Source organism: Tamandua tetradactyla, chromosome 3, assembly GCF_023851605.1.
Source record: "Tamandua tetradactyla isolate mTamTet1 chromosome 3, mTamTet1.pri, whole genome shotgun sequence".
In the NCBI taxonomy this organism is placed as follows: Eukaryota; Metazoa; Chordata; class Mammalia; order Pilosa; family Myrmecophagidae; genus Tamandua; species Tamandua tetradactyla.
In genome coordinates, this window is record NC_135329.1 from 128465340 (window position 1) to 129484184 (window position 1018845).

Below are 1018845 nucleotides of genomic sequence, written 5' to 3' on the forward strand. Positions count from 1 at the left end.
TGGTTGACTCCCATAGGAGCTAAGGCAAAAAATAAGGAGGGTTAAATTCCTCTTAAGTTTCCTGGATTCTCCCTCCCAAATACGAGAGGTAAGAAGCAATAGCAAAAATAGTGAGTTTATGGATTTCTCAACAGTAACATTCAGTTTTCTGAAAATATCAGGCTATATTTTGGTATTCTACCTGAATTGACTCCCAGACAGAAGTTTCAGTGGATTTTATAGGTATCTTTCAGGTTTGGCTTAATGAAGAGGTCAGGAGAAACAAGTATTGCTTAAATATCAGGACTGTTGTGTGATCTTGAATGGGCAAAGTTCACATGAAAGGGCTTTCTGAGGTCTTGACTTTGGATGTTTTCCTTGTGATCACAAAGAATGAAAACAAGCTGGCAGTGATTAAGATGTGGGTGGGAAAATGAAATGTTTGGGAACTGAGAGTTCTCACGTGTACTGCACACATTTTGAGACAACCTAGTGGACTTGTTATGGAAACCAACAGAGAAGTTGCATTCATAGACAGTTGTCTCAAAGCAAATAAGTCTGTGCTATACCAGATCCAAGCTGGGACCAAGGCCAGATGCAAGGGATTGGTGCTTTGGCCAACAATTAATAGGCTAAACAATCTGGTCCAAGAGATAGGATGCCACACCCTTAAAGGGAGCCTATCTCCTTGGGGAAGTGCTGCTCTGAGGCTGGACAGCAGTATAAAAAGCCATGTCTGGGAGAAGGGAGGATATTTTGAATTGATAAGGGAGTTTAGATGCCAAGGGAAAAGTTCCATTAGTAATTTCAGAAGAAAACATAACTTTTAAGGGAGAGTGTCATTCTAATTTGGAGTTGAACCTTTATGAAACCATGCACAATTGATTAGCAAATCACAATATTTCTTCTTCCTTCCATCAACTTAAGAGTGACTGCCCACAGAGTAGAAATGATGGCTTCAGTTTTACCTGCTTCCAGTAAATCCATGCAATCTGAGAAGAATGCCTATATTGGGTAAGCAATTTTGATATTTTGGGGTGGGGGGGGATGGGGGTTGTTGCTTTGGCCAGGAATCGAACCACAGTCTCTTGCATGGCAGGCGAGCATTTTACCACTGAACCACCTGTGCACCCAATTTTGCCTTTTAAAATTTGTTTCCAACACATGAATGTTCCTTGGGCTTTATATTGAATGTTCAGAGAATGAAAATTTCTCTATAGCTATAGTTAATTAAATTTCTTAAGTTCATAGGTCATATAGTTGAAACGCAGCTCATAATATAAGACAGTATAAAAACAATGCAAATTTTCTTACCAATGAAGTCTTCATTTCGTGGTTCTTGGGTTTGGATTCATTTAAGAAAGTGGGGCAAAGAAAATCACAAATACCATACTAAGGTTTTATCCAACTATATGAGTGAACAAATTCAGAGTTCAGCCAGGAATTCACCATGGAGTTCATCCTTTAATTCCAAGACCAGGGACTGTATCTGAGAAATAATTAAATGGACCTTCTAGTGCCTAAGGGAGATTTAACTGGGTTGCAGCACATTATAAAGTGATTTCATAAGCTTTGTGATGGACTTTACATGGAATTCACTTCTAAAATACCATGTATATCATTCAATTCAGGAGTAGAAATAAATCTGCAGAAGCTGTTTGCAAATTTAGCTCTAATTCTTGCCCCAGGTCCACAGAACATAATTGTGCATTAATCTTCATGAGGCTATAGGAGTTTTTATGAGTTCGCTCTGATTTGCTGAGAGTTGTATGTAATGTCTTGCTTAGAGCTTCTGTCTTGTCAGCTTCTCAAAAAACAAAGCAAAACAAAACAAAAAAAACTTCACTTACCTATCCCAAACAGAGGTAGCCTTATGCTGTGTTTATTTCTTCAGGGAAGCCAAGGAGAGAGAGAAAGGAAAAATTATGAAGATAAAGATAATGGTAAAATTGAAAGCCTTCTTCCTGGACAGCACTTTCCCCTGATTGCCAATAATTAATACCAGTCAGGCTGTATAACTTGTCATAGTGTGCTAAAATAAATAGAATAAATAACTCTAAAATATAATATAGATAATAATAATAAAGTTATCCCTCCCATCCCCACCCTTTTGGCCTATGTGTTAGAAAAAGGAAAGAAAAGGTGGAGAACGAGACTAAATAGAGTAATGCAAGAGTATTTAGTAGAAATAATATATTTTGAAAAAAAGCGAAGTATTATAATAGCCTGATTCCCAGTGAGCTAAAGTTGTCGTGAAATTCCCAGCAAGCCTTTTCCTTGGAAGTGCTTCTTGATGAGCCCAAAGGGTCAAAAACCTTCTACAGGTAGCCCCCCAAATCTTCTGAACAGGGAATCATTAGACAGTGGAGCAGACTATCAAGGAAAACTAAATCTCTCCTGCTGGATTTACAGAAGTATTTTAATTAATATAATGGAATATAATTATGGACTATGCTGGTCAGGGAATTTCTTCTTACAGATAGGAAAGATGGAGTAGGTCGGTGATTTTAAGATTACCAAGACCCAGGTCTCCCTTGACCAACTGAGTCACAATCTCTAAGAGCGAGACCTGGGTAGTAGTAGTCCATAAAGCACCCCGGGTGAGTCTGGTATGTAGGTAGAGTTTAGAACCATGAGAATAGATAAATGGGACTCTTTTATAGAGTAATGATTCTTAGACTTGGTTGGGAATCTATGTGAAAATCTCCAGATCATGAAAGCTGTTTTTGCAAAGTGAGACAGAAAAGTGTAATAGAAGTTGGAAGAGAAAGTGATGGCAGTGCTGCCCAAACTTTAACATGTGTGAGAATCACATGGGCGTTTGTTAAAATTCAGGTTCTTCAGTGGGTCTAGAATGAGGCCTGAGACTCTGCATTTCTAACAAGCTCCCACTTGATTCTGATGCCACAGTAGCCATGGGCCACACATTGCTTAATAAGCAACTTTGGGTACATTTCTTTTCACTTCTCACAACAGAAGAAAGGGTCTATCCTTTTGCTTTGAGGTTTTAAGGCTTGTTCTGATGTTGTAAACAATACTATCATCATGGAATGCTTTATTTCTAAAACAAGGTATGACCCATGAACTAGTTTAGAATCTGTTACCCTACACGCCTTCAAGGAGGGAATTCATGGTATTTTTGTTCCAGTTTCCTGGACAGTTCAGTTTAACTTAACAAATAGAATTTGTGAGTTCTTGGAGATTAAAGACAAAAGATGTATGACACAGCTTGCATCAGGAATTCACATATTTTCTGGGTGACAGAAAATTAACTATATTACAATGCGAAGTGCTATATTATCATCATTAGCATGAAACAAATGCTTTAGGAATACAGAGCAAGGACTTAATACTGTCTGGGGAGGGAAGATGCCTAGAACAGGCTTCATGGAAGAAAAGATAGTGGATCTGACCTTGAAGAATGAGTAGGATTTTGAAAAGTAAAAAATTAGGGGGAAAGTATGTGTTAGGAATGAAGGCCTAAAGAAAGGATTCTTAACTGTAGCTGCATATCGTATATCACCTGGAAGCTTAAAAAATTGCTTTCAAATGGGGAGTTATTGCTTAATTGGTACAGAGTCTCTGTTTGCGGTGATGAAAAAGTTTTGATAATGGATGGTGGTGATGGTTGCACAACATTGTGAATGTAATTAATGACACTGAATTGTGCACTTAAAAATGGTTAAAATGGCAAATGCTATGTTGTATATATATTACCAAGTAAGTTAAAAAAAAAAAAACACCATAGGAGAATCTAAATTAAATGGGTCCTGAGCATCAGTATCTTTTAACTAGATACTGATTTTAAACATGACCAGGTTGAGAATCACTGGAGATACAGAAAGGGGCCAGGTTTGTTAAGATGTTTCAGGTATTTGGGAGAAAAATAGAGGAAAAAGGGCTCAGGCATTTCTTAGAGAAGATGTCTTGACCCACTTTGGTGTGGACTGCATGGTTTATCAGCAATAATAATTAAAGTATCAAAGACTGTGGTGGATGACGTGCTTTGTAAATATGATTTAGCATTTAATTAAGGCCATTCCTATAGCGGCTTTCAGTTCACTGTCTTGCATTCCATGAAACTATCAAGAGAGAGTGAATATGTGGGTGGTCTGGCTCTCATCCATGTGATGAGGGCTTGGGCTTAGGCAGTGTTCACTGGGTGGAAAGGAGGTATGCAGCATGTTTGGTGCAGTCTTAAGTGGCATTGCTACTCAAAGTGCGGTCCATGGACCAGCAACATCAACACCAGTGAGGAGCTTGGCATACACTCTGCCCCTCCAACCTGCTGAGTCAGAATTTCTGGAAGTAAAGTCTATGAATCTCCAACTGGTTCTTATGCATTCTAAATTTTGAGAAGTATCGGGTTTCGAAGCTGAAGACACAACAGATCTCATAGATTACACACTCACATACACACAAACACATTCACAAAACCCTATGGAAAATCCAGAGAACTAAAACCCTATGTTTTAGTTTCCTGTGCTGCTCAAGAAAATACCTTGCAAAGGGATGGCTTAAAAAAGGGGAATTTACTTGTTCATAGTTTGAGACTGAGAGAAAATCCAAATTGGGTTCTCATCAAGTCAATGCTTTCTTTCTAAAGCCTGTGGTGTTCTAGGGTTGGCTGCTAGTGACCCTTGGTCCTTAGCTTGAGACATGGCAAGGCACACAGCAGCATCTCCTGGTCTTTTTTTTTTCCAGGTTCCATTGATGCTCAGCTTCTGGCTGCTTCCTCCATGGCTTTCTCTCTATATATCTGAATTTCATTCCTCTTATAAAGGACTCTAGTGATAAGGTTAAGAACAATCCTGACTGGACTGGGTCACATGTTAACTGAAATAATTTCTACAAAAGGTTCTACTTATAATGGATTCACATCCTTAGGAATGGATTAAATTTAAGAACATACAGCTTCAAACCACAACAGAGGCAAAGAAATGTTCAGAGATGTGGAGATGGCAGTGAGAAATGTCACCTCTGTAGGGCATATGGAGGGACTGCCATGGGAGTAGATTGTGCAGGAGCCAATGCTCATAGAGTGGGGGTAGGGCAAGGAGGACTGGCAGCTGTGGCAGGACCAGTGTGGATGGTGTGGGCCAGAGTGTGGCTGGGATATCAGCACCCAGGATGAGTGGGACTGAAGGGGTAGGAACTGAGCCACACTAGGAATAGAGTGACACCAAGAATGGCTTCAAGTTCTTCTAGCCATGGTCTTTCTTTTTGGGCAAACTTGTGTTTCTATTGCTTCATTGGTACTCTTTCCCACATTCTTTTCTGGCATCTGGTGAAAGAATGACTGTGGACAAGTTGAGTTTCTACTTTGAATTAACCTGCTTCTTAACTTACTTTCTATTTTCATGTTCCCTTTACCTGCTGGTTTTCTGTTCCCTTTGCATCATTATGGTTTCATGTACTTATTAAAATTAGGTCTTGTACTTTACCACTTCCCCTTTCCCCAAGCTATTTAGCCCCATTTCATCTTCAGGATTTTTCTTGAGCATTTCTTTTCTTGATAAGCTTGAAATCCTGCTTCTCCAGAACCATGAGCCCATTCATTCATTCTTTTCCCCATATTATCCCCACACACAATCTTTCACCTCCAGGTTCCTCCTCAGCTCCCTGCTTTCACCCCATCATCCTGCCACATTCATTTCTCACTTAAATCTTCTAAAAGGACAAAGAACATTTCCCAGTAAGAATCCTTGAATTGGTCAGGGTAGGCTAATGCTGTTTGAAAATATCAGAGGCACAATGCAATAAAGGTGTATTTTTCTCAGTCCAATACAGGTCAGTGGGGTGAAGGGAGGTGCCCATTCCACATAGCTATTCAGAGGCCTTCCATCTAGCAGCTCTACTGTCTCCCACATTTGGCCAGCAGATAAGCGAAAAGAGAGAGAACATCAGATCTGAGTGAGATAATAGTTTTCTAGGGGTAGATACATAACTTGCACCACATTCCATGGGCTACTCAGTTGCGTGATCTTGACTTACTGCAAGGGAAACTGGGAAATGTAGTTTAGCAGTATGTCCAGGAGGAAAAGTCATTGGGGTTTGGTGAAAACATACCATTCTCTGCCAGTTGCTACTTTTTCTGGTTGGTCTCACTAAACCTTCTGCTGTTTAGGTTCCCAATGTTGGGAGATGTAATAAGAGCTAGTTATTTCATGCCCACTGCACATCAGGTGTGTTACAAACCTTACCTCATTTAGGCCTTATGTTATTCTTACAAAGCCATTATTATTTCACTATACCCATTTTACAGTTGAGGAAACTGAGAAACAAAGAGGTCAAATAACTTACCCCAGATCACACAACTAGTGGAAATGTATGGTTGAGTTGTTCCCAGGAAGTCTGACTCCAGAGCCCAGTAGCTTTTGTTATACAGCCTCCCATGCAAAGAAAAATGACTGTTAGAGTCAGACAGAGCTAGATAAAAATTACTATTCTGTAATCAACTGGCTGTATAATCCTGGACAAGTCTCTCAACATCTGTAAGCCTAGGCTTTGTCATTTGTAAATCAGAACATTCATATTTACCTTTTAGAGTGATTATGGCATTAAATGAGTAATCTAATTATTGTATGCAGTTTCATGCTGTTGTGCAATTTTCATGCTTAGTGCTATGCTTGGCAGATAGTAAGTGCATGGCAAATATTGGCCATTATTATTTATAATCATTGTTAATATAATATTGCTTCTCAACACATCATTCTCTCCTAGAGTAAGTTTTGTGCCCAGTATTTGGATTAGCAGCAATCATGGGTGTAGACTGATAGATCCTTTCTCTTTGTGTGCTTTCATTCCAAATTCTTTTACACTCTCTTTGAATTTTTTTCCAGAGAAAGGTTTGTTCATGTTAAAAACCCATACCTGGAATCTATGGAAGAAGACATTCTATACCATTTGGACTTAGGAACAAAAACACACAACCTACCAGCGATGTTTGGGGATGTAAAGGTAAAAGTATTTCTAACTTTAGGAAAATGAGGTTCCTCTGATAATCATTCTTCTTACTTCCCAACATAAACTGTAACCGCTTTAACTAGAGAAATGTTAGAAACTGAAGCCACAAAAGATCTGAAGATTAACTCATTCTCTGAAACAATTTAGGATGTGTACATTATGAACAATCATTTTCTCCCCAGCAAGACATAAACGTTCCCAAACTAAACTAATATAAATGTGATTATTTTTCTGGTCTCTGGAGATAAATACAGTTTTATTGGTAATGCCACTAGGTATTCCAAGATAGTAGGAATTCATTATGCTTTTACAGATTTAGCTCACTACTTAAGATATAAATTTATAGCTGAACCTCACTAAGTCTTGTTTTATTAAGTAATAAAATAACTCTCAACAAAACCATTTCACTTCTTGAAAATGACCATTCTCAAATAGTTTATATTATTAAGATTTTGTTATTTAGTAAGATCTATTTCATAAGAAAATGGCTTATGTAATATTGCTAGGAAAATTTCACTTCTGCATTATTTTATTTTTAATATTTTAAAATTGTATAAGTAGTTTGCATTTATTATTTAAAATTGGTAAAATATGAAAGAGAACAAAGATTTTCAAAAATGCCCCTTAGTCCTACTACCTAAACATAGGCAGCATCAATCCATTCTCTTTTCTGTCATTTTTTTCAATGAATAGATTTTTAAATGGTTATGATTACATAATTTTGCATTTGTCATTCTCCCCTTCACTTAATATCTTTAACGTTTCCCCATATTGTTAATAGATGTCATGTGGCTGTGCCACCCATCACATAGCCTATTGTTGGACTTTTACACTTAAGTATTTTCCATTATAAACAGGGCTTGAATGAATATTTTGCACCTAAAAATTGTTCACATTCAGGTTTATTCGCTTAGGACAATTCACAGTAATGGTCAAAGGGAATGAAAAATTTAAAGGACGATTCCAAAAGGCCAATACCATTGAACAATCCTACTTGTGCAGAACTCTGCTGTTTTTATCAGACTTTTAGTCATCTCTTTAGTAAATACAGGGAAAGAAAGAGATTTTTACACCCACTATCTCACTAAACCTTCATATAGCTCTTTAAGAGAAGTATAGCAGATATTAAATTCCTCTGTAAAACGAGAATTTCCATTCAGTGAGGTCAAAGGAGGTCAAAGTTACACCACACAGGCAGAGTTGGGACTTGGACTAAGTTCTCCAAGTCCAGTTTCAGTGCCCTTGTCCACTGTACTCGGTGGACTCCGTGAGTCACAGTAACTCAGAATCGTCCATAGATTGGTGGAGGAGGGCTGAAGAGTGGGGAGGAGGAGGGCTGAAGAGTGGGGAGGAGGAGGGCTGAAGAGTGGGGAGGAGGAGGCAAACAGAAGAAGAAGGAAGAGGGGAGGCGGGGAGGGTGGAAGAAGTGGAGGCAGAAGAACAAGAAACAGAAGAAGAAGCTGAAGAAATAGAAGAGGAAGAGGAAAAGGAAAGGAGGGAGGGAGGGAGGAAAAAGAAGGAAAGAAAGAAAGAAGGAGAAATTGATCTCAGTTCATTAACAATAACTGCTGAATGCCCGCCCCCCCATGCCCACTAGGAAACAATTGGGAGGGTGTCAGCAACGTCACCTACCCCTTTCTCGATCCCTCTCTAGATTGCTGCTTTTTTTTTTTTTATTAATTTAAAAATTAAAAAAACCACATAACAACAGATGGACATAAACATTCTTAACTTATGATCATTCGGTTCTTGTTATATAATCAGTCATTCACAATATCGTCACATAGTTGCATATTCATCATCATGATCCTTTCTTAGAACATTTGCATTAATTCAGAAAAAGAAGTAAAAAGACAATAGAAAAAAATTCATACATACCGTTCCCCTTACCCCTCCCTTTCATTGATCACTAGCATTTCAACCTACTAAATTTATTTTAACATTTGTTCCCCCTATTTTTAATTTTTATTCCATATTTTTACTTATCTGTTGATAAGGTGGATAAAAGGAGCATCAGACACAAGGTTTTCACAATCACACAGTCACATTGTGGAAGCTATATCATTATACACTCATCTACAAGAAACATGGCTACTGGAACACAGCTCTACATTTTCAGGCAGATCCCTCCAGCCTCTCCATTACATCTTGACTAATAAGGTCATAGTTTAACGCGTAAGAATAACCTCCAAGATAACCTCTCGACTCTGTTTGGAATCTCTCAGCCATTTACAATTTATCTTGTCTCATTTCGCTCTTCCCCCTTTTGGTCTAGAAGGTTTTCTCAATCCCTTGATGCTAAGTCCCAGCTCATTTTAGGATTTCTGTCCCACATTGCCAGGAAGGTCCACACCCCTGGGAGTCATGTCCCACGTAGACAGGGGGAGGGCAGATTGCTGCTTCTTGCCTTTTAGTGAAATTTCTTCAACTTCGGCTTCATTTTCTCTATGTAACCTTTCTCCCTACTGCTATTTCTGATGTTTATGTTCTGAGAGTGATTGACCAAGCCTGTATTATATACTTGTTAACAAGATTTTACCTGGATTAAACGCTAGGTTTGGGATTCATGCCTCATAAAGACTTTCCTCAAGACCCTTATCTGGGATGACTCTAATTAAAAGATTCATCATAAGTAATAAACTAAGGTGCACATTTAATGAATGAACTAAAAAAAGACTTAGGAAATGTTCTTGAGACAGAAAATGATCTATTATCTAGATTTCTGCCACTCTACCATTTGTGGACTGCTTTCTGTCTTTTAGACTCTGTGCTAGGCATTTATGTAAGGTATAAGATTCAATCACCACAGCAACCAAGTTTGCTATTGTTTACATTTTACAGATGAGGAAATTGAGGCTCAAACATATATACGTGGTAAAACACATATGTAATATTATTTATCTGTCTATAATAAGCATGATGCAGCTGGTATGTGAAAGAGCTAGGATTAAATCTTAGATTTATGTGATGAAAAATTAGAAGTAACAGTGTTTGTTAAGAAAAAGACACTATATTTTGGTATTCTAAGTGTTTGTTCCTGGGGTAGCATTGGAATAAATGGCTTTGCTTTAAAGGAGAAAATGATGGGACTCACACTTCTCTGTTTCCTCCTCTCTTGCCCACACTCACACACACACACACACACACACACACACACACACACACACACACACACATGCAGTCATCTCATCTGTGTTACAATCCCAGGAACCAAACCTTCTTTTCTCTACCTGACTGAATTTTCTTCAGTACTCATTCTCACTCAGCCAGTCATAACCACTATCAGACTTTGTAAGCTCACTGTCCCCCTGGTTGTTGGTCCCTTCAGTAGATGCTCTTCTGCATAAGAAAGGATGCTTTAATTTAGAATCTGTTTTGTCCCATAAAGAAGCAACTTTATTGATTGGACCATTTGAAAATTTAGGATTGTGTGTGTGTAGATTGGGGAGTGGTAAGGCAGTTCCAAATGATCAGAATTAGAGCCATTTAACTTAAACCAAGAGTCTTTAGAGGTATCAAGCCTGATTAAAATTTACAGATGATTTTCTCAGCAACTAGCCTCTCTCCAACCGCATTCTTATCTTTGAGTGAAAACATGCTAGGACCAGTTTCTTGACTCCCAAAAACCCAGTACAGCCATCCTGACTAAGAAAAGAGGACATGCTCCATCCGTATCTGAAAACCCACTCTCATCTTCACAGTGTCAATAATCCTTATTAATGGTATTAGCTTCAAAGGAAAGGAGAACTCTGGGTATGTAAATTTAGACCTTAAAATCTCTGACAATCACAATCCTTTCTTATTATATTTTTAAAGGCTTTTCTGTCACTATCACAAAATCTCAGTGACAAGACAGTAGAAGATTATTTCTCATTCATAGTAAGTATAGAGCAGGTAGTCCTGACCAATGGATGGCTCTCCTCCAAGTGATGATTCAGGGACCAAGGTTCCTTCCATTTGTTGCTTTTTCACCTTCAATGAATGGCTCGGAAATTGTCCCTGGGTGTCAACACCCACCTAGCAGTCAGAAGAAGAGGGTATATAGATGATCAGTGGGAGATTCCTATGAATTGGGACTGGAAGTGGCACCCATCACTTCTGTTCACATTCTAGTGGCTGGAACTCAGGCATATGGTTCCATCTAACTGGAAAGGAGACTGCAAAATAAAATTCAATTATGTGCCCAGAAAGAAGGGGAAACAGCTAATCAATCTCTGCCAAATTCACTGGATGAATCAATCAACTGAAAAATATGGTGAATAATCCTTTGACGCTATCCATTTAAACTCAACCACCAATACATGAATCTCTTTTACAAGATCACTACCTGGTACCCTCTAATCTCTTTCCAGAAATTTCAAGTTACATTGAAAATCATTATTTTATGAGACTATATGTAATATATAGATTTAAGAGGTGCTTGCATTCCTTTGCTAACATACAGAAAACATAAACTGCAGTAGGATGGGATTAATCCAAAATGGCAAAGTTAACTCAGACAGTAGGGATATTTGAAAGTGAATCTGTTCTGGCAAACTTGTAATGCCTCTGAGTCTTCCTCATTACATTTATATCTTCTGTGATAAAACCAGGACAAATGATCATTTTTTGGGGGGGGGGGGCGTTAATAATAATCAGTGACTCTTAAGGTCAATGTTGTTTGGGGTTCTTCAGCCACATTTTATTCTCATTAAAGTGGCTAGACTGAAACTTGCATCTAGAAGTGATACCTAATATGTCTGACTGAGGAGTAAGGCTTCAAGAACTAGGCTACTTCTGTCGGTACATATCTTCTTTAGGTCTCTGGGAACATTTAGAAATTCCTGTTGATTACTGCCAGATTTACAGTTCAAAGAAGAATTCAAACCACACGCTATTCTAAAATCTGTTTGGGTTCTGTGGTCAACCTGAATAGTTGTAATTTACATTCATTGGCACCACTCAATGAGGTTTTCTTAAAACTACTGTACATTGTTAAAAAAAAAAGCTTCCTCATACTTAGATCTCAAGCAAAGTATTAACTATTCATACCAATGGGGGAAAACGTCATGAATAATTAATAATATATTTAAATACTAACTTAAGCCATGGTTTCATCCTCTTTGCTACCCAGCCTTTATGGCTTACTTCCATGGCAGAATAGTACCAACTTTAGGCCCTGTCAGGGAAACTTACAAGAAGGCACAGAAAAGACAATAATGAAGTTAGAAGAGAATCAGAGATTCTGGATGGAAAAATAATTACATTCTATAACTGAGAATGAATGCAGCACAAGAATTATTGTTAAATGGAAGCAGAATAAATCATGCAATCGGGCTACCCAATAGTTATAGTAAATCATTTGTGAATGGGGCTCCTTCTCTACAGTCTAAGAAAGACCAGGCCCTCCTTCTGGTCCTCTGCCAAATGCTGCCCACATCAGTCAGGCACCACCAACTGCTTTTCTTTTTTCTAGGATTTCAACTAGTTTCATTTGTACTGCATTCTGCAATACAGTAAAAATAAACAAGCTCAAAAGTCAGACCAAGGAAATTGCTAACGTAGTATGAAAAATAATAGCTACCACTTGTTGACCACTTTCACTGTGCCTGGCTTTGTGCTATGTCCTTTGCCATGTTCGTTTCATCCATACAAAATCCTGGGAGGGGTACTGTGTTTTTCTTGTTTTGGAGATGACCCGAGGTGACAGAGATTAGATGTGTGACATTAAGCAAGTTACTTAATCAGCAGAAGGGGTGAGCCAGGTGTACCTAACCTCAAAGGGCAGGCCCTCAACACTCCATTGCCTTACCTCTGCGTTTTGGAGCCTCTTCAGACCCTGCGCCCCTCACTGCTTTCCTTAAGGCTGTCTGACTTTTGGCCGTTGCCTTTCTGGGGGCTGCGCCATCCTGGGACTGTGACCGTCTGCTGTCACCCATCCTCTCCATTGCTGACCCCTGGTGAGTTCCCAGCCTATCGCTCATCCCCACACTTTTAGGCCACTCTGATCCTCTCTGGAGTCCACTTCTCCCATCCCTGGGGCTGATGTACCCCTAACAGATCATTGCCCAAGCAGCTACCAGACAATTTTACTGCCATATTTTATTCGATTTGTAACACCTTTCACGATAACACCCATCTCAATTCCTGAGATGCTAAAATATAAAAGAAAAAAGAAAACACAGATCTTTAGAGTTGGTACAATATGATCGTGAGAATTACTGTCTCCAATGATAAGGCTTCTTCCGAGACAATTTCTTCCGAACAAGAAGTTGGAAGGTATTGATAAGATTCCATTAAAGTGTTACCATGTTATATTTATGGTTTAACATAAGTTGAAACTTATAGTTGGGGATGTGGAATCAGAAAACATGTTTAAAATGCGTAGTTCTTCTTTTGTTCCTATTACTTGCATTCTGTACCCTCAGTATTTATATATTAAGCAAATATCTGCTCAAAAATAGGTTAAATATATCAACTTAAGATGCTAGTTAATGTTCACCATAAAGAAATACACCAGGGATATCTACTTGAATAATATCAACACTTGCTTTGATTTAGTAATTAACTTTTTTTTTCCCGGACTAATTTAGTACCTTAAACTTTGCATCTGGTTAATGATGAAAATTAGCCAAGTTATGAATATAACCTGCAAAAATGTACATATATTGATATGTAAATTACTGAAAAATAAAATTAAAAAGTAGAGTTGAAATCTGACCCTTGGTTCATATCCAGGTTACTATAGCAGCTAACATTTATTTATTTATTTATTTTATTTATTTATTTATTTACTTTGTTTATCTGTTTGTTTTGTTTTGGGGGAAGTGCACATGGATCGGGAATTGAATCCGGGTCTCCAACATGCAGGCGAGAATTCTACCACTGAACTACGCTTGCACCCTAATATTTATTTTTATTAACAGTTTGTCTGCGTTGGTGGGAGCCCGAAAAGAATGAAAGCATTTGCACTGTTTATGCACAAAGAGCTTGGATTTGAGGAAAGTGGAGAAGACATAAAAGATATCTGTGCTGGGACAGACAGATATTGTATGTACAAAACTGGTCCTGTGCTCTCCATCAGTGTAAGTACTCAAAGGTTGCACTTCAGTAAGTTATGGGCAAGCCAGGGAAAAAGGGTAGAAATGTCTGAATAAAGGCGTTCTTTTTCCTCTTTTGCTTTGCATTCTTATACTAAATGCCCAGGTACATTCATTATTGGAAAAAGTCCCGAGGGCAGAACACAGCATCCAGTGCCACTTTAGTTTAGCTTATTAGTTACCACTTAGCTATTCAAGTTGGGAGAAAAAAAGTACACTCCCTCTCTCTTTAACCTGTAACTGATTAACCCACTGGTAATTTTTGCTCTTTCATCCCTTATCCAGTGTTGGGAGTGTTGAGCTTTTAGTATATAGGGGCCAATTTTCAGTATTGCCAAAGCGGTATCATTTAACACTATAAGCTGGCTGTAAAGCTGCTAATGCAGTTCCAAGGACCTGCTGTGAATTGCTCTCCTGTACTCAGAATACATTAACAGTGTCCTAAGACAAAATACAAATACAATTATTTGCAACTTTAGGGAACACACTGACCATTTGCCCTTGGATTCAGGGTGGCATTCAGTTATAAGAGTATATATGCATGTGCACTCAGTTTGCCTTCCTAAGCCTGGCCTCTCAGGACAGGTCTGCATTTCTTAGCAGCAGCTCTGAGCTGTCTTGTATATGGATATTGCAGCCTTCAAAAGAGGCATGGTTAGGCATGCCAGGGGATAGGGGAAGAGTCTGCTGCAGAGGTGTGACAATTCTAAGGAGCCAAGTTAAAGTGGCTCCTACGCAGGGGAATAATCACCATCCCCCAACTACTCTATAGGACCTGGTGGTGGAGCGATGGCTCATTGTGGCTGGAAGGCTAGGGTAAAAAAGGGAGCATTATGCAATTCCAATGGGGGGAGCTAAGCCCATCTCCCCTTTGAGCCAAGAATGACTGAAACCTCCTTTGAGTTCAAGTGGGAGAATCCATTAATTTATTAAACAAGCAAATTATAGAATACCTACATTAGAAGGAAGTTGAATATCCTCTGATCTTGGCAGATCATGGCTTGCTTTTTTTAAAAAAATATTTTTATTGAGATATCTTCATGCACATACAGTCCATCCAAACTATACAATCATTGGCTTACAGCATCATGACATAATTGTGTATTCATCACCATGATCATTTTTTAGAACATTTGCATTACTCCAGAAAAAGAAATAAGAAAAAAGAAAAATCTCATACATCCCATAGCCATTATGTCTTACCCCTCCCTCCATTGACCACTAGTATTTCAATCTACCCAATTTTTCTTTACCCCTTCCCCCCCCACATTATTTATTTTTCTTTTGCCCTTAATTTTGTACTCATCTATCCATACCCTGGATAAAAGAAACATCAGTCACAAGGTTTTCACAATCACACGGTCATATTGTAAAAGCTATATCGTTATACAATCATCTTCAAGAATCAAGGCTACTGGAATACAGTTCAACAGTTTCAGGTACTTCCTTCCAGCAACTCCAATATACCATAAACTAAAAAGGGATATCTATATAATGCATAAGAATAACCTCCAACATAACCTCTCAGCTCTGTTTGAAATCTCACACTGAAAGTTTATTTTTGTCTCATTTCTCTTTTTCCCCTTTTGGTCAAGAAGGTTTCTCAATCCTATGATATTGAGTCCTGGCTCATCCCAGGAAGTCATGTCTCATGTAGAGGGGAAGCAAATGAGTTTACCTACCAAGTTGGCTTAGAGAGAGAGGCCGCATCTAAGAAACAAAAGAGGTTCTCTGGGGGTGACTCTTAGGCATAATTTTAAGTAGAGTTAGCTTCTCCTTTGCAGGAATAAGTTTCGTTGGGGTGAGCCCCAAGATTAAGGGCTCAGCCTATTGAATCGTTTGTCCCCACTGCTTGCAGGAATATCAGGAATTCCTCAGATAGGGAAGGAATATTTCCTCCTTTCTCCCCAGTTCCCCAAAGGGACTTTGCAAATCCTTTTTTATTCTCTGCCCAATGCTTACTAACTTGTGCTTGAATCCTAGACTAAAAATATTTGTTTTTTTTGCACAGTAAATGGGTAAGGACAATAAAATAAGGTCTATAAAAACATGAAACTACTAAAAACAAGCAATAAAACTTCAGATTAAAACATAAAAGCAGTGGTAGACTGATTTTGTTGAAAGCAGCAGTAGACTGATTTTGCTGTCCTGTAGAGGAAGACGATTGCAAATATGCATTGTTTTAGTTTGTAAGCTGACAGAATGCAATATACCACGAATGGAATGGCTTTTTAAAAAATTACAAGTTTACAATTCTAAGACTGTGAAAATGTCCAAATTAAGGCAAGGCTATAAAAATATCCCAACTAAGGCATCCAGGGAAAGATACCCTGGCTAAAGAAGCCCGATGATATTTGGGGTTTCTCTCTCAGCTGGAAAGGCATATGGCTATATCTGCTAGTTTTCTCTCCAGTCTTCTTCAATGGCTTCCCCAGGGGCATTTACTTTCTGCATCTCCAATGGTCTCTGGCTGTGTGGGTTCTATTGGCTCAAAAACTTTTTCCGAAATGGTTCCCTCTTAAAGGGCTCCAGTAACCAAACTCACTACCTAGAATGGGTAGAGACACATCTCCATGGAAACTATCTCATCAAAGTTGCCACCCACAATTGGGCGGGTCACATCTCCATGGAAACATTCAAAGAGATCCCACCCAGTAATATTGACTAGGATATGACTACCCCCCACAAGATAGGATCAGAATTAAAACATGGCTCTTTCTGGGGTACATAATAGCTTCAAAATGGCACATGCATCATGCTCAAAAGTCAGCCAATTAGAAATGGACCTTACTAGGTGGGCATCTGAGTCCCCTTTCTTGAAGATTCTTCCTTTGTAATAGTTTTTGAAATGTATGTCTGTGTGTGTGTGTGTGTCTGTGTGAAAAAGAGAGAGAGAAATAGAATGATCTTAGCAGAAACTGCAAGCCCTTTTGTCATTTCATCTCCGTGTCACATAATGAGTGATAATCATAAACCTATCAAAGTTCATTTGGAAGCAACCTAACAGATCAAACTGTAATTTATCCTCTTAATCTACAGTTGATGGAAATGAGACTTAGAGTGTTTACTCTTTAGTGGCAGAGCCACTATATATAAGGTTTGTTTCCTATCTCCAGAGGCCTGCCATGTCTTTGACGTTGGGCATCTGAACTTTTGAGTTCAGAACTGGGGAACTCAAAAGTGCACAGTTTCCATAGTTTTTTATACTTGATGGTGAGAGGCAGAGGACTCAGAGGAAACATCATGGTCCCAGCTTCATCTATTCTCCGGATTTGTTAACAAGAGAACTACTGGCAAGCATCACCTGGCTGCCAAGATACCTCTGGTGCTATTCTGGACAGAATTTGTTTTTGCATCCCAGAGCAGAATACATCCAGGGCTACATTAAAGGAACACATTTGATGGTCAGCTGTTCCATTAGGAATGAAATAGCCACAGATTCTAAACTTAGCTCCAGCTACTACAAATTTGCAGCATGGAGGATCTTGGAGAATTATTAGTGCAACCAGCAGGAGTTGCTAAAGCCACGAGGCTGTGGATCCTGATCCGGGGACACTGATTCAATTGTCCTAAAGGCTGAGGATGGCTGGGGTCACGGTCACGGTCTATAGCAACCTGACACCATCTTCACGTTTAGTATGCACTCCAGACTAGGTAGGGGTGTAACCCACATCTTTATCCTAGAACCGTTCAGAATTCACACAGAATTAGGAGCAAGTGAATAAAGCTACATGAGAGCCATGAAATGAATTTACTATTTCCATAAGTGTGGTGGGAAATAATTAGTGACATGGCGACCAAACTATATTTCCTCAAAATCAAGTCAGTCTTGCAATAAGCTTCATCGTTTTTATTGCAGTACCACTTGTTGAATTTTTTGTTTGTTTGTTTGCTTGCTTGTTTGTTTTGGGAAGTGATGGTCAGGAATCGAACCTTGGTGTACTGCATGGCAGGCAAGAATTCTACCACTGAACTACTCTGGCACCCCCTCAAAGCATCATCTTAAAGAGCCCTGTGAAGAAACGAGCAGTGGCATTGCCCCGAGGCACTGGTACTCTTCGTACTTCCCCATTTGCTGCTCTTGACGATGAGGGCTGAACTCATTTTAACTGGCAGGGAGAAGCTTCTCTCTGATCTTCACAGATGGACACATCCATCAGCGTGTCATGTAGGCATCAGTTAGAGTTGACTTATGATCTCCTCAACATTGGCAAAGTTGAAATGATTATGTAAATTTATCTGAGGGTTGTTAACTTGTAATGAAGGAAGAAAATATGTCCTGAGCATTTATCAGTTTGCGAGATGTGTAATAATTTTCTCTCTTCTCTCAACAGCATGGCATGGGCATCCCCTCCATTTCTATTATGCTTCACGAACTCATCAAATTACTTCACCATGCCCGGTGCTATGATGTTACTATAATCCGAATTGGCACATCAGGGGGAATAGGTGAGATGGATTGATTTCCACCATTAAAATTCAGTGATTCTTCCATACAGAAGAGCTGCTAAAATACACCAGCATACATAGAGTCCAGCAGAAACCCAGATGGGCAAAAAAATGTCAGGAGACTGCGCTTGAAGGAATGTAAAGAAATCTACCTATATCGTCTTTTTTCCTCTCTTTGTTTCTTTTTTCCTTTTTTTCTTCATGGAAATATGGAGGGAGAGAAGTCACAGCTTATTGCCCAGGTGGTTTTAGGTTTTCATAAGGGGATGAAGGATAGAAGAATTGCTAAAGAATATATTTTGATGGTAAGAGTACGTTTTAGGGGTTAGAGTAAATTTTGAAGCAGAGGAATTTTGTAAGTGATAGACATAAGTGCTTTCAAGTAAAAAAAATAATCACAAAGATTTTCTTTGATCGGCTTAGTAAGCAATTTCATAGCTATTAGGAAAACATTGTTTTTAGCTCATACCAATGCCTATATCCCATTTCTCAGCTGTCTTTTCCTCCTCAACACACCAGAAAGTGACCAGGCTGGGCCTTTAGGGAAGGGCCAAGGGATATTTCTGAAGGCTTCCTCTCCTCTTCCTGGGCTAGTGAGGCAGCTGTAAAGGAGCCCTATTTAAACTACCATACTGGGCTGAGGGAAGTTTTGGGGAGTTCTCTTTTTCCAAGTTTTTCTTAAGGAGTAGATTTTGTCAGGTGTGATTTGACTATATCATCAAATGCAAACACAGACAGGAAAGGTCTGATTAAAGAGTGACAAGAGGGAATGGGAACTGTAAAAGGGCTGTGGTTTTGGAAAGGAAAAGATTTTAGAGTTATTGTACATTCATAGAACAAGAAAAGATCTTTGGAATCCTCAAAGAACTAGAGAAGCTATTTGTCCAGAAACCTGGCCTGGACCCCACCCTTTCTGCTGTGGTGGTACAGGAACAAAAGTCCAGCCAGGCCCCTTACAGATGGGAGACAGAAGGACATCTGTGGATGTCCACTCAGAAGAAGAAGGAGAATATTAGCAAGCACTGTTAGATTATGCATCCTTCTGGACTGAAGTTTATTTGACAATATCCCCAATAATCAATAGTAGGGAAAAATGCATTTGGAGATTGTATTAATTTCCCATGGCTGCCACAAAAAGTACCACAAACTAGTTATCCTAAAACAATAGAAATTTATTTCTCTCAAAGTTCTGGGGGCCAGAAGTTTGAAATCAAGGTGTCAGCAAGGTTGATTTCTTCTCGAGGCTCTGTGGGAGAATCTCTTCAATGCCCCTCTCCTAGCTCCTGGTGGTTGCTGGCAATCTTTGGTATTCCTTGGCCTGTGGACACATCACCCCAGGCTCTGACTTGTTCTTCACACTGTCTTCTCTACTGTGTCTCTGTGTCTCAAATCTCCCTTTCCTTTCTCTGATAAGGACACTGGTCCATTGGAATTAGGGTCCACCATAAATCCAAGATGATCTCATGCCAAGGTCTTTAATTTAATTCCATCTGCAAAGACCCTATTTTTAAATCAGGTCATATTCACAAGTAACAGGGGTTAAGACTTGTACATATTATGGGGGGGGGGGGCTCTATTCAACCCACTTCAGGTTCAGGGATCAACTGGATAACATTGTTATTAAGGCCACTCAGAATTATTGGGTTGTGGGATACAAGGCTCTATCTGCACAGGCCATGCCCATGCCTTGTACTAGCCTGATTGCTGTGGTTGCCACTTGATATTAGTGAGTATGAACATGGGTAAGGCATGCTGTTGACCACCTTAGAGAAGACCTTGGATTCTAGGTCTTTTCTGCCATAGCAACATGATAATACACAGCACATAGGCTATATCAATGTCATGGTGGAGACCTATGAATGGTGCTGGTGTGGACACCACTGTTTTGAAGTTTTGTCCCCATTAGGACTCTTAGCTGATCAAGTGGTGTGCGTTTGTTTTGTTTTCAACTGCATTGCATTAGGGGATGAAGAGGTACAGCTTATTCTTTTGCTGACATCACCACTTTTTTTCTTAGATGAGCCAACATACTCTGCTGAAGGTAAAGTACTCAGTTAGTAGCATTTTGGCTGTTGAGAAACTTTAGTAAAAACTTAAAAAATGTTTATGTTTTTTTATGCTCTAACATGTAAATATCATGCTCTAACATGTAAATATTATGATGTCAGCTGAAGAACCCCACTGTGATGCCCACATATTCAACTTCCTTTTCGGTCACCTTCCTATTCTTAGGACATTTTAAATAATTCAGGGAGCCACCTGTTTGACTTATTCTTTGGAGCCATGAAGGTTCTGTCATCAGAGATTACCTTAGGTCTCTTGCTGAGTCTTCCAGAATGTTCTGTAATTAACTCTTTGATCAATATTAGAATTTATATCACCTAAAAGGATATGGATAGTCTCTACAGTAGGGATTGGCAACCTTTTTCTGTATAGGACCAGAGAGTAAATATTTTAGGCTCTACAGTCCATATGGTTTATTTTGCAGTGTCTCAACTCTGCTATGGTAGTACGAGAGCAGTCATAGACAATATGTAAAAAATGAGTTACTGTGTTCCAGTAAAGCTTTATTTACATAGACAAGCGGTGGGCTGGACCTAGCCCATGGGCTATAGCTTACAGACCTCTGCTCTATGGCATCTCTATGGAAACATTTGCTCATTCAAATAATTTTTTTTTGACAGGCACAGTGCTACATTGAGCAGACATTCTCCTTGCCTTTATAGACCTTATTGTCTAACAGGAGCAATACCAGTTTATTGTCTTCCAGGGAAATAGACAAATAGTAATTACAAAATGTATGATGAGCATTAGAACAAGAGAATCTAGGGTGCTATTCAGACATATCTTCCTTATCTAAGACTTTAAACAGAAATAAGGAGGAATCAAAAGCTGGGTCAAAAGCTGGTCCTAAGGAAATTTAATGTAATCTATCTATGTTGTCTTTTAATTTTCTTTTGGTTTTCCCTCTGTGGATTGAGACCTTCTGAAAGAAGTGGCTTCAGCTGACCCCTGAAGGAGGAGTTGTTGTTAGTCTGATGAGAGGGGTGGGGGAGGACGGGAGAGCATTCTAGACAAGGAGAATAACAGTTTCCAGAAAAATTTCTCAAATAAGCCTGGGTCAGGTGAGCCAGCCAGACTGTATCAATGGAAGATCAGTGAGCTGACAGGTCTGATTTACATGGGATTGGTGGGGAGAAGGATAGAGAAAGGAGAGAATCTTTGTGATAACAATCAGAAGGAACAGAGTCTAGAGAGGCAAGGAAATTATAGTAATCAAGGCCTTATAGAAAAGATTTAAGTATCAAGTAGTCACATCATTTTATGAAAGCTACTTGCTGGGAGCCTCATGGAGTTTATTCCTGACCTATTTTATTCAAACTTGGACCCAAAGGCCGGCACTAATTTGCATGTCCAAAAGTCATGTTTGTCTTGTAATCTAAACCCCCTCACACTGTAAAGGTGAATTTGGGAAGACAGCAAATATAAATACCTGTTCTGCATGTTATTATTGAGTTTGGAGAAGAGAATACTTTAAATTAGGAAGAATCACTAGCAACTAGCCTTATACATAAGCAGAGTACATATCATACTTTGTGTCAAAAGTAAACTCAAAACGATGTTCTTCTGAAATCAGCTTACCTATTCCTACGTTTTAGGGATTGCGCCGGGGTCTGTGGTAATAACAGACACAGCTGTGGACTCCTTCTTTAAGCCCCGGTTTGAACAAGTTATCTTGGGCAACATTGTCACCCGAAGCACTGAACTTGACAAGGAACTGGCTGAGGAACTGCTCAACTGTAGCAAAGAAATTCCTAACTTCCCAACCCTCATTGGACATACCATGTGTACCTACGATTTTTACGAAGGTGAGAATAATTTCTAAACTATGAAAGCAACAGAAAATTGGCAGCAACTCGTTGTTATTCAAACCATAATTTGTATTAAAAACTCCACTTCAGAAAATTAATAGTTGAGGATTAAAAAAGGAACTGAAACACCTTTTTTTTTTTTTTTAACTTACTAAAGCATAGGAACGTAAGGACATACAGAGAGACAACCATAATGAATTTATATTGAGAGTGGGTTTAATCCTCCAAGAAAAAATTGAATACCGAAATGCAGTTACGGATGTTAGCAAACTTACTTCTGTTTATGCCTTTAGTTTGAATCAATGACTCTGGGAGAATGGAAACCTGCTAATCCTATGTTTCTGCCATTCACCTATACTTCAAAAGGGATCTGGTACCCAATAGGGAGTGGGGACCAGGAAGCAGCCAGAAATGCCTGGGGGAGGAAATCCCAAAGGGTGGTCTCAGAGTAGTTCTTCTACCTCTCAGCCATGAGTCAAGGGCTGCCACACCAAGTTTAGAGGCAACTTGAAGGTGACTGCAGAGTAGCAGCTCTTGCCTGGAAAAACAAAACAAAACAAAGGACAAAAAAACAAAAAACCTCAAGGACAGACCCTGTTCATTCCAGAAGAAAGAATCAAAAAGGGTTGGTACCTAGCCTTGGAGAGCATTCTGGAAATCTTGTAGTATAATTGTGTTTTAGTATTGTCATATCAAAATGCATATCATTTCATTATAAAATACTTTGGAAGAAATCTCCCTTTGGCTCAAAAGTTAGAGTATTATATTAATTTTTTTAACTATATATATAGATATATATAATTTCAGTGTATTTTCTTTGACCTGCATTGTATTTTTTTAAATGTGAATTATTTTGCCAACATTCTTAACAACACCAAGATTTTTAGCTTCTTGAAATAGCATAACATCACATAAAGAATGTAAAATAATATATGTGTGGTAGCCCTGGCCAGCCCCAGCCCAAGTCCAGGACTCTGTCTGCTGGAGGTGAGGTGCGGCTGCTGCACTCATGCTGGGCAGAGCCTCTGTCAGCGCCCAGGCACTCACTGTCACTAGCTGTGTGGCTTTAGGGGCATCTTTTGAATCAGCTTAAACCACACTTCTGTGAGCAGTGTTAACAGGAACTCCTAAGAAGAAAAAAGCAAGGAGAAGCAGTGAGGGAACAGCTGGATAAGATAGAAGAAAGGGAGAGAAAAAGAAGATTATGAAAATACTGGATGGAGACAGAGTGCTGTTAGCCCATTTACCTTGGCTGGGGCCATGCTGGAATGGGGAGTGGAGAAATTCCATTCCTGGTGCGTACAGGCTGGTAGCACAGTATTAGCATCAGGCTTTTCTCCACTTCCTGTCCCTGTTTGTAAGTATAGGTGAAATTAAGTGATGAATGAACTAGGGCAGCGTGGAAAGGAGAAAGATCACAAAGGGGCAGCACGCAGCCCGAGAGGGATGTGGAAGGTATGAAGACAGGCAAATGGATTGTCTCTATATAGCTACTAATGTCAGGATGAACGTTCAGAAGCCGCAATATGTGTAGGCCCAAGTGGATTCAAGCTGCCCAAACCACTTTCTAGATCCTTAAGGAACTTAGGAGCACTATTCCGTCTTGAAGGCTCTTCTTCAACCCCAGAACCTGTCCCCAGGCCATCTCCTAGTTACTGAAGCAACTTGAGTTCAGTCCTTAAAGGACAGAGCCCTCAGTGACCCCTCGCCCCATCACTCGGCCCCAAGGAACAGCTCTGGCTGCCGTGGTCACTCAATGGTTACTTGCCGAGCTGGGGCTCTCAGGCCATGGGGACTCCTCCCTTGCTCCTTGCTTGGTATAAAGATGCAGACATCAAGCTTTATCCTGCCTGGGGAGCAGCTCAAGAGTTAGAGATGACTGCAGAGTGCTCTGGCCAACAGTAAGCCTGTCAGCCACACTGCGGCCACTTAGGGGACATCAAGTCGTCAAAGGTTCTCCATTCTTTTCCAGGCCAGGGACGATTAGATGGAGCGCTGTGCTGTTTCTCCAGAGAAAAAAAGTTAGATTACTTGAAGAAAGCATATAAAGCTGGCATCAGGAATATTGAAATGGAATCTACGGTGTTTGCGGCCATGTGTGGACTTTGTGGTCTAAAAGGTAAGCTTTTCATTGCAGGCCTAAGGTCAGATTCTCCTCTCAGGTAGTTTTTCTTCACTCCTCAGGAGAAGCAAAGGGACTCCAGCTATACTTTCTTTTGGGTTGAATGCGTGTCTTATGACTGTTTTTAATATGCTTATAATATGCATGAACTAATAATGTCTTGTGAGTGGGCAGGACATTATTACCATTATGTAGATGAGGACAACAAACCTCAAGTGTCCAATAGTGGCATCTATTTTCTGTTACAACTGAATTTATTGAGACATGATTTAAATAAAATATTCCTGAAATAGTCCATTAAAAGGACACATCAGTGGAGTAGTATATTTTTAAAATTAATTTACCTGCAGTTTTACTTTTCCCAACTTTTTACTTAAAAAAAAATTAAAAATACAGAAACGTTGAAAGAACAGTATAATGAACACCTATATACCCTTCACCTAGTTTCAGGGCTTTAATATTTTGCCACTTCTGTGCTCTCTCTCTCCACACACACACACACACACACACACACACACACAGACCACATATTCACTTAACAAAATGAATCCTGTTGTAGATGACTTGCAAGTATCTTGATACTTCACTCCTGCGTACCTCAGCAGCATCTCCTAAGAACAAGGAAATTCTTCTACTGACCACGATACTATTATCATACCTAAGAAAAGCTAAGGAAAGTAAAACTAATTCATAAATTTAAATATAGAATGGATTACATAATATCCATTCTATATTTAAATTTATCCGATTTTCCTAAAAAGATCTTTGATAACTATAAAACTTATCCAATGTCCAGTTAACTTCATGCATTGTATTACTTAGTTGTTTTGTCTCTGTGCTCTTTTAACCTAAAAGAGTTTCACTGCTTTTTTTCTTTCTCCAAGGCCTTGTTGCATAGGCACATCCTAGATTTGTCTGATTGTTTCCTCGTTGTGCTGTTTAACTTGCTCCTCCATACCATGTATTTCCAGTAAACTGTTAAGTGAGGTCCTAGGTGATTAGGCAAGAACACTTCATAAGAGATGGTGTAGACTTCCTATTGCATTATATCAGGTGGACATAACGTGACAACGCCACAATATGATTAGTGCCAGGCTTGAGTACTTGGTTCAAGCAACAACTGCCATATCTCCCCATTGAAAAATTAAAGTTTTCTCTTTGTAACTAGCAAGCAATCTCAGGGATGATAGTTTGGCATTGTGTGCCATCCTTTATGCCAACTGTTTTTTAGCATTGGTTGCAAAATGGTGATTTTCTGATGCTCTCATTTCTCCTACATTTATTAGCCAACATTCTTCTTTAGGAAGAGATTTTCATCCTCCAACTATTTCTCTCTTTCCTTTCCTTTCTTTCAGAGGGAGGTCACTATAATTTTGGGTATTTTTAAAGAATCAGTATGTTATAAACAATTGCTATCATTATTCCTTTTGATACTCAGATTATCCCAAATTTGGACAGGCAATGCCCCTTTTGGAGTGCTCTTTTTGATATAATCCTATTCTGTCCTTGAACACTTTCCTCTTGTGGGACATAGCAGGAATAGGGGTCCAGTTTTATTTTCGTTGCCTCAAATCTGGAATCAGCCATTTCTCCAAGAAGCCCTGTTTTCTTTTGATGGAGAATCATATTTAGAAGCTAAACATGGGTGCTGCATGAATGCTTAATTTTTTGTGTGAACTTATTCCAATAGAATCACCAACCTTTGCTCATCACCAAGAAAATTTATTGGAATAAAACATAATTTTCACAAGCACTAATCAGCATAACTATTCTTTGTGGTTTTAAATTATTTTCAGAGTCAGCCTCTAGATGAAAAATTATAAATTTCATTGATAGAAAAGTGAAAAGCTACAAAGTAAAGAAAAAATTGTTTATAAATTCACCATGAAAGCTTCAGCTCTCAAGTGGAATAGCACCATCTTAAAATAATATTTTTTGCATGGGAGGCAGTCCCTAGATGTTAACAATGATGTCCAGGAAAATGTCAGAGCAACTTTTCTCAGACCTCATGGTTTTGCATTTCATAAACAATGAGCTTTTTCAGAAAAAAAGTTCATAAGATATGTATTGTTTCAAATCTGTTTTCTTTTTAATTAATTTTTTTATTTCTTTAAAATACCAAAAAAACACCAAACGCAAACATTCATAACTTTTGATCATTCCATTCTACATATACAATCAATAATTCACAATATCATCACATAGTTGCATATTTATCATCATGATCATTTCTTGGAACATTCAAATCTGTTTTATACAGTGCCTATTGGGAACATAGGATGATATTAAGAAGGCAGGTTTTTAAATCAGATCATTGCTTCATAATATTTTATCTTTATCATTATCTGTGCAAGAACCACAGGCCTGAGCGTGCACGCACTTGGGGACATAGCAGTGAATAACCCAGACACATCTCTCTGTGCTGATAGAGCTGAGATTGTGGGGAGAAAGGCAAGCAATAAAGAGATAGATAGATGATAGATAAGATAAAAGATAGAGATTGAGATAGAGATGATGGATAGATAGAGATTAGGTAGAAAGGTAGATAGATATAGACAGATAATATATGATAGATAGTACAGATAGATATAGATGAGATAATAGACAGATAGGCATAGACAGAGAATTAGATGGGTAGATATAGATTAAATAGAAAGGTAGATTGAGATAGATGATAGATGACAGAAGATGCTGAAGAGTGCAATGGGGAAAATAAAGCAAGGAAGGATAAAATATATCACTGGGTAAGGAGGAAAGATATAATTTTAAATAGCATGATCAGGGCAGGTGGTGGTGATGCAATGGCAGAGTTCTCACCTGTCATGCCAGAGACCCGGTTCGATTCCCAGTGCCTGCAGTGTGAAAAAAAAAATATATATATATATATAAATAGCATGATCAGGGTGCGCTGAGAAGGGTCATTTACATAAGAGCCATGACTCTACCTGGGGGCAGAGCATTATGAGCAGTGTGGATCTAAGGCCACAGGGCAGGGGCGTATGGGGTGTGTTGGAAGAACAAGAGGACCAGCATGGCGGGCGGGGAGTGGAAGTAGAGTGGTAGGAGATGGGGGGGGGTGCAGATTGTATGGGTCACTGTGAAGTCTGTGGCTTTTACTCTGAACGAAGTCAAAAGCCATTGGAAGGTTTTGAGCACAGAAGTAACTGGATCTGGCTTGTGTTTTCAGAGGATCACTCTGCCTGCTGGGTGAGAAGAGACTGATGGATTCAAGGGTAGAAGCAGGGAATGAGTTAGATGAGTTACTATTGCAGTAATCTGGGTGTAAGATGATGGATCAGTGTGGTAGCAGTGGAGATAGCGAGAAGGAGTTAGATTCTGGATACATTTGAAAGGCCAATCCAACAGGATTTGCTGACAATTTGGCATGAATTCTGAGAGAAAGAGTAATAAAGAAGGATTCACAGATTAGGGCCTGAACATTTGGAAGGAAGAATTAAAAGAGAAAACTGGGTGAGCATTTGGAGGTAGTAGACATTCAAATGGAGGCCAGAGAAGGAGTTGGATTTATGAATCTGGGGTTTAGGCAAGAGGTTTGGGTTGGAGAGGTAAAATTGGAAGTGGTCACCCATAGATGGCATTTTAAACCATGCAATTGATAAGATCAATTAGACACAGACAAGAAAAGGACCTTAAGTAAAAGTTAAAATCTGGGGGAGGTGAGGAAGAAGGAGCAAAGGAATCTGAGAAGGCATCCCCATGGGGTGATGCATGAAAATTTATCCTTAGAGTCAGTGAATTTTAATACATCTAACTACAAACAAAATGTATGTGGTGCAATTTCTAAAAATACATTTTAGAAAAAAGTTATAGAAAACGGTTCCTCAGTAGAGATTAATTGTAGAACCTTAACAACGTAACATCTCTCAGAATATAAGCAAACACATACCCTCATAATATAGGAGAGAAGAAAAACAAATGCATCTTTGTCCTTTTCAGAAGGTCATTCTTAATACCCTCTTTCCGCTTTCTTCTCCACACATTAGTGGAGCCTGAGCAAGAGTCCAGTCTGCACACAGCCTGCGGGGACACCTGGACTCAGGTATTTCTGCTCCAGGAAATGCTTCAACACATTTATTTATTAAAGAAACAAGTGATTATTGAGTCATGTCTCTATCCAATAGGTAAATAGAGTAGATTCTGGTAACCATTTAGGATAATCGTAAAAGTCCTAGTCACTGACATGCTGCCCTGGTGTCAGTTTGGGATAACCATCAATTTTTCCTTAAGAAGCATTGACTGCCACCTGCATAGGGCTCTGTGCTTGTGAACACAGAGCCGAGACTCAACTGAGTTTGCCTCTCCATAAGGGCAATGCAAAACCATAGGGAAGTTGTTCTGTTAGGAGAAGTTTCCTGTCCTTGCTGCAAATCTTTGTGACTTTGCTCTCTCTGCCACCTGCACCTACTCCTCTTAGACTCTTTCCTCTACTACCTTTCTGTAGTTCGTGCTCCCTGCTGTAGTTTCCTTTTCTGCTGCTGCTGCAGCTGCTGGTAGCCAGCAAATAGTTCTCTTCCAGGCCACGGCTGCAGCTCTTTCATTGAGCTGACCCCCACTGGGCTGCCAACATTCATACTGACAGGTGAATCTGTATCTCCATAATTTGGTAATTTTGGGATTTATTTCTGTCCAAATTTCTTCACGGTGGCAGGGGCTCTTTATTCCTCTCAGAAGCCACTATTTCAAAGGTGGATTCCTGGTACAGTGCCCCCAGGAAGATCAGCCACTTAGAAAACAGACAAAATCCCACCTATATGATGCTGTTATGTCCCATCTTTCATCATCACTTCCTAACATCCTTCCCATGCTACAGAAAAGCTTGGAAGCTGGCACCTGGCACCTTTTGATTTTAATCCATTTATAGTGCACTCTGTGTGAGCCAGGAGAGCTTGCTTTGGGCAAGCGCTGAGAGTGCAAGCACAAGCAGCTGTTGAAACGGAGGAATTTATGGAGGATATACTAATGGCAAGAAACATTGGAAAATAGGATTCCCCTGGCTCCAAGAGCTCAGGGCTTACAGGTGGCCACTGGCCTCCCAGGTCCTACAGCCCCCACTGGTGATGGCTTATCACCCCCTGTCTCTCCAGGCAGCCTTTTCTGAGGGACTTCTATGTCATGCTCTCTGAATTCATACTAAGATGATGATGCATGATGGCTTCTACTTATAAATAACCTTTTATTTAAACAAGGATCTCCTAGAGCTTTAAGGGTCAGCAAGTTAGGACCCTGCATCCACCTGGCAGAAGGAGGTCTTTGGTCCATGTGGATCACTACCTCTTATCATGACAATTAATATCAGGTCTCACCATAAATCTGCATGAATACTGTTCTAGTTTGCTAGCTGCCAGAATGCGATATATCAGAAACAGAATGGCTTTTATAATGGGGAATTTATTAAGTTGCAAGTTTACAGTTCTAAGGCCATGAAAATGTCCCAATAAAAGCAAGGCTCTAAAAATGTCCAATCTAAGGCATCCAGGGAAAGATACCTTGGTTCAAGAATGCCGATGACATTCAGGGTTCCTCTCTTAACTGGAAAGGCACATGGTGAACGTGGTAATGTCTTCGAGCTTTCTCTCCAGGTGTCTTGTTTCATGAAGCTCCCCTAGGGGCATTTTCCATCTTCATCTCCAAAGGTCTCTGGCTGCCTGGGCTCTCATGGTTCTTGTGGTTCTGCTGCTTCTGGTCTCTCTCCAAAATGTTTTCTCTTTTAAAGGATTCCAGTAATGAAACAAGACCCACCTGGAATGGATGAATCACATCTCCATCTAATCAAGTTAACACCCACAATTGGGTGTGTCACATCTCCGTGGAGAAAGTCTAATCAAAAGATTCCAACCTACATTATTGATAGAGATTAAAATAAACTTTTGCTCCCACAAGATTGGATCAGGGTTAAAACATGGCTTTTCTTGGGATTCAAAATCCTTTCAAACCAGCACATATACCTAAACTAAACTCTCTTGACCACAATCATGGCATTCACCTTCATATTTTTGCATTACATATTTCTGGTCTTTTAATATATTAACATATATTAATTTACACATATTACTGCATGGAGGTATGTATTCATTATCTCTCCATTCAAATATAAGCACTATGAGAGCAGGAACTTCTTTATCATTTTCATTATTTTATTCCCAGCCCTTAGAATAATACCTGCCATATTGGAAGTCAGTAAATATTTTCTGAATGACTTAAGGAAAGGAAAAATGAATGTATGAAAAGAATGGTTACTGGACTGTTCTTTGTCATGGAAAATGGCCATAGCAAACTCAAGTGGATCCTTTATTTCCCAGTCACTTTAGCGGCTTAGAATTGTCCCAAAGACTTAGGAATACCTCCTAACTATCCAAAGTAGAGGAGTCAAAGGCTTGAAGTTGAGTCTCCCTTTACTGTAAGGTTCATGCAAATACTTTTCTGCTATATTTGTAGAAGAGGCCCTGGGTTTCTTGGTATTTGAAGGTGGACAAATTGCCCACAGGGAGGCCTAGAACACCCATTAGTAACTGTTGTTATCCTGAGCTCCTTATCCTAGATAAAAGTAGCAGAAATCCATTGTTGTTTACAAAGATTTGGGTCAAGAGAAATAGTAGAATTCACCAAATCATTCTTCATCCCAAGCCTGAATCTTCAGAATAATGTAAACCCACTATACAATGCTGAACAGATGCATTCATCTATCAGTTTATATTATGCATCTATCTCCTTCTCTCTTAGAATAAATCTACTTTAATTACACCCCTGACATTTTGATTAAAGATGATCATTTTTTTCATTGTGGACTTGTGATAAGTTCAGTTTGTATCCAATTTCTAGACACTGCTGCCTTTTTAAAAAAACTTTCTAATTGCATAGTGTAACATATATACAAAGCAAAGAAATAAAAAAGCAACAGTTTTCAAAGCAGTCCTCACAAATGGTTACAGGACTGATCCCAGAGTTTATCATGGGCTACCATATGATCTTCTCAGATTTTTCCTTTTAGCTGCTCCAGAATGTAGGAGGCTAGAGGGCTTAAATACTTTGTTATCATCACAATCAACTTTTTTTTCCTTCTTTTTTTTTTTTTTTGTGAAAAATAACATATATACAAAAAAAGCAATAAATTTCAAAGCACTGCACCGCATTTAGTTGTAGAACATATTTCAGAGTTTGAAATGGGTTACAATTCCACAATTTTAGGTTTTTGCTTCTAGCTGCTCTAAGATACTAGAGACTAAAAGAGATATCAATTTAATGATTCAGCATTCATATTCATTTGTTAAATCCTGTCTTCACTGTATAACTCCACCATCACCTTTGATCTTTCCATCCTTCTCTTTAGGGGTGTTTGGGCTATGGCTATTCTAACTTTTTCATGTTGGAAGGGTCTGTCACTAATATGGGGTAGGGAGATGGAACTATCTGATGTTCTGGAGAGGCTGGGCCCTCTATCAGGACTTATCTGGTCTAGGGATGCATCTGGAGGTTGTAGGTTTCTGGAAAGTTACTCTAGTGCATGGAACCCTTGTGGAATCTTATATATTGCCCTAGGTGTTCTTTTGGATTGGCTGGAATGGCACTGCTGCCTTTTGACATGAACTTGCTTGCACTGCAATATGTGAAATCTAATATTTATCTAAGATTAGGTTCTACTTAAATCTCCTATGTCTTTAGTCATTTGTAGCACTCACAGTAGCTTTTCTTTTTTTTTTTTTTTTTTTAAATTTTTTTATTAATCAAAAAAAAGAAAAGAAATTAACACAACATTTAGAAATCATTCCATTCTACACATGCACTCAGTAATTCTTAGTATCATCACATAGATGTATGATCATCATTTCTTAGTACATTTGCATCGATTTAGGAAAAGAACTAGCAAAACAGCAGAAAAAGATATAGAATGTTAATATAGAGAAGAGAATTAAAATAATAATACTAATAATATATATATATATAAAAAGGAAAAAGAAAAAAACAAAAACAAAAGATACAAACACACAAACAAACAAACAAAAAAGCATATTTCAGGTGCAGCTTCATTCAGTGTTCCAACCTAGTTACATTACACTTAGGTATTATTGTGCTGTCCATTTTTGAGTTTTTGTATCTAGTCCTGTTGCACAGTCTGTATCCCTTTAGCTCCAATTACCCATTATCTTACCCTGTTTCTAACTCCTGCGGGTCTCTGTTACCAATGATATAGTCCAAGCTGATTCTCGAATGTCGGTTCACATCAGTGGGACCATACAGTATTTGTCCTTTAGTTTTTGGCTAGACTCACTCAGCATAATGTTCTCTAGGTCCATCTATGTTATTACATGCTTCATAAGTTTAGTCTGTCTTAAAGCTGCATAATATTCCATCGTAGGTATACGCCACAGTTTGTTTAGCCACTCGTCTGTTGATGGGCATTTTGGCTGTTTCCATCTCTTTGAAGTTGTAGATAATGCTGGTATAAACACTGGTGTGCAAATGTCCGTCTGTGTCTTTGCCCTTAAGTCCTTTGAGTAGATACCTAGCAGTGGTATTGCTGGGTCGTAATCCATTCTGCCATTCTATGTCTTTTGATTGGGAAATTCAGTCCATTAACTTTTAGTGTTATTACTGTTTGGATAATATTTTCCTCTACCATTTTGGCTTTTGTATTATATATATCATATCTGATTTTCCTTCTTTCTACACTTTACTCCATACCTCTCTCTTCTGTCTTTTCGTATCTGACTCTAGTGCTCCCTTTAGTATTTCTTGCAGAGCTGGTCTCTTGGTCACAAATTCTCTCAGTGACTTTTTGTCTATAAATGTTTTAATTTCTCCTTCATTTTTGAAGGACAATTTTGCTGGATATAGGAGTCTTGGTTGGCAGTTTTTCTCTTTTAGTGATTTAAATATATCATCCCACTGTCTTCTAGCTTCCATGGTTTCTGCTGAGAAATCTACACATAGTCTTATTGGGTTTCCCTTGTATGTGACAGATTGTTTTTCTCTTGCTGCTTTCAAGATCCTCTCTTTCTCTTTGACCTCTGACATTCTAACTAGTAAGTGTCTTGGAGAACGCCTATTTGGGTCTATTCTCTTTGGGGTGCGCTGCACTTCTTGGATCTGTATATTTAGGTCTTTCATAAGAGTTGGGAAATTTTCAGTGATAATTTCTTCCATTAGTTTTTCTCCTCCTTTTCCCTTCTCTTCTCCTTCTGGGACACCCACAACACGTATATTTGTGCGCTTCATATTGTCATTCAGTTCCCTGATTCCCTGCTCAAGTTTTTCCATTCTTTTCCCTATAGTTTCTGTTTCTTTTTGGAATTTAGTTGTTCCATCCTCCAGTTCACTAATTGTAGCTTCTGTCTCTTTAGATCTACCATTGTAGGTATCCATTGTTTTTTCCATTCTTTCTTCTTTGTCCTTCACTCCCACAAGTTCTGTGATTTGTTTTTTCAGATTTTCTATTTCTTCTTTTTGTTCAGCCCATATCTTCTTCATGTCCTCCCTCAATTTATTGATTTGGTTTTTGAAGAGTTTTTCCATTTCTGTTCGTATATTCAGCATTAGTTGTCTCAGCTCCTGTATCTCATTTGAACTATTGGTTTGTTCCTTTGATTGGGCCATATCTTCAATTTTCCGAGCGTCATCCATTATTTTCTGCTGGTGTCTGGGCATTTGATCAGATCTCCCTGGGTGTGGGACCCAGCTGGTTGAAAGGTTTTTCTGTGGAATCTCTGGGCTCTGTTTTTCTTTTCCTGCCCAGTAGGTGGCGCTCGTGGCGGTCGTTTGTCTGCGGGGCAGTCGGCCCGGGAAACCGCGCGTGGAGGCAGGGGTCGCTGGCCGTGGCTTGGGGGAGTGCCGGTCAAAATTGCCCAGCTGGCCCGAGACGCCAAGCGTGACGGGAGGGCCCCGCTATCCAATGTTCCCAGTCAGACAGGGGAGCCACGTGCGTGGAGGGGACCCCAGACGCCAGCCACCCCAGCCGGGAAAACGTGCACCCCTCGGGTATCTCACAGCAGTGGATTCTCCCTACCCGTTCAGCCGTTCCAGAATGGGGTACGCTGTCTTTTTTTGGTCTCTGTCGTGACTCCGGGAGCTGTTTTGTATTGTTTCTGTTTCTTTAGTTGCTTTTCTGGAGGAGGAACTAAGACCCGCGCGTCTTACTAAGCCGCCATCTTCAGTAGCTTTTCTTTAAAGGAAGAATTCAGTGTTATTTCTCTTGATGGATATTGGTAACTTTGGGGATATATTCAGTCTTCATAATATTTATTACTCTTCAGTGAAAAAGAGCAGAATCTTGACTTTAATTCTATTTTTATATTCTTCTGCTGGTCCCAAGAGGATATTGGGCTGTAATCATTTATAAAGTAAAAAAGATATTACAATAAGGATATAAAGATTATATTCACTCTGAAGCTGGAACATTTCTTGACTCTAAAGTAGAGAAAACTTAGAATTTTATAAAACCAGTACACAAGAGCATGAGGCAACCTATTATAGTTTTCTTCACATTCACAGGAGAAAAAGAAATACAGGCTCAGAGAGGTTAAGTAACTTTCTCATGTTTGGACAGTTAGTTAATAAGTGGCCGAGCTGCAATGTGAACCTAATTCTGTCTGACTGAGGCCCCTTAGCATCAAGCTATGCTGCTTCTTCCCAGCAGCCTCACCATCATGCACAAGGTTCAGTTTCATGATAGAAGAACCAAAATGCTGTACCATTAAAAATGTCAATGCTGCTTTTTTCTATTTTAAAAGTTGTGAGCAGGTAGTTGTGCTACTTCAAGAGGCAAGCCCTAAGGGCTGAACATATACCGGAGAGTTTTGTATTAGAATCCAAGAAAATGTTAAGCTGATACTTATTCAATAGCACACATAACCATTCTTTAGTCCCCAAAATCATATTTGGGAAATCAGACTAAGTAAATGGTAGGTAATTCAGTTGGTACTTATACAGAGACAAGATATTTTAAAAACAATTTGTTTCTTTTTGCTCCTTAAGTTTTTTGCATTTCTTCAATCAAGGTCAATGTCTATAGTTCTGTATGATTTGTTTTAATTCCACCTCCCTACAGTCCACCTCCCTTTCCTACCGCCAACACACTCACACTTAAAGAACCATTTAGGGCCATTGACTTATCCCTTGTATGGTTGGTATTACTGGTGACTTGTTCTCCCCTGTCCTCAAAGAGGCTTCCAGTCTTCCCCTGCTTGAGGATCCCTTACCTCCCCCTGAGGTAAGGGACGCCATCCTCTGTCCACCTTGACTTCTGCCTGATTGGGGGGTCCAGCCTCCATCAGAAGCTCAAACCTCCAGGGTTGCATCTGGAGGTCTCCACCTGGAGATGACAGCATGGTCCTCACACCAACAAGATCATAGGAGACACACAAACTCAGAATCTCAGGAGCTCAGGAACATCTCTGAGACCAAACCAAAGAATGAAATGAGGACTAAAGAGTAAGTGACTTGCCCAAGGAAACAAGGCTAGACCAAAATAGAGATGAACTAGAACTGAGAGCTATCTCCTGAACCACACTCTCTCAAGTATTCCATATGGTGTGCAAAAGCAACGTATTTTTCTATTGAAAGATTATTTGTATTTTCACCCATCTGAAAAAGCATTAGTGGCAGCTTACAATAAAAGATGAGTGTATAATAATATCATTTAAACAAAGGTAAACATAATAGACATACATTTAAAAGAGCTGCTGAGAGGCTATCCAGGAGTGCAGTATTTTAGATTTAGCTCTGGGATTCCCGGTGGTCAAGTGGAAAATGGAAAATACTCTGGGTTGCACAGATCTCATTATGTGAAAAAAAGGAAGGGTTTATGGTTTGTCACAAGACAAAAACTTTAAAACAAACGTTAACCTTAAGTGATGTTATCAGCAATATTTTAATGGACAATGCCTTCAATAACACTTTTAATAAAGATGTGAAACAGTTCTTCATAGTCATAATGCTTAATGTTGGTTCTAATTAAGCATTTCTTTGGGACCCAAAGTATTAGAGTCTAGGTGTGAACATTCCTGGTAACTTGATTTTATTCAGAGCTAGTGATTAAAGGTTTAAAGAGATAATTTTCAAATATTAATGTGAAAATGATTAAATTGGGAAGTTTTTTTAAAAAAGCACAGATTCACTGTTCTCCCAGTCCCCTCATTCTGATTCTGTGTACCTGGGATACAGCCTAGGAATCTGCATTGTTAAACTCTGATTCTGATGTAAGTCAGTGGACACATTTTGAGAAACAACTAAGTAGAACAAGTTGTTCTTACACCCATTAGTTTTGACCAGCCGCTTGAATATAAATTTTCTCCATCTGGTTTTTGATAAACTTCCAACAGCCTGAGATTGATGTCTCACAAGAGATACAGTCAGTGAAAAGCTCTGGATTGTTGATTAAAAAGAGATTGCTATGCTTTATATACCAGGCATACAGGGAACAAAGGTGGTGTTTGCTTAATAAACTCAAGCCTTGAGAGGCTAAAGGAGCCATGAGAGGGAGGAGGAATGGACATAAGGGACATGCTGGGAACACCAAAGCTAATCTTTGCTGCTTTGCCATTTTCCAAAAGCTACCCTGTTTGGCTTCCACTGTGCACCTGGGTGTTTGTGCCCAACCCTGCTAGCTGTGCCCTCCACTCATGTGTAAACCAGTGGAGGCCCATTCTGAATCCGCGTAGTGGGGCTAAAGCAGGTGTCCCTTGGGAGTCCTTGGATTCCTAAGGATTCACAGGTGGGCTTCGGGGCCTCTGAGGCCCCTGAAATTGCACATGAATATTCTGAGTATATAAGCATATGTGTAATTTTGTGAAAAGAGATTCCAATGATGAATTCCATCAGATTCTCAAAGGCAGCATAAATGATCCCAAAGAGTTCAAAATGTCTTGGAGTTCCTGGTGCAGCTCGGGTTGTGTTGAGCTCCATCTCCAGACCTGTGTGCTCCCATCACTTCCTGGCCTGAGCTCAGCGAGCTGACAGCCTTCTCGGTGACAGCTAAGTTACTGAGTGTCCCTCCACAGGAGCCACCCTCCCTGCCCAACCTGAAGATTATGGTAGGAAAGCTCAGGCTTAATTTCAATAAATTGTTGTGGGTAAATAATCCCTTTTAATTGCTCACGGAAACAGTAATTTTAGGTGACAAGTTATTACATGCTACTGGTTAATGGGGTCTGCAGGGTCAAGAAAACATCACTGAGATTGCTGCGACCTGTTCTTTTCTGTCTTTGGCATCACCGGTGAAATCTCCAGAAAAGACATTTAGTAAAGTCTGCTACTGCTCTGTGAAAGTACAGAGCACTGGTTTCCTTTCATCCTTCTGCCAAGTAAAGGATTAGAGAAGGACTTTCAACTTTTCCTTGCTACTGCCAGCCCATGTCAGGCTTCACAGACTTGCTGATCATTAACTTGAAAAGCTGGGGAGCGTCTTTAGTTCTCCTATTTGCTTGTTTACCTTTACAACCAAGTGAGTTTTGAATAAATAAGGGATTAGGTGATGAAATATTTGACTTAGCCCAAGTTGAATATTTTCAGTTCTTTTCACTTCATTGAACAGGAGGGTCAGTTTGACACACAGGTCAGGTCAGGTTTGCCTAATGGTTCACTCTGTGCCTGCTCAGAGGAGGAGTAGATGGAAGCTAGGAAGCTCTTCTCAGCCGTATTGGAAGCTGGGGGCTGATAGATTATTTACTAGCTGTCTCACAGTGGGCCATTCATTTCACCTCTCCAAGCCCTCATTTCATCATTCATCAGAAGGGGACAACAATAAAACCTAGCTCATGGCACAGCTGTAAGGATTAAATTATATCATAAATGCCAACAAAAAGCAAGAACTAAAACTAATAAAAAAGTGAGCATCTACTATGATTACAGTACATTTTTCCTTCTCAAATCCAGATCTTCTAAAGAACCTGGAGCAGCAGGAAACCAGAGAAATAAGTGTTGCATTCTTACCCAACTCTGCCTCCATGCCCTCCTAGCTTGTTAATGAAGACATGTCTAATCCCATGTATGCTGAATTCTTTTTAAAAATTGCTGCATATGAAGATGATTATTATAGTATTATCAATTCAAAGTGGTTGATACTAATTTTAATATATATAATCACATTCCTTGAAATCAAGATTTGATGCGAAACTGACAATTAAAAAATCATATGGAATCCATTTCTCCTCTCTAGCCCTTCCTAGTAGAGCAAAACCAGATGCACTCCTGGTGACGTCTCAAAAATAAGAGGTTCATTTTGTCAAAACTACTTTTGATCATTTTTTAAAATAAAAACTTCGTTAGTTTTTTATCTACCATAAGATTTTTAATCCAATTCTTTCATAATTAAATGATTATGATTTGCTCTTTCATGGAGCTGATTCTTATGTTCAAGAAATTCACCTTATTTTTCTTTTCACATTTCCTGAGGGCCAGCACTCCTCTTTATTGCTATTTCCTGAGGTCTGCATTTCATATATCTCCTCTATTCCCTGTCTTCAAACACGGAAGATCTCAGCAAAGTTCCAGCGAGCAAGCGCAAATATTGCTCCAACAAGTAAAATGTTACCTCAGGAATAATACCTAGAACTCTACTTATATCCTCAAATAAAGAGTGCCTTCTCTAGAACTGTAAATATGTGTGTGTGTCTTGGATGGCAAAGCTCCCTCCTTGTTCATATCCTGAATACAGTGCTTTCCTGAACTTGAATCTAGCCAATTGTTAGGAGGAGGAAAAACTGGGAATGCTCAAAATAATTTCAAGTAGCTCTTTCAGATGAACTGTCTGGTGGGATTACACAGAAATATGAATTGCATGGCAGGGTAAAAGGGTTCAGCAGGTTGCACATACGCTACAGGGAAAACAAGCAAAATATATATATTGGGGATCCTGGCATGTTTGGTTTACTTTTCTATAGAGGAGATAAACCCATTCATTTCAGTAATTGTGCTGTTCACTGTTCTAGCTGCTGTGGTCTGTGTGACGCTTCTTGACAGACTTGAATGTGACCAGATCAACTCTGCCCATGAGATTCTGGTAGAATACCAGCAACGGCCCCAGCTCCTCATCTCCAAATTCATCAAACAGCGGCTTGGATTCCAAAGTCAGACATCCTAACTGGGCAGCCCAACCTTCCCCTGGAAGTCTGTAGTTCAAGTTGTAATAGGCCATTTGTCATTTGCTATCTATGGTGTATTTTATATGGTTCTCATCTACCTGCTTAAGTTGGAAGGGAGTGATTTTATAAAATCCCTTTTCGGTGAAAAAATTAATTTATTAGAAAAGGATTTCATACTTGCATTAAATTAAAATTCAAATTTGATTCTAGAATGTTAACAAATCAGCCTAATAATTACATTTTAAAAAGTCCTGGATTGTGACATTTGGAGTTTCATATGCAGCAATAATTAAGCTCACATCAAAATAGATCAGCCATTTGTAGATACTGTTACCAGCCGCTCTATTTCTGAAACCGGTCCAGAGATTCATGTTAGAATGTTGTCAGGCACTTCTAGGTGTTGGACAAGTGACAGAAATTGATCATGCACATTCAAAATATTTACAGAAAAAAGTGCCAGTGTAATGTAGCTCTAGATGGGAAAGTTACCCTTGGGAAAATGTGACCTTGCTTCTACTCGTCCCCCCCTCACCCCCACATGATTTCTGTGCACCTCGGAATAGGAGCAGGAATAGAGGTTTATGTATGTATGCCTATGTTTGTGATTTTATCACAGAGTATAGCTGCTTTGGATTACACCCTTATTTCCAAATGCAAACCCCTGGTAATGCATAGAAAGATCTTCATTTTTTCTTCAGAAATCACAAGTGAATAAATTGCCTTCTAGCAATTTTTCCTTTTTTTTTTTTTTAAAGGAAATCTGGTTTGGAGGAGATTGTATTTTTTTTCTCTTTCAATATTAACCAAACAGACTGATGGATTATTAACCAGTAGATTTTGCCTTGAGTTCAAGGTATTAGGGCAGTCCTGTGTGACATTGCAGCAAGTCCTTGTCCACCCTTGTCTGTACCCCTGTCCCACTTGATGCTCTGGGAGGCACGGTGTTACTTACATGGGGTAACATGCTTCTATAAATTGATCCGGCCTTGGGATTTCTTCTAAAGCCGACACACACAGCACTTGGGAAACACTGCTAGGGGTGGGGAGAGGGTGACTGTCAAACTTGTATAGTATGTACTTTTTTACATTTATATTTATATGGTTGTGGCTCAAATAGTGCTTCATAATAATATGGATCATTGATCCTGGAACCAAACCATTCATGGGGCAGAATGGAAGCACAGGGCGGGATTCCCTGTTGGCATTCAACAGGCCATAGGCTGGTTCATTCTGAAGTGGCCTGTCTGTGCTTCCAGAATGTTTTTTCCTTTTAACCAGCGATCACCAACAGTCCCTTTGAGAGCGCATCAGTTTGTGAACTTCATTTGACAATAGAAATGCTCAGAATAAATTTTCAAGGTACTCCAATAATTAACCATCAAAAATAGAGACTGGAGTTAAAGTCCATTTCTGACGAAGTTTTCATTTGTTTCATATCTTTTTTAAGATGCAGAAACCATTTTGGAGTGACCTCCATAAGGTTCAGTTTGAAGTGTTACCTTGTCTATTCTGAGAAAACTTTACTTTCCTTTTAACTGGGAGAGGGGAGAATGTGAAAGAAAACAATGATATAATTATATTCACATCTCCTCTCAGCTCTTGACTAGGAATGAGTGTGTGTGTGAGTGTGTGTGTGTGTGTGCATGTGCATTCTTCCACCTAGTGTTTCCATCTCAGTAAATGGTATTGATTGCACCAGTCAGAAACCTACAAAACTTCTTTGATGTTTTCTTCTCCTTCATTCCCACTTCCAATCCACACCTACATCAAATCAATCACCGTGTCCTATTAATTGACTCTCCTAAATATATCTCAAATTGGTCCAATTCATTTGATTCTCTCTGCACCTATCCTAGCCCAGGCCATCAACTTCTGCCTTCTAGACCCCTGCAGGAGCTCACTCCTGATCTCACTGCTCCCACTCTTGATATTTGATTGGGTTATTCTCCTGCTTAAAAGATGTCACATTGGTCTTAGAATGAAGACACAAGCCTTTAGCACAGCCTATAAGCGTCTGCATTCATGACTGGGTCCAGTTTACCTGTCCATCTCTTCTTGCCCTACTTCTCCCCTTGTCTCTGCCCTCTCGGCACATTGCTTTGAGGTTCCTCCGTTGTACTCAGAGCCACCGTTTGTAAGTGATTGTCACACAGGAGTGCTCAGTTGAGGGGACAAGTGAGGCTGAAATCCAGCCTGTACCCTGTTCACGTAGCTGTGAGCCCTATCTACTCAGAGAGGAGGGCTTTTCTGATTCATACAGCAGTGTCGTGTAGGATAGTGGGGGCCCTTAATGAATGCCAGCATTCCTTCACATTTCAGGACCTTTTGCTGTCCCCTGTCCTTGAAGGGCCCCCTGGTTAACTCCTACTCTTTTTTTTTTTATTATGCCATCTTTTTAATACTTTGTATTATTTTTATTAATTAAAAAAATTTTTTTAAATACCAAAAACACCAAACAAACGCAAACATTCTTAACTTTTGTTCATTCCATTCTACATATATAATCAGTAATTCACAATATCATCACCTAGTTGCATATTCATCTCATGATCATTTCTTGGAACATTTGCATCTATTCAGAAAAAGAAATAAAAAGAAAATCGAAAAAAAATTCATACATACCATACCCCCACCCCTCCCCCTCACCGATCACCAGCATTTCACTCTAAATTTATTTTAACATTGTTCCCCCTATTATTCATCTTTATTCCACATGTTTTACTCATCTGTGGATAAGGTAGATAAAAGCAGCATCAGACACAAGGTTTTCACAATCACACAGTCACATTGTGAAAGCTATATCATTGTACAATCATCTCCAAGAAACATGGCTACTGGGACACAGCTCCACATTTTTAGGCAGTTCCCTCCAGCCTCTCCATTACATCTTGACTAATAATGTGATATCTATTTAATGCGTAAGAATAACCTCCAGGATAACCTCTCGACTCTGATTGGAAACTCTCAGCCATTGACACTTTATTTTGTCTCATTTCACTCTTCCCCCCCTTTTGGTCGAGAAGGTTTTTCTCAATCCCCTGATGCTGAGTCTCAGCTCATTCCAGGATCTCTGTCCCACATTGCCAGGAAGGTCCACACCCCTGGGAGTCATGTCCCATGTAGACAGGGGGAGGGTAGTGTAACTCCTGCTGTTGGTTTAAATCTCAAATCAAAGTTATCTTCCTCTGGAAAGCCTTTCCTATTCTTCAAATCGGATTCCTCCCAGCGTCACCCATAGCCTCTGTCAGTGTCCTCAACTGTGCTTTCAAAATACATCACAGCTTGTAATTATGCTATGGCTTGTGATTATTTAATGATTCGTGCCTAGACTATAAGGCTCATGAGAGCAGAGACGGTACCCATTTTATTTATTGCTGTGCCCACATCACCTAGAACAGTGCTCGGTGCACACTGAGTATGAAAGAAATATTTCTTAAATGAAGAATTAATCCTCTTCATAGCTTTTCTCTTATAAACTCTCACTGAATTGCTCTGAGTCTTTGCAAGACTCCTCTCCTTTTCCATACCTGTCTCAGCATAGCCCCACCCACACTGGTCCCTGTCACTGCATCTCACTTTGTGGAGAGGGAACTTGTGTGTAGTGTTCGTGTGCAATGGTAGTGATGTGCAGAACTTCTTGTTCACTCATACAGCGTGAACGCCTCTGTTAGAACCAAGCCCTAAATTCACTTCCTTTAGAAGGTCACCAAGCTTAATTCTACCTTAGCTCATCATTCCTTCCCTCCTTGTTCCTTAGGTACTAGGTTTGCTCTCAGAAGATATCAATTTGTTCTCTTTCATATGTTGTGTTGAGAGTATCGATCCTTTTTCATATACTTGGGTTGTGATTCCTTAGCCTGTTCGCATTTGGTGGGCTCAGGTCTCCCTTATGTGAGTGGGACCGGGAAACTCTATTTTAAAAAGTTTTCCTGGTGATATGCAGCCACAATGGAGAGCCTCTGATTTACAACAATGAATCCAGAAGAGATCTTCCAGCAGAGTCTCTGAATGTGTGCTCCGGAATAGTTCATAGTAAAGATCAAGCTCTTTTACTTCTCAACTCCAGGAACAGTATCTTAATCATTTTGTATCTCCATCTTCAGCAAACTGCACAGTACCTAGCACATAGCAGGAGTGAATGAATATTTTGTATATTTGTATGTGTGTACAATAATGCTATTATGTGTGTATATGTGTAACATAAAGTTACGTGTGTATTTATACACATAATGCTATGCATATAATATAAAGTTTAAGTATATACATATGCATATATGTACACATAATGCTCTGTGTACATAAACAAAAGCTAAACTAAAAACAAAAAAACACAAAAAACAAACAAAAATCACACAAACACACAAAAATACAAATGAAAAGCAAATACTTAGCTGAGTTAATCGGGCAACATTTCAGAGCAATGTGTCTATATTAGTCAATGTAACTTGCTGTGTGAACTCATTAAGAGCCATCACCAGCAATTACCTTCTATGTTTCAGTCCCAAACACCCACACATTAAGCAGTTGAAGTTGAATTACTACTTTGGTAAAATTCGATTTGTGGTGCAAAATATGTTACATAACATCTCCTGGTCTATTTGTATTCGGTTATAGAAGCTTATTTAGTGCTTTGTACCCAGTAGGTGCTTAATAAAGGCTATAAACTGCCACTTTGAGGAATAAAACAAAGTCTGGTTGAATTTTATTTCCTTCTTTCAAAAATATATCTCTGGGCGGGCCGCGGTGGCTCAGCGGGCAAAGTGCTTGCCTGCTATGCCGGAGGACCTCGGTTCGATTCCCGGCCCCAGCCCATGTAACAAAAAACGGAAAAACAAAATACAATAAAACAAGAAAATGTTTAAAAGATGTTTCCCTTTCTTCCTTCCTTCCTTCTCTCTGTCTTTCCTTTAAAAAAAAAAAAAAATATATCTCTTAGCTCTTGGGACTCATTTGGGAGACCCTTGACGAAAGCTATAGGTCCTCTCTGCAGAAGAAGACGCACTCCCACATAGGCATCCACATTTGCATGTGATTTCATGGACTGGCAACCATTCCTAAGGCTGGGTAGGAGCCAGTGTGCCCCATCCCAGGCCGCGTCAGCATCTCGCCATCCTGCTGTCCTCTCCAGCTGCTCCCCCTCTAGCCACCTCAGGTCAGAGCTGGTAACACATATTCCCAGCTGCACTGTCCCTTGCTATTTTCCCTAATGCCTACCACCCCTTTGTAAACAATCCCTTTAGTAAGTTGTTGCAGTTTCCCCATTTAATTGTGCCATCTGGTTCCTGCTGGGACCAAGTTATACAGCCTCCAAAACACATCTGGGGACCCAAAATCATTTTGGAAAACCCTGACTTAAGAAACTGAAGTACTTCTATATAAAGATCTTTCAGTTGCATTTTTAAAACTGCAAAACAGAAGTTAGCTTTTCCTTTTTAACTGGAAGAATATTTTTAAAAAGAGAATCATCTATTAAGTTCTGGAACCCAGAGGGGCCAGCCTGTCCAAGAACATCAACTAGCTCCATCCCCCTACCCCGTATCATCAACAGTCCTTTCCAACATGAAAAAGTTAGAATGAGCAGAGCCCAAACACCCATAAAAACTAGGAGAAAGGTCAAAGGAGAAGGAAGGATTATAACAGAGAAGATAGGATTTAACAACTAAGTATTTCTGCTGAATTATATTGATTTTTCTTATAGTCTCCAGTGTCTTGGAGCAGCTAGAAGGCAAAACCTAAAATTGTGGTACAGTAACCCATGCCAAATTCTGGCATCTGTTCTATGGTTAGTTGTCACAATGTACTTCGAAATTTATTGGTTTTTTTTTCTTGTATATATGCTATATTTCACCACATAAAAATATTTAAAAAAAAAAGAGAGAGAGAATCATCTTTACAAGAATACAACATTAAAAAACTCTCATGGAATTCTCTGGGACTTGCAGCTTGAGAAACAGTGCTGAACATATTTTCCTCACTGGCTGCTGGGCATCACGTGTGTGATAGAATTGAAAGCTTGAATAAAAGACAGATAAATGGCCCTATTGCTAGCCTCTAAGCTACATGTCCTATCACACTGTCATGGAGGAAATTAAAATTGTCTGACAGAATTTCATAAAGCCACACTGTTCCTCTACAGGATCCAGCATGCCTCTAAATGATTATACCATAAGTTGAGGGTTGTTCTACAGTTTTCATCTCAGGATTACAGCTAAGAAAACTAATCTTTAATTGTCAGGGTATCCCTTTGCTCCTTTTGAAAAATGAATGAGCTGTATATATTGTTCTTCCTGCAATTTTCCAGGACCGTCTCTACCTTCCAAGAATCCTAAAATAATAGCCAGTGGCTCTGTGATCCCAGGTATCCTAAAGTGAACAGCTACAAAAATTTATAATTTGCAACTGCTTCATTTTTCACTCCTCAGTGACTTCCTCCCATTTCTGATTTGCTTTTCTACTTTTCCCAAAAAAGTGTCACTCTATCTAGAAGCAATTAAAAATGTATTTTTAAAAACTTGAGCATAACAGTTTTCACTTGAAAACAGAAGCCCAACATAAGCCACTTTTTTTGAAACCTTAAATATGATTTAAATATTATCTTTTATAAGTATAAAGCAGTTTAAAAGTTCATCAGGCAAACAACCTAGGAACCAATATCATGTATTTTATAGAGGATTGGTCTAGAATCACTCTACCAAAATGTAGTAATTTAGGGTAGTGTCTATTTTTTCTAAATTTCTAAAATTTATTGGAAAAGTCTGTTACTCTCCAAAGTAGCTTAAGCATTAATGTTGTGAAATACTGTAATCATTTCAGAGTTATAGAAAACATTTGGGCAATCTGATTTTGCCCCATCCATTGTTAGAAAGGAAAAACAGATCTTTAAAAATGTGAATTTTTCATTTCCACATCACTCTACTTTTTACATCTGAGTTTGAAATTACATTTCCTCACAACATTGTAACCAACAAGAACCAATTATGAAGCCAAACCAAATGTCCCCTAAACCCCACTTGCTATGGGTAAATGATTAACTGTAAACACTAGCCCACTATTCAGACTTATGTCCTATACTTCATGGCTTCACCTTCAGTGCTAGAAATACCGGGGAGGCCGTTGCCATCAAAGAGAAAACCATGGAACAAGACAAAGGAGGGAACGAGAGGACAAATGACCAGAATTATGAAGAATCCTGTTGGGCAGATACAGAAAATAAGTCTATTGTGTGGGGCCCTCAAAGTGAGGTTAAGGAGTTTGGACCTATGGGCTAGGTTATGGGAGGTCACTGAAGGTTCACAGAAGCCTTGAACAGAACAGTGACCAATCATCAGTCCACAGGAGTGAGTGGGAGGAGAGGGAGTAAGGTGAGGATAAGGACAAGGACGAAGAAACCAGGTTTGAGTGTGGATGACCAAGACTTAACCAGTTACTTTCCACGATGTCCTAAGGTTGAAGAGAGTGCCCAGAGATGGACTCAAGTTTAGCTGAAGCCTCCAAATACATCATTTTCTTGTTAGACTAGTCAGTTCCCCTACTTGGGAAGGCCAGTGCCTTCAAGATAACTAAAAAGTTAAGCAGAACATATTCTGAATATTTTCTATTTTAGAATAAAAATTTCCTTTTCCTGTGAAGTTGATGTGTTTCCAAAGCCTTTCTTTTATTAAAAGCTAAGGAGAGTTCAGACATGACAGGGCCAGAGTAGTAGCTGTGGGAGAGAATGGCATTTAAAGAGCTGATGAGTGAGAGATGTCAGCAATAGATCTCAGTATCTATGCAGATAAAACATTTTACAGCATTTTGGTTAATTAAAAAAAATCATCTTTCCAAAAAAAAATAATGATAATATATGTATAAAATTCACTACATTAAAAAGTAAAGGCTCAAGGAGATCTGTTTTGTGGCTGTCATATAGACCCAAATTCTAATTTAGAGGGAGAACTCATGCTATGTGGCCTTAGGTACTCGTGGTGGCTGGCTGACATTTCTACATGGGTTTCTCTGTTCTATAGGAGAAGTCAAATGGCTTTGACGGGGTTGCTTGGTGAGTGAGGAATCAGACAAAGGAGGCAGGGATGGTAATGGCTACCAGCATGGAGCCTGTTTAGCCTTATGTTCTCACTTCCAATCCCAATGTAGGAATAGACTGCCATGGAGGCCTGAATCTTTATATCAGCCAGTCTGAGTACTCTCGCTCAGGATAGAATAGTAGACTAAAGTTATTTTTCAAAGCATGATTTGTCAGAGTGAGATATGCAGTGAGAAAAAATGACTAATACATCAATAGTTACGGGAAAGGATGATTAAATCTAAAATACCCACAAGTCAGAAGAGAAGAAGAGCAACACCAGGGAATATCGCTACAGGATCAAAGTCTGATGTTTTAAAATGAAATTTTTCTGCATCAAACCCAAATGCATTGCCCTTTGTGTAAATGCTTTGGTGTCTCAGTGACAGTAGAAGTCCAGCTAATAAAGCTCTTTATCTTTTCAAATTGTCTTAGCACATACAAGACTCTGTAAGGTCAATGGATGCTATTAGAGGAGGAAAGAAACTACAACAAAGTAGAGGAAGATAATAAGAAAAAACATAAAAATGTAAGGAAATATTGAGAGAGAAGGGAGTCTAGTGAGAAAGGTAGTTACAAAATAATGGTATAAGAAGGAAGAATTCTACTGCAGTTCTGCAAGGTGGGGAGGTAATATATCTCAAAACACTGTAAATATCTAGAAAAACGACTTGAGATATTTTTAAAGGAGAATCAAAACATGCTAGGAAAAAAAAAAAGGAAACTTAAAGCCAGGGTGGTGACCTGAGCTGATACTTGATAACAGGGAGACTTGGGGTTAAAGCTCACGTAGAGATAAGGCCTCATATTGGATGAAGTAGGATGTTGCAATAGCAATAGAAAACAATCTGCCCACCTGCACAGGAGGCCTTAATGAATCTTGTCTGCCTTTGCCTAGCCAGTCAGTGGAAAAAAAACATGTGGAATCTCCTGAGACATCCAAACTCCGTGCCCAATTCTCACACAGGCTTGGCATTTAAATTTACATTACCTCCAGGAAAGCAGCACCAATTCCAAATATAAATGGAAAATTTGGTCATTGACTATGGATACCCTGATACTTCTGGCAGAAATTAATGCAAAACTTCTCTGTTAGTATGGTCTTAAACTAAGTTTGGTTCCTTTTCATAATTTCCATCTCTCTATTGATATTATCTTTGGGTTCACCTATCATTTTCCTGATTTCCTTTAGCTCTTTGAATGATTTTTTACATACTTTGGTATGAACCAGAACTGTCCTTCTCATTAATGGTTTCTAATGCTTTAATTTTCTCCTTTGCCAGGGCCACCAGTTCCTGTTTCTTTGTATGTTTTGTAATATTTTGCTGAAATGTGGACATTTTTATATTTTAATGTGTTATCACTGGAATTTAAACTCTGAGGCATCTTGTTCCTTAAGTTTCTGTTCGCTAAGCTTGTACCAGCTAGTGTTATGACAGATCTTTCCTTGAATACCAGGAGCTGACAAAAACTAAAAAGGAAACTCCTGGGAGTGTAAGGGTTGCTCAGTGGTAGAATTCTCACCTGCCATGCAGGAGACCCAGGTTCAATTCCTGATCCATGCATTTCCCCAAAAACAAACAAGCAAAACAAACAAACGAAATTCAACAAATGGTGTTGCAATAACAGGATACTCACGTGGAAAAATAATGAAATGGGACCGTGCCATACAGCATACAAAATAAAATAAAATAAAAATATATAAATGAAAAGGAAAGTCCTTTCTCAGTCTTTGCAATTGGACTTGTGGGAGTGCCCTCCTTCAGGGCTTACACATGCAGTGACTTTGGAGAATAGCTCAAGGCCACAGTGAAGGGGTATTTCTGATTCCGTTTGTGAATGTGGCTTGTCTCAAGTGTGTGGGTGTGTGTGTCCATAGGAATCTCCCTGTTTGCATGGTTCCAATGGTTCCAAATATGCCCTTTTTCCTAGGAAACCATTTCCTTATGATCCTGGGTACTGCACTGTGTATCCCACAGCCAGTAATCCCTTGCATCAGGAGCATGACTTGACTCCTCTTCCACAGCATTCTGTAGGAGAACCCAATAAGCTGCCTTCTAGATGAGGGCAAGCGCTTAGGTCATCACCACACAGATTAGCCAGACACAGACACATGCTTCCAGTATGTACACAAGGGTTACTATGCTCCCTCCAGAACTGGGACCAGAGACCTGCCCACTAGGAGCATCGATTGGCTTCATGATGAGCCAGTGGAGGGGTGAGGCAAGGAACCAAACAAGGTATCACAAAATCCTCCCAATTTTAAGTAACCTTTTTCTTGACATGGCATTCTGTCTGTTACTGCAGTCCTTTGTTTTCTGGATCTTTGAGAAAGATGTTTCTGTTAGATCTTGCCGGTTGTTCAAAGCTTTGGTGAGGGGACAGAGCCCTGAATTTGCAGGGCAGGCTGCGAGGCCGACAATTCCAATGGAAGTTCTGGATGAACTCCACAGGAGAGGCTCACCAGCCAAAGCAGGAATAGAGCCTGTCTCTTCTGAATCCTCCTTAAAAGGCTTCCAGTGATTAGATTAAGCATCACTCATTGCACAAGACACTCCCCTTGGCTGAATACAAATGGAATCAACTGTGGGTGTAGCTGACATGATCATGATCTAATTCTATGAAATGTCCTCATTACAACAGACAGGACAGCACTTGCCCAACCAGAGAAACAGGTACCACCACTTGGCCAAGTTGACACATGAACCTGACCATGTCATTTGCCATCTTAATCTGATTTTTAATGATTGCACAGATTTTGTTTTATGCCATAATTTCAGTAAATACTAGCTGAATTGATTGAAGCCATAGATTTGAACAGAGAAAGGGAAAAAGCAAAATTTCTAGAAGCATAAAAATAAAGAAGCAGTGAGGCTTCTACTGGACTTTTAATTCAGTTTTAAGCAATTACACTATATTGCTATAACAACTCGAATGAGAAAATGTTCTCTTCTCATTATCTGGATCCTTTATTTCCAGATAACAGGGTCCTTATCTATGTGGATACAAGTTCATGTTGTGCTCTGCTGAATTTCCTTTAGCATGTCAATTACTTTCAAGGAAAAGTTTTATCTTATTTTAGTAAGCATAAAAATAAATACTGTTTTAATAATCTTCTAAGACTTAGTTTATAATGTTATTTTAATAGCATCAGGGCATATTTTTGAGCATTTCACTTTATACTTCTAAAGTAAGCATTTCAGATTGAAATAGCATTTACAAAATGCCTAAAGAAATATAAACAAATTGCTTTTGAAATTGTTTATAAATATTAGGAGTGTTAAGCATATGTGGTGCTAAATAATATTGACATGGCTAAGAAAATGTGCAAAATAGAAGGAAAATAATCCAAGTACCCATATTCCCTTCTCCACATATAAAATAATAAATTATCTGAGGAAAAAGGTATTTGATGAAATTTGTGAGGTCTTTGGTGACATCAGAAACATATATTTAAATGCAAACCTAAATTTATGAAGCAGGGGAAAATTGACTTAAATAGTATTGAAGGTAGGAATGAAGAAGACTACAGGGACTTCTTACTGCAGTAAGAGGAATAACTGTACAAGCTGGAAATCATCTTTCCATAGAGTTTTGAACTTTGATAAGGACAGATTGGATACCACAGTCTTTCTTGAATACTAAGAGGCACATTTGATTTCATAAGAGGTCAAACAGCTTGTGAATTCTATTATTATAATGCAGCTCCATATTGAGTCTCAAAGGGAAATATCGACTGCCCCTAAATACTTAGTGTTTAAGTTCCTGAAAGCTTTCCCTTCCAGAACCTCCAAGTAGTTAGCAACGCTGGACAGTAATCTATTAAGTGCTCATCCTCAAATGCATCACAAAGCATACACCATTTTCCCAAATAAATAGATTAGATGTCAGAAAGAGCTATAGATTTCCCTGTCTCTCCTAAGGCAAATGTCTTCCTTTCTGTATTCAACTGAGGTCTTAAAAATATATTTTTTTCACAACTTTTCTGGCCAAAGATCCGATCTTAAAAGGTTTCCAATTTTTCCCAAGTTTCCTTAAAAATATCTTTTTTTGATTCCTGGACCATGCATCCCGCCCCCCCCCCCCCCAATGTCTTTTACCTTCAAAATGGCTTCCTTTGTTCCACTTATTTGTTCTATATTTAAAATCTAGCACAGCTACAGAGATAATGGAGTTGTTTAAACAAAGGCAAAGTAGAACACCAGAAAATGTGGGCATCATAAAAAAGTAACCAAACATATGCCAGGTGCAGGAGCATCACCCTTTCCATGATTTTTGCAAATACTGTATAGGATTTTGCTGATGGCAAAGCTCTTTGAAGTCAGAGAAAGTAAATTTCTGGTTGGTCCTTCCATGGAGTGGAAATCACTTAGAAATTAAGGTGATATTCAAAAGAAAATGAAATGGTCTTTTCTCTCTTTTTTCTGAAGAGAGAGGACAGGTTGCAGAGATGGAGGCATAATTTATAAAAGTCACTAGACTGTGGCTGGTGCATTAGAGGAACTGAAAAAAGATCAGTATATCACCACATCCTTAGTAGCAAACAAAATCCACTCAAGCTATTTTAAATGGAAAAACAATTTATTAAACAGAGTTAGATAGTTCCTATTTTTTCTGGAAAGGCAGAGGTTCAGCATTTGAAGCTATCTAACCAGGGAGGATGCTCAACCCTCACCAGGAGACTTCTCCACTGAAAACTTACTGCTGCTCTGCTAATTTCATGCACCATTGCTTGCACCACCTACTCTGAGTAGTAGATGCTATAACATATGCAAATGATATTCCAAAGCTGAACGTCTCCACTGCCAGCCCTGCCAATGAATGGATTCTTGCTTTCTCACATAGTTCTCTTATGAACTGAAGTCTCACATGGGTGCATCTGAATGGCAGCGTATAGACCATAAGAAAGCAGGGGAATTCAGTCTCAAGTTTCTAATCTAGAAGATGGATGCATCATATGGGATATTCCCCAAATGTGGGAATGGCATGCATGGGCAGCCACAAAACATAGCAAATATCCTCCATCAGCGGTATGGTTCCAGTATATGAACAGTAAGTCAATAAGATGATAGATGAGATGTCAGGAGCAAAAGAGAGGAGGGCATCATGAATGATTGCCAGGTTTCAGGTTTGCATAATATGGTACATAGTGGTGTAATTACTGTGTAATTACTGAGACGGGGTGGGCTTGAGGAAGGAACACATTTAATAAAAGAAAGGTAGGTGGTGTCAAGAGTTTAGTTTTGGTGATTCTGGGAAGATGGTGGCAAAAGTGCATAATTTTTTAATCTCCTCAAGTCAGCCCACTAAAAGGAAGAGAATAGGAAAGCAAATTCATACACCCATGGGGATCATTTTCAACAAATCTAAGCGATAAAGTATCCTAGGGTATCCCAAATGAATGTGTGAAGACTAACTATTGACAGTTATAAGACCTGGATTGTATCCATCTCTTTGCAGGAGGAACTAGAGGAGCAGACAGACTAATGAATCCTCAAAAAGCCATAAGGTACTCACTCGAAAGTTTATCTGAGACTAAGAGGAGTTTTGCACTCTCTGATAATGGGTCAATATAAGGAGTTTGAGTGAAGTCTGAGGAGGCCAGAGAAGTCTGGGCCCTGGGAACTCCCAAACTAACTAGTCAAAGCTTACTTCCAGAACAAATTCCTACAAAGAGAATCCAAACTGAGCAGCACAGGAACAACAGAGAAGGAAAGAGAAGGTCCAAATAAAATTAGAGGAGGAGATATCTCCAGAAAGTAAGATTCCACTTTTTTTTGAGTGGTAAACAAATATCTCTCTCAAAAGAAAAAAACAAAAAATCGTGGAACTGTAACCCATATCAAACTTTAAAATCTGTTCTATAACTACTTGTAAAATGTACTTGGCAGTGGTAGAATGCTCACCTTCCATGTAGGAGACCTGGGTTTGATTCCCAGACCATGCGCCCCCTCCAAAAAAAAGTACTTGGAAATTTATTGCTTTTTTGTATATATGTTATATTTCACACACAGACAACACACACACAAAAAAAACCCCAAAACAAACAAACAAAAAACATTAAAAAGAGAGAGAGAGCTTTAGAGCTCTAAAGTCAGAAGTATTACCCTGAACCACAATTACTTCTAAAAGTTAAAGAAAATTAATTTTACATATAAATGAAAAAAGACAGTGAAATTTAAGAGTAGAATAACATCCCTATAGATAAGAAATGTACACCAGAAAGGCATTACCAAAAATATGTTAAAATTATAACCTAAAAGCTAAAATTATTAAAAACCTAAAAACCTAAGAAAAATGTTACAAGATATAAAAGAATAATGCTAGGCAGAATGAGGAAAACTTGGAACAATATTTCAGAAATGAAGACAAAACCAGAAGAAATACATGAACAACAATTACAAAAAATGAGCAGATAATGCTTTAAGAAAAATAGAAAAAGTAGAACACTTTAAAAATAAAAAACAAAGACCCCAAATGAAGAGAATTCTGAAAAATGGGACTATTCAAAAACATCTCTGTTATAAAAAGCAAAACAGCTATAGAAATGATTCAGATTAAAGCAGATTAAACGGACATGATAACCAAATGCAGTAGCTGCTCTTGGACTGGATCCTATACTGGAGAAAAAAATTCCGCAAAGAATATTATTGGGCCAATTGACAAACTTGTAATACGGGCAGTAGATTGTAAGGAATATTGTATCAGTAGTAGATTTCCCATATTAACTATTCTGTGGTTATGTAAGGTACTATTCTTACCCTTAGTAAATGCATACAGAAATGTTTAGGCATAAATAGCTATGGAGTACGCAACTCTTTTTTTATTTTTTATTTTTTTGGTCCATGGTCCAGGAATCGAACCCGGGTCTCTTGCATGGATGGCAAGCATTCTACCACTGAACCATCCATGCACCCTGGAGTGTGCAACTTTACTCAAATGTATCAGAAAAAATATCGTGTGTGTGTGCATGTAGGTAGAGAATGCAAATGATATAGCAAATGGAATGAAATGCGAACAATAGGTGAATCTGGGTGAAAGGTATACAAGCCTCATTCTTGCGCTTTTCTATAGGTTTAAAATTATTTCCAAATACAAAGTTTGGAAAAAAATGAGGAACGAGATAAAAAGGACTCAAGAGAAAGTGATATAGACTATAGGCAAAGAAAATTCAACACACTGTAATAGATTTCCCTGGAAAAAAATATAAGAAAGTACCAGAATAAATACGAATATACATAATTTAAGAAAAAAAAAGCCAAAAATGAAATTGAATCTTTATTTTGAAAAAGACTACTACTTATTGACACGAGAATACTGACCCAGAACTTCAAGATACAGTCTGGTTAAGTTACTGCACTATAAAGAAAATGAACATAAAAAATTCTTGGTGCAATCAGGCAAAAAGATCAAGTCAGTATCAAGGAAAGAAAATCAGAGTATTATCAGTCTTTTTAATGGCCTTTTGACATTTTATGTTAAGGAAAGAAATTGTAAATAAAGTATTTTATATCCAGGAAAAACTGACTTTTATCTATAAAGGCCTTAGACAGGCTGTAATCAACATGTAAAAATTCATGAATTGTTTCCATGAGCAATTTCTGGAGAATTTTCTAGAAAAAAGGCTCCAGACAATCAAAATGGCAAGAGAGACATTTTTATAAAGACTGTCCATGCTCAGTAAATATAGATTTACTTAAACTAAGATTAAATAGGGTTTAAAGGAAGAGTATAATATTTGCATAGTACATGGCAATATAGATACAAAAAGGAGAAAGAATAAGTATATAACCAAAATTATTTTATTATTGTTATTATCAAATTAACATTTTATTCCAAGAGTTTTGTGCATATAATGTGGGTTAATATAAATGAGCAATTATATGATATTCTAATTGCAACATTCTTGAGTCATTGAGATCCAGGATTCTCAGAGAGGAAAAAAGAAAATACAGATGAAAGTAGAAGATGCCAAGTAAAAAACCTATGGAATTTGAATCAGAAAGAACAGAATGAATTTATACATGTCTATTTTTTCTTCAACAAATAAATTGCAAGGGAAAACCTATAGAGGGGAAAAGGATAGATAAAGAGACTCAGAGAGATTTAATGATAAAGAAAAATAAGAGATAAACAGTCTAATCCTAGACATTGCAACATTTGGATATGGCTGGAAGCATCAGCAAAGGAGATTGATGAGTGACCAAAGAAGCAGTAAGTAAAACAGAAAAGGCTGGTGTCAATGAAGCCAAGAGAAAGAGCATGTTTTAAGAAGGGCTAGCTGTCAAATGAGTTGAACACTGGTGTGCACACAGTGAGATGAGGGCTGAAAAGTGTTCATTAGACTTGTCAATATGGGGCTCATTGGTGGTTTTGCTAAGAGCAGTGTCATTGGAAGGTGATGGATAAAGTGAATCAGAATGGATGACAGTCACTGGAAGGTGAAGAAGAGGAGATATGAATATACACAGGCAACTCTTTCAAGAATTTTGGCTGAGAAGAGGAGCAGAGAAATAGCATGGTAGCCAGAGGAGAATGTGTGGTGAAGGGAGATTTTTTAAAAATGTGACTTATTTCAGCATATTTGTATGCCGAGGGAAAGCTCTCAGCTTAAATATATAGGATAAAAAGAGCATAATCAACAAAGAGAAGTTCCTGTAGAGGTGAGAGGGAATGAAAACCGAACACACATAAAAGGATTTGTTCTTTGAGAGAGGGAGAGTTGTACCCTGTGTTAGAGGAAAGAAGGTGAATTCAGCCATGGGTGTATTTGTAAATTTGTTGGGAGAGTTTTTGAGGCAAAGGATACATTCTTTCCATTCAGTTGAGACTAGGCCATCATCATCAAAGCTATAGATTTGAATCCAGCTCTGTTGTTTATTAACCATGGAATTAAGAGTTGCAATTTTCAAAAACAATTTTTTGACAATTACCCACAGTAAGAAATACATTTACATTGTGACCACTGACATGCACACACATTGATAACTGAAATCAAGTTTCATGACTCAGTATTTACTCATATTAATAAGTACCCTTTCTCTCTCTCTGCCTCTCTTTTTTTACTCTCTCTGTTCTCTGTCTCTTTTTATCTCCCTCCCTTTTTCTTTTTAAGCCTGCCAGGCAACAAGTTCACTGGCAAGAACCAAAGAAGCAGAGCACAAGGGTGGGGAAAGAAAGGAAACCTATCTTAATGACACAGTGAATATGACTCCCAAGCAGGGAGTCATATGCCTTTCTATCTCAGAAATTCATGTAAATTAGGGGTATTAAATCAGAAACTGGCTAAATATATTATTTCTGATGCTATTATATATTAATAAATTATGATTTTAAAAAATTGCTTTCTCAATGTTCCTTTCTCAATTTATTAATAATTTATAGCACTGGTATATAAAAGTATATAAAGTACTTATGTATATGCTTATGTACACTTCAAGGAATAACTAGAAATATTATGCAACCACTTTCTTGGGTAAGCAATAACACACTTTAGTAACTTAGAAGACTCCCCCTTCTCCCCCACAAACTGCTTCTCTATCTTTTGGAGTTTTTCATTACTTTTATTTAAGTGATAAGCATTTTCTTATTTTTCCCACTTGTTTCATCATCTTTATTTGTATCCCTAGTTGGGTTTGCCTGTTTTTGTACATTAGATAAATGAAATAATGCACAATATATATATATTGGTATATATATATATATATATATATATATATATTGGTATATATTGGTATATATACCAATATACCTTTGCTTCTGGCTCCTATCACTAAATATTATATCCATGTTGATACTTTTTTTCCATTGACATACACAATTCCATTATGTGAATATCCCACCATTTTTTTTTTTTGGTGGGGGGAGGTGCATGGTCTGGGAATCAAATCTGGGTCTCCTGCATGGCAGGTGAGAATTCAACCATTGAGCTACCTTTGCACAGCCTATCCCACCATTTTTATATCCATTCTACTGTTGCTGAACATTTGGCTTGTTTTCATTTGGGAATAATGATTTATGCAGGAGTTTCTCTAAAATTGCTGGATCAAAGGCTATAGACATCTTCAACTTTACCAGATAAGACCAGACTTTTTCAATTTATATTCCAACTAGCTGTGTGTGCTTCCCTTTTTCTGTATTATCATACTTGGTAGTTAGGATTTCTTAATTTTTGCTAATATGGGGGTGTGTATTGATAGTTCCTTGGGGTTTTAATTAATTGGTATTTCCATCTTTTCACATGTTTATTGGCCAATGGATTTCAGATTTCCATATTTTAGTTTGTTTCATTTAAAAAATGCTGACTAGGACTCAATAAATTGACTTGATACAGAGTTTGAAAAACAACTGCAATAGGGCAGTTGTTTACTTTACTCTTCTGAACCTATTTCCTTATCTGTAAAATGGGGATGATAATCTCATAAGATGGTTATGATGGTTGTGGCAGGCTGAAATATGATCCCCTTCCCCACCAAAAAAAGATTTGTCCATGTCCTAATCCCAGAACCTATGAATGTTATCTTGTTTGGAAAAAAAGGTTCTTGACAGATATAATTAAAGATTTTGGGATGAGGAGAGCAGACTAAATCATCCAGCTGGGCTCTAAATTTAATGATAAATTTCCTATAAGTGATGCATAGAGAAGAAGTCATTCAAAGGAGGTGATATAAAGGCAGAGGCAGGTTCTACCCCAGAGTCTATGGAGGGAGCATGCCCCGGATGGCACCTTGATTTTGGATTTGTGGCCTCCAGAACTGTGAGAAAATAAACTTTTGTTGTTTTTAAACTTCCCCTGGTTTGGGGTAATTTGTTACAGCAGTCACTGGAAGCTAAATCAAAGGTCAAATAATAAATTATCTATAAAGCACACATGTGGCGCTGAGCACACAGTATGTGTCCAATGAATGGCAGTGACTATATTATTGAAGGAAATAAAAGCAATTAATAAGGTTTGTGTCTGGGCGGAGCCAGCAGTTGGGCAAATCTCAACTGATGTTTTCATGATAACTACAGCAAATCAACTTACTACTGTTCTGCAAACTGTTGTGCTACTTCCTGCCGTGTTACCACCAGCTACCAATCTTTTTTTCTTGGGGAAGGAGATAAGAAGAATATTCAGTTGGAATTTGAGTGAATTACCTTGGACATCAGTGTGGCTGCTGATGTTAAGAAGAACTTATGGACTCTAGGCAGCATCAGTGTCTTATCACTTAGAGAGGATGTATCCTGATGCAGCAGGACTTTCATGGGCTAACTGTTTGATACTCCGCATCAAGCAAATTGAGGGTCCAGCAGGGGACAATGTGACCCTGGTAGACATCCCTAAGGCAAATGCCAATGCTCACTACTCCTTGATTCTTGTTAAAGACTCCTTCCTCTTCTTTTTTTTTTCTTAATCTTTTTATTGACAAATCTTGACACACATGCAGTCCATTCATGGTGTACAATCAATGGCTCACAATATCATCACATAATTGTGTACTCATCACCATGATCATTTTAGAACATTTGCATCACTCCAGAAAGAGAAATAAAAAGAAAAAAGAAAAAACTCATATATTCCATACCCTTTACTTCTCCCTCTCACTGACCACTAGTATTTCAATATACCCAAATTATTTTACCCCTTATTTTCACTATGATTTATTTATTTTTTATCCATATTTTTTTTACTCATCTATCCATATCCTGGATGAAAGCTTCTTCCTCCTCTTATTATAAGCTGTTTGATAATGCAAAAGGCTGCACTGGGAGGGTTATAATGAATTATGTAATATAGAGAAGGGTATTTGCTGTAGGCTCATAGGATCTTTTGCAAAGGTTTGTCCTGATGGGCTCGGCTTGTTGCATTGCTTACCGACGATGCTGAAGACATCATGAAAACAAAGATTCCAACTGTCAGAGTGGTCTTTGTCTTTTCTACATTTTTCCAGTAACTGCATGGAGATCACAACTCCTGGGCTGGAGGTGGATGGAGAATGGAGGGAGCCACAGCAGAAAAATATGAGTGGTCTTCTTTTCATTAACAAAGGTAACTTTCAACAATACTCACTTGCTATTTGGATTAAATAACCACTTTCTAAAACAGTCTTGCATTTATACTTAATTTTTATTTGAAATGCTCCTTTTAAAAATAAAATCATCTAGACATTCAGTAGCTAATTTGGAACTTCTGACAGCATTCTAATTATTGTAAACTTTTAACTATTCTTTCCAAGCAACTATACACATGCATTTCTTTCAAGCCAAAACAGATATTCCCATGCTTGAAATGCTATTTCTAATTTATTCTTAAGGACTAATTTGCAAAATGAAATTGTTTGGATGATTGGTTTGCAGTAAACATGGTGTATCAAATTGGTTTCTAAATTTAGAGAAAGGTTGAGTCTTCTCTTCTAATAATCAAGAAATAATAGAAGTATTAATGATAATGAAGCTTCCATAATTAAAAAGTCAAATTCTGAAATAACAAGCAGGTTACCAGGTAGCAGCTTCATAATTCATACTTCTTGAAAATGGTTATTTTGAGCTCTTTTCATAGGATAATGCAATCTCCAAAATCTAATTTGCTAAATGATGGTATACATACCATATGTATCATAGGTTCCATAATCTTGAGGAATTTAATACCATTAAATATAATAAAATTCTAAGAATCATAAAATAAAGGCAAAGTTATTTTAATAGATGCTTTGATTTCTGTGTTTGATACTGTTTAAAATTCTAGAAAATGGTAATTATGGTAATTTATATAAATGTATTCAAAGAAAAATCCTGTTTACATAAAATATGATTTGGGGATGAGTTCTAGATTTTGAATACTGTAGACTCCATGTCCTTCCTTGGAGGTTTTTGAGGATTGATTTTAGGTAATACCTCTTTGGCATAAAATGTTTTATGAAGTCCTGCTTCTCGAAGTGCTAACTCAAACCGAAGTCTAGGATCAGAAATTATCTGTAGAAATAAAATACAATTTAAATAAATAGTAATTCATTGAACTAATGTACATTTTCCCAATTAGTTCTAAATTTCCCCAAGCTGCGTAATTTGCTTTTGGGGGATAGATGACTAGATGACAATAAATCTTGCATATACAGATAATTATATTCCTATTATTTTTACTGAAAATGCCCATTTAACACTTTCCAGTACTTCAATGGTTCCAATAGAGAATGTACAGAACATTGCGTACTAGATTAGTTGAAATACAAGAGATTAAAATGATTAAAATATGAGACATTGGAAGCTTATTTTCAGTACTATCATTAGTTCGTTATTTATTGATAGATGGACTTGTCAAATATAGACCACCAGTGATTAAAATAAATAAGTCACAGCTTTATGCATTTTTGTCTTCAAACAGATATTTTAATTTCCACATCATTTAGCAATATAGAAATTAAGTTTAAACACATGTCCACTACTTGAAAAACAAAATCAATAGAATTCTTCTTCAAAGTCTGCATTTCTATTTCAAGCAGAACTAGAAAATTTCTCCATCTGGTTCTCAGTGGGAACAGGCAGATGAGTAGTTCAATTTGTTTACATTTATAGCTGATTGGACCTTATTCCTCTTCCCCTCCTTCCATGAATATTTAATGTCCACAGACATTGTTTGAAATGATAAGAAGTTAACCACAAATGGGTTATAGCTAATGAGGCATTTCACATGAACTTGTAGCTCCCATAGAGGATGGGCTAATAATAAGCTGTTAAAAATAGTCTTTCCTTTAAGGAGTCTTAGACTTATCTGGATAATAAAGTATACAGATGATTACTGTTTGGGGCAATGTGTGACAGATGACCCAAGAGAAACAAAGAGAAACCTAGCAAAAAGAATGGCACTTGCAAATTTACAGGAGAAATAGGTGAATTTGGGGTCAGGGCTGTTTGGGTAGAACACTAAATACTGTTAGGGAACACTGGAAAAGACACTTCCAAGACTAGACTTGGTTTTAAAAGGCTTCAAGGCTACACCAATAAGACTGGGGAGCCACTGGGGCTGTGTTTGCCTTTTTTTTTTTTTTTGCATGGAGGCAATAGAATCATTGTTGCTACATACGAACATGAATTTGATTGTAAGTTCTGGATAAATTAAGGTGGCAAGCGGAGTGGTTAGGGGTCTGCTACAATTGTCCATAAATGAAATAATAAAGGCCTAAATTGACTAGTAGCAAGGAAGAGATTAATGTCAGAAATACTCTGAAGGGAAGAATCTATAGAACTTGGAAACTGATCAGATACAGGGGCTAGGGGAATGATAAGGTTATTCTGGAAGTCAAGAATAATACAAAGATTTGTGTTGGGAAGCAATGACTTTAAGCTTTGGACCCAGGTTTCTCCTCTAGGTTTCTCCTCTCCTCCCTCAATAGATTCTCCCTGATCATGCTCATCCACTCCCAAGATTCATGCTTCACCTATGTGCTGCTAATTCCCAAATCATCTCCAGGATTCACCTCTCACCTCAGCTCCAGGATCTTAAGCTTCATTTTTTAAAAAAAATTATTCTACTTTTGAGTAGATACCAAATGAAATTTAGGCTTCCTCCTTTCCTGACCCCCATCTCTCCAATTCCTCTCTCAGGAGGAAGCCAATCCATTTCTTATAATTCTGTATTAGACCTCTTCACCCTAAATGTGGCATGAACAAATGAAAATTCACTCACTCCCTAACTCTGTCATGCTTTCTGTATCCTTACATGATTATCTGCCTCACCATCTAATGAGTATAATTTACAGAACTACTACTAAGTGCCAGACAATATTCTACACAGTTGACATTTATTACCTCTAATCTTCACAAGAACTTTTCAAGTAATTATTTTACAAATGAAGAAAACAAGCATAAAGATGCTTATAGCATATGGAAGTTCATATAGCTAATAAATGGTGAAGGTGGATTTGAAACTAGAATGCAGGTTCTTCCCAGTACTACATGCTGCCTACCCTGGAATCATCCTCACTTTTTAATCCCTTCCTTTCTCAGCCAGAGCCACCCATGTCCTCCCCACTTCTCTCACTTCTATGAGGACTCCTCCTTTGACCCTACCCCAGTGCTCCACTCAGGACACTTGGCTGTAACATAAATATGATTATGTAATTTACCTACTTCAAAGTTTCACCTCTGCTCACAGGATAAAGATCAAATGCCTTAGCAACGAAGACCTACTATGCTTTTCACAGTTTGACCCTAACCCATGTTTCCAGCCTCATCTCCCAGCAGTCACTCCTCCTTGTCATGTACCTGAAACATATTATGAAGTGCCTTATCCTACCCTCTACCTCTGCCCAGATTCCTGACAGCTTTTCCAGCTCCTGGCTTGAGCTCCTTGCAAGCTCCAGCTGCTTTCCTAACACGAGTTTCTAGGAGATGCCCTTGAATCCTTATAATTACTCTTCCCCTGTCCCCCCACCACCCTGTTCCTAGTATTTTTTTTTTTTTTTGCATGGGCAGGCACCGGGAATTGAACCTGGGTCTCCGGCATGGCAGGCGAGAATTCTGCCCAGTCTTTTTTTTTGTTTTTTTTTTTATCTTAAATAACCTAGAAAGAATTTTGTCATTGCCATCCAATATCCTCAATTAGATAAGATATAGAGTTAAACTTTCCTCTCTGCTGCTCTGATGCTTTTTCTAACTTTCCCAGCTTGGGTTAACCATTTTGCTTCCTCATGCTGTTACAAGCCCTTGTACTCATCTCTGTTGTAGTATCTCACCTTATTTCCTTACATGCTACTTTCTCTATGAGCCGGGCTACCCTGCTCACCCTCTCCAGACAAGACCAGTGGGTCTTGTTCAGGCTGTAGCTCTGGCATCTTGCACTGTGCTGGGACATATGCTAGGACATATACTATGCTGGAACGCGGTATTTATCTGATTACTAAATGAATGAACTATTTATCTTTTTGCTCCCTAGCAAGGTATGCAGCCCATAGTAGAAGCACAACTAGATTTCTTGGGCCGTGGATGAAATTTCCTGCTTTTAAATAATTATGTAAGTATTCATTCATTCATTTGTTCCCTGCCAACCCTTCCAGTCATCCATCCAAAGTTACTTTTCTTTAGTCCCTTCTCAGTTTCAGACAGACTACAATGAATCTTAAATTCAGAGAATTCGTTAAATAACCCCCTAACCATTTTCCACAGAAAAAGTTTTGCTCTATTTTTAGCTCTGATGTATTATCTTCTGTTTATTTTCCTTTCTGAAAGCTTTCCTCTGCTTTGCCTGCATGGGTATCATTGGTTGTTTCTTTAATAGGGTTATGTTATGAATCTAAATATAAATTCCTTAATAAAATAGAAAAATACTTAAAAAACAAAACTAAGTATTAATATAAAACTTTCAAGTAAAACTTTATGAAGTTATTATTAAAATTAAAAATGTATATTTTTCAATGACAGATTTTATAATGTTTTTGGTTAAATTATTTATGTCTATGTTACCTCTCAGCTATTTTATAATATTAAAAATTATAAGGTAAGTATGTGGCATCCTTTAAAAGTAAAACGTATACTAATACATGATATTCAAATGAAAACATTGTAAACAATTTATAACCCAAAACGCACACTTCTGCAATTCTTGTTGTCATCATGGCTTTTGCATCAATCACGCAAATGATTTCTATAAGTACCTGCTGTTCATTGTATGTAGTCAGTGTGAAGAGTGGCTTTTGAAGAATAAATTCCTCTTCAATTCCAATACCCATCTTAGCTTTTGATGCTACTGTACCTGACATCATTCTAACAGGATCAAATTGAGCAACAATAGCAACCTGAAAATAAGAGACGAAAGCATGCCTACTTGGAACAAGGTACTAGCTAGATAATTTTTGGTGACATTATTAATGTTTAAGTCCTGTTAAAATTAAGAAATTTCATTAAAGTGAAAACCTAACAGGGAAGTGCTGAAAGAATATTAAGATCATGCCAGTCCTGGAGTTCCACAAGGGATTAATGGCTTAAAAGCAAAACAAAATTAAACAGTAGACAATTTGTTTCATGATTTACTTTAGATAAAATTTTATCTTTCTGCTACAAAAATCATGTGACTTTATATAGAAAATCTTCATATTCTACCAAAAGTAAAAAAAAAAATTCTAGCTATGGTGATCCCATGAAGCTATCAGAATCAGGAAGGTTAGTCTGATTATGCTGAATCTAAAACATATAATTCTGGGTAATGTTGAGCAATATTATGGGCAAGACGGATGAGTTTCCATTGTACAAAACAACTGGATTTCCAGGGGCTGCTATAAGCCATTGTTTCCCCTTCTGAAAAACCACATAGTCATTTTGACTCAAATGCCCTTGTTCTTTATGATAATTCAAACCTGCACCCTAATGAAAAGAAGCCACTAATTTTGTAAATTATATGCATCATTAGTAACACCTGCCTGTTAATTCTTAAAGTCAAGAATTAGCATTAAGAATTTGGCATTTTTAATGCTATTTAGAAGCCATAATGATATAACTGTGGGTTAAATATACGTTGATTATTGTAGGTTTCCTAGCCAAAATGTCTTATACTATAGTTTTAAATACTGATTACAGATAATAGGCACAGATATTTCCTCTTTCAATGGGTTCACAGATGGAAGGAATTAAAATTTTATGGACACTATAGTTATCAAAGCTATATTTTGAAGAAGAATGTGTTTAGTAATAGTGATGTTATATATTGTTTTCAGAAGGCTATGGTATATAATTATTTGCTAATGACTGAATAATTCAAGTTGTGTTGGCTGTAGGATGGCCAAGATGTACAGTCCTGTGCTTTGAATTTACTTGAGAATCTATTTTATTGATAATGATTAAGGTGATGATATCATAGCCACATGAATTTACACTTCATCTCTACTTTCTCACTTATAGACTTCCTTGGTTTAAATTCCAGTCTCAATCCAACAGTTGTGTGATTTTGGGGAAGGCACATAACCTTTGGGTGAGATTCTCTTCCATAAAATGAGGCTGCTGTAATATTAAATGAAGTAATACATAAAATCATTTAGAACAGGGCTAAACAGTAAACACTCAGTGAATGTAAACTCACATTACCACAAATCCGTGAGGCAGGTACTATTATTATTATTTCTCATTACAGATGAGAAAATGAGGTTTAGTGAGGTTAAGTAAAAGCTGGAAGTTCCCTCTGTACCAGGGCTGAAGGACATGGAAGCCAAATTCCTATCCACGATGCTGTTACTTCCGCTGACAGAGTGACCAGTCATTTCCTATCAGCTCAGAAAGGGTATCACAGGAGACCGTATAGCTTGTGAGTTGAACAGTCACTTCAATTACAAAGTGAACTCTTTTATCACATACTGCAAGTTCTTGAATCCCTGTTCTTGTCATTTCTTTTCCTCATTCACCTACTTTTGCTGCTTTTACTAGGCAAGGCAATGGGAGGCTTTATTCCTCCATACACACAAAATGGTAGTTTTAAAAGTGTTTTTTAACATGTTTGTTGACTGTGGGATGTTTCCAAAGAGAGGTCCCTACCCCAGAAATTATCTTGCTGGAATTCCACAAGGTTGTCTGAAGACAATAAAATCTTTGAGGGAGATCCAGAGCTTCACAATTACAAATGGATACCATTCTGCTAATAAACTAGAAGTGATATGGGAACACTTAAATCTTGAGAGAGCTTTTTAAAAGGTGCTGATAAACTTCTTTTAATATACTGAGGAATTGACTCAACATAAATCTAATTGCTCCCAGGAGTGAAAATCAGTGCCCCAATTTGGAAAAGTTATATTTTATATAGCAGATGTTATGAACTAAGCCCTAGTAATGATGTTATTAAGAGCACTTAGATACATTAAAAAAAAAATGAAAATTTCCAAATTAAAAACACCTGTTTCCTGAGGGCCTCTAGACGTCTCTCTCTCTCTCGTTCTTCACGTGCTTCTTGAAGGAACACTTCTTTTTTCTCCATCAAACGTTTTTCCAATAATTCTTGTCGATATTTAACCCTTTAAGAAATAACGTACAAAAAGGTTGGGAAAGCATCATAATAATCTTGGAAATTATATGCACAGGAGCAGGCATTTCAATGGTGACATGACTGTAAGATATTGTTTTCAGTTGATTTCTCATATCTAAAAAACAAAAGATACTTGTTTTGATGTAAATGCAATTTACATTAATTCTAATAACCACCAGAGAAATGTAGCTCATCAGGCAGGAAAAGATGAAATGAAATCCAGTCCATCTCTTCCTTCACTGAAATTATTTTAACTCTCAAACTTTTTGTTACCTGCCACATCTGAACTAAATCACCTGAGAGATAATTATCTCATTCTAGAGTTACAGCATTCTTCTGATGAGCATTTGTAACACAATTTGAAAATGTTAAAAAGTCAAGTTATGATTAAGTATAAATATTTTTAGAAAGAAGGGTAAAATAAAATACTATAATACTGTGCCCAAATTATTACAATTACTAGAACTTAAACCACATTTTATCAATATTTTCACTCATTTTGTCAAAATGCTCTTCTTGTGTATGTTGTGTTGTTGAAAACTTCAAAAAAATTGCATTTTGACATCTGTAGATGGCAGCAAAACATGAGTTTCCCTTAGTATTGTTTCCATCCCCCTTAAAATCTGCAGATAATAAAACAGGGCATATAAAATACTTGGTATAATACCTCCAAGCTCATCTGACCCTCTTCTGCTTTTTGGCAAGTCTCTCTTACCATCTTCTCCTGAAGCTATTTTCCTATTGAATTACAGAGGTGGGATTTCGCTTTGCAGAAAAATGTGGGCACCTGAGTTTTCAGGGAGTATTAAGCCATTGCTCTCTCTTCCATGACTGATGGTGTAGATTAACTTTCTTTGAAATATCTGTCATAAATGTCCTTTGCCCTTAAAACATGCATCTGCATATTCCATGAATATACCTTCATAAAGCCCTTAGATTCTGGACTCAAACATTTACTAAGTTTTCAAAATGCACAAGGTTTTGTGCTTTACATATTTTGGTTCATTTAGACTTCACAGCGACCCTGTTAGGACACCATTATTATTATTATTTTTAAATTTTTTTATTAATTAAACAAAAAGTAACAAACAAGACATTAAGATATCATTCCATTCTACATATACAATCAGTGATTCTTAATATCACCACATAGTTGCATATTCATCATTTCTTAGAACATTTGCATCGATTTAGAAAAAGAAATAAAAAGACAACAGAAAAAGAAATAAAATGATAACAGAGAAAAAAGATTATACATACCATACCCCTTACCCCTCGCTTTCATTTACCACTAGCATTTCAAACTAAATTTATTTTAACATTTGTTCCCCCTATTATTTATTTTTATTCCATATGTTCTACTCTTCTGTTGATATAGTAGCTAAAAGGAGCATCAGACACAAGGTTTTCACATTCACAGAGTCTCATTGTGAAAGCTATATCATTGTTCAATCATCATCAAGAAACATGGCTACTGGAACACAGCTCTACATTTTCAGGCAGTTCCCTCCAGCCTCTCCACTACATCTTAAACAACAAGGTGATATCTACTTAATGCATAAGAATAACCTCCAGATAACCTCTTGACTCTGTTTGGAATCTCTCAGCTATTGACACTTAGTCTCATTTCACTCTTCCCCCTTTGGTTGAGAAGGTTCTCTCAATCCCTTGATGTTAATTCTCAGCTCATTCTAGGGTTTTTCTCAGTCCCTTCATGCTGAGTCTCAGCTCATTCCAGGATCTCTGTCCCATGTTGCCAGGAATGTCCACACCCCTGGGAGTCATGTCCCACGCAGAGAGGGGGAGGGTGGTGAGACTGCTCGTCATGTTGGCTGGAGAGAGAGGCCACATCTGAGCAACAAAAGAGGCTCTTTTGGGGGTGACTCTTAGGCCTAAATTTTAAGTAGACTTGACCTATCCTTTGTGGGGTTAAGTTTCATATGAACAAACCCCAAGACTGGGGGCTCAGCCTATAGCTTTGGTTGTCCACACTGCTTGTGAGAATATCAAGAATTCAACTTGGGGAAGTTGAATTTCTCCCCACTCTCACCATTCCCTGAAGGGGGCTTGCAAATACTTTTCCAGTCACTGATCAAATCACTCTGGGATTCATCGGGGCATCACTCTGGACAAACCAGCAAAATCTCATGTCCTACCTGAGATTCCAAGTACTTATGACATTCAATCAAACTATCTACATGAGTTATATTAGGAAATGCTCTCGTCAAAATATAAATTTTGTAACAAATAAACATTTTTGCTTTAGTCTCAGACATAAGGTGACATTTTAAGGTATTAATTATCATCTATTTTCAGCACCCTGCAATAATGACATTCCTTTGTTCTTCCTCACGCAAAAACATTTTTAAAATTTGTACATTGTACATTTCACTATTATTATACACTCTAGGCATTCCTAGATTATACCATCTCAATCTTTACCACCTATCTTTCTTTCTGATTTCATTTATGTCCCCAGCCCTCCTCCCTCTGTCATTCTCACATGCAGCTTCATTCAGTGTTTTAACATAATTACATTATAGTTAGATAGTATTGTGCTGTCCATTTCTGAGTTTTTATATTCAGTCCTGTTGCACAATCTGTATCCCTTCAGCTCCAATTACCCAATATCTCACCCTATTTCTATCTCCTGATGGTCTCTTTTACCAAGGAAATATTCCAAGCTTATTCACTAAAGTCAGTTCATATCAGTGAGACCATACAGTATTTGTCCTTTTGTTTCTTGCTAATCACACTCAGCATAATGTCCTTAGGGTTCATTCATGTTGTTACATACTTCATAACTTTATTCTGTCTTACAGCTGCATAATATTCCATCTTATGTAAAGGTCACAGTTTGTTTAGTCAACCGTCTGCTGATGGGCATTTTGGCTATTTCCATCTCTTGGGTAATTGTAAATAATGCTGCTATAAACATTGGTGTGTAAATGTCTGTTTGTATCCTTGCCCTCATGTCCTTTGAGTAGAGACAGCATATAGATGGGTCCTGTTTTTTAATCCATTCTGCCAGACTATGTCTTTTGATTGGAGAGTTTAATCCATTAACATTCAGTGTTATTACTGCATGGGTAGTACTTTCTTCTACTATTTTGCCTTCTGGATTTTATATGTCAGATCTAATTTTCCTTCTTTTTACCTTTACTCATAGTCTTCCTTTCTACACTCTTCTCCATACCTCTCTCTTCTGTCTTCGTATCTGTCTCTAGTGCTCCCTTTAGTATTTCTTGCAGAGCTGGTCACTTGGTCACAAATTCTCTCAGTGATTTTTTGTCTGAAAATGTTTTAATTTCTCCCTCATTTTTGAAGGACAGTTTTGCTGGATATAGAATTCTTGGTTGGCAGTTTTTCTCTTTTAATAATTTAAATATATTATCCCACTGTATTTTGGCCTCCATGGTTTCTGCTGAGAGATCTGCACATAGTCTTATTGGGCTTCCCTTGTATGTGATGGATTGCTTTTCTCTTGCTGCTTTCAAGATCCTCTCTTTCTCTTTGACCTCTGACATTCTGATTATTAAATGTCTTGGAGTATGTCTATTTGGATCTATTCTCTTTGGGGTACACTGCACTCCTTGGATCTGTATTTTTAAGTCTTTCATAAGAGTTGGGAAATTTTCAGTGATAATTTCCTCCATTAGTTTTTCTCCTCCTTTTCCCTTCTCTTCTCCTTCTGGGACACCCACAATACGTATATTCATGCACTTCATATTGTCTTTCAATTCCCTGAGTCCCTGCTCATATTTCTCCATTTTTTCCCCTATAGTTTCTATTTCTTGTCGGATTCAGATGTTCCATCCTCCAGTTTTGAAATCCTATGTTCTGTCTCTCAAAATCTACCCTTGTAGGTTTCCATTGTTTTTTCATCTCTTCTACTGTGTCTTTCATTCCCATAAGTTCTGTGATTTGTTTTTTCAGACTTTCAGTTTCTTCTTTTTGTTCTTTCCTTGCCTTCTTTATATCCTCCCTCAATTCATTGATTTGGTTTTTGAGGAGGTTTTCCATGTCTGTTCATACATTCTGAATTAATTGTTTCAGCTCCTGTATGTCATTTGAATTGTTGGTTTGTTCCTTTGACTGGGCCATATCTTCAATTTCCCTAGTGTGATTTGTTATTTTTTGCAGGCATCTAGGCATTTAATTACCTTAATTAGTTTATTCTGGAGATTGCTTTCACTTCTTTTATCTAGGGTTTTCTTGCTGGATGAATTTTTTGTCTATCTGTTCTTTGACATTCCGTTCAGCTTTATCTGGACCTTTAGCTTAAGTTTTGTTTAATAGAGGAGAATTTTTCAGTTCTTGTTTCTTGCCCTGCTTGTGTGGTGCCTTCCCCACACACACACTTAGGAGGGTCTACTTAGATATTATATACCCCAGCCAGATTTTCCCAGACCAAACTGGCCTCCTATCAGGAGGAAAGAGTCACCTGTGTCAGTTTTCCCTGAGGGTGAGGCCCAGAAGGTTGAAAGACTTTCCTGTGAAGTCTCTGGAGTCTGTTTTTCTTATCCTGCCCTGTGTGTGGCGCTTGTCTGACTGCAGCTCCCACCAGCATAAGATGATTTGGTACCTTTAACTTTGGCAGACTCTCCCTGCTGGGGGTGTGGTGGAGACAGAGGAGAGGTTGTAGGCTGGTTTTAATGGCTTCAAATTACCAAGCCCTGGTGTCTGAATTCCTTGATGGAGGGATTCCACCTGAGTTGGGCTTCACCCCTCCCCTGGGGAAGGCACAGGCTCCAGACAAGCCCCCAAAAGAGCTCACTCTGCCTATGCCTGGGGTAGTTGCAGCCTGAAAAGTCCTGCAGCTGTATCCAGAGGCATTCAAGCCTTTGTAGATACACAGCCACAAAAACCTCTGTTTCCTTCTTTTTTTTTCCCCCTTTTTCTGTCAGTCCTGCCCCCTTGGTGCTGGGGCAAAAATGAGCAACCTGCGCTTTGATCAGGTTCACCTAAGCTGGGGGCCTATTTTTAGTAGTCAGAATTTGTTAATTAGTTCCCCAATTGGCGTTTTATTGTGCCCAGTTCCTGCTGCTGGTAAAGTCCTTTCCTTTCCCCTCTGGAAAGCGGCCTGTGGGGGAGGGGCGCTGGCCACCGCAGCTTTGGGAACTCACAGTTCTGGGGGGTGCTCGCAGCCGGTCCAGCTGGTCCAGATTGGAGTACGTTGTGTGTCTGGTCACTGACGTGGCCCCAGGAGCTGTTCTGTACTGTTTCTGGTTATTTAGTAGTTGTTCTGGAGGACGAACTAAAACACGCATGTTGTTAAGCCACCATCTCGACCCGGAAGTAGCCGGGACACCATTATTGATCTCATTTTACAGATAAAGAAATGGAGGCACAGACAATGTTTCAATTTGTCCAAGGCTTCACACCTAAAAAGTGGCAGAGCCTGAAATCAAACCCAGGTATCTATTCCCTCCCCCCACCCCAAGTATTTAACTACTGTGGTTTCCTTCTCTCTTCTTGCCATAAATCTCTCCACCTGTATCACTAACTTCTGATACGCATCGTGTGCCAAACTTTGTGCTAGATATTGTGAGCATACTGGGAAAAAGGCTTTGCCCTTAAGAAGTAGTTTAATATGGTGACATAAATACATACCTAAATAACTAAACAAAGTATAGTTTCTTAGGAGAGCTATAAAAGCAAGGTCCACTGAAAATTTGTGAGATGACCATTTGTGAGTTGTGGGAGGGATTGGCAGGATTTAACAAGAGTTTAGTAGAGGAGGCAGCATGAGACCTGGCCCTAGAGGATTAGGATTTGGAGAAATAATGAGGGATAGAGCAGTGGGCAAGGCCTGCCTTCCAGGCAGAGAGGGTGGCCCTTGGGTGAGGAAAAGGAGGTGCCAATTTAAGGAAGCACTCAGTCCCAAGTTCATGCAAGGGCCTGAGGGTGGCAGTCCCCTCAAACTTTGCTTGATGTCTCAGTTGCCTAACAGAATGAGAGCAAGACAGAGGTGGAGGGGGGAGAGGAGAAAGGCTCTGGAAGATAAGTTCATGGGGAGGAAAACTCTTTCAAGACAGGTTGCTCCCATGTATAACACTGAAGGAAGGTCACAGGGAGGAAACAAAGGAAATCATGCCATGATTTGCCTTTATGGAATGCAAAATCCAGGATAACACTTAGAAGGAAAATCCTAAAGTCCTGTAATTGGCCACGGCTGTCTTCTCTATCATCTTCAATGTTAGGACTCAGCAGAGCCAAGACGCACAGATTAATGAGCCCACAGACCAGATTGCTGCCTTTCTCCTGTGCCTCCATGTCATGGAGACCTATATTTCTTCCTCTCTCATTTTCACTAAGGCATGACCATTGCCTCTCTAATGAGGTTCTACTCAATTTAAGCACTGAGTACAATCCGCTGTGTAGGTTCAATTAAAAGGTACCCTGGGATTTGACAATTACCATATTGTATTTCTAAGAACCTTTGAAAAGTTTCTCTTCCTTTGGGATATATAGGTTGCTTTGCCTGCAACAAAGTTTTGTCTGCTTTGTGGAAAAGTAATAGTTGTTACAGTCAGGGGAGCTTGACTAGTAAGGAAGAAAATGCAAATGAGAACAAAGCATTCTTACCTGTGTCATAGAGGAGGCTGGCTCATAGTTTACTTTGAACCTCATTTATTTAGTTAGCAAATATTTATTGTACCTACAGACTAAGCATCAAGCACTGTGCTAGACACTGAAGATACAGACTAAGCATGAGAGACATGTTCCTGCCCTCATAAAGCTGAAAATCCAATGGCAGTACAAAGACCCAGGCAATTATATAATACAGGAAGGCTTGTGTTCTAATGGGCAATAGAGGCAGATGTCATGCGGAGACACCTTTGTCAGACTTGGGACACTCAGGGGAGCATCCCAGAGGAAGTACTGTCAAGTTGAGACTAAGAAAAAGAAGCAGGAATTCATCAGAGAGGGAGGGAATATAAAGAATGTTCCAGACAGAAGAAACAGCATATGAAGGCCCAGAGGTGGGAGAGCACAGTATCTTTGAAGAACTGAAAGAAATTCGGTATGATCAAAAATGAACAATGCAAGGTGCAGTGTCATGAGCTAGGAATGGAGAGGCAAGAGGGGTCATATTTTGGAGGGCTTTTCAAGCATGAAGCCTTTTTTAAAAAAGGCTTTTTTAAATTGTATAATATATAAAGCAAAGAAAGAAAAAAGCACTAGTTTTCAAACCACTCTTCAATAAGTAGTTGCAGGACAGATCCCAGAGTTTGTTGTGGGCTACCATACCATTATCTCAGATTTCTCCTTCTAGCTGCTCCAGAACATTGGAGGCTAGAAGGAATATATATAAAATCACAATCAGCTTTTTTTCTTTTTTGTGAAAAATAACGTATACACAAAAAAGCAATAAATTTCAAAGGATGGAGCAACAATTAGTTGTAGAACAGATTTCAGAGTTTGGAATTGGTTACAATTCCATAATTTTAGGTTTTCACTTCTAGCTGCTCTAAGATACTGGACACTAAAAGAAATATCAATATAATGATTCAGCAATCATACTAGTTTGTTAAACTCTACTTTCTCTGTATAACTCTACCATCACCTTTGATCTTTCTCCCACTCTTTAGGGGTATTTGGGCTATGCCCATCCTAACTATTTCCTATTGGAAGGGGTGTGCACAATATGGGGTAGGGACATGGAACTAGCTGATGTTCTGGAGAGACTGGGCCCTCTAGGTTTCAGGACTCATCTGGTCCAGGGACCCATCTGGAGGTTATAGGTTTTGAGAAAGTTACCCTAGTGCATGGAACCTTTGCAGAATCTTATTTAATGCCCCAGATATTCTCTAGTATTGGCTGGAATGGTTTTGGTTGGATTTGGCAAGTTATGATAGATAGCAATGAAGCATGAAGCCTTCTGATCAGGGAAATACAGTGATCAATTTGCCTTTCAGAAAAATCTCTCCTATAATATGGAGACTGGCTCATCAGAAGGCAAGACCAGAGACAGTGCTCAGATATAAGCTGATAGTTTCCTGATCTAGGGCAAAGGAAGGGATGGTGGTAGGAGGTAGGGAGAAGATATGGGTTTTAAAGTTATGTAGGAAATGGAACAGATAGGAACTGTTAGTTTATTTTATGGGAGAGATATAGAGAAGAAGGAAGCAACATTTGTCTTACACAGTGAATGGAGATATCTCTCATTAAGATTGGGAACAGAAGAGAATGAGGAAAAGAAGGTATTAAGTTCAGCTTAGACATAGACACAACTTCAAGAGATATGGGCTGAAGACAAAAGTTGGGAATTTTTATCAATGGAATGGAACTGAAGCTATGGTGATAAATGGTACCACCCTGGAAGAGAGTGTAAAGTAAAAAGAAAAGTGGGCATAGGATTGATTCCCAAGGAAACTACACTTGAGACAGGGACAGAAGAGGAATGAAGAAGAGAAATGGTGCCAAGGAAGCAATGAAAAAAAGAGAACAACAATGTCAAATGCTATCGAAAGATCAATTATAACCCAAAGTAATCATTGGGTTAAATAATACAGAGGTTATAGTGATTGTCACAAGAGCTGAAAATTAGTGGGAAGAAAGGAAGTAGAAAGAGCGAGTGGGCATAATTCCTTCCATAAGGAGTTAAGGGTGCAAAAGCAAAGTAGGAGGAGAGAAACAGGTTGTTGGCTGGAGAAACCATTGACCTGATCACAGTTAACTTGGCTCTGAAGTGATCACAAGATTATTTACCTTAAAAGTCTGCCAAGGAAAAATTTAAGGAAACAGGAGACTTACTCTAAAATTCTTCATTTTTATAGTTTTACAGATGCTATGGCTTAACCTCAAGTGATAATTCACTTATAAAGAGGACATTCTCCATGCCTCTTCCTGTCCCCATTGTGGATTAGAAAAATATCTTTACCTAAAGAGAACTGATGCAGAAAAACTCATGGGGATAGCCAAATATTAACATATACATGGGAAAAGAAAATAGCAAGAGAGTAAAGTCAATCATTTGGAAAATTTTCCACAATAAATACGTTTAGCCATTTAAGGTAGCAGATTTTCTCCAAAATTGAACTGTTGCTAGGAAAGTCAATGTTGGGAAGTGGCTAAACTCAATAGTCTTTAAATCATGCCCTGAATTCCAAAATAGGAATCCTGGGTTCATTTCTCTCAGTCTATTTTATGCTCCCTGAGTCTACAAAGTTCGAAAGTGCTGCAAAGGAAGCATTGTGACTTCTCTGGGGGGCAAAGAAACATTATATTGTTCAAAAGCAACAGCTGCTGCAGAAACAGGCACAGCATTAACAGTAATCTGCAAAGGATTTTGTTTAAGCCTCCAGTCCTAAGTGTAATTGAAGGAACAGGAGGCTTTCATGTAAAAATGGAGAATTTATGTACCATTTAGGAGACTTTTTATATCTTGATGAGTATACAAATGCAAATGGTTTAGAAACACCTTAAGTTATAGTAACAGCCTTCCTTTGCTTCATTGAAACTTCAGAAAGCACTGGGCAAAATCTTGACCTTCCTCCTATTTGGAGCTACAGATAAAAAAGTCTTAAAAAAAAGCTATTACAACCAAGAAAAAAAAAGGAGGGAAGGAGGACTTAGAAAAATGGCTGACAGGATTTACAATTAAAAAAAACCAAAAAAAAAAATGCATAGGCAGTAAATAAAACAGAACATAAAGGCACATCCTAATTAGCTTACACCAACTGCTGTTGAACTCCCCCCCCAAAATGTTTCATAGAAGTAATGTGCTCCACTGAATTAAAGGCAGTTTATAAACAAACTTGCTGCTTAGTGGGTTTTTTTTTTTTTTTTTGGTATGCTGTATGGTGGTGTTCACATTTCATTCTTTTCCATGTGAGTATCCATTATTCCAAAAACAGCAGCACTGTTTGCTGAATTTTTGTTTGTTTTCTTCATTTGTTTGCTTGCTTGTTTGTTTGGGAAGTGCATGGGCCAGGAATCAAACCCCGGCCTCCTGCATGGCAGGTATCCTTAGTGGTTTTTAAGTCATGTGGCCTACACAATATGGAATAAGAAATTTTCAGTCACCCACCTTAGTTGCTATGATCAGAGGTATTTCAGAAGCAGCAATAGGGTGAACCTCTTTCTGCCTATTAGGAAATCCCTTTTCAGTTTAAACCCCACTCAGAAAGTGGTCCTTCCCATTAAGGAGAGTAAACTACTCCATTAGCTACAGGACACCCTGACAGGGAAAAGTATGAAGATTCAAACAGGTGGGCCAGGAGCCAGCACCAATCAAAGAAGCCTGCCCAGATAAAATTATAGAAATCAGGTAACCAAATACTCACATAGGGAAGCACAACCCTTCTAACAGAGGCAGAGAGACTCTCCTCAATGGAAATTCTGGCCAAGGCATACACGAAGACCACTTTCTGTAACTCACAATGCAAAGCCTGACATAAGACAGTGACATCCTGGTACAGATTGGTGTAGGGTGAGAACAAAGAGGACTCACAGAGGATCTGCAGAGCCAGAAGGAGATAAACCCATGCCAGAATAAAACAGAGACCATTCTCCTGGTTCAGAGGCCTTACTGATTCTGTGTATGAATAGCAAGTTCCTATTGGAACCCCATTCTTTAATTAATTCAGTTAATCAAAATATGTTTACTTTTAGCACCTACTATTTACCAAACATTGTCCTCAATGCTCAGAAGAGCAGGGAAAAAATTCCCACTCCTGTAAGTCTTACATAGATTTCAGGTTGTTACATAATAAGCATGCTTAAATTAACATTCTAGTAAAATACACAAAGTTCTCATTCCAGATGGTGGGTTTAGTTATTTTTAATAAATTATTTTTGAGTTTATCATAAAGCCTAATTTAGAGGATCTCTTCTTGTGTCGTTATAAAGTAATGATTCTTAACTACAGCTATTATTAGAGTCACTCAGACAGAGACCTGAGGGAAGATGACAGAGTAGGAAGCTCCAGGAATCAGTCCCTCCACCAGAACAACCATTGAACAAGCAGGAAAAATCTGAGTCAACTATTTTGGAACTCTGGAGTCCAGAAGAATACAGAGCAGCTTCCAAGGAAGAGCAGGAGGAAAGGCCGGTAAATTGTTGTAAATACCAGTGAATTTCTCTCTCTGGGTAGTGCTTACCAGCAAGTGGCAGTGGGGTCTGGTCCTTGGCATAGCTTGCTGGTGCCAGAGTGGGAGACAAAAATCTAGTTTCCCATAACTGGGGAAGAGGGAAGACTGGTTCCATTGCTGATCACTGCTTTTGATTACCTACTTCAGATCTCTGGGGCCTTGGCTCTGGGGGCAGCCATTGTTTAAAACTATCCTAGGCAAAAAGGTGGTGGAAACTTAAGAAAACTCACGCTTCCTCAGAGCTGTGGAGGACAGTTGAAGGGCCGCATTTGCTGGGTGTGTGCTGAGTTAGAAAAATGCAGCCTTGTGGAGCCATGGAGGAAGTTCCTAGCACCCTTCCTGGCCCCTTTCTTATCCTCCACAGGGCAGTTTGGAGCTGTCTGATGCTCCCTTTGGGGGTTCCTGGCCTTGTTATGGCTGGGTAAGACTGACTTGGGAAACTCCTCTCTATGCCTTAATTCCAGAAAATGCCCTCTTGACCAAAGCAACTTGAGACAATGAAAACAGTATAATAAAAAATTGAGTTAGGCAGCTTAGAGCAAAGGCTTACTTGCTTTAAATCCTGCAGTTGGACACCTGGAAAGGGAGAAGGTCTATTTCCCAGGGAGTAAACACAGGAATTCTTGTAGACAGAGGAAAGACACAATCCCAGGACAAGATACAGGCTCAGGAATGACAGGGAAGACCCTGCACTTCGTCTTCACCTTGGGTTGACCTTTTTGATGGGAAGGCTGTACTCTGAAGAAGAACAGCAGCCAACACAAAGCCAATTTGCAAAGACAGGTCAAAGGTGATTTTTGCTTAGGTTTGCATGGTTTTCTTAGCTCCTGATACTGAAAAAAATCTCTGTCATCTCATTATCCAGATACAAACATAAGAAACAGACATTACAGGAAATAAATCCTAGAGTTAACATTTTAAAATATTAAACAGCATGCAATAAAAGATTATAAGGAAAAGAAACAGAGAATGATGGCCCATCCTAAGTAAGACAATAAAAATCCAGAAAATTTCAATGAAGAAGACCAGACTGTAGACACACTGGATAAAGATTTTAAAAATATGTTCAAGGAGATGAAGGAAAATACAGATAAAGGACATCAGGAAAACAATGACTAAACAATATGAGAGTCTCAATAAAGAGATAGAAAATTTTAAAAGGCACCAAACTGAACTATTGGAGTTGAATAACATAATAAGTGAAATTAAAAATTTTTGGCAGGGGGTAGTGGTGTTGGTGGTGGTGTTTCAACAGCAAGTGGGAGCTGGCTGAAGAAAGAATCAGTGAACCTGAAGGCATAACAATTGAAATGTGTCAGGTTGAGGAGCAGAAAGAAAAAAGAATAATAAAAAGTGAAAATAGCTAAGAGCTCTATGGTACTACATCAAGTGTACCAGTATACACATTACAGAAGTCCCAAAAGGAGAAGAGAGAAAGGTACAGAAGGAAAATTAAAAAAAATAATGACAGAAAACTTCCTGAACTTATCAAAATATACGAATGTACACATCCAAGAGGCCCAGAGAACAATGACCAGGATAAACTTGAAAATAAATATGCCCTGTAACATACTGATTAAATTGTCAGATGCAAAGGGCAAAAGGCAAGAAGAGAGTTCTGAAAGCTACAAGAGGAAGGCAACGTGGTATGTACAAGGGAGTCCCAATTAGATTAAGTGCCTTTTTCTCACCAGAATCATGGAGGCAATTAGGTGCTGGGTTGAAATAATTAACATGTTGAGAGAAAATAACTGCCAACCAAGAATGTTATATCCAGCAAAACTTTCCTTCAAAAATAAAAGAGACAACCAAAAGATATAGACTGGCAAAATGGATTAAAAATCAGGACTCATCTATATGCTGTAAACAAAAGGCTCACTTTAGACCCAAGGGCAAAAATAGGTTGAATGTAAAAAGTTGGAAACACATATTTCATGCAAACAAAAACCAGAAAGGAGTGGAGGTTGCTATACCAATACCCAACAAATTAGACTTTACATGTAAAACAATAAAAAGAGACAAAGAAGGACACTATGTATTATTAAAAGGAACAATTCTTTAAGAAGACATAGCAATCATAAATATTTATGCACTGAGCCAGAGTGCCCCAAAATGCATGATGCACACACTGACAACACTGAAGGGAGAAGTAGACACCTCTACAATAATAGTTAGAGACTTTAATACATTACTCTCATTAATGGATGGAACATCTATACAGAAACAGACATGTACAGAATATTACACCCCACAACAGCAGGACACACATTTTTCTCAAGTGCTCAAGGTTTACTCTCCAGAATAGACCACATGTTGGGTCACAAAGCTAGTTTCAATACATTTAAAAAGATTTACATTATACAAAACTTTTTTGGGGAACATAATGGAATGTAATTGGAGGTGGAAAGTCAGAAAATTCACAAACATATGGAGGCTAAACAACACACTCTTAAATAACCAGTAGGTCAAGGAAGAAATTACAAGAGAAATCAGTAAATATCTTGAGGCAAATGAAAATAAAAACACAACATATCAAAACTTATGGAGGGCAGGCCATGGTGGCTCAGCAGGCAGAGTTCTCACCTGCCATGCCAGAGACCCAGGTTCGATTCCAAGTGCCTGTCCATGACAACAACAACAAAAAACTTATGGGATGCATCAGGTGAAGGCCTATTGTAAACATTCCTAAATTGTAAGCTCTTACAGCAGTCATACCTATTCCTGAGTTGTAATTGTTATTTCTAACCTCTGAGATGTTGAGCTCTCTGTGTGTAACCTGGTTGTTCTCTGGAACTTGGGTATCTGTGTGACACCTGAGATTCAGACCTAGCGTTCTGAAGCTATCAGTCAGCATTACCCCATACAGCAGCTGTTAAAAACACTGAAAAAGTGATCAGACTTCAATTAGAGATATGAGTGAAGCTGATCTGGTTAGGACTAAGGTAAATCAGACTAAAGGGTAAAGGATGATATTGACTGTACTTTGAAACTTCAACTTCTGTGTGAGATCAAAGGAAGAGAAGTATATTTGAAGCAAAATTTATATTTTTGGTTCCACAATATCTAAGTTAATTTGTACCTTCAGCTTACTCAAACACCATATTTATAACACTCTAGAAAAGCATGAACAACCAAAGTTGAAATAGACAACCTCAACAAACCAATCACATGTAAAGAGATTGAACCAGTCATCAAGAACCTCCCAGAAAAGAAGAGTCCAGGACTAGATGATTTCACATATGAATTCTACCAAGCTTTTAATGTTTGACTGTGTGATTGTGAAAACCTTGTGACACACTCCCTTTATCCAGTGACTGGACAGATAAGAAAATAAAGACACAAAAACAAATACATTATAGGGGGTTGGGGGAAATGGGATGTTTTGGGTTTTGTTTTGTTTTTTACTTTATATTTTTATTGTTTTGGGAGTAATGAAAATGCTCAAAAATCTATTTTGATTATGAATGCACAGCTATATGATGATACTGTGAACCCTGGTTGTACACTTTGGAGATTATGTGGTATATGAATATATAAAATATAGCAAAAATTTGCATTAGTAAATAAATGAGGGATTAAGACATTCCCAGATCAAAAATTAAAAAAATTAAAAAGCTGAGGGAGCTCATTACCAATAGACATACTTTATAAGCAATGCTGAAGTGAGTTCTTCAGATTGAAAGGAAAGGGTACTGGAAAATGGATCAAAGCAGCTCAGTAAATATCAATTATAAATGCCAGTAGTGTTGTATTGTATTGTGTGTGATATAACTCAACTTCTTACTTCCTATAGGTACTAAAATGCAAATGCATAAAATGTAATGATAAATTGATGGTTTTAGACATACAGTGAACAAAGTTATAATTCATAAAATGTACCAAAAACAAAGGTAGGAGAATGGTATGGGAACAGTGTATGTGAATGGGATTGAAGGTAAATTAGTATTAAATCAAATATGATTGCTATATATTTAGAACATTTAATTTTAACCCAATAGTAACCATAAGGAAAATATATGAAAATATATCCCGAAAAAAATGAGAATGGTCTCAATATGGTACAATACAAAAACAAATTCAAGTAAATATAATAGTAGGTATAGATGGAAGAATTGAGGAACAAAAACCATATGAGACTTACAAAGACTAAATAGCAAAATGGCAGAAGAAAGTACTGCATTATCAGTAGTGATTTAAAATATAAATGGCTTAAACTCTCCAGTCAACAGGCAGAGATTGGAAGAATGGATTAAAACACATGACCCAACTCTTAAGAAAGTCACCTTAAAATCTAAGATATAAGTAAGTTATATGTGAAAGATTGGAAAAAATATCCTATGCAAGTAGTAACCAAAAGAGAGCTGAGATAGCTATACCAATGCCAGATAAAATAGACTTTAAGTAAAAAATTGTCATGAGGAGCAGAGATGATCATGCTATACTAAAAAAGGGGTCAATTCAACAAGAAGACATAACAATTTTAAATATATATGCACCTAACAGCAGAGTCCCCAAAATATACAAAGCAAATACTGACAAATTTGAAGGGAGAAATAGTTCTACATTAATAAGAGACTTTCATACATCATTTTCAATAATGGATAGAACATCTAGACAAAAGATCAACAGGGAAATATAAGACTTGAATGATATGGTAAACCAACTAGACCTAACAACAACATATTGAACACTTCACCCAACAACAGAGTACAGATTCTTGTTGAGTGCACATGGATCATTCTCCAGTACAGACCATTTTGGGGAAGTCAGTGATTGCAGTCAGTAGCCATCTCCCAGCCGTCCTTTTCTCCTCTCTTATTTGTGTGCAGGTATTTGTTTCCCTGTGGTTTGTTTGCTGCAAGCATTACATTTCCATTTGCACTTGTTTGCATGCAGGTGTTCAGTATGCATCTATTTTTGAGAGAATGCAGGTAGCTGGGGGAGATTAGCCAGTCCTAGCTGTTTTTCAGGACACAAAGGTTGTTCATTGGCCAAGCCCTCTCCCCACCTGGAATATATGAAAGCTCATTACTTCAAACTTTAGGGACACCCAAATCAATAGGCTATGCCCTCGATCAGGAGACTTACTCTTGTGAAACTTACATAGGTAGGGGAGAAGTTTAGACTACCTATAGGCATGCCTAAGAATTACTTCTGGAGGACCTCTGTTATTGCTCAAATGTGGCCTCAGTCTCTCTAAGCCCAACTCTGTAAGTGAAATCATTGCCCTCCCCACTACGTGGGACATGACGTCCAGGGGTGAAAGTCTCCCTTGCAATGTGGGAGATGATTCGCAGGGATGAATCCAGTCCTGGCACTGTGGGATCAACAATTTCATCCTGACCAAAAGGTGGAAAAGAAGTAACTAATAACGTACCAGTGTCAGAGAGTTCAAATAGAGTCAAGAAGCTACTCTGGAGATTGCTCTTACACAAGCTTCACTTAGACCTTGCTACCGATCATAACCTGCCAACCCCCAATCAGGACCATTCCAGCCAATCCTAAAGAACACCTAGGGCAATATACAAGATTCCACAAGGCTTCCAGGCACTAAAGTAACTTCCCAGAAACCTCTAACCTCCAGAAGGGTCCCTGCTCCAGATAAGTCCTGAAACCTAGCCCAGCCTCTCCACAACATCAAAGATAGCTCCACCTCCCTACCCCATATTAGTGACAGACTCTTCCAATATCAAAAATTTAGAATGGCCATAGCCATACACCCCTAAAGAGAGAGATGGAAGGATCAAAGGTGATAGTGGAGTTATACAGAGAAGATAGGATTCAACAAATGAATATGAATGCTGAATCATTAAATTGATATCTCTTTTAGTCTCCAGTATATTAGAGCAACCAGAAGTAAAAACCTAAAATTGTGAAATTGTAACCCATGTCAAACTCTGTAATATGTTCTACAACTAATTGTGGTGCTGTGTTTGGAAATTAATAGCTTTTTTTGCATGTATGTTATTTTTCACAAAAAAAGAAGGAAAAAAAGTCCATTGTGATGATAAAAAAATATTTAAGCCCTCTAGCAGCCTATATTCTGGAACAGCCAGAAGGGAAAATCTGGGAGGATGGTATGGTAGCCAGTGACAAACTCTGGGATCTGTCCTGTAACCACCATTTGAAGAGTGCTTTGTAAACTATTGCCTTTTTTTTCTTAACTATTGCTTTTTTATTTCTTTACTTTGTATATATGTTATACTATACAATAAAAAAAAGTTTTAAAAAAAAATCTCATTATTCATTCGGGGCAGGCATCTGTCATCCAAGATGCTTAGAGATGCATGCAGAACTGCTGAGCAGTTTGGTCTCCTGAGGGGTCAGCCGCAATTGGTCCCTCATCTCTGATGCAAAGATGAGACCATTTGTGCTGTGCAATCAATAAAGCAGTAATTTTCTGGGAGTCTCTGTCATGTCTGAGCCTGTGTTCCCACCACATACCATATAGCAGCTGGCTCCACAGCCATATCTTAGGTCACAAAACAAGAATAAATTTTAAAATATTCAGATCATACAGTGCATATTCTATGACCACAATGCAATGAAGTTAGAAATCAAAATCAGGGGGAAAATGGAAAATTCACAAATATGTTGAAACTAAACAAAGTACTCTTAAACAACCAAGGGATTAAAGAAGAAATCACATGGGAAATTAGGAAAAATATTGAGGTGAAAGAAAATGAAAATACAACAGACCAAAACTAATGGGAAACAGCAAAAGAAGTGCTGAGAAGGAAATTCATTGCTCTAAATCTTTACATTAAAAAAATAAGAAAGATTTTAAATCATAGATCTAACCTCAAAACTAGAAGAACTAGAAAAATAAGAGCAAAGTAGGGCCAAAGCGAGCAGAAGAAAGGCAATAAAGATTAGAGTGGTGATAAATGAAATAGAAACTAAAAGACCACAGAATCAACAAAATCAAAAATTGGTTCTTTGAAAAGATCAGTAATATTGACAATCCATTAACTGGAATGACAAAGATAAAAGAGAACACAAGTAAAACTGTAAATGAAAAAGGGGACATTACTACCAACCCCACTGAAAGAGGACACTATGAACAGTACACCAAAAAATTGGATAACCTGTATGAAATGGACAAATTTCTAGAAACACACAAACTACACCAACTCAAGAAAAAATAGAAATGGATCCCAACAAACCAGGAACTGGAAAAGAGATGGAATCACTAATCAAAAACAAAAAAAGTCCAGGGTCAGATGGATTCACATGGGAATTTCACCAAACATTCTAAGAAGAATTAATACCAATCTTGCTCAGAATCTTCCAAAACATTGAGGAAGCGAGAACACTCCCTAATTCATTCTATGAGGCCAAAGCCAGATAAAGATACAGGAGAAGAAAATGACATACCAATATCTCTTATGAATATAGATGCAAAAGTCCCCATACAATATAGGTTATGATGGGCTAAGCTGAGGATGGAGAATAGGGAGTCAGTGCTTAAACTGTACAGTACAAATTTCCATCATCTCTGGGATGATGGAAAAATCAGTAATGAATAGTAGTGATGGTAGCACAACATCGTGAATATAATTACCAGCATTGAATTGTATACTTGAATGTGGTTATAAAGGGAAAATTTAGGTTGTACATATGTTAATGGATAAAAAATTGTTAAAAATCCTTGAAACTACAACACAGTGAACCCTATGTTAAACCATGGGCTATCATTAGTGGATTAATAAAAATAAACTTTCATCAGTTTTAACAAATATACCACAACAATGCAAGGTGTTAATAATAGAGTAGTATATGAGAATCCTGTATTTTAGGTATGATTGTTCTATAAACCTACAAATTCTCTAATAAAAAAAGAATCACTTGCATTTATAAAAATTGGTGATGCCAGGGCCCCACCACAGGCTAATGAAATCAGAATCTGGTAGTAGGCCCAGGTATTGGCATTTTGTTAAAACTCTCCAGATGATTCTATGGTTCAGTCTGGGCTGAAAACCAATGCTAAATAGCCCAGGGGTTCTGAAGATTTAGCTTACAACAGAATCACCTGGAGGCCTTGTTAAACTGTGGATTGTTCTACCAACCTCAGAGTTTGTTACTCAGCAGTAACTTGGTGTGTTTTTAAAATGTATGTATCTAACAGTTTCCAGGTGATGCTGATTCTGCCACCCTTTGAGAACTGAAGCATTGGTCACTAGTCAGATTAGGGAAACTCTGACTTTCGCTATCTAGACAAAACCTGGAACAAATGTTTATCTAGACAGGGTTTATTTCTATTTGCATGTAGTAAACATCAGAGTTACAAGTTTCAGGATTGATCCAAACAAAAAATTTCTGCTCTGGTGCTATTGACATTCAAGAGCAGATTGTTTTACCATTCCTACCCCAACCCCCGGACCCTGAAGTGTACAGATGATAGGTTCCTTCAGTGACGGTGGCTTCTTAGATTTGGATCAATGTCAGTGATGGGCAGGTACCACAATGGCTATTCCCAAACCTCTTTCTTTCCCTCAGATGCCACACATACTGATGTATCCCGATGACAGAGTTGAAAACCTCAGGCTACTGGTAATAGGTATTCCATTCAGTAAACTCACAGGTGGAGGAAATAACTTACAGGCATTTTAGCCTTAAAAAGGAAGATAGGAATTATTCTCTTTGGGAATAATTCCTGCAGTTCCAATTGGGTGGGAATTCATCACACTGGAAGTGAATACTCATAAATGAGAATGAGATCATTTTCCTGTTGGTTATTATGTGTCCCAACCCACATGTTTGAATTCACTTGAGCTGAAAGTATGAAGATATATACAGCTTTGAAAAAGGGATTTTAAGCTGGGAATTCAGAGTTGAAAACAGGACATGAGGTAAGGGACACGGAAATAATATTACAAATATTATTCTAGCCCCTTCCCCAAATTACCTAAAAAATTTCTGCCATAGCTAATTCATCCTCCTCTTTTTGAGCCATACCCTAACCCTTTCCACCTCGCCTTCAGTAATCACTTAATAGTCTCAAATTTTTGCAATAACATTTCAAGTCAGGTGGGCAGGAGTGGCCGACCCAGGTGCAGACAATAAGAAATGCAGACTGTAGATAATTGAAGACAACTCCTCCAACTGAGAGCCAGTCTTGTTTTTTTAAATCATCATGCACCAGAAAATCTAAATAATTTTAGGGATAAAATACTTTTTCCACTGGGGCGGACACTCCCTTCACACTTCACTCTTAGTAAGCCACTGCTCCTTTCAAATGTTTTCATTACTTGAAAACCAATGCTTCCTAGGTGACACTACTACCACTGTCACCCTTTAAAGCAGAGTTTGTCCCTCTGAACCTTGAGGGGCTCGTATCTTCCTGGCTCCTCCGTGATCATTCCAGAAAAGTTTTATCCTTTGACTTTGAGCTTATAGCTAATATGTTCTTTTCTAATATGTTTCTTGGAATCAATTACTGGCTTCCCGGGTAGGTTACTGCCCAACATTTACTGAGAGGTATTAAAAACTCCACCCTTATAGCCCCTGGTACCCGAATAGCCTTTACTTTTTCTCTGCTTTAGCAACCTACTCTCTACAACAAACTTGGAGCTTGCAATTATGTAGATCTGTCCCACTGTTAAAAATCTTAAATTGAGGAATCCTGTTCTATTACTCCAATCTCCAGAGTTGACACATATAGTTATAAGGGTTGTACACTGCACAATTCTAAGAATGATAAAATCACAAATCACGCAGATTGCCTGCCAACCTCCTGTCCTACTTATGCTCTTACTCATTTATTTTTACTCAACATGCTACTTTACCATATCAAGCTCTATTTTTCAACAATATTTATTAACTCTCTTCTATGTGCCAGGCTCCAACTAGCATAAATTTACTGTCTTTCTACCTCTGTTCTTTCTCCCAGGCTATGAGACACAACCAGGTTTTACTTCATTCCCCACCCAGCTTTGGATCCCAGGGTCTATATCACTACAAGGGCATTCTCACTAGTATCCTTTAATTCTCTTGCCTACTTTTCCTAATTCTTTGCTGAATTTATTAACATTTAGGAAGTCAAACCTTAACTGGGCCATCAACATTGCCCCTGAGTCATTTTATTTACCCCAAGATACTTGAAACGCTCTGAAGTTTCTAATCCACGCTTAATTCTCTCTTTTAGCAGAGAATCTCAGCTCCTAGTTCACTGAAAAGTAAAGGAAAAGCATTTTCCCTACATGCTTTGTCCACTTCCAACCATGTCAAGACCCTCCTTCAGTCATCCTTTATTCTTTTTAATTTGGCCTCTTAATCCAATAAACCACAATCTTGTTCCAGCGATTAGTCCCTTTGCTCTTTCTTCAGTCTCTCGAAGGGCTTTTTCCTCTGCATACAAACTCTTTCAAGTGGAGGGAAAAATATCTTTCTCAATTTTGACTTCCTTTGCGGCTACCATCCTCTTTCTTTCCCTTCATTGTGAAAGTTCTTAAATAAAGAAGCCATAGATTCTGTTTCCAGTTCTTCACTTCTCATTTAGTCCAAAGCCCACTGCAGTCTGGCCTCTGCCCCAACTACTCTATGGAAACTTTCATCAACATCACCGGTGACTCCAAATGACCAATTCAGAACTTCTTTCAGAGCTCCTTCAATTTGGCCTCTCTTCAATGCCTGGTACTGATCACCAGCTCTTCCTGGGAGAGGAAACGTACCACCCACTTCTCTTTTCCTCCGTGTCTTTTACAGATTCCTCCTTATCTGTCCATCCAAGATTTCAACATTAACCCTTTTATTTTCTCAGCTTGTTCTGAGAAATCTGACTCTGACTATTATCAGTACACCTCCAAGCTTCAGGTCCTTTTATCTTTTATTTTAACTTAGTTTATTTTTTCTTTATATAAAAATTGACCACTCAGAAAAATCCCTTAAGTGTTCCTTATTACCCTGCTGATTAAATTCTGAGCTTCTGTTTTAATAGGCAGGGGAGTATAGAGTTGACATCCTCCTGTGAAAATTTAGGAACTAACCCAATGACATGCATAAGAGAAGGCCAGAAGGCCTCCCCTCACCTTTTAGAAGTGAGCTTCCAGGATGCCATGGATACTATGGACAGGGAAAAGATTCTGCCAGCTCAATTATTTTGCATTCACTCCAATCCAAAGACAGATAGACAATTAATTTCCTAAAGTTTAATACCTTATAACATGCTATGGCAATTTTAGTTTAAAACATTTAAGTAATCACTTCAGTTATTTAAAAAAATCTCAAGAAAGCACCCACAGAATGTACAACTTCAAGCAATTCACTTCCTGGGGCTATGAAAATCTTTTATATGAGTTTCATATAAAACAGAGATGACTTTATATTTGGGATTATTAGCTATAAACCATTTACAAATTGGGACCATCTTCCAAAAATAATAACTCTGATAACAGAATAGTTTATTTTTATCCCTTCTTTCTGACAATAATTTGACATGAGGACCAACTGCCTATCATGGCCAAATGTAGATTTTAAAAATTAAAGCACAATGAGATAGACATTTATTGTTTGTTGTTGTTTTAGCTGCTAACATCAACATCCTTCATCTACAGAACTGCCTCTTTTCACTCAATGTAGTTTGTTGAGCCTTTAATCAGAAACCATACCCTCTGGTCTTAGGGGTTTATATGCGACCTGGGTATGGATGATGAGAGTTCATTACAATATGGTGATGGCAATTGGCCCTGAATGGGTACATGCCTTCAGCTGAGCAAATTAGGACCTTTCCCTTGGATTTATATATGGATAATAAAGAAGAGAATTATTCTATTTCTCTGAGGTCATGGAGCTAGGATGATGCAATTGAGCTGGGAGCTGCTGATGGCCATGCATATTCCCACCCCCCACCGCCCCCACTCTAAGCCCAGACCCTTAGAGGAAGTTCAGATCAATGTATAAACAAATAGAGGGTGAGAGAAACATGAAGATATAATTTGAGTCTCTGGGGCAAAACCCATTCCTGGATTACCATTCATGTGAATCAGTCTTTAGTCTACGTAAGCTAGTTTGAGTCAAGTTTTTGTCAGTTGCTTCTAAGGAGTCATAAATATATTTTCTATGTACAAGGGAATACTTATCTTTCTACTCCTTTATAACATGAAGGCCTGTACCTAGATAGCTATTTCAAATGGTAATCAGTTCATTTCCCAAATTGACGGTCCAAAAATAGTTAATATCTCCCAGGATGTAAACACATGTCCCATGAAAAGTGTGTTGGGAAAAATTAAGTTAAAATGAAATAGGTTTCTTTAGAGAAGGACCTCTCATAATAGTTATAATAATATGGTGTTAAGTATTATGAATCTCCAAAAGGAGGAGTTAGTATTTTCTTTGGTAACAGATACCTTTTTCAATTTGGGAAATGTTATTTTCCTTCTTGTGAATACGCAGGGATGTTCAAATAAACAAACTAATGGACATACACATATATACAGGTATTGGTTTTTATTATAATTGTTTTCATGTCTTGCTTCTCAGTTAAATGGTGAATTTCTTGAGTTACAGAGGCTATGTCTTAATTGCCTTTATATTCCCAACAACTAGTATGGTGCCTAAAATTTTGAAGATATGCAATGATAAAAGAAAGAATGAATTAAAAAATTATGGGAAACATTCAACTGAATTTACTAAAATTTAGGTAAATAACAAGAAATAGAATTTGACAAAGTAAAAATTGAATATAAACATTTCTATGCAATCTGTCTAATTAATTGGTGAGTATTCCTTTGTAAGAAAATTAATCATTTGAGGTATTGAAATAAAGATTCAATTACTGGAGAAAAAATCAGATGTCTATCTCATTTGGACAGTCAGGAGCCTAGAAGCTAAAAGGCAAACTCAGACATGACATCCATGACACAGACTTGCTAATGTTATGATTTCTGAGAGGCAGCACAGATAGGAATGGTATGTAGCCTTTCTGGAATTATTTATTGTGAAATAAAATTTAAAAGGCCATCTAGGCAGACCAGCATTTGCTTGCTTAATTGCCTCTATACATACATTTGTTCATTCTACAAATTTATATTAAGTGCCATATATGCAAATTTGTAAAAATAATATTTCTGCAAAAAACAAAATAAAACTAAAACACACAGTCATTGAAAAAACCTATTAAGTAGGCAAGGGCTGTACCTACATCTGGATATTTGAATATGTATTGGTATATGAGTTTGCTAAGATAAGATACTAATGGGTAGTTTGCACTGTGCCTCTTGAACTCTCAAATGGTTTGGTAGATACAGTTTAACTTCATAATTAATGTGTAATGCTTTGCAGTAATCTTTAATGTGCCATATTATCATTTTATTGGTTATATATAAAGAGAACTCATGTTGAAGATTTATCTCACAAAATTAGAAGCTTGTTTTACATTCTTTCCCCCATTTTGATTTGCAATACTTTTTAAAAAAAATATTTGTATTTAATATAACATACATATATAAAGTAAAGAAAGAAAAAGCAATTGTTTTCAAAGCACTCAACAAGTAGTTACAGGACAGATCCCAGAGTTTGTCATGGGCTACCATACCATCATCTCAGATTTTTTCTTCTAGCTATTCCAGAACATTGGAGGCTAGAAGGAATAAATATTTTTTTAATCATCACAATCAACTTAAAAAAATTTTTTTGTGTGTAAAAAGTAACATTGTTCTAGTTTGCTAGCTGCCGGAATGCAATATACCAGAAACGGAATGGCTTTTAAAAAGGGGAATTTAATCAGATGGCAGTTCACAGTTCCAAGGCAGAGAAAATGTCCCAATTAAAACAAGTCTATAGAAATGCCCAATCTAAGGCATCCAGGGAAAGATACCTTGGTTCAACGAGGCCAATGAAGTTCAGGGTTTCTCTCTCAAGTGAGAAGCACATGGTGAACACAGTCAGAGTTTCTCTCTCATCTGGAAAGGCACATGGTGAATATGGCATCATCTGTTAGCTGCTTCTCCTGGCTTCCTGTTTCATGAAGCTACCCAGGAGACATTTTCTTTCTTCACGTCCAAAGGTCGCTGGCTGGTGGACTCTGCTTCTTGTGGCTATGTTGTTCTGCTTTGCTCTCTGTGAATCGCCTCCATTCTCCAAAATATTTCCTCTTTCATAGGACTTCAGAAACTAATCAAGACCCACCAAATGGGTAGAGCTATGCCTCCACTTAACCCAGTTTACCAACCACTGTTGATAAAATCACATCTCCAGGGAGATGATCTAATTACAGTTTCAAGCATACAATACTGAATAGGGATTAGAAGAAATGGCTGCCTTTACAAAATGGGATTAGGATTAAAACATGGTTTTTCTAGGGTACATATATCCTTTTAAATCGGCACAAACATATACACAAAAACAACAAGTTTCAAAGCACATCATAACAATCAGTTGTAGAACAGATCTCAGAGTTTGGTATGGGTTACAATTCCACAGTTTTAGGTTTTTACTTCTAGCTGCTCTAAGATACTGGAGATTAAAAGAAATATCAATACAATGATTCAGCAATCATACTAGTTTGTTAAACCCTACCTTCTCTGTATAACTCCACCATCACCTTTGATCTTTCTCCCACTCTTTAGGGGTATTTGAACTATGCCCATTCTAACTTTTTCATGTTGGAAGGGGCTGTCGATAATATGGGGTAGAGAGATGGAACTAGCTGTTGTTCTGGAGAGGCTGGGCCCTCTAGATTTCAGGACTCATCTGGTCCAGGGACCTATCTGGAGGTTGTAGTTTTCAGGAAAGTTACCCTAGTGAATGGAACTTTTGTAGAACATTATATATTATATATTGCCCTAGGTGTTCTTTAGGTTTGGCTGGAATGGGATTTGGCAAGTCATGATAGGTAGCAATGTCTAACTGAAGCTTGTCTAAGAGTGGGCTCTGTAGTAGCCTCTCCACTCTATTTGAACACTTTCAGTCACTGATACCTTGTTTGTTGCACTTCTATTCCCCCTTTTGGTCAGGATGGCATTGTTGATCCCCTGGTACTAGGGCCAGACTCATCCCTGGGAGTCATCTCCCACATCACCAGGGAGACTTTAACCCCTGGATGTCATATCCTATGTAGGGGGTATGGCAATGATTTCACTTGCAGAGTTGGGCTTAGAGAGAGAGAGGCCACATCTGAGCAACAAAAGAGGTCCTCCAGAGGTGATTCTTAGGCATACCTACAGGTAGGCTAAGCTTCTTCGCTACATACATAGGCTTTACAAGTGCAAGCCTCAAGATCAAGGGCTTGGCCGATTGGTTGGGGTGTCCTTAATGTTTGACACAGTATCAGGGGTTTCCCCATGGTAATGTTTAATAGTCCCACATTTTTTTCTCCCATCCCTCAAGGGACTTTGCCAATACTTTTTGATTATCTGCTTTATATATTCTAGGATGTATCCAGGTATTACATTAAACTATGTAGGATTAAAGGCCCTCATTCTTATTCTGGGTTCCCTGTGTTTTGGTTGTTTAAATGAGCTATCCAGACAGGTTGAGTTAGATTATGTGCTACAGAAAATCTAGTTTCTGGACAAAATAAACCTTTCTTCCTTTGTTCTCAAATAGTGGGTGAGGTTCTAAAAAATATACAATGTCTTCCTTACCCCTGTGTTCTGAATTACCTTAATCCCGACCTGATTGGCTTCATTCTTATCTCTAAATACCAGGTTACACATATATAAAACAGCCTCTCAAAATCCAGAAATAATAATTACCCCTCCAGACTAAATGTGAGTGCTAAAACAGCTTACAATTTAGGCCCCTGTTTTCTTACGAGCATTTTTTGAAGGACACCATACAGTAATTGTTCTTTTGTTTCTGGCTTATTGGTTTGCAATACTTTTAAAGGTAAGAAACAGACAAGTTTGGATAATTAGTTTTATTGGAGTTTTCTCCTGAAGAATCGTTGTAAGATACATATAATTTCTGATGCCCTAAATTTCAAATAAGAGTGTTTTCAGAATCACAAATAGTGAAAGAAGCATTGCTTTAATAAGGAACTTTTAAAAGCCACATTAATAAATACACTGATGTGTTATCAAATAATAAGATTACAGTTTGGTTTCCTCTATTTTTAACTTCTGCTACTTATTGTAAGAAATGATTTTAAGTGGTCTTCACTTTTCCAGAGGTAGACCTCCTTATCATTATGATGGAACTAGTTTCTCTTCTTTAACAGAAGTGACGGACGGTCTGAGAAAACATAAGAAATGGCAATCCTCTCCCCCCAAAAATGATTTAAGTAAATACGATTAATACAGCTTAGCTTGCCTTCTGTAATACTGTTTGAGAACCCCCCTTACGTTCTCTTTCTTCCTTTCCAGGTCTCTCAGAACTTCTGTAGAGAGCAAACTTCAAAAGAAACAAAGAATTTCATAGTGATTCAGTTGCCCATGGCAATGAAGTAAACCCTGATTTTCTTTCAGCCGAGGAAATGATCAGCAAAGACTTCACAAACAACCTCTTTAACATTAAGGTTAAAAAAAAAATCAGTGTAGCAGAACCCTTATTCTCACAAACACCTTCAGGGCTTTTTGTTGTTGTTGAGTAACCCTTCTAATTCGCCCTCTAAAATATTTTTCTTTAGGAAAACTTTTCAGTTAGGCATTTTAAGTATAATTAAGAAAACAAATGATAATTTATGTACCGGGCTTGACTTTTCTAGTGTTTTTTCTTGGCTCCCTCAAATGCAGATTGACTCCTGTTACAGCCGGGGTTTCCGCCTTCAAGTTTCCACTAGCTTCTTTAGTGACGCTCTGCCAAGCCGCACCTTCCTTGGCAGTCAGTCTGCTTTTTGTCTCAGAATCCAGCCTCCTGGTTTGAGGTTTGGATTCATTTTTCCTTTTGTCCTCAAAAACAGACATCCCACAAAGCAACACACGCTAGAATCCAGCCAAGTGAACACTGATATTAGTTCTCCCAGTACAGGTGGCCCAACCCCTGCCAACTTGAGCTCTATACATTTTCTTCAGTTAAAATGCTAAAGCTGATATTCTAAAAAAGCTATTAGTTGAGGCCAGAAGATGTGTGGCTTTCTCCAGAGCCCAGGCAGAAAAGAGAATCACGGATTAAACTGATAAGGAACTAAATTTACTGGAAAAGATAAAATTACAAATTGGACAGAATTCCAGATAATACCTACCTCACTGACCCTCAGCCCTCTTTTTAAAGGAGACATATATCTTCCCACCAGTATTATTCTGGTATGAGAAGAAATAAAACTCCAGCATTTCTGTATTTTCCTTTCCTACTTAAGCTAAACTTATTGACACCCATATTCCATGGTATCTTGGAATACCTCTTAAAGGAAATGGAGACATTTCTAGAGGAAGGTCACAGGCCAAAGAAGTGTGATGAAACAGACTTCTAACAATTCATATTTCATAAAAATTTAATAGTATGGTGGAATTATAATTAATTCCCAACCTTGGGGAGCAGGCGGGGAAAGGATAGACAGGCTGAAAGAGAAGTAGAGCAGGGTTTCCTAAGCAAGTTGGTGGTATAAATCAAGCAGATAGTTAATATTTATGAAATTTTATTTTAATAAACATTTCAATGGCCAAGTGTTAGCCTGTCCAGACCCAGGCAACAAAGAACCCCATGGGTGGTTTGTGTCTCCTTGTTCCCACTCTGCACAAAGAGTAAGCAATAGCATGAGAGGATCCTTAGGAAGGAGAGTTCTCTCTCTGCACAAGAACTTCACAGTAAATGAGCTCAGAAAATAAATAGGCCTGGCTCTATCCATAGGCCTAATCATGACCACGAAACAGTAAGCCCACAGGAAAATCCACTTAGTCCAAGTTAAACTGACAGAAGCAGTGTTAGTCTTGCCCATCAAAGGTAAGTTATTTACTCTACCCAGGCTTCTGGGAAATCCCATGGCATGTATAGCAAAAAGAAGGCCACTTTATTTTCTCTACAAGCTGTAAGCTGAATGTCCACAAAATTAATTTCTTACAGAGATGTAGCCCACTTTGTCACATATATGAAAGGCAACTCACATTTTCTAAGTGACTCTAAATTTTAATCTTTATTGTCCTCTCCCAGATGCCACAACTCCTATCTGCCAAATTCCCCATTATTTCAAGTGACAAGAATATTCCCTAAGGCCTCCTTTTCAATATACTTCTTTCTGAGATCATGTCTGGTTTTCCTGAAGATTATCACATCAACAATTTATCTTCTGCCTGGCTTCCTGACTTTAAAAATGATCCTATCACCTTATCCAGGCTCAGTTAATAACTTCTCTCTTACATGCATTCCTTAGTTCAAGCAAAAACATCTTGCTTGGTCCACCCCATTTCTAGGCATAAAAATATGCAGAAACTGGCATAACTGCTGATGGAGACAAGCCTTTCTGCAGATACACCAATTACCACACATGAACCACAGGAAGACTCTATTATGAGCTTAAAAACTCAGTTCTGTCCATTACATGTAAATCCTAGGACAGTATGGTTTGTGGAGCAATACACTGACAGATCATAAGGATTAACTTGTTCTAAAAGCTCCCTCTATTAAAAAGGAAAAAAAAAAAAAGGCAACAAAAGCCTTGCTCTTTTAGAAGCATTTAGAGCTTTCAAGCCCACACACTCTCAGATAGTAATGATAATCTTCTCTCTGTTTGTGGGATTTGGAAGAGCTACAAAGAATAAAGAGCCACAATATTTTGACAAAGTGATGTACTCTTCTCTTTAGGTGTATTAGATGAAAATGTCTGGACTTATCCCTTTCAATTAATAAAACATTTTAAATGCAAGAACTTTTGAGTATGTAAAAGCTCTACAAAAATACAGAAATATATACACATATTTATAAATAGGTAAATATGATATCCACATTTTTAAAAATTTTTTTTATTAATCAAAAAAAAGAAAAGAAATTAACACAACATTTAGAAATCATTCCATTCTACACATGCACTCAGTAATTCTTAGTATCATCACATAGATGTATGATCATCATTTCTTAGTACATTTGCATCGATTTAGGAAAAGAACTAGCAAAACAGCAGAAAAAGATATAGAATGTTACTATAGAGAAGAGAATTAAGATAATAATACTAATAAATATATATATATATAAAAAGGAAAAAGAAAAAAAAAGATACAAACAAACAAACAAACAAAAAACGATATTTCAGGTGCAGCTTCATTCAGTGTTCCAACCTAGTTACATTACACTTAGGTATTATTGTGCTGTCCATTTTTGAGTTTTTGTATCTAGTCCTGTTGCACAGTCTGTATCCCTTCAACTCCAATTACCCATTATCTTACCCTGTTTCTAACTCCTGCTGGTCTCTGTTACCAATGATATATTCCAAGCTGATTCTCGAATGTCGGTTCACATCAGTGGGACCATACAGTATTTGTCCTTTAGTTTTTGGCTAGACTCACTCAGCATAATGTTCTCTAGGTCCATCCATGTTATTACATGCTTCATAAGTTTAGTCTGTCTTAAAGCTGCATAATATTCCATCATAGGTATACGCCACAGTTTGTTTAGCCACTCGTCTGTTGATGGACATTTTGGCTGTTTCCATCTCTTTGCAATTGTAGATAATGCTGCTATAAACACTGGTGTGCAAATGTCCGTCTGTGTCTTTGCCCTTAAGTCCCTTGAGTAGATACCTAGCAGTGGTATTGCTGGGTCGTAAACCATTCTGCCAGTCTATGTCTTTTGATTGGGAAATTCAGTCCATTAACTTTTAGTGTTATTACTGTTTGGATAATATTTTCCTCTACCATTTTGGCTTTTGTATTATAAATATCATATCTGATTTTCCTTCTTTCTACACTTTACTCCATACCTCTCTCTTCTGTCTTTTCGTATCTGACTCTAGTGCTCCCTTTAGTATTTCTTGCAGAGCTGGTCTCTTGGTCACAAATTCTCTCAGTGACTTTTTGTCTATAAATGTTTTAATTTCTCCTTCATTTTTGAAGGACAATTTTGCTGGATATAGAAGTCTTGGTTGGCAGTTTTTCTCTTTTAGTAATTTAAATATATCATCCCACTGTCTTCTAGCTTCCATGGTTTCTGCTGAGAAATCTACACATAGTCTTATTGGGTTTCCCTTGTATGTGACAGATTGTTTTTCTCTTGCTGCTTTCAAGATCCTCTCTTTCTCTTTGACCTCTGACATTCTAACTAGTAAGTGTCTTGGAGAATGCCTATTTGGGTCTATTCTCTTTGGGGTGCGCTGCACTTCTTGGATCTGTAAATTTAGGTCTTTCATAAGAGTTGGGAAATTTTCAGTGATAATTTCTTCCATTAGTTTTTCTCCTCCTTTTTCTTTCTCTTCTCCTTCTGGGACATCCACAACACGTATATTTGTGCAGTTCATATTGTCATTCAGTTCCCTGATTCCCTGCTCAAGTTTTTCCATTCTTTTCCCTATAGTTTCTGTTTCTTTTTGGAATTCAGATGTTCCATCCTCCAGGTCACTAATTGTAGCTTCTGTCTCTTTAGATCTACCATTGTAGGTATCCATTGTTTTTTTCATCTCTTCTACTGCATCTTTCATTCCCGTAAGTTCTGTGATTTGTTTTTTCAGATTTTCTATTTCTTCTTTTTGTTCAGCCCATGTCTTCTTCATGTCCTCCCTCAATTTATTGATTTGGTTTTTGAAGAGTTTTTCCATTTCTGTTCGTATATTCAGCATTAGTTGTCTCAGCTCCTGTATCTCATTTGAACTATTGGTTTGTTCCTTTGACTGGGCCATATCTTCAATTTTCCGAGCGTCATCCATTATTTTCTGCTGGTGTCTGGGCATTTGATCAGATTTCCCTGGGTGTGGGACCCAGCTGGTTGAAAGGTTTTTCTGTGAAATCTCTGGGCTCTGTTTTTCTTTTCCTGCCCAGTAGGTGGCGCTCGTGGCGCTCGTCTGTCTGCGGGGCCCACCAGTAAAAAGATGCTGTGGCTCCTTTAACTTGCCAATCCGAATCTCGCAGTCGGCCCGGGAAACCGTGCGTGGAGGGGTGTCGCTGGCCGCCACGGCTTGGGGGAGTGCCGGTCCAAATTGCCCAGCTGGCCTGAGACGCCAAGCGTGACGGGAGGGCCCCGCTATCCAACGTTCCCAGTCAGACTGGGGAGCCACGTGTGTGGAGGGGACCCCAGTCGCCAGCCGCCCCGGCCGGGAAAACGCACGCCCCTCGGGTATCTCACCGCAGCGGATTCTCCCTGCCCGTTCAGCCGTTCCAGAATGGGTACGCTGTCTTTTTGGTCTCTGTCGTGGCTCCGGGAGCTGTTTCGTATTGTTTCTGTTTCTTTAGTTGCTTTTCTGGAGGAGGAACTAAGACCCGCGTGTCTTACTAAGCCGCCATCTTCTCCGGAAGTCTAAATTCCCCTTTTTAAAAGCCATTCCGTTTCTGGTATATTGCATTCCAGAAGCTAGCAAACTAGAACAGACCTGTATGTGTGTCCATTAGGGCATCCCTCGCCCTGGCACTCTGGAGTCCTAGGCCTGGGCGTGCTCCTCCTTGCTCTGCCTTGCAGACACAGCAGGAGTGGGAACAATTCCTCTGTCCGCCTCAGCCGCCCGCCAGAAGCGCCGCCTGATATCCACATATTTTAAAAGTCACCTACTTGCATAAAATTTTATAGTTTTCAAGGTACTCTCATACACATTACCAAGAAAGATTCGGTAAAAAAAAAATTTCTGGATACAGCAACGGAGAAATGGCAGGAGGAATTGTGGTGTTTACATACAACGGACAACTGAGCAGCTGCAATAGAAGGAATGAAGTTGTGAGGCATGCAACTAGGTGAATGAAACTTAAGGACAATGGTTGAATGAAATGTCAGAAACAAAGACAAATGCTATCATGCCTAACTCATGTGGACTAACTATAATACACAAACAGAGAACTGAAGTCGAGAGTATGGGTTATCAGCCTATTATAAAGGTTCCTAGACTGTAAGCTCTTACAGCAGTCATATATATTTAGAAGTTGTAACTGATATTTCTAAATTCTGTGTTGAGCTATTTGTATATAACCTGGGTCACTCTCTGAAACTTCAGGTATTTATGAGACACCTGAGACTCAGAGTTAGAGCACTAAAACTATGAAAGTCAGCATTAGGCCACTCACAAATGTTATAAAGTTGCAAAAGTGATCAGACTTCATCTAGAGATATGAATGAAGCTGATTTGGATAGGACTAAGGTAAAACAGAATACTAGGTAAAGGATGATGTGGTCCATATTTTCAAATGTCAACCTCTGTGCAAGACCACAGGGAGAGATGTTTATTTGGTGTAAAATGTATATTTTGGGTAGCACATTGCCTAATTTAACTTGTATGGTCAGTTTACTTGAACACCATAATTACATGGAATCTTGAGTAGGGCATGAGATCTTGTTGGTTTGTACAGGTTATTGTGATGTCCCAGTATATCCCAGATTAATCTGGGCAGAGAACAAAAAATAAATATATTTGCAAAGTCCATTTGGGGGGCTGGGGAGAAAGGAGGAAATATTCAACTTCCCTATCTGAGAAATTCCTGATATTCTCACAAGCAGTGGGGACAACAAATTCAATAGGCTGAGGCTTCAATCTTGGGGCTCGCCCCTATGATACTTATTCCTGCAACGAAGCTAAGCCTACTTATTAATTATGCCTAAGTATCACCCCCAGAGAACCTCTTTTGTTGCTCAGATATGGCCTCTCTCTCTAAGCCAGCTTGGCAGATGAACACACTGCCCCCCCCCCCCCACATGGGACACGACTCCCAGAAGTGTAAATCTCCCTAGCAATATGGGACCTGACTCCTGGGGATGAGCAGGGACTCAGCATCAAGGGAATGAGAAAGCCTTCTTGACCAAAATGGGGAAGAGAGAAAATAAGACAAAATAAAGTTTCAGTAGCTGAGAGATTTCAAACAGAGTTGAGAGGTTTTCCTGGAGGTTATTATTATCCACTATATAAATATCCCTTTTTAGTTTATGGTATATTGGAGTGCTGGAAGTACCTGAAACTGTTGAACTGTCTTCCAGTAACCTTGATTCATGAAGAACACTGTATAGCTATATAGCTTTTACAATGTGACTGTGTGATTGTGAAAACCTTCTGTCTGATGCTCCTTTTATCCAGGGTATAGATAGATGAATTTAAAAAACACGGATAAAAAATAAAAAGTAATAGGGGGTATAAGGGGTAAAATACATTGGGTGATTTGAAATATTAGTGGTCAATGAGAGGGAGGGGTAAAGGGTATATTATGTATGAGTTCTTTCTTTTTTTCTTTTTATTTCTTTTTCTGGAATGATGAAAATGTTCTAAAAATGATCGTGTGGTAAAGAATACATATTTATGTCATGATATTGTGAGCCATTGATTGTATAATATGGTTGAACTGTATGTGTGTAGAGATTTCTCAATAAACATATTTAAAACTTTTTCTATTGAACTTATATTTAAACAACACCAGTCATACCACTCACACTTTATTTTTCCTGATGAAATGAGAGAAGATTTTTTAAAATTTAATCAGGACTTATATCCATCTGTTTCCCAAAAAAATATTTGAAATGATATATAAAATTAAACATCAGGTTAAACAGCAACATTAAAAATCAAAAATTCAAAACTAACTAACTGAAAAGAGTAGATGTTTCCAAGCATGTGTAACAAGTTAATTGTCACAGTTGGACTGTGAATTTGCCTCTCACAGGTGTCAGCATTTGCTCACCAGGTGGAACAGTTGAAGTACTGTGCCTGTTAGCAGTATGTTTCCAGACCTGTCTCACCAGCAGGGTGTCTGAATTAATTATGCACTGTATTTCTCAGAAAGTGGTTGGCAATCCATCTGCATTGGAATCTTCCATGGGGCTTGTTTGCAAAATGCAGATTCCTGGGCTCCACCCGGGTCTCTGCTGTTAAAGTCATGGGATCTGCATTTTTGCATACCCAATAGGTAATGTTTTTGCTTTATAAAATTTGGAAATCACTCTTTGCTGGGATTGATGCCCTTTACATGGGAACTATCGAAAAACCCAGTTTCAAGGAGGAAGAAATTGCTGTAGTGATTAGTCTTTTGGATATCACTTCATGCCTTGTTAATTCTGTTCTGTTCTGGTAATATTTTCAAGTGCATTATCTCTTACTCACCGATTTTTTGCTTTGGATGGCCCCATGTGCTTGGCTTCTTCTGAATGTACTGGTATTATCTTTCCTGCATCGCTTTGCCTCCTTACTCATCAACTCTTTTTTGATTTCCACCACAGGGTCCCAGTATTTGGGCATGTCCCACAACTTGTGGATTATACCGAAGCTCACTCTTATGGTTCCACACACTGCAATCTCTGCTTGTCTTGCTTGACACCAATCTACTCCATTGCTAGTCCTGGTCACATGTGACATGCTCCCTTCCCCAGCTTCGCCGTCAATGCCCTGATAAAGACCTAGGTAAAAGGAAATGTCTGTTCTTTGCTTTTTAATGCTACTTCCAGCTCATTGGCATTATGGCTTATTCTCTATATTTGAGCTGCATGTCTATGTTTTTACCATACTCCAACATATTCTTATACTTGTCCCTATTGTTTTCTACCTTCTTCAATACACTCATCCCTTGGCTTACATTACTGGCTACTGATGAGCAATTTCACATAATGGTCCATCTAACACCTTGACCTTAAAGTTTATGGTCCTAATTTCTACACTCAAGTTATCATTCATCCAATCATCCACGTGGTAATTCGTCATCATTTACCACCTATTTACCCCCAAGGTTTTTCTTGTTCTCTGAGAATTTGTGCCTTCTCTCTTAAAATTTAGGATAATCCCCCCCTCTCCCCACCATCCTTTTATAGTAATGTTAGACTCCTGTCAAAAATATTTGTTCTAGCTTTGGGAAGAACCCTTTGTCCTTAGTCAGAGTCTCTCTTTATGACTTCAGGTCACCTAGGAAACCATTTTTAAAAAATCATATACAACATATTCTGAGAGCTTTCTATATTTGATCTTATTTCCAAAGCTACCAACATTAAGAAGAAGATAAGCTGAAAACATCTCTACATACAGCTCCTTTAATTTTACTTAAGACTTCAAAGTTTCTGGGGATGCTTTCCATTTTTATTCAAACTGACCCTACAATTCAGCAACAATGCAGGGTGTCTGGTTTGTGCAATGACCTTTAGGACTTCTGCATTTGGGGAAAGTTCATGGGCAAGCAGCACAGTTGATGTACCACATCAGCTGCATGCAGGCAATTCCATACAAATAATAAGGAATCATGGTTACCACCTTGTGTGACTCACTGGTAGAAGAGGCCACATGATTTCTTCCACCTGCAGGGGCACCCCTGCTCCTCAGTGTGTCCTAGAGCCAACTCATACCAGCCCATAAAAACTAGTTGTTACATTTTTAGGGCATTTGCAAGCTAAGTTGTCAAACGCCATTATTAAACATGCAATCTTATATGATTACAAATAAATAAATAATATTAAAATAAAGATTACAAGTTACTCAAACTTCATCCCTTTCTAATTATTTTACTATTATCTATACTCTTGAAGTTATTTACATCTATTGCAACTGTATGGTAGAAATACTGTATAATGGTGTGCACCTGCATATCTCCTCCCAGCTCTGTGTTCAGTGACATAAAGTTGGTATTCTGAAATGGGCCATGGTGGGAATAGTTATATCACTGAAGTCAAAAAATTTCGCAAATCAGGACTGAAAACCTGTCCCCTTCCCCCAGCCCCCAGCCAGTTGTTCAAAACATTTACCAGGACATCAGTGCTGTGAGCTCACTTAGCACTAAAATAGAAAAACACAAAAGTTTAACACAGTTATAGATTAAATTTCCTAACTTTAAACTCTCCCATTTCTCCCAATGTGCTTTTCCTTCCAACATTTCTCAAGCCAAGACCTGCTGAAGCATAATGTATATAAAATTTGAGTAATGTTCATACTGAATTGCTATTTATTTATGTATTGATCCTTCTCTAAAAGATGAAGTCAAAAATTATTTTACCTAAATCTTATATCTAATTTCTCTCTGTTCAGAATCCCTGCACGTTTACCTACACTGTCTCCTAGACTCTACTCTGCATGTGTGTAAATGTCTGTGTATGAGCCTGAATATACTATATAGCAGATAGATAATTACTTCTGATTGACTAACATTAACTCAAAATAACTACAATTTAAGCTCATCTTAGAATCTACTAAACACTAGAAATGGAGATCATTAAATGTCTTAGAATCAATACTTGAATTTTTAGAGGGAATTCAGGAGGTCAGCAAAGATTATTAAAGGATCAGGAAATTGATTCAGGAAAATCTAAAGAAAGTAAGACTCCTTATTTGGTGATGATAAGGCTAATGGGAAACTGAAAAAGATCCTAGAGAATGATTGGGAATTTTGGACAAAGGAGTCACTGTTCTCTGTTTCCACTTTGGATAAGAGAAGAGGCATTGAAGTTACAGAACTTATCAAAAGAAAAAATTTAGGAGAATTCAGTAAGAGAAAACTATCCTAAGGTTTTTTTTTCCTAAAGTTTTTTTTATCATCATTTTAATCAACAATCTCATAGTAGCTTAATTTGAAAGTAGAGGTCTTATTACTAATAACTCACCTAAAAATGAAGTTAATGGAAGATAGGCTGTCTGTTTTTTCTCTCAAATAGATAGGAACTACAGTGTGATAAATATTTTCCAAAGTTGTAAGCTCAATTGAAGATCATATTTACTAAGGCTACACCAAATAGGTGTTCACTATTAAAGAGAAAAGGTAAAAATACCTAAGAAACACATACTGAATCAGGTCAAAGAAACACCATGGCTAAACTCTTTCTGATAAAGCCAGTGAGGTCCTTTTATGGGACAGAATGTGAGAGCCTCAAATAAGCAACTTCTCTTAATAACCTACTATGTCCATTTGTATACCTAACCCCATTTTGAACCCATCTGTATAATAATATGTGCAACCTCTTAGGATAATTACTTTCCTAGTTTTTATTACCATTCCAATGATAGATTTCAAAATAATTATTGAATTGAAGCATGGATTCAAAATAATATCACCATTGTGTTCCCCCCAACTAGAGGCTTAGTTTATAAACTCTTCCTCTACAAAAAAAATCACCCAACTTTATTGCCATTTTATTCATTTTCTTTATCACATGAGAAATCATGTAGTCCCCCCAAAGCAAATTCTGGATGATTTTACACACATCAGCTCATGATTTTGTTCTCTTTCCAAGTGGTGCCTGGGATTTCATTGGACTTTTTGGCTGATATCTTCAGGTAATACTTGTAATGGCCTCAGAATCTCTTATAGGTTGGAAAAGATAATTCAGAACTATCATTTTGTAAGCCTGGTTTGTAGGACAGAAAAAGCAGAAACAGTGAACTGAATTTAAATTTGGCTTAAGTTTGAGTCTATAAACTACCAGCAGCCCAAACCTTAAATGTTTTGCTAAACGGAACTGAAAAGCTATTGTAAAATTAAAAGCAGGAGAAAACTTCCATTGAGAAGATGAAATCAGACAAACCTTGAGTTAGAAGCAGCTCTGTCCTCAGAAAAATGGCTTTCTAAGACAGAAGTAGACCAAAACAAGAGTAGAAAACAGAAGTCAGGACTTTGAGACCAGTAAGATTAGTTGAGCATAAAAAAAAGTCTGCTCTAATGTTAGGTACAGGCTGTAAGTGGGGAATAGAAGAGTGTCACAACAGAAGGATGTGAATTAAGAACAGTTGTCTTGGGTTATAAGAAATCTTACTTGGTTTCATCAGTTTGTTCTAAAGTATATGGTACTTTAAACTTGGCAAAGATTTAACTCTTGCAAACAGTTTTAATAAAAAGACATGTTGATATTACTTTAAAGCCAGTTTTCAGCTAATAAATTATTTGAAATTTTTTTCTATAATAGATATTAGGTGTTTCTAGATCACAATGTCTGAAACAATTTTCCTGTCTGAGGAAAAGTTCAGGTTAATAAGGAAGATCATTTAATGACAATTATTAGTAAAAATATAGTTATCTTTTAAAATTGTTATTGGGAACAAACAAATTTTTCTTTTCCTTTGGGAATAAATGGGTCAAATTGGGGCATGTTAGATAGGGGAGGAGGGGGAGGTATGACCCTAAAACCCATAAAAAAAGTTCCTTTTGGCATGCACACATGTAGCCCACACACACCCAGCCCTCACTCAGGTTGGCGTCTGAAAGGAACCAATGAAAGATACAGCTCATCAATCCCTTATTAGCATAGTCAGAGGAAGAAGGGTCCTTCCAAGTTCTTATAATGCAAGAATCCCGACCTCAGACTGCTTCTCCTCCTTTGGAGAATGTCAGCGCTCATCTCTTGAGTGTGTACTTTTGCTACATATTAAAATTAAAGTTTTGAGCTGTACACACTGGGCTAGTCTTTGGATTCTTTGTCTGTACACACCAACTAGTCTTCAACTTCTTTCCTGTGGATGAGTTTCCTGTGGCTGAGTCAAGAATCTTCACGGTGTCAGTCCCTGGTCAAGGTCTTGACTTCTCTGAGAATTCCAGGAGCTCTGCGGCATCCAGCCTAGAACTTCCAGGGCTCTCTGGCATCGAACTTATTAAACTATTTGGCTGTACTCACTGACTAGACCTTGAATTCTTTCCTGAGACTGAGTCAAGAACTCTCACGGCGCCAGCCCTTTGTTGAGGTTGTGAGTTCTTAGAGAACTCCGGAGCTACCTGGCATCAAAATGATGCAAGCCTCCTACTTGTGACTGATGATAATTAGAGATGGTGATTAAAGCATAAGCATCTTTTTCTCTGTCTCCTCCTCTCTTCATAAATCTGCTTTCTTAATGACTTTAATCAAAAGTTCAGAGAAAATAGGATTGATTTTATGTTATGAGGCTTTGAAAAGCAACTCAAGAGGGTTGAGAAGCTCTCAAACTAGTCATTCTAGAAGTGATCACAAATGATTCTGATGGAGGAGAGAGGATAATTACAAGACACTATATACTTGGGTATAAAAAAATCAGCTATGCAAGACAGGACTGAGGAGAGAGGGTTTAATGGCACCATTTTATTTTAAGATGATTGTTATGCAGGTTCATGCACTGTGTTAATGGTTTATTTAAGTCTGAACAGTCCCATTATTTTTTGTCCTATGACATTGACTTTCTTGAAGTATATAGGGAATTGTCATTAGATCATCCCTCATTTGGGATTTGTCTGATTATATCCTTTTGGTATCTAACTATTTCCTTAGGCAACTTTTGCCCCTTAATTTCTTGTAAAAAGTAAATTAGGTTTCAAACAGAGGTCAGCAAGTGATAACCCATGGGCCAAATCCAGTCCAAAGTTTCTTTTTATAAATAAAGTCTTACTGGACTACAACCATGCCCATTCATTTACATATCATCTATGATTGCTTTCTGGCTATAATGGCAGAGTTAGAGCAGTTGGGACAAAATCTTATGGCCTGCAAAACTTAAAATAATTATAATCTGTTCCTTTTCCAAAAAGAGTTTGCCAACCCCTAGACTAAAAAATTGATTAGATTTAGGTAAAATATTTTTGGCATAGAGATGATGTATACCATCAAATCATGAGGTATAATGTCAGGTTGTCTGCTATTAGTGATGCTAAATTAGATTACTATGTTTGATTAAGGGGGTGACAGCCAGATCTCTCCACATCTCACTTAGTAAGTCATTTCGGCTCTGTATAAATATCCTATTCCCCTCCCCTCAATATTTCCTCTTAAGGTTTTTAAATCCATTGCTCTTTACCTGAATCAGTTATTACATTAGGGATTGAAACATGGTCACTTTCTAAATCTATCATTTCTTCAACATTTATTAGTTGGCATAATAAAATAGCCTAAGCTCATTTTATAAATTTCCTGCTCCAGACATAGAATAGACCATTTTTTCCTGACAATTATCCCTGGTTCTTTTAGATGGGAAAAGATATTTAGAAATCAACATCTAGGTACTAGGGGCACTCATTGCTACTGGAATGTGGTTGCTTCTAGACTTTTCAGTGGCTTTTTCCAGAAGGAGGAAACTTCAATTAAAAAAAAAAAAATCATAAGGTCTCATTTGCTATTTTCATTTTATATCTACTATTACAGTTTTAAAATTTTTGAATATTTATTTAATATTAGTATCTCTAAGTCCTAGGCTATTCACATTAATATGTTTATCTGCCTTAAGTTACCACAAACGTAAAATTTTTCAAAGTTGCAATACCAATGTTACCATTTATATTAAACCTACTGAATGAAATTTAGAATTTCTTTCCAGGATTTTCCCTCTCAGACTATATCTCAAAGAAGACATACATAGTACTATTTTTAAAAAACTACTTGAAGTAACTAAATAGTTAACACAATAGTGGTTGTGTTATCTTAGTATGGGGAGGGGCTATAAAACATTCTTATGGTAATTAGGGAAATTTGAATATGAACTGTTTGCTAAATGATATTATGAAATTATGCTGATTTTCATAGGAGTGCTAATGGTATTGTGGTTATATAGTAAATTGTCTTTATTCTTAGCTGATTCATGCCGAAGTATTGTAGTAGTTAAGTGTCATAATGTCCACAATCTTCTTTCAAATGATATGGCAAAAAAGAAGGTATGCATGTGTGAGTGGGGGTGTGTATGTATCTATGTTTGTTGAATTTGTGTAGAGAGAGTACAAATGATAAAGCACATGGAGCAAAATATTAACAATTAGTATTGGGTGAAAGTGTACAGATTTTTTACCATTCTTCCAAATTTAACCTTGAAATTTCATCAAAATTAAAAGTTACAGAAAAATTTTAAGTGGAAAAGAGAAAAACAAAAAGTTGTCATCAGGTCAATACAAATTTTAAAAAGGTGTTCGGTAGGCAGTGCACAAAAACTTTGTCACCTTAAGCAAAATTAATTTACATGCATATCTTAGGTGAAAAAGCATACAATTGTGCTGTGATTTGGCAGAAGGGTAAAAGTACAGAGTGCTTTTTAGTGAAAAAGAATAGACAAAAGAGAATACATCAAAGAAGAGAATTGTGTATTTGGTTTAACTGAATATCAAGATTTCCTACTTTCTTCCATTTTAGTTTAGTTACAGATAAACCCCAAGTATATAAGCAGTGGTTTTTAGCTTTTACAGCATTAGGAGATGCATACAAGCCTAGGATGTGTGAAAAGTTAGTGTAGAGGTAGTAAAAGAGATTTAACATTAAAACTATTAAACTAGATGATTTTTAATGCAATTTTATTGAGATATATTCACCTACTATATAATCTTCCAATGTGTACAATCAGTGGCTCACAGTGTCATTATATAGTTGTGCATTCACCACGACAAACAATTTTTGAACATTTTCATTACTCCAAAGATATATATAAGAATAAAAATAAAGGGTGCATGGGTAGTTCAGGGGTTAGAATGCCCGCCATTCATGTGAGAGACCTGGGTTCGATGCCCAGACCATACACCCCCCACCCACAAAAAAAAGGATAAAAATAAAAATGAAAAAGAACACCCAGAACATCCCATACCCCTTATCCCTCCCTTGTTATTTATTTATTGTCCTTATTTTTTTACTCATCTATCCATACACCGGACAAAGGGAGTGTCAGCTTTAAGGTTTTCACAATCATGCGGTCACAATGTAAAAGCTGTATAGTTATTCAATTGTCTTCAAGAATCAAAGCTACTGGAATACATTCAACAGTTTCAGGTATTCTAGATGACTTGCAAGATCTATTACTTTCAATGCTTAGGCTTGACATTTTGGTATGGCATTCTGTTTTTTATTCAGAAAAAGACAAAAATAATCAAGAGAATCAGGCAATTCCTGATTTCTCTATTTTAACCCAACTAAGAAAAATGTGGCTCATTTACTGACAATGGATCAAGACCTGTCCATCTGTCTCATAGAGGTTTATCCTAGTTATATTCCTCCCTCCACTGAATGAATATATATTGAGTTACCTACAATGTGCCAAACATGAGGGTAAGTGATAAAGACAGATACTGATTCCATTCTTATAGAATTTACAATTTACCGAAAAGATATAAATATAACAAATCATACCAAAAAAATGACGGGTTTTGAGATTGAGATAGGGCACTGTGATGATTTTAAAGCGTCACCATAAATTTTTCGATATTCCCTGTTGAGAGTTTGGGACTAAGTCCCCTTCACTTGACTCTGGGCAGGTTTGTGACTAACCAATAGATACAAGAGAAGTGACACTATGTGATTTTTCAAGACTAAGTCGTGAAAGGCTATGAGGCTTCTCTCTTGTTTAATGGAAGACTAGCTCCTGGAACTCTGAGCTACCATGGAGGAAGCCCATTTCTCCTGAGGCCACCTGCTTTGAAGAAGCCCAAGCTACATGGGGAGACCATAAGTAGCTCCAGTTGACAGTTTCCAGCTGAGCCCAGCTTCTAGTCTTCACAGCCCAAATGAAATAAGTTACCAGATTGTTATGGCTACTAGACATTCAGGTCACCCCTAGACATTCAGGATTTCTCAGCTGAGATTTCAGTCATCATGGAACAGAGACAAGCCACTCTGAATAAATAATAGTTGAGCAGAAATATCAAGAAGGAGTAGAAATTAATCATGAGAGTGTTCAAGGTAGAAGAAACTGTGCCTGGAGAACCAGTGGAGGAGAGAAATCCTGGGGCACTTCAGGAATGGAAAGAATTTAGTAGTATGGGGAACAGTAGGAAGAGAAGGAGTCAGGTGGGAGATACAGGAGAAGCTGAACTACTAAGCAAAGTCTGACCATGGCTCATCTCATAAACAATATTAAGAGATTTGAACTTTATCTGAATTGTGAAGAGAAACGGCTGCAGGGTTTTCAGTATCAGGATGATGTAAATGGACATGTTTGCTTTGAGAGCAAGACTGAACTAGTGAGAAGTCATAGCAGTAGTATAGGTGGGAAACAATAGTAGCCTGACCAGGGTGACAGCAAAGGGTATCACTAATTAAAAGGAAAATTAAAAAGGTTAATGAGTGTTGAGCTGCGTGAGTAGGGAATGAGAAGGAGGAGTCACCTGGGTTTTTTACTTGGGCAGTGTGTGAATTGTGTTATTTTCTGAAAAAAACAGTGGAGGGAGAGCTGGCTGGAGGGGTGATGATTAGCTCCATCTGGGACATGGAGAACTTGAAGTGCCAGAGAAACATCTACATGCCCAGAGACAGTCGGTTAAACAATGCAGTTAAGGAGCAGAGTGTGGAGAGAAACTAATATTACTCAGTTGGGTATTTTAATCCAAATATTTTATATACAGGAATACCTCCCTTTATTGAACTTCACTTCATTGCACTTCACAGATACTGCATTTTTTTTTTTACAAATGAAGGTTTGTGACAACCCTGTGTTGAGCATGTCTATCAGAGCCATTTTTCCAACAGCATATGCTCACTTCATGTCTCTGGGTCACATTTTAATTAAGGTATGTACATTGTTTTTTAGACATAACATTATGTGCACTTTATAGACTATAGCCTAGTGTAAACACAATTTGTGTATGCACTGGGAAATCAAACAATTTGTGTGACTTGCTTTATTGCAGTATTCACTTTATTGCAGTGTTCTGGGAACCAATGCCACAATATCTATAAGGTGTGCCTGTAAGTTATTTCCTTTAATTCTGATAACAATCATTTTGGGTGTCCAGAAAGATAAGTAACTTGAATAAGGTCATAAAGGTAAGAAGAGGTAGGGGAGGGATTTCAATACGGATCCATCTCATTTCATGTTCAAAGAGAAATGCACATTGCATTTCCTTCCATTAAAAAAAACAAAAACAAAGACAATCACAGTGGCTGGTGATACTCTTTAGATTCCGGAGGCAGCAAATCAACATTTGAAAATGCCTCTCTAATCAGTTTAATGGTGGCCTGAGAAGTTAACATTTTGAACAGGGGCCAGAGCAAGAGAAAATTTCCAGCTGGTCCAAGCCCCAGTAGAGACAGTGATGTTACTTGGCCCTATGGTGCAGTGGATTTACTGGTGCTCTGGGGTATTCTGGATGACCAGAATGTTCTATGAAGCCTGCCTGACAAAAACATTAATAGGAGCACCACAGTGGAGGTCCTTGGGGTTCTGCAACACAGCCATGTCTTCTTTGCAAGTTACAATTTTTCATTAATGAAATAGCTCATGACTTGCTATAGGGCCCTGGTAATCATTATAATAATTATCATTTATTAATCAAGTACATGGGATGCACATTGTAGTAAGTGCTTTCAATGTTTTAATCCATTTATTCTTCACAACAACCATATGAGGTAAGTATTATTTTGCCTCAATTTAATAGATGAGGGTTAATATCAACTGGATGCCTGAGCTCATGACAATGAGACTCTACCTATTCATAATGACCTGTGTTATCTAATCCACCTGGCAATAAAGATAAGCATGCCTAGCAGCACAGACTCATGGGATGAAAATGGAGTGGGCTTGAGTATGTCCTGAAGACACAAATATTTTGCATGAACAGGTGGCTCATACTCCCAGCATGCCACTCCTGCCACACTGACATCCCTCTCTCAATCCACTCCTACGGCCCATGGGGCATCCTCCATAACTAGGCAGCTGGGGTGAGTGGAAAAAGACCAGTTTTACCACTGCATTTATGCATACAGTGGTCCCAGACAGAAGTAGACTGCTATGGTGGATAGCCTTGCTCAAGGATGTCTCAGAAAGGCAGTAAAGGAGGGAAGGGATATTACCCAGAGATCTTGGATTTGAAGCTAGATATTGCAACAGGTAAGGGTTTGGGTTGAGTCCCTTTGGGAAAGGGGTAAGCATGTTTTAGGTTTTAAAAGGTAAAATTACACAGTGTTAAGTAGAAGGAATTATTTTGGTTGTACTAAGTATAGAAAGAAAGGTATATGTTGATTTTCCCAACTAAAATTGTGAATTGTAAGAGACATATCTCTTTTTGTTCCTTTCCTTTCATCCTTCTACCCGCATTCCTCCTCCTTCTTCAACTTCTGAATCCCCTTCCTCTTTTGAAGAAAGACAATGGCTATCCTAGCTTCCTTTGTAGTTAGAGCACAAGCATATGATCTCAGTTCAGCCAATCAGTTGCTCCAATTGGAAGCCAGCGTTGCAAAGAAGCTGGGCATGAGGAGAATCTGCCAAGGCAATGGGCAAGGCCAGAACATGAACAAAGGCAGTGTTTCCAGTGATACTCAGAGCCCATAGGCTGCAGAGGAGGGGGCACAAGCCGTGGGATCTAATGCAAAGCGGGTGGACTCACTGGGCTGTTTCTGTGGAAGGAATTTGGTTACAGTACTATCTCTCTTCTTTTCTCAATCTCCATTATTCCCATTTTCCAGGCTTGGCTCTGCAGCCTTACTAGTGATTCTGTGAGCTACCCAACTACCTTTTAATAAACTCCCTTTCTGCAAAATTCAACTAGAAATTATTTCCGATATTTGCAAACTAGAAGGTTCACAACACAAGGAGATTGGATTAGATGATTTCTAAGACTACTTCCAGCTCTAAAATTGTATGATTCTATAAAACTCAACTAAAATATATCAAATATAAAACTGTTCCAGATTATAAATATGCATCCTTCATTAACCTTATAATTCTTATTTAACATCACCTGATAAGAGTATAGTATGTTTTGCAGGTATTGTTCTAAACAAAGAATAAACATCAAGTGTTTGAAGCCATATTGCATCTGCCACAGTAGTGGCATTTTATGAGAGTTGCCATTACATTTCTCCCAATTGAAAGCCTTGTAATGCCTTCACTTAAACACAGGTGGTATGTTTTTGCTTACCTAGTCCCACAGCTTTGTAAATCTTTCTGCAGTTTATGTCCAAGAGGTCCTTATTTCATTATTTAGAAGTGCTTGGTAAAACCCATTTACCTATGGGACTAGTGAAAAGACCTCAATAATATATGTAGTGGTTGCTTTCATTTCATTTTGCAAACACCGTGTGAGACATTGGAGAACACAGTATCCCTTTGCTGCTGAACAAAGGTTTGTAGGAACAGCAAACCATTTACTTCTATGCTGATGTCAATATTGAATGGGAGAAAAGCAATGGAGTTTCAAAGCAACCCAATGTCCAAAGAGAAACTTTCAAGAATCTCTAGCACTAAATAAGGATCAAGACAAAAGATGTTACTGGGAAAGGAAATATGAGATCATTGATTCTCAAAGAGACGTATTAACTGCTTAGCAGCACCTAAATGTCCCATCTGAGGTCACTTCCTTGACATACATATATGAAATAAAAACATTGGTGGACACCAAAGGGATGCACTAGTGCTGATTTCATATAAGAAATGTATTATAAAGGGCTTCTGATTTTTGCCTGTCCTCTATGCAACATATTCCTGCTGACATCCCATTTTATAGCCTACCTGAGCAAACACAGCAGACAGATTAACTTGGCATACAGTAGAAATCTATTAGCTTTGCTAATTAACAAAGACTCTAAAATAAAAACTGAAAGTTGTAAACAATAAAGCAAAAGCAGCCCAAGATACCAAACAAATTGCCAGGTGTTTGGAAAGGGCCATAGATTGGTAGCCACTTGCAGACCTCAGGTGCTCCATCATCCAGGACCACTAGAACAACCCTCAGCTGTGCCATTTCTACCACAGGTAGAAATGTGGTGCTTTGCCTACCTACTGGCACAAGCTTGTCTTGTTAATTTCCACATTTAAAATGGTTGTACTTTTCTTTGTTCATAAATGTCCTTTGGTCAATCAAGCTTGCCTAACTAAAATTCACCCAAGGCTACTAGTTATGTCTAAATAATCTGTGTGTATGTGCCTTGTCTTCCAATACATGAACACACACGGAGCTATGTTATACCAACGAATAGGTACTAGGTATTATTATTATTAGAAAATAATTATTATTATTAGAAAAATAATTATCTCCATGGTTTGGAGGAAGGTTTGTGGTTATCATTGAAGTCCCTTTCAGTCCTTCAAATGTACTCTAATTTGCAAATGTGTAAATTGTAATACACATTTAAAAGGCTTATAGAGATCCTTGGTCTACATCATTTGGTACATACACTTAAAATGGGGATTTGGTTGACAGAGATTTAACATACAAGAGCATTTTCACTAATCTTGGGATACCTCATGCTGAGAAGGAAAAACATAGCAAATGTTAAAGCCTTGAAGTTACTTTATTTAAAATTTCAAAGATTGGACTGTGAATGCACTTTAAATGCCCTTAATGTCTTCCAATACAACATGCTGAATTTTGTACATTGTTAAGAAAAGGCATGGAAAATAGAGATAAACATCTGGGTTTGCTGCTTAGAAAACACAATAACTGTCAATTCCCTGTACTTGGCAAGCACCCCACCACACACCAGATTAGAAAAGCCAATTTTGTGTTAGGGAGGCAGCTGGTGCCAGTCTTTTCCTTCCCAAATGGTCATCTCAATCTTTTACTTCAAATGTTTACTTTTTTTTACAACACAGGAAAACTCTGTCAATTTGGAAAAAAAATAAAAACTAGTGTCTGTTACTATATAAATCAATAGTTTCTCCACAGGAAAAAAAAATACACAAATAAACAAATTTCTGCTTGGAGAAACACAAGCAAGATTTTTGTTTCAAGGGTATTTTTAGATTTTTAGATTTAGTTTGTATTCCATGAATACAAACTCACTTTACATGACTTCCCTGAACAAGGTGAGTGAGGGCAGAGCATTGGGCAAAAAGAAATTATGGGATTTCTACAGAAAAGTGGAAACTTCTCAAGAACCCAATAGATGAATCGGAGCCCATGCTTCAGAAAGTGTGGAAAAAACCCCAGTACACTGGTTCTCTAACTTTGCTGCACTTTAGAATCACCTGAGGATTTTCAAAATGCTGAGGCCTGAATCACACCCTTGGGGATTTTGATTTTATTGATCTGGGATCTGACCTGGGCAGCTAGACTTTTAAAAGCTCCCCAGGTGATTCTAATATAGCAAAAATTCACATCACTGCCCTAGTATTGCATTATCCTTGACTGATAAAGTTTACAACTTGTATGTTGTAACACACCCTGTTCTCTATTTGTTGGTTGTGCCAGGCTTCAACTTTCTGTGATGAGATGATATCCAGAGGATCTGTTTGGCTAAGTCAATCTGTTTGTAGAACTATTTAAAACTACCTTCTAGAGCATGTAGTTAGATTATATTTAGAAATATTTAGAAAGACATGAAAATTATCTCAAAGGAGATAAAGTGGAAAAGGCAAGCAATTTATTAAATTACAAGAAATAGTAATGCAGATAGGTTAATGGAAGCCTACAATTATATTTATCCCTGTATTAAGAAGTGGCTAAAATGGAGGAAGGAGAGGACATGTTAGCTGCAAGACTGTACTTCAGAAAAGACAGATTGAACTCTTTTTATGAACATTTACAAATTGTCTTAAAGACATGGAGACAGAGGCCTTTGTCAAAAGGGTAATCTTATTCCTGCTTGTTTATTCTGTATCTTTTTGTGGTAACAGGAACCAATGATGCTAAGGTTATACAAAAAGTGAGATATGACCATTACATATCCTTGTTTTCAACTCCTCCCGGTGGGCAGAATCTTCATTATCTAACAAAAGAATACTCAATAAAGAAAAAGATTTTAGAGACAGGGTAAATATGTTGTGTTTGTTTTTTAGGGTAAATATGGTTTAAATTACCTGAAAACAAAAGTAACAAACATCACAGAACCACTGCAACCTACACAGCCACACACAACTGCAGTAACCGTGGCTGAGGCTTTGGACCCCATGATCTGTTAAAAATGCTGTGCCGAATAATGCATTCAGACCTGTGCTTTGAAAGAAAGAATGAAATGGACTGCTGTGGAACAGAAGAGAGAGAGTTTATCTTCCAGAAGTGGGTGGAAAAGAAGGCTTTGTAGAAGGATATTAGGAGGTAAAAATGGCAAGTGTTTGGGATGGCTATTAAAGTACCTGGAGTATCAAATTGGGGAAAATCAGATAATAAAAGGTAGAAAAACTGTGGCAAAAAGTAAAGGAGAAGGGAATGTTCTTATATCTAGTTTGGAGACTGCTATTGCTGTTACCTGAAAAACTTGTGGGTATCTTCTATTTAATTTTCTTATATTTGAATCAGTATATTAATTTCTGTACATTACTTTCCACTTTTCCCACCAATTCAAAGCTCATAGCCAATCAATGAAACAGGAAAAGTATGTCTTATTATTTTAAAAAATACTATTTTTTTATGAATGTCAGAAATTTATGCTCAATGTAGAAATTTTGGAAAATAGAAAAATTATCTTTCATTTAATTATCCAGAGACAACTATTATCATAGGATTATGTTTCTTTCTAGACTTTTTCTTTATATAAAGACTACAGACATAACATTTTGAAAGTACTAAGTACATATATTTATTTCCTGTGAAAATCATGTTTCCCTTAAGCCATTCCACTGTTGTGGAAAAAAGGAAGTAGGTGAAGGCTTCAATACCATCAGTTTTTATTTCTTACTCGGTCAAACCATGAAGATTGGAGGCTTAGTAGAAACATTGAGGTAGGTGGAGGGAATATAGGGCTAGTTTCCCACTTCCCTGGTATAAAATTCCTCCTGGGGAAGCCTTCATTTATTATGGCATGTTGTGCAACATGACATAGGATCAGAGGGAGGTGTCTGGAGATAGCACGAGAAAACATTTGTTTCCAGTGGCTGGCACAAGGTCTTACTGGAAATCTAGAAACTTCCCAGGAGCTGGTAAAAGCCAAGGGCTGGTGAGATCTGGAGGAGGGAAGAAGGATCTGCTGAATGAAGAAGCACTGGTCAGGACCAGTGGCGATGGCAGGGTGTGTGTTCAAAGCAGCATATGCTGTTCTGTACCCTAGAGGCTAATTGGGTCCTATTATGTTGTTCGTGGATTACAGGAGGAATGAGTCCCTTTCCCAGAAAAAAAAGATATGAAGGACATAGCAGCAAGTGTAGTGAGGGGAGACAGAACCAGGCAGACTAGCCACCTCACCCCATACTGCCAGGAGACATGCTAAGCTTTACCCTACACCTCTGTTGTCCATTATAGTAGCTGTTTTAGTTTGCTAAGTCTGCTGGAATGCAATATACCAGAGATGGACTGGATTTTATAAAGGGGATTTATTCAGTTACAAATTTATAGTTCCTCAGAGGAAAGGCAGCAGGCTTTCATCTGGATTTCTCTGTCACATGGGAAGGTACACAGTCACCTCTGCTGCCCTTCTCTCCCAGGTTCTGGGTTCAAATAGCTTTCCCTGGAGCATTTCCCTTTTGTATCTCCAAATATCTGAATCTGAGCTCTGAGCTAAACTGAGCTGAGCTGTGCTGTGCTGTGCTGTGCTGTGCTGTGCTGTGCTACTTCTCTCTCTTCTGACTCCTACTTTTAAGCTTTCAGCTAATTAAATTAAATATCACTCATTGCAGGAAGTCACCCCCCACCTTAGCCAACTGCAGCTATAATCAGCCATACATAAAATTCACATGCTGATGATTTAAGTCTGTAGTAACAAAAAAACTGGCCAAGTTGGCACTGAACCCAATAAGTATAGTAGCATTATCTACATGAGGCTAGCCTTCATAAGAGGAGGGCCATGCCTTACCTCCAAAAGAGATGGGGATTTGTACTTTATCCCCCAAAGGGACTGAGATAATCTAAAATGAGACCCCTTTAAAATGAGATACTTTTCATTGGGAAAGTTTACAACACTTCACTATTCTACAGGAAGGGGGCTTGGGAGGAAGATTGAAATCAGTTTTGGAGAAATTAAAAAAGTTAACTATTCTTCACACATTTGGGAATAAAGTGTGGGTGAATATTTGACTTCAGTACAAATTTAAATAATTTATAGAATCTATATAATGCTTTATATAAATTTTGAACACTGGTCTTCCCATCAGTCTGCATACATTAATATTAATCTCTCAAAAACAGGAAGAAAACTATATTACTTTGTAAAACAGATTTAAAAAGTCATGTTTAAGTGGAATATAGCAATAAAAAGGAACAAACTAATGATACATGCTACAACACGAATGAAACTCAAAAACATTATACTAAGGGGAAGAACTCAGATAAATTCCATTTATACACAATGTCCAGAAAAGGAAAATCTACTGGAACATAAATGGATTAGTGGTTACCTGGGGCTGGGAGTGGGACCAGGAATTAATACAAATAGTCCAAAGGGATCATTCTGGAGTGATGAAATGTTCTAAAACTGAACTGCAGTGATGGTTGCACTCTGTAAATTAGTTAATTATACATTTAAAACAAGAATTTTATGCAATACAAATAATCCTTTAATAAAGATTTTTGTTTAAATTTTTTAAAGAGCAGTGTTTAATAGCTTCCAATAAAGCCACTGAATTTTTACACATTTTAATTAAAAGACATGGAAGGTGGAGAAGTAGAAAGAAACTGAAAATTGTCAATAGCCATGCCTTTGGCAAGCAACCCAATATCCACCAATTTATTGTTAGGACATTAAAATGAAATGCAAATTATTTAGATATTAGATAACAAAGCTACAACACTTCAAACTTCATAAAATGTGGCCAAAGATATCTAGAAAAAAATCTCTGTAGACAAATTAATTCATTGGAAAACCAAAGGGATTGAAAATAAAATAACTAAAACATTCAACCCAAGAGGCCATAAAAATCTCAATAATATTCAAAGCCATATTTTCTTCTCTCTCCTCCCTCAAACTCCTTTCCCAATGAAATCAGTGACATCTTACCTAGCCTTGCCTAGATTTTCATAAAATTCTCTCTGCTTTTGTACCACTTCTGCAGCCCCACTGATACTTCTCTAGTTTAGACATCTCATCTCACAAAGTTTACTGGAGAAAACTTATAACTGGTTTCTTGGTAACCAAGTTTTACCTGTTTCAAAATAATTTCCAAGCCTTCACCAGAGGAGAAAAAAAACTACGAAAATTTCTAAAGAACATAAGGAAAGACTGGTACTGGAGAGCTATTCTAGAAGGATGTTCCTAGATTAGAGATAAAATTTGGTACATATGTCCCCCCACCTTAACAAAATTACAATAGCAAAATTCAACAGAATTTTTAATGAAATTTGACACAAGAATAGTCAAGACATTTTTGAAAAACACAATGCAAAAATATTTGTTCCAACAATAACAAAACAGTAATTAAACATTGTGGTATTGATGTAGAAATATAAAAATAGATCAATTTTATTTAATCTAATCAATTGTTTATATTAGAAATGTAGTATAATAAAGTGGATAAAGGATGAATCATTCAATAATTGTTGCTGAGACAGCTGGCTATCAATTTAGACAGGAAAAAAATAAAGTCAGACACCTAACTCATATTTATAAAAATAAATCCTGCTGGAGACATGGGTTCAATTCCAGGACCATGCATTCCTCCCCCAAAATCAATCAATCAATCAATCAATCAATCCATCAATCAATCTTGATGACTACAGAAATAAAGTTTAGAAGAAACATAAATAATATGTAGTATTTTTAAAGAATTTAGGCAGCTCTATTTGCAGGGATACCAAGTATTGTTTTCAAGTTTGTTCTTTGCAAAAGTGTTATCTGACCAGGAGTATTATTTGGAGTCATACCCAGTTTGTCCTCTGCTTGACAAGTATGTGTCCTAGTACAGGGCTTCATATTTCAGAAGGGAGCTATTTCTTAACTTGTCCACTTGTGATAGGGGCTCTATGCTCTTTGGCACCAAGAAGTGGTGCCTTTTACTATTGGCAAAAAGACCATACATGTTAGCAGCAGCTCAATAAATAGTAAATAGGAAGTAGTTAATTTGTACATACAGAAATATGCTCTTTTTACATAAACAGTATTATATTGTAAAATATGTTGTATTTTGTATTCTTAACTTGTTTTTATGTAGGTGCATATAAAAAGCATGTGTGTACATGTGTTGACAACTGATAACTGCAATGACTTCTGGAGAGATTACATGAGGATAGTGGACATGGGTGTCTTTTGCTTTAACTTTAATGTTTAAATTTTATAAGAATGTCATTATTAAGTAAGATATTTTATATGCTTAAATATTTTGAGAAAAATATGTTAGAACATGTCTCATGTTGTAACAGTTAACTATAGTAATCACTTACATGTAATCAATACTTATCATGTTCCAGGCAGTTGTTACATTCAATATCTCATTTAATCCTTGCAACAATCCTATGAAGTAGATACTATTTATATCCTCATTTTAAAAATGAGTAAACTGAAGCAAAGAGAAGTTAAATAACTTACCCAAAGGTCATACAGCTATAAAGCATAGAGCCAGGATTCTAATGTGACAACCTCAATCTAGAGCTTTCTGTCTTAACCACTATGACTTACTGAGAAATGAAAATAGGAAGTTAGTGAAAACTTTGGCAAGGTAATTTCAATAGAATGAGAGCAAAAGACAGATTGTAATAGATTGTGAAAGCAAATGTAATTAATAAATAAAATGAAGTACTAAATCTTTTTATTATGATGAACCACATGAACTAGCCGATATTCAACCATTTTTAAAGTATAGAAATGGAAGTTTCATATGGTTCAACCCAATATATCTGTTTATTTATGAATATCATTTTCAAGAAACTTATTCTTAGAATTAAAAAATAGAAGAACAAAGTAAATAACAGAAGTTTTCAAACCCTCAAGGTTGTATGTGCATATTTTTAAGACAGATCTGGGAACTATTTCAAGACTTCTTATTCTGACATGTAAAAATTTGCTTTCATTTAAAATATCTAAATATGAGATTTATGAATTATATTTCAGTAGTACAGAAAAACAATTAACCAGTCAACTGAATTTATTAGTTAGATGGTTACAAAAGAATGCAAAACAAAAAGATGGTTATCGTAAGAAGCAAAAGCTACCCTCAGTTTTTAAATGTTTAATTCCATCTCTTTAAATCACAGGAGGACTTTGCTTCTATCTACAAAATCAGTGAACATTTGCTGAGAATTACTTCTCATATATATCCTGATATTTTAAAGGGATTCCTTACAGATTTCCCATTGGCATGTAAGCATTAGATCCAGAATTATCAGAATCTACAACATTTCACATAAGATCACAGAGTTCTAAAAGCTGAGAGACTCAGCCCTCAGAAAAAATCAAGCCCAACCCCTTTGTTTTACAGAAGACAAATCAGAGCTTTATGAAGGTTAAATGAGCAACTTTCCCAAGGTCATACACTATCCAAAGGAAAGCCAAATTAAAACCCATGTCTCCCAGTTCCTTGTTCTTAATATTCTTTCACAATGTTATTATATGGCTGTCCCCCCCACCCCAGTATTTAATATCAATTAATCTGATTTTCCTTTCCTCCTTTTCAATTGAAGTTCTAAATCAGCTAATCTTAAAAATTTTTGAGACAGGAAGCAAAAGACTGAAATGACTCTGTAATGAAAGACATTCCCTGGCTATGAGAGGTTATCCTATTAAAAGCATGTCTCCTAGATGCAGGGGCTCCACATCTGTTCTGCTTTTCCCACTGCTTTAATTCTTGTGCTTCTCTTGTGTCTCCCTGGCAACAGTTTAAGACTGCCTAACTAGCCTTGTGAATGCTGCTTTTACCTGCCCTAGGGGTCATAAAAGTATTAAGTGGACTTCATTGCATAATGGTTATATACATGAGGGAAGCTCACTATTTAAAGGATTTATAATTATGAAATGTAAGTTCCCTCTTCAATTTATCTTCTATGAAAATTACTAAGGAGTTAGCCAAAATAGATACTTATGCAAGTTACCAATTTATTATCTCTCAACTCAAAATTAACTCTTCTTTCCTGCTTTGTGAAAATGGGATTGAGTCCTTTAACTATTTCTCCTTTGCAGCTGGCATAATGTTAAGCATTGTCAGGAAAGAGTGCTGGAGAGACACTGCAGAAGGTAGGGGCTTTTCTTTCTGGGTCTACTATTTCCTTCTAATTGCCCCTGCCATGAAACTATCAGCAGCATATGGGAGGGACACCCAGCAGTGCTTGCATCCATGAAGTTCAAGCAGTACCCTCATAGTTTTATCAAATTTCAGAGGCACCCTCAAGGAAGAGTCCCAGCAAGTCTTGCAGGAATCCAAATGGTTGGGTTCCCAGTGCTGAGATGCCTGTACTTGAGAAGGGTCCTTCCTGATTGCCCAGCAATTGTGGGCCAGTTTTGGCCTGAGGCTCCCCAAGAACTTCTCTGCCATCCATCAGGTCACAACCACACCTTCTCCAATGAGATCTGAATTCCATCCTCAGAGGGCCAGGGGTGGGAGAGTACTGGCATAAAGTAGACAAATAGATCACTGGAACAGAATTGAATGTCCAGAAATAGATCCACACATCTATGGTCAGTTGATCTTCAGCAAGGGTACTAAATACATGCAGTGGGGGAAACAATAGTCTCTTAAACAAATGATCTTTGTTGGATATCCACAGGCAGAAAAATGAAGTTAGATTCTTATCTCATATCATATACAAAAATCAACTCCAAATGAATCAAGGACCTAAATATAAAAGTCAAAACTATAAAACACTTAGAAGATAACATAGGAGCAAATCTTCATGACCTGGGATTTGGTAATGGATTCTTAGATCTGATACTAAAAGCATGAATAGCAAAAGAGACAATAAATAATTTGATTTCATCAAAGTTAAAAACTTTTGTTCATCAAAGAATATTATCAAGAAAGTGAAAAGATAACCTATGGAATAGGAGAAAATAGTTTTAAACCATAAACTGGATCCAGAATGTATGAAGAATTTTTACAATGCAACAACCAATAGACAAACAACCCAATTAAAAAATGGGCAAAGATGTTTCTTGAAGATGATTGTATAATGATACAGCTTTCTCAATGTGACTGTGTGATTGTGAAAACCTTGTGTCTGATGCTCCTTTTATCTACAGTATGGACAGATGAGTAAAATGTAGGAATTAAAAATAAATAAATAATAGGGGAAGAAATGTTAAAATAAATTTAGTAGATTGAAATGCTAGTGATCAATGAAAAGGAGTGATAAGGGGTATAGAAAAAAAATAGGGGAAACAAAGGTTAAAATATATTTGGTACATGGAAATAGTAGCAATCAATGAGAGGGAAGGATAAGGGGTATGGTATGTATGAGTTTTCTTTCTTTTTTCTTTTTATTTCTTTTTCTGAATTGATGCAAATGTTCTAAGAAATGATCATGGTGATGAATATACAACTATGTGATGATATTGTGAGCTATTGATTATATACCAGGAATGGAACAAACATATGGTAAGAATGCTCATGTTTGTAAGTTGTTATGTTTTAAAAAAATTTTTAATTTAAAAAAATGCAATGATAAAAAAAATTAAAAATGGGCAAAGGACTTGAACTGACATGTCTCCAAAGAAGACACACAAATGGCCAATAAACACATGAAAAGATGCTCAATATCATTAACTATTAGGGAAATGCAAACAAAAACCATACCACTTCAAACCCACAAGGATGGTATTATTTTAAAAAATAAAGTGTTAGAGAGGATGCAGAGAGATTGGAACTGTAGTGCATTTTGGTGGGAATGTAAAATGGTGCAGTCACTGTGGAAAGCAATATGGCAGTTCCTCAAAAAGTCAAGTATAGAATTACCTTATGACCCAGAATCCCACTTCTAGGTGTATCCAATACTCTAAGTATCTTACCAATAGAGAGTGAAAACAGGGTCTCAAACAGATACTTACTTATACATCAATGTTTATAGCACAATAGTTTTTTGCTATTGGAAATGAACCAAATTCCATTAACAGATGAATGGAAAACAAAATGTACATACACACAATGGAGTATTATTTGCCCATGAGAAGACTTATGAAGAACCTTGAAAACATGCTCAGTGAAATAAGCAAGGCACATAAAGACAAAAATTGTATGATATCACTTAACAAGATAGCACTAGAAACAGAAAATTCACAGAGAATAGATTAAAGGTTATGTGAGGGTTTGAAATGAGGGGAAAGAGGAAAGTATTTGTAAAATTAAAAAAATAAAATTGCATGATTTTAGGAAATCCAGATGTTTTCATATATAAAGTATACCTTAAGTATATTATCATGATACCATATAGTTCTGTATAATTGTATATTGTCTTTCCCAACTTCAGTCACAATAAATGGGCCTCCCTTCTTATTTTAATAATGTTTCCCCACTTTTGGGTCAAAATATTAAGTCACAGGAGCAGTTAGTATCATTTCATGCACAAAGTGGGTAATCAAATACTGTAAAGTCCTCTGAGGGTGTTTGAACTAGGAAGCTATCTAAGGAACAACATGTAAAATTGGAGATTCATGTATGAAAATGAGAGTTTAAGATATAGTATGTGTATCACTTTATCTATTTGTGAATATAAATGCTGTAAGGACCCATTAAAGTGTAGAAAATGTTCTCTCTGATATTGTTTATCCTAACACATTACTGAAGGCTGTGTTCACCACTTCCATTGCCACACAATTTAGAATTTTTCTTTTACCTTTCTCTGTCTTTTACAGTCTGTTCAGCCATTAATTTCCTCAGTTCTTCCAGACGCCGAAGATCTCTCATTTCCATATCTTTCCATTTCTGTTCTTTCTTAGCCCAATATTTTCTTATCTATTATAAAAAAAAAGTTACATAAAACTTAAATTAACAACAGATACGTAAAAAAACAAGCAAGGAGAAAAACTATAAGAACATTATCTATTGGATCATATAGCAAAGATTGAATTTAAATGGCATTTCATCTTTTTGTTTCTTGGATCTGCCTATAACATATTGGCAATAGAAAAATAAATTAAAACACAAAGGTGCATGGGGAACTGCCTGAGGTACTGCATAGTTTAAGAAATTCTGAAATGAAAATGTAACTTGTGCTGAGACCTGAGGTTTTAATCCATGGCCAAAATAATTGACTTTCAAGGAACCGCAATAAAAGCATGTTATTGTCTCTAAAGAATATGATCTACCTGTTACTCAAGAATATTTTTATCCTCTTATGGTAATGTAGTTCTTAACAAGTATAGCATTAAAACTATTTTTGCTTTAAAAGCATGAGTTTATTTATGCTAATGGACAGCAGGATGTTGAAAGCTTTGTGCTTCTGGGGAAGTGGCAGGAGATAGGTGGGAGGAAGGAGGAAAAGAAAAAATTATCAGGGGTATGGTACATAGCAGTTCTGACTTTTGTGGTAAAATAAAGGTCAAGCTTTCTTATCAAGTTTAAAAAGGCAAGAGCAATGTTCTCATTAGGCATGTTTTTACTTCTCTTCTCCGGAAATGGAGGCAGAATGAGAAAGCTGGATGTGCATATCTGCTAACTTTATGGGGCTAGACATTGTGCAGAGTACCTGAATGCAGAGGTGACTGATTTGGTAGGGCAATCGAAGTCAACGTTTATTTGACAGTGGCCTGTTCAGTTGCTCTAGCCTTCCATGTTGTGCCTGACTCAAGAGACTAGATGGTGGTGAAAAGCAGAGCAATTCAGTGGTGCAAGCTAGTGGAATGAGCACCAGTAGAGAGTGTTGTATAGGATGGCTTAGCCTCATCCCCAATATGACGTTTTCTCATTTGAGGTGAATATGCAAAGCTGACTGGTGTCTTAACACTCCTTCAGTTCCTGGGGGAAGCAGAAGAAGCCTCCCCAGCACCATGGCCATGCCCATGGCAAGTCTGCACTAGGGCCTGCAACACCAGCAGCCACAATAGCAACATCCACTCAATGCTTAATGAATAACTGGATGAATTCAGTGCAGTAATATGAACTCTTGAGATGGCTGAGATCTGAACCAAGTAAAGAGAAATGAAGCTAAATAGGTAGCAGCAACAAAAGTGAGAGAAGGGGTGAGAAAAGGGAGCAGAGAAACACTGACTGATAACATGTATTCCAGAGTCCTGACTAATAAATGCCAGATATCGAAATGTTAACGGTTATATTTTCTCCATCTGGAGATTATAAGCCATATTTATTTTATTCTTTATACATTCTGCATTACCTTATTTTTTGCAATGAATATATATTTCTTTCATAATCAGAAAAAATAAACTACTTTAAAACTAAGTTGAAAAAAAGAACCAGTATTGAACTAAAGGCCATTTTTCTCTGAATTCTAACAGATGAGTAACCTTTGCTTACTTCCAGCACTGAATTTAGAGGGAAATCAGAGGGCCTTTTGCATACAATCCCTTGACTACAGGCAGACCAACCTCAGATTTCTGGCATCCTCAGGTTGCATTGACTTTTGGTGCTACTTGGTCTTTTGACCTGTGCAGGCACTAGAACTGTGTTAATCACTGAGGCTTTTTGGAATCTCAAGACCTGTTGTTTCCATCCTTTGACTGCCTCTGGTATCCTTAGCATTACTGTAGTGGGAGGTCATTTTTTGATCACCGCTCTCTCTCTCATGATTTACTCCTTCCCAGTGGTTTCTAACTGTACACTCTGGAACCTCTGTGCTATCATACAAAAAAAAAATTCCCTCTATTCTCAACCTTCAGAACACTATCTCTTTGTAGTCACTGAAATTCCTTTGTGCAAAAGTGAATACCGAGATTCTTTTGCACAAAGGATGCTCACCTTCAGATAACCTATGTGCCATGGAACTAAGGACTGGTTTGGACATTTTTCTCATTCTTAAATATTGCTTTCAGACCACTATGATATCCCTCTCATGTATGATTTCTTCTTCCTTTGCTGTTTATGTTATCTGACTGTATCACCTTCTACCATTCTATATTGCAAGATGTGTTGATTTCTAGGTCAGTACAAAATATTCAACAAGAATTCAGATACTTGAGTCATAGCCTTCTCTAACACAAGTCCTTCCATCTTCCTCAACAACTCCAACATCTATCTGAATCCCCTTCCAAACTCCTAAAATCAATTTCATGAATTACTCCATTCGAGTGAACCACCTCTTCCTCTAGCAGATGATATCATCCAAAACAGTTCTAACTCTGAAATCGTTAATTATAGTAATCCATTCTATGTCGAGGACCTTCCACCCTTCATCATCCTCTGTATAATGCTATTCCTCTAGTATAGCTGTCATCGCAATGCTTCACTAATTACTATAGTTGTTTCTCTGCTCAGCTAGACTGAAGAAATTGTGGTTGATTTATTTAGTACCTCCAGGACCAACTAAAGTGTCTAGAACATAGTATATACTTAATAAGTGTTTGATTGATTAATGAATTACACAAGTGCAGGTACTGGTACCAAATTTATAGCTTCAATAACAATCAGCATTCCTCTTATGAATTCCTGGTCAACTGCCTCTCTATTTCTTAGTGGTATACCGAAACCTGTTCTCTATGTTAGGCTCCATACCTACTCCTACTTCTTCACTTTCAACAGAGGAAATAGAAGCTCTATAAGTTACCTTCACTGATATCCTGCATCTCAGAGGAAGAGACATCTTTCCTTGTATCCAAGACTAATTCCTAATCTGCGCTCCAGATCCAATTCCCCAATTCTACCTTCTTCAGATTTTTACTATATCATCTACCTTCCTCTTTCCCCTGCACCTCAACATCTTGGTCTTTGCCCCTCACCATGGTATCTCTCTCTCTGCCTTTACTGCTCTGAATTCCCTACCCTCACTAGTGACCACTGAATGATCAAATCAAACAGAAACTTCTCAACCCTTATTTTATTTGATGTCTCTGTGTTTGATTCTATTAACCTTTATCTATAGTCATAAAACACTAATGGATTAATCATCGTTTTGTTCATCAAATATATAGTGAGCATATGATTTAAATCAGGCACTGAACTATGCACTCAGGATTCGGTGGTTAAAGAGACATAAGGTCCCTGCCTCATGCAGCTGGGACTTTCTAGAGGAAGAGATCATAAACAAGTAAATGAATGAACAGGATATTACAGGTTGTGTTAAGTTCTAAGGAGAAAATAATTAGGTAATCATCTAAAAAAATTGGGTAGAACTTTTAGAAGACATATTTAAAGAAATGACACTGGATCAAAATCTGAAGGATGAGAGGATTCTGGGAAGATGGCAGAGTACAGTAGGCTGGATTCACCTCTGCTCTTAAGAACAAGATAAGGGACAGGGAAAAAATGACCAGGATTGCAGTCTCAGAGAGTGAGTGATTAAAGAGGGTCTTCAATATTTCATAGGAAAGAGAGAGGTAGGGAGATCAGAATAGGGAGAGAAAGGTAGGTCAGATCAGCTGTGACCTCCACCAGGGGTAGATGGTGGGGAAATATAGGTCTGAGGGAACTGACTGTCTCTCTGCTCCAGCCTGCCCCAGCTACTGGCAGGGGAAAGTTCCCTGCATGACTATGAAGTTGGCAACACCTGTAGGGATCCCAGAGTCTGCAAACCCCTGAGCACCGGGAGCAGTTGCCCTGCCATGCACTGGGAAGAGTCATTCAAGTTGGGTAAGGTGAACAGTGAATCCTCTGGGTGTGGGGTGCTATGATCAGTTGCTCCCCCAGGGTCTGTGATCTGCTCCCCCATCTCCTGCACCAGGAGTCATCCTGCTGCCACATGCCAGGAACAACTCCCATGCCATGCACACCATCTTCCCAGTTGGCCACTCAGGGCAGGCCTGAGGGGAGGAGGTGCCTCTGGAATGCTACCTGCTAGAAAGAAGCAGTAAGTGCAGCCTGGCAAACTATCTGTCTAGGGTTTTTAAAAAATATATGCATTTTCTATGTTTACTATTATTATTATTTTATTTTTATTTATATATATTTATATTCTTATTTTTATTTCTTATTTTATTTTTTAAAATTTTCTCTCTCTTCTGTGGACACCAGTCTGAATTCATTCCCAGTATATCTTGGGGTGTTTTCTTGTGACTGCGGGGCCTACTATTGTTAAGGTATATTTTATTATAATTATTACTATTATTATTATTATTATTTTGGGATGTATGGGCTGGGAATTAAGCCTGGATCTCCCACATGGTAGGCAGGTGTTCTGCCACTGACCTATGTGTACATACCTGCCTACCTTTCAATGGACCCTCAAGTAGAACTGTAACTACCATGAGAGCCAGGGCATGGTTTGGCAGGGAATAACTGACAAACAGAGTGCAAAATGGAATCTTCAACACAAAACCAAGTAAATATAAAAGTTTAGATGAGTGAAGGAAACCAACTTGCAAACTATATTAAGATAATCAAATGCCCCAAGCACAACATAAATCACAAAGCACATGAAGATCCAGGGAGAAATGGCCCAGCCAAATGACCACATCAAAACACTGGAGGGAACACAGAATAAATATCCTATTTAAGGATATTTATAAAAAATAAAAGATATCAGGAAGACCCTAGAAGAGCATAAAGAAGAATTCAAAAGATTAAGTAGAAAAATGGCAGATCTCACAGAGATGAAAGATACGGTAGACCAAATTAGAAATATACTAGAGACACATGATAACAGATTCAAAGAAGCAGAAGTGAGCTGGAAGACAGAACACTTGAACTAGAGTGCAAAAAATAACAAATGGCAAGAAAGATGAAAAAAAATGGAACTGGATCTTAGGGAAAAGATGGACAATAAAAGATAAGAATCACTGATGTCTCAGAAGAAAAAGAGAAGAGTAAAGGGTTGGGAAGTTTAGTTGACAATATAATTGTAAAAAATTCCCAACCCTTATAAAAGACATAAACATGCAAACCAAGGCCCAACAAACCCCAAATAGAATAAATCTGAATAGACCTATTCCAAGACACATACTAATCAAACTGTCAAATGTTGAAGAGAAGCAGAATGTTCTAAAAGAAGCACAATAAAAGTGATCTACTACATACAAAACAAAACATATAAGGCTGAGTTTGGATTACTCAACAGGTACCATGGAGGCAAAAGGCAGTGGAACAATATATTTAAATGCCTGAATGAGAAAGGCTCACAGCTAAGAATTCTTTATCCAGCCAAGTTGTCCTTCAAACCCAAGGGAAAGATTAAAATCTTCAAAGATTGAGATAACTAGTCAATAAGACACCTGCCCTACAAGAAATACTTATCTGCTATTTTTCTATGTAATCTTTTGAATTCTTCTTTATACTGTTCTCCTGTAAGGTGGGGGAAAAAAAGATAGGAGAGAGAAGTCTGGAGGACGGCACAGAATTGAAGCGTACCAGTAAGGGCAATTTAAAGGATAAAAAGAGAGAAAGAGAAAACAATATATAGAGCTGTCAAATTAAGACTAAAGGATAAGATGGTAGATTCAAGAATTGCATTTACAGTAATATCTTTGAATATAATGAACTAAACTCACCAATTAAAAGATACAGATTGGCAGAATGTATTAAAAAATATAATCTGTCTATATGCTATTTACAAGAGATGTACCTTAGATCCAAGGGTATAGTAGATTGAAAATGAAAGAACATTAAAAAAAAAGATATTCTATGCAAGCTGTAACCAAAAGAAAGCAGGAGTAGCTATAATAATATCAGATAAAATAGACTTTAAATGTAAAGACATCATAAGAGACAAGATGGACACCACATACTAATGAAAGGGGCAATTCACCAAGAGGAAATAACAATCATAAGTGTTTATACTCACAGTCAATGAGCTCAAAAGTACACAAGGCAAATATTGACAAAACTGAAGGGAGCTATAGATGTTTCAATAATAATAGTGGGAGACTTCAATACAATACTCTCCACTATAGATAGAATAATCAGACAGAAGATCAACAAGGAAATAGAGAACCTAAACCATGTGATAAATGAATTAGACATTATAGTCATATACAGATGACTACACTCCAACACACCAGGATATATATTCTTTTCTAGTACAGATGGAACATTCTTCAGGATAGATCATATGCTGGGACACAAAATAAGTCTTCATAAATTTAAAAAGGTTGAAATTATTCAAAGCACTTTCTCTGACAAAAACAGAATAAAGTTGGAAATTAATAATCACCCAGGAACCAGAGCTCTCATAAATATATGGAGATTAAAGAACACACTCTTAAATAATCAGTGGGTGAAAGAAGAAATTGCTAGAGAAATTGGTAAATATCTGTAGATGAATGAAAATGAGAATAAACACATTAGAACTTATGGGATGTGGTAAAGACAGTGCTGAGAGGGAAATTTATTTCCCTAAATACCTATATTAAAAAACAAGAATGAAGAGAAGGTGCTCATAGATAGCTCTGGAAGTACTTGGGCCATGTCCACTGCTTATCTCATTGTGAATGTAAACCCAGGGGAAGACAATTGTCAGCTGAGCTGTTGACAATGCAGCCACTAAAGTTAGTGAACTTGAAAGATGTAGTTATAGAATTCACCCAGGAAGTAATGCTGGATACATCCCAGAGAAAGCTGTTCAGAGATGTGATGCTGGAAAATATCAGTCATCTGCTCTCAGTGGGATATCAGGTCTGTAAATCAGATGTATCTTGAAAGTTAGCTCAAAGGGAGGAACTGTGGAAGAAGGAATTGGATTGTTCCAAAGCCAGATTTCAGGCAGGGAAAATTGTCTTAAAAAACAAGAAATGCTATCTGTGCATCATATCTGCAGGAAACTCTTATCAACCATCATGTTACTGAAGCAAAATTCTCATACTCAAAATATGTAGTGAATTGCCAGAAGATTGTACTCACAGTTCCAGAGTGACTCAACATCTATTAAATCATAGGGAAAGGAAACTCTACTTTAGCAATCTATTTGGAAGAGACCTCAATGACCAATCATCTTTTCATCAGCAAAAGCATTTTCATACTAGAAGTAAATCATATGAATGTCATCTAATTGAGAAATCCTTCATTCAAAACTCTGACCATACACATTACAATGGAACTCACATTGGAGAGAAATCTTGTAAATATCATCCATGTGGTAAAGCTGTTACTGAATATTCTGAACTGAGACAACATGAGAGAATTCACTGGAGAGAAACCTTATGTATGTCACATACATGGTAAAACCTTTGCTCAATATTCTGACCTTAGATGACATGAGAGATTTCACGTGGAGAGAAACGATATGAACGTCATCTCTGTGGGAAAGCCTTCACTTATTATTCTAATTTAGAAAACATGAGAGAATTCACACTGGAGAGAAACCATATGAATGCCATCTATGTGGGAAAACCTTCACTCTTGGTTCTTAGAGTACATGAGAGAATATATACTGGAGAGAAACCTTATGAATGCCATCTATGTTGAAAAGCCTTCACACAATATACTACCCTTAAAGAACATGAAAGAATTCACACAGGAGAGAAACCTTATGAACGTTATCTCTGTGGTAAAGTCTTCACCCATTACTCTAACCTTAAATGACATGAGAACACTCACATTGGAGGGAAATGCTGTGAATGTCTTCTATGTGGTAAGGCCTTCAGTGAATATGCCTACCTGAGAAAACATGAAAGAACTCACACAGGAGAGAAACTGTATGAATGCCATCTATGTGGGCAAGCCTTCCTTCAAAGTTCTAACCTGAGAAAATATGAGAGAACTCATGCTGGAGAGAAACCTTACGATGTCATTTATGTCAGAAAGTCTTCACCCATTGTTCTAGCCTTAGAGAACATAAGAGAACTCACACTGTAGTGAAACCTTAAGAATGTCTTCTATGTGGGAAAGCCTTTACTCATTGTTTTAGCCAGAGACAAGTAAGTGCCTTTCTCTGTAGCATTTAGCCTTGGCTAAAGGACAGACAGTCTTCAGAGTTCCCAGGGGAAGGAGCTCACATACAAAGATTGAACCTGAACATAGTGCTCTTTACACAGCATCACAAAATCATTCATAGTACTGAATACAAAGTGGCCATTCATATAATATTTAGTCACTACCTCCTTATTTAAATTCAAACTTAGTATCACAACTTTGAATGACATGGATTTATGTAGAGTTTATTCTCTATAATGGGATTTAATCTTGTTCTCCATTAATGGCATGGTATTGACATGGTAATTTAAAATATTTTGAAATAATTAAAAAAAAGAATGAGCAAAAATTGAGGACTTAACTGCTCATCTGGAGAAATTAGAGAAAGTTCATCAAACTAATCCTAAGGCAAATAAAAGAAGAGAGAAAACAAAGACTAAAGCAGAAATAAACTAACTGGGGAACAACAAGAACAATAGAAAGAACCAACAAAACCAAAAGTTGGCTCTTTGTGAAAATCATTAAAATTGAGAGACCCCTAGCTAGATTGACCAAAAGAGAGAGAGAGAAAGAGAATGCAAATAAGTAAAATTAGAAATGGGAGGAAGTTGTTACCATGGATTCTGAAGAAATTTAAAAAAAACATAAGAGAGTACTATGAACAACTACATGTCAACACACTAGGCAATTTAGATGAATAGGACAAATTCCTAGAATTTCTCAAGACAGAATTCCTATACTGACTCAAGAGAAAATAAAAGAACTCAACAACCAATTACAAGTAGAGATTCAATCAGTTATCACAAATCTTCCTACAAAGAAAAGCCCAGGACCAGATGGCTTCACAGGGAATTTCATCAAACATTCCAAAAATAACTAACACCAATCCTGCTCACACTCTTCCAAAATTGAGGAAAAAGGTGTGCTACCTAACTCATTTTATGGAGCTAATATCACTCTAATATCAAAACCAGATAAAGATGCTACAAAAAAAAGGGAAAGCTAGAAACCTATCTCTCTAATGAACATAGATGCAAAAGTTCTCAACAAAATACTAACAAATTGAATCCAATAACACATTAAAAGAATTATACATCATAACCAAGTGGGGTTTATGCCAGGAATCCTCAACACAAGAAAATTTATCAACATAATACAGCACATTAATAAATCAAAGGGGAAAAAATCACATAATTTTGTCCATTGATGTCAAAAAAGCATTTGGCAAAATTCAGCATTCTTTCCTGATAAAAACACTCCAAAAGATAAGAATTGCAGGAAACTTCCTCAATATTGTAAAGGGTATACATGAAAAACCCATAACCAGCATCATACAGTGACAAATTGAAAGCTTTCCCCCTAAGACAGGGAATGAGACAAGGATGCCCATCATCACCACTAGTATTCAAAGTTGTACTAGTAGTCCTAGCTGGGGTGATTAGACAGAAAAAAGAAATAGAAGGCATCCTTGGAGGAAAGGAAGATTTAGAACATTCATTATTTGTAGATGGTATGATACTGTACTTGGAAAACCCCTAGAAATCTATGACAAAGCTACTTGAGCTAATGAAAAAAATTCAACAAAGTGCTGGGATACAAGATTAATGCACAAAAATCCTGATGTTTCTATACACAAGTAATTACCTATCTGAGGAGACAATTAAAGAAAAAATTCCATTCAAAATAGTGACCAAAGTAATCAGGTATCTAAGCTTAAGCTTCTTAAACTTTACACCTAAAGCACAAGCATTAAAAGAAAAAATAGATAAATGGGAACTCCTTAAGATCAAGAGCTTCTGTGCCTTAAAGGACTTTGTCAAAAAGGTAAAGAGGCAGCCAACTCAATGGGAGAAAATATTTGGATGTCAGATAAAGGGTTGATATCCTGTGTACAGAAAGAAATTTCACGACTCAACAATAAAAAATTATAAGATGGGCTGAGGATATGAATTGACATTTTCCCAAAGAGCAAATACAAATGGCTAAAAAGTACCTGAAGAGATGCTGATTTTCACTAGCTATAAAGAAAATGCAAATTAAGGTAATAATGAGATATCACCTCATACCTGTAAGAATGGCTGCTATTAAACAAATAGAAAACTACAAATGTTGAAGAGGATGTGGAGAAATTGGATCACTTATTCACTGTTGGTGGTAATGTATAATGGTGCTGCCACTGTGGAAGACAGTTTGGTGATTCCTCAGAAAACTAAATATTTAGTTACCTATGACCCAGCAATACCAATACTCAGTATATATCCAGAAGAGCTGAAAGCAGTGACATGAACAGACATTTGCACACTGATGTTCATAGTGGTACTATTCACAATTGCCAAAAGAAGGAAACAATCCAAGTGCTCATCAACATATGGCTAGATGAAAAGACATCCAAATCATATGAACAATGTGGATGTAAATTGAGGGTATAATGCTTAATGAAATAAGTCAGACACAAAAACACAGATAGTGTATGATTTCATTATTCTGACTCTGGTGAAGGTAATATCAGAGGTTACACTGTAGAATATAGCAGATCTAGAGGTACGCAGAAGCAGAAATGGAGGAAAGGCTACCCAAAGAGTTTGAACGTAAATGAAAGGGAAAGGATAGAAGTGATAGTAATTAATTAGTGGGTCTATAAGTAACATGGTTCCCAGTGCCTGCCCATGTAAAAAAAAAAAAAGTTATAAGTAACATGGCCATATTGAAAGTAATTATTAATGAAAGGGGATATATAGCGCCATGCCCCACAGACTAAATTTACAATTTTAAATACATTCTTGAATGAACTATTTCAAAGATTTGATATTAGACAAAGAGTCAACAGTAGAGGGCTATGGGGGAAAACTAAAATTTCATGCTATGGTCAATAGTTAACAGGAAAACATCAACAGTATCACAGCACTACCAGGAGCAACTAATTGGGAGGGGGGAGGGATTTGTGATAAGTGGTAGTTCTGATTTGATATTTGGCGAGGCTGTGTTTGTTGGTTCTTTGACTCTATGGACCAATGAATATTGTCTAAAATTGAGAATGCTGATTGTACAACCAAGTGAGGATACTGCAGGGCATGGTTTCTTTATTTTGGTTTGTATATTTCCATGATACCCAAAAGATGAAGAGAGCCAAAGGGTACAATGAATAAGAAGCAGAATGGCCATATTATATGATGGAATATGGTATGGCTACAAAAAGGAAGGACATTGAAAGGCACACAACAAACTGAATAAATCTTGGGGCAATGTGTTGTGCAAAATAACCCACAAAAGAATGAACAAATATGTAAGATCTCTTTCAGAAAACACTTATAAGAAAGTTAGAGCCTAGACTGTAAGCCCTAAGAGCAGCCATACTTAGTCCGAAGTTATATATTTCTTAATTCTGAGACACTGGGCTATATGAGCATTAGCTGGTGTTTCCCTGGAACTCTGAGTAACTTTGTGATATCTAGGACCCAGAATGGAGTGCTGCAGCCCTGAAAGCAGCATAGCTATATACAGTAACAGTTATATTATTATATAATATAAAGGAGATCAAGCCTCAATTAAAGATAAAAAACGAGGGTGGTGCAACATTGGCTCAGTGGCAGAATTCTCGCCTGCCATTGGAGACCCAGGTTCAGTTCCCAGAGCCTGCCTATGCCAAAAAACAAAAACAAAAACAAAGCCAATTTTGCTGGGAGTAAGGTAAATCAGAAAACAGAATAAAAAAGCGTATATACTCTAGACCTTCACCTATTTTATTAGACCAAAGGCAGAGAAGTTTATTATGTTTAGAACCTAAATTTTCTGTAACATATAATCTAAATCAACCTGTCTGGATAGCGTCATTTAAACAACCCAAACTCTTGGAGTCCAGAACAGGAATTAGGCCTTTGTAATTCTGTATAGCTTAATTAATACCTGGCTACATCTGAGACTATGGTCGGCTGATAATTAAAAAGTATTGGTAGAGTATCCTGAGGATCTGAATGAAAAAAAAAAGGAACTATTAATCTTTCCCATCTGGGAAACGCCGGGTACCTTCTCACATTGGGGACTCCCAAGAAAATAGGCTAAGTAGTTGATTTTGAAGTCTGCCATTGTGAAACTTATTTCTGTAGTGGAGAAGCTAAGCCTACCTATAATGAGGCCTAAGAGTTGCTTCCAGGAAACCTCTTTTGTTGCCCATATGTGGCCTCTTTCTCTCTGTGCCCGACTCTGTAAGGAAATCATTAACATTTCCCTTATGTGTGACATGACATCCAAGGGTTAAAGTCTCCCACATAACATGGGGTGTGACTCCCAGGTATGAGACTGGTCCTAGCACCATGGGATCAACCATGCCTTCCTGACCAAAAGAGGGGAAAGAAATGTAATAAAATAAGGCATCAGTGGCTGAGAGATCAAATGGAATCAAGAGGCTAGTCTGGAAGCTACTTTTATGCAGGCTTCAGTTAGATAGTGCTAGTTGTCATGGTTTACTAAATCCCAACCAACATTACTCCTGTTAATTCTTAAGAACAGCTAGGGCTCGAGCTGAGACTCTATAAAAGTTGCATGCACTGTTTGCTTTCCTGGGACCTATAATTTCCAAAGTGTTTCCAAGGCAGATAAATCCTGAAACCTCAAGGTACCAGTCTCTCCAAGATTATCAACTAATTATCTCTCTCTTTATTCTTTAGTATCAACATCCCTTCTTAACATGAAAAAGTCAGTAAGGCCATTACCTGAAGTACCCTATAAATTGGGAGGAGGATCAAAGGAGAAGGAGGAATTAAAACAGAGAAATTAGGATTTAACAAATGAGCATGACTGCTGTATCACTATACTTATATTTCTTCTAGCATGAATGCTGAATCACTATATTGATTTTCCTTTCTCCAGTATTTTGGAGTAGCTAGAAGGAAAAATCTGAAATAGTGGAATGGTAACCCATGAAAAACTCTGAAATCTGTTCTGTAACTACTGTTGAAGTATAATTTGAAAATTATTGCTTTTGCTTTCTTTTCTTTGTATCTATGTTATATTTCACAATAAAAAACATTTTTTTTAAATCTGAAAGATGAGAATGAAGCATGCATGGAAACAGCTGGGAGGACAGCACTGCAGGAAGATGGAGCTGTAGGACAGCACTGAGTGGGGAAGGTCCTGCAAATGCTAGCAATTAGAGCAGGTGGGAGAGTTGAAACTCGAAGGAAATTAGAGAGTTAGAGGAAGCTAGATGATAAGAGTTAGAGGATGCTAGATTTAGCTCAGGAAGCAAGGGAAAACTACTGAAGAATTTAAATGATCTGACTGACAATTTTAAAAGACCTCTCCAGCTGCTAAGTTGAGAGTGGACAGTAGAAGAGCAAAAAGAAACAAGGAAATCAGAGAGAAAGATATGGCAAAATTGTTCACTTGGACTCAGGAAATGGAGCTCATAAATCCATATGGAGAATAGTTTTCTTCAGTTTATTTACATTTTTATTGTCTCAATTTTACCAAAATGAATAAACTGTGGGACTATGAAAGAGTAACATCTTGCATCCAGTATAATTCAGAGGTAATGGGAGGAAATGAGGGATAATGAGGATTGCTCAGATAGGTGTTATGCTTTTGAGTGGAATCAATATGTTTTGAGGGATTGAACATGAGGGTTGAAGGAGAGAGGAATCAAGGACAACTCCTAGGTTTTTGCTTGAGCAACTGGTTGATAGTGGTATCAATAACTGAGAAGGAAGATTGGGAGAAAATGAGTTTGGAAAAAGAAGACCATCAAGAGCTTGATTTTGCACATATAAGAGTTCACAGGCCTGAAAGACCACTAAGTGGAGATGCCAAAAAAAGCATCTGAGGACTTCCGGAGAAGATGGCGGCTTAGTAAGGTGCGCACATCTTAGTTCCTCCTCCAGAACAACTACTAAATAACTAGAAACAGTACAAAACAGCTCCCGGAGCCATGACAGAGACCAAACACACAGTGTACCCCAGTCTGGACCGGCTGGATCGGCTAAGAGACTCCGCTGCAGTGAGGTCCCCGAGCGGCACGCGCTTCCCCAGGCCGTGGCGGCTGGTGACCGGAGCCCCTCCCTCCCTCCTTCATAGGCCGGCTGGGAGCTTCGGATCAGCGGTTCCCCAAGCTGCGGCGGCCGGCACCCCTCCCCCACGCACGGCTTCAAGGGCCAGCTGGGAGCCTCGGATCAGCGGTTCCCCAAGCTGCGGCAGCTGGCGCCCCTCCCCCACAGGCAACTTCCCAGAGGGAAAGGAAAGAGTCTCCAACAGTAGTAGAGACTGAGCCCAACCAAACACCAATAGTGGCATTAATGAACAACTTCTGACTACTAAAAATAGGCCGTCAGCTCAGGCAAAACTGATCAAGGCAGAAGTCACCTATTGGGCTTACTGAAAAAGAGGAAAGGGGGTGAAACAGAACTTTCTGTGGCTGTTTCTATGGAGGCTTGGTTGCGTCTGGGCTCAGTGCTGGGATTACACAGGTTGCAGCTGCCCCAAACGCAGAAACAGGCTGCTTTCAGGGCTTTCTACCACCTGAACCTTCCCCACGGGAGGAGTGAAATGCAACTCAGGTGGAATCCCTCTCTCAAGGAATTCAGATCCCAGGACTTCACAATTTAAAGCCATTAAAACCAACCTACAACCTTTCCTCTGTCTTCACCACACACCCAGCAGCAAGAGTCTTCCAAAGTTAAAGGAGCCACAACATCTTTTACTGGTGGGACCCGCAGATAGACAAGCAGCACATGCTGGGCAGGATAAGAAAAACAGAGCCCAGAGACTTCACAGGAAAGTCTTTCAACCTGCTGGGTCCCACACTCAGGAAAATCTGATTAAATGCCCAGATGCCAGCAAAAAATAACAAATCACACCAGGAAAATTGAAGATATGGCCCAGTCAAAGGAACAAACCAATAGCTCAAATGAGATACAGGAGCTGAGACAACTAATTCCGAATATACGAACAGACATGGAAAACCTCTTCAAAAACCAAATCAATCAATTGAGGGAGGACATGAAGAAGGCATGGGATCAACAAAAAGAAGAAATGGAAAGTCTGAAAAAACAAATCACAGAACTTACGGGAATGAAAGATGCAGTAGAAGAGATGAAAAAAACAATGGAAACCTACAATGGTAGAATTAAAGAGACAGAGGATAGAATTAGTGAACTGGAGGATGGAACATCTGAAATCCAAAAAGAAACAGAAACTATAGGGAAAAGAATGGAAAAATTTGAGGAGGGGCTCAGGGAATTGAATGATAATATGAAGTGCACAAATATACGTGTTGTGGGTGTCCCAGAAGGAGAAGAGAAGGGAAAAGGAGGAGAAAAACTAATGGAAGAAATTATCACTGAAAATTTCCCAACTCTTATGAAAGACTTAAAATTACAGATCCAAGAAGTGCAGCGCACCCCAAAGAGATTAGACCCAAATAGGAGTTCTCCAAGACACTTACTAGTTAGAATGTCAGAGGTCAAAGAGAAAGAGAGGATCGTGAAAGCAGCAAGAGAAAAATAATCCATCACATACAAGGGAAACCCAATAAGACTATGTGCAGATTTCTCAGCAGAAACCATGGAAGCTAGAAGACAGTGGGATGATATATTTAAATTACTAAAAGAGAAAAACTGCCAACCAAGACTCCTATATTCAGCAAAATTGTCCTTCAAAAATGAGGGAGAAATTAAAACATTCTCAGACAAAAAGTCACTGAGAGAATTTGTGACCAAGAGACCAGCTCTGCAAGAAATACTAAAGGGAGCACTAGAGTCAGATACGAAAAGACAGAAGAGAGAGGTATGGAGAAGAGTGTAGAAAGAAGGAAAATCAGATATGATATATATAATACAAAAGGCAAAATGGTAGAGGAAAGTATTACCCAAACAGTAATAACACTAAATGTTAATGGACTGAATTCCACAATCAAAAGACATAGACTGGCAGAATGGATTAAAAAACAGGATCCTTCTATATGCTGTCTACAGGAAACACATCTTAGACCCAAAGATAAACATAGGTTGAAAGTGAAAGGTTGGGAAAAGATATTTCATGCAAATAACAACCAGAAAAGAGCAGGAGGAGCTATACTAATATCCAACAAATTAGACTTCAAATGTAAAACAGTTAAAAGAGACAAAGAAGGATACTATCTACTAATAAAAGGAACAATTAAAGAAGAAGATATAACAATCATAAATATTTACGCACCAAATCTGAAAGCCTCAAAATACGTGAGGAATACACTGCAATTACTGAAAATGGAAATAGACAAATCTACCATAATAATTGGAGACTTCAATTCCCCACTCTCATCAATGGACAGAACATCTAGACAGAGGATCAATAAAGAAACAGAGAATTTGAATATTACAATAAATGAGCTAGACTTAACAGACATTTATAGGACATTACACCCCACAACAGCAGGATACACCTTTTTCTCAAGTGCTCATGGATCATTCTCAAAGATAGACCATATGCTGGGTCACAAAGCAAGTCCAAACAAATTTAAAAAGATTGAAATCATACACAACATTTTCTCGGATCATAAAGGAATGAAGTTGGATATCAATAATAGGCAGAGTGCCAGAAAATTCACAAAAACGTGGAGGCTCAACAACACACTCTTAAACAAGCAGTGGGTCAAGGAAGAAATTACAAGAGAAAGTAGTAAATATCTCGAGGTGAGTGAAAATGAAAACACAACATATCAAAACCTATGGGACGCAGCAAAGGCAGTGCTAAGAGGGAAATTTAATGCCTTAAATGCCTATATCAGAAAAGAAGAAAGGGCAAAAATTCGGGAATTAACTGTCCACTTGGAAGAACTGGAGAAAGAACAGCAAACTAATCCCAAAGCAAGCAAAAGGAAAGAAATAACAAAGATTAGAGCAGAAATAAATGAAATTGAGAACATGAAAACAATAGAGAAAATCAATAAGACCAAAAGTTGGTTCTATGAGAAAATCAATAAGATTGATGGGCCCTTAGCAAGATTGACAAAAAAGAAGAAGAGAGAGGATGCAAATAAATAAGATCAGAAATGGAAGAGGAGACATAACCACTGACCTCACAGAAATAAAGGAGGTAATAACAGGATACTATGAACAACTTTACGCTAATAAATACAACAATGTAGATGAAATGGACAAGTTCCTAGAAAGGAATGAACAACCAACTTTGATTCAAGAAGAAATAGATGACCTCAACAAACCAATCACAAGTAAAGAAATTGAATCAGTTATCCAAAATCTTCCCAAAAAGAAAAGTCCAGGATCAGACGGCTTCACACGTGAATTCTACCAAACATTCCAGAAAGAATTAGTACCAACTCTCCTCAAACTCTTCTAAAAAATCGAAGCGGAGGGAAAGGTACCTAATTCATTCTATGAAGCCAACATCACCCTCATACTAAAACCAGGCAAAGATATTACAAAAAAAGAAAACTACAGACCAATCTCTGTAATGAATATAGATGCAAAAATCCTCAACAAAATTCTAGCAAATTGAATCCAGCAACACATTAAAAGAATTATACATCATGACCAAGTAGGATTCATCCCAGGTATGCAAGGATGGTTCAACATAAGAAAATCAATTAATGTAATGCACCATATCAACAAATCAAAGCAGAAAAATCACATGATCATCTCAATTGATGCAGAGAAGGCATTTGACAAGATTCAACATCCTTTCCTGTTGAAAACACTTCAAAGGATAGGAATACAAGGGAACTTCCTTAAAATGATAGAGGGAATATATGAAAAACCCACAGCTAATATCATCCTCAATGGGGAAAAATTGAAAACTTTCCCCCTAAGATCAGGAACAAGACAAGGATGCCCATTATCACCACTATTATTCAACATCGTGTTGGAGGTTCTAGCCAGAGCAATTAGACAAGAAAAAGAAATACAAGGCATCAAAATTGGAAAGGAAGAAGTAAAACTATCACTGTTTGCAGACGATATGATACTATACGTCGAAAACCCAGAAAAATCCACAACAAAACTGCTAGAGCTAATAAATGAGTACAGCAAAGTAGCAGGTTACAAGATCAACATTCAACACTGCAAAATCTGTAGTGTTTCTATACAGTAGCAATGAACAAGCTGAGGGGGAAATCAAGAAATGAATTCCATTTACAATTGCAACTAAAAGAATAAAATACTTAGGAATAAATTTAACTAAAGAGACAAAGACCTATACAAAGAAAACTACAAAAAACTGTTAAAAGAAATCACAGAAGACCTAAATAGATGGAAGGGCATACCGTGTTCATGGATTGGAAGACTAAATATAGTTAAGATGTCAATCCTACCTAAATTGATTTACAGATTCAATGCAATACCAATCAAAATCCCAATAACTTATTTTTCAGAAATAGAAAAACCAATAAGCAAATTTATCTGAAAGGGCAGGGTGCCCCGAATTGCTAAAAGTATCTTGAGGAAAAAAAACGAAGCTGGAGGTCTCACGCTGCCGGACTTTAAGGCATATTATGAAGCCACAGCGGTCAAAACAGCATGGTATTGGCATGAAGATAGATATATCGACAAATGGAATCGAATAGAGTGCTCAGATATAGACCCTCTCATCTATGGACATTTGATCTTTGATAAGGCAGTCAAGCCAAGTCACCTGGGACAGAACAGTCTCTTCAATAAATGGTGCCTATAGAACTGGATATCCATATGCAAAAGAATGAAAGAGAGCCTGTATCTCACACCCTATATAAAAGTTAACTCAAAATGGATCAAAGATCTAAACATTAGGTCTAAGACCATAAAACAGTTGGAGGAAAATGTAGGAAGATATCTTATGAATCTTACAATTGGAGGTGGTTTTATGGACCTTAAACCTAAAGCAAGAGCACTGAAGAAAGAAATAAATAAATGGGAGCTCCTCAAAATTAAACCCTTTTGTGCATCAAAGAACTTCATCAAGAAAGTAGAAAGACAGCCTACACAATGGGAGACAATATTTGGAAACGACATATCAGATAAAGGTCTAGTATCCAGAATTTATAAAGAGATTGTTCAACTCAGCAACAAAAAGACAGCCAACCCAATTACAAAATTGGAAAAAGACTTGAACAGACACCTCTCAGAAGAGGAAATACAAATGGCCAAAAGGCACATGAAGAGATGCTCAATGTCCCTGGCCATTAGAGAAACGCAAATCAAAACCACAATCAGATATCATCTCACACCCACCAGAATGGCCATTATCAACAAAACAGAAAATGACAAGTGCTGGAGAGGATGCGGTGAAAGAGGCACACTTATCCACTGTTGGGAGGAATGTCAAATGGTGCAACCACTGTGGAAGGCACTTTGGCGGTTCCTCAAAAAACTGAATATAGAATTGCCATATGACCCAGCAATACCATTGCTAGGTATCTACTCAGAGGACTTAAGGGCAAAGACACAAACGGACATTTGCACACCAGTGTTTATAGCAGCATTATTTACAATTGCAAAGAGATGGAAACAGCCAAAATGTCCATCAACAGACAAGTGGCTAAACAAACTGTGGTATATACATACGATGGAATATTATGCAGCTTTAAGACAGAATAAACTTATGAAGCATGTAATAACATGGATGGACCTAGAGAACGTTATGCTGAGTGAGACTAGCCAAACACTAAAAGACAAATACTGTATGGTCCCACTGATGTGAACCAACATTCGAGAATGAACTTGGAATATGTCATTGGTAACAGAGACCATCAGGAGTTAGAAATAGGGTAAGATAATGGGTAATTGGAGCTGAAGGGATACAGACTGTGCAACAGGACTGGATACAAAAACTCAAAAATGGACAGCACAATACTACCTAATTGTAATGTAATTATGTTAAAACACTGAATGAAGCTGCATCTGAGCTATAGTTTTTTTGTTTATATATTTTTTGTATTTTGTATTTTTATTTTTTTCTCTCTATTATCATTTTATTTCTTTTTCTGTTGTCTTGCTATTTCTTTTTCTAAATCAATGCAAATGTACTAAGAAATGATGATCATACATCTATGTGATGATATTAAGAATTACTGATTGCATATGTAGAATGGAATGATTTCTAAATGTTGTGTTAGTTAATTTTTTTTAATTAATAAAAAAATAAAAAAAAATAAAAAAGCATCTGAATTGGTAAAAATGTTTCAAAGTACAAAGTACAAATGGTAGCTCATAGGAGATGCAGGGCTGGAGGTCTAAATTAAGGAGATCTACTTAAAATGATTTTTGGTGCCACAGGACTGGATGAAATCTCTAGGGTGAGAATGTAAACAGAAAAGAGAAGGTGACCATGTATCATGCTCACCTGCCTTTCTCACATTTTTCTCATGTAGATGACTTCCTTTATTTTCTCCACTTGTGATCCTTACTCTACCTTTAAGATCAGCACAAATGCTCACTCCTCTTTGAATCATCACCTGAATGCTCCGGGAAAATGTTAGCTCAGTCCTTAGCACAGCAATGACCCTTTGCTCATAGTTTATTACATTTTTTTCTTTGTTCTTCCATGTATTCCTTCAGTGTCTCTGCCATTGGTTCATCACTGATACAGATGAACATTTCTGCATGCTGGAGTGCTCTTCCCTGCCTTGTTGCCTGCTAAACAAGTCCCATTCAACTTGTAAGAATCAATTGCCTTCTTATTGGGTTTCCCTTGTATGTGATGGATTGCTTTTCTCTTGCTTCTTTCAAGATCCTCTCTTTCTCTTTGACCTCTGACATTCTTACTAGTAAGTGTCTTGGAGAACGTCTATTTGGATCTATTCTCTTTGGGGTATGCTGCACTTCTTGGATCTGTAATTTTAGGTCTTTCATAAGAGTTGGGAAATTTTCAGTGATAATTTCTCCCATTAGTTTTTCTCCTCCTTTTCCCTTCTCTTCTCCTTCCAGGACACCCACAACACGTATATTTGTGCACTTCATATTATCATTCAATTCCCTGAGTCCCTGCTCATATTTTTCCCCTATAGTTTCTGTTTCTTGTCAGATTTCAGATGTTCTGTCCTCCAGTTCACTAATCCTAACCTCTGTCTCTTGAAATCTATCATTGTAGGTTTCCATTGTTTTTTTCATCTCTTCTACTGTACCTTTCATTCCCATAAGTTCTGTGATTTGTTTTTTCAGACTTTCCATTTCTTCTTTTTGTTCATTTCTTGCCTTTTTCATATCCTCCCTCAATCCATTGATCTGGTTTTTGATGAGGTTTTCCATGTCTGTTCGTATATTCTGAATTAATTGTTTCAGCTCTTGTATCTCATTTGAACTATTGGTTTGTTCCTTTGACTGGGCCATATCTTCAATTTTCCTGGTGTGATTTGTTATTTTTTGCTGGCATCTAGACATTTAATTACCTTAATTAGTTTATTCTGCAGATTGCTTTCACTTCTCTTACCTAGGGTTTTCTTGCTAGATGAATTTGTTGTCTAGCTGTTCTTTGACCTTCAGTTCAGCTTTTTCTGGACCTCTAGCTTAGGCTTTGTTTAACAGAGGATAATTTTTCAGTTCTTGTTTTCTTGTTTCTTGCCCTGCTTGTATTGTGCCTTTTCCCTCCCCACCCTTAGGAGGGTCTACGTAGGTATTATAGACTCCAGCTGGGTTTTCCCTGACTAAACTGGCCTCCTATCAGGGGGAAGGAGTCATCTGCATCAGTTTTCCCTGAGGGTGAGACCCAGCAGGTTAAAAGACTTTCCTGTGAAGTCTCTGGGCTCTGTTTTTCTTATCCTGCCCAGTATGTGGCGCTTGTCTGCCTGCAGGTCCTACCAGCAAAAGATGTTGCAGCACCTTTAACTTTGGCAGACTCTCCCTGCTGGGGGCATTTTGGAGATACAGGAGAGGTTGTAGGCTGGTTTTAATGGCTTCAAATCGCCAAGCCCTGGGGTCTGAATTCCTTGAGGGAGGGATTCCACCTGTGTTGGGCTTCACCCCTCCCCTGGGGAAGGCACAGGTGGGAGACAGCCCTGAAAGCAGTCGGTTTCTGCCTATGCCTGGGGCAGTTGCAGCCCAAGAAGTCCCGCTGCTGAATCCAGAGGCAGCCAAGCCTCCACAGAAACACAGCCACAAAAACCTCAGTTTCCTCCCCTTTCCTCTTTTTCTGTGAGCCCAATGAGCGACCTCTGCCTTGACCAGGTTCACTTGAGCTGGGGGCCTCTTTTTAGTAGTCAGAATTTGTTAATTCACTCCACAATTGGCGTTTAATTGTGCTCAGTCCCTGCTGCTGGTAAATTTCCTTTCCTTTCCCCTCTGGGAAGCAGCCTGTGGGGGAGGGGCACCGGCTGCCACGGCTTGGGGAACTCATGGTTCTGGGGAGGCTCACAGCTGGTCCAGCTGGTCCAGACTGGAGTACACTGTGTGTCCGGTCACTGACATGGCTCCGGAAGCTGTTCTGTACTATTTCTAGTTATTTAGTAGTTGTTCTGGGGGATGAACTAAAACGCGCACATTGCTAACCCACCATCTTGGCCACACCCTTTAGCTCAATTGCCTTCTTATCCTTGCTTTCCCCTTCCTACAGAGAGAGATAGGTGTCACCTTCTAATATAATATTTATGTATCCTTATAACTTTCCATGTTGATCTGCATTATTCAACTTTGTACCTCTAGTAACTTGTATAGTGTGTGAGACATAAGAGAGCTTAATTGATCATTGCCAGTTAGGGGATATTTCTTCTGGTCTCTGGTCCTAGAATAACAAAATTGTGGATGGGAACCAGACTAGCTTATTTATTTATTTATTTATTTTGCAGGATAGTAAAAGCTGAACTAAGCACTTCCCTAAGGACAGTTCCATTTAGTTCTCATCAATTAATAGGAGCAGGAAGTGTAAGTCAAGAATTATTGGTTTTACAAGCCTCAAATTAAAGTCAAGGCCAAGGGTATTACACTAGCCCTTTGAGACGTGTTGAAACACAGATTTTAAACATATTGCTTTTAAGACTTTTGAAGTGATCCTAATAATATTCTCATAATACGGGAATCAGAAAATTGGTGCACATGATAAAAGTTCAATTTAAATTTCTCTCTTGACTTCCATATGAGTTTTTTAGAAAAAGCTTGTTTTTCTGAAAAACAAAACAATCCTTATTATCCCTCATTTCTTCTGAATTGTACTGGATGTTGGGTGTTACTCTTTCATAGTCCCACAGTTTGTTCATTTTGGTAAAGTTCAGACAATAAAAATCTAAATAAACTGAAGAAACTATTCTCCATATAGATTTATGAGCTAGAATAATGCTATGTCAATTTCCAGAGGGTTTAAGATCATTTTAATATCCTATTTTACTTTTGTAATCTTCCAAACAATTTGTTTCTTATTAAAAAGTCCACTAGTGAGCATGATGTTTATGGTATTAAAGTACATCAAAGTTTAATTTCAAAAACTTGTACTAATATTACACAACCATTAAATTGTATTTTTTTCACTTCTACTTCAGCCCAAAAACTACTATAATTCAGCATGAAATAAGAATTGCTTGTTTACACATAGAAATAAGAAAGTTAGGACTAAAGCACTTATAATAGAAAACAGTGTGTTTTCTGATATCAAGATATCTGTGTGATGTTGAGTCTTTAAACAAATGGACTTCTGTACATTGCTTCCAGTTCAGTATCTCCAAGGTTTTAATGATTTATTCAGGAAGGAGCCTCAACACTTAGTCAGACACACAAAGGATATGAAATATGAAATTTAAAATATCCAGTTCCATTTCCTATAAGCCACTGAAATAATGCATATATTTAGACCATTTTCTCTATTCTAATTGACTTAGGCAATTACTTGCATCTTAAGGATATCCTCTTTACTCTTGTCCTGGAATATGCACCCCCACAAAAAATAGTGGTATTGTTACCTATAAAAGCATAACAGCGTATTTTAATAGAACAAATTCATTTTTTTACTTAGAACTTTTTTCCAATCATTTTATTTTGATCAATGATGGTGCCTGTATCATGTAAAAGCACCATCAATTGAAGTATGGCTCCTCTTCTGTTTAATCAATTTGACAACCATCTATATTTTGTCACATGCATTTTCATACATTTCTGTGAACTTCTAGAAGATAAGGAACGTGCTTTATACTATAATATTTATTTGTATCTAATATTGCATCTTGCAGAAGAGAAGTACAAGGTAAATCTTTGCTAAGCAGATTCAATGTAAGAGAATATAGAGGGCCCCGGTGGCTCAGCACGTGAGAATGCTTGCCTGCCATGCCCAAGGACTCGGGTTCGTTTCCCGCTGCCCGCCCATGTAAAAAAAAAAGAATATAGAAAGGTAAAATTGTAAAAATTACTCCTTTTAAATCAACTCAAATAAATCCAAGACTTTTAAAAAAGTATTCAGATAGACAATAATCACACAACTTTTCAATCAGTGGGCCAAAGCATTCAATTATCTGGGGGTAGGGAGGAACATTCAGTTCTGACAGAGCATGAGAACATGCTCTAAATTAAATTGCCTGTGGGAGCCAAATTAAAGGCATTTTGTGGTAGTGAAAGGTATTTTAAGTCACTCCTACTTTTAAAACTTTCAACTGAAGTTCTCTCTTCTGGAAATCCTTATGGTATAGGTCTCTGCCGACTCCAATTTAGGATTTGCTATAGCTTCTGAACAAAAATTTGACTCTTCATGCAAACATTTGACTCTAGGGAAAACTACACAGGTAGGAAATCAAAGCCATGTCTTTGATTTTCAAAATAAAAAGTCAATTTGCCATTTCACTTTCTATTACCTGGAATATTACTTCACTTTCACTTTCTATAGAAAAGTTTCACAGAGCAATGCTTTAGCTTTATGTCATAGGCCTTATAAGAGTTGATGCAGTATCATAAGAGGAGTGATTTAGGATCCTTTTGTAAAACTTCTATTGAAAATGGTATCTATTCAATAGGTTTCTCCCCTGACCCCAATCCATTCCAACATCTCCTGATGTGCTGGCATGTCATCTATTATTAGTGAATAAGAGCTAACTGCCTCCTTTTAACTTTAATCATGTTCAATCACAACATTTTTTTTTAGGTTTTCTGATATAACTATATTTCCATTCCCTTAATTTCATGTTCTCTTACTGGTTCTCTATTTTAATGATTTCTAATAGAAACCAGGTGGTATGCTTAAAATTAGGATATGTTGAGAAGAATGCAATAAGGATACAATTGGTAAAGGGGGGGGGGGGGGTGGAGTGCAGGGCAATCACAATGGGTTGCACAACATGGGGCTGCTTTTCTACCTCTAAGCCTGAGGGTTATCCCAGAGTTAGAGAAGGCTGTGTAGAGAGAGCCACTTGACTGGAGCTGAGACCTTTGCCTCACAACCTGAAGGGGAAACAGCCAGGGGAGCAGGAATCCCAACCTCACTCTCCTCCCTCTCCCTAATTTCCAGTCTTCCACTTTGGCCAAAAGCCAGTGGGCAAAGGAGCCTGCTGATGTGGCCTCTACATCATGTCCATCACATTCATCTGCTCTGGCCACAGAACAGAGTGGAAAATAGAAATGAAAGGGAAGTGGGAACATATCCCCCACAGTAGTATTAATGCCTTTTATTATAAATTATTTGGAAGTAGTTGATGTCTATAAACATACGTAAATAACATTAAGCCCTTTTAGGTGGTGTTCAGCTCAGTCTTTTTCCATAGCAGAGCTGCCTATTTATATTAACAATAAACTACTTTCTGTTGTAATGTAGTATTATGTCCTCATAACATGAGCCAAGAAAAATGTTCTGGAGGAAACACATTTGTTATCTCCTTTTAACTGAAATGTCAGGTGGATTAAAAAGTAACTGTCAGGTCTTCTTTAGAAGGAAGGTCTATTTTCAATGTGGGCATTGAAATGATCATGTCATCTGTTGATCCTATTAAAATGAATTTGTAATCTTGTTTAATTTCTCTCTTTTCATTATTCATTAAGAAGGGAGTATATATATTGAAAATATTGTATCTCAAAGCCTTAAGTGTCAGGGAGAATAAAAAGTGAAAAGTAACCAAACCTTGGAATCATTCAATAATTCAATAATTTAACCCAAACAACTCATTTTACAATTGAAGTGAAATCCTACAGCATCTATGTAACTTGCCCAAGTTCATCCACCTTGTTAAGGCCTTCTAGTTTGCCATGCTTTCCTCAGTACCTCAATATCTAAGTATTTTGTATACAGCTCATTCATTGAATTCATTTATTCAACCCATACGTCTTGAGTGTCTTGTGCTAGGCACTGGGAGTAAAGCAATGAAGAAAATTGACAAATTCACCTTCTCATGAGGCTTACATTCTAAAAGGAGAAGAGAAGACAGTCAGTAGATAAATAAATAGATGTCAGAGGTGATAATGTTAAGAAAAAAAAATAGAGTAAATGGCTAGAGTGATAGGGAAGACCTATGCTATTTTAAATTGGATTATCAAGAACATTCTCTCTAATGAGATGACATTTGAGCAGAATCCTGAATGAAGTGAGGGGGTAGGTGATGCAGACATCTTGAAGATGAGGGTTCCCAGAATAGGGAATAGCAAGTGCAAAGGACTTGAGCAGGTGTGTGCTAGGTATGTTTGAAGGGTAAGGAGTACATTATTATGGCTAGAGGAGAGTGAACAAGAGGAAACAGGTAGGAAATGAGGCATTGGATGGAGCGTAGGGAAGAAGATCATGCAGTGCCTAGTATGTCCTGGTAAGGACTTTGGATTTTAGCCTGAGTGAGATGGAAAGTGTTGAAATGTTTCCAGCAGAGGAATGACATGATCTGATATGAATTTTAAACAAAGCATGCTACCTGCTGTGTGGAAAATAGACTTGGGTGGGGGGAACAGAAATGGAAGAGGCACCAAAATTAATTTGAAAACTAGGAGGCCACTATAGTATTCCTGATTTTTAAAGATACAGTCTCTTATTCATGCCAATAGATAAGGGTATGGTGATCTAGTGAAAGGGAGAAACAAGGAGTCAAAGATGATATGAAGGCTTTTAGCCAGAGTGCTGGAAGAATAGTTTCCATTTGTCAGAAAAAGGAACACTGAAGAAAAAGTATATGTGGAAGGAAAAGCAAGAATACAGTTTGAGTATATTAGATTTGAGATGCCCATTAGATCTCCAAGTGAAGATATTGAATAGGCAACTGGATACATGAACTTGGAGTTCAAGAGAGAGCTCCAGGCCAAAGATATCAATTGCTATTTGTCAGCAATAAATGCTATGTAAAACTATACTGGCCTGCCTGAGATTACTCAGACAGTACAAGTCCTTAGAATACTGAGCCCCCAGGGTACTCCAAAGCTTACAAGTTGGAAAGATGTGGAGGATCCAATCAAGGATACTGAGACAGAGAAACCGTGAGATAGAAAAACAAAGATTGAATGACTTTGTAGAAACCAAGCGATTGTATTTTCCAGTGATGAGGCTTGAGACCATGATAACAGGTCAAGTAAGATATTGACTGAGAATTCACCCCTGGAGATTACTGATAATCTTGACAAGCACAACTTTACTGGAGTGACAGAGACAAAATAATTCAGAGACAACAAGAAGAGAGAATCTGGAGACAGTGTGTGTATGCTGGAGAATGGTGGGATTTTCTGAAGAGGCAAATTTGAGGTCAAGGTAAAATATTTTTTTATATGGAAGTCATAAAGGCATCTTTGCAGATTAAGAGGAAAGATCTACAAGAAAAAAGAGAAATGGTAGGAAAGAGATTGGGATGGTTTGAAATGGAGACATAGACTAGGATCTAGTGCATGTGGTGGGGCTGGCCTCAGAGAAAAGCATGGACACGTCATATTTCATAAAAGGAGGGAAAGTGGAGTGCATGGGTATAGATCCTGAGAGGCTGGTAGATTTGGTGTTGGAAGTCTGGAAATTCTCTTCTTCTAAAATAAACCCTTACCAGCTAAATGAAGACAATGAAATAATATTTTCTTCAGTCTATTTTTTAAAAGAGTAGCACCAAGAAGGCAATGAAGAAGGTTCATAACCTGTACTTAAACTGTTCATAACACAAAGTTGAATCACAAAGTTGATTCTTCAGCTTTGATCACACTATAATGATCTGATTTCTCATTGTATTTAGCCCTAGTGGTTGACTAACCCAGTGAGAGAAATCTGGAGAGAATATTAAGAAGAGAATCTGGAGAAGAATATTAAAAAGAGGAAGGACAAAGGAACCTCAGCATTGCAGGGTGTTGAAAATAGATGGTCATTCGTATTTTAAAATTTCAACTTCTGTGTGAGACTAAAGCAAAAAAAATGTTAATTTGATACAAAATTTATATTTTGACTAGTGCATTTCCTAATATAACTTACAAGGACAGATTAAGTGAACACATAAGTACATGGGACCTTGAATAAGACATGAGATTTTGTAGGTTTGTCCAGTGTGATACCCTGATAAATCTCAGAGTGATTCAAACAATGAATAAAGAAGTATCTGCAAATTCCCCTTAGGGGAATGGCGAGAAAGGGAGAAAATTCAACTTCCCATTTGGAGAATACCTGATATTCTCGTAAGCAGTGGGGACAACCAAATCAGTAGGCCAAGTCCTCAATCTTGGTGTTTGTTCACATGAAACTTATCCCTGCAAAGGATAGACTAAGCCTACTTGAAATTAGGCCTAAGAGTCACCCCAGAGAACCTCTATTGTTGCTCAGATGTAGCCTATCTCTCTGTCAGCCAACACAACAAGCAAACTCACCACCATCTCCTTCTGTATGTGGGGCATGACTCCCGGGGGTGTAAACCTCCCTAGAAATCCTAGCATGAGCTGGGACTCAGAATCAAGGGATTGAGAAAAGCTTCTTGACTGAAAGGGGAAAGAGAGAAATGAGACAAAATAAAGTGTCAGTGGAGGAGAGATTTCAAACAGAATCGAGAGATTATCCTGGAGGTTATACTTACGTATTATATAGATAGCCCCTTTTTAATTTAAGGTATATTAGAGAGGTTAGAGGGAAGTGCCTGAAACTGTAGAGCTGTGCTCCAGTAGCCATGTTTCTTGAAGATGATTGTATGATGATATGACTTTGGCAATGTGACTGTGTGATTGTGAAAACCTTGTGTTTGATGTTCCTTTTATCTATGGTATGGACAGATGAGAAAAATGTATGGATTTTTTTATTTATTAAATTTATTTATTAATTTTTAAAATTTATATATTTTTATCTATGGTATGGACAGGTGAGAAAAACATATGGATTTATTTATTTATTTATTTTTAATTTATTTTTAAAAATTTTAAATATATTTAAATTTATTTATTAAAATAAATAAATAATAGGAGGAACAAATGTTAAAATTAAACAAATATATTGGGTAGATGGAAATACTGGTGATCAATATAAGGGAGGGGTAAGGGGTATGGTATATATGAGTTGTTTCTTTTTATTTCTTTTTCTGGAATGATGTAAATGTTCTAAAAAATGATCATGGTGATGAATATACAACTATGTGAAGATGTGAGCCACTGATTATACATCATGTATGGAATGTTTGTATGTTAAGAATGTGTATGCTTGTGCATTTTTTATCAATAAAAAAAAAGAGGAAGAGTAGGAGACAAAACACGAAAGAAGTTCCACTAATAAGCAAGAAGGTACTAGTGAAGAGTTTTAAATTTACCTATCAATTTAATGGTTCTCAGTTAATCAGGACAGGACGAAAAACATGAAAATGATCCTAAAGCAACAGGTTTGAAATTAAGCTTTCTCAAAATTGATTAATTGCAAAATTAACAGTAAATAGCACAGTAATAGGCAGAATAATACAGTGTTCAAAAATCATGAACTATGACATCAGATTGCCTGGGTGTAATCCAAACTCCAACACATAATGATTGTGTGACTTTGAAGAAGTTATACAATCTTAGTGTCTCAGTATCTTCATCTATACAATGGGGACTATACTAGTAACTATGAAGAGTAGATGACAGAGAATAGTCACTTATACATAGCAAGCACCTTATGGAGGTTGTTAATTAAATCATACCACCTTGAACAATCAAGACCTAGCCAGAAAACATAGTCAATAACTGACATCTGGATCTAATTTTAAAGGCTCTTCCTCTAAAACTGCTTACTGGGAAATATTCTGCAGAAAAACAGTTATACTGCATTCTTGATCATACAGTAAGAAGGTCGTCAGGCTTTTTTCTTTCTCCATCTGACTTTTCTTTAAAAATAAGCTCTAACAAAGCATTAGAGAAGAACTTCATCAGTTTTTCTACTTTTTAAATATATGGTTTACTGAAAGCTTTCACTTTTATAAGACAGTTGAGAACAGAAAAAGAAGTTATTGGATTATTATTTGGGTTAGCAGCCTAACTTTTCTATCACCTTTGACTCATATACTGAGAGTTGACTCTTTGTTCAGCATCATGTTAGAAGGTTAGAATTATTTAATTAATAAGCATACTTTAATGTTAATTTCCCAATATTATAAACAAAACAAGGAACATTATGAACATTTCTTATTAGCTAATACTTGATTTTTCCTTTTGGAAAATTAAACCACCCATAAACATTAATTTCTTTACTCATGCAATTTTATTCAGAGGACTGATATTAAATCTTCAGATAATAAAGTCAAACTCCCAGTTTATTTTGGAGTCAATAAATACATATTAACTCTTTTCTCCCTTCAACCATTATAATATCCTGACAGGTAATTAACCCAATAGAAACATGGTTCCCATGTTTGGGGTATTTCACCAGATTTTCAAATAAGAAAACTAATAATTGAAAGAAAAATTCCCACACAAACTTGGTCTATTAGATCACATTTCCAGGAGTTAGTAACTGGGAGAGCCACAAAACAGAGAATGAGAAGTAATTCAACAGAATGGTCCTCAATTCAGTAGGCGTAGCTCATCTCTAGGGGCAGTTGGTTCTTTTGCAAAGGGGATATTTGCAGTGAAAAGAATCTGGTGGATTAGAGCAGCATTTAAACTGATCTTCAGAGAGATTCAAAGACATGTTTCCAGGGGTCTAAGAAGTCTATGAGGATTCTTAAATTGCATGTTCTCAGTTTTATGAAAATGTAAATAAGTGCTATAAACCAATTTTATAAAATCTGAATGCCACTCTATTACTGGTTGTTACCACAGTGCTTTAGTGTTTACAGTTCAGTTGTCCCCAGTGATTCATTACATAAACTGAGAATATATAAATTTTGAATCATTTTAGTCTAACTGGGATCCATAGGTTTCTCCTCTCTCTATCTCATACACACACATATACACCCACACCCACACTCACACATAAGGCAGTGGCATGAGGGAAAAGGGATGGGAAAACACGGAGGCCTTGGATCAGGGCCAGTCACATCTTCATGAGGTATCTATGCTATTGGATGTGTTTTTGAGGCAGCACTACCTAAAGCCACCGGGATTTTTATCACCTACCTATGCAACAGCAGAGCATTTGCTAGAGATGAAAAGTAAACAGTCAAAGCATTTGAAGGAAATTGCTGAGGTCAGTTCCATATCCTGCAGTTCCTACAGTGCATAAATGCCTGCTATAGTAATTAAGGCCTAAATGAAAAGAGAAAAATTAATAGAGTTGGTGAACTCTGTGGAGTCAGTGAGGGAACTTTGATCCACTATGGCAAAACTGATAACTTCTATTACCATAAGAGCATTCACACTAGGAGGCAACAAGACAATCATGGGCCAGTGTGAGGATAGATGCTGTGAGGTCTAGGCATGGAAGAGTGCAGAGGCATTATTCTAACCACGCCAAGCTAAAGACTTCATTAATGGCCTACTGAGAGGGGCAGGGAGTTAATCTCAGTCACACCATAATTATGTGTTTATATATGTTTTTATATATGTGTAATATATACCATATGTACTTAATTTGCTATTTTAAGGAAATTTTCAATTTGTAAATGTATTTCAATTTAACTAATTGAAAATGCTATGCAGTTTATACCATTTTTAGTTTTTCTCTGTTAACCCTTTTGTTGTTCCCTTTGTTAGTTTGTTATAAAGTTTGCTATTAACGCTTTTGTTATAAAATTTGAAGCTTAAAGAAATCCTCAAGTATTATTATTAAAAGATTCTATTGACCTAGCCAAGAACTGTCCATGATCTTTGTACTAGAGTAAGTAATCACATCTCTTTAAAAAGATACCAGAATAGGGGTGGTTTCTGATTGAGTGGGTAACCTCCTAAAATTGCATGTAGTATAGAGAATGAAAGACTGAATATAGTATGTGCTATGTTCAAGGCACTTGGTACATACTTATTAAATAAGTGAATAAAGGACCATTCTATTTGGACATTTACTGATCCCTTTGGGATTGTACACAATCTTACTGTCAATTTATCTTACTAGGATCTGACACCACTCTTCTATGTAAGAGGTGGGCAGTGAAGAGGAAGCAAACATTGCCTACCACTAAGTGTTACAAAGCATCAGTGCCAGTGCTCACTGAAAAAGTTAATGCAATTCATGAGCCATACTATTTCCTGAAGTGACCTTGAGATTTCCAAATAAAACACACTTTGGAAGGTTTATGTATATAGCCTCTAAGAAAGTCAGCAAACATGAAACTGCTAAAGAATGATCTATATTTTATTTGTTTGAATTGTTTAGGTGCTGATGTGTCTATAATGTATTTTTGTGATGATTGCCACTTTTAACATAGGATGTACAATGGGTCAATGATCCTTTGGGCAAAGGTGAATAACTATAACTATAGATAACTGTTCTAGTTTGCAAGCTGTTAGAATGTAATATACCAGAAACAGAGCAACTTTTTTTGCATGAGCAGGCACCAAGAATTGAACCTGGGTCTCCAGCATGGCAGGCAAGAAATCTGCCACTGAGCCACCATTGCACCACCCCAAAACAGCTTTAAAAAGGGGGATTTTTTTTTAAGTTGCAAGTTTACAGTTTTTAGACCATGAAAATGTCCACATTAGTGCAGGGCTATGAAAATGTTCAAATTAAGGCTTCAACAAAAAGTTACCTTCAGTCAAAGAAGGCCAATGAAATTTGGGGTTTCTCTCTCAGCTGGAGGGGCACATGGTGAAGTCTGCTAGCTTTCTGTTCTGGCTTGTTTCATGAAGTTTCCCCGGGTCCATTTTGCTTCTACATCTCCAAAGGTCTCTGGTCGGATGGGTTCTCAAACTTTTTCCAAAATGGTTCCCTCTTAAAGGGCTCCAGTTAGCAACCTTACCTTGAAAGGGTGGAGACACATTTCCAAGGAAACCATCTAATCAAAAGCTACCACCCACAATTGGGTGGGTCACATCTCCATGGAAACAATCAAAACCTTCCACCCAGGAATGTTGAATGAGGATTAAAGGACATGGCTTTTCTGGGGCCCACAACAGATTCAAAACAGTACAATTAACTATTCCTGCATGTCCTATGTTGTATTAGAAAATTTCATCATACTTTCAAAGGCAGTCACCGGTACTGGTAGAGTTCTGCCACTTTAGAGACATTCCCCTGCCAGGTCAAAAGTAAGTAGGCAAAAAGAAAAAGGGCTGTGTTAATGAGATTAGATTCTGAATCATCCTTAACTCCACTGCCTCTATTTATTACCACTTTATCTTATTCTTACTTGCCCTGTTTTATTCTCACCATAGTTTTCTAGCCTCCTTCTGCTCTACCATTCTCCTGGAGCAATAATAATAATAATAATAATATCAGCCATTATAAAATTTCATTTATAGAGTTCTTTTTGGATGCCAGGCATGTCCTCAGTGCTTCACATATCTTATTTAATCTTTTCAACACTGACATTTAGAGAGTGACATTTACTTCCCCAAAGTCACATGGTTAATAGTTGCAATGCTGGACTCTAACTCTGGACTGAATGAGTCTGAAAGCCTGTGTGCTCAATATCTTTCCAAAGAATCCTTCACTTTCAATGGGCTTTCTGAGTTCTTGCTATGTACTTTATATTTTTGTTTTTAATCCTTCCAAGATGGCTCTTCTTCATCCTTATACTGGCAACTAGATCCCCTTGGATCAGCCCAAGACCTCCCTATCTATAAATTTTTGGCTTAGGTCTTACAGAGATTGTTGGTACACCATTTAGTATACAGAATTAAGGCCAATATATACTGAATAAAAAGTGCCTTTTTATTACTCTTCCTCTTTTGTAGCTTTAGTTAAATATTATTTCAGAGCCATGTACTTACTAGGTATAACAAAACTAGTCTACATTCTTGTTAGGAGGAATATTCATCTTCCACGCCTCATATAGCTTAACTCCCCATAAGAGTTTACAGTTACTTCCCCTTATTCTGATTGGCACATTTGGGATGAGTGACTGAGCATGTTCAGTTCAGCTTATTCTCTATACTAATGAGCCTCCTGCCCTCAGGAAGCACTTTTCCTATTCCCTGTCTTACAGTCTATCTCTTTATGGAAGGAGGTCTGGGGGTTGTCTCAGCTATTCCTGAGCCCCATTGGGAGGGTTTAAGTTAATGGTGGAAGTGTTAGGAATCCCAGGTGGCCACTGGTGCCAGCTGTATTCTCCAAAGTCTGAGCTGTTGGTTCTGCCCTCTAGGCTCAATCTTACCCTGAATCATCTTTCCTTTTTGATGAAAGGTAGTACATGTTTGCAGCTGAGTAGTTTATTAGCAAGCTTTCGGCCAGTAGAATTTGAAGTGGGGGGTGGCTGTGAGACTTTCATTTTCTACTCTCTCTGTACCTTTTAGTCCAAGCTGACAGTGTTTCTGCTGATATAAGAACCCTAGTACCCAGTGGCTCTTGAATGGATTTCTTGGGATTTTACTCTGTTAGACTCCTTAAGGTCCCCCTGGATTGATGGAGAAGATCCATGAGAAACACCCTTATGTCTTGGTAGGGTATTTTGTGTGACTGAAGACTCTGACCTTTTGATCTTTTCAAGGTTATGATAGAGGGTTTATAGAAACACATACAGCCTTTTTACCAGGCTATGCTATCAGCAATTATCTCTTAACTGTGGCATCTTTTATCATCTTGATAGGCTGAGAATATCCCAAATCAAGTCCTGGTTCTTTTTTATTTAACAGTTCTTCCTTCAATTTATCTTTCTTCATTTTACTATAAGTAGCAAGAATAAACCAAGTAGTACCTCAACACCTCATTTAGAAATCTCTTTAGGTATATATCCAAATTCCACAATTATGAGTTTGTTTTTCACACCACTATAGGGCACAATTTTACTAGGCTTTCTGCCACTACATAACAGGGTTCCTCCATTTTCCAGTTTCCAGTAACATGCTCCTCACTTCCTTCTGAGCTCTTACTCGTAGTGTCTTTAACATCCATATTCCTACTAACAATCTGTTCAAGGCAGTCCAGACTTTTCTTTTATGATCCTCAAAATTCTTCCAGTTTCTGACCACTTCCTGATTTCAAAGCCACTTCTACATTTTTAGATACATTATGGTGGCATCTCACTTCCAGTACCAAAATCTGTATGAGTGGGTTTGTTTTGTTGTTTACTTTTCTTCAGTATAACAAATTATCAAAAATTAGCAGCTTAAAATAATACTTATTTATGAATGCAGAATTCTGGAGCAGAAAGGCCAAGTTTCCTATCCAGGCTGAAATCAAGAGGTTCTGTGGTCAGAGTTCTCATCTGGAGGCTCTGGGTAAAAATTTGCTTCTAAATTCATTCTTGTTTTTGACTGAATTCAGTTCCTTGCAGTTACAGGACTGAGGTCCTGGTTTCCTTGCTTGTTGTCAGCTGAGAACCACTCTCAGCCTCTAGAGGTCCTTACCATGTGGTCTCCTCTGTCATGTTCTGTTCATGCTTCAAACTTCTGACTTCCTTTCTGGGATCAACAAGAGGAAACTCTCTTCTTTAAAAGACTCTTGCAATTAGGTCAGGCTCCATGATAATTTCCCCATGTTAAGGTCTACTTACCAAATAACATAGACTAATTACAGCAATAAAATCCTTCATTTTTACAATACTAGAGATTATTCAGGGCACATATCCCAGTCAGCGGGGGGTCAGGAATCTTGGGAGCCATCTTAGAAGCCTATCAGAGGGTATTATTTACCCCTTTAAATCCTGACAAGTCTGAAGAAGCAGAGTTTAAAGTTGGAGGAAACATTTATATCATTCTTTTGTGGCTACCTTTTTTCTGCTCTTAGCTCTGTGGATCAGTATACTAACAGAATAAGAAACACTGGAGAAGAGATTTCATGATAAAGTTGATCCACTATAGATGTGTGGTCCATACAACAATGGATCTAATTAAATTTAATAGGAGCTAGGTAGAGAGGGTGAGGGGAAGAAGAGATTATATTTAATGGGCTTATAGAGTTGCACGATAGAAGGGTCTGACTTTTAACTTGGACCATGAACAAGAAATGACAGTTTCTCCAGAAAAGGCAGTAAAATGCTACCTTACAGCTAAGAATGCAGCACCTGAAAGAGGTCTCTGATCACTATACAGGAGACTGTCAGAATGTCAGCATGATAAAATCAAAGGGAAGCCATTCCCTGCTAAGAAGCAGACAGCTAACATTTTGTCAAGAAGCAATTCTCCATCATAATACATTGAATAAGGACTGTAGTTAAAGGAAATTCAAAAGAAAATAAGAAGGGACATGAGAATAAGGGTCCTTAAAATAAAAACAATAACAGAGCCATCTTCCAAATCAGTATGGGACAAGAATGGACTAGAATAAAAAACAGGACCACCAGAACATGGCAGGAGAATCAGCCTAGTTCAGAATCAACCTGAATCAAGCGGTCTCTACAGTTTCTTGGTGCTTTTTGGAACTTCACTTTGTAGCTTACTTTATAAATTAATGATAGCTACATTTATATATAGTAACATATTCCCATTTCATAATGTAAGTTCAGTCACTGTCAACTAATTCTTTTTTTTTTTCTTGTATGTTATATGGCAGGATCACATTTCATTCTTTTTCCATGTGAGTATCCGGTTATTGCAGCACCATTTGTTGAATTTTTGCTTGTTTGGTTTGTTTGCTCGCTTGCTTGTTTGTTTTTGGGAGAGTGCATAGGCCAGGAATTGAACCCGGGTCTCCTGCATGGCGGGTGAGAATTTTACCATTGGACTACTCTCACTCACCCACCCCCATTTTGTTATTCTTTATAAACTCCCAAGGCAAAGAACTTCCCAGGAATTGTTATATATAGCTGATTCAAAACTCTCTTAAGCTCTAGGTGAGCAAAAACAGTTCAGCAGCCCCCTTACAGCATGGTGTTCACAGAAGACTCCATCTGTTTACAGATGTTTACAAGCTAGAATTCAAGAATATTCATCCTGATCACCACAAGTCATCACTTCATGGAAAGGATGCATTATGTTCTGTTTATTTTGTTGATTATGGTAGGGGCTGTGAGAGTCCTTTAGACAGATTTCCTTCAGGCAAGTAGAATTTTACACTGATTTAACATTCCCTGCTGACCCTCTGCTACTCTCAGGTCAAAAGCCTTCCTCATTCAGGTGATCCTCTCTGAAGGCTCTATTACCAAGCTACTAATTGTTCTCATGAGTCCCACAATTTCCACTATGATGGCTTGGAGTTACTCCAGAAAAACATGCTCTCAGTCTCAATCTGTTCTTGTGGGTATAAGCCCATTATAAAAGGGATCTTTGGAAGATGTTATTTTAAGTTAATATGTGGTCAACTAAATCAGTATAGACTTTAATCTGGATAATTGGAATCCTTTATAAGCAGAATGAAATTTAGACATAGAAAGAAAAAAGCCATGGAAGAAGCTAAAAGTCAACAGAATCGAAGGAGAAAAATGACATGAACTGCCATGTGAGAAGCCTTGGCCAGAAAAGCCAAGGCCCAAGGATTGCAAGTAGCCAGCACCAAAATGTTAACACACCTTGGGGAGAAAGCATCACCTTGCTGATCCCTTGATTTTGGACTTCTCCTAGTCTCAAAACTGTGAGCTAATAAATTCCCATTGTTTAAGCCAATCCATTGAACGGTATTTTTTTTTTAGCAGCTGGGAAGCACCCACACTCAGAGAAGGACTTTGATTTGAATTGGAGAGTTATTCTCAATTCTCTCCTATGCACAGTTTCTGAAGTCTACTGAGAAGAAGTATTATTATGATCCTCTACCCTGAGTTGCATTTATGAAAGCCTTATCCCCTTTTTGTTTTAGACTCCTTCTTTCCCAACCCACCCACCCCCCATGCATGTGATTCTAAGTATTTGCCTGATTACCTGAGGATATGGAGAAGTACCTATCTGTAAAAATCCTACTGAAGGTTGAGTCTGGGCATTTACTGTAATATCATGAGAGGCTCAGAGTTCACAAAATGATAGTTCCTTCTACCCAAACCTCTCTGAGGTAGGGCTAAAAGTCACATGGTCAGTGGATGCATCCTGACTTTGCTGATAATGTTCCCTCCTCCATCATCATACAATGCTGAAGTGCTGAGTTATGAGTTGGCAAATATTGAGAGAGAATTGTGGAATGCTGGGTCAAAGAAGACATATGTCTCCTTTATATGTGAGCCTTGCTCAGAATTTCCTTTTAGGAGCTAGGCTGTAACTACATTCTGCCTTAGTTCCCATGTTACTCCAGGCATCATGCAACAACAAACTCTCCTAAAATTCTACAATGCCAGCCAATTTTTATATTATCCAAGCCACTGGAAGAGCCATAGTGAAAGGGTGGTACTGGGACCAATAATTCATAGAGGCATTTTAAAGTCCATCTAGTACAGTAATTTTGTTTCTTACAATAGCTCCTAGGGATAGTTAGGGAAAGGCATCATCTTTTAATCTTTACCATGATAATAATTTCAAAAGTGTAGATACACTTCTGAAAATATTACTGAGATCACCTAACAACTTATAAATCAAAAAGTTCCTTGAGTCTGGAGATAAATAAATAAATAAATAAATAAATAAATAAATAAATAATTTAAAAACTTCAGATATTATGCTCAACTAGAATTTTAAATCTAGAGGAAGAGGTGATATGACAATTTAAAGGAACTATCACATATAAGGCAAACTTTAGTATTGGATACAGATTAAAATATTATTCTAACAAATGCACCCTAAAAGACAAATTTCTGGGAAAAAGAATTAGGATGAAGATTATTTCTTATTCATAAATCCTATGCTGGGGGTTTACACATGACATAATTTCTATGTATCTGCTGCCACTCTCTGATGAGAACAGAAAATCAGAAATGTGAAATAGCAGAAGAGGGTAAAATAGAGTGCCAGCTAGCAAAGTGACAATTTTCAAGTCAGGGGAGTTGCCTATAAGAGTTTTTCTGCAAGCTGCTGTTAAACTATGAAAAACCTAAATTAGTCTCCAACCTATAAAACCTTTGATTCTAACAAAAAGTTAGGGTGATTGAAAGTTATTTTATTTTGGTGCTTAAGTACAAGGATAACAATGAAAGATTAATAAGAAATGTACCTAAGAAGATACACATTCTCCACAGTGTTAGACTTACACAAATCAGTCTATAAAGTAGCCTTACGATTGTTTATGTATAAATTGTGACATGCTTACTAACAAATCAAGTAGGTCTACTATATAGACCAGGTAATGCAGAATGTCCTGTTACTTGTCTTAAGAGTTATTTATTATTTTAAAAATTATTCATTTATATAATAATATATAAAATTTATTATTTATAAAATAATATATTTTAATAATATAATATAATAAAATAATAATAAATTATTTATTATTCCTAAAAACAGTTACTTTGCTTTGTTCCAGAAAGGATTAGAGATTACTTACCAAAATGTATTTAAAAAATTAAAAGCAAGGAAATCAGGACGAAGGAAAAATAATAATAGTTAAAAGAGAATTCAGGTTTGTGGCTAATATATATAAAGTTAGCCAGAACTCTTGGTGGTATGTCTGAGTTGACATGGAAACCTCCTTTCTCACTTCAAAAACGCAGAAATATTGGACAAACTATAACACAAAAACTACACACACACACACATCCCCCAGTACCTGAAATAAAGATGGAACCCAAAGTCAGAGCGATAAGAGGAAGCTGAAGTCAAGGGATTCTTAGGGAAAACTGAAATCTGATGTAGGCCTGAAGAGCTGGTACCTGGATCTTTAACACTAGCTGTGGACCCTGTGAACACAGGAGACAGAACCAAGCTGCTTACAAAGAACAAGAAGTCATTCAGGACTTAATCACATAAGAAATAGAGACTAGATATACCCTAATCACTTCCCTAGAAAGTGACCAAGGAGCTTACCTTCTGCCAAGGACTATGGAAGAAAAAAGGGTCAACTGCAGAAATGAGAACCCCAGGCCATTGTTATGCATGTGTGCTAAATCAGTATTCACTCTAGGTTCAAAGTGTAGTGTCTTGAGTCTAGAAATTAATATAAAAACTTGTCCTGGAATATTAAAATGCACAGAACCCTAAACAGAGGCAAATATAATAGCTCTTTGTGGGAAAGCTCTCACAATGAGGCCACCTGATACTCCAAAGGGAAACAATTCCTACATGGTATAAAAATATTAGCCATATAAGGAAATTAATCACCATAGTAGGCAAACACAACCAATAAGAGAATTTGCACACTGCCAAGAACTGTATATAATATAATATACGAAATATACTTTAGAATAAGGGTATTCAAAATTGTTAGATAGCTAAAAGGCCCAAAAGATTGTATAAGGCAAAAATACAAAAGTATAAAAATGACAGGCAGATATTAAAAATACCAAATCAAACTCTAGAAACACACAAAAAAATAATTAGTAGTGCAAAAAAATACAGCAGTCGATGTGAACAGTAGACTATACAAAGCTGAATAAGGAATAATGAATTAGAAGTTATATATGAAGAAATCATCCAGAATTTTGCACTGAGAAATAAGGAGGTGGAAAATATAAAGCAGAAATTAAGAGACATACAGTATAGATTAATATGGCCTAAACTTTGCTTGATAGGATAGCATGCCAGAAGAAGAAAACAAGGGGAATTAGAGAGGTTATATTGAAAGCATGACTAAGCATTTTCAAGTATTGGATTATATTCAGATTGGAGGATAATACTGAATCCCAAGCAGCACACAGCATCAAAGTAAATAAACAATATGAAAAGTCACCAGAGAGAAAAAATTGATAATTAGATCAATAGCAGGGCTTTCATCAGCAAAAACAGATACAAGACGAAGAAATAAAATCCTAAAAATGCTGAAATAAAAAGAATCAGTATAGAATTCCATTCGCAAATAATCATCCAAAAATGAAGATGTAGTAAATACATTTTATGATATGTAAAGACTGAATTTACAACTTACAGACCATCTCTGAATGAACTACAAAAATCACATTTTTCCCCAAGAAGGAAGTTGAGTCAACGAGGGAAAAGCTGTACAAAAAGTAATAGTGAATTGGCCAATATATTGTAAATAAAAATAATCAAAATTTGGAATGGGGTTAGAAGGAACACAGACCTAAAATTCAAGATGACAATAACAAGGAAGATAAGACAAAGATGTAATGGATATCTGTCATTTATGACTGCTCTAAATACTCTGGATATTGCTTACACATTTTGTCTGTTTCCAAATATTTTTTAATCCTTTTTTTACTCAGCTGTCAATACTGTAGATAAAAGGAGCATCAGACACGAGGTTTTCACAATCACATAGTCACATTGTGAAAGCTATATAATTACATAATTATCTTCAAAAAACATGACTACTGGAACACAGCTCTACAGTTTCTGGCACTTCCCTCTAGCCTCTATAATATATCTTAAACTAAAGAAGGGATATCTGTAAAATGTGTAAGAATAATCTCCAGGATAACGTCTCGACTCTGTTTGAAATCTCTCAGCCACTGACACTTTATTTTGTCTCATTTCTCTCTTCCCCCTTTCAGTCAAGAAGGGTTTCTCAATCCCTTGATGCAGAGTCCCAGCTCATTCTAGGATTTCTCCCCCATGTTGCCAGGGAGGTTTACACCCCTGGAAGTCATACCCCACGTAGAGAGGGGGAGGGTGGTGAGTTTGCTTGCCCTATTGGCTGAGAAAGAGATAGGCCATGTCTGAACAACAAAAGAGGTTCTCTGGGGGTGATTCTAAGGCCTAATTTAAAGTAGGCTTAGTCTATCCTTTGCAGGGTTAAGTTTCATATGAACAAACCCCAAAATTGAGGGTTCACCCTATTGACTTGGTTGTCCCCACTGCTTGCGAGAATATCAGGAATTCTCCAAATAGGGAAATTGGATTTTCCCCCTTTCTTGCCATTCCCCCAAGGGAACTTTGCAAATACTTCTTTTTTCACTGTTCAAATCATTCTGGGATTTATCAGGGCATCACCCTGGACAAACCTACAAAATCTCATGCCCTATTCAAGGTTCTATGTACTTATGGTGTTCAAATAAACTGTTCATATAAGTTATATTAGGAAATGCACTAGTCAAAATATAAATTTTCTACCAAATAAACATTTTTTTGCTTTAGTCCCACATATAACTTAAAGTTTTAAAATTTGAATACTATCTATTTGCAACACCCTCCAATATTGACATTCCTTTGTTCTTCCTCAGGTAAAAACATTTTTTAATTTGTACATTAAGTCACTATCATTGTACACTCTGGGCATTCCTAGATTATACCATCTCAGTCTTTATCATCTATCTTTCCTTGTGGTTTCATTTGTATCCCCAGTCCTCCTCCCTCTATCATTCTCACATTCAGTTTCATTCAGTGTACTAACATAGTGTGCTACAATTAGGTAATATTGTGCTATCCATTTCTGAAGTTTTACAATCAGCCCTGTTGCACAATCTGTATCCCTTCAGCTCCAATTACCCCAAATCTACCCTATTTCTATCTCTTGATGGCCTCTGTTCTTAACTGAAATTCTCCAAATTCATTTATTAATGTTAGTTTATATCAGAGACCATACAGTATTTGTCCTTTTGTTTCTGGCTAATCTCACTCAGCATAATGTCCTCAAGGTCCATCCATGTTATTACATGATTCATGACTTTATTCTGTCTTACAGCTGCATAATATTTGATCGTATGTATATACCACAGCTTGCTTAGCAACTCATCTGTTGGACATTTAGGCTGACTCTATCCCTTGGCAATTGTAAATAATGCTGCTATTATCATTGGTGTGCAAATGTCCACTTGTGTCCTTGCCCTCATGTCCTCTGACTAGATACCTAGCATGGTATTGCTGGTTAATATGGCAATTCAATACTTAGCTTCCTGAGGAACTGCCAAACTGCCTTCCACAGCAGTTGTACCATTTGACATTCCCATCAACAGTGGATAAGTGTGCCTCTTTCTCCACATCCTCTTCAGCACTTGTCATTTTCTGTTTTATTGATAATGACCATTCTGGTGGGTGTGAGATGATATCTCATTATGGTTTTCATTTGCATTTCCCTAATAGCCAGGGAAGTTGAGTATCTTTGCATGTGCCATTTGGCCATTTGTATTTTCTATTCTGAGAAGTGTCTGTTCATGTCTTTTGCCCATTTTGTAATTGGGTTTTTATCTTTTTGTTGTTGAGTTGAACAATCCATTTATATATTCTGGATACTAGACCCTTATCTGATATACAGTTTCCAAATATTGTCTCTCATTGTGTAGGGTGACTTTTTACTTTCTTGACAAAGTTCTTTGATGCACAAAAGTGATTGATTTTGAGGCATTCCCATTTATCAATTTCTTTCTTCAATGCTCATGCTTTGCATGTAAGATCTAGGGAACAGCCTCCTAATATAAGATTTATAAGATAATTCACTACATTTTCTTCTAAAAGTTTTATGGTCTTAGATCTACTATTTAGACCTTTGATCCATTTTGAGTTAATTTTTATATAGGGTGTGAGATATGGATCCTCTTTCATTCTTTTGCATGTGGATGTCCAGTTCTCCAGGCACCATTTATTGAAGAGTCTATTTTGTCCCAGGTGAGTTGGCTTGACTGCCTTATCAAAGAGCAACTGTCCATAGATGAGAAGGTCTATATCTGAACACTCTATTCGATTCCATTGCTCATTATGTCTATCTTCATGCCAGTACCATGTTGTCTTGACTACTGTAGCTTTGTAATGCCCCTTAAAGTCAGGTAGTGTGAGACCTTCGACTTCATTGTTTCTCAGGATACTTTTAGCTATTCGGGGCATCCTGCCCTTCCAGATAAATTTGGTTATTGGTTTTTCTATTTCTGAAAAGTAAGTTTTTGGGATTTTAATTGGTATTGCTTTGAATCTATAAATCAATTTAGGTAGAATTGACATCTTAATTATATTTAGTTTTCCAATCCATGAAAACGGTACGCCCTTCCATTTATTTAAGTCTTCTGTGATTTCTTTTAGCAATTTCTTGTAGTTTTCTTTGTATAGGTCTTTTATATCCTTAGTTAAATTTATTCCTAAATATTTTATTCTTTTGGTTGCAATTTAAATGTAATTTTTTTCTTGATTTCCTCCTCAGATTGCTCATTACTAGTGTATAGAAACACTACAGATTTTTGAGTGTTGATCTTGTAACCTGCCACTTTGCTGTACTCATTTATTAGCTCTAGTAGTTTTCTGTGGAGCTTTTGGGGTTTTTGACATATAGTATCATATCATCTGCAAGCAGTGAGAGTTTTATTTCTTCCTTTCCAATTTTGATGCCTTGTATTTCTTTTTCTTGTCTAATTGCTCTAGCTAGAACTTCCAACACAATGTTGAATAACAATGGTGACAGTGGACCTCTTTGTCTTGTTCCTGATCTTAGGGGGAAAGTTTTCAGTTTTTCTCCATTGAGGATGGTGTTAGCTGAGGGTTTTTCTATATTCCCTTTATCATGTTGAGGAAGCTCCCTTCTATTCCTATCTTTTGAACTGTTTTCAACAAGAAAGGATGTTGAATTTTGTCAAATGACTTTTCTGAACCAATCAAGATGACCATGTGATTTTTCTGCTTTGATTTGTTAATGTGGTATATTACATTAATTGATTTTCTTATGTTGAACCATTCTTGCATACCTGGGATGAATCCTACTTGGTCATGGTGTATAATTCTTTTAATGTGCTGCTGGATTCAATTTGCAAGAATTTTGTTGAGGATTTTTGCATCTATATTCATTAGAGAGATTGCTCTGTAATTCTCTTTTCTTGTAATATCTTTGTCTGGCTTTGGTATGAGGGTGATATTGGCTTCATAGAATGAGTTAAGTAGACTTCCCTCTTCAATTTTTTTGAAGAGTTTGAACAGGATTGGCACTAAATCTTTACTGAGTGTTTGGTAGAATTCACATGTTGAAGCCATCTGGTCCTGGACTTTATTTTTTGGGACCTTCTAATGAGTAATTCATTTTCTTTGCTTGTGATTGGTTTGTTGAGGTCGTCTATTTCTTCTCAAGTCAATGTTGGTTGTTCAGGCCTTTCTAGGAAGTTGTCCATTTCATCTACATTGTCTAGTTTATTAGCATAAAGTTGTTTATAGTATCCTCTCATTACCTCCTTTATTTTTGCAGGGTAGTGGTTATGTGTCCTCTTCCATTTTTTATTTTATTTATTTGCACCCTCTTTCTTCTTCTTTTTGTCAACCTTGCTAAGGGTCCATCAATCTTATTGATTTTCTCATTGAACCAGCTTCTGGTTTTGTTGATATTCTCAATTGTTTTCATGTTCTCAGTTTCATTTATTTCTGCTCTAATCTTTGTTATGTCTTTCCTTTTGCTTGCTGTGGGGTTAGTTTGCTAACAGTTTTCTCTAGTTTTTCCAAGTGAACAGTTAATTCCTTTTTGCTCTTTTTTTCTTTTTTGATATAGGCATTTAGGGCAATAAATTTCCCTCTTAGCACTATCTTTGCTGCATCCTACATAAATTTTGAAATGTTGTGCTTTCATTTTCATTTGCCTTGAGATATTTACTGATTTCTCTCGTAATTTCTTCCTTGACCCCCTGGTTGTTTAAGAGTGTGTTGTTGAGCCTCCACATATTTGTGAATTTTCTGGCCCTCTGCCTATTATTGATTTCCAATTTCATTCCTTTTTGATCCGAGAAAGTGTTTTGAATGATTTCAATCTTTTAAAATTACTTGAGACTTGGTTTGTGGTCTATCCTTGAGAATGATCCATGAGCACTTGAGAAAAAGGTGTATCCTGTTGTGGGGTGTAATGTTCTATAAATGTCTATTAAGCCTACTTCGTTTGTTGTATTATTCAAATTCCCTGTTTCTTTATTGTTCCTCTGTCTACATGTTCTGTCAACTGATGAGAGGGGGGAATTGAAGTCTCCAGCCATTATGGTGGATGTGTCTATTTCTCTTTTCAGTGTTTGCCTCATGTATTTTGGAGCACACTGGCTTGGTGCATAAATATTTATGATTGTTATGTCTTCTTGCTGAATTGCTCCTTTTATTAATACATAGTGTTCTTCTTTGTCTCTTTTAATTGTCTTACATTTGAAGTCTAACTTGTTGGATATTAGTATAGCTACTCCTGCTCTTTTCTGATTGTTATTTGCATGAAATATCTTTTCCCAGCCTTTCACTTTCAACCTATGTTTATCCTTGTGTCTAAAATGCATCTCCTGCAGATAGCATATAGATGGGTCCTGTTTTTTAATCCATTCTGCTAGTCTATGCCTTTTGATTGGGGAGTTAAATCCATTAACATTTAGAATTATTACTGTAAGGGCAGTACTTTCTTCTATGATTTTGCTTTTTGGATTTTATATGTCATATCTATTTTTTCTTCTTTTTACCTTTACTGATAGTCTTCATTTCTACATTCTTCTCCACACCTCTTTCTGCTGTCTTTTCCTATCTGTCTCTAGTACTCCCTTTAGTATTTCTTGCAGAGCTAGTCCCTGGTCACAAATTCTCCCAGTGATTTTTTGTCTGAAAATGTTTAAATTTGCCCCTCATTTTTGAAGGATAATTTTTGCTGTATATAGAATTCTTGGTTGGCAGTTCTTCTCTTTTAGCATCTTAAATATATCATACTACTGTCTTCTCACCTCCATGGTTTCTGCGGAGAAATCTATGCATAGTCTTATTAGGCTTCCCTTGTATGTGATGGATTGCTTTTCTCTTGCTGCTTTCAAAATTCTCTTTGACATCTGACATTATGATTCATAAGGGTCTTGGAGTACGTCTATTTAGATCTATTCTATTTGGGGTGCACTGCATTCTCAGATCTGCAATTTTAAGTCTTTCTTAAGAGTTTGGAAATTTTTAGTGATAATTTCCTCCATTAGTTTTTCTTCTCCTTTTCCTTTCTCATCTCCTTCTGGGACACCCACAACAAGTATATTGGTGTGCTTCATGTTGTCATTCAATTCCCTGAGTCCCCGCTCATATTTTTCCATTCCTTTCCCTATATTTTCTTTTGCTTGTCAGATTTCAGATGTCCCATCCTCCAGTTCACTAATTCTATCTCTGCCTCTTGAAATCTAACATTGCAGGTTTCCTTTTTTTTTTTCTTTTTCTCTTTTACTGTGTGTTTCATTCTCATAAGTTCTGTGATTTTTTTTCAGACTTTCAATTTCTTCTTTTTGTGCATCCCTTGCCTTCTTTATATCCTCCCTTAATTCATTGATTTGATTTTTGATGAGATTTTCCATGTCTGTTTGAACATCCTGAATTAATTGTGTCAACTCCTATATCTCATTTGAATTGTTGGTTTGTTACTTTGACTGAGCCATAATTTCAGTTTTCCTAGCATGGTTCATCATTTTTTGCTGGTGTCTAGACATTTAAAATCCTTAGTTAGTTTATTCTGGAGATTGTTTTTTACCTAGGATTTTCCTGCTGGATGACTTTGTTGTCTATCTGTTCTTTGATGTTCAGTTCAGCTTATTCTAGTCCTCTAGCTTAGGTTTTGTTTAACAGATCAATATTTTTAGTTCCTGTTTTCTCATTTCTTGCCCTGCCTGTATGCTGCCTTTTCCCCCCTTAAGAGGGTCTACTTATATATTATAGACCCCAGTCAGGTTTTCCAAGACCAAACTGGCCTCTTCTCAGGAGGGAAGAGTCACCTGCATCAGTTTTTTCTGAGGATGTAACTCAGCAGGTTGAAAGACTTTCCTGTGAAGCCTCTAGACTGTGTTTTTCCTGTCCTGCCCAGTATGTGGCACTTGTCTGCCTGTGGGTCCTACCAGCATAAAGTGATGTGGTACCTTTAACTTCAGCAGACTTTCCCTGATGGGGTGTGGTGGAAACAGAGGAGAGGTTGTTGTCTGGTTTTAATTGCTTCAGTTTTTCAGACCCTGGGGTCTGAATTCCTTGAGGGAGGGAGTCCAACTGAGCTGGGCCCCACCCCTCTCCTGGGGAAGGCACAGCCTCTAGACAAGCTCTCAGACAAGCTTGATTCTGCCCTAGCCTGGGGCAGTTGGAGCTTGCAGTTGTATGCAAAGAATAGTCAAGCCATAGGAACACAGTCCCCCCCCAAAAAAAATCCTTTTCAGAGCAAGACACCATTCCTTGGTTTTGCCAAGCAAGAGCTTAAGTTGGTATGCTGCTCTATGTATCTACAGGTCCTATGTGCCCCCTCCTATTCTTCAGGGCCCCAACCTTTTCAAATATTTTCTGCTGTCTGATAAAAAAACAAACAAACAAACAAAAACTGTTTTTTTTTTCTTTTTCCTGTCAGTCCTGTCCCCTCTACACAGGGGCAAAAGCTAGCAACCTCAGCTTTTACTTGAGGTACAGCTGAGCTGGGGGTCGATTTTTAGTAGTCAGAATTTGTTAATTAATTCTGCAATTGGAGCTTGGTTGAACTCAGCCCTTTGCTGTTAGTAAAGTCTCTTTCCTTTCCCCTCTGGGAAGCAGCCTGTGGGGGAAGGGCGCTGGCTCCACAGCTTGAGGGACTCATGGCTCTGGGTTGGATGATAGCTGGTCCAGCTTGTCCAGACTGGTGTACTTTGTGTGTCCAGTCACTGATGTGGCCCCAGCAGTTGTTCTGTACTATTCCTGGCTATTTAATAGCTGCTCCCTATTGCCACATTAAAAATTCTACTTTCCCAGTATGTGAGACTACTTCATGACCTCAGAGTAGGAAATGTTTTCATAAACAAGGCAAGTAATCAAGGGAATACAAATTAAAACATTATTCACCAGATTGTTAAAAATCAAAAAACTAAGTTTGAAATATCTTATAAAGTAAAATAATCTGAGAAATTTGAAAGTATACAAACCCTACAATACAGCAATTCCCTTTCTAGGTGTACCACAGAGAAAGCTGTGCACATGCAAGAGAAAAACTTAAATGTCAACCACTTGCGGGAGACCTATGTTTGATTCCCAGCCCATGCACTTCCCAAAAAGCAAACAAGGAAACAAGGAAAGAGAACAAACAAACAAAAATTCAAGAAATGGTGCTGCGATAAAAGGATGCTCACATGGAAAAAGAATGAAATGTGACCATGGCCATACAGCATACAAAAAAAAAAAAAAATAAAAAGTCAACCACTAAGAAGAGATAAATGGTAGTGTATTTCTATAATGGAATAGTATAGAACAGTTAACAGGATTAAACTAGAACTAAATGTATTAACATGGGTATATCTCAGAAACAAAAGATTGCATGAAAAAGTATATGCTACAGAATGATACAATTTAAAATCACAAATTGTATATTAAAATATATTAAAACCAACACACAGCCTGGAAGGGTAGAAACAAAGTTCATGATTATGATTCTCTCTGGGGAGGGAAAAAGGGAAATGGTGTGAGAAAGGTATCTAAAGAGTACTGCAACTTTATCTGTAATAGTCTACTTCATTTAAACTTAAAAAACCTGAAACAGAATGAAAAATATTAATATTTTCAAATATGAGTGATAGGTATAAATATGGTTATCACATCAATCAACAAACCACATGCTTTGGTTCGATATAATTACTATAGGTTGGTAATGAATTTGGTTTAGGTCTTTCAAAAACATTTAATGTCCTCTATAGTCTATATAAATAAAATATCATATTTGATAGGGCATTTCTTATTATGTCCCTCACTATCAATGGAAGATAGTTAAATAATATCTAAATGCAGCTTAGTAAAATGCAATGTAGAGTCAAAAAATGCATTCTAGATATATAGCATTTGATAGCTTCCTAAATTTACTTCTTTAATGATCACAGGTACAATTCCAATCTCGCATTCTAAAATGTGAAGAGTATATTTAAGTTCAAATAACCCATATGATTAATGATGTTGAAATTCTTCTTTCTTCTCAGCTTTCATCTTTTCAGGCATAAATTCCATATTCTTTTAAGAGGCACTTAGCTTACCCTTTTAATCTCCTTAGCCACTATAATTGCCTAGTTATTCCTTCCATTACACTGGTAGATTTTGTTGAGGTATTTATAAAGCAAGTGTCAACCCCCTATACAAACTCAGAAAGACCTCTCTCCCATCTTTCAAAATGTCTTTCCCTCACTTCTAGAAATCTTCCAGACTGTGAGGAAGACAGCTAGCAAACCCCTTTGTGCTCTCCTATATAAACATGCCCATTCCCCAAGTCAGATTGAATAACCAACAGGGGGCCCCAAATAGCTAAAGCCACCTTGAAAAGAAAGAATGAAGTTGGAGGACTCTTGCTTCCCAATCTTAAAACTTACTATGAAGCCACAGTAATCAAAACAGCAGGGTACTGGTACAAGGACAGATATATAGACCAGTAGAAGAGAATTGAGAGTTTCAGAAATCAACCTTCACATTTACAGCAAACTGATTTTTGGCAAAGTGGCAAAGAGAACTTAATTGGGAAAGAACAGTCTCTTCAACAAATGGTTCTGGGAAAACTGGTTCTCTATTTGCAAAAAAGAAGGAGGATTCCTACCTCACAGCAAATTCAAAAATCAATTAAAAGTGGACCAAGACCTTAATATCTGAGCTAGAATTATCAGACTCCTAGAAGAAAACATAGGAAAGAATCTTCAAGACCTTGTGTTTGGCAATGGTTTCTTAGACTTTACACCAACAGCACAAGCAACAATAGAAAAAATTGAGAAATAAGACCTCAATAAAATTAAAAACTTGTGTCTCTCAAGAGACTTAATCATGAAAGCAAAATAACAGCCTACAAAATGGGAGAAAATATCTGGAAACCACATATCCGATAAAGAATTAATATACCAAATAAATATATAGAAATCCTTCAACTTAACAGTAGAAAGACAAGCCAATTACAAAATGGGTAAAAAAAACTTGAAAAGACATCTCTCCATGATTATATACAAATGGCCAGAAAGCACATGAAAATATGCTCAACATCATTAGCCAATAGGGAAAAAAATCAAAACCACAATGAGACACCATTTCATACCTGTTAAAATGGCTACTATTTAAAAATGGAAAATTACAAGTGTTGGAGAGAATGTGGAGAAATAGGTACACTCATTGATTGCTGCTGACTATGCAAAATAATGCAGCTGCTGTGGAAGACAGTTTGATGGTTTCTCAGAAAGTCAAATATAGAACTACCATATGACCTGGTAATCTAACCACTAGGTATATACTGCAAAGAATTGAAAACAGATATTTTCACCTGGATATTAATAGCAAAATTATCTACTATTAACAAAAGATGGAAGCAACCCAACTGTCCATCAACCAATGAATGGATAAAAAAAAAAGTGGTATATACAAACAATGAAATATTATTCAGCTGTACCCAAGAATGAAGTTCTGAGACATGACAACATGGATGAACTTTGAAAACAACATGTTGAGTGAAATAAGCCAGACACAAAAGGACAAATATTGAATGATCTCATGGCTTCAAAATAATTAGAATAAACAGACTCACAGAGTCAGAATGTAGAATATAGGTTACCAGGGGATGAGGGGGAGGGAATTGGCAGTTAAGGCTTAAATTGTACGGGGCTCCTATTTGGAATGATGGAAATGTTTTGGTAATGGATGGTGGTGATGGAAGCACAATTTTGTGAAGGCAATTAACAGCCCTGAAATATCTATATCTGAACATGATGTTTAAAAGGCGGTAATGTGAGATTGTATATATGGTTACATAATAAAATTTTTTAAAAATCCATGGAACTGGGCGGGCCGCGGTGGCTCAGCGGGCAAAGTGCTTGCCTGCTATGCCGGAGGACCTCGGTTCGATTCCCGGCCCCAGCCCATGTAACGAAAACGGAGAAACAAAATACAATAAAACAAGAAAATGTTTAAAAGATGTTTCCCTTTCTTCCTCTCTTCCTTCCTTCTATCCTTCCTTCCTTCTCTCTGTCTTTCCTTTAAAAAAAAAAAAAAAAATCCATGGAACTACACTATACAAAACAGCAAGCCCTAAGTTAAACCATGGAATTAATGAATAGTACAATTATAAAAATGTACTATTATCAATTGTAAGAAATGATCCACACTAATGCATGGCTTTGGTGGTGAGATGGTATACCGGAACCCTGTAATTTATGACTGATTGTTCTGTAAATCTAATTAAACTTCTCTAATTAAAAAAAGTTAATACCCAAGATTAAATGCATTAATTCACAGTCTCAATACTTGAATCATTTATTTTGTGTATTTATTCATTGTCTTTGTAAGTGCCCAAGAAGTGGAACTGTACCTAAATCAGTTTGTATGAAATTTAAGAAGATACTGCATGCAAATAAATGCTTAAAGAATTTCTTTCATGGTCAAAAAATTTATAAAGAGAAAAATGCCAGGAGAGGCTCAGGTGAATTACAAAATTATAAGAAAATGCTTTTCCAATATTGTACTTTCATAACCACAAAATAATCAGTAAGTTCCCCACAGAGATATCTAGTTCACATACATTATGGGAAGCATGAGCAATATATATATGACACCTTCTGAGATACAGGCAACTATTCCTTTTAACCATAAGTTTTCTTGATGGCGATTGATGAAAGCACCCTACCTATTTCCTTAGAAGCAGAAATTGAATTCATTTTTGTACTAAAAATATAAAAACTGTGAATTATATCTTCTTAGCACCTGACTTTGTCAAATGATCATATAACTTATATATATGTTGTTTTCCACAATACTGCCTCCATACCAATTTGTTGATTTAAAAACACAAAAGAAATAAAGAACAATGGTAACTAGTATAAAAAAATGAAGAAAAACTGGCTTAACATTTAAAAAAAATCCATACTGCCTTCATCTCCCACATATTCAAATTTGAAGGAAAAACTTCTAGACAAGGGCTTCAGAGATCTTTCTTCTTCGCAGTCTGGATCTGGGTGGTTAAAAAACTCAAAGAATCAATCATATTCACAAAAATGAAAAGTTTCACACCAAGGGCTAGGAATTGATCAGTCATTCCTAGCAATGTAGGTAGTTTTTCAAAAGAAATCATTTTTTATATCATGCAGATCAAGTCAACACAGTGTATAGATAAATTGGAATTTCTTTCATTGTACTATGGGGTTGATCATAAACTGACTTTTAGTGAATCATTTCTACAGATATCAAACATCGTGAGATCAATAATTCCATAAAAATAGTTTTTACAAAATCTCATAAAATATTTAACAAGCATATTTTTTCTGAAAACTCTATAATTTGTGTGTGGGAACAAAAATGCCTACATAAATACTGTAACTCTATATCTACATCTACATATATATCTATTCCCTCATATGTGTTTGATCTTCCACAGCTTATCAACAATCATTTCAAAGCTGTCAAGAAGATTTTTGATGAAAATTTTGAAGACTGGAAACCAAATGTTTGTTCAAAAGAAGAGTAATGGAGGTTCCAGGAAGACAGCAGAATAGGATGATCGAGATCAACCCTGCTCCAAGGAACAGCCAGAGAAGGGATGGGAGGGTGACTAAGATGGTGATTCTAGGGTGTAAATGATGCGGGAGAGTCTTTTGTATTACATAGGATGACCCTGGCTGCAAAAGCTGAGGAACAGAGAAGCAGAGAACCAGAGACAGTCCAACTGGTGCAAACAGCCTAATGTGGAAGGCAGGGGCCCTCAGAAGTGCATAGATGGGGACTAAGGAGTAAGCCACACCACATTCCATGAATGTGCTACCCTCACCAGCACAATCCCCACAACCTGCAACTCACCCCACACCCCACACCTGAACCCCATCACCCGCCACCCTTCCCTGCCCACTAACCCCTTTAGCACCGTTCTCGCCCCAGCCTGACCCACCTTTCCTGAACAAGCACAGTCTCACCACACTTCCTGAGCCCCAACTCCCAGTCCCTGTCCCCTGTAGACAACTGCCATCGCATAAAGGCTGCTGGTGCTTACTGCCATACCCAGGCTACACCTGCCTCCAGCCTATACAGTCTCACTGCCCCACTCTGACCTCCCTGAACTCTGTACCTGTATACATCAGTGCCATAAACTCCCAGTTCTGTGCATGCTCATGGCCACCAGTCATGCCTCCCAGGTCTGGGAAAGCACTGACCTGCACAGCTAGGACACATCTGACCCAAGGCACAACACCAAGTGGCTGCCCTAGCTCTGTGCATGTACACAAAGGGCACTGCCCCTAGACCAATGCACACCAGGGCCCCACCCTGATCCTGTACAGCTGCTCAGCCATATCCTGCCCTGCTGCCGGGTGCCCATGTTCACAGGCACCAGCGTAGCATCCCCAACATACTCCTAAACCTGTGCTGCAACACATTACTGCACTGATGCACTCACCCCACACCCTGTGTCCTGCTCCTCATCCATTCTGCAAATACAAGGCAGTAGACTACTGAAGAAAATCCCTTCCAAAGTAAACCAATCCAGATATTTACATGCCTCAAAGACAGCAGAAGATCACTAGACATTTCATGATGCAGACAGATATAGCCCAGCCTAATGACCAAATTAAAACACCAGAGGACACAAAGATATTGAAACAACAATCAAAGATGTTCATATAACTCTACTAAATAAAATCAATGGGATGGCTAATGACATAAAGGAAATCAAGAAGACACTAGAAGAGCATAAATAGGAATTTGATAGAATAAATAGAAAAATAGAAGATATCACAGAGATTGAAGATGCTGTAGACCAAATAAAAAACATACTAGATGGCAGGCAATGGTGACTCAATGGCAGAGTTCTCAACTGCCATGCCAGAGACCTGGTTCAATTCCCAGTGCCTGCCCATGTGAAAAAAAAAATACTAAAGCACACAACAGCAGATTTGAAGAGGCAGAAGAAAGAATACGTGAACTAAAGAACAGGACAATTGATTTTGAATACTCAAAACAGCAAATGGCAAGAAAGATGGAAAAATTTGAATTGGATCTCAGAGAAATGATGCACAAAACAAAGAACACAAATATAAGAATCATTGGTGTCCCAGAAGGAGAAGAGAAGAGTAAAAGGCTAGGAAGATTAGTTGAGGATATAATGGGGAAAATTTCCCAACCCTTGGAAAGGACATAAATATGCAAATCAAAGAAGCTCAATAAACTCCAAATAGAATAAATCCAAATAGGCCTTCCCCAAGGCACATTCTGGTCAATACATCAAATGCTGAAGAGAAGCAGAAAATCCTGAAAGTGGCAAGAGGAAAACAATCTAATACATGCAAGTGAAACCACATAAGACTGAATTCAGACTACTCAACTGGCACTATGGAGGTGAGAAGGCAATGGTATGATATATTTAAGATCCTGAAAGAGAAAGCTTCAGCCAAGAATTCTGTACCCAGCAAAATTGTCCTTTAAAACTGAGGGAGAGATTAAAATTTTCACAGACAAACAAATCCTGAAAGAATATGTCAACAAGAGACTAACCCTACAAGAAATACTAAAGGGAGTTCCTAAGTTGAAAAAAAAATAGACAGGAGAGGGAGGTCTGGAGGAGGGCACAGTATTGAAGAGTACCAGTAAGGATAACTTAAAGGATAAAAAGAGAAAGAGGGAAAAGAACATATAGATGTGACAAATAAAATCCAAAAGATAAGATGGGGGATTCAAGAAACACCTTTTCAGTAATAACTTTGAATGTTAATGGACTAAATTTACCAATTAAAAGATGCAGATTGGCAGAATGGATTAAGAGATATAATCCAGTTGTATGTATATATATATAAGATATATAATCTCTGCTTACAACAAACTCATCTTAGCTACAAGAACACAAATAGATTGAAAGTGTAAGGATGAAAAAAGATTTTCCATGCAAGTTGTAACCAAAAGAAAGCAGAAGTAGCAATACTAATTTCAGAAAAAATAGACTTCAAATGTAAAGACATCATAAAAGACAAAGAAGGATATTATATATTAAGAAATGGGACTATTCATCAAGAAGAAATAACAATCATAAATGTTTCTGCTCCCAATCAAGGAACTCCAAAGTACATGAGACAGACATTGGCAAAACTGAAGGAAGCAAAAGGTGTTTCAACAATAATAGTAGGAGACTTCAATACACCACTCTCCTCTATAGATAGAACAGCCAGACAGAAGATCAAAAAGGAAATAGAGAAGTTAAATAACTTGATAAGTGAATTAGACCTAACAGGCATATATAGATTATCACACCCCAAAACACCAGGATATACATTCTTCTCTAGGGCTCATGGAACAGTCTCCAGGATAGATCATATTCTAAAGTACAAAACAGGTCTTTATAAATTTAAAAATGTTGAAATTATTCAAAGCATTTTCTCTGATCACAATGGAATGAAGCTGTATGTTAATAACCACAAAAGACTGAGAACATTCACAAATATATGGAAATTAAATAACACACTTTTAAACAACCAGTGGGTCAAAGAAGAAATTGCTAGAGAAATCAGTAGCTATCTGGAGATAAATGACAATGAGAATACAACATATCAGCACTTATGGGATGCAGCAAAGGCTGTGCTGAGAGAGAAGTTTATTGCCATAAATGCCTATATTAAAAAATAAGAAAGAGCAAAAATCGAGGACTTCACTGCTCACCTGGAGGAACTTGAGAAAGAACAGCAAACTAACCCCAAAGCAAATGGAAGAAGAGACATAACAAAGATTAAAGCAGAGTTAAATGAATGGGAGAACAAACAACAATAGAAAGAATCAGTAAAACCAAAAGTTGGTTCTTTGAGAAAATCAGTAAAGTTGATGGGCCACTAGAAAGACTTACAAAGGAAAAAAGAGAGAAGATGCAAATAACAAAATCAGAAATGTGAAGGGTTGCATTACCACAGACCCTGAAGAAATAAAAGAAATCATAAGAGAATACTGTGAACAACTATAGCCAACAAACTAGGCAATTTAGATGAAATGGAAAAATTCCTGGAAACACACAAACAAGGTACACTGACTCAGGAAGAAATAGAAGCTCTCAACAAACCAATCGCCAGTAAAGATATGTAATCAGTCATCAAAACTCTTCCTACAAAGAGAAGCCCAGGGCCAGATGGCTCCACAGGGGAATTTTATCAAAATTCCAAAAAGAACTAACACCAATCCTGCTCAAACTTTTCCAAAAAATTGAGGAAAAAGGAACACTACCTAACTCATTTTATAAAGCCAATATCATTTTAATAACAAAGCCAGGTAGAGATGATATAAGAAAGGAAAACTACAGGCCAATCTCCCTAATGAACAAAATTCTCAACAAAATACTAACAAATCAAATTCAGCAACACATTAAAACAATTATACACCACAACCAAGTAGGGTTTATACCAAGAGGGCAAGGATGCTTCAATGCAAGAAAATCAATTAATGTAATACAGCACATTAACAAATCAAAAGGGAAAAAATCACATGATCATCTTAATTGATGCTGAAAAAGCATTTAAAAATTCAACATTATTTTCTGACAAAAAACACTTCAAAATATAGGAATCAAAGGTAATTTCCTCAATATGATAAAATGCATATATGAAAAAATGAGAGCTAGCATCGTACTCAATGGATAGAGACTGAAAGTTTTCCCCCTCAGATCAGGAATGAGAAAAGGATGCCCTCTGTCACAACTATTATTCAACATTGTACTAGACATTTTAGCTAGAGCTGATAGGTGGAACAAAGAAATAAAAGGCATCCAAACTGGAAAGGAAGAAGTAAAGCTTTCATTATTTCCAGATGACATGATATTATATAGGAAAATCCTGAGAAGTCTGTAACAGTTACTTGACCTAATAAACAAATTCAACAAGGTGGCAGGATATAAAATTAATGTGCAAAAATTGTTTCTATATGGAAACAATGACCTATCTGAGGAGTCAGTTAAGTAAAAAATTCCATTCAAAATAGCAACCAAAAAAAAAATAGCAACTAAAAGAATCAAGCGCTTAGGAATGAACTTAACTTGGGATGTAAAGGACTTGAACACAGAAAACTATATAACATTGCTAAAAGAAATCAAAGATCTAAATAGGTGGAAAGACACTCCCTGCATTGATAGGAAGGTTAAATATAGTTAAGATGTTACTTCTACTCAAACTGATCAACAGATTCAATGCAGTACCAATCAAAATTCCAACAACCTACTTTAAAAACTTGGAAGAGCTAGTTACCAAATTCATCTGGAAGGGAAAGAGACCCTGAATAGCTAAAAAGCATCCTAAAAAAGAATAACATAATGGGAGGATTAACACTTCCTTACTTTAAAACTTATTATAAAGCCACAATGGGCAAAACAGCACAGTACTGGTACAAAGATAGAAGTATTGACCAATGGAAATGAATCAAAAGTGCAGAAATAGACCACAAAATCTATGGTCAGCTGATTTTGGACAAAGCCCCCAAATCCACTGAACTGGGATAAAATAGTCTTTTCAATAAATGGGCATAGGAAAACTGGATATCAATAGCCAAAAGAATGAAAAAGACCCTTACCTTACCCCTATACAAAAATCAACTTAAAATGGATCAAATACATAAATATAAGAACTAGCAGCATAAAGCTTCTAGAAGAAAATGTAGGGAAACATCTTCAAGACCTACGTAGCTTACTAAACTTTACACCCAAAGCACAAGCAACAAAAGAAAAAATAGATAAATGGGAACTCCTGAAAATCAAATGCTTCTACAGCTCAAAAGACTTTGTCAAAAAGGTAAAGTGGCAGCCAACACAATAGGAGAAAATATTTGGAAATCACATATCAGACAGATGTTTGATATCCTGTACACATAAAGAAATCATACAACTCAACATCACAAAAACAAACAACCCAATTACAAAATGGGCTAAAGATAAAAATAAGCATTTCTCTGAAGAGCAAATACAGATGGCTCAAAAGCACATGAAGAGCTGCTCATTTTTCATTAATTATAAGGGAAATGCTGATCAAGACTGCAATGAGATACGACTTTACAACAATAAGAATGGCTGCTACTAAACAGGAAACTTAAAGTGTTGGAGAAAATGTGGAAAAATTGGGACACTTATGCACTGCTGGTAGGAATGTATAATGGTACAGCTGCTATGGAAGACAGTTTGGCAGTTCCTTAGGAAACTAAATATAGAGTTGCCCTATGACCCAGCAATAGCACTACTTGTATATAACCATTGAAAGCAATGACACAAACAGACATTTGCATATCAATGTTCATAGCAGCATTATTCACAATTGCCAAAAGATGGAAACAATCCAAATGCCCATCAACAGATGAGTGGATTAACAAAATGTGGTATATACATATGATGGAATATTATGCAGCAGTAAGATGAAATGATGTCCTGAAACACATGACAAGATGGACGAGTCTTGAGGACATAATACTGAGTGAAATAAGCCAGACACAAAAGGATGGATACTGTATGACTTCACTTTTATGAGCATCATAAAGGTCAAATCAGAAGCTTATAATATAGAATATAGGGGACTTAGAGATACACAGAAGCTAGAGATGGGTGAATGGTTAGCTAATGAGGTTGAACTCAAATGTAAGGGAATAGATAGAAGCGAAGGCAGTTCTCTAGTGGGTCTATAAGTAATATTAACATATTGAAGATGAACATGATTGAAAGGGGTTGTATAGACCTATGTGTTCCACTGATTAACACTAAAAATATAAATAAGTTCTTGCAGGAACTACTTCAAAGGTATAATTAATGTACGAAGAGTGCTTAAGTCCAGGGTACAGGGGTAAAATTGCTATTGCATGCTATGGGCTATGTTTAACAGGAAAACATCAGCAGTACCACAGCAACAGCAGGGGTAAATAATGGGGGAATGGACAAGAAATAAGAGGAGGTTTAGATTTCCTATTTGGTGAGAATGTGTTTATTGGTTATCTTTCTCTTGGGAACAGGGAAATTATCTAAAACTGAGAGCGTGGTTGGACTGTGGACTTTGGGCATTATACATGATGCCTAATGAAAGCATGTGACTGAAGGATGTACTGACTGAGAAGTAGATTGATGAACGATGGTGTATACATATGATTGAATATTGTGCTGCTACAAGAAGGAACAAAGTCATGAGGCATGCAACAATGTGAATGAACCTGTGGGATATTTGGTAAGGCAAAATAAGCCAGAAATGAAAGAACAATTATTGCATGGTCTCCTTTAGAAAATGCTTATAAGAAAACAGGGTCCTAGACTGTAAACTCTTATAGCAAGATACATTTAATCCCGAGTGGTAATTATTATTTCTGAACATGGAGAGGTGTTTTATATATCTATAACCTGGTATTTATAGATAAAAATGAAGCCAGTCAGGTTGGGATTAAAATAATTCAGAACACAGGGGTAAGGAAGACATTGTCTGTAGTTTAGAACAGTACCTACTCTTTGAGACCAAAGGAAGAAATGTTTATTTTGTCCAGAAACTAAATTTTCTGTAGCACATAATCTAACTCAACCTGTCTGGATAGCTCATTTGAACAACTGAAGCACTGGGAGCCCAGAATAAGAATGAGGGCCTTTAATCCTGTATAGTTTAATGTAATGCCTGGAAACATCCTAGAATATCAGAAGCAGATAATCAAAAGGCATTGGCAAACTCCCTTGAGGGATGGGAGAAAAAATATGGAACTATTAAACCTCACCATCAGGGAATCATCTGATACTGTGTCAAACATTGGGGACACCCAAATCAATAGGCCAAGCCCTTGATCTTGAGGCTTACTCTTGTGAAGCTTATGTAGTAGCAGAGAAGCTTAGCCTACCTATAGGTATGCCTAAGAGTTACTTCTGGATGATCTCTTTTGCTTGCTTGCCAGATGTGGCTTCACGCTCTCTAAGCCCAACTCTGTAAGTAAAATCATTGCCCTCCCCTCTATGTAGGACATAGGTGAAGGTCTCCCTGGTGATGTGGGAGATGACTCCCAGGGATGAGTCTGGCCCTGGCACTGTGGGATCAACAACTCCATTGTAACCAAAAAGGGGAAAAGAAGTGTAATTAATAAAGTATTAGTGGCTGAGAGAGTTCAAATAGAGTCGAGAGGATACTCTGGAGGTCACTCTTATGCAAGCTTCAGTTAGACATTGCTACCTACCATAACTTGCCAACCCCCCACCAAAACTATCCAGCCAATCCTAAAGAACACTTAGGGCAATGTATAAGATTCTACAAAGGTTGCATGCACTAGGGTAACTTTCTAGAAACCTACAACCTCCAGATAGGTCCCTGGACCAGATAAGTCCTGAAACCTAGAGGGCCCAGCCTCTCCAGAATGTCAGCTAGTTCCATCTCAGTACCCCATATTATTGACACCCCCTTCCAACATGAAAAAGTTAGATTGGCTATAGCCCAAATACCCTTAAAGAGTGGGATAGAAAGATCGAAGGTGATGGTGGAGTTATACAGAGAAGATAGGGTTTAACAAATGAATATAATTGCATATTGCAATAAGTTGATATTTCTTTTAGTCTCTAGTATCTTAGAGCAGCTAGAAATAATAACCTAAAATTGTGGAATTGCAACCCATACCAAACTCTGAAATCTGTTCTACAACTAATTGTGCTGTGCTTTGAAATTTATTGCTTTTTTGTATATATGTTATTTATCACAAAAAAAGCCTCAATTGTGATGATAAAAAAATATTTATTCCTTCTAGGCTCCTATATTCTGGAGCAGCTACAAGGAAAATCTGAGATCATAGTATGGTAGCCCATGACAAACTCTGGGCTCTGTCCTGTAACTACTTGTTGAAGAGTGCTCTGAAAATCACTGCTTTTTCCTTTCTTTGTTTTGCATGTGTTATATTATACAATAAAAGTTTTTAAAAAAGAAGAGTAATAGATTCGTGTCAGTAAACGAAAAACAAAACAATCTAACAAATAATAAATAAAAATAAATAAATTCTCTAAAGAGCCTTTTGGCATGCTATGAATCACACTGTCCACAGTACAATGTATTTTTCCAACAAGGACATCTTTGACAGCCATTTACTGCATTGCCATCAGCCATGGTCCTACATAGTATAAGATTTATCAAGAGTCTCAAACCCTGTACTTTTGACATGCAGGATCTCTCCTAATCCCAAGGACTTGTGCTCATATAGGTCAAACAAATGGATTTTCCTCCAGGTCCATAAATCTCTGAATCTCAAATGAACTGAAGCTGGACTACTACACATTTGTGAATTTTTCTAAGGACTGCCTATAAGAATTCCATGCCAAATACGCAGATCAATCAAAACTCATTCAGGCAATTAAGTATTCATTCACACATTCACATCAGTCACAGCTTTTTGTACTTTGTTTTTCTTCTCCTCTCTCTGTAACAATTCCTTCCTCTTCCACAATTTCTCTTTCTCCTTTTCCTTTTCTCTTCTTCTGGCAGAAATATCCATTTCCAATCTTGCTACCTCTTCCTGGTGGGCTCGCCATTGAAGAACCTGAAATAAAAAGAAATTCTTCATTTCAATAACTATGCACACTCAAGTGATTTCACAGGTCATAATTAGACTAGGTTGTATCAAGCAGGCATCAAATATGGTCAAATACATATTAAAATTGTGTATACACATGAATGTGACATGTTTGGGTGATAAGCATGCATAATATGAATGTTAGTGTTAAAAGGAGAAAACAACTTTAAAATCACTTAAATTAGAAATTCTGGATTAATAGAGGGAAGTCCTAAAGAGTCTGTGAGTTAACTGCAAATTCCTATAAATAATAAGTAAAAATTTCTGTTTTTGCACATGTGTGTTTTCCCAAAAAATAGGTTGGACAACTTTCAAAAGTTCTGAACCACTGATGTATTTCAGTCCACTCATTTTGTAGATAAGGATAACAAGCCAGAATGAAGATAGAACACATTAAAAAAAATTCTGGGTACAGATCTGTCTTATTAGTAGAAGTAATATTGGTGCAGCATTTCTGTAGGGTTTGGTAATATGTATCACATTATAAAATATCCATAGTTTTTTACCTACAACCCCACTTCTAGGAAATTATCCAAAGAAGACAATCAACTAGACAACTGTACACAAATGTACCCACAGGAATGCAGCAACATTGCGGTGTCAGAGGATGGGAGATAAATCCAACAAAAATACAGGGGCCTTCCACCTCAGTAAAATTTCTAGGTGTCCAGTGGTATGGGGCATGTCGAGATATCCCTTCTAAGGTGAAGGATAAGTTGCTACATCTGGTCCCTCCCACAACCAAAAAAGAGGCACAACGCCTAGTTGGTCTTTTTGGATTTTGGCGACAACATATTCCTCATTTGGGTGTGCTACTCCGGCCCATGTATCGAGTGACCAGAAAAGCTGCTAATTTTGAGTGGGGACCTGAGCAAGAGGAGGCTCTGCGACAGGTCCAGGCTGCTGTACAAGCTGCTCTGTCACTTGGGCCATATGATCCAGCAGATCCAATGGTGCTGGAAGTGTCAGTGGCAAATAGAGATGCTGTCTAGAGCCTTTGGCAGGCCCCTATAGGAGAATCACAATGCAGACCCTTAGGATTTTGGAGCAAAGCCTTACCATCTGCTGCAGATAACTACTCTCCTTTTGAGAAACAGCTTTTGGTCTGCTACTGGGCCTTAGTAGAGACTGAACGCTTACCCATGGGCCACCAAGTTACCATGAGACCTGAGTTGCCTATCATGAGTTGGGTGTTGTCTGACTCACCAAGCCATAAAGTTGGGCATGCACAGCAGCACTCTATTGTAAAATGGAAATGGTATATACGAGATAGAGCCAGAGCAGGTCCTGAAGGCACAAGTAAGTTACATGAAGAAGTGGCACAAATGCCCATGGTTTCCACTCCAGCCACATTACCTTCTCTTTCCCAGACCAGAGCTATGGCCTCTTGGGGAGTTCCTTACAGTGAATTGACTGAGGAAGAGAAAACTTGGGCCTGGTTTACAGATGGTTCAGTACGATATGCAGGTACCACCCGAAAGTGGACAGCTGCAGCATTACAACCCTTTTCTGGGGTGTCCTTGAAGGACAGTGGTGAGGGGAAATCCTCCTAGTGGGCAGAACTTTGAGCAGTGCACCTGGTTGTCCATTTTGCTTGGAAGGAAAACTGGCCAGAGGTTCGTTTGTATACTGACTCATGGGCTGTTGCTAATGGTTTGGCTGGATGATCAGGGACTTGGAAAGACCATAATTGGAAAATTGGTGACAAAGAGGGCTGGGGAAGAAGTATGTGGATAGACCTTTCTGAGTGGACTAAAAACATGAAGATATTTGTGTACCATGTGAATGCACACCAGAGGGTGACTTCAGCAGGGGAAGATTTTAATAATTAAATGGATAAGATGACCCGTTCTGTGGATACCAGTCAACCTCTTTCCCCAGCAACTCCTGTTATTGCCCAACGGGCTCATGAACAAAGTGGTCATGGCGGTAGGGATGGCGGTTATGCATAGGCTCAGCAACATGGACTTCCACTCACCAAGGCTGACCTGGCTATAGCCATTGCTGAGTCCCCAATCTGCCAGCAGCAGAGACCCACCCTCAGCCCCTGATATGGCACCATTCCCCGAGGTGACCAGCCAGCTACATGGTGGCAGGTTGATTACATTGGACCACTCCCTTCATGGAAGGGGCAGCGATTTGTTCTAACTGCAATAGACACATACTCTGGATATGGGTTTGCTTTCCCTGCACGCAATGCTTCTGCCAAAACTACCATCCGTGGGCTTACAAAATGCCTTATCCATCGTCATGGTATTCCACATAGCATTGCTTCAGATCAAGGAACACACTTCACAGCAAATGAAGTGCGGGAATGGGCACATGCTCATGGAATTCTCTGGTCTTACCAAGTCCCCATCATCCAGAAGCAGCTGGATTGATAGAACGGTGGAATGGCCTTTTGAAAACTCAACTACGGTGCCAACTAGGTGGCAAAAACTTGAAAGGCTGGGGTAATGTTCTCCAGGAAGCTGTGTATGCTCTGAATCAGCGTCCACTGTATGGTGCTGTTTCTCCCATAGCTAGGATCCATGGGTCCAGGAACCAAGGGGTGGAAATGTGTGTGGTACCACTCACTATTACTCCTAGTGATCCACTAGGAAAATTTTTGCTTCCTGTCCCTGCTACCCTGAGTTCTGCTGGTCTACAGGTTTTAGTTCCAAAATGGGGTGTGCTTCCTCCAGGAGAAACAACAGTGATACCACTGAACTGGAAGTTAAGATTGCCACCTGGTCACTTTGGGCTACTTATGCCTCTGGATCAACAAGCCAAGAAGGGGATTACATTATTGTCTGGGGTAATTGACCCTGACTATCAGAAGGAAGTAGGACTGCAACTACATAATGGAGGTAAAGAAGAGTTTTCTTGGAATATAGGTGATCCCCTAGGGCGTCTATTAGTACTACCATGCCCTGTGATTAAAATCAATGGAAAACTGCAACAACACAATCCAGGCAGGACTACTAATGGCTCTGAAACTTCAGGCATGAAGGTTTGGGTCACCCTACCAGGCAAAGAACCAAGGCCAGCTGAAGTGCTTGCTGAGGGTAAAGGGAAAATGGAATGGGTAGTAGAAGAAGGTAGTGATAAATATGAACTTCGACCACGTGATCAGTTACAGAAACGAGGACTGTAATGCTGTTTTGTTCATGTTATACTATTTAAGTTGTAATATATCAAGTTTAAGAATGAATGTTGCCCAAGGATGTGCACCCTATTCTGGAGAGATTTAATGTGTTTCCAGTTATATGCAGGACAGTTGAGTATTATCAGGTAAAAGAAAAAAAATGTGTGCTCATTTGTTTTCATTTGGAAATTAAGTATGGTTTAAGGTGATATATATATAGGTGCCAGGTTGACAAGGGGTGGACTGTCATGGTTAGGGACATGTGTCAACTTGGCCAAGTTGTGGTACCTGTTTATCTGATTGGTCAAGCACTGGCCTGTCTGTTGCAATGAGGACATTTCATAGGATTAGGTCATGGTCACGTCAGCTGCATCCACAGCTGATTCCATTTGTAATCGGCCAGAGGGGAGTGTCTTCTGCAATTCGTGATGCTAAATCTAATCATGGGAATCCTTTTAAGGAGGACTCAGAGGAGACAGGTTTCATTCCTGCTTTGGCTGGTGAGCCTCTCCTGTGGAGTTAATCCAGGCCATCCATTGGAGTCATCGGCTTCGCAGCCTGCCCTGTGGATTTTGGACTCTGCATTCCTGCGGTCACATGAGACACTTTTATAAATTTTATATTTTCAAGTGTTCCCTGTTGATTCTGTTTCTCTAGAGAACCCTAACTAATACAGGGGAGGATGATGATTTTCCTTGTAGAGTTGGGTTTAGAGTGTGAGAGAGAGAGAGACAGAGAGGCCACATCTGAGCAATGAAAGAGGTTTTCTGAAAGTAACTTTTAGTCATAACTATAGGTAGGTTTAGCTTCTCCACAACAGAAATAAGCTTCAGAGAACAAGCTTCAAGATTAAGGCATGGCCTATTGACTTCGGAGTTACTAATATTTGAGATACTACCAAGGGTTTCCCCAGTGGTAAAACTTAATAGTTCTGTATTTTCACTACTATCCCTCAAGGACTTTGCCAATACTTATTAATTATCTGCAAAAAATATTCTGGGGTATATCTGGGTATTACCCTAAACTATACAGAATTCAAATCCTCATTCTCATTCTTGGCTCTATGTACTTGGATTGTTTAAATGAGCTATCCAGACAAGCTGAGTCAGATTATGTGTTACAGAAAATTTAGATCTGGGATAAAATAAACCTTGCTTCCTTTGGTCTCATATAGTAGGTGAAGTTCTAAAATAAAGACAAATATCATCCTTACCCTTATATTCTGATTTACCTTAGTCCCGGCCCAATCAGCTTCTTTCTTATTTCTAACTGAATTCTGATTTCTTTTGGTTTCTTTAACAGTTGTATGTAGCAATGCTGACTTTCAGAGCTGCAGAACTTCAACTGAGTCTTAGGTGTCACACAGGTAACCAAAGTGCCAGAGTTATGCATACATAGCACAGCATCTCAAAATCTAAAAATAACATCTACAGCTCTGGACTAAATGTGACTGCCATAAGAGTTTACAACTAGGCCCCAATTTTCTTATAGGTATTTTCTAGAAGAGACCATACAATATTTGTTCTTTTGCTTCTGGCTTATTTTGTACCATATAATGTCCCCAAGGTTCATTTACCTCATTGCATGCCTCCTGACTTCTTTACTGTCTGTAGCTGCACAATATTCCATCATATGTATACACCACAGTTTGTCATTTTACTTCTCAATGTATCATTTAGCCAGCTCCAACCATTGGGCATCATGTATAATGTCCAAAGCCAACAATCCATGTCTTACGTTATCCTCACTTAACTGTACAATCATCAACAATCTCAATTGTAGACAATTTTCATTATTCCAAAGAAAAAAATAACTGATAAACACACACTCACCAAATAGAAAATCCAAACCTCCCCTTAACTCTTGTCCTTGCCCATTACCCGACCCCCAGCTATTTATCTCTGGTATTGCTATGGTACCATTGATGTCTTCCTGTTAAATACAAACCATAGCATGCAATAGTAGTTCTCCCCCCATACCCCTCTATTATTTACTCTTTGTATAAGATTCATGCCTTTGAAGTCATTCATGCAAGAATTTATTTATATTTGTACTTTTAATCCGTGGGATACATGGCTCTTTATAACCCCTTTCAATCATGTTTATCTTCAATATGGCAATGCTAGTTTTAAACCTACCAATAAATTTCCTTCACTTCTACTCATTCCCTTACATTTAAGTTCAATCTCATTAGCTAATTGCTCAACGATCTCTAGCTTCTGTGTATCTTTAGATCCTGTATATTTTATATTATAAGTCTCTGAGTTTACCTGTACCAAGGTCATAATAGCAAATCATACAGTATTTACCTTTTTGTGTATGGCTTACTAGTGAATTTCCTTCACTTCTACTCATTCCCTTACATTTAAGTTCAATCTCATTAGCTAACTGTTCACCGATCTCTAGCTTCTGTGTGTCTTTAGATCCTGTATATTTTATACTATAAGCCTCTGAGTTTACCTCTACCAAGGTCATAATAGCAAATCATACAGTATTTACCTTTTTGTGTCTGGCTTATCTCATTCAACATTTTGTCCTCAAGATTCATCCACATTTTCATAGGCTTCAGGACCTCACTTTGTCTTACTGATGCATAATATTCCATCATATGTATATGCTATATTTTATTTATCCACAATTCTGTTGATGAGTACTTGGATCATTTCCATCTTTTGGTCAATTGTGAATAATGTTGCTATGATCTTCAGTGTGCAAATATCTGTTTATATCACTGCTTTCAGCTCTTCTGGGTATATACCAAGTAGTGGTATTGTAGAGTCATAGGGTAACTCAATATTTAGTTTTCTAATGAACCACTAAACTGTCCTTCATTGTGGCTGTCCCATTATACCTTTCCACTAGCAGTGCATAAGTGTTTCAGTTTCTCCACATCTTTCCAACATTGTCTTGTTTAATAGCAGCCATTCTTACAGCTGTGAGATGATATCTCACTGTAGTCTTGATCTCCATTTCTCATTTCTATGAAAATGAGCATCTCTTCATGTGCTTTTCAGCCATTTGTATTTGCTCGTTGCAAAAATGTCTCTTCATATCCTTAGCCCATTTTATAATTGGACTGTTTGCTCTTTTATTGTTGAGTTGTATGGGATCTTAATGTACACAGGATATCAGCCCATAGATTTGGTTGTCCCTACTGCTTGCAAGAATATCAGAAATTCTCCAAATGGGAAAGTTGAACATTTTTTCCTTTCTCCCCAGTTCCCCAGGGGGCTTTACAAATACTTCTTTATTCACTGCCCAAATTACTCTGGGATATATCAGGGCATACACTAACCTGGACAAACCAACAAAATCTCACACCCTATTCAAGATTCTATGTATCCCTGGTGTTCAACTAAACTGACCATCCCTGGTTAAGTTTATTCATAGGCACTTGATTCTTTTAGTTGCTATTTTGAATGGAATTTTTTCCTTAATTGTCTCCTCAGTTAGGTAATTGCTTATGTATAGAAACATTACTGATTTTTGCACGTTAATCTTGTATCTTGCCACTTTGCTGAGTTTATTAGCTCAAATTAAATTAGGTAATGTGCTACCTAAAACATAAATTTTGCACCTAATAAACATCTCTCCCTTTGGTCTCAAACAGAATTTGAAGCTCTAAAATTTGGACAATATCATCCTTTACCCTATATTCTAATTTATATTAGTCCTATCCAGAGAAGCTTCTTCATATCTCTAGTTGAAGTCTGATCCCTTTTTCAACTTTTAAAACAGTTCCTGTATGAGGTACTGCTAATTTTCATAATTTCAGAGATCTAACACTGAGTGTCAGGTGTCACTTAAATACCTGAAGTTTCTGAGAATGACCAGGTGATAGACAAACAACTCAATATCTCAGAATTTAGAAATAATATAGTAACCAGTTTTCAAAGTGTTCAAAGTAGGTTGTTGGAATTTTGATTGGTACTGCATAGAATGTGTAGATCAATTTGGGTAGAACTGACATCTAAATGACATTCAACCTTCCTATTCATGAGCAGGGAATGTCTTTCAACCTATTTAGATCTTCTTTGATTTCTTTTAGTAATGTTTTGTGGTTTTCTGTGTGCAGGTCCTTTTCATCCCTGGTTAAGTTTATTCATAGGCACTTGATTCTTTTAGTTGCTATTTTGAATGGATTTTTTTCTTTAACTGTCTTCTCAGTTAGGTAATTGCTTATGTATAGAAACATTACTGATTTTTGCACATTAATCTTGTATCTTGCCACTTTGCTGAGTTTATTAGCTCAAGCAGCTTTGTCATAGATTTCTCAGGATTTTCCTAATATCATATCATCTGCAAATAATGAAAGTTTTACTTCCTCCTTTCCAATTTGGATGTCTTTTATTTCCTTTTCCTTCCTGATTGTTCCAGCTAAAACTTCTAGTACAATGTTGAGTAATAGTGGTGACAGAGACCATCCTTGTCTCATTCCTGATCTTAGGGACAATGCTTTCACTCTCTCACCATTGAGTACAATGCTGGCTATGGCTTTTTCATATATATCCTTCATCATATTGAGAAAGTGTGTTAGTCAGGGTTCTCTACAGAAACAGAATCAACAGGAGAGATCTGTAAATATGAGATTTATAAAGATGTCTCACAAAACTGTTGTAATGGAAGAGGTCAAAATCCATACAGCAGGCTGTGAAGCTGGTAGCTCTGATGAAGGATCTGATTGAATTTGACAGGGACTGGTTAAAGAAGAAGTGAAAGAGTCTCTCTTCTCCATTAAAAGACTTTGACTTATTGGATTATCACATTATGGGAGACATGCCTTAGTTGATTGCAGATGTAATCAGCCACAGATGCAATCAATAGACTGATGATTTAATACATCAGTCTTCTGGTTTATCAACCAGCCAGGCTAAGGATATGCTGCGATATCCTTGCAGCAACAGGCAGGCCAGTGCTTGCCTGACCAGACAACTAGGCATAGTCATTTAGCCAAGTTGACACCAGAACCTAACCATCACAGTCCAAACTTTGTCAACTTGGCAGCTATACACATCACCTTAAAACACGCTTAAATTACAAATTGAGCACATTAGCAGACAAATGTTTCACCTAACAATACCCTACTGTCCTGTGTACAATTGGAAATGCTCTACATCTCTCCAGAATAGGGTGCAAGTCCTTAGGTAACATTCACTCTTAAGCCTGATATCCTATAACTTAAATACTGTAAAATGAACAATACAACTTATGTCATATGATAAGAAGAAAACCTGATATTTGTTTTATGTACAAATGCAAGCATGCTTATAACAAAACAAGGAGGAAATATTCATCCCATCACAGTCCTTGTTTCTGTAACTGGTCACTTGGTTGTAGTTCACATTTATCACTATCTTTCCCTTTGGTTCTTCACTGGGTGGGGTGACCCAGACCTTCATTCCTGAAGTTTCTGGGCCATTGGTAGTCCTGCCTAGACTGGGTTGTTGCAGTTTTCCATTGACTTTAATCACAGTCCATGTTAGTTCTAAGAGATGTCTTAGGGGATCTCCTGTATTCCAAGAAAACTCTTCTTTACTTCCATTGTGTAGTTGCAGTCCTATTTCCCATTGATTATCAGGATCAATCACCCCAGACAGAACAGTAATCACATTTCATGCATGTTGGCTCAATGGCATGAAAAGCCCAAAGTGACCAGGTGACAGTCTTAATTTCCAGTTCAATGGAATCATTGTTGAGTCTTCTGGAAGGAACACTCCTCCTTCTGGAACTAAGACTTGTAGACCAGCAGAACTTAAGGTATTAGGGACAGGAGGCAAAAATTTTCCTAGTGGATCACTAAGGGTGATAGTGAGTGGTGCCACTCCCATTTCCACCCCTTGATTCCTGGACCTGTGAATCCTGGCTATGGGAGAAAGAGCACCATAGAGTAGATGCTGATTTGGAGAATACACAGTCTCCTAGAGAACATTTCCCCACCCTGCAAGGTTTTGCCACCTAGTTGGCACTGTAATTTGGTCTTCTAAAGGCCATTCCACTGTGTTATCAACCCACCTGACTGGATGATAGGGAACATAGTAAGACCAGAGAACTCCATGAGCATGTGCTCATTCCCACATTTCATTTGCTGTGTCATGGTTTCCTTGATCAGAAGCAATACTGTGTGGAATACTGTGACAGTGGATAAGTAATTCTGCATGCCTGTGTATGGTAGTTTTTGCAGAAACACTGCTTGCAGGGAATGCAAACCCACATCCAAAGTATGTGTCTACTCCAGTTAGAAAAAAATCACTGCCCCTTACATGAGGAAAGTGATCCAATGTAATCAACCTGCCACCAGGTAGCATGATCACCTCAGGGAATGGTACTATATTGGGTACTGAGTGTACGTTTCTGCTGCTGGCAGATTGGGCATCAGCAGTGGCCGTAGTCAGGTTGGCCTTGGCAAGTGAAAGTCCATGTTGCTGAGCCCATGCATAACCTGCATCCCTACCACCAGGCCCACTTTCTTCATGAGTCCATTGGACAATGGCAGGAGAGGCTGAGGAAAGAGGATGACTTGTATCTATAAGATGGGTCATCTTATCCACTTGATTATTAAAACCTTCGTCTGCTGAAGTCACCCTCCAGTGAGCATTCACATGGGACCCAAATATCTTCAAGTTCTTTGCCTACACAGAAAGGTCTATCCACATACCTCTTCCCCAGACCTCTTTGCCACCAATTTTCCAATCATATTCTTTCCAAGTCCCTGACCATCCAGCCAAATAATTAGCAACAACTTATGCATCAGTATACAAATGCAACTCTGGCTAGTGCTCCTTCCAAGCAAAATGAATAACCAGGTTCACAGCTTGAAATTCTACCCACTGATAGGATTTCCCCTCACCACTGTCCTTTAAGGACATCCCAGAATGGGACTTTAGTGCTGCAACTGTCCACTTTCAGTTGGTCCTGCATATCATGCAGAACTATCTGTAAACCAGGCCCAAGTTTTCTCCTCCTCAATCAAATGACTGTAAGTTATTGCCTCCCCAAGAGGCAATAACTGGTCTAGGAAAGAGAAGGTAATGTGGTAGGAATGGGAGCCATGGGCATTTGGGCCACTTTCTAATGTAATGGACTTGTACCTTCAGAATCTGTTCGAGCACTAGCTGTAATATACCATTTCCATTTTATGATGGAGTGCTGCTGTACACACCCAACTTTAAGGCTTGGTGAGTAAGAAAACACCCAGCTCATGATAGGCATGAGGTCTCATGGCACCTTGGTGGCCCATGGTTAAGCATTCAGTCTCTACTAAGGCCCAGTAGCAGGCTAAAAGTTGTTTCTCAAAAGGAGAGCAGTTATCTGCAGTGGATGGTAAGGCTTTGCTACAAAATCCTAAGGATCTGTATTGTGGTTCTCCTATAGGAGCCAGCCAAAGGCTCCAGACCTCCCTATCTGCCATTGATGGTTTCAGCACCATTGGATTTGTTGGATCAGTGGCACAAGCAGCAGCCTGGACCTGTCACAGAGCCTCATTTTGTTCTGATCCCCACTCAAAACTAGCAGTTTTTCTGGTCACTTGGTAAATGGGCTGGTGTAGCACACCCAAACTAGGCATTGTACCTCTTTTTTTGTCATAGGAAGGGCCAGATGCAACAGTTTATCCTTCACTTTAGAAGGGATATCTCGAAATGTCCCACTACCCTGGATACCTAGAAATTTCGCTAAGGTGGAAGGTCCCTGTATTTATTTATTTATTTATCTATTTTACATAGTCACGCTCTGAGAATTGAATCCAGGTCTCCAGTATGGCAGGCAAGAATTCTGCCACTGAGCCATCGTTGCCCGCTCACCTTGTATTTTTGCTGAACTTATCTCCCATCCCCTGACATGCAAATGCTTACCAATAAGTCTAGAGTAGTTGCTACTTCTTGCACATTAGGTCTAATTAGCATGATAACATCAATATAATGGACCACTGTGAAGTCCTGTGGGAGGGAGAAGCTATCAAGATCCCTGCAGACAAGACTGTGACATAGGGCTGGACAGTTGATGTACTCCTGAGGCAGGACAGTGAAAGTATACTCCTGGCCTTGCCAGCTGAATACGAACTGTTTCTGTTGGTCCTTAATGACAGCTATTGAGAAAAAAGGATTTGCCAGATCAATGGTCACAAACCAGATACCAGGCTATGTGTTGATTTTCTCAAGCAATGATATCACACCTGGAAGAGCAGTTGCAATTAGAGTTACCACCTGATTAAGATTATGATAATCCACTGTCATCTGCCAAGTCCCATCTGTTTTCTGCGCAGGCCAAATAGGACAGTTGAATGGGGATGTGGTGAGAATCACCACCCCTGTATCCTTCAAGTCCTTAACAGTGACATTAATCTCTGTAACTCCTCCAGGAATCCAGTACTGCTTCTGATTCACTATTTTGCTAGGTAGGAGCAGTTCCAGTGGCTTCCACTTGGCCTTTCCTACCATAATAGCCCCCACTCCATGAGAAAGAGAACCAGTGTGGGGATTCTGCCAGTTGCTAAGTATATCGATTCCAATTATGCATTCTGGAACTGGGGAAATGACCACAGAATGGGCCTGGGGAGCCACTGGACCCACTGTGTGATGGACCTGAACTACAACTCCATCAATCACCTGATCTCCTTAAGCGCCTACTCTGACTGGTGGACCAGAATGACACTTTGGGTCTCCTGGAATTAGTGTCACTTCTCAGCCAGTGTTTAATAATCCCCAAAATATCTGATTATTTCCTTTCCCCAGTGCACAGTCACCCTGGTAAAAGGCCATAGGTTTCCTAGGGGAAGGTTGGGAGGAAGGTTAACAGTATAAATTTTGGGTAGTGTAAAAGGATCCTTTTCCAAGGGTACCTCCTCTCATTCTAGGGGCTCTCAAGTCTAGGAATCGATTAAGGGGCCACGGCTCTCTGTTTTTGTAATTCAAGTTAGACCTAGAATTCTTCTGCTTGTATGATTCAAACAAGAATTTAGTAGAGTGCCCATGTATTTTACTTCTACATACCCCATAATAGTACCTATGCCAATGCTACAAGCCTCTGCAAGTCAATTATTTTGACTGCTGCTTTGAGTCTGGTGTCCATTACAGTGGCCATGTCCACCTTGTCTTTGGTGATTAATTGTCACCACATGGCTTCTGCCAAATCGGAATCTGATCAACCCCATAATATTTAAGGATTCCAGCCCAGTGACAACAGTCCCTACCATAATATCTGATCTACAGAGAAGGGCAGCTACAGAGCTCTTCAGGGATTATGGAACTAGTCTCATGAATTTATTTCTCAAGGTTCTGGTGAAAGATGTGTCCTCTGGACATTCCTGGGTTGTGTGAGCAGGTCTTCCATGAAAAATCTACTCTAACATTCCCATCTCTGTAAACCTTTGGATCCCCTCATCTACATTATACCAGGACAGTTCTAGCATTTCAACCTCAGGTAATGATGACCACTTTTCAATCTATGTTTCAGCCAACCATCCAAACAAACTGCTAATGCCCTTTCTAACCCCTCAAGCTACAAACTGAATGCAGAATCTCTTCTTAGTGGGTCCATATCAATAAATTCAGCTTGATCCAACTTTATATTCCTTCCACCATTATCCCACACCTTAATATCCATTCCCACACATATTCTCCTGATTTCTGTCTCTCTCTATATATATATATTGGAAAACTCATGCAGTTCTTTTGGAGTATAGCATACCTCCTCATGGATCACACTTCGCACCTCACCTTTCAGGGCCTGTTGGGACTTCAGACTAGTAATAGTTCTTGAAGGAAAGAGGGGTGGTAAGGTGGGTCATGAAAAGAAATAGAACTGTCTTTCAAGGCAATTACCTCAGGACATTCCATTGCAGTTTTATCTGGTGAAACGGGATTACTCATTCTAGATAGAGGAGTGAGGGCTGTTTCTCCAAGGTAGGTGGTTACAGGGTTAGCAGGCAGTAAAGGGTTAATCTTGCTAGGTGGAGGTTGGATGGCAGACTCTGAGGAGACTGGAGGCTGGGAAGCTGTTTCCTCAAGGCAGACTGGAGGTCAGGAAGCTCTTTCCTCAGGGCAGTCCATCATGGGTCTATTTAGCAAAGGCTCAGCAGATTCCAGTGACTCCATCTCCCCATTACCATCATTATCAAGCCATATATCCCTATTCCACATTTCACAATTCCATTCTTTTCCAATCAAAGTCATCACTTTAACAGCAGACACCCTGCAAGACTGAGATTTTAGCTTAAGTCATAAATCTTCTACTCACACAATGAGGCTTTGTGTCAGGTTTTCAGAGATCTCAAGTCTGTGACCACAGGAAATAAGATTTTCTTTCAGGGCACAGATGGAAACTTTTACATCATTCATATAAACTTTGAAGGTGCAAATTTGAAGCCTTCAGCTCATCCCTTTCCCTCATCACAGTATCCAGCATATCTCACAACAACCAGTCAACATCACTATCCCTCTTAATTCCACAAAACCCCATGAAGGTGTCAAAAACCTTCTCACCCAGAGCCTTTCGTTGTATAAGCATACAATTAGCAGAATCTAATAGTGATATTTTGAGTATTTCTTTTTCCAGCACAGACTATAGAGTGTCAGTGTCATCTTGATTATTGGAAAGAACCATTAGTGACTCTGAGTCTAGTAAGAGTAGAAAACCAATTGTAAAAACACATTTTTAAAAATTCTGCTTCTCAAGAACCACTCCTGGTACCAAGCTGTGTTAGGGTTCTCTAGAGAACAGAACCGACAGGAGAGATCTGTAAATATGGAATATATAAAGGTGTTTTATGCAACTGTGGAAATGGAAGAGGCTAAAATGTGTAGGGCAAGCTGTGAAGCTGGCAGGTCCAGTGAAGGCCTGGATGCACTCCACAGGAGAGGCTCACTGACTGAAGAAAAGTAAGAGTCTCTCTCTCTCTCCTTAAAAGCCTTCAACTGTTTGGATTATCTCACTGTTGGAGACATGTTAGCTGAGTACAGATGTAAGCAGCCAGAGATGCAATCAACTGACTGATGACATGATATACCAGCCTTCTGGTTTATCAAGCAACCATGAAATATCCTTGCAGCTTGCCTGACCAGACAATAGGGCATAATTGTTTGGTCCAAGTTGACACCAGAACCTAACCATCACAGGAAGTTTCCTTCAAATCCTACCTTTTGAACTATTTTTATCAGAAAATGATGCTGAATTTTGTTGAATATTTTTTCAGCATCTATCAACATGATCATGTGATTTTTCCTTTTCAATTTGTTAATGTGCTATGTTACACTGATTGATTTTCTTGTGTTGAAACATCCTTGCATTCCTGGTATATGCCCCACTTAGTCATGGTATATAATTCTTTTAATTTCTTGTCGGATTCAATTTGTGAGTATTTTGTTGAGAATTTTTGCATCTACACTCATTAGGGAGATTGGCCTGTATTCTTCCTTTCTAATCATATCTTCACCCGGGTTTTGGTATTAGAGTGATGTTAGCGTCATAAAATAAATTGGGTAGTGTTTCTTTTTTTCTCAATTTTTTAGAAGAGTTTGAGCAGGATTTGTGTTAATTTTTGGGGGAATGTTTGATAAAATTCCCTGTGAAACATCTGGCCCTGAGTTTTTCTTTGTGGGAAGGTTTTTGATGACTGACTGAATCTCTTTACTTGAGATTGGTTTGTTGGGATCTTCTATTTCTTCTCAAGTCAGTGTAAGTTGTTCATGTGTTTCTAGGAATTTGTCCATTTCATCTAAGTTGTCTAGTCTGTTGGTGTTTAATTGTTCATAGTATCCTCTAATGATTTCTTTACTTCTTCAGGGTCTGTGAAAATTGGATCCCTCTCTCATTTCTGATTTCATTTATTTGTGTCCTCTCCCTCTCCCTTTTTTTTTCTTTATCAGCTTAACTAAGAGTCTATCAATTTTATTTATTTTGTCAAAGAACAAACTTTTGGTTTTACTGACTCCTGCCATTGTTTTTGTTTTTGCTTTGTCCTCCATTTCACTAATTTATGCTTTAATCTTTGCTATTTCTCTTCTTTTATTTGCTTTGGGGTTAGTTTACTGTTCTTTCTCTAGTTCCTCCAGGTCAGCATTTAAGCTCTCAATTTTTGCTCTTACAAATTCTTTCAATTTCTTCTTTGATCCACTGATTATTTAAGAGTGTGTGGTTTAATCTCCATATATTTTTGAAGGTTCTGGTTCTTTGGTGGTTATTGATTTCCGGCTTCATTCCACTGTGATCAGAAAAAGTGTCTTGAATAATTTCAATCTTTTAAAATTTATGAAAACCTGTTTTGTGCCCCAGCATATAATCCATCCTGGAGAATGTCCCATGAGCACTAGAGAAGAATGTATATCCTGGTATTTTGAGGTGTAATGATCTATATATGTCTGTATTAGGTTTAGTTCACTTATCAATTGTTTAAGTTCCACCCTATTTCCTTGTTGGTCCTCTGACTAGTTGTTCTATCTGTAGAGAAGAGTGGTGAATAGAATTCTTCCACTAATACTGTTGAAACATCTATTGACCCCTTGATTTTGCAAATTTTTGCCTCATGTACTTTAGAGCTCCTTGATTGTGAGCATAAAATTTATGATTGTTATTTCTTCTTGGTGAATTGCCCCTTTTACTAATATGTAGTGTCCTTCCTTGTCTGTTATAATGTCTTTATAGTTAAAGTCTATTTTTCTGCTATTAGTATAGCTACACCTGCTTTTTTTTGTTTACAACTTGCATGGAACATCTTTTTCCATCTTTTCACTTTAAATCTATTTATATCCTTGGGTCTAAGTTGAGTCTCTTGTAAGCAGCCTATAGTTGGATCATATATTTTAATCCATTCTGCCAATTTATATCTTTTAATTGGTGAGTTTAGTCTGTTAACATTCAAAGTTGTTGTAAAGACATTTCTTGAATATTCCATCTTATCCTTTGGTTTTTATTTGTCAAACCTATATATTTCTTTCCCACTTTTTCATTTTATCCTTTAAGTTACCCTCACTGGTACTCTTCAATTCTATACCCTCCTCTAGACTTCCCTCTCTGTCTTTTTATTTCAGCCAACAGAACTCCTTTTAGTATTTCTTGTAGGGCCAATCTCTTGTTGACAAATTCTCTCAACTTTTGTCTCCCTGCAAAAAATTTTAATCTCCACCTTACTTTTGAAGTTTATCTTAGCTGGATACAGAATTATTGTCTGGAAATCATTCTCTTTCAGGATCTTAAATATATCACACCACTGCCTTCTTGCCTCCATGGTGCTTATTGAGTAATTCAAACTCAGTCTTAGGTGGTTTCCCTTGTATGTGGTTAGTTGTTTTTCTCTTGCCACTTTCAAGACTTTCAGATTCTCTTCAATATTTGGCAGATCGATTAGTATATATCTTGGAGTTGATCTATTTGGATTTATTCAATTTGAGTTTCTTTGATTTACATATTTGTGTCTTTTATAATAGTTGGGAAGTTTTCCCCCATTGTCTTCTCAACTAATCTTCTAGTCCTTTATACTCTTCTCTTCTCCTTTTGGGACACCAGTGATTCTTATATTTGTGCACTTCATATTGTCCATCATTTCCCTGATATCCAATCCAAACTTTTCCTTCTTTTTTTGCCATATATTCTTTCATACATTCAAATAAAATTGTCCTATCCTCTAGTTCACTTATTCTTTCTTCTGCCTCTTTAATTCCACTCTATGTCACTAACATATTTTTAATTTGGCCTACCACATCTTTAATGTCTGTTATATCTGCTATTTTTAATTTATTCTTTCAAATTCTTGGGGGTACAAGGGTAGCTCAGTGGTAGAATTCTTGCCTGCCATGCAGGAGACCCAGGTTTGATTCCTGGCCCATGCACTTCCCAAACAAACAAACAAACAAAACAAAAATTCAACAAATGGTGCTGCAATAAGGGGATACTCACATGACCCCCTCCATACAGCATACAAAAAAAAATTATTATCTATGCTCTTCTAGTGCCTTCTTAATATCCTTTATGTTATTAGCCAACCACTGAATTTACTTAGGAGATTTTTATGAACATATTTGATTATTTGTTCCAATGTCTGTTTCCTCTGGTGTTTTAATTTGGTCATTTGCCTGGGCCATATCTGCCTGCATTCTTCATCTGCTTTGTGATTTTCTGTTGGCTTCAAGGCATTTGATTACCTTCACAGGGTTATTTTGAAAGTTGATTTCCCTCAGCCGTCTAAGGGTTTGTATTTGTTTGTGTTTGCACCAAAGGTCTCCTTTTGCACTTGGTTCATTGGTAATTCCCCACCAAAGCAAGCCCCAGACCTCATGCAGGGGATGCAACTCTACTTTAGGATCTGTTTGAAGCTAGACAGACAGGCAGTTTGCCAGACAGCACATTCCATTTCTTTCCAGCAGATGGTGTTCTTGGGCCTCCTTTTCCCCTTAAGGCAACTTCTCTCCAAGTGTGGCAGCTGAGTGAATTGGATCAAGACCTGGTACAATTTCAGCCAGCCAGGTCCACTGGTCTCATTGTGTTGGCTGAAAGCCACCAACTCTGTAGCTGGGAGGTGGGAGTGTGCAACTCAGCAGAGATTCTGCTTGTGGGTTTGATGGGACTTGTAGCCCTCAAGCTCCACACTGAAATGATCTTCAGCTGTGGAATTGGGTATATCAGTTTTCCCTGTCCACAGTCAACTTGGAAATGCCTGTTAGCTAGGCATGGCATAGGGTGTGGGGCATGCATACAGTGGGTGTGGGGCAGGGGGCAGCATGGGGTGGGGTACAGGGGGCATGGGGAAGGGGCACATGGTAGAGCTCAGTGTGGGAGCATGGGGACACAGGGTATGGTGTGGGTGTATGGGGGTGCAGGGCATGGGGTGGCAGGACACAGGGACATGGGTTGGAGTTTGCAGGGCATGGGGATGTGGAGTGCATAGGGGCAGGGTGCGTGGGCACAGGGCACAGCATGAATAGGCACTACTATGTGGTGCAGGGCATGGTATGGCTTGTCTATGTCTTCCTGAGGGCTCTGGGCCTCTATATGGAAAGGGGAGTGGTAGGCTCTGTGCACTAGTTTGATTATCTCTATGAGCAGGGAAAGTAAGTTTACTGGTTTCTAGGTTTCCCAAGGGAGCTCTGGGCTATGGAGCTGGGAGCTCATACCCCATGCTAGCTGCAGAGGCACATGCTTAGGTATGGATTCTTGGTCCCAGTGGGGTCCAGATGCAACCCCACACCCCATTCTCTGCCTCCCAATTCCTAAGCCTTTTCATCCAGGACCTCCCTATTTAGTAGAAGACCCTCTCGGGTCACTCACAGCATAGAAATGCTGTCTCATCATTTTTCTGTCACTTATCTAGTTGTTCATTGGAGCAGGGGTGAATTCAGCCCATCCTATTCTGCCATCTTCAACTCTACTTTTTTGTCTGCAATCCAATCTTATAATAATAAATTTTTATAAGTTTGGCTATTTGTTTGTGTACCCAAAATCCAATATTTCCAAAATTAAAGTTAACATCTTTAACTTAGCCACTGTTCCAATAAAGCTCTAGGCACCTGCCTCTTCTTTTCAAACATCTTGATTTGGCCTTTGGAACCAGAATTCTCTCAGTAGTTCTTCACATATTATATCTGACTTGGGTAACTTTATATTTCCTAGCTCAGATGAGCTTTTATTTATGAAATATTAATTTTCAAACCGTCGAACTTACCTAATTTGCTCCATTAAAGCTACCTCGTCCACTTATGGGGGATTGAATCATGTCCTTCATAAAAGATATGTTCAAGTTCTAACCCCTGGTCGTTTGTGAATCCATTTGTAAACAGGACTTTTTGTGACATTATTTTTAGTTAAGGTGTGAACTCACTTGTGAATAGGATCTTCAAAGATTCTGTTTTCATGAAACCAAATTAATCAGGGTGGGCCTTGATCTATATGTCTGAAGTCCTTTTAAGCAAAGGAAGTAGAAGCTAGAACTTGAAGGTGAGCAGAGAATGATGCAGATTGCCATATGATGGAGGCAGAGATGCAAGCCAAGGAACCCCAAAGATCATTAGGCAGGCTAGCAAGGAGAACACTACAGACTCTGGAAGAAAGTGTGACCTGTCAAGATTCTGATTTTGGCCCTCTAGTCTCTAAAACCATGAGACTAAATTCTGACTGTTTAAGCCAACTGTGGCATTTACCATAGCAGCCCTTGCAAACGAAGAGACCACTCAAGTTCTCTCTGCCAAATATATTTGGAATAAGACCAAAATAGGATCTAAATAATTTGGCTTTCTCACTCCCAACCAATGCTCTTCTGTAACATAATGACCATTCTTATTTTTAGGCTTATGATACAGTCTAAACTATTTCCCCACTGGAATGGCCTCAGTTTTCCCCTATTTTATAAAATGTGTCTTGTTCCACATATCCCCTACATCTTCCACGAGACATTCTCCAACCAATGCTCATCTCTTATTTCTTTCACATACTATGTTTTAACTGTTCTCTAATTGTTTCGAGCATATTTTTTCTGTTTCCATTCAGAGTAGGGTCCACAATATAAATATATACATATATTTTGTCTTCCCTTTATACTGTTTAGCAAAGAGTTGGTACATCATAGATTCTCAATAATTACCTCTTGTTTAATTGATCAAAATAAATAGTTTTAAAAGAAACCTAATAAGGGAGAAGAGATGATAGCATCAAAATACACCTTTTTAAAAACACCTAATGAAATAATGGATCCTAGATCATGATCATCAATGGTTACTAAAAATTTCACATTCACATTTGACAGGAAATTTTAAAATGGATAGATCAGGCAGGCACAACTGACATACCCAAGTAGCATTATGCCCATTTATAGTTCACTCCTGTAAACTATTTTTGCCAAAAAGTAGAGGCAAAGTCCTCAGACCTAACTATTAGGTTAAAGGAAACTCAGCCAACAGAGAAATATGTTAAAATGTATATGGGCATGCAATTCGCAAAATTCAAAATTTGGGAAACTTTAAAGGGGAAAAGGGAACTTGAATTAAAAGGGATTTAAGAGATATATTAATCAAATATGGATCATATTGGGGTTATGATTTGAATAAACCATATTAGAAAGGATTATGAGACAATTAGAGATATTCCAAAATTGATTAGTTGATGCTCTTAAGGAATTATTGTTAAAATTTTTAGGTATGATAATAGTATGGTCATGATTATTTAAAGAATCCGTTCAATTATGCACATCATATATACATGTATATCACATGTATATATCACAAAACTGACAAATGATATGATATCTGGGATTTGCTTCATTATAATCCAATAGACAAGGGTAGAAATGAAAGCAGTTTGGCTAATGAGTCCGTAATGTTGAAGTTGAATGATGACTGACTTTTTAGATATTTAAAATTTTCCACAATAAAACTTTCTAACTAAAATAAATAATAAAATAAAACATATACTGAAAGAGAGCTGTATAATAAAATCCTGCAGTCTCAAGATGTGGAGGCAGTAGGAAGAAAGGTTTGAGATGCATTGAAACTCCTGAAAAGAAAATAGCATACATTCAGCCCCTCTGAGTACTGAGATTAATTGCTATAAATTTCAATGAAAAGGGGTTTATATTTTGGAGCTATTACCGTGTTTTGACTTAAGTGCAATGTATGGGAATTGTTGAATAACCTTTGCTTATATGATATCGTTTGATTTGAAGAAGCAAAAGCATATTGAAAAATCAATAATTGGAGATTTCAGTTTCTGTTTTCTAAGGCAAGTATAACAAGATAACAATTTAACAACTACCCCCAATCTACCCACTTTGTAACCCCTTTTTTGTCATATTGTTGCAAGTGTAAATGATGATGATTTCTGTCATCAGAAAAGATAAGATTATGCTGATTTTTAGAAAAGGATGTACAGACCATAAAATCAAGAAAAGACTACAAGTTTAGCAAACCACAGCCCATGGCTAGTAAATGTCAAGCAACACATGAAAAGAAAAAAGTGATGGAAGAAACCTTAGAGCAAGAAAGCGTCAACCTTCAGAGACTAAATTACTTTCCTTTTATACTGGATTCATGGGAATGGCCAGAGACCTTTCAAGTCTTACCCTAAATCAATAATACACAATATCATTTGTAATTATAACCATGCCAAAAAAATAAAGTTGAAGAGTAAAGGAGAGAAGATTGTCAAAGCTGGCATTTTATCCTAAGTAGCTAAAGTCGTAACAATGAGAAACAGGCTTAGGAGCAATCAGTATCTAAGCAATAAGGTAAAACAGGGCTTTCTCAGAAGGCACCACGGGTAGGTGAAGAATCTGGCAGGAAAAGGGTGTCATTGAAAAGATCTCTGCCCCAAGGATCCCCACAGGGGGAGCCAAAGAATCTGGATGCCTCCCATGTGGAGAGAATGATAACTAATTATGGTATTTTTGAGATGCCCAAGAATAAGAAAACTGGCAGGTAGGCAAAGGAATCAATACAACACAACAAGCGAAAGCATAGAAGGCTTCTGAGTGAACAGGAAACAAAGGAAAGAATAGTTCAGAAGAGTATTTTAGTGGTTTTATTTTAAAGGGCCTGCTTTATAGAGTTTTAAACAGAGCATGTGAACATAACTGTTGTTTCAATAATAACCACGAAGGAATATTACCACAGCGGCAGTCAAGAACATGCTATAAGGAAAGTATTATTTAGATTATTAACGACAGGACATCTTTCCAGGTCTTTAGTTAATGTTTTAAAAAATATTCCTGCCAGGGGTGCAGTCTTAGAATGAAATCTTAACTTCACAGAGGACAAATGATGTTTAAAATATGTTCCTCTATTGCAAATGAAAAATTAATGGTTTACAAAGTAAAACAAAAATGGTTAGTGTTATAACCTATGCTTCTTGCTCCGAATGAAAAGTAAAATGGTTCAAGTCAAACTGATAAACACATAGTCTTACAGGGGAAAAGTACTAGAAAAACAAACAACAAAAAAGAAACCCATGAAAAACTTCAAAGGTAATAATTTAAATTAGCATCAAGGCAACAATATTAACATAAATAATTTGACATTGAAGTTGAGGGTTTTGGGAAAAAATCTATTATAAGTGGCAGTGTGGTATAAAGGAAATGATTACTGAACTGTTCAGAACACCTGTTTTTTAGTTCCATCTCTGCCACTGACTAACAATAGTGTAGTTTTGAGCTAATGGCTTGCCCAGTTTCCTCATGTTAAAGAAGAGAACTGGATCACGTGACCTCTATAGGTCCTTTACATTACATTGTTCTGATTGTATTTTATATTTTCCTCATATAGAGAGATCATTATATAACAGTCTCTGCAGTTTTTTTCTGTAAGCTAAATGAGTTGCAATAAGTATCAGTATTTTATAGGCCTTTCAAGTAACCATAGACAATTAAACATTAATATTATATTCAATCAGCTATATTTATAGAAGCATAGTGTGATGTGGTTGTTTCACATTGCAAATAAAAGGGAAGGTACCATCTGAGTAGTGCCTATAACAGATAACAATAAAATGTTAAAAACTATCATTTACAAGGTTTATTGTGTGCCAGGCCTATGCTTTATAAAGGCATTAAACACATGGTGGATATATTACTTGAAACATGCAAGCCTGTCTCCTTCACCTGTCATTTGTGACTAATTTCTACTTACCCTACTCAAGTTTAAGCTTAGATATTTGCTCCAAGAAGCCTTCCCTAACCCACTCCACCCATGTCAGTGGCTTCTCTGCTTCCATCACACCTGTCCCTCTTCTATTACAGCATGCGTCAAAGCCTTTGGAATTGCCTGTATCTCCTACTGTGTTATAAACTTCTTAAGGGCAGGAACCAAATTTGTCTTTTTCATGGACTGGTTCTCCAGCGCTCAGCACAGCTTTCAGTACTTAGTAAGGGTTCAATAAATATTTGTTGGGTGGAAGGATGGGCTTAGATGTAAGACTGACGATATTTTCCTTCCTTCCTCTGGATTGGTCTTTAAAAAGAAAAAAGTCCCATTGCCATGCGTCCATATTTTACTCCTCCACTGTGGGACATGTGATTCTTGCTTTTCCCAGCCCCAGCTGTTTCAGTGCTACCCACACCTGACTCGTGTTTCCAGAAAACTTTGTCAGGATTTTCAACAACAAATTCGTATTTCTATCAGTGTTGGAGGAAATGTGTAAAAAGTTGCAAGCAAATCCCTTTCTCTGTTTCTTCCCTAACTGTTCCTATAAGCTTCTAAATACAGTTCAGCTGAATAAACTTCACATTTTCATTACATTAAATCTTTACAAGCCTGATAGTGCCATTAAATTCTTTCCAAATGTCTACCATTTTTCAATATTACCTAAGTTTTCTTTTATCTTACCTGTTCCATTTATGTTTCAACTTCACACATGAAATGCAGTACCTGTGATTTTGCATCAGCTATTAAAGCTTTCTGTTCTCTGCTTGGCTTTTTTTTTTTTTTTTAGCAGAAAGATTCAGTTTCCCTCTTGGTTTCACAATCATCCCTTGGTTTTTTTTGGGTAAATTCAAAAGTGCATTTTTATTACCTCTCTTTGATAACAGCTTTCTATTTTCAGTGGCTTTTTATTAGTCTGTCTCAGGATTTCAAAGATTATACACCGTATTAACAGTACAACGTTCTTTTCTTTTCAAGTGTAATTTTGCAAAGTTTCATTTAGTTGGGTCCTAGATGGTCTAACCTTGGTGTAGGGCAAGACTTCTAGAGGAAAAAAAAATAAGACACTAAATGCCAATAAGCAGAAGACTATCCACAGGTGTCTTTTTCATAAAGGGCAAAAATTATCAACCAATAATTTTTTTCCATGAAGCTGTCACAGCCACCTTGTATAATAAGAAGAGTCAGAAAACGAGACTACGGATCAGAATCCCTTGCCTGCTGGCTATGAGACTTTGGAAATGACTTTCCTTTACTGGGCTTCATATCCCTCTCTAAAAATTAAGGGGTGGATTACATCAGAGTTTTCCAGACAGGAGATCACAATTCGTTAGTGGATTAATTTTGTGTGCAGCAACAAGCATTTTTATGAATGAGCATAGAATTGAAAATATGAGTGCATCTCATGTCATTACATTAATTTCCATTTCCAGAAACTTACTGTTGCCACTCCCTGTGTGTGTGTATTGGATTGTGATGTAAAATACATTTTAAATTTTAAGTCTCAGTCAAAACAGCAGGAAAAAAAAATCTCCAGGAAGCTCTCTATAATCCCTCCTGAATGCTAAGATTCCATGACTCTGTGATATAAAACCCAGGGCTAAAGTGCCTCCTCCACCAATGAGCCACAGCCTTTTTCATTCCTCATGCATAAGAGAACCCAGGTTTTACAATCATAAACCAAGGCTTGAGTCCTGTCTCTGTGACTTACTAATGGTGTTTCCTGGGGTACATTCTTTAACTACTTAGGGCCATAGATTAATGTAAAATGGAATAATAATGACACACCTTAAAGAGTTCTTGTGCAAACACTAACAGTTGCACAAATCAGAAACTCAGGACTCACCTGACACTGCCTGTCCCTGACACTCCATATATAACACATCACCTGTTGAGTATCCCTCCTAACTATTTTTTGGACCCAATAGTTTCTCTCCATCTCCACAGCCACCATCCTGTAATAGTCACTCTGTTTTCATTCTTGCCCTTCTTTCTATATATTGAGGCCAGAATGCTTATTTTTTCCAGAGCATACCTAGTTCATGTCTTATTCTTGCCCATACTCCCATCTCCTTACCTAACATCTTTTAATGTTTTCCACTGCTCTTAGGGTGAAGTTTACAAGGGACCCAGAGTTTGGCTCTCCCTATGTCTGTAGCACCAACTCATAATCCTTTACCAGTCACCACCTCACCTTCTGTGCTTCTGGGACACTGACTCTTTTACAGATCCCTGAACAGGCCACACGTTCTTCAGCTACATGGATGTTGGACTTGTCTTTACCTTTGCCTGGAATGCTCATTCTCTTTCCTGACTCCTTTACCCCTTTTACTAATCAATACTTAGTTCCAAATACTTAGTTCCAGGAAAGCTTTACCTAGCTCTACATGGGATTAAGTTCTTTATTTATATGCTTCCCTGGCAATGTTTACTTTTTCTTTAGGGGGGTGTATCATAGATTGAAATTATACATTCAGTCTTAAGATTAATTGTCCTATGTCTGGTTCCCCTCTCTCTGGTAATCTCCATGAGTACAGGGACCATATCTGATGGCTCACCACTGTATCTCCAGTACCCTACACACCTATTGGTACCTATACTTAATAAATGTGTTCAAATGAATGAGTACATGAGATAAGAAAGAACAAGTGCTGCACAGATGCTAATTATGTTCCTGAGTTTCTGTAATTGCTTCCCAGCTGGCTTTGTTTGACCTCAATGTCTTTTTGAATCAAACCATTCTGTATACATCTATTAGATTACTTTTCCCACATTTTTGCTCCCATGATCAACTCTAATAGAGAACAGAACTGTTCAGAATACATTAAGACACTACTTTGAGGCATATACCCAATGAAGGAGGTCTTGAGAAAGATTACGCTTGCATATGTGTGCATCTATCTTCCACAGTGGATAGAGGGGAGAATACTGACTTATTCTTCTGACACACAATAAATGCCTATTAAGTGTGTTAAATATATTTAGCACTTTTTTATCTTAAATAAAAATTTTGCTTATTAACAATTTCACATGCATATTCTATCTACCTGACTGGATTATAAACTTACTGTACTTTGAGGCCAAGTCTTAGGCAATTTTTATAGTCCATAATATACAATGCTAAACCCACAGAAGGAACTCAACAAAACTCTCAGTGGAAGTATCTCTTACTTTACAAACAGTACTTAAGAAAGTTGGGACAACTTCCAGTTGAGCCCTAAGCTTAATTTCACCATCAAAAAAGGTTCCCTTTTTGTTTCTACAATTCTGAAATAAAATTTAAAAATAAAATACCTAGTGCATCTGCTTAACAAAATATTTTCCTAATTAATGCAAATAAAGAGGATTACAGAAAAGAAAAGAAGCCATCTGAAATTCTTTTCCGTAATTTAAGGAGTTATGATGTCCAGAGGGAGAAGGTGGGAGGTGTGTGTTATATAATATAAATAAACATTAATAAACTATTCTTAAATTCATAGGTTTATGTTAGCATAACCAAACACCTCAAAGTGCTGATATTTCCCTTAGAGTTATCATCCTAATGAGCAGAACCTTGAGAGACTGCTCCTAGATCAGTAACCACTGGAACACTTTTTTTTTTAATGAGAATAAGACCATTTTAGAGCTATGAAATGGAGAACACTGCTGAGAATGAAAATTGGGGCAAGTGATTATAGGCTATGATAAAAGTGATTACAGTTTATGGATTTTCTAATTTAAAGGACCCAAAGAGAAAGACTTCAATGAGAATAACTTTTTTCCCTTTAGCTCAGTTCTTTCTGCATATATCACAGAATCAAGAACAGGTAATTTTCAGAAGTTGGTAGTACTTTTAATTTCTTCACACAAGAAACTCTTTAAAGTTAAACAGAGAACCCAAGAAGATTAACTAGGGAAAATCATAAGGGAAAGTGATTTCCATTACCATTAGCAGAGCTTCCTTCACTTGGGATGTTATTTAGCAATAAATATTTCAAACTAGGTGTGGTACTGATATTTTATCAGTATTGCCTAAATACCTTCCTCTAAAAAGAACAGTCAGAGTATGGTGGGAAAAAGAAGAAATGTTTTCAAAACAGAAAAAAAAAATGGGGCTTGGGAACCAAAGTTAAAATGCAAAATTAGGGCCATTATACCCATGCACAAGGGCTTCACCCAGAGTATCTCCATAATGTTAATTGCAGTTATATACATCAATTCTCTAAGTATTCCCAAGATAAGTTCCATTGCCTTGAACTCTTTCCAAATAGATACAAGGAAAGAGGCAGGATGCTATACTGTTACTACAATGTGTTCACAAAAATGGGAAATCTTATTCTTTTCTGTAAAGTTCTAGTAAACCTCTGAAATAAATGTCCTGAGTAAACATTAGAACAATGTGAGTTATTCAGAATTCATTTTTTTTATGTTCATGATTTAGCCACTTTGGCTTTTAAATAAGCTTTCACAGAAGCTCATTTATATATTCCTCTGACTTCTCCAATCTTTAATTACTTTTTTCTGCATATGTTTCTCTGAGGAATACCTATGACCCCTAACAAAATTCTATACAATTCAGCCAAGGAGACAACTTCATCCTATTTCATAAAAACATATTAAACAGAACATATAAAGCATGATGGTGTGAATCTAATTGCCAATTTGCTAGGGGATTTAGAATTTGAATTTGTTCTTTCAAGTCTGTGTTCTATTGCAAATTTCCTACTTATGGATAATTACTCCCAGCTAGAAAAAAAGGTGCTGTTGCAACAGAGCTAATATAACTGACCAATAATTCTATACATCATTATTTGCAGATGTCTTGGGTTTTTCGCATTTAAAACTACATTATCTTTTCACAGGAGTCAAATGAGTTATGGCATTCTGGGTTATTCATATGTGTGATTCCTCTATGACACGTACATACCATGGATCACACAGGGAGAAGATGTAAACCCTGAATAATATTTTAATTGGTAAAGTTAAGGCATATTCTAAGAAATAAGAAAAGTTCTCTAAAAAATTAAGTACAAGGATATCCTAAAGAAATATTGACACATCAGGATTAATTAATAAAATCAATTGTACAATGCCATTGGCTAGCTGAACCCCTTCCTCTATGTATTCTCTGGAGTTCCCAGGGTTTCCTTTCTGGTTCTTTGCTTTTCAGTCAAGCTCCCAAATCCATGGTTCCAGATCCATATATCCAAACTTCCTGATGGGTAGCCCATAGACTTCTAAGAACAACATATTCGAAGGAGAATCAGCAATACCCCAATAAATCCCAGAGTGATTTGAACAGTGAATAAAAAAGCATTTGCAAAGTCCCCTCAGGGGAGTGGTGAGAAAGGGGGAAAATTCAACTTCCCCATGTGGAGAATTCCTGATATTCTCACAAGCAGTGGGGACAACCAAAGCAATAGGCTGAGCCCTCAATCTTGAGGTTTGCTCATAAGAAACTTATCCTTGCAAAGGATAAGCTAAACCTACTTAAAATTAGGCCTAAGAGTCACCCCCAGAGAACATCTTCTGTTGCTCAGATATGGCCTCTCTCTCTCAGCCAACATGACAAACAAACTCACTGCCCTTCCCCTCTCTACATGGGACATGACTCCTAGGGGTATAAAACTTCCTGGCAATGTGGGAAAGAAATCCTAGAATGAGCTGGGACTCAGCATCAAGGGATTGAGAAAACCTTCTAGAACAAAAGTGGGGAGAGATAAATGAGACTAAAGTGTCAGTGGCTGAGAGATTTCAAACAGAGAGGTTATACTGGAGGTTATTCTTACGCATTATACAGATATCACTTTTTAGTTAAGGTATATTGGAGAGGCTGGAGGGAAGTGCCTGAAGATGTAGAGCTGTGTTCCAGTTGCCATGTTTCTTGAAGATGATTGTATAATGATACAGCTTTCACAATGTGACTGTGTGATTGTGAAAACCTTGTTTCTGATGCTCCTTTTATCTACAGTATGGACAGATGAGTAAAACATATGGATTAAAAATAAATAAATAATAGGGGGAACAATGTTAAAATAAATTTAGTAGCTTGAAATGCTAGTGATCAATGGAAGGGAGTGGTAAAGAAGGGGTATAGAAAAAAATAGGGGAAGCAAAGGTTAAAATATATTGGGTAGATGGAAATACTAGCCATCAATGAGAGGGAAGGGTAACGGGTATGTTATGCATGAGTTTTTCTAAGAAATGATCATGGTGATGAATATACAACTATGTGATGATATTGTGAGTTATTGATTATATACCAAGAATGGAATGATCACATAGTAAGAATGTTCATGTTTGTATGTTGTTAACGTTTTAAAAAAATAAATAAATAGATAAAAAAGAGAATCACTATCCATCTCTCAAAACCTGTGTCCCCTATCTAGATTAATGGAATTACATTAGCATTCAGTTGTTCAAGCTAAAAGCTACCCTAGTCTCCTTTCTTCCAGTTAAGGGCAGGGACTGAGTCTTATGCAGCTTTTTACATCTATTCTCAGCCCACAGCATATTCGTGAAAACAAATAAGTATTAAAACCAAATAGAAAATAAGAGGCTATGCCATTTTTCCAAATTAATAAGAAAGTCTTAACAATAGGAAAATGAATCAGAGAACTGTATTGATATCTGAAACAATTTAACTTTGTTTTCATATAAATATTGAAACTTCAGCTTCACCTGTGAAAAATGCCTATATTCTGCCTCTTCTCTCCAGACTGATCAGTCCTTTACTCTCAATTCAGTGAATAAAGATATAGGAAATTAGAAAATTATACATATATGCCAGAAAACGTTTCTTTGCCTCTTTTAGAAAATGTTTGTATCAGGTATAATTTTTTTACAGTAAAATCCCTCCTTTTAAATGTCTTACAACCATTACCAGAATCAAGATATACAACAATTCTATCACCCCCAAATTTCCATGTGCTCCTTTGTAGTCAATGTTTTCCCCAACTCCAGGCCCTAGTAATTATATAGTATGTAGTTTTTGGATTTGGCTTCTTTCACTTAGCCAAGTGCATTTGAAATATATCCATGTTGTTGCATGTATCAATAGTTAATGCCTTTGTGTTGCTGAGAAATATTTCATTGTATGAATGTATCACAGATGGTTTATTCATTCACTATTTGAAGTACTTTGGGGTTGTTTCCAGTTTTTGCTGATTAAGAATTTAACTGCTCTAAACGTGTGTATAGGCTTTTATGTGAACATAAGCTTTCATTTCACTTGGATAAATAGTTAGGAGTGGAATTAGTGGATCATCGGTAAGTATGAATTATATGTTGCATTTCATAAGAAACTGCTGAACCGTCTTTCCAAAATGTCTGTACCATTCTGTATTTCCATCAGGAATGTATGGGAATTCTAATTGCTCCACCTGCTCACTAGCACTTAATATTGTCAGATTTTTTATTTTTTTGGTGGGGGGATAATTATATGATTTAAGCCATTGCGATGGAATTGTGGTGGTATCTCACTGCGGATTTAATTTGCCTGACCTCTTTATTGTATCAGTTGATGTTTCAGACATCTCTTGTGCCCTACCTCACATCCTCTTGGGCTACATTTTAACTGCATCTATTGTCATAGCAACCAGTTGCTCACAGGTCTGACATAAGGGCACTTCAACCTCACCTCAGTTGTGGCACCTATTTCCATTTTCTGCCCAAATAAGGGTTCTCTGCTCCCTCATGTGAAATATTTTGTAAACACCTGCTCATTCTGATGCATGTGCAAATCTGGAAGTATAAGAACATTTATATTCTATTAGGTGATTCTTTTTTTTTTCTTTTATACACAGGATGACTAACCAAAGTTTATTCTTGAAGACAAATTGAAAAGTGTTTCCAGAAAAAAAAAACAACATCTTATTTACATTGGATTCTTTTACCTTTGAACAAAACTAAAGTTTCAAAATTCCCTTATTTATTGAAAAACACCATTTGTCCATCCAGAAAAGTCTGGAGAGCACCAAATACCAACATACTGCCTGAATGTACTGTCAAAGCTAGGGTTAAGTTTGAACTTATTTGTGCTGCATGCTGTACAAAACTGTCATAAGGTAAGTGCTTAAACTTAACAGACTTTTTTTCTGGCTCAGTGTAACTCCAGGCAGGATTCAAAAAGGAGTTTTACTACCTTTTCCCAGGGTTTCATGGAGATTTATTCTACCCTTCCGTGTTAGTCTCTAAAAGCACTGAAACAATCTTAAATCGGAATGGAAAAGGCCTATTGGATAATTCTCGGCCAATGGTGGATGGAAGCTGGTGCATATATCCTTCACTTTTCCATCCCTCAGGAGAGGAATTGTAAAACACTCCTCTAGGGTTCCTCACAGGGTTCCCTAGTAGTACTGAACACAGACTGAATAATGCTACTGACTGACTGGATAATGCTACACAGACTGAATAATGGCAACCAACAAAGTTATACACCCTGGGATGGCTTTTCCTCCTTTCCTGTTTGATTCATTCCAGTCTCTGCTTTGAAGTTATTTCCCAAAATAAATTGTCTGCACATAAGCCCTAGGCTCTACTTTGGGCAGAATTCAAGCTAAGTCATCTTTTGAAAGAACTTCAGTTCAAAAGGGAAGTGAATAACAGAACAAAACAGAATCTATACTTATATGCTCCGTAAGGAATACATATACACATTTTTTCCCTTCTTTGGTGAATACCATATTATAGGTCTGTCTTCAAGCATGAGATAGAAGATTGCAAAATTTTATGCTAAACTGTTGGATTTTTAAGACTCAAACATGTTCCTGCAGTTAGAATTTAAGGAGATATGTAACTATAGCATTTCAAATTTATTGAAAATTAATAAGATATTAATGTCAACTTGCTTAACATTAAAATTTTACTTTCATTTTTCATTAAAGTAATTTGTAAATTTGTATTTTATTTTACTTGCGTATTTTATGATTTATGACAAAAATCTCATATGAAAAGTAAGTGAGCTGGCTTGCCTAGGTGAAGTTCTCTACAGAAGGGGGGTATCACTGTACAAAGGCTTACACTAGAGTCAGAAAGAGTACATGAGTGACAGTGACCTTTGTGTCATTTAGGACAGAAGAAAATAGCAAAAGAGAGGTTGCTTTATTTTATGTGGACAGTCTTTGATCCTGATAACTCTGGCCACTAAAGCTACACTCAAGTGTCTCAGATGACACCTACTCCTAAGAAATGTTCATATAGAGAACATATCACAGGTAAACCTAGGGTTTTGAGGAAGTTTGAATTATTATCACTTTTGACAGCCGATACCAACCCTCCTGACTGTCCATCCAAATGTTGCTTTTGTTAGCAAGCAGAAGAAAGCTGAATCCATTCAGGAAGACAGATTGCTCAGGTTTCTAAATGGCAATACAAACAGAACTCAAGTTCTTTTGGCACACATCCTTGTGACACATGTTATATATATACCCTATGGGAACTACTTTTTCAGGTGGGGGTACTTCTCTTACTAAAGAAAGCATTCTTAATATTTTAACAAAGCGTGAAAGCCACAATGTTGGCAGACAGAAGTCACAAAGGTGTACTCTGTTAGAGGACAGTTCCTGAATTTCATTTACTGCTTATAGACTTTATAGATGAATGTTGGGAAAATGGCTCCTTAGAAAAATAAGCAATATGGGTTGGTTATGATTTTAGATTAAATTACTAGATGAGATTATATAAATAATTGCTTAGTATTTACAATAATCAAGCATTGTAAACATTCACAACATATTGCCTTCATGAAATTGATCCCATTCTCTGTTTCAGCATAATCATCAACACGTTCACTTTCACCAGTGAATGGAATTAATGAAGTAGATTTTTAAGGAGAATGAGCTACTTTGAAGGTTTTATGAGTATACTTCTGTATCTCTCAGTTAATAATTCACTGGTGTATAAGTAGCTTGCAAAATTTCTATTTTATGATGAAACCAGATAAAATGTTACCTACTGGAAATATTTATTTTGGGATATAACTATCATTTAAAGAAGTGCTTTAAAACCAAACTTACTGATTTTGTCATAAAAATAAATCACTCTTCTCATTTCTCTATTCCTCAAGTCACTTCAGCTTGGATATTTAAGGCATCTTACATTTTCCCTGCCTCCCTAGAGTAAATCAAATTATATTAATTCATCTTTTGTTTTCTTTCAATCTTTTTTTCCCATTTCCTCTTCTCATTTCCAAGTCCAAAAGGCAGAGCTGTTTTACCTGGTTCATTATAAGAGCCAGTTATAAGTTAGCTCTGAGAAGACAGGAAAATTATCCCACAAACTTAAAAGCGGCAATCCATAAGGTTTTCATAAAATTTATAGAGGGAATTTCTGGGGAAAGTAAAAATTGCTGTTGCTTAATTTCAGGCATAAGAAGTATAATCTTGAAACAATCTTGGGGCAAGGAGAGTATATTCTAAATCTAGAGTCCAAAATATGGGTTAAAAATGCAAGCTGATCTCCTTGATAGAAGAGAAGGTTTTGATAAATACCTCTTAATATTTTTGGATTATGGAAGGGGAAGTACAGCTCTTTGACAGAATGGAATGAAGTATCCTTGAATTTAATTAAGAAAAAAAGTGCAACTACTGCCAATTCTTTAGTACATAAAAGAATATGACATAGATAAGAAAAGGAGGAATTATAGAGATAATGCCTCAACTATATATATATATATATCAGTTACGAAATTCTCCCAGGAAGTTTGGACTAAGACCTGATGAAGCAGCAGAGTCCCTTGCCTTAGAGAGTAGGATACACAGGACTGTGCCAGAAATGGATGCCTGGTAGCTTACTAAATAAAGGGACTGCAGAATGCAAGCCTGATATGGGGATAAGAAATCTATCTTCCAGGGGTATTCAGTGAAAATTGGAGGAGAGTTTGCCTAGAATTAAGAACACCAATGTTTCTGCTCATTCATTGTGAAAGAATGAAACAAAGAAATTCAGAATGTATCTCTTGGACTTTGAAGACTTGTCTCAGAAAACTGAAGTCTCAAGAACATGATTCATTTCTCTTCTAGTTGGAGATCATAACTTTGGAAAAGACTGGAGGATATAATAAGGGCCTAGAAAAGAAAAGGGCCTGCTTTCTGCACCACAAATTATGGTTCTAAATCAAGACACTCCTTGATGAGTATTTTATAAAGATCAAGAAGTTTTTGGTAGAGTCATAAAGACCTGCCGTAGAAGATGTCAAACTAAAAAAGGAGCTGAAGATATATAAAAGGTGTATATTATGGGGATAATAGGCACAATATAGAGAGAACAACAGGGAAGGAGGTGCTCAATGCTTCTCAGTAGTAAATAACAATATATACCCAATGTCCCCAGGCCTTCTCAAATATGACTATAAATGTGGTCACCTTAACATTTGTTTACAAATTTTACTGGCTCATCATGCTCAACTCCACCCATAGGAATTCAGCCCACTGTATTCCAAAGTATTTCTAGGGATCAGTAGGGAGGTTCACAAACAAGCTTGTGTCTGAAAGGCATTTACCTCTTTCTTACTAGACCCCAGTGAGGAATCTGCCATCTCTACATTGCATCTACCAAGTCTGCAGCTGCTGTTCCTTCAGGTATTCACCAAGAATGACATCTCAACGTGCTCACAAAGCCACCAAACACCCAAGGTGCTAACCAACCCTGTATTCCCTCCAGTTCTTCTGTGCCACAGTGATTCTGGGTTCCTCACAGAAATGGGGCCATGTTCACCACTACTTGCCCAAAGGGCTCAGATGCTATGCCATCCCTCCATCATCATCTCTCATGCAGATTCTCAAGCACCTGAATACCTGAATAGATACATGCATGAGATTAAAGTCTCAACTTTGGCTCAGCAGGATTTACGTTGCTCTACTGTACCTCCTGAAAAATACTGCAAATCCCTTGCATAAAGGATTCCAACCACAGTCACTGGCTCTTCAGGGAAGGGGATAGTGTTTTCTCTGCAGCTTCCTGGCCAATTGCTCTGGGATCAGAACCTAAGCTAGCTGATTTCCATGATTCTATTCAAAGATGGCAGTTATTTCAGTACATAGATAACCCTACACTAGAATTCACAGTGTCCTGTATGGGGCTTCAAATTTTAAATGGAATATACCTGCATGTCATTAGCCTCTGGATACAAATAAAATTCCCTAGCCTAGACTCTGGGTACTCAACCTGTTAGCCATGTACCAGCAGAATATGTATCACCTGGGAGAATCTCAGACTCCACCCCAGAATCTGCAATTTAATGAGATCTTCAGGTGGTTCATATTCACATTAAAGTTAGATAAAATAGTGCTAGAGATTATATCCCCAAATTTCACTGTTTTAGAAAATAATGTCACGGATAGCAACGCTGCTTGTGGATTTGAGTAAGGAATACAAATATTTGTATCCATTTGCATTTTCTGCCTTCATGGTCACTGTGATTCTACACATAAATGCAAATATCTGGTCATTGGGTCTTCTGGTATTGTCATGCCCAAGCATTTATACATTGAAATGTATATTATTTTATATTTAATTACTTTATTCTTACTTACATTACTCTTTTTTCAAATAATGCGTGTAGGTTGATTATAGTTTCTGTGGATTTAATTTTAGGGGAATTAATGTGATATTAGAGATTATTTGACATGAACACTGGGTCCAAGGGCATTAGGCAGCACTGCTAAGGGTCATAGGAAGCCATTAACAAGTTTTAAGCATGAAAGTAACATGGTCAGATATTTTATTTCAGGTCTGAGCAGGGATTAGGAGGAGAACTGGGACAAAGAGGATTCTCCAAAGTAAAGGAGGAAAAGATTTCATGGAAGAACCAAGTTAACAGGGTCATATGAAAGATAAAAACCAATCTGTGTAAATTAGTAGCTAGATGGTGACAAAATTTTGCACGCCCAACTGGGCACAAAGTCAACTGACTTGACGTGCATGCATATTGGAAGGCATGGAATACATAAAAGGCCAAAGAGGAAAGAAGAACGTTTTCCTCATTTTCTTTGAGCAGCCTTTTCCCTTTTATTCCTCTATCAGTATACACCAAAGAGGAATCCTGTAGTCTTTTGGAAATGGCTAAGAATCTGCAGAATGAATTCTAGTCCCAAATCAAATATCAGTTATATACATATCACTTCTGGCAGGCCAATTTTTTGACTCATTTTCCTTATCTGTGACTTAGGAATATCTCTCAGAAGATAGTTTTGATGACAGAAAAATATATGTCAAAGGATTTTGCAAAATAAGAAAATAAGGAAGATGACTAAAGTGTGATCATCACACTGTTTAGATTGATAAAATATAATAGGTTTCCATTCAGAGCACCTGAATGCATGAATAAGGGCCAGGCCTTTTGCTTCTATGCAGCAATTAAGCTTTTTCTTTCTCAAAGAAGACAGAGTGAACTTTTTGATCTTAACAATTCTCTATGGCTTCATCCTAGGGAATTTATGTGAACAAAGGGGTCTAACGGTTCTGTGGTGTCTAGAGTCTCTTTTTTCACAAATCCCTGTGAATCCAGTTTTATAATCAAAGTATATTCTTTGCAGACTTTTGGTGACAGCTGGAAGTCAGAGTTTCAGTTGGTTATATTTATTCAAAGTATTTTGTAAAGCATTCTTGATGGAGAAAAATTAAATGGAAAAAATCTCTGGAGAAATTATTATTGCTTCAGAAAAAATGGAAGTAGTCATGTTGGCTTTTTTAGAAGTACATATTACTGTAAGCATTTTACCTGCAATGGAAGTTACAGAAATAATCACCCATGTGCATCATTAGTGGTACTTGTAAGTACCTAAAGAAGTTTCTGACCTGAGTATGTATTCACTTTAAAACCAAAGAATTACAATTATACCAGCAGATTCCTGACAGGCTTTCTTTCTTTTTAAAGAAAAGAATGCCTAGTTTCTCTAAAAAAAAAAAAAGTAAATTTACTTAATTAAATAAAAGGATTAACTTATAAAATAGTAATACTAGTTGTAAATTATTTATATGATCTGCAGTTTTTCAAAAGTCTTACCAGGCCAGAATCAGGCACTAGAAATTTATTAGCTTTACATTCAAAACTGCCTCATTATACCATTGAGTCAGCTTTAAGACTGGGCATGAAGTGTCACATTAGGTGAACTGAAACTTCATTTAGACACACAAAATTGCATTTCCATTATCTCTGATGAGGACTTTTCTTTCAGCCATTAGAAACACTTGTCAACTAAGTAGGAGTCCAATATTGTCATTTATACATAGATAATCGTGGTGCTAGAACAAATTTTGAAAAGGCCTCTTAGGTTACACTAAACCCCATTATTTTAAATGTAACACTTTTTTTCTAGAATAAGCATGCTTTATTAATATGACAAAAGGAAAAACATTATATGTAATGTTAATTATTGGCCTAACAAATACAAATTCCAAAGGCCCAAATAATACTAGAAATTCACTCATGCCAAACCACTGCAGAGATATTAAAATCACATCTTACATGTGAATCATAGAATTTTAAAGATGAAGGTAATTTAGACCAACTCTCTTCTTTAACAGATGGGGAAATTTAGGCCTAGAAGTATTGATTTGTCTAAGACCACACCGGCAGTTAAAGCAAGGGCAGAAACTAGAATTCAAGAAATTTTTTAAAGCATAAAACTGTCAGGATTAATTACCACAGCTACTTTATCCTATTATGCTTTTCAAATTATATTCCACATATGCTGAGAAAATGTCATTACTGAAGAATTTTCCCAGGGCTACTGCATATAGAGGTGCAGAGTAAAGCACAGCAAAACTCAAGAGTGTGGTGCCATCTCCATAGATCAAAGTTGGGCAGTACATAACCTGAAAAATTCACAATGGGTTAACTATTTCATGCAAAGAGTACTCTGGAGGATTCAGAGAGCTACTATAAATTACCCTATGTTCCTTTGAGGTAATGATGACTATACCTGATATTTAACGGTTTACACCTACAAAGAATGTTTCAAATTATGCTAAATATTTGTCATAATCAAGGAGAATAATGACTGACCTAAACATAACTTTACCATTTTTACCCCTGACTCACAAGTAGAGAAAGTAATAATTGACACTTAAGTAAAATTTACAAAATGCCAGAAAGTATGCCAGGTGATTTGCAATACCACAGTGAGTTGGGTCTTTGACTTTTTTTATTTTATGAATGAGGAAACAGAGGCTTTGAAGGGTTAAGTAACTAGTTCAAGGTTAATGAGCTCATGAGTGATCTAAAGAAGACATGAACCAGGTCAGCCTGATTGGTACCTTGTCCTATTCATCACAGCCGTGTTTGACAAACATCAGTCATTAGAGCGTCCTCTAATCACCAGATTTACAGAAAATCTGTAAAATTAATATTTTTCTTTAAATTGAATCACTTTTTAAAAAACATAATTACATTTATTTGAAAATTAAATCAATAATGGCAGTTTAGGTATTTCAGACCAAACTTTCTGCTAACAACTTAAAAATTGGCCCACATTAAAAAAATTAAAAATAATAACCTCTTAAAATCATTAAAGAGCTAACAAGATTTTAAGGAATTAAGGAATCAATGGGTCAAGGAGGGCTTTTCATTGGAAAAATGAGAGGAGAGCATTGGGGGCCCTTGCCAAGTAAGTCAGGAAGGTGAGACAAGGAGCAGCACTCTGGAAAAATCAGTGGGTTTGAAGGGCTGTCCAACAGGAGCCTGCTTTTGCCATGGAGTCATTTGACCAGAAGCAGAGCTGTGGATTCCTCAGGCTGGAGGGATAGGGGATGGAGCCCAGCATCCACCAAGGACAGAGCCCAAGTGAAACACCTCTGCTCTAGGGGGGTCCCTGGAGAATATGAGTAACTCAAAAATCTTCAAGCCTTGGTCCTGGGCTTTTAGTGCTGTTAGGCATATTCTCTAGAGGAGGGTAACATCTACTAGGATTTGAATTATTTCCATAAGCATTTTAAATTCAATATTTAGCAAATAACCAAAGAACAAGATAAGGAAAAACAACATGAAGAGAAGCTACAGTATGAGCCAGAACCAGGAAAAAGACACCTGAAATTCCACAAGAATTATAAAAAACTGACTGTGGAAAAACCATGCTACCATATCATGAAGATAAAAGTTTAGCTTAAATTTTCAAGCAAGGAATTAGAAACTATAAAAATAGATATTTCAAATTTTGAAAAAGCAGCAAGTAGATACTCTAGAATTAAAACTATAATAACTGAAATTAAGAATTTGGTGGATGAATTTAATGGCAGATTAGAAACATCTGAGGAAGGAATTTATAATCCAGAAGATATATCAGAAGAAACTATCCAGAATAAAAAACGGGATATAAAATAAAGGAAAAATACAGAAAAAAGGGAAAGCATAGAAGCAAAAAAAGCATTTCATAAAATTTAATACCCATTCTTATGTGTGGATGTATACAAACACACACACACACACACACTTCCAATAAACTAGGAATAGTGGGGAACTTCCTTAATCTGAAAGGTTTCTCTTTTAGATCAACAGCAACACAAAGATGGCCTCTATCAGCACTTATTTTCAACAGTATATGGAAGGTCCAGGTCAATGAAGTAAGGGAAGAAAAATAAATAAAAGATGTAAGAATGGAAAAGAAGAAGCAAATTGTCATTCATAGATAGTAATATTCTATACACAGACAACCTAACATAATCTATAAATTATTAGAATTAAAAAACATATTTAATGTTAATATACATTAATATTAGTGCATTAAGTTTTATACAATCAATATAAAATTATATTCTATGTTCTAGTAACAAACATAAAACATAACTTTTAAAAGATACTACATGCAATAACATAAAGAATACCAAGTACTTAGAAATAAATCTAGCAAAGAAGCTATAAGACTTTATGAGAGAGATTAAAATTTTAAAAGACCAAAATAAGTTAAAATATATAATACATTCTCTAATTGAAATACTTAATTTTGTAAAGCTCTCCTCCTTGCCAAATTGATAAAGATATTCATTACAATTTTAAACAATCCTCAATAGGATTTCTTTTTTTTAGAACTTGACCAACTGTTTTTAAAGTGTACATGGAAATGTAAAAGTCCAAGACTTATGAATAACAACAAGTTAGGTAGGCTTTTTTATTTTCTTATGTGGGCACGTACCGGGAAACGAACCCGGGTCTCCAGCGTGGCAGGAGAGATCTCTGCTACTGAGCCACCATTGCCAGATGTAGGCTTTTTTAAAAAATATTTTTGGTGAGAAATATCCACACATGTACAGTGCAACAATATTATACTATGACTCACAACGCTATCACACAGTTGTGTAATTCTTCACCATGATCATTTTTAGTACATTTTCATAACTCCAGAAAAAGAAACAAAAAGAAAAAAGAAAACTCATACATCCCATATCCCTTACCCTTCCCTCCCATTGACCCACAGTATTTCACTCTACCCAATTTTTACCCCTCATCGCCCCCTCTTATTTATTTTTTATCCTTATTATTATTATTATTATTATTTTTACTCAACTGTCCATAACCCTGTATAAAATGAGCATCAGACACAAAGTTTTCACAATTACACAGTCACACTGTAAAAACTAAATAGTTATCATCTTCTTCAAGATTCAAGATTACTGGAACACAGCTCAACAGTTTCAGGTGCTTCATTTTGACCATTCCAATACACCATAAACTGAAAAGGGACATCTATATAATGCATAAGAATAACCTCCAGGATAACTTCTTGACTCTGAAATCTCTCAGCCACTGAGACTTTATTTTGTCTCACTTGTCTCTTCCCCATTTTGGTTGGGCCCAGGAATTTAAAGTGCCCTGGTAGCAGTCAAAACTTGTAACACAGTTGAACCCTTGCTGTGTCCGCTGGCAAGAGGATACTTTTTAAAAAAAAAATTTATTTTTATTGAGAAATAGCCACACACATACCGTCCAACAATATTATACAATCAATGCCTTACAGTAGCCTCACATAGTTGTGTATTCTTCACCATGATCATTTTTAGAACATCTGCATCACTCCCAAAAAGGAATAAAAAGAAAAAAAAGAACTGATACATCCCATACCCCTGACCCCCTCTCTCACTGACCCACAGTATTTCAATCTACCCATTTTTTCCCTTTATCTCCCCCTATTATTTTATATCTTTATCCTTTTTTTTTTTTTAACCCATCTGTCCGTGCCCTGGATAAAAAGAGCATCAGACATAAAGCTTTCAAAATAACACAGTCACATTGTAAAAGCTATATAATTACACAGTCTTCTTCAAGAATCAAAGCTACTGGAACAAAATTCAACAGTTTCAGGTACTTCCCTCTAGCCACTCCAATACACCATAAACTAAAACAGGATATCTATATAATATGCAAGAATAACCTCCAGGATAACCTCTCAACACTATTTCAAATCTCTCAGCCACTGAGACTTTATTTTGTCTCATTTCTCTCTTCCCTCTTTTGGTCAAGAAGGTTTTCTTGTTCCAGTGAGGGTTCTGGTTCATCCCTGGGAGTCAGGTACCACATTGCCAGGGAGATTTATACCAGTAGGCAGGCTTTTTCTTCTACCTTTGTAGACACTTATTACAAAACTATCATAACTAAGGCAGAATAGCATTGACCCACGGTGACATACAGACAAATGAAACAGAATAAAGAGTACAGATATTGATCTGTGCATTTGTGAACACTTGTCTAATGATACGCATGGAACTTCAAAGCACTGAAAAAGAACAGACCGTAAGGATAAAAAGTGCTGGGTACATTTATTATTTAAAAATTGGACTGAAAAGATTAGATTTGTAGCTCATACCATAAAAATAATTTCAAGTAGGTCACAGACCTAAGCATGAAAGCAAAAAATAATAACACTTTCATAAAATTGAAAGGAAAATATATATATGACTTTGAGGGTAGGGAAAGATTTCTCAAACAAAATGCAAAAGAACTAACCATAAAGACAAAGATTTAGAAATACATTACTTTAAAACTTAAAACTTTTCTTTATTAAAAAGCCCCAACACAGAGAATGAAAATGAAAGCCACAGAGTAGGCAGATATATCTGAAACACATATAACCTACAAAAGGTTTATATTCAAGATATTTAATGAACAACTACTAATTGATAAGAAAAAGACAAACAACTCAATAGGAAAAAAATGTGCAAAAGAACCGAACAGGCGATTCTCCAAAGTCAAAATCCAAACAGCCATTAAAAATATGAAAAGGGGAAAAAATAGGAAAAGGCCCTCAACCTCTTTAGAGGTCAAAGAATTGCAAATTAAAACCCCAGTGAAATGCCACTACACATATACCCGATTGGCACCATTTTTTAAAAAAACTGCAAATACAAGTGTTAACAAGTATTTTGCAAAATGGAAACTTGTCTAGTCACCTAGTGGAACTATAAATTAGTACTACCCTTTTGAGAAAAAGTGTGTAGAATTTTGTGAAGTTTTAGATACATGTGCCCTATGATCTAGCATCTCCACTCCTAGATATAGAACCTACAGAAATGTTTACACCAGGGAACATATGTCAGAATGTTCACAGCATTATTGTTCCCATTAATTCCAAACTAGAAATAACTCAAATGTCCATCAACATAAAAATGGATTAAAACATGGTGGTATACCACAGTCACATACAACAATAAAATATTGAGAGAAAGTTGCCACACACAATAGAACAACATATTATATGACTCCATTCACAAAATTTCAGACATGGGCAAAAATAAATTATATTGTTTAGGGTTGCTTATCCAGATAGTAAAAGGAAATAACCATCACAAAAGTTTAGTTATAATATCTGGAGAGTGGGCAGTTGGGAGTAAGGTGGAGCTATGTTAAGTGCTGAGAAAAGGGAAGAGCCTAAGGGAGAAAGGTGGGGGTAGGGTTTGAAAGAAAGGGTCTGAGAGAAGTATATGGCTGGGAACTGGTTGGGGTAAAAGTTTATGGCAAGAGTGGGAAAAGAAGGATTACTAGAGGAGGATTAAACCTGGGGGTGGAAGGAGATGCAGAGAAGAAGGTAGTAGTGAGTCACAGAGGAGAGGGAGCTGAGGGATGGTAGCAGGTTAAGGAGGGGGATGAGCTGGATGTACCAAATGAGTTGGGGAAGAAAGGAAGCTAGCATCTGGGAAGAAACTGGGCACAGGGCACTCATGCCTCCAACTCCACCAGGTTGTGCAATGTATCATTGTATATTACCATTCCATACCATCATCTCTTGCCTGACATATTGCAAAAGCCCACTAATGGATCTGCCAGCCTCTTCCCTAATCCCTTTAGTCTATTCACAATAGTCAGAGGGATCTAATTCAGGTCAGATAACGTTCCACCCTTGTTCACTCTACTTCAAACACACCTCTTATTTCTGTTCCTCAAACACAATAGGAAGTGCCTTTGCACTTGCTATTTCCTCTACCCAGAATACATATCCTTGGACATGCAGCTTGCTCAACCCTTATTCAGGTTTTTGTTCTACTGTCATCTTCTCAATAGAGCTGCCCATGGATAGGCCAACTAAATTTTCAACATTCTCCCCAAGACTTCCTATCCCTTTCTTTGCTTAATATTTTTTCTCCATAGTACTTATCACTTTTGTGCACTATGCATTTTTCTTATTTTGTTTGTTCATCCTAACCTCCGTTATAAGCTTCATGAGGGTTGAGATTTTTGTGGGTCTTTTCAACATTTGACTCCCTGAGAAGAGTCCTTGGCATATATTCAGCCCTTGCAAAAAAATCTTTCAAATGAATGAATATATCCACAATGTAATAAAAGCTAGAAACCTGGCCACCTTCTTCCTTCTTCCTCACACATTTCTGTGTACTTCACTCTATCCCTCCCTCTCCATGATTCTACTTCAGACCACTGTCATCTTTTATCCAGTAGATGTCTAGCTGCCCTCCTCACCTCCAACCTTGTTGTCATAAAGTCCATCCTTGCCCCAGCTACCAGACTGATCCTAAAAGTTGTCAGACTCCCACTAAAATTTTTCAATGGCTCCTCACTGCACACATGGATTAAAACTCTAGCTCCATGAGACAGCACAAAAGGCTCTGCAAAACCTAACACATGCCTACCTCTAGCTACTCTCTCATTACTCTCTGATACATCCTTTGCAAAGAAGTAGCTCCAAACTGCCTTTGTACTCTGACCCACGATTTCTGGCCTGTGGGAGAGCGCTTCATCAGTCCCCATGTCTGGAATATCCTCTCACTTCTCATTTTCTAGACCAAATGGTTGCCTCTTCCTGCTGCCCCCCTCCTGTAGGTTGTATGCCCTCCTCTGAAATCCTATAATTTTAGTATAAATCTCTTCTATGGTACTTACTGTACATGATAATAATTATGTGCCTACATGTATAGCTCTTCTATTGGAATCTAAGTTCTTTAAGGACATCTTACTCATCTCTAGGGCTAGTGCCTATCATACTGCCTGGCACAAGGTAGGTGCTCAATAAATATTTGTTGGATGAGTAAATGGATAAATTATGCTATATACTAAGAAAAATTATCTTTAAAATAATCACTTATTAGTAGTAAGTAACATATCATTTTCAAATACTCAGGCATTCAACACATGTCTTTTATAAGCCCTATCTTTTATGAAAGCAAAGAAATAGGCACAGAGCCCAGAAAAATCACTTTTAACATGTCTTCCATGGTCCTTTCATGTCTAGAAATCTGTTTATTTTTATTATAAATGCCTCAGGCACCTACAGATCATTTTTGTCATTTTTTGTTCAACTTTATTCCTTCTCTAGTCTGCCTCTCTCACACACAAAAAGGAATTCCCAGCAAGCTGCTAGAATCAAATGAAACATTTGTTATAATGAGGCAATATAGGAAAAATTCAATATACATTATTTTAGACAGTTACAAAATGGGGATTTTCTTAAGTAGTCTGCAGTGAAAATATTTTAGTGAGAATTCATTGGGTTGGAATCAGCCAGGTAATAAGTGCCAAGAGGTCACTGTTTTTAGAGTTCTAAATGTTCAACTTGGTAGAAATGCATCTGAAGAGCATAGATATCAAAATAGAGATTTCTTTCAATAACTAATAAATTTAATTTCTCCTTTATCACCCTCAGGGTTTTACAAAAAACATGATGTACTTTAAAAGGTGTTCTCACTGACCATTTACAAACAGTCAACCCTAAACTTGAAATTCTTTTGAAAAGAGATTTCTTGTTATCTGGAACTAAGATCAAGGAATCAAGGCTTGAGTTTTTCTACCCAATCACCCCCTCTTACACTGCCTAAAGTTTCCTTATTCAAATAAAGCTGGGGTAAAAGGGCAAAAGTAGAAAAAGCAGATCAGTCCTCTGAGTTCCTGGTTGGAGAAAAGAAACCAGAAAGAGTTGTGGAGTTACGAAAACTATGAGAACTGCCTCAAATAGACCTAGATGACTTAATAACATGAATGGATTTCATAATGCAATATTTTTTAAACCATGAAGAGCATAAAAACTAGACATGAACAATTTGAAACACAGGAAGGTTATCAAAGAATGTAAATGGGTAGACAAGATTCTTCCTGTAGTACTTTTTTTTTTTTGCAATAATAACCTGTATTTTATTTTATTTATTTATTTTTAAAAAATTTATTTATTTATTAAAAAATTAACAAACCAAATGAAACATCAGCATATATAATCAGTGATTCACAATATCATCACTTAGTTACATATTCATCATTTCTTAGAACATTTGCATTAATTCAGAAAAAGAAATAAAAAGGCAATAGAAAAAGAAATAAAACGAACACAGAAAAGAAAAAAAAGGTTATACCTACCATACCCCTTACTCCTCACTTCCATTGATCACTAGCATTTCAAACTAAATTTATTTTAGCATTTGTTCCCCCTATTATTTATTTTTATTCCATATGTTCTACTCCTTTGTGTTAGATTCAGTTGTTAACTTGGTCAGGTGAGCATACCTAGTCTTGTTGCTGCGGACATAGGCCAATGGTAGGTGAACCTCATCTGTTGCTAATTATATCTGCAGTCGGCTAGGAGGCATGCCTGCTGCAATGAGTGACGTTTGACTTAATTGGATGGTGCTTAAATGAGAGACCGCAACGGTAGCACTGCTAAGCAGCTTGGCATTCCTCATCTCAGCACTAGCAGCTCAGCCCAGGCCTTTGGAGATGCAGAAAGAAGTCACCCCGGGGAAAGTTGTTGGAACCCAGGGGCCTGGAGAAAAGACCAGCAGAGACCATGCTGTGCCTTCCACATAAGAAAGAACCTCAGTGGAAAGTTAGCTGCCTTTCCTCTGAAGAACTAACAAAATAAATCCCCTTTTATTAAAAGCCAATCCGTCTCTGGTGTGTTGCATTCCGGCAGCTAGCAAACTAGAACACGTTTGTTGACAGGGTAGATAAAAGGAGCATCAGACACAAGGTTATCACAATCACACAGTCACATTGTGAAAGCTATATCATTATTCAATCATCCTCAAGAAACATGGCTGCTGGAACACAGCTCTACATTTTTAGGCAGTTCCCTCCAGCCTCTCCATTGCATCTTTTTTTTTTTATTATTAATTAACGAAAGAAAAGAAATTAACCCAACATTTAGAAATCATACCATTCTACATATGCAATCAGTAATTCTTAACATCATCACATAGATGCATGATCATCATTTGTTAGTACATTTGCGTCGGTTTAGAAGAACTAGCAACACAACCGAAAAAGATATAGAATGTTAATATAGAGAAAAAAAATAAAAGTAATAATAGTAAGAACAAAACAAAACAAAACAAAACAAAAACCTATAGCTCGGATGCAGCTTCATTCAGTGTTTTAACATGATTACTTTACAATTAGGTATTATTGTGCTGTCCATTTTTGAGTTTTTGTATCTAGTCCTGTTGCACAGTCTGTATCCCTTCAGCTCCAATTACCCATTATCTTACCCTGTTTCTAACTCCTGCTGAACTCTGTTACCAATGACATATTCCAAGTTTATTCTCGAATGTCGATTCACATCATTGGGACCATACAGTATTTGTCGTTTAGTTTTTGGCTAGACTCACTCAGCATAATGTTCTCTAGGTCCATCCATGTTATTACATGCTTCATAAGTTTATCCTGTCTTAAAGCTGCATAATATTCCATCGTATGTATATACCACAGTTTGTTTAGCCACTCGTCTGTTGATGGACATTTTGGCTGTTTCCATCTCTTTGCAATTGTAAATAACGCTGCTATAAACATTGGTGTGCAAATGTCCGTTTGAGTTTTTGCCCTTAATTCCTTTGAGTAGATTCCCAGCAATGGTATTGCTGGGTCGTATGGCAATTCTATATTCAGCTTTTTGAGGAACTGCCAAACTGCCTTCCACAGTGGTTGCACCATTTGACATTCCCACCAACAGTGGATAAGTGTGCCTCTTTCACCGCATCCTCTCCAGCACTTGTCATTTTCTGTTTTGTTGATAATGGCCATTCCTCCTTCTCCGCATCCTCTCCAGCACTTGTCATTTTCTGTTTTGTTGATAATGGTCATTCTGGTGGGTGTGACATGATATCTCATTGTGGTTTTGATTTGCATTTCTCTAATGGCCAGGGACATTGAGCATCTCTTCATGTGCCTTTTGGCCATTTGTATTTCCTCCTCTGAGAGGTGTCTATTCAAGTCTTTTTCCCACTTTGTAATTGGGTTGGCTGTCTTTTTGTTGTTGAGTTGAACAATCTCTTTATAAATTCTGGATACTAGACCTTTATCTGATATGTCGTTTCCAAATATTGTTTCCCATTGTGTAGGCTGTCTTTCTACTTTCTTGATGAAGTTCTTTGATGCACAAAAGTGTTTAATTTTGAGGAGTTCCCATTTATTTATTTCCTTCTTCAGTGCTCTTGCTTTAGGTTTAAGGTCCATAAAACTGCCTCCAATTGTAAGATTCATAAGATATCTCCCTACATTTTCCTCTAACTGTTTTATGGTCTTAGACCTAATATTTAGATCTTTGATCCATTTTGAGTTAACTTTTGTGTAGGGTGTGAGATATGGGTCTTCTTTCATTCTTTTGCATATGGATATCCAGTTCTCTAGGCACCATTTATTGAAGAGACTGTTCTGTCCCAGGTGACTTGGCTTGACTGCCTTATCAAAGATCAAATGTCCATAGATGAGAGGGTCTATATCTGAGCACTCTATTCGATTCCATTTGTCGATATATCTATCTTCATGCCAATACCATGCTGTTTTGACCGCTGTGGCTTCATAATATGCCTTAAAGTCCGGCAGCGTGAGACCTCCAGCTTCGTTTTTTTTCCTCAAGATACTTTTAGCAATTCGGGGCACCCTGCCCTTTCAGATAAATTTGCTTATTGGTTTTTCTATTTCTGAAAAATAAGTTGTTGGGATTTTGATTGGTATTGCATTGAATCTGTAAATCAATTTAGGTAGGATTGACATCTTAACTATATTTAGTCTTCCAATCCATGAACACGGTATGCCCTTCCATCTATATAGGTCTTCTGTGATTTCTTTTAGCAGTTTTTTGTAGTTTTCCTTATATAGGTTTTTTGTCTCTTTAGTTAAATTTATTCCTAAGTATTTTATTCTTTTAGTTGCAATTGTAAATGGGATTCGTCTTGATTTCCCCCTCCGCTTGTTCATTGCTAGTGTACAGAAATGCTACAGATTTTTGAATGTTGATCTTGTAACCTGCTACTTTGCTGTACTCATTTATTAGCTCTAGTAGTTTTGTTGTGGATTTTTCCGGGTTTTCGACGTATAGTATCATATCGTCTGCAAACAGTGATAGTTTTACTTCTTCCTTTCCAATTTTGATGCCTTGTATTTCTTTTTCTTGTCTAATTGCTCTGGCTAGAACCTCCAACACAATGTTGAATAATAGTGGTGATAGTGGACATCCTTGTCTTGTTCCTGATCTTAGGGGGAAAGTTTTCAATTTTTCCCCATTGAGGATGATATTAGCTGTGGGTTTTTCATATATTCCCTCTATCATTTTAAGGAAGTTCCCTTGTATTCCTATCCTTTGAAGTGTTTTCAACAGGAAAGGATTTTGAATCTTGTCAAATGCCTTCTCTGCATCAATTGAGATGATCATGTGATTTTTCTGCTTTGATTTGTTGATATGGTGTATTACATTAATTGATTTTCTTATGTTGAACCATCCTTGCATACCTGGGATGAATCCTACTTGGTCATGATGTATAATTCTTTTAATGTGTTGTTGGATACGATTTGCTAGAATTTTATTGAGGATTTTTGCATCTATATTCATTAGAGAGATTGGCCTGTAGTTTTCTTTTTTTGTAATATCTTTGGTTTTGGTATGAGGGTGGTATGAGGGTGATGTTGGCTTCATAGAATGAATTAGGTAGTTTTCCCTCCGCTTCGATTTTTTTGAAGAGTTTGAGGAGAGTTGGTACTAATTCTTTCTGGAATGTTTGATAGAATTCAGATGTGAAGCCGTCTGGTCCTGGACTTTTCTTTTTAGGAAGCTTTTGAATGACTGCTTCAATTTCTTTACTTGTGATTGGTTTGTTGAGGTCATCTATGTCTTCTTGAGTCAAAGTTGGTTGTTCATGTCTTTCCAGGAACCCGTCCATTTCCTCTAAATTGTTGTATTTATTAGCATAAAGTTGTTCATAGTATCCTGTTATTACCTCCTTTATTTCTGTGAGGTCAGTAGTTATGTCTCCTCTTCCATTTCTGATCTTATTTATTTGCATCCTCTCTTTCTTTTTGTCAATCTTGCTAAGGGCCCATCAATCTTATTGATTTTCTCATAGAACCAACTTCTGGTCTTATTGATTTTTTCTATTGTTTTCATGTTTTCAATTTCATTTATTTCTGCTCTAATCTTTGTTATTTCTTTCCTTTTGCTTGCTTTGGGATTAGTTTGCTGTTCTTTCTCCAGTTCTTCCAAATGGACAGTTAATTCCTGAATTTTTGCCTTTTCTTCTTTTCTGATATAGGCATTTAGGGCAATAAATTTCCCTCTTAGCACTGCCTTTGCTGCATCCCATAAGTTTTGATATGTTGTGTTTTCATTTTCATTTGCCTCGAGGTATTTGCTAATTTCTCTTGCAATTTCTTCTTTGACCCACTCGTTGTTTAGGAGTGTGTTGTTGAGCCTCCACGTATTTGTGAATTTTCTGGCACTCTGCCTATTATTGATTTCCAACTTCATTCCTTTATGATCCAAGAAAGTGTTGTGTATGATTTCAATCTTTTTAAATTTGTTAAGACTTGCTTTGTGACCCAGCATATGGTCTATCTTTGAGAATGATCCATGAGCACTTGACAAAAAGGTGTATCCTGCTGTTGTGGGATGCAATGTCCTATAAATGTCTGTTAAGTCTAGCTCATTTATAGTAATATTCAGATTCTCTATTTCTTTGTTGATCCTCTGTATAGATGTTCTGTCCATTGATGAGAGTGGTGAGTTGAAGTCTCCAACTATTATGGTATATGAGTCTATTTCCCTTTTCAGTGTTTGCAGTGTATTCCTTACGTATTTTGGGGCATTCTGGTTCAGTGCGTAAATATTTATGATTGTTATGTCTTCTTGTTGAATTGTTCCTTTTATTAGTATATAGTGTCCTTCTTTGTCTCTTTTAACTGTTTTACATTTGAAGTCTAATTTGTTGGATATTAGTATAGCCACTCCTGCTCTTTTCTGGTTGTTATTTGCATGAAATATCTTTTCCCAACCTTTCACTTTCAACCTATGTTTATCTTTGGGTCTAAGATGTGTTTCCTGTAGACAGCATATAGAAGGATCCTGTTTTTTAATACATTCTGCCAATCTATGTCTTTTGATTGGGGAATTCAGTCCATTAACATTTAGTGTTATTACTGTTTGGATAATATTTTCCTCTAACATTTTGCCTTTTGTATTATATATATCATATCTGATTTTCCTTCTTTCTACACTCTTCTCCATACCTCTCTCTTCTGTCTTTTTGTATCTGACTCTAGTGCTCCGTTTAGTATTTCTTGCAGAGCTGGTCTCTTGGTCACAAATTCTCTCAGTGACTTTTTGTCTATAAATGTTTTAATTTCTCCCTCATTTTTGAAGGATAATTTTGCTGGATATAGGAGTCTTGGTTGGCAGTTTTTCTCTTTTAGTAATTTAAATATATCATCCCACTGTCTTCTAGCTTCCATGGTTTCTGCTGAGAAATCTACACATAGTCTTATTGGGTTTCCCTTGTATGTGATGGATTGTTTTTCTCTTGCTGCTTTCAAGATCCTCTCTTTCTCTTTGACCTCTGACATTCTAACTAGTAAGTGTCTTGGAGAACGCCTATTTGGGTCTATTCTCTTTGGGGTGCGCTGCACTTCTTGGATCTGTAATTTTAGGTCTTTCATAAGAGTTGGGAAATTTTCAGTGATAATTTCTTCCATTAGTTTTTCTCCTCCTTTTCCCTTCTCTTCTCCTTCTGGGACACCCACAACACGTATATTTGTGCAGTTCATATTGTCCTTGAGTTCCCTGATACCGTGTTCAAATTTTTCCATTCTTTTCCCAATAGTTTCTGTTTCTTTTTGGAATTCAGATGTTCCCTCCTCCAAATCACTAATTCTATCTTCTGTCTCTTCAAATCTATCATTGTAAGTATCCATTGTTTTTTCCATCTTTTCTACTTTATCCTTCACTTCCATAAGTTCTGTGATTTGTTTTTTCAGTTTTTCTATTTCTTCTTTATGTTCAGCCCATGTCTTCTTCATGTCCTCCCTCAATTTATCGATTTCATTTTTGAAGAGGTTTTCCATTTCTGTTCGTATATTCAGCATTAGTTGTCTCAGCTCTTGTATCTCATTTGAAATATTGGTTTGTTCCTTTGACTGGGCCATATTCTCAGTCTTCTGAGTGTGGACCGTTATCTTCTGCTGCTGGCATCTGGGCATTTAGTCAGATTTCCCTCGGTGTCGGACCCAACAAGGTTGTAAGATTTTTCTGTGAAATCTCTGGGTTCTGTTTTTCTTATCCTGCCGAGTAGGTGGCGCTCATGGCACACGTTTGTCTCACGTGTTTGGAAGGGATCCCCCCAGTCACCGATCTCCGAGGCCTGGGGCTTTCCGATCCAATTCTCTCCGTTGGTTCGGGGGGCCGCGCGTGGTGGGGGCGTCAGCTGCTGCGGCTTGAGGGGACCCTGTGGCTGGTCGCCGGCCACAGCGGGCCCGGGGAATTCACCACCGGACCAGAAAGTCGCCCGCGGGGGAGGGGCGTCGGTCACCGGCCGCCGCGGCCTGGGGAATTCTCCACCAGACCAGGAAGCCGCCCGCGGGGGAGCGCCACCGTGGCTTGGGTAGCCCTCTGATCCGAGACTCGTAGCCGGACCAGGAAGGCGCCCGCAAAAGAGGGGCGCTGGCCGCCTCGGCTTGGGAAACTTGCCTCTCTGAGACTCTCAGCCGGCCTGGGAAGGAGGGAGGGAGGAGCTCCAGCCACCACAGCTGCCGCTGCTCGGGAAATCGCGCCGTTCGGGAATCTCAGCGCAGCCGAGTCTCGCAGTCAGACCAGCCAGTCCAGACTGGGGTACGCTGTGTGTCCATTCCCTGCCATGGCCCCGGGAGCTGTTCTGCACTGTTTCAGTTCACCTAGTAGTTGCTTTGGAGGAGGAACTAAGACACACGTACCTTACTAAGCCGCCATCTTGGCCCCGCCCCTCTCTCCATTGCCTTCCTGTAGTACTTTTTAATTAAAGAAACTTTGGTACATACAAACTTATTTTCAAGGGTGTAACAGTGGTGTTTATTGAGTACTTATTGTGGATTAGGACTGGTGCTAGGCATTGGTGAAAGATGGATAAATAAAAAGTGGATTCTTCCTTTAATATACTTAAAGTCCAGCAACAGACATATAAACAAACGAATACAATACGGGATGATGAGCGCCCAGAAGGAAACAGCACAGTTGCCTTTTGTGTTACCTGTAGACAAAGCTGCATTGTTAAAATACATATCTATTCTCCCCTTTTTCATAGTTATACATCTCTGAATTTTGGCTGGGCATCTAACCTGAAGTAGACTAAAGTTCTCAACTTGTCGCCAGGCATGACGGCCATGATTAAGTTCTGCTGCATGCGAAGTAAGAAGGACCAGAGCGTGCAATTTCTGAGAAATAACCTTGAAGGGTAGTGGTGTGCTCTTCTCACCCCTTCCTTCTTGCTGACTGGAACAAACACAATAGCTGGAACAAAAGCCCCATCTTGGCCTACAAGGTGAAAACCACCTGTTGCGAATGGCAGAGCAAAAATCCAGAAGAAACTGGCCTCTGAATTTTACACAGCCACTCACTATACCAGCCCTGGACCACTTATCCTTCCATGAGTGATAAGGAAACTTCTATTTTGTTTAAAGCCACTGTTATTTTAACTTTTCTTTCACTCAGTTAAACATAATCCCAAACTAAGAGAGCTTCTCTGTCCCATCATTCATATTAACTTCAAACAGGGCAAAAGAAAACTGTGAAACTATCTGTGAATCTATCCCCTTTGCTACTGTAACCTCCAGCTTTCCTTCATATCACAGACCCACACTCTGACATTGTTCTGTCCTAATATTAACCTCCTGTTAACCATAGATCTCAACCCATACTGAAGTCATGGCAAGAGTCAAACAGGCTGAGGGACTTTGGGATTACACTTGGCCAAACTGTATGACCTGATGGTTCCCCCTTTGCCTCCCTAGGAATTAGAGGTGGCTGTCCTCACATTGGCCACCAAAGCTCCCAAGGGAATCCTTTGAAAATGGAGCTGACCACTTAAATTCCTCTGTTTTTGAAGGGAGCAAGTCTACCAAGACAGTGTCACCTTAGAGCCCTCTTCTAGTTACTTTCTGCTTCACATAACTTGATAATTCTACAAGTCAATCGTCTAAGTTCACTTGCCATATGCCTTTGTATAGGAGTTTTTTCTGCTTAGAACTTTCTCCTCTCTCTGTACCCCACCTTAGCCCAGTTAACTCCTGCTTAAGTTTCTATCTCAACTCCATCATCACTTCCTCAAGAAGCCCTCCTTGCTTCCACAAAAGGTCATATTCCCCTGCCACATTGTTTCCCAAAGAGTGATGGGCATACAATCGGTAGTATGCAAGATTTGGGGTGGGACATAGATGCCCCTTATTTAAAAAAGTCAGAATGCATGGGTGGTTCAGTGGTAGAATATTCACCTTCCACATAGGAGACCCAGGTTTGATTCCTGGACCATGCACCACCACCCCCAAAAAAATCATTCACTCAACAAGTGTTTATTGAGCCCCTGTCAAATCCCAGATAGTGTTCTAAGCACTGAAGACACAGGGATGAACAGAACACAAAAGATCCTGCCCTTATTGTATACATTTTAAAAGAAGGAGAGCTTAAAATAAGTAACAAGGAGGAATAATTTTATGCAGAGAATTAAACAAGGAAATATGACAGAGAGAGACAAGTAGCTAAATTTTAAAAGAATCTCTAATGAATACTTTGTTTTTTTGTTACGTTATTATTGTTTTTTGGGTTTGTTTTCCTAATCAGTTTTTGAGAATTCTGTTTAAATTCCGGATAAAAGTCCTTGATCAGATATGTAACAATATTAACTAAAAGTAACATAATAATATTCATATGTAAATATTAATAAATCTTTACTCCCAGGGGGATCTGTCCTTTTATTGTCTTAACAGTGACTTTCAAGATCAGAAGTTCTTAATTTTGAAGAAGTCCAATTTATAACCTATTTAATTGGGAATAGTGGATTTGGTGTCATAGATAAGAATCTTTGCCCAACCCAAGATTTTCTCCTATGTTCTCTTCTCCTATGTTTTGTTGTTTTCAGTTTTACATTTAGATCAATGGTCCATTTTGAGGCAAATTTTATATAGGACAAAAGGTATGTATTTGGTTTATTTATTTTTGCATTTTTATATCCAATGGCTCTAGTACCACTTGTTGGTAAGTCTATCCTTCTTCATTGAATTGCTTTTGTATCTTTGTTGAAAGTCAACTGATCATAGATGGGTGGCTCTATTTCTTGATTCTCCATTCTGTGCCATTAAACACAATTAAAAATAATTTTACAGCTGTATATTCAGGTATAATTATTATTATTTTTACATGGGCAGGCACCGGAAACCAAATCCAGGTGTCCGGCATGGTAGGCAAGAACTCTGCCTGCTGAGCCACAGTGGCCTGCCCTAGATTTATTCTTAACATGTATTTTAAAAAATACTGGCTTTCCAACTACAAGTTGTGACTTCCACTCTTGAATTACCCAGTACTTGAGATTATGGTTGTTTGAAGTTTTATTGCATAAAGTCACTGTAAAATACAAACATCTATGTGCCAGACCAAGTATCCTCATTTGCAAAGCATCTTGTGAGATGTTGTTATGACTTGCCACTGAAGTATAAGGCTCTCATTATAAAGAACGTTCAAAGTACAGCCTCTTTCAGAATTTACAAAAGAGACCCCAATATAGACAAATTTGCTTTTAAAAACTGAAAATTTTTTTTTACAATGAGCAAAGCAAATAAACTTCTTAGTGTATAAGCAAGTATAAATAATTGCTGATAACATACTATATAATAGAATTCCAGAAATACAAAGATATTTCTACATCAAACTCTTAATGGAACTTAAAAACTAAAATTTTTAAGAGTGGGGCTACTTTGTATATTTTACTTGGAACTAATATGTAGATGCATCAAGTCTCCAAACCCAGTGGAATTACAATTAACTACCTGCCAAGAGCCACAGAAAGCACAATATAGCTGTTTGGAGGAAATGCCATCTGCTGCTGTGACCAAAAATCACTCTGGCACCTATGCCTATGGTTCCTCAGAGCTCTCTTGTGTCTGCCAATATTAAATCCATGGTTAACCACAGACAACTTCTCTGTGAATGTCCTCAGCTGAAGAGACTATAAGGAAGCTGGTAACATAGGGCATTAATTGACAGCAATGACCACACCAAGACACTCATGAACAAATGCCTTAAATTGGCAGAAACTACTGAATCCTTGTCAGCTCCTGGAGAGAGCAGGATATCCAAGATTCTCCAGTTATGCTTTTTTTTTCTTATCAAGGAAGAAGATGATGTGGGATTGGCAATACCTTAAAAGCAATCTGCTATAACTCCCATTACCCAGAGAATACCCCTGAGATAATATCAGAAATATAGATAGAAGTAAATGACACCTGTGGACATTGGGACATTGTTATTTTGTGGTGAGAACATCCTTTCCCCTGCAACCAGTGACCGAGACCCGGTGAATGACGGGTAACATTTTTATGGTCACCTGTATCTCTTTGGTGATCTCATACAGGGGAGGACCTGTATGCCTGAAGGACCAGTTCTAGTTGGACAAGAGTTTCACTAGTCAATACATGTTTTGACTCTTGTCCATCTTTAATGTGCAATCAACAAGGAGGGTAGATAGAATGACAAAGCAATACACAGACATCATGTATGTTAGAGTTCTTAGCTGCACACAAACAGAATCTAATCTGGTTAGTTTAAGCAGAAAGGATTAATGATAAGATTTTGGTAAGCTCACAAAATCTCTGGAAAAAGGAGAGAAACTCTAGTCTAAGCCTCCAGGTGTAATAGCCCAAACCATATAACAGAGTTGGCCTGGTAAAGGCCACCCTACTTCTGGCACAATTAGGAAATTATAGTCATCAGCACTGATATCGTGATGTCAGTGAACTGAACCTGTTAACTGTTCTCACGAGCACACCACAAAAATGGATCCCCCTGCCAAACCTATCTCTTCACCTGATTTCCTTCTCTTGATCTTTGTTTTCAGTAGTTTGACTATTATGTACCTAGATATAGTTTCCTTTGTAGTTACTCATCTTGGGATTTTCTGATCTCTTTCATAAAGTTTGGCAAGTTTTTGGATATTATTTCTTCAATATTGCCTCTATTTCATTCTCTCTCTCCTCTTTCTTGGGCTTTAATTACAACATATTTAGCCTTTTAGCCATGCTTCACATCTCCCTTATATTCTTTTCTCTATTCTGCTTTTGATTTTTACTCTTTTCTTTCTATGGGCTTCAGTTTGAATAGTGTCTGTTGATCTGTCTCCAAGTTCAGTAATCCTATATTCTGGTATATCCAGTCTGCTGTTAAACTCATCCAATGAGCTTTTTTCCTTTTTTTTCCATGGCCAGGCACCAGGAATGGAACCCAGGTTTTTAGCATAGCAGGCGAGAATTCTGCCACTGAGCCACCATTGTACCGTCCCATCCAATGAGCTTTTGTTTCAGGTATAATATTTTATATTTCTAGAATGTCCTTTTAATTCACCTTTTTTTTCTGCATGGGCAGGAACCAGGAATTGAACAGAAGTCTCCTGCATGGCAGGCGAGAATTCTGTCACTGAGCCACCATAGCACCGCTAGAATGTCCTTTTAATTCATTTTTTTTTGTTTCTAATTCTCTCGTGAAACATTCCATCTTTTTACCCATTTTGTCCATTTTTCTTCCATTTTCTTTGATATATTAATCACAATTATTTTGAAGTCCTTGCCTTATAACTTTAATAGCTTATAACTACATTTCTGAGTCTGTTTTATTCCTTGATTATCTACCAGTCACTTTTTCCTGCTTTATGGAGGGCTTAATCATTTTTATTGCATTGTGGCAGATACATTGTGGAGGCTCTGGATTATGTTATTTTCTCTAAATATTGTCAAGTTTTCATCTGGTAGGCAGTTAAATTGCAACAAAGTTCTTGGATCCTGTTGATGCTTTATTTTAACATGTCAGATATGTCTATTTCAGTTTTGTCCATAATCTCAGCATGTAGCTTGCATTCCTAGGGAATGTCTTTCTGGGGTTTCAACTGATTCCCTCAAGTATTCACCAAGATTTCTCAATTCTGACTGGGCCCATAACTCCAACACCTATATCTCTCCAACTGTATGACCTCTGAAATCTCTATTTACTTCTTAGCCTTCCAGCAGCTGTTTTTTACTGGTCTTTTGGTATCCTACCCCTGTGCATTCACAGCCTGCCAGTTGGCAAAGGACCCAAAAAAGTATTTTTATATGCATTTTAGCTGCTGCTTCCTCATCTCTTGTACCCCATTCCCCAAAATAGGCTGGCCTTTTTAGCCCCAAACCCCAATTTCTATTTTCTCCAATTCCTAAGACTATCACTTTCTGCTTGATTTCTATTTCTTACACCTCATATTAGAAAATAAACCAGGAAGAAAGCAAGGGTGGATATGGGATCCACCATTAGAACTTCCCTTATTTCAATAATCTTATCCCTGAGCTGCTTGTTGAATGTCTGCAAATCATTTTTAAATATATTTTGTTCAGCTGTTATTGTTGTTTAAGTACGAAGGTGAATCTGATATCAGCTAATCATCATGACTAAAACTAGAACACTGGAAGTTCTCTATTTTGAATTAAAGTACCATTTATTATCTGATTTGTGGAACCTAAGTTCTTCTATCAAAATGTGGAAAGGGTGTTCAAATGAAATTTATTCATAAAATGTCATCTAGGGTCAAGAAGGCAGCATAAGACACCCCAGGGTATAATTCCCACACAGGATATTTGAACAACTAGCAAAAACTAGCAGAGTCTCATCTTCCTCAAAGCTCTGTAAGAGAGTTAAAGGGTTGCAGTAACTGGACAAGCACCAAATCAAGAAAACGCAGCTTTAAAACAGTATGAGAAACTCATGGCACCCTTACTGGCCTCTTCCCTCCCCTCTCTCTAATGCATGTAGAGCCAGTTTGTGTTTGCATGTGGGTCTTTGGCCCAGTTCCAGAGGAAGCAGACTAACCCCTACATAAGTGTTTCATGAATTGTAACAAAGCTAGCATATTAATGCAAATTGTTAATAACAAGTAAAACTGCATTTAGGGCAGGATATAGAAACTCTATTTTTCTAGCATGATTTTTCTGTAAACATGGAACTTCCCTAATAAAGTAAATTAGCAAAAAAGAGTTGTCTGCTGGAACTCCCTGCAACTTTCCTCCCATACCAGGACTGGTAGTTCAGGCCATGGGTCAGTGGTAGGGGCAAACCCACAGACCCTGAAGAGCCCTGAACAGCCTATAGTTTCTCCAAAAGAAACTGGAGATTGTGGAATGCCTGTGGGAAGACCTGCCTCCTCATAATATGTAGCAAGGATCATTTTCTAAAGGTTAAGTCCCTACCATCTTTCATAACTACATTGCAGCTATGGAGATGGAGAGCAAGCAGATAAAGTTTGCTCTGTGGGATACAGAAGGTCAGGAAGACTGTGATCACCTATGGCCTCTCTCCAACCCAGACACTGACTCTAATCCTCATCTATTTCTCTACTGACAGACGAACAGCCTGGAAAACAATACTGAGAAGTGGACCCCTGGATTGAAAGCATCTCTACCCTATGTGTCCATCATCTTCGTGGGGAATAAGAAGGACCTGAGGCAGGATGAGCAAAGGGAAAGAGCTGGGCAAGATAAAACAGGAGCCCATTGGATCTGAGGAAGGCCAGGAAATGGTGTACTGGACCAGTATGTTTGGCTACCTCAAGTGCTCAGCCAAGACCAAGGAGGGGGTGCAGGGGAAAGGAGATGGCCACTTAGGCCTGCCTCCAAGTCTGCAAGAAACAGCACCACTTTCTGAGACCACCAAGGCGTTCTCTACTTAGCCCTATTCCCTCATAGGGTACAGAAACTACCTAGTCAGCGAAGCCCCAATTTCTTAGGACTCGCTTCTGAGGGGTCCCCTTTTCAGTTCTTTCCAGCCCCAATGGTGGCGATGGCAGGCCCTCCCTCCCTGCATACATGTCCTCTATACACCTAGGCCTATGCCCTGATCTTCCCTGCCTGCAGGCTTGGGTAGGGTGGGTGGCTTCTCTTTGGCCTTCTCCAGAGAATGTCACACATCAGCACTTTACACACTTCTGTTTCACAGGAGAGTGTCTGGGTAGGGGACATGAAGGACGTAATCCAGAGTCCCTGGACCCTGGTTTTTCTGCTTGGGGTAGGGGCCTTGTCTCTGTCTGTGCTTGGTAGGGAACATGAATAAAGGCCACAGGCTCAAAAAAAAAAAGAGGATCTTCTACCCCATCATTACCTGAATCTCTAACTACTGTTGCTTCTTGATTAGAAATACAGTCAGCTGAAAATGGGGACAAGAGAATTAAAGAAATATGAGGAAAAAACATGGTGGCTGGTAACTTTGTTCATGCCTGAAATGCACCTCAGTTTTATGTACAATCAGTTCTTATTTTTAAAACTACATTTGCCTATCTCAGTACATTTGATGTTGAACATTAAGAAGTCTTCTTCACTTCTTAATGACTTTGTATATATCCATACACCTGCTTCTACAGCAAATTTTCTAAAAAATCAGGTTTAAAGAAAGGATTGGAAAATAATACTCTACCAGAAGGCACTGAAATATTTTTTAAACACCCGAGCCTTATACACTTCACATCAACAAAATGTATTAAGCTCCTACTATGTTCCAGGCACTGGAAAATCTCCATGTGCGTGGGATCATACCAAGATAAATAAGATTGGGTTCCTGCATAAAGTCATGTTGGGTAACGCACATTTTCCAGTGTACCATGATTGCTGGCAAGCCACAGTTATGTATAAGGAGCTAGAGAGAACCAAGAGTATATTGAATTTAGCCAGGGAAACAAGGAATTCTTTCTGTAGCAGACTTTTGAGCTGAATCTTAAAGATGAGTAAGACTTAGTCAGACAAAGGAAGGTAGGAGGTTCATTCCAAATAAGGCCAGCAATAGCAGAAGCCAGAGTACGGAGGCAGGAAACACTGAAATCAGTAGCAGGGGGCGGGGGGGGAAGAAAAGAGAATTATAAGAAGTTTGGTATTTCTACAGTATAAATTATGGGGTGAAGTGTGTCAAGAAGGGAGGCTGGAGAGGGAGCCAGGCTCTAAGTCATTGAAGGCCAGGAGAGTCATGCTAAGAAGTTTGGTCATTCTTGTAAGAAACAGGGTGCCACTGAAGACTTCTCATCATGGGATGGCAAAACATGAATTGCATTTTAGATAGAGTGTTCTGTCTAAAATTAAGAGGAAGGATTTCAGATAGGCAGTATGGGAAGCATAAGCCATCAGAGGGCTGCTGTAGTATTTCAGTGATGAAAGAGGTAGAAAGTTAAGGGATAAAATTTTCCAAAGTTGACAGATGACTATGAGGATAAGGAAGAAAAGGAAGCTAAGATACATTTCAAGAAAGAAGTACAAGTTTACCAAAGGAAAATAAAGATTACCATTTTATGCACTGATTTTGAGTTTTCTGTGGACTTCTAAATTGGATATATGAGTGCTTTCGTTTCCTTGACTGCCAGACAAATACCATGCAATGGGTTGATTTAAATAGCTCATGGTTTTTGAAGCTAAAAGAAAGTCCAAATCAAGGCATAATTAAGACAACGCCTTCTCCCCAAAGACTGGCATTCTGGGGTTGGCTGCTGGCAATCCTTGGTTCTGGGATCTGTCACATGCCAATACACATGGTGGCCTCTCCCTTCTCTTCCAGGTTCCATTGAGTTTCAGCTTCTTGCTTTCCATGCCTTTGTCTCTATCTGTCTGAATTTCATTACTCTTATAAATACTCCACTTAATAGGATTAAGAACCATCCTGATTGGGTTGGGCCACCTTAACTGAAGTAACCTCATCAAAAGTTCCTACTTACACTGGGTTCACACCCACAGGAATGGATTAAGTTTAAGAACATGTTGTTCTAGGGTACACACAGTTCTAAACAACCACAATAGTGTTCAGAAGGGAGCTGTTGAGGGGTGGGGGTGTGGGGCAGTGAGATTTGAGACTAATTAGCATAAAATGGCATGTAAAACCATGAGGGTGGTTGGGGATCACTGAAGTAGAGAGAGAAGAGGAGAGAGCAAGGATGGAAACTTGGAGGATACAAGATTTCAGAGGTGGGAAGATCAATGAGAAATTCATAAGTAAACTAAGAAAAACCACTTTAAGATGGGGTAAGTGAACATTTGTTAGAAACTGAAGGAGTGAAAAATGTCAAAAGTGAGTGGTCAGCAGTAAAAAATGGATCAGAGAGGTCCAATAGGATCAGCATGGAAAAACACTGGCTGGCTTAGGGAATAAAGAGGTCATCATTGACCTTGGAGAAAGGATTTTGGTGGATTGGAGAGGTCAGAACTCCCAGACAATGATGTAGACATATTTTTCAAAGGTTTGGCTTCATAGGAATGGTCAGAGACTTCCCAGTGGTAGAGGATGGCTTAGAATCAAGAGAAGGATTCATTTGGATAGAAAATATTTTGCCATGTTTATGGGCCAAGGGGAACCCCACAGAGTAAGAGAGATAAAAAGAGGGAAAGGGAATAGTTGATGGAACCAAATTTCTAAAGAAGTTAGATGGGTCAGAGTCCCAAACACAGGGGGAACGATTGGATTTGTACATGTAGAAGGCACCCCATCCTGCATCTGGAAGAAGGCTGGGAACAGGCAGAAGACAAAAAGGTGTATGGTGGGGGAAGTAAGAATTAGAGGCCATTTTCACTCCTCAGTGGCTTACTTTTCTTGATAAAGTAGGAAGTGGGTTATCCTCTGAGAATGTGATGTTTTGGGTATATGGTGTGAGGTAAGGGACTTGAGAGGAGAGGTGATTCTTTGAAACAATCATAAGAGGACCTGGGAGAGTGGGATAACTAAGGACAGGATTATAAGTTCTCATGTGGCATTAAGAGTCCGGCTGAGGTTGAATCTTCCCAACAGCCCTCAGCCAACTAGTCCAGAAGCAGAGAAAGTCAATTGTTAGACAGATCTAGGAATGAGGTTCCCCAGTCCTGCTGTGGAAAGACAAAGTGCTAGGAAGTTAAGGGTGTGGCTCACTGAGTAGTCTAGGCTGGACAATGGGGAAGGGCCAGAAGTCTGGGAACAGTCAGTGGATCAAAGAACAGTTTTAGCGGGAGCAAGAGAATGATTGCTCTGCTCCTCCCTTTTCTCTCTCTCTCTCTCTTCTGGCCCTGCCTGAATGTCTCTACTTGCTATAGCCACCATTGCTGACAGAAAGACAAAACAAAATGGAGAGCAAAAGTGTGCTATTTAAAAATTCTTTTAACACTTTTCTTAAAATACACGAATCATCTGAACTATCCCCCAAAAGCCCTTTGAAATTCCAAGGCTGAGAATAAAATTATGGTTAAATGTTTAATTAATGTTTATTATAGCTAGCATATTAATTTCAGAAAGGTCAAATTTATGATACAATGAAGTAATACTTTTTATATTCTGTTGGTCTACTTTATAGCACAATAGGGCCCAAAGTATAATAAATATTGTCTACTATTGTGTGGGATTCTTGTAAGTGAAGCTGTGTGGGGCTGAGAGAATACTGAATTTCAAAAGGGCAGGATAGGTGAAAAGAGAATGGCAAAGTTCTTATTTGACTGGTGACTGACACTATCCTAAATAAACCTGACAAGAGTTTAATGCTGGCTCTTGCCCACCTGGCAGTTTTGTTGCCTTGAATCCTGACTGGGATATTCCTATGAAAATTCCCCTGAGGTGGGCCATGCACATTTTCCTTTGCCACTCCTGTTCCACCCTTTGGGTGGCCATTTATTTTTGTTCTTGACTACTACTTTTGAGATTTCCTCACATCTGGCAGGAGTCCTCTTGGGCAAGATGTCTTGAAAATGACCCAAGACCATTAACCAAAAGTTTCTTAAATAGGATATGTAAAGGATTGATAAATCATATGTCATTAGGAACTTCTATCTTCCATTTAGAGTGCGGAAAGCTGGAAAGAATGTCATTCCCACCCTAACAATTCATAAAAGTCAAATAATCTACAGCATCAGACCTTTTCTTAAATCCATCAGAGAGTAGAGGTCAGAGCAACAAACAAGGCTGAAATTTAAGGAGAGAGAGATGCCTCCAAGAATCAAAGGAACGTGAGCACTGCTGACATGAGACAGAGCGCCTGGGGAAGCAGGGCCACCCTAGAAGCAAGTAAGAAGTTTGCAGCTAAGACTTTTTTTTTTTTAATGACAAGCTTGTTAAATTTTGACAAATTGTTACTATGGGTTAGTGTGAAAGTATAGAACCTGTGGAAGCTGCAGACACTAGGGGAATTTACACCACTCTCAGGCTTTTCTCCACATACCTCACAGAGTGCCCACAGGAAAGACTGAGGTGAGAATGGGGGAACAGAGGAAGCTTCTTTGATGATACCGGTCCAGGGGAGAGGAGTGGAAGCCCTACAGAACAAAAGCCTTTAAACTCAGGGGGGAGACGAGCAAACCCACCAGAGCACAAGTATAAACCCACTGCAGCTGGGTCCAGGGAATTAAAGAACTCTCTGCTCCTGGAAGAGGGGCAAGAAACTCTCTCTTCCTACACAGGAATCACCAGAGACATGAGACAGAATTTGTCTGCCATGTGGATTGAGGAATGATCACTGAGAAAGCCCTAGCACTGAGACCCAGGCTAATAGGCCCTGCCTTAGACTGAGGCTGAACCGAAAAAACAGAATATCTCTCCCCCTACTAGGCTAGCAAGTATTTTGTAATAGCAGCAGTCTGCCACAGGGGAAGGGACAAAGGCATGACAAGAGACCCTCACCAATTTTCAGGCTTGCAGAAAAGCTTAAAGCCTACACCCACTACAAATAAAGTCCACTAACTGCCAAAAACTGTAAACTGGTTACTTAGTCTTACAAAGGAATACTACTTAGCAAACAAAAGGAACAAACTGCTGATATTTGCAACAATATGGATGCATCTCAAACACATTATGGTAAGTGAAAAAAGGCAGACTCAAGAGGCTACACATTACATGGTTGCATTGATAAGACATTCTAAAATAGGCAATGCTATAGAGACAGAGAACAGAACAGTAACTGGAAGTGAGGTGAGTGGTTAACTACAAAAGGGCAGGAAGGATTTTTGAGGGGTTAGGGAACTGTTGCATATCTTGATTGTGGTGGTAGTTACATGACATGCAATTGTCAAAATGGAGTATTGTACACTAAAAAGGGCAATTTTACTCTTTGTAACATATATAAAAAGCATTGGTCCCAAGATGGCGGCTTAGTGAGGTGTGGAATTTAGTTCATCCTCCAGAGCAGCTAGTAAATAGTCAGGAACAGCTGGGGCCACATCAGTGTCACATGGCATATACCAGTCTGGACAAGTTGAAGCAGCTGCAATTCCACACAGAACATAAGTCCCCCAAGTCACCAAGGCCAGTGCCACTCCCCCATGGGCACAGAAGCCTGGTTTCTGGTGGGAAAACGAAAGAGACTTTACTAGCAGCAGGGGCTTAGCTCAACTAAGTTCCATTTATGGAATTAATTAACAAATTCTGACTACTGAAAATAGGTCCCCAGCTCAGATAAACTTCGAATGAGAGCTAAAGGTACTAGGAGTTTTTGCTCCGGCACAGAGGGGGCAGGACTGATGGGGGAAAAAAAAAAAAAAGACTTTTTTTGGATTGAACAGCAAAAAATACTTGAAAAAGAAAAAAAAAGGACACTTAAAAAAGGCGGGGAGCATATAGAACCTGGAGATACATAGAGTAAGTTACCAACTTAAGATCTTGATTAAGAAACTTGAGGAATCCTGCTCTGAAAGGATTTTTTTCTTCTACTATTTAACTGCTCATTAGATAGAATTGCAAGGCTTCTCAGGCTCCAAATGCCCCAGGCATGGGTGGAATTAAGCTTGTCTGAGACACAAAGAGGCTGGTCAGGTGAAAGGAATTATTTCACTGGAGGCTGTGTCTTCCCCAGTAGAGGGTGGGGCTCAGCTCAGGTGGAGTTCCTCCCTCAAGGAATTCAGACTCCAGGGACTTGAAAACTGAAGCAATTAAAGCCAGACTACAACCTCTCCTCCATCTAAACCATGCCCCCAGCAGGGAGATCTGCTGAAGTTAAAGGCACCACACCATTTTATATTGGTGGGAAACCACAGGCAGACAAGCACTATATACTGGAGAGGACAGGAAAAACAGAGAGCCTAGAGGCTTCATAGGAAATTGTGTCAACCTGCTTGGTCTCACCCTCAGGGAAAACTGATGCAGGCAACTCTTTCCTCCTGAGAAGAGGCCAGTCCAGTCTGGGAAAATCAGACTGAGGTCTATAACACCTATTAAAAAAAAAAAAAGGCCCCATATAGGCAGGGCAAGAAACAAGAAAGCAAGAACTGAAAAATTCTGATCAGTTAAACAAAACCTATGCTACAGGTCTAGAATAAGCTGAACTGAATGTCAAAGAACAGATAGAGAATAAAGCCCTACAGCAAAAAATTGTACATAAAAGAGTGAAAAACAATCTCCAGAATAAAACTAATTAAGGAAATCAAATGCCTAGATGCCAGCAAAAAGTAACAAGTCACATTAGGAAAATTGAAGCTATGGTTCAAAGGAACAGACCAACAATTCAAATGAGATATAGGACTTGAAACAACTAATTGAGGATGTTCGAACAGATGTGGAAAAACTCATCAAAAATCAAATCAATGAGTTGAGGGAGTATATAAAGAAGGCAATTGGTGAACAAAAAGGAGAAATTGAAGGTCTGAAAAAACAAATCACGGAATTTATGGGAATGAAAGGCACAATAGAAGAGACAAAAAAAGAAAAACAATGGAAACCTACAATGTTAGATTTGAAGAGGCAGCAGAAACGATTAGTGAACTGGAGGATGGGACATCTGAAATCCAACAAACAAAAGAAAATACAGGAAAAAGAACAGGAAAATATGAGCAGGGACACAGGGAATTGAATGACAACATAAAGCGCATGAATATACATACTGGGGGTGTCCCAGAGGGAGAAGAGAAGGGAAAAGGAGGAAAAAGACTATGAAAGACATTATGAAATCTCTTATGAAAGACATAAAATTCCAGATCCAAGAAGTACAACATACACCAAACAGAATAGATCTAAATAGATGTATTCCAAGGCACCTACTAATCAGAATGCCAGATGTCAAAGAGAAAGAGAGAATTTTGAAAGCAGCAAGAGAAAAGCAATCCATCACTTACAAGGGAAGCCCAATAAGACTATGTGTAGATTTCTCAGCAGAAACAATGGAGCAAGAAGACAGTGGTATGATATACTTAAGATACTAAAAGAGAAAAACTGCCAACCAAGAATTCTATACCAGGCAAAACTGTCTTTCAAAAATTAGGGGGAGATTAAAATATTTTCATACACAAAAAATCACTGAAAGAATTTGTGACCAAGGGACCAGCTCTACAAGAAAGTACTAAGGGGTGCACTACATGCAGACAGGAAAAGACAGCAGGGAGAGGTGTGGAGAACAGTGTAGAAGTGAAGACAATCAGTAGAGGTAAAAAGAGAAAAAAAATAGATATGACATATGAAATCCAAAAGGCAAATGGTAGATGAAAGTACTGCCCTTACAGTAATAACACTAAATGTTAATGGATTAAACTCACCAATCAAAAGACACCGACTGGCAGAATGGATTAAAAAACAGGACCTATCTACATGTCTACACGAGACGTATTTTAGACCCAAGGACAAGCATAGGTTGAAAGTGAAAGGTTGGGAAAAGATATTTCATGCAAACAACAATCAAAAAAGAGCAGGAGTAGTTTTACTAATATCCAACAAACTAGATTTCAAATGTAAAACATTATAAGAGGCAAAGAAGGAAACTATGTATTAATAAAAGGCATAATTCAAGAAGAAGACATAACAATCATAAGTTTTTATGCCCCAAGCCAGAGTGCTCCAAAACACATGAGGCAAACACTGGAAAGAGAAATAGGCATATCTACCATAATAGTTGGAGACTTTCAATTTCCCACTCTCATCAATGGATAGAACATCTAGACAGAGGATCAATTAAAGAAACAGAGAATTTGAATAATACCATAAATGAACTAGACTTAACAGATACTTATAGAACATTACACCCACAACAGTAGGATACAACTTTTTCTCAAGTGCTCATGGATCATTCTGAAGGATAGACCATATGATGGGTTACAAAGCAAGTCTCAATAAATTTAAAGGGAGTGAAATCATACAAAAGACTTTCTCAGATCATAAATGAAGTTGAAAATCAATAACAGGCAGAGGGCCAGAAAATTCACAAATATATGAAGGCTCAACAACACACTCTTAAACAACCAGTGGGTCAAGGAAGAAATTACAAGAGAAGTCAATAAATAACTCAAAGCAAATGAAAATGAAAACACAACATATCAAAATTTATGAGATGCAGCAAAGGCAGAGCTAAGAGGGAAATTTATTGCCCTAAATGTCTATATCAAAAAAGAAAAAATAGCAAAAATCGAGGAATTAACTGTCCACTTGGAAGAACAAGAGAAAGAACAGCAAACTAACCCCAAAGCAAGCAAAAGGAAAGAAATAATGAAGATTAGAGCAGAAATAAATGAAATTGAGAACATGAAAACAATCTAGAAAATCAACAAAACCAGAAGCTGATTTTGTGAGAAAATCAATAGGATTGATGGACACTTAGTGAGGTTGACAAAAACAAGATGAGAGAGGATGCAAATAATTAAAATCAGAAATGGAAGAGGAAACATAACCACTGACCCAATAGAAATAAAGGAAGTAATGAGAGGACGCTATGAACAACTTTATGCTAATAAACTAGAGAATATAAATGAAATGGACAACTTCCTAGAAAGACACGAACAACCAACATTGACTTGAGAAGAAACAGACAACCTTAACAAACCCAATCACAAGTAAAGAAATTGAACTAGTCATTTAGAAGCTCCCAAAAAAGAAAAGTCCAGGACCAGATGGCTTCACAGGTGAATTCTACCAAACATTCAAGAATGAATTAGTACCAATCCTGCTCAAACTCTTCAAAAAAATTGAAGAGGAGGGAAGGCTACCTAACTCATTCTGTGAAGCCAACATCACCCTCATACTAAAGTCACACAAAGATACTACAAGAAAAGAAAATTACAGACCAATCTCTCTAATGAATATAGATGCAAAAATCCTCAACAAAGTTCCTACAAATCAAATCCAGCACCACATTAAAAGAATTATACACCATGACCAAGTAGAATTCATCCCAGGTGTGCAAGGATGGTTCGACATAAGAAAATCAATTAATGTAATACAGCATATCAACAAATCCAAGCAGAAAAGCCACATGATTGTCTTGATTGATCCAGAAAAGGCATTTGACAAAATTTAACATCCTTTCTTGTTGAAAACAGTTCAAAGGATAGGAATAGAAGGGAATGTACTCAACATGATAAAGAGAATATATGAAAAACCCACAGCTAACATCATATACAATGGGGAAAAACTGAAAACTTTCCCCTAAGATCAGGAACAAGACAAGGATGTCCACTATCACCACTGTTATTCAACATTGTGTTGGAAGTTCTAGCCAGAGCAATCAGACAAGAAAAGGAAATACAAGACATCAAAATTGGAAAGGAAGAAGTAAAACTTTCACTGTTTGCAGATGATATGATACTATATGTTGAAAACCCTGAAAAATCCACAGCAAAACTACTAGAGCTAATAAATGAGTACAGTAAAGTGGCAGGTTACAAGATCAATACTCAAAAATCTGTAGTGTTTCTATACACTAGTAATGAGGAATCTGAGGGGGAAATCAAGAAAAAAATTACATTTACAATTACAACAAAAAGAATAAAATATTTAGGAATAAATTTAACTAAAGAGACAAAAGACCTATACAAAGAAAACTACAAGAAATTATTATAAGAAATCACAGAAGACCTAAATAAATGGAAGGGCATACCATTTTCATGGATTGGAAGACTAAATATAATTAAGATGTCAATTCTACCTAAATCAATTTATAGTTTCAAAGCAATACCAATTAAAATCCCAAAAACTTACTTTTCAGAAATAGAAAAACCAATAACCAAATTTATCTGGAAGGGCAGGGTGCCCTAAATAGCTAAAAATATCCTGAGAAAGAAAAATGAAGTCAGAGGTCTACACTACCTGACTTTAAGGGGCATTACAAAGCTACAGTGGTCAAAACAGCATGGTACTGGCATAAAGATAGATACACGGACCAATGGAATTGAATAGAGTGTTCAGATATAGACACTCTTATCTGTGGACAATTGATCTTTGATAAGGCAGTCAAGCCAACTCACCTGGGACAGAACAGTCTCTTCAATAAATGGTGCCTAGAAAACTGGATATCCACATGTAAAAGAATGAAAGAGGATCCATACCTCACACGCTATACAAAAATTAACTCAAAATGGATCAAAGACCTAAACATTAAAGCTAAGACCATAAAACTTTTAGGAGAAAATATAGGGAAACATCTTATAAATATTATAATAGGAGATGGTTTCCTAGATCTTACACCCAAAGCACAAGCACTGAAGAAATAAATAAATAAATGGGAACTCCTCAAAATTAAACACTTTTGTGCATCAAAGAACTTTGCCAATAAAGTAAAAAGGCAGCCTTCACAATGGGAGACAATATTTGGAAATGATATATCAGGTAAAGGTCTAGTACCCAGCAAAAAGACAAACAACCCAATTACAAAATGGGCAAAAGATGTGAACAGACACTTCTCAGAAGAGGAAATACAAATGGCCAAAAGGCACATGAAAAGATGCTCAATTTCCCTGGATATTAGGAAAATGCAAATCAAAACCACAATGAGATATCATCGCACACCCACCAGAATGGCCGTTATCAATAAAACAGAAAATGACAAGTGCTGAAGAGGATGTGGAGAAGGCACACTTTTCCACTGTTAATGGGAATGTAAGATGGTACAACCACTGTGGAAGGCAGTTTGGTGGTTCCTCAGGAAGAATTGCCATATGATCCAGTAATACCATTGCTAGGTGTCTATTCAGAGGACATGATAGTAAGGACACAGATGGACATTTGCACACCAGTGTTTATAGCAGCATTATGTACAATTGTCAAGAGATGGAAACAGCCCAAATGTTCATCAACAGATGTGTGGCTAAACATGCTGCAGCATATACATACAATGGAATATTATGAAGCTGAAAGACAGAATAAAGTCATGAAGCATGTAACAATGTGGATGGACCTTGAGGACATTATGCTGAGTGAAATTAGCCAGAAACAAAAGGACAAATAATGTATGGTCTCACTGATCTTAACTAACATTAATGAGTGAACTTGGAGAATACATTCTTATGTATTATATAGATATATCCTTTTTAGTTTATGGTGTGTTAGAGTGGCTAGAGTGAAGTACCTGAAACTGTAGAGCTGTGTTCCAGTAGCCATGTTTCTTGAAGATGTTGTATAATGATATAGCTCTCGCAATGTGACTGTGTGATTGTGAAAACCTTGTGTCTGATGCTCCTTTTTTCTATGGTATGGACAGATGAGTAAAAAATATGGATAAGAAATAACGAATAATGGGGGGAGCAAAGGTTAAAATTACAACATTAAAAATTTGCAAATAGCACTTCATTAAAATTAAGAAGTTTTGGCCATCAAAAGACATCATCAAGAGAGTGAAGAGACAAGCCCAGACTATGAGAAAATTAGAAAAGAAAATAGGACTTGGTATCCAGAGTACATAAAGAACCTACCAATGAATAAGAAAAAAGCAAACAACCAAATAGAAAAAAATGGGCAAAAGATTTGAATGGACATTTCACAATATCCAAATGGTAGTTAAGCACATAAAAAGATGCTTAGCACCATTTGTATCAGAGAAATGCAAATTAAAACCATGTTCAGCTACCACTTCAGACCCACCAGATAGCTAAAATGAAGACTGATAATACCAATGTTGGTGAAGATGTAGAACAACTGAAACTGATTCTAAATTTGTACAATCACTTTGAAAATCTATTTGGTAGTCTTTACTAAAGCTGAACATATACATACCTTATGATCCAGCAATTCCACTCCTAGGTATCTTTCCAACAGACATGAATGCATATGTCCACCAAAAGATACGTTCAGGAATAGTCATGTCACTATTATTCATAACAAAAATCTGGAAACTTAAATTCCCATCAATAGGAGAACAGATTAATAAATTTTAGTATAATACTACCTGGCAATAAAGAACAACAAATATCTGTAACATGCAGCAGGAAGGAAACTCACAGATGTGATTAAAAGGGAGTACCAAAGAATATCTACTGCATAGTTTCATTTTTATGAAGTTCATGAATAGGCAAATCTAATTTGTGGTCAGGATATTAGGATGGTATTTACTGAGAAGCAGCATAAGGGAGTCTTCTGAGGTGGTGGAATGTTATTTATCTTGATTTTGGTGATATTTACATGGGGGATATATGCAAAACTTTATTGAACAGTGCACTTTCATTCTCTGCACTTTATACCACTATAATACAATATGAAGAAAATATCACTTACAGCATAGATTGACTAATGAGAATGTGTGCAAAATTAATATAAACAGTCTAAAATATGGAGAAAAATCATATTATCTGGTATCTTTGTGTTTCTTATCAGCCTGCAGAGAGAGGAAACATGGATTAGTTCTGTAGGACAGGGTAGATCAGCTTTGATGAAGCTTCTATTCTTTTTAGGTTCCATGCTTATGCAATGTTATAAACATCTTTGTTGAAAAAATGCAGAATAGGCATTTTTCTGCTAATATTTTAAAACAGAGACATTTGTTTCTATATGCTGTCAATTGGTACAGTGTAACATCTGCCAGGCTTTTTTTTCCTATCAAGAGAATACAATTTCTGATTGTACCATCAGCTTCCAGCAATATTATTTATTGATAAATCAAGACTAGGACACTTCACTGTGTGCCTTCTATATCACAATACAATTTGTTTTTGGTGGCCTTATGCCAATACTCCTATGGAGGCCACATCCATGTCAGGTCTCCAGGATTCACAAACCTGAGACAGTTACTTCCCAACACAGTACTCTTGGTTTCAGTTCTGCCACTGAGGCCAGCACCTCTGTATTTGCCTATGAGCATCCACCAATCTTCTATCCTCCAAATGCACTGGCTACACACTAAGGTCTCAAGCCATCCTGGAGGCACCTTGCTGGGTCAGAGAAGAAAAACCCCATCTACTCACATACAGCCAAGTAAGCTTTCCCTAATACCTTTCCCCACAAATCCTCTCTTCCTTTCATAACTTGAAATTTTTTATATCTTTGATGTGACTTGTGAGGTCAAAGTGTCTTTGAACCAGCATTAGACCTATACTTTATTACTGTGATTTGCATTTTAGTCCAACACCTTACTTTGATATGGAGTATTAATGGCTGGTAATGGATGTTTGTATTAAAACTTCAGCATTAGCATGCTATTTAATAGCTTCAGGTTGAACCATATAAAATTGTTAATTGTTGACTATTTTTGACCTAAAAGAACTACAATTCACATGGTTAAACTATTATTTTTATCCAAGATAGACTTACTAGAGAAACTTAAGATTAGCTTTGAACAAAAGTGGATTCAAAACTCAAATACTGAAACACCTGTGAAGCATCTTACCTTGGCTTTCAAGTCAGCGCATAATTCCTGTTGCTTTTTCCTATCTTTTGCCAATGTGCTCTCCATTTCATGAGTTGCACAGGCCTCAGCAAGGGTCATCACAGCCTTCTGAATAAACTCTTTCCTATTCTTATTCCAATTTGATATCAAGATCCTTCGCTGCTCCCTAACAAAGTTATATTGGTCACAATATTGCTCATGATCAACCTGCAAAGATAACAGTAAATACTTATTATGTTGTCATTGTGTTCACATTGTGTTACATTGCTATTATTGTAAGTAAATGTGTATTATTATTATTTATCATTTTCACTATGAAAATGAGTCTATACTTTATATCATAATTAAAAAAAAGAATACAAAATTATAACAAATGATTTTGAAAAATTGGGGCAAGCAACTTCTTAATAGTAAATGCAGGAACTAGGAACCAGAAAGCTTCTCTCGAGTTCTGAGTATGTGCCCAGCTGGTGACTGAAGACAAGTCAATTAATCTGTATAAGTCCTCGATTTCCTCTTGTAAGATGAAGTCAGACCATGTGACCTCTAAAACAACTTTTACTTCTCTATATCAACAATTCTATGAGCAGAAAGCAATGTTTTGACCTATATGCAATGTTAAATACTCCGTCTTTAATCAGTTTTGGTATTTTAACAATTACTTCAAGGGTTTAATTTGACAATATGCTAATAAACAGAAAATTGTGGCAATATTCCTATTTTTCTAAGTGTTTTTATCAAGAAATGATGCTAGATTTTGTCAAATACCATTTTCTGCATAAATCAAACTGATCATGTGTTTTTTTCCTTTCATGTTGTTAATGTGGGGGTATTACATTGATTGGTTTTCTTCTGTTGAACCACCTTTGCATACCTGGGATAAAACCCACTTGATCGTGAGATTTAATTCTTTTAGTGTCTTGTTGGATTCAATTTACCAGTATTTTGTTGAGGATTTTTGCATCTATATTCATAAAAGACATTGTTCTGCAATTTTCTTTTCTTGTAGTATCTTTACCATGCTTTGGTAGTAGGGTGAGCTAGCTTCATAGAATGAGGTAGGTTGCATTCCCCCTGCTTCAATGTTTTGGAAAAGTTTGAGCAGTGTTGGTATTAATTCTTCTTAGACTGATTGGTAGAAGTTACCTTTGAAGCCTCTTTGCTGGGAGATTTTTGATGACTGAGTCAACCTCTTTCCTTGTAATTGGCCTATTGAGATCTTTCTTCTAAAGTCAGCATAGGTAGTAGTGTTTTTCTAAGAATGTGTCCATTTCATCTAGGTTGTCTAATTAGTCAATATACACTTTGTTCATAGTATCTTCTTATGATTCTTTTAATTTCTGTGGGTTCAGTAGTAATGTCCCCCTCTCATTTCTGATTTAATTTATTTGCATCTTCTCTCTCTCTCTCTCTCTTTTGTGGTCAATCTAGCTAAAGTTTTGTCAATTTTACTGATCCTTTAAAGAACCAACTTTTGGTTTTGTTTATTCTGTTTTTTTTTTTCTCAATTTGATTTCTTCCTGCTCTAATCTCTTTCCTTCTGCTTGCTTTGGGATTAGCGTGTTGTTCTTTTTATAGTGCGCAGTTAGGTCTTTGATTTTAACTCCTTCTTTTTTAATGTAGGCATTTAGGGCTATATATTTTCCTTCCAGCACAGCCTTTGCTGCATCCCATAAGTTTTGATATGCTGTGTTCCCATTTTCATTCAAGACATTTACTATTTTACCCATTAATTTCTTCTTTAATCCCTGATTGTTTAAGAGTACGTTATTTAACTTCCATATATTTGTGGATTTTTCAGTTCCCCATCTGTTTTTTTTATTTACATTTCAATATGGTCAGAGTAATACTTTGTATAATTTCAAACATTTTAAATTTATTTAGACTTTTTTTGTGGCCCAGCCTTTGGTCTTCCTGGAGAATGACCCATGATCACCTGAGAAGAACATATGTCCTGCTATTCTAGGTGTAACGTACTGTGTATATCTGTTAGATCTAGTTCATTTACCATATTATTCAAGTTTTCTGTTTCTTTATTGGTCTTCTGTCTGGATATTATACCTATTGATGAGAGTTCTATATTAAAGTCTATTATTGGAGAGATATCTATTTCTCCCTTCATTTTTGCCAGTGTTTGCCTCATGTATTTTAGAACACCATGGTTAGGTACATACATATTTACGATAGTTTTATCTCCTTGATGGATTGACCCTTTTATTAAAATATAGTGTCCTTCTTTATCACTTATAAGAGTTTTGCATTTTAAGTCTATTTAGTTTGATATTAGTGTAGCTAACCCAGTTCTTTCTTGGTTACTCTTTGTGTGGAATATACTTTTCCAACCTTTCACCTTCAACCTGTTTGTGTCTTTGAGTCTAAAGTGAGTCACTTGTAGATAGTATATAGTTGGATCACACTTTTCTTTTATCCATTTTCCCAATCTGTCTTTTAATTAGGGAGTTTAATCCATTAACAGTGTTATTGCTGTAAAGATGGCACTTACTTTAGCCATTTTGTCCTTTGGTTTTTATATGTTGTTCTGGTTTGCAAGCTGCAAGAATGCAAGGTACCAGAAATGGAATGGCTTTTAAAAAGGGGAATTTAATAAGTTGCAAGTTTACAGTTATAAAGCTGTGAGAATGTCCAAGTTAAAGCAAAGCTATAGAAATCTCAAGTCTATGGCAAAGCAAAGCTATAGATATGTCAAGTCTATGGCATCCAGGGAAAGATACTTTGGTTCCAGAATGCTGATGACATTCAGGGTTTCTCTTGCAACTGGAAAGGCACATGGCAACATCTACTAGCTTTCTCTCCAGGCTTCTTGTTTCATGAAGCTCCCCCTGGGGCGTTTTCCTTCTTCATCGTCAAAGGTCCCTGGCTGCCTGGGTGTTGGTGGTTCTGATGGCTCTGAAGCTTTCTCCAAAATGTTTCTTCTTTTAAAGGATTCCAATAAACTAATCAAGACCCACCTGGAATGTGTGGGGTCACATCTCCCTCTAATCAAAAAATTGGGAGTGTCACATCTCCACGGAGATAACCTCATCAAATTTCCAACCTACCATACTGACTAGGGATTAAAAGAAAAGCTGCCCTCACAGGATGGATCATGATTGAAACATGGCTTTTCCAGGATACATAATCCTTACAAACCAGCACATTTCATATCATTTTGTTCGTTCATTTCTCTTTTTCTTTATTGCAACCTCCTTTTCTGTACAGTTGATCTTTTGTGATGTATCTGACTGATCCCTTTCTAATTTCTGTGTTAATTTTTTTTAAATTTTTAATGTTAAATATAACATATACAAAGAAAAGAAGGAAAAAGCAATGATTTTCAATGTATACTTCAATAAGTAGTAACACAACAGATTTCAGAGTTTGTTATGGGTTACCATTCCATTATTTCAGATTTTTCCTTCTAGCTGATCCAAAACACTGGAGGCTAAAAGAAATATTTTTTTTCTCTTTTGTGAAAAATAGCATATATACAAAAAAGCAATAAATTTCAAAGCACACTGCAGCATTAGTTGTAGAACAGATTTCAGAGTTTGGCATGGATTGCAATTCCACAATTTTAGGTTTTACTTCTAGCTGCTCTAAGATAATGGGGACGAAAAGAAATATCAGTGTAATGATTCAGCAATCATACAAACCCTAACTTCCCTGTATAACTTGATGTCACCTTAGATCTTTCTCCCACTCTTTAGGGGTATTTGGGCTATGCCCATTCTAAATTTTTCAGGTTGTAAGGGGCTGTCAATAGTGTGGGATAGGGAAATGGAACCAGTTGATATTCTGGAGAGGCTGGCCCCTCTAGGTTTCAGGACTTACCTGGTCTAGGGACCCATCTGGAGGTTGTAAGTTTCTGGAAAATTACCCTAGTGCACGGAACCTTTGAAGAATCTTATATAACACCGTAGGTATTCTTTAGGATTGGCAGGAATGGTTTATGTTGGGGTTTGGCAAGTTATAGTAGGTAGCAATGTCCAACTGAAGCTTGCATAAGAGTGACCTCCAGAGTAGCCTCTCGACTCCTTTTGAACTCTCTCAACCACAGATACCTTATTTCTTACACTTCTTTTCCCCTTTTTTGGTCAGGATGGTATTGTTAATCCCATAGTGCTGGGGCCAGACTCATCCCTGGGAGTTGTCTCCCATGCCAGCAGGGAGACTTTCATCCCTGGATGTCATGTCCCATGTAGGGGGGAGGAAAATGATTTCACTTGCAGAGTTGGGCTTAGAGAGAGAGGCCATATCTGAGCAACAAAAGAGGTCCTCCAGAAGTAACTCTTAGGAGTACCTGTAGGTTGGCTAAGCTTCTCCACTATATACATAGGCTTCACAAGAGTAAGCCTCAAGATCAAGGGTGTGGCCTATTGATTTGGGTGTCCCTAATGTTTAATACAGTGTCAGGGGTTTCCCCAGTTATAAAGTTTAATAGTTCCATATTTTTTCTTCCATTCCTCAAGGGACTTTGCCAATATTTTTTTATTATCTCTGCTTAGTATACTCTAGGATATATCCAGGCATTACATTAGGATATACAGGATTAAAGGCTTCCATTCTAACTCTGGGCTTCCTGTGTTTGGATTGTTTAAATGATCTATCCAGACAGATTGAGTTAGATCATGTGCCACAGAATGGCACATTGGGTTCTGGACAAAGTCAACCTTTCTTCCTCTGGTCTCAAAGAGTAGATGTGGTTCTAAAATATATACAAAGTCTTCCTTACCTTATTATTATGAATTATGAGTACCTCATTTATTATGAATTACCTTAATCATGACCTGATTGGCTTCATTCTTAACTCTAAATACCAGGTTATACATATATAAAACACCATCTCAAAATCCATAAATAATAATTACCACTCCAGGCTAAATATGATTGTTTTAAGAGCTTACAATCTAGGTGCCTGTTTTCCTATAGATATTTCTAAATGATTCTGTACAATAATTACTCTTTTGTTTCTGGCTTATTTTGCCTCACCAAATGTCCCACATGTTCATTCACAATGTTGTATGCCTCACAACATAATACTCAATCATAAGTATACACCATAACTGACCAATCTACTTCTCAACCACTGCATCCTTCAGCTACCTTCATTCTTTAGGTATTATATATAATGCCCAAAGTCAACAGTCCATCAACACTCAATTTCAGATAATTTCCTGGTTCCCAAGAGAAAGAAAACCAACAAACACACCCCCACCAGTGAGAAAATCTAAACCTCCCCTCAACTCTTATCTCTACTCTCATTATTTGCCCCCAGTCTTGCTGTGGTACCATTGATGTTTCCCTGTTAAACATATCTCATAGCATTCAATAGCAGTTTTCCCCTACACTCCAAACTTATACACTCTTTGCACAAGAGTTATACCTTTAAAGGAGTTCATGCAAGAACTTATTTATATTTGTAGTGTTAATTAGTGGGACACATGGGTCTATGGAACACCTTTCAATCATGTTCACCTTCAATATGGTAATATTTCTTGTAGACCCACTAGTGAACTATCTTCACTTTGATCTATTCCCTTCTATTTGAGTACAACCTCATTAGCTAACCATTCACTTACCTCAAGCTTCTGTGTATCTCAAGGTCCCCTATATTCTGTATTATAAGCCTCTGATTTTGCCTTTACCATGGTCATAAATGTGGAATCATACAGTATCTATCTTTTTTTTGGCTGGCTTATTTCACTCAGCATTATGTCCTCAAGGTTCATCCACATTGTTATATGTTTCAGGACATCATTCTCGTCTTAGTGCTGCATAATATTCCATCGTATGTACATACCACATAATTGTTAATGGGCACTTGGATTGTTTCCATCTTTTGGTAATTGTAAATAATGCTGCTATGAGCATTGGTGTGCAAATGTCTGTTTGTGTCACTGCTTTCAGCTCTTCTGTGTATATACCGAGTGGTGGTATTGTTGGGTCATACAGCAACTCCATATTTAGTTTCCTAAGGAATCACCAAACTGTTTTCCGTAGTGGCTATACCATTATATATTCCCAGCAACCATGCATAAGTGTCCTAATTTTTCCACAACCTCTCCAACTTTTGTAGTTTCCTGTTTGTTTAACAGCAGCCATCCTTATAGATGGGAGTTGGTATTTCCTTGTAGTCTTGATCTGCATTTCCCTTATAGCTAATGAAAATGAGCATCTCTTCATTTGCTATATATCCATCTGTATTTGCTCTTCAGAAAAATTCCTATTCACATATTTAGCCCATTTCATAAATGCATTGGTTGTTCTTTTGTTGTTGAGTTGTATGATTTCTTTACGTATTCAGTATATCAAACCTTTGTCCAATGTGTGATTTCCAAGTATTTTCTCCCATTGAGTTGGCTGCCTCTTCACCTTTTTGACAAAGTCTTTTGAAGCACAAAAGCATTTGATTTTGAGGAGTTCCCATTTATCTATTTTTTTCTTTTGTTGCTTGTGCTTTGGGTGTAAAGTTCAGGAAGCTACCTCCTATTACTAAGTCTTAAAGATTTTCCCTACATTTTCTTCTAGGAGCTTTACATTTAGGTGTTTGATTCACTTTGAGTTAATTTTTGTTTAGGGTGTAAAGTAAGGGTCCTCTTTCATTCTTTTGGCTATTGATATCCAGTTCTCCCATGTCCATTTATTGAAAAGATTATTTTGTCCCAGTTCAGTGGATTTGGGGGCCTTATCAAAGATCAGTTGACCATAGGTTTGGTGGTCTATTTCTGCACTCTTGATTCAATTCTATTAAATCAAGGTCAATAGTTCTACTTTGTGCCAGTACCATGCTGTTTTGACCACTGTAGCTTTATAATCAGTTTTAAAATGAGAAAGTGTTAATTCTCCCATTTTGCTCTTCTTTTTTAGGATGCTTTGAGTTATTCTGCGTCTCTTTCCCTTCCTTTCCCTTCCAGATGAATTTGGTAACTAGTTTTCCAAGTCTTCAAAGTAGGTTGTTGGAATTATGATTTGGTACTGCATTGAATCTGTAGATCAGTTGGGATAGAATTGACATATTAACTGTATTTAACCTCCCTATCTATGAGCAGGGAATGGGAATGTCTTCCCACCTATTTAGATCTCCTGTGATTTATTTTAGTGATGTTATGTAGTTTTCTGTGTACAAGTCCTTTGTATCCCTAGTTAAGTTTATTACTAGATACTTGATTCTTTTAGTTGTTATTTTGAATGGAATTTTTTTCCTTAACTGACTCCTCAGCTAGGTCATTATTTGTATATAGAGACATTACTGATTTTTGCACATTAATTTTATATCCCGGCACCTTGTTGAATTTGTTTATTAGTTCAAGTAACTTTCTTGAGGATTTCCCAGGTACAATATCATGTCATCTGCAAATAATGAAAGTTTAATTCTTCCTTTCCAATTTGGATACCTTTTATTTCTTTTTCCTGCATGATTGTTCTAGCTAGAACTTCTAGCACAATGCTGAATAATAGTGGTGACAGAGGGTATCCTTGTCTTATTTCTGATCTTAGGGGGAAGCTCTCAGTCTCTCTCCATTGAGTATGATGCTGGCTATGGGTTTTTTCATATATGCCCTTTAACATATCGAAGAAATTACCTTTGATTCCTACTTTTGAAGTGTTTTTATCAAAAAAGTATGTTGAATTTTGTTAAATGCTTTCTCAGCATCAATTGCGATGATCATGTGATTTTTCCCTTTCGATTTGTTAATGTGCTATATTACATTAATTGATTTTCTTGTGATGAACCATCCTTGTATTCCTGGCATAAACCCTATTTGGCCATGGTGTATAATTTTTTTAATGTATTGTTGGATTTGATTTGCTAGTATTTTGTTGAGAATTTTGGCATCTCTGTCCATTAGGAAAATTGGTCTATAGTTTTCCTTTCTTTTAGCATCTTTACCCAGCTTTGGTATTAAAGCGATGTAAGCTTCATAAAATGAACTAGGTAGTGTTCATTTCCCTCATTTTTTTTAGAAAATTTTGAGCAGGATTGGTATTAGTTCTTTGTGGAATATTTGATAAAGTTCCCCTGTGAAGTCATCTGGTCCTGGACTTTTCTTTGTAGGAAGATTTTTGATGACTGACTGAATCTCTTTACTTGTGATTGGTTTGTTGAGATCTTCTATTTCTTCTTGAGTCCATGTAGCTTGTTCATGGGTTTCCAGGAATTTGGCCATTTCAACTAAATTGTCTAGTTTATTGGCATATGGTTGTTCATAGTATCCTCTTATGATTTTTAAAAATTTCTTCAGGGTCTTTGGTAATGACCCCCCTTTCATTTCTGATCTTGTTTATTTGCATCCTCTCTCTTTTTTTCTTTTTCAGTCTTGCTAGTGGTCCATCGATTTTATTAATTTTCTCAGAGAATCAACTTTTGGTTTTACTGATTCTTTTTCTGTTGTTCTTTTGTTCTCCCATTCACTTAACTCTGTTTTAATCCACATTATTTCTCTTCTTCTATTTGCTTTGGGGTTGGTTTGCTATTCTTTCTCAAGTTCTTCCAGGTAATCAGTTAAGTCCTTGATTTTTTTGCTTTTTTTTCTTTTTTAATATAGGCTTTTAAGGCAATAAATTTCCCTCTCAGCACAGCCTTTGCCAAATCCCATACATTCTGATATGTTGTATTCTCATTTTCATTTGTCTTCAGATAGATATCGATTTCTCTAACAATTTCTTCTTTGACCCAGTGGTTGTTTAAGAGTGTGTTATTTAATCTCCATATATTTGTGAATGTTCTCGTTCTTTGGTCATTATTGATCAGCTTCATTCCATCGTGGTCAGAGAAAGTCCTTTGAATTATTTCAAAGGTTTTTAAATTTATAAAGACCTGTTTTGGGCCACAGCATATGATCTATCCTGGAGAATATTCCATGAGCACTAGAGAAGAATGTATATCCTGGTGTTTTGGGGGTGTAATGACCTATATCTGTCTGTTAGGTCTAGTTCTTTATCAAATTGTTGAAGTTCTCTATTTTCTTGCTGATATTCTGTCTAGTTGTTCTATCTATATAGGGGAGTGGTATATTGAAGTCTCCTGCTATTATTATTGTTGAAACGTCTGTCACTCCCTTTAGTTTTGCCCATGTCTGTCTCATGTACTTTGGAGCTCCCTCATTGAGAGCATAAACATTTATGATTGTTATTTTTTCTTGGTGAATTGTCTCTCTTTTTTAAATATATAGTGTTCTTCTTTGTCTCTTATGATGTCTTTACATTTAAGGTCTATTTTTGTCTGATATTAGTATAGCTACTCCTGCTTTGTTTTCATTTCACCTTGCATGGAGCATCTTTTTCCATTCTTTCACTTTCAATCTATTTGTATCCTTGTGTCTAAGATGAGTCTCTTGTAAGCAGCATAGAGCTGGATTATATTTCTTGATCCATTCTGCCAAACTATATCTTTAATCAGTAGGTTTAGTCTGTTAACATTCAAAGTTATTACTGTAAATGCATTTCCTGAATCCACCATCTTATCTTTGGATTTTATTTTTCAGATCTATATATTCTTTTCCCTCTTTCTCTTTTTTATATTTTAAGTTATCCTTCCTGGTACTCTTCAATTCTGTGTCCTCCTCCAGACATTCCTGTCCTGTTTTGTTTTGTTTCTTCAGCCAGCAGAGCTCCATTAGTATTTCTTGTAGGGCTGGTCTCATTCTTTCAGCATTGTTTGTCTGTGAAAATTTTAATCTCTCCCTCAGTTTTGAAGGACAATTTGGCTGGGTACAGAATTCTTGGCTGGACGTCTTTCTCTTTCAGGATCTTAAATATATCATACCACTGCCTTCTCACCTCCATGGTGCCGGTTGAATAGTTTGAACTCCATCTTACGTGGTTTCCCTTGTATGTGCTAGATTGTTTTCCTCTTGCCACTTTCAGGATTTTCTGCTTCTCTTCAACAATTGACAGACTGAGTATTATGTGTCTTGGGGAAGGCCTATTTGGATTTATTCTATTTGGAGTTTGTTGGACTTATTTCATTTGCATATTTATGTCCTTTATAAGGGTTGGGAAGTTTTCCCCCATTATATCCTCACCTAATCTTCATAGCCCTTTACTCTTCTCTCTTCCTTCTAGGACACCTATATTTGTGAACTTTGTTTCATCCAGTATTTCCCTGAGATCTAATTCAAAATTTTCCATCTTTTTTTTGCCCTTTTCTCTTTTGTGTTTTCAAAATCAGTTGCCCTGTCCTTTGGTTCACTTATTCTTTCTTCTGCCTTCTCAAATCTGCTGCTGTTTGTCTCTAGTACATTTTTTATTTGGTCTACAGCATCTTTAATCTCTGCGGTATCCACTGTTTTTCTATTTATTCCTTCAAATTTCTCTTTATGCTCTTCTGTTGTCTTCTTGATCTCCTTTATGTTATTAGCCATCCCACCGATTTTATTTAGTAGACTTATATGAACATCTTTGATTAGCTATTCCAAAGTCTGTGTCTCCTTCAGTGTTTTAATTTGGTCATAAGGCTGGGCTCCATCTGTCTGCATCTTGATATGCTTAGTGATCTTCTGTTGCCTTCAAGCATGCAAATACCTTGATAGAGTTACTTTGGAAGTAGCTTGCCCAGAGCTAGGGGACATAGTGGGGATGTGCACATATGCTGATCTGAGAGAGGCTTATATGATATGCAGTGTGCAGACCTGGGTGGGGTAGTGTTGCATGAATATAGGATCTGGGGATGGGGGTGGTCTAGGTATGAAGGTGAGTGCCAACAGCCAGGCTGCACCAATGGCCACCAGCAGGGGGCAGGGAGGGGAAGGGCTGGGCACAGGTGCGCAGATCTAGGGAGGGGTGGGGGCAATACTGTGTGCTCACATGTGAGGGGGGTTGGGCCAGGGTATGCATGTGCATGCTTGTGGGTGGGGTTGCAGGGCAGGGAGATATAGTTGGGGCAGGGGGACTTGGAATGGTGGGGGGCAGATGACAGAGTTCAGATGTGTAGGGTATGGGGGGAGTCATAAGGCAGGGCAGCATGCATGAGGATACCCCATTTAAGGAATGTAGCTTGGCTTATTAGTCCCAGTCTCCCTTTTCAACTTTTGCAACCCGGGCTTCCCTATGTGATGTAAGAGACCCTTCCAGGTCACTTACACTCTGGAATCACTATCCCAGTTGCCTTCTCATTCCTTCCCTAGCTCTTCCTTGGAGCAGAGGTGAACCCGTCCTATCCTATTCCACCATCTTCCCAGAAGTCGTATTAATTTTTTTTTTAATAATTTCTTTGTGTTCACCCTGGGGTTTATATTATAAACCTACATCTAGAACCAATTCACTATAAAAGGCATCAACTTACCTTCAATAGCAAACATGTTCTCTGGTCCCTTATCCCTCTGTTTCCTCCCTTTATGTTGCTTTTGTCCCACTTTATTACACTATATTTTGCAAGTCCATGATAAGAACATATGACTTTTTGTTGTTCAATTGTACTCTGACTCTTACAGGAATTAAAGAGTAGAGTTGTATATTGAAGAGGCTGTACTATTAGGTTTTGTATTTACCATTTTAGTAACCCTTACTGACAATCATCATTTCTTCAAAATAGTCCAAGACTCTTTTGTGTTTTCCTTTCAACCTACAGAACTCCCTTTGGTACTTCTTATAGGGCAGAACTTTTGTGGACAAACTGTCTCAGTTTCTGTTTATCTGTAAATATTTTAAACTCTCCCTCATTTTTGAAGGACAGTTTTGCCAGATAAAGAATTTGGAACTGGTAATTTTTCTCTTTCAGTATCTCAAATTTATCACACCACTGCCTTCTCACCCCCATTGTTTCCGATGAGATTTCAGAGTGTAATCTTATTGAGGATCCGTTGTGTGATGGCCAGGCTCATGCGTCAACTTGGCCAGGTAATGGTGCCCAGTTGTTTGGTCAACCAGTTGTTCTAGTTTGCTCGATGCCAGAATGCAATATATCAGAATCAGAATGGCTTTTAAAATGGGGGATTTAATAAGTTGCTAGTTTACAGTTCTAAGGCTGAGAAAATGTCCAATGAAAACAACTCTATAGAAATGTCCAATCAAAGGCATCCAGGAACAGATACCTTGGTTCAAGAAGGCCGATGATATTCAGAATTTCTCTCTCATCTGGAAAGGCATATGGTGAACACAATAAATTTCTCTCTTGGCTGGAAGGGCATATGGTGAGCAAGGCATCATCTGCTACTTTCTCTCCTGGCTTCCTGTTTCATGAAGCTCCCTGGGAGGTGTTTTCCTTCTACATCTCCAAAGCTCACTGGCCTGTGGGCTCTCTGCTTCTCATGGCTATGTTGTTCTTCTCTGCTCTTTCTGAATCTCTTTCTTTCTCCAAAATGTTTCTTCTTTTATAGGATTCCAGAAATTTATCAAGACCCACCCAAATGGGTGGAGACATGTCATCACCTAATCCAGTTTAACAACCACTCTTGACTAAATCACATCACCCAGAGAAATGATCTGATTACAGTTTCAAACCTATAGTTTTGAATAGGGATTATTCAACCTTTATGAATGGGATTTAGATAAAACATGGCTTTTCTAGGGGATATACACCCTTCCAAACCAGCACACTAGCACTGGCCTAACTATTACTGTGATGATTTCACAGTCTTAAATCATTAGAAAGTTAATTGCATCTATGGCTGATAACATCTACCATCAAGCAAGGAGATGGCCTTCAGTAATGAGAGAGATTTCATCCAATCAGTTGAAAGCTTTAAAGGGAGGAGGGATGATTTCAGCAAACAGAAGAGAATCTTCATTTCTACTTCAGCCAGCCAACTTCTTCTAGGGAATTTGTCAAAAACCTTCATTGGAGTTACCAGCTTGTAGCCTACCCTACAGAAATTGGACCCCTGCATTTCCACAGTTGCGGGAGATAATTTTTTTTTTTTAACATGGGCAGGCACCAGGAATCGAACCCGGGTCCTCTGGCATGGAAGGCAAGCATTCTTGCCTGCTGAGCAACTGTGGCCTGCCCTGCAGGAGATAATTTTATAAATCTCATAATATTTATGGATAGCTCTTGCTGGTTCTATTTTCCTAGAGAACCCTGACAATGCATCTTGAATATGACAAATTGTTTTTCTCTTGCTGCTTTCATAATTCTTTCTTTATCTTTGGCATTTGACATTCTAATTAGTATGTGTCTCAGAGAAAGTCTATTGGGATTTATTCTGTTGGGGGAAAATTGTGCTTCTTGGACATATATATTTATATCTTTCATAAGAGTCAGTAAATTTTCAGCCATTATTTCCTCAAATCTTCTTTCTTCCCCTTTTCCCTTCTCTTCTCCTTCTGGGTCACCCATGATACATACATTTGTGCACTTCATGCTGTCATTCAAATCCTTGAGACACATCTCAATTTTTTCTGCTCTTTTCTCTATCTGTTCTTCTGACTATATGATTTTGGTTCTCCTGTCTTCTAATTTGCTGATTCTTCTGATTGCTCAGATTTACTATTGTATACCTGCAGTATATTTTTAATCTGTACTATTATGCCTTTCATCTCCATATATTTTGTTATGTTTTTGTTTATACTTTCAAATTCTTCTTTAAACACACACATTTTTTTCCTACCTGATATTTTCCTCTTTCATCTATTCAGCATTTGTGGAGTTCTTCTCCAGTCTCTACCATCCTCCAGAGTTCTGAACAAGTGGGGTTTGTCCTTTCATTCACTGTATCTCTGTGGAGGTTTTTCAGATGATGTCTTACATCACCATATTGATAATGACCATAATTCTTTTTGCCAGTGTAGACCCAGCCTCTGTGTTCAATATATTTTTTAACCCCTAAGTGGTGTGACAAAAAGCCTAGCAAAAGGATAAGGTAGGTCCTACCTAAAATAATTCTTTATGTATGACTAATTATGTACATGATGAAATAGACTATGACCTGACTTAAATCAAATATCAGCTACTAAAATCTGTTCTGTAAGCTTCTTAGCTTTGTTCCATAAAGGCAAAAATAAACTTAACACCTATCAAAAATTAAGAAATCAAGCATACATCACACAAATGCATACTGATCAATTTCCTGCAAGAAGTAAATGTAAAGATCTTTAATTATATTAATAGTTGAAAAATACAAAAATCTATGGAGTTAAAAATGTTAGCTGGTAATAGAAGCAAATAGAATCAACAGGGATAAAAAGAAAGAGATCTAATTGAATAAATTAAGAACTTTTGAAAATCCTGAGGGACATATTTATTACAAATATTTTTCTTATATAAAAAGTAGCTGTTATAAAAGGAAAGGTAGAGATGGAATAGGGTGATGTACAGCTGTGTGGTCTTTGCTTCAACTTCCTCATCTGCAAAGTAAGGATAATAATAGTACTTCTCTCAACCATTGTGTGTTTTAAAGGAGTTATACATGACTAACATACTGTAACAACTATACACATTAGCACTGTTACTCACTGTGATGGTTAATTTTCTGTCTCAATTTGGGAAGGTTATGTTGTCCAGGTGTTTGGTTAAGCACACACTGGCCTGACTGTTCCTGTGAGGATATTAAGTACACGATGGGACTAGCATCCACCAGTTGACTTTAAGTAAAGAAGAATACCCTCCATAATATGGTTTCCTTATCCAATCAGTTGGAAGTCTTAAAAGCAAGAACTGAGAGTTCCAGGGATCAGAAGAAATTCTGCCTCAAGGCCTATACCCTTCAATCCTTGCTGAGTTTCCAGCCTAAGGAATTCAAATTCAATAATTCAACATCACTTTCACTGGAATTTCCAGCCTCTGGCCTGCCTTAAAAATGTCTGTGTGTGTATGTGTATGTGTGTGTGTGTGAGAAGAGGAGTCAGGGAGAGGAGCACTCAGACTAAGGTATGGAAGGCTGCATGGATGGGGGAACAGACACCCCACTTTTAGGGAACCCCAGGGGCCCTCTGAGGGTGGGCAGGTGACTGTCTGGGCACCTGAGAGTCAAACAGTAGCAGAGCAATTTCGGGAGCCACTGGAAAGACCTTTAGGGCTACTAGGCACAGGAGGATTAAATAAATGTTGCCACAGGAGTCTCCTACCTTCATATGGACTAATCAGACTCAAAATATGATCTGCACAGACTTTCAGCCTATAACTCCATTATTTTCTATAGCCTTGGAAAAAATAACTTTTAGAACACAATTTAAAAATACATATTTTTTGCTTTATAGTTATTAATCACTAAAGCAATTTAACTTGCAATTTACAGGGTCTAATACTTACCAGATCATACCTAGATTTGTGAGGAAAATATCTTTGTAACATGTCCAGATACAGAGTCCTTCTACCAATGAGATCTCTCGGATACTGATCTAAAATAGCCTGGTAAATCCAGTGTTCTTCTTTATTTAAATGGAAGTTGCTGGAAGCAAAAAAAAAAAAAAAAAAAAATCACAAAATATTATTGAGCAATTGTGGGAGCTTGAAGGACTTTAAATTGCTCAAGCTATTAGTAAGCGATAATTATGCAAAATGAAGTTGTATGGGCTTTTAAATACATTAACAAAATTTGATATTGGATATAGGAAAATATTGGGTATACAGAAAATTCTAATAAATATAATAGGTTCTTTCAATCCCTTATTTGGTCTTGCCATGAATCCCAGGTATAATTTGAAGAAATTTGACAATTAGACATACTATTTTTAAAATTTTAATTTTATTTTGCCGAAGCAATATTTTAAACATCATGATCAATGGATGAAATAAACAAAATTTGGAAAATAAATCATTACACATACAGATTAAAAATGAATCTTATTTATTCAACAAAAATTAAGTCTGAGGAAAGCATTCATTTAAGGTTTGAGTAATAACAAGTCTAAAATTATCTTTTAACTTTATCCTCTTGAATTCTTGGTTGGTAGAGGTAAAACTAGATATTGGTAGTTGAATTTAATATCATTAAAGAAATCCATTTGTAAATAGGCTCCCTTGGAGTCACCTTCCCAACAATCGTGTCCTCCATGCTTCCAAAGGGTCTTTTTAAATTTCAGAATACTCCTAGTCACTGGTCTTGTGTTGTAAAAAAGATATGTATTAGAATAGCCTTAATAAGAGTGAAAAAATTGTAATATCAGCTTGAACTCTAAACTGAATTAATATATTTTCTTTGTATTCCGAGTTTATTTGCATATTATTATTCATTCCATTTAATAAATTAGAATAATCAAATACAGTTGCAATCAGAAGGAATATTATTAGCAACAACTATTTTTTTGATCCAAGATGGAAACTTGCTATTGTTTACTTCTACTATATCAGTGGTCTTTCACATTAAGATTAATAGTGAATCACTTCTCAGCCTTTCGGCTAAAATCAAGTGTAAAGTTAATTGTTCAATTCAAAAATTACTCATAATATGTCTTCTATGCCCCTGAAAAATATGTGACAGTTGACAACAGAATAAAACACTCTTTAAATCAGATACTAATGGGAATTTCTCTGTCCTTATACAAGGTTACTTAGTTTCTAGAAACTATTTCATTTTTCTGGAAGTAGCAAGAAAGATAAAAATTATTTTTCAAAGGAGAGAATCCTCCCTACCAACTATATAATAGTAGGGAAAAGAGGGTTAGGGAAGAGGTTGGAGGATAAGGGAGGGAGTTGTGATGGAATGGTTTGTCAGTGTCTTAGTATCCTGGCAGCTAAAGCAAATACCATGCAATAGGTATGAGATTACAATTTTTAGGCTAGGAGAAATTCAAAATCAAGAAGTCATCAAGAGGATGCTTTCTCCCAGAAGACTGTGGCATTCTGGGGCTAATTGTCAGAGATCATTGGTCCTTGGCTTTTCTATATCACATGGCAATTAACATGGTGGCCTCTCTTGGCTTCTCCCTTCTCTTCTGGGTTCCACTGACTTCTAACTTCTGGCTGCTTCCTATGGCTTTCTCCCTGTCTTTCATCTGCTTATAAAGGATTCCAGTAATTCAGATTAAAACCTAACCTGACTCACTGGTCCCTACCTTAACTGAAGTAACATCTTGAAGAAATCTTATTTACAATCGGTCCACACTCACAGGAATGGATTAAGTTTTTCTGGAATATACAACTCAAAGCTGCCACAACCAGGAAGAAGAATACTCTAAAGTTCTTGAGTATGACATAATAATCAATTGCAGAGAAAGAATTTTAGTTGGATTTATTCATTGAACACACCAAGGGTTTTGGTCCCAACTGAATCAGGTATGCATGTGTTGGGGATTGAATCATGTCCCCCACAAAAGACATGTTCAGGTCTCAACCCCTGGTACTGTCGATGTGAATCCATTTGTAAATAAGATGCTTGAAGATGTTATTAGTTAATGGGTGCCCAAATTGAATGAGTGTGGGCTTTAATCCAATATGGCTGAAGTCTTTATAAGCAAAGGAAATTGGACACAGAAAGAAAGCCCTGGAAAGTAAAAGGCTGGAAGTCAACAGAACGAGAAGAGAAATGGGAAGATGCTGTCACATGCATTTCCATGTGATGGAAAAGCCAAGAAATCCCAAAGATTCCTTGCCAGGAGATATTGACCTCAAGAGGGAGGAAGTCTCTAGTTTCTGAAATGGTGAACCAATAAATTTACTGTTAAGTCAACCCACTGCATGATATTTATTTAAGCAGTCTGGAAATTAAAGCAACATGTATAGATCAAGGTTTCTGAAACAAATCATTTCAAATAGTGTAATTAATCAGGGAAGAAAGCTTGCCTGGGGTACTTGGCATTTAAATCACCATCATTAACAGAATGTGGTGTATGTGTGTGTGTGTGTGTGTGTGTATTTATACAGTAGAATATTATCCAGCTATAAAAAGGAATGCAGTTCTGAGGAGGAAGCTTGAAAACATTATGTTAAGTGAAATAAGCCAAACACAAAGAGAAACATATTGTATAACCTCAAATGTTAAATAATCAGAATTTAATATACTGATAAATTTAAATTTATCAGTATATGTTAAATAATCAGAATAAACAAAATCATAGAGTCAGAAACCAGAATACAGGCTACCGGGGGCAGGAGTGGGGGTGGGAAATGGGGAGATAATACTTAATAGATCCAGAGTTTCTGTTTGGGGTGATGGAAAAGTTTTGGTAATAGGTGGTGGTGATGGTGGCACAGTAGTGTGAATGTAATTAATAACACTGAATCATCTATATGAGTGTGGTTAAAAGGTGAAATTGAGGTTGTATTTAGGTTTACACAATAAAAATTTTAAGTAAAACCCATAGAGCTGAATAATACAAAGAGTGAACCCTAATGTAAACTAGGGACTTTAGTTGATATAACTATAATAATATAGTTACATAACTATAATAATACTGGTACATCATTTGTAACAAGTGTACCTCACTAAAGCAAAATGTTAATAGGGAAAGCTGCATGTGTGGGGTATGTGGAAGCTCTGTACTTTCTGCATGCTTTTTCTGTAAATCTGCAACTGCTCTAAAAACTAAAGAATTTTTTTGAAAAAAAGTTAAATGTTAAAAGTCTTTATGGACCATATCTCAGGTCCTCTCTCAAGGAACCCCTATTCATTCACAGTAATATGAGTTCATTATGATAGCAGATGAATTCTCTATTCCACACTGCAAGCAACAAAAAGAGTATAGACTTGAAGTCTGTGTCCACATATCTATAATTTATAATCAAAGGGATTTGAACATGTGATTATAAATGTATATATGTTGTATATGCTGCAGAGGGGGAAGTGACAGACTCTAGGTCCAACAAATTTTCTATTATTTTAAATTGTCACTTATTTATGTAATGGATAGTGTTGGGGCATCACTCAGATCTCCTTTACCAGCAGGTATTCCACTCACCAAGCTACACAGTCTTGGTTGACAAACCAATAGATGCCACCCCCTTCTCTGAAGAATTGCCCTGGGCCAATTAGGAACTGCTTTACCCAGGAAGTTTTATCCTGCCCCCTTTCAAAGGTGAACCACAGCCAATTACTGGCTGACACTGGGGTTCAGATGCCCAGCCCAGTTGCCTCAAGATGGGACAAACTCTGTGGTATCATTTGTGCTCCAGAGTTTCACTACGTGATCAGACTGTAGCAAATCTCCAGAGACCACCCCCTTGCTTAGCTATTTTTCCTTGCCCTATTCCTGCTTCCCTCAATCCCCTTCTCCTGAAGAGCATCTTCCAATAAATAACATGTTCCAGGAATTTCTATTGTGGTTTTCCTTCTACAGAACCTAACCTAGGATAATCTACGAGCAATCTTTACCATAATTTTCAAAAAAAAATCTAAATCCTTTGGTAAATGAAGAATTACTTTGAAACTAATTATTTTGATGATATTTCATACTAAGTTGTGGTACTAGATTGTGGCTGTTCTCAAAATGAAAGTGCAAATAGCAAACATTTATTAAAATGCTTTTTGAATAGAAGCACACATTAAGCAATGTATATTGCTATAAATAAATATATCAGCAGGAGAATTTGTGGCACTCAGTGCATTTTTAAACATTGCGTGAATGTATTAATTAGGTGCCATTTTAGTGACAACATTGAAGCCAAGAAACCACTTAAACATATGAAATGATGGTATAACATTAAAATCAGATATTTCAAAGCAAGTACACTGTGACTAGCGATCACATCCATTTTGCCCTTCTTGTTGATTTTAGGAGCCTCACATCCCAACAGCTTTTTCCAATTACCACAATTATACTAACTGGAAGTTATTTTTCTAGAACATGAAGAATCAAAATGACAAACATATTTAAAAGAAATATGTAAATACCCACAATATTAATATTTTTAGATTATTTAGAGCACTTTCCAGAGCTGTAGGCTTAGCCCTGGAGACAAATATTCCCATCGGTAATACTAATAGCACAGTCATACATCTTCATTAGAAATGCTGCTCATGAGGCAACAAAATCCCATCAACATAGTTATATTGAACCTCATGGATAGTAAAAATCTAAGAAGACTATTCAAATAAAATAATCTCTTTACAAGGACAAAGTAGCCATTTCCTAGAAACATGATCTTTTGACCTCTACAATAAAATTAAATTCAATGTATCTGCATTTCTAAATTCAAATCTGATTTTTATCTTTATTAATCAATCATTCATCTTTTCATTATACAGAAAAATTTACCTAAAATAGCTGAATAACTTTCCCTTACAAATTTCTTGTCTAATTTCACTGTTTGCTGATGATTATGACAGAATTATCTAAGTTGAACAGATACTGAAAAATATTCTGATTTCTTAACATACTTTCTGAATGTTAACAATGACTATAATTTTAAAGAAAACTTTAAAATCATGTCATACTTTTGCAATTTTTAAATATCATCAGGCAAAAGATCCATGGCAGGGCTCTGCAATTTCTGTTTCTTTTTTGTCCATCCAAATTTTCTCATTTAAAATGCTTTACAACTTTCAGCATTATCATAACACACCAAGATTTTACATTTTGAAGGTTTATTAAGCACTTCTAACACACAGGGAAATTTACAAATTACCTTCCAACTCCCATTCCTTGTCCCTAAACACTGAAGCCCATAAATAGTCTATCATTATGATTTCTCAGGAAATGAGATAAAACAGGTAATTCAGAAAAGAAAGATGATGGAACAGTGAAAATTCAACCTTACCACAGGTAAATGTCTCCCTCAGTGCTACTTGTTTGAATCATTTCAAAGATCCTAAATCTACTTGAAGTTAATTTAGCTACCAGTTATCATCAGAGTCCTATTTAAACCACTTCTCTTAGGTTTGGTTTCATGACACCAAAATACCTTTGGATAGAAGGTAACAGTGGCAAACAAGATACGTAAGGATAGCAGTAGTATTTTAACAATGGAAATAAGTCTATGAAATTGAACACTGTTTACAAACTGAGAGCTGTTTTATACTTTATCAGAGTGAAGGAAGCTTTTCAAACAAAAATGGTAATTAGTGCCTCTTGAAGTCAGTTGATAAGCATCTGATGACTGCCTTGAAATTGGCAAATAACCATATAGTGGATCTGGCCAAAGGAAAAACTCTTGTCTCTTAAAGTGTACAGTGTCAGGAAACACCTTGTGCTCCTCCACTAAGAAGCAGGATTACAGTAACCCATTGATGAATTAATATGGATAAACATACCTCTGACACAATCCCCTTGTCTGACTAAATCAAAATCCCCTCTGATTTACAGAGGGTCTGACCCTCTGTAAATACAACTCTACTTTTCAATGCTGTGTTCCTGAGCCAGACCCATCCAAAGCCCCAAGTTAATCAGTCTGGTTCCTAAAATTCTCATCTCACCCATTGTCCAAATATAAATCCATATTTAATTTTCAGATTGAATTACACAGGGAAATCCCTGGCCCCAGACCCATTTCTGAGCGGCAGAATGTGTTCTTTGGATTTTGTTGGTTATGTGCATTCTCTTTCCCTGGAGATCATTCCTGTTTACCAGTTCTCACTTCAAGAGTTACCAGGCTCCACCAAGTCTGGCTACTGAGCAGAAACCTGACAACCTTGATAAAATGGGCTCTCAAGAACATGTACAAAATCCATTGGATTGTAGAAGAATAAAAAAATATCCCACAGAGTAAAGCCAGAATTTGCATCCAAGGTCTCATTCTTCTGAAAGGTAGACAGTAAAATGAAAATATGACAGTGTTCTAAAAGTGATGATTCCAGAATTTCTTATAGAAGGCATAAGGAATGAGTTGGAAGAGGTTAGGGGACTTATTTGGAAGTTGCATTTTCATAGCAAGTACATTGTTTTTATTTAGATTTCTTTTTAGGATGCTTGTAAAGAAAGTTCAATTTTTACTTGGAATGTATGTGTTTTGTTTTTGGTAGAGTATCTGGGGTGATGACAAGCCTCCTAAACCACCCTTTGTTACCTATGTCCACGACTAGTTTCAAGAGGTGATATAATTCCTAATGACAGTTGGGGATAATATGATTGAAATTAAAATGCCTGTTAAAAGTAACATTGTATGATTTAAATATTGAATAAAAAAGTATTTGCAAAGTCCCCTTTGGGGAATGGTGAGAAAGGGGGTATATTCAACTTCCCCAAATTGAATTCTTGACATTCTCATAAGCAGTGTAGACAACCAAAGCTATAGGCTGAGCCCCCAGTCTTGGAATTTGTTCATATGAAACTTAATCCCACAAAGGATAGGTCAAGTTCACTTAAAATTAAGCATAAGAGTCACCCCAAAAGAACCTCTTTTGTTGTTCAGATGTGGCCTCTCTCTCCAGCCAACACAACAAGCAAAATCACCACCCTTCCCCTGTCTACGTGGGACATGACTCCCAGGGGTGTGGACCTTCCTGGCAACGTGGGACAAAAATCCTAGAATGAGCTGAGACTCAGCATCAAAGGATTGAGAAAAACTCTAGAATGAGCTGAGACCCAGCATCAAGGGATTGAGAAAAACTTCTCGACCAAACGGGGGAGGAATGAAATGAGACAAAGTGTCAATGGCTGAGAGATTCCAAACAGAGTCGAGAGGTTATCCTGGAGGTTATTCTTATGCATTAAGAAGATATCACCTTTCTATTCAAGATGTAATGGAGAGACTGGAGGGAACTGCCTGAAAACGTAGAGCTGTGTTCCAGGAGCCACGTTTCTTGAAGATGATTGTATAATGATATAGCTTTCACAATGTGACTGTGTGATTGTGAAAACTTTGTGTCTGATGCTCCTTTTATCTACCTTGTCAACAGATGGGTAGAACATATGGAATAAAAATAAATAATAGGGGGAACAAATGTTAAAATAAATTTAGTTTGAAATGGTAGTGAACAATGAAAGGGAGGGGTAAGGGGTATGGTATGTATAAATTTTTTTCTGTTTTCATTTTATTTCTTTTTCTGAATAGGTGCAAATGTTCCCAGAAATGATCATGATGATGAATATGCAACTATGTGATGATATTGTAAATTACTGATTATATATGTAGAACGGAATGATCAAAATAAGAATGTTTGAGTTTGTTTGGTGTTTTTCGGTATTTAAAAAATTTTTTTTAATTAAAAAAAAAGTAACATTGTAAGGCTCAACCACTCCATATGCTAGATTTTAAATCATTATATTCATCATAAGAAGTGTAAGGAAAAGGTACTTATAGCAGATATTACCACTATCCTTGCCTTCTGCCCATCATAATCCTGATTTTAGGCAGGATCAACCATCCTCCATTGGCACCCTGTTTCGAGAAGGGTAGGCCCCAGCTCCCACCCTGGAAGTGAATCTTAGTTTACTTTCAGCCATTTACAAGTGTTCTCTTCCTCTACCCAGTGTTTGGCATAGGCATTGGTAAGAGACCCAATTCTGGCCCATAAAATGTAAGAAGTCTTCTGGGGCAAAGGTGTTCTAGTTCTTAAAAAAGAGTTCCAACATGAAAAGTTCCTTTTCTGCTTCTGGATGTTGTTAGGTGGAACACCTGGCAGGAAGTAACCTACCCCACAGGAAGGCAGGGCAAGAGAGTACAGAAAACTAGACTACACTGTTCTTGGACTTCTCTACCTTTCAAGTTCTTGTTAAGTAAGATAAGAAATGTCTTGATTGTTCAAGTTACTTTGAGTATTCTGTTACTTAACAGCTAAAGACATCTTAACTGATAGCTAACTGAAGAGAAGAAAAATGACTCTTAAGTGGTAACATCCTAATATTGCTTTGGAAGGAAAATACTACGAAGGGATGCAGAGATAAAAGAGATGCAGATCAACTATGGCCAGATACCAGTATTAAAGTAATTCTCCTCAGCTGACTAGGGAAAGATAGCTGTTAGACACCAAAGGCCATTTTTAAGAAGAAAATGAAATAACAACAAAAATACTTCGAATTCGAATAAGTAGAATCAGTGAAGAAAGAGTACCTGCAAATATATTATTTTCTCTAATTTTGACCAAAAATTCCTTATATTGAGCCAAAATCTGCCTACACGTCACCATTTTATTCTTCACTTCATGAATGGACATTGTTAGGGGCAAAAACATTCTTAAGTGCAATAGCATTGAAAATGTTTGCCTTGTTTTGACTTTGTAAGTCAGTCTTTATTTCTTAAAACAGAAATAAACAAACTGGCCTGCTTCTTTGGGATGGTATTAGGAAAATTTAATTAACCTTCATGAGGCCTTCTGAAATTCTAATTGCTGCATGAAAATGCTATATCACCTCAAGCAAACTGCCAACAATCATTAAGAAATTATAATAGATTAGAAGAGTGATGGTTCTTTTTCTCAGTTTGCTACTTTTTAGACATTAACAATATGGTTAGGTTTTCTTTATAGAGCAAATAAACATAAACCTGTGACTGCAGTAAATATGATTTCTTACATTACTGGTTCTCCATAGTGTCCATTCTATTGATATAATTTCCTCCAAAAGGTATGATTTGCCTGTAGTTTTAAGGAGCAGAGGAAATTTGTTATGAACAATTGATTTGATATATAAAATAGGCATTATAATTCTTCTCATGTCAAAACTTGACAATCTTCTCCATAAAAACCTTAATGTTGACTTTGCTTATTTGCTTTTAGCTATACATATTATTTTAATAACAAATTCTATAGACATTATCCAGATTTTTATAAAACGCCAATTGTCCTAAAAAAAATCTTTCAAGGTACTGTTTCACTTTCTCCAATCTGATTTACTCAAGATTAATTTGATTCATATCCATTGAAGGATAGAAACCCCTCATGAATGATTCTGCATTTCATCCTGTAAAATCCAGATTTTTTGAAGTCTCCTAGAGTATTGAAAATGTAATCTCATGTATAGAGACTATACAGTGTACCTATACTGTAACTATCTGAAGCAATTTATTCAAGAAGGCAAGTATAGCCTGCGGTGATAGTAACAAGACTGTTGAACTAAACATATTAGCTACTGTCTAAATAAACTTTTCACAAATACATTTAGCAAACACAACATAGAAATAAGTATTCAGACTGAGTATTAATTACGTAAAGGAAAGCTTTAAGACTAGTTTTTAGAGTATTCTAAAGAATGTGGACCTATTTTTCCATGCGATAAAAGGCATTTCTCAATAGCCAAGAGAATTTAAGGTGTATTTTATTCCCATAGTAAATCCAAAGTAGAGTGAACAAACAACAAATATGGTCTGTGGTCAAGAAAGAGTATTAAGCCATAAAGTAATGAAGTATTCTCAATGGTGATTTATTTTAAGAAAAAGCTGCTAAAGATAAGTGACAAAAATAAAATCATCCTTCACAACAATTATCCTCCAACAATATAAATCCCAAAGCTAGATTGGACAATCCATGTTGGAAAGTGCTGAGAGAAAATGGGAATTGCAGTGACCCAGGATGCTGGTTGAGTGAGTCATCCATCTGATGTGACCAAGTGAACAATGGATGATTAAATAATTATGCTGCTGTTTCTGAGAACTTCTCCCTTTATTAACCACCCTTGATACACAACAAGACCAGACCAGGAATTTGGAATCTGAGTCTGGACATGTCCAGGCATTGGACTTTCAACAGTTCTGAGACTACATTTCCAGAGGAAAATGCTACCTGGAAATTCAGGCTTCCAAAGTTCTAACTTGCTGTGATCTCATCAAGTAAGCTAATGTTAGCTATTTATTCTGCTTTTTCCCTCTCTTTCTTCTCACATGTATTCTCCCAGGAACAGTCACATACACAAGTATTTGTTTATTTCAAACATTTTTAAAAGAAATAATTTGTGAGGCCACTCTATTTCTTGTGTGCTGGCTTCTGATGTAGGATTTTATCTGTTTCATCTTTTTTTTCAATAGAATACATTCACAAGCAGGATTTAGACTATAGTATAACTGCTCAGAGCTATGTTATTGTTCCCCATGCTTAAAATAAAGTCGTTTTTTATCTATTGCTGACTGCTGTACTCTTTGTAGCAGCCAGGGATACTTGTCTCATTTAAGTCGGAAAAAAAAAGTATATTCTTTACTTTGAAACAAAGGAAAAATCACCTTTATTATGAAAATTATGCATAGATTTATTTCCCTTTTGGTAAAATTTTCAATTAAGGACAGTGATAGACCTAAGATGCATAGATTAATAATGAAAAATAAAGAGAAAATGAATAAGACACGTGATATTCACATGATAGCAATACTCAGTGCTCTGATCATCATGTCCAAAAGATGAAGCAAGTGATAAAAAGCCCTAGATACAAGAAGTAATTGTTTCACCTTTCACTTCTTATCCTTTATTCTTGCATTCAGTATACATGGTAAATTAATATCTAATGAAAGAGGAAACTTAATTTAGACACCTGTTTGCAAACTATCAACTTTCTTCAAAAATTGTATCAAAGCTACCAATGTTTTTAGGAAGGGAAAAAAGGTGAAATCTTGTTTAATGCCTTCTAAAGACTGGAAAAGAATTTCAGTGTTTATATTTCAATAATTTAGAAATGTTTCCCACAAAAGCTAAATGAAATCTTTTCATGTATGACACCAAAGTAAAAAACTGTAATAGGAAAGAACAGCATATTTGATTATTTTATAAGCCAAATGAAAGACTGGACAAGCATACTGAAAGAGGTATTTAAAAAGTTTCTGTCCTCAATACATAAAAAGTTCATTTAAATCAATAATCTACACTCCAACATAAAAATAATCAGAGAATATGGTAAGCAATAACCAAAAGGTAGCCAGTAAACATATGGAATAATTTTCAAACTCACTAATAAATAATTCAAATTCATTTCTTCACTTGTAAAATATAACTTTTAATAATATAGAAAACAAAAAAAGATTTTTAAAATTAATAACAAAGTTGTCAAAAATATGAGAAAATGAGCACTCCAAAACTCTCTTGGTGAATGTATAAAACGTTTTCAATTTTCTGGAGGATAATTTGGTAATACTTAGGTACCAAACTGCCCTCCAGACTTTTAATCACTTATCATTATATTTGCCACTTAATATATACTCTTGTACATTAACATCTATGAGAAAGTTTAAAAACTTTTGTTAAATATACCCTATGCTTGGCATAGGACAAAATCACAGTGTACTGCAAGTAACAATTCCATGTGCACGTTTTCCATTGTAATCAACTAATAGAGCTGATCAGAGGAAGAGGAACTTCATATCCTGAAACAAAAATTCATATTTGAAAACAATTTCTAACCTGAGCAGTAAAGGGGTCAATGAGAAACGCATTTTCAAAATGTTTAACCTTGTAAAATCTTAAAACCTATTATTTCAGAGAAATTATTTTGGAACATATTATCTCCATTAACAAATAGTCAATCTAAACATTTACTGATTGACTGTATTCCACTTACATAGTAACTGTGAAACAACAAACCAGAAATTATAGCAATCCCTAATAAAAATTAAATTAGCTGCAAAAACCTATAGGATTCAAGTTATTTTATCACCACCTGTATGTGTCTTCTAACTGCAGATCAACATCTTGAAGCTTCTTTTGATATTTCTCTGTAAGGTTCCAGAACTCATTAAGGATTGAAGATTTCAGATCAGGGTATGGGCATTCCAAAGTTTCTAATTCTATGGGCAGTTTCCTAAGAGGGTTACTTTTTCCTTCTGAAAAATGACCTTGTATCTGAAAAAAATATATATGATTAATTTATTTAACATAATTGACAATTTAATAAATTAATTACTATCAGCACCACACTTACTTTCATACTCCAGTCTGAAAGATCATTTTCTAGTTTCTGTTGCTCTAGGTTGAGTCTTTCAAAAATGGCTTTCAGTTGTTTCTTCACAAAGTCAACCTATAAGATATTTTGAACAACCTTTATATGGTACAAATTATTGCACTTCAACAAGTTTGAATGAAATATAAACACAAAATAAATATCTTAAAAGCACAGGAATCATTCTTAAAATCCAATAAAGGTTGAAAAATTAGATTAAAAAATTAGATTAGAAAATTTATTGAAAGGACCTCTGGAAGAGAGTTCAAGAGATGGCCACTGCCAGATGGTGCTCACTAGATAGGTGCCTCCAGTGGGGCTTCCAGATGGCTAATCCAAAAATGGGCCTGGGAAGCACAAGTCCATAGCCTTTCAGCACCCAATTTGAATTTTGTTTGTCATAAGGCAGGGAGCTGATCAGATTGTCTCTGCTGCGATCACCCCTTCCTTCCCTTGCATCCTTGCCTTGAATCTCCAGGTATACTGCTGGGCATTGATCTTTTTGGTTGTCTGTTTGTTTTATTTTATATTAGAGAAGTTGTAGTTTTATAGAAAAATCATAGAGAATATACAGAGTTCCATAACCACATCACACAGTGTTCCTTATTAATACTTTGCATTAGTGTGGTACGTTTATTACAATTGGCTAAACAATATCACTATAATTATACTATTAACTACAGTCTATAGTTTACATTAGGGTTCATGTTAATGTTGTATGTTCCAATGGGATTTTTGAAATTTTTTATTCTAGTAATACATATACAACCTAAAATCTCTCCTTTTAACCACATTCAAATATATAATTCAGTGATGTTAATTACATTCATAATGCTGTTCTACTATCATCACCATCAACTATCAAAACTTTTCCATCACCCCTGACAGAAATTATGTACCTATTAAGCATCAACTTCCCATTTCTTAAACACATCTTGGCCCCTGGTAACCTGAATTCCAGTTTCTGACTCTGAATTTGAGACAGAGTCTCAAATTATTATTTTTATTATTATTTCATACAGCTATTATTTCGTATCAGTGAGGTCATACAACATTTGGCTTTTGTATCTGGCTTAGTTCACTCAACATGACATCTTCAAGGTTCACCCGTGTTGTCACATGTATCACAACTTCATTCCATTTATGGCTGAATAATGGTCCATTGTACACATATACCACATTTTGTTTATCCATTCATCTGTTGATGGATGCTTGGGTTGCTTATATCTTTTGGCAAATGTGAATAATGCTGTTATGAACTTGGTGTGCAAATATCTGTTCAAGTCCCTAATTTCAATTCTTTCAGGTATATACCTAGAAGTCCAATTGCTGGGTTATATGGTAATTCTATACTTGACTTACTAAGGAACTACCAAACTATCTTCCACAGCAGCTGCACTATTTTACATTTTCACCAACATTCTCACTTCCTAACTCCTGTACTTTAGCTTTTTTTAAATAGTAGCCATTCTAGTGGGTATGAAATGGTATTCATTGTAATTTTGACTAGCATTTTCCTGAAGGCTAATGAAGTTGAGCATCTTTTCATGTGCTTTTTGGCCGTTTGTAAATGTAAATCGTCATTAGAGAAATATCTATTCAAGTTCTTGTCCATTTTTAAATTGGGTTATTTGTCTTTTTGTTGTTGGGTTGTAGGGTTTCTTTATACATGATGAATATTAAACCTTTATTGGATGTGTACTTTCCTAATATTTTCTCCTATTCTCTAAGTTGTCTTATTAGTTCCATGATGAAGTTCTTTGATGTGCAAAAGTTTTAAACTTTGATGAAGGCCCATTTATCTATTTTTTTTCTTTTGTGACTCATGCTTTTTGTGTAAAGTTCTAAGAAACCATAGCCAAACACAAGTTCCTGAAGATGCTTCCCTATGTTTTCTTCTAGGAGTTTTTAAGTTTTGGTCCTTATATTTAAGTTTTTGATGCATTTTGAGTTAATTTTAGCATATGGTATGAGGTAGGGGTCCATTTTCATTATTTTGCATATGAATATCCAGTTTCCCAACACTATTTGTTGAAGTGACTATTCTTTCCCATTGTTTTAGTTTGCTAAATCTAGCAGAATCCAATATACCAGAAATTGGCTGGCTTTTATAAAGGGGGTTTATTAAGTTACAAGTTTACAATTCTAATGCCTTAAAATGTCCAAACTAAACATCCAGAGAGAGATATCTTGACTCAAGAAAGGCCCATGTTTCTCAGATGGGAGGACATGTGGCTGGTGTCTGCATCCTCTCCCAGTTCCTGGTTTCCAATACTCTCAGCTACTGTGGACCCTTCTTGCTTCTGGCTTGCTTAGAATCTCATGGGAAGGCACATGGTGAAATCTGCTGGGCTCTGCATCTCCAAACATCCATGTCTAGGCATCTACTCCCTCTGTCAGCACTGTAAGCATAGCCTTCAGCACTCCAATCATCTCCAAATGTCTGCGTCTATGTCACTTCTGGTTCCTATCTAGCTTCTGCTGGCTCTCTCAGCTCCTGGTGTCTCCTGGGGCTTCTGCATTTCTAAACGTCTGTCTCTGTCAACTCTGAAGCACTAAGGTTTCTCCAAAATGTTTTCCTTTTTAAAGGACTCCAGTAAACTAATCAAGACCCACCTTGAACGGGCAGAGTCACATCTCTACCTAATCAAAAGGTCTCACACAAAATTGGGTGTGTCACATATCCATGGAAACAATCCAATCAACGTTTCCATCCTATAGTTTGGATCAGGATTAAGAGAACATGGATTTTCTGGGGTACATAAAAATTTCAAACTAGCACAGGACTATTCCTTCTCCATTGAGTGGACTTGGTACTCCTGTCAAAAATCGATTGGTCATTTATGTGAGGGATTATTTCTGAACTCTCAATTCAATTCCATTTGTCTATATGGAATTCCATTGATCTATATGTCTGTCCCTGTGCCGGTGCTATGTAGATTTGTAATAACTTTAAAAATCAGGAAATGTGAGTCCTCCAACTATTTTCTTTTTCAAGATGGCTTTCGCTATTTAGGGCCCCTTATAATTCCTTATGAAATTTGATGACTAGCTTTTCCATTTTTGCAAAGAAGGCTGTTGGAATTTTGACTGGGATTGTGTTGAACCTATAAATTGCTTTGGATAGAATTAACATCTTAACAATATTTAGTCATCCAATCCATGAACATGGAATACCCTTCCATTTATTTAGGTCTTCTTTGATTTCTTTTAGCAATGTTTTGTAATTTTCTGTGTACAAGTCTGTTACATCCTTGGTGAAATTTATTCCTAGGTGTTTGATTATTTTAGTTGCTTGGGCATTGGTTTTGTAGTTTTTATACCTAGCACCACTATGCTCAGGGAGCTTACACTCTAGTTAGGGGAGGCAGTCAATTTACTTAGATAAAAATACGTAAGTACCAGGAAGATTGTTAAAAACAAGGTGATGTGATAGGAAATAACTGTGGTTTCTCTTACGTGGGTGGTTAGGACAGGCCTGGATGTTTAAGAAGAGGCCATTAAAGCTGAGACCTAACTGACCTAGGTTTCCTCCATTAATAGGACAGAGGAAACAGCCAATGCAAAAGCCGTGAAACAGTAATGAGCCTGGCATGTATGAGGAATACAAAGAATGCCAGCACCAGTGGTTCTGAGCTCTTGTGGGGAGGGGGCATGTTTATCATGTAGAAGATGAGATTGAAGAACTGGGGAGGGGGGACTGTTGTATAGGGAGTATCTGTGGGCCAGCAGGAACCCCTAAGGAACTATAGCAGGAGGATGACTTGATCTGATTTACATTTTGCAAAGAATGCATTGGGAGGAAGTGTAAGATTGAAAGTAGGGAGAGCAGATATGAGCCCACTGTAACATTCCAGGTGAGGGGTATGGGTGCTTGGAGAGATTAGGGGATATATTTAAGATATTGAGAAGGCAGAATTTGCTGTACCTTCTATTTAAATATACGAGACACACATGTTTCTTTTCTATTGAAAACCATTCTAACTGGGACAAAAATGAAATATTACATTTTCAAAAATAAAAGTAACATACTGACCTCTTCCAGTACTTTCACTGAGTCAAACTCAATTTGAGGGTTTGAATGCTGTCTGTATTTCAGATCTGCTCTCAACTGCTGAATAGGATATACCACATTTTTAAGATAGGTGCACCATTGTTCTGATAATTCTTGTTCTATGGTGAAACAAAAGTGAATCAAGGAAACCAATCAGTATTTTAACTTTCTCCAAGAACAGATAATCAGAGTATAATTATATTTTGGAGTTCCTTTGGAAAGAAACAAATAGCACTTAATACTAAAAAATGTGTTCTTCCAAACAAACCTCTTCGCCCTTTAAATACAGGATGGGAAAACTCACCAAAACTTGTAAGGTCAGAAAGATATTCATTTCCAATGTTTTCTTCATTGAGAAAGAATTTTATTTCAGATTCCATTTTACATCTGAAATACACATTATCTTAATCAATTTTTTTATAGCCATGAATATATATATATTTGTTTTAAAAATAACTAGTAGAAATAATCACTCTTGTGTGGTTTTGTTCATCCGTTCATTTATTCGAATCATGTGGTAAATTCCAACAATATTAAAATTGTATAAAATTATAAAATTTCAACAATAACAACACTTCAATGCTATAATTATTTTAATTTTGTTTATTATTTTCTAGCCATTACTACACATGCATGTGTATTATACATGGTTGTAATTATAGCATACTTTAGCATTTCATATTGTTTTTCTTCTTAAAACTAATATTTTTAGATATTCCTAATAATTTTCATAATTATCATTTTAATTGCAGACTAGTATTATATCTTACATGTGTGACATCATCTTCTAAAGCAATTCACTTATGTGTAGTTGGGGTTTTGCTCATGTTTATATGTTAGGGGGAGAGATGCTTTTACAGATGATATTGCCTGGTCAATTTTTCCAGCATGTAGTTTTTGCCAGGAGTATTTTGAAGTTATAATTTGAAACTATTACCTGAAGGATGGGTGCATACTAGTGGAGTCACACCAGAAGTTATTTCAAGAATGATCTGTTTAACCAAAAACATAGCACTTAAAAGGAAAGGAAGAAGTAAAACTTTCCCTCTTGCAGAAGATATGATCTTACATACAGAAAATTCCCAAAAATCCTCAACAAAGCTCCTAGAGCTAATAAATAATTTCATCAAACTGGTGGGATGCAAAATCAATACTCAAAAATGAGTAGCGAGTCTTCTAGGACATTATATGAGATTCTACAAAGGTTCTGTACACTAGGATAGCTTTCAAGAAACCTACAACCTCCAGATGGATCCACGGACCAGATAGTCCTGAAATACAGAGAGAACAGCCTCTCTAGAACTTCGACGAGTGCCATCCCCCATCCTGTATTAACAATGACCCCTTCCAACATGAAAAACTTAGAATGGGCATACCCCAAATACCCTTAAAGAGTGGGAGAAAGATCAAAGGTGATAGTGGAGTTATACAGAGAAAGTAGGGTTTAACAAATGAGTATGATTGCTGAATCATCACATTGATATTTCTTTTAATCTTCAGTATCTTAAAGCAGCTAGAAGTAAAAACCTAAAATTGTAGAATTGTAACCCATATCGAACTCTGAAGTCTGTTCTATAACATATATACAAAAAAAAGTCATTTGGCCAAATGCACAGCTATATGATTGAACATTTTGGATGATTACATGGTATGTAGATATATAATATATATCAATAAAAAATAAATAATTACAAAAGAAGATCAAAGGAGAAGGTGGAATTATAAGAGAAGATAGGATTTAACAAATGAGTATGACTCCTGAAAGATTTTATTGATATTTCTTTTAGTCTCCAGTGTCTTGGGGCAGCCAAAAGGAAAAAACTAAAATTGTGAAACCGTAACCCATACCGAACTCTGAAATCTGTTCTATAGCTCATTGTTGTGGTGTGCTTTGAAATTTATTGCTTTTTGTGTGTATTATATTTTTGCAACAAAAACAAAATTTTAAATCAATTTAAAAAGAGAAAGTAGCATGTACAATATTATATTTTTTGTAAATAAATCCCCAGGCAGAATTATTGCAAAAAAAATGAGTAGTAATTCTATACATAAGCAATGAAAAATTGGAAGCAGAGATCAAGAAAAAATTCCATTCACAAATAACAACCAAAAAAATCAAATATCGAGGAACAAATCTAACCTAGGATGTAAAGAACTTGCACACAGAAAACCACAAAACATTGCCAAAAGAAATTAAAGAAGACCTAAATAAATGGAAGGACATTCCATGTTCATGGATTGGAAAATTCAATATAGTTAAGATGTCAATTGTATCCAAATTCATTTACAGATTCAACACAATCTCAATCAAAATCCCAACAACCTGCTTTGCAGAAATGGAAAAGCTAATCATCAAAGGTATCTGGGGGATAAGGGGCCCAGAATTTCCAAAAATGTCTTGATACATGTAAAAATGTGGGTGAACCTTGAAGACATTGTGTTGAGTGAAATAAGCCAGAAAAAAAAGGATAAATACTGTATGATCTCATGGAGTTAAACTATAAGAATAAGCAAATTCAAAAAATCAGAAACTAGAGTATAGGTTACTAGTGGACAGGGTGAAGATATGGAATTGGAAGTTAAGGCTTAAAGTGTTCAGGGTTCCCATTTGGAATGATAAAAAGTGTTTTGGTAATGGATGGTGGTAGTGGTAGCACAACATTATGAACACAGTTAACAACTCTGAAATAAATATCTGAATATGATTAAAAAGGGGAAATGTTAGATTGCGTATATAACAATAAATGTTTTTTTAATCCACAGAGCTACTCTACATAAACAGTAAACCATGAACTATAATTAATAATCCAATTATAATAAGATGCTATTATCAAATGTAAAAAACATTCCTACTAATGGAAGGTGTTAATGATTGAGTGATTGAGTAATATATGAGAATCTTATATTTTGGGGATGATTGTTCTGTAAACCCACAATTTCTCTAATGAAGAAAATGATGAATAAATGGGAATATCTGATACCTGACAGAAGTCATCTATGAAAAAGTTACTACTAACGTCATCCTTAATAGTGAAAGATAAAATCTGTTTCCCCTAATATCATGAACAAGGCAAGTATATCTGCTCTCAACACTCATATTCAACATTCTTCTGGAGATCCTATCTATTACAACAAGGCAATAAAAAGAAGAGAACAGGTTTTTTTGTTTTGTTTTTGTTTTGTTTTTTTTTAGAGACACAGTTTTGAATTTGAAAGTAAGAAACAATACTGTTGTTACTTGAATTTTACATGTTTGTGTATGTAAAATATCTGATGGATTAGTTTTTAAAAAGGCTATTAGAACTAATAAGTGAATTTGACAAAGTCAAAAGTTATAAGATCAATTTCTAAAAATCATTTATATTTCTATATAGCAACAAACAAAATTGAAATTTTAAAATGGTACATTGAAAATTGCATCAAGGATATTACTTGATGATATATATAACAAAATATGTGCAAGACATATATACTAAAAACTACAAAACATTGATGGGAAAATCAAAGACCCAAATAAATTGTGATATACACCAAGGTCATGGATTGGAAGATTCAATGTTTTTAAAATGTCAATTTTCCATATATTAGCCTGTAGATTCAATACAAGCCACTCAAAATCCCACATGAGGTTTTTTGTAGAAATTGATAAGCTGATTCTAAAATAATATGGAAGTACAAAGACTTAGAGAAGCCAAAATAATTTTGAAAAATAAGAACAAAATTGAAGGATTTATGTCCCCTGAAATTAAGATGTCCTCGAATGCTAGAATAATTGAATAACTGTGATAATGACAAAAGACATGATGCACAGGTTAACAAAACAGAATAGAGAGCTGAAGGGATACAGATTGTGCAACAGACTGAATATAAAAACTCAGAAATGGACAGCACAATACTACTTAACTGTAATACAGTTATGTTAAAACATTGAATGAAGTTGCATGTGAGAATGATAGAGGGAGGAGAGCTGGGGGCATAAATGAAATAAGAAAGACAGACGATAAAGACTGAGATGGTATAATCTAGGAATGCCTAGAGTGTATAATAATAGTAACTAGATGTACAGATTTTTAAAATGTTTGTGCATGAGGAAGAACAAAGGAATGTCATTACTGCAGGGTGCTGAAAATAGATGGTAATTAATATTTTAAAATGTCACCTTATGTGTGAGACTAAAGCAAAAAATGTTTATTTGGTACAAAATTTATATTTTGACTAGTGCATTTCCTAATATAACTTATGTAGATAGCTTGATTGAACACCATAAGTACTTGGAATCTTGGGTAGGACATGAGCTTTAGTTGGTTTGCCCAGAGTGATGCCCCGATGAATCCCAGAGTGATTCGATCAGTGAGTGGAAAAGTATTTGCAAAGTCCCCTTTGGGGAATGGTGAGAACAGGGAGAAATTCAACTTCCCCAAGTTGAATTCTTGACATTCTCACAAACACTGCGGACAACCAAAGCTATAGGCTGAGCCCCCAGTCTTGGGGTTTGTTCATATGAAACTTAACCCCACAAAGGATAGGTCAAGTCTACTTAAAATTTAGGCCTCAGAGTTACCCCCAAGAAAGCCTCTTTTGTTGCTCAGATGTGGCCTCTCTCTCCAGCCAACACAACAAGCAAACTCACCACCCTCCCCCTGTCTACGTGGGACATGACTTCCAGGGGTGTGGAACTTCCTGGCAACGTGGGACAGAAATCCTGGAATGAGCTGAGACTCAGAATCAAGGGATTGAGAAAAACCCTAGAATGAGCTGAGACTCAGCATCAAGGGATTGAGAAAACCTTCTCGACCAAAAGGGGGAAGAGGGAAATGAGATAAAGTGTCAATGGTTGAGAGATTCCAAACAGAGTCGAGAGGTTATCCTGGAGGTTACTCTTACGCATTAAGCAGATATCACCTTGTTATACAAGAGGTAGTGGAGAGGCTGGAGGGAACAGCCTGAAAATGTAGAGCTCTGTTCCAGTAGCCATGTTTCTTGATGATGATTGAATAATGATATAGCTTTCACAATGTGACTGGGTGATTGTGAAAACCTTGTGTCTGATGCTTCTTTTATCTACCTTGTCAACAGATGAGTAGAACATATGGAATAAAAATAAGTAATGGGGGAACAAATGTTAAAATAAATTTAGTTTGAAATGCTAGTGATAAATGAAAGCGAGGGGTAAAGGGTATGGTATGTATAATCTTTTTTTTTCTGTTTTCATTTTATTTCTTTTTCTATTGTCTTTTTATTTCTTTTTCTGAATTGATGCAAATGTTCTAAAAATGATGAATATGCAACTATGTGATGATAATTGAGAATTACTGATTATATATGTAGAACAGAATGATATGTTAATGCTTTTGTTTGTTGTTAATTTCTTTAATTAATAAACAAATTAAAAAAAAACAAAACAGAATAGAGAGTCCAGAAATAGACCCACACTTATGTAAGTCTATTGATTTTTATAAGTGCACCACAGTAATTCAAAGGAGAAAACATTGTTTTCAACAAATAATACAGGCACAAATTGTTATCGATGTAGGAAAAAATGAACCTTAATCCTTATCTAAAATCACATGCAAAATTATCTCAATATGGATAAAAAAATCTGAAGATAAAGGATAGAAAAAAATCATCTAGAAGAAAATATTGGAGGAAACATTTAGGATCTTGGGTTAGGCAAAGATGTCATAGGTAGGACTCAAAAGGCATGGGTATTATAGAACTTCCTATATTGTAAGCTCCTACAGTAGTCAACATCTATTCTGGAGTTTTTAATGTTATTTCTAAATTCTGAGATGCTGAACCATTTGTATAACCTGGTCATTCCCTGGAACTTCGGGTATTTGTGTGACACCTGAGACTCAGAGTTAGAGCTCTGAAGTTATGAAAGTCAACATTACCCCCACATTACCCAACTGTTAAAAAAAAGATGAAAAAGTGATCAGACTTCATCTGGAGATATGAATGAACCTAATCTGGATAGGGCTAAGAAATCAGAATACAGGTTAAAGATGATTTGGTTGATTTCAAGACTTTGAATTCCATGTAGACCAAAAGAAGAGATGTCTATTTGGTGAAAAATTTATATTTTTGGTAGTACACTATTTATTTAACTTGTATGATAAGTTTATTTTGAACACCTTAATTACATGGACTCTTAAATAGGGAGTGAGATCTTGTTGGTTTGTACATATTGGTGTTACACACCAATACATCCCAGAGTAATCTGGGCAGAGAATAAAAAAGTATTTACAAAATCCCTTGAGGAACTGGGGAGAAAGGAGGATAAACTAAACTTCCTCACCTGGAGAATTCCTGATACTCTTGCAAGCATTGGGGGCAAACCATTTTTTAGGCCAACCCCTTGATCTTGGGACTCACCCCTGTGAAACTTATTCCAGCAAAGGAGAAGCTAAACCTACTTATAATTATGCCTAAGAATCATCCCAAGAGAACCTCTGTTGCTCAGATATGTCCTCTCTAAGCCAACTTGGCAGGTGAACTCACTGCCCTCCTCCCACGTAGGATGTGATTCCCAGGGGTATAAATCTCCCTGGCAATGTGAGACATGACTCCTGGGGTTAAGCCAGGACCCAGCATCATGGAATTGAGAAAGCCCTCTTGACCAAAAAGGAGAAGACAGGAATGAATCAAAATAAAGTCTCAGTAGCTGAGAAATTTCAAACAGAGTCAAGAATTTATTCTGGATGTTATTTTTATGCATTATACAGATATCCGTTTTTAGTTTTTAATGTATTAAAATAGCTAGAAGGAAATACCTGAAACTGTTGAACTATATTCCAGTAGCCTTGATTCTTGAAGATGATTGTATAACTATATAGCTTTTCCAGTGTGACTGTGTGATTGTGAAAACCTTGCGGCTGATCTTCCCTTTGTCCAGGGTATGGACAGATGAGTAAAAAAAGAAGGATAAAAATAAATAAATAATAGGGGGCTAAGAGGTAAAAAAAAAAAAAAAAAAAATGGGTAGATTGCAATACTTAATGGTCAATGAGAGGGATGGGATAGATGGGGTTTTCTTTCTTTTTATTCTTTTTCTAGAGTTTTGCAAATGTTCTAAAAATGATCATGGTGATGACTACATGGTGATAGACATGATGATATTGTGAGCCACTGATTATATCCTTTGGATGGGCTGAGTGGTGCATGAAGATATCCCAATAGAAATATTTCAGAAAAAGGCATAGGCCATTAAGAATTTGTAAAATGCCTTTATCATAATATAAAACTTATTTTGAAGGGCATGGTCAAGAAAACAAAAAAGGAATCTTCAAATGCAGAAAAATTATTTGCAAAAGACTTATCTATTAAAAGTCTTTTATCTAGAATATATAAGGAGCTCTTGCAAATTAATAACAAGAAGAAAAACAATCAAATTTTAAAATTTGAGGCTGACTTTTCAACAAGCACATTAAAATATGCTCAACATCAGTAGTCAGGAAAATGAAAGTTAAACTGCAATGAGATATGACCCACTACAATGACTGAAATTTTTTAAAAACCTGACAATATCAAACATCAGTGAGGAGGTGGAGCATTGCTGGTGGGTAACAAAACAGCACAGAGCACTTTGGAAAACAATGTGGCAGTTTCTTATAAAGTTGAAGGCATATATACCACACAGCTAGCTATTTTACTTCTAGGAACTGATCTAAGAGAAAGGAAAAACTTATATATACACACAAAGAATTATACAAAATGTTTACAGGAGATTTATTCATAATCTCCAAGGACTGGAGATAGACCAACTACTTAATGGATAAACAAGGTACATAGGCATGTAGTAGAATATTATTCAGCAATAAAAATGAGCCAACTATTGATATACTCAGCAACATGGATGATGATGAGTAAAAGAAGCCAGACTCGGATCCTACATATTGTATGATTCTATTTATATGAGAATCTTTTTTTTTTTTAAGGCATAACTATAAAACCAGAAAAGAGATCATTGACTGCTAGGGGCTGGGAAACGGGAAAGGAATTAACTGTAAAGGAGTATCAGAGAACTTTTTAGTATAATGGAAGGGTTTTATACCTTGATTGTGGTAGTGGTTAAATGACCATACATATATTAAAACTTATCAAGCTGAACATTATATGTACGCTGTGTAAACTCTACCTCAATAAGTTGATTTTTAAAAAATTTTAATTGCCATTTGTATTTATAAAAAAAAGGAGACTTACCCACCAACCACAAACTCACCAGATTTCACTTAAAATTACTTACTCTGTGATTTTTAGAAACACCGTTTTATTCAGAATCTCTCTGTTTCAAGACCCAGAAAAAAGTTCTTGCCTTCAGGAAATCAGAGATTACTCTCTAGTAAAGGTCTTTTTTAAAAGCCTACTCTGATGGTGAAGCTACTCAGAGCACAGGCCCCAGTGCACAGGACATGTGGTCCACTTAGAGCAGCAATTCACTCCCATCCTCTAGGAAAAGTTCTAGACTAGAGATTCATTTGGAGAAGATTAGGGTAAACTGTTGAAATATGCAATCCCCTCCTTTAATTCAGGGCTGAAATATACAGCCATGTCCCTTGTACCTCTCTCAAAGCTTTTTCTATAATATAACATAGCTGCTTCAATTCTTGAGGCTGCCACACAATCTTAAGATCACCTACTCTGGAGTTCCTTTAAGTAAATTACATGTTATGTTTCCCTGTAGGCCACACTGAATAATCAGTATGAAAATGTACGTGAAACATCTACTAGAGCAAGAAATGCGAACTAAGAGATCCCTGTCTCATGCAAAGGAGAGGAACTTGTCATTTACTAGGCTGTAGAAATTATCCAGATGGGTAAGCTTCAGAAGGATTTGGCTGGCATGCACCCATGTACACACACAGGCACACTATAAAGTGACCTACATATCCAAAGTAGACAGCCTTGCAGTAGCACCGGGTATATAGCTAGTTAGTTATCCATGGTTGCTCAGCAGCACAGCCTCAGAGAACAGGCCAATGAAGCCAGTCTTCAGAAAGCTACAGTAAAACATACAAACCTTCAGAAGTAACCTTGTTCATACCAGATCATGCTCACGTGTGTGTGATAATTCTTGTAAGCTCTATCCTAGCTTCCTAGATTAACCATGACCCATCAGATAAGACCAAGCCCAATTCTGTCAATGTCTTAATGTCCAACTAAGCCCAGGAATGCTTTTTTTATGCCCCAAGAACCATAAAAATCTGGGTCTAGCCAGTGGATGTATGCTAACATTTCCAAAATTGTGTTCTATAAAATGGAAATAATGTCATAAAATTCTAGGAAAAAAATGGGAAATGAACTAAACAAAATTCAACAGACTTCTATAGCACAGGATTTCTCAGGAACTTTATTATGCCAAAATACATTGAAATTCTCCAAAAAGGGGACAAAATACGAAGTATTTTCCTAATTTATCTGACCATGAAACTCATTTTTCTCCGTGGAACATGCTGAAGAACATTAGTGTTTTACAGAACATGATGTAGTAAACAGATGAAAATTGTGGTAAACTCAGAGCAGCAAATAGGGTGGCTCTGGAGAACAGAACCCTGCTCTATTCATCAGGTTCTTGTAGGTCCTGGTGGTCCCTGAGTGGAAGATCAACAGCACATACAACCTCCTCCATATCTGAAGAGGGACAAATGTAGCTTTCCATTGCAAAATATGCCAATTTAAGGACCATGGCCTGTATTTTTAACCATGTTTTCATACTAACACTGATGGAACCATAAGGGACCGCCTAAGTTTTTCTGTGACTATTTGCCTAGATGGCATATTAATCTTCTGTCCAACTGCAGTACAACCGCTACAGAAAATCAATGTGGTGAACAATGTTTCTCTGTCCTCAGGGGTGTCTACTTTCCACCAGGGCCTCATCCTTCCAGGATGGTCTCAAAGTTCCAGGTAGAGGGTCAGTTTCCTCAGAACCTAAACATTACTCAAGGATTCTTGGTATTTCCAGGTTGCCACCACCACTTAATTGTCAATTTCAGCAGAACAAGTGAAATGCCAGATACAGGAGAGTGGGGGAGAAGAAACCATTTAAGTGAACAATAATCAAAAGGACATGAGCAAAGAAAGGCAGAGCAAGTGGGTATGTTCAAATCCCATAAATGAAACTAACAGCTAAGGAGATTCCCCAAATATTAAAACACCACGGCAGACTGAATCCAGAAGCTCTATCCTTCCCAAAAGGGAGGAAGTCAGCAGTTCAGATGGCTTGGTTGCTTAGATTCAGCTGCTTGATCTACTTCTTATACTTGAAAGAACCTTCCCCAAGTGACCCTACCATGGAGGTCTGAGGAGAAAGTCTAAAACTGTTGGTGGAGGAGTGAGCTCAGGAGCAAGGCACAGAGTGAGTTTTCTAGGGCCCTGAGTCACACAGTACTCATACTGGTCTCAATTTGATCTTTAATTTCAGATATACCATGATATTTACCATAAAGGTGATACTTTCAAAGTAATGCCTTAAAACTAAAAATGTGAGCAAAATAGTAATGATATTTCTCACAGAAGTTTGGCTATAAAAATATCCCCTGATGGGGCTCAAAGGTAAAATTCAGTGGTAAAATTCTCGCCTCCCAAGTGGGAGAATGGGATTCAATTCCCGGCCCAAGCACTTTCCAATGCCCCCCCCCCCCAAAAAAAGTGGGTTTTTTTTTCAATAAATGGTGCTGCAATAACAGGACAGTTACATGGAAAAAGAATGAAATGTGACCCCTACCATACAGCATACAAAAAAACCCCAAAAAACGCTTGAAGGGCTTATAATAAAAAATAACAAGTCTTAACCAATAAACCATGTTCTCCATGGAGAACAAAAATTCTTATTAAAATAAAATAAAATTTAATTATTTACTATATAGCCAACATACTGTAAAAAACTTCCTCCTGAGTCTCTAAAACTGACATTCTCGAACAGGGAAGTAAGAACCTTTGGGAAAATGTATCAGAGTCTTCAAGAGTTGAGGTTTGAAAAAGCATATTAACCATAGCAATATAATTTAATACTTGGAAATTTCAAGTGTCTAGTTTTCTTAGTACAGATTTTAAAAACTAATGTTGAACAATTTTTTTTTTCTAGCAGGGATAGATGATAAATTATATCTCAGATTATAAGAAGGGAACCCTGTGGGAAAATGAAAAAGTTACTCCAAGGTCATGGTGCAAAAGAATTAAGGGTGGTTGGTCCAATCCCAGCTTCATGCAAACTAGCTGATTGTCCTTCGGTAAATGACTATAACCTTCAAACCCTAAGATTCAGAGGGGTAACTACACCTACTGCAAAATGCAAATGGGAATAGCAATGCACCTACTCTGTAGGGTTCTTGTAAGGGTTCCATGAGATAAAGCACATGTCTGACACATACTAAGTATCCAACAAAAGTTCATGTCATTCATACCATTTGCAGGCCTAAAATTCTCAAATGCGATATAGACAGGTGCAGATCAGTCTCAGAGGAGGCATAAGACTCTTTTACTTATTAGTAGGGAGTGCAGATTTTTTTAAGATTGAGAAAAAACTTAAACTACTTCTGATTTTCTGATAGTCCCTAAATTCTCCACAAATCTAGCCATTTCTGATTTTTCTGCTATCCTCGTGATTTTTAATTTCACAGAACAAATAATAAATTAGCCTATGTGCTAACATAACATGTAAAATTATCTTGAAATTCTTCATTATGTCCAATTTTTAAGCCTTCCTAGACAGTAAGGTTACTATTACTTCAATGGTCTTCAAGTAATAGGAGGACTTTCTAGGAGGAAGGTCAGCCAAAAGAATAATTTTCCATAGTAATATGTGTATGCCTGTTCTGCTTAGCTCAACAACTTAATACACACATTAAAGAGGGTGTGGAGGGCAGGCCACGTTGGCTCAGCAGGCAAGGACGTTTTTCTGCCATTCCAGAGGACCCGGGTTCAACTCCTGGTGCCTGCCCATGTTAAAAAAAAAAAAAAAAAAAAAAAAAAAAAGAGGGTGTGGAACAGCCAAGATAAAAATTCTTCCCCAGCGTCTTCCTTTATATTGCATCAGTGAACAACATAATTAAAGTTTCCAAATGGCTTTCCTTTTTATTATTTTCAACTTATGCAAATTTTCAAAAACTTTTTCCAATAAGTTCAAACTTTCTATCCATAAAGGCTACTTTTTGAGGAGTAAGTTGGGTCTGATTGAATTCATTTTATAGCAGAAGTATGGTGAAGAAGTTATATAATTGTTCTTCTATGCTTTAAGTTAAATGATGATACAGAACCATTTCCAAACATGAACCTTTTACTTCACATGTAGCAATCACTTGTCAGAACAAGAAACTCATATCAACATGAAGAGAACCTAACTCACAATAAAGTTCATGGTATTTGGAAATCTTACTCAGATGAGCCCATAAAATACCTATTTTTATTTAAATATAAAATAACTTTTAAGCATTTATATAAAATGCTTAAAAGTACATTTTTAAAATCATACTTTATAAATACTACCATCAATAAAACAACTGAAGGGAAAATAAATATCTTCTGTTTTCCCTTGACCTTTGGAAAGAAATCTAATTTTCGAAGATACAATTAAGATCAAGTATAGAATCATTATTTTGCTTTAAATCATCATGAAGTGACTACTGGAGTAATGAAAAAAGAGTAAAAAAATACAAACTGAATAATTTAGTCATAATGCAGCTACATCAAGAAACCAGTGAACAACTTAGTTCATTTGTTCATTCATTCATTCATTTAAAGTTCCTATGTTCTATAGCTTACAATGTAAAGATGAATAAGATGGTATGTTTGCCCTCAAGTAGCTTATTACTTTATAGAAAAGACAAATATGTAAATAAAACATTATAATTCAATGTGCTAAATATAACATAAATGAATACAAGGATGAATGTGAGTGCAGAAGACGAAGTGATTAGCAGTTAAAGAAGGTATCTTTTTTTTTCTAAGAAAAGAAAAACAATATATTCACTGGATTAAAAATTAATCTAAGAAAATTATAGTACTTGAGTATTTGACTCACATTCTAACTGTTAAAATTTTTATTGTAATGGTTTACTAACATCAAAATTATAGAACATTTGACTAGATAAGCACACTCAATTATTCCTTTCTGTTCTTTTTTACATTTTCCCCAATTCTTACCTGGCTTCATTTAGTCTTTGGTGTTCCTGCCACCACACTTGCTTATGTTGTTTTATTAGTGTTTGTTCTTTACATAACTTTGAGGTCTGCAGTGTTTTCCTGATCTGGAGTAGAGGAACAACAGAGGAGCAAATTCAACATCTTACAATGTGCTTTTCACAATAAATTCTTTAATCTGCGTATACTAAACTATGTACTTATTCTTTTTAAATTCATATTATTCCACATTTGAACACACCTAAAATAAGTACTATGCTAAACAAAAAGCAGGGAGTTGTAAAAGAAGACGGTTTGAAATGTTGACTTATTTAAGAACAGCTTTGAAAATACTTATGAAAAGAGACATGAAATAATTCTATTTTACATATATACATTTAAACAGTACAATAATTCATATAGCCCCAGAAAAAAATTCAAGAGCTTTCTAAACGTATTTTCCCCCTTTCCACACATTTTCTCCTGTTGTATAATGGGGATTATTCCCATTTTATAGATGAGGATACACAAGGTCAGAGAAGTTAAAAGATTTAGTCAAGATCAAAAAGCATATAAACATCAGAAGCACAAGAAGAACCTTGGTTCAGTGCTTTTCCTAGAGTAAAGCTGGTTTTATTATAATTATAATTATAATTATAATGAGGGATAAGCATGAGATGTTAAAAATGCATCAGGTAATTTGTTAGGAGGCCTGGCTTTAGTCCCAATTGCAGCCCTCATTAGGCACATGACCTAGAACACACAATTTTGTAAATAAAATAAGAAAAATATTTAGGCAAATACTTACTCAAAGTACTTAAAAAAATAATGAAAAGTCATGTAGCATTGAGACCCAAATTTTCAACTAAATTTAAATTATCCCCAAATTTTAATACTTTTTAGAACATAGTATATAATTAGTGCTTTCAAGTTTCTGCTGAGAAGTTGTGCAGTTGTGCCTGTTTGGCTTAAGGTCCATTGCTTGCCAATTCCCTGATATGCTCCATATCACAGAGTGGACTATGTTTCTCAGGTGCCCTTAAGATCTGACTTCCAGCTGGCTTCAGCCAAGGGAGACACTGTGGGTGGGAAAAGAGAGGAAGGGAGAAACCAGAGGACTACTCTCCTGCTTTCTCTGCATTTCATGCGTTCTTCATGAGCACCTACATCTTCTCCACTGCTCCAATTTTCTCTGGGCAGTTTTACTATGGTTCTGACTGCCTGTGAGTAACCTCAGTTCACAGTATTTGGTAGAGTCTGCTTTTTCCATGTTTTTCTGATGTAGGGATGGAAGTGGCTTCCTTCTGTTGATGATCTCTATTGCCTCACAGTCCTCTGTGCAGCTTCTCAGATCTTCTATTACTGGCGTAACCATTTTTTTTTTCATTAAAGATGCCTGTACTCTGAATAGTCAAGTGGTATCCATTTCCTGGTTAGCCTCTGACTGATACTGATTTGTACTCTACACTTGTATATTTAATATTAATATTTTTAACCACTACAAAATTGTTACTCTCAAATTAGACACTTGAAATAAACACACAAATATTTTCTCTGCTACTGGAGTATATGGTATCACCATAGCTTTAACAGATCAATACTGAAGATAAAAAATTTCAGAAGTCCTAAAAAAGAATTTTTATAATGCACGCTGTCAGTCACTGATTACTTAAACCCTGTTTTTTCACTCTTCTGGTTCCTGATTCAAAGTTAGGGATATAAGAAAACAAAATAAGCAAATTTTTTTAAACCTTTTTTTATTAATTAAAAAAAATTAACAAACAAAACATTTAGATATCATTCCATTCTACATATACAATCAGTAATTCTTAATATCATCACATAGTTGCATATTCATCATTTATTAGAACAGTTGCATCGATTTAGAAAAAGAAATAAAAAGACAACAGAAAAAGAAATTAAATGATAATAGAGAAAAAAAAGACTATACATACCATACCCCTTACCCCTCGCTTTCATTTACCACTAGCATTTCAAACTAAATTTATTTTAACATTTGTTCCCCCTATTATTTATTTTTATTCTATATGTTCTACTATTCTGTTGATATAGCAGCTAAAAGGAGCATCAGACACAAGGTTTTCACATTCACAGAGTCTCATTGTGAAAGCTATATCATTGTTCAATCATCATCAAGAAACATGGCTACTGGAACACAGCTCTACATTTTCAGGCTGTTCCCTCCAGCCTCTCCACTACATCTTGAACAACAAGGTGATATCTACTTAATGCATAAGAATAACCTCCAGGATAACCTCTCGACTCTGTTTGGAATCTCTCAGCCATTGACACTTAGTCTCATTTCACTCTTCCCCCTTTGGTCGAGAAGGTTCTCTCAATCCCTTGATGTTAATTCTCAGCTCATTCTAGGGCTTTTCTCAGTCCCTTGATGTTGAGTCTCAGCTCATTCCAGGATCTCTGTCCCACGTTGCCAGGAAGGTCCACAACCCTGGGAGTCATGTCCCACACAGAGAGGGGGAGGGTGGTGAGACTGCTCGTCATGTTGGCTGGAGAGAGAGGTCACATCTGAGCAACATAAAGAGGCTCTTTTGGGGGTGACTCTTAGGCCTAAATTTTAAGTAGACTTGACCTATCCTTTGTGGGGTTAAGTTTCATATGAACAAACCCCAAGACTGGGGGCTCAGCCTATAGCTTTGGTTGTCCACACTGCTTGTGAGAATATCAAGAATTCAACTTGGGGAAGTTGAATTTCTCCCCACTCTCACCATTCCCTGAAGGGGGCTTGCAAATACTTTTCCGGTCACTGATCAAATCACTCTGGGATTCATCGGGGCATCACTCTGGACAAACCAGGAAAATCTCATGTTCTACCTGAGATTCCAAGTACTTATGACATTCAATCAAACTATCTACATGAGTTATATTAGGAAATGCTCTAGTCAAAATATAAATTTTGTAACAAATAAACATTTTTGCTTTAGTCTCAGACATAAGGTGACATTTTAAAGTATTAATTATCATCTATTTTCAGCACCCTGCAATAATGACATTCCTTTGTTCTTCCTCATGCAAAAACATTTTAAAAATTTGTACACTGTACATTTCACTATTATTATACACTCTAGGCATTCCTAGATTATACCATCTCAATCTTTACCACCAATCTTTCTTTCTCATTTCATTTATGTCCCCAGCTCTCCTCCCTCTATCATTCTCACATGCAGCTTCATTCAGTGTTTTAACATAATTACATTACAGTTGGGTAGTATTGTGCTGTCCATTTCTGAGTTTTTGTATCCAGTCCTGTTGCACAGTCTGTATCCCTTCAGCTCCAGTTACCCACTATCTTACCTATTTCTATCTCCTGATGGTCTCTGTTACCCATGACATATTCCAAGTTTATTCACTAATGTCAGTTCATATCAGTGAGACCATATAGTACTTGTCCTTTAGTTTTTGGCTAGTCTCACTCAGCATAATGTTCTCAAGGTCCATCCATGTTGTTACATACTTCATAAGTTTATTCTGTCTTAGAGCTGCATAATATTCCATCGCATGTATATACCACAGTTTGTTTAGCCACTCGTCTGTTGATGGACATTTTGGCTGTTTCCATCTCCTTGCAATTGCAAATAATGCTGTTATAAACACTGGTGTGCAAATGTCCGTTTGTGTCTTTGCCCTTAAGTCCTCTGAGTAGATACCTAGCAATGGTATTGCTGGGTCATATGGCAATTCTATATTCATCTCTTTGAGGAACCGCCAAACTGCCTTCCACAGTGGTTGCACCATTTGACATTCCCACCAGCAGTGGATAAGTGTGCCTCTTTCACCGCATCCTCTCCAGCACTTGTCATTTTCTGTTTTGTTGATAATGGCCATTCTGGTGGGTGTGAGATGATATCTGATTGTGGTTTTGATTTGCATTTCTCTAATGGCCAGAGACATTGAGCATCTCTTCATGTGCCTTTTGGCCATTTGTATTTCCTCTTCTGAGAGTTGTCTGTTCAAGTCTTTTTCCCATTTTGTAATTGGATTGGCTGTCTTTTTGTTGTTGAGTTGAACAATCTCTTTATAAATTCTGGATACTAGACCTCTATCTGATATGTCATTTCCAAATATTGTCTCCCAAAATAAGCAAATATTGCTTCACAAATTACAAAGTCAAAGTCGGACAGTGCCACAATTATGAAATTTAGGAGGTCAAAAGTACACTTAAATAAATATATGTCACTGCAAAAAAACTTTATAGTAGTCTCTATTTTGACTTCTGAAAAAAAAATCACAGTATTTCTAAAAACAGTGTTTGCTTTAAGAATGTCTAAAACTCATACCAACTATTTTTCAGCTACAATTTTGCAGAGATTAGTGTGGCATATTTTGTCCATGTTGTACATAAAAAAATTAAAACATTTTGGTAGAAGATGTGGACACATTTTTATAGTTAAAAGAAATCAATGACACTGCCTTTGGGCCTAGTGTTAAGGTCAATTAAGTAGACAATAAAAGTGAAAAAAAAAAAGGTACTGATTTTTACTAGATGCTTCCACTATTTTGCAGAACATCCTGATTATTTGTAAATTGACTCATTGATTTTTCCTGATTATTTGTAAATTGACTCATTGATTTTATTTGGGTTTTAAGGCTAAAAATGAAGACAAAATAGACCTAAAGGAACCAGAAGAATTAAAGTTGTACCTTTATCAATAGAGAGGTTTCTAGTTGATTCCAATTCATTTTATTAGGCAACACTCCATACGAAATTAATAAGCATTTTAAAAATATTTAAGGTAGGTGATGATTTATGCAGAATGCTGGTGAATAATTATACTTAGAGAACAACTAAAATAATAAATATGCAAAAAAATCAGAAATCAAAGGTTCCTGTGTGTGGTTTATTGTGACAGTTCAAGATAATGAAATTCTAATTTTAGGCAACTTCAAATACCAAGAAAGCCCTTTTAGGCCAGAAGACCTATCTTTAAATATAAGCATCAATAACTAGTGGACAATTTAAATATTGGTTACATATGTGTATACATGTATATGATTGTCATACAGCACTGAGCTGGAACTTCGGGGGAAGATGGTAGAATAGGGAGTTCCTGAACTCTCTGCTTACTTCAAAACAACTAGGAAATAGGAACTGTCTAAAACAACTGTTTTGCCATTCTGGAGGGTGCCACGTGATGGGCAGGGCAGCAGAGAATTTTTTTGGGGAACTATCAGAGAGGTTTTCGGCATCTTTCCCAACCCTCTTCCCAGGACACTTGGAAGATGGTCTGAACCTCCTACATGGGTCCCTGTTTTGGCTGAGAAATACTTACGTGGGTAAGTTCTCTCTCTGTGGTGACCATCCTCCCAGAATTTGCCCTCCAGGCAAAAGCAGCTAAGGCAATGAAAGTGGTTTTTAAAAAGAAACTATAAAGGCAATATACAAACAAGCAGAACAGATCAAGATTTCCAGAGAAGGAACAGAGGAAAGGAAGCTTTCTCCTGGGAGTGAAACAATTTAGCACAAATAGTACAATTCTTAAAAATTGTACCACAAATCCAGGACAAGAATTAGATAAAGAAGAGCTAAAAAATCTTATTAAATGGAGACTATTCCAAAGAATAGAATAAGTTTGAACCAAGTGTTGAAGAAGGGCCTTAATACAAACTCAATCAACAATAAAACCCTAAACAAGAGAATAAAATTTCAGAGTAAACTTATGAAGATGCGTAGACATCAGCAGAAAATTATAAACCATAATAAGAAAAAGGAAGATATGGCCCAGTCAAAGGAACAAATTACTTTGAGGAGACAGAATTTGTAACAACTAACCAAAGAGTTCAAACAAATCTCCTACATGTATTCAAGGAGATGAAGAAAAATATGGTTAAAGAGATAAAGAATATTAAGAAGACCCTGGGTGACCATAAGGAAGAATATGAAAGTATAAAAAGGAAGGCAACATAAATAACGAGAATGAAAGCACAACAGCAGAGATTAAAAATACACTAGAGGGACCCAGCATCAAGGGATTGAGAAAACCTTCTTGACCAAAAGGGCGAAGAGAGAAATGAGACAAAATAAAGTTTCAGTGGCTGAGAGATTCAAACAGTCGAGAGGTTTTCCTGGAGGTTATTCTTACACATTATTTGGATATCCCCTTTTTAGTTTATGGTGTATTGGAGTGGCTAGAGGGATGTACCTGAACCGTAGAGGAGCTGTGTTCCAGTAGCCTTGTTTCTTGAAGATGATTGTATAATGATATAGCTTTTACGATGTGACTGTGTGATTGTGAAAAGTTTGTGTCTGATGTTTTTTTTAACTACGGTATAGACAGATGAGTAAAAAATATGGATAAAAATAGACAAATAATAGGGGGAACAAAGGTTAAAATAAATTAGGTAGATGGAAATAAAAGTGGTCAATGAGAGGGAGGGGTAAGGGGTTTGGAATGTATGAATTTTTTCTTTTTTCTTTTTAATTTCTTTTTCTGGAATGATGCAAATGTTAAAAATAATGATCATGGTGATGAATACATAACTATGTAATGATATTGTGAGCCACTGATTGTATACCATGTATGGAATGTTTGTATGTTAAGAATGTTTGTATGTTATTTGTTTTATTCATAAAAAATATTTTAAAAAATATATTAGAAACATACAACAAGCAGATTTGACCTGGAAGAGGAAAGAACCTGTGAACTCAAAGACAGGACAATCAAAATCTCATAGGCAGATAAAAAAAAAAATGAAAAAATTGATCAGGGTCTTGGGAATTTGAATGAAAAAACATAGCTCACAAACATACATGTCATGGGTCTCAAAAGTAGAAGAGAAGGGCAGAGGGGCAGAAAGAATATTTGAGGAAAAAGTAGCTGAAAATTTCCAAAGTCTTATGAAAGACATGAACATGCATAGTCAAGAAGCTCAACATACTCCTAATAGACCTATTTTAAGACACAAATTAATTATAACATCAAAAAAAGAAAACCCTGAAAGAAGCAAGAGAAAAGCAATTAGTCACATACGAGGAAACCACAATAAGATTAAATACTGATTTCTCAATAGAAAACATGGAGGTGAGAAAGTATTGAAAGATATACTTGAAGTACTGAAAGAGAAAATTGGCAGCCATGAATTCTTTATCTGACAAAACTTTCCTTCAAAAAATGAGGAAGAGGGCAGTGCAACGGTGGATCAGTGGCAGAATTCTCGCCTGCCATGCCAGAGACCCAGGTTCGATTCCCAGTGTCTGCCCATGCTAAATATATATATATATATATTATTAAAAAAAAAACTGAGGGAGAGTTGAAAATATTCACAGATAAACAGAAACTTAGAGAGTTTGTCAATAAGAGACCTGCCCTACAAGAAATACTAAAGGGAATTCTCCAGGCTGAAGATAAAAGACAGGGAAGAAAGGCTAGGAGTAGGGTATAGAAATGAAGGTCAATAATAAAAGAAACTAAAAGGGTAAAAAGAGAGGCAAAAAAATATATGACATATAAAAACAAAGAAGAAAATGGTTGAATAAGTACTGCCTTTACAGAAATAACATGAATGTTAATAGATTAAACTCCCCAATCAAAAGACACAGATGTGCAGGATAAATTTTAAAGTATGATCCAACTATATTCTGTCTACCAGAGACTCATCTTAGACTCAAAGACAAAAATAGGCTGAAAATGAAAGGTTGGAAAAACATATTCCACACAAAGAGTATCCAAAAAAGAGCTGGGGTAGCTATACTATATCAGGCAAAATAGACTTAAAATGCAAAACTGTTATAAGTGATAAAGAAGAGCAGTGTATATTAGTAAAAAGGCCAATCCACAAAGAAGAAATAACAATCATAAATATGTATGTACCTAACCATGTTACCTAAAACACATGAGGCAAACTCTGGCAAAACTGATGAGAAAAATAGATGATTCTACAATAATAGACTTTAATGCACCACTGTCATCAATAGATAGAATATCCAGACAGGACCAATAAGGAAACAGAGAATTTGAATAATATGAATATTATGAATAATATGATGCATGAACTAGACCTAACAGACATATACAGACATTACACTCAAAACAGCAGGACATACATTCTTTGCAAATGCTCGTGGGACATTCTCTAGGACAGACCAGATGGTGAGTCACAAAACAAGTCTCAATAAATTAAAAAAGACTGAAATTATACAAACGCTTTCCCTGACCATTACGGAATGAAGCTGGAAATCAATAACAAGCAGAAAACTGGAAAACTCACAAATACATGGAATCTGAACAACATACTCTAAATCAGTGGGTTGTACATGAAATTGCAAAAGAAATCAGCAAATATCTTGAGATGAATGAAAACAAGAACACAGTATATCAAAACTTATGGGATGCAGTGAAACAGTGCAGAGAGGGAAATTCATAGCCCTAAATTTCTACAGTAAAAAGGAAGAAAGAGCTAAAATCAAAAATCTAACTGCACACCTGGACAAACTAAGAAAAAAAAAACCCAAACAGCAAACTCAAAGCAAGCAGAAGGAAAGAAATAATGATTAGAGCAGAAAGAAATGAAATTAAGAATATAAAAACAATAAAATTAATAAACCAAAAGTTGGTTTGTTCAGAAGATCAGAAAAATTGGCAAGCCCTTAATGAACTTGACAGAGGAAAAAGAGAAGATGGAAATAAATAAAATCAGAAATGAGACCACACAGAAATAAGTCTCATAAGAAGATGCTATGAACAACTGTGTGCCAACAAATTAGACAACTCAGATGAAATAAACAAACTCCTAGAAACACACAAACCTACAATGACTCTAGAAGAAATAAAAAACCTTAATATGCCAATAACAAGTAACAAAATTGAACCAGTCATCAACCCCCCCTACCCCATGCTGTTTTTGAAAGTGTTGTGTACCCCAGAAAATCCATGTCCTTTTCCCTAATTCAATCTTGTGGGGGCAACCATGTTTCTTTTAATTCTGATTCAATATTATGGGGTAGAAACTTTGGATTATTTCCATGGAGATATGGTATACCCAGTTGCAGTGGGACTTTTGATTGGATTGTTTTCACGGAGATGTAATACACCCAACTGTGGGCGTGATATTTTGATTAGATGGAGCTGTGACTCCACACCTTCAAGATGGGTCTTAATTAGTTTACTGGAGTCCTTTAAAAGGGGAAATATTTTTGGAAAAACCTCAGATGCAGATGCTTGCAGGACAGTTGCTTCAGAGCCAACACAGAGGAAGACATTTGGAGATGTAGAAAGAAAACACCCCAGGGCAGCTGTTTGAAACCAGAAGTCAAAAGACCAGCAGACACTAGCCACGTGCCTTTCCAGCTGAAAGAGGTGTTCCATATCCATGACCTTACTTGAGTCAAGTTATCTTTCCCTTGATGCCTTAGTTTGGACATTTTTATGGCATTAGACCTCTCCCAAAAAATTGCAGAAGAAGGAATACTACACAGCTCATTCTATGAAGCCAACATCACCCTAATAACTAAAACCTGGTAAAAGAAACTATATAAAAAGAAAATTGCTCGCTACTTTGTCTTATGAATACAGGTTCAAAATTCTCAACATAAGACTTTCAAATTGAATCAAACCGCACATTAATAGAATCATACACATAGATCATGTGGGTTTTATACCAGGCATGCAAGGGTGATTCAACACAAGAAAATCAATTAATGTTATACACCACCTTAAAAAACTGACCGGGGAAAACCACATGATCATTTCAATTGACACAGAAAAGGCATTTACAAAATCCAGCATCCTTTCTTAATAAAAACACTTAGAGAAATAGGAATAGAAGACAATTTTCTCAACTTGATGAAGGGCATCTATGAAAAACCCACAGAAAATACTGTATTCAACGGCCAAAGATTGAAAGCTTTTCCTCTAAGATCCAGCTCAAGACCAGGATGTCCACTATCACCACTATTATGCTACGTTGTGCTAGAAGTTCCAGCTAGAGCTAGAAAAAGAAATAAAAGGCATCCAAATTGGAAAGGAAGAAGCAAAACTTTCCCTCTTTGCAAATCACATGATCCTATATATAATAAGTCCAGAAAATCTATCAACAAAGCTAAACTAGAGTGAATAAATGAGTTCAGCAAAGTAGCAGATACAAGATCAACATGCATCAATGGTGTTTCTATATACAAGAAATGAACAACCAAAAGCAAAAATCAAGAAAAAATTCCATTTACAATGACAACTAAAAGAATCAACTATCTAGGAATAAATTTAATTAATAATGTAAGTAAATTGAACACAGAAAACTATAAAACATTGCTAAAAGAAATAAAAGAAGGCTTAAATAAATGAAAGGACATTCCATGTCCGTGGATTAGAAGACTAAATATAACATGTCAACGCTACCCAAATTGATTTAAACTATCCCAATCAAAATTCCAAAAACCCACTTTGCAGAAATGGAAAAAAACAATTATCAAATTTATTTGGAAGGATAAAGGGCCCCAAATAGCCAAAAGCATTTTGAAAAAGAAGAACAAAGTTGGAGGTCTCATTCTTCCTGACTTTAAGGCATATTAGGAAGCTAACAGTGATCCAAACCTCATCATACTGGTGAAAAGACAGATATGTTAATTAATAGAATCAAATTGAGAGCTCAGAAATATACTCTCACATCTATGGCCAATTGCTATTTGACAAGTGTACTAAGTACACTCTACTGAGAAAGAATAGTCTCTTCAACAAATGGGCTGGTAGAATAGAAAAGAAGGAAAGAGGACCATACACAGAAATTACCTCAAAATGGATCAAAGACCTAAATATAATAAATATAACTATAAAACACCTAGAAGAAAACATGGAAGAACATCTTTAAGATCTTGTGTAGGCAATAGTATCTTAGACCTTACACCCAAGGCACAAAAAATAAAAGAAAGAATAGACAAATGGGACCTCCTCAAAATTAAAAACTTTCATACAAAGAACTTTGTCAAGAAAATGAAAAGAAAACCTATTCAATGGGAGGAAATATTTGGAAACCACATATCCAATAAGGGATTAATACCTGAAATATATAAAGAAATACTACAGCTCAATAATAAAAGACAAACAACCCAGGTTTTAAAATGGGCAAGGGACATGAATAGACATTTCTCCAAACAGGAAATACAAATGGCTAAAAAGCACATGCAAAGATGCTCAATGTCACTTGCTTTTAGGGAAATACAAATAAAAACCACAATGAAATATCATTTCATACCTACTAGAATGGCCACTTTTAAAAAAACAGAGAACCGCCAGTATTGGAGAGGATGTGGAGAAATAGGAACATTTATGCATTGCTGGTGGGAATGTAAAATGGTGCAGCCACTGTGAAAGAGTTTGGCAGTTTCTTAGAAAGCTAAGTATAGAACTGTCTGATAATTCAGTAATCTCACTACTAGATATATATATACCCAAAACTGAAATCAGGGACACAAACAAACATTTGCATACCAATGTTCATAGTGGAATTATTCACAATTGCTAAAAGATGGAAGCAACCCAAGTGTCCATCAACCAATGAATGGATAGACAAAATACAGTATATACATATACAATGGAATATTATACAGCTGTAAAAAGGAATAAAGTCATGATGCCTGTAACAATATGGATGAACCTTGAGGACATTATGCTGGGTGAACTAAGCCCATCACAAAAGGACAACCATTGCGTGATCTCACTGATATGAACTCATTATAATAAGCAAACTCAGAGTTAGAATTTAGAATATAGATTACCAGGGGATAGCCTGGGGGTAGATAATGGGGAGTTGATGCTTAATTTGTACAGAATTTCTATTTAAGTTGATTGCAAAGTTCTGTAAATGGAAGGTGGTGGTAGTACAGTATTTGAGTATAATTAACAACACTGAATTATGTATGTGAATGTGGTTGAAAAGGAAACTTTGGGGTTCTGTATGTTACTAGAACAAAAACTAGAAGATAAAATTTGAGACTATAACACAGTGAGTCCTGTTGTAGATGATGGACAGAAGTTAATAGTACAAGTATAAGAATGCCCCTTCATGAATTATAACAATAATACAATACTAATGCATTGTTAATATTAGGACTGCACGTGGGAAAAATATACCTAATGTAAACTATGGACTATAGTTAATAGTACTTGTGCTGATTTGAAGGTGTTACATACCCCAGAAAAGGCCATGTTCTTTTAATCCATTCTTGTAGGGGCAGACCTACTGGGGGTGGGACTTTTGATTAGGTTGTTTCATTTGAGATATGACCCAGCCCATTCAAGAAGGGTCTTAATTCTTTTACTGGTGTCCTCTATGAAGAGAATAAAAGACAGCAAATAAGTTGAGAAAAGAAATACGTTGAGAGAATTCAGAAAGAAACCCCTAGAGCAAGAACTCATATAGGGAGAAAAGCCCCAGAGGTGCTAAGAGAGAACCCACAGATGCTCAGAGAAAAAGTCACTGGAATCAGAAGTTGAAAGCAAGAGAATCAAGAGCAAAGGATCAGCAGGTGCCGGCCACGTGCCTTTTAGATGCCAGGGGCCTTTCTTCAGAGTCCAGGTATCAATTCTGTCGCTGCCTTAATTGGGACATTATCATGGATAAGAACTGTAAATTTATAAGTTAATAAATCCCCATTGTTAAGAACCAACCCATTTCTGGTAATTGCATTCTGGCAACTTTAGCAAACTGAAACAGTTCTATTCCACTATTCTTTCATCAATTGTAACCAAAGTACCACATTAATGCAAAGTGTCAACAGTAGAGGGTATATCAGAATATTGTATTTTTTTCATGACTTTTTGGTAAGCCTACAACTTCTATAATTTAAACATAATAACATTTCTTTTAAAAAAATTAAGTAGGAAAAAAGCCAGATGCAAAGTACTACATATTGTATGATTCCATTCATATATGATGTAAATATAAATAAATCTATAGAGACAAATAGACTAGAAGTTATATAGGCCTCAGAAGGATAGAGGGATTGAAAGGGACTGCTAAGTGGTATGAGGATTTTCTTTTCGGAGTAGTGAAAATATTCTAAAATTGTGGTGATGAATACACAAAACTGTAACTATACTAAAAGGCATTGATTGTGCATTTTGGATGGATTGTATAATATGTGAATATATCTCAATAAAACTGCTTTCAAACATCCTGAGTTGTACACATTAAGGTTTGTGCATTTTACTTTTTATGAAGTACACCTCAATAAAGTACTATTAACAAAAAAGGAAAAAATAATGAAAGTGAGATGCAATTTCTCATCTATCAAGTTGTTAAGAGCCCAAATGTTTGACAAAAAACTTTATGAGCATGTTCTCTCTTACACTGTAGTAAAAAATGATACAAATCCAGTAAAGAGAATTTTGAGATGGATAGCACAATTTCACATATTTTTCCCTTGACCCAGCTATCTCTCATATAAATATCTACCTGAAAACTATATTAACAAAAGTATGAAAAATATATACACAGAACTATTCATGGAAGTACTATTTGTAATTGCAAATTATTGAAGCACAAAAATTTCATCAATAAGTGTTCTTGCCAAAATAAATTCAACCTGAATCTGATCAAGTCTCTAGATATGATACTAATTTATTGGAAATACAACAGACAGGATGCAACCAACAAAATTCAAACTATAGGAAACCATACAAGTGTTAATAAAACTGTTAAAAAAGAAAAGAAAAGAAAAGAAAAACCATACAGGACAAACAATGCAATTTCTTCAAAGGATAAATTATAAAAAAATACAAAACAATGGAGAAAGAAATCTAAAAAATAAAAAAAACAATATATAGATCTTACTTAGATAATGATTTGAACAAACTTAAGATATATTTGAAATTATTAAGAAATTATAAGGGGATATTTAGCGCTAATATTTTATAATACATGCTAAAATATTTTGGGGTGAAATTTTATGATGTCTGAGATTTGCTTCAATACAGTTTGGTATGGGGTAGGGGTGAGGGCAGGGGTGGGAATAGAAAGGAAATAAAGGCTAAGATTTGACAATTGCCGAAGCTGGATGATGTCACATGGAGATTCATTATATCATACATTCCATGTTTTCAAAAAAATAAGTTTCACTTTAGAGTACTTATAGATTTACACAGAAATTGTACAAAATGTACAGTGTTCCCGTATACCCTTCCCATACACGTGCAATTTCCTTTATTATTTACATTTTACATTAGTGCCATACAATTTGTTACAAATGACAAACAAATATTGATGCATTATTAGTCACTAAAGCCAATATTTACCTTAGAGTTCATTCTCTTTGGGTGCAGTGCTATGATTTTGACAAATGCATGTCATATATTCATCATTGTGTTATCATCTAGAAGAGTTTCACTGTCCTAAAAGTTTTCTATGCTCCACTTATTCATTCACCTACCTACGGACCCATAACAACAGTTGATCTTTTTTTAAAAAAAATTTCTTTATTAGAGAAGTTGTGTTTATAGTACAATTATGCATAAAATATAGGCTTACCTTATACTACCCCACCAACAACAACTTGCATTGGTGTGGAAAATTTGTTATCATTGATAACACATTCTTATAATCAATCAAAGTCTAACTTAGGGGTTACTATTTGTGTAGTGTAGTTCCATAGATTTTTTAAGAATATTTTATTCTGTTGCCACATATACAATCTAACATTTCCTTCTTTTAACCATATTCAGAAATACATTCCAGTGTTGTTATTATTGTGTTCACAATGTTGTGCTACCACCATCACCATCCATTACTAAAACATTTTCATCATTCCAAATGGGAACCCTGTACACTTTAAGCCTTAACTTCCAATTCCATATCCCCATTCTGTCCACTAGTAACCTATATTCCAGATTCTGATTTTTTGAATTTGCTTATTCTAATAGTTTCAAATCCAGGAGTTATACAAAATTTGTCCTTTTGTGTCTGGCTTATTTCATTCCAGGTTCACTCAAGTTGCTACATGTATCAGGATGTTTTTGGCTATTCGGGACCCCTTGTCCTTCCAAATACATTTGATGATTGGCTTTTCCATTTCTACAGAGTAGGTTGTTGGAATTTTGATTGGAATTGTGTTAAATATGTAAATCAGTTTGGGTACAACTGACATCTTAACTATATTTAGTCTTCTAATCCATGAACGTGGAATGTACTTCCATTTATTTAGGTCCTCTTTGATTTCTTTTAATAATGTTTTGTAGCTTTCTGTGTACAAGTCCTTTACATCCTTGGTTAGATTTATTCGTGGATATTTGTTTCTTTTAATTGCTATTGTGAGTGGAATTTTTTTCTTGATTTCTACTTCCATTTGTTCATTGCTTATGTGTAGAATCACTACTCATTTTTTGAGTGTTGATCTTGTACCCTGCCAGTTTAATGAAATTATTCATTAGCTCTAGGAACTTTGTTGTAGATTTTTCAGGATTTTCTGTATATAGGATCATCTCATCTGCAAACAGGGAAAGTATTACTTCTTCCTTTCCAGTTTGGAGGCTTTTTATTTCTTTTTCTTGCCTGTGTTCTAGCAAGAACTTTCAGCACAATGTCGAGTAATAGTGGGAACCAAGGGCATTCTTGTCTTGTTCCTGATCTCAGAGGGAAAGCTTTCGGTTTTTCACCATTAAGCAGTATGTTAGCTGTGGGCTTTTCATAGATGCCCTTTATCATGTTTAGGAAGTTTCCTTCTATTCCTGGTGTTAAAGTGTTTTTATGAAAAAAAGATGCTAGGGGGTGGGCCATGGTGGCTCAGCAGAGTTCTCGCCTGTCATGCCAGAGACTCGGATTCAGATCCAGGTGCCTGCCCATGAAAAAAAAAAAAAAAGTGATGCTAGATTTTATCAAATGCCCTTTCTGCATCAATTGATTATGTGCTTTTCCCCTACATCCTGATAATATCATGTCTTGTATTAAATGATTTTCTTATATTGAAGCAACCTTGCATACCAGGAATAAATCCCACTTGATATGAATGTATTATTGTTTAGATAAGCTGTTGGATTTAGTTCGCTAGCATTTTGTTGTGAATTTTTGCATCTATACTTGTAAGAGATAGTGGTCTTTAGTTTTCTTTTCTTATGGTATATTTATCTGGCTTTGTTATGAGGGTGATGTTGGCCTTGTAGAATGAACTAGGGAGTATTACTTCCTCTTCAATTTTTTGGAAGAGTTTAGTAGAATTGGATTTATCTATTCTTGGAATGTTTGGTAGAATTCCCCTATGAAGCCATCTTGCATTGGGCTTTTCTTTGTTGGGAGGTTTTTGATAACTGATTCAATCTCTTTACCACTAATTGGTTGTTGAGATCTTCTATTTCTTCTTGAGTCAACACAGGTAGTTTATGATGTTTCTAAGAATTTGGTCCATGACCATCAGTAATACAGGTAAGGCAAATCTTTTCAATTTATTACCAATTTCTTGTCAATAATGATGACTAGGGCTAATTTCTTTTTCAATACAGCTATGTATTCTAGAAGTAACTTGAAGCAAAAAGTCATCTTATATGCCTTAAATATTAAAAGTATACCATTTAGTTTAAGTATGCATACATTTAATATTGTAAGAGTAAAGTGCTGTAATAATTAATCATGATTGTTAAAACTGTTAATTTCATATGCAAATAAATGATACTTTTAACTAGTAAAACAACCAGGGAAACAATTAACAATACAGATATTAAGGTAATACTATGTAACATTAGGAAGAATAATATATTCTTTTTGAGCCAGTGCATATTTTATAACAATTTAAATAATAGTATAAGACATAACAGAGATGATGTACTCATAATTCTAAATGATATAGACTGTTTGATACATCTAGTACTAATAAAATTAAGGAAATAAAGAAAATAAGAATTATGTTTAATTTCTAGTTATTTAGTTCCATTTAAGCCATTAATTTTTCAAGAAAAATATTCTATTTGGGAATTGTTTACATTAAAAGCAAAATGTCAACTTTTCACCTCCAAAATAAATTATAAAGAAGACTCCAAAAATCATGTACAAAGACATTCCAAAAGTATCTTCCTTGGTCCAGATAGTATCAAAATGAAAACAGTATTTAAATAAAGAAGAAAGTGTTAGAGACATCCAGGATACATTTTTTTCTCAATAACTGAAATTCAGAACAATAGACATGATAAAAATGCTTTTAAAGGATATGTCCTTATAGTTATGAATTTATGAAGGCTAAAAATGGGAGCTAACATTACTAAAATGATTGCTATAGACTGCCAGCCATTTTCAGTAGTTGAAGACAAGGAATTTGGGAGGATTTGCCAGGCTATGAATCCTAGGCATAATATTACTTCTAGAAAATATGTAACTGAAAAGCTTTTTTCTCAATAATATTCTGCTTTGGACAAAAAGGTTACTGATGCTATTTTAAAATGCCAGTTGAAGGTGAGGATCTGTTTAACCTCAGAAATATATAATACATACATTGGTCAAGCAAACTAGCTGCCAAGAGTGGGGTGAAATTATTATTCCTGTACAAAATATCAAATTTAAGAAATCACAATAATTTAAACTTTCAAATGTTTTTATCCTTTGATAGCAATTCTATCATCAAAAAGAAATTTGCTTTGACAAAATATTGATTTCAATGCTAAACTATTCCCCATTCAGCCAAAATGGCTTTTTGGTGCATCTGTGGTAGCTAAATGGATGGATGAATGGAAGGAAGGAAGGATAGATGGATGGATAGATGGATGGATGATGGATAGTCAGGCAGACAGATAATATTGAATATATTAATATTATATATATAAATAATATATATGAATATATATACTTATATGTATATTTTAATACTGGCAATGGTGTAGAGAAAATGGTGCCTATATGTTTACAGTGGCATTTTGTATTGGAGCTATTTTGGGAAAGAAATTTGGTAATAGGTCTCTGATATACTAAAAAACATTTACCTTTTTTGGGCCAGACATCTCAATAGGATCTATCCTATTGGGGTATATATTTAAACCATAAATGTCACTATGCATGAAGATATTTACTATTACTATAGCATGATTTCCAATATCACAAAATTGAGTTCAATTCAAATATTAAAAAAATCAAGGCCTGATAATACATGTATCCTTTTCTGTTTGGAGTACTTGTCACCCCTGTTTTCGCTTAGTTAATTCTCACTGGTCTTGCTTGAGATGCTAATTCCAATGTCACTTGCTCAGAAACGCGTTCTCTTACTGCCCAGCCAGGACCAAGCTCCAATATTATACACCATCAGACACCATGTTTTTTATTGTGGTTTATATATATATATATATATATATATAACGTTTTTATTGTATAATATAACATATAAACAAAGCAAAGAGAAAAAAAGCAATAGATTTCAAAGCACTCTTCTATAGGTAGTTACAGGACAGATCCCAGAGTTTGAAAAATCTGAGATCTTTCCTTCTAGCTGCTCCAGAATATAGGAGGCTAGAAGGAATAAATATTTTTTATTATTACGATGGACTTTTTTTCTTTTTTGTGAAAAATAACATATATTCAAAAAAGCAATAAATCTCAAAGCACAGCACAACAATTAGTTGTAGAACACATTTCAGAGTTTGACATAGGTTACAATTCCACAACTTTAGGTTTTTACTTCTAGCTCCCTGAGATATTGGTGACTAAAAGAAATATCAATTTAATGATTCAGTAATCATAACTGTTTGTTAAACTCTACCTTTTCTGTATAACTCCACCATCACCTTTGGTCTTTCTATCCTACTCTTCAGGAGTATTTGGGCTATGGCCATTTTAACTTTTTCATGTTGGAAGGGGCTGTCAATAATATGGGGTAGAGAGATGGAACTAGCTGATGTTCTGGAGAGACTGGGCCCTCTAGGTTTCAGGACTTACCTCCAGGGACCCATCTGGAGGTTGTAGGTTTCTGGAAAGTTACCCTAGTACATGGAACCTTTTTAGAATCTTACGCATTGCCCTAGGTGTTCTTTAGGATTGGCTGGAACAGTTTTAGTTGGGGTTTGGCAAGTTATGATAGGCTGCAATGTCTAACTGAAGCTTGCATAAGAGTGACCTCCAGAATAGCTTCTCGACTCTATGTGAACTCTCTCAGCCACTGATACTTTATTAGTTATACTTCTTTCCCCACTTTTGGTCAGGATGGAGTTAATAATCCCACAGTGCCAAGGCTGGATTCATCCCTGGGAGTCATCTCCCACACCTCCAGGGAGACTTTCACCCCTGGATGCCATGTCCTATTGTGGTTTATATTTAATATAATTTCTTAGTGGACTTATTTTATTAATACTGACTCCTCCCAGAAAACAGTATACTCCATGAGGTTAAGGAGTTTATTTTACTCACCATTATATCTTTGAGGCACAAATTAGGCACATAATAAATATTTATTTTATTTATAAGTAATTAATCAAATATCATGTAATATTACATATTATAAATAAAGATTATGTGGCAAAATGTTAAGGTGAGAGAACAGGATTTCATAGCTGTGTGTATGTGTGTATATACATGCTGGTAAAGTTCACATGGCAAACATGGCAACTTGGCTAGGTTATGGTGTCCAGTTGATTGGTCAAACAAGCACTGGTCTGATTTGTTACTGTGAGGGTATTTCATAGATTTAAATCATTAGTCAGTTGATTGCCTCTATGGATGATTATATCTGTAATCAACTAAAGAGACTGCTTTCAGCAATGAGAAAAATCTCATCTAATCAAGTGAAGGCCTTAAAGGGAGAACTGATGATTTCAGCAGTCAGAAAGAATTTCTATCTTCATTTCAGCTACCCGGCTTCTTCTGGGGAATACGTCTGACCTTCAATGGAGTTCTCAATTTGCAGCATGCCCTATGGAATTCAGACTTGCCCATCCCCATGGTTACATGAGCTATTTCCTATAATAAATCTCATAATATTTACATACATATGTATATCCTGACAGTTCTGTTTATCTGGAGAGCCGTGACTAATACAATATATATGTACATTTTATATATATATATATAACGTATACATATATGTGTGTGTGTGTGTGTGTATATGTATATGTATGTATATATGGTATATGTACAATAGGTCAGAATAGAAGTCAGTTATATGAAACAATTTTGTTAGAATAATAGTTACTGTTCTTGTTTGCTAGTTGCTGGAATGCAATATACCAGAAATGGAATGACTTTTTAAAAAGGGGAATTTAATAAGTTACAAGTTTACAGTTCTGAGGCCATGAAAATATGTCCCAATTGAAGCAAGTCTATAGAAATGTCCAATCTAAGGCATCCATGGAAAGATGCCTTAATTCAAGAAGGCCGATGAAGTTCAGGATTTCTCTCTCATCTGGGAAAACACATGGTGAACACGGCATCTCCTAGCTTCCTCTCCAGTTTTCTTGTTTTATGAACTCCCTGAGAGGTGTTTTCCTTCTTCATCTCCAAAGGTCTCTGGCTGGTGGACTCTGCTTGATGGCTCTAATCATTCTGTCAACCTTCTTTGCTCTCTGACTCTTCAAAGGTCACTAGCTGGTGGACACTGTGATTCTCTTGCCTCATGGCTCTGCCTGGCTCTGCTGTGGCTTTCTCATCATTCTCAAAAGGGACTCTCAACTTTGTGGTTCTGCAGCGTTCTGAAGCTTTCTCCAAAATATTTCTTTTATAGGATTCCATTAACTAATTCCATTACAGGTGGAGATGTGTCTCCACCTGTAATGGCTGGAGACACATCTCCAACTAATCAAGTTTAATACCCACACTTGATTGAGTCACACCTCCATGGAGATAAGCTAATCAACGTTTCCAACATACACTACTGAAAAGGGGCTAGAAAAAACCATTGCTCCCACAAGATCGAATGGGATAAAAATATGGCCTTTCTAGGGTACATAAATCCTTTCAAATGAGCACAGTTACTAAGTGATTTTTCCCATAAAATTTCTGTGAATGTCCATATCACACTAAATTATTTTAAAGTTATATCTGAGCCAACAAGTTATGCCCTAATTTTTAAGCAGTCACCTTAGTTTGAGGGGATATAACTCATGGATATAATTTTTCCAGAATAGGGTATCAAATGAACTTTGGAATCATAAAAGTTGCCTTTCTAGGAAGAATTTAACAATAAAAATATTTAAAATTAATGTAACATGAAAATCTTAAATATGAATGAAAACTTGCAAATTACTTATTGTGTTGTTGCACCAATCAGTTTTTTAATACAACAAGGCGATGAAAATGCTATTTATAATAAACTCTATCATTTGCATAAGAAGGAAACATGCTGCATAAGTAATCCTAAAACATACATGGTCCTAAAATACTGTACACAATCACTTGCACATAAAACACTTTCACATGTAGTCCTGATTCACCTTCTCTTGGATTTGTACATATGGTTGAGCCCAAAAAAAGGTATTATGGAAAAGGTTGATATCAAAGACATATGTATATGGCATTAAAAAAAGAGCCTTAAATAAAGCTGTAATTCATGACTGCTCTTACTAATAATTTTTACTTTTCAGACTAAGTTTGAAATTGTTGAAAGTCAATAAAATGTCTATCTTTCCAAAAAATAAAGTTGAATTCAGATTTCATGGGGTTGTTACAAACATCAAGCAAGTGATCCATGTAAATAGCACAGCCTGACAGCATTCAATAAATATTAGCTACTGCTTGCTATTAATAGTTGGAAGATTCTAAAAATTATTTAAAATGCCATTTATTTTTAAAATTTGCAGTATAAATATAATATTTCCCAGCAGTTCAATTTTCCAAAAGTAGAAAAGATAGTCACAACATCTTACCTTTACCTGTGTAGAGGCAGAAGCTAATTTTTTTGCTTCAGTTAATGCATGTAATTGTTGATAGTCTACTGGTTTATACTTGGTGCTTCTCATTCCATTTTTCAAATGGAATATCAGACTACCTATTTTTCATCAAAAACAGAAAAATGACAAAGGAATAGAACCACATTATTATCAAATATCGTTGTGGCAATAAGTTAACTACAAGTTTATTTTAAAATAGTTTTAAGAAAAAACAAGAAATAATGTACTACAACATTCATAATATATTTAAACCTCTATCTCTAGAAACTTTGAAAATATGACATTAACAATATGTTACTTCTTTTTTTTTTTTGCATGGGCAGACACCGGGAAATGAACCCAGGTCTCTGAAGAACTCTGCCTGCTGAGCCACTGTGGACTATGCACTACATTACTTCTTGCATAAATTACTTCTAAAAGGGCCTAGGGGGGGAAACTTCTATTTAAATTAGTATTTTGAGCATTTAAGAAAACTGTAATGTCAAGATACAAAGTATGCCCACTGTTAAAACCATTCTTTCAATTTAGAGTGTGTTAGGCATCAACTGTGAACATTTAATTATCAGATTATTAGGAGTCAAAGTTAATGTATTTTTAAAGTCATAGTGGCATTTCCAACTTAGGAAAATGAAAATAATTTCAATTAAATTTGGAAAGAAGTTCTGAAACTGAACTTTACATTTTTAATAGATTAAATAAGATAAAACAATGTAAAATGCTTGGGTGTTCTCCATCCAAACACATATAATGTCCTATTTTATTATATTAATCACTTTTTAAGGTAAAAATTGGGTATTGGATACTCTAAAGTTCTAGTAGCATAAAGTATAACAACCTGAGTAATTTTGAAAATAAGTAGTATTGTCTCAATTATATGAATAATTATTCTGTGCCATGTAAATTAAGTACATTATGTAAATCATGGGTCACATGACTAAAAGAAGGCTCCCAAATGATTTAGGAACAAGTATAGCAAAGGAAAGCATGTACTGACAACTGTTGAAGACAAATAAAAATACAATGTAAGGAAATGCAAATCCCTCAATGTGACCAGAAAATGAGCCTTCCCATTATTAAAATTTTGGGAAAAAATTGTAATTTTATATTATTTCAAAAGTATATAACCCACTATAAATCATAAAACAGAGTTGGAAGTAGAAAGAATACCTGAGTTATCATTTCTCTGAATTGTCATGAATGATTGGTCACATTTATTCATGTTTTCTACATCTGTCAAGAAAACAAAAGACAGCTAAAATTTCACAATGCTATTTTAAAAATATTTTTAAACATGGTTTAATTGAAGTGCTTTTAAAGCCTAGGCACAGGTGCCATAACTCTTTGCATTTTATTAAAATTTGCTGTTTCTTGCTTCTAAAAGACCATACCGACCATTAATTTTTCCTCTATGCTTTTATCTGTTTTTAATCTACCTTTCAATATCTTCTTTCTTAATCCTCCTCTATTTGGATTGTTCCAGTGACTGACAAATATTTTATGATTAGAAATTTGCATATGTTTTGTCTTGCATTCTTGGGAGGAATGAAACTATAAATTAAAGAGTAAAGCAAACAAAAGAATTTTAAATATTAGAAAAAATAAGAGTAAAGCAACTGGCCAAATTACTCACTGCTTCCATTAAACAATACAGTACTTGTGGTGGACACAGAGAGGCCCCATCCAGACCCCCCTTTCATGAAGACTTGCTGCCCAGCTATAGGGAATGCAGTCTGCAGACAACCTCCAGCCTTCAGCTCCTTCAGAGTAGAACTCAGAGATTAGCCTGAGCCTAGGGCAGCACATACCCAGTAACTGTGCAAGATTGGAGCATAAAGGTCCCAACATTGGGCCCAATAGAGACAACTGGAAATATTTGCTCCAGAGCTCTAGGTTGGCTGAGAGTTTGTTGGAATTGCATTAAAGTTGATTTCTTCATCTGTCCAATCCTGCTTCCTTCCACTCTCTTTCACAGGTGTAGATCCCTATAAATGTCATGCACCTCAAGTTGTCTCAGTGTGTGCTTTCCAAGAACCTAACCTGCAACAGCACTATATTGAACTGATATTGCTTTGGAATAGATAACCTCCAGATAAAATAGACTAGATCAAGTGGTTCTTTAAGTAACACTGCTCATTTGTTTATAAACTTTTGTTCATATCCACAAAGATAAACTACCCAGGGAGCATGTCTACTGGCCTTTGCAATCATTTAAAGATTTTTTTAATGTTTTTATTGTAAAATATAACACATATACAAAAAAGCAATAAATTTCCAGGTACATTTTAACAAGTAGTTATAGAACAGATTTTAAAATTTGGTATGGGTTACAGTTCCATGATTTTTCATTTTTTCTTTTAGCTGCTCCAACACATTAGAGACCAACAGAAATATCAATATAATGATTCAGCAGTTATACTCATTTGTTAAATCCTATCTTCTCTGTTATAATACTCCTTCTCTTTAAATAACATATATACATAAAAGCAGTAAATTTCAAAATATATTGCAACAATTAGTTGTAGAACAGATTTCAGAATTTGGTATGGGTTGCAATTCCACAATTCTAGGTTTTTCTTTCTAGCTGCTCTAAGGTACTGGAGGCTAAAAAAAATCAGTATTATAATTCAGCACTCATTTATTAAACCTGACCTTCTCTGTATAACTTCATCATCACCTTTGATCTTTCTCCGATCCTTTAGGGATATTTGGGCTATGCCCATTCTAAGTTTTTCATTTTGAAGGGGCTGTCGATATGTGGGAGAGGGGGATGGAACTAATTGATGTTCTGGAGAGGCTGGCCCCACTGCATTTCAGGACTTATCTGGTTCAGGGACCCATCTGGGGTTTGTAGGTTCGGGAGAGTTACCTTAGTGCATAGAACCTTTGTAGAATCTTATATAATGCCTTAGATATTCTTTAGGATTGGCAGGAATGGTTTTGGTTGGGGTTTGGCAAGTTATGATAGGTAGCGATATCTAACTGAAGCATCCTCATAAGAATGACTTCTAGTGTAGCCTCCCAACTCTATTTGAACTCTCTCAACCACTGATACCCTATTTATTAGACTTCTTTTCTCCCTTTTTGTCAGGATGGCATTGTTGATCCCACAGTGCCAGGGCCAGGCTCATCCCTGGAAGTCATCTCCCACGCCACAGGGAGACTTTCATCCTGGATGTCATGTCCCACCCAGGGGAAGGCAATGGTTTCACTTGCAGAGTTGGGCTTAGAGAGAGAAAGGCCACATCTGAGCAATGAAAGAAGTCCTCCAGAGGTGACTCTAAGGCATACCTATAGGTAGGCTAAGCTTCTCTGCTCCATATATAAGCTTCACAAGAGCAAGCTTCAAAATCAAGGGCTTAGCCTATTGATATGGGTGTCCCTAGTGTTTGGCACAGTATCCAGGGTTTTCCTGGTAGTAATGCAATCACCTAAATTTTTAAGTGGAAGAGAAAGTAGCAAATGTCCATGACTTTCAAAAACTCTGTCAAGTTATCAAGAATCCTGGTAATTGCCAACAATTATCATGCAATTTTTAGAAGGTAAGGAAGGTCTTGTCAAGCTTTTATTAATATTGGCAACCCTTCCCTTGGACTGATTTCTACTCACACTCATATTCTATCCTTTACCCAAATCTACTGATTCTTCTTCTGCAGTGCATTTCCAACCTGTTCACTTTCACTGCTATAACAGGAGTCAAACCACCATTACCTCTTGCCTGGATGTCAGCAACAGCTCCTGATGATCCAGTTCCACTTTCTATCCATACAGTCTATTCTTGACACAGCAGCCAAAGTAATCTTTAAAAACTTTAATCTGACTTTACTTGAACCGCTTCAGGGGGTTCCAATTACCCTTTAAAACAGCATTCAAATTCCTTCAAATGGCCCAAAAGGCCCAGCATGAGATGGGTTCATTCCTTCACCCTCATCTCATTCATACATTCCAACCACACTGGCCTTTCCATTTCTCAAATTCACCAAAATTCATTCTTCTGCAAGTTATTCGCACCTGCTGTTCCCTATGTCTGAAAAAAACTTTCTCTACATTTGGTTGATTCCTACCTAGGTTTCATCTCAGCCTATGTGTCACTCCTCAGAGAGAAATAACCAGATCCCTCCATCAAACAAAGTAGGACTCATTATTAGCTCTGATCCTATTATTTTCTTTTCTGTGATAATTTGTATTAGTCATTCATTTACATGTTTCTGATTTGATATTTGTCTTTCTCACTAGACATGCAGGACTATGCCTGCCTTGTTTCCAATTGTATCCCTAGTGCCTAGCACAGCATAGTAGGTGTTCAATAAATACTATTTGGAGGAAATAAATAAAAAGTAGCTGATGGTATCTAGATATCTTCTAGCCCCTCAGAAGAGCTGCATTAGTAATTCCTAAGTCCTTACTGTAACCTCTCTATATTTATCATAACCTTTCAATTTTTCTTTTACTTCCTTTAATAGCATAGCCTACAGACAGTGGTCTCCTCAGGGGCTATCAGGTAAATTAAATGACAGAAGTGGCAAGGTACAAGACCATACAGAATGGCAAAAACTTAGAAAACTGAAGAGCATTCCATGGCCAAAGATAATCAAATATTGTTTTCTTCTTTTTTTAACACAGGCACCAGACAAATAAAGCAAATCTCCAAAACAAATCTAAGTTGCATTCAGCAGCCAGTTTGTGAGCTCTGACCCATGACATCTTTTCTCTGGTTTTCATTTAATTCTCCCACCCATAACTTAACTGTCCAAGTTTGCATTCTCCACCTGGTAGGAGACCTCATCAGTCCTCTGATTAGTGAGCTTTAGTCCGCACTCAACGGAGAGCTTAGTCCCACTGGATTTAGGACTCATTTTTCTTGGCCTAGAGATTCAAAGACTGAGGTTATGAAACAAAATGGGATTTGGCAGATTCTCTTTCATCTATGGGCTAACCCTATTTAATTGTTCCTCCTCCTGGTTTATAGAGGAAAACCATGCAGCCACACGTTTCTCACCATTTCTACATGGCTCAAATATTAATTTCAGCTATAAAAAAACTTACACTAGAATACATTCTGGAAATTAAAGTTGCAAACAGAAAATAAGCTTTCTTTATGAATCTGAAACCTAGTTTGGTTTCAACTATACAGATAACCAACTGGAAACAGCTCGTGATCTATATATTTCGACCTTTAACCATAAATCATAAATAATTACTACTCAAATTTCAAGGATATAGAGGACCTCTGGATGAAGGAGTTATTAAAATGAGGTGTAAAACTGACTTTATAGTGTCTCATATCAAAGAATTCATCATCCTAGATTTAGAATCTGAAAATTTCCCAAATAACTTATTTAGTCCAAACTTTTCATTTTAGCATTTGAGAGAACTGGAGTCCAGAAAAATAACCAAGATCACACAGTTTATTTTAGCAGAAGAACTTCAGGTCCAAAATCTCACATTTATATTACAAAAATCTCTATAAAACAAATGTTTATTTCATAATCGATATGGTAGCCAAACCTGACCAACATCATTTTGGTGGCAATCTGAACTGAAGTTCATCATATTTAATGTGAACATTCAGACAATTGTGCAAAAATGTTAATGTGATCAATTATGGAGCTTGTCCCAGACATCAATGGGGATTCCAGTACTATAGGGCATTTGTTCTTTATCACATGTCAGAAAATGTAAAATTTAAAAATACATCTGGCCCAAGAGATTTTAAAGGGATTACACAACTATATTAAAATAAACATTTCCTAATTCCCAAATACATGTCATCCAGGCCATTTCAATTTTCTGCTTACTAGTGAGAAATTCAGAGTGGCTACTTGCAGGCTATAGTTAAACTCCTCGTCTGAATAATTGCTACTTGAACAGAATTTTTCATGTTAAATAATTTTAAAGTGCTTAGTTTTAGTTTTACTCCATGTTCACATTATGTTTTTTAGAAAATGCTTATGAGTTATCAAAATCTTAAGCCTTTTAAATCTACTCAAGTACTAAAAATATTTTAAAATATATTTTATGAAAAATTTCTTAGAGTATAGGAAGGGAATTTTGATATAATGCAATGATAGCTTCACTGTGACTAGAGGGCTGAAAAAAAACATTGTAATATAAAGCTGATTTTTTACAGATTTGATAGAGAATCTAAACTTTAAAATATATATATGTGAGCTCAACAAGTCTTTCCAGGGCAGAAGAAAACTCAGGACTTTAGACAAAAGATAGGCGCAATTATTTATAAAATGAGGCAGTCTTTTAACAGTGTTAAAATCTCTTCTCCCCAAGAAATATATTTTAATACACTGAGGAAGAAAGTCACTTGTTCATAGGCTTAAAATCTTACAACAAATGGATTGATTGTTAACTCTAAACTGCTTAACTGTATAGGATATGTAGATTAGTCAATCCCCCCCTGGGGACAAATTCTCTAAAATGATATTCTGCCAGACCAAACAGTTATAAGAACACCACCAGTCTGAAGAAATAGCTTTGATATAGTATCAAATTATAAACTTGTCATGTGAAAAAAATCCATGATACTTTAAGTGCTAACTCTAATATTATGGCCAAAATTTCCAAAATTCTCTTCTAAATTCTAAGCCAAAATGGTGCATTTTACTTCCAACATTATGCTCCATAATTTGCATAGGTAAAATTATTTTCCTGGGAAACCTACTAGAACCAAAATATAAATTATAATACTAATACAAATGAATAAAGTTCCCAGTTACACAAAATATATCTCATAATCAATTTAAGCATAATGGAAAAGCTCTCACTCAAAATAGCAACTAACCAACCATCAAAACACAAAAACAAAATATCTAGGAACTAACTGTAGAAGAAATTTGTAGGTGTAAAGTCTAAGAATATATTGCTTAATATAAGGTCCTGAACATATCGCCTTATGTTTTCTTCAAAGAGTTTTATACTTTAAGCCCATATATTTGGTGCATTTTAAGTTAATTTCTGTATATGATGTAAAGTTCACTCTTTTGCATGTGGATATCGTTTCCCTAGCACCATTTGTTGGAGAGACTATTCTTTCCTCATTGAGAGGTCTTGGATCTCTTATCAAAAATCAATTGGCCTTCAATTGTGTGGGTTTATTTCTGAACTCTCGATTCTTTTCCATTGATCTACAGGTCTGTCCTTGTGCCATTGCTGTTTTAATTACTGCAGCCTGGTTTAGTAAGTTTTTAATCCTTGTGTGAGTGTAAGTCCTCAAATATTGTTCTTTTTCAAAATGGGTTTTGGCTAATTGGGGTCCTTACCCTTTCATATGAATTAAATGATTGGCTTTGCCATTTCTGCAAAGAAAGCTGTTAGAATTTTTATTGGAATTGCATTGAATCTATGAATCGCTTTGAGTAGTATAGACAACTAAAGATACCGAGTTTTCCAATCCATGAACACAGATGTCTTTCCACTTACTTGGATCTTCTTTGATTTCCTTTAGCCAGGCTTTGGAGTTTTCTATTTAAAAGTACTTTACATCTTTGGTTAAATTTATTCTTAGATATTTTATTCTTTCAAATGCTATTATAAATGCATTATTTACGTTATCAGACCTTAACAAAACCACAATGAGATACCACTTCATACCCACTAAAATGGCTTTTTTAAAAATGGAAAATAACAAGTGTTGGTGAGAATGTGGAGAAATAGCAACTCTTTTATATTGTTGGTGGGGATATAAAATGGTGTGGCCTCTGTGGGAAAGTTTGGCAGTTCCTCAAAAAAGGTAAACACAGAATTGTCATATGACCCAGTATTCACACAGCTATGTATACATTGAAAAGAATTGAAAGCAGGGACTCAGATAAATATTTGTACACTAATGTTCACAGCAGCAGTATTCACAGTAGTCAAGAGGGAGAAGTAACCCAAGTATCCATCATCAGATGAATGGATAAGCACAATGTGGTTTATACATACTTCAAATATTATTCAGGCATAAAAAGTGATATATTTAAAATATATAGATTCATGAACATTATTCAGAATGAAGTTCTGATATATGCTATGATATGGATGAAACTTGAAGACCTCACATTGAGTGAAATAAGCCAGATATTATGTGATTTTTCTCTTATGAAATAACTAGAATATACAAATTCATAGAGAAAGTAGATTGCAAGTTACCCAGAGCAAGAGGAAGGAGAATGGGAAGTTAATACTTAGTGGGTACAGTGTTTCTATTTGGGGTGATGGAAAAGTTTGATAATATATGGTTGTGATTATAGCACAACATTGTGAATGTAATTAATATCACTGAATTTATGTACTCGAAAATGGTTAAAATGGTAAATTTCATGTCGAATATATGTTACTATGATAAATTAAAAAAGAAATTTATAGAACTTATACTGCAAGTCTTTATTAAGGTAAATAAAAGAAAACTTGAATAGAGAGGGGCAAAATAGTCAACAGTGGCAATTTCTATTTGTAAAATTACAGTTGATTTTGATTTCTTCCTTTTGTCTGAACATAACTTTAAATTTTTTTCTTTTTTTATGGGAAGAAGAAAAACATTTAAGAAAGTACTGAGCAAGGGCAATAGTTATTTCACTACATATTGGGAAAAGGCTACTATGGTTTCCATATTTTATCAGATAAAAGGAAACTGGACTTTAGATACTGCATGATTCTGCTATTATGACTCGGGTAAAGAACAATGAAAATTGTCTAAAATTCAGAGTGCTGCTGATTGTACAAGTGAGGACACTGTAAGAAACGGTTTGTTTTGGACATTATCCATGATGCCCAATAGATGAAGGGAGCCAGAAAGTACAATGACTGAGAAGCAGGATGATGAAATGTGATACATATATATGATGTAATATGGTGTGGCTATGAAATGAATATGGTGAGAGGTATGCAACAAAGTGAATAAACATGGGTACAAAGTGTTGTGCAAAATAACCCAGACACAAGAAAAAATATGCTAAGGTCTCTTTCAGAAAATATTTATAAGAAAATTGTAGATTATAAACCCCTATAGCAGCCACACTTAGTCTGAAGTTGTAAATGTATTTCTGAATGAGATATATTCTGAGATGCTGAGCTATGTGTATCAGCTGGTATTTTCCTAGGACTTTGAGTAACTCTGTAGCACCTGGGACCCAGAGATGGTGTGCTGCAGCCCTGAAGCTATATATATACATATAGCTATGTATAATAACAGTTAAAGCAATCAAAAAGGAGATCAGACCTCAATTAGAGTTAAAAACCAAGCCAATCTGGCTGGGAGTAAGATAAATCAGAAAACTGGGTAAAAGATGTACTCTAGACCTTCACCTACTATAAGGGATTAAAGGCAGAATGGTTTATTTTGTCTAGAACCTAAATTTTCTGTAACACATAATTTAAATCAACTTGTTTGGACAGCTCATTTGAACAACCCAGACTTCTGGGGTCCAGAGTGGAAATGAGACCTTGCAGTTCTGTGTAGCTTCGTGTATTGCCGGAACACGATGGTGGACTGATAATCAGGAGTTGACAGAGTCTCTTGAGGGTCTGAAGGAAAATACATATTTTCCATAGAAGTATATAAAATAGTTCCATATATATGGAACTATTGAACTTTCCCATCTGGGAAGTCCCGGGTACCCTCTCAACCATAGGGGACTCTCAGAGAAATGGGCCAGGCCTGTGATTTTGAGGCTTTCCTTTATGCAACTTGTTTCTGTGGGGGAGAAGTTAAGACTGCCTATTGCAAGGCCTGGCAGTTCTTTCCAGGTAGCCTCTTTGTTGCCCAGGTGTGGCCTCTCTCTCTCTAAGCCCAATTCTGCAAGGAAAGTGACTGCCCTCCTCCCCTGCATGGGACATGACATTCAAGGGTGAAGTTCTTCCTGGTGGTGTGGTGTATGGTATCAGAGGCCAAGAGAGATCAAGTGGAGTTGAAAGGCTACCATGGAGATAACTCTTATGCAGGTTTCAATTAGATAGTGTTGATAACTATTGTTTACTAAAAACCAACCAGCATCACACCTGTTAACTCTTGAGAACACCTAAGCATCCAAGAAAGACTCTATAAAGGTTTCATGCACTAAGTTTGCTTTCCTGGAACCTATAATTCCCAGAAGGTTCAGAAATTCTGAAACCCAGAGGGACCAGCCTCTCCAAGATTATCAATTAATTACATCCCCCTATCCTTTAGTGTCAACATGCCTTCTCAACATGAAAAAGTCAGAATGGGTGGTGCCCAGGGATTCCTATAGATTGGGAGAGGGATCAGGGGAGAAGGAGGTATAACAGAGAGAATAGGATTTAACAAACAAGTGGAACTGCTGAATCACTATATTAATATTCAATCTGGCCTCCAGGTGTTTAGGAGCAACTAGAAGGAAAAATCTGAGATGGTGGAATAGTCCATGACAAACTCTGGGATCTGTTCTGTAACTACTTGTTGAAGTGTACTTTGAAAAGTACTGCTTTTTTCTTTCTTTTCTTAGTATATATGTTATATTTTACCAAAAACAATAAAACCTTATTTTTTTATTGACTGAAAAAAAAGTCAGGTTTCTGAGAGCTTGTATTTGGAAAAGAGACTGTCTTCTCTCACTTAATACATAGCCAACTTTAATAACCAGCTGAGATAAGAAACCACTGTACTGTAAGTGGTCAATAAACAATAGCTTGTTGAAGGCTGAAAAAAAAAGAAATTGGACTTCATAACTCCAAGAGTTCTTTAAAATGTGAACTTACAAACATATGTGACTATAAATCTTCACATTGAAACTAAATTGACTTATTTACTTCTCATTAGTCCTTTTAGAATAAAAGAAAATATATAGAGAATACATTCATAGAATTTTACAGAACTTTAAAAAGTAAGATAATATTAAAATATTCACAAGGTCATTTTCTAATGCTTGGTAGGGAATAAAAAAGTAAACAACGTAAATATATTAAACTTTTTCAACTGTAAAAGTAATAATTGCTAAAATTAGATCAAACTGTATAGAAAATTTAAAGGTAAAAATAAAACTTTCCCATATTATTTTGTCCTAATATCCCAGTTGCATTCAGTACTGGTGGTCATTTTCAACAGTTTATTTTGTATTCTTTCAGATATTTTATATGCATATACAAGAATAGGTTTTCAATTCAATTTTACACAAATGTAATCATGATATTTGTACATTTCTACAAATTGATTTTAATTTAATAACAAAACTTGCTCATCTTTCCAGATCATTCTATATTTGTGGCTATATCCAATCATTAATGTATTCAATATGGCACATATATATATATACCATAATTTATATAATCAGTAAAAGAATTCAAGAAAAAATGTTTTTTAAAAAATTTGTTTTTTAGTGCAAAACCAAGTCTATAATCTATGATTAGCCAAAGGAAGCCTATAAAATCTCTGCGCTTTTCATAATTCATATACATTCACTTATGAAGCAACTTCCCCATAGTCAATCTTTATGAATTTCTTAATTTTTATTTCTTTAAAAAGTCAAAGACCCTAAGTCAACTTTGTTAATGAATATAATTTAAAAACCTATTTATCCCATATGCTTTTCCAGTAAAAGTCTGCAGATGAGATCAGGTGGAAAGAAAGACTCAAGGGGCAAAGAACCTAAAAGACTCTAATTACTAAGGGATTCCAAGTTTCACAGAAGGAGGCAACTACAGTGGGGCCTCTCATACCCTTAATCCCACCACGTCCTCAAAGCTATATTAATAATTCCAAAAGCTCAAGAGAAAATGTATATTAATCTATATTAAGGTAGGAAATGTTAAATAAAGCAGGAAATCTCCAGACATTTCACATGGGGGTGGTGTGTGTTGGAATAGTTAAATTCATACAGCTTAGTCTCAGAAATTCTGATCAAAAGCCATGACCAGGCCCTTCCGGAGAAGATGGCGGCTTAGTAAGATGCGCGGGTCTTAGTTCCTCCTCCAGAAACGCAACTAAAGAAACAGAAACAATACGAAACAGCTCCCGGAGCCACAACAGAGACCAAAAAGACAGTGTACCCCATTCTGGAACGGCTGAATGGGCAGGGAGAATCCGCTGCGGTGAGATACCCGAGGGGCGCGTGTTTTCCCCGCCGGGGCGGCTGGCGACTGGGGTCCCCTCCACGCACGTGGCTCTCCGGTCTGACTGGGAACGTTGGATAGCGGGGCCCTCCCGCCACGCTTGGCGTCTCGGGCCAGCTGGGCAATTTGGACTGGCACTCCCCCAAGCCGCGGCGGCCGGCGACCCCCCCTCCACGCGCGGTTTCCAGGGCCGACTGTGAGATTCGGATTGGCAAGTTAAAGGAGCCACAGCATCTTTTACTGGTGGGCCCCGCAGACAGACGAGTGCCACGAGCGCCACCTACTGGGCAGGAAAAGAAAAACAGAGCCCAGAGATTTCACAGAAAAACCTTTCAACCAGCCGGGTCCCACACCCAGGGAAATCTGATCAAATGCCCAGACACCAGCAGAAAATAATGGGTGATGCTCGGAAAATTGAAGCTATGGCCCAGTCAAAGGAACAAACCAATAGTTCAAATGAGATACAGGAGCTGAGACAACTAATGCTGAATATACGAACAGAAATGGAAAAACTCTTCAAAAACCAAATCAATAAATTGAGGGAGGACATGAAGAAGACATGGGCTGAACAAAAAGAAGAAATAGAAAATCTGAAAAAACAAATCACAGAACTTATGGGAGTGAAGGACAAAGAAGAAAAAATGGAAAAAACAATGGATACCTACAATGGTAGAACTAAAGAGACAGAAGCTACAATTAGTGAACTGGAGGATGGAACATCTGAATTCCAAAAAGAAACAGAAACTATAGGAAAAAGAATGGAAAAACTTGAGCAGGGGATCAGGGAACTGAATGACAATATGAAGCGCACAAATATACGTGTTGTGGGTATCCCAGAAGGAGAAGAGAAGGGAAAAGGAGGAGAAAAACTAATGGAAGAAATTATCACTGAAAATTTCCCAACTCTTATGAAAGACCTAAATTTACAGATCCAAGAAGTGCAGCGCACCCCAAAGAGAATAGACCCAAGAGAATAGACCCAAATAGGCATTCTCCAAGACACTTACTAGTTAGAATGTCAGAGGTCAAAGAGAAAGAGAGGATCTTGAAAGCAGCAAGAGAAAAACAATCTGTCACATACAAGGGAAACCCAATAAGACTATGTGTAGATTTCTCAGCAGAAACCATGGAAGCTAGAAGACAGTGGGATGATATATTTAAATTACTAAAAGAGAAAACTGCCAACCAAGACTTCTATATCCAGCAAAATTGTCCTTCAAAAATGAAGGAGAAATTAAAACATTTATAGACAAAAAGTCACTGAGAGAATTTGTGACCAAGAGACCAGCTCTGCAAGAAATACTAAAGGGAGCACAAGAGTCAGATACGAAAAGGCAGAAGAGAGAGGTATGGACTAAAGTGTAGAAAGAAGGAAAATCAGATATGATATATATAATACAAAAGCCAAAATGTTAGAAGAAAATATTATCCAAACAGTAATAACACTAAAAGTTAATGGACTGAATTTCCCAATCAAAAGACATAGAATGGCAGAATGGATTACGACCCAGCAATACCACTGCTAGGTATCTACTCAAAGGACTTAAGGGCAAAGACACAGACGGACATTTGCACACCAGTGTTTATAGCAGCATTATCTACAATTGCAAAGAGATGGAAACAGCCAAAATGTCCATCAACAGACATTTTGTTTGAGTGGCTAAACAAACTGTGGCGTATACCTACGATGGAATATTATGCAGCTTTAAGGCAGACTAAACTTATGAAGCATGTAATAACATGGATGGACCTAGAGAACATTATGCTGAGTGAGTCTAGCCAAAAACTAAAGGACAAATACTGTATGGTCCCACTGATGTGAACCGACATTCGAGAATCAGCTTGGAATATATCATTGGTAACAGAGACCAGGAGGAGATAGAAACAGGGTAAGATAATGGGTAATTGGAGCTGAAGGGATACAGACTGTGCAACAGGACTAGATACAAAAACTCAAAAATGGACAGCACAATAATACCTAAGTGTAATGTAACTATGTTGGAACACTGAATGAAGCTGAACCTGAAATATAGTTTTTTGTTTGTTTGTTTGTTTGTATCTTTTGTTTTTGTTTTTTTCTTTTTCCTTTTTATATATATATATATTTTATTAGTATTATTATTTTAATTCTCTTCTCTATATTAACATTCTATATCTTTTTCTGCTGTTTTGCTAGTTCTTTTCCTAAATCGATGCAAATGTACTAAGAAATGATGATCATACATCTATGTGATGATACTAAGAATTACTGAGTGCATGTGTAGAATGGAATGATTTCTAAATGTTGTGTTAATTTCTTTTCTTTTTTTTGATTAATAAAAAAAAAATTAAAAAAAAAAAAAGCCATGACCAGCAGTTTCAAATTTCAGTAAGCAAACTTGGAAAAATGAAGTAATTGCATATGAATAAATATAATTTTGTAGCTAATACCCCCCCCCCAAGTATGGAATCCGTAAAGGGAGAGTAATAAAAGTGATCCTCTGTTGACTTGGCATTTTGGACACACTGAAACAGAAGACTTCATCAATCTTCCGATACAGCTTGGAAATCTACTTTCTCATCCCACATACCTGCACTTCAAGTATGAGGCATGCCTGCTTCCTCCTCGCTTCCTTTATTCCTAACTTCTCCATGAGTAGAAGGGAGACAGATAATTTATCCTCTCCAAATATTTGGTGTGGATTACAGCTATATCCTTTTATCTGGACTCCCAGCCCCAACTATCATCACACAACTGCCTGAATGAGTGATATCTCAAAAATCTGAATATTTCACAGAGCTCCCCAATCTACCAAATAGTTTCCCATTTGTTTCCTGAACAAGTTCCAGCTCTGCTTAGCTAACCTGACCCTTCTAAATCTACCTTGAGTCTATTTTATCCAGCCTCATCATTAGTTGTTACCCCACAGGCACTCTATACGCCAGCATTCCCATTTGAAGATCCCTGAATATACAATACTTGTGGCAGATAGATCACTGGCTCCCCAAAGATGTCCATGTCCTAATCTTCAGACACATGCTACATGACAAAGGGGAATTAAGTTAGAGAGTGGAATTAAAGTTGCTAATCAGCTGACCTTGTATCAGAAGACTATCCAGGATTATTGGGGCACACCTAATTTAATCACGAGAGAGAGACAGGAGGATCATAGTCAGAGAAGGAAATATGACAACTAAAGCAGAGGTCAGAGAGGAGAAATATTTGAAGATGCTGCACTGTTGGCTTTAAAAACAGAGGAATGGGGCCATGAGCAAAGGAAAGCAAGCTGCTCCTAGAAGCTAGAAAAGGCAAAGGGATAGAGTCTTATCTCTGAATAATTAGATCTTCCATTATAGAATTAATGCAATGACATTAGAGTATAAGTGATTTTATCTAACTTGTTCTGCTAGCAAAAGTCCCAGAGTCTTATCGCCCCTATCACACACAATTCTGAACCTGCCAAGCTTGGGCCACTGCCTGGAGCACCTTGACCTTACCAAGTTGCGACAAACCTGTGGAGCCCACGATAAAGCCTTATCTTTACTTTTAATTATAATCAAATAGTTTTATGTAAATTTACTGTGCCCTTAAAGGAGAAATTTCCCAACATATTTTTTAACAAAATAATTCAAAACATAGTATTTTTCTCTTGATTAATAGTCACAAATGCATTCCTCTTTCTCTTGATTACAAGCTTGTTTATTAAAACAAAACTGTTAAAGCCAAAGCTAGAAGCAAGGTAATACATACCAACAATCAAATTGAGTTTTGACGTGCTTTCACTGTTCTTGCAGAGGAAATTTTGTCACCTGAAATTTAGAACTGTGGCAGATACTAAGGGTTACCACTATCCATTCTCCCCTTCTTTCTTTCCAACATAACCTTATTTTGTTCAGGGTAGAAATGTGCCCATCTAAAATGCTGACCTTCTTTAATATCCCTGACATGCTAAGTTCCAGCCAATGAGATATAAGTAGAAATCTGCTAAGAATTTCAGGCAAGATTTGCTTTCTCCTCATAGGCACCGTCCCTTTGTCCCCATCCTTTCTCTCTTATTCTTACCTGGAATGTGGATTTAAAAAAAAAAAAACAACTAGATGTGGAGAGGCCATCTATGACCATGCAGTGAGTATTAGGATGAAATCTTTGTGCTATGGCAGAGAAAGATAAGAGGATCCTGGTACATTGATGGTATCAAGAAACCAACCCTGCGTTATTTACCTCTGGACTTATTGTTATATGAAAAAGACAAATTCCCAGGCTTCTGCAATCATGTTCTGTATACTTTCAGCAAAATAGAATTCTCAAGTGATATAGACTGGGGTAATATGAAGCACGCAGGAGATGAGTGCCTATCCACATAAAGGATTATATGGGATGAAATATTTCCTGGGATAACATACCAGGAAACCTTACTATCATTTTTCTTAAATAGTAGCATGAGAAAATTATGTTTAGCAAAACTTCCTATTTTAAAATGCCATTATAAACCTGGTTGGTCCCTGAAACTCTGGGTATTAATGTGACACTTGAGACTCAAAGTTAGAGCTCTGAAACTATGAAAGTCAGCATTAACCCATAGAGCAACTATTTAAAAATTGAAGTGATCAGATTTTGACTAGAGATATGAATGAAGCTGATCTGGATAGAACTAAGGTAAATCATAATACAGGGTAAAGGATGATATGGTCCATATTTTAAAACTTCAACTTCTGTGTGAAACCAAAGGAAGAGATGTTCATTTGGTGCAAAATTCATATTTTGGCTAGCACCTAAGTTAACTTGTATGGTCAGTTTATTTGAACACCATAATTACATGGAATCTTGAATAGGATGTGAGATCTTATTGGTTTTGTACAGGTTAGTGTGATGCCCCAATACATTCCAGAGTAATCTGGGCAGAGAATAAAAATGTATTTGCAAAGTCCTCTTGGGAGACTGGAGAGAAAGGAAGAAATATTAAATTTCCCCATCTGGGGATATTCTTGCAAGCAATGAGGACAACCAATTCAATAGACTGAGCCCTTGATCTTTGGGTTCAACCCTGTGAAACTTATTCCTGCAAAGAAGCAGCTAAGCCTACTTATAATTATGTCTAAGTGTCATCCCCAGAGAACCTCTTTTTGTTGCTCAGATGTGGCCTCTCTCTCGCTAAGCCAACTTCGCAGGTGAACTCACTGCCCTCTCCTCTACATAGGACATGATTACTAGAGGTGTAAATTTCCCTAACAATGTGGGACAGAACTCCTGGGATGAGCCAGGGCCCGGCATCATGAGATTGCGAAAGCCTTCTTGACCAAAAGGGGGAAGAGAGAAATGAGACAAAATAAAGTTTCAGTGGCTGAGAGATTTCAAACAGAGTCAAGAGGTCATTCTGGAGGTTATTCTTATGCATTACATAGATGTCCCTTTTTAGTTTATTGTGCATTGGAGTGGCTAAGGGAAGTACCTGAAACTGTTGAACTATATTCCAAGAGCCTTGGTTCTTGAATAAGATTGTATAAAGATACAGCGTTTACAAAGTAATCATGCAATTATAAAAACCTTGCTAATGCTCCTTTTATCCAGAGTAAGGACAGATTAGTAAAAAAAAAATAACAATAATAAGGAAAAATAAATAAATAGTAGGGCAGATAACAGGTAGATTGAAATACTGTGGGTCAATGAGGGGGGTCTAAGAGGTGTGGTATGTATGAGTTTTTTCTTTTCCCTTTTTATTTCTTTTACTGGAGTGATGCAGATGTTCCAAAAATGATCATGGTGACAAATACATAACTATGTGATGATAGTGTGAGTCCTGATTGTATACTTTGTATGTGTGTGAAAATTTCTCAATAAAAATAATTTTTACAAAAGAGAGGGATTCTGCAACTTGCACAGTTAAGTTTGAGTCTGATTTGAACCTACAATAAATAAAAGATGTTTTTTAGAGTCTCAAAAAAATGGCAATATAATCTCATTTGCAGCTTTAACCCAGCCATCACGGGTAAGTGAAGTGGGGATGGGTGTTGTTATGTTCTTCTCTTTTGCTTTTTTATGTAAAAGATTCCAAAACAATAAGCTTTAAAAAGTACAATGATGTGAGCACCTAAAAAAAAAAAAAAATATGTGTAGATGGTTCTGGAAGGGGATGTAGAAATCCATCCACTACCAGAATTAACACAGAAGAATGTATCTCTGTGTTTACAGTACTCCAGAAGAAAGATACTTTTTCCATAAAGGATTGGTTAGACAAGGGCAAATTTTCTTCTGAAATGCTACACAGAGGTTTTAAAAAGTTTTTAATAAAAATACCAATCCATCACTCTAAATTAACAACAAAGAGTATAAAACTCCATTAAATGGCAGTGCCTGGAACATGGTACCCCCTAATACTTTTGAATTAATTAAATAATTGTAGTAGGTAACAAATATTCATTTTTTTTGGTAATGGGTAGTTACAGAGATGATCTGTAGTCTAGGAAGTAAAGAAATGAAGGGGAGATTAAAGGAGTTAGGTGAAATTCTAGAGAGAGGGAGTGAGAAGAGAAAGAAATGAAAGAAAGAAAAGAGAAAACTTTGTTTACTTCCTATTTACACTTTCAAATTCCCTTATTTGGGTTAGCAAAGCATCCGTCCTTCCTATAAAGGCAAATACCAGCATTTAATAATTGCTTGCGTTTAATTGAAATCAAAACAGCACAGTCTCAAAAGTAAGATGTATCTTAATTCTTGACTGGTGATGAGCTTTGGAACCAGGCTGCTAAGGAATGAATTTCAGCTCTACTACTCATAAACTGTATGAACCTCAGCAAATTACTGACGGTAGAAAAGACTCAATATTGTAAAAATTTCAGCTCCTTCAAATTGAGTTCTACAATTCCAATTGAAATTCTGGAAAGCTTTTTGTGTGTGTGTGTGTGTATGAAATTTGGCAGGCTGATTTTAAAATATGTATAGAAACACAAAGGACACAAAATAATTAAGGGAATCTAGAAGAAGAGAACAAAGCTTGAGGATTTACAATACTCTATATCAAGACCTATTATGAAGCTCTAGTAATTAAGACAGTATGTTAGTGCATAAATAGAAAAATAGGTCTATAGAATAGTATAGACAGTCAAGAAACAGACCCATACATATATAGCCACCTGATTTATGACAGAGGTGAGTCACACTGTTGTGCAGTATGGAAAGAACAGTCTTCAATGAATGGTCTTGGGTCAAGTGGACATCCAAATGGAAAAACTGAATCTTGACCCCCTACCTCCCAATAGTCACAGAAATCAATTTCAGGTGTACCGTGCTCTAAATGTGAAAGATAAAAAATGATGCTTTTAGAAGAAAACAGAAGAACATATTCATGACCTTGGAATTGGCAAAGATTTCTTAAACAGTTCACCAAAAAATGCTAACCATAAAGGTAAACTGTAATAAATTGGAAAATATTCAAATTAAGAACCTCTTTTCATCAAAAGACATCATATTATGGAAGTGAAAAAGGGAAACCAAAGAATGGGAAAATATATTTGCAATACACATATTCAACAAAAAACATGTACCCAAATATATATAAACATATATGTATATATACAATTAGTTAATATACACATTAAAAGCTTACAAAATAATAAGAAAAGGAAGGCAATGCAATAGAAAATGGAGCATGTTTTAAGTTTCCTAGGTTGCTTAAAGCAAATACCATGAAATGGTTTGGATTAAACAATGGGAATTTATTCACTCATGGTTTTGAGATCAGGAAAATGTCCAAAATAAGGCAACATCAAAGCAATGCTGTCTTCCTGAAGACAGGCTGGTGGCATGATTGACCCCTCTGTCACACTGCAAGGGACGTAGTGGCATCTGCTGGTCTCCACTTTCTGGATTTTGTTGATTACAGTTTCTTGTTTCTTTGGCTTTCTTTTTTCCCCTCTGTATTCACTCCATTTATAAAGGATCCCAGTAAGAGGATTAACACCCATCTGGAATGAAATGGGTCACACCTTAACTGAAGTAGCCTCATCACAATGTCTTACCTTTCAATTCCTGGTGCCTGCCCATACAAAAAAAAAAAAGTGATCTTACTTACAATGTGTTTACACCCACAGGAGTGGGTTATCTTTAAGAACATGTTTTTTTCTGGGGTACATACAATTTCAAACCACCACACTTCATCCTCTGGCCCCCCAAAAGACATGTTCTTTCTGTATGCAAAATACATGCATTCCATCACAATATCCCAAAAGCCTTAAGTCATTTCAGAAACAATGCTCAGTATAAAGTCTCATCAAAACCAGTTATAGGGTGGGGGGCAGTTAAGGGTGTGGTCTCTCCTAGGACATAATTCCCCCTCTGTCTGTGGACTCTGTGAAACCTAAACAAGTTATCTGCTTCCAATATACAAAGAAGGGACAAGAATAAGATAAACATTTCCATTCTCATAGGGAGAAATTAGAAAGAAAACAGCAGCCAAAGGTTTCAAACAATTCTTAAATCCAGCAGGGCACATTCCATTAGATTTCAAGGTCTGAGAGCCATCAATGGAACTATGTTTTGTCTTCTGGGCCTGATGGAATGGAAGCCCCAACCTTTACAAGTGCTTGTGCAGCAGCCCTGCTCTCCCTGAACACTGGGGTCAAGATTCCACCTTCTTCAAGCATTTGGGTGGTGGTCAGAATTCCTGCAATTCCCAGGGCCCAGGTTCCAACCACTGAGAACACCAAGGTAGTAGCACTCTTCCTGAAAAGCAGGTGGAAGGTTTTCCCTTTCTAAGTTCTGGCACAGACTTATCCTTTTCATACACAAGGATGGGCCCACTGTCTTGGCCAAATAAGATGTCTTTGGTCCATATTTCCGCTTCCATGCTCTGCCTTTGAATGATTTTTCTCTCAGTCTGTCACTTTTCTGTTCTTTTTAGTCCATACTGGCAGTGGTTCCATTAATATAGATCTTGCAAAAAAAAGTGTCAGTTTTGCATGTAGTACACAGGAGTCTAAACCATCAGACATTCAGACTTTCCACAGATCCTTCCTGGATAACTGCGACCCTAATCCCAATTTGCACTGAAATGACTAACTGGATTCAAGTTCAGTTAAACTCTCACACGGAGCACTATTCTCTGGGGGCTCACTTTCCAGATGCTCAGAATTTTCCAAACCATCAGTTTCTGGTTTTCTGTGCTTAGGAGTTCAGTTCTTAGCTTATCCCTACCTCTTGCATTTTACTATAAGCTGCAAGGAGAGAAAGGTGCACTTTCCACACTTGACTTGGAAATCACCTCAGCTAAATATCCAAGCTCATCACTCTCAAATGCTGTCTTCCATCAAACATCAGATTCAATTTTGCCAAGTTCTGTGCCTTTTTAAAACCAGGATTACCCTTCCTTTAACTTTAAGAACATGTTTTTCTGGAGTACAGTTCCAAACTACTAATAGGGCAGAAGAGTTGAGCAGAACTCACTAAAATAATGGCATCCAAATTGCCAATACATTTATTTAAAAGTGCTCAACTTCATTCATCATTAGGAAAATTCAACTTAAAACTGTAATGTAATACCTCTGTATACACACTTGGATAGCTAAAATGAAAAGATAGAAAACACAAATACTGATGAGGAAGTAGAGGAACCAGAATATCCATACACTGGGATTTTAGCTACATTGATTCAGCCATTCTACTCCTAGATACATCCAACAGAAATGGGCATATATGTTCACCAGAGGACATATATAAGAATGTTCATTGTAGTGCTATTCCTAACAGCCACAAACTAGAAATTGCCCAAATGCCCATCAAGGGAAGCATAAATAAATTATTGTATATTCACAAATTCACTCTTTTGCTGACTTTTGTTGGGGGTGTATCTATGGGGTAGAATGAGTAGCAAAACATTCATCAATACTGATGCCTACTTGGGTCAGGAAAACAACACTCCCTGTTCTTTCCAAGGTGATGAGTATGTAAGGGAAGGGTATATAAACACCAAGCATCATTCTGCTTTGAAGTATATACTAATTTAATTGTTCTCATATATCTGTTATAATTGCTAGCTGAGACTATTCTGACATGGTGACAGAATGACAAACTTGATGAGGGTTGCTTGGTTAATTTTAAAACCAAACCTGCTGAATACTTCAAACAATAAAACATATTTCATACACAAAATTTTTCACCCTAAAAATGTTATAGAAGATTGATTTCCCTTACATTATAGCCAATTAACCATATGTAATGAGGTTAGAGTATAGATTGCTTTTTCCTCCTAAATTTTTTTCAGCTTCAGCCTTACACACTGTGCTGGTTTGAAGCTGTTATATACTCTAGAAAAGACCATGTCCTTTTAGTCCATTCCTGTGGGTGTGGACCATTATAGGTAGGACCTTTTGATTAGGTTATTTCAATTGAGCAATCCTTTACTGCTGTCCTTTATGAGAGGATAAAGGACAGAAAGGGCTGAGAGAGCTTGGAGAGAAAAGCCCTGAGAAGCAAGTAAGGACCCACAGAAACTCAGAAAGGAGGCACTGGAACCAGGAGCTGAAAGCAACAAAACATGGGAGCAAAGGACTGGCAGACACAGACCACGGGCCTTGCTATCTGAAAGAGGTGCCCTGGATCTTAGACGCCTGTCTTCAGAGTCTGGGGATCATCCAGTTAGTGCTTTAATTGGGAGATGTTCACAGCCTAAGAACTGTAAATTGCAAATTAATAAATTTCCATTGTAAAAGCCAATCCATATCTGGTATATTACGTTCTGGCAGCTTTAGCAAAACACATGCGTTTACTTTCAAATTAGGAGGTGAACTTTTCATTAGGAAATCCAGATTTCACCACAAATTCAGGTTGAAACAATCTTCCCATTTCCCTCTCAACCCAAAGGGAGCTGCACCAACCTCCATAATATTTGGAACTAGCCCCTCTCCATAAACCCTAAAAACCCAGGCTAGTTTCTTCTACCTCTTGCAATTCTCTGACAACTCTTGATAGAAATCATTGCACCTAAAGTCAACAAACCGACCATTTCGTCTTCAGACTTCCCACCCTCATCCTTCTCAGGTTCTTTCCCCCATGTTCTGTCCACCCACCCCCCATTCCCAAGACTGTTGGATTTTCCCCTTTAATCTGCATCCATCTCTAACTCCAAAAACCTGCCCCATCCTTGTTCTAGATTTGCCAATCAACCTCTGGTGATCATCTTAAACTCATGGTTCTATCCCAGATATAAAAGAAGTTTCCTTACAGAGAAAAAAAAAACTAGATCAAAATACATATATGGTTGTGGAATTCTGTGTCCTTTTGAAATCACTCTTTGAGAACTTTCTTGCTTTCTAGCACAACATAATTTTCCCACCTTATGGGAGAATAATATTTAGAAGCCATGATCTATCTGGGTACTAGACATACTTATGGTTGTTGTGATGTCACTAGTCCTTGGCCCTGCCTATAGGCAAAGCTAGGAAATACACATAAACACACGCACATGGACACACATACACACACATTTGCATCTCTATTTCTCTCTCTAACAACGTATATATTGAGAACTAGGAAAGCATACTTTTATCTCCTATTGCAATCCAACAGTATATAGGGGTCATTACAGTTTTCTCCCTTTCCATATATTTGTAACACTTTTCTCAACAGTGAGAAACCTACCTCCTGCTATCCTTAATCTTCTGTTATTGGATCAATTCCCTGTATGTAACCAACTCTAATGCCACCCCTTCTCTACACAGACACCTTCTTCTCCCTACTTGGATTCCAACAATTCACCCTGGCAGGCTATACTCTTCCAAATAGACTCTTATCTCACCCTGACTTCCCACGCTGCCATTACCCCATTTGTATAGACATACCTCCCACTCCAATTGAATTTCAAAACCCCACATCAACCTGCCCCTCCATGTTGATGCCCTCCACACCCTGCTTGGGCTCTGACATCCTATGCCAGAATCACCCCAATTCTGACATCCCACATTAGACTGTCACTTAAATTCTGACATCTGTCACTTAAATTCTGACATCCCACATTAGACTGCCTTTCCACACAGATGACATGCCTCCCCTTTTTATATTCCAACACCATACTCTGGGCCACTGCAGTTCCCTCCCTCTTGTTCTGTCTCACCCAATGGCTTTAGGACTGATTTTTTATGAAGGGGAGAGAAAGAAGAGGAAATTGACCGGACAGATTATTGCCTTCTTCTTCAACGGAAATTTTCTACTTTGTTGACAACTCTAAAAATGTTTGACATTCAAAATCATTTCTTTTATAAGTAGTTAGACCCTTAATCAGTCAACAATTTTGGAGTCATTTTATTCTTAAAAATTGAAATCTACATTCATTAAGTTAGTGAAAGTGATACTTTTTAAATGACCATAAATACGAGTACTCAATAACAAAGGAAGGGAACGGTACCCATTGTGCCCGCAAGGGAGGAAGAACACCTATAGCACTCAGGAGTGTGAACACTTGGAGCCAGGGTGTTAGGTTTAAAATCCAGCTATGAGATTTCTGGCAAGTTCCTTAACTTCTTTGTGCCTCAGTTTCTGCATCTGTAAAATGAAGATGATAATTTTACTATCTAGAATAGTTGTGAAGATAATGGAAGATAATACAATTTCAAGAAATTGTATTACACTAAAGAGGTAAAAATTATTATTAATGCTATTAAATAGTTTGCACAGATGACTGAAAATATGTCTAGAGATTGTGATTCTTAGAACCTGAGGTTGGAAACAGCATATTAAACTTAGACACTGATACCTAGGTGCTCACTTCACAATAATGTCCTCATAAACCCATAGGCACAAAAATAGGAACAAAAATTGTATGGATATATTTAGAATACAGATTTATATTTTTCCTTTAGGATTGTGTTTGAAATAAAAGCACCAAATATTTAAATTCTTACAGAAAACTTATATTTTCATATAAGTAGCATATATTTGTGGTTCAGAGTGTGAGAAACAACTCCCTATAATATAACAATATATATTTCATTTTCTCTACAACCTAAGGATATGTGAAAAAAGACTAAATAGTCCTGAAATGCATTTTGTTTTAGTTTAACTCAAGGCTTCAAATCACTTTAAATAATAAGAAGCTAAAACAAAAAAGAAAAGCTTACGTACGATAGAGTTCATACTAATCTACTACAGAACATGAAAAGAGTATGATAAAGTTAATTGGGTTGATCCTGGATCAACTCTAATTCTCAATCCACATTCTCAAGATAAGTGCTATGTCACTTATTCATAAAAAGCACTTATGTCTTCATGAACTAATTAAAGTAAAACTTCATTTCCCTTCCCTTTAAAATAATCTCACAATAGTGCTCAGTAAAGAATATTCCATAGGAGTATTACCTTCTCTATTTATTTCTAAAGATGTTTTCTTTAATTAGAATTCACCCTTAATTTTATTTATAATTATTTTCTAAAGATTCAGCATGTTTCCAGGACAAGTTTCTCAAGTTTTCTAAATTCAGAATAAATGTTTAAACAGAATATAGAAGATGAAATGCTCTGATCTAAAAATGGACTTGTACCTCACTGGATCATAGTAAAATATGCACTATTAACACTGGCTCAGGTCAGGCTCTGCTGTGGCTTAGTGGAAGAGTAGGAATCTTAACTGGCTTTCCAGAAACAGAAAGGAGAGGCTGTATTTATTATTCTCATGCTTCAATGCGTGAGTACTTTTTACTGATCAAGGTAATTTCTTAGAGAAAATTCTAGCTGTCTGATGACTGAAGGTGTCTCACTTTACAAAAGAAGTTATTTCATGAACTTCTATCCTATATACATGCTGCTTGGGGCTATATAGAGTAGGTATAATATAAACACATTTATCATTAAGTGAAAACTTTTTAATAGCACCAAGAAGGTTTAATATAACTAAGGTATATAATCTTGAAATATGCACATTATATTGCTCAATTCTTCCAAGACAGAAAGCTGGAAGGGAATTTCCTGGGTAGGGAGTCTCCACCCAAGACAAGGGGATAGAAGGACTAGAGGCACACCCAGCACAAAGAGCAGGAAAGCTGTAGGCCAAAATGTCAAGAGGAGAGTTAAGATAGTAAGACTGGACAGGGAGCTCTGAATTCAGAACAAGGAAAAATGACCCTAGGAACAGATGGGATAAAGCTAAGATGGTAAGAAAAGAGTGATGGAGTTGCAAAGTAGTTGTTCAGAGCAGAAATTTTTCAAATCCTTTTCAACAGTCAAACTCTTTTGAAAGAAAAATTCCTTCTCCAAGATTTTAAACTTGAGGCCAAATAAATCTTAGGCCTGGATAAATCAGTCTTTATCCAGGCAACTGCAGTTCTAAGATATGAAGCTTATCACCCGTCATAAGTCATGTTTCCCAATAAAAGAAAACTTGTCTACAGTGAACACGAATGAAGCCAACATGCTAGGAGAAGGAGGTGGTCAGTCTTTCTTGAGGCCCAGGTTCAATTCTGCCTTTTCCTTGGCTTCACTGTTCTACTTTTGAGGGTATTCATGAGCCAATACATCTTTATTTTGCTTAAGCTAGGTTTCATTGCAATTAAGAATTCTGACAAACACACTCAGGCAATGTAAGTGTTTGGCAGAAAGTAAGTTACTGGTTCTAGAACCCCTTAGCACAACCAAAGAGCACCAAGTTTCCCCAGATCAGAAATGGAAAACTACTGCCCTAAGTAGAAGCCATTATTTGAGACTTGTCTTTATGGGCAGGCATAGGTACAATGTGTAAATGGCATTAGGGATGAACATATATTTACTTCATTCATCTATTCAACAAATATTTACTAGCTTCTTTTTAATGTGCTAGGCACTGTACTAGGCATTGGGGTTTTAATAGTAGACCAAAGATACATGTTCCCTGCCTTCATGGTGCTTACAGTCTAGTGAGCTCATGTGCTTGTAGACAACGAATTGCAGAAAGGTAAACTCCACTTGTTATTGATGGTTGCCACCCTCTCCCAAAAACATAATGAAAAATATTAGTACAGAAAATGGACATTCTATAGTTTCATGAATGTTTAATTAAAATATCAGTATTATTTGCAAAATGCTTAATTCTAAGACATATTAGGTCAACTCATAACAACCACAAAATCTTAAAGAACATTAAAGCATGACCACATAGATGAATTAAACATTTACTAGTAGTGAGTCAGCATATTCATTTTTATACCACTTACTACTGAAATTGTTCTGCTCTTTAAAACCATTAGATAAATAATATCTATCTTTACTTCTAAAAATACATGTTAATTTCTAGCAGGTATTGCTTTCCTTAGCACTTACTATTATTATTTATGAATAGAAATGATGATATAGGATCCCTCTATTATGAATCCAGAACTTTTAAGGTACTAATGTTTAAGTAGTAAAACAATTAAGTCCTAAGGTAAGATTTTTGGTGCAGTATATGACATGAATTGAAAGATTCTCTGTCACCTACATTGAAGGAAGAGCCTTGGGCTCACAGGATTATGTAAATAAGATTGTAATTACTTATGAGAAAATACTTTAGGGATTACGACCACAGTAGAGATAAGTAAACCATGTAGTAATTCAGCTGAGCATTTCAGGCAGAAAAACTTCCATGGTAGCAGTGACAAAAGCAAAGGTATGAGGGGACAAGACCAAAACAAGTATCTGAGAAATGGGGATACAGTTTTGGGGTACAAGCACAAGGAGAATGACTGCAGATTTCTCCATTTAACTGGCAGTCTCTCTCTTTCCCCATGAGATAGAAAATGATGACATCACCTAACCAATTCACTTGGTGGGGTCATAATTCCACCACACATACTCACATACAAATCTACTTCCTGCATCTGAGTCATTAGATTCTTTCATCTTTGTTCTTTGCCTCTAATTTGAGGTTGTACTGGTTATCAGCTTAAAATATAAAAAATGACTTGGGTTTCTTTGCAGAGCAATCACGCCCTGTGTTTGCTCACTCATTAATGCATTCACTCTTCAATATTTACTGAACACATACCATGTTCCAGTCACTGGGCTAGGTACTGGAGGTACAAAGATGTGGAAGACAGTCTTTATCTTTCAAGAGCTCTTGATATATGGTCTTCAAACTCATAATAGGGGTCTCTAAACTGAAGTTTTTAAATTAACACTTCTACTAATAAATTTTGTGCATGTTCTTTCAATAATGGACATTTACCATTTGTAAATTATTACTATTATAAATTATTACTATTCCTATATTACTATCATACAATATCTTAGGGCAAAATAAACCCTTAGGATAACGTTCACACAGAGCAATAGATGATATACATCTATATTTTAAATGATCTTAACCATTTTAAATCCTCTGTCAAGTTTACAGACGGGTCCTGCATATCAATAGGTACAGCCACAGGCTATATGGCTCCTGGCAAGAGTCCTCATAGAGGTAGAAAAGAATCAGCTGTGGCTTTTCCTTGACATTTGATGTGCTTACATTACAAGTATTATCTAAAATCTGGGGATTCTTTGTACAGTCCATTTAAGGCAGTTGCCCATTTTGTGAAAGTTAGTTTCTGTTAAAAATAAAAGAAAGATTAACATAATCTGTAAACCTCTTAAAACAAGATGAGAGACAGGGCAAGATGGTAGCAAAGGGAGGTGTGGAATTTAGTTAGTCCTCTGGAGAAGCTGGTAAATAGCCAGGAACTGTCTGGAACAACTGTTTGGGGGACATCTACCACCAGACACACATTGTACACCAGTCTGGAACAGGTGGAAGGGTCCAGATCACAGCAGGGAATTGTAAGTAAACCCTCCAAGCTGCAGAGGCTGGTGTCCCTCCCCCACTGGCATCTAAGGCTGCATAGGAAAACTCCCCTGAGGGAAAAAGAAGCACTATTTCCTAGGAATAAGGGAAGGTAGCTCAACCAAGCTCCAATTGTGGTTTTAATTAACAAATTTGGATTGCTGAATACAAGCTAGGAGCACAGATAAACCCAAAGAAAGCAAGAAAGTAGCCCTGAGGTTTCTCATGGCAAAGAAGAGATAAGGCTGATGAAGAAAGAAAAAAAAAAGGAGTTTTTAAATCAACCAAGCTCAGAATACTGGAAAGGACTGTGCCCCAAGAAAAGAGGCACACAGAAGAACCAAGTACCAACTCGAGCTCTAAACTGGCAAAACTTGGGGGTGAGGACTGACTCAAAAAATATTTTCTCTTTTTATTTTTTTAAAGTATTCTCAGCGGCTTATTAAGGAAAGCCTCAGGTATTTTCAACTGCCAGTCCTGACCCAGGCAAGGGCAGAGTTAAAATAGGTCTGAAAGACAAAGTAGCAAGTTAAGTAAAGGAGATAATCCCCTGAAGCTTGAAATCTTCCCTAAGAGAAGGGGGACAGGACCAGCTCAAGGGTCAGCCCTTTTTCAGAAAATTCAAACCCCAGGGGCTGGGAATCAAAACAGTTTAATTGTCTCCCACCTCAACCTCTGTCACAACCACACCCCTGAAGGCTTAGAATTAAAGGTACCACACTACTTAATGCTGCCAGGGAGCTGTGGGCTGACCAGCACACACTACTTAATGCTGCTGGGCAGGAGAGGAAAATCACAGCATCTACAGACTCCACAGAAAACTCAGACAACTTGCTGGGTCTCATCTTCAGGGAAACTTGATACTGAATACCCTCCCCCTGAGACCTGAGCCTGCCTTGTCTGGAAAAATCTGATGGAGGTCAACTATATGTGGGGAGACCCTCCTGAAAAAAAGATTCCATATAGGCAGAGCAAGAACCAGAAAAAGAAGATGTGAAAAATTCTGATCAGTTAAACAGAAGTCATGCAAGAGGTCTAGAGTAAGTTGAACCGGATGCCAAAGAACAGATAGAGAACAAAGCCAATCAACAAGAAAACCCTAGGTAAAAGAGTGAAAATGACCTTCTCAATAAACTAATCAAGGAAGTCAGATGCCTAGGCACCAGCAAAAAAATTACAATTCATACTAGGAAAAATGAAGATATGACCAAGTCAAAGGAACAAACTAGCACCGTAAATGAGTTAAAACAATTAAAGATTAAATATGTTCAAACAAACAGGTTAAATCAATTCAAAAATCAAATCAATGGGTTGAGGGAAGATATGGCAAAAGAGATAAAGATATAAAGAAGACATTGGGAAACCATAAAGAAGAATGTGAAAGTTTGAAAAAACAAGTGCCAGAACTTATGGGAATGAAAGGCACAATAGATGAGATGAAAAATACAATGGAAACTTACAACAGCATATTTGAAGAGGTAGAAAAAAAAGATTAGTGGACATTTGAAATCTTACACACAAAAGAACAGATAGGGAGAGAAATATGAACAGGGTCTCAGGGAATTGAATGACAACATGAAGTGCACAAATACATGTGTTATGGGTGTCCCAGAAGAAGAAGAAAAGGGAAAAGAAGCAGAAAGTATAATAGAGGAAATAATCCATGGAAATTTCCCATTTTTATGAAATACATAAAACTGCAGATCCACGAAATGCAGTTACCCCAAACGGAACAGATATACATAGGCCTACTCCAAAATACTTATTAATCAGAGATTGTCAAGTGTCAATGACAAAGAGAAAATTCTGAAAGCAAGAGAAAAGCAATCACATACAAGGGAAGCTTGATAAGACTATGTGTGGATTTCTCAGCAGAAACCATGGTGGTGAGAAGGCAGTGGTATGGTATATTTAAGATACTGAAAGAGATAAACTGCCAACCAAGAATTCTATATCCAGAAAAACTGTCCATCAAAAATGAGGGGGAGTTTAAAATATTTTCAGACAAACAGACACTGATTTTTGAAGAAGAGACCTGTTCTACAAGTAAAGGGAATACTACAGAAAGATAGGCAGAGACAGGAGAGGTTTAGAGAAGAGTGTAGGAATCCGTAGGATAAAAAGAGAGAGAGAAAAAAGATATATCAGAATAAAGTCATGAGGCATGCAACAACGTGAATGAAACTTGAGGATATTATGTTAAGTGAAATTAGCCAGAAACAAAGGAAGAAATACTGTATGGTCACACTAATATGAACTAATATTAATAGATAAACTTTGAGAGTTAAAGTTGAGAACACAGGTTATCAGGAGATAGAAAGAGGGTAGAGGTTGCACATTTGATGCTGAAGAAATACAGAATGTTCAACATGGATTGATTGTAGAGATCCAGAAATGGATAGCACAATTCTGTCTGATGGTAGCACAATATTGTAAGTACATCTGAACAAAACTGAATGTGAGTATGCTTGAAAGAGGAAGGCTAGGGGCATGTATGAGGCCAGAAAGAAAGAGAAAATAAGGACTGGGACTGTAAAACTTAGCAAAACCTAGAGTGAACAATGATGGTGATTGAATGTACAAATATATGAATGTTTTTTTTTACATAAGGGAGAATAAATGAATGTCAACAGTGCAATGTGTTGAAAATAAGATGGTACGCAGAAAAAATATAATCAGTGCAAACTAGGGCTTATAATTAACAGTAACACTATAATATGCTTCCATTAAATGTAAAAAAGGAAATAAACCAACACTAAATGTCAATAAGAGGTGGTAGAGGGAGGGAGGGGTATGGGATTCTTGATGGTGGTGGTGTTTCTCCTTTTTATTTTTTTCTTATTCTTCATTTTTTCCCCTCTTTTTCTTTCTACAATATAGATTGTAGTGGTGAATGCATAATTATGTGATTATACCAGGAACCATTGACTATTTACTTAGGATGGTGTGGTATATGAATAAAACTGTTTAAAAATAAACAGAAAGATAGAAGTGCTGGAGAAAATGTGGTGAGAGAATGTACCTATTCAGTGCTGGCAGGGAAGTAGAATAGTGCAGCCCTCTGGAGGGTAGTGTGGTGGTTCCACAGGAGGCTAAATATAGGTTTGCCATATGATCCTGCAACCCAGATATTAGGTACAAACTTGAAAGAACTGAAAGCAGGGACATGAACTGACATTTGCACAGGTGTATATGGTGGTAGTATTCATGATTTGCAATGGATGGAGATGGCCTAAGGGTACAGCGACTGATGAACAGAAGGGTAAACTGCAGTATATATAAATATATACTGGAATATTGAGGGGCTGCAAGAAGGAATGGAGTTGTGAGGTATGCTACTAGGTGAGTGAACCTTGAACGCAAGTCTGTTGAGTGAAAAAGACATATAATGCTTCACTAATATGGACTTATTTATTTATTTATTTTAAAGTATGGACTAATTTTAATGTGTAAACTCTGAGAATTGAATTTAAGAACATAGGTTATCACTGGAAGCCTTCTTGTAAAGGTTTCCAAATTGTAAGCTCTTATAGCAGTCACATCTATTCCTGAGTTGTAACTATAATTTCTAAACTCTGAGATGCTGAGCATTTTGTGCATGATCTAGTTGTACCCTGGAACTTTGGGTATCTGTGTGACACACCTGAGAATCAAAGTTAGAGCTCTGAAGCTATGAAAATCAGCATTACTCCATAAAGCAACTGTTTAAAAAGGTGAAAAAGAATGTCGATTCACATCATTGGGACGTTACAGTATTTGTCTTTTAGTTTTTGGCTAGACTCACTCAGCATAATGTTCTCTAGGTCCATCCATGTTATTACATGCTTCATAAGTTTATCCTGTCTTAAAGCTGCATAATATTCCATCGTATGTATATACCACAGTTTGTTTAGCCACTCGTCTGTTGATGGACATTTTGGCTGTTTCCATCTCTTTGCAATTGTAAATAACGCTGCTATAAACATTGGTGTGCAAATGTCCGTTTGAGTTTTTGCCCTTAATTCCTTTGAGTAGATTCCCAGCAATGGTATTGCTGGGTCGTATGGCAATTCTATATTCAGCTTTTTGAGGAACCGCCAAACTGCCTTCCACAGTGGTTGCACCATTTGACATTCCCACCAACAGTGGATAAGTGTGCCTCTTTCACCGCATCCTCTCCAGCACTTGTCATTTTCTGTTTTGTTGATAATGGCCATTCTGGTGGGTGTGAGATGATATCTCATTGTGGTTTTGATTTGCATTTCTCTAATGGCCAGGGACATTGAGCATCTCTTCATGTGCCTTTTGGCCATCCGTATTTCCTCTTCTGAGAGTTGTCTGTTCAAGTCTTTTTCCCATTTTGTAATTGGATTGGCTGTCTTTTTGTTGTTGAGTTGAACAATCTCTTTATAAATTCTGGATACTAGACCTTTATCTGATATGTCATTTCCAAATATTCTCTCCCATTGTGTAGGCCGTCTTTCTACTTTCTTGATGAAGTTCTTTGATGCACAGAAGTGTTTAATTTTGAGGAGTTCCCATTTATTTATTTCCTTCTTCAGTGCTCTTGCTTTAGGTTTAAGGTCCATAAAACCGCCTCCAATTGTAAGATTCATAAGATATCTCCCTACATTTTCCTCTAACTGTTTTATGGTCTTAGACCTAATGTTTAGATCTTTGATCCATTTTGAGTTAACTTTTGTATAGGGTGTGAGAGATGGGTCTTCTTTCATTCTTTTGCATATGGATATCCAGTTCTCTAGGCACCATTTATTGAAGAGACTGTTCTGTCCCAGGTGACTTGGCTTGACTGCCTTATCAAAGATCAAATGTCCATAGATGAGAGGGTCTATATCTGAGCACTCTATTGATTCCATTGGTCGATATATCTATCTTTATGCCAATACCATGCTGTTTTGACCACTGTGGCTTCATAATATGCCTTAAGGTCAGGCAGTGCAAGACGTCCAGCTTCGTTTTTTTCCCTCAAGATGTTTTTAGCAATTCGGGGCACCCTGCCCTTCCAGATAAATTTGCTTATTGTTTTTTCTATTTCTGAAAAATAAGTTGTTGGGATTTTGATTGGTATTGCATTGAATCTGTAAATCAATTTAGGTAGGATTGACATCTTAACTATATTTAGTCTTCCAATCCATGAACACGGTATGCCCTTCCATCTATATAGGTCTTCTGTGATTTCTTTTAGCAGTTGTTTGTAGTTTTCTTTATATAGGTTTTTTGTCTCTTTAGTTAAATTTATTCCTAGGTATTTCATTCTTTTACTTGCAATTGTAAATGGGATTCGTTTCTTGATTTCCCCCTCAGCTTGTTCATTACTAGTGTATAGAAATGCTACAGATTTTTGAATGTTGATCTTGTAACCTGCTACTTTGCTGTACTCATTTATTAGCTCTAGTAGTTTTGTTGTGGATTTTTCCGGGTTTTTGACGTATAGTATCATATCGTCTGCAAAAAGTGATAGTTTTACTTCTTCCTTTCCAATTTTGATGCCTTGTATTTCTTTTTCTTGTCTAATTGCTCTGGCTAGAACCTCCAACACAATGTTGAATAATAGTGGTGATAGTGGACATCCTTGTCTTGTTCCTGATCTTAGGGGGAAAGTTTTCAGTTTTTCCCCATTGAGGATGATATTAGCTGTGGGTTTTTCATATATTCCCTCTATCATTTTAAGGAAGTTCCCTTGTATTCCTATCTTTTGAAGTGTTTTCAACAGGAAAGGATGTTGAATCTTGTCAAATGCCTTCTCTGCATCAATTGAGATGATCATGTGATTTTTCTGCTTTGATTTGTTGATATGGTGCATTACATTAATTGATTTTCTTATGTTGAACCATCCTTGCATACCTGGGATGAATCCTACTTGGTCATGATGTATAATTCTTTTAATATGTTCTTGGATACGATTTGCTAGAATTTTATTGAGGATTTCTGCATCTATATTCATTAGAGAGATTGGCCTGTAGTTTTCTTTTTTTGTAATATCTTTGCCTGGTTTTGGTATGAGGGTGATGTTGGCTTCATAGAATGAATTAGGTAGTTTTCCCTCCACTTCGATTTTTTTGAAGAGTTTGAGGAGAGTTGGTACTAATTCTTTCTGGAATGTTTGATAGAATTCGCATGTGAAGCCGTCTGGTCCTGGACTTTCTCTTTAGGAAGTTTTTGAATGACTAATTCAATTTCTTTACTTGTGATTGGTTTCTTGAGATCATCTATGTCTTCTTGAGTCAAAGTTGGTTTTTCATGTCTTTCCAGGAACCCGTCCATTTCATCTAAATTGTTGTATTTATTAGCGTAAAGTTGTTCATAGTATCCTGTTATTACCTCCTTTATTTCTGTGAGGTCAGTAGTTATGTCTCCTCTTCCATTTCTGATCTTATTTATTTGCATCTTCTCTCTTCTTCTTTTTGTCAGTCTTGCTAAGGGCCCATCAATCTTATTGATTTTCTCATAGAACCAACTTCTGGTCTTATTGATTTTCTCTATTGTTTTCATGTTTTCAATTTCATTTATTTCTGCTCTAATCTTTGTTATTGCTTTCCTTTTGCTTGCTTTGGGATTAGTTTGCTGTTCTTTCTCCAGTTCTTCCAAGTGGACAGTTAATTCCTGAATTTTTGCCTTTTCTTCTTTTCTGATATAGGCATTTAGGGCAATAAATTTCCCTCTTAGCACTGCCTTTGCTGCATCCCATAAGTTTTGATATGTTGTGTTTTCATTTTCATTTGCCTCGAGGTATTTGCTAATTTCTCTTGCAATTTCTTCTTTGACCCACTCGTTGTTTAAGAGTGTGTTGTTGAGTCTCCACGTATTTGTGAATTTTCTGGCACTCCGCCTGTTATTGATTTCCAACTTCATTCCTTTATGATCCGAGAAAGTGTTGTGTATGATATCAATCTTTTTAAATTTGTTAAGACTTGCTTTGTGACCCAGCATATGGTCTATCTTTGAGAATGATCCATGAGCACTTGAGAAAAAGGTGTATCCTGCTGTTGTGGGATGTAATGTCCTATAAATGTCTGTTAAGTCTAGCTCATTTATAGTAATATTCAGATTCTCTATTTCTTTATTGATCCTCTGTCTAGATGTTCTGTCCATTGATGAGAGTGGTGAATTGAAGTCTCCAACTATTATGGTATATGAATCTATTTCCCTTTTCAGTGTTTGCAGTGTATTCCTCACATATTTGGGGGCATTCTGGTTCGGTGCATAAATATTTATGATTGTTATGTCTTCTTGTTGAATTGTTCCTTTTATTAGTATATAGTGTCCTTCTTTGTCTCTTTTAACTGTTTTACATTTGAAGTCTAATTTGTTGGATATTAGTATAGCCACTCCTGCTATTTTCTGGTTGTTATTTGCATGAAATATCTTTTCCAACCTTTCACTTTCAACCTATGTTTATCTTTGGGTCTAAGATGTGTTTCCTGTAGACAGCATATAGAAGGATCCTGTTTTTTAATACATTCTGCCAATCTATGTCTTTTGATTGGGGAATTCAGCCCATTAACATTTAGTGTTATTACTGTTTGGATAATATTTTCCTCTAACATTTTGCCTTTTGTATTATATATATCATATCTGATTTTCCTTCTTTCTACACTCTTCTCCATACCTCTCTTCTGTCTTTTTGTATCTGACTCTAGTGCTCCCTTTAGTATTTCTTGCAGAGCTGGTCTCTTGGTCACAAATTCTCTCAGTGACTTTTTGTCTGAGAATGTTTTAATTTCTCCCTCATTTTTGAAGGACAATTTTGCTGGATATAGGAGTCTTGGTTGGCAGTTTTTCTCTTTTAGTAATTTAAATATATCATCCCACTGTCTTCTAGCTTCCATGGTTTCTGCTGAGAAATCTACACATAGTCTTATTGGGTTTCCCTTGGATGTGATGGATTGTTTTTCTCTTGCTACTTTCAAGATCCTCTCTTTCTCTTTGACCTCTGACATTCTAACTAGTAAGTGTCTTGGAGAACGCCTATTTGGGTCTAATCTCTTTGGGGTGCGCTGCACTTCTTGGATCTGTAATTTTAGGTCTTTCATAAGAGTTGGGAAATTTTCAGTGATAATTTCTTCCATTAGTTTTTCTCCTCCTTTTCCCTTCTCTTCTCCTTCTGGGACACCCACAACACGTATATTTGTGCGGTTCATATTGTCCTTGAGTTCCCTGATACCCTGTTCAAATTTTTTCCATTCTTTTCCCTATAGCTTCTGTTTCTTTTTGGAATTCAGATGTTCCATCCTCTAAATCACTAATTCTATCTTCTGTCTCTTTAAATCTGTCATTGTAGGTATTCATTGTTTTTTCCATCTTTTCTACTTTATCCTTCACTTCCATAAGTTCTGTGATTTGTTTTTTCAGTTTTTGTATTTCTTCTTTTTGTTCAACCCATGTCTTCTTCATGTCCTCCCTCAATTTATTGATTTGGTTTTTGAAGAGTTTTTCCATTTCTGTTCGTATATTCAGCATTAGTTGTCTCAGCTCCTGTATCTCATTTGAACTATTGGTTTGTTCCTTTGACTGGGCCATATTCTCAATCTTCTGAGCGTGGACCGCTATCTTCTGTTGGTGTCTGGGCATTTAGTCAGATTTCCCTGGGTGTCGGACCCAACAAGGTTGTAAGATTTTTCTGTGAAATCTCTGGGTTCTGTTTTTCTTATCCTGCCCAGTAGGTGGCGCTCGTGGCACACGTTTGTCTCACGTGTTTGGAAGGGATCCCCCAGTCACCGTTCTCCGCGGCCTGGGGGATATCCGATCCAATTCTCTCAGTTGGTCCGGGGGCCGCGCGTGGTGGGGGCGTCAGCTGCCGCGGCTTGAGGGGACCCTGTGGCTCCTTTATTAATTCCCCTATTGGTGTTTGGTTGGACCCAGTCCCTGCCACTGTCGGAAATTCCCTCCTCTCCCTGGAGGGGTGTCGGTCGCTGGCCACAGCGGCCCGGGGAATTCGCCACCGGACCAGGAAGCCGTCCGCGGGGGAGGGGCGTCGGTCGCTGGCTGCCACGGCTTGGGTTGCCCTCTGATCCAAGACTCATAGCTGGACCAGGAAGCCACCCGCAAAAGAGGGGCACCAGCCAGGAAGCCGCCCGCAAAAGAGGGGCGCCGGGTGCCGCGGCTTGGGTAGCCCTCTGATCCGAGACTCGTAGCTGGTCCAGGAAGCTGCCCGCAAAAGAGGGGCACCAGCTGCCGCGGCTTAGGTAGCCCTCTGATCCAAGACTCGTAGCCGGACCAGGAAGCCGCCCGCAAAAGAGGGGCGCCAGCCAGGAAGCCGCCCGCAAAAGAGGGGTGCTGGGCGCTGCGGCTTGGGTAGCCCTCTGATCCGAGACTCATAGCCGGTCCAGGAAGCCGCCCGCAAAAGAGGGGCGCCGGCCGCCGCGGCTTGGGAAACTTGCCTCTCCGAGACTCTCAGCCGGCCCAGAAAGGAGGGAGGGAGGAGCTCCGGCTGCCACAGCTGCCGCGGCTCGGGGGATCGCGCGCCGCTCGGGGATCTCACCGGAGTAGAGTCTCGCAGTCAGATTAGCCAGTCCAGACTGGGGTATGCTGTGTGTCCATTCTCTACCATGGCCCCGGGAGCTGTTCTGCACTGTTTCTGTTCACCTAGTAGTTGCTCTGGAGGAGGAGGAACTAAGACGCATGTACCTTACTAAGCCACTATCTTACCCCTCTACTTTTATTCTTATATTTTTGGAGTAATGAAAATCTTCAAAAATCGATGGTGATGAATGCACAACTATATGATGATACTGTGAGCCACTGATTATATACTTTGATGATTACATGGTATATGAATGTATCTCAATAAAACTACATTTAAAAGAAAACCAGATGAGTATCTCTACAATATTCTACAATATGCTGAACATGAGTAAATAGGGTGAGAGCTAACCAGGTGTAATGGGGACTAAGTGAAAGTGCATTAAAGATTAAAAGAGCTTACTTTACTTCCTTAGATTTAAGATAAATGTAAAGAGAAGATCTACCACCACCTACCTGTACCCCATAGGATCACCCTGCACTTCACATTGAAGAATACTGTTCTATAGAGTGAGACAGAGAACAGGACATGAAAGATATGTGCTATTGGAGCAAAGAAGGCAGATAGCTCAAATTTGCTTGTAGAGGCATTTGGGGTTGGGAAGGGAAGGGAAGATGAGGTGGAAAAACGGAGGGCAGGTGATGTGTAAGGAGATCTTAAAGAAGATTAGTGGGGGTTCCTTAGGTACAGGAAGGGAGAAAGCCTTGGCAGACATGGCTATTCAAGTCAGGTTAGTACAAGAGCAGGACATGTTTGGAGAAATACAAACAAGCATTTTCATGTGGCTACTATTTAGGGGCCCAGGGCAGCCTTAGACATAGATGGAAAAATAATGGATGAAAAGAGTATTGACAAAAATCTTCTGCTGCCAAGAACACTCAAGATTTCAATTTAGAAAAGGGCAGCCAAAATTAAAGAGATGAGCTGCCGAGACAGCAGATCACAGAGGTGGATAGATTTTTAAAGAGAAATCATTGCGGAGCATGTCATATTTAAAAACACTGTTGTTGACCAACATTCTTGGGAACTAAATAAATTGGTCTTATCTCTAAGAATATCACAGAGAATAAAATAGTTCACCCATACATGCCTTTCTTGTTACCAGGTTTCTCTGGGTTAGACAAACTGAATAGTTAAATAAATTTGATTTTAAAGGATGCAATGGCCATTCGGTTTTTCTAAAGAATGCTTTCCGAATGTCAATATCCTGATATTCCTCTTGGTGGATTTTTACTCTTCAATACTTATAAAGAATTCTGTGGACTGACTAGTGAAAGGTTTGTAGGCTTCAAATAGCTAAGTTAATATCACTGAACCTTATCCAACAACATCACTCTCCACTAATTGGTTTTTGGTGTACTTACACAAAATAGATTCTATATGCTAATGTAAACATACATTCAAACATTACTCTTTCACTTTGGAAAAACTCAAACATTTGCCAAAGGCAATATACTATATCTAAGGCAAAGCAATGAATAGCACTGACAAATAATCAGGGAATTGAGTAGAGGATCCCAAGGAGCATCTGTACGGCAGTGAAAGAATAACATTTTTCATAACTGTTTCCAAATGAAGGAAAAGAGGAGGAAAGCAGAACAACTCTATGATCATGAGAGGTTGGGAGAGATGGGATTCATGCAACAAGGAGGCTTGAGTAAATTCTAAAAGGGATTGGCACACCAAACAATTATTACTGAATCTTAACAGAAGATATCACAGAATTGTGTCTTCCTTGGTTGACCCTGAATACTTCCAACTCTTCTCGCTTTCACTTGCTATAGAAAAAAGTATGGGGAGGGACCCCACACTTGCTGGGGCTTCAGGAGAGGAAGAAAGAGGGAATAACCAAAAAGGGCTCTGAGAATTGCTCCATTCTTCTGCCCTTTTCATGTGCCTACTTAAGGGTCCCTCTATTTAAGGTAATAACATTTTACTTCATAGGTAATAAAACTTGCCCACCCAGTTCTTTCTACACCCAGACAACTAAGAATTTTATCATCCACCCTGTTCTAAGAAAGTTCTGTTGTTTGTTCTCCTTCTAAAATGTTATCTTTTTATAAAAAATTCAAACAATACATAAAAATTCCATCATAACACTATCCCTCAGAGACAATAGTTTTGTGATTATTTCTTCAGCTTTGTTTTCTCTTTAATTATTCATTGGGTCTGTTCCTTACCCTGAGCAAAAAGACATTAGCTTTTTTAAAGATTACTTTTTTTTTTTTTCAAGAAGTGTAGAAGTTGTTCAAAACCTATTCGAAGCAAAATAAATAAATAAATAAAAAATGCTGCATTCATCTACTATAAATATAAAAGGAGAAAAAGCACCAAGTAATAAAATGGCCTCATCTACTTAAGGGGAAAGTTGTAGACTGAAAGTAAAGTAGCTACCAAACTTAGGTGTACACCCTCCTGTTTCTGAGGCAGCCAGAAAACTGCCTATGACCCAAGGGGCCTTTCCCATGTTCCCTAGTCCAGTCACTCCACCAGAGCAGGAATCCACACTTAGGGATGGTCCCTTACTCCTCTCTGCTGCCCAAGGAAAATTCCCATGATCTCAGCTAGTTGTTTGAAGGATGTAATTTGATTAACCTCATGTTAACATGTAAATGAAAGAAAGGTTACTGAAGCTGCTTCCTTCCCAGGGGTACACTTAACACAGAAGTATCTCTAAAGGCTAGAATTTCACACTGAGTGATAAAGTGAATGAAAAGAATTCCTGGTAGTTTGAAGAGATAATTTTTTTCTTTGTGTGAAAAATAACACATACAAAAAAGCATTAATTTCAAAGTATACCACAACAATTAGTCGTAGAACAGATTTCAGGGTTTGGTATGGATTGTAATTCCACAATTTTAGGTTTTTACTTCTAGCTACTCTAAGATAAAGGAAACTAAAAGAAATATCAATATAATGATTCAGCAATCATACTCTTTTGTTAAACCCTACTTTATCTGTATAACTCCACCATCACCTTTGATCTTTCTCCCACTCTTTAAGGGTATTTGAGCCATGCCCATCCTAACTTTTACAAGTTGGAAGTGGCTATCAGTAATATGAGATAGGAGGATGGAATTATTTGATGTTCTGGAGAGGCTGGTCCCTCTGCATTTCAGGACTTATATAGTCCAGGGACTCATCTGGAGGTTGTAGGTTTCTGGAAAATTACCCTAGTGCATGGAACCTTTGCAGAATCTTATATAACATCCTAGGTGTTCTTTAGGGTTACCAAAACTTTTTGATTATTTGCTTAACATACCCTGAGATGTATCCAGGCATTACATTAAACTATATAGGATCATAGACCCGCATTCCCATTCTAGGCTCCCTGTGTTTGGGTTGTTTAAATGATCTATCCAGAAAGGTTGAGTTAGATTATATGTTACAGAAAATTCAGGTTCTGGACAAAACACTTTCTTCCTTTGGTCTCATAGAGTATGTGAAGTTTTAAAATACAGACAATGTCTTCCTTACCCTTATATTCTGAATTACCTTAATCTCAACCTGATCAGCCTCATTCTTATATCTAACTGAAGCCTAAACTGTAGAGATAATTTTGATGAGAGAAGCCATCTCAACTGAAACTTAAAATCACACACAAAATGCCATGAGAAAAGCTGGTGCCACCTACTTGAATTCTAGCATATTGCTAATCTCATTACTATACTCTACTGTCAAGGCATTAGAGCTGAACTGAGCAGGAAGATGAAGTCTTCAGAATAACACACATCTAGATTCAAGTCCCATACTGTCTCCTTATTAGAAGTATGCCTGTGGGCAAATTGTTGTTATTGTTACATTTTAATCTCTCAGACCTCTTTCCTCATCTATTAAATTGCAATGCTATGGGGATTAAAATTAATAATACAGCATATATATATATATATATATATAAAGTGCCTGACTCATAGTAGGTACTCAAGAATAGTATTTGTTATCTTATATGTTATTACATTCAGTCTTTATACACTATTTAATAAACTGAGAGTTTTCCAGAGTCCTCTGTCAAGTAATAGTTGATGGAGTGGTTAAGGATGGTCCAATTATACATCTCTTATTGTACTACGTGGAATGGTTAGAGTGTGGCAAAATTATTCCCCTAAGAGAGGTAACAAACTAGGAGCCCTAGGACAATGTGGTACACATGCAAAATTAACTTAACCTCCACAATGTTTCTTTAAAGATTGTTTTAATCATCAATATTTAAAAATAAGGAAATATCACATAAAACTCCATATTTCTATCATCTTTTAAAAATGCCTGCTTTACAAACTCATTCTCTTATGACAACTGTTGGAGTAAATAGCAACTATCCTTTTTAGTAGGGCATAAGTTCTCTAATATGCCACAATCCCCACTATGTCTTATAGTACCCTAACATGAAGGAAGACTGTCAGTTGCCATTTTTCATCCACCTTGCACTGTTGTCTTGCTAACTTTGGACCCTATCCATCAATTTTCACTTCTTTTTTTTTTTTTTTTTTTTATTAATTAAAAAAAGAATTAACAAAACAATTAGAAATCATTCCAATCTACATGTACAATCAGTAATTCTTAATAACATCACATAGTTGCATATTCATCATTTCTTAGTACATTTGCATCGATTTAGAAAAAGAAATAAAAAGACAACAGAATAAGAATTAAAACAATAATAGAAAGAAAAAAAAACAAAAAAAACAAAAACAAAAAACCTATACCTCACATGCAGGTTCATTCAGTGTTTTAACATAATTGCATTACAATTGGGTAGTATTGTGCTGTCCATTTCTGAGTTTTTATATCCAGTCCCATTGTACAGTCTGTATCCCTTCATCTCCAATTATCCCTTCTCTTTTTTTTTTTTTTAATTAACGGAAAAAAAGAAATTAACCCAACATTTAGAGATCATACCATTCTACACATGCAATCATTAATTCTTAACATCATCACATAGATGCATGATCATCATTTCTTAGTACATTTGCATTGGTTTAGAAGAACTAGCAACATAACCGAAAAAGATATAGAATGTTAATATAGAGAAAAAAATAAAAGTAATAATAGTAAAATCAAAACAAAACAAAACAAAACAAAACAAAAACCTATAGCTCAGATGCAGCTTCATTCAGTGTTTTAACATGATTACTTTACAATTAGGTATTATTGTGCTGTCCATTTTTGAGTTTTTGTATCTAGTCCTGTTGCACAGTCTGTATCCCTTCAGCTTCAATTACCCACTGTCTTACCCTGTTTCTAACTCCTGCTGAACTCTGTTACCAATGACATATTTCAAGTTTATTCTCGAATGTCCGTTCACATCAGTGGGACCATACAGTATTTGTCCTTTAGTTTTTGGCTGGATTCACTCAGCATAATATTCTCTAGGTCCATCCATGTTATTACATGGTTCATAAGTTTATCTTGTCTTAAAGCTGCATAGTATTCCATCGTATGTATATACCACAGTTTGTTTAGCCACTCTTCTGTTGATGGAGATTTTGGCTGTTTCCATCTCTTTGCAATTGTAAATAATGCTGCTATAAACATTGGTGTGCAAATGTCCGTTTGTGTCTTTGCCCTTAAGTCCTTTGAGTAGATACCTAGCAATGGTATTGCTGGGTCGTATGGCAATTCTATATTCAGCTTTTTGAGGAACCGCCAAACTGCCTTCCACAGTGGTTGCACCCTTTGACATTCCCACCAACAGTGGATAAGTGTGCCTCTTTCTCCGCATCCTCTCCAGCACTTGTCATTTTCTGTTTTGTTGATAATGGCCATTCTGGTGGGTGTGAGATGATATCTCATTGTGGTTTTGATTTGCATTTCTCTAATGGCCAGGGACATTGAGCATCTCTTCATGTGCCTCTTGGCCATCCGTATTTCCTCTTCTGAGAGGTGTCTGTTCAAGTCTTTTTCCCATTTTGTAATTGGGTTGGCTGTCTTTTTGTTGTTGAGATGAACAATCTCTTTATAAATTCTGGATACTAGACCTTTATCTGATATATCATTTCCAAATATTGTCTCCCATTGTGAAGGCTGTCTTTCTACTTTCTTGATGAAGTTCTTTGATGCACAAAAGTGTTTAATTTTGAGGAGTTCCCATTTATTTATTTCCTTCTTCAGTGCTCTTGCTTTAGGTTTAAGGTCCATAAAACCGCCTCCAGTTGTAAGATCCATAAGATATCTCCCAACATTTTCCTCTAACTGTTTTATGGTCTTAGACCTAATGTTTAGATCTTTGATCCATTTTGAGTTAACTTTTGTATAGGGTGTGAGAGATGGGTCTTCTTTCATTCTTTTGGATATGGATATCCAGTTCTCTAGGCACCATTTATTGAAGAGACTGCTCTGTCCCAGGTGAGTTGGCTTGACTGCCTTATCAAAGATCAAATGTCCATAGATGAGAGGGTCTATATCTGAGCACTCTATTCGATTCCATTGGTCGATATATCTATCTTTATGCCAATACCATGCTGTTTTGACCACTGTGGCTTCATAATATGCCTTAAAGTCAGGCAGCGCGAGACCTCCAGCTTCGTTTTTTTTCCTCAAGATGTTTTTAGCAATTCGGGGCACCCTGCCCTTCCAGATAAATTTGCTTATTGATTTTTCTATTTCTGAAAAATAAGTTGTTGGGATTTTGATTGGTATTGCATTGAATCTGTAAATCAATTTAGGTAGGATTGACATCTTAACTATATTTAGTCTTCCAATCCATGAACACGGTATGCCCTTCCATCTATTTAGGTCTTCTGTGATTTCTTTTAGCAGTTGTTTGTAGTTTTCTTTATATAGGTTTTTTGTCTCTTTAGTTAAATTTATTCCTAGGTATTTTATTCTTTTAGTTGCAATTGTAAATGGGATTCGTTTCTTGATTTCCCCCTCAGCTTGTTCATTACTAGTGTATAGAAATGCTACAGATTTTTGAATGTTGATCTTGTAACCTGCTACTTTGCTGTACTCATTTATTAGCTCTAGTAGTTTTGTTGTGGATTTTTCCGGGTTTTCGACGTATAGTATCATATCGTCTGCAAACAGTGATAGTTTTACTTCTTCCTTTCCAATTTTGATGCCTTGTATTTCTTTTTCTTGTCTAATTGCTCTGGCTAGAACCTCCAACACAATGTTGAATAATAGTGGTGATAGTGGACATCCTTGTCTTGTTCCTGATCTTAGGGGGAAAGTTTTCAATTTTTCCCCATTGAGGATGATATTAGCTGTGGGTTTTTCATATATTCCCTCTATCATTTTAAGGAAGTTCCCTTGTATTCCTATCCTTTGAAGTGTTTTCAACAGGAAAGGATGTTGAATATTGTCGAATGCCTTCTCTGCATCAATTGAGATGATCATGTGATTTTTCTGCTCTGATTTGTTGATATGGTGTATTACATTAATTGATTTTCTTATGTTGAACCATCCTTGCATACCTGGGATGAATCCTACTTGGTCATGATGTATAATTCTTTTAATGTGTTGTTGGATATGATTTGCTAGAATTTTATTGAGGATTTTTGCATCTGTATTCATTAGAGAGATTGGTCTGTAGTTTTCTTTTTTTGTAATATCTTTGCCTGGTTTTGGTATGAGGGTGATGTTGGCTTCATAGAATGAATTAGGAAGTTTTCCCTCCACTTCGATTTTTTTGAAGAGTTTGAAGAGAATTGGTACTAATTCTTTCTGGAACGTTTGGTAGAATTCACATGTGAAGCCATCTGGTCCTGGACTTTTCTTTTTAGGAAGCTTTTGAATGACTAATTCAATTTCTTTACTTGTGATTGGTTTGTTGAGGTCATCTATGTCTTCTTGAGTCAAAGTTGGTTGTTCATGTCTTTCCAGGAACCCGTCCATTTCCTCTAAATTGTTGTATTTATTAGCGTAAAGTTGTTCATAGTATCCTGTTATTACCTCCTTTATTTCTGTGAGGTCAGTAGTTATGTCTCCTCTTCCATTTCTGATCTTATTTATTTGCATCCTCTCTCTTCTTCTTTTTGTCAATCTTGCTAAGGGCCCATCAATCTTATTGATTTTCTCATAGAACCAACTTCTGGCCTTATTGATTTTCTCTATTGTTTTCATGTTTTCAATTTCATTTATTTGTGCTCTAATCTTTGTTATTTCTTTCCTTTTGCTTGCTTTGGGGTTAGCTTGCTGTTCTTTCTCCAGTTCTTCCAAATGGATAGTTAATTCCTGAATTTTTGCCTTTTCTTCTTTTCTGATAGAGGCATTTAGAGCAATAAATTTCCCTCTTAGCACTGCCTTTGCTGCGTCCCATAAGTTTTTGATATGTTGTGTTTTCATTTTCATTCGCCTCGAGGTATTTGCTAATTTCTCTTGCAATTTCTTCTTTGACCCAGTCGTTGTTTAGGAGTGTGTTGTTGAGCCTCCACGTATTTGTGAATTTTCTGGCACTCTGCCTATTATTGATTTCCAACATCATTCCTTTATGGTCCGAGAGAGTGTTGTGTAAGATTTCAATCTTTTTAAATTTGTTGAGACTTGCTTTGTGACCCAGCATATGGTCTATCTTTGAGAATGATCCATGAGCACTTGAGAAAAAGGTGTATCCTGCTGTTGTGGGATGTAATGTCCTATAAATGTCTATTAAGTCTAGTTCATTTATAGTAATATTCAGATTCTCTATTTCTTTGTTGATCCTCTGTCTAGATGTTCTGTCCCTTGATGAGAGTGGTGAGTTGAAGTCTCCAACTATTATGGTATATGAGTCTATTTCCCTTTTCAGTGTTTGCAGTATATTCCTCACGTATTTTGGGGCATTCTGATTCGGTGCGTAAATATTTATGATTGTTATGTCTTCTTGTTGAATTGTTCCTTTTATTAGTATATAGTGTCCTTCTTTGTCTCTTTTAACTGTTTTACATTTGAAGTCTAATTTGTTGGATATTAGTATAGCCACTCCTGCTCTTTTCTGGTTGTTATTTGCATGAAATATCTTTTCCCAACCTTCCACTTTCAACCTATGTTTATCTTTGGGTCTAAGATGTGTTTCCTGTAGACAGCATATCGAAGGATCCTGTTTTTTAATCCATTCTGCCAATCTATGTCTTTTGATTGGGGAATTCAGTCCATTGACATTTAGTGTTATTACTGTTTGGATAATATTTTCCTCTAACATTTTGCCTTTTGTATTATATATATCATATCTGATTTTCCTTCTTTCTACACTCTTTTCCATATCTCTCTCTTCTGTCTTTTTGTATCTGACTCTAGTGCTCCCTTTAGTATTTCTTGCAGAGCTGGTCTCTTGGTCACAAATTCTCTCAGTGACTTTTTGTCTGAGAATGTTTTAATTTCTCCCTCATTTTTGAAGGATAATTTTGCTGGATATAGGAGTCTTGGTTGGCAGTTTTTCTCTTTTAGTATTTTAAATATATCATCCCACTGTCTTCTAGCTTCCATGGTTTCTGCTGAGAAATCTACACAAAGTCTTATTGGGTTTCCCTTGTATGTAATGGATTGTTTTTCTCTTGCTGCTTTCAAGATCTTCTCTTTCTCTTTGACCTCTGACATTCTAACTAGTAAGTGTCTTGGAGAACGCCTATTTGGGTCTAATCTCTTTGGGGTGCGCTGCACTTCTTGGATTTGTAATTTTAGGTCTTTCATAAGAGTTGGGAAATTTTCAGTGAAAATTTCTTCCATTAGTTTTTCTCCTCCTTTTCCCTTCTCTTCTCCTTCTGGGACACCCACAACACGTATATTTGTGCGGTTCATATTGTCCTTGAGTTCCCTGATACCCTGTTCAAATTTCTCCATTCTTTTCCCTATAGTTTCTGTTTCTTTTTGGAATTCAGATGTTCCATCCTCCAAATCACTAATTCTATCTTCTGTCTCTTTAAATCTATCATTGTAACTATCCATTATTTTTTCTATGTTTGCTACTTTATCCTTCACTTCCATAAGTTCTGCGATTTGTTTTTTCAGTTTTTCTATTTCTTCTTTATGTTCAGCCCATGTCCTCTTCATGTCCTCCCTCAATTTATCGATTTCATTTTTGAAGAGGTTTTCCATTTCTGTTCGTATATTCAGGATTAGTTGTCTCAGCTCTTGTGTCTCATTTGAGCTATTGGTTTGTTCCTTTGACTGAGCCATATTCTCAATCTTTTGAGCGTGGACAGTTATCTTCTGCTGCTGGCGTCTGGGCATTTATTCAGATTTCTCTTGGTGTTGGACCCAGCAAGGTTGTAATATTTTTCTGTGAAATCTCTGGGTTCTGTTTTTCTTATCCTGCCCAGTAGGTGGCGCTCGTGGCACACGTTTGTCTGCGGGTCCCACCAGTAAAAGGTGCTGTGGGACCTTAAACTTCGGAAAACTCTCGCCATCCTGGGGGTTCGCTAGCCGAAGCGGCTTGAGCCGGCCCGGGGTCCGAACGCAGGGAGGGTGTCCGAACGCAGGGAGGGTTGCTGGTCGCCGCAGCCAGGGAAAGAGCCCGTCCGAATTTCCTAGTCGGCCCTGGGCCACAAGCGTGGCGGGAGGGCGCCAGCGGCAGCGGCCCGCCCGAGAGAGTGCACGTTCCCCGGGAGTCACGGGTTTGGAAGGGGCCTCCCCCACCCGTCACCGTTCTCCGCGGCCTGGGGGTTTCGATCCAATTCTCTCAGTTGGTCCGGGGGCTGTGCGTGGTGTGGGCGCCAGTCGCCTTGGTTTCAGGGGACCACCTCTCCAATTCTCCCAGCCGGCCCGGGAAGGGGGAAGGGAGTAACTCCGGCCGCTTGCCACCCCGCCCGGTAAGGCCCGCGCGCCTCGGCGATCTCACCCGAGCTGCTTCTCTCAGCCAGCCAGCCGTTCCAGGATGGGGTACGCTGTCTTTTTTATCTCTGTTGTGGCTTTGGGCGCTTTCTGTATCGTTTCTACTCCCCTAGTAGGTGTCCTGGAGAAGAAACTAAGATCCGCGTGTCTTACTAAGCCGCCATCTTCCCAATTTTCACTTCTGATCTGGCTTTTGTAGGCATATGAGTTAGTAACCTCTGCTCAAGAGCTAATTTAAATATTACAGAATACATATCCATATATCCAAATTCTGAAATCATACAGACCTGGGTTTCAATTCTGACCATTCAGATTACAAGTTGTGGTGGTTTGAAGCTGTTATGTACCCCAGAAAAACATATTCTTAATCCAAGTCCAATGAGTGTGAATCCATTCTAAGAAAGGCCTTTTGATAAGATTACTTTACTTAACATATGGCCCACAACAATCAGGATGGGTCTTAATCCTATTACTGGAGTCTCTTAGAGAGCGAGAAAGCCATAAGAAGCAAGAAGCTAAACATAATGGAAACCAGAAAGGAAGGGAGGATCAGAAGACACCACCATGTTTTAGTTTGCTAAGCTGCTCAAAGCACATACCGTAAAATGGATTGGCTTTTAACAATGGGAATTTGTTAGCTTAACAAGCTTTGAGGCTGAGAATAATGTCCAAATCAAGGTATCACCAAGGCAATGCTTTCTTCCCAAAGACTGGCTGCCAGTGATCCTGGACTTCTCTGTCACATGGCAATGCACACAGTAGCATATGCTGGTCTCTCTCTTTTCTTCCGGGTTTCATTGCTTTCAGCTTCTTGCTTCTTCTGGCTTTCTCTCTGTCTCTTTCATTCTCTCTCTCTCTCTGTCTCTCATTCTCTCTCAACCCCAGAAAGCCAGAGATATTGAGACAAAAGCATCACCTTGATGATGCCTTGATTTGAACTTTTTACTAGCCTCAAATTGTGAGCATATAAATTCCCATTTTTTAACCTAACCCATTTCATGGTATTTCCTTGAGCAGCCAAGGAAACCAATCACTTGTTTTGGGTTCTTGGCAAGTTCCTAACCTCTTAGGTCCCCAATTTCTTTAACTCTACAAGATAAATAGTAACAGAGTGACCTTACTGAATTGTTGCAAAGTTTAAATAATATAATATAGGGGAAGACCTCTTCATGGTACCTGACATTTAAAGAGTGGCAATTAAACATTAACTACAGTAATGATGATGGCAAGGAGGACAAATACTAGTACTATTATTATTGCTGTTGCTGTTTCCGCTACCACAATTGCTGTTATTATTAGTTAAGAAGGAAAAAATACTGGCTTTGTCCATTCTTATTTCTGCTTTCTCAAGCTTAGAGGTGAAATTCATTTGGAAAGCCCTAAGAAGCATGGAACTTTCAAAAGTGGGAAAGGTTGGTTTCTATCTGCCACTGAGTAGGAGTACAATGAGGTAGACTGCAGAAGGAAGTAAGAGAGTTCCCACTCCCAGAGGCTCAGAGACACTAGCAGGCCAGATCCATTCAAGCCCAGGTAAAGAAGGTAAGAATCTGTCTCAAAATCCCAGTAAGAAATATGTTTCAGACAAGAAATAACTATAAGGGAGGAGATAATATCTCAAGAGACTTGAAGCTTGAAAACTTCGGAGGGACACAGGAAGTACAGTTAATTGGTACCAAACCAAGGAAGACACAACTTTCTCTCTGGGAGTGAGGTTGAAGTGAAGAGGGAAATGCAGGCAGAGGGGCTACCCAGAAGAAATGCTAGAGTTTAATTCTTCTGAATCCAAATTCGTTGCACTATTCAGTGTATGTACCATGTTAATAAATTGCAATTCATTCATCATGTGGTTTCAGGGCATATTTTTCCTTTATAAGTTTCCTTATTTGTTTAAGGATATTTTTGTTTTATTTTGTTTTTCTGGTTTTAATGTATATCTTCCCTGGTTGAATACAAAACAAAAAGGTCAAGAACAAGGCTTGTCAAGCTTGAACAAGCATAGCTAAAGAGAACACTTTTCCTTGGGTGTCAGGCATGGGGCCACCAACAGTCCCAGCCACAGATCAGAGTAACCCAGTTTCTCCAACACCACCGCAACCCCCAAGATCACTATAGGTGGGGATTGTAAATATTGTGGTGACATTTCCATAAGGGATTTATAGTAGCTTCATCGAAAATATTTTCATCCTCCCAATGGATATACTAGTTTCGTATTATTCTTCTGCTAATGAAGGAGTACAGTCAAAAGATTCTAAAAAGTTGTAGAAAAATTTAACTCGAAGCAATGATCTCTGCCAGGACTTGGAACTTGCCTATTTAGAGAGTATAACTTTGCCAAGGACATTTCAGTTAATATTATGCTTTCAACATTGATTAGAAAGTCAAACGTACTATATCAAATTAGAGTAAAATCTTTTTTTTTTTGTGGTGGTCATGTGATTTTGCTTTAAGAAATTTTCCAGAGCTGAGAATAGGACATGTCTCTCAGGCTCCTAGTCCAGTGAAGTAAACAATGTGGCTTCTTCATTTTTAAATGTTCTGTTTTGAAATGAACAAATCTTAACACTTCATCAAGCTAAGAAAAGAAACAAAGGAAAGCAACAGTCTCTTAGGCCAGGGAAAAAAGCTGTGATGGTTTGAGGATCCAAAAATTGAAGTCTCCTATAAGATTGCCAAGCTAAACTAAGCCAAATGATTCAATTTTTTTAATCAAACAAAAACCACCACAAACCATTTACTTTTTTTTTTTGACCCAATGTCTGCATTTCCAAGTTACTCAGCAAAATGCCTATCAAATCCTATACTGCCCAATAGATTCACAGATGCTGATGTTTCATAAGATAGAGACTTAAGAATTCAGTCTGTAAATTAGTAATACTAGGGCTGTCAAAACAATATGCATGTGTGTACATACAGACAAACATGTTTACATACCATGCATATACCTTCTCCCCACAGGCACACGGTACTTAACAATCACTGAGGAAAAGTACCTGCAGCACATATAAAATATCTATTATATCACCCATTAAAATGTGTATTTCTAGAGCTACTGCCCTTTATTGGAACTAAACGATAAAGCTGTTCACAAACCTGACAGAGCAGCTTTTCCAAAGTGGAAGTGAACCACTATATCTAATGCCCCTATCAAACTAAACAATTAAAATGGCATTTAGTACAAAATTTAAAAGGCTGTTGTGACATCACATTCACAAGATTATAGGTTCCAGACTCCAGAAAATCATCATTTTGCCTTGGTAGTTATTAAAAAATAAAAAAATAAAAAAATGAATGTATTTATTTAGTAGATGAATGGACTGAATAAATTTAAAGGTGATGAAAAGAAATTCAGTGGTTCCTAGCTCCTCAAGCTGCTGTCAAACTTACTTAACAATAGCAGCCTAAGACAAACCCTAATAACACAAAAAAATGCAGTTATATGGCTCCAGTAGGCCTGAATTCAAGTCCCAGTTCATCAGTTACTATCTGCATGACTTTGGGAAATCAACCTTTATCTGAGCTTACATTTCCTTACTTGTAATATGAGGATTATATTAATAGTTGTCTAATGGAGAAGTTATATGCTTTTATAAATGAAATCATACATTTAATGAGCTTAGCGCAGTGACTGGTACAGAGCAAATGCCCAATAAAAATAGCCATTATTTGCTATTATCATTGAGAAATCTAACAGGTAGTATGACCACATAATTTATGGTCCAACCCAGAACATTTTTAAGGATGAAAGGGGATTCTATTAGCAATATGGTAGTAGGGACGGAACGTCATTCTAATCATAGAGTTCTCCTATGCAGCCTAGGCCGGCAGCATGGATTGCTGGGGGCTGGAGCCAAATCCAAATGCCACACAATGTGAAACAGAAGATCCTATTAGTAACGGAAGATGCCTAGTCACCCTGGAATAGAAATATTAGCAATGAACAGAAAAAAGGGCTCGATTGAATTGAAAACTTCAGTTTTGTAGCAAGTTGATAATACAATCACACCAGAGACAATTGTTAGTATCAAGCTTTTTACATCAGTCTAAATTAAAACAAGTCAAACTCTTGTAGCAGCACTATCACTTTATTCAAGAATTGAACTTAGAAGTTTTAAAAATTTGTATTTATCATAAAATATCCTCAGCTATTTCTTAGATCTGCACACACTTTTCCATGTGGTATCTTTAGCATTGATTGTATACTAGAAAATTAAGATCATCTAAAAATTATGAAAAGCAGCATAGTCATGGTTCATATGATCCTACCCAAGAAGGCAGTAACTTGGATTATGCTTTGGAATAGTTCAGTCTCTAAAGAGGATCAGGTGTTCTCTCTGGCATCTTTGAATCAAATATTGTGCTCTCAACAAATTAGCCAGTCATTCCAAAAACTCATAAGGCTGCAATCTTTTAATATTTATTTAAAATTATCTTGTTAATTCTGATAACATCATGGAGATCTTGTGAATGTGTATATAGATGATTTAATTAATGCTACCTGCAAAAAAGAGATCAATTATAAAGTGGCAAAGGAGTCAGGAGCAAGATGTAAAGGCCATAGAGATGAATCTGTGGGACATTTGGTGAGGAAAAACAAGACAGAAACAAAAGAGCGAATATTGTATGATCTCATTTAGAAAATACTCATAAGAAAACTAGGGCCTAGATTGTAAGCTCTTAGAGCAGTCACATGTAGCCCAGAGTGGTAACTGTTATTCCTGGACTTTGAGGGGCTGTTTTATAAAAAATATAACCTGGTATTTAGAGATAAGAACAAAGTTGGTCAGGTTGGGATTAAGGTAATTCAGAATACAGGGGTAAGGAAGATATTGCCTGTATTTATTTATTTATTTATTTATTTTTGCTATGCTGTATGGGAGGGGTCACATTTCATTCTTTTTTCATGTAAGTATCCCGTTATTGCAGCACCACTCATTGAATTTTTATTTGTTCATTTTTGTTGCTTTCTTGTTTCTTTGGTTTGGGGAAGTGCATGGGCCAGAAATCAAACCCGGGTCTCCTGCATGGCAGGCAAGAATTCTACCACTGAACTATCCTTGCACCCCCCATTGCCTGTATTTTAGAAGTTCACCTACTCCTTGAGACCAAAGGAAGAAAGTTTTATTTTGTCCAGAACCTAAATTTTCTGTAGCACATAATCTAGCTCAACCTGTCTGGGTAAATCATTTAAATGATCCAAACACAGGGAGCCCAGAATAAGAATGAGAGCCTTTAATCCTGTTTAGCTTAATGTAATTCCTGGATGTATCCCAGAGTATATTAAGCAGATAATCATAAAGTATTGACAAAGTCCCTTGAGGGATGGGAGAAAAAATCTGGAACTATTAAACTTTACCACTCAGGAGACCCTGGATTCTATGCCAAACATTAGGGACACCTAAATCAATAGGCCAAGCCCTTGATCCTGAGGCTTGTTCTTGTGAAGCTTACGTATGCAACAGAGAAGTTTAGCCTACCTATAGATATGCCTAAGAATCACTTCTAGAGGACCTCTTTTGTTGCTCAGATGTGGTCTTTTTCTCTCTAAGCCCAACTCTACAAGTGAAGCCATTGCCCTCTCCACTACATGGGGCATGACATCCAGGGATGAAAGTCTCCCTGGTGGCATGGGAGAGGACCCCAAGGGATGAGCCTGCCTTGGCACTGTGGGATCAACGATGGCATCCTCACAAAAAGGGGGAAAAGAAGTGTAGCAAATAAGGTATCGGTGGCTAAGAGGGTTCAAATAGAGTCGAGAGGCTACATTGGAGGTCACTCTTACATATACTTCAGTTAGACATTGCTACCTATAATAACTTGCAACCTCCAACCAAAACCATTCCTGCCAATCCTAAAGAAAACCTAGGGCATTATATAAGATTCTACAAAGGTTCCAAGCACTAGGATAACTCTCCAAAACCTTCAACCTTCAGATGTGTCCTTGGACCAGATTAAGTCCTGAAATGCAGAGGGGCCAGGCCTTCCAGAACATCAACTAGTTCCATTTCCCTATCCTATATTATTGACAGCCCCTTCCAACATGAAAAAAATTAGAATTGGCATAACCCAAACACCCCTAAAGAGTGGGAGAAAGATCAAAGGTGATGGCGGAGTTATACAGAGAAGTTCAGGTTTAACCAATGAGTATGTGTTGAATCATTACACTGATATTTCTTTTAGCCTCCAGTACCTTAGAGCAGCTAGAAGTAAAAACCTAAAATTGTGGAATGCAACCCATACCAAACTCTGAAATCTGTTCTACAACTAATTCTTGCAATGTACTTTGAAATTCATTGCTTTTATGTATGGATGTATGTATATTATTTAAAGAGGAGGAGTATAGCAGAGAAGATAGGATTTAACAAATGAGTATGACTGCTTAATCATTATATTGATATTTCTGTTGGTCTCCAGTGTCTTAGAGCAGCTAGAAGAAAAAATGAAAAATCGTGGAACTATAACCCATACCAAACTTTAAAATCTATTCTATAACTACTTGCTAAAATGTACTTGGAAATAGGGCCGCGGTGGCTCAGCGGGCAAAGTGCTTGCCTGCTATGCCGGAGGACCTCGGTTCGATTCCCGGCCCCAGCCCATGTAACAAAAACGGAGAAACAGAATACAATAAAACAAGAAAATGTTTAAAGATGTTTCCCTTTCTTCCTTCTATCCTTCCTTCCTTCTCTCTGTCTTTCCTTAAAAAAAAAAAAAAAAAAAATGTACTTGGAAATTCATTGCTTTTTTGTATATATGTTACATTTGACAATTAAAAAACATTAATAAAAAGGTCATTAAGAGGAGAATTCTTAAATTTTGCCGGTTCAAAAAAAAAGGAGGAAAATAATGCAAATTCCTGGACTTTCAGTAAGAACACAGAAAGAATAAACAAGAAACAACTAAAAATGGTTACATAAGGGACTAGGAAGAAGAGAAAGAACAGGAACAGAATGGTGGTGAGATTTCTTGCATATCATTTGATAAAATTTTAATTTTTGAACCATATCACATATTACATATTTGAAAACACTAAAAAAAAATTTTAAGCTGCCTATTTTAAGAAGATAAAAAGCCTACAGATAATGTTTTGAACCAACAAACTATTTAAAAAAAATAAAACAGGGAGGAAGATAAAATGTTTCTATACCTCTTACAACATTAGCCTTTATAAGTGATAAACATTAGTGATAATGCTTAACAAGTCTAAATGAGGGAAATAGGGCAGTCTTAACTAAGGACAATTCAAATAGTCACAAATAAAGACAGGCACAACCCATATTTGATCAGAACCCAGAGAGTTGCTGAATTTGCAAAAGAAGATAGAAACAGAGCAAAAAGCTGGAGAAAATATGGGAAATGTGCAAAATATTTTCAACTTAAACATTTATTTACAAGAACAAAAGGTGTTAAATGTTTGGCTAATTAGCATTAAAATTAAAAAGCAGTTCCATGATATTAATACTTCATTTACATATTACATATTTTGTTACAGTAGACACAATAGGAATAATTTACATTACTTGCATTATTGGATAGTGCGTTTATTGTATGTTGTAATAGTTTAAGGCATACGGAAGGTTAGGAATCATATGTATATAAGTATACATGAATCATATATATGTATATGGATCATATATCTATATATATGGATATGGTAACTACTGGAACTATTTATTTGTGGAAATCATAAAAATTATAACTCATTTATGGATGCAAGTACAATCTAAAACATGTGCCTCTTTATTGATTGGCACAGTTGTTCTATATGTCAGGTTGAACCAGTACCTCCTTCCTCCCTGACCTTATCATGAGCATCCTTTCCAAACCTGCCTGCTCCATGACCTTCCTACAAATTTATTTATTTTTTATAGTTGAATCTTAGAAACAAATCACAATTTTGTAGACGCTCTGGCTTGTAAGAGACCTGAAAAGTCTTTACACAGATCAGAAGCCTCTCTACGAAGCCTAAACAGAAATTCAATTCTTTGTAACAGGGCTACCATATGGGTTTGGGCAGGGAGTTCACTGTACAAGAGTGCCTGGCAGAGGAGGAAAACAGCGGCTGAAATCCCAAAGACACTAGGCTTATCAGGCCACATACCTTAGCATGGGACTGCATATGCCTGCTTTCAATTCCTGCAAAAGTATTGGGTGGGCTGGTGTGTGCCCTGAGCCGAAACTCAACATAGAGATGAGAGATTTGCCCTGCTGCTTTCTCTGATATGTTTGCCCTCACTGTGAGGTATAAATATTACAGTATATATTTTCAAGAACCCATTTTAAAGTTCACACTCTTGAGATTACTGCACGAGGTAGGCAGATTCCATTTCCATGTTAATAAATGAGTCTAGTTTTGTGTAGATTAATACAAATGTGGCTTTTCCCGAACTTCCTCCTCTTTTCTTCTCTCTCCTCCCCACCTGATCTTTCTTTCCCAAACCCCTGACCCCACCCCACTAAGACTTTAAGGAAATAAAATTCCTTTTTGCCTAGGTTTCTGATATAACCATCAAATTCAGGTTGAAATAGTTCTTTCTGCAGCCATCTGGCATCTAAGCTGTTTGTAACTGTCCCTAAATTCTTATTTCTCAAACTAGTAAGGGGTCAAGGGACTGACTATGTTGACAACTTCCTCTGAATTCACCCTTTCACTCCATTTTGCTTTAAGTTTTTCATTCATTGCTTCTGGTCACCTCAGCTCTTTTCTCCAGGCATCTTCTTCCTTGGCTCACACTTTTATCAGGAGTCACTTAGTCTCAAGATATCTGTCTCCCCACCAGGAGTCACCCAGTCTCATGTTATCTGTTCCCCCATTATTCCACCAAAAGACTGTCAACTTCTTGCTCCTTTTAAAAATAGCATCCCCCAAACCCACAATTGCATCAAATATATTAATTTTTACAAGGCACATACTAAGCAAAAGAAAAAAATGACAATGTATATCCTATTAAAATAGAGAGAGAGAGATGCTAACAGTAATGACACTGAGTTATTAAATGTTTGGCAGTATGGCATCAAATGGGAAAAAAAAAACAACAATTGAGGGTAAAGACACCTAGTTTCAGAGCAAAAAGAAAGTGTGCCTCATCTGAAGAACAGATCTTAAACTGTGGCCCACGGCTAGAGTTCGTCTTTATATGTCAGGGTTTATAAGAATCATGTAATTATATGCAAAAACTTTCTGTGTATTTCCCTGGGGAGAGATTACAGAGATTTCATCACTTTCTCAAAGAGAATCTGTGACCCAAATAAGGTTAGAATATGGAAGGAGAATCAGTGACTGAAATATAAAAAAGGACTTACTTTAAGTAATTGATAAAAATTATCTAATTTTTAGCCTAATTTCAGTGCAAATATTAAATTCTCTGTGTGAATATTAAAATGGTCTCATCAGATCAGTGACATCACCAAGACGGTAGAAGGAGATGATCCAAGGTCCCAACCCACCCCCACCCCACCCTCAACAGAAGCTTTAAACAACAGGCAAAAACTGGCAGAATTATGTTTTCAGAGTTCTGGAAAAGTTAAAGGGTTACAGTAACTGGGCGAATCCTGAATCAAGAAAAGGGTAATTTTAAAATGTAGGAAAACCTCATGGTGCCATCTGGCCCTTATTCTAACCCTCCCCAGTTAGGTGCAGAGCCAGTCCATGCTCCCAGTATGAGTCCTTGGTCCCAGTTCCAGAAGGAGCAGAGTAACCCTTATAAACCTACTGGGGTACACATATGTTTGTACCAATCTCTCTGGTGACAACTTGAAAGACTAAGCCAGGATATTTTTCAATGGCTTGGCATCCCACACTTGTGCTGCACATAAAAGTGGCTTACCAGGCAGCTGATATCTTGTGTGAAAACAATCATGTCACTCCCTGGGGCAAAAGATTATCATCTTTAGACATATGGTATAGCACCTGGGATTGGGAGGAAAGAATATTTCCCAAGGGAAAAGGGACATATGGATTCATGTAAAAGGAGGATTCATAAGCCCTGTGTACATGTACAGGGCAAGTAAAATGCTCAGAAAAGACAGGGTAGGACACTACATTTTCACATTGGGATGTTCTTTAGGAGAGCACTTGCACTGAAGCAGAGCACTTATACAGGTCAATCCACAAAAATTAGGAAAAATGTTTTTTATTTCTATTTTTTTTTTGTTAGCTCCTGACATTAAAGGAAATCTCTGTCCTAACTATAGTTGGATACAAGCTTAAGGAACAGACAACTCAGTGATTAAATTCCGGATACAAAATATTAAGATGTCCAGAATGCAACTAAATATAACTAGGCATAAAAAGAAACAATAGGGGGTACAAGGGTAGTTCAGTGATAGAATTCTAGTCTGCCATAAGGGAGACCCGGATTTGATTCTCACCCATGAAATCTGCCACCCTCCCCCCATCCCCCACATCCCCCCAAAAAAACATTCAACAGATGCTGCTGCAATAACATGATATTCACATGGAAAAAAATTATATGTGACCCTAACCACACAGTATAACCCCCTCAAAAAAGAAAGAAACAGGAAATAATAGCTCATATAAAAGAACATGATAAAGCATCAGAAACCCTCAATGAGGAAAAATGGAAAATTGTAAATAAATATGAAAATAGGCATTAAGAGAAGAATTGTAGACCAAGAAAGGAATAAGGCTTGTAAAGACCAAATAGCAAAATGGCAGAATAAAGTCCAGCAGTGTCAATTGTTACTTTAAATGTAACCAGTCAAAAGGCAGAGATTGACAGAATGGATAAAAATGCATGACTTAACTATATGCTGTTTAAAAGAGGCTCACCTTAAATTCAGGGATAAAAGTAGGTTGGGGGAAAAAATGTAGGTTGAAAGTGAAAGGATAGAAAAAATATTCCGTGCAAACGGTAACCAAAAAGTACAGGCTGTGGCTGTCAGACAAGTATCAGACAAAATAGATTTCAAATCAACAACTGTTAAAAAAGACAAAGATGGATGCTAAATATTGACAAGCGGAATAATTCTTATCAATTAATCAAGAAGATATAACTATAATAAACATTTATGCACCTAACAATAGACCCCCAAAATATATGGAGCAAATATTGATAGATTTAAAGAGAGAAATAGATGGTCTACTTTAAAAGTAGACTTCAATAAATCATTTTAAATAATGGATAGAATATCTTCACAGACAATGAAGAAGAAAATAAGCGACTTGAAGAATATTATACACCAACTAGACCTAACAGATACATAAAAAAGTTCATCTAACAACAGCATAATATACACTCTTCTAAAGTGTACACAGATCATTCTCTAGGGTAGATGATATTTTAGGTCACAAACAAGGTTCCAATAAATGTAAAACATTTGAAATCACACAAAATATCTTCTCCAATCACAGCATAATGAAGCTAGAAATTAAGAACAGGAGAAACTGGAAAATTCACAAAACACATGGAAATGAAACAATATACACAAACAGCCAATGGGTCAAAGAAGAAACCACAAGGTAAATTAGGAAATATCCTGAGATGAATGCAAAGGAAAACACAACATATAAAAAATCATGGGATGCAGCAAACGTAGTACACAGAGGGAAAGTTATAGTTGTAAATATTTACATTAAAAATGGTCTCATATTTGGAGGAATGTATTATGAGTCCAGGTAAGATTTTCAAGCCCCATTCAAATTACTTCATATAGGCTCAAGAAAATGCAAAAATATTCATTAAAACAGTATTTCCTAAACTTCTCCAATAATGTCACTCACTTTTGGTATCTGTTCACATTGAAAAAAAAAAAAGGATTAGCCTGGGCCTCACCTCACAAATATTGGGCCAGAATTGCCTCAATGTCAACAGGAAGCACTTAATAAAAATTTTCTGAAGTTGCTGTTAATTGATGTGATGCCCTTATTCGTCACAAAAAAAAGAGTGAACCAACAAAAGGAAAACAGAAATATATGCTCTAATTTTAAAAAGGAATCATCGATTTAAAGTTGGATTTTTAATTTGTGAAATTTTGAAAGAGACAAACATATGTTATAATAATATAATACATTTTTACCTTTACAACAATACAACAAATATTAAAGCTAATTTCATAATTCATATGTAACATATGAAGATTTTTCTAAAATTTTTCCAAGTCACGTGCTAGAATACACTTACTGAAAGTTTTCAGACAGTTTCATGCATTTGATTATAGGAATTTGAGAATTTTTATGCTTAAAGCATTAGGAAATTATTAAGGGAATCATCATAAGAAGCAAAACAGTAATAGAAGCAGCAGGAGATCAAGTAGTTTCTTTTAAATATATTATTCCATTAAACTAACAGTTTTTTCACAAAAGAAATATTTTTACAAATGTATTACAAATCACCCCATGGAGATTATTTATAATGGTCACTTCAATGGAATAACCCACATAGTTTGTTTACAGTGCCATTTTAATAAAAAACATACTGAGATAAAATTTTGTTTTGATTTAAGATATTTAATTTTTAAAATAGATTTAAGTTAAAGCCATAAACAGTTCAACTCTCAAATATTTGATTAGTATCTACTATAAGCCTGGCCCCAGGTCACCTAAGGATAGAGTGATGAGGAAGGCACAATTTCTACCCTCAAGGAGCTACTCTGCTCTAAGTACTATTAATTTATTTTTCTACTGCCTTTTTTTGATAGTAAAAAATATCTAAGTCAGGTATCAGAAAACTTTTTCTGTAAAAGGTTAGACGTAACTATTTTATGTTTACAGACCATACAGTGTAACAATAATTCAACTCTGTTGTAGCACAAAAACAGCCATAGACAACCTAAACTAAAGAACACAGTTGTAACAAAACTTTATTTACATAAACAGGTAGCTGGCAGGATTTGGCTCTCAAACTGTAGTTTGGCAGTCACAAGGCTAAATAGTTTGTGAGTGCTTATTTAAACTATCAAAGTTTTATCATTTCCATCTAACTGAAAGTGAATAGATAAGAAATAATGAAAAGCAAGTCAGCTAAGAAGCTAAGGAATTAAAGAAGAGTTACAGAAAAAAATAGGTTGAGTGATATCTAGGAAGCAGTCAAAGGAAGAGTGGCTGCATCACTCAAACAGAAAGTAAGCATCAAGAAAGGTTAAGCTCTGTAAAGTTTTAAAACACAACACTTAGTGCACAAATAAATAAATGCATACATACATACATACACACATACATATGTACAAATGTACATACAAAATGTCATATTACAGAATACTCACTTCTATACAAAATCACCTTTATAGCTCTCACTTTCTTGGAAAGACAGTTGTGTTAAGGAATTGGTCATAAATTGCATAATACTTCAAATCTTTAATTATATAAATAATGCACAATAACTTTTAAAATTAAAAATACAAATAAGCAAAAAGAAAAATAATTTAATTAACATTTCCTCAACGCCTATCAATGCTGAAATATTTTTTCACTGATGATTTTTCTAATAGGTTAGAAGAGCTCACTCTTCAAAAGACCCTTCTGCAGCTTGAAGGAGCAGAGCTTCATGCGTTCATTCCCCAAGTTCATGTTTGGAGAACTGCCTTTGCTCAAGTGGGGCACAATGCAGTGCTTGTCTCCCTGTGGCCTATAATCACAGGGATAATGTGTTCTAGGCACTGTGCGAGCAATTTCTAAAGATCACCTCACTGAATCCTCTTCACAATCCCAGGAAGCAGGCACCACTATTATTGTGTGCATGTTTTAAATGAGGATATTGAGGCACAGTGAATATAAGAAATGTACCTAAGATGAAGCTGCTAATCAGTGACATCATGCTGTGAACCATGGAATTTTCTCTCTATTATCCATGATTTGACTCTCTAGTACTTCCCCTAAGAAGAAGTAAGTACATACACACATTTGTGTAACCTGCTTCCAGTAATCTGACATCCCCTGCTTTCATTGTGAGACATATAAATGTAATAAGTGTCTATGCCACCATAAAGAAATAATGGAAACAATACCATAATTTTCAATGGTTTGTTGAGTAACTCCAGTTCACTGAATTATGGCAATTGACTTAAATCCATAGTTTGGTTTCTTAGGGCCACAATATAACCATTTAAGTGTTAGGTTAGTCAGTAGTTTCGAAACTTTTCTGGGTCCCAAACACTTTGTAGTTGTGACAATAGTCACAGACACTTTCGCTAAAGGAATGCTCTTAAGTACAGTGTAGCAGACTTGGAAATGCAATATTCCAACCTCCAGGAGAACCTGATGCTAGGAGCAGAATTGACTGACAACCGCAGCTGCTACCTGCTGCTCTTTTGGATCCATGACAGTGCTCACACCAAAGTCAAATCCATCCACCTGCTCCAAACCAATCACAAGACAGTGGGGGCACTAATGCCAATTTCTGCCCAATGCAGGAGTCCTCAATAAGCAACTTTTGTTTAGGGACTTCCCATTAGCCTGGCTAAGATGTTCTTAGAACTATACTGCAGTTTGGGAGTCTTCCTGCTCAGGTCTTCCTTCACTCTCTCCTATCATAGGTCTTAGACCAGCCTTGTACTCTGAAGGCTCTCCCATCTACCCCTCTTCCCTCTACTTTATTCTACACAAGCATTTCACCAACAAATTCTTGCTTGTTTAATCCTGTCCTGGCATCTGTTTCTTAGAGGACCTGAAGTGATAATCACAGATATGTAAAACTTCATAAACTTTTTAAGAGTTAGTGGACCTCCCATACTCATTGATGGATTCCCGTGGAGTGCAAGAACACCAGTTGAGAACTTCTGCAGATGGTATAATGACAGTCAAATGAATGATAGATACTAAGCCAAATTTTTCATTATTCTGTTCTTACAATTATTCTGCTCTTAAAGTTATTCTGCTCTTAGAGAATCTGATGAATAGTTTTTAAAATAAAGTACAATCCAAACCTAAGATAATATCTATACTTAAATACTGGTTTAATAATGGACATTTATTATTAAATACAATCTAATGGAAAACAGAAGAGCCATAGTAATAATATAAGAAATATTTTGAACGTTTTCTTAAAAATTGGTCTCTGGAAAGAGCACTGGACTTCATGATATTGGCATTTGAGTTCAAGTTCTAGCTTGCTTAAGCTTACTGAGTAAGCTACAAGTTAATCTTTCTGGACTCGAATAGCTTTATCTCTAAAATGAACTGCTAAACCAGGTAATTACTAAGGCTCTTTTAATTCTAAAATTTTATGATAATGCATATATTATGTAATGTAAAATTACATATGCAGCATTACATATGTAATATCATGATAATATTCTGTGTGATGTAATTAAAGAATTTCAGGGAGGTAAAATTATATATCAATAATGTCATTTCTGAAGACACCGAGGATGACTTTACATTTATTTGAGAGCCTCAAGATCTTGCCCCTGTATCCTTTTCCAGGCTCACAAACTATGTTCAAGCAATACTTCTTTCTGTTCCTTGTACCTCTCAAGCTCATTCCTGCCTCTAGATCTGTGGCATTTATTTGGAAAGTAGTTTTTCAAATGGCTACTTCCTCATTACTCAGGTCTTAGCTCAAATTTCACATAAAAGAGTTTATGTGACCTCTCTGTCCAAAATATCCACCTCTGAACCCACTTTAACAAAATATCCTGTTACATTTTCTTCACAGAAGATATCACTATTGTGTTGGTTGTTTATCTGTCTCTCCCCACTGGAATAAAAAAATCTACAGACAAATAGTTTGCCTTTCAAGTTTATCATGATATCCCCTGAAGCTAGAATGATGCTTGACATGTAGGAAACATTCAGTAAATGTTGGTCAAATGGATTAATGAATGAATACATGCATACTAAGGGAAAATACGCATTTTAACTTTTACAAGGAGATCAACAAAGGAGAATGAACGAGTTATAAAAACTCATCTCAACCTAAATATGTGCTTACCTTTTTTGTGTTGCTTTTCATCATTAGAGAAAATAATTCAAATGTGAGCAAAGAGTAATATTGGTTTTATTTTTGAACCATGTTTTTCTCTGGTGATCAATAACAAGATCAAGTTCTAATTGAACTTAAAGCATTTAGTTTTTAAAATTTAGAAACAAGTAAGCATCAAAATAATTCCATTGATTTCCAAATAATTGAAAATCGCAATGCCTAATAATAAAGTCATCAAATAATTCTACAAAAATTTAATAATTATACAAATGTTGTATTAAGAATTAGTTAGAGGACTACGGTGGCTTAGCAGGCAGAGTTCTCAAGTGCCATGCCGGGGACCGGGGTTCGGTTCCCGGTGCCTGTCCATGTTAAAAAAAAAAAAATTAGAGAAGTTTAAATAAATAGTTTTTTAAACAAGAGAATCCTGTCACTGAATTTAATGTCATAAAGCCCAAGATGAATATAAAGTAATTTCTCAATTTTCCACAACAGAACCAGGAATTAGTCCATGAAGAAGTATCATCATGTAACAGAAAGGTTTTGTAGAATCATAGATAAAGGTCCAAATCCTAACTCTGCCCCTTACTACCTATTGCTTAGGTCAATTCACTTAATTTCTCTGAGATTCAAATTTTTAATTTGCAAAACGGGAATAGTAATGCCCACTTAAACTTGTTTTGAAGACTAGTAATACTCTACAGCACTTAACATGAAAGCAGGTACATAGGAGATGATAAATGGAAGGAAACCTAGACAAGGAAAATACACTGACAGTGGAAGTTTTTGTGCTCAGGGGTATGCGAGAGATGAGCAATATCAGAAACACCTCTTTAAACCCATTTACCCCCATTAGAATCTGGGTACTATTTCCATCTCCCTCTTAGGCTGATTCAAGTTTCAACATTAGAGAGAGGTTAGAAGCAAAAATGAGAGACCTTTGGCACAAGCCTCCAGTGAAATCCCCTATAGTGATTCCAATATACTTCTATCCCCTCATCTCCAGAACACTGATGCAAATCAACAGTTGATAGGGCAAAGCCAACTTCTGAACATGAGAAAGCACTACTTTTTATCATAAAAACAATCAATATAAGTTAACTTTTCAAAAATTAGAAACTTGAAATAAGTAGAAAGAAAAAAATCCACTATCAGGTCACATATAGCCAGTGGAATGTAAGCTTTATGAGGGCAGGGTTTCTGTCTTTTTTTCCCCAGATGCATACCCAGAGTATTTGACACATTAGAGGCAACCAATAAGAATATGTTAAGCGAACAAATGAATCACTGTTAACATCTTGGTGTGATCCTTCTCAAAATAGACTTGAGTTTTAATTCTTTTAAAATTATTTTTTCTATTATTTTGGTTACTTACTTTGAGGAAAATGGATAATGTGAAAGAAGCAAGGGTTCTGATAATACACAATGTTTATAGTGGAGAACTGATTGAAATATTTTGAAAGTAGGTCTCTGCCCTTAACCCTACCCCCAGAAACAAAAATTGCAGACAGGAACCAGGGGGTGAATCTTTCAAAGAAAAATAGGAATTTTCCCTAATGATGAAAGTTCACTTGAAATTAAATTCTGTGCTATTATTTTCAATGAAATATGAGCCTCATTTTAAAAGGCTATAAAAAACTATCATATTCAGAGTATATGAAATGATGCTGCACATTAGGCAATAATTCATGAAAAGCTCAACAAAATTTTCAGTTATCATCTATCATTTTCATGATTCTATAAAAATAAAAGGCAATCATTGACTAATTCACTCATTCATTCAACAGACATTTATCCAGTGTCTAGTGCTGGGGACATGAAGCATATATACAGTGGGAGACAGCAGTGACATAATGGATTTTATGCAAGTACATATAGCATATTTAAAGAAAAGGAGAAGCTTTCCTTCAGGAAAGGACATGAACTAAGATCTATAGATAAATAGGGATCAACTTAGAGAAAATTACGAGTTGAGGTAGGAAAGGCATTCCAAAGCAAGGTGCTGAGCTCCTACGGCAAGAAGGTTGCATCTTCCAAGAACTGAAAGATAGTCAGTGTGGCTGGAGACCAAAGGTCAGGGATATTATGGTGAGAGAAGAAACAGAAGAGTGAGGCAAAATATTTATGATACATGACACAAAAATAGGCATAACAAAGAATAAATAAATAATACATTTATAGCTGTGAATTAAACATTCCTCTCCAAGTAATATATTGAAAATCAGTAAAGACATACAAGATTTGACGAGCACTATCAACCAACTTGACCTAATTGACATTTATCGAACACTGCACCTAACAGTAGTAGGATTTCAATTACAAGGGAAACATTCACCAAAATAAACTGTATGCTGGGCCTTAAAATACATTTTAGAAAAAGCATAGGGCTTGATATTATATATGTAAAAATCAAATTCTGAACAGAGTCAAATTAGAAATAAATAACGTACAGATATGTGGAAAATCAAGTTTTGACATATGCAAATACCCATGATATTAACATCACAATCAAGACAACAAAACCATCCATCACCTTCAAATTTTCTTGTGACCTTTGTAATCATTCCCTCATGTCTGTCTCTGTACCTCCATCCCCAGGAAAATAACTTCGTATTACTAAAGATTGGTTGATAATTTTCTAGACTTTTATATAAATGGAATCATGTAGTATGCGTTTCTTGTGTGTGTGGGGTCTTTCATTTTGTCTAATTTCATGGATTTTTCATCCTTATTATGTCTATTAATATTTCTTTCCTGGTTTTGCTGAGTAGTAGTCCATTGCACATACACACAAACACACACACACACACACACCAATTTGTTTATGTATACATCGGTTGAAGGGCAGTTGGCTTTTTCATATAAACAACACATTTTTAAATAACCTAGGGGTCAAAGTAGAAACCTTGAGGGAGATTAGGAAATATTTTCAGCTAAATAAAAATAAAAGCATAATATATCAAAATTTGTGCAATGCACTTAAAACTTACGGGAAAAATTATAAACTGAACTGTTCTTATTTTTAAAAGATAGGTACAAATCAGCTATATGTTTTCAGTTCATGAAGCTAGAAATCAAAGAAAAGAGCAAACTAAAACCAAAGTAAGGAAAAGGCTTAATAAAAGAGATAAGAGCAGAAATCAATGAAACAGAACAGGCATAGTAAAAAGGCCAGATAGTAAATATCTTAGGCTTTAGGAACCATAGGTTTTGCTACAACTAAAAATCTGTTGTTGTAGTACAAAAGCAGCAGTAGACAATAGTTAAATAAATGGGAATGGCTATGTTACAATAAAATTTTATTTAGAAAAATAGGGAGTGGGCTACAGTTTGAAAACCACTAAAATAGAAAATAAGCAATTAAAAAAATAAATGATACCAAAACGTTTTTTAAAGATCAGCAAAATTCATACACCTCTAGATAGACCAATCAAGAAAAATGGAAAAATATACAAATTATCAATATCAGGAATAAAAGAAGGGCCATTACTTAAGAATATATACACTCTGAAAGGATAATAAGGGAATACATTAAAATATCAACTTTTTGTCAAGAAAGTAAACAACATAGATGGAATGTATAAATTTTTGAATGTCATATATTACCAAAAATGAGTCCAGAAGAATAGAAAATCTGAATAGCTTTATCTCTATTAAATTAACTACATTAATTATTTTAAAATTTTCAAAGAGAAAATGTTAGGCCCAAATGGTTTCACTGGTAAATTTTATTAAACTTTTAAGGAATCAATAACACCAATCCTAAAAAAACTTTCAGAAACTAAAGGAGGACAAAACACTTTCCAAATCTTTTTATAAGGTTAGTATTATCCTAATACCAAAGCCAAAAAAAAAAAAAAAAAAAACCCAAGGAAATAAAGGTAAATGCCAATAATGGCAATTTTCCTCAGGAACAAAAACACAATGCTCCTTAATAATCAGCAAATTTAATCCAACACTACAAGTAAACGGTAATACACTTGACCCGGTGGTGTTTATCTCAGGAATGTCATGTTAGTTTAACATTTGGATATCAATTTATTAATGATATTATTAGAATAAGGAAGAAAAAACATTTTAAAAGGTACAGAAATCATTTGACAAAGTTCAACATCAAATCATGATTAAACTTTCCAACAAACTAAAAACACAAAGGTACTTCTTCAACCTGGCAGAGGACCTTTATGAATAATTTACAGGTAACATCATACTGACTGGTAAAAGATAGAATGCTTTCCACTCATGATCAGAAATGAGGCAGCGATGTCTCCCTTAACAATTCTACCCAACATTGTTTTGGCATATTAGCAAGTAAAATAAGGCAAGAAAAATGAAACAAAAGGCAGAGAAAGAACGAACACTATTTTATACACAGGCAACATAACTGTGCCATAGAAAATATTAAGTAATCTTTTTTAAAAGTTACTAGAACTAATATGTGACTTTAGCAATGTCACAGGATGAAGGGCATTATATAAAAGCCAATTGTATTTCTATGCCGTAGCAATGAACAATTGGAAAATGAAATTTAAAAGTTTCATTTAATCCACCATCAAAATTATGAAATACTTAGGAATTAATTTAACAATATACATTCAAGACTTGTATATTAATAACTGTGCAATATCTCCTAGAGACATTAAAGAAGATCTAAATAAATGGAGGAATATACTATGTTCAAACCTTACCTCCTACTATATGCAAAAATTAAGTTAACAGCTAATAGCTAATTACAGAACTTCTAGAAGAAAACATGGGAGGAAATCTTCATGATTTTTGAGTAGGCAAAGATATCTCGAAAAAATAGCAAAATTATAAGTCATTTTAAAAAAAGACCTTGGACTTCATCAAAATTAAAACTTTTGCTCTTCAAAGACACTATACAGAAACTTAAACTGCAAGTGAAACAGTAGGATAAAATATTTGAGATATATATATATATATATATATATATACCAAAGAACTTCCATTCAGAATATATGAAGAACATATGTCTCAATTTTAAGACAAACAACGGGGAAAAAGGAGGTACTTGTCAACACTTGGTATTGTCAATATTTTTTTAGTTTTTCTGATGCGTGTATAATGTTATCTCATTGTGATTTAAATTTGCCTTTTCCTGTTGACTAGAGAAGTTGAGCATCTTTTCATATGTTTACTGGGTATTTATATATCTTCTTTAGTGAAGAATCTGGACAAATAATTTCCTCCTTTTTCCTTGACATATTGGCTGCTAATATGTCATTCTTACAGGATGGCTGTTCAATAGCTTATTAAGAATAAAATTCAGCACACTTTAAAATAAGGTGTTGACTATATGAAAAACAGACCACAGACTACCTGAAAAGAGAGCTTAAAACAGATTCTGAAGTATTGATATAATGCTGAGGTGGGTGGATTAGTATAGAATCATGTATTTGGACAAGCTAGGAAGGTTTTCAACATCCTTTCTCTGAGTCAACGGAAAAATGGGATTTTCATTTCTGTAGTTTCCAATTTGTTGAATTTAACTACAAAAATCTACATGTATAATACATAAGAAAAAATTAAGAGATCCTCAGAATTAGTTGTATTAAAAACATCTGAACTAAATAGTCATGTAAAATTATGATGATATATATCAGAAAATCTCATTTAAAAGTTGCAAAAATAATCATGGAATGTAGTTGTCTAACATTTTGAGAGGTCTATAGATTTTTTACATGGTCATGCAACAGGTGGATTTTTCTCTGATGTCAGTAATAAAATATGCTGAAAACATGAAATAAATATGTTGAAAACATGAAATAAATATGTCAAAGACATTTTATTAAAAAGCCAAATTCTTTGCTATATGACATCTACAGCTTAGGAATTTTAATTCATATTTTTGTTTATATATTTATTTTTGAGCTTCAAACAAAATATTTATGACCAGAAAAAGCACATGTACTAATTGGTCCTTTATTAATATTGTTTAATATCATGTTTCCTTTTCATCCTAGAAGTGTGTGAGGGAAAAATAAAATACACATTGGTTTATCCACATTCAACAACTATGTGCATTCAGTACATGCAATATTATAATTCTCTATTGCAGAAATTTGGCTCCATATCAAAGAAAATCTTTTCAGTGCTTCATTTCTACTCGAAATATTTGCTATGATCACTTACAGAACACAGTAGGTGTAATGGAACTATTTAATCAAAATGGATATCCATACCCCTCTTTAAAAATAAAATACTTAAATATTGAGGTAGAAAATATACTTTGTACCCAAACTGAAGTCCTGCATTACCTTTGACTGCCTTTTCCTTATTAGAAGGGCTGTTATATTTTAAAAACCTGCTTTGATAAAGAATAGAAACAGAGCCCCATTATCAAAAATAAAGGCTTGTTAAAGGAAATATTGAAAATAAATAATTGGCTTTTGTTCAGTAATGGCTAAATCTGTTTTTGTGGTTGAAAGAACTAAGAACAGATTGCTTTCCTCAGAACGTTAGCAAAGAAACGTTTTCATCAATTAACATTTTTTGCTAAGAACATTTCTTTGCAGAGCAGGTTCTCAAATGGAATATTATATAAATAGGCCTACCCAAAAGACAATTTTTGTGATTTTTCTTTGATATCTTAAAGTATAATAATTATGGCATGCCAGATCAGAACTATGACAGAAAAACATAGAAATTGCATTTCAAACAGAAAATTTGCTTGGGAAAAAAGTTGCCATGGGTAGCTATTCCTGCAAATTAAAGGAACATTATCCCAGTCTTCCTCTTCATCATGGCTTTAAAGGCTTACATCCCAGCAAAACAGTGGGGAACTAGCAGGGTAGGGAATAAAAGTGTTTGCGGCAAAATGTCCTGGACTGTAGAATACAACATTCCATTTGCTCAGGGCTGTTCTACTGCTTCAACTTTATTCTTTCCTCTCCCAGCCTGTGCTGAAGGGACTAGCATTTAAGAAGGGTCTATACAAAGAGTAAAATAATCGCCAACATTTATTGAGCAATTCCTAGGTACAGGGCACAATTCTAAGAGCTTTATCTATTTTTACTCACAATAACGTTTGGGTAACTGCTATACTATCTCCATTTTTTAGATAAGGAAACTGTGATCTAAGACCACACAACTGCAAACTGGCAAATACCAGATGCAAACTTAATCAGTCTGAACTTGGAACTCATAAGCATAGCAGCAGAATTCTTTTGTGGTTATTTCTTTTATTTTTTGTTTTACTTTGTTTTTTCAGTAAGCAAAAGGGAGGATTTTGTTAAGGCAAGGGAGAATAAGGTCCTAGGGAGAGAAATGAAGGCCAGATACAAGTGGGAGTAAAAGGGAGAGGCAGATTTTGGCAAAGAAAAAGAGTAGAAGGAAGGAAGGAAGAAATGTGGTCAAAGACAAGGAAAAAGAAAAAGTGGTGGATCTACTTTGTAAAAAAGTTATAAACATTTTTGATTAAATTCTTTCAAAGGAAAACAAAACCAAGATTTAGAATGAGATCATGCAGTGATTCATTTTATATACAAATTAACCAAGGCCCAGAAAAAATTTTAGTTTGACTGATCCATTTTACAGGTCAATAAACACAGTGCCAGAGAATTCAGTGCTTTGTCCCAGACTTGAAGCAAGTTACATAGGCAAGGCTAGGAACCAGACTTTCTGACTTTGAGCTCAGGGCTCTTCAACACACAGTCTGCCTGGTTTTGGAACACATAAGTGGTAGTCAATGGGTTGCAACATAATTTCAAGAACATAAAAAGTAACTGAACATTAAATACAAAATACTTTAGGCTACCATCTTCTAAAAAGTCAAATAATATTGTACAAAAGCAGTACAGATAAAGAAGTCATTTATAAATGAAAGGAGAAGAATTCTTGGTATAACTGTATAATTATTTTTCTTCTGTTTTGTCCCTATAAAATTTTTAAAATTGGCATTATTTTAGTTTAGAAAAGTTATTCTCTCTCTCTCTCTCTCTCTCTCTCTCATACACACACACACACACACACACACACACAGAGTGACATTTGTAGATGTTATTAATCTCCTCTTTGTGTTAGGAATATTATTAAAGTTTTGTGAAAAAGCCCTAGGCTGAGAGTTATATGACCAGTTTCAATGCTGGCTTTTAATCTCTAAAGTTCTTTCCAGAGCTAAGGTTCTGTAATTTTAGAAAACTGATATTAAATTTAAATATACTAACCAATGATATTATAACAAAGCATCTAATATAAGTCTATGAGTAAATTGTTTCTAGTGGCTTCAAAAAAGGGAGGACTGATTTGTAAAATACTAATAATTAAGTTATCTATTGTATTTTGTTACATTAATTTTTTTAACCTGTTAATGAATAGAAGGAAAGCAAAAAGAAAAAGTTGATGTAACATAGAAATGAGGAGGCTTTATCTGAAATAAACTCTTGAATACCAAACATCCTCATGTTTATATTAAGGTACAGGTACAGTTAGCATACCTATACTAAAAGTTCAGAAGTTTACATAGTTTAAATTTTTAAAGTTTAACAGTTAATAATTAATGTTTATGAGAAATGGAGTACATTAAGCTTCATTTTCATGGATGTGGGACAAAGGCAATGAAAAAATAAGTTCCCAAGGCCAAATAGTAAATCATTGAAGGCCTAGGATTGAAATCAGATTTTCTATTCACCGTAAAATACATTAATTCTGCTTGAATGGATATTTTTCATTTGTTAAATTCTCTACTTTATAACAATTTCTGGGGCTTCCTTTAAATTGTATTTTTGTTATTCACGTCTCATGTCCACATCATTTGGATGTATCAGAAGAATACTACTTTAGACTTCTTTGGCCTTTATCGGGATGGATCACAATACTGATAAGTGTTTCTGATGATGTTAGAGATTGAAATGTGACTTACTGAAGGCAAGTAATCTAAGTAAGCCTCAAGACAAGGAAAACAGTAAAAAAAAAAAAAAGCTAATGCTTGGAATATAATACCTGAGATAGCAGAAGAGGAATAAAATAGTTAAAACAACAAAAACAAACAACCAAACAAAAATAAGGGGAAAAGAATGAACATTATCTATATATTCAAGTAAAACCGAGATCTACAATAATTTTTTATCATACCCTTCTAATACTAGACATTTTTGAGAGCATACTTCCTGTTCTAGTTTGCTAGCTGCCAGAATGCAACACACCAGAGATGGACTGGCTTTTAATAAAAGGGGATTTATTTTGTTGGTTCTTCAGAGGAAAGGCAGCTAACTTTCCACTGAGGTTCTTTCTTACGTGGAAGGCACAAGATGGTCTCTGCTGGTCTTCTCTCCAGGCCCCTGGGTTCCAACAGCTTTTCCCAGGGTGACTTCTTTCTGCATCTCCAAAGGCCTGGGCTGAGCTGCTAGTGCTGAGATGAGGAATGCTGAGCTGCTAGGCTGTGCTACATTGCATTCTCTCATTTAAGCACCAGCCAATTAAGTCAAACATCACTCATTGCAGCAGACACGCCACCTAGCTGACTGCAGATGTAATTGGCAACAGATGAGGTTCACGTACCATTGGCTTATGTCCGCAGCAACAAGACCAGGTATGCTCACCTGGCCAAGTTGACAACTGAATCTAACTAACACAATTCCAAAATTATTTATTTAAAATTCTATAAGTATAATATTGTGTGGCAAAATCTAAACTATAAAACATACTCATATAAAAATTTATAAGGACAAGAAAAAGATAAAGTTAATATTTAAATTTAAAATTGATATTAATAAAACAGTTTTATTTATAATAGAAATTATCAATTTGTATTAATTCTAATAAATTTTAGTGAGAGTTATGTGATCGAAAATATTTCATTGCCTCAAAAGTCTTAGTTAACTACTGCCTCAGAGAAAGAATCTAAATCATATTTTTCCCCCTTTTTTTTTCTTTTTTACCAGGGGAGAGCGCAAATGCAGGCCCCCACTACCACAAATTATGTAGTCGAGTTTCCCACATTTGGGGAAATCGCAGGAGTGCAATGGATAAGCCTCGCCCTGGGAAAACCACCTACATGGTCATGGTATCTCCCCTGCCAAGTAAGTATCTAAATCATATTTTAAGGTCGTTTCTTCCCATGTTTGTTTTAAGGACTATGACACCTAAAATAGAAACCACAAAAGGAAATGCAAATCCAAATTAAAGAAGTGCAAAACTGACTTCATATATTTCTCATATCCACTTGCATTCAAACCTCCCATTCCAGGCCCAGGCAATCACTGATCAATTTTCTATCTCTACATATTTTGTTCTTTTTTGGACATTTTACATAAATGATATGACACAATATTTGGCCTTTGTGTCTGACTTTTTCTTCTCTTAGCATAATGTTTTAGAGTCAGAAAATATCAGTAGTTCATTATTTTATTGCTGAATAATATTTTACTGTACCACATTTTATTTATGTAATCATAAATTGACAGCTATTTTGGATTATATCCTATTTGGGGCTTTTATAAATAATATCACTATTATTCATGTAAAAGCCTTTGTGTGGACATATATTTTTATTTCTCTCGAGTAGATACCTAGAAGAAGAATTGCTGCATCATAAGGTAAGACTGTTTATACTTTTAAGACATTTTCAAACAATTTTCTAAAGTGGGTAAGCCATTTTGCTTTCCAATCAGCAATTTGAAAGTTCTAGTTTCTCCACATTCTTGTCAAGACTTGGCATTGTCAAACTTTTGTATGAAACCCATTCTAGGGGTTTTGTAGTGGTAGTTCTTGCAGTTTAAATTTGTATTTCCCTAATGGTTAATGATGTCGAACATCTTTTCATGTGCTTATTAACCATTTGTATATATTTTTGGTGAAATGTCTATTCAAATATTTTGCCCATTTTTTAATTGAGTTGCTTGCATTCTTAATTTTGATTTTTAGAAGTTCTTTATATATATATTCTAGATACAAGTATCTCATTAGATATGTGAATTCCAAATATTTTTTCTGTCTGTGACTTGTCTTTTTATTTTCTTACTGTGTCGTTTAAAGGACAAAAAAAGTTTTATTTTTTATGAAGTTCAATTTATCAATTTCTACTTCTATGGATCATGATATTGTTGTCATATCTAAGAAATCTTTGCCTAGACCAAGGTCACAGGGATTTTTTTTTTTTTATTAATCAAAAAAAAGAAAAGAAATTAACACAACATTTAGAAATCATTCCATTCTACACATGCACTCAGTAATTCTTAGTATCATCACATAGATGTATGATCATCATTTCTTAGTACATTTGCATCGATTTAGGAAAAGAACTAGCAAAACAGCAGAAAAAGATATAGAATGTTAATATAGAGAAGAGAATTAAAATAATAATACTAATAAAAAAAATATATATATATATAAAAAGGATAAAGAAAAAAACAAAAACAAAAGATACAAACAAACAAACAAACAAAAAACTATAGTTCAGGTGCAGCTTCATTCAGTATTCCAACATAGTTACATTACACTTAGGTATTATTGTGCTGTCCATTTTTGAGTTTTTGTATCTAGTCCTGTTGCACAGTCTGTATCCCTTCAGCTCCAATTACCCATTATCTTACCCTGTTTCTAACTCCTGCTGGTCTCTGTTACCAATGATATATTCCAAGCTGATTCTCGAATGTCGGTTCACATCAGTGGGACCTTACAGTATTTGTCCTTTAGTTTTGGGCTAGACTCACTCAGCATAATATTCTCTAGGTCCATCCATGTTACTACATGCTTCATAAGTTTAGTCTGTCTTAAAGCTGCATAATATTCCATCATAGGTATACACCACAGTTTGTTTAGCCACTCGTCTGTTGATGGACATTTTGGCTGTTTCCATCTCTTTGCAATTGTAGATAATGCAGCTATAAACACTGGTGTGCAAATGTCCGTCTGTGTCTTTGCCCTTAAGTCCTTTGAGTAGATACCTAGCAGTGGTATTGCTGGGTCGTAATCCATTCTGCCATTCTATGTCTTTTGATGGGGAAATTCAGTCCATTAACTTTTAGTGTTATTACTATTTGGATAATATTTTCCTCTACCATTTTGACTTTTGTATTATATATATCATATCTGATTTTCCTTCTTTCTACACTTTACTCCATACCTCTCTCTTCTGTCTTTTCGTATCTGACTCTAGTGCTCCCTTTAGTATTTCTTGCAGAGCTGGTCTCTTGGTCACAAATTCTCTCAGTGACTTTTTGTCTATAAATGTTTTAATTTCTCCCTCATTTCTGAAGGACAATTTTGCTGGATATAGAAGTCTTGGTTGGCAGTTTTTCTCTTTTAGTAATTTAAATATATCATCCCACTGTCTTCTAGCTTCCATGGTTTCTGCTGAGAAATCTACACATAGTCTTATTGGGTTTCCCTTGTATGTGACAGATTGTTTTTCTCTTGCTGCTTTCAAGATCCTCTCTTTCTCTTCGACCTCTGACATTCTAACTAGTAAGTGTCTTGGAGAACGCCTATTTGGGTCTATTCTCTTTGGGGTGCGCTGCACTTCTTGGATCTGTAAATTTAGGTCTTTCATAAGAGTTGGGAAATTTTCAGTGATAATTTCTTCCATTAGTTTTTCTCCTCCTTTTCCCTTCTCTTCTCCTTCTGGGACACCCACAACACGTATATTTGTCCGCTTCATATTGTCATTCAGTTCCCTGATCCCCTGCTCAAGTTTTTCCATTCTTTTCCCTAGTTTCTGTTTCTTTTTGGAATTCAGATGTTCCATCCTCCAGGTCACTAATTGTAGCTTCTGTCTCTTTAGATCTACCATTGTAGGTATCCATTGTTTTTTCCATTTTTTCTTCTTTGTCCTTCACTCCCATAAGTTCTGTGATTTGTTTTTTCAGATTTTCTATTTCTTCTTTTTGTTCAGCCCATGTCTTCTTCATGTCCTCCCTCAATTTATTGATTTGGTTTTTGAAGAGTTTTTCCATTTCTGTTCGTATATTCAGCATTAGTTGTCTCAGCTCCTGTATCTCATTTGAACTATTGGTTTGTTCCTTTGACTGGGCCATAGCTTCAATTTTCCAAGCGTCATCCATTATTTTCTGCTGGTGTCTGGGCATTTGATCAGATTTCCCTGGGTGTGGGACCCGCTGGTTGAAAGGTTTTTCTGTGAAATCTCTGGGCTCTGTTTTTCTTTTCCTGCCCAGTAGGTGGCGCTTGTGGCGCTCATCTGTCTGCGGGGCTCACCAGTAAAAGATGCTGTGGCTCCTTTAACTTGCCAATCCGAATCTCACAGTCGGCCCGGGAAACCCTGCGTGGAGGGGGGGGGGTCGCCGGCCGCCGCGGCTTGGGGGAGTGCCGGTCCAAATTGCCCAGCTGGCCCGAGACGCCAAGCGTGGCAGGAGGGCCCCGCTATCCAATGTTCCCAGTCAGACCAGGGAGCCACGTGCGTGAAGGGGACCCCAGTCGCCAGCTGCCCCGGCCGGGAAAACGCGCGCCCCTCGGGTATCTCACCGCAGCGGATTCTCCCTGCCCGTTCAGCCGTTCCAGAATGGGGTACGCTGTCTTTTTGGTCTCTGTCGTGGCTCCGAGAGCTGTTTCGTATTGTTTCTGTTTCTTTAGTTGCTTTTCTGGAGGAGGAACTAAGACCCGCGCATCTTACTAAGCCGCCATTTTCTCCGGAAGTCGGTCACAGGGATTTTTATCTACATTTTATTCCAGAAGTTTTATAAGTTTAGCTCCTAGACATAGGTTTATGATTCATAGAGTTAATTTTTGTGTATAGTGCAAGGATCTAGATTCATTATTTTGTATACGGATATCTAATTATCTTAGGAACATTTCTTGAAAAGAACTCCTTTCCTCCATTGAATTGCCTTGTTCTCTTTGTTGAAAATCAATTGATCATAAATATAAGGGATAATTTCTGAACTTTCTATTCTATTTCATTGATTTATTTAAATTATTTGGCTATCCTAATGCCAATACTGTATTCATTTAATAATGTAGCTTTTGGTATAGTTTTGAAATTGGATAATGTAATTCCTCCTACTAATTGTTTTGCCTTTTTCAAAATTGTTTTTGGTATTTTAGTTCCTGTGTATTTCCATTTTAGGATTAATATCAATTTCTACAAAAAAAAGCTTTCTGGGATTTAGATAGGGATAGAATCAAATCTGTAGATTATACATCTTATGATTTTTTTTCTAAAATGTATTCCTAGGTATCATATTCTTTTTTGAGGGAGGGGGTGTATATATATATAAACAAACTGTGGTATGTACATGCCTCCAGAAAAATGTTGACTATAAGACAATGGACATTCTTATTTTGTTCTCAATCTTAATCTTAGAGGGAAGGCATTCAGTTTTTTACCACGACACTAGATACAGATTCATAGATGTACTTGATCGCATAAGAAAGTTCCCTCCTATGATGGTTAGGTTCTGGGGTCATCTTGGTGAAGTGATGATGCCCAGTTGTCTGGTCAGCCAAGCACTGGCCTCACTGTTGCTGAAAGGATATTTCATGGCTGGTTGATAAACGAGAAGGCTGGTACATTAAATCATCAGTCAGTTGATTGCATCTGTGGCTGATTACATCTGCGATCAACTAAGGCATGTCTCCCACCAATAATATGATATAATCCAGTCAGTTGAAGACTTTTAAAGAAGAAGAGAGGCTTTTTCACTGCTTCTTCGGCCAGTGAGCCTTTCCTGTGAAGTTCGTCCAGACCCTTCATTGGAGCTGCCAGCTTCACAGCCTGCCCTACAGATTCTAGACCCTTCAATTCCCACGATTACATGAGATACCTTTATAAATCTCATTTAAAAATATCTCCTGTTTCTCCAGAGAACCCTAACTAACACATCTTCTATTCCTAGTTCATTGCTATTTTTTTTATTGTGAACGGATTTGGGATCTTTTCAATTGCTTTTTCTGCATCTATTGTCACCTTCATATTTGCAGGACAGTTTACTGGATGGACAGGTTATTTTGTTTCTGGTCTCCTTTGTTTCTGATGGGATGTCACCTGTTAATTTTATTGTGGTTCACTTGTACATGATGAGTCTTTATTCTCTTACTGCTTAAACCTTTTCCCTTTGTCTTTGGCATTATAATACTCTACTTACAATGTATGCTGTGTGGCTCTCTTTGTATTTATTCTATTTGGGGTTTGCTGAGCTTCTTGGATTTGTAGATTAATGTTTTTCATCAAATTTGGGAAGTTTTAGCCCACTGTTTCTTCAAATGTTGTTCCTATACTGTTATACCCTCCCTTCTTTCTGGGACACCCAACACATGTATATGAATACACTTCATGCTGTCCCACAGTTATCTGAGGCTCTGTTCCCTTTTCTTCAATCTTTTTTTCTGTCCTTCAGATTGGTTAATTTTTGTTGTTCTTTATCGTCAAGTTTGCTAACACATTGTTCTGCCATCACAAATATGCCGTGGATCCCATGTAATGCATTTTCAATTTGGTTATTATAGTTTTCAACTTCAGAATTTCCATTTCATTCTTTTTCATAGTTTCTATTTCTCTATTGAGTCCATCTTTGTTGTCATTTTTTCTTTTGAGTTTTTAAGCATATTCATAATAGCTGTTTTAATTGTCTACTAAATCCAACAACTGAGTCCACTTAGAGTTAGTGTTTTTAGACTGCTTATTTTCCTGAATATGGGTCATACTTACCTGCTTTTTCACGTTTCATAATTTTTTACTGAGAACTGGATATTTTAGATAAAATGTAGTAGCAATCTTGGGTTGAACCTTATTTTCCTACTGAGAGGTTTTTGTTTAATTGTGAGAACTTAAATTTCAGAATCTGTTTCCCCTGTGTTGTGGTACCACTGATGCCTCTGATATGTCTTCTTATTCTTATTTATCAATATATATTTATATTATAAATATGCTTTAATATGTTTTATCATTCCAATGGTTTCACAAAATAATTCTATCCTGAAAAAGTAAAAATATTGTTCACTTTCTCTAAGTTCTGTCCTTCACTCTCTTTCTCTTGTCTGCAATTGCAAAGGAGGAAAACTGATATTTGAGGAATACAGGACTTTAGGGTGGCGGTAGTAGAGGAACCAGACAATGAACTAAATGAAGTAAAGCTCATCAACTTAGGTTGGCAAAATTTGGTACTGGACAATTAATTCATTTTCTATTACTTGATTCTTAGAAATGTTTAGGCTGTCCCTCTTCATAATCCAAGATGATTATAATACATATTTTATTTTGTTGCAAAATATATGCAAAACATTTTAGTTAAGGGTTTTTGTTGCAAGGTACAGACACTTACTAAAGGCAAGCCAGGTTTTTAAAAAAACAATCCAGGTGACTATAAGAAACAGAAGTCCATGGAATAAGAAATGAAGTATATTCTGGCTTCATGGGAAGAACTAGTACACAGAAAACATCAGGAGCAAGGCATTGCTCTCTCTGGCTCACTTGTTCTCTTAATTCCAAATTCCCAGAAGAATGTGACTAGAATAGTTACAGGTCAATAGTCAGCCAGGAGATTAGCTACCTTTCAGTCAAATATCCACAGGGTCTGATGCCAAGACTAGATACATGGTCATGAGGTATGCAGGGCTGCCTCCTTCAGGGACTATGGATATATGTATTAGGAAACGTGCCTGCTACATATACCAGATGTTTTATGCCACTCTGATTTTATGAAGTTGTTAAATTCTCACGATCTTATCATGTTCCAAGTGACAGAGTAGACTGGATGCTCCAGATGGGGAAAAAAAAGTTAGGTAACTTGTTTAACCTGCTTGGCAAAGCTGAATTTAAACTTGCCCCACATACAGAGTTTTGTCACCTAAGCCTTGATAACTTCAAGCCAAAGCACATGCAGCCAATCCCTCTCACACAGGCCCTTCTCTCATATCCTAAGGGGAATGAGTTCTGGGTTTTCTCTCTTTGGAGGCCACTTGCCAAAAAATCTCTCTTCTGCTTTGCTTTCTACCTTCATTCACTTTCCCATACTGAATCTCTACTTTCATCTTTTTCTAATTATCTTCCAATGGTATTGAGTACAATTTCTCATTGTTGGAAGTCAAATTCTTCCAAGGACTATATAAAATTAATGAACATTGACTTTTTCAAATGTTGGAGGCACTTCATTACTTGAAGTCACCATAGGCAGTATAGTCATCACCAGGACAGTCATCTCTCTGTCTTCTGCAAGAGAAAGCATATGTAAAAATATCTACATCATGGGATAAATACTGTCAAGTGCTGCAATACAACAAGGAAAAAATCACCCCTTCCAGAGAGGGATAGGATGAAGCAACTTGCAGAAAAAATTTTAAAGGTAATGGGAAGGATTTGCATGTTCAGAGAATAGGCCTGGGGGTGGGGCACAGCCAATCCTGAAGCCACCTGTGCAGAACTATTATTAAGCCCTAGCATCCCTTCTCAGGCCCAAGCTCATTCCCATGATCTCTTTCCCTCATGTGTCACCTGCCTCTGTTTTACTATTCCTCTTTAAACAATCAAACAAATGTCAAAGTTCATCTATGTTGTTGTATGGATTGGGACTTCATTACTTTTTTTTGGCCAAATAATATTCTATTGTACGTACATACCACAATTTGTTTATCCACTCTTCTGTTGAGGGACACTTGGGTAGTTTCCACTTTGGGCAACTGTGAGTAACGCCACAATGGACACAGGTATGCAAATAACTGCTCAAGTCCCAGCTTTCAATTCTTTTGATTTATACCTAGAATTGGGATGCTAGATCACATAGTAATTCTACACTTAACTTGCTGAGTGTGGTAGTTAGATTCAGTTGTCAACTTGGCCAGGTGAGCGTACCTAGTTCTGTTGCTGCGGACAGGACATGAGCCAATGGTACGTGAACCTCATCTGTTGCTGATTTACATCTGCAGTCGGCTAGGAGGCGTGCCTGCTGCAATGAAGGACGTTTGACTTAATTGGCTGGTGCTTAAATGAGAGACTGCAACATAGCACAGCCCAAGCAGTTTGGCATTCCTCATCTCAGCACTCGCAGCTCAGCCCAGGCCTTTGGACGTGCAGAAAGAAGTCACCCCGGGGAAAGTTGTTGGAACCCAGGGGCCTGGAGAGAAGGCCAGCAGAGACCATCCTGTGCCTTCCACGTAAGAAAGAACCTCAGTGGAAAGTTAGCTGCCTTTCCTCTGAAGAACTAACAAAATAAATCCCTTTATTAAAAGCCAATCCATCTCTGGTGTGTTGCATTCTGGCAGCTAGCAAACTAGAACACTGAGGAACTGTCAAATGGCTGTTTCACAGCAGCTGCAGCATTTTACATTTTAATCAACTATGAATGAGTGTTCCTATTTCTCCACATCCTCTCCAACACTTGCTATTTTCCATTTATTAGTAGTAGCCATTCTTATGGATGTGAAAAAGTATCTCATTTTAGTTTTGATTTGCATTCCCCTAATGGCTGATGACCTTGATCATCTTTTCATGTGCTTTTTAGGCATTTATGTATCTTCTTTAGAGAAATCTCTATGCAAGTCTCCTGTCCATTTTTAAAATTGGGTTGCTTTTTTATGGTTTACTTATAGGATTTAAATATATATATTCTCTTAACTCTTTACTGGATCCATGGTTTCCAAATAAATTCTCCCTTTCTGTAGGTTGTGTTTTTTTTTTTTTATTAGAGAAGTTGTAGGTTTACAGAAAAATCATGCCGGGTTGTCATTTTACTTTTGTGATGAAGTCATGAAGAACCTTGAAGACATCATGTTGAGTGAAATAAGCTAGACACAAAAGGACAAATATTGTATGATCTCACTGATATGAAACAATCAGAATAAGCAAATTCAGAGTAAGAAATTAGAATACAGGCTACCAGGAACTGGAGTGGGGGTATGGAGTGGGGAGTTAATGCTTAAGCAATACAGAGTTTCTGTTTGGAATGATGGAAAAGTTTTGATAATGGATGGTGCTGATGGGTAAATATAATTAACACCACTGAATTAAATATTTGAACGTGGTTCCAAGGGGGAAATTTTAGGTTGTATCAGTGTTACTAGAATTAAAAAAAACAAAACATAGGACTCTACAACACGTACAATGAACCCTAAGGTAAATTATGGACTGTAGTCAATAATAATCATAATTTGTTTCCTCAATTGTAATAAAGATACAACAATAACGCAAAATGTTAATAGTAGGAAAACTGTGTTTGTGAAGGGGTGAGTATATGGGAACTTTATATTTTCTTCATGATTGTCCTATAAACCTACAACTTGTCTAATTAAAAAAATTATCATAATCAGTGTACTTTTTGGAGTTTTTATTTTTACTACTCTCATCTCCACAGACACCCAAGAAAGAGAGGACAGTGTTCCTGCTTCACCTTTAATGGCTGCTTGTGCCATTCATTTAAAGGAATTCACTAAATTTACATAACTTACTAAACATTATGGGCTAGTATGAAAATAAACATTGGAAAATGATAGTTTTCATAATCCTATAAGGGTTCAGGTTGAATTTTAAGATGGTAATTGAAAATTCAGTTACATTTCTGCTATTTACTTTTGTTCTTGAGGACAGAGTATACACCAAACCTCTTCAGTCTTTATAATGTTGCTAGAGCCCCACCCCACAGTCAGCCTGATCTTAGAGGATTCTCTATACACTCCTAATTCCCAGCCACCAGGCCTACCAAGGTGTTGTGGCTATTAGGACAAATGCCTCCTCTTTTTAAGAAGGTCATTTGCATTTTTATAGATATTCAAGATGGGAGACAAGGGTTTCCCACTCTTCACTGGAAGACTGAAATTTGGGCATTGTAACTTGCAAGTAAAAGGCATTTTCGTAGAAGAAAACTTGATTGACAAAATGAGCTAGGATTTCGAGGAGAAAGAGCACACTGTTCAGAATAATTTCAGCTGTATTCAAGTGTGAAAATTACATGGGATGTGGAACAGTAGAAGCCTCATGAAATCCCCTTGTATCCTTCAAGGCAGTCAGAGGTGACAACGTGAAAATTAAGACTGAGGTTTAGGAAAGTTGAAGTTGAGGAACTTCAGGGTGGATGCCTGGAATAATCTCAGTCAAGTATGAGAAGGATCACTGGAAGAAGGCTGAGTGCAGAAGGGACTTGAGAAGAGCAGAAACAGGACAGGTTTGGTAAAAGTATTCCAGATCATGTGCTAGCAAATCACCCTACTTGATTATGGAAGGGATTTGGGGAGTCAGTGAGGACCCAGCCAAGACTAGACAGTCTGAACCTTTAGAAGAACTAAATGATTTTGTAACTTTTTCCAGCAATGCTTGGTAGTACAGGAGCAAGTTGAAAAGAAACCATTCAATGGAATGTAACAATTACAAAAAAAATGTTGAGTGACAACTTAATTTCAGGCAACATTATTCATGGTGGATTTTATTAACATTTTAATCATTTAAAATATGAAGTACACAGTATCAAAATACTCAACAAACCTGTGATCTTAGATAAAGACAAACAGAAAAGATGATGTAAGTAAAAAAATTAATCAACTATTTTCTGCTTGTTAGCCTAAGGGAAGAGAAAAATAAATACCCATTTTCTCTTTGTATTAGACACATTTTCCATTTACTTAGTGTTATTAAAACCCAAATCATTGCTATTCTGTCAGTACATTAAAATGTATCTTATTTATAAAAAACTGCATTTTATTTTTTCTATTCTCTAAACACAGAGAGAGAGAGAGAGAGAGAGAGAGAGAGAGAGAGAGAGAGAGAGAGAGAGAGAGAAAGACAGAAGAAACAAAAGCATGAGTTAATTTCCATGATGGCATGGCATGAGACAATACTTCCTGGCCCCTGCTGATCCCTTCCCAATTCTTGAAAAGGGCGGGAGAACATTCACATGTTCAACTGATTTATTCCTTGGTTCAACCTTGTACAGAATTGCTAAATTCAGATTCAACTACAAATTGTGGAGAGTTGTTTTCCTCAGACAAGGTACTGTATTAACACACTTTATCTTGGATTATATTTTTGTAGTCTTAAATTACAGTAAGATAGAAACAGTAGCAAATAATATCCCCTGGTTCAAAATTCAGGACAGTAGTTAAAATATGTAACTGATGTCTAACTTACACATACATTAATCTTTTTCTCTCAATAAAATGTTTCTTATTTACAAAAGCCTGTCAGTTTTTTACAGAGTGTGGTCCTTCCAACAGGACAGAAACTAACATAAGCATAGTCTTGTTACTAAAGAGATTAATATAAAAATGGCAAAATCACCAAAAGAAGGAACCTAAGAATATCTGTAGCTATATGCTGGAGCAATATATTGCTTAAAAAAGCCTAATAAAGTCATGAAGTCCCATTTTAATAGGTGGTATCTAATTATGAACATTATTTTTAAAAATGATATTGAAAAATTAGCACAGTAACTTTAAATGAAGGAAGTAAAGGACTTGGTATGAAGTCTCAAAATTTCTGATTCAATGCCTCGGGTCATTTAAGAAAAATCAAATTTAGAGATAAACTGAAAAAATCCACAAAACAAAATCCATATAACCATAATCTATTTTTTTTTCTTTTTGTAAAATAGTCAGAAGGCAGGAAGAATTGACTGTGTCATCTGTCTTTTCCCAACCTGTAACCTCTTAGGGGAAAAAACATGCACCTGCCAAGCTCATGATGCAGAATGCACACACAGCTGGGTGTTTAACAATCTTTCAGTGAGAAAATTAAAGGTTTGTGTTTGGGGAAACCAGAAAAGGTGTGCTCACCCTTTGGCACCAACACACAATTTCAGGAGCCACCCTGTTTCCTTATCAAAATGGTGTCCAAAGTAAATCCTCTTTTGAGTGTCCTTTAGATATTCTATAAGTTTGAAGACCCAAAATTTGGAAGCAAGATTCTCCCCCAGGGAAGGGGGCGTGGTCGGGAATAAGTGGAATTCAGGTAGATCACTGATATCAGAAGGAAGCATCAATTTAAGGGATGAGGTGCAAACTCACCTGGAGAAGCAGAAGCTGCACAAGAGTCAAAGGTCAAAGAGTATAACCTCAGGGTCTACCAAGGCCCAAGAGAAGTGAAATGCCCGCTTCTGGGCTCTCAGCCTCAAGGATACGTATAGCGGTTCCCAGTGCCTGCCTTTGACGTCCGGGACAAACCCTACCATGCACGGTAGAGGGTGACAGGGAGGCAAAGCATTACCTAGCCAGATTTCTGAGCCTTTGCCCGGAATTCCCCTCCACTACTTTACCTCACCCCTTCCCTTGCCTGAGACACCTTCACCTCACTCCACCTTCTCCAGGCCCTCTTGCTCTTAACAGCATCGGTCTCTATGGCAACCTGAAACCGCAGCTCCCATTGGCCTGTTCAATATGAGGGCCGGGCCAATGGGAGGGCCAGTCTTCTTCTCCCGACCAATAGGGCTGGCGGGGAGCCTGTCCGGAGACGGCAGCGTGCTGACGTTCCCGGGAGCCCGGGGCCGGCTGGGCAGGCGGGCTGGTGGCTGGGCGGGCGACGGCGGCGGCGGCCTCTGGGCAGTAGAGGGGGCTCCGGGGCTGAGTCCGTGTCGACGCCGGCCGCGGAGACGGCACCATGGGCACTGGGTAGAGGGGCAAGTTGGCCACCGCCGCCGCCGGGGGTGGTGGGAGAGCCTCTCCGGGGCAGGGGGCGGGTGGGGGAGGGAGGGGCGGGCACCCGCGCGGCCACTGCACTTTTGTAATTTTTTCGGGTGCCGCAGCGGCGACCACTCCGCGCTTATGTCTCTGACCCCCGGAGCGACGACGGCCGCTGCTTAACCTGGAAAGTAAGTGTGCGGGCTCGCGGGCGGGCGCGGAGACTCCTGCCCTCGAGAGTCCGGGTCCTCGCCCCCTCAAGCCGGAGCCGGGACCTGCCTCCCAGGGCGCGGAGGGGGACGGCGCTTCCCTCCCGTTACTCCATCCCCACCGCCTCCCGGCCGCCTCGGCTTTCCTGCCCCGCCTCGTGTTCCTGCCCGCACTCGCCTGCCTACTCCCCTCCCCCCGGCGAGCGCACAAGTTTCACCCTCCATTTGCTTTTCTCCGCGATTACTCTCCCCGGCTCTCCCTGCATACCGCGCACGACCCTTCCCCACGTTGGCCTTTTAGGTTCCAGAGTCCCTACCTCCGAACTTGGTCGCGGTGCCGGCTCTCTCCCGGACCTGTAATTCGGCAGCTTCCCCGCTCCCGCCCTCCTGGCTCGCCACCCCGCGCCCCCGGCACCCCGGGGCGCCTTCCTTCCTCAGCTCAGGGGCCGTCTCTTGATCCCTCTTATCCTGTATACCGCAACCTGGCCCCCTCCACATCCTCCCACGCCCCTGCTGCCTGCACGGCCTCGGGTTTGCCCCTTGTCCGGCACTCCTATCCACCACCCCACCACCCCCTCTGTCCACTAAGCCCCACTCTCCTGCCGCGCGTCCTCACGCTCCACCCCTCCTGGTTCCTCAGCCCTGAGTCTCCCCGGCTGCTCTTCTGCGCCGCCGCTTCCCCCTCTCCTTGCCAAGAGTTAGAGCAGAGCTGCGGCACCCCTCTGGTGGATCGGGTGTCCCTACCCACCGCTCTGGCGGCCCGCCCTCTGCCTTTCCCCCCTACTCGGGGAGCCAGGGGGCGGGCAGCGGGGCCGGGATTTGGCTGCGTGTTGGCGGAGTGCGACAAACAGCGAGCGCGGGCGCTGGAGGCGCCGCGGCAGCCGCGGGGCGCAGCAGTAGGCAGGTGTGTGTGTCCGGGGGGGGTGGGGTAGGGGAATGAGGCCGCGGACTCCTCGGCTGGCGACACATTGTGCAGGAATGCAAGGAATGCACCAGGGGCAGAGTCCTCTCGGCCTGCCGCGGCTTCTCTAGTGCCTTCCCGGCCCAGCTCTAGTCACGCTGCCAGAGGTCACCGGAGCATCTTCGGAGCTGGTGAGGCTCGCTCAGTTCCTCTCCTCCTTTTGCCTCGTTCCATGCGGCAGAGAGGGCGGCGCGGGGGAAGCGCGGCAGATCTGCTGGGCACCACTGGCCTTTCGACTGGGTCTTTGCTGCATTGGTCTCCAGGTCCGTGGATTTGCGTCTGATGGTGATGTAGCCAAGGTTATTGATCATTGCACAAGGCTTTTTTCTAAGTTTGGTTTACAAGGTTTCGATAGTGCCTCGTTTTTAGGAGGTTTTTCTGAAAACCTGCAGGAACGAGGGGCCGAAGGTTCCTGGAGTGATGAGGTTGCATGTAGCCAACATGTTTCAGCTCTATCAAAGAATATCAGTTAGTGCTCGTGAACGGGGGTGTACTGCAACAGAGATCTTGTATGCATCACTTTGCTGTCATAGGAATTGTAATTTTCTTTTTTACTTGTCATACTGGACTGTGGTTAGACCTCATATAATACATAATGAATAGAAACAGAGAAGCAGTGTTTGGTCAGCGATGGGACAGATAGAACTGTCTGGTACAGTTAAATTCAGGGCGTGTCAATTACCATTAGAAGTAACTCAGGGACACCACAACCACGTCCATTTCAAGATGTAATTTATTAGTGGGGTTGCAGCTCTTTCTCTTTTTGATACTGAGTTTGGCTGCAAAAATAAATGCAGCCCTACAACTTTAAAGGAATGGTAATTCACTTATGTGTAAAATCGATTATGATTAATATCTATTTTTGGTCAAATTTTATTTTCCTTAATAAAGAAAAGCAGAGTTTTGGCAGATGATGTTTCTTAAGAATTGGACTTATATTCTTGCATTTTAAAAAGAAAAGTAGAAGTGTTTCTCTTTTTTAGTGTAGTTATGTTGTTAAAGAAATATCTTCATTTTTGGTGCCTGACAAATAGTTGTGGATAATGACAACAGGACAATGAGAACATATGGCCACAATAAATATTATAAGATGTTGGAGAAGCATACTTTGTGTGCTTTTATCTGACACAGTTTGCTTTGAAAATTAAGTATACTCTAAGACCTTCTGCACATGGTTATTTTGTATCAGATTCAGGAAAATAAGTCGGTTGTCCATCAAGTCAGCTGTTTTCCGACATCTACTTTGTGTGAATCACAGGCATTGAAGAGATGAGAGTCTTTTAGTAAAAGATCCAAGAGAAAGAAAAATAGAGGAAAAAATTTTTCTGCTAGAGGAAAAATTGTGTATTTTGATTGCTGCATTGTTGTCTAGGTATATCCTTCATCAGTGGACTTTTCTAATTTAGAAGCTTAATTTGTGTCCAATAACACTGTGGAGATATTGGGAGATTTTGTAAATGCCAATAGGAAACTTTTATTATGCAACAGTATCATATTACAGTAGAGTCTAACACATGCTTATTTAACTGGATGTGAAGATTAGAAAGTAAAAGCAAATTTAGTTTCTCTGCTGCATTAAAAATTGAAATAACCATTTATTTATATGGATATTGTATATACATGATTGGTTGCACACATAGTTTTACCTGCTTCAGAAACCTTTTGGTTAGAAATATAGCACACAAAAGTTGCAGGCCTATTTTTATAGGTTAGGGTCATTTTATTTTGTTTGTTACAGATATTTGAAGAGAGGAAGTTTTTAATCTGATTATCCTTCACAATTGAAAATAGTATAAACTATATTTTGACCAAAGTACATTCCATCCCCACTCTGCCCCGACTTTATAAAAGGAGAGTGTGCTGCATTTGGTGTCATAAATGTTATACTAATGATTATAAAGTGGGGAAACCTATATCCAGTTATCTTAATTTTTACCTATACTGTTTTTAGATTGAAATAAGGAAGAAGAGGTTGTGATGGAAAGCATAAGAGAGGGGAAGAAGAAACTAACAGCAGCTTATATACCATCAGTAAAGCAAATCATGTACATTATTGCTGCATTTATATGCTGAATAAACAAAACTAAATTCTGTGAATGGCTCTAGCATAATTTAAATTTAAAGAAACTACTAAACTTAGTTTACTAAAACTTTAGCAATTGTATGGCCTTAAGTATTTGGATTAAGTCTTATATTAAATCAGAATTGTAATTTTCTTTTCTGAGCTATATAAATTGAAAAAGTAGTTTAATTTAAAATTTTGAAAACTCACTTAAATTGATTTTTAAAATCAAATTATTGCTAATTTTTAAACTGAGTAATTTCCATATTGTTGACCAGAGATCGACTTAAATAGGGAGTGTTCCTACCCTGGATGATGCCAACCATCAGGTAAGTCCAGTCCCTTACCTGAATGTTAGAAATATTAAGAAACTCTATAATATAATGGTTTTTTTTTTTTCCTATTTTGGTCAAGCTGTAAGACCCTACCTTGTTTAATTCTGAAATGAATACTTTATTTTCAGTCTTAATTGGAAGAGAAAGTGAGATTATTGTGGGGTTATTTCAGAGCACAAATATCCATGGAATTTTTTGCCACTTTAGGAAGTTGCCTTCACGCCTTCAGGTACATTGGGAGATAATTATACCTTCACTGTGTTAAACAGTTTTGTAGTACCCTTCCTGCAAGGACGTAAAACGTAACACCAGTGGACTAGAAATATTTGGAGTATTAAATAATGGTCTCGAGGCCAAACTGTGGCTACACATAGCTGCAAATAGAGAAAAGGAAGTAAAACTTTAAGGATACTTGCATCTAGGGCTTGGAATGCTGTCAGTAAGTGATGATAGCAGTTGGCAGATCTTTTAGATGCCAGTGGTTAGAAATGACAGTGTTCTTTCAGGGTGAGAATATCAGGCCCCAAGTCACAGAGAGAACAGCTATCCAGGTGCTTGCTGGTCTCAGGTAAAAGGTTACACAACTTTCAGATTTTTCTCAATTCGTTAATTTAATAGTTGAGCGAAAGTATCGAAATCTTTTGGGGCTATGTTAGCATTATTAATTTGGGGATGTTACATATTATTTAGGAGATGCTTTTCAATTGAGTTATCTGTAGACATTCAGTTTGTCATTGGCCTAAATTGTTTTTCTATTTATAATTTAAATTTACTTTTATTTGATGTACCAACAAATGTTGGCTCCATCACTGATCATTTTGTTATTCATAGTCTTGATAACATTATAGTTTATTATGACTCATATAACAATTCATTGCCAATGATAAAATGCCATTAGAGATTGGATTGTAAAATTTTAATACTATAAAAAATATAAATTAAAATGGGGAAGTATCTGAGTTATTTTAAGTCATGTCATGTGAAATAGTTCTCATGGATTGCAATCCCTGGCGATACTTCGGGTGGTGTCACTGCAGGAAGATATTGAATCATATAGCCCTTACAGCGTCCAGAATTCACAAAAGAAGTTTGGGAAAGGTGGAGACCCAGGAACCAGTGACTCTCTTTCCTTAATGTAGCTTAACTTCTGCAGCTGTTCTCTGTGGTAAATAAATATAAACAGAAAAATAAATCTGTTGCAAGTACCCAACAGTGTTTATCCTGTTCTTCCTTAATTTGGGTCCCCAATACCCCCACCTCTCCACCCCCAGGATCACCCCAGTATACACAAAACCACGAACACCTCTTTCTGCACTGAGAGGCAGAGGAATCCCCTTTTGAGGGCCTGAGCCTATTTACATAGAATAGTTGATTCCTAGTGTTCCATGTCAAGGTTAGAATATGTGTGGGTTTTTGTTGTAACAATATTATATATGAGGATTAGGTGAAATGCGTAGATGAAGGGCATCTGTCAGGATGCTGTGTAGGCTCCAGAGGCCTGGTCTGGAACTTGGGATGCAGTCTTTTAATAGAAACCCACAACCCCTTTACAAGTAGACTTTTGAAACACAGTGATAGGCAATGTTTGAAATTGTGGTTCAACTTAAGCCCTTTCTTAAATTGCAACATGAAAAGGAGGCAAAAGGTATTATGGGCCAGAAATTCAGAGACCTGCCACTAAAACTTTTGACCTTGACAAACCATTTAACATTTGGTTGCAGCTTCCTCCTTTTAAAAATGCAGGGCGTGGTTTACATTGATGATACATTTCAATTCAGGGTTCCCATAGTCCTCAGTGTCTTTTTCATTCATTTTAAGGAAAAAAAAGTTTTCTAAGTATGCCTGTACGTAATCAGTTTCTGTTCCCTCTCTTAGCAACGAGAAAATTGCTTGTTGCTCTTTTGAGAGTTTTGACCTCCCATGTTCATCTTAGTTTTTAATTTTTTAAACAATATCCTTTCGTAGGTGATGGGATAAAGCATAAGTTTTCAAGGTCTTGCTCTCTCTACCCTCACTCCACTCCAAGACTTCTATGGTAGTCATGGCCAGAAAGAGTCCTTGGTATTTTGCATTCACACTGAGTGAAGCCAATGAGAACTGTCATTAAGGCAGTGCAGTCATGGTTAACAGTCAGGCTTCCAGGTTTCCATTCTAGCATTAGTACTTACTTGCTGTAACTTTTGGCAAGTTATTTATGCTTGCTGGATCTCATTTTGCTCTTCTGTAAAATAGAGATGTTAAAAGTATCCACCTCATATGGTAATCATTTGAGTTAATACATATATAGCGCTTATATCAGCCTGGTGCAGGGTCAACTTAATAATGTCAGCCATTGTTCTTATTTTTGCATTGTGGTTTTTTTTTTTAATTGAATTTTTTTTTAAACAAACACTAACATTCTTACCATATGATCATTCCATTCTACATATATAATCAGTAATTCACAATATCATCACATAGTTATATATTCATCATCATTATCATTTCTTAGAACATTTGTATCAATTCAGAAAAAGAAATAAAGAGAAAACAAAAGAATTCATATATACCAGACCCTTTACCCCTCTCTTTCATTGAGCATTAGCATTTCAATCTGCTAAATTTATTTTAACATTTGTTTCCCCTATTATTTATTTTTAATCCTTATGTTTTACTCATCTGTTGAAAAGGTAGATAAAAGGAGCATCACATACAAGGTTTTCACAATCACATAATCACATTGCGAAAGCTAAATCATTATACAATCATCTTATGCTACTGGAACACAGCTCTACATTTTCAGGCAGTTCCCTCCATACTCTCCATTACATCTTAACTAAAAAGGTGATATCTATTTAATGCATAAGAATAACCTCCTGGATAACCTTTCGACTCTGTTTGGACTCTCTCAGCCCTTGACACCTTTTTTTTTTTATTATTAATTAAAAAAAAATTAACAACAAACAAAACATTAAGATATCATTCCATTCTACATATACAATCAGTGATTCTTAATATCATCACATAGTTGCATATTCATCATTTCTTAGAACAGTTGCATCGATTTAGAAAAAGAAATAAAAAGACAACAGAAAAAGAAATAAAACGATAATAGAGAAAAAAAAGTTATACATACCATACCCCTTACCCCTCGCTTTCATTTACCACTAGCATTTCAAACTAAATTTATTTTAACATTTGTTCCCCCTATTATTTATTTTTATTCCATATGTTCTACTCTTCTGTTGATATAGTAGATAAAAGGAGCATCAGACGCAAGGTTTTCACATTCACAGAGTCTCATTGTGAAAGCTATATCATTGTTCAATCATCATCAAGAAACATGGCTACTGGGAACACAGCTCTGCATTTTCAGGCTGTTCCCTCCAGCCTCTCCACTACATCTTGAACAACAAGGTGATATCTACTTAATGCATAAGAATAACCTCCAGGATAACCTCTTGACTCTGTTTGGAATCTCTCAGCCATTGACGTTTAGTCTCATTTCACTCTTCCCCCTTTGGTCAAGAAGGTTCTCTCAATCCCTTGATGTTAATTCTCAGCTCATTCTAGGGTTTTTCTCAATCCCTTGATGCTGAGTCTCAGCTCATTCCAGGATCTCTGTCCCACGTTGTCAGGAAGGTCCACACCACTGGGAGTCATGTCCCATGCAGAGAGGGGGAGGGTGGTTGACACCTATTTTATCTCATTTCACTTGGTCATGAAGGTTTTCTCAATCCCTTTGCTGCGTCCAGCTCATTCTAGGATTTCTGTCCCACATTGCCAGGAAGGTCCATACCCCTGGGAGTTATGTCCCATGTTGATTGTGGTTCTTTTTGATGCTTCCTTCATTATCCACTGTATGCCAGGCAAATTATTGACTTCCTTTTTGCTGGTTTATTAGTTGATCAGGATATTTCAATGAAGAAATAAACTACTAGGGAAAGAAATGAACTTGACTGTGAGCGATTGCCTGTAAGGAAGAGAATCCAAAATAAATCCATAGGGCCTTTCAATTCTAGGGAGTTTCTAGTTTCTTGAGGAAGGCAGTACATAGAGGCAATTCATCTATGTCAACCAAAAGAGGTTTGGGCAAACACAGCCTTATAAACTGACTGTTAGGTTTAAAAGGTGAGGACTGATAGTATTACATTACAGGAGTCAGAAGTGGAAACAATTGCAAAGGTTAAAACATGCGTTTTAAATATGTAAACTACAGTTTCATTTGTACTTCTTGGAATTAGTTTTTTTTTAAATATGGTATCTTTACTAGTGAATACGTGAAGAGAGTTTCAGAAAGTGCTAACCATTTAAATTAACTTTTTATGCAATTTTATTGAGATATATTCACATGCTATATAATCATCCAAAGTGTACAGTCAGTAGTTCACAGGATTATCATATGGTTGTGCATTCATCATCATAATCAATTTTTGAACATTTTTCATTATGCCAAAAAATAAAAGTAAGAATAAAAATTAAAATGGACACCCAAAACATCCCAGACCCCTTATCCCTCCCTATTATTTATTACTTCTTTGTCTTTATTTTTGTACTCATCTGTCCATACACTAGATAAAGGGGGGGTTAATCACAAAGTCACAATCATACAGTCATACTATGAAAACCTTATAGTAGTACAGTTATCTTCAAGAACCAAGGCTATTCGATTACAGCTCAACAGTTTCAGGTATTTCCTTCTAGCTGTTTTAGTACATTCACACTAAAAAGGGATTTCTATAAAACACATAAGAATAGCCTCCATAATGACCTCTCGACTCTATTTGATATTTCTTAGCCACTGAAACTTGTATTTTGTTTCATTTCTCTTCTCCTTTTTGGTCAAGAAGCCTTTCTAAATCCTCACAACTTTATTCCTTCTTGCAGTCGCTCAGTATTCCATTTATGTATACACCACAGTTCTCCCCTCCTTTCATCAGTGATAGTGCCCTTAGGCTACCTCCATCCATTGCAAATTTTGAACACTGCTGCCATAAACACCAGTGTGCAAATGTCCATTTGGGTCCCTGCTTTCAGTTCTTCCAAGTATTTATCTAATAACAGGATTGCAGAATCATATGCAACCCTATACTTAGCCTCCTGTGGAACCAACCCACCGCCCTACAGATGGGCTGCACCATTCTGCTTCCCTGCCAACAGTGAATATTTTCTCCATATTTTATCCATTATTTGTATCTTTTTGTTTATTTTTAAACAATTTTAATCACATACCATACAGTCCATCCTAAGCGAACAATCAGTGGCACCCGGTATAATAAAATAGTTAGGGATTCACCACCACAATCTATATGAGGACATTTCCATTTCTTCTGCAAAAAAAGAAGAGGGGGAAATAAATAAATAAATAAATAAGAGAAACTACAGCAATACCAGGAATATTTCTCTCTTATGTCCCCCTCATATTGACATTTAGCTTGGTATATTGCCTTTGTTACATTTACATAGTAATAGTACACTTATTATTAACTACAGACACTAGTTTGTATTGATTGTATTTTTTCCATATACCATCCATTTTCAGCATCTTGCAATGTTGACATTCATTTGTTCTCCCTCATGTCAAAACACTTATATTTGTGCATTTAATCACTTTCATTGTCCTCTCTTAAGTTTTACAAAGTTATACACTCCCAGTCTTTATCTTCTATCTTTCCTTCTGGTGTCATACATGCCCCTAGCCTTTCTCCTTCAACCATACTTATACTTGGCTTTGTTAGTTGTACTTACAATATTGTGCTACCATCAGACAGTATTGTGCTATCCATTTCTGCATTCCTGCGCTCAATCCTGATGAGCATTCTGAACTCCTTCAGCATCAGATGCTGCATCTCTATCCTCTTTCTATCTCCTGATAACGTGTGTTCTCAACCTTCACTCTCAAAGTTTGCTTAATGATGTTAGTTCATATGAGTAAGGCCATACAGTATTTGTCCTTTTGTTTCTAGCTAATTTCACTCAACATAATGTCCTGAGGTTCATTCACCTTGTTACATGCATGATGACTTTATTCTCTACCCATACTAATATTCTTCATTTCTGTACTCTTCTCCAAACCTCTCTCTCCTGTCTTTTCCTATCTGCCTGTAGGGTATTACTTGTAAGGCAAGTCTCTTATTTACAAACTCAGACTCTGTTTGTCTGAAAATATTTTAAACTCTCCTTCATATTTGAAAGACAGTTTTGCCAGATATAGAATTCTTGGTTGGCAGCTTTTCTTGTTCAGTATCTTAAATATACCATAGCACTGCCTTCTTGCCCCCAAGGTTTCTGCTGAGAAATCCATACATAGTCTTATCAAGCTTCCCTTGTATGTGATGGATCATGTTTCTCTTGCTGCTTTTCATCATTTTCTGTTTGTCTTTGACATTTGATAATCTAAATACTGTTTTGGAGTAGTATGTGGATCTGTCTCTTTGGAGTTTACTGTGCTTCTTGGATCTGTAATTTTATGTCCTTCATAAGAGATGGGAAATTTTCAGTGATTATTTCCTCCATTACTCTTTCTGCCCTTTTCCTTTCTCTTCTCTTTCTGGGATACCTATGACACTTATATTTGTGAGCTTCATGTTGTCATTCAATTCCCTGAGACCCTGTTTTTTTACCTATCTTTTTGTGTGTATGTGTAGGATTTCAGATGTCCTTTCTTCTAGTTCACTAATCCTTTCTTCTGCCTTTTCAAATCTACTGTTGTAAGTCTCTATTGTGTTTTTCATCTCTTCTGTTTTGCCTTTAATTCTCTTAAGTTCTGCCATTCGTTTGTTTAAGCTTTTGAGTTCTTCTTTATGGTCACCCATTTTCTTCTTTATGTCCTTCAGCTCATTTTCCATATCTTCCCTCAATTCATTGATTTGACTTTTGATTTAACATGCTTATTGGAACATCTTTAATTAGTTGTTTCAACTTCTGTATCTTGTTTAAAGAGTTAGTTTGTTCCTTTTTCTTGGCCATATCTTCATTTTCCCTTTTATATTGTAATTTTTTGCTGATGTCTAGACATCTGATTTCCTTGATTAGTTTATTCTGGAGGTCTTTGACCTGGGGTTTTCTTGTTGGTTGGCTTTGTTATTTATCTGTTCTGTGGCATCCAGTTCAATTTATTCTTGACCTCTTGCATAGCTTCTGTTTCACTGATCAGAATTTTTCAGATCTTGTTTTTCTGGTTCTTGCCCTGCCTGGATGGCACCTTTTTTTTGAGGATATCCTCCTGTGATATGATCAACCTCAATCAGATTTTCACAGACCAGACAGGCCCAGGCCTCAAAAAGAGGGTATAATTAGTATTAAGTTTCCCTAAATTAGTATTAAGTTTCCCTAAGTATGAGACCCAGGTTATCAGACTTTTCTGTGAAGCCTCTAGACTCTGTGCTTTTCCTATCTTGTCCAGCAGGTGGTGTTTGTCAGCCTACAGCTCCCCTCTGGCATAAAGTGGTGTGGTGCCTTTAATTTTCAGCAGACCTTGTCTGTCTCAGCAGACCTTGTCCATGCCAGGGGTTGCAGTTGAGATAGAGGCTGAGGTAGAAGGCAAACTTAAGCTGTTTCTGTTTTCCAGGCCCTGGGGTCTGGATTTGCTGTCTCTTGAGCTGTGCCTGTCCCCCACCCCACCTCACCCCACCCCACCCCCTTTTCTTGGGGAAGAGTTACCCTTTAAGGAATTATCTCCTTCATTTGACTAGTTACTTTGTTTCTCTGACCTATCTTAACTCTGCCCTTGCAGGATCAGGGCTGACAGTTGAAAATGCCTGAGGCTTTCTCTAATCTGCTACTTAGAATAGTTAAAAATATATATGTAAATAATCTCTTTTCAGAGCCCCTTCCCAGCTCCCAAATTTCAACAGTCAGGAGCTGGATATCTGTGCCCCTTTTTGGGGGGGGGGTCACAGCCTTCTTCCAGTATTCTGAGCTCGACTGACTCCAACACATTCCATTTTGTTTTTTTCCTGTCAGCCCCACCTCTTATCTGCTGGGAGAGACTCAGGGTTCCTTTTTTGCTTGCTCTGGGTTTATCTGTGCTCTTAGCTTGAATTTAGCAGTCTGCATTTGCAAATTAAAACAGCAGTTGAAGCTTGGTTACACTACCTTCCCTTGCTCCTAGTAGACTGCTTCTTTTTCCCATGAGAAAGTGTTTCTAACACAGCCTGCCATGCCATAAGGGAGGGGCACAGTCTCTACAGTTTGTGGGCTTTATTTTCAGTTCTGTGTTATGATCTCAGCCCTTCCTCCTGTTCCAGATTGGTGTACAATGTGTATCCCATCATAGATGTCCCCCAAGCAGTTGTTTCAAACTATTCCTGGCTATTTACTAGCTTCTCTAGAAAATTAACTAAATTCCACTCCTCTTTATCTGCCCCACTTTTAAATTAACTCGTTAAGGTGCCTTTTCTCTCTGAAATTAATCACATTTCTAAGTGAATAAATGTACATTTGAAATCTGCTAGGAAACTGACAATGCAAGAGAGACCAGAAGAAAGATGGTTTTGGATATACTTGATGTAAACTAGCAGACAATAGTTAATAGATATCAAGAGGCTCTAGCTCTAGCCCTAGCTGTCCTACTAGACAGGTGTGTGTCCCTTGGGCAAGTCATTTAATTCCTCTGGGTTTGTTTTTGCATCTATAAAATGAGATGGTTGGACTGGATGTTGTCTAGAGTCCTAGTACATATATTTCATGACTCCTTAAATGTAAGCATTCTCATTCAGTTGTATTTTTTTCTAAAGCAAGAATGTACTGTCTTCTCTTCAAGAATCTACTACAATTTACCCTCCAGAATAAGATGAGAAAACTGCAGTGTATACCTGACATTCTCAGCTCCTGAGAAATGTTAAGTGTTGCAGTCAGACAAACATGTGATCCCATGCTGGCTGAGTCAGTGGCTCACTATCTCTTATGTGATACTGGTGTAAAGAATTCAAAAGGGTGAGAATTCTTGAGGATTCTAAAAGGCAGTAATCAGCAGAAGCCAAGTAATAGCCACCTCCTCATATGGATGCTGTGTAACTCCCAGTTTGCCACGACCCTGCTCTCTTGAACATTTTTTAAAATATTTTTATTGATAAAACAACATACAAACACAAATATTCTTAATATACAAATATTCCATACATGGTGTACAATCAGTGGCTCACAATATCACCATAGAGTTGTATATTCATCACCATGATAATTTTTTAGAATATTTGCATCACTCCTCTCGTTTAACAACCAGTCCCCGTACCTATACAGGGATTAAACCCTGATTGACACTGTGTTTTCCAAAATTTGGATAGAAACAGGAGGATTTAGAGTGGTGGTTAGAGGAGACTAGTCTTATTAAAATAAGAAAGATCTACTTGCCATTATATTTGTCCAAAAGGTTTGATTTGTCCTCAAAAACATTAATAATAGAGACAGGATTGTTATTGTGAAAACATGTCTCTTTTCCATGAATACATTATATTCTTAGGAACTCATTAATCCATATACCTCATTATAGGATGTAGATACTTGTCATTCAATTCTAATATTTTTATATAGACTGTCTAGCAACTGTGGTAGGTTCGAATAGGGTGATTTTTTATTTGGACTTATGTTCTTCAGTAAAAAGAAATATTATTGAAACTCTGTGAAGAGAGTTTCTCCTAGACCCTGCTCTCCCCCATAAGGGAGGAACAGTTCCCATAGAATCTTAATATATACACATCCATAAAACAGTGGTTTAAAAATATTGAGGTTGACAGTTTCTCTTTGCTAATGCAGTAAGCACATTATTTTCAGAGGGGAGAATCAATTATACTACTGATGTACGCAGCATTAAATGCATTCGCAGTGTCATGCTCAAAGTAAAGGCTTGAACAGTTTCTTCAATTCCCATACCTTCATGAGGATTGTAAACACTTACATAAAATGGACCAGTAATAACCACTTTGTAATGAAGAGGATAACATCTGTACCCTGGATGAATGGGAAACAAGAATTGATCTAGTTAGAGGTAACTTATTCTTCAGTACCATCAAGAGTCCAACAATATTGGGGACTGAAAATAATTAGTACTTCCTGTGTTTGTTGGAGTCCTACTATGTGTTAGGTAGTATGTTCTGGTTCAGATACCACAATTTTATAATGATGTCATTTATTTAGTTTGGTTTAACCAGCATTCATTAGTCCCCTGTTGTTTATCAGACTCTTCTAGGCCCTGTGGCTAAGAAAGATGACTTCTTCCAGGAATTTTACAGTCTGTTTTGGATTGAGTATTGGGAATCTCTGTGGTTAAGGTATCTACAATTGATTTTGCAATCTAATTGGGAAAGATAAGACACATGAACAAAATAAGATTGTCATAGTAAACTTTGGCTTATAAATAAATATGTAAAATTGTCTCATAGATGTTAAGAATGAGTTTACAATGTCTTTTTATTAAGTGATTTCAGCTAATACTCCTACTTGCTTAGGTGTTGCTTGATACATTACAAGAGTCTAGATAGATAGACAGCTGTGTTAATCATTGTCAGTGACTCTTTGGGCCTGCATCTGAAAAGATGCTCTCTACCAATAATGAAATAGTGATTTCAGATCAGATTTCAATCATGAAATTTATTCTTTTGATTATGTTGCTTGAAGCACTTTACCATATAGCCTATGTAACATAATTAATCACAATGAAAATGCATTCTTTATGAGATCATAATTTATCCCTTAGCCCTTCCCATCTTAGTAATTATTTTCAGTTTCATTAAGCATCTAATGTGGTTTATTGTGTTTTATGCTGTTCTTTTACTCTTTAAAAATTTATATGCCTCTATAAGTCCAAACTTGTTATCTGCTCTTGAAAATGTTCCCTTATGTGGTTATGAATAAACAGAAAAATGTTTTGAAAATCTCTTGTGACATTTGTTAGAATAAATGGTCTCACTGAATCTTACCTTGAATCTCAGACTGATGCACCTTATGGGAATTTTCCACTTATTGTCAATTTGTCAGTGACTAAATAAGAAGCAAAATTAGTTTTAAAAAAGCGATGAATACAGAAAAGAAAACCCAACTGTACTTTCACAAAAATTGCTATTGTTTTGCTACCTGTGATAAGCAACTTAGCTGTTAAATGTCTAACTTAAGCTATGGATAGATGAAAATTATACCAGTCTGAAGTCTTTGGACAGTGTATTGGTGGGTGTTGGTCATCCAAGATACTATCTGTAAGTTATTTGTTTGGAACTCTGAAAACAATTTCCGGTAGACACAACATAAACTCCTAAATCCACCACCCTACAATGTAACTAAAACGTAGAACAAAGTCATAGCAGTTCCATGGGAAAATGGTCCTTGTCAGCCTTAAGCTACCGAATGGTGGGAACCGATGGTGGGATATGTCTTTCTCCATGACGTACTCTTGACTCCTGGTGGTTCTGGATACCTTGAGTTATTGAGTTTTAAATTCTGGTCTTGGAATACCTTCATCTACTACTCTTGAGTAATCTCTCTACCTAATTCCCCTCCCGTCATCCTTTTATAAACTGCCTTTGCAAACTGTTTGGCCTGGGAGCCTCAATACCATTTATCATGTATATTTCAACAGAAAAAGATACTCTGCCTTTTAAAAAAACACCTATATAGCACAACTTGCTAGTTAGATAATTCATTATATCACATTTCTTAGTAAGAATATTAAGTAGAACATTTTAAACAGATTGATCCATACTCGTTTAGGCAACCTTAATTGCCTAGATTATAAATATGGCAAATGAGTTTACATAATGCTGTTTTTAAGCCATTAATATTATAACCATTGAGCACCAAGACGTGGTTGCCATGCCTTGCCAGTTTGACCTTGACCAAACGTTCTTCCCTCCTGTGAATTAGTAATACCTTTTGTCTATTTAGCTGATGAGTTGAGGACAAAAGTAGAAGTAATTTAAAGCACATGAAGTTTTTCAAGGGAAAAATTTTGCCAAAATACAAAGAGTGTATCATCAGTACTATAAAACTACATAACTATTGAGAGTAATAATACAGGAAATTTCATAGTTTGTTTTGACCTAATGGATGCAGTAAACCTTTGATTTAAGAGTGTTGTTAGGAATACTCATACATTTTAGTGCCCCTCACCCCCTCAAGTAACCACTGTAATAAAATTTGAATAAACTGTAATTTTCAAAGCTTTCTTTCTGAAAATATACTCTGAGTTACATGAGACCTTAGTAATTTAACCATTATTATGTGTTGGTAATTTAAAATAGCAGTTAAAAGTTAAATTTATAGATTTAGTGTATGTGCCAGTTTGAAAGTATTATGTACCCCAGAAAAGCCATGTTTTAATCCTGATTCAGTGTTGTGGGGGCAGCTGTTCCTTTTAATCCTGATTCAAAACTGTAGGACAGAAACTTTTAGTTAGATTATCTCCACAGAGATGTGGCATGCCCAATTGTGAGTGTGACTTTTTGATTAGATGGAGCCATGACTCTGCCCATTCAAACTGGGTCTTGATTAGTTTGCTGGAGTCCTTTAAAAGAGGAAATATTTTGGAGAGCACTCAGAGCAGAGCTGACATAGATGCCAATGGATGTTTGGAGATGTGTGGAGCCTGGCAGACATTGTCTTGTGCCTTCCTGTTAGATGCTAATCAAGCCTGAACCTGGAGAGAACCAAGGAGAGCCAAGAGATGAAAGCCAGCCCAGGAGTTGCAAAGTGAGGAACCCTCACAGGAACAGAGGCTGAAAACAAAGGAACCCAGGAGCAAGGGACCAGCAGGTGCCAGCTATGTGTCTTCCCTGCTGACAGAGGTGTTCTAGACCCATCCGTCTTTTGAATTCTAGAACCATCGGTCTTTTTTCCCTAAATGCCTTAGTTTAGACATTTTCATAGGCTTAGAACAGTAAACTTGTAACTTATTAAATTCCCTTTATGAAAGCCATTCCATTCCAGGTATATTGCATTCCAGCAGCACAACATAAAATACAGTATATTATAAACACTTAACTATATAATCTGGTCTTATTTTTTTGTTATTGAAATACTACTTTCTATGAGTTTACCTTGTTTCGTAAGAACTCATCATTGAATTTAAGTGGAATTCATGAAGTTAGTTGCTTTGTAGCTTGACTCCTTTTTTTTTTTTCTGTTGTCTTTGTTTATGTATTGTTTTAAGAAATGGGTACTTTCCGTTTCCAATAACAATGCTATATTTTAAAATATAACTGTTAGTATCAGCTCTTTCATGATTTCACCTTCATATGATGTAAATGATCACAAAGTGGGGGTATAAAATGAAGACTGTACGTGATTGGAAAAGCTCCAACTGTCAGGTTGAAGTTGACAAGTATACCTGATACTTTTTGCGGGGTGAGGGAGGGGGGCGCGTGGTCTGGGAGACCTGGGTCTCCCGCATGAAAGGCTGGCATTCTAACCACTGAACTACCCATGCACCCTACCTGATACTTTTGAAGGCAAAGAGAGACTCTTCTTTCTTTCTAAAACATAATTCTGTCATTTCCCCTGCCCCAACTTGTTTTTATCTCCTTTTTTGCATGATTATTGTATTATACCATCTGTCAGAGAAAAGTGTTGAGATTGTCTGGCTTAAATAAAAATCTTGAAATCTTCGTGATTGATAATCTGACCAGTTTTTATCAACATCCTTTATTTTGAATGTTAAGCAAAACTAATTTTAACTATTTTCATAGTTAAAAATACCATCAGATTTTTTAATTAGTTTTCTACTTTGAATTTTAGTTTTCTACTTTGTTCTGTATTGCTTATGTTCATTCTTATGTTCATTGATGTATTTTTATCATCAATACTTTTTTCAATTTTATTTTTTAACTGTGGTAATCTGTATATAATATAAAATTTGCCATTTTAACCACATTGAGGTTTGCAATTCAGTGGCATTAATTCCTTTTACAATGTTGTGCTACCATTACTATCTTCCAGTGACTGAAACTTTTTCACCATCCAAAAGAGTAACTACCTATTAAGCAGTAACTCCCCACTCCTCCTCCCTACCCGCCCTTCATCAGTACTTTTGACATTTCTGGAGAAATGTCAAACTTAGGAAGTTTTAGAGACCTCATTTGCCAAAAAGGCCATGTTAAGTAGAGTTTTGCTTCTCAGGCTGTGGCCCACATAGAACAGAGTGAAAATGGTGACTGAGAAAAAACAAATCATATTTTTTTCCTTGAAATGTTTGTTTTAACAACGACAGAATTGTATGTTTCTGAAACTAGAGTTGTGCTGTCCAGTATGGTAGCCACTCGCCATCTGGGCTATTTAAATACTTAAATTAAAATTTCAGTTCCTTATTCACAATAGCCACATTTTAAGTGCTAAATTGCCACTTATTTATCTATTAAATCATTAAATAACTAGTGATTATTGTATTAGACAGATATAGGATATTTCAATCATTGCAGTGTGTTGCATTGGACAGCATGTACTAATATAGAGAGAGCTGGGTTGGTTAAAAATAAAATAATAAAATTTTAGTTGTTTGTAGAGGAACAAAGTGAAATAACATCACTTTATTGTTTCCAAAGCATAAATATGAATTTTCATTTAATGGTATAATAACTCTGAACTAGGTGGTATGCGACCTTTATTTCACAAACATGCAAATTTCAGTTAAGATAGTCACAGTGATGGATGAAAAGAGTTGATAACTATTAGAGGGTATATACCATATGATATATGAAAATATACCATAAGTTCAGATTGTGGCTCAGTCCACCATATTGAAATGAAGCAGTAGTAGTTTAGCAGTTAATAACTTATAAGTATTTGGTTAATGAATCATGGAAGGCAGTTGATGTTCAAGAATGTATGGTATTATTGTTTCCTTCACTTGATACTTCATCAGGTTCTTTTTTTTTTTTTCTGTTGAGCTTATGCTTTGAAATATTCCATGGATTCCATGAATGCACATTAACAGCCATTTGTTTTTGAAGGCCAGTGCAAGGTGTGGGGATAGATGCAGATATGTTTTAACATGGTCAGTTCCTTTGTTTATAATGTTCTATAGAAGGATATTAATTGAAAAAGTGATATTTTAGTAGCACGTGAACCTCAGAGACTCTAGAAACATCACTCCTGAATACAGAAAGAACTGCTTGTCATCTTTATATCACAACATCAAATCTGCCAAAGACTTTTATTCTCTACTCTATATTGGAGACCTGTAGGGACAGTAAAGGTATAAAAGGCAGAGTATCTGGCCTCAAAAGCTTGTATTAATTTTTCCATGATTCTGGAGATGAAAAAAGGAAATCGGTTGTTTTGAATATTTTTGTTTTATAGTTTTACATTGGAAATTAAAATGAAAAATTCCCTGATACACAAAGAAATTTTGGTTTGCAGAGTAAATTAATCAAGAAACGCAACTCATTTAATATGTGAAGTATCTCCTTACTTCATCACCACAGGAAAATCATAGTCCACCCCCACCCCTTGGTTTTTCCTTTAAAGTTGTTCTTATAAGACACACAAACTTTATCTGGTTTTGAAGTTTCCTTCCTCATTCGCTAGCTCTCAAAGCAAAAATTATGCTGAGAAACAATTTGAGTTGTTAAAAATGGATATTTTACATTTCATATTTTTAACACTGAGTTATAATATAAATCTGTGCTGTAGTCTATGGTCTTATTCTTCACTGCAGTTAAAAAATTAGCTGATTGACCTCATAGAAAATGTATGGCTGTAACAGTAGGCAGGTATATTCTCTGTTAGTAAATTTGGTTGTAGAGACATTAGAATGGATAGTGTCAGTCTGAAGTTAGTTTGATTTCAATTTTTCATTGTACTTTTTTTTAAAATCATCTTAATCCTCACTTTTGTGCTGAACTTTTTGAAGCTTTTGAAAGCAAAGATGAAGAAGAATGCATTTTCATTCTATACCTTTTGGAAACAATTGATAAAATATATTTATTTGTAGAGTGAGACAATAATTTAGGCATGTTTAATTTTTCAGTAATCAGAACTGTTTAAATGTCTTTGTGAAGTTTAATCAGGTATCTAGAATGGAATTACTTTTCAATGACCAGTGCTTTTTTCCTTTGAAATAATGTTCAATTCAATAAATGGCAGTTAATAGAAGAAAGAAATTACCCTGGCTTTGTAACTATGAATAAGATTGGAGAAATATTAAAACAGGCATTCATTGATACTTAGGTTAAATGCTATTATTGCTTATATCAAATTAACTAGAAGAAGAGATGAATCTTACTTGCAGTTTGTCTTCTCTCGTATCTGATGAACTTCTGTTACTGCAGTGATGTGCACAGTTTGAAATAAAGCAAACTCCTTCATGTCAGCACTTGAAGGCATTTTTTTTTTTGACAGTAAACAAGATGTTAGGCATGTCAGTGTGAATAGTGCTCATGATCCAGAAAATATGGGCAGACAATTTAATTGTTCTTGACTGTAAAAATTAAGTCTGATACTAAATTTAACCCAAGAATCTATTCATGTAGAGTCCCATCTTTTAAACAAAATTTAAACTTGCTTGCCTAAGCATATGCATTGATGTAACATTTAAAAAAAAATTCATGCTAAATGATTTAACCCATCCTCCTTACTCCCTTTCTATTAATCCTATTCCTTACCTTTATGTAAATATCAACAACCAGTATCTTTTCACCAGTAATCCTAATTCCGTCCATTATAAGGGGGTAGGATAGTTTAATACTTCAGAGCCAAAAATTTAAATTTAGACGTTTTTGGTCATGTTTCTTCCATTCACTGGTTTTGTGATATTGGGCAAGGTACTTTACTCTCTGTTTTCCTATTTGTCACATGGGCATAGTAAAATTTAGTCCTAGTGACATATTTACCATATATGTAATGAATCTTAAGCTTCAGAACCTATCACTTGCCTGGGTCCCTTCCAAGGATCTGTAAGGCATCTTAACAGCGTGTGCATGACCATTTATTTCTGTAGAATTGGCAAAAGTAAGACGTTTTTAATGGCTATTGTTTTAGATCACTATATCTTTCTACCTTAACATTCCTCACTGTCCCCACTTCACCATTCTTTCTCATGGCAGGTTGTTTTACAGTGGCCATGGTCATTTTGGGGCTTCAGCTTATGCAGAATTGAGTTTGGGAATACATTTACTTTGGGTGCAAGGGGATTTTTTTTTTAATGTAGTCTGTAATTTTTTCCGTATATAGTTGTCATTGCTAGCCATCCTGCCGTGGGAATGGCTTCCAGGAATAGTCTTAGAATCCCTGTGTGGAATAATCTGGCATTGTGACAGAAGTACAGGACCTGAGTTTGCATGAACTTGCCTTACAGTGTCCTTCATTTAGAAGTATGTGGGTGTTGGACAGAAATAGGTCTTGAAGTGTATCAGGCAAGAAGCTAGTTTGTGTAAAATTCTCCAGTCATTAGATATGAGATCTTATAAGCAGAGGCTATATTTCTCAGAGATGGCTGGTCTAAATGGAAGTTCTCTCCTATTGGAAATAAACTTGATCATTCATCCTATATGATTATAAATGCACTTTTGAGCAAAATTAATTTTTTTGTATTTCTGTATGAAATAGAAATCATTCTGACAAAGAAAAGCAAATTGTAACAAATTTTTAGATCACTCTAAAAGAGGAAGAGATATATTTCCAATAGAAACAATGAAATATCCGTTAATAAGAATCATATGGACAACATATAAGAAAAAGATTTAAATGTCTTATGATTTGGCATGAAATATTGACTTGTCTATAACATAAAATGTGGAATATAATACTACAGTGAGGACTCAGTGCAGTTAAGAGTAAATACTGCACAAGAAATGCCCCAAATTTTATAACTTATAAATGAAAAGAACTTGACAGATTTTTTTTCAAAATTTGATAGCATCCTAAAAATGTACATAAGAGTAATAATAGCATTAACTAGTTATGAAAATGGAAGAAACTTTTCTAAACTATTAAAAAAATTCTGGCCCTGTGTTTCGATGATAGAATTAGTCTTCCTGTTTTTCTTTCTAGTCTTTGGCTTTCCTCCCTCAATCCATAACTATGTTCATGTCTTCTCCATAAAAATTTTTCTTCACCAAAGCTGCTTCACGACCCATGGCTCTCTCCTTCACCTGGCAAGGCCCTGAGATTCCTCTGCCGATGGTAACTCCATTGTGTTGTTGAGGGATTTAGTCGGCTGACCTGGCTGAAGGGTGGGAGCTGACTGTTGATAGCAAGCATGCTGTTTTTAACCTGTGCTGTTCACAATTTCAGGTTGACTTGGTGATAATGATGGATATCTGACCTGCAGTGAATTTTCACCAGTGCCCTCAGGGTTACAAAGTTTTTGGCCTCCCTCCAGCAGTTTAAGGCTTTTGCTCCTTAGTTCAAGAATTTGCAGATTGTCTGGTGTTTTTGTTGTTAGAGTGGGTCTTCTCTTTCTTCCTTTCTACATACAAAGCAGAAGCTGACAGAGATGTTATGCGATTTAGAGCTGCTTTGAAAACACTCATGTTTCCAATTCAAATGCCAAGAACTTCATTCCCACTTTTTAAATCCTTCTATTAGAATTTCTAATTTTTTTTTTTTTGATAACTATTTGTCATCTCCCGCACTAAACTGTGAACTTAAAAGTTGTGAAACTGATCTTATTCATTCTTTATCTTCAGTGCCCAGCAGAGTGCCTGGCCAAAGTAGTTCCAGAAGGTGTTGGTAGACCATATAGTTTGTATTTTAATCTAAGAAAGAGCATTTCAGTATTATTTTGTAGGAACATGGCAGCACAGTCGTTCATTACTATACCCCCATCCCTGTGGAACTCACCACCAGTTCGGTATCTTCAACCAAACAGCTTCTCTCTACAAGACTTTGCAACTTTTAGCCTGAAGGTCTTCAGTCTCTAGGAGGCTTTCTCTACCACCTGTGTTGGGGGCAGGTTGGAAGTACCAGGAGTAATCAGTTCTAGGAGAAGCCTTCATTCAGTGACTAATAGGAGCTGAACCACAGGCCCTGCTTCTTCATCCTTCAGTGGGAATATCTCTGTGGTGTGCCTTCTGCAGTCTCTTGGAAGTCCACAGTGGTAGGAAGTCCTATTTACTTAAAATAGTAACCTAGTAATACATCTGCTATTGGCTTCCTTCCCTGGCCCATCTCACTTGTCTACCCCCCAAATAAATTATGTGCATTAAAATCCTTGACTTGAGGTCCACTTTTGGGGAAACCCAACCTAATATAAACAGCTGTAATTCACATAAATGTTCAGACACCGGAGTAGTTCTGTATATCAAAAATAATCCATAAAATCAAGAAGACTTGAGTATGTACATTTGTCTGTGTATATGTATTGGGGGAGATTTGCATTTTTACTACATTATCAAATGGTTCTTTGTCCTCCCCAAAAGAGTAAGAATCCATAGCAATAAGGAAAAAGAACAGTCCCCTTCCTGTCCCCTTAAAAAAAAAAACTTAACATTAAAGCGGTTATTTCCCTTTCAGAGGACTGGTACCCTGAATCTTTTTAGATGTGATCAGTAAATCATTGGGGGCATTGCATATACATGTATGATCATGTAGTTCAGTAACTGTATTTTAAAGATATGATTTTAGGCTTACATTTGCATCATTGGTTGTCATACACATGCACATTGAAAAATGTGCTATGGTATCATGATCTTGAACTTTTTGTAGTTGGCTTAATTGAAATAAAAGTATTCATCTTAGATTAGAGAAATGGTATTTTAAATCTAGGAAATATCACTTAAAATTTGTTTTCTGATTATAAGAGAAACCTGATCTTTTATGGAAAACTCTTTAAGGTCAGAGAAGCATAAAGGAAGAAAGTAAAAGCTACTCAAAAGCTACCCACATCCAGTGGTGACTGCTGCTTAAATGCATGTGGTTGTATATACTCCCAGGAGGTTTTTGTTTTTTCTAATTATATCCGTGTATATGTGTGAAAGAATTGGGATCAATATTATCATTTTCTTATCTCATTAAATGTTCTAAAATACAATTTTTAATGTATACACACAGTTATATTATGTGGATGGTCTGTGATTTATTTAACCTATCCCACAGCATTGGACAATCATTTTTTCTAAGTTATTGCTTTGATAAACAATGAAAGTATTTTCTAGTTTATTAGAAAAAGAATATACTGATGGCTTAACTTTAAATTAAAGTTTAATTTAAATTAAAGTTAAGCCATAGATATCATTACCACACTTACTTGAAGATAATACTGCTGATGAGGTTAATGCTTCCAGAATCAAAGGCTTTTAGACCTGGGACAGATGTTAAAGATCATCATATACAGGCTTACCCTTTTACAGGTGGAGAACCTGAGATCTGGAGAGATGATCACTCAGGCTTACATGCATGTCTGTAACCAGGAGTCTTGGGTGCTTTCCTTAGTGGTCTGTCTGTATGCATCTGCAGCTGTGGCCATCCTTTATGGGAATTCTTTGCTGGCTTTGCCTGCTAGGTTCATGATGGGTCCTCCTCTAAATGAATGCCAGATTGCTCCCACATCCGCATCTCTGCTTTACACTTAAAGTGATCAGTGTGTTCAAACTTTCAGTTAGTTTCTACAATGGTCATCTTGCCTTAGGTTATTAGGGAGAAGCTATTCGGGAGCCTTGACTTAGGCCAATGGCAGGAGACCGTGGTAGGTTTGTGGCATCTTTGGAATCTGTGTTGCAAATATCATTTTTACCTTCCAGTCTGGGAGGCCTGGCTGTTTTAAAGCTAAAACTTGACTGTTTTAAAGCCAAGTGGGGTTTTGGCCTGAAACTTCAGCCAGATCCATGTTAATATGCTAGAATAATTATCTATGTTACAAAAGTTTTATTATCTTATTGAGAGTCAGCATCTCTTTGTCATTTCGTGAATTAGTTTTTGTATTTTAAGGTTTTAGATTTTATTCATTCTTTTTTTTTTCACTGAGAAATCTTCACATATATACAGTCCATCCATGGTAAACAGTCAGTGGCCCACAATACCATCACACAGCTGTGTATTATGAATTCTTTTTGGTCTGTGTAGTTTGTATAGTAACTGCCACTTTATGTCTTCAAATTTTAGGAACAGATTTCAAAAGTAAACATGTGTGTTAGGGAATCTGATGTTGCTCCGGATTCTACATCTCTATGTCTTTTAAAAAATGGACCTAGTTTTGTATATACAAAATATACCTTTTTCTAAAAAGTAAACACAAAGTACATAATTTCTCTAAAGAATTAAAGAAAATTACCTAAATATTTAGTGTGACATAAATCAAGTAGCTGATCCCTAAACTAGTCAATCTCACAGTTCATCAAAATATGCATTTTGCTTTCTCTGTGTTTTCTTATACTTAATGAAACAGCCTAATCCAGGAAAATATTTCTGCTTCATGTTAAATAGGTGCCCCTAGTACTTGAAGCATTGATTTAGTGGTGTATTGTGATGTCTACAATTAAATAGAAAAAGCTAATCAGAAGATAATAGTGAACAAAATCTTAGGCTCCAGAAGTTGCATAGAAGACATTGGAACAGTGGCAATAAGTGATGCTAAAGTAATTTGCATCTGTATTTGTTTTTTACTAATGTAGTTAAAGAAGTCTGTTGCTTCCAGTATCATGTTTTATGGTCATTTTACTTTAATCTGTGAATTAAACTTGGAAGTGGAAAAAAGGCCTATCCATGCTACATTAGCCAATTAAAAAAAACTCTCAAGTGATACAGTTAAACACTGCTGTAATAGTATCAAAGGGGTATAAAAAAAATTCAGTCCTGTGAAATGTGAGGTTAGATCTTTGCAAGCTTAATGAAATGTCCCTAAAACAAGCCTGCAAATCTAGCCAGCTACAAATTCCAAGTTCCAGGTTTTTATGTGCTTTCGTTGGCCAGCTGATGGAATGCAACATGCCAGAGATGGATTGGCTTTTAACAAGGAGATTTATTTAGTTACAAATTTACATTTCCTCAGAGGAAAGATAGCTAGCTTTCATCTGAGTTTCTGTCACATAAGAAGGCACATAGCGACGTCCTTTGGCTTTCTCTCCTGGCTTCTGGATTCCAGCGGCTTTCCCTAGGGTATGTCCTTTCTGCATCTCCAAGGGTCTGAGCCGCTGGGCACTCTTCTTTTAAGCCTCCAGGTAATTAAATTAAATGTCACTCATTGCAGAAGGCACTTCCTTTAGCCAGCTATAGATGTAATCAGCCATAGATGAATTTCATATGCTGCTGATATAAATCCATAGTGACAGAACAACTGGGCACCATCACCTGACCATGTTGACATTTGAACCTCACTACTGCACTGTATTTTTAAGTTTGTTATGTCTTGAATTCACATTTCCAAATTTGTGTAGTTATGGGGCAATCACAAGGTTTTACTATAAATTGTTCATTACAAGAGGTCTTTCCTGCAGAGGTACCAGAGAAGTTCCTGTCCCGAATTTGAAACTAATTGGCATTGTCCATTAGACATAATATTAAAGAAAAGCAGTAAAACTATGATAATTATGCTTACAGAAATCATAAGTGTTAGATATCCCTTGATTTGAGAAAACTGGTAATGGCCAAACTCTAAAACTTGAACCAAGACCTCTTGGTTTGGCCAAAACCTGCTACACACACCCTTAGGTGTCTGGGTGCACAGTCCTGTTCTGATAGGTAAAATACACATGGGGGCTAAATGACATTTAATCTATAGTCTGCTGCCCATTTTGTGCACCAGTGAGAAAAAGGAAACCTACTGAAAGCAGTAAATGGTAGGCCCAGCTGTTTCAAGGCCGTAAGAAACTTACCTAAAACTGTAGGTCCAGTATGATTTCATCTTGGAGCATCTTGGCAAAATACCATGTTTCCCATCCCAGCTAATTTGGCTGGGAATTCAGGACTTTAGCCCTTCCCCTTCCCCCAAAAGACAACAACAGGAAATAATTTAGGCCAATCAAGCTGGAGGTATGCTTTACAAATAAGGAATTGGAAGAAGATGTGCAGAGTGATTGTCAGAAGTATCAGCTCCTGAACCATTGAAATATTAATTATAGCTTGATTTCTCAGCAAGGGACAGACTGTAAAAAGACTGAACTATCAGTCTTAAGCCAGGGTGCCCTTAAAATTCTGCTGTCATATTGATCCACTGTGATTAGGCTGAGGTACAATTCCCTGGCAACTGTTTCCTCATTAAAAAATGTTTAAAGTCCCAGGTCAACTAAACAGTAGGGACTGCTTTCTAAGGTATGCAAATAAATAAGTTGATAACTATAATAATGGATGAGTGTTAATAACTAGCTTCATATATATAACTGCATAAACTAGGGATAAAATTTATTCCCTCAGCTCTTGTGTTCTAGAGAGAAATTTCTGGTTCAGGCTAAAAACATTTCCAGTGTTCTAAAATAGACTGGCAAAGGTTAGGGATCCTAAATTTGCAGTTTTGTTTTTGAAAGGGTGTGGTTTGGAGCTTAATATTAACCTCATGTCAGCTGCAAGATGTGAAATTATTGAATAGAAGAGTTATTCTAGCTTTTATCAGGATTATAAGCAAATAATCATTATTACAGTGATTTTGAAATTTTAAAAAAAATTTAGGGAAACTTTCAGGAAAATTGCTTCTGTACCTTAAAAGTGATCAGTCACATTAAGTTGTATTTTGTTTTTCCATTTCAATGTTAGAAGGTTGTAGGATGAAATGCTCACGAGCAGATGACATGCTGTGATTTTAGCTTTCAAAGTTTAATAAACACTTTGGGCTACGCTAGCAATTTGTATAATCTTTAAATTCCTTGTGCTAAAAGATATTAACACATCTTAGAAATGTGGAACTAAGTGCTAAACTAATCAAGATAAATGGAAGACATTTGTCATCTACCTATTGTCCACTGTTCTACCTTTGTAGCTTCTCATCTTTTTCCATTTAATAACTTTCTGAATATTTTGATTGAACATCTAAGTTATTAGTGATGGTTTAAACCTTAATTAATAGTTGAATCACAAATAAAACATGAAATAATTGCATAATATTTTGGTAATTTGAATTTTGGAGGCCAGTAGTACTGGAGATTATTTTAGTTGTTTAAGGTTTTTATGGGGTATTTCAAACATGGGAAAGTGCAGCAAATAACATTTTGAATTTGTTCTGCAGGTTTGAAATAAGAAATCTTATTTTGGTAAAGTTGCTTAAGGTTTCTGAAGTTGGTGTTTATCCATTTCATTATGTTTTTATTTTACTACATATGTATGTTTCTATAAACACAGGGTTTTAAATTTTTATTATTTTTTTAAACATGGGTTTTTAAATGCTGAAAACCTTTGTTTATGATTATGATTTCCTGTCACTTTTTCCCTAGAATTAAAGTTAGTAAATCCTACCCACTAAGTACTTAGATGAAAGAGACTTGTCCCATTCCTTTTCTAGGTTGGGTTTGCCAAGCCAGCTTTTTCCAGAAGGTTTCTATTATTTTTTTTTTCCCTTTGGAGAGTAACTTAAGTAACATTATTATTTTTTATAGCCTTTTCAGCTCCCCAACAATTTAGAAGTTATGAAGTAGTTAATTTTAAAATTAACTTGACATATTCTTATTTAGGCTTCTATAGACAGTTTATTTTTGTATTTAAAATGAGAATCATGAGTGGAATTACTGGGTCGTATGATAACTCTGTTTAACTTTCTGAAGAACTGACAAGACTGTTCCAAAGTGAATGCTCCATTTTACATTCCTACCAGCTGTATATGAGGGTTGCATTTTCTCTACATTCCTGTCAACACTTCTTACTGTCTGTCTTTTTTTATAGCTACCTAGTGGGTATGAAGTGGTATCTTCTATTTTTAATTTGCGTTTCCCTAAGATTAAAAACCTTGAACATTTTTTCATGTGCTTGTTGGTCATTTCCATATATTCTTTGGAGAAATGTCCCTTTGAATGCTTTGTCCATGTTTTAATTGGGTTATTTCACGTGTTTTTATTGTAAGTACTGTGATTACTTTTGCAGAGAGAGAATTTCCTCAGATTGAATCATAATATGAATGAAATATATGTGGAGAATCAACTGCCACAAAACGCATAAAAAAAAAAAACTTGGTTATACAAGTCAATATAATCCACCCATATGTATTATTGAGATGGTGCCAAATTAGTTTATAGCTATACTTTTGAATTTTAAAACATTTTTATTGATGTTGGTGATATTTTACTCTGTTTTGAGAGGAGGGTAATAATAGTGAAGTTTGTAGAACTGACAGCTGTCATCTGTCATGCCTTAATGTTGAGCTGTGCTGCCCAATAGGGTAGTCACTAGATGCATGTGACCATGCAAATTTAAATTAATTAAAACAAAAAATTATATTCCTCAGTGACAGTTGCCACAATTTAAGTACTTAGTGACCACATATGGTTAGTGCTTACTATATGGAACAGTGAAAAATATACAACAATTTTGTAATCACAGGGATTTCTGTTGGGCAGTAAGTACTTAGGTCAAGATTTATTTTATTTGAGAAACAAGTGCTAGAGAAAATGCAGAGAAAGAGGTGTAGCTATTCACTGTTAGTAAGGAAACTGAGAGGTGCAGCCCAGCCCCTTGGAGGGCAGTGTGGTTCCACAGGAGGCTAGGGGTGGGATTGCCATATCATCCTGGAACCCCTTGCTCAGTATATACCTGGAGGTACTGAGTATGGGGACATGCATGGACATTTGCACACTGGTGTTTATGGTGGCAGTGTTCCTGATTTGCAATGTTGGAGGTGGCCTAAGGGTACAACTACTGAGGACTGGAAGGCGGAACTATGGTGTATTCATACAGTGGAGTACTATGCAGCCGCAAGAAGGAATGAAGTTGTGAGGCATGCAACTCGGTGAATGAACCTTAAGGAATGTGTACTTGGTGAAATAAAGTCAAGAGTATGAGTTATCAGGTTGGGGCCTATTGTAAAGTGTCCTAGATTGTAAGCTTTTATAGCAGTCACATATATTCAGGAGTTGTAAAGATTATTTCTAAATTCTGAGATATTGAGCTGTTTGAATGTAACCTGGTCATTCCCTGAAACTTCGAGTATTTATGTGACACCTGAGACTCAAAATGAGAATCTCTCATTTTGAAGCTGAAAGTCAGCAGTACCCCATATAGGAACTATTTAATAAGTTGAAGCAGTAATCAGACTTCGAATAGAGGTATGAATGAAACTGATCTGGATAGGACTAAGGTAAATCAAAATACAGGGTGAAGAGTGATATTATCCATATTTTAAAACTTCAACTTCTGTGTGAGACTAAAGGGAGAAATGTTTATTTGGTGCAAAATTTATATTTTGGGTAGCACATTACCCAGTTTAATTGTATGATCAGTTTAATTGACCATATGATAACATAAGTGCATGGGATCTTGAATAGGGCATGAGATTTTATTGGTTTGTACAGGTAGCATGATGCCCCTATACACCCCAGAGTAATTTGGGTAGTGAATAAAGAAGTGTTTGCAAAGTCCTCTTGCTGGACTGGGGAGATGAAGGAAATATTCAGCTTCCCTATTTGGAGAATTTCTGATATTCTCACAAGCAGTGGGGACAGCCAATTCTGTAGGCTAAGCCCTCAATCTAGGAAACTTATTCCTGCAAAGGATAGGCTAAGCCTACTTAAAATTATGCCTAAAAGTCACCCCTAGAGAACATCTTTTATTGCCCAGATGTGGTTTCTCTCTCTAAGCCAACTCAGCATGTGAACTCATTGCCCTCCCCCCTACTTGGGACGTGGTTCCCAGGGGCATAAATTCCCTGGTGACGTGGAACAAAAATCCTGGGATGAGCCAGGACCCAGCATTGAGGAATTGAGAAAGCCTTCCTGACAGCAAAGAGGAGACAAAATAAAGTTTCAGTGGCTGAGAGATTTCAAACAGAGTTGAGAGGCTATCCTGGAGGTTATTATGCATTATATAGATAGCCCTTTTTAGTTTATGATGTATTGGAGTGGCTAGAGGGAAGTACCTGAAACTGCTGAGCTGTGTTCCAGTAGCCTTGATTCTTTTTTTTTTTAACTTCTTTTTATTGTATAATATAACATATATACAAAGCAAAGAAAGAAAAAAGCAGTAGTTTTCAAAGCACTCTTCAACAAGTAGTTACAGGACAGATCCCAGAGTTTGTCGTGGGCTACCATACCATCATCTCAGATTTTTCCTTCTAGCTGCTCCTGAACGTTGGATAGCCTTGATTTTTTAACGCAATTGCATAAAGATAATAACTTTTACAGTGTGACTGTGTGATTGTGAAAACTTTTTATCTGATGGTTCTTTTATCCAAGGTATGGACAGATGAGTAAAAAAATATGGATAGAAGATAAGTAAGAGGGGTGGTAAGGAGTAAAATAAATTGGGTAGATGAAAATACTAGTGGTCATTGAGAAGGAGTGGTAAGGGATATGGTATTTATAAGTTTTTTTCTTTTATTTCATTTTCTAAAATGTTCTAAAAACTGATCATGGGACTATAGTGTGTGAAGATTTGTCAATAATAATATTTTTTTTAAAGATTGATTTATTTTGAAAGTTTCCTACTCTAAGGAAATTTAAAATTTAAAATTCTTTTTCTTGTATTTGCTGTTTAGAGCATTCCTCTTAACATCTCCAAGGTCATTTGCAGGTAAGTTTTGGTTCTTATTGCTGTTGTTTCCCCCAAAGGATTCAGATGGACTTTTCTTTTAAGTTACCTGAAATTCCTTGAAATTTTACTTGCAGGTGTTAGTGTAAAAGCAGAGAATCAAATCTTGAAAGTTTGTAATTTAGTGATTCTTAGTCTGTACACAGGCCATTTGATGGTTTTTTAAATAGCTTTCCCCAATCCATTGTGAAAATGCTGAATATTTGTGGCGAGGTTCTGAAATTTAGATGCCACAAGTAGTCAGTTGGCCCAGCTCTAAACCACCAGCAACTGTCAGTCACTAGTGTGTCTTAGAAAATCAGTGTTTTGAGTTGGGGAAGTTGGTGTATTTGGAAAGTTGAGATAAGGGTTAGAGACCTATAATTGGTTTTCTTTTTGTTTTTGTGGTCCATTTCTCATGGGGGAGTTAGTCTTTTGTTCTCAATTACTTTTCTAATTTTGTTTAATAGATGTTCTCAAAGGTCCCCTAATTTCAGTTTGCTAGTGCAATTCTGGAAATTCTTGGTCCTTTGTCAGGTTTTTCCTTTCTGCATTACAGATTGCTTTTCTGTGGTCATATGGTTTTTTGTTTTGTTTTGTTTTGTTTGTTTTTGTCTTTTCATTTTGTCTTCTCACTCTGTCCCTTTGTTGTTGAAGTTTGGATTTTCAATTTGTAGTATTTGGCCCTGATCCTTATAAATTTCATTAGTAAGTCACCTAGACATTATTTGACTCTTGTTAAGACACTAGTGACAAGATATAAAATTATAGTACTGTAGATCCTGTCAATATGGCAGATTTGAAGGCAAGCAGCCTTTTTGTGCATCAAGATGGCTTGGGGGGAACCTCCTGTCTGAAAGAGTGGTTTTTCTATTTTTTTATTAGTGTTATTTTGAGAATTTTTAAGGACTTCAACATTAAAAAAATATATTGATAGTTTTTACTAGAGTTTATCACTTTTTTTTAACTTTTTAATTTATTAGCATCTTAAAGTTATTAAAGGCAACTGAATTTGGATTCATGTACTGCTCTAAGAAATGTGCAGATAAAATTAGGAGAGATAGAAATGAACAGATAATCCATACTGATTTTCACTATAGTTCTACAAAGTTTGATTTTTAAAATTGCCAGGAAAAATCAGTATCAGCTGATTTTTCTTTTCTTTTCTTGGCTAACTGATGAATCTGTGCTGTGTGTGTGTGAACATTAAAAAGTAAGCATCATAAGAATGTGAAAAATTGCACATATTGCAGTCTCCATTCTGAGCTAACTCTGGATCATTTTGCTCACCTTTAAGAATGGAAGCTTTGAGGTTCTCCTTTCCGAAGGGTCCATTGCTGTGCTTCTCATTTGGAGCGCATATTAGAGATATTTATGGTTCAAGATGTAGCATTTCTTAACATGAATATAGCTTTCTACTCTAAGGAAGATTTCCTCCTCATCTGGAGTCAGAGAATTTTTAATAACTAAACTGCCTGGTCCATGTCGGATATGCACATATATGGCTTTCTCAAAGACAGACTTACCTAATGAGGCCTCTGGTGTGTTTCTGGTGATGAAGATGAAAGACAGTTTGCCTTTATACCAGATGACATTTTAGAAGGTTGTAATAAATGGACTCTATTCCTTTATAAGTGGGTTGTTAGTTTTGAGATGTGGTTATAAGGTATGTACCATAAAACATAAGATTGCCTGGGTTAGTAAATACTGAAAATTGCAAGGTCCTTGCACATCTTCATTTGGATTTATCAGAAGGGAGACCTTATTGTAGGGAAAGTTCTACAAATGGCAGTCAAGAATAAAAGATGCTAAGAGATTGCTACCGTAAACTATCCAGTCTAGCATTCTTATATCTCACCTCAATATACTCACCTTGTTCTCACTCAGTGCTAGATACTTTAAACAGAACAAAAAGTGCCTTCGGGTTATGTCATTTCCCTACTTAAATAACTTACCATTGCTTTGTTATAAAGACTGAAAGTTTGACCTTGGTGCAAGATCTTATCTGACCTGTCTTCAGCTATTGGCAGAGGTTCCAAACTAGCAGCCTGGCTGTATACATGTCTGAATTTCCAGATTCTCTGAAAATAATAGTCATTGTTTATTGAGTGCTGACCATGGGATGAGCACTGTTCTACATGTGTTACTTAAATTAACTCATTTAATCTTCTCAGTAACACTGTGAGCCAGATGTTATTATTGGTCCTATTTTCCAGATGAGAACACAGACAAGCATAACAGTTAAGTCAGTAATCCATAGGTCTACAACAGAAGTTGCAGTTTCAGTCTAGGCTGCTTACTCTCAGACCCTAGGCTTTTAAACACTCACCGCCTGAGGAAGGCTGTCCATGATACCACTGTTAATGATGTCATGTTTATTTGTGTGATTATTTGATTAAACTCTCTCCCCCCAACAAGACTAAGTTCCTGTAGGAGGAACTATAATTTGTAGAATGAATACATGATAATGATATGATGTGATCCATGGCTGAACTTGTACTGTAAACTAGGGTCTCTTTCATAAGTAAAACATTTAACCCTTTAGTTCATCATTATTATCTGTCAAACAAGAGAATGATATTAAAATATCTATAAAGCATGTTGGGTTCCAATACAAAAAAATGTGTAACATGATGATGAACAAAGATTTGCTTTTGTGGTTTTGTTTTGGTCACAGGTATGAGAACTAGTGTTAATTGCTTATGTTCATTTAAACCCATACCTAATGTCAATAATTAAAATATATTGTCATATGTAATCTAATTAAGGTTATGTTGACAGTAAATTATTTTAATTTATAAAAATTTTTAAACAGTATTCTTACTGTTTTGTTCAGAAAAAAAGCCACTCTAATTTTCCGCAATTAATTTTAATTTCTAATTAAATCCATGTAACATTAATAGTGGAGTTCAGAATAAAAGAATAATAAAACTGGGATATGGTAATGAGAATTGGATTTTATAAGTATTTAATTTATAGTCAGTAGTAAAATTATTTTGAAGATGCTTGGCAAGCTCAGTTTCACAATTCTTACTTTTGTGATAGGCTATAATTACACTAGTTTCTTCCTATTTAGATATATGCAGATGTAAAATAAGAATGAAATGTTTTTTGTTACATTTTTTTTGTTAGAGAAGTTATGGGTTTACAGAACAACTTTTTTGTAATTGTACTATTTTAACAGTAGTTACCTTTGTTACAATTGATGAATGATTATTAAAATGGTACTATTAATTATTGTCCGAAGTTTACATTAGGTTAACACCATGTCTCAGTGTCATACATTTATTATAATTCATGAAAAAACATTCTTATACTTGTTCTATTAACTATAGTCCATCATCTGTAATAGGGTTCACTGTGTTATTTACTCCTGTTTTATCTTTTAATTTTTATTTTAGTAAAATATATGACCTAAAGTTACCCCTTTTAACTACATTCAGCTATATTGTTCAGTGCTGTTAATTACAGTCACAATAATTGCTACCATCACCACCATTCATTTTCAAATTTTTATAATCAACCGGAATAGAAATTCTGTACAAATTAAGGTAAGGATCAACACCCTATTCTCCACCCCCAGTCTATCTCTTGGTAACCTATATTCTATATTTGAATTCTGTGGATTTGCTTATTCTAATAGTTCATATCAGTGAGATCATACAGTAGTTATCCTTTTGTGTCTGGCTTATTTCACTCAGCATAGTGTCCTCAAGGTTCATCCATGTTGTTGCATGCATTAAGACTTCATTCCTTTTTATGGCTGAATAATATTCCATTGAATGTATATACCACATTTTGTTTATCCATTCATTGGTTGATGGGCACTTGGCCTCTATCATCTTTTGGAAATTGTGAATAATGCTGCTATGAACATCAGTATGCAAGCATCTGCTTACATCCCTGCTTTGAATTCCGGTAGTGGAATTACCAGGTCATATGGTAATTGTATATTTAGCTTCCTGAGGAACTGCCAAACAGTGGAAGAATAAAATTTTATTAATAAGTTGTGTGAACTATGGCGACTATTAATTATGTCATATAGACTTTTTTCCTTTGGGGTTATTATTAAAATAATAAATCATGGTGAAATATAAAATCTTGAGCAGAAGATGATATTTTCCACTGTATCAAATTGAATTTTTTTTTAAGAAAACTAATAGTTAGTGGCAGTGTAGAACTGAGATTTAGATGAAACGGAAAACTTTTTAAAGGGCAAAGTGTTGAATGAGTATTGAAACCTGTAAGACCTATTGATATCCAGCTTCTTTTTTTGTGTGTATGCTGTATGGTGGTGTCACATTCCTTCTTTTTGCATGTGAATATCCCGTTATTGCAGCACCATTTGTTGAATTTTTGTTTGTTTGTTTTGGGAAGTGCATGGACTGGGAGATATCCAACTTCATGAGCAGTATTTCAGCTTACTCAGAGAGGAAGAGCCAAAAAAGTAGGGAATTTAGAACGTGGAATATGTGTTGCAAATTCTCATTAAAACACAGGTGTTCTTGACTAAGCTGTAAGTCAGAGAATGGATTAAATAAGACATAATGAATGAGTACCTGCTTTATGGCAAACTGAATTTGAGAAGCCAACTAGAAAGACACGTGAAGGATGTACTGATCTACATCACAAGTAACATATTGTTGTCATGAAGTATGCCTTGGTTGGGTAAGCAGCTCAAGGCTGAAACATGAACGCTTGCAGACAGTCCTTGTAAGATGAGTATGACAATTTTGGGCACTGGTCATTTTAGCCATGGCTGTGCATGCAAGATAAATCAACTTTATTTGGGTTTTGCGTGTTTGTGTTACTTCTTTTTCTACAGTCCCTGACATAGGCCTGGCTTGTGAGTAGCTACTCATATATTGTTGGTTGAACTATTTCCTGTACCACTCATTACTAAGAGGGGAAAGTTTTCTGTGGTTGTCTTCTAAAGAGAGGAATGAGGAAAATGGGTACCTTATTTATTCCTCAACTGATTGTTGTGTAACTTAGCTGACTAGTATGCCTTAAGCATCCACTTTCATGTTACTTAATTCCACTAGATATCATACCAGCAGACTTTTATATCTGTCACCTGTTGGAGCTGAAGTTTTTTTAAACTGTTTCAGTGTAAGCTCTACTGAGTTAAATTACAAAACTGAAATATTCTGTGTGAATACGCACAAAAAGGAAATAAGTTTAATATTTAGTAGTTGATTCACAATTGGATTGCAGCATGCATTTGTATGCCATGTACATCTTCTTGAATATCAGCATTAGTGAGCAGTACAAATATTATGGGGCTCACATTTGAGATTCTCAATAATTTCCTGGTGAAAGAACTTAGAATCTGCCCTTAAGTCAGAGAAAGTATAAGGCCTGTGACTGTTAATAAAGAGCTATCCATAGAGGGTCTGGGAACAGATAGGGACAGATGGTCGAAGAACTGCAATATAAGAAGAAGGCTTGTGTTTTAGTCAGGGTTCTCTAGAGAAACAGAACCAACAGAAAGTATCTATAAATAAAAGAACATAAAAGTGTTTCATGCAACCATTGGAATGCGAGAGTCCCAAATCTGTAGGCCAGGAAGCTGTTTCCTCAAGGTAAACTGGAGGTGGGGCAACTGCCTCCTCAGGACAGGCCATTACACATTTATCTCACTAAGACTCAGTGTAATCTAGGTTTGCATGTCCCCACTACCATTATAATCAACTCAGATGTCCTCATACCAAGTTTCAGGATTTCGTTTTTGTCAATCAAAGCCCTTACTTTTGTGTATGGACTGTATGTGTGTGAAGATTTCACAATAAAAATGTTTAAACAACAACAAATAGCCCTTACTTTAACAGCAGACATCCTGCAAGTTTAAGAATTTATTTTATGCTGTAAATCTATTTGCACAATAAGTTTCTGGGTCTGGTTTTCAGAGATCTCAAGTCTGTACCCACAAGAAATGAAATTTTCTCTCAGAGCACACATGTAAATGTTTACATCTTTCATACAGCATTGAAGTTGTAGATTTGAGGCCTTCAGCTCATCCCTTTCCCTCGTAACTGTATACAGCATATGTAAGAACAACCAGCCAACATCATTATACCTCTTTACCCCACAAAATCCATTAACATGTCAAAAGCACTCTAATCCAGAGCCTTGCCTCATATAAGCATACAATTAGCAGGATCAAATGGTGAAATTTTATTTATCCCTATTGCCAATTCATGCCATGGACTTTCAGTGCCATCTTGATTATTGGAAACAGAGTCATTAGTGCTTTTGAGTTTTTGGAAACAGAGTAATTAGTGCCTTTGAGTCTAATCAGAGTAGATAACCAGTTTAAGCCCATTTTTAAGATTCTGTTTCTCAAGAACCACTCCTGGTACCAAGCTGTTTTAGTCAAGGTTCTCTTAAGAAACAGAACTAACAGGAGATATCTGTAAACATAAGATGCATAAAAGTATCTCATGCAGCTGTGAAAATACAGGAGCCCCAAATCCATATGGTAGGCTGTGAGATATCCTTTTTTTAAAAAAAAATTTTTTTGTTAAAACCTTGTGTCTGATGCTCCTTTTATCCAAGACATGAGTAACTGTAAGAAGGAATGAAGTCATGTGGAGACTGAATGGGGTAATGCTGATTTTCATAGCTTTAGTGCTCTAACTCTGAGTCTCAGGTGTTACATAAATACCCGGAGTTTCAGGTAGTAACCAGATTACATACAAATAGCCCAGTATCTCAGAATTTAGAAATAACAGTTACAACTCCTAAATATAGGTGACTGCTGTAAGAGCTTACAATCTAGGACCATTTATAATAGGCTCCAACCTGATAACTCATGCTCTTGACTTCAGTTCTCTGAGATTGTATATTATAGTTAATCCATATGAGTGAAGCATTGTCTTTTTGTTTCTTAACATTTTATTCAACATATTGTCCTTTAGGTTCATTTACCTAGTTGTATGCCTCATAACTTCATTCCTTCTTACAGTCACTCAGTAGTCCATTGTGTATGCACCATAGCTCACCCTTCCATTCCTCAGTTGTTGTACCCTTAGGCTACCTCCATCCATTGCAAATTGTGAACCCTGCCGCCATAAACACCAGTGTGTAATGTCCATTCATGTCCCCACTCTCAGTTCCTCTAGGTATATAGGTAGCAAGATTATATGACAACCCCTTCTATGGAACCACCACACAGTCCAAGGGACTGTGTCTCTCAGCTTCCCTACCAACAGTGAAGAGGTACATCTCTTTCTCCACATTTTCACAAGCACTTGGTTCTCTCAGTTCATTTTTAACAATTTTATTCACACATCATACAATCCAGCTTAAGTAAATAGACATACCTTTGCTACCATAATCTATATGGAGACAGTTCTTTTTCTTCCATGTAGAATCCATACCCCTCCCCCATGTCTTCTGCTCCTTGACATTTAGTTTTGGCATAGGGCTTTGTTACATTCAGGGCAAGTATATTACAGTGTTAATGTTGACTATAGACCCTAGCTGGCATTGATTGTACCTTTTTCTGTATACCATCCATTTTCAATCCTTTGCAATGTTGACATTCATTTGTTCTGCCTCATGCAAAAACATTTTTATATTTATACATTCAGTCACCATCATTGTCCATTCTAGGCATTTCTCAGTTGTACCTAAGTTCGACTCCTAGGTTATAGAGGCTTTATCCTCTATCTTTCCTTCTGGTTTCATATATGCCCCTGGCCCTTCTCCCTCAATCATATTCACATTCAGCTTCATGCAGTGTATTTATATTATTGTGCTATCCATATCTGAATTTTTACAATGTCGTGTTGCACAATCTATAGTCCTTCAACACCAAATGCCCAGTTTTGACTCTTTTTTCTATCTCCTGACAACCTATGTTATTAGCTTTAATTCTCAAAGTTCCCTCATTAATTTTAGTTCATATTAGTGAGACCATGCAGTACTTGCTCTCTGTTTTTGTTTGTTTCTGGCTTATTTCACTCAGTATAATGTCCTCAAGGTTCATCCACATTGTTACATGCTTCATGATTTTATGCTGTCTTATAGCTGCATAGTATTCCATTGTGTGTATATACCACATCTTCTTTAGCCCTTTGTCTGTTGATGGACATTTGGGCTGTTTCCATCTCTTGACAGTTGTAAATAATGCTGCTGTAAACTTTGGTGTGCAAATGTCTGTTTGTGTCCTTATCTTCAGTTCCTTTGAATATATATACCTAGTAATGGGATTGCTGAATCATATGGCAGTTCTATACTTAGCTTCCTAAGGAACTACCAAGCTGCCTTCCAGAGTGGTTTATACCATTCCCACCAACAGTGGATAAGTGTGCCTCTTTCTCTGCATTCTCTCCAGCACTTGTTATTTTCTGGTTTTTTTTTTTTTTTATAATGCCCATTTCTTGTGGGTGTCAGATGATATCTCATTGTGGTTTTGATTTGCATTTCCCTGATAACCAGTGAAGTTGAGCATCTTTTCATGTGCCTTTCAGCCATTTGTATTTCTTTTTCTGCAAAGTGTCTATTCATGTCTTTCACCCATTTTTTTAGTTGGGTTGTGTGTCTTTTTGTTGTTGAGTTGAAGAATCTTCTTTATATGGATACTAAACCCTTATCTGATATGTGGTTTCCAAATATTGTTTCCCATTGTGTAGGCTATCTTTTTACTTTCCTGACAAAGTTCTTTGATGCACAAACATGTTTCATTTTGAGGAGCTCCCATTTATCTATTTCTTTTTTCAAAGCTCGTGCTTTGGGTTTAAGGTCTAGGAAACTGCCTCCTATTACAAGATTTATAAGATATTCTCCTGAATTTTCTTCTAAAAGTTTTATGGTCTTAGCTCTAATGTTTAGGTCTTTGATCAGTTTTGAGTTAATTTGTGTATAGAGTGTGAGACACAGATCCTCTTTCATTCTTCACATATGGATATCCAGTTCTCCAAGCACCATTTATTGAAAAGGCTGCTCTGTCCCAGGAGGGTTGGCTTGACCACCTTATCAAAGATCAGTTTTCCATAGATGAGAGAGGGTCTATTTCTGAACACTCTAGTCGATTCCATTGGTCAAGTATATCTATCATGCCAGTACCATTCTGTTTTGACCACTGTAGCTTCATAATAGGCTTTAAAGTTAGGTAGTATGAGATGTCCCACTTCATTTTTCTTTCTCAAGATATTTTTAACTATTCAGGGCACCCTTCCCTTCCAAATAAATTTGATTATTGGTTTTTCTATTTCTGCAGGCAAGTTTTTGCTATTTTAATTGGTATTACATTGAATTTATAAATCACTTTGAGTAGAATTGACATCTTATCTGTATTTAGTCTTCCCATCCATGAACACAATATGCCCTTTCATTTGTTTAGGCCTTCTATGATTTATTTTAGCACTATCTTGTAGATGTCCATCTACAGGTCTTTTGTATCCTTAGTTAAATTTATTGCTAAATATTTTGTTCTTTTGGTTGCTATTGTAAATGGGAGTTTTTTCTTGATTTCCTCCTCAAATTGCTCATCACTAGTATATAGAAACAGTGCTGATTTTGGGGTGTTAATCTTGTACCCTGCCACTTTGCTGTACTGATTTATTAGCTCCGGTATCCTTGATGTAAGTTTTTTCAGGATTTTCAACATATGGTATCATGTCATCTGCAAACAGTGAGAGTTTTACTTCTTCCTTTCCATTTTGGATACCTTTTATTTCTTTTTCTTGTCTAATTGCTTTGTCTAGAACTTCCAGTACAGTGTTGAAAAACAATGGTGATGGTGAGCATCCCTGTCTTTTTCCTGATCTTAGAGGAAAAGCTTCCATTCTTTCACCATTGAGGATGTTGTTAGCTGTGTGTTTTTCATATATTCCCTCTATCATGTTGAGGTACTTCCCTTCTATTCCTGTCCTTCAAAGTGTTTTAATCAAGAAAGGATATTGAATTTTGTCATAGGCCCTTTCTGCATCATTCAAGATGATCATGTGGTTTTTCTGCTTTGATTTATTGATATGGTGTATTACATTAATCAATTTTCTTGTGTTGAACAAGGCTTGCATACCTGGAATAAATCCTACTTGGTCATGGTGTATAATTCTTTTAATGTGCTGCTGAATTAGATTTGCAAGTATTTTGTTGAGGATTTTTGCATCTGTATTCATTAAAGAGCTTGGTCTATACTTTTCTTTTCTTGTAGTGTCTTTGTCTGGCTTTGCTGTTAGGCTGATGTTGGCTTCATAGAATGAGTTAGGTAGCTTTCGCTCTTCAATTTTTTTTTTTTTTTTTTTGCATGGGCAGGCACTGGGAATCAAACCCAGGTCACCAGCATGGCAGGCAAGAACTCTGCTTGCTAAGCCACTGTGCCCCCCCCCCCTTCATTTTTTTTAAGAGCTTGGACAAGATTGGTACTAACCCTTTCCTGAATGTTTGGTAGAATTCACGTATGATGCTCTCTGATCCTGGAGTGTTATTTTGGGGGAACTTCTTGGTGACTCATTCAATCCCTTTACTTGTGATTGGTTTGTTGAGATCATCTATTCTGAAGTCAGTGTTGGTTGTTCATGCCTTTCTAGGAAGTTGTCCATTTCATCTCCACTGTCTAGATTATTAGCATATAGTTGCTCATAGTGTCCTCTCATTATCTCCTTTATTTCTGCAGGATGAGTGGTTATGTCCCAGCTTCCATTTCTGATTTTATTTATTTACATCCTCTGTCTCTCTCTCTCTCTCTGTTTTTGTCAGCCTAGCTAAGGGTCCATCAATTTTATTGTTTTTCTCCAAGAATCAACTTCTGGTTTTGTTAATTCTCTTGATTGTTTCCATACTCTTCAATTTCATTTGAATGTTTGCTGATCTTTTTAGTTTCTTTCCTTTTGTTTGAGTTAGGGTTAGTTTGCTATTCTTCCTCTACTTCTTCCAAGTGAACAGTTAATTCCTTGATTTTTTTGCTCTTCTTTTTATTGTAGGTGTTTATGGCAATAAATTTCCCTCTCAGCGCTGGATGCCTTTGCTGCATCCCATTAATTTTGATATGTTCTGTTTTCATTTTCATTTGCCTCTAGGTATTTACTGATTTCTCTTGTAATTTCTTCCTTCACCTACTGGTTATTGAAGAGTGTGTTGTTTAGCCTCCATGTATTTGAATTTTTTGTCCCTCTACTTGCTGTTGATTTCCAGTTTCATTCCATTATGATCTGAGAAAGTACTCTATAATTTGAATCTTTTTAAATTTATTGAGGTTTGCTTTGTGACTCAGTGTATGGTTTATCCTTGAGCATGATCCATGAGCACTTGAGAAGAACGTGTATCCTACTGTTGTGGGGTGCAGTGTTCTGTATATGTCTGTTAAGTCTGTTTCATCTGTTGTTAAATTCTCTTTCCTTGTTGAGCCTCTATCTAAATGTTCTATCTGTTGATGAGAGTGGGGAATTGAAGTCTCCAGTTATTATGGTAAAGGTGTCTACTTTTCCTTTCCATGTTGTTAGTGTTTGCCTTATGTATTTTGGAGCACAGTGGCTCCGTGCATAAAAATTTATGATTGTTATGTCTTCTTGTTTAAATGTTTCTTCTATTAATACATTCTCTCCTTCTTTGTCTCTTTTAATTGTTTTGTGTTAAGTCCAATTTGTCTAATTTTGCACTTTTCTGGTTGCTTGAATGAAATATCTTCTCCCAACCTTTCACTTTCAACCTATTTTTGTCCTTGGGACTAAAGTGTGCAGCATATAAATGGGCCATTTTTTAAATTTGTTTGGCCAATCTATGCCTTTTAAACTCTGGGGAGTTTAATCCATTAACATTAAATGTTATTACTGTAAAGGCAGTACTTTCTTCTGCCAGTTTGTCTTTTGGATTTTATATGTCATATCTAATTTTTTTCTCTCTTTTTACTTTTACAGATGTTCTTCATTTCTATACTCTTCTCCAGACCTGTCTCATCGGCCTTTTCCTATCTGCCTTTAGTGTTCCGTCTAGTATCTCATGCAGAGCTGGTCTGTTAGTCACAAATTCATTCAGTGATTGTCTGAAAATATTTTAATCTCCCCTTCATTTTTGAAGGACAATTTTGCTGGGTATAGAATTCTTGATTGGCAGTTTTTCTATTTCAGTATCTTAGATATACATACCACTGTTTCTCGCCTCCATGGTTTCTGCTGAGAAATCCACATATAGTCTTATTGAGCTTCCCTTGTATATGATGGAGTGCTTTTTCTCTTGCTACTTTCAAAATTTTGTTTGTCTTTGACATTTGACAGTCTGATTAGTAAGTGTCATGGAGTACATCTATTTGGATCTATTCTGTTTTGGGTACATTGCATTTTTTGGATCTGTAATTTTATGTCTTCCATAAGAAATGAAAAATTTTCTGTGATTATTTCCTCTATTAGTCTTTCTCCTCCTCTTCCCTTCTCTTCTTCTGGGACACCCATAACATGTATATTCATGTGCTTCAGGTTGTCATTCAGTTCCCTGAAACCCTGCTCATATTTTTTCATTCCTTTGCTTTTATTTTCTTTAGTATGTCAGATTTCAGTTGTCCAGTCCTCTAGTTCACTAATCCTTTCTTCTGCCTCTTCAAATGTATTGTTGTAGGTTTCCATTTTTTTTTCATCTCTTCTATTGTGACTGTCAGTCCCGTAAGTTCTGTGGTTTTTTTTTTTTTTTCAAACTTTCAGGTTCTGTTTTATGTTTGCCCAGTGTCTTTATATCTTCCCTCCACTCATTGATTTGATTTTTTACTAGATTTTGCATGCCCTTTTCAACATCCTGAATTACTTATTTGAACTCCTGGATCTCATTTGAATTGTTGATATGTTCCTTTGACTTGACCATATCTTTAATTCCTAATGTGGGTCATTATTTTGGACTGGCACCTAGGCATTTGATTTCCTTAATTAGTTTACCCTGGAAGTTGTTTTCACTCTTTTACATAGGGTTTTCTTTCTGGGTGGCTTTGTTCTCTGTCTGTTCTTTGATATTCAGTTCAACTTACTCTAGACCTCTAGGGTAGGTTCTGTTTAACTGATCAGAATTTTTCAGTTCTTGTTTTTCTGTTTCTTGCCCTGCCTGTATGGAGCCTTTTTTTTGAGGAGGATCTCCTCAGATGTTATAGACTACAGTTAGTAGTACTTTTAATGTGGGTTATGATTTCAATTTTTAAATTAATGAGTATATAGCTAAGTTATATAATACTGAAAAATGTTAATAATAACATTTTTTACCACATGCTTCATTCTTTTTCTCAGAGACGTCCACTTTTAGTTATTTTAGCTATTTTTTTCTGATATTCATCTTCAAATAATAGTATGACATTGTTATGCTATTCGCTGAGTTTTAGACATTTTCTGTTTACTTAAAGCTTTGTAGGTGATCCCAGTGTGCAGTCAAGATTAGAAACACTGGCTCTTACAACACTTGAAAAAATAAAAATGGATCATAAAACATTTTGTTCAACATCTTGTCACCCCCATTCCCCCCTTGTAAAGTAGATGAGAATTTCTGCCTTATAACCTGTGGTGGTTTGAGCAAGAAGCTGAAAGCAGCAAAACCCAGAAAAGGAAGGAAACACCAGCACATGCTACCATGTGCCTTGCCATGGGGCAGAGAAGCCATGGATTGCTGGCAGCTGGTTTGGGGAAGAAAGCATCACCTTGATGGTGCCTTGAGGAGTCATTTGTCACAGTTTCAAAATTGTAAGCTAATAAATTACTATTGTTTAGCTAACCTATTTTATGATGTCTGCTTTCAGCAGTCTTGGAAACTGAAACATATCCCTTACCTTGTTTACTATTTTCCTCATACTGCTATGTCATAATTTTCTATTAAGTTATCATTCAATTTTTGTGTAACTATGACTAGGTAATAGCATTCACCAGTTAACCAAATAGTCTGATGTCTTCCTTTTATACAAGTGTCTTTCTCCATTGGAAATACTTGCGTCATTTTTCTATGTCGTTAATTTTCTTTGGGTTTATGACTGAATCCTCCTACAGCCTCCTTTAGCCTCTTAGTGCCATTTTCTGTGTGTTCAACCTAACTGTGTTCATTTCATAGGGCTGCCATAACAAAGTACCACAAATTAAACTGGCTGAAAACAACAGAATTTATTCTCTCACATCGGGAGACTAGAAGTCCAAAGTCAAGGTGTCAGCAGGGCCATGCTCTCTCGGCAGTCTCTAGAGAAGATCCTTCTTTGCCTCTTCCTAGCTTCGTAGCTCCTGGCAATCCTTGATAATCCTTGGTGTATCACTGCATCACTTCAACTTCTTCCATCATCACATGGCCTCTCTGACTCTCCGTGTCCAATTTACTTTCTTATTATAAGGACACCAGTCACTGGATTTATGGCCCACCCTAATTCAGATTGACCTCATCTTAAGTTGACCATGTACTTGGGGTTTGGAACATATCATTTTGAGGGACACAGTTCAACCCACTATACTAACAGATAATCAGTGTATTCTGTTTCTTTCCTTTGCCCTCCCTCTTAGGGCCAGCCCTCTGTTTTCCAGCTACAGCCTGGCTGGTTTCTCTCTAGGTCTCCTTCACAATGTCATTATTTCTCCTCAGCATTAAATTTGTGTTTTTAAATGTGGAGGGGAAATGAGTTCTATTTAAAACAAAAATGATTTCTTAGTAGTAAAAAATGTTACCCAGTCTTACCTGAAATTCAGTTAAAATATCTGCTGTTCCCAAAATAAATTGTGAACTAGAAAGTTACTTAATATGATAAGTAATTTTAAATATATCTTAGTTGAAAGTAGATGAGCAAATTATGAATCTGCTATGTCTGAAGTGATGATTAATAACATTAATGATTTGTTTTGGAATAAAATATTTGAACTAGGCAATCACAGTAGTACAGACACTTTAAAATTACGATGGTAGATTATTTTTATTATTAAATTATATTTTATTTAGGAAATTTTTATTAGGTTTTCTAAACCAAATGCAAAGGCTTATTAAGGTATTAACTCTTCTTGTTATAGATAAAATGCATTTAATCCTTTCTTTAGCTTTTAAGTAAACAGTTTAATTTTAATTAAAAGAGATTTTTAGTTCTGTTTATACTATTTACTTGTCCTTTTAATTTAGAGGAGACATTTTAATTTCTTTGAGACTGCTTTCTTAGAAATTAAATGAGGACAACTCCTACTTTCAGAGTTTTGTAAAAACTCAATGACATCAAACAAATGGCCTATTTTAAAAAAAATTAAGGCTCTGTCTTTATAGTAATCAAATAAATTATTAAAATTTTTTCAAAAATTCTTAAAACAATGAGCTACCTTTTTTCCCCACAGATGAGACTTATAGAGACTGGAAAGAATGATAGAACATTGTGTGGATAAGAGGTGCTGAATTCAAATTCCCATAATTCTTCTGGAAAATAATTTAATACAAAGCATCAATAGCCTTAAAATAATAAAGTACGTCTTTTTTTGCCCGTGACTTCTAATGTACTTTTTGAAATAATCACTCAAGTGCACAAAGATCACTTTTGCTGAGTTTAAATATTAAATTTTATAGATCTAAATGTTCATTTAATACATAATGAAAGATTTTCTGTGTAGCCCGTAATGATTGAGATATGCTAAAATAACAACAAAAGAGGTGTTTGTGTGTATTTTTACCTTTCATCATGGTAAATCACTATCAATATAAACATAGATTTTTCTAAATGGCTACAGTGATATGCTAACTTTTGCTATTCTGTCTTGGGTTTTATTTACTTTTATACATTTTTGAGTAGCCTTGCTTTTTTCCTTTGGCTTTTTGCCTAGTTTATATCTCCAAGTTCCCTTCTCTATTTGCTTTTCCTCCCCCTCTTTAGCTCCTTTGTTCCTACTTGTTTAGTGTTAGATCTAAGTTACATGGAGAAAATAAATACAGTTTAAGAAGAAGTTGCCTCTCTTTAAAAACAAGTTATCTGATCCTTTAAATTTTGACTTTAGAAAACTGTTTTTCAGTTGTTCTGGAGAGTTATAGGATAGTGGTTAAGTGTGTAAGAGTCAGGCAGACCTGGGCTCAAAAGCAGACTTGATCACTTGCTAGCTAGCCTTGGACCATAGACTGACTAACTTGTTTAACTTATCTGGCCTCTGCTCTCTCAACTGTGAAGTAGGGATAATGTGTATCTCATTTTGCCTTGAAAACATAATGATACAATGTTTGAAAAATGCGCATCACTATGTCTGGCTCATAGTAAGTATTCAATAGATGGTTGCTGATGTTACTATTATAGCCCTTACTTTTCAGAGATGAAGGTGGAAGCCAGACAGCATATTTCAAACACTATTTCAATTTGTAGAATGCCAGTAACATTTGCCTATTCAATCTACTGTCAGGAACCCTCTAAAACCCAGCAGTAGTGTGGGGTAGAATTCAGAGATTGAACTGGTGTTTTAGAACCATTTATAGAGTTAGGTCTGAAGTGTGGCAGAAAGAGAATGAGGAAAAAATAATAGAAAAAAACAAATCTTAATGATGAAAAGGGTAAGCAAAAATGACCAAGTGACACTGTAGCATTAAAGGGATTCTAAACTATACAGCTTTCCATTCACTTCCTTGTATTTGACTTTTTAATTTATTTTTTGTTGTAAAATATATATATATGTAACACAAAAGTTACCATTTTAACCATTTTTAAGTGTACATACAGTTCAGTGGCATTACTATTCACAGCGTTGTGCAGTCATCACCATTATCTGTTTCCAAAACTTTTTGTCACCCCAGAGAGACTCATCCATTTTTAAATAAATGTGAATTTAAAATTCGAAGTTGTTAGATGACATGATATGACATGATATGGTCAAAAAACCTATTTGGATGTAAAATGTATTCTTACAGTCTTCACTAAATGCTCATTGTGGACTCTATAGTTCGGCACTTTGTTTCAAAATTTTTGTTGTGAAGTACTTTAAAAGTGTTACATTTTATCATGTCAGTTTTTGAAAAGTTTGATTTGTGAAATGTAATTTTGTTTCTTCAGCTTCATTTTTCTTTTTAGCATTCCCTTACTAGTAATAATCATTGGAGATCTAGTTTAGAGTTAAACCTTGAAGATAAGTTGGCAGGGCAGACAGTCTTGGACTGTTGTAGAACTGACTCCTCTGCTTTATTCTTAGAGACATTCTGCTTCTTTTGTTCAGATATTCCTGTTGGCCTTCTGCCAGCAGTGGGAAGGTTGTTGGTCGCTTTCTTTTCGGGGTAGGGGATCTGTGGTGATTTAGTCCATTCTGCCTCTCCTGACCAGTTGTGGGTGCCTGCACCACAGACAGTAGTGTTGACATCACAGCCTGTGACCGTGGAAGAGAATTGGGCTCCCTGCTCACCTGGGGATTGGGTCCATGGGACTGGTACACCAGCTCAGTGTTCTTGGACCCAAAACAAGTGTAGAAACATCTGCACTAAGAACAGTAAATTACCTACCATGAAAGAAGCTGCCATAGGTATCTTCGGGGGTCCAAAATAGCAGTTACTTGAGATTATTTGAGATTCAAAAATTTCAATATTTTGAGATGTTCAAAACGTATTTGAGCAGGATACTATGGGTTAAGCATGAGGGCTGGTGAAGGTTAATTTTAAGGGCATAAGACTAAATAATCCATTGGATATTTTTTTAATTAAAAAATTAGCCCTCTTTACGTCAGTATAAATGATGGATACATTGCCTGAGAGTGCACACTCACTAACCCAAGGGGGCAGTGTCCCACTGACCCCTCCACCCTGAGCCCAAAGCACATGCCATATAGACTTACTGCTGAGCATCCAGTCCCAATACCTCCTGTCGTTAACCCACCTTGCTTGATTTCCTAGCTTGTTCTTAGTAGAAAGTTAGTTCCTTGTGACTTGATTGTGTCTCCAACTATACATGAACACCACTGAGTTTTGTCCGGATAACATTTAATAGTTGGTCTGCATTTGAGTAAGAATAGCACAGAGGTCAGTGTTTTGATGGCTCTTAAAGGATAATTGAGCTAGCATTCAGTGGCCTGGAGGGAAACCTGTATTTGTGTGGGTAGTAGAGCAGAGCTCCACTGACCCCTACTGCAGTTAGAAACCTCGGTGGCCTGGCTGCATGACTACATGTTCTAAATCTTGCAATTTTCTTGGTACTTAATCTTCATCGATTTAGTTAGAAATGAGGTCAGTTATTTCAAAAGAAAGATGGGTAAGACCAACACAAAACTGCCCTTGCTCATATCTTTTTTCAGACTCTGTGAGTAAAATGAATGTCATTTACACTAGGGTGTAAAGACAAGTTGAGAAAGTAAGGTGCATGAATTGAACAAATCCTAGCCACAGCAGACTTGAATTCGCAAATTTTGTTTCTATTATGCATGATAAGAAAAAAAAGCACATGTATCAGAAAGCAAGATGACAATCTTCCAGAAATGTTAGAAAGTTCTAATTAGTGTACTAATGCTAGAGAAAGGAGTCATGAAAGTCATCCTCAATAGTAAGTTGTTGGTACTTTCATGACTGTATATAAGGTAATTTAGTATATTTTACATTCATGAATAATCAGGGCAGTCTAATCTTGCATGTTTGTTTCCTAATTACTCTATTTTTAGTATACCCATCATTTCTTTTTCTACTGCAAGAGCTGAAATGTCCTAAGCACAGTGCAGTGCACACACCCATAGAACAGTGGCAGATTTGAGGGCCTCAGTCAGCTCATTTGCCTCTGGAGAGAAAGAAATTATCCTGATAAGTGCCAGTAATGACAACCTTGTTGATTACACCAGTCAAGGTCTATTATTAAACATGCAAAAATTTTCATTTTTGCCTTGCAATTCTGGTTTTGTTCTTTGATAAACATGCATAATAGCAAAAAACAAAGATAACCCATCCTTATTAAAACCTGAGTTCTGTAAAAAAAAAAGGTACAAAAACCTCCCCTGTTTATAGATATTTTGTCTCCCTGAGCAACAGAAAATGCAGTGCTTATTTAACTTAGTAGCAATGCTGTGGAAAAAGTATAAGCCTGCAGATGTAATGGCCTCCATTTTTTTTCCATGAGGATACTGCCAAGTCAGAGTCTATGGTTTACTCCAACCACTGACTCTATGACAGCATAGATGAGCATAAGACAGCTCTCTCACATTGTTGACCCAGAGCCTTCCCTGGACTCTAGGGGTACTTCTGTAAGGTTAGCCTCTTTGGAACTTGAACCTGAGCTGAGCAAAATCAGATTGTGGCTGATGAAGTTGTGGTTCCAGATTAGGACCTTTCTTTTTTTCTGTTGGCGTTCTCCATCAAAGTAACCTACCAAGTCTGCAAATCCAGTGTGTCCAAACCAAACTCCTATCATTAGCCCTTCCTCTTGTTTTCCCTATATGTATTTTTTGATGGTTCCAGACATAAAACCTGAGATCATTTTCAGTTTCTTTCCTTCCACAATCCATTATCAAATCTTGGCAAGTCACTTTTTCCCAAACCTGTAGTCTCAGCTCAGTGCCTGCTATCCTTTTTCCTACTATAATGAACCATTGGGAGAAGCACCCATCAAGGCTGTCTCCTCCTCTTTCCAGTCGGTCTAACATGGTGGCAAAAATGGTCTGCCTGAAATGTGAGAGTGAGGATATGACTCTCCTGTTCAGTATTCCCTCTGAAACCCCAATGCCCATTTTGCAGGATCCAACTTCTTGACCTCATTTCCACCTGGCCATCATCTGACCTCTGCCTTGCATTTCCTGGGATTTACTTTTGTCTCCTTTAGGTACCCTATAATCCATTCAAACTGGAATGATCTATTAGCTCTATGCACATCCTGCAATGTGTTGCTTCTGTTCTTTCTGACTATGCTGTCTTGCATTTTACCCTGTCTTGTATTTTCTTCCCATCTGTTTCTCCCTGTTCAAGGGCTCTTCACCCTTGAGGCCCTGCTCAGGTTCTCTGCAAAGGCTTTCCTTATTCCCCATGCTCTTGCCTGACATGTGTATGCTCCATTTCCCACTTTATTTGTACCTCATTTATAGCAGTTACCTTTTAATAATTTGTTTATAGCCATATATTTTCTTTATTTCTGAACTTAGTTTCTTTGAGGTCAAAATCAGCTTCTGATTCATTGCTCTATTCCTTATGGCTTTCAGGCAAGATGCTTCATGCATAAATCAATAAAAAGATCCAGAGATTTGTTTTTTTAAGATTCCCACTTATCTATGTTTTGTCTCTATAAAATACCTTTGATATGTGGTAATGTCTGTAAAATTGTTTAGGAAGTAAAATTGAAAACAAATCCCTGACCTATTATAATAAAAGTTAACATTCTTTTGTCTCTGTTTTAACATTTGGTTCAATTTTATGAGGATTTTGTGGAATACCTTTAATAATATAATGTGTAATAACGTTGATTACATTCTATATACAAGGAAAGAGAGTCAGACTTCTTAGAATGGAGATATTCCTGTCCTTTCATATATTGCATTGTAAGTCTATAGAAATCAATCTGAAAAAAGAAAGGAAAAAATCAATCTGATAGGATCTGTTAAGTAAAAGAACTTGAAACATGTTTTGTTTTTACATTTTTTAGTTGGCCATGAGAATTTGTGTTAGTGAAAGGGAAGTCGTAAGGGTTGACTACCATAAGAACTGATCCCCTACTCTTCTGTCAATCGGAAAAGGATTCCTAGGAGAGAGACTATTATGGTGTTCCAATTTAATATTAGAGCAGAAGGAATTCAGAGATACACATATATGGGAGAAGATACAGACTGGGGGATAAAGCACATTCTGAAGTACTATAACAATTGTGCCATTAGGAGCTGTTTGACCAAGTGCTATCTAGTCACTTGGTCAGCTGCTCTGTTCTGGGCAGAATGGATTGCAGAGGGTTATGATGAGACCAAAAATCTTCATGCCCCTGGCCTCCCTGCTTGTATGAGCTTGAGGCTGCCTCTAATTAGGAGCCATTTTGTAGAGCTGTTGCTTTATCTGGGACCTTAGAAACCTGAGAAAATTTAACATGGCTGCTAGACCTGGGCACAGTTGGAGCTTCACTTGAACTTGGCAAGCACAACAAGCATCTTGGAAACTCCCTATGGTAGGGTGCTGGCTCAGCAGCACTCTGCAAACACTGTGCTCCCTTTGGACGGTTTCGCTGCTCTGCTGGTCCAGGCCCTGTGCCTCCCGGGCTGTGGCCTTGAATGGATTCTTTAATTTCTGACATGTGTTACCAAAAAGGCTAACATTACCAAGAATATCCTCTCACTTAAAAACAAAGGAACAACAAAAACCAACATTTATTGTTGCCTTGCAACTCTGCCTTTGGCTTCTTGGGGCATCCACTGGCTTAACTTAAAATGAACCATTTTATTTCAAACTGCTACGTGCCAGGTTCATTTATGTGCTTCTGTTTTTGTGAATTCCACAAATGACATATTACTCAAAGCTGTGCTTTAATGCATCTTCACAGATTCTCCCTCCCTGCTCTGCACAGCCTCCCTGCTTCAGGTTCTCATGTATCAGCTGCTTGCATAGCCACTGACATCCATCCACAGCACATGTCCAACTGAGCTAAATTGAAATGAGTCCAGCATCAGTGCTGGTGAACTGGCTATGCTCCAGAACTTTGCCTCTTCTATCTTGCAATACAATGTTAAGTGTTTTTTTGAAGAGGCAGATTTAAACTCTTTAGTTAGGGCAGAGCCAAGTTTTATACTCTGTGAAAGGTGTATAGTTACTACTTCAGTATCTCTATAAAAAATGAGTTGGTTTTGATTAAATTTTGGAACACGTTCTCTCAGGACCCATACCAGGCAAATGTTTAGCCCTGATAATTTTCTTATTTGTCTGAGGTAGGTTGTAACCATGATCACTTACATTTAGGTCCTTAAGCTATAGGATCATTTGTGATCACTCAGACTTTCCCAAGCTTGGTTGTTGGCATTGAGCAATTCCTGGACAGTAGTTATAAAGCACATTTGATGATGCTTTTACAGCCTTCTTGAAGTTTCCCAAGGACCAGAAGCACTTACTTAGTAAAATAGAAGCCACTTAGTTGACTTTGCTCTACTATATTTGTGTTGAAGAATAGATCATCCATGTGGATTTAAAAGATTATGATCATGAAACCTCAAGATCTCAGTGAGTCCAACCTAGGTAGTCATATCTTAGGAAATGTTAAAATCCAAGTTGGCCAATGACTTGAACTACCTTGATATTGGTCCCTAAAAATAAGATTCTGACCCTGTTAGTGGCCTCCAGATCTGTTAGAGGCCAGATTTTTGCTTTTGCAGCTCTGGGTCCATAAGAACTCTGGTCCTGGTCTCTTCTAAAATTGATGTCTTCCTATCCTTAATGGGAAGGGACCCACAAAGAGCACCCAGAAAAACTCAAGCTCACCCTCACCCTGGGCTAGTGTCTTGGACTGGAAACCTTTGTTTGAACTGTCTCTTCAGTCTCTGAGCTTTTAAAATTCTGTGACAGAATGCCTTGCCTGCTTTTCCTGCCTCTGGTCCTTGCCTGGCACCTTATTTGTCTGTAAGTCTCATCATGACCTGTGCTTGTTTGAGAGGATGTATGTCCCCTAGAAAAGTCATTTTTTAATCTAAATCCCATTTCATGAAGGCAGAATAATCCCTATTCAATACTGTATGTAATTAGATCATCTCCTTGGAGATGTAACCCAGTCAAGAGTTGTTGTTAAAATGTATTAGGGGAGATTGTCTCCACCCATTTGGGTGGGTCTTGATCAGTTTCTGGAGTCCTATAAAAGAGGAAACATTGTGGAGAATGAGGGAGATTCAGAGAGAGATTTGGAGAGAGCAGAGAATGTTGCAGCACCACGAAGCAGAGTCCATGAGCCAGTGACCTTTGAAGATGAAGAAGGAAAATGTCTCCTGGGGAGCTTCATGAAACAGGAAGCCAGGAGAGAAAGCTAGCAGATGACGCCTTGCTAAAACACTTAACATTGTATTGCAAGACAGAAGAGGCAAAATTCTGGAGCATAGCCAGTTCACCAGCACTGAAGCTGGACTCATTTCAATTTAGCTCAGTTGGCTGGACATGTCTTATTCTTATTAAAAAAAAATTTCTAGCACACTGCAGACTGTACAACTGTAAACACTCCACATCACCATCAGCACCTATCACCATCAGTACCTAACTCAACCTTGTGGGCCACTGTTTGTGCTCAGCTGCATCAGGAGCATTAGGTATTTCCTTAAAGAGTAGCAGTAACTTGGAGGTAAAGTATTAGTTAGATACCAATTAAATATGAAACAAATTAAAGATAATTTGTTTTGCCATGTGCCCTTCCAGCCAAGAGAGAAACTCTGACTGTGTTTACCATGTGCCTTCCACTTGAGAAAAAAACCCTGAACTTCATGGCCTTCTTGAGCCAAGGTATTTTTCCTTGGATGCCTTTGATTGGACATTTCTATAGACTTGCTTTAATTGGGACATTTTTTCAGCCTTGGAACTATAAACTAGCAACTTACTACATTCCCCTTTTTAAAAGCTGTTCTGTTTCTGGTATATTGCATTTCGGGAGCTAGCAAACTAGAACATGACCCCTCACCTTCAGCCCTCTCATCCTCCTTGATCACTTTCTGCATGGATTACTGAAGAGTCTGCTAACTGAACCCCCTGCCACCCAGTATGGTCCTCAGCTGAATAGTCTCCTATAAAATATGAAACATGTCCAAGTTACTGCTACTCTTTAAGGAAATACCTAATGCTCCTAATGCAGTTGAGCACAAACAGTGGCCCACAAGGCTGAGTTAGATACTGATGGTGATAGGTGCTGATGGTGATGTGGAGTGTTTATAGTTGTACAGTCTGCAGTGTGCTAGAAATTTTTTTTTAATAAGAATAAGAGTAGACATTCAAGAGGCAAAGAATAGTAAGCTCTCCTTGTTTTAAAATAAGCTTTTGGCACAAATCCTTAGGACTTTCTCCTCTGTGGTTTTCTATTTATATATTTAAGAATGCTGTGGGAATTCTTGGTAAGTGTTGAAGACTTTAGGTCTATCATATGCCTCTCTTAGCTTTGCTTTCCACATCTGTTTTGCATAAATCCAGTTAGATCCTCCCCTATAGGAATTCTTCAGCCTAATTAAAAGCTTGAGCTATAACACATGTGAAGCAATTGGAAACGCTGGATGTGACATTTGTCAGATGACATAAGTAATATCCAAGTTAACTATACTTGCTCTGCCTCTAATATTTCATAGAAGCCTATTAACTCGTATAAAAAAAATATCTAAAGAAACTTCAGTGATGCTTTATCTTTAATTTGTTTCATATTTAATTGGTATCTAACTAATACTTTACCTCCAGATTTTTTGATTCTCCTTTTACATCTAATTTCCTTCTTTAAGGATTCAAATATACATGATAACTGACTGAAGAAACTTGCTACTAAAAATAAATCCCATGAGCAATTTTATCAAGTAAAGAATATCCTTTTACATCTAATTTCCTTCTTTAAGGATTCAAATATACATTGATAACTGACTGAAGAAACTTGCTACTAAAAATAAATCCCATGAGCAATTTTATCAAGTAAAGAATATAGCGTGCACTGGTGGGTTCAGTGGTAGAATGCTCACCTGCCATGTGGGAGGTCCGAATTCAATTCCTAGACCATGGACCCAAAAAAATTGAAAGAAAAAAAACAAAAAGTAAAGAATATTTTTGTAAAATGAAACTATATATACATATATATACATTCATATTATAATGAGTCTTAAAGTGGAGATACACTTGTAACTTTTTATTTGTGCTTTAGAATATTAAGATCTTTCATTTCCTCATTGAAGTTTATGTTAAAATTTTCGGCATTCCATGTGTTGTAAACACCTGCTAGTTTTTAATTGGACATTTTAGCAGCTGGGCAAAGTTTATACTTAAAAGTGGTTTTAATCACAATCCCAATAATGTAAAACTTTTCAAGATGATTGTTGACAAGTTGAAAGTAAAGTGCAGCATTATTTCTGTAGTTAAGAAAGTTTGATGTTTAATATTTTCATCATAAATTTCTTTATAAATATAAACCCAAATTGTTTTACCTTTATACATATAATTAATAAAACATTGTCTTATTATACTCCCTAATGGTTTGTTACATTAGGGCAGCAGTTCGCAACTATTATGATTCAGGACAGTGGTTCTCAGTCTTCATTATGCATCAGAATCACCTAGATGGGTTGTTAAAAGCTTGGGATGTTGCCACTGACCACATTTTGAGAACTGCTGGCTTTAGAATTTCTAATAAATAGTGATCTAGTGTGCTTTTCAAATATAAAGAGTTTGAGATATACGAAAACATAGGAGAGGAATGTTTACCATAGATTTTGTGGTTGCAAAGTTATATTTAAGTTGATTTTTCTCCATATTCTTTTTCTTGCTCTTTTCAGGATGTTAAATTTTCACTTATTTTGATTTAAAAATATGTAATGCTGACTGTATAACTCATATTACTAAGTAAACAAGCAAATGTACATTTGCTACTTTTCTTTAATAATTTGATAGATAGAGCACTATAGTGACTTCTATATTAGGAAATCAGTATGAATAGGTTCCTATAAAGCTCTTGGCCCAGTATATGATGCATATGGATAGCCAGTAAATGTTGGAATAAATAGATATACACACAAATACCCCGTTTTCCTCCAAACATAATGGAATTGTTCCTTGAAAACTTGGCTGATCCAGTTTTGAATATCTGAGAGTTACCTGGTTTATGGATCGTTACAGTTTCTTTGCTGCTCATGCTTATAGACCTGAAGGCCGGTTATGTTATTGGTAATTTAGACCTTCGCAAAAGTAGGAGAGAAGTTAATCATAAAATTAAGCCTTTATTTTTCTCTTGCTTGTTAGTAATACTTGTTTAGCTGAACAGGCAATGTTAACTTTGCAGAAGTTCTTTTGGGGATGATTTGTCTAAGCTAACCTTGTGATCCTCTAAGGATCTCTTTTTTTTTTAAAAAAAAAAAGGCTTTATTAACTAATGTGGACTTTAAGTGTATAGAAATTAGACATTTTATATTCTTCTTACACATTCAGAGGAATTTCCAATTCAAAATATTTAGCACATTGAATACATTATGATACATTTTCTAGTTATTTCAGTGGAGTTTCAGTGATGCTCTATGATGACTGTAATGGATAACAGTTACTGTGGATTGCTGAACTATCTGAACCAGTCTTCGCAGAGATGCATCTTCCATGTGAGAAATGGATACAGGAGCTTAATGGTGTTTTCAGATGGAAATTAAGAGAAAATACTAGTCTGCTACTGGCTCTGACCTTATAGGTTGAGAGCTCCTGCTTATAGGTTGAATGAGATAATTATTTTCATTTGCTTAAGACGCTGATAAGTAAGGTATTCTGTATGCCATGCAGGTTTCAGAAGGCTATGAATTCAGCTATGGGCATGCTGAGTGGGGTATCTGATGGAGACCCTGGTATGAGAACCAAGAGACATGAAAATTCAAACTGATCTCAGGGTTCCAGAGCCAGATTTGAGTGGCTAGCCTAAAAATGAGCATGAAAACCTAAAATCACTGCCGTGCCCCACCCCACCCCCTCCATAGAGCCATGAAGAAAACTCTTAGGGGACTCCTGGGACTTAGGGGTTACAAGGAATCAGGAATTTGAACCCTAATTTTACGTTCTAATTAATTGCGCTCCAGGTTCTTCCTCCTGTACTGCCTGCTGACATATAGTCAGCCGTTGCTTTTGATAACTAGTAAGCAAAGCAAAATTTTTCCTATACTCATGTGCCTTATATTCTGGTTAAGAGTGAGATAAGACAAACATATCAGAAGGTGATAACTGTTAAGATGAAAAAAGAAAGGACAGGTGAGGGGCAAAAAAGCAAAGGCCAAGAGAGAGCTAGAAAGGGGCTATTTTAAACAGGTGAGTCAGGGAAGGCCTTCCAGGTGAGGTAACTCCGCAGAATGAGCTGAGAGACAGAAGAGCTAGGGAGGGACGTAGAGTCCAGAACAGCAAGTGCAGAAGCAGGCAGAAGGGAAGTGGATTGCTGCTGCCCCTGAAAGTACAGGGGCTGGGCAGGGTGTGCATGAAGTGAGGCTGTGGACCCACCTCACTGTTCACTGAAACTCTTACGAGGAAAATCTCCCCAATGCTGAGGAGGCAAAATCCTGCAGCTATGCATTTGAACAGACTTGTTTTGAAACATTAAGTAAAGTATTTGAAAAATAATACACCTTAGCTGTTTTTCTTCAAAGTTCTAACACGGTGTTTAAATTTTTAAAAGGTTGGTTGTGTATTATGAAGAAAATACTTTGGAGCTAGCTACATAGTAACAGGCTCATGTTTCTTTTAGAATTTATTGGTTGGTGGGGTACTGCAGTTTAAATAACTTTTCCTTGAGAACTGGTAGACCCACAAACAAGATCTTGGGCTAGTCTGCCCCAGTTCTGAGCCTCAGTTCATTTAACTCTGCTGGTTGATCTTTGATGTTAAAATGCTCTCCCTTGGAGCCTTGGGGGCACCCTCAGGGCTGATATTGGTCAGAGATGAAAAAGGCCCAGCAGGAGCAGCTCTTGCTTTTCTTTTTTTATGTATTGGTGTTACTCTTGAGGTTATTTAGGAAAAAGAGTTAAGAAAATAGAGGATTTGGAAATCCATTCAACTAGATGATTTTTCAAAGGCCCTCCCATTTTAAAGGTTTATGAGGCTATTTTTTCCACCTAAGTCATTTGACTGTTTAAAAATTTTAAGAAACTTATAAAATTTAAAAAGCTAAATAGGCTGCAGTCCCTTGTACCACTCCTCATTACTCTTATTTCTCTCTTCCTAGAATGAAGCTGTTGTTTTATTAGTATATATATTGCTACCATATATATATTGGTATATATTGCTACCATATAATTTAGCCATGAAAATGTTGAGGTATATATCAGTCGCCTCAGAGCTTTCTTAAAGAAGTGCTTCTTGACTTTTATTTGGTACAAGGGCTTTCTTGGTCACAGTTGCTACTGTGTTTTAATACTATTTGCTTTGTAATTATTTTAGAAATCAGACTAAGAGTTGGCACAATAATCTCTTTAAAAGTTTAACTTATGTCTGTTTTTGATGTTTTAGTAAAACTTTATGAATTAGAATATTCTAAAACTCTGAAGAAAATAAAGGAGCAATAGAGTGGAACTTTCCCCATTCCCTTCTGATCAAGCTGTTTATACGAAATGTTGCCAAGAAGTACCTGTAGATGTAACTTCTTCTTGTGTACTTTCGGGATGGATGAGTCACCCAACTACTGATTCAAATACTTGATTTTTGATTAAGGAAGATAAATCAAAAATAGTTAAGAAAGGAACTGCTAAGTATTTTCTAAAGGTACCATATTTAGTTTGTGGTCATCTTCATGGTTACCCTTACTTTAGAAGATATTAGATTGCTGCCACCACCTCTGTCTCTCATAAATAACAGTTTGAAATTACAGAAAGTAAGAGGTAGGAAATAGTTGAATGATTCACCTGGTCATTGTAGTACCTAACTCCATCCATACATAGATTGTTTTGCCTTTTTTTTTTTCTTTTGAAGGCCCAGGTGACAGGCCTGTTACTTCCTGATGAGTGTTTCATATTCTGTAAATTTATCTTGCTGCATATGTTTTGCAGTGATCCTAAACGATTGGTATCACATACTGAATCAAGATAATGGGAAATCAAACCTAGAAAGACATCAAGTGTTTCTCAGTAGGCCTCTAAGTGACTCACCACTGAATGTATGAAGATGAATGTATGCTGTTAGTGGGGCGGTTTTTGTGATGTAATTTCAGTAGCTGTTCATGGCAGCTGTTAGTTGAAGGTAAGTTGAAAGCCACCTGGTTTAGATATCACAGTGGTGAAGATCAGCAGAGTGTGGCAAAACTGGGAATCAGTCATAGCAATATGAGACTATCCCAACTAACTTTCTCCTGATAGATTTCATCTGACACTCTCCCAGCTCAGTCCCCATGAACTGAATGTCTTGACAGGGGCATAGACTTTCTGCTTCTTGGTTGGTTTAATATTTTTTCAGTTCTTTTGTGTCTGTCAGATAACTGAAGTTAGCATTGATGTCATGCCCATTTTAAAAACTTTTATTTCTTTCACAGTTATCAAAAGAGTAGATATAATACATTGTATTAAGCAGTCTAATAACAAAGTGATGTTTGGGAATTTGGGGTCTGAGAATGTCCTTGAATGTGAACTACTGTGTAGGAAAAGCTCTGTGTGTCTTTGCAGTAGTTGATGGCAGGATGATGTGAACCTACTGCTCTGCATGGAGAATGTCTATCCAAGAGTTAAAAATTCCTTGATCCAACCACAGTGGGGACCTTCCTCCACTTTGCTTGTTATGATTTTGTCACTGGGTGGGGCTGCTGCTTCTCTCAATTAAGTACATCAATTTTTCTCAATCCAAAGGACATTTTGTCCCTTAGACCTTCCATATAAAGCAACAAAAATAGAAATTCAGATACCCATGAAGAAAAGTTAGAAACTACTGCACATCCTAGGCAATTCTTAATTTCTACTGACGCTTCTAGCATTTGTTTTGCTGTAGTGTATAATTGATGTATAGATAGAAAATTGATGCTGAGACCCAGCTGCTCTTAGAGACGTGCTCTTAGATACTGAGAGACCCGGTTCCTCTCAGAAAGAGGAGAGAATTGCTGGGCTATAAAATGAGCAGATTGCCTTTTCAGTTTCTTTATACCCTATCAAGGTGCTAGCTTACTCTGTCTTCACCAAACATTAAGTTAAATGTTTATTTGTTATACCTCTAATGTTCAAAATGATATATGTTGCTGTAATTCTTATAAGTTGTGAGCATGCATACTTCCTTGTGGACAGATGGTACTTGTGATAGAGACTTTATAATTCTAGTAGGCTGATTGGGCAGCAAAATTTTATTCTCACGCCATTACCTTAATTGTAGCGTGATACTGGAGTAACTGTGGAAAGTCATCTAACATGTTCTTTCTTTGCACTGCCAGGGTTCTAAATATTTATTAATCATCACTTACTTATACTCTTTAATGCCATACTTTATTGGCAAATCTTCTGCTTTTCAGAGGACAGTATTTAGGTAGTAGACAAAATGCTTTCCATTATTTAAGAAAAATATGAGCGTATCCCTGTTAACATATCATGAACTTCAGATCACTGTTTATGATCTTCAAATCCCTCCCTCCCCCTACCCAAGTATCAAAATGATTTTTAAAAAATGAGTCTAGGTAAATTCACAATATTTTAAACTCAAAATACCTATTTAAATTATGAAAGATTATGAGTTTGTGATCAATTCAAGTTTGGTGGACTGAAGTTATCTTTGACTTTGAATATAGTATTAAACAAAAAGAAAAGTAACAAGAGTGTCAGAACTGTAAAACAGTTAAATTTTGAGGTTTTATTGCATTGTTTTAGGATCACCAAATGCTGCTTTTGATCTGCTCATTAAAAGAGGGCACAACAATCAAAAGTGTGTCTTTAAAATGTGGCATTTCCTTTTCTTTTTCCTGTCCACTCTTTCTGAACAGCTGATGTTTCAATATATTGAGGCATAATCAAGACTTTGATAACAGCAGCTTTCTAGCCTATTGCTAGAATTATAGCTCTGATTTGTAGATTTATATACAAAGTACAATCTAGATATACTCTAGCTCTTGAGCTGAGAATTTAGAAATACCAGTGTGACTGCATTGTGACATAGGTTATCTCCCTTCAGTGGAATGTAACTTCCTTGACTTGTGGTTATTTTGCTAAGTTCTTCCCTTAAGAAACTCAAAACTCTCATCTAAAAAAGAAACAAGCTACCTAACTAAGAAAATTGAAAATGAAATTTGATTCTTCCTGATGTTTTTCATGCCAACCATTAAACAAAAGACTTCTTTAAGGAACCAGGTTGTTTAGTAGTTCTTTGACTCTGAATATGATATTAAACATTTTTCAGTAAGTGCTGCAGTATAGTGCCAATTTCTATTTTCGACTCCTAACATAGTAAAACCAGTTCTGTAAGCAAACATTTATTAAATGCTCCAGCACATGTTAGACACCATAGAATATATAGCCATATAAACAAGAATCCTGCTCTCTATAAAATTCATAGATGAGGGACATTTTTAAAGAGCAAATACAAGGTGAAAATGACATTGCTATGTTGTCAAGACTTTAGTAGATTGGTTGGACTAGAGGGGAATATCATTAAAAAAAAAAAAAGAAGCAGTTCCAAAATCACAGTGAAGAATGCCTTCTTAAGGATGAAGAATTTATAGATGTTGCCATATATAATTCTCAAAGTATGTATGTGTAGCAGAAGGGATGGTTTGATGAAGCAGAAGGCAGTGAACCTGGTTTTACACTTGCTTGTGGAGTTTGAAATAACAGGAGATGGAGTAGCTGTACTTAGGAAGTGCAGAGCTGGAGCTCAGGAGAGGTTTAGGGTGAAGGGACTCATTCTGTTTCCCCATCCTCGGGTGGCTACTCTAATACATCAGCCTTGAGAAGAGCACAGTACCAAGGGGCAGTGTGAAAAGGCAACTGCTGCCAGCTAGTTTGCTTGAGAAAATGCCCACCTTTGGGCACAAATAGGTACAGAGGGTCCCCTCCAATTTTACACCTAACTTTGATCTCTCATTTCTTTATCGATCTATACTACCGTATCTCCCTCCACTGTTCTTAATCCTTCAAAGTCCAGTTCTAATCCTGTTGTGCCCAAAGACTTCAAGTGTGGTCAGGAAAGGTGCCTGTGAGCTTAAGGTGATGGGAAAGAGAGGAAACCTGTGGAGATAGGGGGAAACGGGAACATGAAAAGGTCTGCAAAACCCACTTTGGGATACTCTAATACCATGTTACTAGTCACAGAGCCTTTTCCAAATCCTTTAACTTGACATTATTTTTCCATACAAGTTGTATTATGTTGATCAGAAATGTGCTTTTGGTTACTTTGAGATACATAATTTTATTTGAATGCTATAATATACCAGTACTTAAAAAGAATTCACACAACAAAAAAAACAGATGCTCTACCTTTTCTAAGAAATGAGTAGGAGAATTTGCTTTAACCTTTAAAAATTTAATCTATTTTTTTTATCTGATGAACAACATTTGCTCAATTAACCAAGTCACCTGACTGACTTTCCTGCTATAACACAGAGAAAGACAGTATTTATTAGAGACAGGTCAGTTAGGAAGACAATTTTTAAAATGACACAGTTTTCGTTTCCTAGGCTTCTTAGAGCAGTACCATAAAATGATTTGCCTTGTACCTTGGAGATTTATTAGCTTACAGTTTGAGGCTGAGAAAATTTCCAAATCAAGGCATCATTGAGGTGGTGCTTTCTTCCCGAAGACCAGCTGCTGGCAGTCCTTAGATCTTCTGCCCCATGCCAAGGCACGTGGCAGCATCTGCTGGTTTCTCCCTTCTCCTCCAGGTTTCACTGCTTTCAGCATCTTGCTTCAGTGATGTTTCTCTCTCTCTCTCTTCTCTTTCTTCATTCCACTTATAAAGGACTCCAGTAAGAAGATTAAAACCTACCTTCAGTGAGTTGGGTCATACCTTATCTGAAGTAACCTCATCAAAATAACCTTCTTACAAGGGGGTTCATCCCCACAGAAAAAGATTAGATTTAATATATTTAATCTATTCTGGGAATATACAGCTTCAAACCACCACTATCATATTTCTGTTTTGCAAGTTTATTTTTTATATGAGTTTTCATATGAACATTTAAACGTTACACGTAAGGTTGAGAACACATGCAAACACAAGTTAGTAGTAAAAGATACCCCATTCTGACTCAGTTTCATTGGGTGTCTAAAAAACCCCTGAATAAAACATATTTATTCATAAAAATAGGTAGTGTTAAAGTCAGTAAAAAATGGTATTTTATGAATTATATCTCAACTTTTTAAAAAGTTCTGTAATATACCTTGACTGGTGAAAAGTCTATCTGGTTGTTTATTGCAAATTTGAAGCAATTCTATATTATTACGTGTGTATTTTTATACATCTGCATTATTGGAATGACCAGACTAGAGAGACACAAAGCCAAGTTTATTTTAATGAGGAAACACTTGAGGTTTAGATGTACAGAATAGGAATAATTGCATAAATACTTTCTGGGTATTATATATGGAATACTGAACCATGTTATCCTGGATCTTGGTTTTGAAAAATTTTTTTCAACTTTAGATGAAACTTAAATGAACTATTTTTTGACAGCAAAATTTTTTTTTTTTTTTTAAAGGAAAGACAGAGAGAAGGAAGGAAGGATAGAAGGAAGGAAGGAAGGAAGAAAGGGAAACATTTTTAAACATTTTCTTGTTTTATTGTATTCTGTTTCTCCGTTTTTGTTACATGGGCTGGGGCCGGGAATCGAACCGAGGTCCTCCGGCATAGCAGGCAAGCACTTTGCCCGCTGAGCCACCGCGGCCCGCCCGACAGCAAAATTTTTTAACAGGTAAACATAATGTCCCCAAATAAAGGCATGGTTCTACAAAAATGGATTTAAACCAGTAAATACTGAAAGATTAGGATTTCACTAACATGTACAACAATTGCCACAAATGTATGACCACAGCTATTGCACAGCAATGCTAGGATGAGATTTGTGGAATGGTTGGTATATAAAATATTCTTAGCAACTCTGCCAGAATAGGTTCTGACTGACAGGCTCTGGTGTGCCCTTGTGGCATTGAGCACTTACTCCATTGGATATAGCCTTACACATTTTTGTTTAAGTGTGTAGATATCTGTATTCACCATTTACTAGGATGATTAATAGACATATGTTTCTTATGGCAGCTAACCTTATTTTTATGGGTTTTTTATTAACTCTTAAATTAAAAAAAAAAAAAAAGACTTTTCAATTGGAATGGGCAACCACACAGGTGGACTGTTATCTGGGAGTAACAGCTGATGGTACAGACATAAGGCCTCCCAAAAACCACATCAGAGTTTTGAATTAGTCATTGTGATCCTGAGCCTGTTCTGAGTTTTAGAAATTGGGACTAATACATAAACCAGAATGTGAATTTATTAATTCATAATGGAAAGAGAAGACTCCTTAATTACCAACATAGCCATGTTTGTTCAACAGAGTTTCCCTTTCCTGCTGCATCAAGGTACCTGAGGCATTGGTGAACCTAGATCCTGTCAAAGGAAAAAAGAGCATTTAAAAAAAGATTTTATGTACTCCTATTAGTGAAAATCTTTCTGGTAATCTATTTCTGAATTTGCTTTGCTTCAGAATGACTGTTCCCTTCTCCGGTTCTGGTGCTAATTATGCATGATGGATTATACTTACATTCCAATTCTCCTATGGATTTAATAAATTTCCCTTTGTTTATAGTTTTTTTTTCCTTGTATGTGGAACTCTTGAGGGGGATAGGTCTACAGATTCTTGGTTTATTTCTACCTGTATCCAATCTTATCCATATTTTCTTGATTTCTTTTTCCTTCTCTTTCTTCTGTGCCTTCTTCCCTTCTGTACTGGTTTTTGAGGAGCAGCTCCCGTTGCATATTGATGCTCCCTATGAGGATATTAAAACAAGGAAGAGGGTAGCGACACTGAGGACTTACCTGTATTCTACTTAGGGATAAGAATTCCTGGGATTATTGTTACTGTTGTATCCCCCAGGAGCGTGACACATAAAGGGCAGAAGAATAGATGTTTTGGATGGTTCACTCCTTTTGAAGTCTTACTCAGTGAGGTTGCTCTTTTTTCACGTCTGCTTCCCACTGCCACACTGGGCCTTCCAGTCATTTCCCCTGCTCTTCTGTCCTCTTTTAGAGTTGACACCATCTAGTTCTTACTCCTAGTTTCTGCTCCTCATTATCAAATGTTCTTTAACTCTATAGCATTTTACCACATTTGGTAGGGCATTGGTTCTAGATTCAGTTTGACTGTTTGCTTCAACTTTCATCTTACACAGTTTTAAAGCCTATTTATTGTAAAAATAGTCCATCTCTTTCCCTTCTTCTTATCCAGATTTCCGTTTGTTTTTCTCTTCCTTGTCCCTACTCCCTCACCCCAGTTTCGGACTGTTGCCATTCTCGGAGCACACTGTGATGCTCTGTACCTCTCTGCCTATGTGGTAACCGTCATCTTCCCTGATGACCCTTTTCCACCCATGCAGAGCCACTTCTACTGTGGTAAGTTCTAGACATCATTACTGTTATATTTATCACTCTATCTTTATTCCTGTCTTCCCTGTTAAACTTTGAGTTCCTTCCGCATCTTGATTTTCCTGGAAACTAACATTGCCTGGTATATAAATGGTTTTAGAATGAAAAGACAGATTTGTCATCATTCAGTCTGTTTCATTCATTCATGGAACAAACAGTGATTGAACACCTACTGTGTTTCAGAAACTTTTCTAAGCAGTGAGGACATGGTGGTGAGCCAGATGGAAATAGTCCCTACCCTCAGGAAACTTAAGAGTAGATGATTGGAGGATACAGAAGTCTGCACAGGAAACCACAGTATAGTCCATTGCATGCTCCATCTGCAAACAACAAAATTCTAGGATGTTTTTTTCTTGTGCTTCTTCAGAAGCTGTCTGGAAGTGTTAAGAGTGAAAATGAGTTTGGCTTCTTGAAAACAAAATATGGTGTTAAGCATGCAGAAACTAAAATGAATAAGGAGATGCTGAAAGATAACTATCATGCCTCTTTAACTTACTGAAGACAGGACAGAAAGAAAGGATTGTTAAGCTACAGAAATTTTTTACTAGATGCTGTTTTTATCTAAGGCTTTCCCTGTTGCTCTGAAGAGCTACTTTAAAAATTGCAAATTAGATGCATCATCGCTTAGTTCAGCATTATTAAAAGAAACTTTAAACAAGTATAAAATCAATGTTTTTGATTATACGCCAATTCAGAACTGTCAACTTGCCTTTTTCACTTGTGCTTTCAATAAATCACATTATAGATTAACATCTGTCCTAAATTGGATATGTTTTAGGCAAATTGTTATATAACCAAGATGGGGAGTTGATCTGCCCAGCCCAAGTACCACTGTGTACTACATACCTAGTCTCTTTCTGTATGAATGAGACAAGTGTGAAAAAATAATTAAAACCCACACCTGGCCTGGAGGAGTCTGGGTTCTTCTTTCTGGAAAATCATTTAATTCTTCATTTAGAAACTAAGTTTTTCAAGAAATTGATACCCAGTTTACAGCCAAAACACAATTTTTTGTGTAATTTTGTTGGCATCAATCTTTATTGAAAATAGCCTAAATTTTTCTGTACGCTTTTCTTTAAAGTGTATACTTAGTGTTTTTATTTTAGTAGCCTGACATGGTTGGGAAAGGTGGGGAGAGCTGCATTTTAATTGTGAAGCATGAAACAGTACCTCTTTCTAACTTCATTAGTTCATTAATGACACTGAATATTATATACTGCACGGTTTCCCAAAGTATGTTCCTCAGAATGTTAATAGATGACCCTCAAAAAAAAGGGGAGTGGGGAAATGGTCTGTGGTCAGACAAGTGTGAGAAATGTTGGGTGAGATGAGGTAAACAGGTTCATTTAGTACAGGATTTCTCAGAGCCTTTAAGTTGAAAGTGCCTAGGAAACAGAAGGGATCTTATTAATATGAAGATTCTGACTAAGTAGGTCTGGGGTGGGGCCTCTGATTCTGCCTTTCTTAGAAGCTGCCAACTGCTGCCAGTATTGCAGGGTGGCCACACTTTAACAAGGTTCTAAGGAATCTTCAGGAGGCAATGTACTCTGCGCCATTTCCAGGTCATACCGTGTTTTGGAGGTACTTGTAGTGCTCTATGGAGCATACTTTGAGAAATTTAAACACTTAAAGTTGAATCTTTAAAATTAGAAATGAATTAATTTGTAATTTAAATAGAAGACTGATGCAGAACTTCTAAGTTGTGATCTGCCCAACAGCCTAGTGTAAGTCCCAAAATAACTAGTCCGGGTTACAAGAAAAGAATATCATGAACTGAAAAGACAGCCACTAGATGATATAGCAGGATGTTATTGGATTACATACTATTTTTTTTTGGGGGGGGGGTACATGACCTGGGATTCGAACCCGTCTCACACATGGAAGGCAAGCATCTACCACTGAACCACTGTACTTTTTTTAATTTTTAATAGGACTTATAGATATTATTAAATGCTCAAATCCTTAAACAATTTTTACTTTATTTTTATTGCCTCTAGCAATTCATCTGTAAATTACTATATTTCTCAGTCCCCAAATGTGCTATGCTAATGACTTCATTAGTCTCTAAATTTTGTTAACACTAGCATCTGATAGGAAAAACTAATGATAAAAACAAATCTTTTATTTAAACAGCTTGAGGTTTGATATAGTTTACCATACTCAATTATATAGAACAAAAGTCTATGAAGGTTTTTGGGTGGGCCACGGTGGCTCAGCAGGCAGAGTTCTTGCCTACCAAGCTGGAAACCTGGGTTTGATTCCCAGTGCCTGCCCATACGAAAAAAAAAAAAAAAAAAAAAAAAAAAAAAATCTGTAGAACCTAAAACAAATTTTGAAATTAAAAAAAAGTTAATAAAATTAATTAATACATTATAGGTGGGGGGGGTTTACCCCACCTGGCTCCTTCTGCTCCACCTAAAATATAGTGCCCCATTTTTGCCTGCCTCTTAGAACTCTTCTTTGAACTTCCTTCTGTTTTGAGCTCTTAATTCCTTGTTTATCTCTAGTTGCGTTTTATTATAGCTGTTAATTTATCTTTTCTTCCCTTTTAGGTTGTAAATGTGATCCAAAGTCGGGGTCTTACTCATCTTTACCAGTTACTCATCTTTATCTTTACCTAGTTTATAATGTGGTATATAATCATTAGAAGGTTAATGTTATATTAAATAAATATCTCTATAAATCAGCATAAAATTAAATATTTTGGTCTTATGCTACTTAAAACTAATGTAATTTATTTTCTTATCCCCATCTCCTGCCATGATAAGAGTTAATATTAGCTATTCATTATATCACAAACTATCCCAAAACTCAATGACTTAAGCAGTGAAGATTTTTTTTAGGGTGACAAAGAGGTTCTTTTGTTTGGCCTTTCCTGGGCTCATCAGGGGGCTGCAGTCAGCTGGAGATCCAGGCAGGGCAGGATTGTCTAAGATGTCCTGTCATCTTATATGTCTGAAGTCTGGGCTGAAATGATTTGCTGTAAGAAATGTTGAAATTGTTTGCCATTTAAACAATTTTTAAATGTATAATTCAGTGGCATTAATTATGTTTATGTTTTGCTACTATCACCAAATTCTATTATTACAACATTTTATCACCCCAAACAGAAACTCTTTATCCTTTAAGCAATAACTCCCCATCTTCCCTACCCCCAGCTCCTGGCAACCGCTCATCTACTTTATGTCTCTGTGAATTTTAGATATTTCTTATTTCTATTTTAGATATTTCTTATAAATGGAATCATACAATATTTATCTTTGTGTCTGGCTTAGTTCATGTAGCATGATGTTTTCAAAGTTTATGTATCAGAACTTCATTCCTTTTAATGGCTGAATAATATTCCATTGTATGTAAATACTACATTTTGTTCATCCATTCATCTGTTGGTGGACACCTGGGTATTCCACCTTTTGGCTATTTGTGAATAATTCTGGTATGAATATTGTGTGGTAGGATCTGTTTGAGTTCCTCTTTTCATTTCTTTTTAGTTATATACCTTGGAATAGAATTCTTGGTCAACTGAATTCCTTCAAGACATTTAGGAGTCATAAAACTATATTTAGTGTGCTTGCTTCAGCAACACATATACTAAAATTGGAACAATACAGAGAATATTAGCATGGCCCCTGTGCAAGGATGACACACAAATTTGTGAAGCATTCCATATTTATTTTAAAAAAATGAAAACTAAAAGCTAATTATATCTAGTGTAGTTTTAAACCAAAAGTGGTTTAATTCTCTTAAATATGAATTATCTTTAGTATTTAAGCTATTAAGTATTTAGTTACCAAATATAACATCTGATAAGAATATATCTATCAAATACATTGGTTCTACCATGTTAATCTTTTTCCTTTTTCTTAAATAAAACAACTACAGAAGAGTATAAAAAATGTATATATAGTTTAAAAGAATATTAAAAAGCAAACAAATCCATGCAACTACTGCCCATGTGATCCCAGTACCCAGAAGGTCTTCATGTACCCCTCTGAGATCATAGCTCCCTCCTTCCCTGCAGAGATAAGGTCTCTTCTGACTTTGGTGATGGCCCTGAGCTTGCTATATATGCAAGCATTGCCAGTAAACAGTTTTATTCTGCTTATTTTAAGAACTTTATGTAATTGAAATTCTACTGTTTGTATTCTTTTGTGACTTGCTTCTTTATTCAACATTATGTTTGAGAGAGTTAGGCTTGTTGCATAGAGCTGTGGTTCATTTGCTTTATTAATGTTGCATTAATATATCACACTATATTTATCTACTCTCCTATTAATGGTCACATTGGGTTGTTTGCAATTTATGACTTTCATGAAGAATGCTGCCATAACCATACTTGTCTGTCTCTCCAGGTGCTCATGTGCAGGAGTGCTCTACATAATTAAGAATGAAATTACTGGGCTGTGGGATATATGTTATCAGCTCTACTAGGTAATGCCAAAATTTATTCCAGAGTGTTGTTCCTGTTTACAGACTCATTAACAGCATGTGGTAGTTACAGTCATTTGACATCTTTGCCATTCTGCTGGTTTGTATTGAAATCTTATAGTATTAATTTGTGCTTTTTGAATCGCTAATGAGATTGAGCACCTCACTGTTGGTCATCTAGATTTCCTCTTTTCTGAAAGGCCTATTTACACTTTTCGTCTATTTTTATCTCAGGTTATTTTTATTGTGAAAATAAATCAATAAATCTAAACACTGCTACACAATAGTTTATTTTCTAGAGTTGCTATGTTGTTTGACACATAGCTCCCTTTTTGCCAAGAAAATTATAACTTTTTGGATAAACTGCCTGATTAGAGGTTTTGTATTTAGTAAAATACCTCCAAGCCTCCTAAACAGTTGTAGAATTTGTAGTACTTCTATTTCCAGGATATTATAAAAGTATAACTGTTAAAAATTTATCTACTGCTCCTTTTAAAATTCTAGAAAAGTTATTTAACTTTTCAGGCATTTTCTTAATTTCTCAATATTCATTCTTTTCCTCTTCTGTAATATTTGTTCCAGACCCATCATAAATGAAGCAAAGAAAAACTTATCTTTGCTATGTAACAAAATACTCAGTATTTTTTCTATTTTTTATTGATAAAATATTTTGTTTTCTCCAATGCTTATTTAACACTCTTTATTCTATGCTATTAGTATCTTACTTTACACTTTAAACCAAATTTAAATTTTCATGCTTTTTTTTTTGCCCTTATTTTTGCTTAATTTGTTCTTAGGCATCATTACTTTATCAATTTTGAAATGTGGTTCAATCATCAAGACATTTTTGTGAGTATTCAAAAAGAAATCCTGAGATATATATATATATGTTATCCTCCAAACTACTAACTAAGAGGCAGGAAAAATATGTAAAGTACAACTCACTTGATAAGATGAAACAAAATATATTTAATATACTTTGACCAGTGTAGATTAAGGAGGGTACAAATGATTAAAGAGAGAAAAATCCAGTACCTAGTGGATATTCCATCTTAGAAATTTAGTACACAGATTGTTTTATTGATTAGTATCTTTTGTGGTAAAAAAATATAAATATTTTCCATTTACAATTGCAATCAAATATGATTTGCAGCCTCACACCCATAACCTGCAAACAAAGCCTTCAATAATCATATTAGAATGCATATGGCCTGCTGCCTCAACAGCAGAAAAATTGCCTGATAGTTCATATAAGATACATACACACGCACACACATAAAATTATACTAATAGTTTCACATAAAATGTCTTTGTCTTCAAAAAGATTATAGTGAAAATACATACCACCATTCTTAGCTTTTTCCCAAAATGTGTTTTAGGAGGTTCACAAGAATGCAGTCCAAGAGTCTGATAGAAATAGGGACCTGGGCAAAGAGGAAATTTCTAAGTTAAGGCAGGGATAAAATGAGAATACAAGCATGTGTACCTGTACTTGTAAGAGTTGGTTACAAACTCATTTCTGAGCTTTGTACTGCCGAAGTAAAGGGAGAAGCAGGGTCGGTGATCAGGTTCTAGTATCTACCATTCACTCAGGAAAAACAAGGCTTCCTAACACTCAAGTGCCTTTTTATATAGACAGTGTAAAATGGCAGACAGCATTCTGAAAATTCTCAAGAAACATTCACATCAATTAACAATTCAAAAGTTATTTTTTCTTAGTGCCAGATTCAAGATATGGAGTCCTGAAGTTTCCTATTTGAAATGCTTGCCTAGTGCTGCATCCCTTCTCTACCATCCCTGCTGTGTAACCACCTAGACTCATCAAAGCCCTCTCGTGATAGGGAATGTACTGCCTTCAGGGGCAACTGTTAACTCAAAAAGGAAAGACCTTCCTGAACTTGCCCTGTGGCTTCAATCTTAATTTTTATTCAAAGAAATATAACTGCTAGCTAAATTTGATTCAGACTGTAAACATAGTAAGATAGATAATTAAAGTTATTGAATAACCATTAGCTTTTAGTTTTGCTCTTGAAATTGTAACATAAAAAGCCTAACCTTACTTGCCTATGTCAGTCCTTCAGAGGCTTATAGAAGCCTGCTTGTCTGCAAAGGCCTTCTCTTCATTGGGCCAAACATTTTCTTCCTGTTGGTTTAGGTGGTCCTCGTAGTGTTACTCTTGTCCCCTGCTCAGCTTTGCGCTAATGAGGAGCAGGAGCTGTGCCATTCATTTCATTCCTGTTTCTGTGCCGGGGAACAACAACTGAATTCCCTAATCATCCCACTCATCCTCTCCTGAATGGAATACACTTGTACCTATTCCAGTTAATGTGCCACTGGTAACTGGAAGTGGATACATCCCACAGAGATGGACTAAAGGAGAATTATACATCCCATCTTCCCATCAGTTAAAATACTTGACCTACCAATGTAGCATAAGATTGCCTTAGCTTTTGGTCAATTTCACTCTTAAATCTAAAGTGCCTAAATGTTTTCCCTCACATGCTGCTGGGCTGACCTAAAAACAAGATCCTACATTTATTCTTATTTTTATCTGATTCAAATATGAGTTTTCCTAGATGTCCAAGAGTTTGAATATGTCCTGAATATTATTATTTACATCCTGGCTAAAGGTGTCAGTACTGTGTCAGAACTCTGTGCCATTCCATTGGAAACCTCTGTACATTGATAAATTTCACTCAACTATTTACAGATTGTTGAGTCAGCAGTTACCCTTGTCCTAGCCCCTTTTCTATGTTATTATATCGTGAGGGACTTACAATATCATACTTCCTCACTGGGGTCTAAGATACACTGCATTGTCCATAGTTACACTGGTAAAGACAGAAATTAGACCAGCTTAACACAACTTTTCTTTGGTGTGTTCCTTTTTTGGTTCTCACAGATCATCTCTTGGATGAAATCCTTTTAAGAATCTCACCTAAGATCTGTCTAGCTCTCTAGTTTGTCGTGTGAAGAGTCTACTGTCTCCCTTTCAAAAAACAAAAAGCTGCATAATTTTCGTTTTCAGTCTTCTGCCATCTCTTCCATTCTCTGTAGTACTCCAGATAGCCTTAAAATGTCTCAGTGACCTATTTGTACATTTTCTCAGGTCTTCCTAATGTGATTGCCCAAATCATGTGAGTTGAGATCACTGAAGTTTAATTTCTCACAGTCTCTTTCCCTATTTTAGTACTCAGTACTTGCGTCCTTACTAATGGAAAGAAGCGATAGCACTCTGTTGTCCTAGTCTAACATTGATTCCTCTCAACTTCTTAAATGTTCTATTATTGCTATCAGAACTAAAGGAAAATGGACAGAAAATCTTAATAGCTTTATAGTTTGCTGATATTGTGGCTGTTCCTGCCCCATGTTGCTTTGTGGTATTAGGTCTATTCCAGAGATAGAAAGGCAGGGAAGTGTGTCACCCTCAGTAATGCAGGGATGCTTGGTCTTTCTTCTTTGTCCAGTGAGTGTGATTGCCTACCATGTGTGTCTTTGAGGAATCAGAATAAAACATCATCCTTGCCTTATGAAAAAATCATCTCCTGCCGAGTTTTTTAGCATTTGTGTTTCCCTTACAAAATTTAACCTTTTTGCAGCTAACGTCTTCCTTTTTGTCCTTAGTTTTATTATTCCATGGTTTGCATCTTGCTGTGAATTGTCTTTATCTGATTTGTATTTTGCAGCATCAAATAGATGACCAGACACTCATGATTAGTTTTATAACCCTACCTTTGCACATAGCCTCTGTAATATATGGACAGAGTGGTATTCAGAAAGTGCTCACCTGATTTCATTGATACTGGGCAGTCAAGGTCATCAAAATAAATATACTTATTTCCCCAATGACATGTCTGTTTCTCCTTCTCTCATACACTCTATAGTCATTAGATTTTTCTTCTCTCTCTTTTTTTTTTCCTTCACGCACTGGTTATTTCATGATATTATACTCTTGACATTTAAAATTTTTGGTTCTTGGCATTATTTGTTTCACTGTTGCATAGTAACATTTTTGTTCTTTGCAACCATCTGCTTATTTTAAGGTGTATAGTTTTTTAATAGTGTAAAATCTTTTCATGACTTTAGTTGTCTTAAATGCTAATCTAGGATCTTTATGTATGTTATTTTTTCTACAGGGACCTCATGTGTTGTCTTTAATGAGCACTTGATAAATACAGAAAGAGGGAATTTTTACCCAGTTAATATTTTAAGTGTTTTACGTTTTGGTAAGCACACCAGCCATACCAAGAAATAAAAATTGTCATAAAATCATTCCATTGTGTTGAATAAAGAATTAATAAACCCAGCTTTTACCAGTGAGCAAAGTGAGACGCAGAAGATGGTAACTTGTCCAAGGGCTCTAAGTTTTGATTCTAGATCAATTCCACCAAGCCCAAACTTTCTCCTCCTACAAGTACTGGTAGAGATCCTCCTCCTTGCAAATGAGGACCAACTTGGGCATTATGCATCATGAAAATATGAAAATGGGCAATAGGGAATTCATCTGCCAGAGAAGGCATGAGGGCTCTTCATGGGGCTTGTTTCAGGGGGAAAATGCACAGATAAACTAATCAGACCTGTTGTCGATTTCTACATATTTATATGGCAAGAATAAAACAACTGCAGAAACCAGGAATCTGGACATAGCTCCATTAACATGGAAGTCAGGAAAGAGAGGAATAAAGTGGGATCTAAGAAGGTGGAATACATATCTTCCCTTTTACTTCCAGCTCGTAAATTTTGGAAATAATCAGCAGGTGGTTGTTGAACTTAAAGGGAATAAAAAAAATTCCCAGATCAAATTACAAAATAGGGTATTATGGGAGTTAATTGATAAAAAATTGAAGTGCAGTAGAAGTAATTTTTAGGAGAAAACCATGAAGGATATTGAGAACGGTATTTATGGTTTCAGAAGACTGAATTTGAGTGTACAGAGTAACAGATGTGAACAAATATGGTCTCAGGAGCATCAGCACTTGGTAGAGTTTGCCTGATGACTGAGATGAAAAAGGTTCATCTTTCATTCATGTGTTTATTTATTCAGCAAACATCAGTTTGGCACCTATTGTATATAGCAGGCACTAGTCTAGTCTCATGCTGTTTTAGGCATTGCTCTTAAGGGAACAGTGAGAGAAACTGACATATAAACAAGTTATTGAAATATTTACAGTATTTAATGTGGGCATCTTTTCCTGATTTTTTTTCAAATTTGTGTAAAGTTCATATCAGATCAGTAAGTCTCCTGGCAAATGGCAAACACATTGCTCTCAGTATGTGTTATCTTAAGAAAGGAACTCTATCTCCTGCCAAGAACCTGTTTTTCTGTCATAAGCTATGAGCCTGAAAAATAGATTCTGTTTTGGACAGTGTCACTGTATCCATTATCATCTTTGGATAATCAGATTCCTTTAAGGAAATGAAACTAGCTATAGTACTCTAACTAGGATGTCCTTGTTGCTAGTTACAAATGCATTTTATTTCTTTCAAATGAAGCAAAGGTTTAATGGTTTGTTTTCAAGCTTCTTTGGTTTTTTTTTTTCTAAAGTTTTTTTATAACATATATACAAAGCAAAGAAATAAAAAAAAGCAATTTTCAAAGCACTCTTCAAAAAGCGGTTACAGGATAGATCCCAGAGTCTGTCATGGGTTACCATATGATCCTCTCGTATTTTTCCTTCTAGCTGCTCCAGAATATAGGAGGCTAGCGGGCTTAAATACTTTATCATCACAATTGACTTTTTTATCCTTCTTTTTTTGTGAACAATAGCATGTATACAAAAAAGCTATACATTTCAAAGCACAGCACGACAATTAGGTGTAGAACATATTTCAGAGTTTGACATGGGTTACAATTTCACAATTTTAGGTTTTTACTTCTAGCTGCTCTAAAATACTGGAAACTAAAAGATACTAATTTAATGATTCAGCATTCATATTCATTTGTTAAGTCCTATCTTCCATCATCACCTTTGATCTTTCCATACCTCTCTTTGGGATTGTTTGGGCTGTGACAATTCTAAATTTTTCATATTGGAAGGGTCTGTCACTAATACGGGATAGAGAGATGAAACTATTTGATGTTCTGGAGAGGTTGGGTTAGGTTTCAGGACTTACCTGAACCAGGGACTCATCTGGAGGTTGTAGGTTTCTGGCAAGTTACTAGTGCCTGGAACCCTTGTGGAATCTTATATATTGTCCTAGGTGTTCTTTAGGATTGGCTGGAATGGTTCTGGTTGGAGAAGGGCAGATTATGATAGGTAGCAAGGTCTACCTGAAGCTTGCATAAGAACAACTTCCAGAATTGCCTCTTGACTCTATTTGAACTCTCTCTGTCACTGTTACTTTATTAATTACACTTCTTTTCCCCCTTTTGGTCAGGATGTAGTTGTTGATCCCATGGTGCCAGGTCTGGATTCATCCCTGAGAGTGTTTTTCCACGTCACCAGGGCAACTTTCACCCCTGGATGTCATGTTCTATGCAGTGGGGAGGTCAGTGATTTCACTTGCAGAGTTGGGCTTAGAGAGACTGAGGCCACATCTGAGCAACAACAAGGTCCTCCAGAAGTAACTCTTAGGTATGCCTATAGGTAGTCTAAGCTTCTCCACTACCTACATAAGCTTCACAAGAGTAAACCTCATGATCAAGGGCATGGCCTCTTAGAACATCTGCATCAATTCAGAAAAAGCAATAAAAAGAAAACAGAAAAAAAATTCTTATATACCATACTCCTTACCCCTCCCCTTCACCTATCACCAGCATTTCAATCTAATAAAATTTATTTTAACATTTGTTCCCCACATTATTTATTTATTTTTAATCCATATGTTTTACTTATCCTTCAATAAGGTAGACAAAAGGAGCATCAGAGACAAGGCTCTTACAACCACACAGTCGCACTGCGACAGTCATGTCATCATACAATTATCTTCAAGAAACATGGCCACTGGAGCACAGCTCCACATTTTCAGGCAGTTCCCTCCAGCCTCCCCCTTACACCTTAACTAAATATCTATTTAATGCATAAGAATAACCTCCAGGATAACCTCTCAACTCTGGAATCTCTCAGCCAGTGACACTTTATTTTGTCTCATTTCTCTCTTCCCCCTTTTGGTCGAGAAGATTTTCTCAATCCCTTGATGCTGAGTTCCAGCTCATTCTAGGATTTCTGTCCCATGTTGCCAGAAAGGTCCACACCCCTGGGAGTCATGTCGCACAGAGAGGGGGAGGGCAGTGAGTTTGCTTACTGTGCTGGCCGAGAAAGAGAGGCCACATCTGAGCAACAGAAGAGGTTCTCTTGGGGGTGACTTTTAGGCCTAATTTTAAGTAGGCTTAGCCTATCCTTTGCAGGATTAAGTTTCATATGAACAAACCCCAAGATTGGAGGCTCAGCCTATTATTTTGGCTGTCTCCACTGCCTTGTGAGAATATCAAGAATTCTCCACTTGGGGAAGGGCATGGCCTCTTGATTTGGGTATCTCTAAGGTTTGACACAGTATCTGGGGATTTCCTGATGGAAAGGTTTCATAGCTCATAGTCTTTCTCCCATCCCTCAGGGGATTTTTGCCAATACTTTGTGATTATCTGCTTAATAAACTCAAGGATGTTTCCAGGCATTACGATAATCTACACAGAATTAGAGAATCTCTTTCTTATTGTGTTTCCAATATTTCAATTGTTCAAATGAGCTACACAGATATGTTGAATTAGACTATACACTGCAGAAAATTTAAGTTCCAGATCAAATAAACCTTTTTTCCATTGGTCTCAAAGAGTATGTGTGGTTCTAAAATATAGACACTGTCTTCCTTACCCCTATTTTCTGAATTACTTTAATCCCAACCTGTTAGGCTTCGTTCTTATCTCTGAATATATAAAACAGCCTCTCAGAATTCAGAAAAAATAATCACGACTCCAGACTTAATGTGTCTGCTCTAAAAGCTTACAATCTAGGCCCTTGTTTTCTTATTAGCATTTTCTAAAGGTGACCATACCATTGTTTTCTTTTTTGTTTCTTGTTTATTTTGTCTCACCAAATGTCCCACATGTTCATTCACATACTTGCATGCCTCACGACATTGTTCCTTTTTGTAGCTGCACAACCTTTTGTAGCTGGACAAGTATACACCATCATTCGCCAATCTACTTCTCCGTCAGTGCATCCTTCAACCACCTGCATTCATTGGGCAAGGCTTCTTTGATTTTTAAACCTTTTTATTCCTATTGCCTAAGCTTCTCTTCTAGTCAGTAAAGTAATCTCCTTTTAGATGTTTTTGCGTGTTTGAACTTCTTTGAAAACTGACTGCAGTGTCTATTATTATTTAGTTTCCTGATAAAATTAAAAATCATATTTACTTAATGGTAAATTAACAAGCATTGTGCTTCAGCATTGTGTTTATGTTACATTCTATTAACAAGCATGTAACAAGTTGCTTGTCTTCAGTGTATACTTGAGTCTCCTCCTTTGCCCTTTTCATATCATTCTCTATGTTGCTGCTTAAGTATTTTTTATTATTATTATTTTATTATTTGTTATTGCTAGCCATTTTTTTTGGCCCTAAACATTGTTTTTCAGAAGTCAAATAGCTTTAAAGCATTGTGATCAGTGTATGTGGAAACTGAAATATTAAGTCCATGGTAGTTCCTATTAACTGTCTGCACATCCTCAGTCCCATGCCTGTTTCTGCACAGGAGCCTGCAAGAAAGTGTTAACTCTTTGCCTGCTTGATTGCAGGAGGAATGCCAGCTCCTGAGCAGGCCCCACTGGTGGAGGAGGGGCAACCACAGACCCATCAGGAAGCTGCTTCCACTGGCCCAGGCATGGAACCCGAGACCACAGCTACCACTATTCTAGCTTCCGTGAAGGAACAGGTATGTTCTTTTATTGAAATTCACAATTTATTTCTTCAATGCCTTTGAAAATTGATCTTGTAAATTTGTCTAACGTCCTTGACGCCTTCACATTTTCTAATTATAAGGTGTTTACATCCCTGAGTACATTGGGATGACTGGCATGTAGAGCTGCTCCAGGTGCCAGTCAGAATCGGAACATGCAGGATACTTGTGCGTCTGCAAGTAAGGACAATATCGATGGTGATCGGTGTCTCTGTCTCACACATTGCAGAGTGTGTGCATGCACGCAAAGCTGTGTAAAGCATATTTCAGAATGCTGATTTCCATATCAGGACTCTGGCCACTGGATGCCTTTAAGACACTTAGCTATTTTGAACATTTTAACATAGGTTTTATATAGCGTTGTCCCTGTGATTTTTGGATGAAGACTATGTTTGTTGTGTTTGCCTCAGTCAAAGTATATTCATTTTGTGAGCTAATGTTCTAAAACTTGTCAAACTGTGCCATTTTGCTTCAGCATCGTGTTTATGTTGATTTTTTTTAAGACACTAATGTTGTTTATTCTTCCAACCCAAGTAGACTTCTGAATTACTTAGAGAAATTGGAATTCTGGAATTTCATTCCTTAAAATCTAAAAGCTTAATTAAGGTCATTATAAATTCATAGTTCCAGGAATGGTTTGTTTTTCTGCTCCCTCCCTCAAAAAAAAAAAAAAAAATGTGTATATTGTGTTAGGGTTATTCTGATAGCGATAATCTAACAGTACTTTTTTTTAAATTAAAAAAAATTTTTTTTAACATAACCTACAAACATGAACATTCTTACCATATGATCATTCCATTCTTGGTATATAATCAGTAACTCACAGTATCATCACATAGTTGTATATTCATCGTCATGATCATTTCCTAGAACATTTGCAACAGTTCAGAAAAAGAAATAAAAAGAAAAAAGAAAAAAATTAATACATGCCATACCCCTTACCCCTCTCTTTCATTGATCACTAGGATTTCAATCTGCTAAATTTATTTTGACATTTGTTCCCCCTATTATTTATTTATTTGTAATCCATATGTTTTGCTCATCTATCCATAAGGTAGATAAAAGGAGCATCAGACACAAGGTTTTCACAATCACACAGTCACATTGAGAAAGCTATATCATTATACCATTGTCTTCAAGAAACATAACAGTACATTTTTTTAAAAAGCTTATACTTGAACTACTGAATCTTTTCTCGGGAAATTTTGAAACTTAGATGTATATTTTCTGGGACGTTCTTTTAATAATCAGTATCAGCAGTTCAAATGATTAATGGTGACAAAGCATGAAAGAATATTTAAGATAAAACCTAATTATTTTACTATTTGTCATAACTTGGCTAGGTATGTGGCATGAAAGATCACTCCAGATCTATGGCATGTCTGACCTTACAACTGTATTTTCAAGAAAAATTCATTTTCTTGAAATGAATATTGGCATACCAGTATGTCAAAATATTTTCCATTTCTCACTGAAATGTGAAGTTTTTAAAGATTCCACAAAGTAAGAGTTTGAGAGAATACAAGAAAAATGTAGTCAGTTCTGTTTTCATTTTTCATCCGGCTATAGTATGTCTAAGCTTCCGTCATTGTTGGGGGCAGGGAGTGGGAATGAAGACTCTTTTTCTTATAACACTTAATTGTTAAGATTTGACCCAAGGATAAATAAGAATGAGAAAGCTCATTTATTAGGAGCTCTTGGTGTATACTGCATTTTGGTGAAACATAAAAGAAACTGTATCAGAATACCTAGAACTGACTTAAAAGTAGAACCGCACTCAGTATTCATAGCAACAAGCACTTTGTGCTGTTACATCAAAACAGATACCCCGCACATTGAAGGTGCAGAAACTTACGATTTTGGCATTAGAATTCCTCAATGGCCATAAATGACTTCAAAATTTTTTTCATTTGCTAATAGTGTTCAGAATGGATGTTTTGTAGTAGATAGCAGAAAGGGTTCCAGTTTCTAGAGGTAGCCAAAAAAATACTGGTAGTTATGTTATTTATTAAAATATTATACACCTCCCAGATTACCTAGATGGAAGAAGAATATATTCTAACCTTTTAAAGTATTCTGCGACAGTTATATATATTTTCAGTTTTGTTTATTTCGTTTCATTTTTAAATTGTTTGTCAAGGAATTGACTCAGCGCTCAGCATCGCAATCGTTCAGGTCAGGACAACATATCTGTCTCTTGTTCCAAGATACTCACCTGGTATTAAATAGCTAACTCTAGCCCTCATAAGATTTTTGTGGCACCAGGTAATATATTGTAATAACTCTGTAGTTGCAGTAAAAATTTATGACCCTCCTGAAACTCCTGGGTCACTCTTATCATCTGCCTGGTGGTTCAGAGAACAGAAAAGTTAGATAGAAATAAGAAAGCTAGTTTTTATTAACCTTATTTATTTGATGTTTTATTTTTAAGAGATCATAGATTTACAGAAAAATCATGCAGAAAAGAGTTCCCGTATACCTCCCCTTCCCCCACCATACACATAGGTTCCCCTGTCACTAACACTTTGCAGTAGTGTGGTCCCTTAGTTACAGTTGATGAAAAAATATTGTTTTAATTGTACTTTTAGCCATGGTCCATAATTTATGTTAGGGTTTACCATATTGTATAGTCCTATTTTTAAAAAAAATTTATTCTAGTAACAAATATAGATCCTAACATTTCCCTCATTTAACTCATTCAAATATATAATTCAGTGATATTAATCACATGCACATTGTTGTGCTACTGTCTCCAACATATATCTTTGATTTTTTAAAATTTTTTTGAATTCTATTTATTCATTTATCTAGACATAAATAATTTTTTATACATGTATATATGTGATAAAATACTAATGTTTTATGTGCAGTTTTTTCCTTTTTATTTAACCTAACTTCTCTTCCCTCTACCCACAAGGTAATCCCACATAAAAATATATTTGATTTTAATCAGAGTGTGACAATCTTGGCCTATGTATTAGACTCAAATGGAATAATTTATATATTTTTAATTCTCTTTACTAGGGTCACTATTGAAATTAATTCCTTGATCGTGTTTTGTATCAAAAGAATAATCTTCTTGGATGAAATACATAATTATTTTAAATAAAAATAACCTCATTGCCATGCAGTGTCTATAGCCATGGTGTGACGGTTATCATCTCTGCTGATCTCAGAGACAGCAGACCTTGTCTGGTGACAGCCATGTCTCAGGAAGGGTATTTCATTAGGGTAAAGAAAAAATACCTGGGTGGATGGGCTGGGTTCCTGCTCTGGCTCTACTATGTATTGACTGTGATCTTGGGCAGGCTTCTTAACCTCCCTGAGCCGCAGTTTCCTGACCTGTTGAATGTTATTGTTAAAATTGTTAAAATTGTTATTGTGGACATTACTTTATGTGAAATGCTGACAGCAGTGCCTGGTACCTCTTAAGGGCTCATATATCATCCTCATCATCTCTATGTAAGAAAAAAAGTCTCTCTAGGGATTCAGTGAACCTTCTTATTATAATGTTGATATCAGAAGACGAAAACATTCTGAATTCATGGTAACGTTTATACTGAACAATATTTTACTTTTGCATGACATTACACTTTCAAATTTATTTCACCACTCGGGTCTCGCAAATTAGAATAGCTTCATCTGTATATTATGAGAAGTAAAGCATATGAAAATAAGTCTTACAAACAATCTGATTTACTGAAATCCCAAATGTATCGTCAAGGCTCTTGGATTACAGAATTTTAAAGTAATAGCTTTTAACACTCACCTAAATTTTGAGAGGAAAAATTTTGGGTTTTCCATGAGTAAAATACAACAACAACTGCATTATTTCATGCATATTTCCCCTGGGAAATTCATGGTGAGTAGTAACAAAGTAAATGGCAAGCAACCAATATCTGTCTTTTTAACAAACAGTCTGTTAAATACCTTTAATGATTTAGGATGCCATAAAAACAAATAATCCTCCATAGGACTGTGCTGTCCCTAGGATCCTCTTATGCCAGGAGCTGATCCTTGTTCCTTGACATGATGCTGGAGTTCACATTCTTTTTCATGAAGTGATAACTTTTCATGTTCATGTGAGCCACAGATAAATATCTTTGCAGATATAGGAAAAATTCCTTACTCATTGGCAAACAGAAGGAGCCTACTTCTACTTTTTTTAATAAGCAGTTAAATATAGTTTTCCATTTTGATGAAGTCCTATTTATATAATTTTCTTTTGTTGCTTGTACTTTAGATGTAAAGAGAAGGAACCTACTCCTTTTCAATGCTATCTCCTTCATGAAGCCTGGTCTACCCCAGCCTGAGATCAAACTTGTCTTGTCTGACCTTTACACTTTACATCACTTCTCTAACTCTTATCATATGCGCTTGGGCTTGTGTAATCAGCTATGTAAGAGCAGGACCACATTTTGCACGTTCTTTTGCACATTTATTACAAAATGCTCCTCCCTCAGCACCTTAAATTCATTAGCCTGCAGTCAATGACTGTTTAAGGAGGGAGTGAGTGAATGATACTATCAGATTACTTTGTCACCCACTTGCTGTTTGGTGAGAATATTGGGGCCCATAACAGATTTCCTAACCAAGAGAGTTCCACAAACAGCATCTACAAAAGTACCCAACTGTACATTCTTGTCTTAAGAAAATTTGAATTGGGCAAATTTGAAATTTGAAAAAAAAAATTGAAATGTGAATTGATCAATCCCTATTGATCCAAGAGCTAAATGTAATCTCTGGAGCAAACTAAAGTTTTATTTCATATTGATGGTCAGATAATGAGATAAGTGTTATAATTTTCATCTCCCATTGGTCCAATTCAGCTGAAAGTTATATTTTGGGCATAAAAGGATATCATTACCTTGGTGATGCCACAAACTGTCGACTAGCATCATGTTTACAAGTGATACCTATAACTGGTAAAAAAAAATTGTCTTTCATTTCAGGATCATGCTTTACGAGAAATTAAAAGTCAGCCCATGGGAATAGCAAAGTATTGTGATCCTTAGTTGAGTTTGAAATTATAGGAAGTATCAGTTGAAGTTCAGCTACCAGTTGGTTGTAATCAGATCGTGATTTGCCGTGTTCTGCTGTTCAGCTCAACTTCTAATGAGAATCCAGGAGTCCAGATGAATACTGATATGGCAAATGGAGAATATTTTGTGTCCTGATAGTTTTCAGGCATCTGGGAAACTTAATACTGAACTAGTTCCTAGCTTACTATCTAACATGTAATAAATAGACAAAGAAATAGAACCAACTTTTGTGTCCCATCAAAGAGCCCTGCCTCATCCTGTGAAAACCTTAGACTAAAATTATTGATAGATCCTTGAGAGGGACAGCACAACTTTGGATGCAGAGGAATTGGAACTTAATAAACTACTGTCTGCTCATCCAGAGCCTCAGCATTGTCCCCCACAACTTTTTCCGATGAACCAGAGTGATCATTTCGCAGGCAAAAGGAAGAAATGAGCCAAGGTCCTGTTCAGATGTATAGGATATTATCAATTGGCAGAGTACATCATAGTTTTTAACTTATAGGATGTGTAGAATCACTCTTTAAAAGAAGATGGCATAATCAATCACAGATACAGTTAACAAGTCTGTTCCATAGCTGCTTATTGGGTACAAGTTGATTTGCATCCTGTAAGATTACAACTGTAATATTTATTAGACTCTTTCATCTTGTGTCACAAAGTTGCTTAAGTAATTGAGATCTCTGTTTGAACTTGGCCCTAACTCCCCAGGCATTCTAACACCTGTTCCATTGTTCTCTCACAAATCACACTCTTATTTTTGGTTTATGGTTGAAGAAGCTTGGAATTTGTGTTGAGTTTGAGACCAATCCAGATAGCATGAAAAGGTAAGCAAAGAAGAGATTTAGTAAAACAGACTAATTTTATATGGATCGTCTGACTCTGGTCGAGGTTCCAATTTGGTTACTGGATGTATTTGTTTTATCTTTATTGAGTGAAAATTGCAAAGTTCCTCATTTGTGAGGGTCTCAAAGATAATAGTTCTTTTTAAAGATATTATTTTCTGAATTGTTGCAAAAAAATATTTAATTCTATCTTCAATGAGTCTATATTAATGTCAGTGATATTCAAATATCAAACTATGAAATAAGAGTCATTACAGATCCTTACATGTTTAAGATAAATAAGGATATTTAGAGGCCAACTGTGGCCTATTGCTATCACTTCGTCTTTATGTGGATATGTTAGCTTCAGTAACCTACACCCTTCCCATGTGGCAGAATGCCCAGAACTGAACAAACTCCAGTACAATTATTTACTTTATTCCTCTGAAACTGAAACAGCTCAACTGTTCTGCACCTGCCTTTGCAACTTCCTTTTATTTGGCTTCTACATTTATTTATAATAAAATAGTTCCTCTCTGACACACCTCAACCACATGCAGAGGACTTTGAAAAGACAGAATTTTTATTTCAACTGTAAACAAGCATAGTTTACCTCTCAGCTAATAGCACTTTACTGTAAATACAGTGCCTAAAACGTCTCATTATTCCTACCAGTAACTACATTATCCTGGCAGTCATGTAGGTATCCAAACAGTAAACCCTACACCTATTGTGCATATTGTATACTTCTGGTGGAATAATTCGTACATTATGAATATTAATTAATTGAAAGCCCCAAATTCAAGAACATTTTTACTTTTACCCCTTTTTTATTTAAGTAGGCTATAAGTATGCATTGTATTATGTCAGTTTTATGTAAATTTGTTAACTTAGGCATTCTTTAATTTTTACCTTTGAATTTCATTACCTTTCCTTTACATGTGAAAGAAATAGAGTATTTTTCCTTTGTTAACACTTAAAGTCATCCCTGACTTTGCATTAAAGTTACAGTTTCCTTTTCAGTTGAATGACACATAGTTTACAATTCCTGTTCAGAGTTAAGTTATGAATATATGGAATAATTTTTCCCTGTACACGCAAACTTTATGCTATTAAATTTGAAATGAGTGACTGCTGAGTTGGTGAGATTAAATGGATGACAGAGTCATTCAGAATTGAATTCTCTGCGCTGCATGTTCATTTTTCTTTTTAGAATCACTTCTGGAGAGGAAATTATTTCAGAAACATCCTTTTCCCCTCAGGCATAACCCTAAAGTTACTCCATAGCTATAGCAAAATGATCTATTTGCTGCCTGTTCTCATATTTAAGTGTCCTCAATTTCCAAATTGCCATTCTTTTTCTTTTGTAGAAGTGGGTCCATATGGTTTTTCTTTATCAGTTTTTGTTTTATGAATGTATTATTTCCAAAGTGTTCAGATCTGCTCGTATCTCAGCAAAGTAATTTAGCTTGTGATTATTTCATTTTAGTCATTCCTAAGGAAAATCATTTAAAATGCAACGTTCTTTTCAAGTACTTTAAAGACAAATACTGTGTCTTAGCTTATAGAATCTTAAGAGTTTTTAGGCACACAGAAGTTAATAATAAAGGGGTTAAACATAATAGAAACAGTTTGCAAGCAACACATTTCTGAAACTTGACAAGATTCCTCTATATTCTAAGTAATCATTTCAAATATAAAAATGGCTGTCATAAATTGGAAGATAATGAAATCTCGTTTCTTAAAAGGAAATTTAGTTTTCCTTTAAAAAGTAGACCTCAAAGCATTTCAATATATAGACTATTTAGTTTGTATTTTTATTTGTAGAATTTTTATATTTGGCAGTTCCTATAAAGCAGCATGAAATCAGAAAAAGGGTTCCTCATATACCGTCTACCTTAAGCAGCATATATCTCATTTGCAAGTTTCACAAAAAATATTTTAAGGGCGAATTCCCCAGGCCACGGCGGCCGATGACCGACACCCCTTCCCTGCGGGCGGCTTCCTGGTCCGGTGGCGAATTCCACAGGCCGCGGAGGCCGGCGACCAATGCCCCTCCCCTGCGGGCGGCTTCCTGGTCCGGTGGCGAATTCCCCAGGCCGCGCGGCCGGTGACCGACGCCCCTCCCCCGCGGGCAGCTTCCTGGTCCGGTGGCGAATTCCCAGGGCCGCTGCGGCCAGCGACCGACACCCCTCCAGGGAGAGGAGGGAATTTCCGACAGTGACAGGGATTGGGTCCAACCAAACACCAATAGGGGAATTAATAAAGGAGCCACAGGGTCCCCTCAAGCTGCGGCAGCTGACGCCCCCACCACGCGTGACCCCCCAGACCAACTGAGAGAATTGGATCGGAAATCCCCAGGCCGCGGAGAACGGTGACCGGGGGGATCCCTTCCAAACACGTGAGACAAACGTGTGCCACGAGCGCCACCTACTGGGCAGGATAAGAAAAACAGAACCCAGAGATTTCACAGAAAAATCTTACAACCTTGTTGGGTCCGACACCCAGGGAAATCTGACTAAATGCCCAGACGCCAGCAGAAGATAACGGTCCACGCTCAGAAGATTGAGAATATGGCCCAGTCAAAGGAACAAACCAATAGTTCAAATGAGATACAGGAGCTGAGACAACTAATGCTGAATATACGAACAAAAATGGAAAACCTCTTCAAAAATGAAATCGATAAACTGAGGGAGGACATGAAGAAGACATGGGCTGAACAAAAAGAAGAAATAGAAAAAGTGAAAAAACAAATCACAGAACTTATGGAAGTGAAGGATAAAGTAGAAAAGATGGAAAAAACAATGGATACCTACAATGATAGATTTAAAGAGACAGAAGATAGAATTAGTGATTTGGAGGATGGAACATCTGAATTCCAAAAAGAAACAGAAACTATCGGGAAAAGAATGGAAAAATTTGAACAGGGTATCAGGGAACTCAAGGACAATATGAACCGCACAAATATATGTGTTGTGGGTGTCCCAGAAGGAGAAGAGATGGGAAAAGGAGGAGAAAAACTAATGGAAGAAATTATCACTGAAAATTTCCCAATTCTGAAAGACCTAAAATTACAGATCCAAGAAGTGCAGCGCACCCCAAAGAGATTAGACCCAAATAGGCGTTCTCCAAGACACTTACTAGTTAGAATGTCAGAGGTCAAAGAGAAAGAGAGGATCTTGAAAGTAGCAAGAGAAAAACAATCCATCACATGCAAGGGAAACCCAATAAGACTATGTGTAGATTTCTCAGCAGAAACCATGGAAGCTAGAAGACAGTGGGATGATATATTTAAATTACTAAAAGAGAAAAACTGCCAACCAAGACTCCTATATCCAGCAAAATTGTCCTTCAAAAATGAGGGAGAAATTAAAACATTCTCAGACAAAAAGTCACTGAGAGAATTTGTGACCAAGAGACCAGCTCTGCAAGAAATACTAAAGGGAGCACTAGAGTCAGATACAAAATGACAGAAGAGAGAGGTATGGAGAAGAGTGTAGAAAGAAGGAAAATCAGATATGATATATATAATACAAAAGGCAAAATGTTAGAGGAAAATATTATCCAAACAGTAATAACACTAAATGTTAATGGACTGAATTCTCCAATCAAAAGACATAGAATGGTAAAATGGATTAAAAAACAGGATCCTTCTATGTGCTGTCTACAGGAAACACATCTTAGACCCAAAGATAAACATAGGTTGAAAGTGAAAGGTTGGGAAAAGATATTTCATGCAAATAGCAACCAGAAAAGAGCAGGAGGAGCTATACTAATATCCAACAAATTAGACTTCAAATGTAAAACAGTTAAAAGAGACAAAGAAGGACACTATATACTAAGAAAAGGAACAATTAAACAAGAAGACATAACAATCATAAATATTTATGCACCGAACCAGAATGCCCCAAAATACGTAAGGAATACACTGCAAACACTGAAAAGGGAAATAGACTCATCTACCATAATAGTTGGAGACTTCAATTCACCACTCTCATCAATGGACAGAACATCTAGACAGAGGATCAATAAAGAAATAGAGAATCTGAATATTACTATAAATGAGCTAGACTTAACAGACATTTATAGGACATTACATCCCACAACAGCAGGATACACCTTTTTCTCAAGTGCTCATGGATCATTCTCAAAGATAGACCATATGCTGGGTCACAAAGCAAGTCTCAACAAATTTAAAAAGATTGAAATCATACACAACACTTTCTCGGATCATAAAGGAATGAAGTTCGAAATCAACAATAGGCGGAGTGCCAGAAAATTCACAAACACGTGGAGGCTCAACAACACACTCTTAAACAACGAGTGGGTCAAAGGAGAAATTAGCAAATACCTCGCGAATGAAAATGAAAACACAACATATCAAAACTTATGGGACGCAGCAAAGGCAGTGCTAAGAGGGAAATTTATTGCCCTAAATGCCTATATCAGAAAAGAAGAAAAGGCAAAAATTCAGGAATTAACTGTCCACTTGGAAGAACTGGAGAAAGAACAGCAAATGAATCCCAAAGCAAGCAAAATTAAAGAAATAACAAAGATTAGAGCAGAAATAAATGAAATTGAAAACATGAAAACAATAGAGAAAATCAATAAGACCAGAAGTTGGTTCTATGAGAAAATCAATAAGATTGATGGCGCCTTGGCAAGATTGACAAAAAGAAAAAGAGAGAGGATGCAAATAAATAAGATCAGAAATGGAAGAGGAGACATAACTACTGACCTCACAGAAATAAAGGAGGTAATAACAGAATACTATGAACAACTTTATGCTAATAAATACAACAATTTAGAGGAAATGGACGGGTTCCTGGAAAGACATGAACAACCAACTTTGACTCAAGAAGACATAGACCTCAACAAACCAATCACAAGTAAAGAAATTGAATTAGTCATTCAAAAGCTTCCTAAAAAGAAAAGTCCAGGACCAGACGGCTTCACATCTGAATTCTATCAAACATTCCAGAAAGAATTAGTACCAACTCTCCTCAAACTCTTCAAAAAAATCGAAGCGGAGGGAAAACTACCTAATTCATTCTATGAAGCCAACCTCACCCTCATACCAAAACCAGGCAAAGATATTACAAAAAAAGAAAACTACAGGCCAATCTCTCTAATGAATATAGATGCAAAAATCCTCAATAAAATTCTAGCAAATCATATCCAACAACACATTAAAAGAATTATATATCATGACCAAGTAGGATTCATCCCAGGTATGCAAGGATGGTTCAACATAAGAAAATCAATTAATGTAATGCACCATATCAACAAATCAAAGCAGAAAAATCACATGATCATCTCAATTGATGCAGAGAAGGCATTTGACAAGATTCAACATCCTTTCCTGTTGAAAACACTTCAAAGGATAGGAATACAAGGGAACTTCCTTAAAATGATAGAGGGAATATATGAAAAACCCACAGCTAATATCATCCTCAATGGGGAAAAATTGAAAACTTTCCCCCTAAGATCAGGAACAAGACAAGGATGTCCACTATCACCACTATTATTCAACATTGTGTTGGAGGTTCTAGCCAGAGCAATTAGACAAGAAAAAGAAATACAAGGCATCAAAATTGGAAAGGAAGAAGTAAAACTATCACTGTTTGCAGACGATATGATACTATACGTCGAAAACCCGGAAAAATCCACAACAAAACTACTAGAGCTAATAAATGAGTACAGCAAAGTAGCAGGTTACAAGATCAACATTCAAAAATCTGTAGTGTTTCTGTACACTAGCAATGAACAAGCTGAGGGGGAAATCAAGAAACGAATCCCATTTACAATTGCAAGTAAAAGAATGAAATACCTAGGAATAAATTTAACTAAAGAGACAAAAAACATATATAAAGAAAACTACAAAAAACTGTTAAAAGAAATCACAGAAGACCTAAATAGATGGAAGGGCATACCGTGTTCATGGATTGGAAGACTAAATATAGTTAAGATGTCAATCCTACCTAAATTGATTTACAGATTCAATGCAATACCAATCAAAATCCCAACAACTTATTTTTCAGAAATAGAAAAACCAATAAGCAAATTTATCTGAAAGGGCAGGGTGCCCCGAATTGCTAAAAACATCTTGAGGAAAAAAAACGAAGCTGGAGGTCTCGCGCTGCCTGACCTTAAGGCATATTGTGAAGCCACAGTGGTCAAAACAGCATGGTATTGGCATAAAGATAGATATATCGACCAATGGAATGAATAGAGTGCTCAGATATAGACCCTCTCATCTATGGACATCTTATCTTTGATAAGGCAGTCAAGCCAACTCACCTGGGACAGAACAGTCTCTTCAATAAATGGTGCCTAGAGAACTGGATATCCATATGCAAAAGAATGAAAGAAGACCCATATCTCACACCCTATACAAAAGTTAACTCAAAATGGATCAAAGATCTAAACATTAGGTCTAAGATCATAAAACAGTTAGAGGAAAATGTAGGGAGATATCTTATGAAACTTACAATTGGAGGCGGTTTTATGGACCTTAAACCTAAAGCAAGAGCACTGAAGAAGGAAATAAATAAATGGGAACTCCTCAAAATTAAACACTTTTGTGCATCAAACAACTTCATCAAGAAAGTAGAAAGACAGCCTACACAATGGGAGACAATATTTGGAAATGACATATCAAATAAAGGTCTAGTATCCAGAATTTATAAAGAGATTGTTCAACTCAACAACAAAAAGACAGCCAACCCAATTACAAAATGGGAAAAAGATTTGAACAGACACCTCTCAGAAAAGGTAATACAAATGGCCAAAAGGCACATGAAGAGATGCTCAATGTCCCTGGCCATTAGAAATGCAAATCAAAACCACAATGAGATATCATCTCACACCCACCAGAATGGCCATTATCAACAAAACAGAAAATGACAAGTGCTGGAGAGAATGCGGAGAAAGAGGCACACTTATCCACTGTTGGTGGGAATGTCAAATGGTGCAACCACTGTGGAAGGCAGTTTGGCGGTTCCTCAAAAAGCTGAATATAGAATTGCCATACGACCCAGCAATACCATTGCTGGGAATCTACTCAAAGGAATTAAGGGCAACAACTCAAACGGACATTTACACACTAATGTTTATAGCAGCGTTATTTACAATTGCAAAGAGATGGAAACAGCCAAAATGTCCATCAACAGACGAGTGGCTAAACAAACTGTGGTATATACATACGATGGAATATTATGCAGCTTTAATACAGGATAAACTTATGAAGCATGTAATAACATGGATGGACCAAGAGAACATTATGCTGAATGAGTCTAGCCACAAACTAAAAGACAAATATTGTATGGTCCCAATGATGTGAATTGACATTCGAGAATAAACTTGGAATATGTCATTGGTAACAGAGACCAGCAGGAGTTAGAAATAGGGTAAAATAATGGGTAATTGGAGCTGAAGGGATACAGACTGTGCAACAGGACTAGATACAAAAACTCAAAAATGGACAGCACAATAATACCTCATTGTAAAGTAATCATGTTAAAACACTGAATGAAGCTGCATCCGAGCTATAGGTTTTTGTTTTGTTTTGTTTTTACTATTACTTTTATTTTTCTCTCTATATTAACATTCTATATCTCTTTCGGTTGTGTTGCTAGTTCTTCTAAACCGATGCAAATGCACTAAGAAATGATGATCATGCATCTATGTGATTATGTTAAGAATTACTGATTGCATATGTAGAATGGTATGATTTCTAAATGTTGGGTTAATTTCTTTTTTTCTGTCAATTAAAAATATATATATATATAATAAGTGTTTCACTATCACTTTCTAAAAGAAAATAAGTTAATGCATATGAATGATTTTATTTATTGTTCAGAAATACAAAAATAAAATTATATTTTCAGAAAAAAAAAATATATATTTTAAAACCTAAATCAGGTTCAATGTCTTTAGTCACTGCCTATGGCCTTCTAGAATGCAATTCTGGCGGAACTCTTACTGTTTCTTCCATATTTATTGTTTCTGCATTCCATTATTCCTTTAGAAATACCTTTCTATCACAATGCTGACAAAAGCCAGTACCTTTTTCCCCTTTTCAAAATATTTCCAGAAATTGTCTTATGAAAAACAAAAGTATAAGCCTTTCTTGTCCAAATGGGGGAGTAAATTGGCGCTTCCTTTTTTTCAGTCTTTACCTTAGCCAACACATATGTTTCTTGCTGTAAAGCTATAATTATTGGAAGAGGGGAAGACTTACTGGATTTTTCCCACTGCATCATTCTCTCATTTGTTTCCTTATTAAGGTGAATGTTGGTTTTTTTCTTTTTACTTTAAACTTTTAACAGCAGGATGTTGGTTTTTCTTTTTTTCAGTTATGAAAATATAATGAAAAAGTGAATCTTATTAAATTATTATGTAAAAATATATCTTAGTGATTGCTGCTTTTGGCTTCATTCTAAGCTCATTGATTACAAGATTTGAGAGTCTGTAGGCAAGTATATGAAAGTTAAATTTATGTAGCTGTGGGTACTAAATAATATGCTGTAATATTTAGCTCATTTGATCTGCATTACAGAATTGGGAGAAGTTATTTTACTGATGTGAATATATTTTATCTCTGAATGCTTTTTTTTAAATGCCTTAACCTTGTTAAAAGTTCTTTTGTTTTCCCATTAAAAATCTAAAAGTGAAGACAGTCATCCTATTGCTATGGTTGGAGAGGAATATCCTCTTCCTGTAAGGCCAGTAGAACGGAATTAATAGAAATGGTCAGTAGATCAGTCTTCTGTGCCACATCCTCCTATTTTGAAGACAAAGGCCCTTCCTTCTTTTTCAGGGCCTGATGCTTTTTTGACACAGTTAGTGTGTTGTCTCTTCTCTCACTAACACCTCCACCACCATCACTACCTCCAATACCTCCACCACCCCCAGTGTTAGTAGTTGTAACTCTAACATTACTACAGGAAATAAATGAAAAAACTTAGAAAATACTTTGTTAGTAAGATGTATAAATCAGTGCTCTCTGTGGAATAGAAATAGAAAGCCATTAGGATACCAACAGCTAACATTTATTGAAAGCTTGTCACAACTTTATGAGTTAATATAGTGAAAAATCTGTCAGGTTGTTTTTGACCACTGAGCCCCTCATCCCACTTTGTTTTGTGCTTTTTCCCACTTTAATAGAATGGTGGGAAAATATATGAGTTCTACAATATCTTTTTAGGAAATCATTTTTATTCTTTAATAAATTAAACAAAATGTTCTCTGTTGTTGGCAACTAAAAACCCTGAATTATACAGGTAGGTGTTATTATTACTCCCATTTACAGACAGAAACTGAAGCTCAGAAAAGTCAAGTAACTTGCCCAAGGTTACACAGTTAATAAGTAGGAAATCTGGGATTCATATCCAGACAGCCCATACTCCAGGGATGTATACTAAAAATCATCAGCATCTGCAGTGACTCAATCAAACAAGAAATAATACAAAGGAAATTGAATCATTGGTGGTGACAAGAATAATTGAGAAGTTATCCCAATGTTATCCTGGAATGTGGAAGAAAAGAACAAAGATAAAATGGCATGATAAATGCTAATAGATGTGAAAGGTCATGGAAAGTAGTTCTAACAAGAATTATGGATATTCTTAAGATACATTTCACAGTAGTTAGAACAGAATCAATACTCAAATATAATTTTAAAACAATTTCCCTAAGCAGAAAATAAAGCTCTGAGTATAAAGGTTTAAAGGGGTCATCACATCCAAGGGAGGCATTGCCTATGGAAAAGAGTACTCACAAAGATAGAAGGGAAAAACTCTGAAGAAATCCAGATAAAAGAAATAGGTTATCTGCAAAAGATTAATAAAAAAAAATTAGACTAGCATCTAGCTTCAGTGAAACACTTAAATTCCAGAAGAAAGTAGAGTGATATATGTAGAATTTTGAACCAAAAAAAAAAAATGCTTCTTATCCAAGAATTTTATACCAGGCTATGTTGTCCTGAATATGTGAAAGATGTTCTCAGATATGCAAGGGCTCACGAAATGAATTTACTCTTGTACCTTGGTGCTCTTTTTGGTAATTGAAGATGTGTTCCTTTTAATGCAGAAGAATTAAATTTAAGATTCAAGAATAAGAAATTCATGGTAGATCTTCTTTTTCATTTAAAATTCCAAAACAGAAGCCAAGTTATTAGGTATATGTTGATTAAATTTTGCAATTCTTCGCAAACTATGTAGTCTTCCACGTTTGGATGTATTACTCGGTTTGGGCCATTGGTACTGTTCTGATCCATTCTTGGTTATAGTGAATAAGTTATTTATTTATCCAGAGCTGTTACAAATCAGTAGGGAAAAACAGAAACTCTCAAATAACAAGGAGGCATTTGTCATTAACAGGTCAAAAAGAAGGAATATAAATGGGCAATATACATACAGAATAACGTTCTACCTCAATAGTAAGCATAAAAATACAAATCAAAATAAAGAAAATATATCTGCCTATCACGTTGGCAAAAATTTAAAAACAGTAGGCATAACCATGTTGGCAGTTTCGTGCAGTATTGATGAGGCTGCACTGGACAGCCATTTTGGAAAGAAATTCAGAGATCTGTAGTAAAGGCCTTATTCCAATGCTAAGGATTTGGTCCAAGAAATATTAAATATTAACACAAAATATTGATCATAGTGGTATTTCTAACATCCCAAAATTGGCAACAACCTGATTGTCCAATACAGGTAGAATACATCATTGTACATCTATATCATAGGCTTGTACACAACTATTAAAAATCAGATTTTTAAAGAAGCTTTAGTAACAGAGAAAAGTGCACAATACAAATGTAAAATAGGCCTCTTAGCTGTATGTTATCAAATCATCAGTTTTTCTGTAGAACTGCATAATCACATATATACATACACATGTACATACATTAATAAAACAAAAGGAGATACTTCTGAGTGTTAATTAGGGATCTTTGGATGCTTTTCCCCCTGTATTTTCTATATTTATTATAAAAAGCTTGTAGGCCTTAATAAAAATTGTAAAGCCACAAAATATAATGACTAGAGAAAAAAAGCTTTCGTAAAAATAATAGCTTACCATAGACTAAGGTTGACAGAAAAGGAAAGAAAAAGAAGTTTATATAGATTATAAGACATGGAAAACTTGCAGATTGATCATGGTTGAAGAACTAGGATTATTTTGTTTAGAAAAATGGGAAATATAGCATGACACGAAAGCGGTTTTCAGTTTCAAAAGGGTATCATGGCCTAGTGCTAAAGAGCAGGAATCCCAACCTTCACCCCTAGTAAAGTTTTGTGACCCTGAACAGGCTACTTTAGGTGGAGCCTGTATCCTCATTTGTAAAATGAAGATAACAGTTCCAATCCTACTAAAATATTAAGTGATCAATCTGTATTCCCTACTGTTATTATCCTTGAGAAGCAGCACATTTTAGCCCAGTGTTCCTTAGGAGGGAACTGAATGCAAACTGAGAGGTCCTCAAAGGCAAGGGCTCAGGCTAAGACTTAGCCCCATGGGAAGGGATCCATATAACCAAATGGGTGCAGCAGAGGTTTGGTCATGTGCCTGCACGCCTTTATGCTTTTGTATGATGCTGCTGACAGGAGAGGCCAGTGTCTGTCTGAATTCCTAGATTCAGGGGCTGTGTCTCTTAATACCTTTCTCAAATTTGACTTTACCCAGATCTCTCTACAGAGTATATTCAGAATGTTTTTAAGAGATTCCTCAGATATATCCTTATCAGTTACCTTGGAGGGATTTTTACTAAATATTAAGTAGGAGAAGAAAGGTAGAGAGAAGTATACCCCATTTTTTGAACCACACCACCCCAGGATGTGAACTCTAAGGATGCTTTCTGCTATATTCCAGATCTTAGAATTAGGCCTGGTACTAGTCAGCTCTCAGTACTTGTGGAATACATATTTGTTGAAAACAATATCTTTTATCTGATACTTTTATCCTTGCTATTAGAAAAAAATGCTGCACAAAATTAGTACACAAAAAAGATTTGTTCAATATTGAATTTGGTTTGTTTTAAAAGTGAAACGGGCAGGCCATGGTGGCTCAGCAGGCAGAGTTCTCACCTGCCATGTCAGAGACCCGGGTTCGATTTCTGGTGCCTGCCCACACACACACAAAAAAGTGAAACTGTGGTCCTCACATCTTGACTAGAACCCCCAACCACTTTCGTGACTTCAGTTTGTACAAGCATTGGCTCCTACAACACAACAACCTGGCAACAATAGAATGACCACATTTTGAAATGATGTCACTCTTTTCTTTTTTTGGAAGGAGGCATTTGTACTGACAGGATTATATTTCCCAGCTTTTAAATGCTTCCAGCAACATTTCATTGAAAATGAAGCCATAGTGAGTCATATCTAAGCCTGAAGAAATACTGGTGCTTTTACAAAGAAGTTAAATGTTTGTCACTGCTATGATGGCACATACCCCTAATCTATTCTTGCCTTCTATAACCTGGATGCAATCCAAAGCCAGTTGTAGTCACTCTGATTTATTTGAACTGGCAGAGCTCATATCGGTATGCTCTAAATGTTCCCTTGTAATATGTTATTACAACTGAAGAAGGAAAATATAGTAATTAGGCCTGTTTTATTTTATGACTAGAACTTTGCAAAATATATTGAGCCATTTCCAGTACAGTTCCTGTATCTGAAAAATAATGTCCAAGCTTCAAAATTCTTTACCTGGGTAAATTAGAAATTCATAATGAAATGGAGTACATTATCCACAAAATATTGCAAAATTCAAGATGCAGTTTGCTATTCCATGGCTGTGTTGCTAGCATTTGACTGCCCAAAATAAGCCCTAATAATGTTTTTAAACATCTCAGGGAAACCATGATCATAAATACACAATTTTGACTCCCATAGAAGATTAGTAATGACAGGAAGGGCAGTCATCATGAAGGCCCAGAAAAAAGTCACATGGCCACCTGAGAGCCAGCAGGAGGCTACCAACAAGAACTGAGCCAAGAAAACAACTCTTTCTCGTCCCCCTCAGCCAAATGTTACACTCTGGGTAGGCTGACCAGCCCCTCATCTAGACTCTCTCACATCCACCCAGATGCTGGAGCCCAGGGGGTTTCAGTATGTCCTGGGGCATAACTGTACCATAGAGAACATTATAAGTATCACCCTCTTATTTATTTATAATGATAGTCTTGACTCATCAGTAAATTCTTAGTTTCTCACTTTTCTCTTCTAAAGAATTCAGTAAAGTTTTTATTAAGTAATTAGACTCATCTTAGTATATTAGGAAGAATATAGGCTTTGAAGTCAACAGACATGGATTCAAATCTGGAACTGCCATGAATAGCTTTGTGATATTGGGCAAGCCCCTTTTAACCTGTTTCCTCTTCTGTAAAATTAAAATAATAGTGCCCAATTCAATGATTGTTGTGAGGCTTCAATTAGGTAATATATTTGAAGGCTAATAAAGTGCTCAGTATTTAATAACTGATCAAGTCCCTATTCAGAAGCAGAGGTAATTCATTAATCGAGTATTTCTTGAATATTGAAGCTTTATCATTCTTTAGGGTTTTTAGTGATAAAGTTGACACTCAAATCTAATTGTCCCTGAAATAGCAAAATGAAGCTATCCACCCAGTGTGGAGTATTGTTTACTCTGTTGCTCTCTATTCTTTGCAGAGCATTAAGTTTTCATCCTCATCTACCAGAAATCTTCAGTTCCCACTCTTCCATTTTATGATGTTCTCTGTGGAACTCTTTAAAGAAGATACCCAAACCATTTTTATTGAAAGAATCCATTCATTTACTTAGATAACTTTACAGAGGAATTATTTCTTGAGAAATCACATCTGAAAGTCTCTATTAGTCATTTTGGGTTTTTAATATTAACCCCCAAGTATTCTGTAATATGTTGTGTTCATTAAACCCTTGTTTATCTGAAAAACATGTCTATAATTTCTGTCAAACGGATGGCGCAGATAAGATAAGATAAAAAAATTAATTCCAAACTGATTGGCCACAGCAGTCCTTTACTGTTTTTCTTTATGGGTACTATGGAATATTGTTCTAACACCGTGGCATTTCAGTGACTGTCTATAAGTCAGGCACAAATTATTGATATTTCTTAATTATTAAGATCTACTGCATGCTTGGCATTGACTAAGCATTTTGTATCCCTCACCTTATTTAACTCTCACAATGGTCCTGATTATTGGTGCTATTATTATCCTCATTTTATGGATGGGGAAGCTGGGGCTTAGAAAGTTGCTGAATTTGAAAGTCTACTAGAATGTAATCACCATTGTGCATAGAAGAACCCTTTGATCTTAGAATGGGGCATGCTACATAACAGATACTCCGTAGTTTCTTGAGTAACTGAACTTGCCAAGTTCACACATCTGATTAGAATCCAGGGATTCAATGCCAGAACTATCTGACCCTAAAACCTAGAGCTTAAACTTACTTTATTATCCTGTCCCATCCCCTTCAACACAGTATTAGATAGTTTCTGGGAAATAAAGGTTATAGAGGGCAAAATTCCAACCCTCCTGATACATAATCCAACGAAGATGTTTAAACCAGTAAAGGTGTTTAGAATATAATCAGTTTTAAGGACATCACTTATTAAGTGGTTCTAAGAGTCAGAATAGGAGTTGAGACAGCAAGCCTCTAAAATAGCTCTGTCACAAATGTATTTATTAATTAGGCTTCTGGTTAAGCTGATACCCTGGCTTCATATCATGAAACATGAAACGGTCCAGAAAGTAATGGTCCAGAGCTAGCCAGGGCAGTTTTTCCCATGTGGTGGCCATCTCTGGGACTGATGCAGCTTCCAGTTCTCTTTTGGTCCCTGCCAGCAGGTAGGGATAAAGAACCAAGGTAGTGCTCTCATTCCTTTTGTAGAGCACAGTGGAGAAGAGGTATATTTCTTTCATCTTGCTGGATAGAACTTGGTCACATGGTACAGCAAGCTGCCTCTAAAACTGGGAAATGCAAACTACAGCCAAGCAGCCCTGTGCCCAGCTGAAATGATTATTACCATTTTCAGTTTCTGCCACAGTTTACTTGGGCAGTGGGTGGGTACCGTGAAATTGGGCCTTGTTGTTCCTCTACTCACTTTTCCACCTACCTGCCTTGCTATACCCTTCTTTTCAATGATGTTAATTAGGCTGGACTGAGCTGTCCTTTATGTTCTATAATGGTTTGGAGAAGACCAGAATCTGAATCATTGCACTGATTTTTTTATATTTCTTGGATGATGGTTTTGTTTCTCTTTAATATTTTTAATAATCAGATGTTATGGAAGATAGAATAAATTTGACTTACTTGTGTTCTCAATTTTCATTTTAAATTGCTTCTTTAAGTGTGTTTACCTCTAAGTATTAATATGCCAATTTTTAAAATCCTTTAAATATTGTTTAAATTTTTTAAAAAATCCCTGTCTTGAACTTTTCATGCTATTGCTACCTCATAAAATAGTAACAGAAATTGCTAAATATGTCAAATATGAGTAATTAATGTTGCTATGATCCTGAATGTTTCATTTCTATTTTACTTCTCATTTCTGGCATTTGGAAAAATTATATGATGCCAGGGTTTTCAGTTTACATATATTTTTAGAATATCGTCAGGTTTCTCTCCAGAGAACTTACAATCTCAAGTTATATCTTCAAGCATGCGGAGTACAGATTTTTTTTCCCACTGCCTGAAAAATTTTTCCTTTACAATTTACAAATGGAAATAAGTACATTTTAGTGTATAATCTCATCTAAAACAGTCCTTTTTTGGGAGATGACAGGAGAATTTTTCTAATCTCACAACCTTTTGATCCATGACAGTAGGAAAGTTATCTATTTGTTGAACTTTGTATTCCTAAATACCTACTATTGTGCCAGGCATATGGTAAATACAATACTCATATTTGTTGACCAAATTATATTTAATGTTTTAAATTTCACATCTTCCCATTTTTAATCTGTATGCTCAAAACTGTAAAATAAGACAAAATAAATATTTTGATTATAATAGTTACCTACAAATAGTACATGCGCATATCATACACACACATACTTAAACACACCATGTACATGTATGCACATATGCACTTGTGTAAAGGTCAGGGTACAACAATCTCAGCCCTTTAACACATACTGAAAATTGTACTGGAAATGTTTCCAAACTACAAAAGCCCATATCTTTTGCTTTTTAGGCCTATACTCTAAGCCTTACTCACTGTAGTTTAAATATACAATCAGTTTTGTGTGTGTTTTTATAGAATATGTTTCAGATGTTGCAAATTTGTTTGAGGGGCTTGGGGCTAGGTGATAAGCGGAACGAAAGAGCGGTAATGAGAAACAGATCAGATTAAGGAACAGTGACAGTACAAGCCTGCAGTTCTGTGTCAGGGAAGGCACAGAACAACTGAGGGCAGGCCCAGGGACTACTGATGTCTCCAAATGGGTGTGAGTATTCATAGTAATGGTCTCAATCTGCAAGGAAGGTGTGTGCACACTAGATAGATGTTCTGTTTAACAAAAAGTAGGTAATATCTCAGGAATGTTTGAAATTAGAAAACAAATTAGCATTTGAAAGATAAGCTTTGCATATCCAGAAATTTTACTCCTGTGGAACAATTCCTTACTCAAAGGTAACAGAGAACTGAAGCATTATGAAGTAATGCAAGAGATCAGTATAGCCAGTTTTTAAAGGTAATGCCTTGAAAGGTCATAACTAACTTGGGGGAACAACACAGAAAGCCTAGACTAGTTCTACCCATCTAGTTATCCTTACCCCAAGAGATAAGGTTGGCTTATACTGATGGAATAATACATATTCTCAGTAAATAATGCTATTTACTAAGCATTTACTGTGTGAGACTGGTGACAGCAGTGCCTGTACCTCATTTGATTCCCCACTGTGCTGTAACTTAGGGATTATGAGGATCATCTCATTTTAAATATGAGGGAACTGAGGTATAAAGAGTTAGTAAGTTCACATTACCCAATTCATAAGCACTTAACCGGAGCTCCTGCCCAGTCCCCTGGTTACTGTAGAGCAACAATGCTCTGATGGGCATATGCTCTATTCTGGCCTAGGTTCATTAGAGTCATGCTTAATCGAAGCAAAACCATTTCTAGTTGTGTGACTGTAGGCCAGCCATGCAGCATTTCCAAGCCTTGGTCTTGACGTTGTGAGATATATGAGAATAAAAGCACTTACAAATTTTGTATTGTCAAATTATAGTTATAATGCATTGTTATGATATTATATTTAGCTAAAAGAATAAAGTTATTTCTATTTAGGGAGTACTGGTTTCTTCAAATTTTTATTGTGACTAAGGAGTATTATGTGGATTTTGCACTAAGAAATAAGGATCACAATAATGTAGGTCCCCCATTATTTTCAAGTTGGAAATCTTAATTTGGTTCTACCCTTCATCTGTACCCCCTTCTTCCTTACCCAGCTCAATCAGAGAAGTCTAAGTCCTGGTTTTATATATGTTCCTTTCATTCCACTGATTTGTAGGCTGCAAAAAGAAAACAGTTAAGTAATAAAGATGTTGCTTTGTTTGGTGATTCCTTTTGCTCTGACTAGAGAATGTGGTCTGAATTGACCACCAGAAGTCAGAAGGTCCTTTATTCTCATTCAGCATCCAACCAGCCCAGTATATACTCACTGTTCTGTTTCTCTGCCACGCTTCAACCCATCTTTTGTCTACAGATAACTGTTGGACAAATTCACATCCATACTATGCTGGAATTTCAGGAGAGCAGAAACCTTGTCAGGAGAGAATCCTTTTTACCTGGAGATGGACGCAGGGAGCAGTACCATGACATGACATTTATGGATGCTGGAGCTTAATGGATGAAGCTCAACCCTCCCACCAAGAGTCTTCTATCCTCAAAGGTTTCTCATTAATGGGTCCAGGTTCTGGCTCCATCCTCCACAGCTGAATTCACAGTGCCCTTAGGCGCTCAGAGACCAGGACTCATCCTGAGTTTGAAGTCTGAAGGACATCACGCCTGATCTAGGTCTTCCATATTTAATATTTTTGAGCTTCTGAGCACAAGGCAGTCGAGAGCACTACTTCTGATCAGCGTTTGTTACTGCAGAAGGTTGTTTATTGTTTCTCCCTTTTAGGGCCTTCCTCACCGGGCATCTGAGCTTCCACTCTCCCCCTCTGTATTCCCTTACTTTGACAGCTGTTTCCTTTTCTTACTCCTCAGTTTTTGACGTTTTTACTTTTACTACACCCCCATCAGCAGCAGTGTCACCTATTGTTTGTTCAAAGAAAGGGATGTCAGGAAGAGTTTTAAAAAGCTGACATAGGGAGAAGTCTTTTCTTTTAAGCTGTAAACTACTAGAGAGCACGTGCCCTTATTAAACATTGATGAGCACTAAATAAAATTTCATGGCTTAATGCTTTTATAGTAACAGAGCACAACTATTTGAGAGACTAAATAGATGCAAAAGTTAGGTTTAGTGCATAGAACATTTTCCTAATAATACTTGCATTCACTTCATAATCGTCACACTTATTTAAACCTGCTTCCAACAGTTTTAACCATATCCGTGAATGATTATAGCTCTTCATTCAAATATATATGTACATGTACCATACATATATATTAGGATAGGTCCATGCTCTATCCTAAGACCTGGTGCCTTAGCTTTTTCTAACTGTAAACTGTTGATGAGATCTCACAAGTCCATAGTGTAATTTGATTAGTTTAATGTTTATAAAAATTCTTTGAACATAAAATCTCTACATAAATGATTGCTTTCTTCATGTAATTCCCAAGACTCAACTCCTTACCCATAATCTCTCTCATGACCAGTCAAGGGAGATTTTAATGAAATGCCTTTGACAATATTAAAGATTAGAAGTACATTTTTGGTTGAAGTAGATACCAGATTATTCTTGCTGGTTTTGTACTTTTTAAAAAATGAAGTGTAAATTCAGATTAAATCAATATCTCTTCAATCAGTTATACCTGGAATATTGACAACTGAATACTATCCATCAAATTCTGTATGTAGACTATCAGATTATTTTTTAAATGTATACTTAATTTCTGTCACTCTTCTGGGATTTATTTGGACTACACTTTGTTTTAATATAGAATTCTTGTTAAATAGATAAGATTCCAGATATCAATCTTTTAAGATTCCTTAGTCATATGTTGTTCTTTCCCCAAATTTATTTTGTCATGTAGTTTTGTTTTCTTTGGTATAAACATCCTTTTTCTTAAGATTTTTGCATTACTTTCCTTATAAGATTATGAAAACTGTCTTTTGTATAAATGAATTCAGACAAACCTGCAATGGAAATGCTCAGGTAAAGATGACTGTTTGGGAGCTGCATATTTAAGCATGATACTTTAAGAATCATTCCTTTCTTTGTAATCATAAGATATTGGCAAGTTTGATTGACTTTCTTAGTGTTCAGGAAAGAAGAGTAGAATTTTGTTTGGAAGAAATAGCAGTATGCAGAAAAAAAAAAAAAAAGTAGTAATAGGAAGTGTCAGTGAGTGTCAAATTTAGCCTAATTTTATTTTTGAAAAAAATAATTTCTCTAATTGGTGGACAGAAAATAAGCACAGAAAAGCAGCATGGGGAGCCTTGAAGTATGCGCAGATTATGAATAAAGAGTAGACAGGGACAGTACAAAAGTAGGCCTGGAGCATATTGCAGAAATGGCTGAAATGTCAAATTTAAGAGAGTAGAAGGTAAGAGACCAGCTGAATTTCCAAAGCCCTATGCTACAGTAAGTAAAAAGTTGTGTGCATGTGTGTGTTTTCATTCCATCTCTGAATACTTAATGATTTTAGAAAAGATAGCAACTTTTTAGTTTTTTTCAGCTTCCCAGTTGACAAAATAGCCAGGGGATAGTTCAGAACATGGCCTTTGGAGTCTGACCAATCTAGCTTGAACTTGAATTCATTTTTAAGTGCTAAATAGTAATCAGGGTAGTAACTCATCTAGCAAAGATATTTTGGGAATTTCATCAAAAAAACTATTTGTGAAATGTAAATTTATATTCTTCAGAATATTTCAAAGAGGAAAGCAAACTAAGAAAGGAAAGAAAAGCCTGAGATATATCTTAACTTTACAGTTAATGTAGCCTTACTTTGCACAACCATCAAAGACATTACAAGAAAAAAAAAACTCAACCAATATACTTCCTGAATGTAAATGCAAAAATCTTTAACAAAATATTACCAGAGCAGGCCATGGTGGCTCAGCAGGCAGAGTTCTCACCTGCCGTGCCGGAGACCTGGGTTCACTTCCCAGTGCCTGCCCATGCCAAAAAAAAAAGGAAAAGAAAAAAAAATACATATACATATATATACACCAAACACAATCCAGCAATATATAAAAAGGTAATACATCATGGCTAAATGTAGTTTATTCCAGGATTGCAAGGTTGGGTTAACATTTGGAAACCAAGCAATGTAATTCACTATATTAATAAGTAAAGGAAGAAAAATCACCAATCATGATGAAAGCTCTCAGCAAACTGATAAAGGGTGTCTACACAGAACAAACCTACAGGTAGCATTATACTTAACTGTGAAAGACTGAATACTTTTCTTCTAAAATTTTAGTCAGTGCAGTAAGTCAAGAAAAACAAATGGCTCCTAGATTGGAAAGATAAAATAAACTATCTATTTTCAAAGAGGACATGATTATTTATGTAGAAAACTCTAGAGTGGTAATTGGCAGACTACAGTTCACAGTCCAAAATCAGCCTTTCATTTATTTTTGCACAACTCGTAACATAAGATGGTGTTTTCATTTTTAATTTTTTGTCTAAAACATCAAAAGGAGAATAATATGTGAAAAATGTATGATATTAAAATTCCTGGATCCATAAATGGAGCTTTAGTAGAACATGCCACACATATGTTTATTTGCTCTGGTTGCTTTCACCCTACAGCAATGGAATTGAGTCTATCTGACCCATAAAGACTAAAATATTTACTAGTTGGCCCTTTACAGAAAAAGTCAGAGGCAAGATGGCGGCTTAGTGAGATGTATGGAAGATGTATGGACAGAGCAGCAAGTAAATTCCAGGAATAGTACAGAACAGCTGCTGGGGCTACATATCAGTGACCAGACACAGAGCATACACCAGTCTGGAGCCGTGACTGCCTAAGACCCCACACAGAACTGTAAGTCCCCCAAGCCGTGAGGCAGGCACCCGTCCACCACAGACACGGCAGGCTGGGTCCCCGAGGAGAAAGGAAACAGATTTTACTAGTAGCAAGGGCTTAGCTTCACCAAACTCCAATTGCAGAATTAATGAACAAATTACTACTGACAAAGGCCCCAGCACAGATAAACCTGGGAAAGCACTAAAGATATTAGCAGTTTTTGCCCTAGCAGAGAGGGGGCGGGGTTGATGGAAAAAAAAAAAACAGAGGCTTTTTGAGTCAAACAGCACAAAATACTGGTAAAAGGCAGGACCCCAAGGAAAGGGGGCACATAGAGCCTGAAGATACAAACCTGAGGTGGGGGGGAGGCTCCAGTACTGCCCCAGGCAAGGCAGAATTAAGCTTGTCTGACAGACAAAGTAATTAGGTGAAAGGAGTTAACTTCCTAAAGTTATACCTTCCCCAGGAGAAAGGGTGGGGCTCACCTCAAGTGGAATCCCTCTTTAGAGGAATTCAAGTCCCAGGGACAGCAAACTGAAACAATTAATGCTAACCTGCAACCTCACCTCTGTCTCAGCCATGTCCCTGGCAGGGAAAGTCTATTGAAATTAAAGGCACCACATCACTTTAAGCTGGTGGGAAGCCACGGACAGACAAGTGCCACATGCTGTGCACAATAGAAAAGCACAGAGTCTAGAGGCTTCATAGGAAAGTCTGACAGCCTGCTGGATCTCACACTCAAGGAAAACTGATGCAGGCAACTATTTCCTCCTGAGAGGAGGCCAGTCCAGTCTGGGAAAACCTAACTGGGGTCTGTAATATCTGAGGAGATCCTCCTCCTCCTCAAAAGAAAAAAAGTTCCATATAGGCAAGGCAGGAAACAGAAAAACAACTGAAAAATTCTGATCAGTTAAACAGAACCTATGCTAGAGGTCAAGAATAAATTGAACTGAATGCCAACAAATGAATAGAGAACAAAGCCATCCAGCAGGAAAATCTTAGATAAAAGAGTGAAAATAACCTCCAGAATAAACTGATTAAGGAAATCAAATGCCTAGACACCAGCAAAAAAATAAGCCATAGTAGGAAAATTAAAGATATGGCCCAGTCAAAGGAACAAATTAACAGTTCAAATGAGATACAGGAGTTCAAAAAGACATACAAAATCTCATCAAAAATCAAATCAACAAGTTGAGCGAAAGATATAAAGAAGACATAGAGCAACAAAAAGAAGAAATCGAAAGTTTGAAAAACCATATCACAGAACTTATGGGAATGGAAGGCACAATAAAAGATGAGTAAAACAGTGGAAACCTACAACAATAGATTTTAAGAGGCAGAAAAAAGGACTAGTGAACTAGAGGACTGGATATCTGAAATCTGACACACAAAAGAAAATATAGGGAAAAGAATGGAAAAGTACAAGCAGGGTCTCAGGGAATTGAATGACAGCATGAAGTACACAAATATATTTGTTGTGGGTGTCCCCGAAGAAGAGAAGGAAAAGGAGGAGAAAACCTAATGGAGGAAATTATCACTGAAAATTTGCCATCTCTTATGAAAGACATAAGATCCAAGAAGTGCAGCATACCCCAAACAGAATAGATCCAAATAGACATACTCCAAGAAACATACTGTTCAGATTGAGAAAGAGTTTTGAAAGCAACAAGAGAAAAGCAATCCATCACATATAAGGGAAGCCCGGTAAGATTATGTGTGGATTTCTCAGCAGAAACTATGGCGGCAAGAAGACGGTGGTGTGACATATTTAGGATTATAAAAGAGAAAAACTGCCTATCAAGAATTTTATATCCAGCAGAATTGTTCTTCAAAAATGAGGGGCATATAAAAGTATTTTAAGGCAAACAATTAGAGAATTTGTGACCAAGAGACCTGCTCTGCAACAAATACTAAAGGGCACGCTATAGGCAGATAGGAAATGGCAAGAGAGAGAGGTCTGGAGGAGTGTAGAAAAAAAGATAATCAGTAAAAGTAAAACGAGAAAAAAAATTAGATATGGCTTATAAAATCCAAGAGGCAAAATGGTAGAAGAAAGTACTGCCTTTACAGTAATAACACTAAATGTTAATGGACTAAATTCCCCAATCAGAAGACATAGACTGGCAGAATAGATTAAAAATCAGGACAATCTATATGTTGCCTACAAGAAATACATTTTAGACCCAAGGAAAAATAGGTTGCAAATGAAAGGTTGGGAAAAGATATTTCATGCAAATGACAATCAAAAAAGAGCAGGAGTAAGCTATACTGATATCCAACAAATTAGACTTCAAATGTAAATCAAGAGAGACAAACAAGGACACTATATACTAATAAAAGAAACAATTCACCAAAAGAGTAACAGTCATAAATATTTATGTACTGAGCCAGAGTGCTCCAAAGTACATGAGGCACTGACAACACTGAAGGAAGAAATAGATACCCTACCATAATAGTTGGAGACTTCAATTCCCTGCTTTCATCAATGGATAAAACATCTAGACAGAGGGTCAATAAAGAAACAGATAATTTGAATAATACAATAAATGAACTAGACTTAACAGATATTTGCAGAACATTACATCCCATAAGCAGCAGGATACACATTTTTTTCAAGTGCTCATGGATCATTCTCAAGGATAGACCATATGCTGGGTCACAAAGCAAGTCTCAATAAATTTAAAAAGATTAAAACCATACAAAACACTTTCTCGAACCATAATGGAATGAAGTTGGAAATCAGTAATAGGAAGAGGGCCACAGAATCCACAAATACATGGAAGCTGAACAGCACACTATTGTATTAAACAGCCAGTGGGTCAAGGAAGAAATTACAAGAGAAATCAGTAAATATTTCAAGGCAAATGAAAACAGAATTATCAAAATTTATGGGATGCAGCAAAGGCAGTGCCAAAAGGAAAGTTTATTGCCTTAAATGCCTATATTAAAAAAGAAGAAAGAGCAAAGATCAAGGAATTAACTGTTCACTTGGAAGAATTAGAGAAAAAACAGCAAACTAACTCCAAAGCAAATGAAAGGAAACAAATGGTGAACATTAGGGCAGAAATGAATGAGATTGAGAACATGAAAACATTCAAGAAAATTGATAAAGCCAGCAATTGATTCTATGAGAAAATCAAAATCGATGGACCCCTAGCTAGGTTGACCAAAAAAAAAAGAGAGAGAGAGAGGGAAACGATGCAAATAAAATCAGAAGTGGAAAAGGAGACATAACCACTGACCCTGCCGAAATAAAGGTTGTAATGAGAAGATACTATGATTAACTATATGCTAATAAACCAGACAAAGTAAATGAAATGGACAACTTCCTAGAATGGCATAAACAACCAACATTGACTCGAGAAGAAATAGATGATCTCAACAAACCAATCATAAGTAAAGAGATTGAATCAGTCATCAAGAAGCTTCCCCAAAAGAATAAAGGATAATATCGTCCATATTATAAAATTTCAAATTCTGTGTAAGGCCAAAAGGAGGGATGTTATTTGGTGCAAAATTTGTATTTTGGGTAGTGCATTTCCTGATTCAACTTGTATGGCCAATTTAGTTGAACCACATAAGTACATGGAATGTTGAATAGGATGTGAGACTTTGTTGGTTTGTCCAGGGTAGTATGATGCCCTGATATATCCCAGAGTAATTTGGGCAGTGAATGAAGAAATATTTGCAAGGTCATCTTGGGGAATGACATCTTGGGGAATGACACTTCCAAAGGAGGAAGTGTTCAGCTTCCCCATTTGGAGAATTTCTGATATTCTTGCAAGGCGTGGGGACTACCAGGTCAGTAGGCTGAGTGCTCAATTTTGGGGTTCATCCTTGTGGAACTTATTTCTACAAATCATAGGCTAGACTTACTTAGAATTGGGCCTAAGAGTCACCCCCAGGGAACCTCTTTTATTGCTCAGATGTGGCCTCTTTCTCTAAGCTAATGTGAGCTCACTGCCCACCCCACCCCCCACCCCAACGTGGGACATGATTCCAAAAGGGGTAAATCTGTCTGACAACGTGGGATAGAAATCCCAGATGAGCCGGGACCTGGCATCAAGGGATTGAGAAAACCTTCTTGACCGAAAGGGAAAAGAGAGAAATGAGACAAAATAAAGTGTCAGTGGCTAAGAGATTTCAAACAGAGCTGAGAAGTTATCCTGGAGGTTATTCATGTGCATTGTATAGATATCCTTTTTTAGTTTATGGTGTATTAGATTGGCTAGAGGGAAGTACCTGAAACACTTGAGTTGTGTTCCAGTAGCCTTGATTCTTGAAGACAGTTGTATAAAGATACAGCTTTTACAGTGTGACTATGTGATTGTGAAAACTTTGTGTCTGATGCTCCTTTATTTATCCAGGGTATGGACAGATGAGTAAAAAAATATTGATTAAAAAAATAAATAATAGGGGAGAAAAAGAGTAAAACAAACTGGGTAGATGGAAATACTAGTAATGGTCAATGAGAAGGAGAGACAAGATATATGTTATGTATGAATTTTTTCTTTTTATTTCTTTTTCTGGAGTGATGCAGATGTTCTAAAAACTTTTGATGTTTTTAATTAATGCACAACTGTGTGATGATATTGTGAGTCATTGATTACATAACATGTATGAAATGTATGCGTGTGAAGATTTCTTAATAAAAATTTATTTTTCTAAAGTTTGTCAACCTCTACCCTAGAGAATCCAAAGATACTAACTGAGTTTAGCAACTCGTAAAATTGATGTGTGGCGTCACACCAGTCTCAATCAAAATCCTACCAGATGTTTTTATAGAAATTAGCAAGCTAATGCTAAAATATATGTGGAAAAGCAAAAGACCTAGAATAGCAAAACAGTATTAATAACATTGGAGGATTTATACTAGCTTATTTCAAAACATATTATTAAACCACAGTAATCCAAGCAGTGTGATACCTGTGTGGGAATAGACACTTAGATCAACAATAGAAAGGTCAGAAGTTGATCCATGCATGTATGGCCAGTTAATTTTTGACAGGTGCCAAAGTCATTCAGTGTGGAAAAGACAGTTTTTTCACTAAGTGTCATCCAAACTGAATATCCACTGTGGAAAAAATAAACCTTAACTGAACTTCACACCATATACACACAAATTAACTTGACATGGTTCCTAGGCCTAAATTCAGAAGATATAGGAGAAGATATTTTTGATACTGAAGTAAGCAGAGAAGTATTAAACAGGTTGTGGACAGTACTAATCATAAAAGAAAAAAGATTAATAAATTGGGCTTCATCAAAATTTTAAATTTCTGCTCTTTGAAAGACATTAAGAAAATGAAATCAAGCCACTGAATGGGAGAAAATAAGTCACTATATGTTTCTGGTTAAGTGCGTGTATACCCCCAAAATTGAAAACTTTTACAAATTGTAAGTCAATAAACCTAATTTAAAAATAAACAAAACTTAAACACTTCAAAAATACTTACACATATAGGCCTCTAAGCTCATGAAGTGATGCTCCATATCCTTAGTCATCAGGGAAATGCCAATTATGTCTACAGTGATGTTCTACTTCACCACCTGTTTTGTGAATAAAAATTTATTGGAAAACAGCCTGCTTATTTGTTTACATATGGTCTTTGGCTGCATTAGTGTTACCATGGCAGAGTTAAGTGGTTGTGATAGACCAAACGACCCACAAAGCCCAAAATATTTACTGATTGGCCAATTATAGAAAAATAATTTGTGAACCCTTGTACTACATACCCACTAAAATGGCTAAACTTAAAAAGAGAGTCATTTCTAGAGAAATGAAAATTTATCACGAATGTTCAAAGCACTATTATTTACAGAGTCCCAAGCTAGAAACAATCTAATTGACTCTCAGTAAGTGCATGAATAAACAAATTGTTATATTCATACTACTTGGCAAGAAGAGAGAAACTACTCGTACAACATGAGTTGTACTCACTCATGAGACTCATGAGTGAGTCTCAAAAATATACTAAAAGAAACTAGACATTAAAGAATATATATACTGCAGTAATCATTTAAATAAAAAACTTTAGAACAGGCAAAAATTAATCTATTACAACAAAAATCAAATCAATAGTTACAGGGGGATGGTGGAGTTAGAAGGTATATCTGGAGGCACAGCACTGCAAAGGAGCCGAGGCCATTCTTGGGGGTTGATGGAAATATATATATATCATACATGAATGGGGTTACTTTGTGGACTTTAGTAAAACTCATAAAGCTACACCTAAAATGGGTAAGTTGTATCAATGAAGTTGATATAAAAGTAGAAAATACCAACATGTTTTTTAAAACCACAATAAAACTTTAAAATATAGTGAGCTTCTACAGAGCATGCACTCTTGGGTAGACACAATTTTACCTCCAACGTGGTGCACAATACTAGGTACCCAATACATATTTTGGGGCAAATGCCTGAATAAAAGAATGAGACAACGTAATAGGTTGGGAGAAGAGAAACAAAGCTTCCTTCAGTTCAGCCAGCAAGGCTCAAGGGCTAGCATTTGAACACGTGCAAGGCTGGGTGAAGCTTTATTATATACAATTTTTGCTTTAAATAATGTTCATCCTAGCATTTATTTTTCTATTGAAGAGGAATGTGTACAATATAATCCTCGATTACCAAAATTACAGATAAATTCTTGGATGGCAGATGGGTTCAGACAATTAACTATCTGTTGAGTACCTAATACTGGAAACTCTTTTATTGAAATAATGCCAAGTGTCTGTGTTGGTAGTTGTAATAAAATTAAGCCAGACTGCTCAATATAAGGACCAAGATTATGGAAATAACATCTTATACTTGAGGAATATTTTAAGATTAAACAGTTATGTTCATATTTACTTAGCGAGAAACAGAATCAGTAGATAAGTAAAACTTTAACCCTGTGGAAAAATTCAATAGTTTTATTCAGCTTCTCTGCTTAACTCTGAAAAAATTGCTTTAGGTTATCCAACTCCATTAATGTTATGTTTCCAGTATTACCCAGAGAGTACTTTTACAGGGAGGATCATGTTTTATTTCGCTTCTGAAAAATAAACTTAAGTCTATATATTTTGCTTTTTAATTCTTTTAAGTTGTATTTACCGTACTTTTCAGTTTGTGGGAAAAGTTTTCAGTTGCCCTGGACTCAAATCCCTACAGGAATTGAGGGTTTTAGTTGAATATATCCTTAGAAATTTAGACTTCTTCGTCCACTCTTTTCTGGTTTAGCATCTTGGGGACTCAGCCACACTCTGCAGTCATCTGTATTTCATCTTTTCTTTTCCCCTAAGAACTCATTCTCTCTTCTCTCCCTTATTGTAAAGAATGAATGAAATTGGTTCTGTGGGCTTCTTTGCATCAGCACATGTAGTTAATTCCAGGGATGAACATAGATTTATTCTTGAGAGAGAAGAGAAATATACAGCTCCACCCCCCACCCTCAGCCACTTGATTTCCCTACAATTTTCCTATAGATTTTTAGCTATCAGTTGTGACTAATCAAAACATACCAGACTGTTTGGTTTAGCAGATGTGATGGTTAATGAGCTTGGACCAACCTTTCCCTGGCAACCTTACCGGTAAAGACCAGATCTTTATGGAGTATGGTTGATGGGCAGCCTTTCTCAGGATAGGTGCTTGAGAAAAATTAATCCTAGAATGGTGAATTTGGGGGATGAGGAGATACCACCATTGGCAGTCACCATAGTAATATCTGTTTTAGGCAAGGATGTAGAAACTAATAGGTAAATATGATGATAAACAGGATATTATACAGTCTCCAAATATCTCCCCAAAAGATATTAATTACAGTGGAAAAAAATCCTAACTTTACAATAGAAAATCTGCTGAGCACCACCTTAACCAAGTGGTTACAATTAAAACTGACAGTACTGGGACAAATAAATACCATGTGGCTTTTCACTCTTTCTCCTCAGCTTAATGTGTATAGATGAATTTGAATAAGCTAAAATTTGCATGTGATTCCCTTACCTCTGGCCTTTTCCATGCATTTTATGTCCCAACCAGTTTCTCTGAACTCTAATTTCCAAGATGGAGCAACAACTTTGATTGCCTTTCAAATTGTACAATATGCCATGATATTTCAACACTTTTTGATTGATGTATTCTGTACCTTCACAACATACATTCACCTTTGACTTTGTCTGGTTAGGTCTTCACCTAGCTCTTGGGCTTTCTGTACAAAGCCTTGATAAAACATTATTTTTTCTTTCAATCATTGCTTTAATAAATTATATGATTTATAGAAACAAAATATCTAAGCTGTTGAAAGTATTTAAGATTATGCCTCATAAATGTATGCTTGTGGTTCTTAAATGCTTGTATTAAAATAATTTACCCAATGCAAATGACATTTTATCTCAACACAGTGGAGCTAAGGGAATAATAGATAGCAGAGTTTAACTGAGGAGAAAACACCAGAAAGGTCAGGCATGGGTGGAGAATCACACCTCACTCTCCTGAGGCTCCTTCTGTGGTTCTGCTACAGACATAGTTACGTTTATAGATCTCTCAGAAAACAAGTTTATTCTATTGCCAAGGAGGAGTTAAATCAGACTTAATCTGTTAATGTGGAGAAAGGCAGCCTCACACATAGAAATCTATCTGTGATATGCGTCAAGGTGAATTAGTGGGTGAATCTGAATCAGTATTCCCAGAATTACTAAAAAAAGGTACCTGTAGTTTAAAATATTATAACTTAAAAAGAAAATGCAGAGATGTGTTAAAATTTCTAAGATAAGTTTATTAAGGTTTAACTCACATCCAATAAAATTTATCCCTTAAATTGGGTAGTTCTATGAGTTTTGACAAATTAGTACAGTCATGTAAACACAATCAGGATACAAGAACATTTCCAACACTTCGGAAAATGTTAAGAGATTTTTCAGAAGTCAGTTTTGCACAAGCACAGTATAACACTCCAATAGTTTGCTGCTGTGGCTGTCGTGTTGACAGATGTCATCTCCATCTCTCCTCTTTGACCCGGCTGCTGGCAAGGGTGGCAGTTTGGCCTCTGTTCAGTGTGTATCTTTCCAATTTGGCACACTCCTGGAGTCTATCAACTCCTTCTCAGACACAGTGAAGAATTTCCAGCACCATGATCTTCGTGTTCCCTGAGAACCTGTGTTTGAAACTGCTCTTATCAATAATGATCTATAATTGCGGATATTTAGCTTTATGCAAGATTGGGCATTTATGTTTTAAATGCTTAATATTTGTTAGTATTAGTTTGCAATGTAAGTACTTTCAGAGGAAGCTTATAAACTTATGGAAACCAATGTGAGGCCCTGCCAAGGAATTCAGGCTAGGTGACCTGGCTTTTCAAAGATATGAATAACTGAAAACTGATTGGGTTGCTTTGCTGTTTGTTTGTACATTTTATGTCAAAAATCTCATGGATTCAGAGTGGCTACTCTTGAATCACTTTTTTTAGAATACTGTTTTATATGTACAATTACTTAGTTGTCATTATTCATCCTTTTTACTAGTAACTATTCATTTTAAATATAACTCTGGTTTTTTTCTAGGCTTAAATGGAAAACAACAATATCCAATATTCCCACCAAGCCTATACCAGAGTAACTAAAGCTATTACCAAGGACATAATTCAGCCATTATAGCTCTGGAAAGAGAATCCCAAACTGTCTACTTCTTGGTTGTCAGAGAAAAGGCATTGATTTGTTTAACAATTTCAGTGCTTCTCTGAATCCTCCCTCCTTGCCCGAGGCTCAAATGCAAACGGGATAGCAAATTTCTTGGCTGTGAAGCCTTTCCCAGGCTCCTGTGATCAGACTGGTGGGGATTTAGCTGCCTGCTGCTCTACTAAAACCATCTAAGCCAGTAATCTCTCTTCTGATATTTGGTCATCTCTGCCCTTCCTTACCCCAAAGAAAGAGGGTGTACACTGAACATAACCAGATTTTACAACAGAGCTAATGCAGCCATAGCCACAAAGTCCCACATAGAAAAAAAGTGCTTTCCTAAAGGGTAGTTTCCTTAAAGACATATCTATTCCTAAAATCTTTTGGCTTTCTGGAGAGGCATTTAAAAAAAAATCTATGCAATTATTAAATTTTGCTAATTTATCAGTGCTTACTCCACTTAATTGTACTATTAACCTCATTTTAAAATTATGTTTTCAGGGGTAATTATACTTCTCCGTAAATGGAAAAATCAGAAGAAATATTTTACATTAACATGATAGCTTTAAAAAGGTAATATTGCAGGTTTATGTTGCAATATTAAAGTAAATAAATGGTTATTTTGAAAGAGCCAAATGTTTTTCAGAAGAGTTAAAAAATTTATTTTCTAGACATGATAGACTTGTGCTAAATTAATATGCTGTGCCACTACGCTGTGTTTGTGGTAGGCACAATAATACCCCCCACACACACACCAAAAAAATGGTATCTTTACTCAACCTGTAAGTGTGACCTTATCTGGAAAAAGGATTTTTGTTGTTGTCAGTGAGTTAAGGATTTTGAGGTGGGGGATTGAGCTTGGATTATCTGGTTGGTCTTAATCCAGTGACAACTCCCTATAAGAGCCAGACGAGAGAGATTGGGTACCCATGGAGGAGAAGGTAGCAACGTGGAAACTGAGGCAGGGATTGCAACAACACAGCCACAAATGAAGGAACGTCAGCAGATAGCAGAAGCGGTAAGAGGCACAGAGCAAATTCTTCCCTATGTCCTCTGTAAGGAGTATGGCCCAGTTAACACCTTGATTTCAACCCAGGGAAACTTGATTTCAAATTTGTGTTCTCCAGAACTGAGAGAGAATAAGTTTTCTGTTGCCCTAAGCCACCAAGTTTGTGTGATAACTTTTTACTGTGCCACAGGGAACAAATTCAGATTTTGGTACCAAGATGTGGGATGCTGCTGTAACAAATGCCTAAAAGTGTACAAGTGGCTTTGAAATTGGATAATTGGGAATTGGATAATTTTGAGGTACATGATAGAAAATGCCTAGATTGCTTTGAACAGGTTGTTGGTAGAAATATGGACATTTAAGATGTTTCTGGTGAGAGCTCAGAAGGAAATGAAGAACACATAATTGAAAACTGAAAAAAGAGCTCCCCTAGTTATATAGTGGTGGAAAACTTAGCCCAATCATGTCCTGCAATTGAGTGGAAAGCATGTAAGTGATGAAACTGGCTAATTAACTGAGGAGGTTTCCAAGCAAAGTGTTGAAGGTGCAGTCAGGTTTTTTTTTTTGTTTTTTTTTTTTTTGCTGCTTGTAGTAAGATACAAGAGGAAAGAGATAAAATAAGGGAAAAACTGTGCAACAGAGATATACCACTAACATGACTTGGAAAAATCTTAGTCTGTACAGATTTCAAAAGACACTAAAATTAGCATATGTACTGTTAGGTAAATATACTCTGGGGAGAAGCCTGAGGGTGAAACTGAACAACTTTTGACTAATACTGAAGAGATTAGGCATCTAATCTGACTCATATGACATGCATATATTTCATGGATTCCCTCAACCATCTCAGCCAAAAGCAGTCATAGAGATGGGATTGTCAGGAAAAATCTATAGAGGGGGCGGGCCACAGTGGCTCAGCAGGCAGGAATGCTTGCCTGCGATGCCAGAGGACCCGGGTTCAATTCCCGGTGCCTGCCCATGTTTAAAAAAAAAAAAAATCTATAGAGGACCCACTTGTCTATGGGGGTGACCCTCAAGGTTTTTGAAAGTGTTATATCAGCAGAAACACTGCCAGCTTGGATTTATGGGGACAGTAGGACAAAGAAGGCTGTCACACTTGCAAAATTCTACCATCAGGAAACAGATTGTAAAACTACTCAGCTTCAAAGATGTGCTGCCCTTCAAACAAAAAGGAAAAATGGCGCTAAAGGCAGTACCTCAGTGCCAGAGGTCAGAGCACTGGGCCACAGAGGATTATTCCAAGCCTTGAAACCTTGCCTTGCTGGATTTTGAAATTACTTGGGACTGGTAACTTTTTTTATTCCTTACATTTTCTCCTTTTTAGAATGGAACATCTGTAACTGCTACCCTGTGCCTATTCCACATTTGTATTTTGGAAGTAGTTAACTTGTTTTTGAGGTTCACAGTTCCACAGATGGAAAGGAATTTTGTCCCAAGATGTATCATATCCAGAGTCTCACCCACACCTAATTTAAATGATGAGATTTGGGACTTTTGAGATGATGATCTTCACATGAGGTTATGGACATCCAGTTGATGCTTGCAATGGTTAAGACCTTTGAGGATGTTGGAATGGGGGGAAATATATTTTGCATATGGGAAGGACCTCACAGTGCCTTCATCTCATTCATCCTCAGATGTCCTTGCCTGTTGGGTTATCTTGTTACGTCCCAACCTCTTATGCCCATCCTTCTCCATTTATCCTCTTGTCCATTCTAATCCACAGCTTCCCCATGTTGCCTCCAAATTCTTCTCATATGTCCTCTGGAATTCCTGCTCTGTGGGCAGCCTACTACCCCACATCCTCAGCCTCTTCTTGTATCTTTCCTTCCCAGCTTCATGCCTGAATAGTGGCCTGGCTGTCCTCTGAGGTGATTACACCTCCTGCAATTCTCTAGAGGTGTCTGGTTATTTTCTTACCCTCTGGGTTTCTCCAGCTCAGAAGATAGGGTCAGTATCCTCCCTGTTCACAGTCATTAGAGACGCCCACCTTACGTAAGCCCCTGCTTTGAGACTCCCATGTCTGGCTGTACCACCTCCCCCCCACCCCCACTCATTGCTGTGATTTGCCAGCCTTCTGATTATTTACCCTCATTCGCTGGACACACATCTCCTAGCTCATGGCTTCCTTCTCCGCCTCACCTCCTGCCACAGATTTCTAAGTGGCTTCGGTGTCCATTTTGACAACCCATTCACTCTTTGGCAGATCAGTCCCTTTATGTCTTCATCTCAAGTGACCTTTTCCTATAGATATTGTGATCCTAGATGATGAACACCTGTCCTTCGACCCACTTTCTTTTACTCACACAGAAAGAATTTTTCATCTTCATTAAAAACTCCTGTCCATTGGTCTTGGGACTTTCTTTCTACCTTGGCTAACTCTACTCTTCATAACCAAGCTCACATGGTCTAATAAGTTAGGGTTCTCCAGAGGAAAATCAGAATGCCATATCTTGAAGAACGGTAAAAAAAATTCTAGGTGGCAAAAATAAGTCCCCTGCATAATACTTGCATAATTGCATGTTTCCATTGTGTTATGATTATTTTCTATTTGTTTGCTTGAAATAAATAGTCCTGAACAATGCAATTGTATGAATAGATTTTGAGGAAATCATCCTTAATCGAATCTAAATATATGTGTATTTAGTGAAGTGATATTTCCTAATTTGCTCTAAGTTGTTCAGAAAGCTTTCTGAACTTCTAAGAAGGAGGCCGACTACATCATCAAAAATGGAAGAGCGGTATCCTGGAGGTTATTCTTATGCATTATATAGCTATCCCTTTTTAGTTTATGGTGTATTGGAGTGGTTGGAGGGAAGTACTTGAACTGTAACAGAGGTGTGTTCCAACATCCTTGTTTCTTGAAGATGACTGTATAATGATACAGCTTTTGCATTGTGACTGTGTGATGAAAACCTTGTGTCTGATGCTCCTTTTAACTAAGGTATGGGCAAATGAATAAAAAATATGGATTAAAAAATAACAGGCGTAGCAAAGGTTAAAATTGGGTAGATGAAAATACCAGTGGTCAATGAGAGGGGTAAGGGGTATGGTACGTATATGTTTCTTCTTATTTCTTTTTCTAATGTGAAGCAAATGTTCTAAAAAGTGATCATAGCAATAAATATACAACTATGATGGAAAATATTTTTTAAAAATAGAAGAGAGGAAGCAAGTGACCTATACCAATGTTAGGTAAATTTTAAATGCTTATAAAGTTATTGAGCTTTGAAAGATTGTTGAAAACATTCTTCTCTGGAGCCTGTCTGTGGCATATTTGTAATTGTGCGCCAGCAGCCTGCCTTAATACTCTTTCCCGTATAGTGGGTATATACTGAGGAAATGTAAACAGATTTTAATAATAAAGCAAAACATAATTAGGAAAGCAGATCTGCTTCAGAAACATCGAACTTTGCATTTCATAACCAAGTGTAGGGGATGCAAGGGTAGTTCAGTGGTAGAATTCTCACCTGCCATGTAGGAGACCTGGGTTCAATTCCTAGTCCATGCACTTTCCAAAAAAATAATCAAAAATTCAACAAATGGTGTTGCAATAAGGAAACTCACATGGAAAAATAATGAAATGTGACCCCGCCATATAAAAATGTGAATAATTTGGATTAGATCTACACATTATAAATGCTTCTCTATCCTTTGGTTTAAATATTTCTAAAGTATTTTACTGTGGTACAAACACCAGTCACAGCTCGATATGGGAGATGTTGGTTAGATGTACTGTATTTGGACATGATGATGAATGATAATAATTCACACTCACCCAGGTTTACTTGGGGCTGATTTTCTGATAGTGGTGATGGGTTTTGCTTGTGCCATCTATATCCTCACCCAGTCTCACTTTCTGTCATGGCATAATTTGTAAGGTGGCTGATGTTTTGAAATGTATAATCCAAAATACACACAAAAATTCTTTCTCCTGTGTGGCCTATTTTTTATCAGTATGCTATCCCAACTGAGCTAATAGGCCTGGTCCAATTATGATCTATTATGATATCAAGGTTGTTTTTTCCATAGTTATTTTGGTCACTGTTGATCTAACTCAAAGTACTTTAATACTGCTGATCATATTCTAAGAACAGTATGTTTATATTATGTCATAATCACAATGGAGGATTAAACAAATATTTATTAACCAGAACAAAGATTCAATATTTACATGTGATGAAATGTAATGCCTTATTTATCATTTTACTACACTGTGACATTTGCAAGCACTGAAATATTCTAAAAGATGTCTCCCTTGTTTTCTAAATAAAAGGGAAATGGCTTCATACAATTAAACACATCTCAATGTGAATATACGTGTGAAAAATATCTTCACAGAACATAGTTTGTTTTCTAAAGTAACTTCAGTACCCTAATGGCATACAATTTAGTTTAGCAGCTTGGTGTGTTGTAATCAAGAGTGTGAATAGGCAATCAAATACTTCTGTGAAATTCCGCTCCCAAAAGAATTCATGGCAAGCCTGTTGCTATGGTGCAGTCTCACCTGGGACTTGTTTAGCTTCTTTCTCAATCAGATATATTGACAATAATGAGCTTAAAAACAGAAATCCTCATAGAAAATTCAGAATGGAGAAATCCAGATAGTTATATGAAGCACCGTGGCTTTTCCTTCTTCTTTCTCTTGCACTTAGACGCGTTCTCTTTTATGATCCCAAGAGCTTTAAGAGTCACTGAAGACATTACTGTCTTACTGTAAGATGAGCTGGATGTCAAAGAAGGCACCATTTATCAGATGTGAAAACTTGGAGAAGTTAATCTCTTTAAAACTGCAAGTTAGATTCTCACCATATACAGCTGCTTCTTCACTGGAACTTCAGCAACTGTGTTAGATGTTTCGTACCATGAGCTTACTATCTAGTAGTGCCATCATGTTTAGATAATGCCAGAGAAAGGCATGAGTTAGTTTTTAAATTGAAGAAAATGAACACAGAGTAAACTAACAAGCCAGTAGTAAGACCTTTGATGAATTACTTAGGCTTGTATTGCTTTTAAGAGAGTTTTTTCTTCCCTGTTGTACCTCAAAATCAATTTCATTGCCATACTCTCACAGCCAAGGTGGGAGACTAAGGAGCATCAGCTCTGCAGTCAGAACTGACTTCCAATCCCTACTCCATTCTCCCAGGTGTATTACCTTAGGCATAAGCACTCAGGTTCTCCATCTCTAAAATGAGAATAATAATAATGCATACCTCATGGGTCAATTGTAGAAATTCAGTAAGAGGTGTGAAGTACATAGTACAATGTCTTGCTCACAGTAAAGGCCTAACAAATAATAGCTAATACTTTTATCATTATAACTCATTAAATGAATTTGTACTAAATGTAGACTTAACTGAAAACATAAGAGGAAATAGAAGAAATTCAATTTTTTTCCTGTCATAAAAAATTTTAATCATATAAATGAGGTAGGGGTAATAAACCAATCCATTCTGTACATTGTCCTTTAGTGCTTCTCTGCAAGGCTTTTGGAACTAGTGCCATCATCCCAGGAGCCTGTGCAATGTTGCTGTTAAATCCAGCTAAGGCATGTGCTGTTCTAAACACTGCTGTGTAGACCAAGTCAGTGTGTGTGTCTAAGTTTTGCCAAATCATGTAATTTTATCTACCATTGATTTTCCTGACGTTGATACTGTTAAAATAATAAATTTTAATTATAATGAATTAATTTGGTTTGAAAAGTAAAAGCAACAGATTGTAATTTAGGTTTAGATTTAGGGGAATGAGGGTATAGAACAGAACCTATATCCTTTCACTATGAAAGGTGTTAGAACTGAGATGACACTCGGGTTTAAAGAAGGTAACTGGCTAGAGATTTATTCAGTTAATGAGAGGAAGACAAACTGGTTTGAGAGTAAACTTGTTTTTGTTATACCCAAAAAAGAGAACCATTAGGTGGCAGGGCCTGGACCTGGACCCCGGTCAGGCATGGCCCTAGGTGCTGTGGCTGATGAAACTTTTGAGGAGGGTACAGGCCAATGTGTTGACTTTAGCTGACATAAGCTTCAGGCCTTGGATGGGGCAATGGCCAACTCAGATCGTTCTCCAGAGGCTTTGCACCAAGCATTCAGTTCAGAGGCAGCATTCATTCATTCTCACCACAGCAACTTCCTGCTTCCAGAAGGAGAAAAGACAGTTACAGAATTCGGTTCAGTCTTTTTCTCTCCGTTAACTGGAGTATAAGTTGTTGGCATACAAGTTACTGGCCAGAGTATCTTCAGAAAACAATAGCAAAAACAGTGTTTAGTTATTTTAATATTTTCATTAAGTAGACATCAGGAAGGAATTTCTTGTTAGAGTTATAAGATGGGAAATATTGAACTACCTTAAATTAGAACCTAAATATTAAAGGGCAACTTAAGTATTTATCCGCTATCCCTGTACAAAGAACATCCCAATGTTCTTTGGCATTGATATTTTAGTATCTTCAGGTTGGTTTTATAAAGAAGAAAATGCATCTTCATTTTGTGAGAGTAATGGAAGCCCCTACTTTTGCTAGTATCACTTTTTAAAATCTAATAATAGAAAATAGAGCATTATGATCATAACAAAAATCAACCATGCCTCTTTCAGTGATTTACTTTGAGTGGTACTTCAGTCACTAGCTCATTCTGGTGATTTTTTGTGTAAAATTAGATCCTCTTTATATGAAGATTAAAAGGAACATACAAAAAATGAGAAAGAAAAGCCACTGAGAGCAGACTATGATCAGAAGATAAGAAGTAAATTCTTAACTGGATGATATAACAGATTGTACAATGCACAGAGCTTACTAAAAAAGGGAATCTAAAACATCTATCTAATTGCTACATTTTTCCCCTTCAGTTTAGAAATGGAAAATATATTCCTAAATTGTTGCCAAGTGAGCCTCTTAGGGAAGAACATAGTACCTTAGAAAGTGTACATTTTATCTCCTGATAATGCCTAGGTCTTTAAAAACAGAACCTGACATTTTCCAGAGCATTTAGCACCTCGTTCGTATACCCATACCAACTCCACTGTGACACAGATGATTAAATTGAGGTTCAGAGATGTTTAAGTGACTTTGCCAAGGTTGCACAGCTAGTGAGTGACAGAGATTAGATTCAGATCCTGGTTGGAACCCAGAGCTTATGCTCCTTCCATCTTGGTACGAATCTCCCTCAAATCGTGTGTCTCAAAGAGACTAGCAGTTCTCTTAAACTCTAGGACAAGTGATGGCAAACTATGACTCATAGGCCAAATCTGGCCCTCTTTCTTCTTTCTTTTTTTTTCTCATGGGCAGGCAGTGGGAAATGAACCCAGGTCTCCGTCCGGCACGGCAGGCGAGAAGTCTGCCACTGAGCAGAGTTCCTTTTTTTTAAAACAGTCTGCAAACTAAGAATATTTTTTACATTTTAATGTAATTAAATTTAAAAATTTTAAAATAATGTAATTTTTAAAAATATTTTACATTTTTATAGTTGAAAAATCAAAAGAAGAATAATATTTCAGGACACTTTGAAATTAAATGAAATTCAAATTTCAGTGTCCATAAACAAAATGTTATTGGAGCACAGTCACACTCATTTGTTCATATTGTTGCCTGTGGCAGCTTTCGGGCCACTAGGGCAGCAGTCAGTAGTTGTGACAGAGATCTACCTATGGTTCACAGAGCCTAAGATATTTACTGTCCAGCCCTTTACAGAAAAAGTTTGCTGACCTATGTTTTAAGATATGAGTTACCAAAAAAAAAAAAAAAATCAGTTATTAGAAATTTTACGTGGGACTTGAAAGTTCATTAAAGCCTTCCCCACACCTTAGCTTCCTTGAAGCTTCCACCAGCCAGTGAGGCAGATGGTGTTTACCTTGTACCAACAAGGAAATAGATGCCAAGATGGTGAGCTCATCAGCACCGTGCAGCTGTCCATGGTCACTGGCTTTCTAGGTCCCAAATGTCATTTGGCATCTTAAATAAGGATTGATTTTGACATTTCAACTTTAAAGTTTGAATTTGGTTCCCCATGCTGCTCCTGTGGCCCCATGCAGACTTTCGTGACCACACTCGCTGAATCTTCTGCTTGTAGAGCTCTCGTGCTCACACTCTCACTCTCACTCTTGCTCTCTCTCTGTATCTGACACATAGTAGGCATTCACAATTTAAACAGAGTCTAAATGAACGAATGCCTAGTGAAATCAGTCTTAAATTACAGAAGGAGAAACCATGATACTAGATTTCATTCTTTTAGGTAAGACTTTTTCACTGTCGAAATTTGTGGAGATTAAGACTGTAATGAAAGGAGGAGAAAAGTCAATAGAGAAGAAAGAAGAAATGTGAACCTAAATATCTGTTTTATTGCAGAATTTGACTTAAATTTTATATAGAATTAGGTTTTTAAAATTGTATCTATTTCATCAGCTATCCTTCATCATTTCTATTTTGAATGCTTAATCAAAACTATATATTACAATAGAATGAGTACCCTTTCCAACTATTATTATAGTTTATCAAATGGAAAATTTACCATTTGTTATGTAGAGTCTAATTAACTCAGCCCTTAATGTGATTAAAATTGAAAGTTAAGTGTTAGGTTATTCTTCCATGTTTTATTTTCAAAGAAGTATATTGATATATAGAATTTGTTAGAAAGATTTTGTAGATTCAGTTTATGGTTAGACTGAACATAAGTTGCTTTTTCCTTCTTTAGCTTATCAGCAATTTATGGAAGAAAATTAAAACTATAGAACAAGCTGAAGAACATCTTTCTCCAGATACCAATTCTGTATTAAAGATTGTCCTGCAGAGCTTCACGGGAAGCTTATAGAACAGACTCTGTTAAATAAATCAGTTCATTAGACAGCATAAATATTAAATTAGGATGTTTATTACTGATATCATATTATATGCCCTGTATGAAAACTGATTCTTAAAACATTCTCGTCTTTAATAAACGAAATTGAAGCGTTTAACAAATAGAGAAAATTGGGATCTTAGTGTAGTTTTGAGTAAACAACTTATCCTATCCTGTTTTCAAAAATAATTAACCAGTAAATGTCCAAGGGAAAATAAATATTCACAAAAAAGTATAAAAATCTAAGTAGACCACCCTACAACATCCTATCCCTTTTCCAAACATTAACTACTCTCCTCAAAATTAAGTTTCTTGATTATACATTAAGAAAAAATTTTTCTACATATTTCAAAGCAACTGCCCCAGCTTTATTTCATTCTTGTTATTTGAACTTCCTTTCTCCTGACTAATGAAATTGAGCACTTTTTCCAATCTTTTCATTAACATTTACATTTCATTTGATATCAAAGAATAATGTTCCAAGCATAAAGAGATTTATTTCTTCATAAGTGTGTATTGTGTACAGGAGAAAAAGACTTGTCTATTTTTTATCTTGATTTTTAAAAATTTGTTTATATGAGATTTTACTGCTCTGTTGTATGTTACATGTCACAAATACTTTACTCATTTTTTTTATTCTTTGAGTTTGTCAAAATTATCTCTTGGCATACAAACTTTTATTTTTGAAGTTAAAAAAAAATGCCTTAAAAAAAATTCCTGTGTTTCTTTTAATGATTTTGGGGCTTCTTGCCTCATTAAAGATTTCTATCATTCTAAGATTACATAAATATTCTCCTAGTTCAGTTTTTTATATACTTGCCTTCTATATTTATTATGGAATTTATAGGGTATAGATATATATTGTATGTGAAGTAGAGATCTAATTTCATTTTCTTCTGATGGGTAGCTCATTAGTTATACCAACAGTTCCTTTCCCAACAAATGAAAGTTCCACCTTGTCATAATAAGTTCCCATACATACTTGCACCTGCCACCCTAGTGCTTATTAAATTCCAGTGCTTTATTCAATTTGAGAAGAAAGTTCTGAAGTAATAAAGTCAATTAGAGTTCTAAATATAATCTTCAGGAATGGAAAATGAGAACAACTTTAACTTTTTTCAGCTAGCTGTAATGGGAAAGAGCAAGAAGTTGGAACTCCATTCCTAGATCATCACTTACTAATTCTGTGATCTTGAGCAAATCTTTTGCCTCTCCAACCTCCCTAGTTTTCTTCAACTAAAGAATGGCCTGAGCTTTCCTAAGAATTAGAGAAAATATATGCATAGAGTGCCGGACCACAGCTGGCATTCATTCAGTGGTACCTAGTGTAATTATTAGTGTTACAACAACAGAAAATAAGAAAGTGTGGCATTTGACATCAAAGGATAATGTTCCAAGCATACAGAGATTTATTTCTTCATAAATATACAATAACAATACATACAATAAGGGTATATTGTATACAGGAGAAAAAGAATTCTGAATGTGGGGATTTAAAGATTCTATCAGGTAAGTGAATCAGTTTGAACAAATTTTTAAAATAATACTCAGATCTGGCATTTCTTTTCTTGAGAACTTTTCCATTTTTTTCTTTTTTACTGAAAGCCAGTTTTTAAATATAAGAACACCCATAGAGATTTAACAGAAGTTAGAAGAGAAAAAAAAGGAATATTATTTAACTTGTCTACTTTTTGGGTAGATCGAGAATATACAACTATTCAACAGGGTCTCAAAAAGTAAATTAAATTCGCTTTGGCATATGCCTACACAGTGGAGGGAGCTGGATACTGGGGGAGAAAACAGGAGAGTCAGAGAAAAACAGAGGAACATCAACTATGGAAACACAAAGGGCAGAACACTTGTGGGCCCTGAAGAATAAAAATAGGCCTTTGTCTGGATGCAGATGCAGTGAGTCGTGGGCTCAACCTGCTGGTCTGTCCTAAGGCTTTAATATTCCTATGGATTAGATATTGCGTATGCATTATCAGTAATACATTGGTTGTTCTCTTAATCTTATTTCTCAAGAAGCGCAGGATAATTTCTGAAAGTTTTGTGAGCAACAGTAATGTTAGTGAAATCATACAGATAAAATGAAAAATCTGGAAACATAAGACAAAAAATACTGATCACTTCATATACCAGCTAGGGCACAGCTAATGTACATTATACTGTTCGTAAACACACACACACACATTTTAGTCATGAAATACCTACAAAAGCAGAATAGTTATAGAAACAAACCTAGTAGTGTAAGAAGTGTAATCACAGGAAAAAATGTACCTGCACTAGATGGTATTTGTTTTCTTTCCCATTACATTCATTAAGTTCTTAACCAAACCTTAAATTATTAGCCTCTTATACCCCAGTGATATTAAATCTACTGAAGAAAGGAAGATTAAACTTAGCTTTGTTTTCATTTCTCTTACATTTTTATATTTTTTGCTTGTGTTTGCAAACACAAATAGCACATGTAACTTATCTGCATAGAGGAAGTAGGAGATTGGTCATTTACTCTTCTCAGTTTTCCGTTTCAGCAAATAATGATTTATGTGCGTTATTATTATTACTATGCAGTCAATTAACCCCCAAATAAGTATCTAACATTAGGTGATTTGCTTCATTGGTCTTAATAATTTTTAAGTATTTGTGTACTAGAAAACCAGATAAATTGTTACTGTTAAATCATCATTTTTTCATAATTTCGTAATGAATTTTAAAGTAACAGGTAATCAAATATTCAAGGAATTACATTTTAAAGAAAATTTCCTGGTGTTTCTGCCATTAGTTCTGCCAAATAACTATTAGTTGGGAAATGATAGCAGCAGTCATCATTGACAACTGCAACTGTTTCATATTGCATCACTTTTCCTCATTTTTTATTTGATTACTTAGGACTCCAGAAATATAAATAATTTTAGACATAGATTAGTAAAGCAGTTAACTAGAATTATTTGTATTTACATACACATAGAAATGTGTACAGCACATACACAAACATTCTACTTTTTAGGAGAAAAAAAATAAATGAGAATAGCGAGACTTCTGGGAAGATGGCTGACTAGAGCAGCTTGAGATTGGCCCTGCTTCACAGAAAGGTTGAAAAGGGGAAAGGAGGGCAACCAAGGCACCAGTTCAGGGGTGTGGCTGACCTGGAAGAGTTCTGTGCCCGGAAACATGTGGCAGCCCTGGTTGCAGAGGCCGAGGAACTGAGAGGCAGAAAGCTGGAGCCTAGAGTGGAGGCACAGAGTGGCGGAGCCCGCAGCAGTGCATGGACGGGAGCCCAGGACTAGGAAGTAAGCCAGGCCACATTCCCTGGGCGCGCTACCCTCACTGGTGCAGCCCTGTGACTGGTGACTCATGCCACACCCCATGCACCTGAACCCTGTCACCCACTCCCATTTCCTGGGCTCCAGACACCCCCACCCCACCACCCTCAGTGCAAGTACCTGCCTCCCACCCGCACCCCAAGTGCAGCCCAACCCACCTCTCCTACACCCCCTCCCAAGCACTACATCCCCATCCCTGTTCCCTACAGGCTGCTACCAGTGTATAAAGGTTGTGGGCACTAACCTCCATACCTAGGCTGCCCCTGTCCTCCCACCCATGGTGTTGCACAGACTCACCCCACCCTCCCTAAGCTCAGCACATCTGTTTGTGGCATTCCCAGGCCTACGCATGCACACAGGCCTCCAATCATGTCATTCAGCTTTGGGAACCGCATGCTATAGCAGTCCTAGAACCATGGATGCACACAGCCCTCAGCCTCACTTCCCAGCTCTGAGACAGTGCTGACCTGCACAGCCAGGTCACATCTGCTCCCAATCCACGAAGGTGTAATTCAGACCTGCTGCCACAACTCTATGAGTGCGCACAAAGAGCCCTGTACCTTAGACCAGGACACACCAGGGTTATGTCCCCCAGCTGATGTACCCACACAGCTACATCCTCCCTAGACACCGCGCACCCACGTTCACAAGCATCAGCTTAATATCCCCAACCTATACCCATACCTGCTGCAAAACAAATCACCATACTGAGTGCTCCACCCCGTGCCCTGCTCCCTTCTGTACAACCATCCTGAAAACTTAAAGCCTTAGACTACTGAAAGAAATCAGCTCCCAAAGTAAATCAGTTGAGATCTGCATGCAACGAAGGCAGCAGTTCATTAAGCATATCACAATGCAGACATACACAGCCCTGCCTAATGAATGAATTTAAAAAGCTGAGGAGATACAGATGTTGAAACAACTAATCAAAGACGTTCATTCAATTCTACTTCATAAAATAAGTGGGATATCAAATGACATAAAGGAGATGAAGAAGACAGTAGAAGAGCACAAAGAGGAATTTGAAAGAATAAATAGAAAAATAACAATATCAGAAATTAAAGATTCTGTGGACCAAATAAAAAACATACTAGGGGAGGGGCCAAGATGGTGGCTTAGCAAGGTGCGCATTTTAGTTTGTCCTCCAGAACAACTATTAAATAACCTGAAACAGTACAGAACAGCTCCCAGAACCACGACAGTGACTAAACACACAGCATACCCCAGTCTGGACCAGCTGGAATGGCTGCGAGTCCCCCCAGAACCGTGAGTTCCCCAAGCTGTGGTAACCAGAGCCCCTCCCCCACAGGCTGCTTCCCAGAGGGGAAAGGAAAGGGACTTTATTAGCAGCAGGGGCTAAGCACAACCAAACACCAATTGTGGCATTAATTAACAAATTCTGACTACTAAAACTAGGCTCCCAATCAGGTGAACCTGGTCAAGGCGGAGGTCGCTTATTGGGCTAACTAAAAAAGAGCAAAAGGGACGAAACAGAGGTTTTTGTGGCTGTCTCTATGGAGGCTTGGCTGCCTCTGCATTCAGAGGCAGGACTACTCAGGCTGCAACTGCCCCAGGCATAGGCAGAAACGGACTGCTTTCAGGGTTGTCTCCCACCTGTGCCTTCCCCAGGGGAGGGGTGAAGCCCAACTCAGGTGGAATCCCTCTCTCAAGGAATTCAGAACACAGGGCTCCACAATTTGAAGCCATTAAAACCAGCCTACAACCTCTCTTCTGTCTCCACCACGCCCCCAACATGGAGAGCCTTCCAAACTTAAAGGAGCCATGATAACTTTGCTGGTGGGACCCGCAGGCAAACAAGCGCCACATGCTGGGCAGGATAAGAAAAACAGAGCCCAGAGACTTCACAGGAAAGTCTTTCAACCTGCTGGGTCTCACCCTCAGGGAAAACTGACTCAGGTGACTCCTTCCCCATGATAGGAATCCAGTTTAGTCCAGGAAAACCTGGCTGGAGTCTATATTACCTATGTAGACCTTCCTAAGGGTAGGGAGGGAAAAAGCACCTTACAAGCAGGGCAAGAAACAAGAAAACAAGAACTGAAAAATTATCCTCTGTTAAACAAAGCCTAAGCTAGAGGTCCAGAAAAAGCTGAACTGAAGGTCAAAGAACAGATAGACAAAAAATTCATCTAGCAAGAAAACCCTAGGTAAGATAAGTGAAAGCAATCTCCAGAATGAACTAATTAAGGTAATTAAATATCTAGACGCCAGAAAAATGTAACAAATCACACCAGGAAAATTGAAGCTATGGCCCAGTCAAAGGAACAAACCAATAGTTCAAATGAGATACAGGAGCTGAAACAATTAATTCAGAATATACGAACAGACATGGAAAACCTCATCTAAAACCAAATCAGTTAATTGAGGGAGGATATGAAGAAGGCAAGGAATGAACAAAAAGAGGAAATGGAAAGTCTGAAAAAACAAATCACAGAACTTATGGGAATGAAAGATACAGTAGAAGAGATGAAAAAAACAATGGAAACCTACAATGGTAGATTTCAAAAGACAGAGGTTAGGATTAGTGAACTGGAGGATGTAACATCTGAAACCCAAAAAGAAGCAGAAACTGTAGGGAAAAGAATGGAAAAATATGAGCAGAGACTCAGGAAATTGAATGATACTATGTAGCGTACAAATACACGTGTTGTGGGTGTCCCGGAAGGAGAAGAGAAAGGAAAAGGAGGAGAAAAACTAATGGAAGAAATTATCACTGAAAATTTCCCAACTCTTATAAAGACCTAAAATTACAGATCCAAGAAGTGCAGCGCACCCCAAAGAGAATAGACCCAAATAGGCGTTCTCCAGGACATTTACTACTCAGAATGTCAGAGGTCAAAGAGAAAGAGAGGATCTTGAAAACAGCAAGAGAAAAGCAATCCATCACATACAAGGGAAACCCAATAAGACTATGTGTAGATTTCTCAGCAGAAACCATGGAAGCAAGAAGACAATGGGATGATATATTTAAATTACTAAAAGAGAAAAACTGCCAACCAAGAATTCTATATCCAGCAAAATTGTCCTTCGAAAATGAGGGAGAAATTAAAACATTCTCAGACAAAACGTCACTGAGAGAATTTGTGACCAAGAGACCAGCTCTGCAAGAAATACTAAAGGGAGCACTAGAGACAGATACGAAAAGACAGAAGAGGGAGGTGTGGAGAAGAGTGTAGAAAGAAGGAGAATTAGATATGACATATAAAATACAAAAGGCAAAATGGTAGAACTACTACCCATACAGTTATAACACTAAATGTTAATGGATTAAACTCCCCAATCAAGAGACATAAACTGGCAGAATGGATTAAAAAACAGGGTCCTTCTATATACTGTCTACAGGAAACACATCTTAGACCCAAAGATAAACATAGGTTGAAAGTGAAAGGTTGGGAAAAGATATTCCATGCAAATAACAACCAGATAAGAGCAGGAGTAGCTATACTAATATCCAACAAATTGGACTTCAAATGTAAAACAGTTAAAAGAGACAAAGAAGGATACTATCTACTAATAAAAGGAACAATTCAACATGAAGACATAACGATCATAAATATTTATGCACTGAACCAGAACGCCCCTAAATACATGAGGCAAACACTGTAAACACTGAAAAGGGAAATAGACTCATCTACCAAAATAGTTGGAGACTTCAATTCCCCACTCTCATCAATGGATAGAACATCTAGACAGAGGATCAATAAAAAAACAATTTGAATATTATAATAAATGAGCTAGACTAAACAGACATTTATAGGACATTACACCCCACAACAGCAGGATACACCTTTTTCTCAAGTGCTCATGGATCATTCTCTAAGATAGACCATATGCTGGGTCACAAAGCAAGTCTCAACAAATTTAAAAAGATTGAAATCATACACAACACTTTCTCAGATAATAAAGGAATGAAGTTGGAAATCAATAATAGGCAGAGCTCCAGAAAACTCACAAATATGTGGAGGCTCAAAAATACACTCTTAAACAACCAGTGGGTCAAGGAAGAAATTACAAGAGAAACCAGTAAATATCTCAAGGCGAATGAAAATGAAGACACAACATATCAAAACTTATGGGATGCAGCAAAGGCAGTGCTAAGAGGGAAATTTATTGCCCTAAATGCCTATACAAAAAAGAAGAAAGGGCAAAAATTCAGGAATTAACTGTCCATTTGGAAGAACTGGAGAAAGAACAGCAAACTAACCCCAAAGCAAGCAAAAGGAAAGAAATAACAAAGATTAGAGCAGAAATAAATGAAATTGAGAACATGAAAACAATTGAGAAAATGAATAAAACCAGAAGTTGGTTCTATGAGAAAATCAATAAGATTGATGGGCCCTTAGCAAGATGACAAAAAGAAGAAGAGAGAGGACACAAAATAAATAAGATCAGAAATGGAAGAGGAGACATAACAACTGACCCCACAGAAATAAAGGAGGTAATAAAAGGATACTATGAACAACTTTATGCTAATAAATACAACAATGTAGATGAAATGCACAACTTCCTAGACAGGCATGAACAATCAACTTTGACTCAAGAAGAAGCAGATGACCTCAACAAACCAATCACAAGTAAAGAAATTGAATGAGTCATTAAAAAGCTTTCCAAAAAGAAAAGTCCAGGACCAGACAGCTTCACATGTGAATTCTACCAAACATTCCAGAAAGAATTAGTACCAACCCTGCTCAAACTCTTCAAAAAAATTGAAGTGGAGGGAAAGCTACCTAATTCATTCTATGAAGCCAACATCACCCTCATACCAAAACCAGGCAAAGATACTACAAAAAAAGAAAACTACAGACCAATCTCTCTAATGAATATAGATGCAAAAATCCTCAACAAAATTCTAGCAAATCGAATCCAGCAACACATTAAAACAATTATACATCATGACCAAGGAGGATTCATACCAGGTATGCAAGGATGGTTCAACATAAGAAAATCAATCAATGTAATACACCATATCAACAAATCAAAGCAGAAAAATCACATGATCATCTCAATTGATGCAGACAAAGCATTTGACAAGATTCAACACCCTTTCCTGTTGAAAACACTTCAAAGGATAGGAATACAAGGGAACCTCCTTAAAGTGATAAAGGGATTATATGAAAAACCCACAGCTAATATCATCCGCAATGGGGAAAAACTGAAAACTTTCCCCCTAAGATCAGGAACAAGACAAGCATGTCCACTATCACCACTGTTATTCAACGTTGTGTTGGAAGTTCTAGCCAGAGCAATTAGACAAGAAAAAGAAATACAAGGCATCAAAATTGAAAACGAAGAAGTAAAACTATCACTGTTTGCAAATGATATGATACTATATGTTGAAAACCCTGAAAAATCCACAGCAAAACTACTAGAGCTAATAAACGAATACAGCAAAGTGGCAGGTTACAAGATCAATATTCGAAACTCTGTAGTGTTTCTATACACTAGTAATAAACAAGCTGAGGGGGAAATCATGAAACGAATTCCATTTACAATTGCAACTAAAAGAATAAAATACTTAGGAATAAATTTAACTAAAGAGACAAAAGACCTATACAAAGAAAACTACAAGAAACTATTAAAAGAAATCACAGAAGACCTAAATAGATCGAAGGGCATATGTGTTCATGGATTAGAAGACTAAATGTAGTTGTCAATTCTACCTAAATTGATTTACAGATTCAACGCAATATCAATCAAAATCCCAGCAACTTACTTTTCAGAAATAGAAAAACCAATAAGCAAATTTATCTGGAAGGGCAGGGTGCCCCGAATTGCTAAAAGTATCTTGAGGAAAAAAAACAGCTGGAGGTCTCACGCTGCCTGACTTTAAGGCATATTATGAAGCCACAGTGGTCAAAACAGCATGGTACTGGCATAAAGATAGATATATCAACCAATGGAATTGAATAGAGTGTTCAGATATAGACCCTCTCATCTATGGACATTTGATCTTTGATAAGGCAGTCAAGCCAACTCACCTGTCACAGAACAGTCTCTTCAATAACTGGTGTCTAGAGAACTGGATATCCATATGCAAAAGAATGAAAGAAGACCCGTATCTCACACCCTATACAAAAGTTAACTCAAAATGAATCAAGATCTAAACATTTGGTCTAAGACCATAAAACAGTTAGAGGAAAATGTAGGGAGATATCTTATGGATCTTATAATTGAAGGCGGTTTTATAGACCTTACACCTAAAGCAAGAGCACTGAAGAAAGAAAGATAGAAATGGGAGCGCCTCAAAATTAAACACTTTTGTGCATCAAAGAACTTCATCAAGAAAGTAGAAAGACAGCCTACACAATGGGAGACAATATTTGGAAATGACATATCAGATAAAGGTCTAGTATCCAGAATTTATAAAGAGATTGTTCAACTCAACAACAAAAAGACAGCCAATCCAATTACAAAATGAGAAAAAGGCTTGAACAGACACTTCTCAAAAGAGGAAATACAAATGGCCAAAAAGCACATAAAGAGATGCTCAATGTCCCTGGCCATTAGAGAAATGCAAATCAAAACCACAATGAGATATCATCTCACACCCACCAGAAAACCAAACAGAAAATGACAAGTGCTGGAGAGGATGTGGAGAAGGAGGCGCAGTTATTCACTGTTGGTGGGAATGTCAAAGGGTGCAACCACTGTGGAAGGCAGTTTGGCGGTTCCTCAAAAGGCTGAATATAGAATTGCCAGATGACCCAGCAATACCACTGCTAGGTATCTACTCAGAGGACTTAAGGGCAAAGACACAAACGGAGATTTGCACACCAATGTTTATAGCAGCATTATTTACAATTGCAAGGAGATGGAAACAGCCAAAATGTCCATCAACAGACGAGTGGCTAAACAAACTGTGGTATATACATACGATGGAATATTATGCAGCTTTAAGACAGAATAAACTTATGAAGTATGTAACAACATGGATGGACTTTGAGAACATTATGCTGAGTGAGACTAGCCTAAAACTAAAGGACAAATACTATATGGTCTTACTGATATGAACTGACATTAGTGAATAAACTTGGAATATGTCATGGGTAACAGAGACCATCAGGAGATAGAAATAGGGTAATATATTGGGTAATTGGTGCTGAAGGGATACAGACTGTGCAACAGGACTGGATACAAAAACTCAGAAATGGACAGCATATTACTACCTAACTGTAATATAATTATGTTAAAACACTGAATGAAGCTACATGTGAGAATGATAGAGGGAGGAGGGATGGGGACATAAATGAAATCAGAAAGAAAGATAGATGTTAAAGATCGAGATGGTATAATCTAGGAATGCCTAGAGTGTATAATAATAGTGAAATGTACAATGTACAAATTTTTTTTTTTTTTTTTTTTTTTTTTTTAAAGGAAAGACAGAGAGAAGGAAGGAAGGATAGAAGGAAGGAAGGAAGGAAGGAAGGGAAACATCTTTTAAACATTTTCTTGTTTTATTGTATTCTGTTTCTCACAATGTACAAATTTTAAAAATGTTTTTCATGAGGAAGAATAAAGGAATGTCATTATTGCAGGATGCTGAAAATAGATGGTAATTAATATTTTAAAATGTCACCTTATGTGTGAGACTAAAGCAAAAAATGTTTATTTGGTACAAAATTTATATTTTTACTAGAGCGTTTCCTAATATAACTTATGTACATAGTTTGATTGAATGCCATAAGTCCTTGGAATCTCAGTTAGGACATGAGATTTTGTTGGTTTGTCCAGAGTGATGCCCCAATGAATCCCAGAGTGATCAGTGACCAGAAAAGTATTTGCAAGCCCCCTTCGGGGAATTGTGAGAGCGGGGAGAAATTCAACTTCCCCAAGTTGAATTCTTGATATTCTCACAAGCAGTGTGGACAACCAAAGCTACAGGCTGAGCCCCCAGTCTCGGGGTTTGTTCATATGAAACTTAACCCCACAAAGGATAGGTCAAGTCTACTTAAAATTTAGGCCTAAGAGTCACCCCCAAGAGAGCCTCTTTTGTTGCTCAGATGTGGCCTCTCCCTCCAGCCAACATGATGAGCAGTCTCACCACCTTCCCCCTCTCTGCGTGGGACATGACTCCCAGGGGTGTGGACCTTCCTGACAACGTGGGACAGAGATCCTGGAATGAGTTGAGACTCAACATCAAGGGACTGAGAAAAACCCTAGAATGAGCTGAGAATTAACATCAAGGGATTGAGAGAACCTTCTCAACCAAAAGGGGGAAGAGTGAAATGAGACAAAGTGTCAATGGCTGAGAGATTCCAAACAGAGTCGAGAGGTTATCCTGGGGGTTATTCTTACTCATTAAGTAGATATCACCTTGTTGTTCAAGATGTAGTGGAGAGGCTGGAAGGAACTGCCTGAAAATGTAGTGCTGTGTTCCAGTAGCCATGTTTCTTGATGATGATTGAACAATGATAAAGCTTTCACAGTGAGACTCTGTGAATGTGAAAACCTTGTGTCTGATGCTCCTTTTATCTACCATATAAACAAAAGAGTAGAACATATGGAGTAAAAATAAATAATAGGGGGAACAAACATTAAAATAAATTTAGTTTGAAATGCTAGTGGTAAATGAAAGCGAGGGGTAAGGGGTATGTTATGTATAACTTTTTTTCTGTATTATTGTTTTATTTCTTTTTCTGTTGGCTTTTTATTTCTTTTTCTAAATTGATGCAAATGTTCTAAGAAATGATGAATATGCAAATATGTGATGATATTAAGAATTACTGATTATATATGTAGAATGGAATGATATCTTATTGTTTTTGTTTGTTTGTTGTTAATTTTTTTAATTAACTTAAAAAAACATACTAGAGGCACGCAACACTAGATTTGAAGAGGCAGAAGAAAGATTAAGTGATATGGAGGACAGGATAATTGACTTTGAAGACTCAGAACAGCAAATAGCGGAAAAGGTGGGAAAAATTGAATGGGATCTCAGGGAAATGATAAACAAAACAAAGCACACAAATATAAGAATCATTGGTGTCCCAAAAGGAGAAGAGTGGAGTAAAGGCCTAGGAAGAGTAGTTGAGGATATAATGGGGGGAAACATCCCAACCCTCATAAAAGACATAAATATACATGTCAGAGAAACCCAAAGATCTCCAAACAATAAATCCAAATAGGCCTTCCCAAAGCACATACTAATCAGTCTGTGAAGTGTTGAGGAGAAGCAGAAAATCCTGAAAGCAGCAAGAGAAAATCTACTACATGCGAAGGAAATTAAATAAGACTAAGTTCAGACTACTAAACTAGCACCCTGGAGACAAGAAGGTAGTGGTGTGATATATTCAAGATTCTGAAAGAGAAAGACTCCCTGCCAAGAATTCTGTACCCAACCAAATTGTCCTTTAAAATTGAGGGAAAAAGAACTCTTAAAAAATTTTGTTAACAAGAGGCCAACCCTACAAGAAATAGTGAAAAGAGTTCTGCCCGCTGAAGAAAAAGACAGGAGAGAGAGGTCTGGAGGAGGGAACAGAATTGAAGAGTACCAGTAAGGGTAATTTAAAGTATACAAAGAGAAAGAGGAAAAAGAATATAAAAGATCTGCCAAATAAAATTAAAAAGTTAAGATAGTGGAATCAAGAAATGCATTTTCAATAATAACTTTGAATGTTAATGGACTAAACCTACCAATTAAAAGATACAGATTGACAGTTTGGATTAAGAAACATAATTCAGCTATATGCTGCTTATGAGAGACTCATCTTAGACACAAGAATACAAATAGACTGAAAGTGAAAGGATGGAAAAGGAGCTTCCATACAAGTTGTAACCAAAAGACAGCAAGAGTAGCTATACTAATATTTGACAAAATAGACCTGAAATGTAAAGACATCATAAGTGACAAACAAAGACACTATACACTAATTAAGGAGAAAATTCACCAAGAAGATATAACAGTCATAAATGTTTATGCTCCCAGTCAAAGAGCTCCAAAGTACATGAGACAGACATTGGCAAAACTGAAGGGAGTGATAGATGTTTCAACAGTAATTGTAGGAGCTTTCAATACACCACTCTCCTCTATAGATAGAACAACCAGACAGAAGATCAAAAAGGAAATAGAGAAGTTAAATAACTTAATAAATGAATTAGACCTAATAGACAAATATAGGTCATTGCACCCCAAAGCACAAGGTTATACATTCTTCTCTAGTGTTCATGAAACATTCTGCAGGATAGATCATATGCTGGGGCACAAAACAGGCCTTTATAAATTTAAAAATATTGAAATTATTCAAAGTGCTTTCTCTGATCACAATGAGAGAAGCTGGATCTCAATAACACCCAGGAATGAAAATATTCACAAACATGGAGATTAAATAACACACTCCTAAACAACCAGTGGGTCACAGAACAAATTGCTAATGAAATCAGCAGCTCTCGGGAGATGAATGAAAATGAGAATACTACATATCAGAACTTAAGGGATGCAGCAAAGGCTATGTTGAGAAAGAATTTTTTGCCATAAATGCCTATATTAAAAAACAAGAAAGAGTAAAAATCGAGTACTTAACAGCAAACAAGGAGAAACTTGAGAAAGAACAGCAACCTAACCACAAAGCAAATAGGAGAAGAGAAATAACAAAGATTGGAGCAGAGATAAATGAATGGTAGAACAAAAGAACAATAGAAAGAACCAATAAAACCAAAAGTTGGTTCTTTGAGAAAATCAATAAAATTGATGGGCCACTAGAAAGACTGATAAAGAAAAAAAGAGAGAGAATGCAAATAAATAAAATCAGAAATGAGAAGGAGTGTGTTACCACAGAGCCTGGAGAAATAAAAGAAATAAGAGGATACCATAAAAAACTGTACGCCAACAAACTAGACAACTCAGATGGAATGGACAAATTCTTGGAGACACACAAACAAGCTACACTGACTCAGGAAGAAATAGAAGATCTCAACAAACTAATCACAAGTAAAGAAATTGAATCAGTCATCAAAAACCTTCCTACAAAGAAAAACCAGGGCCAGATAGCTTCACAAGGGCATTTTATCAAACATTCCAGAAAGAACTAGCACCGATCCTGCTCAAACTTTTCCAAAAAACCTGTGGGAAAAGGAACTCTACCTAACTCTTTTTATGAAACTAATGTCATTTTAATACCAAAACCAAATAAACGTGCTATAAGAAAGGAAAACAAAGGCCAGTCTCCCTAATGAACATAGATGCAAAAATTCTCAATAAAATATTAGCAAATCGAATCCAACAACATCATACACCATGACCAAGTGAGGTTTATACCAGGAATGCAAGGATGGTTCAATACAAGAAAATCAATTAATGTAATGCAGCATATTAACAAATCAAAAGGGAAAAATCACATAATCATCTTGATTGATGCTGGAAAAGAATTCAACAAAACTCAGCACCCTTTTCTGATCAAAGCACTCCCAGAAGATAGGAGTCAAACGCAACTACCTCAATATGATAAAGGGAATATATGAAAAACCAATAGCCAGCATCATACTTAAGGGAGAGAGACCCTAAGACTAGGTACAAGACAAGGATGCCCACTTGTCACCAGTATTATTCAACATTGTGCTGGAGTTCTAGTTAGAACAGTCAGGCAGAACAAAGAAATAAAAGGCATCCAAATTGGAAAGGAAGAAGTAAAACTTTCATTATTTGTAGATAATGTGTTACTATACTTGGAAGATCCTGAAAAATCTACAGCAAAGTTACTTGAGTTAATAAAATCAGCAAGGTGGTGGGATATAAAATTAATGTGCAAAAATCAGTAACATTTCTATACACGAGCAATGAGCTAGCTGAGGGGTCAGCTAAGGAAAAAATTCCATTCAAAACAGCAGCTAAAAGAATCAAATACTTAGGAATGAACTTAACTAGGGACATAAAGGACTTGTACACAGAGAACTACACAACATTGCTAAAAGAAATCAAAGGAGATCTAAATAGGTGGAAAGACATTCCCTGCTCATGGATAGGAAGGCGAAATATCGTTAAGATGTCAGTTCTCCCCAAATTGATCTACAGATTCAACACAGTACCCATCAAAATTCCAACAACTTAATGTGAAGATTTGGAAAAGCTAACTACCAAATCAATCTGGATGGGAAAGAGACCCCAAATAGCTAAAAACATCCTTAAAAAGAAGAGCGAAGTGGGAGGCTTAACACTCCCTGACTTTAAAACCTATTATAAAACCACAGTAGTCAAAACAGCATGCTACTGGCCCAAAGACAGAAGCATTAGCCAATGGAATCGAATTGAGAGTGCAGCAATAGACCACCAAATCTATGGTGAACTGATATTTGACAAGACCCGCAAATCCTCTAAACTGGGACAAAATAGTATTTTCAATACTTGTGCATAGGAGAACTGGATATCAATAGCTAAGAGAATGCAAGAGGACCGCTATTTTATACCCTACACAAAAATTAACTCAAAGTGGAACACACACCTAAGTATAAGAACTAGAACCATAAGCTTCTAGAAGAAAATGTAGGGAAACATCTTCAAGACCAATAGGAGGTAGCTTCCTAAACTTCCCCCAAAGCTTAAGCAACAAAAGAAAAAAATAGATAAATGGGAACTCCTCAAAATCAAATGCTTCTGCATGTCAAAAGACTTGGTCAAAAAAGGTGAAGAAGCAGTCAACTCAATGGGAGAAAATATTTATAAATCACATCAAAGATTTGATTTCCTGTATCTGCAAAGCAATCATACAACTCAACAACAAAAGAACAAACAACCCAATTATAAAATGGGCTAAAGATATGAACAGGCATTTTTCTGAAGAGCAAATACAGATGGCTCAAAAGCACATGAGTTGCTCATTTTCACTGGCTGTAAGGGAAATGCAGATGAAGACTACAATGAGATACCACCTCACACCTATAAGAATGGCTGTTATTAAACAATCAGGAAACTATAAATGTTGGAGAGGATGTGGAGAAACTGGGACACTTAAACACTGCTGGTGGGAATGTACAATAGTGCAGTCAGTATGGAAGACTGGCGATTCCTTAGGAAACTAAATATCAAGCTGCCCTATGACCCAGCAATAGCACTACTTGGTATATACCCAGACAAGCTGAAAGCAACCACATAAACAGACATTTGCACACCGATGTTCAGAGCAGTATTATTCACAATCACCAGAAGATGGAAACAAACCAAGCGCCCATCAACAGACGAGTGGATCAACAAAATGTGGTATATACATACAATGCAATATTATGCAGCAGTTAGACAAAATGATGTCCTGAAGCAAATGACAAGATGTATGAGCCTTGAGGACATAATGCTGAGCGAAATTATTCAGACACAAAGGACAGAAACTGTATGATTCCTCTTTTATGACCAGCATAAAGGTATAATCAGAATACAGGGGACTTAGAGATACATAGATACTTATAATACATAATATAGGGAGCTTAGAGATACCTAGAAGCTAGAGATGGGTGAACCATTAGCTAATGAGGTTGAACTGCAATGTAAGGGAATAAATAGGAGCAAAGGTATTTCTGTAGTGGATCTAGAAGTAATATTGCCAAATTGAAGATGAACAAAATTGAAAGGGGTTGTAGTGACCTACGTGTCCCACTGACTCACACTAGAAATATGAATGAGTTCTTGTAAGAATTACTTCAAAGATGTGATTCTTGTATAAAGAGTGTTTAAGTCCCGGGTACAGGGGAAAACTGCTGTTGCATGCTATGAGCTATGTTCAAAAGGAAACCATCAGCACTACCACAGCAACAGCAAAGGTAAATAATGGGATAAGGGGCAAGAGTTAAGAGAAGGTTCAGATCTCCTATTTGGTGAGGTTGTGTTTATTGGTTTTCTGTCTCTCGGGAACAATGAAATTATCTAAAATTGAGAATGCTGATGGACTGTGGACTTTGGGCCCTCTACATGATGCCCGATGAATGCAGGTGGCTGAAGAATGCACTGACGGAGAAGTAGAAGAGCAAACGATGGTGTATACTTACGAACGAAGGCTGTGCTACTACAAAAAGGAACAATGTCATGAGGCATGCAATGATGTGAATGAACATGTGGGACATTTGGTGAGACAAAATAAGCCAGAAACAAAACAATAACACTGGTATGGTCACCTCTAGAAAATGCTTATAAGAAAATAGGGGCCTAAATTGTAAGCTTTTAGAATAGACACATTAAGTCCAGAGTCGTGATTATTATTTCTCGATTTTGAGAGGCGGTTTTATACATGTAACCTAATATTCAGAGATAAGAACGAAGCCGAACAGGTTGGGGTTAAAGTAATTCAGAATATAGGAATTTTAGAACCACAAGAAATTTTCCATAGTGCATAATCTAATTCAACCTATCTATATAGCTCATTTGAACAACTGAAACACAAAGAGCACAGAATGAAAAAGAGGTCCTTTAATCCTGTATAGATTATTGTAATGCCTGGAAACATCCTAGAATATATTAACCAGATAACCAAAAAGTATTAGCAAAGTCCCCTGAGGGAGAGGAAAAAGACTATGGAATACTAAACTTTACCATCAGGGAATCCCCTGATGCTATGTCAAACTTCAGGGACACCAGAATCAATAGGCTATGCCCTCAATCATGAAGCTTACTCTTGTTAAGCTTATGTAGGTAGCATAGAAACTTAGACTACCTATGGGCATGCCTAAGAGTTACTTCTGGAGGACCTCTGTTGTTGCTCAGATGTGGCCTCAGTCTCTCTAAGCCCAACTCTGCAAGTGAAATCATTGCCCTCCCCTCTACATGGAACATAACATCCAGGGGTGAAAGTCTCCCTGGCAACGTGGGAGAGGACTGCCAGGGTGAATCCTGGCACCATGGGATCAAGAATTACATCCTGACCAAATGGGGGAGAAGAAGTGTAATTAATAAAGTATCAGTGGCAGAGAGAGAGAGTTCAAACGGAGTCGAGAAGCTACTCTGGAGGTTGCTCTATGCAAGCTTCAGGTATACCTTGCTACTTACCATAACCTGCCAACCCCCAACCAGGACCATTCCAGCCAATCCTAAAGAACACCTAGGGCAATTTATAAGATTCCACAAGGGTTCCAGGCAGTAGAGTAACTTGCCAGAAATCTACAAACTCCAGCTGGGTCCCTGGTCCAAATAAATTCTGAAACCTAGCTCAGCCTCTCCAGAACATCAGATAGTTAAGTCTCCCTACCCCATAATAGTGACAGACCCTTCCAATATCAAAAATGTAGAATTGCTATAACTCAAACAACCCCAATGAGGGGTATGGAAAGATCAAAGTAATGGTGGAAGTATACATATAAGATAGGACTTGACAAATGAATATGAATGTTGAAACATTAAATTATTATCTCTTTTAGTCTTCAGTATTTTAGAGCAGCTAGAAGTAAAAACCTAAAATTGTGAAATTGTAACCCATGTCAAAGTCTGAAATGTGTTCTACAACTAATTGTGGTGCTGTGCTTGGAAATTTATAGCATTTTTGTATATACGTTATTGTTCACAGAAAAAGAAGGGGAAGAAAAGTCGATTGTGATGATAAAGTATTTAAGCCCGCTAGCCTCCTTATTCTGGAGCAGCTAGAAGGAAAAATATGAGAGGATCATATGGTAGCCCATGACAAACTCTGGGATCTGTCCTGTAACCCTTTGTTGAAGAGTGCTTTGAAAACTATTGCATTTTTATTTCTTTGCTTTGTGTATATGTTATACTATACAATTTTAAAAGTTTAAAAAAGAAATGAAACTAAAGGCAATTGCTAGTTCTGCAACTGAACATGTCAGTAGAGTGATCGGCAGATTTTCAAAACTGCCATGCCAGTCTGGGTAACTCCCGTTTTTCTGATACGCAGCACAACATGGAATTAGGCAGGTGGAGACAGGGAAAAGCAGGAGAGGTGGAGTGGCAGGCGGTGGCTTGATAGTGTCATATTAATAGTAAGCAGTAAGTGTAACATAGCAGTAAGCTATCATGCCACCGAAAATATGCACACCTTTTTGATTTTAAAAAAAAAAAGCATCGGGCAGGCCACAGTGGCTCAGAGGCAGAGCTCTCGTCTGCCATGCCGGAGACCTGGGTTCATTTCCTAATGCCTGCCTATGCAAAATAAAAAGCACTTATTTTTCCATGTCACCATAAAAAGTGCAGTCAGGCTAATTTGTTAAAACAACAGTCAGCAAAATGTTGGGAAACCCAGGCTCTAACTCAAGCTTTGCCTCTGTGTCTCTTTGTAACTTTAAATAAAAATAGAAAATTCTTTTGTAACTTCAGTTTTTCTAATTTTCTTTACTTACGTTATAAGAATATAATTATTATATTTGAAATACTTTAAGAACCTCAAGAAGGATCACCCATAATATATTATGCCTGTCACTATATAAAAAAACTAAATAATCAGTACATTTTTTAAATCTGCAAGATCAGGTACACATATGTAATAAAATTTGCTACATAAAGTTTGTCCCAAATGAATTAGCAGGGTTTTTCTTATGTTTTGTTTGTTTTTTTTTCAGGGAGCTAAAGTGATCCTGAGGTGAATAAAACATAGATTTCTCTCTTCTTTAAGGAGAGTCCAGCTTCGTAAATTGAGCCCTTTTTCCACCTACGGTCTAGATAAGAGCCTGTAGGTGTCCAAATGTGGGTGATGTGACCACTCGCAGGGACTGTTTCCAGAAGATGGAACAGCATGAGAAAAAGCCTGGAGTTTTATGTATAGGAAGCCATGAAAAGGTGCATGGAGGGGAGGACAGGAGACAAAAATATATATACTTGGGAGCCAGATTGTACTGAGTGTTTTAAGGGCTGCGCTGTTTGGGGTCGGGTGGGAAGGTTTGTAGCACAGTAGCTAATATCATGGGACTTGAACTCCAATGGACATGATTTCAAATCCTTGTTTGCTCTTGGTGATCTTAGACAAGTCACACTGTCGGCGGATATACAAAGTGGTAAACATAAGGCATTTAGCAGGGAGCCTGAAGCCCAGTAAACCTTTGATAAGGATAGAAGTTATTGGTGAGTAGTTTTGTACCTTAGTCAGATTTACCTGCAGGGAATGTAGAAAAACACATGAGAGGGAAGGCCCCTCACCATTGTGGTGGGGGAGAAAGAAAACTTAGGGGTTATTGCAAGACTGAAGTTAATGTGAGCCTGATTGAGGATAATGATGGTAGGAACAACAAAGAGAATGGATTCTTCCAGTGTTAGAGAGGTACAGTGACAGGATTGGGGAGACCATTTAATGTGTAAAATGGGAAATAAGAGGAAGAGAGGAAATGACGAAAATGCTGAGAGAGGAACCATGTGGACAGGTGTGGATCTCAGACTAGTGTGCATAAGAATCTCCTGGAGGGCTTGTTAAAGCACTGATTGCTGGCCCCACCCACTTCAGGTTCTAAGAATTTCCAGTGATACTGGTGCTGCTTGTCGATTCAGGAATGCATGGTGAGGAGGACTGCAGTAGAGAAACAAGATACAGGAGGCAGGGAGGTGTGGCCCTATGGAGGCACTAGCTTGTCTCAGGTGGAGCTACTTAGACCATTGAAGATGAGGGGTTTGAATCTGGTTAGAGATGGTGAATCTGGTGTGCATGGACCCATGTAATTGTTAGAGATTTCCAAGTGAGAGACTGAAGAGCCAGTGAAGTCACACAAGTAAGTCACTGTTGAGTAGACAATTTTTAGAAAGCATCAGTGGTTTGATAGGAAAAGCTTGGGCCTTTACCTGTTTACCTTGAAGTTCTCATCCATACTTGGCTGTAAGCAGAAAGCTTTCCTTGTGTTTTGAAGTAACCTCTTCCTGTATTTTTGAGTTCCTAACTTACACAGGATATAAATGTAGGCAGCAGCAGGCGCAGCACAGAACCCTCAGTCAAGGAGAGGCACTGTAGTGCTCTGCACCTTTGAGCTGCAAGGCCAGCAGTTTGCATGTGAAGTGTGGCTCTCGGTGGTGGTGTGCCTTTTGTAAACACTCAGTGTGAACAAAAGTGATTAAAATTTTATTTTCCAATGTATTAAAAAATAATTTATAGTACAATACAGTACCCTTTAGTTCAACCATTCTGAAATAAAAGAAATGTGCCTTTTTTCCCCAGCATTGCATAAGTTGTGCTCTGCAGCCTTACTGTTTCTTGGACTGTTAATAGTTCTTCCTTGAAAATAAAAAAGTGTTCTTAGTTTTTGTTTTTGTTTTTTTTTTTCAAATAAATGCTAAGTTGAATAAAGATAGCCAATTTCCTATTGTAGTCCTCTCAGAGCCTTAAAAACGCTAATGTTGCTGTGAATCTCCAGGATGTGTAATCTGGTTTGCACCATTTCCCAAACCTACGTGACCTAGATCCTTTCCTTTAAGGAATATGTTAACATTTTATGGTACACTGGTACTCTCAGAATACAGTTTGAAAAGCCAGTGTTATTTCAGATCTTCTTGCTTTTGAATTTCCTTCTACCAAACGTTGCTAGGCATTGCAAAGGAGATAATTAATTATGTATTGATTTAGAGACTATCAAGTGGATGTAACAATGGTTTTATCAATTATTTCGTTGGTGGTAAGGACATTTGATCACCTCTACAGTAATAGCTAATTTATCTTAAGGATGAGCTGTTCAAACACCCTTAAAAATATGGTTGCTTTGGTTTTAGGTACCAGTCTAAGAATGATATTTAGCATGTCTTTGAAGATTTCTTATTAACTTTCAAATATTTATCTTTAAAATGGCCCCCTAGACCTGACTTAAGAATCTCAAAGATATGATTCTGACTATACGAACATTAGAAAGAGGAAGGAATATGCTATATAGTATGTCCTGGGAACAGGACATATTTTGCCTAATCCACTGTCCCTTAAAGAGCTAACATGTTACTACTCAGTGATAATTAATAAGATACTCCTTTTTGGAATATTTTTCCACACCAATGGTTGAAAAAGAAATGCTTTCTTAGCCCTGATTCCATTAGGCTTTTGTCTTTGAAGATAACCAGTATTTCAGTAGTTTCCCTCTGAAATTTTTAGTCATAGAAAGCTATGTTGGTCTCGAGTGTGTTGTATAAATACTACTGATGCAAGATGAGTTTTGATACAAAGATAAACAGTTTTAAAATTTTTCTCTTAATTTGTATTAAGAAAAATATATAAAAGCACTAGAGTTCATTATTTTAATTACTTTAATACCTGGCATGATACTATCTTTTTAAGAGGAGTCACTTTAAAGAAAAACATTGAGTAAACACAGTATAGGTCAAAGGGGGCAGAAATAGAGATTAAAGAATAGACGAGTCCTGACATCAAGAAGATTTGAGCATGTTTATAAACTGAGAGGAAACATTGACATTCATGAAAGAGAGGCAAGATCCTGGAGGAGGCAGGAGGGGATGGAAGGGCTCACCTTAAGCAAGGAAGGGACCTTCCTTCCTTTAGGCCTGGCAGAGAGCTGAGGATTAGTGTGGAAATGGGGAGGGCTGTTGAGGGTATGGTAGCTGAGGGCCTGATAAGCCTGCCTCGTGCCAGCTCTTTGTTGTCACAATCATAGTTTTGGTCATTATGGAAGCTATTCCTAAAGGCTTAGGGAATCGGTAAGAATAACTGGAAGTACATAGAAGTAATGAAAGTGGGCAGGAGGTGCTATAATTGGAGGGTATGAGCCTCAAAGACATAAGACTGCATATATTTGGAAGAATAATGTTCTTTACTGTTTAAGGTATAAAAAGAGAACAATATCAGGAATGTAAGAGAAGATAGGGTTACAGATCCTACTGAAATCATGAAGATAATGAGAAATATAAACCACTCTATGCTAATAAATAGAGGTAGTGAGGAGTCAGGAAAATGCCAACTTTTTCTGCTAGGTGCCTCTGGTGTGCGGTTTGGGAGAATGTATAGTGTTCTCTAGTAGAGGGCTATGGGTTTCAGGGGGAAACTACATTTCAGTCAAGCTGGGAGGCAGAAAGATTCTGAGGGATAAGGTAAAGAATTTATTTAAAAGGTCATAAATTGAAATGAGGCATCCACTAGGGCACAGTTGGGAAGGGTCAGGAGATATGTCACAACTGGACATCAGTAAGGATTTAATGAGGGTGAAGGAGACTAGAGGATCGGAGTGGAGCTCTTCCTGCTGTCAAAGGAGATAGGAGTGGGACTCCCTCATCCTGAAAGCTACCTTAAGATTTGGAAGCAAAAGGAAGCAGAATGTAGCCCCATGACTAGATATGCAGTATACTACTAGTATATGCAGTAGTATTTCTGTTGGAAAAGAACACTGAATCACCAATTTAAGGCCTCAGTTGGACTGGAGGAAAGTTGGATAGAGGTAACTAAATAGGAAGGCAAAACGAAGGGGAAAGGGAGATTTACTCCATATAAGCCTGCACATCAAAATTCTCAAACACCCAAAGAAAGCTAGTGTGAAGAAAGATAGCTAACCAAATCTACAATCGTGAGTTATTATTCCAGATGAAAATAATTTTGTGGAGCAGTCTGACAGACTTGAAATAGGTATATTTAGGATGCTTGAAGATTGATTAAAGGAAGAACTTCCATTATAAAACAGCCAGAAGTTATGAAGTAAAAATAGGCATAACTAAAACGAGAACAGATGTTCATGAAGAACAAATTAGAAATCTCAGAAATTGAAAATATTGTTATTGAAACAAATTACAGTAGATGGGATCAACAGGACACAAAGGAAAATAGTGAGTTGAAGGTAGTACTGAGAAATTCCCCCTCAAATTCAGCTCAGAGAAAATATGAAAACACTGTTAGGACTTCCATTTCTGGCAATATGGTAGATTCAATATCCTAAACAATTTTTCCACTAAAAGAACTAAATATGCTGAAGAAAATATTTAAATTGTCTTTTTAAAGGCAAGCCTAAACTGGAAAGAAAGTAAGTAATTCACAGAGACCAAACTGAAATGTAAAAGCCAGAAACCTGACTTTCATCTTGAAGGAATCCGCCTAATCTAATGATCTTGAACTTGCCTATTGATGACTACATAGGGAGTGTGCAGAATATGGGGAGTATAATATAATGAGAGATTCCGCACCTAAAGCTAGAACTTCACAAAGCTACAACCTTAGCATAAGGGTGAATGAGAAGCCTGTTCCTCAAGAGAAGACATGCAGACAAATTTGCTTATCTTGATCTTGGTACTGGCAATAGGGAAAAAATTCCCTCCACTCCACCCCTAACCCGAGAATTTATACCTGTGAGATTCAGAACCCTAAGTGACCAAAAAAACGTGAAAAGATCTTAGTGATCAAGGAAATACAAAATAAAATGCAAGATAGTATGCCATGGCTATCAAATTACAAAAAAAAATTTACACTCAGAAATCAGTGTCAACAAGGCTATGGAAAAATTGGAACTCTTGTATTCTGCTGGCTGAAATACAAATTGGTACAACTGCTTTGGAAGGTAATTTGATTGACAGTCTTTATTAAGCAAAGTTGAAGATGAACATACTGTTCAACCTAGCAGTTCTACTTTTAGATCTCTTCTCTGGGGAATCCAGTTACATGTGCATAAGGTGGTTTATACAAGGATGCTTATTTTGCAGGATGCTTGTGATTGCATTAAATGAGAAACAACCCAAGGGTTCATCGTAATGAGAGTATATAACAACATTGTGCTTTATTTGTATAATGGAATCCTATTGAGCAGTGAAAATAAATGAACGAGATCCATGTATATTGATATTGATAAACCTGAAAATAATATTGAGCAATAAATGCAGTCTGCAGCAGACAGTGCATAGAGTACTGTTGAGATAAATTGTGTGACCATGCAAAGCAATACTGTATATCATTTATTCATCTGTAAATATGTAGTGGTAATAATATAAAATATTCACAGGAATAATAAACACCAAATTCAAAATAATGGTTGCTTCTAGGAAGGGAGACAGGTTGGGAAATGAGACCCAGGGGAAAGAAAGCAGGAAATTTTGTTTCTTCTGTGTTTTATTTCTCAAAAACTCTGAAACAAATATAACAAAATACTAAAATTTGCTATAGCTAGGTGAGGTTCAAAGAAGAAGTTCATTAACATATATGATTATGTTAGATAATAACATAATGTACATTTCTGTACATTTGAAGTATCTTGCAATATTTAAAATTGGGCTTCACTGAGTCCATAAGAATGTTAAGATGTAGCTATATTGTTGGTTCATAGACTTTCCTAACAACTTGATGACTATAAATGGTTTCTATAGGTATGTCAATTAGTGTTCCAAGTTGCGAGAACTAGAAGCTGACATGGCTAATTATGCAGAGACAGTGAGAGTTTTTTGAGTTGTTTTAGTAAGTTCCCAGAGTTGTTACAATGGCTTGAGAATTAATTTCCAGAAACAGTGTCCAAAACTGTGCCACAAAATTGGTCATACAAGGAAGCCACTGGTATGACTACCAGACACTAGACAAGGCAGTTTGTATAGCAGCCATTTCCTAGTCAGGAATTTCACCTTGAAGCCTATAGCGTGATGTGCAGTAGGAAGGTGGAAGAGACAGAAAATGAGCCTCCTGTTTTCTGGAGTCACTCTTAGTATCAGTACCTGAGTCCAAGTCTGATATGCATACATGCATCTTCTAGGCAGAGCCAAAGGTCTCTCTGCCTCTGAGGAAAAGAATGATGAGAAAGACATACTTTTCTGTGTTCTAATTTGGAACCTATCTTACTCCTACCCTGATAACTTCTGGCCTTTGCAAAATGAGGAAAACATTACAGCCCTCAAACCCTCTTAGCCACTGAGTACAGAGCCCAGAGATAGTGTAATAGTTCAGGGAATATTCTCATATACACAGATGGTTCTTTCCTGGACCAGCTTAATACAGGGAGCCAGTATATACCTCCCTCCTTAATACAGGGAGGTATATAATAAAAAATTGAGTAAACTAATTGAATGAATGGAAATATATCACAAATATATTGGGCTGTTTCAAGGGCAAAGAAAATCTATGAGTGTGAGGTAAGCATAATGCCAGTTATCTTAAAACAAATTCAGTTAGCCTGGTGCTAAATCTTGCACCATTTAAAATTTTCAGATTTGTATCTATCTGATCTTTCATTGCTGAATATTGATTAAGAGCTGGTGGTCTTGGAATTGCTAGAGACAGGCATTATCCTATTTACTATTATGATTATGTTGTACAGCATTATTGACGCAACTATTACTCATTCAGACCCTGTCCAGTAATGCCCACAATTGGACTTATGAGAAAAGAATTCTCAGTATCAGAAAAGCCTAAGAACTCCAGGAGCTATTCTTTAAAAATTTTCTAAGAGTGGTTTATGGAATTTTCAGAACAAATGCTGTCATGTAACTGAATGTGCATTTGACTAATTCCACAGTTAATACACTTTTGTTTAAATTTTATTTTTACTTTCTATAGCAAACAAATGTTAACATATTGTCATAAATAAATTTTAAATATTTCTGATTAGTTTCAAGGGTTAGTGTTCACATGCCTAGTATTTTGAACTACCAGTCATTGTCAAATCAAACTAGTTACACTTCAGTATTTGCTTTGGTTAGACTTGTAAGTACATAACATGGCACAAGGGAGTTTGAGGTATACTGGAGATGTTATTGGTGGCTTAATGCGTTTGGTGTATACTTTTTTGATATGTAGATATTGTATAGCATGGCATGCATTCCATTTATTAAAATTCTGTCACGCTAACAATGAGAGGAGTACAAATAAAGTTAAAACATCTCCTCCTGATGTTTGCAGCACTGGTGCAAAATGTATTTCTTTTGACAGTCTTTCTGGCTTTCTAATACAAATTCAAATGCCATATTATGACCCAGTCTTTTTCAATTTTTTGTCACCTTCCCTTCATACAGTAGCACGTGAATATGTTTGTGACGATAGCAAAAATTTGTTGCTTTTGTGATAAATATAGAAAGACCTTTTCTGTGCAATTAGAATGATTTTTTCCTAATAATTAAAAGCCTTTGTATCAAACATGGTAAAGTGATTCTTATGAGTATGTACACTTTTAATGCCGTGCTGTTGTAGTATGAGGGATCTAAAAATTAGTGATTGAGGATGAAGAGCTTGTATCGGTGTGCACTTGTGTAGGCACATCAGATAAGGTCTCTGGAAACCTTAAGTTTAATAAAGCACTGCAGCAGAAGTAGTGTTTAAAATATCTCAATTAGAATGAAAAAGAAAGAAGAAGTCAATACAGATCTACATCTGCCCAATTTCAAAGAAAGCTGATGTTCTGGATGCTTAAAGTTTGAAAAAGCTACAAATCAGTAGTTTAGTTAAGCCAACAATTACATCAAAAATTCAAAGTTCACAAAGCCGCACTGAGCATTATGTTATGAGTTATGTTCCTTGTTTCCTGTGACGTAACATTCATTCATAAATCTGCCTGAGCAGCAAATCTCGGTGCCTTATATGCTTTTATTTCCTTGAATCCCAGGAGCTTCAGTTTCAGCGACTCACCCGAGAACTGGAAGTGGAAAGGCAGATTGTTGCCAGTCAGCTAGAAAGATGTAGGCTTGGAGCAGAATCACCAAGCATCGCCAGCACCAGGTACAGGATGGCTCACTCTTTACATAGCCTCAGTTACATGCCTTATTAAGTTGTGCTAGATACAGCAAATGATTCTGTTAGTGTTGTCCCTGTTAACTCGCCTTCCTGAATTTAACATGAAAAAATGTCAATATATTCTTATTTTTGAGAAGCCTCTTGCAATGTGGATTATCCTTTAGTCCTGTGCTTGAAGTGGTTTATATGGTATCAGTTAGCTTCTGTAGTAAAAGCGGGTATATTACCTTTAGAAACTTGATTTTTCATATGTAAACATAGCTAATGAATGTTTTTCACAAGCAATTGTTAATTGTTTGGCAAAATTAACCTTAAGATTACTGGTGCTTTGAAGACTTTTTTTTTTTGGTTGTTTTGTGTGTGTGTGTTTTAACTAAGAATTATTTCTAAATAACATTAAGTTAATTTTTTAAATGTCAGTTTAGGAGGGGGGGGCCAAGATGGCGGCTTAGTAAGGTGCGCGTGTCTTAGTTCCTCCTCCAGAACAACTACTAAATAACCAGAAACAGTGCAGAACAGCTCCCGGGGCCACGGCAGGGATTGGACACACAGTGTACCCCAGTCTGGATTGGCTGGTCCGGCTGTGAGAATCCGCTGCGGTGAGCTCCCCGAGTGGCATGCGCTTCCCCGGGCTGTGGCGGCTGGCAGCCGGCGCCCCTCCCTCCCTCCTTCCCGGACGGGCTGGGAGTCTCGGAGAGGCGAGTTTCCCAAGCTGCGGCAGCCGGTGGCTGACACCCCTCCCTTGCGGGCAGCTTCCCTGACCAGCTACGAGTCTCGGATCGGCGAGTTTCCCAAGCCGCGGCGGCCGGGGGCCGGCGACCGGTGCCCCTCCCCCACAGGCGGCTTCCTGGTCCGGCGACTGGTCTCAGATTGCGAGTTTCCCAAGCCGCAGCTGGTGACCAGTGCCCCTCCCCCACAGGTCAGCTACCCGGAGGGAAAGGAAAGAGTCCCCAAACAGTAGCGGGGACTGAGCCCAACCAAACACCAATAGTGGCGTTAATGGACAAATTCTGACTACTAGAAGTAGGCCCCCAGCTCAGGCAAAACTGATTAAGGCGGAAGTCATCTATTGGGCTAACTGAAAAAGAGGAAAGAGGGCGAAACAGAGCCTTCTGCGGCTGTTTCTACTGAGGCTCGGTTGCCTCTGGGCTCAGTGCCGGGATTACACAAGGTGCAACTGCCCCAAACACAGAAACAGGCTGCTTTCAGGGCTCTCTACCACATGAACCTTCCCCGCAGGAGGGGTGAAACGCAACTCAGGTGGAGTCCCTCTCTCAGGGAATTCAGATCCCAGGACATCGCAATTTGAAGCCATTAAAACCAGCCTACAACCTTTCCTCTGTCTCTACCACGCACACAGCAGGGAGAGCCTTTCAAAGTTAAAGGAGCCACAACATCTTTTGCTGGTGGGACCCACAGACAGACAAGCGCCACATATTGGGCAGGATAAGAAAACCAGAACCCAGAGACTTTACAGGAAAGTCTTTCAACCTGCTGGGTCTCACACTCAGGGAAATCTGATTAAATGTCCAGACGCCAGCAAAAAATAACAAATCACAGCAGGAAAATTGAAGATATGGCCCAGTCAAAGGAACAAACCAATAGTTCACATGAGATACAGGAGCTGAGACAACTAATTCTGAATATACGAACAGAAATGGAAAACCTCTTCAAAAACCAAATCAATAAATTGAGGGAAGACATGAAGAAGGCATGGGATCAACAAAAAGAAGAAATGGAAAGTCTGAAAAAACAAATCACAGAACTTATGGGAATGAAAGATACAGTAGAAGAGATGAAAAAAAACAATGGAAACCTACAATGGTAGATTTCAAGAGACAGAGGTTAGAATTAGTGAACTGGAGGATGGAACATCTGAAATCCAAAAAGAAACAGAAACTATAGGAAAAAGAATGGAAAAATTTGAGCAGGGGCTCAGGGAACTGAATGATAATATGAAGCGCACAAATATACGTGTTGTGGGTGTCCCAGAAGGAGAAGAGAAGGGAAAAGGAGGAGAAAAACTAATGGAAGAAATTATCACTGAAAATTTCCCAACTCTTATGAAAGACCTAAAATTACAGATCCAAGAACTGCAGCGCACCCCAAAGAGAATAGAGCCAAATAGGCGTTCTCCAGGACACTTACTAGTCAGAATGTCAGAGGTCAAAGAGAAAGAGAGGATCTTGAAAGCAGCAAGAGAAAAGAAATCCATCACATACAAGGGAAACCCAATAAGACTATGTGTAGATTTCTCAGCAGAAACCATGGAAGCAAGAAGACAATGGGATGATATATTTAAATTACTAAAAGAGAAAAACTGCCAACCAAGAATTCTATATCCAGCAAAATTGTCCTTCAAAAATGAGGGAGAAATTAAAACATTTTCAGACAAAATGTCACTGAGAGAATTTGTGACCAAGAGACCAGCTCTGCAAGAAATACTAAAGGGAGCACTAGAGTCAGATACGAAAAGACAGAAGAGAGAGGTGTGGAGAAGAGTGTAGAAAGAAGGAAAATTAGATATGATATATATAATACAAAAGGCAGAATGGTAGAGGAAAGTATTACCCAAACAGTAATAACACTAAAAGTTAATGGACTGGATTTCCCAATCAAAAGACATAGACTGCCAGAATGGATTAAAAAACAGGATCCTTCTATATGTGTCTACAGGAAACATCTTAGATCCAAAGATAAACATAGGTTGAAAGTGAAAGGTTGGGAAAAGATATTTCATGCAAATAACAACCAGATAAGAGCAGGAGTAGCTATACTAATATCCAACAAATTGGACTTCAAATGTAAAACGGTTAAAAGAGACGAAGAAGGATACTATCTACTAATAAAAGGAACAATTAAACAAGAAGACATAACAATCAGAAATATTTACGTACCAAACCAGAATGCCCCAAAATATGTGAGGAATACACTGCAAATACTGAAAAGGGAAATAGACACATCTACCATAATAGTTGGAGACATCAATTCCCCACTCTCATCAATGGACAGAACATCAAGACAGAGGATCAATAAAGAAACAGAGAATTTGAATATTACAATAAATGAGCTAGACTTAACAGACATTTATAGGACATTACACCCCACAACAGCAGGATACACCTTTTTCTCAAGTGCTCATGGATCATTCTCAAAGATAGGCCATATGCTGGGTCTCAAAGCAAGTCTCAACAAATTTAAAAAGATTGAAATCATACACAACACTTTCTCAGATCATAAAGGAATGAAGTTGGAAATCAGTAATAGGCAGAGTGCCAGAAAATTCACAAATACGTGGAGGCTCAACAACACACTCTTAAACAACCAGTGGGTCAAGGAAGAAATTACAAGAGAAATTAGTAAATATCTTGAGGCGAATGAAAACGAAAACACAACATATCAAAGCCTATGGGACGCGGCAAAGGCAGTGCTAAGAGGAATATTTATTGCCCTAAATGCCTATATCAAAAAAGAAGAAAGGGCAAAAATTCGGGAATTAACTGTCCACTTGGAAGAACTGGAGAAAGAACAGCAAACTAACCCCAAAGGAAGCAAAAGGAAATAAATAACAAAGATTAGAGCAGAAATAAATGAAATTGAGAACATGAAAACAATAGAGAAAATCAATAAGACCAGAAGTTGGTTCTATGAGAAAATCAACAAGATTGATGGACCCTTAGCAAGATGACAAAAAGAAGAAGAGAGAGGATGCAAATAAATAAGATCAGAAATGGAAGAGGAGACATAACCACTGGCCTCACAGAAATAAAGGCAGTAATAACAGGATACTATGAACAACTTTATGCTAATAAATACAACAATGTAGATGAAATGGACAAGTTCCTAGAAAGGCATGACAACCAACTTTGACTCAAGAAGAAATAGATGACCTCAACAAACCAATCACAAGTAAAGAAATTGAATCAGTCATTCAAAAGCTTCCAAAAACAGAAGTCCAGGACCAGACGGCTTCACATGTGAATTCTACCAAACATTCCAGAAAGAATTAGTACCAACCCTGCTCAAACTCTTCAAAAAAATTGAAGTGGAGGGAAAGCTACCTAATTCATTCTATGAAGCCATCATCACCCTCATACCAAAACCAGGCAAAGATTCTACAAAAAAATCTCTCTAATGAATATAGATGCAAAAATCCTCAATAAAATTCTAGCAAATCGTATCCAGCAACACATTAAAAGAATTATACATCATGACCAAGGAAGATTCATCCCAGGTATGCAAGGATGGTTCAACATAAGAAAATCAATCAATGTAATACACCATATCAACAAATCAAAGCAGAAAAATCACATGATCATCTCAATTGATGCAGAGAAGGCATTTGACAAGATTCAACATCCTTTCCTGTTGAAAACACTTCAAAGGATAGGAATACAAGGGAACCTCCTTAAAATGATAGAGGGAATATATGAAAAACCCACAGCTAATATCATCCTCAATGGGGAAAAATTGAAAACTTTCCCCCTAAGATCAGGAACAAGACAAGGATGTCCATTATCACCACTGTTATTCAACATTGTGTTGGAGGTTCTAGCCAGAGCAATTAGACAAGAAAAAGAAATACAAGGCATCAAAATTGGAAAGGAAGAAGTAAAACTATCACTGTTTGCAGATGATATGATACTATACGTCGAAAACCCTGAAAAATCCACAGCGAAACTACTAGAGCTAATAAATGAGTACAGCAGAGTAGCAAGTTACAAGATCAACATTCAAAAATCTGTAGTGTTTCTATACACTAACAATGAACAAGCTGAGGGGGGAAATCAAGAAACGAATTCCATTTACAATTGCAACTAAAAGAATAAAATACTTAGGAATAAATTTAACTAAAGAGACAAAAGACCTATACAAAGAAAACTACAAGAAACTGTTAAAAGAAATCACAGAAGACCTAAATAGATGGAAGAGCATACCGTGTTCATGGATTGGAAGACTAAATATAGTTAAGATGTCAATTCTACCTAAATTGATTTACAGATTCAATGCAATACCAATCAAAATCCCAACAACTTATTTTTCAGAAATAGAAAAACCAATAAGCAAATTTATCTGGAAGGGCAGGGTGCCCCGAATTGCTAAAAGCATCTTGAGGAAAAAAAACGAAGCTGTAGGTCTCACGCTGCCTGACTTTAAGGCATATTATGAAGCCACATTGGTCAAAACAGCATGCTACTGGCATAAAGATAGATATATCGACCAATGGAATCAAATAGAGAGTTCAGATATAGACCCTCTCATCTATGGACATTTGATCTTTGATAAGGCAGTCAAGCCAACTCACCTGGGGCAGAACAGTCTCTTCAATAAATGGTTCCTAGAGAACTGGATATCCATATGCAAAAGAATGAAAGAAGACCCGTATCTCACATCCTATACAAAAGTTAACTCAAAATGGATCAAAGATCTAAACATTAGGTCTAAGACCATAAAACAGTTAGAGGAAAATGTAGGGAGATATCTTATGAATCTTACAATTGGAGGCGGTTTTATGGACCTTAAACCTAAACAAGAGCACTGAAGAAAGAAATAAATAAATGGGAGTGCCTCAAAATTAAACACTTTTGTGCATCAAAGAACTTCATCAAGAAAGTAGAAAGACAGCCTACACAATGGGAGACAATATTTGGAAATGACATATCAGATAAAGGTCTAGTATCCAGAATTTATAAAGAGATTGTTCAACTCAACAACAAAAAGACAACCAATCCAATTACAAAATGGGAAAAAGACTTGAACAAACACCTCTCAGAAGAGGAAATACAAATGGCCAAAAGGCACATGAAGAGATGCTCAATGTCCCTGGCCATTAGAGAAATGCAAATCAAAACCACAATGAGATATCATCTCACACCCACCAGAATGGCCATTATCAACAAAACAGAAAATGACAAGTGCTGGAGAGGATGTGGAGAAAGAGGCACCTTATCCACTGTTGGTGGGAATGTCAAAGGGTGCAACCACTGTGGAAGGCAGTTTGGCGGTTCCTCAAAAAGCTGAATATAGAATTGCCATACGACCCAACAATACCATTGCTAGGTATCTACTCAGAGGACTTAAGGGCAAAGACACAAACGGACATTTGCACACCAATGTTTATAGCAGCATTATTTACAATTGCAAAGAGATGGAAACAGCCAAAATGTCCATCAACAGACGAGTGGCTAAACAAACTGTGGTATATACATACGATAGAATATTATGCAGCTTTAAGACAGAATAAACTTATGAAGCATGTAATAACATGGATGGACCTAGAGAACATTATGCTGAGTGAGACTAGCCAAAAACTAAAGGACAAATACTGTATGTTCCCACTGATGTGAACCGACATTAGAGAATAAACTTGGAATATGTCATGGGTAACAGAGACCATCAGGAGATAGAAATAGGGTAAGATAATGGGTAATTGGAGCTGAAGGGATACAGACTGTCCAACAAGATTGGATACAAAAACTCAGAAATGGGCAGCACAATACTACCTAATTGTAATGTAATTATGTTAAAACACTGTAAGAAGCTGCATCTGAGCTATAGTTTTTTTAAATTATTTTTTTCATTATTTTTTTTAATTTTTTTAAAATTTTTTCTCTCTATCATCGTTTTATTTCTTTTTCTGTTGTCTTTCTATTTCTTTTTCTAAATTGATGCAAATGTACTAAGAAATGATGAATATGCATCTATTTGGTGATATTAAGAATTACTGATTGTATATGTAGAATGGAATGATTTAAATGTTGTTAGTTAATTTTTTTTAATTAATAAAAAAAAATTAAGGGAAAGAACTAGACTTCTCAGACTTCAAAGATCGAACCATCTCCCTTTTTGGACATGTTTATTCATTGATTAAAGTTTTCCCCTTGCAAAAAAAAAGTTTATTTTGGTTTTCCTAAAATTCGGGAGAATTACTATATGAAGTAAGTACTTTATAAAGTACTTTAGTATATTCAAATGTAATAAATATGAAGCCAATATTACTGAAATAAAAATACTTACAATCATGTTTTTATATTTAAATAGCATTTTATGTTATCTTAAAACACCAGTGCTGTAAAAAATTACTACCACATGCTCTAAAAGGTGATATCACTACTTACCCTACCTGTAGGATTTCTTTCCTAGCAATTACATATTACTATAAAACCTAGCATAAAGCATTTCTATTGCTTACATATTAAGCTTTGTTTTCTCAATCCTAGATAGGTATGCCCCAAATAAATTGTCTCTAAGTCCTTTCTAGCCTCATAATTGCTCAACTTCACAGTATCTTCTGTTACTTATAAATTCTAAATCCTTTTAGTGAATAGACTCCTATCTGTAGTTTATCATTTCTAGCTGATTGTTGCTACAGATTTTTAAATCTCTTAGGTTGATCAATTGTATTCACATGAATCTTTTGACAGTTATGCATCTTGGTGTGTTTAGTAAAGCATGAAGCATACAAATAAGATCATTAAAACTTTTAAAATATAAATAGAAATATATTTAAATACATTTTAAAATATCCAACAGTTTTTAATAGAAGAGAAATTAAAATCAGGAAGTAAATAATAAATTAGAGCTTTCTAACAGTGGTTTGGCAACATTCAATGAAGTAATCTAATAAGGAAGTTAAAAATGGTCAAAACAAAAATATCTTTATCTTTAACACCAAAAAGAGAAATTCACAAACTCAATAGTATGGTATTGTATACTTCTAAAAAGTATAAAGAAAAATATAATTTTGTGCTAATAGAAAAATCAGTTCAACACTTAAGCAATTCAGTTAGTACTTCTTATTCTGGCGGTGTAGCTAAGTAAGTTAAGCTAGAGATTCTATTGTTAAAACTACCAGAAATACTTGAAGGAAATACAGCTGCAACAATAACAATAATTAAAGTCAGTATCTTCAGGAAGTGGCAAAACAGAAAGGAAAGTCTCCAGATACTAGAAATAGAGATGAAATTGAAAGCCAGAGCCGAAAGCATTTGAGCTGCCTCTGCAAGGAACCTGGGAACAGTTGTCAACCCCAAAATAAGCACCAGGGTCTTGAGTTTACCATTCATACAGGGACTAAAGAATGAAGCCTTGAACATACCCAACGCTGTATTAAGCCATCAACCTCAAAGGGCTATATACTTGATAAACCCCAAGCTTGCACCAGGTGTGGGTTTGGAGTTCAAATATTAACTATCCACCTTGTTCAGGAATCCCCAAATGCAATGCTAACACCACTAAAGCAGAACTCACAGTCAGATATTTCAAAATACAAGTCAAAAAATTCTATAATGAGAGAATCAGCAGGCAAAAGGGTAGGATTTTAAATTCCTGGAACTTGATATCATCAGAAGATCTGACAGCAGGTATCACAGGGAGACAGGTACAAAGCATTATTTGCAAAAGTAAAAATTTAGGAAGAACATAATTATCCACCAGATGAAAAAGGAAAATAAACTATGAATAAGTAAACTCAAGAGAAGTTAAAATGAAATAACTAGATCTATGTGATCAACTTGGAAGGGCACATTTCCAAAATAGACTGTTGAGGGAAAACCACAAGTTGCAATGAATAGATAGAGGAAGATATCATTATGAACATTTTTTAAAACGTGTAACAATGCTATATGATATTTAAACAATGTTTTATGTTTTTTAGTTAGGTAGTGCACATTTTAAGATAGTGGTACTTCTAGGGAAAAAGGGAAGACAAAGATACCAGTAATTAAGTTTTGACTGAATATGTAACATTTTTTGAGAGCCATCTGAAGCCAACAAAACAAAATGTTAAAATCTGTTAAATGAGTAGATAGTATAGGCACAGCTATTATTTTATTTCCTATACTTTCTGTAAGTTTTGAAATATTAAATAATTTAAAGGTTTTTAATCTTAGAATGTCATTATTTATAGAGTTCAATTAATTAATTCTATAGGTTTGTTGAAAATCTGAGTAAAGTTCATATTGTCAGTAATGTTTGTCTCTTCATGTCTGGTTCCCAGTGCCTAGCATGGTGCCTGGCACATCCCTTGGGTTCAGTTGGTTTGGTGAATGAATGGGTCCTACAGAACTGGGAGCAGCACTGCCCAGAGGAAGAGGAAAACATGTGCAAAAGATTTATGATCCTGCACTGCAGTTGTACCAGAGTACTGAGAGGCTCAATGGTGTCTAAGATGTATCCTGAAAGGACTCAAGTGGGTTGGAAGGTTGGAAAGGTAAAGCTGGCATTTAATTGTGTAGAACCTAGAACTGAAGTCATGAAAGCTTCACCTTCATTAGGTCTGTAAAAGAAATCTATTAAAAGTTGTTGCTGGTAGTGGTGGTTGTTGTGGCAGTTGTACCTTATAGCACAATCTATAAAATATAATGAAGAGAAGCCAGGCAGTAGGAGAAGAATCTGTTGTGGAATCTTAAGGTTTATAAGTTAGGTGGTTTCTTTATTTAGTGAATTATGGTTGGAATGATAATTGATCTGCTTGGATTGCCCGTCTGCCATCTCACCTTGGATTTCCATGAATCCTTGATGTCCAAATGGAATGCTGACTCCTTGCATCATCTCCCGAGTTTCTCAAGGAGAGTCTCATAACAGCTCATCTGTGCCTGCAGAGCTTTCCTTCAAGGTGATGTGGCCCACCCCTCATCCACAACCCCTGCAGCTATTGTTCGTTGAATGAATAATGAACCTTAATGAAATCCAGGCCGTTTTGAGCTCATCAAGGTAGAATGCTTTGCCATTAGGTTCTCCACTTGGTGTCTTTGGGTTTCTCTCCACCGTTTTTCATTGTCTTCCCTCTGCAAGCCTTTCTGTTTGTTTTTTGAGGACCTTAAGAAAACTTTGCTACATTACTCTGCTTTATGAACACCAGGCTTACAACATTGGCAAGTAGCCCATTATAAAATAATTTGTTAATGAAGAGAGGAAATTATTTTATTGTGTCTCTTGAGAGATATCTTTTGCTTCTTCTTGTCCCTGCCAACTGTCAGTGGCAGAACCAGAATCTAAAGATTCAGGAAAGTAGAAATTATCTCTCAGACCCAGACCTCCTTCCTGTCAGCCATTTCTGATTTTCTCAAAGGAAATTAAAAATGGAATTGCTGCTTACTGCCATGAAGCTTCCTTGGATTCAGCTCATTCTTATATAAAGTGAGTTTAGCCAGCAAAATTTCCTGTTGTTTGATTTGGATCCTTATGTGTATTAAGGTGATCTGTAAGATTTTCTTATTTTTTGTAGTCCAGGATGACATTAATGACTCAAAGGAAAATAAAAGGACATTTTTATTTACATTTTTAGTTATTCAGTAATATTTGTAGCCTTTTTTTATTTGTTTACTTTGTTTGCTTTTTGTTGTAATTGGCGTTATTCTGTGAATAAGAAAGAAGCAGAGGCACAAGGTCCTATTTGATAAATGACTCTTATTTTATATTAACATACTATGGAACTCTTCCCCTGAAATTGATGACTCTAAAAGTAAGCAATACAGTACCTGACACCTGTAGTACCAAAAACTAATTTTTCACCTTGGCCCTGAGATATTCCCATATTACAAGTAAAGAAACTAGACCTCTGTATTTTTTAAACTACCTGGAATTATCCAAAGAATTGAACTGCACAATCACCCAACGCAATTTACTTCCAGTATGTCTTGATTAGAACTTCAAAATCTTAATGATTAAAATGAAATTGCTTAGCTTTTCTTTTAACGATTCTTTGGAAATAGTAGTCTTCTAAACCACCTAGTAAAAAAACCCATTTCTGATTATTTTCCTTTCTTTTAGCTACTGTAAGAAAGCATTAATGATGTTAGTAATATCAATAATTAATGACTCTTAATCAAGAATTAGTGGTTCCTGAATCCAAAAATGATACATCAGACCAAAAATAATCACTGCCACCATGAGAAACTCTGAAAGTGGACTCTAGGATCACTTAATAGAGTATTTACAACCTTACTGCCTGTCATGGTTAGGGACAGGTGTCAACTTGGCCAAGTTGTGGTACCTGTTCATCTGATTGGGCAAGCGCTGGCCTGTCTGTTGCAATGAGGACATTTCATAGGATTAGGTCATGATCACGTCAGCTACATCCACAGCTGATTCCATTTGTAATCAGCCAAAGGGGAGTGTCTTCTGCAATTAGTGATGCTAAATCCAATCATGGGAAGCCTTTTAAGGAGGACTCAGAGGAGACAGGTTGCATTCCTGCTTTGGCTGGTGAGCCTCTCCTGTGGAGTTCATCCAGGCCATCCATTGGAGTCATCGGCTTCGGAGCCTGCCCTGTGGATTTTGGACTCTGCGTTCCTACGGTCACGTGAGACACTTTCATAAATTTTATATTTGCAAGTGTTCCCTGTTGATTCTGTTTCTCTAGAGAACCCTAACTAATACATCTTGGTACCAGGAGTGGTTCTTAAGGAACAGAATCTTAAAAATGGGTTTTTATGAATGGTTTTCTACTCTGACTGGGCTCAGAGACACTAAGGACTCTGATTCCTGTAATCAGAATGACACTCCCAATCCATGGACTGAGTTGGCAAAGGAGATAGTCAAAATATCATCATTCGATTCTCCTAATGCTTCGCTTGTACGAAACCAGACTCTGGGGGATAATGTTTTTGACACCTTTACAGAGTTTTGTAGAAATAAGAGTTATAGAGATGTTGGTTGGTTGTTGTTAGATACACTGTCTACATTAAAGGGTGAAAGGGATGGGCTTAAGGCTTGAAACAAGAAGCTAAAGCACCGTCTGAGAGATGTAGTGGTTTCTGTGAGTATCCTGAAGGAAAATTTTATTTCCTGTAGCCGTAGACTTGAGATCTCTGAAAATCAGACTCAGAATCTTATTGTTAGAGTAGCAACTTTACAACGTAAACTGAAATCTCAGTCTTGCATGGTGTCTGCCGTTAAAGTGAGGGCATTGATTGGAAAGGAGTGGGACCCTGAAAAATGGGATGGTGACATATGGATTGATAATGATGTTGGGGGTGAGGTTGAAATGCTGGACCATGCTGAGACTTCTTTAGATAACCCTGTAATAGTCTGCCCTGAGGACATAGCCGCCCCACCTCCAGCCTGCCTTGAGGAATTGGCCACCCAACCTCCTCCTGAAGGGATTAGCCCTAGAGTTATTAATCCTGTTTCACCAGATGAAACTGCAAATGAAAGCCCTGAAGCAAATGGCTTGGAAGATATTTCTAATTCTTTTCATGACCCACCCCCACCATCCCTCATTTCTTCTAGACCTATAACTAGACTAAAGTCCCAACAGGCCCCTAAAGGTGAGGTACAAAGTATCACACATGAGGAGGTACGTTATACTCCAAAAGAACTGTGTGAGTTTTCCAATTTATATAGACAGAAATCAAGGGAATATGTGTGGCAATGGATTTTAAGAGTGTGGGATAATGGTGGGAGGAATATAAGGCTGGATCAGGCTGAATTTATTGATATAGGCCCACTAAGCAGAGATTCTGCATTCAATGTTATAGCTAGAGCAGTTAGAAAAGGTGTTAACAGCTTGTTTGGGTGGTTGGTTGAAACATGGATCAAAAGGTGGCCAACATTACCTGAGGTTGAAATGCCAGAACTGCCCTGGTATAATGTAGATGAGGGGATCCAGAGGCTTAGAGAGATTGGGATGTTAGAGTGGATTTATCATGCAAAGCCTGCTCTTACACCCCAGGAATGTCCAGAGGATGCACCTTTTACCAGAACAGTGAGAAATAAATTTGTGAGACTAGCACCATCATCCCTCAAGAGCTCTGTGGTTGCACTTCTCTGTAGGTCAGATATTACTGTAGGAACTGCTGTCACTGAGCTGGAATCCTTAAACACAATGGGGATGACAGGATCCTGAGTTGGCAGAAGCCAGGTGGCAGCACTTAATCACCAAAGACAGGGTAGACGCGGCTATTATAATAGACAACAAACTCAAAGGAGGCATCAAAATTATATGACACGCAGAGATTTGTGGCATTGGCTAGTAAATCATGGGGTGCCTACAAATACAATAGAAGGGCAGTCTACTAAATTCTTGTTGGAGCTGTATAAACAAAAGAGTTCTAGGTCAAGGGAACAGAAGTCTAACCTGAATTACAAAAACACAGAGTCACGGCCCCTTAACCAATTTCCAGACTTGAAACAGTTTACAGACCCTGAGCCCCTTGAATGAAGGGGAGGCCAGGTCCCTATGGGGGAGAAACCTGTTACACTGCCACAAATTTATACTGTTAATCTTCCTCTAAGTCTTCCCCAAGGAGACCGACAGCCTTTTACCAGGGTAACTGTGCATTGGGGAAAAGGAAATGATCAGATATTTCAGGGATTATTAGACACTGGTTCAGAAGTGACATTAATTCCAGGGGACCCAAAACATCACTCTGGGCCACCAGTCAGAGTGGGGGCTTATGGAGGCCAGGTGATCAATGGAGTTTTAGCTCAGGTCCGTCTCACAGTGGGTCCAGTGGGCCCCCGGACCCATCCTGTAGCTATTTCCCCAGTTCCAGAATGTATAATTGGCATAGACATACTGAGTAACTGGCAGAATCCCCACGTTGGTTCTCTAACTCATGTAGTGAGGGCTATTATGGTGGGAAAGGCCAAGTGGAAGCCACTAGAACTGCCCCTACCAAGCAAAATAGTAAATCAAAAGCAATACCGTATTCCTGGAGGGATTGCAGAGATTACTGCCACTCTTAAGGACTTGAAAGATGCAGGGGTGGTGATTCCCACCACATCCCCGTTCAACTCTCCTATTTGGCCTGTGCAGAAAACAGATGGGTCTTGGAGAATGACAGTGGATTATCGTAAACTCAACCAGGTGGTAACTCCAATTGCAGCTGCTGTTCCAGATGTAGTATCATTGCTTGAGCAAATCAATACATCCCCTGGTACCTGGTATGCAGCTATTGATCTGGCAAATGCTTTTTTCTCAATAGCTATTAGTAAGGACCACCAGAAACAGTTTGCTTTCAGCTGGCAAGGTCAGCAATATACTTTCACTGTCCTACCTCAGGGGTATATCAACTCTCCAGCCCTATGTCATAATCTTGTTCGCAGAGACCTTGATCGTTTCTGCCTCCCACAAGACATCACACTGGTCCATTATATTGATGATATCATGTTGATTGGACCTAGTGAGCAAGAAGTAGCAACTACTCTAGATTTACTGGTAAGGCATTTGTGTGTCAGAGGATGGGAGATAAATCCAACAAAAATACAGGGCCTTCCACCTCAGTAAAATTTCTAGGTGTCCAGTGGTGTGGGGCATGTGAGATATCCCTTCTAAGGTGAAGGATAAATTGCTGCATCTGGCCCCTCCCACAACCAAAAAAGAGGCACAACGCCTAGTTGGTCTTTTTGGATTTTGGCGACAACATATTCCTCATTTGGGTGTGCTACTACGGCCCATTTATCGAGTGACCAGAAAAGCTGCTAATTTTGAGTGGGGACCTGAACAAGAGGAGGCTCTGCGACAGGTCCAGGCTGCTGGGCAAGCTGCTCTGCCACTTGGGCCATATGATCCAGCAGATCCAATGGTGCTGGAAGTGTCAGTGGCAAATAGAGATGCTGTCTGGAGCCTTTGGCAGGCCCCTGTAGGAGAATCACAATGCAGACCCTTAGGATTTTGGAGCAAAGCCTTACCATCTGCTGCAGATAACTACTCTCCTTTTGAGAAACAGCTTTTGGCCTGCTACTGGGCCTTAGTAGAGACTGAACGCTTAACCATGGGCCACCAAGTTACCATGAGACCTGAGTTGCCTATCATGAGTTGGGTGTTGTCTGATCCACCAAGCCATAAAGTTGGGCGTGCACAGCAGCACTCTATTGTAAAGTGGAAATGGTATATACGAGATAGAGCCAGAGCAGGTCCTGAAGGCACAAGTAAGTTACATGAAGAAGTGGCCCAAATGCCCATGGTTTCCACTCCTGCTGCCACATTACCTTCTCTTTCCCAGACCAGAGCTATGGCCTCTTGGGGTGTTCCTTACAGTGAATTGACTGAGGAAGAGAAAACTCAGGCCTGGTTTACAGATGGTTCAGCACGATATTCAGGTACCACCCGAAAGTGGACAGCTGCAGCATTACAACCCCTTTCTGGGGTGTCCTTGAAGGACAGTGGTGAGGGGAAATCCTCCCAGTGGGCAGAACTTCGAGCAGTGCATCTGGTTGTTCATTTTGCTTGGAAGGAAAACTGGCCAGAGGTGCGTTTGTATACTGACTCATGGGCTGTTGCTAATGGTTTGGCTGGATGGTCAGGGACTTGGAAAGACCATAATTGGAAAATTGGTGACAAAGAGGTCTGGGGAAGAAGTATGTGGATAGACCTTTCTGAGTGGACTAAAAACATGAAGATATTTGTGTCCCATGTGAATGCACACCAAAGGGTGACTTCAGCAGAGGAAGATTTTAATAATCAAGTGGATAAGATGACCCGTTCTATGGATACCAGTCAGCCTCTTTCCCCAGCAACTCCTGTTATTGCCCAATGGGCTCATGAACAAAGTGGTCATGGTGGTAGGGATGGAGGTTATGCATGGGCTCAGCAACATGGAGTTCCACTCACCAAGGCTGACCTGGCTACAGCCACTGCTGAGTGCCCAATCTGCCAGCAGCAGAGACCCACACTCAGCCCCCGATATGGCACCATTCCCCGAGGTGACCAGCCAGCTACATGGTGGCAGGTTGATTACATTGGACCACTCCCTTCATGGAAGGGGCAGCGATTTGTTCTAACTGGAATAGACACATACTCTGGATATGGGTTTGCTTTCCCTGCACGCAATGCTTCTGCCAAAACTACTATCCATGGGCTTACAGATTGCCTTATCCATCGTCATGGTATTCCACATAGCATTGTTTCGGATCAAGGAACACACTTCACAGCAAATGAAGTGCGGGAATGGGCACATGCTCATGGAATTCTCTGGTCTTACCATGTTCCCCATCATCCAGAAGCTGCTGGATTGATAGAACGGTGGAATGGCCTTTTGAAAACTCAATTACGGTGCCAACTAGGTGGCAAAAACTTGAAAGGCTGGGGTAATGTTCTCCAGGAAGCTGTGTATGCTCTGAATCAGCATCCACTGTATGGTGCTGTTTCTCCCATAGCCAGGATCCATGGGTCCAGGAACCAAGGGGTGGAAATGGGTGTGGTACCACTCACTATTACTCCTAGTGATCCACTGGGAAAATTTTTGCTTCCTGTCCCTGCTACCCTGAGTTCTGCTGGTCTACAGGTTTTAGTTCCAAAACGGGGTGTGCTTTCTCCAGGAGAAACAACAGTGATACCACTGAACTGGAAGTTAAGATTGCCACCTGGCCACTTTGGGCTACTTATGCCTCTGGATCAACACACCAAGAAGGGGATTACATTATTGTCTGGGGTAATTGATCCTGACTATCAGAAGGAAGTAGGACTGCAACTACATAATGGAGGTAAAGAAGAGTTTTCTTGGAATATAGGAGATCCCCTGGGGCGTCTATTAGTACTACCATGCCCTGTGATTAAAATCAATGGAAAACTGCAACAACACAATCCAGGCAGGACCACTAATGGCTCTGAGACTTCAGGAATGAAGGTTTGGGTCACCCCACCAGGCAAAGAACCACGGCCAGCTGAAGTGCTTGCTGAGGGGAAAGGGAACATGGAATGGGTAGTGGAAGAAGGTAGTGATAAATATGAACTTCGACCACGTGATCAGTTACAGAAACGAGGACTGTAATGCTGTTTTGTTTGTGTTATACTATTTAAGTTGTAAGATATCAAGTTTAAGAATGAATGTTGCCCAAGGATTTGCACACTATTCTGGAGAGATTTAATGTGTTTCCAGTTATATGCAGGACAGTTGAGTATTGTCAGGTAAAAGAAAAAATGTGTGCTTGTTTTCATTTGGAAATTAAGTATGGTCTAAGGTGATATATGTGCCAAGTTGACAAGGGGTGGACTGTCATGGTTAGGGACAGGTGTCAACTTGGCCAAGTTGTGGTACCTGTTCATCTGATTGGGCAAGCGCTGGCCTGTCTGTTGCAATGAGGACATTTCATAGGATTAGGTCATGATCACGTCAGCTACATCCACAGCTGATTCCATTTGTAATCAGCCAAAGGGGAGTGTCTTCTGCAATTAGTGATGCTAAATTCAATCATGGGAAGCCTTTTAAGGAGGACTCAGAGGAGACAGGTTGCATTCCTGCTTTGGCTGGTGAGCCTCTCCTGTGGAGTTCATCCAGGCCATCCATTGGAGTCATCGGCTTCGGAGCCTGCCCTGTGGATTTTGGACTCTGCGTTCCTACGGTCACGTGAGACACTTTCATAAATTTTATATTTGCAAGTGTTCCCTGTTGATTCTGTTTCTCTAGAGAACCCTAACTAATACACTGCCTTTGTTCTAAGTACACTGTAATTATCAATGTATTTAATATCTATCTGTGTATTTAATATTTCCCCTCATTGAAGACGGGTTCTGGGATCAGTTAGTAGAGGAATTAACAACCTTACTGCATTTGTCCTAAGTAAACTGTAATTATCTATGTATTTAGTTTTGTCTTGTTCCAAAAGTATTTAAAGCACCATTCAAAATATAAAAACCAAAAACTGAGTGAGGAAATTAGCACAAAGGGAAGATGAAGTTTAGAAAAGTCAGATGGCGCCAAGATTACTGTAGTACACCAGACATTTATTGTGACATTCTATGCATTTGCTAAAAGTAGGAAGCCACTCAGGTTCTCAGTAGCCATGCCATGGAGAGAAAGGCTAAAGAATTACTGGATCCAGAGAGTAAAAAAAGCTGAGTTGCTTAGGAGTATCCACCGTTTCTGGGGCTGAGACTTGAGTGGTTTCCCTGTGAATTCCCATTAAAAGGCCATTGTACCAGGGCTCTTTCTTTTATTTTGCCCCTGTGTATATTGATAAGGATAGCATCTTAGCTAAAAGTAATTCACCAGGGAGCCAATTCTGACATGCCTCCTTGACTCAAGGATTATACTTAGTATGTGTAGATGAGTGGATCAATTGCAGGTCCGCTGAACAGGCAGCCTGCCATGACTATTACTGCCTGCAGAGCCTTTTAGAGTCCTGGGTGTCAATGAGTTTGAGTTCCCTTCCCTGCCAAGAGGTGAGTGAGCTGTCCTGTGTTGCAGATCACCGTGTAGGTGCATGGTGTACTCATCTTAGCCATAGCATTGACCTTCAGGGGGGGTATGCACACATCATCTCGGGAGAATCTCAAAGCACAGGAGTCTCAGAGGGAAGTATACTCTTTAAACCTCATGTCTCCCATGGGCTAAGCAATAACTTTTGCTTTTTGCTGAAAATAGGATTTGTAATATCATTAATAGGTTATAGTTCTCAAATTGGTCAAGTTCAGATTTCACTGGATGGGGTAATAGTAATGGAACAGCCAGTGATGAGGGGCATAGCTGAGGCTCTGCTCAACTCCTCACAACCCTACCTGTGCTCCCAAAGGCATGGAGCAGGAGTGGCCAAGGCAATACTTTTACTGTTTTCTTACTGACTGTAGAGTTAAATAATGCTCATTTTGTACAATTTGTAAAACTAAAGAAAGTATAAAAGCCATAATTCTACTATTCAGCAATAACCACTTTATCTTTAGGTCAGATTTGTTGGAGTATAATTTATAACAGTAAAATTCACCCTTTCATTGTACGTAGAACTGAACTTTTAATGCACAGTTTATGAGTTTGACAGTTTTGGGCATATATTTGTGTATACCACCACAATCAAGATATAGTACATATCATATTTCCATCACCCCCAAGAAAGAAGCAACTACTATTGAAAGTTTGCTATAGCTCATCCCTTCAAATCTTTTTTTTTTAATTGGCGTTTGAGGTAATTCCCTTTGACATTATTTTATCTTGTTCCTAAATTTCTACTTTGATCATGCCAGAACTACCTTACAAGGCTTTTAATGGTTCCCACCTACCTGAGGAATTCCCAAGGGTGCACATAGCTTGGGACTGGGCCCGCAGCCTAAGGATCTTAATTTCAGCAGCTATTAGAGACCACTGCAACCTTTGTTCACATGTCAAGCTGCACTCTTCTAGGTGGGAGACATGGCCAGGGGAAATACTGCAAGGCAAGTTCAGTCTTTGTTTGTGGCCCATGTTTACAGTTCATACAAGCAGAGAAATGACACCAATGGTTCTGCGTAAAGAGCCAATGGAAGGAAAATAAAATGTAATTAGAATTGAATATTCAGTGCATGAAAATACGATCTTAAAGCTCAAGAAACTGTAATTTTATAAAGCAAAATTTCAAAATTATTCCTGTGTTCATAGCAGGCTTGGAATCTTACCAGGAATTCATCTCAAGGATCTATTTTTTGTTTCTCCGTTACTTATAGATAAATTGCAGAAAGTGAAAGTCAAAATATTTCTTTAGGGAATATAAATTTGTTCTAGACATTTTATTTTGCAAATCATAATGTGTTTACTCATTAAGATGAAACATTAAATTTTTATTATATGCAATATACTGAAGTCAAAAAGCTATTTAAAAGTAGACGTTTCAAAAATTGTAGAAAACATTAGTGTCAATTTTTGGAACAAAACAGAGTTTTAAATTTTCATTCTGAGTTTTTGCGCATTGTTTTAAAATTTGACTATCCCCCTTAGAAGCAACCATTCCCTTCACACTGCCAATATTAGAAAGCTGTGCGAGACCCTGAGGAAATCCTGTCCACATCAACTGCCTGAGGGGAAAAATGGGTGGCTGTATCAAAATGAAATAACTTTACACTCTCCCTGAAATTTTTGAACCTTTCAAATTGGTTTAAAGCCCTGCCAAAATAGAATTCTTATAGTTTCAAAACAGGTCATACAATCTTGACACATAATCTTCTTATCAGCACTAAAATAACTGCAGTATTTTTTAATGAAAAAAATTTGATTGTCTACTGCTATTCAGATATTTTTTCCTACATTTTATAGGGTCATCTGCTGGTGCCCATCAGGCTTTCATTGATACTTTTAAAAATTCTAAAAGTGTTTTAGGGCTGACAGTAGGAGAAAAGGCTTTTTCATGGTTCAAATCTTTCTCTCAAGTAAAATTTTTTAGTCATTGTGAAATAAACTTCCTCAAATGACACATCCTTAAAAACTGAAGTGTATTTTAAAAGATTGAATGTTTGAGCCTTGACGCTTTATTACTTACTTAATATACCACTTCAAGAAGATGCTTGATAAAGTTCTACTCCTTTGACCTTCAGCTCACTAACCAGCCAAAACCAGAGTTACTTTTTTAACAATATTTTTATTAAGAAATATCCATACACATACAGTCCAACCATATTATACAATCAGTGGCCCACAGTATCAACACACAGTTGTGTATTCTTCACCGTGATCATTTTTTAGAACATTTGCATCATTCCCAAAAAAGAGAAAAAAAAAAGAACTCATACATACCATACCTCTTCCCCCTCCCTCTCATTGACTCACAATATTTCAATCTACCCAATTTTTATCCTTTATCTCCTCGTATTTATTCATTTATTTATTTTTATCTTTTTTTCTTTTACTCATCTGTCCATAACCTGGATAAAAGGAGCATCAGACACAAGGTTTTCACAATCATATAGTAACAGTATAAAAGCCATATAGTTATACAGTCTTCTTCAAGAATTAAGGCTACTGAAACACAGCTCAGCAGTTTTGATTACTTCCTTCTAGCCATTCCAATGCACCATAAGCTAAAAAGGGATATCTATATAATGTGTAAGATTAACTTTATTTTGTCTCATTTCTCTCTTTCCCACTTTGGTCAAGAAGGTTTTCTTATTTCAATGATTCTGGGTCATGATTCATCCCTGGGAGTCAGGTCCCTTGTTTCCAGGGAGGTTTACACCCCTGAGAGTCATGTCCCACAGAGGGGGGAAGGCAGTGAGTTCACCTGCCAACTTGACTTAGAAAGGCCGCATATGAGCAACAAAAGAGGCTCTCTGGGGGGTGTCTCTTAGGCATAATTATCAGTAGGCTGAGCCTCTCCTTTGCAGGAATAAATTTCACAAGGGCGTGCCCCAAGATCAAGGGCTCAGCCTATTGAATTGTCCCCACTGCTTGCAAGAATATCAGGAATTACCCAGATGGGGAAGTTGAAATATTCCTCCTTTCTCCCCAGTCCCCTAAGGGTACTTTCCAAGTATTTTTTTACTCTCTGCCAAAATTACTCTGATATATATCAGGGCACCACGTTAACGTGCACAAACCAACAAGATCTCATGCCTTATTCAAGGTTCTGTGTAATTTTGGTGTTCAAGGAAACTGATCATACAAGTTAAATTAGATAATGTGCTACCAAAAATATAAATTTTGTACCACAGAAACCTCTCCGCCTTTGACCTTGCATGGAGGTTGAAGTTTGAAAATATGGGCCATATCATCCTTTACCCAGTGTTCTGATTTACCTTAGTCCTATCCACATCAGTTTCATTCATATCTCTAAACAAAGTCTGATCACTTTTTTGGCTTTTGTAACAGTTGCTAAATGGACTAATTCTGACTTTCATAGCTTCAGTGCTCTAACTCTGGGTTTCAGGTGTCACATAAATACTCGAAGTTTCAGGAAATGACCAGGTTATATATAAATAGCTCCATATCTCAGAATTTAAAAATGCCATTACAACTCCTAAATATATGTGACTGCTGTAAGAGCTTACAATCTAGGACCCTTTGCAGTAGTCCCCAACCTGATAACCCATGCTCTTTACTTTAATTCTGAGTTTGTGTATTATAGTTAATCCATGTGGATGAGGCGTGATAATATTTGTCTTTTTGTTTCTAGCATTTTACAGTTATTTTTAAGTGCATAGTAGGTAAAGCTGTTTGAAAATCTTGTAGCGTTCATCCCAGAATATGTATAGTTCATCAATTTCCTTTCTTAGTGTTATATTTGGTCACAAGTGGCTTTCTCTGGTCAAACAAATATAAGTTCTCTGACTTCATTTCATATTAGACAAAATGGAGAATAAGAATAAATAGTTAATATTAGACTGTAATTAATAAGAGACCCTTTTTAGGATCTTGGCAATGAATCTTTATTAAATGGATGCTCTTATAAGCAAATCTAGTGATGTGCTGAATTTTTATGATGCAGCTCCTCTAGTAAATACAGTAGTGTCTCGCATTTAAAAGATAGAAAAGTAGCCTGTGGCTGACTTGCAGCTCCAAGGAAGTTATTTATTTGGAACAATTTACAGCCACATTTTTTCCAAAAGAACTATTTCTTATTGCCATTTTTAATTGCTACTACTTATTGCCATTCCAGTCACAAATAATTTCAGACACAAGCCAGTTTCATCTGGGAAATACAAATCCAAATGGCTACTATCTCCTCCCACCTGATTTAAACTTGTATAACTAAATCTTCTGTAAGGCATGTGAACCCAAGATCATTCAACCAGTATTCCATTAAGCTAATCTATTTTAAACTAAGAGTGTGACTGTGTAGAATTTGGATTTTAAGTCAAATAGTTTCCATAAATAATGGAATCTTTTATGAACCTAGAACATTATACAATAAAATGTTTTAATTCATAGCAAGTAAATATTCTAAAATAAATTACATCTCTCTTAAACTGAGCATTTTAAAATGTTAAATGATCTGGAATTCGGAAGAGCCACTAAAAAAAAACCAAGTTTGTAGTTACCATTAAAGTTACAGATTAAGACTGTTTAATCTGAAGGAAAGGTAAACTCTTTTCCTTTAAATAATTGCATCTTTAATAAGACTATTAAAAGTTAAATATGGAGGCAGCCCAGCTGTATTAATTTTCCTAATTAATGAAGGGAAAATACTATTTAAAATTCAGAGGCCCATGCATCTAAAATATATGTACTGTGCCATTATTTAATTATCTTTTAAAGAGCCATTTTAATTAAAATAACATTATTTCATTTTCTGTAATTTTTCATAGTTCACATTCTGTAATTACTATTCTTAAAATATGTAACAATGATGAATTATCGAGTCAATACTTAAGAATTATGCTACTAGCATCCACTGTTAGTCATTTGTTTTATTTTAACCATGCGTATATATTGATAAATTATAAAGTAATTCATCTAGGCCATATAGATATTTCAAGATGATCTACTGTCTTATAGGAATTGGTAGTTACTTTTATCATATCATAAAGCAATAGTGCTTTTAAATCCTATAATTTATTATTACTTTCATTTTGGGATTTGTTTATACTTTTTAATCTTGTTTATTTTGAAAAAGATGTTAAATATTAAGAAATAAAGACAATAGTATTTAAAAATTGCAAGAACCACCCAGAATTCAAAATTATTCACATTTTGTTAACATATAATATTCTGTTATTTTATGGAGCAAATAGAGATCAACAGTACTTCTGTTATGCTGTATACTGTAGATATGGATATGGCTGTACGTTTCCTTGATTTCACTGACTTATGTCAGCACAAGATTCTGCTTTTTCCTCAATTCCCCTAATGCTATATCTTGAGTTCTTATGGCCCTTTCACTTTCCAACTTAATTTCCATGATACATGTGCCTCTCTCAACTCTTTTCCTCATCATCATTGTGTTCCCACAGTCCCTGGAATAGCTTGCACATGGTGAACTCTCAGTATGTGATCATTTAATGGCTGGAGGATTGATGCAATTACTTACTATGAGCTAGACATGATCTTGAGTGTAATATTTATAATAACTCATTTAATTCTCACAGACATTAAGTAGGTATACTCATCATTCCCCATTTTGCAGATGAGGTAACTGGCACACAGGGAGATTAAGCAGCTTGTCTATACAACAAATAAGTGGCAGAGCTGGGGTTTGAACCCAAGGAGTCTTTGCCTTTTAACATACCCTACCCTGTACTGAGAGATGACTGGGCTACACTTGCAATAATTAGTAGAAATCAGACAGTAGGGAGCTGCTTCCAGGTGAACCCATCTGAAATGAATGACTTGAGCCTTTATTTCAGTCCCTTTCCATCCAGAAGATGGTTGTTCTCATAAATTCTGTATTTTATTGCTACTAGCAAATTTGTACTTTATTTGTATTTTTAATCTTTATTTCGAGAAACATCAAAATACTAAGATATACAGTAAATAATCTAACAAAAATTGACATTCTCACCACCCAAAATTGAAAATGTTTAACAATTCATATTTGTTTTTCTTCTTATGAAAGAAGTCTCTTTTGTCCCATTCACCCTTCCCTGTAGCTAACCACTAGTGGGTAATCTTCCAATTCACTGTGTACTTTTATATCATACACAGAGTAATCTGTGGCCAATTCTTTTTTAACATCCATTAATAATAAAATCTGTGTGAATCTGCATCTTGTTTTTACTACTTAGTATCTGAGATGTATCTGCGTTGATCTATGTAGATCTTGTTTATTTCCTAAATTTGCCATTATATTGTTACATGATAACTTTTTACTGTTGTAAGGAATGCAACAGTGACCTTCTTGAACGCATCACTTGATGTGAATTTGCAAGATTCTGGAATTTTTGAATATTGAAAATATTGAATTAATGATCAGTGAATTAATTGAAATAATGAATTCTAATATTTCATTAGAAGTGGAATATTTGGGTCATAATAAATACCCTATTTTCAATCTTTCTAGGTCTTGCTGAATTGCTTTCTGAAGTTAACTTACCAATTGTACCCTCTCAAGCAGTATGTAAAAAAGTTCCAAGTTATTTTCTTAGCAACATTTACAATGGGCAGCCTTTTTAATTTTTGTCGATCTAACATTATCTCATATTATTTTGCATTTTTCTGATCACTAGTGGAGCTGAGTATGTTTTTCAAATGTTTATGGCCCATTTGAGTTTCCTCATCTGTGCTTATGAGTAGATTGGCTTATTCTTTTTGGTTCTGTCAGTTATTTTTTAAGCTAAAATTTATTTAAATAAAGTACATTATAGCACAAAGAATACCATATTAATTTCTTTTAAGATTATAGATCTTTTAGTATTATGACAAGTAGGTAGAAGAAACAACCTTCTATATACAATATATAATAGATTCTAAATTTTCCAAATTTGCAACTTAGGGAAGGTGAAAGCCCAGACAAAATACTAACGTTACTTTCTTGTCCTATTTCCACATATGGTTTTGTGACAATTCATTTATTTCTTTCTGCAACTGTTTATCATGTTTTCCCCAAATTCACTCTAAATGTGGATACCTTTGCTTTTTTCCAGAGATTAAAAATTCGAAAGTCTGGAAATTTCCAGTCTAGCAGGAGAGGCTATTGTAAATAACTAACCAGCTATCAAAGCGCCTTAGTAACAACATCAAATATTTGCCTATATTTTAGTATTTTCAGATTTATGAAAAGTGCTGTTTTCATCAGATTTCATTGTTTGTCTTGGCTCTATCCCAGGAAGCCTTATCTTGGTGTCTTTGATTCTTATATCCTTAGGTGAAAACACATCTTTATAAGTATATGGGAGGGAAAGAAACAATAGCTATTAAGCACCTATCATGTAAGACACTGTATTCATAAATGTTTTATGCCCATTACCTTCTTGCTGTTCAAGAGGGTTTCGTTTTTGTTATTGATGGTGGTGATGTGTTTTGGTTTGGTTTGGATTATTATTGTACATCTGAATTTAATATCTTATCCATAGATGGCATTTATCCCTAAAGATGGTGTTATTCTCTTGTATTTCTCCTGGGTTGCCAAGAAGTGGTTTGGGAAGACTTAAGCACCCCACTTACTTCTGCTTTGCCCTACTACCACCCCAAAAAGGCACGGAGTCTTAAGTAATAACCCTGCTCTCTATGCAAAGACAATTGTGAAACTCCTGTCCCTCAGCCCCAACTTCTTTGCCACTATTTTGTCTCTCTTCTTGACAGAAACTGGTATGGATACTATTTTTCTTCCTGGTTGAACACAGAGATGTTTTAAGAAGCCATGTAGATATTAATTCAGAAGTTCTAGAAAATAGCCTTGAAAAACTTCTTTCTACTAATGCTCCTTCTGCAGTTTATTTTAGGGCAAAAAGTTTACCTTCCCTTCATCTAATCACTTTAATCTGCATGATAAAATTAAGGAAGGTAGGTGTTAAATTTACATTCTCATTATCATTTGGCAGTTTAAGGACACAAAGAGTAAAGAGTCATATGAATGATGAAACTTTACATTAACCCATAAGAGAACTACTTCCCTGTACATTTGTAAGCCAAGATATATGTAAAAGGAAATTGAAATTGAGATTATCCACCTAAAAGTGAGGGCCACCCATTAGTGCATTTTTAGCAGTTAATCTGTTTGCAGTGAAAATGAACATGGCATGTCTGCCAAGAAGCGGGGCTAGGGGGACCAAAATGACAAGTTTGTCAGACTTTGTAGTCTGAATTGTTATTATAGCTATCTTCCCTGAGGCTTCTCAGTGTATTTAATAACAAATCAATCTAATCTGTTTTTTGCATAGATTTTTCTACTCTACTGTTGTGTTACTTACAATCACTGGAGGGGTTAAAAAAAAAAAACACTGTAAAACTGAAGACAAAAAGAAAACCTGTAGGCTATAGATTTTCACAGCTAAAAATCTTATATTAAACAATTACACATTTCAGCCACTATCAGAGACTTCAGATATAACATTTGGTTTGCATTAATGGACTGTTTATAACCCAAGGAGGAATGTCTGCAGGATGTAGGTTTGTATTTATTTCTTCTAGCCTTTTTTTTTTAACTGGAAAAGAACAAATAACAGTCAATTTTAAGATCCTATGATGTGTACTCTCTGCTTCAGGGCCAATCTGAGTCAATTTAAGGGTAATCTACCCTCAGCTTTAGTGATGTTCTCAGTAATGGGTCTACTTGTGTCACAGAGAAAATTAAGTAAGATTATCCACCATGATACAAGAACTGATACTTAAGAAGTACAAAATACAGATATGTAAATATTTTCTGAATAACAGTAGCAAAATCTTTTCAGTAGAGACTTATTTGTATGTAATAAGTAAAACAGCGTTGTGTTTTATTTCATATGAACATTAAAAAAAATGGCAGAAATTATCTTACAGAATTGCATAGTAAAATTAAGTCTAGAAGTTAAAATCTTGGGCAGATTTTGCAACCTCTAATGAAATAATGGATCTAGAACAATGATGATCAAGGACTGCTAAAAATCATTGGCTGAAAAGGGGCGGAAAATTTTGCAAAGAACAGACCAGGCTGGCTGCACCTCTTCTCATGTTGCAAGTCATTGTTCCACTCTGGATTTGTGCTTCTCAAAAGAAGAATATTGGATATTAGAGCTATGGATTTAAAACAATCTTGACCAACCACTTGCCTGGTCTATTGGCCATGGAAGGTACCTGTTCAACCACTGAATGGTGTTTATAAATCATCCACTGCATATCAAGAATGCTGTTTTTAAGTGACTTTGCCTGATCATCCTCCATTATACTCATCTCACTCCTTCTCATTCAATTTTTTTCTGTTCCATTCCACTATACAGTAGTTTGGAAATTCTTTCTATCAATGTTTATGAGATAAATAGAAAAAAGGAAGAAACAAGATGTATAAGGGTAATATGGAACCCATGAAAGCTTTCAGGTAGAATTTCAAACATTCTAGAATCATTTTCCTACATTCTGGATGTCTTACTAGACCTAGCATATACCATGACAAACATTGACTGTGTCGTTTTTCCAGGACAGCTATTGATCATCCTGGATATCTACTGTATCCACATGTGAATTTATTCCTCCTGAAACCCTAAAACAGCTATTTGTGTTTGTTGCTTGTGCATGAATCAAGACTAAAAACGTTGTTACTGGGAGAAACATAATTTTTAAAAAAAAGCGAAGAAGGTATTTAAGAAAAATGTTAATCTTATACCCATAGTGGGTATGAGATGTTATTCTTATTCCCATAGTGGGAATATTTTTTTTTCAGAAAATAGAGACTTTACTATTTTTAAAAATTAAAAATAAATTCTTATTCTGAATAATCAGGGGACAGAAAGTGAAGATCATTCTTTAGCCACACATCAGTGTGATTGTTTACATGAGTAACAAATGTTTAATTGTATTTAAGCTTATGGTATCTTAAAATTATTTTCAAGAGGATTTTTAGATAGGCTTTCCAAAGCATTGTAAATCCTAAATAATATACAAAATTAAATTGTATGATCATAAACAAAGCTATTATAATTACTAATATGATCATAAAGCTATTTACATGAGTAGCTCATCGTACGGATCTCTGCCGCTTAGTCCTGTGTTAACTCTGTGTTCCATCCCATGTAGAACAATTCCCATGTAGAACTGGTAACAATTCCTTACCAGTGCCTGCTTTATTTTTAAATGTAAGATTTGAATTGTTTTGTGCATTTCTAAAATAAAAGAGTATATTTGTGTGTGATGTCTTTCACTTTGTGCCTTTTAAATTGAAAAGAAGTTTTTTCCCCTTTTTTTTCTTCACCTGTGGAGGGTTTTATAGACCATGGACACAAGTAATTCCCATAGTCCAGCTATTCCTAGGTTACAACAGAATGCTCTCTTTTGGGAAAGAGCCTGGTGTTATGTTGAGCCATTTTACTATTTTTTTTTATTTTTTTATTTTTTTTTTTATTTTTTTATTTTTTATTTTTTTATTAACGGAAAGAAAAAAAAAAGAAAGAAATTAACACAACATTTAGAAATCATACCATTCTACATATGCACTCAGTAATTCTTAACATCATCACATAGATGCATGATCATTGTTTCTTAGTACATTTGCATCGGTTTAGAGGAACTAGCAACATAACAGAAAAAGATATAAAATGTTAATATAAAGAAAAGAAATAAAAGTAGTAATAATAGTAAAAAACAACAACAACAAACAAACCAACAAGCAAACAAAAACAAAAAAAACCCTATAGCTCAGATGCAGCTTCATTCAGTATTTTAACATGATTACTTTACAATTAGGTATTATTGTGCTGTCCATTTTTGAGTTTTTGTATCTAGTCCTGTTGCACAGTCTGTATCCCTTCAACTTCAATTACCCATTGTCTTACCCATATGTCATATGTTACCAATGACATATTTCAAGTTTATTCTCGAATGTCCGTTCACATCAGTGGGACCATACAGTATTTGTCCTTTAGTTTTTGGCTGGATTCACTCAGCATAATATTCTCTAGGTCCATCCATGTTATTACATGGTTCATAAGTTTATCTTGTCTTAAAGCTGCATAATATTCCATCGTATGTATATACCACAGTTTGTTTAGCCACTCTTCTGTTGATGGGGATTTTGGCTGTTTCCATCTCTTTGCAATTGTAAATAATGCTGCTATAAACATTGGTGTGCAAATGTCCGTTTGTGTCTTTGCCCTTAAGTCCTTTGAGTAGATACCTAGCAATGGTATTGCTGGGTCGTATGGCAATTCTATATTCAGCTTTTTGAGGAACCGCCAAACTGCCTTCCACAGTGGTTGCACCCTTTGACATTCCCACCAACAGTGGATAAGTGTGCCTCTTTCTCCGCATCCTCTCCAGCACTTGTCATTTTCTGTTTTGTTGATAATGGCCATTCTGGTGGGTGTGAGATGATATCTCATTGTGGTTTTGATTTGCATTTCTCTAATGGCCAGGGACATTGAGCATCTCTTCATGTGCCTCTTGGCCATCCGTATTTCTTCTTCTGGTAGGTGTCTGTTTAAGTCTTTTTCCCATTTTGTAATTGGATTGGTTGTCTTTTTGTTGTTGAGTTGAACAATCTCTTTATAAATTCTGGATACTAGACCTTTATCTGATATGTCGTTTCCAAATATTATCTCCCATTGTGTAGGCTGTCTTTCTACTTTCTTGATGAAGTTCTTTGATGCACAAAAGTGTTTAATTTTGAGGAGCTCCCATTTATTTATTTCCTTCTTCAGTGTTCTTGCTTTAGGTTTAAGGTCCATAAAACCACCTCCAGTTGTAAGATCCATAAGATATCTCCCAACATTTTCCTCTAACTGTTTTATGGTCTTAGACCTAATGTTTAGATCTTTGATCCATTTTGAGTTAACTTTTGTATAGGGTGTGAGAGATGGGTCTTCTTTCATTCTTTTGCATATGGATATCCAGTTCTCTAGGAACCATTTATTGAAGAGACTGTTCTGTCCCAGGTGAGTTGGCTTGACTGCCTTATCAAAGATCAAATGTCCATAGATGAGAGGGTCTATATCTGAGCACTCTATTCGATTCCATTGGTTGATATATCTATCTTTATGCCAATACCATGCTGTTTTGACCACTGTGGCTTCATAATATGCCTTAAAGTCAGGCAGCGCGAGACCTCCAGCTTCGTTTTTTTTCCTCAAGATGTTTTTAGCAATTCGGGGCACCCTGCCCTTCCAGATAAATTTGCTTATTGTTTTTTCTATTTCTGAAAAATAAGTTGTTGGGATTTTGATTGGTATTGCATTGAATCTGTAAATCAATTTAGGTAGGATTGACATCTTAACTATATTTAGTCTTCCAATCCATGAACACGGTATGCCCTTCCATCTATTTAGGTCTTCTGTGATTTCTTTTAACAGTTTTTTGTAGTTTTCTTTATATAGGTTTTTTGTCTCTTTGGTTAAATTTATTCCTAGGTATTTTATTCTTTTAGTTGCGATTGTAAATGGGATTCGTTTCTTGATTTCCGCCTCAGCTTGTTCATTACTAGTGTATAGAAAAGCTACAGATTTTTGAATGTTGATCTTGTAGCCTGCTACTTTGCTGTACTCATTGATTAGCTCTAGTAATTTTGTTGTGGATTTTTCTGGGTTTTCTACATATAGTAACATATCGTCTGCAAACAGTGATAGTTTTACTTCTTCCTTTCCAATTTTGATGCCTTGTATTTCTTTTTCTTGCCTAATTGCTCTGGCTAGAACTTCCAACACAATGTTGAATAATAGTGGTGATAGTGGACATCCTTGTCTTGTTCCTGATCTTAGGGGGAAAGTTTTCAATTTTTCCCCATTGAGGATGATATTAGCTGTGGGTTTTTCATATATTCCCTCTATCATTTTAAGGAAGTTCCCTTGTATTCCTATCTTTTGAAGTGTTTTCAGCAGGAAAGGATGTTGAATCTTGTCAAATGCCTTCTCTGCATCAATTGAGATGATCATGTGATTTTTCTGCTTTGATTTGTTGATATGGTGTATTACATTAATTGATTTTCTTATGTTGAACCATCCTTGCATACCTGGGATGAATCCTCCTTGGTCATGATGTATAATTCTTTTAATGTGTTGTTGGATACGATTTGCTAGAATTTTATTGAGAATTTTTGCATCTGTATTCATTGGAGAGATTGGTCTGTAGTTTTCTTTTTTTGTAATATCTTTGCCTGGTTTTGGTATGAGGGTGATGTTGGCTTCATAGGTAGTTTTCCCTCCACTTCGATTATGTTGAACAGTTTGAGGAGAGTAGGTACTAATTCTTTCTGGAATGTTTGATAGAATTCACATGTGAAGCCGTCTGGTCCTGGACTTTTCTTTTTAGGGAGCTTTTGAATAACTAATTCAATCTCTTTACTTGTGATTGGTTTGTTGAGGTCGTCTATTTCTTCTTGAGTCAAAGTTGGTTGTTCATGTCTTTCCAGGAACCTGTCCATTTCTTCTAAATTGTTGTATTTATTAGCGTAAAGTTGTTCATAGTATCCTGTTATTACCTCCTTTATTTCTGTGAGGTCAGTAGTTATGTCTCCTCTTTCATTTCTAATCTTATTTATTTGCATCCTCTCTCTTCTTCTTTTTGTCAATCTTGCTAAGGGCCCATCAATCTTGTTGATTTTCTCATAGAACCAACTTCTGGTCTTATTGATTTTCTCTATTGTTTTCATGTTTTCAATTTCATTTATTTCTGCTCTAATCTTTGTTATTTCTTTCCTTTTGCTTGCTTTGGGATTAGTTTGCTGTTCTTTCTCCAGTTCTTCCAAGTGGACAGTTAATTCCTGCATTTTTGCCTTTTTTCTTTTCTGATAAAGGCATTTAGGGCAATAAATTTCCCTCTTAGCACTGCCTTTGCTGCGTCCCATAAGTTTTGATATGTTGTGTCTTCATTTTCATTTGCCTCTAGGTATTTACTAATTTCTCTTGCAATTTCTTCTTTGATCCACTTGTTGTTTAAGAGTGTGTTGTTGAGCCTCCATGTATTTATGAATTTTCTGGCACTCCGCCTATTATTGATTTCCAACTTCATTCCTTTATGATCCGAGAAAGTGTTGTGTATGATTTCAATCTTTTTAAATTTGTTAAGACTTGCTTTGTGACCCAGCATATGGTCTATCTTTGAGAATGATCCATGAGCACTTGAAAAAAAGGTGTATCCTGCTGTTGTGGGATGTAATGTCCAATAAATGTCTGTTAAGTCAAGCTCATTTATAGTAATATTCAGGTTCTTATTTCTTTATTGATCCTCTGTGTAGATGTTCTGTCCATTGATGAGAGTGGTGAATTGAAGTCTCCAACTATTATGGTATATGAATCTATTTCCCTTTTCAGTGTTTGCAGTGTATTCCTCACGTATTTTGGGGCATTCTGGTTCGGTGCGTAAATATTTATGATTGTTATGTCTTCTTGCTTAATTGTTCCTTTTAATAGTATATAGTGTCCTTCTTTGTCTCTTTTAACTGTTTTACATTTGAAGTCTAATTTGTTGGATATTAGTATAGCCACTCCTGCTCTTTTCTGGTTGTTATTTGCATGAAATATCTTTTCCCAACCTTTCACTTTCAACCTATATTTATCTTTGGGTCTAAGATGTGTTTCCTGTAGACAGCATATAGAAGGATCCTGTTTTTTAATCCATTCTGCCAGTCTATGTCTTTTAATTGGGGAATTCAGTCCATTGACATTTAGAGTTATTACTGTTTGGATAATATTTTCCTCTACCATTTTGCCTTTTGTATTATATATATCATATCTGACTTTCCTTCTTTCTACACTTTTCTCCATGTCTCTCTCTTCTGTCTTTTTGTATCTGACTCTAGTGCTTCCTTTAGTATTTCTTGCAGAGCTGGTCTCTTGGTCACAAATTCTCTTAGTGACTTTTTGTCTGAGAATGTTTTAATTTCTCCCTCATTTTTGAAGGACAATTTTGCTGGATATAGGAGTCTTGGCTGGCAGTTTTTCTCTTTTAGTAACTTAAATATATCATCCCACTGTCTTCTAGCTTCCATGGTTTCTGCTGAGAAATCTACACATAGTCTTATTGGGTTTCCCTTGTATGTGACGGATTGTTTTTCTCTCGCTGCTTTCAAGATCCTCTCTTTCTCTTTGACCTCTGACATTCTAACTAGTAAGTGTCTTGGGGAACGCCTATTTGTGTCTAATCTCTTTGGGGTGCGCTGCACTTCTTGGATCTGTAATTTTAGGTCTTTCATAAGAGTTGGGAAATTTTCAGTGATAATTTCTTCCATTAGTTTTTCTCCTCCTTTTCCCTTCTCTTCTCCTTCTGGGATACCCACTACACGTATATTTGTACGGTTCACATTGTCCTTGAGTTCCCTGATAACTTGTTCAAATTTTTCCATTCTTTTCCGGATAGTTTCTGTTTCTTTTTGGAATTCAGATGTTTCATCCTCCAAATCACTAATTCTACTTCTGTTTCTATAAATCTGTCGTTGTAGGTATCCATTGTTTTTTCCATCTTTTCTACTTTATCTTTCACTTCCATAAGTTCTGTGATTTGTTTTTTCAGTTTTTCTATTTCTTCTTTATGTTCAGCCCATGTCTTCTTCATGTCCTCCCTCAATTTATCGATTTCGTTTTTGAAGAGGTTTTCCATTTCTGTTCGTATATTCAGCATTAGTTGTTTCAGCTCCTGTATCTCATTTGAACTATTGGTTTCCTCGTTTGACTGGGCCATATGTTCAATTTTCTGAGCGTGATCCGTTATCTTCTGCTGACGTCTGGGCATTTAGTCAGATTTCCCTGGGTGTTCGACCCCACAGGTGGAAAGATTTTTCTGTGCAATCTCTGGGTTCTGTTTTTCTTATCTTGCCCAGTAGGTGGCGCTCGTGGCACACGTTTGTCTACGGGTTCCACCAGTGAAAGTTGCTGTGGGTCCTTTAACTCTGGAAAATTCTCGCCGTAGGGGAGGTTCGGCAGCCGAAGCATCTTGGAAGAATGCCAGCCGGCCTGGGGTTCCGAATGCGGGGAGGGTCACCTGCCGCCGCAGCACAGGAGAGCGTCCGGCCGAATTAGCTAGTCAGCCCAGGGCACCAAGCGTGGCGGGAGGGCGCCAGCTGTCGCAGCCCGGGAGAGTGCACTATTCCCAGCCGACGGGGGAGTCACGTGTTTGGAAGGGATCCCCCGGTCACTGTTCTCCGCAGTCTGGGGATTTCCGACCCAACTATCTCAGTTGTTCCGGGGGGCCTCGTGTGGTGGGGGCACCAGCCGCCGCGGCCTAAGGGGACCGCCTGTCCAATTCTACCAGCTGGCCTGGGAAGGTGGAAGGGAGGGACTCCGGTCGCTTGCCGTCCCACCCAGGAAAGCCCGTGCCCCTTGGTGATCTCACCGGAGCTGGTTCTCCCAGATAGTCAGCCGTTCCAGGATGGGGTACGCCGTCCCTTTGCTCTCCCTCATGGCTCCGGGAGCTGCTCTGTATTATCTCCACTCCCCCAGTAGCTGTTCTGGAGGAGGAAAGGTGAGGGCGGCAAGGCTGTAGAGCCTGGTGGTGGAGGAGCCGGTGAAGGCGGGGGAAGAGGGCACCGTGGTGGTTGGAGAGCGGCCGGAGCAGGAGGGGGAGGAGGGGGGAGAAGGAGGGCGGGCCCATTTTATTATTTTTGTCTCAGTTGCTTTCACTCTTTCAAATGTCACCTGAAATGTTAGAAAACCTTTCTATTCTGATCTGTGTTTTAACTGGTTGGAACACCTGTTGTGGAATGGGCTCAAACAGAAGTGAAGCTTCCTGTATAATTTATGAGGGAACTGTTTGTCTCATTTTTTGTCTAGTACTACATCCTTTTTTTGATCTTCCCCTTCCCATATGGTCTTCTGAATCTTTTATTCATAGACTCAAAGAACTAACAAATACTTTTGTCAAAGAATATTTAACATCTAAATTGTGTTCACTTGTAGTTCCCATGAAAGCTAATTTATTGTTAAAATGGCTATTATATTATTTCCTCTTTTTTTTTTAATGTTTTGCTGTGCATCAAATAAGTAAAAGTACTTATTTCAGAAAACTGGTCGTGAATTTACTTTGTCTCAACATTTTCTGGGATGAATTTTAGACAGCTGCTATACAAGTCCACAATTAGAATACTATGAGGGAAAAAAATCGAACGAATAATTGAAAAAATAAGGGTGAAAGTCTAATAGGACCAAAAACAAAACTGAAAATGTTCACCACTGTGGCTATTTAAACATTTTACCCTGAACTTACTAGCACCTAATGAAAACCAAGAATGCATTTTTGTATCATACTTTGCTGTCCTTGTTGCTTATGATTTTTTAAAGACAAAAACTGTTAAAGTATATCCAAGAGCATAGCTGACATTTTCAGATAAAGAATCACTAATTGGGAAATATATGGGTCAGACTCTGGGCCTTTGACCTTTCCTGTGTTCCATGACGTATCAGGCCTTGCCTTCCTGTAGGCCTCTTGTTCTCTTGGCCTGTTGGTCACACAGGTGAGGGTTTAGAGTGGAAGTGGGTCAGTGCAAATCCATCACCACTAACAGAAGGAAACTCAAGGCTCATGTCCTGTAGTTGATGGGTCAGGAGCAGCTGCACCCTACATGAAGGACATCCTTTTTCATTCACATGCCCTTTCTTTTCTCTAACCTCAATATCACCCTCCTATCATTTAAATATCTACGAAAAGACACCCTTTGCCCTCTCTCATTTGTTATGCCTTGCTTAATTCAAATTATAGGTCCACATCATTTTCAGGGGCAATTTGATGTCATAACATAGCAAAAATAAACTACAATTATGAGTCTACTATGTTTTCTCTTTTCCCAGCTACTAAAATCTTGGGAATAGCTTTCAGAAGATATGGTTATCCAAATGGAAAGTCAGGAAGATTTAATAAGTGGTCATTTGTCAGGAAGAAGGAAATCAGTCTCATCCCATAGAGAATTTTCCTAGGTCTGATACCATGGTAAAGAGAGCACAGAAAGGAGCCTCAGTCATTGAAAAACCATGAATTTGGAGGAAGATTTTTTTTGTGTTTGTAATTTTGTTTGAGAACAGAGAGAAAGACAATAAATTTGGAAAAGCCTCCTAAAATGTAGTTAAATACCAAGAAGGATTGTTTTCAGAATACTACTGTCTAGACTAGGGATTTTTCAAACTAGGGTCCTCAGAGCCCATTAGAGAGTAAAGATATGTGTTTGCCTTCCCACACTCCTCTGCTTCAGCCAGGCAATACAGTTCACCTTTATTATCAGCTTTACATATTAAACTTCCTGTCTTTGACTTATCCAAATAGCCTTAGTGGAAGGATGAAGAGCTAACAATTGTCTTGGGAAAAATGATCATGATATATTATTTAATTTTGCTTTTTAATTACATTTCAATTTTACCAACTGTTTTAGTTTCTCTCACTAAGTACAGAGAGTAAGTCTCTGTTCAATGCAAAGTATTTATTTCCTAGTGAGTCCTTATCCAACTAAAAGCAGCAGATGAGGTTCCTGTTTCCAAAACATAGGAAAACAAAACTAGTTGTAACCTTCAGTTACCTGTTGGATCGGTGGTATGAGTTCTTGGAACATCAAAAGATGATTCATACATAGTATTAGAGAACCCACTATTCCATCTCAGTCACCTAGACCCTACTTCCTCACCATTCCAGTTATGAGTATAAAATGGGCTCAAGAACCATAAAAGTAGAGTTGTGAGGGTCAGAATAAGGAGAAATTTGACATGCCTACATTGTGAATGTTTTTAAGCATTGTTAAGACCTGAGTCTGTCAGAAGGACTTAGCATACTTTCAGGAGCATTGAGGAAAGCTAAAGCTGAGAAAGAGCTTTCTCTTAGAAACTGACAGGAAACTAATGGAATGTTTCATGTATGCGTTAAAAGAGAAACTGGGCAACATTTTAAATGTACTAATTAAAAGGAAAGGCAAGGCAATACAAGAAAGAAATAAAAGATTCAAAATATGTTATGTCTCCATATCATAATTGAAGATTTAATCCAACTATAATTAATGAAGACATAGAAATTTAAATGTTCAGTAGAGTGGATTGCTCAGATAAAGTAGTTTGTTTTAAATTTATTTTGTAACACTCCACATAGAGACTGAAACTTGAAAGTCATTAAGTGGTTATTTTGGCAGACTCCTGGGGAAGAATATGCCAAAAGCATAATGGGAAATATGGACTTGGGAATTATTTTCCATATCTAAGAGGATTCTGAATCAATCATTAAAAGGCAATTTGTAATGCCCAGGGGATAACTAGGTGTCAAGTAATTGCAAAGTGAATTCATCACTCCTCCACCCGCACCCCCACCCCCCCAAAAAAAGCCAAATAAATCGTTTCCTTTTCTTCTTTTTAACTGAGAAATGGTCCTTGTAATTAATTAAAAAGTAGTCTTACAAAGAATAGGACCATAGATTCAAAAGTAACAAACCAATAGTAAGTTGCCAGAAGTTTTGACAATGAATTTAGAATCCAAAAAATCTACACATCTGCTAATAGAATAACTTTGATTAGTAGAATAATAAAGCCCACTGATAGCAAATGATAAGTGAACAGTAAGCAAACCACAAATTGGAAATAAGACGGTATTGAATTTTTAGAGAAATAGAGAGATACAGTTTGGAATTCTTAGAGCTACTGAGATTCTTTCTGAACATGTAGCCATTCTTTAAATCTAGCTCAAGAGTTCATGTGTCAAAGAAATGTAGAACTTTTGCATTGCTCTCAGAACTTAATGATCAGAGCTCAAAATGGTAAAACTAATAGGAAATGCAAAAGTGAAAAGATGAAGGAAGTCAAGCCAGCAGTGTGTAAGTGTGTAATACATTTTTAAATTTTTTGTAGTAAGAGTAATATATATATATATATGATCATTGAGTGTTCACCTGTTAATTGCCTCTGTTCAAGAAAGGAAAAAAAAATCTAAGGGTCATTTAAAGACTATCATGAACAATAGAGAAATTGTTTGTTTTTTTAGGCCATTTAATTGGGAATAAGTAGATCATATAAGACTATTCATTTGGGTTGGTTTAAGCAACGATTTGTAGAGATTGTGAAAAAAATGGAGGCGAGCTATATCAGGTTTACTTGCATATGTAGAATATTATGTTGGTGATCTCCCAAATTGGCTAGATGCCCAGCCCTTTATAATTTTGAGCTCTGGGAATTGAGGTAAACTCCAAAATATAGCAGTACATTTCATATTACTACATACTTCTCCCCTCCAAGCCTTCATCCTTTCTTACCTGGCTGGTCTCAATTCTAGTTAATTAACCTTTTAATAGTTGAGTAGAAGAAGAGCTTTTGTTTTAAAGAACAAATGTTGAATGCATTTTGTTCTTTCTTGTAGATGTATGTATGTGGATGCTTCCTTAGCACACTGCTGAGCCCTGTGACATTGATGTCAAATTTCTGTAATATGTTTCTGGCTGTAGGATCAACCTTTCAAAAGTCCCTTGCCCCCTTCTTCCTTTGAGGGCCATGAGATACAGTCTAAGAGTCACACAGGTACTATAAATGAATGATTTACAGGACAGTGGAAAGCACAAGGAGGCAAGGACTTTTTCTCTCTTTTCACCCTTTCACTCTGTTTTTCACCTTCTCTCTTTTCACCTACTGAATGACATTCTGGCATTCAGTAGAATGTCAACAAATAGTTACTGAATGCATGAGTGTGTTGTGTGCACTGTATACCATTTCTATAAATCACAGAAAGAAAGAGCGAAAATAAGGCACATATGTGACTCTTTGACACTTTTTAAAATTACTGTTTATCTGTTCAACCTTTAAAAGAACAAACAAAAAAGTTAAAATCAGCTATCATTTATTTAGCATCCTACTCAATTTATTTAATTAGACGAAAATAGAATTAAGACATAGTCTTTACCCTCAAGAAGGCCATAGTGTGGTAATAGAGAACAAAAGGCAAGATGCTATAATTAGAATCAGATGAAAAATAAAAAATGGAGATAAATAATTGGGCAGTCTTGACATAAAGGAAGAAATGATCAGCTCTCAACAATGAGGGATGATTGGTGGTCTCTAAGGAGAAGGTTGTAGCTCATAGGTAGTGTAGACAGTGGAACATGCCTGTGCTCTGTTCATAAATAAAATAATTTCTAGAGTAAGTCATCCTAGTGATCCCTCTCCTTTATTGCAAAGTGATATTTAATTTGTTAGAAATTATGCTTAATTTCTTGAGCTAGTCAAGGTTTTACATGCATGTGTATTTCATATATATATAAAACTTTATATAATTATAATTACATATATAATTTCTTAACACAATGACTTGCAAGTGTGAAGTAGCATGGCATGTAAGGGAATTGCAAGTAATTAGAACTGGCTACAATATAGGGTTTGTGGAGGGGAGAGATAAAAAGTGAGGATAAGTGCGCATCAAAGAACTTCATCAAGAAAGTAGAAAGACAGCCTACATAATGGGAGACAATATTTGGAAATGACATATCAGATAAAGGTCTAGTATCCAGAATTTATAAAGAGATTGTTCAACTCAACAACAAAAAGACAGCCAATCCAATTACAAAATGGGAAAAAGACTTGAACAGACACTTCTCAGAAGAGAAACTACAAATGGCCAAAAGGCACATGAAGAGATGCTCAGCTTCCATGGCCATTAGAGAAATGCAAATCAAAACCACAATGAGATATCATCTCACACCCACCAGAAAACAAAACAGAAAATGACAAGTGCTGGAGAGGATGTGGAGAAAGAGGCACACTTATTCACTGTTGGTAGGAATGTCAAATGGTGCAACCGCTGTGGAAGGCAGTTTGGCAGTTGCGCAAAAAGCTGAATATGGAATTGCCATATGACCTGGCAATATCATTGCTAGGTATCTACTCAAAGGACATAGGGCAAAGATACAAACGGACATTTGCACACCAATGTTTATAGCAGCATTATTTACAATTGCAAATAATGGAAACAGCCAAAATGTCCATCAACAGACGAGTGGCTAAACAGACTGTGGTATATACATACAATGGAATATTATGCAGCTTTAAGACAGAATAAAGTTATGAAGTATGTAACAACATGGGTGGACCTTAAGAACATTATGCTGAGTGACACTAGCCAAAAACTAAAGGACAAATACTGTATGGTTTCACTGATATGAACTGGCATTAGTGAAGAAACTTGGAATATTTCATTGGTAATAGAGACAATCAGGAGATAGAAATAGGGAAAGATATTGGGTAATTGGAGCTGAAGGGATACAGACTGTGTGACAGGACTGGATACAAAAACTCAGAAATGGACAGCACAATACTACCTAACTGTAATACAATTATGTTAAAACACTGAATGAAGCTACATGTGAGAATGATAGAGTGAGGAGGGCTGGGGGCACAAATGAAATCAGAAAGAAAGATAGATGTTAAAGATTGAGATGGTATAATGTAGGAATGCCTAGTGTATAATAATAGTGACTACATGTACAAATTTTAAAAATGTTTTTGCATAAGAAAGAACAAAGGAATGTCATTACTGCAGGGTGCTGAAAATAGATGATAATTAATATTTTAAAATGTCACCTTATGTGTGAGACTAAAGGAAAAAATGTTTATTTGGTACAAAATTTATATTTTGACTAGTGCATTTCCTAATATAACTTATGTACATAGTTTGATTGAATGCCATAAGTACTTGGAATCTCAGGTAGGACATGAGAGTTTGTTGGTTTGTCCAGAGTGATGCCCCGATGAATCCCAGAGTGATTCGATCAGTGAGTGGAAAAGTATTTGCAAAGCCCCCTTTGGGGAATGGTGAAAACAGGGAGAAATTTAACCTCCCCAAGTTGAATTCTTGATATTCTCATGAGCAGTGTGGACAACCAAAGCTATAGGCTGAGCCCCCAGTCTTGGGGTTTGTTCATATGAAACTTAACCCCACAAAGGATAGGTCAAGTCTACTTAAAATTTAGGCCTAAGAGTCACCCCCAAGAGAGCCTCTTTTGTTGCTCAGATGTGGCCTCTCTCTCCAGCCAACATAACAAGCAATCTCACCACCCTCCCCCTGCTACATGGGACATGACTCCCAGGGGTGTGGACCTTCCTGGTAACATGGGACAGAAATCCTAGAATGAGCTGAGACTCAGCATCAAGGGATGAGAAAAACCCTAGAATGATCTGAAACTCAGCATCAAGGGATTGAGAAAACCTTCTTGACCAAAAGGGGGAAGAGTGAAATGAGACAAAGTGTCAATGGCTGAGAGATTCCAGGCAGAGTTGAGAGGTTATCCTGGAGGTTATTCTTACGCATTGAGTAGATATCACCTTGTTATTCAAGATGTAATGGAGAGGCTGGAGGAAACTGCCTGAAAATGTAGAGCTGTGTTCCAGTTGCCATGTTTCTTGAGAATGATTGAATAATGATATAGCTGTCACAATGTTATTGTGTGATTGTGAAAACCTTGTGTCTGATGCTCCTTTTATCTACCTTGTCAACAAACGAGTAGAATATATGGAATAAAAATAAATAATAGGAGGAACAAATGTTAAAATAAATTTAGTTTGAAATGCTAGTGATCAGTGAAAGTGAGGGTTAAGTGGTATGGTAGGTATAATTTTTTTATGTTTTCATTTTATTTCTTTTTCTATTGTCTTTTTCTTTTTCTGAATGGATGCAAATGTTCTAAGAAATGATAAATAAGTGATGATATTATGAATTACTGATTATCTATGTTGTACTGGTTTGAAAGGAAGTATGCCCCCTAAGAAAAGCCATGTTTTAATATAAATCCCATTTCATAAAAGTAAAATAATCCCTATTCAGTACTGTATATTTGAAACTGTAATCAGATCATGTCCCTGGATGATGTGTTTTAGTCAAGAGCGGCTGTTAAACTGGATTAAGGGACGACATGTTTCCACCCATTTGAGTGGGTCTTGATTGGTTTATTAGAATCCTATAAAAGAGGAAATATTTTAGAGAATGAGAGATTCAGAGAGAGTGATACTATGAAGCAGAGAGTCCACCAGCCAGCGACCTTTGGAGATGAAGAAGGAAGATGCCTCCCGGGGAGCTTCATGAAACTGGAAGCCAGGAGAGAAAGCTAGCAGATGATGCCGTATTCGCCATGTGCCCTTCCAGATGAGAGAGAAGCCCTGACTGTGTTTGCCATGTGCCTTCTCACTTGAGAGAGAAACCCTGAACTTCATCGGCCTTCTTGAACCAAGGTATCTTTCCCTGGATGCCTCAGATTAGACATGTCTATAGACTTGTTTTAATTGGGACATTTTCTCGGCCTTAGAACTGTAACTTAGCAACTCATTAAATTCCCCTTTTTTAAAAGCCATTCCATTTCTGGTATATTGCATTCCGGCAGCTAGCAAACTAGAACATATGTTAATGTTTTATTTCGTGCATTAAATTTTTTTAATTATTATTTTTTTTAAAGTCCTCAATGTTGGAATATTATGAATCAAAATCTCGATATACCATTTTACATCAACTGAAAATGCTAAAACTGTTGAACACCAACTGCTGATGAAGATGTGAAGCAGCCAGAACTCTCATATATCACTAATTGGGTTGTAAAATGGTACTACCACTTTGGAAGACTGTTTAGCAGTTTCTAATGATGTTAAATATATACCTAGTCTATGACCAAATTCCACTTTTAGGTATTTACTCAAGAGAAATGAAAATGTATGCCTACAATATGACTTATATGAGAATGTTCATAAAAACTTGATTCATAAAATCCCCAAGGTGGAAACAACCCAAATATTCTATATTCAGAAAAAAAAAAAGACTACCTACAAATAAACAACAATTCCTTTTTATTACAAAATAAAAAAAAAAGTGAGGATAAACAAGCGGGAAGGAACCGAGTAGTGGAAGGTCTTTTGTGCCATCCTAAAATGTTTGAATGTTATCCTCTGTACTGCTGTTGTGCATTATCAGCAGGAGAATGGCATCTGATTTGAGTGTTCACTATGTAGCACATAGAGTAAAGCCTGAAAGGGTGAGGAATTAAAGCCTGAAGACCAGTCAGGAGAGACTGACAGAATGATCTGGCCAAAAGAGGATGAGAAGATAAAGGCCTGTATTGTATAGTAGGAATGAATTCAAAAGGTCTATGTTTCGAGTGCCCACCAGATGCCAGATAATGTCTTAGAGTATGGGGATGCTCTCTGAACAAGGCAGACTCTACTGCCCTCACAGAGTGTGCATGCTAACAGGGTGAATAAATAATAAAAATGACTCCCTGCTCTCTAATTTGAGTGAATAGGTGGTAATAACTAAGTAGGGGCCAGCTTGGGAACAAAGAGTTTCAAGATATTGAATGTGACCTGTGTTATATCCAGTATGCAGTTGGAAATACAGGTTTACGGTTATGAAGTGATACATGGGCTCTTTTAAAAGGACTTGTTTGTATGTTTTTCAGTTGTAATAATTATAATTATCAGTCGGGACTTTGGTTGCAAACAGTTGAGTCCTCTCTGCCTTGTTTAAGCAGAAGAGGAATTGATTCTGAGTGTGTGTGTCCATTCCCACCACTGAGGGCCAGTGCAGATACGTAGGATACGTCGGTGCCCCCTTACATGGCTGCTTTTGAATCTGCAGTCATTGCCTGCATCTGCCTATGAGGACTACAGGCAGGCTATTTTTTTTTTTTTTTTTTTATAATAAGGGAAAATATACTAAAGTAATTGAGGGCTTTTAAAGATACTGGTCAACCATAAATGTCCAACAAAGATATTTTTGCCACCATTTCTGGAATGAAAACAATTCATTTTTACAAATCTGCAGAATTTTATAATAATGCACTACTTGGTGCTTTCCTGGAAACAAAACTATTTCTCACATTGAAATGAATTACCTTGATTTATTAATTTACTATGAACTTGCTTTCAATTATCGTTCACTATCTAACCAGACATTCCCAAATTCATGAATAGATTGCATCTTAAAAGGTTATTGTTAATTAAGATATTGGAAATTGTGGCTGCATTTTCCACTGGAACACAGTTATAATAGGTAAATGGGTAATTCAGTACTTGTATTTCAAAATATGTTCCCTTTTCCGATGGAAGCTCCTAGAACACAAGAGCTCCTTACCTGGATTCAGGGAGATTAAGTTGGCCTGTTTGAGCAGAGTAGTAACTGGATCTTTCAGAATAATGAATGACTTAGTATTACTTTTTCACAATTTGTGTTGCAACAATATATTTAAGCAAGTGCCCAAGTGCTAGGCAGTGTGTTAGGCACTGAGACAGGATGTGAGCAAAAGCCACAGCACTTGACCAATGTGAGCAGTTAACATGAGTTATATTCTATGTAATTTCAAGGTTAAAAGAAACTTGTAAAGATATCTCATTAATGTTTGTGTAAGTTTCAAACTCAGAAGATGCTAAACTTTCAATATTCCCGAAAACTTGAGGTATATTAAACATTTCTAGATAGCAGTTTGATTTAACTTACATTTCAATATTACATAAAATGTACATTTTGATAGGATCATAGTTGGATAATGTCAGCCTCATTGCTTAAAAAACAAATACTAGACCTAAACCATAAAACAGGTTGAAGAGGAATTGAAATTTAGAATAAAGAATGTGATGACCTACCTACGGAAGTAGAACAAATGTACCATTACTGACATTTGACCAACTTTTCCATTTTTTTCTGTCCCATCAGTCCCTTTTGAAATCATTTAAGTGTATCAGATAAAAGGGCATCTCCAGGGTGCTAGAGAATATTAGCATTAACTGATTGACTCCATTCATTGGGAGCATGTCAGTTCAAAGTCCTGGACTGTGAACTGTGGTAAAGAAATGGCAAATCACACACAAAATTGAAGTTCAGGTAATTCTTACTGAATGTAGGGTTTTCAATCAGCAAGATTTTCATTAACCACTTAATACCTTGGGGCAAATTTTAAGGAGTTAACAGAAATTTAAAATCTTAGAACTGTTAACACCAAAAGGATTGTGGCCTTCATCTGTTCCATATACTGGATTTTACAGTGTTTCCTTAAGCACAAAGTCACATTTCTTTTCCTTAGATTTAAAAAGCACTTCAAAAATACTTTAATATGTGGGTTTTTTTTCCTGCTTTCATAAAAAAAAATTATACATGTATAAAAAAAATCCTTGGGGTTCTCAACCCATAGAAGTTACAGCTGCTATCACTTTAGTTTTTATTTTTTTTAGACTTCTTTCTAGGCATGGTGTGTATGTGTGTGTGTGTGTGTGTGTGTGTGTGTGTGTGTGTGTTTAATGCAAAAATGAGATCACAAGCTGTGCTCTTGAATTGCACAGCAGTTGGGAGCCCTGCCTTTGGAATCAAACCATCCTGAGCTTGATCCTACCTCTTTTAGTTATTAGCATAAGACTGGCCACTTTCCATATCTATAAAATAAAGATGACAATGTACCTATTCATAAGGTTGTTGTGAGTAATATAAAGGAGATAATACATGTGAAATGTTGAATCTGGCATTTAATAAATACTTAACAATCTAGCCTGTTCTTGTGTCATCCTACTTTACCCCTTAGCACCATGCTTTCCTGTATTGATCGGGGGGTGGGGAGCTATTATTTCCAGGAAGACACAAAAATGTTTTTTTTGTTTGTTTGTTTGTTTGTTTTATTAACGGAAAGAAAGAAAAAAAAAGAAATTAACACAACATTTAGAAATCATACCATTCTACATATGCAATCAGTAATTCTTAACATCATCACATAGATGCATGATCATCGTTTCTTAGTACATTTGCATCGGTTTACAGGAGCTAGCAACACAACAGAAAAAGATATAAAATGTTAATATAGAGAAAAGAAATAAAAGTAGTAATAATAGTAAAAAACAAAAAAAAACCCTATAGCTCAGATGCAGCTTCATTCAGTGTTTTAACATGATTACTTTACGATTAGGTAGTATTGTGCTGTCCATTTTTGAGTTTTTGTATCTAGTCCTGTTGCACAGTCTGTATCCCTTCAGCTTCAATTACCCATTATCTTACCCTGTTTCTAACTCCTGCTGGACTCTGTTACCAAGTACATATTTCAAAAATGTTTTTATGCACACGTTTTTTAAGTCCTTAAAATAGATATTGTATAAGTAGAGAAAATATATATAGTTAAAATTTTCTCCTGGCTTTATAAGACCTTATTTAATAATTTATATGTTTGATGTGAAGTTTAACTATATGATTTAATTTTATAAGGCCACATCCAGTTCAAAACTGGTCCCATTAACTTTTGTGTTTATTGTAGTACCTACAGGCTTCTTTTGAAATAAGTAAAATGAATGACCTCTTAATGCCTATTTTTAAATTATTTTTAAAGTATTTGTGTTTCTCATATTAATTATCACAAAAAGAAGTATAGTATATCATATAAGTACCATGAATATCATGCTAGTTGGGCTATTTTCTTTGTCTCATTCAAGAAGCCCTTATGTTGCCTTACAATTTGCTTTCCTTTCCAAGTTGAAATACATTTTTATCCCAAACTGATGTGGAAGGTTAAGTAGAAGAATAACTTTAAAATTTTGTCTAAGATTTTTATACTTTTTTTTTATTTAATGAGAAAATTAAATATACATATGTAAAATAAAGTTGACAGTTAAATTTTATGACAAAGGAAGTAAATGTTCAATTTTTCCTTTTTTCTCTAGCTCAACTGAGAAGTCATTTCCTTGGAGATCAACAGGTATGATCTTTCATTACATAAAAAAAATTTCTGAAGTTTTACATATGCGAAAAAGCAATTTCATAGCCTGCTGTCCTAATTTCTACCTCCTGGTAAAATAAGCCAAACAGAACCTTTTAATAGTAAAATATTTGGGTACTTTGAAGTTATAGTTCTTAATAGCCTAATTTTTAAACATGGTTGAGTAGATTCATATATGTCAACTATACAGGAAGTAAAGCACTGAACAGCAACATTTTAAATGTTAACCTAGTATCTGAAATAAGTTTCTTTCCCGTCACAAGGAAACAGTGAGATGCCCTCAGAAAGATTATTGTGTAATCTGGGACAGCTGGCTAATGACTTATGTAACGCAAGGTTTTTCTTTTCACAGTGTTTCTCAGGCTCAGAAGCATCGCCTGAAATCTTTGTTTTCTTTATGTTTTCAGATATAGAATATCTTAGAGCTTCTACTACAAGATGATTAGCTTATCTTATTAGCTGTGGTTTCTTGGTTGTATTTTTTAATGAGATTAATATATATTCTTTAGGTTTTCTTTTTACCCTGAATTCTCCTCATTTAAAGGGTGAATTGTGTCAAGGAGAGCATGCTGACACTTTCACAGATAACTGACCTGCATTCAGTAACTGTTTATTGAGCACTCACACCACATGTCCAAGACTGTGCCTATTGCTGGGAGACAGTGATGGACGTGACCCACATGATTCTCCCTGGTCTCCATGGAGCTTTCAATGTAAAAGCCAATGCCAACAATTATGTGCAATAATATAAAGGCGGTAATAGGTCTAAACATCTAAATACCTGGTCCTTTTCAAGCAAGGCTTACAATGAGTAAAGCTCAGGCCACCAAATGCCTGGCACCCAAGTTTAACTGAACCTGGTACTAGGATTCTGGTGTCATCATGTGCACTAGGCACCCTAGTGTTTTACAAAAAAGTTATTCCCAAGAAAGGTAGTATTTACTAAAACCATAGATTAGGCAGAGGCATATAAAAAGCTACCTAACCATAAGACTTATAAGCAACAATTTAATACAAAGAAAGATATACCATGAAATAATATAATAAGTGATTAACCACCAAATAAGTAATTGTGTGGGAAAAATTTGTTGTAAGAGAACCGTCTACTTCAGACACAGCCTTACAGAGAAGATGGGCCTGAAGCCTAGGCCTTGACAGAGGCCAGACTGTGAAGAGGGCATTGTCAGTGGGCAGCACAAGAGAGAGCAAGAGTGTCACATGGGAACATTTAAACTTTCTAGCAAAAACTAGAGAGCCATAATGGGTCAGGTTAGAGATACCCATTATAGGGTAGAGATACCCAGGGACTTTGAATTCTCCTGTAGGTGGTGAGGAGCCACTAAAAATCCTTGGAGCAAAAATTCACATAATGTAAATGGCCCTCAGGAAGAATAGCAGAGGTATGAAAAGGAGAGAGAAAGAACTAGTGGCAAGAAAGACCAAATGAAGGTATATTACGTATTACACACTCTGGTGTGTATGTGGAAATGTGAAATAGGAGATCCCTAAGGATTTAGAGAATGACTGGATTGGGAGGGAGCAGACAATTATAACTTTTAGGTTTGGAGGCTGGGAGGACACTGGAACCATTAAAACAATTAGGAGTGTCAAGATGGAGAGCTGATTGTAGGGTAGTGCCTCGACTTTAGATGTGTTGGATTTGAGGTGATTACAGGTCAGTAAATGGAAACATTCAATAAGCATTTAGAAAAGCAAGTACTAAGGAATGCCCTTAATTAAATGTGAAGAAAAACACATCTATTAAACTGATAGATCAGGGAGAATATGGCTGAAATGCAGGAGAGGAACGTTGGCTGAAATGCAGGAGAGGAACGTTGGCTGAGAGAAAGTGCTGCTTTTATTTCTTGGGATGTAATGGGGAAATGGTGTGAAATCTGGCTGAAGCTGAGGAGGAGCCAGTTGAGATGCAGTACCATTTCCCCATTTTGTCCCACACTTAAGGCCCATACTGAAAGCAGGAATCATGAATACTCTGTTCAGCAAGGCATTCCGTGAACTGAGTATGGGGCCTGGGTATTGTAGCCCCTAGGTAATTCACCACTAGAATAAAGAATGCATGCACACATGTGAATACATAGATGCTGCTTTACAGTGTCATCGTAATGTTCAAGTGTATATACATATTAGCTTCACAACTAGATTCTAAGTACTGTAGAAGAAAATTATAAATCTAAACTGTATCTCTATTTTTGAACATGCAAGTTTTTTATTTTTCACTATTATAAATACTGTGACAAACATCCCTGTATATAAAATTATGTCTGCAACTTTGATTCACCATGGCCTAAATTTTTAGGAGAAAATTATTAAGTTAAAGTACTTTGATATGTTTAAGGCTTTTTATAAATGTAACCAGGTTGCTTTCCTGAAATATTTCATTAGTTTTTTCCTCCTTCCAAATATAAGAAATTGATCCTCCCATAGTCCCTCATTAGTGTCATCATTTGTCTATCTAATTGTATAGAAAAATGTCAAAATATCTTGAACCTTTACTGACAGACGATTTCTCTACCTTTTTGGTTTTTTCCCAATGAGGTGAATTGTGAACAGAACAGTGGCTTGATCACTGCCTGAGCCAGATCCCTGCCCACTCGGATGTTTTCAGATGTTACATTCAGTTGAAGTGCCAGAAACATGTCTGCAGCTGGGTTTTATTTTACAAATAAATAAAACATTAAAAGATATGAAATGAACAATGGAAAATGACTTGCTAATAAAAAAGAAAATAGAAGGAAGCACTAGGACAACACTCCCTCAACTCCGTTTTAGCAAAATACACATAAAAAAAATAAACAAAAATGCAAGGCTAAGAAAAAGACAAAGCTGAACACAAAACACTGAACTCTCCTCCTCATAAAAGGCAAAAAACATGTACACGTATGCTTTCTTTTTCTTTTTTTTTTTTTTTCATGGGCAGGCACCGGGAATCAAACCCGGGTCTCCAGCATGGCAGGCGAAAACTCTGCCTGCTGAGCCACTGTGGACTATCTGAGCACTTATGCTTTTAGATAGCAAATAAATGACACTGTTAAGCTAGAAAATCCAGAACAACGAAGAGGGAAAAAGGTAAAATAATACAGCATAAACGCTTCAAAATTATTTTATTACTTCTAGGGGATATCTCCTTGATACTCCTTTCCTTGGAAAAACAGAAACGTTTTATGAACAGGCAGTTTACAAACTGCGACGTGTTAGTGGAGGAGCTTTGGTTTTTGACTTTCCAAGAGTCTAACATCCTTAGTACAACTTAAAAACCAACCAGCCACTGCCAACAACAAAAAAAACTAAATCATAAAGAAATGGAAATCTTTTTTGCCTAGGCCATCTTGAGCATTCCCTCAAAAAATGATGCTGCAGTAAGTTAGCTAATTAAAAACAGTACACCCTAATGTATAGTATGGACTACAGTTAATAGTATAATTATAATATTCTTTCATCAATTGTAACAAAGGTACCTTGCTTTAGTACTAATGCAAAGTGTTAATAATAGCGGGTTGGGATATATGGGAATCCTGTATTTTTTATATGCTGTTTCTATAAACTTACAACTTCTCTAATTAAAAAAAAATACATTAGAAATGTGCAATTAAAAACCTTTTACATTAAAATCTCTCATTAAAAAAAAAAAAAGCCTAAAACAATATAACTACTTACTATACAGTCCTAGAAGCAAACAGCAGATAAATTAGAAGTCTAGAAGAACTTGGACTAAAAGATAAAAATCTTCTTCATTCCCACATCATGGCCATTTCCACAGACTATACCCTTAATACACACACACACACACACACACACACCGAGTTAACAGTTTGGTGTATTTTAGTCCACATCTTTAAAAGAAAGGCACATAGCAGGATATGCTATACATTGCTTTATGACTTGGGTTTTTTGGTTAATAATCGAGTAAAACCATGTATATATTTCTGTGCCAAAATATAAATAGTTTCCTCATTCTTTTAATAGCTAAGAGTAGCTGTTGCTTGGAAAATATATGTAAGCAGTCTTTTGTTAGTAGACATTTCTGCTTTTTCCAGTTTTTCACACTGACAAACAATGGTAAAGGTTTTCTCTGCCCATCTGCCTGAATGTTGCTGTACATTAGATTTATGTAAATGGAACTGCATGGGTAAAAGGTGTAGACTTCTTTGGGTAAATAGTGTCAGATTTTGCCCACACAAAATATTTAACAATATACACTCCTACCTATACCAAGTTTATGCCTATCTATGTATGTTTCCAAGAATGTAGGAGTGAAAATCTTCTTGAATAGTTAAAATTTTAACATTATTAGGTTTTAAAAAAAAGGTTTATATATGGATTAACTGTTAAGTCTTTTTAAACATAAGTTTTAAATATTCATTAAATTTGAACATTCAGTGTAGCCTTCATTGTCCCTCTGACCATTCTATAATTTGATTATTTCTCATGAGGGTTAGAGATCATCCTGATCTGAGAATTTCATAAAATTTTCATAATATTTCTTAGCAGTTTTACTTTCTTCTATTTTCATATCTGGCTAAAAATGATCAAATACATTTTTTTCCACAAAAATGTAACAACCACCATTAGTAAGCAAAAAACCTTTTTGATCACCAATGGAGATAATTAGGATATCAACTATCCCAAGTGTGGGGTGAGACCAGGCATCAGTTTCTTTAAAAGATCCCCAGATGGTCCCAGTGTACAGAATTTGAGAAATACTGCTGAACTCTAAACATTAGTCATTAAAGAGAAGAATTTAATGTTTACCTTGCCCATCTTGAGCAAATGTGTATTTTCAGGATAACCAAATAGCCTTAGCTATAATTACTTGTCTAAAGAATTCTAAAGTATTCTAAAAGAATTCTAGCTGATAAGTGTAAAAAGAATAATAGAATTAGAAAATCACTAATTTGCAACCCCTGAAATAATTGATTCAAGCAAAGATTATCAGTGGAGGCTAAAGCCTTTTGGACAGTGGTCCTCAACCCTAGCTGTACATTAGAATCACCTCATGTGCTTTTAAAAATCCCAGTGTTCGAGCCACATGCCAAACTGGTTGAATTGGACACTCAGGCATCAATAGTTTCTAAAATCTTCTCCCTACCTTCTCATCGCCAGAGATTGCAATGTGCAACCAAGATTGAAACTACTGCATTAGAAGAAAGGTTGATGGTAAACCTGATGATAGAAGGATCAGGCAAAACCCACCTGAGTTGGCTGATAGAGCTTAGCAACCCTAAAAGTAGCACTACTGGATGTAACACTATGTGACGTACATAGCACCATCCATAACATATTCTAACCATGAAAGTTTGACTTCCAAGCTTTTATATCTAACTTCTGTTTGCAAGAAATAGCAGGGTTAGAGGAGTCTTTACACCATGAGAAAACCATCAGACAAATCCAGAATGTGTAACATCCTATAAATTTATTGCTGTGGTTTCCTCAGTGAGTCAAGAACAAGAAAATAAGATGAAGGACTACATTACAAGATTAAGTGACAATAACACTTATATGGAATCAGTGTACCTTATTAAGCCTAACTTTAATAAGCCAACTGAAGGAAGACATTTCTCTGAGACCATCAGGAAAATATGAACTCATTATTCGATGGCATTAAGGAACACTTGTGGTTCCTTATTTTATAGAGATACGTGAGGAAGTATTTAGAGGTGTAATGGCCTGATGTTTTGCCTTTAAAATCTGTAACAAAGAAGAAAGGAAGAAGATAATAAATGGAACAAGTGTAGCATAATGTAGATAAGTATTTAAATCTGAGGTGTGGTATGTGGAGGTTCATTATACTTTCCTCTCAACTTCTATATATACTTGCAATCTTCAGTGTTAAAAATTTGCAAATTTTTAAAACAAAGGGTTTGAAATACTGGGGTTAAGATAATATTTCAGAGTGACATGTTTCAAAGCCATGAAAGGATTTGACCATACTGAAGGTTAGCTCTAACATAATAGGAAGAAACCAACTGAGAGATGGATGGCCTGAGTTTCCTAGCCTAGGGATGTTTGTTTAATTTGTGTTTTGCACATATTTGGGATTTTGTTAAGTGAATCTTATTAAGCAAAATTGGCTGTAGATGCTATAAATGTATAGCTACATTCATACATAGTCCACCACCAAATAAGAGTATTAGCATTTTGCTTTAGCAAACATGTATCTGAATGTTCCTAAGGTAGTGTCTATTAACTATCTAAAACGAAATAGAAATTGGTAAACCTGAAAGCTGCCTTTTTTCCAGTAACGCTCTTTAATACACAGAATGACATTTCCTCAGTTCACAACTGTTGCCTTAGGAGAATTGGAGAGGCTGCCATCTATAATTCCATGTTTTGTACTTGTGCCAGAATTAATCTGCATTTTGCTTTATCCTGATAATCACCACCAGAAAGATAATCCAGTGGAAAAATATAGAAAACCTTATTTTAGGAGAACCAATCATTTATTTTCATGGTCAATATTATTCCCTACAGGAATGTATCTCATATTTCCAATATGCCCATTTGGTAAAAATTTTTTCCCCAAAAGGATTAAAATGTGTCTTTGAAAAAAAAAAAAGCACTTAAATACAGTTTCCACATATTATTGACTTTTTACAACAGAGCAAATCCCTTACTTATTCTTTTTTTCATATATATATATATATATATATATATGAAAAATATATATTCCTACAGAAAGGAAGATCCCAGTAGCCATATCCCAATACTCATATGTTAAAACATAATGTTGAACACTTTGCATGTGTAGTTCATTTCTTTTCATCTTTATATTTTTAACTCCTTATTCTTCCAGTGTTCCTTTGATAGTACATAAATTGCCTATATTTTAATTAGTATCCAGATTAAAAATACTTAATAGGTGCTTGTTTTGTTATGATTTGTAGAAACTCCTAATCGGCTGATTTTTTTCTATAAGTTTTTTTGAATAGTTTTGTATTCTTGAACAAAATTCAGGAATTTTCAAATATTTGTGAGCAGCAGATCTCTCTGGAAGTATTCCAAACTAAAATACTCTTCAGATATGTCATTGTAGAATTAAAATAAAGCATATTATACTAGTTTATACAGATAAAAAGTCTGCTTTATCTATGAAATTGAACCCAGACAGAAAAATTTGCACAGCAGTTTTCATCACAGACTAATTCATGTTTAGAGAAAAGTTTAAAGGAAACTAGAAGATTCTTCATTAATAATTTCTATTTTCTAAAACTTTTCATGCAGTATTTTTTAGATGAGTAAAAATTGTAAAGCCATTGTCTTATTAACATTATAAGTATGCATAAGAACCAAGAACCTAGATATACTCAAGAGAGCTAGACTGGAAATAGTTTCAAGAAACATGTTCTTCTTCTGTCCCTTCTCAGAAGTATTTAATTTCACTGAAGTCCAACTTTTAAAGAATATCATAGGTGGTTGTTGAGTCAACAAATTCCAAATAGCTATAATATTCTTTGTGTCCATCAGTGCCCATCTATAGCTTTCTCCTGTAGACTAAAGAATGTTATTAGGTTTCATATTTCACCGTATTTATTTTTCCACTCTTGTACAGTATTCCTTGATGACCTCATCTCCTCTGATAATAAGGCTGCCTGCTGTAGAAATAAGTCTTGTGCATCAAGAAGGGACTGAAGAAGGAGAACTTTTTTGGAACCATCTCCCAGGTCATTTTCCAGAATTTCCCCCAGAACTTTTTTCTTAGCCACAGGAGGCACTGGAATATTTTTGCACCTCTGTAGAAAGTAGGCTCCATCCTGAGTCTGTGGTCCTACAGGAAGTGAGAGTCTCCTGGCCAAACAGGAGTTTGAGTGTCCAGAAGACTGAAATTTCTACTCATTTTTTTTTCACTATCTGAGTATGATAGCCTAACCTCAACTCACAGGCCAGACAGTTGGAAAAAATGTGACATATCCAACTTATTTAACTGTCACAGGGTATGTCGTCTGCCTTAATATTTTGTGCTATTACTTTCCCAAGAGTCCTGCGAATACTGACAGTACACTATCTTTTATGTAAGAGCAAACCCTTAAATACCCCAGCCACTGAGAACAGGCACAAACAAGGAGACTAGCACAAGGCTGCAGCTTGCTACACTGTGAAAGACTAGTTACTGAGATGCAAATACTAAAAATCTCTTAACTAAAAAGGCTCGTTTCCATGGTGATTTTACACACAGTACAGACTTCCCTCATTTCATACAATATAAACAGCAAGATACACAGCTTAACAAAAGAGGGACAGTTTCATAATTCCAAATTGTTTGGATAGGCCTTAGAATTTTTACTTAGCATATTTTAATGTACATGTTGTGACATATATCACAAATAAGTTTATATTCCATCTTTACCATGAGCTTAAAGAGGTAGAGAATATATATATCAAATTTTCATAGCCCTACAGTATTTCTATCCCTTACCCACTAATAGTTTTCTTAGTTGCAGCCTTCTGCTTTTTCTAATTAATTGCCCTTTTCTTTTCAATATTGGGACACTCATATAAAACATAACAGACAAGAAGGTTCATGCTTCCAATAATCTCTGTGTCTTAGATATTGTTCTAGTTTGCTAGCTGGCAAAATGTAACATACCAGAGACGGACTGGCTTTAATAAAAGGGGATTCATTTAGTTAATGTATAGTTCTTCAGAGGCAACTAATTTTCAGCTGAGGTTCTTTCTTACTTGGGAAGGCACAAGGCACAGGGCGATCTCTGCTTGCCTTCTCTCCAGGCCTCTGGTTCCAACAACGTTCCCTGGGGTGATTCCTTTCTGCATGTCCAAAGGCCTGGACTGAGCTGCGTGCTGAGATGAGGTGTGCTGAGCTGCTTGGGCTGTGCTACGTTGAGTCTCTCATTTAAGCACCAGCCAATTAAATCAAACATCATTCATTGCAGCAGGCACACCTTCTAGTGGCCTGCAGATATAATCAGCAACAGATGAGGTTCACATACTATTGGCTCATGTCCACAGCAGTAGAACGAGGAACCGTCACCTGGCCAAGCTGACACCTGAATTTAATTACCACAGATGTAGATGGAGATTTTTTTTCTACCTTAAAGCTTGTTCAAATTCTTTAACTTTAGACCTGCATTTTCTTGGTAGGTGTGAATTTAATATTTGAAAATGCCATGTAGCAAAATTCTGATGTCCCTAAAGGCATGTTTGTGATTAAAAAAAGTATTATATATACTGAAAACTTTTTTACTTATTAAAGTGTCTCTTGATTTCATATGCTGATTGTGCTAAATTACAACATGGTAACTAATTAGAGTTTACAACCTTGGTCATGAAATGAGTAGCCCATTCTGTATGTTTCTGTGGTTTCTCTGATGAATTGGCTAGTATCTTCTATTCCCCATAGAATATTTTTAAAAGACATTCATCTTCAAGTAAGATTGCATAAATAATCATAATTAATAAATGTAAACCTTGCCATTTATAGCAAGGAATATTTTATCCAGTAATTAGGAAATGGGGTCATCTGTTTATATGGTGACTGTGGGTACATATATTTATATATACATATATAATTTGTGAAATATACATTTTCAAAGAAACAGTAATAAAACTCTTGAAACAATTTAACTTTCTTTTAATAACTAGGAAGAGGTTTTAGGATGTTTAACTTTGCAGATATCCATTGCCATTTGGCTCTGCTATAGAGGTAGAACAGTGAATAAAAACCTTATTCCTAGTATGGAAATTAGTTTTTTTATGCTTCATATTAAATAAATCCTTTTTATCAGCTTTTTAAAACTAACTTTTCTGTTGCTGAGGTTCAGATTTCTAGGTTGCACCTTCCTCTTTTCCTATTTATATAAATAATTCTAATAATGTGGGTGGTGGGGGGAGATGGCACCATATGGCACCATATACAGAACTCTAATCATTTTTTATTTCAATGGTAATAATTTTTCAGATCCTAACAGTGCCCACCACCTGGTGTTTTTAAGCCAAAAGCTTTGATGTTTTGGTGTTCCAGGTTCTATCTTGTATTAAGCATATGCTAAAAACTATCTGAACATCTTTTTTCTTTTAAAGTGTGTACATTTTTCTATGTATGAGAATTTCTGAAGCTACCACAGTGATATCTTTGGTATCTATAATTTGTTACTGTTTCACATTTGTTTCTCAAGTGTTCCGTTCTTGGATGGAATAAAGCTAGGCTGCTGCATCACTCTGATTTCAGGATGTCTCCTGTACGGTTATTCCCAGCCCGTCCGATTCCCTGGCTCTTCCAGACTGGCAAACCATGTATTTTACTTAGTCGTTAATAAAATTCCTTCAAGAATTGCTACATGAGAATACTTCAAACTCTGGAAATTCATAGTAGAAGACTTACATCACTTTCTAGTATTATCAGCTTGACAGAGACTCAGATCATGTTTCAACATGTACTCGGGAAACCATATACAATCTGTAATCTTCATTGAAATTCCAAACCTAAGAATTCAGAACTGTCACAGAACTGTATAATCTAGAAGTATACTGTCAAATGATATATCAGGAGACAGGTTGTTAAAAGCCTTAAGAATTTCTAGTAAGTCTTTCTGGAGGCTAGGAAACAAAACCTTAGATTAATTCTCACATCAAGTAAAGTCTTCGAATGAGGTGGGATTTACCAATTCTCCCATAAGAGAATTCTCTTTTTAAACTAGCTTGACTGGCAACACCTAAAGGTTTCACTTTGCTTTGCATAGCCAATCTTTATTAAACACCATAAGGTAAAACCACAGCATAGTGCCATGCCAGCCATGAATCAACACTCCATAAAGGGAAGCTGCTATTGTTCCTGGGAATTTCTTCAACAGATATTTACTGGTGACCTTCTGAAGTGCCTAGATTCTCAAGATAGGTTAGTAAACAAGGCAGACAAAAGTCCTTGCTTTCATTGCCCATATAGTCTAGTGGAAGGAGACGGTGGTAAATTCTATGGGGGGCAGTGGGCAGGATGGCTGGCTATCTTCCTGTGGTTGAGTAGATACTGCTTACATGTTACTTCCTTTAGGAGACATTTCCTAAGCTCCTTTACCCCAGATGCGTGCGTGCGCGCACACACACACACGCCATATCTGTTCTGCTCATTATTGCATTCCTAGGGTGTGGAATATAGTCAGTCCTTAATAAATGATGAAGAAAAGAAAAACTGTTGAAGATACTGAAGTCCTGAGGATCATGTGGTGAACTTGGAATGTTATATGGGCTTAGTTTAAATCTTTAACTGAGAGTAAAGTAGCATTCCTAAAACACTGTTAGCAGCACAGGGATTAATTTAAGGAAAGCAAGGCTTATTGTGAAGATAATTAGAATATGTACAAATATCTTTTGAAAATACTAGAGAAAAGAGGATATAAATGAATGGAATTAGGGACAAGTGGCATGACCTGTTATTCCTCCTTAATTAATAGTATAAAAAGTAGAATTTGACATGGAAAAGAAGGGAAGTAGTAGGTGGGTTTTTTTGTTTTCGTTTTTGTTTTTTAGTTCAAGGTGGCAAAGTGATCCAGTTGGAAATAAAACAGAGAGATAGATTTGACTACAGGAAGCAGTGATCAAGTTATATTTGTCTAGATCGATTTGGGAAATGACTAAAAGAATAAAATAAGTAGTTGGGTAAGAAATTAAAATTTCCTTTGTTTACCACTGTAAAACTATAGTTTCCTTGATTTGTAGACATAAAATATAAAATATAGACATAAAATGTAAAAAGCAAGCGCTGCCTTCAAAGATTTCATCATTTATCTGAATAATGTGGATGCTATGTAAATCTTCATTTAAAACGTTGGGGATAGGATCATTTGTTAGCTACTTGGCCATCGTTGGATGTTAATCCTCTTGGAGAACATCATCTGAGAGATGAGTTTTCCAAGGGTAAACAAAGTCAGTTTTCAGATTTTGATTTAATATAGTGTGTAAATTAATCTGGGGCTTGTAATCGGTATGAACAACATTCACAAAATTCAGCAAAATATACTAATAAATTATGAATAATTGTGGGGCGATGGTGACTCAGTGGCAGAATTCTCGCCTGCCATGCCAGAGACCCGGGTTCAATTCCCAGAGCCTGCCCAGGTAAAAAAAATTAAAGTAAAAAAAAAAAAAATACTTATGTTCCCAAAAGTATACAAAAGCAATTTTTAAGGGCAATGCAACAGTGGCTCAGTGGCAGAACTCTTGCCTGCCGCGGGTTCGGTATGTGTAATTGTGGAACACTTTAATACAGACAAACTCAATGATCGTGCAGTTTAAGATGAAAATTGCTTATATAAACAAGGTGTTACTTACAGATGGCTGAACCTTTTTAAGCGAATTTTTGTGTAATATTGCCATTAGATTTAGCTGATTAAATTTATCTTCTTGCAGATGTGCCAAACACTGGTGTAAGCAAACCTCGAGTTTCTGACGCTGTCCATCCCAACACCTATCTCATCAGGACAGAACCAGAACAAGGGACCCCCTACTCACCAGAACAGACCTCTCTCCATGAAAGTGAGGGTCTGTTGTATTATCTCTTAAGTATTACATTTTGCTTTTACTGCTTTCTTTTTGAGAATGAGCATTAGAAGTGTTTAAGAATATTTCCTGCTGTTTTCACTCCTACAGGATCATTGGGTAACTCAAGAAGTTCGACACAAATGAATTCTTACTCTGACAGTGGATACCAGGAAGCAGGGAGTTTCCACAACAGCCAGAACGTGAGCAAGACAGATAACAGACAGCAGCATTCATTCATAGGATCAACTAACAACCATTTAGTGAGGAATTCTAGAGCTGAAGGTCAAACTCTGGTTCAGGTAAGCCAAGCATGCAAGATCATTTGGAAGAAATACCCTACTAGTTGAATATCTGTTATAGATATTCTTTATTAAAAGTAAAATCCATTCATGCAATTTAGAATTTATAGAATAAAATAGCAAAGTCATTTTACACTATTTAGAGTCTTGATATTAAGGCATTCTTGGGCATGAAACCTAAAATATGTTAACTTCTGTTCATTAGCCCCTAGTAATGAATTCTGATAAATTCCCAGATATAGGAGAATAATTGTTCTAGAAGCAACAAGTTTGGCATAAGGAGAGTTTTCCAGGAAGTGTGTGATTGAACCGAGCAGTATGTTTTAGTACCTCATGGGTTTATGAGTTTCTAAAAGTACTAAAGCTAAAATATTCTATAACCAAAACTGAAGGACAGAGTGCTGTTCTCACATCTGCATATAATGGGGCTACCCATTCTAATCAAAAGTTTTTGCCTTCATCGGGCTACCCATTCTAATCAAAAGTTTTTGCCTTCATCACTGGATTAGTCTGTGAAAGCACATTTATCTTTTGCTAGAATATAGATACTCCTGCTTATAGAGAGTTATTGTTTGGCAAATACCCATTCTTTTACTTGTTAGCCAAAAAATAATAATATTGCATATATATTTATAGGTACTCCTTAGCTCATCCCTTATTAATACTTTATTTACGTCAGTCCACCAGCATATGCCAGGTTTAAGAGAAGTGGTAGGGGTCCTGAACAGCAGAAACCACTGAAGATAACTGTCTGTCCAGGGATCCCAGTGATATCTTTGGAACTGAAAAAGGGCACATAATCAAAGCAGTTAGACTAAAGCTCTGCTTCTGACAGTGCAGTACAGGAAGCCTGCAGTTTCGCAGCAGTGAGAGAAACACAGTGCTGCTTGGGCATTTTCATTCAAAGATTTAGGGAAATACTTTTAAGTAATTTGAAACATTTTCATGTTAAAACAAATACAGATATGGTGCATAATTCTTTAAGCCAAAACAAGGAAACTTGTGCTTGCAGCAAGCTACTTCAAGCTACACCCCCAGTTCTCCAATTGTGCATTTACTCCTCTGCTGTTAGGGATGCTGTGGTGAAGAACATTGAGAAGCTTTGGACTGAATGCCTATGGCAGCTCTTCTCCTTCAGCCAGTTTCTATGTCAGTATGTCTAAAGTCACACTTTTGAACAATAATTACCTTAACTATAGAAGTTTCTTTTTTTTTTCCGTGAAAGTTATCATGGAACCTCTTTTTAATTTTGTTTTGAACTTGCAGCTTTAGTCCCTTCCTAAAGCTAAGGAATCATGTTGCAAGGGGACCTCTAAATCTTACTTTGCAAATAGTCTGGCAACACATTTTTCTAAATATCTAGGCCAAATGTCATCCCATTTTGGTAGTTGACAACTCATAGTGGGATTTTCATTTCTTATTTTTAGAACAGTATTAGATCCCCAGTACGAATTTTAACTTTTCAACTATCTACTAATTTTAAGCCCTCTCTTCCTTGACTGCTTATTTATTTACCATCATAGTCTCTTTCTAGATCTCTCCATGTCTTTTGCCTTCCCAGAATTGTTGAGCTGGAGCACACATGAGGTCTCAGAGAAGATATTTCATATTTGTTCATCCCACCTATAGGCAAAATATGCCTCCTCTTGTGACAACTGCAAGGGTATACAAAGTCCTTATCTAATCCCTGCTTCTTCCCTTATCACTCCTAAACTGAAGACTGGATGGGAGTTGATGACAACTGTGCCCTGACAACCACTGGGAGTCCCACCAGGCAGCCTGGGCCTTTGGCAAAGAGCCCTAGTCTTTCTTTCTGCTTTTCTTTGTCCACTGCCTGTGTCCCTCAGGCCAGTTCTCTAGCTAGTTACCACTCTTCTTCATTGTTATGGAGCATCAAGGAAAGGATCTGTGACCCACTGTTTTCAGGAGTTAGTAGCCTCATAGTGGGATCAGCCTTGGCAGAAATGGTCTTCAGTTTTCATTCTGGTCTTTCCTGACTGGCTAGGTCAAGAAACCCTCAGCAGTCCTCCTGCTGGAAGAGATGTTGGGGCGCCCTTGTTTGAATCTCTTTAAATTCATCAGTTAAAGAGCATATAGATCAAAGGAGGTAGAAAATGACTGGCATCACTAGAAGCCACACTTTAGCTAAAGAAACAAATTTAGTTAGAGCACCTGTGCAGACAAGCAGTCCCTTGAGGGTAAATTCACAGGGAAGAGCATTAGACTCCAATTCTGTCCAAGCATTTATTCATTCCATGTTGAAAGAACATGTTCCTTTTGTTAATGGACCCAACCTATAAAAACTAAACAATCATAGATACTCCACCAGCTACAGTTAGATTGATGTAATAAAAAAATATTTTTCTTTTGCTTTACATAAATGCATTACCTTGGCCAAACTTTGAATCACAGGGAACAAAGTAAGTATGCCACTCCAGTCACCCTTCAAGCTTGGAATTATTTGTAGTACTTGAAATAAAATATTTTTTGTTTGGGAAAAATGCATAAGCTGGAGGGTAAAAAATGTAAAGACAAAAGAAAAAGGAATATTAAGTATCATCAGATATCGTTTTATGGATTGATTTTAGTATTCTGAAGGAGAAAAAGCAGAGATTAAACCATACACACACACATATGTAGAACCAGAAAAAAACAATGAGGAAAATTTTAAATCCAACTCTCAAGTATAAGAAGGAAAAGGAACTTCAGCACCTAAAATAAATAGTGAATTACATTCTTTTGTGAGCTGTGTATATTTTTTTCTGTAATGGCAGTGGACACAAAACCCTGGATAAACCCGTTCTCTTTTTTCCCCCCTTTTATCAGCCATCAGTAGCCAATCCGGCCATGAGAAGAGTTAGTTCAGTTCCATCTAGAGCACAGTCTCCTTCTTATGTTATCAGCACAGGCGTTTCTCCTTCAAGGGGGTCACTGAGAACTTCTCTGGGAACTGGATTTGGCTCTCCATCAGTAACTGACTCCCGACCACTGAACCCCAGCGCATACTCTTCCACCACATTGCCCGCCCAGCGGGCCGCCTCTCCGTACTCCACACAAAGACCCGCCTCCCCAACAGCTGTACGACGGATTGGGTCCATCTCCTCCCGGCAGCCCTCCAATCCCAATGGACCAACCTCTCAGTACCAAACCACCACCAGAGTAGGATCCCCATTAACCCTGACGGATGTACAGACCCGAGTAGCTTCACCATCCCAAGGCCAGTTGGGATCATCATCCCCCAAACGCTCAGGGATGACTGCTGTACCACAGCATCTGGGACCTTCATTGCAAAGGACTGTTCATGATATGGAGCAGTTTGGACAGCCCCAGTATGACATTTACGAGAGGATGGTTCCACCTCGACCAGACAGCCTGACAGGTGAGTAAGAGGTGAAATCTGCATAAAACCAGTGAGGATATCTTGCATGCAACCATAGCTAAAACAGAGAAGACTAGCATGGTGAAAGCTCATGTTTTTATTTCAAAATTTATACTGTAGATTTCAGGTTACCTTGTCCTTGAGGCTTCGCAATTCTTAATGTATAAAATCATGTAATTATTTATATCAGTAGAACTCTTCATTTAGAATGAGTACATTTTCTCCCTCAAAAGATTAGGGTTTAAAATGACCTCTTTTGCATTTCAGAAGAATTGGGTGAAATTCTAAAATGCTTGTTGATTTCAGCCTGCTTACCTTTAAATCATGTTAAAGGGTGGTGTCAGAATATATTTTTCAATGTTTAAATATATTTTATTAGAAATTCTTTAATAGTATAGATGAATATGAATTTTCCCCCTACTGCTTGATTATGGTGTCTCAATGGGAAATGCACAAAGTTCTTATGAATTACCTTCACATGCCATTTGGATTAAATCAGAAAGATTATTCGGTCCTAATATGATAATTGTTTCCTTCAAGGTTTTCTCATAGAGTCTTTCCCAAATAATGTAAAGCCTTTGTTCTTTTCATTAAAATGAAGTTTATCTTTAGTTTTTTTAAATTACATTTTGAAGATAACATACACACAATGGTAAAAAAACTTCTTAACTATACAGCACAATAAGCAATGAGAAGTGGAAGTCTTAAGCTCTGTGTATTATCAAACCAAAACAACATACAAACATGAACATTCTTACCATATGAACATTCCATGTATGGTGTACAGTCAGTGGCTCACTGATTGTATCATCACGTTGTAGTATATTCATCACCATGATAATTTTTTAGAACATTTGCATCACTCCAGAAAAAGAAATAAAAAGAAAAAACTCCATGTACTTAATAGATTTTAACCTTCGTTCCCTTAATTTTTTTGTATACCTCTTAGCACTCCTTTTCATTGTTCGCTAGTATGTCAATCTACTCAATTTATTTTAACATTTGTTCCCCTTAATATTTAATTATTTTTAATCCATATTTTTTACTCATTTGTCAATATTGTACATAAAAGGAGCATCAGATGCAAAGAAAAACAAGGTTTTCACAATCACATAGTCATACTGCGAAAGCTGTATCATTATACCTTCATCTTCAAGAAACGTGGCTACTGGAACACAGCTCTACAGTTTCCAACACTTAATATACCTTAAACTAAAAAGGGGATATCTGTAAAATGCGTAAGAATAACCTCCAGGATAACCTCCCAACTCTGTGAAATCTCTCAGTCACTGCCAATTTATTTTCTCATTTTGCTCTTCCCGCTTTCAGTCGAGAAGGTTTTCTCAGTCCCTTGATGCTGAGTCCCAGCTCATTATAAGATCTCTGTCCCACGTTACCAGAGAGTCATGTCGCTCCTAGAGAATGGGAGGGCAGTGAGTTTGCTTGCCATGTTGGCTGAGAGGGAGATAATGCCACATCTGAGCAACAAGACAGGTTTTCTAGGAGTGACTCTTAAGCCTAATTTTAAGTAGGCTTAGTCTATCCTTAGCGGGATTAAGTTTCATATGAACAAACCCCAAGATTGAGGGCTCAGCCTATTGATTTGGTTGTCCCCACTTCTTGCAAGAATATCAGGAATTCTCCAGATGGGGAAGTTGAATTTTCCCCCTTTCTTTGTAAGAAAGGACTTTGTAAATACTGTTTTATTCTGTTCAAATCACTCTGGGGTGTATCAGGGCATCACATTGGACAAATCTACAAAATTTCATGCCCTATTTAAGGTTCCATGTACTTATGGTGTTCAATTAAATTGTCCATATAAATTATATTAGGATATGCACTGGTCAAAACATAAATTTTGTACCAAATATTTTTTCTTTAGTCTCAACCTAAGTTAAAGTTTTAAACTGTGAATTACCATCTATTTTCAGCACCCTGCAGTATAGATATTCCTTTATTCTTCCTCATATAAAAACATTTTTTAATTTGTACATTTACTCACTATCATTGTACACTCTCGGCATTCCTAGATTATACCATCTCAGTCCTTATCGTCTGTCTTTCCTTCTAGTTTCGTTTGTGCCCCCAGCCCTCCTCCCTCTACCATTCTCACATTCAGCATCATTCAGTGTACTAACATTATTGTGCTACCCATTTCTGAATTTTTATAATCAGTGCTGTTGCACAAATGTATCCTTTCAACTCCAATTACACAAAATCTACCCTATTTCTATCTCCTGATGATCTCTGTTCTTAAACTGAAATTTTCCAAGTTCATTCATTAATGTTAGTTTATATCAGTGAAACCATACAGTGTTTGTCATTTTCTTTCTGGCTAATCTCAGTCAACATAATGTTCTCAAGGTCCATCCATGTTGTTATATGCTTTATGACTTTATTCTGTTTTACGTCTGCATAATATCCTATCGTATGTATATACCACAGCTTCTTTAGCCACTCGTCTGTTGATGGACATTTGGGCTGTTTCCATCACTTGGTGATTGTAAATAATGCTGCTATAAACATTGGCATGCAGATGTCCATTTGTGTCCTTGCCCTCACGTCCTCTGAGTAGATACCTAGAAATGGTATTGCCAGATCATATGACAATTCTATACTTAGCTTCCTGATGAACCACCAGACTGTCTTTCGTAGCAGATGTAACAGTTGACATTCCCACCAAAAGTGGGTAAGTGTGCCTCTTTCTTCACATCCTCTCCAGCACTTCTCATTTTCTGTTTTATTGATAATGACCATTCTGGTGGGTGTGAGATGATATCTCATTGTGCTTTTGATTTGCATTTCTCTAATAGCCAGGAAACTTGAGCATCTTTTCATGTGCCTTTTAGCCATTTGTATTTCCTCTTCTAAGACGTGTCTGTCCACGTCTTTCACCCATTTTGTATTTGGGTTAGTTATTTGTCTTTTTGTTGTTGAGTTGAACAATCTCTTTCTATATTCTGAATACTAGACCCTTATCTGATATATTGTTTTCAAATATTGTTTCCCATTATGTAGGCTGTCTTTTTACTTTTTGACAAAGTTCTTTGATGCACAAAAGTGTTTAATTTTGAGGAGTTACCATTTATCTATTTCTTTCTTCAATGCTCATGATTTGGGTGGAAGAACTAGGAAACTGCCTCCTACTATAAGATTTATAGGATATTTCCCTATATTTTCTTCTAAAAGTTTTATGGTCTTAGATCTAATGTTTAGGTCTCTGATCCATTTTGAGTTAATTTTTGTATAGGGTGTGAGATATGGATCCTCTTTCATTCTTTTGTATGTGGCTATCCAGTTCTCTAGGTACCATTTATTGAAGAGACTGTTCTGTCCCAGGTGAGTTGGCTTGACTGCCTTATCAAAGATCAGTTGTCCATAGATGAGATTGTCTGAACACTCTATTTGATTCCATTGGTCAGTGTATCTATTTTTATGCCAGTACCATGCTGTTTTGACCACTGTAATTTTGTAATGCCCCTTAAAGTCAGGTAGTGTGAGACCTCCGACTTCATTTTTCTTTCTCAGGATATTTTTGGCTATTCAGGGCACCCTGCCTTTCCAGATAAATTTGGTTATTGGTTTTTCTTTTTCTGAAAAGTAAGTTTTCGAGATTTTAATCGGTATTGCATTGAATCTATAAATCAATTTAGGTAGAATTGACATCTTAACTATATTTAGTCTTCCAATCCATGAACACGTGTGCCCTTCCATTTACTTAGGTCTTCTGTGATTTCTTTTAGCAATTTCTTGTGGTTTTCTTTGTATAGGTCTTTTGTATCCTTAGTTAAATTTGTTCCTAAATATTTATTCTTTTCTCTGCAATTGTAAATGTAATTTTTTTCTTGATTTCCTCCTCAGATTGTTCATTACTAGTGTATAGAAACACTACAGATTTTTGAGTGTTACTCTTGTAACCTGCCACTTTGCTGTACTCATTGATTAGCTCTAATAGTTTTGCTGTGGATTTTTGGGGGGTTTTGACATATAGCATCATATCATCTGCAAACAGTGAGAGTTTTGCTTCTTCCTTTCCAGTTTTGATGCCTTGTATTTCTTTTTCTTGTATTTCTTTCTAGTTGCTCTGACTAGAACTTCCAGCACAGCGTAGAATCACAGTGGTGACAGTGAACATCCTTGACTTGTTTCTCATTTTAAAGGGACAGTTTTCAGTTTTTCCCCATTGAAGATGATGTTAGCTGTGGGGTTTTCATATATTCCCTTTATCATGTTGAGGAAGTTTCCTTCTAGTCTTATCCTTTGAAGTGTTTTCAACAAGAAAGGGTATTGAATTTTGTCAGATGCCTTTTCTTTATCAATTGAGATGATCATTTGGTTTTTCTGCTTTGATTTGTTGATATGGTGTATTCCATTAATTGATTTTCTTATATTGAAATGTCCTTGCATACCTGGGATGAATCCTACTTGGTCATGCTGTATAATTCTTTTAATGTGCTGCTGGATTCAATTTGCAAGAATTTTGTTGAGGAGTTTTGCATCTATATTCATTAGCGAGATTGGTCTGTAATATCCTTTTCTTACAGGATCTTTGCCTGACTTTGGGATGAGGGTGATATTGATATGATAGAATGAGTTAGGCAGCCTTCCCTCTAAGTTTTCCCTCTTCAGTTTTTTGAAGAGTTTGCGCAGGATTGGTACTAATTCTTCTTGAATGTTTGGTAGAATTCACATGTGAAGCCAACTGGTCCTGAACTTTTCTTCTTTGGGTGCTTCTTAAGGACTAATTCAATTTCTTTACTTGTGATTGGTTTGTTGAGGTCGTCTGTTTCTTTGCATCACTGTTGGTTGTTCATGCCTCTCTAGAAAGTTATCCATTTCATCTACATTGTCTAGTTTATTAGCATAAAGTCATTCATAGTATCCTCTCATTACTTCTTTTATTTCTTAGGGTTCAGTGGTTATGTCTCCTCTTCCATTTGTTATTTTATTTATTTGCATCCTCTCTCTTCTGCTTTTTGTCAGCATTGCTAAGGGTCCATCAATTGTATTGATTTTCTCAAAGAACCAGCTTCCAGTTTTGTTGATTTTCTCAATTGTTTTCATGTTCTCAGTTGCATTTATTTCTGCTCTAATCTTTGTTATTTCTTTCCTTTTGCTTGCTTTGGGGTTAGTTTGCTGTTCTTCCTCTAGTTCTTCCAAGTAGACAGTTAATTCCTTGATTTTGTTCCTTCTTCTTTTTTGATATAGGCATTTAGGGCAATAAATTTCCCTCTTAGCACTGCCTTGCTGCATCCCATAAATTTTGATATGTTGTATTTTCAGTTTCATTTGACTTGAGATATTTACTGATTTCTCTTGTACTTTCTTCCTTGACCCACTGGTTGTTTAAGAGCATGTTGTTGAGCCTCCATATATTTGTGAATTTTCTGGCCATCTGCCTGTTATTGATTTCCAACTTCATTCCTTTATAATCTGAGAAAGTGTTTTTTATTACTTCAATCTTTTAAATTTATTGAGACTTGCTTGTGACCCAGCATATGGTCTTATCTTTGAGAATGATCCATGAGCACTTGAGAAAAAGGTGTATCCTGCTGTTGTGGGGTGTACAATTCTATAAATATCTGTTCAGTGTAGCTCATTTATTGTATTATTCAAACTCTCTGTTTCTTTATTGATCCTCTGTCTAGATGTTCTGTCCATTGATGAGAACGAGGAATTGAAGTCTCCAACTATTATGGTAGATGTGTCTATCTCTTCTCAGTGTTTTCTCATGTATTTTGGAGCACTCTGGCTTGATGTATAAATATTTATAATTGTAATGACTTCTTGATGAATTGTTCCTTTTATTAATACATAGTGTACTTCTTTGTCTCTTTTAATTGTTTTACATTTGAAGTCTAATTTGTTGGCTATTAGTATAGCTACTTCTGCTTTTTTGTGATTGTTGTTTGCATGAAACATCTTTTCCCAACCTTTCACTTTCAACATATGTCTATCCTTGGGTCTAAAATGTATCTCCTGTAGACAGCATATAGATGGGTCCTGTTTTTTAATCCATTCTGCCAATCTGTGTATTTTGATTGGGGACTTTAATCTATTAACATACAGTGTAATTACTATAAGGGAATTCTTTATTCTACCATTTTGCCTTTTGGATTTTATATGTCATATCTAATTTTCTTCTTTTTACCTTTACTGGTAGTCTTCATTTCTACACTCTTCTCCACACTTCTCTCTGCTCTCTTTTCCTATCCAACTCTAGTGCTCCTGTTAGTATTTCTTGCAGAGCTGGTCTCTTGGTCACAAATTCTCTCTGATTTTTTGTCTGAAAATGTTTTAATTTACCCCTCATTTTTGAAGGACAATTTTGCTGGATATAAAATTTTTGGTTGGCAGTTTTTCTCTTTTAGAATCTTACATATATCATACCACAGTCTTCTCGCCTCCATGGTTTCTGCTGAGAAATCTGTGCATAGTCTTATTGGGCTTCCTTTGTATGTGATGGATTGCTTTTCTCTTGCTGCTTTCAAAATTATCTCTTTCTCTTTGACATCTGACATTCTGATTAGTAATTCTCTTGGAGTATGTCTATTTGGATTTGTTCTGTTTGGGATATGCTGCACTTCTTGGATCTGTAATTTTAAGTCTTTCCTAAGAATTGGCAAATTTTCAGTGATAATTTCCTCCATTAGTCTTTCTCCTTCTTGTCCCTTCTCTTCTCCTTCTGGGACACCCACAGCACATACATTCATGGGCTTCATGTTGTCATCCAGTTCCCTGAATCCCTGCTCATATTTTTCCATTCTTTTCCCTATCTTTTCTTTTGCTTGTTGGATTTCAGATGTTCTGTCCTCCAGTTCACTAATCCTATCTTCTGCCTCTTGAAATCTAACACTGTATGTTTTCATTGTTTTTTTTTTCATCTCTTCTACTGTGCCTTTCATTCCCATAAGTTCTGTGATTTGGTTTTTCAGACTTTCGATTTCTTCATTTTGTTTGTCCCTTGCCTTTTTTATGTCCATCCTCAGTTCATTGATTTGATTTTTGATGAGATTTTCTACCTCTGTTCGAACATCCTGAATTAATTGTTTCAATTCTTGCATCTCATTTGAATTGTTGGTTGGTTCCTTTGACTGGGTCATTTCTTCAATGTTCCTAGTATGATTTGTTTTGTTTTGTTTTGTTTTGTTTTTTGCTGGCATCTAGGCATTTAATTTCCTTAATTAGTTTATTCTGGAGATTGTTTTCACTTTTTTACCTAGGATTTTCTTGCTGGATGACTTTGTTGTCTATCTGTTCTTTGACATTTAGTTCAGCTTATTCTAAACTTCTAGCTTAGATTCTGTTTAACAGATCAGAATTTTTCAGTTCTTGTTTTCTTGTTTCTTGCCTTAACTGTATGGCGCCTTTTTTTTTTCCTTAGGAGGGTCTATTTAGGTATTATAGACCCCAGTCTGATTTCCCCATTCCAGACTGGCCTCCTCTCAGGAGGAAAGAGTCACCTGCATCAGTTTTCCCTGAGGATGAGACTCAGCAGGTTGAAAGACTTTCCTATGAAGCCTCTAGACTCTGTATTTTTCCGATCCTGCCCAGTATGTGGTGCTTGACTGCCTGTGGGTCCCACCAGCATAAACTGATACAGTACCTTTAACTTCAGACTCTCCTTGCTGGTGCATGGTCAAGACAGGAGAGGTAGTAGTCTGGCTTTAATCACTTCAATTTTCCAGACCCTGGGGTCTGAATTCCTTGAGGAAGGGATTCCACCTGAGCTGGGCCCAACCCCTCTCCTGGGAAAGGCACAGGCTCCAGGGAATTGCTTCCTTTTTCCTGACCAGCCTCTTTGCCTCTCAGACAAGTTTAATTCTGCCCTTGCCTTGGGCACTTGGAGCCTGAGAAACCTTGCAGTTGTATGCAAAGAGCAGTCAAGCCATAGAAACACAGCCACAAAGAAGAAAGGAAAAAAATTCCTTTTCAGAGCAGGACGCTTGGGTTTGCCAATCAAGAGCTTAAGTTGGTATGTTGTATCTCCAGTCCCTATGTGCCCCCTTCTTTCCTTCAGGGCTGAGACCTTTTCAAGTATTTTGTGCTGTCCGATCCAAAAAAAAACTCTGTGTTTTTTGTTTCTTTTTCTGTCAGCCCTGCCCCCTCTGTGCCAAGGAAAAAAACAGCAACCTCAGCTTTTACTCGAGGTTCAGCTGAGCTGGGGGTCTATCTTTAGTAGTCAGAATTCATTAATTAATTCCATAATTGGAGCTTGGTTGAGCTCAGCCCCTGGCTGTTAATAAAGTCTCTTTCCTTTCCCCTCTGAGAAGTAGTCTTTGGGGTAGGGCGCTGGCCTCCACGGCTTGGGGGACTCGTGGTTCTGGGCAGGATTGCAGCCAGTCCAGCTTGTCCAGACTGGGGTACGCCGTGTATCCGGTCACTGTTGTGGCCCCAGCAGTTGTTCTGTACTGTTCCTGGTTATTTCCTGGCTGATCTGTAGGGCAAACTAAAATCTACACTTCTGGAAGCCACTGTCTTGGACCCTTAAGCTCTTCTTTTACCGTCATCTAATCCCACTCAACAGTTCATTTATCTTCCAGAATATCTGTTTACGTATATGAGCAATACAGCTGTACATTCACACTGTTTTGTCCTAATTTAATTTATATGGATGGAATTCTACATATTGTTTATACTTGTTCTTTTCACTTAATATTCCTGAGCATTCGGCATCATTCTTTCTTAATAGTTGCACGTTTTTATGGGTTTATTTTATAGGTTTATGATAATTTATTTAATCACTTCCCTGTAAGTAGACATTTTGGTTGTTTTTCACTTTTAGCTATCAGAGACAAGGATGCAATATAGTTTTTCTTCTTGTATATTTGTGTGTAGGTACTAAGATGACTGTGGGATCCATTCCTTGATGTAAAATTGCTGGATCAAAGTATGCGTGCATTCTTTCTTTAAGAAATATTGACAGATTGCTCTCTGAGAAGGTTGCAGCGCTTGTGTTTCCACAGATAGTTCATAGAGGTTGGCTGTTTGCCTATACCTTCACTAACTGAATATCATCATATCTGCCAGTCTGCTCCACCTCGTTGGATGGCTTTGTTGAGTTGGGACCAAGGTTGAAGATTTCATGTTTATTAGCCATGTTGTTTCCTTCTTTCCTGCAAACCACAAGTTTAGATCTTTGTCAATTCTTATATTTGTAAAGGCTTTTTATACTTGAAAGAAATTAGCCTTTTCTAATATATTTCTGAAGTATTTTTCCCATTTGCAATTTGTCTTTTAATTTTGTTTTTAGTATTTTTATATACAGAAGCCTTAATCATTGGGTAGCAAAATCTTTTTTATTAATCAGTTTTTCTTTTGGCTTCTGGGATATCTAAAACAATTTTGAGATTTTCTATTAGATTAATTTTCATGAAGAATTAATATTGAGCTTGATTTCAATCTCAAAGAAACTCCTAGTAGAAATAAAACCAGCTTTTTCATTCACTTACCAGAGGTGTGTACTTGGCTTAAATATTTTCTGCCATACCTCTGAAAAGTATGCAGCAAGGTGTAAGAATCATTTATGAAATCCTGCCTCACAAAGAAAACTTAAAAGATAAATGGTTCTGAGGATTTCTTTGTTACCCCTGGTATGTGTAAAACAGGTATGCAGACATCTGTGCTTGTGATAGTGAAGCAGACAACCCAGCCAAGGAAGAGAGCACACATGTTACTGTTTCCATGTTTAACCCAAGGGCCTGACCTCCTCTGATTTTAAAAGCTTAGTTTTCTGACAGTGAGGGAGAGAGTAGAGTTGTTTCAGGAAAAAAATACTAGACATGGGCTATCATCAATTTTTTTTTCCTAAAAATACTGCTGTCTTCTAAAGAAGCAAAGGACTTCCTTTAAAAAGTTCTAAGAAACCTTTGTCTGCTGTCATCTACCTCCCCACTTATTCTGAATATGGATCCTAATTTGTGAATTCCTTTCATTTATTCTTACTTCAGAAAATGACATACCTGTCTTTATACTTGCTACAGTTCTTGATTTCAAAGGATTAATAACTTGGTAATTGATAAGCCCAAAGCAGTATTTTGTAGTAGATTCAGGCACTCAGATATTTGGTGATGATAATTTAAATGATGATGCAGTGTGTGTATAAAACTCATTCCTACCTACAGAAAAATATGTATGCTCTAAAATATTCATTTCAGTATAAGCAAAGCAGATTGTGAAAAGTTTTGAGAAGGAAAAGAAGCCATGTTTGAAAGATAAATTTCTACTTATTTCTGGTCTTATAGTTTTTAAATCACAAGGAATATATCACTCTAATAAATAAACTAATATCTATTTATAGAATTGCTAATAGAAATCATTTGGTCAGGTTAATAATAATATGGAGTATGAGTATTTTCCATTACTTAGAGAGGAAGTTGGAAGTGAGGTTATTAAAAATTAATCTATGGAAATACTTTAGGAAAATTACTTCTAATGCCAATTATAGAATATAATTATTTGTCTTCCAGTTTAAATGATACTAAGTTATAGTGGACTCTTTACACATAATTATTCTATATAATCCATAGAGGCTATGTAATTTTGCAAGTTTTTAAAGGCTAATCTACAGGGCTGTGTTTTTGTTTTGTTTTGTTTTTTAACCTGGGCAGGTAAGCAAAAATGGTAAAGAATTGTTATTAAAAAAAGATTGTTAATAACAAAACAGTGGTGCTACATCTCATTACAATTTTAAGTCTGTTATTTCCCATTATAGACAGTTACATAAAATAACTTCATCTCACTAATAATCCTATGACAAATGAATATCTGCTGGGCATTTCTTATAGTTTTAAATGGAAGAGAGCTGATTTTGTTAACTTTCCCATGAAATCATAGCAAATGTTTATAAAAGTTTTCTTATTGCATTGGATTCCAGTCAAGAATCCCTTCAGATCTTTGCTCATTGAGAATATAATAGTCTGATAATGCTCAGCATACTTTGTTCTTATTTTGCATCACAGGGAGGTGGTGGAAACAGGGAGTTTTGACCAACTTCCAGAGCATCCGGTGTTCTTTTTGCCCCTGCCCAGGTGTAATGTGACCCTCAGGATCTCGCAGTGAATCTAGTGTTTGGGACTCCAGTGAGTTAAATAGCACCTCAGATTGATAAGATTATCCTTGGTGCATTCACCTACTCGCTTTATCACCACTACCAAAATCAGTGCCTACACTTTTGTTCAAGTTACCCATGGGCCTGTAAAGAAATGGAGCTTTTTCTCTCCTAAGAATGAGAGGTCTGCCAGTGAGTAAAAAGCTGAAATCCTCAAATGAGAACTTTGCGATTATGATATATCATCTTTAGAGTCACATAGGCTTCCAGGGACCCCTGGTGAGCTAAACTCCATCTTTTACCATGTGTTAGTGGCAGGCTCATTCTATTTCAAGGTCGTCTCTCATTGCACTTCTCATCGGTCCTTGAAAGCCAGATACCACAAAGCCAACAGTGCTAACCTGCACTCTCCTTTCAGCTCTGTCAGGAAGTAACTCTCTGATATGAGTAAATCACGTTTCCTTTTGGGCTCTCAGTTTCCTCCTTTTAGAAATGAGAAAGTTTGGCTAGATAGTATCCCAGATATAAGGTTGTATGAACCTACGATCTTCATTTTAGCAAGTGGGAAATAAGTGGTGAAAACCTGCATTGGTTCATTTCGTTTCCTCCCATGTCACATTGCTGTCCAGTCTGGGTAATAGTCACCCACTTAAGAAGCTTTCTGTATTTATTAATTTTCTTGCCACTCTTCACTAAGTAACATGCAATTATCACTCACATTCAGACCAGTTTGCTTTTAGTTGTAATATGATTAACTGAACTAGCAGGATGAGAACTATCTGTCTTTTTATAATTAGTTTACTGTGTTAATTATGTTCAGTCTTTTTAGAAAGCAAATGTATGCTGACTGATTCAGATACATTTGCACATTCATATTTGGAATGTAACCCTAGTTAGTGTTCTTACCAAGTGACATATTTGTCTTGCTCATGATGACAGATCACAAATGTCTGAGTTGTAGAACACAGAATATGCTAATTCACTTTTGAAAAATAAAATAAAATTATTCGACTTTAAATCTACTTTTCTTTCATGAATCCCGCGTGTAATTAGATATTAGCAATTTGAATCAAAGACTTATTTTAAATGATTTGATGTTAATGTGCTGACTTTGTATTTTTATGCTGGTAAGAAGGAAAATGTGAGTTCCTGAAAAACAATACTTTGTTTTTAAAAAGGAAATATAATGATAAAAAGTAAGATAATACTTCACAATGCTTAATAGATGTATTTCTTCACTAATAATATTCCAAGTTTTGTGGCACAAAGTTTCCAATTGTTTCCTCTAAAAACCATATGTGATTTAATTAGAAGACATATTTCAAAACAGTTCTTGTCATCAACCTTTATTTAGTACTATTGTATAGGCATTGTCTTAGGTATTGGGATTAAAAGAGACGTGAAATATGGCAAGCCCTGCCCCCAAACTGCTGATCTTCCACTTTGTAAAAAGAGAAATTAAGCAGGGCAGGGTAAGAGGACAGTATAAGCATATATTTGTTTTTAAATATGAAAGTCCTATGAAAGTAGAAGAGGGCATTCTCTTTTTGATCACTATTATAAAATAGCTTACAGTTGAGGAGTAAATTTCAGGGTATCAAACCATTCAAATAATTCCTTCCTATTTTTTCTTAGAAAATGTACTTTTATATTGCTGTCAAGAGAAAGTTTTATTTAAAACATGTTTATGTTGTTTCTTTCACACCTGTTACCTCTCTCCTCTGTAATTTATTAGTTTTGATGTTTAGATTTAACTTGACATTTGGTCCCACTGATTAGAATTTTAATTAGGATTTATGTCTTTAACCTCACAGTTTTCCCTATTTCTTTATGATAACAATTTTCCCGCTTCTAGGCTTACGGAGTTCATATGCTAGTCAGCACAGCCAGCTTGGGCAAGACCTTCGTTCAGCTGTGTCTCCCGACTTGCACATCACACCTATCTATGAGGGGAGAACCTATTACAGCCCAGTGTACCGCAGCCCCAACCATGGAACCGTGGAGCTCCAAGGATCACAGACGGCCTTGTATCGCACGGGCTCAGGTGGGCATCTGCCAGCCGGCCCGCTGACTTCCTGACCTCACAGGTCCAACAGTAGAAGGGTTTTATTAAGATTGGGTTCCCTGTTAGAAAAAAATCACGTTGTCCATTTGGTTGTCAGATGGACAGCTGTGACAGCAGATCAGTAAACAGTAAAACAGAAGTTCATTTAGTACCCATTTATAGGTAATGTTTTTTCCCGTTAGTTCAATCTAATCAGTAAACATAGTGCTTGTACTATTAATTCACAAAGTAGTTTGGAAAGCCAGAAATCTTACCCTCCTCATGTTAGAAGTTCATCAGATGTAGAAAGGAAAGCCATGGTTGTAATATTTCTTTGTAAGATTTGTTACCTAGAACAAGTATTTGGAGAAAATCCATACATGAGTTCGTTGGCTACCTTTAATTTAACATGAGTAGCTGAAATGTATTTGGCATTACTGTTTGAGATGTTCTGATTTCCTCTGAATTCGAGAGTGTAGAATGTGAAGTAGATACCCTTGCAGTGGACTCAAACTGTAACAATGCAATAACAGCATTTACAAAAATAGGCAATTTGTGTACCATACTCTTGTACCCCCAACCCTCAGATTTATACCCGCACCATGTGGCTGATAGAACAGACACTTGTGGCCCATGGTGGTGTCAGCTGCCAGATGGTGCTAAGGAGTTGGCTCACAGACTCCAGAAGCTGTTCCTTTTAAAAAAAAAAAAAAGAAAAGAAAAGTTAGTACACATTTATTAACATGCCCACAAATGAAATCAGGTAGCACTGATAAAGGCCCAGAAGGCACAGCTCCAGGAGACATAATTTCCTCAACACCCGGAGGCAGAAGACCATATCAGAATTGGTTCTTTGCTAAAAATTGACAGTTTGGTCCATTGAAGGATTTAATAGATTGTAGTAAAGAAATGTTTGTTAGTCTTAATTTCTATAAATTAAGGAAAGTCTTTTCTTTTAATAGGATTAAGAAATAAGTAATGTTAAAAGCTTTTCATTGCAAGAAAAATGTGTATACAATCGTTGAAGAGACCTGTTGCACTAATTAAGAAAGAAATGCTAAATACATTGTATAGTACCTCTCATATCTATGTATCATATAATTTCAGAGAGCATCTATAGAAGAATTTGATCTATCAATCTTCTCTTGTAGGAAGTAAATTTTCCAATAATAGCAACATCTATAGCTCTAAAAATAAAATGTATATCAAAATAAATGATGTTACACTAAATGTTAAAAGTTTAATGATTTCAATTATTTACAAATTTTAGTAAATCTCTTCTTTTAATTGCTAAACAGAATAAGGAAATTTTGTAATTTTTTCAATTATTTCTGAGATTAGTTTTATTTTCTTATATCTCAGAAATATATTACTCAATCTTAATAAATATATTAAAACCTATTATATAAGAAAATTTATAGTTTCATAGATATTCTTTCCTGCTAAGAAGTTGACATAACCATTGTGTATATATATTAAAAGTGTATATATAGGGTGGACCACGATGGTTCAGCAGGCAGAGTTCTCACCTGCCATGCCGGAGACCCGCATTCCATTCCTGGTACCTGCCCGTGCAAAAAAAATAAAAATAATAATTAAAAAGAAAAGATTGGGCTTATGTCTAAAAAAAAAGTGTATATATACGTTTTAGCACTAATGAGCTAGATTTGTAAATAATCTATTTAAATAATTGCCAAAAACTATGATCCTTATTAAAAGTGTGTTACCTTTTAAAAGTATGACCTCATCGAGAATCTACTAATCTTTTTTAAATGTTGATTTTCTAGTAGGTGTTGGAAATCTGCAAAGGACCTCCAGCCAACGAAGTACCCTTACATACCAAAGAAATAATTACGCCCTGAACACAACAGCTACCTACGCGGAGCCCTATAGGCCGATACAATACCGGGTACAAGAGTGCAATTATAGCCGGCTTCACGCAGCGCCAGCAGATGATGGCACCACAAGATCACCTTCAATAGACAGCATTCAGAAAGACCCCAGGCAAGGACCACCTCTGAGTTTCCAGAATGCTACAGTATCACAGGATTCAACTAGTTCCTTCAGTCTGAAATTTTTTTTGAATTGTCAAATCTATTATAATATCAGTAACAGCTTATCTCTAATACTTTCACTCATATTCGAGATATGTTAGGTCAGTGAGGTTAATTGCATTCTGAAGATAGATCCCATCTTGCAGCACCTTAATAATAGGTTAGAGAATGCACTGATCTGTTTGATTATCTGCAGCATTCATCACTGAAATACTTCACCAAGGCGACTACCTGAAACAGCCTCTTAGTCTGAATTACACAAAAGATTTTAAAGGGTCGTTTTACCCCTTTCTTATCCTGACTGCCTTTGGATGAGGACGTCTAAGAAGCTTATGATTGTTTTAAACCAGGAAAGGCCAGTGTCATGTTGTTTGTTTTTTCTGTTTCTTTGGGGTTTATTATTAGAAAAATTGTAGGTTCACAGAAAAATCATGCAGAAAGTACAGACTTCCCATTTACGCCCCTCCCTCCACATACCCATTCTTCCCTCTTATTAATACTTTACATTAGTGTGGTACTTTTGTTTCAGCTGATGAAACAGTATTATAATTATACTTTTAACTGTAGCCCATAGTTTACATTAGGGTTCACTGTTAATTCTGTAGAGGTCTGTGGGTTTTTTGAGTTTTCATTCTGGTAACATACGCAACCTATAATTTCCCATTTTAACCACTTTCAAACATGCAATTCACTGGTGTTAATTATATTCACGAAGTTGTGCTGCCGTCACCACCATCCATTACCAAAACTTTTCCATCACCCCAAACAGAAACTGTACAAATTAAGCATTAACTCCCCCTTCCCTAACTCTAGTCCCTGGTAACCCATATTCATAGCATTTTTAACCATGAATTTGCACATTCTAATTATTTCATATAAGTGACATCATACAATATTTGTCTGTTTGTGTCTGGCCGAACTGTTTTCCTCAGCAGTGGCACCATTTACATTCCCACCAACATGAATATATATTCCTGTTTCTCTACATCCTCCCAAACACTTGTAATTTTCTTTTTTTTTTTTTTATTATATCAGCTATTTTAGTGGGTGTGAAATGGCATCTCATTGTGGTTTTGACTTGTGTTTCTGTAATGGCTGATAGAGCTGAGCACCTTTTTGGGTGCTTATTGGCCATTTGTATATCTTCTTTGAAATGTATATTTATGTCTTTTGCCCATTTTTTAACTGAGTTGCTTGTCTTTTGGGGGGGGTTGTAAGATTTCTTTATTTTACCTAGATAGTGGTATTTTACCTTATCTGATGGTGGTTTCTGAATATTATTTCCCATTCTTTAGGGTTTTTTTCTACTTTCATGATAAAGTCTTTGATGCACAAGTTTTTAATTCTCATGAAATCCCATTATCTATTTTTTTTTCTTTTGTTGCTTATGCTTTTGGTGTAAAGTCTAGGAAACCATTGCTTAACAAAGGTCCTGAAGCTGCTTCCCTATGTTTTCTCCTAGAAGTTTTAAGTTTTGTTTCATATATATATGAAACAAAAATGGATCACAGACCTATATATATATATAGGTCTGTGATCCATTTTGAGTTTTTGTATTTGGTGTGAGATAGGGGGTCCACCTTCATAATCTTGCATATGAATGCCAAGTTTTCTTAGCACCGTTTGTTGAAGAGACCATTCTTTTCCTACTAAGTGGACTTGCACCATTGGAAAAATCAATTGACCACAGATCTGAGGGATTTTTTCTGCTCTCTGAGGGCTATTGGAATTTTTATTAGGATTGCATTGAATCTATAAATCACTTTGAGTAGAAGTGACATCGGAACAATATTTAGTCTTCTAGTCCATGAACACATCATATCCTTCCATTTATTTAGGTTTTCTTTGATTTCTTTTAGCAATGTTTTGTAGTTTTCTGTGTACAGGTTCTTTCCATCCTGGGTTAAATTTATTCCTAGATATTTGATTCTTTAGTTGCTTTTGTAAATGGGTTTTTTTTCTTGATTTCCTCTTCAAATGGTTCATTATTAGTGTATGCAAACATTATTGATTTTTGTATATTTGTCTTGACCCCCACAACTTTGCTGAATTCATTTATTAGCTCTATTAGCTTTGTTGTGGGTTTTTCAGGATTTTCTATATATAGGATCATGTCATCTGCAAATAAGGAAAGTTTGGCTTCTTCCTTTCCAACCTGGATTCCTTCTATTTATTTTTCTTTCCTGACTGCTCTGGCTAGAACTTGAATAACAATGTTGAATGGTGACAGTTGGCATCCTTGTTTTGTTCCTGATCCATAAAGGGAGGGCTTTCAGTCTTTTACCATTGAGTATGATGTTAATTGTGGGCTTTTCAAATATATACTTTATCATATTGAGGAAGTTTCCTTCTATTCCTCAATTTCTGAGTGTTTAATCAAGAATGAGCAGAGTTTGTCAAATACTATTTCTGTGTTTAGTCTGCCAAAGCTGTCAGAATGCAACACACCAGAGATGGATTGGCTTTTTAAAAAAGGAGATTTATTTAGTTAAAAACTGATAGTTCCTCAGAGGAAAGGCAGCTAACTTTCATCTGAGGTTCTCTGTTACATGGGAATGCACACGGCAATGTCTGTTGGCCTTTTCTGTGGCTTCTGGATTCCAACCGTTTTCCCTGGGATGATTCCTTTCTGCATCTTCAAACATCTGGGCTGAGCTGTTAGTGCTAAGATGAGGTATGCTGAGCTGCTTGGGCTGTGCTGCATTGAACTCTCTTCTGACCTCTCTCTTTTAAACTTCCAACTAATTAAATTAAACATCACTCACTGTGGAAGGCACTCCGCTTAGCCAACTGCAGATGTAATCAGCCATAGATGAGTTTCACATGCTAATGATTCAAGTCCGCAGCAACAGAACGAGGCACCATCACCTGGCCAAATTGACACCTGAACCTAACTACCATATGTGTCATTTGAGAAGGTTGTTTGTTTGTTTTTTCCTTTACTCTGTCAAAGGAGTATATTCCATTAATTGATTTTCTTATGTTGAACCACCTTGGCATACCTGGGATAAATCCCACTTGATCATGGCGTATAACTCTTTTAATGTGCTGTTGGAGTCACTTGTTAGAATTTGTCAAGGATTTCTGCATCTATATTCATAAGGGATATTGGTCTGTAATTTCCTTTGCTTTAGTATCTTTATCTGATTCTCTGATTTGAGGTCTTTTTTTTTTAATGCACACATTGAGCTTTAAATTCCCCCTCAGCACTGAGTTTGCTTCATCCCATAAGTTTTGGTATGTTGTGTTTTTGTTTTTAGTCTCCTCAAGATATTTTCTAATTTCCCTTGTGATTTCTTTGACCCATTGATTGTTTAAGAGTACATTGTTTAATTTCCATGTATCTCTAAATTTTTCAATTCTCCCTGTGTGATTTTGTTCCTTTTTTTTTACCTTTTTATTTTGAAATAATTTCTAATTTACAAGATAGTTGCAAAAATAGTGTAACACCCATATAGAGAACTCCAGCATACCCTCTTCCCAGAAGGGGGTATCCAGATACCCCCTACCAATGGTTAACATTTTCCATATCATTTTGTCTATCAGTCCATCCATTCATCTATCTGTCTGTCTTTCTATTTATGAGTTTTCTAAACATTTGAAAGTAGATTGTAAGATCATATTTCTTGGTAGTGTTACATTTTGAATCATATTGGTCAGCTCCTATGTATAATGTTTATTAGCTATGTCCTTTGAAAAGCATATTACCCTTTAGGAAATAGTGGTTTACAAAAAAATCTTCATATCTTTTAATATCTCAAATATCTCAAATATTTTCATATCTCAAAATAATATTTGGCAATTAATAGATGTTTTCTTCTTCTAATTGTGTTTGGCTATATAGAAGATATTTTTTATTAAGATAAATATGAGTCATTAGTACCTGATTGATTTTGAAAAACTAGCATCATCTTCAATGAATACCATGTAAAATATTCAGGAAATAATTATAGATATTTAGAAACCAAAAGAGAATCTTAATTTCTTAAAGTGAAATTACTGCTAAATTTTAACTAGCTTCAATGTTATTTTAAGGAGTATATTAGCAAGATTTCATTCACTCTTCACCCACAAATAGTTGTTTCACTGGAAAATTGTGAGAATTATCAGTTCGTTTTTAGAAACTTACCAACTTATTCTGATAAATATGAATTTAAAACGTGAGTAAGGCTTTAGTCTTTAAAATAAAAAACTAAATGTACTTCAGACTTGAATGGGAAGCAGATTGAAACAATCTAAAACCACTTCACCTATTTCATTTTTTTGACTAAAATTCTTCAAGGTTTACGCATATGTTTGGCTCTGCTATCCTTGTGTGCCACATTCTTTTCATTTTAAGGACTTTAAAGATAATTTTTCTAATGGCACCTCCAATATAATTGAATCAAAAATACTTTTACATGATTTTGATTTTAAAGCCCTTGTAATGACAAAATTAGGACACCCAAATGGATGCAAAAATTTCAAAAAGGTTTTGAATTTTAGGTAATTTAGACCATACCTTGAGTGGACCTGCAGAGAAAATAACTATCCATAAAAACAGTGAAATATGATTACAGCTTTGAATGTAAGAGGTGTCCCTGAAGGCTTCAGTTTTGACCTCTGATAAGGATTGACTCAATCTAGACAAGGATTTCATCTGTGATAATAAACTTTTGCTATTCATAATATGATAATTTCTAGTCTAATGCATAAAATTGTTATGGCTAGCTTTGATTATGTGAAGCTTTACTGATAATGAATTTCATAAGGTGACTAAATGATTATCTTATAATAATAGATACATTCATTCTAACTGAAACTGTAATCCAGGTGAATTTGAGGTCTGAATATTCAAATCAAAACAAGAAGTTCTATTTCAACTGTTAATTTTTAGTTTTGAAACATGTATTTCATATATTTTTATTCACTTATAAACCTGCTTTATTATTAATGTTATAATATAATTAGCATGAAAAATTCTGTATAAGACTGAAGAAGTCATTGTTTATAAAAGGAAATCTATGAGTCGTCTTATTTGGAAGCAAAATTTATTAATAGTACAAGTTATGCTTCTAAAATATGTAACATCAAAGTATTTCCTATGAAAGTCACCATACCTTAAAAAATGACAGCATTCAGTGTTTATTTTGAGTAGGACCCAGTCTGAGTTCAATAGAATAATTCCTAATACCACCCCCTTAACCTTTATGCCTATCCTTAGATATTTACTGCTCTATATATTATAAAACCCACAATATAATGTTCTTATTTTTGCTTTAAATGGTCACTTGTCTTTTAAAGAAATTAAGAGAAGAAAAAAAAAAGAGGTGGTCTTTCATATTCACCCACATATTAACTATTTAAAGTGCTCTTCAATTTACCTGTTCCCATTTACTAATCTTTCCATTTGGACTCATTTCCCTTTGACCTTACTTTAGGTTTTCTTATGTTGCAGGTCTGCTGGCAACAAATTCTCTCAGCTTTCATTTATCTAAAAATGTCTTTATTTCACAAATTTTTAAAGGATATTTTTGCTAGATTTTAAATTCTTTGAGTACTTTAAGAGAAGTTATTCATTGTCTTCCAACTTCCTTTGTTCTCTGATGAGAAATCAACCATTGTTGATATCATTCTTCCTGTTTTATATAAGGTATCTTATCTGGCTTCTTTTCAGGTTTTTAAATTTGGGTTTCAGCAGTTTTACTCTGATGGGCCTAGATACAGTTTTCTTTGCATTTAGCTTGACTGATACTCACTGAGTCTTGGAATGTAGGTTGATGAGGTTTACCAAAATTGGAAAATTTCCTGCCTTTATTTCTTTAAAAAAAAAAAAAATCTGTTCCAAACTTGCTCTCTGCTTTCTTCTGCAGTCTCCATTCTACTAAGTCCAACCAGTAATTTTTGTTTTAACTTCAGATATGAGAAATTTAGTTCTATTGTTTTATGCTTCCTATTTCTCTGATGAGATTCCCCATCTGTTCATTCATTATATCTGTTTTTTCATTTGAGTCTTTGGGCACATTTGTAATAAGTATTACTAGTGTGTTAGTATTCCCCTGCCAATTCCAACCTCTAAATTGTCTCTGGGTTTCTTTTTATCGGTTAATTTTTCTGCTTCTTTGAAAGTCACATTTCCCTGTGTTTCATGTCTAGAATTTTAATTGTATGCTAACTGTTGTTACAGAGTAGGGAATAGAGATTCTGCAGCATATTGTCTCCCTTTAACGTATCAAGTTTTGTTATGGCAGACAATTAAATTACTGGCGGGTCTTTTTGATCATATCAGGACTGATTTTGTCTTTGCTGTTTCTGATTTGTGAGTAGCCCTAGAACATGGCCCTCGGTCTGTGGCATGGTCCTTACTCCTGAGACATGGCCTTTGTGGAGTCTTTTCTAAATGCCTGAGGTACTTGACAAGGTCTCCACCCTGACTTCCGAAATCACTTCCGCTTAGTGATTCTTCTCTAGTAGCCTGCCCTGTAAATTCCAACATCTTTAGCATCTACGGATTCTAATCTCTGCTTCCTCGGGTCACTCAGTGCATCATGTTCTTCTTGGGCTCAGATCCCTGTGACATGGTCCATAAAGTACCCAGAGGCAGAAAGTAAGGTGAATATGGGGTAGCTCCACTGATTCCCTCATCTCAAGCATTACATTCTTGTGTGTTTGCTGTCTAGTACCTGAAAGCAGTTTCCTTGTGCATTCAGTTCAGTTTTATTGTTGTTTATAATGGGAAGGCAAGTCTGTTCTACTTAGTTACTCCTTGATGGTTGGAAATTGAAGTCTGGACTTAGGTTTTAATGAAGCAAATCTTGGTAGGCATTGATGCCATCCCACCAGCCTAAAAAATTGATAGCAGTCTTTCCAGAGGAAATTTCTGCTGTGAGCTTTAATCCAGGTTAGAATTGATGCCAATCAAGCTTAACTATCTATCTCCAGCTGAAGCCCGCCATTGTTGTCAGGCTCTCATGATATCCAGGGATGTCAGGAAGTCTTGACCACCACCATGCCATTTAAAGAGGACATAATGTGTACTTGTAATGAATATGAGTCATGAAGGAAAGATTAAATCATGTTCCATGCACTCTGTTAATTACAGTGTAGAATTACACAATGCCTTTTAGACAGATTTTCATCAGTGATATTAACATGGTTCCAGTTCATAAAGGAAAACTATTTATTCTAGAGAGTAGTTCATGTTCAGGGAAGAGGATTAATGCAGACATCTGTAATAGAAATCAAAGTTTATAGGACATTGTAATATGCGTTATCGTATTTAATTATTATAACCAACCTCTGAAGAAGATAGAAGTGATATTTTTATTGTTCTATTTCACAGACAAGGAAACTGAAACTCTAAATAATTAACTGGTTTTCAAAATCACATTATAATTAAAGAACCAGATACTTAAACCCAGGCAATCTAACTACAGATTTTCTGCTATGTTATCCTGCCTCTTGGAATTTGCTATATTTTTAATGTCTGTTAATGAGATTATCATTCAGCCTGTCTCAAACCAGAAATCTCAAGCTCACCCTTACCTGTAGTTTTTAGTAGATAGTCTGGCTGTTATGCAAAGTGTGGATTTGGGAGGAACTACTGATATTTGAAGCAGAGGAAACATGTAAGAGTCTGGCCTAGGCAAGATGGAAAACAAAATGGATGGATTTGGTTTACATTAAATATTTTGGAGATAGTTGAAAGAGCTCATGTGGATTAGATGAGGAAGAAAAGGTAAAGAAAGAAATCAAGGATGGTTCTATGTTGTTTTAAGCACTCGGGTAGAGTCCTATATGGTTAGTCTCCTTGCCAAGTATCTTTTCTGATTTTAATACATTCTCTTCTTGGCCATTTGAGATGATTTTCCAAGTAAATATGACCATGTTGCACTCACTCTCCTGCTTCAAAATCTCCGTTAGATTTCTGTTCCTTATATGTGGGGACCACATACATACCACCTGGGTTTCACTAACCTCCACCATTGAATTAGTAATCCCAGTTCTATGTCTATATCTAATGGTATTTAATAGTGCCTCCCTCATGGGCAACAAGTGAACACAAATGAGATGATGCACATGAAGCTCTGGGCACAGTGTCTGACACAGAGCACACTCAATGAATGAAAACTGTTAATGTTATTGAGTAAACTTTTCAGTTTGGCATAATAGAGCCTATAAATAAAATCATGTCTTAGTCAAGTGTACTTCTCCAGCACGTAGAATGGCACCTGGAACATATAAGGATTCAGTAAATATTTGTTTGAATGGGCAGTACATGTGTATGCAGGTATATAATGACCTACCCCTTTGCAGTGGGCTAATCTAACTACAAATTAATACATGGAGCATTCACAGACAAAACTCTGGGGAGTTAAAGACAATGATAGCTTGGTTGTTAGGTTTAAAGATTTTTTAAAGCTTTACTTGGTATTAATCCTTTCATCATTTAATCAAAGTCTGCAAATTTATTGTTTTTGCTAAAAAGCTAGTTTTCATATAATATAAGCATAAATTCACATTTAACAAGGTTTCCAAACAGTAGGCAAATAGAATGATATCAAAAAATTCAGGTAACAATATGATGCTCCTGAAAAAACACAGCATATAAAAGAATATGACATAATGTGCGTATTCTCATTATATAAGACATGGTATAGCATAGTGGTTGCAAGCAGACTTTGAAAGTAGACTGCCTGCATTTAAAATCTTACTTTACCATTTACTAGCTGTGTGACTTTATGTGAGTTGCTTAAATACTTTGTCTAAAATTCCAAATCTATAAGGTTGCTGTAAGAATGAAATAATTTATGTGAAGCCCCTAGAATAGTGCCTAGCACAGAATAGGTGCTCATGAACTACTAAATGCTATGTAATAAAAATCCAATTTTGGGGAAAAAATCTGTACATGTGTCCATATGTGTACATATGTTGGGAAAAAACTGGTTATGTCTGAATGTAGGATTTCCAGTAAAATTTTTTTACCTTTTTTGTAATTTTGTTTCTGTGCCTTACAATCAAGAGCAAACATAAATGTTAGTTTCTTAAAAATCATTGATCCCACAATGTTTGAGATTTCTGGGCTGATGCCTAGAAATAACTCTCTCTATTCTCACCATCCCTTCTTTCTCTCTCCTCAAACGTGCAGTCTCTCTTAGCTGAAGTGCACTTGTTTACCTGTGCCTTGCACCTGCAGATTTCTTACAGGTAAAAAGGCATAAAAATAAAATCAGAGGGAGAAAAGCTGAAATGAAAAAATTACTTGTATTTAGAATTTCCTCTGTTCCCCAGAATCCCTTTCTGTGCATCTTTGCATCATGATTTCTATAAGATCATTAGCATATGGGCCTCTTCATATATTTATCAGGAAAAAATGTATAGTTATTTACATGTTTATGTTTTCAAATTTGTATAACTTCCAGTTGTTGTCTCAGCTGAGTTTTGGTCTATGACAAATGTTTGTTCAGTGTGTTCATTAAAACACGGGGCCCTCCTTTTTGATGCCATGTCTTTCTCACATAGGGAGTTTGCCTGGCGTGATCCAGAGCTGCCTGAAGTCATCCACATGCTGCAGCACCAGTTCCCCTCGGTTCAGGCGAACGCGGCGGCCTACCTGCAGCATCTGTGCTTTGGTGACAACAAAGTGAAGATGGAGGTACAGGGCCCAGCCCCTGGGACAACCTGCGGGAGACAGTGCACTTCCACTTAGCAGTCCTGTGCTTAGGAACATGCCAGAGGCAATGCAGCAGTCCTTTTAAGGGGATATTTCAATACCAACTGCTGTTACTTCTTAACTCTACATGTCAATCAGTGTTTCTCAGGAAAAACTAGAATAAGTTTATTTCTTCAAGTGTTTTTAACACTTTTAAATCATGTGTACATTTCATTAGCTAATTTATAACATGTGAAGCAAAAATCAACTGAACCAGCATTTTGAAAGTATTTTCAAAGAATCTATTAGGTAAAATTATAATATGCCTTGAACAAAAGAACTCATATATTTTATGAAATTTTGGTCATTTGATGCCAAAATACAACTTTAAATAAAGTTACAGGAAATTTATAACATTACTAATACTAAATATATATGAATAATTTATTTCAAATTTTAAAGTTGCTTGCCATGCATAGAAACACAGTGAATCACTGGTTATTGACTAGTGTATACAACATATTTGTTCCTTCTTTTAATAATTTTGGCCTTTTTACCCTGCAATGTCATATTTAACTACAGTGTTTTTCACCAATTTATTATGTAAAATAGCACACCAGTGACAGACCTGAAGATAGATGCAATCAATAAAGCCAAGAAATACTCAGTCAATGTGTTAATGAATTAACAAATGGAAGAAAATTTAGAGAAGGTAACCTAGAAAACCAATTCTAGAAATGAAATTACTTCAATTAAAAATCATTTCCTGTGATGTCTCCAACCTGCAGAGAGCTTTGTTGTGTTTGTATTTGTTCACTGCACTCCTGGAGTGAAAACACAGTTCACTGGGTGTGTCCAGAGGGAAGGAGAAGATCTGGGCTCTCTGCGTGTGGACATTACTCCGCATAGGTCTCCCTTTCCTTTTTTAAGCCATTAACGCAGGTAAAGGGCATCATGTTGGAGAATATTCTCAAAGTTTATAAGAGATATGTTACATAGAATAGAAAGTAACCTTTTGAAGTGATCTGGAATGACCCATTTCCCCTGATCTTTTGTTTGATCCCTGATGAGTCACATGTCACTTAGGCTTAGATATCCAATATTTTTCATTCTAGGTGTGTAGGTTAGGGGGAATCAAGCATCTGGTTGACCTTTTGGACCACAGAGTTTTGGAAGTTCAGAAGAATGCTTGTGGTGCTCTCCGAAACCTGGTTTTTGGCAAGTCTACTGATGAAAATAAAATAGCAATGAAGAATGTTGGTGGGATACCTGCCTTGTTGCGGCTGTTGAGAAAATCTATTGATGCAGAAGTAAGGGAGCTTGTTACAGGTAGGTCAAATGTGACCTTATTCTAGAGGGCATGATGAAAACAATCTAGAATATGCCCTTTGAGAGTGGCATGGTTAGGGAATTGGAATCTATCTAGGTAATAGATTATGATGCTGTGCTCATAATTGAAGAAGGCTGCTTATAATTTCACATAATGATTCAGAAGGCTTTTGCAGTGCTTCAGGGTTCATTTCTATAAGGATCAATTATTGTACTTTTATGCCTAATATCAGCTAATGGAGATGTATTGTTCATGGAGGACTGGGTACCTCACTTTTTTTTAGGTATTCCATAGTAAATCTACTAGTTTCTAATAGACTTTCTCTATTATAAAAATAAAATAAATTTAATGGATTGGCTATATTCCACTTCAGTTCAGCCAGGATCTGCATACTTGTTTATATTCTCAGACACTTTCCTAGGCACTGGGTATATAAAGACAAATTAAACTCAGTCTTTACCCTCAAGTAAAAAGTCAGGCTAGTGAGAAACACAAGTAGTTTTGTCAAAAAGTTTCTCAGAATTTCTCAGTAGCGGTGCGTTGGGAGCACAGAAAATGGGTAGGGATGCTCCGTGGTTGATGTGAAACTGAATTTGACCTAAACAATGAGGTGGCACTGGCCATGTAAACAGGGGATATTTCCTGTCACACACAGAGGCTCAGAGCCAGCATAGGGCTTGGGGAGGGGCTGCTATAGCATGAATCTCTCTGGAGGTTCTCACAAAGTCAGAGAGGTACAGGCCTGGTTTAGGGAACTTTTATGAGGAACTTAATTGCGTCCCATATGTAATGAGGAGTCATTACAGGACATGGCATGGCCAGTTTGGGGTTTTAAAATGCATTCTTCAAGCAGGCAGCACAGTGGGAGATTAATTTGAAGAGGACAAACCTGATGTCTGGGAGCCCATAGGAGGTCAGTGGCCTAGAGATAACAGCCTGAACTAAATCAATGCTAGAAAGGAGCGGAGGAGGCAGAGAAGATAAAACAGAAAAATATTTCTTGCTCAGGGCATGAGGGTAGTGTGAGGAGTGAACAATAAGGGGGCATCTAGGTTCAAGAGTGGTTGAGGTTGCGATGCAAGAACAATTCTGCAGGTGTGTGAATTCATGACATTATTTATAATAGAGACTTAGGGAAAAGCACTAAGTATTCATTGGCAGGAAAAGTGTTAAATAAATCATAATACTGTCACACATTGAAACCACATACGAGGGTTAAAGTCAGTACATTAGAGCTATGAATAGCAACATGGATAAATCTTAAAGCATTTGCAGAATGATAAGTGCAGTTATCATTTATATAAAGTGTTTAAACATGCAGATTGAGGCTATAAATTATTTGCAGATATATATATATGCAATAAAGTTAATAGTTTTAATTGGATTGAAAGAAAATAGATTCAGAACAGTCCTTACTTTGGCGGGAGAGAAGAAAGGAAAGGAAATTGAGAGTGTAATCCAGCTCCGTTTCTTTAAAACAAAAAAGAGATAGAGAAATTTGAAACAAGTAAGGTAAAATGTTAGTATTGTGTCAGAGCTACATGGTGGATACCTGGCTATTTGTTTTATATTTTCTATGTTATTTTTTATGCTTGTAATATTTAATTTTTAAAAAGCTTAACATTTTTGCAAAATTAATCCCATTCCCCACTGGCTTCCACAATGCAGTCAAAGCTGTAGGTTCTGTCAGATACAACTCAGCAACACTCAGGAATGTACCAACCACTGTGAATCTAATATTTAAGGGGAAATCAGCTTTCTCATGAGATTTTAATGTTCAAATGCATCATTAATATTTCCCAAATTCCAAATAAAGGGTGAAATTTAAGTACTACCAGTAAAGTAGACTTCACGGGTAATCTTAAACTCTGGAACGGACAAACTGCCTTAGTATATTTTGAAAATCAGTGCCTTCACACTACTAAATAACATCCAAGTTAAAACTTCAGCACCTTGATTTATTAGTTTATGTCCCTCTTTCTAAAAAGGTTTGGAGACATCACACCCTTTCACCTTTTCCCTTCACTTTGAATTGGTTGTGTAATGTCCAAGTATTTTCTCACCTGTGCATCCGATGAGGCTGCAGGGCAGTGCACATAGCCTCCCCAAGGAGAAATCGGCAGCCATCCCGAACAGCCTGGTGTCACACGTAGCCCCTGCTCACACGTTTGGTTCTGTAAAACAGGCCCGATTGATCATGATCTCGGCCTTATATCCTTGGAGTAATGGGGCAGCTTTTTTCTATTCTTCTCTCATCGTTTCTCACAATAGGAATTTCTTTTCTGGATTTTTACTTCTGAGGACTTTCCTTGAGGAAAAAACCGTATAATGTCTTTCCTCTGCTGAGCTGAAGGGATTTGTAATATTTATTGACAAGAAAAAAGAAAAGTGCAGGGAAGTTTGATGGTTTCTTTTTCATTTGAGAGTAAATCAAATTCTGGTAGAGCCAAACTTCACTATTAAGCGCTTTTCTGTACTAATTTACTTGGAGCCTACCCTGAAAGGGAGTGCTAATTTAGATGCTTTCTTCCATGTTTCATATTTCATTTCTGAAAGGGTGCAATACTACTAGTTGCTGAGAACACAAGAAGTTTTAGGACACAGAGCCTGACCTTGAAAGGAAGATACGAGTGGTTTGTTGTTTTAAAAAAAACTATTTCCCCAGTAGATAGTATCACTTCCAGTGCAAAACTAACAACAATCTGTAATGTTTCTGTGTTGGAAACATCTGCTAATAGCTTTTAGGCTTTAAGAAGTATTTTTTGCCATATATGTAGAATAGGGAAAAGTAAGAATTGCTTTGTAACTATATGGTTTTACCCCTACTAATTTATTCTGACATGTGGATTGACTACTTATGAGATAGATGTTCTCTTCAAAAATGATATTTCCTTAGAAATGGGAGGAGTCAGCGTGTAAACATGTCACTCAATTGCCATATGTAAAGGAGTTGGACTGGAGTACTGCTGAAGTGGGATTCCAGCTCTAAAAGTCTAAATGTCAGCTGAGTTTGATTTGTGTATAAATATTGTCTAGCTAATATGAAACTACCGACCTACAGTATAAATATGGCACAGGAGCTTTTGTCTCTGTGTGCGTGTGTATTGCATGTATACACATAATTATAGGCCAAGATTTACGGCAACCCGAAAATTATTTATTCACATTCAGAACTAAAATTTTGTCATACTAACCTCCATTGATGTTCAGTAATATTTTAAGAGTGACTGATCCATGATATGTTTTAAAGTGTGAAAACATCAACAGATCCTTGAGCTGTTTTTTGGTTAACTCTTCTTTAAGTCAGCTACCATAACCTGTCCTTAAATTGTAGAATCACAGGGTTGGAAAGGACCTCAAAATTCATTTTGCCCAATCAGGCATCCAAAATAATAATCCCCTATATAGCTTCCATACAAAGTATCTAACATCAGATGTGCTTGAACCCATGGAGATAAGGATGGGGTTAAGGCTTTGCAGGAGGGTTATCCAGAAAGCAGCAAGAAGACAGTTGATTTGAGATGGCAAGGGAGATAAAACCTCATGAGTTCATTTTGCCTAGGAAAGGCCCCATATGGGACCAGTTCAGCCCTAGACCCATCCTTCTGGATGCTTCCTAGCCAGGGAAGTATGAACCACCTTCATGAAAGCATATCTGCTCCAAACAGGGGCAGCAGTCCCTGTCAGCTGCCCTTCTCCTCTGATCCCCTTTGGAAATGGAGCATTTTCCTCCCAAATGTCGGTGCTTTGCCAATGTCTATCCACAAATACCATGGCCCTAGCCAACCCTGCACACTTGTCGTTTGTCAATGTAGCTTCGGAGTCCTTCAGTGAAACTTCTTCTAAGCTTGGGATCCTGATATGTTAAATCACAATGAAGTGTATGTTCAAAATATTCAATAATTTGACGAATGGCTATATCCTTAAAACTGGGTTATTTATTCGTCTTAATATTAAGTAAGCCAACCAGTTATTAATCTAAAATGTTTTTCCTATTCTTCTTTGTTTTAAGTTGGCAATTTTCACTATACTTACATGAAGAAATATTAGCTATTCTTTTAGAAAAGATATCTCACCCTTGCCTTAAATGTAACAACTGCTCAGTGCCCGCATTTATTGGCCACATCTTTATTTTGAGAAGATAACTTTTGCCAAGTGTATTTTCCCAAGACAATTAGGCTGTCATTGTTAATTAAAATAGTTTTCTAATACGTAACATGATTCTCATGTTTTGTTCATTGTGATGAACATTTTCCAGGTTGAAACCTCAATGAGCTTTTCTTTCGGTAATTACTGATACATGTAGGTGCTTAGGGTAATTTTTTTTTTAATCCCAGAGGTACTTTTGCCTTTGTTGTACTTAAATTTGTAAGCTGGATGAAATATAGTTCTCCAATTAGATTATAAAAAAGAATGTCTGCTAGGTTCCCAACCATGGATAGAAAGTGGAAAGATCTTGTCACTAAAGAGAAACGTGGATTTCCTTGTTCTAGAAATTAGTGTTTCTAAGCTGGGAAATCTGACTTTCAAGTTATTGGACATCCTGAAAGCATCATTTTTTATAATAGAGATTGAAGAAATTGCACAGAATCTGGTGACCTGCCTTTTAATGCACCAAATGTTCCCAAACCCTCACACTCCTATTACTCCCAACTAACCCTGTGTTAAATACCAAAAAGTGTCCTTTGTTCTTTAACAATAAACTTTATTCAATTGACAGTCATATTCACATCCCCTTCAATTAAGCAAGTGATTATCCATCCTTATGGCTAAGTACAATATTTCCACACTACTCTGAAATTTTAGATGCCAGCAGCGGATTTCAGAACATAGAATTAGGCATATTCCCTGCCTGTTCATTAGTTCCCTATTTCTAATTAGACAATAAATTAATGAGAAAATGATAGTTGTACACTAAGGAAGGGTAGATGGGCCAGAACAAGGTTTAGCAAACAGTAGGGTGTCTGGCAAGAATTAGTCTTACATACTGTGAAGAACAGACCTTGGTGAACACACATGCAGCCTTTTGAATTGTACCATTACAGGATGGAATTCTTTCCTAAATGTGTCCCTTTGGTCTAATTAAGGTGCCTCTAAAATGATTCTTTATTCTCTGTTCCAGAGAGTTGGCCTCCTACTTTCGGTCCTGCTTTTGTAGGCCACTGGAGCTGCCAGGCACTACAGGGGTAGTTGAAAGAAATCTAGGAACATCCCCTCCCAATTCCCAGCCCCGATCAATAAGGAATCTCTCATCACTCAGTGCATTTCATAAAACAATAACAACAGATACTTTCTCTGTCTTACTTACTGAACATTTCTAGCCGTAAAAATTGATAATGAGAAATAAAATGACAACCCAAAAAAAATTTTTAATTACTAATAAGATAAAAATAGTTATAAATGGATTAGTTCTTAATTCATAGAGTCAAAGACCCTTGACCTGGAAAGGACCCTAAAAACATCTTCTGTTCTTCTATTCTATAAGAGATGTGAAAATGGGGGCCAGAAAGGTTGAATGGATGAGTGTCAAGACAGAGACCCTGATAAGCAGACTAGAGCTCTTCCTTCTTGCCCCGCTTCTGCCCTAGCGATCCCCAGGCCACTGGGGAGTGCTGCACAGAAGCGAAATCTGGGGTGCGAATGCCCTTTTTCGAATGTCATTTCCCTGTGTTCTTGCAAATTACCACTCAGAAGGGAAAACAAAAAGAAAAACCCCACAATATTCCTCACTGTCTGCATTTCATCAGGAAGTATGGAGAAATATCCTTGAACTTTGCTATTGTCGGGTCACATCAAAGTGATGATCAGGTATCATCACAAAGCCTCAGTTTGCTTAGAAAACGTGACACATGATTTTAGTCTTGTGAGTATTTTAAGATTTATAGACTAAGTATGAAAAATTCCACCTTGTAAGTGGAATATGACGTATATTTTGAGGTGCGTGCTTTCAGTTGCTGAGCAGGGTGAAGCTGTCTAGTGGGGAAATCTGAGAAGATGACATGCAGAACTCAAGTAGCCACCTCACCGAGTAGAATTCCCCAGCAAAGGGGAGGCCTCTTAAGGTCACACTCCTTAGTACACTAGACAGCTTGTAAGTGTAGGGAAGGTGCAGGCACATGAAGAACAGCTTAAACGAAGATGTCTTATCAACCCTAGACCAGGTTCCTCAAGTACCATGTACTTTCCAAGACTGTCCAATTTCCCATAGCTCCTGACTGGTGGGCTATTTTGTCTTTAAGCTTCTGCTGGTACCAGACAACTAAACTGAAGACTTAGCATTGCAACTGAGTAGGTGAGGGGTCCTGGGACACGTAAGTCAGCTGTGGGATATATAATTTCAGTGTTGTTTTCTTGAACTAATCTGTAGGGTAAATGACCCAATTCTGTGTTAGGGGCTAAAATAACCTGAAGAAAACAACTAGGGTGGCTGGGGCCACTGCTGTCATTGCCATCTCTGCTTCTCTTAATGGAGATTTCATTAGAACAAGGAAGATTTCTTTTTTCGACAACTTGTTCTCTTAGGCAAGTTCTCTACTAAAGAAGGAACCATTGTTTACATCTCTCACAAGCAATACTCAGTCAGCATTTCTGAATTTTTTCAGCTTATTTATTTTCTGAGGAAATGCCTTTCTAGGGAATTTAGGACTGCATAACTGTATTATGTCATTAATCCTCTCAACATACCCATGAAATTGTAAAATAACCTAGAATAAAGAAAAATATGTTGAAATTGAATTGCAAATATGATTCTATAAATGACCCTCTAGAAATTGATAGATCTTTTTTAAAATGCTGTGATCTACTTACTTTGTGCCTGAAAAATCACAGAAACACAATCTAACCCTTATGTTCTCTGAAGACACCAAAGATCTTTCACTCATGCCATTGCTTGGGGAAACATTTAAATAGCAGGTACAGATCCCTTCATGTGGAATGTGTTTGCAGGCTCCTCACCTAGCCCAGGCTTTCAGCCCCTTTCCTGAGCCACTTGTTCTTCTCAGATCCACTCAGCACCCACTGGCTACTGCTTCTGAAACAGAGAAACCATTCTCATACGGCTGAACTTGAACATGCTTTCCCTTGCTGATATGGATTAAGCATGAGTTTTGTGCAGGGAAGCTCAGGGAGTGCCATAATGAACAAGGCAAGGCTCCGCCAAGTAGGAAGGTCTCTGTCCCAGCCAACAGAGAATGCAGCCGAGGCAGGAGGAAAAAGCCATCCCTGCAAGCCAAGAGCTGGACTCCGCGCTCAACAGCACTGGGGACCACTGCACATGTTCAGCACCTCTGCTGAGATGGTGGCATCTGATGGACCCTGAGAGTGACTGTATACCACCATGACTTGTTCTCAGAATTTAGCTAGTTTCTATAATTGAAGACAGTGCTTATGTCCCACTTTCATAATAATTCATTGTTTTCCCATTATTTAGATTCTATTTCAGTTCATATTATGTTCACATAATTATGCCTTTCTAGTCCTGGTGGAAAGCTTGAATGATTAGCCTGAAGCCATAAGTACAAATAGCAGATGTTTTTTATTCTACTAATACTCTTTCCCTTGACTTCCCCATTTCTGATAATAATATTTTCACATATATGCAAACAGTTGACTCATCTCTGGTGCCACCCTCAGCTTCTCTAAAGCTCCAGGTCCTCATCCCAGAACTCCCCTTCCTCTCTGCCTTCCCAGCCCCTCCTTACTCCTTCAGGGCCTCATCACTTCCCTCTTAAGCTTCCCTGGGACCCAGGCTCTACCCCTCTTGGTGGTCCATCAGCCTCACCGCCAATCATCCCTGTCCCTGTAGTTCAACCCCCCCTACCTGCCCATCCAAATTCGCAGTTCCTGCCCTGCCTTCGAAGTCAGCCCTGGCCTCAGCCCTTCATACTCCATGTCAAGTGTGGTAGTTTCTGACCATACCAAACCAAAGCTCCTGTGCCACTTGAGAGAGGCAGCATGGTATCGGGGGGCAGGTGTGGTCTTTGGGGCCAGATTGACTCATTTCCTTATAGCCCTTGACCCCAGGCAAATCCTTTCTCCAAGAACTAGTGCCTGGTGATTAACACACATGGTGCATTTCTGAGGAAGTGTGTGGAGTACCTGGCACACAGTACATGCAAGCTGTGACTACAGCTTACCCTTCTCTCAGGACAGGTTCACAGATGCCCTGTGTTGAAACCATTTGTGAAAAGGTCTCCTGAGTGTGAGGTCTCACCTATATGTTCTGGCGTAAACTGAGCAAGTGTCTATACCAGTCCAGTCCCGATAGAAATACAATGTGAGACACATGTATAATTCTAAATTTTCTAGTAGCCAGATTAAAAAAGAGTAGGTAAAATTTATTTTAAGAATATATTTCATTTAATCCAGTAGTTCCAAAATATAATTTCAACTTGTAACCAGTATAAAAACTATTAATGTGATGTTTTACATTCTTTTTTTCCATTAATTTTTTCTTCATAATCCAGTGCATATATTACATTAAGAGCACAGCTCAGTTTGGACCAGTCGACTTTCAAGTGCTCAGTAGCCACACATGGCTGATGGCTTCCCTATTGGACAATGTGGGTCTATACAATGCTTGGCATGTATAACATGTCTGCAGAATGTATGAGGCATGTAGCTTTAACCCTGGCTAGGGGTGGTGGCAGGGCTGCAGGCAGCCCCGTTATGACAGGACATAGCCATAGTATCCTAACGTTTCTCCTTTCCCAACAAAAAGTCACAGGGAGTTATAAAGGACCTTTCCAGGGCTAAGGGGAGAACTTCAGAGGCAGCTGCAAAGGGGAAAAATAGAGCTGCATTTTTGCTAGATGCTGAGTGTTCCAGCCAGAGACTTATCTAGGGAATAGTCATGGAGGCATGTGTCCAGAGCAGGCAAGGGCCCAAGTTCAGAGGCCACCTTCCTGCCTTGCTATTGACAGATTGTGAGTTTACAAAGTGCTCATGCACCCTGCCCCTCGTATATAATCTGCAGCCTTGGTATTTGTTTTGCATTTTCACCATTAATCTAATATATCTGCACCCAATAATAATGAGTGATTGTACATACAACAATGAGCCCATAGACATAAAAATGTCAGGAGGGATGACTGCATATCCGCAGGCAGTGTTCCTGACCCCAGAAAGCGGGAGCACAGTGGAGATAGCTGTCTTGTCCTGATCCTGTCTCTACAGCAGGGGGGTTGGGGGCAAGGCCTTGTCATCTGCATCCTCATTGAAGCTTGGATGGTTTTACCTACCTCATAGACATCTTGTGAAAGATAGGACTGAAACAAAATGTCAAGAACAGAGGCTGAGACTCTGGGTAACTTCTGAAAAAAAAGTGCAGGACCATGTCATGTGGTATTACTTTTCTGGCTTTTGTTTATGTTGTCTTTTTACAATGTCCATGAACATTTGTTTTTTGATAATGAATAAACAGAGTATAAATTAAATGCTATTTAAAAATGCTCTTAGATTTTTCTTTCATATTGGAAGGCTGTTTGGTTGTATTTATGCTGCCAAAGAACTCACATTTTCCAAATGTTTGGTTGGTTTCCAATGTCCTTTAAGAAACCATTTTTCAAATAGTTGCTATTATTTTAATTAATCAGTAAAATCATTTTCTAATTTGCCTATAAAATTATCAATTGGCCATTAGAATGACTATAGAGCTAGTATTAAATGTGAAGCTGTTTCAGAAATCTGTAACGTAGGATTTTTGTGAAATGGTATTTTAATTACTTTATTCTTTGGAAAATGAACTTTCATCTCTTGTAGCAGTATTTCATTGTAATTATTGGTTACTCATAATTATGTGTACTTTTTCCTGTAATAGACAACAAGCAGCATTTTCTACAATAATATGCATGAAACTCCTTAATATTTTCTAAATTTAGTTTATATACGTGTATTCTTAGTCCTTACAACAAATAGCTAATTGTTCTAAATTAAATGAATCTCAAACTTCCTAAACCAAATTATAGTTTATTTTTAACTTTCTCTTTAGAGACCAGAAGATAATGGAATGTGCTGCTAAATATTTTTGAAGTAAATTTTGCATTAGGCTGTCAGACCTGGAAGTGTATCATATTAATAGAGAATGCTAATCCTCTGGCTCTCTTTTCTCATCAGTCCTGCTGCATTTGGGAGTCAGGGTATTTTCTAGTCATTACTTACTGCCCTAGCAACATTCTTCCTGACCCATTAAATGAAACCCCAGATAGAATAAGTGGAGAGAACATTGTTTTATTACTACCTTAGGAGGTAAAGAACACATAGGTATTATTAGCTGATCTTCAGAATGATGCTTCTTACTTCGAATTGAAAAAGGCAAATTAATCTTTCTGTATATAAAGCTTTTAAGTGTAATTGAACCATTTTCGTCAGAACCAGTTGTTTTGGCTTTCTACATTATTTTTTTTCTTTTTTTTTTTTTTTTTAAGGATGACCTTATTTATTTATTTTTTTTACATGGGCAGGCACTGGGACTCAAACCCGGGTCCTCGGGCATGGCAGGCAAGCACTCTTACCTGCTGAGCCACCGTGGCCCAACATTATTTTTGAAATAGAAAATGGGGGGAAAAAAATCAATGGCTTGAGACTTGCCATGATTTTTTAAATGGCTGGTTAAATCTGTACCCATGTGGGGGCCCTCGCTCCTTGGAAAAGTGCAGGATTTGAAGGAATACACCATAATGTAGGGTAATAAAGCTGCCCTGGTGTGGGTCCCTTGAATGCCACATATTTAGTGAAAATAATCCTTCCTTTTCTCTTGTCAAGAATAACTGAACATTACTTAGAGTTGTAGAAATTAAAGTCTGAGTTTCTATGGTAGACTTAGTTTATGATTTTATGATCAATAAATCATCTCCATTGACCAAAAAATAACAGTCACTTGTTTCCTGAAGGGCTACATAATTTAAAGTTTGATATTTTACAGTTTGACAACACTCATCCTTTCTGTCTTGCAGTTTGAGGGATGCAGTATCTAGTGTGTTGCTGTAACTCAACTCCCCGTGTGAGAGATGGAATGGCAAAGGGTTTCTCCTTTCCTCATGGCCACTCCAGTGTGGAACAGGGGTGGTTTTAGCAACTATCGATTCCAGCTTTGGCAGCCCCAGTGCACAGGGCAGGCAAACTGTGGTGGCAAGTTCCTTTAAAGATACAGAGCATTGTTCCAACCCTCTTCCCAAAGCTGCAGACCTTAAAGACACTCCTGAATATTCAGTTTTAAGAAAAGGCCCAAAGAGGAGGTAATACTTAGGAGCTAAGTCTAACAGGCAGGAAGTAAGTGGGGAATCTGAAAACAAAGACAGAATATAGAATGAATCAGTCAGCAAATATTTATTGACCACCTACCATGTGCCCTGCAGGCGTGTAGCAAGACATAAAAGAATGGGTGGTGCTAGAGTGTTCCTCATTATATTTGTTGACTGTAATGCAAACTTAGCATTAGAAATGCAAATGCTGGGCAGGCCACAGTGGCTCAATAGGCAGAGTTCTCTCCTGGCGTGCCAGAGACCTGGGTTCAATTCCTGGTGCCTGCCCATGCAAAAAAAAAAAAAAAAAAGAAATGCAAATGCTCATCATCCTTAAAAAAAAAAACTTAACATGTAAAATTTCAAACTGATCAATTATATGGGAAGTTAATTCATTTTGTGCAGCTTGACTCTTTAAGGTATTATATGTAAAGCATTCAGTGCCTGGCACAGAGTAAAACTTCAGTAAATGGCAGTGTTGCTGTTGTGTACACGGGTTTAGAAGTGTTTGTGCTATGTCCAAACCCTTGTAAACTGTAGAATGGCATCCAACTCTGCTCTAAAATACCTGGTGAGAAGGAAAAAGAACAGGACAAAATCTAAGACCAGCAAGGAGAATCAGGGGAATCCTGAAATCTGAGAAAATATCCTCTTGCCAAGAGTAGGTGTAGAATTATCCAGGAGTGGAGGCAGGAACAATGAAAAACAAGCTTTTCTGCAAATGATCAGAGAATATCCAGTCATCTACTCCAGGTTCCAGCATGATAAAGAACCACCCCTCATCTTAGTCATATTTGTACCTTAAGTATATGACTCAGCCTGTAAAATTTTCCGTAGAAGTGTATCTAATTTCATATCTATAACCTACAATATGATAAGTTTTACTTTACATAAACCTTGCCTTGCAGTTACCATTACTGGAATTCCCTTATTCTGTGAAATAGAATAGAAGGTTACTGGAATATGCAGCCCATATGTTGAATTTTGTGGAGTGAGGAATTTGAAAGGCTTTGGCAGAAAGAGAATTTGCTGTAGTGGCATTAGGAATCAGGTTATAAAATTGGTGGTGGAGGAAGTTAGGAGTCACCCTTTCCTGAGTCCACCTGGAGACAGCTGGTGGCCTCTGGGTTGGATGCTGCCTCTATGGCTGGCTCGTGTCCAGCAAACTCACCCATACCTGGTGTTGAGTGTCGTTGACTTCAGCCGCAGGAGACGCTAAAGCCACATCCATGGCAGCCTCAGTGGTGTTTCTGCCTTGACCATTCTACCCTGCTCTACCTCCACCCCACTCTTCCTTCAGCCATCTGTCCTTTCCCATGTTACTTGTGTTAGGACTGACCTCTGAAGAATCATTTAGCTGCCACATCCCTTTTGTAGTCCTCAGTCCTCTAATCCTTTTCCCCTAAAGCAGTGCTTTTCAAACATCTATTAAACATAAAACTGTTTCTTCAAACAGAAACATACAGTGAAGCCCACTATCGAGAACAGACAAATATGGAGCTGCTCTTATGCATTGCAGTAGGGACCCAGAACTCTGCCACTAAGCTTCCTCCTCCCGCCAGACCTCACAGAGCTGCCCCTAAGGGGGTGCAACCCCCAGAATCCAGGGAGCACACTTTGAAACCAATGCCCAAAAACATTTGCTATAGAAAAGTACAGCCAATTTTTAAAGACTCCATGGAGAAGTAGCTCAGTCTGTAGACTTTAAGTTAACTTCTTAAACCCTTATCAAGTACCTATAACATGTGCTGCCTTCTTGCTAGGACCATATCTGTTGTGTGCCACAAGATAAATGTAAAAGCAAAGGTCTGTCATTGTGGACAGAATGCGCTTTCAGAGATGAAGCATGGTCTTCTCTTTCCCTGAGTCTGAGTCCCCCTCCTATCCAGTACCCACCTCTCTTTAAGGGAGGTTCCATGTCTAACCACACAGGCCACTACTGAGGCTCAGGTCCTGAAAGGCTGTGGTTCATCCTACCCCAAAGGGCAGAAGCAGGGAGAAGAGTGAAGTCCTTGGGGAATATCAAAAGTTAAGCCAGGCAGACCCAATTTGTGAGGTTCAGAAGTCAAAACTAAGTGAAAGGAGAAAGGAATGGGCACGAGTGTAGAGCAGAACATAGGACCCTGAACGTTTGCCTAGGACCGATCACACCCGTCAGCCACCATTGTTGACCTCACTCCTCAGCATGTGGACGGGTCAGGACAGACGTGTCAGAGAAGGGATGGTCCTCGCACAATTTATACTCAGAGGTTTAGAGATTTTGTTGTCATTCCACTTCAGTTCTCGCACTTTGCTTCTATCTCACTTTCCTCCAAAAGGAAAAGTTGCTGTCAGCTCTAATACCTCCTCCTTTACAAAGCGGGGCCTGGCAACGCCAAGGCTGAGCAGGCAGTTTCTAGGTGCTTTCAGAGATGAAGCTCGGCTGGCTCCTCCAGGCACGACTCACTGGCGCAGCAGTTCTCCACCTTCTCCCTGCCCCCACACTCTCAAACCAGAATGTTCATAAGCCTGACACACTCCTGTGGACATAGATGGATTTTACCAACTCCTTCTCAGTCTGCAGGGCCAAAGCATTTTTGTGTGTTGATAGTGCTAAAAAGCACTGTACAGACTTGTGCTCCTTGCCAAGGATGCATCAGGAGCATAGGGCTCTGAAGTTCTTCAGGGCAGAGAAAACCAGCTGCACCATCTCTCTACCTCCTTACCTCTTATTCAGGAAAATGCATTGAGGTGAAAGTGACCTTAGGGCACCTATAACCTTAAATTTCCTCTAATTTAAAAGAGTTGTTATTAGAAAACATGTTAAAACAGTAATTTAACACATCTCATAGTTGAAACAGAAATTAAGATCCTCTAAAATTATTATCAATTTAAATAACACTCACATAAACTACATTTAAAGTCTGTTGTCCTCCTAATCTTGATATGAGTTATAATATGGGTATTTTTCATTTATTCTTCATCTCATCTATATCCAAAAAGGAACGACAATAACTTGTACTTCTAAAGCATATGGTAGTAAAACTCTTAAAGTGGAAATAAAAATTTTTAAACCTTGTCTAAATAAGGAAGAAAAAGCAAATATAACAATCATCTGTCCCAATGAAGTTACCACAACCATTATGTTTAAACCTGAGCCTCCTAGTAGCAGAGGTAAGAAAAGGAAGCATGATAAAAAAAATTTTTAAATACCAATCTCTTGAGAGAGAAGTTCTTTCCAGTATTAAATTCTAGAAACTGGTTTGTCACATAGAACATTGAATGTAGGGTTTGGTGCCGTGAATGACAGTGTAAGTCTTAATTTGCTTTGCAAAATCCACAGTCATCTTGCCTAATAGATACATGGAATTTGCAGGACAGAATATTAAATCTTAAACTATACCACCAGAAGCTCACATGTGTTCACTCAATACTTATTAGGGATTCACCCCTCACCAGTTTGCAAATATAGACCATAGGTTAGACTTGGAATAGCATGAGTTCACTTCTGCTGGGGCTTATATATTTATCTGTTTTACTCTTGAAACTATAAGATCTAAATGATAATTTGATTTTTTTTAATCTTTCTCTCTCTCTCTTTTAGGAGTTCTTTGGAATTTATCCTCATGTGATGCCGTAAAGATGACAATCATTCGAGATGCTCTCTCAACCTTAACAAACACTGTGATAGTTCCACATTCTGGATGGAATAACTCTTCTTTTGATGATGATCATAAAATTAAATTTCAGACTTCACTAGTTCTGCGTAACACAACAGGTTGCTTAAGGTAAATTCTTCTTAATTTATTTTGTGGTTAAAGAATGTGTCATATAGGTAAATTAATTTTAGGAAAACTTTATTGATATGTATGTTTCTAGTTTTGTTTCAGCATTTAGGCCACTATATTTTTTAATCCTGTGAGGGAAACATGAATATAGATTTATGATCTTAATGACATTATCTTGTAAATTTCACTTCTGTGACAATATTATTCAGAAAGGCCCTTTCACTGCCAAAATTCCAATGTTCTCCACTTGAATAGCATTTTTTGGATTTTCACATTCTGATTTTAAATTGTTTACATTCTTGTTTGTTTAAATTCAAAACACGATCATTAAAATACCTTTAAAAGGATATAAATCATTTGAGATTTATAAATAAATGAAAATGACCCCAAATACCAATTTTTAGTCATCACCCTTAGCGTTTAGAATCCATAAAGCCTCCTTTAAGTGTGCATATTGTGTATTATTTGCTATAGCACTCACTGGCTCAATTCTTCCCTGTCTCCCAACCTTTCAGTGTCGTGGAAATCTGAACAGAAGCCTTAGGGCATAGTGATGAGGAGAGTGGGCTTTGACTTCAGACAGCCTAGCTTCCAGCCTCAGCTCCAAGCCTCAGTTTCCTTATCTTTTAAAATGGGGATGGTAATCCCATCTCAGAGTTGTGAGGAGCCAGCATGACGCACTTGTAAAGTGCTTAGTGTAGTGTAAAGTGCTTTGAGTGGGCACTGCCAAGCACGCCATCCAGGACAAAAGCAGCTCTACTGCAGAGGGCTTGAGAGAGCTGGAGGAAGGGTTGCCGCTCTCTGAAGCCTTCCACTGTGATAACAGGTGACTGTGGGCCCCTTCGGCTAGAACACGGTGGGGATGGGTAGAGAGAGAGGGTACTGAGAATCAGGATCCTGAACAACAGGCTGGCTCCTTGTAATTCAGATGTGCAACTCACAGGAAAGTGTCATATTAGACTCTCCCCACACCTGGAACCAGGGAGGCTCTGTCATTCCTTAGCCAGCCCACAAGGTTTCAGGGACAGCCCAGAGACCAGACACACCCTCAGACTCTCTTCCAGTGGTTCAGAGGCTAACAGCACTTGGTGAAAGCCTTCTGTGTACCAGGCAGCAGTCTAGGTCCTTGGAAATCCATGATGAACAAAACAGACTAGGTCCCTGTACTGATGGAACTACGTTCTATTGGGGAAGACAAACAAGTAAAGAAATAGCAATAGATGCTATCTAGTAAATAAATAAGGATGATATAGAGTTATCAGGTAGTTATTTAAGCTGACATCTGAATGACAAAAGGAGCCACTCATGGAGGGGTGGGGGTCAGCAGAGGGCCAGCATTCTAGGCTAAGGAAACAGTCAGCATGAAGGCTCTGGGCAGGAAGAAGCTTGTAGCTGAAGCTTAATAGACAAGGGCCAGCATGTGCCCTCCTGCCAGATTATGGAGGATGTTGTAAATTGGAAGAAGAGTTTGCATTTTATTCCAAGTGTGAAGGAAAACCATTGGAAGGTTTCAGGTAGGGGAATGATACAGACAGTTTTGGGCTGCAATGTAGAAAACTGAGTATAGACAAAAGTAAAGGCAGTGGCAATGGCCTGTGATCGAGGTGAATGATGAAGTAACCTAGACTAGGAGCTGGGAAGAAGTAGGCAGGCTTGGGTTGTTTTTGGAGGAAGAGCTAACAAGACTTGCTGATACAAGAGGTGAGGAAACAAGGATAACACCTAGAGCTTTGGTCGATTGGGTGTATGGAGGTGCTGTTGATGAGATAAGAGAGAGGGAAAAGAAAGGCTGTAGAGCGTGAGCAGTTGAAAGTTCTATTGGTCATGTCCATCTTGAGATGTCTAATTAGACATCTCTAATTGTGTCAAGAAAACAGTTGGATAAATGAGTCTGGGGTTCTAGAGAGAGGTCAGAGCTAAGGATAGACACTTGGGATCCACGGGCTCTCAGGTTGTGTTAAAACCAAGAGACAGAAAGAAGTCACCTAGGAGAGTATAACGATAAAGACAAGAAGGGACTGAAATAGAGCCAGAGGCGTTCCTGGAGGCAGAGGAAACTGAGAAGGAGGCAGCAAGATGGGAAGAAGACTAGAGGCATGTGGTATCCCAAAGTCCAGAGAGGAAAGGAAGAGGCAGCCATGGTGGGCTGATAAGAGGTAGCATGAAATAAAAGCAGAGGAGAGACCACAGGTGACCAAGTCTTTCCTGCCCCCAGAAAAACTAAAGAGAAAAGTCATTCCAAATCTTCTTTATCCAGTCTAAGTTTTAGAAGTAAAAAATCAGCCTTCAGAATATCTTCATGTAGATTATGGTGGCAGAGGTATGTCTGTTTACTGAGGTTGGATTGTATGATGTGAGAATAAAACTGTTTAAAAATGAACAAGAAAAAATGCATGTAAGAAATAAATAATCAGGGGAACAAAGGTTAAAATAGAGTAGATTGAAATATTAGTGGTCAATGAAAAGGAGTGGTAAAGGGTATGGCATGTATGAGTTTTTTTCTTTCTTTTTTCTTTCTGTTGCTAGAGAGATACAAAAGTTCAAAAAATGATCATGGTGATGTGTACACAACTGTGAGATGATATTGTGAGCCATTGATTGTAACATGTCAAGAATGTTCATTTTTATAATAAAAATATTAAAAAAAAAAAAAAAAAAAAAGACATGTAGCAGTCCTAACAACCCCTGGTACCCATGAATGTGACCTTTTGGAAATAGGGTCTGGGCAGATGTGATCAAGTTAAGATGAGATCGTATTGAATTAGAGCGGGCCCTAAATCTAGTGCCAGGTGTCCTTATAAGGAGAGGAAGATTTGGAGACTGTGCCGGTTTGAAATTATGTACCCCAGAAAAGCCATGTCCTTTACTCCTCATTCAGTATTGCTGGGTGGGAGCTTTTGATTGTTACCATGGAGTTCTGACCACCCAATTGTCGGTAGTAACTTTTGGTTACATGGTTCCCAAGGAGTTATGTCTCCACCCATTTAAGGTGAGGTTGCTTACTGGAGCCTTTTAATAGGGAACCATTTAAAAAAAAAAAACTTCAGAGCCACCAGAACCAACAGAGCCTGCACAGCCAGAAACCTTTGGAGATGAAGAAGGAACCAACCCCCCCACCCCCGACTTCATCATGAAACAGGAAGCTGGGAGAGAAAGGTAGCAGATGTCGCCATGTGCCCTCCCAGCTGAGAGAGAATCCCCGAACTCTATTGGCCTTTCTTGAGTAAAGGTAACCTCTCGTTGGTGCCTTAATTTAGACATTTCACAGCCTTAGAACTGTAAACTTGCAGCTTCATAAATTCCCTTTTTTAAAAGCCAAAAAAAAAGAACAGAGAGAAGCAAGTGCTTGAGAAAATATGGAGAAAGAGATGTATGTATTAACTCTGGTAGGGAAACTGAGAGGTGCAGCCCCTTGCAGGGCAGCGTGGTGGTTCCACAGGACACTAGAGGTGGAGTTGCCACCTCAATGGGATGGAATCTTGCAATCCCATTACTCCATATTTACCTGGAGGAACTAAGTGTGGGGACATGAATGGACATTTGCACACTGGTGTTTATGGCAGCACTGTTCACGATTTGCAATGGATAGAGGTGCTCTAAGGATATAATAACTGAGGAATGGAAGGGGAAACTATAGTGTGTACATACAACGGACTACTGAGTGGCTGCAAGATGGAATGAAGTTGTGAGGCATACAACTAGGTGAATGAAACTTAAGGACCATATGTTGAAGGAATTGTCAGAAACAAAAAGACAAGTATTACCATGCCTCACTCATATGGACTAACTATAATATAAAGACTTGGTGAACTGAAATCAAGAGCAAAGGTAATCAAGTTGGGGCCTATTGTAAAGGGTCCTAGATTATAAGCTCTTACAGTAGTCACATATATTCAGGAGTTGTAACTGTTCTGAAATACTGAACTATTTGTATATAACTTGGTCATTCCCTGAAACTTTTATGTGACACCTGAGACTCAGAGTTAGAGCTCTGAAGCTATGAAAGTCAGCACTACCCCATACAGGAACTGTTGAAAAAATTGAAAAAGGGATCAGACTTCAACTCCAGATATGAATGAAGCTGATCTAGATAGGACTGTGGTATATCAGAATACTGGGTAAAGGATGATGTCATCCATATTTTAAAACTTCAACTTTTATGTGAGACCAGAGAGAGGGATCTTTATTTGGTACAAAATTTATATTTTGGGTAGCGTATTACCTAATTTAACTTGTATGGTCAGTTTAGTTGAACACCATAAGTACATGGAATCTTGACTAGGACCTGAGAGCTTATTGGTTTGTACAGAATAGTGTGGTTTCCTGATAAGTCCCAGAGTAATTTGGGCAGTGAATAAAGGAGTATTTGCAAAGTCTCCTTGAGGGGCTAGGAAGAAAGGAGAAAATATCCAGCTTCCCCATTTGGAGAATTTCTGTTATTCTTGCAAGCAGTGGGGACAACCAAATCAATAGGCTGAGCCCTCAGTCTTAGGGTTTATCCCTATGAAGCTTACTCCAGCAAAGGATAGGCTAAGCCTACTTATAATTATGTCTAAGAGTCACCCCCCAGAGAACTTCTTTGGTTGCTCAGATGTGGCCTCTCTCTCTAAGCCAACTTGGCAGATGAACTCAGTGCCCTCCCCCTATGTGGGACATAACTCCCAGGGGTATAAATCTCCCTGGCAACATGGGATAGAACTCCTGGGATTTGCCAGGACCCGGCATCATGGGATTGAGAAATCCTTCTTGACCAAAAGGGGGAAGAGAGAAAAGAGACCAAATAAAGTTTCAGTGGCTGAGAGATTTCAAACCGAGTTGAGAGGTTATCCTGGAGGTTATTCTTATGCATTATACAGATATCCCTTTTTAGTTTATGGTATGTTAGAGTGGCTGGAGGTAAGTACCTGAAACTGTTGAGCTGTATTCCCTTGATTCTTGCAGACAATTGTATAAAGATATAGCTTTTACAATGTGACCGTGATTGTGAAAACCTTGTGTCTGATGCTCCTTTTATCCAGGATATGAACAGATGAATAAAAAACTATGGATAAAAAATAAATAATAGTGAGGATAAAGGGTAAAATAAATTGAATGGATTAAAATACTGTAGGTCAATGAGGGAGCGGTAAGCGAAGGGGATGTCTGAGTATGAGGGCAAAATAAATTGGGTAGATGGAAACACTAGTGGTCAATGAGAGGGAGGGGTGAGAGGTATGGTATGTATGAGTTTTTTCTTCTTATTTCTTTTTCTGAGTGATACAAATGTTCTAAAAATAATCATGGTGATGAATATACAACTATGTGATGATATTGTGAGTGATTAATTGTACACCATGTGTGGAATGTATATGTGTGAAGATTCGTCAATGAAAATATTTAAAACAGAAGATGGCGGCTTAGTAAGACGCGCGGATCTTAGTTTCTTCTCCAGGACACCTACTAGGGGAGTAGAAACAATACAGAAAGCGCCCAAAGCCACAACAGAGATAAAAAAGACAGCGTACCCCATCCTGGAACGGCTGGCTGGCTGAGAAAAGCAGCTCGGGTGAGATCGCCGAGGCGCGCGGGCCTCACCGGGCGGGGCGGCAAGCGGCCGGAGTTACTCCCTTCCCCCTTCCCGGGCCGGCTGGGAGAATTGGAGAGGCGGTCCCCTGAAACTAAGGTGGCTGGCGCCCACACCACGCACAGCCCCCCGGACCAACTGAGAGAATTGGATCGGAAATCCCCAGGCCGTGGAGAACGGTGACGGGTGGGGGAGGCCCCTTCCAAACCCGTGACTCCCGGGGAACGTGCACTCTCTCAGGCGGGCCGCTGCCGCTGGCGCCCTCCCGCCACGCTTGTCGCCCAGGGCCGACTAGGAAATTCGGACGGGCTCTTTCCCGGGCTACGGCGACCAGCAACCCTCCCTGCGTTCGGACCCCGGGCCGGCTCAAGCCGCTTCGGCTAGCGAACCCCCCCAGACGGCGTGAGTTTTCCAAAGTTTAAGGTCCCACAGCACCTTTTACTGGTGGGACCCGCAGACAAACGTGTGCCACGAGCGCCACCTACTGGGCAGGATAAGAAAAACAGAACCCAGAGATTTCACAGAAAAATCTTCCAAACTTTTGGATCCAATACCCAGGGAAATCTGTCTAAATGCACAGACGCCAACAGAAGATAACGGATCACACTCAAATAATTGAAAATATGGCCCAGTCAAAGGAACAAACCAGTAGTTCAAATGAGATACAGGAGCTGAGACAACTAATGCTAAATATACGAACAGAAATGGAAAACCTCTTCAAAAACGAAATCGATAAATTGAGGGAGGACATGAAGAAGACATGGGCTGAACATAAAGAAGAAATAGAAAAACTGAAAAAACAAATCACAGAACTTATGGAAGTGAAGGACAAAGTAGAAAAGATAGAAAAAACAATGGATACCTACAATGATAGATTCAAAGAGACAGAAGATAGAATTAGTGATTTGGAGGATGGAACATCTGAATTCCAAAAACAAACAGAAACTATCGGGAAAAGAATGGAAAAATTTGAACAGGGTATCAGGGAACTCAAGGACAATATGAACCGCACAAATATACGTGTTGTGGGTGTCCCAGAAGGAGAAGAGAAGGGAAAAGGAGGAGAAAAACTAATGGAAGAAATTTTCACTGAAAACTTCCCAACTCTTATGAAAGACCTAAAATTACAGATCCAAGAAGTGCAGCGCACCCCAAAGAGATTAGACCCAAATAGGCGTTCTCCAAGACACTTACTAGTTAGAATGTCAGAGGTCAAAGAGAAAGAGAGGATCTTGAAAGCAGCAAGAGAAAAACAATCCATCACATACAAGGGAAACCCAATAAGACTATGTGTAGATTTCTCAGCAGAAACCATGGAGGCTAGGAGACAGTGGGATGATATATTTAAATTACTAAAAGAGAAAAACTGCCAACCAAGACTCCTATATCCAGCAAAATTGTCCTTCAAAAATGAGGGAGAAATTAAAACATTCTCAGACAAAAAGTCACTGAGAGAATTTGGGACCAAGAGACCAGCTCTGCAAGAAATACTAAAGGGAGCACTAGAGTCAGAACCGAAAAGACAGAAGAGAGAGGTATGGAGAAGAGTGTAGAAAGAAGGAAAGTCAGATATGATATATATAATACAAAAGGCAAAATGGTAGAGGAAAATATTATCCAAACAGTAATAACACTAAATGTTAATGGACTGAATTCCCCAATCAAAAGACATAGATTGGCAGAATGGATTAAAAAACAGGATCCTTCTATATGCTGTCTACAGGAAACACATCTTAGACCCAAAGATAAATATAGGTTGAAAGTGAAAGGTTGGGAAAAGATATTTCATGCAAATAACAACCAGAAAAGAGCAGGAGTGGCTATACTAATATCCAACAAGTTAGACTTCAAATGTAAAACAGTTAAAAGAGACAAAGAAGGACACTATATACTATTAAAAGGAACAATTAAGCAAGAAGACATAACAATCATAAATATTTACGCACCGAACCAGAATGCCCCAAAATACGTGAGGAATACACTGCAAACACTGAAAAGAGAAATAGACACAAATACCATAATAGTTGGAGACTTCAATTCCCCACTCTCATCAATGGACAGAACATCTATACAGAGGATCAATAAAGAAATAGAGAATCTGAATATTACTATAAAGGAGCTAGACTTAACAGACATTTATAGAACATTACATCCCACAACAGCAGGATACACCTTTTTCTCAAGTGCTCATGGATCATTCTCAAAGATAGACCATATGCTGGGTCACAAAGCAAGTCTTAACAAATTTAAAAAGATTGAAATCATACACAACACTTTCTCGGATCATAAAGGAATGAAGTTGGAAATCAATAATAGGCGGAATGCCAGAAAATTCACAAATACCTGGAGGCTCAACAACACACTCTTAAACAACGAGTGGGTCAAAGAAGAAATTGCAAGAGAAATTAGTAAATACCTCGAGGCAAATGAAAATGAAAACACAACATTTCAAAACTTATGGGATGCAGCAAAGGCAGTGCTAAGAGGGAAATTTATTGCCCTAAATGCCTATATCAGAAAAGAAGAAAAGGCAAAAATGCAGGAATTAACTGTTCAATTGGAAGAACTGGAGAAAGAACAGCAAACTAATCCCAAAGCAAGCAAAAGGAAAGAAATAAAAAAGATCAGAGCAGAAATAAATGACATTGAAAATATGAAAACAGTAGAGAAAATCAATAAGACCAGAAGTTGGTTCTATGAGAAAATCAACAAGATTGATGGGCCCCTATCAAGATTGACAAAAAGAAGAAGAGAGAGGATGCAAATAAATAAGATCAGAAATGGAAGAAGAGACATAACTACTGACCTCACAGAAATAAAGGAGGTAATAACAGGATACTATGAACAACCTTACACTAATAAATACAACAATTTAGAGGAAATGGACGGGTTCCTGGAAAGACATGAACAACCAGCTTTGACTCAACAAGACATAGATGACCTCAACAAACCAATCACAAGTAAAGAAATTGAATTAGTCATTCAAAAGCTTCCTAAAAAGAAAAGTCCAGGACCAGATGGCTTCACATGTGAATTCTACCAAACGTTCCAGAAAGAATTAGTACCAATTCTCCTCAAACTCTTCAAAAAAATTGAAGTGGAGGGAAAACTGCCTAATTCATTCTATGAAGCCAACATCACCCTCATACCAAAACCAGGCAAAGATATTACAAAAAAAGAAAACTACAGACCAATCTCTCTAATGAATACAGATGCAAAAATCCTCAATAAAATTCTAGCAAATCGTATCCAACAACACATTAAAAGAATTATACATCATGACCAAGTAGGATTCATCCCAGGTATGCAAGGATGGTTCAACATAAGAAAATCAATTAATGTAATACACCATATCAACAAATCAAAGCAGAAAAATCACATGATCATCTCAATTGATGCAGAGAAGGCATTCGACAAGATTCAACATCCTTTCCTGTTGAAAACACTTCAAAAGATAGGAATACAAGGGAACTTCCTTAAAATGATAGAGGGAATATATGAAAAACCCACAGCTAATATCATCCTCAATGGGGAAAAATTGAAAACTTTCCCCCTAAGATCAGGAACAAGACAAGGATGTCCACTATCGCCACTATTATTCAACATTGTGTTGGAGGTTCTAGCCAGAGCAATTAGACAAGAAAAAGAAATACAAGGCATCAAAATTGGAAAGGAAGAAATAAAACTATCACTGTTTGCAAACGATATGATACTATACGTCGAAAACCCGGAAAAATCCACAACAAAACTACTAGAGCTAATAAATGAGTACAGCAAAGTAGCAGGTTACAAGATCAACATTCAAAAATCTGTAGCATTTCTATACACTAGTAATGAACAAGCTGAGGGGGAAATCAAGAAATGAATCCCATTTACAATTGCAACTAAAAGAATAAAATACCTAGGAATAAATTTAACTAAAGAGACAAAAAACCTATATAAAGAAAACTACAAAAAACTGCTAAAAGAAATCACAGAAGACCTAAATAGATGGAAGGGCATACCGTGTTCATGGATTGGAAGACTAAATATAATTAAGATGTCAATCCTACCTAAATTGATTTACAGATTCAATGCAATACCAATCAAAATCCCAACAACTTATTTTTCAGAAATAGAAAAACCAATAAGCAAATTTATCTGGAAGGGCAGGGTGCCCCGAATTGCTAAAAACATCTTGAGGAAAAAAAACGAAGCTGGAGGTCTCGCGCTGCCTGACTTTAAGGCATATTATGAAGCCACAGTGGTCAAAACAGCATGGTATTGGCATAAAGATAGATATATCGACCAATGGAATCGAATAGAGTGCTCAGATATAGACCCTCTCATCTATGGACATTTGATCTTTGATAAGGCAGTCAAGCCAACTCACCTGGGACAGAGCAGTCTCTTCAATAAATGGTGCCTAGAGAACTGGATATCCATATGCCAAAGAATGAAAGAAGACCCATCTCTCACACCCTATACAAAAGTTAACTCAAAATGGATCAAAGATCTAAACATTAGGTCTAAGACCATAAAACAGTTAGAGGAAAATGTTGGGAGATATCTTATGGATCTTACAACTGGAGGCGGTTTTATGGACCTTAAACCTAAAGCAAGAGCACTGAAGAAGGAAATAAATAAATGGGAACTCCTCAAAATTAAACACTTTTGTGCATCAAAGAACTTCATCAAGAAAGTAGAAAGACAGCCTTCACAATGGGAGACAATATTTGGAAATGATATATCAGATAAAGGTCTAGTATCCAGAATTTATAAAGAGATTGTTCATCTCAACAACAAAAAGACAGCCAACCCAATTACAAAATGGGAAAAAGACTTGAACAGACACCTATCAGAAGAGGAAATACAAATGGCCAAAAGGCACATGAAGAGATACTCAATGTCCCTGGCCATTAGAGAAATGCAAATCAAAACCACAATGAGATATCATCTCACACCCACCAGAATGGCCATTATCAACAAAACAGAAAATGACAAGTGCTGGAGAGGATGCGGAGAAAGAGGCACACTTATCCACTGTTGGTGGGAATGTCAAAGGGTGCAACCACTGTGGAAGGCAGTTTGGCGGTTCCTCAAAAAGCTGAATATAGAATTGCCATACGACCCAGCAATACCATTGCTGGGAATATACTCAAAGGACTTAAGGGCAAAGACACAAACGGACATTTGCACACCAATGTTTATAGCAGCGTTATTTACAATTGCAAAGAGATGGAAACAGCCGAAATCTCCATCAACAGAAGAGTGGCTAAACAAACTGTGGTATATACATACGATGGAATATTATGCAGCTTTAAGACAGGATAAACTTATGAAGCATGTAATAACATGGATGGACCTAGAGAACATTATGCTGAGTGAGTCAAGCCAAAAACTGAAGGACAAATACTGTATGGTCCCACTGATGTGAACAGACATTCGAGAATAAATTTGGAATATGTTCTTGATAACAGAGTCCAGCAGGAGGTAGAAACAGGGTAAGATAATGGCCAATTGGAGTTGAAGGGATACAGACGGTGTAACAGGACTAGATACAAAAACTCAAAAATGGACAGCACAATAATACCTAATTGTAAAGTAATCATGTTAAAACACTGAATGAAGCTGCATCTGAGCTATAGGTTTTTGTTTTGTTTTGTTTTGTTTTGTTTTGATTTTACTATTATTACTTTTATTTTTTTCTCTATATTAACATTCTATATCTTTTTCAGTTACATTGCTAGTTCTTCTAAACCAATGCATATGTACTAAGAAATGATGATCATGCATCTATGTGATGATGTTAAGAATTAATGATTGCATATGTAGAATGGTATGATCTCTAAATGTTGGGTTAATTTCTTTTTTTCCGTTAATTAAAAAAAAAAAAAGAGAAGGGATAATTGGAGCTGAAGGGATACAGACTGTACAACGGGACTGGATATAAAAACTCAGAAATGGACAGCACAATACTACCCAATTGTAATGCAATTATGTTAAAACACTGAATGAAGCTGCATGTGAGGTATAGGTTTTTTGTTTTTGTTTTTTTTTTTCTTTCTATTATTGTTTTAATTCTTATTCTGTTGTCTTATTTCTTTTTCTAAATCGATGCAAATGTACTAAGAAATGATGAATATGCAACTATGTGATGTTATTAAGAATTACTGATTGTACATGTAGATTGGAATGATTTCTAATTGTTTTGTTAATTCTTTTTTTAATTAATAAAAAAAAGAAAAAAAACTCTTAATTAAAGAAAAAAAATATTTAAAACAAACAAACAAAAAAGAATCAGCCTACAATTAACCTACAACCCTTGTTATTGGGTTCCTTCTCAGTATCAACTTATGCAGGCAAGTTAATATGCAAAATGTAAATATGAATGAGATTAAGAAACAGTTTAGGGATGTTTATAACTGGAAAAGTGAGAAAAATTGTAGCATATTTAATTTGAGATGTTTCAGAAGTGATATGTTTTCTCTGTTCATTCAAGAAGCATTTCATGATCACTTACTGTACGCCAAACACCATGGTAGACACGGGCCAGCAAGGAGCTCATGGCCTAAGAAGGAGGTTAATCAAGCTTGAAATTAACAACAATTGTTTCTACTTTGTGAATTGTTTTATATGCAGTAACTCATTCCTCACAAGCTTATGAGTATGTTATTGTAATTTTCCCCTTTTTACATAATGAGGAAGATAGGCCCCAAAGGAATTACATCCTGAGGTAGGAAAGCAACAGGTCTTCAGAGTAGAAATTCAGATACCAGGTTCCTTTCTATTTGTCTGTCTACCAGAGAGCTCATTATAGTGAACTACTGATGTGGTAAAATGCATGCTCTCAAATGCCTTCTCAAGCTTTTTTCTGCTCCCCATTCTCTCAGCTCTTTAAGATGAGGAGATACAACTAATGAGGAAGTTGTTCATCTCAGCAGCTTCCATGTATCTCCACTCATTTAGGAACCTCAGCTCGGCAGGGGAGGAGGCACGGAAGCAAATGCGTTCCTGTGACGGGCTGGTGGACTCGCTGCTGTACGTGATCCACACATGCGTGAACACATCTGATTACGACAGCAAGGTCAGTGCCTGCCCGCCAGTGTGAAGGGCACAGTGGCAGATGACCATGGCTGCCTCATGCCACTATTTGCATGCTGTTGATTCTGAAATTCTTGAGCCTTTCCTCTTCAGTAGGCTACATTCCAGGTCAAAGGGAGAGTCCTCCAAAAATCACAAGTTAGTAGGTACACGGCAACTTGCAAAAATAGCCTTAAAAACATTAACACAAAATGACTCAGTGGTGCTAACAGGACCTCGTCCAGCATAGCGTGGGCCTGGCTCCTTCTCAAGCTGATGGCCCCTGCTGCTGTTTTCTCCAATTCTGTATCTCCTACTTCTAGAATTAGCACTAGCTGTATTTGAGTATCTACTGAGGAAAGGTTCCTAACCAAGGCACTATAGTCCCCTCAACCTCTCTGCCCTTCTCCCCCCAGGAACATCCACAGCTCCCCACGCCCAGCACCAACTTTTTCATGCACCTTTCTACGGATGTTGATCTTTTTCTCTCCCTCCTGTTTCTTCCATCCCTGCCCTAGGACAGGTCATTATGCCCATCACTTTTGACAACTATCTGGGATCTGTCCCAGGGACAGGGATGAGTAAGGTGGGAAGAAACAGGAATCAAAAACTAAAAGTTTCAGGTGTTCCAAGGCCAGCAAGGTACATAATGTTTGGGATGGCTTTGACTAGGAGAGTCCATAAGTAAGTCTTGTGTTTTAAAGATGAATTTGAGAAAAGAATGATGGCTCTTAAACACAAGAAGGGGCAGGGGAAGTGACAGACAGTTTTTTATTACAGACAGTTTTTTATTTAAGCCTTATTGAACCAAAGATCTGCTGGTGCCATTGCAGAGAATAGACACTCTGGGAGGGTGGTTGCTGAGCAAACACTGAACTGGATTTAGACATTCTGAATTGAAGTGACAGTTGCTCTCAATTAGAGATGTGATATAAACCTCAAGATGCAAAAGACCTGGTCCAGAAGTCAAAATTTCAGCAGTGAAAGAGCACAGAGAATTCCACACAGGGAGGGGACAGCTGGGTGATTGAAGGACGAGGCAAGATTGGACCTGAGTAAGGGCTGTTCCCAGGAAGGGAATTGGTGGCACCTGTTGTCATCATGAGGCGTCATAGTCGTGACAGGTAGTGAGGTTCTGGCATGGTGGGTACATTTCTACCACTGCAGCGCCTTAAAGCAGAAACGTGGACGTTTTCTCTTCCGGACCCTTGCATATTTTAGGCCACATAAAACCAGATCTAAGATGTACCAAAGATGGTTCTGTACCATGTCATTTGGTAGCCCACAGAAAAATTTCAAAATCATGATTCTTTCTTTAGATTTTTTCAGATTGCTATAAGTAATAAGTAGCAATTTTCTATTCTGAGTTTATTTAATATCAGTAGTATAGGAAGTATTTTGCAGTGATGGGCTGTGATGGTTTCAATTCTATGCTGTGTTGGGTTTCAGACGGTGGAGAACTGTGTGTGCACCCTGAGGAACCTGTCCTACCGGCTGGAGCTGGAGGTCCCCCAGGCCCGGCTGCTGGGACTGAACGAACTGGATGACTTACTGGGAAAAGAGTCTCCCAGCAAAGACTCCGAGCCAAGCTGCTGGGGAAAGAAAAAGAAAAAGAAAAAGAGGACGCCACAAGAGGATCAAGTTAGCACTTTATTTGACAAGTTTCATTTTTCCAGGAATAGGAAATCACATATTTGGCAAGATAAATTTTTTTCTTATGACACCATTTTCTGTAACTATAGCTAAGTCCAGCAAAGATGAATATGTTGAAGTTTTGGAGATTTTGAGTTCATTTTGCTTCCATTTAATGTATGCTGTTTATTTTACAGTGGGATGGAGTTGGGCCTATCCCAGGGCTGTCGAAATCCCCCAAAGGGGTTGAGATGCTGTGGCATCCATCAGTGGTGAAACCATATCTGACTCTTCTAGCAGAAAGTTCCAACCCAGCCACCTTGGAAGGCTCTGCTGGATCTCTTCAGAACCTCTCTGCTGGCAACTGGAAGGTAAGATATCTTCCATTTGTCCATATTTCGGGCCAGTTTTGCAGCCATACAGACCAGCTGTGATGGTGACAGGGGCACGGTTGTTTAGAGTTTGCCTGTGAAAAAGAGGGAGGCAGCAGTAGGCTGTGGGGATCTAAAGATGAATATGGTGTAACCTTCCCCATGAAAACCCAAAGGTTAGTAAGGAAAAGGGACAGATGCCATCAGTACAGGGTGGAGTCCACAGAATGTGTGTGCTGTGGGATCTCGAAAGAGGGCATCTAACCTTCTACCTCCCCTAGTTGGGATACAGGAAAGGCAAGGAAAGGAGGGAATGAGGAAGATTTCTTGAAGAGGTAGAGCTGCACACATGGAATCTTTTTTTCCCCCATATTTTGATTAAGACTATCTACACATGTGTAGTCCAACCATATTATACAATCAGTGGCTCACAGTATCATCACATAGTTGTGTATTCATCACCATGATCATTGTTAGGACATTTGCATCACTCTAGAATAATAAATAAAAAGAAAAAGGTTCATACATCCCATAGCCATTACTCCTCCCTCTCATCGACCACTGGTATTTCAATCTACCTAGTTCTTTACCCTTTATTACCTCTATTTTTTACTCATAAAAGGAGGATCAGACACAAGGTTTTCACAATCTCCCGGTCACATCCACATGTAATCTTAAAGGATGAGTAAAATCAAGCAGAGTTCAAGGTTGGAAGGTAGGGGAGTCATCCCAATAAAGGGGACAGAAGCAGGAGAGAGGGAGTGAGTTGAGAGAGAGGACAGTGTGGGCCGAGACTACAAATGTCCACGATTGCCAAGTGGGTGGGGCAAGGGGAGGCCCAGATGGGAGCCACTGTTCCTCTCACAGGCTCTCACAGTACATACACGTGTCTGAAGTTTCCATAGGAAACTTGTAGATGTCTGACTCCTTTTGCTTCTTTAGCCAGCCAGAGAATTGAAGGCAGTCTCCTGCTGTTACCACCATAAGCAGGTTTTCAAAACTTTTTAAATGGTTTCTACCAACTTCCCAGATAGTCTTTGTAACACTTTCAGCCTCTAGAAATTTCCTGACAACTATATTTTAGTAGAGTTATTCTAATGTCTGTTTTGGGCTGCTTCTCCCACCCAATTCCCCAAAATAAGAATCTTCTGGCTACACTATCACCCACAATAGTGTAAAACCAATTAGTTTCACACAGGCAGCTGCTATAGTAGTTATATACCAATAAATTATGGTCTAGTGCTAGGCCAAGTGGTTATTTCTCTTGTTCCTAATTAAAATGCCAATAGCTTAGTGGTTAGGCACTGGCTCTGGGGCCAGGCCACCCAGCTTTGAATCCTGGTCTCTCTACTTACTAACTGGGGCTTCAGTTATAGTCAGTCTTCCAACTCCTCATATGTAAAATGGGGATATTATTAATACCTACCACAGGAGGTGACTTTGAGGATCAAATGAGATAGTAAATGCAGAGAACCAAGGATAGTCCCAGCACGTAAGCATCCATAAATGTTTATTTTATAGACCCAACTTCCTGTGACCACAGGAAATTTTGACAATAATAAAAAGACAGTAATTAAAACATTGTGATTTGAGTTGTTTAGAATTTCATTTCTGGGATCATTTACTGAATGAAAATTAGATGGCAAGCTCATTTAAAATATAAACATTATATTTAGGTGATTTGAAAATTATCTGAACTAGTAAATCCAAATATTGGACCCTCATTAAGGAAACAATATAATCATGGCCACAGATGTGATCAAATCAGAGGCTATTTGGGGAAGAGTGACAACTGTCATTTTCCCAGAGGGAGGTGCCCTGGGCTGGACTGGGCTGGTCTGTCTCTAGATGAGACAGAAGCAGTTTGTTCTGTTCTTGCCAGTTTCATAGAGCGATGTTGATAAACCTGCCTTAGTGCTTTATCTCTACAGCTTTACCTCACAGCCTCCCCTGTAGGTTTCACTTGATTCAGAAAATAAGAGTATTCCTTCCATGTGAAGACTATTAATATAATCTTTGAAATGCATCTTTTCCTCTTATTTGCAGTATTAAAATAAGGTATTCTGTTGGTAGTCGAGAAACTGAGTGGTGAACTAATATAAGAGATTGGGGAACCTTTGTCCTCATGACTTGCCAAAACAGGAAAGTATTAGAGGTTGATGAGCAACATCTGTCAATTATCCTAATTTTTTGTAGATGATTTGCATTGGTGAAAATGTCGATTTAAAGCTCAAAACAAGATTGAGGGTCCATTTTCTAATGTTCCTTGGGGATTTTTGTTGTTATTGCACTGTGACTTAGTGTTCATTTCCAGTTCCTATGGTGCACAGACTGACTCACTCTACAGAGCTGCTGCATACTCACAAAAGAATTTCTTGACATCTAGTTGTTTTCCTTTAAATAAGCTCACTAACCTTGAATGGGAAAGTATTTTGCATGCAAATATTCTTTTCTCTTTTTTGCCAGTGTGTATGAATTAGATGCTCCTTGTGTCTGGAGAATTCCCTTTCTTCTGAGGCAAGAGATTTTTCCAAGCAATTTCTTTTGACGGGTCACTGAACTCTAAATATTGTTAAAGGAATATAGAAAAAAATGACTTGATAGAGACAAGTTCTCTTAATAATGCACTGATCGGTCTCTGCCATCCTATTTATAGCCTCCGGACTTGGCATGGAGCCAACTGCAAAGGCAGCCCATGATCCTTCCTTAATCAAGTTTATGTATAAAAGATAGAAAGCAATCACTGCCTTCTCTTCTGTACAAAAATATCTGGCAGATGGTGGTTTGAGGTTTTCAGGCTTGGATTTTTTTTTAAATCAGGCATCCCATCCTATCTTTCTCCCAAATTATTATTTTCTCTTTACTGATATCACAGATCTCATCTCCAATGAAAGAGGAACATTTCATCTATTAATTCATTTTGGGGAAACTTTTATTTCTAACTTTTGTCACCTAAAAAGGTGACAGTAACATATGAAGAGTTGAACTCTGTTTCATCCTACTCTGTTGCCTTATTTTGCTTCCTAGTTTGCAGCATACATCCGGGCGGCCGTCCGAAAAGAAAAAGGGCTCCCCATCCTTGTAGAGCTTCTGAGAATGGATAACGATCGAGTCGTGTCTTCGGTAGCAACCGCCTTGAGGAACATGGCCCTAGACGTGCGCAATAAGGAGCTCATAGGTACGTTCTGGTGACGAGGCGAACGATAAAGGGAGAGGAACTGCAATGTTCACGGTACTCTTCATTCGATTTATAAAAATATGATGTTAAAACTGTTAACTGAGTTCTGATCCCCTTTTTTGGCATGTTGGGGTACCTATGCTGCTGCCCTTCGTGGCCATTCTTTTTCAGCAGGAGACAAGCTCATTACTTAAACACTGATCAGGGAAGATAAATTTTCAGAAATACCAGCAATTTCAGTTTTTCATTACACTACTGCCTAATAGATTCGATGTCTATTTCTTGAAAGAGGTGTGTTTCCTGAGAAACAACAAAAAAATCAGTTTTTCCTTTAGGATTTTTGAGAGAAACACTACTATGTTCTAATTAAAAAAATAAATCTCATTAGTGATTCCTAGCTTTTCCCTCTCAGAGTCCTGTAACTGTCCATTCCAGGGCAGAGCCACTGTTCCAAGACCATTTTCACCCCAGGGCAGAGCTGGGAGGAGGTTGAGGCAAGCAAGGCCCCCAAGACACAAAACTTAAGGAGACACTTGGGTTCAGGCAGGTATAGAATTGGCACCTGCATAAGCCTGAGAGAGGGAGGGAATGGAGAGCCTCCTTAAATTTTGCACCCTAGGCAACTTGCTTGCCTCCCCTTAGTCCTGCCCCTGCCCCACACATTGCTAGGTCCCAACACAGTGCGGGGTTAAAGAAAAGATCAGGAACCGTCCAGGAGAGTCAGATTAAGTCTTGGATCTGCTGTTTACCAGTTGTGTAGCCTGAGGCACCCTGTATAACCCCACCCAGACTCAATTCCTTCATCTAGACAGAAAATGAAAGGAAACTGCCCCATCACTGCAAGGGAGCTGGTGGTGCCTGGTTTGCTGTGAAGATGGAATGAAAGTGTTTGAGGCAGCCCCTATGAACCACCAAGCTCTGCATCTGCACCAGTCCCATAGCAGATAACAGGTCAGGGAGAAGGAGGGGAAATTTGAGATGGTCTGTGGATTGGTGTGAATATAGAATGAACCTGTATCAAAATGCCCCTGCCATGAGAAAGAGAGAGAGTGAAGACAATAATATTTACCTTAGAGAATTGTTGTGAAGGTAACTGTGTCAACTTATATGTAAGGCCCTCACATGGTGCCTGGCAGGGAATTATCCCAACAATAAATGCTAATTTCTGTCTTTGCTCCTCAACAGCAAAGTCACAGTTTTAATTATTGCCTAGATTAACCCGCTCTTAATCCAATGCTCCTTTGCACTAAATCTTCCCCTCTAGAGGAAAGGAGCATCTTCCATGCCATTTTCAAAATTCAGTTTGTGCCGGATTCTAATAGATATGTTATAACTGTTAGTTCTTACAATTCCTTGAGAGGAACCCTCTTTAGGTCCCAAAAGAGGTGGTTTTTAGTCATCTTTAATGCATCTTTATTGTTTGAATTTATTACAAGAAATATGTAGAACCTTGGAGGTTCTTAATGTAAAAAACTAAATAGTTGACAAAATATATCTTTATGGCCCATCATTTCACAGCCAGGAGAAGATACCAAGTAGTGCAGAAGTTTAGGGCCACTACTGTTGATCCTTGACATTCTCAGGAGCTGAGTTCCCTTTGGGAACAAGGAATGCACAGAGTCCTGGCATTCTCCTGGTACATTCCAGTGTTTTCTGTGAATATCCTGACCACCTTTTTAATTTTCACTAGATTGATGAGCATTTCTACCCCCCAGCTAGAGCACTCTCAAACTGCTTCATGGACCACTTTTTCTTGTCTCCCATAAAGATTCCTTCTCTGATGTAAGGGCCGAGCCCCTCCCAGATTCAGTATTTAACTCTAATTTACCCAGCACTTCTGTTTCTAAGAACCTCACTTTCTCAGACCCCTTCACTCTTTCCTCACTTCCATCACTACCAACGGATCTTCTTTTCAGAGCCGTTTTACATAAAGAAACAAAGTTATGTCACTTCACAAAAGTTACTGCACATGCAACTAAGTCAGTCCAGCTCAGCTGTGTGGGGCTGCAAGAGCTGGGTTACTGCTAGGCTCATTCACAGATCTCTGGCATGGCAGATGGAGTGAGCTGCCCTATCCCAGGCCTCAGGGAGTGCGATTTAAACTTGTGCCTTAGCAAGATGACAAATTACCTGTCATGGACCTTTTGGTCATTCATGAGTATTCAGAATCACCGATGCTAACCTATCATCTGTTCACCAAAACCACATTTATCTTCTGGCCCTACAATGTCATCACTGTTTTTCCATTCTTCATAACAATGTTTATTGTGATTAAGCAAGAGTCTTTCCTTTGACATGCTATAAATTATGCAGGCATATAGTCAGGGCCTGTCTCTTACTGCTTACCATTTTGTATAAATCGGTCTTTAATAAAAAGGCCATTTAGCATCCCTCAATTATTAGCACAGGGGGGAGGAAAGAACTGTTTACTTGAGCTTCAATTAATATCTTTTGTTTATAGTGAAATTATTCTAATTTGTCAGTTGGTAATTGAAATTGAAAAAGCTAAAGATAGTCTCTTTCTGGAAAGGAGTAAGAGAAATTGAGCATCTCTAAAGACATGATTCAGTAGCTTGGATCTCCCCCAGTCCTGTCCTATCAAGAAATTTATTACTATTATTACATTACTCCCAGAAAATAACATACCCATAATTTTAATAACAAAATTTTACTTGTGTCTTCTTTTCAAGAAAGTAACGGTTGACAACTACGTTGTCAGATTGGCTGATGTACACTCTCAGCATGATTAAAATGTAAAACCATACCCAGTTTAACATAAATTAGGTAGACTTAAGGAAAGCATTATTTGGTAGCCTTAGTTGGTATAGATTCAAACATTAGGTTTGTTTGTATGTTTGTTTTGCATGGGCAGGCACTGTAAATCGAACCTGGGTCTCCGGCATGGCAGACGAGAATTCTGCCACTGAGCCACCGTCACACCACCCCAAACATTAGTTTTTAAAAGTCTTAAGAGGAATTTATGGTATTTTTGATGCATATTCCTATTAGACAAAGATTTAAATGTACTATCATAATTCCTTTCTTTCTCACTCTTCGTTGAAAATAGTTGAACTAAAGCAACTTGATTGGTGTCCCCAGTTTTATCTTCCAGTAATTTATAGTTATGTTTTATAAACCAACCATTTCTTCAAGTGACATTACAGTAAATGTTAACTTGCCCCTTCCAGTTATTTGTCATTTTTCCCCCCTTGCCATGGGTTTTCTTTCTTTTCTTTTCTTTTTTCTTCTGTTATCAGTTCCTTTGGGGTTTTATTTTTAAGAAACTGTACACTGTCAGAATCCTTTAGTAACAACAAAAGCTCAGACTTACTGAAAGTAGAATTTAGTTTTTTGCATTTGGCAGGTAAATACGCCATGCGAGACCTGGTCAACCGGCTGCCCGGCGGCAATGGCCCCAGCATACTGTCCGATGAGACCATGGCAGCCATCTGCTGCGCTCTGCACGAGGTCACCAGCAAAAACATGGAGAACGCCAAGGCCCTGGCCGACTCAGGAGGGATAGAAAAGCTGGTGAATATAACCAAAGGCAGAGGAGACAGGCAAGTCTGCTGCAAGGAGAGGCAGGCACCCAGTACTTGTTTACGGGATCATCCTGGGATGAGGGCCTTTGTCAAGGATGCATTTCCTACTGGAAAGGATTTACTTCTGTGCTCACCAGCAGATTAGCTAAGCAGTCCCCAGCAGTTAAAGCCTGTTACGCTGGGAGAGGCATTTTCTGGCACATGGCCCCTTTTCTTGTTCTTACTTTATTGTAACATCTACTACTCCTTCTGTCTGTAAAGCCACATTAGCTCTGCTAGCTTCATCATTCTAGCAACCCCTGGGAGATTCAGAAATGCCATGATGAGGAGAACCCAAGGGCACCACTTACCTTGTGCCATTGGCTCTGCTCCAGGCCTAAGGTCCTATTCTGCACAAACATATTCTGAAATGTTCAGTTCTGCAATCAGTTCATTCTGCGTGCCAGCAGAATATTAAAATCACCACCCTGCAGCAGGGGCAGCCGTGCAGCCTCTGGATGTGCCCTGGGCTTGGGTCACATATTTCCCTCTGCTTCTAGGTGATGCCTAATTGATGAAGCAGCAGAAGAAGGGATTAAAGAATTAGTGGCAGAAATAGATTTTTGTCATGGAGTGATAGCAGCTACTGTAAATTTGCCTTAGTGTGAGATTAATGAATCTTCGTCTTAGTTCAAAGAAGTGGTAAACAGAGGCCTGGCACCTTCTCTGAAACAACAGGAGACAGGAGAACAGCTACCTTGATCCATAGTAAATGCCACCTCGTCCCCCACTTTCCCTCCTCCTCATAGCACCGATTTCCCCCGATGGGTTATTTATGTATTTCCCTAGTATCAGATTTGCCCTCTAGAGAACAAGCTCCCCAGGAGCAGGGACTTTGTCTTTTTTCGTTTCACTGCTCTGTCACCAGGATCTAGAATGACACCTGGTCCATAATAGGTGCTCAGTAAATATTTATTAATTGCCTGAGTGATAGTGCCAGAAGTTACTATGTCTCATCTAATCTTTCAGTTTATACTTTTAAGGAATCTCTAAAATATAAGAATGATATAGCAAACACTCATGTGCTCACCCCCCAGAAGCCACATCTGTCATCCTTTAGCTGCATTTTCGTGTGGTCCTTTATTTCTCATGCATCTGTTTTCTTTTTTATTTCCCTAATAATAAATGTACACAACCCCCTTTTTATTTTAAAGGAAATAAAACATTGCAGATAAAAATAGAACCCCGTTCCACTAACTCCCCCTCTGGGAGTAACCTGTTCCCTGAAGTAACCTTGATGGCCTTTGTGCTCTTAAAGTTTAATTAAATAACCTTCACTTATGAAAGGCATAAGAAGAAACTGGAAAAATGCTGTAGCAGTGCCAGTGTGCTTATATATTTATAAAAGGATTACCCAATCTAATCTTTTTTTTAAAACAAAAGATTCAGAAAGCCCTGGACCAGGTAGAAATCTCTTCTGACAGAATACACTTAATTTTCCTTGTGATTGATTCAGCAAGTATTTATTGCCTACCTACTATGCACCAAGCACTGTTCTTGGTGCTGAGGTGCAGCGGTGAGTGGCTCATGTAACAGTCCCTACCCTTGGGGAGCTTACATTCCATGGGGGAGGCGGCCAGGGGTTCCAAATGAGTAAGTAACACATGGAGTGTATCAGGTGTTTTTGAGTGGTGGGGCAAATAATAAAATTGGGGAAGTGATAAGGCATGTCAGAGCAAGGGACAGAGAAGGCATTACAGTTTTAAATAGGGTGCTCAAGGTGGCCTCATGGAAATAGCACCTTTGGAGCAAAGACTGGAGGAGGAGAGGGAGAGAGCAATGCAGAGAGAACCAATGTGAGGGCCCTGAGATGGGAGAGTACCTAGTGTTTGACAAACAGCAAGAAAGCCAGGGGGCTGGAAAAGAGTAAGTGAGGGGGAGAATGAAGGAGGAAAAGTCAGAGAAGAAATGAGGACCAGATGTTCAGGACCCTCCAGGTAACCTCTGAGTAAAAGAGGAAGCCACTGCAGACTGTTGAACAGAGGAGTGACATGATCTGACTTACCTTTTAAAGATAACAGAATGGCTTGACACCTCCCCATCCCACCCCCAGGAGACACTAATGGGGGTAGGTTTTGAGGAAGTTAAGAAGTTGTTGATTCTGATAAAGTTGAAAGGTAGAAGCAACAGAATTTGTTGATGGAGTCATTCAACAATTATGAGAGGAGGCAAGGCGCCAAGAATAGCTCTAAGGTCCTTGGCAAAAGAGACTGCAAGGATGGAATTGCCACTTAGCAAGATGGGGAAGTCTGCAGGAGGAGCAGGGTTTTAGCTGAAGATTGGGAGTTTGTTTTAGACATGCTACACTGGCGACGTCCATTGGATGCTCAGATTGAGTGTCTGGAAAATAGTAGAGTCTACATCATTCGAGTTCAGGGTTGAGATGCAGACTAGAAATACAAATTTGGGCAACACTGGTATATTAATGGCATATTTAGAGCCATGAGATAGGCTGAGATACCAGGGAGATGGGGTCCATCCAGCAAACCTAAGGAGTGGCAGGAGCATTCAGAAGAAAAGGAAGTGTTTCAAAGTTGAGCAAGGATCACATGCTCCTGTTTGGTCAGGTGAGGCCCGCCCAACCATTGGCTGTAACAGCATCGAAGTCATACGTTTATGAGAATGTGGGCTGATAAGAACTGGAGATGAGGATATATAACTCTCAAGGAGCAGAGAAAATTCCTTGCTTTTCTCATGAGTCAGGTTTCTGCCCTTAGAATTTGTATCTAAAAACATCTCAACTGGCTCTTTGTGTCAACCTGTGTACCTGGCCCACTCCTGCTTGTTCCCTGCTGAGGATGCTGTCAGAGGCAGGCAGGGTACCTGCCTCTCAAGCCTTAATCCCAGCTGCCTTGCACGTAAACACAGGGAGAGAAACAGCAGTAATATCAGGACCCAGCTGAGAATTCAGTGGCTGTGAAGGGGGGGAGGCCCTGCTCCAAAAATCTATCTTTCAGAAGCCAGTATTTTCATGGGTGCCTGTTTTAGTTTGCTAGCTGCCAGAATGCAATATACCAGAAACGAAATGGCTTTTAAAAGGGGAATTTAATAAGTTGCTAGTTTACAGTTCTAAGGCTGAGAAAATGTCCCAATTAAACAAGTCTATAGAAATGTTCAATCTGAGGCATCCAGGGAAAGATACCTTGGTTCAAGAAGGCCGATGAAGTTCAGGGTTTCTTTCTCAAGTGAGAAGGCACAAGGTGAACACAGTCAGGGTTTCTCTCTCATCTGGAAGGGCGCATGGCGAGCCCTTCATCTGCTAGCTTCTCCTGGCTTCCTGTTTCATGAAGCTCCATGAGAGGCATTTTCCTTCTTCATCTCCAAAGGTTGCTGGCTGGTGGACTCTACTTCTCGTGGCTATGTCATTCTGCTCTGTTCTCTCTGAATCTCTTGTTCTCCAAAATGTTTCCTCTTTTATAGGACTCTAGAAACTTATCAAGACCCTCCCAAATGGGTAGAGACATGTCGTCACCTAATCCAGTTTAACAACCACTCTTGATTAAATCACAGCTCCAGGGAGATGATCTGATTACAGTTTCAAACATACAGTAATGAATAGGGATTATTCTGCCTTTATGAAATGGAATTTTGATTAAAACATGGTTTTTCTAGGGTCCATACATTCTTTCAAGTCAGCATATTGCCTAACATTTCATCTCTGTTCATTTCTTGATATTGAAGACCTTGTTCTGTTGTCCTTCTTAAAAGTGTAAAGTTTAGAAAGGCTTAGAGTGGATTGGTTTTTATCTGATTCTACCCTTGACTAGTCAGGATCACTGAGAAGAGTGAGTCTTAAGTAGGAGTGGGTGCAGACATGCCCACCACCAGGAGCAGCAGCCCCTGAATTTGCCTACACCCAGCCCTCCCCAAGGCCCTCCAAATCATTAGCAGCCCCTACTCTGAGGTTAGGGGCAGAGGAAGTGGCTGGTGGCCTGCTCACTCTCTCTTCCCCATTTGGTGAGAGTTTAATTGGAAAGGTAAGAGGTGAACAAAGAAATCAGCTTTTAGATTAAGTTGAAGTCAAAGTTTCAACATTAAAATGAATTCTGAAGACAGAAGTGTTTGGTTATCCTTGGGGCTGACTGGCCAAACCCTGGCCCATGAAGACTGTGCTGCCGTGGCCTCGAGGGCCTTAGCCAAGGGCTGGAAGCCACAGCTCCCGAGGCGACATGCAGTGTGGTCGGTGATGTTCCAGCCGGTGCCAGTGGCACCGGGGGACAGGCAGTGACATTCTACAAAATGTCCTCAGAGAGGGGAAGTAGTAACTGACCGTATTTTCCAAGTCAAACGTTACAGCACATGTGCGTTTGTTTGTGTAGAAGTGTAAATGATAAGAAGGCTATGAAGGTGTTTAGATGAAGGCCTGAAAATGGGCAGGAAAAAAACCTGCATATCAAGTTAATTTGGGGGGTCCCCAGACAGTTAGATTACAATAATCCCAAATCCCCAGCCAAGTCGGCGGCCCCTGGTAAATAGGGGCTGACACCTGAGAGAGGCCCTCCATTCAGAGGGCTAGTGAGCTCGTCCTGCCCAGGGCTCTCACTGAGGATCCAGAGCCCGCTGGCCTCACTGCTGTTCCTTCTACCTCTGGCCAGCCCTGAACTTGATTGACAGCCAGGCACCCCGGAGTCCTTGGTGATATTTTCTCGCAGCAGCCCCCATACCTTCTGGTCCTTGCAGGGAGAGCCCCTTAGCCACTGGTCTGCATTCTGAGGCTGTGCCACTCAACACTCATTAACATCCCCGCTCTCTCCCTAGATCATCTCTGAAAGTGGTGAAGGCAGCAGCCCAGGTCTTGAATACATTATGGCAATATCGGGACCTCCGGAGCATTTATAAAAAGGTAACTTTTAAGAATAGCTCTGGCATGATTAGCATTCATCAGAACACACGTTTGTAATCATTTATTGTAATGAAATGTCATTATTCATTTTGAGAGGTTTCTTTTCTCTTCTAACACCACAGGATGGGTGGAATCAGAACCATTTTATTACACCCGTGTCGACATTAGAGCGAGACCGATTCAAATCACATCCTTCCTTGTCTACCACCAACCAACAGATGTCACCCATCATTCAGTCAGGTCAGTGGGAAATGTCACATTTTCGTGAGAACGTTTGTGTGACAGAACATTGTTTCCTACCCAGAGAAGACTGAACATGAGCTGATTGAGCCTGATATCTCCACCCACCAAGGAGGGAAATTGGCTCATCAAGCCCAGAGTCATCTCTGGGAATTACAAACTACTGTAGAAAACAAACCTACCTTCCTCCTTCTATTTTAAAAGTTTGGACATGTTTGCACTATTTATAGTACCTAAAGGTGCCTCAGAGCCCTCCCCGTTCCCGCCCTTCCCCCCAGGAATCTGCATTGAATGAGCCAGACAGGTGGCCTGGATGCAGGTGAGTAGAGGAGCACACGCTGGGACATGCGGGGTTGAACTGGAAACAGCTGCCCTGTCTGCCTCTTGACCACAAGTTTGGAATCCTATTTCCAAGTGTTTTTTGCATTTTCTTGGCAAACACTTTTTAGAGGCAAGGTCTTTGAGACACAATCTTCAGACCCCATCTCGGATAGCCATGATCTTTCTTACATCTTCCTCCTCACCAGCTAAACCTTCATCCCCTGGCTGCCTTCCAGGTGTCCAGAGTCCACAGCTAATACAAACAGGCCTTAGAGGGTGGGTTTGTAGGAATCCCTTTGATTAAGTTGAGAATCTTGGCAGCTACTCAGCCTACCTATTGGTGGTGTTTAACTTGGTAGAAAGAAAGAAATCCATATTGAGACCCAGACTAAATTATTTTACATGAGAGGATAGGATATTACTACCAAGCCAAGTCAATCCTGTAAATTTAATTCTTAACTAAATGAAACAGGAAAAGTAATAAGTATTTTATTTTTATTTGGCTTTAATTCATCCGTTCTGACATACAAATATTATCTGTGCTGCTACTACTGGCAGTCTTATTTCTCAAGTGGACAGATGTGGCCAAAAAGACTAATATAGGGCCGGTGGTTCTTACCACATAATTGGATGTCTCCACTTATTACTGATTTTTTTTTTTTAATTATCCATGCCTACTGTGTTTGGTGTGTATTTATATCTTAGTTTTTAAATTATGAGTTGTCTTCTTCAAAGAGACTGACGCCTGTTTTTAAAATCCTTGTGAACTCCAGGTGTAGCCTAAAGCTGTTTTCTTTCATAAAAGTGCTCAAAATCCTTTAGGGAGTCAGGAATAGGGAGCCCAGGGGAAGCAGGAGATTTGGCTGCTTAACAAAAGGCAGATACACAGGCAAAAGAATCATTTCAGACAGAATTGGGACCTAGTTCCTAAGCAATGAACTTTTTTTTGAGGATTTCATAAATATATACCCCTGACATTGTTGAGCAGCCTCTGTCCAGCTTCCTGGGCCCCTTTCTAGATCCCATTCACAGGCAGGGTTCATCTTCACTCCTGAGTCTCCAGTTTCTCTAAGGGCTGATGGTCGACCCCTTCAACCCTAGTATGGTCTGGGCTTATGGGTACATCTCTTGCCTTGTTCATGTGATTGTATAAGGTAGGCAGACTTGTTCTCTGCCCTTCCTCCTTCTAGAAAGGAAACAAGGTGAGTAGCCCATAGACACTGCCCACACCTGCTCACTCATTTAACATGGAGCAACCTTATGTTGGTGAAGTCACTTTTTAGAAAAAAATATCCCAATGTCAGTCCTTCCCCAAAAGCATCAGTACAGGCAAAATCACTGATGCCAAGGTTTGGGGCTATGACTTTCAAGTATACCCAGTGAATAAGTGACCACTCTTATTTATAATTAGCTTCAGTGTAAAATGAGATCAAGGAAAATAAAATGTGAAATGTTTCTCTTATCCCTCTGTGCAAAAATATCCAAAATTTGACCCATGGATAGATATGTTGTTATTAAATAGTTGGCTCAAGCTGGAATAAAAATGCTTCTGAGACTTTACGAAGTTGGGGGCTCCTTGGTACCATGAGCTTTTCAATGAGCCAGGCTGACTGGGTTTATATAATTTCCCTGACAGCTGATCTCCATAAAAAGAACTATAAATTTTATGGGCTGGGCACTATTATTCAAACACATTTAGAGATGCAGATATTTTTTAAATAATTAGAAATAAAAACCGGCCATAAAACGTCTATTTACTAAAGAGCAATACATAAAGGATAATGGATTGATATTTTACAAGCAACAGAACTGAGATCATAAAATAGCAAATATAACTCATAGCTAGTAAGTTATCACTTACTCCATCGCGAAGGCCTAATCAAGTCATGGAGACATGTTCTTCATGAAACCTGCAAAGGTTCTGCCGTGCACTTTGCAAATGGGGCAGCATACACTCTGGCTGGCAGGTGAGCTCAGGCGCTGACCTTGCTGATTCACCCGTGGCAGCCTCCAGCGCAGGTTCCTTTTCTCTCCAGTCGGGCTGCTTTTCACCTCACAGCAGCTCTACGATCTGAGCTGATTTTTAGCGCCAGCCCCGGTGGCAGCTCTAATTACTGACCTTTGTTTTTCCGGAGTGGATTTTCCTGAGCCTGACAGTCTGATTTTTCTTTCTCCCCTTGTTCTCTCTCCCTCCTTCTCGTGCCTCTCCCTTCAGTCGGCAGCACCTCTTCCTCACCAGCACTGTTAGGAATCAGAGACCCTCGCTCTGAATACGATAGGACCCAGCCACCTATGCAGTATTACAATAGCCAAGGGGATGCCACACATAAAGGCCTGTACCCTGGTAAGGCGCCAGTTGGCTGAGTGATAGTGTTTCGAGAAGCTGCATGTTTCCAGGCACCTGCCAATGGCCCGGCAAGTGGCCCGTGCCTTTCCTGAGAGGTCCCCCAGCAGCAGACTGTGTGCCATTCTCACCATTTCCTTCTCCGAGGGCTGTTGCCTTTGCCTTGTTTCCAGTAAGACAAGCTGGTGTAGAGGTAGGGTAGGCCACAAGCACAAAGGGGCTCTACCCAAAAGAGAGATCCTTGCCAACTGCCTGGCAGGCACTCCCCTGCTCACGCAGTCTGTCCCTGTTTTCTACATGTGCCAAATGCTGATCTCTATGCAGCTTTGCAAAGCCACATCTCCTACATGGGCTCACCTCTTAAATTCAGACCCAGGAATGGAGATCGATTTCATGATTCCATAATAAGGAATTGGGATGAATAGCAAATGTTTACTGTGTTTCTCCTCAAAGTGATCTCTTTTTTTAAGAATGATAAAAATAATCTTCCATAGGATTAATGCTTGATGTCCTATTCAGAAAGCTGCATATATATTTATTTAAAGGATGCCTGCCCAACGGTTGCCTGGATCTTATACCATCCCCTTTCTCAGCTATCTTGCAAATTATAACTGCTCTAGAGGTTTCAAATAAGGCAGTGTGAGCTACCGAAAAAAAAAACTTCTCAAAAAACCTATTTATTAAAAAGAAATAAATAAAAGCTGGTGGCAGCTTAACTACTGCTGGGGGAGCATTCTCAGTTGTGCTGTTGTCATTGAAATTGTGATTTCACAGGACTGTTTACTAATCAAGTATTGTTACTATGGCAATTAATAGCTCAAAAATAGCAGATGCTACATTTCAAACACCAAGCTCTTTGCAAAGAAAATGCACACAGAAGCCTGCATTATTGCTTCAGGTTTGCAGCAGCCTGCTTTATTTTAAAGATCACCTATCTAGCACGCACACCCTTCTGTGTCTTCTTTGCTTGCTTCAGTGAACTAATTTGCCTCTAGTATGTTTCATTTTCGTCATTAAAAAAATAAAAATAAAAACCTTGGTTAAACCTTAACAGTAACAGAAGGGTAACTTATGACACCAAAAGGAATCTACCATAGATCTCTGAAGACAATTATTCTGTAATGAAGTTCTCTTTGTTGTAAAGCAGCACTTAGATATGGCTTACACAGGGCTGGTCCTCTGTGCTGCCGGATTGCTCTGAATGTGGCCGTGTCTCCTTCCCCTTATCTGGGATTTGGCACCAAAACTGGTCTGAAGGCATGGGTCTTATACTGATGTTATATTTCACTTCTTGTCTCTGAACCCATGTTCTAGCTTAGATCCCTGGAAAAGTGGTCTTCCTCAGCTTAAAGGGGCAGTGCTGCTATTCAAACCCAGCCAAGGAAATCCCCACAAGGAACAGTTTGTGTTCACAGGGATAAAAGTCATGGCAAGTGCAGGTGCACACAGCTCCCCACAATGACCAGAGGTTGAAAGGACCCCTGTTTTGGATGGGCTCTGAGCTGGCCTTCCTTTTTGGTGAAATACACATGGCCTGTTTTCACCATATTCATTAGCTCCCAGTCACCCCAAAGTAAGCAGCAGCCAGGCAAGATTCAGGGGTCCCCGGCGGCCAACTGTCAGGTCTGTGCTGGCGCCTGGGAAGGCAGACCCCATCAGGGAACGCCCCTCCTAGCACAGGGAGGCCGCACAGCCTCATGGGCCAGAGTAATGAGCACTAGTTTTAATTTCATAAAATATTTTCTTACAGGCTCCAGCAAACCTTCACCAATTTACATCAGTTCCTATTCCTCACCAGCAAGAGAACAAAATAGACGGCTACAGGTGAATTTGCAATCTCATTTTTACAGAAGGCCGATTAGCAGGGATCAACGCAGTGAGGGGTCCACGCCGGTTGACTTGCGAGAGCTGAGCCAACACGGCCGTAGCCCAGGAGCTTTCCCTGGGGATCTTCACTCCTCGGAAACTCATCCGTGGGTTAAGCAAATCAGTTCCAAAGTAGCCTCATGTTCTTGAATATCCAAGTCGGTGCTACTGAGACCACCTGCCACTGATGGGATCCAGCTGAGACGTCTTTAATTCATGTTCCTTTGCCCAACAATTCCTTTTCCCCACTCTTTTTTCGGTTAGGCTATAAAATCTCTTCCACCCTCTGTGTGGGGAAAAGTTGGTAAGCACACTTCATTCTCTCATCTCATTGTTCTCCTTTTTGGATACCTCATTCTCCATTTTCATGATTCCCCTCCTTGTCCAAGCTGCCATGATCTAGAAACACTGAGCCCACAGCCAGGTAGGTCTCTGTCATCCCAGAGATGAAGGCAGACTCAGCCCAGCTGGTGTAGACCTCAGTCTTTTAGCCAAGTGGGAAATTGTGGTTGTGACACACTCAAATCTCAGTTTTCTTTGGGGGGGCCTCAGATCAATTGTGGGTCTTTCCTGATCCACTGAAGGTTTGTCCTGGGGCCCACCTGGCTCACCTAATGTCTCCTCTTACCTGCCAATAGCACATGAGCAACAGGGAAGTCTCAAAATAAGACTGTATCCTGTCCTTTAAATGAGGATGTTCTAAAACCTCCTTCCATTTTATCTTCTTTCTGTATATGCAAGAAAAGGAATTTCCCAGGTTATTCATAATAAATACAATAGGTTTGTTTTTAGTTGGGAAAAATAGCCTCAGAATCAAAACAGTAATGTAAATTAAAAAGAGAGTTTGGCTCTGAATTCCTGACAATGTCAGAATACATTTAGTTTTAGAATGTGATGCTGACACACATTTGGCAAATTCATTACATCATACAAAGTATGTAGGAGGATTTGGACATGTTAAAAGCAGGAGAAAAGTATAAGAACCATGACAGTTTTCTTGCAAATATATTTTGAAGAAATTAATATGAAGTCAAAGATAAGACGACACAAAAGGGAATGGGGACAGTGTGCCCTGTGTGAACACGCCGCGCGCTTCACCCCGGCAGCCTTGCAGCCGGATTCATTAGCCCTGGTTTGGGGAAATCTTTTCCTCTGGGGTTGAATTTGCTCACATGTCTTCTAATTTTATTACTCTCCTGCCTTAAGATTGCTTATTCCTTTAATATCACAACTTATAGCAGAGTTTCTAAAGTCTGACTGCTGTTCATCAAACCATATATTCCTTTTCAAATTGAGGATATAGAGTCCTCTTCATCTTTGAAGTAACTTTTTTTTAAAAAGACAGTTCTGTAATTTTACAATTGTTCGAGAATTGTAGCCAATCCCAAACTAAATTCATGATGTGCCAGTGATTCCCTTGTGTTTCAAAGCAAAAAGCAGGCCACCGCCTCACTGGGAACACCCAGGTAAGGCTGCCTCCTGCACAGAGCTCCGAGCGGGCCTCCAGTAAGGAGAGGGGCAGCCGGCGCCACCTGCCGCAGAGACCTTGGGCCCTCCTCAGGCATCAACTTCTCTAGAGGCCTTAGGACAGGACAGGCCAACTCAGCCAGCCCCCCTGTAGATGTACAGGTTAAAGGCCTTTACATCCCATGCTCACCAGAAACAATGTTTAACCTAAGTCCAAAAATACTGGAATATTGATTTAAAAATATGCAGGAAGCCCACATTAATTTTCCTTAAGCTCACATTTCAAAAGATTGCCTGTATTTATTTGCTCTTTCATTTTGTCAACAGCATCAACAGCTGTATTATAGTCAAGATGATTCCAACAGAAAGAACTTTGACGCATACAGATTATATTTGCAGTCTCCTCATAGCTATGAAGATCCTTATTTTGATGACCGAGTTCACTTTCCAGCTTCTACCGATTACTCAACACAGTATGGACTGAAATCAACCACAAATTACGTAGACTTTTATTCCACTAAGCGACCCTCTTACCGGGCAGAACAGTACCCAGGGTCCCCGGACTCCTGGGTGTAGCCTCAGACGCCCGGTGGAGGAACTCCTTCTTTCTAACCTTGTTTGGATTGAGGTGAAAAGTCCGTCTTGCTGATTTGATGGTGAAATGTGAAAGTGAAATGGAAGGAATGAGTGAAGAGCTTTTTTTTTTTTCTTTTTTGAGGAATTATCAGGGAAGTAGGGAAACCTTTGGAAGAGAGGACTTTCTAAGCTCTATTTAGGTGTTAGGTCTAATTACCTGTAGATTCTGTAGTCTGATGAAGGTGTGGGCGATGTGATGAGAGGTTTGAGAAATGGGTGAAAATGAGATGGGGAATGTGTAGGTCAAATCAAATTAAAAATGATTTTTTTAATGTGAATAAAGTTATGTTCTGATAGTTTGTACAGAAAAAAAATAAAATGGATGCCCTTCATGTTTTATTGCTATTACTAAATGTCAAGATTGTATGCTATTATGTCTTGTAAATTTCTTTTGTTGATGTAAATATGGAAATGCCACATTGGTTAAGTGCCATCATTTGTAAGCAGTGTGTCATTTGAAAAGAGATTTGAAGAAACTGACAGCTTAGAAAACAAATGGGAAACCCACGGGAACTGTTAGCAATTAAAATCAAATTACAGCATCCTTTGTTTTCAAAATGAATAGTGTACCTTTGAAGCACAAAGTCCAGTCTGGTATAGCACCGCCATGCCCATTCGCTGCCTCTTTCATAGGACACTTCACTGCCATTTTCTATGCACATGGAAGAAAAATAAATGTGGAGATTACATCCTTGGAAACTTGTTCCCTGTTTTTGGTTTTTTTTTGCTTGTTTTTTTGTTTGTTTTTGCTATGTAATATAGAAAAGCATATTGAATAAATGTGAATCTAATTACATGTTGGAAACAGCATAAATATATCCAACTATTTTGGACTGTTCTTAGTTTTATACAACTAATATAGTCTTATTTGTGAAATGAACCACACCAAAGAAGAAGCTCTGAACTTTCCTCCTCTTTCTTTATATTACTATTTTTATTTGTGAGGATCTGTTTTGAGTGTAACGCACTCTACAGTTTGATCATGTTTTTTTTTTCAGACTGCTGTATGTATTCAACACCACTTTTCACCCAAGAGAATTCTATCTGGCAGCCAGCTGTAATTATACTGACAAAGATTCCTTTTGGCATCATTTTCAGTAGGAACTCAGTAACTACCTAGAAACGGAGGTTGGGCATTTCTTTGGTTGGCACCAAAGTAGTAAACAAAAAAATTCTTAATTATTTTGCTAATTCCATGAGAAGCAGTAATTCTTGTAGTAGGGATGGATTAGAGGGAAGTCCTAGAGAAATGGTAGCAGAGGTCTGTTAATACCGAGCCCAAGCAGCGTTGCTTCTGAGTATTCTATAGTGAGGGACACCAGTCACAGGAGGCCCAAAGTCTGAGACCCTCTCAGGGTTTCCAGTTTTGAGCCCCAGCTCCTGGGTCTTACATTGTAAACTGGAAAAGCAACCCATATGGCAAGTCAAACCCAAAAGCACAGTCTGTTCTGCAAACATGATACAAACTATAGATTAAAACATTTTTAATTTTGAGTATATGGAAACAGACCCAAAGGAAAAGTGCTTTCTCTTGCTGGGTAGGCCAAAGTCCATAGACTAGAATCCAAAGTAAAATGGAAATAAGAGTTTCAATGGAGTATTTAGGCAGATCTTCCCAAATCCACTAAGGGGGAAACTTTTTGATGTGCAAGCTTTCCAAAATGAAACCTGTACCATCTCAGAGTCATACTGCCCAGAGCCCTGAGCCCTGGCCTCATGTGGTCTGACAGAACTCAGGAAACAGCCCTCTTTAAATAGCTGAGGCCCCCAAATTTTCCCCCAGGAGCTAGCAACAGGGCTATTGAGATGTCTGGTATCCATTTGGGTTTTTAATCCCTTTCTGGTGATTTGGTACATTTATGTCTGGGTTGAATCTGAAGGCCTTCACCTGGAGAGTCAGGAAACCAAGGGCCTCTGGGGCCACTCTGAGCGGATTGACAGTAACTGTTGCTTTTAGTGATCCCACTGGGCTTTAGGGTTAGTCAGTGGGCCCGGGTCCCCTTCCGTGACAGGCAATTTTTCAAAAACTGGTCCAAATGTGGGTCACAAAGACTCTTCAATTGAGCCTCCAGCCAGACTTCCTAATGGGCTCAGAAAGAGACTGTGGGTGAAGATTGGACAGAAAATTGGATGCACTTTAAGGCTTCTCCCTTGCAACTGAAAAGAAACTGCAAACTGAGCCTGAGTGAAGCACACCTGCATCATTGTTCAAAAGCTTGTGGGCACACTTTCCCTTCATGGTGTAGGAATAAACAAACTGCTAAAGCAAAGTCATGTTCTATTATTGCCCTGTGTCACCAGGTAGCATGCAGAATCCCAGCCCTCAAGCTGTGGTTTGGTTCTGCTCAACCAGCCAGGGTCAGCCCCTTCTTCCAGGATCAAGACTGAACTGAGCCAAAGTCGGTAAGTTAGGCAACTGCCTCTTTTCTCTGGCTGCATATTGGTATATCTGGAAACTGCCCAGCTGATTCTAATGTCTGGGCCCCACCCTGATCAATAAAAAATTCTGGGGGCAGTGTCCTAGCAGCAGCTGTATGCTTGAAAAGCAACCCAGAGATTGCAATGCGCTGTCAAAGTGAGACCACTGCCCCACACACTTCTCCCTCTGCCCTATGACCTGAAAATAGTTGTGGGGTGGGGGTGGGGGGTAGTTTGCCCAGAAGAAAATGATAGGGATTTGGAGTGTTATAATTAGATCTTAGAAACTCAGAGATGTTTTCCTTGTTGCCACAGTATATCTTTTACCTAGTGTACACTTGTTGAAAGTTATGTCCTTTGAAGCTCATGGACATTTCATGAGTATCAAATGATGACCTCACAGTCCCGTCACTCCTTCCAGTGATTAATTCCTGGCCAGTGTGGGTTGGCCACATAATTGATGGTTCTTGCATTGAAATACCAATAGTTCACTTCCTTGAGCACTCACCATGTGCTAAAAGGATCACATGTATTATTGTCTAGCCCTTACAGCAAACATACGAAATCTGTACCAATATCCGATTTTACAGATCCTGAAGCAGTGTCAGGGTGCTAAGGATCACCCAGCCAGGAAGTGGCCGAGGCAGGGTTAGCACTAGAGCCTGTCTTAATCACAATGCCAGTGCTTTTAAAATTCAGTGATTTGTGTTCCAGCTGAACTAGTGTATACTGAAAGTTTTTCATCATTGACTTAAGTTTGCCCGAGGAAACTTTATCACTATTCCAAATGAAAAAAAAAAAAATCACAGGCCATAAAGTTATAAAATGAACATTTAACTATTACGTAAAGGTGTCTATATATTAACAAAAATCTACCACCACTGGTGTTGCATGAACATCATTTGGGGTAACTTGTATCCTCCTCATTCTGATGTGTGTGATGACTTGCCTGAGAACTGCCCCCTAAAAGAAACCTGTGTGCTATCCCAGTTAATACAGGCCCATTAGAGCAAGAATCTGTCACAAGGTAACTCTCATTTAGGGGCCTCGACAATACATGTGAAGAAATGCTTATCTAAATCCACTGGATGGTGGTTTTATTTCCACAATCAAACCAGATTACAATGAGAAAAAAAAAAACATTGGCCATTGCTGTTCACTTAGATTTTTTTTTTCACTTAGATTTTTAAGGAATTGTTTGTAATAGCATTATTCATAATAGCCAAAAGCTGGAAACAGCCCAAATCTCCAAGAGGAGAATAGATAAACAAACTGTGGTGTTATCATGTAAATTCAGCAATAAATAAGTGAGCAGTAAAAAGAATGAACTACTGATAGAATAGCATGAAAGAATCACAAAAACATGTGAAAGATGCCAGGTACAAAAGAAAATACACTGGATGATTCCACTCCAAGAAAAGCAACATTACCTGCGGTCACAGAGATGAGAACTGTGGCTGCCTTTAGAGATGATGGAAAGGTTCTATATCTTGTTTGGAATGGCTATTACCACAGGTGTATATATTTATCAAAACTCATCAAAATGTACACATAAGACCTTGCACTTCCTTATATGCAAAAAAAGTTTCTCAGTATGAGAAACCCAAGTGGTTTCTCCCCTAAAAGAAACTCGTGTGCTATTTCAATTAATACAGGCCCATTAAAAGCAAGAATCTGTCACAAGGCAAACCACTTGGGTATCACACAGTTATACTTCAAGATTCCTTTGTAGTTACAGACAAAAGTCCATTTAAAAACTGACAGTTTACCAAACTTAAACAGAACTCTGTTTAAATTTACAAACTTAGACCATTTGCATCACTCCAGAGAAAGAAAAAAATTATAAGCTTAAATTTAAACAGAAATACAGTTTTCGTAAAGCACTATATGGGAATGTCCTTTTGTTTGAGCTGTAATTGTAGAGACTGATGTGCATATAGACAAGAAAATAAATTGAGAAGTTAAACAGGCACATGTTTAAACCTGTTGGCAAGAGAGAAGTGTATCGCCCCTTTTACCGAACGATCCAAAGAGATTTGTAAATAAACACTTCACCCATCTCAGCTACTAAACACACAGGGAAGGAATATCCGAGAATTATTATCAGGGAAATCAGAGGCAGTGCTGCTAATAGGGCTTTTTAAGTCTACACACACAGGACAGACTTTAGATTCAACAGGGAACTTCGTAGCAGGTCAAGGAAATCCCGTGAAAGAAAGGCAAACAGTCTTACCCTATATTAGTTTGCAACTGGAAAAGGAGTTAAGAGGAAAGCAAAGGATGCAAATGATGTTGGAAACACTATAAATGATGTTGGAAATGCCATGATGCACAGCTGCCCTTTGCTGGCTGTGCCTTGTGCTGCCTCCCACACCAAGTAACGCTTCTCAGCTGGTACATGTCAGTCTGTCTCTGTTTAGAAGATCTTGACTTGTTTCCAGCCTCATTCACCCTTGTGACAGCACTTTGCTGTTATTCACCCGTGTGACGGCTTGACTCATCTCGCTGTCTTTCCGAGAGCACTTTTTCAGGACAACCCTTAAAGGATACAGACACAGAAAGAAAATTATTAGTAAGCAAATGAAGGCTTCAGTCATATCTGTTTTACTGCCTTTCCCTGTTTCTATGTCAGCAACTTCACTGAAAGCAGCTGGCAAGTCCCCTAAGTGGCTGTTTGTGCCTATTACGGTCGCCTAATTCTAACTTGAAATCACTGAAAAGCATTTTGTGCTGTCATAATTGTTTGCATGAGCCATAACTAGCTGTTTCATTATTAAAGTCCTGTCCAACAGTTGGAGGAGTTTTGATAAAAGCTTAAGGATATTATGGGCTATTTCCCTTTTCAGTCACCTCCCAATGATTTCAGAGCTGTCTGATACATTGCTGGGCAGTAGAAAATTAAAGACAACTTGTGCTTGGCCAAAGGTGTAATTCTGAGATCAGTGAGAAAATACCCTATTCTTCGTTCAGAAGTCCCTTATAGCTGTTAATTTACTCTCCAGAAGGCAATGCCCCTGAAATTTGCCTTTATTTGCTTGCAATGAAATGCAACATGTCTGGCTTCTAACGCATTATGAACTGCCATCCACTGAACACTAATCTAAGAAAATGACTTCAGGGAGGATAACATCCCTTGAGGGTCTCTCTTTGGGGTGCTTCGGAGCCGGTGACCATTGTAACCCAATCCTAGGGAGCTCCCTTTCCTATCCAGGTGTGAGAATTAGTACCCTGAGATGCACCCAGCCTCCTGGGGACTAGAGGAAAGGATTCAGTCCAGATATACTATGGGTTGGAAATGACCATCCTGGGAAGGGACTCGCCATTATAGAAATGGTTGTGTTTCTTCTATGAGGAAGGCGTTTCAAGCCTTCATTAAAATACTTTGTGAAGACAAATCAGGAGGCACCTTCTGTGGCTGAATAATTTAAATATTTACATGTCCACCAGTATCACTGTAATCATTCTGGCCTTCTTGTCTCTAAACGGGTGAAAAGGTAACAGTGCCTTTATTCAGTTTGCAAATAGGTTTGTGCCTCTTTTTCATTTTTCCTTCATCTCTGAGAATCTGACTTTTTAATTGCTTCTTTGATAATTAACACTTATCAGAGGAAAGGTGGGATGGTTCAGATATTGACCAGACCTGTCACAATATAACATCTTAACTGGAGAAAGCTGGTGCTACACGCTACACGGCCTGGAACTAACATTGTCCTCCAGAGCCACATCAATTGGATTATAACAGTAAATGTAACATAACTGAGGAATTGAGTGTCACTGGCAATAATAAAGTTCCAAAAAGCTGTGGCATAAGGAAGACAAGTTTTAAAAGGTTTTGTCTTTTTCTGTTACTTAATGAAACAATCAGAAATAGGCAGACCAATGTTAGTACAGTGATTTCACAATGCCCTCAGGGCCCTCGCCCTCAAAGCTTCCCCGCTAGCTGCTGGAGCTCCAGCCATCACATCCTCATTCTAGGAAGGAGAAAAGAGTTGTTAAAATGGAGCCCACCAACTGAGTCAGCCCCCTTAAAAGAACTTTCCTAGAATCCCCACCCACACATCTCATCTGTCACCCCATCCCTAAGGGAGGCTAGGGAAAGTCGTTTTCACCTGGGCCCACTGCCACCCTTATTCATGTACAGGTTCCATTAGTAAAGAAAATCGGGATATGGATAAGAAGAAGGCACAGTCAACCTCTGCCCAGGATGACAGCTGTGGCTATGAGGTGACCCCTGTATTTCTTTACTCTGTTCCTTTTGAGGATTGAATCATGTTCCCCACAAAAGGCATGTTCAGGTCCCAGCCTCTGGTCCTCCTGGAGCGTGAACCCATTTGTGAATAGGACCTTTGAAGACGTTATTAGTTCATTTGTGCCCAAACTGAATGAGGATGGGCCTTAATCCAATAAGACTGAAGTCCTTAAAAGCAAAGGAAATTAGACACAAAAGAAGCCAAAGGGAGCAACAAGAAGCAGGAATTCAATGGAACCCAGAAGAGAAAGGAGACACCACACATGATTTGCCATGTGAGGGAAAAGCCAGGGAACCCCAAAGACTGCCAGTTAGCCAGAAGATACCAACTGGGAAGGAAGCAAGCCATCTAACCTCTGAAACTCCTGAGCCAATAAAATCCTGTTATTAAGTGAACCTATTGTATGGCATTTGTTTTAGCAGCTGGGAAATGAAAATGAATGTAGGCTCCACACCAGAGACTGCTCTATTAATTGCTTGCTTGAGCTCTGAGAAGCCCTGGTACCAGCCTCTGCCTAGATATGAAAGACGAGCAAAGCTGGATGAAATTTCTCCATCTCAGCTAGTCATAGAGGCAGGAATGCCAAGAAGACCTGGCTCACTCTGTTGCTCAACCTCATAGCTCAAAGGTTAACCAAGGAAAGCCAGTTACTGTCAATAACCAATGGTTGGAAAGCCTGCCCTGGTGGCTTCCAATCTCAGGAGTGAAGGGGAGGAACTCTGGGCCTCTCTCCCCATTGCATCAAGAGCAGTCCACCATGTGGAAGATTATTTTGGCAAAGATTCTACAGCTAAAAGTGAACAAAAATAATTTTAAACCATTGTTTGACCAACAACTGGCCATGCGGTCAGCTCCGTGGAGACTGGGGCTTTGTATTCTTCTAACTGGCAGCCGGTGGAGGCATTTGCAGCAGCCCACCTCAGCCTCTCCACCCGCAGCCGAGGGTCATCCCCAAGGAGTGTTCTGGGTACTGCCGGGCACCCTGGAGGCTGACGGTGCTGTCTTGCTCCCAAGTATTTGCAGTGCTCTGGAGCTAATCTGAACAGAGAGCCGCCAAGGCCACACTTTGGGTTAACTGTAAACAAAGGCATAGGGTCGTAAATGAGGACTGCATGCCCTATGTGACCTGAGAATGAGAAAGAGGAAGGGTGAGAGACGCACAAAAACAAGCAGCAGTGAGTTTCTCTCATTGATTTTGGGAAAGAATTAAAGAAATGCCAGCCTTTTGATGACTCCCAGTCGTAATAATAGTGACAACAGTAGGAATAACAATAACCGTCTGCTGACTGTTTACCAGGATATTGGGCATCAAGGACTGTGCAAAATGCTTTACCCACATTATCCCATTTAATGTTCACAACAGTCTAAGACAACATCCAGAGGAAGAGATAAGTGGTCATTCCCCAGAAGGGAGGAGTGAGCGGCCAAGGTCACACAGGCAGGGAGCCCTGCTCTGGTGGGTGCCCGGGCCCGTCAGCCCCTCCGGCCTCCCGAGGAGGAGCCGTTGCCTTCCTGCATCTGCTTACACTAAAGGCGTAAACCACACCAGGTGGCTCAGGTGTCCATTCAGCTCCCACGAGCTGCCCAGGCAAATCATGAAACACCAACCAGTTTTACTGTATGTCACAGCAAAAATAACTAAAATAAAAGTCAATATTTTAAAAATGAAATGATAAAGTGGCCCCTCACAAGCTGTCCTCTGAGTCCAGGCAGATTACAGCAAAGGAACTCAGTGAGTCACGTGAACCCAGACAGGGAGGGCTTCCCTGCCCGCACGGAGCCTGGTGTCACCCCCCCAGCTTCAAGGCGCATCTCAGCTGGGGACTTGGAGGCCCGGGCAGGGGGCAGGGAATTCAGCCTGGGGAAGGGGTTGGCACCCTCAAAGGGAGGGAAGGGCCTCCACTCCTACCCTGGCTTTTGGGATATGGACTACGGGGTAAAAAAACATCCCCAAACAAGCACACACATCTCTGCAACTCTATTTTTAAAAAAGACCCTTCTGGAAGATGTGGAAAGAAGCCTTTTATTTATCTTGTCACCCTCCATTCACTCTCTCTTTCCTTCTCACTCCTTTTCAAAGACAGAAAAGAGACTCACCTGATGAGGCTTGGAAAGGCAATTAAGCTCAGGTAGCTCACCCTGGCGGAGTGAGAGCCAGGCTGGTGGCCTCTGTCCTGCAGGGAGGCCCGGGGCCTTGTGGGGTGAGTTGAGTTCAGCCAGGTGTCTACAGAAGCCTGCTTTGGCTCTGGCTCGAGCTACAGTTGCTGAATTGGCTTCACAAGTGGATGCGATGTTTTACTACATGGGACAGCTGTGCCAGTTCCCACATGGTTGTGGTCTCAGAGCAGAGGAGCGCACCCAGCCTGTCTTCCCTGAGCCTGGGGACTCCTCCCTACTACACAGAGAACGGAGTGAATCTCAAGATGTAAAGCAGGCCCCACCCTGGGAAACGGTAAGAAGTCGGGGTTTGTCTTCAGTGCCCCCCACTCCCCCTCCAGGGCTCAGTGTGGCGGACACACCCACTGAGGGAGGAAGTCACACTTCACTAACCTGGGCAAGCACCTGTAACTCTAAGAAATGGAGCTTGGGGCAAACTTTTTGGAGAATATGGCTGAACCTCTGGTTGAAGTTGGATTTCCCACTTCTCCCTCTCCAGTCCCCACATGGAATTTAAGACCGTCACATCCATGGTTCAGGTCTGAGCTGACCTACCCACCCACGTCCAGGAAACAAAACAGAGAAATCCCAGGGAGTACAACACAGAAGGGTGGGACACCGCTTTAGCTCAGTGCCCCATCCAGGGGTGAAATGTGGCACCAGAAATAACAGCAGCCTCCAGTTATTCACACTTATGTCTCAGGGACTCATCAGAACCCTGTCACACGTGACTCCCAGGGGTGTGGACCTTCCTGGCAACGTGGGACAGAAATCTTAGAATGAGCTGAGACTCAGCATCAAGGGATTGAGAAAACCTTCTCGACCAAAAAGGGGAAGAGGTAAATGAGACAAAATAAAGTGTCAAAGGCTGAGAGATTCCAGACAGAGTCGGGAGGTTATCCTGGATGTTATTCTTACGCATTAAATACATATCACCTTGTTAGTCAAGATGTAATGGAGAGGCTGGAGGGAACTGCCTGAAAATGTAGAGCTGTGTTCCAGTAGCCATGTTTCTTGAAGATGATTGTATAATGATTTAGCTTTCACAATGTGACTGTGTGATTGTGAAAACCTTGTGTCTGATGCTCCTTTTATCTACCTTATCAACAGACGAGTAAAACTATGGAATAAAAATAAATATAAGGGGAACAAATGTTGAAATAAATTTAGATTGAAATGCTGGTGATCAATGAAAGGGAGGGGTAAGGGGTATGGTATGTATGAATTTTTTTCTGTTTTCTTTTTATTTCTTTTTCTGAATAGATGCAAATGTTCTAAGAAATGATCACGATGATGAATATGCAACTATGTGATGATATTGTGAATTACTGATTATATATGTAGAATGGAATGATCAAAAGTTAAGAATGTTTGCATTTGGTGTTTTTTGGTATTTAAAAAAATTTTTTTTTTTAAACCCTGTCACATGGATTATCTCATAGTGAAGTTGCAAGGCAGATGGTACAGTCATCTCTGTTTTACAAGCAAAGAAACCCAGTAGGGGGAAGTTAATCTCGCCCCAAGTCATGAAGGCCAAGACTTCCTAAAGGAACGCCAGGCTCTCACCTAGCAGCTTTAGTAACCTCCCCTCTGAGCAGGGAAGGAGCAGCAGAAACCCTGCTCGGTCGCCTGGTCCCCGGGGGAGTGGAGGTGCCGTCCTTTTACAGGACAAGGTGGAAGCCCACTCCCTCTTCCTCTCCCGGGCCTGCGTGGGTGGGTCCGGTCACACCTGCGCTGGGCGTGGCTGTTCTCCCACCTCCTCCTGCCGCGGCTTTCCCATCTCTGAGCAGCTCTGCTTTCCCATCTCCATTGCCCGTGTGTTCCACCTCCATGACTCTGGAAATTCTCCATTTCTGCCTCACCAGGCAGGCCTGCCCTGTGCTTCAGCATCACCTCTCTATCCCGCCTGACTCGGGGGTGATGCTTCCCAGCCCACCTCCCACCTCCGGGCAGACCCACAGCTGCGCACCTGAGAGTAGGGGGCTGGCTCAGCCCCGACCGCACCCTCGCCGGAGCCCACGGGCAAAGCACTTCTGGACGTGACAAAGCTTCATCCTTTTGCTGAATAAAGCGGTTTCCCAAAGTGTTTTCTTTGAAACATTAGTTCTACAAGTTATCCCGAAGAAAAGATTTATGGTCAAATAAGTCTGGAAAATGCAGTATAGTGTTTCTCTCAGAAATTCACAATGCCCTTTAATATCCCTCTTAGGCTCCAAGAAGGCTTGGAGTAAATGGATTTCTTTAATCCAGTATTTCTCAAATTTATTTGACTCTGGGCCCTTTTCTTCAGGTGGGTGGGTTGGTAGGTGGGTGGGGGAGGAACAAATCTCTTAGGAGTAGTGTTTAGTGGCTCTCCTTTGGTAAAAATGAGAGGAGATAAAAGTTATTTTTTCTCACTCATAGGTGAGAGGGTTTTTTGCCCCCCCTCACATACTCTATACATTTATAATCAAAATGCATCTTCTTAGATTGTAAACTTATAAGTTCAGAGTAGCTTAATTAAAATCTGGACTAATTTATTTTTTCTGTGGAGGTAGGGAGCAGACATATAATGTGTCCCCAAAACACTAAATGATGCAGGGTGATCTGTACTCTCAATAACTTCCTAAGTTCTCAAACTTTCTGGTCTCAGGATCCCTTTACGCTCTTAAAAATTATTGAAGATTGTTTTGGTTTGCTAAAGCTGCTGAAATGCAATATACCAGAAATGGGTTGGCTTTTATAAATGAGGTTTTATTAGGTTACAAACTTACAGTTCTAAAGCCATGAAAATGTACAAGTTAAGGCATCAAGTGGAAGATATCCTCTTTGAAGAAAGGCTGCTGGCATCTGGGGTTCTGGAACGGGGAGGCACATGGCTGGCACTTGCCTTTTTTGTCTCTGAGCTCTCTCCAAACATCTCTGGGCATTTCTCTCTCTGCTCTGTCTTTGTTTCTGTCTTTCATTCTCTCATAAAGGACTCGAGTAAAGGATTGACACCCATCTTGAATGGGCTGGGTCACATCTCCTTTGAAACAACCTAACCAAAAGGTCCCACCCACAATAAGTCTGCCCCCACAAGAATGGATTTAAAGAATACAGCCTTGTCACACATATTCAGGAGTTGTAATTGTTATTTCTAAATTCTGAGATACTGAGCTATATGTGTATAACCTGGTCATTCCCTGAAACTGGGTATGTATGTGACACCCGAGACTCAGAGTTCGAGCTCTGAAGCTATGAAAGTCAGCAGTACCCCATCCAGGAACTGCTTAAAAAGCTGAAAAAGTGATCAGACTTCAAGTGGAGATATGAATGAAGCTGATTTGGATAGGACTAAGGTAAGTCAGAATACAGGGTAAAGGATGATGTGGTCCATATTTTAATTCTCCAACTTCTATGTGAGATCAAAGAAAGGGATGTTTATTTGGTGCAAAATTTGTATTTTGGATAGCACATTTTCTAATTTAACTTGTACGATCAGTTTATTTGAACACCATAATTACCTGAAATCTTGAATAGAGTGTGAGATCCTGTTGGCTTGTACAGGTTAGGGTGATGCCTCAATATATCTCTGAGTAATTTGGACAGAGAATAGAAAGTATTTGCAAAGTTCCTGTAGGCTTGATTCTTGAAGATGATTGTATAACTATACAGCTTTTACAATGTGATTGTGTGATTGTGAAAACCTTGTGTCTGATGCTTCTTCTATCCAGGATATGGACAGTTGAGTACAAAATAAGGATAAAAAATAAACAAATAATGGGGAGTGGATAAAGGGTAAAAAATTGTAGACTGAAATACTAGTGGTCAATGAGAGGGGGGTAAGGAGTATGGTATGTATGAGTTTTTTCTTTTTCCTTTTTATCTCCTTTTCTGGAGTGATGCAAATGTTCTAAAAATGATCATGGTGATGAATACACAACTATGTGAATGATGTTGTGAGCCATTGATTGTACATCATGTATGGACTGTGAAGATTTGTCAATAAAAATATTTTTTAAAAAAACAACAAGTGGAACTTAAGGCTGTGCCTTCTTCAGTACTTTTCTATGACCCATTCCCCCAACTTCAGGAAATATTGCAAAATCCGTGATCATTTGTAGTGTCCCTCATATTATCACTATTAACATAAATCAAGGTTTCATGTTTGTAATTTGTTTCAGCACTTAGAGAATACCTTGCTAGTTATTTTAAACAGATAAATCAAATCCATTTTTTAAAATAAAATACTAGAAATGTCATTAAAAATTAATGATAGAGTGACATCTCCAACATGGCAACAGAAGACATCCCCTGAAAAATCCACCCCAAAGATTTGCAAATAAAATGGAAACTCCACTTGCTTAGAACTCTGGAGGATGGTAAAGACTAGAGATGGGCTCCACAAATGTTGAATCAAAGAAACAGAAAAATCTCAGTTTGGAGGAGACTGTCCCTGATGCCAGTCCCTGTTCTTCTCCCTCTCATTCAGTCCCACCAGCTTGGGAGTCACATAGAGACAATAACTCTAGAGAATAGTCCCAGGCCAAAGCATTGGGGCCTTCCTGATCCTCTCAGGAAAGCACCTTGTCTTGGGAATGCACATGTGGCCTTAGAATTCCCCCATTTACACAGTTTTGCAAATGCCTCCATTTCCTTAGGAAATGTTTTCCTCATAATCCCAGAAAATGCACTGTATGTCCTCAACAGCTAGCAATCCCTTGCGCCAGGCATGGCTTGACTGCTCCCCCACAGCATTCTGTAGGAGAGCTCTGTGAAGTACTTTCTACACACAGGATAAGTTCTGGGATGGCAAGTTCCTTAAGCCACCCCCCAAGAGATTGGACCAGTCATACACGCTCCCAGTAGCATGAGGATTTCTCTGCCCCTTCCAGAATGGGGACCATTTTGATTGGGATGGAGCCTCCCACCTAGGATATTTTAAATAGATATGGAGATGGTGGAAAACCATCCTAGAAGAATTGCTAAAGGGAGTTCTGCAGGTTCACTGGAAAAGACAGGAAAAAGCGGCTTGGAGTAATGTGAAGAAATTCCTATCATCAGAAAGGATAACTAAAAGGGTAAATGCAAAACCTAATAGTAGTGTCTCCTGAATATGCAACTCTACTTTTTTATTCATATAAGAATCAGAATACTATTGAACATGAAAAGGTATATTTCCCCATGGACATGCAAAATACAAAGTGATAAAGTAGGACAAAAGCAATAATTCAGAGGAGAAACAGGAATATGGGAGCAGAGGATGTGTATGCTGTTGAAGCTAAATTGGTATCTTTTCAAATTAGTAGATTATAAATGTAGTAATATAAACCCCAGGTAACCACAAAGAAAGCATTTTTAAATATACAGAAACAGAAATGAGAAAGGGCTCAATCAGTTACATCATTACATTACAAAAGATCAACTATACCAAAAAGAAGACTGCAATAAAGGAAAAGAAAGGCAAAAAAAAAAAAAAAGATATGACATATAAAAACCAAAGGAAAATGGCTGCAGCAAGTACTGCCTTTATAATAATAATAACACTATTAATGGATTAAATTCCCCAATCAAAACACACAGATTGGCAGGATGGATTAAAAAGCATGATTCAACTATATGTTATTCACAAGAGACTCAATTTAGGCCCAAAGATATAAATAGTTTGAAAGCGAAAGGATGGGAAAAAATATTCCATACAAATAGTAACCAAAAAAAGAGCTAGGGTAGCTATACTAATATCGGACAAAATAGACTTCAAGTCGAAAGCTGTTATAAGAGACAAAGAACACTATGTTAATAAAAGGGTCAATCCACCAGGAAGAAATAACAATCATAAATATTTATGCCCCAAACCACAGTGTCCCAAAATACATGATGCAAACACTGGCAAAAGTGAGAGAAGAACTTGACACCTCTACAATAACAGCTGGAGACTTCAATACACCACTCATACCAACAGATAGAACAACTAGACAGATGATCAATAAGGAAACCGATAACTTGAATAATATGATAAGTGAACCAGACCTAACAAACATATACATGACATTGCACCCCAAAACAGCAGGATATATATTCCTCTCAAGTAAACACAGATCATTCTCCCAGACAGATCATGTATTGGGTCACAAAACAAGTCTCACTAAATTTAGCAAGATTGAAATCATACAAAGCATCTTCTCTGACCATAATGGAATGAAGCTGGAAATCAATAACAGGTGGAGAACTGGAAAATCCACAAATGTATGGAAGTTAAATAATATTCTCTTCAACAATCAGTGGATCAAAGAATAAACTGCAAGGGAAATCAGTAAGTATCTTGAGACAAACGAAAATAAGAACGGAACTTATTAAAACTTATGGGATGCAGCGAAGGCTGCTGAAAGCACTCAATGCTTACATTAAAAAAGAAAAAAGAGCTAAAATCAAAGACCTAACTGTACATCTGGAAGAGTCAGAACAGCAAACTAATCCCAAAGCAAGCAGAGGAAAGAAATAACAAAATTTAGAGCAGGAATAAATGACACTGAAAATTTATAAACAATAGAATTAACAAAACCAAAAGTTGGTTCTTTGAAAAGAACAATAAAATTGGCAAAGCCTTAGCTACACTGAATAAATAAAAAGAGAGACGATGCAAATAAATAAAATTAGAAATGAGAGAGGGGAAATTACTGCTAATCCCACAGAAATACAAAGGATCATAAGAGGATACTATAAACAGTAGGCCAACAAATCAGACAGCATAGATGAAATGAACAAATTCCTAGAAACACATGAACAACCTACACTGTCTCTACCAGAAATAGAAAACCTCAACAGACCAATTACAAGCAAAGAGATTGAATCACTCATCAAAAACCTCTCGAGAAAAGAAAAGCCCAGAACCAGATGGCTTCACGGGTGAATTCTACCAATCATTCCAAGAATTAATACCAATAGGGCTCAAATGTTTCCAAAAAAAAAAGAAAAAATGGAAACAGAGGGAATGCTACCTAACTCATTCTATGAGGCCATCACCCTAATACCAAAGCCAGATAAAGATACTACTAGAAAAGAAAATTACAGACCAATTTGACTAGTGAATGAAAATGCAAAACTCCTAAACAAAATACTTGCAAATTGAATCCAACAGCACATCAAAAGGATTATATACCATGATCAAGTGAGTTTTATCCTAGGTATGCAACAGTGGCTCAACATAAGAAAATCGATTAATGTAATACATCACATCCACAAAACAAAGAGAAAAAAACCCCATGATCATCTCCACTGATGCAGAAAAGGCATTTGACAAAACCCAGCATTCTTTATTGATAAAAACATTTCAAAAAAATTGGAATAGAAGGAAACTTCCTCAACATGATAAAGGGCATATATGAAAAACCCACAGCTAACATCATACTCGATGAAAGATTGAAAGCTTTCCCTCTAAGATCAGGGACAAGATAAAGATGCCCGCTGTCACCACTGTTATTCAACATTGTACTGGAACTTCTAGCAAGAGCAAGAAAACAATAAAAGTCATCCAAATTGTAAAGGAAGTAAAACTCACTATTTTCAGATGCCATGATGCTATATATAGAAAGTCCTTAAAAATCTGCAACAAAGCTCTAGAGCTAATAAATGAATTCAGCAACGTGGTGAGGTACATGGAAAAATCAGTAGTATTTCTGTATATTAGTAATGAGCAATCTGAGGAGGAAATGAAGAAAAAAATTCCATTTTCAATACCAACTAAAATAATCAAATATCTAGGAATATATTTAATCAAGGTTGTAAGCACCCATATTCAGAAAACTATAGAACATTGCTAAAAGAAATAAATGGAAGGATATTCCACGTTCATGAATTGGAATACTAAGTATCATTAAGATGCAAATTCTACCCAAGTTGATTTACAGATTGAACACAATCCCAATCAAAATTCCAATAGCCTACTTTGCATAAATGGAAACGCAATTATTGAATTTATTTGGAAGGGTAAGCCAAAGCTGAATAGCCAAAAATGTCTTGAAAAAGAAAAACAGACTTGGAGAACTCACACTTCCTGATTTTAAAGCATATTACAAAGTTACAATGGCCAAAACAGCACAGCACTGCCAAGAGGATAGATATATCGAGAAATGGAATTGAATTGAGAGTTCAGAAATAGACCCTTACTCCTATGGCCAACAGATTTTTGAAAGCCTGCCAAGTTCACTTAATTGGGAAAGAATATTCTCTTCAATAAATGGTGCTGGGAGAACTGGATGAATGAAGTCCTGCATGCAACACATGGATGAACCTTGAGGACATTATGCCAAATGAAATAAGTGAGACACAAAAGAACAAATATGTATGATCTCACTGATATGAACTAATTATAATGAGAAAACTCATCGAGATAGACTCTAAAATACAGGTTCACCAGGGGATAGATTGGGGGTAGAGAAAGGGGAGCTGATATTGTACAGAAGTTCTATTTAGGTTGATTGCAAAGTTTGGAAAAGGATGGTGGTAACAGTAGCGCATGATTGTGAGTGTATTTTTATAGCACTGACATATGTATGTGAATGTAGTTGAAAGGGAAAGTTTTGGGTCTTATGTGTTACTAGAAGGAAAGTTAGAAGATAAAACATGAGACTGTACTACACAGTGCACCCCTTTGTGGACAATGAACTGGGATTAAAAGTACAAGTATGAGAATGTTATTTCATTAATTATAACAAATGTATGACACTAATACAAGGTGTTAATAACAGTAAGCAATACAGGTAAAAATATACATAATGCAAACTATGGACTATAGTTAATAGTACCATTTTAATATTTTTCAGTTGTAACAGAGGTACCCCACCAATGCAAAGTGTCAACAACAAGGGTATATGGGAACATTGTCATTTTTACATGATTTTTCTGTAAACTTACAATTTCTCTAATTAAAAAATAATAACAATTTTTATTATTATTCACTACCTCATGCTAAGTGAAAGAAATCAGACACACAGTACTACACATTGTATGATTCCATTAATATAAAATGTAAATGTAAAAAAATCTTTAGAGACGAATAGTTTGTGGTTATGCAGTGATGGGGAAGGACAGAGTTGTTGAGCAGCGACTGCTGAGTAGTATAGGGTTTTTCTTTCTGGAGTAATGAAAATGTTCTAAAATTGACTGTGGTTGTACATGCACAACACTGAATATACTAGAAGCCATTGATTGCACACTTTGGATGGATTGTATGTGAATATATTTCAAATTGCTTTTAAAAAAGAAGACGATATCTGGGAACAACTATACTTACCAACAAGCCTGGGCATGAGACGTCAATGCAAAGAACTTAATTAGTAGGAGTATAGTTTTCTATACTCTTGTGTCACACATGTGTGCTCGTGTGACCAGCACTGCAATCAAGATACAGAACTATTCTGTCACCACAAGGCTCCCTGGTGCTGCCTCTTCATAGTCACACTCCCTTTCCTCCCTCCAACCTCCACCAGGCAACTGCTAAGTGGGGTCACATCACTATAATGTGGTCATTTTGAGAATGTTACTGTATTAGGGTTCTCTAGAGAAACAGAACCAACAAGAGAGATCTGTAAATATGAGAGTTATAAAGGTGTCTCACGCAGCCATGGGAATGCAAGAGTCCAGAATCGGTAGGGGAGGCTGTGAAGCCGGCAACTCCTGTCCACAGTCCTGGATGAACTCCACAGCAGAAGCTGGCTAGCTGAGGAAGCATTGAAAAGTCTCTCTTCTGAGCTCGCTCCAGTTAATTGGATTATCTCGCTTGCCAGAGGAGCGCCCTTAGTTAATAATAGATGCAGTCAGCCACAGCTGCAAACAGCTGAACTGATGATTTAATAAACTTGTCAACCAGGCACAAAATATCCTTGCAGCAACAATTAGGCCAGTGTTTGCCTGACCAGATAACTGGGCATCATCACCTGGCTGAGGTGACACTGTAGCCTAACCATCACAGTTATATAAATGGGGTAATACAGTATGTGCTCTTTTGAGATTGGCTTCATTCACTCAGCATAAGGCCGTGGAGATTCATCCAAGTTGCTGCGTGTAAAAAGGTCATTCCTTTTTATTGCTGCATAGTATTCCATGATATGGATGTACCACCATTTGTTAGACCATTCACCCATTGAGAGAAATTTTGGTTGTTTCCAGTTTTGGGCTGTTACAAATAAAACTGCCATGAACATTCTTGCAAAAAGAAAAATAATAATATAATAATAATAAATCCATGACATGCTAACATAAAGAATGTATTTTATGAAATATAACTATTTTTCAAAACCAAAAACAATAAGAATGGCATCATTTAAAATTTCGTAGATCTCATTAATGTTTGGCTTAATAGGAGACAGCCGAATTCTCACACCTGCTTCTGCAGGCAATCTATTATGATATCACATGCCACATAGTCCACTGTGCACACATGAGAGGAGTGCAAAGGAAAAATGACATATTAATATTATTAGGATGATAGTCTTGACCTTGAGAAGCCCTGGAAAGGATTTCAAGGACCTCCCCACCTCAAGCGTTCTCTGAACCATACTTTAATAACTGCTGCTTCAGGTGATTGCCTGAGTTCCTTCTGGCACCCTGAATACTGCAGAGAGGGACAGAGGGACAGATACTTCTCCTTCCTCCTGAGTTGAGCAGGCCCAGGACCACAGAGAGGAACCTCTCAGCGAGCTCAAGTCCTCGGCCCTGGTTGGCTGATGCCTTCTTTTTTGCCCTTTCCAGCACTTCACACTGCTATTACTGGAGCCATTTGGAATGGGGGTCAGTTTGCATATTCTCCAGTTAGGCTTTTAAAGGGCTTTGATGTATAGAATTTCATTAAAGCTATAAACGCCTCAAGGCAGCTGTTGTCCCAACACAGATATTGCACTCATTTGTAAACTGCCTAATTTCTGCAAAAATCAATTTAAGCTTCATCTATAATCCACGCTCTGCTCACCTGAGGGGTTAGAGCAGGTCCACGATATGCGTGAGCTAGAAGATCTCTCTTTTGTCCCTCTTCACACCTAGAATGATGATGAAATGGTGTTTTATCCTTTTTGTCCAGGGGAGGCTTGAAGCCCAGAGACAGAGGGAACAGAGGAAAGGAACACGGATCTGAGTGTAAAGATCACAGGCTGCCCGGTAGGGGAGCTGCCACCCTTCCCCAACATGAATCTAGACGCACAGGGACTCAGGTGGGTCCTTGTACTTAGGCATCCCCAGGTGAAGAGTCAGCTGCTCACAATTTCTGCCCTGGGCAAAGATGAGAGAAGATGAAACTCTGTGGCTACACCCTATTTCTTTTGCAAGACTCTGTATTTATGAGGCTGGGGCTAGATGTTTTGATTTTGAAGTGGAGTGGAGTGGAAACAGACTCTGACTCTGCCAGAAGCAATGTGACCTGGGGCAAAGCACATGGTCCATCTGAGTCCCAGTTTCACCATCAGTGAAATGAGTTATTGTAGGATTTGCTGAGATAGCACACACAGAGCACTTAGCACCTTGCCTGGACCTCAATAAGCACTCAGTAAATGCTGGCCATCATTTTGAGCTCTGTCTCACCTTTGTACATTGTTAGATGCATCAAAGAACAGGTCCACCTGTAATCTCTGCAGGACTCCAGGTGAGAACACAAAGGATAGCCCACATGCCATACATTAAGTATTTGAAAGATATAAAACCACTAACAAACTTTGCATTATATGTGTCTGATATGTCTACCTTGACAAATATCCCTTCATAACAATATATTTTGTAAAATATGCATAAAGGGATAGTTTTTATATAACTAAAAGGCAAAAGCATCAAATATGACTGAATTGAATTATTATTCAATAAAGCTCAGGATCAACAATATTTGTGAGTAATAAATACAATTAATAAATTCTTATTTATTCTATAAAATATTTTCTTACCTTCATTTTGGCAAAATTGCTAATTATGTAGTTTTGATAAAGACTTTCACATAATTTATGTTCTATTGGTATTAAGAATTGAAAATAAAATGTAATTATATTCAAACATAGTGTCTCCAAAGTGTAGAATATATTTCTATCAAAATGTAAACCAAAGTAAATCTAAAATTAAAAAAACATTTTCATATATTTTCCCCAAAATCATTTTTCTTCTAAAATACTAATTATAAAAGGCAAAATACAAATTTTAATTAATGAACAGAATTTTAAATTAAAAAATTTAAATAAAGCTGAAATTTTTAATTTAGGTTTTGAAATTTTTTTATTAGATTGTACATATTTCTATTAAGATGAAACTTTTCACAATCCAACAATGAATGTCCATCTAGTGACCAAAATAACCATTTTCCTGCTTTGTGCATGTTACCACTAGACCCATACAAATATGAGAGTAAAATGATATAATACTGCAAATGTTCCTCTGTTACCATGCACAGCTGCTGTGAATGAACTCCTTATAGAAGGTTCTTTGAACTACAATCAGAATGGAAGGAGGAGCAGAAAATAAATGACTGGCACAACTGGGAAATTATATTTTGTGAAACAAGAGCCCATTGCATTTTCTGCTCCCTGAGAGGAAGGATTTGATAAGACATTTCGTTTCTTTTCTCTTTCCTAAGTACTTTCACCCCTGTCTTCTCTCTGCACTTAGAAGCTCTCAGCTTACCCACACCTCTATGGCCTTCAGGTGCCGTCACTTTGGGTTGTGAGCTCACAGGAGAAGAATACAGAGAACCTTCTCCCCGGAGCCTAAGCAGTGCCAATCTGGATAGCAGCTGTTTGGAGTTCGGAGCCAGGCGGTGCCAGCCCACAGCCCCAGGTCCTGAGTTACAGAGGCACTTTAATAAATGGATGTGCCTGTGAGTGTATGTGTGTGTGTGAGTGTGATGTGCAGGGACCCAAAGCAGCAACCCCTTTACCCAAGTCTACAGCAGGACTGCGAAGGGCCCACCTGGGAGGGTGTTTTGCGTTTGCCTGGGCCCCAGCCTCTGAGGAACTGCTGAGTGGCACCTAATATGGCCAGGCACCGAGGGCTGCACTCTCATCCCTCGCTGGCTAAGTGAGAGGCAGGACTACCCCACCAAAGACACAAGGCAGGAAAAAATCCAAGAAAATCAAGACAGACATATTTTCAGGTTATTTGTGGAAGGTGTCTTGCCTTCCTCTCCCCAGTTCCCTCCAAAACACTAAAGCTGTGGTGAGGGACTGCAGTGAATGTTCAGATTATCTATGACGCCACGAGCTAGACGTCAGTGACTCCTGTCACCACAGATAATGAGAAGTCAACTGCACCTGAACGATTAATGAGTTGACTCTTTAGGAAAGAAAGCAAATGATGTCAAGACTAAAGGGGCGAAAAAAACAAATCAATGGATGCGTAAATCCTGTTTTAAGCAGTTGTCATCGTCAGAATCACTGTGGGGCCTCCATGGAATTGGGCTGGGCCCACACTCCCATACTCAGAGGTCCTCTCTCCTGTCTCCCTGATGCCCACAGGCATCCCCCAGAGCCAAGTTAGGTCCAGGCTGTGTGACTCCTCCCAGGCACAGAAACTGTGACCCAGGGGAGCTGATTTCTAATGTAGCCTCCTAGGAAAGGCCCCACCCTCCTAGGGCAAAAGCCTCTGTCAGGTTCTGCTGCAATCCCTGCTTTCTCTCTCTCTCCATTACCAGACAATCTTCTGCAAGGAAATGCTACAGAATGTGTGAACGTGTCCAGGGCAGGAATAGAGAAATTAGTAACAGAAGAGACAACCAACAGCACTATCAAATCAATTTTATGAACTATCTCCTGCCAGCCTGCCAGACAACCCAAAGGGTAAAAAACAAAGTTGTCTATACAAGAGAGTGGTTCTCAACCAGGGGGCTATTTTCCTCCTCAGGTCACGTTTGGCACTGTCTGGAGACAATTTTGATTGTCACAACTGGAGCAGGGGGAAGGGGTGGACACGCCACTGGCATATGGTGAGTAGAGGCCAAGGATGCTGCTAAACATATGATGTGGATAGAATTATGGTCCCAGTTGGGGCATTATATTAGTCAGGGTTCTCTAGAGAAATAGAACCAGCAGGAGAGATCTGTAAATATGACATTTATAAAGGTGTCTCGTAACCATGGGAATGGAAGAGTAAAAAGTACGTGGGGCAGGCTGTGAAACTGGGAGCTCTGATGAAGGGTCTGGACCAACTCCACAGGAGAAGCCGGCCGAGGAAGCATTGAAAATTCTCTCCTGTCCTTTAAAAATCTTCAAATGATAGTATTATCTCATTGTGGGAGACATGCCTTAGTTGATAGCAGATGGAATCAGTCACAGACGCCATCAACTGACTGATGATTTAATATACCAGCCTTCCAGTTTATCAAGCAGCCACAAAATATCCTTACAGCAATGGTCAGGCCAGTGCTTGCCTGACCGGAAAAATGGGCAAAATCACTTGGCCAAGGTGACACCAGAACCTCACCGTCACAGCCACGTTCCTGGTCTTAGTCAGCATTCTGGTGGGTGTGGGCTTGTTGTAAATAGGATGTCTTCAGGATGTTACTTCAGTTAAAGTGTGGCCCAAATGAATCAGGCTGGTCTTCAACCCAGATTGCAAGAGTCCTGGATGAGCAGAGTGATAATCAGGTGGAGGGGAGCAGCCAGAACTGCAAGTCCCTGCGAGCTGGAAGAGAAAGGAGGAGATGCTGCCATGTGCACTGCCATGGGTCGGGAAAGTCAGCAACCAGTCCCTGAAGTCAGTCTCTGGGAAGAAAGCATCACCTTGATGACGCTTTGATTGTGGACTTCTACTAGCCTCAAAACCATGAGCCAATAAATTCCTGCAGCCTAAGCCAACTCATTGGATGACATTTGTTTTAGCAGCTGGGAAACTACAAGAACATCCTACAAGTCACAGGACAGCCCTCAAAACAAAAAATTATCTGGCCCAAAATGTCAATAATACCAAGGCTGAGAAATCTTGCTCTAATGTTTCTGTAGGCCAACATTTCCTGTCAGTGGGTTTTCTTCACTTTTTTCTGGGAGGAGTAGCAATTGTTGTTAAGGAAGGAAGGAAGGAAGGGAGGGAGGGAGGGAGGGAGGGAGGGAAGGTAGGAAGGAGGAAAGGTGAGAGGGAAGGAAGGTGGGAGGGAAAAGCCACAGGTGTCACCACTCAATCCTAAATAGCCAGGCTACAGAGACATGAATATGCTGGCCAATCTGGCAATATTCAGTCTTCTACTACCAACTTCAGAAACCAAAAAAGTATCTCCATCCTTTCTGTATGTGCTTATTGTACATACACATATGCAAACTCCTAGACAACCCAAGTCTTTTTTTTAACATAGAATAGCACAGGAAAAAAAAAAAGAACAAAATCCATAGGAAAACTAGGACCCGCATGTAGTCTGGTTTCTGTGGTATTTCTAGAACAAGAATACAAATTCTTTGAAATGTATCTGTGGTAGTTAGATTCAGTTGTCAACTTGGCCAGGTGAAAGCACCTAGTTCCGTTGCTGTGGACATGAGCCAATGGCACGTGAACCTCATCTGTTGCTAATTATATCTGCAGTCGGCTAGGAGGCGTGTCTGCTGCAATGAGTGACGTTTGACTTAATTGGCTGGTGCTTAAATGAGAGAACGCAATGTAGCACAGCCTAGCAGCTTGGCATTCCTCATCTCAGCACTTGCAGCTCAGTCCGGGCCCTTGGAGATGGAGAAAGAAATCACCCCGGGGAAAGTTGTTGGAACCCAGGGGCCTGGAGAGAAGACCAGCAGAGACCATCCTGTGCCTTCCACGTAAGAAAGAACCTCAGTGGAAAGTTAGCTGCCTTTCCTCTGAAGAACCAACAAAATAAATCCCCTTTTATTAAAAGCCAATCCATCTCTGGTGTGTTGCATTCCAGCAGCTAGCAAACCAGAACAGTATCCCATTGAAAGGTGGAGTCTGCGTTTATTGTTTCAACCAATAAAAATAGAGTGATAACGACACTGTGACTTTCAAAACTCAATCAAAAAAGTCCATGCAGCTTCCCCATTGTTGACTGAAACACCACGCTTGGCTCCCTAAGCCAGCATGTGAGAAGGCCATCTATTCTCCATGAAAATGGAGAAGCCATGTGAAGAGGGCACCTGGGGAGGCCCAGAGTGAGAGAGGATCCCCATTCCCACCCCAACATGTGAATAATCTCAGCCCAGTTGCCAGACATGTGGTTGAAGAGGCCTCCAGGCAACTCCAGCTCCCAGCCTTCAGATCTTCTCAACTAAGGCCTCATACATCATGGAGCAGGAACAAGCCATCCCTGCTATAACCTGTCCAGATTCCTGACCAGTAGGTATAATAAAATGGTTACTGTTTGTAGTAGTTAGGTTCAGGTGTTAACTTGGCCAGGTGATGGTGACTGTTGCTGTGGACTTAAATCATCAGCATGTGAATTTCATCTATGTCCGATTCCATCTGCAGTCAGCTAAGGGGAATGCCTTCCTCAATGAGTGATGTTTAATTTAATTAGCAGTAGGCTTAAAAGAGGGAGATCAGAAGAGAGAGAAACAGCTCAATACAGTTCAGCACAGCTGCCCACAACTTAGCTCAGAGTTCAGAGCAGCTCAGACCCAGACATCTGGAGATGCAGGAAGGATACACCCTGGGCACAGTCATTTGAACCCAGAAGCTAGGAGAGAAGGCCAGCAGATGTCACTACATACTTTCCCATGTAACAGAGAAACCAAGATGAAAATTAGCTGCCTTTCGTCCTAGGAACTGTAAATTTGTAACTAAATAAATCCCCTTTATAAAAGCCAGTCCATCTCTGGTATATTGCATTCCAGCTGCCTTAGCAAACTAAAAACACAGATTGATAGCACAAAATTTTGGGGTCGTTTGTCATGCAGCAAGACATCACTGAAGCAGTTTCCAACTTCATTCCCACCCAGGGCCTTTGTATTATCAAGTTCCTCATTTTTTTCCTTGCTTTGCTCCTCTTCCTCTTTCTTTGCACCTCTGTATTGGCAAACAGCCCCATAGGATGAAAAGGAACCAGATCATAACAGCATTTATCTCCCTTTATGTCCTAAGCACTGTGCTGAGTGCTGTAGATGCCTTGTTTTATTTAATAGTCACAACTGCCCAAGCAAGTGGTGATTCTTCCCAATTTAGGGGTAAGGAAATCATAGCTCAAACGATTTAATAGTGCATGTGATGGAGCCTGGCCAAGAAGTCAGTCCAGTCTGAATCTATGGCCCATATAAAGCCTCTATACTATCTTGTTTTTGAGCACAGTGTATCCAGATACTGTTTGTATAAGCTAAGTTTTCTGGAAGCTTGTGGGGTTTTGGGGTGGGGGGCCTGGACAGGTTCTGGGAATTGAACCTGGGTATCCTGCATGGCAGGTGAGAACTCTGCCACTGATCTACCATTTCATCGCCCAAGTTTGTGTTTTTAAGAGAACTAGATGAGGGCCCTGTAAAAGGAGCACAGCATCTCAGGAAGAATTAATGGTATCAAAACATCCCTGAGCATAGGTCTAGCCCCAAGATGGCTCAACCAGTGTTCAATTGGTTCCCTCACATGGGTATTTTCTTTTAAGCTCACAGCAAATATTTTTATTTTCGGTGTGAGTCCTTGCAAGGGGCAGGGATCCTCTTTTCCAAGTATCACCTCTGTGGAAAAGCAGACTAGTAGCAGAAAAACATGGGGTGTTATAAAATAAACACTGCAATTGTTGACCAGGTACAACACTATTCCACTGGCCCAAGTGATCTAAGCCTTCTAGGGTTTTCTCCTCAAATCCCCTGAGATTGGTTTGTCCAGAAGGGGAAAAAAAAGGTAACTTGTTTACCATGTGTCATAAAACAAAAGGTTGGAAAAACAACTTTCTATTTCTATGGGTAAATAAAGAAGTATTTCTTACATCAAAAAAGTTCAAGAATCACAAAATCTACAGAAGCTTGGTTAGTCAAATATTGCAGAACTCATTTAATCAGTTCATTGAAAGAGCTTTAGATCTGTAATAAAAATTCAAACTTGGGGAAGGGCAAACTTTAAAACAGCAGCCAGTAGAGAAGGTGGGGAAAGGAGTGGGCAAGTGAATAGGTTCATTGGACTGTGGAGACAGGTAATTGACCATTGTCAAACCAATGTAAGCTTCCTGGTTTCTCAAGGAAAACATTTATACACCTATTTTTTTCCTTCCATATTTAAGCCCATCAGCGTCCAATACATCTGTTACATATTTTTGTCTTTTGTAGGTGATATTGTAGCATAATATTGCATTTACTCCATTTCCTCTCCCCATATGGAAAAAATTAGATGATTTCTAGTGCCTTCTTCATCCACCATAAGCTGCCAGTCACTCTTCTGCATCTCATCTCTAAACCAGTCTTTGAGCGCATCAATGGACTGCCGGCTGGTTTTTCTGACAAAAATGTCTGTAGCTTCAAAATGTCTTCTGTACATTTGGGGAAATTCATTGGGGATAAGTTCTGTTTTGACACAAACTTCTTTTCCTGTTTTTGCAGCATACCCTTGTTTGTGGTTTAATTCAATACTTGTTACTGTTCCAGTATCAACAAAATTTTTGCTTGGGACACACATGGGTGTGCCTTGCTTCACCTGAGCTGCCTCCACAGTCACTCCCATCACTATCGGGTCTCAAGAATTAAAAATATACTGAGGGAGGATTTTCATCTTGCAGGGAAATCCTGCTATGTGCTTAACGTCTTCCTGTTTCTGTTTCTTGTCGTCTGGTCTATATTTTGCAACAGCATCAAATAGATGATAAATCATTTCTGCACTAAAAATTCTAACTCCTAAACTATCAATCATTTCCTGTGCTGATTCTCACATCAAAGGCCAAAATGACTGCTGTGCCAGATTGATAGCATCATGTGCCCTAGAAAGGCCATGTTTTAATCCCAATCCATCTTGGAGGTGGCCATCTCTTTTAATCCCTATTTAGCACTGTGGGATGAAAACTTGATCAGATTATCTCCATGGAGATATGACACACCCAGTGGTGGGTATTAGGCTTGGATTAGAAGGAGATGTGACTTCACCCATTCCAGGTGGGTCTTGAATATTTTACTGTAATTCTTTAAAAGAGGAAGCATTTTGGAAAAAGCTTGAGAGTTGAAGAAAGTACAAGGGTACAAGAGCCCACGCAACCAGAGACCTTTGGAGATGAAGAAGGAATATGCCCCCGGGGGAGCTTCATGAAACAAGAATCCTGGAGAGAAAGCTAGTAGACATTGCCATGTTCACCATGTGCCTTTCCAGTTGAGAGAAACCCTGAATTTCATTGGCCTTTCTTGACTAAAGATAACCTCTTATTGGTGCCTTAATTTGGACATTCTTATAGACTTGCTTTAATTAGGACATTTTCACAGGCTTTGAACTATAAACATGCAACTTAATAAATTCCCCTTTTTAAAGGCCTTTCCATTTCTGGTATATTGCATTTCAACAGCTAGCAAACCAGAACAACTGCATTCTGAGGCTTATGTTCCAATATCACTGAAGCCTTCATAACATCTTTTTTATGGACTGGGCTGATATTAATTCCTGCATAGGGCACTGCTGACATTTTCAGATATTCAAGTAAGCTTCCAAAGAACCCAGCATTGATGCCTAGATATAGACTCCCCTTTCCTCTAACTTGATGGTATTGAGTGTCTGCTTTAACTCATGGATCAATTCATCTTTAAGAACTGGGATTTCATCTTCTTTATAAGCTACCAGAAGGGGTAAACCCGCCAATGTTTTCTCCAAGTCTTTTCCAAGAATCTTTACCCCTTGAGCTGCTTCTACTTCTTAATGCTTTTCATACTGGTTCTTCATTCATGGTTCCTTCATAGGAGGAGCTAACAGGAGGCCGCAAATCTGAGTTACAATGGACTCTTCTACTCTAGGAGCAATGACGGTATCTCCTTCCTTCAAATGTCCATTGATCAATATTACATCTGTAGCGGTGCCCATTTCTGAGAGAGCTTTAACCTCCATCACCTTAGCGCTCAGTAATTCACGGTCTGCAAGTCTCTTGCTCGATGTTGTTTGAGTCAATGTGGTAAAAAGGTATATCAGACTTCCCATGCCATCACCAGTGTGTGCAAAGGTAGGTGCCAACCAAGGACATAAAAGTGGAAGGGTTTTTATTCTTATAAAATAGAGTGGCATCCAAGTCCTGCTGTGCAAATTCCGCAATAATAACTTTTGCTCACTCCTCAAATTTATCTTTTGAATTCCTTTTCTGCTTCTTTAAAGTAGCTGCCACATCTGAGTCTCGGCTGCTTTTCCAGTCATACAACCCATCAATCTTATTGAGTGCCACAATGAAGCGACATTTTTTAGATTTCAGAAGGCTGATAGATTCAACTGTCTGGGGCTCCAAACCATGCATAATATCACAAATAAAATGGCAATATCACAAAGAACACTTTCTCTGTTTCTCAGATAATTGAAAGACTCATGCCCAGGAGTGTCTAGAATCAGCGTTCCTGGAATCTGTACATTCTTTCTATCAACATTTTTAATAATCTTAGTTTATTCATTAATAGCTTCAAGGGGAATATTAATAGCCCCAGTTTGCTGTGTGATACCGCCTGCTTCACCATCCTGCACATGGGTGTGACAGAGCCTATCTTTGTCTTCCCTGCGTCCGCATGTCCAAACACACAGAAAACGGGCTCTTAGCTTTTCTGCATTTAAATTTGTACTATGCTCAAGTCTCCGTTTCTCAATCCTCCATTTTGCTGTGTCGTAGGCCCTTTCTTCTTTAGTTTGATTGTCACCAGTCAGATTCAGATTCTGAGTTCATTTCTATACTTGTCTTTTTATCTAATGTTTTCCCCGCAGCTTTCTCCTCTGAAACTTTTTCGTCTTCATCATCATCTTCACTGCCTTCCCTGTCTCCTTCCTCTGCCTCCTCTTCTTCCTCCTTCTCCTCTTCGGGGTTTTCTTTTTCTTCTACGTGCACTGAGTTTCCTTCTTCTTTTTTCTATTCTCATCACTGGCCGTAGCCTCCCAATCATCCAATCCCACAACCTCAGTTTCTTCTTCCTCTTCTGGTTCAACAGGAGGTGGCGTCTCCTCTTCTTCTGGCACTTCTTTTTGCACAACTTCTACAGCGGCACTCAATTCTGTGGGTTCTGACACGTCTTTATTTTCTAGCAGCTGTGGTGGCTTTTTCTTCTTTTTATCTTCATAAGTTGGCAGAGAGTCTTTTGATGGCACTTCAACACCCTGAGCTTGTAGAAGCTTAAGGGTAGCTCTGGCTCTGGCTCTGGCTTCTCTCTGGGATTAGGTTAAAATTTTCCCTTCTTGATGCACTGACTGAGAAGGAGATTGGTGAATGAGGGTGTATACATATGAGCAAACACTGTGCTGCTACAAAAAGGAACAAGGTTTTGAGGCATGCAACGTTGTGAATGAGACTGGGGGACATTTGGCAAAATAAGCCAGAAGCAAAAGAGCAACTATTGTATAATCTCCTTTAGAAAATGCTTCTAAGAAAACAGGGGCCTAGATTGTACACTCCTACAGCAGCCACATTTAGTTCAGAGAGGATTATTTTTTCTGGATTTTGAGAGGCTCTTTTATATATGTAAAACCTGGTATTTAGAGATAAGAATGAAGCTGATGAGGTTGGGATTAAGGTAATTCAGAACACAGGGGTAAGGAAGACATTGTCTATATTTTAGAACCTCACCTATCCTTTGAGATGAAAGGAGGAAAGTTTTATTATGTCCAGAACCTAAATTTTCTGTAGCACATAATCTAACTCAACCTGTCTGGATAGCTCATTTGAACAACTGAAACACAGGGAGCCCAGATTAAGAATGAGAGCCTTTAATCTTGTATAGTTCAATGTAATGCCTGGATACATCCTAGAATATATTAAGTAGATAATCAAAAAGTATTGGCAAAGTTTCTTGAGGGATGGGAGAAAAAATATGGAACTATCAAACTTTACCACCAGGGAAATCCCTGATACTGTCTCAAACATTAGGGACACCCAAGTCAATAGGCCAAGCCCTTGATCTTGAGGCAAGCCTTATGAAGCTTATGTATGTAGTGGAGAAGCTTAGCCTACCTATAGGTATGCTTAAGAGTTACTTCTAGAGGATTTCTTTTGTTGCTCAGATGTGGCCTCACTCTCTCAACTCTGCAAGTGAAATCACTGCCTTCCCTTCTTCGTAGGACATGATATCCAGGGGTGAAAGTCTCCCTGGCGATGTGGGAAATGACTTCCAGGGATGAGTCTGGCCCTGGTGCCATGGGACCAACAATGCCATCTTGACTGAAAGGGGGAAAAGAAGGGTAACAAATAAGGTATCAGTGGCTGAGAGAATTCAAATAGAGTCGAGAGGCTGCTCTGGAAGTCACTCTTACACAAGGCTTCAGTTAGACATTGCTGCCTATCATAACCTGCCAAACCCCAACCAGGACCATTCCAGCCAATCCTGAAGAACACCTAGGGCAATCTATAAGATTCTATATAGTTTCCATGCACTAGGGTAACTTTCCAGAAACCTACAACCTCCAGATGGGTCCCTGGACAAGATAAGTCCTGAAACCTAAAGGGGCCGGCCTCTCTAGAACATTAGCTAGAGCCACCTCCCTACTCTATATTATGGACAGCCCATTCCAACATGAAAAAGTTAGAATGGGCATGGCCCCAAAATGCATAGAGTGGGAGAAAGAGTAAAGGTGACGGTGGAGTTATACAGAGAAGTCAGGGTTTAACAAACGAGTGTGATTGCTGAATCATTATATTGGTGTTTCTTTTAGTCTCCAGTGTCTTAGAGCAGCTAGAAGTAAAAACTTAAAATTGTGGAATTGTAACCCATGCCAAACTCTGAAATCTGTCCTACAACTAATATAGCGATGTGCTTTGAAATTTATTGCTTTTTTGTACGTGTTATTTTTGATAAAAAATTTTATTCCTTCTAGCCTCTAATGTTCTGGAGCAACTAGAAGAAAAATCTGAGCTGATGGTAAGGTAGCCCATGACAAACTCTGGGATCTGTGCTGTAATCACTTGTTGAAGAGTGCTTTGAAAACTATTGCTTTTTTCCTTTCTTTGCTTTGTATATACGTTACAAAGTAAAAATTTTTTAAAAGTTTCCCTTCTTTTTTTCAAGTGCTCTTTTCTTTTGTTTTCTTTTTGCTTTTTCTGTTCTCTTCTTCCTTGTTCTAATCATTTCTCTTCTTTATGCTTGGCTTCTAATTCTTCGAGTCATTTTATATGTTCATTCTCTTCTCTCTCCTGTCTTTCTTCTTCCTCTTTAAGTTTAGATAAAGCTTCTTGCATATCTTTAACTGCGGCTTTGCTAGGTCTTTTTTTTTTTTTTTTTTTTTTAACATGGGCAGGTGCTGGCAATTGAACCCAAGTCTCTGGAATGGTAGGCGAGAACTCCGCCACTGAGCCACCATAGCCCACCCTGCTAGATCCTTTTTTTTCTCTCTTTCTCCTTTTCTATCTTTTCTCCTTTCTTTTTCTTATCTTTCTTCTTTTTGTCTCCTTCATTGTTATCTTCTGCAGCTATGCGAATCTCTCCTTTTTCGTCAGAGGCAAGGCAAGGGTTGCTCCAGCATCAAGAGTCACATTAGATTTTACAGCTTCCACTTCAGATTTCTTTAGAGATAATTTTTGTTTACTCTTCTTTTTCTTTCAGTTCCATAGTTTTGCCTTTTCTTCATCTAACCTTTTTTTCCCCGCATGCCCTTTCTTTACTGCCTTCTTGTGGACCACTGTCTGAATTTTGAAGGAGGCAGCATCTTCATTTCAATTCTCTACATTTAGGACCTGCCTTATTTTTATTATTTTTGTTCTGTCCTTTTCTAGACTGCAAAAATTCATCTGATTCATCACTGCTTTCACCTGAAAAATTTACTCTGGGATGCTCTTTAATTTTTTTACTGCTATCCTCATCTTCTTCTGACCCATCCCTCTTTTTATTTGATTTATGTGCATTTCCTTTAGCTTTTTCAGATCGTCAGTCCTAGCGTACATTTCCACTTTTGGTTTCACAGTCTTTTTTGATCTTGAATCTTTATCTTCCAAGTCAACATTATCATTATCATCAAAACTTTGCTTTTTGACCCTCTGTCCTTTCTTTTTTTTTCTCTGTGTTTTGAGATGGATTCTTTTTTCATTATTTCCTGTTGGCTTTACTGCAGCAGTTTCTTTGTCAGCTTTGATCCCTTGAGCTTCTGAAGACAATTCTTTCAGTTCTTTCAGGACATCATCTTCATCAAAGTCATGCTTTTTTTTTTTTCTTTTCTCCCCTTTGACTTTTGAGGTTACTGTTGCTCAGCAGCATCAGCTCTGCAGCCAAGTCATTAAGACCAATACCATCCTTGGCACTGTCTCCACTCTTGTTTTTCTACTTCTTCCACATCGCATGTCAGTGACACTCGTGGCCTGGCCCCTTCATCCTGTCTCTCACAGACCCACTGCACCCCAGCCAACTTTGGGGTCTGCTCAGTCTAGTCCCTGCCCCTCACACCCGGCTCTCCCCAGACCAGTGCAATGGGACAGGGCTTATGTGGTGTGAGTCAACTTCCTGTTGATTTTAAACAACTCTTTGCAATTAAACAAGAAATATATGCTCTTGGGCAGGCCACGGTGGTTCACAGGCAAGAGGACCCGGGTTCGGTTCCCGGTGCCTGACCATGTTAAAAAAAAAAAGAAATATATGCTTTCATGGAAAAATCAGAAAATAGAGACAAACAAAAAAAAAGTTGAAAAACCCGCCCAAGCCATAATCACTGGTAGCATTTTGGTGGTTAACTTTCCAGATTTTACATAGCAATATACTATATTGCTATGTATATTGTACATATACATATGCATGGGTGCCAGAGTGGAGCCCCAGCATGCATCATTGCTTTCCAGACCAACCACTGATGGATGTGTGTATGTAAGCTTCCACACACAAGCTCACATCTGCTCCTCACGGCATACCTTTTAGAATAGCTGTTGCCAGTTGATCAATATGAGTACCAAGACTTGGGGGCATCCAAGCCCTCAACTCCAAATCCAATACCCTTCCACTCCCCAATGCCTTGGGGTCTGCTCTACAAGCTGCCTTGCAGACAACCACCTGCCTTGGGTGAGTGCCAGTCCTGTCAAATGTGAATGAGAATTTTAATCTCATTTGCTTTTCTACCCATGTAGAATGTTTTTAAATAAAATTGTTGATTTTGAGATAATTGTAGATTCACATGCAGTTGTAAGAAATCACACAAAGAGAGCTCATGTACCCTTTACCCAGTTTCCCCCAGTGACAATATGTTGTAAACTATAGTACAATATCACAACCAGGCTATTTACTCTGTGACTTCACAATACAGAATATTTCCATCACCACATGGACCTCTCAAGTTGCCCTTTATAACCATATCAACTTATCTCCCACTCCCACTCCTCAAACCTGACAACCATTCATTTGTCCTCCATTTCTGTAATTTTGTCATTTCAAGAATATTATATAAATGGAATCATACAGTATGTAACCTTTCAGGATTGTCTTTTTTCATTCATCATAATTGCTTGGAGATTCATCCAAGTTGTTACAATATGTCAATAGTTCACTTTTTTTTTTTTATTGCTGAATAGGAAGTATTCCATTTATTAGAAGTACCACAGTTTATTTAGCCATTTACCCATAGAAGGTCAGCCAGGTTGTAGTTTGGGACTATTACCAACAAAGCTGTTGTAAACATTTACGTACAGGGTAACTGCATATTTGCTTTTTAAGAAACTGTCAAATTGTTTTCCAAAGTGGCTTGTACCATTTCGTATCCCCACCAGCAATGTAGGGGTGATCCAGTTTATCTGTACCTTTACCAGTATTTGGTGTAGTCACTATGTTTTATTTTGGCCATTGTGATAAGCGTGTAGTAGCAACATATTGTGATTTTAATGAACATTTATTTACCGAATGGCTAGTGATAACATTTTGCCCAAGTCTTAATGAGATATTTTTTCATCGTTCAGTTTTGAGAGTTCCGTATATTTTCAGGTCCCAGTCCTTTGCTGGAAATGTGGCTTGCAAATATTTTCTACCACTGTAACTTGTCTTTTCATCTCTTAACAGGTCTTTTGAAAAGCAAAATTTGTTTGTTTTGATGAAGCCCAGAGTATCAATTTTCAGATTTTCCTCAGTTTTCTCTAAAAGTTTTAGCTTTACATTTTATATTAAAGTCCATTATGTATTTTGAGTTAATTTTCATGAAAGGTGTGAGACTTAGGTTAAGGTTCATATGTTTGACTCTGGATGTCCAATTGTTCCCCCAGCATTTATTTTAAGAGGCTAACTTTTCTCCATTTAATTGCTTTTGCCCCTTTGCCAAAAAATCAGTTGTGCATATTTGTTTGGTCCTATTTCTGGATTTCTTATTCTGTTCCAATGATCTATGTGTCCTTCTCTCTGCCATACCACATAGTCTCAATTACTGTGTCTATGGAGGAAGTCCTGAAATTGGGTAGCCTGATTCATCCCACTTTATTCTTCTTTTTTGAAATTGTTGTAGATATTCCAGTTATTTTGACTTCCATGTGAATTTTTGGATAATTTTATCCATATCTACAAAGAAAAAGTCTTGCTAGGATTTTGATAGGAATTGCATTAAATCTGTACATCAGTTTGGAGAGAATTGAGATCTTTTACCATGTTGAGTCTTCCAATCCACGAACACAGTGTGTCTATCCATTTATTAAATCTTATTTGATTTCTTTTACTGCCATTGTTCGGCTTTTATCATCCGAGCCCTGTACATGTTTTATTATACTTAGCCCTAAGTATTTCATTTTTGTGAGTGATTGTACCAACTACAAGTGGATGGCATTGTACTTTTCATTTGTGGTCACATGTTCATTCCTAGTAAGTAGAAAAACACTTGTTTTTGAATGTTTATGTTTTATCCTGCAAACTTACTGAACTTACCTTACAGCTGTAGGAGAGTTTTTATAAATTCTTTAGGAATTTCTTTGTAGACAGTCATGTCATCTGCAAATAGGGGCAGTTTTATTTCTTCCTTTCCAAACGGTATGCTTTTTCTTCCTTTTTAATGCCTTTGTTGCTCAGGCTAGAGTTTCTAGCACTATATTAAACAGCAGTGGTAAGAATGGACATCCTTGCCTTGTTCCTGACCTTAGGGGGGAAAAGATGCAGATTTTCCCTGTTAAGTTACACATTATCTCAGGACCCAGCCACCATAAGGAAGGACTGGCGACCTATTGTGTGAGCTGTCTTCCCAGGTCTTCAAAAGGGTGGACGTTCCATCTCACCGGCACATGCATACTGTGGTGGAAACACAGTAATCCTTTGCTTTTTCTGAACTTTAGTTACCTCTGCAGTTTTACCTTCCTCTTCTTTACTTCTTTTTAAAAATACACTGGGTGCACAGGTAGTTTGGCGGTTAGAATGCCAGCCTTTCATGCGGGAGACCTGGGTTCGATTCCTGGACCATGTACCCCCAAAAAACAAGCAAAAATATGTACACCACCTCAACAAGGTAAGGGGACAAATATAACTGTCCCCATTTCGCAGATGACAGCAGCACAGGGAAACGCAGATATTTTCCTAGGAGAGCCAGATCTAGAACTCAAACCCTGGGACTTCCAGGCCATAACTACTTCATCTCTGCCCTTCCTGGCTGGGACCTGTCCAGCCAGATGCAGGTAATGTCTGAGCTGTCCTGGAGCTGCTCTCCAGCTTCCTACATCCTGAATCCTAGTGGGGCCTCCCTGGCAGATGCGCGCTTAAGGGGCTTCTAGAACATTGCTACCCGCTCATTGCCCCACACGTGCTCTGCCAGGACGGCATTCCTGCTTCCCAGAACCCATTGTTCCATGGAAAACAAGGGCCGTTTTCCCAAACAAAACCTCCAGGGAGGTGAGGGGAAGTTAGACTCCTAAATACAGGATGAGGACTGATCTTGCTCTCTCACCCTCACTTCCTCTTCAGCCATCACACCCCACTGTGCAGCAAGAAAAAGGAAGTGGCCGTGACTTCAGAAAGCCGATTTACCAGGAAGAAATGTTCCCAGTAAATATAACATCCAAGCCACAACACAACAGCGATCTGTCTGCCACATCGCCTTCAGGGAAACAGGAGGAGGAAATGACCACTCTCCTATTTAGAGGAAGGTTCAGCCTGAGGGCAAAATCACTCCAAAAAATGAGACCCTGCATAATGCTACAAAAAGAAAACATTTGTCCCAGAAAGAAGTCCTTTCTAAAGGACTTTTTAAATGTATTTTCCTCTGTGGTAATGTCAGTGACCAGAGAGGTAGGCAGTTCTTTACTGGGGGGAAGAGATGGGAGAAAGAACAGGGATTTTGTGTTTGGCATCACTGGTCTCACTGACCTTACAAAAAATGGAATTTACAGTGACCCCGCAATTAGTTCTTCTTTCCTACTCAGCAATTCTTCTTGCTCCTAAGGTCATCAGCTGAGGCATTCTTAAATAGGTCCTCCTCTGGCCGGGCCTGGTTGCAGAAGTCCTTTGCTGTAAGCCCTTGATGCCTGCTGTTATACTCCAGCTATACCTTGTAAGGGGTTGGATTAGGTTTTCCAGAGTGGCTGGGCAGCCTTAAGGAATCAGACAGTCAGATTCAACTGGGAGGAAAGCCAGGGAGCATGTCCCAAATGCTCAGCCCAAAGGGCCTGGAGTCAGACTGAGGCCAGCGTGAGACCCCAGGCACCTGAACTTGAGGCAGGCTGGGAAAGACTTGCTGAGAGGGAGGGTGGGATGGAAAAGCCAGGTGAAAGAGCCCAGCAGACCAGCAGGTCCTGGCCTCCAGGCAGAGCTGGCAGAACAGATGGGGAGTCCAGAGAGGTTCTGTCATCGCCACCTAGCTGTGGGCCTGAGGCAAGTACTTCACCTTCAAGACAGCTTCCTCCTTGGTCTGGGTCATCTTCAAGGTCACTGCCAGCTCTAACACTCCATGACTTTAAAAATATTTTGGAATATTTTCTTTTTTTTCCTTCCAGATCTACTTTTGTGTATATATATATATATATATCTACCTCAACCAGTTGCAGAAGTGTATAGAGTAAAACGTAAGGACTCCAGCTCAACCCACCCCCATCCCCGATCCCCCACTCCCAATCCCTGTCCCACTGTCCCAAGAGCCTGTTGTCTTTGGTTTATTTCCTGGCAGCCAGGGCAGAGAGTTTAAGACTCTGGGGGACTCCAGAACCCAATGTCCTGGTTCAAACTCAGGTTTTACTCATTTCCAGCTACAGGTCTTTGAACACAGCTATACTTTCCTGCCTGGTTGCCTCATCTGCAAAACTCGAATGACACTAGAATCATCCTCCTGGGGTAGTGACTATGAACCGAAGGATGAATGCTCACAGGTGCCCGGCGCACGCTGTTTTCACCCGCTGGCAGTTTTCACCGCAGCAAACTCCACACACACAGGGCAACTGCAAATACAGCAGATCTGGCTGTCACCTTCAGGTGCTCCCAGTCTAAAATCCGCCCAGGCGAACGTTAGGACCCGCTCTGTGTCTGTTCCCTCCCCTCTGTGTGGACACCTTATAGAACGAGGGAAACACTAGTTAGAGCAGAGTCCGTGGCCCACATCAGTGTGCCGTCCCTTCGGCTATAGGAGCCTTAACAGGGAGCTCGAAGATCAGTTGGAAAACAAACATTTTAAAAGGCCATAGAAGAAAAAGCAAGAGGGGAAAAATGAATTTCCTATTAATAATGATGTGGTTTTTAAAATCCATTCCATGCAGAAATTCCCAACCAGGAATTGTCTGGCACTGAATATTCTGCAGCAGGAAATGCTTCCTGACTCAGAGAGCAAAGAGAACCCTGCTTATCCCCTCCTTCCCCCCAGCATCCCCGCTTTCCCTGGTTTATGCCCCTGCCTGCATATGAACTAATATCATTTCCAGGGCACCCCGACAGGACCCCAGCCCAAATGCATCCAAACTGGCCCTACTCCTCTAGTTCATTATCACAACAGCTCACCCCTAGGCTGTGAGTTTGGGCTCCCAGTCTATCTTCTGTTCTCTCCCATTGGCCAGGCCCCAGAGAGATTCTCTTCTCCCACCCAGTGATGCCAGCTGTCCCTTCTTTTGATTCCTTAATGCTTTGTATGTATTGTATAGGGGCATCAGGAGATGGCAGAAAGAAGTAGTCAAGCTCCAAAGAGGCAGCTTTGAAGTCAAAAAGAGTTTGGACGGAACCCTAGCTGAGCCATTTACTCACTATGTGACCATGGGGGCCTGACAACTTCCATAGGTCCCAGTGTCCTCATCTATAAAATGGGCTAGTAATAGTAATGTCTGCCCCAGAGATTTCTATGAAGATTGAGATAATAATGTAGACAAAATACTTAGCATCATACCAGGCGCATAGATGCTCAATAGAAATTAGTCGCTATTTCCCTTCAAATGCAATGGCATGTTTATCAATCTATCTGCTCCGAGAGACTGTAAGCACCTCACCAGCAAGAACTATGTCTCATTCATCTCTATATCTCTAATTCTCTGACTCCAGACTAGAACAGTGGCAGTACATATTAGGTACCCAGTATATCACTTATCTATTGTCAGAATAATGCTGCATAGCAAATCAAATTTAAAACAATCTTCTATATAGCTCATGAGTCAGAAATTGGCAGTTTAGGCCAAGCTCAGCTGGGTGGTGGTTCTTCTGGTTTTATCTGGGCTCAGCTGCAGGTCATCTAGGCTCTTTTGGGGGTGGAAGGGAGCTTGGCCATGTGTCACCCATCAACCAGCAGTCTAGCCTGGGCTTGTTCACGTGGCAGCCAGGAAAGCTGGTGAGAGAGAGCAGAAGTGTACAAGGCCTCATAAGTCTAGACTCAAACCGGGCACACTGTCACCTCCACCACATTCTCTTGGCCAACGCAAGTCACAGGGCCAGCCCAGGTTAAAGGGGTAGAGAAATACACTCCATCTGTTCATGAGAGGAGTGGCAAAGTCACATTTTAAAGGGCATGGATTCAGAGAGCAATGGAACGTTGTAGCCACTTTTGTCATCTACCACATCCAGCAAATGTTTTTTGAATGAAAGAGGTTAGTTAGGGAGAGAAAATGAACCAAAAGGGCAATAAGAAGAAACGGCCATTGTGTCCTCACTGTCATGGGTAAGAACGCTTAAAATTCTAGGTTGCTCAACACAAGATGAAAATTGACCTCTCAGACCATTAAGTAGTTGAGCGCTCTCTCAGGTATTATAAGGAGAACATGTGCCAGCTGGGGATAAATCAAGACACTCCTCTCCCGGTGGCTTGGAAAGGCTGATGCGCCTGGATTTATCGTGGACACTCAGCCTCCTGACAGCAGTATAATTAGACTCCAGAGTCATTAATCAGCAATCCGCTGATGGCCAATCCTCTAACTTTCTCTGTTTCAAAATTGATTGGACTTAAAAAACAATTATTCAAATTCCACATACTTGAGCATTTGGTTTAGGAAAATATATAGAAAACTTTGTATTTTTTCTTAATCTCCACCTCCAGAACATCCTTTATTAGTCTTTCAATAACTTGATAAACCTTGTGTTTTACATGCACACATGCATACAATTTCTATCACAGAGATTCTTACCAAAGACCCTCCACCTATGACCTCAGAAAACTAATTTGATGATGAGTTAAGGGGCCCTAATACCATGATAGGATGTTGTGACGTCTCCAGCATGGAATTAAAGACCTCCATGGAGTCACTGCCTACCCAATTTGGCTAAGTCAGCCTCCACCTTTGTGCATTTCATCATTTCCACAGGTTCTCCATCCTTCTGGATCACCATTTCTCTCAATATCAAACAAAATGGCCAAAACAATCTCCCTCATTCTACCTACTGCACTTCCCAGTATCTGTGCATCTACCGAGTTGGTCCTTGTTACAGACTGCTACAGCCCAGCTCCGGCAGTGCCCATCTCTCTTCTTTCTTGAGATGTTCTAGCATAGTACAAAACTTCTTCTTTCCTGAAAAGCACTTTTTACACAGGCTGCATGAAACAAGATTTTACTGAAGCTTTTCTGGCAAAAGGTGTGGGTGGGAAGTAATTGCAGCACAGGCAGGGAGTAAATTTTCTATGTCACTAGGACCACATGCTTTCCTCTGAACTCCCTCTAGACCACTTTCCCAGCTCCTGCTGTCCTATCCTTGCATCTCTTCCTCCTCCTGGGAGCCCACAATTTTTCAACATTTCTTGATTTCTAAGAGCAATTTAGCCTTCTTTTTGTTTCATCCCTACTCATCCAGCTCAGCCTGAGGACCTCACATCTGTCACCAAAGAAGTTCCTGTAGTCTCATTTCCCAAACAACAGTGCGTCTCTCCAAGGAACAAGTCTTCATTCTCCCAGACTAAAAAGAAAAATTGCAGTCAACTTCTAAAATAACAGATGTTTCTTTTCACCTGTCCACTCTGGGGTATGATTTGAAGGTGTGGAGAGACCTGTCTCTTCCCCATGCCTAACAACCCCCTCCCCAGTAAGTCACTGCTTCACACTGAGAGGTTATACCTAGAAGACTCAATCAATCAAACATCTTATCTGGGAGAAGTAACCTAAGAAGTTACTTCTCAAGCCCATAGTGTGTGTTAAAGTCATCTGGTGCCCATGGTAAATATGCAACTCTTGGGAGTCCTATCCTGAGAGAGTCTGACTCTGAAAGTCTGAGGTGGAACCTCAGAACCTGCATTTTTAACAAAAATCCTACCCCCCACCCCCGTGATCCTGATGCAGGGGACCAGCTGACATACATGGAGAAACCCTGCTTTTTGTTTGACCAATGCCGAGGAAGACAGAGATGACAAGGATGAGATCATCTGTATTATCTGCTGCAGGGCTGCTGTAAAAAATTAACACGAACTTGGTGACTTAAAACAACAGAAGTTTATTCTCTCAGTTTCTGGAGGCCAGAAGTCTGAAATGAGCATTGCAGACCCAAAATCAAGGTCTCAGCAGGACCGTATTCCCTCCCAGGGCTCTAAGGGAGAATTCGTTCTGTGCCTCCCCCAGCCTCTGGTGACTGCAGCATTCCTTGACTTTTGGCCGCGTCACTCCAATCTCTGCCTCCATGGTCACCTCGCCTCTTCCTCTGGGTATGTATAGTCAAATCACCCTCTGTTCTCCCAAGTAGTCCAGAATCATCACCTTGTCTCAAGATCCTCAACCTAATCATGTCTGCAAAACCTTCTTTGCTAGATAAGGTAACATCACGGTTCTGGGGACTAAGATGTAGATATCTCTTGTGGGCCATTTTTCAACCTACCATACCATCTGTCGAGGTTCCCAGGGAATGGGGCCAGGTCATTTGGCTGCTGTATTCTGCAGCTCTCTGAAGTTGCCTGGTTAGGAAAGGGGTTTCTAAGCGGAGGTGCTCCTGGGTTTGCAACAAATGGACCCTTCTAAGTCCCTGCCCTTTTTGCTCCCCAGTGAGTCCGTTATTAACTCTCAGCAAAGCAGAGAGCAGAGGAACCTCAAGACGATTCCCTACTTGTCCTCTGCCACCACTGCCAACTTGAGTCTCTCTCAGTAGGACTCGGGCTTTATGTTGTTCAGCTCACTGGGTGCCTCTCAGTAGCCCAGCCTCACCCCAGAGCCAGCTGCAGCTGCAGGGCTGGCAGCCAGGCTGTCAAAAGCAGAGGGTCACCCCTGCCCCTGTCCCCAGCTTTCTGGAGTTTTCTGCCTAGACAAGAATTCCCTTCAGAGACATGAATCCAGTTGCAGGCCAGGCCTGAGCTTGTGCAAGTTGTTTTAAAGAGCTTTAGCAAACACAGCTGGCCAAGCAATCGCCTAACACTGACTTGAGGTCACCACTCTGGGGGTCCCCACAGGGAAAGCAGGGAGTCCCAGCCTGAGGGCCCCAGGCATCCACATCCTCACTGGGTGGCCATAGAATGGGGCCTATTTCCATCATCCATTCCAAATCCACCTCACACCCACTCAGAAAGGAGGGCCTCTGCCCTTTACTGAGCACCATGTACGCCCTCCCCATCATAGATGGAGGCCTGGCGCCCTATAGAAAAAATACCCCACAGCCCTGCCCCCAAGAACTCAGGGAATTTTTCCCAGTTGAAACTCCTATCCTCGGTTCCCAACCCAGCTGCTCCAATGCAACCTCCCTAGTTCCTGCCCTGAATCCCTGTAAATGACCTCTATGTCTCTTTTTTAGCCCCTCGAAGAGAATTGTGTGACAAACTCCACCTCGGCTCCCTGTTGGGTTCCTGCCAAGCACTTTCCTGTTTATCACAATCCTTGCCCAAAAGTAAACAGCCAGGCCACACTGGCTCCCAGGGCTCACACCCAACTTTCCCAGCAGCACGCCCTCCCTCTTTTCATCAAAATTTGACATCTCAAAGTTCATCCTTAAAAAAAAGGATTGCAGGCATAGCAACCTACCCCAAAGTGCCCCCAAATGGACTAGGTCAGCTCCTTCATGCCATTGGTAACCAAAAAATGCATTCCTGACACCAATAACTGGAGTAAGCAAATATCCTTCCTCCTTCTATTAAAACTCCATTTAGCATCCGCAGACTGTGGAGCTGCAGAGGGCCTTTAAAGATCATTAAATCCAGCCCCTTGTTTTATAAATTAGGAAACTGGAGCAAGGATACACTCCAGCTGGGACTGCAGTTTAACTTGCCCCCCCTCCCCCACAGTGTGTACATCATTCCTGTTCGCAGCTCTGCCTCGGCTGACAAAGTTCGAAAATAGGGTCTCATCAGAATGACTCTCCTTAAACACGGGTCTCCTGCGGACAAGTGGGATGAGGGGGAGCTTGCCGAGCTGACCCCGAGGTCTGGACAGCGCAAAAGCCATCCAGGAGAAAGCCACGGGGGACAAAACTAAAGTCAGAGATTTATCGAGATATCTTCAAAAAAGGTGAGTAAAGAGAAGGAATCCTGAATGCGGCCTGGGGATGGCACCGGATTTGGTTCCAAGGCTGGAGTAACCCCGGGCCTGGGGCCGGCGGCAGGGCTTGGGGTGAGAAGGGGGGCGCCCGAAGCGTTCTGGTGGCAGCAATCAGAATGATTAAGTGCTGCGACTGCTCTTGATTCCCTGTTCCTGTCAAACTAGAAGGCTATAGCAATTGCCCAACTCCACCAACTTCAGAATCTACTTTGTTTCCTATTAACGTGGTAGAAGATTAATCAGTTTCAAAATCCGCATAAGCAGGTCTATTTCTGTAGGTGCTTCATAGTATGAACAAAACCCTATGTAACTGCCCCTCCCAGCTGCCAGATCAGAGCTCTTACCACCATACCAAGCAGCTCATTGCTCATGCAAAGACTGACTTCGTTGAGAAAAAAATTTATTTCTAACATATCTGTGTTTTCAACCTTTGTGGTTTTGTTTGCATGAATGAAATAGGAAACTGAGTATTTAGCTAATTTTCAAAGCCCATCTAGCTCAGTTAAGAGCAGCAGATCCTACAACCAGGATGGATAATCCAGGCAACGGTCTTCATGCTTACTCTCAGACCCATTATACTCAGTTTCTCCAATTATAAAATAACGAAAGAAATTGGAGAACAGTTTTACTTAATGAAGATTAATTTGCAAGGGCAATTTTCAAGGCTTGTAGGTAGTATACTTATAATCTTGTATTCTTTTTCTTAAAGAAGGCCTCCAAATTTTGTATGCCTAAGGCTTTGTAAAACCTGGTCCACTCCCAGATGCTGCCAACAACAAATTAAAAGGCACTAAAGATCCACAACATTTTGAAGAAAGGAACCAAACTCCTTGAGAGAAACACTAGAAACCCTACAAATTTACCTCTACTTTTGCCAGCTTCTTTTTTTCCACCACTAATGTGTTGGGGCTGTTGGTATCAGCAGCAAGCTAATACCAGATATTCATTAACATGATGCTCTTTGAAACGCTTCAGAGTTTAGGGTTGCAATGGCATCTATTATTAATAAAAGATGAGAAGCTTCCACCATGAAAAAGAAAACTAAGCTCATACAAAATTCAACTTGGCTAATTTGACTTGAAGCTTGCTTAGAATGGGGAAACCAGGAAAAGGAAAAAAAAGAAGCAGAGAGAGATTGGGGGACTCACAGGGCAGGAGAAAACTGTCCCTTCATCATGCTCCCCCTCCCTTAAGTATGTTATTTCTGCTCACAGCAGGAATGATGTCTTCAGATAAAACCCCTCTGTATTGAAAGATGTCATGAACGGAGTATGAAGGGATTCAGTCATTCATTGTTCTAGTTATTTGCTGTGCTAAATGATGGGGACATAATGAGAAAAACAGACATGGCCTCTGCTCTCCAGCTCAGTCTAGAGGAGAATATTGACAAGCAAAGAGGCAATTGCAATTTGGCATCGTGTACGCTTTGATAGAGTAGATACAGGATATCGGGGCGGTGGGGAGAGCACAAGAGGTACCCAATTTGGATTTAGGGGGTCAGGAAAGACTTCTCCAGGGAACTGAGGGACCATCTGTGACCTAGAAGATGTGTAGGCATGAAAAGAAGGAATCAGAAGCATGTTTTAGGCAGGATTCCTGAAACATTGTGGATGAGGTGTGCACTGGGTTGGGGGAGGAGGTGGACAAGGCCTTGAGTTAAGCAGGTGCTGGATCCTATAGGGTTCTGAAAGCCTTAGTAAGGAGTATGGACTTCACCCTACAGGCAATGAGAGTAACTTGATGGAATCACTCAGACGGTGTGGTGCGTGGATAGCGGGAAGCCAGGAGACCAGTTGAGAGGCCGAGGCAGTAATTAAGGCAAAGTATGATAGTGACCTAGATAGAATTTACAACCATGGGATTGAGATATGTTATAAATCCAAAATATTTTAAAAGCATGATGAATGTGCTTTGATAATTGGTTGGAAGTGAGGTGTGAGAGTGTCCAAGGAATCCAGGATGGCCTCAGGTATGTCGAGCTGGAGCAGTTGGGCAGCCAGATGGCAGAGCCATTTGGAAAGACAGGGATTCCAGAAGGAGCATGTTTCATCCTTTTGAACTGAACTCAGCCATTAGGATAAAAGGAGGCTTCAGAATTCACAACAGAAGGCCAGGGTGAAAGGATCAAGAAAGACTGATTTACTGAAGTTATGGGGTTCAGGGCAGATGAGGAAAAAATAAGAGGTTGAGAAGTTCAGTTGAAAAGATACTTAAATGGGAAAAGCAGATTACAAAACCATATGCACAGTGAAACACACTCACATGAACAGACTATAAACAAGGAAAAGATACTAGAGATATCTACATGAATGTGTTAGCAGATTACTAGAGATTTCTATTTCCTTTTCTTTACTCAGCTGTGTTTGCAAAGCAAAGATTGTACAATAAGAGTTTTTTAATAAAAACAAGTTATTTTGAAAAGTGGTTATGTAGGTGAAGGAATATTATTGAAGGGCTTTTAACTTAGAGAACTTCATGGGAAAGGGCAATAAAGATAAGGGACAATTGACTGAATCCCTCAAAAACTTGGCCCATATTGAAATCACCTGCAACGTATAAGGAGCGCACCATCCTGAGTTCCACCTGCAGAGACTCTGATTTAATTGGCAGAAGGTGTGGCCTGAGCGCTGGAGAAGTTTAAATGCTCCCCAGGTGTTTTCAATGTCAGCAACGATTGAGAACAACTAATGGAATTAATGAGAAGCAAGAGCGAGAACTCTTTTGCATACCATTTTGAATTAATTAGAAAGGAGTGAGAATCGTGAGAAGCAGGTTATTGTGGTGAGGCCATGAGAAAGGGTCAAAGGTTAGCAATGAAACGGCGCCTAGGGGTCAGGTACAGTCCGGCACGTGACACGGACATAAATGACAGCGGGGTGGGGTGAGATGAACGCAATTGGAGCGGAGGGAGGGGCGGGGAAGGGGCGCCAGGAAACTCCTGCAAGAACTAGAGCGATACCACCCGGGAAGAAAATGTGAGGTCCTGAAGCGTTCCACGCAGTCAAGAACAGGGGCTGCATGTACCAACATTCAAAGGCTTTCCTCGTCCTGAGGTTTTTTTAAGCATTATTCGGCAAAAGGCTGTGTCAACAGAACAGCTCAGCTGAAGGCCTTTAAGTGCACAGGAGAAAGTGTAGGCATTTCTCACAAACACGGAGGAACGATTTTCAAGCGTCCTGCTGCCAAAGGGGTCGCCACACTTGTTCCTGTGTAAGCGGTACCTGGACTGAGCGCTGCGAGGCCCCCGGTGGCCGGGGCTCCCACTTCCGGAGCTGCGGGCTCCGAAGGTCTGGGGCGGCCGTTTGAATTCCACTCCCGGCACTTACTATCCTTATCTCCTTGGGCTTACTTTCTTCTTTTTTTAAAAAAGATAATACTAATTTCCAGAGTTTTATCAGTAGTTACAGTAACATTGTGAAAGCAGTTCATCAGTTTTAAAAAATGCTTTCCAATTGTCATTGCTCTAAATAAGAAAGGAGAATATATAACTGTGTAAGTCGGTCTGGATCACGAAAGACCAGTCTTTCCGCCTTATTTCTATGTCTCTTCTGATATTTTCTGCATCTTATTTAAACTTCTAAGGTCTAAAATAAAGTGGCGGAAGCAAACTTTTTGTCTTAGTAGGAAATTAATGGCATAGGATAAGGGGGACTTAAAAAATGTAAAATTTAAAAAAACAGAATCAACAAACTCAAAATGTTTGGTTTTGACATAAAATAACTTGATTTTAGGAATCACTGGAGTGAAGAATGGTTATTGGAATTAAAGCTGATAGAAAAGGCAACTTTGGTGAAGTGTGTAGAACTTTTACTACTTATGCCTTTGATTGCAAGATGCACCATCATTTTATCTGTCACTCGGGAAAAAGAACAACCCTAACTAAACTATGGTACAATGCTTTTTTCATATAACTGACTTTATTTACTGAAAGAGCTTTTTCTTTACATGTGCTAGAACATCCTTTTGCATGTATCCCAGTAAAAAATATATAACTCAGATTTTTCTACTTGTGGGTATCTTCCCTTCTTAAGACCTACAGAGCTGATGCTTCTCAAACTTTCATGTTCATATAAATCACCTGGGGATCTTGTTAAAAAGCAGACATAAATTAGGTCTGGGCTAGGGCCTGAGATTCTGCAGTTCTCACAAGCTGACAGGGCCACGGTTTGAGTAACAAAGTTATAAAGCAATTGGTTGATTTCTTGCAAGAAAATAGGGAAATGTGCTTATTCCTCCAGAAAATGTTTGCTTCTCTAATATCAAATCCATACCCTGCTGCTCTGTTTCTGGACCTCTGTGTACATAATAATTTTTACTTCAGTGCCAAGTCATACTGTAAGCTTTTTGAGAATATTTAAATGACAATGAAACTCAGCAAATAACATCAGCAAAGTACATAATTTGTTGAAATGATGGGGTGTGCGGCGTAGGACCAAGTCAGTGCTGCACCCCCATGCCAATTGTAATGCACCATTGGCTATAAGCTGTACCCCGATACCAGGCATTAAAAGTAGAAAATTGTGCATCTTCAGATCATGAAAATAAGGAGAATGCATTGCAAGCTGCTATACTACTTTAACCTGAACTCCTTATAATTATTTTCACATTTAACAAAATGCTGAAATCAACATTTAAGGGTATTGAGATTTAAGAGTAATAACCCCAGTGTGTTTTACAGTATATCTGCATATACATTTTTTTTCTTCACCTGTGCAAATGGAAGAAAGATGAATGTTCTTCAGTCATAAGTGTTGGTGATAGGTGTGTCTGCAACTGACTTCTCAGCTGTCAGAGTTACCTGAGCACTTGTTAAAAATGCCCAACCCTGCATTTTTAACCTTCAGTAGGTTCCAACCAACCTACTGAAGCAGCATCTCTGGGGGCCAATCCTAGGAAACTAGGAAACTCTTTTGCCCCAGGAGAGGCTTACATCACTCAAGGTTGTGTAGTGTTTTCATACCTTCCTGCAAGATTTACACCTCTCAGTGCCCAAGTAGGGGGCACCTACGATGGACCATCCACGGTGTCCAGTGTTAATGGAGACACCAAGAAGTGTGGCACAGCTGCTTTCCGGACTCCAAGCAGGTCGAGTGAGAGAATACTGGTCTGTGGACATTCAGAAGGGAAGTAGGAAGAGGAAGAAGAGGTTTGCTTCCGAAAGACATGATAGGAAAAGGCTTTTCAGGGAAGGGTGGGGAATGTGTGGGGTCTTAAAAGAGGGATGAAATTTGGATAGGACAGGAGAGGAAAAGACATGTTAAGCAGATGTACAGCATAAGCCAAGGCAAGGAGGCAGGAGAGTACAAGGCATGTTTCACAGAGCGCAGACCAGGCCCTCTAAAGTAAATGGTCTACGTATGGGTGTCAAGAAAATAGATACTTGGAATGCTTGGTGGGAATAAGGCAGCACCCCAGGAGTACTTGCTCTCTTGTATTTGGTGCCTTGGTTTAGAGTTTTTAATTTATTGATCTGTTTTTCTTCTCCTTCTTGTTCTATTCTCCCTACAAGTTCAGGGGAAGGAACTCCAGAGACTTAGATTTTTCATCAGTACTTGTGGCCATCTCTCTCTATATATCCCGCCTGTCATCCTGACTTCCCCTGCCATTCAGTGTCCTTCTGAATAAACTCAGTCTGGCCCTCCTTGATGTCAGCTGGCTCTTGAAGAGAAATGCAAGCTCATTGCAATATTAATCTGAGCAAAACACAACTAGAGAGGAAATTTTGCTGCTGTGTTGCAAAAAAAAAAAAAAAAAGCATATGGTACTTCCCAAAAGCCAAAAGAGAAATGATTTTTTTAATCATCTGCTGTGCAGGATTATCCACGCTCCCTTTCCTTACTTAGTGTGGATAATTGAAGGTTGGCTGTATTTGGATTTCAAAGCAGTTTGAACTTTATAGAAATCCAAGGCTCCCAGTTTGCTCATCACCCCTAGTGGGCATCCGTGCCTGTAATTAAATTGATCTGCAAGGGGAGGGCTGCAGCAGTGCATCTGTTGTGAGTGGTTGCTCAAGAAAGACAATTGTCTTTTTCTATGTTGCATGGTTATGCACATGTGGGACCAAAATGATAGCAACCGCTTTCCTTCAAGCGAGAAGTCCTTTGTGCTGTGGCTCTGGGGTGCTGTTACCCCTAGACATTTTAGATCTGCTCTGCAACCAAAGTCCTCAGCAAATTTAGGGTGAGACCTAATTATGGCACCTGTCAGGTTTCACGGTAGCACAAGCAGGAATATTAAAGATTATTTGGTTTTAAGGTGAGCAAAAGTGGGCCATCACGCACGCACACACACATATTTTGGGAGATGAAATTGAATAAATGGAAATGCTGAGTAGAGCATGGTTGGGATAAAAATCTGTTCTGTGCAGGTGTGTGCAGTTTGTATTTGAGGGGGAAAGATGGGGCTTAGGGAGCAGATGATGTGTTCCTTCAAACAGAGCTCGTCCAAGGTGCAGGGGACAAATGGGGGTTGGGGTAGGAAAGATGACAAGCCAGCCCTTCCTCTGTGTGTTTACCACCTGGAGAAGGAAAATTTTTAAATAAACAATAGGAACACACAAAAAAGGAGTGTCTGACCCTTGTTAGCTGTAGAGAGTCCACACAGTGCTGGGGGCAGGGTAGGGCAGTGAGGGATGAGAAGCTGGGAGGAGGGCCAGCACAGGCGGCGGGTCACCGTTGGATGGAGAAAGGAGCTGAGCAGACCTAGAAGGGCTGGGTTGTTACAGTTGAATGGCAGAGGGGACAGAGCAGCACACGGCTGGGCCCCTGCTCCAGCTGGCTGCTTGGAGGGTGTGCTAGCTAAAGCCTACTGGGCCCTACACACCTCCTTGTTGGCAAAGCTGCTCTCCCCCAGCCCGCTGGCTGCCGACAGCCAAAGGCGGTTGCTATCCTGGAGCCCACCTCCTGGCTGAACCCCCAGGGCAGCCCCCAAGACCTTTTCAAGGTCAGAAGCAGGAAGTGGTCAGTCGGGTGTGGGCCCCATCACTTCTTTGCAAAAAATCAGAACCAGAGAGTCGATCGGGACCCCAAACACCCCTCACTTGCCACCTCCCCAAGTCAAACCACAATGTCCCTGGCTCCTCCCCCAGAGTACCCCGCCCACCGGCACCCCTGCCCCAGGGCACCCTCCGCTTTTGGCTTCTGTCTGGTAGGAGCTGGCGCACCAGAAAGGGAGTATGTTGGGTCAGTCAGCCGGGAAGGCAGGTCTCCTCTTCCTCTTTCTCACCTCACCCCAGTGACACTGTTCTTCTTGCCTTGATCATCTGAGAAGAGTTTCCAACAACAGTCCCTGGCCGCATGTGGAACTTGTTACTGAATATTTATGGCTCTGTCCCCTCAGCAGTACAGGAGCGGCAGCAGCCCTGCACGGCCCATGGCTCACCACAACATGAGAATGAGCCACCAGTTTCCCTCCCCTCCTCAGAGAGGACAGCCCTGCCGTGTTCATGATTAAACCCAGTAACCGCTCCCACCGGCCTCTCCTGACCACACTTGGTCACTAATTAAGAAAACGTGGACTATTTTTCTTAGATGAAAATTAAAACCATGGAGAGAGAGCTGGAGAGATCCCTTGACAAAGACCACAGGTTGCTCAACCCATCTCCCCTCTCATGATACCTGGTCACCCAGGAGATGGCCCAAAGGACACATGCTCCTGCCCAAGACATGCTCCTGCCCAAGAAGTCTGTGGATCATGGGGGAGAAGGAACTCTGGCGCTCTCTTTTTTTTTTATTTAGTAGAGGTGAAATTTACTTACAATTAACTGCTTTAAAGTGTACAATTCAGTGACCTTCACAATGTTGGGCAGCCACCACCTATCTCTAGTTTCAAAACTTTTTTTTATCACTTCAGACCCATAAATAACCACTCCTCATCCTCCCCTCACCAAGCACTCATCGATTCTTCCTGAGAGCCAGGCACCATGCTGGGCCCTGAGTACCAAAGCAAGTCATCGTCAGGCTCCCTACACCACAGGGAGACTGGCCAGCACTCATTGACCTTCTGGAAAGTGTTTTCAGGCAGTGCCTTCCCAGGCTGTTCCATCCTAGCTGGTTGTGCTCCCACAGAGCTGCCCCATCCGTCTTGCTTTGTAGACTGCAGGGCCACGGCTTTGCCTCAAAGGTGGACACTTGCCCGTCCAGCTCAGGAGCAGTGAACTATCTGCTGGCAACTCTCCCAGCAGGAATGGAGAGACTGTATTTCAAATGTTTCCTCTAAAAAAAAAAAAAATCATAAATATGAAGCACAATCCTGGTATTTCCCACACATGTGCCTCCCTTTTATGGCCTGGGCAATTGACTCTCATTAGTGTTGCTGAAGAAAAGCTGGTGATGGAGTATGGGGGTGGCTCCAGGATTTCTGTAAGGAGGAACCTGAGGGGCGGCATCTGGTCAGAAGTGGGGGCAGGGCCAGGGACATTGTTGTGAGCCCCCTGTTTATTTGGTAGGTGCCGAAGGAGACTGTGGGAGGGTTAAGCCCTCTCCCGACTCTCCTAATTGAGTTTTTCTTCCATGACCAAAGCCAGCATTGGAGATCAGGAGAGCTGCGTTCCAGCTATAATTAGCTGGAAGACTTTTGTGAAACTCCAAAATTTTTCTCAGGATTCCCATCTGTAAAGTGGTTGGGTTGAACCAGATTCTTCTCTAAAGCCCCTCCAGTGATTCTAGGCTATGGAAGAAGAGAAATTGGAGATGTAGTCCCCAACCTCCAAGAGCAAATGATGGTTCAAACATAGCACCAATGGACAGACTGCATGAAACTACAAATGGTGAAAGTAATGGAAAACTCCTGCTTTTCTTCTCTACCCAGCATCTATCACCTTGCCTTCTGGAAACAATCCCTACTTTCTATTTGGGCAAGTCACAAGTTTTTCTGATTCCAGGAAGGGAACCCATGACTTAAAATATATCCTGAGTCTGGCCACTTCACAATATCTCTATCACAGGTTCCCTTGTCTCAGCCATCATAATCTGCCCCTGCTTGCCCCTACCCCTTTCTACACAGCAGCAAGGAGATCGTTTTAATACATAACTCACAACATGTTTCTACCCTTCTCAAAAGCCACCAATGACTCTCTATCATGGTCAGAATGAGATTCCACCTCCTTCCAGTGGCCTCAGGGCACCATAATGTGGCCTCTGCCACTACACCTCATCTTCCATTACTCTCTTCTTAGTCCCTACTGGTCTGGCCAGGGCCTTTGCACTTTCTCCCCTGCCTAGAATATTCTTCAGCCAGTTCTTCATGGACAAATGAGAGACCTCATTTCATTGAGGTGTCTACTCAAATGTCACCTCCTCACAGAGGCCTTCTCTGACATCTTTCTAAAATAGCACTCCACTCTGACCCCACATCACCCTCTACTCCCATCATCTGCATTGGGTTCATGTTTTTTTTTTTTTTCATAGCTCTTATCATTTCCTGCCTTTGTATCACCTTATAGAGTGTACTTGTTTATTTTCTTTCTCTCCCACTGGTGTGGGCAAGGAGTAGGGGTTTTATTAGTCTTATCGTTACTTCATCTCCAAATGCACACGAATACTTGGCATATAGTAGGTGCTCAATAAACACTTGTTGAGTGAATGAAGTCCAAATGGGTATTTGACTTCCGAGCCAGGTTCAGGCCTGGAGACATGACTTCTTCACCTGGTGCGGGCAGAGTGAATCTCAAGACTTCACCTGAATGCTGAGCCACAGGTGCAGATTCTCTTCTGCTGGCCTAAGGGTCAGAAGAGGGTGCAGCTGAGACTGCCAGGGCTACCAGGAAGGAAGGGAAAATCCTGGTGGCAGCCTCTGAACCCTGGATGAAGCCATGCCTGAAGCCAGATTCCTGGTTTTCCCAACTAATGTGATCCAACATTTCTTCAGCATTGTCTAGTTAATCCTCACACACCAAGGTAGTTCTTTTTTCTCATATTTTAGATGCCAAAATGAGGCTGAAAGAAAAGTTTAGTGACCAAACCAAGTTCGCACAGTCAGCAAGGCCAGACCAGGGCATCCCTTCAGGTCTCCTGACAGCAACACTGTGCTGACCCCACACCCTCCTACACCACTTCTCTGGGAAGGCAGCAGGCTTGCAGACACCACCCAGCCTGGAGAGGGGTAGGATTGGATTAGCATAAAGGGAGAGTGACCTGTGGTCTGTGTTCTTTCTATTTATACATAGCTTTTCTTCAAACCACTCTGCCTGCTCTTGCAAATGGCTATTACAAACCACCTCTGCTGCAAGTCCAGGAGAGGCAAGGCAGCCAAGGCCACAGATGTTCTCCAGCCTGAGTAACTGCTGAGTGTCCAGATGTGTCCGCTGGCACGGCTGAATGGGCTGTGTCTGGGACAGATGTTTCATCCTCATTGTCCATTGGCCTCAGCAATAGGGAGTAGGATAAGATGTCAGGAAGCTCCTTATATGTTAAAGAGTGACGAATGTCCAGGCCTCAGCCCTTGCAGACTTCTCTCCCTTGAGATTCCCTGAGATGGTCTTCTCTGGACTGGTGGCACAGCCTCAGCTGCCTGGGCCACTGCCACCGGCCCTGCCCCAGCATGAACTTCATTTCTCTGATCTGGGTGAGAGAGGTGAATCCCAAGCCAGTTCTTAGGCCTGAGGTCTTCCCAGCAGCTGCCTGGTGAATGCCCTGGTGACCGTGCCCAAGAGTGAGCCTATGGGAAAACATCTTAAATGTTCTCACTTACGGCTGAGGCAGCCAAATAGTGTCCAGGGAGCAGAGGGCTGGAAGGCATGCAGGATGGCTGAGGCAGTGCCTGGGGTCTGCCAAGCCCCCAGGCTGTTGGTCAGGGATGGTTGTCTCATGAGTTTTTTGCATTTATTCACAACCCACCAAAACTCCTCACTGGCCCCACCTGCTCTGTGCCTCGGACCAGGACACTTCTGTACCCAGATGCTCAAAGATTCCCTGCCAGGGTGGCAGCACCCCTCCCCACATGAGATTCTGCTGAACAGGCACTGGGAAAGTACTGCATCTGAGATCTGAATTCAACTAGTCAAGACAGGAAGATGGTTTCTAATCTAGATCCAAGTGTTGACTTCCTTGGACAGTTTGCAGAAATTTGGAGTATGAACAAAAATCAGCAGTTTGTTTGCCTTTAGACAGAACATGCTAGGTTTGTCCTAAATGACCATGCAGCTCCGATCCTAAGGGTCAGGTCTTTCCCATAAGCCATGGTTTTCAAGAAGAAAATGCATCAGAGCTACTGGGGGACTGGGCTCCAGCAGCAGCGATTTGGGTTCAGTGAGTCTGGGAGAGGATGACTGCATATGCCCCTCCACATCCCAAAGCCTTTAACACCATAGGCATAAAGGAAAGTTCTACACATACTGGGCAACTTGCAGTATGATCTCAGCTGACAGGGAAGGCAACCTCCCCCGACAGTGTATCATCAGCCAACATGCAGCTGTCACACAGTGCAGAGCTGAACTGAGACAGCCCTTCTCCCTGTCTTCTTTACCCTCTCCTTCCCTGAAATCGGCAGTATTCTCCTCAGAATTTGTCTCTAGGATGGCCATGTTCGAACCACTGGGGAACAAAAGTGGCAACTGGCATCTACCTGGTGTGGTTTGTAGCCAGGTGAGGCAGGCAGGTGGCCAGGCTTTGGGGACGTCCTGCACATACACAGCTCTCTGTGCTTGGGTCACCCCCAGCCTGCAAATGGCCACCATCTGAAGCCAGAGGGACTCCACCCTCCAAAAGGGATGCCCACTTTGCCTCCCAAAGGGAACAGTGGGGCAAGTTGGCATCTTTAGGAATAGCCTTGTCATGGCTCAGCAGGAAACCAGCCCTGAATTTATCCTAGACAAGGATCACATCTCCCACCTGGGTTAGTGACTCAGAGCAAGCGCCAGCATCTCCATTCTCGAAGGCTGTGCGTGCCTCTCTGCAGCTGTCCTGGCACATGTGTGGCCATAATATTACTTCTGCTGCCAGTACTAACAGCTGTCATTTTCTAAGCACTTATGTATCTGGCACTGTTGTGAACACGTCATATTATTAACTTAACCCCCATTACGACTGGCTGAGGTAGGTACTAAAATTATCCACACTTTTCTAGATGAGACGGCTGAGGCATGAGAAGGTAGAGGAACTTGCCTAACATCACCTGGCATGTGAGTGAAGGAAGGTGAACACACAGTCTGCCTCCAGGGTCCCCAGTAGACTGGACATGAGGATAGGGCCCCAGAACAGTCTGCAATTCAATCAAGTCAACATCTGGGACCCATCTAATCGGGGCAAGTTGTGACGAAGACTAACAGGATGGTTGGGGGTGTGTAGTCTGGGCACTCAGTGTCAAGGTTTTTGTGACAAATGACATAGATACAGGATGGGGGGCCATAAAAGCACCATCAGAGGTGTGGTTGGATCACAAACACCCAAAGAGCTCGGGGAACTCCAAGCTTCAACTGTTCACAGGCATGAGTTCCAATAATAAGAAAGGAAAACCAGAACTGAGCCCCGAGCCAAATCATAGATGCCCCAAGCCAGGCCCTAGTCAGCCAGCTGGCGATCCCATCCAAGGCAGCTGTTGTGCTCCCAGAGGACCCCTTGTTCCTTCAGCCCCATCTCCCCTCAGCCCAGGTGTCTGTCCATCTCCAGAAGGCCCTTTTCTGTGCCAGGCTTTGGAGCTGCAGAGGGGACCCAAACAGCCTGCCTCATGAGATGGCAACTGGCATTGTCCTTGTGTGTGACTCAGAAGCACACCCTCATTTTAGGAAGCACCTACCCTTTCCCTGCGTGTCTGCTCAGGAGAACCCTCCGGTGCAGAGGCCTGGGCAGGGAGATTAACCGAAGGCATTTTTAGGAGACACCACTCCTTCCGCTCCTGTCCCTCAGCGGTTCTGCTAGAATAAAAGGCAAAGGCTCGTGGGTGGGAAGCAGAGGACAACAAAGAGAGGAGCGAGGAGGGGGGCCGTGGGAGTGCGCAGGGAGTGGGGGCAGAGGTGGTGGTGGGGCGCCCGCTCCCAGGGGTGGCGGCGGAGCAATTGGGAAAAAAGGCAGCCTGGCTCGTGGGACAAGGCAGGGTCGGCATAGGAGAAGAGGAGGAACATTTCTGGGAACCAGAGCAAGAAGGACCTGAGATGGAAATGGGTGGACCCGGCTGACTCAGCGAGGTGCCCAGAACTCAGGCGGGAACGCCCAGCCAGGGTCGAGTCCTGAGCCAGACAAGGCCGGGATCTGTACCACCCTGCAGCTTCAAGCGCTCGTTCGTCCGAGGCAGTGCTTACCTACTGCCACCTACTGAGGAGGAGGGGGCGAGAGGAACACGGAGGGCAACATTTCTGAGGCCCCCTTCCAGGTGCAGGCAGCAAGGAAGGCTCCTGAGGCCCTGTAATATGTACAGGGAGAGTGTACATGCAACACATTCCCTCTTCACACAAGCACACACTACACAACCGCACACATACACTGAGTACCTGGCTATAACCCCTTCCCTGGGGCCCTGTTCAGGAACTGGGCCACAGTCTTATCATAAGGAACTTTAGAACGGCAGGAACTAAATCCCCTTGGATGGAGTCCAGTGATGCCTTCTTGTTCCAAATTCTGTTTTCCAGTGAAGGCTGATAGCGAGGTTCCAGCTGGTGTTGGAACCACAAAGCCGGACAATCCCTCAGGGATCACTTAGTGCCTGAGGGAACCAGCAGGAGCTACCCAAATCCCCAGTGATCACAGTTGCCTCTTATTCATTCTTTCTGGGATGGGGACAAGGTCCAACCTCAACCCCGGAAGTTACAACAAATTCTATCGAGTGTGGAAATGGTGCATAGTTACTATTCTTTAGAACCATATTATTAATCGACCCCTCTTTTAAACTTTTTTATTGCATAGTTTAACATATATACAAAGCAAAGAAATGAAAAAGCAATAGTTTTCAAAGCACTCTTCAACAGGAGTTACAGAACAGACCCCAGAGTTTGTTGTGGGCTCCCATTACCATCCTCTCAGATTTTTCCTTTAGCTGCTCCAGAACACAGGAGGCTAGACGGCTTCAATATTTTTTTATCATCACAATCGACTTTTTTCCCCTTCTTTTTTCATGAAAAATAACATATATACAAAAACGCAATAAATTTCCAAGCATAACACCACAACTAGTTGTAGAACATGTTTTAGACTTTGACATGGATTACAATTCTACAATTTTAGGTTTTTACTTCTAGCTGCTCTAAGATACTGGAGACTAAAAAGAGATATCATTTTAATGATTCGGCATTCATATTCATTTGTTAAATTCTATCTTCACTGTGTAACTTCACCATCACCTCTGATCTTTCCATCCCTCTCTTCAGGGTTGTTTGGCCTATGGCCATTCTAAATTTTTCATTTTATAAGAGTCTGTCACTAATATGGGGTAGGGAGATGGAATTATCTGATGTTCTGGAGAGGCTGGGCTAGGTTTCAGGACTTATCTGGTCCAGGGACCCATCTGAGATTGTAGGTTTCTGGAAAGTTACTCTAGTGGATGGAACCCTTGTGGAATCTTATATACTGCCCTCGGTGTTCTATAGGATTGGCTGGAATGGTCCTGGTTAGGGGTTGGCAGGTTATGATAAGTAGCAAGGTCTAACTGAAGTTTGAGTAACAGCAACCTCCAGAGTAGCCTCTCAACTCGATTTGAACTCTCTCTGCCACTGATATTTTATTAGACTTCTTTTCCCCCTTTTGGTCAGGATGGAATTGTTGAGCCCGTGATAATAATCAGCCTCTCTTTATCACTACTTAAAGCATCCCTCTGGTTGGAATTTCATTGTTTTAGATTTAACACAACTCCTTTCTCAGATTCTCTCATACACACCAGAGTTGATTTATAGAGGGAGACAAGCTGCTTGGATTATATTTGCAGGGGGTGAAGTCTCTACTGGGAGGCAAGTGGGGCATTTAGGGTGTTCGTGAACATTAAAAGGTAAAACACACAGCAATTCAGAGGAATTGACCTAAATGTCTTGGAGGGCACCTAATCTTGGAATACGACCAATCTGTACCCATCTAACCTTCCATCTGGTGGGGTTAGGGGTTGAGGGAACTCGGTGCCTGGGCTGGGTCTTGTTCTCCCAAAGTCCTGAGTCTGCCTAAAGCTTGGAGGCCTTTGGATTTGTCAATGTCTCCAGTGTCAGGCCAGGTCTCCACTCAGTCTTTCAGGACTACAGATATGAGAAAGGAGAAGAGGTGGAGGTGGCTTGAGAGGGAAGAAGAGGATGTTTGCAGACCAACCTCGCCAATATGACCTCAGGAGTCCCCGTTGAGCCTGTTGGGGACAGATTTTGTGATTCTCAGAGCCAAGTTCCCCCAAAGCCTCAGGTTCTCGGCAATCAATGCAAAACTCCTCCTGGAAGGGGCTCCAACTTGCAAGTTCCACCTAAAATTGTCCAGAGAGGTAGACCTACTTACAGACAACTGTAAATACGGACCCCAGTGTCCTTCTCAAGAAAGGAATTTATTTAAAGTCTTGGGTTTCCCTACTTTATGCAAATTTTGCATTATACTTCATATTTGTTTAATGTAAAAATAATTTACAAGTTAAATTATTTAACTTTCCCCCATGAGTATGCAAATTAAGACTCTCTAGAAAGATGGCTGCTATTTATTATTCCCTAAATATAGGAGTTAATTCATTAAGTGTGAGCCGATCCTATCAATTATTTCCTTGACTAGAATTTTACAACTTTCACCACTGTTTATTCACAGTGGAACACTGGGTTGGACACGGTGCTAAATGCTTTACATATATTCCTTTTTTTCCACATTTTTTATTCAGATATAATTTATACATCAAACAATTCACCCATTTAAAGTATAAGTTCAGCAGTTTTTAGTGAATTCACTAGGCTGCACCACCATCACCACTAGAATTCCAGGACATTCTCATCACCCCAAAACAATGAACCCACTAACAGTCACTCCCCATCTCCCTTCTCCAGCCCTTAGCAACCACTAGTCTACTTTCTACCTCTATTTACATGTATGCTTTGAGATAATCCTAAATAACAACTTTGTGTAGGATGAGAAAGCTAAAGCTCCAAGTTCACACCAAGTCACAGAGCTAGTAAGTGGCTGGACCGGGATTTAAACCCAGATGTATCTGACTCCAGAGCCTGTGCTCTTAGCCACTCCCTCCCCTTCTCCACCTTACCCACCTCCAGGTGCCCAGGTTCAACCTGAAAACATCTAAGTACTGGGCACGCACTCCCTACTTCCATGGAGACGGGTAACGTGCTGCTACACAGTTGATGCTCTGTACGCTGCTGGGGGTTAAACCATCCCTTCTTTGCCGGCCTTTAGGACCAGATCTACCCCTAGCTGGGCCCAGACACTGGGATCCACCTGCAGGGCAGGGCAGGGCCTGTGCTGGGAGAAAAGATCCCTGGCTCAGAATAAGGATGAGACAAGGTGCCTGGAGGCTGGAGAGCAAGGGGGTGCTCAGGGGAAAGCAGGGGGACACGAAGAATCACGCTGACCTACTTCAGGTCTCTAGGTACAATCCATCCTGTTCAGAACCACCCCAGGCACTCTCACCGCCCAGGACAAAGACTGGCATCCCGTGGTCTTTTATTTGGGGGAAAAAAATCAAACCCACGTGGATCTTTTAATAATCAGTAAATGTGTCCAGGACAGCAAAAGCAGCAGATTTGGGATGACAGAGGATAGCTCCTCGCAGCTTTAGATGTCTAACAACCTCAGCCATTCAGCCTAATCAGTGAAAGAATGAATTTTTGCAGGCTGTTGACTCTCAAGTAAACTGTATCTTCCGCCAGGGCAAAGATGAGTGTTTTCGAAGGCAGCATCATTTAAGTTAGTGCCTCTGACACTAATCTCGGCGTGGCTTTGCCTATGGGTGCCCTCTGCCTCCCTGGGGGCTTCTCCTCCTGCACTGTTGCCTGGGGGAGCAGGAGAGATGATGCCTTTCAGCTCTGACCTTTCTGCTAAGAAATCTCTCAGTTGATCAGTTCCTGATATGTTTAATGTGGTATTTGCAGGGAGGATGACCTTCATTTAACGGTAAGGTCAAGTGCACCTTTCGGGGCGGGAGTGGAGGACGCCATCAGAGTGACAAGGAGATGGTCAGATAAGGGGAAGCACAGCTCTCCCCCCAGGTGTTGTCTGAATCAAAAAAGATTGAAAAAAGGTCTCTAAGGCAATGAATGGCCAGCTTTCCAACACTGAAGGGGAAGTACGCCACCTGCTCGCTCACCAGCAAAGCTTCTTATATACTCGATGAGTAAGAGCAAAGGGTAAAAAGGAAGGTAAGACCTGACTGCGTTGGAGCTCACTTTGCTGAGCCCTTGGGAGGAACTGAGGTACTTAATCTAATTCAGCTGGTAAAAGGCATAGATTTCAGCCATCTGTTCAGAAGCTTCCCACCTATTCTAAAGAAACCAAGGTTCCAAAAGATTTCCAAGGGCCCTGAGAAAGAGCAAGAAATAGAAAGGACCACAAAGTACAGCTACCAATGACATAGTTTGCATGTGCCTATAAAAGTCAGGCTGTCAGAGCATTCTCAAGGAAGACAGGATACTTCTAAATTCTGGAGCAGGAGGCAGAAGAGTATTTACAGGCCGAGAGATGCAACTTCTCGGAGCCTTCATTTCCTCCCGTCAGTTCTCAGTTGGTTCAGTGCCACCTTTGTAAGAGGCTGTAACTGTTTCCATAGATGCCCAAAATGCCACAGCCCTGTCCAACAGAACGTTCTGCAATGATAGAAATGTTTGCTGTACTATTCAATAGCCACGTGTGGCTATTGAGCCCTTGAGAGGTAGCTAGCACAACTTAGGAACTGAATTTTTTAATTTAGCCAATTATAATTTAAATTTAAACAGCCACATGTGGCTACTGGCTACCATAAAGGGCAGTGAGCACAGCAGCATCAGACTGTAGCCTCCTGAAGGTTGAGACGAATTTTTGCCTCCATATTTCCCCATAGCCTTGAGTCAAGTCTGGGTCCCCCACAAATGCATCCGACTGACTGACAAACTGCATCCGACAAACTGGCTGAGTGATCCCAGTTTGCAGAGAATCAAAAATAGACCTGCTCAGTGAAGGTGAAATAACTGACCCCTCACGGCTGTGTGGCATGATGAATAAACATGGCATTAGCCTGGGTGAGGAGAGTAAGCGCCACTTGCTCCACTCACTGCAGCAGCGGATTGCTTTATTATTCAAGGTCATTTTTGAGTCTGTCCTTGCTTGCGTTTGCATATGTGCTGGTCAGTTTTTGTGTACATAAGAACGGCCCTGGCAGGGTAAAGAGGACCTGCTCACTCACCATCTTCCCAGCTCCTGGCCCTGCCTTCCAAGCAGATGGCCTCTGTTCTTGTCCCCTGCTTATTTGGGGCACTTGCTGAAATGACACAGACTTGGAGAGAGGTGGGGAAAAAAACGACTCTAGGAAGGGAGCAGACAGAATGTCTTCTCATTTGACAGCTGAGAGACCCGCCTTTCTAACATTGTGTTCAGGCAACGCCACGCCACCACACTCTGTCTCTCAGAGTAACAAGAGCCCCCCACAGGAGGCCCTTCTTCTCGGGGCACTGAACATTTCTGTGGGTGCCTGTTACCTCTCTCCAAAGCAGATGACTCCTTGGCATCCTAAGGTAGATGTGATGCCTTCCCCCATTATTGCCTAGATGATCAGAACTCTGCCATCTTTAAATTGGATCGATTTGTGGAGGAATTCGATTTGTGGGCTCTCTACTGGGAGGGGGAGTAGCTGGTTTATGGAACTCCCCTGCTTCTGAACTGAACTATCCAGCTTGGTCACTGAGACACCGCAGCCTCTTCTCACGGTATTCCTTACGTCTGTGCGCCACCTAGAGGCGGCCGTCCTAAATTCAGACTCGGCCAACCACCACCTTGTCTTTCTCTCTCTCATTTTCCCCAAGTCAAACAAAACACCTCAGAAACTCCTTTAGGCTGCGGAGACTTTTGCTTCCACCCTGGCAATGCTGACTTTCTGTGACCCCAAATGGTGCTCTCACGGAGTCTGCCAAAGGACAAGCGCATCAGGTTGTCCCCCCAGCGTAAGAAAGATGAGAGGACACTTCCTGCTTCTGTCCCAAATCTTACACTCACTCTCTCGGGGCCCTGGGAGGTGCTCGGCCATCCGAGCTGCGCTTCCGGCTGGGCTTTTCCGCGTGGGCTCAGCTGCCGGGATCCGAGGATTCGGCACTGCCTCCCTCCCACGACTCCATCTGCGGCACACCCGCACACCGGGCCGACTCCAGGGAGGGACGCCGTTTTAGGGGAATCCAGTACAATATATTTTTAGCTGTGACTGATTTACCTGGGTTATAGAGACCTGACTTTCTTTTCTGTTTGGTTTTATTTTGTTTTGTTTTCCCAAAGAAAAATAGAGGCAAAAAAAAAAAAAAAAGTCAGCAAAATGGACGTGAACCTTGCCTCTGAACCCCTGCCAAGTCCGGCTGTGCTCTCAGGCTGGGTGTGTATTGTGGAAGGGAGGAGCTGCGGCCCCGGTCTCTCAAAGCAAACACGGAAGGGTCCATTCTAAGGCCCTTGTCTGGGGGCTTTGGTCTGTGTTTTCTAGCTCAGCTTTAAGACGACCCAGAGACATTGTCGCTGCAGGGGTGGCTGGTGACTAGAGAATCCGACCCAAGGGGGTTGGGACCAGACAGGCGGCTGAATCTCTGCACATGCTGGCAAGGTGGTTTCAGGTTCAAGGAGGGGGGTGTCTACATTTCTTTCTTCCTTCATTACATGGAGGACGGATTGTGTACTTGGCCGTCACTATCTTATTGCTCTAACATAATGGACCCTCTTGTGCAGACAGCTATTTACTATGTGTACAGGTTTCAGTTATTTTTTTACTAGGAAACTGTAATTCTGAAAATGCCACTTCCTAGGGAGAAGGGGATTGGAGCACCAGAATGAGTCATCATAATAGTAACAGCTAACATTTATGTAGCATTTAATGGGGTATAAAGCACTTTTCACAGACATGATCTCATTTTTCATTCCAGAGAACATAAGGAAGTAGGGGGAGTTTATAAGCAGCACTAGGAAGGGATGCAGTATTTATTAGTTATAAGGAAATGGTGGTCATCTCAGCTCTGCAAATGGGCTTCAAACCCAAGATGTCTACTTGGCAGAAAATAGAAACTCAATAGGTCTCCCCCCAGAACAAGAAAATGACATCAGAAAAAAAGTGTACTTGACTGAAATTCTAGGGAATTTGAGATGTGCAGGACACAGGCTCCAGTAGCTGGTCTCTAGGCCAAGATTTCTTGGTGGATAAGTGGGAAACAGTGGGTTAAATAATATGAATTTACTTATTTACAGGACTTCTCAGAGCCTTTAGTATGCTAATGTACATTGTGCCTTCCCAAAAGGGGGCTAGAGTTACAGTGTTTCCCAGAGTTATACGACAATGGAATTGCATTTGAGTCTAATGTTCTATAGGACACACTTAGGGAAATATGGACTAAGGAGGGTTGGCCCCTGAGGTAGGAACACTGTGAGAGGTGGGCCCACAGAGTGACCACATCCACTAAAAGGCAGAGCCAAAGAGCTTTCCGGGGCAGGAAGGGAGGGCGGAGATCTAAGCAGTATGGTCTGAAGCCCAGAGGAGAGCAGGGAGGGAAAGGGCTCACACCTGGAATGACTGTGGGACAAGTCCAAGGACAGACTGTCCAGGGCAGGACTTCCCCTGGTGGGCTGGCTCATTTGAACATGGTCAGTGCAGCCAGATTGGCAACAGGATCAGGGAAAACCCATGTCGCTCCAGGTTCTCGGGGAATCCCTCGAAACCCTTGACAAAGGAATTCAAGGACACCTCAAATCACTTTGTTCTATGGGAATTATACTTAAAAAGTATCCATCAACCCAGGCTCGTAAATTCTTCGATCATACTTTTTTTGATGACATATTTACTTTAATAGGTTTAATTTTTTTTATCATGTGTAAGCATAAAGGTCATCAATTTTTGCTTTACAAGCCCCCCAAATCAGAGTCGTAGTAATAGCTACCATTTTGGAGTGCTTCCTGTGTGTCAAACACTGTACTCAGATTCCACGTGTGTTTTCACTGATTCTTCTTTGGGAGAGGTCTAATTACTTGGTTCATTTTACAGATGAGGAAAGTAAGGCTTAGAGTTGTTTGGGGTCTTGCCATCGATCATGTAGCTAGTAGCCCAGATATTAGCCTGGGTGATCTGTCTCTAAAGGCCCCAGGCTTGACCATTAGGCTTTACTGGCTCATCATATACGGAAAAGATTGCTAGTGGCTCCAACTCTCCATTCATGCTCCCACAGAAGAAACTCAGTTTTTATTCCAGGAAACCAAGACTATACTCCCGAGCCTCTTTTTCAATTAGTCATGTTGAATGAGATGTAAGCAGAAGTTGTCCAGTCGAGTCTCTGAGAAGGTCACAAGGTATACCCTTTTGGCCTTTTTTTTTTTTCTCTCTCCTGCCTAAACTTGGAGGTGATGGCTGGAATCTCAGCAGCCACTTTGGACCATGAGGTGTTCTTAAGGATGGACATTTTTTGTTAAGTATGACCAAGCAGGAAAGGAGAAGACTTAGTTCCTAAAGATCATGAAATCAACACACCTGCCATGGCCTGCATACCACTAGACTACCTTCACATGGGAGAAAAATTAGCCTCTCTCATATCTGCACTACTGATATTTCTGTTCTATATACATGAAACTATTCCTAACAGTTATACCAAGCAAGCCATATTTATTGTTAAAACATTTTTGTTGTGAAATGTAACAAATATACAAAAAAGCAATACATTTCAAAGTATACTGTAACAAGTAGTTATAGAGCAGATTTCAGAGTTTCATCTGAGATACAATTCCACATTTTAGGTTTTTCCTTCTAGCTGCTCTAAGACACTGGAGACTGAAATAAATATCAATAGAATGATTCAGCAGGCTTACTCATTTGATAAATCCTAATTTCTCTGTCATAATTCCTCCTCCTTTGATCCTTCCCCCAATCTTTAGGGTATTTGGACTATGCCCATTCTGACTTTTTCATGTTGGAAAGGGATGTCAATAATATGGGATAGGGAGATGGAACTAGTTGATGTTCTGGGAGAGGCTGGCTCCTCTATTTCAGGACTTATCTGGCCTAGAAACCAATGTGGAGGTTGTAGGTTTCTGGAAAGTTATCTTTTAGTGCATGGAGCCTTTGTAGAATCTCAGATTATACCCTAGGTGTTCTTTAGGGTTGACAGGAATGGTTTTGTTTGGGGTTTGGCAAACCCTGACAATTAGCAATATCTAGCTGAGGCCCCCAGAATAGCCTCTTGACTCTATTTTAATTCTTTTAGCTACTGAAGTCTTATTTTGCTACATTTCTTTTCCTCCTTTTGGTTAGGGAGGTGTTATCAATCCCATGGTACAAGGGCCAGGCTCATCCCTGGGTACTTGTGTCCCACGTTGCGAGAGAGATTTTTACCCCTGGATGTGATATCCCACTTAGGGGGGAGAGTAAAGATTTTACTTGCAGAGTTGGGCTTACAGAGAGGCCACATCTGAGCAACAAAAGAGGTTTTCTGGAAGCAACTCGGGCATAGTTATAGGCAGATCTAGCTTCTCTGCTACAGAAATAAGCTTCACAAAAGCAAGCCTCATAAGGGCTTGGCCTATTGACTTGGGAGTACCTGATGTTTGAGACAGTATCAGGGGTTTCCCTGGCGGTGAAGCTTAATAGTTCCATATATTTTTTCTCCTATCCCTTAAGGAACTTTGCCAATACTTTTTAATTATCTCTCAACATACTCTAGGAGGTACCCAGATATCACCTTATGCTATATGGAATTACAAGCACACATTCCCACTCTTGGCTCCATTTGTTTGGGTTGTTTAGATGAACTATCCAGACATACTGAGTTATATATGCTACAGAAAGTTTAGGTTTGAGACAACATAAACCTCTCTTCCTTTGGTCTCATACAGTAGGTGAAGTTCTAAAATGCCAACCATGTCAGCCTTATCCCTGTACTCTAATTTACCTTAGTGCCGACCTGATCAGCCTCATTCTTATCTCTAATTGAAGCCTGATCTCCTTTTTTGGCTTCTTTAACAGTTGTTGTATGTAGCAGTGCTGACATTCAGACCTGTAGAATTCCAACTCCTGAGTCTTGGGTGTCACACAGGTAGTTGAATTTCCAGGGAGATACCAGGTTATACATACATAGCACAGGATCTCAAAATCTGGCAATAACATTTACAGCTCCAGATTAAATGTGACTGCTATATGAGTTTACAATTTAAGTCCCAATTTTCTTATAAGTATTTTCCAAAAGAGACCATACAATATCTGTCCTTTTATTGCTGGCTTATTTTGTACCAGATAATGTCCTTAAGTTTCATTCATCTCATTTCATGCCTCATGACTTCATTCCTTTCTGTAGCTGCACAATATTCCATCATATGTGTACACCACAGTTTGCCTTTCTACTTCTCAGTCAATGTATCCTTCAGCCACCTCCATCCATTGGGCATCATGGATAATGTCCACAGTCAACAATCCATGTCTCATATTATTGTCATTTAGTTGTACAATCATCAACACTCTCAATTTTAGACAATTTTCATTGGTCCAAAAGGAAAAATAACTGATAAACACACCATCACCAAATAGAAAATCCAAACTTCCCCTTAACTCTTGTCCTTCCCCTCCCCAACTCCACCCCTCCCACCCCCAGTTATTTACCCCTGATATTGCTGTGGTACTATTGATGTCTTCCTATTAAATATAGCCCATAGTCTGCAGTAGTAGTTTTCCCCCCATACCCCTCTATTGTTAACTCTTTTATAAGATTCATATCTTTGTAGTAAGTAGCTCATGCAAGAACTTATTTATATTTGTAGTGTTAACTGGCAGGATACATGGCTCTATACAACCCCTTTCAATCATGTTCCCCTTTAATATAGACAAAATTGTGCTTCTTGGCCTTAATTTCTAACAGCCTGCCACACCAATGAATAATTTCCTCCATAAAGGCCTGCTGCCTTCCCACGCCCCATTTCCCAAGGATGCATGTTCCCTGCCTGTCTGACTCAAATCTGAAAGTTCCAGTGACCTTTTCCACATCCACTTAGTCTCTCCCTTCCTGGATGTAGCAATTAATACCATAACCACAGATATGAGGACTGTATTCTTTTCAGCACCATTCAAAATAGTATTAGGAATGTTTTATACCCAGGGATGTTTGGGGAGAAGCATAGTTTATGTAAAAAGCACTGACCTGGTCAGAAATTAAGATGGGGTGTGCTAGTCCTGACTGTGCCCTTTGTGAGCTCCAAGGTTGCAAAGGCATAACTGGTAGGTGATCTCTTCCTAGACATGGGCCTGAGACCCCCTGATTCAGCCAGTAGTGACTTTTCTGTTTCATGGGAAATAGTTGAGATTTTAATGGGCTGTGTATATTGTTTATCTTTAAGCAATATACACTGAGATTGACGTGCCGCTTCTAGGTGATAGATGCACAATATAACATTTGCAACTCCTTATTTAAACCCTTTCCTTTGGGAATCATGCTTCTTTGCTTTTTACCCCATATAATAAGAGGAGACACCTGCCCTCTGTTTTCTAGATGAAAGAAGAGAGTCATGATTGGACAGCCTCATAATGCCATATTTTTGTCTTGAAAAAAATAATAAAGTGGATCTTTTTTTACTGTAATAGATGTTAGCATGCTGTGAGAGGAGAAAGAGGAGGGCAGTGGAGGACGTCTAGTATGGCCAGCACAGCTCCAGCTCCTCACATAGGCATTTCCTTCATTTGCAAAGGGGTCACTTGTAATAATTCATGAAGCTCTACATTTGTTTTATTCTATTTTTAGAATAAAATAGAATTTTATTTATCTGGGAGCTGGGGGGAGGTTACATCTTCCCACTGGAGCCAGATCCTAGTCATGTCATTGGTAGGCAGCAGAGGGCTTCTTTTCCTCTACCATTTCCATCACCATGGAAGCACTGCCAGCTCCAGAAAGTTCCTTTTCTGCACAGGGAAATGTGGCAGTAATAATTCTCACATTTCCTGAGCCCCTACTTCAGCTAGGTGCAGTTGTAAGAATATTACATGTATTTTTCTCTTTTAATCCTTAGAAGCGACCCCATGAGGCAGGTACTTCCATTATCCCCATTTTATGGATGAGGAAACTGGGGCAGAGAGAGGTGAAGTAAGTGCCAGGTTAGAATTCAAACTCAAGCAGTCTAGATTTTACTTAGCACCCCATTTGACTGGGAGCAAAAAGTTAAACCACTGGGGCTACTCCCTATCTCTGGGTGTCCTACATTTCCATTCCACTGAAAAGAAAACATGGCCTTACCAAAGAGGGTAGACATCCCTACTTTTGGCAGGCCCTGGCACTAGTGTTTTTGTCTGCCAAGAGGCAGACAAACTCCCCTTCCCTTCTGAGTGCAATGTACTAGTCTGAGTCTGGGACCAAGGGGTTTCCTGGGACATGGGACCTTCAATGCTAAAACTGGGAAAGTCCCAGGCAGCACAGGTCAGTGGGTCACACCCTAGATGGGCCTCTTTCTGCATTCTTCAGCTACAAGGACGATCTCTCCCGGAACAAAGCTCAGGTGACAGGTGAATTAGGATGATGCATCTGTGAGCTGCAAACACCAGAGAGCACACCATGAAGCAATGAGGCCTGATTGCCCAAAACTCAACCAGGTTAGGAGGCTGTCAACTTCCTAACGAGGAAGGCTGAATTAGGACTGACACCTAAGGGGAGAAAATCAATGGCAACATAGGAATGGTTTGCATGAGAACAAAATTTACATTTCTTCCCATTGGGCCATAAATCTCCCTTGAACTTCCCAACATTCTGGACCATATTTAATGCTGTCAGTCACTCTGAGACCGTACCGTGGTCTTAGCAGGCAAGGATTTGTCTACTTCCAAACTGTGCACACTGCTGTAATCCCTTGCTGGGGAACGGGGCTCAAAACATCCACAAATGTCAGATATGCCTCTTGCAGCTGACTCCGAGTTGTTAATAGTGTTTGGCTCGTTGTCAGAAGGGATATGATTCAGCAGAGGCCACACGACTTGCCACCAGCATTCTTTTCCTCTGCTTGTGTAATGAATAGAGGCAGATGTGGAATTGTGGAGTCATGGAAGTGGAAGGAATACCAGAGGAGGTGTGCGGCCAGGGATGCTGTTGTGGGGGAGGGAGCAGAGGAAGGGAGCAAGGACTTTAAAAATGACCACCAGATTTCATCATATTCTTTACTGTATTTCCCTCAGTATTCATTAAACGCCTGCTGAATGTTTGTTCTAGGCATCAGGGGGCAGCAGTAAATAACACAAAGTCCCTGTCCTCAAGGAGTTACATGCTGGGGAGCCTATGCTTTATTGTCTGGGTCTCCACTCTTGCTGCCTCTGATGTCCGTTTCATTATAGTCTTTTTTATTTTTATTTTTTCACAATTTGCTAACCCTGTCTGAATACAGTTTTTTTTAATTAGAGAAATTGTAGGTTTACAAAAATGTCATGCATAAGATATAGAGTTCCCATATTCCACCCAATTATTTATTATTAGCATCTTGCATAGGTGTGGTACTGTACCTGGTGTCCTGCTGGCAATAGTGTTAACTAAGCCCTGCTTCAGGTTCATTAGGAATTTAGAGATGAGAGGGCCAGTAGGAATAAGTAGTAAAGTTTATTAAAGAAAGAGAGAAAGTGTACATGTTAAAGGAATAATGTGGACATGATCAAGGGGGCATGCACTGAGTGGAATGGGTTAGCCTATTTTACAGGAAGTTTTATTGGTGGCAGGTTTTCATAATAACCTTTACACACTAGGGGCTTCCATGGTTGGTTTTAACCAGGTGCTTACAGGGCTAGCATTGTTTCAGGAAGATAGAGGAACTGTTGATGCTCGTGGCCAGCTGTATTAGTCAGGGTTCTCTAGAGAAACAGAATCAACAGGAGAGATCTGTAAATATGGGATTTATAAAGGCGTCTCATGCAACCATAGGAATGAAAGAGTCCAAAATCCTCAGGGCAGGTGGTGAAGCTGGAAGCTCCAATGAAGGGTCTGGACAAACTCCACAGGAGAGGCTTGCTGGCTGAAAAAGCAGTGAAAGGTCTCTTCTCTGTCTTCAACTGATTGGATTATCTTGTTGTCGAAGACACGCCTTAGTTGATCTCAAATGTTATCAGCCACAGATACAATCAACTGACTGATGATTTAATACTCTAACAGCCCAGTTTATCAACCAGCTACGTAATATCCTTGCAGCAATGGTCAAGCCAGTGTTTGCCTGACCAGACCGCTGAGCATCATCACTTGGTTAAGGCAACACCAGAATCTAACCATCATACCAGCCATCAACATATCCAAAATTTGCCTTTGGCAGATGTTTAACAATCTTTATAACCCCATGCTTTCTGTCATTAACTAAGATATGCTCTGGGCCCATGGTTTTACAAGCTTTTAAAATTTAGAGAAGTTTCGGAAGTTTCAATGGTTTGGAGAAGCTTCTGTGCTCTAGGGAAAATTCTTGTTTTAGGAGGTTTGCAGTTTGCATTGATTCCTTTGGAGCTAGATAAGAAACAAGACACTTGCAGTTCTCTATTAACTCTTTCAGAGCTGGACAGGAAACCAGCAACTTGCGGTTCTCCTATTTTATCCCACTTCAATCCCCTCTTGAAAGAGTTAAATCCCTTAACCTTAAGGGGAGGTCGAGGGGTGAATTTTTTTGATGTTTTTATGGAGTTGAGAGAGAACATGTAGGAATATGCATTCTTGCTAACAAAGTTGGAAGCTTTGGGGGATTTTAGAAAATGAAAAAACACTATTATGTTACAATTTTTTCCCTGTCTCACAACTCTTACAGTCTTTCCACCACCTCTTCTTCCTAAGTCCCTGAGCTCAGGAACAGGAGGTTACAGTTTAAAGCATGCAATGTTGAGAAATGAGATTACAGTAGTATTTGAGGGAGGCAAGTATGCTTTGGTTCATTTAAAGCTGCCCTGCCCCCTTGTTCATTTATTTTACCGTACAATGATGTTTGGTCACACTTTAATGTGGACAGCCATTCCATGTGCCAGTACAAAGTTAAATTAGAGGAGTTCTGGTGCTCAAGATGCCACCTTCAGTAACTATTCAGATTAAACTGTCCCAAACAGATGTCACAGACAGGCAGGTCATATTTAAATGTACTCTGACAATAGAAATAACATATGGAACAGAGAAAGCATAGTTAGAGAGAGTATTAGAATTAGGTAGTTGCCACCTTAGGGACATGGGTGATTATGTTATTATTTAATTCGGTTAACTGAAGACAGGGGAAGAATATTTCGTGGGAGGCTAGAGTTACTTGAAGTTGTAATGTATTTACAAAACCAACAGTTAGCTTGGTTGTGGAGTGCCTTTATAGTTACTACTTAATTAAGGAAGACAGATTAATTTAGATGAAGCAAGAAAGAACCTAGGGGCTTGAGCATAAATGTTTAATGGGTACCCATATGGGGAGGTTTTTTGTGTGTGTGAGTAAAATTATTGTACATTTTTACCATTGACCTTAGTAAATATGTAAGCATTTTAATTAAAACAGAGGTCTCGTTTCTTTTTCACATTTGTACTAGGGTATGTTAGTTAATGGGTAGAATATAATTTTATACACTTTCTTTGCTTCCTTTTGAAAGTCTTTTTTTGTTGAAGGTGAATTTCTGATTCATAGTTTACTGCAAACACTTTTAGAGAAGCATGAGAGTGAAACAATGCAGTTGATAGGGACATTTGGCTGTTTTTGTGATATGCAGCATTGTAAAATAATTTAAAAGATTTCCTTTAGGGTTTGATTTTGAGGCTGCAAAATGTTAAAGGTTGTCAAGTTTGAAACAATATTTGGTTACTTATGTAATTACGTTAAGGGAAAGACTTTGCTCTTTTAAAAGTGAGAAGTCTTTTTCTTCATGAACAATTAAGGGCATGCTGATGTTAACACAAAACACAAGAAGTTATTCTGACAAAACAGACCCTTTGCTCTTTATACTGACTACTTAAGGTACATTAGTATATTACAGGCCCATTAAATTTTTTCCAACTCTGACCATAATTTTCTTTTCCACAAGCCTTCCACAACTTTCCACATTCATTCACGTTTTGTCTTCCATTTTCTTCTTTCTGTAACAACCATTTTATCTTTAGGATAAAACTACTCTCTTTTTCCTTTTAATAAAAACACTTAAGTTACCAAAATAATTTTTGGAAACCATCTTCAAGCAAACATTTCCCAACATACAATTACCATCTAAATCAAACATATCAGAACAATGCTGACTACTTAAAACATTTTAGTTAATGTATGTTTGAAACAGTAAGATGCAATTTTTTTACAAGACTTTGCAAAAAAGCTTGGACATAAAGGTACTTTATTTGCACTAACTGGTAGGTTCTCTTTGCCGTTTTGGCGGGGAGGATGGGGATATGGTGAGAGGACTGGCAGGGAATGGGAAGTATTGCCTTTAAGAATTTTTGAATGAAATGGTGACTATTTTCTAGGTCCCCTTGCTAAAGGAGATGTTTTGTTTTGGGGGGGGGATGGGGGAAGGCAGGCCCTTCTGTATTGCATTACAATAGGAGGGCTGGGAATTGCCTTCCCAGGCAGGTCTGTCTACCTGACATTTTCACTCTGAAGGGGAGGGACTTTAAAGTCCCTTCCTTCCTAGCTAATACCATACTGAAGGCCACAGTATTTTCAACGGGGCTTTCAGCTTTGGCAGAGAGCTTATTTCTTGGGTTTGGGCACTTAATGCTTTCAGTGTATCCCTTCCTAGAAGTGCGGTAGGGACACTGGTATTATTAAAAGCTGATGACTTAAAAGAATACCAGCAATTCGGCGGGGCAGCGGTGGGGGTGGGGTGGGGGGTGAAGGCTCGAGCCCGAGACTTCTTATTTACTCCTCCTGTGGGACAGGCCCGGAGTGAGAGGTTAAGACAGAATATGTGGCTCCTGCATCAGTTAAAAGAGCAACGGTCTTACCTGCCCTATCAAAGGGTTACCTGGGGCTTCAGTTCTTCAGGGGAGCCACTGGCCTGGAGCCCCTTTAGCCTTGTGCAGGTTGACAGCGCTTGATGCACTCCCTGGCCCAGTGTTTGTCTCTCCCACATTTAGGCAGAACCCTGGGGGGCTCTCTTCATTCCTGGGGCTTCTCTTGTCCTTGGGGGCATTCTCACTTCCAGTGCCCCAACTCTCCACACCGATGGCAGGCTCTGGCGGCTTCTGCCCAGCTCAGCCCTGACAGCTGTTTTCCATCCACAGCTAGAGTTGTGAGTCTTGCCTTATTCCAGTCTCTGCTTGATTTCTCCTCCTCTGCTGTCCTTTCCCAGTTATTAAAGTCAAAGAAGGTCATTCATAGGCAACTGGGGCCTGAGGACATCTTTGCAGTTTCCTTTTTATGTCGAGGCTGACTGGCCTATGAAGTTGGTTTTTTACTTAATTTGCTTTTAAAGAGATTGGATTTACATTGATATCCTTCTCCTAGCATCCATTGGAACAGAGCAGGGTTTTTCCTGTGGTGGTGGTGGTTGTTTTTTGAGTAATGTTCTGTAGCATGTTGTAATTTATAGGCTTGAAAATACTTTTTAAAATACCTTTTATTAAGCAAGTAACTGTATGGTCCCTTTTTGCGAAACTTGGCACACGGGCTTGGGGAGAATGAAAAGAAAGCAGGCAGAGGACAGCACACTTATGTGTCCCGCAAAGCACCAAGGAAAGGAAGTGCTGAATGTATCAGGGAGGACGTGGGGGGACTGGTTGGGGGAGGGTCTGCAAGGTGGGGTTGCAGGTAAATAAAGGGTTCTGCAGCGGACAGAGCGGAGGAGGGGCACACGGGACACCCCCCGGAGAGACAGAGAGCTAACTAGAGCAGGGAGAGAGGGATGTTGGGGAAGGGGAGGCCCCAGAGTGAGAGGAGGACAAGGAGGCTGGGGGAGAGGTGAGGGAAGGAAGAGGAACAGAGGAGAGACAGCAAAAGAGGTGGGGGGGAGCAGAACTGGGGAGGAGTGGGAGGGGCCGAGCAGAGAGAACAGTTGGGATTTCTTCTGCTTCTCCTGACAACTTTTAAATGAACAGAGGTGGTTCCACGTGCAGCCAGCTCTGTTGCAGCTCTGCGCCTTTTCGGACAAAAGGCTGTGAGTTGGGGTTTTTTACCTTCCCGAGTCCGTGCCTGGGCACTACTTACAGGATGAAGGTCTGTGGTGCCACCAGGAGCATCAGATGTGTGCGTCACGCTGAGGCACAGACCCAGGCAGCCGCTGGGTGTTGGATGCACCGCCCATATCTGAAAAGGAAAGCGTGATGGAAGAAAACTCACTCACTGTGGCCTGGCGTCCCAGGGATCCATCAGCTGAGCTATCTCTGCAAGACCTTCTTGGCCCTGGGCATCCCCGTGGGGGAGAAAATCTTAGACTTAGGAGATGGGTGGTCCGGGGGTACCCCCTAACTCCCAAGCTGGACTCAGAGGGTGGGTGACCTGAACTTTTACCCCAGTGACGCTGAGCTGAACTCACAGGGCTGGAGTGTAAGATCTTTCACTCCAGCGGCCGTAGGCCAGACTGAGGGCTGGTGAGCTGGAACTTTCACCTCAGCTGCCCTGAGTTGAACCTCTGCTCCTTTTTTTCTTAGATTTGAGGAAGAGTGATAGGATGGTCAGTAGGCTAATGAGGGGTTGCTTCTAGGCCACCTGCAAAGAAGGAGGTAGGAGAGAAGTGATGGGAGAGAGTGTGTTAGAATGACTGGAAGGGAATGCAGAGGAGATTTTCCAGGTGGGTGGCAAGACCAGGTGCCATAGTACCCAACCCATCTCAAATCTCCCTCAGACCGGAGTGAGGGAGAAGGCCAGGGTGTTTTGCAAAATCTGTCCTTCAGGGCCACATCAAGGAACCATTATAGGCAAAGAAGTCACAGAGGTGGAGGTTTCATTTGGCTGAAGCCTGACCTAGGGAGTAGAAAATGGATGTGGTTCACGGTGAACAGAGGAGCTTGTCTGGCATGGCCGAAAGGTCAATTGCAAAGAAGAAGGTGTGAGAGGAGCCCTTGAAGAATGGTAGCAGGTGAGAAGTAAGGAAACAGGACTGGGCAGGGCCCCAGCCAGTTGATAAGGAAAATTGACAAACCCAACAGAAATCAGGGAAGAAAGAGACTGGACAGCAAAGCAGCCAGAGAAAAAGACACTGTGAGTCAGGAGGAGGGAGGATGGGAAGAGGAGATGGATAGACGGTACAGAGATGTCCTGTGAGTCTCTCATCTGGAGTTGTGTGCCATCGGCAGTAAGGGAGAGAGTATAGGAGAGTTAATTCATACAGTGTGGAGTGAGGCAAATGCCAGCTGGTACACAGAAGGCGATGAGGAAAGCAAGGATGAGTATAACAGAGGCAAGTAAGAGGAAGGAAGAAATGAGGGCCAGTGTTTTACGTGGAAGATGCTGCTCTCCTGGAATCCCTCCTGGCTGACTCACCAGAATATGTATCTCGTGCCCTGCTGAGATACGAAAGTGCCAGCTGAGCCCTATTCCAGGTTTGTTAGTCTTGATGCTAAAAGAATTTAGAGATGAGAGGGCCAGTAGGAATAAATAGTAAAGTTTATTAAAGAAAGAGTACACATTAAAAGGATAATGCAGACATGTTCAAGGGAAAAACACACGCTGAGTGGAATGGTTAACGTGCTTTATAGGAAGTTTTGCTGGTTGCAGGTTTCCATAGTAACCTTTGAACATAGGGGCTTACGTGGTTTGTATTAACCACGTACTTACAGTGCTAGCATTTTTCAGGAAGAGGTGACTATTGATGCTTATGGCCAGCTGTCACCATATCCAAAATTTGTCTTTGAGCAGATGTTTAACAATCTTTTTAAACCCATGCTTTCTGTCCTTAACTAAGTGTTTGCTTTTGGGCCCATGAGCTTTTAAGGTTTGGGGAGGTTTCCATGGTTTGGGGAAGTTTCTGGGCTTCAGGGGAAATTCTTGTTTTAAGGAGTTTGCAGTTTGCATTAATTCCTTTGAAGCAAGATAAGAAGCTAGGGACTTGCAGTTGTCTATTAACTATTTTGGAGATAGATAGGAAAACGGGGACTTGCAGTTGTCCTGTTCAATCCTGCTTCGGTACAATTGATGAAAGAATATTTGTATAATTGTACTATTAATTAGAGTTCATAGTTTGCCTTAGAGCTCAGTGTTTGTGTTGTACAGTCTTATGGATTTTTTATTTAAATTTTTATTCTAGAAACATATATATCACCCAGAATTTCCCCCTTTTAATTACATTCAAAAACCTGTTTCATTGCTGATGATTACATTCTCCATGTTGTGCTGCCATCACCGTCATCGTAGTCTTCGTGCCAATGATGTCAACTTGCACCTTTACGAGCTGTTGGAAAGTTACCATTTTTTAGGAGCGTGCTTGGGAAGGGTGACTGCTACTGCTGCTTCCTCCATTAACTATGCTTCTTCCTCAGTGAACACATCTAATCGAATCCTAGGAGACCAAGGATAGCCACCCAAGGTGGTAGGCTGCACAACTTTATAGACCATCTTTCACCAAGATTACAAATAGAACAGGTCCTCCTGGGCCCACCCAGTCTCAGCTGATAGGCTGTGCAGTCCCAGGACCATTTACCTATTGCAGAAATCCTTTCACCATATCCTGACAAAGCTAGGACCTTCAATCAGATTACTTCTGTAAAAGAGAATTTATACTTCTTGACTTCTAATTGTGAAACCTTGGAATGCTTCTTTATTCCTTCTAAAATGCAAATTGATCTTGAGATTCTATTAAACCTCTTTAAGGCAATGGGTTTCTAACTTTAGTGAGATACCTCTTACAATATGACCCAGCACACATACCTTCACATTGCATACATGTATACAACAAAATCTTCTTAACTATTTGCAATACATTCACTTGAGAATACAAGTATGGAGCCACACTCTGAGTTTTTGAATCCCAGCTCGCCGTTTGCTTGCTACATGGGTTTGGGCAAGACCGCCTTGTGCCTCAGTTTCCTCATCTGCAAAATTGGGATGACAATAGTACGAACCACGTAGGTTGCTGTGAGGATCAATAAGTTAATACTGAATATGTAAAACCCTCAGAACAGTGCTTTGAATGTAGTAATCACCACTTAAGAACTAGCCATTGTTATTTTATATTTTATATGCTGTTCATGACACTCTGTATTGATTTCACTTTCTCTATTTTAAAGAGCATTGCTCTACCAAAAGCACTGACTCATTGCTCCCAGAATAGAATCCATAATTCCCCACATGGTTTTCAAGGCCCTCAGGATCAGCCCTGCTGGCTGCCCCGACCTCCTGTATCCCATCTCCCTTCCCCTGGTGAACTTCTTTCAGTTGCCTGCATCTGCTCTTACCCCCAGGACCTCATGAAGGCTGTTTCCACTCTACTCTCACCCCCAATCTTCTGGAAAACTCCCACTTAATTCCTCAGCTCTTGGTGAAACAGCACATCTTCTAATACGTCTCTCCTGACCCCTAAATATGGGTTAATGCCTTACAGACTCCCCTGCACTGACGTTTGCACTGTGTGGTACTGCCTGTTTGCTGTAACCCTCCATCCTACAAATTCCCCAGGAATGGCGTACGACATACTAACTACTGTATACTTAGCTCCAAGCACAGTGTCTAGAAAAACTCTTAGTGGCCTACCTCCTAGTCATTTTCTCCTTTTTTTCTTTACCTAATTGAACTCTGATTTTGTTCTAATATCAACAACTCCAGAAGCCTAAGGGATGCCAATAGGTAACCCATGAATGATCCCATCCTATCAAGGAGTTCCATTCACCTCCCCAGGGATTGGTTTAAGGATGGAAATGTGAGACATGGAGGTAAAGTTTGCTAGGGTGACTTTTCAAAGAGGGAAATTGTTTCATAAAAATTCAAAAGAGTGACATGAGTGCCAACCTGCTGGAGGTAGCACAGCCAAAGTCTGACAAGAACTCAAAAGGAGTCCTTGGTGATTTGGCTAATACGTTCCGTGAACTGACCCTGAACTGCCTCATCTCTGGATTTCTTGTAATGAAATGGCACCTTTCCCTTATTGTTTAATATCAGTTAACTAAGGTTTTCTGTCTCTTGTAGCTGAATCCAACCTAATTGATAAAGGCACTCTAAATATTTGCTGAATGAGTGCTTAGAGGTTCAGTATGCTAATGAGGAAGAAGAGAGAGGAGACAGGAAAAGTGAGCATTCTACCACGAGCCAGGCATGAGAGGGCTCTTTAATGTATGTCATGTATTTAATCCTCATAGCTGACATGTGACTGCAGTAATTTGACCCATTTCAGAGATGAGGAAACCAAAGCTCAGAGAAGCACACGTGTCCTTCCAGTGCCACGGAGTGGGGAAGTGCTGGAGCTGGGCAATAACTACTGTAGGATGAGGACTTACTTAAGCATCCTCACTCATATTTTTCATTTTTACAAGAGGACTTTTCTTTTTTTTTTTCATTTCTGCTTTTCATTGACTTTTCACAGACTGGTTTAAAAGTTAAACCTTCTCATTTTGACCTTACCCTGGTCCCTCTTAACATTCAACCTTTACTCATGTTTATTTACCCCTATTCACTTCTGAATGCCATCACTACCTCTATCTCCCTCTTACATCCCCACCCCACCCCCAGGTAGGGTACAGCACCCACAATATACTTTCCTTGATCTCCACCCCCTCCTCATCCCGTGAATACTGGGATTTCTCCAGGATTGACTTGGGGAAGGGAGCCAGCAGCCCATGCTAGTTTGCCACACTGGCAGGAAGCCTGGACATAGGAAGCAAAACCCAGATCTGGCTAATTCCTAAGCATGGTATTTTCACTAGACCACGAGGTCTTCACAGGCATGTGTAACCTATAAGCCTATTCGCATGGCAATCTTAGAAAGAACAAAACTCATTCGTGCAGCTCTCTGCAACGCATTTTCTCCTGCCCTGGTGGGAATGAATGACTAGAGCAGAGAATGCAGTCTTGCCTCCAGCCGCCGGAATGCTTCTTAGAGCCAGCATTTCACAGATGAATGCCATAGAAAATGCCTTAGCTGCATCCTGGGAATTTCAAGTGCTTTCCTCCTGTTTCTGAGGGAAAAAACCAAACAAACAAACAAAAACTGTCCTTTCTGCAGTAAAGCCCCAGGAATTGACTGCGATGAGAGCCTTGAGAGCTGGAAGGCATGTGCCCTCTAGTGGTCATCTGCAGGAAGTCCAGGCCAGATGGTCATTTATGCAGAAAATCAGCAGGAGGAACCGGCAGAGAGAGTGGGGGAGAGAGAATGACAGAACGCCTGAGAACACATAGACAGTAAACTTAAATAGCAGAAAGCCACCTGCTTTAGAGTTTTACTTAGGATACCAAATACAGGCGATGGATATTCAAATGGACATCTGAACTCTCCCTAAATTCTGGCAGGTTTAACTTAAAATTATGCCAGAATTGGCCTGCCAGCACTGAACCCCCTAATGCTGGGGTAGGTTCCCAAAGAGAGGGTGCTGAGCTGGACAAGATCCACTCACCAGAATTCCTTCTGGGAAGGAAGGGCTTTTTCTGATCAGGAAATATTGGCTAAGAAGCCAAGGCTTATGTGAACAGAATGGTTCTAGCTAGAATTGGGTGGGGGTGGGGGTGGATATATTTTTTAATTGCTGCCCAAGTAAAGATATAAGAAGAGGAAGGATGAAAAAGTGAGAAAGCCAGATGAGGGAAGGCGGCCAGCTCCTCAATATGTGAGCCCTTCTGGCGCTGCCCATCCCATGAGCCTTCAGCCTTTGGAAGTTTCTCCAGCCCGTTAATGTGTGAGGGGTCCATTGGGCACCTCAAAGAGAAGCTGACTTCAGCATCAGATTGAAAGGGTGACTATAGCACGTGAACAAGGAGTGGGGCTCCTGGAGAAGCATAAAAGAAGTAAGCCACAGGAACTTACAAAAATCATGGAAAGGGATGAGGCCATTATGGGGATTGCGCTGAGTTTCACCTGGTCTCTATGGAGGAGGTGAATCTAGCCAGCACAGGCACACAGGAATAAATTTAGTTAAAATAGGTGGTTAGGGTTGACTTTTCAGCAACAACCAAATTTGATAGCAGCTCCACCCTGAAAATACCAAATTTCACATAAAAATAATGGTCCATGCCAATCATCCATATCAAATGAAGAATTTGACATTTGAGTGCAGGCATAGTCTGTGATCTTGAAGCTGCTGAGGTTCCTCCAGATTTATTTGAATTTCCTAAGGTGTGGGAAGACAGGGAAGACAGGCACAGATCAGAAACTAGAATTTCTAAACCTGAGTTTCTGAAGCTACTCTGTTAGGATATGACAAGTGAGTAGATCTAGGACTCAAACCTAAGGCTTTAATTTCCAATCCCACTTTCTTCTCACGTCCTACACTGCCTCTCTCATATAGAAAGCCCATCTTGTTTTCTCTTGTGAAATAACTTTAGCCATGAAAAACTCATAGTCAAATACTTTTCTCTGACCTAACCTAATCTATTGCCATCCTAGCAGTGCTAGAAAAGTCAGTGTTACAACAGCCTTAAAACCGCCAACACATCTGAAAAATATTTAACCCTTCGTCTGAGGATGGGATGCAACTGACCAAACAAAACCCATGTAAAATGCATATAACTACTCTTCCCCCATCTCTCAGATGTATGTAGAAACAAATTTTATATTTCTCTCCATTGAGACTTCTTTCCTCCAAAATAATCCAGACATGTAGCTTTACAGCATATCATCTTATATGTGGACATGTTGAGAGCAGGATGGATGAGATGTTATTTATATTTGCATTCCTGGGACCTGGCACCTATTGGGCATGTAAATGGGAAGTGGGTGAATGTTATTCCATGAGAATTAGGGGGAAGAATCCATATTCTCCAAATTTACGGTGAAAGTCAGCATCAGAAAAGGGAAGGCTAAGTCATGCAAGGATGTACACTCGCCTCATGGCTTGTCTAGACTGCTGCCCACCAGAGCCACAGTTGCCCCACAAATCTTACATTTATTGAGTGATGATTCATTCAAATGCCCCCCAACACCATTTCTACAATCTGCAATGACTTTTGCAGACAAGATAGAGGACAATTTGGAGTCATTTACTTTATTCCTCCAATAAAAGAAGGACTTGGATTTGCACAGTCTCTCATCTACAGAGAGCACAGCACGCTTGCCAATCTGGTGTTTTGTTTGCCTTCGTTTCATCCTGATGAAGTCAGTAAAGGGTGTGCTGCTGGTGTCACAGGGAAGGTGAAAGAATATGGGGGCTTATTCCTATTCACCACAAGGGGGAGCCCATGTACCCTCCTATTAGTTGTTTGATAGACACCTATCTATTGCTCACTTGTGAAGGGAGCAGGGTTGTTTTACAGGCATCAGGGGACTTCTGCCCTCAAGCAACCCCAGCCTGGAAATCCCAAGTCAAGAAGGGAAATAAACAGGTGAACAGAGAATTACAGTATGATAAAGGCAGTGTTGCAGGATGGATTAGTTGCAGGTGAAGAGTCCAGGGTGGGCACAAAAGGAAGGGAGATATTAAAGGGATTTAAAAATAAAGCTTCAGGGTGGGCCACGGTGGCTCAGCAGGCAAGAATGCTTGCCTGCCATGCCAGAGGACCCGGGTTCAATTCCCAGTGCCTGCCCATGTAAAAAAAAAAAAAAAACAAACAAACAAAAAAATAAAAATAAAGCTTCAGCCAAAAGGTAACTCAGAACAGAAGGACAAGTGGGATCTTGAGAGATGGCCTAGAGGAGGGCATCATGTGTGAAACACAATGAACAGCACAGATGGCATCTTTGGGGTTGCTGTGAGTCATCTCATGTGCTGCGTGTTGGGACACACGTCAGAATTGGAGAGGACTCTACCAAAGAGTAGAGAGTTAGGTGACAAATAGTTCACACTTACATTTTAAATAAGTCTATATCAAGTTGTCAGCAATTCCAAATGCTTAGACATCCTTCAAGGTGAAAGTAGGAATTGGCCCACCCAGGGGAGCACCCCTGCACTACAGCCTCATCCAATGTCAAGGCCAAGATCTTTCTCAGAAACTATCAGTTCTACATCTATCTCCAATCAACACTTGGATAAATGAATAATCAAATCTAACTCTATTGAGAGTTCTTCTCAGTAGAGCAATGCTGCACTCATCTTTGCAAGAAGCCTACTCAAACCATGTTACTTTAAGTTACACTCTAGGGCAGAGATTCTTAACCTTTATTATTCTATGGACCCCATATGCTTCTTTATTAACATGTGCAATTAAAAAAAGAGCTAGTGACACGTCTAACCATTATGCAGTAGTGACAAGTATGTATGATATTTTGAGATATCTGCAATAACTCTAAGTTTGTATAAAAATATCCCTGATTTCTACTGCTGAAAATGCTGCCTGCATTTGTGATTGAAGGAAATGTGAATGGCAGTTAGTGGTCAACAAAAACGAGGATGTATTTCACAGATCCCAGCTTAAGAAAGGACCCATGCATTACAGCCTAGAACTGAAGTTGTGCAGCAGTAGCTAAAATGCTCACCCTTCAAACAGATTGGCTGTCATGATTGTCTACGAAAAATAACTGAAAACTTGTACATGACTCAGCTGCCTGACTCAATTGGCTTAGGTCTGTTCTCAACAAGGTTGTACTTAGCAACCTCATTGCTTAGAGGAGAAGAGGCTATAGGACAGCTGTACTGGGATGGCTGTACCAGGAGGAAGGGGTAAGAGGGGACAAGGGGAGATTTTAACAGGCACAACTGGCAGGAGGAAGACACCGAGTGGCACTTGGGTTTCTTCCATGCTAACTTAGATGACAGGGGACCTGGCCATGCCTGAGGTTTTTCTCTGTAGGGCTGGTCAAGCAGGTTCTACTGGCTGTGGTTTGTGTACCACCATCAAAGCAGGGTTTTATTAATGACATTTTTACTCAAGAAACGCCATGTAGGGAGGTGGGGTGTGTGCATACATAGGAGGAAACTCCCCAGAGGATGCACTTGCCTGGCACACAGTAGAGAGGGAAGAAAGGGGGAAGAGTCACCGCAGGGCAGCGTGTGTCTCCTCCTTCCATCCTAACAACTGCACTGCAAGTCTACCTCCTAGTGTAAAGAATCTCTTGCCCTTGTGTTGGCCACGAGGAGCCCTGGAAGGAGTTGGTCACTAAATGTGGGGCTTCCTCTGGGCCCAGGCCTCCTGGCCCCTCCCTGGACCCTGCAGCTGCCTCTTCTATGGCCCCCAGCCCTTTCTTGTTCCCTCGAATCCTCGTCCACATAAATGAGACCAACCTGCAAAGAAAAGCAGCTAGGAGAGATGGTGAGCGCGAGCCCTGCCGGTGTTGCTGGAGACCCCCAAATCCAGCTGTACCCTTGGATTTATCAGTTGTATCAACCAATGTGAGCTTAAGCTAGTTGGAGATGGGTTTCTGCCACTTGCAACCAGTATGTACAAGTATTAGTACAGATTTCCTCACATTTTGAGTTTGCTGTAAAGCAATATTAAGTCCAGAGGTTGAACAATCTGGTACCCCTATATCTTAGCACTATGTGCCAAGCATCCAGCCGAGAGCCAGGGATACCAGGATGAAGAAGACATGAGGCGAAGGTGGCACATTCAGATGCTGACAGTCTGGGACCTGGGGGCTAGTTAGGGGTCAAAACTGTGAACAATCACAACACACAGTAGGACCCGGTGAATGCCGGAATGGATCTATGAACACAGCATCACGGCGATACAGAGGAAGGAAAAGGCAAATTTTTGACAAAAGAGTTGGTGCTTGAGCAGGACTATTTAAAGTGAAGATTTCCCAGGAGTTTGATTGTGGAGAATGGTGTTGCCAGCTGAAGGAGCATGTGTGAAAGCATGGAAGGGTGAAATAATGGATGGGCTGAAGCCTGGAGGTGCAAAGGGCGGGCAGTGTGGCAGAGGGGAGCGGTGGGTGGCCATGCTGCAGAAGTTGGCTGACATGATCATGTGAAAAGAATTCCGCCAAGCCAAGGAGTTAATCCTTAGAACGAAAGTGGGTAATGTGGGGTTTTAAGCAGAGAAGAGTTATGAGCCAGATCTGTATTTTACTAAGATGTCAGGAGAGGCTAAATGGGATCATTAAACTATGAACTCCTGAGTAGCAGGAATGTCTGTAGCACCTGGTAGTATTAATGCATATTTATTGAATTGGAAGTCAGTGATAGTCTCATTTGAGGCAGTAGCAGTGAGGATAGAAAGAAAGGACCAATTCTGAAAGAAATTTTTGAACCAGATTCAGTAGGACTCATTGGACGGATAGGAAGGAAAGAAAAGAATTAAGAATGACTTAGCACTTTCTAGCTTGGGTGACCAGATGGATACATAGGTGCAGATTTGTAAGTAAAGGAACAGCCTCACATTTGATCATGTCAGATTTGAGGCACCTGGGAATACAGGGGGACCTGTCTAGAAGGAAGTTGGCCCAACAGATCAGGAGTTAAAGAGAGGGGTCAAAGCAAAAGATATGACGCCATGAATAGTCATCAGAAATGGTGTTAAGTGAGAAAATCAACCTCTGAAATGCAGAAAATAGTTCAAACTATGACTCTAAAGGAAGACATCATAGTCAAGTGCCTTTATAATCATATAAACAAATCTCCCCTCCGAGACCCCTCACTCCCTTTCCTGCCCATTCCCACAAGCACACACAAAATAAAAGTGGCAAAATTCCTCAGCACTGCAGGTGGAGATTAAAAGATCAAGACTCCAGCAACTTGACCCCCTTAGCACGTCTGTGCCCCGGACAAACCATGAGCTGTGGGAGCTGATGCTGGACGATCCATAGGAGAAATGACTTCAGCAAGGGCTAAACAAGACATTTGACGTAGTTCTACCAAACCCAGGATGACCACTGAGCCAGGAGGCCTTCAGGTCTTTTTATTTTCCTGCCCAACTGGCCACACGCTGACTCTCTCCTTACTAGGGATTCCCTGCCCACACCTGCAAGGGCAACTGGCAGGGTGCACAGATCCCCCAGGGGGCACACACACGAGCGGGGTCCCAGGCGGCAGAGATCCCAGGGCCGGCTGCACCTGCCAGTCTCAGCTCAGCTCTCAGGTCACAGCTCCTCTCAGCGTGAAACCAGCCGTAGCGGATTGCTTTTCTTCTGGTTACACCTTTTTCTTTTAAACAGCACTGAACTAGTAATAAACCAGGCACAAATGACAAATATCGTGGGATTCTACTTACATGAAATTTCTAGAATAAGCAAATTCATAACACAGGAAGTAAATTACAGGTTACCAGGGTTTGGGTGGGGTGTGGGAAGGGATAGATGGGGAGTTATTGCTTAAGGGGTGCAGAGTTTCTCTTTGCAGTGACAGAAAGTTTTGGTAATGGATGGTGGTGATGATAGCACAACAATATAAGGGTAATTAATACTATTGAATTGTAATGGTTAAATGGCAAATTTTATTTTAGTTAAATAAAATTTAATTTTATGTATATGTTACCACAGTTTTTTAAAAGCACTGAATTAATGTAGAAAGATGTTGATGGATTAATAAATGCTAAAGCAAATTTTTTAGCTGTATGTGTAATATAGCTTATTTGGTTTTTTTAAGTGTATACAAGTATGTGTGTGTGCATATAGAATATATCTGAAAAGAATCCCACTCAGCACTGGAAAGCTGGGCTGAGAAAGGGGAAATGGGGAATTTTATTTTTTATGCTTCAATATCGTTCCTTTTTTTTTTAACAAGAGGCATTAATTTTCAAACAAATTATTTTTTAAAAACTGTTGAGCATTTTAACCAATCATAAAAAGACTGCCCAGTGTTTAGATTCCAAGGTCTGTATGTAAATGGGAATCTCTGAACATATGGTTTCAAGTAGGTGCCTCTGAACCAAGCCAGTACAAGTTTCTAATGACTGACTGAACAAGGAGGCGGCTTCCTGACTTCAGAGGCCCTCTTTCTCGGTCTCCCTCTCCTCTCTCCTCCCTTCCACTCCTCCTGTGTCAGGTAAGGACACGCCTGGAGAATGTAAGTCGGATAAGGGAGTTACCGTGACTGTCAATGTGGGAGTTACCGACTGCAAATCCACCTGGGAAACAAGATCAGGCACTGGCTTACTTACTGCATGCCTACCGGAAATGGGACACTCTTTGCCCAGACTAACCCAAGCCCATCCATACCAATCTAAGCCAACATGAAATTGATAATCATATCGATGATCAGGTCTAAAGCTGACTTGTTCCTGGGGTTAAGGCAGGTGGATGCACGTCTGGGCTGCCTTCTTTCCCAGCACCTTCCTGACCGCTTGAGGTAAAACCTCTGCCATCCTGGGAAAGGTCCATCAGAAGCATCATTCCTGAGGACCACCTCAGAAAAATCAGAAGAAACAATGAAGAATCAGGAGTAACTGATTGAGAGCTATTAACGCAGAGGCAATAGATTCCCATTTAGGGAATTTAAATAAGAAACTAAGTAAAATTAAATATAAAAATCAATTTGGAAACCGACATTAGATGTTTGATGCTCATTAAATATCAGAAAGTTGAAAATATGGACATTTCTGATAGGCAGAGGAAAGGTGCTTGCTTTATCTCCTATCCACAATGCTAACAGCTCTGCTGCAAAAACCCTACCCACCCCAGGCAGAGGGAAACTGTCAGGGAGAAAAGCATGAGAAGCTTTTGCTCTACCCGCCCCATTCCTCGTTACTACCACCTTCCGCTTCCCCATCAAAGGGCGAGTCTGCTACCGTCATCCCTCTAGAGTATCGTTGTCCCTCCACATTCTCACCCTACAGCTCCATCCTGACTTCTAGCTGCACCGACACACAGCAGTATCCTCATCTAAAACTCCTTACGCATGCCAACATATCTTTACAAAATAAAAGACTCATTTTCTACATCCTAGAAGACATCATTCTAAGGATGACAGCTTAAGAAGACAGAATTTGTTTCCCAAGTTGTATTTTTAAAATTTCTTAGTGGAAAGAGTCTGACCCACATTGGATTTAGAAATATAGCTTGGAGATACTAATTCTTCATGTTTATATTATACATGTATGTGCAATGCAGATATCCATTGGGGCTTCCCTGACATTTCAGATCTAGTTAGGTGGCCTCAAACCCAAAATTATGGCCAAAAGAGTTTCATGCTTCCTAAAAACTTCTGCAATTTCCAAAGGGAACAACTCTTGAGATTCCCCTGTACCTGTGACCCTTCCGTCCATATGGATCATGTCTGTTCCGCCCTGCATTGTCAAGCTGGCAGTCAATTTCACTGAAAATGGGGAGTGGGGGACACAGACAAGGGTCAGAATGTGGAAATAGTGGTCTCCCATCATCTTGCTGGCTCTACTCTCTCCTCTCCCCATCTCTCTTGCCTTCACTCTTCTTTCCTTCCTTCTGAAGAGCAGAAAACAAGCAAGCACACAGAAAAAACTCAACTTATTTCTAGCAGAGTATTTTCACTCCCTTCTCTGAAACTCTGGAGTCTTTGGAATCCCAACATCTTCCCCAAGTAGGCTTATCAAAAAATTCTTTTCAAATACGTACTCACTCTAAAGATATTTTGGCAGATAAATAATTTCTATGCTTAGCTGTAAATAAGCATAAATGTATCTAACATTTTAATAGTGTTTTAAAGTTGACCAAGCTCTTTTACAAACACTATCTGATTTGACCTTCACAGGAACTCTGGGAGGTCGGCAAGATTTTCAGATCTTTACCTTACAAATGAAGAAACTGAGGCTCAGAGAGTTTTGTGTGGCCTAAAGTTAGCAGTGACCGATTAAAATAACTGATTCATTCCTCACTCTACTTGCAATTAACCAAGTGCCATCAATAACCACCACTTTTCCTACTGTGTGCAGGGACCCTGAGCTGACCCCAGGATACCAAGGCTCAATCCCTGCTCTCAACTGATAGTTCAGTGACAAAGGGAGATATTATTCAATACAAAGTGGCATATGTCAATTACCAAATACATCCTACATACAGTAGACACTGCGGGAAAAGAGTCCTACAGCTCTTAGGATGTAGACAGGCAGGACCTGCACCTTGTCGGACTAAGAACCTGGCAGATCTTGTGAAAGGAATTTGAGAGATTCAGGATCCTCTGAAAGAGGGTGTGATCCAAACAATGGTTTGGAACCCTTCCAGACACCAGTTTTGAGTTGGCTTTGGTCAATTGTTTTTTCTGGCCTTTCACACCCTTTTCCAAGATAGACCCTGATAATGATTCATCTCTCTTCCCAAATCTTGCTGCGTCTTCAGGTATGCTGATAAACCTGGCCCAGAGCCTCAGATATCCTTGCTATGAATTCTTCCTCCCTGGTCACACACCCAGCCTTGCCGTCCATAATTTCTCCTCTACCTTTGGAGCTACTGCTCACTCTTTCTTGGAATATTGGCATCCCACCTACTCTCTATAATTTAGAAAGTAAAAATCTTTGGACAAAGACCATTCAAAGACTAGTTCACCCTAGAATGAGCTGAGACTTAGCATCAAGGGATTGAGAAAACCTTCTCGACCAAAAGGGGGAAGAGGGAAATGAGACAAAATAAAATGTCAATGGCTGAGAGATTCCAAACAGAGTCGAGAGGTTATCCTGGAGGTTATTCTTACGCATTAAGTAGATATCACCTTGTTATTCAAGATGTAATGGAGAGGCTGGAGGGAACTGCCTGAAAATGTAGAGCTGTGTTCCAGTAGCCATGTTTCTTGAGGATGACTGAATAATGATAAAGCTTTCACAATGTGACTGTGTGATTGTGAAAACCTTGTGTCTGATGCTCCTTATATTTACCTTGTCAACAAACGAGTAGAACATATGGAATAAAAATAAATAATAGGGGGAACAAATGCTAAAATAAATTTAGTTTGAAATGCTAGAGATCAATGAAAGCGAGGGGGAAGGGGTATGGTAGGTATAATTTTTTTTTCTTTACTGTTTTCATTTTATTTCTTTTTCTGAATTGATGCAAATGTTCTAAGAAATGATGAATATGCAACTAAGTGATGATATTGTGAGTTACTGATTATATACGTTAATGTTTTATTTGGTTTGTTAAATTTTTTTAATTAATAAAAAAAAGACTAGTTCAGCTGAAAAGCACTTATCAAGCAACAAATAGATGCAAAGTACTTATGAGCTTGAATTTAGCAATCAGTAAACCATGAATTACATTAATAATTAACCAAAGACAATTATGTCTGTAATTTACCCTATATGTGGGTGGAGTAGGAATTGGATATTGCCAAAGTGTTGTCCAAATTATCTTCCCGTCAGATTGCGTTGGTACTGAAATTGCTATCATGAAGAGACTCTTGTTGACTGAGTCTCATTGGATCCATTAGCAGCTATTGTGACATTAGCTAATGGAAGGTCTCAGAGGGATACTGTACTGGTACATTTTTATGGGGGCAGAGAAAATGGAAAGCCTGAAGCATAAGACATTGGTCAATCAAAGCTGGCCTCATGAGCAAACAATATTGGTGACTTTGAGCAATGAAAAGTTTCTTGAGGACACCTAGTACCAGGGGAGGGAGTGTCTAAGAGGCAAAAGGGAATGGAAGGAGAGGAAGCAGAAAGGAAGTCGTCCTCCTCCAGGGTTTGGCCCTGGGCCAGTCCTGAATGCAGCTAATGGAAGGATATGGAAGAAGGGGTGCCCATCAGTCAGGGCCTCTCCACCTGGTCTGAGCCTGGGAGGGACCAAGACTCTCCGGTATGCTCTCCCATATTTGAATTCCCTGAAAAAGAAGGAAAAGAGGCCTCTTTTTTGGAGGTTTTTAACCTAATGCTCCTCTGAGGCCTCTATCTGTAAAGGTTGTCCACACTTGGGATTCTACTTCCCACGAGAAACTTCTGAGTGGAATGAGTTCCTGCTCTACCCAATTCGCTGGCCAAATTATTTTCTGAGTAGCATTAAGTCCATGACTAGCCTTCTTTTGGTGGTCTGCCATATTGTTAATGTGCCAGAAAACAGCTGAGATTAAAGCTTAATGGAGCTAAGGGAAATCATCTGTAATGAGCATTAATAAGCACAAAGTGTTAAACTATTACTGGGATTGTTCCTGAGAAAAGTTACCTTTGAAAATGGCATGAGGTTCCTTGTGGTTCACAGAGTACAGCCTCCCCTGTTCTTGACACTCTGCCAAACACAAGAAAACATTCAGTGTTTTCAATTAATTCTCCTGAACATTTTTCTCCTGCAAGCCACTGGAAACCCAAGCCATATCATAATGGGAATTATAAGGGCAAAATTTTATAGCTGTTGTACATTCATAAAATGTGAACAGCATGTCATACTTTGTAACTGTTTAATTACCTATAACTTTCTCATTTTTGTACTTGGAAATATATGAACCAGGTGGACTAGGGACTAGGTACTATTAGAATTTTCTTTAATGCACAAACTTTATTTTCCTTTTCCTGACTATTTTGCTGTAGGAATGTGTACTGTGTCAACTTGGGCTAGCTGGAACTACATTTTCTGGAATCCCCTTCTCTCTATGGTTCTGAGATAGAGTTGGCCAAAAGAAGAATCTGTACAAAATTTGGAAGGCAGCAGTGAATCAGTAGCCATTATTGTGTGAAGATGGCAGTGGTTAGGTGAAATGACAGACAAAGAGATGCCAGCAGGTTCTGAGTTACGCTTGCTTTCTCCTGGTCTATATCTAGCTCTTTCCAACTGCAATGCTACTGACCAATAGCATCCCAAGGCCCATCACCAGATGCTTGGCTACAGCCCTGCAGAAGCGGTAGCTGTGCAATGATGAAAATCTGCAACAAGAACCCTTGGTCCAGTTCTGGTAAGTGGGTGCATCTCGTTTTGCAAATTCCTTTGCAAGTCCTAAATGCCCACCCACAATAGCCCTTTAAGGAAGCAGATTGGAAACTTTCCTCTGATCTTACAACTCCTCCTTTTGGACCCTTAGTTCCTCAGCTTCTCACACAATTGTGTGATGAATCCCTTGCTCCATAATACTCATAGTAGTTCCACTTCCCTGTTTAAACCCTGACTGATACCCTTGCTTCACCAGGTTGGAGCAGTCATCCAGCCAAAAGAGATTTCACAGTTGAGTTAAAAGTTGGTTCCAACCCAGGTGGTACAACGGTGGCTCAGTGGCAGAACTCTCGCCTGCCATGCCAGAGACCCGGTGCCTGCCCGTGCAAAAAAAAAAAAAAAAAAAAGGTTCCTTCTTGTCCCTGAAGAAAGGTATACAAGGCTTCAGTATTATATTAATAATACTTTATTACATATTAATAATTCTCAATATAAATAAGGATAAATCATATAAGGCAATATTATCTGCAAATCCTCTTGTGATCTAAAATGAGGGACTGGTCTCATAAAAGGGCTTAGAAGATATATGGTTTTAAATTCTCATTTTGGGATTTCAAAAATGGTGTTAAGTAAAGTAAGTGTCAACTGTCTGCAACTGTAGGTGCCCCAATTTTACCTGCTGGTTCACAATAGTTCACAGAGGAAAAGGAAAAGGAAATTGGAAGCCATGGTTATTATGCCCGGTTTAAATGATAAAGCTCCTGTTTTTAGTCTTGAGCTGTGTACAAAGTAGTAATATTTTTTTCACCTTCTGAAAGTATATTACACAAGAAATCACCCAGGCACTAAGCCTTCCTTTATTATTCACATATTTCACCTTTTACATACCCCCAAGTGTCTCATCTCAGTTTTTGCGAAATGCAGCTTCTCCTGATTGTCTTGCGAATTCCTCCATGAACTAAAAATTTTTATCTGTCTCCTTCTGTACTTCTTAGACACACAAGGAACCATCCTAAGCCTCAAATCCCTCATCTATTGTAGACTGAGAATATTCTGCTGTGTGTCAGAAGGTGTGGCAAGAAGCCTCACGCACGTTACCAGAATATCACACATATGATGGCAAATGGCAATGTATGAAATCCTTGGTGGCCAGAGAGGTATATGTCCAGAGAAGAGATATGTGTAGCTATTCAGTAGACTAGAGAAGAAGCTAGAATAAAAATGATTCCGGGCAACAGGAAACCCAGAAGAACTGGGTTTTATCTAGTCCTGACTGCGCTAACGAGCTATATGACTGCGGGCTAATCACACATATTTGGGGGCAGAAAGTGTTAGTTATACTAATATATATTTTGCCCTTCTAAAATGCCTATATTTTATCTGAGCATGCGGAGTCAGGAATAAGGGCTTCATTTCCCAGTCTCCTTGCAGCTCGATGTGGCCATGTGCCTACATTCTGGCCAGTGGGTTATAAAAGGAAATGCTACATGGGAGCTTCCAGAAATTTCCTTAGGAGACAGCGGAGACCTGTGCCCTTCACTTCTTCTTTACCTCTTTCTTCGATTCTTCTGCTTGGGATGTGGAAGTGTTGGATGAATCGCTGTCCTGGACCATGAGGACAAAAGCCACAACTCAGTTACTGTGAAGTCCAAAGCTGGAAGTAGCCTGGGTAGCCGGTGACTGAGGAGCCCCCACATTGGACTTCTTTGTGATAGAGAAATAAATTTCTAGTTGTTTAAGTCTGTTTTTTGGATCTCTGTCACAGCCAGGCCTAATCCTAACAAACACTTGTATTACTCTTTTTCTTTTCAATTCTATACAGATGCTGTCAAATTAATATAAATATCCAATCCAAGCATTATTGCAGCAGCGGTATTTTTGACATTACATATATTTTAACCAGTGGAAATATATGTCATTTTCCTGGATGTTTTTGATATTAAGAAGAATCTTAATTTTAAAAAATGCTGGGCTTCTGCCCTTCAGGTTGGGTAGAAGTTGGAAGTAACTAGAGGAAGAAGTAGGAGTAGAAGAAAAGTCTCAAGCTTGCCATTTCCCACCTCGTAAATCCACCTCGTCAATCTACTTGGCATAAATGGAGAAAGAAAAATAAAAACAGATGGAGGAAAAGAGCCTAGCTGCTCGGTGGTGTCATCTTCAACAATATCATGGAAATTTGTCCACAGGTGACCTAAATTGCTTGCTCGGCTGGGCCTCTTGACCGTGTTTCTCTAGGATCTGTGGAGTGAGCACTTCAGGTCTTCAGTGATGAAGGGACATTTGGGTAACTCTTCCCTTTTCTCATCATCCTTTGTCATCCAGTGTCTGTACTTGAACTGGAATCTTGCAGAGCTCCCTGTTTCTCTCTGGAATTCTAACCCTCATTTCTCTCCCTGTATTTTTACCTTATTTCATCAATTTCAGCACTCCCAGATATAGTCTCCTGAATTCACTCCTATCTCTTTTCCCCTTCCTATCCTGGTTCCCCAGTAAGATGTGATATATGCACGTTTCTTTCAGAAAAGGTAGCCACAGGTCAGCTGTCCCTTCATTCAAGTGTACTAACTACATCTGGGTCTCCTGTCAAACAAGAACCCCGTATACCAAACATTTTGACCTATTTCTTCTGATCTTTACTGAAGCTTTGTGGGTCACAGAGAGGAATCAAATTGAGCAATCCATTAGGTATTTCTCTTCTCCTAAAGGCCCTCTTTGGCCTTGCTCCCAACAGGATTGTTGTAGGGAATATTTTTCTCTCCAAGTGTTCCCCACACAGCTTGCAGCCTTCCTGATTTCTCCCTCCTTCATTCTTCCCTACTCCCTAATACCTTTTCTGTGTAGACTTGAGTTCTGCCCTAGCTTTCAGCCTGTGCTTGCATTGCCCAGGCCTGCAGAAGCCAAATCTACAAAATGCTAAAGCAAAGGCCTGACAACTGACAATACTCTCTTTGGAAGGCAGTTTATCTTGTTGCCTGACTTTGCCCCTTGGGACCTCACCCTTCTACTTGCTTATGAAATGTATTTTTTCCTAAAAAATGCAATACTCTTCTCAAGGAGAATTCTACCACAGCTCAGTGAAAAATTGCTCTCCATATGCTCCTGCTCTATGGATGTCCATGAAACCATTTACTCTTCTCTTAGGTACATCCTCAATTATCAATTCTGTGCTTATTTGCTTTATGTTTTCTTAAAATGTGCTGTTCCTGGTGAACATGATCTAGAACAGTTCTGCATATGAGCTTAAAGATAGGCAGGCATTATTCTTCCAGAAAATTACCTCCTCTTGGGTTTTAATCTTTGCTGACAGAGAAACTAGAGGGCAGAATGGACTTTATTGACTTTACTTTGGGAATGGAATTGGATTAAGTAAGTCTGACCCTTAGCTCTGGGATTTAAACTACACATATAATTTCCAGAAGACTCCATTAGCCTCTACAGTAAAAGGAAAAAGGCCTAAAATCTCAGTAATATATAAAAATAAGAAGGCCATTTCATCTTGATTTGCCCAGGACGTTGTATGATTACATATTGCCCAGAATATTGTATATTGTATGATTCTACTTACATAAAATTCTTAGAACAGACAAATTCATAAAGACAGAAAGTAGATCAGAGATTATCAGGACCTGGGGTGGGGGTCGGGCATGGGGACTTATTGCTTCATAGGTACAGAGTTTCTGTTTGAGATGATAAAATTTGGGGGGGAAATGGATAATGGTGGTGGCCCAACATTGTGAATGCAATTACCACCACTGAATTGTACATTTTTAAAAATGGTTAAAATGGCAAGTATATATATTCGTTGCAATTTTTTTTTTTTAAATGTTAGTTCATGTTTTTTATTAATCCACAAACAACTACTTGTCTTCTGGTTTGTTGAAGCAGTAAGTCAGACAACACTTGCCACAGTAATGTCGGTCGAAGTGGCTGGCCATAAAAACTCCAGCACCACATTCATCTGAAGGGCATTCTCGACGAAGCCGACTAATTTTGTCATTCTCATCCACCTTATAGTATTTCAGGACAGCTAGCTTAACCTTCTTTCTCTTATGCTTATTCTTCTTGGGAGTAGTGTAAGACTTCTTCCTTTTCTTAGCACCACCACGAAGTCTCAATACAAGATGAAGAGTGGATTCCTTTTGAATATTGTAGTCAGACAAGGTACGTCCATCTTCCAGTTGCTTGCCAGCAAAAATCAGTCGCTGCTGATAGGAGGAATTCCTTCCTTATCCTGGATCTTAGCTTTCACATTTTCTATTGTATCCGAGGGTTCAACCTCAAGAGTAATAGTCTTTCCTGTCAGGATTTTTACGAAAATCTGCATCTTGGCGGCAGCTCCACCGCAGATGGCGGATCGGAAAGGCTCGTTGCAATTTTTAAAATATATTTTTTAAAAAGGATAAAGGCTGTATATTCCAACTGTCTGGGTTCAAATTCTGTATTCCCCACCAGAGTGACAAAATCAGTCAGGGCCCTTTGGTCCAAGTGACAAGAAACTGACTCTGGCTGATTTAAAGGAAAGGAAATTATCAAAAGGATAGGTGATAGCACATCCAGAATTGCCAGGATAGCTGAAGAACCATGCAGCGATACCAAATCACAGCACAGACTTGCTCGGGGGAAGCGCTCCTGCTGCATCCTTGAGCACTGCCCTAGAGCTCACTGCTGCCCCCACCAACTGCCAACACTGCAGGCACCAGACCATGGTATCTTCTGGAGAGAACTCTGCCGCCCTACAGATCTGACCCTCCTGCAGCCAGCCCTGCCCCTGAGTAGGCCTTCCGTGCCCTCTACTTCTTTATGTTACAGGACATCTACAAAATGGAGCTCCCGAGTTACCCCTTCCCAAGATATTTTTACACAACTCTTGGATATTCACTTTTACTTTACTTTTATGGATCCTTATCTACCATCCACATTGGAGCTCCTTGGTCTCTGAATTAGTCATCTGAGAATATTCTATTTCAATATTTGTATGAATATATGGTCTAATGAGCACAAAACAGGCTCATCTATGAGGCTATAAATTATCACTATAGATAAAAAAGAAAAAACTAGTGTAAAAATCCTCTGATCTAACATATTAGAGGGATATGCTAAGACTTTAATTAGAAAAGCTGTACACACAGACAAAAAGCATCAACATATCTCTCAATCTATCTCCACGGTACATATACCATGGCCTTTTGATGGCTCATATTTAGAACTTTTTTACAGACATCATCCAGCTCCTCAGAACAGTGCACAACCTAGGACTTATACAGTAGCCACTGACCCTGCTAAATCAGCAGGTCATTATTGTAGAGTATTGTACTTTTGAACTCTCTGGAGAGGTCTTGAGCAGGGAAACACGGTCTACAGTCCCACTCAAACATTTCCTACTCATTCGGCAAAGATGCCCAGGCAAAATAAATCTATGAGAAGATGAAGCACAGAATCAGAGTTAAATGGAGAGGCAGATGCTATTCAGGCGGGTCCCTGTGAGGCTGGCATTCCCATGCCCAACAAACAAGCAAGACACTGCCATGTTTGCCAAACTCCAGAAACGGAAAGCTGAGCCTAGGCTGCTGTTGACCAATGAATGTAATGGACGATGACTAGATTTGAAGGTGATTCAAATGTGCCCAGCACTCAATCATGCTCTTAGGAAAGGATTCTCACCGTGGTGGGGAAGCTTTCTGTTTGAATCACTAGTGAAATAGATTTGAAATTTTGCAAAATAATCAGTAAGTCCAGATTTCAATTTTCATTCTGTAATTGGATGCTGTGAGGAAATAGTGACCATAATTGTTTCTTCTGGATTTTCATATGCTGAGACTGTAAGGCAATTTTAAAACCAGAGTGGAAACAGAGGCAGGAGCCAGGTTATCTCGCCTATGTGAATTTTTTAAAAAACGTGGTTTTTTTTAATTTTAAATACTTTCAAATTTGCAGGACAGATGTAGAAATTATATAAACCCCAAACAGAGAACTCCAACATAACCCTGTCTCCCCAGATACCTACATCCACCAATTTTAACATTTTGCCCCATCTGCCATATCAGTCTAACCATTTATCCATCTTTCTATCAATCCATCTGTGTATCTGTCTATTTATCAATGTATTTTTCTGAACCCTTGAGTGTAACGTGCACAGATCATACTCCTTGAACATTTAGTAATTCCAAATATATTTCCTGAGAATAAGGATATTCACTTATGTATTCACCTTAAGTGTGGTTAAGTTCTAGAAATTTAACATTGATATGAAGCTTACAGTCCATATTCCAATTTTTTCATATGTCCCAATAATGTCCTTTAAGACTTCTTTCTTCCCTTGTTAGATCCTGTCCAGGATCATGTTTTGCCTTGTCTTTGTCATTGTCTCTTTAGATGCTCTTTTTCCTTTCTTATGGTGGGAACATATACACAACTTAAACTTTCCCGTCCCAACCACTCCCAAGAATACCATTCAGCAGGATTAATCGCCTTCACAAAATTGTGACACCCTCATTCTATCACAAAATCTCTCCCATTTCCCCAAATGAAACCCTTCACGCATTTTGCATTAACTCCCCATTCCTCCTGCCCCGTGCCCTTGGCAACCTGTACTTTATGAGCTTGTGTATTCTCTAAAACTTTCTTTGTGATTATCATGGGACATAAATTTGGCATCCTAAATCTATAACAATCTCATTTGTTTGATACCAAATTAACTTAGTGGCATACACAAACTATATTCCTATAACTCTCCCTTCTCCTACCCCTGTGTAGTTCTTGTCACAAATTACATGGTTATACATTAGGAGTCCAAAACCACTGATTTCTCATTACATTTTGTTTTTTCCTTTTAGATCTTGCACAAAGTAAAAGGTGGAGTTACTGACTAAAAATACAATAATATCAGTTTTTATATCTACCCTTGTTCTCATCCTTACTTGAGAGCCTTGTTTCTTCGTGTGACTTCCATCTATTGTCTATTGTCCTTTCCTTTCAGCCTGGAGAACTCTCTTCAGTGTCTCTTGTAGGACTGACCTAGTGGTGATGAACTCCCTCAAATTTTGTTTATCTGGGAATGTCTTAATTCCTGCCTCATTTTTGAGAGACAGTTTTGTTGGATGTAGAATTCTCTGTTGTCAATTTTTTTTTTTTGTTTGTTTGTTTTTTAGAACTTTAAGTATGTCATCCCACTGCCTTCCTGCCTCCATGGATTCTGATGAACAATCGGCACTTAATCTTATTGAAATCTCTTGTATGTGACATGTTGCTTCTCTCTTGCAGTGTCAGAATTCTCTCTTTATCTTTGGCATTTGGCAGTGTGCAATATATCACTGCAGTATATCACGGTGGGGAGTTTACCCTTGTTTTAGTTTGCTGAAGCTGCCAGAGTGCAATATACCAAAAATGGAATGCTTTTACAAGGGGGAATTTAAGTTGAAATGTGAAACTTCCACATTTCTCAGGCTATGAAAATGTCCAATTTAAAGCAAAGCTATAAAAATGTCCAACCTAAGGCACCCAGGGAAAGATACATTGGTTCAGGAAGGTTGATGACATTCAGGGTTTCTCTCTCAGCTGGGGAGGCACATGGCGAGATCTGCTAGCCTTCTCTCCAGTGGCTCTCCGGGGCTCTGTCTGTGCTGCTGGCTCTGTCAGTTCTGGTGGCTCTTGTAGCTCTCATGGCTCTAAAGCTTTTTCCAAAATGGTTCCTTTTAAAGGGATCCAGTAAGCAACCCCACCTTGAATGGGTGGAAACACATGTCCATGGAAACCATCTAATCAAAAGTTACCACCCACAATTGAGTGGGTCACATCTCCATGGAAACTATAAAAAAGATTCCACCCAGCAGTATTTAATGAGGATTAAAGGACATGGCTTTTCTGGGTACATAATAGCTTCAAACCAGCACAACCCTGTTTGGAATTCATTGAGTGTCTTGGATGTGTATGTTTATATCTTTTGTAAATTTGGGACATTTTCAGTCATTTTTTTTTTTTTAAATATTCTCTCTGCCCCTGTCTTTCTTTCTTCTCCTTCTGGGACTCCCAATGCATGCATATTGATACTCTTGATGGTGTCCCATGGGTTCCTTAGGTTCTGTTCACTTTTCTTCATTCTTTTTTTTTAACGTGGGCAGGCACCAGGAATCGAACCTGGGTCCTTGGGCATGGGAGGCAAGCACTCTTACCTGCTGAGCCACCATGGCCCACCCTCTTCATTCTTTCTTCTTTCTGTTTCTCAGCCTGGATGATTCTGATTGTCTTATCTTCAAGTTCTTTGATTCCTTTTTCTACCTGCTCCAATCTGCCATTGAACCCCACTGGGGAATTTTAAATTTCTGTTACTGTGCTCTTCATTGTTTCATTTCTTTTTTTAATTTCCACCTATTTATTGATCTTCTCTTTGTGTTTATCTATGATTTTCCTGATTTCCTGTAGTTCCTTGTCCATATTTTCCTTTAGCTTTATGAGCCTATTTAGGACCATTTTTTTAAAGTCCCAGGCCTGCTTCTCCTCACTGATGGTTTCTAATGCTGTAATTTTCTCCTTTGCCTGGGCTATCACTTCCTTTGTTTGTTTTTTAATCTTTTGTTGAAACCTGGATATTTAGATATTCTCACAGCTTACTGCTGGAATTTAAATTCTGGGGAATCTTTTCCTTAAGACTGTATCCAGCTAGGTTATGACAGAGCTTTCCCTGAATTCCAGGAACTAACAAAAGGAGGAAAAGGAGGAGGAGGAGGAGGAAGAAAAAAATAAAAAAAAAACCTTTCTCTTTCTTTAAAGATTGACCTGTGTAAGTATTCTCACTCAGAGCTTAAAGAATAGCTCCAGGCCAAGGTTAGGGGATTCCCTAGTCCTTTCCGCATATGTGTTATGTCTTGATCATATCTGTGTAACCCTAAGAATTCCCCGTTTACACAGTTCCCTAGGAAAAGTTTCCTCATGGTCCTGGGTAGTGCACTGTATGTCCAGAAGCTAGTATCCCCTTGCCCCCAGGAAGGACTTGACTCCTTTCCCATAGCATTCTATAGGCAAGTTCTGTGAGCCACCTTCTACATGCAGGGCAAGTTCCGGGATGGTGAGTCTCTCAGGTCACCACCAGACACACTGGGCCAGACATACATGCCTCTAGTATGTGCACAAGGATTGCTGTGCTCCCTCTAGAACCAGCACCAGGGACTCACCCACTGGGAGCATGGGCCGGCTCCCTTCCAAGTCATTGAGGGGTTGAGGAGGGGGCAGCCAGGTGCCTGAGGATCCTACCCATCTAAGTAGACTTTCATTTGATTTGATGATTGCCCTGCTATTGCAGTCCTTTGAGTACTGGAGCTTTGAGAAAGATGTTTCTGCCAGTACTTGGCAGTTTTTCAAAGCTTCTGTAGTGGGGATGGAACCCTGAACCTTCTCTGCCTTCTTGATCAGGAAGAGGTCTAGCCTATGGATCTTAATTCATCTGACACACACTATAGGTTCCCCTGAACCTTGAAATTTTACTGAGAATAAATTCTGGTTGGATAAATGATGACAGTAAGTCTATTTCTGATTAAATAAAGGCTAAGCAAAAAACTACATAGTTTGTAAACAAATATGAAAACAATATGACTGAGTTGGGAAGAAAATCTATGCTCAGTATAACTAATGTCAAGGCATTAATCAGCAGTTGGCCTCATTGGACTTCCATTAGGTTACAGAGTCCCAGGGTGCAAATTAGAAAAAGACAGCTGCTTTGGGGTGGCTGAAGCCTTGGGGAAAATGGCTGTGCATTGTAGGCAAAAAAAGGTATGCTCTGGAGTACATGCCTTGGCATGGGTCCTGTTGAATTTTAGCCCTCACTTGTCCCTGAGCCTCACTTGTCCCTCACTCCTGTGGCCTGAGCCTCAGGTCAGTTTCTTGATAAGCTCTCCAGCCCTGCACTAGAAGCCGAGTGTGGAGATCTGAAGGCAGGGAGACTAACAGGAGGGTGGCAGCAGAATACAAAGCTAAGGAGAATGACCTGGACCAGGAGGTCAAGATTCAACAGAAATTACAACTAGTCCTAAGGTGTCTCCCTGTGCTGTACAAACCATGTCAGTGAGGCAAAAAAAAAAAAAAAAAAGGAATCTAGGTTGGATTTAGGTAGAGTCCCAAACCTGTAGGGTAGGGATGGAGACCATCCATGAAGGAAGGGGGAAGGTATGCCAATGCCTGACCAGGGTCATGGGACCATAGACACTAGGCATGTGGGTCAGCTTCCAGCAGACATCTCACTAATGGCTCAGGATTAAGATGAAACTAGAGGACATTGGCCCCAGGGGATGTGGAAAGCTGGCGGCATGTTGACTGAGCTGAGCTTTGGGCTCATGCTGTGGGCGGTGAACGAGCGATGCAGCAGGTGGTGGCATGGCAGCTGCCAGATCTCCCAGCCGTCCAGACCTGGCTAGAGCCATCAGCAAAACCAAACCAGCAGACATGTTGATCCAGGCCTATGAGCATGGTCAGTACACTTTTGGGGAGAACTATGTTCAGAAACTGCTAGAAAAAGCATCACTTCCTAAAATTCTGTCTTCCTGCCCTGAAATCAAATGGCACTTCATTGGCAACTACAGAAGCAAATGTCAACAAATTGATAGCTGTCCCATGAAGGATCTCTTCACACTGGAAACAGTGGAGTCTGTGGATTTGGCAGAAAAAGTAAAGTTTCTGGCAGGAAAAAAAATTCTCCAGAAAGGTAAAAGTCATGATGCAAATTAACACCAGTGGAAAGGAGAGTAAACCTGGCCTTCCATGGTCAGAGACAGTAGCCGTGGTAGAAAACACAAATGCCAAGTGCCCCAGCCTGGAGTTTGTTGGATTGATAAGCAGAGGAAGCTTTGGGCATGATCTTAATCAAGGACCAAATCCAGACTTCCAGATGTTACTGTCACGCTGGAAGGAGCTGTGTAAAAAGCTGAGCATCCCCAACAAGCACATTGAGCTGAGCATGGGCATGACCATGGACTTCCAGCACGTAAGAAACCTGTCCTGGACAAGTCTGCAGCAGACCTGAAGGTCACTGTGGAGGTCATCCAGGAACATTGAGGCGAGGTACAACCTGGCAGTAGCCCATGAGCTGTGAGTCCTTACCAGGAAGACTGAACTATGTACTAATCTAAATTTTAGTTTTCATATTCCCTGCATTACAGCACAACCATGCTCTCCTTATGACCTGCCTAGAGCACACTAATTATTTCTGTTGATGGAAACCATCTGTTGTTAGTCTCTGACATAGGATAGTCACTTCACCCAGTGGCTTTGGATTAGATTTGAGGAATCCAGACCTTTCTAAAGAGAAGACACAAAATTAACAGCATGGAATCAAGCTCAATCTTGAATCCCACACAGAAGCACCAACCAATCATGAATGCTTTCTCCAGACTAAAGTTTGGGTCACTGATGCCTATAATCACTGAAGTGGATAGGGATTCCCAGTTGTTGCCGGAATTAATAGAAAATTCCACTCCCTCATTGTTACCAACTTCATACACACTCCCCAGAGTTCAGTCCCCATCTTTTACCTTACCAAGTTGGTATCTGAAGACATTCTGTCCTCTAGAAGGGTGGTCCAGGTAATTTTAGGTTAGCCCCCCATCCAAATTGCTGCCTATGAGAGTTCATCATTGACCACCCTGGGGGATTGACCTTGAAAGTTGTAGCAGTCACATATTGGCCTTGGGCCCTTCTCTCATTCTCCTGAAGAGACAGGACTTTGACCTTTTTCCTCCAGGACCCACAGTGGTGAGAATTTAATGATACAATTTCTCCTCCACCATAATTTTCTTGATGATGATTATTTGTCAAAGACAAACCTGTGAATCTCATGGCTCCCCAGCAATAAGATGCCATCAATGCCAGTTCAAGCACATGGTTTCAACGAGGGCTGGCCTTGAGATTCCTTTCCCTGAGGAGCGCTTTCCAACCACATTAATATCCTCTTCACTTTATTTGTAAGTTAGAATTTTGCAACTCTTTTGATTGCTAATAAAGTAGCAAAAGTTTTAAAAAAACAGAAAGCATGACTCTCACTCATGGAAGAAGGCTTCAGTGCAGGTAGTTGTTTTTTAGATGGTATTTTCTCTTATTTATTCAAGCCCAGTCTTTAATTTTATGAACTAATTTTCAGAACATGTTGCTGCTGCTGAATGTAATTTTGTAAAACTTGACCCATTATGATTCTTGTACTGTTTCAATCAAAGCTACATGCAATGTTTCCATCTGTTAAACAAAAACATGAGATTGAATTATACCATCTGTGTCAATTAAAAAAAAGAAAGTGCAACTAGAGCCTTGGGTCCATAAAATAAAGGGGAGAATGCCTGAAGACGGGGCTCTGAGGTTAGGAAAATCACCTCCAGAGCCCTGAGGCTGGAGCCATTAGGAGATGGAGAAAAGAGATACTGATTGATGTCAGATCAGCTGGGTTGAAAGAAAACAGTAACAAAGAGTTGTTCAAAATAAAAATGTGTATTAATGTTCATTAGTAGTGGATCTAGTTTCCTCATTATATACAGAAACCAAAAGAATATTTGGGCCTGTTGAAGGATTTTCAACTCTGGCAGAGAGGGATACCCCATGTTCTTATGATTACAGCTTACCAAGAACTTAATTGGCTCCTTCAGGCAACATTTTTGAAAGTTTTCTATTTCCTACAGATAACCATCAAGCTGTAAATCTCATGTTCGATCCAAGAGAAACGCCAGTTCAGAAAAAGATAACATCTGATGGCTTAGGAGTGAATTTACTGAATTATATTTGCAAAATAACCAGAATTGAGGCTCAATGAATTGAGCCTGCAAGTGAAATGGAAATGAGTGGTTCAGAACAGAGACAGAATAATGCCAAATTCTAATCTCTCTCGATCACATCTGTGGAGGCAGAGGCTCTGGGTTTTTGTTTCAGTTTGTCATTCTAGTCTAACCCACATACAAATGGACTGGCTAACTGAGGTATAATCATTGTGTCCCCAGTGGATCCATTTTTCTAGAGAGTTTCAAATCATCTCAAAGCCACAGTCAGTTTAAATATATTTTCTTTGCAACTCATGAAAGATATGTTACATTCCTCTGCCATGCAGAATATGAATATTATCATATGAGCAAAAGACTGCCCAGATGTTTGTTATTATGAATCACTAAAATCCAAGAAAACATGGGGGTCTTTTTTCTTCTAAAGAAAATTTATCTACAACTTATAGTATAAAGGACTATAAATATATCACATCTTACAACAAAAAAAATCTACAAAATCTTTGAAAATGGAAATTATGATGTAAATGCTATTTTTCAGTTTTGTTTACCACAGCAGCCTGAGATTAATTGGTGTATATAAGGCATTTCCTTTATATTATATGATTGAAGTGAAAAGTTTCCACAATGTTCCATCCAAATAATCTTTGAAGAGTATTACCTAGAACTTTAATTTTTATTTTAATTGTTTAATATTTTAAAATAATTTTAAATATTTGTATTTTTTATTTCCTGAACCTTTTTAAGGAATAATTTTATTGCGATATGTTCACACACCATACAGTTCACCCAAAGTATACAATCAATGGCTCACAATATCATCACATAGTTGTATATTCATCACCATGATCATTTTTAGAATATTTGCATCACTCCAGAAAAAGAAATAAAAAGAAAAAAACAGTCATATGTCCCAATACCCCTTATCCCTCCCTCTCATTGACCACTAGTATTTCAATCTACCCAATTTTTTTTGTCCCTTATCCCCACCCCTTTATTTCTTTATTTTTTATCCTTATTTTTTAACTCATCTGTCCATACCCTGGATAAAAGGAGCATCAGATACAAGGTTTTCACAATCACACAGTTACATTGTAAAAGCTATATAGTTATACAATCCTCTTCAAGAAATCAAGGCTACTGGAATAGAGTTCAACAGTTTTAGACTGTCATATAGACATGTCATATAGACATCCCTTTTTAGTTTTTAGGATGTCATATAGACATCCTTTTTAGTTTATGGTGTATTAGAGTAACTGGAGGGAAGTATACAGTTCAACAGTTTTAGGTACTTCCCTCCAGTTACTCTAATACACCATAAACTAAAAAGGGATGTCTGTATGATACATAAGAATAACTTTTGACTTGTTTGAAATCTCTCAGCCACTGAAACTTTATTGTCTCATTTCTCTGTTTCCTCTTTTGATCAAGAAGGCTTTCTCAATCCCAGGATGCCAGGTCCTGGTAAATCCTAAGAGTCCTATCCCAAATTGCAAGGGAGGTTTACACCCCTGGAAATCATGTCCCACATAGTGGGTAGGGCAGTGAGTTCACCTGCTAAGTTGGGTTAAAGAGAGAGACCACATCTGAGCAACAAAAGATGTTCTCTGGTGAAGTGCAACAGTGGCTCAGTGGCAGAATTCTCACCTGCCATGCAGGAGACCCAGGTTCATTTCCCAGAGCCTGCGCATGCCCCCCCCCCAAAAAAAGAGGTCCTCTGGGTGTGACTCTTAGGCCTAATTATAAGTAGGCTTAGCCTATCCTATGCAGGGATAAGTTTTATAGACGTGAACCCCAAGATCAAGGGCTCAGCCCATTGAATTGTTTGTCCCCACTGCTTGTGAAATTATCAGGAACTCCCCAGATGGGGAAGTTGAAATATTTCCTCCTTTCTTTCCAGCCTCCCAAGAGAACTTTTCAAATACTTCTTTATTCACTGCCCAGATTACACTGAGATGTATCAAGGCATCACACTAACCTGGACAAACCAACAAGATCTCATGCCCTATTCAAGATTCCATGTAGTTATCATGTTCAAATAAACTGACGATACAAGTTAAATTAGGTAATGCACTACTGAAAATATAAATTTTGCCCCAAATAAATATCTATTATTTTGGTCTCACAAACAAGTTGAGGGTTTAAAATATAGACCATATCATCATTTACCCTGTATTATGATTTGCCTTAGTCTTGTCCATATCTGCTTTATTCATATCTCTAGTCAAAGTCTGATCACTTTTTCAACTTTTTTAACAGTTGCTATATGGGATAATGCTGACTTTCACAGCCTCAGAGCTTTAACTCTGAGTCACATAAATACCCAAAGTTTCAGGGAACAACTAAGTTTTACACAAATAGCTCAGCATCTTGGAATTTAGAAATAACAGTTACAACTCCAGAATAGATGTGACTGTTGTAAGAGCTTACAATCTAGGACCTTTTACAAAAGGCCCCAACCTGAATAACCCATGCTTTCAACTTCAATTCTTCAAGTTTTTATATTATAGCTAGTCCATATGGGTGAGGCATGATAATATTTAGTCTTTTTGTTTCTAACATTTCATTCAACATAGAATCCTAAGTCTCATTCATCTAGTTGCATGCCTCACAACTTCATTCCTTCTGGTGGCCACTCAGTAGTCCATTGTATGTATCCACCATAGTTCCTCCTTCCATTCCTCAGTCATTATACCCTGAGGCCACCTCCGTCCATTGGGAATTGCAAATACTGCCCCTTAAACATCAGTGTGTAAATGTCCATTCATGTCCCTACTCTTAGTTTCTCCAGGCATATACCTAACAATGGGGTTGCAGGATTTCTGAATCTTCAGGGAAAGAGAATATTTGGTAAATGTACTAGCAGTTGTTTTACAGAAGAAAAAGAGCTTTACCAAGTGATTACAGAGTGTAATAACTGTATAGGGTCACTGAATCACAGTTGGGGGACATTTTAATAAATAACTAGACTCAACCATGAGTCAATCTTATCTTGGTAAAAAAATAAACAAAAATTTTTAATTGACTATTTTTTAATCTGATATGTTCAATTATGTGAAGATATTGAGAGGAAAATACACATACACACAAAAACCACACACACAACCCAACCAATGAGATAATGGACTAAACATTTCTAACTAATAAAAATAAAGTGACAACAGTCAATATCTGTTGGGAACCTACTATGAGTTCGACAGAATGCTAAGGCGTTACACGTACTATTTCTTTATTCTAATAATGCTTTAAAACAGATGCTGTTATTATCTCCAATTTACATTTAAGAACACTGAGGCTTGAGGGGGCCAAGATGGCGGCTTAGTAAGGTACGTGCATCTTAGTTCCTCCTCCAAAGTAATTACTAGGTGAACAGAAACAGTGTAGAACAGCTCCCGAGGCCACGGCAGGGAATGGACACACAGCGTACCCCAGTCTGGATTGGCTAGTCTGACTGCGAGACTCGTCTGCGGTGAGATCCGCGAGCGACGCGCGACCCCCCGAGCAGCGGCAGCTGTGTCGGTCGGAGCTCCTCCCTCCCTCCTTCCCCGGGCCGGCTGAGAGTCTCGGAGAGGCAAGTTTCCCAAGCCGCGGTGGCCGACGCCCCTCTTTTGCGGGCGGCTTCCTGGTCCGGCTACAAGTCTCGGATCAGAGGGCTACCCAAGCCGCGGTGGCCCTCCCCCGTGGGCGGCTTTCTGGTCCGGTGGCGAATTCCCCAGGCCACGGTGGCCGCGACCGACGCCCCTCCTCCGCGGGCGGCTTCCTGGTCCGGTAGCGAATTCCCCGGGCCCGCTGCAGCTGACGACCGACACCCCTCCATGGAAAGGAGGGAATTTCCGACAGTGGCAGGGACTGGGTCCAACCAAACACCAATAGGGGAATTAATAAAGGAGCCACAGGGTCCCCTCAAGCTGCGGCGGCTGATGCCCCCACCACGCGCGGCCCCCCGAACAAACTGAGAGAATTGGATCGGAAATCCCCAGGCCACGGAGAACGGTGACTGGGGGATCCCTTCCAAACACGTGAGACAAACATGTGCCACGAGCGCCACCTACTGGGCAGGATAAGAAAAACAGAACCCAGAGATTTCACAGAAAAATCTTACAACCTTGTTGGGTCCGACACCCAGGGAAATCTGACTAAATACCCAGACGCCAGCAGCAGAAGATAACTGTCCACGCTCAGAAGATTGAGAATATGGCCCAGTCAAAGGAACAAACCAATAGTTCAAATCAGATACAAGAGATGAGACAACTAATGCAGAATAGATAAACAGAAATGGAAAACCTCTTCAAAAAGGAAATCGAGGGCGGGCCGCGGTGGCTCAGCGGGCAGGAGTGCTTGCCTGCCGTGCCGGAGGACCCCGGTTCGATTCCCGGCCCCAGCCCATGTAAAAAAACAAACAAACAAACAAAATATAATAAAAACAAGAAAATGTTTAAAAATGTTTCCCTTTCTTCCTCCCTTCCTTCCTTCCATCCTTCCTTCCTTCTCTGTCTTTCCTTCCTTTCCTCCCTCTCTCTTTAAAAAAAAAAAAAAAAAAAAAAAAAAAAAGGAAATCGAAAAATTGAGGGAGGACATGAAGAAGACATGGGCTGAACAAAAAGAAGAAATAGAAAAACTGAAAAAACAAATCACAGAACTTATGGAAGTGAAGGATAAATTAGAAAAGATGGAAAAAACAATGGATACCTACAATGATAGATTTAAAGAAACAGAAGATAGAATTCGTGATTTGGAGGATGGAACATCTGAATTCCAAAAAGAAACAGAAACTATCCAGAAAAGAATGGAAAAATTTGAACAGGGTATCAGGGAACTCAAGGACAATATGAACCGCACAAATATACGTGTTGTGGGTGTCCCAGAAGGAGAAGAGAAGGGAAAAGGAGGAGAAAAACTAATGGAAGAAATTATCACTGAAAATTTCCCAACTCTTATGAAAGACCTAAAATTACAGATCCAAGAAGTGCAGCGCACCCCAAAGAGATTAGACCCAAATAGGCGTTCTCCAAGACACTTACTAGTTAGAATGTCAGAGGTCAAAGAGAAAGAGAGGATCTTGAGAGCAGCGAGAGAGAAGCAATCCATCACATACAAGGGAAACCCAATAAGACTATGTGTAGATTTCTCAGCAGAAACCATGGAAGCTAGAAGAGAGTGGGATGATGTATTTAAGTTACTAAAAGAGAAAAACTGCCAACCAAGACTCCTATATCCAGCAAAATTGTCCCTCAAAAATGAGGGAGAAATTAAAACATTCTCAGACAAAAAGTCACTGAGAGAATTTGTGACCAAGAGACCAGCTCTGCAAGAAATACTAAAGGGAGCACTAGAGCCAGATACGAAAAGACAGAAGAGAGAGGTATGGAGAAGAGTGTAGAAAGAAGGAAAGTCAGATATGATATATATAATACAAAAGGCAAAATGGTAGAGGAAAATATTATCCAAACAGTAATAACTCTAAATGTTAATGGATGAATTCCCCAATCAAAAGACATAGACTGGCAGAATGGATGAAAAAACAGGATCCTTCTATATGCTGTCTACAGGAAACACATCTGAGACCCAAAGATAAATATAGGTTGAAAGTGAAAGGTTGGGAAGAGATATTTCATGCAAATAACAACCAGAAAAGAGCAGGAGTGGCTATACTAATATCCAACAAGTTAGACTTCAAATGTAAAACAGTTAAAAGAGACAAAGAAGGACACTATATACTAATAAAAGGAACAATTAAACAAGAAGACATAACAATCATAAATATTTATGCACCGAACCAGAATGCCCCAAAATACGTGAGGAATACACTGCAAACACTGAAAAGGGAAATAGACTCATATACCATAATACTTGGAGACTTCAATTCACCACTCTCATCAATGGACAGAACATCTAGACAGAGGATCAATAAAGAAATAGAGAATCTGAATATTACTATAAATGAGCTAGACTTAACAGACATTTATAGGACATTACATCCCACAACAGCAGGATACACCTTTTTCTCAAGTGCTCATGGATCATTCTCAAAGATAGACCATATGCTGGGTCACAAAGCAAGTCTTAACAAATTTAAAAAGATTGAAATCATACACAACACTTTCTCGGATCATAAAGGAATGAAGTTGGAAATCAATAATAGGCGGAGTGCCAGAAAATTCACAAATACGTGGAGGCTCAACAACACACTCTTAAACAACGACTGGGTCAAAGAGGAAATTGCTAGAGAAATTAGCAAATACCTCGAGGCAAATGAAAATGAAAACACAACATTTCAAAACTTATGGGATGCAGCAAAGGCAGTGCTAAGAGGGAAATTTATTGCCCTAATGCCTATATCAGAAAAGAAGAAAAGGCAAAAATGCAGGAATTAACTGTCCACTTGGAAGAACTGGAGAAAGAACAGCAAACTAATCCCAAAGCAAGCAAAAGGAAAGAAATAACAAAGATTAGAGCAGAAATAAATAAAATTGAAAACAATAGAGAAAATCAATAAGACCAGAAGTTGGTTCTATGAGAAAATCAATAAAATTGATGGGCCCTTAGCAAGATTGACAAAAAGAAGAAGAGAGAGGATGCAAATAAATAAGATCAGAAATGGAAGAGGAGACATAACTACTGACCTCACAGAAATAAAGGAGGTAATAACAGGATACTATGAACAACTTTACGCTAATAAATACAACAATTTAGATGAAATGGACAGGTTCCTGGAAAGACATGAACAACCAACTTTGACTCAAGAAGACATAGATGACCTCAACAAACCAATCACAAGTAAAGAGATTGAATTAGTCATTCAAAAGCTTCCTAAAAAGAAAAGTCCAGGACCAGATGGCTTCACATGTGAATTCTATCAAACATTCCAGAAAGAATTAGTACCAACTCTCCTCAAACTCTTCAAAAAAATCGAAGCGGAGGGAAAACTACCTAATTCATTCTATGAAGCCAACATCACCCTCATACCAAAACCAGGTAAAGATATTACAAAAAGAGAAAACTACAGACCAATCTCTCTAATGAATACAGATGCAAAAATCCTCAATAAAATTCTAGCAAATTGTATCCAACAACACATTAAAAGAATTATACATCATGACCAAGTAGGATTCATCCCAGGTATGCAAGGATGGTTCAACATAAGAAAATCAATAAATGTAATACACCTCATCAACAAATCAAAGCAGAAAAATCACATGATCATCTCAATTGATGCAGAGAAGGCATTTGACAAGATTCAACATCCTTTCCTGTTGAAAACACTTCAAAAGATAGGAATACAAGGGAACTTCCTTAAAATGATAGAGGGAATATATGAAAAACCCACAGCTAATATCATCCTCAATGGGGAAAAATTGAAAACTTTCCCCCTAAGATCAGGAACAAGACAAGGATGTCCACTATCACCACTATTATTCAACATTGTGTTGGAGGTTCTAGCCAGAGCAATTAGACAAGAAAAAGAAATACAAGGCATCAAAATTGGAAAGGAAGAAGTAAAACTATCACTGTTTGCAGACGATAGGATACTATACGTAGAAAACCCAGAAAAATCCACAACAAAACTACTAGAGCTAATAAATGAGTACAGCAAAGTAGCAGGCTACAAGATCAACATTCAAAAATCTGTAGCTTTTCTATACACTAGTAATGAACAAGCTGAGGGGGAAATCAAGAAACGAATCCCATTTACAATCGCAACTAAAAGAATAAAATACCTAGGAATAAATTTAACTAAAGAGACAAAAAACCTATATAAAGAAAACTACAAAAAACTGCTAAAAGAAATCACAGAAGACCTAAATAGATGGAAGGGCATACCATGTTCATGGATTGGAAGACTAAATATAATTAAGATGTCAATCCTACCTAAACTGATCTACAGATTCAATGCAATACCAATCAAAATCCCAACAACTTATTTTTCAGAATTAGAAAAACCAATAAGCAAATTTATCTGGAAGGGCAGGGTGCCCCGAATTGCTAAAAACATCTTGAGGAAAAAAAACGTGCTGGAGGTCTCGCGCTGCCTGACTTTAAGGCATATTATGAAGCCACAGTGGTCAAAACAGCATGGTATTGGCATAAAGATAGATATATTGACCAATGGAATCGAATAGAGTGCTCAGATATAGACTCTCTCATCTACGGACATTTGATCTTTGATAAGGCAGTCAAGCCAACTCACCTGGGACAGAACAGTCTCTTCAATAAATGGTGCCTAGAGAACTGGATATCCATATGTAAAAGAATGAAAGAAGACCCGTATCTCACACCTTATACAAAAGTTAACCCAAAATGGATCAAAGATCTTAACATTAGGTCTAAGACCATAAAACAGTTAGAGGAAAATGAAGGGAGATATCTTATGAATCTTACAACTGGAGGCGGTTTTATGGACCTTAAACCTAAAGCAAGAGCACTGAAGAAGGAAATAAATAAATGAGAGCTCTTTAAAATTAAACACTTTTGTGCATCGAAGAACTTCATCAAGAAAGTAGAAAGACAGCCTACACAATGGGAGAGAATATTTGGAAATGACATATCAGATAAAGGTCTAGTATCCAGAATTTATAAAGAGATTGTTCAACTCAACAACAAAAAGACAGCCAACCCAATTACAAAATGGGAAAAAGACTTGAACAGACACCTACCAGAAGAGGAAATACGGATGGCCAAGAGGCACAGAAGAGATGCTCAATGTCCCTGGCCATTAGAGAAATGCAAATCAAAACCACAATGAGATATCATCTCACACCCACCAGAATGGCCATTATCAACAAAACAGAAAATGACAAGTGCTGGAGAGGATGCGGAGAAAGAGGCACACTTATCCAGTGTTGGTGGGAATGTCAAATGGTGCAACCACTGTGGAAGGCAGTTTGGCGGTTCCTCAAAAAGCTGAATATAGAATTGCCATACGACCCAGCAATACCATTGCTAGGTGTCTACTCAAAGGACTTAAGGGCAAAGACACAAACGGACATTTGCACACCAATGTTTATAGCAGCGTTATTTACAATTGCAAAGAGATGGAAACAGCCAAAATGTCCATCAACAGAAGAATGGCTAAACAAACTGTGGTATATACATACGATGGAATATTATGCAGCTTTAAGACAAGATAAACGTATGAAACATGTAATAACATGGATGGACCTAGAGAATATTATGCTGAGTGAGTCCAGCCAAAAACTAAAGGACAAATACTGTATGGTCCCACTGATGTGAGTGGACATTCGAGAATAAACTTCAAATATGTCATTGGTAACAGAGTCCAGCAGGAGTTAGAAACAGGGTAAGACAATGGGTAATTGAAGCTGAAGGGATACACACTGTGCAAAAGGACTAGATACAAAAACTCAAAAATGGACAGCACAATAATACCTAATTGTAAAGTAATCATATTAAAACACTGAATGAAGCTGCATCTCAGCTATAGGGTTTTTTTTTTTTTACTATTATTACTACTTTTATTTCTTTTCTCTATATTAACATTTTATATCTTTTTCTGTTGTGTTGCTAGTTCCTCTAAACCGATGCAAATGTACTAAGAAATGATGATCATGCATCTATGTGATGATGTTAAGAATTACTGAGTGCATATGTAGAATGGTATGATTTGTAAATGTTGTGTTAATTTCTTTTTTTTCTTTCCATTAATAAAAAAATAAAAATAAAAATAAATAAATAAAAAAACCAGAAAAAAAAAAAAAGATAGGAATACAAGGGAACTTCCTTAAAATGATAGAGGGAATATATGAAAAACCCACAGCTAATATCATCCTCAATGGGGAAAAATTGAAAACTTTCCCCCTAAGATCAGGAACAAGACAAGGATGTCCACTATCACCACTATTATTCAACATTGTGTTGGAGGTTCTAGCCAGAGCAATTAGACAAGAAAAAGAAATACAAGGCATCAAAATTGGAAAGGAAGAAGTAAAACTATCACTGTTTGCAGACGATAGGATACTATACATCGAAAACCCGGAAAAATCCAGAACAAAACTACTAGAGCTAATAAATGAGTACAGCAAAGTAGCAGGCTACAAGATCAACATTCAAAAATCTGTAGCATTTCTATACACTAGCAATGAACAAGCTGAGGGGGAAATCAAGAAACGAATCCCATTTACAATTGCAACTAAAAGAATAAAATACCTAGGAATAAATTTAACTAAAGAGACAAAAAACCTATATAAAGAAAACTACAAAAAACTGCTAAAAGAAATCACAGAAGACCTAAATAGATGAAAGGGCATACCGTGCTCATGGATTGGAAGACTAAATATAGTTAAGATGTCAATCCTACCTAAATTGATTTACAGATTCAATACAATACCAATCAAAATCCCAACAACTTATTTTTCAGAAATAGAAAAACCAATAAGCAAATTTATCTGGAAGGGCAGGGTGCCCCGAATTGCTAAAAACATCTTGAGGAAAAAAAACGAAGCTGGAGGTCTTGCACTGCCTGACTTTAAGGCATATTATGAAGCCACAGTGGTCAAAACAGCATGGTATTGGCATAAAGATAGATATATCGACCAATGGAATCGAATAGAGTGCTCAGATATAGACCCTCTCATCTACGGACATTTGATCTTTGATAAGGCAGTCAAGCCAACTCACCTGGGACAGAACAGTCTCTTCAATAAATGGTGCCTAGAGAACTGGATATCCATATGCAAAAGAATGAAAGAAGACCCATATCTCACACCCTACACAAAAGTTAACTCAAAATGGATCAAAGATCTAAACATTAGGTCTAAGACCATAAAACAGTTAGAGGAAAATGTAGGGAGATATCTTATGAATCTTACAATTGGAGGTGGTTTTATGGACCTTAAACCTAAAGCAAGAGCACTGAAGAAGGAAATAAATAAATGGGAACTCCTCAAAATTAAACACTTTTGTGCATCAAAGAACTTCATCAAGAAAGTAGAAAGAAACAGGACTAGATACAAAAACTCAAAAATGGACAGCACAATAATACCTAATTGTAAAGTAATCATGTTAAAACACTGAATGAAACTGCTACTGAGCTATAGGTTTTTGTTTTGTTTTGTTTTGTTTTGTTTTTACTATTATTACTTTTATTTTTTTCTCTATATTAACATTCTATATCTTTTTCGGTTGTGTTGCTAGTTCTTCTAAACCGATGCAAATGTACTAAGAAACGATGATCATGCATCTATGTGATGATGTTAAGAATTACTGATTGCATATGTAGAATGGTATGATTTCTAAATGTTGGGTTAATTTCTTTTTTTCCGTTAATTAATAAAAAAAAAAGTATTAAAAAAAAATAAAAAGAACACTGAGGCTTTATGCAGTACTTGCCGAATATCAGACTGTCAAGAACTAGGAAAGGTTTGAAATTTAACCCTATTTGCAAGCTACTAAGTTAGATTGTCACAGTTTCATGCTTGATGGCAGAACACATGAAACTCCTGGGTCAGAAACAAAATTAATTTTCATGGGCTCAGCAGGCAGCATGAGCTTTGTTTGATCAGTTCCCCAATCAGGTTGACCAACCAGCCCAGCTAGCCAAAGACTGTCTCAGTTTTAGCATTGAAAGTCCTGGAAAAATTGGGACAGTTGGCCAGTCTAGTTTTCCTAGCCTTCCAAGTTCCAAGGAGGCAACAGGGAGCAGCACAGGATAATGGCACACAGAGGACCTGAGTCACAGCTGAGGAACCCTAAGCTTAGAAAACCTCTCAATCTTATAAAGGGACTGCTAATAAACTTGCCCAACTTTTCCCAAGAATGAGATGTTTTTATCGCCTTGAATAGCAAAATAAACTGGCCCTATACCCTGGAGGAAGACACTATCTCTATCCTCTAAAACTGTTCACTTTACAAACAATCTTGAAAAGATTATCTGAAATAAAAGCTGTCATAAGACATGTAAAAACATGAGAGAACCATGGGGAATTACCTTCCAACGCTAACAATTAATAAGTAGTGCAGGCAGTATTCAAATCCAGATCTTTCAGACTCGTGCTCCTCCATCGGCTGTCCTACCTCTTAAATTGCTATGCTCAGGGTGTGATTGCAAAACAGTTGTCATGGTCAGGTTCATGGGTTAACCTTATCAAGCGGTGATAGCTGTTTTTCTGGCTGGGCAAGTGCTGGCCTGTCTGTTGCGATGAGGACATTTCATAGAATTAAATCATAATCATGTCAGCTACATACACAACTGATTCCATTTGTAATCAGCCAAGGGGAGTGTCTTCTGCAATGAGTGATGCTTAATCTAATCACGGGAAGCCTTTTAAGGAGAATTCAGAAGAGACAGGGTCTCTTCCTGCTGCAGCTGGCGAGCTTCTCCTGTGGCGTTCGTCCAGACCCTCCATTGGAATCGTCAGACTGCCCTGCGTATTTTGGACTCTGAGTTCCCACGGTTATGTGAGACACTTTTATAAATTTTATATTTGCAAGTGTTTCCTGTTGATTCTGTTTTTTCTGGAGAACGCTAACTATACAACAGTCTTTCAAAATGAGGGAGAATTTAAGACATTCACAGATAAATAAATGCAGAGAGTTTGTCACAAAAGACCTGCCCTACAAAAATTGCTAAAGGAAGTTCTTCAGGTTGAAAAGAAAAGAGAGGTAAGAGTGGCTTGGAGCAGTATGAGGAAGTGAAGATCTTCAGTAAAGGTAACTAAATGGGTAAATTCAAAGCCCTATAGTACTGCATCCTTAGTACAAACTTCACTCTCTATTTCCTATAAGAGTTAGAATGCAATTAAATAAGAAATAATCACATTTCCTTATAATGGGTGCAAAATATAAAAAAGTAATATGTAATAAAAACAACATAAACAGGGGGAAAGGACAGCTGGGGAGAAGAGAATATGTATGCCATTAAAGTTAAGTTGCTATCTTTTCAAACTAGTAGGTTATAGACTTAGGTTGTTTAATACAAATGCTAGGGTAACTACAAAGAAAGTATTTTAAAAATATACAGAAAAGGAAATAGGAAAAGGATTAGTCAGCTACATCACAAAATATCAACTATACAAATAAGAAGGCAGCAGTAAAGGGAACAAGACAAAAAAGATATAGCTTTTATAAAAACAAAGGACAAAATGACTGAAGTAAGTTCTGCCTCATCAGTAACAATACTGAATGTTAACAGTTTAAACTCCCCTATCAAAGGACGCAGATCAGCAGAATGGATAAAAAAAAAAAGCAGGAAGCAACAATACGTTGTTTAAAGAGGCTCGCTTTAGACCCAAAGATGCAAATAGGTTGAAAGTGAAAGGATGGAAAAGATATTGCATGCAAATAGTAACCAAAACATAGAGAGCTGGAGTAGCTATACCAGTATCAGACAAAATGACTTTAAGTCAAAATCTGTTCCAAGAAACAAAGAACACTATATATATTAATAAAAGGGTCAATCACCCAGAAGACATAATAACCATAAACATTTATGCACCTAACTATGGTGTCCCAAAACACTTGAGGCAGATACTGGAAAAACTGAAGGGAGAAATAGACACTTCTATAATAATAGTTAGAGACTTCAACACACAATTTTTATCAATGTATACAACATCTAGACAAGATCAATTAGAAAAAAGAGAACTTAATGTGATAGGTAGGTGGCTGTTAGATCTAGTTTATCTAACACTGCACACCCAAATGGAAGACATATATACTTTTCAAGTGCTCATGGAGCATTTTCCAGAACAGTTCATATGCCGAGTCACAAGATCAATCTTAATAAATTTAGAAAGATTGAAATTATACAAAACATCATCTCTGACCACAGTGGAATGAAGCTATAAATCAATAACAGATGGAGAACTGGAAAATTCACAAATACATAAAAGTTAAACAACACAGTCTTTTTTATTATTATTAATTAAAGAAAAAAAAAGAAATTAACCCAACATTTAGAAATCATTCCATTCTACATATGCAATCAGTAATTCTTAACATCATCACATAGATGCATGATCATCATTTCTTAGTACATTTGCATCGATTTAGGAAAAGAACTAGCAAAACAACAGAAAAAGATATAGAATGTAATATAGAGAAAAAAATAAAAATAATAATAGTAAAAAAAAAAAGAAAGAAAAAAAAAGACAAACAAACAGACAGACCAAAAAAAAAAACAAAACCTATAGCTTAGATGCAGCTTCATTCAGTGTTTTAACATGATTACTTTACAATTAGGTATTATTGTGCTGTCCATTTTTGAGTTTTTGTATCTAGTCCTGTTGCACAGTCTGTATCCCTTCAGCTCCAATTACCCATTATCTTACCCTGTTTCTAACTCCTGCTGGACTCTGTTACCAATGACATATTCCGAGTTTATTCTTGAATGTCGGTTCACATCAGTGGGACCATACAGTATTTGTCCTTTAGTTTTTGGCTAGACTCACTCAGCATAATGTTCTCTAGGTCCATCCATGTTACTACATGCTTCATAAGTTTATCCTGTCTTAAAGCTGCATAATATTCCATCGTATGTATATACCACAGTTTGTTTAGCCACTCGTCTGTTGATGGACATTTTGGCTGTTTCCATCTCTTTGCAATTGTAAATAACGCTGCTATAAACATTGGTGTGCAAATGTCCATTTGTGTCTTTGCCCTTAAGTCCTTTGAGTAGATACCCAGCAATGGTATTGCTGGGTTGTATGGCAATTCTATATTCAGCTTTTTGAGGAACCGCCAAACTGCCTTCCACAGTGGTTGCACCACTTGACATTCCCACCAACAGTGGATAAGTGTGCCTCTTTCTCCGCATCCTCTCCAGCACTTGTCATTTTCTGTTTTGTTGATAATGGCCATTCTGGTGGGTGTGAGATGATATCTCATTGTGGTTTTGATTTGCATTTCTCTAATGGCCAGGGACATTGAGCATCTCTTCATGTGCCTTTTGGCCATTTGTATTTCCTCTTCTGAGAGGTGTCTATTCAAGTCTTTTTCCCATTTTGTAATTGGGTTGGCTGTCTTTTTGTTGTTGAGTTGGAAAATCTCTTTATAAATTCTGGATACTAGACCTTTATCTGATATGTCATTTCCAAATATTCTCTCCCATTGTGTAGGCTGTCTTTCTACTTTCTTGATGAAGTTCTTTGATGCACAAAAGTGCTTAATTTTGAGGAGCTCCCATTTATTTATTTCCTTCTTCAGTGCTCTTGCTTTAGGTTTAAGGTCCATAAAACCGCCTCCAATTGTAAGTTTCATAAGATATCTCCCTACATTTTCCTCAAACAACACAGTCTTAATCAATGAGTCAAAGAAGAAATTACAAGGGAAATCAGAAGGGTGGGCCATGGTGGCTCAGTGGCAGAGTTCTCGAACACCTGCCAAGCCGGAGACCTGGGCTCAATTCATGGTGCCTGCCCATGCTAAAAAAAAAAGGGAAATCAGGAAATATATTGAGACAGATGAAAATGAGAAGATACCTCAAAACTTATAGGATGCAACAAAGGCAATACTTAGAAATTTATAACCCTAAATGCTTACATTGAAAAGAAAAAGCCTAACTGCATACCTGGAAGAATCAGAAAAAGAACAGCAAACTAAACCCAAATCAAGCAGAACATAAATAACAAATATATTATTACATAAATAATAAAGATTATTATATAATATAAATAACACCAAAAAATGTAAATGAAATCAATAATTAAAAAAAAATAGAAATTACCAAAACCAAAAGTTGGTTCTTTGAAAAGATCAATAAAATCAACAAATCTTTAGCTATACTGACAAAGAAATCAAATTCAAAATTGAAAGGGTGATATTATTACTGACTTCATGGAAATAAAAAGGATCATAAGAGGATACTATGAACAACTGTATGCCAACAAATTAGAAACCTAGATGAAATGGACAAATTCCTAGAAATACACAAATAACCTACACTAATTCTGGAAGAAATAGAAGATCTCAACAAACCAGTTACAAGTAAAGAGACAGAATCAGTCACCCAAAATGTCCCAACAAAGAAAAGCCCAGTCCCATATGACTTCACAGGGGAATTTCACCAAACATCCCAAGAAGAATTAACACCAATCCATCTCAAACACTTCCAAAAACTTGAAGAGGAGAGAACACTACCTAACTCATTCTATGAAGCTAAAATCACCTGCATGCCAAAGCCAGATAAAGATACTACAAGAAAAGAAAATTATAGATCAATACCCCTTGTGAATACAGATGCAAAAATCCTCAAGAAATCCTAGCAAACCAAATCCAACAGCACATAAAAGAATTAAATATCATGATCAAGTGGGATTTATCCCAGGCGTGCAAGGGTGGTTCAACATAAAATCAATTAATGTAATATACCACTTTAACAGAATTTGAAGGAAAAAAATATGATCCTCTCAACACAGCAAAGGCATCTGACAAATTCCAATAACGCTTTTTGATAAAACATTTAGAAAAATAGGAATTGAAGGAAATTTCCTCAACATGATAAAGAGTATGTGTGAAAAACTCACAGTTAACATCATACTCAATGGTGAAAGACTGAAAGCTTTCCCTCTAATATCTCAAACAAGACAAGGATGCCCACTGTCACCCAACATTGTACTAAAAGTTCTAGCCAGGACAATTAGGCAAGAAAAAGAAATAAAAAGGTACCCAAATTGGAAAGAAAGAAGTAAAACTTTCACTATTTATAGCTGACTCGATCTTATATATAGAAAGTCCCAGAAAATCTATACCAAAGTACTAAAGCTAATAAGTGAATTCAGCAAAGTAAGCAGGGTAAAAGACCAACACCCAACAATTACAGTGCTTCTATATACTAGTAATGAACAATCTGGAAAGGTAGTTTTTAAAATTTCATTTATAATGGCAAATAAAAGAATCAAATATAAAGGAATAAATTTTCATTTCCTTTTTTGTTTAGCCTAAGGTGACAGCAGGTGTATATATTACTCTGTTTTCAAGAGGTTGTTTTGGTTTTCTTTCTGTGTAGAGCTGATTCTTCTCCCTGTTCCCTAAACATCAAAGGAAGTTGAAAAGAAGAAACAAATAAGAAAACAAAACAACAGAAGTGTGGTAAGAGTTTCTATATTGCCCAAGGGGTACTCAGTTTGCCATAAAGACATTGTGGCCAAAATGGTGCACAAACATCATGTAGGTAAAGTATGAAAAAGTTTTTAGAAACAACACATCCTTTAGAGAGGTGAATAAGATGCCCTCAGATGTGATCCACAGAAACCATGGGGATTATGCTGTAGGTACAATTTTGGTCCCCATTCTGGGGTCTCCAGACTGCTCAGGGACCTGAAGATTAAAAATCAGATTCCAGAGCTATTTTCAGTTAATTGAAAATATTAATGGGAATTTTACATCCTCCCTGATGGGGCCTTTGAGGGCCAGGCCTTTCAAGTAAATGCAGAAAGCAGAAGCACCACTATGGGGCACAACTGGAAATAGACTTCGAGAGCACATGTCCCACCTAAAGACATTCAAATTCAATTTTAACAAAACTACCCAAGCAGACTCTATTGGGCATCAGAGGGACAAGTTGCAACTCCTGCTTCCCAGGCTGTCTCGGACACCAAGATGTTTGCTGGAATTTTATCCTCATGAGGAAGTTCTCACCCAAAACTTTGGTCTATATATTTGGTTAAGAAAAGTAGAAAATATAAATAATTTATCAAATGCAGTTTGGCTGACAATATCTTTGGAAACATGTGGCCTATGGGCTAAAGAAAACAATGAAAGGGGGCTCAGGAGACAGCTGGTTTTCTCTCCAAATCTGGTATGCCAGGAAAAGACCAGAATACTTTTGGATTGAGCCAGAAAAATTAATAAAAGTTGATTTTCAGTAGGCTTATTAGTAGAAGAAATACTCTAAGTGCTCTGTTTTCTGCTCCCCAATGCAAAGCATGAGGATTCCCTTGGCTTGGGAGGCAGAGGCAGGCAAGCCTTGTTGACATTCCCACTTTTAAATTGAATGGGCTTCAGCAAAGGATTTTGCTGCTTTTCTGAAGCATTTCCTGCTGGCTTGATAACACAGAATGCCAGCACTTAAGTAGGGCTCAGTTATACATGTGAGCTCGCGCTTGAAGTGAGCTCCTCTCCCCCACCTCTCAGCCTGCACTCCCCCATTCAACTTCTGTTTCACACAACAAGGTCTTCATTGCATCTTCTTTTCAACTTTCTTCCTTCTCTTCTGCCCAGGTTTTTTTTTTTTTTAAACTTTTTAAATTGTCTAGTATAACAATATATACAAAGCAAAGAAATAAAAAAGCAATAGTTTTCAAAGCACTCTTTGAAAAATGTTTACAGAACAGATACCAGAGTTTGTCATGGGCTGCCATACAATCCTCTCAGATTTTTCCTTCTAGCTGCTCCTGAATATAGGAGGTTAGCAGGCTTCAATACTTTTTTATCATCACAATTGACTTTTTTTCCTTCTTTTTTTTTTGTGAAAAATAACATATATACAAAAAAAGCTATAAATTTCAAAGAACAGCACCACAGTTAGTTGTAGAACATATTTCAGACTCTGACGTGGGTTACAACTTCACAATTTTAGGTTTTTACTTCTGGCTGCTCTAAAATACCGGAGACTAAAGGAGATATCAATTTAATGATTCAGCATTACTATTCATTTGTTAAATTTTATCTTCTATGTATAACTCCACCATCATCTTTGATCTTTAGGGTTATTTGGGCTGTGGCCATTCTAAACATCTCGTATTGGAAGGGTCTGTCACTAATATAGGGTAGGGAGATGGAACTATCTGAAATCCTGGAGAGGCTGGGCTAGGTTTCAGGACTTACCTGGACCAGGGACCCATCTGGAGATTATAGGTTCCTGGAAAGTTACTCTAGTGCATGGAACCCTTGTGGAATTTTAGGTGTTCTTTAGGATTGGCTGGAAAGGTCCAGGTTGGGGGTTGGTAAGTTATGATAGGTAGCAAGGTCTACCTGAAGCTTGTGTAAGAGCAACTCCAGAGTAGCCTCTCGACTCTATTTGAACTCTCTCTGCCACTGATACTTTATTAATTATACTTCTTTTCCCCCTTTTGGTCAGGTTGGCATTGCTGATCCCACAGTGCCAGGTCTGGATTCATCCCTGGGAGTCATTCCCCACATCGCCAGGGAGACTTTCACCCCTGGAAAGTAGGGGGCAGTGTAATGATTTCACTTGCAGAGTTGTATGCCCAGTTTTTGACCTTTCCATTCTTGGCCTTCTACTATAGCTATTTTCTTACCGTTTCTATAGTTTACAACCTTAAAACTTGTCATTTCTACTTTCATGGAATACACACTGGTAGCAAGAACCCTTCAAATTACCTTTTATCACAATTGTTTGTCATCTTGTCTTCGAGGCGCATCAGTACAATTGGTGATCTGAAATGGCGGTCTTTCCTTTCTGAAGTTAGCAGCAGCCAACTTTCCTGCTGATTGCTACTCCAGCCCAATTAAGATGGAAACCTCTATCACCATTGGCCTTCCTGGTATTGACAGGATCTCCAATAACATGCATTTATTTTGTGCTAACCACATGCCTCGTGATCTGAATAACAAACAGTGCCTACTGTCAAAGAGGTTCTAATCTCACTGGGAAGGCAGGACAAGCATATGTGAAGATAAATGTACATGTGCCTATAAATTATTTGCAAAAGAAAAAGAAAGAAATGAAATGGGGGAAAAAAAAGCCATCTTAACATGTCAACTCCCAAACTATCTTAAAAAGCAAATGTTGGTGACACAGCCAGTTTAGTCGATGAGCCTCCTCTCTTGGTCTGTTCCTGTTGTTTCAAATCCAGATCATGTGCACTACTGAGGCAACTTTATAACTTGAAATGTGAACTTTTTCTGGGTGGGGGGAGGTGGTTAAGAACAAGCTATATAAATATGTTAAAAAAATTCTTAGCATTCCCTGTTTTCAAACATGCTAGTAGTTCAGCTATTTTAGTTATTTGTAAAGCTTTTAAATGTATTTTGATATTGCTCCATTTTCATTCTTAGGATGTAGTAAATAAAACATATCTTTAAAACCAAAATAAATAAATGTGCTGATGTCATGCATTAGCTTGTGCTAAAATCCATCAAAGTGCTAAACAGAGCCAGGGTTTAGAGTTAAATTCTTTTCCTGTGTGCTCTGCCTCTTAAAATCCGGGACATCTTTTTTCCCACAGCTACACACAAACATGGGAATGGCATAGTACACAGCTCAGCAGTCTAAAACAGTGAGTAAAATGATGGGAGTGTTGTTTCAAACCTCTATTTTTACCTATGATTATATCTGCCTATGATCATATTGTTTTATTACTATCTACCTTGAAAAGCTTTTTTATTCAGAAATCAGAGTCTTGGATAAGATAACTCATTAAATCTATTAATGTTATATTATAACTAAATATATGTGTATGCATGTGTGTGGATATATATACGTGTATAGGTATGTATGTATGTCTAAATGTATATATGTGTGTATGCGTTTGTGTATATACTTTTTGTTTCAGTCTCCAACCAATGCTATTAAAATAGCAGATTACTTCCAGAGAGCAAATACCCTATTACAAGTTCTTTTCAGCAACAGAAATCTAATTCTACAAGGCCCTTCGGTGTCTTCAGATTTTCATTTATTTTTCAATTTCTAAAGCACATCAATTATTCTGTGCAGCCAGACCACATACACCCGCAGCACAAAACTGAAGAGAGAACAGAAGACATGTGCCTCCTTTCCAAGCCAGTCCACTCCCTAACCTGCACAAGCACAGATTTTACTTGATGACAAATTATTGCCATTTATTTCATACCCACAGGGAAGGGAAGGAACAAAGTAAGGGCCATCTGTAGAAACTTGTCAAGGAAGAGACTCTGCCTGTGATTTCAGCAGTTTATCACTTTGTGTTTTATAATAGGATTAACATAAGATGTATTTGGAACGTCATTTTTGTAGTTAAAATAGGATTAACTATTAGGATTGAGAGAGTTTAAAAATCTTTTTGAAAACAAGATTATTCATAGTTATATTTCTATTCCTTTATTTGAATAATAGGGAATTATCTATTACTTAAGATGATCATGAAGTTGATACTTCACCTAAATGTGTGAACTCCGTAAAAAAACAAATAAACAAAAAACTGCAGATATTGTAGAATTGTTTAAAGAAAGTAGTTTTCTGTTGAGAAACCACTTGGGCCACATGTCTTTGAAGAAATGTGGTTTTAGAAGTAGCACAGAACAAAGAAACTTGAACCCCTTTTAAAAGGTGTTTCCCACGGCCCCACCTGGTTCAAATCAGGGATTAGGAAGGATCATTGATCAGCTCCACTAAGTATTGTGAGTGAGATGAGGGGATAATACAGGAGCATCTCACAGACCTATGGGGCTACAGGGACAGGTCAGCCAAGAGCAGAGAAGTAAGCAGGGAAGAGGAAATAGCAGCTCAGTGGCAGGGAAAAGGAGTAAATAGCAGTCATTTAGAAACTGAAAGTCCAATATGATTACAGCTGGGACCCCAGTCATAGAGGCCTCCATGCCCCCGAAACTTTCACCACGCTAAGAGTGGCCAGAAACATTTGTGAATTGTAAGCCTAATAGTGAGATGGATAAATTCTTATTCCAGGTCAAATGAAAAGGAAAAGAAGGTGTAAAAATGCCTTAAATCCATACACATTTTCAAGATAATAAGTCAGCAAATAGGTCCCTGAAATAGCTGGCTGCAAAATGCCAAACTGGGGACCGAAAGAAGTTGAACCAAAAGGACATAATTTGTTATGTTTCACATTTAACATGTCCTGTGATCAATGTGAGTCAGCTCCCCGCATTGTGTGTTCTCTACCACCAGAAAAAAATTGTGAGTTTCTCACTCGCCAGTCCATTTTCTATAGAGAAATTTTATTTTTCTGTAACAGTGTTCTTTAAAAGCAGAATGCCAACTAAACTGACAGTAAACCTTAACATCACAGAAAGAGAGACAAACAGACTTTATGTGCCTCTTGATGTGATTCAACAGGAAGTGCACAATAACACCCCTAAGGTGTGTGTGCCAAAAAGAAAAAAAAAACACACAATTTGATCGAGCCTCTTGATCTAAAGATCAGTTTGCAAGAAGACAAGAAAATATGTTAAACAGCATGAAAAACGTACCATAATCCAGATTGTCAGAAGTTCTACAGGACTGAAATTTCTAAACTAAAGGTTGCATCAACAAATAATAGCAAGGAAAAAATAAAGCAGAGGGGGAACTATAGATTTAAAAATGAAATGACACAGAGTGAGAACATGGGACATGACTCCCAGGACAAGCCAGGGCCTGGCATCATGGGAGTGAGAAGCCTTCTTGATCAAAAAAGGGACTAGAGAAATGAGACAAAATAAAGTTTCAGTGACTGAGATTTCAAACAGAGTGGAGAGGTTATTTATAAATAACCTGGAGGTTATTCTTATGCATTATATAGATATCCTATTTTAGTTTATGGTGTATTGAAATGGCTAGAAAGAAGTACCTGAAACTGTTGAGCTGTGTTCCAGTAGCCTTGATTCTTGAAAACGATTCTATAATGATATAACTTGTACAATGTGACCATATGATTATGAAAACCTAGTGGCTGATGCTCCCTTTATCCAAGGGATGGACAAACGAGTAAAAAAAATAAGGACAAGAAATTTAAATAAATTATAGGGGTGAAGACAGTGTAAAAAAATGGGTAGATTGCAATATTAGTGGTCAATGAGAGGGAGAGTTAAGGGGTATGAGATGTATGGGGGTTTTTTTTTTTTCTTTTTATTTTTCTGGAGTGATATGAATGTTCTAAAAATGATCATGTTGATGAATACACAACTATGTGATGATATTGTGAGCCACTGACTGTGTATTTTGAGTGGACTGTATATGCATGAACATTTCCCAATAATAATAAATAAAAAGCAGAGTGAGAAGCCCCTTCAACGCCCACAGAAACGTTGCCCAACCAAGCAAGAACTGGCAGAAGCATCTTTCTCAAAGCTCCAGAAAATAGTCAAAGGATGGAAGAAACAGGGTGAATGCCAAATCAAAGAGGCAACTTAAAAGCAGTTGGATCTCACAGCACCCTAGCTGGCCCCTTCACCAGCTCAGCATGGTTGAGCTGTTCAGCCCAAGTTCCCAGCGTGAGTTCCTGGTCCAGGTTCTGGAAGCAGCAGGGTAGTAAACCTCATCCGCATATGGGGCGGACCCTCTAGTGGCAACCAGCTGAGCACCTGAAAAGATGATTACCATCATTGGCCATTAGGGAAATGCATCCATACCACAACGAAATATCACTGCAAATCCAATAGGCTGCCTATTATTAAAGAACAGAAAATAAGTGTTAGGATATGGAGAAATTGGAACTTTCCTGCATTGCTGGTGGGAATGTAAAATGTGCAACTGTTGTGAGTAACAGTTTGGCAGTTCCTCACAAAGTTAAACCACATCAGCTAGCAATTTCACTCTTGGGTAAATACCCCCAAAGAATTGGAAACAGAGACTTAAACAGATATTTGTACCCCAATGTTCAGAGCAGTATTATTCACAATAACTGAAAGGTGGAAACAGCTCAAAGACCCATCAAACAATGAGTGGATAAACAAAATATGGTATATCCATATCATGGAATGCTATTCAGCCATAAAAACAATGAAGTTCTGATTCATGCTGCATCATGGATGAACTTTGAAAGCATTGTGCTATGTGAAATAAACCAGACATAATAGGACAAATATTGTATGATCCCACTTTTATGAAGTATTTGGAATTAGCAAATTCGTAGAGACAGGAAGTAGGTTATAGGAATAAGAGGAGTCGGGAGTTGTTATTTAATGGGTAGAGAGTTTCTGTGGAGGGAGATGAAAAAGTTTTAGTAATGGAAGGTAAGGATGCTAGCATGATAGTGTAAAAGTAACTGTACATTTAAAAATATACAGTTAAAATGGAAAATTTTATTATACATATATCACCACAAAAAGGAGAATCCCACCAAAAAAATCAATAACAAAATTGTCCAAAACACCAACAAAGGGAAGAACCAACATAATTTATAAATAACTCACAACAAAGAAAATACAAATGTTCTAAATTAAAACTAATATCAATGCAGATTTAAAATAAAATGAAATACTATTTTTTCACTTATCAACTTGACGAAGATGAAAAAGTCTGTAATACACTCTGTTGGCAAAACTGTGGGGCAAAAAGGCACTCAGACATTTCGGGTGGGACTTGAAAACTGGACAACTTTTCTGGCAGAAAATTCAGCCATGTCAATATTACAAATGCACATACCCTTCAATGCAGCAATTCTACTTCTAGGAATTTGTCTTACAGATAAATTTGTACCCACATACAAAATTGCCTTTGTACAAGATTATTCTTGCTCTTCCTTCATCAGGAGGGCAGCAAAGCCGGGAACGGGGCTGATGCAAGCAAACACTGGCCCGGGAAAAACTGGTCGCTGGTGACCTTTCAAAGCATCTCTTTCTTGTGGCCCAGCCTGGCTACAATTGGAACTGCTTTGAGGCTCTGTGGTTCCCGAAACTTCCTAACGTATAGAAGGGGTACTCATCCCTATGCCATATCACATTATTAGCATCTGCAGCTCAGAGAGTGTGCCTCTCTTCAGCTGTTTTGTTAATAGTGCGTTTTGCAGATTCCCCATGTCTACTCAGATGCTGGATGGGTGTTTCAAGCTCCTGCACAATGACAGAGTTTGGCCAACACTGGGTCAATAGCAGCTTCCAAACGTTTTTCTGCCATTTTGTAATGCTTCTCAACTTATTTGCTTCTCTTTATCTCCTTTTATGATGATTTTTTCCATCTGTAAAATAAAGTAAGTAAATTTTGACTTCATAGGAGGTGGGAAAGATAGGGAATTGCAGAAATTAGTGTTTCCACTAATTTTCTCAAGTACCTTTATACTTCTACAAGCAAGTGAACTATTATTATCTTCTGATTAATATCATTTGCCTCTTGGCTCTAACACCCCCCACTTAAACTCCAAGGTCCCATGGCAAGAGAAACTATACTCTTCATTGTTTACCTTTTTATCATGATTGGCTAACTTTACAATTATCTTTATATGCCATCCTGCATTGCTTTGTGGCTGGGGAAATCCCTTATGCAACCCAGAAGAAAGATCTTTACATACATCTCCAAATTATTAATAGAGTCTTTGTTTCAGATCCATCACTTCCATCAAATGGAGGGAGAGGACAGCACCTATTGGGTGCTAAGGAATATGAGGAATTAAAAATGCCCCTAAAGGCAAGGAAAATCCCGCTGTACTGGGGAGAGAGGAGAGAAGAAGGCACTTCACATCTTAAAAACAGAATAAGGAAGCTGGTGAGCAGGCAGGCACTGAGGCTCACTGGCATTTACCAAAACAGGGGTAGGGCTCCTTGAAGTGGCACCCCTCTAAAGCAGCCCACATGTGAGAATCTCCATCCTCCTCGGTGGCTTCCCTACCCACGATTTCTAAGATAGATTTCTCATACTTTCAGAACTGGGCACTAGAAACAGGATATAACAAATGTTAAGAGAAACTAGCAAAGTATAAAATGAGATGCACACTGCAAAAATATGAGTGTGTGAGGAAGGTAATGGCTCCCCACGCACAGATAAAAAGAAGAAAATACAACAATGAAACTGTTGGGTGATTTTGAACTATTATTAATGCCTTTAAAGTTATATTGTCCTTTCACTTAAAAGACAAAAAAAAGGCTATCTGGCCACCTCAACATCGTGAGAATCCATTTTACTAGGCTTTTAGCATTATGAAGCACAATTTCAGATACTTTGGTCCTATCATAAGCTACTCTCTCACTGCAGTTATCTAAACTAATGCCTCCTTTAAAATGAGGTTTATAAGCCCATTTAAAGGGTAATGACATGTTGCCTTCCTTTGAGGAGCCTTTCATCCTGACGAAGACTCTAGTATATGCCAAAGTAAATAATCTGGGCTTTACTCACCTCACAGTGTACAAAGCAGGCCTGGGCTTTTAACGACTAATAAAGATATGCAAGGGAAGGTCCCACTGCCTGGAGGCAGCTGCCTCATGGTATGTGTGCACCACTGGAGTCAAAGCAGGGACTCTGGACCTCCTGTTCCTGAGGGGCCGTCACATCGAAGCAGAGATGGGGGAACATACTGGAAGAGGCCACCTAGAAGGGAATCCACATTGGCCTCATTTTCCCTTTCCTTCTTCACTACTCATGTTTCTATAGTTAAATGAGTTGTTTTATGGTTGTTCTAGCTTTGGAAGTTTATGCCACTCTTTTAATTATCCCCATTTACAGTCTTTTTCATTTGGGGTAGAAGGTGAAAAAAAAAGTGAATCACCTATCAATTTATGACACTCATTTTAAATGTTTGCAGTTGGGAGACATAAAATAGAAAGACATAAAATGGTCTGTGGATGTTACCTATATGCCCTTCATATATCCTTGGTTGCTTCTCTCTCACCCTCCCCTCCTAGAAGCCATCATTCCCATGACCTCAGATCACAGTTCCCCAAACTAGATTTTGTTTTGGGGTAAATTGTGTCCCCCAAAAAATTATGCTGAGATGATACTGGTAACCCCTAGTACCTTGGAATGTGACCTTGTCTAGAAATTGGGTCACTGTAGAGGTAATTAGTTAAAATGTACTGGAGTGGGGTGGGCCTTAATCCAATATGACTGGTGTCCTCATGAGAACAGGACAGAAGCCATGGGAAGACAGAGATGAGAGTAATGTACCCACAAGCCAAGATATGCCCAGACTGTCAGCAAACACCAGAAGCTAGGGAGGCAAGGAAGGACCTTGCCTGGAGACTTCAGAGGGATTATGGCCCTACTGACACCGTGATTTTGGACTGCTAACCTCCAAAACGCCAACAAAATAAATTTCTGTTTTATAAGCCACCAAATTTGTGGTGATTTGCTACAGCAGACCTTGAAAACTAAGATGGATTTTGAAAACACAAATTCCACGAGTTTTTATTCAGGGCTCTGAGAACAAAAGTTTTCATGCTGAAAAAAACTCTGGAAATGTTGCCTACTAAATCTCGTTCTGGGGTTCACCCCACACATCTACGTTTGGAAGGCTGTGCCCTTGAAGGGTGTGAAAAGGAAACCTGTTTAGCATTACTTCTTGACCAAATGGGCAGGAGCATTTGCTTGGAAGATACCTTCTTTGATCAGATACGAATTATATTCTGGTCCAGACACTCATTCCACATCGGTCGGGCTGTCCTAGGTACAACTCCCTTAAGGGGTGTTAGCCCTTTGATTTCCTCCTCGTTTTTTTTTGCAACTTGCAAGTGTAAAGGGCTGTCAGTGAGGTCTGGGCAACAATCACACATCTGGGTTTTATGCTGTAGACCTGTTCTAGCCAACACAGTAGCCATAGCCACGTGTAGCTCCTTACATTTACATTTAGAGTCATTAAAATTAAACAAATAAATAATTCATTGCCTCTGTTGCACCAGCCACATTTCAAGTGCTCCAACTTCAGATGGGTCATGGTCATCATACTGGTCAGAGCAGACACAGAATCTTTCCATCATCGCAGGAAGTGCTACTGAACAGTGCTGTGATACACCTTGTCAGCCTCGGAAGGACTCCTCCCAGCCTTCTCAGCTCATCTTCTCCATTCTCCATGAGACTGTGAGATGCACCGGAATGGAGTTAGTCACCGCTCACTCCCAATGCCAAGTCCACGGCCCTCCAGAAAGGACAACTCATGAAATATTTGCCAAATGATATTGTTGCCTTCTTTTTGCTCCCATGGCAAGTACCGATTTCACATCTGTTCCCAAAAAAATAGGTTTTATTGATTACAAAGTAAAAAATAAAAGAAGAAAATACAAATAAAAAATAAATATAAATATGAATTAAAAATAAATAAGTAAAAATCAACAGGTAATACGTTCACCTACAGACAAGCACTCAGCATTTTTGGAGTATTCTCACTCATTTATGTAAAAAATATCTGTGTTGTTTATTGAAGTATAATTTTCACACACTGAAATTCTACCATTTTCAGATGTAGAGTTCTATGAATGTAATCCAACATATTCAAAATATAGAATATCTCATCACCCCAAAAGTCCCCTCATGCTTCTTTATAGTCAAGCCACTCTCCCACTCACAGCCCCTGGCAATCCCTGCTCCATCTCTGTTCCTTTAATTTTAACTTTTGAAGAATGCCATAGAAATGGAATCATACAATATATAGCTTTTTTTGCCTGACTACTTTCATTTATCATACTGCTATTAAGAGTCACCTATATTTTTGCATGTTCTTTCCTTTTTGTTGCTGAGTAGAGTCCTATTGTGCAGATATAGTGCAATCTGTTCATCCAATCTCCAGTTGATGAACTTTCCAGTTATTTATAACTTTTGACAATTACGAATAGAGCCGCTATAAACATTCAAATATACAGGTTTTTGTGTGTACATATTTCTTCATTTCTCTTGGGAAAATTGCTAGTTGTATAATAAATACATGTTTAACTATATAAGAAATTGCCAAACTGTCTTCTGAAGTGGCTTTCCCACTTTTTTTGCATTCCTACCAGCAACGTATGGGAGTTCTGGTTGCCTCAGATCTTTGCTGGCATTTTTACATTTTCTTTTTTTTTTTTTTTCAGTTGAGCCATTCTAATACAGTCTTAGTGTTATTTCGTTGTGGTTTTGATTTATATTTCCCCGGTGACTAATGATGTTGAACATCTTTTTATGTGCTTATTTGCCATCAGTATCTCTACTTCGGTGAAGTATCTGCTCAAGTTCTTTTGCCCATTTTTCAGTTGAGTTGTACGTTTTCTTATTTTTGAGTTGTGAGAACTCTTTATATCATCTAGATACCAGTATTTTATCTGAAATGTGTTTTACAAATCCCTGCCCCCACTTCCGCAGTTTGTGGCTTGTCTTATCATTTTCTTAACAGTGTTTTCAAAGAGCAGAAGATTTTACTTGTATTGAAGAACAAAGAGAAATAAATGTGTAAGTAACTGCCATACGCTAACTGTCCATCGGCACTGGAGATGTAAATGGCTAAGCTTAAATTTGCATTTTTTCTTTTCAACAAAATTAACAACTACTGGTTTCTAGCCTACTTTTTTACTGAGCATCTTATAGTGAATATGTTCACATCATTAAATATAATTTGAAAGCATGATTTGTGCTGTCTACACTGTACTCTCTCATGTGGCTATATCAATTTAACTCTCACCTTGTATTGTAGGATGTTCGTGTTTATTCCAAGCAATACAAAAAATACACGAAGAAGAAATAAATGATTACCAGCCTCGTGTAGACATCTCCAGGCACATCTCCAAATATTTTTTCAGGATAAATGCTTATAATTGCAAAGACTGGGACAAAGGCCTAGAACTTTGTTTTGTAACTGCTCTGCAGAAAAGACTGTAGGTGTCCTGCAGGCAGACATGCTGCCTTGCCTGTCCTTGTGGTACCAATGTATCTCACAAAGCCCGTCACATTTGACGGATGAATAGTTAGAGAGAAAAAGAATTCTACTGAACTCCATCATTTCCTCTTCGCCCTGTGAAATAAAATAAGAATACCTTCTCTCCTGTAGACATCTACCTTGTGGTCCCAGATGAAGAGAAGAAGAAAGCTTTCTTCTAAGAGAAGATTTGCTAAAGAGATGCAGGTTCCCACAGAGTTGGGTGACAAGCCCTGTTGCTGCTCAGCAATGCCCTCAGAAGGCCCCACCCCTGACCCATATAAAGCAGGGTGCAGTGGGAGCCGCAGCTGGCACTCTGCCTCCAGCATCAGCACTGGCACCGCTATGGCAAATGAAGTGCAAATCCTGCTCTCCCCACGGAAAGGGGGGCATCCTCCTGCAGGTAGGCTGCCCACCTGCCCCCTGTCCTGCAGCCAGCCAGGGCCTCATGACGGCTGCTGCTCCCCCTCCTTCAACCACTGCCTTCAAAAGGAGCGCCCCACAGAGCACAGGTTCTCAACCCACCCATTATTTAATCTCATGCAACCTGATTTCCTCCTGTCTTTGAACCTTCTAGGCTGGTGTTAAAACCACGTAGGGATCCATCAGGCCCTAGTTGAATTAAAAAGCCTAATTGTTTTGGGAGAGAGATGGGGCATGAAAGAGATTTGGTGCTGTGGAAAGGGATCGGTAAGGCTGTCTGTTATGAGTTGCATATCCACGCTTGGAAGATGATTTGTTGCCATGGAAACCTTCCTCCCTAGAAGTTACAGCTCTAAGACTCAGTTTCCCCAAGATGCCTGTACACCATCTGACTTCATATCCAGGAAAACCATTCTGTGCACCAAGGGCAGCACCTATATTTCTCTCTCCATCTTCAGGCTTTGGCACTGGGCAGTGTTATCGATGATGTAGTTTTCCTGTCAATAAGCCAAGAAGCACTTTTTTGATAACCATACAAGAACTGGAGGGGGCTGGCTGGAAAAAGTAGTTTTCAAGGTGTTTTGTAAAGCTTTCATCAACACTTTCTTTAAACTTATGCTATTTATATCAACTCTCTGGAATATGGAAATTAATTTTATTGTACTTAACCATATGTTCCTATAGACGGGCTGAGGCGTGAAGGCCTATTTTTAGACAGGTTTATGTCCTTTCGACTGTCTTCCTTCTTTTTTCCTTAAGAAAGATCCCGAAGCCTTGACCACTTTGTTCTTGCCTTCTCTATTTGCAAAATGTATGTATTGGTATAATTCTTTGGCACCTCTAACCCAAGGTTATTTCAATCATCTTTGCTGCAGAGAGTGATGAAGGGTATAATTTTCATGGAGCATAAAAACCTGACACAGGTTAGGTGGCTTTGAGATGGGCAGTTTAGCTGAAAGGGGTAAGAATTTTTACTGCTAATTCTGAATTTCCCATTCTAGACACCATTCCCTGATCTTTCTTAGCATACTACTGGGTTTCATATTTGTGATTGGACTTAGCAGTATTTAACATTATCTACATTTAAAGATAATGATGCTAACTAAAGGTCAGGGACTTTATATGCAAATTATCAGAAGTGAAGCTTATGACAGATAAAAACGAAAGAAAAAAGAACATCCTTCTCTTCCACCACACCCACCCCAAACCTTCCGAAAACAGTCAAGTAAATCAGCTAAATTAACATTTATGTACAAATCATACAGAGATAAACTTAACAAAATGAAAGTTGGAATAAAACCACCGGGAACTTTCTGTTCCCACCACTAATGACTGCTAATTACTCTGTGTACATAGCACACCGTGACTCCATCAAGCATGTCACGATGCCTCTGGCATGACAATTAATTATCATGAACTGTGACACTAGAGATAAGAGGTTTTAGATAATTAGAATGGAAATGAAGGCAGCCTTTTTACCTCCCCACTGAGAGCCCAGAAACAAAGAAGCCTGATCCGTCAGCATGTCTTGCTACATATTTTCAGTCTGAACCAGTTTGCTGTGTGGGCAAAATTTTATTTATGGAACAAAAATAATTAGGTGTGCCAAAATTCTATTAAAACTTCACCTGAATTTATGGGGCAAATGACAGAGCCCTGGAAATGGGAAGCGGGCACGATACCGTGGGGAGGGTCTGATGTGGACTTTGGAATCGGGCAGACCTGCGTGCGAACCCTGCTTTCATTCCTCATCTCTGGGCCTCTGTTTTCTCATCTCTAAAATGGAGGTTAATAAATGACATAGATCTCCTAGGTTGTTGTGAGGATTAAAAGGGAAGGCCTATGTAAAGTTCCCGGCACAGGACTGTCAAGCCCGTTAAAACACAAGCCTGGCAAAGCACTTTCCTGCCAGAAAAAATTATCCTCCCCAACTTCAAGACATCCTGATGTTCAAGGCTGCATTAGACATTACTATAGTAGCCAGAACACACAGAAAGGTGCAACGAAAACCTACTCATGCCTGCCCCATCACAGTTAAAAATGAAACCACCGCAATGTCAGCCAGCTGTAGCCCTTCCCTAACCCACGTGTGGAGCGCTTAGCATTTTTTTTCTTCATGCATATTAATATAATATATTGCACCTCTGTTAGCCCGGTTATAAATTTGTGCTTTGATACAAGGCTATATTAAACATGAGGAGACCTGGGCTCGGGTGAGCACAGCTTTGCATTTTCTGCATTTTTTAATTTGCCTCGCTCTCAAAGCTTTTTAAGAATCACGTTACAGGAACAACTGCAGCTCCAGGAATGTGTGAGAAGGGGAATGTGTGTACTTGGGAAGCCAAGTACATGAGGAAATAGAAAAAAAGAGCAATGGTTGATGGGGTTTTCTATATCTCCTGCATTTTAATTTAGTTTAAGTCAAATGAATCAGACCCATCTGAGGGGTCACAACCGAACCCCTAGAGACAATCAGTTTTCTGCCTCATTAAAGAAAGAGGGAAGTTTGGGGGAGGGGATTCTATCCCACCCCAAGTGTGAAATTAATGCAGAAAATGGGAGAAGACCATAGCTGCAGAAAGGCCAATACCATGAAACACATGCACACACACACACACACACACACACAAATACACACACACTGCCAGAGACTTGATTCTCTCACTCCATTCTGCTGAGTCGACTGGGCTGGGTGAGGGAGAAGGCAGAGCTGTGAAGTTTGAAGAGGGAGGTGGTAAGACCCACACTCCAAACATCACAGGAGGGGCTGATCACAGCTGTGTTTGCTGAGCACGAGCAGTGCACCTGGCAGTGCTCAGAGCCTTCTAGAAAGCACAACAGCGGGCAATGTAGAAGCGATCTTCCTTGCTTCACAGAGGGGCAGAATGAAACTCAGCAAGGTTAGGCACTTGCCCAAAGCCACACAGCTACTAGACAGCAGACCTGGAATTTGAAAATAAAGTTGGCCTCACTACAAAGCCCTCTTCAATCAGCGCTAGCTCTCTGCTCTGCATCCTTTTCCTGATGAGGGTCTTTTGAGTCTTGGTTGGTAGCTTAAAGTTAGCTGAAAAATCAAACAGCAGCACAAAGTAAGCCACTTGCAAACACCCAACCTTTAAATTAAAATCTTCAAATAGAAATTCTAAATCACAGGCAGAGTTTGCATAAACCTTTGGGTTGTTCAGCTTTTCTACATACATTCTCTAGTGTCTAGTGAAGGAAAAAAGCTGAATTTTTCTGATTTGTCTTTCTTTTTCTGGACTACTCTCTATCCAATATTATGTAAAATTTCTGCAAACTCTTAAATGGAAAATTAGTTTAGAATTCTAAACTAAAAGTTCTAATTTTGAAAAGTTATAAATTGCAAAAGCAGTCATAAGAGTGAAACTCTTGTTTGGGGATAGGATAGCAAAGCTTCATTTTTCCCCACATAAATTGAAGTTTTCTGATGAAACTGTCCAAAAGAGCATCTCTCTTACATTTTCTGTCTCTAGCTCATTTTGCTTATTGAAAGGATCTTAGGTCTTAAGTATTTGTTCTCAAAGGCAACCTAAAATGTTAAATCGTCATATTTTAATTTGCACACATCCAGTTGATAATTTCTATAAAGGTTCAAAAGGCAATTTTAAAAAAAGGCAATACAGTCCCCAAGATGAAGTTATGTACATGATTATAAATTTAAATGGGTGATTTGGATAGAGTGAGACCTCGAAGGATTCAATAATTCAGACCTATCTGGTGTATATAAAATGGGCAAAACCCGATGGCATTTGGTTACAAAGGCTTCTCAGATGCAGAGGTTTGCCTGGATCTCAGAAGACCAGTGTTCCCAGCAGATCTTTAAATTCTTATCCCTCCCACAAACTCTCCATTGTGTTCTTTCACCTCATAAAGTGAGAGCCTCAATCTATGTCTCCTCACTGCATCCGTCCATAGTATGAGGATGCTGTCTTCTGCTTCTTTCTACCATATGTGACTGTTGAAGTGAGATCACCCACCTGAACAAAGTAGATACAAGAAAGGTGTTCTGAAATCAAGGTGCAGTTATGCTGATGCCGCCAAAATCACTGAGTCTGAGTCCAAACCCCTATAACAGAGAAGACTGTGGTTCAAAGACTGCTGGATGGAATTAAGAACCTTCGGGGGTGGAGGGAGCTTTTATTCCCCCCCATCCCAAAGTCTCTGTTTTATTGTTCTTAAGTACGAAGAACTCACACATTTGCATTTCTTCTTTATTTCTTTTGGCAGTTCTTGTCTCTTCAGTACCCTATGTTCCTTCTAAAAGAAGGAAAGTGATAGATTTTCTTTTGGAGGCAGGCAGGAGGAGTTAGAATCACGAGGAACAGTTTCATAATAAAAATTATCTAGTTCAACTTCCATTGAATTCCCAAGAATTCTCCTAAGGTGTTCATGGCAGGAAAGCTTCTTTCCACTGCTTGAAAACCTCGAGAGACAGAGGACTCACTATTATATCCATTTCACTTTGAAGAACACATTATATATTAGCCAGACTCTCCCTTCCTGGAACTTCCATCCATTGGTCTTCATTTTCCCCTCTGCACATGATGAAATAAATAAATAAAAATAGATACTAATGATTAAGTACCTACCATGTGCCAGATGCTTAAATCACCTCTAATCTCTACAGCAGCCCTGAGCAATCATTCTTATCCCCTTCTGAGGATGAGGAACTGAGCCGCAGGGGGCTATAAGTATCTTGCAGCGCTTAGGTGGGTCTGACCCTCGCCAGGAAGCTGCTCCTTCTCCCAGAAGACAAACCCTCCCATCTCAGGAGAGGGCCGACCTCAGTCCTTTTGAGACTTTGTTTCTTTGGGAGTGATCTTTCCAGATACCCTCATGTGACCTGGCTCCTTTCTTCATCTGGCCACCCTCCTCTTCCAGATGGAGGGCACAGAATTCAGCATTCTAAAGGTCATCTTTAATTATTGCTTATTTTCACTATAACAATTTTGCTTCTATAGTTGGAGACGATAATCAGTCCAGGTGGAAGAAAATGTTTAGAAACAACAGCATCAGGGAAAACAAATGGAACACTGATAAGAAAAGAATTACAGCACAAGATATTGTAAAAGCATAAGAGGGCGGTGCGACGGTGGCTTAGTGGCAGAATTCTCACCTGCCCTGCCGGAGACCTAGGTTCGATTCCCAGTGCCTGCCCATGCCAAAAAAGAAAAGAAAAATGAGTTCTAGATGTTGTTCATTACAATTGTTAAAAATCAGGAGTCTTTGTTCAGTACAACAGTGGCTCAGCAGGCAGAATTCTTGCCTGCCGTGCCAGAGACCCAGATTCAATTTCCGGTGCCTGACCACGGAAAAATAAATAAATAAAAGGTCATAAGAATGGAGAAATACTTTGGGTAAGGGTACTGGAGGTTCAAGCCCCAGATGTCCCATTTGATTCCTCTTTATAGAATAGATGGCAATGCTGTTGATAAGCATCACTCCTCACACGGAGGCACATGTATCTCCTCAAACATTCTTCCAGAAAAAGCCCATTCTTTGGTTTATTTCACCTCTGTATTCCATGGCTGTTCAAAGATGTTTCCACATAATTTCATTTCTACTAATTAGTGTCACTAATCCCTTAGTATGCCTTTTTTTCTTATGTTTCTCATTTTTTCTTATATATATGTTTTTTTATCTTGTATGTTTATGTATATATATATATGCATATACATATATGAAGAATTTAAAGTAGATCTTGTCGGGCGGTGTGATGGTGGCTCAGCAGGCAGAGTTCTCGCCTGCCATGCCGTAGACCCGGGTTTGTTTCCTGGTGCCTGCCCATGCAAAAGAAAAAAAAAAAAAAAATATATATATATATATATATATATATATATATATATATATATATAAAGTAGGTCATGTCAAGGTGATGAATGCACAACTATGTGATGATATTGTGAACCATTGATTGTGTACTTGGGATGGACTGTATGGTACATGAAGATATCTCAATAGAAATATTTTTTTAATTTTTTTAAATAAAATAGGTAATGTATGGGGATAACATTTTTTTCCTAGACTAAATTTAACATTATAAAATTCCATCCAGAATCTTTTATAATCAGTAGAAGAAAAATTTGATAATTTAAAATGACCAAGTGAGATTTGTTCCATGAACGTAAGATGGTTCAACAATAAGACATCTGTTACTATAATCAACAACAGTAATAAGTCCAAGGAAAATCATCTGATCATATCCATGAAGGGTAAAAAGGCATTTGATGAAATTCAACATGTATCTGTAATTTTTTAGGCCAATGAAATAGTAACAGAAGTTTATAAAAGATCAGAGTGTTGAATTCCTTAGTGATACAAAACCCAGAAGTCATAGAAGATTGATAAGTTTACATAAAAACTGCAATTTTTTGCATCCACAAAGTCAAAAAGCACTAATTAGTAAAATATTTTATATTTACAACACATATCACAAAGAGCACCTCTGAATCAAGAGAAAAGGATAAGAAAAAGACTAGCTACCTAATAGGAAAAAAATGGACAAAGGATTTGAACTGTTTATAGAAAAGAAAAAGTAAATCACTTCTAAAACATGCATAAATAGGCTCAACCATTCACAAAACAAGAGAAATGCAATTTAAAACCAGAGACCATTGTTTTTGTTTGTTTGTTTGTTTTTTGCATGGGCAGGTACCGGGAATCGAACCTGGGTCTATAGCATGGCAGGCAAGAACTCTGCCACTGAGCCACCGTGGCCTGCCCAGAGACCACTGTTTTTACTTATTGGTTGGCAAACCCAAAAGCTTATTGTTTCCAGAGGTGGGGAAACAATCGCTGTCACAGTCACTGGTGGGATTGTAACTGGGAGCAAGGTCTATGGACTAGCAGTTTGGCAAAATTTAGCAAAATTTCTAATGCACACGCTCTTAAGAACAAACAAGACCACTTCTAGGAATTTCTCCCACTAATATACATGCACGTGAGCAAAATTATGTATATAAAAGGATATTCGTTGCAGCATTGTTTGTGATAGCAATGGATTAGAAACATCTGCGATGGCCAACATAACAAATACAAATGTTCATACAATGAAATTTTTTTTTTTTTTTTTTTAAAGGAAAGACAGAGAGAAGGAAGGAAGGATAGAAGGAAGAAAGGGAAACATCTTTAAACATTTTCTGGTTTTTATTGTATTCTGTTTCTCCGTTTTTGTTACATGGGCTGGGGCCGGGAATCGAACCGAGGTCCTCCGGCATAGCAGGCAAGCACTTTGCCCGCTGAGCCACCGCGGCCCGCCCCATACAATGAAATTTTAAAGCAGATGTTAAAAATACATTTATATATATATGTATGTATAGATATGGAACTCTCTTCAAAATATATGGTCAAGTGAAAAAAAATAAGCAAACAGTACAGAACAATGTATGTCTTATGCTACTATTGTAAAAAAATAATATATGGTATATGTATAGACTACCTGTGGGTGAAGACATAGGGAATCTGTAACATTGGCAATATGCAGGAAAATGAACTGGGAGACTAGGAAGTGAAGGTAGGAGGAAGACTGTAGGTCTCTTTGTGCCATTTAATTGTGTGTGCTATGCATGTATTGCATAACCAAAAATAAAATAAATAATACTTTTTGAAAAACAGTGACAAGAGCATTGAGAAACAGCATAGGTTTTCCTTATTTTTCATTTTATCAGAGTTAGTTTTAGAAAATTGCCAATCTGACATAGCCACAAAAAGAATTAACAGGTTCAAACAAATCAGTTCCCATTTATCTTTTTTTTCATTTGAGCTTGTCAGATTTTAGATGTGCAAATTTCCTGGGAACAGGCAAAAAGTATTTGCTTTGACTCGCAATCTGAAATGGGTTGTTTCTTTTCAAAAGTTGATTTCATCTGACATAGTTAAACACTTGAATTGCTGTAGGTCATCTGAGGCCTAATTAACACTAATTGATCTCTTGAATGGCAGGATTATTAATGCAGTTTAATCACACATTAGAACATGTGAGCTGGCCAACATTAGGGGTTTGAGGTCTGGAATGGAAGGTGGATATGCAGTGGGATCCAAAGTATCTCTGCTGAAATAAATGCCTGTTATCACTGCATACCCTGACTTTCTTAGAAAGCTCATTTCTTAGAATCTGACTTTTGAAAGCTTTGGTTGAAAAAAAAAAAATGCAAACGATGCATATATTTAATGTCGTGGGAAAACAGGAGGGTCACATTGTAATTGTCTGTTGCTATCATGTACAATGTAATTGGTTTGATAGCATGAAAAAAACGTTTCTCAGTAAAATGCCTAAGGGAGTCTGTTATTCTCCACCTATCTAAGATGTAATCGCCCCCTTTTTTAGGTTCAGTATCCCCATCCAGGTAAACTGGAAAGCATAAACAAGCAGTCTACCCTTGTTTCTGCCTACCCTTGTTTGCCCCATCGCCCCTAAAAATATATTTTTTGCTTTTTTTTAAAATCTGTTTTATGTGCTGTTTTAGATTCAAGTTCACAAGCAACCTTTTAAAAAAAGCTCTAAAATTCTTTCAAATCTAAATTCAAACCTTGAATAGAAAAGCAAGACTTCTTTGATGTTTTAACATGGCTCTCCTCTGCTGACACTTGTTTGCTTGCAGTAAAAGCTGGAGGAATGCGAATTTCAAAAAAACAAGAACTTGGAGTCATGGAGAAACATACCAAAAAAACAGGACTAGAAAAAACAAGGTAGGAAGCTGCTTAATTTCTTCTTCATCACCTTAAGGAATTCTGAGTGAATCTGCTTCCAGATTTTGAAGGCCTTTATGTAGGACAAACCATGTCCCCCAAATATTTGCTAACCAGGGCTGGAGACGGTGGGGCGGGGTGGGGATAATGGACCTGATGGTGGCGAAGAGCCACTCACTCGGGTGAAAGATGGCTATAACCACCTGGGTTCCCTTTACCGCCCGCACCTCTCCTGTTCCTCTGCCGCCAGCCCAGCGGCCTCACTTTAGAATACACGGTTCTAAATATATCCAAACCTGGCGCACGTCCCTTCATCCTGTTTTCAGATCGGCCTTTAAAATATCATCCCTGGGTTTGCCCTGTTTTCATAATGTGCTTTCTGCTGAGGCAAATCTCCTGAATTAAAAATAAATGCCTCTTTTTGGTTTGTCTTAAATTCACCACTCAATTATTTCGAAACTAATGGCCTATATCTGGCAGAGCTGGGCGGCGTGTGCACGCTGAGGCTGAGGCTGGGGGCGCCCGCCTTCGCCTAACCTTGCCCGCGCCGCGCGGCAGCCTGAGCTGAGCCGAGACCTGGATGCATGCACCAGTTCCCGCCGCTCGCAGCCCTGCTTAAGGGAAATGAGTGCTTTCAAAGAGAAAGAACCCTACGAAACTGGCTTCTCTTAGTAACATAATGAGGGCCGTTTCAGAGACTTACAAATTTCACAACGGTTTCCAGACAGTAGTCGATGAGTGATTCAACACAAATGGATTAGAGGATACCCAAGGAAGAGTTCAAAGAGGTAGCGGCTTCAGTCTCAGAAAGAGAACGCTGAGCGAAATAGCCCATTGCTGTGCAATTTCTTGTGCTCGTTCATATAATTTTTTTTTAATTTGGGAAGAAAAGTTCTTGAAGCCTTTCCCCCTTCACGTTAAAATGATATACTAATTTACCCCTTTAGCAGTAAACCATTTATTTCTTCTGACATCAGAAAATACACATCACTCAATGAAAGCTAATCTGTAATCCTCAAGAGTGGGGGCAGTCAGGGGGTTGCATATCACCCATGTGTGAGCAGCACCTGGCATAGTTTCTAGAATAGAGAATACACTCGGTAAAGGATGCCAGACTGCTGTTAATTTGGAAGCTGGTTAATTTCTTAAATCTACTCTATTTTCAAAACCTGATTCAAACGTGAGCCCCGTTTATTGTGACACCAATTACTATGCCTGGGCCAGGGGCTCAGGAATTAAAAGAGTCATGGCTTAGACATGATTTCTAGGTTGCAGCTGGAGGACAAGTCTTTCATTACTCTGAGCCTCATAAAAACGAGGGCTTACTATTACTTCTAATATCAGCTGAACAATGTGGGAAGAGGAGATGACTAGAAGGTATGAAAGTGGTGAGTGGAACCCTTTTAAATTCCTCCACTGTTTTCTAATAATCATTTAAAAAATGGGCAGTGGACTACTACAGAGTTAAACAGCAAAAAATAGCTCTTCTCCTTCTCTTCTTACCAAGGGCAAGTACAACTGAGGTGGGGCCTGATGCTTATGCAATTTGGGGTCCATTTTAAAGAAAAATAATACAAAATTACAAATATGAAATGACTAAGACCCCTCTGAGGGCTTTGGAAGAAGCCCAGGCAGTGTAAATTCATCACTGCCCCTTCTATCTTCCACAGGGTGCTGGCATGGGATAAGAGTACCTCATTTCATGAGCAGACACCTCTCATTACACTTTCTTGGGGAACACTTTTTTACAATATTTCATAGAAAATACATTTCTAAGCATCATCAATCTACATCCATTTCCTAGTAACTTCTATAAACCATCAAGAAAAAAAGGAATACTTTTTCTTCCAAGAAATTGTACTGCAGCCTCAACTCCAAAACTCTCCTACAGAATAACTGGGCCTGAGAGAAAGAAACCAGATGCCAAAAAGTCCATGGTGTGACTCATTATATGAAGTACAAAAACAGTCAAAACTAATGAATATGTTCGTTAATCATAAGCTAAGGTGGAGGGAGGGTATCCTCAGGGGTGGTGGGAATGCAGAGGGACTCAGGGACGCCGACTGTGCTCCTAACCTGTGCCTTGCTTTCACTAGTGGGTTCGGTTTGTGACTATTCACCAAGCTTTGTTCTTACCATACCTGTACTTCTCTGCATGCAAGCTATTCTTTGATGAGACGTTTTAAAATAATAACAGCTTGGCCTACAAAGCTGATGGTAGCACCTGCACACTCGGAGGCAGGATTTGTTGTCTTCCCGATGTTACGTGCCAAGCAGAGCAAAATCCTATAAGCCCAGCAGCAGCCCGCCGTAAAAACCGTTTAGCCTTCCGACGGGTACATTTTAAAGTCCTACGGGAATCTCTTTTCATCTTCGCAGCGCCATTGCGAGTATTGCCAAGATGCAGACGCTGGATGCTCCGAATGACGCGCTGGAGAAGGTGAGCTGCGGGTGAGGCAGACGCGCCCGGACGGACGCACGGAATGCTCCAAGTCAGTGCTTCCCCAGCACCTCAGGCTGCAAGGGCCAATGAGCAGCCAACACTGAGATTTTTTTTCCAACCCAGAGGTTCGATGTACCTGCGAAAGAATCTGTTTCTCAGTCAGAGGAACACAAAGCGTTTTTGGCTAGAGAAACTGTTCCTCCCAAATTCTTAAAGCATCCATTGAATAAATCATTTCAAATATAAGATAGGAAATAAAGTGAGACGCATGAAGCAGAATTTCAGGACCTGGCTTTGCCCACCCCAAATACTTTGAAGACTATTGGCATGTTTTGATAGCAGGCAGCCTGTGCATTGGAAATTCAGCCATTTTGGACCTTCCCCACCACCACAGCACTCCTTAAAGGAGATATTTGACTTGAGGGGAGGGTAAGTGGTGGAGAAGTGCATGGTTTAGGGCTAAGAGAAACTGGATTTTGTGTATGTTATAAAGGTGGTTGACCATCGCTATTTTTATATCTTGAATTTCTCTATGTAGCACAAGTAACTCAGAAAACTCTCACCAATAGTCAGTACTTTGGTTTTGAATTCAGTGGTTTCTTTTTAAATTTTGTAGGTGAGCTGAGTAAGGGACCTTATTCCACTTCTAGGAGGCAGATATACTCTCTGGGAACCAGCTCCCACATTTACTGAAGGGATGTAGAAGCAAGACTCACTGCACCTGCCTAGACCAGGGGCCTGAGGACCATCAGGTCAGCCCTAGAAAAACATCAGGGCAGCAGCTACAGGCTGGGTCTTCTGGGGCCCACATCTGGCAGCAGCTCCACCACTTACATCTGTCTGATCTGGAGCCAGTTCTTCATCCTGTGCATGGGAGCACTCCTTTCTAGGATAGAGAGGAGGCATCGCACGGACCGCATGGGCTGCTGTGCGGTGTAACAAGTTCACACACCTGGAGTTCAGATCCAGAGCAGCCTGTCTGCTGTCTCTTAGGTGGTATCATTGGTTGGACGGCAGTGAAAGGAAAAACCCAGAGGCCACCTTGTTAAAGGCAGAGAAGCCTCTTAAAACCTCCAGCTTCAGAGGCTTCTAATGTAGAGGACTAGGTTCTCCCACCCAAGTAAATCTGGGAGAAGTCCTAAGTACTCTGTGCCTTCCTAGCTTCAAAAAAAGGGCATTATTGGATGCCAGGGCAACACAAGTTACCCGCACCTCCATCTCACATTTTCCTGCACCTACCCACTAAGCCCCCTTCCTCAGGACTGCCCACAGTTCCAAGTAGACCTGGATAGAATAGAAATTTTCCCCTAGGGTATATATTAACTCAAAATAAAATGTTTAAAAAGAGTGGCTGATAAAGGGCATGTTGCATATTAGGTACCATGCCAGGGTCTGTATTGTCTTTTTACGTACTTATGTGGATATGTCTAGGACGTGGAGGGATGCTTTCCCTTTCCATTAGAGATAGTTCTCGTTAGTTTCAAAGATAAAAAGAACAATCTCTCCCCAAAATAGCAGCAACAATAGTAATAATAATAATAAATTGCACCTGGAAACTGTAAGAGACCATTGAGATGGTGCACCGTTACAATTTTTTAAATAGTAACAATACCTATTTTTAAAAACAGAACAACAAAGAAAGAAACAACCTTTAAAGCCCAGCTCAACAATTTGAATTTTGAAGCACACTTCAAATGACAGTAGGCTTGTGGCTAAAACTGCGCAGAGCCCAGTTTGGAGAGCAGACTTCAGACTCACACTGCTGGGCTCCCTCCCAGCTCTGCCACTCACTCGCTGTGTGTCCTTGGGGGGGTTTCTTCTCTTACCTGTGCCTCTGTTTCCTCACCTATAAAATGAGAATTATGACAGTATCTACTTCAGAGAGATGTTAGGAGAATAAAATTGTAATTTATATATATATATGGTTATATAATATATACAAAGTACTTAGCACAGAGCCAGGCACAGCTATCCTCAGGAAGTGTGAGCAACTGCTGTTCCCCACAGGACACCACTTGGAATCCCACGCAAAGAAGAAGGGGCCAGCAAAAATAAGTTCCAAGGTGAACATAAGTCAGTTGTTGGGATTCGCATATTTCTCTATGGATGCAAAAAATCCCCCAAATCTGTACTTTAACCTGATATGTGCTAGGATTTAATAATAAAGGTTTATCTGGGATGACAGGTGACAGATTATTTTTTAAAAATAGATGTGCTGAGATCAGCGGTTGCAGAGGCTGTAGTAGGGAGGAAGGGTTGTCCACAAAGTAGCAGGAAGGAATATTTTGGGGGGGGATGGTTCTATATCTTGAGTGTGTTGACAGTTACAAGACCATATGCATTTGTCAAAACTCACAGAAGTGCAGTCTAAAGAGGGTGAATTTTGCTGTATGTAAATTAGAGCTTAATTTTTTTTAATTAAATGCTGTAAGATGGGCCATGGTGGCTCAGCAGGCAGCATTCTCACCTGCCATGCGGGAGACCCAGGGTCATTTCCATTGTGTAAACTATACAGCCGCATGCCAAAACATAACAAAACAAAAAGATACATAAAAGATATAGAGATAGTGGCATTTGCTGATACATTTTCATCAGTTCTGCATTATGATTCTCCCCACAATATACTTTATCACTAACAATATATAGTTGGTCAGAAGAAATACAGTAGCAGAATCGAGGAGCATATGCTCTGCATTTATTAGCACTCATCCATGCCTTTGTTGATAGTGGAACCCCTAGCCATAGAATTGAATCATGGCAGGAAATGTCTATCCATTACACTATGTATCTCTGGATACCCTACTTTAAAGCCAGCTGTCTTAATTTGCAAGGGCTGCTGAGACAAATACCACACACTAGTTGGTTTAACCAACAGGACTTTATTGTCTCACAATTTCAGAGGCTGGAAGTCCAAAATCAAGGCCATCCCTACTCCCCAAAGTCTGCAGCATTCAGGCACTATTTGCCACAATTCTTGGGTTCCTTGGCTTCTATCTCTACCTCCCATCCCATGACAACGTCCATTTGTGTCTGCTCTTCCAGTTTCTACTGAATTCTGGCTTCTTCCTGTGGCGTTCTCTTTATAAGGCCTCCAATAAAATGGATTAAGGCCACCCAGATTCAGACTGGCCGTGCCTAAAGAGGGTGTTAGATGATCCTCTTCATAAAGAAGTCCACACTTTGACTGGTCGTGCATCTTCAAAGGGGCCTTATTTATAAATTGGTTCACACCCACAGGAATGCAGATACAAAGTAAGAATATGTCCTTGGTTGGGGTACATAATTCAATCTACCACACCAGCCCAGGCTTTAGGATATGGGAGATTGATAAACAAGACCCACAGGGTTGAAACTGAACAAACCTGAGTAGGAAGCAGCCTAAAATTTCCTCTCCCACTGACCTCTCCCCCACCATTTCTCCCTCCCTCCCTACCTCTGCCTCACCGCTTCCAGCTCAAAAGGTGAGAGAATTCAGGCTGCCCAGTTGTAGATTACACAATGGGATGTTGCTGCTGAAAAGGGATTACATAACCCCAAAAGCTCTGTAGGCTAAAAATCTGGGGGACCTGGTCTACTTAGGAGTGTTTGACCATTTAAAAGTCACTTAACTCCTCTGAGATTAATGGTTGTTCATTTACTTAATTATTTAAAGACAGGGAGTGAGAGAGAATATATTGCCGTGTGTGTTAATTCTGTGGACAGCCATGGAAGTTAAATTTGGCAATAGTCATGAAGGTTCTTAGAAGATGAAAATATCCAGTTAAAACATTAGTACAAATTGATCCATGAAAGGGAGGGGGTAAGGGGTATGGTATGTATGAATTTTTTTCTGTTTTCTTTTTATTTCTTTTTCTGAATTGAGATGCAAATGTTCTAAGAAATTATCACGATGATGAGTATACTACTATGAGATAATATTGTGAGTTTGATTATATAACAAGAATGGAATGATCACATGGTAAAAAAAAAATAAAAAACATTAGTAGCAGGTTGGGTTATGGTGTGGAGGGGGAGAGAGGGTTTAAGCCTAGTTAACATTGGGGCCACTTTTCAAGTTGCCTGAAGTTTGCCACCAATGTCTGGGAGTTGAGTATGAAATGGGATCCAGGGGGAGAGAGCTATCAAAGGCATCTGCAAATTTAGAAAGGTTTCTCCTGTTCTATAGATGAACATCACCGTAGGAAGATCCTTGAATTTCATTGACTCTGGCTGAATGTTTTGTTTTAAGCACTTTGATCAACAGGGTGTGGAATTTAAGTGTCAACATTTGAGTTGGAAGTTAACACCCTGGAAAGATGAATGGAAGAGCTGCCAGTCTGCCTACACTACCAACTCCAAGGCTTTAAAACAAAACCTGCTGCTGATTTTTCTTGCATCTAGAATTTCTTCCCAGTCTTAAAAACCTTTATCACACTTCTTTTGCTTTTTCTCTGAAATTAAAAATAGAGGTTCTTGAGGTCATGGCTTCCCAAGGTGAAGGCAAATTCTAATGTGGGAGCTTCTCCTGATCTGCTTTTCAAGTTCAATATGTTGTCTCTGGGTTGAAGCTCCAACAGGCAGAACCTTATACATAATCTGGCCTTGAATTCTTTCTCTTGTGGGGTTACCCATCCACCTTTTAACTTGCACTCTTATCTTAACTCAGATTCTCTTACCCTAATGAATCAGACAAAAAAATGCTTTTCATTCCACAAACCCTATCCTTTTACAGAGACTAATGATGAAAAATGCAGAGCTCCCGCAAAGTTAGATGCCAGACAAAAGCACAGCTGGTTGTAAATTGTACTCTGGAAAGCTATTCCTACTTATTTCTAGTTGAGACTGGAAAAATAAAATCTTCCAATTGTCACTGACATAAAACCTATAGCAAAGACTCGGGGTTTTAAGGGTTGGCCATCTTATTTACAATGTCATCAGTTCTAATGGGAGACTATTGTTCGGGACTGAGGATGGTAGAAGATTTGAGAACAAGAAAGAGAACATCTTATTTTCAAGGGTTCTATATAAACCTGCCACTGACCCCCCAAAAATCTGTACACTTGTAGCTTAATAATTATGGGCGGTGTCTCTGCAACTATTATCATCACCAGGGTTATTTTTACTTCTCAAACCTGTTGATTTTCGCCTTTTTTCTCCAGACTTTCCCAGGTGTTCACAGATGGCCCAGAGGCCCCAGGAGCTCACTGCATCCCCCCAGGCATGCTAACCTATGATATTCCTCTTCTGAGAAACAGTTGAATGCCACTTTTAACGCCTTGATTAAAAGCTTTAGATAAGGGGGGGGGGGGCACAGTAGCTCATCAGGCAGAGTTCTCTCCCACCAGGCCTGGTGCCTACCTATGCAAAAATAAATAAATAAATAAAAGTTTTAGTTAAATGTAATCCTGAAAAGTTGTGGAGATCAACCTGGGGATTAACAATAAAGAATTAGTGCTTAATTAAGTAGTAAGTGTGTTCTACCACACTTGCCTTTTCTTTCCCACCTCCACCCATCACCTCTCTTATGCTTTAGTAACAACAGTCAACAAGTGACTTTCTCCCTTCCAGTCTCAACTTGTCATCTTGCCTCACCTCTCCTTGGCCAGTTGCCCGGATTTTTGTGATATCCAAGTTACTTGTTTGTTTTCTTTCTCACCCCTCTTTACCTTACATTTGACCTTAAACAACTTGCCGAATTATTCTTCCCACTTGCAGTCTCTTGAACATGATTTAAAACTAACCTGAAATAATCCATCTGTCTTGGTTGAGATTAAAAACAGTCTGGAAGCAAAGTACTCAAGCAGTTAACTCTCCTTCTGGTTCTAGTGTTAAAAGAGGGAGGGGGGAACCCACAAGACCTTTCTCCTTACCATACTACAAAATGTTTGTCATGTCACTTAATGATAGTTCACCTGATAAAAAAACAAAAAGAAAGACACTAGCTCTTTGTTTAGACTCTAAAACAACATTTCCAACCAAACCTCAATTACACTTCTTCCATTCTGCTAGAATGCCAGAAAGCACTTATTTATTAGAGTATGTATTTATTATACAATTATTATTAGACTTAATTATTATAGTACTTCCCTGCTCATTGTAAAAGAAAAAAAAAAAGAAGAAAAATACTCATAGGTTAAGAAAAAAGACTAAGAATTGCCCATAATTCTTTCCACAAAGATAACCATTGATAGCACCTTAGTGTATATATCCTTCCGGTTTGTTTAGTTTTTAAGACCAAGAAGAAACGACTTTTGAGTGTCAAATTTCACATGAAAAGGAGTACTGTGCCTAGAGTGCAGGCAAGGACATTGAGAAAGGATATAGGGCCTCTCTGTTTTCCCTGGCTTAGAAGAGCCAAACAAACCAGGAACAATGTAATGCTTGGTGTCTCCCCTTTCGTTTAGTTTGAGGATCAAGACAAGGGTATCTAAATAATGTCTCAGTGGCTGAGAGATTTCAGAGTTGGGAGGTTATCCTGGAAGTTATTCTTATGCAGTATATGGCTATCCTTTTTAGTTTATGGTGTATACAGTGGCTGGAGGGAGGTACCTGAAACTATTGAGCTGTATTCCAGTAGCCTTGGTTCTTGAAGAAGACTGTATAACTATATAGCTTTAACAATGGGACATGTGATTGTGAAAACATAATGGCTGGTGCTCCTTTTATCCAGGTTATGGACAGATGAGTTTTCAAAAAAGGGTAAAAAATAAACAAATAAATAGGGGGAGATAAAGGGTAAAAACCGGGTAGATTGAAATACTGTGGGTCAAAGAGATGGAGTGGCAAGGGGTATAGGATGTGTGAGTTATTTTTTTTTTCTCTTTATTTCTTTTTCTGGAATGATGCAAGTGTTCTAAAAGTGATCGTGGTGAAGTATACACAGCTATGTGATGATATTGTGAGTCATTGTATAACATGGATATCTCAATAAATATATATATTTTTAAAAACTTCTGTGAAAAAAAAAGGACAAGGGTGTCGAAGTTCAATAATGATAAGTTAAATTCCTAGTGAGCTGAGGCATCTCTTCCTTGCCAGATGCAAAGGTGTCCTTGGATAGCTCAATACTGCATTGATGAGCATGGAAACCAAGTGCAAGAGTGAACCCAAAAGGCCACTGGGTCCAAACTCTCCTCCTGAGAAAACTGCCTCTGAAGTGCTCAGTGGCACTGAATATTCTTTTTTATCTAAAGCTGTCCTTGATGAAAATTCCATAAAGTCCCTTAATCAGTTCCTTATGAAATTACTTATTGTTAAGACGTTTCATTATGGGTTAATTTCAACCTATTTAAGCCTGTTAAAATAGTCTTTGTAGAAAATAGCAGTACACGTATGCATTCCAGTGCCAGAATAACTGCTAATATAGCAGAAGATTAATGCAAACATAGGTGACCATTTCTACTTTTTAAATATGTTGCCTCAAAACATTATATATTCTTTTACCTATATCAAATATTTCATAATTTTAAATATTAGAGAAAAAAATTAGTGAGGGAAAATCCAGGTTAATACATACAAGGTCCAGGCTAGGGGTTCAGGCTAGGGGTCATATTATCAAAGTAAACAAATTGTACAATTCCCTGACCACCTGCATTGCTTCTACGACATTAATATTTTATGACTGCAAAAATCCAATATGCTTATATTTTCTTTCCCTCTCACTTCTAGCTCAGCCATAAATTTCCAGCCACAGTGCACATGGCACATCAAAAACCTAGACCTGCCCTGGAGAAGGTCACTCCACTAAAAAGGATCTACATTATTCAGCAGCCCCGAAAATGTTAAGCTAGGACATGAAACCCAGTCATCCGGCCCACTGCCTGGAACATCTGACAGCTTAGCAGAAAGGACCAAAATTTTCAATAGGTCTTAGAGCACTTGCTTGATAAATAAAACAGCTTTTGTATCCTCCTTTTTGACTTTAGATAATAAAGCATCTATAATTATAAATCCAGTGCATGCCTGTCCTTTTTTACCCAGGTCACGATCCCATTCATATTAATATATGTAATTCTGCAGGCTAAATGGAGAATCCAGCCTACCCGACTATTCCATTCTACCTCCCTGGATAAGCTCTCTTCCTGATGCTGACTCTGAGTCATTCTCCTTGAAAGCAAAGGTTAGAGATGGGTACACTGGGCTTTGCAAAAGCCAATATTTGGTGCAAACATAAGGAGTGATTCTTGTCAATGTGTTTGTCTTAGGATGCTTATGTTTTCACTTGAGGTGAAATGTCTTTTCCTGTTTCCCACATACATACATAATTGGTTTTGAAGGCTTGGTGGGGAGAAATTACACATGAAATTTATTGCAAATATATTCTCTTCCGCAAAGCAATCAAGGATGGAAGGCAGACTTGGGGTTTCAGAAGGACATTTGCTCAAGGCAGCCCAGAAAGTTAATGCTCTAGAACTGGCAGGGTCGGGGTGCCTCAGAGCATTGTGAACGGGGTGTAGAGGCTGGTGTTGATTGGAGATGAGGGTGGGAGAGAAAACGTTGCCATGGTTAACCCTTCTATGGCTCCCCTCCTTCCCCACCACACACACACACATACACCCCACTCCATATAGCCAGAGACACCCTCAAGGGACAGTAAGGGACTACCACATTCTTTCTCCCCCGAGGTCAGCCATCACTCACATTTCACCATTCTGCCCCTCTAATTGATAATGCTAGCCAACCATCAGCACGTCCCTTCACTCAAGGAAGGGGATCGGCACTTTAGTCCATCTTTTTTCCAGGTGCCCAACCCATGGAGTATGACTTAATGCCAAACCTGTCTCTGATTCCTGGAAATACAAAGGCACCTGGCTAAGACCCGATAGTCAGGAGGATTACATCCCATTGCCTCCCTTGCATTGTTTGGCCTTTTTCAGGAATGAGACAGAATTGTTTGAGATAATATCTAGCCACCAGGCAATGCCAGGATCAATCAGTAAGACAGTTAGTACTAACCCACCCTACTTTGGCTTATCTTAGATCCCAGGGCTCTGGGACTATGGTCAGAAATACCCCAGGAAGGTAAGTGCTGCAAGGCAAATGCACAGGAGTTCAAGTTCAGCCACCACTTCCCCAGCAGACAGTAGCACAGCATTAAGTCAGATGGTGGATGCTAGCTGGAACACTGTTCTAAGATTTAGAGATCAGGATTCTACCTCTGACCCTTACTAGTTCTGCAGTTAGTAAGCAAACCACTCAACCTTTCTGATCCTTATCAAATAGACATAATAATACCTGACCCCCAAATGAAACTTCCTGGTGATTCATCCTGGAAAAAAGACAAAATGGCCCCTGAGATTTGTAATAAGTCATTTAAAGAGGAGTAGTGAAAGCAAGGTGGTACAAGGATGTCTGTCCTAGAAACTACCAGAACTACAGTGATAGGAGGAGAACTGTTAAGAGATGGTGTAAGCTGAGCCTAAAATAAGAAATTCAGGGGGAAGCCTAAAATTTGGTGCTGGCTGGAGGAAGAAAGGAAACTTGGGGAACGATGATAAGGGAAATGGATTTGCCTCTCTGGAGGGCAGATGAGGGTCAGCCACCTAAAGCGAGAAGAGGAGAAGAGTACCAGCCCCTCTACTAGAGAGGAGGATGTATATTAGCCAGAAGAGAGGCTGCTCAGAGAGAGATTATGCATGAGGACCTGGAGCATTCATTTAGACCCACCAAGTGCAGTGATTTAAATCACCAGATCACAAGAAGTAGGAAGTGTGTAGTAGACTTCAAATTTGAAAGGACATTGGATTTAAATTCTTAGAGAATGTATTGAAAGAAAAAGGGCCATGGGCGATGAGAGAACTTTGAGGCGATATGGCCACATGTACAGAGGGCCAAAAGTGTGGTCACACTCCCTCCTGTGGAATAAAATGCTACACTGATGGGCTGTGGCTCTACTTAGTTATGAGCCCCTGTGATGTGTTCACAAGCCCAGCAAATGCCAGACAATATGTGTGTGTGTGGGGGGGGGGGGCAGGTGGAGGTGTGTGGCATTGGGACACAAAGATGAGTAAAACACTGCCCCAGTTCCCCAGGATCTCTTAGACCAGTGAGAAATAGACTTGCCATCAAATCCCCTGGAAGAGAAAGTTTAGAAATGGTTTGGTGGGGAGTGGGGGACTTGTGAGGATGGGACATATTGTACATATGGCTGTAGAGATCACCCGAGCAGCCAAAAGAGTGAAAGAAAAGTGTTTAGTGTCGAGATCAATAACCCTACCTGCACATCCTTTAATAATCAGATGTTACTTAAGCTTTTAGTTGTGGACATTTTCAAACACGTGGATATTCCAAATATTGAGTAAATATTATATTGAACCATCAGCCAGCTTCAACAATGTGGCCAGTCGTGTTTTTCTATAGCATCCAGAACTGTCCCCTGCCCACTTCCTTTCCCTCTTCTCCATCTCCTTCTGGATTATTTTAGAGCAAGTCTCAAACATCATATAATTTTGTCTGCAAATACTTCAGTATGTTATCTCCAAAAAAAAAAAAAAAACACCAATGTCTCTCTCTCTCTCTCTCTCATGCTCTCTATTTCTCCCCTGGCACCCCAGCCTTGCTCTCACTCTTTCTATCTCTCATTGTAAATTAAATTTTGCTCATACTTTGTGGTAAGGAAGGAATATAAACCATCTGTGCTGGTTTGAAAGTATTATGTACCCCCGAAAAGCCATGTTTTAATCCTGATCCAATCTTGTGGGGGCAGCCATTTCTTTTAATCCTGATTCAATACTGCAGAGTAGAAACTTTTGATTAAATTATCTTCACAGCGATGTGGCGCACCCAATTGTGGGTTTGGCCTTTTGATTAGATGGAGATGTGACCCCATCTATTTGGGTGGATCTTGATTAGTTTACTGGACTTCTTTAAAAGAAGAAACGTTTTGGAGAGAGCTCAGAGCTGATAGACAGAGAGCCAACAGAAACTTCAAAGTGGAGCTGACACAATTGCCAACCCTTGGAGAACAGAGAGACACGGATATCTGAAGATACTCGGAGCCCAGCAGACATCGCCATGAGATGTTAAGCAAGCCAGAACCTGGAGAAAGCCAAGGGGAGCCAAGAGATAAAAGCCAGCCCCAGAGAAGCAAAGTGAGGAACCCCCACAGGAACAGAGGCCGAAAGCAAAGGAGCCCAGGAGCAAAGGACCAGCAGATTCTAGCCACATGATTTCCGAAGTGACAGAGGTGTTCCACACTCATCAGACTTCCTTGAATTATCTTTCCCTGGATGCCTAACTTTATAGGCTTAGAACTATAAACTTGTAACTTAGGATTTCCCTTTTTAAAAGTCTTTCCATTTCTGGTATATTGCATTCCAGCAACTTACAAACCAGTACACTGTTCAAAAATCTTTCACCATAGAGAAGACTGGCATTGCTATGCTAAACACAAGAGCCAGGGAAAAAAGAAAAGAAAAAAGCAGCTAAGCCAATAACCCAGAGAAATGACTGCTGGGAAATCTGAGAAAGCAGTGACAGGAGGAGCTTCTGGAGCGAGATAGAAAATGAAGGTGGTTTTCAGGTCAAAGAGAGAATAAAGTAAACATTAAGTTTCTAGAGATAAACAAGAGATACAAAAAGAAAACACTAGGAAAGAGTAGTTGCTGCTGAGGAAAAGGATAAGGAACACTATAAAATAGTTATTTTTCAGGCAACTCAGAGAAAAGAAAAGGGTAAGAGAGAAAAATTAACAAAAAGAGATAAATTAATGATAGGAAACACTCAATTTTTCTTCAGCAACATTATCAGGCTCCTACTATGTTATAAGCTTTCTTTAGATGGAACCCAAGTCTAAGGAGTGCGTGACTGACATTTGGTACATGCTATATTTTTAACTGGATGTCTAGATTTCAGCAGGAGTCAACACACCCTTTTGGAATAGTAAAGATTGGCTGAAACCCCCATCTCACCCCCAAAGGATGTTCAAAGCCCTCCCAAGATGTTTCTGGATTTCCAGACCTTGTCATGATCACATCTGATGATGATGAATCAGTTCATGGCTTGCTGTCTCTGTGCCCCACCACCCTCATCTGGGATTGGGGTTCAATCCTTTTCCATGATTTCCCCAAAAGCCTACTGTGGTGGGTTGTAGATTTTTCCAAAGGTTTCATAGAGAATTTATGTTACAGTAATCAGACAGCTTCCAACTGAATATTAGATATTCTTGATTTTATATGTATGTCCTTCTACCTATTTCCCACCACCCCTTTAACCTAGGATTTTGTTCTCTGTTCATTTCTTCCCTTTGTTACCGGACAAAGGCAGTGAATTCTTTTGCCCAATATACTCAATAACCCATTGTTAAAACATCAGGGTTTCAAGGAGAGAAAGAGTTTATGACTACATGTGTAGTAGGACAGCAGATGGCCTAGTGACCCAAAATCTTTCTCCCTGAACTGCAGTAATTCTGATAGTTTTATTAAAGAAAAAGATGGACAGGGTTTAGGATAATGAACACAGTGGTCCAAGATGATGTAATTAGAGGTGATCTAATTATTGAGCATGTACAAACTGATAACATGCTTAGTCACAGAACATATATAAAAAAATGTTGGAATGAAGTATAAGTGACTTGTAGTTTGAGGTCTAAGCTACTATGCATGCCAGGCAGGCCCATTTTGGTTAGATCCAGTCTCAGTTATCAAGATAATTTTGAATTTGAGGTGGGTTAGCTCTATGCTGACCCAAGACCCTTCATTAATAAACATTAAGGGCTGTCTTTAGTGATTATAAGACTCTAAAGTTGAAAAACTGGACAACTGGGTACAAATGAAGGTCAATCACAATGATTTTACAATCACAGGGGCAGAAGAAAAGGGCTATAAATTATTGTCAGAGATCAAAGCAGCTGGATTACAATTTAGAGATTTCAGGTATTTTACCTTTACCTATTCCAATATACCAGAAAGCAAAAAGGAATCTAATGATTCAGTAATCAAAATCATCCCTTAAATCCTGATTTCTGGGTTACACCTTGAGGTACCCTATTCCTCACACCATCTTGCTAAATGCTCTTCCCTGTTCTCACCCTCCCTTTCCTAAATGTTCTCCTTTCCAAATATACTCAATTCCTGATCAATCCCAAATCAACAATTCTGCTTTATCTCTGATTGCCTTGGTTCTTGGAAAACCACATCCTCAGGAAGTCTCCTGACCCCAAAATAGACTCACCACCCACAACAAGTCTGCTACAACCATCAAGATATGAACATTTTCATCCAAATATAATTGGATGAATGAATGGAAGGATTCCAAAGAAGGAAGAGACAGAGAACCTGAGCCAAGGAAAATAAGGGGCCAAAGGAAAAAGAAGACAACTTTCAAGGAAATGTTAAAGGACTGAAAGAGAAAAAGACAAACAACATTAGAGCAAGCAGAGCCTACAGTAAATATATGTAATATTGATAATGTCATATATATTATTTCATGAAATCTTCACAAGTCTCCTGAAACATAGTAGATATGACCCCATTTTACAGGCTAAAAAAAAAATGAGCATCTGAGAAGAAGGGATTCCCCAAGGCTTTATACCTTGTTAAATGGAGGAATTTCTTTGGGGATCTTTTAATCCCGAATCCAGAACTGCCTTGCTACCCACAAGAATAGAGTTGGAACTAGACTTCGAGTTCTCAAAAAAAGGTAGGATCTGGATGTAATTTTGACTTAAGGAATAGAGCTGAATTTGAAGAGAGAAATCTATGTGTGAAAAAACTGGTTTGGGACTCTCATCAAATACCTTATTAGGGGAAGAGTCATTCAACTTCAGATTTTTCAATTTTTGTTTAAAAGGCATACAATGTGGAAGTTTGAAAGATCATGGAAGTGAATTGGGTTGGGAGAAAATATCTGATTAATCAATATGTGCTCACAAAATAAATATGAAAGATTTAAAAAGATGGTCCCTCTCCCATGTACAACAAAAGAATAGGGATGGGGAAGGTGCCAAGTGCCTCTTGGGAAAAGGAGATGGTGTAGTGGATAAATAAAAGGAGACCTCTGCATGGAAGCATTTGTTTCCAGCCTGTAAAACATAGTAAAAGAGATCTGAGTGTTTCCAAATTACCAGAGCTTTCCAAATTAATCCAAATAATTACAAGAGCATACTTCGAGTGACCTGGATAACCTCCTTATGAACAGGTGTGTCACAGCATCTCAGGCTAATGCTTGCACTGGTGTTTTCAACCCCATTGGACCAATAGTGCCAGTAACTATAATTATCACAGACCTATGAGAAAAGAAAAGAGGAAGACAACACATAAATGGACCTTTTGAACAAGTTTCAGGGTGGTTTAAAAAGAGAAAAATATGATAGAATTGAGTCATCATAGGCTTGCTGAAGTCGTCAGATGATCCCATAACAACCAGACCACGCTAAAAGAGCAAATTAATTATAATTTAGGTCAATAATGGGAGTCCAAAAGAATTTTTTCTTTTAAATAGAGTCCATTAATTATTCAAGTTTTAGAATCATTCAATTGAATAGAGTATATTTATTTAACTGCCTGTTTTAGTTTGCTAAACCTGATGAAATGTAATAGACCAGAAATGGACTGGCTTTCAACAATAAGGATTTATTAGCTTACAAGTTTACAGTTCTAAGGTCATGAAAACATCCAAATCAAGGTATTACTAGGACATACCTTTTCCGAAGAAAGGCTGCTGGTGACCCCAGACTCCTCTGTCACATGGGAAGGCACAAGGCAGCATCTGCTGGTCCTTCTCTCCTGGGTTTTGATGCTATCAGCTTCTAGCTGCTCCATTTCCAGCTTTCTTTCTGAGCTTCTGTGTGTTTTTCTCTTTTAGCTTCTGTCTCTGTTAACTTCCCTGGGGCTTTTTTTTTTTCTGTATCCTTTATCTGTCTTTTATCCTCTTATAAAGGACTCTGGTAAGAGGAGAAGACCCACCCTGAATATGGTGGGTTACATCTTAAGTTATGATCCTCCTCACCAAAAGCTCCAACTGACAGTGGGTCCACACCTGCAGAAATGGATCCGCTTGAAGAGCATGCTTTTCGGTATACAGCTCAAACCACCACACTGCCCATGCAGTATTTAAATGCAGTAGCATTGAAAGTATTATAATAAAAAATGCTAGAGGTCATAAAATGTAAAATGAAAGATTTTATCATTTCTATTCATGCAATGGTAGAGACTGAAATAAATTTCTTAAAGCACAGTGAGTTAGATAAATAACTGAAGAAGAGCAGATGTCCTGCTCCCCTTTAGAGATTTCAGAAGTAAAGAGACATTTTTTTTAATGATATAAGGAGAGCTTTCCAAAGGAGTACAGCCAAAGGCTCTCAATAATAAAATAGATATTGCTGCAGAGGCATTTAAGGGGGAGTATAGACAGATAAAATCGAAGTGAAGACACTGAACAAATCAGAGTACAGATGAAACAGAATGGAGCAGATGAGAACAGAAAGAGGTCATGCAAGAACAAAAGTACTCCCTTCAGAAATCCAAAGTCTATGTTGCAAGATTAAAATGGGCAAAATAAGAAGTCACCAAAACAGAACCTGAAGATAATGGAAGGGTTTAACCAAAATTATCAAGTTCAGGAAAAAATTGCGCAATGAACTTGGCTATGGCAGATGAAGAAACAAGTAATCTGACAGTAGACTTCATGGGTCAAGTGATTCTAAGTGAAGCCTCTCTCTCTCTCTCTCTCTCTCTCTCTCTCTCTCTCTCTCATTCTCTCCCTCTCTCTTTCTCTCTCTCTCTCTCTTCCTCTCTCTCTCTTTCTCTCTCTCTCCCAGCCCAACTCTACAAGTAAAATAAAATCAAATAAAATCATTACCTTCCCCCCTACATGGGACATGACATCCAGGGGTGAAAGTCTCCCTGGCAATGTGGGATATGAATTCCAGGGATAAGCCTGGCTCTAGCACTGTAGGATTGAAAATGCCTTCCAGAACAAAAGGGGGAAAATTTTTAATAAAATAAGATGTCAGTGGCTGAGAGAGTTCAAATAGAGTCAAGAGGCTACTCCTATGGAAACTTCAGCTAGATATTGCCATGGTTTGCCAAACCCCAACCAAAACCATTTCTGCCAATCCTAAAGAAAACCTAGGCTCCATCTGAGATGCTACAAAGGTTCCATGCTCTATGATTACTTTTCAGAAACCTACAACCTCCAGATGGGTTCCTATGCCAGATAAATCCTAAAACCCAGAAGGGCCAGCCTCTCCAAGAACATCAACTAGTTCCACCCCCTATCCCATACTATGGACACCCCTTTCCAACATGAAAAAGTTAGAATGGGTATACCCCAAAAACCCCTAAAGAGTGGGAGAAAGATCAAAGGAGAAGGTGAAATTATAACAGAGAAGATAGGATTTAACAAATGAGTATGACTGGTGAATTGCTATATTGCTACTTCTTTTAGTCTCCAGTGTCTTGGAGCAGCTAGAAGGAAAAACCTAAAAGTGTAGAGCCCATACCAAACTCTGAAATCTGTTCTATAACTAATTGTTGTGGTGTGCTTTGAAATTCATTGCTTTTTTGTATATATGTTATTTTTCACAGTAAAAAATTAATTAATTAAAATTTTTAAAAAAGTAAAGCAGGGAAACATTCTCAGGTTTGTTGGACACCTGAGAATGCTTCCCTGCTTTACTTTTCTTTTTTAATTTTCATTAAAAATTAAATTAGGGGGACTTCCGGAGAAGATGGCAGCTTAGTAAGACGCGCGGGTCTTAGTTCCTCCTCCAGAAAAGCAACTAAAGAAACAGAAACAATACGAAACAGCTCCCGGAGTCACGACAGAGACCAAAAAGACAGCGTACCCCATTCTGGAACAGCTGAACGGGCAGGGAGAATCTGCTGTGGTGAGATACCCGAGGGGCGCACGTTTTCCCGGCCGGGGCGGCTGGCGACTGGGGTCCCCTCCACGCACGTGGCTCCCCGGTCTGACTGGGAACGTTGGATAGCGGGGCCCTCCCGTCACGCTTGGTGTTTCGGGCCAGCTGGGCAATTAGGACCGGCACTCTCCCAAGCCACGGCGGCCAGTGACCCCCGCCTCCACGCGCGGTTTCCCGGGCCGACTGCCGTGCAGACAGACGAGCGCCACGAGCGCCACCTACTGGGCAGGAAAAGAAAAACAGAGCCCAGAGATTTCACAGAAAAACCTTTCAACCAGCTGGGTCCCACACCCAGGGAAATCTGATCAAATGCCCAGACACCAGCAGAAAATAATGAATGACGCTCGGAAAATTGAAGATATGGCCCAGTCAAAGGAACAAACCAATAGTTCAAATGAGATACAGGAGCTGAGACAACTAATGCTGAATATACGAACAGAAATGGAAAAACTCTTCAAAAACCAAATCAATAAATTGAGGGAGGACATGAAGAAGACATGGGCTGAACAAAAAGAAGAAATAGAAAATCTGAGAAAACAAATCACAGAACTTATGGGAGTGAAGGACAAAGAAGAAAAAATGGAAAAAACAATGGATACCTACAATGGTAGATCTAAAGAGACAGAAGCTACAATTAGTGAACTGGAGGATGGAACATCTGAATTCCAAAAAGAAACAGAAACTATAGGGAAAAGAATGGAAAAACTTGAGCAGGGGATCAGGGAACTGAATGACAATATGAAGCGCACAAATATACGTGTTGTGGGTGTCCCAGAAGGAGAAGAGAAGGGAAAAGGAGGAGAAAAACTAATGGAAGAAATTATCACTGAAAATTTCCCAACTCTTATGAAAGACCTAAATTTGCAGATCCAAGAAGTGCAGCGCACCCCAAAGAGAATAGACCCAAATAGGCGTTCCCCAAGACACTTACTAGTTAGAATGTCAGAGCTCAAAGAGAAAGAGAGGATCTTGAAAGCAGCAAGAGAAAAACAATCTGTCACATACAAGGGAAACCCAATAAGATTATGTGTAGATTTCTCAGCAGAAACCATGGAAGCTAGAAGACAGTAGGATGATATATTTAAATTACTAAAAGAGAAAAACTGCCAACCAAGACTCCTATATCCAGCAAAATTGTCCTTCAAAAATGAAGGAGAAATTAAAACATTTATAGACAAAAAGTCACTGAGAGAATTTGTGACCAGGAGACCAGCTCTGCAAGAAATACTAAAGGGAGCACTAGAGTCAGATACGAAAAGACAGAAGAGAGAGGTATGGAGTAAAGTGTAGAAAGAAGGAAAATCAGATATGATATATATAATACAAAAGCCAAAATGGTAAAGGAAAATATTATCCAAACAGTAATAATACTAAAAGTTAATGGACTGAATTTCCCAATCAAAAGACATAGAATGGCAGAATGGATTACGACCCAGCAATACCACTGCTAGGTATCTACTCAAAGGACTTAAGGGCAAAGACACAGACGGACATTTGCACACCAGTGTTTATAGCAGCATTATCTACAATTGCAAAGAGATGGAAACAGCCAAAATGTTCATCAACAGACGAGTGGCTAAACAAACTGTGGCGTATACCTACGATGGAATATTATGCAGCTTTAAGACAGACTAAACTTATGAAGCATGTAATAACATGGATGGACCTAGAGAATATTATGCTGAGTGAGTCTAGCCCAAAACTAAAGGACAAATACTGTATGGTCCCACTGATGTGAACCGACATTCGAGAATCAGCTTGGAATATGTCATTGGTAACAGAGACCAGCAGGAGTTAGAAACAGGGTAAGATAATGGGTAATTGGAGCTGAAGGGATACAGACTGTGCAACAGGACTAGATACAAAAACTCAAAAATGGACAGCACAATAATACCTAAGTGTAATGTAACTAGGTTGGAACACTGAATGAAGCTGCACCTGAAATATGGTTTTTTGTTTGTTTGTTTGTGTGTTTGTATCTTTTGTTTTTGTTTTTTTTCTTTTTCCTTTTTATATATATATATATATTATTAGTATTATTATTTTAATTCTCTTCTCTATATTAACATTCTATATCTTTTTCTGCTGTTTTGCTAGTTCTTTTCCTAAATCGATGCAAATGTACTAAGAAATGATGATCATACATCTATGTGATGATACTAAGAATTACTGAGTGCATTTGTAGAATGGAATGATTTCTAAATGTTGTGTTAATTTCTTTTCTTTTTTTTGATTAATAAAAAAATTTAAAAAAAAATTAAATTAGGCTTAGTTCTACTGGGCTTTTAAGAACTGCGCTGTCGTTTTTAATGGCAGATACTTGAGAGGAAGGTGAAGCAGCCCATAGTGTGAAATAAGGAGCTCATAGTAGTATTTTTTGAAAGGAGAGAGGGTAGATGTTGGAAACTATAGGCCACTATCATTATAAGCTTGCATTAGTGAACTGGTACAGGAAATTTTCCACAGCACAGCAGAATACTAGACAAAGGAAAAATATGTTGTCTGGACTGGTGTGAAATCACAAAAAAAATGCCAGAGATTTTTTTAAAAAGCAGAAATAAACAACAATGGGGCTGGGCATGGGGGTGAAGGGCTGGTGCCATAGCTGCACAGGAATTTGTAAAAATTTGTGTCTTTATAGTGCCTCTGTGAACTGACACTTCATGCCCCTTCATTGTCTCCCTGAAACGTGCAAGTGGAAGGAGCTGGTAGAAAAACCAGTCTATTTTTGCAGTGCAAGAATGCAGGCCCCATATTGCCAGATATTTTGATTATTTCCAAAAGCAATCTGAAATAGAGTTTTGGGTGAAATCTCTTTATTTTTTATATATTGGTTCAACTTTTATTTTTTTTACTGCGTGCTGTGCAGAAAAAACAGTTCCAGGCTGCAGGCTCGATTTGGCCCATGGACCACCATCTTGCAACTGCTTGTTTATACAAGATGTGACTTTTCATCCTGGGTCTGACAACATCACTAGATTCCTGAAGACCTGAGGGATGTGAGAGTAGGGCCTGCCTCCCAACCACACGATGGGAGTGTAGGGAAAGAAGTTAATAATAAGGGGAGTTTGGCAAGAAGAAGGATGCAAAGATGGAAAGGGAGTGTCAAACTTCGAGCTGAACCCAGCTTCAGTTCCCACAGCTGGTATCACTCTAGCAGTTACTGAAGGTATACACAGGACAGCCGCAATAAAATACAAAATCTTAAAAATGAAAATCCAGGGGAATCTAGTGAGATTGATGGAATGGATGGGTGAAGAGGCTAGATCCATGAGGATTTTTGCTTTATAGTTTGGAGTGTGCAGAATAACAACTCTCATTTGTTGAGAACTTTATGTGCCAGACACTATCCATTTTACAAATACTGAACAGGATGTTCAGAGGAGTTAAGGCCCAAGACATCCATGCCCCTGGGCCTTTATTCATGCTTTTTCTTTGACCTGGAAATCTTTTGATTACTCTTTATGCCAAGATATTCATTCCCAGCATTGTTTATATTAAAAAACAAATGACCCAGTAAATTGCATTCCTAGGTACATACCTAGGAGGAAGGAAAACATGTCTACACAAAAATGCATATACAAATGTTCATGGCAGTATTAGTCATAATAGGCAAAAGTAGAAACAACCCAAATGTCCATCAACTAATGAATGAATAAATTGAAGGAAATGTATCCATACAATGGAATATTAATCAGCAGCAAAAATGAATCATACATGTTACAACATGGATGAATTTTGAAAACATTCGGCTAAGTGAAAGAAGTCAGTCACATAAGACCTCATATTGTATGATTCATTTATATGATATTTCCAGAAGAGGCAAAGCTATAGAAACAGAAAGTAAATTAGCAGTTGCTTAGGATTGGGCCTTGGGAGGTTGGGAGCGAGTATATTGGGAAAAGAAGGTGGTGGTGTGCATTGGAGGGTAATAAAGTGACTGCTAATGAATATGGAGGTTCTTTTGGAGGTGATGAAAATGTTCTAAAATTCATTGTGATGGTTATCCAACTGTGAATATACAAATAACTATTGAACTGAACCCTTTAAATGGGCATATTATGTGGTATGCTAATTAAATCTCAATAAAGCTGTTACATTAAAAAACAAGAATCAATTTCATAATTTTTAAACAAATAGTTCTTAAACAGTAAGGGCAAACCACCATTTAAAAAAATTTTTTTTCTAAAGGTGGGTAAGGGCTAAAGATTGGACAAAAGGATAAAAGTATATTAAGGGGGACAGAAGAATGAAGAGAAGTCAAATTATTTCATGTATTGACTTTGTAATAACTATCTATACATGGCTTATGAAAATTGTGAGCTTGATAATGGAAGAAATATAAATATTAACTACAAATATCTATGATGGTGATATAAAAATAATGTGCTTAAAAGAGCTTGTCAAAGACATGAAGTAGTGCAATAAACAAGGTGGTATTTTAGGATAAAGGCAGGCATTAGGTTCATACCCTGACTTTGCCCTACCCAGTTCTGTGGTTGCACAGCCTCGGGATTCCTGAGAAAGGGTGTATGCTAGTTTGCAAGCTGCAAAATGTGATATACCAAAACTGGAACATCTTTTAAAAAGGGAAATTTAACAAGTTACAAGTTTATAGTTCTAAGACTATAAAAATGTCTACACTAAGTCATCCAAGGAAAGATACCTTAACTCAAAGAAGGTCCATTTGTCAGGAACACCTCTGTCAGCTGGGAAGTCACGTGGCTGGCATCTGCTGGTCCCTTGCTCCTGGGCTCTGTTGCTTTCAGCCTCTGTCCCTGTGAGGGTTCCTCACTTTACTTCTCCGGGGCTGGCTTTCATCTCTTGGCTTCCCTTGGCTCTCTCCAGGTTCTTGCTTCACATCTCACGGTGATGTCTGCTCGGCTCTAAGCATCTGTGTCAGCTGTCTGTCTCTCTCTGTTGGCTCTGCCATTTCTGTAGGCTCTCTCTGTCAGCTCTGAGGTTTCTGTCATTTCTGAGCCTCTCCAAAGTGTTTCTTCTTTTAAAGCATGCCAATAAACTAATCAAGACCCACCTGGAAGGGGTAGAGTCACATCTCCGTCTAATCAAAGATCATACCCGCAATTGGGTGTGTCACATCTCTGTGGAGATGATCTAATTAAAAGTTTCCAGCCTACAGTTTTGGATTAGGATTAACAGAAACAGCTGCCTTCATTATATTGGCTCAGGATTGAAAGTATGTAATACTTTCATACTGGCACAGGGAGGAAGACACTCTGTGTTCTGTTTCTCTTACCTAATGCTCTGCCCACACTGGGCATTCAATGGGCAGGGTTGGCTATTTAAAACTTCAGCCATTTTGGGCATTTGAGAAGTCTCCAGAGTGCCCAAAAGAAACGTGTAACAATGAGGTTTGGGCACAACATGTAGTGTGATCAGAAATTTCTGAGCTAGCTTTAGGTTTAGATTATATTGTCCAGTACAGTAGCCACAAACCGTATGTGGCTATTTAAATTTTAATTAATTAAAATTTTTTTAAATTAAATTCCATTCCTCATTCACACTAGCTACATACATTTCAAGGCTCATTAGCCCCCAAAAGCTATTGGCTGCCTGCTGGACAGCCCAGATAGAACAGTCCACCGTGAAGAAAGTTCGATTGAGCAGCACAGATCTACGGGGCAAACAGAGTCCTGACCAATGGGAGAAGCACAATTAGAAGGGGAGCAACCAGACATATCGCAGAGTAGTGCCTTTCAAATCAGTAAGACTACAGCAAAAAAGGCATACGAAAAACATTGCTTTGGAAACATAAGTGGGTGTCATGAGAATCACAAAGAAGGTAATCAAAGGATGGCACCTTTGAATGTTCTTGCTTCTTCACCAACAAGGGTAGAGGCTCCATGCCCAGATTCACTCTTGATATCAGGGCCTGGCTATAACTGCAGCCTTAGACTAGGTGGGGCAGCTGAAAAGCCATTCTCAGGGCCTGGGCCAGCGTGAGAGCAGTAACAGGTGCCAGGCTTCACGCTAAGCATTTCACATCCAACATCTCATATACTTCCCCAACTGCCCTGTAAGCCCATTGGATGGATGAGGGAATACTTGGTGAGATTATATCATTTACTCAAGACTGTGTCTGGCTGGTGTGTGGCAGAGCCAGGGTTCAAGCCCAGAAGCCCTGGTGGGAGAGGAAGGATGACAAGCCTCCAAGGTCACCTAAAAACAGGGGTCACTTTTTCATACACTACTAATGCAATTGTAAATTGGTGCAAACTTTCTGGAGGGTAATTTACCAGAATATAATAAAAGTCATAACAAGGGTATATATTTTGATCCAGCAAACTCACATCTAAAAATTTATCCTACAGAAACCTTTGGGCAAGTAAGCAAAGATATATATATATAAACATCAGGACTTTCATTAAGGTATTGAATATACAATAAGAGCAAAAAATATATATATTTAGAAAAATTGTATATTCCATCCACAGAGGGTTGGTTAAATTATCATGCAGTACATCCCTCTGCTTTGTGGCAGATCTCAGGAAGGACATGCTTTGTTGATAACAACTGGAGGAGTAGGGGTTGGGAAGAAATGGGAGGAGTAGTGGGAGAGAGTCCTCCCCAAACCCAGATCAGGGACTCCGGCCAAAGTTGCCATGTGTCACTCCTGGAAAAGTCACCTTCTTATCACCACCCAAATCTCCACAAGACCGTAGAGCAGTACCTTTAAATTCCGGAACCATTCCTCAATATCATTTATCTGAAACATGTCACCTAACATTAATGTATTTGTGGAATATTTCTAAACATAAAAAAAATGCCCAGACAATGTAATACCCTGATCCATTCTAGAGTATGTTGAACAGATAATAAAAAAGTATTTACAAAATCCCCTGAGGACTGGAGAAAAAATATGGAACTATTAAACTTCCCCTCCTGGGAAATTCCTGATACTCTCAAGCATTGATGACTCTCAAGTTAATAGGCCAAGTCCTCAATCTTGAGGCTTGCTCTTACGAAATTCATTTCTGTAACTGGAAAGCTAAGCCTACCTATAACTATGCTTAAGAGTCCACCAGAGAACCTCTTTTGTGGCCTCTCTCTCTCTCTCTCTAAGCTCAATTGTGCAAATAAACTCATTACTCTCCCCCCTACATGGGACATGACTTCCAAGGTTATAAGTCTCCCTGGCAACATGGGACATGACTCCCAGGGATGAGCCTGGCCCTGGCATCATGAGATTGACAATGCTTTATTGACCAAAAGGGGGAAAAGAAGTGTAACAAAATAAGGTTTCAGTAGCTTAGAGATTTCACATGGAATCATAGGGCTATTCTGGAGGTTACTTTTATGCAAGCTTCAGCCAGATTTGCAAATTGCCACAGTATGCCATGTCCCAACCAACAGTATTCTTGAAAACCCTAAAGAACACCTAGGGCTATATTTGAGACTCTATAATAGTTTCACTCAATTTACTTTTAAGAAACCTAAAACCTCCAGATTATTCCTATGCCAGATAAGCCCTGAAACCCAGAGTTACTAATCTTTCCAAGAACATCAACCAGTTTCATCCCTCTACCACATAATGTTGACACCCCATCTCAACATGAAGAAGTTAGACTGGTCATTGCCCAAATATCCCTAAAGATTGAGAGAAAGATCAAATGAGAGGAAGGAGTTGTAGCAGAGAAAATAGTATTTAACAGATCAGTATGATTGCTGAATCATTATATTGATATTTCTTTTTAGTCTCCAGTATATTAGAGCAGCTAGAAGGAAATACCTGAAATTGTGAAACTGTAACTAATACCAAAGCTTGAAGTTTGTTTTATAACTACTTGTTAAAATGTATTTTGGAATCTATCACTTTTCTATACATATGTTATATTTCACAATAAAAAAAATGTTTTAAAAAAAACTACCTGGGACTTGGGTACAAAATATTACCTCTAGGTAGGTCAAAACAGCTGTGTGAGACTCTGGGTCTTTCACATGGCAGTAGGAAAGCAAGCCAAGCTCTCTTTCCTTCCTTGGGCCTCCTGGAAATTACCCCCACCTCCAAGGTTGTCCTCTCCCTCCAACAGGAGCAAGGTCAGCTGGGAGTCAGGAGCACAAGGCAGGTCCAGAACTTGACTTCATTTATCACTGTTGTAGATGGAAGCAAATAAATGGATTTTAAACAAGGTGCTATTTGCATATTTAAAGTTACTTTTAAAAAATGTGTAATGGAGGAATCTTCTCCCAACCTCATTACTGAACTATAGTGGGACCATATGCCACTTTTTATTTAAAATTTTGAGAAAGCCACAGGCATTTTGGAAATGAATGACTTGATTTGTACTAAAAGGAAGAGACAAAAAATATCTGGAAATTAATACACAATATCATTTGGGGTGTTTCATGAGCTTCACAGTGACACTTAACTGCCCTTGTCACCCATAGCAGTGTGTCTCCCAAATGCCGTTTTGTGCAATAAAGGTGATGATGGGGCTTATATTTAAGAAGAATTTGTTTCCGCAAGAATACTCTCTTGTTCATATTATATCACCATAAATCCATAAAGTTGATAACTGTGTGGTGGTTATATTCTTGGAAATACATACTGAAATATAAAGGGGGCCTTGACATCAGATAGTTTAGAGACGAAATTAGTCGTAGATGGATAGGTAGATAGATAGATAGATAGATAGATAGATAGATAGATAGATAGATAGATAGATAGATAGCTTGCTCACATAGGAGAAAATGTTAACGATAGGTGAATCTGGTAAATGGCATAGAGATGGTCTTCATGCTATCTTTATTTTTGTATTTTTTTAATTGAAATTATTTCTAAATCCAGTGTTAAAAATATAAAGGACCTTCTTGACCAGAAAATTAGAATATTCTGCTACTTCTCAACTGGTAGCACAGCACACTGAGAATATTACTGGGCTATATCTGATATCATTTTATTTTATAATAATAGCTTTGAATAGATAATGAATTTGAGAGATGAAAAAATCTGAACACAAAAAAAGAAGTATGTACAGAGAAATGCTGTTCTCTCCCTATCCTCACCATTTTTATTTGCTTCTGATTTATCCTTTCGTGTTTACTTATGCAAATATAAGCAAATGTGAATATATGTTATTCCTCCCTTTCTTATGCAAAATATGGCATGCCATATGCACCATTCTTATCCGTGTTTTTGTCAGAAACAGTGTATCCCAGAGACCTCTCTGATCTGGTATCATTTAGAATGTCATCCCTATTTATAAAAAGATGGGCATAATAGTTGCTTCTCTTTATTTACACAAAGTATATTCAGCCCTAATACTTGGCTATGGATTAAATTAAATAGGCTTTGTATTTACATTTCACAGATGACTAGAAAAGTCAACTCGTAGAGTTGTCAAAGGGCAAATTCAAAATGTCTAGACATTTCCTTAAATATTCTGACTAGGTATTAACATCAAGGAACAATGAACTTCAAATACTTTTCTTGAAAGAGCACCAAGAAGATTGACAATAAATTTTACCTACATTTTCATCATTCCTTTTCAAAATGCCTAACTCTGGGAGCTTTTAGACAATATTGTGTGTGTGTATTCCAGCTCTTTGCTATACATAGCTGCAGCCCCAAACTGCAAGGAGATTGTCTGTAAAAGAAAAGTTTCTATGTCTTTGAAATATTATGACCAAACTACTTTATTTTCCTGCCTGCAATGCAATTCAGTTCAGTTCAACAGACATTTAACAGGCCTTATGCAAATCACTGAGCTTTAAAAGACAAATGAAGGTTCTCAGGAACTGGGGTTTTGGGTGATAAAAAAGTTTTAGTAATGGAAGGTGGTGATGGCAGCACAACATTGTAAAAGTAATTAATGCCACTGAGTTATACACTAAAAAAATGGTTGAAATTGCAAATTTTATGATGTAAATATATTACCACAATAAAAAGAGGTGAATTAGACATTTGTCCTGGCCTCAAGATGCTCACAAATAATATCTGTTTAATGTGGAACTGTTATGTTAGCAAGAAGGCACAAAGTACTACCAGAGCCTAGTAGGAAGGTCTCTCAGCTAAGCTAAGTCAACAAGACAAGTCAAAGCCAACCAGGCAAAGAAGTATGGGCCAGCAGAAGCAAAGGTGTGAAGACATGAAAATATCAAGTGTGGGTGGGATAATGGCAAACAACCCAGTGTTTTCACTATCCAAGGCAGGGAACAGCTGAAGATGTGGCTGGAAAGGGGAGCACCTCAATGACCTGCCATAGATATGACTCCAGGTGGTTGTTAAAGGAAGGGGCTTGTTCAGGTTTCCATTTTAGAAGGCTCATGTTGGCCTGAAAGTGGAGGACAGAATTGAGAATCAGATAAATCTCAGGCAGGGAGAAGCTGGGAGATCCTGTGATAGCCTGGATGAGGGCCTGAACTACAGCAGGAGTCCTAGGAATGGGGAGAAGGCATATTTGAGAAAGGTTGGAGCAATTAACACTGGAGGCCTTGATGATTGTTGGTTGTGGGTGGGAGAAGGCCAGGTGAACTTGGAGTCTGACTTTGTAACTCCAGGAATGGTGGTTCCATTAAATAAATGGAAACACAGAAGGAGAAAGAAGATTGTAGCAATGTCTGGGATATGTTGAATTTGAGAATAGCAGGCTGTGTGCTGTGATTCTGATGATCAGAGGACAGTTATGATATTGGGAGTATAGAAGTGAGCATTGTAATTGCTTCCTGGGGCTGCTGTAACAAATCATCACAAACTAAGTGGCTTGAAACAGCATAAATGTATTATCTTACAGTTCTGCAGGACAGTAGTCTGAAATCAGTTTCACTGAGCTAAGAAGTCAAGGTGTCAGCAGGGCTGGCTACTTTGGGAGGCTCTAGGGGAGAATTTTCATGCTTCTAAAGACTGCCTGCATTCTTTGGCCCATGGCCCTTCCACCATCTTATAAAGCCTGCAGTGCTTCTGTTGTCACATTCCTTTCTTCTTCTGTAGCCACATCTCCCTCAATCTCCCTTAACCTCCCTTTTAGAAGGATGCTTGTGACTACACTTAGGGCTCACCTAGGTACTGAACTAAGCATACCGGTTTGGACGTGTTCTTGGTCTTGGTCCACACTCTGCTGGCTGTGCGACCCACTGTAAACAGGATCTCTCAGAGACGTTACTTCAGTTAAGGTGTGGCCCAGCTGCGCTTTAATCCAGATTATCTAAATTCTAAAGACAGAATGAAATTCAGACACACAGAGAGAAAGTCACGTGGAGGAGAAGCTGGAAATCAGTGGAACCTGGGAGAGAAAGGAGAAGACATCCCCATGTGACGGAAAACCCAAGGACCCAAGGATCAGCAGCAGGCAGCACCACAAAGTTACAGACCTTAGAGAGAAATCATCACCTTGTTGGCACCTTGATTTTCGACATCTCCTAACCTCAAAAACCATGAGATAACACGTTCCCATTGTTTAAGCCAATCCATTGTATTGTATTTGTTTTAGTAACTGGGAAACTAATACACCAGGATAGTGTCCCCATCTCAAAATCCTTATCTTAATCACATCTGCAGGGATCCTTTTACTATATAAAGTAACATTCATAAATGAGGACGTGGATATCTTTGGGGGCCATTATTCAGCCCACCACATGCATTATTGGCATAAAGCTGGGGACAGTATATACAATTACCTGAGGTGAGTTTGTATGGAGTGAAGAGTATAAGATCAAGAATGGAGCACCGGGAATACCAAAGTTAAAGGAGTGAGCTTTGGAAGAAGGAACTCAAAGATAGATGGGTAAGGAAGTCTAACTGGGAGGGAAGTACCAAGAAAAGGCCCATGTAGCAGAGTAAGGTTGTAAAGGGTTACAGAGACAATAGAGCGGTCAACAGCTGCATCTTTTCAAGGTAGCTTCAGTGAAGTATAAGTGGTACAGACCAGATGGCTGTGGGTAACAGAAAGCATTAATGAGAAAGGGTGGACCACTCTTTCAATAAACTGGCTAAGAAGATAAAATAAAAGATGCAATGGCAGATAAAAAGAAATGCAGAGTCAAGGGAGCTATTTTGTTTTTTCCTCCTTTGTTTCTAGGAAGGCATGAGTCTAGAGCACATTTGTAGGCTGAAAAGAAAGAGTCCATTGAATGGGAGAGGCTAAAGATGTATGATGGAGCAAGGTCTCCAAAGAGGCTAAAGGATATGACTCCAAGTTCAAAGACAACAAGGACACTGTAAAGTAGACCTATCCTTTGATCTAGCTTTCAGGCGTTTATAAAGATCTGACAAAAATGCTCATATGGTGTGTGTGTTTGTGTGTGTGTGTGTGTTGGGGGAGGAATGTACAAAATTGTTCAAAACTAGAGACATATGTACAAAATGTATTGCTTGTAATAGGGAAAATTGGAAACAACTTACACAAAGGATTAGTTAAGCTCTAGATATGAGAGTAGCTTTAAAATTTTGAAATGGAAAAGTCTTCCTATTTATGATATGATTTCCAGACATATCTGGAAATTGATAACAAAAACAACAACAAATATATATGACTTCTATAGACTCCATGAATAAGTAAAGGCTGGAGAAAACATTTCTATTCTACTAATATATAAAGGCCTTCTAATTTACATTTTTAAAAGGACAAATGCAAGTAAAAGCTGTAAATTGGCATTTTATGAAAATCTAATAGCAATAACTATACTTCTTTAAATGATCAACCTCATTATGGATGAGAGATATGCAATGAGGTGGTCAGATGAGATATCATTACTTTTCCTGTAAGATCAAAAAAGAATACAAAAATTGATCATCTCTGTTATCAATACAGCCATAGAGAAGAAGACACTCTCATACAGGATTGATGGAGTTTAAATCTATGCAACCCTTTTAGAAAGCAACTTGGAAGTATCAATTTTAAATTTACAGGACTTTTGACTCAGCAATTCAACCTCTAAGACTCTTACAGAAATACCACTACACATACACATAAATTATTAACAAGTATATGTTTTACTTGTTCATACTTTTTAGTTGCCCAGAATGGTGAAAAATTGGCATGGACTGAATCATTAACAGAAGAATGATTAAATATATTATGTAACAAGTATATAGTGTAACACTGTGACTATTAAAAATAAAAAATTAGATCTAGATGTCATAAATTATATGAAGGTGGGTTTATAATGTTTAGGTAAAAGAAAGAACTATCTAAATTCCAGATCACATTTTTGGAAACAAATATTTCTACGTACTAAAGAAAATAAGAACTAGATAATACAACATCAACATAGATAACTCTCAAATGCATTATGCTAACTGTAAAAAAATAGACTCAAAAGGCTACATACACTATGATTCCATATAAATGCCATTCTGGAATAGGCAAAACTATAGGAACTGAAAACAGATCAATGGTTTCCAGGTGGAGCTTGGGAAGGGAATGACTATCAAGGGGCCCAAGGTAAGTTTTTGTGGTGATGGAAATGTTCCATGTCTCGATTTTGGTGGTGGTTACACAACTATATGCATTTGTAGAAACTCATAGGCCTGTACACTAAAAAAGGTGAACTTTATGTGCATTATATGTTAATAAACATAACTTTAAAAAACTTTTGCAAGACTGCCCAAAAAGCCATCAATATTATTTACTCCTTGAAAAATGTAAGAGTATGGAAAAAGAAGAATCTTTCTCTTAATATCACTGTATTTTTTTGATTATTTTTAATAAGTATACACTACTTTTGAAAATTTTTAAAGGTTTTAATAAATATGGCATACTCAAATAATGAAAAAATTTAAAGCCATTAGAATATAGTAGATTTAATGTTTTAACTTATAAGGGTAGTCAAGATCACTACAAAATAGAAAAAAAAGCAAACTGACCAACAATAGCTGTGGTAGTTAGATTCAGTTGTCAACTTGGCCAGGTGAAAGCACCTACTTTTGTTGCTGTGGACATGAGCCAATGGTACGTGAACCTCATCTGTTGTTAATTACATTTGCAGTTGGCTAGGAGGCGTGTTTGCTGCAGTGAATGACGTTTGACTTAATTGGCTGGTGCTTAAATGAGAGACTCAACATAGTACAGCCCAAGCAGCTCCGCATACCTCATCTCACCATTCAGCATTCAGCCCAGGCCTTTGGAGATGCAGAAACGAATCACCCCAGGGAAAGTTGTTGGAACCCAGAGGCCTGGAGAGAAGGCCAGCAAAGATTATCCTGAGCCTTCCCACATAAAAAAGAACCTCAGGGATGCAAATAAATAAGATCAGAAATGGAAGAGGAGGCATAACTACTGACCTCACAGAAATAAAGGAGGTAATAACAGGATACTATGAACAACTTTACGCTAATAAATACAACAATTCAGATGAAATGGACGGGTTCCTGGAAAGACATGAACAACCAACTTTGACTCAAGAAGAAATAGATGACCTCAACAAACCAATCACAAGTAAAGAAATTGAATTAGTCATTCAAAAGCTCCCTAAAAAGAAAAGTCCAGGACCAGACGGCTTCACGTGTGAATTCTATCAAACATTCCAGAAAGAATTAATACCAACTCTCCTCAAACTCTTCAAAAAAATCGAAGTGGAGGGAAAACTACCTAATTCATTCTATGAAGCCAACATCACCCTCATACCAAAACCAGGCAAAGATATTACAAAAAAAGAAAACTACAGACCAATCTCTCTAATGAACATAGATGCAAAAATCCTCAATAAAATTCTAGCAAATCATATCCAACAACACATTAAAAGAATTATACATCATGACCAAGTAGGATTCATCCCAGGTATGCAAGGATGGTTCAACATAAGAAAATCAATTAATGTAATACACCATATCAACAAATCAAAGCAGAAAAATCACATGATCATCTCAATTGATGCAGAGAAGGCATTTGACAAGATTCAACATCCTTTCCTGTTGAAAACACTTCAAATGATAGGAATACAAGGGAACTTCCTTAAAATGATAGAGGGAATATATGAAAAACGCACAGCTAATATCATCCTCAATGGGGAAAAATTGAAAACTTTCCCCCTAAGATCAGGAACAAGACAAGGATGTCCACTATCACCACTATTATTCAACATTGTGTTGGAGGTTCTAGCCAGAGCAATTAGACAAGAAAAAGAAATACAAGGCATCAAAATTGGAAAGGAAGAAGTAAAACTATCACTGTTTGCAGATGATATGATACTATACGTCGAAAACCCGGAAAAATCCACAACAAAACTACTAGAGCTAATAAATGAGTACAGCAAAGTAGCAGGTTACAAGATCAACATTCAAAAATCTGTAGCATTTCTATACACTAGTAATGAACAAGCTGAGGGGGAAATCAAGAAATGAATCCCATTTACAATCGCAACTAAAAGAATAAAATACCTAGGAATAAATTTAACTAAAGAGACAAAAAAAACCTATATAAAGAAAACTACAAAAAACTGTTAAAAGAAATCACAGAAAACCTAAATAGATGGAAGGGCATACTGTGTTCATGGATTGGAAGATTAAATATAATTAAGATGTCAATCCTACCTAAACTGATCTACAGATTCAATGCAATACCAATCAAAATCCCAACAACTTATTTTTCAGAAATAGAAAAACCAATAAGCAAATTTATCTGGAAGGGCAGGGTGCCCCGAATTGCTAAAAACATCTTGAGGAAAAAAAACGAAGCTGGAGGTCTCGCGCTGCCTGATTTTAAGGCATATTATGAAGCCACAGTGGTCAAAACAGCATGGTATTGGCATAAAGATAGATATATCGACCAATGGAATCGAATAGAGTGCTCAGATATAGACCCTCTCATCTATGGACATTTGATCTTTGATAAGGCAGTCAAGCCAAGTCACCTGGGACAGAACAGTCTCTTCAATAAATGGTGCCTAGAGAACTGGATATCCATATGCAAAAGAATGAAAGAAGACCCATATCTCACACCCTATACAAAAGTTAACTCAAAATGGATCAAAGATCTAAACATTAGGTCTAAGACCATAAAACAGTTAGAGGAAAATGTAGGGAGATATCTTATGAAACTTACAATTGGAGGTGGTTTTATGGACCTTAAACCTAAAGCAAGAGCACTGAAGAAGGAAATAAATAAATGGGAGCTCCTCAAAATTAAACACTTTTGTGCATCAAAGAACTTCATCAAGAAAGTAGAAAGACAGCCTACACAATGGGAGATAATATTTGGAAATGACATATCAGATAAAGGTCTAGTATCCAGAATTTATAAAGAGATTGTTCAACTCAACAACAAAAAGACAGCCAACCCAATTACAAAATGGGAAAAAGACTTGAACAGACACCTACCAGAAGAGGAAATACAGATGGCCAAGAGGCACATGAAGAGATGCTCAATGTCCCTGGCCATTAGAGAAATGCAAATCAAAACCACAATGAGATATCATCTCACACCCACCAGAATGGCCATTATCAACAAAACAGAAAATGACAAGTGCTGGAGAGGATGCGGAGAAAGAGGCACACTTATCCACTGTTGGTGGGAATGTCAAGTGGTGCAACCACTGTGGAAGGCAGTTTGGCGGTTCCTCAAAAAGCTGAATATAGAATTGCCATACGACCCAGCAATACCATTGCTAGGTATCTACTCAAAGGACTTGAGGGCAAAGACACAAACGGACATTTGCACACCAATGTTTATAGCAGCGTTATTTACAATTGCAAAGAGATGGAAACAGCCAAAATGTCCATCAACAGAAGAATGGCTAAACAAACTGTGGTATATACATACGATGGAATATTATGCAGCTTTAAGACAAGATAAACTTATGAAGCATGTAATAACATGGATGGACCTAGAGAACATTATGCTGAGTGAGTCCAGCCAAAAACTAAAGGACAAATGCTGTATGGTCCCACTGATGTGAACCGACATTCGAGAATAAACTTGGAATATGTATTGGTAACAGAGTCCAGCAGGAGTTAGAAACAGGGTAAGATAATGGGTAATTGGAGCTGAAGGGAAACAGACAGTGCAACAGGACTAGATACAAAAACTCAAAAATGGACAGCACAATAATACCTAAGTGTAAAGTAATCATGTTAAAACACTGAATGAAGCTGCATCTGAGCTATAGGTTTTTTTTGTTTGTTTTTTTTTGTTTTTTTTTACTATTATTATTACTTTTATTTCTTTTTTCTATATTAACATTCTATATCTTTTTCTGTTGTGTTGCTAGTTCCTCTAAACCGATGCAAATGTACTAAGAAACGATGATCATGCATCTATGTGATGATGTTAAGAATTACTGATTGCATATGTAGAATGGTATGATGTCTAAATGTTGGGTTAATTTCTTTTTTTTCCGTTAATTAATAAAAAAAAAAAAAGAACCTCAGATGAAAGTTAGCTGCCTTCCATTTCTGGTGTGTTGCATTCCCGCAGCTAGCAAACTAGAACAATAGCAAACACAGTTTTGGGAAAACACAATCAAACTATGTACCTATCTGTTTAGGTATATACGAATGTATATATATATGTATGTATATGTATATATACATATGTGTGTGTGTGAGTAGATAGAAGGATATCTACCAAATATTTAATCTTGATTTAACAGTATTTACTTTGGGGAAGTAGTATCATAGTAGGTTTGTGAAGGGGGTGACTTTTTTTTTTTTTACTTATATTTTTAACTTTGGTTGAATTGTTATGCAGCTATATAATTTCTGTAATTATAAAAACCAATTAGCCTTTTGAGAACGAAGAGAGAACCACAGAACCACGACAGAGCCAGGAAGCCAAGAGTCCACCAGCCAAAGACATTTGGAGATAAAGATGGAGAACGCCTCCAGGAAGCTTCATGAAGCAAGAGGCCTGGAGAGAAAACAAGAAGATGTTGCCATGTTTGCCATGTGCCCTTCCAGCTGAGAGAGAAACCCTGAACTTCATCGGCCTTCTTGAACCAAGCAAAGGAAATTGGACACAGAAAAAGAAACCACAGTGAAGCAGCCAGAAGCTGGAAGTCAGCAGAACCTGGAAGAAAAAGAAGATGCTACCGTGCACACTGCCATGTGACAGAAAAGCCAAGGAACTCCAAGATTGCCAGCCAGTGAGAAGATACCAGCCCCAAGAGATAGAAAGCCTTCTAGACTCTGAAACTGTGAGCCAATACATTTCTGTTGTTAAGCCAACCTACTGGATGGTAATTGTTTTAGCAGCCAGGAAACTAATACATATGCCTATACCACAATTTATTTAGGCATTCCTCTATGGTTGACAATTTTTTGCTATTAATAACAATGATGCAGGGCAGGCCACAGAGGATCAGTGGCAGAGTTCTTGCCTGCCACTCTGGAGACCCGGGTTCGATTCCCTGTGACTGCCCATGCAAAAAAACAAACAAGCAAACAAAAAAACAATGATGCAATGAACATCATTGTACTCATTTTCCCGGGAGCTAATGCAAGTGTTTCTCTAGAAAGACATATTGCTGGGTCACAGGATATATGCTTCAAAAAATTTTAGTGGACACTGCCAAACTGCCCTCCCACCCAATGAGTAATTTCATTATGCTTATGCCTGTTATATACTACAAAGGCTTGGTTATTATGAAGCAAGAAATCAATATTTCTAACTTCTTTACAGGAGGTCCTGCCCAGACCTGTTAGGTGTTTGGGTAGGTAAAGCCGAGTGAGCTGAGGAATCATGTAAATTAGGGTGTTTCTTGCCACTTAAACCAAAAATACCCAGGGCCCCTGTCCCAAAGAAAACCAGCCCAGTACAGTAAGTCAGCCTTGATATCCAGACTAGCCATTTCACTAACCACTTAAATGGTCCAAAAAAACAATTTGAAACTCCTTCTCCTCCTTCCTCCAATTTTCTAGCTATGATGACAAACTTTTGGATCTCAGGGAAGAGCTAGTGTTTACAACTAGTTATTCAGACATGTTCCTATTGTACTCTTTGTATCACAGTGTGGAGATTCCCCCTAAAGTCTTGCAAAAGTTTTTTTTAAAACCCCTGATAAAAAAGAAAATAGATTTCAGGAAAGCGCTACATAGTGGTTGCAGTCAATGAAGAGGCTCTTACTGAATGGGGGGTCCTGGGTGACAAGGGACCCTCCTCTTCTTCCTCATGCTTCATTTCCTATTTTTTCTTAGGCTCCTGCAGTATGTAAGGAAGCTGGACTAGATATGCTATACTATCCTTTTCAACTCCTGGATTCTGTATTTCTTCTCTCTCTCTTTCTGATTATCTGAAACTACACTTGGTAGCTTTTCTCACTTGAAATGTCCCTTCTCTCTACCTCTACCCCGATGAAATCTCTGTATGGCTAACTCTTACTCATTTTTCAAAGTCTAACTCAACTGTCACCTCTTCCAGTAAAAACTGCCCTGAAGTCCTGAGCTGGGAGGAACTCTCCTTAAGCTAATTTCTACAGCTTGCTATCTATTTCACTATTATTATGGAGAATATGCCAATCTACCTTGCTATTCCACTCTTTACTGGCAGCATGTAGTTTACTTATGGCAGTCGTTCTATAAATTTCTGTCTGATGGAAAGGTTAGATGCTATTAATCACAGTTCCCAAGTTCTAAATATATTATGAAATTCTTTCATCATAAAAGAGGAGAGTTAGGTCTCAAACATACTTTTCTTTTTTTGTTTGTTTTTCCTATAAGTAAATACATAGTTATTTGTATAAACTTTCAGGCTTTGAACTATCATAGCAGATATTTAAAAAATCTTTTATCCTAAGTTCTCCCATGCAAAATTATGTGAAGGGTATGCCCCATTACATAATAAAGAAAAACCAGAATAATAACTCCTTTTTTAAAAAAAATCAGCATTTTTACTGAAAAATCAAACTCCTCTGGAAAATATTACTGATCTTTTGGAGGCTTAAAATTTCAAACAAGCAATGACAGATGCTCTAATTGAACAATATAAAATACTGATTGACCTTACTCTTAAGTATAGTTAATACTAAAGGCATTACTTCTGAGTAGCTTACTGCAAACATGCCATGCCACAGTCCTGCATTCTTCTTAAAGTCTAAAACATTTACTACTGTTTCCCCTTAAACAGAAAAAATAGGAAAGAAACACAAGAAAATCACCTTTCATGTTAAGTAGCAAAACGGTCTTACTTGCTTCCACTATAACAAATGACTTGGTGCTTTGAAAGTAATGGCTCAAATTTCTCAGGCTCTTTTGATTGCTTGAGGGCCCCTTCCATTGAAGGGGGACTGATGAAAGGATGCTGTAGTCACAGCACTGAAAATAATTTAGAAACTCATTGTGATTTAGGTATTGTCTTCCACACATTGATATTTTTTCCTAATTATGAAAGGAACACATGCTATTTCAGAAGCTTTGTAAGTTTCAGAAAAATAAGTAAAAAGTTCTTAGAGAAAATAAAAATGTTAGTGTGTGTACGTATCTATGTATTGTATTTATCTATACACACATATATATCTAGGCATATTTACATACAGATAAGTACTTAACATAAAATTGCAATACCTGTTCTGTAATTTTTTTTCACTTAATGATATATTGGAACTTCCCGCATCTTTAATATTCAAGAACATGATTTTTAATGCTTCAGGGTATAATCCATTATACGGATTGTTGTAATTTAATCAGTCCTTATTGGGCATTGTAATGGCCTCTATTAGATATTTTTCACCAGACAAGAATGCTGCTCTACAAAGAACATGTATTGACTTGTTTCATTTTACCAAAGGAAAAAAAAAATTTAAATATTAATATTGCAAAGTACAAAAAAAAGCAATTAGTATGTGTTTTAACTTTTTAATTTGAAATATCTCAAACTTACAGTATAGTATAAAATTAATACAAACTCCATGGAGAGAGCTACAAATGCCCCTATCTACGCAGATACACAGATCCACCAATTTTAACGTTGTGCTACATTTGCTGTATCATTCCATCTATCTATCCATCTGTCTGTCTGACTGTCTTTCTATATATCTATCTACTTTCTGAACACTTGAGTGTAGGTTACATGCAACAGGTTCCTTAAGCTCCTAATACTGCCACATACGCACACTTATGTATTCATCTTAAATGCAGTTAAGTCCAAGAAATTTAACATTGATATGAAGTTTATACTCTATATTCCAATTTTTTAAATGTCCCTATATTGTTCTTCTGAGCCTTTTCACCTCCCTTATAAAACTTCTCTAGGATCATCTATTGCATTTAATCATTGTCCTTTTAGTTGCTTTCCCTTTTTGTTAATTGTGGGAATATATATACAACATAAACTTTCCCATCTCAACCACTCCCAAGCATCCAGCAGGATTACTCATATGAACACTGTTGCAGGACCCTCACCACCTTCCATTACTAAAACTTTCCCATCTCCCCAAACAGAAATCCTATACCCATTGTGCATATATTCTCCCATTAACCTGTCCCATGCCCCTGCCTACCTGTACTCTAATTTCTGGCTCTATGAGCTTGTATATTCTCCAATATTTTCTTTGTAGTTACCATGGGACTTAAATTTTAATCTACTAAATCCATGGCAAATTCATTTACTTTGATACCAACTTAACTTCAATGATTTACACGAACTATATTCCTGTATCTCTCTGTTCTCCCACTTTTATGTAGTTCTTGTCACATATTTCATGATAATGAATTAGGAGTCCAAACCATTGATTTTTTCACTAAATTTTAAGCATCTGCCTTTTAGGTGTTGTAGGAAGTAAAAGTGTAGTTACTAACCCAAAATGCAAAAGTATTGGGTTAGTACTTATTTAGTCCCAACAACTTATTTCTCAGAAATAGAAAAACCAATAAGCAAATTTATCTGGAAGGGCAGGGTGCCCAGAATTGCTAAAAACATCTTGAGGAAAAAAAACGAAGCTGGAGGTCTCGCACTGCCTGATTTTAAGGCATATTATGAAGCCACAGTGGTCAAAACAGCATGGTATTGGCATAAAGATAGATATATCGACCAATGGAATCAAATAGAGTGCTCAGATATAGACCCTCTCATCTATGGACATTTGATCTTTGATAAGGCAGTCAAGTCAAGTCACCTGGGACAGAACAGTCTCTTCAATAAATGGTGCCTAGAGAACTGGATATCCATATGCAAAAGAATGAAAGAAGACCCATATCTCACACCCTATACAAAAGTTAACTCAAAATGGATCAAAGATCTAAACATTAGGTCTAAGACCATAAAACAGTTAGAGGAAAATGTAGGGAGATATCTTATGAAACTTACAATTGGAGGTGGTTTTATGGACCTTAAACCTAAAGCAAGAGCACTAAAGAAGGAAATAAATAAATGGGAGCTCCTCAAAATTAAACACTTTTGTGCATCAAAGAACTTCATCAAGAAAGTAGAAAGACAGCCTACACGATGGGAGACAATATTTGGAAACGACATATCAGATAAAGGTCTAGTATCCAGAATTTATAAAGAGATTGTCCAACTCAACAACAAAAAGACAGCCAACCCAATTACGAAATGGGAAAAAGACTTGAACAGACACCTCTCCTAAGGGGAAATACAAAGGGCCAAAAGGCACATGAAGAGATGCTCAATGTCCCTGGCCATTAGAGAAATGCAAATCAAAACCACAATGAGATATCATCTCACACCCACCAGAATGGCCATTATCAACAAAACAGAAAATGATAAGTGCTGGAGAGGATGCGGAGAAAGAGGCACACTTATCCACTGTTGGTGGGAATGTCAAATGGTACAACCACTGTGGAAGGCAGTTTGGCGGTTCCTCAAAAAGCTGAATATAGAATTGCCATATGACCCAGAAATACCATTGCTAGGTATCTACTCAAAGGACTTGAGGGCAAAGACACAAACGGGCATTTGCACACCAATGTTTATAGCAGCATTATTTACAATTGCAAAGAGATGGAAACAGCCAAAATGTCCATCAACAGACGAGTGGCTAAACAAACTGTGGTATATACATACGATGGAATATTATGCAGCTTTAAGACAGGATAAACTTATGAAGCATGTAATAACATGGATGGACCTAGAGAACATTATGCTGAGTGAGTCTAGCCAAAAACTAATGGACAAATACTGTATGGTCCCACTGATGTGAAAGGACATTCGAGAATAAACTTGGAATATGTCATTGGTAACAGAGTCCAGCAGGAGTTGGAAACAGGGTAAGATAATGGGTAATTGGAGCTGAAGGAATACAGACTATGCAACAGGACTAGATACAAAAACTCAAAAATGGACAGCACAATAATACCTAATTGTAAAGTAATCATGTTAAAGCACTGAATGAAGCTGCCATCTGAGCTATAGGTTTTTTTTTTCTCTCTGTTTGTTTGTCTTTTTTTTACTATTATTATTTTTTATTTTTTCTCTATGTTAACATTCTATATTTTTTTCTGTTGTTTTGCTAGTTCTTTTCCTAAATCGATGCAAATGTACTAAGAAATGATGATCATGCATCTATGTGATGATGTTAAGAATTACTGTATGCATATGTAGAATGGAATGATTTCTAAATGTTGTGTTAATTTCTTTTTTTTCTTTAATTAATAAAAAAACGTAAAAAAAAAAAAAAAAGAATATGTTTCTGTTCACTGCCAAATTACCAGTGCTCAAAACAGTGCCCACCACATAGTAAGTCCTTTATTACTATTTGTAGATTTAATGAAAGAACAGGAGAATGAATAACCCAAGCCTGTCAATTAGGTTTCAGCTCATGGGTCAATATTAGAAGTAACTTCCTAGAGTGCTGCTTTCAGAAGAAACTTGGAGCAGGGCCTGGCTTCTGTGGGAAAGAGTGTTGTGAGTAATTAGTAATGCCTGCCATGGGCTCAGGTTTGCAGAGTGTGACACAGCCATTTGCTACTCCAGGCAAAATGATTAGATAATGGGAGGAAGGAAGAGAAAGGAAAGGTACATTTTGATTTTGTAGATGGGAACAGAGAGTGGGAAACAAGAATCAAACATGGGATGACAGATGAAAAAAAAAAAAGTACTGGCATTTATATTAACCCATGTTATTACCCTTACCAAAGATCTTTATTTCTTCATACAGCTTTTATCTATTGTATATCAGCCTTTCTTTTCAACCTGCAGAACTCTCTTTAGCATTCTCTCGTAGACTGGTCTTGTGGTAATGAACTTCCCCAGCTTTTGTTTATCTAGAAATGTCATCTCTTCCTCACTTTTTTTTTAGGAAGGAGTAAATTGGTCTGTATTTAGAGACAATATGATCACCTATGTAGAAAATCTCATTGTACCTTATAATTATCAGAGAAATACTGGTCTTATAGAAGGATATTTGGAAGAGGTTCTATATAATTGGTATTATTTCTTCTTTAATAGTTTGGGAAAATGAACTGGTGAAACTATCTGGACTTGGGGAAGTTGTTTTTTGTTTTTTTTTTAACTCATGAATTTATTATTGGGGTTGGACTTGAAGATTTAACATAACATTCAATCTCTTTAGAAGATATGTCTTTAAAAGATTGTTCATTATTTCTAGCACCTTTTTTTGCATGGGCAGGCACCGAGAATTAAACCTGGGTTTCTGGCATGGCAGGCAAGAACTCTGCCTGCTGAGCCACTGTGGCCCTCCCAAGATTGTTCATTATTTAATTACATGAATTTTAGTAACTTACATCATTCAAGGAATTTTTTCATTCTAATTAAGTAGTTGAATTTAAATATCTTAATAAGCCTATAACTTCCCCTAGGTATTTTAAATCAGTAGATACTGTGTTTTTCAACTCTTGTACTGTGCCTCTTATTCCCATAAATTCTGTCATTTGTTTTTCCTAGCTTTCGATTTCTTCTTTATGGTCATCCAATATCTTCTTTATGTCTTTCATCTCTGTTCTAGTTTGAAAGCTGCCAAAATGCAATATACCAGATCTGGAATGGCTTTTCAAAAAGGGGAATTTAATAAGTTACAAGTTTACAGTTCTAAGGAAATGATACCTGGGCTGGTTTGAAAGGATGTATGTCCCCTAGAAAAGCCATGTTTTAATCTAAATCCCATTTCATAAAGGCAGAATAATCCCTATTCAATATGTTTGTTTGAAACTGTAATCAGATCATCTCCCTGGAGGTGTGATTTAATTGAGTGGTTGTTAAACTGGATTAGGTGAAGACATGTCTCCACCCATTTGTGTGGGTCTTGATAAGTTTCTGGAGTCCTATAAAAAAGGAAACATTTTGGAGAATGAAGGAGATTCAGAGAGAGCAGAGAATGCTGCAGCACCACAAAGCAGAGTCCACAAGCCAGAGACCTTTGGAGATGAAGAAGGAAAATGCTTCCCTGGGAGCTTCATGAAACTGGAAGCCAGAAGAAGAAGCTAGCAGATGATGCCGTGTCTGCCATGTGCCCTTCCAGATGAGAGAGGGACTCTTTTGACCATGTTCACCATGTGCCTTTCCAGACGAAAGAGAAACTGTGACTGTGTTCACCATGTGCCCTTCCACTTGAGAGAGAAACCCTGAACTTCATTGGCCTTCTTGAGCCAAGGTATCTTTCCCTGGATGCCTTTGATGGGACATTTCCATAAGCTTGCTTTAATTGGGACATTTTCTCAGCCTTAGAACTGTAAACTAGCAACTCACTAAGTTCCCCTTTTTAAAAACCTTTCTGTTTCTGGTATATCGCATTCTGGCAGCTAGCAAACTAGAACAATACCTTATCCAGGAAAGATATCTTAATTCAAAGAAGGCCGATGCAACTGCAACACTTCTGTCAGCTGGGCAGGTACACTGGTTGTTGCTCCTGGGCTACGTTGCTTTCAGCCTCTGTTCCTGTGTAAGTTCCTCACTTTACTTCTCCAGGGCTGACTTTCATCTCTTGGCTTCCCTTGGCTCTCCCAAGGTTCTGGCTTGCTTAACATCTCATGGCAATGGCTGCTGAGCTCCAAGCATCTCCAAACATCCGTTTCTCTGTTCTCTATGTGTCTGCATCTGTATCAGCTCTGCTGTGAACGTTCTGTTGGCTCTGAGGCTTCTTTCATGTCTCTAGGTTCTGTCCTTTCTGTCATTTCTCTCTTTCTGACTTTTCAAAGACAGTTTAGCCAGATCTAGAATTCTTGGTTGGTAATTTTTTGCTTTCAACACTTTACATGTCTTCTCACTGCCTTCTTTCCTCCATAGTTTCCAATGAAAAATTGGTGTTTAGTCTTATTGAGGGTCCCTTGTATGTGGCATTGCTTCTCCCGTGTGGCTTTCAGAATTCTCTATCATTAGTATTCAACAGTTTGATTATAATATGTCATGGTATGGACCTATTTGAGTTTATTCTGGGTAGTGTTCATTGAGCATCCTATTATGTGTATATTCACATCTTTCATTAAATTTGGGAGATTATCAACCATTATTTCTTTGAATAGTCTCTTCCCGTTTCTATCTTTCTTCTCCTATTATTCGTACGGTTGCATATTGGTATTCTTGATGGTCTCCTATAGGTTCCTCAGGCTCTGTTCATTTCTCTTCATTCTTTCTTCTTTCTCCTCCACAGACCGGATGATTTCAATTTTCTTCTCTTTAAGTTCTCTCCTTCTTTCTTTTTCCACCTTACAATTTGCTCTTTTATTGCTCTAGGGAATTTTTAATTTCTGTTAATGTGCTCTTCAGCTTTATTTAGTTCCTCTTCATAATATCCATCTCTCTATTGGTATTTTCTCTGTGTTCATTAATCATTTTCCTGATTTCATTTAGCTCTTTCTCCATGTTTTCCTTTAGCTCTTTGAACATATTTAGGACCATTTTTAAAAGTCTTTATCTGAAAGGTTGGAAAAGCATTGATGGTTTCTGATGCTTTAATTTTCTCCTTTGCTGTGTCATCACTTACTGTTTCTTTGTATGTTTTGTAATCTTTTGTTAAAACTTGAACATTTTAAAATTTTAATTTGTTATTGCTGGAATTTAGACTCTGAGGCATCTGTTCCTTAAGCTTGTGTCCAGCTAGTGTTATGATAGAGCTTTCCTTACATGTCAGAGTTAATACAAATAATAGTAGTAATAATAAATACAAAACACCATTCTCAGTCTTTGAAGATTGACTTGTAGGCAGTCTACTTAAAATTTAGGCCTACGAGTCACCCCCAAGAGAGCCTCTTTCGTTGCTCAGATGAGGCCTCTCTCTCCAACCAACACAATAAGCAGGCTCACCGCCCTCCCCTTCTCTATGTGGGACATGACTCCCAGGGGTGTGGACCTTCCTGGCAACATGGGACAGAGATCTTGGAATGAGCTGAGACTCAGCATCAAGGGATTGAGAAAAACCCTAGAATGAGCTGAGACTTAGCATCAAGGGGTTGAGAAAACCTTCTCAACCAAAAGGGGGAAGAGGGAAATGAGACAAAGTGTCAATGGCTGAGAGATTCCAAACAGAATCGAGAGGTTATCCTGGAGGTTATTCTTATGTATCAAGTAGATATCATCTTGTTATTCAAGATGTAATGGAGAGGCTGGAGGGAACTGCCTGAAAATATAGAGCTGTGTTCCAGTAGCCATGTTTCTTGAGGATGATTGAATAACGATACAGCTGTCACAGTGTGACTATGTGATTGTGAAAACCTTGTGTCTGATGCTCCTTTTATCTACCTTGTCAACAAAGGAGTAGAACATATGGAATAAAAATAAATAATAGGCGGAAAAAAAAAAGATTGACTTGTAGGAGTGCTTTCCTTCACAGCTTATTCATACAATGATTTTAGAAAATGGTTCCAGGCTAAAGTATAGGGCCCTCCCTACCCTTTCTGTGCATGTGACTTGTCTTAGGCATATGCCTGTGGCCCCTAGGAATTCCCCCATTTACATGGATAAAATACCCCTTCTTTCTTAGAAAAGTTTCCTCAGGGTCTGGAGCACTGCACTATATGTCATAATCCTGCAATTCCTTGCCCTAGGCAGCACAACTTGATTGCTTTCCCACAAGATTCTGCAGGAGAGCTCAGTGAGTTGTCTTTTACATGCAGGATAAGTTCTTGGACAGTGAGTTGCAGAAACAACCACCAGAAAGATTGTGCCAAACATGCATGCTGCCAGTATGTGCATGGGGATCACTCTGATCCCTCCAGAACTGGGACCAGTGGTCCACACTGGGATCACAGGCTGGCTTTACGCTGAGTTGGGGAGGGGTGAAGGAGAGGCCAGCCCGGATAGCACAAGATCCTACCACTTTTAAGTGGCCTTTTGCTTTATAGGATGCTCACCCTGTTACTATAGTCTTTTTATGGTTTTCTAGAGCTCTAAGAAAGATGTGTCTACTTATTCTTGCTGGCTCTTTAAGGCTTCTGTAGGGGGATGAAGCCCTGAAACATCTCACTCTACCATCTTGATTGCAGCCACATTGTGGCTTTAATTTGCATTTCCCTGATGGCTAATGATGTTGAGCATCATTTCATGTGTTTGTTTGTATATCTTCTTTGGAGAAATGCCTATTTAAGTCATCTGTGTACTTATTGAGCTCATGTTTAGATGTTCTATACAGCGTTAAAAGTGCTGGATTGAAATCTTCAACTATTATTTTAGAAATGCCTATTTTTCTCTTCAATTCAATTCTGTCAATGTTTGTTTTATCTATTTTGGTGCTGATAGATACATTCATATGTATAATTTTTAAGTCTTCTTAAGAAAGTGGCAGAATGAGGTATGAGTGACTTATAGGTTTAAGTCTAAACTACTGTGCATGTCAGGCAGGCCCACCCTGCTTAGATCCAGTCTCAGTCATCAAGATAACTTAAGATTTGAGGTGGGTTAGTTCTGGGATGACTCAATATCCCTCATCAATAAACATTAGGGGCTGTCCTTAGCAATCACAAGACTCCAAAGTTGAAAAACTAGATAATTGGGTACGAATGAAGGTTAGATAATATTTTATCATAAGCTGTTTTAAAACACTTATCCTTTTCTTTGGGTAGATTTTTGAATTTTCTTTATGGTTACCATGAGAATTAAATTTAACATATTAACTCTATTATAATTTGTGTTGATTCCAACTCTACTTTAATAGCCTATACGATACAATATATATATCCCAGAATGTGATATACCAGAACTGAATTGACTTTTACAAATGGGGTTTATTAAATCACCAATTTATAGTTCTAAGGCCATGAAAATGTCCAAATTAAGGCATCAACAAAAGGATACCTTTACTCAAGAAAGGCTGATTATGTCCAGGGGTTCTCTGTCAAATGTGGTGGCACATAGGAGTGTCTACGGCCCTTCTGTCCTGGGTTGGTTTCAAAACTGACTGTCTCAACTCCTGCATATCCTTTTGGCTTCTCCTGGGGCATTTTCTTTCTCTGCTTCTCTTGGCTCCAAGCTCTCCTCAAAATGTCTCTCACTTAAAGGACTCCAGCCAGCAGATTAAGACCCACTTTGAATGGGCAGGGGTTACATCTCCATGGAAACAGCCTACTCAAAAGGCCCCACCCACAATAGGTCTGCCGCCACAAGAATGGATTGAAAGAACATAGGCTGTTCTGGGGTACATAACGGCTCCAAACCAGCACAACATATGACAGAAGAATACTGAAGATAAGTAGAAAGTACTGTGTAAGGTAGAGGTTACAAAGGCCAATGCCCTCAAGAGCTGGGCTGGAAGGTGAATGTGTGAGGCGTGCCGGCACAGGTCTCCAGCAAACTGGGAAGGGTCGGATTATCCAGAGTGGGTCCTGGAGACTACACCCCAGTGCAGGGTAACCGTGGCTCCGAGAAAGGGCAGAGGTAAGTTTTTCAGATGAAATCATCCAAATTTAAAATATGAGCAACTAGTTAAATTTTGTTTCAGACACTATTCAGGCCAAACAAAACCTGAGAGCCCGTACCTGTGAATGTTTATTGTGTGTGTGTGCATGCATGCACATGTGTACCTTTCATTTATTACCATAGGAATTTTTTATTTCTCTACTTTTTATAGCCCCACACTTTTCAACCCCCTCCCCCAATGCTTGTTTCATGGGGGGAGATGAGATACAGCCAAGAGAAAAAAAATTCATTGCTCAGTCAAAATGATCAAAATAAACCTTTTTATTAATTTTTTAAATTTATTTTTATTTTTCATTTTTTTACAATGAAAGGGAGCTTTATTTTTCTCTCTTTCTTTCATCATATAGCTGTGTATTTATCATCACAATCAACTTTTTAAAATTTTTTGTGAAAAATAGCATATATACAAAAAAAGCAATGAATTTCAAAGCACATCGCAACAATCAGTTGTAGAATAGATTTCAGAGTTTGGTATGGGTTACAATTCCACAATTCTAGGTTTTTACTTCTAGCTACTCTAAGATACTGGAGACTAAAAGAAATATCAATATAATGATTCAGCAATCATACTCATTTGTTAAGTCTTACATTCTCTGTATAACTCCACCATCACCTTTGATCTTTCTCCCACTCTTTAAGGGTATTTGGGCTATGCCCATTCCAGCTTCTTCATGTTGGAAGGGGCTGTTGAGAATATGGGATAGGTAATGGAACTAGCTGATGTTCCGAAAAGGCTTGGTCTTTCTGCATTGTAGGACTTACGTGGTCCAGGGACCCATATGGAGGGTGTGGGTTTCTGGGAGATTACCCTAGTGCATGGAACCTTTGTAGACTCTTATATAATGCCCTAGGTATTCTTTAGGATTGGCAGGGATGGTTTTGGTTGGGGGTTGGCAAACTATGATAGGTAGCAATGTTTAACTGAAGCTTGTGTAAGAGTGACCTCCAGAGTAGCCTGTTGACCCTATTTGAACTCTATCAGCCACTGATACCTTATTTGTTACACTTCTTTCCCCCCTTTTGATCAGAATAGTATTGTTGATCCCATGGTGCCAGGGCCAGGCTCATCCCTGGGAGTCATCTCCCACACCTCCAAAGAGACTTTCATCCCTGGATGTCATGTCCCATGTAGTGGGGAGGGCAATGATTTCACTTGTGGAGTTGGGCTTAGAGAGAGAGGCCACATCTGAGCAACAAAAGAAGTACTCCAGAAATAACTCTTAGGCATACCTATAGGGAGGCTAAGCTTCTCCACTACCTACATAAGCTTCACAAGAGCAAGCCTCAAGATCAAGAGTTTATAAAGAACACCTAGGGCAATATGTAAGATTCTACAAAGGTTCCATGAACTAGGGTAACTTTCCAAAAACCTACAACCTCCAGATGGGTCCCTGGACCAGACAAGTTTTGAAACCTAGAGGGCCCAGGCTCTCCAGAACATCAACTAGTTCCATCCCTCCATCCCATATTATCGACAGCCCCTTCCAACATGAAAAAGTTAGAATGGGCATAGTCCAAATACCCCTGAAGAGTGGGAGAAAGATCAAAGGTGATGGTGGAGTTATACAGAGAAGGTAGGGCTTAACAAATGAGTATCATTGCTGAATCATTATATTGATACTTCTTTTAGTCTCCAGTATCTTACAGCAGCCAGAAGTAAAAACCTAAAATTGTTGAAATTGTAACTCATACCAAACTCTGAAATCTGTTCTACAACTAATTGTTGTGCTATGCTTTGAAATTGCCTTTTTGTACATGTTATTTATCACAAAAAAGAAAAAAATTGATTTTGATGATAAATGCACAGCTATATGATGATATTGTGAACTACTGATTGTACACTTTCAATGACTGCATGGTGTGTGAATATATAATATGTATCAACAAAAGATCAAAATTAAAAATTAAAAGATCAAGGTCTTGACCTATTGATCTGGGTAGCCCTAATATTTGACAGTTTTCGGGGTTTCCCAGTGGTAAAGTTTAATAGTTCCATGTTTTTTCCTCCCAAGCCTCAAGGGACCTTGCCAATACTTCTGATTATCTGCTTAATATACTCTGGGATTTATTCAGACATTATATTAAGCTATGCAGGATTAAAGTCCCTCGTTCTTTTTTCTGGGCTCCCTGTGATTGGGTTGTTTAAATGATCTATCAAGGCAGGTTTAGTTAGATTATGTGCTACAGAAAATTTAGGTTCTGGACAAAAAAAAACCTTTCTTCCTTTAGTCTCAAAGAGTAGATGAGATTCTAAAATATAGACAATGTCTTCCTTACCCCTGTGTTCTGAATCATCTTAAACCTGAACTGATCGGCTTTGTTCTTATCTGTAAATACCAAGTTTTCCTACATAAAACAGCCTCTCAAAATCCAGAAATGACCAATACTGTTCTGGACTAAACGTGACTGCTATAAAAGCTTACAATCTAGACCCCCATTTTCTTATAAGTATTTTCTAAATGAGACCATACAATATTTGCTCTTTTGTTTCTGGCTTATTTTACCTCACCAAATGCCCCACAGGTTCAGTCACAACATTCCATGCTTCACAACTTCTTTCCTTTTTGTAGCACCACAATATTTGATCATATGTATACACCATTGTTCGCCAATCTACTTCTCAGTCAGTGCACCCTCAGCCACCTCCATTCATTGGGCATCGTGTATAACGTCGAAAGTTAACAATCCATTAATACACTAAATTTCAAATAATTTCATTGTTCCCAAGAGAAAGATAACCAATAAACACACCCTCGCCAAATAGAAAATCGAAACTTCCCCTTAACTCTATTCCCTCCCCCCATGATTTATCCCTGGCATTGCTGCGGTAGTGTTGGTGTAGAATAAACCTTTCTAAAGGAACATAGCAGAAACAACTGTTTTGAAATGCAAGTTTTCAATTTCAGAAGTTAGCTTCTTGAGAGAATAAAAGGTTTTCTGAATTCAAATAACTTCCTCTTAAATATCAAGAATAAGATCCTGGCTCTCTCAGAGCCCATAGGAGAAGGCATTCTGTAAGTTGTAAGAGCAATTTTTCCTCAAAGAAAGAGAGTTTAACCAGTTGGTCGGAATGGGGGCAATCAGAGAGTAGAGGATTTCAAACTTAGAAGAGTGGCTCCAAAATTTCCTAGATAGTCTGATGGTGAGGTTTAAGACCTGCTTCCCTCCTAAATCCCTGGGAGGAGGTGACCTCAACCACACCCATTGCCAGCATTTGCATTCGAGTAACAATTTCAGGTGAGGACAGAAGGAGGGAGGGCCTGAGCCTCCCTCTCCATTCACAAGCCTCCCTTGCTCTCAAGAGGCCTGGAATGTACCAGCATTTCCTTCATGCCTCTAAGGAGAGGTAGAAGATGAACCGAGAGGGCTGGTCTGCAAGCTAATGGTCACCTTGATGGTGGGAGCCAACATGACCTTGAAGCTGAGGGCCTCAGGGCAGCCTGTCCATATCACAGCAGACCTCAGGGATGTCTGCATGGCTGGTGGGAGTTGGGCAGTGCTGGTCAGCCGGGGAACACTGGCCATGCCAGGAGAAGAGATCCCAAGTCACCCCAGCTGCAACCACTTCAGAAACAGAAGTAGCAAAAAGAAAATCCAATGCCCAAAGACCAAGCAGAAATGAGACACTTCAGCAGTGACCAGTGAGGAGCCGAAGCAGTGCATGGGCAGCCAGGGAAGGTGAGAGGTCCCCAGCCCCACCCCTACCCCCATGTATCCTGGGAGAGGGGGAGGGACGAGAAACCCAGGATGAGGCCCTAGAATCTACATTTGTAGCAAGCATTTCAGGTGATTTTAAAGCATGCTGAAGATGAACTGAACTAGGGTTGAGTTTGGTACGGCTGGAGCAGTGGAAGGACAAATGAGCAACAGGGGTGAAAGTATGGGTAAAAGAAGGATTCCGATTATCCAAGGATAGACTAAATCCACTTGAGGTGCCAACAATGCTTGATCTTCTCAAAATGAGAAAAAAAAAGTTTCGAAGAGTATCTATGGGCAGGCCATGGTGGCTCAGCAGGCAGAGTTCTTGCCTGCCATGCCAGAGACCCCAGTTCAGTTCCCGGTGCCTACTCATGCAAAATAAAAAAAGAATAGTATATGTCCCCTCCACCCAACTCCACCCCGACCACATATCCCTCCCCCTGCCACCTCCTCCCCTGCAAAAACACTGAAGCAGTCACCATAGGGGTGATTTTTGGATTTCCTTATACTTTAAAAGTTTCCTTATACTTTAAAAGTTATATATAGGGATGAGGGCACCATAATTTTTTCAACACCTGGGCATCTAATCTGGCCCTGATTTCCAGGTAAGTAACTAGGTGAGCTAAGTTACAGAAAGCACTAATAGAGCAGAAGAAAAAGGAGGGATCAAGGGTCAGAGGTCTCTGTGGGGTCAGAAGGCCAGCATGGCAAGAGGGAGGATGTTGGAAAACCCTGAGGACAAGCTCGGGGTGGGGCCATGGAGTGGGTGGCCAAGTGGAGCTGAACAGAAGAGGCCAAGATAATGAAAAAACAGTCACCCGGGGTAAAGCAGGCTGCAGGATGGAGAGGAGGGTAGGAGTCAGGTGCTATGGTAGTTAGATTCAGTTGCCAACTTGTCCAGGTGAAGGCACCTAGTTCTGTTGCTGTGGACATTAGCCAATGGTACGTGAACCTCATCTGTTGCTGATTACATCTGCAATCAGCTAAGAGGCGTGCCTGCTGTAATGAATGTTTGATTTAATTGGCTGGTTCTTAAATGAGAGAGCACAACATAGCACAGCCCAAGCAGCTCAGCATACATCAACCCTTGTTCCTCTTTCCTCTGCTAACTCTTCAGTCTCTTGCTTCTTCAGGCTGACTTGGGGATGGTTGGGACATTGTTGTCATATCTTTTCTGGGATGGCATTGCTGGCTCTGGGTTCCATCAGCCCATCAGCTCAGCACTCACACCACATGAGCACCCAGCTAGCACCCATGGAGGAGAGCTGGGGAGTTTGTTGGGACATGCTGGGCTTAAATGGAACACTACCCACCGTTACCCTCATCCATGCTCTAAGCCTGGAAAGTGCTCACACAAATGAGTCTCACTTGAGCTACTCTGCAGCCCCTCAGAACTGAGGGTGCAGCTCAGCCCAGGTCTTTGGTGTTGCAGCAAGAAATCACCCCAGGGAAAGTTGTTAGAACCCAGAGGCCTGGAGAGAAGGCCAGCAGAGACCATCCTGTGCCTTCCCACATAAGAAAGAACCTAAGTTGAAAGTTAGCTGCCTTTCCTCTGAAGAACTAACAAAATAAATCCCCTTTTATTAAAAGCCAATCTGTCTCTGGTGTGTTGCCTTCTGGCAGCTAGCAAACTAGAACAGGTGCCAAAGTCTTCAGTGAAAGGGAGGTAACCTCTTGGTGCTGAGCAGGTGCTGATGCTTCAGCCAACTGCTTTCAGTTCACTGAAGTAGCCCATTAGCTACCCATTCATAATTGAAACTTCACCTCCATGTGGCCCCTATAGGTATGTTATATGGAGTAATAAGCTTACTGAGGATATTAATATCACATTTTTAAATGTGGTATATGTTTGTAAAGTGTGCTAAATAATGCACATTGAATATTTTTCTGACACAGTTGGATTTTAGCAAGATTAGGATATCGTTATGTGCATTATCTTTTTACTGCATTGCTTACTTTGTTTCCAGTTAAGCACACAAATTTCTCCTTCCTAATTTTTCAGTTAACAAAAGTCTAGAACAGTCATAGGCTTACAGAAAAATCATGCAGAATAGGCAGAGTTCCCACATTACCCTCAACACACACGCAGAGTTTCATCTTTTGAAAATTTTGTGTTTAAGCAGTTGAAGGTGGACACAAGTTTCCAGGGGAGCCTATTCTGTGCATCTTTACCTGACATTTAAAGTGAGGTTGCCAAGAAAGCTTCTTATTATAAATGGCTTTTTTTTTTAATGTGTCTAGAGAAAATGACTATCCGGGAATGTTTTGGGTTTGTTTTTGCTTTTTTAACTTGTTTTCATTTTCCCTGTGCCAGACGAGGTATCCCTGAGAGAAAACAGACCTTCCCAGGGAATCCAGACTCAGTGCTGATGATATCCAATCCTGAGTAAATTAACCTTTCCTCTGAGGTGAGTAGAAACAGCTATAAGAGAATCCATGTTGACTCCTTGTTAATCTTCAGTTTTACAAGTTTTCTCCTTGATGATTTAAGCATCTGACACTACATTTCCTGTGAAATAAGCAAAAAGTCTGGCTTTATTCTATTTTGGAGTTTGTAGTTAAGTATTTATATACGCGTGAAGAAAGAGAGCAGAGTTATGTTGGTTAGGGTTGAATGCCTTTCTGCACACATCACTGGAAACTATTGAGAATGGTGATTTAATTACTCCATATCAAATGCTCCGGTCTGACTAGTTAAGAAGGTTCTTTTTGTTTTCCTGACACTCTCCACTTAATTTTCTCTAATTTTCATTTTACTTTGCTAACTGAGACTTTTTCTGCAAATCTGAGACTGCATTGGATCCAGTCTGGTAATTTGTAGGGTCAGGGAAGTCCTTCTGAAAATGAAAACAAGTCATTTGATACTCTTGATTTAATGGAGTAAGTACTCAAGTTTCCATGTAGACTGAAAGGGAAAATTGGGTGGGGGGGAATTTAGGGAGGGGGAGCCACAGATAATACAGAAATCCTTTTTATTTAATTTGGACTGTTGTCCCACATTCACATACATTGATATCATATAGCATTGTGCTATGCGTGCAAATTGCTGACAGGGTCTGGAGAGAGATTTTGCCAGACTGCTTTCCTTCCTCCTTGGAAACTTCAGAAATGGTCGGGAGGGTTGTGTTGTGATTTGGGGACCCTCAGGTAAAGTTCTGAGAGCTACTAGGGTCTCATGAGTAGGGAGGGTTCTATTATACTTTAAACCGTGTGTGTTGTTTTCCTATTGCTGAAACAAACTACCACAAACTCAGTGACTTAAAAACAAACAAACAAACAGATTATCTAACAGTTCTGGAGGTTAGAAGTCTAAACGGGTCTGATGAGCTAGAATCTGAGCTAATAGAGCTGTATTCCTTATGATGGAGGCAATGGGAAAGAATGCATTTTCTGGCCTTTTCCAGCTTCTGGAGGCCGCTTGCATTCCTTGGCTCATGGTCCCCTCTTCCATCCTTAACGTGCATCATTCCAATCTCCACTCCTGTCATACCATCTCCTTTTACTAACTTTGGCCCTCTTATCTCCTCCTTGTGATTACACTGGGCTCAACTCAGATAATCCAGGATAATCTTCCCATTTCAAGGTCCTTCATTTACTCACATGTACTCAGAGGCTTTGGGGATTTGGAGCAGAATGTTTTTCGGCCAACCCCACCAACGCTGGCCGTGTTTTTTCAAACCTAGGACAGATCCTTGTCTGGCCACCACAGCAACCACTTTTTTTTCCTTCCTCCTTGGAAACTTCAGAAATGGTCAGGAGGGTGTGTTGTGATTTGGGAACCCTCAAGTAAAGCAACCATTTGACTTTAACCTGGTCAAGGTCCTTGAGTGGTCCAGTCTTCAGAAAAACCTCATGGTCAGTGCACCTTCTGCCAGACCTTTCAATTACTCCATGGCGTACATCTGGCTCCAATTCATTCAAGCAGCCAAGGCATAGCTGAGCACCCACGGAGAAGAGACTTCAAGCCACTGCAAAGAACCCACCAAAAAATGGTTTTTAAAAATGGTGAATAGGCATGAATTGTAATATACTCAAAATGCTTTTATTTTTGTCTCTGTGCTGGTTTGAAAGGATGTATGTCCCCTAGAAAAGCCATGTTTTAATCTAAATCCCATTTCATAAAGGCAGAATAAACCCTATTCAATACTGTACGTTTGAATCTGTACTTAAATCATCTCCCTGGAGATGTAAGCCAATCAAGAGTGGTTGTTAAGATGGATTGGGGGAAATCTGTCTCCACCCATTTGGGTGGGCCTTGATTAGTTTCTGGAGTCCTATGAAAGGGGGAACATTTTGGAGAATGAAAGAGATTCAGAGAGCAATTCAGAGAGAGCAGAGCAGAATAACATACCCACAAGAAGCAAAGTCCACTAGCCAGCAACCTTTGGAGATGAAGAAGGAAAATGCCTCCCGTGGAGCTTCATGAAACCGGAAGCCAGGAGAAGAAGCTAGCAGGTGATGTGTGTGTTTGCCACGTGCCCTTCCAGATGAGAGAGGAACCGTGACTGTGTTCACCATGTGCCTTTCCACTTGAGAGAGAAACCCTGAACCTCATCAGCCTTCTTGAATCAAGGTATCTTTCCCTGGATGCCTTAGATTGTACATTTCTTTAGACTTGCTTTAACTGGGACATTTTCTCGGCCTTAGAACTGTAAACTAGCAACCTATTAAATTCCCCTTTTTAAAAGCCATTCCATTTCTGGTATATTGCATTCTAGCAGCTAGCAAACTAGAACAGTCTCCCACTTTCTTTTGAAAATTTATTCTGGGAGGGGGTAATCCTGCCCCTGCTTCTATATTGTGTCTCAGTGGAACTGCATTTAAAGTAGGGCAGTTCTTGGGATAGTAGGCTATTTAGCATCCCAGGTCCTAGCCCTCTAAATGCAGGAGGGCCCTCCCTGCCAATCATCATAACAATTAAAACATATACCATACGTTTCCTAAAGATCCCCAGTATTGAAAAACACTGCCCACTGCCAATTCAGTGGCAACTCAGGCTGGCCCAGGACTTCTCTCTCCATTCTCAGTGCCTCATGGGTAATCATTTTTATGGTTCCTTTAGGCTTTAAAGGCAATTTCTATTCAGTAATTAGAATGCCTGGTACAACGTGGAACTCAAAACTCTGATGTAGATTTAGGTTTGCAGCTGGGGATAATCTGCAGTCAGGGAAAGGGGTTGTGGTCAACTCCTTCCTTACTCCCCTTGGCCCCCCAGCTTGCTAACTTGAGTGGGAAAGGACACGGAAAGGGGGTCAGAGAAGTTCCCAAGTTGCTTGCTGATTGCTTGGTTACAATTGACTCTTCCTTTCATGGGTGTTTTTGTGAGTATTTTTGGAGATTCCTATCACTAGGAACACCTGGTGCGACTTTCAGGGGTGTGGGATGTGTTCCATTGTCAAGTTCATGCCCCCCTCCACCCAATCTATCCCAGATCCTGGTAGACCCCTCACAGGGCCCACCTCCCCCTAGGGAGAGGCGATCAGAAGCCGTGTAACTGCTTCTTCATCCTGAATGTGGTGATCTGGAGCCTCACTTTGGAGCGGCACGTCTCTTGCATCTTGGTTGAAACTTCCATTTCAACATCCTATTGTAGTCAAGAATTCAGAGAATAATTTCAAAACAAATTAACTAAGAGCTGATTCGTTCGTGGCTAATATCGCTAGGTTACTGAGCTTCTTCACCATTGTAATGTATGTACGACAACTCATTTTTTATAATCCAATACCTTTTCAGGCTGAATTTTCAAGATACTGCTTGAAATGTCCTTTTGACTAGTAGGGTGTTCAGGAAGCTCCCACCCCACCCCATTAAAAATCCATTCTTTCCTTTTCTACTAAATCTTAAGGCTCTTTTCTCTGCTGCATTATATTCCAGTCCCTTCAAAATGGAGGTTTGAAGACCTACAAAAAACTTCTCATCTACATTCTTTCTTGACTTTAAGGAATGTCTGGACAGAGGAAGGACTGATTCAAATATAGTGAAAATATACTGACCTTTTCACAATAACAACTACCACATGTAGCAAATCCACAACTTACAAAGTGTCTGCACATGTATCTCTCATTTGATCCTTATGTCAGTGGAGGCAAGTCCTACTTCAAAGATGAAGTACAGTTCAGACAGCAAAGGAAGAGGAACTAACATTTAATGAATGCTATTATAATTATATGGTGGGTGGGTTTTTTTTAACATTAGTTCATTTTATGTTCATAGTGAATATATAATACAGATATCATTAGCATCCACAGGAAACTAAGTTTCAGAGAGGTTGAGTAATTTATCTAAAGTCACATAGCCACTAAGTAAAGAATCAAGATGCCTGTTTATTTTTGCTGGGACATAAGCTTAGTCTTCTCTCTTAAACTAGAACGTATTAGACCTAGGTTAATAATGAACTTGTGAAATTGGGGCTCATCTTACACAGGAAAAAATATGTAGGGGTGCTTTTGCCTGCCAGTTTCATTGAATTTTAACATCAGCATAAAGCCCGATGGCCTAAAGAGAATACTTTTATGGCTCCCAATTTTGGCATTTAAGGGTGAGTGAAAAGTAACATGAATTTGAGGAAATAGTAGTGCAAGTCATCATATGTCTTTGTAAAATGAGTACTTGGGGACCAATCAAGCCAAGGTAAACACTGAATTATTTCAAGTGAGACAAGCACAATCACGTTTCTATATCGCTCATTAGGAGCCCAGAGCACAAAACTCACGGGACTGCTGTTATAAGGTTAAATTCCGGAGTACTCCTGTAGACATTTCCAGAGACCTCCCTTTGCCCTTTGTCCACGGCATACTAAACAGCTTCCTTAGTCCAAGAGGCCCCTTCTTTTGTAAACCTACTATTGGACCAGGGCTTCTACTCTTGATTTCTCTCTTTACCTATAATTTTAGGAAAGGCCTGTTAATTCCTTTTGTTGCAGTTATATTTCTGCCCTAAGTCCTTAGGCTTCCCCAACCCTTTCTTACCTGAAATTTTATAGTACTTATTGACTTTTCTAGCCAGTGTAGCACTTCATGCTGTGCCATGCCCATGCCCCTTTATAAAGCAGGGATCTTTAGGTGGTGTTCTAGTTTGCTAGCTGCCAGAATACAATATACCAAAAACGGAATGGCTTTTAAAAAGAGGAATTTAATAAGTTGCTAGTGTACGGTTGTAAGGCCAAGAAAATGTCCCATTTAAAGCAAGGCTATAGAATGTCCAATCTAAGGCATCCCGGGAAAGCTACCTTGGTTCAAGAAGGCTGATGAAGTTCAGGGTTTCTCTCTCAAGTCAAAAGGCACATGGTGAACACAGTCAGGGTTCCTCTCTCATCTGGAAGGGCACATGGCGAACACGGCATCATCTGCTAGCTTCTACTGCTGGCTTCCTGTTTCATGAAGCTCCCCAGGAGGCATTTTCCTTTTGCATCTCCAAAGGTCACTGGCTGGTGGACTCCGCTTCTCATGGTTATGTCATTCTGCTCTGCTTTCTCTGAACCATTCTTTGAATCTCTAGCTTTCTCCAAAATGTTTGTTCTTTTATAGGATTCCAGTAAACCAATCAAGACCTACCCAAATGGGTGGAGACACATCTCCCCTAATCCATCTTAACAACCACTCTTGATTGGGTTACATCTCCAGGAAGATGATCTAATTACATACAGTATTGAATAGGGATTATTCTGCCTTTATGAAATGGGATTTTGGTTAAAACATGGCTTTTCAAGGGTACATACATCCTTTCAAACCAGCACAGAAGGGTATTTGGGTGCAGCAAGGATGTGTGACACCAGAGATGAATGAAAGAAAAGTTTATTATTCCTCACAGGTCCTAGAACAGAGAGGAACCTCGCAGGATTACCTGGGGAAATACGTCGGAAGTATAGGTTCAACCGTGCTGGCAAGGAGCAAAAGGTTATAGTGGACCTGGGGACCATAATTTCTAATGTTTTCTTGGTGGAATCACAATTGGTCTAGAAAAAGTATAGGGTGGGTAGTTTGTATTTGACTTTCACAGAGGAGCTAAGCCAGGTAGGATGTGGGTAGGTGTGTTAGTTAGATTCAGTTGTCAACTTGGCCAGGTGAGCATACCTAGTCTTGTTGCTGCGGACATAAGCCAATGGTACGTGAACCTCATCTGTTGCTAATTACATCTGCAGTCGGCTAAGAGGCGTGTCTGCTGCAATGAGTGACATTTGACTTAATTGGCTGGTGCTTAAATGAGAGATAGCAACGTAGCACAGCCCAAGCAGCTTGGCATTCCTCATCTCAGCACTAGCAGCTCAGCCCAGGCCTTTGGAGATGCAGAAAGAAGTCACCCTGGGGAAAGTTGTTGGAACCCAGGGGCCTGGAGAGAAGACCAGCAGAGACCATCTTGTGCCTTCCACGTAAGAAAGAACCTCAGTGGAAAGTTAGCTGCCTTTCCTCTGAAGAACCAACAAAATAAATCCCCTTTTATTAAAAGCCAATCCGTCTCTGGTATGTTGCATTCTGGCAGCTAGCAAACTAGAACAGTAGGAGAAAGAAAAACTGTTTATCTTGTATAAGCAGGTATCAGGGAAGGTCACTGAGGGACCTAATAACAGTCTTGGATACTGAGGCAGCATGAGAATGTGAAAAATCTTTATTTTACTTCACTGTAATAATGAACCATACTTTTGTTGTCTTTATGCACATTTAAGTATTACTACTATTAAGGCTTTATACATCATTGAGTTATGGCAAAGAACTGTGTAATGGAAGTTCAGAAGATGATATTTTACTGGATATAGGAGAGTCTTAAGAGAAAACAGGGTAAAAATATTTGTCCATGGTGATGTGGAACCCAAATGAGAGATGGGCTAGTACTGTGCAGAGGACCCTGCTAAAAGGCTGGCGTGGCTATTATAAGTAGATAATGAGAGGAGCATTCTTAAAAGTTACAAGGCAAGTCTCAAATCTGAATGATTCTCCAGAAAGAAATCACTCTTCTCTGTTTTCTGTAACTTCACTTCAAAGCAATGTAAGGAATCAATAATTTTGTAGCCAATCAGTATGATCATAATGGATATCTTCCCTTTCAGAACATCAGAGATAGAGTAAATCTCCCTGGGATTTTGATAAGAACTTATACCCACAGCACTTACCATCAAAGTCATCAAAGCACTGAGAGCAGACTTACAGGAAGCAGGTCTGGACAGTCCAGGGATGACAGCCCAGTGGAACCCTTTCAGATTAAGGGGGACAAAAGGCTCAGGTGTCCTGCCTTTAATGATGGGGGCTTATTATTAACACAGAAAAGCAGAAACTCTAAATTTAGTGTGTAGCTAATGCCTCAGGCTCCAAAGTCGAATGGCTCAATTCAAATACGAATGCTTCCATTCCCAAGATATATGTAAATTATTTAACCTCCCTCAGACGTCATGTTGCCATCTGTAAAATGGAATATCTAACTCATAAAATTACTTGAGGTGAATTGAACTAATGCTATAATGTTGGTAAAGCACATATACTGCACCTGATACTCCAGAAAGGGTTATTTCTTTTTTAAAATACCATTTAAAAAAAACAACCCACCATTAAGAAAACAAATAGACAAGGGACAGATTGGAAAAACTACTTACAGCATATGTGCTAGTTTGAATCTGCTGTGTACCCCAGAAAAGCCATGCCTGTTAAGCCTCATTCAATATTGCTGGATGGGAGCTTTTTGATTGTTCCCATGGAGACGTGACCCACCCAATTGTGGGTATGACTTTTGATTAGATGGTTTCCATGGAGATGTGTTGCCACCCATTCAAGGTGGTGTTGCTTACTGGAGCCCTTTAAGAGGGAACAATTTTGGAAAAGCTTGACAGCAACCAGAACCAGCACAGTCCATGCAGCCAGAGAAATTTGGAGATGAAGGAAAATGTCCCTCAGGGCACTTCATAGAGCAAGAAGCCAGGAGAGAAAGCTAGCAGATGTCCACCATGTGACCTCCCAGCTGAGACAGAAACCCCAAACTTCATCAACCTTTTTTGAGCAAAGGTAAATTCTTGTTGGTGCCTTAATTGGGGCATTTTCATGGCCTTTGAACTGTAAACTTGCAACTTAATAAATTTCCATTTTTGAAAACCTTTCTGTTTCTGGTATTGCATTCTGGCACCTTACTAACCAGTACAGCATATTTATTTATCTGAAAAAGGACCCATATCCAGAATATATAAAGAATTGTTATAAACCAACAATAAAAAAATGAACCACCCAATGGACACTTGGCATTGATCTGCAGCTATGTGGAATTGTTATAAACCAACAATAAAAAAATGAACCACCCAATGGACACTTGGCATTGATCTGCAGCTATGTGGAGCCTGCAGCCAGACCTTCACCAGAAACATGTTTTGCAAGCAGTATGACAGTGATGTCACTGTTTGGAGCCCTTGGGGCAGGATTCATCAAATTGAATATGCAATGGAAGCTGTTAAGAGAGGCTTAGCGACAGTTGGTCTGAAATAAAAAACCCAGGCAGTGTTGGATGCATGGAAGAGGGCAGAGTCAGAGCTTGCAAACCATCAAAAAAATTCTCTATGTTGACAACAATTTTGGTACCTCAGTTGCTGGGCTGACTGCTGATGCTAGACGGTTAACGTGATTTCACACACCATGAATGTTTGGATTCCACATTTGTACTTGACAGACTTCTTCCTCTATCTCATCATGTATCTCTAACTGGAAACAAGATCCAGTTAACCACACAATATGGCTGGAGGCCATATGGTATGGGACTGCTCATTGCTGGTTTGATGATAGGGACATGTCCATCTGCTAACTATTTTGATTACAGAGCTATGACCATTGAAGCCTACTCTCAATCAGTTTGCATTTACTTGGAGAAACGTATGTCTGAGGTTATGGAGTTTGAATGAATTGGTTAAACATGGTCCGGGTGCCTTAGGAGAGACATATCCTGCAAAGCAGGGTTTAACTACAATGTTTCCAATAGAATTGTTGATAAAGTCTTAGAGTTTATGATCTATGACAAATAGGTCTTAATTCCCAGAAGGTCTTGAAGAAGGACTACAGAGAAAGGCACAGCCAACTCATCCTTCTGATGAACCTGCAGAAAAGGTTGATGAACCAATGGAACATTGTGATAAATCAGTCTGTATGTACTTTATAAAATATGAAACAATTCAGGAACATGTACCTGAATGAAAATAATCTATACTTTGGACCAAAAGATACACAGTGGTAGAATGGTATGTTTTAGGAATCAGTCCACAAAGTGAGTTTTTTCCAAGCAACTAACAAACCATATAATGGGGTGCTTTTTTTCTTTGAGAAGATCTATACAATAATTTTCTAGAAAGTATAGGGTATCTATACTACTGTTTTCATATGAAGAACCTAGTGCCTTTGTGATTTTAAAGACAGCTGTGAAATAAAATTGCTTCATTTGGAAAAAAAAACTTAGACACATACTTCATAGAAGAAAATATACAAATGAGCACATGAAAGATGTTCAACATCATTAGTCATTAGGGAAATGCATATTAAAGCAACAATGAGATACCATTTTGCGTCTTTCTTAGTTTTCCAGGGTTGCTTATGACCAAGACCACATGGTGGGTTGGCCTGAATAACAAGAATGTACTGGCTCATGGTTGGAGGCCTGAAATCCAAATCAAGATGTCAGCAAGGCCATGCTTTCTCCCACAGTCAGTAGCGTTCTGGTGATGGCAGTCCTCTAGTCACATGGCGTCTGTCTCTGCCTTCCTCTGACTTCAGGCTTCTTCCAGTGCTTTCTCTCACTGCATCCAAATGTCCACTCTTTATAAAGCATCCAGTCATACAGATTAAGACCCACCCTGATTCAATATGACTCCAACGAAAAAGGATCTTCAAAGATCCTATTCATAAATGAGTACATACCTTAACTAAATACAACGTCATCAAAGGTCTTATTTACAGTTAGTTTACACCCACAAGAACATGGACTAAGATTTGAACATGTCTTTCTCTTTTGTAGGAAACATGATTCAATCCCCAACAACATGCAATAGAATGACTAAATTTAAAAAGACTGATAATACTAAATGCTGACAATGAGGTAGAGCAACTAGAACTCTCATACATGGCTGGTAGGAGTGCAAATGGTACAATCACTTTGGAGAAGAGTCTTAAAGTTTATTCTAAATTTTAATATGCATCAATCTAAGGAGTCAAAAATCCAAATCCTTGGTATTTATGTAAGAAAATGAAAATATATATACCAAAAAAAAGACTTGTACGTAAATGTTTGTAGCAGCCTTAGTTTTAACAGCCCCAAACTGGAAAGAAGACAAGACACATGCACAGAAAGGATCAGGGAGGACCCTACACTTTGGCATCAAGCTATTCTCTAAACTCTTGTATGGACAAGCCCTGAAACAGAGCCTTCCCATAGAAGGTTTGATTTTTTTTTCCTTATTTTTTTAAATTAGCTCCTTGACACTCAAGGAAAGCTCTGTCTTAACAATAGCTGGATACAAGCTTAAGAAACAGATGCCTACATGGGACAAAGATCCTGGAATGAGCTGAGACTCAGCATCAAAGGACTGAGAAAAATCCTAGAATGAGCTGAGAATTAACATCAAGAGACTGAGAGAAACTTCTCGACCAAAAGGGGGAAGAGTAAAATGAGACAAAGTGTCAATGGCTGAGAGATTCCAAACAGAGTCGAGAGGTTATCCTGGAGGTTATTCTTACGCATTAAGTAGATATCACCTTGTTGTTCAAGATGTAGTGGAGAGGCTGGAGGGAATTGCCTGAAAATGTAGTGCTGTGTTCCAGTAGCCATGTTTCTTGATGATGATTGAACAATGATATAGCTTTCACAATGAGACTCTGTGAATGTGAAAACCTTATGTCTGATGCTCCTTTTAGCTACTCTATCAACAGAAGAATAGAACGTATGGAATAAAAATAAATAATAGGGGGGACAAATGTTAAAATAAATTCAGTTTGAAATAGTGGTAAATGAAAGCAAGGGGTAAAGGTTATGGTACGTATAGTTTTTTTTTTCTCTATTATCATTTTATTTCTTTTTCCGTTGTCTTTTTATTTCTTTTTCTAAATTGATGCAAATGTACTAAGAAATGATGAATATGCAACTATGTGATGATATTAAGAATTACTGATTATATATGAAGAATGGAATGATATCTAAATGTTTTGTTTGTTAATTTTTTTAATTAAAAAAAACAAAAAGAGATGCCTCAGAGTCTACATTCCAATGATAATATATTGAAATTTCTAAATGCCCAGGTCTCAACAAAGATTACAAAGAAACAGGAAGTGAGGGCCCAGGCAAAGGAAAAAATTAAGCGTTAGTAACCATCAATAGGGGGACCAGACCTGGGACATACCAGACAAAGAATTATTTTTTTTAAATGGTCCTAAATATACTCAAAGATTTAAGCAAAAACATGGGCAAATAATTAAAGGAAACAAGGAAATGATAAATGAACACAAAGAGAATACCAATAGAGAAACAGAAATTATGAAAAGAAACCAAACAAAGAAGTAGAAATTAAAAATTCCCCAGAGCGGTTCAGCAGCAGATTGGAGCTGACAGAAGAAATAATCAGACTTGAAGATAAGACAGTTGAAATTGTCCACTCTGAGGAGCAAAGAGAAGAAAGAATGAAGAAAAGTGAGCAGAGCCTGAGGAACCTGTGGGACACCATCAAGCATCTCAATGTACATACTGTGAGAATCCCAGAAGAAGAGAGAAAGGGGCAGAAAGAATACTCAAAAAAAATAATGGCTGAAAACGTCCCAAATTTAACAGAAAACATAAATATACACATCTAAGACACTCAATGGGTTTCAAACAGGGTAAACCCAAAGAGACCCACACAATAATATACTGTAATCGCACTATCAAATGCCAAAGATAGAGAATTCTGACAGCCAGATGACAGAAGCAACATGTCGCATACAAGAGAGCCTCAGTGAGATTCAGTGCCTATTGCTCACCAGAAACCATAGAGGTAAGAAAGCGGTGGGATGACATATTTAAAGTGCTGAAAGCAAAAACTTGCCAACCAATAATTCTATATCCAACAAAACTCTCAAAATTGAGGCAGACCTCCTCAGTATGTGGTCATGATTCCCAGGGGCGTAAATCTCCCTCGCAACATGGAACAGAACTCCTGGGGATGAGCTGAGACCTGGCATCATCAGAATGAGAAAGCCTTCTTGACCAAAAGGGGAAGAGAGAAATGAGAAAAAATAAAGTCTCAGTGGCTGAGAGATTTTAAACAGAGTCAAGAGGTTACCCTGGATGTTATTCTTATGCCTTATATAGAGATCCCTTTTTAGTTTATGGTGTACTGGAGAGGCTGGAGGAAAGTACCTGAAACTGTGGAACTGTCTTCCAGTAGCCTTGATTCTTGAAGAAGACTGTATAAACATATAACTTTTACAATGTGACTGTGTGATTGTGAAAACCTTGTGTCTGTCCAGGGTATGAACAGATGAGTAAGATAAAAATATAAGGATAAAAAATAAATAATAGGGGAGATAAAGGGTAAAGGTTGGGTAGGGGAGTCAATGTGAGGGTGAGGTATGGAGTATGGAATGTATGAATTCTTTTTTTCTGTTTATTTTTCTGGAGTGATTGCAAATGTTCTAAAAATGATCATGATGAAAAATACACAACTATGGAATGATATTGTGAGCCATTGATTGTGTAATATGGTTGAACTGTACCTTGTGTGGATATTTCTCAATAAAAATATTTTTTAATGAAGCAGAAATTAAAACATTCCCAGATAAACAAAAGCTAATGAGGAAGTTCATCACCACTAGACCAGTCCTACAAGAGATGCTAAACAGTGTTCTGCAGATTGAAAGGGAAGCACTATAGGCAATAGATAAAAGCTGCATGAATTAGTGAATTAGCACTCTGCTTGAGCATCCTTATTTCTAATTTCTCATTTTAGGCCACCTCAGACGCCTCTGCTCTCCTTACTTCTAACATATAAGAGTTGTCTTTGTTAGACTCCTATTTCCCATCAATGCCCCATGTTGGCGGGGCCACATTAATCATTTCGTGGCATCTTGGGTAGATCAGGAACCAAATTAATCCGGCAAAACTAAAAGAAACCACCATTTTGACAGTCTTAACAGCCTCCCCAAATGGGAAAGTAGGGCAGTGTATTTTGGGGATTTGGGGGGTTTTAGGACCAGGACTGAGTGATTTTAAGTTGAACTTGAAAGATGAGGAACTGATTGGAATCAGGTGGGGTTTATGACGTAGCCGCTTTGCGTTCCTGGGCTCGGTGTGGCAAGGGTCTGGGAGGGAGTCTGGATGAGCAGGCTTGATTGTGAAGCTGTTGTTCATATGCTTTGTCTTCTAGAAGTGGGAATTTCCTGGAGCAAGCACCTAACTGATTTTTACTTGATCTCAACGTTGTGTAAAACAAGGAGAGAGAACTATGCTTTCCAGTTCTCACTGACTGACTCATGAAACTTTAAAGCAATTTCACCTATATGCTACTTTAATCTCCTACCTTCCAGTCCATCACTCACAAAAGCAAGGCTTTGGTGTAAATCACAGCTGTTGGAGACTTTGGGCAAGGAGGGCAGGTTGTAACAGAGTGGCTATTGGTTTTTCAGTTCCTATGCAGCAATGGGGTTCTTTTTATATTTTACTCATTGTTGTCATCCTGTCACTTTAAGACCCACTGCACTATCCTCCTAGATGTCTCATTTATAAAAGAGGAATAATAAGTGTACCTACCTCGTAGAGTTGTGAGGATTAAATGAGTTATATAAGTGTAGAGAGCTGGGAAATAATTATTATCATTATTTCCTCTTTTTGCCAATCTAGATGCAGTAGAGGTCTGTTATTCCATGAAGGCATCTTAGCAAATCGTACTCTGGCTCTTTCCCCAGGACTTCTGCATCCTCACCTCTCTCCCCAGTAACCAGGTTTATGGGTACAGCCATAGTAGTTCTTTAAAATATTGGAAAACTTCCGTCCAGGTGTCCCAACCCCTCAAATGCTCCTGTCCCCTCTCCACTTCCCCCTCGCCCCCTGCTGCTGTCCTGGCCTCTCCCCCAGGGCCACTCAAAGACCTCTGTCAGGCTGTAAAGGACAGACACCTGCCTGCTCACTGCAGTTCTCCCTCTACTCCCAGCCTCTGCCCTTTTTACTCCTCCCTCTTTAGTAGACCTGTCCAGATAATAATGCACTGCTTAAAAAAAAAGTTACGACAAGCCCAGAGCTTATAAACAGATGCACACAGTTATAAGTAGAGAGTCTCAATAAATAGATCACTAGAGTTTGATACTGTTTAAGAATCGTTTAGAGAACCAGGCATTATGCTGAGCTGGGAGTCTACCAAGACATAGCAGCCATGAGACAGGTCTTCGGGCACCCTGTCATCAAATAGGGCAGAGGATACAAACAAGTAGCTCTTCTCTTGCCCCCACCTTGAAAATGTAAACCCAATACTACATTAGCCCAAGAGCTGAGAGCTCCCATAAGTCAGCTCAGCCTCTGGCGTTGAGCCGACTCCCTAGCCGTGGGTCTTCTGCCTGTGCTGACAGAAGTCGGCGCCATCATGGCTCTCTCTAATAAAGTTCTCCTGCTGTCTGCCCAGTACTAAATCCAGACCCACTTTACCATTGGCTTTGCACCCAGATGCCCAGCTTCTCCTGTGTCCTCAGAACTGAAGGCCATTTGTTTCTTCTGGAGGGAATTTAAGGGACACCATTTGTTACCCACTTACTGTTAAAGTGATTTCCTACATGTGGAAGCCAGGTACATCCTATCACATGGTCAGACCCCATCCCAAGGTGGGGGCAGGGAACACACATTTACCACAGCATCTCTCTCTCTCTTTTTTTTTGAGCCTTCCCCCACTGTTTCAAATGTCAGCAACAGAAGTTCCGTTGGCTCAGGAGTGGGAGGAGGCAGTTTGTGTGTGAAGGAACAGATGGCTGCAGGCGGATTGTGGCGGAGCTGCTCTCCACCCCTGCCTGGCTTGCCCTGGCAAGTTCACGGAGGGATCACAGCCTGGGTATTGCAGCCTCCACCTCCCTGGTCTCTCCACCTCTGCTCTCTCCCGTTTCCATTTGCCCTTCCCTGAAGCCAGAATTCTCCTGCTAAATACAGAATCCTGTCACATGCCTGCTTCACAACCTTTGTGGACTTTTTTTTCCTACAGGATAAAATGTTAACTCCTCAGGTTGGCATAGAAGGCCTTGGTCATTCCCTGCTTTACTGAGCACTGTGGGCTCCTATCACATTGGTCTTCCTGTTGATTTCAAAGTTACCTTGCCTATGGGCTCCCTCTAAACTTTAGGAGCACAAGCTATTACTCCCACTCAGAATTCCTAGAACCTTTCTTCACACCCTTTCTCACCTGACAAACTCCTATTCACCCTTCAAGACCCATTCTAATATGCCCTCCACTAAAAAGCTTTCCCCGATGTCTCCGGGGGGAAGATAGTTGCTCCCTCCTCAGAAAAGGGTCCGTAGAAGATTTCAGAGACATAAACACCCCACCTCACAGTCATTATAATTTCCCTTTTACCCTAACCCATAAACCCTAGGAAGCCTGGGTAGGGAAGAGAAGGAGGGAAGGGGGATATTTGATAATATTGAGAAACTATTAGGACTTAAAAAGAAACTGTAGGCAGTTTCTACTAGACTTTTCATTTCATTCATTTATTCACTAAATATATTGAGCACTAACCTTATGACAGGGACTGTGTACTTGGGGAACTTATACACTAGTAGGGAAGACAGATTTATAAACAAATAAATTATAATAAAATCTGAAATTAGATAGAATAAAAACCTGTGTTAGATGTAGGAACCCTTCTACCTTCCTTTTGCCCTTCGAGGACCTTTCTTCCCCTGCCAGATGCCAGGAGTGGAGCAAAGCCAAATAGAAACCATTGCTGCAGGGACTGGGCTGAACAGTGTACCTCCCCAACCCCCAATTTTTTCTGTCTAGAAAGTCAGCATGTGACTTTCTTTGAAAATAGGGTCTTTGCAGATGTGATATGTTAAGATGAGGTCATCCTGGATTAGGGTCGGCCCTAAATCTAGTCACTGGTGTCCTTATAAGAAGAGGATGGAGACGCAGAGGAGAAGGGCCACCCGGGAGGAAGGCCATGGGAGGCCCGCGGCCAAGGACTGCCGGCAGCCAGCAGCTAGAGGAGGCGAGAAGCAATCTTCCCTAAAGCCTTTAGAGGTAGCAAGACCCTGCCCACACGTTGATTTCAGACTTTTAACCTCCAGTACTGTGTGAGGATAAGTTTCCATTGTTTTAAGCCGCCCAGATTTTATGTATTTTTTACGAGAATCATGGGAAACTAGTAATCCCTGTGACCATAAGCAAGTCAGTGAATATCTCTAGGCTGCAGGTTGTCATCTGAGAAATGGGAGATTTAAGCCAGCTGATGTCTAATGTTATCTGCCATTCCAATAATGTACAAATCATAAAGAAACTAATTGGAATTCTAGGCATTCCCAAATAATAGGAAGAGTATTTCTGTGCAGAAAGCCTCTCAGTGCTCCCTGTGGTACAAATCTGTTGATCTTTGGAAAAGGCCAACCCTGGTGGTAGCGTCCTCCTTTCCTGGCACATCACTTCCTACCACTTCTGACTCAAATCTGCCTCCTGAGCTGCCAGCTGGGCACTTGGTAGAATTTACTTTGGGATTATGACTTTGATATGGCAGCATTTTCAACTGCTACAATGGCGATAGTCCTAACTCTGTATCAAAAGTTCTTATTTTTCCCCATCTTCTGAGGTTTCAAAGAGTCCACCACTCTTTTTGGATGATGCCATCAAGATAGTGGAGACAGACACTCCATTCTCTACCTCAAAACTTTAAGCAGCAAGCAAGTACTGACAGAACCATCTTTATCAAAGCTCCAGAAAACAATTAAAGAGTTGTAGTAACAGCATGAGCACCAAATTTCAAAAATAGGCAACTTAAAAACAGCAAGAAAATCTCATAATGCCCTTGTCCGCCCTACCCCCATTTCCTCACTGGCTCAGAGTGCAGCCAGCCAAGCTCCAGTGTGGGTCCCTGGTCCAGGTTGTAGAGGGAGCAGAATAATCCTTGTGCATATACTAGGGTGCATGTATATCTGTGTCAGACTATCTGTGGCAGCCTGAAGGACTGAACCGGGACACTTGTCACAGGCTCCCTGTCCCCATACTTGCCCTGCATGTAGCAGCAGTTCACAGAGCTCTCCTACTGAACCCCTACAGGAAAACAGTCAAATCACAGCTGCCTGGGGCAAAGGATTGCCAGCTAAAGGACATACAGTGTAACAGCAGGAACCATGAGGAAACACTATTTCCTAGGGCAAAGGGGACATTTGAATATTCCTAGTGCCACACAATTATGTCCGGGACAAGATGTGTGTTCAAAAAAGACTGGGGAAGATTCTATGCTTTTGTCTTAGGCTGTTCTCTAATTTCCATTCACACCCTGGATTGTTTGCAGAGCCTTTTGTAGGTAGAGAACCCCTGGACAGTTGCATGTTGTTAAGCACTCTGTCACAGCCTCTGTGAATGACTGTGCAGTTTGTGCATTGCACAACTCTAGGGGACACCCTTCATATAAAGACTGTTGTGACAGACATACATCAGAATAGCTTTCTGGCAGATGACAGCAAAGTGTTTTAAGGCAAAGATGCCTTTTTCTTATTTACACAAAGGCATTTGGGGGGTTAGTTGTAGTGCTGCTCTTTATTTTTTGTTTTTTAGAAAGGAAGCTATACCAAAAATAGGGTTACGCAAATTAGGATAGGTCATCAAAGTTTCCATTTAGCAAGTTAATATTTTTAGTATACAAAAAAGTTACATGATGAATAACCCCTTTAGGCCACTCAGATGATCTCTGGAGTTGCTTGTGGAAACTAGTCTGCAGAGAACAAGCATTAAAAGTCTGAATGGGAGCTTTCATGTACTAACCCAGGGCCATCTGGCCCTATTGCTCTAACCCCCCACTGCTTAAGCTTCTTATATAACCCTCTAGCAGGCCTCTCTAACTTAGTTGACACCCAAAACAGATCATTTTTAACACCTCTCCTCTTTACAGAAAAGTTATTTTCAGAAATAATTAAAAATGAAATAATGATAGCCAGAAAAGACATGCAGACAGTGGCCGTTTTCTTCTATTGCATGTTGCATATATTAGGACTGAAACTCCACAGTTGCACAGCTCACATCTGCATTAACCTGACTTTACCATTCCAGAAAATTCTTTACCAGGAAGACGAAGTTGAATTTCATGAAAAGTCTATTTATCTAAACAACTGATTATCGATTTGCTCTCAATTGGATAAATAGCTCCTCTCAAAGCAATGGGTGGCTCCACTGGGCTTACTAAATGATCTTTTACTTTTTGAAGATTTACTTCAAATTCCTAGCATCACTGTATTTACCAAACCTGAACTAGCGAAACTCTGTCAGGGACTTTGCCCAGTCCCAATCAAGCCCACAATTTTAAGACTCGCTTTAAAACACACTGAAAAGCTTCCGAACATTCCACCACTGACTTTCCTCTTGCAAGATGCTACTAAGACTCTGTTAAACCAGTGGTTTAACTGGACACTCCCCAACAATATAAGCAAATGAGTAAAAAATAAATTAATGAAAAACAAAATAACTGTTAGAGTACCAAAAAAAAAAAAAAAAAAAAAAGGAAATGTGTAAAAATTTATAATTACATTTGGTCATAACAGTAACGAATTACAATTTCCATTTTGGGGCCTTAACTTCTGCAATTTGACAATGCCTTCAAACTCAACATTCTTCACGTGTTTTTACACAGCATCATCTCCACTCGTAGTTAAAGTAGATGGCATTTTATTTATTTTAATCTTGAAGCCTGTCTTTGAAATGAAACAATACAAATACAACTAAGAAAAAACTTAAACATAAAAATAAGATTGGCAGAGTCATAAAAATCCCATTTCACAATAAACCCCCAAGTCTGTAATACTGACCATGTCTTTGCTTCAGGATCAATTCTAGCAGTTTTCTGTTACTTAAAATGAAAAGTTTCTAATACACTGAGCCCATATTTTGAGAAAAGCTTATAATCTTCCTAGATATCAGTCTCTTCATCTATAAATGAAAAAATTGAGCTATTTATGACCCTTCCTCTTCAAAATTTCAGATCATGAAATACATTTCTCTGTTCATACTTAAACTGTAACTTTCAAAAATATATTGTTTTAGTATCATTTTTTTTGTATGCTGTATGGCAGGGTCACATTTCATTATTTTTCCATGTGAGTATTCCATTATTGCAGCACCATTTGTTGAATTTTTGTTTTTGTTTGTTCGTTGTTTTGCTTGTTTGTTTCTTGGTAAGCGCATGGACTGGGACTCGAACCCGGGTCTCCCGCATGGCAGGTGTATATCAGTGTTGAAAAACTAACTGAGGTACAAATCAGATCTCTTTAAAAATGCATCAAGTGATGACAATTTTAGAAATAAATCGTGAAGATGGCTACATAACATTGTGCATTGAATTAATGCCGCAGAATTGTCTGTTTAAATGGTTAAAATAGGAAACTTTATGGTATATATATTTTACCACAACTTTAAAATACACAGTGTTTTTAAACACATGAACCCTTTCCCCTACCACTATCAGGAAATTTTGTCTTTCTTCTTTCCTAGGCTAGTTACTCAGTTATGAAAATAAATAGCTCACTTGAATTCCTTTTGTACCCAGGCGTCCAGGAGCGTGACTGGTGAGGGATTGCCTCGGGATCTCAGTGTCTGGGACAGGAAGATGCTGTTCAGAATTTGAATTCTCCTCTGAAACAGCAAAATAAAGTAGCAGGGAAGAAAATGGAGGGAGGATAGGTGAAAATATGAGGGTAGAAGCAGCTGGTAGACTGGTTTGAAAAAGAAATACCTTGAAAAAGTATCAGTCCATTACATATTTCCTCTTCTTTTGGTGCTCCAATGTCCTTCAAGACACCCATTATTTCATTTGTATTATAACATAGGCATTACCAACCTGTGCGTCCAGGGTCGGGTAGAGGTTGGAGAAAAGACTGTGGATTATTGCAAACTGTCTCCAAATCCATCAGGTACCCCAAGCAAGTAAGTCGCGCGCACACACACACACACACACACACGCACACACACACGCACACACACACAATCTACGCACGCTGTCGCCGCCACCAGCACCGCTAAGATCACAATCACCTTTGTTTCCAAAGTATGATCATACTGGGATAAATAAAAGTCCGTGTTCATATAAGAGAGAGGCTAAATTCGTAGTAGCTGTTTGTCTTCATGTATTTTTCTCAGTCAGCACATGCCAGAAATACAAATACCATCATATACAGGTTCATGATGGAGTCCTCATAATCTACAAACTTCTATATATTTTTTGCTGTTAAATAACCGAACCGTCAGAATTTTCTATTGACCACTAGAGGGTAGTAGAGACCGGCAAATTACCCGGCCACCCCATAGGCTACCGCACTACCGCGGACAAGATTTAAACCGTATAAACAGCCACTTCTTATTAGAATGGCCGGTTTAGGCAAAATAATTGTCAGCATTTTTTTTAAAAAACCCAAATTAAAATAGCTTTACTAAATCCTATGAAAAATGTGTATATTCTAAATGGTTATACATTGTCGGAAATGAAATTTTCAGAGTCTGGTGTCAGAGCGACTGCATTTAAACCTCACCTCTTCCCTCAACAGCAGTTTTGAGAAAATTTTCAGCTTCTCTGTTTCCCTGCCTGTAAAATGATGATGATAATAGTATCTATGACTATGCAATTAAAGCTTGCCTAATACATGGTGAGCAAGCTGTGTATGTTAGCTCAGTGACAGCTAAGCACTTTGGCTCCAAGTTCCCCTTGGATTCAAATACTGGCTCCACCAACCTAAATAGCTTCTGACTTTAGCCAAGTTACTTTTCTTAGCTCAGTTTCCTTATCTGTAAAATGAGGCTACAAATAACAACCTCATAATACCGCATGAAGATTAAATGCACATGAGCACTTAGCACAGTGCCAGGCACATAATAGAACGTATGCCTGTGCTTAGTATTATTTTAAATATTCTCTTTGTAATTACTAATGATACTAATATTATTAGCCTTCTAATAAATTTGGCATAATTGCCATATGTACCATTTGTTTATCTTAAGACATATTTGAAGAATAGTGACATAGAATCTATGTTCTAATATTTATCTCCAAAGTTAAACCGGCTCCTATTTCTCAAATTGATCATCTGTGTTCTGAAGCTTTGCCTCCAACTGAAAACTGAAATGGAAAGTTTTGCAATTAGGTGGAGAATTTGATCAATGCAAACAGGCAAAGTATACAATTTGTACCCCTCAAAAATTTGCGCTTTTTTTTCCTGGAAGTTTATCTTAGTTGGATCATGAAAAAAATTAGAGTTTGCACTTTAAGACTGTGCACACAGCATTACCCTGGTTTATTCCTGGGTAGACTTTTACAAACCTAAAGTGAGTGTCTCCTAAAGCTGCCCTCTGCCCATCCACAACTTGTCATTGTGCAAGGATGGCTCAGCACTGAGAGCCTGGGTTACCTCCGCCTCTCTCCATGGAGAAGTTTATCTTATAAAAATCATGCCTCATATATGACACCACAACAAAACTTTTATATTCACAACCGTTTCAATATGATATAAAAGCCTTCTGTCATTTTATGTGTTGCAATGTATCTGCCGGAAAAGTTGGAGTGTCTGTCAACACATAGTCTCTTTGAGTAATCAAAAATAATTTTTTTAATGTTAGTAATGAAAATGAATTGATTTCATGAACTTACCAAAAGTTTTGGGGGGCTTAGAATTTGCCACTGTTAAAAGAAAAACTTTTCATGCAATTTAGGCTCCCTTGCTTTATTGAACCATTCATGAATTGGGCAGCATTCCTTTCAGAAAGTACCAGGAACGCCCCAAGTGGGTAGAAAAGGGGCACTTATATAGGGCCAATGCAGAAACAAGTAAGGAAAAGTTTTGATTGGCTATAAGTAGCCAATAGATTACATTGATTAGAATGGCATACTTATCCATACTGATAAGCTCTCTCAACTGGTCCAAAACTGGTTTATCACCAGGTATTGCTTATCTGCAGTTCTGTGCGTGTCCATTGTTCTTTTTTTCTCTGAAAGCCCCTATAAGGTAATTGTTTTTGTCTTCTGGTAATCTCCTTTCTGGGAAAGGGGTCCCTCCTGGCAATGCCCAATGCAGGAATTCATTTCATTTTACTTAACACCACAATGAGCAGAGAAGTTCTAAGTATTTGTCTGACCTATAAATCCCATAGTTGCCAACCCATCTGGCCAATTTTTGACGATGGATTGACTTCTGATCAGCTTTGCTCAAGTTTGGCTTTGAATTTCAAATTCCACTGGACAGAGCCCAGTGGGTGATACTACCCCAAAATGAGGAAAAGGCTGGGTTGAATGAGTGTAAGCCCTGGATCCCTTCTAGAAGCAATTTCCCAACATAGACCAAAGAATCTGTTTTCCTGGTCATCTGTTTTCACCATTTCACCCAGTTAAGACTTCAAAAACTTGTCCAGAAACTCAGAACTTCAGTGTGATGATGTCTGCCCTTCAAATGCAAAAACTGAAGCACTTTGTAAAACCTGAAAACAATTCAAGACGTTAAAGAGAACCACCCCCCCCCCCAAAAAAAAGAATTTTTATGCACTGTAGAAACCATTCAGAAGCAAAACATCACATCCTAGCGAATATAAAAGGGTCTTGCATTCCCCTCTTATTAGAACACAACTCTCATTGACTTAAAAGTGACATTTCCAAACTGGCTGTAAGAATGATTTGTCCCCCAAACAAAGCAGGCTGCATTTGTTCTGGTAGAATGGCTTCTCTTCTTTGTGTCGGGATAATTTGATACAGCATTCATTCTCCAGTGTGACTCGCATTTGAAAAATTTCTCAATGAGACCATTTAAAAAATATATTTTAATCCAGAACTTTCATGACTTATTCTAAAGTGTCCTTTCAGCCTTCAGCCTTGCCCCTGTCAGCTTAATAGAATTGGCAAAAACTGTGAGGGTTTTTTTTTCGAAATAAAAATTTTCAGTAAATTTCAACCTAGATGTAATAATTTTTCCCTGAAACTTTGTTTAGACAATGCATATGTGGCTTGTGTCCACAATTTTTGAGATTAGGGATTTTCCACTTGCTTGAAGTTATTTTCCCCCCAATGAAAACAACAGATTATCAGCCTTTGGACTTGGAAGGAAAGGAAAGTCACTTCATGCCTGAGGCCATAACAGAAGGAGTAACTAATCTCTGAGTGTTTAAAAATAGCGTTGTAGAAACTGGAGCTGCAGGTAATATTCTTTCTTCTTCTGGGAAATGTCCGCCATCAGGACTGATCTCGCTACCCACCTTGTCCCTTCCTGTGTATGTTTGACCCCTTAGGTCAGAATTCCTATAAATTTCAGGGCCAGCGGCTTTCCCAGGGCAGAGGTGATAGCCAGGGACAAGGAGTTTCCAAAACCACATCTTCATTAACTCAAACAAAGCAGATGTCCAAGGTTTACATTTTGGACCTATGAATCTTCTTCTTGATGGTTCCCATATCTCCTTAAATAAACAACATGGAAGGAAAACTATTACGGCCCTCTGTCTGTGCGTTTTCTTCTGAAAATAACTCACACAGGAGAGGTGAGCTATTGGTAAGTGCCTAAACAGAGCTTCTCTGACTTCAATTTTCCAGTGACCGCTTCTGAATACCCCAGCTCACCAGTTCGCACCGCAATACCTGCATGCACGTTTGAAAGTCAAAGCTACAGAGTCTCTTTAATACTAAAGGGAAGATGTGAGTTAAATTTAGGACAGACCAGAATTTGCCTTCAACTTCTGATTTTAGCATACGAATAGGGTTTAAAAGAATAATCAGTATTTAAAGTCAGTGTCGTCCCTTAAGACTTGAGTAACGTAACTGAGCCAATCAATGAGATTTTTTAAGTATCAAAGCGGTTGCTGTATATAAATTTCCCCGAGTGAGAAGTGAATGATCAAATTCAAAAGCACTTCATTTGATAAAGCTAAATGTTTTCCTTCCCTTTGCTAATCTCCTCCAGAGATTTTGTTCTTCCCTTGAACAAATTAACTGAGGGTGAATGATGATCAAAAGAAAAGCTTATGAAGAGCAAATTCCATAAATTGCTGGTGAGGCTGAAACACACATCAGAGAACTCTTTCTTCGGTCAGATAAAGATCAGAAGCAGGAGGCCACAGATATGAGCGTGAGACATCCACTATAAAATAAATAGAAGGAAAACAGAAGGGTCTGGAGAGGGATTAAGGATGTCACCATCAGAAGAGAACTTTGTGGTGCTGGCAGCGCGGCGCTGCCCTCTTGGTTTACGTTCTTGGCAAGTAGAACCTGAATTATGAGCCGCTTCCGCCTTGTAGCCTCCCCAGGTCCCGCGAAAGTACAAACCACCCACCTCAGTGTTCTTTTTTATAAATAGGGTTTACCCAAGGCCATGAGCAGAGGAAGTTTACACTTAGTTAATTAAGAAAGGCCATGCTGTAAGGGGTACAGTAAATTGGGTAGATGGAAATACTAGGGGTCAATGAGAGGGAGGGGTAAGGGGTATGGAATGTAAGAGTTTTTTTCTCTTTTCTTTTTATTTCTTTCTCTGGAGTGATGCAAATGTTCTAAAAATGATCATGGTGAAAACACAACTGTGATTGTATTGTGAGCCATTCATGGTACACCAGTATGGCCTGTATGTGTGTGATTTGGCAATAAAAATATTTTTTAAAAAAAGAAAAAGAAAAATAGGATTTAACAAATGAGTGTGACTGCTGACTCAATATATTGGTATTTCTTTTGGTCTTCAGTGTCTAGGAGCAGCTAGAAGAAAAAACTCAAAATCATGGAACTGTAACCCATACAAACTTTAAAATCTGTTCTATAACTACTTGTTAAAATGTATTTGGAAATTTATTGCTTTTTTGTATATATATTTCACACACACATACAAATGTTTAAAAAAGAAAGAGGACAGAACTGTCTCTTCAATAAATGGTGCCTAGAGAACTGGATATCCATATGCAAAAGAATGGAAGAGGACCTGTATCTCACACCCTATACAAAAGTTAACTCAAAATGGATCAAAGATCTAAACATTAGATCTAAGACCATAAAACAGTTAGAGGAAAATGTAGGGAGATATCTTATGAAACTTACAATTGGAGGCAGTTTTATGGACCTTAAACCTAAAGCAAGAGCACTGAAGAAAGAAATAAATAAATGGGAGCTCCTCAAAATTAGACATTTTTGTGCATCAAAGAACTTCATCAAGAAAGTAGAAAGACAGCCTACACAATGGGAGACAATATTTGGAAACGACATATCAGATAAAGGTCTAGTATCCAGAATTTATAAAGAGATTGTTCAACTCAACAACAAAAAGACAGCCAACCCAATTACAAAATGGGAAAAAGACTTGAACAGACACCTCTCAGAAGAGGAAATACAAAGGGTCAAAAGGCACATGAAGAGATGCTCAATGTCCCTGGCCATTAGAGAAATGCAAATCAAAACCACAATGAGATATCATCTCACACCCACCAGAATGGCCATTATCAACAAAACAGAAAATGACAAGTGCTGGAGAGGATGCGGAGAAAGAGGCACACTTACCCACTGTTGGTGGGAATGTCAAATGGTGCAACCACTGTGGAAGGCAGTTTGGCGGTTCCTCAAAAAACTGAATATAGAATTGCCATACGACCCAGCAATACCATTGCTAGGTATCTACTCAAAGGACTTAAGGGCAAAGACACAAACGGACATTTGCACACCAATGTTTATAGCAGCATTATTTACAATTGCAGAGATGAAAACAGCCAAAATGTCCATCAACAGACGAGTGGCTAAACAAACTGTGGTATATACATACGATGGAATATTATGCAACTTTAAGACAGAATAAACTTATGAAGCATGTAATAACATGGATGAACCTAGAGAACATTATGCTGAGTCAGTCTAGCCAAAAACTAAAGGACAAATACTGTATGGTCCCACTGATGTGAACCGACATTCGAGAATAAACTTGGAATATGTCATTGGTAACAGAGTCCAGCAGGAGTTAGAAACTGGGTAAGATAATGGGTAATTGGAGCTGAAGGGATACAGACTGTGCAACAGGACTAGATACAAAAACTCAAAAATGGACAGCACAATAATACCTAATTGTAATGTAATTATGTTAAAACACTGAATGAAGCTGCATCTGAGCTATAGTTTTTTGTTTGTTTGTTTGTTTATGTCTTTTGTTTTTTACTTTTTCCTTTTTTTATATATATTTTTTATTTATTATTATTATTATTATTTTTATTTTTTCTCTATATTAACATTCTATATCTTTTTCTGTTGTTTTGCTAGTTCTTTTCCTAAATCGATGCAAATGTACTAAGAAATGATGATCATACATCTATGTGATGATATTAAGAATTACTGATTGCATATGTAGAATGGAATGATTTCTAAATGTTGTGTTAATTTCTTTTTTTTTTTAATTAATAAAAAAAGAAAGAAAGAAAGAAAGGCCATGCTTTGAACTATTATTTTGAAATCATTTCTGGAAACAAATCTTATAGTTTACCTGCACACCTACCAAAGAACCTACATACAAGGTTATTCAACGTAGCGCTGTCTGTGAAGAAATTTTCAGAAACAACTCAAGGATCCATGTAAAGGGGACTGGCTGAACAAGTTCCACCTCATTCCACCAGAGAACACCAGGTAACTGTAAAATATATATATATAAATTTGAGAATATTCCCCAAGATATATACTGGTGCAGATGATGTATATAGTATGTTATCCTTGTTGTAAAAATGAAGGGGAGATAGGATTGTATGTTTTTATTTACATAAATAAGCTCTGGAAGGATATATAAGAAATTAATGAAAGTGTTCTCCAATGGGGGCAGAACAGACATGGAGTTAATGAACAGAGACAGGCACATTTTACTGAATGCCTTTTTTAATTGTTTTTGTTTCTGAACAGTGTGAATACATTACCGTACCAGTTTGAATCTGTTGAGTACCCCCAGAAAAGCCATGCTCTTTACTCCTCATTCGATATTGCTGCATGAGAGCTTTTTTATTGTTTCCATGGAGATGTGACTCACTCAATTGTGGGTGGAAACTTGATTGGTTGGTTTCCATGGAGATGTGTCTCCACCCATTCAAGGTGAGGTTGCTTACTGGAGCCCTTTAAAAGGGAACCATATTGGAAAAAGCCTTAGAGGCACCAGAGCCCACATGGCCAAAGACCTTTGGAGATGCAGAAGGAAAACACCCCCAGGAGAGCCTTATGAAATGAGGCATGAAATGTCATCATGTACCTTCCCAGCTGAGAGAGGTATTCAGATTGTATCAGCCTTTCTCGAATGAAGGTAACCACTTCTTGGTGGTTAAAATTCATTAAAATATATGCCTTCAGGGGTCAATTTTACTCTATTTTAAATTAGACTTCAATAAACCTGACTTTTTAAAAACTATAATAATAAATAAGAGAGAAACTTGGTCAAATTTCTCCTTTGAAAAAGTCACTCTAGATCTACATGGTAAAATGACTGGAGTGAGCAAGCAGGGAGGTGGGTTTGGAACTATCACAGGTGTCCTGGTGAGACATCTCACTCAAGAGCTTGGACCAGGGTGGTGGTGAAGATGGAGAAGAGCAGACTCATTAGAGACATATTTGGAGTGGGAATTAGGACTTGATAAAGGACTGGATGTGGTCCAGGAAAGACCTAGAGGCATCAATGAGACTCCAAGAATTACTATTTCCCATGCTATTTGAGGCAGACACAGAGCCAAGAGCATCAAACTGAATTTTAATACTAACTCCAACAAAGAATTACCTGCAGTCTCCAGCAGGGTCTCCAAATTGGTATTAGGGACTAGAATAGAAATATAAAACCTGGAGAACATAAGATCAAGAAACATTTCATTGTTTCTAGAGGTTAGAGGACAAAGAACTAATCCAGTCAAAACTGTCTGAAGTCAAGGCTACTCTGATAGATGCTTCCACAACCAAAACTCTGTTACTTGTACTATTTGGTCAATATAAAATGGCCTGACATGAATGAGGAGAAAAAACTTAACTTAAACTTATCCCATTTATTAATTAATGAAACATGATCCCATTAATTTATTTACTTTTTATCTATACAGTTCATTTCCTGTAGTTGCACATGCCTTTCCCTTGGGTGACAGTGGACTGACAGGTGACTATTAAGCCTATCTGAAGCATTTCTGTTCACACCATTAACAGCTTGGGACCTAACAGTCTAGAGCAGGACAGCTGCCTGGTGTCATCTCAGTTCGGGTCATTTGGTCAAAGTAGCTAAAGAAGAACCTTGGAATGGTATGTAAAGTTCAACAGGAAATCCCTTCAAGCTTGTGTTGAGGCAGGTAAAGATGATAGAGAACTGCAATGACAATGCCCAAAAATATTTGTGTACAACCCTTTGTTTTAGTTTACATATATACATATACACACAAACAAGTACATGCACAAATATATTCTGATTATAAAAATAACATCCAGGCTGTAAAGCATTTCATAAAATCCTCCCTAATTCCACCTTCCAGATTGCTACCATATCTCTTTGTTATATATTCCTCCAGATTGTTTTCTATGCAACTTCATGTTTATTTTAAGAGAGTTACCTAAACGAATAGAATTTAAAGTAGTTCAAACTGAGATAGGGACACTGGATATTAATATTTCTATCCCTATTTAGAAGGAAATTACATTGGGAGGGCATGTCTAAATGTCTCTAAAGAATATGTCTAAATAATTCATTAACTTTTGGAATATTAGTCCAGGGTTGTGTCCTTTAATAGTTATTATGTGGATGTATTAGAAAGATCATATAAAAGAGAAAAGTAAAACTCTAGAGTTATCTAATTCTAAATAAAGATTCTCAACAACAGTATTTCAAAAAGAGTTAATACAAAAAGAAATAAAAGGCATCCAAACAGGAAGGGAAGAAGTAAAACTTTCATTATTTGCAGAATGACATAATCCTATACTCAGAAAACCCTGAAAAATCTACAGTAAAACTACTTGAGCTAATAAACAAATTCCCCAAAGTGGCAGGATACAAGATTAATGTACAAAAATCAGTAATGTTTCTACACATAAGCAATGAGCTATCTGAGGTGACAACTAAGAAAAAATTCCATTCAGAATAGCAACCAAAAGAATTAGGTATCTAAGAATAAGCCTAACTAGGGATGTCAAGGACTTATACACAGAAAATTACAAAAAAAAACCCCAAAAAACTGCTAAAAGAAATTAAAAATGACCTAAATAGATGGAAAGATATTCCATGCTCATGGATAAGAGGGTTGAATATAATCAAGATGTCAATTCTATTCAAACTGATCTACAGATTCAATGCAATGCCAATAAAAATCCCAACAACCTACTTGGAAGACTTGGAAAAATTGGTTATCAAATTTATATGGAAGGGAAAGAGACCTCGAATAGCTAAAGATATCCTAAAAAAAGAAGAGTGAACTGGGAAGTTTATCACTTCCTGACTTTAAAGTTTACTATAAAGCCACAGTGTCAAAATAGCATGATACTGGGACAAAGACAGAAGGACTGACCAGTGGAGTAGAATCAAAAGTGTAGAGATTGACCACCAAATTCATGGATCTTTCATAAGGTCCCAAATCCACTGAATTGGAACAGAAAAGTCTTTTCAATAGTACGTATGGGGGGACTGGATTTCAATAGCCAAAAGAATAAAAGAGGACCCCTACCTTACACTCTATACAAAAATTAATTCAAAATGGATCAAAAACCTAAATGTAAGAGCCAGTACAATAAAACTTCTTGAAAAAAAAATAGGGAAATATCTTTAAGATCTAGTAATAGGAGGTTGCTTCTTAAACTTTACATCTAAAGCACAAGCTGTGAAAGAAAAAATAGACAAGTGGGAACTCCTTAAGATCAAGAGCTTCTGTGCCTCGAAGGACTTTGTTAAAAAGGTGAAGAGGCAGCCAATTAAATGGGAGAAAATATTTGGAAACCACATGACAGATAAAGGCTTGATATCCTGTGTACATAAAGAAATTATACAACTCACCAACAAAAGAACAAACAACCCAATTATAAAATGGGCAGAGGAAATGAATAGGCACTTTTCTCAAGAGCAAATACAGATGACTAAAAAGCATATGAAGAGCTACTCATCTTCATTGCAATGCAAATTATGATGACAATGAGATATCACCTTTCACCTATAAGAATGGCTGCTATTAAACAGGAAACAATAAATGTTGGAGAGGATGTGGAAAAATTGGAACATTTATTCACTGTTGGTGGGAATGTAAAATGGTTCAGCCACTGTGGAAATCAGTTTGGCAATTCCTCAGAAAACCAAATATTGAGTTGCTTATGACCTGGCAATACCAACACTTGGTATATACCTAGAAAAGTTGAGGGCAGTGACATGAACAGACATTTGCACACCGATGTTCATAGCAGCACTATTCATAATTGCAAAAGAGATGGAAACAATCCATGTGCCCATCAACAGATGAGTGGATAAACAAAATGTGGTATATACACAGGATGGAATATTATGCAGCATTTAGACAAAATGAGGTCCTGAAACATATGATTACATGGATGAGCCTTGAGGACATAATGCTGAGTGAAATAAGTCAGACACAAAAGGACAGATACTGCATGATTACATTATTATGACTCTGATAAAGCCATCAGTGTTTTAGAGCAGCTAGAAAGAAAAATCTGAGTTGAGGGTATAGTAGCCCATGACAAATTCTGGGAACTGTTCTGAAACTGCTTGATGAGGTGTGCTTTGAAAATTATTGGTTTTTTTCTTTGTTCCCTTTATGTGTGTGTGTATGTATATATATAACTTTAGAAAGTTAAAAAAAAAAACTAGACAGTTATAGTAATATTAGATAATATAAGTTTCTGAAATCAAAAATTTGAAAATATTTAGTAACATAGCTCACTACTATAGCAAAGTTGATATTTGTAATAACTTTTTACTTGATATTTTGAGAATGCACATAGTTTTGATAGTTAATCAAATGGTATTTAAGATACTGTTCAATATTTAGAATTCCAGTAATTCTGATATCTGTATTTATAAATTTTTTTCCTTCCTTGCTTTAATTTTAAATGGATTTATGAAACTTATTGTACAAACAGGCTTTACAATGATTGCTTAAATTTTTTTTTTAATATGCCTATGGATAAGCTAGTTAAGATATCCATTTTAGGTGGTGTCATGGTCAGGTTCATGTGTCAACTTGGCCAAGTGGTGGTACCTATTTGTCTGGTTGGGCAAGTGCTGAGTTGTCTGTTGCAATGAGGACATTTCGTAGAATTAAATCATGATCACATCAGCTGCATCCACAGCTGATTCCATTTGTAATCAGCCAAGGGGAGTGTCTTCTGCAATGAGTGATGCTCAATATAATCACTGGAAGCCTTTTAAGGAGGATTCCAAAGAGACAGGTTCTCTTCCTGCTTCGGTGGTGAGCCTCTCCTGCATAGTTCGTCCAGACCCTCCATTGGAATTGTCGGCTTCACAGCCTGCCCTGAGGATTTTGGACTCTGAGTTCACATGGTCACATAAGACACTTTTATAAATTTTATATTTGCGAGTTGATTCTGTTTCTCTAAAGAACCCTAACTAATACAGGTGGTTAATCCTTCAATATATTAATTGTAAAAATATTTGTTTCTTCCTATTTTCCTGAAATCAGGAAAATATTTAGTAACATAGTTCATTACTATAGCAATGCAGATATTTGTAAGAACTTTCTACTTGATATTTTGAAAACATTCACAGTTTTGATAACCAATCAAATGGTATCTAAATTAGTTTTTAATACTTAGAAATTAAGAACTTTGCTACCCAAATATGTAGATTTTTTCCTCGTTGCCCTCATTTTAAATTGGTTTATGAAACTTTCTGCACAAACACAGGCTTTATATAATCATTTTAAATCATTATATATTTAAATAAAGTATGTCTATGGTTAAGCTAACTAAGATATCCATTGTTGGTAGTTCTAAGTATATTATTTGTTTTCTTAAATTAAAAAAATGTAAAAAATAAAAGAATAGAAATAGAGTTAGTACATTAATATGTGATAAAAAATTTTTCTCTGGTAGAAATGATTTCTAATAATAAAGTATATGCCTCAATGTACTTAGCCATTTGAATTATTTAAGCATTTGAATTAAGGCAAAACAGTGATTAATAACTAGTAGGTAATACCAAGATATCTTGTTTGTGTAGCCCCAGCCTTATTCCAGAAAAGTTAAGAAAACCTTTACTTGGATGTATTTTACACCAAATTACACAATTTCTTTTTCCTAATGACGAATTATGTTGAGCATTTTTCATGTGCTTTCTGGGCATTTCTATATCTTCTTGGGAGAGATGTCTGTTGAAGTCTTTTGCTCATTTTTTAATTGAATTGTTTGTCCTTTTGTTGTTGAGTTGAAGGTTGTCTTCATGTATTCTGGACATTAAGTTTTTATCAGATACGTGGTTTCCAAATATTTTCTCTCATTGTGTAAATTGTCATTTAAATTCATGATTAAATACTTTGAGGCACAAAAGTTTTTAATTTTGATAAGTTCCCTAAACTAGGTTCCTTAGGGAAACAGAACCAACAGTATATATCTGTAAATAGTATGAGATTTTATAAAAGTGTCTCACACAACTGTGAAAATGCACGAGTCCAGATTCCATAGGGCAGGCTGCAAGCTGGCACTCCAATGATGTATTCCCAGGAAAGGGTGACTAGCTGATGTAGAGACAAAAATTCTCTCTTCTGATTGCTGAAACCTCTTTTCCTTTAAAAGCCTTCAGTTGGATTAAATGTTTCTCATTGTGGAAGACACTCCTCTTAGTTGAGCACAGATAAAATCAGCTATAGATGCAATCAACTTACTGATTATTTAAGTCCATGAAATGTCCTCACAGTAATGGTTAGGCCAGTGCTTGCCTGACCAGACAACTGGGCATCATCATTTGGCCAAGTTGACACATGGACCTAACCATCACAGGCCCATTTACCTACTTTTTCTTCCATTGCTTGTACTTTGGGGGTAAAACTAAGAAACAATTGCCTACTATAAGATCCTGACGGTTCTCCCTATATTTTATTCTAGGAGTTTCATAATCCTGTTTCTTATATTTAGGTCTTTGATCCATTTTATTTTAATATTTTTATTGAGAAATCTTCACATACAGTCCATCCATACAATACAGTCAGTGGTTCATATTATCATCACATAGTTGTATATTCATCACCATGACCATTTTTAGAATATTTGTATCACTCCAGTAAAAGAAATAAAAAGAAAAAAGGAAAAACCCATACATCCTATATCCCTTACCCCTCCCTCTCATTGACCACTAATATTTCAATCTACCCAATTTTTACCCTTTATCATCCTATTATTTATTTTTTATCCTTATTTTTTTTACTTATCTGTCCATACCCTGGATAAAAGGAGCATCAGACACAAGGTTTTCACAATCACAGGGTCACATTGTAAAAGCTATATAGTTATGTTATTGTCGTCAAGAATCAAGGCTTCCTGAACACAGTTCAACGATTTCAGGTACTTCCCTCTAGCCATTTCAATACACCATAAATTAAAAAGGGATATCTATATAATGCATGAGAATAACCTTCAGGATAACCCCTCAGCCACTGAAACTTAATTTTTATCTTATTTCTCTCTTCCCCCTTTTGGTCAAGAAAGCTTTCTCAATCCCACGATCCAGGTCTTGACTTGTTCCATGTTGCCAGGGAGATTTATACCCCTGGGAGTCATGTCCCACATAGGGAGGAGTGCAGTGAGTTCACCTGCTGGATTGGCTTAGAAAGGGAGGCCACAACGGAGCAACAAAAAAGGTTCTCTGGGGGGTGATTCTTATGCATAATTATAGGTAGGCTTGTTTCTCCTTTGCAGGAATAAGTTTCATGGGGCAAACCCCAAGGTCTTTGATCCATTTTGAGTTAATTTTGAGTATGGGGTGGGGGTCAGCTTTCATTCTTTTGAAAATGGAAATCTAGTTTTCCCAGCACCATTTGTTGAAAAGACTATTCTTTCCCACTTGAGGGGTCTTTGCCCTCTTGTCAAAAATTAGTTGGCCATAAATGTGAAGGTTGATCTCTGAATTCTCAACTTGACTCAATTTGACTCCATTGGTCTATGTGTTAAATTTGTAAGCTACAGAAATTGGAACAGCTTTCAAAAGGGAAATTTAATAAATTACAAGTTTACAGTTCTAAGCCTATAAAAAATGTCCAAATTAAGGCACCCAGGGAAAGATACCTTAATTCAGGGAAGGTCGATGGGTCAGGAACACGTCTATCAGCTGGGTAGTCATGTAGTTGGCATATGCTGGTCCCTTGCTCCTGGGCTCCATTGCTTTCAGCCTCTGTTCCTGAAGTGGTTCCTCACTTTGCTTCTCTGTAGCTAGCTTTAATCTCTTGGCTTCCCATGGCTTTCTCTAGGTTCTGGCTTCTTAACATCTCATGGTGACATCTGCTGGGCTCCAAGCCTCTCCAAACATGTGTGTACCTGTTCTCCAAGTGTCAGCATCTGTGTCAGCTCTGCTCTGAAGTTTCTGTTGGCTCTGTTGTTTCTGATTCTCTCAAAAATGTTTTCTCTTTAAAGGATTCCAGTAAATTAATCCAGACCCACCTGAATGGATGGAGTCACATCTCCATCTAATCAAAAAATAGCCCAAATACCCCTAAAAAGTGTGATAAAAAGATCAAAGGTGATGGTGGAGTTATACAGAGAAGGTAGGGTTTAACATACAAATGTGACTGCTAAATTATTATATTGATATTTCTTTTAGTCTCCAGTATCTTAGAGCAGCTAGAAGTAAAAACCTAAAATTGTGGAATTGTAACCCATACCAAACTCTGAAACCTGTTCTACAACTAATTGCTGTGCTGTGCTTTGAAATTTATTGCTTTTTTGCACATATGCTATTTTCCACAAGAAAAAAAGTCAATTGTGATGATAAAAAATATTTATTCCTTCTAACCTCCTATATTCTGGATCAGCTAAAAGGAAAGATCTGAGATGATGGTATAGTGGCCCAGGACAAACTCTTGGATCTGTTCTGTAGCTACTTGTTGAAGAGTGCTTTGAAAACTATTGCTTTTTTCTTTCTTTGCTTTGTATATGTTATACTATTAAAAAAAATGGTAAATACATAAAAAAAGATCACACCCACAATTGGGTGTGTCACAACTCCGTGGAGATAATCTAATCAAAATTTCTGCATTGTATCTATAAATCACTCTGGGTAAAATTGACATCTTAGCAATAATTATTCTTCCAATCCATGAACATGGAATGTCTTTCCATTTATTTATGTGTTTGATTTCTTTCAGCAATATTTTTTAGTCTTCCATATGCATCCTTGCTTAGATTTATTCCTAGATATTTGATTCCTTTAGTTGCTATTTTACATGAAATGTTTTTTCCTGATTTCTTCTTCCAAATGTTCATTGTGTATATACAGAGTCCCTACTGATTTGTGAATTTGATCTTGTATCCTGCCACTTTGCTAAATTCATTTTTTAGCTCTATGAACTTTGTTGTGGATCTGTCAGGATTTTCTGTGTAAAAGATCATGAAAATAGGGAAAATTTTACTTCTTCCTTTCCAATCTGAATGACTTACATTTCTTTTTCCTGCCTTATTACTATAGCTACAGCTTCCAGTCAAATATCAACTAACAGTGGTAACAGTGGACAGCTTTGTCGTGTTCTGATCTTAGAGAGAAAGCCTCCAGTCTTTCACCATTAAGTAAGATGTTAACTGTGAGTTTTTTATATAGTCTGTCATGTTAAGGAAGTTTTCTTTTATTCCTACTTTTCTAAGAGTTTTTATCAAAAAGAGTGCTAGAATTTTTCAAATGGTTTCCCTGCATCAATCAAGATGAAAATGTGTTTTTTTCCTTCATTCTGTTAATGTGATATATAATAATAATTTTATTGTTATTTTCTTATTATTTTTGAAAGCTCTTTGCATAGGTGGGATAAGTCCCACATAATTGTGCTGTATAATTCTTTTAATAAACCCTTGGATTGTGTTTGCTAGCATTTTGTTGAGGATTTTGAATCTGTATTTGTGGTTGCAGTATTCAGGGTTCTCTAGGGAAAAAGAACCGACAGGCAATCTGTAAATATGAGTCTCAATCAAAGTATCTCACACAACTGTGGAGATGCATGAGTCCAAACTCTATGGGACAGGCTGTGAGCCAGCAACTCTAATGAAGATCTTTGATGAATTTTTCACAAGAGGCTGGCTAGCCAAAGCAGAGAGGGATATTCTCTCCTCTGATGCTTCTTTTTAAGCCTCCAATTGATTAGATTACAATGTCACTCGTTATGGAAGAACTACCCTTAGCTGACCACAGATGTAATCAGTCATTGGTGAAATCCATGTAGTAATGATTTAAGTCCACACCAACAAAACAACTGGGCACCATCATCTGGCCAAGTTGACACCTGAACCTATCACATGTCTACCCCTTATTGGCTTGGCAGCTATACACATCTTTTTTTTTTTTTTTTGCCAGTAAAATTCTTTCATTTCCATTCACGGCATGGTTACAATATAATAAATAGAACAATGTATCATTGCCATTTAGAAATCATATACGTAGACTTGAAAAAGCTAAGGACTGGCTGGAGGTAAGAGTACAAGGTCTAAATCAGGAGAGTTGGTAGTAGACATTTGTTATAAAGATTGAGACTACTACATAATGGGAGAAAATATTTAGAAACCACATATCTGACAAGTGCTTAATATCCAAAATACATAAAGAAATCCTTCAACTTAGCAACAAAAGTTGTTAACATCACCTTAAACCATACTTGATCTCTAACTAGAAAACAATAACAGACATATTTTTCACCTAACAATGCTCATCTGTCCTGTGTACGAAGCACTAAATCTTTCCAGAATAGGGTGCAACTCCTTGGGTAATATTCACTCTTAAACATGATATCCTATAGCTTAAATACTATATCATGAATAATACAACGTATGTCATATGATAAAGGGGATAAGATAAAGAAGAAAATGGATATTTGCCCTATGTACAAATACAAACATACTCATAACAGAACAAGGAAGAAACATTTACACCATCACAGTCCCTGTTTCTGTAACTGGTCACATGGTTATAGCCATATTTATCACTACCTACTTCCACTCCCCATTACATGTTCCCTTTACCCTCAGCAAGCACCTCAGCTGGCCTTAGTTCATTGCCTGGATGGATGACCCAAACCTTCATTCCTGAATTTTCTGAGCCATTGGTAGTCCTGCCTGGATTACCTTGTTGCAATTTTCCATTGACTTTAATCACAGGACATGGTAGTACTAAGAGATGCCCTAGCGCATCTCCTGTATTCCATGAAAACTCTTCACTTCCATTGTGTAGCTGAGGTCCTATTTCCCCTGATAGTCAGGATCAATCACCTCAGCCAGTACAGTAATTCCCTTCTTTGCCTGTTGCTTCAGAGGCATGAGAAGTCCAAAGTGGCCAGGTAGCAGTCTTAACTTCCAGTTCAATGGAAAAATTATTGTGCTCCCGGTGGAAGCACTCCTCCTTCTGGACCTAAGACCAGTAGACCAGCAGAGCTCAAGGTTGCAGGGTCAGAAAGCAAAACTTTTTCTAGTGGATTACTCACATAAAGCAATAGTGAGTGGTGCTACTCCCATTTCTACTCCTTGATTTTTGGACCCATGAATCCTGGCTATGGGATAAACAGCATCATAGAATGAATACTGATTCAGAACATACACAGCCTCCTGGAGAACATTGCCCCAACTCTGCAAGATAATTGCCATTTATTTGGTACTGTTGTTGAGCCTTCAAAAGGCCATTCCATCATTATATTAACCCAGCTGCTTCAGGGTTACGGGAAATATGGTAAGATTAGAGAATTCCATGAGCATGTGCCCATTTTGGTACTTCATTTGCTATGAAGTAGGTTCCTTGATCAAAACCAATGCCATGTGGAATACCTTGATGGTGGATAAGGTATTCTATAAGTCCATGGATGGTGGTTTTGGCAGAAGCAATTGCCTACAGGGAAGACAAACCTGTATTGAGTATGTGTCTATTCCAATTAGGACAAAATTGCTGCCCCTTCCATTATGGAAATGGTCCAATGTAACTAACCCACCACCAGGTAGCAGGCTGATCACCTCAGGCAGATTGGGCACACAGCAGTGTTCATAGCCAGGTTGGCCTTGGTAGCTGGAAGCCCATGTTGCTGAGCCCATGCATAACCCCCATCTCTACCAAAATAACCACTTTGTTCATGAACCCATTGGGCAGCCAGGAGTGGCTGGGAAAAGAGGCTGACTGACATCCAGAGAATGGGTCATTTTATCCACTTGATTATTGAAACCCTCCTCTATTGAAGTCATCCTCTAGTGCACACCCACATGAGACATAAATATCTTCATGTTTTGTGCTTACTCAGAAAGGTCTATCCACATACCTCTTCCCCAGACCTGTTTGTCACCAATCTTCCAATCATGTTCCTTCCAAGTCCTTGACCATCCAGCCAAACCATTAGCAACAGAACATGAATCAGTATACAAATGCACTTCCTGAGAGATCTCATTCCAAGTAAAATGAACAGCCAGGTGCATTGATTGTAGTTCTGCTGACTGAGAAGATTTCCCCTCACCACTATCCTTCGGGGAGATCCCAGAGAGTAGCTGCAGTGCTGTAACTGTCCACTTTCAGGTGGTACTTGCATATCACACAGAGCCTTCTATAAACCAGGCCCAAGTTTTCTCTTGTCTGTCAACTGATAGTAAGGAGTTCCCTGAGAGACCATAGTGCTGGGCTTGGAAAGAGAAGGTACTGTGCAGGAGCAGAAGCAATGAGCATTTGGGCCACTTCCTCACATAACTTACTTGTGGCTTCAGGACCTGCTCTGGCCCTACTCATATGTACCATTTCCATTTTATGATGGAGTGCTGCTGCACATGCCTAACATTATGACTTGGTAGGTCAGAAAACACCCAGGTCATGATAGGCGACTCAGGTCTCATGGTAACTTAGTGGGCCATGATTAAGTGTTCAGTCTCTACTGAGACCCACTGGCAAGCCAAAAACTGTTTCTCAAAAGGAGAGTGGTTATTTTCAGAGAATGGTAAGGCTTTACTCCAAAATCCTAAGGGACTACATTATGATTCTCCTGTAAGGGGCTGCCAAAGGCTCCATATGGCATCTCTATTTGCTACTGACACTTCCAGCACCATTGGATATGCTAGATCATATGACACAAGTGGCAGAGCAGCTTGCACAGCAGCCAAGACCTGTCACAGAGCCTCCTTTTGTTCTAGTCCCCACTCAAAACTAGCAGCTTTTCTAGACCTGTGGTGTGCTGGTTTGAAAGCATTGTGATCCCTAGAAAAGCCATGTCCTTTAATCCGGATTCAATGCTGTAGGGTGGAAACTTTGATTGGATTGTTTCCACGGAGATCTGACACACCCAATTGGGGGTGTTACATTTTAATTAGGTTACTTTCATGGAGATGTGAAGTGCCTATTGGTGGTGTGGCCTTTTGATTAGATGGAGATGTGACTGCCCATTCAAGGTGGGTGTGGTTTACTGGGGTCCTTTAAAAGGGGTAACATTTTGGAGTTACTACAGAGCTGACACAACAGAGACATTTGGAGATGCAGAAAGAAAACACCCCCAGAAAGCTGTTTGAAACTAGAAACCAAAGGACCGGCAGATGCCAGCCACAAGCCTTCCCAGCTGATAGAGGTGTTCTGGACCCATCAACCATACTTGAGTCAAGATATCTTTCCCTGGATATCTTAGTGTTGACCTTTTTATGGCCTTAGAACTATAAAGTTATAACTTAGTAGATTCCCTTTATAAAAGCCAGCCCATTTCTGGTATTTTACATTTCCAGCAGCATTAACAACGGAAACAGATTTTGGTACCAGAGATATGGAGTGATGTGGCTTGCAAATACCAAACACGTCGGGATAGCCTTTTAAATGCATGGGGGAAGATTCTGGAAAAGTCATGAACATCTTGATAGAGAAGGCCTATAATGCTTTGAAGAGACTGTTGGTAGAAATATGGACTCTAAACATACTTCTTATGAGGCTTTAGACAGAAATAATGCATGTGTTAGTGCAAATTAGTAAAAAGGCAATGCATGTTTTAAAGTGGCAGAGAATTTGGCCAAATTGAGTACTGCTATTGGGTGGAAGTTAGGATTTAAAGGTGACAACCCGGGATACTAAGCTGAAGAAATTTCCAAACTAAATGTGGAAAATGTGGCCTCGCTACTCCTTGCAGCTTATGGTAAAATGTGGCAAGAAAGAGGTAAGTTGAGAACTGATCTCTTGGGTACAAAGAAAACAGAAACTGATGGTCTGGAAAATTCTGTGCTTCCAGAAAGTGATACCCCAGTGGTTAGTGCCCCACGTAAAGATTTAATCAAACATGGAACCGGTCACCCATGTCAGGACAAGTCAGGATGGGAGATGGAGTTATCCATAAAGGATATGTGGAAAGTCCTATTGTCTGATGTCTTTGATCCTTGTGAGCTCCATGGAAAATCAATGAATTTTTTTTGCAAGATCTGTATAAATGGAACCACTGTGAATTTGCACTAAAAGGGAAAGAAAGGGGACATATTGAAGGAAAAATTACTTCAAAGGCAGATCTGTGGAAGTTTAAGTCTGGAGCCAAGAAATCTTGGGCAAGGAGAGCAGACTCACCCAGCCACATAGGAAGGGTGAGTTTGCCCTGGAAGCAAAGGATGGGCCTTCTGCCTCAATGTTCAGGAGGAGTTTCAGTGCCTAGGCCTCAGAGAGAATGGAGCACATAAACTGGAAATTGTAGGGAGCCTGGTGACTGCCTCACTGTTCTGAGGGGGCTAACCATGTGCCCCAGAAATAGCAGAGAGCTTGGTGCTGTGCCAATGTTTGGAGAGGGTGGAACCAAGAGAAAGGTGGTCCCTCCAAGATGCCTCAATATTGCAACCCTCATCCCAGCATTTACAGAGAGCTAGGCTGTGTGTAAGCCCTTAGAGAGATGTGACTGCTGCTCTCCGAAGTTCCAAGGGTGAAACTTGATTCCATAAATGACTATCAGACTTTGAATTTTAATGGAGTTTGCCCTGCAGGTTTTTGGAACTGCTTGTGTCTGGTGACCCTGTTTTCTTTTCGATTTCTCCCTATGGCAATGGGAACATGTATTCTATGACTATTCTTCCTTTTTTTTAACATGGGCAGGCACCAGGAAACGAACCCGGCTCCTCTGGCATGGCAGGCAAGCATTCTTGCCTGCTGAGCCACCGTGGCCCTGTTCTTCTTTGTATATTGGAAGAAGATAACTTGTTCTGAGATTCACAGGTCAACAGCCAAGGGATAATTTTTTGCCTTAGGACAGATTATGACTGTAAATGACTTTGATGAGATTTTGTGTTGTTAACTGAAATGGTTTAAGGATTTCTGATATTGTAATGAAATGGATGTATTTTGTATAGGGAAAGAACAAGTTTTTTGGGGGCTCCAGAGGGTGGAATGTGCTGGTTTGAAAATGTTGTATACCCCAGAAAAGCCATGTCCTTTAATCCTGATTCAATATTAAAGGGTGGAAATGTGACTGGATTGTTTACATGAAGAGTTGACATACTCATTTGTGGGTATGACATTTTGGTTAATAGAAATGTGACTCTGCCCATTCAAGGTAGGTGTTGATTAGTTTACTGGAGTCCTTTACTGACTCGGAACTGACACAGACAGAGATATTTGGAAATGCAGGGAAAAAACATGTCTGGGGAAGCTATTTGAAACCAGAAGTCAAAGGACCAGCAGCTACCAGCCACATACCTTCTTCTAGCTGACAGAGCTGTTTGAACACCATTGGCCTTTCTTGAGTCAAGATGCATTTTCCTGAATACCTTAGTTTGGACATTTTTATGTGATTAGAACTTTAAATGTATAACTTAAATTCCCTTTAAAAAGCCATTTCTGGTAGCTTGTTTTTTTGGGAGCATTTAACAAACATAATAGCAACTAAAAGAATCAAATATCCTCTCCACTCTTTGTCCGCCGGCCCGGCGTGCGGCGCCCACGCCCCGCAGCAACCGGCCCGCCCACCCTCCTCTCCCCTCTTTGTCCGCCAGCCCGGTGCGCGGCGCCCACGCCCCGCAGCAGCCGGCCCGCCCGCCCTCCTCTCCCCTCTTTGTCTGCCTGCTCCGGCGGCTCTCCAACCACCACCGTGCCCTCTTCCGCCTTCACCGGCTCCTCCGCCACTGGCCTCGACAGCCTTGCCACCCTCACCTTTCCTCCTCCAGAACAGCTACTGGGGGAGTGGAGACAATACAGAGCAGCTCCCGGAGCCACAACAGAGATCAAAGGGATGGCGTACCCCATCCTGGAATGGCTGACTGTCTGGGAGAACCAGCTCCGGTGAGATCACCGAGGGGCGAGGGCTCTCCCGGGGGTTACGGCAAGCGGCCGGAGTCCCTCACTTCCTCCTTCCCAGGCCAACTGGCAGAATTGGGCAGGCGGTCCCCTTGGGCCGTGGCAGCTGGCGCCCCCACCACGTGAGGCCCCGCGGACCAACTGAGAGAGTTGGGTCGGAAATCCCCAGACTGCAGAGAACGGTGACCGGGGGGTCCCTTCCAAACACGTGACTCCCCGGTCCGGCTGGGAACAGTGCACTCTCCCGGGCTGCGACAGCTGGCGCCCTCCCACCACGCTTGGCGCCCCGGGCCGACTAGGAAATTCGGTCGGGTGCTCTCCCATGCTGTGGCGGCCAGCGACCCTCCCCGCGTTCAGACCCCCGGGCCGGCTGGCACTCTTCCAAGACGCTTCGGCTGCCGAACCTCCCCTACAGCGAGAGTTTTCCAGAGTTAAAGGACCCACAGCAACTTTCACTGGTGGAACCCGTAGACAAATGTGTGCCACGAGCACCACCTACTGGGCAGGATAAGAAAAACAGAACCCAGAGATTTCACAGAAAAATCTTTCAACCTGTGGGGTCCAACACTCAGGGAAATCTGACTAAATGCCCAGACGCCAGCAGAAGATAATGGATCACGCTCAGAAAATTGAAAATATGGCCCAGTCAAAGGAACAAACCAATAGTTCAAATGAGATACAGGAGCTGAAACAACTAATGCTGAATATACGAACAGAAATGGAAAACCTCTTCAAAAAGGAAATCGAGAAATTGAGGGAGGACATGAAGAAGACATGGGCTGATCAAAAAGAAGAAATAGAAAATCTGAAAAAACAAATCATAGAGCTTATGGAAGTGAAGGATAAAGTAGAAAAGATGGAAAAAACAATGGATACCTACAATGACAGATTTAAAGAGACAGAAGATAGAATATAGTGATTTGGAGGATGGAACATCTGAATTCCAAAAAGAAACAGAAACTATCCGGAAAAGAATGGAAAAATTTGAACAGGGTATCAGGGAACTCAAGGACAATGTGAATCGCACAAATATACGTGTTGTGGGTGTCCCAGAAGGAGAAGAGAAGGGAAAAGGAGGAGAAAAACTAATGGAAGAAATTATCACTGAAAATTTCCCAACTCTTATGAAAGACCTAAAATTACAGATCCAAGAAGTACAGCGCACCCCAAAGAGATTAGAACCAAATAGGCGTTCCCCAAGACACTTACTAGTTAGAATGTCAGAGGTCAAAGAGAAAGAGAGGATCTTGAAAGCAGTGAGAGAGAAGCAAACCATCACATACAAGGGAAACCCAATAAGACTATGTGTAGATTTCTCAGCAGAAACCATGGAAGCTAGAAGACAGTGGGATGATATATTTAAGTTACTAAAAGAGAAAAACTGCCAACCAAGACTCCTATATCCAGCAAAATTGTCCTTCAAAAATGAGGGAGAAATTAAAACATTCTCAGACAAAAACTCACTGAGAGAATTTGTGACCAAGAGACCAGCTCTGCAAGAAATACTAAAGGGAGCATTAGAGTCAGATACGAAAAGACAGAAGAGAGAGGTATGGAGAAGAGTGTAGAAAGAAGGAAAGTCAGATATGATATATATAAACAAAAGGCAAAATGGTAGAGGAAAATATTATCCAAACAGTAATAACGCTAAATGTTAATGGACTGAATTCCCCAATCAAAAGACATAGACTGGCAGAATGGATTAAAAAACAGGATCCTTCTATATGCTGTCTACAGGAAACACATCTTAGACCCAAAGATAAACATAGGTTGAAAGTGAAAGGTTGGGAAAAGATATTTCATGCAAATAACAACCAGAAAAGAGCAGGAGGAGCTATACTAATATCCAACAAATTAGACTTCAAATGTAAAACAGTTAAAAGAGACAAAGAAGGACACTATATACTAATAAAAGGAACAATTAAACAAGAAGACATAACAATCATAAATATTTACGCACCGAACCAGAATGCCCCAAAATACGTGAGGAATACACTGCAAACACTGAAAAGGGAAATAGACACATATAACATAATAGTTGGAGACTTCAATTCACCACTCTCATCAATGGACAGAACATCTAGACAGAGGATCAATAAAGAAATAGAGAATCTGAATATTACTATAAATGAGCTAGACTTAACAGACAATTATAGGACATTAAATCCTACAACAGCAGGATACACCTTTTTTTCAAGTGCTCATGGATCATTCTCAAAGATAGACCATATGCTGGGTCACAAAGCAAGTCAACAAATTTAAAAAGATTGAAATCATACACAACACTTTCTCAGATCATAAAGGAATGAAGTTGGAAATCAATAATAGGTGGAGTGCCAGAAAATTCACAAATACATGGAGGCTCATCAACACACTCTTAAACAACCAGTGGGTCAAAGAAGAAATTGCAAGAGAACTTAGTAAATACCTAGAGGCGAATGAAAATGAAAACACAACATATCAAAACTTATGGGACGCAGCAAAGGCAGTGCTAAGAGGGAAATTTATTGCCCTAAATGCCTTTATCAGAAAAGAAGAAAAGGCAAAAATGCAGGAATTAACTGTCCACTTGGAAGAACTGGAGAAAGAACAGCAAACTAGTCCCAAAGCAAGCAAAAGGAAAGAAATAACAAAGATTAGAGCAGAAATAAATGAAATTGAAAACATGAAAACAATAGAGAAAATCAATAAGGCCAGAAGTTGGTTCTATGAGAAAATCAATAAGATTGATGGGCCCTTAGCAAGATTGACAAAAAGAAGAAGAGAGAGGATGCAAATAAATAAGATCAGAAATGGAAGAGGAGACATAACTATTGACCTCACAGAAATAAAGGAGGTAATAACAGGATACTATGAACAACTTTACGCTAATAAATACAACAATTTAGATGAAATGGACAGGTTCCTGGAAAGACATGAACAACCAACTTTGACTCAAGAAGAAATAGATGACCTCAACAAACCAATCACAAGTAAAGAGATTGAATTAGTCATTCAAAAGCTCCCTAAAAAGAAAAGTCCAGGACCAGACGGCTTCACATGTGAATTCTATCAAACATTCCAGAAAGACTTAGTACCAACTCTCCTCAAACTCTTCAAAATAATCGAAGTGGAGGGAAAACTACCTAATTCATTCTATGAAGCCAACATCACCCTCATACCAAAACCAGGCAAAGATATTACAAAAAAAGAAAACTAGCCAATCTCTCTAATGAATATAGATGCAAAAATCCTCAATAAAATTCTAGCAAATCGTATCCAACAACACATTAAAAGAATTATACATCATGACCAAGGAGGATTCATCCCAGGTATGCAAGGATGGTTCAACATAAGAAAATCAATTAATGTAATACACCACATCAACAAATCAAAGCAGAAAAATCACATGATCATCTCAATTGATGCAGAGAAGGCATTTGACAAGATTCAACATCCTTTCCTGTTGAAAACACTTCAAAAGATAGGAATACAAGGGAACTTCCTTAAAATGATAGAGGGAATATATGAAAAACCCACAGCTAATATCATCCTCAATGGGGAAAAATTGAAAACTTTCCCCCTAAGATCAGGAACAAGACAAGGATGCCCACTATCACCACTATTATCCAACATTGTGTTGGAAGTTCTAGCCAAAGCAATTAGACAAGAAAAAGAAATACAAGGCATCAAAATTGGAAAGGAAGAAGTAAAACTATCACTGTTTGCAGACGATATGATACTATATGTTGAAAACCCGGAAAAATCCACAACAAAACTACTAGAGCTAATAAATGAGTACAGCAAAGTAGCAGGCTACAAGATCAACATTCAAAAATCTGTAGCTTTTCTATACACTAGTAATGAACAAGCTGAGGGGGAAATCAAGAAACGAATCCCATTTACAATCGCAACTAAAAGAATAAAATACCTAGGAATAAATTTAACCAAAGAGACAAAAAACCTATATAAAGAAAACTACAAAAAACTGCTAAAAGAAATCACAGAAGACCTTACTAGATGGAAGGGCATACCGTGTTCATGGATTGGAAGACTAAATATAATTAAGATGTCAATCCTACCTAAACCGATCTACAGATTCAATGCAATGCCAATCAAAATCCCAACAACTTATTTTTCAGAATTAGAAAAACCAATAAGCAAATTTATCTGGAAGGGCAGCTTGCCCCGAATTGCTAAAAACATCTTGAGGGAAAAAAACGAAGCTGGAGGTCTCAGGATGCCGGACTTTAATGCATATTATGAAGCCACAATGGTCAAAACAGCATGGTATTGGCAAAAAGATAGATATATCAACCAATGGAATTGAATAGAGTGCTCAGATATAGACCCTCTCATCTATGGACATTTGATCTTTGATAAGGCAGTCAAGCCAACTCACCTGGGACAGAACAGTCTCTTCAATAAATGGTGCCTAGAGAACTGGATAGCCATATGTAAAAGAATGAAAGAAGACCCATATCTCACACCTTATACAAAAGTTAACTCAAAATGGATCAAAGATCTAAACATTAGGTCTAAGACCATAAAACAGTTAGAGGAAAATGTAGGGAGATATCTTATGAATCTTACAACTGGAGGCGGTTTTATGGACCTTAAACCTAAAGCAAGAGCATTGAAGAAAGAGATAAATAAATGGGAACTCCTCAAAATTAAACACTTTTGTGCATCAAAGAACTTCATCAAGAAAGTAGAAAGACAGCCTACACAATGGGAGACAATATTTGGAAATGACCTATCAGATAAAGGTCTAGTATCCAGAATTTATAAAGAGATTGTTCAACTCAACAACAAAAAGACAGCCAACCCAATTACAAAATGGGAAAAAGACTTGAACAGACACCTCTCAGAAGAGGAAATACGGATGGCCAAGAGGCACATGAAGAGATGCTCAATGTCCCTGGCCATTAGAGAAATGCAAATCAAAACCACAATGAGATATCATCTCACACCCACCAGAATGGCCATTATCAACAAAACAGAAAATGACAAGTGCTGGAGAGGATGCGGAGAAAGAGGCACACTTATCCACTGTTGGTGGGAATGTCAAATGGTGCAACCACTGTGGAAGGCAGTTTGGCAGTTCCTCAAAAAGCTGAATATAGAATTGCCATACGACCCAGCAATACCATTGCTAGGTATCTACTCAGAGGACTTAAGGGCAAAGACACAAACGGACATTTGCACACCAAGGTTTATAGCAGCATTATTTACAATTGCAAAGAGATGGAAACAGCCAAAATGTCCATCAACAGAAGAATGGCTAAACAAACTGTGGTATATACATACGATGGAATATTATGCAGCTTTAAGACAAGATAAACTTATGAAGCATGTAATAACATTGATGGACCTAGAGAATATTATGCTGAGTGAGTCCAGCCAAAAACTAAAGGACAAATACTGTATGTATGGTCCCACTGATGTGAAAGGACATTTGAGAATAAACTTGGAATATGTCATTGGTAACAGAGTCCAGCAGGAGTTAGAAACAGGGTAAGATAATGAGTAATTGAAGCTGAAGGGATACAGACTGTGTAACAGGACTAGATACAAAAACAGAAAAATGGACAGCACAATAATACCTAATTGTAAAGTAATCATGTTAAACCAGTGAATGAAGCTGCATCTGAGCTATAGGTGTTTTTTTTTTACTATTATTATTACTTTTATTTTTTTTCACTATATTAACATTCTATAGCTTTTTCTGTTGTGTTGCTAGTTCTTCTAAACCAATGCAAATGTACTAAGAAACGATGATCATGCATCTATGTGATGATGTTAAGAATTACTGAGTGCATATGTAGAATGGTATGATTTCTAAATGTTGTGTTAATTTCTTTTTTTTTCTTTCCGTTAATAAAAAAAAAAAGAATCAAATATCTGGGAATAAATTTAACCAAGGATATAAAGGACTTGTACTCAGAAAACTGCAAAACATTGCTAAAGAAGTCAAAGAAGACCTAAATAAATAGGAGGGCATGAAATGTTCACAGATTAGATTAGATATCATTAAGGTATCAATTCTACCCCAACTAATTTACAGCTCCAAAGCATTCCCAATCAAAACTCCAATGGTTTACTATGCAGAAATGGAAAAACTGATTATCAAATTTATTTGGAAGGGTAGGGGTCCTGAATAACCAAAAAAAAGAACAAAGTGGGAGGACTCACACTTCCTGATCTTAAAGCATATTGCAAAGGTATGAAACAGAATGGTTCTGGCATAAGAACAGATATATTGACCAATGGACTAAAATGGAGACTTCAGAAATCGACCCTCACATCTATAGCCAATTGACTTTTTTTTTTTTTTTTTTTTGCATGGGCTGGCATCAGGAATTGAACCTGGGTCTCCAGCATAGCAGGTGAGAACTCTGCCACTGAGCCACCATTGCACCGCCCTATGGTCAAATGATTTTTAACAAAGCTACCAAGTCCACTCAATTGGAAAAGAATAGTCTCTTTAACATGTGGTGCTGGGATAATTTGTATATCTATATGCAAAAGAATGAAAGAGGACCCCTATCTCACACCATATATAGAAATTAACTCAAAATTGTTCAAGGACCTAAATATAAGTACTAGGACCATAAAATTCCTAAAATAAAATGTAGGGAAGCATTTTCAAGATCTTCTTGTGTGCAATGATTTCTTAGACTTTACACCCAAAGCATAAGCAATAAAAGAAAAAATAGATAAATAGGACTGTGCCAGTTTGAAATTGTTGTATACTCCCAGAAAAACCATGTTCTTTAATTCTATTCAATATTGCTGGGTGGGATCTTTTTTATTGTTTCCATAGAGATGTGACTCACCCAATTGTGGGTGGTAACTTTTGATTAGGTGGTTTCCATGGAGATGTGGCTCCAATCATTCAAGGTGGGATTGCTTACTGGAGTCCTTTAAGAGGGAACCATTTCCGAAAAAGCTTTATCGCCTACAGAGCCCACATAACCAGAGATCTTTGGAGATACAGAAGGGAAACTCCCCTAGGGAAGCCTTATGAAATGAGGAGAGAAAGCTGGCAGATGTCACTGTGTGCCTTACCAGCTGAGGGAGTTGTCCAGAACCCAAAGACCCCAGCAGACGTCAGTCACATGCCTTCCCAGCTGACAGAGCTGTTCCAAATGGCATCAGCCTTTCTTGAGTGAAGGTAACCTTTTGTTGGTGCCTTAATTTAGACATTTTCAGAACCTTAGAACTGTAAATTTGTAACATAAATTCCCTTTTTAAAAGCTGTTCCATTTCTGGGTGGGCCATAGTGGGTCTGCAGGCAGAGTTCTCACCTACCACACTGGGGACACAGGTTCAATTCCTGGTGTCTGCTCAGGGAAGAAAAAAAAAGCCATTGCATTTCTGGTATATTGCCTTCTGGCAGCTTAAACAAACTAAAACGGGGACCTCATCAACATTAAAAACTTTTGTACATCAAAAGACTTTGGCATGAAAGTGAACAGACAAACTATTCAATAGAAGAAAACATTTGGAAACCACATATCCAATAAGGATTTAATATTCAGAATACATACAGAAGTCTTACAACTAAACAATAAAAAGACAAACAACTCAATTAAAAATTGGGCAAAAGACTTCAATAGACATTTCTCCAAAGATGATACACAAATGGTTAAAAGGTACACTAAAAGATGCTCAACATCACTAGTTATTAGGAAAATATAATCAAAACCACAATGAAAAAATCACTTCACACCCACTGGAATGGCGAATGCTAAAAACCAAACAAACAGAAAATTACAAGTGTTGGACAGGATGTGGAGAAATAGGAATACTTATTCATTGCTGGTATGGATGTTAAACGGTGCAGCCACTGTGGGAGACAGTTTGGCAGTTTCTTAATACTGGATATATACCCAGAAAAACTAAAGCAGGGACTCAAACAGATATTTCCAACTGATGTTCATAGCAGCATTATTCACACTTGCCAAAAGATGGAATCAACCCAGGTGTCCATCAAGCAATGAATGGATGAACAAAATGTAGTATATACATAAGATGGAATATTATTCAGCTCGAAAAAGGAATGAAGTCTTGATGCATGCAACATCATAGATGAACCTTGAGGACATTATCCTGTGTGCGAAGTAAGCCAGACACAAAAGGACAAATATTGTATGATCTCACTTATATGAGCTAATTATAATAAACTTATAGAGTTAGAATCTTGCATATAGGTTACCAGGGGGATAAACATAAGAAGCTTATATTTAATTTGTATAGAATTTCTATTTAGGTTGATTGTAAAAGATTTGGAAATGGGTGATAGTGATGGTAACACATTATTGTATGTGTAATTAATAATGCTGGATTATGCATGTGAATGTGGTTGAAAGGGAAAGTTTGGGGTCATGTATGTTACTAGAATGAAAGAAGATAACACATGGAACTGTACAACATAATGAATCCACTTATGTACAATGGACTAGGGTTATTAGTACAAGTATAAGATGGTTCTTTCATGACCTATAACAAATGTGTGACACTAATACAAGGTGTAAATAAGTGGACAGTATAAGGGAAAAAATATGCATAGTGTAAACTATGATAAAAGTATAATAACAATAATACAGATCCTACTTACAGTGGGCTGACAGCCACAAGAACAGATTTGATTTAAGAACATGTTTTTCTGGGGCATGTACAGCTTCAAACCATGACAGTTAATTTTAGCAGAGGTCTTTATTTCTTTGTGCTACTCTCTAGTGCCCTTTCCTTTCAGTCTGAAGAACTCCCTTTAACATTACTTCTAGGGCAGGTCTAGTGGTAATGTTTTTAAATACACAATGCATAAGTATAAGAAGCAAAATAAGGACAGAACTTCTAGGAAGATGGCCAAATAGAGTAGCTTGAGCTTAGCTCTGCTCCACAGAAAAGTTAGAGAAGGGTCAGGACGGTGACTGAGGTGGTGATTCGGGAATGCGGCTGACCTGGAAGAACCTTCTGCACCACATGCAGCAGCCCTGGCTGCAGAGGCCGAGGAACTGAGAGGCAGAAAGAAGGAGCCTGGCGCAGAGGCGTGGAGCTGCAGAGACCATGGGAGTGCACGGACAAGAGCCCAGGACTAGGAAGTAAGCCAGGCCATGTTCCTTGGGTACACTACCCTCACAGTGCAGCCCTGTGACTGGCAACTCACCCCACACCCCAGGCACCTGAACCCCATCATCTGCTCCCATTCCCTGTGCTCCAGGCATCCCCACCCCACCAGCCCCCAGTGCAAGTACCTGCCTCATACCCCTACCCCAATTGCAGCCCAATCTACCTCACCTGCACCCCTCCCAAGCACTACCTCCCCCTCCCTGTTCTCTGAAGGCTGTTGCAAGCACATAAAAGTTGTGGATACTAACCTCCAGACCTAGGAGGTTACCCCTGTCCCCCCCCGCCCCGCCCATAGTGTCACACAGCCTCACCCTGCCCCACCATGAGCCCAGTATATCTGTTTATGGTGCTCCCAGGCCCATGCATGTGCACGGACCCCCAATCACATCATTCAGCTCTGAGAACCACACTGTAAAGCAGTCCTAGAATTACACATGCACACAGCCCTCAGCTTCACTTCCCAGCTCTGAGAAAGCGCTGACCTGTGCAACCAGGTCACATCTGCCCCCAGTCTACAAAGACATAATACCAAACTGCTGCCACAGCTCTACACATGCTCACAAGGACCCTGTGCCTTAGACCAGCACACACCAGGGTTATGCCCCTGGACTGGTGCACCCACACAGCTACATCCTCCCTGGCTGCTAGGCACCCTCGTTCACAAACATCATTGTAACATCCCCAACCTGTGCCTATACCTGCCCTGAAATCAGGGCATATCAAAATGCATACATTAGCCCTGCCTAATGACCAAATTAAAACACTGGAGGAGACATAGACATTGGAACAACTAATAAAAGATGTGCATACAACTCTACTTAATAAAATAGGTGGGATAGCAAATGACATAAAGGGGATCAAGAAGACAATAGAAGAGCATAAAGAGGAATTTGAAAGAATAAATAGAAAAGTAGCAGATATCACAGAGATTAAAGACTCTGTTGATCAAATAAAAGACATACTAGAGGCACACAACACCAGATTTGAAGAGACAGAAGAAAGACTAAGTGATATAGAGGAAAGGATAATTGACTTCAAAGACTCAAAACAGCAAATGGTAAAAAAGATGGAAAAAATTGAATGAGAACTCAGGGAAATGATAGGCAAAACAAAGTGCACAAATATAAGAATCATTGGTGTCCCATAAGGAGAAGAGTGGAGTAAAGGGCTAGGAAGAGTAGTTGAGGATATAATGGGGGAAAACTTCCCAACCCTCATAAAGGATACAAGCCAAAGAAGCCCAACGAACTCCAAACAGAATAAATCCAAATAGGCCTTCCCAAGGCACATACTGATCAGTCTGTGAAATGTTGAGAAGCAGAAAATCCTGAAAGCAGCAAGAGAAAAACAGTCTAAAAATTAGTCTGAAAATTAGTCTGAGACTAATTTCAGACTACTCAACTAGCACCCTGGAGGCAAGAAGGCAGCAGTATGATATATTCAAGATCCTGAAAGAGAAAGACTTCCAGCTAAGAATTCTGTACCCAGTCAAATTGTCCTTCAAAATTGAGGGAGAGATTAAAGTTTTCACAAACAAAGAAGTCCTGAAAGAATTTGTCAACAAGAAACTGACCCTACAAGAAATACCAAAAAGAATTTCTGCCAGCTGAAAAAAAAAAAAACAGGAGAGGGGGTATGGAGGAGGGCACAGAATTGAAAAGTACCACTAGGGAGTAGTTTAAAGAATACAGAGAGGAAAAGGGGAAAGAATATATAGATCTGACATATAAAATAAAAAAGATAAGATGGTAGAATCAAGAAACACATTTTCAGTAATAACTTTGAATGTTAATGCACTAAACTTACCAATTAAAAGATACAGATTGGCAGAATGGATTGAGAAACATACTCCAGCTATATACTGCTTACAAGAGACTCATCTTAGACACAAGGATACAAATAGATTGAAAGTGAAAAAATGGAAAAAGATTTTCCATGCAAGTTGTAATCAAAAGAAAGCAGGAGTAGTTATACTAATATCAGACAAAATAGACTTTAAATGTAAAGGCATCATAAGAGACAAAGAAGGACACTATATCCTAATTAAAGGGTCAATCCACCAAGAAGATATAACAATCATAAATGTTTATGTTCCCAACAAAGGAGCTGCAAAGTACATGAGACAGACATTGGCAAAACTGAAGGGAGTGATAGATGTTTCAACAATAACAATAGGAGACTTCAATACACCACTCTCCTCTAAGATAGAACAACCAGACAGAAGATCAACAAGGAAATAGAGAAGTTAAATAACTTGATAAATGAATTAGACCTAACAGACATATATATACCATTGCACCCCAAAGCAGAAGTTTATACATTCTTTTCTAGTGCTCATGAAACATTTTCCAGGATAGATCATATGCTAGGGCACAAAACAATTCTTTATAAATTTAAAAAGATTAAAATTATTCAAAGCCCAATGGGATGAAGCTGGATTTCAACAACCACCAAAGAACGAGAATATTCACAAATATAAGGAGATTAAATAACACATTCTTAAACAACCAGTGAGTCACAGAAGAAATTGCTAGAGAAATCAGTAGCTTTCAGGAGATGAATGAAAATGAAAATACAATTTATCAGAACTTATGGGATGCAGCAAAGGCTGCGCTGAGAAGGAAATTTATTGCCATAACTGCCTATAGTAAAAAACAAGAAAAAGCAAAAAATCGAGAACTTAACAGCATACCTGGAGGAACTTGAGAAAGAAGAGCATACTAACCCCAAAGCAAATAGGAGAAGAGACATAACAAAGATTAAAGCAGAGATAAATGAATAGGAGAACAAAAAAACAAAAGAAAGAATTAATAAAACCAAAAGTTGGTTCTTTGAGAAAAATCAATAAAATTGATGGGCCACTAGCAAGACTGACAAAGAAAAAAAGAGAGAGGATGCAAATAAAGAATATTAGAAATGAGAAGGGATGCATTACCACAGGCTCTGACAAAATAAAAGTAATCATAAGAGGATACTATGAACAACTATATACCAACAAACTAGATAACTCAGATGAAATGGACAAATTCCTGGAGACAGGCAAACAAGCTAAACTGACTTAGGAAGAAATAGACGATCTCAACAAACCAATCACAAGTAAAGAGATTCAATCAGCCATCAAAAATCTTCCTACAAAGAAAAGCCCAGGGCCAGATGGCTCCACAGGGGAATTTTATTAAACATGCCATAAAAGAAGTAACACTAATCCTGCTCAAAGTTTTCCAAAAAATTGAGGAAAAAGGAACTCTACCTAACTCATTTTACGAAACTAATATCATTTTAATACCAAAACCGGGCAAAGATGCTATTAGAAAGGAAAACTCCAAACCAATCTCCCTAATGAACTCAGATGCAAAAATTCTCAAATATTAGCAAATTGAATCCAAAAACACATTAAAACAATTATACACCATGACCAAGTAGGGTTTATACCAGGAATGCAAGGATGTTTCAACACAAGAAAATCAATTAATGTAATACATACAGCACATTAAATCAAAAGGGAAAAATCACATGATCATCTCAATTGATGCTGAAAAAGCATTCAGCAAAATTCAGCATCCCTTTCTGATAAAAACACTCCAAAAGATAGGAATCAAAAGTAACTACCTCAATATGATAAAGGGAATATATGAAAAAAACATAGCTAGCATCATACTCAATGGAGAGAGACTGAAAGCCTTTCCCCAAAGATCAGGTACAAGACAAGGATGCCCACTATCACCACTATTATTCAACATTGTGCTAGAAGTTCTAGCTAGAGTCATTAGGCAGGACAAAGAAATAAAAGGCACATTGGAAAGGAAGAAGTAAAACTCTCATTATTTGCAGATGATATGATACTATACTTGGAAGATCCAGAGAAATTTACAGCAAAGTTACTTCAGCTAATAAACAAATTCAGCAAGGTGGCAGAATATAAAGTCAATGTGCAAGAATCAGTAACATTTCTATACACAAGCAATGATGTAGCTGAGGATTCAATTAAGGAAAAAATTCCATTCAAAATAGCAACTAAAAGAATCAAATACTTAGGAATGAAATTAACTAGGGATTAAAGGACTTGTACACAGAAAACTGCATAGCATTGCTAAAAGAAATCAAAGGAGATCTAAATAGATGGAAAGACAGTCCCTGCTCATGGATAAGAAGGCTAAATATAGCTAAGATGACAATTCTCCCTAAACTGATCTACAGATTCAACACAGTACCAAACAAAATTCCAACAACTTACTTTGGAGATTTGGAAAAGCTAACTACCCAATCCATTTGAAAGGAAAAGAGACCCCAAATAGCTAAAAGCATCCTAAAAAAGAAGAAGGAAATGGGAGGATTAACACTCCCTGGCTTTAAAACCTATTATAAAGCTATAGTGGTCAAAACAGTGTGGTACTGGCACAAAGATAGAAGCATTGACCAATGGAATTGAATTGAATTTGCAGAAATAGAATAGACCACCAAATCTATGGTCAACTGATTTTTGACAAGGCCCCCAAACCCTTTGAACTGGGACAAAATAGTCTTTTCAATAATTGGGCATGGAAGAACTGGATAACAATAGTCAAGAGAGAGAAAGAGAACCGCTATCTTATACCCTACACAAATTAATTCAATATGGATCAAACACCTCAGTATAAGAACTAACACCATAAAGCTTCTAGAAGAAAATGTAGGGAAACATCTTCAAAACCTAGGAGGTAGCTTCCTAAACTTTACACCCAAAGCACAAGCAACAAAAGAAAAAATAGATAAACAGGAACTCCTGAAAATCAAATGCTTCTGTACCTCAAAAGACTTTCAAAAAGGTGAAGAGGCAGCCAACTCAATGGGAGAAAATATTTGGAAACCACATATCAGACAAAGGTTTCATTTCCTGTACATACAAAGAAATCATACAACTCAACAACAAAAGAACAAACAACCCAATTACAAAATGTGCTAAAGCTATGAATAGGCATTTCATCTAAAGAGCAAATACAGGTGGTTCAAAAGCACATGAAGAGATGCTCGTTTTCACTGGCTATAAGGAAAATATGCAGATCAAAACTATAATGAGATACCACCTCACACCTATAAGAATGGCTGCTATTAAACAATCAAGAAACTATAAATGTTGGAGAGGATGTGGAGAAACTGGGACACTTATGCACTGCTGGGGGGAACGTACAGGGGTACAGCCACTATGGATGTCTGTTTGGCAGTTCCTTAGGAAATTAAATATTGAGTTGCCCTATAACCCAGTAATAGCACTACTTGGTATATACCCAGGAGCACCCAGAAGAGCAACAACACAAACAGGCATTTGCACACCAATGTTCACAGCAGCATTATTCACAATCACCAATAGATGGAAACAAACCAAATGCCCATCAACAGACGAGTGGATCAACAAAATGTGGTATTTACATATGATGGAATATTATGCAGCAGTAAGACAAAATGATGTCCTGAAACACATGACAAGATGGATGAGCCTTGAGTACATAATGCTGAATGAAATTAGCCAGACACAAAAGGATAGATACTGTATGATTCCACTTTTATGACCAGCAAAAAGGTATAATCAGAGGCTTATAATATAGAATATAGGGGACTTAGATATACATAGAAGCTAGAGATGGGTGAACCATTAGCTAATGAGTTTGAACTTCAATGTAAGGGAATAGATAGGAGTGAAGGTGATTCTCTAATGGGTCTAGAAGTAATATTACCATATTGAAGATGAACAAGATTGAAAGGGGTTGTCTAAACCTTCATGTTCCACTGTTTCACACTAGAAATATGAATTTGTTCTCATAAGAATTACTTCAAAGATATGATTCTTGCATAAGGAGTGTTTAAGTCCAGGGTACAGGGGGAAAGCTGCTATTACATGCTATGAGCTGTGTTCAAAAGGAAACCATTTGTACTACCACAGCAATAGCAGAGGTAAATAATGGGGTAAGGGACAAGAGTTAAGAGGAGGTTGAAATTTCCTATTTGGCAAGGGTGTGTTTATTGGTTTTCTGTCTCTTGGGAACAATGAAATTATCTAAAATTGAGAATGCTGATGGACTATGAACTTTAGGCCCTCTACATGATGCCTGATGAATGCAGGTGGATGAAGGATGCACTGACAGAGAAGTAGACTGGCAAATGATGGTTTATACTTATGAATGAAGGTTGTGCTGCTACAAAAAAAGGAAGATTGCCATGAGGCATGCAACGATGTGAATGAAATGTGGGACATTTGGTGAGACAAAATAAGCCAGAAGCAAAAGAACAACAATGGGATATTCATCTTTAGAAAATGCTTGTAAGAAAACAAGGGCCTAGATCAAAAGCTTTTAAAGTGGACACAGCAAGTCCATAGTGGTGAGTGTTATTTCTGGAGTTTGAAAGGCTGTTTTACATATATAACCTGATATTTAGAGATAAGAGTGAAGCCGAACAGGTTGGGATTAAAGTAATTCAGAACACAGGGGTAAGGAAGACAGTGTCCATATTTTAGAACCACACATACTCTTTAAGACCAATGGAAGAAAGGGTTATTTGATCTGGAACTGAAATTTTCTGTAGTGCATAGTCTAATTCAACCTATCTGTATAGCTCATTTGAACAACTGAAACACAGGGAGCACAGAATAAGAAAGAGGTCCTTTATCCTGTATAGATTATTGTAAGGTCTAAACATCCTAGAGTATATTAGGCAGATAATCAAAAACTATTGGCAAAGTCCCCTGAGGGAGGGGAGAAAGAATATGGAACAATTAAACCTTACCATCCGGGAATTCCCTGATGCTGTGTTAAGCTTTAGGGACACCCAAATCAATAAGCCATGCCCTTGATCATGAGGCTTACTCTTGTGAAGCTTATGTTGGTAGTGGAGAAGCTTAGACTACCTATAGGCGTGCCTAAGAGTTACTTTTGGAGGGCCTCTGTTGTTGCTCAGATGCGGCTTCAATCTCTCTAAGCCCAGCTCTGCAAGTGAAATCATTGCCCTCCCCCCTACATGGGACATGACATCCCGTGGTGAAAGCCTCCCTGGCAACGTGGGAGATGACTCCCAGGAATGAATCCAGACCTGGCACTGTGAGATCAACAATTTCATCCTGACCAAAAGAGGGGAAAAGAAGTGTAATTAATAACATATCAGTGGCAGACAGAGTTCAAATAGAGTTGAGAGACTACTCTGGAGGTTGCTTTTATGCAAGCTTCAGGTAGACCTTGTTACCTATCATAACCTGCCAAACCCCAACCAGGACCATTTCAGCCAATCCTAAAGAACACCTAGGGTAATATATAAGATCCACAAGGGTTCCAGGCACTAGAGTAACTTGCCAGAAACCTACAACCTCTAGATGAGTCCCTGGTCCAGATAAATCCTGAAACCTAACCCAGCCTCTCCAGAACATCAGATGGTTCCATCTCCCTACGCCATATTAGTGACAGACCCTTCCAATATCAAAAATTTAGAATTACCATAGCCCAAACAACCCCAAAGAGTGGTATGGAAAGATCAGACTTGATGGTGGAGTTATACATAGAAGATAGGACTTAACAGATGAATATGAATGCTGAATTATTACATTGATATCTTTTAATCTCCAGTATTTTAGAGCAACTAGAGTAAAAACCTAAAATTGTGAAATTGTAACCCATGTCAAGCATGAAATATGCTCTACAAGTAATTGTGGTGCTGTGCTTTGAAATGTAGAGCTTTTTTGTATATATGTTATTTTTCACAAAAAGTAGGAAAAATGTCAATTGTGATGATAAAAAAGTAATTAAGCCCTCTAGCCTCCTATATTCTGGAGCAGCTAGAAGGAAAAATCTGAGAGGATTGTATGGTAACCCATGACAAACAGGCTCTGTCCTGTAACCACTTGTTAAAGAGTGCTTTGAAAAATATTGATTTTTTAATTTTTTTGCTTTGTATATGTTATACTATACAATAAAAATAAAGTTAAAATAAATAATAAAATTAAAATAAATAAAACCAAAAAAAAAAAGCAAAATACAAAAGCCCCCACCATTCACACCTCTTGCCTACCCCAAGGTAATGACTGTCAGTGGTCTAGTATACACAAACCCTCCTCACTCTCCTTTCAATGACTGTACATACTCAAAACATTTCATTCTATATTTTGTGTTCTGTGTCTTGGTTTTGTCACTTAACAAATATCTTGAGCTATTTCCACATTAGTACCAATGGGCGTATCACACTCTTTTTAATGACAGCATGTTTCAGTGAGCTAAAGCTATCAGAATGCAATATACCAGAAATGGATTGGCTTTTATGAAGGGGGTTTATTAAGTTACAAGTTACAATTCTAAGGCCTTGAAATGTCCAAATGAAGGCAACAACTAACTTCTTGGAGGAAAGGTAGCTAGACATCCGGATTGCTCTGTCACTTGGGAAGGGACATGGTGACGTCTACTGTCCTTCTTTCCTAGCCTCTGGTTTCAAATGGCTCTCTCGGCTTGTGGCATCTCCTGAAGCATTTTCCTTCTGCATCTCCAAACATCTGTGTCTGAGCTCTCTCCAAAATATTTCCCTCTTAAGGAACTCCAGTAAGCAGATTGAGACCCTCCTTGAGTGGGCAGGGTCACATCTCCATGGAAACAACCTAATCAAAAGATCCCACCCAACAATAGGTCTGCCCCGACAAGACCAGATTAGAAGAGCGTGGCTTTTCTGGGGTACATGACTATTGCAAACCTACATAGAGTATAATAATCCATAGTAGGAATTTATCATGATTTGTTTTGTCATTCTCTTTTTTTTAATTATATATCTTTCTCCAGTTTTGGGGTTATCAATACAGATCTCCTTGAAGGCCAGTAAATTAGGTGAGTAGAATTTCATAAATATCAAACAATTACATACATGTAAAACGAGCACAAAAGAACTACAAGGATATATACATAGAAATCTTCACTATAGATATTTAGAGTTAACTCTAATAGTGATTTAGTAGAACCACCTCGAATGCCTCCAAAATTGACTATACTTAGTAATTGAAGATGCACCATAAATTAAACTAAAGCATTCTTGACTATTGCTCTAGTTTGCTAGCTGCCGGAATGCAATATACCAGAAACGGAGTGGCTTTTAAAAACGGGGAATTTAATAAGTTGCTAGTTTACAGTTCTAAGGCTGAGAAATGTCCCAGTTAAAACAAGTCTATAGAAATGTCCAATCTAAGGCATCCAGGAAAGATACCTTGGTTCAAGAAGACCAATGAAGTTCAGGGTTTCTCTATCAAGTGGAAGGCACATGGTAAACACAGTCAGAGTTTCTCTCTCATCTGGAAAGGCATATAGTGAACACAGTCAGGTTTCCTCTCTCATCTGGAAGGGCACATGGTGAACATGGCATCATCTGCTAGCTTCTTCTCCTGGCTTTTGTTTCATGAAGCTCTCTGGGAGGCATTTTCCTTCTTCATTTCCAAAGGTCACTGGCTGGTGGACTCTGCTTCTCGTGGCTACGTCATTCTGCTCTGCCCTCTCTGAATCTCTTTCTTTCTCCAAAATGTTTCCTGTTTTATAGGACTCCAGAAACTAATCAAGACCCACACAAATTGGTGGAGACACATGTCCCCTAATGCAGTTTAGCAACCACTCTTGATTAAATCACATCTCCGGAGAGATGATCTAATTACAGTTTCAAATGTACAATACTGAATAGGGATTAGTAGAAACGGCTGCCTTTACAAAATGGGATTAGGATTAAAACATGGCTTTTTTAGGGTACATACATCATTTCAAACCAGCACATTTGGCAATACTATCTCTGCCCTGCTTTGGGCCCCAGGAAGCTGATTTGCATTAATGGGCTTCCTTGCCCTCTGGCTTCCAATTAGGTTGCCAGTGGGAGATGCAAATAGGAGATCAAGGACAGGATGAAGAGTGAAGTCAGATATTTTGTCCTAGCTCCCTTTCTCTCTGCTTTCTGACGGTTGGCCATGTCCCTCTAGAAAAGCCACAGCTCCTACAGGTAGCCTCTCTTACACTGGAGTCACTCTCTCTCAGCCCAGGGTTGGTAATGGCTCTCCTTGCTACTATACCCAGGGTTTTTCACCAGCCCTTTCTAGTTTCCTTTACCCTTTCCACACTGCTGAAAATCATCCCTTCAATAAATTCTCCCAAGTTCTCTATTTGAAAGTGCCATGTGTTTCATATCAGGATTGTGGGTGGGTCTTGATTAGTTTCTGAAGTCCTATAAAAGAGGGAACATTTTGGAGAATGGGAGATTCGGAGAGAGCAGAGAATGCTACAGCACCACGAAGCAGAGAGTCCACCAGCTCTCCAAAGTGGTCTTTGGAGATGAAGAAGGAAAACGCCTCCCGGGAGCTTCATGAAACTGGAAGCCAGGAAAGAAAGCTAGCAGATGACGCCGTGCTGGCCATGTGGCTTTCCAGCTGAGAGAGAAGCCCTTACTGTATTTACCATGTGCCTTCTCACTTGAAAGAGAATCCCTGAACTTCATCGGCCTTCTTGAACCAAGGTATCTTTTCCTGGATGGATGCCTTTGATTGGACATTTCTATAGACTTGTTTTAATTGGGACATTTTCTCGGTCTTAGAACTGTAAACTAGCAACTTATTAAATTCCCCTTTTTTTAAAAGTCATTTTGTTTCAGATTTATAGAATTCCAGCAGTTAGCAAACTAGAACACCAAATAATATACAGGCTGCCAGTGAAATGTGAATTTCAGATAAATAGTGGACAGTTTTTTTCAGTATAAGTATACCTCATGCAATATTTAGCATCCAGTATTTTTATTTGCTAAATCTGGCCACTTTAGGTGGAGAAGGGAAGAGAGTTAATCTGGAAGGGCAAATGGCGAACACAGCTCTTGTATGAAGGAAGTCTATCAGTGTCCTCTGTCCATTAACTGCCGTGTGTGTGACTCTAAATGCAAAGCCACTCAGACCCACAGACAATCCATTCATTCAATCACAGTAATGGATGGATTAATAAATTTCTTCTGAAAATTCTCCATACCTTGGCTTTTAATTCTAATTATATAGAAAAGAGATTGCACATAAAAAGAGTCCATAAAAGAGAAAAATGTAATATTTGGAGGAAAAAAAACTCCCCTACCTGACCCCTCCGATTAGGGTTTAGTCTCTTTATTATTCCAGCCTGGGTTCTCCAAATAAGATGCACCCTCAGGAATTGAATGGAATGTCTTTGTCCAGACCTTAGGAAAGGAGAAAAATTCCAGCCTAACTAGAGGCTACGCCATCCAGAGAATGTAAGAGGGAGGACTTGAGCAAAAGTTGGTGAAAATCTCACATTTGTAATTAATATTAACCTAAGACAGAAACACTGTATAAAGATGGAGTCAGTAAGAAGACAGAGTCCCCCATAAACCAGTAATGGTTAAACAGTATTCTGGTGATTCCAAAGCAGCAATCGGCTTTAGGAAAAAAAAAGTTATTTTAATTTATAAGTGAATGGACAAAAATTAGAGATGGTGTGTCTGCAGTTATTCTTACCTTAAAATAATTCTGATAATTTGGAGGAAAAAAAAGAGCCCAGAAGAACTGTAAGAGTTTATAGGTTTGAAAGACACTTTTCCCTCTAAGAAGGATATTTTTTAAAACTTAAAAATGGATTTGATTTTTAAAACAAGGATTTGATTTGTCCCATTTCCACAACTCATCTATTTACTACCAAAACATGACATTTTTTTAGAAGTTTAGTGCATAATACGTTTTAGTATGAAAAAAATTTTTTTAAATACTGAATAGGAAAAATGATTAAAGTTTTATCATTTGGTTAAACAGCTGTAAGAGTTTGAATTCACTTTCAGCGACTGGCTGCTGTTCACACATTGATGCCTGGGAAAACCCAAGCGTCTGTTTTCCAAAGAATGGCCTACATTACATATTTGACGCCTGGAAGACATCATTTTTTAATACCCCCTCCCTATATGACAAAATTATTTTTGGTAATAGTCATGAAATGAAATGAATAATAATGGCTGAAAAAGCGTGAATTTTTATTTTACTGAATTTTCTACATCTTATTGTGTCAGTAAAAAATACATTACTGTACAAAAAAATAAAAATGTATTGATTATGTTTAATTACATTAAAGTACTTTTTAAGAGGGGAATGGGATGCATCAAGAAAGGCTTCCCAAAAAATGAAGGCCACAGGAAGATTTGGGGGGCGATGGAAGAGTTTTGGATCTTGATTATGGTTGTGGTTACAAGAATCTATACACATGGTAAAACTATAGAATTATTCACCCACCCACAAATGAGCACATGTAAAACTGACAAAATCTGCGTAAGGTCTATGGATTCTTATTTTTTGGTTTTGATGTTTAATGATAATAATATCATTGGGAGTAACTAGGTAAAGAGGACACAGGACCTCTCTACACAATATTTGCAAATTTCTGTGGATATATAATTATTTCAGAATAAAAAATATTAAGGTTATGTATTTTGTGATTCCATTTTCATAACATTCTCAGAAAGACAAAAGTATAGTGACAGATCAGATTGGTAGTTGCTAGGGGTTAGGGGCCAGGGAAGGGTATAAGTACAAAAGGGTGGCCTAGGGAAATTTGGGGGAGGCGATGTAACTGTTCTGTATCCTAATTGTGTTTGTGGTTATGTGAATCATACGTGTAGACCAACAAAAAGTCAATTTTACTGTATGTTAATTAAAAAAAATTAGTAGTCGTCTTAAAGAAAAGCAAATGTTAAAAAGCTTTGGAATTAGTCAGATTTTCATTTAAATCTTGGGATCCTGAGTAAGTTAGCCTCAGTTTTCTTATCCATAACATAGTAATAATACTCTCCACCTAATGACAGTGTATGTAAAGGGCCCTTAGCACATTCTCTAGCATGAGAAAGCACACATGAATAATATTTCTTATTTTTACTTTTTAGTTAGGTGAAATTACTCTATAAGGAAGCTTGGAATAAGCAAAAAAGATTACTGTCTCTAATGGAAAACTATACATTGTCCGCAGCACACCTTTGGCTTTATCTGATTCTAGCCCTTCACTGACTTAGCTATTTTACAACTCTGTGATTCGTAGGTAAGTGACGAGGGTGCAAAATAACTCCTGTCTATAGCTATGCAAATATATCCTGGTGGGGTTTCAGTTGACTTCCCTCCACAACCCCACTCCCTTGACACCAGTGGAAAAAGCCAGTTGACTCCCTCTCAGTAGTTGCTACCACAACCACTGCATGTGGGAAGGGGACCTACAGAACCCCATCACAATCAGAGACTCCCTGAGGCATTTGGTAGAGGTGAAGAGCATCCATGAGCACCGATCTAAGAAGAAGAATGGTCTGTATCTAGAGGAAAACTGAATATTTAGAAGAATCAAAATAAATTTCCTTCAGAAAACAAATGAGGAGCCAAAGAATTCTAACTGGATAAAGGCAAATCTTCAAAAATTCATATGGTGGACATTTGCACACCAATGTTTATAGCAGCATTATTTACAATTGCAAAGAGATGGAAACAGCCGAAATCTCCATCAACAGAAGAGTGGCTAAACAAACTGTGGTATATACATACGATGGAATACTATGCAGCTTTAAGACAGGATAAACTTATGAAGCATGTAATAACATGGATGGACCTAGAGAACATTATGCTGAGTGAGTCTAGCCAAAAACTAAAGGACAAATACTGTATGGTCCCACTGATGTGAACAGACATTCGAGAATAAATTTGGAATATGTCATTGGTAACAGAGTCCAGCAGGAGGTAGAAACAGGGTAAGATAATGGGCAATTGGAGTTGAAGGGATACAGACTGTGCAACAGGACTAGATACAAAAACTCAAAAATGGACAGCACAATAATACCTAATTGTAAAGTAATCTTGTTAAAACACTGAATGAAGCTGCATCTGAGCTATTGGTTGTTGTTTTGTTTTGTTTTGTTTTGTTTTGACTTTACTTTATTACTTTTATTTTTGTCGCTATATTAACATTCTATATCTTTTTCGGTTATGTTGCTAGTTCTTCTAAACCGATGCAAATGTACTAAGAATTGATGATCATGCATCTATGTGATGATGTTAAGAATTACTGATTGCATATGTAGAATGGTATGATTTCTAAATGTTGGGTTAATTTCTTTTTTTCTGTTAATTAAAAAAAAAAGAAAGAGAAGGGGTAATTGGAGCTGAAGGGATACAGACTGTACAACGGGACTGGATATAAAAACTCAGAAATGGACAGCACAATACTACCCAATTGTAATGCAATTATGTTAAAACACTGAATGAAGCTGCATGTGAGGTATAGGGTTTTTTTTTTCTTTCTATTAATGTTTTAATTCTTATTCTGTTGTCTTTTTATTTCTTTTTCTAAATCGATGCAAATGTACTAAGAAATGATGAATATGCAACTATGTGATGTTATTAAGAATTACTGATTGTACATGTAGAATGGAATGATTTCTAATTGTTTTGTTAATTCTTTTTTTAATTAATAAAAAAAACTATAAAAAAAATGCCTACAATTGTAAAATGTATGTGAAGCACAGAGCATGTTGTATTTAATAAATGAGAGCTAATTTTGTAAAAAAAAAAAAATTCATATGGTGTCTACCTGACCCTCCACCCTGGGAGTGCCCCTGTTGTCCTGGCTGATTTTTTTCATGCAATTTTATTGACTTTTATTCACATACCATACAAGCCATCCAAAGTATACAGCCACTGGGTCACAGTGTCCTCATGTAGTTGGGTGTACATCCCCACGATCAATTTTAGAACATTTTCATTACTTCAGAAAAGAAAGAAAAAAAAGAAAGGAATCTCAAATCCTCCCATAACCGTATCCCCCACTATTAATGACCCATAGAACTGGTGTGGTACATTTGTTACTGTTAATGAAAGAATATTAAAGTATCACTGTGAACTATAGTCCACAATTTGCAATTAGGTACATTTTATCCTGGTTGACTTTTGTATACTCTTGTGGAGATAGATTGATTATGCTCCAGCACAGTCTAAAACAGGAAAAAGCAAGTTTTTAAATTACTGTTTTATTAAAGGAAAACCCAGCCTACATTAGAAACTCAACAACCCAGGAAGTGAAATGTAGCTGACTGCTGCCTGGAGGCATGGGAGTCAGGTTGCTTTACCTGGATTCAAACCAAGTCTGTTTCAAGTTTATTGGAATGAAAATCTCACTTTGAAAAGAATACTTCAGGGGACCATGGGGAGCTGTCAAACTCTGCCCCAGGGCAGAAGATTAACTGCTCTGTGGACCAGCCGGGAGAGGCTCAGTAAATCAGAGGCCCCTTGCTTGTGGGTCTGTGGATTTACAGGTGGCAAAGTAACAGGCAGTGCCTCTCTGAAGGCGCCTCAGGGACTTCACAGTTTATGGGTCAGAACTAACCCTATGAATGGAAAGGACCAAGTGAATCCATTCTTCAAACTACAGATTGAAAAATGGGCCTGCATGAGCCTAGAAGAGGTTTCCTTGAATGATCTGTCTTCTGGAAAAGGCCCAGGAAGCTGGTAACAGTGTAGCTTCTGGGCAGGGGAAGAGCCCTTTTGAGTCCTATTGAGGGAAGCAGTCAAGTGTTGCAGAAGTCTGGCTGTCCCTTTAGTGGCCCAGTGAGCTTTCCCTCTCAAACCATCTCAGCTCTAAAATGGAGATTGTGATAGAACCCAGCTCATGTGGTTATCATAAAGATTAAATAAATTAGTAAGATGTAAAGCAGAACAAGGAACATAGTAAGCACATATACAAGTATTATTTTTTACTAATACCATTGGTCTGTATTACCTATAAAAAAATTTTTTTAGTGTTGTTGTAATGTACTAGAAGTGTTTTTTGTAAGGCAAATAATCACCTCACAATCTCCCTGTTTTCTGGACTTTTATCTTATTTTTTAAAGGTCATCAGCCAGCGACCTTTGGAGATGAAGAAGGAAAATGCCTCCCAGGGAGCTTCATGAAACAGGAAGCCAGGAGAAGAAGCTAGCAGATGATGCTGTGTTTGCCATGTGCCCTTCCAGATGAGAGGGAAACCCTGATTGTGTTCACCATGTGCCCTCCATCACCTTTCCTAGATGACCCTGGCCTGCCAAGTGCAGGGGCTCCCCTTAACTACAGGGGAGCCAGAAGGGATACGGAGGCATCCCCATTTGTGACCTACACATCCTACTTCCCCAGTGACAGCTCCTGTGGTCTCAGATGGAGTATTAATAGTAGTAGAAGTGAAATAATATCTACTTCCACTCATGCAGCCCCCTTCATTTTAGGCACCCCAAAAGAGGAGGGTGTGCTCCTCTGTTTCAATCTGTAATTACTTACGGCAAGATAATGCCTTCTAAAATTTATGCTTATGGTTGGAAGCAAACTGTGCTGGTTTGAAAGGATGTATGGACCCTAGAAAAGCCATGTTTTAATCAAAATCCCATTTTGTAAAGGCAGAATAATCCCTATTCAATACTGTATGTTTGAATCTGTAATTAGATCCTCTCCCTGGAGATGTGATTTAGTCAACAGTGGTGGTTAAACTGGATTAGGTGACGATATGCCTCCACCCATTTGGGTGGGTCTTGATGAGTTTCTGGAGTCCTATAAAAGAAGAAACATTTTGGAGAATGAAAGATTCAGAGAGAGCAGAGCAGAACGACACAGCCACGAGAAACAGAGTCCATCAGCCAGCGACCTTTGCAGATGAAGAAGGAAAATGCCTCCCAGGGAGCTTCATGAAACAGGAAGCCAGGAGAAGAAGCTAGCAGATGATGCTGTGTTTGCCATGTGCCCTTCCAGGTGAGAGGGAAACCCTGACTGTGTTCACCATGTGCCTTTCCAGATGAGAGAAACTGTGACTGTGTTTGCCAAGTGCCTTCTCACTTGAAAGAGAAACCCTGAACTTCATCGGCCTTCTTCAACCAAGATATCTTTCCCTGGATGCCTTTGATTGGACATTTCTATAGACCTGTTGTAATTGGGACATTTTCTCAGCCTTAGAACTGTAAACTAGCAACTTATTAAATTCCCCCTTTTAAAGGCCATTCCGTTTCTGGTATTTTGCATTCCAGCAGCTAGCAGACTAGAGCACAAACAAAATAGAGAGAATAGTAAAATGAACCCCATATTTCCAACTCCTGGGTTTAATAATTTTTAAGTTTGCCACATCTGGTTCTTTCTTTTTTGCATATTTGTTTTAAAATGAATTACAGACTGCATGACTTTTTTCTGTTCTTCTCTTTTTTTTAAGTTTTATTGAAATAATTCATGTACCATACAATCCACCCATTTAAAGTATACAATTCAATCGTTTTTGGCATATTCACAGAGTTGTGCCACCATCAGCACAGTCAATTTTAGAACATTTTCATCATCCCAAAAAGAAATCTCTTGCCCTTCAGCAATCACAAGTCTCCCACCCCTGCATTTCCCCTAAACCCTTAACCCTACTCTCAGCCTTAAGCAACCACAAATCTATTTAGATTTGTCCATTCTGAGACATTTCATATAAATGGAATCATTTATTGTGTTGTCTTTTGTGACTGGCTTCTTTCACTTTGTATAATGGTTTCAAGGCTCATCATTTTGTACCAAGTATCAGTACTTAATTCCTTTTTAATAATAATAAAATAATAATAATAATGATCAAATACTAATCTATTGTATGGATATACCACATGCTATTTATCTATTCATCAGTTGGTAAATATTTGGGTTGTTTCCCATTTCTGCCTAAATATGAATATTCATCTACAAGTAGCATGACATTTTAGCCCTAATCTATTTTTTATATTCATCTCAAAGAAATAAAGTTAATCTCAATCAGGTTGAGGTTTCAACTCCACCTTTCCCCAGGGTGGGGCTGAGTTCCAGTGTGGACATGTGTGTGTGGAGGGGTGGACCTTGCGTCCCTGATTGCCCACTCTCTACTGCACATTCACTGAGATGTCCTTACTGCCCTCTGGTCCACCCAGGCACGCTTAACAGGGCTATCTTCCCCTCGAGCTCTCTTTGGGGCCCTGTCTATCATGCTCTTGTGGACATAGGAAACATACTATGACTCCAGTCCCTAGCGATACAGTTAGGAATTTCATAAGCCTGTTGTAGGTCTGACTCTAGGTCATATGCCACCTGCCATATGTGGCTACTGAGCACTTAATTGAGATGTGGCTAGTCCAAATTGAGATGTGCTGTGGCTGTAAAATACACACAGGATTTTGAAAATTTCGTACAAGGAATATAAAATATCCCTAACAATTTTTTATATTGATCACATATTGAAATAATATTTTTGACACAACTTATATAAAATATATTAAATTAAAATTAGTTTCACCTGCTTTTTGCTTTCTTTAATGTGGCTTCTAGAAAAAAATTAATTACATATCTGGCTCAAATTATGTTTCTACTGGGCAGTGTGCTGGGCTTGTTTTCCATGTAGTCATTTCTTCAACTCTTCCATGCCTCTCCAGCTCAGGGGGAATTGTGGAGTTTTATCAACTCCACATGTTCTACTCAGGAATGAAGTTCAGCAGGGCCCATTCTTGGGGATACACACCGTCCATTGTCTTACCTGTTTTCTTTCCCCCAATTCTCCACTCTCCTCTAAAATTAGACCATATTTAGTCAAGGGGTGGGTGTTGAGGCTTTTCAGCCAGTCATCCGAATCTGTTGTTTACACCGCACTTGAACTTTTAAAGTCAAAGCCAGGACTGTGACTCTGGTGCTACTGTGATAGTCTTACCCTGAGACAGTCTGTGCATAGAATACCCTCATGCTGTTCTATGGAGAGCACATGAATAGAATGGGGGAGATGTCACATAAAAGTAGGAAATACTGGAAATGGAAACTGCAACAGTTACCATACCAAAACATTACCCATTTAACCATCTGCTTCGGTTTGCTAAATCTGCCAGAATTACCAGAAATGGATTGGCTTTTACAAAGGAGATTTATTAGGTTACAAATTTACAGCTCGAAGGCAATGAAAATGTTGGAAATAAAGGATCAAGAGAGATAACGTCTCTGAAGAAAGGTTGCTGGCATCTGGGGTTCCTTTGTCACAAGAGAAGGCACATGGCGACATCTGCTGGTCCTTCTCTCCTGAATTCTGGTTTCAAAATGGCTCTCTCAGCCCCTGTGGGTCCTTCTGGCTTTTCCTGTGGCATTTTCTTTCTCTGCTCTCTCTCTCGCTGTGAGCTCTCTTAAAGGACTCCTGTAAAGGATTAAGACCCTTTGAATTGGGTAGGTCACATCTGCATAGAAACAACCTAATCAAAAGGTCGCACCCAAAATAGGTCCATTCCTACAGAGACAAATTAAAAGAGCATAGGCTTTTCATGGGTACATAACAGATTCAAAGCAGCATGCCATCATTCCACAAACATATTTTGCACAATGATTCTATGCCAAGTGCTATGCTAGGAGCTAAGAGATGAATGAGGCTCACCTCAAAGGGTGCAAGACTGTTCTAGTTTGCTAGGTGCCAGAATGCAATATACCAGAAATGGAATGGCTTTTAAAAGGGGGAATTTAATAAGTTGCTAGTTTACAATTCCAAAACTGAGAAAATATCCCAAATAAAACAAGTCTATAGAAATGTCCAATTTAAAGTATCCAGGGAAAGATATCTTGGTTCAAGAAGGCTAATGAAGTTCAGGGTCTCTCTCAAATGAGAAGGCACATGATGAACACAGTGTTTCTCTCTCATCTGGAAAGGCACATGGCGACATGGGATCATCTGCTGGCTTCTCTCCTGGCTTCCTGTCTCATGAAGCTCCCCAGGAGGTGTTTTCCTTCTTCATCTCCAAAGGTCACTGGCTGTGAATGGCTGTATCATTCTGCTCTCTCAGAATCTCTTGCTTTTTAAAAAATGTTTCCTTTTTTATAGAATTCCAGTAAACTGATTTTTATAGAATTCCAGTAAACTGACCCACCTGGAATGGGTGGACACATGTCTCCACCTAATCCAGCTTAACAACCACTCTTGGTTGAGTCACATTTCCAGGGAGATGATTTAACTAAAGTTTCAAACAAACATTACAAAGGAGGAACAGTCATAGGCTACATATTCCCATTTCCAAAGGGAGGAAAAAACACAGGTGTCACTGGACCCATATAGTTTTAAAAACCCCGCAGGGCAAAGTCCATTAGATTTCAAAGTCTGAGAGTCATTTACCTTCTGGGCTTTAGACAGTGGCAGTCCCAACCTTTCCAGGGGTCTATGCAGAGGTCTGCCTCTCTCTGCATGCAACCTTGGGGGACATTAGGGAGACCATCTTTTTCTCAGCTCCACCCTCTCCAAGGATCAGGCCTGCACCTGGGCTCTCTGCCATCTCTGGAGCACACGCTCAACCCCTCCATGTGGTGGCAGCCAGGTTCTCCTGAACCCCCCAGGAATGTGCTTCACCCTCCCCAAGGCCTGAGGCGGCATGACTCTTCCACTGCAAGGAGGTGGAAGGCCCATTCTCTGCCTTCGGGGCAAACTCACCCTCTCTATGGGCTTGGCCCGAGGTGTCTTGACTTCAGACCCCAGCCTCCATGGCTTTGCCTCTGAAGTTATCTTTCCTCCAATGTGTCCCTTCTTTGACCCAACTGGGAGTGCCTTTACAAAATGGGATTAGGGTTAAAACATGGCTTTTTTAGGGTACATACATCCTTTTAAACCAGCACAAGGGCTAACAGATAATTCAAATCTGTAAACTTATAGGCACAATGAAATGTCAGCGGCGCCTCAGCGGAAATCTGTTCAGAGCTCAATAGCACACAAGGAAAAGGCTACCCTGGCCAGTTCTGTGGAGGGGGGCAACCAGGAAATGCAAGTGGAAGCCCTGTGGAAACTGCAAAACTGTATGGAAACCAAACACATTAGTGTGGCCTGTTTTCATACCTCTGGAAAGTCACTTAACCTTTCTGATTATTGTTTTCCTCAACTGAGGCGAATAATAGAGATGATCTTGACCTGTTTCCTGTACCTCAAAGCACTGTCGTGAAGGGGAAATTTCTAACAAATATACCAAACTATTCACATGGTTTGGTTTTGGTTGTTGGGATTATGGGTGACTATTATTTTGTTCGTAATATTATGAATTACCCAAATTTTACGTGATGAACAATTACTGCTTTTTTATTGTGATAACATATGACACAAAATTTCCCATTTTAACCACTTCCATGTGTACAATTTAGTGATATCAATTATCTTCACAATAAATATCACTTTTACAGTCAGCAAAATTTATTTTAATAAAATTTATTTTTAAATTTGATTTTCCTACCAAAAACCTTGAACTAGTGATGTGTTCTGCCTCCCTCCCCTTCCTCTCTAATCTACCGGATCCAACCACTGTAATTGGCTTCCACCCCCTCATCCAAACTCTTCAGCGGCCTTCCATTTGCCAAGGCCTTGTCCAATTTGACTTCTCTACAACATTAACACAGCCCCTTAAAATTATCAAAAATCATTGTTTAATTTATAGAAATAATGTGTCTACACTACAAAAAAAAGCAAGAACCATCCTCTAATGCCTGTACCATAACACAGTCAAGGGTATTTGGGCATATTTTATTCAAGCATATTTTTACATTATTATATCATATATTGCATGTATATCCAACTGTGGATTTTCTATCTCTTTCTTGAAACTCTCCTTATTTCCAAAAAATTTCTCCTGGCTCTTCTACAATTTGCACATCTTACTGACTGACCTTCATGAGAAAAGCCTCTGTGTGCATCTGATTGAATCAGCTCCCCAGACAGTGACTGCTACCCTAGTTGTGCAGCAAAATCTCCTAAAGGACTTGTTAGAATGCATATCCCTGAACCCTACCCTACCAGCTCCCAAAGATTCTATTTTATGAGATTTGCTTTGGGCCCAGCAACCCATTTCCTGTTTTCTGAAGTATGTCGTCCAGACACCATGCTGAAAAACACTTCCGCAGACACACTGCTTCACACCAACCAACTCCTCAACTAGCCAAACCTTAAAGGTTAGAAAACCCTAACCAGTGTTTCCTAATCTCTAGCGGTGGAGTGTATCTGTGTATATTTAAATTTTAAAATCAGTTTGTCTGTTTTTACAAATAATTCAGCTAAAATTCTAAAAGGAATAGTGTTGAATCTGTAGATCATTTTGGGAGGCACTGCTATCTTACATGATTAAACCATCCAATCCATGAACATGAAATGTTTTTCCATTTACTTAGGTCTTTAATTTCAGTCATCAGTGTTTTATAGTTTTAATAGTACAAGTTTTGCACTTCATCTGTTAAAGTTACTCCTAAGCATTCTATTCTTTTTGGTGTAATTGTGAACAGAATTGTCTTCTTAATTTCATTTTCATTACCCATGTATAGAAATACAATTCATTTTTTTACAGTTATTTTTACATATTGATCTTCTATCCTACAACCTTGCTCACTCATTTATTAGTTCTAATAATTCTAAATTCCTCAGGATTTTCTATATATATGATCACGTTACCTCTGAAATAGAAATAGTTTTACGTCTTCCTTACCAACGTGGGTGGCTTTCTTCCTTGGTTTTCTTGTTTTCTTGTTTTTTTTTTTTTTTATGTATATGTATTTTTTTGGTGGGGTGGGGAGAAGGTCTCTATTCTTCTGCATTTGAGAACTCTAAGAATGACTTAAGCTGGAGCTTCTTACAACCATTTTTCAGATGATGTTGTCATTGACAAGAAAAAAGAGAGGCAAAAATGAACAGATATGAAAAGAGAAAAAGAAATTCTGATAACATAATTTGAGCTCCCTTGATCCAAACATAACTGAAATTTACATCTGATCTCTTCAGTTACATTTCCTTTTTATAGATGAAAATAAAAGACATTCATAATTCAATAATATTTTCTGATATTATTATATAATATTAAGGTAACTTATACGGCAGTCTATGCTGTTAGCCATAAAGAATATTAACTGATTTTATGTATTTTGAAAAGTAGGTATAAAACAACCATTAATCATCATTTACTTTTTTTTTTGCAGATTTTATTGAGATATATTCATTTATCGTATATTCCATTCAAATTATACAATCAATATCTACCACCATTACCGTCACTTGGTTGTTGTTTTAGTTGCTAAATACTGCTGGAATGCAATATACCAGAAATGGAAAAGCTTTTAAAAAGGGAATTTATTAAGTTACAAGTTTAACATTCTGAGGCTATATAAATATCCAAACTAAGGTATCCAAAAAAAAATACCTTGACTCAAGAAAGGCTGATGTCTGACACATGGGAAGGCACTAACTGGCATCTGCTGGTCTTTGTTCCTGGTTCCATTTTTTCCAGCTTCTAATGCCAGTGGTTTCCCCTTTAAGAATCTATGGGCTTTCATTTAACTCCGGGTTCTGGCTTGCTTACTATCTCACGGAAATGCACATGGTGATGTCTGCTGACCTCTGCATCTCCAAGTATCTGTATCTAGTGTCTGCTCTCTCTCTCTCAGCACTCTAAGCATCTCCAAATGTCCACATCTCTGTCAGCTCTGAAGCAATTGTGTTTTCTCCAAAATGTTTCCCCTTTTAAAGGACTCCAATAAACTAATCAAGACCGACCTTGAATGGGTGGAGTCACATCCCCATCTAACAAAAGGCCATACCCACAATTGGGCGTGCCACAACTCTGTGGAGATAATCTAATCAAAAGGCCACACCTACAATTGAGTAAGTCAATCTCCCTGGAAACAACTGAAACAAAGGCTCCGCCCTAAACAATAGGTCTACTCCCACAAAATAGATTAGGGAAGAAAACATGGCTTTTCTGGGGTATATAATTTCAACCAACAGCTGTGCAATCATCATCACACTCACATTCAGACCACTTTCATTAGTCCAAAAAGAAAGTCATCAGAGAAATGCAAAAAAAGAAAAAGCACCCCACATTCTTTATCTTCCCCTATTATTGACCCTTAATATTGGTGTTGTACACCAGTTATTGTTGATGAGAAAATTTTAAGGTATTACTGCTAACTATAGTCCATAGCTTGCAATAGGTATTTTCTCCTATGTACACACTATTATTAACTTTTGTACCAGTGTTGTATATTTGTACCGGTTCATGCAAGTACTTATTTAAATTTGTTCTGTTAATCAGAGATATACATGACTCTAATCAACCCCCTTCAACCCAAATCACCTATAACACATCATTATTCCTTATATCCCCATTAGAGAGCTACCCTCACCCCATATCTATTTCCAAATATTTTAAGTTCAACCTCGTTATACCTTCTGGACATATTAGGTTACCACTCCCTGTTCTCTAACTTCTGTCTATTTCTAGGTATCCTATATTCTACATTTTAAGAGTCTCAGTTAACATATTCTAGCTAGTTCATACTAGTGAAATCATACGTCTGTCCTTTTGCTTCTAACTTATTTCACTCAGCATTATATCCTCAAGATTCATCTTGTTGCATGCTTCAGGACCTCATTTCTTCTTATTGCTGCATAATATTCCATCACATGAATATACACATTTTGTTAATCCACTCGTCTGTTGACAGTCATTTGGATTGTTGCCATCTTTTGGTGATTGTAAATATTGCTGCTATGAACATTGGTGTATAAAAGTCTGTTTGTGACTCTGCTTTCAGATCTTCTGGGTATATACCATGTAGCAGAATTGCTGAGTCATATGGCAACTCAATATTTAGTTTTCTAAGGAGCAGATAAACTGTCTTCCACAGCAGCTGTACCATTTTACACTTCCACCAGTAGTAAATAAGTGTTCCTATTTCTCCACATCCTCTCCAACATTTGCAGTTTCCTATTTGTTTAATAGTTGTCATCCTTATGAGTATGAGATGATATCTCATTACGGCTTTGATTTTCATTCTCTAATACCTAATGAAGATGAACATTTTTTGGTGCTTTTTAGCTATTTCTATTTCCTCTTTGCAGAAATGTCTATTCATGTCTTTTGCCCATTTTATAATTGAGTTGTTTGTCCTTTTACTGATAAATTGTAGGATTTCTTTATATACATAGGATATCAAACCCTTATCAGATATATGGTTACCAAATATTCTCGCGCATTGACTTGGCTGCCTTTTCATCCTTTTCACAAAATCCTTTGAAGCATAGAAGTGTTCATTCTTGATGATTTTCCATTTATCTATTTTTTTCTTTCATTGTTTGTCTTTGGATGTAAGGTCTAAGAAGCCAGCTCCTATCACTAAGTCTTGAAGATGATTCCCTATATTTTCTTCTAGGAGTTTTATGGTATTGACTCTTATATTTAGGTCTTTGATCTACTTTGAGTTCATTTTTGTATAGGGTATGAGATAGGGGTCCTCTTTCATTCCTTTGGATATGGCTATCCAGTTCTCCCAGCTCCATTTATTTATTTATGATCACTTTTTATTTACTATCTGTAATGGGATTTTCAGTTCACTTACATTGCTCATCCAATTTAATTTTACTAGTAAATTTCTTAAAGCTCTGAATTAAGTCCTTTTTTTCAAGCTTTTTTTAATTGTATAGTATATACATGTATAGTAAAGCAAAGAAATAAAAAAGCAACCGTTTTCAAAACACTCTTCAGCAAATGGTTACAGGACAGATCCCAGAGTTTGTTATAGGCTACCATATGATCTTCTCATATTTTTCCTTCTAGCTGCTCCAGAATATAGGAGGCTAGAAGGCTTAAATATTTTTTTATCATCACAGTCGACTTTTTTCCCTTCTTTTTCTGTGAAAGATAACATATATACAAAAAAGAAATTTCATTCAAAGCGCAGCACCACAATTAGTTTCACACTTTGACATGGGTTACAATTTCATAATTTTAGGTTTTTAATTCTAGCTGCTCTAAAATACTGGAGACTAAAAGAGATATCAATTTAATGATTCAGCATTCATATTCATTTGTTAAATCCTATCTTCTATGTATAACTCCATCATCACCAGCTTCATTTATTGAAAAGATTATTCTGTCCCAGTTCAGTGGACTTGAGGGTCTTGTTGAAGATCAATTAGCCATAGATCTTAGGTTCATTTTGAAACTCTCCAATTTAATGAAATAGATCAATATGTCTATCTTTGTGCCAATATCATGCTGTTTTGACCACTGCGGCTTTATAATAAGTTTTAAAATCAGGAAGTGTAAGTCCTCGCACTTCATTCTTTTTTAGGATATTTTTGGCTATTCTAAGCCTCTTCCCCTTCCAAATAAATTTGGTAACTAGCTTTTCTAAGCCTACAAAGTGGATTTTGGAATTTTGATTGATATTGTATTGAATCTGTAGATCAGTTTGGGTAGAATTAACATCTTAATGATTTAGCCTTCCTGTCCATGAACACAGAATATCTTCCCATCCGTTAGGTCATCTTTGATTTCAGTAAGCAATGCTTTGTAATTTTCTGAGTGCAGGTCCTTTACATGCTTGGTAAGTTTATTCCTAGGTATATGATCCTTTTACTTTCTATTGAGAATGAATTTTTATCTGAATTGCCTCCTCAGTTAGCTCATTCCTACCATATAGAAACACTACTGATTTTTCTGTGTTGATCTTGCATCCTGCTACTTTGCTCATCATTTACTTTTATTAATAACAACAACAAAAAGATGAGGTAAAAAATTATTTTTTGCTTAAGCTACTTTAAGTTGTGTTAGTATCACCTGCAGCCAAAACAGCACACAAATCATTAGGGTCCCTGCCCTATTCCTCTTGAATTTCCAGCATTAGGTTTAGTTCCTAGTATGCAACTGAAGTTTGATGAATACATTAATTAATTACTATATTTTTACATAAAAACATTCTGATATCTGTAATGCGTGCAAACACTGGGGATTTTTTTTTTAAGAAATGCTCATTTTCTGGGTATATAATAGTTACAAGAACCCTAAAACTCCTAGGACCTACAGAAGTTTTTGGATCTGACTGTAGGTGCTCCAGAGCCATTATGTTAGCCTACTGTTCTCAGCATCAGTTTCCTATAGTTCTGTGTGATGTGGCAGAAAAAGTAGTTCACCAGGATCTTGTGTGTGCCCAGAACTAGGGTGAGAAAATGGGACTGCCAGAGAAGGACATCATGTTGCCATGGTGATGGGAAAATGGAAAGTGGCCCATGAGTGCGTCTCCAAATGCTTGTATAACAATAGGTGTGTAAAATTATGTTGCAGGAATACAAATTGATAAATGAATAAAGAACATCTATAGAACAATGGTTGTAGGCTGGTGATTTCTGTTGCCTCTAAGAACCCTGTCTGGAGAGTAACCTGCAAAGGAAAGATGCAAGATCAGATTAATAGCAGTAGGTGAAGAGTTCACCAAGTACCTGTGCTAGTAATCAGATTATCCCAATTCTTGCCTTTCCTGTAGGGCAAGGGAGAGAGAAAAACCTGGCATCGTGAAGGAATATTTTGCTGTGGTTTATAATTGTAATCTCACAGGTGTGGATGCTTGTTCTAGTATAGTATGATATAGTGGGATATAAAAGGAAGGAAGTAAAATATAGAAAAGATAGTAACAGGTTGTCTGCTGTCTGCCCTTCTCTTTAAAGTCTCCTTATACTCAGCAGCTTTGCTGCATCTAAGAAAGCTGTTATACACATTATCAACCAAGTGACATATCTTTATTTTAAAGTCATCACAGAAGCCCTGTCGCCCAAATGATGCTTAACAGAAAAATCCTTTTTGTGTAATGGTCTTGCAAAGAAAAGGAAGACCTCAAAATTCCTTAGTATTCCCCTGGTCTCTTACAGCAAGTCCAGTTTTCTTTTACCCCATAAACTCCTATGCTTTCTAGTCACTTATCTTACTGCTATTTTTCAGGGAGGAAATTCTTGTATTTATAACAGAGAAGTCAAACTGCCTGGGTTCAAATCATTGCTCCCCACTTACTTAATCTGTATGATCTAGGACAGCTCACACTTTATGCCTCAGTTTCCTCCTTGGTAAATGGTGTGGTGGTTAGTTTTGTATATCAACTTGGCTAGGCTCTAGTTTCAAGTTATTTAAATAACACCAGTCTAGGGGCAGTGCAACAGCGGCTCAGTGGCCGAGTTCTTGCCTGCCATGACGGAGACCTAGGTTTGATTCCCAGTGCCTGCCCATGCAAAAAAAAGTGAAAGCTTAAATAACACTAGTCGAGATATTGCTGTGCAGATAGAGGTGATTAACCTCTATAGTCGACTGTCTTTAAAGATTACCCTCGGTAAGGTGGATGGGCATTACTCAATCAGTAGAAGGCCATGAGAACAAAATCGCAGGTTTCCAGGAGAAGATATCCTGCCTTAGAAGCAACATCAACTCCGGTGTAAATTTCCAGTCTGCCAGTTGCCCTACAGATTCCAGACTTCCCAACCCCTGTGATTGTGTGCACTAATTCCCTAAAAAAAAAAAAAAGGTATATATATATATATATATATATATATATATATATATATATATATATATTATATATGTATTTACATATGTATAATTCCTATCCATTCTGTTTCTCCAGAGAGCCCTGACTGATACAAATGGGGATAATGATAGTATCACTTCATTGAGTTGTGGCGAGGAGTAAGTGAATTTTTGATATTATTTTTACATAGATAAAACCACATTTCTCTCTGGGAAGACTTGCCACATTTTCCTCAAATCTTTGTCATTTTATGTAATTTTGTTTTCCTATTTGGCCCACTTTTGTTTTTTTCGTTAAATGCAAATCATGGGCCTAGCGTTAACTGACTTAAGCCAGTTAAAATGGTGTACAATTGTCGGCTTCTTGGTGGGGCCTTTACCAGTCCACGTTGTTATTGCTGGGCCCTCCATCGGCCCCTGGGTGCTGCGGCCCCATGCCAGTTAGTCTCAGGCTGAATTCCATGTTCGAACATTGATTAGCAAGTAAGGACAACCGTCGAACAAATCATCGAGCTGGGGGAGCTCCCAACTCTAACTAGCACTTTTCATGAAATGTTAACTTGAAGCAGACACAACTATATTCTAGGGCAGAAATCAGCTACATTTCGGGTTGGATCGGGGATGACAGAATCCTCCATTAAGGGGCTCCCTCAGGACTAAACCAACGCCTGGGGGGTGGGGGGACCCCCGTTCCGGGCTCACCCGCGATTAAACTCGTATTTACACTTGATTTGTTCCCCGGTGAGGTGCCCATGCAGTACTTAAACCGCAGACACCATTCATTTAACCTACGAAGGCACATCTCTGATGCTAACTTAATTCTCTGGTGTAGGAGCTGTAGGAAACGCGGATTCCAAACCCAGGCTCCTAGCTAGGGTCCTTACATGCCAACAGACCACCTTCTGCAATGTGTATTCCCCATTAGGGCACTTCAGATTTTAATTAACCACTCCTAGGGTGAAAATTAAAACTAACTTTTAAAGCACACACATGCATCTTACTGTTTAAGCTAAAATATTTAAATTACAGACAATAATCACCTGATGTCAGTGAAACCCTCAAACTGCAATTCGATTTTTGGGGAGGCAACTGCCTAGCTCTTGACTCCAATGCCTAAAGACTTTCATAGGTTCGTCGTTAAAAACGAATAATTAAAATAACATTAGCTGATAAAATGTTCTGTTTGCTGGGAAACTTCACAGCTCCTGATTTCATAATCGCTGAAAATGTGTTTTCAGACGTGTGGGTGGGTTGAAAGTGATTCTACATCTGACTCAGCCCCATCAGAGGTGACACTAACTAGAGATCTTTAATAGCAGGATTTAATAGTCGGTAACTAATAGATTTTCGATGAAGAAAATGCAATTTCAGAAATTAAATATCAATTTTCTGATGAAGAAAATCCTTTAAACTTTTGCTTGCTATAGGAAGCAATTTTGGTTATGACACAAAAGCTGTACAGCCAACGCTGTGGAACCATTCACAGATGTGTTTATTTAGGACACACCTCATCCCCTTGCTTTTGAAATTGAACTAAAAGTAGGTTACAGTAGGCAAAACATTAAAAGAAAACATAGATATTTATTTTTAGTGTCCTTGATGGTACAAGAAGTTTGGCCCTAGTTAATTGAACAAAGGGCAGCAGGAGAGCATAGTTTCTTTATAGAGTTAAGGGACAAAAGACAGAAGAGTTGGGAAGACTAAGAAGGGCAATTGTCAAAGACAGGCTTTGGCTAGTTTTGAATAAATGATGTATCATTAAAAATCTGAACTAAAGGTTTTTGCTCTGATTTTTTGTTAGAGAAATGATTGAACATTATGATTATTATAAAGTGACAATTCTCTGGGGGTACAAGCATAAAACTTTTGTCTTCCACACCTCCTTGGGTGGAATCTCTGCTTTACTCTGGTGAATGGACTTCCTTAATAGCTTAAGTATGACTCTATCCAATTTCATAACTTCCCGGCACATTTTGAATGCTCAGTCCTACTTTTTAAGGGGGAGGGGGTGAGGGGTAAGAATTTGAAAATTTATTCAGAACAATATGATCTGAGGGGTTTGTTGTGGCTGTATCTCCCAGTCAGAGGTCACATGGTAGAGTTTCTAGAAGGTTATAGGAACTCAATAGGCCAGGGCTCAAGTAGGTAAACTATTTCATTTACATTTAAGCTAGAGAGTTTAAGCATCTGAATTTATCTAAAGCCATAAACTCAGTTTAGCTTTAAACTAGATGAAAGTGAAAGTCATTTTATAAGTAGAAAAGGCAACAAGAAATAAGGCAATAGATAATATGTCAAAACTGGAACGAGAGCAGAGGTCAGGATACACCTGGCTATTAGCTTTGTCTTTGACTGCTAAAAAAGCCAACTTTTTTGTTTCTCTGGATTGTAAGCATACCAAGTTCAGAATGGATTTCAAAAAAGATCCCTATATTTATCAGAAGTTGCGGGTTGAGGAGCCACGAGGATGTGTGGTGATGAACTGAAAGCAACTTTAGAGAAAGGGTTTTCAAATGCATTGTCAGCTACCTTGTTTACTTCACTTAAAGGAAACTATATTCTTGCAGTGCAAATGGTGGAAATGCTATTGGGCGGGCCACGGTGGCTCAGCCTGCCATACCGGACACCCGATTCCTGGTGCCTGCCTATGCGAAAAAAAAAAAAAAAAAAAAAGGTGGCAATGCAGTCTGGAACTTATTAAGAGTGAATTAGATATTTTTGCAACTTCCCTGTAAGTTTGATATTATTTCAGAATAAAAAAGAGAAAAAAAAAGAAAGGTAAATTAGAGCACTTTGTAGGAGACAAGGAGAACTAAAGAAAACAACCATTCCTAGAAGTATTACAATTCCAGAGTGAGACATGGAGTGGATACAGCAAGCTTCCAATACATCCCTCAATTCCAAATATCAACTTAATGCTTCTTTCTCAGAACAAGAACACGTCAGACCTGATAAGAACACATACTACATTTGATCTCAGCCAGTAGACTGAGAAGAGTTAAAAAGATTTTACTCAAATCATGTCCCTCCCTTGCACACTTGAGGTGGAGGCTGTGGCACCTCCAGGCTCGCCAAACCTTTCTACCGCTCTGAATCTGTCCCTGACAGTGCTCTGACCTGACGCAATCCTCGCGGGGAAACATCTTTCTCACTGAAAATGATCAGTTTCAGGTCTTCCTCCAGAGGCCTGAACCAAACACCCTTTCGCATATTCACACTCACTAAACTTAACTGGTCAGCTACTTCTTCCCAGCTCCTAGATTTTCTATAATTTTTTAGAAGACAAGGGACAACTCGGGGACTCAAATAAACAAGTTTTTTTTTTTTTCTTTAAGTTTTATTATGGAACTCTCCAAACATGAACAAAAGGGGAGGGACTAATATAATGAACTGGCATATACTCATCACCCAGCTTTGACACTTATCATCCCACAGTCAATCTTGTTTATCTATGCCCCTACTCACTCCACCTCCCTTCCTGACCCATGTACTGAAGCATAAGAATGTTTTTTTGGGACTGGATATAAAAACTCAGAAATGGACAGCACCATACTACCCAATTGTAATGCAATTATGTTAAAACACTGAATGAAGCTGCATGTGAGGTATAGGTTTTTTGTTTTTGTTTTTTTTGTTTTTTTTCTTTCTATTATTGTTTTAATTCTTATTCTGTTGTCTTTTTATTTCTTTTTCTAAATCGATGCAAATGTACTAAGAAATGATGAATATGCAACTATGTGATGTTATTAAGAATTACTGATTGTACATGTAGATTGGAATGATTTCTAATTGTTTTGTTAATTCTTTTTTTAATTAATAAAAAAATAAAAAAATAAAAAAATAACAGAAAAAAAAAACATAACTGCAATACCAAAAACACACCTAAAAAAAGTCTTATCATCAAATATCCAGTTCATATACAATTTTCTACAATTGTCTCATATATTAGGATTCTAACAATGTTTATATGTTGTATTTGGTTGAAATATTTCTTGTGTGAATCAGATTACACTAGATCCTGCCATAGTAGCAAACTCCAAAATCACAGTGACTTACAAAACTCAGGTTTCTTTCTTGCTCACGTGAATTTCCATTATGAGTCAGGCCCACATGCTCTTCACTCCTGGCCACATGCTGAAGAAATGTCTCTACTTGGAATACACCCACTTCCTGGCAGATGGAAATGAGAAATGGTTGAAACACACCATGACTTTTATAAAGCTTCTGCTAAGAAGTGGCAACTTTCAAGGTCTGCTCACATTTCACTGGTCAAAGCATGTCACGTGGCTAAGCCTGATGTCAATGGTGTAAAGGGAAGTGTAATCCTTCCACAGAAAAGTACAGTGAATATTAGGAACAATACAATCTACCACACTTAAGTCTCTCCTATGCATAAGTTCTTCTCCTTGCTTTTTCTTTTAGAATTTCCCATATTCTGGATTTTGCTGATTGCATCCCTGTGGGGTGTTTGTTTAACAAATCTCTTTGTTACCTCTATTTCTTTTAAACTTGGAGTTAAATCTAAGGGCATAGTCAGATTTGGGTTCAAATTTTCAGCAAGGATACTTACTAAGTGATCATATAAGTTGTATTCATTATCTATTGCTGTGTAACATAGTCCAAAACTTGGTGGCTTACAACATTAATCATGTGTTATTTCACTCACGGCTTCTATGGGTCAGGAATTCCAAAAGGGGGATGGTTGGTCTCTGCTTCAAGATTTCTGGAGTGTTAGCTGGAAACCGGAAGGCTGAGGGACTAGAATCACCTGGAAGCTTGACTGGGGCTAAAAGTTTTGCTTCCAAGGTAATTCATTCACCTAGTTAGCAAGGTGGTCTTGGTAAATTGGTTCTTTCCAATGTAGACCTGTCCACAAGGCTTCCTGAGCACCCTCATAACATGGTACCTTACTTTCCCCAGAGTGCTAAGCAGCAATATCTTCTGTGACCTGGCTTGGGAATTCATACACTGTCCCTTCCATTGGTCACAAAACCAGCCCTTATTCAGTATGGGGAGGTCTACACAAAGGCACGAATGCCATACAGAAGTACATAAGCTCAGAATGAAGAATCACTGTTTTAGATGTGGAACAAGGAGAATTCTCCGGAATTGCTGGTGGGAAGCATTTTGGTAAAACCACTTAGAAAACACTCTATAGTCGAGTTGAGGATTTACGTACTCTATCACCTAACAACTCCATTCCTGACTATATACCCTAAGAAATGTGTATACACATACACCAGGGGTCATATACAAGAATGTTCTATAGCCCCAAACTGGAAACAACCCAAATGTCCATCAACAGTAGCATAAGATAAATTGATGTTTACTTATACTGTATGACACTATTTATATAAAATCTTAAAACAAGCAATACTTAAGTATGGTGTTTGTGATGGATGTTTAGATGAAAAAAAAAGTGGTTATCTTATAAAAGTCAGGTTGTGATTACCCTTGCAGGGAGGGAGGGCTTTCTCACTGGGAAAGAACACAATGTGGAGACTGCTGGCAATGTTTTATTTATTTTGACCACATTGATGTTGGCTTTATAACACATTAAGCTGCAGATTTATGTTAATGATTTTGTCTGTATGCTTTATTTTACAATAAAAGGGGCTTTGTAAAAAAAAATTAAATAGCTTTTTTTAATGTAAAAATTTTAGCTTTAGAGAAAACTTAAAAAATAAAAAAGACCATCTGTATCAGTGGGCTCTCTGTTCATTCTGTCACTGGCAGCCTTCACTGTGGAGATTATGACACCTCCCTGACTCATTGGAGGGGGCGTTGGTGTGTTACACACACACACACACACACTCTCTCTCCCTCCCTTTTTCTCTGTCCCGTGGGGCTCCACTAACTGTGCTTCAGGTAGAAGAGGTAACTTTTCTCCTCCCTTCAGATGGATGAGAAGAGGAAATAGCTCTTCCCAATAACTTGGCAAACTTCCCTCCCCAAGAAGGCCCCTCTTCTTAATTCCCGGCCTTTTGGGGAGGTACATTGGTGGACTTGCTCACTCTTCTGACTGGCCTTCTCGGCAAACCTGCAGAGAAACCCAATGCCTGGCAGTGCCCTGGGCTAAGAATGTGCCTTGCTTGGTATTTCTCTTCTCAGCGGTGGGGTTTAAGAGCCAATTTCGTTAGTGGGCACTGTACACTATCCTGTTAAACCACTACTGTTAGAGTATAAATCATATGCCAGGGACTTTGTTAAAAGTTTTACATACATTGTACAATGCTTTAAAATGCAAAATATTTTATTTCATTCTCCCAATAATTCTATGAAATAGATAGGGAATATCTAAATGTTTCCACTTTTCAAAGAGCCACTTGAGGCTATACTAAGCTTGAGCCGCTTGCCTAAAGCCACAGTAAAGGACTGGCTACCTCTCTGAATGCCTGCTACACCCGCAGCCTCTTGGCAAGGAAGTAGCCCTCGGCATTCTTTAGGCATGGTTTACCTGGGAGGTATCTCCTCACCCAGCCCCAGTCCATGGCTGATTTTGCCAGGAGGTGTGGTTACCTGACTCAAATGTAATCAAACTAGGAGACAGAGATCTAGGGGAAAGCCTAGAACAGTTTTGCCTGAAGAGAAATGATGGGATTCCTTAGGTAATTAAATTATCTTGGACCATTTTTGTGGAAAATACAGGGAGGTTTTTTTTGTTAACAGAAAAAGCTAAAAGACCCCATGGATGAGGAGATTGTGCACAGATACCATGAAGCAATAGGAATCTTTAATAAATAGATAGTATGAGTCAGAGTAACGTGACTGTGAGCAGAAAACCCAGGTAGATAAATGGTATACAAATAGAGAGGAAGTACTCCTGCATTGGCAGGAGTACTAGAAGCAGACGGTTAAAAATAGTAAGTTCCCATAATGGTGGAGGAGCAGCACACTTGCTTCTGAGTGGGTTTCGTCCAGTGTCGCTGGTTCAGTCCCCTGTCATTTTTTTAAAGATTTGAGCAGATGGCCTGACTTTATGGATATTGATATTCAGAAAGACTGAACCTACAAGGTAATGAATATTATATCTTATCTGATTATGAGAGTAAAGCTTTTCTTCCAAAGTACTAATGGAAAAGTATCAGAGAAAAATTAAAAAATTACAGAATCAATCCAGGAGGTCCATCAACTGATTAACAGAATAGAGATTTAAAAAGAGAGAAAGGAAAAAATGGAGTAAAGGATATTATCAAATAGATACAGAATAAAAAATTCCTAAAAAGAAAAGAAAAATTCTTTAATTAGCTGATGTGACTCTCTAGCAAGAAAGGTCCCACTGAGTGCTTTGCACAACAAATGAAGCAAACGAACAAACAAACAAAAAGCCGTGGTATATTTATTAGTTTCTTCGCTGCTAAGACAAATACCTTACAATGGCTTGGCTTAACAGCAGGAATTTATTGGCTCATGGTTTCAGAAGCTAGAAGGCTTACTTCCTCCCGAAACTGATATCTTCTGGCTGGCCAGAATTCTTGGAGTTTTTTGAATTTTCCATTACATGACAACGCACATGGCAGCATCTTCTCCTCTCTCACTTTTGGGTTTCATTGACTTCCAGCTTCTTGCTTCTCCCATGGCTTCTCTTTCTGTGTCCAATTTCCTTTGCATATAAGGACTTCAGCCATAGTGGATTAAGGCCTACTCTCATTCAGTTTGAACACACCTTAACTAGTAACATCTTCAAAGGTCCTATTTAAAAAAGAATTCACACCCACAGGACCAGAGGTTGGGACCTGAACATGCCGGTTGTGGGGGACATGATTGAATCCCCAACAGTGTATCTTTGAGTAATTCCAGAGTACCAGGGTAAAAAAAGAAGAGCCTCAAATCTTCACGAATGATAGAATGAGTGACACTTAAGTAGTGAAAATGGCTCTGGACTTCTGAACAGCAACACTGGATGCCAGAAGACAGTTTCGAGGGGGAAAAAGTTAATCAATTAACACCCAGCTAAACTGAGTATTAATCAAGCTAATACTACCCAGCTAATCAAGAAAGAAGAATAGAGACATCTTCTGTCATTCAAGGCCTCAAAAGATTTACCTTCCAGGAAATTTTTGTTGGGAAGGTACTAGAAGTTGTACTCCAGCAATATGAGTGAGTAAACCAAGAAGGAAGTCAGCACATAACAAAGAAAACAGGAAAGCAAGCAATGGGAATTCCCAGAGAGTGCATGAAACCTAGAGAGCAATCACCCTACTGAGGCAGGATCATGGAGGGTCTGGGGACGGTGGTTCCCAGGAGAAATAATGATTAAATCATTTGAGAGATTGACAGGATTTATATATTTTGATGAGCCCCATTGGTCTATTCCAATGAATGACACTGTTTTACTCTATCTTCATAGGAAATTTTGATATCTAGTAGGGTAAGGACATCCTCATTTATTCTTCTTTTTCAAAAATTTATTCTTTTAGATAAGCTAAAACAACTTAAATTTCAAAACAAAAATTTACTTTTTAATACATTAAAAACACTATTGAAATTTTGATTTTAAATTTTTCATGGGAGTAAGAGCAGGTCTGATATTTAGCTGGTATGTACTGCATGGCCTTTCTGATAGTTTATAATCAACATCTGTTTTGATTGCTTGATGCCAATGCCATGCCATTTTGAAATCTCTATAGCAGAGAAAGTTAGCTGTAGCTGGGTATATAGTCATCCAACTTTATTATATTTCCCAGCACCCTTTGGAGTTCTCTCCAGTAAAGTGTGAGTGGAAGTAATATGTGTCCCTTTCAGGCCCAGCCAATAAAATTTTCCATAGTCAGCCTTCATGTTCTTTCCTCCTTCCCCACTGCTTGGACTGGTGATGGTGACAACCAGGGTCACCTTGGAACATCGTGAAGATGTCGTGGACCCTACAAGCCTGGATCCCTGAAAAACTGTGTGGATAACATAGCTTCTACGCTATGGCGGACATGCACCTCCAAACCTGCGCACTGGCCACACCACTGCTGACAGGGAAAAACTGCCATGGATTGTTTCCGAAGAAAGAAATAAACTTATTGTCTTTAAGCCTCTGAAAATTTTAAATTCTACTCATTACTTCAGCTCGGCCTACCCTACCAATATAATGAATGAATGAATACTGTTACACATTTGCATGGCAATTTGAGAGAACCTTTCAAAATAGTAAAAGCAATACTGTTCTGATGAAGCAATTGCCTTCTAAGAATGTATCGTACAAAAATATATGAACAGGTAAGATTTCATATACAAGGTGTTCACTGAAGAATTATTCATAATAACAAAAAATGGATCTTTAGGGAAATAATTAAATAAATTATATTATAAGCATATAATGAAATGCTATGCAGCTATTATAAAGAGCAAGAGATATGGGAAGAGGAGGAAAGATGTCCTTAAACTATTTAATGAATAAAAAGTTGCAAAACAATAATCATAGTATTTTCTAAGGATTTTGTAAAATGATAACTAAATTATATACATTTACATATATACATGCATACCTATGTATATCGTATATATTTATATTTGAATTGACATAGAAAAAGGTCTAGAAACTTATATACTAATACTTGAGTAGCAGTTGCCTTTAAAGAGTAGGAGCACTGTGGTGGTTAGAATATGTTCACAAATCCTGCAGTACTCCGCTCTCTTAAAAGTGGAGTCAATTCTCTCCCTTTGAGTGTGGGCTGAATTTAGTGTGTGTGTGACAATATCAGACCACAAAAGACATTTGTCTTCCTTCTTGCTGGTCTTTGGGTCACTCACTCTGGGGGAATTTGGGGAGCTCCACGTGGTGAAGAAGGAAGCCTCTTGCCAACAGCCAGCACTGACTTACCAAGCATGTGATCCCCCTGGGTAGCGGATGCTGCAGCCCCAGCCAAGCCTTCAGATGACAGCAGCAATAGTCAAAATCTCGACTGCAACCTTGTGAGGGCCCTGAGACCCCAGCAAAGCCACTCTGGATTCCTGACCCACAGACTGAGGGATATAATGAATGTTTATTGTTATTTTAATCCACTGGATTGTGGGGCTAATTTGTAATACAGCAAGCAATCAATAACTAAACAAACAGGAACAGGAGGAGAGTGAGGGAGGACATTTTCCTTTTTTATTTTTATATCCCTCATTGTACTTTTATAATTAGCATTTGTAATTTTTTTTTTTTTTTTACATGGGCAGGCACCGGGAATCGAACCTGGGTCCTCTGGAATGGCAGGCAAGCATTCTTGCCGCTGAGCCACCGTGGCCCGCCCAGCATTTGTAATTTTTAAATTAAAAAAAATTAAACGTATAGAAAGGGCATCCTTTAAAGAAAAGCACTAGCTTATCATTTGCTGGACCTAGAAAGAATAATACATATTTCACAAAAACACGTAAGAAATGCTTTCAGTGACAAGTAGCTGTGACTGTGCACACACACACACACACACACAAAATACATATAAATATATATAGAGAGAGAAACAGGCTCAAAACATAAAAATATCTGTTCTGAGTGATATAGAGCATAAGACATTATCAGTCGTCAGTCATTATTACATTTTTCTGACTGAGTATTACCTGGTCATCCTTGACTTGCAGAGGAAGAAACCACCCAGGGGCATTTTCTCTGTGCAGCACAAATATTTATGTTTGGCTTAACAAAGAACAAAGAACCCCTTTCTGATTTTTTTCTTCCCCATGGAGAACCAGTACTTAAACTTGCAGTATTGATTAATGGTAAAGCCACTAGTTAGGACGCCAGTAGAAAAGTTGAGTATTTAACATCTGCTTCTTTCTCATCTCCTCCATAGGCTTCTTTTGGGTTGCATTTACACCCCTTAGGACTTGAGAATTTGCCTTTAGTGCCCATCTTTTCTTCTCTTCTACACAATTATTTTATCTCTGCAATCCTTGGGCAAGCCCAACAAATCAGTCTAGCCAGGTTCCAAAGTAAGGACTTAGAAAATACCACTTACTTTTAATAACTTGCCCTGCTCAGATTACATTTAATTCCTGTTGAGCTAATGGCACCAGGGGACTGGTGTCTGCATCCTGCAGCAAATATTCCCATCATTTCTTCCTCTCTACTTTAAAACATTCTTTAGCTCTTAGTAAAATGAAGAGACCCAGAGTTCCTTGTGTGAGTATTATATGTGCTGTTATATGGATTTTGTCCATGTACCAGACTTTTTCAAAGTGAATATTAATCTTGCCTGTTATAAAAACTAAACATCTGCAATTTTCCTTATGTAATGTAATCAAGGGAGGATAGAATGTGAGAGAAGGGGGAAAAATCATTTAAAAAGAGAATGTTAGACTAGAACAAAAGAACCTAGGCCGACTGTCTGAAAAGTTAAAATAATTGTTCTCCTTGAATTACATGATCAAACCAAGTTGGGGCATTCAGGGCCTTTCCAATTAGCCACCCATATAGCACCCAAGAATTATAAAAACTACTCTTCAATCTGTCTCTGTTTGGTGTTTTGTTTTTTTTTTTTCCACGTGGGCAGACACCGGGAATCAAACCTGGGTCTCTGGCATGGCAGGGGAGAACTCTGCCTGCTGAGCCACAGTGGCCTGCCCCCTTATTCATTTTTAGCATCCAGACTTATTTAGTGCTCCGGCAGGAACCTGACACCTATTTGCCTCATTTGAAAATGTGAGTGTTAGTAAAGCAATCCTCCCTCCCACATTCCCCCAGCCCCCAGTCCCCTTTGCTAATGCAGTCAAGTATCCTTTACAGCTTTCCCAAAAGAGTCAAGATCTGCACTGCTTTCTACAGAACTCGGGTCTTTTGGGTACTGACTGTTTTATGGTCTCATTTGATTGCAGTGGACAAATAAGGGTGAGAAGAAGTCCAAATAAACTGGCTCTGACATTCCAATGCTTGTGTGGATTTATTTGATCCTTTGATGTCTTTTTTGTTTCTCTGTTGGAATGTTTCAAATATGCACTTAAGTCACCCATAGAAAAGGCTGCTAATGTAAATGGACATGTGTTTAGAATGGGCTGTCATCTTAACCTTCTCAGAGATGCAAAACCCATAAAACACAAAGGGTCAATTGGAATTACCTCTTCTGTTTCTTCTTTTAAATATGCGAGGTTGCAGAGTTCAAATTGCCCTTTCCTTCTCTTTTCTCTATTTATTCAGGTGACTTAAATTTTGGCTGTTTTAAGAAGGGGTTGACCCTCAACTCTAGGACATTCCTCCTAAAATTGAGTTTAGCCTTCCATGCCTTACTGATTATTTTAAGAATACTATGTGAGTTTTAACTTTGATAATCTATCTTCATATTTATCTCTATTTGAACAATCTGTAATACTATAGAAGCATGTAATCTGAAGTACTTTAACTCATATTATAAATACTCTTTTCACGTTCAAAAATATTTTACTATAAAATTATTACAAAAGGGCAATTCAAGTGTGCCAACAAAAGACAAATGGCAGACATAACGTGATGTATATATTCAATGGACTATTATTCAAGCATAAAAAGGAATGAAGATCTTTCATGCTACATGGAAGATATATGCTACAACAAAGATGAATTCTGAATTCATCAAGTTGAGTAAATAAAAGAACAGACACAAAAGGACAAATATTGTATGATTTCACTCATGAAATATCTAGAATAAGAAATATCTAGAAATTTCTAGACTGTTTCTTTGAAATATCTCTATGAAGCTATTCATAGAGACAGAAAGTAGATTACAGGTTACCAGGAACCAGGAGGTGGGGGAAGATGGGGAGTTACTGCTGAGTGGGTATAGAGTTTCTGTTTGGGGTGAAGAGAAAGTTTTGTTAATGCTTGGTGGTGATGCTAACTCAAAATTATGAATGTAATTGATATCACTGAGTGGTGCACATGAAAGTGCTTAAAATGGGATATTTCATGTGGCTTGTATTACCACAATAACGTTTTTTTAAGTATTACAAAAATAATACTAAAGAAAACTTGAGACATAGGGAAAAACAATCCATAACTTGAACAGTCCTGCTAAAATAGATCTAATCAGAGGTAAGGCAAGGCATTGACCCATCAAAGCACGTGGCACACTGAAGGCAGTGTGTACTTTCTACCTAGCAGCTCTAAAACCAATAATGGTGCTCTAAAAGATTACTGGCTGCCTTTTACATGTGTCATTATATCACAAGAATTTTAGGTAAAGTCTTCAAAAGAGTTACCTTTATTCCTTCAGGTTTACAATTATGTGAGTATGTGCTTAGAACAAATAAAAGTCCAAGATATATCAACATCTTCATCCTTAGTTGAATATTTGTAGTCTTATGCTAGCTATTTTGTAGAAATGAAACACAGTGTAAAGGCTATTTTAAAAAATTGCGGGAGCATCATTTCCTTGCTGGAGATTACATCACCATGGACCCAGGTCACAGGTACACAACCATGTCCTTCCCAGGACTTCAGGGGAGGCTCAGCCTGCCTGGTGTGCTTGAGCGCACCAGGTCCAAAATGTGAATCTCGGTCAGAGCTGGTGTATTTAGAGCAGTAATTAAAAAATACATGTAATGCTTTTAATGAATTTCTCAAAATGATGAACAATTCTTTAGGGATTAAAGGTGAGAATTATATAATAGGGAAGACAGTCCTTTAAAGCAATTGGGTAACATCCTGAGTAACAGGAAACTTTCTGAAGTGATCACTTGAAGGCTTCTGATGAACAGAAATAGCTTAATACTGCCTCTTAAATCCATGGTACTGTCTGACCTACTTCGTATCCCTATTATCCCTACTCCATAATCTCATTTTAGTCACTTTAGTTTTTGGCTTTGTGGTTTCAGTTTGGGATCCTTGGGTGAGTTAGCTAGTCATACTAATGAGGCCAAGGAAGTCTGTACCATCTAGCATCACGGACAATTTGTTGACAATATTTGCTATTGTTATTATGATGAAGTTGCTAAAAATAAATCCTCTTCCCTACTCTCTATACCGCTTCACCCACCAAGGTTCTGAGGCTGTGTAGCTAACCATGTTTTACTCAGAAATTTAGGGGCATGAATAAAGGAAAAAGAATGGATTTTGAAATCAGATGAAACTGAAATCAAATTTACATATTAGATAGGACTCTTGAACAATTTCCTTGATCTGTCTAAGCTTGAGATTTCTCATCTGAAAATTGAAGTTAAACAAAATCAAACTTTGTTGTGGGAGTTAGATAACATAAGTGATATGGTACACAACTGGTGATATGGTACACAATGAAATTTCTATGATACATAGCTATTAGTATGATTTGCTAACTCTCTGGTGCTCTTTTCCCAGCACAATTCTTGGCCCATTTTTGGTTGGGTAGGGACATGGGACTGGCTCTGGCTAAAGGGTTGTGAGCAATAGTGACAAATTCTTGTAAGTGCCAGTGGAAGACCCTCTTTTCCTTTTACATAGTGACTGGCAATGAGCAAGATGGTAGCTACAATGTCAGCTTGGGTTTAATGGCTACCATGAGCCAAGAGTCCCTACTGACCCATAAAGGACAAGTGGAGTGGACAAGAAACAAATTTTATTGCTTTGGCATTGTAGTTACTGCAGCATAACCCAACCTATCCTGTTACTTTTCTCTACCTGAACAACAGAATATAAAAACTGAAAAAAAAAAAAATCAAAAACACAAAACTGAGTGAACAGGAACATAACTTACTTGGTGGTTTGAGGCAAGTTCTCTGATTTCACTTTGGTTATATGGAGAAGTCTCATTTCCTGACTAAAGCTAGAAATGGATTCCCTTGTGTTGGGTTGGACCTACATTATACTCCAAGTAGGGCAGCTTGGGGAAGCAGAGACAAGAGGGCAAGCTATTCATCATGTCATATGCTGACCCTTAGGAGAATTTTGAGAAATTTCCTAGGGCTTTATGTATTTCAGATTTATTTCTAGATAAGTCACCAATATTCTATTCTCCCCATCTCTAGACCCAGTCTTACTTAAACAGCATTAAAATGTTCCTAAGTACCAAAGAACCTAATGTTCATAAATAAAAATGAAGAAAGCATCTTTTGGAAGTCTGTTTCTCCCAAATAAAATTTAACTTTGGGGGAAAAAAACTCTTTAGCCAAAATATTTGAATATCCTAATCCTTCCTTCCTATAAATTTACTAGACTTACATTAAAAAAAAATCATCTCCTTAGAGAGCTAGTTAATGCATCAGTTAAAAAAGCAACAAAAGAATGTCAAATACTTTCAACCAATTTATTATAACCAGTGTCTTTGAATAATAAGAATATTTCCCAGCCACAGTTCATAACTAATTATATTATGCAATGTCCATCATAACTAAATTCTAGAAAAATAAAAGAATTGGGATTCTCTTATAGTGCTCAATACAATGATAGTTGACTTATAATCATGACAATTTATAGAAAAGTAAAAAGTAACATTTATTAAGATAATATTATTGGCAGGCAATTGCTGAGTGCTTAGATCAAGATTGTGTCCAGCTACATGTGATGGAAACCCAACCAAACTGGTTTAGCAAAACAGAGTTCATTTTTCTCGGGCAATAGAAGTCTGAAGGTAGGTAGTTCATTCCTGGTATAGCTGCTTGATAAAATCATCAAGGACTCAGGTTCATCCCAAGCTTTTTTTGTCCTCTTGATTGGAAGATAGCTGATTTTCTTCTAGGTATTCCCAGTCTAGACAGAAAGAAAAGGAAAGGACAAAGAGCATATTTCACATTCCAGTTGACTCTGCACCTTTTTTTTTTTTTTTCCAGAAAACTATCATTTTCCTAGATGTCTTTTCCCACAGAGCTAAATCATTTGGCCACTAGAGCTTCACTGGAGTCTGTGGAGGGTAGCATTTTAGCTGGGCACACTGTTTCCCCAAACAAAATTGTGCTTCTGTAAATAAAAAAAGAAGGTGAAAATATGTCTTTTTAAAAATATATTTTTATTGCCGCCCTCCTCTCCCCTCTTTGTCCGCCGGCCCGGCGCATGGCGCCCACGCCCCGCAGCAGCCGGCCCGCCCGCCCACCTCTCCCCTCTTTGTCCGCTGGCCTGCCTGGCGCATGGCACCCATGCCCCGCAGCAGCCAGCCCGCCCACCCTCCTCTCCCCTCTTCCCCCTCCTGCTCCGGCAGTTCTCCAACCACCACCGTGCCCTCTTCCGCCTTCACCGGCTCCTCCGCCACCGGCCTCGACAACCTTGCCACCCTCAACTTTCCTCCTCCAGAACAGCTACTGGGGGAGTGGAGACAATACAGAGCAGCTCCCGGAGCCACGACGGAGATCAAAGGGACGGCGTACCCCATCCTGGAATGGCTGACTGTCTGGGAGAACCAGCTCCGGTGAGATCGCCAAGGGGCGCGGGCTTTCCCGGGGGTTACGGCAAGCGGCCGGAGTCCCTCCCTTTCTCCTTCCCAGGCCAGCTGGCAGAATTGGGCAGGCGGTCCCCATGGGCCGCGGCAGCTGGCGCCCCCACCACGCGAGGCCCCTCTGACCAACTGAGAGAGTTGGGTCGGAAATCCCCAGACTGTGGAGAACGGTGACCGGGGGGTCCCTTCCAAACACGTGACTGGGAACAGTGCACTCTCCCGGGCTGCGACAGCTGGCGCCCTCCTGCCATGCTTGGGGCCCCGGGCCGACTAGGAAATTCTGTCGGGCGCTCTCCCGTGCTGCGGCGGCCGGCGACCCTCCCGGCGTTCAGACCCCCGGGCCGGCTGGCACTCTTCCAAGACGCTTCGGCTGCCGAACCTCCCCTCCGGCGAGAGTTTTCCAAAGTTAAAGGACCCACAGCAACTTTCACTGGTGGAACCTGTAGACAAACGTGTACCACGAGCGCCACCTACTGGGCAGGATAAGAAAAACAGGACCCAGAGATTTCACAGAAAAATCTTTCAACCTGTGGGGTCCAACACCCAGGGAAATCTGACTAAATGCCCAGATGCCAGCAGAAGATAACGGATCACGCTCAGAAAATTGAAAATATGGCCCAGTCAAAGGAACAAACCAATAGTTCAAATGAGATACAGGAGCTGAAACAACTAATGCTGAATATACGAACAGAAATGGAAAACCTCTTCAAAAAGGAAATCGAGAAATTGAGGGAGGACATGAAGAGGACATGGGCTGAAAAAAAAGAAGAAATAGAAAAACTGAAAAAACAAATCACAGAGCTTATGGAAGTGAAGGATAAAGTAGAAAAGATGGAAAAAACAATGGATACCTACAATGATAGATTTAAAGAGACAGAAGATAGAATTAGGGATTTGGAGGATGGAACATCTGAATTCCAAAAAGAAACAGAAACTATCCAGAAAAGAATGGAAAAATTTGAACAGGGTATCAGGGAACACAAGGACAATGTGAACCGCACAAATATACATGTTGTGGGTGTCCCAGAAGGAAAAGAGAAGGGAAAAGGAGGAGAAAAACTAATGGAAGAAATTATCACTGAAAATTTCCCAACTCTTATGAAAGACCTAAAATTACAGATCCAAGAAGTGCAGCGCACCCCAAAGAGATTAGAACCATATAGGCGTCCCCCAAGACACTTACTAGTTAGAACGTCAGAGATCAAAGAGAAAGAGAGGATCTTGAAAGCAGCGAGAGAGAAGCAATCCATCACATACAAGGGAAACCCAATAAGACTATGTGTAGATTTCTCAGCAGAAACCATGGAAGCTAGAAGACAGTGGGATGATATATTTAAGTTACTACAAGAGAAAAACTGCCAACCAAGACTCCTATATCCAGCAAAATTGTCCTTCAAAAATGAGGGAGAAATTAAAACATTCTCAGACAAAAAGTCACTGAGAGAATTTGTGACCAAGAGACCAGCTCTGCAAGAAATACTAAAGGGAGCACTAGAGTCAGATACGAAAAGACAGAAGAGAGAGGTATGGAGAAGAATGTAGAAAGAAGGAAAGTCAGATATGATATATATAATACAAAAGGCAAAATGGTAGAGGAAAATATTATCCAAACAGTAATAACTCTAAATGTTAATGGACTGAATTCCCCAATCAAAAGACATAGACTGGCAGAATGGATTAAAAAACAGGATCCTTCTATATGCTGTCTACAGGAAACACATCTTAGACCCAAAGATAAACATAGGTTGAAAGTGAAAGGTTGGGAAAAGATATTTCATGCAAATAACAACCAGAAAAGAGCAGGAGGAGCTATACTAATATCCAACAAATTAGACTTCAAATGTAAAACAGTTAAAAGAGACAAAGAAGGACACAATCTACTAATAAAAGGAACAATTAAACAAGAAGACATAACAATCATAAATATTTACGCACCGAACCAGAATGCCCCAAAATACGTGAGGAATACACTGCAAACACTGAAAAGGGAAATAGACACATATACCATAATAGTTGGAGACTTCAATTCACCACTCTCATCAATGGACAGAACATCTAGACAGCGGATCAATAAAGAAATAGAGAATCTGAATATTACTATAAATGAGCTAGACTTAAAAGACATTTATAGGACATTAAATCCTACAACAGCAGGATACACCTTTTTTTCAAGTGCTCATGGATCATTCTCAAAGATAGACCATATGCTGGGTCACAAAGCAAGTCTTAACAAATTTAAAAAGATTGAAATCATACACAACACTTTCTCGGATCATAAAGAAATGAAGTTGGAAATCAATAATAGGCGGACTGCCAGAAAATTCACAAATACGTGGAGACTCAACAACACACTCTTAAACAACAAGTGGGTCAAAGAAGAAATTGCAAGAGAACTTAGTAAATACCTAGAGGCAAAAGAAAATGAAAACACAACATATCAAAACTTATGGGACGCAGCAAAGGCAGTGCTAAGAGGGAAATTTATTGCCCTAAATGCCTTTATCAGAAAAGAAGAAAAGGTAAAAATGCAGGAATTAACTGTCCACTTGGAAGAACTGGAGAAAGAACAGCAAACTAATCCCAAAGCAAGCAAAAGGAAAGAAATAACAAAGATTAGAGAAGAAATAAATGAAATTGAAAACATGAAAACAATAGAGAAAATCAATAAGACCAGAAGTTGGTTCTATGAGAAAATCAATAAGATTAATGGGCCCTTAGCAAGATTGACAAAAAGAAGAAGAGAGAGGATGCAAATAAATAAGATCAGAAATGGAAGAGGAGACATAACTACTGACCTCACAGAAATAAAGGAGGTAATAACAGGATATTATGAACAACTTTACGCTAATAAATACAACAATTTAGATGAAATGGACAGGTTCCTGGAAAGACATGAACAACCAACTTTGACTCAAGAAGAAATAGATGACCTCAACAAACCAATCAAAAGTAGAGATTGAATTAGTCATTCAAAAGCTCCCTAAAAAGAAAAGTCCAGGACCAGATGGCTTCACATGTGAATTCTATCAAACATTCCCGAAAGAATTAGTACCAACTCTCCTCAAACTCTTCAAAATAATCGAAGTGGAGGGAAAACTATCTAATTCATTCTATGAAGCCAACATCACCCTCATACCAAAACCAGGCAAAGATATTACAAAAAAAGAAAACTACAGGCCAATCTCTCTAATGAATATAGATGCAAAAATCCTCAATAAAATTCTAGCAAATCGAATCCAACAACACATTAAAAGAATTATACATCATGACCAAGGAAGATTCATCCCAGGTATGCAAGGATGGTTCAACATAAGAAAATCAATTAATGTAATACACCATATCAACAAATCAAAGCAGAAAAATCACATGATCATCTCAATTGATGCAGAGAAGGCATTTGACAAGATTTAACATCCTTTCCTGTTGAAAACACTTCAAAAGATAGGAATACAAGGGAACTTCCTTAAAATGATAGAGGGAATATATGAAAAACCCACAGCTAATATCATCCTCAATGGGGAAAAATTGAAAACTTTCCCCCTAAGATCAGGAACAAGACAAGGATGTCCACTATCACCATTATTATCCAACATTGTGTTGGAAGTTCTAGCCAAAGCAATTAGACAAGAAAAAGAAATACAAGGCATCAAAATTGGAAAGGAAGGAGTAAAACTATCACTGTTTGCAGATGATAGGATACTATACGTCGAAAACCTGGAAAAATCCACAACAAAACTACTAGAGCTAATAAATGAGTACAGCAAAGTAGCAGGCTACAAGATCAACATTCAAAAATCTGTAGCTTTTCTATACACTAGTAATGAACAAGCTGAGGGGGAAATCAAGAAACGAATCCCATTTACAATCGCAACTAAAAGAATAAAATACCTAGGAATAAATTTAACCAAAGAGACAAAAAACCTATATAAAGAAAACTACAAAAAACTGCTAAAAGAAATCACAGAAGACCTTACTAGATGGAAGGGCATACCGTGTTCATGGATTGGAAGACTAAATATAATTAAGATGTCAATCCTACCTAAACTGATCTACAGATTCAATGCAATACCAATCAAAATCCCAACAACTTATTTTTCAGAAATAGAAAAACCAATAAGCAAATTTATCTGGAAGGGCAGGTTGCCCCGAATTGCTAAAAACATCTTGAGGAAAAAAAACGAAGCTGGAGGTCTCGCGATGCCGGACTTTAAGGCATATTGTGAAGCCACAGTGGTCAAAACAGCATGGTACTGGCATAAAGATAGATATATCGACCAATGGAATCGAATAGAGTGCTCAGATATAGACCCTCTCATCTATGGACATTTGATCTTTGATAAGGCAGTCAAGCCAACTCACCTGGGACAGAACAGTCTCTTCAATAAATGGTGCCTAGAGAACTGGATATCCATATGTAAAAGAATGAAAGAAGACCCGTATCTCACACCTTATACAAAAGTTAACTCAAAATGGATCAAAGATCTAAACATTAGGTCTAAGACCATAAAACAGAGGAAAATGTAGGGAGATATCTTATGAATCTTACAACTGGAGGCGGTTTTATGGACCTTAAACCCAAAGCAAGAGCACTGAAGAAAGAAATAAATAAATGGGAGCTCCTCAGAATTAAACACTTTTGTGCATCAAAGAACTTCATCAAGAAAGTAGAAAGACAGCCTACACAATGGGAGATAATATTTGGAAACGACATATCAGATAAAGGTCTAGTATCCAGAATTTATAAAGAGATTGTTCAACTCAACAACAAAAAGACAGCCAACCCAAATACAAAATGGGAAAAAGACTTGAACAGATACCTACCAGAAGAGGAAATACGGATGGCCAAGAGGCACATGAAGAGATGCTCAATGTCCCTGGCCATTAGAGAAATGCAAATCAAAACCACAATGAGATATCATCTCACACCCACCAGAATGGCCATTATCAACAAAACAGAAAATGACAAGTGCTGGAGAGGATGCGGAGAAAGAGGCACACTTATCCACTGTTGGTGGGAATGTCAAATGGTGCAACCACTGTGGAAGGCAGTTTGGCGGTTCCTCAAAAAGCTGAATATAGAACTGCCATACGACCCAGCAATACCATTGCTAGGTATCTACTCAAAGGACTTAAGGGCAAAGACACAAACGGACATTTGCACACCAATGTTTATAGCAGCGTTATTTACAATTGCAAAGAGATGGAAACAGCCAAAATGTCCATCAACAGAAGAGTGGCTAAACAAACTGTGGTATATACATACGATGGAATATTATGCAGCTTTAAGACAAGATAAACTTATGAACCATGTAATAACATGGATGGACCTAGAGAATATTATGCTGAGTGAGTCCAGCCAAAAACTAAAGGACAAATACTGTACGGTCCCACTGATGTGAACGGACATTCGAGAATAAACTTGAAATATGTTATTGGTAAAAAAATATATATATATTTTTATTGAGAAATACCCATACACATACAATCCAACCATATTATACAATCAATGGCTCACAATATCATCACATAGTTGTGTATTCTTCACCATGATCATTTTTAGAACATTTCCATCACTCCAGAAAAACAAATAAAAAGAAAAAAAAAAGAATTCATACATACCATATCCCTTACCCCTCCCTCTCATTAACCACTAGTATTTCCATGTACCCAATTTATTTTATCCTCTGTTCCCCCTATTACTTATTCATTTATTTTTAATCCATATTTTTTACTTATCTGACCATACCCTGGATAAAAGGAGCATTGGACACAAGGTTTTCACAATCACAGTCACATTGTAAAAGTTATATCTTTATACATTGTCTTCAAGAATCAAGGCTACTGGAATGCAGCACAACAGTTTCAGCTACTTCCTTCCAGCCACTCCAAAACACCATAATCTAAGAAGGGATATCTATATAATACATAAGAATAATCTCCAGGATAATCTCTCGGCTCTCTTTGAAATCTCTCAGCCTCTAAAACGTTATTTTGTGTCATTTCTCTCTTCCCCCTTCTGGTCAATAAGACTTTCTCCATCCCTTGATGCTGGGTCGCAGCTCATCCCAGGATTTCTGTCCTACATTGCCAGGGAGATTTACACCCCTAGGAGTCATGTCCCACATAGGAAGGAGGGCGGTGAGTTCACTTGCCAAGTTGCTTAGAGAGAGAAGCCACATCTGAGCAATAAAAGAGGTTCTCTGGGGGTGACTCTTAGGCCTAATTTTAAGTAGGCTTAGCCTATCTTTTGCAGGAATATTTCACAGGGGCAAACCTCAAGATCGAAGGCTCGGCCTATTGATTTAGTTGTCCCCACTGCTTGTGAAAATATCAGAAATTCTTCAAATGGGGAAGTTGAAAATTTCCTCCTTTCTCCCCATTCCCCCAAGGGGACTTTTCAAATACTTCTTTATTCACTGCTCTAATTACTCTGGGATATATTGAGGTATCACACTAACCTGGACAAACCAAGAAAATCTCACGTCCTATTCAAGATTCCATATACTTAGGGTATTCAACTAAATTGACCATACAAGTTGAATTAGGAAATGCACTACCCAAAATATAAATTTTGCACCAAATAAACATCTCTCCTTTTGGTCTCACACAGAAGTTGAAGTTTTAAAATATGGGTGATATCATCCTTTATTCTGTATTCTGATTTATCTTTGTCCTATCCAGATCAGCCTCATTCATATCTCTAAACGAAGTCTGATCCCTGAAAATGTTTTTAATTCACACACACAAAAAAAGGGGTGGGGGGCGGACAGTGGATCTTGGGTAGACAGCTGGCAATGTCCCTCAGAGAGTTTAAAGTACATTATCTCAGATCTTCACAACAAGCCGGGTTGTGGTAGCAACTGCTATTTTCCATTTTATACATGAGAAAACTGAGGTCTAGAGGCTGAACCAACTTACCTAGGTCACAAGGCTCGTGGATGGCAAAGCTGGAATTTGAATTTAGGTATACTTTGGAAAACGAGTCTCAAGTCACCACAAAAGGTGAAGATGGGAAGTTTGTCAAGTCTGAAGCTTGGTTTTGTTTTAAGTCCTTTACCTGCCTCATCAATCACACAGACCCGATCCAGGGCATGTCCAGGGTCTCGCGGGTAATGCATCACAGGCCCTGGGGGGAGGCAGCTGTGCTCTCATACTTACCCCCCCCCCCCCCCCCCCCCGCTGAAACCACACCCTCTCAGACTTCACGTGGTCTTCAGCTGGCCTGTGGCAAGCAGCTACATTACCCTGCCCCTGAGTAGAGCTCACGATTCCAAAAAAACCTGGCACATCAGTGGATATGAGAAGCAATATGGGTTAGAGGAGGAGTGAATGAAAGGCATGTCCTTCCTGCTGCCTGGGCTTAGGGAGTATGTTTCAGGCATGGCAGAAGGCACTTTGGGCCCAAGGAGAGAACAAAATCATTTGAATCAATAATTATTTGCAAAATTCAAAGAGCCATTAAAATGCCAGATTAAAAATAATTATCCTGTTATCTTTATGCATTGCTGTAGTTAACTTTAATAGCTCCTGGCCTGTAGCAAAATACATGCAGTACAGCAGCAAGAACGAAGGCTCAACTTGGGGCAGGAAAGCAGAGGCACTGGGAGCCAGCCAGTGTTCTCAGGTTGTAAAATAAAATATCTAGACCAGTCGGACACTGGCCTTGGGCCACAGCAGTGATTAATTCCAGAGTTGTAAAAAGTGCTATGGTGGGAACAGTTAGCCAGATGTATTTGTGTGTGTGTGTGTGTGTGTGTGCGCGCACACGTGAGTTTTTTTTTTTCTTCAAAGCAGCTTAACATGAAAGATAATTTTTAGTTGCTTTGGAGTCTAAGAATAAAATTAAAGGCTCATTTATTTTTCTCTTTTAATTAAGAACTTAAGCAACTTTATAGAAGAAAAGAAGCCTGAGGAGTATTAAGCTCTGAGCTAGTTACATCATTCCAAGTTTCCCCTGATCTTTGTTAATAAACATTCATACATTTTTACACAGTTGTCATTAGTGTAGACATACAATTCTGGGTTCTACTTTTATCACTTAACCCTATTTCATATGAAGATTTTCATACTTATTTGAAACATATGTTTCTTTTTTATTTTAAGTTATTTATTAATTAAAAAATAAAGAAACAAAATAAAACAACATACATAATTAGTAATTCACAATATCATCACTTAGTTGCATATTCATCATTTCTTAGAACATTTGCATTAATTCAGAAAAAGAAATAAAACGAACACAGGAAAGAAAAAAAAAAGATGATTATACCTACCATACCCCTTACCCCTTGCTTTCATTGATCACTAGCATTTAAACTAAATTTATTTTAGCATTTGTTCCCCCTATTATTTATTTTTATTCCATATATTCTGCTCCTTTGTTGACAAGAAATCATCCTCAAGAAACATGGTTACTGGAACACAGCTCTACATCTTCAGGCAGTTCCCTCCAGCCTCTCCATTACATCTTGAATAATAAGATGTAATTCCCCTCTCCATTACATCTTGATGCATAAGAATAACCTCCAGGATAACTTCTCGATTCTGTTTGGAATCTCTCAGCCATTGACACTTTGTCTCATTTCCCTCTTCCCCCTTTTGGTCAAGAAGGTCTTCTCAATCCCTTGATGCTAAATCTCAGCTCATTCTAGGGTTTTTCTCAATCCTTTGATGCTGAGTCTCCGTTCATTCCAAGATCTCTGTCCCACGTTGTCAGGAAGGTCCACACCCCTGGGAGTCATGTCCCACGTAGAGAGGGGTAGGGTGGTGAGACTGCTCGTTGTGTTGCCTGGAGAGAGAGGCCACATCTGAGCAACAAAAGAGCCTCTCTTGGGGGTGACTCTTAGGCCTAATATTTTTTTATTATTAATTTAAAAAAATTAACAAACAAAACATTTAGAAATCATTCCATTCTACATATATAATCAGTAATTCTTAATATCATCACATAGTTGAATATTCATCATTTCTTAGTACATTTGCATCGATTTAGAAAAAGAAATAAAAAGACAATGGAAAAAGAAATAAAATGATAATAGAGAAAAAAAAAACTATATGTACCATAACCCTTACCTCTCGCTTTCATTTACCACTATTTCAAACTGAATTTATTTTAACATTTGTTCCCCCTATTATTTATTTTTATTCCATATGTTCTACTCTTCTGTTGATATAGTAACTAAAAGGAGCATCAGACGTAAGGTTTTCACATTCACAGAGTCTCATTGTGAAAGCTATATCATTGTTCAAGCATCATCAAGAAAAATGGCTACTGGAACACAGCACTACATTTTCAGGCAATTCCCTCCAGCCTCTCCACTACATCTTGAACAACAAGGTGATATCTACTTAATGCGTAAGAATAACCTCCAGGATAACCTCTTGACTCTGTTTGGAATCTCTCAGCCATTGACACTTTGTCTCATTTACTCTTCCCCCCTTTTGGTCGAGAAGGTTCTCTCAGTCTCTTGATGTTAATTCTCAGCTCATTCCAGGATCTTTGTCCCACGTTGCCAGGAAGGTCCACACCCCTGGGAGTCATGTCCCACGCAGAGATGGGGAGGGTGGTGAGACTGCTCATCATATTGGCTGGAGAGAGAGTAGGCCTAAATTTTAAGTAGACTTGACGTATCCTTTGTGGGGTTAAGTTTCATATGAACAAACCCCAAGATTGGGGGCTCTGCCTATAGCTTTGGTTGTCCACACTGCTTGTGAGAATATCAAGAATTCAACTTGGGGAAGTTGGATTTCTCCCCATTCTCACCACTCCCCGAAGGGGGCTTTGGAGATACTTTTCCACTCACTGATTGAATCACCCTGGGATTCATTGGGACATCACTCTGGACAAACCAGCAAAATCTCATGTCCTACCTGAGATTCCAAGTTCTTATGACATTCAATCAAACTATCTACATAAGTTATATTAGGAAATGCACTAGTCAAAATATAAATTTTGTAACTAATAAACATTTTTTGCTTTAGTCTCACACAGAAGGTGACATTTTAAAATATTTATTACCATCTATTTTCAGTACCCTGCAATAATGACATTCCTTTGTTTTTCCTCATGCAAAAACATTTAAAAAATTGTACCTTGTACATTTCACTATTATACACTCTAGGCATTCCTGGATTATACCATCTCAATCTTTAACATCTATCTTTCTTTCTGATTTCATTTATGTCCCCAGCCCTCCTCCCTCTATCATTCTCACATGCAGCTTCATTCAGTGTTTTAACATAATTATATTACAGTTAGGTAGTATTGTACTGTCCATTTCTGAGTTTTTGTATCCAGTCCTGTTGCACAGTCTGTATCCCTTCAGCTCCAATTACCCAATATCTTACCCTATTTCTATCTCCTGATGGTCTCAGTTACGAACAAAATATTCCAAGTTTATTCACTAATGTCAATTCATATCAATGAGACCATACAGTATTTGTCCTTTAGTTTTTGGCTGTTTCTTTTTTTTAGCTTCAGAGTGTTCTATGGCAATAATACTCCATGGTTTGCTTAATCATCTCCCTATTGTTGTTATATGTGCTGTTTTCATGGTTTTGCTGTTATAAATGCTTTTTCTTCCAATATCTTTATACATGCTTTTTCTTTTTTTGTCTTTAGGTTATTTTTTTGGATTATGTTCCCCAAAGCAGCATTATTTAGTCAATACATTCAAAGAGTTACTCATCTTTAAGCATGTTGTGATTTGTAGCGTCATCAACAGTGTAAAAATATACCTGCTTTCCCACATCATTGTTTCTCAGCTCCACACAACCCTTCTGAACAACTGCTTTGTAATGCTTGGGCTAGGAGCCTGCAAACTACATTTCCCAGCTTCATTTATAGCTGGCTTCCTGTTAGTTTCTGCTGAAACTGGGAAGGGTTCCTCATAGTTCCCTTTCTTTCTCCAGTATCTCTAGAAGTGACTTCATTTCTGGGTGACTTCCCTCTGGCACTCTCCGTATCCTATATGGCACTCCCAGTGACACAGTAGGAAATGCAATCCTGGGCTACTCTGATAACACCTCTTCATCTTTTCTCCCCAGCTGCTTTCTGTCTTTCTGCCCTTACAAATCCCAAGGTCATCGTACCTTTCCGTTATTGACCTTTCCCCTCTCCCAACAATATGGGGCCCTATATTAAATGCCCTTTAAAAAAAAATCTCTAGTTTGATTTCTATTTTCCTGACTAGACCCTGGTTTACAAGATGGGTCTTAAAATTCTAAAATATATTTATTATGTTAATGTGTGTATGATGGCACCCATTTCATTTCCAAATATAATTGAGTTGTAGGTTTAAGTCTAATCATAGGGTCTTTAGTCAACTTCGTTAACTTATTTTTCTGTTATAATAAATATTATACAGTCTTGATATTTAGTATTAAAAACTATTTTTTCTTTAGTCTATTAATGGTATTCAAAGTACTTGTTCAATAAAAGGAAAATAATTAGGTTTGAGATGATGCTTCTCTATGTGATTTATCTAGTATTAATTTCCATTTTTTTAATGGTGAGAATTATTATAAGTTGTTCTTTTCTGTTCCATTTTGCTGATGACTTTAATAAACTTTATAATTAGCCTTCTATGTCATTTACGTTTAAGAAAAAAAAATCTTTTTAGTTTTTGTTGAGCCAAGACTCACAATGAATTTTTGTCCTATCTGTTTTTTCCTTCCAATCCTTCTTTCTTCATTTTCAATCTATTATCCTGTTCTCATTCCCTAACTTTTGTTTTTTCTTATATCACTGATATGTTTTTTTAATCACCAAAGATCCTCTTGATTATTTCCCGCATATGATTCATACTTTGAAGAATTTTTGCCTATAACTCATATTGGTGGATATTTGTTGGTTTCTTCCCCCTAATCATATATTCATTTGGGAACGTACCCATTACCTGTGTGTAGTTCACATGCTTCAAGGCAAACTAACCGCCTCCGCTAATGTCAGGAATAGACTGGAATTGACTTGAACCAGTCAGCATTTTCCACTCCCCTGTTTAGAAGTGGACATTGGACCTTAGATGTCCAATCAGAGTGAATTTTAGGACTCTTTCTTAGAATGTTAGGACAGTAGTGTATGTTCTCTCCTGCTGGATGCAAGGAAGAAAGCATAAAGCCCATTTGCAGCGGGCAGTTATATTCCATTCACAAAGACAGTCTGCACTAGGATGAAGGATGAAGCTAACTGTGCACAGCTGAGCAGAGAAATGGAAAGAAAATGGATCCTTGATGACCTTGCTGAGTTGCTGGATTATCCAACCATGAAACTTGTACTACCTCTGGCCCAGCCACTTAAGTGGGCCAATAATATCCCATTATTGGTCAAGCCGATTTGAGCTGGGTTTACTTTTACTGCCGCTATCCCTAGTATATCATTTTTATTAAGACATGTACATTTGAGCTTTTGACCAATAGTCATAATATGTGTTACCATTTATTGAGTATCTACTATATACTATTGCATTGCAGGGTAGTAATTGTACTCATTCTTATTAAAAGTATAAGTCATGTCAGCTGCTGAGGAAGGGAAAAGGGTCCATAAGGACACTCAGGTGCAACGTATTATCACAAATAACTTTAAATTCAATAATGGGCACCCTCATTCTTAAAATGTTCTTCAGCCACTGTTCTACAGGGAACTTCCTGGGTCGTCCTTGATACATATTGCCTCCTACCTCATTGCTATCTTGCAGTTTCCTCTCATCTCTACTTTTCAGGAGCAAACATAAATTCCTCTCCTTGTCACACTCAGAGCAGTTAGCCCTTATCTCTGATGCCTTACCACTTAACTTGTACACAGTAACTTAAGGTCTTAACTCCTATCCAAATAAAAGTTTTCACATTAAAGACAGTTACTTTCCAGAGGAAAATTCCAATGCCAGCTATTAAGATAACAGTTTAACTTTGGTTGGAAGAGTTAAGTAGAAAAAGACTTGCAAAGAGGAAAACCAAGTGCTGATAGCTACAAAGGGAAGAAGTGAGCTATGAGCTCTGAAGTCCAAAGTCTTTTCATTACACCATGACAAATTCACAATAAGAATACTTAAAGATGCTGTGTGCCTTCCGAGTCTAGGTTAGAAAAGGCCATGCAACTTCTTTTGCCAGTTGCTCTTGGAAACTCACTCTGGAAGCCTTTGTCTATCAAGTAAGAAGTTCAGCTACTGCTGAGACCATCATGTGTAGACATCTCATGGAGAGTCCAGTATAATTAGATAGAGAGGCCCAAGGAGTCCCAGTTGGTCCAGTTTCCAGCAGTTTGAATCTTCCTAAAATCCAGATGCCATTCCCCAGCCCCAGCAGCCTTCTGACTGCAACGGCATGAGATACCCTGAATGAGAACTGCCTAGATCTGTGAGCAAGATAAATGATCCTTGTATGAAGTCACTGTGTTTGGCTGGTGGGGGGGGGGAGGGGTCATTACACAGAAATAGATAACCAGAAAAAAACCCTACAATTTAAATTACTCAATCATGCAACATGTTTCTTGTCTTCATGAAGCCCTCAGTCTAGTGGAAAAAGTTGTCAGACTCTACTACTATTTTTTGACATTGCCATTTGGTCATTATTTAATGAACAGACCCCTTTTCTCAAGGCCTCTGAATGTTATGTTTTCATCAACATCTGGAAACAGTCTTTGCTTTTGATACATTCATCATCCTAAGTGATGATACACAGGGCTTTTTATCAAGACAGTTTTTTCTATTATTTGGGTTTTCAGCTTCCTGAGTATTTTTTGCCATTGGATATTTTTAAATTACATTTTTTTACTTTGAGATCATTGTAGATTCACATGCAGTTATAAGAAATAACATAAAAGAAAGGAAATAAAGAATAGAAAGATGTCATGTACTCTTTGCTTGTATTATTCCAGTGTTAACATCTTGCAAAACTATAGTACAATATCACAAACAGGACTTTAACATTGATACAGTCAAAATACAGAGGAGTTCCAGCACTGCAGGGGTCCCATTTGTTGCTCTGATATAAGCCACATTCACGTCTGTCCCCGCCCATCTTCATCCCCGACCCCTGACAACCACTAATCTGTTCTTCATCTTTTACAATTTTGTCATACAAAGAAAGTTATACAAATGGAATTAAACAGAATGTGACTTTCTGGGATTGGCTTTTTACAGTCAGCATAATTATTTGGACATTAATCTGTGTTATATATATCTATAGTTCATTTCTTTTTATTGCTGAGTAGTAGCCCATGGTAAGGATGTACGATGGTTTGTTTAAACATTCACCTGTTGAAGGACATTATGGGTTGTTCTGGCTATTACAAATAAAGCTGCTATGAGCATTTGTACAGGTTTTTCTGTGAACATGTTTTCATTTCTCTGGATAAATACCCATCTGATGTTCCCATCAGTGGTATATGAGGGATCCAGTTTCTCCTCGAGTCATCTGAGTTTGAATAATAAGTTAAATATAACTTCCCACATAAATAATAGGACAATCTTTTTTCTAATTGCAGGTACCAGTTTTGAATATTGACATGTATTATATACTCATATACTATGTCATCAACCAAACTGTATAATCAATGGTATATAATATCATATAGCTGTGCATTTATCATCACAATCAACTTTTTTTTTAAAAAAAGTAATGTACAAAAAAGCAATAAATTTCAAAGCACATCGTTGTAATTGTAGAACAGAGTTCAGAGTTTGGTATGGGTTACAGTTCCACAATTTTATTTATTTATTTATTTTTACTTCTAGCTGCTCTAAGATACTGGAGGCTAAAAGAAATATCCATATAATGATTCAGCAATCATACTCATTTGTTAAACCCCCTGCATTCTCTGTGTAACTCCATCATCACCTTTGATCTTTCTCCCACTCTTTAGGGTATTTGGGCTATGCCCATTCTAGCTTTTTCATGTTGGAAGGGGCTGTTGATAATATGGGGTTGGGAGATGGAACTAGCTGATGTTCTGGAAAGGCTGGACCCTCTAGGTTTCAGGATTTATGTAGTCTAGGGACCCATCTGGAGGTTGTAGATTTTGGTAAATTACTCTGGTGCATGGAACCTTTGTAGAATATTTTGTAATGCCCTAGGTGTTCTTTAGGATCGGCAGGAATGGTTTTGGCTGGGGTTTAGCAAGCAATGAGTGGTAATGTCTAACTGAAGCTTGCACAAGAGTGACCTCCAGAGTAGCCTCTTGACTCTATTTGAACTCTTTCAGCCACTGATAACAGGTACCAGTTTTTTTGGCCAACAAGATTTAGGTCTCTGGGGATAGGGTGGAGGTGTGGAAAATTAGAAAGAAGATGAAGAGCCTAGCGGACACCATCTCGTTTTAACACCCATGACTGTTGTCTTATTTTGGGTTCCTGATGTCTTGTTTAAACCTGTTTCTATTGTGGTTATACTAGCAATCTCTTTCCCTTCAGGTGGTCTTCTCAAAGGCACTGAAAACCTTGAAGAGTGTGAGTCAATAGATGAGCTGCAGAGCAAAAGGAGGCTTAGGAAGAGTTTTGATTGCTGAAAGGTAACAGAGCTTTAACTACAGCTCACTAGGTAGTCAAATCAATCTTTACTAAGTAGCTTGTTTTTGGAGCAAATGCTTTAGATAAGGAGTGACTTCCCTAATGAAACTCAGTAGTTCACTTTTTCCTGATAATTACGTAGTGCCCCATTTTCCCTTAGACTGACACGACTCCTGCTAAAGCCACTGAATCCTTAGGTATGACACACACGAAAGATAGAGGGAAAAAATATTTTAAACAGTTTTTGCCCCAAATCTAAAATGGTTAGATTTTTAGTAACCATTAGACAGACATCGAACTTCTAAGTATTTTACTGAAGTCCCAAAACTAGTTTTAAAATTAGGTATTCTAGATGCATGAATTCTGTTTTATACATGTGCTGGTTTGAAATGATGTGTGTACCCTAGAAAAGCCATATTTTAATCCTAATCCCATTTTGAGAAGTCAGCCGTTTCTTCTAATCCCTATTCAGTATTGTAAATTTGAAACTGTAATTAGATCATCTCTCCAGAGATGTGATTTAATCAAGCGTGGTTGTTAAGCTGGATTAGGTGGAGGTGTGTCTCTGCCCATTTGAGTGGGTCTTGATTAGTTTACTGGAATCCTATAAAAGAGGAAACATTTTTGGAGAGAGACTCAGAAAGACCAGAGCAGAACAAAATAGCCATGAGAAGCAGAGTCCACCAGCCAGCAACCTTTAGAGATGAAGAAGGAAAATGCCTCCCGGGGAGCTTCATGAAACAGGAAACCAGGAGAGAAAGCTAGCAGAAGACGCTGTGTTTGCCACATGCCCTTCCAGATGAGAGAGAAACCCTGACTGTGTTCACCATGTACCCTTCCACTTGAGAGAGAAACCCTGAACTTTGTTGGCCTTCTTGAACCAAGGTATCTTTCCCTGGATGCTTGTGATTGGGCATTTCTATAGATCTGCTTTAATTGGGACATTTTCTTGGCCTTAGAACTGTAAACTTGCAACTTATTAAATTCCCCTTTTTAAAAGTCATTCTGTTTCTGGTATATTGCATTCCGGCAGCTAGCAAACTAGAACAATACATCTTTTGTGTTAGAAGTTATTCCTGTCTAAACTATATTCCCCTTTAATAGAGAACCCTCTCTGAATTCTATCACATTGACTACTGTCATCATCAATACTATAAATATTCCTCATCAAGTTCTGGAGAAGACTGATCATCCAAGTCTTTCTTCAAATTAATAGGCAAATGCAAGGAGTTTTGCTTTGTAGTTGGTTTTACAGAAAATACACATATGGGTTCAAATTTGTAATCTCATTAGTATTTATCATTGCGATTTCACAGAACAGAAAGCATGGCCAATAATTATAAGGTAAATAATATAATAGTGGCACTCATTTTAAAAAAGAATCTCAGCAAAATAAATAAATTATGCAATCAATATTAAGAATTTTCATATGTTGAGTTGCATAAAATGCGGCACACCTGTATTGTATATACTAAAATTTTTCCTCTAACAATAAAACAGGAGAAAACTATAACTCAGTTAATGGCTCCTGACTACTACGATTTGCGATAAGAACTGCCAGTTTACTCCCACATGAATCTCTGAGCTTAATTAGAGTCATTATCTACTTTTTAAACATCTTCAAGGCAGTCTTCCTTTCACATTTGGCAAATGTGGGCCTTGTGGATGGCTTTGATCAGTCGAAAAGGTTGTTGCTCCAAAAGAAGTAACAGGGAGGGAAAAACATAGCTTATTGTCTATTAAGTAAAGATTAACTTCTGGTAACTTACTAAGCACCTTTCCCCTTATTTCATTTACTCTCCTCAACAAACCTATGAGGCAGGGATTCAATGCAATCTCCTCAATTAATAGATGAGGAACTTGAGCCTCAAAAAAATAAAATAGAATTGCCAGGAGTCACGAACAATAAGTTCAGAAATTGGAACTGGTATCTAGAGATATTGACTGCAATTTTAGAACCTTGTACGATTTGCTGAGAAGAGGGAAAGTGACACTCCCAAGGCACAGAATATAAAAATGCAGTTATTATACTCAACATTAACAGCACATTTCTTCTAAAGCTGACCTGACCAGACTTAACAATATTTACTGGAGGGATTACTACATGGTTGTATTACCTTACCTTTCCTGAACATGGGAAATTCCTTATTTCCCTCTATAGGCCATTTCGCCACTAGGAAATTGGACCAAATAGATATTTAAAATATTAGGATGGCATGCCGTCTTAAACCACATTCTCTCAGGACTTTAGTTACTTCTATATTCTTATAAAGAAATGTGAACCTCTGAATCTATCTCCCTTGTTTCTTCCCTTGGTGGATACCTTATTGGTTTAAATAATTCATTGCCTATCCCTTATTGGATGAGTTTCTACAATACTGGCAGGTCATGTGCTATAAATGCTGAGGGTTTATATGTTCCATTAGATGACTCCTTTAATTTAACTCCTTGGCCACAGTTTTTGATATTCCTGAACGAGTGCCTGCCATTAGCCGACATCTGACCACGGTGTTGCTGGGTGTGTGACCAGGAACAATTATATGGTGCAAGGACTGTGCATGTAATTTCATTACACAATTTCACACACAATGCAATTTATTTCATTATTCCTATGTCTTTAAAAACTATTTTACGTCCCAAAATGTTAAAAGGGAGAGGATGAATGAATGGACTGAAGGAGAATGAATTCTGTAGCCATTAAGACATTAAGATACCCCCAAGGACAAGAAAAGTATGGGCTATACCCCAATTATTTTTTGTTCATTTACTTTTTTTAAAACATGGGCAGGCATCAAGAATGAAACCTGCGTCTCCAGCATGGCAGGCAGGAATGCTGCCTGCTGAGCCACCATGGCCCGCCCTACCCCAATTATTTTGAATCTGGATTTTCTACTTTGCCTTAAGATTTTTTAATTCAATCTCAGTCTTTTTATTTAATTACTACACTGTTTTAAACATTTCACTTCTCACTATGTGTTCCGTACTACACATACCATAATAAGCACTGCCTACGATCCTAACTTTAGGTTTGATTTAAAATAGCAGTACTTAAGCTAGGGAGGAAAGCACACTAACACTCACAGGGCACATTCTTTTCTCATCCCTTCCTCTGCCAATTGCCCTGGGCAATAAATTGTATGGTAAAATAACTGGTTTATTTTTTTTCTCTCTGCACAGAAAAGCTACACTGATAGTAAACTGACAGGAAATTTTTAAATGTAATCCTGCTTATTGGATATATATTTGGGGAATGTGTTCAACATATAATATGCATGTGATACATATATTT

The 1018845-nt window shown here is 38.1% G+C and overlaps 4 protein-coding genes, 4 long non-coding RNA genes, 3 other non-coding genes and 5 pseudogenes across 33 annotated transcripts; 7 read left to right on the forward strand and 9 right to left on the reverse strand.

The window, feature by feature from the left end:
• Positions 1–646: 646 nt before the first annotated feature.
• Positions 647–44242, forward strand: UPP2 (uridine phosphorylase 2). Of its 3 annotated transcripts, XM_077153896.1 has the most exons (7): positions 647–993; positions 6822–6939; positions 13851–14009; positions 18359–18473; positions 22133–22342; positions 24318–24464; positions 39410–44242. In XM_077153896.1, the coding sequence occupies exons 1-7, from the start codon at positions 929–931 to the stop codon at positions 39559–39561; spliced, it is 966 nt and encodes a 321-aa protein (XP_077010011.1). In that variant the 5' UTR covers positions 647–928; the 3' UTR covers positions 39562–44242. The 3 variants fall into 3 exon arrangements, with proteins under 3 accessions (XP_077010011.1, XP_077010012.1, XP_077010013.1); XM_077153897.1 differs by lacking the exons at positions 647–993; positions 6822–6939; positions 13851–14009; positions 18359–18473 and adding an exon at positions 20676–20787; XM_077153898.1 differs by lacking the exons at positions 647–993; positions 6822–6939; positions 13851–14009; positions 18359–18473 and adding an exon at positions 20680–20816.
• A 16047-nt stretch (positions 44243–60289) lies between these two features.
• CCDC148 (coiled-coil domain containing 148) lies at positions 60290–414965 on the reverse strand. Of its 9 annotated transcripts, none has more exons than XM_077153900.1 (16): positions 414530–414960; positions 352127–352263; positions 328863–328925; positions 327672–327793; positions 305905–306008; positions 293066–293148; positions 292744–292880; positions 288690–288785; positions 288426–288610; positions 276289–276427; positions 261102–261308; positions 187773–187913; positions 125147–125265; positions 66478–66595; positions 64256–64396; positions 60290–60578 (listed from the first exon to the last, which is right to left on the reverse strand). In XM_077153900.1, exons 2-16 carry the CDS (start codon positions 352128–352130, stop codon positions 60432–60434), a joined length of 1806 nt encoding a protein of 601 aa, XP_077010015.1. In that variant the 5' UTR covers positions 352131–352263; positions 414530–414960; the 3' UTR covers positions 60290–60431. The 9 variants fall into 9 exon arrangements, 8 of the variants coding, with proteins under 8 accessions (XP_077010015.1, XP_077010016.1, XP_077010018.1 ...); XM_077153901.1 differs by having other exon boundaries at positions 288429–288610; positions 414530–414959; XM_077153903.1 differs by lacking the exon at positions 261102–261308 and having other exon boundaries at positions 414530–414962.
• Positions 218765–218886, reverse strand: LOC143678592 (small nucleolar RNA SNORA26). The gene has a single exon (XR_013173372.1). It is a non-coding gene; the product is annotated as a small nucleolar RNA SNORA26 (small nucleolar RNA).
• Positions 321572–325790, forward strand: LOC143676346 (uncharacterized). Its single transcript, XR_013172025.1, has 3 exons — positions 321572–321675; positions 322205–322263; positions 325661–325790. It is a non-coding gene; the product is annotated as an uncharacterized LOC143676346 (long non-coding RNA).
• Positions 402529–402677, reverse strand: LOC143678480 (U1 spliceosomal RNA; annotated as a pseudogene).
• Positions 414966–415207: 242 nt separating the features above from the next.
• Positions 415208–707042, forward strand: PKP4 (plakophilin 4). Of its 12 annotated transcripts, XM_077153914.1 has the most exons (23): positions 415211–415329; positions 428864–431428; positions 494524–494660; positions 568960–569072; positions 615883–615917; positions 628314–628445; positions 628554–628744; positions 631571–632123; positions 645029–645217; positions 647005–647221; positions 656773–656905; positions 658018–658231; positions 673056–673239; positions 685751–685868; positions 687314–687505; positions 687694–687867; positions 690895–691045; positions 694410–694605; positions 699385–699469; positions 699592–699709; positions 702246–702374; positions 704125–704198; positions 706035–707042. In XM_077153914.1, exons 3-23 carry the CDS (start codon positions 494529–494531, stop codon positions 706281–706283), a joined length of 3579 nt encoding a protein of 1192 aa, XP_077010029.1. In that variant the 5' UTR covers positions 415211–415329; positions 428864–431428; positions 494524–494528; the 3' UTR covers positions 706284–707042. The 12 variants fall into 12 exon arrangements, with proteins under 12 accessions (XP_077010028.1, XP_077010029.1, XP_077010030.1 ...); XM_077153913.1 differs by lacking the exon at positions 428864–431428 and having other exon boundaries at positions 415208–415329; XM_077153915.1 differs by lacking the exons at positions 415211–415329; positions 428864–431428 and adding an exon at positions 416321–416439.
• On the reverse strand, positions 480205–481684 carry LOC143677655 (uncharacterized). Its single transcript, XR_013172778.1, has 3 exons — positions 481602–481684; positions 480594–480708; positions 480205–480328 (listed from the first exon to the last, which is right to left on the reverse strand). It is a non-coding gene; the product is annotated as an uncharacterized LOC143677655 (long non-coding RNA).
• LOC143677654 (uncharacterized) lies at positions 484183–491971 on the reverse strand. Its single transcript, XR_013172777.1, has 3 exons — positions 491906–491971; positions 487136–487215; positions 484183–484343 (listed from the first exon to the last, which is right to left on the reverse strand). It is a non-coding gene; the product is annotated as an uncharacterized LOC143677654 (long non-coding RNA).
• LOC143678406 (U6 spliceosomal RNA) lies at positions 484931–485037 on the forward strand. The gene has a single exon (XR_013173218.1). It is a non-coding gene; the product is annotated as a U6 spliceosomal RNA (small nuclear RNA).
• On the reverse strand, positions 660302–671607 carry LOC143677656 (uncharacterized). The gene is made up of 3 exons (XR_013172779.1): positions 671369–671607; positions 665187–665262; positions 660302–660406 (listed from the first exon to the last, which is right to left on the reverse strand). It is a non-coding gene; the product is annotated as an uncharacterized LOC143677656 (long non-coding RNA).
• A 26321-nt stretch (positions 707043–733363) lies between the features above and the next one.
• Positions 733364–739488, reverse strand: LOC143675761 (eukaryotic translation initiation factor 5B-like; annotated as a pseudogene).
• Positions 739489–801570: 62082 nt separating this feature from the next.
• On the reverse strand, positions 801571–802104 carry LOC143676347 (ubiquitin-ribosomal protein eS31 fusion protein pseudogene; annotated as a pseudogene).
• A 5920-nt stretch (positions 802105–808024) lies between these two features.
• Positions 808025–808787, forward strand: LOC143676348 (pyridoxal phosphate homeostasis protein pseudogene; annotated as a pseudogene).
• Positions 808788–840219: 31432 nt separating this feature from the next.
• On the forward strand, positions 840220–859414 carry DAPL1 (death associated protein like 1). 2 transcript variants are annotated; one of them, XM_077151937.1, is made up of 4 exons: positions 840220–840319; positions 848961–849048; positions 851428–851488; positions 859139–859414. In XM_077151937.1, exons 1-4 carry the CDS (start codon positions 840262–840264, stop codon positions 859253–859255), a joined length of 324 nt encoding a protein of 107 aa, XP_077008052.1. In that variant the 5' UTR covers positions 840220–840261; the 3' UTR covers positions 859256–859414. The 2 variants fall into 2 exon arrangements, with proteins under 2 accessions (XP_077008052.1, XP_077008056.1); XM_077151941.1 differs by having other exon boundaries at positions 851428–851499; positions 859139–859252.
• A 52670-nt stretch (positions 859415–912084) lies between these two features.
• Positions 912085–912903, forward strand: LOC143675762 (proteasome subunit alpha type-1 pseudogene; annotated as a pseudogene).
• A 73676-nt stretch (positions 912904–986579) lies between these two features.
• Positions 986580–986764, reverse strand: LOC143678620 (U2 spliceosomal RNA). The gene has a single exon (XR_013173398.1). It is a non-coding gene; the product is annotated as a U2 spliceosomal RNA (small nuclear RNA).
• Positions 986765–1018845: the final 32081 nt, after the last annotated feature.

Excerpts from the sequence above, each read along its gene's own strand:
- UPP2 (XM_077153896.1), top strand. The coding sequence starts at position 929 with ATGATGGCTTCAGTTTTACCTGCTTCCAGTAAATCCATGCAATCTGAG. Across the intron at positions 994-6,821 it reads GAGAAGAATGCCTATATTGG|AGAAAGGTTTGTTCATGTTA; the intron begins GTAAGCAATTTT and ends ATTTTTTTCCAG. Across the intron at positions 6,940-13,850 it reads CGATGTTTGGGGATGTAAAG|TTTGTCTGCGTTGGTGGGAG; the intron begins GTAAAAGTATTT and ends TTTTATTAACAG.
- CCDC148 (XM_077153900.1), bottom strand. Across the intron at positions 288,786-292,743 it reads CAGTGAAAGTACTGGAAGAG|GTTGACTTTGTGAAGAAACA; the intron begins GTCAGTATGTTA and ends AATATCTTATAG. Across the intron at positions 66,596-125,146 it reads ACTGTAAAAGACAGAGAAAG|GGTTAAATATCGACAAGAAT; the intron begins GTAAAAGAAAAA and ends TATTTCTTAAAG.
- PKP4 (XM_077153908.1), top strand. The coding sequence starts at position 416,481 with ATGCGGCAGAGAGGGCGGCGCGGGGGAAGCGCGGCAGATCTGCTGGGC. Across the intron at positions 569,073-615,882 it reads CCAAGCATCGCCAGCACCAG|CTCAACTGAGAAGTCATTTC; the intron begins GTACAGGATGGC and ends TTTTTTCTCTAG. Across the intron at positions 691,046-694,409 it reads GCGCAATAAGGAGCTCATAG|GTAAATACGCCATGCGAGAC; the intron begins GTACGTTCTGGT and ends TGCATTTGGCAG.
- DAPL1 (XM_077151937.1), top strand. The coding sequence starts at position 840,262 with ATGGCAAATGAAGTGCAAATCCTGCTCTCCCCACGGAAAGGGGGGCAT. Across the intron at positions 849,049-851,427 it reads ACAGGACTAGAAAAAACAAG|CGCCATTGCGAGTATTGCCA; the intron begins GTAGGAAGCTGC and ends TCATCTTCGCAG. Across the intron at positions 851,489-859,138 it reads CGAATGACGCGCTGGAGAAG|CTCAGCCATAAATTTCCAGC; the intron begins GTGAGCTGCGGG and ends TCTCACTTCTAG.